At 42.6% G+C, this 1,036,471-nt stretch overlaps 13 protein-coding genes, 3 long non-coding RNA genes and 1 pseudogene across 18 annotated transcripts in view; 11 read left to right on the forward strand and 6 right to left on the reverse strand.

Moving 5' to 3' along the window:
• Window positions 1–212,214: 212,214 nt before the first annotated feature.
• LOC311490892 (uncharacterized protein) lies at window positions 212,215–215,896 on the forward strand. Its single transcript, XM_084548649.1, has 4 exons — window positions 212,215–213,782; window positions 213,940–214,126; window positions 214,458–214,585; window positions 214,859–215,896. Exons 1-4 carry the CDS (start codon window positions 213,552–213,554, stop codon window positions 215,174–215,176), a joined length of 864 nt encoding a protein of 287 aa, XP_084404775.1. The 5' UTR covers window positions 212,215–213,551; the 3' UTR covers window positions 215,177–215,896.
• Window positions 215,897–311,611: 95,715 nt separating this feature from the next.
• LOC311492968 (high affinity immunoglobulin epsilon receptor subunit alpha-like) lies at window positions 311,612–326,770 on the forward strand (the record flags this gene model as incomplete). Its single annotated transcript, XM_084551435.1, has 7 exons — window positions 311,612–311,681; window positions 320,034–320,318; window positions 320,398–320,643; window positions 321,652–321,753; window positions 323,080–323,181; window positions 324,472–324,558; window positions 326,727–326,770. The coding sequence occupies 7 exons, from the start codon at window positions 311,612–311,614 to the stop codon at window positions 326,768–326,770; spliced, it is 936 nt and encodes a 311-aa protein (XP_084407561.1).
• A 28,172-nt stretch (window positions 326,771–354,942) lies between these two features.
• Window positions 354,943–357,414, reverse strand: LOC311494088 (uncharacterized protein). Its single transcript, XM_084552952.1, has 5 exons — window positions 357,108–357,414; window positions 356,337–356,430; window positions 355,796–356,125; window positions 355,521–355,692; window positions 354,943–355,281 (listed from the first exon to the last, which is right to left on the reverse strand). The coding sequence occupies exons 1-5, from the start codon at window positions 357,260–357,262 to the stop codon at window positions 355,130–355,132; spliced, it is 903 nt and encodes a 300-aa protein (XP_084409078.1). The 5' UTR covers window positions 357,263–357,414; the 3' UTR covers window positions 354,943–355,129.
• A 3,704-nt stretch (window positions 357,415–361,118) lies between these two features.
• On the forward strand, window positions 361,119–396,591 carry LOC311490485 (butyrophilin-like protein 2). Of its 2 annotated transcripts, XM_084547980.1 has the most exons (9): window positions 361,119–361,292; window positions 377,624–377,968; window positions 379,124–379,459; window positions 379,593–379,688; window positions 380,104–380,427; window positions 383,175–383,498; window positions 390,687–391,013; window positions 394,430–394,753; window positions 394,824–396,591. In XM_084547980.1, exons 1-9 carry the CDS (start codon window positions 361,226–361,228, stop codon window positions 394,916–394,918), a joined length of 2,238 nt encoding a protein of 745 aa, XP_084404106.1. In that variant the 5' UTR covers window positions 361,119–361,225; the 3' UTR covers window positions 394,919–396,591. The 2 variants fall into 2 exon arrangements, with proteins under 2 accessions (XP_084404106.1, XP_084404107.1); XM_084547981.1 differs by lacking the exon at window positions 361,119–361,292 and having other exon boundaries at window positions 377,799–377,968; window positions 379,129–379,459.
• An 18,310-nt stretch (window positions 396,592–414,901) lies between these two features.
• Window positions 414,902–657,366, forward strand: LOC311492977 (uncharacterized protein; the record flags this gene model as incomplete). Its single annotated transcript, XM_084551445.1, has 7 exons — window positions 414,902–414,932; window positions 415,834–415,989; window positions 416,086–416,174; window positions 419,495–419,648; window positions 420,315–420,650; window positions 423,730–424,056; window positions 657,311–657,366. 7 exons carry the CDS (start codon window positions 414,902–414,904, stop codon window positions 657,364–657,366), a joined length of 1,149 nt encoding a protein of 382 aa, XP_084407571.1.
• LOC311491913 lies at window positions 583,985–633,257 on the reverse strand. The gene is made up of 3 exons (XR_014699199.1): window positions 632,489–633,257; window positions 585,550–586,733; window positions 583,985–585,295 (listed from the first exon to the last, which is right to left on the reverse strand). It is a non-coding gene; the product is annotated as an uncharacterized lncRNA (long non-coding RNA).
• LOC311486191 (Fc receptor-like protein 5) lies at window positions 626,370–630,249 on the forward strand (the record flags this gene model as incomplete). Its single annotated transcript, XM_084541967.1, has 6 exons — window positions 626,370–626,400; window positions 627,178–627,441; window positions 627,521–627,766; window positions 627,852–628,025; window positions 628,103–628,189; window positions 630,224–630,249. 6 exons carry the CDS (start codon window positions 626,370–626,372, stop codon window positions 630,247–630,249), a joined length of 828 nt encoding a protein of 275 aa, XP_084398093.1.
• A 6,886-nt stretch (window positions 657,367–664,252) lies between the features above and the next one.
• LOC311491647 (low affinity immunoglobulin gamma Fc region receptor III-like) lies at window positions 664,253–957,894 on the forward strand (annotated as a pseudogene). The gene is made up of 5 exons: window positions 664,253–664,283; window positions 889,908–889,943; window positions 890,080–890,343; window positions 890,423–890,668; window positions 956,975–957,894. The product of its transcript is annotated as a low affinity immunoglobulin gamma Fc region receptor III-like (transcript).
• Window positions 689,544–690,529, reverse strand: LOC311491968. The gene is made up of 3 exons (XR_014699201.1): window positions 690,384–690,529; window positions 690,140–690,232; window positions 689,544–689,677 (listed from the first exon to the last, which is right to left on the reverse strand). It is a non-coding gene; the product is annotated as an uncharacterized lncRNA (long non-coding RNA).
• LOC311486200 (cell adhesion molecule CEACAM20-like) lies at window positions 754,230–777,235 on the forward strand (the record flags this gene model as incomplete). Its single annotated transcript, XM_084541979.1, has 6 exons — window positions 754,230–754,374; window positions 756,435–756,698; window positions 756,778–757,023; window positions 775,300–775,446; window positions 775,552–775,635; window positions 777,165–777,235. The coding sequence occupies 6 exons, from the start codon at window positions 754,230–754,232 to the stop codon at window positions 777,233–777,235; spliced, it is 957 nt and encodes a 318-aa protein (XP_084398105.1).
• LOC311491823 (coxsackievirus and adenovirus receptor homolog) lies at window positions 860,796–866,070 on the forward strand. The gene is made up of 3 exons (XM_084549862.1): window positions 860,796–860,897; window positions 862,789–863,118; window positions 863,364–866,070. Exons 1-3 carry the CDS (start codon window positions 860,831–860,833, stop codon window positions 863,447–863,449), a joined length of 483 nt encoding a protein of 160 aa, XP_084405988.1. The 5' UTR covers window positions 860,796–860,830; the 3' UTR covers window positions 863,450–866,070.
• Window positions 873,812–878,639, forward strand: LOC311486210 (coxsackievirus and adenovirus receptor-like; the record flags this gene model as incomplete). Its single annotated transcript, XM_084541992.1, has 3 exons — window positions 873,812–873,890; window positions 877,652–877,984; window positions 878,240–878,639. 3 exons carry the CDS (start codon window positions 873,812–873,814, stop codon window positions 878,413–878,415), a joined length of 588 nt encoding a protein of 195 aa, XP_084398118.1. The 3' UTR covers window positions 878,416–878,639.
• Window positions 909,130–914,415, forward strand: LOC311491731 (coxsackievirus and adenovirus receptor homolog; the record flags this gene model as incomplete). The annotated part of the gene is made up of 3 exons (XM_084549749.1): window positions 909,130–909,211; window positions 912,221–912,556; window positions 912,812–914,415. The coding sequence occupies 3 exons, from the start codon at window positions 909,130–909,132 to the stop codon at window positions 912,979–912,981; spliced, it is 588 nt and encodes a 195-aa protein (XP_084405875.1). The 3' UTR covers window positions 912,982–914,415.
• A 7-nt stretch (window positions 957,895–957,901) lies between the features above and the next one.
• LOC311491564 (coxsackievirus and adenovirus receptor homolog) lies at window positions 957,902–965,630 on the reverse strand. Its single transcript, XM_084549504.1, has 4 exons — window positions 964,999–965,630; window positions 962,371–962,730; window positions 961,781–962,140; window positions 957,902–961,526 (listed from the first exon to the last, which is right to left on the reverse strand). The coding sequence occupies exons 1-4, from the start codon at window positions 965,063–965,065 to the stop codon at window positions 961,336–961,338; spliced, it is 978 nt and encodes a 325-aa protein (XP_084405630.1). The 5' UTR covers window positions 965,066–965,630; the 3' UTR covers window positions 957,902–961,335.
• A 35,651-nt stretch (window positions 965,631–1,001,281) lies between these two features.
• On the reverse strand, window positions 1,001,282–1,008,992 carry LOC311491463 (nephronectin-like). Its single transcript, XM_084549391.1, has 13 exons — window positions 1,008,756–1,008,992; window positions 1,008,387–1,008,466; window positions 1,007,932–1,008,024; window positions 1,005,880–1,005,999; window positions 1,005,593–1,005,712; window positions 1,005,323–1,005,457; window positions 1,005,166–1,005,240; window positions 1,003,517–1,004,290; window positions 1,002,969–1,003,052; window positions 1,002,489–1,002,587; window positions 1,001,857–1,002,043; window positions 1,001,692–1,001,776; window positions 1,001,282–1,001,601 (listed from the first exon to the last, which is right to left on the reverse strand). The coding sequence occupies exons 1-13, from the start codon at window positions 1,008,908–1,008,910 to the stop codon at window positions 1,001,518–1,001,520; spliced, it is 2,091 nt and encodes a 696-aa protein (XP_084405517.1). The 5' UTR covers window positions 1,008,911–1,008,992; the 3' UTR covers window positions 1,001,282–1,001,517.
• Window positions 1,008,993–1,011,071: 2,079 nt separating this feature from the next.
• On the forward strand, window positions 1,011,072–1,019,568 carry LOC311492985 (atrial natriuretic peptide receptor 1; the record flags this gene model as incomplete). Its single annotated transcript, XM_084551458.1, has 22 exons — window positions 1,011,072–1,011,196; window positions 1,011,801–1,011,830; window positions 1,011,881–1,011,983; window positions 1,012,065–1,012,169; window positions 1,012,251–1,012,353; window positions 1,012,590–1,012,735; window positions 1,013,432–1,013,504; window positions 1,013,966–1,014,110; window positions 1,014,183–1,014,269; window positions 1,014,341–1,014,484; window positions 1,014,564–1,014,685; window positions 1,014,828–1,014,966; window positions 1,015,764–1,015,812; window positions 1,015,896–1,015,997; window positions 1,016,377–1,016,496; window positions 1,016,806–1,016,899; window positions 1,017,028–1,017,115; window positions 1,017,508–1,017,647; window positions 1,018,254–1,018,406; window positions 1,018,574–1,018,672; window positions 1,018,755–1,018,846; window positions 1,018,918–1,019,568. The coding sequence occupies 22 exons, from the start codon at window positions 1,011,072–1,011,074 to the stop codon at window positions 1,019,083–1,019,085; spliced, it is 2,427 nt and encodes an 808-aa protein (XP_084407584.1). The 3' UTR covers window positions 1,019,086–1,019,568.
• A 14,304-nt stretch (window positions 1,019,569–1,033,872) lies between these two features.
• LOC311488440 overlaps window positions 1,033,873–1,036,471 on the reverse strand; it is a 5,272-nt gene continuing 2,673 nt past the window's right edge. The window contains exons 2-3 of the long non-coding RNA XR_014699082.1: window positions 1,035,859–1,036,188; window positions 1,033,873–1,034,561 (exon numbers count right to left, since the gene is read on the reverse strand). This is a non-coding gene — a long non-coding RNA (uncharacterized lncRNA). The remainder of the gene's footprint in view (window positions 1,034,562–1,035,858; window positions 1,036,189–1,036,471) is intronic.

Genomic DNA, 1,036,471 nt, shown 5'->3' on the forward strand with positions numbered 1-1,036,471 from the left:
GGAAACATGTCACGTATATGTAACATCCCAGGACGCACAAAAAAGTCTCTTGGAGCCATATTCTAAACCCAACAGGAAGTCTGCTATTTTGATTAAAAGTGTGAAAATTGGAGAAAATTGGAGAAAATTGGAATTAATCATCCATTTTTTTTAAGGCATTAAACCTATCAGATTGACTTTAAAAACTATGGAATTAGGTAGTTGAACCCTTGATGAACATGAGCATATTTTCTTTTTGACTTTTCGTCGATGTGGCGTGGGTCTGCTGGCCCCTCAAGGTTTTTTTGACGCGCCATGAAACAGGAAGTTGCATTAAACGTGCTTAAACGTGCTGTAAACATGCTTCAATTCAGTCCAAAGTGCATGAAACTTTACAGTATTGTTACTGGTCCCTAACTGAACACATCCATATGTCAATATTCATGCAATTGTTGTAGCGCCACCTATTGTGGGCTGATTTAAATAGAGTCTGTTGTATGAGCTGCCATTCCTGTCGGGATGATTTTTATTGTCTTCAGATGTTATCACGACATACTTATGATCTTCATGGTCACTCCCTGCGAAGATTGTGAGTTTTCGTTAAACTTTAGGGCCTTTTATGGTAGTGAAAGTGAAAAGTTGCTCTTTCTCCCTCATTTCATCATCAGTGCACACGTAGTTCGCTACTTTGTCCAGCAGATGGAGCCAAATCATTTCTCTCTGCTGGCTGAATGTCAGAGTGTGTGTGTGTGTTGGTTTAACTTCTAATGATTGGTGAGGCTGTTTTAACATACTTTGATGACACAGAGAGAATAATTATACATCTGTTTGTTGATGCCACAGAGAGAATACATTCAAAAGAGTTTGGTGTTGCCGCCGCTATGGCGATGCTAGTTCCGTTAGCCTGTCTATGGTGTTTCCCATTGTACATTAGCATTAAGCTAGCGGAGATTATTATCCTTCGTTGTTATAGATAGATAGATAGATAGATAGATGTACAGGTAGATAGGTAGATAGATGTACAGGTAGATAGATAGATAGATAGATAGATAGATAGATAGATAGATGTGTAGGTAGGTAGATAGATAGATAGATAGATAAATGGATAGATGGGTTTTATTTATATTAAACTTAAATTAGGAGTGACAAAATAAATCCTTGAAGCAAGAAGACTTTGCCTGTCATTGGAGAACTGTTAGCTATCGTGCCACGGTGCACTGTTACTCCACTGTATCCCCTGAGAAATGCAGTGACCCCGTCCTTGCCGGACGCCGACAAGCGTGGATTGCGAGGGCCCGTTCAACGCTGCTTGCAGCTTTAATTAGGGCCCGAGCACGAAGTGCAAGGACCCTATTGTTTTCGTACTGTTTCTTTTTATTATTAGGGCCCGAGCACGAAGTGCAAGGACCCTATTGTTTTCGTACTGTTTCTTTTTATTATTATTATTATTTGTCAGGAACTTTGGAAAATCCTACGCATGCCTAAACATGCACGAAAAGTCCTGAAAATTGGCAGAAAGATTCGTTTGCCCGAAAATTGTAATGTATCAGGGCCTCGAGCACGGGCGTGGCAAAATGGCTCAGTAGCGCCACCTACAAAATTTCTACGGACCAGCCCCTGAAGCCCGTTGCGTCTAAAAATCTGGAAATATGTCACATATATGTAACATCCCGGGACGCACAAAAAAGTCTCTTGGAGCCATATTCTAAACCCAACAGGAAGTCTGCTATTTTGATTAAAAGTGTGAAAATTTGTGAAAATTGGACAAAAACAGCGTTTCTTAGAGATTGTAAATGAGGTATTAAATTTTATCAGATTGACTTCAAAACTATGGAATTAGGTAGTTGGAATCTCAATGAACAAAAACTAAAATAGGCGCATATACTTTTCGTCGAAGTGGCGTGGGTCTAATGGCCCCTGACAGTTTTTTTGACCCGCCATGAAACAGGAAGTTGCATTAAACGTGCTTTAAACGTGCTTTAATTCAGTCCAAAGTGCATGAAACTTTACAGCATTGTTACTGGTCCCTAACTGAACACATCCATATGTCAATATTCATGCAATTATTGTAGCGCCACCTATTGTGGGCAGGAAATGTCTGATTTAAATAGAGTCTGTTGTATGAGCTGCCATTCCTGTCGGGCTGATTTTTATTGTCTTCAGATGTTATCACGACATACTTATGATCTTCATGGTCACTCCCTGCGAAGATTGTGAGTTTTCGTTAAACTTTAGGGCCTTTTATGGTAGTGAAAGTGAAAAGTTGCTCTTTCTCCCTCATTTCATCATCAGTGCACACGTAGTTCGCTACTTTGTCCAGCAGATGGAGCCAAATCATTTCTCTCTGCTGGCTGAATATCAGTGTGTGTGTGTGTTGGTTTAACTTCTAATGATTGGTGAGGCTGTTTTAACATACTTTGATGACACAGAGAGAATAAGTATACAACTGTTTGTTGATGCCACAGAGAGAATACATTCAAAAGAGTTTGGTGTTGCCGCCGCTATGGCGATGCTAGTTCCGTTAGCCTGTCTATGGTGTTTCCCATTGTACGTTAGCATTAAGCTAGCGGAGTTTATTCATCGTTGTTATAGATAGAGATAGATAGGTAGGTAGATAGATAGATAGATAGATAGATAGATAGATGTACAGGTAGATAGGTAGATAGATGTACAGGTAGATAGATAGATAGATAGATAGATAGATAGATAGATAGATAGATATGTAGGTAGATATGTAGGTAGATAGATACATAGATAGATAGATAGATAGATAGGTAGGTAGGTAGGTAGGTAGATAGATAGATGTATAGGTAGATAGATAGATAGATAGATGGATAGATGTATAGGTAGGTAGATAGATCGATAGATAGATAGATGTATAGGTAGGTAGGTAGGTAGGTAGATAGATAGATAGATGTATAGGTAGGTAGGTAGGTAGATAGATGGATAGATGGGTTTTATTTATCACATGCACAGTTATACATAGTACAATGCACATTGAAATGTATTATTGTACCTGCTGCCAGTAGTAAAAAAAAATATATAAGTACTACAGTATACAGTAGTTTGCACACAAGGTATGCAATATAAGTGTATCGTACACCGATAGAGAAATAAAATGAAATAGAAATAAACATATAGACTGGTAAACTCGGGGGGGGGGGGGGTAGTTGTATATGTACATAAATTTACAGTATTTGTCAGTCTTTACTAGATGTAAAGAGAAGTATGAGATACTTAGAGATACTTAAGATATATTCTTAATTTTATATTTAATCATCTTTTGTTGTAAGTATTTCAGTTTCACGGTAAACTTCAATTGGGAGTGACAAAATAAATCCTTGAAGCAAGAAGACTTTGCCTGTCATTGGAGAACTGTTAGCTATCGTGCCACGGTGCACTGTTACTCCACTGTATCCCCTGAGAAATGCAGTGACCCCGTCCTTGCCGGACGCCGACAAGCGTGGATTGCGAGGGCCCGTTCAACGCTGCTTGCAGCTTTAATTATTATTCTTTTCAGCGTCTTTTAAAAATTCTAACGGCTTCAATCATGCACGAAAAGTCCTGAAAATTTGCAGAAAGATCCGTTTGCCCGAAAATTGTAATGTATCAGGGTCTCGAGCATGGGCGTGGCAAAATGGCTCAGTAGCGCCACCTATGGACCTTCTACGGACCAGCCCCTGAAGCCCGTTGCGTCTAAAAATCTGGAAACATGTCACATATATGTAACATCCCAGGACGCACAAAAAAGTCTCTTGAAGCCATATTCTAAACCCAACAGGAAGTCTGCTATTTGGATTAAAAGTTTGAAAATTTGTGAAAATTGGACAAAAACAGCGTTTCTTAGAGATTGTAAATGAGGTATTAAATTTTATCAGATTGACTTCAAAACTATGGAATTAGGTAGTTGGAATCTCGATGAACAAAAACTAAAAAGGCGCATATACTTTTCGTCGAAGTGGCGTGGGTCTGCTGGCCCCTCAAAGTTTTTTTGACGCGCCATGAAACAGGAAGTTGCATTAAACGTGCTTTAAACGTGCTTTAATTCAGTCCAAAGTGCATGAAACTTTACAGTATTGTTACTGGTCTCTAACTGAACACATCCATATGTCAATATTCATGCAATTATTGTAGCGCCACCTATTGTGGGCAGGAAATGTCTGATTTTAAATAGAGTCTGTTGTATGAGCTGCCATTCCTGTCGGGCTGATTTTTATTGTTTTCAGATGTTATCACGACATACTTATGATCTTCATGGTCACTCCCTGCGAAGATTGTGAGTTTTCGTTAAACTTTAGGGCCTTTTATGGTCGTGAAAGTGAAAAGTTGCTCTTTCTCCCTCATTTCATCATCAGTGCACACGTAGTTCGCTACTTTGTCCAGCAGATGGAGCCAAAGTATTTCTCTCTGCTGGCTGGCTTTTAGTGTGTGTGTGTGTGTTGTTTAAACGTGTAATGATGATTTTAGCTGTTTTAACATACTTTGATGACACAGAGAGAATAATTATACAACTGTTTATACAGTCAAAAGAGCCGAGACTATCTGTGCTGCCGCTTCTGGCATGCACGTCTCCACCTGAGGGTGGCAGTGTGGCGATTGCAATTGTAGTAGTTTCAAGAGAAGAAGTCGTTTTGCAGCTAAACTTCAGCCTTAATGATCGTTCAGGAGTTAAGAGAACATTTGTCTGTGAGTATTATAAATGCGTAGTCATGTGTGTTGCTGTAACCTGCTTATATAAGGTCGCGGTCGTTTGATGTTGCCGCCGCTATGGCGATGCTAGTTCCGTTAGCCTGTCTATGGTGTTTCGCATTGTACGTTAGCATTAAGCTAGCGGAGATTATTTTTCGTTGTTATCGATAGATAGGTAGATAGACAGGTTGCATTTGTCTCATGCACAGTTATACATAGTACAATGCACAGTGAAATGTATTGTTGTACCTGCAGCCACATACTTTGATGACACAGAGAGAATAATTATACAACTGTTTGTTGATGCCACGGAGACAATACATTCAAAAGAGTTGGTGTAGCCGCCGCTATGGCGATGCTAGTTCCGTTAGCCTGTCTATGGTGTTTCGCATTGTACGTTAGCATTAAGCTAGCGGAGATTGTCCGTCGTTAGATAGATAGATAGATAGATAGATAGGTTTTATTTGTCCCATGCACAGTTATACATAGTACAATGCACAGTGTAATGTATTGTTGTACCTGCAGCCAGTAGTAAAAAATATATAAAATATATAAGTACTACAGTAAACAGTAGTTTGCACACAAGGTAAGCAATACTTATAAGCATACTTATAAGTGTAATGTACACCGTTAGAGAAATAAAATGAAATAAAAATAAAAATATAGACTGGTAAACTTAAAGGGGGGGATAGTTGTATATGTACATAAATTTATAGTATTTGTCAGTCTTTACTAGATGTAAAGGGAAGTAAGAGATACTTAGAGATACCTAAGATGTATTCTTAATTTTATATTTCATCATCTTTTGTTGTATGTATTTCAGTTTTACGGTAAACTTCAATTGGGAGTGACAAATCCTTGAAGCAAGAAGACTTAGCCTCTCATTGGAGAACTGTTAGCTATCGTGCCACGGTGCATTGTTACTCCTCTGTTTCCCCTGAGACCTGCAGTGACCCCGTCCTTGCCGGACGCCGACTGGCGTGGATTGCGAGGGCCCGTTCAACGCTGCTTGCAGCTTTAATTATTATTATTATTATTCTTATTTGGATTTTTAAAAAATCCTTTCGGTGTCTAAACATGCACGAAAAGTCCTGAAAATTTGCAGAAAGATTCGTTCGCCCGAAAACTTTAATGTATCAGGGACTCGAGCATGGGCGTGGCAAAATGGCTCTCTAGCGCCACCTACGGATTTTCTACGGACCAGCCCCTGAAGCCCGTTGCGTCTAAAAATCTGGAAATATGTCACGTATATGTAACATCCCAGGACGCACAAAAAAGTCTTTTGGAGCCATATTCTAAACCCAACAGGAAGTCTGCTATTTTGATTAAAAGTGTGAAAATTGGACAAAAACGTGGTGTTTTTAGAGTTTGTAAAAGCAGGTATTAAACCTTATCAGATTGACTTCAAAACTATGGAATTAGGTAGTTGGAGGCTAGATGAACAAAAACTAAAAAGGCGCATATACTTTTCGTCGAAGTGGCGTGGGTCTGCTGGCCCCTCAAAGTTTTCTTGACGCGCCATGAAACAGGAAGTTGCATTAAACGTGCTTTAAACATGCTTTAATTCAGTCCAAAGTGCATGAAACTTTACAGTATTGTTACTGGTCCCTAACTGAACACATGTGTATGTCAATATTCATGCAATTATTGTAGCGCCACCTATTGTGTACAAAAAATGTCTGATTTTTTCAGGTGTCTGTTGTATGAGCTGCTGTTCCTGTCAGGATGTTTGGATTGTGTCATGTCATACTTGTGTCTTTAATGATCACTCCCTGCGAAAACTGGGACTTTTAGTTAAACTTTAGTGCCTTTTATTTTTACTCAAAGTGAAGAGTGTCACCATCTCCCTCATTCCATAATGATTGCACGTAGTTCGCTACTTTGTCCAGCAGATGGAGCCAAAGTATTTCATTCTGGTGGCTGGCTTTCAGTGTGTGTGTGTGTGTGTTGTTTAAACGTGTAATGATGATTTTAGCTGTTTTAACATACTTTGATGACACAGAGAGAATAATTATACAACTGTTTGTTGATGCCACAGAGAGAATACAGTCAAAAGAGCCGAGACTATCTGTGCTGCCGCTTCTGGCATGCACGTCTCCACCTGAGGGTGGCAGTGTGGCGATTGCGATTGTAGTAGTTTCAAGAGAAGAAGTCGTTTTGCAGCTAAACTTCAGCCTTAATGATCGTTCAGGAGTTAAGAGAACATTTGTCTGTGAGTATTATAAATGCGTAGTCATGTGTGTTGCTGTAACCTGCGTATATAAGGTCGCGGTCGGTTGATGTTGCCGCCGCTACGGCGATGCTAGTTCCGTTAGCCTGTCTATGGTGTTTCCCATTGTACATTAGCATTAAGCTAGCGGAGTTTATTCTTCGTTCTTATAGGTAGATAGATAGGTAGATAGATAGATAGATGGATAGGTTTTATTTGTCCCATGCATAGTTATACATAGTACAATGCACAGTGTAATGTATTGTTGTACCTGCAGCCAGTAGTAAAAAAAAATATATATATAAGTACTACAGTAAACAGCAGTTTGCACACAAGGTAAGCAATATAAGTGTAATGTACACCGATAGAGAAATAAAAAAAAATAAAAATAAAAATATAGACTGAATAAAAATACAGACTTAGAGGGAGGGTAGTTGTATATGTACATAAATTAACAGTATTTGTCAGTCTTTACTAGATGTAAAGAGAAGAGATACTTAGATATACTTAAGATATATTCTTAATTTTATATTTAATCATCTTTTGTTGTATGTATTTCAGTTTTACGGTAAACTTCAATTGGGAGTGACAAAATGAATCCTTGACGCAAAAAGACTTTGCCTGTCATTGGAGAACTGTTAGCTATCGTGCCACGGTGCATTGTTACTCCTCTGTTTCCCCTGAGATCTGCAGTGACCCCGTCCTTGCCGGACGCCGACTGGCGTGGATTGCGAGGGCCCGTTCAACGCTGCTTGCAGCTTTAATTAGGGCCCGAGCACGGAGTGCAAGGACCCTATTGTTTTCGTACTGTTTATTAGGGCCCGAGCACGAAGTGCAAGGACCCTATTGTTTTCGTACTGTTTATTATTATTATTAGGGCCCGAGCACGAAGTGCAAGGACCCTATTGTTTTCGTACTGTTTATTATTATTATTATTATTAGGGCCCGAGCACGAAGTGCAAGGACCCTATTGTTTCCGTACTGTTTATTATTATTATTATTATTATTATTATTCTTTGGATTTTTAAAAAATCCTTTCGGTGTCTAAACATGCACGAAAAGTCCTGAAAATTTGCGGAAAGATTCGTTCGCCCGAAAACTTAAATGTATCAGGGCCTCGAGCATGGGCGTGGCAAAATGGCTCTATAGCGCCACCTACGGATTTTCTACGGACCAGCCCCCGAAGCCCGTTGCGTCTAAAAATCTGGAAATATGTCACGTATATGTAACATCCCAGCACGCACAAAAAAGTCTCTTGGAGCCATATTCTAAACCCAACAGGAAGTCTGCTATTTTGATTAAAAGTGTGAAAATTGGAGAAAATTGGAGAAAATTGGAATTAATCATCCATTTTTTTTAAGGCATTAAACCTATCAGATTGACTTTAAAAACTATGGAATTAGGTAGTTGAACCCTTGATGAACATGAGCATATTTTCTTTTTGACTTTTCGTCGATGTGGCGTGGGTCTGCTGGCCCCTCAAAGTTTTTTTGACGCGCCATGAAACAGGAAGTTGCATTAAACGTGCTTAAACGTGCTGTAAACATGCTTCAATTCAGTCCAAAGTGCATGAAACTTTACAGTATTGTTACTGGTCCCTAACTGAACACATCCATATGTCAATATTCATGCAATTGTTGTAGCGCCACCTATTGTGGGCTGATTTAAATAGAGTCTGTTGTATGAGCTGCCATTCCTGTCGGGATGATTTTTATTGTCTTCAGATGTTATCACGACATACTTATGATCTTCATGGTCACTCCCTGCGAAGATTGTGAGTTTTCGTTAAACTTTAGGGCCTTTTATGGTAGTGAAAGTGAAAAGTTGCTCTTTCTCCCTCATTTCATCATCAGTGCACACGTAGTTCGCTACTTTGTCCAGCAGATGGAGCCAAATCATTTCTCTCTGCTGGCTGAATGTCAGTGTGTGTGTGTGTTGGTTAAACTTCTAATGATTGGTGAGGCTGTTTTTACATACTTTGATGACACAGAGAGAATAATTATACATCTGTTTGTTGATGCCACAGAGAGAATACATTCAAAAGAGTTTGGTGTTGCCGCCGCTATGGCGATGCTAGTTCCGTTAGCCTGTCTATGGTGTTTCCCATTGTAGATTAGCATTAAGCTAGCGGAGATTATTATCCTTCGTTGTTATAGATAGATAGATAGATAGATAGATGTACAGGTAGATAGGTAGATAGATGTACAGGTAGATAGATAGATAGATAGATAGATAGATAGATATGTAGGTAGATAGATAGATAGATAGATAGATAGATAGATGTATAGGTAGGTAGATAGATAGATAGATGTGTAGGTAGGTAGATAGATAGATGGATAGATGGGTTTTATTTATATTAAACTTAAATTAGGAGTGACAAAATAAATCCTTGAAGCAAGAAGACTTTGCCTGTCATTGGAGAACTGTTAGCTATCGTGCCACGGTGCACTGTTACTCCACTGTATCCCCTGAGAAATGCAGTGACCCCGTCCTTGCCGGACGCCGACAAGCGTGGATTGCGAGGGCCCGTTCAACGCTGCTTGCAGCTTTAATTATTATTATTATTATTTTCCAGGATTTTTAGAAAATCCTACGCATGCCTAAACATGCACGAAAAGTCCTGAAAATTGGCAGAAGGATTCGTTTGCCCGAAAATTGTAATGTATCAGGGCCTCGAGCACAGGCGTGGCAAAATGGCTCTATAGCGCCACCTACGGATTTTCTACGGACCAGCCCCTGAAGCCCGTTGCGTCTAAAAATCTGGAAATATGTCACGTATATGTAACATCCCAGGACGCACAAAAAAGTCTCTTGGAGCCATATTCTAAACCCAACAGGAAGTCTGCTATTTTGATTAAAAGTGTGAAAATTGGAGAAAATTGGAGAAAATTGGAATTAATCATCAATTTTTTTTAAGGCATTAAACCTATCAGATAGACTTTAAAAACTATGGAATTAGGTAGTTGAACACTTGATGAACATAAGCATATTTTTTGTTGACTTTTCGTCGATGTGGCGTGGGTCTGCTGGCCCCTGACAGTTTTTTTGACGCGCCATGAAACAGGAAGTTGCATTAAACGTGCTTTAAACGTGCTTTAATTCAGTCCAAAGTGCATGAAACTTTACAGTATTGTTTCTGGTCCCTAACTGAACACATCCATATGTCAATATTCATGCAATTGTTGTAGCGCCACCTATTGTGGGCAGGAAATGTCTGATTTTAAATAGAGTCTGTTGTATGAGCTGCCATTCCTGTCGGTCTGATTTTTATTGTTTTCAGATGTTATCACGACATACTTATGATCTTCATGGTCACTCCCTGCGAAGATTGTAAGTTTTCGTTCAACTTTAGGGCCTTTTATGGTCGTGAAAGTGAAAAGTTGCTCTTTCTCCCTCATTTCATCATCAGTGCACACGTAATTCGCTACTTTGTCCAGCAGATGGAGCCAAAGTATTTCTCTCTGCTGGCTGGCTTTTAGTGTGTGTGTGTGTGTTGTTTAAACGTGTAATGATGATTTTAGCTGTTTTAACATACTTTGATGACACAGAGAGAATAATTATACAACTGTTTGTTGATGCCACAGAGAGAATACATTCAAAAGAGCCGAGACTATCTGTGCTGCCGCTTCTGGCATGCACGTCTCCACCTGAGGGTGGCAGTGTGGCGATTGCAACAGTAGTAGTTTCAAGAGAAGAAGTCGTTTTGCAGATAAAGTTCAGCCTTAATGATCGTTCAGGAGTTAAAAGAACATTTGTCTGTGAGTATTATAAATGTGTAGTCATGTGTGTTGCTGTAACCTCTTAGTATAAGGTCGCGGTCGTTCGATGTTACCGCCGCTATGGCGATGCTAGTTCCGTTAGCCTGTCTATGGTGTTTCTCATTGTACGTTAGCATTAAGCTAGCGGAGATCATTCTTCGTTGTTATAGATAGGTAGATAGATAGGTTGCATTTGTCTCATGCACAGTTATACATAGTACAATGCACAGTGAAATGTATTGTTGTACCTGCAGCCACATACTTTGATGACACAGAGAGAATATATTCAAAAGAGTTTGGTGTTGCCGCCGCTATGGCGATGCTAGTTCCGTTAGCCTGTCTATGGTGTTTTGCATTGTACGTTAGCATTAAGCTAGCGGAGTTTATTTTTCGTTTTTATAGATAGATAGATAGATAGATAGGTTTTATTTGTCCCATGCACAGTTATACATAGTACAATGCACAGTGAAATGTATTGTTGTACCTGCAGTCAGTACTAAAAAAAATATATATAACTTCTACAGTAAACAGTAGTTTGCACACAAGGTAAGTAATATAAGTGTAATGTACACCGATAGAGAAATAAAATGAAATAAAAATAAAAATATAGACTGGTAAACTTAAAGGGGGGGGATAGTTGTATATGTACATAAATTTATAGTATTTGTCAGTCTTTACTAGATGTAAAGGGAAGTAAGAGATACTTAGAGATACTTAAGATGTATTCTTAATTTTATATTTCATCATCTTTTGTTGTATGTATTTCAGTTTTACGGCAAACTTCAGTTGGGAGTGACAAAATAAATCCTTGAAGCAAGAAGACTTAGCCTCTCATTGGACAACTGTTAGCTATCGTGCCACGGTGCATTGTTACTCCTCTGTTTCCCCTGAGATCTGCGGTGACCCCGTCCTTGCCGGACGCCGACTGGCGTGGATTGCGAGGGCCCGTTCAACGCTGCTTGCAGCTTTAATTAGGGCCCGAGCACGAAGTGCAAGGACCCTATTGTTTTCGTACTGTTTATTATTATTATTATTATTATTATTATTCTTTGGATTTTTAAAAAATCCTTTCGGTGTCTAAACATGCACGAAAAGTCCTGAAAATTTGCAGAAAGATTCGTTCGCCCGAAAACTTAAATGTATCAGGGCCTCGAGCATGGGCGTGGCAAAATGGCTCTATAGCGCCACCTACGGATTTTCTACGGACCAGCCCCTGAAGCCCGTTGCGTCTAAAAATCTGGAAACATGTCACGTATATGTAACATCCCAGGACGCACAAAAAAGTCTCTTGGAGCCATATTCTAAACCCAACAGGAAGTCTGCTATTTTGATTAAAAGTGTGAAAATTGGAGAAAATTGGAGAAAATTGGAATTAATCATCCATTTTTTTTAAGGCATTAAACCTATCAGATTGACTTTAAAAACTATGGAATTAGGTAGTTGAACCCTTGATGAACATGAGCATATTTTCTTTTTGACTTTTCGTCGATGTGGCGTGGGTCTGCTGGCCCCTCAAGGTTTTTTTGACGCGCCATGAAACAGGAAGTTGCATTAAACGTGCTTAAACGTGCTGTAAACATGCTTCAATTCAGTCCAAAGTGCATGAAACTTTACAGTATTGTTACTGGTCCCTAACTGAACACATCCATATGTCAATATTCATGCAATTGTTGTAGCGCCACCTATTGTGGGCTGATTTAAATAGAGTCTGTTGTATGAGCTGCCATTCCTGTCGGGATGATTTTTATTGTCTTCAGATGTTATCACGACATACTTATGATCTTCATGGTCACTCCCTGCGAAGATTGTGAGTTTTCGTTAAACTTTAGGGCCTTTTATGGTAGTGAAAGTGAAAAGTTGCTCTTTCTCCCTCATTTCATCATCAGTGCACACGTAGTTCGCTACTTTGTCCAGCAGATGGAGCCAAATCATTTCTCTCTGCTGGCTGAATGTCAGAGTGTGTGTGTGTGTTGGTTTAACTTCTAATGATTGGTGAGGCTGTTTTAACATACTTTGATGACACAGAGAGAATAATTATACATCTGTTTGTTGATGCCACAGAGAGAATACATTCAAAAGAGTTTGGTGTTGCCGCCGCTATGGCGATGCTAGTTCCGTTAGCCTGTCTATGGTGTTTCCCATTGTACATTAGCATTAAGCTAGCGGAGATTATTATCCTTCGTTGTTATAGATAGATAGATAGATAGATAGATGTACAGGTAGATAGGTAGATAGATGTACAGGTAGATAGATAGATAGATAGATAGATAGATAGATAGATAGATGTGTAGGTAGGTAGATAGATAGATAGATAGATAAATGGATAGATGGGTTTTATTTATATTAAACTTAAATTAGGAGTGACAAAATAAATCCTTGAAGCAAGAAGACTTTGCCTGTCATTGGAGAACTGTTAGCTATCGTGCCACGGTGCACTGTTACTCCACTGTATCCCCTGAGAAATGCAGTGACCCCGTCCTTGCCGGACGCCGACAAGCGTGGATTGCGAGGGCCCGTTCAACGCTGCTTGCAGCTTTAATTATTATTATTAGGGCCCGAGCACGAAGTGCAAGGACCCTATTGTTTTCGTACTGTTTCTTTTTATTATTATTATTCTTTTCAGCGTCTTTTAAAAATTCTAACGGCTTCAAACATGCACGAAAAGTCCTGAAAATTTGCAGAAAGATCCGTTTGCCCGAAAATTGTAATGTATCAGGGCCTCGAGCACGGGCGTGGCAAAATGGCTCTATAGCGCCACCTATGGACCTTCTACGGACCAGCCCCTGAAGCCCGTTGCGTCTAAAAATCTGGAAACATATCACATATATGTAACATCCCAGGACGCACAAAAAAGTCTCCTGGAGCCATATTCTAAACCCAACAGGAAGTCTGCTATTTTGATTAAAAGTGTGAAAATTTGTGAAAATTGGACAAAAACAGCGTTTCTTAGAGATTGTAAATGAGGTATTAAATTTTATCAGATTGACTTCAAAACTATGGAATTAGGTAGTTGGAATCTCGATGAACAAAAACTAAAATAGGCGCATATACTTTTCGTCGAAGTGGCGTGGGTCTGCTGGCCCCTGACAGTTTTTTTGACCCGCCATGAAACAGGAAGTTGCATTAAACGTGCTTTAAACGTGCTTTAATTCAGTCCAAAGTGCATGAAACTTTACAGTATTGTTACTGGTCCCTAACTGAACACATCCATATGTCAATATTCATGCAATTATTGTAGCGCCACCTATTGTGGGCAGGAAACGTCTGATTTAAATAGAGTCTGTTGTATGAGCTGCCATTCCTGTCGGGATGATTTTTATTGTCTTCAGATGTTATCACGACATACTTATGATTTTCATGATCACTCCCTGCGAAGATTGTGAGTTTTCGTTAAACTTTAGGGCCTTTTATGGTAGTGAAAGTGAAAAGTTGCTCTTTCTCCCTCATTTCATCATCAGTGCACACGTAGTTCGCTACTTTGTCCAGCAGATGGAGCCAAATCATTTCTCTCTGCTGGCTGAATGTCAGTGTGTGTGTGTGTGTGTTGATTAAACTTCTAATGATTGGTGAGGCTGTTTTAACATACTTTGATGGCACAGAGAGAATAATTATACAACTGTTTGTTGATGCCACAGAGAGAATACATTCAAAAGAGTTTGGTGTTGCCGCCGCTATGGCGATGCTAGTTCCGTTAGCCTGTCTATGGTGTTTCCCATTGTACATTAGCATTAAGCTAGCGGAGATTATCCGTTGTTATAGATAGATAGATAGATAGATAGATGTACAGGTAGATAGGTAGATAGGGATAGATAGATAGATATGTAGGTAGATAGATAGATGTATAGATGTATAGATAGATAGATAGATGTATTGGTAGATAGATAGATAGATAGATAGATAGATATATAGGTAGGTAGGTAGATAGGTAGGTAGATAGATAGATAGATAGATAGATAGCTAGATAGCTAGATAGATGGATAGGTTTTATTCATCACATGCACAGTTATACATAGTACAATGCACAGTGAAATGTATTGTTGTACCTGCAGCCAGAAGTAAATAAAAATATATATAAGTACTACTACAGTAAACAGTAGTTTGCACACAAGGTAAGCAATATAAGTGTAATGTACACAGAGAAATAAAATGAAATAAAAATAAAAATATAGACTGGTAAACTCAGAGGGGGGCTAGTTGTATATGTACATAAATTTAGTGACAAAATAAATCCTTGAAGCAAGAAGACTTTGCCTCTCATTGGAGAACTGTTAGCTATCGTGCCACGGTGCATTGTTACTCCACTGTATCCCCTGAGAGCTGCGGTGACCCCGTCCTTGCCGGACGCCGACAAGCGTGGATTGCGAGGGCCCGTTCAACGCTGCTTGCAGCTTTAATTATTATTATTATTATTATTTTCCAGGATTTTTAGAAAATCCTACGCATGCCTAAACATGCACGAAAAGTCCTGAAAATTGGCAGAAAGATTCGTTTGCCCGAAAATTGTAATGTATCAGGGCCTCGAGCACGGGCGTGGCAAAATGGCTCTATAGCGCCACCTACGGATTTTCTACGGACCAGCCCCTGAAGCCCGTTGCGTCTAAAAATCTGGAAATATGTCACGTATATGTAACATCCCAGGACGCACAAAAAAGTCTCTTGGAGCCATATTCTAAACCCAACAGGAAGTCTGCTATTTTGATTAAAAGTGTGAAAATTGGAGAAAATTGGAGAAAATTGGAATTAATCATCAATTTTTTTTAAGGCATTAAACCTATCAGATAGACTTTAAAAACTATGGAATTAGGTAGTTGAACACTTGATGAACATGAGCATATTTTTTGTTGACTTTTCGTCGATGTGGCGTGGGTCTGCTGGCCCCTGAAAGTTTTTTTGACGCGCCATGAAACAGGAAGTTGCATTAAACGTGCTTTAAACGTGCTTTAATTCAGTCCAAAGTGCATGAAACTTTACAGTATTGTTTCTGGTCCCTAACTGAACACATCCATATGTCAATATTCATGCAATTATTGTAGCGCCACCTATTGTGGGCAGGAAATGTCTGATTTTAAATAGAGTCTGTTGTATGAGCTGCCATTCCTGTCGGGCTGATTTTTATTGTTTTCAGATGTTATCACGACATACTTATGATCTTCATGGTCACTCCCTGCGAAGATTGTGAGTTTTCGTTCAACTTTAGGGCCTTTTATGGTCGTGAAAGTGAAAAGTTGCTCTTTCTCCCTCATTTCATCATCAGTGCACACGTAGTTCGCTACTTTGTCCAGCAGATGGAGCCAAAGTATTTCTCTCTGCTGGCTGGCTTTTAGTGTGTGTGTGTGTGTTGTTTAAACGTGTAATGATGATTTTAGCTGTTTTAACATACTTTGATGACACAGAGAGAATAATTATACAACTGTTTGTTGATGCCACGGAGAGAATACATTCAAAAGAGTTTGGTGTTGCCGCCGCTATGGCGATGCTAGTTCCGTTAGCCTGTCTATGGTGTTTCGCATTGTACGTTAGCATTAAGCTAGCGGAGTTTATTTTTCGTTGTTATAGATAGATAGATAGATAGATATATAGATAGGTAGATAGATAGATAGATGTATAGGTAGGTAGGTAGATAGATAGATGGATAGATGTATAGGTAGGTTGATAGATAGATAGATAGATAGATAGATGTATAGATAGATAGATAGATAGATGTGTAGGTAGATAGATAGATAGGTTTTATTTATCACATGCACAGTTATACATAGTACAATGCACAGTGAAATGTATTGTTGTACCTGCAGCCAGTAGTAAAAATATATATATATAAGTACTACTACAGTAAACAGTAGTTTGCACACAAGGTAAGCAATATAAGTGTAATGTACACCGATAGTGAAATAGAAATAAACATATAGACTGGTAAACTCATGGGGGGGGGGGGTAGTTGTATATGTACATAAATTTACAGTATTTGTCAGTCTTTACTAGATGTAAAGAGAAGTAAGAGATACTTAGAGATACTTAAGATATATTTAGGGCCCGAGCACGAAGTGCAAGGACCCTATTGTTTTCGTACTGTTTATTATTATTATTATTATTATTATTATTATTATTATTATTATTTTCCAGGATCTTTAGAAAATCCTACGCATGCCTAAACATGCCGGAAAAGGCCTGAAAATTGGCGGAAAGATTCGTTTGCCCGGAAATTGTAATGTATCAGGGCCTCGAGCACGGGCGTGGCAAAATGGCTCTATAGCGCCACCTACGGATTTTCTACGGACCAGCCCCTGAAGCCCGTTGCGTCTAAAAATCTGGAAACATGTCACGTATATGTAACATCCCAGGACGCACAAAAAAGTCTCTTGGAGCCATATTCTAAACCCAACAGGAAGTCTGCTATTTGGATTAAAAGTGTGAAAATTGGAGAAAATTGGAGAAAATTGGAATTAATCATCCATTTTTTTTAAGGCATTAAACCTATCAGATTGACTTTAAAAACTATGGAATTAGGTAGTTGAACACTTGATGAACATAAGCATATTTTTTGTTGACTTTTCGTCGATGTGGCGTGGGTCTGCTGGCCCCTGAAAGTTTTTGTGACGCGCCATGAAACAGGAAGTTGCATTAAACGTGCTTTAAACGTGCTTTAATTCAGTCCAAAGTGCATGAAACTTTACAGTATTGTTACTGGTCCCTAACTGAACACATCCATCTGTCAATATTCATGCAATTATTGTAGCGCCACCTATTGTGGGCAGGAAATGTCTGATTTTAAATAGAGTCTGTTGTATGAGCTGCCATTCCTGTCGGGCTGATTTTTATTGTCTTCAGATGTTATGACGACATACTTATGATCTTCATGATCACTCCCTGCGAAGATTGTGAGTTTTCGTTAAACTTTAGGGCCTTTTATGGTAATGAAAGTGAAAAGTTGCTCTTTCTCCCTCATTTCATCATCAGTGCACACGTAGTTCGCTACTTTGTCCAGCAGATGGAGCCAAATCATTTCTCTCTGCTGGCTGAATATCAGTGTGTGTGTGTGTGTTGGTTAAACTTCTAATGATTGGTGAGGCTGTTTTAACATACTTTGATGACACAGAGAGAATAATTATACAACTGTTTGTTGATGCCACAGAGAGAATACATTCAAAAGAGTTTGGTGTTGCCGCCGCTATGGCGATGCTAGTTCCGTTAGCCTGTCTATGGTGTTTCCCATTGTACATTAGCATTAAGCTAGCGGATATTAACCGTCGTTGTTATAGATAGATAGATAGATAGATAGATGTACAGGCAGATAGATAGATAGATAGATAGATAGATAGATAGGTAGGTAGGTAGGTAGGTAGGTAGGTAGATATGTAGATAGATAGATAGATAGATAGATAGATAGATAGATAGATAGATAGATAGATGGATAGGTTTTATTCATCACATGCACAGTTATACATAGTACAATGCACAGTGAAATGTATTGTTGTACCTGCAGCCAGAAGTAAATAAAAATATATATAAGTACTACTACAGTAAACAGTAGTTTGCACACAAGGTAAGCAATATAAGTGTAATGTACACAGAGAAATAAAATGAAATAAAAATAAAAATATAGACTGGTAAACTCAGAGGGGGGCTAGTTGTATATGTACATTAATTTAGTGACAAAATAAATCCTTGAAGCAAGAAGACTTTGCCTCTCATTGGAGAACTGTTAGCTATCGTGCCACGGTGCATTGTTACTCCACTGTATCCCCTGAGAGCTGCGGTGACCCCGTCCTTGCCGGACGCCGACAAGCGTGGATTGCGAGGGCCCGTTCAACGCTGCTTGCAGCTTTAATTAGGGCCCGAGCACGAAGTGCAAGGACCCTATTGTTTTCGTACTGTTTATTATTATTATTATTATTATTATTATTATTAGGGCCCGAGCACGAAGTGCAAGGACCCTATTGTTTTCGTACTGTTTATTATTATTATTATTATTATTATTATTATTATTCTTATTTGGATTTTTAAAAAATCCTTTCGGTGTCTAAACATGCACGAAAAGTCCTGAAAATTTGCAGAAAGATTCGTTCGCCCGAAAACTTTAATGTATCAGGGACTCGAGCATGGGCGTGGCAAAATGGCTCTCTAGCGCCACCTACGGATTTTCTACGGACCAGCCCCTGAAGCCCGTTGCGTCTAAAAATCTGGAAATGTGTCACGTATATGTAACATCCCAGGACGCACAAAAAAGTCTTTTGGAGCCATATTCTAAACCCAACAGGAAGTCTGCTATTTTGATTAAAAGTGTGAAAATTGGACAAAAACGTGGTGTTTTTAGAGTTTGTAAAAGCAGGTATTAAACCTTATCAGATTGACTTCAAAACTATGGAATTAGGTAGTTGGAGGCTAGATGAACAAAAACTAAAAAGGCGCATATACTTTTCGTCGAAGTGGCGTGGGTGTAATGGCCCCTCAAAGTTGTCTTGACGCGCCATGAAACAGGAAGTTGCATTAAACATGCTTTAAACGTGCTTTAATTCAGTCCAAAGTGCATAAAACTTTACAGTATTGTTACTGGTCCCTAACTGAACACATCTGTATGTCAATATTTACGCAATTATTGTAGCGCCACCTATTGTGTACAGAAAATGTCTGATTTTTTCAGGTGTCTGTTGTATGAGCTGCTGTTCCTGTCAGGATGTTTGGATTGTGTCATGTCATACTTGTGTCTTTCGTGATCACTCCCTGCGAAAACTGGGACTTTTCGTTAAACTTTAGGGCCTTTTATTTTACTCAAAGTGAAAGGTGTCACCATCTCCCTCATTCCATAATGATTGCACGTAGTTCGCTACTTTGTCCAGCAGATGGAGCCAAAGTATTTCTCTCTGCTGGCTGAATGTCAGTGTGTGTGTGTGTGTTAGTTAAACGTGTAATGATGGGTGTAGCTGTTTTAACATACTTTGATGACACAGAGAGAATAATTATACAACTGTTTGTTGATGCCACAGAGAGAATACAGTCAAAAGAGCCGAGACGATCTGTGCTGCCGCTTCTGGCATGCACGTCTCCACCTGAGGGTGGCAGTGTGGCGATTGTGATTGTAGTAGTTTCAAGAGAAGAAGTCGTTTTGCAGCTAAACTTCAGCCTTAATGATCGTTCAGGAGTTAAGAGAACATTTGTCTGTGAGTATTATAAATGTGTAGTCATATGTGTTGCTGTAACCTCTTAGTATAAGGTCGCAGTCGTTCGATGTTACCGCCGCTATGGCGATGCTAGTTCCGTTAGCCTGTCTATGGTGTTTCTCATTGTACATTAGCAGTAAGCTAGCGGAGATTATCCGTCGTTGTTATAGATAGGTAGGTAGACAGATAGGTTGCATTTGTCTCATGCACAGTTATACACAGTACAATGCACAGTGAAATGTATTGTTGTACCTGCAGCCACATACTTTGATGACACAGAGAGAATACATTCAAAAGAGTTTGGTGTTGCCGCCGCTATGGCGATGCTAGATTCGTTAGCCTGTCTATGGTGTTTTGCATTGTACGTTAGCATTAAGCTAGCGAAGTTTATTCTTCGTTGTTATAGATAGATAGATAGATAGATAGATAGGTTTTATTTATCACATGCACAGTTATACATAGTACAATGCACAGTGAAATGTATTGTTGTACCTGCAGCCAGTAGTAAATAAAAATATATATATAAGTACTACTACAGTAAACAGTAGTTTGCACACAAGGTAAGCAATATAAGTGTAATGTACACAGAGAAATAAAATGAAATAAAAATAAAAAATATAGACTGGTAAACTCAGAGGGGGGCTAGTTGTATATGTACATAAATTTAGTGACAAAATAAATCCTTGAAGCAAGAAGACTTTGCCTCTCATTGGAGAACTGTTAGCTATCGTGCCACGGTGCATTGTTACTCCTCTGTTTCCCCTGAGATCTGCGGTGACCCCGTCCTTGCCGGACGCCGACTGGCGTGGATTGCGAGGGCCCGTTCAACGCTGCTTGCAGCTTTAATTAGGGCCCGAGCACGAAGTGCAAGGACCCTATTGTTTTCGTACTGTTTCTTTTTATTATTATTATTATTCTTATTTGGATTTTTGGAAAATCCTTTCGGTGTCTAAACATGCACGAAAAGTCCTGAAAATGTGCAGAAAGATTCGTTCGCCCGAAAACTTTAATGTATCAGGGCCTCGAGCACGGGCGTGGCAAAATGGCTCTATAGCGCCACCTACAAAATTTCTACGGACCAGCCCCTGAAGCCCGTTGCGTCTAAAAATCTGGAAATATGTCACATATATGTAACATCCCGGGACGCACAAAAAAGTCTCTTGGAGCCATATTCTAAACCCAACAGGAAGTGTGCTATTTTGATTAAAAGTGTGAAAATTTGTGAAAATTGGACAAAAACAGCGTTTCTTAGAGTTTGTAAATGAGGTATTAAATCTTATCAGATTGACTTCAAAACCATGGAATTACGTAGGTGGAATCTCGATGAACAAAAACTAAAATAGGCGCATATACTTTTCGTCGAAGTGGCGTGGGTCTAATGGCCCCTGACAGTTTTTTTGACCCGCCATGAAACAGGAAGTTGCATTAAACGTGCTTTAAACGTGCTTTAATTCAGTCCAAAGTGCATGAAACTTTACAGTATTGTTAGTGGTCCCTAACTGAACACATCCATATGTCAATATTCATGCAATTATTGTAGCGCCACCTATTGTGGGCAGGAAATGTCTGATTTAAATAGAATCTGTTGTATGAGCTGCCATTCCTGTCGGGATGATTTTTATTGTCTTCAGATGTTATCACGACATACTTATGATCTTCATGGTCACTCCCTGCGAAGATTGTGAGTTTTCGTTAAACTTTAGGGCCTTTTATGGTAGTGAAAGTGAAAAGTTGCTCTTTCTCCCTCATTTCATCATCAGTGCACACGTAGTTAGCTGCTATGTCCAGCAGATGGAGCCAAAGTATTTCTCTCTGCTGGCTGAATGTCAGTGTGTGTGTGTGTGTGTGTTGGTTAAACTTCTAATGATTGGTGAGGCTGTTTTAACATACTTTGATGACACAGAGAGAATAATTATACAACTGTTTGTTGATGCCACGGAGAGAATACATTCAAAAGAGTTTGGTGTTGCCGCCGCTATGGCGATGCTAGTTCCGTTAGCCTGTCTATGGTGTTTCGCATTGTATGTTAGCATTAAGCTAGCGGAGTTTATTTATCGTTGTTATAGATAGAGATAGATAGATAGATGGATGGATAGATGGATATGTAGGTAGATAGATAGATAGATAGATAGATAGATAGATAGATATGTAGGTAGATATGTAGGTAGATAGATAGATAGGTAGATATGTAGATAGATAGGTAGATAGGTAGATAGGTAGGTTTTATTTGTCCCATGCACAGTTATACATAGTACAATGCACAGTGTAATGTATTGTTGTACCTGCAGCCAGTAGTAAAAAATATATAGTACTACAGTAAACAGTAGTTTGCACACAAGGTAAGCAATAGCCTATAAGTGTAATGTACACCGATAGAGAAATACAATAAAATAAAAATAAAAATATAGACTAAATCAGAGCCGAGACTCTCTGTGCTGCCGCTTCTGGCATGCACGTCTCCACCTGAGGGTGGCAGTGTGGCGATTGCGATTGTAGTAGTTTCAAGAGAAGAAGTCGTTTTGCAGCTAAACTTCAGTCTACCTATCGTTCAGGAGTTAAGAGAACATATGTCTGTGAGTATTATAAATGTGTAGTCATGTGTGTTGCTGTAACCTCTTAGTATAAGGTCGCAGTCGTTCGATGTTTCCGCCGCTATGGCGATGCTAGTTCCGTTAGCCTGTCTATGGTGTTTCTCATTGTACATTAGCATTAAGCTAGCGGAGATTATCCGTCGTTGTTATAGATAGGTAGATAGATAGGTTGCATTTGTCCCATGCACAGTTATACATAGTGCAATGCACAGTGAAATGTATTGTTGTACCTGCAGCCACATACTTTGATGACACAGAGAATACATTCAAAAGAGTTTGGTGTTGCTGCCGCTATGGCGATGCTAGTTCCGTTAGCCTGTCTATGGTGTTTCGCATTGTACATTAGCATTAAGCTAGCGGAGTTTATTCTTCGTTGTTATAGATAGATAGATAGATAGATATGTAGGTAGGTAGATAGATAGGTAGATAGATAGGTAGATGTATAGATAGATAGATAGATAGATAGGTTTTATTTGTCCCATGCACAGTTATACATAGTACAATGCACAGTGTAATGTATTGTTGTACCTGCAGCCAGTAGTAAAAAAAATATATAAGTACTACAGTAAATAGTAGTTTGCACACAAGGTAAGCAATATACTATAAGTGTTATGTACACCGATAGAGAAATAAAATAAAATAAAAATAAAAATATAGACTGAATAAAAATATAGACTTAGAGGGGGGGTTGTTGTATGTACATAAATTTACAGTATTTGTCAGTCTTTACTAGATGTAAAGAGAAGAGATACTTAGATATACTTAAGATATATTCTTAATTTTATATTTAATCATCTTTTGTTGTATGTATTTCAGTTTTACGACAAACTTCAATTGGGAGTGACAAAATAAATCCTTGACGCAAAAAGACTTTGCCTCTCATTGGAGAACTGTTAGCTATCGTGCCACGGTGCATTGTTACTCCTCTGTTTCCCCTGAGATCTGCGGTGACCCCGTCCTTGCCGGACGCCGACTGGCGTGGATTGCGAGGGCCCGTTCAACGCTGCTTGCAGCTTTAATTATTATTATTATTATTCTTATTTGGATTTTTAAAAAATCCTTTCGGTGTCTAAACATGCACGAAAAGTCCTGAAAATTTGCAGAAAGATTCGTTCGCCCGAAAACTTTAATGTATCAGGGACTCGAGCATGGGCGTGGCAAAATGGCTCTCTAGCGCCACCTACGGATTTTCTACGGACCAGCCCCTGAAGCCCGTTGCGTCTAAAAATCTGGAAATATGTCACGTATATGTAACATCCCAGGACGCACAAAAAAGTCTCTTGGAGCCATATTCTAAACCCAACAGGAAGTCTGCTATTTTGATTAAAAGTGTGAAAATTGGACAAAAACGTGGTGTTTTTAGAGTTTGTAAAAGCAGGTATTAAACCTTATCAGATTGACTTCAAAACTATGGAATTAGGTAGTTGGAGGCTAGATGAACAAAAACTAAAAAGGCGCATATACTTTTCGTCGAAGTGGCGTGGGTCTGCTGGCCCCTCAAAGTTTTCTTGACGCGCCATGAAACAGGAAGTTGCATTAAACGTGCTTTAAACATGCTTTAATTCAGTCCAAAGTGCATGAAACTTTACAGTATTGTTACTGGTCCCTAACTGAACACATGTGTATGTCAATATTCATGCAATTATTGTAGCGCCACCTATTGTGTACAAAAAATGTCTGATTTTTTCAGGTGTCTGTTGTATGAGCTGCTGTTCCTGTCAGGATGTTTGGATTGTGTCATGTCATACTTGTGTCTTTAATGATCACTCCCTGCGAAAACTGGGACTTTTCGTTAAACTTTAGTGCCTTTTATTTTTACTCAAAGTGAAGAGTGTCACCATCTCCCTCATTCCATAATGATTGCACGTAGTTCGCTACTTTGTCCAGCAGATGGAGCCAAAGTATTTCATTCTGGTGGCTGGCTTTCAGTGTGTGTGTGTGTGTGTTGTTTAAACGTGTAATGATGATTTTAGCTGTTTTAACATACTTTGATGACACAGAGAGAATAATTATACAACTGTTTGTTGATGCCACAGAGAGAATACAGTCAAAAGAGCCGAGACTATCTGTGCTGCCGCTTCTGGCATGCACGTCTCCACCTGAGGGTGGCAGTGTGGCGATTGCGATTGTAGTAGTTTCAAGAGAAGAAGTCGTTTTGCAGCTAAACTTCAGTCTACCTATCGTTCAGGAGTTAAGAGAACATTTGTCTGTGAGTATTATAAATGCGTAGTCATGTGTGTTGCTGTAACCTGCGTATATAAGGTCGCGGTCGGTTGATGTTGCCGCCGCTACGGCGATGCTAGTTCCGTTAGCCTGTCTATGGTGTTTCCCATTGTACATTAGCATTAAGCTAGCGGAGTTTATTCTTCGTTCTTATAGGTAGATAGATAGGTAGATAGATAGATAGATGGATAGGTTTTATTTGTCCCATGCATAGTTATACATAGTACAATGCACAGTGTAATGTATTGTTGTACCTGCAGCCAGTAGTAAAAAAAAAATATATATAAGTACTACAGTAAACAGCAGTTTGCACACAAGGTAAGCAATATAAGTGTAATGTACACCGATAGAGAAATAAAAAAAAATAAAAATAAAAATATAGACTGAATAAAAATACAGACTTAGAGGGAGGGTAGTTGTATATGTACATAAATTAACAGTATTTGTCAGTCTTTACTAGATGTAAAGAGAAGAGATACTTATATATACTTAAGATATATTCTTAATTTTATATTTAATCATCTTTTGTTGTATGTATTTCAGTTTTACGGTAAACTTCAATTGGGAGTGACAAAATGAATCCTTGACGCAAAAAGACTTTGCCTGTCATTGGAGAACTGTTAGCTGTCGTGCCACGGTGCATTGTTACTCCTCTGTTTCCCCTGAGATCTGCAGTGACCCCGTCCTTGCCGGACGCCGACTGGCGTGGATTGCGAGGGCCCGTTCAACGCTGCTTGCAGCTTTAATTATTATTATTATTATTATTATTCTTATTTGGATTTTTAAAAAATCCTTTCGGTGTCTAAACATCCACGAAAAGTCCTGAAAGTTTGCAGAAAGATTCGTTCGCCCGAAAACTTTAATGTATCAGGGACTCGAGCATGGGCGTGGCAAAATGGCTCTCTAGCGCCACCTACGGATTTTCTACGGACCAGCCCCTGAAGCCCGTTGCGTCTAAAAATCTGGAAATATGTCACGTATATGTAACATCCCAGGACGCACAAAAAAGTCTCTTGGAGCCATATTCTAAACCCAACAGGAAGTCTGCTATTTTGATTAAAAGTGTGAAAATTGGACAAAAACGTGGTGTTTTTAGAGTTTGTAAAAGCAGGTATTAAACCTTATCAGATTGACTTCAAAACTATGGAATTAGGTAGTTGGAGGCTAGATGAACAAAAACTAAAAAGGCGCATATACTTTTCGTCGAAGTGGCGTGGGTGTAATGGCCCCTCAAAGTTTTCTTGACGCGCCATGAAACAGGAAGTTGCATTAAACGTGCTTTAAACGTGCTTTAATTCAGTCCAAAGTGCATAAAACTTTACAGTATTGTTACTGGTCCCTAACTGAACACATCCATATGTCAATATTTATGCAATTATTGTAGCGCCACCTATTGTGTACAGAAAATGTCTGATTTTTTCAGGTGTCTGTTGTATGAGCTGCTGTTCCTGTCAGGATGTTTGGATTGTGTCAGGTCATACTTGTGTCTTTCGTGATCACTCCCTGCGAAAACTGGGACTTTTCGTTAAACTTTAGGGCCTTTTATTTTACTCAAAGTGAAGAGTGTCACCATCTCCCTCATTCCATAATGATTGCACGTAGTTCGCTACTTTGTCCAGCAGATGGAGCCAAAGTATTTCATTCTGGTGGCTGGCTTTCAGTGTGTGTGTGTGTGTTGTTTAAACGTGTAATGATGATTTTAGCTGTTTTAACATACTTTGATGACACAGAGAGAATAATTATACAACTGTTTGTTGATGCCACAGAGAGAATACAGTCAAAAGAGCCGAGACTATCTGTGCTGCCGCTTCTGGCATGCACGTCTCCACCTGAGGGTGGCAGTGTGGCGATTGTGATTGTAGTAGTTTCAAGAGAAGAAGTCGTTTTGCAGCTAAACTTCAGCCTTAATGATCGTTCAGGAGTTAAGAGAACATTTCTCTGTGAGTATTATAAATGCGTAGTCATGTGTGTTGCTGTAACCTCTTAGTATAAGGTCGCCGTCGTTCGATGTTACCGCCGCTACGGCGATGCTAGTTCCGTTAGCCTGTCTATGGTGTTTCTCATTGTACGTTAGCATTAAGCTAGCGGAGATTATGCGTCGTTGTTATAGATCGATAGAGAGATAGAGCGAGAGATAGATAGATGTATGTGTAGGTGGATAGATAAATAGATAGATGTATAGATAGATAGATAGATGGATAGGTTTTATTTATCACATGCACAGTTATACATAGTACAATGCATAGTGAAATGTATTGTTGTACCTGCAGCCAGTAGTAAAAAATATATAAAATGTATAAGTACTACAGTAAACAGTAGTTTGCACACAATGTAAGCAATACTTATAAGCATACTTATAAGAAGGTCGCCGTTGTTCGATGTTGCCGCCGCTATGGCGATGCTAGTTCCGTTAGCCTGTCTATGGTGTTTCGCATTGTACATTAGCATTAAGCTAGCGGAGTTTATTCTTCGTTGTTATAGCTAGATAGATAGATAGATAGGTTTTATTTGTCCCATGCACAGTTATACATAGTGCAATGCACAGTGTAATGTATTGTTGTACCTGCAGCCAGTAGTAAAAAACTATATATATAAGTACAACAGTAAACAGTAGTTTGCACACAAGGTAAGCAATATAAGTGTAATGTACACCGATAGAGAAATAAAATGAAATAAAAATAAAAATATAGACTGGTAAACTTAAAGGGGGGATAGTTGTATATGTACATAAATTTATAGTATTTGTAAGTCTTTACTAGATGTAAAGGGAAGTAAGAGATACTTAGAGATACTTAAGATGTATTCTTAATTTTATATTTAATCATCTTTTGTTGTATGTATTTCAGTTTCACAGTAAACTTAAATTAGGAGTGGCAAAATAAATCCTTGAAGCAAGAAGACTTTGCCTGTCATTGGAGAACTGTTAGCTATCGTGCCACGGTGCACTGTTACTCCACTGTATCCCCTGAGAAATGCAGTGACCCCGTCCTTGCCGGTCGCCGACAAGCGTGGATTGCGAGGGCCCGTTCAACGCTGCTTGCAGCTTTAATTATTATTTGGTGTCATTGTAAAATCGTTTCGGTGTCTAAACATGCACGAAAAGTCCTGAAAATTTGCAGAAGGATTCGTTCGCCCGAAAACTTTAATGTATCAGGGCCTCGAGCACGGGCGTGGCAAAATGGCTCTATAGCGCCACCTACGGATTTTCTACGGACCAGCCCCTGAAGCCCGTCGCGTCTAAAAATCTGGAAACATGTCACGTATATGTAACATCCCAGGACGCACAAAAAAGTCTCTTGGAGCCATATTCTAAACCCAACAGGAAGTCTGCTATTTTGATTAAAAGTGTGAAAATTTGTGAAAATTGGACAAAAACAGCGTTTCTTAGAGTTTGTAAATGAGGTATTAAATCTTATCAGATTGACTTCAAAACCATGGAATTACGTAGGTGGAATCTCGATGAACAAAAACTAAAATAGGCGCATATACTTTTCGTCGAAGTGGCGTGGGTCTAATGGCCCCTGACAGTTTTTTTGACCCGCCATGAAACAGGAAGTTGCATTAAACGTGCTTTAAACGTGCTTTAATTCAGTCCAAAGTGCATGAAACTTTACAGCATTGTTACTGGTCCCTAACTGAACACATCCATATGTCAATATTCATGCAATTATTGTAGCGCCACCTATTGTGGGCAGGAAATGTCTGATTTAAATAGAATCTGTTGTATGAGCTGCCATTCCTGTCGGGATGATTTTTATTGTCTTCAGATGTTATCACGACATACTTATGATCTTCATGGTCACTCCCTGCGAAGATTGTGAGTTTTCGTTAAACTTTAGGGCCTTTTATGGTAGTGAAAGTGAAAAGTTGCTCTTTCTCCCTCATTTCATCATCAGTGCACACGTAGTTCGCTGCTTTGTCCAGCAGATGGAGCCAAATCATTTCTCTCTGCTGGCTGAATGTCAGTGTGTGTGTGTGTTGGTTAAACTTCTAATGATTGGTGAGGCTGTTTTAACATACTTTGATGACACAGAGAGAATAATTATACAACTGTTTGTTGATGCCACAGAGAGAATACATTCAAAAGAGTTTGGTGTTGCCGCCGCTATGGCGATGCTAGTTCCGTTAGCCTGTCTATGGTGTTTCGCATTGTACGTTAGCATTAAGCTAGCGGAGTTTATTCATCGTTGTTATAGATAGATAGATGGATGGATAGATGGATATGTAGGTAGATAGATAGATAGGTAGATAGATAGATAGATAGATAGGTAGGTTTTATTTGTCCCATGCAGTTATACATAGTACAATGCACAGTGAAATGTATTGTTGTACCTGCAGCCACATACTTTGATGACACAGAGAGAATAATTATACAACTGTTTGTTGATGCCACGGAGACAATACATTCAAAAGAGTTTGGTGTAGCCGCCGCTATGGCGATGCTAGTTCCGTTATCCTGTCTATGGTGTTTCGCATTGTACGTTAGCATTAAGCTAGCGGAGATTATCCGTCGTTGTTACAGATAGATAGATAGATAGATAGATAGATAGGTTTTATTTGTCCCATGCACAGTTATACATAGTACAATGCACAGTGTAATGTATTGTTGTACCTGCAGCCAGTAGTAAAAAATATATAAGTACTACAGTAAACAGTAGTTTGCACACAAGGTAAGCAATACTTATAAGCATACTTATAAGTGTAATGTACACCATTAGAGAAATAAAATGAAATAAAAATAAAAATATAGACTGGTAAACTTAAAGGGGGGATAGTTGTATATGTACATAAATTTATAGTATTTGTCAGTCTTTACTAGATGTAAAGGGAAGTAAGAGATAGATAGAGATACTTAAGATGTATTCTTAATTTTATATTTCATCATCTTTTGTTGTATGTATTTCAGTTTTACGGTAAACTTCAATTAGGAGTGACAAAATAAATCCTTCAAGCAAGAAGACTTTGCCTGTCATTGGAGAACTGTTAGCTATCGTGCCACGGTGCACTGTTACTCCACTGTATCCCCTGAGAAATGCAGTGACCCCGTCCTTGCTGGACGCCGACAAGCGTGGATTGCGAGGGCCCGTTCAACGCTGCTTGCAGCTTTAATTAGGGCCCGAGCACGAAGTGCAAGGACCCTATTGTTTTCGTACTGTTTATTATTATTAGGGCCCGAGCACGAAGTGCAAGGACCCTATTGTTTTCGTACTGTTTATTATTATTAGGGCCCGAGCACGAAGTGCAAGGACCCTATTGTTTTCGTACTGTTTCTTTTTATTATTATTATTCTTTTCAGCGTCTTTTAAAAATTCTAACGGCTTCAATCATGCACGAAAAGTCCTGAAAATTTGCAGAAAGATCCGTTTGCCCGAAAATTGTAATGTATCAGGGTCTCGAGCATGGGCGTGGCAAAATGGCTCAGTAGCGCCACCTATGGACCTTCTACGGACCAGCCCCTGAAGCCCGTTGCGTCTAAAAATCTGGAAACATGTCACATATATGTAACATCCCAGGACGCACAAAAAAGTCTCTTGAAGCCATATTCTAAACCCAACAGGAAGTCTGCTATTTGGATTAAAAGTTTGAAAATTTGTGAAAATTGGACAAAAACAGCGTTTCTTAGAGATTGTAAATGAGGTATTAAATTTTATCAGATTGACTTCAAAACTATGGAATTAGGTAGTTGGAATCTCGATGAACAAAAACTAAAAAGGCGCATATACTTTTCGTCGAAGTGGCGTGGGTCTGCTGGCCCCTCAAAGTTTTTTTGACGCGCCATGAAACAGGAAGTTGCATTAAACGTGCTTTAAACGTGCTTTAATTCAGTCCAAAGTGCATGAAACTTTACAGTATTGTTACTGGTCTCTAACTGAACACATCCATATGTCAATATTCATGCAATTATTGTAGCGCCACCTATTGTGGGCAGGAAATGTCTGATTTTAAATAGAGTCTGTTGTATGAGCTGCCATTCCTGTCGGGCTGATTTTTATTGTTTTCAGATGTTATCACGACATACTTATGATCTTCATGGTCACTCCCTGCGAAGATTGTGAGTTTTCGTTAAACTTTAGGGCCTTTTATGGTCGTGAAAGTGAAAAGTTGCTCTTTCTCCCTCATTTCATCATCAGTGCACACGTAGTTCGCTACTTTGTCCAGCAGATGGAGCCAAAGTATTTCTCTCTGCTGGCTGGCTTTTAGTGTGTGTGTGTGTGTTGTTTAAACGTGTAATGATGATTTTAGCTGTTTTAACATACTTTGATGACACAGAGAGAATAATTATACAACTGTTTATACAGTCAAAAGAGCCGAGACTATCTGTGCTGCCGCTTCTGGCATGCACGTCTCCACCTGAGGGTGGCAGTGTGGCGATTGCAATTGTAGTAGTTTCAAGAGAAGAAGTCGTTTTGCAGCTAAACTTCAGCCTTAATGATCGTTCAGGAGTTAAGAGAACATTTGTCTGTGAGTATTATAAATGCGTAGTCATGTGTGTTGCTGTAACCTGCTTATATAAGGTCGCGGTCGTTTGATGTTGCCGCCGCTATGGCGATGCTAGTTCCGTTAGCCTGTCTATGGTGTTTCGCATTGTACGTTAGCATTAAGCTAGCGGAGATTATTTTTCGTTGTTATCGATAGATAGGTAGATAGACAGGTTGCATTTGTCTCATGCACAGTTATACATAGTACAATGCACAGTGAAATGTATTGTTGTACCTGCAGCCACATACTTTGATGACACAGAGAGAATAATTATACAACTGTTTGTTGATGCCACGGAGACAATACATTCAAAAGAGTTGGTGTAGCCGCCGCTATGGCGATGCTAGTTCCGTTAGCCTGTCTATGGTGTTTCGCATTGTACGTTAGCATTAAGCTAGCGGAGATTGTCCGTCGTTAGATAGATAGATAGATAGATAGATAGGTTTTATTTGTCCCATGCACAGTTATACATAGTACAATGCACAGTGTAATGTATTGTTGTACCTGCAGCCAGTAGTAAAAAATATATAAAATATATAAGTACTACAGTAAACAGTAGTTTGCACACAAGGTAAGCAATACTTATAAGCATACTTATAAGTGTAATGTACACCGTTAGAGAAATAAAATGAAATAAAAATAAAAATATAGACTGGTAAACTTAAAGGGGGGGATAGTTGTATATGTACATAAATTTATAGTATTTGTCAGTCTTTACTAGATGTAAAGGGAAGTAAGAGATACTTAGAGATACCTAAGATGTATTCTTAATTTTATATTTCATCATCTTTTGTTGTATGTATTTCAGTTTTACGGTAAACTTCAATTGGGAGTGACAAATCCTTGAAGCAAGAAGACTTAGCCTCTCATTGGAGAACTGTTAGCTATCGTGCCACGGTGCATTGTTACTCCTCTGTTTCCCCTGAGACCTGCAGTGACCCCGTCCTTGCCGGACGCCGACTGGCGTGGATTGCGAGGGCCCGTTCAACGCTGCTTGCAGCTTTAATTATTATTATTATTATTATTATTATTATTATTATTATTTTCCAGGATCTTTAGAAAATCCTACGCATGCCTAAACATGCCGGAAAAGTTCTGAAAATTGGCGCAAAGATTCGTTTGCCCGAAAATTGTAATGTATCAGGGCCTCGAGCACGGGCGTGGCAAAATGGCTCTATAGCGCCACCTACGGATTTTCTACGGACCAGCCCCTGAAGCCCGTTGCGTCTAAAAATCTGGAAACATGTCACGTATATGTAACATCCCAGGACGCACAAAAAAGTCTCTTGGAGCCATATTCTAAACCCAACAGGAAGTCTGCTATTTTGATTAAAAGTGTGAAAATTGGAGAAAATTGGAGAAAATTGGAATTAATCATCAATTTTATTTAAGGCATTAAACCTATCAGATTGACTTTAAAAACTATGGAATTAGGTAGTTGAACACTTGATGAACATAAGCATATTTTTTGTTGACTTTTCGTCGATGTGGCGTGGGTCTGCTGGCCCCTGACAGTTTTTTTGACGCGCCATGAAACAGGAAGTTGCATTAAACGTGCTTTAAACGTGCTTTAATTCAGTCCAAAGTGCATGAAACTTTACAGTATTGTTACTGGTCCCTAACTGAACACATCCATATGTCAGTATTCATGCAATTATTGTAGCGCCACCTATTGTGGGCAGGAAATGTCTGATTTTAAATAGAGTCTGTTGTATGAGCTGCCATTCCTGTCGGGCGGATTTTTATTGTTTTCAGATGTTATCACGACATACTTATGATCTTCATGGTCACTCCCTGCGAAGATTGTGAGTTTTCGTTAAACTTTAGGGCCTTTTATGGTAGTGAAAGTGAAAAGTTGCTCTTTCTCCCTCATTTCATCATCAGTGCACACGTAGTTCGCTACTTTGTCCAGCAGATGGAGCCAAATAATTTCTCTCTGCTGGCTGAATGTCAGTGTGTGTGTGTGTTGGTTTAACTTCTAATGATTAGTGAGGCTGTTTTAACATACTTTGATGACACAGAGAGAATAATTATACAACTGTTTGTTGATGCCACGGAGAGAATACATTCAAAAGAGTTTGGTGTTGCCGCCGCTATGGCGATGCTAGTTCCGTTAGCCTGTCTATGGTGTTTCCCATTGTACGTTAGCATTAAGCTAGCGGAGATTATCCGTCGTTGTTATAGATAGATAGATAGATAGATAGATAGATAGATAGATGTACAGGTAGATAGGTAGATAGATGTACAGGTAGATAGGTAGATAGATGTACAGGTAGATAGGTAGATAGATGTACAGGTAGATAGGTAGATAGATAGATAGATATGTAGGTAGATAGATAGATATGTAGGTAGGTAGGTAGATAGATAGATAGATAGATAGATAGATAGGTAGGTTTTATTTGTCCCATGCACAGTTATACATAGTACAATGCACAGTGAAATGTATTGTTGTACCTGCAGCCAGTAGCAAAAAACATATATAAGTACTACAGTAAACAGTAGTTTGCACACAAGGTAAGCAATATAAGTGTAATGTACACCCATAGAGAAATAAAATAAAATAAAAATAAAAATATACACTGAATAAAAATATAGACTTAGAGGGGGGGTAGTTGTATATGTACATAGATAAGTACTACAGCAAACAGTAGTTTGCACACAAGGTAAGCAATACTTATAAGCATACTTATAAGTGCAATGTACACCGTTCGAGAAATAAAATGAAATAAAAATAAAAATATAGACTGGTAAAATTAAAGGGGGGGATAGTTGTATATGTACATAAATTTACAGTATTTGTCAGTCTTTACTAGATGTAAAGGGAAGTAAGAGATACTTAGAGATACTTAAGATGTATTCTTAATTTTATATTTCATCATCTTTTGTTGTATGTATTTCAGTTTTACGACAAACTTCAATTGGGAGTGACAAAATAAATCCTTGAAGCAAGAAGACTTAGCCTCTCATTGGAGAACTTTGAGCTATCGTGCCACGGTGCATTGTTACTCCTCTGTTTCCCCTGAGATCTGCGGTGACCCCGTCCTTGCCGCATGCCGACTGGCGTGGATTGCGAGGGCCCGTTCAACGCTGCTTGCAGCTTTAATTATTAGGGCCCGAGCACGAAGTGCAAGGACCCTATTGTTTTCGTACTGTTTATTATTATTATTAGGGCCCGAGCACGAAGTGCAAGGACCCTATTGTTTTCGTACTGTTTATTATTATTATTATTATTATTATTTGGATTTTTAAAAAATCCTAAAGGTGTCTAAACATGCACAAAAAGTCCTGAAAATTGGCAGAAAGATTCGTTCGCCCCAAAACTTAAATGTATCAGGGCCTCGAGCATGGGCGTGGCAAAATGGCTCTATAGCGCCACCTACGGACCAGCCCCTGAAGCCCGTTGCGTCTAAAAATCTGGAAATATGTCACATATATGTAACATCCCAGGACGCACAAAAAAGTCTCTTGGAGCCATATTCTAAACCCAACAGGAAGTCTGCTATTTTGATTAAAGTGTGAAAATTGGACAAAAACAGCGTTTCTTGGAGTCTGTAAATGAGGTATTAAATCTTATCAGATTGACTTCAAAACTATGGAATTAGGTAGTTGGAATCTCGATGAACAAAAACTAAAATAGGCGCATATACTTTTCGTCGAAGTGGCGTGGGTCTGCTGGCCCCTGACAGTTTTTTTGACGCGCCATGAAACAGGAAGTTGCATTAAACGTGCTTTAATTCAGTCCAAAGTGCATGAAACTTTACAGTATTGTTACTGGTCCCTAACTGAACACATCCATATGTCAATATTCATGCAATTATTGTAGCGCCACCTATTGTGGGCAGGAAATGTCTGATTTAAAATAGAGTCTGTTGTATGAGCTGCCATTCCTGTCGGGATGATTTTTATTGTTTTCAGATGTTATCACGACATACTTATGATCTTCATGGTCACTCCCTGCGAAGATTGTGAGTTTTCGTTAAACTTTAGGGCCTTTTATGGTAGTGAAAGTGAAAAGTTGCTCTTTCTCCCTCATTTCATCATCAGTGCACACGTAGTTCGCTACTTTGTCCAGCAGATGGAGCCAAATCATTTCTCTCTGCTGGCTGAATGTCAGTGTGTGTGTGTGTGTTGGTTTAACTTCTAATGATTGGTGAGGCTGTTTTAACATACTTTGATGACACAGAGAGAATAAGTATACAACTGTTTGTTGATGCCACAGAGAGAATACATTCAAAAGAGTTTGGTGTTGCCGCCGCTATGGCGATGCTAGTTCCGTTAGCCTGTCTATGGTGTTTCGCATTGTACGTTAGCATTAAGCTAGCGGAGTTTATTCTTCGTTGTTATAGATAGATAGATAGATAGATAGATAGATAGATAGGTTTTATTTGTCCCATGCACAGTTATACATAGTACAATGCACAGTGAAATGTATTGTTGTGCCTGCAGTCAGTACTAAAAAAAATATATATAACTACTACAGTAAACAGTAGTTTGCACACAAGGTAAGCAATATAAGTGTAATGTACACCGATAGAGAAATAAAATGAAATAAAAATAAAAATTTAGACTGGTAAAATTAAAGGGGGGGATAGTTGTATATGTACATAAATTTACAGTATTTGTCAGTCTTTACTAGATGTAAAGGGAAGTAAGAGACACTTAGAGATACTTAAGATGTATTCTTAATTTTATATTTCATCATCTTTTGTTGTATGCATTTCAGTTTTACGGTAAACTTCAATTGGGAGTGACAAAATAAATCCTTGAAGCAAGAAGACTTAGCCTCTCATTGGAGAACTGTTAGCTATCGTGCCACGGTGCACTGTTACTCCTCTGTTTCCCCTGAGACCTGCGGTGACCCCGTCCTTGCCGGACGCCGACTGGCGTGGATTGCGAGGGCCCGTTCAACGCTGCTTGCAGCTTTAATTATTATTATTATTATTCTTTGGATTTTTAAAAAATCCTTTCGGTGTCTAAACATGCACGAAAAGTCCTGAAAATTTGCAGAAAGATTCGTTCGCCCGAAAACTTAAATGTATCAGGGCCTCGAGCATGGGCGTGGCAAAATGGCTCTATAGCGCCACCTACGGATTTTCTACGGACCAGCCCCTGAAGCCCGTTGCGTCTAAAAATCTGGAAACATGTCACGTATATGTAACATCCCAGGACGCACAAAAAAGTCTCTTGGAGCCATATTCTAAACCCAACAGGAAGTCTGCTATTTTGATTAAAAGTGTGAAAATTGGAGAAAATTGGAGAAAATTGGAATTAATCATCCATTTTTTTTAAGGCATTAAACCTATCAGATTGACTTTAAAAACTATGGAATTAGGTAGTTGAACCCTTGATGAACATGAGCATATTTTCTTTTTGACTTTTCGTCGATGTGGCGTGGGTCTGCTGGCCCCTCAAGGTTTTTTTGACGCGCCATGAAACAGGAAGTTGCATTAAACGTGCTTAAACGTGCTGTAAACATGCTTCAATTCAGTCCAAAGTGCATGAAACTTTACAGTATTGTTACTGGTCCCTAACTGAACACATCCATATGTCAATATTCATGCAATTGTTGTAGCGCCACCTATTGTGGGCTGATTTAAATAGAGTCTGTTGTATGAGCTGCCATTCCTGTCGGGATGATTTTTATTGTCTTCAGATGTTATCACGACATACTTATGATCTTCATGGTCACTCCCTGCGAAGATTGTGAGTTTTCGTTAAACTTTAGGGCCTTTTATGGTAGTGAAAGTGAAAAGTTGCTCTTTCTCCCTCATTTCATCATCAGTGCACACGTAGTTCGCTACTTTGTCCAGCAGATGGAGCCAAATCATTTCTCTCTGCTGGCTGAATGTCAGAGTGTGTGTGTGTGTTGGTTTAACTTCTAATGATTGGTGAGGCTGTTTTAACATACTTTGATGACACAGAGAGAATAATTATACATCTGTTTGTTGATGCCACAGAGAGAATACATTCAAAAGAGTTTGGTGTTGCCGCCGCTATGGCGATGCTAGTTCCGTTAGCCTGTCTATGGTGTTTCCCATTGTACATTAGCATTAAGCTAGCGGAGATTATTATCCTTCGTTGTTATAGATAGATAGATAGATAGATAGATGTACAGGTAGATAGGTAGATAGATGTACAGGTAGATAGATAGATAGATAGATAGATAGATAGATAGATAGATGTGTAGGTAGGTAGATAGATAGATAGATAGATAAATGGATAGATGGGTTTTATTTATATTAAACTTAAATTAGGAGTGACAAAATAAATCCTTGAAGCAAGAAGACTTTGCCTGTCATTGGAGAACTGTTAGCTATCGTGCCACGGTGCACTGTTACTCCACTGTATCCCCTGAGAAATGCAGTGACCCCGTCCTTGCCGGACGCCGACAAGCGTGGATTGCGAGGGCCCGTTCAACGCTGCTTGCAGCTTTAATTAGGGCCCGAGCACGAAGTGCAAGGACCCTATTGTTTTCGTACTGTTTCTTTTTATTATTATTATTCTTTTCAGCGTCTTTTAAAAATTCTAACGGCTTCAATCATGCACGAAAAGTCCTGAAAATTTGCAGAAAGATCCGTTTGCCCGAAAATTGTAATGTATCAGGGTCTCGAGCATGGGCGTGGCAAAATGGCTCAGTAGCGCCACCTATGGACCTTCTACGGACCAGCCCCTGAAGCCCGTTGCGTCTAAAAATCTGGAAACATGTCACATATATGTAACATCCCAGGACGCACAAAAAAGTCTCTTGAAGCCATATTCTAAACCCAACAGGAAGTCTGCTATTTGGATTAAAAGTTTGAAAATTTGTGAAAATTGGACAAAAACAGCGTTTCTTAGAGATTGTAAATGAGGTATTAAATTTTATCAGATTGACTTCAAAACTATGGAATTAGGTAGTTGGAATCTCGATGAACAAAAACTAAAAAGGCGCATATACTTTTCGTCGAAGTGGCGTGGGTCTGCTGGCCCCTCAAAGTTTTTTTGACGCGCCATGAAACAGGAAGTTGCATTAAACGTGCTTTAAACGTGCTTTAATTCAGTCCAAAGTGCATGAAACTTTACAGTATTGTTACTGGTCTCTAACTGAACACATCCATATGTCAATATTCATGCAATTATTGTAGCGCCACCTATTGTGGGCAGGAAATGTCTGATTTTAAATAGAGTCTGTTGTATGAGCTGCCATTCCTGTCGGGCTGATTTTTATTGTTTTCAGATGTTATCACGACATACTTATGATCTTCATGGTCACTCCCTGCGAAGATTGTGAGTTTTCGTTAAACTTTAGGGCCTTTTATGGTCGTGAAAGTGAAAAGTTGCTCTTTCTCCCTCATTTCATCATCAGTGCACACGTAGTTCGCTACTTTGTCCAGCAGATGGAGCCAAAGTATTTCTCTCTGCTGGCTGGCTTTTAGTGTGTGTGTGTGTGTTGTTTAAACGTGTAATGATGATTTTAGCTGTTTTAACATACTTTGATGACACAGAGAGAATAATTATACAACTGTTTATACAGTCAAAAGAGCCGAGACTATCTGTGCTGCCGCTTCTGGCATGCACGTCTCCACCTGAGGGTGGCAGTGTGGCGATTGCAATTGTAGTAGTTTCAAGAGAAGAAGTCGTTTTGCAGCTAAACTTCAGCCTTAATGATCGTTCAGGAGTTAAGAGAACATTTGTCTGTGAGTATTATAAATGCGTAGTCATGTGTGTTGCTGTAACCTGCTTATATAAGGTCGCGGTCGTTTGATGTTGCCGCCGCTATGGCGATGCTAGTTCCGTTAGCCTGTCTATGGTGTTTCGCATTGTACGTTAGCATTAAGCTAGCGGAGATTATTTTTCGTTGTTATCGATAGATAGGTAGATAGACAGGTTGCATTTGTCTCATGCACAGTTATACATAGTACAATGCACAGTGAAATGTATTGTTGTACCTGCAGCCACATACTTTGATGACACAGAGAGAATAATTATACAACTGTTTGTTGATGCCACGGAGACAATACATTCAAAAGAGTTGGTGTAGCCGCCGCTATGGCGATGCTAGTTCCGTTAGCCTGTCTATGGTGTTTCGCATTGTACGTTAGCATTAAGCTAGCGGAGATTGTCCGTCGTTAGATAGATAGATAGATAGATAGATAGGTTTTATTTGTCCCATGCACAGTTATACATAGTACAATGCACAGTGTAATGTATTGTTGTACCTGCAGCCAGTAGTAAAAAATATATAAAATATATAAGTACTACAGTAAACAGTAGTTTGCACACAAGGTAAGCAATACTTATAAGCATACTTATAAGTGTAATGTACACCGTTAGAGAAATAAAATGAAATAAAAATAAAAATATAGACTGGTAAACTTAAAGGGGGGGATAGTTGTATATGTACATAAATTTATAGTATTTGTCAGTCTTTACTAGATGTAAAGGGAAGTAAGAGATACTTAGAGATACCTAAGATGTATTCTTAATTTTATATTTCATCATCTTTTGTTGTATGTATTTCAGTTTTACGGTAAACTTCAATTGGGAGTGACAAATCCTTGAAGCAAGAAGACTTAGCCTCTCATTGGAGAACTGTTAGCTATCGTGCCACGGTGCATTGTTACTCCTCTGTTTCCCCTGAGACCTGCAGTGACCCCGTCCTTGCCGGACGCCGACTGGCGTGGATTGCGAGGGCCCGTTCAACGCTGCTTGCAGCTTTAATTATTATTATTATTATTCTTTGGATTTTTAAAAAATCCTTTCGGTGTCTAAACATGCACGAAAAGTCCTGAAAATTTGTAGAAGGATTCGTTCGCCCGAAAACTTAAATGTATCAGGGCCTCGAGCATGGGCGTGGCAAAATGGCTCTATAGCGCCACCTACGGATTTTCTACGGACCAGCCCCTGAAGCCCGTTGCGTCTAAAAATCTGGAAATATGTCACGTATATGTAACATCCCAGGACGCACAAAAAAGTCTCTTGGAGCCATATTCTAAACACAACAGGAAGTCTGCTATTTTGATTAAAAGTGTGAAAATTGGAGAAAATTGGAGAAAACTGGAATTAATCATCAATTTTTTTTAAGGCATTAAACCTATCAGATTGACTTTAAAAACTATGGAATTAGGTAGTTGAACACTTGATGAACATAAGCATATTTTTTTTCCCCCTTTTCGTCTATGTGGCGTGGGTCTGCTGGCCCCTGACAGTTTTTTTGACGCGCCATGAAACAGGAAGTTGCATTACACGTGCTTTAAACGTGCTTTAATTCAGTCCAAAGTGCATGAAACTTTACAGTATTGTTACTGGTCCCTAACTGAACACATCCATATGTCAATATTCATGCAATTATTGTAGCGCCACCTATTGTGGGCAGGAAATGTCTGATTTTAAATAGAGTCTGTTGTATGAGCTGCCATTCCTGTCGGGCTGATTTTTATTGTCTTCAGATGTTATCACGACATACTTATGATCTTCATGGTCACTCCCTGCGAAGATTGTGAGTTTTCGTTAAACTTTAGGGCCTTTTATGGTAGTGAAAGTGAAAAGTTGCTCTTTCTCCCTCATTTCATCATCAGTGCACACGTAGTTCGCTACTTTGTCCAGCAGATGGAGCCAAATCATTTCTCTCTGCTGGCTGAATGTCAGTGTGTGTGTGTGTTGGTTAAACTTCTAATGATTGGTGAGGCTGTTTTAACATACTTTGATGACACAGAGAGAATAATTATACAACTGTTTGTTGATGCCACAGAGAGAATACATTCAAAAGAGTTTGGTGTTGCCGCCGCTATGGCGATGCTAGTTCCGTTAGCCTGTCTATGGTGTTTCCCATTGTACATTAGCATTAAGCTAGCGGAGATTAACCGTCGTTGTTATAGATAGAGATAGATAGATAGATGGATGGATAGATGGATATGTAGGTAGATAGATAGATAGATAGATAGGTAGATAGATAGATAGATGTACAGGTAGATAGATAGATAGATAGATAGATATGTAGGTAGGTAGATAGATAGATAGATAGGTAGGTAGATAGATAGATAGATAGATAGATAGGTAGGTTTTATTTGTCCCATGCACAGTTATACATAGTACAATGCACAGTGAAATGTATTGTTGTACCTGCAGCCAGTACTAAAAAAAAAATATATAACTACTACAGTAAACAGTAGTTTGCACAGAGCCGCCCCGCCCTATACGCAGAACACGCGCAGCGCGTGGGGCCCCGCGATCCATGGGGGGCCCCATGTCGCACAAGATGACGCATTTTCTAAAAATGCGCAAAGGACGCGCAGCGCTCCGGCGGCGGAGAGACCAGCGCGAGCGCTCCGCTGGTCCTCCCAATCCAATAAAAACAGCCCAAACCACGAAGTTGCCACCTATGGAAACCTGTCACACTCCCCCGCCGGACATAAACCAAGTAGCCCAATTTTGTGGAAAAACCGCCCAATCTGGCAACCGTGAGTACCATAAAGAGTCAGCCCGAGGCAGTACATACATACATGTACATAGTTGAAAATTCTTTGTTTTGTTACCCCAAATGAAGGTTGTAAACCTAAATGGCATTTTGTGCTCGTCATTTCTTTACACGTGTGTGTGTGTGCGCGTGTGTGTGCGCGTGTCTGGTGGGGGGGCCCCAAAAGACATTTCTGCTTAGGGCCCCAGTTTGGCCAGGGGCGGCCCTGAGTTTGCACACAAGGTAAGCAATATAAGTGTAATGTACACCGATAGAGAAATAAAATGAAATAAAAATAAAAATTTAGACTGGTAAAATTAAAGGGGGGGATAGTTGTATATGTACATAAATTTACAGTATTTGTCAGTCTTTACTAGATGTAAAGGGAAGTAAGAGACACTTAGAGATACTTAAGATGTATTCTTAATTTTATATTTCATCATCTTTTGTTGTATGTATTTCAGTTTTACGGTAAACTTCAATTGGGAGTGACAAAATGAATCCTTGACGCAAAAAGACTTTGCCTGTCATTGGAGAACTGTTAGCTGTCGTGCCACGGTGCATTGTTACTCCTCTGTTTCCCCTGAGATCTGCGGTGACCCCGTCCTTGCCGGACGCCGACTGGCGTGGATTGCGAGGGCCCGTTCAACGCTGCTTGCAGCTTTAATTATTAGGGCCCGAGCACGAAGTGCAAGGACCCTATTGTTTTCGTACTGTTTCTTTTTATTATTAGGGCCCGAGCACGAAGTGCAAGGACCCTATTGTTTTCGTACTGTTTATTATTATTATTAGGGCCCGAGCACGAAGTGCAAGGACCCTATTGTTTTCGTACTGTTTATTATTATTATTATTAGGGCCCGAGCACGAAGTGCAAGGACCCTATTGTTTTCGTACTGTTTATTATTATTATTATTATTATTATTATTCTTTGGATTTTTAAAAAATCCTTTCGGTGTCTAAACATGCACGAAAAGTCCTGAAAATTTGCAGAAAGATTCGTTCGCCCGAAAACTTAAATGTATCAGGGCCTCGAGCATGGGCGTGGCAAAATGGCTCTATAGCGCCACCTACGGATTTTCTACGGACCAGCCCCTGAAGCCCGTTGCGTCTAAAAATCTGGAAACATGTCACGTATATGTAACATCCCAGGACGCACAAAAAAGTCTCTTGGAGCCATATTCTAAACCCAACAGGAAGTCTGCTATTTTGATTAAAAGTGTGAAAATTGGAGAAAATTGGAGAAAATTGGAATTAATCATCCATTTTTTTTAAGGCATTAAACCTATCAGATTGACTTTAAAAACTATGGAATTAGGTAGTTGAACCCTTGATGAACATGAGCATATTTTCTTTTTGACTTTTCGTCGATGTGGCGTGGGTCTGCTGGCCCCTCAAGGTTTTTTTGACGCGCCATGAAACAGGAAGTTGCATTAAACGTGCTTAAACGTGCTGTAAACATGCTTCAATTCAGTCCAAAGTGCATGAAACTTTACAGTATTGTTACTGGTCCCTAACTGAACACATCCATATGTCAATATTCATGCAATTGTTGTAGCGCCACCTATTGTGGGCTGATTTAAATAGAGTCTGTTGTATGAGCTGCCATTCCTGTCGGGATGATTTTTATTGTCTTCAGATGTTATCACGACATACTTATGATCTTCATGGTCACTCCCTGCGAAGATTGTGAGTTTTCGTTAAACTTTAGGGCCTTTTATGGTAGTGAAAGTGAAAAGTTGCTCTTTCTCCCTCATTTCATCATCAGTGCACACGTAGTTCGCTACTTTGTCCAGCAGATGGAGCCAAATCATTTCTCTCTGCTGGCTGAATGTCAGAGTGTGTGTGTGTGTTGGTTTAACTTCTAATGATTGGTGAGGCTGTTTTAACATACTTTGATGACACAGAGAGAATAATTATACATCTGTTTGTTGATGCCACAGAGAGAATACATTCAAAAGAGTTTGGTGTTGCCGCCGCTATGGCGATGCTAGTTCCGTTAGCCTGTCTATGGTGTTTCCCATTGTACATTAGCATTAAGCTAGCGGAGATTATTATCCTTCGTTGTTATAGATAGATAGATAGATAGATAGATGTACAGGTAGATAGGTAGATAGATGTACAGGTAGATAGATAGATAGATAGATAGATAGATAGATAGATAGATGTGTAGGTAGGTAGATAGATAGATAGATAGATAAATGGATAGATGGGTTTTATTTATATTAAACTTAAATTAGGAGTGACAAAATAAATCCTTGAAGCAAGAAGACTTTGCCTGTCATTGGAGAACTGTTAGCTATCGTGCCACGGTGCACTGTTACTCCACTGTATCCCCTGAGAAATGCAGTGACCCCGTCCTTGCCGGACGCCGACAAGCGTGGATTGCGAGGGCCCGTTCAACGCTGCTTGCAGCTTTAATTATTATTATTATTATTATTATTATTATTTTCCAGGATCTTTAGAAAATCCTACGCATGCCTAAACATGCCGGAAAAGTTCTGAAAATTGGCGCAAAGATTCGTTTGCCCGAAAATTGTAATGTATCAGGGCCTCGAGCACGGGCGTGGCAAAATGGCTCTATAGCGCCACCTACGGATTTTCTACGGACCAGCCCCTGAAGCCCGTTGCGTCTAAAAATCTGGAAACATGTCACGTATATGTAACATCCCAGGACGCACAAAAAAGTCTCTTGGAGCCATATTCTAAACCCAACAGGAAGTCTGCTATTTTGATTAAAAGTGTGAAAATTGGAGAAAATTGGAGAAAATTGGAATTAATCATCAATTTTTTTTAAGGCATTAAACCTATCAGATTGACTTTAAAAACTATGGAATTAGGTAGCTGAACACTTGATGAACATAAGCATATTTTTTGTTGACTTTTCGTCGATGTGGCGTGGGTCTGCTGGCCCCTGACAGTTTTTTTGACGCGCCATGAAACAGGAAGTTGCATTAAACGTGCTTTAAACGTGCTTTAATTCAGTCCAAAGTGCATGAAACTTTACAGTATTGTTACTGGTCCCTAACTGAACACATCCATATGTCAATATTCATGCAATTATTGTAGCGCCACCTATTGTGGGCAGGAAATGTCTGATTTTAAATAGAGTCTGTTGTATGAGCTGCCATTCCTGTCGGGATGATTTTTATTGTTTTCAGATGTTATCACGACATACTTATGATCTTCATGGTCACTCCCTGCGAAGATTGTGAGTTTTCGTTAAACTTTACGGCCTTTTATGGTAGTGAAAGTGAAAAGTTGCTCTTTCTCCCTCATTTCATCATCAGTGCACACGTAGTTCGCTACTTTGTCCAGCAGATGGAGCCAAATAATTTCTCTCTGCTGGCTGAATGTCAGTGTGTGTGTGTGTTGGTTTAACTTCTAATGATTGGTGAGGCTGTTTTAACATACTTTGATGACACAGAGAGAATAATTATACAACTGTTTGTTGATGCCACGGAGAGAATACATTCAAAAGAGTTTGGTGTTGCCGCCGCTATGGCGATGCTAGTTCCGTTAGCCTGTCTATGGTGTTTCCCATTGTACATTAGCATTAAGCTAGCGGAGATTATCCGTTGTTATAGATAGATAGATAGATAGATGTACAGGTAGATAGGTAGATAGGTATAGATAGATAGATATGTAGGTAGATAGATAGATAGATGTATAGATGTATAGATAGATAGATAGATGTATAGGTAGATAGATAGATAGATAGATATATAGGTAGATAGGTAGGTAGATAGATAGATAGATAGATAGATAGATAGATAGATAGATAGATAGCTAGATAGCTAGATAGATGGATAGGTTTTATTCATCATATGCACAGTTATACATAGTACAATGCACAGTGAAATGTATTGTTGTACCTGCAGCCAGAAGTAAATAAAAATATATATAAGTACTACTACAGTAAACAGTAGTTTGCACACAAGGTAAGCAATATAAGTGTAATGTACACAGAGAAATAAAATGAAATAAAAATAAAAATATAGACTGGTAAACTCAGAGGGGGGCTAGTTGTATATGTACATAAATTTAGTGACAAAATAAATCCTTGAAGCAAGAAGACTTTGCCTCTCATTGGAGAACTGTTAGCTATCGTGCCACGGTGCATTGTTACTCCACTGTATCCCCTGAGAGCTGCGGTGACCCCGTCCTTGCCGGACGCCGACAAGCGTGGATTGCGAGGGCCCGTTCAACGCTGCTTGCAGCTTTAATTATTATTATTATTATTCTTTGGATTTTTAAAAAATCCTTTCGGTGTCTAAACATGCACGAAAAGTCCTGAAAATTTGCAGAAAGATTCGTTCGCCCGAAAACTTAAATGTATCAGGGCCTCGAGCATGGGCGTGGCAAAATGGCTCTATAGCGCCACCTACGGATTTTCTACGGACCAGCCCCTGAAGCCCGTTGCGTCTAAAAATCTGGAAACATGTCACGTATATGTAACATCCCAGGACGCACAAAAAAGTCTCTTGGAGCCATATTCTAAACCCAACAGGAAGTCTGCTATTTTGATTAAAAGTGTGAAAATTGGAGAAAATTGGAGAAAATTGGAATTAATCATCCATTTTTTTTAAGGCATTAAACCTATCAGATTGACTTTAAAAACTATGGAATTAGGTAGTTGAACCCTTGATGAACATGAGCATATTTTCTTTTTGACTTTTCGTCGATGTGGCGTGGGTCTGCTGGCCCCTCAAAGTTTTTTTGACGCGCCATGAAACAGGAAGTTGCATTAAACGTGCTTAAACGTGCTGTAAACATGCTTCAATTCAGTCCAAAGTGCATGAAACTTTACAGTATTGTTACTGGTCCCTAACTGAACACATCCATATGTCAATATTCATGCAATTGTTGTAGCGCCACCTATTGTGGGCTGATTTAAATAGAGTCTGTTGTATGAGCTGCCATTCCTGTCGGGATGATTTTTATTGTCTTCAGATGTTATCACGACATACTTATGATCTTCATGGTCACTCCCTGCGAAGATTGTGAGTTTTCGTTAAACTTTAGGGCCTTTTATGGTAGTGAAAGTGAAAAGTTGCTCTTTCTCCCTCATTTCATCATCAGTGCACACGTAGTTCGCTACTTTGTCCAGCAGATGGAGCCAAATCATTTCTCTCTGCTGGCTGAATGTCAGAGTGTGTGTGTGTGTTGGTTTAACTTCTAATGATTGGTGAGGCTGTTTTAACATACTTTGATGACACAGAGAGAATAATTATACATCTGTTTGTTGATGCCACAGAGAGAATACATTCAAAAGAGTTTGGTGTTGCCGCCGCTATGGCGATGCTAGTTCCGTTAGCCTGTCTATGGTGTTTCCCATTGTACATTAGCATTAAGCTAGCGGAGATTATTATCCTTCGTTGTTATAGATAGATAAATAGATAGATAGATGTACAGGTAGATAGGTAGATAGATGTACAGGTAGATAGATAGATAGATAGATAGTTAGGTAGATAGATAGATAGATAGATAGATAGATAGATGTGTAGGTAGGTAGATAGATAGATAGATAGATGGATAGATGGGTTTTATTTATATTAAACTTAAATTAGGAGTGACAAAATAAATCCTTGAAGCAAGAAGACTTTGCCTGTCATTGGAGAACTGTTAGCTATCGTGCCACGGTGCACTGTTACTCCACTGTATCCCCTGAGAAATGCGGTGACCCCGTCCTTGCCGGACGCCGACAGGCGTGGATTGCGAGGGCCCGTTCAACGCTGCTTGCAGCTTTAATTATTATTATTCTTATTTGGATTTTTGGAAAATCCTTTCGGTGTCTAAACATGCACGAAAACTCCTGAAAATGTGCAGAAAGATTCGTTCGCCCGAAAACTTTAATGTATCAGGGCCTCGAGCATGGGCGTGGCAAAATGGCTCTATAGCGCCACCTACAAAATTTCTACGGACCAGCCCCTGAAGCCCGTTGCTTCTAAAAATCTGGAAATATGTCACCTATATGTAACATCCCGGGACGCACAAAAAAGTCTCTTGGAGCCATATTCTAAACCCGACAGGAAGTCTGCTATTTTGATTAAAAGTGTGAAAATTTGTGAAAATTGGACAAAAACAGCGTTTCTTAGAGATTGTAAATGAGGTATTAAATTTTATCAGATTGACTTCAAAACTATGGAATTAGGTAGTTGGAATCTCGATGAACAAAAACTAAAATAGGCGCATATACTTTTCGTCGAAGTGGCGTGGGTCTGCTGGCCCCTGAAAGTTTTTTTGACCCGCCATGAAACAGGAAGTTGCATTAAACGTGCTTTAAACGTGCTTTAATTCTGTCCAAAGTGCATGAAACTTTACAGTATTGTTACTGGTCCCTAACTGAACACATCCATATGTCAATATTCATGCAATTATTGTAGCGCCACCTATTGTGGGCAGGAAATGTCTGATTTTAAATAGAGTCTGTTGTATGAGCTGCCATTCCTGTCGGGCTGATTTTTATTGTCTTCAGATGTTATCACGACATACTTATGATCTTCATGGTCACTCCCTGCGAAGATTGTGAGTTTTCGTTAAACTTTAGGGCCTTTTATGGTAGTGAAAGTGAAAAGTTGCTCTTTCTCCCTCATTTCATCATCAGTGCACACGTAGTTCGCTACTTTGTCCAGCAGATGGAGCCAAAGTATTTCTCTCTGCTGGCTGAATGTCAGTGTGTGTGTGTGTTGGTTAAACTTCTAATGATTGGTGAGGCTGTTTTAACATACTTTGATGACACAGAGAGAATAATTATACAACTGTTTGTTGATGCCACAGAGAGAATACATTCAAAAGAGTTTGGTGTTGCCGCCGCTATGGCGATGCTAGTTCCGTTAGCCTGTCTATGGTGTTTCCCATTGTACATTAGCATTAAGCTAGCGGAGATTAACCGTCGTTGTTATAGATAGATAGGTAGATAGATAGATAGATAGATAGATAGATGTACAGGCAGATAGATAGATAGATAGATAGATAGATAGATAGGTAGGTAGATATGTAGATAGATAGATAGATAGATAGATAGATAGCTAGATAGCTAGATAGATGGATAGGTTTTATTCATCACATGCACAGTTATACATAGTACAATGCACAGTGAAATGTATTGTTGTACCTGCAGCCAGAAGTAAATAAAAATATATATAAGTACTACTACAGTAAACAGTAGTTTGCACACAAGGTAAGCAATATAAGTGTAATGTACACAGAGAAATAAAATGAAATAAAAATAAAAATATAGACTGGTAAACTCAGAGGGGGGCTAGTTGTATATGTACATAAATTTAGTGACAAAATAAATCCTTGAAGCAAGAAGACTTTGCCTCTCATTGGACAACTGTTAGCTATCGTGCCACGGTGCATTGTTACTCCACTGTATCCCCTGAGAGCTGCGGTGACCCCGTCCTTGCCGGACGCCGACAAGCGTGGATTGCGAGGGCCCGTTCAACGCTGCTTGCAGCTTTAATTAGGGCCCGAGCACGAAGTGCAAGGACCCTATTGTTTTCGTACTGTTTATTAGGGCCCGAGCACGAAGTGCAAGGACCCTATTGTTTTCGTACTGTTTATTATTATTATTATTATTATTATTATTCTTTGGATTTTTAAAAAATCCTTTCGGTGTCTAAACATGCACGAAAAGTCCTGAAAATTTGCAGAAAGATTCGTTCGCCCGAAAACTTAAATGTATCAGGGCCTCGAGCATGGGCGTGGCAAAATGGCTCTATAGCGCCACCTACGGATTTTCTACGGACCAGCCCCTGAAGCCCGTTGCGTCTAAAAATCTGGAAACATGTCACGTATATGTAACATCCCAGGACGCACAAAAAAGTCTCTTGGAGCCATATTCTAAACCCAACAGGAAGTCTGCTATTTTGATTAAAAGTGTGAAAATTGGAGAAAATTGGAGAAAATTGGAATTAATCATCCATTTTTTTTAAGGCATTAAACCTATCAGATTGACTTTAAAAACTATGGAATTAGGTAGTTGAACCCTTGATGAACATGAGCATATTTTCTTTTTGACTTTTCGTCGATGTGGCGTGGGTCTGCTGGCCCCTCAAGGTTTTTTTGACGCGCCATGAAACAGGAAGTTGCATTAAACGTGCTTAAACGTGCTGTAAACATGCTTCAATTCAGTCCAAAGTGCATGAAACTTTACAGTATTGTTACTGGTCCCTAACTGAACACATCCATATGTCAATATTCATGCAATTGTTGTAGCGCCACCTATTGTGGGCTGATTTAAATAGAGTCTGTTGTATGAGCTGCCATTCCTGTCGGGATGATTTTTATTGTCTTCAGATGTTATCACGACATACTTATGATCTTCATGGTCACTCCCTGCGAAGATTGTGAGTTTTCGTTAAACTTTAGGGCCTTTTATGGTAGTGAAAGTGAAAAGTTGCTCTTTCTCCCTCATTTCATCATCAGTGCACACGTAGTTCGCTACTTTGTCCAGCAGATGGAGCCAAATCATTTCTCTCTGCTGGCTGAATGTCAGAGTGTGTGTGTGTGTTGGTTTAACTTCTAATGATTGGTGAGGCTGTTTTAACATACTTTGATGACACAGAGAGAATAATTATACATCTGTTTGTTGATGCCACAGAGAGAATACATTCAAAAGAGTTTGGTGTTGCCGCCGCTATGGCGATGCTAGTTCCGTTAGCCTGTCTATGGTGTTTCCCATTGTACATTAGCATTAAGCTAGCGGAGATTATTATCCTTCGTTGTTATAGATAGATAGATAGATAGATAGATGTACAGGTAGATAGGTAGATAGATGTACAGGTAGATAGATAGATAGATAGATAGATAGATAGATAGATAGATGTGTAGGTAGGTAGATAGATAGATAGATAGATAAATGGATAGATGGGTTTTATTTATATTAAACTTAAATTAGGAGTGACAAAATAAATCCTTGAAGCAAGAAGACTTTGCCTGTCATTGGAGAACTGTTAGCTATCGTGCCACGGTGCACTGTTACTCCACTGTATCCCCTGAGAAATGCAGTGACCCCGTCCTTGCCGGACGCCGACAAGCGTGGATTGCGAGGGCCCGTTCAACGCTGCTTGCAGCTTTAATTAGGGCCCGAGCACGAAGTGCAAGGACCCTATTGTTTTCGTACTGTTTCTTTTTATTATTATTATTCTTTTCAGCGTCTTTTAAAAATTCTAACGGCTTCAATCATGCACGAAAAGTCCTGAAAATTTGCAGAAAGATCCGTTTGCCCGAAAATTGTAATGTATCAGGGTCTCGAGCATGGGCGTGGCAAAATGGCTCAGTAGCGCCACCTATGGACCTTCTACGGACCAGCCCCTGAAGCCCGTTGCGTCTAAAAATCTGGAAACATGTCACATATATGTAACATCCCAGGACGCACAAAAAAGTCTCTTGAAGCCATATTCTAAACCCAACAGGAAGTCTGCTATTTGGATTAAAAGTTTGAAAATTTGTGAAAATTGGACAAAAACAGCGTTTCTTAGAGATTGTAAATGAGGTATTAAATTTTATCAGATTGACTTCAAAACTATGGAATTAGGTAGTTGGAATCTCGATGAACAAAAACTAAAAAGGCGCATATACTTTTCGTCGAAGTGGCGTGGGTCTGCTGGCCCCTCAAAGTTTTTTTGACGCGCCATGAAACAGGAAGTTGCATTAAACGTGCTTTAAACGTGCTTTAATTCAGTCCAAAGTGCATGAAACTTTACAGTATTGTTACTGGTCTCTAACTGAACACATCCATATGTCAATATTCATGCAATTATTGTAGCGCCACCTATTGTGGGCAGGAAATGTCTGATTTTAAATAGAGTCTGTTGTATGAGCTGCCATTCCTGTCGGGCTGATTTTTATTGTTTTCAGATGTTATCACGACATACTTATGATCTTCATGGTCACTCCCTGCGAAGATTGTGAGTTTTCGTTAAACTTTAGGGCCTTTTATGGTCGTGAAAGTGAAAAGTTGCTCTTTCTCCCTCATTTCATCATCAGTGCACACGTAGTTCGCTACTTTGTCCAGCAGATGGAGCCAAAGTATTTCTCTCTGCTGGCTGGCTTTTAGTGTGTGTGTGTGTGTTGTTTAAACGTGTAATGATGATTTTAGCTGTTTTAACATACTTTGATGACACAGAGAGAATAATTATACAACTGTTTATACAGTCAAAAGAGCCGAGACTATCTGTGCTGCCGCTTCTGGCATGCACGTCTCCACCTGAGGGTGGCAGTGTGGCGATTGCAATTGTAGTAGTTTCAAGAGAAGAAGTCGTTTTGCAGCTAAACTTCAGCCTTAATGATCGTTCAGGAGTTAAGAGAACATTTGTCTGTGAGTATTATAAATGCGTAGTCATGTGTGTTGCTGTAACCTGCTTATATAAGGTCGCGGTCGTTTGATGTTGCCGCCGCTATGGCGATGCTAGTTCCGTTAGCCTGTCTATGGTGTTTCGCATTGTACGTTAGCATTAAGCTAGCGGAGATTATTTTTCGTTGTTATCGATAGATAGGTAGATAGACAGGTTGCATTTGTCTCATGCACAGTTATACATAGTACAATGCACAGTGAAATGTATTGTTGTACCTGCAGCCACATACTTTGATGACACAGAGAGAATAATTATACAACTGTTTGTTGATGCCACGGAGACAATACATTCAAAAGAGTTGGTGTAGCCGCCGCTATGGCGATGCTAGTTCCGTTAGCCTGTCTATGGTGTTTCGCATTGTACGTTAGCATTAAGCTAGCGGAGATTGTCCGTCGTTAGATAGATAGATAGATAGATAGATAGGTTTTATTTGTCCCATGCACAGTTATACATAGTACAATGCACAGTGTAATGTATTGTTGTACCTGCAGCCAGTAGTAAAAAATATATAAAATATATAAGTACTACAGTAAACAGTAGTTTGCACACAAGGTAAGCAATACTTATAAGCATACTTATAAGTGTAATGTACACCGTTAGAGAAATAAAATGAAATAAAAATAAAAATATAGACTGGTAAACTTAAAGGGGGGGATAGTTGTATATGTACATAAATTTATAGTATTTGTCAGTCTTTACTAGATGTAAAGGGAAGTAAGAGATACTTAGAGATACCTAAGATGTATTCTTAATTTTATATTTCATCATCTTTTGTTGTATGTATTTCAGTTTTACGGTAAACTTCAATTGGGAGTGACAAATCCTTGAAGCAAGAAGACTTAGCCTCTCATTGGAGAACTGTTAGCTATCGTGCCACGGTGCATTGTTACTCCTCTGTTTCCCCTGAGACCTGCAGTGACCCCGTCCTTGCCGGACGCCGACTGGCGTGGATTGCGAGGGCCCGTTCAACGCTGCTTGCAGCTTTAATTATTATTATTATTATTCTTTGGATTTTTAAAAAATCCTTTCGGTGTCTAAACATGCACGAAAAGTCCTGAAAATTTGTAGAAGGATTCGTTCGCCCGAAAACTTAAATGTATCAGGGCCTCGAGCATGGGCGTGGCAAAATGGCTCTATAGCGCCACCTACGGATTTTCTACGGACCAGCCCCTGAAGCCCGTTGCGTCTAAAAATCTGGAAATATGTCACGTATATGTAACATCCCAGGACGCACAAAAAAGTCTCTTGGAGCCATATTCTAAACACAACAGGAAGTCTGCTATTTTGATTAAAAGTGTGAAAATTGGAGAAAATTGGAGAAAACTGGAATTAATCATCAATTTTTTTTAAGGCATTAAACCTATCAGATTGACTTTAAAAACTATGGAATTAGGTAGTTGAACACTTGATGAACATAAGCATATTTTTTTTCCCCCTTTTCGTCTATGTGGCGTGGGTCTGCTGGCCCCTGACAGTTTTTTTGACGCGCCATGAAACAGGAAGTTGCATTACACGTGCTTTAAACGTGCTTTAATTCAGTCCAAAGTGCATGAAACTTTACAGTATTGTTACTGGTCCCTAACTGAACACATCCATATGTCAATATTCATGCAATTATTGTAGCGCCACCTATTGTGGGCAGGAAATGTCTGATTTTAAATAGAGTCTGTTGTATGAGCTGCCATTCCTGTCGGGCTGATTTTTATTGTCTTCAGATGTTATCACGACATACTTATGATCTTCATGGTCACTCCCTGCGAAGATTGTGAGTTTTCGTTAAACTTTAGGGCCTTTTATGGTAGTGAAAGTGAAAAGTTGCTCTTTCTCCCTCATTTCATCATCAGTGCACACGTAGTTCGCTACTTTGTCCAGCAGATGGAGCCAAATCATTTCTCTCTGCTGGCTGAATGTCAGTGTGTGTGTGTGTTGGTTAAACTTCTAATGATTGGTGAGGCTGTTTTAACATACTTTGATGACACAGAGAGAATAATTATACAACTGTTTGTTGATGCCACAGAGAGAATACATTCAAAAGAGTTTGGTGTTGCCGCCGCTATGGCGATGCTAGTTCCGTTAGCCTGTCTATGGTGTTTCCCATTGTACATTAGCATTAAGCTAGCGGAGATTAACCGTCGTTGTTATAGATAGAGATAGATAGATAGATGGATGGATAGATGGATATGTAGGTAGATAGATAGATAGATAGATAGGTAGATAGATAGATAGATGTACAGGTAGATAGATAGATAGATAGATAGATATGTAGGTAGGTAGATAGATAGATAGATAGGTAGGTAGATAGATAGATAGATAGATAGATAGGTAGGTTTTATTTGTCCCATGCACAGTTATACATAGTACAATGCACAGTGAAATGTATTGTTGTACCTGCAGCCAGTACTAAAAAAAAAATATATAACTACTACAGTAAACAGTAGTTTGCACAGAGCCGCCCCGCCCTATACGCAGAACACGCGCAGCGCGTGGGGCCCCGCGATCCATGGGGGGCCCCATGTCGCACAAGATGACGCATTTTCTAAAAATGCGCAAAGGACGCGCAGCGCTCCGGCGGCGGAGAGACCAGCGCGAGCGCTCCGCTGGTCCTCCCAATCCAATAAAAACAGCCCAAACCACGAAGTTGCCACCTATGGAAACCTGTCACACTCCCCCGCCGGACATAAACCAAGTAGCCCAATTTTGTGGAAAAACCGCCCAATCTGGCAACCGTGAGTACCATAAAGAGTCAGCCCGAGGCAGTACATACATACATGTACATAGTTGAAAATTCTTTGTTTTGTTACCCCAAATGAAGGTTGTAAACCTAAATGGCATTTTGTGCTCGTCATTTCTTTACACGTGTGTGTGTGTGCGCGTGTGTGTGCGCGTGTCTGGTGGGGGGGCCCCAAAAGACATTTCTGCTTAGGGCCCCAGTTTGGCCAGGGGCGGCCCTGAGTTTGCACACAAGGTAAGCAATATAAGTGTAATGTACACCGATAGAGAAATAAAATGAAATAAAAATAAAAATTTAGACTGGTAAAATTAAAGGGGGGGATAGTTGTATATGTACATAAATTTACAGTATTTGTCAGTCTTTACTAGATGTAAAGGGAAGTAAGAGACACTTAGAGATACTTAAGATGTATTCTTAATTTTATATTTCATCATCTTTTGTTGTATGTATTTCAGTTTTACGGTAAACTTCAATTGGGAGTGACAAAATGAATCCTTGACGCAAAAAGACTTTGCCTGTCATTGGAGAACTGTTAGCTGTCGTGCCACGGTGCATTGTTACTCCTCTGTTTCCCCTGAGATCTGCGGTGACCCCGTCCTTGCCGGACGCCGACTGGCGTGGATTGCGAGGGCCCGTTCAACGCTGCTTGCAGCTTTAATTATTAGGGCCCGAGCACGAAGTGCAAGGACCCTATTGTTTTCGTACTGTTTCTTTTTATTATTAGGGCCCGAGCACGAAGTGCAAGGACCCTATTGTTTTCGTACTGTTTATTATTATTATTAGGGCCCGAGCACGAAGTGCAAGGACCCTATTGTTTTCGTACTGTTTATTATTATTATTATTAGGGCCCGAGCACGAAGTGCAAGGACCCTATTGTTTTCGTACTGTTTATTATTATTATTATTATTATTATTATTCTTTGGATTTTTAAAAAATCCTTTCGGTGTCTAAACATGCACGAAAAGTCCTGAAAATTTGCAGAAAGATTCGTTCGCCCGAAAACTTAAATGTATCAGGGCCTCGAGCATGGGCGTGGCAAAATGGCTCTATAGCGCCACCTACGGATTTTCTACGGACCAGCCCCTGAAGCCCGTTGCGTCTAAAAATCTGGAAACATGTCACGTATATGTAACATCCCAGGACGCACAAAAAAGTCTCTTGGAGCCATATTCTAAACCCAACAGGAAGTCTGCTATTTTGATTAAAAGTGTGAAAATTGGAGAAAATTGGAGAAAATTGGAATTAATCATCCATTTTTTTTAAGGCATTAAACCTATCAGATTGACTTTAAAAACTATGGAATTAGGTAGTTGAACCCTTGATGAACATGAGCATATTTTCTTTTTGACTTTTCGTCGATGTGGCGTGGGTCTGCTGGCCCCTCAAGGTTTTTTTGACGCGCCATGAAACAGGAAGTTGCATTAAACGTGCTTAAACGTGCTGTAAACATGCTTCAATTCAGTCCAAAGTGCATGAAACTTTACAGTATTGTTACTGGTCCCTAACTGAACACATCCATATGTCAATATTCATGCAATTGTTGTAGCGCCACCTATTGTGGGCTGATTTAAATAGAGTCTGTTGTATGAGCTGCCATTCCTGTCGGGATGATTTTTATTGTCTTCAGATGTTATCACGACATACTTATGATCTTCATGGTCACTCCCTGCGAAGATTGTGAGTTTTCGTTAAACTTTAGGGCCTTTTATGGTAGTGAAAGTGAAAAGTTGCTCTTTCTCCCTCATTTCATCATCAGTGCACACGTAGTTCGCTACTTTGTCCAGCAGATGGAGCCAAATCATTTCTCTCTGCTGGCTGAATGTCAGAGTGTGTGTGTGTGTTGGTTTAACTTCTAATGATTGGTGAGGCTGTTTTAACATACTTTGATGACACAGAGAGAATAATTATACATCTGTTTGTTGATGCCACAGAGAGAATACATTCAAAAGAGTTTGGTGTTGCCGCCGCTATGGCGATGCTAGTTCCGTTAGCCTGTCTATGGTGTTTCCCATTGTACATTAGCATTAAGCTAGCGGAGATTATTATCCTTCGTTGTTATAGATAGATAGATAGATAGATAGATGTACAGGTAGATAGGTAGATAGATGTACAGGTAGATAGATAGATAGATAGATAGATAGATAGATAGATAGATGTGTAGGTAGGTAGATAGATAGATAGATAGATAAATGGATAGATGGGTTTTATTTATATTAAACTTAAATTAGGAGTGACAAAATAAATCCTTGAAGCAAGAAGACTTTGCCTGTCATTGGAGAACTGTTAGCTATCGTGCCACGGTGCACTGTTACTCCACTGTATCCCCTGAGAAATGCAGTGACCCCGTCCTTGCCGGACGCCGACAAGCGTGGATTGCGAGGGCCCGTTCAACGCTGCTTGCAGCTTTAATTATTATTATTATTATTATTATTATTATTTTCCAGGATCTTTAGAAAATCCTACGCATGCCTAAACATGCCGGAAAAGTTCTGAAAATTGGCGCAAAGATTCGTTTGCCCGAAAATTGTAATGTATCAGGGCCTCGAGCACGGGCGTGGCAAAATGGCTCTATAGCGCCACCTACGGATTTTCTACGGACCAGCCCCTGAAGCCCGTTGCGTCTAAAAATCTGGAAACATGTCACGTATATGTAACATCCCAGGACGCACAAAAAAGTCTCTTGGAGCCATATTCTAAACCCAACAGGAAGTCTGCTATTTTGATTAAAAGTGTGAAAATTGGAGAAAATTGGAGAAAATTGGAATTAATCATCAATTTTTTTTAAGGCATTAAACCTATCAGATTGACTTTAAAAACTATGGAATTAGGTAGCTGAACACTTGATGAACATAAGCATATTTTTTGTTGACTTTTCGTCGATGTGGCGTGGGTCTGCTGGCCCCTGACAGTTTTTTTGACGCGCCATGAAACAGGAAGTTGCATTAAACGTGCTTTAAACGTGCTTTAATTCAGTCCAAAGTGCATGAAACTTTACAGTATTGTTACTGGTCCCTAACTGAACACATCCATATGTCAATATTCATGCAATTATTGTAGCGCCACCTATTGTGGGCAGGAAATGTCTGATTTTAAATAGAGTCTGTTGTATGAGCTGCCATTCCTGTCGGGATGATTTTTATTGTTTTCAGATGTTATCACGACATACTTATGATCTTCATGGTCACTCCCTGCGAAGATTGTGAGTTTTCGTTAAACTTTACGGCCTTTTATGGTAGTGAAAGTGAAAAGTTGCTCTTTCTCCCTCATTTCATCATCAGTGCACACGTAGTTCGCTACTTTGTCCAGCAGATGGAGCCAAATAATTTCTCTCTGCTGGCTGAATGTCAGTGTGTGTGTGTGTTGGTTTAACTTCTAATGATTGGTGAGGCTGTTTTAACATACTTTGATGACACAGAGAGAATAATTATACAACTGTTTGTTGATGCCACGGAGAGAATACATTCAAAAGAGTTTGGTGTTGCCGCCGCTATGGCGATGCTAGTTCCGTTAGCCTGTCTATGGTGTTTCCCATTGTACATTAGCATTAAGCTAGCGGAGATTATCCGTTGTTATAGATAGATAGATAGATAGATGTACAGGTAGATAGGTAGATAGGTATAGATAGATAGATATGTAGGTAGATAGATAGATAGATGTATAGATGTATAGATAGATAGATAGATGTATAGGTAGATAGATAGATAGATAGATATATAGGTAGATAGGTAGGTAGATAGATAGATAGATAGATAGATAGATAGATAGATAGATAGATAGCTAGATAGCTAGATAGATGGATAGGTTTTATTCATCATATGCACAGTTATACATAGTACAATGCACAGTGAAATGTATTGTTGTACCTGCAGCCAGAAGTAAATAAAAATATATATAAGTACTACTACAGTAAACAGTAGTTTGCACACAAGGTAAGCAATATAAGTGTAATGTACACAGAGAAATAAAATGAAATAAAAATAAAAATATAGACTGGTAAACTCAGAGGGGGGCTAGTTGTATATGTACATAAATTTAGTGACAAAATAAATCCTTGAAGCAAGAAGACTTTGCCTCTCATTGGAGAACTGTTAGCTATCGTGCCACGGTGCATTGTTACTCCACTGTATCCCCTGAGAGCTGCGGTGACCCCGTCCTTGCCGGACGCCGACAAGCGTGGATTGCGAGGGCCCGTTCAACGCTGCTTGCAGCTTTAATTATTATTATTATTATTCTTTGGATTTTTAAAAAATCCTTTCGGTGTCTAAACATGCACGAAAAGTCCTGAAAATTTGCAGAAAGATTCGTTCGCCCGAAAACTTAAATGTATCAGGGCCTCGAGCATGGGCGTGGCAAAATGGCTCTATAGCGCCACCTACGGATTTTCTACGGACCAGCCCCTGAAGCCCGTTGCGTCTAAAAATCTGGAAACATGTCACGTATATGTAACATCCCAGGACGCACAAAAAAGTCTCTTGGAGCCATATTCTAAACCCAACAGGAAGTCTGCTATTTTGATTAAAAGTGTGAAAATTGGAGAAAATTGGAGAAAATTGGAATTAATCATCCATTTTTTTTAAGGCATTAAACCTATCAGATTGACTTTAAAAACTATGGAATTAGGTAGTTGAACCCTTGATGAACATGAGCATATTTTCTTTTTGACTTTTCGTCGATGTGGCGTGGGTCTGCTGGCCCCTCAAAGTTTTTTTGACGCGCCATGAAACAGGAAGTTGCATTAAACGTGCTTAAACGTGCTGTAAACATGCTTCAATTCAGTCCAAAGTGCATGAAACTTTACAGTATTGTTACTGGTCCCTAACTGAACACATCCATATGTCAATATTCATGCAATTGTTGTAGCGCCACCTATTGTGGGCTGATTTAAATAGAGTCTGTTGTATGAGCTGCCATTCCTGTCGGGATGATTTTTATTGTCTTCAGATGTTATCACGACATACTTATGATCTTCATGGTCACTCCCTGCGAAGATTGTGAGTTTTCGTTAAACTTTAGGGCCTTTTATGGTAGTGAAAGTGAAAAGTTGCTCTTTCTCCCTCATTTCATCATCAGTGCACACGTAGTTCGCTACTTTGTCCAGCAGATGGAGCCAAATCATTTCTCTCTGCTGGCTGAATGTCAGAGTGTGTGTGTGTGTTGGTTTAACTTCTAATGATTGGTGAGGCTGTTTTAACATACTTTGATGACACAGAGAGAATAATTATACATCTGTTTGTTGATGCCACAGAGAGAATACATTCAAAAGAGTTTGGTGTTGCCGCCGCTATGGCGATGCTAGTTCCGTTAGCCTGTCTATGGTGTTTCCCATTGTACATTAGCATTAAGCTAGCGGAGATTATTATCCTTCGTTGTTATAGATAGATAAATAGATAGATAGATGTACAGGTAGATAGGTAGATAGATGTACAGGTAGATAGATAGATAGATAGATAGTTAGGTAGATAGATAGATAGATAGATAGATAGATAGATGTGTAGGTAGGTAGATAGATAGATAGATAGATGGATAGATGGGTTTTATTTATATTAAACTTAAATTAGGAGTGACAAAATAAATCCTTGAAGCAAGAAGACTTTGCCTGTCATTGGAGAACTGTTAGCTATCGTGCCACGGTGCACTGTTACTCCACTGTATCCCCTGAGAAATGCGGTGACCCCGTCCTTGCCGGACGCCGACAGGCGTGGATTGCGAGGGCCCGTTCAACGCTGCTTGCAGCTTTAATTATTATTATTCTTATTTGGATTTTTGGAAAATCCTTTCGGTGTCTAAACATGCACGAAAACTCCTGAAAATGTGCAGAAAGATTCGTTCGCCCGAAAACTTTAATGTATCAGGGCCTCGAGCATGGGCGTGGCAAAATGGCTCTATAGCGCCACCTACAAAATTTCTACGGACCAGCCCCTGAAGCCCGTTGCTTCTAAAAATCTGGAAATATGTCACCTATATGTAACATCCCGGGACGCACAAAAAAGTCTCTTGGAGCCATATTCTAAACCCGACAGGAAGTCTGCTATTTTGATTAAAAGTGTGAAAATTTGTGAAAATTGGACAAAAACAGCGTTTCTTAGAGATTGTAAATGAGGTATTAAATTTTATCAGATTGACTTCAAAACTATGGAATTAGGTAGTTGGAATCTCGATGAACAAAAACTAAAATAGGCGCATATACTTTTCGTCGAAGTGGCGTGGGTCTGCTGGCCCCTGAAAGTTTTTTTGACCCGCCATGAAACAGGAAGTTGCATTAAACGTGCTTTAAACGTGCTTTAATTCTGTCCAAAGTGCATGAAACTTTACAGTATTGTTACTGGTCCCTAACTGAACACATCCATATGTCAATATTCATGCAATTATTGTAGCGCCACCTATTGTGGGCAGGAAATGTCTGATTTTAAATAGAGTCTGTTGTATGAGCTGCCATTCCTGTCGGGCTGATTTTTATTGTCTTCAGATGTTATCACGACATACTTATGATCTTCATGGTCACTCCCTGCGAAGATTGTGAGTTTTCGTTAAACTTTAGGGCCTTTTATGGTAGTGAAAGTGAAAAGTTGCTCTTTCTCCCTCATTTCATCATCAGTGCACACGTAGTTCGCTACTTTGTCCAGCAGATGGAGCCAAAGTATTTCTCTCTGCTGGCTGAATGTCAGTGTGTGTGTGTGTTGGTTAAACTTCTAATGATTGGTGAGGCTGTTTTAACATACTTTGATGACACAGAGAGAATAATTATACAACTGTTTGTTGATGCCACAGAGAGAATACATTCAAAAGAGTTTGGTGTTGCCGCCGCTATGGCGATGCTAGTTCCGTTAGCCTGTCTATGGTGTTTCCCATTGTACATTAGCATTAAGCTAGCGGAGATTAACCGTCGTTGTTATAGATAGATAGGTAGATAGATAGATAGATAGATAGATAGATGTACAGGCAGATAGATAGATAGATAGATAGATAGATAGATAGGTAGGTAGATATGTAGATAGATAGATAGATAGATAGATAGATAGCTAGATAGCTAGATAGATGGATAGGTTTTATTCATCACATGCACAGTTATACATAGTACAATGCACAGTGAAATGTATTGTTGTACCTGCAGCCAGAAGTAAATAAAAATATATATAAGTACTACTACAGTAAACAGTAGTTTGCACACAAGGTAAGCAATATAAGTGTAATGTACACAGAGAAATAAAATGAAATAAAAATAAAAATATAGACTGGTAAACTCAGAGGGGGGCTAGTTGTATATGTACATAAATTTAGTGACAAAATAAATCCTTGAAGCAAGAAGACTTTGCCTCTCATTGGACAACTGTTAGCTATCGTGCCACGGTGCATTGTTACTCCACTGTATCCCCTGAGAGCTGCGGTGACCCCGTCCTTGCCGGACGCCGACAAGCGTGGATTGCGAGGGCCCGTTCAACGCTGCTTGCAGCTTTAATTAGGGCCCGAGCACGAAGTGCAAGGACCCTATTGTTTTCGTACTGTTTATTAGGGCCCGAGCACGAAGTGCAAGGACCCTATTGTTTTCGTACTGTTTATTATTATTATTATTATTATTATTATTCTTTGGATTTTTAAAAAATCCTTTCGGTGTCTAAACATGCACGAAAAGTCCTGAAAATTTGCAGAAAGATTCGTTCGCCCGAAAACTTAAATGTATCAGGGCCTCGAGCATGGGCGTGGCAAAATGGCTCTATAGCGCCACCTACGGATTTTCTACGGACCAGCCCCTGAAGCCCGTTGCGTCTAAAAATCTGGAAACATGTCACGTATATGTAACATCCCAGGACGCACAAAAAAGTCTCTTGGAGCCATATTCTAAACCCAACAGGAAGTCTGCTATTTTGATTAAAAGTGTGAAAATTGGAGAAAATTGGAGAAAATTGGAATTAATCATCCATTTTTTTTAAGGCATTAAACCTATCAGATTGACTTTAAAAACTATGGAATTAGGTAGTTGAACCCTTGATGAACATGAGCATATTTTCTTTTTGACTTTTCGTCGATGTGGCGTGGGTCTGCTGGCCCCTCAAGGTTTTTTTGACGCGCCATGAAACAGGAAGTTGCATTAAACGTGCTTAAACGTGCTGTAAACATGCTTCAATTCAGTCCAAAGTGCATGAAACTTTACAGTATTGTTACTGGTCCCTAACTGAACACATCCATATGTCAATATTCATGCAATTGTTGTAGCGCCACCTATTGTGGGCTGATTTAAATAGAGTCTGTTGTATGAGCTGCCATTCCTGTCGGGATGATTTTTATTGTCTTCAGATGTTATCACGACATACTTATGATCTTCATGGTCACTCCCTGCGAAGATTGTGAGTTTTCGTTAAACTTTAGGGCCTTTTATGGTAGTGAAAGTGAAAAGTTGCTCTTTCTCCCTCATTTCATCATCAGTGCACACGTAGTTCGCTACTTTGTCCAGCAGATGGAGCCAAATCATTTCTCTCTGCTGGCTGAATGTCAGAGTGTGTGTGTGTGTTGGTTTAACTTCTAATGATTGGTGAGGCTGTTTTAACATACTTTGATGACACAGAGAGAATAATTATACATCTGTTTGTTGATGCCACAGAGAGAATACATTCAAAAGAGTTTGGTGTTGCCGCCGCTATGGCGATGCTAGTTCCGTTAGCCTGTCTATGGTGTTTCCCATTGTACATTAGCATTAAGCTAGCGGAGATTATTATCCTTCGTTGTTATAGATAGATAGATAGATAGATAGATGTACAGGTAGATAGGTAGATAGATGTACAGGTAGATAGATAGATAGATAGATAGATAGATAGATAGATAGATGTGTAGGTAGGTAGATAGATAGATAGATAGATAAATGGATAGATGGGTTTTATTTATATTAAACTTAAATTAGGAGTGACAAAATAAATCCTTGAAGCAAGAAGACTTTGCCTGTCATTGGAGAACTGTTAGCTATCGTGCCACGGTGCACTGTTACTCCACTGTATCCCCTGAGAAATGCAGTGACCCCGTCCTTGCCGGACGCCGACAAGCGTGGATTGCGAGGGCCCGTTCAACGCTGCTTGCAGCTTTAATTAGGGCCCGAGCACGAAGTGCAAGGACCCTATTGTTTTCGTACTGTTTCTTTTTATTATTATTATTCTTTTCAGCGTCTTTTAAAAATTCTAACGGCTTCAATCATGCACGAAAAGTCCTGAAAATTTGCAGAAAGATCCGTTTGCCCGAAAATTGTAATGTATCAGGGTCTCGAGCATGGGCGTGGCAAAATGGCTCAGTAGCGCCACCTATGGACCTTCTACGGACCAGCCCCTGAAGCCCGTTGCGTCTAAAAATCTGGAAACATGTCACATATATGTAACATCCCAGGACGCACAAAAAAGTCTCTTGAAGCCATATTCTAAACCCAACAGGAAGTCTGCTATTTGGATTAAAAGTTTGAAAATTTGTGAAAATTGGACAAAAACAGCGTTTCTTAGAGATTGTAAATGAGGTATTAAATTTTATCAGATTGACTTCAAAACTATGGAATTAGGTAGTTGGAATCTCGATGAACAAAAACTAAAAAGGCGCATATACTTTTCGTCGAAGTGGCGTGGGTCTGCTGGCCCCTCAAAGTTTTTTTGACGCGCCATGAAACAGGAAGTTGCATTAAACGTGCTTTAAACGTGCTTTAATTCAGTCCAAAGTGCATGAAACTTTACAGTATTGTTACTGGTCTCTAACTGAACACATCCATATGTCAATATTCATGCAATTATTGTAGCGCCACCTATTGTGGGCAGGAAATGTCTGATTTTAAATAGAGTCTGTTGTATGAGCTGCCATTCCTGTCGGGCTGATTTTTATTGTTTTCAGATGTTATCACGACATACTTATGATCTTCATGGTCACTCCCTGCGAAGATTGTGAGTTTTCGTTAAACTTTAGGGCCTTTTATGGTCGTGAAAGTGAAAAGTTGCTCTTTCTCCCTCATTTCATCATCAGTGCACACGTAGTTCGCTACTTTGTCCAGCAGATGGAGCCAAAGTATTTCTCTCTGCTGGCTGGCTTTTAGTGTGTGTGTGTGTGTTGTTTAAACGTGTAATGATGATTTTAGCTGTTTTAACATACTTTGATGACACAGAGAGAATAATTATACAACTGTTTATACAGTCAAAAGAGCCGAGACTATCTGTGCTGCCGCTTCTGGCATGCACGTCTCCACCTGAGGGTGGCAGTGTGGCGATTGCAATTGTAGTAGTTTCAAGAGAAGAAGTCGTTTTGCAGCTAAACTTCAGCCTTAATGATCGTTCAGGAGTTAAGAGAACATTTGTCTGTGAGTATTATAAATGCGTAGTCATGTGTGTTGCTGTAACCTGCTTATATAAGGTCGCGGTCGTTTGATGTTGCCGCCGCTATGGCGATGCTAGTTCCGTTAGCCTGTCTATGGTGTTTCGCATTGTACGTTAGCATTAAGCTAGCGGAGATTATTTTTCGTTGTTATCGATAGATAGGTAGATAGACAGGTTGCATTTGTCTCATGCACAGTTATACATAGTACAATGCACAGTGAAATGTATTGTTGTACCTGCAGCCACATACTTTGATGACACAGAGAGAATAATTATACAACTGTTTGTTGATGCCACGGAGACAATACATTCAAAAGAGTTGGTGTAGCCGCCGCTATGGCGATGCTAGTTCCGTTAGCCTGTCTATGGTGTTTCGCATTGTACGTTAGCATTAAGCTAGCGGAGATTGTCCGTCGTTAGATAGATAGATAGATAGATAGATAGGTTTTATTTGTCCCATGCACAGTTATACATAGTACAATGCACAGTGTAATGTATTGTTGTACCTGCAGCCAGTAGTAAAAAATATATAAAATATATAAGTACTACAGTAAACAGTAGTTTGCACACAAGGTAAGCAATACTTATAAGCATACTTATAAGTGTAATGTACACCGTTAGAGAAATAAAATGAAATAAAAATAAAAATATAGACTGGTAAACTTAAAGGGGGGGATAGTTGTATATGTACATAAATTTATAGTATTTGTCAGTCTTTACTAGATGTAAAGGGAAGTAAGAGATACTTAGAGATACCTAAGATGTATTCTTAATTTTATATTTCATCATCTTTTGTTGTATGTATTTCAGTTTTACGGTAAACTTCAATTGGGAGTGACAAATCCTTGAAGCAAGAAGACTTAGCCTCTCATTGGAGAACTGTTAGCTATCGTGCCACGGTGCATTGTTACTCCTCTGTTTCCCCTGAGACCTGCAGTGACCCCGTCCTTGCCGGACGCCGACTGGCGTGGATTGCGAGGGCCCGTTCAACGCTGCTTGCAGCTTTAATTAGGGCCCGAGCACGAAGTGCAAGGACCCTATTGTTTTCGTACTGTTTATTATTATTATTAGGGCCCGAGCACGAAGTGCAAGGACCCTATTGTTTTCGTACTGTTTATTATTATTATTATTATTATTATTATTATTATTATTTGTCAGGAACTTTGGAAAATCGTACGCATGCCTAAACATGCACATAAACTCCTGAAAATTGGCAGAAACATTCGTTTGCCCCAAAATTGCAATGTATCAGGGCCTCGAGCATGGGCGTGGCAAAATGGCTCAGTAGCGCCACCTACGGACCTTGTACGGACCAGCCCCTGAAGCCCGTTGCGTCTAAAAATCTGGAAATATGTCACGTATATGTAACATCCCAGGACGCACAAAAAAGTCTCTTGGAGCGATATTCTAAACCCAACAGGAAGTCTGCTATTTTGATTAAAAGTGTGAAAATTGGAGAAAATTGGAGAAAATTGGAATTAATCATCATTTTTTTTTAAGGCATTAAACCTATCAGATAGACTTCAAAAACTATGGAATTAGGTAGTTGAACCCTTGATGAACATGAGCATATTTTCTTTTTGACTTTTCGTCTATGTGGCGTGGCTCTGCTGGCCCCTCAAAGTTTTTTTGATGCGCCATGAAACAGGAAGTTGCATTAAACGTGCTTAAACGTGCTGTAAACATGCGTCAATTCAGTCCAAAGTGCATGAAACTTTACAGTATTGTTACTGGTCCCTAACTGAACACATCCATATGTCAATATTCATGCAATTGTTGTAGCGCCACCTATTGTGGGCTGATTTAAATAGAGTCTGTTGTATGAGCTGCCATTCCTGTCGGGATGATTTTTATTGTCTTCTGATGTTATCAGGACATACTTATGATTTTCATGATCACTCCCTGCGAGGATTGTGAGTTTTCGTTAAACTTTAGGGCCTTTTATGGTAGTGAAAGTGAAAAGTTGCTCTTTCTCCCTCATTTCATCATCTGTGCACACGTAGTTCGCTACTTTGTCCAGCAGATGGAGCCAAATCATTTCTCTCTGCTGGCTGAATGTCAGAGTGTGTGTGTGTGTTGGTTTAACTTCTAATGATTGGTGAGGCTGTTTTAACATACTTTGATGACACAGAGAGAATAATTATACATCTGTTTGTTGATGCCACAGAGAGAATACATTCAAAAGAGTTTGGTGTTGCCGCCGCTATGGCGATGCTAGTTCCGTTAGCCTGTCTATGGTGTTTCGCATTGTACGTTAGCATTAAGCTAGCGGAGTTTATTCATCGTTGTTATAGATAGAGATAGATAGATAGATGGATGGATAGATGGATATGGAGGTAGATAGATAGATAGATAGATAGATAGATAGATAGATAGATAGATATGTAGGTAGATAGATAGATAGGTAGATAGGTAGGTTTTATTTATCACATGCACAGTTATACATAGTACAATGCACAGTGAAATGTATTGTTGTACCTGCAGCCAGTAGTAAAAATATATATATATAAGTACTACTACAGTAAACAGTAGTTTGCACACAAGGTAAGCAATATAAGTGTAATGTACACCGATAGTGAAATAAAATGAAATAGAAATAAACATATAGACTGGTAAACTCAGGGGGGGGGGTAGTTGTATATGTACATAAATTTACAGTATTTGTCAGTCTTTACTAGATGTAAAGAGAAGTAAGAGATACTTAGAGATACTTAAGATATATTCTTAATTTTATATTTCATCACCTTTTGTTGTATGCATTTCAGTTTCACGGTAAACTTCAATTGGGAGTGACAAAATAAATCCTTGAAGCAAGAAGACTTAGCCTCTCACTGGACAACTGTTAGCTATCGTGCCACGGTGCATTGTTACTCCACTGTTTCCCCTGAGATCTGCGGTGACCCCGTCCTTGCCGGACGCCGACTGGCGTGGATTGCGAGGGCCCGTTCAACGCTGCTTGCAGCTTTAATTATTATTATTATTATTCTTTGGATTTTTAAAAAATCCTTTCGGTGTCTAAACATGCACGAAAAGTCCTGGAAATTTGCAGAAAGATTTGTTCGCCCGAAAACTTAAATGTATCAGGGCCTCGAGCATGGGCGTGGCAAAATGGCTCTATAGCGCCACCTACGGATTTTCTACGGACCAGCCCCCGAAGCCCGTTGCGTCTAAAAATCTGGAAATATGTCACGTATATGTAACATCCCAGGACGCACAAAAAAGTCTCTTGGGGCCATATTCTAAACCCAACAGGAAGTCTGCTATTTTGATTAAAAGTGTGAAAATTGGAGAAAATTGGAGAAAATTGGAATTAATCATCCATTTTTTTTAAGGCATTAAACCTATCAGATTAACTTTAAAAACTATGGAATTAGGTAGTTGAACACTTGATGAACATAAGCATATTTTTTGTTGACTTTTCGTCGATGTGGCGTGGGTCTGCTGGCCCCTGACAGTTTTTTTGACGCGCCATGAAACAGGAAGTTGCATTAAACGTGCTTTAAACGTGCTTTAAACGTGCTTTAATTCAGTCCAAAGTGCATGAAACTTTACAGTATTGTTACTGGTCCCTAACTGAACACATCCATATGTCAATATTCATGCAATTATTGTAGCGCCACCTATTGTGGGCAGGAAATGTCTGATTTTAAATAGAGTCTGTTGTATGAGCTGCCATTCCTGTCGGGCTGATTTTTATTGTCTTCAGATGTTATGACGACATACTTATGATCTTCATGGTCACTCCCTGCGAAGATTGTGAGTTTTCGTTAAACTTTAGGGCCTTTTATGGTAGTGAAAGTGAAAAGTTGCTCTTTCTCCCTCATTTCATCATCAGTGCACACGTAGTTCGCTACTTTGTCCAGCAGATGGAGCCAAATCATTTCTCTCTGCTGGCTGAATGTCAGTGTGTGTGTGTGTTGGTTAAACTTCTAATGATTGGTGAGGCTGTTTTAACATACTTTGATGACACAGAGAGAATAATTATACAACTGTTTGTTGATGCCACAGAGAGAATACATTCAAAAGAGTTTGGTGTTGCCGCCGCTATGGCGATGCTAGTTCCGTTAGCCTGTCTATGGTGTTTCCCATTGTACATTAGCATTAAGCTAGCGGAGATTAACCGTCGTTGTTATAGATAGATAGATAGGTAGATAGATAGATAGATAGATGTACAGGTAGATAGGTAGATAGATGTACAGGCAGATAGATAGATAGATAGATAGATAGATAGGTAGGTAGATATGTAGGTAGGTAGATAGATAGATAGATAGATAGATAGATAGATAGATAGATGGATAGGTTTTATTCATCACATGCACAGTTATACATAGTACAATGCACAGTGAAATGTATTGTTGTACCTGCAGCCTGAAGTAAATAAAAATATATATAAGTACTACTACAGTAAACAGTAGTTTGCACACAAGGTAAGCAATATAAGTGTAATGTACACAGAGAAATAAAATGAAATAAAAATAAAAATATAGACTGGTAAACTCAGAGGGGGGCTAGTTGTATATGTACATAAATTTAGTGACAAAATAAATCCTTGAAGCAAGAAGACTTTGCCTCTCATTGGAGAACTGTTAGCTATCGTGCCACGGTGCATTGTTACTCCACTGTATCCCCTGAGAGCTGCGGTGACCCCGTCCTTGCCGGACGCCGACAAGCGTGGATTGCGAGGGCCCGTTCAACGCTGCTTGCAGCTTTAATTATTATTATTATTATTCTTTGGATTTTTAAAAAATCGTTTCGGTGTCTAAACATGCACGAAAAGTCCTGACAATTGGCGGAAAGATTCGTTCGCCCGAAAACTTAAATGTATCAGGGCCTCGAGCATGGGCGTGGCAAAATGGCTCTATAGCGCCACCTACGGATTTTCTACGGACCAGCCCCCGAAGCCCGTTGCGTCTAAAAATCTGGAAATATGTCACGTATATGTAACATCCCAGGACGCACAAAAAAGTCTCTTGGAGCCATATTCTAAACCCAACAGGAAGTCTGCTATTCTGATTAAAAGTGTGAAAATTGGAGAAAATTGGAGAAAATTGGAATTAATCATCATTTTTTTTTAAGGCATTAAACCTGTCAGATAGACTTCAAAAACTATGGAATTAGGTAGTTGAACCCTTGATGAACATGAGCATATTTTCTTTTTGACTTTTCATCTATGTGGCGTGGGTCTGCTGGCCCCTCAAAGTTTTTTTGACGCGCCATGAAACAGGAAGTTGCATTAAACGTGCTTAAACGTGCTGTAAACATGCTTCAATTCAGTCCAAAGTGCATGAAACTTTACAGTATTGTTACTGGTCCCTAACTGAACACATCCATATGTCAATATTCATGCAATTGTTGTAGCGCCACCTATTGTGGGCTGATTTAAATAGAGTCTGTTGTATGAGCTGCCATTCCTGTCGGGATGATTTTTATTGTCTTCTGATGTTATCACGACATACTTATGATCTTCATGGTCACTCCCTGCGAAGATTGTGCGTTTTCGTTAAACTTTAGGGCCTTTTATGGTAGTGAAAGTGAAAAGTTGCTCTTTCTCCCTCATTTCATCATCAGTGCACACGTAGTTCGCTACTTTGTCCAGCAGATGGAGCCAAATCATTTCTCTCTGCTGGCTGAATGTCAGAGTGTGTGTGTGTGTTGGTTAAACTTCTAATGATTGGTGAGGCTGTTTTAACATACTTTGATGACACAGAGAGAATAATTATACATCTGTTTGTTGATGCCACAGAGAGAATACATTCAAAAGAGTTTGGTGTTGCCGCCGCTATGGCGATGCTAGTTCCGTTAGCCTGTCTATGGTGTTTTGCATTGTACGTTAGCATTAAGCTAGCGGAGTTTATTCTTCGTTGGTATAGATAGATAGATAGATAGATAGGTTTTATTTGTCCCATGCACAGTTATACATAGTACAATGCACAGTGAAATGTATTGTTGTACCTGCAGTCAGTACTAAAAAAAATATATATAACTACTACAGTAAACAGTAGTTTGCACACAAGGTAAGCAATATAAGTGTAATGTACACCGATAGAGAAATAAAATGAAATAAAAATAAAAATTTAGACTGGTAAAATTAAAGGGGGGGATAGTTGTATATGTACATAAATTTACAGTATTTGTCAGTCTTTACTAGATGTAAGGGAAGTAAGAGACACTTAGAGATACTTTAGATGTATTCTTCATTTTATATTTCATCATCTTTTGTTGTATGTATTTCAGTTTTACGGTAAACTTCAATTGGGAGTGACAAAATAAATCCTTGAAGCAAGAAGACTTAGCCTCTCATTGGAGAACTGTTAGCTATCGTGCCACGGTGCATTGTTACTCCTCTGTTTCCCCTGAGACCTGCGGTGACCCCGTCCTTGCCGGACGCCGACTGGCGTGGATTGCGAGGGCCCGTCCAACGCTGCTTGCAGCTTTAATTAGGGCCCGAGCACGAAGTGCAAGGACCCTATTGTTTTCGTACTGTTTATTATTATTATTAGGGCCCGAGCACGAAGTGCAAGGACCCTATTGTTTTCGTACTGTTTATTATTATTATTATTATTATTATTATTATTATTATTATTATTATTATTATTTGGATTTTTAAAAAATCCTTTCGGTGTCTAAACATGCACGAAAAGTCCTGAAAATTTGCAGAAAGATTCGTTCGCCCGAAAACTTTAATGTATCAGGGACTCGAGCATGGGCGTGGCAAAATGGCTCTCTAGCGCCACCTACGGATTTTCTACGGACCAGCCCCTGAAGCCCGTTGCGTCTAAAAATCTGGAAATATGTCACGTATATGTAACATCCCAGGACGCACAAAAAAGTCTTTTGGAGCCATATTCTAAACCCAACAGGAAGTCTGCTATTTTGATTAAAAGTGTGAAAATTGGACAAAAACGTGGTGTTTTTAGAGTTTGTAAAAGCAGGTATTAAACCTTATCAGATTGACTTCAAAACTATGGAATTAGGTAGTTGGAGGCTAGATGAACAAAAACTAAAAAGGCGCATATACTTTTCGTCGAAGTGGCGTGGGTCTGCTGGCCCCTCAAAGTTTTCTTGACGCGCCATGAAACAGGAAGTTGCATTAAACGTGCTTTAAACATGCTTTAATTCAGTCCAAAGTGCATGAAACTTTACAGTATTGTTACTGGTCCCTAACTGAACACATGTATATGTCAATATTCATGCAATTATTGTAGCGCCACCTATTGTGTACAAAAAATGTCTGATTTTTTCAGGTGTCTGTTGTATGAGCTGCTGTTCCTGTCAGGATGTTTGGATTGTGTCATGTCATACTTGTGTCTTTAATGATCACTCCCTGCGAAAACTGGGACTTTTCGTTAAACTTTAGTGCCTTTTATTTTTACTCAAAGTGAAGAGTGTCACCATCTCCCTCATTCCATAATGATTGCACGTAGTTCGCTACTTTGTCCAGCAGATGGAGCCAAAGTATTTCATTCTGGTGGCTGGCTTTCAGTGTGTGTGTGTGTGTGTTGTTTAAACGTGTAATGATGATTTTAGCTGTTTTAACATACTTTGATGACACAGAGAGAATAATTATACAACTGTTTGTTGATGCCACAGAGAGAATACAGTCAAAAGAGCCGAGACTATCTGTGCTGCCGCTTCTGGCATGCATGTCTCCACCTGAGGGTGGCAGTGTGGCGATTGCGATTGTAGTAGTTTCAAGAGAAGAAGTCGTTTTGCAGCTAAACTTCAGCCTTAATGATCGTTCAGGAGTTAAGAGAACATTTGTCTGTGAGTATTATAAATGCGTAGTCATGTGTGTTGCTGTAACCTGCGTATATAAGGTCGCGGTCGGTTGATGTTGCCGCCGCTACGGCGATGCTAGTTCCGTTAGCCTGTCTATGGTGTTTCGCATTGTACGTTAGCATTAAGCTAGCGGAGTTTATTCTTCGTTCTTATAGGTAGAGAGATAGATAGATAGATAGATAGATGTATGTGTAGGTGGATAGATAGATGTATAGATAGAGAGATAGATAGATAGATAGATAGATAGATAGATGTATGTGTGGTATAGATAGATGTATAGGTAGGTAGATAGATAGATAGATAGATAGATGTGTAGGTGGATAGATGTATAGGTAGATAGATAGATAGATAGATAGATGTATGTGTAGGTAGATAGATAAATAGATAGATGTATAGGGAGATAGATAGATAGATAGATAGATAGATAGATAGATAGGTTTTATTTATCACATGCACAGTTATACATAGTACAATGCACAGTGAAATGTATTGTTGTACCTGCAGCCAGTAGTAAAAAAAATATATATATAAGTACTACATTAAACAGTAGTTTGCACACAAGGTAAGCAATATAAGTGTAATGTACACCGATAGAGAAATAAAATGAAATAAAAATAAAAATATAGACTGGTAAACTTAAAGGGGGGATAGTTGTATATGTACATAAATTTATAGTATTTGTCAGTCTTTACTAGATGTAAAGGGAAGTAAGAGATACTTAGAGATACTTAAGATGTATTCTTAATTTTATATTTCATCATCTTTTGTTGTATGTATTTCAGTTTTACGGTAAACTTCAATTGGGAGTGACAAAATAAATCCTTGAAGCAAGAAGACTTAGCCTCTCATTGGACAACTGTTAGCTATCGTGCCACGGTGCATTGTTACTCCTCTGTTTCCCCTGAGATCTGCAGTGACCCCGTCCTTGCCGGACGCCGACTGGCGTGGATTGCGAGGGCCCGTCCAACGCTGCTTGCAGCTTTAATTAGGGCCCGAGCACGAAGTGCAAGGACCCTATTGTTTTCGTACTGTTTATTATTATTATTATTATTATTATTATTCTTTGGATTTTTAAAAAATCCTTTCGGTGTCTAAACATGCACGAAAAGTCCTGAAAATTTGCAGAAAGATTCGTTCGCCCGAAAACTTAAATGTATCAGGGCCTCGAGCATGGGCGTGGCAAAATGGCTCTATAGCGCCACCTACGGATTTTCTACGGACCAGCCCCTGAAGCCCGTTGCGTCTAAAAATCTGGAAACATGTCACGTATATGTAACATCCCAGGACGCACAAAAAAGTCTCTTGGAGCCATATTCTAAACCCAACAGGAAGTCTGCTATTTTGATTAAAAGTGTGAAAATTGGAGAAAATTGGAGAAAATTGGAATTAATCATCCATTTTTTTTAAGGCATTAAACCTATCAGATTGACTTTAAAAACTATGGAATTAGGTAGTTGAACCCTTGATGAACATGAGCATATTTTCTTTTTGACTTTTCGTCGATGTGGCGTGGGTCTGCTGGCCCCTCAAGGTTTTTTTGACGCGCCATGAAACAGGAAGTTGCATTAAACGTGCTTAAACGTGCTGTAAACATGCTTCAATTCAGTCCAAAGTGCATGAAACTTTACAGTATTGTTACTGGTCCCTAACTGAACACATCCATATGTCAATATTCATGCAATTGTTGTAGCGCCACCTATTGTGGGCTGATTTAAATAGAGTCTGTTGTATGAGCTGCCATTCCTGTCGGGATGATTTTTATTGTCTTCAGATGTTATCACGACATACTTATGATCTTCATGGTCACTCCCTGCGAAGATTGTGAGTTTTCGTTAAACTTTAGGGCCTTTTATGGTAGTGAAAGTGAAAAGTTGCTCTTTCTCCCTCATTTCATCATCAGTGCACACGTAGTTCGCTACTTTGTCCAGCAGATGGAGCCAAATCATTTCTCTCTGCTGGCTGAATGTCAGAGTGTGTGTGTGTGTTGGTTAAACTTCTAATGATTGGTGAGGCTGTTTTAACATACTTTGATGACACAGAGAGAATAATTATACAACTGTTTGTTGATGCCACAGAGAGAATACATTCAAAAGAGTTTGGTGTTGCCGCCGCTATGGCGATGCTAGTTCCGTTAGCCTGTCTATGGTGTTTCCCATTGTACATTAGCATTAAGCTAGCGGAGATTATTATCCTTCGTTGTTATAGATAGATAGATAGATAGATAGATGTACAGGTAGATAGGTAGATAGATGTACAGGTAGATAGATAGATAGATAGATAGATAGATAGATGTATAGTTAGGTAGATAGGTAGATAGGTAGATAGATAGATAGATAGATAGATGTGTAGGTAGGTAGATAGATAGATAGATAGATGGATAGATGGGTTTTATTTATATTAAACTTAAATTAGGAGTGACAAAATAAATCCTTGAAGCAAGAAGACTTTGCCTGTCATTGGAGAACTGTTAGCTATCGTGCCACGGTGCACTGTTACTCCACTGTATCCCCTGAGAAATGCAGTGACCCCGTCCTTGCCGGACGCCGACTGGCGTGGATTGCGAGGGCCCGTTCAACGCTGCTTGCAGCTTTAATTATTATTATTATTATTCTTTGGATTTTTAAAAAATCCTTTCGGTGTCTAAACATGCGCGAAAAGTCCTGAAAATTTGCAGAAAGATTCGTTCGCCCGAAAACTTAAATGTATCAGGGCCTCGAGCATGGGCGTGGCAAAATGGCTCTATAGCGCCACCTACGGATTTTCTACGGACCAGCCCCTGAAGCCCGTTGCGTCTAAAAATCTGGAAACATGTCACGTATATGTAACATCCCAGGACGCACAAAAAAGTCTCTTGGAGCCATATTCTAAACCCAACAGGAAGTCTGCTATTTTGATTAAAAGTGTGAAAATTGGAGAAAATTGGAGAAAATTGGAATTAATCATCCATTTTTTTTAAGGCATTAAACCTATCAGATTGACTTTAAAAACTATGGAATTAGGTAGTTGAACCCTTGATGAACATGAGCATATTTTCTTTTTGACTTTTCGTCGATGTGGCGTGGGTCTGCTGGCCCCTCAAGGTTTTTTTGACGCGCCATGAAACAGGAAGTTGCATTAAACGTGCTTAAACGTGCTGTAAACATGCTTCAATTCAGTCCAAAGTGCATGAAACTTTACAGTATTGTTACTGGTCCCTAACTGAACACATCCATATGTCAATATTCATGCAATTGTTGTAGCGCCACCTATTGTGGGCTGATTTAAATAGAGTCTGTTGTATGAGCTGCCATTCCTGTCGGGATGATTTTTATTGTCTTCAGATGTTATCACGACATACTTATGATTTTCATGATCACTCCCTGCGAAGATTGTGAGTTTTCGTTAAACTTTAGGGCCTTTTATGGTAGTGAAAGTGAAAAGTTGCTCTTTCTCCCTCATTTCATCATCAGTGCACACGTAGTTCGCTGCTTTGTCCAGCAGATGGAGCCAAATCATTTCTCTCTGCTGGCTGAATGTCAGTGTGTGTGTGTGTTGGTTAAACTTCTAATGATTGGTGAGGCTGTTTTAACATACTTTGATGACACAGAGAGAATAAGTATACAACTGTTTGTTGATGCCACGGAGAGAATACATTCAAAAGAGTTTGGTGTTGCCGCCGCTATGGCGATGCTAGTTCCGTTAGCCTGTCTATGGTGTTTCGCATTGTACGTTAGCATTAAGCTAGCGGAGTTTATTCATCGTTGTTATAGATAGAGATAGATAGATAGATGGATGGATAGATGGATATGTAGGTAGATAGATAGATACATAGATAGATAGATAGATAGATAGATATGTAGGTAGATAGATAGATAGGTAGATAGATAGGTAGATAGGTAGGTTTTATTTGTCCCATGCACAGTTATACATAGTACAATGCACAGTGTAATGTATTGTTGTACCTGCAGCCAGTAGTAAAAAATATATAGTACTACAGTAAACAGTAGTTTGCACAAAAGGTAAGCAATAGCCTATAAGTGTAACTGGTAGAGAAATAAAATAAAAAAAAAATAAAAATATAGAGTAGTAAACTTAAAGGGGGAGTAGTTGTATATGTATACATTTACAGTAGGCCTATTTGTCAGTCTTTACTAGATGTAAAGAGAAGTAAGAGATACTTAGAGATACTTAAGATATATTCTTAATTTTATATTTAATCATCTTTTGTTGTATGTATTTTAGTTTCACGGAAAACTTCAATTGGGAGTGACAAAATAAATCCTTGACGCAAGAAGACTTTGCCTCTCATTGGAGAACTGTTAGCTATCGTGCCACGGTGCATTGTTACTCCTCTGTTTCCCCTGAGATCTGCGGTGACCCCGTCCTTGCCGGACGCCGACTGGCGTGGATTGCGAGGGCCCGTTCAACGCTGCTTGCAGCTTTAATTAGGGCCCGAGCACGAAGTGCAAGGACCCTATTGTTTTCGTACTGTTTATTATTATTATTATTATTATTAGGGCCCGAGCACGAAGTGCAAGGACCCTATTGTTTTCGTACTGTTTATTATTATTATTATTATTATTATTAGGGCCCGAGCACGAAGTGCAAGGACCCTATTGTTTTCGTACTGTTTCTTTTTATTATTATTATTCTTTTCAGCGTCTTTTAAAAATTCTAACGGCTTCAAACATGCACGAAAAGTCCTGAAAATTTGCAGAAAGATCCGTTTGCCCGAAAATTGTAATGTATCAGGGCCTCGAGCACGGGCGTGGCAAAATGGCTCTATAGCGCCACCTACGGAATTTCTACGGACCAGCCCCTGAAGCCCGTTGCGTCTAAAAATCTGGAAATATGTCACATATATGTAACATCCCAGGACGCACAAAAAAGTCTCTTGGAGCCATATTCTAAACCCCACAGGAAGTGTGCTATTTTGATTAAAAGTGTGAAAATTTGTGAAAATTGGACAAAAACAGTGTTTCTTAGAGTTTATAAATGAGGTATTAAATCTTATCAGATTGACTTCAAAACCATGGAATTACGTAGGTGGAATCTCGATGAACAAAAACTAAAATAGGCGCATATACTTTTCGTCGAAGTGGCGTGGGTCTAATGGCCCCTGACAGTTTTTTTGACCCGCCATGAAACAGGAAGTTGCATTAAACGTGCTTTAAACGTGCTTTAATTCAGTCCAAAGTGCATGAAACTTTACAGTATTGTTACTGGTCCCTAACTGAACACATCCATATGTCAATATTCATGCAATTATTGTAGCGCCACCTATTGTGGGCAGGAAATGTCTGATTTAAATAGAATCTGTTGTATGAGCTGCCATTCCTGTCGGGATGATTTTTATTGTCTTCAGATGTTATCACGACATACTTATGATCTTCATGGTCACTCCCTGCGAAGATTGTGAGTTTTCGTTAAACTTTAGGGACTTTTATGGTAGTGAAAGTGAAAAGTTGCTCTTTCTCCCTCATTTCATCATCACTGCACACGTAGTTCGCTACTTTGTCCAGCAGATGGAGCCAAATCATTTCTCTCTGCTGGCTGAATGTCAGTGTGTGTGTGTGTGTGTTGGTTAAACTTCTAATGATTGGTGAGGCTGTTTTAACATACTTTGATGACACAGAGAGAATAATTATACAACTGTTTGTTGATGCCACGGAGAGAATACATTCAAAATAGTTTGGTGTTGCCGCCGCTATGGCGATGCTAGTTCCGTTAGCCTGTCTATGGTGTTTCGCATTGTACGTTAGCATTAAGCTAGCGGAGTTTATTCATCGCTGTTATAGATAGAGATAGATAGATAGATAGATGGATAGATATGTAGGTAGATAGATAGATAGATAGATAGATAGATATGTAGGTAGGTAGATAGATAGGTAGATAGATATGTAGGTAGATAGATAGATAGATAGATAGATATGTAGGTAGATAGATAGATAGATAGATAGATATGTAGGTAGATAGATAGATAGATAGATAGATAGATATGTAGGTAGATAGATAGATAGGTAGATAGGTAGGTTTTATTTGTCCCATGCACAGTTATACATAGTACAATGCACAGTGTAATGTATTGTTGTACCTGCAGCCAGTAGTAAAAAATATATAGTACTACAGTAAACAGTAGTTTGCACACAAGGTAAGCAATAGCCTATAAGTGTAATGTACACCGATAGAGAAATACAATACAATAAAAATAAAAATATAGACTAAATCAGAGCCGAGACTCTCTGTGCTGCCGCTTCTGGCATGCACGTCTCCACCTGAGGGTGGCAGTGTGGCGATTGCGATTGTAGTAGTTTCAAGAGAAGAAGTCGTTTTGCAGCTAAACTTCAGCCTTAATGATCGTTCAGGAGTTAAGAGAACATTTCTCTGTGAGTATTATAAATGCGTAGTCATGTGTGTTGCTGTAACCTCTTAGTATAAGGTCGCGGTCGTTTGATGTTGCCGCCGCTATGGCGATGCTAGTTCCGTTAGCCTGTCTATGGTGTTTCGCATTGTACATTAGCATTAAGCTAGCGGAGTTTATTTTGGGCCATGCAACGGAGTTGCAAGGACCCTATTGTATTATACAACTGTTTATCCAAAAAGGGTTTAAAAAGGCAACTGCACTTCACAGATATACAACTGTTTGTTGATGCCACGGAGAGAATACATTCAAAAGAGTTTGGTGTAGCCGCCGCTATGGCGATGCTAGTACCGTTAGCCTGTCTATGGTGTTTCGCATTGTACGTTAGCATTAAGCTAGCGGAGTTTATTCTTCGTTGTTATAGATAGAGAGAGAGCTAGATAGATAGATAGATAGATGTATGTGTAGGTAGATAGATAAATAGATAGATGTATAGGTAGGTAGGTAGGTAGGTAGATAGATAGATAGATAGATAGATAGATAGGTTTTATTTATCACATGCACAGTTATACATAGTACAATGCACAGTGAAATGTATTGTTGTACCTGCAGCCAGTAGTAAAAAAAAAATATATAAATAAGTACTACAGTAAACAGTAGTTTGCACACAAGGTAAGCAATATAAGTGTAATGTACACCGTTACAGAAATACAATGAAATAAAACTAAAAATATAGACTGGTAAACTTAAAAGGGGGTTAGTTGTATATGTACATAAATTTACAGTATTTGTCAGTCTTTACTAGATGTAAAGAGAAGAGATACTTTGATATATTTAAGATATATTCTTAATTTTATATTTAATCATCTTTTGTTGTATGTATTTCAGTTTCACAGTAAACTTAAATTAGGAGTGACAAAATAAATCCTTGAAGCAAGAAGACTTTGCCTGTCATTGGAGAACTGTTAGCTATCGTGCCACGGTGCACTGTTACTCCACTGTATCCCCTGAGAAATGCAGTGACCCCGTCCTTGCCGGTCGCCGACAAGCGTGGATTGCGAGGGCCCGTTCAACGCTGCTTGCAGCTTTAATTAGGGCCCGAGCACGAAGTGCAAGGACCCTATTGTTTTCGTACTGTTTATTATTATTATTATTATTATTATTATTATTATTCTTATTTGGATTTTTAAAAAATCCTTTCGGTGTCTAAACATGCACGAAAAGTCCTGAAAATTTGCAGAAAGATTCGTTCGCCCGAAAACTTTAATGTATCAGGGACTCGAGCATGGGCGTGGCAAAATGGCTCTCTAGCGCCACCTACGGATTTTCTACGGACCAGCCCCTGAAGCCCGTTGCGTCTAAAAATCTGGAAATATGTCACGTATATGTAACATCCCAGGACGCACAAAAAAGTCTTTTGGAGCCATATTCTAAACCCAACAGGAAGTCTGCTATTTTGATTAAAAGTGTGAAAATTGGACAAAAACGTGGTGTTTTTAGAGATTGTAAAAGCAGGTATTAAACCTTATCAGATTGACTTCAAAACTATGGAATTAGGTAGTTGGAGGCTAGATGAACAAAAACTAAAAAGGCGCATATACTTTTCGTCGAAGTGGCGTGGGTCTGCTGGCCCCTCAAAGTTTTCTTGACGCGCCATGAAACAGGAAGTTGCATTAAACGTGCTTTAAACATGCTTTAATTCAGTCCAAAGTGCATGAAACTTTACAGTATTGTTACTGGTCCCTAACTGAACACATGTGTATGTCAATATTCATGCAATTATTGTAGCGCCACCTATTGTGTACAGAAAATGTCTGATTTTTTCAGGTGTCTGTTGTATGAGCTGCTGTTCCTGTCAGGATGTTTGGATTGTGTCATGTCATACTTGTGTCTTTAATGATCACTCCCTGAGAAAACTGGGACTTTTTGTTAAACTTTAGTGCCTTTTATTTTACTCAAAGTGAAGAGTGTCACCATCTCCCTCATTCCATAATGATTGCACGTAGTTCGCTACTTTGTCCAGCAGATGGAGCCAAAGTATTTCATTCTGGTGGCTGGCTTTCAGTGTGTGTGTGTGTGTGTTGTTTAAACGTGTAATGATGATTTTAGCTGTTTTAACATACTTTGATGACACAGAGAGAATAATTATACAACTGTTTGTTGATGCCACAGAGAGAATACAGTCAAAAGAGCCGAGACTATCTGTGCTGCCGCTTCTGGCATGCATGTCTCCACCTGAGGGTGGCAGTGTGGCGATTGCGATTGTAGTAGTTTCAAGAGAAGAAGTCGTTTTGCAGCTAAACTTCAGTCTACCTATCGTTCAGGAGTTAAGAGAACATTTGTCTGTGAGTATTATAAATGCGTAGTCATGTGTGTTGCTGTAAGCCCGGCTTTATAAATTCGCCGTCGCTTGATGATGCCGCCGCTATGGCGATGCTAGTTCCGTTAGCCTGTCTATGGTGTTTCGCATTGTACGTTAGCATTAAGCTAGCGGAGATTATCCGTCGTTGTTACAGATAGATAGATAGGTTGCATTTGTCCCATGCACAGTTATACATAGTACAATGCACAGTGAAATGTATTGTTGTACCTGCAGCCACATACTTTGATGACACAGAGAGAATACATTCAAAAGAGTTTGGTGTTGCCGCCGCTATGGCGATGCTAGTTCCGTTAGCCTGTCTATGGTGTTTCGCATTGTACATTAGCATTAAGCTAGCGGAGATTATCCGTCGCTGTTATAGATAGAGAGAGAGAGAGATAGATAGATAGATAGATGTACAGATAGATAGATAGATAGATAGATAGATAGATAGATAGGTTTTATTTGTCCCATGCACAGTTATACATAGTACAATGCACAGTGAAATGTATTGTTGTACCTGCAGCCAGTAGTAAAAAATATATAAAATATATAAGTACTACAGTAAACAGTAGTTTGCACACAAGGTAAGCAATAGCCTATAAGTGTAATGTACACCGATAGAGAAATACAATAAAATAAAAAATAAAATATAGACTGAATAAAAATATAGAATAGTAAACTAAGGGGAGGTAGTTGTATATGTACATAAATTAACAGTATTTGTCAGTCTTTACTAGATGTAAAGAGAAGTAAGAGATACTTAGCGATACTTAAGATATATTCTTAATTTTATATTTAATCATCTTTTGTTGTATGTATTTCAGTTTTACGGTAAACTTCAATTGGGAGTGACAAAATAAATCCTTGAAGCAAGAAGACTTTGCCTGTCATTGGAGAACTGTTAGCTATCGTGCCACGGTGCATTGTTACTCCACTGTATCCCCTGAGAAATGCAGTGACACCGTCCTTGCCGGACGCCGACTGGCGTGGGGGGCGAGGGCCCGTTCAACGCTGCTTGCAGCTTTAATTATTATTATTATTATTATTCTTTGGATTTTTAGAAAATCCTTTCGGTGTCTAAACATGCACGAAAAGTCCTGAAAATTTGCAGAAAGATTCGTTCGCCCGAAAACTTTAATGTATCAGGGACTCGAGCATGGGCGTGGCAAAATGGCTCTCTAGCGCCACCTACGGATTTTCTACGGACCAGCCCCTGAAGCCCGTTGCGTCTAAAAATCTGGAAATATGTCACGTATATGTAACATCCCAGGACGCACAAAAAAGTCTTTTGGAGCCATATTCTAAACCCAACAGGAAGTCTGCTATTTTGATTAAAAGTGTGAAAATTGGACAAAAACGTGGTGTTTTTAGAGTTTGTAAAAGCAGGTATTAAACCTTATCAGATTGACTTCAAAACTATGGAATTAGGTAGTTGGAGGCTAGATGAACAAAAACTAAAAAGGCGCATATACTTTTCGTCGAAGTGGCGTGGGTCTGCTGGCCCCTCAAAGTTTTCTTGACGCGCCATGAAACAGGAAGTTGCATTAAACGTGCTTTAAACATGCTTTAATTCAGTCCAAAGTGCATGAAACTTTACAGTATTGTTACTGGTCCCTAACTGAACACATGTGTATGTCAATATTCATGCAATTATTGTAGCGCCACCTATTGTGTACAAAAAATGTCTGATTTTTTCAGGTGTCTGTTGTATGAGCTGCTGTTCCTGTCAGGATGTTTGGATTGTGTCATGTCATACTTGTGTCTTTAATGATCACTCCCTGCGAAAACTGGGACTTTTCGTTAAACTTTAGTGCCTTTTATTTTTACTCAAAGTGAAGAGTGTCACCATCTCCCTCATTCCATAATGATTGCACGTAGTTCGCTACTTTGTCCAGCAGATGGAGCCAAAGTATTTCATTCTGGTGGCTGGCTTTCAGTGTGTGTGTGTGTGTGTTGTTTAAACGTGTAATGATGATTTTAGCTGTTTTAACATACTTTGATGACACAGAGAGAATAATTATACAACTGTTTGTTGATGCCACAGAGAGAATACAGTCAAAAGAGCCGAGACTATCTGTGCTGCCGCTTCTGGCATGCACGTCTCCACCTGAGGGTGGCAGTGTGGCGATTGCGATTGTAGTAGTTTCAAGAGAAGAAGTCGTTTTGCAGCTAAACTTCAGCCTTAATGATCGTTCAGGAGTTAAGAGAACATTTGTCTGTGAGTATTATAAATGCGTAGTCATGTGTGTTGCTGTAACCTGCGTATATAAGGTCGCGGTCGGTTGATGTTGCCGCCGCTACGGCGATGCTAGTTCCGTTAGCCTGTCTATGGTGTTTCCCATTGTACATTAGCATTAAGCTAGCGGAGTTTATTCTTCGTTCTTATAGGTAGATAGATAGGTAGATAGATAGATAGATGGATAGGTTTTATTTGTCCGATGCATAGTTATACATAGTACAATGCACAGTGTAATGTATTGTTGTACCTGCAGCCAGTAGTAAAAAAAAAATATATATATAAGTACTACAGTAAACAGCAGTTTGCACACAAGGTAAGCAATATAAGTGTAATGTACACCGATAGAGAAATAAAAAAAAATAAAAATAAAAATATAGACTGAATAAAAATACAGACTTAGAGGGAGGGTAGTTGTATATGTACATAAATTAACAGTATTTGTCAGTCTTTACTAGATGTAAAGAGAAGAGATACTTAGATATACTTAAGATATATTCTTAATTTTATATTTAATCATCTTTTGTTGTATGTATTTCAGTTTTACGGTAAACTTCAATTGGGAGTGACAAAATGAATCCTTGACGCAAAAAGACTTTGCCTGTCATTGGAGAACTGTTAGCTGTCGTGCCACGGTGCATTGTTACTCCTCTGTTTCCCCTGAGATCTGCAGTGACCCCGTCCTTGCCGGACGCCGACTGGCGTGGATTGCGAGGGCCCGTTCAACGCTGCTTGCAGCTTTAATTAGGGCCCGAGCACGAAGTGCAAGGACCCTATTGTTTTCGTACTGTTTATTATTATTATTATTATTATTATTATTCTTTGGATTTTTAAAAAATCCTTTCGGTGTCTAAACATGCACGAAAAGTCCTGAAAATTTGCAGAAAGATTCGTTCGCCCGAAAACTTAAATGTATCAGGGCCTCGAGCATGGGCGTGGCAAAATGGCTCTATAGCGCCACCTACGGATTTTCTACGGACCAGCCCCTGAAGCCCGTTGCGTCTAAAAATCTGGAAACATGTCACGTATATGTAACATCCCAGGACGCACAAAAAAGTCTCTTGGAGCCATATTCTAAACCCAACAGGAAGTCTGCTATTTTGATTAAAAGTGTGAAAATTGGAGAAAATTGGAGAAAATTGGAATTAATCATCCATTTTTTTTAAGGCATTAAACCTATCAGATTGACTTTAAAAACTATGGAATTAGGTAGTTGAACCCTTGATGAACATGAGCATATTTTCTTTTTGACTTTTCGTCGATGTGGCGTGGGTCTGCTGGCCCCTCAAGGTTTTTTTGACGCGCCATGAAACAGGAAGTTGCATTAAACGTGCTTAAACGTGCTGTAAACATGCTTCAATTCAGTCCAAAGTGCATGAAACTTTACAGTATTGTTACTGGTCCCTAACTGAACACATCCATATGTCAATATTCATGCAATTGTTGTAGCGCCACCTATTGTGGGCTGATTTAAATAGAGTCTGTTGTATGAGCTGCCATTCCTGTCGGGATGATTTTTATTGTCTTCAGATGTTATCACGACATACTTATGATCTTCATGGTCACTCCCTGCGAAGATTGTGAGTTTTCGTTAAACTTTAGGGCCTTTTATGGTAGTGAAAGTGAAAAGTTGCTCTTTCTCCCTCATTTCATCATCAGTGCACACGTAGTTCGCTACTTTGTCCAGCAGATGGAGCCAAATCATTTCTCTCTGCTGGCTGAATGTCAGAGTGTGTGTGTGTGTTGGTTAAACTTCTAATGATTGGTGAGGCTGTTTTAACATACTTTGATGACACAGAGAGAATAATTATACAACTGTTTGTTGATGCCACAGAGAGAATACATTCAAAAGAGTTTGGTGTTGCCGCCGCTATGGCGATGCTAGTTCCGTTAGCCTGTCTATGGTGTTTCCCATTGTACATTAGCATTAAGCTAGCGGAGATTATTATCCTTCGTTGTTATAGATAGATAGATAGATAGATAGATGTACAGGTAGATAGGTAGATAGATGTACAGGTAGATAGATAGATAGATAGATAGATAGATAGATGTATAGTTAGGTAGATAGGTAGATAGGTAGATAGATAGATAGATAGATAGATGTGTAGGTAGGTAGATAGATAGATAGATAGATGGATAGATGGGTTTTATTTATATTAAACTTAAATTAGGAGTGACAAAATAAATCCTTGAAGCAAGAAGACTTTGCCTGTCATTGGAGAACTGTTAGCTATCGTGCCACGGTGCACTGTTACTCCACTGTATCCCCTGAGAAATGCAGTGACCCCGTCCTTGCCGGACGCCGACTGGCGTGGATTGCGAGGGCCCGTTCAACGCTGCTTGCAGCTTTAATTATTATTATTATTATTTGTCAGGAACTTTGGAAAATCCTACGCATGCCTAAACATGCACGAAAAGTCCTGAAAATTGGCAGAAAGATTCGTTTGCCCGAAAATTGTAATGTATCAGGGCCTTGAGCACGGGCGTGGCAAAATGGCTCAGTAGCGCCACCTACAAAATTTCTACGGACCAGCCCCTGAAGCCCGTTGCGTCTAAAAATCTGGAAATATGTCACATATATGTAACATCCCGGGACGCACAAAAAAGTCTCTTGGAGCCATATTCTAAACCCAACAGGAAGTCTGCTATTTTGATTAAAAGTGTGAAAATTTGTGAAAATTGGACAAAAACAGCGTTTCTTAGAGATTGTAAATGAGGTATTAAATTTTATCAGATTGACTTCAAAACTATGGAATTAGGTAGTTGGAATCTCGATGAACAAAAACTAAAATAGGCGCATATACTTTTCGTCGAAGTGGCGTGGGTCTAATGGCCCCTGACAGTTTTTTTGACCCGCCATGAAACAGGAAGTTGCATTAAACGTGCTTTAAATGTGCTTTAATTCAGTCCAAAGTGCATGAAACTTTACAGCATTGTTACTGGTCCCTAACTGAACACATCCATATGTCAATATTCATGCAACTATTGTAGCGCCACCTATTGTGGGCAGGAAATGTCTGATTTAAATAAGGTCTGTTGTATGAGCTGCCATTCCTGTCGGGATGATTTTTATTGTCTTCAGATGTTATCAGGACATACTTATGATTTTCATGATCACTCCCTGCGAAGATTGTGAGTTTTCGTTAAACTTTAGGGCCTTTTATGGTAGTGAAAGTGAAAAGTTGCTCTTTCTCCCTCATTTCATCATCAGTGCACACGTAGTTCGCTGCTTTGTCCAGCAGATGGAGCCAAAGTATTTCTCTCTGCTGGCTGAATGTCAGTGTGTGTGTGTGTGTTGGTTAAACTTCTAATGATTGGTGAGGTTGTTTTAACATATTTTGATGACACAGAGAGAATAATTATACAACTGTTTGTTGATGCCACGGAGAGAATACATTCAAAAGAGTTTGGTGTTGCCGCCGCTATGGCGATGCTAGTTCCGTTAGCCTGTCTATGGTGTTTCGCATTGTACGTTAGCATTAAGCTAGCGGAGTTTATTCATCGCTGTTATAGATAGAGATAGATAGATAGATATGTAGGTAGATAGATAGATAGGTAGATAGATAGGTTTTATTTGTCCCATGCACAGTTATACATAGTACAATGCACAGTGTAATGTATTGTTGTACCTGCAGCCAGTACTAAAAAATATATAGTACTACAGTAAACAGTAGTTTGCACACAAGGTAAGCAATAGCCTATAAGTGTAATGTACACCGATAGAGAAATACAATAAAATAAAAATAAAAATATAGACTACATCAGAGCCGAGACTCTCTGTGCTGCCGCTTCTGGCATGCACGTCTCCACCTGAGGGTGGCAGTGTGGCGATTGTGATTGTAGTAGTTTCAAGAGAAGAAGTCGTTTTGCAGCTAAACTTCAGCCTTAATGATCGTTCAGGAGTTAAGAGAACATTTCTCTGTGAGTATTATAAATGCGTAGTCAAGTGTGTTGCTGTAACCTGCTTATATAAGGTCGCGGTCGTTTGATGTTGCCGCCGCTACGGCGATGCTAGTTCCGTTAGCCTGTCTATGGTGTTTCGCATTGTACATTAGCATTACGCTAGCGGAGTTTATTCTTCGTTGTTATAGATCAATAGAGAGATAGAGAGAGAGATAGATAGATGTATGTGTAGGTAGATAGATAAATAGATAGATGTATAGGTAGGTAGATAGATAGATAGATAGATAGATAGATAGATAGGTTTTATTTGTCCCATGCACAGTTATACATGGTACAATGCACAGTGAAATGCATTGTTGTACCTGCAGCCACATACTTTGATGACACAGAGAGAATAATAATACAACTGTTTGTTGATGCCACAGAGAGAATACAGTCGAAAGAGTTTGATGTTGCCGCCGATATGGCGATGCTAGTTCCGTTAGCCTGTCTATGTTGTTTCCCATTGTACATTAGCATTAAGCTAGCGGAGATTATCCGTCGTTGTTGTAGATAGATAGATATATAGATAGATAGATAGATGTATAGGTAGGTAGGTAGATAGATAGATAGATAGATAGGTAGGTAGGTAGGTAGATAGATAGATAGATAGATAGATAGATAGATGTATAGGTAGGTAGGTAGGTAGGTAGATAGATGTGTAGGTAGGTAGGTAGATAGATAGATAGATAGATGGATAGATGGGTTTTATTTATATTAAACTTAAATTAGGAGTGACAAAATAAATCCTTGAAGCAAGAAGACTTTGCCTGTCATTGGAGAACTGTTAGCTATCGTGCCACGGTGCACTGTTACTCCACTGTATCCCCTGAGAAATGCAGTGACCCCGCCCTTGCCGGACGCCGACAAGCGTGGATTGCGAGGGCCCGTTCAACGCTGCTTGCAGCTTTAATTATTATTATTATTATTTGTCAGGAACTTTGGAAAATCCTACGCATGCCTAAACATGCACGAAAAGTCCTGAAAATTGGCAGAAAGATTCGTTTGCCCGAAAATTGTAATGTATCAGGGCCTCGAGCACGGGCGTGGCAAAATGGCTCAGTAGCGCCACCTACAAAATTTCTACGGACCAGCCCCTGAAGCCCGTTGCGTCTAAAAATCTGGAAATATGTCACATATATGTAACATCCCGGGAAGCACAAAAAAGTCTCTTGGAGCCATATTCTAAACCCAACAGGAAGTGTGCTATTTTGATTAAAAGTGTGAAAATTTGTGAAAATTGGACAAAAACAGCGTTTCTTAGAGATTGTAAATGAGGTATTAAATTTTATCAGATTGACTTCAAAACTATGGAATTAGGTAGTTGGAATCTCGATGAACAAAAACTAAAATAGGCGCATATACTTTTCGTCGAAGTGGCGTGGGTCTAATGGCCCCTGACAGTTTTTTTGACCCGCCATGAAACAGGAAGTTGCATTAAACGTGCTTTAAACGTGCTTTAATTCAGTCCAAAGTGCATGAAACTTTACAGCATTGTTACTGGTCCCTAACTGAACACATCCATATGTCAATATTCATGCAATTATTGTAGCGCCACCTATTGTGGGCAGGAAATGTCTGATTTAAATAAGGTCTGTTGTATGAGCTGCCATTCCTGTCGGGATGATTTTTATTGTCTTCAGATGTTATCAGGACATACTTATGATTTTCATGGTCACTCCCTGCGAAGATTGTGAGTTTTCGTTAAACTTTAGGGCCTTTTATGGTAGTGAAAGTGAAAAGTTGCTCTTTCTCCCTCATTTCATCATCAGTGCACACGTAGTTCGCTGCTTTGTCCAGCAGATGGAGCCAAAGTATTTCTCTCTGCTGGCTGAATGTCAGTGTGTGTGTGTGTGTGTTGGTTAAACTTCTAATGATTGGTGAGGCTGTTTTAACATACTTTGATGACACAGAGAGAATAATTATACAACTGTTTGTTGATGCCACAGAGCGAATACATTCAAAAGAGTTTGGTGTTGCCGCCGCTATGGCGATGCTAGTTCCGTTAGCCTGTCTATGGTGTTTCGCATTGTACGTTAGCATTAAGCTAGCGGAGTTTATTCTTCGTTGTTATAGATAGAGATAGATAGATAGATGGATGGAGAGATGGATATGTAGGTAGATAGATAGATAGATAGATAGATATGTAGGTAGATAGATAGATAGGTAGATAGATAGGTAGATAGGTAGGTTTTATTTGTCCCATGCACAGTTATACATAGTACAATGCACAGTGTAATGTATTGTTGTACCTGCAGCCAGTAGTAAAAAATATATAAAATATATAAGTACTACAGTAAACAGTAGTTTGCACACAAGGTAAGCAATACTTATGAGCATACTTATAAGTGTAATGTACACCGTTAGAGAAATAAAATGAAATAAAAATAAAAATATGGACTGGTAAACTTCAAGGGGGGGATAGTTGTATATGTACATAAATTTATAGTATTTGTCAGTCTTTACTAGATGTAAAGGGAAGTAAGAGATACTTAGAGATACTTAAGATGTATTCTTAATTTTATATTTCATCATCTTTTGTTGTATGTATTTCAGTTTTACGGTAAACTTCAATTGGGAGTGACAAAATAAATCCTTGAAGCAAGAAGACTTTGCCTCTCATTGGAGAACTGTTAGCTATCGTGCCACGGTGCATTGTTACTCCTCTATTTCCCCTGAGACCTGCAGTGACCCCGTCCTTGCCGGACGCCGACTGGCGTGGATTGCGAGGGCCCGTTCAACGCTGCTTGCAGCTTTAATTATTATTATTATTATTATTATTGATTATTGACTCAGGCTGGTGTTGTTCAGCCTGATGGCAGCTGGGATGAAGGACCTGCGGTAGCGTTCCTTCTTACAGCGTGGATGCAGCAGTCTGCTGCTGAAGGAGCTGCTGAGGTCTGAAACAGTCTGATGCAGTGAGTGAGAGGGGTTGTCCATGATTGATGTCAGCTTGGCTAACATCCTCCTCTAACCCACCTCCTCCATGGAGTCCAGAGAGCAGTCCAGGACAGAGCCGGCCCGTCTGACCAGCTTGTTCAGTCTCTTCCTGTCCCTCTCTGAGCTCCCACTGCTCCAGCAGACCACTGCATGCAGGATGGCAGAAGCCACCACAGAGTCATAGAAAGTCCTGAGCAGTAACCTGCACACTCCAAAGGACCTCAGTCGTCTCAGCAGGTGGAGACGACTTTGGCCCCTCTTGTGCATTTGTGTTGTGTGTCCAGTCCAGTTTATTGTTGAGGTGAACACCCAGGTACTTGTAATCCTCCACGACCTCGATGTCCAAGCCCTGGATGTTCACCAGTGCAGTCAGAGGTGGTTTCCTGCTAAAGTCAATCACCACCTCCTTTGTCTTGCTGGTGTTGATGTGCAGGTGGTTCAGAATACACCAGTCCACACAGTTGGTGATGACCTCCAGGTACTTCAGGTCGTTTCCCTGAGACGCATGCCTGACAATGGCTGTATCATCAGAGAATTTCTGGAGGTGGCAGCTGTCCGTGTTGTGTCTGAAGTCCGATGTATACAGGGTGAAGAGGAAGGTATAGAGCACAGTACCCTGCGGCGCCCCCGTGCTGCAGACTACCACATCAGACACACAGTCGCGAAGCCTCACATACTGCGTCCTGTTGGAGAGGTAGTCGATGGTCCATGCAGCCAGGCTACTGTTAACTCCAGCTCCTTCCAGCTTCCCCCTTAGCAGTGATGGCTGGATGGTGTTGAAAGCACTGGAGAAGTCAAAGAACATGACTCTCACAGTGCTACCGGTGTTCCCTAGGTGAGAAACACATCTGTGCAGCAGGTAGATGACAGCGTCTTCCACACCTACGCCTGGACGATAGGCAAACTGCAGCGGGTCCATGTTGTCGTTCACCAGATGACGGAGGTGGCCCAGGATAATGCTCTCCATGGTCTTCATCAGATGAGAGGTCAGGACTACTGGCCTGAAGTGGTTCGGCTCACTGGGATGCACAGTCTTGGGAACTGGAACCACGCAGGATGTTTTCCACAGGAGAGGAACTCTCTCCAGACTGATGCTCAAGTTGAAGATGTGCAGAAAAACCCCACAGAGTTGATCTGCACAGTCGTTGAGGAGTCTGGAGCTGATGCCATCAGGGCCAGTAGCCTTCCTTGGTTTGATCCTCCTTAGCTCCCTCCTCACCTGATCTGTGGTTATGGAGAAGTTGGAGGGGTGGTGTGAAGAAACCCTTGTTGGGTTAGGTGTCAGTTGGGGTGAATGGATTACCCCAGCAGAGAGTAGTGGGAGGAGGTGTGTTGCTGGTGACAGTCCAGAGATGTTCTTGGGGGTGGAGATGTTGCTGATGGAGATGTTGGGGATAGGGGGTGGTTTATGGGTGCCGTTTGGTCTGGGCTGTGGAGGGTGGGGGAGGAGGCAGGAACACAGTCAAACCTATTGAAGAACAGGTTCAGTTCATTGGCCCATTCACGGTCTCCCGCTTCTGGCCCCTTCCACTGTCCTTCCTGTGTCCAGAGATGGTTTTCAGGCCTCTCCAGACCTCTCTGGTGTTGTTATCCTGAAGGCGCTCCTCCAGCTTCCTCCTGTAGCTGTTCTTGCCCCTCCTTATCTCTCTCTTTCGCTCCTTCTGCACCCTCTTCAGCTCCTCTTTGTTCCCAGTTTAAAAACCCTCTTTTTCTCCTTCAGCAGGGTTTTTAATTCCGAGGTCACCCAGGGTTTGTTGTTGGAGAAGCACCGTACCTTCTTCATAGGTACAGTGTTCTCCACGCAGAAATTGATGTAGTCTGTGATGCAGGTTGTCAGACTGTCGATGTCCTCCCCATGTGGCCTGCAGAGCACATCCCAGTCTGTGGTGTCAAAACAGTTCCCCAGCGCCATACTGGCCTCCTCAGTCCATCTCCTCACATACCTTTTGGTGGGTCGTTATTTGTTTACCATAGGCATGTAGGCAGGGAGCAGATGAACCAGGTTGTGGTCAGAACGACCCAGTGGGGGGAGGAGGGAGGAGCTGTATGCATCCTTGGTGTTTGCATACAGCAAGTCCAGTGTCCTATTGTCCCTGGTGTTGCATTTAACATATTGGGTGAATGTGGGGAGAGTGGAGGACAGGAAGGCGTGGTTAAAGTCCCCGGAGATTAGTAGCAGGGCCTGGGGGTGCGATGTCTGGAGCTATGATACAACAGTGTGTAGGAGCTCGCAGGCTGCAGCAACGTCGGCAGAGGGGGATGTACGTCGTTATCGCGATGACGTGCGAGAACTCCCTCGGGAGGTAGTACGGCCTCATGCTAACAGCTAGCAGCTAGCAGCTCAATGTCCCTGTTACAGAGCTGATCCTTTACCCTGATGTGTCCTGGGTTACACCATCTGTTGTTAACAAACATCACAATGCCCCCTCCTTTCTTCTTACTGCTCCTTAATTCCATGGGAATCTCTGGTCGTTGTCCTGGGAGCACCCTCGTGTTGCACAGTGCTACCAGCTGATCCCGTGTGTAAACAATGGAGCCCTGGCTGAAGGGGTCTCCGGGTGCCGTATTTAACAGGCAAATAAGTAAAAATACACATATTCCAAACCTCGCCAGGTGTACATCCATGGGATTTAAAGTCCGACTGAGGTTGGCGACAAAAATTACTCGAGACAGAACGAAAATACACAAAAACACGTCAAAACTCTCAGAGCTACTGTAACTAGCTGCCGGCATGTCCGGCGCCATCTTGAATATGAATGATATGAAATGAATGATATGATGCACTGTGACCATCTCAAAGACATTTATTTATATCCTGTGTGTAAACCTGCACATACAACAACACTGAACAGCATAGCAATTATAACATATCAAGTTGCTACAAGAACAAATATACACTCACCGGCCACTTTATTAGGTACACCTTGCTAGTACCAGGTTGGACCCCCTTTTGCCTTCAGAACTGCTTTAATCCTTCGTGGCATAGATTCAACAAGGTACTGGAAACATTCCTCAGAGAGTTCATATGACCATATTGGTCCATATTGACATGATGGCATCACGCAGTTGCTGCAGATTTGTCGGCTGCACATCCATGATGCGAATCTCCCGTTCCACCACATCCCAAAGGTGCTCTATTGGACTGAGATCTGGTGACTGTGGAGGCCATTTGAGTACAGTGAACTCATTGTCATGTTTGTCATGTTCAAGAAACCAGTCTGAGATGATTCGCGCTTTATGACATGGCGCGTTATCCTGCTGGAAGTAGCCATCAGAAGATGGGTACACTGTGGTCATAAAGGGATGGACATGGTCAGCAACAATACTCAGGTAGGCTGTGGCGTTGACACGATGCTCAATTGGTACTAATGGGCCCAAAGTGTGCCAAGAAAATATCCCCCACACCATTACACCACCACCACCAGCCTGAACCGTTGATACAAGGCAGGATGGATCCATGCTTTCATGTTGTTGACGCCAAATTCTGACCCTACCATCCGAATGTCGCAGCAGAAATCGAAACTCATCAGACCAGGCAACGTTTTTCCAATCTTCTATTGTCCAATTTTGGTGAGCCTGTGCGAATTGTAGCCTCAGTTTCCTGTTCTTAGCTGACAGGTTCGACGTGTTGTGCGTTCAGAGATGCTCTTCTGCATACCTCGGTTGTAACGAGTGGTTATTTGAGTTACTGTTGCCTTTCTATCAGCTCGAACCAGTCTGGCCATTCTCCTCTGACCTCTGGCATCAACAAGGAATTTGCGCCCACAGAACTGCCGCTCGCTGGATATTTTCTCTTTTTCGGACCATTCTCTGTAAACCCTAGAGATGGTTGTGCGTGAAAATCCCAGTAGATCAGCAGTTTCTGAAATACTCAGACCAGCCCGTCTGGCACCAACAACCATGCCACGTTCAAAGTCACTTAAATCACCTTTCTTCCCCATTCTGATGCTCGGGTATTGCGGGTATTGTGGTATTGCTGTTTACAGACTGTTAGCTTCGCTCAAATTCCAAAAAACGTTCTGTTTATTGCGGGGAATTCTTACGTATCTTCAACCACCTGTCCTCTATAGCTACTTCTTGAACCACACACAATCTCTCTTCTAACCAACTTTGTCTGCTAACGTTAGCGATTTAACCATGGCTTCTCCCTCTGCTTCCCCTTCTCTCTCCTGCATCTCGTGCCACATGTTTAGTTACTCCTCTGCCTCCTTTAGTGGTAGTGATATGTGTAACAAATGTAGTTTATTCATAGCACTGGAGGCGAGGCTTTCTGAATTGGAAGCACGGCTCTGCACCATTGAAAACAAACCAGCAGCTAGCCAGGGCCCTGTAGCCGGTGCGGACCAACCAAGAGTAGCTCCTGTTAGCATAGCTCCTGTTAGCATAGCTCCAGTTAGCTGTCCCCCGACAGCTCCCGAGCAGCCGGGAAACCAGGGCGGCTGGATGATTTGATTTTATTTGATTTTATTTGGATCCCCATTAGCTGATGCAGAAAACATCAGCTACTCTTCCTGGGGTCCACACACAACATATAACAGACAAGAAGTCAACATACAAACAAGAATTCAACATACAAGACAATAGATATAAAAAGGAAAAGAGTAAATGCTTTTCCTGGGGTCCACACACTAAAACAAACAAGAAATCACAACAACAATAGATAGGATGACAGAAAGGAAAAAAAAAAAAAAAAAAGAACGTGAGTAAATAAAAATTCAATTCAGTAGTACATACTAGGATTTAGTGCAATCAGCTGTAAGGTGTCGCTTTACTTGTTTTTTGAAACTAACTTTGTTCTGGATTTTTGATATCTGATCTGGAAGGGAGTTCCATTCAACCATAGCTCTACATAGTACTGTGCGTTGTTTTAGTGTTGTTTTGATTGTTGGAATTGTGTAGTTACCACTAGTGGCGTGTCTAGTGGGGTATGTGTGAACATTGGAGCTTAGTGTGAGCTGTCTAAACAAGCAGTCTGGTTTCTTTAGTATATTAATGTTCTTTATGAAAGAAAGAAGGGATGCTTTCACCCTCGCATCAACTGTCAGCCAGCCGAGTTGGTCATGCATGTTCTTCACATTGGCTCTGTGTGTGCATTTAAGGGCAAGCCTTGCTGCTCTATTTTGTACACGCTGAAGTTTCCCTAGATTCATTTTAGTGGTACCTGACCAGACCACTGAACAGTAGTCTAAATGCGACAGCACAAGGGTTTGCAGGACCTGTTTGGTTAGATGAGGTGTTAAAAAAGAAGAGCATCTTTTAACTACAGATATATTTCTCCCCATCTTTTGCGCCAGTAAATCTATATGCCTTGACCATGACAATTGACAGTCTAAGTTTACCCCCAGAAGCTTTGTTTCTTGTACTTGCTCAACCGCAACATTGTTCAGTACCAAATTCAGCTGGGGCTTAGAGCTTAGTGAGTGTTTTGTTCCAAATATAATGCTCTTAGTTTTTGATATGTTCAGGACAAGTTTGTTATCAGAGATCCATTTGAATACCTCCTGCAACTCTTTGTTGAGGGCTGAGGAGATTTCCTCAGCTGTTCGTGCAGACATATAGAGAGTTGAATCATCTGCATACATAGACACACAGGCTTTCTTACAAACAAGTGGGAGATCATTTGTAAAAATGGAGAAGAGCAGTGGTCCTAGTGAAGAACCCTGTGGAATCCCACAATGTATATGTTGTGCATTCGAGATGCTACCGTTAAAGAGAACTTTCTGTGTCCTGTTGGTTAGGTAACTTTCAATCCATGCTATGGCAGATGGAGTAAAGCCATAACACTTAAGTTTGTTCAATAGTAAGCTATGATCAATGACATCAAAGGCAGCACTAAAATCTAATAGTACTGCTCCTACAATATTCCGTTGATCAATATCTTTCAACCAATCATCTGTCATTTGCGTGAGCGCTGTGGAGGTTGAGTGTCCTTCCCTGTAAGCATGCTGGTAATTACTTGACAAGTTGTTCAATGACAGGTAACAATGTATCTGATTAAATACAATTTTTTCCAGCAGTTTGCTTAGAACAGGTAACAGGCTGATCGGTCAGCTATTTGAGCCAGTAAAGGCAGCACGAGTATTTTTTGGTAGAGGGATTACCTTTGCCTCTTTCCAAATTTGAGGGAACTTATTACTGTCAAGACTAAGATTAAAGATGTAGCATACAGGAGTGGCAATATAGTCCGCTACAATCTTCAATAACTTCCCATCCAGGTTATCAATGCCTGATGGTTTCTCATTACTAATGGACAATAAAAGTTTTCTCACTTCATCTATAGTCACATTGCAGAATTCAAAAGAGCAGTTCTTGTCATACATTATTTTGTTTTGTATACATGAATACAATGGCTCATTGTGTGTTGTTGGCATTTCCTGCCTAAGTTTACACACTTTGCTAGTGAAATAGTCATTAAAATAATTGGCAATATCCATAGGTTTAGTTATGAATGACCCTTCCACTTCAATAAAAGATGGAGCCGAGTTACTCTTTCTGCCCATGATGTCATTTAGGGTGCTCCATAGCTTCTTTGCATCCTGTTTTATGTCGTTTATCATTGATCCATAATACAATTTCTTCTTCTTTCTGTTCATTTTAGTGACATAGTTCCTCAGTTTACAATATGCTTGCCAATCAGATGTACAGCCTGACCTTTTCGACACTTCTTTTGCCTCACTTCTCTGAGCCATGCATTCTTTTAATTCATCATCAACCCAGGGACACCTAACAGCTCTTACAGTTAGCCTCCTAACAGGTGCATGTTTATTCATAACTGGAACCAACAGTTCAGTGAAAACATTAAGCGCAGTATCTGGATCTCTTTGTTTACTGACATTAGACCAACAAATATTTTTAACATCATTCACATATGATTCACAACAGAAACCCCTGTATGATCTTTTATATACAATTTTTGGCCCAGCCTTTGGAACTTTAGCCTTCCTAGATATAACCACTAAATTATGATCACTGAAATCAATGGAAACAGATATGGCTTTTGAGCAGAGTTCAACAGCATTGGTGTAAATGTGATCAATGCATGTGGATGATACAGTTCCGTTCTTGTTAGTGAACACCCTGGTTGGTTGGTTAATAACCTGAACAAGATTGCAGACACCGGTAATGCTAAGAATTTTCTTTTTCAGAGGACAGCTTGATGCAAGAAAATTTATGTTTAGGTCTCCCAGTACATAGATTTCTCTGTTTTCATCACATGCTCTTTCAAACATTTCACACAGATTATCAAGATACTGACTGCTAGAACTTGGTGGCCTATAACAGCATCCCAGTAATATAGGTTTTAGGTGGGGTAGGTGAACCTGTAGCCATAGCATTTCAACATCACATGACATAAGATCACTTCTGAACTTAACAGGGATGTGGCTCTGAATGTACATTGCAACTCCTCCCCCATACTTATCCCTGTCCTTTCTGTAAATGCTATATCCCTGTATCTCCACTGTAGCATCATCAAATGTGCTATCTAGGTGAGTTTCAGAGATGGCTAGAATATGAATTTTGTCAGTCGTTAGCAGATTGTCAATGTCTTGAACTTTGTTTCTTAAGCTACATATGTTCACATGGGCTATTTTTAGCCCTTTCTTGGGAAGTGACATCGACATAGTAAAGGAAAATAAGGCCTAATAGGCAGTCCATAGTGTGTGTACTTGCGCGCCTGAAGTTACGAACCTGTGGTCTTGGCAGATGTTTCCCCTCCGACTCCAACAGTCTTTTGGGAGGGAGGGTGGACAATGAGTCTATCGTAGCGAATGTAGGCAATGTTTCCCTTTGATCTTTCAGCTTTCATGATTGGGATGACGGTTCAAAGGAAGCATAGTCCCACAAGGCCCGTGGATCACCACCAACCCCTTCACGTCTCCAACCGATTTTCCCCACTCAGCGACACACCCGCTGAGAAACCAACTCTGGTGACTGGCGACTCTATTTTGCGGAACGTGAAGATAGAGAAACCAGCGACCATAGTTAAATGCATTCCAGGGGCCAGAGCGGGCGACACTAAATCTTACCTCAAAATGCTGGCTAAGGCTAAGGTTAAATACAGTAAAATTGTTATTCACGTCGGCAGTAACGACACCCGGTTACGTCAATCGGAGGTCACAAAACTTTGCTAAAACTATGTCGGACTCCGTAGTTTTCTCTGGTCCCCTGCCCAACCTGACCAATGATGACATGTTTAGTCTCACGTCGTCATTCCATCGCTGGTTATCTAGGTGGTGTCCAGCAAACAACGTGGCCTTCATTGACAATTGGCACACTTTCTGGGGAAAGCCTGGTCTGATTAGGCGAGATGGCATCCACCCAACTTTAGCGGGTGCTGCTCTCATCTCTAGGAATATGGCCGATTTTATTAACCCCCCGAAACCATGACAACCCAGAGTTCAGACCAGGAGGCGGAGTTGTAGTCTTACACACTTCTCTGCCGCTTCTCTAGGACTGTCTCACACCCTAAACTCTCTAAACTCTATAGATGTTCTGTCTGCTCCCAGATTATTTAAACCAAAAAATAACAACAGAGGAGTTTCTCATAGGAACCTTATTCAAATCAGTACAAGTTCATTGGTAGAACAGAAGAATAGGAAAATTAAATGTGGTCTTTTAAATGTCAGATCTCTCTCATCTAAATCTCTTTTAGTGAATGATCTGATAACTGATCATCAGATTGATCTTTTTAGTTTGACTGAAACATGGCTACAGGATGATGAATATGTTAGTTTAAATGAGTCTACTCCACCCAGTCATAGTAATTATCATATTCCTAGAAGCACAGGTAGAGGAGGAGGAGTGGCAGCAATCTTCCACTCTGATTTATCTATTAATCCTAGACCTAGGGAGAGCTTTAATTCATTTGAAAGTCTTACTCTTAGTCTTCCCCATCCAGACCGGAAAACACAAAAAACAATTCTTTTTGTTGTGTTGTATCGCCCACCTGCTCCTTATTCTGAGTTTTTAGCTGAATTCTCTGAGTTTTTATGTGATTTAGTTCTTAGAACAAATCAAGTCATTATAGTAGGTGACTTTAACATCCATGTTGATGTTGTCAGTGACAGCCTTAGCTCCTCATTTTCATCATTATTAGATTCAATTGGCTTTTCTCAGAATGTAAATAGATCAACTCACAGTTTTAATCACACCTTAGATCTTGTCCTAACATATGGCATAGAAACTGAAGGTTTAACAGTATTTACTCATAACCCTCTTTTGTCTGATCATTTCCTCATAACTTTTGAATTTACAATAATGGATTACACAGGAGCTGAAAAGACATTTCATTACAGTAGATGTTTGTCTGACAATGCTGTAACTAGATATAAAGAATTAATTCCTTCTTTATTTACCCCAGTGCCATGTACCAATGTTGTGGACGACAGCAACCACAATTTAACCCCTGCACTAATAGATTATTTTGTCGATGGCACTGCAGCATCGCTTAGTTCAACTCTAAACTTAGTTGCTTCTCTGAAAAAGAAGGTCATGAATCGGAGGAGGCTAGCTCCATGGTATAATTCACAGTTGCGCTGTTTAAAACAGGCAGTCCGAAAGCTAGAAAGAATTTGGCATTCCACTAATTCTGAAGAAGCTCGCATAGCCTGGAAAGATAGTTTAACAACTTATAAAAAAGCTCTCAGTAGTATTAGAACAGCATATTATTCATCATTAATAGAAGAAAACAAGAACAACCCCAGATTTCTTTTCAGCACTGTAGCCAGGCTGACAAAGAGCCACAGCTCTGTTGAGCCATCTATTCCTTTAGCACTCAGTAGTAATGACTTCATGAGCTTCTTTACTAATAAAATTGTGGGCATTAGAGAAAACATTCAAGGCATCCTTCCAACAGCTGTCAAAGATGGAAGTACAGTGACATTAGAAACTTCTGGAAGACCTTATCAACATCTGGAATCCTTCTCCCCAGTAGATCTTCTTGAGCTCTCTTCAACAATTACAGCATCTAAACCATCAACCTGTCTTCTAGATCCAATCCCAACTAAATTGCTCAAAGAAGTTTTTCCATTAATTAACACCTCCATATTGAACCAGATAAATTTATCTTTATTAACAGGATATGTGCCTCAGTCTTTTAAGATTGCTGTAATTAAGCCCTTACTCAAGAAAGCCACTCTAGATCCAGATGTTTTAGCCAACTATAGACCAATCTCCAACCTTCCTTTTATTTCCAAAATTCCAGTTAAAATTGTTGCTAATCAGTTGTGTGACCACTTAAACAAGAATGGTCTGTTTGAAGAGTTTCAGTCAGGTTTTAGAGTTCATCACAGTACAGAAACAGCTCTGGTTAAAGTTACCAATGATCTCCTCATGGCTTCAGACAGTGGACATTATCTAATCACATGGTGTCTTTGGATGGCATTACCTTGGCCTCCAGTACTACTGTGAAAAACCTTGGTGCTATATTTGAGGAGGATATGTCCTTTAAATGTCACATAAAGCAAGTAATGTACCTTGCACATGCTGCAACTCAGCGACACACAGCCTCCTTTAAATGCACCGAGAAGTCCTGACAATGAATAACGTCATTCATCCAACCAGATTAACTCTGCAGGAGAACAATACCAGGAAAGACAGTCAGCAATATGCCACATAGCGTTTTATTAATTAGTTTTTGTGATCAGTCAGAACATATGATCAAAATTCAGGAGTTTCCTAATCTTGTTTGGTACTTACCCCCAAACCCCGCCACCAACACAACAATATATTATATTTTTTGTATTATTTTATTATATATAATCTTAAATACAAAAAGGTAACAAGAACAGGCTCCAGGACCATCCCAGAAAAGGCCTGTGTGGCTGCAGAGGTAGATGGCTCCTCATCAGACTCCTCATCATGTCTGTGACTGCTGTGGAAGTATCTGACTCCTCATTTTGGCCAGTGGCTGCTCTAGCTCCAAAATATTTCAGAGGTGGCCCTGAATTTACAATTAAGATACAATATGTAAGTTAGATCAGATTTAGATCACACATGCATCAGTCACCCAATTAAAATGACCATAACCCATCTTCACATAACCCAATTAATTCCATATAGGTATATATGGGGCCATTATTGTAGCAAAAGTATTTTCAAATGTGTAAAAACAAATCCGTGTGTCTAACCAGATTTGCAAATGTATATAAAAAATCCGCAAATGCGTACATTGATCTGTATGCGTAGACAGATCTGTAAATATGTGATCTGGCCTCTCCATTGGATGTGTTCTTACACGTGACTTTTGCTATACTTCTGCCGCGGCAGATCCGCAAATGCGTGTGGAGGTTTGTCTGTGTGCCTCCATAGCTATACAGCTACATACCACCAGAGGGCGCTAGGCTAGCACCCAATGATATTAGCTACCGGCTACCTGGGCTGGCTGGTACCACAGACTGTATGGCTGGGACGAACAGTGGTCCCGATCCCGATGCAATGGAGGCTGGATGGCGTGCTGTAACTACATAACAGGGCTCTCGAATGAGACACACACATTCAATAAGTTCACGCGCCACACTTCTCACGCTGAGAAGTGATAAAATTCACCGCACATTATTAACATAGACTGTTTAAAATGAGTAATCTACGAATGGATGAGGCGAAAGCAGACTCCTCTGCTTGAATCAGCGACCTATCAGCAAATCTATACCCGTTAGTCCTGTTAAGGGTCACGGGGGTCTGCTGGACCCTATCCCAGCTGTCATCGGGCGAGAGGCAGGGGTACACCCTGGACAGGTCGCCAGTCTATCGCAGGGCTCTATCAGCAAATCGGTGGGACAAAATAGTATTTCTAGTTGCCAGGTGAAATAGTAGCGTCGTAAATGCGTGCACACATCAAAGAAGAGCTGGAAGTGGAAGCCCAGGAGGATGAACTTATTTTAATGCGAGAGAGCCCTGTTATGTAGTTACAGCACGCCATCCAGCCTCCACTGCATCGGGATCGGGACCACTGTTCGTCCCAGCCATACAGTCTGTGGTACCAGCCAGCCCAGGTAGCTGGTAGCTAATATCATTGGGTGCTAGCCTAGCGCCCTCTGGTGGTATGTAGCTGTATAGCTACGGAGGCACACAGACAGATCTCAACACGCATTTGCAGATCTGCCGCGGCAGAAGTGTAGCAAAAGTCACGTGTAAGAACACATCCAATGGAGAGGCCAGATCACATATTTACAGATCAATGTACGCATTTGCGGATTTTTTATATACATTTGCAAATCTGGTTACACACACGGGTTTTTTTACACATTTGCAAATACTTTTGCTACAATAATGGCCCCATAGGGTCTATGGGTCTATGTTAATTTTAGGAATGAAATACAGTTTATTTGAAGCAGTTTGTGTTGTGTGTCCTGGGATCAGTCTATCCCTCGCCCCCCTCCTCCTTGACTCTTCTGACACACACACAACCTGTATGACTCTCAGCAGCAAGTTGACGTGACAATGAGACAACTCCACTAACCTGACATGGCAATGAGTGGTAGTCTAGAAAACTGGAGAGTTTTGTTTTGAGTTTTTGTTTTTTGTTTTTTGAGGGCGCTCGTGCGCCCTCACATAGATTGCGCCCTGGGCGGTCGCCCACATTGCCCACAGCAAAAACCTGCCTGGTCTGTCACAACCCTCCATCAGCAAGGTCATCAATCAAACACTGACAGCACCATCACAGCCTCATGTTGTGATAGAGTTTGTTTGGTTTACTCTGGATATCCACACTTTACAGGCTCATAAAAGAGCATTCATGGATATTGCAGGATTCCCTGGTGTTGTGGGTGTAACTGATGGGACACACGTCTGTATAACTGCACCATCAGAAGATGACCAACTGAAGAGGTGCTTTCATGTTCTCCACGGAGAGGTGCGGCTGAGCCCTGATAAAGTCTGCAAACTCATCATAGCCTGTGCAATACTACACAACATTTGCAAGGCTAGACAAATTGCAGAACCTCTGGAGAGTGATGAAGAGAGCGACGACGATGATGATGAAGAAAATATCCACACTCCACGGGGGAACTTGGCCCAGAGTAGACTGTCTTACAGAGCGCAGTTTACAAATTTACATTTCAGGCAAGTTATAGTATATGTAATTTAAGGACTTGGGACTCCAGTGAACCAATATTTACCACACAGAGCCTACAATAGTTAAATACATGACACATATTACACACAAAGACACATGAATATTTAATATCTATTTGTCATGGGATTTATTTTTTAGGAGATCAATTTTTAGTCTGTAGTACTCCTTCTGTAGACAAAGAACTCTTTTCTGCTGTCTGACGACATCTATTGTCATCTCCAGTTTTCTGTCCTGCAGGGATGGTGTTGGAGCAGCAGCAGCAGCAGCAGCAGGAGGAGGAGGTGGCATACAGGGGAATACATTTAGTTTATTTAATGGTGTTCGTTTTGTTTCATTGATTTCAGAGAATGAGCATGTACAAGAGATGTTAGAAATGACTTATGTAATGAATAAATATTGTTCTTGATATTTTGTTTACCTGCCTATTGATATATGAAAACTCATTTCACCTTTGTTGCATTTCATTGAGCTGCATCTTTGAAGAGTCAATGCCTTCCCTCAGCCCGCTGATACTAACTTCTGACTGTCCCAGGATATTAAACACTGTTTCTGCAACCTGGGACAGCTGCTTAGCAGGTGGTCTACCCCCTAAAAAACAGTCCAATAACCAATATGTGCACATTAATGATGTATTTAAATTAACTTTGCCAGCAGTTGTAAGTCAGTGGTAGATCACTCACCTGTGCGTGAAGATTCATGTTTGTGTGCTGCAATCTCCTCTCTTGCTTTTGACTGCAACACATACCACCTCTTCTCACACTCCTCACCTGTGCGCAGAACCAGCAGAAAGGAGTCATTAATTTGTTGCGCTATATATTCCAATGCCTGCTTCTTGGCTTGTAGTGTGACGTTGGGTCCAAATCTACGTCTTAAACACTTTTATTCTCATTGACCAGTTGATCCAGAAGCAAACACTGTTCCTCTGTCCAGTTGGGTTTCCTACTTTTTTTTCTTCTCCATTGCTGTTGGATTTGTGGAAGATTTGAACACCAACCAACACTGCTTCTTCTAAGCAGGTTAGCAATCACAGAAATTGATGAAAGCTGAGACATTTTACCGTCGTTAATACCAGATGGATGAAGGGCAAAAATGACTAGCATGGTAAATGAATGAAAGCAGATAAATAGAACTATGTGATGCTGGGAAACTGTCATCAATGTGAAAACTATTACTCCGACAGATCGGGACTGTGCCAGTCGACCCTGAGCAGAGCCATGCCAGCTGTGTGGGACGGAGTTATCCTCATGTCAGCCAGGTATATCAAATACCCACAATGCATCTGAACAGGTCAACATTAAAGACCAATCTGCAGCGAGAGGCGGTTTTCTGAATAATCAGAGCTATGGACTGAACACATATTGATATAAAAGAACCATCACATGAATTTGAAAATGTCAACAGCAGTGGCTGCTCCAGAGATTTTCTGTTGCAGGTGCTATGAGATGCTCAACACTTAAGAGGAGGTGCCTAAAATTTTGGTGTGTTTCATTATGGAATATACACACATGTACACGCCCACATTAACTATATAACTATACTATACATATATACGAATATATGTAAAAGTATTCAACACAAGTAGGGTTGCCAACTCCCTAAAAAAAATAAATAAATAAGGGACACCTCATCGTCAGGGTCGGCCGACCCGGTTGCCTTCACCCATGCTGGCATGGTGAAACTTTTTAGCTTTTGTCTCTTTTCCTTTAAGAAGTTGATTTTTTCACAACGTTTGATTTTTGTGAACTTTGGACAGTCATTCACAGAGTGACATAGTGAACAGAATAAACAACTGATGTTACTTTTATTGATTTCCTTAGTTTCTTTACGTTGTTGTTTGTTAACAGCACAGACATTTGTGGCAAAGTTCTCTGTCCTTACTTTGGGTTTCACTGCAGACAAGTCCCTTTTGACATAAATCCCTCTTTCTGATGTTTGAATATCTCCAAAAACTGGATCAGACAAGAGTTTGACCAGGTGTTCCAAAAAGTGAACAACATCATTGAAACATGGTCTGTGTTTTTGATTCTCACGGATGTCATATGCAATGGGTCTAAATCGTTCTCTTAATTTATATGGAAGTTTTGACAAAATAAGTTTGAGATTGGCAGACATGTCCAGTTCTCTCATGTCCTGCAGATCAGCCATGGCGTTGTTGCATCCACGGAGGAACAAGGCATAATCCTGAAGTAAAGGAACATTTTCCACTTTGACAACAGGCCAGTTGTGTACCTTGTCCATATAGGCTGCAGTGATCTTTGCTTCATCTCCAAAGTGTTCCTTTAGAAGAGCTTTAGCTGTTTCAAATCCTCTTTCTGCAGTCATATGTAGGCAATTTTGCACAAGATCTCTTGGACGACCCCTGGTGTATCTTTCCAGATAACATATGCAATCCCCTTTAGATGCACTTTTATCCTCCACACAGAGTTTGAATGCATGCATTAAAAGACTGAATTTCAAAGGATTACCATCAAAAACTGGTATTTCTCTCGGTGGAAGTCGACTTGCTCGTTGTTGTTGTTGTTTTAACAGTTCAGATATTTCATTTTGTTTTTGCAGAATCCGAAAAGTCAAATTATCATTAATTGCATGTACAACAGCTTCACGTTGTGCTGGTGTGTTGGTGCCTGTGAAATAGATGACCCCTGAGCGGCTGGATGATGCCGAGAAAAGTAGCAGACTCTGGTTTCTCAGTTTCCTTTACATTTATTTTAACACCCAAAGCAACATAGCAGCAACAAACAAAACATGGAACACGTCCAGTAAGATGAGACCTGCAACACAGACAGATAGTAACTGGCGCCTTTAGTACTGTGTCACTGATCTAATTACCGGGCTAATCCATTCAGAGGTAAGTTAAAAATATTATCAGTTGGCTGTTTTACCAATGACAAAATCTCCTCCGCTATTACGACATAATATTTACAATAAACAATATTTGCTGCTATTCTAACCCAAAATACACATATATAAATATAAATACAAAATATAGAAATAAACACCAATTTAGAAACCCCCCCACTTCCTGTCCTGCCTCTTGGTCTCTCCCGGAACGTATATGACGGTGCCCGTGCCCCCGGGTGAATCTTTTGGCCGCGCACCCTGGAGAAGACACGGACTGGACAGGTAAGTGTTTACACAAAACAACTTGCTTATTTTACTTATTGCACCCAATTGCACTTTTAGCACTTAACAATATTGCACCACACATCTTTAAAATTACATCTGCACGCTTATTCTTTCCAATTACACGCACCATTTTGTCGGAGCTTAACTTCCCTCTCTTTGCAGGCGGAGCCGAGTGTGCACTCCCGCACCTGCCCGACGGCATGCAATCACCCGTGGTCACGAGGTTACTTAAAAGCTCTTTCAACATTCAATAAAGACATTTAAACATCCGTACCAAAAATGTGCAAAATGTACTGTGCAAATCTAGCAAATAAAGTGCTATTGTGACTAACGTGCAATGTGCAGTTATTTCAATCGCTCACGTTGTTGTTGTGCAAATACATACAATTACCCATGTGCAATATACAGGTAACGAACTGTGCTTCGTTACATTTCCTCCCCCCTCTCCTGAAGGAGAATAGTCCTTTAGTCCTCAGACATCCTGGACAGACAGTCAGCCACCACATTGGACTTCCCTGACCTGTACTGGACGGTGAAGTCGTATGGCTGCAGGGCCAGGTACCATCCAGCAATGCGCATGTTGGCATCCCTCATGCGATGAAGCCACTGTAGCGCTCGGTGGTCTGTCTCCAGGAAAAAATGTCGTCCCAGCAGATAATATCTGAGGGTGTCGATCGCCCATTTCATTGCCAAGCACTCCTTTTCCACCGTTGAGTACCTCGTCTCCCTGTCCAACAGTTTCCGACTCAGGAACACAACAGGCCTCCTCTCTCCCTCCACCTCCTGCAGCAACACCGCTCCCAGGCCAACTCCAGAAGCATCTGTCTGTAGGGTGAAAGGCTTGTTGAAATCTGGACTGTGAAGAACTGAGTGAGTGCAGATGGCGTCTTTGAGGTCTTGGAATGCTCTGTCACACTCCTCCGTCCATCGCACTTTGTTGGGTGCTGAGGCTTTGGTCAGGTCATTCAGCACAACTGACCTGTCTGCAAAGCGAGGCACAAACTTCCTGTACCAACCCACCAGGCCCAGGAAACTTTTTACCTTCCTCTTAGTGGTGGGGACTGGGAAAGAATGAATGGCCTCCACTTTTCCCAGTTGTGGCTTGATCTTCCCAAAACCAATGATGTATCCCAGGTACGCCACTTCCCTTTGGGCCACAGCACACTTGTGAGGATTGATGGTCAGGCCAGCTGCTTGGATTCGCTGGAGGACCTGCTGTAGGTGGTACCTGTGCTCCTCCCAAGACTGGCTGAAAATGACCACGTCGTCCAAATATGCTGCAGAGAAGTCACCAACATCCCTCAGCACATGGTCCATCAGTCTTTGGAATGTGGCTGGTGCTCCCTGGAGCCCAAATGGCATGACCTTGAACTGATACATTCCAAAAGGAGTCCGGAAAGCGGTCAGTTCCCTAGCCTCTGGTGCCAAGGCTAACTGCCAGTAGCCCTTGCTCAGGTCCAGCGTGGTGATGTACTGAGCTCTGCCCACTCTCTCCACCAGATCATCGATTCGGGGCATGGGGTAGGGGTCAAAGCTGGACACTGCATTCAGGTATCTGAAATCGATGCAGAATCTGAGAGACCCGTCTTTCTTTGGCACCAGCACAATAGGGCTACACCACTCACTGCAGGAGACCTCGATTATCCCCAGCTCCAACATCAGCTTGATCTCCTTCTGCAGAACAGCAATCAATCTCTCGGGGATCCTGTAGCTCTTCTGTCGGACTGGAGCATTCTCCGTCAGCCGAATCTTGTGTTGGACCAAGGAGGTGAAACCTGGTGTCTCTTTGAACAGCTCAGGGTCCAGTAGGGGCTTGACCTCAGCCTGCTGAGTGGGAGACAGATGAGACACATCAACTTCCCAGGGTTCTGCTGTAGTGATGTTGGTGGGAAAGAATTTCTCATGTGTATCCTCATCCTGAACAGCACGCACAAACAACTGCTGGACCACCGGCTCCGGCCGAACCTGGAACTCTTTGAGCAGATTGATATGAAATGTCTGGTACTTTTTCAGCCTCTCTGGCATGTACAGTTCATAAGTGACCTTACCCACTCGTTTGGTGACTTCATACGGTCCATGCCACTTTGTTAGCAACTTGCTGTCACTGGTTGGCAACAGTAACAACACCTTTTGCCCTGGATTGAAGACCCTCTCTCTGGCCTTTCGATCGTACCAGGATTTCTGGCTTTGCTGAGCAGATTTCATGTTCTCTTGTACCAGTGCTGTCATCTTCTCCAGTTTGTCCCTCATTTTGACAACATATGCCACTACATTGTCTCCTTCTGGCTGTGGGTTTTCCCAGTAGTCCTTTAGCAGGTCCAATGGCCCCCTCACTTGGCGACCATACAACAGTTCGAATGGTGAAAAACCTGTTGATGCTTGTGGAACTTCCCGGTAGGCAAACAACAGGTACGGCAGCCACTGGTCCGAATCAGCACCTGTATGCGAGACAAACTTGCGCAGCATGCTTTTTAGTGTCTGGTTGTAGCGTTCCACCAGACCGTCCGTCTGGGGGTGGTAAGGGGTGGTCTTAATGCCCTTTACTCCCAACACTTGATAAACCTGCCGCAATAGTCTGGACAAAAAATTTGTCCCACAGTCTGTCAGGACCTCTTTAGGTATGCCTACCCTGGAAAATAGCTGTAAGAGGCAGTTTGCTACCTGTCTGGCCTTGATGGTCTTGAGAGGGAAAGCTTCAGGGTAACGGGTTGCATAGTCACAAATCACAAGTATATAGCGGTGACCTGAGGAGCTTCTCTCTAAGGGTCCCACGATGTCCATACCTATTCTCTCAAAAGGGGTGTCTATGATTGGCAGAGACTGCAGCTGGGCGCGTGCTACTCCTTTAGCTGAGGTGAGCTGGCATGTTTCACAAGAACTGCAGAACTGAGAGACTTGGGTATACATCCCTGGCCAAACAAATCGACTTCCAACCCTATGCAAAGTCTTTTGGAAAGCCATGTGACCGGCCCATGGGATGGAATGACCAAGCTCCATGACTTTATGTCTGAACTGTTCTGGAAGTGCTAAAGCCTCAGTCTTTCCCTTTCGCTGATACAGCAGTCCCTCTTTTATCAGGTAAGTGGTATCATCTAGACAGTTTACATTACCCTGTTTTACCCCCTCAACCTCAGTCACCTTTTCGAACCACTGTTTCAATGTTGAGTCTTGTTTTTGCAACATCCCTAGACTTGGGGGAAAGTCAAATTCAAGCATACCAGAGGGTTTGGCTGGGCCTTCTATCGCGTTTCTAGGGGCACCTAGCAACTTTTCTCTCCTCCTTTGTGCTCTTGTCTTCGATGGTTTTACCAGGGCTGCCTCCCAGTCTTCCCCAAAGAAAGGCATCTCCCTTAGGACCTCCTTTGCACTCTGAGCTCTTGTGGTGACACTACAGGGTTTGACTGGTAATGTGACTGGTTTCGACAAAATCTCAGTTGGTAGCTGCTTGAGATCTGTTCCTGCACTCTCAGCCTCAGCTCCACAACTGTCAGACTCACACTCTGCCTGTGAACTCTGATCTTCATCGTCAGCCTCACGATCTGCCTGTTGAATCAGGTCATACAGAGTGGGAACGTCGTTACCTAACACAACTGGAAATGGCAGTGTTGGGGCTAAAGCTACAGACATAAGGAAAGTCTGGCCTCCTGCTGTTAGATAGACCTCAGCTGTAGGGTAAACATGTTCATCTCCATGAATGCAGCCTATCTTTGTCCTGTCGTCACTCCACTTCTCTCTTGGAACCAAACTTGACAAAACCACTGTCTGGTAGCATGCTGTATCGAGTAAAGCTATTTCCCGCTGCCCATTAATCAATACTGGCGCTGTTCTGCCTGCCTTACTCACAGTGTCTAGTCTAGTTGGTCTTGGGACTGAACACAGGAGAGCTGGCTTAGTATGACTAATGGCTGGGCAAAATTGCTTGATGTGGCCTAAACCATTACAGTGGTAGCACCTGACTTCCTGTTTGACAGATCTAGGGGGAGGCTTTTTTATATGGCTGGAGGCTTGGGGATTAAACTGCCTACCGCTAGAGAAACCCCTGCTTTGTGGCTGACCAGACCCCTGTTCACCCCCATAGGACTTACTTGTGGTCTGGTGGTTCTCCCAGCTGAAGGTGGCATTCCGGCTCCCTTTTCTGGCCGACATGAAGACCTCTGCCAGGCGAGCTGCATCCTCTGCTGTCTTGGCGTCATGCTCTTTGATCCAGATCTGCAGTTCTGGATGGACCATTCTCAGAAACTGTTCCAGGATAATAGTTTCCAATATTTCCTTCACAGTTGATTTTTCTGGCTTGACCCATTTCGAGAACATATCCTTCAGCCGAACATACAGCTCTCGAGGAGTCTCATCTGGCTCAATCCTCAGGGACCGGAATCGTCTTCGGTAGGTTTCTGGAGTGATCTCATATTTTTCCAGAATTGCAGCCTTCACTTTATCGTAGTTTTCTGAGTCTTTAATGTCCATCAGAACATAGGCACTACGAGCTTTGCCAGTGAGTAGGGGAACAAGACGCACAGCCCATCCATCTTTGTACCAGCGACAAACATGGGCCATTCTCTCGAATGTGGTCAGAAAATGTTCAATGTCATCCTCTGCGGACAACGGAAGCAGTTTGGGCTCCCTGTGGGCAAGGGATGCTCTCCCTGGCCCGAAATTTTGGCAGGTTCTCTCACCTAGATCGTCATCATCATCATCATCATCATCCGCTTGAGTTTCATGCTCATCCTGGTTTTCTTCTTTCATCAGGTTCACTTGTTGCTGTATTTGTGAAAATTGATGTTGCATACTTTTCCATCTTTGTTCTTGTCGAGCAGACTCTTTCTCCATCTGTTGCTCTTTTACTGCCTGCGACCGAACAAGATCTTTCAGCAGACCAGCTAGCTCCTCCAGCTTCTCTTCTGCTGTTGCTTCAGGGCCAGCTGATGCACAAGCATCTTCATCTGGTTCTTCCGGTGCATCTTGCTTTGCTTTTCTGGTCATCATGATTGTCCAGTGTGGGCCCCAACTTCTTGACACCACTTGTGAAATAGATGACCCCTGAGCGGCTGGATGATGCTGAGAAAAGTAGCAGACTCTGGTTTCTCAGTTTCCTTTACATTTATTTTAACACCCAAAGCAACATAGCAGCAACAAACAAAACATGGAACACGTCCAGTAAGATGAGACCTGCAACACAGACAGATAGTAACTGGCGCCTTTAGTACTGTGTCACTGATCTAATTACCGGGCTAATCCATTCAGAGGTAAGTTAAAAATATTATCAGTTGGCTGTTTTACCAATGACAAAATCTCCTCCGCTATTACGACATAATATTTACAATAAACAATATTTGCTGCTATTCTAACCCAAAATACACATATATAAATATAAATACAAAATATAGAAATAAACACCAATTTAGAAACCCCCCCACTTCCTGTCCTGCCTCTTGGTCTCTCCCGGAACGTATATGACGGTGCCCGTGCCCCCGGGGGAATCTTTTGGCCGCGCACCCTGGAGAAGACACGGACTGGACAGGTAAGTGTTTACACAAAACAACTTGCTTATTTTACTTATTGCACCCAATTGCACTTTTAGCACTTAACAATATTGCACCACACATCTTTAAAATTACATCTGCACGCTTATTCTTTCCAATTACACGCACCATTTTGTCGGAGCTTAACTTCCCTCTCTTTGCAGGCGGAGCCGAGTGTGCACTCCCGCACCTGCCCGACGGCATGCAATCACCCGTGGTCACGAGGTTACTTAAAAGCTCTTTCAACATTCAATAAAGACATTTAAACATCCGTACCAAAAATGTGCAAATAAGCAATGTGCAAAATGTACTGTGCAAATCTAGCAAATAAAGTGCTATTGTGACTAACGTGCAATGTGCAGTTATTTCAATCGCTCACGTTGTTGTTGTGCAAATACATACAATTACCCATGTGCAATATACAGGTAACGAACTGTGCTTCGTTACAGTGCCATTAGGTTGTGCATTTGAAATTTCCCTCCTTACAGGTTCCACAGGTATAATAGATGCTTGCCTTACACCGGGAAGTTCAGTTTTTTTCTCTGCCCTTTCAAAATAAGATTCCATTCCATCTTGTTCTGAAAATGCCCTCAACACTGCCAGTTCAGCATCTGAAGTTTCCGTAGCCACCCCCCCCCCCCCCCCCATAGACACATCTGCCGTCACTTTAACCCATTTAGGCCTAAAACGCCTGCTAAGAAAGGCCTTTTTATGCCTAAATACTCTTCTGTAAACCCCCTCTCAAAACCTGAGGTTTTTCAGAACAGTATGTCAAAATATGTCAACGCGTTTGCCGGCCTTAATGGTAACTACGCATAGATGCGTGATCCGGTCTTAAAGGTAAACACACACAGATGAGTGATCAGGTCTGAATGGGTTAACTCCACTCGTCACTTTAACTCCACTTGCACGCTACCTCACTGGCACACAGTGTTGGGAACGTTACTTTAAAAAAGTAATTAGTTATAGTTACTCACTACTTGTTCCAAAAAGTAACTGAGTTAGTAACTGAATTACTCTATAATAAAAGTAACTCGTTACCAGGGAAAGTAACTATTTGCGTTACTGTTAAAAAAAAAAAGTTGCTATATGTCAAATAATTTGGATTTTTTTGAGCAGTTTTCACAAGGCAGTTGAAATGAGTAGAACGACAGGTGTTTGTACATAACTTTCGATATTTATATATTTATATATATATTTTATAATATTTATATTTCGATAGGGTTTAGACGGCGAGCTATCATCTGTGGTGGAGGTATCGGTGTTTTGTAGATGCGTGTGTCGTTGTGAGATGCTTCATTAAATTAGAGTTGCTTACAACGGATGTCGACAAAGTCTTCGCTCCTGGACATAATGTACACATTACATGCACGTTCCTCCCTTTGACCACAATGAATTTGAAGTAGTTCTTATATCTCCACCTTGAAAATGCCAACTTTTCATCGGATTGCTCCTGACTCGCCGTCTCTGCTTCATCGAATATCTGTTTAGCTGTTGTGTGTGTGTGTGTGTGTGTGTGTGTGTGGCGCGTGTGCTGGCATGTGTGTAAAAACAGTGGCTCTGATTGGCTACCATGAAACATGACTCTGCCTTAGCCAATCATAATCGCTTACCTCGTTATTAACCCACCTCCTCACTAGCGGTGAGCCAGGGGTGCGTTCGGATTACACCGTTTATTCAATCAATGCATAGTAACGCACCGCATTTAACGTCCAGTTACGTTAACGGCGTTGTAACGACGGGAAAAGTAATTAGTTAGATTACCCCGTTACTGAAAAAAGAACGGCGTTACCTAACGCCGTTATTTTAAACGGCGTTATTCCAAACACTGCTGGCACAGGACTGGATACTACTGTGTTATTCATTGCAATAATCTCCAATTACTACAGTGCTTATTAGTGATGCAGTGCTACGCAATGCAAACTATTGACCCCCTCATAGCAAAGCTATGGGGGTCAATAGTTTGCAGTGCGAAGCACTGCAAACTATTGTTCTTCACTACGTTTTTCTTCTTATTAGTGATGCAGTGCTACGCAATGCAAACTATTGACCCTCATAGCAAAGCTATGGGAGTTCTTCACTACGTTTTTTCTTCTTATTAGTGAAAAAACTGCGACAAATTTCCCAATTGAAATGAATGGAGAAGCCCGAAAAAAAAAATATTTCAACAGACATTTTCAACAATGAACTGCTCTGGCATACTTTAACCGAGAGACTTCATTTAAACTTTAAAACGTAGGTACTCTTGCCTTCTCTTCAGAGATTCACTTCACTTGTTGACAACTTTTACCGTTTTTAAACTATGAAGCCTCAGAGTTGTGTAGGTTTTTACTCAAATTTCAGGGTTTATAATGGGTGTGTATTGCGCGGAATGTTTGTGCTAGAGTGGATGACATCATCAGCTAGAGTGAGGAGGGGAGAAGAAAGTTAGTCAAAAAACTGCACAGAAACTGCTCCCGTGGCCACAAATTTCACACGACAGACATAATTTATACATAGAAACGTAGGAAAATGTGTCTTCTCACTCAAATTCGTCTGCTAAAGCTGTAAGTCTTATAGTTTTGGCGTCAGACACAAAGATGCGCCAGCAACACCCACCCACAGCTCCATAGACTGCCATGTTAAAAAGGCAGGGAAATTTCTGGAGGAAAGCAGACGTAACCTTTCTTTGAATCGCTTTAATAGGTCACATTTCTTCATTTTACCCACAAACTGCATATGTAGACGTTCAGGAAAGCCTCAAGATGCCCAAAGTTAAGTCGGTTCAATGATTGGAAATACGGTTTGGCCACAAGTCCTTCCTGTTCGAGGCGATTTTTCAGCATTTTCTCTCTCTCTCCCCGTCTTCCAACTGACATTCGAACAGGAGCAGTTGACCCTGGTAGCCATGACAACCAGACCCCAACCAGCTTACACACGTTCACACACGCAGCTGCTGGGGACGAGAGGCGGGAAAAGAGCTCTCAGTGGAAAACATGATCTGCCAAAACATTAAAACCCCCCAAACCATCGCTGTCTCCCTTGGTGCTTTCACACAGCTGCTGGGCCTCTTAGCTATAGCTCTTCTCATTGACTGAATGACAATTTCTCAGTCATGTTTGACCTTTTCCTTTATTTTAAACACAAATTATATCTGGCTGCTTTGCTGAAACTCCTGACACAACATCCCTGACCCGTTTCCTTCATCTTATTAGGTCAGTGAATAGCTTAACTGCTAACAGACGCTAACGACTAGCCGCCCAGTGATTTAGCCGACGACTAGCCTTCCAGCATAGCGCATGTATGTTAGCAAGCTAGCGGAGCTAACGGAGCTAGCTAGACGCTACCTTAACGCCGCGGACTCAACCGCGGAGTTAGCCTCGAGCTAACCGCTAACTAACCGCTAGCTAACCGGGATTTAACCGCGGACCCGCGGGAGTTAAACACGAATTAGCCGCGGCAGTTCGCCGTGAGCTAACGCGGAGGCTAGTGGGGTTAGCCGCCGGCTAATTCGCCGCCTTGCTAGCGGGTGCTTATCACAGTAATAATGTTGAAGTTTTACAATTTAAAGGGAAGATATTTTTAAATTAAACTGTGTCAAACTGAAAAATATATTATTCCACCACATAAAGTAGGAAACATTTATGGCTTGCAACAACATTAATGACAGTATATATATATAATGCCGCGGCAGTTCGCCGTGAGCTAACGCGGATTTCACCAGGATTATATTATGACTATATGAACAGGTGATCATTAAAGCATCATAGCATGGTAGCATCATTAAAGCATCTTAGCATCATAGCATTGTAGCATCATTAAAGCATCTTAGCATTGTAGTATCTTCGTATCATAGCATCTTAGTATCATAGCATCTTAGTATCTTAGCATCATAGCATTGTAGTAGCATCTTGGCATAGTAGCATCATCGTAGCATCGTAGCATCGTAGCATCGTACTGTCACAGCAATATAGCGTGGTATCGCAGACTGCTGCGGCCACTGCATCACTCTCGCGATTTCCCGCAAAGCTATGGGGGTCAATAGTTTGCAGTGCGAAGCACTGCAAACTATTGTTCTTCACTACGTTTTTCTTCTTATTATTATTATTATTATTAGTGATGCAGTGCTACGCAATGCAAACTATTGACCCTCATAGCAAAGCTATGGGAGTCAATAGTTTGCAGTGCGAAGCACTGCAAACTATTGTTCTTCACTACGTTTTTCTTCTTATTATTATTATTAGTGATGCAGTGCTACGCAATGCAAACTATTGACCCCCCTCATAGCAAAGCTATGGGGGTCAATAGTTTGCAGTGCGAAGCACTGCAAACTATTGTTCTTCACTACGTTTTTCTTCTTATTATTATTATTATTATTAAACTTTTTCCTACGCATTTTCGAAACCTTTCAACTCAAATACCGTTCGTCGCACACAGACACAAAATACATCAAAACGTGCGTCTCGATCGGACTCGGTGTGCTTCTATACAGTTCTTTCAAACAAGATTTTTTCGCGACGTAGTCGCGAAAAAACTGCGACAAATTTCCCAATTGAAATGAATGGAGAAGCCCGAAAAAAAATATATTTCAACAGACATTTTCAACAATGAACTGCTCTGGCATACTTTAACCGAGAGACTTCATTTAAACTTTAAAACGTAGGTACTCTTGCCTTCTCTTCAGAGATTCACTTCACTTAGCGACAACTTTTACCGTTTTTAAACTATGAAGCCTCAGAGTTGTGTAGGTTTTTACTCAAATTTCAGGGTTTATAATGGGTGTGTATTGCGCGGAATGTTTGTGCTAGAGTGGATGACATCATCAGCTAGAGTGAGGAGGGGAGAAGAAAGTTAGTCAAAAAACTGCACAGAAACTGCTCCCGTGGCCACAAATTTCACACGACAGACATAATTTATACATAGAAACGTAGGAAAATGTGTCTTCTCACTCAAATTCGTCTGCTAAAGCTGTAAGTCTTATAGTTTTGGCGTCAGACACAAAGATGCGCCAGCAACACCCACCCACAGCTCCATAGACTGCCATGTTAAAAAGGCAGGGAAATTTCTGGAGGAAAGCAGACGTAACCTTTCTTTGAATCGCTTTGAATAGGTCACATTTCTTCATTTTACCTACAAATTACACATCTAGACGTTCAGGAAAGCCTCAAGATGCCCAAAGTTAAGTCGGTTCAATGATTGGAAATACGGTTTGGCCACAAGTCCTTCCTGTTCGAGGCGATTTTTCAGCATTTTCTCTCTCTTTCCCCGTCTTCCAACTGACATTCTAACAGGAGCAGTTGACCCTGGTAGCCGTGACAACCAGACCCCAACCAGCTTACACACGTTCACACACGCAGCTGCTGGGGACGAGAGGCGGGAAAAGAGCTCTCAGTGGAAAACATGATCTGCCAAAACATTAAAACCCCCCAAACCATTACTGCAGTACTGTAGGGGGCCAGAACCTGACATTATGACCTTTTCCTTTATTTTAAACACAAATTATATCTGGCTGCTTTGCTGAAACTCCTGACACAACATCCCTGACCCGTTTCCTTCATCTTATTAGGTCAGTGAATAGCTAAACTGCTAACAGACGCTAACGACTAGCCGCCCAGTGATTTAGCCGACGACTAGCCTTCCAGCATAGCTCATGTATGTTAGCAAGCTAGCGGAGCTAACGGAGCTAGCTAGCCGCTAGCTTAACGCCGCGGACTCAACCGCGGAGTTAGCCTCGAGCTAACCGCTAACTAACCGCTAGCTAACCGGGATTTAACCGCGGACCCGCGGGAGTTAAACACGAATTAGCCGCGGCAGTTCGCCGTGAGCTAACGCGGAGGCTAGTGGGGTTAGCTGCCGGCTAATTCGCCGCCTTGCTAGCGGGTGCTTATCACAGTAATAATGTTGAAGTTTTACAATTTAAAGGGAAGATATTTTTAAATTAAACTGTGTCAAACTGAAAAATATATTATTCCACCACATAAAGTAGGAAACATTTATGGCTTGCAACAACATTAATGACAGTATATATATATATATATAATTGGAGTAATTTAATATAATATGTTTTTAATTAAATAAATAATGAGCTGTTGAACACTCATAAGAGTTATATTAAGTATGTTACATAACATTATTTGACATGTCTATTTGTCTGCCTATAGTTTTCCTCCAGCTGATCCAGACAGACCGCAGTGACGTCCAACATGAGACAAAGAGCTGGACTCGCAGGACAATTTGAAGGTCTTCACTTCATCGCTGATTCCTTGTTACAGCCTGGATGTGTTAAGTTTAATATTATTGTTTTTCTAACTGTAAGACTGTGCCGTAAACTGTTAAACTATTGCTCAGGTAGGAGTGATGAGTTTTATTGTTAAAATTATTATGATTAACGATCAATTGTTACGATTTGCTCGTTCTTTGTCTGGGGATCCTCGTGAGATCCCTCCCACTCTCTTCCTTATTTGATGCTGGCTTTCAGGTGGAGCTGGGAGGGGTCTGCTGCCTGTACCTGCCCTTCAGTTTGTAGAAGGCGAAGCATAAAGGACGACCCTTCTCAGTGTCTCTCTCTCTCAGCCAGGCCTACTGCATCCTCCTCATCCTGTTTGGTTTGTTGTACCCTGCATGACATCAAACTCACACCCATCCAGTCAGAAGGAACCAGGCCTTAAATGACTATTTGAGTTGTGCTTTTTGTTATAGCTGCTGCTCATGGTAGTAAAGACATGCTACTTAGTAAAGACATTCGCGACGTAAGTCGCGAATACTTTCATACCTGTCTTGACCTGACCATTACTTTTTGTAGTCAAACATGAAATTATTTGCAACGTTAGTCGCAAATATTTTCACCAGGATTATATTATGACTATATGAACAGGTGATCATTAAAGCATCATAGCATCTTAGTATAATTGCATTGTAGCATCTTAGCATCGTAGCAACATAGTATCTTAGCTTTGTAGCATCTTAGTATCATAGCATCTTAGTATCTTAGCATCATAGCATTGTAGTAGCATCTCGGCATAGTAGCATCATCATAGCATCGTAGCATCGTACTGTCGCAGCAATATAGCATGGTATCGCAGACTGCTGCGGCCACTGCATCACTCTCGCGATTTCCCGCAGGGGAATTGTCTAGTTATTATTATTATTATTAAACTTTTTCCTACGCATTTTCGAAACCTTTCAACTCAAATACCGTTCGTCGCACACAGACACAAAATACATCAAAACGTGCGTCTCGATCGGACTCGGTGTGCTTCTATACAGTTCTTTCAAACAAGATTTTTTCGCGACATAGTCGCGAAAAAACTGCGACAAATTTCCCTATTGAAATGAATGGAGAAGCCCGAAAAAAAAGAAAATTCAACAGACATTTTCAACAATGAACTGCTCTGGCATACTTTAACCGAGAGACTTCATTTAAACTTTAAAACGTAGGTACTCTTGCCTTCTCTTCAGAGATTCACTTCACTTAGCGACAACTTTTACCGTTTTTAAACTATGAAGCCTCAGAGTTGTGTAGGTTTTTACTCAAATTTCAGGGTTTATAATGGGTGTGTATTGCGCGGAATGTTTGTGCTAGAGTGGATGACATCATCAGCTAGAGTGAGGAGGGGAGAAGAAAGTTAGTCAAAAAACTGCACAGAAACTGCTCCCGTGGCCACAAATTTCACACGACAGACATAATTTATACATAGAAACGTAGGAAAATGTGTCTTCTCACTCAAATTCGTCTGCTAAAGCTGTAAGTCTTATAGTTTTGGCGTCAGACACAAAGATGCGCCAGCAACACCCACCCACAGCTCCATAGACTGCCATGTTAAAAAGGCAGGGAAATTTCTGGAGGAAAGCAGACGTAACCTTTCTTTGAATCGCTTTGAATAGGTCACATTTCGTCATTTTACCCACAAACTGCATATGTAGACGTTCAGGAAAGCCTCAAGATGCCCAAAGTTAAGTCGGTTCAATGATTGGAAATACGGTTTGGCCACAAGTCCTTCCTGTTCGAGGCGATTTTTCAGCATTTTCTCTCTCTTTCCCCGTCTTCCAACTGACATTCTAACAGGAGCAGTTGACCCTGGTAGCCATGACAACCAGACCCCAACCAGCTTACACACGTTCACACACGCAGCTGCTGGGGACGAGAGGCGGGAAAAGAGCTCTCAGTGGAAAACATGATCTGCCAAAACATTAAAACCCCCCAAACCACCCCTGTCTGCCATGGTGCTTTCACACAGCTGCTGGGCCTCTTAGCTATAGCTCTTCTCATTGACTGAATGACAATTTCTCAGTCATGTTTGACCTTTTCCTTTATTTTAAACACAAATTATATCTGGCTGCTTTGCTGAAACTCCTGACACAACATCCCTGACCCGTTTCCTTCATCTTATTAGGTCAGTGAATAGCTTAACTGCTAACAGACGCTAACGACTAGCCGCCCAGTGATTTAGCCGACGACTAGCCTTCCAGCATAGCGCATGTATGTTAGCAAGCTAGCGGAGCTAACGGAGCTAGCTAGCCGCTACCTTAACGCCGCGGACTCAACCGCGGAGTTAGCCTCGAGCTAACCGCTAGCTAACCGCTAGCTAACCGGGATTTAACCGCGGACCCGCGGGAGTTAAACACGAATTAGCCACGGCAGTTAGCCGTGAGCTAACGCGGAGGCTAGTGGGGTTAGCCGCCGGCTAATTCGCCGCCTTGCTCGCGGGTGCTTATCACAGTAATAATGTTGAAGTTTTACAATTTAAAGGGAAGATATTTTTAAATGAAACTGTGTCAAACTGAAAAATATATTATTCCACCACATAAAGTAGGAAACATTTATGGCTTGCAACAACATTAATGACAGTATATCTATATCATTGGAGTAATTTAATATAATATGATGTTTTTAATTAAATAAATAATGAGCTGTTGAACACTCATAAGAGTTATATTAAGTATGTTACATAACATTATTTGACATGTCTATTTGTCTGCCTATAGTTTTCCTCCAGCTGATCCAGACAGACTGCAGTGACGTCCAACATGAGACAAAGAGCTGGACTCGCAGGACAATTTGAAGGTCTTCACTTCATCGCTGATTCCTTGTTACAGCCTGGATGTGTTAAGTTTAATATTATTGTTTTTCTAACTGTAAGACTGTGCCGTAAACTGTTCAACTATTGCTCAGGTAGGAGTAATGAGTTTTATTGTTAAAATTGTTATGATTAACGATCAATTGTTACGATTTGCTCGTTCTTTGTCTGGGGATCCTAGTGAGACCCCTCCCACTCTCTTCCTTATTTGATGCTGGCTTTCAGGTGGAGCTGGGAGGGCTCTGCTGCCTGTACCTGCCCTTCAGTTTGTAGAAGGCGAAGCATAAAGGACGACCCTTCTCAGTGTCTCTCTCTCTCAGCCAGGCCTACTGCATCCTCCTCATCCTGTTTGGTTTGTTGTACCCTGCATGACATCAAACTCACACCCATCCAGTCAGAAGGAACCAGGCCTTAAATGACTATTTGAGTTGTGCTTTTTGTTATAGCTGCTGCTCATGGTAGTAAAGACATGCTACTTAGTAAAGACATTCGCGACGTAAGTCGCGAATACTTTCATACCTGTCTTGACCTGACCATTACTTTTTGTAGTCAAACATGAAATTATTTGCAACGTAAGTCGCAAATATTTTCACCAGGATTATATTATGACTATATGAACAGGTGATCATTAAAGCATCATAGCATCTTAGTATAATTGCATTGTAGCATCTTAGCATCGTAGCAACATAGTATCTTAGCTTTGTAGCATCTTAGTATCATAGCATCATAGCATTGTAGCATCTCGGCATAGTAGCATCATCATAGCATCGTAGCATCGTACTGTCGCAGCAATATAGCATGGTATCGCAGACTGCTGCGGCCACTGCATCACTCTCGCGATTTCCCGCAGGGGAATTGTCTAGTTATTATTAAACTTTTTCCTACGCATTTTCGAAACCTTTCAACTCAAATACCGTTCGTCGCACACAGACACAAAATACATCAAAACGTGCGTCTCGATCGGACTCGGTGTGCTTCTATACAGTTCTTTCAAACAAGATTTTTTCGCGACGTAGTCGCGAAAAAACTGCGACAAATTTCCCAATTGAAATGAATGGAGAAGCCCGAAAAAAAAAAAAATTCAACAGACATTTTCAACAATGAACTGCTCTGGCATACTTTAACCGAGAGACTTCATTTAAACTTTAAAACGTAGGTACTCTTGCCTTCTCTTCAGAGATTCACTTCACTTGTCGACAACTTTTACCGTTTTTAAACTATGAAGCCTCAGAGTTGTGTAGGTTTTTACTCAAATTTCAGGGTTTATAATGGGTGTGTATTGCGCGGAATGTTTGTGCTAGAGTGGATGACATCATCAGCTAGAGTGAGGAGGGGAGAAGAAAGTTAGTCAAAAAACTGCACAGAAACTGCTCCCGTGGCCACAAATTTCACACGACAGACATAATTTATACATAGAAACGTAGGAAAATGTGTCTTCTCACTCAAATTCGTCTGCTAAAGCTGTAAGTCTTATAGTTTTGGCGTCAGACACAAAGATGCGCCAGCAACACCCACCCACAGCTCCATAGACTGCCATGTTAAAAAGGCAGGGAAATTTCTGGAGGAAAGCAGACGTAACCTTTCTTTGAATCGCTTAGAATAGGTCACATTTCTTCATTTTACCCACAAATTACACATCTAGACGTTCAGGAAAGCCTCAAGATGCCCAAAGTTAAGTCGGTTCAATGATTGGAAATACGGTTTGGCCACAAGTCCTTCCTGTTCGAGGCGATTTTTCAGCATTTTCTCTCTCTTTCCCCGTCTTCCAACTGACATTCTAACAGGAGCAGTTGACCCTGGTAGCCATGACAACCAGACCCCAACCAGCTTACACACGTTCACACACGCAGCTGCTGGGGACGAGAGGCGGGAAAAGAGCTCTCAGTGGAAAACATGATCTGCCAAAACATTAAAACCCCCCAAACCATTACTGCAGTACTGTAGGGGGCCAGAACCTGACATTATGACCTTTTCCTTTATTTTAAACACAAATTATATCTGGCTGCTTTGCTGAAACTCCTGACACAACATCCCTGACCCGTTTCCTTCATCTTATTAGGTCAGTGAATAGCTAAACTGCTAACAGACGCTAACGACTAGCCGCCCAGTGATTTAGCCGACGACTAGCCTTCCAGCATAGCGCATGTATGTTAGCAAGCTAGCGGAGCTAACGGAGCTAGCTAGCCGCTACCTTAACGCCGCGGACTCAACCGCGGAGTTAGCCTCGAGCTAACCGCTAGCTAACCGCTAGCTAACCGGGATTTAACCGCGGACCCGCGGGAGTTAAACACGAATTAGCCGCGGCAGTTAGCCGTGAGCTAACGCGGAGGCTAGTGGGGTTAGCCGCCGGCTAATTCGCCGCGTTGCAAGCCGGGGGCTTATCACAGTAATAATGTTGAAGTTTTACAATTTAAAGGGAAGATATTTTTAAATTAAACTGTGTCAAACTGAAAAATATATTATTCCACCACATAAAGTAGGAAACATTTATGGCTTGCAACAACATTAATGACAGTATATATATATAATTGGAGTAATTTAATATAATATGATGTTTTTAATTAAATAAATAATGAGCTGTTGAACACTCATAAGAGTTATATTAAGTATGTTACATAACATTATTTGACATGTCTATTTGTCTGCCTATAGTTTTCCTCCAGCTGATCCAGACAGAATGCAGTCACGTCCAACATGAGACAAAGAGCTGGACTCGCAGGACAATTTGAAGGTCTTCACTTCATCGCTGATTCCTTGTTACAGCCTGGATGTGTTAAGTTTAATATTATTGTTTTTCTAACTGTAAAACTGTGCCGTAAACTGTTAAACTATTGCTCAGGTAGGAGTAATGAGTTTTATTGTTAAAATTATTATGATTAACGATCAATTGTTACGATTTGCTCGTTCTTTGTCTGGGGATCCTAGTGAGATCCCTCCCACTCTCTTCCTTATTTGATGCTGGCTTTCAGGTGGAGCTGGGAGGGGTCTGCTGCCTGTACCTGCCCTTCAGTTTGTAGAAGGCGAAGCATAAAGGACGACCCTTCTCAGTGTCTCTCTCTCTCAGCCAGGCCTACTGCATCCTCCTCATCCTGTTTGGTTTGTTGTACCCTGCATGACATCAAACTCACACCCATCTAGTCAGAAGGAACCAGGCCTTAAATGACTATTTCAGTTGTGCTTTTTGTTATAGCTGCTGCTCATGGTAGTAAAGACATGCTACTTAGTAAAGACATTTGCGACGTAAGTCGCGAATACTTTCATACCTGTCTTGACCTGACCATTACTTTTTGTAGTCAAACATGAAATTATTTGCAACGTAAGTCGCAAATATTTTCACCAGGATTATATTATGACTATATGAACAGGTGATCATTAAAGCATCATAGCATTTTAGTATAATTGCATTGTAACATCTTAGCATCGTAGCAACATAGTATCTTAGCTTTGTAGCATCTTAGTATCATAGCATCTTAGTATCTTAGCATCATAGCATTGTAGCATCTTGGCATAGTAGCATCATCGTAGCATCTTAGCATCGTACTATCACAGCAATATAGCATGGTATCGCAGACTGCTGCGGCCACTGCATCACTCTCGCGATTTCCCGCAGGGGAATTGTCTAGTTATTAGTGATGCAGTGCTACGCAATGCAAACTATTGACCCCCCTCATAGCAAAGCTATGGGGGTCAATAGTTTGCAGTGCGAAGCACTGCAAACTATTGTTCTTCACTACGTTTTTCTTCTTATTATTATTATTATTATTATTATTATTAAACTTTTTCCTACGCATTTTCGAAACCTTTCAACTCAAATACCGTTCGTCGCACACAGACACAAAATACATCAAAACGTGCGTCTCGATCGGACTCGGTGTGCTTCTATACAGTTCTTTCAAACAAGATTTTTTCGCGACGTAGTCGCGAAAAAACTGCGACAAATTTCCCTATTGAAATGAATGGAGAAGCCCGAAAAAAAAAAAAATTCAACAGACATTTTCAACAATGAACTGCTCTGGCATACTTTAACCGAGAGACTTCATTTAAACTTTAAAACGTAGGTACTCTTGCCTTCTCTTCAGAGATTCACTTCACTTAGCGACAACTTTTACCGTTTTTAAACTATGAAGCCTCAGAGTTGTGTAGGTTTTTACTCAAATTTCAGGGTTTATAATGGGTGTGTATTGCGCGGAATGTTTGTGCTAGAGTGGATGACATCATCAGCTAGAGTGAGGAGGGGAGAAGAAAGTTAGTCAAAAAACTGCACAGAAACTGCTCCCGTGGCCACAAATTTCACACGACAGACATAATTTATACATAGAAACGTAGGAAAATGTGTCTTCTCACTCAAATTCGTCTGCTAAAGCTGTAAGTCTTATAGTTTTGGCGTCAGACACAAAGATGCGCCAGCAACACCCACCCACAGCTCCATAGACTGCCATGTTAAAAAGGCAGGGAAATTTCTGGAGGAAAGCAGACGTAACCTTTCTTTGAATCGCTTTGAATAGGTCACATTTCTTCATTTTACCTACAAATTACACATCTAGACGTTCAGGAAAGCCTCAAGATGCCCAAAGTTAAGTCGGTTCAATGATTGGAAATACGGTTTGGCCACAAGTCCTTCCTGTTCGAGGCGATTTTTCAGCATTTTCTCTCTCTTTCCCCGTCTTCCAACTGACATTCTAACAGGAGCAGTTGACCCTGGTAGCCATGACAACCAGACCCCAACCAGCTTACACACGTTCACACACGCAGCTGCTGGGGACGAGAGGCGGGAAAAGAGCTCTCAGTGGAAAACATGATCTGCCAAAACATTAAAACCCCCCAAACCATTACTGCAGTACTGTAGGGGGCCAGAACCTGACATTATGACCTTTTTCTTTATTTTAAACACAAATTATATCTGGCTGCTTTGCTGAAACTCCTGACACAACATCCCTGACCCGTTTCCTTCATCTTATTAGGTCAGTGAATAGCTAAACTGCTAACAGACGCTAACGACTAGCCGCCCAGTGATTTAGCCGACGACTGGCCTTCCAGCATAGCTCATGTATGTTAGCAAGCTAGCGGAGCTAACGGAGCTAGCTAGCCGCTAGCTTAACGCCGCGGACTCAACCGCGGAGTTAGCCTCGAGCTAACCGCTAACTAACCGCTAGCTAACCGGGATTTAACCGCGGACCCGCGGGAGTTAAACACGAATTAGCCGCGGCAGTTCGCCGTGAGCTAACGCGGAGGCTAGTGGGGTTAGCCGCCGGCTAATTCGCCGCCTTGCTAGCGGGTGCTTATCACAGTAATAATGTTGAAGTTTTACAATTTAAAGGGAAGATATTTTTAAATTAAACTGTGTCAAACTGAAAAATATATTATTCCACCACATAAAGTAGGAAACATTTATGGCTTGCAACAACATTAATGACAGTATATATATATAATTGGAGTAATTTAATATAATATGATGTTTTTAATTAAATAAATAATGAGCTGTTGAACACTCATAAGAGTTATATTAAGTATGTTACATAACATTATTTGACATGTCTATTTGTCTGCCTATAGTTTTCCTCCAGCTGATCCAGACAGACTGCAGTGACGTCCAACATGAGACAAAGAGCTGGACTCGCAGGACAATTTGAAGGTCTTCACTTCATCGCTGATTCCTTGTTACAGCCTGGATGTGTTAAGTTTAATATTATTGTTTATCTAACTGTAAGACTGTGCCGTAAACTGTTAAACTATTGCTCAGGTAGGAGTAATGAGTTTTATTGTTAAAATTATTATGATTAACGATCAATTGTTACGATTTGCTCGTTCTTTGTCTGGGGATCCTAGTGAGATCCCTCCCACTCTCTTCCTTATGTGATGCTGGCTTTCAGGTGGAGCTGGGAGGGCTCTGCTGCCTGTACCTGCCCTTCAGTTTGTAGAAGGGCGTAAAGGACGACCCTTCTCAGTGTCTCTCTCTCTCAGCCAGGCCTACTGCATCCTCCTCATCCTGTTTGGTTTGTTGTACCCTGCATGACATCAAACTCACACCCATCCAGTCAGAAGGAACCAGGCCTTAAATGACTATTTGAGTTGTGCTTTTTGTTATAGCTGCTGCTCATGGTAGTAAAGACATGCTACTTAGTAAAGACATTCGCGACGTAAGTCGCGAATACTTTCATACCTGTCTTGACCTGACCATTACTTTTTGTAGTCAAACATGAAATTATTTGGGACGTAAGTCGCAAATATTTTCACCAGGATTATATTATGACTATATGAACAGGTGATCATTAAAGCATCATAGCATCTTAGTATAATTGCATTGTAGCATCTTAGCATCGTAGCAACATAGTATCTTAGCTTTGTAGCATCTTAGTATCATAGCATCTTAGTATCTTGGCATAGTAGCATCATCATAGCATCGTACTATCACAGCAATATAGCATGGTATCGCAGACTGCTGCGGCCACTGCATCACTCTCGCGATTTCCCGCAGGGGAATTGTCTAGTTATTATTAAACTTTTTCCTACGCATTTTCGAAACCTTTCAACTCAAATACCGTTCGTCGCACACAGACACAAAATACATCAAAACGTGCGTCTCGATCGGACTCGGTGTGCTTCTATACAGTTCTTCCAAACAAGATTTTTTCGCGACGTAGTCGCGAAAAAACTGCGACAAATTTCCCAATTGAAATGAATGGAGAAGCCCGAAAAAAAAAAAAATTCAACAGACATTTTCAACAATGAACTGCTCTGGCATACTTTAACCGAGAGACTTCATTTGAACTTTAAAACGTAGGTACTCTTGCCTTCTCTTCAGAGATTCACTTCACTTGTCGACAACTTTTACCGTTTTTAAACTATGAAGCCTCAGAGTTGTGTAGGTTTTTACTCAAATTTCAGGGTTTATAATGGGTGTGTATTGCGCGGAATGTTTGTGCTAGAGTGGATGACATCATCAGCTAGAGTGAGGAGGGGAGAAGAAAGTTAGTCAAAAAACTGCACAGAAACTGCTCCCGTGGCCACAAATTTCACACGACAGACATAATTTATACATAGAAACGTAGGAAAATGTGTCTTCTCACTCAAATTCGTCTGCTAAAGCTGTAAGTCTTATAGTTTTGGCGTCAGACACAAAGATGCGCCAGCAACACCCACCCACAGCTCCATAGACTGCCATGTTAAAAAGGCAGGGAAATTTCTGGAGGAAAGCAGACGTAAACTTTCTTTGAATCGCTTAGAATAGGTCACATTTCGTCATTTTACCCACAAACTGCATATGTAGACGTTCAGGAAAGCCTCAAGATGCCCAAAGTTAAGTCGGTTCAATGATTGGAAATACGGTTTGGCCACAAGTCCTTCCTGTTCGAGGCGATTTTTCAGCATTTTCTCTCTCTCTCCCCGTCTTCCAACTGACATTCTAACAGGAGCAGTTGACCCTGGTAGCCATGACAACCAGACCCCAACCAGCTTACACACGTTCACACACGCAGCTGCAGGGGACGAGAGGCGGGAAAAGAGCTCTCAGTGGAAAACATGATCTGCCAAAACATTAAAACCCCCCAAACCATCCCTGTCTGCCATGGTGCTTTCACACAGCTGCTGGGCCTCTTAGCTATAGCTCTTGTCATTGACTGAATGACAACTTCATGTTTGACCTTTTCCTTTATTTTAAACACAAATTATATCTGGCTGCTTTGCTGAAACTCCTGACACAACATCCCGGACCCGTTTCCTTCATCTTATTAGGTCAGTGAATAGCTCAACTGCTAACAGACGCTAACGACTAGCCGCCCAGTGATTTAGCCGACGACTAGCCTTCCAGCATAGCTCATGTATGTTAGCAAGCTAGCGGAGCTAACGGAGCTAGCTAGCCGCTACCTTAACGCCGCGGACTCAACCGCGGAGTTAGCCTCGAGCTAACCGCTAGCTAACCGGGATTTAACCGCGGACCCGCGGGAGTTAAACACGAATTAGCCGCGGCAGTTAGCCGATAGCTAACGCGGAGGCTAGTGGGGTTAGCCGCCGGCTAATTCGCCGCCTTGCTAGCGGGTGCTTATCACAGTAATAATGTTGAAGTTTTATAATTTAAAGGGAAGATATTTTTAAATTAAACTGTGTCAAACTGAAAAATATATTATTCCACCACATAAAGTAGGAAACATTTATGGCTTGCAACAACATTAATGACAGTATATATATAATTGGAGTAATTTAATATAATATGATGTTTTTAATTAAATAAATAATGAGCTGTTGAACACTCATAAGAGTTATATTCAGTATGTTACATAACATTATTTGACATGTCTATTTGTCTGCCTATAGTTTTCCTCCAGCTGATCCAGACAGACTGCAGTGACGTCCAACATGAGACAAAGAGCTGGACTCGCAGGACAATTTGAAGGTCTTCACTTCATCGCTGATTCCTTGTTACAGCCTGGATGTGTTAAGTTTAATATTATTGTTTTTCTAACTGTAAGACTGTGCCGTAAACTGTTCAACTATTGCTCAGGTAGGAGTAATGAGTTTTATTGTTGAAATTATTATGATTAACGAGCAAATTGTAATAATTGATCGTTAATCATAATAATTCACCTGTTCATATAGTCATAATATAATCCTGGTGGGGGTGTGACGATCCGTCCCACTCTCTTCCTTATTTGATGCTGGCTTTCAGGTGGAGCTGGGAGGGGTCTGCTGCCTGTACCTGCCCTTCAGTTTGTAGAAGGCGAAGCGTAAAGGACGACCCTTCTCAGTGTCTCTCTCTCTCAGCCAGGCCTACTGCATCCTCCTCATCCTGTTTGGTTTGTTGTACCCTGCATGACATCAAACTCACACCCATCCAGTCAGTAGGAACCAGGCCTTAAATGACTATTTGAGTTGTGCTTTTTGTTATAGCTGCTGCTCATGGTAGTAAAGACATGCTACTTAGTAAAGACATTCGCGACGTAAGTCGCGAATACTTTCATACCTGTCTTGACGTGACCATTACTTTTTGTAGTCAAACATGAAATTATTTGCGACGTAAATCGCAAATAATTTCACCAGGATTATATTATGACTATATGAACAGGTGATCATTAAAGCATCATAGCATGGTAGCATCATTAAAGCATCTTAGCATCATAGCATTGTAGCATCATTAAAGCATCTTAGCATTGTAGTATCTTAGCATCATAGCATCTTAGTATAAGGAAAACACACACTTTATGACAACTACAGATGTTTAACATGTGTCTGCTTTGTTATTAGCTTGTTGCTTACATTTACTTATAACATTTGAAAGACATTTCAATTTTTTTGCATTGTCTTTGATAGGATTAAAGGGTTCCTGTGCTTCGACAGCTGAGAGTGATCATCGTTGATTCATCGCCCTCAACCATCGCAGAGCAGTATCGCCACCTCACCCACACACATACATTCACCACACCTTCATCTACACAGATTTAATTTAAGTATAACATATTACATTAATTTGTCTTAGATTAGATTATTTTACATTAGGTAGTTAGAGTTTAGGTAAAGGTTAGGGTTTAGGTTAGTTTGATAGGTTTGATAGCCTGTTAAGCTTTGAAAAGTATTTTGTCTTGTTTTTTTTTTCTGTCTATTTTTTGTCAGCAGGATGACTAGGAAGTCCAGACGTTCCATGGCGGTGAAGCAGCGCTGGAGGAGGCTCGACCTGGAGGAGGTGAGGTCCACCCCTTCCCCCCTGGAGGTATTTACACAGTAGATAAGCTTCTGTGCCACAATGACATCTGTCTGCGTGAAAATGGCTCTAGAAATGTTACATCTATTGTTTTCTCCTTAACTGCTGAGTTCTGTATGTGTTTGGTCTTAATGTTTCATCAGACGTCCCCCCCGGCCGGAGAGGAGCCTTCCCACCGACCCTGCTCTCAAGCTCGTCCCCCCGTTCGTGCTCGTGAGTATCTCTCAATGATAAATAAATTAATTCATTCATTCAGCATTGTAGCATCTTGGCATAGTAGCATCATCATAGCATCGTAGCATCGTACTGTCGCAGCAATATAGCATGGTATCGCAGACTGCTGCGGCCACTGCATCACTCTCGCGATTTCCCGCAGGGGAATTGTCTAGTTATTATTAAACTTTTTCCTACGCATTTTCGAAACCTTTCAACTCAAATACCGTTCGTCACACACAGACACAAAATACATCAAAACGTGCGTCTCGATCGGACTCGGTGTGCTTCTATACAGTTCTTTCAAACAAGATTTTTTCGCGACGTAGTCGCGAAAAAACTGCGACAAATTTCCCTATTGAAATGAATGGAGAAGCCCGAAAAAAAAAAAAATTCAACAGACATTTTCAACAATGAACTGCTCTGGCATACTTTAACCGAGAGACTTCATTTAAACTTTAAAACGTAGGTACTCTTGCCTTCTCTTCAGAGATTCACTTCACTTAGCGACAACTTTTACCGTTTTTAAACTATGAAGCCTCAGAGTTGTGTAGGTTTTTACTCAAATTTCAGGGTTTATAATGGGTGTGTATTGCGCGGAATGTTTGTGCTAGAGTGGATGACATCATCAGCTAGAGTGAGGAGGGGAGAAGAAAGTTAGTCAAAAAACTTCACAGAAACTGCTCCCGTGGCCACAAATTTCACACGACAGACATAATTTATACATAGAAACGTAGGAAAATGTGTCTTCTCACTCAAATTCGTCTGCTAAAGCTGTAAGTCTTATAGTTTTGGCGTCAGACACAAAGATGCGCCAGCAACACCCACCCACAGCTCCATAGACTGCCATGTTAAAAAGGCAGGGAAATTTCTGGAGGAAAGCAGACGTAACCTTTCTTTGAATCGCTTTGAATAGGTCACATTTCTTCATTTTACCTACAAATTACACATCTAGACGTTCAGGAAAGCCTCAAGATGCCCAAAGTTAAGTCGGTTCAATGATTGGAAATACGGTTTGGCCACAAGTCCTTCCTGTTCGAGGCGATTTTTCAGCATTTTCTCTCTCTTTCCCCGTCTTCCAACTGACATTCTAACAGGAGCAGTTGACCCTGGTAGCCATGACAACCAGACCCCAACCAGCTTACACACGTTCACACACGCAGCTGCTGGGGACGAGAGGCGGGAAAAGAGCTCTCAGTGGAAAACATGATCTGCCAAAACATTAAAACCCCCCAAACCATTACTGCAGTACTGTAGGGGGCCAGAACCTGACATTATGACCTTTTCCTTTATTTTAAACACAAATTATATCTGGCTGCTTTGCTGAAACTCCTGACACAACATCCCTGACCCGTTTCCTTCATCTTATTAGGTCAGTGAATAGCTAAACTGGTAACAGACGCTAACGACTAGCCGCCCAGTGATTTAGCCGACGACTAGCCTTCCAGCATAGCTCATGTATGTTAGCAAGCTAGCGGAGCTAACGGAGCTAGCTAGCCGCTAGCTTAACGCCGCGGACTCAACCGCGGAGTTAGCCTCGAGCTAACCGCTAACTAACCGCTAGCTAACCGGGATTTAACCGCGGACCCGCGGGAGTTAAACACGAATTAGCCGCGGCAGTTCGCCGTGAGCTAACGCGGAGGCTAGTGGGGTTAGCCGCCGGCTAATTCGCCGCCTTGCTAGCGGGTGCTTATCACAGTAATAATGTTGAAGTTTTACAATTTAAAGGGAAGATATTTTTAAATTAAACTGTGTCAAACTGAAAAATATATTATTCCACCACATAAAGTAGGAAACATTTATGGCTTGCAACAACATTAATGACAGTATATATATATAATTGGAGTAATTTAATATAATATGATGTTTTTAATTAAATAAATAATGAGCTGTTGAACACTCATAAGAGTTATATTAAGTATGTTACATAACATTATTTGACATGTCTATTTGTCTGCCTATAGTTTTCCTCCAGCTGATCCAGACAGACTGCAGTGACGTCCAACATGAGACAAAGAGCTGGACTCGCAGGACAATTTGAAGGTCTTCACTTCATCGCTGATTCCTTGTTACAGCCTGGATGTGTTAAGTTTAATATTATTGTCTATCTAACTGTAAGACTGTGCCGTAAACTGTTAAACTACTGCTCAGGTAGGAGTAATGAGTTTTATTGTTAAAATTATTATGATTAACGATCAATTGTTACGATTTGCTCGTTCTTTGTCTGGGGATCCTAGTGAGATCCCTCCCACTCTCTTCCTTATTTGATGCTGGCTTTCAGGTGGAGCTGGGAGGGGTCTGCTGCCTGTACCTGCCCTTCAGTTTGTAGAAGGTCGTAAAGGACGACCATTTCTCAGTGTCTCTCTCTCTCAGCCAGGCCTACTGCATCCTCCTCATCCTGTTTGGTTTGTTGTACCCTGCATGACATCAAACTCACACCCATCCAGTCAGAAGGAACCAGGCCTTAAATGACTATTTGAGTTGTGCTTTTTGTTATAGCTGCTGCTCATGGTAGTAAAGACATGCTACTTAGTAAAGACATTCGCGACGTAAGTCGCGAATACTTTCATACCTGTCTTGACCTGACCATTACTTTTTGTAGTCAAACATGAAATTATTTGCAACGTTAGTCGCAAATATTTTCACCAGGATTATATTATGACTATATGAACAGGTGATCATTAAAGCATCATAGCATCTTAGTATAATTGCATTGTAGCATCTTAGCATCGTAGCAACATAGTATCTTAGCTTTGTAGCATCTTAGTATCATAGCATCTTAGTATCTTAGCATCATAGCATTGTAGTAGCATCTCGGCATAGTAGCATCATCATAGCATCGTAGCATCGTACTGTCGCAGCAATATAGCATGGTATCGCAGACTGCTGCGGCCACTGCATCACTCTCGCGATTTCCCGCAGGGGAATTGTCTAGTTAGTGATGCAGTGCTACGCAATGCAAACTATTGACCCTCATAGCAAAGCTATGGGAGTCAATAGTTTGCAGTGCGAAGCACTGCAAACTATTGTTCTTCACTACGTTTTTCTTCTTATTATTATTAAACTTTTTCCTACGGCCGATTTTCGAAACCTTTCAACTCAAATACCGTTCGTCGCACACAGACACAAAATACATCAAAACGTGCGTCTCGATCGGACTCGGTGTGCTTCTATACAGTTCTTTCAAACAAGATTTTTTCGCGACGTAGTCGCGAAAAAATCGCGATCAATTTCCCATTGAAATGAATGGAGAAGCCCGAAAAAAGCGGCAACATTCCAAAATTTACAGCTTGGCTTTGTCGAGCGATTACTCGGCCATGCTTTGTAGTAGAAACTTGCTTGGAAGTTTGTACGAGGCACGGGAAGTGTAGCTTTCTCTTCCTGAAAACGGCGTTTCGATACCTTTTACGGTTTGGTCAGGGTCGCAGTTTACGTTTGGTGAAATTTGGGGAAAAAAATTAAAAATCCCTCCCTCTGAGCCTCACTCTAACTTCAGAGTTTCGGTGATATTCTGAAAAAAAAAGGTTCAATCTCATGTGGTGGCCACAGTTTTTGAGGTACAGAGATAAAAAATACATAAAAACGTAGGGATTTTTGTTGGCTTTAAGATGGTGTTGGTTTGATTTGTGTGGGACGTACGGTTTGGACTGGAGGCTCCTCTGAGCGAGGAGTGCGGCGACCAGTTTTCGAATTTTTCCCCATGTGTGTGTATGTGGAAAGCGAGAGCGATTTTTCGACGATTTTTCACGTCGCATACTTTTTTCCTAAAATGACTACGGCCACAATTTTCGCAGTAGGCGCGTGGGAACAACACTAAATTGTAGAAAACCCTCGGCTGACGCCCACGATGTGTTCGTTTTCCCGATAGGACTTGTAGTTTTTGATTTATGAGCATTTGTTCGGAGGGCAAATCCTAGTTTGCACTTTCCCTCTGACTCAGGCAGAGGTGAGAGGGAGAAGGCGAAGGAGCAGCAGTTGACCCTGGTAGCCATGACAACCAGACCCGAGGCGGGAAAACAGTTCTCAGTGGATAACAGTATCTGCCAAAACATTAAAACCCCCCAAACCATTACTGCAGTACTGTAGGGGGCCAGAACCTGACATTATGACCCCCCCACTCCAACCCCCCCACCCCCCTCCCACTATAGCATTACAGACACAGACTGCCAAAACATAATGACCCCTCAACCCATTACAGGACTATAGTAGGGAGCCAGAATCTGACACTATGACCCCCCCCCTCCACTCCATTTAAGCATTACAGACACAGACTGCCAAAACATTATGACCCCCTCAACCCATTACAGGACTATAGTAGGGAGCCAGAACCTGACACTATGACCCCCCCACTCCAACCCCCCCACCTCCCCTCCCACTATACCATTACAGACACAGACTGACAAAACATTAGGGACTCTCAGACTGTTACAATGGGGAGACAGAACACTCCATGACCCCCCCCCCCCCCCCTCCCTCCTTCCCTCTCTCTCTCCCTCCCTCCTCTGTTGGTGCTATCACTTTATTAGGTAAGTAAATTTCTAGAATTATTTATATGTTAAGTGTTTGTGCCCAACATAGCTGAACTGTTAATAGAAGTTAACTACTCGCCGCCCAATGTTTTAGCCTTAGGCTAGCCTTCCAGCATAGCTCATGTATGTTAGCGAGCTAGCGGAGCTAGCAGCTACCTAACCGCCGCGGACTAAATCGCGGAGTTAGCCTCGAGCTAACCGCGAGCTAGCCTCGAGCTAACCGCGAGCTAGCCTCGAGCTAACCGCAAGCTAACCGGGATTTAACCGCAAGCTAACCGGGATTTAACCACGAGCTAACCGGGACTTAACCGCGAGCTAACCGGGATTTAACTGCGGACCCGCGGGACTTAACCGCGAGTTAGCCGCGGGAGTTAGCCGCGAGCTAACGCGGAGGCTAGTGGGGTTAGCCACTAAAACTGTGTCAAACTGAAAAATATATTATTCCATCACATAAAGTAGGAAACGTTTATGGCTTGTAACAACATTAATGACAGTATATATATATAATTGGAGTAATTTAATATAATATGATGTTTTTAATTAAATAAATAATGAGCTGTTGAACACTCATAAGAGTTATATTCAGTATGTTACATAACATTATTTGACATGTCTATTTGTCTGCCTATAGTTTTCCTCCAGCTGATCCAGACAGACTGCAGTGACGTCCAACATGAGACAAAGAGCTGGACTAACAGGACAGTTTGAAGGTCTTCACTTCATCGCTGATTCCTTGTTACAGCCTGGATGTGTTAAGTTTAATATTGATGTTTTTCTAACTGTAAGACTGTGCCGTAAACTGTTAAACTATTGCTCAGGTAGGAGTAATGAGTTTTATTGTTAAAATTATTATGATTAACGATCAATTGTTACGATTTGCTCGTTCTTTGTCTGGGGATCCTAGTGAGATCCCTCCCACTCTCTTCCTTATTTGATGCTGGCTTTCAGGTGGAGCTGGGAGGGGTCTGCTGCCTGTACCTGCCCTTCAGTTTGTAGAAGGCGAAGCATAAAGGACGACCCTTCTCAGTGTCTCTCTCTCTCAGCCAGGCCTACTGCATCCTCCTCATCCTGTTTGGTTTGTTGTACCCTGCATGACATCAAACTCACACCCATCCAGTCAGAAGGAACCAGGCCTTAAATGACTATTTGAGTTGTGCTTTTTGTTATAGCTGCTGCTCATGGTAGTAAAGACATGCTACTTAGTAAAGACATTCGCGACGTAAGTCGCGAATACTTTCATACCTGTCTTGACCTGACCATTACTTTTTGTAGTCAAACATGGATTATATTATGACTATATGAACAGGTGATCATGAAAGCATCATAGCATGGTAGCATCATGGTAGCATCATTAAAGCATCTTAGCATCATAGCATTGTAGCATCATTAAAGCATCTTAGCATTGTAGTATCTTAGCATCATAGCATCTTAGTATAAGGAAAACACACACTTTATGACAACTACAGATGTTTAACATGTGTCTGCTTTGTTATTAGCTTGTTGCTTACATTTACTTATAACATTTGAAAGACATTTCAATTTTTTTGCATTGTCTTTGATAGGATTAAAGGGTTCCTGTGCTTCGACAGCTGAGAGTGATCATCGTTGATTCATCGCCCTCAACCATCGCAGAGCAGTATCGCCACCTCACCCACACACATACATTCACCACACCTTCATCTACACAGATTTAATTTAAGTATAACATATTACATTAATTTGTCTTAGATTAGATTATTTTACATTAGGTAGTTAGAGTTTAGGTAAAGGTTAGGGTTTAGGTTAGTTTGATAGGTTTGATAGCCTGTTAAGCTTTGAAAAGTATTTTGTCTTGTTTTTTTTTTCTGTCTATTTTTTGTCAGCAGGATGCCTAGGAAGTCCAGACGTTCCATGGCGGTGAAGCAGCGCTGGAGGAGGCTCGACCTGGAGGAGCTGAGGTCCACCCCTTCCCCCCTGGAGGTATTTACACAGTAGATAAGCTTCTGTGCCACAATGACATCTGTCTGCGTGAAAATGGCTCTAGAAATGTTACATCTATTGTTTTCTCCTTAACTGCTGAGTTCTGTATGTGTTTGGTCTTAATGTTTCATCAGACGTCCCCCCCGGCCGGAGAGGAGCCTTCCCACCGACCCTGCTCTCAAGCTCGTCCCCCCGTTCGTGCTCGTGAGTATCTCTCAATGTTCAATAAATTAATTCATTCATTCAGCATTGTAGCATCTTGGCATAGTAGCATCATCGTAGCATCGTAGCATCGTACTATCACAGCAATATAGCATGGTATCGCAGACTGCTGCGGCCACTGCATCACTCTCGCGATTTCCCGCAGGGGAATTGTCTAGTTATTATTAAACTTTTTCCTACGCATTTTCGAAACCTTTCAACTCAAATACCGTTCGTCGCACACAGGTCAAAATACATCAAAACGTGCGTCTCGATCGGACTCGGTGTGCTTCTATACAGTTCTTTCAAACAAGATTTTTTCGCGACGTAGTCGCGAAAAAACTGCGACAAATTTCCCAATTGAAATGAATGGAGAAGCCCGAAAAAAAAAAAATTCAACAGACATTTTCAACAATGAACTGCTCTGGCATACTTTAACCGAGAGACTTCATTTAAACTTTAAAACGTAGGTACTCTTGCCTTCTCTTCAGAGATTCACTTCACTTGTCGACAACTTTTACCGTTTTTAAACTATGAAGCCTCAGAGTTGTGTAGGTTTTTACTCAAATTTCAGGGTTTATAATGGGTGTGTATTGCGCGGAATGTTTGTGCTAGAGTGGATGACATCATCAGCTAGAGTGAGGAGGGGAGAAGAAAGTTAGTCAAAAAACTGCACAGAAACTGCTCCCGTGGCCACAAATTTCACACGACAGACATAATTTATACATAGAAACGTAGGAAAATTTGTCTTCTCACTCAAATTCGTCTGCTAAAGCTGTAAGTCTTATAGTTTTGGCGTCAGACACAAAGATGCGCCAGCAACACCCACCCACAGCTCCATAGACTGCCATGTTAAAAAGGCAGGGAAATTTCTGGAGGAAAGCAGACGTAACCTTTCTTTGAATCGCTTTAATAGGTCACATTTCTTCATTTTACCCACAAACTGCATATGTAGACGTTCAGGAAAGCCTCAAGATGCCCAAAGTTAAGTCGGTTCAATGATTGGAAATACGGTTTGGCCACAAGTCCTTCATGTTCGAGGCGATTTTTCAGCATTTTCTCTCTCTCTCCCCGTCTTCCAACTGACATTCGAACAGGAGCAGTTGACCCTGGTAGCCATGACAACCAGACCCCAACCAGCTTACACACGTTCACACACGCAGCTGCTGGGGACGAGAGGCGGGAAAAGAGCTCTCAGTGGAAAACATGATCTGCCAAAACATTAAAACCCCCCAAACCATTACTGCAGTACTGTAGGGGGCCAGAACCTGACATTATGACCTTTTCCTTTATTTTAAACACAAATTATATCTGGCTGCTTTGCTGAAACTCCTGACACAACATCCCTGACCCGTTTCCTTCATCTTATTAGGTCAGTGAATAGCTAAACTGCTAACAGACGCTAACGACTAGCCGCCCAGTGATTTAGCCGACGACTAGCCTTCCAGCATAGCTCATGTATGTTAGCAAGCTAGCGGAGCTAACGGAGCTAGCTAGCCGCTACCTTAACGCCGCGGACTCAACCGCGGAGTTAGCCTCGAGCTAACCGCTAACTAACCGCTAGCTAACCGGGATTTAACCGCGGACCCGCGGGAGTTAAACACGAATTAGCCGCGGCAGTTCGCCGTGAGCTAACGCGGAGGCTAGTGGGGTTAGCCGCCGGCTAATTCGCCGCCTTGCTAGCGGGTGCTTATCACAGTAATAATGTTGAAGTTTTACAATTTAAAGGGAAGATATTTTTAAATTAAACTGTGTCAAACTGAAAAATATATTATTCCACCACATAAAGTAGGAAACATTTATGGCTTGCAACAACATTAATGACAGTATATATATAATTGGAGTAATTTAATATAATATGATGTTTTTAATTAAATAAATAATGAGCTGTTGAACACTCATAAGAGTTATATTAAGTATGTTACATAACATTATTTGACATGTCTGTTTGTCTGCCTATAGTTTTCCTCCAGCTGATCCAGACAGACTGCAGTGACGTCCAACATGAGACAAAGAGCTGGACTCGCAGGACAATTTGAAGGTCTTCACTTCATCGCTGATTCCTTGTTACAGCCTGGATGTGTTAAGTTTAATATTATTGTTTATCTAACTGTAAGACTGTGCCGTAAACTGTTAAACTATTGCTCAGGTAGGAGTAATGAGTTTTATTGTTAAAATTATTATGATTAACGATCAATTGTTACGATTTGCTCGTTCTTTGTCTGGGGATCCTAGTGAGATCCCTCCCACTCTCTTCCTTATTTGATGCTGGCTTTCAGGTGGAGCTGGGAGGGGTCTGCTGCCTGTACCTGCCCTTCAGTTTGTAGAAGGGCGTAAAGGACGACCATTTCTCAGTGTCTCTCTCTCTCAGCCAGGCCTACTGCATCCTCCTCATCCTGTTTGGTTTGTTGTACCCTGCATGACATCAAACTCACACCCATCCAGTCAGAAGGAACCAGGCCTTAAATGACTATTTGAGTTGTGCTTTTTGTTATAGCTGCTGCTCATGGTAGTAAAGACATGCTACTTAGTAAAGACATTCGCGACGTAAGTCGCGAATACTTTCATACCTGTCTTGACGTGACCATTACTTTTTGTAGTCAAACATGAAATTATTTGCAACGTTAGTCGCAAATAATTTCACCAGGATTATATTATGACTATATGAACAGGTGATCATTAAAGCATCTTAGCATCATGGCATTGTAGCATCATTAAAGCATCTTAGCATTGTAGTATCTTAGCATCATAGCATCTTAGTATAAGGAAAACACACACTTTATGACAACTACAGATGTTTAACATGTGTCTGCTTTGTTATTAGCTTGTTGCTTACATTTACTTATAACATTTGAAAGACATTTCAATTTTTTTGCATTGTCTTTGATAGGATTAAAGGGTTCCTGTGCTTCGACAGCTGAGAGTGATCATCGTTGATTCATCGCCCTCAACCATCGCAGAGCAGTATCGCCACCTCACCCACACACATACATTCACCACACCTTCATCTACACAGATTTAATTTAAGTATAACATATTACATTAATTTGTCTTAGATTAGATTATTTTACATTAGGTAGTTAGAGTTCAGGTAAAGGTTAGGGTTTAGGTTAGTTTGATAGGTTTGATAGCCTGTTAAGCTTTGAAAAGTATTTTGTCTTGTTTTTTTTTTCTGTCTATTTTTTGTCAGCAGGATGCCTAGGAAGTCCAGACGTTCCATGGCGGTGAAGCAGCGCTGGAGGAGGCTCGACCTGGAGGAGCTGAGGTCCACCCCTTCCCCCCTGGAGGTATTTACACAGTAGATAAGCTTCTGTGCCACAATGACATCTGTCTGCGTGAAAATGGCTCTAGAAATGTTACATCTATTGTTTTCTCCTTAACTGCTGAGTTCTGTATGTGTTTGGTCTTAATGTTTCATCAGACGTCCCCCCCGGCCGGAGAGGAGCCTTCCCACCGACCCTGCTCTCAAGCTCGTCCCCCCGTTCGTGCTCGTGAGTATCTCTCAATGATCAATAAATTAATTCATTCATTCAGCATTGTAGCATCTTGGCATAGTAGCATCATCGTAGCATCGTAGCATCGTACTATCACAGCAATATAGCATGGTATCGCAGACTGCTGCGGCCACTGCATCACTCTCGCGATTTCCCGCAGGGGAATTGTCTAGTTAGTGATGCAGTGCTACGCAATGCAAACTATTGACCCCCCTCATAGCAAAGCTATGGGGGTCAATAGTTTGCAGTGCGAAGCACTGCAAACTATTGTTCTTCACTACGTTTTTCTTCTTATTATTATTATTATTATTATTATTATTAAACTTTTTCCTACGCATTTTCGAAACCTTTCAACTCAAATACCGTTCGTCACACACAGACACAAAATACATCAAAACGTGCGTCTCGATCGGACTCGGTGTGCTTCTATACAGTTCTTTCAAACAAGATTTTTTCGCGACGTAGTCGCGAAAAAACTGCGACAAATTTCCCTATTGAAATGAATGGAGAAGCCCGAAAAAAAAAAAAATTCAACAGACATTTTCAACAATGAACTGCTCTGGCATACTTTAACCGAGAGACTTCATTTAAACTTTAAAACGTAGGTACTCTTGCCTTCTCTTCAGAGATTCACTTCACTTAGCGACAACTTTTACCGTTTTTAAACTATGAAGCCTCAGAGTTGTGTAGGTTTTTACTCAAATTTCAGGGTTTATAATGGGTGTGTATTGCGCGGAATGTTTGTGCTAGAGTGGATGACATCATCAGCTAGAGTGAGGAGGGGAGAAGAAAGTTAGTCAAAAAACTTCACAGAAACTGCTCCCGTGGCCACAAATTTCACACGACAGACATAATTTATACATAGAAACGTAGGAAAATGTGTCTTCTCACTCAAATTCGTCTGCTAAAGCTGTAAGTCTTATAGTTTTGGCGTCAGACACAAAGATGCGCCAGCAACACCCACCCACAGCTCCATAGACTGCCATGTTAAAAAGGCAGGGAAATTTCTGGAGGAAAGCAGACGTAACCTTTCTTTGAATCGCTTTGAATAGGTCACATTTCTTCATTTTACCTACAAATTACACATCTAGACGTTCAGGAAAGCCTCAAGATGCCCAAAGTTAAGTCGGTTCAATGATTGGAAATACGGTTTGGCCACAAGTCCTTCCTGTTCGAGGCGATTTTTCAGCATTTTCTCTCTCTTTCCCCGTCTTCCAACTGACATTCTAACAGGAGCAGTTGACCCTGGTAGCCATGACAACCAGACCCCAACCAGCTTACACACGTTCACACACGCAGCTGCTGGGGACGAGAGGCGGGAAAAGAGCTCTCAGTGGAAAACATGATCTGCCAAAACATTAAAACCCCCCAAACCATTACTGCAGTACTGTAGGGGGCCAGAACCTGACATTATGACCTTTTCCTTTATTTTAAACACAAATTATATCTGGCTGCTTTGCTGAAACTCCTGACACAACATCCCTGACCCGTTTCCTTCATCTTATTAGGTCAGTGAATAGCTAAACTGGTAACAGACGCTAACGACTAGCCGCCCAGTGATTTAGCCGACGACTAGCCTTCCAGCATAGCTCATGTATGTTAGCAAGCTAGCGGAGCTAACGGAGCTAGCTAGCCGCTAGCTTAACGCCGCGGACTCAACCGCGGAGTTAGCCTCGAGCTAACCGCTAACTAACCGCTAGCTAACCGGGATTTAACCGCGGACCCGCGGGAGTTAAACACGAATTAGCCGCGGCAGTTCGCCGTGAGCTAACGCGGAGGCTAGTGGGGTTAGCCGCCGGCTAATTCGCCGCCTTGCTAGCGGGTGCTTATCACAGTAATAATGTTGAAGTTTTACAATTTAAAGGGAAGATATTTTTAAATTAAACTGTGTCAAACTGAAAAATATATTATTCCACCACATAAAGTAGGAAACATTTATGGCTTGCAACAACATTAATGACAGTATATATATATAATTGGAGTAATTTAATATAATATGATGTTTTTAATTAAATAAATAATGAGCTGTTGAACACTCATAAGAGTTATATTAAGTATGTTACATAACATTATTTGACATGTCTATTTGTCTGCCTATAGTTTTCCTCCAGCTGATCCAGACAGACTGCAGTGACGTCCAACATGAGACAAAGAGCTGGACTCGCAGGACAATTTGAAGGTCTTCACTTCATCGCTGATTCCTTGTTACAGCCTGGATGTGTTAAGTTTAATATTATTGTCTATCTAACTGTAAGACTGTGCCGTAAACTGTTAAACTACTGCTCAGGTAGGAGTAATGAGTTTTATTGTTAAAATTATTATGATTAACGATCAATTGTTACGATTTGCTCGTTCTTTGTCTGGGGATCCTAGTGAGATCCCTCCCACTCTCTTCCTTATTTGATGCTGGCTTTCAGGTGGAGCTGGGAGGGGTCTGCTGCCTGTACCTGCCCTTCAGTTTGTAGAAGGGCGTAAAGGACGACCATTTCTCAGTGTCTCTCTCTCTCAGCCAGGCCTACTGCATCCTCCTCATCCTGTTTGGTTTGTTGTACCCTGCATGACATCAAACTCACACCCATCCAGTCAGAAGGAACCAGGCCTTAAATGACTATTTGAGTTGTGCTTTTTGTTATAGCTGCTGCTCATGGTAGTAAAGACATGCTACTTAGTAAAGACATTCGCGACGTAAGTCGCGAATACTTTCATACCTGTCTTGACCTGACCATTACTTTTTGTAGTCAAACATGAAATTATTTGCAACGTTAGTCGCAAATATTTTCACCAGGATTATATTATGACTATATGAACAGGTGATCATTAAAGCATCATAGCATCTTAGTATAATTGCATTGTAGCATCTTAGCATCGTAGCAACATAGTATCTTAGCTTTGTAGCATCTTAGTATCATAGCATCTTAGTATCTTAGCATCATAGCATTGTAGTAGCATCTCGGCATAGTAGCATCATCATAGCATCGTAGCATCGTACTGTCGCAGCAATATAGCATGGTATCGCAGACTGCTGCGGCCACTGCATCACTCTCGCGATTTCCCGCAGGGGAATTGTCTAGTTAGTGATGCAGTGCTACGCAATGCAAACTATTGACCCTCATAGCAAAGCTATGGGAGTCAATAGTTTGCAGTGCGAAGCACTGCAAACTATTGTTCTTCACTACGTTTTTCTTCTTATTATTATTAAACTTTTTCCTACGGCCGATTTTCGAAACCTTTCAACTCAAATACCGTTCGTCGCACACAGACACAAAATACATCAAAACGTGCGTCTCGATCGGACTCGGTGTGCTTCTATACAGTTCTTTCAAACAAGATTTTTTCGCGACGTAGTCGCGAAAAAATCGCGATCAATTTCCCATTGAAATGAATGGAGAAGCCCGAAAAAAGCGGCAACATTCCAAAATTTACAGCTTGGCTTTGTCGAGCGATTACTCGGCCATGCTTTGTAGTAGAAACTTGCTTGGAAGTTTGTACGAGGCACGGGAAGTGTAGCTTTCTCTTCCTGAAAACGGCGTTTCGATACCTTTTACGGTTTGGTCAGGGTCGCAGTTTACGTTTGGTGAAATTTGGGGAAAAAAATTAAAAATCCCTCCCTCTGAGCCTCACTCTAACTTCAGAGTTTCGGTGATATTCTGAAAAAAAAAGGTTCAATCTCATGTGGTGGCCACAGTTTTTGAGGTACAGAGATAAAAAATACATAAAAACGTAGGGATTTTTGTTGGCTTTAAGATGGTGTTGGTTTGATTTGTGTGGGACGTACGGTTTGGACTGGAGGCTCCTCTGAGCGAGGAGTGCGGCGACCAGTTTTCGAATTTTTCCCCATGTGTGTGTATGTGGAAAGCGAGAGCGATTTTTCGACGATTTTTCACGTCGCATACTTTTTTCCTAAAATGACTACGGCCACAATTTTCGCAGTAGGCGCGTGGGAACAACACTAAATTGTAGAAAACCCTCGGCTGACGCCCACGATGTGTTCGTTTTCCCGATAGGACTTGTAGTTTTTGATTTATGAGCATTTGTTCGGAGGGCAAATCCTAGTTTGCACTTTCCCTCTGACTCAGGCAGAGGTGAGAGGGAGAAGGCGAAGGAGCAGCAGTTGACCCTGGTAGCCATGACAACCAGACCCGAGGCGGGAAAACAGTTCTCAGTGGATAACAGTATCTGCCAAAACATTAAAACCCCCCAAACCATTACTGCAGTACTGTAGGGGGCCAGAACCTGACATTATGACCCCCCCACTCCAACCCCCCCACCCCCCTCCCACTATAGCATTACAGACACAGACTGCCAAAACATAATGACCCCTCAACCCATTACAGGACTATAGTAGGGAGCCAGAATCTGACACTATGACCCCCCCCCTCCACTCCATTTAAGCATTACAGACACAGACTGCCAAAACATTATGACCCCCTCAACCCATTACAGGACTATAGTAGGGAGCCAGAACCTGACACTATGACCCCCCCACTCCAACCCCCCCACCTCCCCTCCCACTATACCATTACAGACACAGACTGACAAAACATTAGGGACTCTCAGACTGTTACAATGGGGAGACAGAACACTCCATGACCCCCCCCCCCCCCCCTCCCTCCTTCCCTCTCTCTCTCCCTCCCTCCTCTGTTGGTGCTATCACTTTATTAGGTAAGTAAATTTCTAGAATTATTTATATGTTAAGTGTTTGTGCCCAACATAGCTGAACTGTTAATAGAAGTTAACTACTCGCCGCCCAATGTTTTAGCCTTAGGCTAGCCTTCCAGCATAGCTCATGTATGTTAGCGAGCTAGCGGAGCTAGCAGCTACCTAACCGCCGCGGACTAAATCGCGGAGTTAGCCTCGAGCTAACCGCGAGCTAGCCTCGAGCTAACCGCGAGCTAGCCTCGAGCTAACCGCAAGCTAACCGGGATTTAACCGCAAGCTAACCGGGATTTAACCACGAGCTAACCGGGACTTAACCGCGAGCTAACCGGGATTTAACTGCGGACCCGCGGGACTTAACCGCGAGTTAGCCGCGGGAGTTAGCCGCGAGCTAACGCGGAGGCTAGTGGGGTTAGCCACTAAAACTGTGTCAAACTGAAAAATATATTATTCCATCACATAAAGTAGGAAACGTTTATGGCTTGTAACAACATTAATGACAGTATATATATATAATTGGAGTAATTTAATATAATATGATGTTTTTAATTAAATAAATAATGAGCTGTTGAACACTCATAAGAGTTATATTCAGTATGTTACATAACATTATTTGACATGTCTATTTGTCTGCCTATAGTTTTCCTCCAGCTGATCCAGACAGACTGCAGTGACGTCCAACATGAGACAAAGAGCTGGACTAACAGGACAGTTTGAAGGTCTTCACTTCATCGCTGATTCCTTGTTACAGCCTGGATGTGTTAAGTTTAATATTGATGTTTTTCTAACTGTAAGACTGTGCCGTAAACTGTTAAACTATTGCTCAGGTAGGAGTAATGAGTTTTATTGTTAAAATTATTATGATTAACGATCAATTGTTACGATTTGCTCGTTCTTTGTCTGGGGATCCTAGTGAGATCCCTCCCACTCTCTTCCTTATTTGATGCTGGCTTTCAGGTGGAGCTGGGAGGGGTCTGCTGCCTGTACCTGCCCTTCAGTTTGTAGAAGGCGAAGCATAAAGGACGACCCTTCTCAGTGTCTCTCTCTCTCAGCCAGGCCTACTGCATCCTCCTCATCCTGTTTGGTTTGTTGTACCCTGCATGACATCAAACTCACACCCATCCAGTCAGAAGGAACCAGGCCTTAAATGACTATTTGAGTTGTGCTTTTTGTTATAGCTGCTGCTCATGGTAGTAAAGACATGCTACTTAGTAAAGACATTCGCGACGTAAGTCGCGAATACTTTCATACCTGTCTTGACCTGACCATTACTTTTTGTAGTCAAACATGGATTATATTATGACTATATGAACAGGTGATCATGAAAGCATCATAGCATCTTAGTATAATTGCATTGTAGCATCTTAGCATCGTAGCAACATAGTATCTTAGCTTTGTAGCATCTTAGTATCATAGCATCTTAGTATCTTGGCATAGTAGCATCATCATAGCATCGTACTATCACAGCAATATAGCATGGTATCGCAGACTGCTGCGGCCACTGCATCACTCTCGCGATTTCCCGCAGGGGAATTGTCTAGTTATTATTAAACTTTTTCCTACGGCCGATTTTCGAAACCTTTCAACTCAAATACCGTTCGTCGCACACAGACACAAAATACGTCAAAACGTGCGTCTCGATCGGACTCGGTGTGCTTCTATACAGTTCTTTCAAACAAGATTTTTTCGCGACGTAGTCGCGAAAAAACTGCGACAAATTTCCCAATTGAAATGAATGGAGAAGCCCGAAAAAAAAAATATTTCAACAGACATTTTCAACAATGAACTGCTCTGGCATACTTTAACCGAGAGACTTCATTTAAACTTTAAAACGTAGGTACTCTTGCCTTCTCTTCAGAGATTCACTTCACTTGTCGACAACTTTTACCGTTTTTAAACTATGAAGCCTCAGAGTTGTGTAGGTTTTTACTCAAATTTCAGGGTTTATAATGGGTGTGTATTGCGCGGAATGTTTGTGCTAGAGTGGATGACATCATCAGCTAGAGTGAGGAGGGGAGAAGAAAGTTAGTCAAAAAACTGCACAGAAACTGCTCCCGTGGCCACAAATTTCACACGACAGACATAATTTATACATAGAAACGTAGGAAAATGTGTCTTCTCACTCAAATTCGTCTGCTAAAGCTGTAAGTCTTATAGTTTTGGCGTCAGACACAAAGATGCGCCAGCAACACCCACCCACAGCTCCATAGACTGCCATGTTAAAAAGGCAGGGAAATTTCTGGAGGAAAGCAGACGTAACCTTTCTTTGAATCGCTTAGAATAGGTCACATTTCTTCATTTTACCCACAAATTACACATCTAGACGTTCAGGAAAGCCTCAAGATGCCCAAAGTTAAGTCGGTTCAATGATTGGAAATACGGTTTGGCCACAAGTCCTTCCTGTTCGAGGCGATTTTTCAGCATTTTCTCTCTCTTTCCCCGTCTTCCAACTGACATTCTAACAGGAGCAGTTGACCCTGGTAGCCATGACAACCAGACCCCAACCAGCTTACACACGTTCACACACGCAGCTGCTGGGGACGAGAGGCGGGAAAAGAGCTCTCAGTGGAAAACATGATCTGCCAAAACATTAAAACCCCCCAAACCATTACTGCAGTACTGTAGGGGGCCAGAACCTGACATTGTGACCTTTTCCTTTATTTTAAACACAAATTATATCTGGCTGCTTTGCTGAAACTCCTGACACAACATCCCTGACCCGTTTCCTTCATCTTATTAGGTCAGTGAATAGCTAAACTGCTAACAGACGCTAACGACTAGCCGCCCAGTGATTTAGCCGACGACTAGCCTTCCAGCATAGCTCATGTATGTTAGCAAGCTAGCGGAGCTAACGGAGCTAGCTAGCCGCTACCTTAACGCCGCGGACTCAACCGCGGAGTTAGCCTCGAGCTAACCGCTAACTAACCGCTAGCTAACCGGGATTTAACCGCGGACCCGCGGGAGTTAAACACGAATTAGCCGCGGCAGTTCGCCGTGAGCTAACGCGGAGGCTAGTGGGGTTAGCCGCCGGCTAATTCGCCGCCTTGCTAGCGGGTGCTTATCACAGTAATAATGTTGAAGTTTTACAATTTAAAGGGAAGATATTTTTAAACTGTGTCAAACTGAAAAATATATTATTCCACCACATAAAGTAGGAAACATTTATGGCTTGCAACAACATTAATGACAGTATATATATATAATTGGAGTAATTTAATATAATATGATGTTTTTAATTAAATAAATAATGAGCTGTTGAACACTCATAAGAGTTATATTCAGTATGTTACATAACATTATTTGACATGTCTATTTGTCTGCCTATAGTTTTCCTCCAGCTGATCCAGACAGACTGCAGTGACGTCCAACATGAGACAAAGAGCTGGACTCGCAGGACAATTTGAAGGTCTTCACTTCATCGCTGATTCCTTGTTACAGCCTGGATGTGTTAAGTTTAATATTATTGTTTATCTAACTGTAAGACTGTGCCGTAAACTGTTCAACTATTGCTCAGGTAGGAGTAATGAGTTTTATTGTTAAAATTATTATGATTAACGATCAATTGTTACGATTTGCTCGTTCTTTGTCTGGGGATCCTAGTGAGATCCCTCCCACTCTCTTCCTTATTTGATGCTGGCTTTCAGGTGGAGCTGGGAGGGCTCTGCTGCCTGTACCTGCCCTTCAGATTGTAGAAGGCGAAGCATAAAGGACGACCCTTCTCAGTGTCTCTCTCTCTCAGCCAGGCCTACTGCATCCTCCTCATCCTGTTTGGTTTGTTGTACCCTGCATGACATCAAACTCACACCCATCCAGTCAGAAGGAACCAGGCCTTAAATGACTATTTGAGTTGTGCTTTTTGTTATAGCTGCTGCTCATGGTAGTAAAGACATGCTACTTAGTAAAGACATTCGCGACGTAAGTCGCGAATACTTTCATACCTGTCTTGACCTGACCATTACTTTTTGTAGTCAAACATGAAATTATTTGCAACGTTAGTCGCAAATATTTTCACCAGGATTATATTATGACTATATGAACAGGTGATCATTAAAGCATCATAGCATCTTAGTATAATTGCATTGTAGCATCTTAGCATCGTAGCAACATAGTATCTTAGCTTTGTAGCATCTTAGTATCATAGCATCTTAGTATCTTAGCATCATAGCATTGTAGTAGCATCTCGGCATAGTAGCATCATCATAGCATCGTAGCATCGTACTGTCGCAGCAATATAGCATGGTATCGCAGACTGCTGCGGCCACTGCATCACTCTCGCGATTTCCCGCAGGGGAATTGTCTAGTTAGTGATGCAGTGCTACGCAATGCAAACTATTGACCCTCATAGCAAAGCTATGGGAGTCAATAGTTTGCAGTGCGAAGCACTGCAAACTATTGTTCTTCACTACGTTTTTTCTTCTTATTAAACTTTTTCCACACCCGATTTTTCGAAACTTTTCAACTCAAATACCGTTCGTCGCACACAGACACAAAATACATCAAAACGTGCGTCTCGATCGGACTCGGTGTGCTTCTATACAGTTTTTTCAAACAAGATTTTTTCGCGAATTTATTCGCGAAAAACCGCGATAAATTTCCCATTGAAATGAATGGAGAAGCCCGAAAAAAGCGGCAACATTCCAAAATTTACAGCTTGGCTTTGTCGAGCGATTACTCGGCCATGCTTTGTTGTAGAAACTTGCTTGGAAGTTTGTACGAGGCACGGGAAGTGTAGCTTTCTCTTCCTGAAAACGGCGTTTCGATACCTTTTACGGTTTGGTCAGGGTCGCAGTTTACGTTTTGGTGAAATTTGGGGAAAAAAATTAAAAATCAGCGTTTATAATGGGGCTCTATGGGCCCACTCTGACCGACACTCTAACTTCAGAGTTTCGGTGATATTCTGAAAAAAGAAGGTTCAATCTCACGTGGTGGCCACAGTTTTTGAGGTACAGAGATAAAAAATATGTAAAAACGTAGGGATTTTTGTTGGCTTTCAGATGGTGTGGGTTTTATTTGTGTAGGACGTACGGTTTGGGCTGCAGGCTCCTCCGAGCGAGGAGTGCGCCGACCAGTTTTCGAATTTTTCCCCATGTGTGTGTATGTGGAAAGCGAGAGCGATTTTTCGACGATTTTTCACGTCGCATACTTTTTTCCTAAAACGACTACGGCCACAATTCTCGCAGTAGGCGCGTGGGAACAACACTAAATTGTAGAAAACCCTCGGCTGACGCTCACGATGTGTTCGTTTTCCCGATAGGACTTGTAGTTTTTGATTTATGAGCATTTGTTCGGAGGGCAAATCCCAGTTTGCACTTTCCCTCTGACTCAGGCAGAGGTGAGAGGGAGAAGGAGAAGGAGCAGCAGTTGACCCTGGTAGCCATGACAACCAGACCCGAGGCGGGAAAACAGTTCTCAGTGGATAACAGTATCTGCCAAAACATTAAAACCCCCCAAACCATTACTGCAGTACTGTAGGGGGCCAGAACCTGACATTATGACCCCCCCACTCCAACCCCCCCACCCCCCTCCCACTATAGCATTACAGACACAGACTGCCAAAACATAATGACCCCTCAACCCATTACAGGACTATAGCAGGGAGCCAGAACCTGACACTATGACCCCCCCACTCCAACCCCCCCACCTCCCCTCCCACTATAGCATTACAGACACAGACTGACAAAACATTAGGGACTCTCAGACTGTTACAATGGGGAGACAGAACACTCCATGACCCCCCCCCCCCCCTCTCTCCCTCCTTCCCTCTCTCTCTCCCTCCCTCCTCTGTTGGTGCTATCACTTTATTAGGTAAGTGAATTTCTAGAATTATTTATATGTTAAGTGTTTGTGCCCAACATAGCTGAACTGTTAATAGAAGTTAACTACTCGCCGCCCAATGTTTTAGCCTTAGGCTAGCCTTCCAGCATAGCTCATGTATGTTAGCGAGCTAGCGGAGCTAGCAGCTAGCTAACCGCCGCGGACTAAACCGGGGAGTTAGCCTCGAGCTAACCGCGAGCTAGCCTCGAGCTAACCGCAAGCTAACCGGGATTTAACCGCGAGCTAACCGGGATTTAACTGCGGACCAGCGGGACTTAACCGCGAGTTAGCCGCGGGAGTTAGCCGCGAGCTAACGCGGAGGCTAGTGGGGTTAGCCACTAAAACTGTGTCAAACTGATAAATATATTATTCCACCACATAAAGTAGGAAACATTTATGGCTTGCAACAACATTAATGACAGTATATATATATAATTGGAGTAATTTAATATAATATGATGTTTTTAATGAAATGAATAATGAGCTGTTGAACACTCATAAGAGTTATATTAAGTATGTTACATAACATTATTTGACATGTCTATTTGTCTGCCTATAGTTTTCCTCCAGCTGATCCAGACAGACTGCAGTGACGTCCAACATGAGACAAAGAGCTGGACTCGCAGGACAATTTGAAGGTCTTCACTTCATCGCTGATTCCTTGTTACAGGCTGGATGTGTTAAGTTTAATATTATTGTTTATCTAACTGTAAGACTGTGCCGTAAACTGTTAAACTATTGCTCAGGTAGGAGTAATGAGTTTTATTGTTAAAATTATTATGATTAACGAGCAAATTGTAATAATTGATCGTTAATCATAATAATTCACCTGTTCATATAGTCATAATATAATCCTGGTGGGGGTGTGACGATCCCTCCCACTCTCTTCCTTATTTGATGCTGGCTTTCAGGTGGAGCTGGGAGGGGTCTGCCGCCTGTACCTGCCCTTCAGTTTGTAGAAGGCGAAGCATAAAGGACGACCCTTCTCAGTGTCTCTCTCTCTCAGCCAGGCCTACTGCATCCTCCTCATCCTGTTTGGTTTGTTGTACCCTGCATGACATCAAACTCACACCCATCCAGTCAGAAGGAACCAGGCCTTAAATGACTATTTGAGTTGTGCTTTTTGTTATAGCTGCTGCTCATGGTAGTAAAGACATGCTACTTAGTAAAGACATGCTACTTAGTAAAGACATTCGCGACGTAAGTCGCGAATACTTTCATACCTGTCTTGACGTGACCATTACTTTTTGTAGTCAAACATGAAATTATTTGCAACGTAAGTCGCAAATATTTTCACCAGGATTATATTATGACTATATGAACAGGTGATCATTAAAGCATCATAGCATCTTAGTATAATTGCATTGTAGCATCTTAGCATCGTAGCAACATAGTATCTTAGCTTTGTAGCATCTTAGTATCATAGCATCTTAGTATCTTAGCATCATAGCATTGTAGTAGCATCTCGGCATAGTAGCATCATCGTAGCATCGTAGCATCGTACTATCACAGCAATATAGCATGGTATCGCAGACTGCTGCGGCCACTGCATCACTCTCGCGATTTCCCGCAGGGGAATTGTCTAGTTAGTGATGCAGTGCTACGCAATGCAAACTATTGACCCCCCTCATAGCAAAGCTATGGGGGTCAATAGTTTGCAGTGCGAAGCACTGCAAACTATTGTTCTTCACTACGTTTTTCTTCTTATTATTATTATTATTATTAAACTTTTTCCTACGCATTTTCGAAACCTTTCAACTCAAATACCGTTCGTTGCACACAGACACAAAATACATCAAAACGTGCGTCTCGATCGGACTCGGTGTGCTTCTATACAGTTCTTTCAAACAAGATTTTTTCGCGACGTAGTCGCGAAAAAACTGCGACAAATTTCCCTATTGAAATGAATGGAGAAGCCCGAAAAAAAAATAAATTCAACAGACATTTTCAACAATGAACTGCTCTGGCATACTTTAACCGAGAGACTTCATTTAAACTTTAAAACGTAGGTACTCTTGCCTTCTCTTCAGAGATTCACTTCACTTAGCGACAACTTTTACCGTTTTTAAACTATGAAGCCTCAGAGTTGTGTAGGTTTTTACTCAAATTTCAGGGTTTATAATGGGTGTGTATTGCGCGGAATGTTTGTGCTAGAGTGGATGACATCATCAGCTAGAGTGAGGAGGGGAGAAGAAAGTTAGTCAAAAAACTGCACAGAAACTGCTCCCGTGGCCACAAATTTCACACGACAGACATAATTTATACATAGAAACGTAGGAAAATTTGTCTTCTCACTCAAATTCGTCTGCTAAAGCTGTAAGTCTTATAGTTTTGGCGTCAGACACAAAGATGCGCCAGCAACACCCACCCACAGCTCCATAGACTGCCATGTTAAAAAGGCAGGGAAATTTCTGGAGGAAAGCAGACGTAACCTTTCTTTAAATCGCTTTGAATAGGTCACATTTCTTCATTTTACCTACAAATTACACATCTAGACGTTCAGGAAAGCCTCAAGATGCCCAAAGTTAAGTCGGTTCAATGATTGGAAATACGGTTTGGCCACAAGTCCTTCCTGTTCGAGGTGATTTTTCAGCATTTTCTCTCTCTTTCCCCGTCTTCCAACTGACATTCTAACAGGAGCAGTTGACCCTGGTAGCCATGACAACCAGACCCCAACCAGCTTACACACGTTCACACACGCAGCTGCTGGGGACGAGAGGCGGGAAAAGAGCTCTCAGTGGAAAACATGATCTGCCAAAACATTAAAACCCCCCAAACCATTACTGCAGTACTGTAGGGGGCCAGAACCTGACATTATGACCTTTTCCTTTATTTTAAACACAAATTATATCTGGCTGCTTTGCTGAAACTCCTGACACAACATCCCTGACCCGTTTCCTTCATCTTATTAGGTCAGTGAATAGCTCAACTGGTAACAGACGCTAACGACTAGCCGCCCAGTGATTTAGCCGACGACTAGCCTTCCAGCATAGCTCATGTATGTTAGCAAGCTAGCGGAGCTAACGGAGCTAGCTAGCCGCTACCTTAACGCCGCGGACTCGACCGCGGAGTTAGCCTCGAGCTAACCGCTAACTAACCGCTAGCTAACCGGGATTTAACCGCGGACCCGCGGGAGTTAAACACGAATTAGCCGCGGCAGTTAGCCGTGAGCTAACGCGGAGGCTAGTGGGGTTAGCCGCCGGCTAATTCGCCGCCTTGCTAGCGGGTGCTTATCACAGTAATAATGTTGAAGTTTTACAATTTAAAGGGAAGATATTTTTCAATTAAACTGTGTCAAACTGAAAAATATATTATTCCACCACATAAAGTAGGAAACATTTATGGCTTGCAACAACATTAATGACAGTATATATATAATTGGAGTAATTTAATATAAGATGTTTTTAATTAAATAAATAATGAGCTGTTGAACACTCATAAGAGTTATATTAAGTATGTTACATAACATTATTTGACATGTCTATTTGTCTGCCTATAGTTTTCCTCCAGCTGATCCAGACAGACTGCAGTGACGTCCAACATGAGACAAAGAGCTGGACTCGCAGGACAATTTGAAGGTCTTCACTTCATCGCTGATTCCTTGTTACAGCCTGGATGTGTTAAGTTTAATATTATTGTTTTTCTAACTGTAAGACTGTGCCGCCGTAAACTGTTCAACTATTGCTCAGGTAGGAGTAATGAGTTTTATTGTTAAAATTATTATGATTAACGATCAATTGTTACGATTTGCTCGTTCTTTGTCTGGGGATCCTAGTGAGATCCCTCCCACTCTCTTCCTTATTTGATGCTGGCTTTCAGGTGGAGCTGGGAGGGGTCTGCTGCCTGTACCTGCCCTTCAGTTTGTAGAAGGCGAAGCATAAAGGACGACCCTTCTCAGTGTCTCTCTCTCTCAGCCAGGCCTACTGCATCCTCCTCATCCTGTTTGGTTTGTTGTACCCTGCATGACATCAAACTCACACCCATCCAGTCAGTAGGAACCAGGCCTTAAATGACTATTTGAATGCTATGATGCTAAGATGCTACAATGCTATGATGCTAAGATGCTTTATTGATGCTACCATGCTATGATGCTTTAATGATGCTACAATGCTATGATGCATTGTAGTATCTTAGCATCATAGCATCTTAGTATAATTGCATTGTAGCATCTTAGCATCGTAGCAACATAGTATCTTAGCTTTGTAGCATCTTACTATCATAGCATCTTAGTATCTTAGCATCATAGCATTGTAGCATCTTGGCATAGTAGCATCATCATAGCATCGTACTATCACAGCAATATAGCATGGTATCGCAGACTGCTGCGGCCACTGCATCACTCTCGCGATTTCCCGCAGGGGAATTGTCTAGTTAGTGATGCAGTGCTACGCAATGCAAACTATTGACCCCCCTCATAGCAAAGCTATGGGGGTCAATAGTTTGCAGTGCGAAGCACTGCAAACTATTGTTCTTCACTACGTTTTTCTTCTTATTATTATTATTATTATTATTATTATTAAACTTTTTCCTACGCATTTTCGAAACCTTTCAACTCAAATACCGTTCGTCACACACAGACACAAAATACATCAAAACGTGCGTCTCGATCGGACTCGGTGTGCTTCTATACAGTTCTTTCAAACAAGATTTTTTCGCGACGTAGTCGCGAAAAAACTGCGACAAATTTCCCTATTGAAATGAATGGAGAAGCCCGAAAAAAAAAAAAATTCAACAGACATTTTCAACAATGAACTGCTCTGGCATACTTTAACCGAGAGACTTCATTTAAACTTTAAAACGTAGGTACTCTTGCCTTCTCTTCAGAGATTCACTTCACTTAGCGACAACTTTTACCGTTTTTAAACTATGAAGCCTCAGAGTTGTGTAGGTTTTTACTCAAATTTCAGGGTTTATAATGGGTGTGTATTGCGCGGAATGTTTGTGCTAGAGTGGATGACATCATCAGCTAGAGTGAGGAGGGGAGAAGAAAGTTAGTCAAAAAACTTCACAGAAACTGCTCCCGTGGCCACAAATTTCACACGACAGACATAATTTATACATAGAAACGTAGGAAAATGTGTCTTCTCACTCAAATTCGTCTGCTAAAGCTGTAAGTCTTATAGTTTTGGCGTCAGACACAAAGATGCGCCAGCAACACCCACCCACAGCTCCATAGACTGCCATGTTAAAAAGGCAGGGAAATTTCTGGAGGAAAGCAGACGTAACCTTTCTTTGAATCGCTTTGAATAGGTCACATTTCTTCATTTTACCTACAAATTACACATCTAGACGTTCAGGAAAGCCTCAAGATGCCCAAAGTTAAGTCGGTTCAATGATTGGAAATACGGTTTGGCCACAAGTCCTTCCTGTTCGAGGCGATTTTTCAGCATTTTCTCTCTCTTTCCCCGTCTTCCAACTGACATTCTAACAGGAGCAGTTGACCCTGGTAGCCATGACAACCAGACCCCAACCAGCTTACACACGTTCACACACGCAGCTGCTGGGGACGAGAGGCGGGAAAAGAGCTCTCAGTGGAAAACATGATCTGCCAAAACATTAAAACCCCCCAAACCATTACTGCAGTACTGTAGGGGGCCAGAACCTGACATTATGACCTTTTCCTTTATTTTAAACACAAATTATATCTGGCTGCTTTGCTGAAACTCCTGACACAACATCCCTGACCCGTTTCCTTCATCTTATTAGGTCAGTGAATAGCTAAACTGGTAACAGACGCTAACGACTAGCCGCCCAGTGATTTAGCCGACGACTAGCCTTCCAGCATAGCTCATGTATGTTAGCAAGCTAGCGGAGCTAACGGAGCTAGCTAGCCGCTAGCTTAACGCCGCGGACTCAACCGCGGAGTTAGCCTCGAGCTAACCGCTAACTAACCGCTAGCTAACCGGGATTTAACCGCGGACCCGCGGGAGTTAAACACGAATTAGCCGCGGCAGTTCGCCGTGAGCTAACGCGGAGGCTAGTGGGGTTAGCCGCCGGCTAATTCGCCGCCTTGCTAGCGGGTGCTTATCACAGTAATAATGTTGAAGTTTTACAATTTAAAGGGAAGATATTTTTAAATTAAACTGTGTCAAACTGAAAAATATATTATTCCACCACATAAAGTAGGAAACATTTATGGCTTGCAACAACATTAATGACAGTATATATATATAATTGGAGTAATTTAATATAATATGATGTTTTTAATTAAATAAATAATGAGCTGTTGAACACTCATAAGAGTTATATTAAGTATGTTACATAACATTATTTGACATGTCTATTTGTCTGCCTATAGTTTTCCTCCAGCTGATCCAGACAGACTGCAGTGACGTCCAACATGAGACAAAGAGCTGGACTCGCAGGACAATTTGAAGGTCTTCACTTCATCGCTGATTCCTTGTTACAGCCTGGATGTGTTAAGTTTAATATTATTGTCTATCTAACTGTAAGACTGTGCCGTAAACTGTTAAACTACTGCTCAGGTAGGAGTAATGAGTTTTATTGTTAAAATTATTATGATTAACGATCAATTGTTACGATTTGCTCGTTCTTTGTCTGGGGATCCTAGTGAGATCCCTCCCACTCTCTTCCTTATTTGATGCTGGCTTTCAGGTGGAGCTGGGAGGGGTCTGCTGCCTGTACCTGCCCTTCAGTTTGTAGAAGGGCGTAAAGGACGACCATTTCTCAGTGTCTCTCTCTCTCAGCCAGGCCTACTGCATCCTCCTCATCCTGTTTGGTTTGTTGTACCCTGCATGACATCAAACTCACACCCATCCAGTCAGAAGGAACCAGGCCTTAAATGACTATTTGAGTTGTGCTTTTTGTTATAGCTGCTGCTCATGGTAGTAAAGACATGCTACTTAGTAAAGACATTCGCGACGTAAGTCGCGAATACTTTCATACCTGTCTTGACCTGACCATTACTTTTTGTAGTCAAACATGAAATTATTTGCAACGTTAGTCGCAAATATTTTCACCAGGATTATATTATGACTATATGAACAGGTGATCATTAAAGCATCATAGCATCTTAGTATAATTGCATTGTAGCATCTTAGCATCGTAGCAACATAGTATCTTAGCTTTGTAGCATCTTAGTATCATAGCATCTTAGTATCTTAGCATCATAGCATTGTAGTAGCATCTCGGCATAGTAGCATCATCATAGCATCGTAGCATCGTACTGTCGCAGCAATATAGCATGGTATCGCAGACTGCTGCGGCCACTGCATCACTCTCGCGATTTCCCGCAGGGGAATTGTCTAGTTATTATTAAACTTTTTCCTACGGCCGATTTTCGAAACCTTTCAACTCAAATACCGTTCGTCGCACACAGACACAAAATACATCAAAACGTGCGTCTCGATCGGACTCGGTGTGCTTCTATACAGTTCTTTCAAACAAGATTTTTTCGCGACGTAGTCGCGAAAAAATCGCGATCAATTTCCCATTGAAATGAATGGAGAAGCCCGAAAAAAGCGGCAACATTCCAAAATTTACAGCTTGGCTTTGTCCAGCGATTACTCGGCCATGCTTTGTAGTAGAAACTTGCTTGGAAGTTTGTACGAGGCACGGGAAGTGTAGCTTTCTCTTCCTGAAAACGGCGTTTCGATACCTTTTACGGTTTGGTCAGGGTCGCAGTTTACGTTTGGTGAAATTTGGGGAAAAAAATTAAAAATCCCTCCCTCTGAGCCTCACTCTAACTTCAGAGTTTCGGTGATATTCTGAAAAAAAAAGGTTCAATCTCATGTGGTGGCCACAGTTTTTGAGGTACAGAGATAAAAAATACATAAAAACGTAGGGATTTTTGTTGGCTTTAAGATGGTGTTGGTTTGATTTGTGTGGGACGTACGGTTTGGACTGGAGGCTCCTCTGAGCGAGGAGTGCGGCGACCAGTTTTCGAATTTTTCCCCATGTGTGTGTATGTGGAAAGCGAGAGCGATTTTTCGACGATTTTTCACGTCGCATACTTTTTTCCTAAAATGACTACGGCCACAATTTTCGCAGTAGGCGCGTGGGAACAACACTAAATTGTAGAAAACCCTCGGCTGACGCTCACGATGTGTTCGTTTTCCCGATAGGACTTGTAGTTTTTGATTTATGAGCATTTGTTCGGAGGGCAAATCCTAGTTTGCACTTTCCCTCTGACTCAGGCAGAGGTGAGAGGGAGAAGGCGAAGGAGCAGCAGTTGACCCTGGTAGCCATGACAACCAGACCCGAGGCGGGAAAACAGTTCTCAGTGGATAACAGTATCTGCCAAAACATTAAAACCCCCCAAACCATTACTGCAGTACTGTAGGGGGCCAGAACCTGACATTATGACCCCCCCACTCCAACCCCCCCACCCCCCTCCCACTATAGCATTACAGACACAGACTGCCAAAACATAATGACCCCTCAACCCATTACAGGACTATAGTAGGGAGCCAGAATCTGACACTATGACCCCCCCCCTCCACTCCATTTAAGCATTACAGACACAGACTGCCAAAACATTATGACCCCCTCAACCCATTACAGGACTATAGTAGGGAGCCAGAACCTGACACTATGACCCCCCCACTCCAACCCCCCCACCTCCCCTCCCACTATACCATTACAGACACAGACTGACAAAACATTAGGGACTCTCAGACTGTTACAATGGGGAGACAGAACACTCCATGACCCCCCCCCCCCCTCCCTCCTTCCCTCTCTCTCTCCCTCCCTCCTCTGTTGGTGCTATCACTTTATTAGGTAAGTAAATTTCTAGAATTATTTATATGTTAAGTGTTTGTGCCCAACATAGCTGAACTGTTAATAGAAGTTAACTACTCGCCGCCCAATGTTTTAGCCTTAGGCTAGCCTTCCAGCATAGCTCATGTATGTTAGCGAGCTAGCGGAGCTAGCAGCTACCTAACCGCCGCGGACTAAATCGCGGAGTTAGCCTCGAGCTAACCGCGAGCTAGCCTCGAGCTAACCGCGAGCTAGCCTCGAGCTAACCGCAAGCTAACCGGGATTTAACCGCAAGCTAACCGGGATTTAACCACGAGCTAACCGGGACTTAACCGCGAGCTAACCGGGATTTAACTGCGGACCCGCGGGACTTAACCGCGAGTTAGCCGCGGGAGTTAGCCGCGAGCTAACGCGGAGGCTAGTGGGGTTAGCCACTAAAACTGTGTCAAACTGAAAAATATATTATTCCATCACATAAAGTAGGAAACGTTTATGGCTTGTAACAACATTAATGACAGTATATATATATAATTGGAGTAATTTAATATAATATGATGTTTTTAATTAAATAAATAATGAGCTGTTGAACACTCATAAGAGTTATATTCAGTATGTTACATAACATTATTTGACATGTCTATTTGTCTGCCTATAGTTTTCCTCCAGCTGATCCAGACAGACTGCAGTGACGTCCAACATGAGACAAAGAGCTGGACTAACAGGACAGTTTGAAGGTCTTCACTTCATCGCTGATTCCTTGTTACAGCCTGGATGTGTTAAGTTTAATATTGATGTTTTTCTAACTGTAAGACTGTGCCGTAAACTGTTAAACTATTGCTCAGGTAGGAGTAATGAGTTTTATTGTTAAAATTATTATGATTAACGATCAATTGTTACGATTTGCTCGTTCTTTGTCTGGGGATCCTAGTGAGATCCCTCCCACTCTCTTCCTTATTTGATGCTGGCTTTCAGGTGGAGCTGGGAGGGGTCTGCTGCCTGTACCTGCCCTTCAGTTTGTAGAAGGCGAAGCATAAAGGACGACCCTTCTCAGTGTCTCTCTCTCTCAGCCAGGCCTACTGCATCCTCCTCATCCTGTTTGGTTTGTTGTACCCTGCATGACATCAAACTCACACCCATCCAGTCAGAAGGAACCAGGCCTTAAATGACTATTTGAGTTGTGCTTTTTGTTATAGCTGCTGCTCATGGTAGTAAAGACATGCTACTTAGTAAAGACATTCGCGACGTAAGTCGCGAATACTTTCATACCTGTCTTGACGTGACCATTACTTTTTGTAGTCAAACATGAAATTATTTGCGACGTAAATCGCAAATAATTTCACCAGGATTATATTATGACTATATGAACAGGTGATCATTAAAGCATCATAGCATGGTAGCATCATTAAAGCATCTTAGCATCATAGCATTGTAGCATCATTAAAGCATCTTAGCATTGTAGTATCTTAGCATCATAGCATCTTAGTATAAGGAAAACACACACTTTATGACAACTACAGATGTTTAACATGTGTCTGCTTTGTTATTAGCTTGTTGCTTACATTTACTTATAACATTTGAAAGACATTTCAATTTTTTTGCATTGTCTTTGATAGGATTAAAGGGTTCCTGTGCTTCGACAGCTGAGAGTGATCATCGTTGATTCATCGCCCTCAACCATCGCAGAGCAGTATCGCCACCTCACCCACACACATACATTCACCACACCTTCATCTACACAGATTTAATTTAAGTATAACATATTACATTAATTTGTCTTAGATTAGATTATTTTACATTAGGTAGTTAGAGTTTAGGTAAAGGTTAGGGTTTAGGTTAGTTTGATAGGTTTGATAGCCTGTTAAGCTTTGAAAAGTATTTTGTCTTGTTTTTTTTTTCTGTCTATTTTTTGTCAGCAGGATGCCTAGGAAGTCCAGACGTTCCATGGCGGTGAAGCAGCGCTGGAGGAGGCTCGACCTGGAGGAGCTGAGGTCCACCCCTTCCCCCCTGGAGGTATTTACACAGTAGATAAGCTTCTGTGCCACAATGACATCTGTCTGCGTGAAAATGGCTCTAGAAATGTTACATCTATTGTTTTCTCCTTAACTGCTGAGTTCTGTATGTGTTTGGTCTTAATGTTTCATCAGACGTCCCCCCCGGCCGGAGAGGAGCCTTCCCACCGACCCTGCTCTCAAGCTCGTCCCCCCGTTCGTGCTCGTGAGTATCTCTCAATGTTCAATAAATTAATTCATTCATTCAGCATTGTAGCATCTTGGCATAGTAGCATCATCGTAGCATCGTAGCATCGTACTATCACAGCAATATAGCATGGTATCGCAGACTGCTGCGGCCACTGCATCACTCTCGCGATTTCCCGCAGGGGAATTGTCTAGTTATTATTAAACTTTTTCCTACGCATTTTCGAAACCTTTCAACTCAAATACCGTTCGTCGCACACAGACACAAAATACATCAAAACGTGCGTCTCGATCGGACTCGGTGTGCTTCTATACAGTTCTTTCAAACAAGATTTTTTCGCGACGTAGTCGCGAAAAAACTGCGACAAATTTCCCTATTGAAATGAATGGAGAAGCCCGAAAAAAAAAAAAATTCAACAGACATTTTCAACAATGAACTGCTCTGGCATACTTTAACCGAGAGACTTCATTTAAACTTTAAAACGTAGGTACTCTTGCCTTCTCTTCAGAGATTCACTTCACTTGTCGACAACTTTTACCGTTTTTAAACTATGAAGCCTCAGAGTTGTGTAGGTTTTTACTCAAATTTCAGGGTTTATAATGGGTGTGTATTGCGCGGAATGTTTGTGCTAGAGTGGATGACATCATCAGCTAGAGTGAGGAGGGGAGAAGAAAGTTAGTCAAAAAACTGCACAGAAACTGCTCCCGTGGCCACAAATTTCACACGACAGACATAATTTATACATAGAAACGTAGGAAAATGTGTCTTCTCACTCAAATTCGTCTGCTAAAGCTGTAAGTCTTATAGTTTTGGCGTCAGACACAAAGATGCGCCAGCAACACCCACCCACAGCTCCATAGACTGCCATGTTAAAAAGGCAGGGAAATTTCTGGAGGAAAGCAGACGTAACCTTTCTTTGAATCGCTTTGAATAGGTCACATTTCTTCATTTTACCTACAAATTACACATCTAGACGTTCAGGAAAGCCTCAAGATGCCCAAAGTTAAGTCGGTTCAATGATTGGAAATACGGTTTGGCCACAAGTCCTTCCTGTTCGAGGCGATTTTTCAGCATTTTCTCTCTCTTTCCCCGTCTTCCAACTGACATTCTAACAGGAGCAGTTGACCCTGGTAGCCATGACAACCAGACCCCAACCAGCTTACACACGTTCACACACGCAGCTGCTGGGGACGAGAGGCGGGAAAAGAGCTCTCAGTGGAAAACATGATCTGCCAAAACATTAAAACCCCCCAAACCATTACTGCAGTACTGTAGGGGGCCAGAACCTGACATTATGACCTTTTCCTTTATTTTAAACACAAATTATATCTGGCTGCTTTGCTGAAACTCCTGACACAACATCCCTGACCCGTTTCCTTCATCTTATTAGGTCAGTGAATAGCTAAACTGGTAACAGACGCTAACGACTAGCCGCCCAGTGATTTAGCCGACGACTAGCCTTCCAGCATAGCTCATGTATGTTAGCAAGCTAGCGGAGCTAACGGAGCTAGCTAGCCGCTACCTTAACGCCGCGTACTCAACCGCGGAGTTAGCCTCGAGCTAACCGCTAACTAACCGCTAGCTAACCGGGATTTAACCGCGGACCCGCGGGAGTTAAACACGAATTAGCCGCGGCAGTTCGCCGTGAGCTAACGCGGAGGCTAGTGGGGTTAGCCGCCGGCTAATTCGCCGCATTGCTAGCGGGTGCTTATCACAGTAATAATGTTGAAGTTTTACAATTTAAAGGGAAGATATTTTTAAATTAAACTGTGTCAAACTGAAAAATATATTATTCCACCACATAAAGTAGGAAACATTTATGGCTTGCAACAACATTAATGACAGTATATATATATAATTGGAGTAATTTAATATAATATGATGTTTTTAATTAAATAAATAATGAGCTGTTGAACACTCATAAGAGTTATATTAAGTATGTTACATAACATTATTTGACATGTCTATTTGTCTGCCTATAGTTTTCCTCCAGCTGATCCAGACAGACTGCAGTGACGTCCAACATGAGACAAAGAGCTGGACTCGCAGGACAATTTGAAGGTCTTCACTTCATCGCTGGTTCCTTGTTACAGCCTGGATGTGTTAAGTTTAATATTATTGTTTTTCTAACTGTAAGACTGTGCCGTAAACTGTTAAACTATTGCTCAGGTAGGAGTAATGAGTTTTATTGTTAAAATTATTATGATTAACGATCAATTGTTACGATTTGCTCGTTCTTTGTCTGGGGATCCTAGTGAGATCCCTCCCACTCTCTTCCTTATTTGATGCTGGCTTTCAGGTGGAGCTGGGAGGGCTCTGCTGCCTGTACCTGCCCTTCAGTTTGTAGAAGGCGAAGCATAAAGGACGACCCTTCTCAGTGTCTCTCTCTCTCAGCCAGGCCTACTGCATCCTCCTCATCCTGTTTGGTTTGTTGTACCCTGCATGACATCAAACTCACACCCATCCAGTCAGAAGGAACCAGGCCTTAAATGACTATTTGAGTTGTGCTTTTTGTTATAGCTGCTGCTCATGGTAGTAAAGACATGCTACTTAGTAAAGACATTCGCGACGTAAGTCGCGAATACTTTCATACCTGTCTTGACCTGACCATTACTTTTTGTAGTCAAACATGAAATTATTTGCAACGTTAGTCGCAAATATTTTCACCAGGATTATATTATGACTATATGAACAGGTGATCATTAAAGCATCATAGCATCTTAGTATAATTGCATTGTAGCATCTTAGCATCGTAGCAACATAGTATCTTAGCTTTGTAGCATCTTAGTATCATAGCATCTTAGTATCTTAGCATCATAGCATTGTAGTAGCATCTTGGCATAGTAGCATCATCATAGCATCGTAGCATCGTACTGTCGCAGCAATATAGCATGGTATCGCAGACTGCTGCGGCCACTGCATCACTCTCGCGATTTCCCGCAGGGGAATTGTCTAGTTAGTGATGCAGTGCCTGCAATGCAAACTATTGACCCCTCTCATAGCAAAGCTATGGGGGTCAATAGTTTGCAGTGCGAAGCACTGCAAACTATTGTTCTTCACTACGTTTTTCTTCTTATTATTATTATTATTATTATTAAACTTTTTCCTACGGCCGATTTTCGAAACCTTTCAACTCAAATACCGTTCGTCGCACACAGACACAAAATACGTCAAAACGTGCGTCTCGATCGGACTCGGTGTGCTTCTATACAGTTCTTTCAAACAAGATTTTTTCGCGACGTAGTCGCGAAAAAACTGCGACAAATTTCCCAATTGAAATGAATGGAGAAGCCCGAAAAAAAAAATATTTCAACAGACATTTTCAACAATGAACTGCTCTGGCATACTTTAACCGAGAGACTTCATTTAAACTTTAAAACGTAGGTACTCTTGCCTTCTCTTCAGAGATTCACTTCACTTGTCGACAACTTTTACCGTTTTTAAACTATGAAGCCTCAGAGTTGTGTAGGTTTTTACTCAAATTTCAGGGTTTATAATGGGTGTGTATTGCGCGGAATGTTTGTGCTAGAGTGGATGACATCATCAGCTAGAGTGAGGAGGGGAGAAGAAAGTTAGTCAAAAAACTGCACAGAAACTGCTCCCGTGGCCACAAATTTCACACGACAGACATAATTTATACATAGAAACGTAGGAAAATGTGTCTTCTCACTCAAATTCGTCTGCTAAAGCTGTAAGTCTTATAGTTTTGGCGTCAGACACAAAGATGCGCCAGCAACACCCACCCACAGCTCCATAGACTGCCATGTTAAAAAGGCAGGGAAATTTCTGGAGGAAAGCAGACGTAACCTTTCTTTGAATCGCTTAGAATAGGTCACATTTCTTCATTTTACCCACAAATTACACATCTAGACGTTCAGGAAAGCCTCAAGATGCCCAAAGTTAAGTCGGTTCAATGATTGGAAATACGGTTTGGCCACAAGTCCTTCCTGTTCGAGGCGATTTTTCAGCATTTTCTCTCTCTTTCCCCGTCTTCCAACTGACATTCTAACAGGAGCAGTTGACCCTGGTAGCCATGACAACCAGACCCCAACCAGCTTACACACGTTCACACACGCAGCTGCTGGGGACGAGAGGCGGGAAAAGAGCTCTCAGTGGAAAACATGATCTGCCAAAACATTAAAACCCCCCAAACCATTACTGCAGTACTGTAGGGGGCCAGAACCTGACATTGTGACCTTTTCCTTTATTTTAAACACAAATTATATCTGGCTGCTTTGCTGAAACTCCTGACACAACATCCCTGACCCGTTTCCTTCATCTTATTAGGTCAGTGAATAGCTAAACTGCTAACAGACGCTAACGACTAGCCGCCCAGTGATTTAGCCGACGACTAGCCTTCCAGCATAGCTCATGTATGTTAGCAAGCTAGCGGAGCTAACGGAGCTAGCTAGCCGCTACCTTAACGCCGCGGACTCAACCGCGGAGTTAGCCTCGAGCTAACCGCTAACTAACCGCTAGCTAACCGGGATTTAACCGCGGACCCGCGGGAGTTAAACACGAATTAGCCGCGGCAGTTCGCCGTGAGCTAACGCGGAGGCTAGTGGGGTTAGCCGCCGGCTAATTCGCCGCCTTGCTAGCGGGTGCTTATCACAGTAATAATGTTGAAGTTTTACAATTTAAAGGGAAGATATTTTTAAACTGTGTCAAACTGAAAAATATATTATTCCACCACATAAAGTAGGAAACATTTATGGCTTGCAACAACATTAATGACAGTATATATATATAATTGGAGTAATTTAATATAATATGATGTTTTTAATTAAATAAATAATGAGCTGTTGAACACTCATAAGAGTTATATTAAGTATGTTACATAACATTATTTGACATGTCTATTTGTCTGCCTATAGTTTTCCTCCAGCTGATCCAGACAGACTGCAGTGACGTCCAACATGAGACAAAGAGCTGGACTCGCAGGACAATTTGAAGGTCTTCACTTCATCGCTGATTCCTTGTTACAGCCTGGATGTGTTAAGTTTAATATTATTGTTTTTCTAACTGTAAGACTGTGCCGTAAACTGTTCAACTATTGCTCAGGTAGGAGTAATGAGTTTTATTGTTAAAATTATTATGATTAACGATCAATTGTTACGATTTGCTCGTTCTTTGTCTGGGGATCCTAGTGAGATCCCTCCCACTCTCTTCCTTATTTGATGCTGGCTTTCAGGTGGAGCTGGGAGGGCTCTGCTGCCTGTACCTGCCCTTCAGTTTGTAGAAGGGCGTAAAGGACGACCCTTCTCAGTGTCTCTCTCTCTCAGCCAGGCCTACTGCATCCTCCTCATCCTGTTTGGTTTGTTGTACCCTGCATGACATCAAACTCACACCCATCCAGTCAGAAGGAACCAGGCCTTAAATGCCTATTTGAGTTGTGCTTTTTGTTATAGCTGCTGCTCATGGTAGTAAAGACATGCTACTTAGTAAAGACATTCGCGACGTAAGTCGCGAATACTTTCATACCTGTCTTGACCTGACCATTACTTTTTGTAGTCAAACATGGATTATATTATGACTATATGAACAGGTGATCATTAAAGCATCATAGCATGGTAGCATCATGGTAGCATCATTAAAGCATCTTAGCATCATAGCATTGTAGCATCATTAAAGCATCTTAGCATTGTAGTATCTTAGCATCATAGCATCTTAGTATAAGGAAAACACACACTTTATGACAACTACAGATGTTTAACATGTGTCTGCTTTGTTATTAGCTTGTTGCTTACATTTACTTATAACATTTGAAAGACATTTCAATTTTTTTGCATTGTCTTTGATAGGATTAAAGGGTTCCTGTGCTTCGACAGCTGAGAGTGATCATCGTTGATTCATCGCCCTCAACCATCGCAGAGCAGTATCGCCACCTCACCCACACACATACATTCACCACACCTTCATCTACACAGATTTAATTTAAGTATAACATATTACATTAATTTGTCTTAGATTAGATTATTTTACATTAGGTAGTTAGAGTTTAGGTAAAGGTTAGGGTTTAGGTTAGTTTGATAGGTTTGATAGCCTGTTAAGCTTTGAAAAGTATTTTGTCTTGTTTTTTTTTTCTGTCTATTTTTTGTCAGCAGGATGCCTAGGAAGTCCAGACGTTCCATGGCGGTGAAGCAGCGCTGGAGGAGGCTCGACCTGGAGGAGCTGAGGTCCACCCCTTCCCCCCTGGAGGTATTTACACAGTAGATAAGCTTCTGTGCCACAATGACATCTGTCTGCGTGAAAATGGCTCTAGAAATGTTACATCTATTGTTTTCTCCTTAACTGCTGAGTTCTGTATGTGTTTGGTCTTAATGTTTCATCAGACGTCCCCCCCGGCCGGAGAGGAGCCTTCCCACCGACCCTGCTCTCAAGCTCGTCCCCCCGTTCGTGCTCGTGAGTATCTCTCAATGATCAATAAATTAATTCATTCATTCAGCATTGTAGCATCTTGGCATAGTAGCATCATCGTAGCATCGTAGCATCGTACTATCACAGCAATATAGCATGGTATCGCAGACTGCTGCGGCCACTGCATCACTCTCGCGATTTCCCGCAGGGGAATTGTCTAGTTAGTGATGCAGTGCTACGCAATGCAAACTATTGACCCTCATAGCAAAGCTATGGGAGTCAATAGTTTGCAGTGCGAAGCACTGCAAACTATTGTTCTTCACTACGTTTTTTCTTCTTATTATTATTATTATTATTAAACTTTTTCCTACGCATTTTCGAAACCTTTCAACTCAAATACCGTTCGTCGCACACAGGTCAAAATACATCAAAACGTGCGTCTCGATCGGACTCGGTGTGCTTCTATACAGTTCTTTCAAACACGATTTTTTCGCGACAAATTTCCCAATTGAAATGAATGGAGAAGCCCGAAAAAAAAAAAAATTCAACAGACATTTTCAACAATGAACTGCTCTGGCATACTTTAACCGAGAGACTTCATTTAAACTTTAAAACGTAGGTACTCTTGCCTTCTCTTCAGAGATTCACTTCACTTGTCGACAACTTTTACCGTTTTTAAACTATGAAGCCTCAGAGTTGTGTAGGTTTTTACTCAAATTTCAGGGTTTATAATGGGTGTGTATTGCGCGGAATGTTTGTGCTAGAGTGGATGACATCATCAGCTAGAGTGAGGAGGGGAGAAGAAAGTTAGTCAAAAAACTGCACAGAAACTGCTCCCGTGGCCACAAATTTCACACGACAGACATAATTTATACATAGAAACGTAGGAAAATGTGTCTTCTCACTCAAATTCGTCTGCTAAAGCTGTAAGTCTTATAGTTTTGGCGTCAGACACAAAGATGCGCCAGCAACACCCACCCACAGCTCCATAGACTGCCATGTTAAAAAGGCAGGGAAATTTCTGGAGGAAAGCAGACGTAACCTTTCTTTGAATCGCTTAGAATAGGTCACATTTCTTCATTTTACCCACAAATTACACATCTAGACGTTCAGGAAAGCCTCAAGATGCCCAAAGTTAAGTCGGTTCAATGATTGGAAATACGGTTTGGCCACAAGTCCTTCCTGTTCGAGGCGATTTTTCAGCATTTTCTCTCTCTCTCCCCGTCTTCCAACTGACATTCTAACAGGAGCAGTTGACCCTGGTAGCCATGACAACCAGACCCCAACCAGCTTACACACGTTCACACACGCAGCTGCTGGGGACGAGAGGCGGGAAAAGAGCTCTCAGTGGAAAACATGATCTGCCAAAACATTAAAACCCCCCAAACCATTACTGCAGTACTGTAGGGGGCCAGAACCTGACATTATGACCTTTTCCTTTATTTTAAACACAAATTATATCTGGCTGCTTTGCTGAAACTCCTGACACAACATCCCTGACCCGTTTCCTTCATCTTATTAGGTCAGTGAATAGCTAAACTGCTAACAGACGCTAACGACTAGCCGCCCAGTGATTTAGCCGACGACTAGCCTTCCAGCATAGCTCATGTATGTTAGCAAGCTAGCGGAGCTAACGGAGCTAGCTAGCCGCTACCTTAACGCCGCGGACTCAACCGCGGAGTTAGCCTCGAGCTAACCGCTAACTAACCGCTAGCTAACCGGGATTTAACCGCGGACCCGCGGGAGTTAAACACGAATTAGCCGCGGCAGTTCGCCGTGAGCTAACGCGGAGGCTAGTGGGGTTAGCCGCCGGCTAATTCGCCGCCTTGCTAGCGGGTGCTTATCACAGTAATAATGTTGAAGTTTTACAATTTAAAGGGAAGATATTTTTAAATTAAACTGTGTCAAACTGAAAAATATATTATTCCACCACATAAAGTAGGAAACATTTATGGCTTGCAACAACATTAATGACAGTATATATATAATTGGAGTAATTTAATATAATATGATGTTTTTAATTAAATAAATAATGAGCTGTTGAACACTCATAAGAGTTATATTAAGTATGTTACATAACATTATTTGACATGTCTGTTTGTCTGCCTATAGTTTTCCTCCAGCTGATCCAGACAGACTGCAGTGACGTCCAACATGAGACAAAGAGCTGGACTCGCAGGACAATTTGAAGGTCTTCACTTCATCGCTGATTCCTTGTTACAGCCTGGATGTGTTAAGTTTAATATTATTGTTTATCTAACTGTAAGACTGTGCCGTAAACTGTTAAACTATTGCTCAGGTAGGAGTAATGAGTTTTATTGTTAAAATTATTATGATTAACGATCAATTGTTACGATTTGCTCGTTCTTTGTCTGGGGATCCTAGTGAGATCCCTCCCACTCTCTTCCTTATTTGATGCTGGCTTTCAGGTGGAGCTGGGAGGGGTCTGCTGCCTGTACCTGCCCTTCAGTTTGTAGAAGGGCGTAAAGGACGACCCTTCTCAGTGTCTCTCTCTCTCAGCCAGGCCTACTGCATCCTCCTCATCCTGTTTGGTTTGTTGTACCCTGCATGACATCAAACTCACACCCATCCAGTCAGAAGGAACCAGGCCTTAAATGACTATTTGAGTTGTGCTTTTTGTTATAGCTGCTGCTCATGGTAGTAAAGACATGCTACTTAGTAAAGACATTCGCGACTTAAGTATACGAATACTTTCATACCTGTCTTGACCTGACCATTACTTTTTGTAGTCAAACATGAAATTATTTGCAACGTAAGTCGCAAATATTTTCACCAGGATTATATTATGACTATATGAATAGGTGATCATTAAAGCATCATAGCATCTTAGTATAATTGCATTGTAACATCTTAGCATCGTAGCAACATAGTATCTTAGCTTTGTAGCATCTTAGTATCATAGCATCTTAGTATCTTAGCATCATAGCATTGTAGTAGCATCTTGGCATAGTAGCATCATCGTAGCATCGTACTATCACAGCAATATAGCATGGTATCGCAGACTGCTGCGGCCACTGCATCACTCTCGCGATTTCCCGCAGGGGAATTGTCTAGTTAGTGATGCAGTGCTACGCAATGCAAACTATTGACCCCCTCATAGCAAAGCTATGGGGGCCAATAGTTTGCAGTGCGAAGCACTGCAAACTATTGTTCTTCACTACGTTTTTTCTTTTTATTATTATTAGTGATGCAGTGCTACGCAATGCAAACTATTGACCCTCATAGCAAAGCTATGGGAGTCAATAGTTTGCAGTGCGAAGCACTGCAAACTATTGTTCTTCACTACGTTTTTCTTCTTATTATTATTAAACTTTTTCCTACGGCCGATTTTCGAAACCTTTCAACTCAAATACCGTTCGTCGCACACAGACACAAAATACATCAAAACGTGCGTCTCGATCGGACTCGGTGTGCTTCTATACAGTTCTTTCAAACAAGATTTTTTCGCGACGTAGTCGCGAAAAAATCGCGATCAATTTCCCATTGAAATGAATGGAGAAGCCCGAAAAAAGCGGCAACATTCCAAAATTTACAGCTTGGCTTTGTCGAGCGATTACTCGGCCATGCTTTGTAGTAGAAACTTGCTTGGAAGTTTGTACGAGGCACGGGAAGTGTAGCTTTCTCTTCCTGAAAACGGCGTTTCGATACCTTTTACGGTTTGGTCAGGGTCGCAGTTTACGTTTGGTGAAATTTGGGGAAAAAAATTAAAAATCCCTCCCTCTGAGCCTCACTCTAACTTCAGAGTTTCGGTGATATTCTGAAAAAAAAAGGTTCAATCTCATGTGGTGGCCACAGTTTTTGAGGTACAGAGATAAAAAATACATAAAAACGTAGGGATTTTTGTTGGCTTTAAGATGGTGTTGGTTTGATTTGTGTGGGACGTACGGTTTGGACTGGAGGCTCCTCTGAGCGAGGAGTGCGGCGACCAGTTTTCGAATTTTTCCCCATGTGTGTGTATGTGGAAAGCGAGAGCGATTTTTCGACGATTTTTCACGTCGCATACTTTTTTCCTAAAATGACTACGGCCACAATTTTCGCAGTAGGCGCGTGGGAACAACACTAAATTGTAGAAAACCCTCGGCTGACGCTCACGATGTGTTCGTTTTCCCGATAGGACTTGTAGTTTTTGATTTATGAGCATTTGTTCGGAGGGCAAATCCTAGTTTGCACTTTCCCTCTGACTCAGGCAGAGGTGAGAGGGAGAAGGCGAAGGAGCAGCAGTTGACCCTGGTAGCCATGACAACCAGACCCGAGGCGGGAAAACAGTTCTCAGTGGATAACAGTATCTGCCAAAACATTAAAACCCCCCAAACCATTACTGCAGTACTGTAGGGGGCCAGAACCTGACATTATGACCCCCCCACTCCAACCCCCCCACCCCCCTCCCACTATAGCATTACAGACACAGACTGCCAAAACATAATGACCCCTCAACCCATTACAGGACTATAGTAGGGAGCCAGAATCTGACACTATGACCCCCCCCCTCCACTCCATTTAAGCATTACAGACACAGACTGCCAAAACATTATGACCCCCTCAACCCATTACAGGACTATAGTAGGGAGCCAGAACCTGACACTATGACCCCCCCACTCCAACCCCCCCACCTCCCCTCCCACTATACCATTACAGACACAGACTGACAAAACATTAGGGACTCTCAGACTGTTACAATGGGGAGACAGAACACTCCATGACCCCCCCCCCCCCCTCCCTCCTTCCCTCTCTCTCTCCCTCCCTCCTCTGTTGGTGCTATCACTTTATTAGGTAAGTAAATTTCTAGAATTATTTATATGTTAAGTGTTTGTGCCCAACATAGCTGAACTGTTAATAGAAGTTAACTACTCGCCGCCCAATGTTTTAGCCTTAGGCTAGCCTTCCAGCATAGCTCATGTATGTTAGCGAGCTAGCGGAGCTAGCAGCTACCTAACCGCCGCGGACTAAATCGCGGAGTTAGCCTCGAGCTAACCGCGAGCTAGCCTCGAGCTAACCGCGAGCTAGCCTCGAGCTAACCGCAAGCTAACCGGGATTTAACCGCAAGCTAACCGGGATTTAACCACGAGCTAACCGGGACTTAACCGCGAGCTAACCGGGATTTAACTGCGGACCCGCGGGACTTAACCGCGAGTTAGCCGCGGGAGTTAGCCGCGAGCTAACGCGGAGGCTAGTGGGGTTAGCCACTAAAACTGTGTCAAACTGAAAAATATATTATTCCATCACATAAAGTAGGAAACGTTTATGGCTTGTAACAACATTAATGACAGTATATATATATAATTGGAGTAATTTAATATAATATGATGTTTTTAATTAAATAAATAATGAGCTGTTGAACACTCATAAGAGTTATATTCAGTATGTTACATAACATTATTTGACATGTCTATTTGTCTGCCTATAGTTTTCCTCCAGCTGATCCAGACAGACTGCAGTGACGTCCAACATGAGACAAAGAGCTGGACTAACAGGACAGTTTGAAGGTCTTCACTTCATCGCTGATTCCTTGTTACAGCCTGGATGTGTTAAGTTTAATATTGATGTTTTTCTAACTGTAAGACTGTGCCGTAAACTGTTAAACTATTGCTCAGGTAGGAGTAATGAGTTTTATTGTTAAAATTATTATGATTAACGATCAATTGTTACGATTTGCTCGTTCTTTGTCTGGGGATCCTAGTGAGATCCCTCCCACTCTCTTCCTTATTTGATGCTGGCTTTCAGGTGGAGCTGGGAGGGGTCTGCTGCCTGTACCTGCCCTTCAGTTTGTAGAAGGCGAAGCATAAAGGACGACCCTTCTCAGTGTCTCTCTCTCTCAGCCAGGCCTACTGCATCCTCCTCATCCTGTTTGGTTTGTTGTACCCTGCATGACATCAAACTCACACCCATCCAGTCAGAAGGAACCAGGCCTTAAATGACTATTTGAGTTGTGCTTTTTGTTATAGCTGCTGCTCATGGTAGTAAAGACATGCTACTTAGTAAAGACATTCGCGACGTAAGTCGCGAATACTTTCATACCTGTCTTGACGTGACCATTACTTTTTGTAGTCAAACATGAAATTATTTGCGACGTAAATCGCAAATAATTTCACCAGGATTATATTATGACTATATGAACAGGTGATCATTAAAGCATCATAGCATGGTAGCATCATTAAAGCATCTTAGCATCATAGCATTGTAGCATCATTAAAGCATCTTAGCATTGTAGTATCTTAGCATCATAGCATCTTAGTATAAGGAAAACACACACTTTATGACAACTACAGATGTTTAACATGTGTCTGCTTTGTTATTAGCTTGTTGCTTACATTTACTTATAACATTTGAAAGACATTTCAATTTTTTTGCATTGTCTTTGATAGGATTAAAGGGTTCCTGTGCTTCGACAGCTGAGAGTGATCATCGTTGATTCATCGCCCTCAACCATCGCAGAGCAGTATCGCCACCTCACCCACACACATACATTCACCACACCTTCATCTACACAGATTTAATTTAAGTATAACATATTACATTAATTTGTCTTAGATTAGATTATTTTACATTAGGTAGTTAGAGTTTAGGTAAAGGTTAGGGTTTAGGTTAGTTTGATAGGTTTGATAGCCTGTTAAGCTTTGAAAAGTATTTTGTCTTGTTTTTTTTTTCTGTCTATTTTTTGTCAGCAGGATGCCTAGGAAGTCCAGACGTTCCATGGCGGTGAAGCAGCGCTGGAGGAGGCTCGACCTGGAGGAGCTGAGGTCCACCCCTTCCCCCCTGGAGGTATTTACACAGTAGATAAGCTTCTGTGCCACATTGACATCTGTCTGCGTGAAAATGGCTCTAGAAATGTTACATCTATTGTTTTCTCCTTAACTGCTGAGTTCTGTATGTGTTTGGTCTTAATGTTTCATCAGACGTCCCCCCCGGCCGGAGAGGAGCCTTCCCACCGACCCTGCTCTCAAGCTCGTCCCCCCGTTCGTGCTCGTGAGTATCTCTCAATGATCAATAAATTAATTCATTCATTCAGCATTGTAGCATCTTGGCATAGTAGCATCATCGTAGCATCGTAGCATCGTACTATCACAGCAATATAGCATGGTATCGCAGACTGCTGCGGCCACTGCATCACTCTCGCGATTTCCCGCAGGGGAATTGTCTAGTTATTATTAAACTTTTTCCTACGCATTTTCGAAACTTTTCAACTCAAATACCGTTCGTCGCACACAGGTCAAAATACATCAAAACGTGCGTCTCGATCGGACTCGGTGTGCTTCTATACAGTTCTTTCAAACACGATTTTTTCGCGACGTAGTCGCGAAAAAACTGCGACAAATTTCCCAATTGAAATGAATGGAGAAGCCCGAAAAAAAAAAAAATTCAACAGACATTTTCAACAATGAACTGCTCTGGCATACTTTAACCGAGAGACTTCATTTCAACTTTAAAACGTAGGTACTCTTGCCTTCTCTTCAGAGATTCACTTCACTTGTCGACAACTTTTACCGTTTTTAAACTATGAAGCCTCAGAGTTGTGTAGGTTTTTACTCAAATTTCAGGGTTTATAATGGGTGTGTATTGCGCGGAATGTTTGTGCTAGAGTGGATGACATCATCAGCTAGAGTGAGGAGGGGAGAAGAAAGTTAGTCAAAAAACTGCACAGAAACTGCTCCCGTGGCCACAAATTTCACACGACAGACATAATTTATACATAGAAACGTAGGAAAATTTGTCTTCTCACTCAAATTCGTCTGCTAAAGCTGTAAGTCTTATAGTTTTGGCGTCAGACACAAAGATGCGCCAGCAACACCCATCCACAGCTCCATAGACTGCCATGTTAAAAAGGCAGGGAAATTTCTGGAGGAAAGCAGACGTAACCTTTCTTTGAATCGCTTAGAATAGGTCACATTTCGTCATTTTACCCACAAACTGCATATGTAGACGTTCAGGAAAGCCTCAAGATGCCCAAAGTCAAGTCGGTTCAATGATTGGAAATACGGTTTGGCCACAAGTCCTTCCTGTTCGAGGCGATTTTTCAGCATTTTCTCTCTCTTTCCCCGTCTTCCAACTGACATTCTAACAGGAGCAGTTGACCCTGGTAGCCATGACAACCAGACCCCAACCAGCTTACACACGTTCACACACGCAGCTGCTGGGGACGAGAGGCGGGAAAAGAGCTCTCAGTGGAAAACATGATCTGCCAAAACATTAAAACCCCCCAAACCATTACTGCAGTACTGTAGGGGGCCAGAACCTGACATTATGACCTTTTCCTTTATTTTAAACACAAATTATATCTGGCTGCTTTGCTGAAACTCCTGACACAACATCCCTGACCCGTTTCCTTCATCTTATTAGGTCAGTGAATAGCTTAACTGCTAACAGACGCTAACGACTAGCCGCCCAGTGATTTAGCCGACGACTAGCCTTCCAGCATAGCGCATGTATGTTAGCAAGCTAGCGGAGCTAACGGAGCTAGCAAGCCGCTACCTTAACGCCGCGGACTCAACCGTGGAGTTAGCCTCGAGCTAACCGCTAGCTAACCGCTAGCTAACCGGGATTTAACCGCGGACCCGCGGGAGTTAAACACGAATTAGCCGCGGCAGTTAGCCGTGAGCTAACGCGGAGGCTAGTGGGGTTAGCCGCCGGCTAATTCGCCGCCTTGCTAGCGGGTGCTTATCACAGTAATAATGTTGAAGTTTTATAATTTAAAGGGAAGATATTTTTAAATTAAACTGTGTCAAACTGAAAAATATATTATTCCACCACATAAAGTAGGAAACATTTATGGCTTGCAACAACATTAATGACAGTATATATATAATTGGAGTAATTTAATATAATATGATGTTTTTAATTAAATAAATAATGAGCTGTTGAACACTCATAAGAGTTATATTCAGTATGTTACATAACATTATTTGACATGTCTATTTGTCTGCCTATAGTTTTCCTCCAGCTGATCCAGACAGACTGCAGTGACGTCCAACATGAGACAAAGAGCTGGACTCGCAGGACAATTTGAAGGTCTTCACTTCATCGCTGATTCCTTGTTACAGCCTGGATGTGTTAAGTTTAATATTATTGTTTTTCTAACTGTAAGACTGTGCCGTAAACTGTTCAACTATTGCTCAGGTAGGAGTAATGAGTTTTATTGTTGAAATTATTATGATTAACGAGCAAATTGTAATAATTGATCGTTAATCATAATAATTCACCTGTTCATATAGTCATAATATAATCCTGGTGGGGGTGTGACGATCCGTCCCACTCTCTTCCTTATTTGATGCTGGCTTTCAGGTGGAGCTGGGAGGGGTCTGCTGCCTGTACCTGCCCTTCAGTTTGTAGAAGGCGAAGCATAAAGGACGACCCTTCTCAGTGTCTCTCTCTCTCAGCCAGGCCTACTGCATCCTCCTCATCCTGTTTGGTTCGTTGTACCCTGCATGACATCAAACTCACACCCATCCAGTCAGTAGGAACCAGGCCTTAAATGACTATTTGAGTTGTGCTTTTTGTTATAGCTGCTGCTCATGGTAGTAAAGACATGCTACTTAGTAAAGACATTCGCGACGTAAGTCGCGAATACTTTCATACCTGTCTTGACGTGACCATTACTTTTTGTAGTCAAACATGAAATTATTTGCGACGTAAATCGCAAATAATTTCACCAGGATTATATTATGACTATATGAACAGGTGATCATTAAAGCATCATAGCATGGTAGCATCATTAAAGCATCTTAGCATCATAACATTGTAGCATCATTAAAGCATCTTAGCATTGTAGTATCTTAGCATCATAGCATCTTAGTATAAGGAAAACACACACTTTATGACAACTACAGATGTTTAACATGTGTCTGCTTTGTTATTAGCTTGTTGCTTACATTTACTTATAACATTTGAAAGACATTTCAATTTTTTTGCATTGTCTTTGATAGGATTAAAGGGTTCCTGTGCTTCGACAGCTGAGAGTGATCATCGTTGATTCATCGCCCTCAACCATCACAGAGCAGTATCGCCACCTCACCCACACACATACATTCACCACACCTTCATCTACACAGATTTAATTTAAGTATAACATATTACATTAATTTGTCTTAGATTAGATTATTTTACATTAGGTAGTTAGAGTTTAGGTAAAGGTTAGGGTTTAGGTTAGTTTGATAGGTTTGATAGCATGTTAAGCTTTGAAAAGTATTTTGTCTTGTTTTTTTTTTCTGTCTATTTTTTGTCAGCAGGATGCCTAGGAAGTCCAGACGTTCCATGGCGGTGAAGCAGCGCTGGAGGAGGCTCGACCTGGAGGAGCTGAGGTCCACCCCTTCCCCCCTGGAGGTATTTACACAGTAGATAAGCTTCTGTGCCACAATGACATCTGTCTGCGTGAAAATGGCTCTAGAAATGTTACATCTATTGTTTTCTCCTTAACTGCTGAGTTCTGTATGTGTTTGGTCTTAATGTTTCATCAGACGTCCCCCCCGGCCGGAGAGGAGCCTTCCCACCGACCCTGCTCTCAAGCTCGTCCCCCCGTTCGTGCTCGTGAGTATCTCTCAATGATCAATAAATTAATTCATTCATTCAGCATTGTAGCATCTTGGCATAGTAGCATCATCGTAGCATCGTAGCATCGTACTATCACAGCAATATAGCATGGTATCGCAGACTGCTGCGGCCACTGCATCACTCTCGCGATTTCCCGCAGGGGAATTGTCTAGTTATTATTAAACTTTTTCCTACGCATTTTCGAAACCTTTCAACTCAAATACCGTTCGTCGCACACAGACACAAAATACATCAAAACGTGCGTCTCGATCGGACTCGGTGTGCTTCTATACAGTTCTTTCAAACAAGATTTTTTCGCGACGTAGTCGCGAAAAAACTGCGACAAATTTCCCTATTGAAATGAATGGAGAAGCCCGAAAAAAAAAAAATTCAACAGACATTTTCAACAATGAACTGCTCTGGCATACTTTAACCGAGAGACTTCATTTAAACTTTAAAACGTAGGTACTCTTGCCTTCTCTTCAGAGATTCACTTCACTTAGCGACAACTTTTACCGTTTTTAAACTATGAAGCCTCAGAGTTGTGTAGGTTTTTACTCAAATTTCAGGGTTTATAATGGGTGTGTATTGCGCGGAATGTTTGTGCTAGAGTGGATGACATCATCAGCTAGAGTGAGGAGGGGAGAAGAAAGTTAGTCAAAAAACTGCACAGAAACTGCTCCCGTGGCCACAAATTTCACACGACAGACATAATTTATACATAGAAACGTAGGAAAATGTGTCTTCTCACTCAAATTCGTCTGCTAAAGCTGTAAGTCTTATAGTTTTGGCGTCAGACACAAAGATGCGCCAGCAACACCCACCCACAGCTCCATAGACTGCCATGTTAAAAAGGCAGGGAAATTTCTGGAGGAAAGCAGACGTAACCTTTCTTTGAATCGCTTTGAATAGGTCACATTTCTTCATTTTACCTACAAATTACACATCTAGACGTTCAGGAAAGCCTCAAGATGCCCAAAGTTAAGTCGGTTCAATGATTGGAAATACGGTTTGGCCACAAGTCCTTCCTGTTCGAGGCGATTTTTCAGCATTTTCTCTCTCTTTCCCCGTCTTCCAACTGACATTCTAACAGGAGCAGTTGACCCTGGTAGCCATGACAACCAGACCCCAACCAGCTTACACACGTTCACACACGCAGCTGCAGGGGACGAGAGGCGGGAAAAGAGCTCTCAGTGGAAAACATGATCTGCCAAAACATTAAAACCCCCCAAACCATTACTGCAGTACTGTAGGGGGCCAGAACCTGACATTATGACCTTTTCCTTTATTTTAAACACAAATTATATCTGTCTGCTTTGCTGAAACTCCTGACACAACATCCCTGACCCGTTTCCTTCATCTTATTAGGTCAGTGAATAGCTAAACTGCTAACAGACGCTAACGACTAGCCGCCCAGTGATTTAGCCGACGACTAGCCTTCCAGCATAGCTCATGTATGTTAGCAAGCTAGCGGAGCTAACGGAGCTAGCTAGCCGCTAGCTTAACGCCGCGGACTCAACCGCGGAGTTAGCCTCGAGCTAACCGCTAGCTAACCGGGATTTAACCGCGGACCCGCGGGAGTTAAACACGAATTAGCCGCGGCAGTTCGCCGTGAGCTAACGCGGAGGCTAGTGGGGTTAGCCGCCGGCTAATTCGCCGCCTTGCTAGCGGGTGCTTATCACAGTAATAATGTTGAAGTTTTACAATTTAAAGGGAAGATATTTTTAAATTAAACTGTGTCAAACTGAAAAATATATTATTCCACCACATAAAGTAGGAAACATTTATGGCTTGCAACAACATTAATGACAGTATATATATAATTGGAGTAATTTAATATAATATGATGTTTTTAATTAAATAAATAATGAGCTGTTGAACACTCATAAGAGTTATATTAAGTATGTTACATAACATTATTTGACATGTCTATTTGTCTGCCTATAGTTTTCCTCCAGCTGATCCAGACAGACTGCAGTGACGTCCAACATGAGACAAAGAGCTGGACTCGCAGGACAATTTGAAGGTCTTCACTTCATCGCTGATTCCTTGTTACAGCCTGGATGTGTTAAGTTTAATATTATTGTTTATCTAACTGTAAGACTGTGCCGTAAACTGTTAAACTATTGCTCAGGTAGGAGTAATGAGTTTTATTGTTAAAATTATTATGATTAACGATCAATTGTTACGATTTGCTCGTTCTTTGTCTGGGGATCCTAGTGAGATCCCTCCCACTCTCTTCCTTATTTGATGCTGGCTTTCAGGTGGAGCTGGGAGGGGTCTGCTGCCTGTACCTGCCCTTCAGTTTGTAGAAGGGCGTAAAGGACGACCATTTCTCAGTGTCTCTCTCTCTCAGCCAGGCCTACTGCATCCTCCTCATCCTGTTTGGTTTGTTGTACCCTGCATGACATCAAACTCACACCCATGCAGTCAGAAGGAACCAGGCCTTAAATGACTATTTGAGTTGTGCTTTTTGTTATAGCTGCTGCTCATGGTAGTAAAGACATGCTACTTAGTAAAGACATTCGCGACGTAAGTCGCGAATACTTTCATACCTGTCTTGACGTGACCATTACTTTTTGTAGTCAAACATGAAATTATTTGCAACGTAAGTCGCAAATATTTTCACCAGGATTATATTATGACTATATGAACAGGTGATCATTAAAGCATCATAGCATCTTAGTATAATTGCATTGTAGCATCTTAGCATCGTAGCAACATAGTATCTTAGCTTTGTAGCATCTTAGTATCATAGCATCTTAGTATCTTAGCATCATAGCATTGTAGCATCTCGGCATAGTAGCATCATCATAGCATCGTAGCATCGTACTGTCGCAGCAATATAGCATGGTATCGCAGACTGCTGCGGCCACTGCATCACTCTCGCGATTTCCCGCAGGGGAATTGTCTAGTTATTATTAGTGATGCAGTGCCTGCAATGCAAACTATTGACCCCTCTCATAGCAAAGCTATGGGGGTCAATAGTTTGCAGTGCGAAGCACTGCAAACTATTGTTCTTCACTACGTTTTTCTTCTTATTATTAGTGATGCAGTGCTACGCAATGCAAACTATTGACCCTCATAGCAAAGCTATGGGAGTCAATAGTTTGCAGTGCGAAGCACTGCAAACTATTGTTCTTCACTACGTTTTTCTTCTTATTAGTGCCGAGTGCCTATGACACGAGGCCACTCCTCCCATAGCAAGCTATGGGAGGAGTGGCCTCGTGCCATAGGCACGAGGCCACTATTGATCTTCTGCGTGTTTCTTTGCAGTTTTATTTTTTTTTACTTATTATTCATTTTCCGCCCTTTTTCGCCGATTAATGCGGCCCGAACCGGCGAGAGGACCCCAACACATGATATATCAAAACGTGTGTTTTGATCCCGAATCCCGTGCTATTACTTTTATAAGGGATTCGTGAGTTTTTCGCGAATTTATTCGCGAAAAACCGCGATAAATTTCCCATTGAAATGAATGGAGAAGCCCGAAAAAATAAATAAATCAACAGACATTTTCAACAATGAACTGCTCTGGCATACTTTAACCGAGAGACTTCATTTGAACTTTAAAACGTAGGTACTCTTGCCTTCTCTTCAGAGATTCACTTCACTTGTCGACAACTTTTACCGTTTTTAAACTATGAAGCCTCAGAGTTGTGTAGGTTTTTACTCAAATTTCAGGGTTTATAATGGGTGTGTATTGCGCGGAATGTTTGTGCTAGAGTGGATGACATCATCAGCTAGAGTGAGGAGGAGAGAAGAAAATTAGTCAAAAAACTGTACAGAAACTGCTCCCATGGCCACAAATTTCACACGACAGACATAATTTATACATAGAAACGTAGGAAAATTTGTCTTCTCACTCATATCCGTCTGCTAAAGCTGTAAGTCTTATAGTTTTGGCGTCAGACACAAAGATGCGCCAGCAACACCCATCCACAGCTCCATAGACTGCCATGTTAAAAAGGCAGGGAAATTTCTGGAGGAAAGCAGAAGTAACCTTTTTTGAATCGCTTTAAATAGGTCACATTTCTTCATTTTACCCACAAATTGCATATGTAGACGTTCAGGAAAGCCTCAAGATGCCCAAAGTTAAGTCGGTTCAATGATTGGAAATACGGTTTGGCCACAAGTCCTTCCTGTTCGAGGCGTTTTTTCAGCATTTTCTCTCTCTCTCCCCGTCTTCCAACTGACATTCTGACAGGAGCAGTTGACCCTGGTAGCCATGACAACCAGACCCCAACCAGCTTACACACGTTCACACACGCAGCTGCTGGAAAACATGATCTGCCAAAACATTAAAACCCCCTCACACCATTACTGCAGTACTGTAGGGGGCCAGAACCTGACATTATGACCCCCCCACTCCAACCCCCCCCACCCCCCCTCCCACTATAGCATTACAGACACAGACTGCCAAAACATTATGACCACTTAAGCCATTACAGTACTATAGTTGGGCTGCAGAATCTGACACTATGACCCCCCTCCACTCCATTTAAGCATTACAGTAATAGACTGCCAAAACATTATGACCCCCTAAACCCATTACAGGACTATAGTAGGGAGCCAGAACCTGACACTATGACCCCCCCACTCCAACCCCCCCACCTCCCCTCCCACTATAGCATTACAGACACAGACTGACAAAACATTAGGGACTCTCAGACTGTTACAATGGGGAGACTAAACCGCGGAGTTAGCCTCGAGCTAACCACGAGCTAGCCTCGAGCTAACGGCAAGCTAACCGGGATTTAACCGCGAGCTAACCGGGACTTAACCGCGAGCTAACCGGGATTTAACCGCAGACCCGCGGGAGTTTGCCGCGAGCTAACGTGGAGGCTAGTGGGGTTAGCCACTAAAACTGTGTCAAACTGAAAAATATATTATTCCATCACATAAAGTACGAAACGTTTATGGCTTGTAACAACATTAATGATAGTATATATATATAATTGGAGTAATTTAATATAATATGATGTTTTTAATGAAATAAATAATGAGCTGTTGAACACTCATAAGAGTTATATTCAGTATGTTACATAACATTATTTGACATGTCTATTTGTCTGCGTATAGTTTTCCTCCAGCTGATCCAGACAGACTGCAGTGACGTCCAACATGAGACAAAGAGCTGGACTAACAGGACAATTTGAAGGTCTTCACTTCATCGCTGATTCCTTGTTACAGCCTGGATGTGTTAAGTTTAATATTGATGTTTTTCTAACTGTAAGACTGTGCCGTAAACTGTTAAACTATTGCTCAGGTAGGAGTAATGAGTTTTATTGTTGAAATTATTATGATTAACGATCAATTGTTACGATTTGCTCGTTCTTTGTCTGGGGATCCTAGTGAGGATGCCCCTCTTAAAGGTGGGGGTGTGACGATCCCTCCCACTCTCTTCCTTATTTGATGCTGGCTTTCAGGTGGAGCTGGGAGGGGTCTGCTGCCTGTACCTGCCCTTCAGTTTGTAGAAGGGCATAAAGGACGACCCTTCTCAGTGTCTCGCTCTCTCAGCCAGGCCTACTGCATCCTCCTCATCCTGTTTGGTTTGTTGTACCCTGCATGACATCAAACTCACACCCATCCAGTCAGAAGGAACCAGGCCTTAAATGACTATTTGAGTTGTGCTTTTTGTTATAGCTGCTGCTCATGGGAGTAAAGACATGCTAATTGCTAACATTAGTGGCTAATGCTTTACTACCAAGAGCAGCCAGCGTGCTAGCTGCTCATGGTAGTAAAGACATGCTAATTGCTAACATTTGTGGTTAACGCTTTACTGCCATGAGTAGCTAGCGTGCTAGCCGCTCGTGGTAGTAAAGACATGCTAATTGCTAACATTTGCGGCTAATGCTTGACTGCATGTAAAGACATGCTATTTGCTAACATTTGTGGCTAATGCTAGAATTAGTGGCTCATGTGTGTAAATATACATGTTAAAAATTACTATTTGAGGGTATTGTGAAGCTATACCACACGAAGCCAATGCTAAAATTAGTGGCTAGCGAATCATGCTAATTGCTAACATTTGTGGTTAATGCTTTACTGCCATGAGTAGCTAGCGTGCTAGCCGCTCGTGGTAGTAAAGACATGCTAATTGCTAACATTTGTGGTTAATGCTTTACTGCCATGAGTAGCTAGCGTGCGAGCCGCTCGTGGTAGTAAAGACATGCTAATTGCTAACATTTATGGCTAATGCTAGAATTAGTGGCTCATGTGTGTAAATATACATGTTAAAAATTACTATTTGAGGGTATTGTGAAGCTATACCACACTAAGCCAATGCTAAAATTAGTGGCTAGCGCATCATGCTAATTGCTAACATTAGCAGCTTATGCTAGAATTAGTGGTTCATGTGTGTAAATATACATGTTAAAAATTACTATTTGAGGGTATTGTGAAGCTATACCACACTAAGCCAATGCTAAAATTAGTGGCTAGCGCATCATGCTAATTGCTAACATTAGCAGCTTATGCTAGAATTAGTGGTTCATGTGTGTAAATATACATGTTAAAAATTACTATTTGAGGGTATTGTGAAGCTATACCACACTAAGCCAATGCTAAAATTAGTGGCTAGCGCATCATGCTAATTGCTAACATTAGCAGCTTATGCTAGAATTAGTGACTCATGTGTGTAAATATACATGTTAAAAATTACTATTTGAGGGTATTGTGAAGCTATACCACACTAAGCCAATGCTAAAATTAGTGGCTAGCTCATCATGCTAATTGCTAACGTTTGTGGTTAATGCTTTACTACCAAGAGCAGCCAGCGTGCTAGCTGCTCATGGTAGTAAAGACATGCTAATTGCTAACATTTGTGGTTAACGCTTTACTGCCATGAGTAGCTAGCGTGCTAGCCGCTCGTGGTAGTAAAGACATGCTAATTGCTAACATTTGCGGCTAATGCTTGACTGCATGTAAAGACATGCTATTTGCTAACATTTGTGGCTAATGCTAGAATTAGTGGCTCATGTGTGTAAATATACATGTTAAAAATTACTATTTGAGGGTATTGTGAAGCTATACCACACGAAGCCAATGCTAAAATTAGTGGCTAGCGAATCATGCTAATTGCTAACATTTGTGGTTAATGCTTTACTGCCATGAGTAGCTAGCGTGCCAGCCGCTCGTGGTAGTAAAGACATGCTAATTGCTAACATTTGTGGTTAATGCTTTACTGCCATGAGTAGCTAGCGTGCGAGCCGCTCGTGGTAGTAAAGACATGCTAATTGCTAACATTTATGGCTAATGCTAGAATTAGTGGCTCATGTGTGTAAATATACATGTTAAAAATTACTATTTGAGGGTATTGTGAAGCTATACCACACTAAGCCAATGCTAAAATTAGTGGCTAGCGCATCATGCTAATTGCTAACATTAGCAGCTTATGCTAGAATTAGTGGTTCATGTGTGTAAATATACATGTTAAAAATTACTATTTGAGGGTATTGTGAAGCTATACCACACTAAGCCAATGCTAAAATTAGTGGCTAGCGCATCATGCTAATTGCTAACATTAGCAGCTTATGCTAGAATTAGTGACTCATGTGTGTAAATATACATGTTAAAAATTACTATTTGAGGGTATTGTGAAGCTATACCACACTAAGCCAATGCTAAAATTAGTGGCTAGCTCATCATGCTAATTGCTAACGTTTGTGGTTAATGCTTTACTGCCATGAGTAGCTAGCGTGCTAACATTTGTGGCTAATGCTAGAATTAGTGGCTCATGTGTGTAAATATACATGTTAAAAAATACTATTTGAGGTGTGCTTTTTCAATACACAACCCCGGCAACAGCCCACTCGGCACTCTCAAAATTTCCTGCGGGAATTTTCTAGTTATTATTAAACTTTTTCCTACGGCCGATTTTCGAAACCTTTCAACTCAAATACCGTTCGTCGCACACAGACACAAAATACATCAAAACGTGCGTCTCGATCGGACTCGGTGTGCTTCTATACAGTTCTTCCAAACAAGATTTTTTCGCGACATAGTCGCGAAAAAAACGCGATCAATTTCCCATTGAAATGAATGGAGAAGCCCGAAAAAAGCGGCAACATTCCAAAATTTACAGCTTGGCTTTGTCCAGCGATTACTCGGCCATGCTTTGTAGTAGAAACTTGCTTGGAAGTTTGTACGAGGCACGGGAAGTGTAGCTTTCTCTTCCTGAAAACGGCGTATCGATACCTTTTACGGTTTGGTCAGGGTCGCAGTTTACGTTTGGTGAAATTTGGGGAAAAAAATTAAAAATCCCTCCCTCTGAGCCTCACTCTAACTTCAGAGTTTCGGTGATATTCTGAAAAAAAAAGGTTCAATCTCACGTGGTGGCCACATTTTTTGAGGTACAGAGATAAAAAATACATAAAAACGTAGGGATTTTTGTTGGCTTTAAGATGGTGTTGGTTTGATATGTGTGGGACGTACGGTTTGGACTGGAGGCTCCTCTGAGAGAGGAGTGCGGCGACAGCTTTTCGAATTTTTCCCCATGTGTGTGTATGTGGAAATCGAGAGGGATTTCTCGACGATTTTTTCGTGTCGCATACTTTCTTTCCAAAACGACTACGGCCACAATTTTGGCAGTACGCGCGTGGCGACAACACTAAATTGTAGAAAACCCTTGGCTGACGCTCACGATGTGTTTGTTTTCTCGATAGCACTTGTAGTTTTTGAGATACAAGCATTTGTTCGGAGGGCAAATCCTAGTCTGCACTTTCCCTCTGACTCAGGCAGAGGTGAGAGGGAGAAGGAGAAGGAGCAGCAGTTGACCCTGGTAGCCATGACAACCAGACCCGAGTGGCGGGAAAAGAGTTCTCAGTGGATAACAGGATCTGCCAAAACATTAAAACCCCCTCAAACCATTACTGCAGTACTGTAGGGGGCCAGAACCTGACATTATGACCCCCCCACTCCAACCCCCCCCCACCCCCCCTCCCACTATAGCATTACAGACACAGACTGCCAAAACATTATGACCCCCTAAACCCATTACAGGACTATAGTAGGGAGCCAGAACCTGACACTATGACCCCCCCACTCCAACCCCCCCACCTCCCCTCCCACTATAGCATTACAGACACAGACTGACAAAACATTAGGGACTCTCACACTGTTACAATGGGGAGACAGAACACTCCATGACCCCCCCCCCCCCCCCCCTCTCCCTCTCGCTCTCTCTCTCCCTCTCCCTCCTTCCCTCTCTCTCTCCCTCCCTCCTCTGTTGGTGCTATCACTTTATTAGGTAAGTGAGTTTCTAGAATTATTTATATGTTAAGTGTTTGTGCCCAACATAGCTGAACTGTTAATAGAAGTTAACTACTAGCTGCCCAATGTTTTAGCCTTAGGCTAGCCTTCCAGCATAGCTCATGTATGTTAGCGAGCTAGCGGAGCTAGCAGCTAGCTAACCGCCGCGGACTAAACCGCGGAGTTAGCCTCGAGCTAACCGCGAGCTAGCCTCGAGCTAACCGCAAGCTAACCGGGATTTAACCGCGAGCTAACCGGGACTTAACCGCGAGCTAACCGGGATTTAACCGCGGACCCGCGGGAGTTAGCCGCGAGCTAACGCGGAGGCTAGTGGGGTTAGCCACTAAAACTGTGTCAAACTGAAAAATATATTATTCCACCACATAAAGTAGGAAACGTTTATGGCTTGTAACAACATTAATGACAGTATATATAAATAATTGGAGTAATTTAATATAATATGATATTTTTAATTAAATAAATAATGAGCTGTTGAACACTCATAAGAGTTATATTCAGTATGTTACATAACATTATTTGACATGTCTATTTGTCTGCGTATAGTTTTCCTCCAGCTGATCCAGACAGACTGCAGTGACGTCCAACATGAGACAAAGAGCTGGACTAACAGGACAGTTTGAAGGTCTTCACTTCATCGCTGATTCCTTGTTACAGCCTGGATGTGTTAAGTTTAATATTGACGTTTTTCTAACTGTAAGACTGTGTCGTAAACTGTTAAACTATTGCTCAGGTAGGAGTAATGAGTTTTATTGTTAAAATTATTATGATTAACGATCAATTATTACGATTTGCTCGTTCTTTGTCTGGGGATCCTAGTGAGGACAGCCCTCTTAAAGGTGGGGGTGTGACGATCCCTCCCACTCTCTTCCTTATTTGATGCTGGCTTTCAGGTGGAGCTGGGAGGGGTCTGCTGCCTGTACCTGCCCTTCAGTTTGTAGAAGGCGAAGCATAAAGGACGACCCTTCTCAGTGTCTCTCTCTCTCAGCCAGGCCTACTGCATCCTCCTCATCCTGTTTGGTTTGTTGTACCCTGCATGACATCAAACTCACACCCATCCAGTCAGAAGGAACCAGGCCTTAAATGACTATTTGAGTTGTGCTTTTTGTTATAGCTGCTGCTCATGGTAGTAAAGACATGCTACTTAGTAAAGACATTCGCGACGTAAGTCGCGAATACTTTCATACCTGTCTTGACCTGACCATTACTTTTTGTAGTCAAACATGAAATTATTTGCGACGTAAGTCGCAAATATTTTCACCAGGATTATATTATGACTATATGAACAGGTGATCATTAAAGCATCATAGCATCTTAGTATAATTGCATTGTAGCATCTTAGCATCGTAGCAACATAGTATCTTAGCTTTGTAGCATCTTAGTATCATAGCATCTTAGTATCTTGGCATAGTAGCATCATCATAGCATCGTACTATCACAGCAATATAGCATGGTATCGCAGACTGCTGCGGCCACTGCATCACTCTCGCGATTTCCCGCAGGGGAATTGTCTAGTTAGTGATGCAGTGCTACGCAATGCAAACTATTGACCCTCATAGCAAAGCTATGGGAGTCAATAGTTTGCAGTGCGAAGCACTGCAAACTATTGTTCTTCACTACGTTTTTCTTCTTATTATTATTATTATTATTATTAAACTTTTTCCTACGCATTTTCGAAACCTTTCAACTCAAATACCGTTCGTCGCACACAGACACAAAATACATCAAAACGTGCGTCTCGATCGGACTCGGTGTGCTTCTATACAGTTCTTTCAAACAAGATTTTTTCGCGACATAGTCGCGAAAAAACTGCGACAAATTTCCCAATTGAAATGAATGGAGAAGCCCGAAAAAAAAAATATTTCAACAGACATTTTCAACAATGAACTGCTCTGGCATACTTTAACCGAGAGACTTCATTTAAACTTTAAAACGTAGGTACTCTTGCCTTCTCTTCAGAGATTCACTTCACTTGTCGACAACTTTTACCGTTTTTAAACTATGAAGCCTCAGAGTTGTGTAGGTTTTTACTCAAATTTCAGGGTTTATAATGGGTGTGTATTGCGCGGAATGTTTGTGCTAGAGTGGATGACATCATCAGCTAGAGTGAGGAGGGGAGAAGAAAGTTAGTCAAAAAACTGCAGAGAAACTGCTCCTGTGGCCACAAATTTCACACGACAGACATAATTTATACATAGAAACGTAGGAAAATGTGTCTTCTCACTCAAATTCGTCTGCTAAAGCTGTAAGTCTTATAGTTTTGGCGTCAGACACAAAGATGCGCCAGCAACACCCACCCACAGCTCCATAGACTGCCATGTTAAAAAGGCAGGGAAATTTCTGGAGGAAAGCAGACGTAACCTTTCTTTGAATCGCTTTGAATAGGTCACATTTCTTCATTTTACCCACAAATTAAATATCTAGACGTTCAGGAAAGCCTCAAGATGCCCAAAGTTAAGTCGGTTCAATGATTGGAAATACGGTTTGGCCACAAGTCCTTCCTGTTCGAGGCGATTTTTCAGCATTTTCTCTCTTTCTCTCCCCGTCTTCCAACTGACATTCTAACAGGAGCAGTTGACCCTGGTAGCCATGACAACCAGACCCCAACCAGCTTACACACGTTCACACACGCAGCTGCTGGGGACGAGAGGCGGGAAAAGAGCTCTCAGGGGAAAACATGATCTGCCAAAACATTAAAACCCCCCAAACCATCCATGTCTCCCTTGGTGCTTTCACACAGCTGCTGGGCCTCTTAGCTATAGCTCTTCTCATTGACTGAATGACAACTTCATGTTTGACCTTTTCCTTTATTTTAAACACAAATTATATCTGGCTGCTTTGCTGAAACTCCTGACACAACATCCCTGGCCCGTTTCCTTCATCTTATTAGGTCAGTGAATAGCTTAACTGCTAACAGACGCTAACGACTAGCCGCCCAGTGATTTAGCCGACGACTAGCCTTCCAGCATAGCGCATGTATGTTAGCAAGCTAGCGGAGCTAACGGAGCTAGCTAGCCGCTAGCTAACCGCCGCGGACTCAACCGCGGAGTTAGCCTCGAGCTAACCGCGAGCTAGCCTCGAGCTAACCGGGATTTAACCGCTAGCTAACCGGGATTTAACCGCGGACCCGCGGGAGTTAAACACGAATTAGCCGCGGCAGTTAGCCGTGAGCTAACGCGGGGGCTAGTGGGGTTAGCCGCCGGCTAATTCGCCGCCTTGCTAGCGGGTGCTTATCACAGTAATAATGTTGAAGTTTTACAATTTAAAGGGAAGATATTTTTAAATTAAACTGTGTCAAACTGAAAAATATATTATTCCACCACATAAAGTAGGAAACATTTATGGCTTGCAACAACATTAATGACAGTATATATATAGTTGGAGTAATTTAATATATGATGTTTTTAATTAAATAAATAATGAGCTGTTGAACACTCATAAGAGTTATATTAAGTATGTTACATAACATTATTTGACATGTCTATTTGTCTGCCTATAGTTTTCCTCCAGCTGATCCAGACAGACTGCAGTGACGTCCAACATGAGACAAAGAGCTGGACTCGCAGGACAATTTGAAGGTCTTCACTTCATCGCTGATTCCTTGTTACAGCCTGGATGTGTTAAGTTTAATATTATTGTTTTTCTAACTGTAAAACTGTGCCGTAAACTGTTAAACTATTGCTCAGGTAGGAGTAATGAGTTTTATTGTTAAAATTATTATGATTAACGATCAATTGTTACGATTTGCTCGTTCTTTGTCTGGGGATCCTAGTGAGATCCCTCCCACTCTCTTCCTTATTTGATGCTGGCTTTCAGGTGGAGCTGGGAGGGGTCTGCTGCCTGTACCTGACCTTCAGTTTGTAGAAGGCCGTAAAGGACGACCCTTCTCAGTGTCTCTCTCTCTCAGCCAGGCCTACTGCATCCTCCTCATCCTGTTTGGTTTGTTGTACCCTGCATGACATCAAACTCACACCCATCCAGTCAGAAGGAACCAGGCCTTAAATGACTATTTGAGTTGTGCTTTTTGTTATAGCTGCTGCTCATGGTAGTAAAGACATGCTACTTAGTAAAGACATTCGCGACGTAAGTCGCGAATACTTTCATACCTGTCTTGACCTGACCATTACTTTTTGTAGTCAAACATGAAATTATTTGCAACGTAAGTCGCAAATATTTTCACCAGGATTATATTATGACTATATGAACAGGTGATCATTAAAGCATCATAGCATCTTAGTATAATTGCATTGTAGCATCTTAGCATCGTAGCAACATAGTATCTTAGCTTTGTAGCATCTTAGTATCATAGCATCTTAGTATCTTAGCATCATAGCATTGTAGTAGCATCTTGGCATAGTAGCATCATCTTAGCATCGTAGCATCGTACTATCACAGCAATATAGCATGGTATCGCAGACTGCTGCGGCCACTGCATCACTCTCGCGATTTCCCGCAGGGGAATTGTCTAGTTAGTGATGCAGAGCTACGCAATGCAAACTATTGACCCTCATAGCAAAGCTATGGGAGTCAATAGTTTGCAGTGCGAAGCACTGCAAACTATTGTTCTTCACTACGTTTTTTCTTCTTATTATTTTTTTTTTTTTTTTTTTGTGAAGAACTTTTTTTATTGAAGCATAGCGAATACAGCAACATCCGTACATTTTTTCTTTTTTTTTTGAGACATAATACCCCCCTCCCACCTCCCACCCCCCTGGCAGCATCCCTCCCTCCCCGGTCTCCCCTGGACGATTCAAACATCATCAAGTGTCAACAATACATTGTAGTAAGTGGTGTCCCTCTTGTTCACAACCCAAGAAGTTTATCCTTTATCTGTGTAGCTGCACCTAACCACATCTCCAAAGTGGAGGCTTTAGCATTATTAATCCGTGCCGTAGACAACTCAAGTAACACTATATCGTGAAAATAAATCAACCATTTCCTAGTACTAAGATCATGAGGTGGTAGCCATCTTTGCACTAGGATTTTTTTAGCAGCTGTGAGGCCGCTCAGCAATAGTTTACGTTGTTTCTCACTTATATGTATTTGAGAATCATCATTAAGGAGAAGTAAGATTGGATTGCATGTTATAGTAGTACCTAGTAATTCAGACAAGACTTTGGACACCCGGCCCCAAAAGGCCTGAACAGAGGGACATTCCCACATCATGTGTTTATAACATCCTATTGCGTTAAGTTGGCACATGGTACAGCTTGGACTTGGTATCAGTTTCATGCGAAACCTAGTGACAGGTGTATAATAGAGTCTGTGACACACTTTGAAGTGAATGAGTTGGTGATTTGGATTTTTGGAAGCTTGAAAAATGTTCTCCCATACATTGTTCCAGGAAATGTCGTCATCCTTCTGACCAAAGTCTCTCAGCCATGCTCTGATCATCAGTAGAGTCTCTTGCTGTCCGGATAGTTTGGAGTAGACTTTCGAAACAAAGCCCCTGCAGGGAAGGGAATTTATCCAATTTATCAGAGGATGTATGGGAAGTTTAGCCCTCAGTGGCACACCATGTGCCTTAAGTGCCGATCTTATTTGTAAATAATAAAAAAAAGAAGAGTCCTGCAGATCAAAGCGGTCCTTCAAATCCTGATAGCTAAGCATACCATTTCTATCATACAGGTCCCCGACAACATTAATACCTTTCAAAGACCATGGTTTAAAGTCCAGTGGCTTATTTCCAATCTGTACATTCACGTTGTGCCACAGAGGGGCATCACTGTGCCACTTTAAGTTCCCCTTCAGTTCTCTCTCAACTATCCTAAAATGTTTTATTGTGTTGGCAATAATGGGGCCATAGTGCAGCCTACAGTATTTATCTTTTATGCCAGAAAATAAAATGTCCTCCAATCTCCTCGGGTGAACTAGGTTTTTCTCTAAAGATTTCCATGAGACACATGAGCGACCGTCAAGCCAAGCCATGACAGGACGTAGCTGGAAGGATTGGTGGTATACTTTGAAATTTGGGAGGGCGAGCCCGCCCTGATCTTTGGGTCTCTGTAGAACAGAAAGCTTAAGTTTTGGATGGCCATTATTCCAAATATATCCACGTAACAATTTATCAATTTTAACCCAGTAGTCTGGAGAGGGAGAGAGTGGAATCATCATACTCAAGAAATTAACACGAGACAAGATATTCATTTTAACTACAGATATACGCGTCTGCAATGAGGCAGGTAGCCTGGTCCAGTTAGCAAGATCACGTTCAACTTCCTTAAGAATTCTTTCATAGTTGCTCTTCACTATTTTCTGGATGGAGGGGTGTATCTGTATACCCAAGTATGTAATTTGAGTTACTATAGGAATCCGGCTTGATATTTTGACTTTCTTAGCAGCTTCATTTAGCAACATCAGAGCTGATTTTGTCCAATTGATCATAAATCCTGACTGCTGTTTGAAATCCTCAAAAGCCACTAATAAAGAGTTAATAGAGTTTTCTATGTCTGTCATATAAATAAGGACGTCGTCCGCAAAGGCCGACAGGGTATGAGAAGTCTGTCTGATTTGGATAGGGGACATGACCGAATTTTGCCGAAGGTGCTGCGTAAACGGTTCGAGGGATAGAATGAACAGGCTCGGGGAGAGGCCGCAGCCCTGTCTCGTACCGCGGAAAATAGGAAAGGGTCTGGAGTTCAATCCGTTTGTGTTGACCATAGCCGAGGGGTTTGCATACAGAATTTGTATCATCTTAATAAAAGCTTCACCTAGTTGAAATTTTCGCAGTACTGCCCACAAATACTGCCACTCGACCCTGTCAAAAGCTTTGGCAGCATCAAGTGACAGAATAGCACACGGTGCCTGAAGCTGTTTAGATTCTTCTATTATATGCATTAAACGCCTAATGTTATCCGCAGCAAGACGGCCCTTCATGAACCCAGTTTGGTCGATGTGAATTAGTTTATCCATATAGCGCTCCAGGCGTAGTGCCAGCAATTTGGAGTAAATTTTTAGATCCGAATTTATCAGAGATACAGGTCTGTAGTTAGAGCATTGTAATGGGTCCTTGCCCTTCTTTGGTAACAATGAGATTAAAGCTACATTGGTGTGTTCATGAAAGGCACCTTTTTCTAAAGCAGTCTGGATGGAGTCCAGAAGAACCGGTCCGAGGAGGTCCCAGAAATGCAAGAGCACTTCAGGCGGAATCCCATCAGGGCCTGGAGATTTCCCTCTTAACATTTTACTCAGTGCAACTTTTAATTCCTGCAAAGTTATCAGGCGGCCCAGGTCTGCTGCCTCTTCTCCCTGTAGGGTGGGCAGATCCAACCCTTCCAGAAAATTATTACACACTTCTGGGTCAAAGCTATCAGACGACGTATATAAATCCTTGTAATATGCCTGAAAGGTGTTATTTATCTCTGCTGGATTAGAAACCAGGCCTTTAGTAGGGTGGTGTATTGAATCGATGGACGCTTTTGATTCACACTGTTTTAATTTTAGGGCCAAGAGCCTGCTGGGCTTACTTCCGTTGCAATAATAATTTTGCCTAGTTCTATGTATAATGAATTCCGCTCGTTTGCGTAATAAATCATTCAGCTCTTGTCTAACGACCTGTAACTCGTCATTAATTGTGTCAGAATAGTTTTGCTTTAGAGCCCTCTCCAGGCATAAACATTTCTCCTCCAACTCCTTAATCTTAAGATTCCTAAGCTTTTTCACATGTGATGCGTATGACGTTGTAAAATCCCGGATAAAACCCTTTGTCGCCATCCACACTAACCTAGCATCATCAACGGAGCCCATATTGTCTTGGAGAAATGTGGACAGTTTAGTTCTAAATTCAGAGACAAATGCAGTGTCATTTAAAAGAGAGGTGTTGAAACGCCATCTCTGAGATTTTTTGGATTTGAAACTGAGATCAATACTGAGAACTAATGGGTTGTGATCAGCCAGTGTGGCTGGGAGAAATTTAACAGGTGTTACACAATCCTTCAAACTACGTGACAGTAGAAAATAATCAATCCTTGAAAATGTTTTATGATATGCAGAGAAACAAGTGTAATCTTGACTACCGGGGTTTTGAAATCGCCAAACATCAAAAAAGTTCAAGTTGTTTATCATTGTATTCAGAGCCGTAGAGGCTGATTGCTGACTGTGTGTAAATGAGCTTGTAGATCTGTCTAAATCAAGGTTACAGACCGCATTCATGTCACCTCCTAGAACTATTTCATATTCTGTGAGTTTCAGTAATTCCTCTGTGAGGTCAGGATAGAAATTATCTTCAAAGACTGCTGGTGCATACACCGATACAAATGCAACCTTCGTATTGTAAATTGATGTGCACACATATGCTACTCGCCCACATTTATCGTTACTAGTCCCTTCAATTTTCACGGGTAAATTCCTCTTAAACATAATCATTACTCCTTTTGAGCTAGACCCACTGCTGGAGGAGGATATCACCATATATTGTTTATTTTGCATCCTTTGGACATCTCCTTGTTTTAAGTGGGATTCCTGAATTAGTACTATGTCTGCATTTGCTCGACGCATCAATTCCTGACATTTAACCCTCTTGATATTGACATTTAAGCCCCGGACATTTAGACTCAGAATAGTCAGTTTAACCATTATCAAAAATCACTGTAGTTATATTCCAGTTATACAACTTACTGTAAACCAAGTATCCAAGCATATGGTCCAGTAGGAGACCCACACCCACCCCATTGCTGCCATGCCCATACCCCAAAACCCGTGTTTCTGTGTAACTTGACCACTGCATAACGCAGCTCATTGAGACTCCAAAACTCGGTTGTATCCCACTTACAAACATAACTGACCTGGCAGGAATATAAGCAGTTGAAACAAAAATGTGAGGCCCACTATTGACAGACCCAGGCTACATGAAAAATAACTGAAATTGTCCCTCTGAAACATGAACATAACTGTGTGACAGGGTCCATATTCTCTCTTAGAAACAGTAACTAGTAGTATAACCTGGGAGGGGACCAATAGCCCTCAATGTCACAATTAGTATGGGACAGATAGATGTCCATTGTAACCAGGACAGATCTTACGGTGAAATCCGGGTCATGAAAAACTCCTCGCCTTATCTTCAAGTGCCGGAACACTCCTGCTCCATCACTTCCCCGTGTTGATGGGCTGCCGCGCGCGTTGTCGAGACCCCATGCCGAGACCCTCGTAGAAACTCCTCTGCTTCCTCCGGAGTAGTAAAGCTGCGTTGTTCGCCGCCCAGGGTGATCTTCAGAGTGGCAGGATAGATCATGAAGGATGGGATGCCCTTCTCGCGTAGATACTTCTGTACACCCACAAATGATTTCCGCCGCTGACTAGTATGGGCACTGTAGTCAGCATAGAAACGCAGCGACTTTCTTCTTATTATTAGTGCCGAGTGCCTATGACACGAGGCCACTCCTCCCATAGCAAGCTATGGGAGGAGTGGCCTCGTGCCATAGGCACGAGGCCACTATTGATCTTCTGCGTGTTTCTTTGCAGTTTTATTTTTTTTACTTATTATTCATTTTCCGCCCTTTTTCGCCGATTAATGCGGCCCGAACCGGCGAGAGGACCCCAACACATGATATATCAAAACGTGTGTTTTGATCCCGAATCCCGTGCTATTACTTTTATAAGGGATTGACGAGTTTTTCGCGAATTTATTCGCGAAAAACCGCAGAAAATTTCCCATTGAAATGAATGGAGAAGCCCGAAAAAAAAAAAAAACAACAGACATTTTCAACAATGAACTGCTCTGGCATACTTTCACCGAGAGACTCCATTTAAATTTTAAAACGTAGGTACTCTTGCCTTCTCTTCAGCGATTCACTTCACTTATCGACAACTTTTACCGTTTTTAAACTATGAAGCCTCAGAGTTGTGTAGGTTTTTACTCAAATTTCAGGGTTTATAATGGGTGTGTATTGCGCGGAATGTTGGTGCTAGAGTGGCAGGTAGAGTGAGGAGGAGAGAAGAAAATAGGCAAAAAATAAAACAGAAACTGCTCCCGTGGCCACAAATTTCACACCTCAGACATAATTTATACATAGAAACGTAGGAAAATTTGTCTTCTCGCTCAAATTCGTCTGCTAAAGCTGTAAAGTCTTATAGTTTTGGCGTGAGACGCAAAGATGCGCCAGCAACACCCATCCACAGCTTCATAGACTGCCATGTTAAATTTCTGGAGCAAAGCAGAAGCAATCCTTTCTTTGAATCGCTCTTTATAGCTCACATTTCTTCATTTTACCCACAAACTGCATATCTAGACGTTCAGGAAAGACTCAAGATGCCCAAAGTGAAGTCGGTTCAATGATTGGAAACACGGTTTGGCCACAAGGCCTTCCTGTTCGAGGAGGTTTGTTTCAGCATTTTCTCTCCCTCTAGCCATCTTCTAACTGAAATTCAAACTGGTAACCGTGACAACAAGGCCCCAACGGGCATACACACGCTCACACGCAGCAGAAGAGGAGGGTCTCCACAGAAAGAGGCGGGAAACTTCCAACTGACATAAGTAACTGGTATGTGGGGCAGCCATTTTGGCTTTTGGCACCTAAGTTGAACAATGACAGGTGTCTGTCTGTCATTGGCTAGCGCGTCATGTTAATTGCTAACATTAGCGGCTAATGCTACTTTTTAGTGGCAAGAAATTGGTGGTAGCATTAGTGGCAGCATTAGCATGTTAGCGAATAGCATATTAGCAATTAGCATGTTAGCAATTAGCATGTATTTAATTTTTAGTGGCTTAAAAGACATGCTAACACTAAACCAATGTTAAAATTAGTGGCTAGCGCGTCATGTTAATAGTTACCATTAGCGGCTAATGCTACTTTTTAGTGGCAAGAAATTGGTGGTAGCATTAGTGGCAGCATTAGCATGTTAGCGAATAGCATATTAGCAATTAGCATGTTAGCAATTAGCATGTATTTAATTTTTAGTGGCTTAAAAGACATGCTAACACTAAACCAATGTTAAAATTAGTGGCTAGCGCGTCATGTTAATTGTTACCATTAGCGGCTAATGCTAATTTTTAGTGGTAGAAATTGGTGGTAGCATTAGTGGCACCATTAGCATGTTAGCGAATAGCTAGCCACTAATTTCTTGCCACTAAAAATTAAAGACATGCATTAACCTAATGCTAACATTAGGCAGCCATTTTAGTAGTTCTTAGCACTTAATTTGAATCTGCGTGTGTAAAATGACGGACAGAGAAAGCAGAGCAGCTAGCGCGTCAGCGCTAGCCACTATTTAAGCTCCCAGTGGAAAACAGGATCTGCCAAAACATTAAAACCCCCCAAACCATCCCTGTCTCCCTTGGTGCTTTCACACAGCTGCTGGGCCTCTTAGCTATTGCTCTTCTCATTGACTGAATGACAACTTCTCAGTCATGTTTGACCTTTTTTCTTTATTTTAAACACAAATTATATCTGGCTGCTTTGCTGAAACTCCTGACACAACATCCCTGACCCGTTTCCTTCATCTTATTAGGTCAGTGAATAGCTAAACTGCTAACAGACGCTAACGACTAGCCGTCCACCATAGCTCATGTATGTTAGCGAGCTAGCGGAGCTAACGGAGCTAGCTAGCCGCTACCTTAACGCCGCGGACTCAACCGCGGAGTTAGCCTCGAGCTAACCGCTAGCTAACCGCTAGCTAACCGGGATTTAACCGCAGACCCGCGGGAGTTAAACACGAATTAGCCGCGGTGGTTAGCCGTGAGCTAATGCGGAGGCTAGTGGGGTTAGCCGCCGGCTAATTCGCCGCGTTGCTCGCGGGAGCTTATCACAGTAATAATGTTGACGTTTTACAATTTAAAGGGAAGATATTTTTAAATTAAACTGTGTCAAACTGAAAAATATATTATTCCACCACATAAAGTAGGAAACATTTATGGCTTGCAACAACATTAATGACAGTATATATATATAATTGGAGTAATTTAATATATGATGTTTTTAATTAAATAAATAATGAGCTGTTGAACACTCATAAGAGTTATATTAAGTATGTTACATAACATTATTTGACAGGTCTATTTGTCTGCGTATAGTATTCCTCCAGCTGATCCAGACAGACTGCAGTGACGTCCAACGTGAGACGAAGAGCTGGACTCACAGGACAATTTGAAGGTCTTCACTTCATCGCTGATTCCTTGTTACAGCCTGGATGTGTTAAGTTTAATATTGATGTTTTTCTAACTGTAAGACTGTGCCGTGAACTGTTAAACTATTGCTCAGGCAGGAGTAATGAGTTTTATTGTTAAAATTATTATGATTAACGATCAATTATCACGATTTGCTGTTCTTTGTCTGGGGATCCTAGTGAGGACACCCCTCTTAAAGGTGGGGGTGTGACGATCCGTCTCGCTCTCTTCCTTATTTGATGCTGGCTTTCAGGTGGAGCTGGGAGGGGTCTGCTGCCTGTACCTGTCCTTCAGTTTGTAGAAGGCGAAGCATAAAGGACGACCCTTATCAGTGTCTCTCTCTCTCAGCCAGGCCTACTGCATCCTCCTCATCCTGTTTGGTTTGTTGTACCCTGCAACATGCATGACATCAAACTCACACCCATCCAATCAGTAGGAACCAGGCCTTAAATGACTATTTGAGTTGTGCTTTTTGTTATAGCTGCTGCTCATGGGAGTAAAGACATGCTAATTGCTAACATTAGTGGCTAATGCTTTACTGCCATGAGTAGCTAGCGTGCTAGCCGCTCGTGGTAGTAAAGACATGCTAATTGCTAACATTAGCGGCTAATGCTTGACTGCATGTAAAGACATGCTAATTGCTAACATTAGCGGCTAATGCTAGAATTAGTGGCTCATGTGTGTAAATATACATGTTAAAAATTACTATTTGAGGGTATTGTGAAGCTATACCACACTAAGCCAATGCTAAAATTAGTGGCTAGCGCATCATGCTAATTGCTAACGTTTGGGGTTAATGCTTTACTGCCATGAGTAGCTAGCGTGCTAGCCGCTCGTGGTAGTAAAGACATGCTAATTGCTAACATTAGCGGCTAATGGTTGACTGCATGTAAAGACATGCTAATTGCTAACATTTGTGGCTAATGCTAGAATTAGTGGCTCATGTGTGTAAATATACATGTTAAAAATTACTATTTGAGGGTATTGTGAAGCTATACCACACTAAACCAATGCTAAAATTAGTGGCTAGCGCATCATGCTAATTGCTAACATTTGTGGTTAATGCTTTACTGCCATGAGTAGCTAGCGTGCTAGCCGCTCGTGGTAGTAAAGACATGCTAATTGCTAACATTAGCGGCTAATGCTTGACTGCATGTAAAGACATGCTAATTGCTAACATTAGTGGCTCATGTGTGTAAATATACATGTTAAAAATTACTATTTGAGGTGTGCTTTTTCAATACAGAACCCCGGCAACAGCCCACTCGGCACTCTCAAAATTTCCTGCGGGAATTTTCTAGTTAGTGCCGAGTGCCTATGACACGAGGCCACTCCTCCCATAGCAAGCTATGGGAGGAGTGGCCTCGTGCCATAGGCACGAGGCCACTATTGATCTTCTGCGTGTTTCTTTGCAGTTTTATTAGTGCCGAGTGCCTATGACACGAGGCCACTCCTCCCATAGCAAGCTATGGGAGGAGTGGCCTCGTGCCATAGGCACGAGGCCACTATTGATCTTCTGCGTGTTTCTTTGCAGTTTTATTTTTTTTACTTATTATTCATTTTCCGCCCTTTTTCGCCGATTAATGCGGCCCGAACCGGCGAGAGGACCCCAACACATGATATATCAAAACGTGTGTTTTGATCCCGAATCCCGTGCTATTACTTTTTTAAGGGATTCGTGAGTTTTTCGCGAATTTATTCGCGAAAAACCGCGATAAATTTCCCATTGAAATGAATGGAGAAGCCCGAAAAAATAAATAAATCAACAGACATTTTCAACAATGAACTGCTCTGGCATACTTTAACCGAGAGACTTCATTTGAACTTTAAAACGTAGGTACTCTTGCCTTCTCTTCAGAGATTCACTTCACTTGTCGACAACTTTTACCGTTTTTAAACTATGAAGCCTCAGAGTTGTGTAGGTTTTTACTCAAATTTCAGGGTTTATAATGGGTGTGTATTGCGCGGAATGTTTGTGCTAGAGTGGATGACATCATCAGCTAGAGTGAGGAGGAGAGAAGAAAATTAGTCAAAAAACTGTACAGAAACTGCTCCCGTGGCCACAAATTTCACACGACAGACATAATTTATACATAGAAACGTAGGAAAATTTGTCTTCTCACTCATATCCGTCTGCTAAAGCTGTAAGTCTTATAGTTTTGGCGTCAGACACAAAGATGCGCCAGCAACACCCATCCACAGCTCCATAGACTGCCATGTTAAAAAGGCAGGGAAATTTCTGGAGGAAAGCAGAAGTAACCTTTTTTGAATCGCTTTAAATAGGTCACATTTCTTCATTTTACCCACAAATTGCATATGTAGACGTTCAGGAAAGCCTCAAGATGCCCAAAGTTAAGTCGGTTCAATGATTGGAAATACGGTTTGGCCACAAGTCCTTCCTGTTCGAGGCGTTTTTTCAGCATTTTCTCTCTCTCTCCCCGTCTTCCAACTGACATTCTGACAGGAGCAGTTGACCCTGGTAGCCATGACAACCAGACCCCAACCAGCTTACACACGTTCACACACGCAGCTGCTGGAAAACATGATCTGCCAAAACATTAAAACCCCCTCAAACCATTACTGCAGTACTGTAGGGGGCCAGAACCTGACATTATGACCCCCCCACTCCAACCCCCCCCACCCCCCCTCCCACTATAGCATTACAGACACAGACTGCCAAAACATTATGACCACTTAAGCCATTACAGGACTATAGTTGGGCTGCAGAATCTGACACTATGACCCCCCTCCACTCCATTTAAGCATTACAGTAATAGACTGCCAAAACATTATGACCCCCTAAACCCATTACAGGACTATAGTAGGGAGCCAGAACCTGACACTATGACCCCCCCACTCCAACCCCCCCACCTCCCCTCCCACTATAGCATTACAGACACAGACTGACAAAACATTAGGGACTCTCAGACTGTTACAATGGGGAGACTAAACCGCGGAGTTAGCCTCGAGCTAACCGCGAGCTAGCCTCGAGCTAACGGCAAGCTAACCGGGATTTAACCGCGAGCTAACCGGGACTTAACCGCGAGCTAACCGGGATTTAACCGCAGACCCGCGGGAGTTTGCCGCGAGCTAACGTGGAGGCTAGTGGGGTTAGCCACTAAAACTGTGTCAAACTGAAAAATATATTATTCCATCACATAAAGTACGAAACGTTTATGGCTTGTAACAACATTAATGATAGTATATATATATAATTGGAGTAATTTAATATAATATGATGTTTTTAATGAAATAAATAATGAGCTGTTGAACACTCATAAGAGTTATATTAAGTATGTTACATAACATTATTTGACATGTCTATTTGTCTGCATATAGTTTTCCTCCAGCTGATCCAGACAGACTGCAGTGACGTCCAACATGAGACAAAGAGCTGGACTAACAGGACAGTTTGAAGGTCTTCACTTCATCGCTGATTCCTTGTTACAGCCTGGATGTGTTAAGTTTAATATTGACGTTTTTCTAACTGTAAGACTGTGCCGTAAACTGTTAAACTATTGCTCAGGTAGGAGTAATGAGTTTTATTGTTGAAATCATTATGATTAACGATCAATTGTTACGATTTGCTCGTTCTTTGTCTGGGGATCCTAGTGAGGATGCCCCTCTTAAAGGTGGGGGTGTGACGATCCCTCCCACTCTCTTCCTTATTTGATGCTGGCTTTCAGGTGGAGCTGGGAGGGGTCTGCTGCCTGTACCTGCCCTTCAGTTTGTAGAAGGGCATAAAGGACGACCCTTCTCAGTGTCTCGCTCTCTCAGCCAGGCCTACTGCATCCTCCTCATCCTGTTTGGTTTGTTGTACCCTGCATGACATCAAACTCACACCCATCCAGTCAGAAGGAACCAGGCCTTAAATGACTATTTGAGTTGTGCTTTTTGTTATAGCTGCTGCTCATGGGAGTAAAGACATGCTAATTGCTAACATTAGTGGCTAATGCTTTACTACCAAGAGCAGCCAGCGTGCTAGCTGCTCATGGTAGTAAAGACATGCTAATTGCTAACATTTGTGGTTAACGCTTTACTGCCATGAGTAGCTAGCGTGCTAGCCGCTCGTGGTAGTAAAGACATGCTTATTGCTAACATTTGCGGCTAATGCTTGACTGCATGTAAAGACATGCTATTTGCTAACATTTGTGGCTAATGCTAGAATTAGTGGCTCATGTGTGTAAATATACATGTTAAAAATTACTATTTGAGGGTATTGTGAAGCTATACCACACGAAGCCAATGCTAAAATTAGTGGCTAGCGAATCATGCTAATTGCTAACATTTGTGGTTAATGCTTTACTGCCATGAGTAGCTAGCGTGCCAGCCGCTCGTGGTAGTAAAGACATGCTAATTGCTAACATTTGTGGTTAATGCTTTACTGCCATGAGTAGCTAGCGTGCGAGCCGCTCGTGGTAGTAAAGACATGCTAATTGCTAACATTTATGGCTAATGCTAGAATTAGTGGCTCATGTGTGTAAATATACATGTTAAAAATTACTATTTGAGGGTATTGTGAAGCTATACCACACTAAGCCAATGCTAAAATTAGTGGCTAGCGCATCATGCTAATTGCTAACATTAGCAGCTTATGCTAGAATTAGTGGTTCATGTGTGTAAATATACATGTTAAAAATTACTATTTGAGGGTATTGTGAAGCTATACCACACTAAGCCAATGCTAAAATTAGTGGCTAGCGCATCATGCTAATTGCTAACATTAGCAGCTTATGCTATAATTAGTGACTCATGTGTGTAAATATACATGTTAAAAATTACTATTTGAGGGTATTGTGAAGCTATACCACACTAAGCCAATGCTAAAATTAGTGGCTAGCTCATCATGCTAATTGCTAACGTTTGTGGTTAATGCTTTACTGCCATGAGTAGCTAGCGTGCTAACATTTGTGGCTAATGCTAGAATTAGTGGCTCATGTGTGTAAATATACATGTTAAAAAATACTATTTGAGGTGTGCTTTTTCAATACAGAACCCCGGCAACAGCCCACTCGGCACTCTCAAAATTTCCTGCCGGAATTTTCTAGTTAGTGACTCGAGGCTACGCACGAGACACGACTCCCCATATAGCTCTAAGCTATATGGGGAGTCGTGTCTCGTGGCGAAGCCACGAGACACTATTGTTCTTCTGCGTGTTTCTTCTATATTATTATTCATCTTCCGTACCTTTTTTCGGTCTCTAACTCGCCCCGCAATTTTGGGGCGACACCGACAAAAATTACATCAAAACGTGCGCCTTTATCGGGAATGGTGTGCTATTACTTTTATAAGGAATCCACGAATTTTTCGCGAATTTATTCGCGAAAAACTGCGAAAATCGTCCCATTGAAATGAATGGGAAACTGCGAAAAAACGAAAAAACTGACACTTTTGAGGGGCATTTTCAAAAGCTAACTCCTCCCGCAAAATTTCACCTAGAGACTTCATTTAAACTTTAAAATGTAGGTAAATTTGTCCTCTATAAAAGTTCTATTCAGATTTTTGATATCTTTTATACTTTTCGATCAATCACTCGTCAATCATCGTGATCAATCATGTGAAATTTCTGAGTTTATAATGGGTGTGTATTGCGTGGAATGTTCGGCCTAGAGTGGGAGACCTCAGAGGCTAGAGTGGTAGAGGCTGTCTGAAATTCACTGAAATTTTTCTCTTTCCACGCTGCTCCTGGGCACATCTTACATCGTAGACATTAGATTTTTTCCACTTTTGTAGAGGAACTTGTCCTGATTCATACAATGTGCTCGCCTAAGACGAGACATTTTCTGAATTTGAATGGCGTGCCCCAGAGTGAGGAGTGTCCCGCTCCAACTGCCAATAAACTCCCATTCAAAATATGAAGCTGATTTTCGAGGAAAGCTGAATCCACCCTCTTCTTATACTCGCCACAGTTTCCACAATATTTACTCCAGAGACACCAAAATTACATCAGTGTGTTCGGGAACTTCTCCTGCCAATCACTGTCTGTTTTTTTTTTCTGATGTGAGCTTTGGTTTTGCCTCAGTGAGCCCAAATGCGAGGACTGTCAGAGGGCAAAAAATCAAAATTTCTTCCTTCTCCTCTCCTGTGTCTGTGAGTAGTCATGGCAACCAGCAGAGTCACCATGGCAGCCTCAGGCCAGGGCCACAGCTGCAGCCATTTTTGTAGTCCTTGGCAGTTAATTTCAGTTTATTTAAGTAAATAACAAAGAAAGAGACAGAGAGAGGGTAAAAGACAGACAGGCAGTAACAGAGAGGTAAAGCAAGACATTTTTTGAGGTGACTGTCACTCTGCTTGCTCTGTGTGTACATCTGAGCTGAATGTTTTCTATTGTGTGTGTGCGTGACTGTGCTAATCTCTACCCTTAGCTCAAAGTAAATTCTACAGTGTTAAATATGCAGTGTCAAAGTACATTGACTCCTTCAGAGTTATTACAACAACAGCTGGAGTAAGATACCGCCCAGTGTTGGTGAAAATATACGTCGTTAAACTACGGAGTGTCAAACGTACTCTGGAAAGCTCCGCCCACCCCCCTCGTCTAATGGAAATTTCAGGCCGCCATTTTCTTCGTGCCGAAGGACTGCGGTAAGTGTCTCCTAATTGACTATTAAACGCATTATTTGTCCTTTCAACAGAAGCAGCATTTTAGAATGACTTTATATCACTGTTAACTGTGAACTTTAACTCGTTTTATGTCTTCAAATGCCGAATTTCAGACGGCTAATGTGTAGTGACCGAGTGAATGTCAAGTCCATGTGCGAGCAGCATTAAGGTAGCTAACGTTAGCTAATTAACATTAACTAGCAAACACTCAAATTATCAAGAGTTATGTTAACTTTGTTAATACAGTGTGGATGTGTGATTGTGTAGTTCTTTGTGACGTTCAAATATTATAGTGGAATAGCGAAGATTGCTAGTGTGGGGAGTTGGCTAAACTAGCTAAAGTTCATGTTAGCTGGACTATCCGTTGCCTTTGCATGAGCGGGTAGACATTAACTCTGGGTACTGAGTAAGCGTTGTCTTTTGTATTTTAAAGTTACTGCAGGTGTTACTGACAGACGTTGTCGTTTTTAATGTGTTGGAGACATTAAATTTAACCCCGAAACCCGCACGTCTCTGTCACGTGACGCTGTTTTGGTCGGTCCTGCACGCGACTTCAAACCCTAGCGGGAGCGTTTCAGAAGCGTTTAGCCCGCCAGACTTTGTTTACTTGCTCAGATTTTTGTCATTTTCTTTCGTTTATGTGCTTCTAGATCTGCTTCTCCGTGTGTAAATATGCTACGTAGTTAATTAGTTTCTCTTTTGTCTGTTTTTACTACCGGTAGTTTGCGCGGGGTGTTTTATTTTGAAAATCGACCGGATCCTCTCTGCTTTTTCTGTGTCCGGCTTCTGCCCGCTCGAGGTGCTCTGTGTTGAAGCGGGCTGCCCGCGGTGTCCGTCAAAAATAGATCAGCGGAGGCCCGCTTTGGTGACGCTTCCCGTACCACGGCTGCCGGTGGGTTTTGAAACATTGAATAGCACATGTAATGCGGACGCGCCCGGTGGTTTTTGTATTGTAACGGTAGGATTAAGTAACGTTACTACAGCAATGTAAAGTAAATCCGTATGACAGTTGGGCACCTTCAGGAAGATGACATGATTAAGTTAAATTAAATCTTACTGGTCATTTCTGCAAAATAGCTGATTATTTCCCAGCAGTTTGGTGGCTTGAAACAAACTTTATTATACTCAAAGTGAACGTGATTCACCTCAAAAGGTGGCCTCGCTTCTGGACTGTTCAGTTGAAATGCATGATATTCTTATGTATGTTATGTATATTCTCAAATTTGAGGGAATACAGTGCATATAGTTTTTGTTTATTGTAATAATGAGCACATGAACTTTAACCATGAACTGTGCTGATACTCTGCAGGGAATTAAGATTTGCACAAGGAGCTTTAAATGCTAATAGTAATAGTAGCTGTTTAAAATTGATATACTGGAATATTAATATAAAATGATGGAAAATTTTAAGTTCTTGGATTTTGGAATGAATCAATATCTTACAAACGTCTATATGTGTTTTGTGTTACCCTTTCTAACCACACCCTTAACTTTGGATGCATTGCTTAAAGTATAGTTGGTACAAAAACATAAAAAATAATTTTAATTCACATTAAGTGTTTGTTTGAGCCCTACTGTAAAAGGTAATCCAGATTCAGTGAATATTAAGTGAGTAGTGAAATGTTATCATTAGATAAGCAATGGTTTTCTTGTTTACACAAGCTTTTGTTCCTGTGTCCTAGCATTTGCAAAGTTTGGTGTCCCAGCTGTAACAGAAGGTGTGAAAGTTGTCGACAGTTCAGGGACTGAGTTGGATGAAGATGTTTTTCAGGATGTAGTAACGGATCCCTCCACTGGGGTGTTAACCATCAAATATGACTCAGGTTTGTTTCTGTTAAATTTCTATTATGTTATGATGTTTATTAGAAGTGACAGGTTATACAGATACAGATACAGAAAGCTTTATTAATCCCCGAAGAGCAATTCAGTTTCTACAATCCACCATCTAGACATACAACCATTCACACAGCAATAGTATATAGCAGGAGTAACGCGATGAGGTCTGGGTCCAAATACAATTTATAAATAAAAAGACATCAGAAGCAGAATAGATAATGATAAAAAGAATACAAATAACTGCTTGTCCTGATAGAGAAAAATAAAAATAAGATAAAAATAAAAATAAAAATAAAAATAAAAATAGAAATAGAAATAGCAGCCCAGAATAAAAGATAATGTGTGCTTAATAAAAACACAGTAGTAAATAAATAAATAAATGGAAGATGAATTGCACATATCCGTAGCTCCTAAAGTGCATTGTGCCAAGAACAGATCAGTCAATAATTATTTCCTCAGCTCAGTATTTAGTAGTGTAATTGCTGAAGGAATAAATGATCTTGCGTAACGGTTTGTCTTTCTGGGAGGCTGCAAGTAACGCCGACCTGATGGCATAAGAACAAATTCATCTTCCAGAATATGATGTTGGTTCATCAGACTTTTTGCTTTTTGGAGGACACGTTTCTCCCAAAGAGAATTCAGGTCGCACATTTGAATTCCAATAATTTTGGAGCAGACTTTCACAATATTATTTAAACAGTTTCGGTCCTTCACTGTAATGTTACCAAACCAACAAATGAAAGAAAAGGTAAGAAGGCTCTCAATATATGACAAATACACAGTGCACAGTATAGAACTGGAGACCCCGAAGGAATTAATCCTGCGCAATAAATGGACTCTCTGCTGGGCACGTTTGACCACTGAATCAGAGTTAATTTCAAACTTCAGTTGACAATCAAAAACCGTACCCAGATATTTATAAGAATTTACGATCTCCACATCCTCACCATGGATCCTGCATACTGAGGTATTTGTCCCTTTTTTTCTAAAATCGATGATGAGTTCCTTAGTTTTAAGAACATTAAGGTCGAGAAGGCTGTCGTCACACCACTTTACAAAATCAGGAAGCGCACGTCCGTGGTCTGACTCTGCGCCATGGAGGAGTGACATCAGAGCAGTATCATCAGAGAATTTAACGAAAAAGCTGTCCTCTTTAAGAGACCTGCAGCTATCCGTGTATAAAATGAACAGGAGCGGGGAAAGTACACAGCCTTGTGGGGAACCTGTGTTGGAGACTTGGGTTTTTGATGTAACCCCATTTACTAAAACCCTCTGTGTCCTATCAGTCAGAAAGTTTAAGAACAAGGCTAAAAGCTGGTCGGGCAGATTAAAATGAGAAGCAAGCCTCTCAATCAAAATGTAAGGCTGCATTTTGTTAAAAGCTGATGAGAAGTCAGCAAATAAAAGCCTGGCATGAGATTTGGGTTTCTCCAGATGCTTATAAATTTTGTCCAAGATAAAAAGCTTAGCGTCATCCACTCCTTTATTCCTCTGATAGGCAAATTGAAGTGGATCAAGTTTGTCCTCGACCAAGCTGAGAACCTCTTCTTTTAGGATTTTCTCAAGGTTTTTTACTACAAGAGAAGTAAGCGCCACCGGTCTGAAATCTTGTAATTCCCTAGGTCTATTTATTTTGGGAATAGGAATAACAGTGGAAGATTTCCAAATTGTTGGGAGCTTGCAGGTATCAACACACAATTGAAAAAGATGGGAAAAAACACCACTGAGTTGTTCAGCACAGTGGTGTAGTGTGTGACCACAGATAAGGTCCGGGCCTGAGGCTTTCCTCTTTTTTGTTTTCTTAAATAGAACCTCAACTTGTTCTTGAGATATGTGAATGCCACTACATGGTGTCAAAGAGTTCTTCAACCTGGAGACATCATGCATGAAATCAGACCTTTCAAATCGTAAAAAGAAAGTGTTAAAAGCATCAGGCAAACAGTCATCCTGAACACTGTTTAGACTGATCAGTTGCTTGGGTTCATTACCATGCTGATTAATTGCAGCCATAGATTTAATCCCTCGCCATGCTGACCCAAGGTCGCCATTTATATATTGTTTTTCTATTTTTTCCCTATACTTACTTTTGGCTTTGACTATTTCAGCCCTAACCTCTCTGGATACAGACTTTCTCTCCAGTGAGTCACCAGTAAAGAAGGTCTTTTTCTTCTTATTAATAACTGTTTTTAGATCTTTGGTTACCCACGGTTTATTGTTAGGGAAAGTGACAACAGTTTTGGTTGGGATAACAGTGTCCACACAAAAGGTGACATAGGACGAGACAGTGTCCGAAAGTTCATCAATATTGTCCCCACAACCATCGAAAAAACATTTCCAGTCCGTACACTCAAAACAAGCCTGGAGGGAGGATATGCTGTCCTCTGTCCAGAGCTTAACAGTTTATCAGCAAACTCTATATAATGTGTTCTTATTTCGATTTCTCAATTCATGATTAGAATCTGTTTCCACGGTAGCCTCTCCTGAGCAATCCCAACCATCATCCCTCAATTCCTTGGACTCTGAGGACACAGACATCATTTCCGATAGTCCCTCCAGAAAACGCCAGAGGTTGGACGCAGAAGCTGAGCAAGTAAGTTCTTAGAAATAAGTTCTTATGACATTTACGTGGTTGGAAGACATTGTTGATCTCATTATGTCTTGAAGTTTTTTGTTTTTTAGCTCCTGAAAGTTTTTTATTTTATATAATAAAGTGTACACTTCAAGTACATCAAAGTTATTAAAATCAATTAAATTTATATGCTTGTTTTTATTATTATTATCTTTAACAATAAAATATAAATTAACAAATCCTCTCTGTAATCCTTATAACCTTGTCACTGTCTGGATGGAGCTCTTCAGTGTTTGTTACTTCGGTGCAGCCTTTACCTGAATTAATAAACTGTCTGTAGTCTGCTGATTGTTCCGCCGATATCTTTGAGATTGAATCGGGACATCTTTAGCCATGATATGAATTTATTTCCAGCATTTAAGTGAACTCTGATTTGCAGTGGATATAGTCCTAATGTGCTGAATTGTTTTGTATTGTGTTTCAAGTTGGTGGAATCCGTTCTTACCAACAAACCTGGTGGGGAACGTGTAATAAATGAATACAGGCGAACCAAATCCTTGACTGATGAAACCAGACGAAAAATGGTCAACATACTAGCAGCTGACATGACAGAAAAGAATGGGTAATTTGTTAACAGTCCTTGTGTTCTGCTTAGAGATTAATTTGAAATCGAAATTAAATCCAGTGAATATAACCGCAAACCCCTTTCTCCTTGCAGTACATCCCCACCCAGACAAGTGAAAGAAATGTACGCCAGAGGAATAGTGACCTTATTCCCCTACCTCAGTGACCCATTCTCTAAGAGTGGCTATGTGAGTTGCACACAGTAATGGTTGTAGTAATGTTAAATGCTGTATTGAAAAATTTTGAATCCTATCGGAGCCTGTTGTTTTCACTTTTAAATGTTATTAATGAATGTCTTTTTTTTTGTTATCCTTTCATCCTCCAAGGAGCACTATTATGATGGTGAGAGTGGAACTGGGTACTTGGCCTGGAGGATTAAAACTATTCAGAGAGGCACAGCTAAAGACAGGCGATCGTCGTTTGGAGGTAATACTGGAAAAATGTATGGAACAAAACAGTCGCAAGATCAGTTATTGCATTTGTTGCACATAATGTTTAAAATAATACAATATTTTTCTTGAAGTCTAACTACACCCTTCAATTCCTCTGACTTTGTCTACAGGCTGGCATGGCAAATTTTAGGGTGATTCAAAACAGTAGACATTTTGAGCCACTTTCAATGCACAAAATAATAGTAATAATCATAAGTTGTGAAGAAAAAAATGTCAATATTAACACCAGCACTGATATGTTTCATCACAGTACAGTCAGTAATTAAGTTTATACTTTTGGTATAAAGAGTAGTAAAGAGTACCTCTTTAAAAGTTTGCCAGGTTTCTAAAACTGTTTTTGATATCAGTATTTATAATACTGTATTTTCCCATGTTATGTAGAATCAGCCAAAGGATCATCTGGTGAAGCCATGTCTGGAGGACCAACTGTCAGACGAGAGTCCGAGTTCGATCCAGAGACTGCCCTGACTGAAGATGAGTGCAACGAAGCAATCTCATTGATGAAACATTCAGCTGATGAGGACACTGTCAACAAGAAAATGAAACTGACGTTTGTGTATCGCCGCAACATGGTCCTTGACCCCCAGCAGTCGAGCAACATACTGTCTGACTTTCCACGTTTTAAAGACGTCAAAGGCTTGGTAATTATCTATCATTATTTTGAAAACATTATGACAGTTGAATAGTTTTTATAAGACGGTAGACAGGCGTTGTAGTAATACCCCAATAACTATCACCCGTTAACTTTGGTTGCCTGTCGGATAATTGAAATTGTCACCCATCACCACCCCACCCCAGGTTGAACAGGATTTCATTCTGATGTTTGGAGAGGATACCTCAAGCAAGCTTCTGGAGAGGTGGCCGGTCATGTTCAAGAAAAAGATCATCCAACAATGCAGAAAGCTTCTATCCACAAGTGAGCTTGAAGAACTCTTGCTGGCAGCTGATCCTCCTGAGGATGGCACTGAAGTTGATGTTGACTTTGGTAAGATAATTGTTCTTGTTCTTCTTCTGCTGCTCTCATATACTTGGAATATATAATTATCATATCTAAACATTTACATATCTGGATGTGTGATAAATGTAAGAGGACATTATGTACGCAGTATATTGAACAAAACTTCAAAAGCACTGAAGTGTTTGTCCCATGGTTTGATTTGGATAACTTCTTGTGATGATATAAAACTGCTATCTTTCCGTTATTGTTTTTTTTTTTTATTTATTTAAATGCTACTGCCATTGCAGAGCCACTGAATTTAGTTGACAGCCCGCATAACTGAATTGTGTTGAGATTGAACACACGATTGTTGTTACAGGTTGGGACAGTGACCTTTCGTCGGTTTTATTGCTGCTACACCTGATTCCACCCTCTGCTCAGGGTCGGAAGAGACCAGGAAAGGTTTCGGCATCCCAAGCAGAGAAGCATCTTGTGGTCTTCAAGAAGGTTTGTGTTTTTGGAGGTTATTGAGGGACAAATCTTATATAATTGCCTAATAGTTGTAGAATATGGTCATGCACAATAAGGCATTAATAAAGTGCTTTGTAATGAGTACTGACAGCCAATATGATGCTAACGTGTATTCTAATAAGCAACTAGTTGGTGGTGAATATGTCTCACTTAAAGTATTATTATTTAGTTTTTCTGTTCTTTTTGTTTTGGTTTTATGTATTACAATTGTCCAATTGTAATCATATCTTCATGTGTTTGTCTTCGCAGAGTGGAACAAACATTCAAGAGCATCTCGATGCCATCACCACCAGAGCTCAACCCTATCTCCTGGCTGTTGGAGTTAAGAAGAATGCAATCCATCAGTTCTTCATCATTCTTGACAAGAATGCCATACCTTGCAGGTCAACCTCTTCTCTTGGTGCCTTTGATGAACTGTTTAAGGCTCATTTTGTGTTTGGCACATCATACAACAGCATGCTCCACAACATGTACACTTTTATCCAAACCACAGTGTACAACATTGATGTCGGCAAGGTCAAGGAAAGTCCTCGTGTCTCTGAAGTTAGGGCGAGGTTGCTTCATTAGTGCTTGAAGTTTCTCCTCTATCATGCAGTGTTTTGTTTGTCAGGCTGAGTTAACAAGTTCAAATATGCTTGTTAGGCATTTACGATTAGTTCATGGTTACTTACCTGGAAAAAATCTCAGGCTTAAATGTGCCCAGACTGGATGTGGATGTGTGTTTGGTACATTTTCTGGTTTTAGGAAACATTTAAACACCAAACACACTGAGTATATTGACCAGGAGGTTGACACTGATGTTAATTTGAGCACAGGAGAGGTGGTGACAGCTAATGTAGATGAGACAGCCACAACATCGCTGACGGGTAACAAAGATGAGGTAACCACAACATCTGAACTGTTGAGAAACTCCAATAGGAGCACTCTAGATATGTGTGCTTCTGCTGTTGCACAACTCAAGGCAGCCGGATTAAGTCAATCTGCTGTAAATAGTTTTGTTTCCTCTATGGAAGAAGTGTGTTCTGAGATTCATAGTCAAGCTAAAGATGCAGCTTTACAGTGCTTATCTCCACAGGAAACAGAGGTCAGGCTGCATCCTGACAGGGTTCTAAAGATGTTGAACATAAATGAGCTGCGTTACTTCAGACCATTTGATGTACAATTGAAGTATGGAACGACAGATTCTTCTTTCTATGTTGTTCCATATTGTCATTTTATGCAGACTTAAGGTCAATGTTTTAAATGTAGATTTGTATTCTACATGAGATGTTTTGATGAGATGATATTTCAGCCTGACAAAGTTGAGAGCTGCTAATAAAGTTCTTAAATGCATTATTTTGTGGAAACTTGTGATTTTTACTCACTTAATGGTGTTGCATGTAAGTTGACACTACAAAAGTGTAAAATTAACACTGCTAAGATTTATTTTCAGAAATGGTGTCAAATTTCATTCACACTATACAGTGTTAGAATTTTACTCTATAAGAGCTTTTTTTTCACTGCAAGAGAGTAAATTATCAACACAGTAGTGTGTAATATCAACACTTATTAGAGTGTTAATCTGTACTGGAATGGAACTCAATCAGAATTGATTTGACACCATAGAAGAGTGAATTATCAACTCTACCAAGAATAATATTTACACTCTTCAGTGTTATTTAACCTTTGGTGTAAAATTTCAATAACACTATTCAGTGTAAGCGAGTGTTAAATTTTTACTCTATTTAGAGTTAATTTAACTCTAAATTCTAAACACTATGGTAAGAGTTAATTTAACACTAATTCCGAGTTGGACCAAATACACTCGGAAATGGTGTTAAATTTAACTCTTTAAGTGTTACTTTAACACTGCAAAATTTACTGTGTAGTTTAGTGCGTCAGCGCCGCGCGTTAGCGTGGCAAATGGTAATGCCAACATTAGTATTGGTAATGCTAACATCTTTTTCCTTTTCTTTTTTTAATAACCCCGGCAGCAGCCCTCGAGTCACTCTCAAAATTTCCTGCGGGAATTTTCTAGTTAGTGCCGAGTGCCTATGACCCGAGGCACTACTCCCAGAGCTAGCAAGCTCTGGGAGTAGTGCCTCGTGCCATAGGCACGAGGCACTATTAATCTTCTGCGTGTTTCTTTGCAGTTTTATTATTATTATTCATTTTCCGCCCTTTTTCGCCGATTAATGCGGCCCGAACCGGCGAGAGGACCCCAACACATGATATATCAAAACGTGTGTTTTGATCCCGAATCCCGTGCTATTACTTTTATAAGGGATTGACGAGTTTTTCGCGAATTTATTCGCGAAAAACCGCAGAAAATTTCCCATTGAAATGAATGGAGAAGCCCGAAAAAAAAAAAAAATCAACAGACATTTTCAACAATCAACTGCTCTGGCATACTTTCACCGAGAGACTCCATTTAAATTTTAAAACGTAGGTACTCTTGCCTTCTCTTCAGCGATTCACTTCACTTATCGACTCCTTTTACCGTTTTTAAACTATGAAGCCTCAGAGTTGTGTAGGTTTTTACTCAAATTTCAGGGTTTATAATGGGTGTGTATTGCGCGGAATGTTTGTGCCAGAGTGGATGACATCATCAGCTAGAGTGAGGAGGAGAGAAGAAAATTAGGCAAAAAATAAAACAGAAACTGCTCCCGTGGCCACAAATTTCACACCTCAGATATAATTTATACATAGAAACGTAGGAAAATGTGTCTTCTCGCTCAAATTCGTCTGCTAAAGCTGTAAAGTCTTATAGTTTTGGCGTGAGACGCAAAGATGCGCCAGCAACTCCCATCCACAGCTTCATAGACTGCCATGTTAAATTTCTGGAGCAAAGCAGAAGCAATCCTTTCTTTGAATCGCTCTTTATAGCTCACATTTCTTCATTTTGCCCAAAAACTGCATATCTAGACGTTCAGGAAAGACTCAAGATGCCCAAAGTGAAGTCGGTTCAATGATTGGAAACACGGTTTGGCCACAAGGCCTTCCTGTTCGAGGAGGTTCGTTTCAGCATTTTCTCTCCCTCTAGCCATCTTCTAACTGAAATTCAAACTGGTAACCGTGACAACAAGGCCCCAACGGGCATACACACGCTCACACGCAGCAGAAGAGGAGGGTCTCCACAGAAAGAGGCGGGAAACTTCCAACTGACATAAGTAACTGGTATGTGGGGCAGCCATTTTGGCTTTTGGCACCTAAGTTGAACAATGACAGGTGTCTGTCTGTCATTGGCTAGCGCGTCATGTTAATTGCTAACATTAGCGGCTAATGCTACTTTTTAGTGGCAAGAAATTGGTGGTAGCATTAGTGGCAGCATTAGCATGTTAGCGAATAGCATATTAGCAATTAGCATGTTAGCAATTAGCATGTATTTAATTTTTAGTGGCTTAAAAGACATGCTAACACTAAACCAATGTTAAAATTAGTGGCTAGCGGGTCATGTTAATTGCTACCATTAGCGGCTAATGCTAATTTTTAGTGGTAGAAATTGGTGGTAGCATTAGTGGCACCATTAGCATGTTAGCGAATAGCTAGCCACTAATTTCTTGCCACTAAAAATTAAAGACATGCATTAACCTAATGCTAACATTAGGCAGCCATTTTAGTAGTTCTTCGTGTAAAATGACAGACAGAGAAAGCAGAGCAGCTAGCGCGTCAGCGCTAGCCACTATTTAAGCTCCCAGTGGAAAACAGGATCTGCCAAAACATTAAAACCCCCCAAACCATCCCTGTCTCCCTTGGTGCTGTCACACATCTGCTGGGCCTCTTAGCTATAGCTCTTCTCATTGACTGAATGACAACTTCTCAGTCATGTTTGACCTTTTCCTTTATTTTAAACACAAATTATATCTGGCTGCTTTGCTGAAACTCCTGACACAACATCCCTGACCCGTTTCCTTCATCTTATTAGGTCAGTGAATAGCTAAACTGCTAACAGACGCTAACGACTAGCCGTCCAGCATAGCGCATGTATGTTAGCGAGCTAGCGGAGCTAACGGAGCTAGCTAGCCGCTACCTTAACGCCGCGGACTCAACCGCGGAGTTAGCCTCGAGCTAACCGCTAGCTAACCGCTAGCTAACCGGGATTTAACCGCGGACCCGCGGGAGTTAAACACGAATTAGCCGCGGCAGTTAGCCGTGAGCTAACGCGGAGGCTAGTGGGGTTAGCCGCCGGCTAATTCGCCGCGTTGCTCGCGGGAGCTTATCACAGTAATAATGTTGAAGTTTTACAATTTAAAGGGAAGATATTTTTAAATGAAACTGTGTCAAACTGAAAAATATATTATTCCACCACATAAAGTAGGAAACATTTATGGCTTGCAACAACATTAATGACAGTATATATATATAATTGGAGTAATTTAATATATGATGTTTTTAATTAAATAAATAATGAGCTGTTGGACACTCATAAGAGTTATATTAAGTATGTTACATAACATTATTTGACAGGTCTATTTGTCTGCATATAGTATTCCTCCAGCTGATCCAGACAGACTGCAGTGATGTCCAACGTGAGACAAAGAGCTGGACTCACAGGACAATTTGAAGGTCTTCACTTCATCGCTGATTCCTTGTTACAGCCTGGATGTGTTAAGTTTAATATTGATGTTTTTCTAACTGTAAGACTGTGCCGTAAACTGTTCAACTATTGCTCAGGCAGGAGTAATGAGTTTTATTGTTAAAATTATTATGATTAACGATCAATTATTACGATTTGCTCGTTCTTTGTCTGGGGATCCTAGTGAGGACAGCCCTCTTAAAGGTGGGGGTGTGACGATCCGTCCCGCTCTCTTCCTTATTTGATGCTGGCTTTCAGGTGGAGCTGGGAGGGGTCTGCTGCCTGTACCTGCCCTTCAGTTTGTAGAAGGCGAAGCATAAGGGACGACCCTTATCAGTGTCTCTCTGTCTCTCAGCCAGACCTACTGCATCCTCCTCATCCTGTTTGGTTTGTTGTACCCTGCATGACATCAAACTCACACCCATCCTGTCAGTAGGAACCAGGCCTTAAATGACTATTTGAGTTGTGCTTTTTGTTATAGCTGCTGCTCATGGTAGTAAAGACATGCTACTTAGTAAAGACATGCTAATTGCTAACATTAGTGGCTAATGCTTTACTACCAAGAGCAGCCAGCGTGCTAGCTGCTCATGGTCGTAAAGACATGCTAATTGCTAACATTAGCAGCTAATGCTTGACTGCATGTAAAGACATGCTAATTGCTAACAATTGTGGCTAATGGTAGAATTAGTGGCTCATGTGTGTAAATATACATGTTAAAAATTACTATTTGAGGTGTGCTTTTTCAATACACAACCCCGGCAACAGCCCACTCGGCACTTCAAAAATTTCCGCGGGAATTTTCTAGTTTTTACTTATTATTCATTTTCCGCCCTTTTTCGCCGATTAATGCAGCCCGAACCGGCGAGAGGACCCCAACACATGATATATCAAAACGTGTGTTTTGATCCCGAATCCCGTGCTATTACTTTTATAAGGGATTCGTGAGTTTTTCGCGAATTTATTCGCGAAAAACCGCGATAAATTTCCCACTGAAATGAATGGAGAAGCCCGAAAAAATAAATAAATCAACAGACATTTTCAACAATGAACTGCTCTGGCATACTTTAACCGAGAGACTTCATTTGAACTTTAAAACGTAGGTACTCTTGCCTTCTCTTCAGAGATTCACTTCACTTATCGACAACTTTTACCGTTTTTAAACTATGAAGCCTCAGAGTTGTGTAGGTTTTTACTCAAATTTCAGGGTTTATAATGGGTGTGTATTGCGCGGAATGTTTGTGCTAGAGTGGATGACATCATCAGCTAGAGTGAGGAGGAGAGAAGAAAATTAGTCAAAAAACTGTACAGAAACTGCTCCCATGGCCACAAATTTCACACGACAGACATAATTTATACATAGAAACGTAGGAAAATTTGTCTTCTCACTCATATCCGTCTGCTAAAGCTGTAAGTCTTATAGTTTTGGCGTCAGACACAAAGATGCGCCAGCAACACCCATCCACAGCTCCATAGACTGCCATGTTAAAAAGGCAGGGAAATTTCTGGAGGAAAGCAGAAGTAACCTTTTTTGAATCGCTTTAAATAGGTCACATTTCTTCATTTTACCCACAAATTGCATATGTAGACGTTCAGGAAAGCCTCAAGATGCCCAAAGTTAAGTCGGTTCAATGATTGGAAATACGGTTTGGCCACAAGTCCTTCCTGTTCGAGGCGTTTTTTCAGCATTTTCTCTCTTTCTCCCCGTCTTCCAACTGACATTCTGACAGGAGCAGTTGACCCTGGTAGCCATGACAACCAGACCCCAACCAGCTTACACACGTTCACACACGCAGCTGCTGGAAAACATGATCTGCCAAAACATTAAAACCCCCTCAAACCATTACTGCAGTACTGTAGGGGGCCAGAACCTGACATTATGACCCCCCCACTCCAACCCCCCCCACCCCCCCTCCCACTATAGCATTACGGACACAGACTGCCAAAACATTATGACCACTTAAGCCATTACAGGACTATAGTTGGGCTGCAGAATCTGACACTATGACCCCCCTCCACTCCATTTAAGCATTACAGTAATAGACTGCCAAAACATTATGACCCCCTAAACCCATTACAGGACTATAGTAGGGAGCCAGAACCTGACACTATGACCCCCCCACTCCAACCCCCCCACCTCCCCTCCCACTATAGCATTACAGACACAGACTGACAAAACATTAGGGACTCTCAGACTGTTACAATGGGGAGACTAAACCGCGGAGTTAGCCTCGAGCTAACCGCGAGCTAGCCTCGAGCTAACGGCAAGCTAACCGGGATTTAACCGCGAGCTAACCGGGACTTAACCGCGAGCTAACCGGGATTTAACCGCAGACCCGCGGGAGTTTGCCGCGAGCTAACGTGGAGGCTAGTGGGGTTAGCCACTAAAACCGTGTCAAACTGAAAAATATATTATTCCATCACATAAAGTACGAAACGTTTATGGCTTGTAACAACATTAATGATAGTATATATATATAATTGGAGTAATTTAATATAATATGATGTTTTTAATGAAATAAATAATGAGCTGTTGAACACTCATAAGAGTTATATTCAGTATGTTACATAACATTATTTGACATGTCTATTTGTCTGCATATAGTTTTCCTCCAGCTTATCCAGACAGACTGCAGTGACGTCCAACATGAGACAAAGAGCTGGACTCACAGGACAATTTGAAGGTCTTCACTTCATCGCTGATTCCTTGTTACAGCCTGGATGTGTTAAGTTTAATATTGATGTTTTTCTAACTGTAAGACTGTGCCGTAAACTGTTAAACTATTGCTCAGGTAGGAGTAATGAGTTTTATTGTTGAAATTATTATGATTAACGATCAATTGTTACGATTTGCTCGTTCTTTGTCTGGGGATCCTAGTGAGGATGCCCCTCTTAAAGGTGGGGGTGTGACGATCCCTCCCACTCTCTTCCTTATTTGATGCTGGCTTTCAGGTGGAGCTGGGAGGGCTCTGCTGCCTGTACCTGCCCTTCAGTTTGTAGAAGGGCATAAAGGACGACCCTTCTCAGTGTCTCGCTCTCTCAGCCAGGCCTACTGCATCCTCCTCATCCTGTTTGGTTTGTTGTACCCTGCATGACATCAAACTCACACCCATCCAGTCAGAAGGAACCAGGCCTTAAATGACTATTTGAGTTGTGCTTTTTGTTATAGCTGCTGCTCATGGGAGTAAAGACATGCTAATTGCTAACATTAGTGGCTAATGCTTTACTACCAAGAGCAGCCAGCGTGCTAGCTGCTCATGGTAGTAAAGACATGCTAATTGCTAACATTTGTGGTTAACGCTTTACTGCCATGAGTAGCTAGCGTGCTAGCCGCTCGTGGTAGTAAAGACATGCTAATTGCTAACATTTGCGGCTAATGCTTGACTGCATGTAAAGACATGCTATTTGCTAACATTTGTGGCTAATGCTAGAATTAGTGGCTCATGTGTGTAAATATACATGTTAAAAATTACTATTTGAGGGTATTGTGAAGCTATACCACACGAAGCCAATGCTAAAATTAGTGGCTAGCGAATCATGCTAATTGCTAACATTTGTGGTTAATGCTTTACTGCCATGAGTAGCTAGCGTGCCAGCCCCTCGTGGTAGTAAAGACATGCTAATTGCTAACATTTGTGGTTAATGCTTTACTGCCATGAGTAGCTAGCGTGCGAGCCAGGCGAACCAGGCCTTAAATGACTATTTGAGTTGTGCTTTTTGTTATAGCTGCTGCTCATGGTAGTAAAGACATGCTACTTAGTAAAGACATGCTAATTGCTAACATTAGTGGCTAATGCTTTACTACCAAGAGCGGCCAGCGTGCTAGCTGCTCATGGTCGTAAAGACATGCTAATTGCTAACATTAGCAGCTAATGCTTGACTGCATCTAAAGACATGCTAATTGCTAACAATTGTGGCTAATGGTAGAATTAGTGGCTCATGTGTGTAAATATACATGTTAAAAATTACTATTTTAAGTGTGCTTTTTCAATACACAACCCCGGCAACCGCCCACTCGGCACTTCAAAAATTTCCGCGGGAATTTTCTAGTTAGTGCCGAGTGCCTATGACACGAGGCCACTCCTCCCATAGCAAGCTATGGGAGGAGTGGCCTCGTGCCATAGGCACGAGGCCACTATTGATCTTCTGCGTGTTTCTTTGCAGTTTTATTAGTGCCGAGTGCCTATGACACGAGGCCACTCCTCCCATAGCAAGCTATGGGAGGAGTGGCCTCGTGCCATAGGCACGAGGCCACTATTGATCTTCTGCGTGTTTCTTTGCAGTTTTATTTTTTTTACTTATTATTCATTTTCCGCCCTTTTTCGCCGATTAATGCGGCCCGAACCGGCGAGAGGACCCCAACACATGATATATCAAAACGTGTGTTTTGATCCCGAATCCCGTGCTATTACTTTTATAAGGGATTCGTGAGTTTTTCGCGAATTTATTCGCGAAAAACCGCGATAAATTTCCCATTGAAATGAATGGAGAAGCCCGAAAAAATAAATAAATCAACAGACATTTTCAACAATGAACTGCTCTGGCATACTTTAACCGAGAGACTTCATTTGAACTTTAAAACGTAGGTACTCTTGCCTTCTCTTCAGAGATTCACTTCACTTGTCGACAACTTTTACCGTTTTTAAACTATGAAGCCTCAGAGTTGTGTAGGTTTTTACTCAAATTTCAGGGTTTATAATGGGTGTGTATTGCGCGGAATGTTTGTGCTAGAGTGGATGACATCATCAGCTAGAGTGAGGAGGAGAGAAGAAAATTAGTCAAAAAACTGTACAGAAACTGCTCCCATGGCCACAAATTTCACACGACAGACATAATTTATACATAGAAACGTAGGAAAATTTGTCTTCTCACTCATATCCGTCTGCTAAAGCTGTAAGTCTTATAGTTTTGGCGTCAGACACAAAGATGCGCCAGCAACACCCATCCACAGCTCCATAGACTGCCATGTTAAAAAGGCAGGGAAATTTCTGGAGGAAAGCAGAAGTAACCTTTTTTGAATCGCTTTAAATAGGTCACATTTCTTCATTTTACCCACAAATTGCACATGTAGACGTTCAGGAAAGCCTCAAGATGCCCAAAGTTAAGTCGGTTCAATGATTGGAAATACGGTTTGGCCACAAGTCCTTCCTGTTCGAGGCGTTTTTTCAGCATTTTCTCTCTCTCTCCCCGTCTTCCAACTGACATTCTGACAGGAGCAGTTGACCCTGGTAGCCATGACAACCAGACCCCAACCAGCTTACACACGTTCACACACGCAGCTGCTGGAAAACATGATCTGCCAAAACATTAAAACCCCCTCAAACCATTACTGCAGTACTGTAGGGGGCCAGAACCTGACATTATGACCCCCCCACTCCAACCCCCCCCCACCCCCCCTCCCACTATAGCATTACAGACACAGACTGCCAAAACATTATGACCACTTAAGCCATTACAGGACTATAGTTGGGCTGCAGAATCTGACACTATGACCCCCCTCCACTCCATTTAAGCATTACAGTAATAGACTGCCAAAACATTATGACCCCCTAAACCCATTACAGGACTATAGTAGGGAGCCAGAACCTGACATTATGACCCCCCCACTCCAACCCCCCCCACCCCCCCTCCCACTATAGCATTACAGACACAGACTGCCAAAACATTATGACCACTTAAGCCATTACAGGACTATAGTTGGGCTGCAGAATCTGACACTATGACCCCCCTCCACTCCATTTAAGCATTACAGTAATAGACTGCCAAAACATTATGACCCCCTAAACCCATTACAGGACTATAGTAGGGAGCCAGAACCTGACACTATGACCCCCCCACTCCAACCCCCCCACCTCCCCTCCCACTATAGCATTACAGACACAGACTGACAAAACATTAGGGACTCTCAGACTGTTACAATGGGGAGACTAAACCGCGGAGTTAGCCTCGAGCTAACCGCGAGCTAGCCTCGAGCTAACCGCGAGCTAGCCTCGAGCTAACGGCAAGCTAACCGGGATTTAACCGCGAGCTAACCGGGACTTAACCGCGAGCTAACCGGGATTTAACCGCAGACCCGCGGGAGTTTGCCGCGAGCTAACGTGGAGGCTAGTGGGGTTAGCCACTAAAACTGTGTCAAACTGAAAAATATATTATTCCATCACATAAAGTACGAAACGTTTATGGCTTGTAACAACATTAATGATAGTATATATATATATAATTGGAGTAATTTAATATAATATGATGTTTTTAATGAAATAAATAATGAGCTGTTGAACACTCATAAGAGTTATATTCAGTATGTTACATAACATTATTTGACATGTCTATTTGTCTGCATATAGTTTTCCTCCAGCTGATCCAGACAGACTGCAGTGACGTCCAACATGAGACAAAGAGCTGGACTAACAGGACAATTTGAAGGTCTTCACTTCATCGCTGATTCCTTGTTACAGCCTGGATGTGTTAAGTTTAATATTGATGTTTTTCTAACTGTAAGACTGTGCCGTAAACTGTTAAACTATTGCTCAGGTAGGAGTAATGAGTTTTATTGTTGAAATTATTATGATTAACGATCAATTGTTACGATTTGCTCGTTCTTTGTCTGGGGATCGTAGTGAGGATGCCCCTCTTAAAGGTGGGGGTGTGACGATCCCTCCCACTCTCTTCCTTATTTGATGCTGGCTTTCAGGTGGAGCTGGGAGGGGTCTGCTGCCTGTAACTGCCCTTCAGTTTGTAGAAGGGCGTAAAGGACGACCCTTCTCAGTGTCTCGCTCTCTCAACCAGGCCTACTGCATCCTCCTCATCCTGTTTGGTTTGTTGTACCCTGCATGACATCAAACTCACACCCATCCAGTCAGAAGGAACCAGGCCTTAAATGACTATTTGAGTTGTGCTTTTTGTTATAGCTGCTGCTCATGGGAGTAAAGACATGCTAATTGCTAACATTAGTGGCTAATGCTTTACTACCAAGAGCAGCCAGCGTGCTAGCTGCTCATGGTAGTAAAGACATGCTAATTGCTAACATTTGTGGTTAACGCTTTACTGCCATGAGTAGCTAGCGTGCTAGCCGCTCGTGGTAGTAAAGACATGCTAATTGCTAACATTTGCGGCTAATGCTTGACTGCATGTAAAGACATGCTATTTGCTAACATTTGTGGCTAATGCTAGAATTAGTGGCTCATGTGTGTAAATATACATGTTAAAAATTACTGTTTGAGGGTATTGTGAAGCTATACCACACGAAGCCAATGCTAAAATTAGTGGCTAGCGAATCATGCTAATTGCTAACATTTGTGGTTAATGCTTTACTGCCATGAGTAGCTAGCGTGCCAGCCGCTCGTGGTAGTAAAGACATGCTAATTGCTAACATTTGTGGTTAATGCTTTACTGCCATGAGTAGCTAGCGTGCGAGCCAGGCGAACCAGGCCTTAAATGACTATTTGAGTTGTGCTTTTTGTTATAGCTGCTGCTCATGGTAGTAAAGACATGCTACTTAGTAAAGACATGCTAATTGCTAACATTAGTGGCTAATGCTTTACTACCAAGAGCGGCCAGCGTGCTAGCTGCTCATGGTCGTAAAGACATGCTAATTGCTAACATTAGCAGCTAATGCTTGACTGCATCTAAAGACATGCTAATTGCTAACAATTGTGGCTAATGGTAGAATTAGTGGCTCATGTGTGTAAATATACATGTTAAAAATTACCATTTGAGGTGTGCTTTTTCAATACACAACCCCGGCAACAGCCCACTCGGCACTTCAAAAATTTCCGCGGGAATTTTCTAGTTTTTACTTATTATTCATTTTCCGCCCTTTTTCGCCGATTAATGCGGCCCGAACCGGCGAGAGGACCCCAACACATGATATATCAAAACGTGTGTTTTGATCCCGAATCCCGTGCTATTACTTTTATAAGGGATTGACGAGTTTTTCGCGAATTTATTCGCGAAAAACCGCAGAAAATTTCCCATTGAAATGAATGGAGAAGCCCGAAAAAAAAATAAAATCAACAGACATTTTCAACAATCAACTGCTCTGGCATACTTTCACCGAGAGACTCCATTTAAATTTTAAAACGTAGGTACTCTTGCCTTCTCTTCAGCGATTCACTTCACTTATCGACTCCTTTTACCGTTTTTAAACTATGAAGCCTCAGAGTTGTGTAGGTTTTTACTCAAATTTCAGGGTTTATAATGGGTGTGTATTGCGCGGAATGTTTGTGCCAGAGTGGATGACATCATCAGCTAGAGTGAGGAGGAGAGAAGAAAATTAGGCAAAAAATAAAACAGAAACTGCTCCCGTGGCCACAAATTTCACACCTCAGATATAATTTATACATAGAAACGTAGGAAAATTTGTCTTCTCGCTCAAATTCGTCTGCTAAAGCTGTAAAGTCTTATAGTTTTGGCGTGAGACGCAAAGATGCGCCAGCAACTCCCATCCACAGCTTCATAGACTGCCATGTTAAATTTCTGGGGCAAAGCAGAAGCAATCCTTTCTTTGAATCGCTCTTTATAGCTCACATTTCTTCATTTTGCCCAAAAACTGCATATCTAGACGTTCAGGAAAGACTCAAGATGCCCAAAGTGAAGTCGGTTCAATGATTGGAAACACGGTTTGGCCACAAGGCCTTCCTGTTCGAGGAGGTTCGTTTCAGCATTTTCTCTCCCTCTAGCCATCTTCTAACTGAAATTCAAACTGGTAACCGTGACAACAAGGCCCCAACGGGCATACACACGCTCACACGCAGCAGAAGAGGAGGGTCTCCACAGAAAGAGGCGGGAAACTTCCAACTGACATAAGTAACTGGTATGTGGGGCAGCCATTTTGGCTTTTGGCACCTAAGTTGAACAATGACAGGTGTCTGTCTGTCATTGGCTAGCGCGTCATGTTAATTGCTAACATTAGCGGCTAATGCTACTTTTTAGTGGCAAGAAATTGGTGGTAGCATTAGTGGCAGCATTAGCATGTTAGCGAATAGCATATTAGCAATTAGCATGTTAGCAATTAGCATGTATTTAATTTTTAGTGGCTTAAAAGACATGCTAACACTAAACCAATGTTAAAATTAGTGGCTAGCGGGTCATGTTAATTGCTACCATTAGCGGCTAATGCTAATTTTTAGTGGTAGAAATTGGTGGTAGCATTAGTGGCACCATTAGCATGTTAGCGAATAGCTAGCCACTAATTTCTTGCCACTAAAAATTAAAGACATGCATTAACCTAATGCTAACATTAGGCAGCCATTTTAGTAGTTCTTAGCACTTAATTTGAACATGCGTGTGTAAAATGACAGACAGAGAAAGCAGAGCAGCTAGCGCGTCAGCGCTAGCCACTATTTAAGCTCCCAGTGGAAAACAGGATCTGCCAAAACATTAAAACCCCCCAAACCATCCCTGTCTCCCTTGGTGCTGTCACACATCTGCTGGGCCTCTTAGCTATAGCTCTTCTCATTGACTGAATGACAACTTCTCAGTCATGTTTGACCTTTTCCTTTATTTTAAACACAAATTATATCTGGCTGCTTTGCTGAAACTCCTGACACAACATCCCTGACCCGTTTCCTTCATCTTATTAGGTCAGTGAATAGCTAAACTGCTAACAGACGCTAACGACTAGCCGTCCAGCATAGCGCATGTATGTTAGCGAGCTAGCGGAGCTAACGGAGCTAGCTAGCCGCTACCTTAACGCCGCGGACTCAACCGCGGAGTTAGCCTCGAGCTAACCGCTAGCTAACCGGGATTTAACCGCGGACCCGCGGGAGTTAAACACGAATTAGCCGCGGCAGTTAGCCGTGAGCTAACGCGGAGGCTAGTGGGGTTAGCCGCCGGCTAATTCGCCGCGTTGCTCGCGGGAGCTTATCACAGTAATAATGTTGAAGTTTTACAATTTAAAGGGAAGATATTTTTAAATGAAACTGTGTCAAACTGAAAAATATATTATTCCACCACATAAAGTAGGAAACATTTATGGCTTGCAACAACATTAATGACAGTATATATATATAATTGGAGTAATTTAATATATGATGTTTTTAATTAAATAAATAATGAGCTGTTGGACACTCATAAGAGTTATATTAAGTATGTTACATAACATTATTTGACAGGTCTATTTGTCTGCATATAGTATTCCTCCAGCTGATCCAGACAGACTGCAGTGATGTCCAACGTGAGACAAAGAGCTGGACTCACAGGACAATTTGAAGGTCTTCACTTCATCGCTGATTCCTTGTTACAGCCTGGATGTGTTAAGTTTAATATTGATGTTTTTCTAACTGTAAGACTGTGCCGTAAACTGTTCAACTATTGCTCAGGTAGGAGTAATGAGTTTTATTGTTAAAATTATTATGATTAACGATCAATTATCACGATTTGCTCGTTCTTTGTCTGGGGATCCTAGTGAGGACACCCCTCTTAAAAGTGGGGGTGTGACGATCCGTCCCGCTCTCTTCCTTATTTGATGCTGGCTTTCAGGTGGAGCTGGGAGGGGTCTGCTGCCTGTACCTGCCCTTCAGTTTGTAGAAGGCGAAGCATAAAGGACGACCCTTCTCAGTGTCTCTCTCTCTCAGCCAGGCCTACTGCATCCTCCTCATCCTGTTTGGTTTGTTGTACCCTGCATGACATCAAACTCACACCCATCCTGTCAGTAGGAACCAGGCCTTAAATGACTATTTGAGTTGTGCTTTTTGTTATAGCTGCTGCTCATGGTAGTAAAGACATGCTACTTAGTAAAGACATGCTAATTGCTAACATTAGTGGCTAATGCTTTACTACCAAGAGCGGCCAGCGTGCTAGCTGCTCATGGTCGTAAAGACATGCTAATTGCTAACATTAGCAGCTAATGCTTGACTGCATCTAAAGACATGCTAATTGCTAACAATTGTGGCTAATGGTAGAATTAGTGGCTCATGTGTGTAAATATACATGTTAAAAATTACTATTTTAGGTGTGCTTTTTCAATACACAACCCCGGCAACCGCCCACTCGGCACTTCAAAAATTTCCGCGGGAATTTTCTAGTTAGTGCCGAGTGCCTATGACACGAGGCCACTCCTCCCATAGCAAGCTATGGGAGGAGTGGCCTCGTGCCATAGGCACGAGGCCACTATTGATCTTCTGCGTGTTTCTTTGCAGTTTTATTTTTACTTATTATTCATTTTCCGCCCTTTTTCGCCGATTAATGCGGCCCGAACCGGCGAGAGGACCCCAACACATGATATATCAAAACGTGTGTTTTGATCCCGAATCCCGTGCTATTACTTTTATAAGGGATTCGTGAGTTTTTCGCGAATTTATTCGCGAAAAACCGCGATAAATTTCCCATTGAAATGAATGGAGAAGCCCGAAAAAATAAATAAATCAACAGACATTTTCAACAATGAACTGCTCTGGCATACTTTAACCGAGAGACTTCATTTGAACTTTAAAACGTAGGTACTCTTGCCTTCTCTTCAGAGATTCACTTCACTTGTCGACAACTTTTACCGTTTTTAAACTATGAAGCCTCAGAGTTGTGTAGGTTTTTACTCAAATTTCAGGGTTTATAATGGGTGTGTATTGCGCGGAATGTTTGTGCTAGAGTGGATGACATCATCAGCTAGAGTGAGGAGGAGAGAAGAAAATTAGTCAAAAAACTGTACAGAAACTGCTCCCATGGCCACAAATTTCACACGACAGACATAATTTATACATAGAAACGTAGGAAAATTTGTCTTCTCACTCATATCCGTCTGCTAAAGCTGTAAGTCTTATAGTTTTGGCGTCAGACACAAAGATGCGCCAGCAACACCCATCCACAGCTCCATAGACTGCCATGTTAAAAAGGCAGGGAAATTTCTGGAGGAAAGCAGAAGTAACCTTTTTTGAATCGCTTTAAATAGGTCACATTTCTTCATTTTACCCACAAATTGCATATGTAGACGTTCAGGAAAGCCTCAAGATGCCCAAAGTTAAGTCGGTTCAATGATTGGAAATACGGTTTGGCCACAAGTCCTTCCTGTTCGAGGCGTTTTTTCAGCATTTTCTCTCTCTCTCCCCGTCTTCCAACTGACATTCTGACAGGAGCAGTTGACCCTGGTAGCCATGACAACCAGACCCCAACCAGCTTACACACGTTCACACACGCAGCTGCTGGAAAACATGATCTGCCAAAACATTAAAACCCCCTCAAACCATTACTGCAGTACTGTAGGGGGCCAGAACCTGACATTATGACCCCCCCACTCCAACCCCCCCCACCCCCCCTCCCACTATAGCATTACAGACACAGACTGCCAAAACATTATGACCACTTAAGCCATTACAGTACTATAGTTGGGCTGCAGAATCTGACACTATGACCCCCCTCCACTCCATTTAAGCATTACAGTAATAGACTGCCAAAACATTATGACCCCCTAAACCCATTACAGGACTATAGTAGGGAGCCAGAACCTGACACTATGACCCCCCCACTCCAACCCCCCCACCTCCCCTCCCACTATAGCATTACAGACACAGACTGACAAAACATTAGGGACTCTCAGACTGTTACAATGGGGAGACTAAACCGCGGAGTTAGCCTCGAGCTAACCGCGAGCTAGCCTCGAGCTAACGGCAAGCTAACCGGGATTTAACCGCGAGCTAACCGGGACTTAACCGCGAGCTAACCGGGATTTAACCGCAGACCCGCGGGAGTTTGCCGCGAGCTAACGTGGAGGCTAGTGGGGTTAGCCACTAAAACTGTGTCAAACTGAAAAATATATTATTCCATCACATAAAGTAGGAAACGTTTATGGCTTGTAACAACATTAATGATAGTATATATATATAATTGGAGTAATTTAATATAATATGATGTTTTTAATGAAATAAATAATGAGCTGTTGAACACTCATAAGAGTTATATTCAGTATGTTACATAACATTATTTGACATGTCTATTTGTCTGCATATAGTTTTCCTCCAGCTGATCCAGACAGACTGCAGTGACGTCCAACATGAGACAAAGAGCTGGACTAACAGGACAATTTGAAGGTCTTCACTTCATCGCTGATTCCTTGTTACAGCCTGGATGTGTTAAGTTTAATATTGATGTTTTTCTAACTGTAAGACTGTGCCGTAAACTGTTAAACTATTGCTCAGGTAGGAGTAATGAGTTTTATTGTTGAAATTATTATGATTAACGATCAATTGTTACGATTTGCTCGTTCTTTGTCTGGGGATCCTAGTGAGGATGCCCCTCTTAAAGGTGGGGGTGTGACGATCCCTCCCACTCTCTTCCTTATTTGATGCTGGCTTTCAGGTGGAGCTGGGAGGGCTCTGCTGCCTGTACCTGCCCTTCAGTTTGTAGAAGGGCATAAAGGACGACCCTTCTCAGTGTCTCGCTCTCTCAGCCAGGCCTACTGCATCCTCCTCATCCTGTTTGGTTTGTTGTACCCTGCATGACATCAAACTCACACCCATCCAGTCAGAAGGAACCAGGCCTTAAATGACTATTTGAGTTGTGCTTTTTGTTATAGCTGCTGCTCATGGGAGTAAAGACATGCTAATTGCTAACATTAGTGGCTAATGCTTTACTACCAAGAGCAGCCAGCGTGCTAGCTGCTCATGGTAGTAAAGACATGCTAATTGCTAACATTTGTGGTTAACGCTTTACTGCCATGAGTAGCTAGCGTGCTAGCCGCTCGTGGTAGTAAAGACATGCTAATTGCTAACATTTGCGGCTAATGCTTGACTGCATGTAAAGACATGCTATTTGCTAACATTTGTGGCTAATGCTAGAATTAGTGGCTCATGTGTGTAAATATACATGTTAAAAATTACTATTTGAGGGTATTGTGAAGCTATACCACACGAAGCCAATGCTAAAATTAGTGGCTAGCGAATCATGCTAATTGCTAACATTTGTGGTTAATGCTTTACTGCCATGAGTAGCTAGCGTGCCAGCCGCTCGTGGTAGTAAAGACATGCTAATTGCTAACATTTGTGGTTAATGCTTTACTGCCATGAGTAGCTAGCGTGCGAGCCGCTCGTGGTAGTAAAGACATGCTAATTGCTAACATTTATGGCTAATGCTAGAATTAGTGGCTCATGTGTGTAAATATACATGTTAAAAATTACTATTTGAGGGTATTGTGAAGCTATACCACACTAAGCCAATGCTAAAATTAGTGGCTAGCGCATCATGCTAATTGCTAACATTAGCAGCTTATGCTAGAATTAGTGACTCATGTGTGTAAATATACATGTTAAAAATTACTATTTGAGGGTATTGTGAAGCTATACCACACTAAGCCAATGCTAAAATTAGTGGCTAGCGCATCATGCTAATTGCTAACATTAGCAGCTTATGCTAGAATTAGTGACTCATGTGTGTAAATATACATGTTAAAAATTACTATTTGAGGGTATTGTGAAGCTATACCACACTAAGCCAATGCTAAAATTAGTGGCTAGCTCATCATGCTAATTGCTAACGTTTGTGGTTAATGCTTTACTGCCATGAGTAGCTAGCGTGCTAACATTTGTGGCTAATGCTAGAATTAGTGGCTCATGTGTGTAAATATACATGTTAAAAATTACTATTTGAGGTGTGCTTTTTCAATACACAACCCCGGCAACAGCCCACTCGGCACTCTCAAAATTTCCTGCGGGAATTTTCTAGTTTTTACTTATTATTCATTTTCCGCCCTTTTTCGCCGATTAATGCGGCCCGAACCGGCGAGAGGACCCCAACACATGATATATCAAAACGTGTGTTTTGATCCCGAATCCCGTGCTATTACTTTTATAAGGGATTCGTGAGTTTTTCGCCAATTTATTCGCGAAAAACCGCGATAAATTTCCCATTGAAATGAATGGAGAAGCCCGAAAAAATAAAAAAATCAACAGACATTTTCAACAATGAACTGCTCTGGCATACTTTAACCGAGAGACTTCATTTGAACTTTAAAACGTAGGTACTCTTGCCTTCTCTTCAGAGATTCACTTCACTTATCGACAACTTTTACCGTTTTTAAACTATGAAGCCTCAGAGTTGTGTAGGTTTTTACTCAAATTTCAGGGTTTATAATGGGTGTGTATTGCGCGGAATGTTTGTGCTAGAGTGGATGACATCATCAGCTAGAGTGAGGAGGAGAGAAGAAAATTAGTCAAAAAACTGTACAGAAACTGCTCCCATGGCCACAAATTTCACACGACAGACATAATTTATACATAGAAACGTAGGAAAATTTGTCTTCTCACTCATATCCGTCTGCTAAAGCTGTAAGTCTTATAGTTTTGGCGTCAGACACAAAGATGCGCCAGCAACACCCATCCACAGCTCCATAGGCTGCCATGTTAAAAAGGCAGGGAAATTTCTGGAGGAAAGCAGACGTAACCTTTCTTTGAATCGCTCTAAATAGGTCACATTTCTTCATTTTACCCACAAATTGCATATGTAGACGTTCAGGAAAGCCTCAAGATGCCCAAAGTTAAGTCGGTTCAATGATTGGAAATACGGTTTGGCCACAAGTCCTTCCTGTTCGAGGCGTTTTTTCAGCATTTTCTCTCTCTCTCCCCGTCTTCCAACTGACATTCTGACAGGAGCAGTTGACCCTGGTAGCCATGACAACCAGACCCCAACCAGCTTACACACGTTCACACACGCAGCTGCTGGAAAACATGATCTGCCAAAACATTAAAACCCCCTCAAACCATTACTGCAGTACTGTAGGGGGCCAGAACCTGACATTATGACCCCCCCACTCCAACCCCCCCCACCCCCCCTCCCACTATAGCATTACAGACACAGACTGCCAAAACATTATGACCACTTAAGCCATTACAGTACTATAGTTGGGCTGCAGAATCTGACACTATGACCCCCCTCCACTCCATTTAAGCATTACAGTAATAGACTGCCAAAACATTATGACCCCCTAAACCCATTACAGGACTATAGTAGGGAGCCAGAACCTGACACTATGACCCCCCCACTCCAACCCCCCCACCTCCCCTCCCACTATAGCATTACAGACACAGACTGACAAAACATTAGGGACTCTCAGACTGTTACAATGGGGAGACTAAACCGCGGAGTTAGCCTCGAGCTAACCGCGAGCTAGCCTCGAGCTAACGGCAAGCTAACCGGGATTTAACCGCGAGCTAACCGGGACTTAACCGCGAGCTAACCGGGATTTAACCGCAGACCCGCGGGAGTTTGCCGCGAGCTAACGTGGAGGCTAGTGGGGTTAGCCACTAAAACTGTGTCAAACTGAAAAATATATTATTCCATCACATAAAGTACGAAACGTTTATGGCTTGTAACAACATTAATGATAGTATATATATATAATTGGAGTAATTTAATATAATATGATGTTTTTAATGAAATAAATAATGAGCTGTTGAACACTCATAAGAGTTATATTCAGTATGTTACATAACATTATTTGACATGTCTATTTGTCTGCATATAGTTTTCCTCCAGCTGATCCAGACAGACTGCAGTGACGTCCAACATGAGACAAAGAGCTGGACTAACAGGACAATTTGAAGGTCTTCACTTCATCGCTGATTCCTTGTTACAGCCTGGATGTGTTAAGTTTAATATTGATGTTTTTCTAACTGTAAGACTGTGCCGTAAACTGTTAAACTATTGCTCAGGTAGGAGTAATGAGTTTTATTGTTGAAATTATTATGATTAACGATCAATTGTTACGATTTGCTCGTTCTTTGTCTGGGGATCCTAGTGAGGATGCCCCTCTTAAAGGTGGGGGTGTGACGATCCCTCCCACTCTCTTCCTTATTTGATGCTGGCTTTCAGGTGGAGCTGGGAGGGCTCTGCTGCCTGTACCTGCCCTTCAGTTTGTAGAAGGGCATAAAGGACGACCCTTCTCAGTGTCTCGCTCTCTCAGCCAGGCCTACTGCATCCTCCTCATCCTGTTTGGTTTGTTGTACCCTGCATGACATCAAACTCACACCCATCCAGTCAGAAGGAACCAGGCCTTAAATGACTATTTGAGTTGTGCTTTTTGTTATAGCTGCTGCTCATGGGAGTAAAGACATGCTAATTGCTAACATTAGTGGCTAATGCTTTACTACCAAGAGCAGCCAGCGTGCTAGCTGCTCATGGTAGTAAAGACATGCTAATTGCTAACATTTGTGGTTAACGCTTTACTGCCATGAGTAGCTAGCGTGCTAGCCGCTCGTGGTAGTAAAGACATGCTAATTGCTAACATTTGCGGCTAATGCTTGACTGCATGTAAAGACATGCTATTTGCTAACATTTGTGGCTAATGCTAGAATTAGTGGCTCATGTGTGTAAATATACATGTTAAAAATTACTATTTGAGGGTATTGTGAAGCTATACCACACGAAGCCAATGCTAAAATTAGTGGCTAGCTCATCATGCTAATTGCTAACATTTGTGGTTAATGCTTTACTGCCATGAGTAGCTAGCGTGCCAGCCGCTCGTGGTAGTAAAGACATGCTAATTGCTAACATTTGTGGTTAATGCTTTACTGCCATGAGTAGCTAGCGTGCGAGCCGCTCGTGGTAGTAAAGACATGCTAATTGCTAACATTTATGGCTAATGCTAGAATTAGTGGCTCATGTGTGTAAATATACATGTTAAAAATTACTATTTGAGGGTATTGTGAAGCTATACCACACTAAGCCAATGCTAAAATTAGTGGCTAGCGCATCATGCTAATTGCTAACATTAGCAGCTTATGCTAGAATTAGTGACTCATGTGTGTAAATATACATGTTAAAAATTACTATTTGAGGGTATTGTGAAGCTATACCACACTAAGCCAATGCTAAAATTAGTGGCTAGCTCATCATGCTAATTGCTAACGTTTGTGGTTAATGCTTTACTGCCATGAGTAGCTAGCGTGCTAACATTTGTGGCTAATGCTAGAATTAGCGTGCCAGCTGCTCATGGTAGTAAAGACATGCTAATTGCTAACATTAGCGGCTAATGCTTGACTGCATGTAAAGACATGCTAATTGCTAACATTTGTGGCTATTTGAGGTGTGCTTTTTCAATACAGAACCCCGGCAACAGCCCACTCGGCACTTCAAAAATTTCCGCGGGAATTTTCTAGTTAGTGCCGAGTGCCTATGACACGAGGCCACTCCTCCCATAGCAAGCTATGGGAGGAGTGGCCTCGTGCCATAGGCACGAGGCCACTATTGATCTTCTGCGTGTTTCTTTGCAGTTTTATTAGTGCCGAGTGCCTATGACACGAGGCCACTCCTCCCATAGCAAGCTATGGGAGGAGTGGCCTCGTGCCATAGGCACGAGGCCACTATTGATCTTCTGCGTGTTTCTTTGCAGTTTTATTTTTTTTACTTATTATTCATTTTCCGCCCTTTTTCGCCGATTAATGCGGCCCGAACCGGCGAGAGGACCCCAACACATGATATATCAAAACGTGTGTTTTGATCCCGAATCCCGTGCTATTACTTTTATAAGGGATTCGTGAGTTTTTCGCGAATTTATTCGCGAAAAACCGCGATAAATTTCCCATTGAAATGAATGGAGAAGCCCGAAAAAAAAAAAAAATCAACAGACATTTTCAACAATGAACTGCTCTGGCATACTTTAACCGAGAGACTTCATTTAAACTTTAAAACGTAGGTACTCTTGCCTTCTCTTCAGAGATTCACTTCACTTATCGACAACTTTTACCGTTTTTAAACTATGAAGCCTCAGAGTTGTGTAGGTTTTTACTCAAATTTCAGGGTTTATAATGGGTGTGTATTGCGCGGAATGTTTGTGCTAGAGTGGATGGCATCATCAGCTAGAGTGAGGAGGAGAGAAGAAAATTAGTCAAAAAACTGTACAGAAACTGCTCCCATGGCCACAAATTTCACACGACAGACATAATTTATACATAGAAACGTAGGAAAATTTGTCTTCTCACTCATATTCGTCTGCTAAAGCTGTAAGTTTTATAGTTTTGGCGTCAGACACAAAGATGCGCCAGCAACACCCATCCACAGCTCCATAGACTGCCATGTTAAAAAGGCAGGGAAATTTCTGGAGGAAAGCAGAAGTAACCTTTTTTGAATCGCTTTAAATAGGTCACATTTCTTCATTTTACCCACAAATTGCACATGTAGACGTTCAGGAAAGCCTCAAGATGCCCAAAGTTAAGTCGGTTCAATGATTGGAAATACGGTTTGGCCACAAGTCCTTCCTGTTCGAGGCGTTTTTTCAGCATTTTCTCTCTCTCTCCCCGTCTTCCAACTGACATTCTGACAGGAGCAGTTGACCCTGGTAGCCATGACAACCAGACCCCAACCAGCTTACACACGTTCACACACGCAGCTGCTGGAAAACATGATCTGCCAAAACATTAAAACCCCCTCAAACCATTACTGCAGTACTGTAGGGGGCCAGAACCTGACATTATGACCCCCCCACTCCAACCCCCCCCCACCCCCCCTCCCACTATAGCATTACAGACACAGACTGCCAAAACATTATGACCACTTAAGCCATTACAGGACTATAGTTGGGCTGCAGAATCTGACACTATGACCCCCCTCCACTCCATTTAAGCATTACAGTAATAGACTGCCAAAACATTATGACCCCCTAAACCCATTACAGGACTATAGTAGGGAGCCAGAACCTGACACTATGACCCCCCCACTCCAACCCCCCCACCTCCCCTCCCACTATAGCATTACAGACACAGACTGACAAAACATTAGGGACTCTCAGACTGTTACAATGGGGAGACTAAACCGCGGAGTTAGCCTCGAGCTAACCGCGAGCTAGCCTCGAGCTAACGGCAAGCTAACCGGGATTTAACCGCGAGCTAACCGGGACTTAACCGCGAGCTAACCGGGATTTAACCGCAGACCCGCGGGAGTTTGCCGCGAGCTAACGTGGAGGCTAGTGGGGTTAGCCACTAAAACTGTGTCAAACTGAAAAATATATTATTCCATCACATAAAGTACGAAACGTTTATGGCTTGTAACAACATTAATGATAGTATATATATATATAATTGGAGTAATTTAATATAATATGATGTTTTTAATGAAATAAATAATGAGCTGTTGAACACTCATAAGAGTTATATTCAGTATGTTACATAACATTATTTGACATGTCTATTTGTCTGCATATAGTTTTCCTCCAGCTGATCCAGACAGACTGCAGTGACGTCCAACATGAGACAAAGAGCTGGACTAACAGGACAATTTGAAGGTCTTCACTTCATCGCTGATTCCTTGTTACAGCCTGGATGTGTTAAGTTTAATATTGATGTTTTTCTAACTGTAAGACTGTGCCGTAAACTGTTAAACTATTGCTCAGGTAGGAGTAATGAGTTTTATTGTTGAAATTATTATGATTAACGATCAATTGTTACGATTTGCTCGTTCTTTGTCTGGGGATCCTAGTGAGGATGCCCCTCTTAAAGGTGGGGGTGTGACGATCCCTCCCACTCTCTTCCTTATTTGATGCTGGCTTTCAGGTGGAGCTGGGAGGGCTCTGCTGCCTGTACCTGCCCTTCAGTTTGTAGAAGGGCATAAAGGACGACCCTTCTCAGTGTCTCGCTCTCTCAGCCAGGCCTACTGCATCCTCCTCATCCTGTTTGGTTTGTTGTACCCTGCATGACATCAAACTCACACCCATCCAGTCAGAAGGAACCAGGCCTTAAATGACTATTTGAGTTGTGCTTTTTGTTATAGCTGCTGCTCATGGGAGTAAAGACATGCTAATTGCTAACATTAGTGGCTAATGCTTTACTACCAAGAGCAGCCAGCGTGCTAGCTGCTCATGGTAGTAAAGACATGCTAATTGCTAACATTTGTGGTTAACGCTTTACTGCCATGAGTAGCTAGCGTGCTAGCCGCTCGTGGTAGTAAAGACATGCTAATTGCTAACATTTGCGGCTAATGCTTGACTGCATGTAAAGACATGCTATTTGCTAACATTTGTGGCTAATGCTAGAATTAGTGGCTCATGTGTGTAAATATACATGTTAAAAATTACTATTTGAGGGTATTGTGAAGCTATACCACACGAAGCCAATGCTAAAATTAGTGGCTAGCTCATCATGCTAATTGCTAACATTTGTGGTTAATGCTTTACTGCCATGAGTAGCTAGCGTGCCAGCCGCTCGTGGTAGTAAAGACATGCTAATTGCTAACATTTGTGGTTAATGCTTTACTGCCATGAGTAGCTAGCGTGCGAGCCAGGCGAACCAGGCCTTAAATGACTATTTGAGTTGTGCTTTTTGTTATAGCTGCTGCTCATGGTAGTAAAGACATGCTACTTAGTAAAGACATGCTAATTGCTAACATTAGTGGCTAATGCTTTACTACCAAGAGCGGCCAGCGTGCTAGCTGCTCATGGTCGTAAAGACATGCTAATTGCTAACATTAGCAGCTAATGCTTGACTGCATCTAAAGACATGCTAATTGCTAACAATTGTGGCTAATGGTAGAATTAGTGGCTCATGTGTGTAAATATACATGTTAAAAATTACTATTTGAGGTGTGCTTTTTCAATACACAACCCCGGCAACAGCCCACTCGGCACTTCAAAAATTTCCGCGGGAATTTTCTAGTTTTTACTTATTATTCATTTTCCGCCCTTTTTCGCCGATTAATGCGGCCCGAACCGGCGAGAGGACCCCAACACATGATATATCAAAACGTGTGTTTTGATCCCGAATCCCGTGCTATTACTTTTATAAGGGATTCGTGAGTTTTTCGCGAATTTATTCGCGAAAAACCGCGATAAATTTCCCATTGAAATGAATGGAGAAGCCCGAAAAAATAAATAAATCAACAGACATTTTCAACAATGAACTGCTCTGGCATACTTTAACCGAGAGACTTCATTTGAACTTTAAAACGTAGGTACTCTTGCCTTCTCTTCAGAGATTCACTTCACTTATCGACAACTTTTACCGTTTTTAAACTATGAAGCCTCAGAGTTGTGTAGGTTTTTACTCAAATTTCAGGGTTTATAATGGGTGTGTATTGCGCGGAATGTTTGTGCTAGAGTGGATGACATCATCAGCTAGAGTGAGGAGGAGAGAAGAAAATTAGTCAAAAAACTCTACAGAAACTGCTCCCATGGCCACAAATTTCACACGACAGACATAATTTATACATAGAAACGTAGGAAAATTTGTCTTCTCACTCATATCCGTCTGCTAAAGCTGTAAGTCTTATAGTTTTGGCGTCAGACACAAAGATGCGCCAGCAACACCCATCCACAGCTCCATAGACTGCCATGTTAAAAAGGCAGGGAAATTTCTGGAGGAAAGCAGAAGTAACCTTTTTTGAATCGCTTTAAATAGGTCACATTTCTTCATTTTACCCACAAATTGCATATGTAGACGTTCAGGAAAGCCTCAAGATGCCCAAAGTTAAGTCGGTTCAATGATTGGAAATACGGTTTGGCCACAAGTCCTTCCTGTTCGAGGCGTTTTTTCAGCATTTTCTCTCTCTCTCCCCGTCTTCCAACTGACATTCTGACAGGAGCAGTTGACCCTGGTAGCCATGACAACCAGACCCCAACCAGCTTACACACGTTCACACACGCAGCTGCTGGAAAACATGATCTGCCAAAACATTAAAACCCCCTCAAACCATTACTGCAGTACTGTAGGGGGCCAGAACCTGACATTATGACCCCCCCACTCCAACCCCCCCCACCCCCCCTCCCACTATAGCATTACAGACACAGACTGCCAAAACATTATGACCCCTCAACCCATTACAGGACTATAGTAGGGAGCCAGAATCTGACACTATGACCCCCCTCCACTCCATTTAAGCATTACAGTAATAGACTGCCAAAACATTATGACCCCCTAAACCCATTACAGGACTATAGTAGGGAGCCAGAACCTGACACTATGACCCCCCCACTCCAACCCCCCCACCTCCCCTCCCACTATAGCATTACAGACACAGACTGACAAAACATTAGGGACTCTCAGACTGTTACAATGGGGAGACTAAACCGCGGAGTTAGCCTCGAGCTAACCGCGAGCTAGCCTCGAGCTAACGGCAAGCTAACCGGGATTTAACCGCGAGCTAACCGGGACTTAACCGCGAGCTAACCGGGATTTAACCGCAGACCCGCGGGAGTTTGCTGCGAGCTAACGTGGAGGCTAGTGGGGTTAGCCACTAAAACTGTGTCAAACTGAAAAATATATTATTCCATCACATAAAGTACGAAACGTTTATGGCTTGTAACAACATTAATGATAGTATATATATATAATTGGAGTAATTTAATATAATATGATGTTTTTAATGAAATAAATAATGAGCTGTTGAACACTCATAAGAGTTATATTAAGTATGTTACATAACATTATTTGACATGTCTATTTGTCTGCATATAGTTTTCCTCCAGCTGATCCAGACAGACTGCAGTGACGTCCAACATGAGACAAAGAGCTGGACTAACAGGACAATTTGAAGGTCTTCACTTCATCGCTGATTCCTTGTTACAGCCTGGATGTGTTAAGTTTAATATTGATGTTTTTCTAACTGTAAGACTGTGCCGTAAACTGTTAAACTATTGCTCAGGTAGGAGTAATGAGTTTTATTGTTGAAATTATTATGATTAACGATCAATTGTTACGATTTGCTCGTTCTTTGTCTGGGGATCCTAGTGAGGATGCCCCTCTTAAAGGTGGGGGTGTGACGATCCCTCCCACTCTCTTCCTTATTTGATGCTGGCTTTCAGGTGGAGCTGGGAGGGCTCTGCTGCCTGTACCTGCCCTTCAGTTTGTAGAAGGGCATAAAGGACGACCCTTCTCAGTGTCTCGCTCTCTCAGCCAGGCCTACTGCATCCTCCTCATCCTGTTTGGTTTGTTGTACCCTGCATGACATCAAACTCACACCCATCCAGTCAGAAGGAACCAGGCCTTAAATGACTATTTGAGTTGTGCTTTTTGTTATAGCTGCTGCTCATGGGAGTAAAGACATGCTAATTGCTAACATTAGTGGCTAATGCTTTACTACCAAGAGCAGCCAGCGTGCTAGCTGCTCATGGTAGTAAAGACATGCTAATTGCTAACATTTGTGGTTAACGCTTTACTGCCATGAGTAGCTAGCGTGCTAGCCGCTCGTGGTAGTAAAGACATGCTAATTGCTAACATTTGCGGCTAATGCTTGACTGCATGTAAAGACATGCTATTTGCTAACATTTGTGGCTAATGCTAGAATTAGTGGCTCATGTGTGTAAATATACATGTTAAAAATTACTATTTGAGGGTATTGTGAAGCTATACCACACGAAGCCAATGCTAAAATTAGTGGCTAGCTCATCATGCTAATTGCTAACATTTGTGGTTAATGCTTTACTGCCATGAGTAGCTAGCGTGCCAGCCGCTCGTGGTAGTAAAGACATGCTAATTGCTAACATTTGTGGTTAATGCTTTACTGCCATGAGTAGCTAGCGTGCGAGCCGCTCGTGGTAGTAAAGACATGCTAATTGCTAACATTTATGGCTAATGCTAGAATTAGTGGCTCATGTGTGTAAATATACATGTTAAAAATTACTATTTGAGGGTATTGTGAAGCTATACCACACTAAGCCAATGCTAAAATTAGTGGCTAGCGCATCATGCTAATTGCTAACATTAGCAGCTTATGCTAGAATTAGTGGTTCATGTGTGTAAATATACATGTTAAAAATTACTATTTGAGGGTATTGTGAAGCTATACCACACTAAGCCAATGCTAAAATTAGTGGCTAGCGCATCATGCTAATTGCTAACATTAGCAGCTTATGCTAGAATTAGTGACTCATGTGTGTAAATATACATGTTAAAAATTACTATTTGAGGGTATTGTGAAGCTATACCACACTAAGCCAATGCTAAAATTAGTGGCTAGCTCATCATGCTAATTGCTAACGTTTGTGGTTAATGCTTTACCGCCATGAGTAGCTAGCGTGCTAACATTTGTGGCTAATGCTAGAATTAGTGGCTCATGTGTGTAAATATACATGTTAAAAATTACTATTTGAGGTGTGCTTTTTCAATACACAACCCCGGCAACAGCCCACTCGGCACTCTCAAAATTTCCTGCGGGAATTTTCTAGTTATTATTCATTTTCCGCCCTTTTTCGCCGATTAATGCGGCCCGAACCGGCGAGAGGACCCCAACACATGATATATCAAAACGTGTGTTTTGATCCCGAATCCCGTGCTATTACTTTTATAAGGGATTGACGAGTTTTTCGCGAATTTATTCGCGAAAAACCGCGATAAATTTCCCATTGAAATGAATGGAGAAGCCCGAAAAAAAAAATAAATCAACAGACATTTTCAACAATGAACTGCTCTGGCATACTTTAACCGAGAGACTTCATTTGAACTTTAAAACGTAGGTACTCTTGCCTTCTCTTCAGAGATTCACTTCACTTATCGACAACTTTTACCGTTTTTAAACTATGAAGCCTCAGAGTTGTGTAGGTTTTTACTCAAATTTCAGGGTTTATAATGGGTGTGTATTGCGCGGAATGTTTGTGCCAGAGTGGATGACATCATCAGCTAGAGTGAGGAGGAGAGAAGAAAATTAGGCAAAAAATAAAACAGAAACTGCTCCCGTGGCCACAAATTTCACACCTCAGATATAATTTATACATAGAAACGTAGGAAAATTTGTCTTCTCGCTCAAATTCGTCTGCTAAAGCTGTAAAGTCTTATAGTTTTGGCGTGAGACGCAAAGATGCGCCAGCAACTCCCATCCACAGCTTCATAGACTGCCATGTTAAATTTCTGGAGCAAAGCAGAAGCAATCCTTTCTTTGAATCGCTCTTTATAGCTCACATTTCTTCATTTTGCCCAAAAACTGCATATCTAGACGTTCAGGAAAGACTCAAGATGCCCAAAGTGAAGTCGGTTCAATGATTGGAAACACGGTTTGGCCACAAGGCCTTCCTGTTCGAGGAGGTTCGTTTCAGCATTTTCTCTCCCTCTAGCCATCTTCTAACTGAAATTCAAACTGGTAACCGTGACAACAAGGCCCCAACGGGCATACACACGCTCACACGCAGCAGAAGAGGAGGGTCTCCACAGAAAGAGGCGGGAAACTTCCAACTGACATAAGTAACTGGTATGTGGGGCAGCCATTTTGGCTTTTGGCACCTAAGTTGAACAATGACAGGTGTCTGTCTGTCATTGGCTAGCGCGTCATGTTAATTGCTAACATTAGCGGCTAATGCTACTTTTTAGTGGCAAGAAATTGGTGGTAGCATTAGTGGCAGCATTAGCATGTTAGCGAATAGCATATTAGCAATTAGCATGTTAGCAATTAGCATGTATTTAATTTTTAGTGGCTTAAAAGACATGCTAACACTAAACCAATGTTAAAATTAGTGGCTAGCGGGTCATGTTAATTGCTACCATTAGCGGCTAATGCTAATTTTTAGTGGTAGAAATTGGTGGTAGCATTAGTGGCACCATTAGCATGTTAGCGAATAGCTAGCCACTAATGTCTTGCCACTAAAAATTAAAGACATGCATTAACCTAATGCTAACATTAGGCAGCCATTTTAGTAGTTCTTAGCACTTAATTTGAACATGCGTGTGTAAAATGACAGACAGAGAAAGCAGAGCAGCTAGCGCGTCAGTGCTATTTAAGCTCCCAGTGGAAAACAGGATCTGCCAAAACATTAAAACCCCCCAAACCATACCTGTCTCCCATGGTGCTTTCACACATCTGCTGGGCCTCTTAGCTATAGCTCTTGTCATTGACTGAATGACAACTTCATGTTTGACCTTTTCCTTTATTTTAAACACAAATTATATCTGGCTGCTTTGCTGAAACTCCTGACACAACATCCCTGACCCGTTTCCTTCATCTCATTAGGTCAGTGAATATCTTAACTGCTAACAGACGCTAACGACTAGCCGCCCAGTGATTTAGCCGACGACTAGCCTTCCAGCATAGCGCATGTATGTTAGCAAGCTAGCGGAGCTAACGGAGCTAGCTAGCCGCTACCTTAACGCCGCGGACTCAACCGCGGAGTTAGCCTCGAGCTAACCGCTAGCTAACCGCTAGCTAACCGGGATTTAACCGCGGACCCGCGGGAGTTAAACACGAATTAGCCGCGGCAGTTAGCCTTGAGCTAACGCGGAGGTTAGTGGGGTTAGCCGCCGGCTAATTCGCCGCTTTGCTAGTGGGTGCTTATCACAGTAATAATGTTGAAGTTTTACAATTTAAAGGGAAGATATTTTTAAATTAAACTGTGTCAAACTGAAAAATATATTATTCCACCACATAAAGTAGGAAACATTTATGGCTTGCAACAACATTAATGACAGTATATATATAATTGGAGTAATTTAATATAATATGATGTTTTTAATTAAATAAATAATGAGCTGTTGAACACTCATAAGAGTTATATTAAGTATATTACATAACATTATTTGACATGTCTATTTGTCTGCCTATAGTTTTCCTCCAGCTGATCCAGACAGAAGGAACCAGGCCTTAAATGACTATTTGAGTTGTGCTTTTTCTTATAGCTGCTGCTCATGGGAGTAAAGACATGCTACTTAGTAAAGACATGCTAATTGCTAACATTAGTGGCTAATGCTTTACTACCAAGAGCAGCCAGCGTGCTAGCTGCTCATGGTAGTAAAGACATGCTAATTGCTAACATTTGTGGTTAACGCTTTACTGCCATGAGTAGCTAGCGTGCTAGCCGCTCGTGGTAGTAAAGACATGCTAATTGCTAACATTTGCGGCTAATGCTTGACTGCATGTAAAGACATGCTATTTGCTAACATTTGTGGCTAATGCTAGAATTAGTGGCTCATGTGTGTAAATATACATGTTAAAAATTACTATTTGAGGGTATTGTGAAGCTATACCACACGAAGCCAATGCTAAAATTAGTGGCTAGCGAATCATGCTAATTGCTAACGTTTGTGGTTAATGCTTTACTGCCATGAGTAGCTAGCGTGCCAGCCGCTCGTGGTAGTAAAGACATGCTAATTGCTAACATTTGTGGTTAATGCTTTACTGCCATGAGTAGCTAGCGTGCGAGCCGCTCGTGGTAGTAAAGACATGCTAATTGCTAACATTTATGGCTAATGCTAGAATTAGTGGCTCATGTGTGTAAATATACATGTTAAAAATTACTATTTGAGGGTATTGTGAAGCTATACCACACTAAGCCAATGCTAAAATTAGTGGCTAGCGCATCATGCTAATTGCTAACATTAGCAGCTTATGCTAGAATTAGTGGTTCATGTGTGTAAATATACATGTTAAAAATGACTATTTGAGGGTATTGTGAAGCTATACCACACTAAGCCAATGCTAAAATTAGTGGCTAGCTAATCATGCTAATTGCTAACGTTTGTGGTTAATGCTTTACTGCCATGAGTAGCTAGCGTGCTAACATTTGTGGCTAATGCTAGAATTAGTGGCTCATGTGTGTAAATATACATGTTAAAAAATACTATTTGAGGTGTGCTTTTTCAATACAGAACCCCGGCAACAGCCCACTCGGCACTTCAAAAATTTCCGCGGGAATTTTCTAGTTAGTGCCGAGTGCCTATGACACGAGGCCACTCCTCCCATAGCAAGCTATGGGAGGAGTGGTATTGATCTTCTGCGTGTTTCTTTGCAGTTTTATTAGTGCCGAGTGCCTATGACACGAGGCCACTATTGATCTTCTGCGTGTTTCTTTGCAGTTTTATTTTTACTTATTATTCATTTTCCGCCCTTTTTCGCCGATTAATGCGGCCCGAACCGGCGAGAGGACCCCAACACATGATATATCAAAACGTGTGTTTTGATCCCGAATCCCGTGCTATTACTTTTATAAGGGATTCGTGAGTTTTTCGCGAATTTATTCGCGAAAAACCGCGATAAATTTCCCATTGAAATGAATGGAGAAGCCCGAAAAAATAAATAAATCAACAGACATTTTCAACAATGAACTGCTCTGGCATACTTTAACCGAGAGACTTCATTTGAACTTTAAAACGTAGGTACTCTTGCCTTCTCTTCAGAGATTCACTTCACTTATCGACAACTTTTACCGTTTTTAAACTATGAAGCCTCAGAGTTGTGTAGGTTTTTACTCAAATTTCAGGGTTTATAATGGGTGTGTATTGCGCGGAATGTTTGTGCTAGAGTGGATGACATCATCAGCTAGAGTGAGGAGGAGAGAAGAAAATTAGTCAAAAAACTGTACAGAAACTGCTCCCATGGCCACAAATTTCACACGACAGACATAATTTATACATAGAAACGTAGGAAAATTTGTCTTCTCACTCATATCCGTCTGCTAAAGCTGTAAGTCTTATAGTTTTGGCGTCAGACACAAAGATGCGCCAGCAACACCCATCCACAGCTCCATAGACTGCCATGTTAAAAAGGCAGGGAAATTTCTGGAGGAAAGCAGAAGTAACCTTTTTTGAATCGCTTTAAATAGGTCACATTTCTTCATTTTACCCACAAATTGCATATGTAGACGTTCAGGAAAGCCTCAAGATGCCCAAAGTTAAGTCGGTTCAATGATTGGAAATACGGTTTGGCCACAAGTCCTTCCTGTTCGAGGCGTTTTTTCAGCATTTTCTCTCTCTCTCCCCGTCTTCCAACTGACATTCTGACAGGAGCAGTTGACCCTGGTAGCCATGACAACCAGACCCCAACCAGCTTACACACGTTCACACACGCAGCTGCTGGAAAACATGATCTGCCAAAACATTAAAACCCCCTCAAACCATTACTGCAGTACTGTAGGGGGCCAGAACCTGACATTATGACCCCCCCACTCCAACCCCCCCCACCCCCCCTCCCACTATAGCATTACAGACACAGACTGCCAAAACATTATGACCACTTAAGCCATTACAGGACTATAGTAGGGAGCAGAATCTGACACTATGACCCCCCTCCACTCCATTTAAGCATTACAGTAATAGACTGCCAAAACATTATGACCCCCTAAACCCATTACAGGACTATAGTAGGGAGCCAGAACCTGACACTATGACCCCCCCACTCCAACCCCCCCACCTCCCCTCCCACTATAGCATTACAGACACAGACTGACAAAACATTAGGGACTCTCAGACTGTTACAATGGGGAGACTAAACCGCGGAGTTAGCCTCGAGCTAACCGCGAGCTAGCCTCGAGCTAACGGCAAGCTAACCGGGATTTAACCGCGAGCTAACCGGGACTTAACCGCGAGCTAACCGGGATTTAACCGCAGACCCGCGGGAGTTTGCTGCGAGCTAACGTGGAGGCTAGTGGGGTTAGCCACTAAAACTGTGTCAAACTGAAAAATATATTATTCCATCACATAAAGTACGAAACGTTTATGGCTTGTAACAACATTAATGATAGTATATATATATATAATTGGAGTAATTTAATATAATATGATGTTTTTAATGAAATAAATAATGAGCTGTTGAACACTCATAAGAGTTATATTAAGTATGTTACATAACATTATTTGACATGTCTATTTGTCTGCATATAGTTTTCCTCCAGCTGATCCAGACAGACTGCAGTGACGTCCAACATGAGACAAAGAGCTGGACTAACAGGACAATTTGAAGGTCTTCACTTCATCGCTGATTCCTTGTTACAGCCTGGATGTGTTAAGTTTAATATTGATGTTTTTCTAACTGTAAGACTGTGCCGTAAACTGTTAAACTATTGCTCAGGTAGGAGTAATGAGTTTTATTGTTGAAATTATTATGATTAACGATCAATTGTTACGATTTGCTCGTTCTTTGTCTGGGGATCCTAGTGAGGATGCCCCTCTTAAAGGTGGGGGTGTGACGATCCCTCCCACTCTCTTCCTTATTTGATGCTGGCTTTCAGGTGGAGCTGGGAGGGCTCTGCTGCCTGTACCTGCCCTTCAGTTTGTAGAAGGGCATAAAGGACGACCCTTCTCAGTGTCTCGCTCTCTCAGCCAGGCCTACTGCATCCTCCTCATCCTGTTTGGTTTGTTGTACCCTGCATGACATCAAACTCACACCCATCCAGTCAGAAGGAACCAGGCCTTAAATGACTATTTGAGTTGTGCTTTTTGTTATAGCTGCTGCTCATGGGAGTAAAGACATGCTAATTGCTAACATTAGTGGCTAATGCTTTACTACCAAGAGCAGCCAGCGTGCTAGCTGCTCATGGTAGTAAAGACATGCTAATTGCTAACATTTGTGGTTAACGCTTTACTGCCATGAGTAGCTAGCGTGCTAGCCGCTCGTGGTAGTAAAGACATGCTAATTGCTAACATTTGCGGCTAATGCTTGACTGCATGTAAAGACATGCTATTTGCTAACATTTGTGGCTAATACTAGAATTAGTGGCTCATGTGTGTAAATATACATGTTAAAAATTACTATTTGAGGGTATTGTGAAGCTATACCACACGAAGCCAATGCTAAAATTAGTGGCTAGCGAATCATGCTAATTGCTAACATTTGTGGTTAATGCTTTACTGCCATGAGTAGCTAGCGTGCCAGCCGCTCGTGGTAGTAAAGACATGCTAATTGCTAACATTTGTGGTTAATGCTTTACTGCCATGAGTAGCTAGCGTGCGAGCCGCTCGTGGTAGTAAAGACATGCTAATTGCTAACATTTATGGCTAATGCTAGAATTAGTGGCTCATGTGTGTAAATATACATGTTAAAAATTACTATTTGAGGGTATTGTGAAGCTATACCACACTAAGCCAATGCTAAAATTAGTGGCTAGCGCATCATGCTAATTGCTAACATTAGCAGCTTATGCTAGAATTAGTGGTTCATGTGTGTAAATATACATGTTAAAAATTACTATTTGAGGGTATTGTGAAGCTATACCACACTAAGCCAATGCTAAAATTAGTGGCTAGCGCATCATGCTAATTGCTAACATTAGCAGCTTATGCTAGAATTAGTGACTCATGTGTGTAAATATACATGTTAAAAATTACTATTTGAGGGTATTGTGAAGCTATACCACACTAAGCCAATGCTAAAATTAGTGGCTAGCTCATCATGCTAATTGCTAACGTTTGTGGTTAATGCTTTACTGCCATGAGTAGCTAGCGTGCTAACATTTGTGGCTAATGCTAGAATTAGTGGCTCATGTGTGTAAATATACATGTTAAAAATTACTATTTGAGGTGTGCTTTTTCAATACACAACCCCGGCAACAGCCCACTCGGCACTCTCAAAATTTCCTGCGGGAATTTTCTAGTTAGTGCCGAGTGCCTATGACCCGAGGCACTGCTCCCAGAGCTTGCTGCTCTGGGAGCAGTGCCTCGTGCCATAGGCACGAGGCACTATTAATCTTCTGCGTGTTTCTTTGCAGTTTTATTATTATTCATTTTCCGCCCTTTTTCGCCGAAGAATGCGGCCCGAACCAGCGAGAGGACCCCAACACATGATATATCAAAACGTGTGTTTTGATCCCGAATCCCGTGCTATTACTTTTATAAGGGATTCGTGAGTTTTTCGCGAATTTATTCGCGAAAAACCGCGAGAAATTTCCCATTGAAATGAATGGAGAAGCCCGAAAAAAGCGGCAACATTCCAAAATTTCCAGCTTGGCTTTGTCGAGCGATTACTCGGCCATGCTTTGTAGTAGAAAAATGCTTGGAAGTTTGTACGAGGCACGGGAAGTGTAGCTTTCTCTTCCTGAAAACGGCGTTTCGATACCTTTTACGGTTTGGTCAGGGTCGCAGTTTACGTTTTGGTGAAATTTGGGGAAAAAGATTAAAAATCAGCGTTTATAATGGGGCTCTATGGCCCACTCTAACTGTCACTCTAGCTTCAGAGTTTCGGTGATATTCTGAAAAAAAAAGGTTCAATCTCACGTGGTGGCCACAGTTTTTGAGGTACAGAGATAAAAAATACATAAAAACGTAGGGATTTTTGTTGGCTTTAAGATGGTGTTGGTTTAATATGTGTGGGACGTACGGTTTGGACTGAAGGCTCCTCTGAGCGAGAGTGCGGCGACAGCTTTTCGAATTTTTCCCCATGTGTGTGTATGTGGAAATCGAGAGGGATTTCTCGACGATTTTTCGTGTCGCATACTTTCTTTCCAAAACGACTACGGCCACAATTTTGGCAGTACGCGCGTGGCAACAACACTAAATTGTAGAAAACCCTTGGCTGACGCTCACGATGTGTTTGTTTTCTCGATAGCACTTGTAGTTTTTGAGATACAAGCATTTGTTCGGAGGGCAAATCCTAGTCTGCACTTTCCCTCTGACTCAGGCAGAGGTGAGAGGGAAAAGGAGAAGGAGCAGCAGTTGACTCTGGTAGCCATGACAACCAGACCCGAGTGGCGGGAAAAGAGTTCTCAGTGGATAACAGGATCTGCCAAAACATTAAAACCCCCTCAAACCATTACTGCAGTACTGTAGGGGGCCAGAACCTGACATTATGACCCCCCCACTCCACCCCCCCTCACCCCCCCTCCCACTATAGCATTACAGACACAGACTGCCAAAACATTATGACCCCTCAACCCATTACAGGACTATAGTAGGGAGCCAGAATCTGACACTATGACCCCCCCCCCCCCCCCCCACTCCATTTAAGCATTACAGACACAGACTGCCAAAACATTATGACCCCCTAAACCCATTACAGGACTATAGTAGGGAGCCAGAACCTGACACTATGACCCCCCCACTCCAACCCCCCCACCTCCCCTCCCACTTCCCCTCCCACTATAGCATTACAGACACAGACTGCCAAAACATTATGACCACTTAACCCATTACAGGACTATAGTTGGGAGCCAGAATCTGACACTATGACCCCCCTCCCTCCACTCCATTTAAGCATTACAGTAATAGACTGCCAAAACATTATGACCCCCTAAACCCATTACAGGACTATAGTAGGGAGCCAGAACCTGACACTATGACCCCCCCACTCCAACCCCCCCACCTCCCCTCCCACTATAGCATTACAGACACAGACTGACAAAACATTAGGGACTCTCAGACTGTTACAATGGGGAGACAGAACACTCCATGACCCCCCCCCCCTCTCCCTCTCCCTCTCCCTCCTTCCCTCTCTCTCTCTCCCTCGTCTGTTGGTGCTATCACTTTATTAGGTAAGTGAGTTTCTAGAATTATTTATATGTTAAGTGTTTGTGCCCAACATAGCTGAACTGTTAATAGAAGTTAACTACTAGCCGCCCAATGTTTTAGCCTTAGGCTAGCCTTCCAGCATAGCTCATGTATGTTAGCGAGCTAGCGGAGCTAGCAGCTAGCTGACCGCCGCGGACTAAACCGCGGAGTTAGCCTCGAGCTAACCGCGAGCTAGCCTCGAGCTAACCGCAAGCTAACCGGGATTTAACCGCGAGCTAACCGGGACTTAACCGCGAGCTAACCGGGATTTAACCGCGGACCCGCGGGACTTAACCGCGAGTTAGCCGCGGGAGTTAGCCGCGAGCTAACGCGGAGGCTAGTGGGGTTAGCCACTAAAACTGTGTCAAACTGAAAAATATATTATTCCACCACATAAAGTAGGAAACGTTTATGGCTTGTAACAACATTAATGACAGTATATATAAATAATTGGAGTAATTTAATATTATATGATATTTTTAATTAAATAAATAATGAGCTGTTGAACACTCATAAGAGTTATATTCAGTATGTTACATAACATTATTTGACATGTCTATTTGTCTGCGTATAGTTTTCCTCCAGCTGATCCAGACAGACTGCGGTGACGTCCATCATGAGACAAAGAGCTGGACTAACAGGACAGTTTGAAGGTCTTCACTTCATCGCTGATTCCTTGTTACAGCCTGGATGTGTTAAGTTTAATATTGACGTTTTTCTAACTGTAAGACTGTGCCGTAAACTGTTAAACTATTGCTCAGGTAGGAGTAATGAGTTTTATTGTTAAAATTATTATGATTAACGATCAATTATTACGATTTGCTCGTTCTTTGTCTGGGGATCCTAGTGAGGACAGCCCTCTTAAAGGTGGGGGTGTGACGATCCCTCCCACTCTCTTCCTTATTTGATGCTGGCTTTCAGGTGGAGCTGGGAGGGGTCTGCTGCCTGTACCTGCCCTTCAGTTTGTAGAAGGGCATAAAGGACGACCCTTCTCATGGTAGTAAAGACATGCTAATTGCTAACATTAGTGGCTAATGCTTTACTACCAAGAGCAGCCAGCATGCTAGCTGCTCATGGTAGTAAAGACATGCTAATTGCTAAAATTTGTGGTTAATGCTTTACTGCCATGAGTAGCTAGCGTGCTAGCCGCTCATGGTAGTAAAGACATGCTAATTGCTAACATTAGCGGCTAATGCTAGAATTAGTGGCTCATGTGTGTAAATATACATGTTAAAAATTACTATTTGAGGTGTGCTTTTTCAATACAGAACCCCGGCAACAGCCCACTCGGCACTCTCAAAATTTCCTGCGGGAATTTTCTAGTTAGTGCCGAGTGCCTATGACACGAGGCCACTCCTCCCATAGCAAGCTATGGGAGGAGTGGCCTCGTGCCATAGGCACGAGGCCACTATTGATCTTCTGCGTGTTTCTTTGCAGTTTTATTTAGTGCCGAGTGCCTATGACACGAGGCCACTCCTCCCATAGCAAGCTATGGGAGGAGTGGCCTCGTGCCATAGGCACGAGGCCACTATTGATCTTCTGCGTGTTTCTTTGCAGTTTTATTTTTACTTATTATTCATTTTCCGCCCTTTTTCGCCGATTAATGCGGCCCGAACCGGCGAGAGGACCCCAACACATGATATATCAAAACGTGTGTTTTGATCCCGAATCCCGTGCTATTACTTTTATAAGGGATTGACGAGTTTTTCGCGAATTTATTCGCGAAAAACCGCGATAAATTTCCCATTGAAATGAATGGAGAAGCCCGAAAACAAAAAAAAAACAACAGACATTTTCAACAATGAACTGCTCTGGCATACTTTAACCGAGAGACTTCATTTAAACTTTAAAACGTAGGTACTCTTGTCTTCTCTTCAGAGATTCACTTCACTTATCGACAACTTTTACCGTTTTTAAACTATGAAGCCTCAGAGTTGTGTAGGTTTTTACTCAAATTTCAGGGTTTATAATGGGTGTGTATTGCGCGGAATGTTTGTGCTAGAGTGGATGACATCATCAGCTAGAGTGAGGAGGAGAGAAGAAAATTAGTCAAAAAACTCTACAGAAACTGCTCCCATGGCCACAAATTTCACACGACAGACATAATTTATACATAGAAACGTAGGAAAATTTGTCTTCTCACTCATATCCGTCTGCTAAAGCTGTAAGTCTTATAGTTTTGGCGTCAGACACAAAGATGCGCCAGCAACACCCATCCACAGCTCCATAGACTGCCATGTTAAAAAGGCAGGGAAATTTCTGGAGGAAAGCAGAAGTAACCTTTTTTGAATCGCTTTAAATAGGTCACATTTCTTCATTTTACCCACAAATTGCACATGTAGACGTTCAGGAAAGCCTCAAGATGCCCAAAGTTAAGTCGGTTCAATGATTGGAAATACGGTTTGGCCACAAGTCCTTCCTGTTCGAGGCGTTTTTTCAGCATTTTCTCTCTCTCTCCCCGTCTTCCAACTGACATTCTGACAGGAGCAGTTGACCCTGGTAGCCATGACAACCAGACCCCAACCAGCTTACACACGTTCACACACGCAGCTGCTGGAAAACAGGATCTGCCAAAACATTAAAACCCCCTCAAACCATTACTGCAGTACTGTAGGGGGCCAGAACCTGACATTATGACCCCCCCACTCCAACCCCCCCCACCCCCCCTCCCACTATAGCATTACAGACACAGACTGCCAAAACATTATGACCACTTAAGCCATTACAGGACTATAGTTGGGCTGCAGAATCTGACACTATGACCCCCCTCCACTCCATTTAAGCATTACAGTAATAGACTGCCAAAACATTATGACCCCCTAAACCCATTACAGGACTATAGTAGGGAGCCAGAACCTGACACTATGACCCCCCCACTCCAACCCCCCCACCTCCCCTCCCACTATAGCATTACAGACACAGACTGACAAAACATTAGGGACTCTCAGACTGTTACAATGGGGAGACTAAACCGCGGAGTTAGCCTCGAGCTAACCGCGAGCTAGCCTCGAGCTAACGGCAAGCTAACCGGGATTTAACCGCGAGCTAACCGGGATTCAACCGCAGACCCGCGGGAGTTTGCTGCGAGCTAACGTGGAGGCTAGTGGGGTTAGCCACTAAAACTGTGTCAAACTGAAAAATATATTATTCCATCACATAAAGTACGAAACGTTTATGGCTTGTAACAACATTAATGATAGTATATATATATAATTGGAGTAATTTAATATAATATGATGTTTTTAATGAAATAAATAATGAGCTGTTGAACACTCATAAGAGTTATATTCAGTATGTTACATAACATTATTTGACATGTCTATTTGTCTGCATATAGTTTTCCTCCAGCTGATCCAGACAGACTGCAGTGACGTCCAACATGAGACAAAGAGCTGGACTAACAGGACAATTTGAAGGTCTTCACTTCATCGCTGATTCCTTGTTACAGCCTGGATGTGTTAAGTTTAATATTGATGTTTTTCTAACTGTAAGACTGTGCCGTAAACTGTTAAACTATTGCTCAGGTAGGAGTAATGAGTTTTATTGTTGAAATTATTATGATTAACGATCAATTGTTACGATTTGCTCGTTCTTTGTCTGGGGATCCTAGTGAGGATGCCCCTCTTAAAGGTGGGGGTGTGACGATCCCTCCCACTCTCTTCCTTATTTGATGCTGGCTTTCAGGTGGAGCTGGGAGGGCTCTGCTGCCTGTACCTGCCCTTCAGTTTGTAGAAGGGCGTAAAGGACGACCCTTCTCAGTGTCTCTCTCTCTCAGCCAGGCCTACTGCATCCTCCTCATCCTGTTTGGTTTGTTGTACCCTGCATGACATCAAACTCACACCCATCCAGTCAGAAGGAACCAGGCCTTAAATGACTATTTGAGTTGTGCTTTTTGTTATAGCTGCTGCTCATGGTAGTAAAGACATGCTACTTAGTAAAGACATGCTAATTGCTAACATTAGTGGTTAATGCTTTACTGCCATGAGTAGCTAGCGTGCGAGCCGCTCGTGGTAGTAAAGACATGCTAATTGCTAACATTTATGGCTAATGCTAGAATTAGTGGCTCATGTGTGTAAATATACATGTTAAAAATTACTATTTGAGGGTATTGTGAAGCTATACCACACTAAGCCAATGCTAAAATTAGTGGCTAGCGCATCATGCTAATTGCTAACATTAGCAGCTTATGCTAGAATTAGTGGTTCATGTGTGTAAATATACATGTTAAAAATTACTATTTGAGGGTATTGTGAAGCTATACCACACTAAGCCAATGCTAAAATTAGTGGCTAGCGCATCATGCTAATTGCTAACATTAGCAGCTTATGCTAGAATTAGTGACTCATGTGTGTAAATATACATGTTAAAAATTACTATTTGAGGGTATTGTGAAGCTATACCACACTAAGCCAATGCTAAAATTAGTGGCTAGCTCATCATGCTAATTGCTAACGTTTGTGGTTAATGCTTTACTGCCATGAGTAGCTAGCGTGCTAACATTTGTGGCTAATGCTAGAATTAGTGGCTCATGTGTGTAAATATACATGTTAAAAATTACTATTTGAGGTGTGCTTTTTCAATACACAACCCCGGCAACAGCCCACTCGGCACTTCAAAAATTTCCGCGGGAATTTTCTAGTTTTACTTATTATTCATTTTCCGCCCTTTTTCGCCGATTAATGCGGCCCGAACCGGCGAGAGGACCCCAACACATGATATATCAAAACGTGTGTTTTGATCCCGAATCCCGTGCTATTACTTTTATAAGGGATTCGTGAGTTTTTCGCCAATTTATTCGCGAAAAACCGCGATAAATTTCCCATTGAAATGAATGGAGAAGCCCGAAAAAATAAATAAATCAACAGACATTTTCAACAATGAACTGCTCTGGCATACTTTAACCGAGAGACTTCATTTGAACTTTAAAACGTAGGTACTCTTGCCTTCTCTTCAGAGATTCACTTCACTTATCGACAACTTTTACCGTTTTTAAACTATGAAGCCTCAGAGTTGTGTAGGTTTTTACTCAAATTTCAGGGTTTATAATGGGTGTGTATTGCGCGGAATGTTTGTGCTAGAGTGGATGACATCATCAGCTAGAGTGAGGAGGAGAGAAGAAAATTAGTCAAAAAACTGTACAGAAACTGCTCCCATGGCCACAAATTTCACACGACAGACATAATTTATACATAGAAACGTAGGAAAATTTGTCTTCTCACTCATATCCGTCTGCTAAAGCTGTAAGTCTTATAGTTTTGGCGTCAGACACAAAGATGCGCCAGCAACACCCATCCACAGCTCCATAGACTGCCATGTTAAAAAGGCAGGGAAATTTCTGGAGGAAAGCAGACGTAACCTTTCTTTGAATCGCTTAGAATAGGTCACATTTCTTCATTTTACCCACAAATTGCATATGTAGACGTTCAGGAAAGCCTCAAGATGCCCAAAGTTAAGTCGGTTCAATGATTGGAAATACGGTTTGGCCACAAGTCCTTCCTGTTCGAGGCGTTTTTTCAGCATTTTCTCTCTCTCTCCCCGTCTTCCAACTGACATTCTGACAGGAGCAGTTGACCCTGGTAGCCATGACAACCAGACCCCAACCAGCTTACACACGTTCACACACGCAGCTGCTGGAAAACATGATCTGCCAAAACATTAAAACCCCCTCAAACCATTACTGCAGTACTGTAGGGGCCAGAACCTGACATTATGACCCCCCCACTCCAACCCCCCCCACCCCCCCTCCCACTATAGCATTACAGACACAGACTGCCAAAACATTATGACCACTTAAGCCATTACAGGACTATAGTTGGGCTGCAGAATCTGACACTATGACCCCCCTCCACTCCATTTAAGCATTACAGTAATAGACTGCCAAAACATTATGACCCCCTAAACCCATTACAGGACTATAGTAGGGAGCCAGAACCTGACACTATGACCCCCCCACTCCAACCCCCCCACCTCCCCTCCCACTATAGCATTACAGACACAGACTGACAAAACATTAGGGACTCTCAGACTGTTACAATGGGGAGACTAAACCGCGGAGTTAGCCTCGAGCTAACCGCAAGCTAGCCTCGAGCTAACGGCAAGCTAACCGGGATTTAACCGCGAGCTAACCGGGACTTAACCGCGAGCTAACCGGGATTTAACCGCAGACCCGCGGGAGTTTGCCGCGAGCTAACGTGGAGGCTAGTGGGGTTAGCCACTAAAACTGTGTCAAACTGAAAAATATATTATTCCATCACATAAAGTACGAAACGTTTATGGCTTGTAACAACATTAATGATAGTATATATATATAATTGGAGTAATTTAATATAATATGATGTTTTTAATGAAATAAATAATGAGCTGTTGAACACTCATAAGAGTTATATTCAGTATGTTACATAACATTATTTGACATGTCTATTTGTCTGCATATAGTTTTCCTCCAGCTGATCCAGACAGACTGCAGTGACGTCCAACATGAGACAAAGAGCTGGACTAACAGGACAATTTGAAGGTCTTCACTTCATCGCTGATTCCTTGTTACAGCCTGGATGTGTTAAGTTTAATATTGATGTTTTTCTAACTGTAAGACTGTGCCGTAAACTGTTAAACTATTGCTCAGGTAGGAGTAATGAGTTTTATTGTTGAAATTATTATGATTAACGATCAATTGTTACGATTTGCTCGTTCTTTGTCTGGGGATCCTAGTGAGGATGCCCCTCTTAAAGGTGGGGGTGTGACGATCCCTCCCACTCTCTTCCTTATTTGATGCTGGCTTTCAGGTGGAGCTGGGAGGGCTCTGCTGCCTGTACCTGCCCTTCAGTTTGTAGAAGGGCATAAAGGACGACCCTTCTCAGTGTCTCGCTCTCTCAGCCAGGCCTACTGCATCCTCCTCATCCTGTTTGGTTTGTTGTACCCTGCATGACATCAAACTCACACCCATCCAGTCAGAAGGAACCAGGCCTTAAATGACTATTTGAGTTGTGCTTTTTGTTATAGCTGCTGCTCATGGGAGTAAAGACATGCTAATTGCTAACATTAGTGGCTAATGCTTTACTACCAAGAGCAGCCAGCGTGCTAGCTGCTCATGGTAGTAAAGACATGCTAATTGCTAACATTTGTGGTTAACGCTTTACTGCCATGAGTAGCTAGCGTGCTAGCCGCTCGTGGTAGTAAAGACATGCTAATTGCTAACATTTGCGGCTAATGCTTGACTGCATGTAAAGACATGCTATTTGCTAACATTTGTGGCTAATGCTAGAATTAGTGGCTCATGTGTGTAAATATACATGTTAAAAATTACTATTTGAGGGTATTGTGAAGCTATACCACACGAAGCCAATGCTAAAATTAGTGGCTAGCGAATCATGCTAATTGCTAACATTTGTGGTTAATGCTTTACTGCCATGAGTAGCTAGCGTGCCAGCCGCTCGTGGTAGTAAAGACATGCTAATTGCTAACATTTGTGGTTAATGCTTTACTGCCATGAGTAGCTAGCGTGCGAGCCGCTCGTGGTAGTAAAGACATGCTAATTGCTAACATTTATGGCTAATGCTAGAATTAGTGGCTCATGTGTGTAAATATACATGTTAAAAATTACTATTTGAGGGTATTGTGAAGCTATACCACACTAAGCCAATGCTAAAATTAGTGGCTAGCGCATCATGCTAATTGCTAACATTAGCAGCTTATGCTAGAATTAGTGACTCATGTGTGTAAATATACATGTTAAAAATTACTATTTGAGGGTATTGTGAAGCTATACCACACTAAGCCAATGCTAAAATTAGTGGCTAGCTCATCATGCTAATTGCTAACGTTTGTGGTTAATGCTTTACTGCCATGAGTAGCTAGCGTGCTAACATTTGTGGCTAATGCTAGAATTAGTGGCTCATGTGTGTAAATATACATGTTAAAAAATACTATTTGAGGTGTGCTTTTTCAATACAGAACCCCGGCAACAGCCCACTCGGCACTCTCAAAATTTCCTGCGGGAATTTTCTAGTTTTTACTTATTATTCATTTTCCGCCCTTTTTCGCCGATTAATGCGGCCCGAACCGGCGAGAGGACCCCAACACATGATATATCAAAACGTGTGTTTTGATCCCGAATCCCGTGCTATTACTTTTATAAGGGATTGACGAGTTTTTCGCGAATTTATTCGCGAAAAACCGCGATAAATTTCCCATTGAAATGAATGGAGAAGCCCGAAAAAAAAAATAAATCAACAGACATTTTCAACAATGAACTGCTCTGGCATACTTTAACCGAGAGACTTCATTTGAACTTTAAAACGTAGGTACTCTTGCCTTCTCTTCAGAGATTCACTTCACTTATCGACAACTTTTACCGTTTTTAAACTATGAAGCCTCAGAGTTGTGTAGGTTTTTACTCAAATTTCAGGGTTTATAATGGGTGTGTATTGCGCGGAATGTTTGTGCCAGAGTGGATGACATCATCAGCTAGAGTGAGGAGGAGAGAAGAAAATTAGGCAAAAAATAAAACAGAAACTGCTCCCGTGGCCACAAATTTCACACCTCAGATATAATTTATACATAGAAACGTAGGAAAATTTGTCTTCTCGCTCAAATTCGTCTGCTAAAGCTGTAAAGTCTTATAGTTTTGGCGTGAGACGCAAAGATGCGCCAGCAACTCCCATCCACAGCTTCATAGACTGCCATGTTAAATTTCTGGAGCAAAGCAGAAGCAATCCTTTCTTTGAATCGCTCTTTATAGCTCACATTTCTTCATTTTGCCCAAAAACTGCATATCTAGACGTTCAGGAAAGACTGAAGATGCCCAAAGTGAAGTCGGTTCAATGATTGGAAACACGGTTTGGCCACAAGGCCTTCCTGTTCGAGGAGGTTTGTTTCAGCATTTTCTCTCCCTCTAGCCATCTTCTAACTGAAATTCAAACTGGTAACCGTGACAACAAGGCCCCAACGGGCATACACACGCTCACACGCAGCAGAAGAGGAGGGTCTCCACAGAAAGAGGCGGGAAACTTCCAACTGACATAAGTAACTGGTATGTGGGGCAGCCATTTTGGCTTTTGGCACCTAAGTTGAACAATGACAGGTGTCTGTCTGTCATTGGCTAGCGCGTCATGTTAATTGCTAACACTAGCGGCTAATGCTACTTTTTAGTGGCAAGAAATTGGTGGTAGCATTAGTGGCAGCATTAGCATGTTAGCGAATAGCATATTAGCAATTAGCATGTTAGCAATTAGCATGTATTTAATTTTTAGTGGCTTAAAAGACATGCTAACACTAAACCAATGTTAAAATTAGTGGCTAGCGCGTCATGTTAATTGTTACCATTAGCGGCTAATGCTACTTTTTAGTGGCAAGAAATTGGTGGTAGCATTAGTGGCAGCATTAGCATGTTAGCGAATAGCATATTAGCAATTAGCATGTTAGCAATTAGCATGTATTTAATTTTTAGTGGCTTAAAAGACATGCTAACACTAAACCAATGTTAAAATTAGTGGCTAGCGCGTCATGTTAATTGTTACCATTAGCGGCTAATGCTAATTTTTAGTGGTAGAAATTGGTGGTAGCATTAGTGGCACCATTAGCATGTTAGCGAATAGCTAGCCACTAATTTCTTGCCACTAAAAATTAAAGACATGCATTAACCTAATGCTAACATTAGGCAGCCATTTTAGTAGTTCTTAGCACTTAATTTGAATCTGCGTGTGTAAAATGACAGACAGAGAAAGCAGAGCAGCTAGCGCGTCAGCGCTAGCCACTATTTAAGCTCCCAGTGGAAAACAGGATCTGCCAAAACATTAAAACCCCCCAAACCATCCCTGTCTCCCTTGGTGCTTTCACACAGCTGCTGGGCCTCTTAGCTATTGCTCTTCTCATTGACTGAATGACAACTTCTCAGTCATGTTTGACCTTTTTTCTTTATTTTAAACACAAATTATATCTGGCTGCTTTGCTGAAACTCCTGACACAACATCCCTGACCCGTTTCCTTCATCTTATTAGGTCAGTGAATAGCTAAACTGCTAACAGACGCTAACGACTAGCCGTCCACCATAGCTCATGTATGTTAGCGAGCTAGCGGAGCTAACGGAGCTAGCTAGCCGCTACCTTAACGCCGCGGACTCAACCGCGGAGTTAGCCTCGAGCTAACCGCTAGCTAACCGCTAGCTAACCGGGATTTAACCGCAGACCCGCGGGAGTTAAACACGAATTAGCCGCGGTGGTTAGCCGTGAGCTAATGCGGAGGCTAGTGGGGTTAGCCGCCGGCTAATTCGCCGCGTTGCTCGCGGGAGCTTATCACAGTAATAATGTTGACGTTTTACAATTTAAAGGGAAGATATTTTTAAATTAAACTGTGTCAAACTGAAAAATATATTATTCCACCACATAAAGTAGGAAACATTTATGGCTTGCAACAACATTAATGACAGTATATATATATAATTGGAGTAATTTAATATATGATGTTTTTAATTAAATAAATAATGAGCTGTTGAACACTCATAAGAGTTATATTAAGTATGTTACATAACATTATTTGACAGGTCTATTTGTCTGCGTATAGTATTCCTCCAGCTGATCCAGACAGACTGCAGTGACGTCCAACGTGAGACGAAGAGCTGGACTCACAGGACAATTTGAAGGTCTTCACTTCATCGCTGATTCCTTGTTACAGCCTGGATGTGTTAAGTTTAATATTGATGTTTTTCTAACTGTAAGACTGTGCCGTGAACTGTTAAACTATTGCTCAGGCAGGAGTAATGAGTTTTATTGTTAAAATTATTATGATTAACGATCAATTATCACGATTTGCTGTTCTTTGTCTGGGGATCCTAGTGAGGACACCCCTCTTAAAGGTGGGGGTGTGACGATCCGTCTCGCTCTCTTCCTTATTTGATGCTGGCTTTCAGGTGGAGCTGGGAGGGGTCTGCTGCCTGTACCTGTCCTTCAGTTTGTAGAAGGCGAAGCATAAAGGACGACCCTTCTCAGTGTCTCTCTCTCTCAGCCAGGCCTACTGCATCCTCCTCATCCTGTTTGGTTTGTTGTACCCTGCATGACATCAAACTCACACCCATCCTGTCAGTAGGAACCAGGCCTTAAATGACTATTTGAGTTGTGCTTTTTGTTATAGCTGCTGCTCATGGTAGTAAAGACATGCTACTTAGTAAAGACATGCTAATTGCTAACATTAGTGGCTAATGCTTTACTACCAAGAGCATCCAGCGTGCCAGCTGCTCATGGTAGTAAAGACATGCTAATTGCTAACATTAGCGGCTAATGCTTGACTGCATGTAAAGACATGCTAATTGCTAACATTTGTGGCTATTTGAGGTGTGCTTTTTCAATACAGAACCCCGGCAACAGCCCACTCGGCACTTCAAAAATTTCCGCGGGAATTTTCTAGTTATTATTATTAGTGATGCAGTGCTACGCAATGCAAACTATTGACCCCCCTCATAGCAAAGCTATGGGGGTCAATAGTTTGCAGTGCGAAGCACTGCAAACTATTGTTCTTCACTACGTTTTTCTTCTTATTAGTGATGCAGTGCTACGCAATGCAAACTATTGACCCTCATAGCAAAGCTATGGGAGTCAATAGTTTGCAGTGCGAAGCACTGCAAACTATTGTTCTTCACTACGTTTTTTCTTCTTATTATTATTAAACTTTTTCCTACGGATTTTCGAAACTTTTCAACTCAAATACCGTTCGTCGCACACAGACACAAAATACATCAAAACGTGCGTCTCGATCGGACTCGGTGTGCTTCTATACAGTTCTTTCAAACAAGATTTTTTCGCGACGTAGTCGCGAAAAAAACGCGATAAATTTCCCATTGAAATGAATGGAGAAGCCCGAAAAAAGCGGCAACATTCCAAAATTTACAGCTTGGCTTTGTCGAGTGATTACTCGGCCATGCTTTGTAGTAGAAACTTGCTTGGAAGTTTGTACGAGGCACGGGAAGTGTAGCTTTCTCTTCCTGAAAACGGCGTTTCGATACCTTTTACGGTTTGGTCAGGGTCGCAGTTTACGTTTTTGTGAAATTTGGGGAAAAAAATTAAAAATCAGCGTTTATAATGGGGCTCTATGGGCCCACTCTGACCGACACTCTAACTTCAGAGTTTCGGTGATATTCTGAAAAAAAAAGGTTCAATCTCACGTGGTGGCCACAGATTTTGAGGTACAGAGATAAAAAATACGTAAAAACGTAGGGATTTTTGTTGGCTTTCAGATGGTGTGGGTTTTATTTGTGTGGGACGTACGGTTTGGGCTGCAGGCTCCTCCGAGCGAGGAGTGCGCCGACCAGTTTTCGAATTTTTCCCCATGTGTGTGTATGTGGAAAGCGAGAGCGATTTTTCGACGATTTTTCACGTCACATACTTTTTTTCTAAAACGACTACGGCCACAATTTTCGCAGTAGGCGCGTGGGAACAACACTAAATTGTAGAAAACCCTCGGCTGACGCTCACGATGTGTTCGTTTTCCCGATAGGACTTGTAGTTTTTGATTTATGAGCATTTGTTCGGAGGGCAAATCCTAGTTTGCACTTTCCCTCTGACTCAGGCAGAGGTGAGAGAGAGAAGGAGACTTCAGCGTCAGTTGACCCTGGTAGCCATGACAACCAGACCCCAACCAGCTTACACACGCAGCAGGAGGGGACGAGAGGCGGGAAAAGAGCTCTCAGTGGAAAACATGATCTGCCAAAACATTAAAACCCCCCAAACCATCGCTGTCTCCCTTGGTGCTTTCACACAGCTGCTGGGCCTCTTAGCTATAGCTCTTCTCATTGACTGAATGACAATTTCTCAGTCATGTTTGACCTTTTCCTTTATTTTAAACACAAATTATATCTGGCTGCTTTGCTGAAACTCCTGACACAACATCCCTGACCCGTTTCCTTCATCTTATTAGGTCAGTGAATAGCTTAACTGCTAACAGACGCTAACGACTAGCCGCCCGGTGATTTAGCCGACGACTAGCCTTCCAGCATAGCTCATGTATGTTAGCAAGCTAGCGGAGCTAACGGAGCTAGCTAGCCGCTACCTTAACGCCGCGGACTCAACCGCGGAGTTAGCCTCGAGCTAACCGCTAGCTAACCGCTAGCTAACCGGGATTTAACCGCGGACCCGCGGGAGTTAAACACGAATTAGCCGCGGCAGTTAGCCGTGAGCTAACGCGGAGGCTAGTGGGGTTAGCCGCCGGCTAATTCGCCGCCTTGCTAGCGGGTGCTTATCACAGTAATAATGTTGAAGTTTTACAATTTAAAGGGAAGATATTTTTAAATTAAACTGTGTCAAACTGAAAAATATATTATTCCACCACATAAAGTAGGAAACATTTATGGCTTGCAACAACATTAATGACAGTATATATATAATTGGAGTAATTTAATATAATATGATGTTTTTAATTAAATAAATAATGAGCTGTTGAACACTCATAAGAGTTATATTAAGTATGTTACATAACATTATTTGACATGTCTGTTTGTCTGCCTATAGTTTTCCTCCAGCTGATCCAGACAGACTGCAGTGACGTCCAACATGAGACAAAGAGCTGGACTCGCAGGACAATTTGAAGGTCTTCACTTCATCGCTGATTCCTTGTTACAGCCTGGATGTGTTAAGTTTAATATTATTGTTTATCTAACTGTAAGACTGTGCCGTAAACTGTTAAACTATTGCTCAGGTAGGAGTAATGAGTTTTATTGTTAAAATTATTATGATTAACGATCAATTGTTACGAGTTGCTCGTTCTTTGTCTGGGCATCCTAGTGAGATCCCTCCCACTCTCTTCCTTATTTGATGCTGGCTTTCAGGTGGAGCTGGGAGGGGTCTGCCGCCTGTACCTGCCCTTCAGTTTGTAGAAGGGCGTAAAGGACGACCCTTCTCAGTGTCTCTCTCTCTCAGCCAGGCCTACTGCATCCTCCTCATCCTGTTTGGTTTGTTGTACCCTGCATGACATCAAACTCACACCCATCCAGTCAGAAGGAACCAGGCCTTAAATGACTATTTGAGTTGTGCTTTTTGTTATAGCTGCTGCTCATGGTAGTAAAGACATGCTACTTAGTAAAGACATTCGCGACGTAAGTCGCGAATACTTTCATACCTGTCTTGACGTGACCATTACTTTTTGTAGTCAAACATGAAATTATTTGCAACGTAAGTCGCAAATATTTTCACCAGGATTATATTATGACTATATGAACAAGTGATCATTAAAGCATTATAGCATCTTGGTATAATTGCATTGTAGCATCTTAGCATCGTAGCAACATAGTATCTTAGCTTTGTAGCATCTTAGTATCTTAGCATCTTAGTATCTTAGCATCATAGCATTGTAGTAGCATCTTGGCATAGTAGCATCATCATAGCATCGTAGCATCGTACTGTCACAGCAATATAGCATGGTATCGCAGACTGCTGCGGCCACTGCATCACTCTCGCGATTTCCCGCAGGGGAATTGTCTAGTTATTATTATTATTATTAAACTTTTTCCTACGCATTTTCGAAACCTTTCAACTCAAATACCGTTCGTTGCACACAGACACAAAATACATCAAAACGTGCGTCTCGATCGGACTCGGTGTGCTTCTATACAGTTCTTTCAAACAAGATTTTTTCGCGACGTAGTCGCGAAAAAACTGCGACAAATTTCCCTATTGAAATGAATGGAGAAGCCCGAAAAAAAAATAAATTCAACAGACATTTTCAACAATGAACTGCTCTGGCATACTTTAACCGAGAGACTTCATTTAAACTTTAAAACGTAGGTACTCTTGCCTTCTCTTCAGAGATTCACTTCACTTAGCGACAACTTTTACCGTTTTTAAACTATGAAGCCTCAGAGTTGTGTAGGTTTTTACTCAAATTTCAGGGTTTATAATGGGTGTGTATTGCGCGGAATGTTTGTGCTAGAGTGGATGACATCATCAGCTAGAGTGAGGAGGGGAGAAGAAAGTTAGTCAAAAAACTGCACAGAAACTGCTCCCGTGGCCACAAATTTCACACGACAGACATAATTTATACATAGAAACGTAGGAAAATTTGTCTTCTCACTCAAATTCGTCTGCTAAAGCTGTAAGTCTTATAGTTTTGGCGTCAGACACAAAGATGCGCCAGCAACACCCACCCACAGCTCCATAGACTGCCATGTTAAAAAGGCAGGGAAATTTCTGGAGGAAAGCAGACGTAACCTTTCTTTAAATCGCTTTGAATAGGTCACATTTCTTCATTTTACCTACAAATTACACATCTAGACGTTCAGGAAAGCCTCAAGATGCCCAAAGTTAAGTCGGTTCAATGATTGGAAATACGGTTTGGCCACAAGTCCTTCCTGTTCGAGGTGATTTTTCAGCATTTTCTCTCTCTTTCCCCGTCTTCCAACTGACATTCTAACAGGAGCAGTTGACCCTGGTAGCCATGACAACCAGACCCCAACCAGCTTACACACGTTCACACACGCAGCTGCTGGGGACGAGAGGCGGGAAAAGAGCTCTCAGTGGAAAACATGATCTGCCAAAACATTAAAACCCCCCAAACCATTACTGCAGTACTGTAGGGGGCCAGAACCTGACATTATGACCTTTTCCTTTATTTTAAACACAAATTATATCTGGCTGCTTTGCTGAAACTCCTGACACAACATCCCTGACCCGTTTCCTTCATCTTATTAGGTCAGTGAATAGCTCAACTGGTAACAGACGCTAACGACTAGCCGCCCAGTGATTTAGCCGACGACTAGCCTTCCAGCATAGCTCATGTATGTTAGCAAGCTAGCGGAGCTAACGGAGCTAGCTAGCCGCTACCTTAACGCCGCGGACTCGACCGCGGAGTTAGCCTCGAGCTAACCGCTAACTAACCGCTAGCTAACCGGGATTTAACCGCGGACCCGCGGGAGTTAAACACGAATTAGCCGCGGCAGTTAGCCGTGAGCTAACGCGGAGGCTAGTGGGGTTAGCCGCCGGCTAATTCGCCGCCTTGCTAGCGGGTGCTTATCACAGTAATAATGTTGAAGTTTTACAATTTAAAGGGAAGATATTTTTCAATTAAACTGTGTCAAACTGAAAAATATATTATTCCACCACATAAAGTAGGAAACATTTATGGCTTGCAACAACATTAATGACAGTATATATATAATTGGAGTAATTTAATATAAGATGTTTTTAATTAAATAAATAATGAGCTGTTGAACACTCATAAGAGTTATATTAAGTATGTTACATAACATTATTTGACATGTCTATTTGTCTGCCTATAGTTTTCCTCCAGCTGATCCAGACAGACTGCAGTGACGTCCAACATGAGACAAAGAGCTGGACTCGCAGGACAATTTGAAGGTCTTCACTTCATCGCTGATTCCTTGTTACAGCCTGGATGTGTTAAGTTTAATATTATTGTTTTTCTAACTGTAAGACTGTGCCGCCGTAAACTGTTCAACTATTGCTCAGGTAGGAGTAATGAGTTTTATTGTTAAAATTATTATGATTAACGATCAATTGTTACGATTTGCTCGTTCTTTGTCTGGGGATCCTAGTGAGATCCCTCCCACTCTCTTCCTTATTTGATGCTGGCTTTCAGGTGGAGCTGGGAGGGGTCTGCTGCCTGTACCTGCCCTTCAGTTTGTAGAAGGCGAAGCATAAAGGACGACCCTTCTCAGTGTCTCTCTCTCTCAGCCAGGCCTACTGCATCCTCCTCATCCTGTTTGGTTTGTTGTACCCTGCATGACATCAAACTCACACCCATCCAGTCAGTAGGAACCAGGCCTTAAATGACTATTTGAATGCTATGATGCTAAGATGCTACAATGCTATGATGCTAAGATGCTTTATTGATGCTACCATGCTATGATGCTTTAATGATGCTACAATGCTATGATGCATTGTAGTATCTTAGCATCATAGCATCTTAGTATAATTGCATTGTAGCATCTTAGCATCGTAGCAACATAGTATCTTAGCTTTGTAGCATCTTACTATCATAGCATCTTAGTATCTTAGCATCATAGCATTGTAGCATCTTGGCATAGTAGCATCATCATAGCATCGTACTATCACAGCAATATAGCATGGTATCGCAGACTGCTGCGGCCACTGCATCACTCTCGCGATTTCCCGCAGGGGAATTGTCTAGTTAGTGATGCAGTGCCTGCAATGCAAACTATTGACCCCTCTCATAGCAAAGCTATGGGGGTCAATAGTTTGCAGTGCGAAGCACTGCAAACTATTGTTCTTCACTACGTTTTTCTTCTTATTATTAGTGATGCAGTGCTACGCAATGCAAACTATTGACCCCCCTCATAGCAAAGCTATGGGGGTCAATAGTTTGCAGTGCGAAGCACTGCAAACTATTGTTCTTCACTACGTTTTTCTTCTTATTATTATTATTATTATTATTATTATTAAACTTTTTCCTACGCATTTTCGAAACCTTTCAACTCAAATACCGTTCGTCGCACACAGACACAAAATACATCAAAACGTGCGTCTCGATCGGACTCGGTGTGCTTCTATACAGTTCTTTCAAACAAGATTTTTTCGCGACGTAGTCGCGAAAAAACTGCGACAAATTTCCCTATTGAAATGAATGGAGAAGCCCGAAAAAAAAAAAATTCAACAGACATTTTCAACAATGAACTGCTCTGGCATACTTTAACCGAGAGACTTCATTTAAACTTTAAAACGTAGGTACTCTTGCCTTCTCTTCAGAGATTCACTTCACTTAGCGACAACTTTTACCGTTTTTAAACTATGAAGCCTCAGAGTTGTGTAGGTTTTTACTCAAATTTCAGGGTTTATAATGGGTGTGTATTGCGCGGAATGTTTGTGCTAGAGTGGATGACATCATCAGCTAGAGTGAGGAGGGGAGAAGAAAGTTAGTCAAAAAACTGCACAGAAACTGCTCCCGTGGCCACAAATTTCACACGACAGACATAATTTATACATAGAAACGTAGGAAAATGTGTCTTCTCACTCAAATTCGTCTGCTAAAGCTGTAAGTCTTATAGTTTTGGCGTCAGACACAAAGATGCGCCAGCAACACCCACCCACAGCTCCATAGACTGCCATGTTAAAAAGGCAGGGAAATTTCTGGAGGAAAGCAGACGTAACCTTTCTTTGAATCGCTTTGAATAGGTCACATTTCTTCATTTTAACTACAAATTACACATCTAGACGTTCAGGAAAGCCTCAAGATGCCCAAAGTTAAGTCGGTTCAATGATTGGAAATACGGTTTGGCCACAAGTCCTTCCTGTTCGAGGCGATTTTTCAGCATTTTCTCTCTCTTTCCCCGTCTTCCAACTGACATTCTAACAGGAGCAGTTGACCCTGGTAGCCATGATAACCAGACCCCAACCAGCTTACACACGTTCACACACGCAGCTGCAGGGGACGAGAGGCGGGAAAAGAGCTCTCAGTGGAAAACATGATCTGCCAAAACATTAAAACCCCCCAAACCATTACTGCAGTACTGTAGGGGGCCAGAACCTGACATTATGACCTTTTCCTTTATTTTAAACACAAATTATATCTGGCTGCTTTGCTGAAACTCCTGACACAACATCCCTGACCCGTTTCCTTCATCTTATTAGGTCAGTGAATAGCTAAACTGCTAACAGACGCTAACGACTAGCCGCCCAGTGATTTAGCCGACGACTAGCCTTCCAGCATAGCTCATGTATGTTAGCAAGCTAGCGGAGCTAACGGAGCTAGCTAGCCGCTAGCTTAACGCCGCGGACTCAACCGCGGAGTTAGCCTCGAGCTAACCGCTAACTAACCGCTAGCTAACCGGGATTTAACCGCGGACCCGCGGGAGTTAAACACGAATTAGCCGCGGCAGTTCGCCGTGAGCTAACGCGGAGGCTAGTGGGGTTAGCCGCCGGCTAATTCGCCGCCTTGCTAGCGGGTGCTTATCACAGTAATAATGTTGAAGTTTTACAATTTAAAGGGAAGATATTTTTAAATTAAACTGTGTCAAACTGAAAAATATATTATTCCACCACATAAAGTAGGAAACATTTATGGCTTGCAACAACATTAATGACAGTATATATATATATAATTGGAGTAATTTAATATAATATGATGTTTTTAATTAAATAAATAATGAGCTGTTGAACACTCATAAGAGTTATATTAAGTATGTTACATAACATTATTTGACATGTCTATTTGTCTGCCTATAGTTTTCCTCCAGCTGATCCAGACAGACTGCAGTGACGTCCAACATGAGACAAAGAGCTGGAATGGCAGGACAATTTGAAGGTCTTCACTTCATCGCTGATTCCTTGTTACAGCCTGGATGTGTTAAGTTTAATATTATTGTTTATCTAACTGTAAGACTGTGCCGTAAACTGTTAAACTATTGCTCAGGTAGGAGTAATGAGTTTTATTGTTAAAATTATTATGATTAACGAGCAATTGTTACGATTTGCTCGTTCTTTGTCTGGGGATCCTAGTGAGATCCCTCCCACTCTCTTCCTTATTTGATGCTGGCTTTCAGGTGGAGCTGGGAGGGGTCTGCCGCCTGTACCTGCCCTTCAGTTTGTAGAAGGGCGTAAAGGACGACCCTTCTCAGTGTCTCTCTCTCTCAGCCAGGCCTACTGCATCCTCCTCATCCTGTTTGGTTTGTTGTACCCTGCATGACATCAAACTCACACCCATCCAGTCAGAAGGAACCAGGCCTTAAATGACTATTTGAGTTGTGCTTTTTGTTATAGCTGCTGCTCATGGTAGTAAAGACATGCTACTTAGTAAAGACATTCGCGACGTAAGTCGCGAATACTTTCATACCTGTCTTGACGTGACCATTACTTTTTGTAGTCAAACATGAAATTATTTGCGACGTAAGTCGCAAATAATTTCACCAGGATTATATTATGACTATATGAACAGGTGATCATTAAAGCATCATAGCATGGTAGCATCATTAAAGCATCTTAGCCTCATAGCATTGTAGCATCATTAAAGCATCTTAGCATTGTAGTATCTTCGTATCATAGCATCTTAGTATCATAGCATCTTAGTATCTTAGCATCATAGCATTGTAGTAGCATCTTGGCATAGTAGCATCATCGTAGCATCGTAGCATCGTAGCATCGTACTGTCACAGCAATATAGCGTGGTATCGCAGACTGCTGCGGCCACTGCATCACTCTCGCGATTTCCCGCAGGGGAATTGTCTAGTTAGTGATGCAGTGCTACGCAATGCAAACTATTGACCCCCCTCATAGCAAAGCTATGGGGGTCAATAGTTTGCAGTGCGAAGCACTGCAAACTATTGTTCTTCACTACGTTTTTCTTCTTATTATTATTATTATTATTATTATTATTAAACTTTTTCCTACGCATTTTCGAAACCTTTCAACTCAAATACCGTTCGTCGCACACAGACACAAAATACATCAAAACGTGCGTCTCGATCGGACTCGGTGTGCTTCTATACAGTTCTTTCAAACAAGATTTTTTCGCGACGTAGTCGCGAAAAAACTGCGACAAATTTCCCTATTGAAATGAATGGAGAAGCCCGAAAAAAAAAAAAATTCAACAGACATTTTCAACAATGAACTGCTCTGGCATACTTTAACCGAGAGACTTCATTTCAACTTTAAAACGTAGGTACTCTTGCCTTCTCTTCAGAGATTCACTTCACTTGTCGACAACTTTTACCGTTTTTAAACTATGAAGCCTCAGAGTTGTGTAGGTTTTTACTCAAATTTCAGGGTTTATAATGGGTGTGTATTGCGCGGAATGTTTGTGCTAGAGTGGATGACATCATCAGCTAGAGTGAGGAGGGGAGAAGAAAGTTAGTCAAAAAACTGCACAGAAACTGCTCCCGTGGCCACAAATTTCACACGACAGACATAATTTATACATAGAAACGTAGGAAAATTTGTCTTCTCACTCAAATTCGTCTGCTAAAGCTGTAAGTCTTATAGTTTTGGCGTCAGACACAAAGATGCGCCAGCAACACCCACCCACAGCTCCATAGACTGCCATGTTAAAAAGGCAGGGAAATTTCTGGAGGAAAGCAGACGTAACCTTTCTTTGAATCGCTTTAATAGGTCACATTTCTTCATTTTACCCACAAACTGCATATGTAGACGTTCAGGAAAGCCTCAAGATGCCCAAAGTTAAGTCGGTTCAATGATTGGAAATACGGTTTGGCCACAAGTCCTTCCTGTTCGAGGCGATTTTTCAGCATTTTCTCTCTCTCTCCCCGTCTTCCAACTGACATTCGAACAGGAGCAGTTGACCCTGGTAGCCATGACAACCAGACCCCAACCAGCTTACACACGTTCACACACGCAGCTGCTGGGGACGAGAGGCGGGAAAAGAGCTCTCAGTGGAAAACATGATCTGCCAAAACATTAAAACCCCCCAAACCATTACTGCAGTACTGTAGGGGGCCAGAACCTGACATTGTGACCTTTTCCTTTATTTTAAACACAAATTATATCTGGCTGCTTTGCTGAAACTCCTGACACAACATCCCTGACCCGTTTCCTTCATCTTATTAGGTCAGTGAATAGCTAAACTGCTAACAGACGCTAACGACTAGCCGCCCAGTGATTTAGCCGACGACTAGCCTTCCAGCATAGCTCATGTATGTTAGCAAGCTAGCGGAGCTAACGGAGCTAGCTAGCCGCTACCTTAACGCCGCGGACTCAACCGCGGAGTTAGCCTCGAGCTAACCGCTAACTAACCGCTAGCTAACCGGGATTTAACCGCGGACCCGCGGGAGTTAAACACGAATTAGCCGCGGCAGTTCGCCGTGAGCTAACGCGGAGGCTAGTGGGGTTAGCCGCCGGCTAATTCGCCGCCTTGCTAGCGGGTGCTTATCACAGTAATAATGTTGAAGTTTTACAATTTAAAGGGAAGATATTTTTAAACTGTGTCAAACTGAAAAATATATTATTCCACCACATAAAGTAGGAAACATTTATGGCTTGCAACAACATTAATGACAGTATATATATATAATTGGAGTAATTTAATATAATATGATGTTTTTAATTAAATAAATAATGAGCTGTTGAACACTCATAAGAGTTATATTCAGTATGTTACATAACATTATTTGACATGTCTATTTGTCTGCCTATAGTTTTCCTCCAGCTGATCCAGACAGACTGCAGTGACGTCCAACATGAGACAAAGAGCTGGACTCGCAGGACAATTTGAAGGTCTTCACTTCATCGCTGATTCCTTGTTACAGCCTGGATGTGTTAAGTTTAATATTATTGTTTATCTAACTGTAAGACTGTGCCGTAAACTGTTCAACTATTGCTCAGGTAGGAGTAATGAGTTTTATTGTTAAAATTATTATGATTAACGATCAATTGTTACGATTTGCTCGTTCTTTGTCTGGGGATCCTAGTGAGATCCCTCCCACTCTCTTCCTTATTTGATGCTGGCTTTCAGGTGGAGCTGGGAGGGCTCTGCTGCCTGTACCTGCCCTTCAGTTTGTAGAAGGCGAAGCATAAAGGACGACCCTTCTCAGTGTCTCTCTCTCTCAGCCAGGCCTACTGCATCCTCCTCATCCTGTTTGGTTTGTTGTACCCTGCATGACATCAAACTCACACCCATCCAGTCAGAAGGAACCAGGCCTTAAATGACTATTTGAGTTGTGCTTTTTGTTATAGCTGCTGCTCATGGTAGTAAAGACATGCTACTTAGTAAAGACATTCGCGACGTAAGTCGCGAATACTTTCATACCTGTCTTGACCTGACCATTACTTTTTGTAGTCAAACATGAAATTATTTGCAACGTTAGTCGCAAATATTTTCACCAGGATTATATTATGACTATATGAACAGGTGATCATTAAAGCATCATAGCATCTTAGTATAATTGCATTGTAGCATCTTAGCATCGTAGCAACATAGTATCTTAGCTTTGTAGCATCTTAGTATCATAGCATCTTAGTATCTTAGCATCATAGCATTGTAGTAGCATCTCGGCATAGTAGCATCATCATAGCATCGTAGCATCGTACTGTCGCAGCAATATAGCATGGTATCGCAGACTGCTGCGGCCACTGCATCACTCTCGCGATTTCCCGCAGGGGAATTGTCTAGTTAGTGATGCAGTGCTACGCAATGCAAACTATTGACCCTCATAGCAAAGCTATGGGAGTCAATAGTTTGCAGTGCGAAGCACTGCAAACTATTGTTCTTCACTACGTTTTTCTTCTTATTATTATTATTATTAAACTTTTTCCTACGCATTTTCGAAACCTTTCAACTCAAATACCGTTCGTCGCACACAGACACAAAATACATCAAAACGTGCGTCTCGATCGGACTCGGTGTGCTTCTATACAGTTCTTTCAAACAAGATTTTTTCGCGACGTAGTCGCGAAAAAACTGCGACAAATTTCCCAATTGAAATGAATGGAGAAGCCCGAAAAAAAATATATTTCAACAGACATTTTCAACAATGAACTGCTCTGGCATACTTTAACCGAGAGACTTCATTTAAACTTTAAAACGTAGGTACTCTTGCCTTCTCTTCAGAGATTCACTTCACTTGTCGACAACTTTTACCGTTTTTAAACTATGAAGCCTCAGAGTTGTGTAGGTTTTTACTCAAATTTCAGGGTTTATAATGGGTGTGTATTGCGCGGAATGTTTGTGCTAGAGTGGATGACATCATCAGCTAGAGTGAGGAGGGGAGAAGAAAGTTAGTCAAAAAACTGCACAGAAACTGCTCCCGTGGCCACAAATTTCACACGACAGACATAATTTATACATAGAAACGTAGGAAAATGTGTCTTCTCACTCAAATTCGTCTGCTAAAGCTGTAAGTCTTATAGTTTTGGCGTCAGACACAAAGATGCGCCAGCAACACCCACCCACAGCTCCATAGACTGCCATGTTAAAAAGGCAGGGAAATTTCTGGAGGAAAGCAGACGTAACCTTTCTTTGAATCGCTTTGAATAGGTCACATTTCTTCATTTTACCTACAAATTACACATCTAGACGTTCAGGAAAGCCTCAAGATGCCCAAAGTTAAGTCGGTTCAATGATTGGAAATACGGTTTGGCCACAAGTCCTTCCTGTTCGAGGCGATTTTTCAGCATTTTCTCTCTCTTTCCCCGTCTTCCAACTGACATTCTAACAGGAGCAGTTGACCCTGGTAGCCATGACAACCAGACCCCAACCAGCTTACACACGTTCACACACGCAGCTGCTGGGGACGAGAGGCGGGAAAAGAGCTCTCAGTGGAAAACATGATCTGCCAAAACATTAAAACCCCCCAAACCATTACTGCAGTACTGTAGGGGGCCAGAACCTGACATTATGACCTTTTCCTTTATTTTAAACACAAATTATATCTGGCTGCTTTGCTGAAACTCCTGACACAACATCCCTGACCCGTTTCCTTCATCTTATTAGGTCAGTGAATAGCTAAACTGCTAACAGACGCTAACGACTAGCCGCCCAGTGATTTAGCCGACGACTAGCCTTCCAGCATAGCTCATGTATGTTAGCAAGCTAGCGGAGCTAACGGAGCTAGCTAGCCGCTAGCTTAACGCCGCGGACTCAACCGCGGAGTTAGCCTCGAGCTAACCGCTAACTAACCGCTAGCTAACCGGGATTTAACCGCGGACCCGCGGGAGTTAAACACGAATTAGCCGCGGCAGTTCGCCGTGAGCTAACGCGGAGGCTAGTGGGGTTAGCCGCCGGCTAATTCGCCGCCTTGCTAGCGGGTGCTTATCACAGTAATAATGTTGAAGTTTTACAATTTAAAGGGAAGATATTTTTAAATTAAACTGTGTCAAACTGAAAAATATATTATTCCACCACATAAAGTAGGAAACATTTATGGCTTGCAACAACATTAATGACAGTATATATATATAATTGGAGTAATTTAATATAATATGATGTTTTTAATTAAATAAATAATGAGCTGTTGAACACTCATAAGAGTTATATTAAGTATGTTACATAACATTATTTGACATGTCTATTTGTCTGCCTATAGTTTTCCTCCAGCTGATCCAGACAGACTGCAGTGACGTCCAACATGAGACAAAGAGCTGGACTCGCAGGACAATTTGAAGGTCTTCACTTCATCGCTGATTCCTTGTTACAGCCTGGATGTGTTAAGTTTAATATTATTGTTTTTCTAACTGTAAGACTGTGCCGTAAACTGTTAAACTATTGCTCAGGTAGGAGTAATGAGTTTTATTGTTAAAATTATTATGATTAACGATCAATTGTTACGATTTGCTCGTTCTTTGTCTGGGGATCCTAGTGAGATCCCTCCCACTCTCTTCCTTATTTGATGCTGGCTTTCAGGTGGAGCTGGGAGGGCTCTGCTGCCTGTACCTGCCCTTCAGTTTGTAGAAGGCGAAGCATAAAGGACGACCCTTCTCAGTGTCTCTCTCTCTCAGCCAGGCCTACTGCATCCTCCTCATCCTGTTTGGTTTGTTGTACCCTGCATGACATCAAACTCACACCCATCCAGTCAGAAGGAACCAGGCCTTAAATGACTATTTGAGTTGTGCTTTTTGTTATAGCTGCTGCTCATGGTAGTAAAGACATGCTACTTAGTAAAGACATTCGCGACGTAAGTCGCGAATACTTTCATACCTGTCTTGACGTGACCATTACTTTTTGTAGTCAAACATGAAATTATTTGCAACGTAAGTCGCAAATATTTTCACCGGGATTATATTATCACTATATGAACAGGTGATCATTAAAGCATCATAGCATCTTAGTATAATTGCATTGTAGCATCTTAGCATCGTAGCAACATAGTATCTTAGCTTTGTAGCATCTTAGTATCATAGCATCTTAGTATCTTAGCATCATAGCATTGTAGTAGCATCTTGGCATAGTAGCATCATCATAGCATCGTAGCATCGTACTATCACAGCAATATAGCATGGTATCGCAGACTGCTGCGGCCACTGCATCACTCTCGCGATTTCCCGCAGGGGAATTGTCTAGTTATTATTATTATTATTAAACTTTTTCCTACGGCCGATTTTCGAAACCTTTCAACTCAAATACCGTTCGTCGCACACAGACACAAAATACGTCAAAACGTGCGTCTCGATCGGACTCGGTGTGCTTCTATACAGTTCTTTCAAACAAGATTTTTTCGCGACATAGTCGCGAAAAAACTGCGACAAATTTCCCAATTGAAATGAATGGAGAAGCCCGAAAAAAAAAATATTTCAACAGACATTTTCAACAATGAACTGCTCTGGCATACTTTAACCGAGAGACTTCATTTAAACTTTAAAACGTAGGTACTCTTGCCTTCTCTTCAGAGATTCACTTCACTTGTCGACAACTTTTACCGTTTTTAAACTATGAAGCCTCAGATTTGTGTAGGTTTTTACTCAAATTTCAGGGTTTATAATGGGTGTGTATTGCGCGGAATGTTTGTGCTAGAGTGGATGACATCATCAGCTAGAGTGAGGAGGGGAGAAGAAAGTTAGTCAAAAAACTGCACAGAAACTGCTCCCGTGGCCACAAATTTCACACGACAGACATAATTTATACATAGAAACGTAGGAAAATGTGTCTTCTCACTCAAATTCGTCTGCTAAAGCTGTAAGTCTTATAGTTTTGGCGTCAGACACAAAGATGCGCCAGCAACACCCACCCACAGCTCCATAGACTGCCATGTTAAAAAGGCAGGGAAATTTCTGGAGGAAAGCAGACGTAACCTTTCTTTGAATCGCTTTAATAGGTCACATTTCTTCATTTTACCCACAAACTGCATATGTAGACGTTCAGGAAAGCCTCAAGATGCCCAAAGTTAAGTCGGTTCAATGATTGGAAATACGGTTTGGCCACAAGTCCTTCCTGTTCGAGGCGATTTTTCAGCATTTTCTCTCTCTTTCCCCGTCTTCCAACTGACATTCGAACAGGAGCAGTTGACCCTGGTAGCCATGACAACCAGACCCCAACCAGCTTACACACGTTCACACACGCAGCTGCAGGGGACGAGAGGCGGGAAAAGAGCTCTCAGTGGAAAACATGATCTGCCAAAACATTAAAACCCCCCAAACCATTACTGCAGTACTGTAGGGGGCCAGAACCTGACATTATGACCTTTTCCTTTATTTTAAACACAAATTATATCTGGCTGCTTTGCTGAAACTCCTGACACAACATCCCTGACCCGTTTCCTTCATCTTATTAGGTCAGTGAATAGCTAAACTGCTAACAGACGCTAACGACTAGCCGCCCAGTGATTTAGCCGACGACTAGCCTTCCAGCATAGCTCATGTATGTTAGCAAGCTAGCGGAGCTAACGGAGCTAGCTAGCCGCTACCTTAACGCCGCGGACTCAACCGCGGAGTTAGCCTCGAGCTAACCGCTAACTAACCGCTAGCTAACCGGGATTTAACCGCGGACCCGCGGGAGTTAAACACGAATTAGCCGCGGCAGTTCGCCGTGAGCTAACGCGGAGGCTAGTGGGGTTAGCCGCCGGCTAATTCGCCGCCTTGCTAGCGGGTGCTTATCACAGTAATAATGTTGAAGTTTTACAATTTAAAGGGAAGATATTTTTAAATTAAACTGTGTCAAACTGAAAAATATATTATTCCACCACATAAAGTAGGAAACATTTATGGCTTGCAACAACATTAATGACAGTATATATATATAATTGGAGTAATTTAATATAATATGATGTTTTTAATGAAATAAATAATGAGCTGTTGAACACTCATAAGAGTTATATTAAGTATGTTACATAACATTATTTGACATGTCTGTTTGTCTGCCTATAGTTTTCCTCCAGCTGATCCAGACAGACTGCAGTGACGTCCAACATGAGACAAAGAGCTGGACTCGCAGGACAATTTGAAGGTCTTCACTTCATCGCTGATTCCTTGTTACAGCCTGGATGTGTTAAGTTTAATATTATTGTTTATCTAACTGTAAGACTGTGCCGTAAACTGTTAAACTATTGCTCAGGTAGGAGTAATGAGTTTTATTGTTAAAATTATTATGATTAACGATCAATTGTTACGATTTGCTCGTTCTTTGTCTGGGGATCCTAGTGAGATCCCTCCCACTCTCTTCCTTATTTGATGCTGGCTTTCAGGTGGAGCTGGGAGGGGTCTGCTGCCTGTACCTGCCCTTCAGTTTGTAGAAGGGCGTAAAGGACGACCCTTCTCAGTGTCTCTCTCTCTCAGCCAGGCCTACTGCATCCTCCTCATCCTGTTTGGTTTGTTGTACCCTGCATGACATCAAACTCACACCCATCCAGTCAGAAGGAACCAGGCCTTAAATGACTATTTGAGTTGTGCTTTTTGTTATGGCTGCTGCTCATGGTAGTAAAGACATGCTACTTAGTAAAGACATTCGCGATGTAAGTCATACCTGTCTTGACCTGACCATTACTTTTTGTAGTCAAACATGAAATTATTTGCAACGTAAGTCGCAAATATTTTCACCGGGATTATATTATCACTATATGAACAGGTGATCATTAAAGCATCATAGCATCTTAGTATAATTGCATTGTAGCATCTTAGCATCGTAGCAACATAGTATCTTAGCTTTGTAGCATCTTAGTATCATAGCATCTTAGTATCTTAGCATCATAGCATTGTAGTAGCATCTCGGCATAGTAGCATCATCATAGCATCGTAGCATCGTACTGTCGCAGCAATATAGCATGGTATCGCAGACTGCTGCGGCCACTGCATCACTCTCGCGATTTCCCGCAGGGGAATTGTCTAGTTATTATTAAACTTTTTCCTACGCATTTTCGAAACCTTTCAACTCAAATACCGTTCGTCGCACACAGGTCAAAATACATCAAAACGTGCGTCTCGATCGGACTCGGTGTGCTTCTATACAGTTCTTTCAAACAAGATTTTTTCGCGACATAGTCGCGAAAAAACTGCGACAAATTTCCCAATTGAAATGAATGGAGAAGCCCGAAAAAAATAAAAATTCAACAGACATTTTCAACAATGAACTGCTCTGGCATACTTTAACCGAGAGACTTCATTTAAACTTTAAAACGTAGGTACTCTTGCCTTCTCTTCAGAGATTCACTTCACTTGTCGACAACTTTTACCGTTTTTAAACTATGAAGCCTCAGAGTTGTGTAGGTTTTTACTCAAATTTCAGGGTTTATAATGGGTGTGTATTGCGCGGAATGTTTGTGCTAGAGTGGATGACATCATCAGCTAGAGTGAGGAGGGGAGAAGAAAGTTAGTCAAAAAACTGCACAGAAACTGCTCCCGTGGCCACAAATTTCACACGACAGACATAATTTATACATAGAAACGTAGGAAAATTTGTCTTCTCACTCAAATTCGTCTGCTAAAGCTGTAAGTCTTATAGTTTTGGCGTCAGACACAAAGATGCGCCAGCAACACCCACCCACAGCTCCATAGACTGCCATGTTAAAAAGGCAGGGAAATTTTTGGAGGAAAGCAGACGTAACCTTTCTTTGAATCGCTTTAATAGGTCACATTTCTTCATTTTACCCAAAACTGCATATGTAGACGTTCAGGAAAGCCTCAAGATGCCCAAAGTTAAGTCGGTTCAATGATTGGAAATACGGTTTGGCCACAAGTCCTTCCTGTTCGAGGCGATATTTCAGCATTTTCTCTCTCTCTCTCCCCGTCTTCCAACTGACATTCTAACAGGAGCAGTTGACCCTGGTAGCCATGACAACCAGACCCCAACCAGCTTACACACGTTCACACACGCAGCTGCTGGGGACGAGAGGCGGGAAAAGAGCTCTCAGTGGAAAACATGATCTGCCAAAACATTAAAACCCCCCAAACCATTACTGCAGTACTGTAGGGGGCCAGAACCTGACATTATGACCTTTTCCTTTATTTTAAACACAAATTATATCTGGCTGCTTTGCTGAAACTCCTGACACAACATCCCTGACCCGTTTCCTTCATCTTATTAGGTCAGTGAATAGCTAAACTGCTAACAGACGCTAACTACTAGCCGCCCAGTGATTTAGCCGACGACTGGCCTTCCAGCATAGCTCATGTATGTTAGCAAGCTAGCGGAGCTAACGGAGCTAGCTAGCCGCTACCTTAACGCCGCGGACTCAACCGCGGAGTTAGCCTCGAGCTAACCGCTAACTAACCGCTAGCTAACCGGGATTTAACCGCGGACCCGCGGGAGTTAAACACGAATTAGCCGCGGCAGTTCGCCGTGAGCTAACGCGGAGGCTAGTGGGGTTAGCCGCCGGCTAATTCGCCGCCTTGCTAGCGGGTGCTTATCACAGTAATAATGTTGAAGTTTTACAATTTAAAGGGAAGATGTTTTTAAATGAAACTGTGTCAAACTGAAAAATATATTATTCCACCACATAAAGTAGGAAACATTTATGGCTTGCAACAACATTAATGACAGTATATATATAATTGGAGTAATTTAATATAATATGATGTTTTTAATTAAATAAATAATGAGCTGTTTAACACTCATAAGAGTTATATTAAGTATGTTACATAACATTATTTGACATGTCTATTTGTCTGCGTATAGTTTTCCTCCAGCTGATCCAGACAGACTGCAGTGACGTCCAAGATGAGACAAAGAGCTGGACTCGCAGGACAATTTGAAGGTCTTCACTTCATCGCTGATTCCTTGTTACAGCCTGGATGTGTTAAGTTTAATATTATTGTTTTTCTAACTGTAAGACTGTGCCGTAAACTGTTAAACTATTGCTCAGGTAGGAGTAATGAGTTTTATTGTTAAAATTATTATGATTAACGATCAATTGTTACGATTTGCTCGTTCTTTGTCTGGGGATCCTAGTGAGATCCCTCCCACTATCTTCCTTATTTGATGCTGGCTTTCAGGTGGAGCTGGGAGGGGTCTGCTGCCTGTACCTGCCCTTCAGTTTGTAGAAGGCGAAGCATAAAGGACGACCCTTCTCAGTGTCTCTCTCTCTCAGCCAGGCCTACTGCATCCTCCTCATCCTGTTTGGTTTGTTGTACCCTGCATGACATCAAACTCACACCCATGCAGTCAGAAGGAACCAGGCCTTAAATGACTATTTGAGTTGTGCTTTTTGTTATAGCTGCTGCTCATGGTAGTAAAGACATGCTACTTAGTAAAGACATTCGCGACGTAAGTCGCGAATACTTTCATACCTGTCTTGACGTGACCATTACTTTTTGTAGTCAAACATGAAATTATTTGCAACGTAAGTCGCAAATATTTTCACCAGGATTATATTATGACTATATGAACAGGTGATCATTAAAGCATCATAGCATCTTAGTATAATTGCATTGTAGCATCTTAGCATCGTAGCAACATAGTATCTTAGCTTTGTAGCATCTTAGTATCATAGCATCTTAGTATCTTAGCATCATAGCATTGTAGCATCTCGGCATAGTAGCATCATCATAGCATCGTAGCATCGTACTGTCGCAGCAATATAGCATGGTATCGCAGACTGCTGCGGCCACTGCATCACTCTCGCGATTTCCCGCAGGGGAATTGTCTAGTTAGTGATGCAGTGCTACGCAATGCAAACTATTGACCCTCATAGCAAAGCTATGGGAGTCAATAGTTTGCAGTGCTACGCAATGCAAACTATTGTTCTTCACTACGTTTTTTCTTTTTATTAAACTTTTTCCTACGAGATTTTCGAAACCTTTCAACTCAAATACCGTTCGTCGCACACAGACACAAAATACATCAAAACGTGCGTCTCGATCGGACTCGGTGTGCTTCTATACAGTTCTTTCAAACAAGATTTTTTCGCGACATAGTCAAATTTCCCAATTGAAATGAATGGAGAAGCCCGAAAAAAAAAAAAATTCAACAGACATTTTCAACAATGAACTGCTCTGGCATACTTTAACCGAGAGACTTCATTTAAACTTTAAAACGTAGGTACTCTAGCCTTCTCTTCAGAGATTCACTTCACTTATCGACAACTTTTACCGTTTTTAAACTATGAAGCCTCAGAGTTGTGTAGGTTTTTACTCAAATTTCAGGGTTTATAATGGGTGTGTATTGCGCGGAATGTTTGTGCTAGAGTGGATGACATCATCAGCTAGAGTGAGGAGGGGAGAAGAAAGTTAGTCAAAAAACTGCACAGAAACTGCTCCCGTGGCCACAAATTTCACACGACAGACATAATTTATACATAGAAACGTAGGAAAATGTGTCTTCTCACTCAAATTCGTCTGCTAAAGCTGTAAGTCTTATAGTTTTGGCGTCAGACACAAAGATGCGCCAGCAACACCCACCCACAGCTCCATAGACTGCCATGTTAAAAAGGCAGGGAAATTTCTGGAGGAAAGCAGAAGTAACCTTTCTTTGAATCGCTTTAAATAGGTCACATTTCTTCATTTTACCCACAAACTGCATATGTAGACGTTCAGGAAAGCCTCAAGATGCCCAAAGTTAAGTCGGTTCAATGATTGGAAATACGGTTTGGCCACAAAGTCCTTCCTGTTCGAGGCGATTTTTTAGCATTTTCTCTCTCTTTCCCCGTCTTCCAACTGACATTCTAACAGGAGCAGTTGACCCTGGTAGCCATGACAACCAGACCCCAACCAGCTTACACACGTTCACACCATTGACTGTATATACTATGGACAAACCCTTCGTGACGTCACTCATTGGATTCTGAATTCAAAAATGAAGCCTGTAGTGGGCGGAGACTTCGGTCGCCATGTTGGTTTTGCTTTACTCCGCCCACACTCGGATACTCCAAATATGGACATGGGCGTCGTGTTGGGGCGGACCTGAGGCAGCCTGGACGCTGAAACCCGCCCACTCAACTCTCCGCTACCGTGTTAGCTCAGGCTACCGAGCTAGGCTAACCGCTATCCGAGGTGCTAGCAGCCGGCTAACACGGCAAAGCGGCCAACTCCCCCTTTTTCCTCACCCGTCTTAACATCACTCCAGCTCACCTTGCTTGAGGTAAGTTCACCCGGAGCTATATAACACTCGAAATAAGGATTTATGTCTTATTTTTAGTTATACTATACAAATAATAAATGTAGTAACTTGGTTAAATAGCTGTAGATTTTGTCGAATGTGGCAGAACTTTGTCGTTATCGTAAAACATTAATACACGTCTACAGCTTCTACCAACGAACCTGAATCAAATAACTTCACATTTAAACTTTTAAGTTATATTTTTATTATTGAATTAATATTTTAACTTTAGTGGGTTATGTTCCTTGAATATATTTACTATCGTTAATAACGTTACGTGTGCTGGTTGCTATTTAAAGTTCTAACCATAAATTACATTATGACCTGAAAAAGACAGGTACATTTATATTTATTACAAGATGATTCTCTTTCAGTGACTGGTTCAAGTCATGGCTACCCTTGATGTCTCCTCCATGTCTGCTACACATAGCAGGAACTGGAAGTTTCATCTGGCTTGATATTTGACTGCTGACATTACAGTGTCTTAAAAGGACGAACAACATTTATTTAAAGACTGTCACTATATGTACTGGTATTATTTTTTCCATTTAACCCTTCAAATGTGACATAGTTTAGTTAACTTATACTTGTTTCCCTTCCATAGATACAGTGTGGATAATTGGTGATGGCATGGGGCCCAGAGAGCTGCGACCACAATGGGAAGCAACCTCAGTCTGCTGGATGTCCTCATCTGTTGGTTTGGCTGGGCTGGACTGCAGTGGAAAGGCATTCTTCCCTTTTTTTTCCTCTTCTGTTGTATAACAAATATTTTTAAATATTACATTAAAATCCTGTTTGTATTTGCACTCCTTTTGTCTTTCATGCTTACTGTAGATCTTTCACAAATGTCACTGTTAATATGAAAGTTAAAAAACAACAGGCAATGGTGTTCAACACATGAGATATAATACAGAATAAAAAAACTGTGCTAAAATGACCACAATATTAACATTGAAAACTGATGAAGTCCAACATTTGCTGCTAATTTAAATTATATTTAGTCTTTTCTATTTTAATAACAAAAAATATTACTGTTATACAAGCAGTGGCTTAACAAGTTATGATCAAATGCATTCAGTGAAACATCAATATATAGACAACACGTTTTCAAGTTGTTTAGTATGCTTTAATGTGTTAACAGATGTAACAGTAATTACAGATACTTGTGTCCTGTGAAATAAGTAACGTTTTCAACCTCTTTATTATTATTGTTGTTAGTGTTGTTTGTTGCCCAGATTTATCTCTCCCAGAGTGTCCTACAGAAGAAAAAGGTAACTGGTTAATAACAGTGGCAGAAAGAAATACCATGGTCTGTCTGGTGCAGGCCAGGAACACTGGACAAACATATAAGAAACTAAAAAGCACGAGGACATAAGGATAAAAAATATAAATATGACAGATCCAACACTGGAGAACCTGTGTATGACATCTGTAGCAACAAAGGCCTGTTCAGGTGTCATTAATCATTTTAAGTTACACAAATCTTATTGTAATTGCACATAGGTCGCCACTTTTTAATGATTTTAAGCTATTCTGGTTTTAACGTTCCTGTTAACGTTATATTGCCAAAAGCAAGTTCAAGATTAACACTGCATGTTAGATAATTTATGAGATGAAATATTTTCCCCAACCTCATACAGAGGCATTAGGTTTAAAGGTATTATCATCGTAAAGTCTATATTACTTATATATTACGATACAAGCCGGTTTAGTAACTGTGACAACCAACAATGTGCTCCCGTTAACATCGCAGCTAATTCATTAGCTGGCTAACTAGCTAGCTAACAAGCTGAGCTAACGCGCCTGTCCTGTTAAGCGCAAACATGCTTGCTAATTAGTACGAACATATTAGAATAAAACCAGTGTTTCACTCACCAAAAAAACTGGAGAGCAGATTTCTTTGAAGTTCAATTCACCGAACAACAAGCCATTATTTATTCGGTATTTGTCAGTGGTATTTGTGTGTACTATTTTCCAAAACTGACTACAAGCACGGCTGGATGGTCGTACACTAATTAGCTAACTGGAGACTAGCGGAGAGACCAAAGCTAGCAGCTACCGCCAAGGGACCGCGCTCATACGTCACCTGTCACTCAAGGTGGGAACGCCCTTAATAATGCAGAATTTTAAACCTTAATAAAAAATAAACGAACGCATTAGAAAAAAATTCACCCCCCGTACAGTTGTCATGAATAGTGAAATAAGGCATTGAGACTAAAACCGTCTTTTGTACCAGGCTGTAAACATGTTTAATATTGCTGTAAAGTTGGGCATTTTAACATGGGGGTCAATGGGGATTTGCTCCCTTTTGGAGCCAGCCTCAAGCGGTCACTCGATGAACTGCAGTTTTTTGCACTTCCGCATTGGCTTCAATTTTCAGACCCGGAGGTTGCCGCCTGGTTCACACACGCAGCTGCAGGGGACGAGAGGTGGGAAAAGAGCTCTCAGTGGAAAACATGATCTGCCAAAACATTAAAACCCCCCAAACCATCCCTTTCTCCCATGGTGCTTTCACACAGCTGCTGGGCCTCTTAGCTATAGCTCTTCTCATTGACTGAATGACAACTTCTCAGTCATGTTTGACCTTTTCCTTTATTTTAACACAAATTATATCTGGCTGCTTTGCTGAAACTCCTGACACAACATCCCTGACCCGTTTCCTTCATCTTATTAGGTCAGTGAATAGCTAAACTGCTAACAGACGCTAACGACTAGCCTTCCAGCATAGCTCATGTATGTTAGCAAGCTAGCGGAGCTAACGGAGCTAGCTAGCCGCTACCTTAACGCCGCGGACTCAACCGCGGAGTTAGCATCGAGCTAACCGCTAGCTAACCGCTAGCTAACCGGGATTTAACCGCGGACCCGCGGGAGTTAAACACGAATTAGCCGCGGCAGTTAGCCGTGAGCTAACGCGGAGGCTAGTGGGGTTAGCCGCCGGCTAATTCGCCGCCTTGCTAGCGGGTGCTTATCACAGTAATAATGTTGAAGTTTTACAATTTAAAGGGAAGATATTTTTAAATTAAACTGTGTCAAACTGAAAAATATATTATTCCACCACATAAAGTAGGAAACATTTATGGCTTGCAACAACATTAATGACAGTATATATACATACCTGCCAACTTTTCAAAAAACCTTGGAGTGAGATTTTGTCGTGGGTGACCAAAATTATGCCGTGCACGCAGTCACACAAATTGGTGGCTCAGATATAAGATAACTGGAATTAATTTGATGCTGTACCCATGTTGTACCCTGCATTCTGGTGGTTTGTGGGGAGGTCCAAAGCTGTTGATAGGGGCAGCCCACTGAAGATGGACAATATTGGTTACATTCTGTGAAGCAGACATAGCTGAAGGTCCACCCCCAGGAGATTCTGGATTAAGTAGATGTGGTTTCCAGCATTCTAGTGCATTTTCGGGCGGTCTGCTAAAGATGTGCAATACCTGAACTTATTCTGTTTCATGTTCGGCATCATGACTTGTAGGTCTTAGTCTGTAGACTTGAGCTGAACATTCAACCAGAAAACTATCGGTGTGCCTAAATGACAATAAAGCCTTATTCATAGATCAGTGTTTAAGATTTGACCTAGGTAGGTTGATTGATATTTTAATTAAAATGGTATTAAACTAATTCTTAACTAAAACCTAACCTATGTTGTGAATAATTGTATTCTTAAGAGCACTTAATGATTTATGTTCAGCCAAAAACGACACAAGATTAGTTAGGGAGGGACATTATTCTTCATTCAAAGTCTCCCACCACATGGTCCATCAGAGACAAATAAAGTGCAACAAATAAAGTGCTTAAACAGTACAACTTTTTCAAGCAATAAAACTGATGAATGCATTACAAAAATAGCTAAAATGAGGCATAATCAGTATCAGATGCAGATCAGAAGCTGGGTAAAGTCCTTGTCTATGATCTGTGTGCATGGTTCTGGCTCAGATTCTGTTCTTTATCAGACTTCTCAAAGTACTGTAAATTCCGGACTATAAGCCGCTACTTTTGTCACTTGCTTTGGACCCTGCGGCTCATACAACGGCGGATGGATGTTTACAGCTAACGGTCACCAGGGGCCCACTATCATGTCATAGACGATGACACGAGGATTAAGAACTGACTTTTCTGGTACAGTAGGCTGGTTATTTTGATACAGTAAACGGCCGTGTTACTGCACCTTTACTGCTGTGTTGGCTGTTTTCGAAAAAGATGCTGGTTATTTTGTTGAGCAGCCGGGTCACTGCACTTTTGCTGCCGTGTTACAGGCAAACACTTTTACAAACAAATTAAATTTAGCCATTTAACGTTATTGCCTCGTCAAGCGTTGTAAGCTTTGTTTTTTGTTATACTGCACTACTACGGTACTATGACTGAAGGAAGTGTGCTAGGAGCGCACCGTTGTATTATTTGTGCACTGCACGAATGCTGTTTGTAATGTCAAAGATGTGAAAGTTTGATCGATTGATTTTTTGTTTGATTGATCGAAAGATTTATGTTTGTCAAATGTAAATAAATGGGACGCTTTGCGTTTCCAAACAGTCATTTCTGTCCCGACAATCCCCTCCGTGGTAGAAGAAACCCTTACGGTAATTAAACATTAAAACACCAGCGGTTTATAGTCGGGTGCGGCCATAGGCGCCGAAACCGTGGGTGCTCCGGTGCTCAAGCACCCACGGAAAATTGAGCACCCACGTGTGCCAGACCAAGACAGGTGGCATTGATTCTTAATTTCCCACGAAGCTGATCGCGTTTAGTTCAATCTTTCATCTCCAATCCTATCTGTATTTTTGAAGAGTGGGCTGTCCTGAAAAATAGCCTACTTTACGGCTTTAGTATCTAGTCTATATGCGTGTGTGTTCATGTCGGCCGCTGTCCATTTGCTAAGGTTCTGAAATACGAAACGGCTGTTTTTTTTTTTTTTTGTTGTTGTTTTTTTTCAAAGGGCGTGCGCTCATGAGCACCCACGGAGGAAAACATAAATCGGCGCCTATGGGTGCGGCTTATAGTCGGGTGCGGTTTATATGTGGCACAATCTGTAGTTTCCCCAAAATTTAGCTGGTGCGTCTTATATTCAGGTGCGCCTTATAGTCCGGAAAATACGGTAGTTTCTGGTTTCTCCTGCTGTCTTGGCGGTCTCTGTATCTCTTCTTCTGTCTACTTCGGGGTGCAGGCATAGATAGTAAAGGGGTGCACTGCAGGTGTAGCGCAGCGCAAAGGTTCAGGGGCGCTCATCGGCGCCATCTACCGTCGTGGAGTTTGAAAAGGAACGGAAGAGTCTCGGACCAATATCGGATTTTTTCTTTTTTTTTTTTGCGTGAGAAATTGGATGTGTGGCGTGAGTGCGTGTGAAAACAGGCAAAGTGTGAAAGTGTGAGAGTTGGCAGCTCTGATATATATATATAATTGGAGTAATTTAATATAATATGATGTTTTTAATTAAATAAATAATGAGCTGTTGAACACTCATAAGAGTTATATTAAGTATGTTACATAACATTATTTGACATGTCTATTTGTCTGCCTATAGTTTTCCTCCAGCTGATCCAGACAGACTGCAGTGACGTCCAACATGAGACAAAGAGCTGGACTCGCAGGACAATTTGAAGGTCTTCACTTCATCGCAGATTCCTTGTTACAGCCTGGATGTGTTAAGTTTAATATTATTGTTTATCTAACTGTAAGACTGTGCCGTAAACTGTTAAACTATTGCTCAGGTAGGAGTAATGAGTTTTATTGTTAAAATTATTATGATTAACGATCAATTGTTACGATTTGCTCGTTCTTTGTCTGGGGATCCTAGTGAGATCCCTCCCACTCTCTTCCTTATTTGATGCTGGCTTTCAGGTGGAGCTGGGAGGGCTCTGCTGCCTGTACCTGCCCTTCAGTTTGTAGAAGGCGAAGCATAAAGGACGACCCTTCTCAGTGTCTCTCTCTCTCAGCCAGGCCTACTGCATCCTCCTCATCCTGTTTGGTTTGTTGTACCCTGCATGACATCAAACTCACACCCATCCAGTCAGAAGGAACCAGGCCTTAAATGACTATTTGAGTTGTGCTTTTTGTTATAGCTGCTGCTCATGGTAGTAAAGACATGCTACTTAGTAAAGACATTCGCGACGTAAGTCGCGAATACTTTCATACCTGTCTTGACCTGACCATTACTTTTTGTAGTCAAACATGAAATTATTTGCAACGTAGGTCGCAAATATTTTCACCAGGATTATATTATGACTATATGAACAGGTGATCATTAAAGCATCATAGCATCTTAGTATAATTGCATTGTAGCATCATAGCATCGTAGCAACATAGTATCTTAGCTTTGTAGCATCTTAGTATCATAGCATCTTAGTATCTTAGCATCATAGCATTGTAGTAGCATCTTGGCATAGTAGCATCATCATAGCATCGTAGCATCGTACTGTCGCAGCAATATAGCATGGTATCGCAGACTGCTGCGGCCACTGCATCACTCTCGCGATTTCCCGCAGGGGAATTGTCTAGTTTATATACTTCTTGATGTTTTATTTTTTATTGTACAATTCTTAGTTAGTTAACTTTATTTATATTTATACTTTTCTATTTTCTATTTCTGCTATGGCTTGAATCGGGACCAGAGAAACTAATTTCGTTCCATCCCATGTACCAACATGTGTTGAAATGACAATAAAGAATCCTTGAATCCTTGAATCCTTGAACCTCCATTTCTATTTGCATTTTCTCCATTTTTTTTGTGTAGCAACTACGCCTCCATTTCCATTGCATGTTTCCTTTCCATTGTTGATGCTCGCGTCAGGAGGGCGGCTCTCTTGGCTTCAACTTTTAGAGTCATAATGGAGGATTTGCTTGATCTTGAACTTCTGCAGCTGTTAGTTGAGGAATGTGATCCAACATTTGACACACTATCCGTGTGTTTTATTTCTGAGTTACCCAGATTGTCAACATTTTCAACCGTTTTGTCAGTCATTTTACCATTGTTTTAAATCACACACAAAAACCCAAAACATTTTACAAAAAAATAAATAAAAATCACCAGCAGTTTTTCAAAAAATAGTCTGTTGTGTTTTCAGACACATGAAATACAGTGATGCTAGAACGCTGCGAGTGATGGCCAATGGGTGGCGCTGTGTGAATGAGAGTGTTTTTTTAGACTGAGTAGAGAAGCAAGAAGGAGTGCAATGCGATGTTAGCAAGGAGACTGATGGATATACCCCGCCACTGAGACTTCAGTAAAAGTTCTTAACTGTGCGCCTGACTCTTTTTATTGACTCACCTACACCACAAATTGGCGACGAGGATGAGCGCTTCCGTACCGAGCCCACCACCGTTCCTTCCTCATGGGGGTGAGCCACCGATACCATTTGAAACGTGGCGGAAGATTTTCGATAACTACATGCTCGTCATTCATGCAAGAGGAGACGCATGGCCAGATGCGAGGCGACGTGCAGTATTACTTTATTGCTTGGGTCCGGAGGGACAACGTCTGTTCTACACTTTGCCAGAACAAGGTACGACATATGACGAGGCCATGTCCACCCTCGAGAAACACTTCGTTCCGAAAGTTAATGTCGTGGCCTGCAGACACACCTTCAGACAACGTACTCAAAGAGCCGATGAAACGCCATCACAGTATGTGGCAGCATTGAGAGCGTTAGCTTCACCGTGTGGTTTTGGACAGATGGAGAGTGAGATGATACATGATCAGCTGATTTCAAATGCTTGTCTTACTGCGGTGAGAGACAAGTTACTGCTCGAGGATGATCTCACACTGGAGAAAGCTCTCGCAATCGCATGCCAGGTGGAGTCAGCTGTTAAAAATGCCACACTGCTTTCTTCGGCTAAAACGGTCCCGACTGCGCCAATTCAAGCTGTCGATGCATTCAAGGAGCGTTTCCGAGGTCAAAGAGGAGCTCGTCCTGCGAAAGCCCCATCTCCAGACCGTGATAAAAAGAGGAACACAAACCAACAGCAACGTAAGTGTTTCAGATGTGGCTCCAACAAGCATTTGGCTAATAATAAGAACTGTCCAGCTGCTTCAGTGGACTGCAATAAATGCGGTAAAAATGGACATTTCGCCAAAGTATGTAAATCTGCTGTAAGTGAAGTAAGAGAAGTCGTAGTCCCAGAGCTAGCTGTACTGTGCGTGGATGATGTTAAGCTTACTGCAGCAACTTATGACAAAATCACCTGCAATGTCCACATTGAAGCACCAGAAGGAAATTCTCATGCCCTGGAGTTGATTGTTGATACTGGAGCGTCTGTGTCTATTCTGCCAGAGACAATGTACAGACAATGTTTTGCAGACTGCTCACTGACTGATCCTAAAGTCAAACTGGTTACTTATGCTAAACGTGAGGTACCTGTTATTGGTTGCCTACCTGCAACAGCAGCCATAGCAGACCAAGGTAGCAGGGTCCCAGCCTCCTTCCACATTGTTAAAGCTGGATCACCTCTGCTGGGCCTGGAATTGATTAAAGCACTCAATGTCAACATAATTGGAGGCAAAGTGAACTGCAGTAAGGAGAATGATTCAAACACACCTGCTAATGACATTCAGAAATCCTCAGTGGAGATTGTTGATTTGGCTTCATCACATCAGCTTGGATGTGTGAAAGGGTTCATTCATAAAGTACAAGTGAACAACACAGTACAGCCAGTACGTCAAAAGTTGAGACGCCTACCCCTGAGCATACGTAAGGAGGTGTCAGCAGAGCTCAACCGCCTACTTCAAGCTGGCATCATAGAACGTGTGGATGCGTCTGAATGGGTGAGTCCCCTGGTCGTGGCACGGAAACGTGGTGGAGGACTGCGGCTATGTGTTGATCTACGTGAGCCCAACAAGAGTGTGATTATGGACTGTTATCCTCTTCCTCATATGGAAGACATATTCACAGAACTGGCTGGTGCTACACACTACAGCCAGATCAACTTGAGTTCTGCCTACCACCAACTGCCTTTGCATCCTGACAGCCGGAATCTCACGGCATTCATAACACATGATGGCGTCTTCAGATTTACACGAGTCCCCTTTGGCCTGGCATCAGCACCGTCTGCTTTTCAGAAAATGATGCAGACAATCCTGGAGGATTTGCCAGGAGTACAGAACTACTTGGATGACATCATAATTTATGGTGACTCAAAAGAAACACACGATCAACACCTAGAAGCTGTTCTACAGCGGCTGAGAGATGCTGGCCTTCAGATTAACTTTAACAAAAGCTCGTTTGGTCAGACCTGCATTCCATTCCTCGGCCATGTCATTTCAAAGGAGGGTCTGCGCCTGAGTCCAGATCACCTGACTGCCATTGCTGAAGCTCCTGCACCAAAAGACATGGCAGCACTGTGCTCTTTCCTGGGCTTAACTTCCTGGTTCAGCAAGTTTCTTCCGAACTATGCAACGCTAGTTGAGCCACTACGACAGCTACTCTGAACAAACACTCAGGCTGAACTACAGTGGAACGCAGCAGCAGACAAAAGCTTCGCTAAGCTGAAAACCATGCTTCTTGAGAGTCCAGCGCTTGCCATCTATAACCCAAAGCTTCCAACCTTCATCACAACAGATGCTTCAGACTATGGGTTAGGAGCTGTCCTGACACAGCTACATTCAGACAATAACGAACACATTGTTGCCTTCGCTTCCCGTACACTGTCAGCTGCCGAGAGAAAGTACTCCACAACAGAGAAAGAGGCCCTAGCTTGTGTATGGGCCGTAGAACGATGGCGCACCTATGTGTGGGGACACAGATTCACACTCAGAACTGATCATCAAGCTCTCACCACCCTTCTCCACACCAAGGGCATGAACAGAGCTGGCATGAGGATTGCCAGATGGTCAGCAAGACTAATGTGTTTTCAGTACGATGTGCAGTACCGCCCAGGTACACAGAATGTCATGGCAGACTGTCTTTCACGTGTTCCCCTCGCCAACTTCAGCACTGCTGCGGAAGCTGAGCAAGAGTTATTGACGGAGATAGCTGAGATATCTCCTCTTCTGACAGCACTGCCACTTGCAGATTTCAAAGCTGAATGTGAGGACTGTCATGAACTTACTAAGCTGAGACAGGTAATTCAGTCAGGATGGCCTAAGATGAAAAAGTCTCTCCCAAGTGATGTGTAACCGTACTTCCTAGTGCGACATGAACTTGCTGTCGAGGCGCCACTGATCTTCCGTGGAACTCGCCTGCTGGTGCCTAAGTCTCTTCAACAGAGGATAGTACAGCTGGCACATGAAGGGCACCAGGGCGTGGTTCGCACGAAACAGCGCCTTAGAAAACTTTACTGGTGGTCACGCATGGACGACCTGGTCCACACAGTTCTGTCATCCTGCACAATCTGTCAGTCATGTGACAAAACAGCCAAAACTCCTCCTGCCCCAATGCAGCCTGTTGAATTCCCAGGAGGCCCTTTTCAGCATGCGGCTGTGGACATTGTTGGTCCATTTGAACGGGGGACCTATGACTGAGATTTGCCATTACCCTCATTGACTATTTCAGTAAATGGCCAGAAGTTGCCTTTACTTCAGCTGCAACTACAGACACAGTCATAACATTCCTGGCTTCAATCTTTGCACGTGAAAGAAATCCCTGTGCCATCACAACCGATAATGGGCCACAGTTCACGTCCTCTGCCTTCGCTGAGTTTCTCAAAGAGAGAGGAATCAAGCACATCAGAACAAGTGTTTACCACCCTCAAGCAAACGGATGTGTCGAACGCTTTAACAGACTGCTCAAGGACTGTATTCAAGCAGCTCAAGCAGCTCAACGGCCATGGAAACCAGCAGCCACTGAAATGCTGCAGAGCTACAGAGCAACAGCTCATGCGACAACGGGTGAATCCCCTTTCCAGCTTCTGAGAGGACGACCAATGTGGACGAAATTAAATGTCCTGCCAATCCCAAAAGACAGAGGAAAATATGATCATATCAGAGCTACAGTTGCCCTACGGCAGGAAAAGAGCAAATGCTACACGGACAAGAAACGAGGTGCGAAACCACCCAAGGTCACAGTTGGTGATAGAGTCCGGGTACGCAAGCCTTTCCATGTGGGAAAAGGAGAGAGATGGTACACTTATCCCATGTCTGTGGAGCATCAGACAGGGCTGAGCACCTTCATCCCGAGTGACGGGAAAAGGTGGAATGCAGCTCGCCTTTCTCTCTGCCCAGAGAGCACAGAGGTGGAACAGAGAGATGGTACACAACAGACCACCAGTTCAGCTGAGACCATAACAAGACAAACGACTCAGAGAGAGAGACAGAAACCAGCTTGGACAAAAGACTATATAATGAAATAGTTCCAAGCATAAAGCGAACCAAATGTGGAGTTGATTAAGTGACAGTGATGTGAATTTCAGTTGCTACATTTTGAATTTAAAGTACATAGGTCACATTTTCAGTTATTCTTTTAAAGGAAGGTTGTTTGAAATGCCTGAAGAATTTATGTGGTTACAGAAACTTTATGTGGTCTGATAATATTTCATTGCTAAAGGTAATACTTAATATGTATACAATATTTGTTTAAGTTTGGGAATACCTGACGTACAGTACAGCAACTTTTCTAAGTGATCTATATAGAAATTTCAGTTTACATTAATACTGTTACAGTTGCAATGTTACAGTAACAGACTGAATAGAACATTAAGTTATGTGGTAATGTTACCTTACAGAAGAGAAATGTTAATACCACTTCGGCTAGAAATTGTTTATACAGAGAGGTAGTACTTCTATGAGTAACAGGGGAGATGTTGTGTTTTCAGACACATGAAATACAGTGATGCTAGAACGCTGCGAGTGATGGCCAGTGGGTGGTGCTGTGTGAATGAGAGTGTATTTTTAGACTGAGTAGAGAAGCAAGAAGGAGTGATGGAAGTACCCCGCCACTGAGAGTTCAGTAAAAGTTCTGAACTGTGCGCCTGACTCTTTTTATTGACTCACCTACACCACATAGTCTATTTTGGTTTAGAACACTTTGGGATTATTTCAACTCAGTTTATCTTTATCTGTGCACACGTTTTTGTTTTTTTTGTTTTTTTTAAATTGCCATGTATTGTTTATGATGTCCATACAATTTACCTCCGTTCATTTGTGGCTCGATGGAATGAAACCTTGCTGCTTAACTGCGTTGCTCCTCCAGAGTCTCCACTCACTGTATGCTCCACGACCAGCAGCAGTGAATCCTCTCCACGCTCTCTAATGCGTTGTCCACGTTCTCGGTCCACTGCTCCGGCTCCGATCCGACCTCCGCCGTCCGTCCGCTGCTCCCGTTCGGTGCCAGCTGCGTCCCACTGTATCCACTGCGGCTTCCTTCCCGACCTCTTGCTGGTATCTCCGCTGCCCACCTGCTGCGACGTTACCGCGTTCCACTCCTGTGGCGTCTTCGGATCCCTGGCTTTCCTTTCCGTTACTTTGCGAACACAGCCGTGATGTTAAGATAAACCTTCTTGTGCATAACTCACAGAGAAATGTTTTTTACTTGAAATGGTGACGCAACTTGCTTCGTTATGCAGAATGGCTGTTAGGATCTTCTCTGCTTCCGTGACTTCCATTAAGTGCACTCAATAATACTCTTGTAGGGAAAAAACTAAGATATGTCAATCCATTTAATTACTTGCAAAACAAAAGCATAAGACGGTTAAACAAAGAATTCAATTCTCCCACTGGCCTGCAGTCAAAAACAAAAGACTTCCTGTGCGCCACACCTGAATCAATTAGTGGGCACCTTAAATATCCTTAATATACATTTTGTTTATAAGCGCCTTTCAAGACTCACAAGGACACTGTACAGGTTATGAATGACCTTGGAGGTGTGGAGAAGAATCTTGAAATCGATGCAGAATTTGACTGGGAGCCAGTGGAGATGCTGAAGTACGGGGGTGATGTGGTGAAATGAAGGGGTTTTGGTGATGATGTGAGCGGCTGAATTCTGGACCATTTGAAGCTGATGGAGGGATTTGTGAGGGAGGCCGAAAAGGAGAGAGTTGCAGTAGTCAAGGCGGGAGGTGACAAGGCTGTGAACAAGGATGGAAGTGGTATTGGGGCTGAGAGAGGGGCGGAGACGATTTATATTGCGTAGGTGGAAATATGCAGACCAGGTAACATTACTGATGTGAGATTGAAATGATAGTGAGCTGTCGAGGATGACACCCAGACTCTTAACCTGGGGGGAGGGGGAGATTAAGAAATTGTCGATTGTGAGGGAAAAACTGTCAGCTTTGGAAAGTGTGGATTTAGTTCCCATGAGGAGGAGTTCTGTTTTATCACTGTTTAGTTTTAGAAAGTTTGAGGTGAACCAGGATTTTATTTCAGATAAACAGGTGATGAGGGAGGAGGGAGGGAGGGTGGAAGTTGGTTTAGTGGATAGGTAGAGCTGGGTGTCATCCGCGAAGCAGTGGAAGTGAATATTGAATTTGCAGAAGATATTACCAAGGGGGAGGAGCCCCAGGACAGAGCCCTGGGACACACCTGAAGTAACGGGAGAGGGCTGGGATCTGAAGGACTTGAGTTGGATGAACTGGGTACGGCCTGAGAGATAGGAGTGAAACCAGTCTAGGGGGGTATGAGAGATGCCAATGGAGGATAATCTGTTGAGGAGGATAGAGTGAGAGATGGTGTCGAAGGCTGCAGTCAGATCAAGGAGGATGAGGATGGTGAGGAAACCAGAATCAGCTGCCATGAGGAGGTCATTAGTGATCTTTAAGAGAGCGGTTTCTGTGCTGTGGTGGGGGCTGAAACCAGACTGGAATGGTTCATACAGGCAGGTGTGAGATAGGTGGGAGTGAAGCTGAGTGGCAACAGTTTGTTGAAGGATTCAGGAAATGAAAGGTAGGTTAGAGATGGGGCGGAGGTTGTTGTAGTGGTTAGGATCTGAAGCAAGTTTTTTCAGTATAGGGGTGACAGCAGCAACCTTGAAGAGTGGAGGAACAATTCCAGTGGTAAGTGAGGAGTGGATGATGGCAGTAATGAGGGGGAGCAGAGAGGAGAGGCAGGATTTGACCAGAGTTGTGGGGAGAGGATCTAGCTGACACGTGGAAGGCTTGGATTTCTGGATGAGGTCTGTGATTTCTGAAGCAGACGGGAGTTGGAAACTGGAGAATAACTGACAATGGGGGAGAAGTTCAGGGGAGGAGAGAAGTGAAGAGTTGGAGTTTAAATGACGGTGGATTTGTGAATTTTCTTGTTGAAAAACAGCGACAGGGAGTTACAGGTATCAGCTGAGTACATGTGGGGGGGTAGAGAGTCAGGGGGTTGGAGAATTTTGTTTAGCAGGGAGAACAGTGTCTTGGAGTTTCCTTCATTAGAGCAGATTAAACCAGAGTAGTAGTCAGATTTGGTTTGAGAAGTTGAGTCCTTGTAATGTAATGTGTGATCTTTGTGCATTTCTTTCTGAATAGTAAGAGCAGTTTTTCTGTAGAGTCTCTCAAGTTGTCGACCTTTGGCTTTCATGGACCGGAGTTCAGGGGTAAACCAGGGAGCAGTTTGTGAGAAGGTAACAGAGCCAGTTTTCACTGGGGCAAGACAGTTGAGAATGTTGTTTAAGCTGTTGTTGTAATGAGGAACCAGATCATTGGGGGTGGAGAGACAGACTGGAGTTGAGATGTTGTCGACAGATGAGGAGAGGACTTCCATATCGATGTCCTTGATATTTCGAAATGAGATGAGGCGTGGTGTCTTGGGGATGGAGAGACAGAGTGTAGCACTGAAGGAAATGAGGAAATGATCAGTAATGTGGAGATCAGCAGCTGTGCAATTGCAGGGGGTGAGACCATAACAGCAGAATAAGTCCAGAGTATGACCTTTGGTATGGGTGGGAAAGTCAGTGAATTGATGAAAACCAAAGCTCTCGAGGCACGAAGAGAAGTCTCTAGTGAGAGGCAGATTACTGTTGTCCATATGTATATTGAAGTCCCCCAACAGTATTACATTAGGAGAGAGAGAGGATAGATGGGTGAGGAGAGCAGCAAAATCATTTAAAAAGTCATTGTGTGGCTTAGGGGGGCGGTAGATTGTAACGATGATGGTGGGAGTAGATCCAGACAGTCTGCATGCTATGCTTTCAAATGAGCTGAAGGCAGGTATAGGCACAGGCTGGACTTTCCACGTCTCGCGGTGAATTATCGCGATACCTCCTCCGCGACCTGAGCCACGGGGTTGACAGATGTAAACAAACCCAGGTGGAGTAGAGTACTTCCACTATCCCCTACAGTACCACTCAGGTGGATAGTGAAAATGGCTCGTCCAATTATGTTTTACAGAAGAAAGATGTGTTCAAACAGGCAGTAGCATAATAAAAGCTACATAATAGAAGCTAAAGGTGTTAAAAGCATTAGTAAAAAAAAAAACAGTATTTAGCTGATTAAAACGGTAGAAATTTGACTTTAAGGACACAAACGTGTTGTAATTTCATGATGTGGGTGTTCCGTGACAGGCAGGGTCAGGGGGCAGAATTCTTTGCATGTGTGTTTTTCCCTTCTGTTCTCCTTTTCCCCCTCGCCCTCCTCACTCCTCAGCTTAACTCAACTCAATTAGGATACACCTGTGGATTGCACCCGGCCAATCACCCCAGGTTCCATATAAAAGGACTGTGCCTGCAGTGACAGACAGCTATTCTCTGCCTGCCTGCCTTGTTGGTTTTCTGTGAAACACTTCATGTCATAAACTTCGTAATTAAAAACAATAGGTTTGTGGAGTGACAAGTGAGATTAGGTAAGTTTGGAGTACTCCATACATTTTTCCCGTTCACGCAGTACTTCATTGTATATACACACTAGGTTTTAGGGTTGGTGCCACTTTTGTATTTATTTTTGTTAAGGTTTTTGTTTGCATTTTGTTTCAGTTGAAGCCTCAGTATAGGCCTCGTTTTGTTGTATGTTGTTATGATTATTTGGCACAACCACACGTCTTACTCTCCTCCACAATTATGTTTTTGTATTAGTAGTGTTGTTTGACAAATAAAGCACTTTTCTTTCTCACCCCACAAACTTTGTTATCATTAATTTTGATTGTTGTGTCTATGTCTCCTTGCCTGCAACCGTCGTAACACAAGTGGGGGCTCGTCCGGGATATATTTTCTCTGAGAAAAGAACAATCAAAATTGATGAGTCGCTGTGGTTGTGGTGGAAGTAGAAGTAAGAATGGCTTTCAGTTTGCAAGAATTTATTGATAGTCCAGAAATAGAGGCAGAGAAAGAAGTAAAGCTGCGGCAGCTTGAAGTAGAAGCTAGCAGAATCTTTTCTGAGCAGACACCAATTGGGAATCCTGCAGTGTCACAACCAGTCCAACACGAACCGTGCTTCGATGTAAGCAAGCATATTGCTTTAGTGCCTACTTTTCGGGAGTCTGCAGTTGATACATACTTCAATGCATTTGAAAGAATTGCCATAGCACTGAACTGGCCCAGGGACATGTGGCCTATCCTACTCCAATGCAAGTTAGTAGGGAAAGCACAGGAAGTTGTGTCCTCTCTTCCCTTAGAGGACAGTTTAAAATATGGGGTGTTGAAAGAAGCTATCTTACGTGCTTATGAACTGGTGGCCAGAGGCATACAGACAGAAGTTCCGCAATCATAAAAAGACTAGTGAACAAACATTTGTGGAATTTGCTCGTGAAAAAGGAGTCCTCTTTGACAAATGGTGTGCTACTAATGAGGTCAACAACAGTTTTGAAGCCCTTCATCAGTTAATGCTTTTAGAAGACTTTAAGAATGCCTTACCTGAAAAAATGGTGATGTTCTTAAATGAGCAGAAGGTGACTACATTGTCCAAAGCAGCGGTGTTGGCTGACGAATTTGTGCTGACTCACAAAAATGTGTTTGTGTCGTCCTCACGCTCAGACAGGAGTTTGTCATCGCGTCCAGCGAGACCTGATCCTGGTCACCTTCCTTTTAACAAGGAAAAGGGACCACCATCACCACCTCGTGAAGCTCGAGAGTGCTTTTACTGCCATAAGAAGGGTCATGTTATTGCTGACTGCCTTTCTCTAAAGCGTAAGCAACAGATGGCATCTAGTTTACTACAACCAAAAGGCATGGGGCTGTTAAAGAGTGTGTCACTACCAGACACTGACATGATGCAGAACGAAAATGAACTTGATCCTTGTTTTAAACCGTTGATTGAGTCACTTGCATAAAGTTCATGTTCGAACTCCCCTGGTCAGTGGTTGTTTCCAGGTTGCTGTACTCCCAGCCTTACCCATCAAAGGTATTGATTTCATCCTCAGTAATGACCTAGCTGGGGGTAAGGTGATGCCAGTCCCGGAGGTCCTGGACAACCCTGGTTTGAGCACTGACTCTGAATCAACACAAATACCTCCTGACATATTTCCTGCATGTGTGGTTACACGTGCCCAGACAAACACATATGGACTTGACTTATCTGATTCTTTCTTGGCTACAGAACATTTTCCCGAAGTGGTGCAGACAAAGTCAAAAGGTCAGCCCAAGACTAAACCTGCTGACATGGAGCCATCTCCTTCCAATCCTGTGGTTGTGAAGCTGCCAGCCACTCGGGAAGCATTTATCACAGCACAAAAAGGTGACGAAACTCTTTCAAAGTGTCTTTCTTCTGTTATCAGCCAGGATGAAGCCAAGAAGAGGAAGGTGGCTTTTGTACTTGACGATGGCTTGTTGATGTGTCGCTGGACTAGTGAAATTATTGAAGATGTGGACTGTGCAACTTATCAGGTTGTTGTATCAACAACCTATCATTCACAAGTGCTGTCCTTAGCTCATGACCATCCATGGTCAGGACACATGGGAATCACCAAAACCTACGACAGAGACCTTAAGCATTTCTTTTGGCCCGGACTCAAGTCTGATGTTGTTCAGCACTGCCGTACCTGTCATGTGTGTCAGGTTGCTGGAAAACCAAACTAGGTGATTCCCCCGGCTCCACTCTTTCCCATTCCAGTGATGGGGGAACCATTTGAAAAAGTAATAGTTGATTGTGTGGGACCGTTGCCAAAATCCAAGGCTGGAAATCAGTTTCTGCTAACAATTATGTGTGCTTCCACCAGGTTCCCTGAAGCCATCCCACTGAGGAAAATCACTGCTCCAGTCATTACCAAGGCCCTGGTAAAATTCTTCTCAGTGTTTCGTTTACCAAAGGTTGTGCAAACGGATCAAGGCACCAATTTTAAGTCCAAGGTATTTGCCCAAGCACTGAAGACCTTAGGCATCACTCATGTCACCTCTAGCCCTTACCATCCTGAAAGCCAGGGTGCGCTAGAGAGATTCCATCAAACTATGAAGTCTATGTTGCGTAAGCATTGCCATGAGTCGCAGAGGGATTGGGATGAAAGTGTTCCACTTGTTTTGTTTGCCACCCGTGAAGCTGTACAGGAGTCACTGGGTTTCAGTCCAGCTGAACTAGTGTTCGGACATGTGGTCAGGGGTCCTTTAAAAGTCCTCAAGGAGCAACTGGTTATGCCAGAAACAAAGGTCAAGAGCATCCCAGAGTATGTCACCAAGCTCAAAGATCGTCTCCAAATTGCCTGTTCTTTGGCTAGGGATGCCTTGGCCTCTACACAGAAAAAAATGAAACAACGCTTTGACAGGAAAGCAGTAGTTTCTACATTTAAGCCTGGAGACAAAGTTCTGCTGTTTTTGCCTGTACCTGGTTCTGCCCTCTGCACTAAATTTTCAGGTCCTTATGTCATACAGCAGAAACTCAGTGAAACAAACTACGTCATCCTGACCGCAGACGACAGACCAGAGTGTGCCATGTCAACATGATGAAGTTGTACCACTCCCTTGATGAAAAAGGTGAAACCACCCCAGTCCAAGAGGGGAAAGCTGCAGTCTCACCCATGGCATCCATTTGGAAGGTGAGCTCTCCTGATGATGATGATGGGTTAGTGATGAGTAATGCCACGCCACAGGGAGCAAGGTTAAGCAACACAGAAGTTTTGTCTAACTTGCCTCATTATCTGTCTCACCTCCCTTATGACCAGCGTGACAATGTGACCCAACTCATCTCAGATTTCCCATGTCTGTTTAATGACATTCCTTCTCAAACCTTACAAGTCATGACATTGTCCTAACTAAGCCAACACCCATAAAGCAGCATGCCTATCGGGTTAGTCCAGCTAAGAGGGAAGTCTTGAAGAAAGAGGTTGACTACCTTGTGGAAAATGGATTTGCGGTGCCCAGTTCAAGTCCCTGGAGTTCTCCTTGCCTCCTTGATACCAAGTCTGATGGAAGCCCCAGGTTCTGCACTGACTTCCGCAAGGTGAACGCAGTAACGGTTCCAGATGCCAACCCATTACCATTAATTGATGATTGTATAGATGAGATAGGCCCTGCAACATACATCAGTAAACTTGACATGTTAAAGGGATACTGGCAAGTACCTTTAACTTCGCGTGCATCTGACATCTCAGCCTTTGTGACCCCAGATAGTTTCCTGCAGTATACCGTCATGCCGTTCGGTATGTGTAACACTCCTGCAACCTTTCAAAGGTTGGTAAACAATCTAGATGATATTGTGGTATATTCTGCTGACTGGGCCACCCACATGGCTACATTGAAGGAAGTCTTCAAACGCCTAGCAAATGCTTTAAATCTTGCAAAATGTGAGTTTGGAAAAGGTACTGTCCTCTACCTTGGCCAGCGGGTGGGTCGAGGACAAGTGTGTCCTGCAGATACAAAGGTCAAAGCCATTGCTGCATTTCCCGTACCGACCACCAGGAGAGAGCTGAGACGTTTCCTTGGTATGTCTGGATACTATCGACGGTTCTGTAAAAACTTCTCCACTGTGGCAGCCCCTCTGACAGCGTTAACCAGTCCTTCGAAGCCCTTTAATTGGACTGGTGAGTGCACACAATCATTTGAAAGCCTAAAAGGTATTCTGTGTTGCGCTCCTGTCCTGTCTGCCCCAGATTTTTCCATGCCATTTAAACTTGAAGTAGATGCCAGCGCACTCGGAGCTGGAGCTGTCCTTCTACAGGAGGATGACCAGGGCATCTACCATCCTGTCAGCTACTTTTCACACAAGTTTAATAAACATCAACTGAAGTACTCGACAATCGAAAAGGAAACTCTTGCATTGTTGTTTGCCCTGCAGCATTTCGAGGTTTATGTTGGATCTAGTGCTAAGCCTGTTAAGGTGTTCACCGACCATAATCCTCTCGTTCTGTCCCGAATGTTCAACACCAACCAGCGTCTCATGCGTTGGGCCTTAATTATTCAAAACTTCAATCTAGAAAACGCTCATAAAAGGATGCTTTGTCTCGTGCTGTGTAGTGGTGGAGATTACTTGGATAGTTACAAACTTCGTTTGAACTTATATGGTTGGGGGTGTTACGTGACAGGCAGGGTCAGGGGGCAGAATTCTTTGCATGTGTGTTTTTCCCTTCTGTTCTCCTTTTCCCCCTCCTCCTCCTCACTCCTCAGCTTAACTCAACTCAATTAGGATACACCTGTGGATTGCACCCGGCCAATCACCCCAGGTTCCATATTCATGGGTTTCACCAGGTCCCTTTCCACAGGTGTTTAAAATCAAGCACCTAGATTATGAATGTAGACTGCATGGTGCTTGATTAAAACACCTGTGGAAAGGGACCTGATGAAACCCATGAATAAAAGGACTGTGCCTGCAGTGACAGACAGCTATTCTCTGCCTGCCTGCCTTGTTGGTTTTCTGTGAAACACTTCATGTCATAAACTTCGTAATTAAAAACAATAGGTTTGTGGAGTGACAAGTGAGATTAGGTAAGTTTGGAGTACTCCATACATTTTTCCCGTTCACGCAGTACTTCATTGTATATACACACTAGGTTTTAGGGTTGGTGCCACTTTTGTATTTATTTTTGTTAAGCTCCATTTTTAGATAAGAGAGAGGTTTTTGTTTGCATTTTGTTTCAGTTGAAGCCTCAGTATAGGCCTCGTTTTGTTGTATGTTGTTATGATTATTTGGCACAACCACACGTCTCACTCTCCTCCACAATTGTGTTTTTGTATTAGTAGTGTTGCTTGACAAATAAAGCACTTTTCTTTTATTCACCCCACAAACTTTGTCATTAATTGTGATTGTTGTCTATGTCTCCTTGCCTGCAACCATTTAAGGAGCCGTAACAGGGAATATATGTGCAGTGAATGACACAAGAAATAGAGAAACTGAGTATATTAAAAAAAGAAAAGTGAAATCCGTTTAATAAAGACAGCTAACAGCCTGCTATGAGGAACGCGACTGATGACTCCTGTCTTGTCTTTTCCTGTGTAAACAGGGTATAAATCTTCTGCGAACAGGCGACTCATCTTGAGGCCTGTAACAATTGCACTAGACTACTGTACGGTTTCAAGGGAATATAATAATAGTTATGAAAGATCATGTTTGGCATGTTGGATTTTAACCCTCACCACCTCAGGTTTTGTTGATCCAGGTCCTGGAAGGGGGGAGAGGGAGGAACAAAGGAGTGGGGGAAGAGCTGAGGGGTATTGCACAAAACCAAGATAAGGGATTAACACTAGAAGTCCCAGAGAGCAGCCATTTGGCTTTTCTACCTATAAAACCCACAGGGCAGCCGATCGGCTGGAAGGCTTTTAGCTAATATCCTAAATCACCTGTGAACCCTCCTTCTGTTATGTAAACGAGGCAGTCACTGGGGCACCACAGGAGGGGACATGCTGAGCCACTTCAAGGAAACTTGTGGGGAGGGGAGGGGGAGTGGGCCCAGAGAGCTTATGGGGGACGGGGTAAGCACACAGAGCAGTGTTCACTTCTAACCTGGCAACACCTTGAGACAGAAACTGGTTCATCCCAAAGACAAAACACCTTGACATAAAATGGGGGAGGGGGGGAATCGGAGAGGAGCAGGATTGCTGGGGGTTTGGAGGCCAGAGTGTGTGGGGGAGGGAGGCACACCTGAGGGCTGTGAACTCATTTGCTCTGTCCGGGCTGCTAACTGACTGTCTGTCTTTCACCAGTTTCACCAGGTGGCAGCCTGGGCAGAACAAATGAGCTGAATCAAAATGTAATATATGTAGAAGGATGTAGAAGTTATCAGGACCCTACAACACTGGGTGAACTTCCTTTGAGTGGGATTAAAATAAGCTGTAGTAAAACTCTAGTAGGGAAAAATAAACAGTAAGTAACAGTGAGTGAGGTGAGTACATTTCAATAATCACGCACAATGCTGGCACTGCCAAGCCATCTCCTTTCTGCATTTGCCACATGTGTATTTGTAGCAGTCAATACATTGCAGTCACATGAGTCATTATGGCCACATTGGTCATTAGCATGGCAGTGCCAGGATTGTGAGTGATTATTGAAATGTACTCACCTCACTCACTGTTACTTACTGTTTTACTGTTTATTTTTCCCTACTATAGAGTTTTACTACAGCTTATTTTAATCCCACTCAAAGGAAGTTCACCGTTCATTATTTAATGTTCACCATTTTATTATTCAATCACTTTTTCTATAACTATTTGCAAACCACTGCTGTTGTTTGTCTGCAAACTGCTCTGCGTGCTTGCTGCTGCGGAAAACTCAAATTTCCCTGAGGGAGTCACCCCAAAGGGATCAATAAAGTTTTAAGTCTAAGTTCTAAGTCTAAGTCTCACTCACTTCCACTCTCTAACACTGTATCCTGATAATGCATTTTTTTTATTATTATTTGTAAATATGTGTAAATATCATGAAGGCCCAGTTGGGATAACCACAGATTTTGAGTGCTTTTTTGATGTGGTTCTGTTCTTTTACTTTTCCTATGTGTCTGGTGGGGATGTTGGAAGCCCAGTGTTGTAGGGTCCTGATAACTTCTACATCCTTCTACATATATTACATTTTGATTCAGCTCATTTGTTCTGCCCAGGCTGCCACCTGGTGAAACTGGTGAAAGACAGACAGACAGTTAGGCTGCGTTCAGACTGCCAGCCAAAATCCGATTTTTAGCCCATTCAGATTTGAATCGGATCTCGATTTTGAAGTCTGAACAGTGACAGATCACACGAAATCCGATTTTTGCCAAACGGTTGCAAACCACATCCAGAGGTAGTTTCATATCGCATTCGTATCGGATATGGACAGATGCGTCTCAGTCTGAACAGCTCCCAACACTCAGATGGGTTTTGACTGTCCGTGACGTCACTTACGCGACGCCAGGCCAGAACCAATGCGCCAGACCGCGTGCCTATTTCCGTTGTGGAGGAGCCACGTTACGGCCACGGACAGTGATATTACAGCTATCACAATGGAGGAGGACTTTGAAAACAATTCGCCTTGGACAGAGGAAGAAACTGCATGCCTTATAAATCTTTACACTGACGTGACGTACATCCATGTGTTGTTTGTTGTTGTTTTGCTTGTCGCTGTCGCAATTATATGACGTCTGACAAATACACGTGCTGAATGACGCTTCCGCTCGTTGCTACAGCAACCTATCAGACCGGTGAAGAATGTGGCCCAGTCTGAACAGAACCATATCCGATTTGGACACTTGCTAAAGGCAGTGTGAACAGTCAGCCCTAAAAATCGGATATGAGGAGGAATCAGATTTGAATCAGATCCGTCTGCAGTCTGAACGCAGCCTTAGCAGCCCGGACAGAGCAAATGAGTTCACAGCCCTCAGGTGTGCCTCCCTCCCCCACACACTCTGGCCTCCAAACCCCCAGCAATCCTGCTCCTCTCCGATTCCCCCCCTCCCCCATTTTATGTCAAGGTGTTTTGTCTTTGGGATGAACCAGTTTCTGTCTCAAGGTGTTGCCAGGTTAGAAGTGAACAGCCACCCTCTCCCCCATAAACTCTCTGGGCCCACTCCCTCTCCCCTCCCCACAGGTTTCCTTGAAGTGGCTCAGCATGTCCCCTCCTGTGGTGCCCCAGTGACTGCCTCGTTTACATAACAGAAGGAGGGTTCACAGGTGATTAGGATATTAGCTAAAACCCTTCCAGCCGATCGGCTGCCCTCTGGGTTTTATAGGTAGAGCAAAAAATGCTGGGACTTCTAGTGTTAAGCCGGGATATGTTGGTTATCCTGGCTTAATTTAGCCTCAAGTCGGTTGCATGAAAGCAGCTCAGACTTAACCCGGCCAAGTTACTATGGTGATTTATTCTCTGCAGCTAGCCTGCTCCAGACCAGGCTAACAGCCAGGCTAAGATTAATCCTGGTGATCCACCTGTATTTCCACCGTCAATCCTGTGAGGAATTAATGTGTTTTACAGCATGTCCATGATCTTTCTAAGTATGCTGCATCATTTTAATTATCCTGTATTAAAATATTACATATATATAGTCATTTCTCATTTTATTTAAATCTGTTGTCTGTTTGTAATTTCAATAGTCTTTTTATATTGATTTAAGTGGTAGTAGTATTACTCAGGCCAAGTGTTATATTGCTATGACTGCTTGTCAAATTGCCGTCAGAGGTTTCATAAATATGTGTTTTATTGCAGTAATTGAGATTACAAAACACAGCTGATGAAGTTGCAAAGTTTTCAGTGAAATCTGTGACAAGGGCAATATGGCATTTAGGCGTGAAAGAGTCTTCTGGGACAGGTCAGACCCGTTGGCCTTTGGAGATGACTATCTCATTGAAAGATATAGATTCTCAGGTGATGGACTCAGATATTTATGTAGGCTGCTGGGTCCATAAATACAGCACCAGACAGCGCGAAGCCATGCTCTCACTGTACCACAGATGGTCTGTGTTACACTGAGATGTTTTACAAGTGGGAGCTTCCTTTATTCTGTTGGGGATGCAGAAGAACCTCAATTAAGGAACCATTTGCCGCACAATAAGACGTGTTTGTCTGGTGCTGAAATCATTTAGCAACATATTCATCACCTTCCCTGGCCACAGAAGACCCCTCTACATCAAGGACGAGTTTTACAAGATTGCAGGTAACCTCAATTTCAATGTGCAACCATTAGTTTCTAATTTGATCAGTCACAGTTGGATACTCACTATTCTTTGTTACAGCTTTCCCTAACGTCATTGGTGCTGTGGATTGCACACATGTAAGGATCAAACGCCCCTCAGGAGAACATGAGGGAGATTACATTAACAGGAAATCCTTCCACAGCATCAATGTTCAGGTAAGAGTGATTTGTGGTTATGGCCTACAGAAATTAATTCTGTGCATTTAATGACCTTAATACGTTACAACTTAACATTTCATATGATCTGTGATGCTGACTGCCTTGTGAGCAATTTAGAGGCAAAGTGGCCTGGCTCAGTGCACGACTCCAGAGTCTTTCGGGCTAGACCAATTTACGAGTGGCTTTCACAAGGTAAGCCACACATTTTTTTTTATTTGTACTGTAAGCACCTTGGACATCGTGTGTGTAACTCTGCTGTGTTTTCTAAATGATATCTTGTATTGTCAGGTGAATTCTCTGGTGTGCTGCTGGGAGACTAAGGATACGCCTGCAAGTCATTCCTCTTGACTCCCCTTGCGGACCCCCAAACCCCACCACAGCAGGCCTACAACCATGCACACAATAAAACAAGGGCTCGAATCGAGATGACATTCGACCTTCTGAAATCTGGGTTTCAGTGCCTGCACTACCTGAGGGTTCCCCCGGACACGGCCTGTGACGTTATGGCTGCATGTGTAGTACTGCATAACATTGCAGGCCCCCCGAGTGGCTGTTGATGTTGACTGGGGAAATGCTCCCATCTTCCCAGACAACACTAATGGCAGACTCGTGAGGGAGCAATATATTGCAAGTTTTTTCACTTAATTTTTGGATTTAGCCTCTTTAGTTAATAAAAGATCTTAAATGTCACTTTTTGTTGTGTGCATTTTGCTTAGCATTGGTGGCTCTTTTAAATTCTACTTTACATTCATGAAAGAGGGAGGACACCACAATGTTTTCTAGTTTTTTAAAAAAACAAAAACAAATTATTGATTGATTTATTGATTTGATTGTGTTCCATGTGCAGTAGTGCTACAATATGTACCTTGTATGAAGCGGACAGCTTCTGTGGCTGGGACAGAGTCGGTTACTGTCGCTCCCAGATCCCCTCCATCACTGGCCTCCCCATGGGTGCAGATCCTGGGGGGGATGGGGGGGACATGTCCCCCCCAAATTTGTGAAAAACATGAATTGTCCCCCCCAATAAAAATTATTCGAAATTGAACAAATGTATTTTCAGAATTCACATTCTTCACATTTTACATTCACATCTAAAAAGAAATGATTGGTATGGTGCCATGGTATGAGTTGCATACCGACAAAAAACAAAAATCACTTTTGTGTCCCCCCCAATCCTGACATCGGATCTACACCCCTGGGCCTCCCTTTATTTAAAGTCACTTACCAGCCTGCAAAATGTTCTTCTATTTAATTTTAACTTGCTGCCAGGCCCTTTTATGGCCAGACAAGTTTGTTCTTTATTAAAGATAAAATAGATAAAAACTTAACATGAGAAAAATAGATTAAACACACACATTGTGGATACTTGTTTGCACTACATTTCCTGAGTAACTTGAAAAGTAACTCCTTTAGTCCTTTTTAATTGTAGCCTAATTATGACGGTTCCAATGGAGCACTGTTTATTAATTGTACAGTTTTGGACTACTTACGCATTAAGCCGGTCCGCTATTGTCTGCCAGCAGTGGCGGCTGGTGAATTTTGTATTAGGGGGGGCGCAAAGTTTGTAAATCAAACCCCTGTAGGGGGCTCTGGGGGCATCCTCCCCCAGTAGATTTTTGTGATTTTCACGTACAAACTAAGCATTCTGGTGCATTCTGACAAAATAATAAAGACAAAATAGAACATCTCCTTACAAAGACAAATGGGGCCATGGAACTAAGTTTTAACTTAATTTGTTTGCCTTGTAAAATCCAGCAAGTTTAAAAGTGCTAATACATCAAACATTTTAATCGCATATAAATATTTGACCTGAGAACAGTGAGAAGTTATTTTTTCATATGGATTTTTAGTATACCATTGAATAATGACTGAAATTTCCCATCCACGGGGCCAACCAAAGCGGTTTCATCAGCTTCTTCGTTCATGTTCACTGTTGTTTGTAGTCTGAAGTAATGAATGCTAGTTGGTGCTACAGTATAATCGGTCCGCCGAACTCATCCAGTGAGAAACGTTCCGCGGTGCAAAAATAAGTGTGATTAAAATGCGTAAAAAATGATTAACCCGTTATTTTTGTGTAATTAATTAATCTTAATTAACAAGTTAAAGTCCCGGCCCTAGTTTTAAGTCCTTCATCCCCGTTGTAGTCCATAACATCTCTGTCCCGGGACTTTGAAACAGCACGCAGGGGAAACAAAAAAAGCCGTTTAGCATACACGTTTGAGGTGAAGCTCCTTGTGTATGTCCTCCCACAATCAGTAGCCTGCTGCGAAATGTTTAAGTCCGAACAGTCGGGTCCCAACTCCTTCATCATTTTCTTCTCCACATAGATATATATATATACCAGAGCCCGTCCACCATATTATTATATTATATTCGTCTACCATATTAGACGTTCTCTGGTATATACAGTCAATTCAGCCGACCGACGAAAATTGCGCGAATGTTTCCTGATGGACGTGATTGATTGATGAATTGTCCAATCAAGCAGCCATCTCTTTGCTCAGTTACGTATGACGCAAGCGCGTTAGGGCGAGCCCCAAATCCTCACTGAAAATGCATTGAAGGCTCATTTTCCGAAAAAAAAAGTTTTAACATGAGAGTCAATGGGAGAAGCTGGGGCGGTTTTCCACGTTGATGAATTCGCCCAGAGAGGCGGGACCATTTGAAACGCGACTTGAACCTGACGATTCTGATTGGACAATGACAGATAATATGTCTAGAACACTGAAAACTACTTTTGCTGTGATAGAATTTGTAAAAAAAAAAATCCTCTTTCTCCCAGCTGGTAGGGCGTCGCCCAAATCGCCCCTATACACCATCCGCCCCTGTCTGCCAGGCTTTCTCGCGTTGTTTAATTATGGCAATAGTATTGCCTTTTTTCATATTGAATCTTTCACCTCTTCGTAAAACTGCATCAGGCGCTGTTGTTCCGCGGCTGTGAAATATGACGCGCGACTTTTATCTATGTTCTCATCATTAGGCGCGTTCGACTTCATGCAGATCTGTGCAGATCTGACTTGACGTGATGCATGCTGGGTAGAACAAGTTAATTTTAACCAATCATATTCGAGATCTATGAGCATAACAACCCAGCATGCATCACGTCAAGTCAGATCTGCACAGATCTGCATGAAGTCGAACGCGCCTAGTGATTCTGTGAGCGATCGCGAGGTCTGTTTAAGTATCCCGTGAACGCGCACTTATCCCAGCTACACTATATTACCAAAAGTATTCGCTCACCTGCCTTTACTCATTCTATGAACTGAAGTGCCATCCCATTCCTAACTCATAGAATTCAATATGATGTCGGTCCACCTTTTGCAGCTATTACAGCTTCAACTCTTCTGGGAAGACTGTCCACAAGGTTGAGGAGAGTGTTTATAGGAATTTTTGACCATTCTTCCAAAAGCGCATTGGTGAGGTCACACACTGATGTTGGTCGAGAAGGCCTGGCTCTCAGTCTCCGCTCTAATTCATCCCAAAGGTGTTCTATCGGGTTCAGGTCAGGACTCTGTGCAGGCCAGTCAAGTTCATCCACACCAGACTCTGTCATCCACGTCTTTATGGACCTTGCTTTGTGCACTGGTGCACAGTCATGTTGGAAGAGGAAGGGGCCCGCTCCAAACTGTTCCCACAAGGTTGGGAGCATGGAATTGTCCAAAATGTTTTGGTATCCTGAAGCATTCAATGTTCCTTTCACTGGAACTAAGGGGCCAAGCCCAGCTCCTGAAAAACAACCCCATACCATAATTCCTCCTCCACCAAATTTCACAGTTGGCACAATGCAATCTGAAATGTACCGTTCTCCTGGCAACCTCCAAACCCAGACTCGTCCATCAGATTGCCAGATGGTAAAGCGTGATTCATCACTCCAGAGAACGCGTCTCCACTGCTCTAGAGGCCAGTGGCGGCGTGCTTTACACCATTGCATCCGACGCCTTGCATTGCACTTGGTGATGTGTGGCTTGGCTGCAGCTGCTCGGCCATGGAAACCCATTCCATGAAGCTCTCTGCGTAATGTACTTGGGCTAATCTGAAGGTCACATGAAGTTTGTAGCTCTGTAGCAATTGACTGTGCAGAAAGTCGGCGACCTCTTTGCACTATGCGCTTCAGCATCCGCTGACCCCTCTCCGTCACTTTACGTGGCCTACCACTTCGTGGCTGAGTTGCTGTTTTTCCCAAACGCTTCCATTTTGTTATAATAGAGCTGACAGTTGACTGTGGAATATTTAGGAGCGAGGAAATTTCACGACTGGATTTGTTGCACAAGTGGCATCCTATGACAGTTCCACGCTGGAATTCACTGAGCTCCTGAGAGCGGCCCATTCTTTCACAAATGTCTTGTTTCACAGTCTGCATGCCTGAGTGCTTGAATTTATACACCTGGGGCCAGGCCAAGTGATTAGAACACCTGATTCTGATCATTTGAATGGGTGGGCGAATACTTTTGGTAATATAGTGTATCTTCATCTGGTTTAACATAGCCGAGCCTTTTAATCCTGGCTCGGCAAACGTGCAACCAATTAAGCCAGGATGCGCCGAGCAGGCTAAGTCAAGCCGCGCTTGCTCAATTATCCTGGATTTCTTTATTCTAGTTTTGTGCAATACCCCTCTGGTGATCTTCTTGTTCCTCACATCACTCTGTATCCTTCACTTCAGACAGATATCAGACAGATGGCCGATCTGGTACTGAAGGAGTTATGTATGTAAGAATACCCTGCTATACACAGAACGGTTTTGTGATTTCAAAGAACCTAAAACAGTCTGCAAATAAAACACTGCACGGTGCAGAAAAAGAAAGTGATGTAATACGTTTTCTCAAGTGACGGACATCCAATTCTTTTTAACAATTCTCAACTCTCTCGTCATCTGTCTTTGTCTCTTCTGCTGAACCCCTGCGTGTAGTATTCTGTTTGACCACCAACAGGACCAGGTAAACAGCCTGGTCCTGACTGGAGATCAGCTCCTTAGATGAACACAGCAGGAGGAAACAAGGACAAACATGAATACAAGTCAGACAGCTCATTTATGCCCTCCCCCTGAGTCCGGGTAATTTAAGTCAAAGTTCCCAAGACTGAACTCAGCTGAGACCCATCAGAAATCTGTTCCTATAATAAGAGACAAGAAGATGGAGGAGGAGCTTCAACATTTAGAGGAAGAACTCTGATCAAACCACTTCCTGGTTCGGACTAGAACTCTGGAAACGCTGCCCCTCCATCCACCCTGGATTACACTCAAGTATCATAAGTAAAAGTAAAGTACAAAGTATTTTTATAGCACGCATAAAAAGAAGCAAAACGACCAAAAATGGTTCCCCTTGTTCTCTTTATTTCACTTTCAGGTGAATGAAATAGATGGTATGATAAAACAAAAACAAAAAAACACTTGTAGAGTGAGGGAATCAAGTGTCTCGTGTCTGCCTTAGAACACAAAAAAGTTCCTCCTATCTCCTCGTCACGGGTGACTGTCATCTTCTACCGAAGGAGATGCTGTCAGTGTGGTAACATCTTCCGTGTCTTCCTCATCAGCGTTACTGCGGAGGTAGCCATGTTAATGTTCGCAGCCTCGCGCATTAGTGGTGGGCGGATCGATCCAAATCAGTACCAACATTGGTATCGAGATTGATCGATACCAATGTAATGAGATCGATACTTACGTTTCAGTTTCTCTCGTTTTATTAAAGACCAACTCACCTGCCCACAGACCCCTGAAAGGAAGAAAAAAGTGCACTAAAGGGGAGAAATGTTGTCTTATTTTTGTATTGTATTGTACTTCCTAAACACTAAACACCTAACATTTATAATACTAGTGCAGTGCCCGTCGGAAGTATGTATTCCTATAGTGGGAGCCTACAGGTGCTGTGTATGAGGATTAGTGGAAATATTAGAGCGGAGAAAACCTATTTTACCGATATATTTTACATTTCTTACCCAAACAACGTCAAACTTAGCAATGCACATCTTCGTGCCCGTAGCGAGACACCTGCCCAGTTTCAAATCAATCGGGCCAACGGTTCGCGAGATATGCGTACTACAGACACAGACACAGACACACACACACACACACACACAGACGCTTCTTGATTTATAGATAGATGGCGGACTACATGCTAGTTTTCCTGCTGGAGAACATATTGAGCCTATTAGGGTTACCAGGGCAAAATATCATTTCTCCTTGAGTTTGGTTTCTTCTAAAGCCGATTTGTAAACAGTGCTCAAGATTTGTGCGCATGCTCCGCCTCTTCCTCTCATAACATAATGTCCCATACCGTATCAGTCTCAGAAGATGATTGGGGATGAAGAACGTTTTTTGAGGAGTAAATTTTTAAAAGGCGCGGGTTATGTGAGCAGCGCTGTGTGTGGTGTCTGTCTCTAGGCAACAGTGACAGGGGGAGTGGCTACAGTCAGACGGAGCAGAAGAACGCGGTAAATGAGTAAATGCTTGTTTTAACGATATCTTTAGTGTTTATGGTCCAAAAACCACGAAACTTCGCGAACCATTTGGAAGATACATAGCAAATTTGAGGTGGATCGGATAAGTGGTTCGAGAGTTATGCGTGGAACAGACAAACAGAGTGACACACAGACAGACGTTCCTTGCATTATTAGATAGATTTGTTGTGGAGTGGTAAGTTTTGTTTTGTAAACTTTGTTTATTTAAGAAAAAAAATCCAGAAAGAAGTTCAATGAAGGGAGAGATTTAGTTTTATAACTGTATTGTAGTTTCTGAACACTCTGCCTCAAGTGATGTTTGTGTTGTTTCTGAACAAAAACTTTTACTGTGATAATAAAGTATTTTCTATTTACTTATAAACTTTGCCCAAATTCTGTACTGGATTTTAACTGGTTAATAATCCAAAAGGCAAAATCACTAAAACACTTAAAATGGCATGAAAATTCATTCAGACTGATAATACATCCACCTTAGTTATTAAAAAGTATCGATATTGGTATCGGCGATACTGGCCCTGTATTTACTTGGTATCGGATTGATACCAAATCTAGTGGTATTGCACACCTTTACCGCGCATCCCGCCCTTACCTCTAAACCTCGTGAGAGTACCGTACGTTGTTCCTCTCGGACACGCCCATTCCAATAATCCTTCGATGAGTAATTATATTTCTATTTTAATTTGTAACAAGTAACGAGGTGGCAAACATCAGTGACAGAGTAAAAGTATATATTTTAACTTTTATATGTAGTAGAGTAAGACGAAAAGTCCTGATTAAAAAAAAAACTCAAGTAAAGTACAGATACTCAAAAAAAAACTACTTAAGTAGTGTAACGAAGTACATCTACTTTGTTACTATACACCTCTGACAGTGACTGAGGTAAAGCCAGCCTCCACTTCTGAGAGTTGTCTATTCAAAGCATTACAGTAAACACATGCACAAACAGCCCTTCAAAATAAAACCTCCACTGAGAGGAATGTTACAATCATGACAATCTGTTGATGACAAATAAATAATATTCTATTGAAAATGTATAACTGCATTATTGACAATAATTATATGTTAACTGATAACAAAGAAGCTTCTGAACTGTAAAAATCTAGGTCTGTTTTAAACATGTATATAAGATTGTTTTTTTTTTTTGTTTTTAAAAAAACAAACAAACAAAAACATTCAATTAAGGGGTGGGCAGGGGTGGCAACAGGCCAAGTAAGGAAATCCAGATATATATGGACTGCATTTCCTTACTTGGCCTGTTACTGGGATAAATTAATAATTATATAATAATTTAATTATCCCAGTAACTTCAAGTTGACATTAAGAGGAGAATCTTTGTTTCCATAAATCAGTTCTTTTTCAGAATCATAGTAGACCATCTCAGGATCCTGTAAAGGTGATGTACACCTCCCTCTGCTGGTCAACACCTCATGTTATCAGTCTGCCACCTGGCTGTCCATTGAGGAACATTTAGTGTATTTGACCTAATTGTTCAGATGGTTTTATGTTTGTGAATGAACTGAGACATGTCGATGCAGTGACTTTAAATAACAGGGTTAGAGATGGTAGTTTAAAGTCTGTAATCAGGTTGAATCAATGGTTACATGTTTGGATATTAGGCACAATTAATCATTTAAGTCATTTTATTCCCTTATTGTCTTGTTCATTAGTTTTCATCAACAGACTGATTTACAGTGTAAAGAAACTGTCAAATAATGTGTTTGTTGTCAAAGTTATGAAACACTTGTATCATTTGTTTCTTTAAATACAAGTCTTCCTACCATAGAGAAAACCAGAGGCTCATATATGAGGAAGAGGGCGGGCTTTACTTGGTGTCACTGAGAAAAGATGAAAAAAGGTCAGACGAGTGAGAAGGACAATGAAGGAAACGTCTCTACAGCGTCTGCTCTGTAAGTCCACAATCTTTGACTGTTGATAACTGATGAAGGAGACATGAAAACTGATGGAAGCTGATGTTTAAAGACAAACGTCATCTGAAGTTTCTAGTCATAGTGTTTTACTAAACCTACAGTGTCTAGATTTCATTAAAATGAACTTTAACATCATGAGGACATTAGAAAGATAAGAGAAGAAATCCTCCATCGTCTCAGTTTTATATTAGTAGTCGTACATCCACCAGAGATCTTAGAGGAACCAGAGATGAATGAAACTCTTCTTGATGATTTAGTTGAACTCAAACTAACCTGAGTGTCATTTCTCTTTAGTTCTGAGCTCTCTGCTGTTCAGCACAACAAACCAAGGTTAGTCAACGTCTTCATTCACTTTAAACCTGTTCAATCCTCATCAGTATTACTCAGTAGAGTCAAAGCTTTCAGTCAACATCTCTCAGAGAAAAGACATTAAATGAATCATGTTGTTTCATCTGAACCCTCCCAGCTCGTCTGACTGTGAGTCCCAGCAGCTCTCAGGTCTTTAAAAGAGACTTTGTGTCTCTGAGCTGTGAGGAGGACGACAGCTCTGCTGGATGGACTCTGTGGAGAAACACCACCACAGGACAGAGAAACACCACCACAGGACAGAGGACTCAGTGTGGAGCTGGGTGGGGAAAACCAGCTGGTTCTTCCTGTACCATCAGTGGTGCTTCCACCAGGGACAGTGGAGTTTACTGGTGTGAGTCCAGAGAGGGAGCAACCAGTAACAGCATCAACCTCACTGTCTCTGGTAAGCTCAGACTGTGGAGTTAGTATTGATGAAGCTGTGTGGAAATGGATGAAATGCTGTAGTTTGTCTCTGTGTTGAGGTGGACCAGTGATCCTGCAGAGTCCTGTCCTCCCTGTGATGGAGGGAGATGACGTCACTCTGCTCTGTAAAACAGAGACCACTCCCTCCATCCTCTCAGCTGCTTTCTATAAAGATGGCTCCTTGATCAGGACTGAGTCTACAGGTCACATGACCATCCACCATGTTACCAGGTCTGATGAAGGCCTCTACAAGTGTCACATCAGGGGTCATGGAGAGTCTCCATCCAGCTGGATCACTGTCACAGGTGAGGAGGTCAGAGATGATTCTTCAGCAGCTTTCAACATTCACAATGAGACAATCAGTTCATTATTAGCTTTGCTTCATTCTAGAGACAAACATCACTGCACCTCCTGGTTCCTCTCCTCTCCACCCTGTGTTGTTGTCTCTTTCTTCTCTCTGTTCTCTGGTTCTTCTGGTTCTTCTGGTTCTCCTGGTGAGACGATGTGTTCATAGGAAACCTGAAGGTGAGACACAGACTTCTGGATTTTAAATGTTTGGATTTTGTTTAAATTACATTGTTGTTCATTTTGGTTCATTTCAGCTGATGGAGGAAACATCACGTACAGTGACGTCAAAATATCACGGAACAAGAAACAGCCAATCAGACAGAGCAGAGGTAGAGTTGTTATTATTATTATTATTATTATTCTGTTTTCATGTCTTTGTGAGGACATTGTCTGTTCAGTTTAGTGACCCCACTTTGGTAAGAATGAATTCTGTTATCTTGACAAAAGAGATGCTAGGAGGTTAATGATGAACACACAGATAATACTGTGGTTATGAGGACATCGTCAGTGATGCAGAAAGTGATGCTGCTTATAGACAGTTTAGTCTAAAAGTATATAAGTATTTATTCTTTGGTGAATGAGGTTTCAGTCTGTTGTCAGGGAGGTTTGTTCTCTGTTCCTGTGGTGAGTCTGTTAACAGAAGCTAACAGCTCTGTTTCCTGATTCTGATCTAAACATGGACCTGCTCATGGTTCACTACAGGACCATACATTAATCAATGATAATTAATGTGATTATTATATTAAATGAACTTTCTTCAGTATTATTCTCTGTTCTTTCAGTTTAATTTTCTTGTGACCTCAACTTTTTACCTTCCTCACATATAAACAGATTCAGATTTCTTTTTAATAAAGTCTTCTAGTGAGTAGAGATGGTGTGAGTGTCGTAGTACTCCCTGCAGCAGCAGTACTGCTATCAGCTGCAGTAGCTGCAGTAATGTCATGTGTATCCATTGTATTTTCCAGACAGTGATCCAGCTGCAGTCTACTCAGCAGTGAGGACACCACAAGACGTCACTTATGGACAAATATTCATCAGAGACAAGAAAGACAAGTCAGAGACCAGAGGTACAGCTGCTCTTCTTTCTCTCCACCATGGTTCACTACTACAGCTTTAGTCCAAGATGAATGCTAACACCTAATGCTAACACCAAATGCTAACATGCTGATGATCTTCATCATGTTCACATTCTTAGTAGCATGCTAACATTTCCTAGCATGAGGCTGATGTTATGTCATGACATTTGAAAGTTGAATCATATTCTTCCAACTGATCCCGAATCTGTTTCTGTTGTGACAATCCATCCAATAGTTACTGAGCTTTCAGTCTGGAGCTGATTCCAGAGAATAAAGAGACAGACTGATGAGAACAGAGATCCTCTGCTGGGAGTTTTCAGCCTCTCAAACTGTCTCTTGATCCAATTATTAATGTAGAACTTTAGAACTCTGCATGTAAAACCACAGCAGCAACTTCCTCCTGCTGACTGCACTGAACTGTGGTCTGATCAGATGGTGTGATAGTGTCACTTCTCAGTAAAGTGTGGTCTCCTTTGGCTGCTCTTAGTGTGTACATGTGTGACTTTTGTAGCTTGTTGTCAAATGTGTCCATTTGTAGAAATAGCAGCAAACTGTTTGTGGTCGTCCGCCTCTCTGTTTCACAAACATTTCCACCAGAGGTGTCAAGAAGAGAAAAAAACTGAAGAATTAATGTAATCTAATTTTACATAGAAATAATGAAATATTAATATAGCGACTATCCTGTCCTCCTGCAGTCACCCGTGCATGGGTGTGGGAGACTCTTTTTGACGCGCTCTTAATGACTCTCCATACGTTTGTTTGCGTTTGGGTGATGTTCCCATTTAATGATCAAAGTTACATCAAAAACATATTTATACTGATGCAAAGAAGAACAGATAGTGTGAAGATGTGATGCTATTGGAAAGCAAAAGAAAACTGAGGTGAGTGAGCCATGCAAGCGGTAAAACCTGCATGATCGTCCAACCCATGCCCCCTCGATTACCTGCACCCCTGCTTATAAAGAAAACGCTATACTGCCACCTGTGGAGACCTGACGTGACCCATGAAAAACAGACAAACAGATGTGTCTCCTACAATTAAACTACTGCACTAAATATACTAACAGTCCTGTAATCAGTTGTAGTGTCTGTAGTTTAATAAGGTTCTGAGCTAAAATAAAAAAGAAGAAGTGATTAGACACCAAATGGAGGAAGGAGTCTAGACGTCAGTGGTGGAGCAGAGTTAATAGATCTCTGGAAAGATCTCAGATGAATCTGAAGGAAAGAGTTTGGTTCCTGAATCTAACTGGTCTCTGTTTCTAGTCCCAATAATATTGACCAATCATATAATGTGATGTGTATCCATTGTATTTTCCAGACAATGATCCAGCTGCAGTCTACTCAGCAGTGACGACACCACAAGACGTCACTTATGGACAAATATTCATCAGAGACAAGAAAGACAAGTCAAAGACCAGAGGTACAGCTTTAGTCTTCAGTCTGAGCTCAGTTAAACCCAGCTAGAGTCAGCTGTTTAATAACCACTGACCTGAAACACCTGATCATCTACTGGTTGATTTTTGATTGACATCGTTTGTTAGTTTGTTTCTAGACAACAAGACTTTAGCTCAGATCAGATGGACTGTCTGATCTCTGTGTGAAACATCAGACTCTACATGTAAAACCACACCAGTGAGTTTCCAGTGAACTGTGGCTGAGTGTGATGGTGTGACTACACCACTTCACTATAGCATGGTCTGATTTAGACTAGGGTTTAATCCCGGGAAATCTGATCAAGACTATTTCCCGATTCCCGGGAAAGGTTATGACGGGAAACGGGAAATATATATTTATTTTTTGTTACACGTGCGCTTCTATTGTTGTGTTACGTTAACGTTGAATTCAGTGCAGCAGTAGGCTATAGCCTAGAAATCCACGCACCCTAGCGGCAGCAAACGTCATTTGCAGCAGTAGGCTACCAACCTCCTAATGATGTCTGCCGCCAGCTTTGTTAGGCCGTAAGGTGAACCCTGTTTTCGTTTCATCCCGCTCCACAGTCTGGCATCTACACAATCTTTAGTTCATAAAACAGAACGAGTCGTGCTAAGCTGCCCATAAAAAGTTCGTCGCAAAAATTCCAGTCGATTGCCGATGAGTCTATGTTTTATGCAGAACTAGTTTCTTCAGAGCGTAATAAGATCTTGGTCGCAAGTGGTGGCACGGTTGGTCATGTGATCGTTCTACACCAATACGGTAGCTGCTTTTTGGCAGATAGGCTGTCACGCACGCAGCTCACTTGATCACGCAGCAGAATTGATCATTGCAAACTTTGTTGATATGGACATAAACTGTGTTTCTTGCCCTAATAATGTTACAAATAATATAAAACATGCTGGGAACGCATATTTGAATGATATCGATACATTACTTGGGCAAAAACAACAACAACAAAAAACAGCTGTTTCCCGGGATTCCCGGGAAATGGGTCGTCTTTTCCCGGGATCCGATTCATCTAATTTTCGGGAAAAATATTAAACCCTAATTTAGACTGTGATAGCGTCTATTTATGATTTGATGACGTGGACTGTGAAGAGGAATGAAGCAGCTCTGTCTTCTTTCCTCTTGAAAGACAACATGCAAATGAATGACATAATTACTCTTATTATTCTCTTTACTGTATGTGCTACAGTACTACACGTAGTAAATATACAGTACTGCTATTAGCTGCAGTAGCTGCAGTAATGTGATGTGTATCCATTGTATTTTCCAGACAGTGATCCAGCTGCAGTCTACTCAGCAGTGAGGACAGAGAACATCATGTATGGACAAATAGACATCAGACCAAAAAGGACCAGAGGTACAGCTGCTCTTTACTTTCAACTGAGGACAGAGATTCCAGTCACTAAGCTAAGCTAAGCTAAGCTAAGCACATCTTGACTCAAGTTCTGAGCTGTAAAAAGAGTTGTGATATGAGACTTGTCTTTACATGAAGGTTAATGTCATTAGAGTAATAAACTAAACACTAAACATAAACTGTCTCTGGCAGCAGGTCTCCATCCAAATGTAGCACAAATCTGAACCAGTTTCAACAAAGGTGTTGGAGTCACATTCTTTACTGACATGTCTGGACTGACTGACTTCTGGCTCCAAAACTAAAACAAGATGGTGGCTTTAAACACATTTTTTTGTGTTTGTCAAGTGTAAAGACTTTCAAAACATTGACAACTTTCAAAACTGTTTCCTCGTGGTGAAACATGTTCAGTTTGGCGTCTTGTTGACTCTTCATTGTAGACAGTTGCTGTTTCTAAGTCTCACAGCTTTTCTGTCAGGGTGCTAGAAGCTCTGACCAGTTGTCTGACCTCATGCAAAGATATTCAGTTTACGGCTCCCACCCAATCTGTAAGGGAGAACAAATGTCACTGTGATGTCCAGGGTGACCCACTCATAGTAGACAAACACTTGGACGGTTCACACAGACGGTTGAAGAGAGTGTCTCTATGGAAGCATCATGATTGTGAGTCTGTGTTGCAGCTGTTCAGGTCTGAATTCATTAATACACAGGATAAGATGTTATAATCCCTTGTGCCAAGATCCAGGGCAAAACACATTTAGAGGCCCTGTTCAACTGAGAAACCCTAACAAACCTACAGCAATATAATATGACACTTAACCTACAATCTAAATAAACTAAGTTGCTGCCAACTTGTTTGGCCCACTTAGCAGCTAACCAAAGAAATATCGCTACCAACCAACATGAAGACATCAGGAACCTGGCCTAGTCAACAGCAGTATGCAGCATGTCATTGGGGTTTTCAAGTGGGCACCTTCCTTCACCGATGTTTCGTTAAGTTAGGCCCACGACACCTCAAGAAGGCTTAACAGTGACTTCCAGCGTCCTGGAGTCACCCCCCTCCACGCTGCCACTGCACAACCCTGTTTATCTCACCATTCAGTGACTATCAACAACTAAAATTTCAATCATTAGCCTAGTCCTTTTATGAACCATGACCCAAACAAACAAATCTATCATAATTTACAAATACTAAAGTCACGCAGCCATCCTTACCTTTAGCTAGTTCCCCAGCTAGCATGCTTCCTACGTGTCCATAGCCACTCACTCGCTCTCTCTGCTGCCAGGGACATGTTACATACCGCAGTCCTCTGGCTTTTCCCCCGTATACCCAGCTCACTCAGAAGAGCAATCGCCACAAATCCACGGCAGCCCACTTCTACCGGGCGGACATAAGCCTTCCATCCATTCTGCTCTGCATCTGCTGCTAACTCTGCATACTTAGCTCTCTTACGCTCGTTAGCCTCCTCAACTCTATCTTCCCACGGAACAGTCAGCTCTATGAAATAGACTACTTTCTCTGGCTCAGACCACAACAGCAGATCTGCCCGTAGTCGAGTGCTAGCTATCTCGGTTGGAATAACCAGTTGTCCATTTAAGTCCGCCTTCATCTCCCAGGCTCCTCCTACTCTTAGCTGTCCCGTGTTATGCCTGATGCCTGCTGGTCTAGCCTTTTCTCCCTCCCGTACAAACTTAATACATCTGTCCTCTCTGTTAATGGCCGTGGAATTTACATTCACCCGTTTTTCCTCAATTGCAGCTGCTAAACATTTCAGTACCTGATTGTGACACCAGGTAAAACGTCCTTGGGAAAGACTAACCTTACAACCTGTCAGAATATGTCTAAGCGTGCAGACACAAGTGCACAGTGGACAGGCATTATCCTCACCTACCCACTGGTTTAGGTTCTGGGGAGTTGGCAGCACATCATAAGTAGCCCCTAACATAAATCTAATCCTGCTAGCCTCCATGCTCCAAAGCTCTCTCCACTTCAACTTCCTTTTCTCCACACTCTCCCAGTTCACCCACTGACCCTGCTTAGCCTGCGACACTGCCTTAGTGCATCTAACTGCTTCCTGAATTCTGATCTGAGGTGTATGTTGAATCTCTGGTAGAAACCCTGTGATCTAACAACAGTGTTTGATTTACTCTGAACTGTGTGTGTCTGTGTTCAGAGGTTCCACCAGAGCCAGAGGTCGTCTACTCTTCACTGAAGTAGTCCAAGAGTCCACCCACTGATGTCCAGCTGCTGGACTCTGACTGGTCCCCTCAGCCTCTCAGACCACGTCTAAGGGTCTCAGTAGGTAGGGTGGTCTTGTCAGGCAGCAAGACACTGAAGTCCAAGTAGCTCCCAGTGTTGAATGTGTGGATAAATGTGACTGTACCAACAGGTACACAAGTCCTGTGTACTGAACCAGACTCATACAGATTAACAGCTTATTATGAACATGTGTTTTACTGCAGTAGTATGTGAATACATACAGTGATCATCCATATCATTATAACCTATGTCCGAATATTGTGTAGGTGACTCATCAGAGAATGGACATGGGCCTTCTGAAGGTGTCCTGTTGTTAGTGGGGGAGGGGGGAGGGTCCTCTGTGGATCATCCCACAGATACTTGATCAGTTTGGGATCTAGTGAATTTGGAGGCCAGGTCAACACCTTGTGCTGTTCTTCATGTTTTTTTTTAGTTGTTCCTAAAGTGTTTTTGTGTGTGTGTCTGTGTCAGGCTGCATCCTGCTGGGGATGGCTGCTGCCATCAAGGAGTGTCATTGCTATGGGGTGGGGGTGCCTGGTCTGGTCTAGGTGGGTGCTACATGTCTAAGTAACATCCACACCAATGAATGCCAGGTCCAGAAGTTTCCCAGCAGAACACTGAACTGTCTCCTGTCCTGGTCATAATGTTGTGGCTGGTTGAGGTATGTCATAGTTGTGCACTCTTTCAGTGCTTCATTATCTACTTATTGTCAAAAATAAACGTTGGTCTCATTTGTTGTTTTGTTCTCGTGTGGTTCTGTGGTTTTAACCAAAGTGTCAGATGGAAAATTTGACTTGTTCCATTTTGGTTATGGCTGACCGATGCACACTGATACACACTGAGACACACACTGATATACACTGATACACACTGATACACACTGATACACACTGACACACACTGACACACACTGATACACACTGATACACACTGACACACACTGACACACACTGACACACACCTCAAACCACAGCTGCAGACAGAAATAGCTGGAGCATCATTTAGCTGCTGGCCACTCTGCAGAGAAGAGCTTTAGATCTGTGTCCCTGTGAATCTAAATCAATCTTCCTTGTGTATTTCTGCAGCTGTTTGAACAACAGTTGTTCTAAATAAATGTTTGCTCCCGTCCTCCACAGAGTTCTGATTCTGACATCAACACTGAAGCTAAACAAACTAAAAGCATCAGTTAAGAACACTGAGGACATTAGTGTGAAGGTCATGTGACTCTGGTCCTGTCTGCTTAGAGACACCTGGACGTTAACGATGTCCTCGTGCTTTGTGTGTGTTAAACTCAGATTAAATGAAAGACCTTCAAACTAGATGCTGACACTCCTCTTGAAGACTGATCAGACATGATGGACGATGAAGGACCTGTCGTAGTCGTTATTCTACTTTAGGACAGTTAACGTCATTAAATGAAGCAGAGAGACATAGAAACCTGTCCATGGTCCCAGTAAGTGATCCAGGTTTGACTTATGAAGCTTCTCATGTTAAAGCTCCTCCCCCGGTAGACGCCCATAGTGCTGCTGTCACAGGGTGTTTCTGAAGTCATTTCCTGTTTTAAGCCTGTGTCTTTGTCCTCGTGTCTCTTTGTCCTCCTCAGTGTGTACGTGTTGGACGCTCTCTGTTTGCTCCTCCTCCCTCAGTGTCAGAGTGTCCTGTGTTTGACTCGTGTCTCCTCTCTGGACACTGAGACAGTAGAGCTGACAGAGTGAGAAGTGATTTGATCTCTGATGAACTACAAACTCCTGAATGTGAGACTCAGACTGGATTCTGGATCTGCTCTCATGCTCAGACTCTGGCCTCTTTAAACAGTGAACCAAGAAGTGTCCTTTAATCACAGGTGGAGTCTGCTGCCATCTCCTGGTGATCCTGAGTATTACAGCTGAGTGCTGTGTGTAAAGTCAATCAGACACTGACTGCAGCTCCTTCAGTCTGTTACTGGTTCTTTGAGCCGTGAAAGCTTTAAGCTCCAATCAGCTCCTTCTGAACAAACATCAGTAATAAACCTGATCACATGGAGCTTCATTAACTTCACTGTTTAAGGTGAATAATAGATCTGTTAGGAGTGAAATGACCACTTTATTAGACTTAGATCTAGATCTCAGAACTTTATTGATCCTCAGGGTAAATGTTTGGTCACAGAGCCTCAGCTCCACATAAGAAACATCGTAAACCTGAAAACCACCAGTAAAAAGAAGAATAGGTGTAAGACGGTTAGTAAAATAAAATAAAAATGAAATACAATAGTATTAGCAAAATAAATTCCATACGTACAAATCTCCAGGAAATAGAAACAGACTTAGGTAGACTAGTGAAACAATCCAAGTCTATCTTCATGAAGGTTCTGGTGTTCAGCTTTAGTTTCTAATAACTGAGAGAAATGATTATCTGTTAGAAGTGTTCCTGTTATCTGACTCAACATGTTCAGTTATACAGAAAATGATGAGAAATAACTGAACAAACACACATAACTGAAAAAACAAGAGGCGTTGTCACTGTCTGCTGAATTATGATCATCTAAGCTGCACTCAGAGATGCTGTGATCATCATCTGAGCAGTCTATTGGCTGATCATCCTGCTGGGCCATAATTTCAGAATAAGGCTTTCTACAGCTCCGACTGTGTGAATGTCTATCTCGGGGAAGCTGGCGGACATGGCGGCTACGCTCAGTGTCCCTGTGTGGCCCTTTATCACCCCCCTTTGGTCTGTTGTGAGGGTGATGTTTTAAGGTGGTAGACTGGGATGATGCCTTGGTGGTTGAGCTGGAGGGCTCAACAGTCTTCCCTCTTGCTTTGGAAGTGACAACAGTTTCCCAAGCCACCTGTGTCATCTTCCTGATGTCCTGCATGGAGGGGTCACCTTGGCGTGTCATGAGTACAACGTGAGTGCATACACATGGGTGAAGGTTCTGCAAGAATAAGGACTTGAAGGTGGAGTTTTCTTCTAAGCCTGGTACATTCTTGTCCTGAAAGTACACATGTCTCAAACGTTTGTAGTAATCTCTGGGATGCTCATGACGGGTATGTTTAATTTGGAGGGCTGCAACCATTGAGCCGATCTCATCAGCAGTAGAAGAGAATTCTTCTAGCAGTGCTTGACGGAGCTCTGAGTAGTCATCTCTGACTGAGGGAGGTTGTGACTGGATAAACTCATGGACAGCTGTAGAGCTTGTTTTCCATACAAGTTTAACTCTCTCCCTTTGGGTTGCATGGGGCAAATCAATTAGGGCATGGTCTAAATCCCTAACGTAATTGTCAACATTATGATCACCGCTGTCTGGATCAAAATGTTCAATGTCCTGAGCAAGGAACTCAAGCACTTCAAAGCGGGGACACTGTGGTGTCCGGGCAGATGCATCACGTGCAACAGTTATCTCTGGTGGAAAGGCGGGGGCTGAGCAAACCTGGTGTGTTGTAGTCCCCCCTTCGGAGAGATGGGCACGGATGGGAGTGTCCTGCATCATAGGCTGAAAAGAACAATGGGCAGAATATCTTCTGGAGGATAAACTACATATCTCTTCATGGTCTATATCAGAGAGATGGGACGTCAGGTAACTGTTACCACCAGGTTCATGTCCCAGCATTTGATATAGCATTTGAAGGAAAGTGATGAAGATGATACCCAGAGAGAAGAGCAGAGAGCAGGACCTCTCACAGTACCACAGTCAGTGAGAAGAAATGACAGGATTATTAGACAAGCTCCCCTCTCTCACACACACTGTCAAACTAAACTACTGCCATTCTCTGTGTCCCTCCATCATTCTTTTTAGAGATGGACAGAGAGATGGACAGTTGACAGATGTCTTCACGTCAGCTCTGCTTCTCTTCTACCGCCCATAGTGGCTCGCTGCCATCAGTCCAATATCCATTCCATCAATTAGGTCACTGTTAGATGGCTTCAATTCCATCTCTAATTCTTTGATTTCTTCAACAAATGATGGACTTGTGTTCCTCTCAGGAAAGTGAAGATGCCACCCAAAGAGATGAGCTGGAACCAGAGCAGAACCTGTCACAGTGCCACAGGTGAGACACAACTACAATATCAGACCACTCTACCTCTGTTGCTTCCTCTAACAGTCACATTACAATTCTTCTCTCTGTTGTTTGCTTGTGTCATTCTGAGGGAAGTGATGAAGATGATGGTCAGAGAGAAGAGAGAGCTCTAATCAGAACTCAACTGAGCTACATGTCATCTGTCCACTTTCCCTCAGGTTTCCACAAAGCCATAAATGCCACTCTGATTGTTAGACCATGTATGTACACACAGTGTCCACAGTCCATCTGGATGCTATGTCTCTTACTGAATACCTATTACTGGAAATGAATGAGTGGAAACTAAACGTGAAGATGGACTTAATGATTTTGGCTTTCTGAGCAGAAAAGGAGATATTTGTCCAAACAATTACTACTGTAACTAATTCAATTCATTCATTCATTCATTCATCTTCTGTAACCTCTTGTCCAGCTGTCATTGGTCTAGAGGGGGGGTCCACCCTGGACAGGTCTCCAGTCTATCACAGGGCTAACACAGAGAGACACTCACAGCTACGGCCAGTTTAGAATCACCAATGAACCTAACCAGCATGTCTTTGGACGGTGGGAGGAAGCTGGAGAACCTGGAGAGAACCCACGCAGACACAGGGAGAACATGCAGACTACACACAGAAAGGAACCAGTGGGCCTGGATTAGAACCCAGAACCTTCTGGCTGGGAGGCATCAGTGCTAACCACCACACCACTGTGCCGCCCTACAAATTCAATTCTAATACTTATTGTAATGTAATCTGATGATCTTCTATTTCTACTAAAAGAATGGAATGAATATTATTGGATGGAATTGCTCCTAAAATGTTCAACAGTATTTTTCTAAAATGCTTGACTCAGCAAAAACCCAACAAACTATTGTGTGTTCATCAACTGTAAACAATACCTGAACCTCATTTGTGCTCAGGTAGGGGGAGGAGCCTATATAAGGAGGGGAGAGGAGCGGTGTGGGGGTCTCTCTCTTCTCTCTCTCTGCATGTTGTGACACCACCAGGGGCCAGGTTGTGTTTTAACCTCATGTTTCTTTGTCCTTAAGCTGGTGGTTTATTTCTTTTCCTATGAAGTATTAAAAACTTTGTAGGCTTTATTATTTTAGTTTGGGTTGTAGGTGACCAGTAGTCCTGTTTTCAGTTTTTGTTCATTTTGTTTAGGTTTTGTTTCTTTAAGTAATTTAACTGTTTAGTGGAATGAGGTCAGGGTCCTACGGCCCTATGTGGGCTGGCCCTGGTCCATATTCGTCTTTTGACGGCCATGTGGTAGTGTCTCAAGTCACAACTTATGGTGCCCACTGTGCACTTATTTAGCTGCTCAGTATTATGTAAATGAAACTTTACTTCTATACTTTATGTTGCTGCTCATGAACTGGGCCATGACCTTCTGGGAAAACTCCACCATGGAGGCAGCCATTTGGGAATTCTTGAATATCCCAACACCTGCACAGCACCCCTCATAATGGGCAACTCCAGAAAAGGAAAGAGTTGAGCCCCTCTCCAGGAGTTTGGCTCCAGATACTGGGCGAAAAAAAAGAATAAGGATACCCTCTGTCAGTCAGTCCCTTTTAATAATGATGATTGATGACCCTGAACTTCCGGTGACCCCGGATGTACTGTATCCTATGTCTTGTGTCTTGAGGAAAGGGGGGGGGGTGCGGAAGGGGGGAAGTGCTGTTTTCCGGCCTGTCCCATTTTCCCACACACCCCCACACACCAACACACCCCCACACACACACACACCCACCCCCACACACACCCACCCCCACACACCCACACACACACCCCCACACACACGCACACACACACACACGCACACACACACACGCACCCACACACACACCCACGCCCACGCACCCCTCCATACTCCCCCGGAATAAGTCCAGGCATGTTGAACCATAAGTTTATGAGCATGCGCAGACGTGTTTCTATAGTCACGTGATGCCAACCGAGCCCTCCCATGTTCTGTGCGCGGTGAAAAGCTAACGTTAGTGAGATACTTTCAGTCAATGAGGTTGTTTCGCTGCTTCATGCTTCAGTCCGAGCCAGAATTAAAAAATAAAAATTGATGATTTGTTCGTTTTTAATATCAAGCCAATGTACAAGAAGCGAGTTTACCAGTTTACCACAGTTGGTGTCTTATGCGCTCGAAGAAGTTAGTTTAGCAATGTTGCTGTTAGCAAAAATACACGGTGAAAGCGAAAGTCTGCTGAGAAGGGGATTTTATTGTCGCACTTGTCTAGTATTGTCCGAGTTACTGTAAAACAAATACCATATAAACAAATACCAAATAGGCATTGCCTATGTCTGAATTGCATTGGTGAGTTTTGCACGTAGTAGATAGAGAATCATGGCAATTATCATTTCAAAACATGTGTTATAATTCAGACGTTTTAATCGTTCTCTATGGCAGTTTCTTCCACACGTTTTCGCACCTCCCCCCTCTCCCTCTCTTGCTCCCTCCCCTTCTCTTGGCTGTTCACCCCTATTCTTTCTTGCTCTCGCGGATCCCATCAGATCCCAAGAGATCCCAACAAGCACCTCAGCTTCTTTTCTCTCCCAGAGAGATATCAATGCTCTTGCACATATAAACTCCGAGACATGCACTGGATGTTGAACAAGTTCTGAACAAGTCATCCTTGACCAACATGTGAAGAGGACAGGAGTCAAGGGAGGAACCTTTACAGCAACGCTAAAGTTTAAAAGAAAAAAAAATCATCTTTTCAATTTTCAACATTTTTAAAACTTGTCTGGAAACAACAACAACATGATGACCAGCAACGTTGGACCTACAGACAACTTGGATGTCGAGGTACTAATTTTCTTCTGTAATGAAATGTGCACTCAAGTCAAGTTAATTCAGGCAGTTTCAAGTAAATATTCTGTAGCTTATATTTTTATGCTACAACATCCTTATTTATTAGACTGTGATTGTATATGCTTATCGTTTAAGGCAAGAACACAAAATAATAAATATATGTCTGAAGTCCATATGTAATGCATTGTTATTAATAACATTTTTGTCTGTTACCTCAAGAACACAACAGCAAATCTGAATGAGAATACCAGTTTGATCCCAAATTCACAGCCTGTTGTCAAGGTTTGTTATATATGTTTTTGTTTCATAATAACATTTAACATTTACGAGCGACAGCTGCTGATGTTTCTGTTAGACCGTTTTGTGGATAGTATAAATATATTTAGTAATGCATACTAGGTGATATTGAACAGTTTAAACAAGGCATTGGTTTAGCAGAATAAAACTGAATTCAATAATCCTTGATCTGTTTCATGTTCCTAGAAAGAGGAGCCACATCCAACCCATACTGTCCAGTGGTGCTGGAGTGACAATAATCCTACAGCTACTACCTGCAACAAAGCACAAACTGTTGAAGACTTGCTGAAGCAAAGTTCACAGTTTAGAAACATTGCAGAGAAAAACAAAGCTAAAGAGCTTGTTGTAGTAAAAGATGGGAAGGCTATCAGTTCAAACTTTCCGTGTAGTTTAAGGAAAGTTAAACATCTGACTGTGAAGTATGTGAAAGCTGAAGGCAAGTCAAAGAAACCGGTTAATAGCTCTTTTAGGACAGGACCAGCTTCTGAGCTTGTGATGTTTCATGTGTGGGCAAGTGGAGGTACAAATGTTAAGAAAATCTTGAGAAATCCAGCACTAAAAACAGACGCAGAAATTCAGGAACTTACTGTTTATGCATTCAAAGGGGAAACCATAGAGCAAGCTCTGGAAAGCGATGGTCGCTTTCAGGACGCAATATTTCAAAAAAACTGTGCGCTGTCTAACGTGAGTACTAAGGTAACCACAGAGATGTCCAATCTGGTTGATGATCTTGATGATCAAACTTTCAAGATCGTACTGCTCAAAAAGTTGAGTTGACATCATCTGAGAAACATTATTATAGTCTAATAATATATTATTAAATGTTGACAGAGACTGACTAGTGATAATCTATCGGGAGATAATAAAATTAATACCGTGATCACATGAAGTGTTTGGGGGTTTTATTTTGACATTATACAACCATTTATTGATGACTGTGAGAAAATAAAGTCCTTTAAAACACAAAATTATTATTTTTCGTTTGAGGAAAACACAACAGAAGTTATTGTGAGCTGTTGCCTGTGATATAATACAAACGATTAAATGAAATGATCAGTTGTTTTAGTTACTTGTTACTTAGTCGTAGGTTGATCATAAACAGTCGCTAGGTAAACATGACTATATACATATTTCACACAGCTTTTCAATGATTAATTGTACGTCATTCTGCAGTAGTGTTTTGCCAAGACGCATCAAGAAATAAACCAGGACTCAATACTGGGTGGAAAGTATGGGGGGAAATGCATACAAGTAGGGACACATGGGAGCCGTTTGCCTATAAACAACCTTAACTGCATACATATTTCCTGGGCCATACAATCCCCCCTTTCACCTTCGTTACCCGGTGTGTGTGTAAGAGGAACAAGGGCTCTCGGATGGGGTGTAAAAGGTTAAGCTAGACTATGATACACTGAATTTCCTGAAAGATCTTTGTCTAGAACTGGACAAGATCATGTTATGACATGTTGAACAGCGGTTACCCTGCTCCGAAGGTAGTCTGCAAGGTTCTTTCTCGTGAAGTTTGCTGCTGCTGCTGGACTGAGCTCGTAACCTAAGATGAGGAACCAAAATGTCATCAGACAAAAATAAAAATGTGGGTGCATGCTTCTTTACCAAATGCATTTTTATCTCCAAGGTCACGCAATATAACCAACTCTTCAATCCTCACCGTTTTTCATTTTGTAGAGTTGAACGTTCGGAAAATAGCACTCAGGAAAATGGTCGCACCATCGGAGCACAACAAGGAGAACACGCCGAGGCGATCTGAGCAGAAAAAGCCTAAGGTCTCCACTTCTGGTGCTGATCAGGGCCGTAAGAGCTCCTCCTCGGCCGAGAAGAAGAAGAAGAAGGCCGCTATGCTATCACCGATCCTCCCGTCATCACCGCCTCCCCCTATTCGGCTTTGAGAAGCTGAACACCCCGGAGTTCCGGAAAGTCGGGCCATCTAATACCGGGCTGAATGTTTCTGACTCCTTGTCTGGTCTGCAGAATAATTGAACACAACGATCACATGGGCAATAATGCTGTGATTGATTACAACCTCTTTTGTACCAAAATGCCAGTGTGGTGCTGATCTGCTGTGATATCATGCGTCCTTCGAGCTTTGATAACGTCTTCACAATGGTATTTAAAAGTAACATTATTGACATTTTTTAGTTACCACTTCTCAAAAATTCCACAATATCAGTGTTTTCATTATATTTTAATGACACTCTGAGGAGCATTTCTGGAGTGATCATAATTCTTGTTGGATGAGGTTGGGTGCAAAGGCCTGCACAAAGGACTGATGAAGACGCTTTGGTCAGTGGGTCAGAGAGCAATGCGTGACTTTTTTTTTTTTTTATGATGCATGTTCACAATTTTCATGGGCAAACAGTGTGAGATACGCTCATACTCTATGTCTGATCATTTCCTGTATGGTTTCCTTTTGGTGCCATCTATTAAAAGTATTAGGGAGACACAAGTGAAACCTTTGCAACAAGTATGCAAGTACAGGATTATCAGAAAAATGTACTTTAAGAACCAAAATTACATGAAAATTACTCACTATTGTGCAGTGAAATTGTCCCTGTTACTATTATGCATTAATGTGTATGTTGGCGTCGATGTTTAAAGTTGTCTTATATGGAAATACTGAAGTACCCAAAACTTGCAAATATAAAAGAAATCGTGTCAAATGTTTTTTTTTTTTTTTTATTTTCAAAGTGGCAACAAAATCATTTGGTTGACTCTTTCCAGGTTGAAAAGCTACATGCGTCATGAGTTACAAACACCCAACATAAGCAGAACATACAATACATTATTTTCAGAAAATCCACTTTAAAGCGGGATTTCTCTATGTACAGTAACATTCACTTGGTTAAATAAATAAACCACAGTAATGAACCAAAGTAACACGCCTTCATTTGCACCGGTCTGTTTTTAAAGAAGGCGCATGTGGTACTTCCCCTAAGAAGAGACTCACATTATTCACTTGAATGAAAAAAAAAAAAATCTTTCCTGTAAAAAGTCTTAAGGAAACACAATCAACATGACCTTTTTAATAAGTTATTAACCATCTTTGTTTTCTGCTATTTGTCACTGGGATGTTGCCCGTGTGCTCAGAACAATTTGAACTCAGATTTGGTCAGCTACAGTTGTTGACTTTGTATGAACCATGTGCCACTGATACAGCGATAATGTTACAGCATTTCCTTGATATAAACACAGTATGTAACAAAATCCAGATATAATCCAAAATCATGGCCAAAAGCCTAAATAATAAAATATATACGTATATTTTCTCAAATATTTTAAATTTCTTGTGTTACAGAGACACTGAGGGATAAATATTCTGGGATATAATACAGTGATATAAAAATGTGGTCATGGCATTCTCACATGTACAGTATCAACATTACACATCAGAAAACTGTCAAACCATAGTAAAATAATCTAGCAATGTGCCACAGGACATGAAGAACACAAATTCTTCTCCACCAGTCTTGATGATCCTAACGTTTAAAGAGTTCAAAATATCTGTATTTCTATAAAACCATTTAAGTTAACTGTGTTTGTGTGCAATCTGCAGAAGTAGAACACTTAAAAAATGTGTTAAAATGTTTTAAGTGCTTTTAACCAAACTGTGTTATCATGATACACATATTCTTATCTAAAGGTTTCACTGGTAGTCAAAAGGAGTTATTGAGGGCAGCATGGTGAGCCTGTTTCTGTGTTTCAGACTTATTTTTCTACCTTCAAAAAAAAAATGTCGTAAGCTTTTCTCGCATCGCTTTTGCCAATCAAACCAAACGGATGCTGGTGTTGAATAAGTGAATGTATTATTACAAAGCATGAACATATTGAAAATGTTGTGTACACATTTGTACAGTGCCTTGCGAAAGTATTCGGCCCCCTTGAACTTTTCGACCTTTTGCCACATTTCAGGCTTCAAACATAAAGATATAAAACTGTAATTTTTGTGAAGAATCAACAACAAGTGGGACACAATCATGAAGTGGAACGGAATTTATTGGATATTTCAAACCTTTTTAACAAATAAAAAACTGAAAAATTGTTTAAGTACTTTTCTGCTTTAACCCTAGAACGCTAACGTTATAATAACTAACACCATCACGTCGGGTATATCTCACTATTTCAATATGCCCAATAAAATATACTTGAATACATACACAACAATGCATGGTAAATTGAAGGACTTTTATTTTATTTTCAACTATAAAATTTGTGAAAAATGAAGGAATCTCTAACGAATAGCTCCTTGAAAAATAAATAAATAATGGAGCTGGGAACTTGAATTTTGGTCCACCCATTCCTTAGACATGTGAGACTTGTCCAGTTAAGCCACAGTCTTCCTGCATCACTGGCAACCGTGGGAGCGATTTCTTGATAGGGTCAGAATGACGAGCCGACTATAAAAATGTTTTTGACCAAATGAATTCCCTTGGAGATTACCATTAAATGATATTTATTCATAAGCATTTCACTGATGTTTAAAGCTTGGGAAATCTTTTTGTATCCAAATCCGGCTTTAAACTTCTCCACAACAGTATCTCGGACCTGCCTGGTGTGTTCCTTGTTCTTCATGATGCTCTCTGCGCTTTAAACGGACCTCTGAGACTATCACAGAGCAGGTGCATTTATATGGAGACTTGATTACACACAGGTGGATTCTATTTATCATCATTAGTCATTTAGGTCAACATTGGTTAACTTAAGGGGGCTGAATAATTTTGCACGCCCAATTTTTCAGTTTTTTATTTGTTAAAAAGGTTTGAAATATCCAATAAATTCCGTTCCACTTCATGATTGTGTCCCACTTGTTGTTGATTCTTCACAAAAATTACAGTTTTATATCTTTATGTTTGAAGCCTGAAATGTGGCAAAAGGTCGAAAAGTTCAAGGGGGCCGAATACTTTCGCAAGGCACTGTACAAATGTGTACACAACATTTTCAATATGTTCATGCTTTGTAATAATACATTCACTTATTCAACACCAGCATCCGTTTGGTTTGATTGGCAAAAGCGATGCGAGAAAAGCTTACGACATTTTTTTTTTGAAGGTAGAAAAATAAGTCTGAAACACAGAAACAGGCTCACCATGCTGCCCTCAATAACTCCTTTTGACTACCAGTGAAACCTTTAGATAAGAATATGTGTATCATGATAACACAGTTTGGTTAAAAGCACTTAAAACATTTTAACACATTTTTTAAGTGTTCTACTTCTGCAGATTGCACACAAACACAGTTAACTTAAATGGTTTTATAGAAATACAGATATTTTGAACTCTTTAAACGTTAGGATCATCAAGACTGGTGGAGAAGAATTTGTGTTCTTCATGTCCTGTGGCACATTGCTAGATTATTTTACTATGGTTTGACAGTTTTCTGATGTGTAATGTTGATACTGTACATGTGAGAATGCCATGACCACATTTTTATATCACTGTATTATATCCCAGAATATTTATCCCTCAGTGTCTCTGTAACACAAGAAATTTAAAATATTTGAGAAAATATACGTATATATTTTATTATTTAGGCTTTTGGCCATGATTTTGGATTATATCTGGATTTTGTTACATACTGTGTTTATATCAAGGAAATGCTGTAACATTATCGCTGTATCAGTGGCACATGGTTCATACAAAGTCAACAACTGTAGCTGACCAAATCTGAGTTCAAATTGTTCTGAGCACACGGGCAACATCCCAGTGACAAATAGCAGAAAACAAAGATGGTTAATAACTTATTAAAAAGGTCATGTTGATTGTGTTTCCTTAAGACTTTTTACAGGAAAGATTTTTTTTTTTTTCATTCAAGTGAATAATGTGAGTCTCTTCTTAGGGGAAGTACCACATGCGCCTTCTTTAAAAACAGACCGGTGCAAATGAAGGCGTGTTACTTTGGTTCATTACTGTGGTTTATTTATTTAACCAAGTGAATGTTACTGTACATAGAGAAATCCCGCTTTAAAGTGGATTTTCTGAAAATAATGTATTGTATGTTCTGCTTATGTTGGGTGTTTGTAACTCATGACGCATGTAGCTTTTCAACCTGGAAAGAGTCAACCAAATGATTTTGTTGCCACTTTGAAAATAAAAAAAAAAAAAAAACATTTGACACGATTTCTTTTATATTTGCAAGTTTTGGGTACTTCAGTATTTCCATATAAGACAACTTTAAACATCGACGCCAACATACACATTAATGCATAATAGTAACAGGGACAATTTCACTGCACAATAGTGAGTAATTTTCATGTAATTTTGGTTCTTAAAGTACATTTTTCTGATAATCCTGTACTTGCATACTTGTTGCAAAGGTTTCACTTGTGTCTCCCTAATACTTTTAATAGATGGCACCAAAAGGAAACCATACAGGAAATGATCAGACATAGAGTATGAGCGTATCTCACACTGTTTGCCCATGAAAATTGTGAACATGCATCATAAAAAAAAAAAAAAGTCACGCATTGCTCTCTGACCCACTGACCAAAGCGTCTTCATCAGTCCTTTGTGCAGGCCTTTGCACCCAACCTCATCCAACAAGAATTATGATCACTCCAGAAATGCTCCTCAGGGTGTCATTAAAATATAATGAAAACACTGATATTGTGGAATTTTTGAGAAGTGGTAACTAAAAAATGTCAATAATGTTACTTTTAAATACCATTGTGAAGACGTTATCAAAGCTCGAAGGACGCATGATATCACAGCAGATCAGCACCACACTGGCATTTTGGTACAAAAGAGGTTGTAATCAATCGCAGCATTATTGCCCATGTGATCGTTGTGTTCAATTATTCTGCAGACCAGACAAGGAGTCAGAAACATTCAGCCCGGTATTAGATGGCCCGACTTTCCGGAACTCCGGGGTGTTCAGCTTCTCAAAGCCGAATAGGGGGAGGCGGTGATGACGGGAGGATCGGTGATAGCATAGCGGCCTTCTTCTTCTTCTTCTCGGCCGAGGAGGAGCTCTTACGGCCCTGATCAGCACCAGAAGTGGAGACCTTAGGCTTTTTCTGCTCAGATCGCCTCGGCGTGTTCTCCTTGTTGTGCTCCGATGGTGCGACCATTTTCCTGAGTGCTATTTTCCGAACGTTCAACTCTACAAAATGAAAAACGGTGAGGATTGAAGAGTTGGTTATATTGCGTGACCTTGGAGATAAAAATGCATTTGGTAAAGAAGCATGCACCCACATTTTTATTTTTGTCTGATGACATTTTGGTTCCTCATCTTAGGTTACGAGCTCAGTCCAGCAGCAGCAGCAAACTTCACGAGAAAGAACCTTGCAGACTACCTTCGGAGCAGGGTAACCGCTGTTCAACATGTCATAACATGATCTTGTCCAGTTCTAGACAAAGATCTTTCAGGAAATTCAGTGTATCATAGTCTAGCTTAACCTTTTACACCCCATCCGAGAGCCCTTGTTCCTCTTACACACACACCGGGTAACGAAGGTGAAAGGGGGGATTGTATGGCCCAGGAAATATGTATGCAGTTAAGGTTGTTTATAGGCAAACGGCTCCCATGTGTCCCTACTTGTATGCATTTCCCCCCATACTTTCCACCCAGTATTGAGTCCTGGTTTATTTCTTGATGCGTCTTGGCAAAACACTACTGCAGAATGACGTACAATTAATCATTGAAAAGCTGTGTGAAATATGTATATAGTCATGTTTACCTAGCGACTGTTTATGATCAACCTACGACTAAGTAACAAGTAACTAAAACAACTGATCATTTCATTTAATCGTTTGTATTATATCACAGGCAACAGCTCACAATAACTTCTGTTGTGTTTTCCTCAAACGAAAAATAATAATTTTGTGTTTTAAAGGACTTTATTTTCTCACAGTCATCAATAAATGGTTGTATAATGTCAAAATAAACCCCCCAAACACTTCATGTGATCACGGTATTAATTTTATTATCTCCCGATAGATTATCACTAGTCAGTCTCTGTCAACATTTAATAATATATTATTAGACTATAATAATGTTTCTCAGATGATGTCAACTCAACTTTTTGAGCAGTACGATCTTGAAAGTTTGATCATCAAGATCATCAACCAGATTGGACATCTCTGTGGTTACCTTAGTACTCACGTTAGACAGCGCACAGTTTTTTTGAAATATTGCGTCCTGAAAGCGACCATCGCTTTCCAGAGCTTGCTCTATGGTTTCCCCTTTGAATGCATAAACAGTAAGTTCCTGAATTTCTGCGTCTGTTTTTAGTGCTGGATTTCTCAAGATTTTCTTAACATTTGTACCTCCACTTGCCCACACATGAAACATCACAAGCTCAGAAGCTGGTCCTGTCCTAAAAGAGCTATTAACCGGTTTCTTTGACTTGCCTTCAGCTTTCACATACTTCACAGTCAGATGTTTAACTTTCCTTAAACTACACGGAAAGTTTGAACTGATAGCCTTCCCATCTTTTACTACAACAAGCTCTTTAGCTTTGTTTTTCTCTGCAATGTTTCTAAACTGTGAACTTTGCTTCAGCAAGTCTTCAACAGTTTGTGCTTTGTTGCAGGTAGTAGCTGTAGGATTATTGTCACTCCAGCACCACTGGACAGTATGGGTTGGATGTGGCTCCTCTTTCTAGGAACATGAAACAGATCAAGGATTATTGAATTCAGTTTTATTCTGCTAAACCAATGCCTTGTTTAAACTGTTCAATATCACCTAGTATGCATTACTAAATATATTTATACTATCCACAAAACGGTCTAACAGAAACATCAGCAGCTGTCGCTCGTAAATGTTAAATGTTATTATGAAACAAAAACATATATAACAAACCTTGACAACAGGCTGTGAATTTGGGATCAAACTGGTATTCTCATTCAGATTTGCTGTTGTGTTCTTGAGGTAACAGACAAAAATGTTATTAATAACAATGCATTACATATGGACTTCAGACATATATTTATTATTTTGTGTTCTTGCCTTAAACGATAAGCATATACAATCACAGTCTAATAAATAAGGATGTTGTAGCATAAAAATATAAGCTACAGAATATTTACTTGAAACTGCCTGAATTAACTTGACTTGAGTGCACATTTCATTACAGAAGAAAATTAGTACCTCGACATCCAAGTTGTCTGTAGGTCCAACGTTGCTGGTCATCATGTTGTTGTTGTTTCCAGACAAGTTTTAAAAATGTTGAAAATTGAAAAGATGATTTTTTTTTCTTTTAAACTTTAGCGTTGCTGTAAAGGTTCCTCCCTTGACTCCTGTCCTCTTCACATGTTGGTCAAGGATGACTTGTTCAGAACTTGTTCAACATCCAGTGCATGTCTCGGAGTTTATATGTGCAAGAGCATTGATATCTCTCTGGGAGAGAAAAGAAGCTGAGGTGCTTGTTGGGATCTGTTGGGATCTGATGGGATCCGCGAGAGCAAGAAAGAATAGGGGTGAACAGCCAAGAGAAGGGGAGGGAGCAAGAGAGGGAGAGGGGGGAGGTGCGAAAACGTGTGGAAGAAACTGCCATAGAGAACGATTAAAACGTCTGAATTATAACACATGTTTTGAAATGATAATTGCCATGATTCTCTATCTACTACGTGCAAAACTCACCAATGCAATTCAGACATAGGCAATGCCTATTTGGTATTTGTTTATATGGTATTTGTTTTACAGTAACTCGGACAATACTAGACAAGTGCGACAATAAAATCCCCTTCTCAGCAGACTTTCGCTTTCACCGTGTATTTTTGCTAACAGCAACATTGCTAAACTAACTTCTTCGAGCGCATAAGACACCAACTGTGGTAAACTGGTAAACTCGCTTCTTGTACATTGGCTTGATATTAAAAACGAACAAATCATCAATTTTTATTTTTTAATTCTGGCTCGGACTGAAGCATGAAGCAGCGAAACAACCTCATTGACTGAAAGTATCTCACTAACGTTAGCTTTTCACCGCGCACAGAACATGGGAGGGCTCGGTTGGCATCACGTGACTATAGAAACACGTCTGCGCATGCTCATAAACTTATGGTTCAACATGCCTGGACTTATTCCGGGGGAGTATGGAGGGGTGCGTGGGCGTGGGTGTGTGTGTGGGTGCGTGTGTGTGTGTGCGTGTGTGTGTGTGTGCGTGTGTGTGGGGGTGTGTGTGTGGGTGTGTGGGGGTGGGTGTGTGTGGGGGTGGGTGTGTGTGTGTGTGGGGGTGTGTTGGTGTGTGGGGGTGTGTGGGAAAATGGGACAGGCCGGAAAACAGCACTTCCCCCCTTCCGCACCCCCCCCCCCCCCCCCCCCCCTTTCCTCAAGACACAAGACATAGGATACAGTACATCCGGGGTCACCGGAAGTTCAGGGTCATCAATCATCATTATTAAAAGGGACTGACTGACAGAGGGTATCCTTATTCTTTTTTTTTGGGCGGCTGTGACTCGATAGGTAGAGAAGGTTAGAGGTTCTATCACCAGAACATGCCACATGCTGAAGTGTCCTTGAGCAACACAGTGTGTGTGCTTGTCTGACTGAATGGGTAGATGTGTCTGTGACTGTAGAGTGCTTTGAGTAAAAATAGGTAGAAAAGCTCTATATTAAAATCATTACCATTTAACATTTACCAAACTCCATGTAGCTTCTTCAGGCTGTGTCTGTGGAGGTTCCCTTTCACACACTCGTCTGCGAAAGGAACCTTAAAGTAAAGGGAACCTTAAAGTAAAGGGAACTTTAAAAAGTCTTATCAGAAAGAAAATAGTTCATTTACTGGGGACAGAGTGCTGCAAATGAGACTCTCAATTCATTTTAAAGTCAGTTAATGAGACTTTATAGACTCATTAGAGACAAACGTGACAACAACTATAGAAACTAAAGTTGTCAGGGAAGCAACACAACTTTCAGACTTATCTAAGGCTCCAAATTTTAAACATCAACTTTCATTCTGACTTTCAGTGTGATTCACTGTTTAACTCTGAGCTCTGGTCCACACTCAGTAGTAGTTGAACTTTTGAACTCTGCATGTAAAACCACAGCAGCAACTTCCTCCTGCTGACTGCACTGACCTGTGGTCTGATCAGATGGAGCTGATGTCACTATGGATATGAAGGAAGGGAACAGAAGGAAGTCTATGGTTCTGGTTCCTGTTTTTAAGTCTCACACCACGGCTTCCTGAGACAGTTTCTGTCAGGGTGCTGCTAACTCTGACCAGTTGTCAGACCTCATGTGGACACTGCTGACTCTCCATTTATTCATGTGGTCATGGGAGAGTCCGTCCCCACCACATGTGTTTGTGGACACACGTCCCCTGGGAGACCTGTGGGGGCCAGAGGTCGCCTACTCTTCACTGAAGTAGTCCACCAGTCCACCCACTGATGTCCAGCTGCTGGACTCTGACTGGTCCCCTCAGCCCCTAAAATATATTTATACAGTATGTTTTAAATGTCTTTAAATTAAACTAATAAAGCTCTGTATTTTATTACAACATCAGCACTATGTAAATATATTAAGTGTTAAAGTTAAGTTTATTCATGACTGTAACAAAGGTCTGGTTTCTCTGCGGGATCAATAAACTTTGGTCTCATTTGTTGTTTCTTTCTTGTGTGGTTCTGTGGTTTTCACCAAGATGTCAGGTGGAATATTTGACTTGTTTCATTTTGGCTTGGGCCGATACACACCTCTGTACTGTGAAGAGCTTTAGATCTATCAACAAAGTTGTCTATCTATCTAGATGTGTGCTTGTGTGATCAGATGGTGTGATAGTGTCACTTCTCAGTACAGTGTGGTCTCCTTTGGCTGCTCTCAGTGTGTACATGTGTGAGTTTTGTATCTTGTGGTCAAATATGTCTGTAGCGCCCTGCTCTAAATTATATGTACTTACATGTGTTGGTTTATAGATATTAAGTATATTCTGAAATATTGCCTGTTAAACTACTTCTATGGTGGAATAAGCTTGAATTAATACAGAGAAATTAATAAGTGCACTTCATTTGGGGAAGGTACTAAAATGTCCCACGTTTATAGTGGCCCGTGAATGTCTCATGACATTTCTTTTGTTTATTTGAGTAGCCAGGTGTCAGTCTGTTGTTAGCCAATTCGTGCCTGTCAGAGATGAGTGTAAATTACCTATCGGATTCTGAAGGAGGTGGGACCAAAAAGAAAAGAGAGAAGACGAGGTGCGGGCTAATAGAGAGGCGAAGTCCCGCCCCCCTACTTCCGGGTTATGGGACCTATCTTTCGAAAAAATATGAACGGCAGTCTATGGAGAGATGATAATTATTTTTTGGTCCCGATCGAATTGTGGCATGAATTTCACATATGATGTGTGTGAATTTAAAAGATAATTTTTCACGTCAAGAGATAAATTATTTGACGTAAATAAGCTGAACAACATCAGGTTTTGTATGAGATCGCTTAGTGAACTACATCTCTCTAGAGATCCCTAGAGAACTATGGCTGTCTCCTTGTTGAGCTTCACCGTCTTCTTCCAGGACGAAGGCAGAAGCATCAAACGAGGTGAAAATCATTATAAATCGGGTCATGTCGAGAGCTGTAGTTACACCAAGGGAGTTTTGGTCGGTTCTGTACGCGCCAGCATGCGGGACTTGTAGTTCGTTTAATTACGTATTTTCCATAGCGTTTTACTGAACTATCTTGCGACAGACTGTGACATTCTTGACATATAAAATCATTTTTTATTCTGAAAAACAACATATGTATAATCCAAGGCACAAGTCGATCGGGACCAGAAAATAATTTATCTTTCGCCCAGGGGTGTTACTAGACCTTATTCACTGGGGCACGTGCCTTAGTAAAAGTCTCCAGTGCCCCAGTAAAATTCTAGCACTGCTCTCGCTGGAAACGGCATTCATGAGCGCATCTCCGTGCCTGCTTTAGTCATGACTCGAGCCTGTCACTATCCTTGTATCTTTACCAGTGGTTTAATATAGCCTACAGTATGACAGTGACAATAATGATTTTAAGCTTGTACCCATAGGCTAGCCATTAATTTCATATTGCGCACACATTTAATTATTATTATTATTTTTTAATGTATTGGGAGTTGGGGTCCTGTGCCCCAGCAAGGCTCTAGGTCTAGAATCGCCCCTGCTTTCTCCATAGACTGCCTTCATATTTTTTCGAAAGATAGGTCCCATAACCCGGAAGTAGAGGGGGCGGGACTTCGGCTCTCTATAACGGGGAGAGACCTATGACCCACGGGAAAGTGTTTATATGCTATTTTGAAAACCATTTAAAGCTACTGTTACTAAAACCTTAAATCAGAGGATCTGTTTGTGTGTTACCGGTACCAAGTTTAAAGACAAAGTAAGCCAAGTTCAGAGCTGTTTCAGCCGGGGATTGTACTGAATGTCCACGACGCCATTATCGTTGGTACAGAGCTAGAGTTAGCCTCGTTCCCGCTAGCAGAGAGAAGGAGACCGCGTGTGTATGAGGGAGAAATATTTTGCGCCGAGTTTCCTGAGTGAGTATGAGCATTATTTGAACGTGTGACAATATGTAAATGTATGAGAAGGAACAGTGAGTTTATTAGTGTTTTGAATTTATGCTAGTGTGTCTCCGGGCCTACATGCCTGCCGCTGGTCTGCTGCTGCTGTAGAGGGCGCTCAGGATCCACGTTGTCGCCAGAGAATCTGTTGCTGCACGTGGACGTGTCAGCAGGACTAGTCTTCTTCATCTTCTTTCACTTTATTCTTCTGAGCCGAGGGTTCGAGGAAACTGGGGTTATTCGTGAGTACTGAGAAACACTCTCACAAGGATACATGGGCTCCAACTCAATATGCGCGCCAACGATATGGTACCATAACTGACTTACAAAACCCCGGGTGTATTTATTTTGTTTATTTCATGGACTCAAAGGGTCAACAGGTCAAGGTAAAGGGTGATTGCCTATGTTTTTTTCTTTCTGTACAATAAACGTTCCTGTTGCAACGTGTATTTGCAGTTACAATGTTTATTTGAATGTGGTGTTATTAGGGCTGTAGTGTGTTAAAGGTACATGCATGGGAGTATTTAAAGTTTTCAATAACAATGTAGCTATAAAATAAGCTAACCAGGCCTCTCTGCACCCTAGGCAGAGTTATATGCTCTAGTTAAGGTAGATAGATTAAAGGTTAATATTTTCGTAGACTCCCTCCAATTCAGCTCCCATGCAAAAGGTGTCATCAGGTAGAAGGGGTTTTACCAGGACCATTCTGTAATAAATTAGAGTTGGTTGGGAGGGCTACATGTCAGTTTGTACAAAAAGCAGCAAACTGTTTGTGGTCGTCTACTTCTCTGTTTCATTTCCATCAAAGGTGCTGAGAAGAGAAAACAAACATGAAACCCTGGTGCCTTTCATTTAATCTCTTCTAAATATATAATCTATTAACTCATGTGCTACAGCAGTGTTAACATAAGCTGTAAATAAACAGGACTGCTATCGTGTCCTGAATGGAGGAAGGATTCTAGACGTCAGAGTTAACAGATCTCAACAAAGAGATATTACAGAGTCTGAAGCCAGGGGACCAGAGTTTTGTACCAAACCAGTCTTGTTTGAGCAGGCTTTGGTTACATGCAGGTCATCAGATCAGATCTGACCTGATGGGCCCCCACACTGCAGATCTCTGGACATCTAGAGGGATGAGGTGGTGGTGATGAAGAGGAGGGAGGATGATTGCACATTAGGACCTCTGCAAGGAAGAGTCACAGAATTACACAGATATTCCATGAAAATGGAGGCAGAACAGCAGAACGTTCATTAATGGAACTCTGTGTGTTTTATTCTCCAGACAGTGATCCAGCTGCAGAGAACGTCACTTATGGACAAATAGACATCAGACCAAAAAGGACCTGAGGTACAGCTGCTCTTTACTTTCAACTGTGGATAGAGATTCCTATCTCTAAGCTAAGCTAAGCTAAGCTAAGCTAAGCTAAGCTAAGCTAAGCACTTCCTGACTTAGCTCAGATCAGTATTCCTGGCTACAATCAGACCGTGAAGACAAAAGAACTCTCCCAGTTACTCAGAGAAAGGTTTGTTGAACAGTCACAGGACTGTTACACCAAAGGTTCAAGTCACTGATCATGTCCTGGAGTTCAGTTAAATTCACCATTAAGAAATAGAAGGAACATGGCACATGTGGAGACCGTGCTGACAATCTGAGTGGTCTTCTACGGCTACTTGTGAATGTAGAGGGTAAAATGAATGCAGCAAATTTTAGGGGAATCCTTGAGGACAATCTGATTTAGTCTGCAAGAGAACTAGGATTTGGGACAATGAACCAAAGCAAACAGTAGATGTAGACAGACAAGTTTTAAAGACAAAAAGGTGAATGTTCTGCAGGGGCCCGAGTCAAACCTAGAGAAACAACTGTTGGGAAATCTACACAGTATCTTTTCTGTCATTGTCAGTTGTCGATTGTCATTGAAGTGTCATAAGACAACACTAAACATGAACTATCCTGCAGAGTGGAAACTGATGTTTGACTTATTGCTGCTGAATCTGAACCCAATTAAAAACTGGGTTTAGAGTTACCCTCTGGACTGACATGTCTGGAGTGACGGGCTGCTGCCCATGGGTCAGTCAGATCTGTTTCAAATATGCTTCAATCAAGTGTAAAGACTCTTTGGTCAATATTATATATAAGCTGTTTTAACATGGTGACATGTGTTCAGCTTGGCGTCCAGCTGACTCTGCAGAGCTGACGGTGTAGAAGGAAGTCTATGGTTCTGGTTCCTGTTTTTAAGTCTAACTGATGTGTAGTTAGTGTTTAACTCTGAGCTCTGGTCCACACTCAGTAGTTGTTAGTAGGATCCATTCATCACTGGTTTGTTGTGAGGATGGAATTAGACTTTGTGAAACCATGAGAGAATAAAGAGACAGACTGATGAGAACAGAGATCCTCTGCTGGGAGTTTTCAGCCTCTCAAACTGTCTCTTGATCCAGTTATTAATGTAGAACTTTAGAACTCTGCATGTAAAACCACAGCAGCAACTTCCTCCTGCTGACTGCACTGACCTGTAGTCTGATCAGATGGAGCTGATGTCACTATGGATATGAAGGAAGGGAACAGAAGGAAGTCTATGGTTCTGGTTCCTGTTTTTAAGTCTCACACCACGGCTTCCTGAGACAGTTTCTGTCAGGGTGCTGGTAACTCTGACCAGTTGTCAGACCTCATGTGGACACTGCTGACTCTCCATTTATTCATGTGGTCATGGGAGAGTCCATCCCCACCACCATGTGTTTGTGGACACACGTCCCCTGGTGGGGAGACACTATGAGTGACACTTCACTTCCTTGTTCCACCAGAGCCAGAGGTCGTCTACTCTTCACCCTTAAAGGTTTAACCTCATTATGTTTGTACAACAATAGCTGGTTTCAACTCACCAGCAGAGACAGACAGGACGACGCTCAGTAAAGTCATGCAGAGAGACGCTGATGTGACAGCAGCCATCTTGTCTTGGCAGGAAATGAAGCACAAGTACATGACTCCAAAAAAACAAAAGATGAACTGACAAAGGAAAAAGGAAAAATGGATAACAAGAGACAGCTGAAACAATGAAAAGGGAGTGCACAATACTGAGGAAGAAAATCACCTATGGCAAAAGTTTCTTTGATGATTCTTGTTTTGTGGAGAAGCTGCAGCATTCAAGACGTTAGCGCCACCTACTGTTAAAACTAAATAACTCAATACAGTTCATTCATTCATTCATCTTCTGTAACCTCTTGTCCTCTGGAGGGTCATGGGGGCTGGAGCCTATCCCAGCTGTCATTAGTCTAGATGGGGGGGTCCACCCTGGACAGGTCTCCAGTCTATCCCAGCTGTCATTAGTCTAGATGGGGGGGTCCACCCTGGACAGGTCTCCAGTCTATCCCAGCTGTCATTAGTCTAGATGGGGGGGTCCACCCTGGACAGGTCTTCAGTCTATCCCAGCTGTCATTGGTCTAGAGGGGGGGGTCCACCCTGGACAGGTCTCCAGTCTATCCCAGGGCTAACACAGAGAGACACTTTAGACTCAATGTTCATGTTTTGATGATTAAATGAATGAAATAGCTTTAAATCAAAGTACTTCTTTCTATTCATTCAGAATAAATGATGACTGTATTAATATGTATCAGCTCATGTTCAGATAAACCAGCTGGAGTCAACCACAGTCTGTATGAACCATAGACTGAATAAAGATGGATGTAGGAACAGCTCCTCCACAGTGAAGACAAATCAACTAGAGCTCCCCCTGGTGTCTGGCTGCAGTAACTGCTGGAGGTAGAGCAGAGCGTTGGATTCATTCAATGAAAACTGGGACAAATGTTCAGGTCAGACTGGATATTTATTGAAACATTCAACAAAACTCATCATGGTTTCTCTCCACATATTTAATCAGAAACTTTTTACATTTTTAAACAAACTTTAGTTTCTTAAACTCTGAATGTGGAACAAGCAAAGCTTTATATTATAAACACATGAAAAATCTAATTTGAAATAAAAACACATCAGTGTCTTTAGTTCTTATTGTTATTTAATGAAATAAATCAATCTCATGCCTCTCTCTGTCTGTAGTCTTTTGAGTTTATTTTCAGTGTAAACCCTTTTTCACAGGCCAACAACCAAAAGAAATTCAAACTATTAACAGTCCTCCCCTTCCAGTGGCAGCAAGTTTCATTCCATCACTGTGATCACGTGAGCCGTCGTTCACAGAAAGCCAGTCAAGCCGTGCTCTGATTTGTTCTTGTGCGTCTACCTGTGTACACAGCAAAAAAGCTAGTGTTAAATCAACTCTGAGTGTTAAATTTAACACCAAGAAAGTGTGTATATGTGTCCACTCTTTTCAGTGTTAATTTAACACTAACACTAGTGTTAATGTTTTTACACTCAGCTATAGTTATTTCAACACTGTAAGGAGTCCAAATTAACACTAGCTAATATGTGTTGTGTCAATAGTACTCTACACTAGTGTCATTTTAATAAAATGTTACACTGACTACCAATGCATTCAGACCAATGGGTGTAAAATTTGACTACCAATAAAACCACCCACCAAACCTATCACAAAAAATACACAAGGCAAACACTTCTTTAGAAAAATAGTCTTATTAAATGGCCACCACACCACAATTAACAGTCTGCATGGATTCACATATAATCACAGTATGGAACAAGGTACACTTGGTCATCGGTGTCATATGAAAACTGCCTATCACAAGGTCTGTAATACACCAGGTCATTTACACAGATCACTGTGAAAACCTCATTTTTCTCCTCAATACCAAATGCATTTAAATGATCATCAAAAAAAATATTCCAGACTTTACAAATCAAAAGATAGGCATTGCTGTCTTTAACAATTATACTGTCAATCCTGTTGAACAAAGGCATCTCATTTTCAACTCCAGTAACCACATACATCCCAACTTGATACTCTGTGCCATAGTTTTTGACCCAGGAAGTGGTGGAAACTGACAACACATCAAAAGCTTCATTCAGCACCTCTCCACCCTCTATACTGCTGACCAGGACTTCGGAGATCGGACCAAACTGTAATCTTTGGAAATAAAAGTTCTCAAAATGAAATGCTAACTGAGCCTGATGTTTCTTAACCAGAGTCTTAGCAATATTTTTGAAGTTTTTAACAGATTTCTTGAAGAAATTATGTTTTCCTTCAAATCGCATGCACCAAATGTGTATGAGTGGTCCAATTTTTCTAATACAGCTTGGGTAGTGGATCATATGGTGCTGTTTTGGAATGAGATTGTGCTCTGGGAAGATGGATTTAAAAAGTTTGTGATGTTCAAAAATTAAATGTTTCAAATAACAACTCATACCATGAGTTACAGTTGGTGAAAACACAATGTTCACAATTTGAATTAAAAGGAGTAACAATTGCCAACAGGTATCCCCTCTTTTAACTAAATCTCCAAATATCAGTGGGGCATTGCGTAGGAGGCACCAAGACTGAATAGCATTAAGTCCAAGATCTTTGCTGTTGTCATCCAGCTTAAGCCCACCTGGCCTGTTCTTTCTCTGTGTGTATCCATAATTAAAGCTAACAATTCTTTCAGACAATGAACTCAGGGATATTGAATTCTTGATCAAATACTGAAACACAAGCTTTAACTCATATTGGACCACTCCTTCTAGCAGGTCATGCATTATGTCTACAGCATAATTGTTTGACGAATGGAAAAACTGGAGAGAATTGAGTGGACAGTCTCGTTTGACACCAAATGCTGATTTCAAAGCAGGATTTTCCTGGATGACACGAACATGCTCAACATGAAGGTCTTTTGAACGTAGAGTTAAACCTGGGTGATCTTCACTTTTATCAGTTAAACATAACCTACAGCAGTACGTCGCACTGAATGATTCAACAAAACCAAAAAGTGCATGTAGAGCTAAATTGTCTCCTGTAACCTGAATGACTGAACCCTTCACAGGTGTAGCTGAAAAGGGCAACTGTATTCCTTCAGTCTCCAAAATCTTAAGATCATCAATAAGTGGCTTCAGAATTGGCTCAAACCCATATTTCTTAAGATCCTCTGAGTGAAAGAGAGCGACAAGATGAATATTCATTAACACAGAATTGAGCTTTGGTGATAAATTTCTCAAAACGAAATAAACACATCCAAGTTTGTGCACTCCCTTTTTTGAGCCCAATGGATTGGCAGTTTCAAAATCGTCATAGTAGAGCTGGATCTGAAGAGCGGGTTCTTGCTGAGAAAATAAACTATGATTTTTAAAGTAGGACCCATCACTTATATCTCTGTAAAATCCCTCCTGGTGTGGTTTTACTTCTTGGAAACTGTTACAGAGTTCACTGTTACTAAACATAGATGAGAGAGACCCCCGGATAGGTACATACATGAACTTATCATCAACCGGAACTTGCCTGTATGTGCCTGTTATTCTGTCTCTTCTTACATCAAAACGGACACCCAGAACATGCTCTACAGGTTCTACTATATTCCATTTATTTTCAAAATGCCTCATCCTTTTAGATTCTGTGTTAAGACATGAAAATGGGTTTTCTAGTTGATCAAAACAACTCTCAACTCTCTCCAAAGTTTCTCTAGATGCATCAGAAGACAAACAATTAACAACAGCTTCCTTTGTGTGAGCATGGATGTCATTAACCAGTTCCTCCATTGAGCCAACTAAACACTGCACAGTACTCTCTGGAACACCTGAGGCTTGAACCTGAGCAATAACAGAGCTGCACATGTCCAGTATATTCTTCTTTTCAACTGGAACATGTGTAGTGACCCTCACAGGAGGATCCACATTAACTGGTGTGGAAGGTCCAGCTACAGGCTCAAATTCAAAACTGCTGACGGGATCTGGATCAAGACAGTCTTTATGTGCTCGAGATAGGTGACGTTGGTAACCAGAATATGTACAAAAAACAAATGAACAACCAGGCTCTCCACAGTTCAAACGCAGAGACCTTCCGGGATACAATCCATGCTCGAACTTCAAATGTCTAAATAACATTGAACAACTGGTGTGGTGTACCTTGCAAATGTAACATGTGTACATTTCTGGTCAAAATGTATCGGTCTTCAAACTTCACAGGGAAGAAGCCTCGCTCTGATTTCTTTTACCCGAGGACTCTCTTTCACTTTGCCGACGTCGATGCCATACACGGTGGTTTGGATGAAGATGAAGAAGCTGGACAGCGCATCATCATACGACACGGCAAAAGCATAATGCGCCTTGAAGAGCTCATCAAAGACAGCAACTGGGGTCTGCATCCTGCAAGGAATGGCCTTCTGGTCCAGGATGATGTAGAAATCCTGGATGCTGTTGCTTCTTTCTCCGACACCGAGAAGAAAGGGCTGTTTGGGGCCAGTTTCTTTAAGGAAGGTCTCCATGCTTGACCCCACCTGGGAGAGAGGGAGAGAGAGAGCGAGAGAGAGAATGTTTTTACTCAAGTCATTTTAATTCATGTGCGACTGACTGTATGAATGGATGTGCACAATACAAAACTTGATGAATTAATATTTGATAGATAGATGTACACAAGTAATTAATTCAGGGATGGATCTATGAATGTACACAACATTACATTAAGTACATTTTTGTGTGATGAATGGATGGATGACTTTTTAAAAACAATTTAACTGCACCCCCCCAATTACCCTGCCATATTGGCTCCTGAAAACCTTACATCAGCTGACATGAAAACCTTGCATTAGTGATGTACAGTCCTAAGAAAATACCTTCATGAACTTGATCAGGCGTCTAGCAGCCTCCGATGCGCTCATCTTGCCGGCCTTCTTGCCTTTAACTGTTGGAGGCAAGAGGTGAAGCAGCAGAAGGATGGCGGCCATCTCAGAGTCCCACTCTTCAGAATGCCACACTGCAGAATTAGAAGTGACACTATAAAATGTCTTTTATTTCCTTATAAGCATTACAGCATTAGTTATAGTAAAGTTATCTTAAATTACACCATGGATTGAATATGGTTAGCAGTAAGGTGCAGTATGTGATTTGTAGTAAAGGGGCCAAAAACATGAAAGAACACAACAATGTCCTCTTTTGTTGTGTACACTAAAGGCATGTGCAATCTACTGTGTCCACTATTCAGTTAACACTTACCACCATCATCAGACTCCTGTTGTGCAGACAGAAGTAGCTCATCCACATGCGGACTCGGGGTTAGATTCTTGCAGCAATCTGCGATGACTCTTGGTTTGAAAAATGTTGGCCACTTGGAGAGGAATTTACGAGACACCTCCTCACCAAAGATCATTGTGAAGTCTTGGTCGATCTTAAACAGAAAATGTTTGTGTGTGTGTGAATGAGAACACCATTGTAATGGCGCTATGGGTGTCAATTAATAAACAGTCGTCAGCAATTCATTTTATGTTTACCAAGCCAGGTGTATCCAAGAATCTGGGAAAGAGATCCAGGACAGTAGAGGCAGTATCCGGGTCTTGAACCACCTTTTGCCTGTGCTGGAATGTTGCCTTCATCTTATTTTTGACAAAGGTCGTATCACTTGAGTGTTTCATCACCGATATGGCTTCCCTGCATTCATCACCGGTCAACTGCTTCTCATCTGAACGGATACTGCGTGGAGTCTTGGGGCCCTCTTGGAAAGTGGTCCTGGATTTCTTGCTGTCTTGAGCAGAGTTCCGCTGAACAGTTTTCAGCCTCCACGCTAGGTAGCCGGAACCACTCTGGTGATCATAGAAATGTTCCTGTTGATAAAGAAAAACACATCGACTCACATCAACTGAGGAAAAACTCCAGGAAAACCCTTTAACAGTGAAAAAATTGGAGAAACCTCAGGGTGAGCAACAGAGGAGGGATCCCTCACCCAGGACTGGCAGACGTGCAATAGATGTTATATACAGACAAAAACAGTTTACAACACAGAATGTATGGGAATGCATTATTGTTTATACTCACATAGCCATTCTTGGAATCCGGGTCCTTCAATTTAGGGAACAGTGTTGTAATCCCAAGTGCGTAGAGGATCCGCACATTCACCGGAGGGACCCTCCTGAAAAGAGATAGATCACTCCTCCAAAAACTGCAAATTTCATTTATGAGCACTTGGGTTATTATAGTTAACTAAAACTAAAACTAGCAGTGAAAAAATAATTTAGTAAACAGAAAATAAAAATAAAAATGACATTTTTTCCAAAGAGGAGAACTAAATAAAAACTACAATAATAATACAGAAAACTAAAACTAAAGTGAATGTCAGATAACATCAGCTTAGTTGTAGTTAGATATGCTAAAGTTGCAGGAAGAAAAGGCCACAGCTCAATATGGTACAACTTAAGAGTACGACCCACAGGTAGATAAGAGTGAATGGAAACGTGATGAGGACTGATGGGAACATTATGGGATGCAACTAAAAGGGAAAAAGTTCATCTTCAGAGGTCTGACAGAGGCTTTCTCCTAAAACCTGAAAAACTAAAACTAAGACCGAGACCAAATAAAAACTAAACTAAAACTGCTTCATCACTTGTTGAACGAACTAAAACTGAACTGAAACAAAAAAGCAAATTGAATAGCTAAATAAAAATAAAAACTAATGAAATACGTAAAACTATAATAACCTTGATATGCACATGGGTGTGGGTGAAGACATAATCGGCAGCGACTTTTGGAGGTGAAAAAACACACACACAAAAAAAAGCACAACCTGTTATTGCAAGTGCATTCACTTACCCATGGCTCTCCACCATATCTGCCACAAGAATGTTTACCATCTTTCTTCTTGTAACATCACTGATGGTGCTTGTTTTCTCATACTCTTTGAATATTTCTTTTCCACCAGGCTTTGAATACAGAGCGACTCTAACATTCTGAAACGACAATTGCATAACATTCACACTGCAGGTACAGTAGGTATTTCAGCCTGTGCCCCGGGCTGATGTAACAGTTGGTTAGGGGGTGCATGATAAATGAGAATTAGCTAACATAACGGAGCTCTGGGTCTTCAGTCCGACACCTACTGAAGCTGCAGTACTAATATACTTATTGTGAAATTTTAATGTAAGGTTTGACATCGGTCTAATTGACATCAGGGTCAATATCAGGTGGTTAACTTACATCTCTCTACGTTGCTATCCAGGGGTCCTTCAACCAGCTGTCTTTTCTGAGCTTTGGTAGATTCCAGTATCAGCGTTGAGTCAGAACCTGATGATGACCCTTGGGATGCACGTGATGGTGATGGTGACCAGTCTGATAAAGATGAGCCCTCTGAGAACTCCACCTCAGAATTGCTACCTAAGAAAACACACAGCCTTGCATTGTAAATGACGCAATTGACCACGAGAGGAAACGAGTTACAGCTCAATTTACCTTTTGTAGAAAACAGACTCAAATTCTTTAAAATTAAAAATATAAGCCTGCAATCCCTTACCATCACATTCTTCGGCCTTGAAAGACACCCCAGATGACTTCAAGAGTTCATCAAATATGTCCGAATCCACTTCCACGTTAGAGGAATCCTTCAGGCTCAAGGAAGCAGAACCTGGCAAATTGAATTTTGCCAGCACTGAAACATAAAATACTGTAGATAAGCAAGATTTGGGAGGGACAAACATGCATTAATGAACAGAGCTGATGAACTATAAATACACCGGAGTTAGCAGGAAAGCTAATTTTCATCTGTAGTCTCTAGGAAAAACATTGGAAAACCCTAAATGCACAAATAAACATGACAGTCAAATTAGCCTAACAGTTACCTGCTTGCAAAAACTGGGAGTAATTGTACTCGTCCTCCGCCTGTGGTACCCTGACCCATTTGCTGACTCCTTTATACTCTACAGGAACCAGCATGTCGCTTCAAAGACAAGAATGGCATAATTTATTATTCCTAATTTCTTACATTTACACCCAGTGTTTCCCGCGCTGGCTGGGGGGTAATTTGAACACTGTGCAATTGCGACTACCATGCGAATGACAGCGCAACATGACACTGACGGTGATGAAGGAAGGTGAAATGCTGTTTAAAAAAACAAAAAACACTTTTTTTTTGTCATACTATACTCGTATACACTATCGTGTACACTTTTTCAATACATTCCTATTACTCAAAAAGCCATTCCTTTATAGACACTTTTAGGCTAGCGAGCTAAGCTAACGTTAGCTAGCTAGCCAACTTCGCTAGCTAGCTAGCAGCCAAAGTCAACCACAAAAAAAAAAAAAAACCCCAAAAAACCGCTAATATCAATCCAAAAGAGACAATTTTATCGACCGAAACTTAACTTACCGTAGAAAGAAGAGATTTGGACGGTATGACTGCAGTCTGAGTGCCGACTCTGTGTGCGCCACCAGTGTGCCAGTCACTGCCACGGGCAAGCGATTCTAATGGTGGGTGTGAACGAGCCAGAGTGTAAATTCAGAGTGACTCTCAGGACGACGGATATCAACTCTTACACTATCAGGAACGGACTCTAGGGGGAGTTAATTTTGATCAATTCTGAGTAAAATTAATAGTAACCCCTGTTAATTTACACCAACACTAAAAAAATAACACTGGCACATTTGCTGTGTACTTACGGTACAGGTGTCAGGACACCAACTTCATTTGGTGGATTCTTAGAGAGACAGCAAGCTCAAACTGTGGCATCGACACCTAGCAGAGGCATTTCTGGTGGCACCCCCAGATGCCACGGCAGACGCCACTGCTCATGCTGTCAGGATATTAGCTTTATTTTGAAAGGTTTTCTTGATGAACCATCAACCAGGGACCATCTTCATTTTACCAACACTTGCAGGACACTTCACCAGCAGGTTAGCAGGCTATGTCAATGAAGAGTCTCAGTCCTCCTCCTCCTCCTCCTCCTCCTGAAAAGCAAACGTCAGCAGTTCTGCTGGAGAAGACTCGTCATCATCTTCCTCCCAGTTGCTCAGTTCCTGGAGCATTTCTTGTTTCTCCTCTTCCTCCATGGAAAGGACAGCAGACAGTCTGAGTGTCCCCTCAAACTGTGTCTGGAGGCACCAGTCAGCTGCAGCCACGACATCTCATTCCTGCAGTAAAGATGAAAACCTGCTCAAAGTATTTTGTGTGTATTGATGTCAAGTCTTAACATTTCCAAAGTATTTCCTGCACAGCGTTAACACACAGATCAGATTTAGTAATGAAGAATGCTGTCTTTATCAACCTAAAGTCAAATAATCAATGTGTATGTGATAGAATGAGCACACACTAACAGCCTGTGGATAGAAAATGCCAGGATGTAATATCATGCTTTGTGTCCCTGTTGTCTCGTTGTCTCCTGTTAGTGTCGTCTCCAGCGTCTTCCTTTGTGTGACTTCACTTCCTGTTTTATTTTGAAGTCTTCCTGTCAAGTTTCCCACCTGTTGTGATTACCTAACCTCTCCCACCTGTGTTGATGGCACCACCTGTGTCTCGTTTCCTCATGTATGTAAACCCTGGGTTTCTCTTTGTGTTTGTCACATGGTCTGTACCTGTCACATGGTCTGTACCTGTCACATGCTCTGTACCTGCCACTTGTCCTGCTCTAGATTCTAATATTTTGCACATATTTGTGTTCCCCGGTAGAATTCCTACTCCTGTGAAGCCATCATGATGTTAAACCTGTTTGTTCTTTTAATATTTAATGTAAAGGAGCTGAAAATGACTGGACACATAATAGTAAATAAATGTCTGCTCTACACACCTGCCTGTCCCAGGTGCTCGCTGGAACAAGCATGATTTTAATGTCCAGGCCAGGCAGTGGCTGCTGGACTCTGTCTCTTCTGCAGCTTTGTTTCTTTGACTTCCACCTTTAACAGGTCTTCCTCTGGAGGTGGGACGTCCTGTATGACAAAGAGCTTTGATGTAACCATAGCATCATGACCAGTATAGATCTGGACACAGATGTTCCTGTTAGTAAAACATACAACATTGTAAATGTGTTTCTTCAGACTTTGTTAGCGTAGCATCCATTTAGCCAAAAGTGGACGGTTGAGATCATTTTTCACTTTTTGCTCTATTCTACATTTCTGAGAATCTAATGACTCCACCAGTATATATGACTGACAGATGATCAGACATGTTCCAGTTAAACTGAACACTGAACATCATGTTATTTAGAGAGAAAAGAAAGACTTTAAGGGAGCTTTGAACTGATTAAGACTGAAGTGAAAAGGTCATGTAGTGATCCAAGGTCAGAAAGGAACCTGAAGAGGAGCATAGATGTAGAAAACCATCAGGTCAAAGCCAGACTCTGAATATCTAGAAGAGTCAATGTCCTCAGTTCCTCTGAAGCCACGTCATTTAGTAGAAAGGCTGCAGCACAACAGACGCATGCACACTCTCCTCTGAAGACTAGTAGGTCCTGTTGGTCTGGACATGTCTTGACATGTTTGATTTCTGCTAGAGACGTCATGTGACAGAAACCTGGATCATGTTTCCTCCTTCATCCAGTGTTGGAGTTTAATCATTAATATACTAATGTCAAATATACACTTTACACGCTCTTCATTCATTTGGAAGCTCTCTACGTGATGGTAGACAATGATTGACAGGTGAGATATGTTGTTATCGTTGTCATGGAGATCATTATCAGTGACACTCAGAGCGTCTCTTTACTTTCTGTTTGTAGTGACTTCTGTGGTTCTTTATGGTTTGGTTATCGCTCCACCTCCACCTCCATCGCTCCACCTCCACCTCTGTTGCTCCACCTTCCTGGTTGATTGAGCGCTAGCGGCTGAAAGAGAGATGTGTCATCACCGTCAGAGACTTTCAGGTTTACTTCAACCTTCCACTGAATGCGATCTAGTCAGGTTGATAGATTGAAGTCAGGTAAACAGAGGAGGAAGAAGAAGACAAGATGGCTGCTGGAACATCAGCGTGTCTCTGCATGACTTTACTGAGCGTCGTCCTGTCTGTCTCTGCTGGTGAGTTGAAACCAAAGCGTCTTTAGCTCTGACATGTTCAGGAGACAACGTAGAGTCTGACTGGATCTAGAATCAGGGCTCTCAAGTTTATCAACTTAGCTTGGACTGAGATTATTATTTTTTTTTTTAAGGGGGGCAGGGTGAAGTGTGTCTGAAGATAATGTATTAGTATAGTATTAATCTAAAAAAGCACAAATTCATTTTATTTATGTCTTTCAGGACAAAAACCAACAAGTAGAGAAAAGACATTTGTCCATAAGTGTCCCCTTGAACAGCACTGGTCATTGTCTCCTGTGTTTCTAGGAGGTTCAGTCTGAACATGCAGACAGCATACGTGTGTACATTTACATGTTAACAGTTAAAAACAGAAACTCAATTACAGTGGCAGTTCTACATTGAATTACTCTGAGTGCTGTAACGCGGTAATGTAAGGCATTCCAAAAACAAATTGGGTAATATTTTACTCAGGTCAGTAACGCGCGTTACAGTGCATTTTAATCTGAAATGAAGTGGTAAAAGATGACTACGGCTGAAGCAAGCTTGGCATCGAACAGTACATTTTCGAGATGGACATACTCTCATTATTTTCAGTTTGTTAGAGACAAAGACATGAGGAGCATAGTAGTGTAATAATTGCGGGTTTTCACTTTTAGCTATAAAAGCTGGGGATGTCAGAACCTCTGAACAAACACACAGACAAGGATCAGGGGTGGAAAGAGTACCAAAAAACCTACTCAAGTAAAAGTACTGTTAAAAGAAGTCCTTCACAAATGAAGTTAATCAGAACCATGTCAACCTTTGCTTGTGTCACATGTTTGGTTCCACCCACTGCCTCCAAGTCAGATAGTCTTCCTTGCTTGGGTTTGTACTGGTACCAGGGTCCACTTCCGTGCTGCCATGAGGTCAGTGTAGACTTTCATCTTTGATGGATGTTTCCTCTGTGAATAAACATCATAAAATAATCAATACCATGTTTTCATTAAACATACAGTTAAAATATTTTTGATATTAATAGATGAATTTATATTTTTCAAAGTGACATGTAGAAAGAGTAGACTGGATAAGTCACAGTTTCCCCCATCTTGGGGAAACTGAACTGTCTGTTGCCGGAAGAAAGCACTGAGAGCACTGAACGAAGAGAGTTCAGTTTCTCCAAGATGGCGCCCGCCTGGATATGCGAGCCAGACGCGAACGGTACTGTATTCCTTTTTTAATAAACTGCCTGTATACTTGCAAAGTTATCAATGCTTCGGTTTACATGTAGAGACCCTAGTTATGCTACCGTGTAAGTGTGGTGATATTGTGAGCCTTGTTAGTGGTATAGAAATAGTGATTTCTTTTTATGTGTCGGTGTGCCCCGAAGGCTAGCGTTATACGCTAAATAGCGGTTTGCAAGAAAACTGGTCACATTTGACTAACAAAACAAATGCATGAAAACAAATACCAGAGAACGGTCGAACTCGGTACACGTGTTATTAACCCCAGGTTCATTTTGCGCCGGAGTTCCCCTTTAAGTATGACCAGATTGACCTCAGGTTCTCCGTGCGTGTCTCTCTGTCCCAAATCCAACCCTTCTGTGTCACCAACGGTCACCAACGTTTCTGACCTTCTGGCGCTGCAGTCGTCCAGAGCCAATCAGATGGACAGTTAGTGGCACGCAGACACAGTGCAAGTTCATTTTTTTTTTTTTACTTTGTAACGGAAGCTATTTAAAATGTAGTTAAGTAAATTATTTCCAATAATATGTACTTAAGTAAAAGTAAAACTACTGATTTTAAAAAGTACAAGTACACAAAAAACTACTCAATTACAGTAGCGAGAGTAAATGTAACTCGTTACTTTCCACCCCTGACAAGGATGATGTATAATAGGGAACAATCTTTATTAATAATTGGCAAGAGTTCATAAAACACGTTGGGGCTCCGATCTGACAGGGAGATGCCGGTCGGGGGCGCAGGCTTCCTTCTGGAGGGTCACAACAACGACAGGCTCGCCTCCAATACCACTCAGTGACAATCCACTACACATCAGGCTAGTATCACTAGCTTCTAAGGCACGCTTTAACACAGCACGCTGAGTCCATACACCACCCCACACACGGCTAACCTGCAGTATATGGCTCCCCTAGACCGCCCACCCACAGGCCCGTCACTCCTGCCCCGGCAACCCCACCACTTCATAGAAAACACACACACACTAAATAACAAATACATACAAACGGCGAGACAGGAAGTGGCGGACGGCCAGGAAGACGTTGTGGCAGCCGCACAGGGAGCGATGGCCGCACGGCACTCTCTACAAAGGGCCCTGATCTAGCTACAGGAGGCAACCAGCCCCCCCCCCCCCCCAACATGTGGATCACCAACTCCCCCTGGCTACCTAACTTCGTCGCCGGCAGCTCTATATCACTGCAAACGACACCCTGCCCCGCTAGCAGAGTACCGTGTCGCCGAACGTGTTGCTCCTCTCTCCCCACGCCACATCTCCCGCCTTATCAGCAGAGGTGGACAGAGTACACACCTTCACTACTTGAGTAAAAGTACAGATACTCCTTGTCAAATATTACTCCAATACAAGTAAAAGTAGCTTAGTCAAAATTTTACTTAAGTAAAAGTATTTAAAAAGTATCTCAGGAAATACAGGAAAGGAAAGTAGCTTTATTGTCATTATACAATCCACTCTACAATCCACATCCTCTCTCTTTCTCTTGCAGACAGCTTCTCTCTCTCTCTCTCTTTTTATACAATTACGTTTAAAATGTTCATCAGCAATTTAACAAACATTAAGCTAGCTAACGTCAGTAGCTACTTTACATACCGTGACGTGCTTTTTCATGTTGGAAGACGAGTTCTTGTAGGCCGTGATATCATTTGTTCGCGGTAAACACAACAAACGTTTAAACTGAAACGAATCAGTTTTTGTGGCAAAAAATCTCAAACATGGGTCTGAGATGAGGCCACGGGTGCTCGCTGGGAGTTTCTCCAGCTGTTTCTCCAGTTTCTTCCTGCATTGTATGGATTGTATGGCATGACGTAGTACAGGTACGGCACTATGACTAAGACAAACCATATGTGAATCAGCAGAAACTGTTTATTTTCTCAGAATTTTGAAAAAATAAAATAAAATAAAAAAATAATCAGCTGACGTAAGCTCAAAAGTAGCGAGTAACGAGAGCATCAACAGAAATGTAGTGGAGTAAAAAGTACAATATTTGTCCTTCAAATGTAGTGGAGTGAAAGTAAAAGTATCTGTAGTGGCAAAATTTTAGTTTTTAGTTTTCGTTCCATTATAAAGCCACTTCCTTCAGTGTTCGCAGCAGGCGGTTTCTGACTCGTATCCAACCCAAAGAAGAAATAATTCACTGGAACACGATTGTGGTGCGTTCTTGAATTTAATCCAACATAAAGGGTCCGTAGTACAAGTTGCATTCATTCTATAAGGCTTGGACACGGTAAAAAGCTGGTTTCATCCAAAAACTGCTCACACTGTCTGAGTAATCAAAAGCGCACACCTGAATAATCAAAAGCGCACACCTGTCTAATCACTAAGAACAGCAGCGTACGTCACCAGGCATCAGACTTCTACAAAAATTCATATTAAACGATAAACTATCATAATCAAATTAGATCTTAATTCAAATGTTAATTGATATTATGCAAACTTCTGAAAACAACATTTTCACTTGATTTGGCTCTTACATTTCCGGCCCCTAATTGGAAGGCAAGCAGACTGACAATTACTTAAACAATAAATAGAGCCAAATATATGTTTCAATGTTAACTATTAACTAAAATTGTCAATTTCGTGTAAACAAGTACCGTTAGTAAATGCAAACAGAAATACTATCACTGTATCATAAATATTAATGTTCAGGTGTCTGTCTCACAAATAAGACACAGCTTGTCAACAGGTCTTTCTAGAATGTTAGTTTTTGTCTTGATCAACACACGCCGTACAAGTCCTTTTGAATCAGGAATGACCTGAACAACTCTCCCCAACACCCACGAGCCCCGTGGTGCTGAATAGTCCATCACCATGACAATATCTCCAGTAGTCAGGTTCTTCTTGATCCGAGTCCATTTTTGACGTTGTTGGAGCAGAGGCAAATATTCACGCACCCATCGCTTCCAGAACAAGTCAGCAAGGTATTGTACCTGCTTCCATCTTCTGCGTGGATATGAATCCTCCTTGTTAAATAATCCCGGTGGCAGGATGGGCTGTTTCTTCATCAAAAGCAAGTGGTTAGGAGTCAATGCTTCAAGGTCTGAGAGATCATCTGTTGATGTGGTCAGTGGTCTGTCATTTAAAATCGACTCCACTTCACAAAGAACTGTCTGTAAACATTCGTCATTGACTGCTTGCTCCTTCAGCACAGACTTCAGGATCTTACGAACAGATCTTATCTGTCGTTCCCAAACTCCTCCAAAGTGAGATCCTGCAGGTGGATTAAAGATCCACTGGATTCCCTTTTGCATAAGAGCATCTTCAATTCTTGATTGGTTCCACTGCTCAATGGCTTCACGCAATACACGCTCAGCACCAACAAAGTTTTTTCCATTGTCTGAACGTATGATGGACACTTGTCCTCTTCTGCATATGAAGCGACGTATTGCATTCAGGCAGGAGTCAGTGTCCAGTGTATGTGAAACTTCTATGTGCACTGCTCGAGTAGTAAGGCAGGTAAACAGTACACCATATCTTTTAACAGTGCAACGGCCTTGCTTAACATCAACTGGCCCAAAGTAGTCAATGCCGACATTTGTAAAAGGTGGTTTGTCAGGTAAGAGTCTGTCTTCAGGCAGATCTGCCATTTTCTGCTCTTGTGCTTTGCCGCTGACTTTTCTGCAGGTTACACATCTTGACAGAAACTTTCTCACCATTGAGTTTGCTGAGGGAATCCAATATTTCTGACGCAGTTGTGAAAGCATATGGTTCCTCCCACAATGTCCAATCTTTTCATGAATATCTTGCAAAATCAATGTTGTGACATGTGAGTTCTTTGGGATTATGGCTGGGTGCTTTGCATACTCTGGCATTGCTGATGCACAGATACGGCCACCAACTCTTATTACTCCATCTTGAATCTTTGGATCAAGTTTTGACAAATGACTACTCCTCTTCACATTTCTGCCTTTCTGTAACATGAATATTTCTTCTTGAAACTGTTGGCCTTGGATGAATTTCATAATCTCCATCTCAGCTTTCATCAAGTCTTCCACAGTCACATTTCTTTTCACTGCTGACCTTTCATATTGTTTCCTCTGGTGCACCATCTTCCTTTCACCACTGAAATCTGCTTGTGATTGTGTTTTCCGCTTCTTACTACGTTGAAGAAGCAAGTCCTTAAGCCAGAGAAACCATACCACAGCTCTTTTCAACAGGTACCAGCTGGAGTAGTGGTTAATCAACTCATGAACAGGATTTGTAACTTCTGCTGCCTGAGTGAGATGCACTTTCACTGAATGTCTCACCTCGCTGTCTTCTCCCACAATTTTCACATCATCAGGTCTATCCGGCCACTGACATTCTGGACCTTTAAGGAATGCTGGACCATGAAACCAGCTTTGGTTTCTCATGAACTTGGTAGGCATCAGCCCCCTGGATGCACAGTCAGCTGGATTAACTGAGGTGCTGACATATCTCCATTGCTGAGGCGTTGTTGTCTCTCTGATGGTGGCAATACGGTTTGCAACAAAAGTCTTGAAACGAAGTGTTTCATTTTCAATGTACTTCAACACAGTTGTGCTGTCAGTCCAAAACATTGAATCAAGCAAGTTCATCTGAAGTTCTCTTTTTAACAGTTTGTCCATATCCACGGCTACTACTGCTGCAGTCAACTCCATGCGTGGAATAGTGGTCTGTTTCAGTGGGGCAACACGTGATTTTCCCATCATGAAGGCACAATGAACACGTTCATCCTTATTTGTCAGCCTCAGGTAAGAAACTGTTCCGTAACCTTTTTCACTGACATCAGCAAAGTGATGAAGCTGTGCTGTAACAACAAGTCCAAAATCCACTGGTCTTACACATCTGTCGACACTCAGCTCTGACAGCTGATGTAGCTCTTGTAGCCACATATTCCATCTTCGGCCAAGCTGTGGTGGAATTTCGTCATCCCATGCGAGGCCTTCTTTACACAGTTGTTGCATGAGCATCTTTGCCGGCATGATAGTTGGAGCTAAGAAGCCCAGAGGATCATAAACTGAACTTGTCACAGACACAATTCCTCGTCTTGTAACTGGTTTATCTTTCAGACTGATTCTAAACTTGAATAAGTCAGACTCAACACACCACAACACTCCTAAAGCCCGTTCCACAGGAAGTGAGTCATGAACAAGATCCAGATCTCTCACCTCTTTGGCTCTCTCACAATCTGGGACAGAAGCAAGCAACACTCGGCTGTTGCTAGTCCACTTCGTCAGGTGAAATCCACCACTAGCACATAGTTTTGTGAGATTTTCACACAGCTCACTGGCCTGAGCATCAGTAGTGACTGATTTTAGGCAGTCATCAACATAGAAATTCTTTAAAACTGTGTCCACTGCCTCAGGTGGTGCATTACAGCGATTTTCTTCTGCTGTTCGTCGAAGAGCGAAGTTGGCGCAGCTGGGGGAGGAAGTAGCTCCGAAAAGGTGTACAACCATCTTGAACTCAGCAATGCTGTGACTTAAGTCCCCCTTTGGCCACCACAGGAAACGCAGCAGGTCAGTATCTTCATCAGGTACTCTCACTTGATAATACATTGCCTCAATATCAGCCATCATAGCAACTGGTTCTTGTCTGAATCGAGTCAGTACTCCTAACAGAGAGCTAGTCAAATTTGGCCCTTGCAAAAGCTCACTATTTAAAGAGACTCCTTGAAAACTGGCAGCGCAGTCAAACACCACACGCAGATTCTTCTTTTGTGGGTGGTATACCCCATGATGAGGAATATACCAAACTTTACCATCTTGGCGGTTCAGGTGTGTTGTTGGCACTGCCACTGCGTATCCTTTATTCAGCATGTCATTCATGAAACTTGTGTATTCTTTATGAAATGCAGGATTCTTCTTCAGCTTGCTCTTGAGGTTTAACACTCGCTGCATTGCTGCACTTTGGTTGTTTGGCATTTGGACATTTGTTTTCTTCAAGGGAAGATCTATGTAGTAATGACCATCCATAAAGCATGCAGAGTGTGACACAGAATCCATGAAGTGACGATCCTCTTGTGACATTTCTGATTTATCATCACAGTTGCGTTCAGGAAAGTCATGATTATATTGCTGTATGAGTAGTTGTTCCACACTCTCAATGGCGATTCTGTTGACTACAGCACACAGCTGTGTGTTGTCATCCACTGTGGTGTCACTCGGCTCCTTGAGTGGTCCATTCAAAATCCATCCAACAGCAGTTTTTACTGCGTATGGTCCATTGTTCTGACTATGGATCACTTTCCATGGCTCTAAAACTTTATGTTCTTTGCTTCCTATGAGAAGTTCCACTTCTTTGTCAATGAAAGGCAACTTGACTTCACTGAGATATGGCCATCTGTCAACATCTTTTTGCAATGGAATATTGTCTTTTGAAACAGGGATGCGTTTTTGAGTGAAGACTTTAGATAATTCAATGAAATTATTGTTCTCAAGACCACTGACTTCCAAACCTGTGAGGATGTAACTTTTCATTCTCCTTCTGGAATTAATGGTGCTCACCATAAGGTTGGCTTTTCGACCTTGAACATTCAGCTGCTTTGCTAGTGCTTCAGTACAAAATGATGCAGAGCTGCCGGGGTCCATAAATGCATAAGCCTCTACAGTTTTGTTGCTCTTCTTGGATTTCACTCTGATAGGCACAATAGCAAGCACACAGTTACCTCCGGCCCCAGAGCAGGCACTTGTCTCTTGATGGAAAGTTGCAGACACACAGGCAGTGTTTGTTTCATTAGTGGCTCCCTCCACTTCATTCTCAGACTTTCTTTCTTTAGCAACTTTGTCCTGCTTCGAGAAGTGCAGCATGCTAAGATGATGCTGAGAACAGATCTCACATGTCATCCTCTTCTTACAGTCTCTACTTAGATGACCTTTAACAAGGCAGCCAAAGCAGAATCCGTTTTTCTTCAGAAACTCCACTCTTTCTTTGTGTGGTTGTTCTCTGATCCTTTGACAGTCTTCCAGGGTGTGATCCTTTCCACAAAACGCACACGGCTTCATAAATGCACAATTGAATGATGTAACATCAGTCTTTGGCCTTGATAATCCACTTTGTTTCTCTCCAATGAGCTCAATGTTAGTAGCAAAACTACTTCCTTTCTTTGCCTTAATTCCCTGTTGAAACTTCTTTGTCTTTCTTTTCAGGTATTGCTGTGTTGAGATCGCCGAATAGTGGATGAGAAATTATTTTTGCTTGACGATCAACAAAGTTCACCAAATCTGCAAATCTAACCCTTCTTTGGTGCAGCTCCTGAAGGTCAAAGGCATGAACTCTCCACCGCTCTCTTATCTTGAATGGCAGCTTAGAAATGATGATCCTCATATTTGTGGGATTGTTCATCTCTTCCATATAATCTATATCCTCCATAGCGTTGCGACAGCTCACCAGAAATAATGAGAAAGAATTTAAAGCCTTTACATCTTCAGCCTTAATCTGTGGCCACTTGAATGCCTTTTCCATCAAAGCTGCTGCCATCTTCAGTTCATTTCCATATTTATCTTGAAGCAGCCTCACAGCCTCAGCATATCCATGATCGGCAGGCATATGCTGGCAGCTCTTCACAAGGTCCTGTGGCTCACCTCTGGTAAACTGCTCAAGGAAGTACAACTTGTCAGCATTACTGTCGGCTCTCTCATCAATAGCATGGATGAAAGCTCTCATAAAAGATCTGTACTCCAAAGGGTCTCCATGAAACACTGGAACATCTCTTTGAGGTAAGCGAAACAGTTGCTGATTTTTTGCAAGTAACTCTGTGATATCAGTCTGTCGTTGCATCAGCTGGTACATCCCACCAGCACTATCCACATGATGCGATAAGTCTCTGGGTTGTCGAGACCTCGGTGGTGGTGTATTTTTTATCTTGGGCTTAGCATCATAAAGCACAGCATTTCCAAGCTTAGCCGCCATAGGCTTGTCCATGTTCAATAACTTCTGGCGTTCTTCACATTCCTCATACACTTTAATTTTAGCATTGGCTGCTGCTAAAGCTGTCAAAATTTCCAGTTTTTCCTTTTCAGCTTTAATTTGTGCTTCTTTTATTTCTAATGACTGTCTTTCTTCCAGGGCAGCAGCTTGAGCAATCAGGGCAGCTCTCTTGGCTGCTTCTTTCATGCGTGCAGAGGATGCTGATGACACTTTTGACACATTTGACACACTGTCCCTTGGGGTCACCTCCATGTCACATTGTGCAGATTGTGTCCATGCTTTAACTTTACTCATAAACTGTTGACATTGATCCACTTTAGGCTGGAACCAGAAATCTTGATCAGCCTCCTTTTCTTCTTCTTTCAAGTATAACATCACAGACGAATTAAGCTCAACAAACTCTTCATAAAGTCTCTTATAAACTTTCATTTCCTTTTGCACAATGTCATTAACATCAGACAGAGTGTCATTGTCCATAAGACGCTCAACTTCATTTGACTTAGCGGTCATTTGACCCAGTTTACCTCTTCTTTGTCCTATGAGTTGATGTAATCTTGCCTCCAATCCCTTCTCCGTGAGCACTCTCTGACGGCTGCTGGTCCGGGAGACGGCATCCTCAGCGTCCTCCTCACAGTCCGCCATAATGCGTCCAAAAGTTTTAGATGGTTAAATCTGCTCACAATGGTAACGTTAAACAACTCACAGTTCCATCCAAATAACTTCCAACTTCGTGCGCTTCAGTGGCATGACACGTAAAAGTCCCATTAATCCGACTCCGCTGCGCAATCTCTTCCGGCACGTAAATCCCGATGTCCTCAGGTGCGCTACAACGCTTTAGTTGGATCTTTGTATTTCTTGGCTTGTCTGATAAACAGTCTTAGTTTGACAGCTTTTTACTTATTGTAGTGGCAAAATTTTAGTTTTTAGTTTTCGTTCCATTATAAAGCCACTTCCTTCAGTGTTCGCAGCAGGCGGTTTCTGACTCGTATCCAACCCAAAGAAGAAATAATTCACTGGAACACGATTGTGGTGCGTTCTTGAATTTAATCCAACATAAAGGGTCCGTAGTACAAGTTGCATTCATTCTATAAGGCTTGGACACGGTAAAAAGCTGGTTTCATCCAAAAACTGCTCACACTGTCTGAGTAATCAAAAGCGCACACCTGAATAATCAAAAGCGCACACCTGTCTAATCACTAAGAACAGCAGCGTACGTCACCAGGCATCAGACTTCTACAAAAATTCATATTAAACGATAAACTATCATAATCAAATTAGATCTTAATTCAAATGTTAATTGATATTATGCAAACTTCTGAAAACAACATTTTCACTTGATTTGGCTCTTACAGTATCCCCCAAAAATAATACTCAAGTAAAGTACAGATACTCAAAAACTCAAGTAAATCTACTTCGTTACTGTCCACCACTGCTTATCAGCCTGTCTCTCCCCACACCATCCCTCCCAGCTGCACCACATCAGTAATTAAGGAGTCCTGCTCCTGACGTCACCCACCGGGTCTCCCCTAATGTCACCACAGTAGTATAGTGTACTTTATGTGCAAAACCAAAAAGTCGATCTACGTCGCGAAATAGCACAAGTAACCCAACTAAGCATTTAGAGTGGTGCCACGCTACATTAAGTTAGTGAAAAGAAAGAAAACTGAGGATGAAAACGGAGACAAAGCAGTTAAAGGTCTGTTTTAACTCAATACTGGCTGTGATTGTTCCTTGTATTGCATTACGAGCCATCACTGCGCGTCCACAGCAAATGTTCTAAATAATGTAAGGAAGTGTTTAGGAAGTACAATACAATACAAAAATAAGACAACAGTTCTCCCCTTTAGTGCACTTTTTTCTTCTTTTCAGGGGTCTGTAGGGGCCAGGGGGAGGGGGATTTTAACATTTTCCATCTGCTTTTACAAGTTTGTTGTGTTACCACTGTATCTTACAGCCTTTTTTCCAAGTGCTTGTGCCGCCTCCCCCCCGTGTCATGAAAAAATGCCGCCCCGGGGGGCTGCCCGGTTCGCCCGTGGCTAAAACCGCTACTGCTCAGTTCATTTAATCCTTCTTAAATAGCCCCATCTAACCAGAACCGTCCAAAGCTGTTTAAATAAAGTAAAATGATCCATAGAGCAAATATCCTGCATAGCCCCAAGTGATGAAGTGAAACAATTACCTGATGTCTCCACCTCCAGTTCTTCTTTGACGTGTGTGCGTTCAGTCGCAGCATTCGCCTGCATTTGTGGAAGGCGTGGTTACGGTGCTACTATTTCACCTGGCAACAGAAATCCTATTTTGTGATTGGCTGATAGGTCGCTGGTTCAAACAGAGCAGTGTGCCTTCTCCTCATCCATTCATAGATTATTAATCTGTGTTAATAATGTGAGGTGAGTTTTATCAGGTCTCAGTGTGATAAATGTCCTGTGTGGTGTGTGAACGTTCTACAGCAGCTCCAACATTAGTAGTCATCATTTTACTACATCAGCTTCCTCTCTGTTATTTCCTCTAATGCTCTTTAGTTGATCCTTCGTCTTGTCTTCCTGTTTACTGCTCACCGTCTGTTTTAGCTGCTTAGAAAACATCAGCTATGAATTTTTATTTATTATCGTTTGTTTCACCTTTTTAGTGAACTTGTTTCCAACACGTTAACATAAACTTTACATGTATTTTTTTAATTTATTGTATGATTCACCTGATGGACATAAAATACTTTAAATCATTTAAATAATTTTAAACAATGAGAATGACTAATAATTTTATTTAGTGGTTGTGATCAGAGACATGTGTGTTGATCCATTATCTCATTATCTTTTTTAACAGCAGCATATAGTCACACCTGCTGTCTGTTTTAACTGCTTAGAAAACATAATGTGTAAAATGATCCCATCATTCTGTGTTACATAGTTTTAGACAACTTCATTCCAAGTCATGACCAAGTGTGAAACTTCTTTTACTCTTTTACTTACTTCTTCTAGGAGACAGTGAAAATAAATCCTTAGATTTAGTTTAGTTTACTTTCAGAGTCAGACTGCTGCACCTGACACAAACTGGATGAACAGGTGTGAAAGTATGAGGAAACTGAACGTCTTTATGAGAGTGAAGCTGAATGTAGAGAGAGACACACCTGGCCCCTCCCTCTCTTCACCTGTCAGAGGAAAGCTGACACTAGGCGCGTTCGACTTGTCTGCGCCTGTCTGAGCCTTAGGTGCATACGTCAACGTGATCTTACGCCGACTGTAGGGGTGGAGCATAAAACGGCTGCAGACAAGTCGGACACGGTCAACTTCGTGTAAACAATGGCGGATCTCGCGGTGTTTGCATTCGTTGTTGCAGAGTGCCGACGAAATAGAAGCTTTGGAGTTACCGGAATTTATACCCGTGTTACAACAAGCATGCTGTATGCAAAGGATTGTGAATAGCAGCAAATCTACTGAATAAGGATTAAGTAGCATAGTGCTTTGGTCTCCAATCTTGGCGAAAATGAACTGCTGATTAGGCTACTTATTTGAATATTTACTTTTACACCCAAAGTCGTTTAGCACCTGTAACTCAACCATGAAACGAATTCACAGAAAGATATTGAGATGGAGATTAAATGCCATTTGTTTTCATTTTTAGACAGACAGGTGTGAAGAAGAACCCCAAAAACCTACTAACCGTTAACAAGATTTGAACTACGGACGGCCGATCGCCAGACTGACGTGTTACCCACTAAACCAATTTAGGATGATACTGAAGAAGCAGTACTACGATATAAGTAAAGGATAATGGACGACACTTCTACAAATTGAATGCACGCGTTCTAGATGGTAAAACGGCCCAACGCCAAGCCTTAGAATGTAACCTGCGTTGTGTTGAGCTCTGCACACACCCGGACTCGAACCAGCAGCACCTCGGATCGGGAGGCGAGCGTGCTGACAGTTGAGCCAATAGTCCAGGGTATTTTTATTTTTTATTTTATAGTCTAATGGAGTGAAGTCCATTATCTCTCTTATTCTACTGTTACCAACATGTTAAAAATGCCTTTTTACTGTTTAATCGAAGAAATGAACACTGCATTGAACTGCAGTCAGATGTACAGCGTTTTCAGTAGGCCAGCCTACCATTGTTGCAGAAATCACATATAAGAAGGTATCCCTTCCATTTCTGTTCATTTCGCATATTCCAACATAACGAAGCGAGAAACGTCAAAATCGTCATGAGGAGATTCCTCCCAAACTGCCCAATCACGTCTTTGAACTGACGTCATGAGGGCGTCATTTCCGGCCGTGCAGTTCGTGGAAAGCAACTGCAAGATCTGACTGCAGGCGAAGACTCCCGCGATATTTTAAGGTCATGTGACATGGTGACGTAGTGGTAAGTCCCTCCCCGTCTGACTCAAGTCGGACAGGATTTCTAACCAGCATGCATTGCGTCCATCCCAGCATGCATTGCGTCCATCCCAGCATGCATCACGTCAAGTCAGACTCAGACAGATCTGCATCAAGTCGAACGCGCCTAGTGTCTTCTAGAGGTGTGCGATACCGCTAGATTTGGTATCAATCCGATACCAAGTAAATACTGGGCCAATATCGCCGATACCGATATCGATATCGATACTTTTTAAAAATTAAGGTGGATGCATCATCAATCTGAATCAATCTAAATCTGAATTAATTCTCATGACATTTTAAGTGTTTTCGTGATTTGCCTCTTGGATTGTTAATCAGTTAAAGTCCAGTACAGAATTTGGTTTATAAGTAAATAGAAAATACTTTATCACAATAAAAGTTTTTGTTCAGAAACAAAATGATCACTTGAGGACAAATAAAAACAAATTATTTTTCAGGCAGAGTGTTCAGAAACTACAATAAAAACTAAATCTCTCCCTTCATTGAACTTCTTTCTGGATTTTTTTTTTCTTAAATAAACAAAGTGTAGAAAATTATCACTCCACAACAAATACTATAAATAATGTAAGGACGTCTTTAGGAAGTACAATACAATACAAAAATAAGACAACATTTCTCCCCTTTAGTGCACGGGGATTTCTATATGCTTTTACAAGTTTGTTGTGTTACCACTGTATCTTACCACCTTTTTACAAATAGCACAACTTGCTATCGTTTCATTTTCGGCCCGAAAATATAACCAAACAGCCCTACTCTTTCTCTGTTGTGTGTAATGCGTTGCTGCTGGCCGAGCCTGGCTGGTAGCGGTGGGCTTGTTCGGTCACCTGGTGCCGCAGAGTCACGTGACGGTACAACAAACACACGCGAGGGGGAGGAGGAGCAAAATGAGCCTGATCTGCTCTATGACAGCAGCGGCATCGAGACAAACAGAGTCAGGTCGCTTCTTTAATGAAACGAGAGAAACTGAAACTATCGATCGATGAAAGTATCGATCTCATTACATTGGTATCGATCAATCTCGATACCAACGTTGGTATCGATATTATCGATATTTGGATCGATCCGCCCACCTCTACTGTCTTCACAAACGTGGCTGCAGAGAAGTGTTGTCAGAGAGTCAGTAGATGATCAGCTGCTGTGAGCCTTAGTTTGACAGGAAGATGAAGACGTTGGTGGTGTTTGTGATCCTCGTTCACGGTAAGATATCTTCTTCCTGGATCTGATTCTCACTTCAGTCTGACATCATTTCTCTCACGTCTGTCTCTTTAAAGAAAGTCAGTGATGACCTGTTTCAACTTTGATTAGTTCTTAGTTTGTCTGTGAGGGACACGTCCAGAAGCAGAGTCTGATGTTCTGTTCACGTGGACTGTTTTCTAATCACTGCTGTAAATGTAAAATCACATCAAGAAAGAAAGAATCAAACAGATTGAAGGTGAGCTCAGAGCTAACGACTGCTTGATGATCTGGCTGCAGGTCAGGACTTCACTGTTGGACACAAACATTTACAAATGTCAATGTGTTTGAAAGTCAAACTGTCAGCTAGTGACTTCTTCATGGGGGGATGTTGACGACTAGTTTCCTCATCCAGATACCACATTACTGAGAACAAGCAACAGAGACATATTAAAGGTTAATAAATGTTAACCTTATTAAACAGCAGCTGTTTTCATTCACCCTATCTATCCTGATGTTTCCAGTGGTGAATGTGGGACAGGTTTTCAGTGACTGGAACAAACTGAATGTCCTGGTCTGGACTCCACAGCCTCCGTCCTGTTTATTTCTGTCTCTAGACAAAAGTCTGAACATTCACACATTAACAACAGGTCAGTCTTCAAATGGGTTCTTACTGGAATCAACACAAATGATCCAAAGCTTTCTGAGCAGCACAGAGGACAGAACGTTGACTATCACATGTCTGGATGTATCAGATGATCAGAGAACAGTCGGTCCAGTCTTCTGTTCCTGACATTGTGAACTGGAACCAGGTCAGAGGTTAACTATCAAACACAAACACAGTGAGCTACGGTGTCCTGGAGTGGACAGAAAGACAAACATCTGTAGAATGAGGCCATGTTTCCTAAGCTGAGTGCTAGAAATGCTAGAAAGAAGACAAGAGAACAGAGCATTGACTTAGGACCCAGCCCCCCTGGACCTTATGGACAAGCAGACCATGAACATGAAGGATGTTTCTCAGTAACATCTTGCTCCAATCAGTAGATGTTCTCTCTGTGTTTGCTGCATGTTAGCTTCCTAGTGTTCCAGACTTGTAAATCTGTGAAAGCAAGAAGCCATCTCTGAATACTTGACATGAATAACACGGATGGTGTCTAGTTTGGACGATGAGACAGTTTTTGGTTTAGATTGGTGCTGTTAAAGAAGAGATGTGTCTCTGTGTTAGTATCAGGACCAGAGGAGGCCTTTTACTGATGGAGTGTAGTGCAGAGATCAGTCCTGAGAGATGGTGCACCATGAGTTCATTCATCAGTTAGAGCTAAAAATCATCTTCTGCTTGACTGAACTCTAAACTGTTCCAGGACTGGAGTAGAGGACAGACCTGATCAACACAATCTTACAAATGTCATTACTCATTACTTTGAGCAAGAGAGGAAGTTTTTCAGCCAAATCTATGAAAACTGTCTAAACACATTCAGTGATCTGTTCTTTGACTTCAGTCTGTCAATGAAATGTAGTTTTTCATTGACTGACTGATAGTTCAACTGGTTTCTCTGGTCCCTGCAGATAATGTGACCTACAGTCAGTCATGTGTCAAGTCAAACCCACAGCATGCAGCTGATTTGTGTTTCTCTTTGTGTGTCCTCTCAGTTTCCCAGCATGCCCTGGCAGGTGTGGTGCAGGTGAATGAGGGGGCGGAGTCTGTCCTGCTACCCTGCCAATACTTGGATTCTTTACGTAACGACACCACAGTGATTTGGACCAGGAACGATCTCAGTCTCAAATCTGTCCACAAACGAGGAGCAACAGATGAAGTTGAAGGTCAGAACCAGGTTTACAGGGGGAGGACATCGATGGCGCCTGATGCTCTAGACACTGGAGACTTCAGCCTCACTCTGACAAAACCCCACCTCTCTGACAGCGGCAGCTACACCTGCTCCATCAGTAATGGAGGAGAAGAATGGAGAGTGACAGATGTACTTCTACAGGTCAAAGGTCAGAAACAAACCTCAACATGTGTTCACTGTTTAAATATGAGGAGGAAGAAAAAGACTCAACTGAACCTTTGTGAGGTTTCACTTTCTGTAGCAGAACATTTGACAAACAGCAGTGGAGACAAGAGCAGCACCTCATTCATTCATTCATTCATTCATTCATGCTACAAGATATGACAGAACCAGTATTAACTCTGTCAAAGACTGGAAAACCTGAAGGAAGGTGATGGGTCCTTCTAAGAGTGTTAGAGAAAAGTGTAAGGAAGAGTTTCTCACAGACATTTAGCAACGATGAAAGGATGAAAATCTAACTCAGGTTTTTATGTGATCCAGGAATGAAGTTTGAAAGCAGCAGTGTTTTCATATTATTAGGAACAGTCTGGGGAGACATTCCTGTAAAGATGATGTGTTGTGTTTCTGCTAATGTGATGAGATGCTTCTAATTAGGGCTGTCAATAGATAAATATTTCATTTCATACTTACATTCAAATGAATCACACATTCTTTTAAAGTTTGTTTCAGATAAACCTGAAAGGTACATTTGAAAGTTTTTAATACTCTTCTCAACATGTCAGCTGCTCAGAAAGCTCTGTGCTCTGCAGAGAAGTCTCAGCTCTCAGCTGTGTTCTTGGTCCAGTGGTAACTCTGTTCACATCCACAGTAAATGCAGATAACTTAGTTCTAGTAGAGAGGAGACTCTGACAGGACGTTGAAGATGAACTTATCGTCCAAAAACCCATTCCTTTATCAATTACTGCTCCTTTTTCTCTGCTTGACTTCATCCTCTTCCTCTTTGGGGAGTTTTGTCAGTTTTGATGCTACAGGGTGTATTACTGCCCTCTGCAGAGTAAAATGATTTACTATGACCACTGTGTTACTGCTGCTTTAATCACGTCCTGATTTCAGTTGACTTTAATGATGAACTAATCACAGAAAACTCAGTGTGTTTGTCAGTGAATGTAGAACTCACCGACACACTGATCATTTATCATCAATGATTCTATGGATCAGTTTGAAATATTCAGGGAGTAATGGAAGAGGAGGGAGCAGCTACAGTGAGCTGTTAGATGAAGAGCTGCAGACTTAACACCTCCAGCTTCTCATCCAGGAAACAAACACCTGCCACTACAGTTTATCTGCTTTATTGTCCTCTCAGACCAGCAGGTGGATGTGAAGGTGCAGGAAGGGGCGGAGTCTGTCATCCTACCATGCAGAACAAACGCTGACCTGCCTGAGGACACCTCAGTGGAGTGGACTCACTCTGAGCCAGAACTCATCATGGTCCATGTGTATCGAGACGGAAACAACCAACTTAACAATCAGGACAGGTTTTACAAAGATAGAACAAAGATGAATGAAGACCTGCTGGAAACTGGAGACTTCAGTCTGACCCTGAAATACCCCACAGAGAGAGACTCTGGATCATACATCTGCACCGTCTACAGAGGCCAAGACATCCTGAGAGAGAAAGTAGTGCTGCACCACCTCAAAGGTACTGTAAGGACTGTAAATACAGGTCAGAGGTCAGAGGTCAGAGCTGTAGATACAGGTCAGAGGTCAGAGGTCAGAGCTGTAGATACAGGTCAGAGGTCAGAGGTCATGTTTTTCTTTATGTTTCTCCACAGTACTGTTTCCAACATGGGCCATAGTTCTCCTGGTTCTCCTGGTTGTACTTGGTGTTGGGGGTCTTTTGTTTCATTGTCGACACTACTTCATGTCAGGTGAGTCTCTACTACACTACCCATAATGCTGATGGTAACATGTGTCCTGTGGAGGAGACTTGTTCCAGCTGCTGAAAGAGTTCAGAGTTCAAACAGCTGCTACAGAGAGCTGAAGAGAAACTTCCAGGTTTAGTTCCAGAAGTCAGAAACTCTTCATCAAACATGTCTGCAGCACTTTACAGAACGCTTTGACTAGTTACCAAGGAACGAGTCAGGAAGACATCAGGAACAAACGGAGACACAATCCAGCTCTAATCAGAAGCTCCTGACGTCCTCAATCAGGACCTGAGCTCTGAGCTCATGAGTCCAGGTCTCTCCCAGTCCCAGTAAAACCAGAGCAGAGGGTTAGGGTTCTTCCTCATCCATTCATCTGATTGGTCTCTACAGCTGATGATGGGATTTGTTGTCCTCTCAGTCTACCAGGTGGAGGTGGATTCAGGGGTGGAGTCTGTCCAGCTGATCTGCAAAACCACAACTCACCTGCCTGAAGACGCTAAAGTGGAGTGGAAGGACAGAAAAGACAAGAAGGTCCATGTGTATCAGAACGGCTCTGACCAGCTTAAAGACCAGAACCAGATTTACAGAAACAGAACGAAGATGAAGAAAAACCTGAAAACTGGAGACCTCAGTCTGACCCTGAAATACCCCACAGATGGAGACAACAGCACCTACACCTGTACTGTCTACAACAAGGAGGGAAACATGCTGATGGAGAAACAAGTGAAGCTCAATGTCAGAGGTCGGTACTGCAGATACAGGTCAGAGGTCTTCCTGAACATTAATGTTGTAAACATGTTACTCCACCTACCACCCATTAGGGCTTCCACATGGGTGGTAGGTGGAGAAAGGCTGCAGGGAGGGCTTCGCCTCCCCCCAATTAGGGCCTACATGGACAACATGACGACAACAACGTCAACCGCTCCTTGTACCAGGAGATTGCTGGATAAGCTAAACAGCAACCAGCAGTGGGCTAGGATGAAAGTGAAGCCTATTAAATCTCGGAGTATTTCCATTGTTAAAGGAAAGGTAGTAGATAAGAAGTTTGTTATAAATGATGAGGTAGTTCCCACAGTGCTGGAAAAGCCAGTGAAGAGTTTGGGAAGATGGTATGATGCAAGTCTTAGTGATAAGGTGCAGTTTGAAGGGTTGAGGCAGGAAACGGTTCGAGGTATTTCAAGCATAGACCGGTCAGGGCTACCAGGGAAGTTAAAATTATGGTGCTTGCAATTTGGTTTACTGCCCCGGCTAATGTGGCCGCTAACAGTTTATGAGGTTTCCCTGTCAAAGGTAGAAAAGTTAGAAAAGTTGATTAATTTAATCTATCAGAAAATGGCTCGGTGTCCCACGCTGCTTAAGCAGCACAGCCTTGTATGGGAAAGGTATTCTGGAGCTCCCAGTTACCAGCGTAACAGAGGAGTTTAAGTGTGCTAAAGTTAGACTGGAAATGACTCTTATTCAGTCAAAGGATCCAGTGGTTAGGAGTGCAGCGCCCACTGTTAAGACAGGGAGGAAGTGGAACCCAAAAGAGGCAGTACAGCAAGCACAGGCAGCTCTTAAACATAGGGATATCATAGGCCATGTACAGCAAGGGCGTGGAGGCCTAGGGCTGTGTGCAGGGAAACCTCTGTGGAGCAAGGCATCAGCAGTAGAAAGGAGAAAGATGGTAGTGGAAGAGGTACGGAAGCAAGAGGAAGCAGTTAGATGCTCGAAGGCAGTGTCGCAGGCTAAGCAGGGTCAGTGGGTGAACTGGGAGAGTGTGGAGAAAAGGAAGTTGAAGTGGAGAGAGCTTTGGAGCATGGAGGCTAGCAGGATTAGATTTATGTTAGGGGCTACTTATGATGTGCTGCCAACTCCCCAGAACCTAAACCAGTGGGTAGGTGAGGATAATGCCTGTCCACTGTGCACTTGTGTCTGCACGCTTAGACATATTCTGACAGGTTGTAAGGTTAGTCTTTCCCAAGGACGTTATACCTGGCGTCACAACCAGGTACTGAAATGTTTAGCAGCTGCAACTGAGGAAAAACGGGTGAATGTAAATTCCATGGCCGTTAACAGAGAGAATAGATGTATTAAGTTTGTACGGGAGGGAGAAAAGTCTAGACCAGCAGGTATCAGACATAACACGGGACAGCTAAGAGTAGGAGGAGCCTGGGAGATGAAGGCGGACTTAAATGGACAACTGGTTATTCCCACCGAGATAGCTAGCACCCGACTACGGGCAGATCTGCTGTTGTGGTCTGAGCCAGAGAAAGTAGTCTATTTCATAGAGCTGACTGTCCCGTGGGAAGATAGAGTTGAGGAGGCTAATGAGCGTAAGAGAGCTAAGTATGCAGAGTTAGCAGCAGATGCAGAGCAGAATGGTTGGAAGGCTTATCTCCGCCCGGTAGAAGTGGGCTGCCGTGGATTTGTGGCAAAGTCGGCGATTGCTCTTCTGAGTGAGCTGGGCATATGGGGAAAAAGCCAGAGGACTGCGGTATGTAACATGTCTCAGGCAGCAGAGAGAGCGAGCGAGTGGCTCTGGACACGTAGGAAGCATGCTAGCTGGGGAACTAGGTAAAGGTAAGGATGGCTGCGTGATGTTAGTGTGTTTACAAATCATTATAGATGTGGTCTATTGGTTCGTAGTTCAGCCCGCATTTCGGCGATTCACGATAGATTTGTTTGTTTGGTTCGTGGTTTAGTCCGCATCAATGGGGCAATTTGTGTTGTGATTCATAAAAGGACTAGGCTATTGAAATATTAGTTGTTGTCTAATATTAATGGTGAGAAATGGTGAGATAAACAGGGTTGTGCAGTGGCAGCGTGGAGGGGGGTGACTCCAGGACGCTGGAATTCACTGTTAAGCCTTCTCGAGGTGTCGTGGGCGTAACTTAAGAAACATCGGTGAAGGGAGGTGCCCACTTGAAAACCCCAATGACATGCTGCATACTGCTGTTGTTTAGGCCAGGTTCCTGATGTCTTCATGTTGCTTGGTAGCTATGGTTACCTGCTGAGCGGGCCATACAAGCCAGCCGCGTTAGGTTAGCTTATGTTTCACAATGTTTGAATTATCCTCTGCTGCTCTGTGGGCCTACAAGCCAGCAGCATTTGGTTAGCTTATATTTCACAAGGGTTGAGTTAGCGTCTGCTGCTGAGCGGGCCATACAAGCCAGCAGCATTTACTTAGTTAATTTAGATTGTAGGTTAAGCGTGACTATATCACATGACTGTAGGTTTGTTAGGGTTTTTTTCAGCTGGACAGGGCCTCTAAATGTGTTTTGCCTGGGATTGTGGCACACGGGATTGTTACATCTAATCCTGTGTATTATTGAATGTCACATGATTGGACAGACACCAAAGACAACACTGTCTCTGTTCAATGGAGAATGGGACATATTTCAGACTGGAACCAGTCAAACATGTTTCACTCCAAATATTTCTCTTCAATGTGCTCAGAGCTGCTGCTGCTGTCTCTACAGCTGATGATGGGATTTGTTGTCCTCTCAGTCCCCCAGGTGGAGGTGGATTCAGGGGTGGAGTCTGTCCAGCTGACCTGCAAAACCACAACTCACCTGCCTGAAGACGCTAAAGTGGTGTGGATGGACAGTTACAGGAAGGTCCATGTGTATCAGAACGGCTCTGACCAGCTTGAAGACCAGAACCAGATTTACAGAAACAGAACGAAGATGAATGAAGACCTGCTGGAAACTGGAGACCTCAGTCTGACCCTGAAATACCCCACAGATGGAGACAACAACACCTACACCTGCACCGTCTACAACAAGGAGAGAAAGATCCTGATGAAGAAACAAGTGAAGCTCAAGGTCAGAGGTCAGTACTGTAGATACAGGTCAGAGGTCAGAGGTCAGTACTGTTGATACAGGTCAGAGGTCAGTACTGTAGATACAGGTCAGAGGTCAGAGGTCAGTACTGTAGATACAGGTCAGAGGTCAGAGGTCAGTACTGTAGATACAGGTCAGAGGTCAGAGGTCAGAGCTGTAGATACAGGTCAGAGGTCAGTATTGTAGGTACAGATCAGAGGTCAGAGGTCAGTACTGTAGATACAGGTCAGAGGTCAGTACTGTAGATACAGATCAGAGGTCAGAGGTCAGTACTGTTCATGAGACCGAAGACATGTTTATTAATCCCACATATGGAAAATTACCTTGTCACCGTAGCACGGAAATTTGGCAAAAATATATATACAAAAACAATAACGACTTTATGGAGCCCCACAGGGGACAAGGGGAAAAAAATATGATGGGTGAAGAAAAAAAAAAGGACGGACTTTTGCGAGATCTCGCAAAACTATCTTGGGATCTCGGAAAACTTTTGCGAGATCTCGCAAAAGTTTCTCAGGATCTCGCAAAAGTTTCTCGGTATCTCTCAAAAGTTTTGAGAGATACCGAGAAACAAAGTATTCTGGACCAGACTGGTGTTTCTATGACGAAAGAAGAGGAGCAATGGAGGACGACTTGGAGAGCTTCTTGAATTCAAGAGAGGTCCCAAAAGAGGACATAAGTCGAATGAAGAGAGACAAGGTGGGCATAGTAATAGGCTAATATTATATAATAATTCATTCATGTTTATTAAAAATTAATTAATGTATCAACGGACGTGACACACGCATTATTTTATCATTTTATATGAGATCTCGCGAAGCTTCACGAGATTATAAGAGATCTCGCGAGGTCGTATTTAGATTATAATATTAATCCGGGTCAGCTAACGAAAACAAATACAGACACAAACATGGAGTGGGAGAAGTTTATTGAATTTTATTTTGAAATGGGCCTAAAATACAGCGAGATATAAATGCCCACCTTGTCTCTCTTCATTCGACTTATGTCCTCTTTTGGGACCTCTCTTTTGCGAGATCCCGAGATAGTTTTGTGAGATCTCGCAAAAGTTTTGCGAGATCCCGCAAAAGTCCGTCCTTTTTTTTTTTTTCACCCATCATATTTTTTTTTTCCCGTGTCCCCTGGGGGGCTCCGTACGACTTCGACGAGGGAAATTGCCAAAAAAACACAAGTACTAATTTGAAAAATGTAAACAAAAAATAACAACACTCCAAAAAATATACCGCGCAATATAAAGACATTCTGTATATACAGTGTGGTGGTGGAATAAACTTTACAAATAAATAATTGCTAAAACTTTAAAAACTATAAGATGGTGAGGTAGTGGTTCGTACAAAATGACAATTTTTATTGTCTCAGGCTGGTGTTGTACAGCCTGATGGCAGCTGGGATGAAGGACCTGTGGTAGCGTTCCTTCTTGCAGCGTGGATGCAGCAGTCTGCTGCTGAAGGAGCTGCTGAGGTCTGAAACAGTCTGATACAGTGGGTGAGAGGGGTTGTCCATGACTGATATCAGCTTGGCTAACATCCTCCTCTAACCCACCTCCTCCATGGAGTCCAGAGACCAGTCTAAGACAGAGCCGGCCCGTCTGACCAGCTTGTTCAGTCTCTTCCTGTCCCTCTCTGAGCTTCCACTGCTCCAGCAGACCACTGCATATAGGATGGCAGAAGCCACCACAGAGTCATAAAAAGTCCTGAGCAGTGTCCTGCACACTCCAAAGGACCTCAGTCATCTAAGCAGGTGGAGACAACTTTGGCCCTTCTCGTTCAGGGCGTTTGTGTTGTGTGTCCAGTCCAGTTTGTTGTTTAGGTGAACACCCAGGTACTTGTAATCCTCCACGACCCCGATGTCCAAGCCCTGGATGTTCACCAGTGCAGTCAGATTTGGTTTCCTGCTAAAGTCGATCACCACCTCCTTTGTCTTGCTGGCGTTGATGTGCAGGTGGTTCAGAGTACATCAGTCCACAAAGTTGGTGATGACCTCCAGGTACTTCAGGTCGTTTCCCTGAGACACATGCCTGACAATGGCTGTATCATCAGAGAATTTCTGGAGGTGGCAGCTGTTAGTGTTGTGTCTGAAGTCCGATGTATACAGGGTGAAGAGGAATGGAGAGAGCACAGTACCCTGTGGCGCCACCGTGCTGCAGACTACCACATCAGACACACAGTCATGAAGCCTCACATACTGCGGCCTGTTGGAGAGGTAGTCGATGGTCCATGCAGCCAGGCTACTGTTAGCTCCAGCTCCTTCCAGCTTCCCCCTTAGCAGTGATGGTTGGACGGTGTTGAAAGCACTGGAGAAGTCGAAGAACATGACTCTCACAGTGCTACCGGTGTTCCCTAGGTGAGAAACACATCTGTGCAGCAGGCAGATGACAGCGTCTTCCACACCTATGCCTGGACGATAGGCAAACTGCAGCGGGTCCATGTTGTCGTTCACCAGATGACGGAGGTGGCCCAGGATAATCCTCTCCATGGTCTTCATCAGATGAGAAGTCAGGACTACTGGCCTGAAGTGGTTCAGCTCACTGGGACGCGCAGTCTTTGGAACCGGAACCACACAGGATGTTTTCCACAGGAGTGGAACTCTCTCCAGACTGATGCTCAAGTTGAAGATGTGCAGAAAAACCCCACAGAGTTGATCTGCACAGTCCTTGAGGAGTCTGGAGCTGATGCCATCAGGGCCAGTAGCCTTCCTTGGTTTGATCCTCCTTAGCTCCCTCCTCACCTGATCTGTGGTTATGGAGAAGTTGGGGGGGTGGTGTGAAGAAACCCCTGTTGGGTTAGGTGTCAGTTGGGGTGAATGGATCTCCCCAGCAGAGAGTAGTGGGAGGAGGTGTGTTGCTGGTGACAGTCCAGAGATGTTGTTGCTGACAGAGATGTTCTGGGGGGGTGGGGATAGGGGGTGGTTTATGGGTGCCGTTTGGTCTGGGCTGTGGAGGGTGGGGGAGGAGGCAGGAACACAGTCAAACCTATTGAAGAACAGGTTCAGTTCATTGGCCCATTCATGGTCTCCTGCTTCTGGGCCCCTTCCACTGTCCTTCCCGTGTCCAGAGATGGTTTTCAGGCCTCTCCAGACCTCTCTGGTGTTGTTATCCTGAAGGCGCTCCTCCAGCTTCCTCCTGTAGCTGTCCTTGCCCCTCCTTATCTCTCTCTTGAGCTCCTTCTGCACCCTCTTCAGCTCCTCTTTGTTCCCAGTTTTAAAAACCCTCTTCTTCTCCTTCAGCGGGGTTTTTAATTCCGGGGTCACCCAGGGTTTGTTGTTGGAGAAGCACCGTACCTTCTTCATAGGTACAGTGTTCTCCACGCAGAAATTGATGTAGTTTGTGATGCAGGTTGTCAGACTGTCGATGTCTTCCCCATGTGGCCTGCAGAGCACATCCCAGTCTGTGGTGTCAAAACAGTCCCCAGCGCCATACTGGCCTCCTCAGTCCATCTCCTCACATACCTTTTGGTGGGTGGTTGTTTGTTTACCATAGGTATGTAGGCAGGGAGCAGATGAACCAGGTTGTGGTCAGAACGACCCAGTGGGGGGAGGGGGGAGGAGCTGTATGCATCCTTGGTGTTTGCATACAGCAAGTCCAGTGTCCTATTGTCCCTGGTGTTGCATTTAACATATTGGGTGAATGTGGGGAGAGTGGAGGACAGGGAGGCGTGGTTAAAGTCCCCGGAGATTAGTAGCAGGGCCTGGGGGTGCGATGTCTGGAGCTGTGATACAACAGTGTGTAGGAGCTCGCAGGCTGCAGCAGCGTCGGCAGAGGAGGGGATGTACAACAAGCCCTGGATCACCAGCCAGCTGAAGGATCTGCTGAACAAGAAGAAGCAGGCCTTCAGATCTGGAGATAAGGAGAGTTGAAGAGGATACAGTGGCAACTCAAGGTCCAGCTGAAGGAGTGTAAGGACGCCTACAGGAGGAAGTTGGAGGCCAAGCTCCAGCAGAACAACACCCGGGACATGTGGAGGGGCATGAAGTTGATCACTGGCTTCAATATCAAAGCCAAACAACAGAACAGTGGCCCAGACAGAGCCAACGAGCTTAATGTCTTCTTCAATAGATTCACCACTGGACCCCCTGCTGGCCCTCCACCCCCCACCACTCCAGTCTTTACACCCCCCCAGACGGCCAATCAACAACTCACCACTGATCCCTTCCTGCCTATTACCTCTGCTCTCCCCCCAGCTCCCACCCCCACTGAGAAGACCAGCCCTATGACTGTGACGCCTGGCCAGGTGAGAAGACAGCTGGAGAGAGTCAAGCAAGGCAAGACAGCAGGCCCCGATCGTGTCAACCCCCGGGTCCTGAGGACTTGCGCTTCACAGCTGTCTGGCATCCTGCACTTTATCTTCAACCTGAGTCTGAAGCTGGAAAGGATACCGGTGCTATGGAAAACATCCTGTGTAGTGCCGGTGCCCAAGAAGCCCATCCCATCTGGCCTCAACAACTTCAGACCGGTTGCACTGACGTCACATGTCATGAAGGTCCTGGAGAGACTCGTACTGGCTCAGCTGAGACCCCTGGTGACCCCTGTCTTGGACCCTCTTCAGTTTGCGTATCAGCCTCATGTTGGTGTGGATGATGCTGTCATCTACCTGCTGCACCGTGCTCACTCTCACCTGGATGGTGGGAAGGGCTCTGTGAGGATCATGTTCTTTGATTTCTCCAGTGGTTTTAACACCATTCAGCCCTTTCTGATGAGTGAGAAGCTGCTCAGGATGGGTGTCAGCTCTTCCATTGTCTCCTGGATTATTGATTACTTGTCTGACAGGCCCCAGTTTGTGCGGCTGGGGGACTCCCTGTCTGATACTGTTGTCAGTAATGTGGGGACACCACAGGGGACTGTCCTGTCTCCATTTCTGTTCACTCTCTACACCTCTGATTTCCAGTACAGCTCTGGGTCCTGCCACCTGCAGAAGTTCTCTGATGACTCTGCAGTGGTTGGGTGTATTAGAGATGGACGGGAGGTGGAGGACAGGACACTGATCGCGGACTTTGTGGAGTGGTCCCAGACAAACCACCTACTCCTGAATGTGGACAAGACCAAGGAGCTGGTCATTGACTTCAGGAAGAAGAGGACACCAGTAGAGCCCATCACCATCCAGGGTCTGGAGGTGGAAGTTGTGGACCATTATAAGTACCTGGGAGTCCACATGAACAGCAGACTCGACTGGAGGGACAACAGTGATGCTGTGGACAAGAAGGGACTGAGTAGACTCTACTTCCTGAGGAAGCTTAGGTCTTTTAACGTGTGCAGCAAGTTGCTGGAGATGTTTTACCAGACTGTTGTTGCGAGTGCCCTGTACTTTGCTGTGGTTTGTTGGAGGAGCAGCACCAGCAAAAAGGACATAAGTAGGATCGACAAATTGATCCGAAAGGCTGGTCATGTGATTGGCAGTAAGTTGGAGACGTTTTTTCTCAGTGAGGGACAGGAGGACACTGGACAAACTGCTCTCCATCATGGACAATCCGTCACATCCATTCCACCAGACTATAGAGGGGCAGCGGAGCTCATTCTCCAACAGGCTGATCCAGCTCCGCTCCCACACTGAACGCTACAGGACTACTTTCATACCATTCTCTGTCCAGCTGTTCAACAACTCACCTTTCTGTGACAGATAACTCCGTGTTATTCATGTTAATGGACACTACTGCACCTTACACCTTACCCTGTATATATCATTTATATTCTTCCACTTCTTGTACATTTGTTCATATTCTAATATGATAATTTGTACATTTTGGCTTATACTATTTCTATTTTATGTTACTAGATTTTATTCTACTTATTTTTTATTTCTATTTAATTTAATTTAATCTTTTCTTTTTATCTGAGGTTCTTAAGAGTGTGTTTTTTATGTACAACTAATCTACTGTAACCAAGCAATTTCCCTTGTGGATCAATAAAGTTTATCTAAGTCTAAGTCTAAGTCTAAGTACGTCGTTATCGCGATGACGTGCGAGAACTCCCTCGGGAGGTAGTACGGCCACATGCTAACAGCTAGCAGCTAGCAGCTCAATGTCCCTGTTACAGAGCTGGTCCTTTACCCTGATGTGTCCTGGGTTACACCATCTGTTGTTAACAAACATCACAATGCCCCCTCCTTTCTTCTTACTGCTCTCCTTTGCCTTCCTGTCCGCTCTCACGATGTGAAATCCGTCCAATGAGGCGTGCGAATCCGGTGTCAGTTCGTTCAGCCACGTCTCCGTGAAGCACATGATGCTACACTGCCGGTACTCCCTTTGCAGCCTGGTTAGCGCCGTCAGTTCTTCCATCTTATTGGGGAGAGATCTCACGTCCCCCATAATAACAGACGGTACGCATGGTTTATACCGTCTGTTCTTCTCCCGGCGCTTCACACCAGCTCTGCAGCCCCGTCTCCTTCTCCTTAATTCCACGGGGATCTACGGTCGTTGTCCTGGGAGCACCCTCGTGTTGCACAGTGCTAACAGCTGATCTCGGGTGTAAACAACAAAGCCCTGGCTGAAGGGGTCTCCGGATGCCGTATTTAACAAACAAATAAGTAAAAGTACACATATTCCAAACCTCGCCAGATGTACATCCATAGGATTAAAGAGCCAACTGAGATTGGCGACAAACATGACACGAGACAGAACGAAAATACACAAAAACAGCTTTTTTTTTTTTGTGTAACTAGCTGCTGGCATGTCCGGCGCCATCTTAGAAAAAAAATACAGATACAGGTCAGAGGTCAGAGGTCAGTACTGTAGATACAGGTCAGAGGTCAGAGGTCAGTACTGTAGATACAGGTCAGAGGTCAGTACTGTAGATACAGGTCAGAGGTCAGAGGTTAACTGATGAACTGATGACTCTCTAACAGACTGATCAGCTGACTGACCTTAGAAATAATGTCCATGTCCTAATGAGTCCTACAGTAATCAGTCAGCTGCTGATCCAGCTGTGGTAAAGTAGTGGGGGGGGGGGGGGGGGTTATCTTCCTGAACATTAATGTTGTAAACATGTTACTGATGTCACATGATTGGACAGACACCAAAGACAACACTGTCTCTGTTCAATGGAGAATGGGACATATTTCAGACTGGAATCAGTCAAACATGTTTCACTCCTAATATTTCTCTTCAATGTGCTCAGAGCTGCTGCTGCTGTCTCTACAGCTGATGATGGGATTTGTTGTCCTCTCAGTCCCCCAGGTGGAGGTGGAGGAGGGGGTGGAGTCTGTCCAGCTGACCTGCAAAACCACAGCTCACCTGCCTGAAGACACTAAAGTGGAGTGGAAGGACAGTGACAATGATGTGGTGTATGTGTATCCGAACAGCTCTGACCAGCTTGAAGACCAGAACCAGATTTACAGAAACAGAACGAAGATGAATGAAGACCTGCTGAAAACTGGAGACCTCAGTCTGACCCTGAAATACCCCACAGATGGAGACACCAAGACCTACACCTGCACTGTCTACAACAAAGAGGGAGACATCCTGATGAAGAAACAAGTGGAGCTCAATGTCAGAGGTCAGTACTGTAGATACAGGTCAGAGGTCAGAGGTCAGTACTGTAGATACAGGTCAGAGGTCAGAGGTCAGTACTTTAGATACAGGTCAGAGGTCAGTACTGTAGATACAGGTCAGAGGTCAGAGGTCAGTACTTTAGATACAGGTCAGAGGTCAGTACTGTAGATACAGGTCAGAGGTCAGAGGTCAGTACTGTAGATACAGGTCAGAGGTCAGAGGTCAGTACTGTAGATACAGGTCAGAGGTCAGAGGTCAGTACTTTAGATACAGGTCAGAGGTCAGTACTGTAGATACAGGTCAGAGGTCAGAGGTCAGTACTGTAGATACAGGTCAGAGGTCAGTACTGTAGATACAGGTCAGAGGTCAGAGGTCAGTACTATAGATACAGGTCAGAGGTCAGAGGTCAGTACTGTAGATACAGGTCAGAGGTCAGAGGTCAGTACTGTAGATACAGGTCAGAGACCAGAGACCTTGTCCAACTCCTACTGTTCTCAGATCAGTTCCAGCAGATGTGAGGTGATTGGTTTCTGATTCATGTTCTCAGTAAACTGGATCAGACTTTGATTCCAGTCTCATCCTAAATGCTCTCTGAAGAACCCAGGCTGGAAAGCTCCTTCTCTGATGTGGGATGTCACTTTATGTAGTGCAAGGTTGCCCAGTACGTTGATTGTGATAGACCGTTAGATCGTGAATGTAGTAGAGATAGATAGCGTGCTACCGAAGGAGGAATTGTTCCCTCTCCTTCAGCCCAGGTTCTTTCTACCTATTGGAAAGGTTCGTCTGACTATGAATAGACCACCTGACAACTTCTCTCCAACTGACAGTTTATTTAGCAGCAGAGAATAGGTCCAGAGTCAGAGCTGAGACTTCAGCTTAACCACCTTATGGCTAGAAAAGGAGAAGTTTGATTCTATCTGGGCTCCACCCGAGGACAATAGGAGGAGCGCCGCCTTTAGTGGATCAGTAGTTTTCCATGTGTAGCCGCGGCCGGCTCTACCTGGTTTCTACAAGGTGAAATATTAGAGTGTGGTGCATCTGATCCAGTGAGCAAAGCTGCAGCAAAGTAGTCAACAAGCCCGTATCTGGTATGATAGAAGAAGAAGACTTCTTTGTGCTTTTGACCTCACATAACTCTTTAATATCCAACAGTGCCATTAAAAAAGATGTTAGTCTAATCATTTATCTGTTGCACCACCAACAGCAAGACAAGCATTCGTCTTCTTTTTTTTTTTTTTACTTTTTATTGCAACGTGCCCTCAGTTCAGCAGGACACATCCACAGCCATGCACAACTTCTACAACAACAACTCAAGACTACTGCCTTTCTTAAAGGGACAGCACTATTTTTGTAAAGGGGCAGTGCAACAAGTTTTCTTAATAAAACTAAAACTAAAGATGAATAGAGCGTTAGGGCAGTGGGGGGCCGCCAGGGGGCGCTATGGGAGCCTCAGATAATTGGAGGGAAGATAAGAAAAACATTGCAAAACTAAAAAAATAGAATCTAATTATTTAATCATCATTGTAAAATATAATCAAATGTTAACGGCTGTTAAAAGTTAACCAAACAGGCCAGGTTGCATGCGAATAAACATGTAATAAACATGTAAATAGCAGAGGAAAAAAAAAAAAAACAGACTTACTTGTGGTTTGGATGTTCCCGGTGAACAGGACATTTTAGTAAGGCCACCATGCCAGAGGCTTCAGAGTGGACTGCGGATTCCGGGAAAAGAGATGTACTTCTCCAGTATGCCAATATGTAAATGATATGCAAACCCCTCCCCTCAGACCCCTCCCTCTCGACGCCAAAACAGCGACAGAAAGTTGAAACTGAAAATCAGTGACACCGAAAAAAAACTGACATCGTAAAAAAGTCTGTCTCTGAAAAAAAGTGACATGAAGAAAAAAATCTGGATTGTCATTGAAAAATACAGTAAAATCTCAATAAAATAAAATAAGATTTTCAGATTTGAATTCTTTTAATTAGTTTCTTTTTTCAGTGCCAATAGTTGTTTCAGTGCCAATGTTTCCTTCAGTTTCCTTTCAGTACTTGTTTTGTTTTCAGTGCCAATTTATTTTTATTTTTTTTTGGATACCAAATATTAAAGTCACCAGAGAGCAGCAGGTGAGCCTGTTGAGGAGTAGAGAGTAAGGTGACACCAGTAGAAATATGGAGGAATAAAAGAGATGATTTAAAAGAAGAACGCCACAGCCCCAGTGTGGGAACATCTGGGATTTAAACTCAATCAACAAGGTGAGTCCATCAACACGGACGAGCCAGTACGTCGTGTTTGTTTGAAAGTAGTGGCAACAAAAAAAGCTGATACAACCAACTTGTACGCACCTGAAACACAAGCATCCAGTCCAGTTTTACAGCTGAGAATAAAAACCTGCAGCTCTAGATTCAGAGCAGGAGCCTTCACCCCGACAGTCAACACTCACTGAGACGTTTGGTCGACAACGTAAATAGAAACCAAACACAGTAAAATGGTGTGTGCTCACAGAGAGTGGAGTTCACTACATTACGTTTGTTTGATTTATTTAGGAGATTTAAAAGTTCTTGGCATTCCAGTTACAATGTTAAATACTCCTAAAAAAAAAAAGTGTATTGCTTTTGAAAGGGCATACTTGCATTGTTATGATATTATCATTACATTAGTGAAGAAATGGTCTCAGAATAATATGGTTTATCGGCAATAAATTGTGGGGTAATACATCGTCCAGCAAATTGTGTTATTGTGACAGGCCTAATAGAGCGAGATCACTTTGACCTGGTCATTGTAAAAGTAGCTCACAAGCCAAAAAAGTGTGGGCACCCCTGATCCAGAGGCTGCTCTGCTTGAATGGAGTGGATTGTGAATGGAGTCTGGTGCAGTAGCTGCAGTGTTTGATTGATGTCCAGTCAGTGTTGGAGCCAGACTTTCTGATCAATGAGAGAAGATGAGAAACACTGACAGTGATCCTTCAGCAGCAAACATGTGATCAGAGCTGGACGTTATTGATCCAACACTAATGTAGAGCTGAGCTGAGACTTTGATGAGATGAAGGGTTCTGTGTTTGAAATGCTGGTGGAGCTGAGATTCATTCACACCACAGAGAGACAAAGAGACTGAAGACATGTGAGGATCTGAACTCTTCTTCTCTTCACTGTCACATGTTAGACCCACAGATAGAAAAGCAGCAGACAGCAGCTCCACACTGACAGGAGACATTACTGTGAAGCAGCACATGGACAAACAACCAACCATCAAGACTCTGATCATCTGCAACACCTTTCTAGATCTCTGTCCTGTTCCTTCTGCTCTCATCTGCTTCTGTCCTTCAGCTTTCTCTACAATCATTCAATAAAGTCATGAAAACCTGCTGCTGCTGCTGCTGCTGCTGTCTCTACAGCTGATGATGGGATTTGTTGTCCTCTCAGTCTGTCAGGTGGAGGTGGAGGAGGGGGTGGAGTCTGTCCAGCTGCCCTTCAGAACCACAGAGCTGCCTGAAGATGCTAAAGTGGTGTGGTGGGACAGATACAACAGGAAGGTCCATGTGTATCAGAACGGCTCTGAGCAGCTTGAAGACCAGAACCAGATTTACAGAAACAGAACGAAGATGAATGAAGACCTGCTGAAAACTGGAGACCTCAGTCTGACCCTGAAATACCCCACAAAGAGAAACAGTGGAGAATACAAATGTGGAGTCTACAACAAGGAGGGAAAGATCCTGAGATGGAAAACAGTGGAGCTCAGAGTGAAAGGTTTGTCTCTTTCTTTCTTTCTTTCTTTCTTTCTTTCTTTGTCTCTAACTGTCTTGTGTCTCCTCTGCAGACAGAGTCCACGTCCAGGATGAACCAGTGAACTCCAGGAACAGAAGCAGCTCCATTGATGTAACATCTCCTCTGATGGCTGAAGAGTCAGTTTGATCAGGATGTTGATCTTTGATTATTGATCAGTGATGGATCTGATGGACGATGGATGAAGAGAGGAGGACGCTTTGTCAGCTCCTAGTCCTGGTCTGAAGACTCTTTCAGGATCAGTGTTGATCAACATGTGGTCTTCGTTGGTCTTAGACTATAGATCAGGAAAGCTGAGCTCCAGATATTTGTCCTGATCAGCTGAACACTTCCTTCTTCTTCTTTCATATCAGTCTTTGTGGATTTCCACCGTGTCCAGATGGTTTCATTGCTCCCTCACATCTTCAGCTCCGTCTGGATCTCTTCCTGCTTCCATCTGAATGTGGATCCTGGAGAAATCATCAGCTGCTTCACTGCTGAGCAGGAGGAGAAACATTTAAGATTCACCTTCATCACCTCAAAAGACTGACTGGAACTCCTTCAGACTGATTCTTCCTCTGCTGGTTCATTGTTGATTGATTTTGACCAAATAAGTCCAAGTGGGAGGAGTTGGTGTGTTTCTATCGTGCAGCCTCTAGGTGGTGCTGTTGTTTCATGCACACAGATGAAGTAGTTCTCAGTACAGTTCAAAACGAGGAAAGTAAAAGTAAAAACTTGTTGAATACAGAATACAATATCTGAACTTGTTTAAAATAAAATGATGTGGAGTTTTGAAACATGAAACATTATGGTGAGACTCTGAAGGATGTGTATTCAGTATATCTGCTCTGTCCTTCCAGAGCTCCTCCCACCTTTCAGAGAACTGACCACATAGTTATGAGCTTTAGAGTCATGTGGTTTTTCTTTCTGCTCTGGTTTGAAACTCTAAAAGTTCCTGGGCTCCTGGAGTCATGGACATCAGCTGTTAACCTCAGATGAAGTCCAGTCCAGTCACATGTCATAGTTTTCTGTCTGGCTGGATGTCACCAAGCAGCTCTGGTGCTAAAAGGCTACTTAAACATGAGGAATATTAATGCAGCACTTTCAACATGTCAACATACGATGTGATCAAGGACCCTGACTTTGCTGAAAAGAATATGTGAATTATAAATTTAGTTTTCTTTAAACTTAAACTCCTACATGTTTAATTAAAGGCAAAACTACAATAACACAATCAGACCATTTCCAGGTGACTCTTTATAATTTACTAATAACACACTGTCACTGTCTAATTTAATTATAAAACACATTTAAAAACAACTAATGTTGACAATGAAGAGGAAGAGGTGAAATAAATCAAAAGCTTAAAACACATTGTGTCAATGCTGTGAAGAAAAGAACAGTGTCATTTGATCCTGATTCATCCTTTCACTGTGTCTGGATCATTCACTCATTAATGTTACTGTCATCCTCTGGTGAAAGCTGACACTTAAACTCGAGTGCATGGATTCCCAAAGTGTGGTATTTCCATAACCGCTGTGTTATGATGACGGGGTTGTGTTAACTCCACGGTCATTTAAAGTTGCTACAATTTTTGTTTGCTGAAAATATTCTAACATTTCCTCCAGCTTACCTGCTTTCTGCCTCTGAGCCTGATCCTGTCATCATCCTCTTTGGTGGAAGCTTATGGTAACTTTGTTACATTATATTAAAAATGTTCCAGTGTTTCAGTTTAAATGTGAGAGTGTGTTGTTGTGGTTGTGATTATTTTCATTATATCTGAGTTCTGGTTGTTTGAGCAAATTAAACATGCCACCTTTAATATAAAAAAGCTTGTTGTGTTTCTTCTTCTTTTTGAAAAGAAAGTACCATCAAGGCCACCACCTCTCCATCTGGGTTCACCCAACGCTCCAAGTCTCTATCATCATGGTGGATTTCTTGGTAGGAACCAAAGTGGTGAACAGAGTTTCCTTCAGCTCAACGTCTAAGGAACTCTGTGTTTGAGTCATATTGCAATCAGCTGGATTAGTCGTTCCCATTGGTCGATATTAGTTCAACCTGGTACCGCCCACCTCACATCACAAGTTTCATCAACATTCATGGTCTCTGATCAACACATCGCTGATCGTCTCTTCTAGTGTTGATGAACTTTTACTCTGTCACTTTAAGACTTTTCATTTGCTGACAATCTGCTACAAAAATAAAAATAACTAGATGATCACTAGCGATCATAAAGGGGTCCATGCCGCGGCGAAGTCATCCCCGAGCGGGACGCAGAGGCACAAGTCACCAGTAGCGCCCCCTATAGACCATATTGCACGAAACTTGGTGGGCTTGTAAGGAGTCATCTACAAATGATTATCGTCAAATTTCAAGCAGTTTACTGTGGTGGTTTGTGAGATATAAACATGTAGTGGTTGTAGCGCCCCCTACAGCCCGAATTTCACGAAACTTGGCATGAGTGGACGCAGCCATATTATAATGATGGTTGTTAAGTTTCATAAGGATTGGGTGAATACTTCAAAAGTTATAGGCCTTAAAGTCATATGAAATCTTTCCGCGTCACCTGTAGCGCCCCCTGTTGACGTAATGTAACGCAACTTGATGGGCGTCTACACAATATGTTACAGATTGTGTATGCCAAGTTTCATGAAGTCAGCTATTGCAGTTTTGGAGATATTGAAATGTTGCTTGTGTAGCGCCCCCTAGAGACCAAGGGTCACGAAAGTTGGGGCGCTTGTACAGAATCATATTATTATCAATGATATGAAGTTTGATTAAGTTTGGGTATATACTTCACAAAATATTAGCTTTGGAGTTATACTGTTGGACGCCATAAAAATGAATTATCCTGCAACATCGTTGCATGGACCCCTAATGATTTTTACGTTGTAGTGAATGTTGCAATTCAGCTGTAAACATTAACATATTAGAAGTTCAGCTCCTCAAAATCAACACTTGGTGGCGCTAATTCTCTCAGCTGACATTAAACCAAAGAAGAAGAACGAGTTGCAGTCACTAAAAGTCTGTGGAAATCATTTGTGTCAGTTTCATCAGTGTGAGATCAATAAACTCAATGATACGGTTTTACTCCAACTAAAAACTACAGACCAGGGGCCTCATGTACGAACGTTGCTTAAGTACAAAAACGTTACGTACGTACTCGCTCACGTAAAAGTTCAGATGTATCAAGAGTGAAATGTCCGGGAATTTTGTACGTGGCTACGCCAACGATGTGGCTGGCGTACGTAGGATTCTACAGATGTCGATCCTTTGGCGACACTTAGAGGTGATGCCGGGAAACTGTCATCAATGTGAAAACTATTACTCCGACCGATCGGGACTGAGCCAGTCGACCCTGAGCAGATCCATGCAAGCCGCGTGGGACGGAGTTATCCTCATGTCAGCCAGGTATATCAGATTCCCATACAATGCATCTGAACAGGTCAACATTAAAGAGCAATCTGCAGCGAGAGACGGTTTTCTGAATGTAATCAGAGCTATCGACTGCACACACATTGCTATAAAAGCGCCATCACATGAATTTGTAAATGTCAACAGGAAACATTTTCATTCGATCAGTGTGCAGATCATAGGCTACGTGATGCGCAAATGCAAGTAAACATTGTGGCAGCGTGCCAAAGAGGACATTTTACGCATCTCCACTCCAGTGAGTAGCGTCTCCAATTCTCTTTCTGTGAAGTTATTCTTCTTTCCCGTCTTACTCATTCTTATGTATTCATTTTCTGATCGCACAGAGAGGGGAATCTCAGGTGGAGGGTCAATTTAAATATAATTTCCATATTTAAAAGCGGCGTGGACAGGGATTTGCATATTTAAAATGGGCGTGGACAGGGAAGGGTCCGGTACGCTCGATTGGGATGTAAAAAGGAAACGTGCTTCGAAATGCTTCTAAATCTGAGCTTACGTCACGATTTAGAAGGAAATCTACGCAGCTCTTCGTACATGAGGCGCCTGGAGAAGAGTTTGCTACGTCTCCTTTAATGGTTCATGGTTATCAGGATCACAGCACAGCAGATGATTCACCTTTAAAAACTACAAAGTCTTGTGTCTCCTCTGTTCAGCAGTGAATCTTATTATTGATAACATCATGTCTGACCTCAGAGCAGGTGGAGAACTCTGATGAATTTGCTCTATCACTGTGGGCAATATGAGAAACCTTTAACATCAACACACCACCTGCAGGATCATCAAGGTATTCACTCTGGAGAGAAACCATATCACTGTGACCAGAGTAGGAAACCCTTCACTAACCACATGCAGAACCATCAGATAATTCAAACAAATGTAGCAGACGGGATGTTTCCCTCTGTCTATTCAGGTCTGCTGCTGTGCTTTTGATTGGTCTGTTGCCAGCCAATTAGCTGCAGAGTCACCATAAAAACAGGAAGTTGATTGCTGAGCTCTTCCCTGACTCTGAGCACATCCACACCTTGTTCCAGGTTGCTTGACCTCCATGAGTGTTGCAGGTATGAGACATTTCTCCTCTGCTGACTTCTGTGTCCTGTGTTTTTAGTTGCCATCGTTGTGCTTGTAGTTTTCTTTTGTCAGTGCAGTCCTGTGGATCTTCACTGTTCACAGACCACTGCTGGTGACTGTGTTACGTCCTGCGTGCTTCCCCACTCCTGAGTCCAGATACTGCCTATTAGTAGTTAATGTCCTTTATGTGAGAAGATCATTTGTCAGTTTTCTGTAACAAGATGTTTTAATATGTACCACAGGAGTTACTGGGGCCTCCTAGCCATGCTGAATGCTACACAACCTGACTGATGCATTTCCACATGCTGCTGCTTTGCCTTATGGGATTGTCCCTCTTTGTCTTTCTCTTTGTAAATACCTGCTTTCTTTGACTTGAGCGTTTTGCTTTGACTTTGCCTTCTGCTTCCGTCTTTTTACCTGATCTGCCTTTGGAATTCATTTGACTCTGGGATCCTTTTTGCCCATGGATCTCTGGTCCTTTAAGATGCTTTTCCCCTGCTGTGCATGTGCTTTGCGTTAGGAGCACTCATATTAAAGACGTTTTGGGCCTAGTTGTCTGTTTAGCTGACCAGGCTAACTTACTTACTGTGCATACCTGACCACGTTAGCTGTACTGCTTGGCCTCCAGACAACCATCAGTGTGGTGGTAGATTTAGAAGTGGTTCCTTTATATTTAGTTGAAAAGTTAATTTAGTCTTTAATTTGTACGTCGTCGTCGTCGTCGTCGTCGTCTTCCGCTTATCCGGGTCCGGGTCGCGGGGGCAACAGCTTCAGCAGGGAAGCCCAGACAGCCCTCTCCCCAGCCACTTCCGCCAGCTCCTCCGGAGGAACCCCCAGGCGTTCCCAGGCCAGACGAGAGATATAATCCCTCCATCGTGTCCTGGGTCGGCCTCGAGGTCTCCTACCGGTGGGACATGCCCGAAACACCTCTCCCGGGAGGCGTCCGGGAGGCATCCTTACCAGATGCCCTAGCCACCTCAACTGACTCCTCTCGACGTGGAGGAGCAGCGGTTCTACTCTGAGCTCCTCCCGTATGTCCGAGCTCCTAACCCTATCTCTAAGGCTGAGCCCGGCCACCCTACGAAGGAAACTCATTTCGGCCGCTTGTATTCGTGATCTTGTTCTTTCGGTCATTACCCAAAGTTCATGACCATAGGTGAGGATTGGAACGTAGATCGACCGGTAAATTGAGAGCTTCGCCTTTCGGCTTAGCTCTCTCTTCACCACGACCGACCGGTTAAGCATCCGCATCACTGCAGATGCCGCTCCGATCCGCCTGTCGATCTCTCGCTCCCTTTTACCCTCACTCGTGAACAAGACCCCGAGATACTTGAACTCCTCCACTTGAAGCAGGACCTCCTCCCCGACCCGGAGTGGGCAATCCACCCTTTTCCGACTGAGGACCATGGCCTCAGACTTGGAGGTGCTGATCTTCATCCCAGCCGCTTCACACTCGGCTGCGAACCGCCCCAGCAGGAGCTGAAGGTCGCTGTTCGATGAAGCTAAGAGGACCACGTCATCCGCAAAAAGCAGGGACGGGATCCTCCGATCACCGAACACAACACCCTCCCCCACCCGGCTGCGCCTAGAAATTCTGTCCATAAAAGTTATGAACAGAACCGGTGACAAAGGGCAGCCCTGGCGGAGTCCAACCCTCACTGGGAACAGGTCCGACTTACTACCGGCTACACGGACCAAACTCGCACTCCTTTGGTACAGGGACTGAATGGCCCTTAGTAAGGAGCCATCCACCCCATACTCCCGGAGCACCCCCCACAGGATGCTCCTGGGGACACGGTCGTAAGCCTTCTCCAGATCCACAAAACACATGTGGACTGGTTGGGCAAACTCCCATTTCCCCTCCAGCACCCTAGTGAGGGTAAAGAGCTGGTCCATGGTTCCACGTCCGGGACGAAAACCGCATTGTTCCTCCTCGATCTGAGGTTCAACCATCGACCGGACCCTCTTTTCCAGCACCCTGGCATAGACCTTGCCAGGGAGGCTGAGGAGTGTGATCCCCCTATAGTTGGAACACACCCTCTGGTCCCCCTTTTTAAAAATGGGGACCACCACCCCGGTCTGCCACTCCAGAGGTACTGCCCCCGATGTCCACGCAATGTTGCAGAGGCGTGTCAACCAAGACAGCCCTACAACATCCAGAGCCTTGAGATACCCAGGGCGGATCTCATCCGCTCCCGGAGCTCCACCGCCGCGGAGTTGTTTTACTACCTCGGCGACTTCTGCCCCAGAGATTGGATGGTCCAACCCCAGGCCCTCCGGCTCCGTTTCCTCTATGGAATACGTGTTGGTGGGATTGAGGAGCTCCTCAAAGTATTCCTTCCACCGCCCGACTATATCCTCAGTTGATGTCAGCAGCTCACCACCCCCACTGAGAACAGTGTGAGCGTGTTGCCGCCTACCACCCCTGAGGCGCCGGACGGTTTGCCAGAATCTCTTCGGAGCCGATCGATAGTCTTCTTCCATAGCCTCACCGAACTCCTCCCACGCCCGAGTTTTTGCCTCAGCGACTGCCCTCGCCGCAGACCGCCTGGCCATCCGGTACCGGTCAGCTGCTTCAGGAGACCCACAGACAAGCCATGCCCTGTAGGCCTCCTTCTTCAGCCTGACGGCTCCCCTCACCTCCGGTGTCCACCAGCAGGTTCGGGGGTTACCGCCGCGACCAGCACCAGCGACCTTGCAGCCGCAACTTGCAACAGCCGCCTCCACAATGGCGGAGCGGAACATGGCCCATTCGGACTCAATGTCCCCCACCACCCCCGGGACGCGGTTGAAGCTCTGCCGGAGGTGGGAGTTGAAGACCATGTTGACAGGTTCCTCCACCAGGCGTTCCCAGCAGACCCTCACTACTCGTTTGGGCCTACCAGGTCTGCGAGGCGTCTTCCCCTGCCATCTGATCCAACTCACCACCAGGTGGTGATCAGTTGACAGCTCTGCTCCTCTCTTTACCCGAGTGTCCAGAACATACGGTCGCAGGTCAGATGATACGACTACAAAGTCAATCATCGACCTACGACCTAGGCCGTCATGGTGCCAAGAGCACCGATGAACAACCTTATGTTCGAACATGGTGTTAGTTATGGACAAACTGCGACTCGCACAGAAGTCCAATAACTGAACACCACTCGGGTTCAGATCAGGCAGGCCGTTCCTCCCAATCACGCCCCTCCAGGTCACGCTGTCATTGCCCACATGAGCGTTGAAGTCTCCCAGCAGGACAATGGAGTCCCCAGTCGGGGCACCATCCAGTGTCCGTCCCAGGGCCTCCAAAAAGGGCGGGTACTCTGAACTGCTGTTTGGCGCATATGCGCAGACAACAGTCAGGACCCGTTCCCCGACCCGAAGGCGCAGGGAAGCAACCCTTTCGTCCACCCGGGAGAACCCCAACGTACAGGCCGATAGTCCAGGGGCAAGCAAAAAGCCCACCCCGGCCTTCCGCCTCTCACCCGGAGCAACTCCAGCAAAGAAGAGGGTCCAACCCCTCTCGAGGACTTGGGTTCCAGAGCCGACGCTATGTGTCGAGGTGAGGCCGACTATATCTAGTCGATAGCGCTCAACCTCTTCCACAAGCTCCGGTTCCTTCCCCGCCAGAGAGGTGACGTTCCATGTTCCGAAAGCCAGCTTCCATAACCGAGGATCAGACCGCCAAGGCCCCCGCCTTGGTCTGCTGCCCAATCCCCATTGCACCGGACCTTTCATATTCCTCCTGCGGGTGGTGGGCCTACAGGGAGGTGAGCCCATGTCTCCCGTTCGGGCTGGGCCCGGCCGGACCCCATGGGCGAAAGCCCGGACACCAGGCGCTCGCCCACGAGCCCCAGCCCCAGGCCTGGCTCCAGGGTGGGGCCCCGGTAACCCTCCGGGCCGGGTACACGTTCTCCTCTTGGTCTTCTTCATGAAAGGTCATCTGAACCGTTCTTTGTCTGGCCCTTCGCCTAAGACCAGTCTGCCTTGGGAGACCCTACCAGGGGCAAATTGCCCCGGACAGCATAGCTCCTAGGGTCATTAGGACACTCAAACTCCTCCACCACGATAAGGTGACGGTTCAATTTGTACGTTTGTGTTGATTTTGTGTACTTTTACAGATTTGTATTATATGTAAGTTACTTTGAGAATTATGTTTATTTGCTATGAATATTTTTGCAGTTGTTCTTTTCCTTGGAGTCCTCGTGACGGTTTTATCTTTCAGAAGATGGGAGTCTAAAGTGGTGGTGGGATCTCCTTCACTGTCTACTCTCTTGCTAGCCCTCCTCTCACCAGGAAGCCTTAGCTCCGAACCAATTTTTAATGGATGTGTGTGTGACCGTTGGCTCTTAATGTTTTTTTTTTTTTTTTTAATATTTTTTTTGTGGGCTTTTGTTGCCTTTATGATAGACAGCTGAAGGTGGACAGGAAAGGGGGGCAGAGAGAGAGGGGATGACTCGCAGCAAAGAGCCACAGGTCGGACTCGAACCCTGGGCTGCTGCATCGAGGACTCAGCCACGGCACATGGGTCGCCAGCTCTACCCACTGAGCTATCCCAGCGACCCAAGGCTCTTAATGTTTTGTCTCAATAAAAACTATTTTTATGGATGGAACCTCGTGTCCTGCATACTTGCATAATGAATCTGAGTGGCTTATAAGAATTGATTGATAATTGATAATCCCTGGGTGAAATTCCCAGGGTGGCGTTGTCAGATTATCCTACATTCAATTGGGGCCGAAAACCTTTGCCCAAGAAACCATATCGCTTTCAGCAGTATGAGAAAGCTTTCATCTAGTAAGTGTAAGAACTCAACACCTCCCACTCAGCAAGGAGAAACTATGTCGCTGTCAGCAGTATGAGAACATTTTCATTTTGACACAACACCATATGGAATCTGCATGATCACTAAAGCAAAGGGCTCTATCTGCAAATCTGTATTACAAATCAGTGATGACCAGTTACATCCATCTCTGCCTTTTGTTTTCAAATTATTTGAAAATCTTCTTTATGATCTGACTGTTTGAAGTAAGTTGTTACTCATCATGATATTTTAACACATTTTCTAACAATTGATTTTGGAAGGTGAAGAAGGGGATGAATCTTCTTGCAGTGAAGATTGGTCTAACCCATAATCATCATACCGGACCCAGAGAAACAACTGAAAGATCCAGCTACCGGTAAGAATAATCTATCTGCAAATTGTATTTTAAAGATGAATAAATAAATAAATGTCCAGTTATATTTAAAATCCATCTTTTTCCATTCTGAAGAGTCCAGGCCCGAGCCGGTCCGAAGGGTGACACGCTTGACTAGAGGGAGAAGCGGTGGTATGCAAATTTAATTTTGGTAGCCGTTAGCCACATAGACGTATATATTTTATATATGTCTATGGTTAGCTCTGATGTGTGAATCAGTGTAATCAGTGTACCAGGAAATCATGAACCGACAAAACTCTGCGATGAGAGACAAGAGCCAATTTAAAAAAAAAAACAAAAAACAAACGGTCAATGACGAAAAATATTTAGTTAACGCGACCCCTGGTGTGGATGTAGGAGGAGGTGTGGATGTAGGAGGAGTTGTGGAACCAGGAGGAGGTGTGGATGTAGGAGGAGGTGTGGTGGTGGGTTTCTCTAGAATGAAGCAAAGCTAATAATGAACTGATTGTCTCATTGTGAATGTTGAAAGCTGCTGAAGAATCATCTCTGACCTCCTCACCTGTGACAGTGATCCAGCTGGATGGAGACTCTCCATGACTGATGATGTGACACTTGTAGAGGCCTTCATCAGACCTGGTAACATGGTGGATGGTCATGTGACCTGTAGACTCAGTCCTGATCAAGGAGCCATCTTTATAGAAAGCAGCTGAGAGGATGGAGGGAGTGGTCTTTGTTTTACAGAGCAGAGTGACGTCATCTCCCTCCATCACAGGGAGGACAGGACTCTGCAGGATCACTGGTCCACCTCAACACAGAGACAAACTACAGCATTTCATCCATTTCCACACAGCTTCATCAATACTAACTCCACAGTCTGAGCTTACCAGAGACAGTGAGGTTGATGCTGTTACTGGTTGCTCCCTCTCTGGACTCACACCAGTAAACTGGTGGTGGTGTTTCTCCTCAGAGTCCATCCAGCAGAGCTGTCGTCCTCCTCACAGCTCAGAGACACAGAGTCTCCTTTAAAGACCTGAGAGCTGCTGGGACTCACAGTCAGACGAGCTGGGAGGAAGAGGGAAGGATTATGTACGACACTGTTTACTATCACTCACCACTGAACACCTTTAGTGTCCCAATTAGAAGTCAGAATATTGCAAAAATGTGGTGAGACAGAAGATTGAAAATCAAAATGCAGCAGAAGTGTATAAATAAATGATGATGTACATGACTCATGTGACTGAAGCATCAGCTATGCAGGGAATTATGAGGAAACTGTACTGAGCCTCACATTCATACATGGAACCAAAATGAGAAGTTTCCATCATGTTCACTTTCTTTGTCTTCTACTTTCTGGAGGTCGTTTCATCTGCTCATCTAAAAGTGTCATCTTCTTCTACAGTGGTTTGACGGAGCTGAGAATTAGCTCCACCTTCTTTACTGTGATGAACTAAATGACTCCACCAGTATATATGACTGACAGATGATCAGACATGTTACAGTTAGACTGAACACTGAACATCATGTTATTTAGAGAGAAAAGAAAGACTTTAACCCATTCAGGCCTAAACACTCTTCTGTAAACCCCCTCTCAAAACCTGAGGTTTTTCAGAATATGTCAACACTTACTAAAACCTTAATTTCTCAGGCTCTGTAGCAGATAAAAACATGAGATAAAAAGCATTTGACAGCTCACTTCTTTGGCTTTCAACTCGACTGACTTGCTAGGGCATAATCTTCAAATGCATTTTTTTAAAAAATCAATAAACTCCAAAAATTTTGAAAATCAGTAAAGATCTATTTTTTCAATTACTTCGTCAATATCACTTCCTTCACTTGAGTCAGCCGTGACGGATCGCTAGCACGGTGTTTAAAATTTTCGATTAAAACATACTGCACGTGTAGGCTTATTTCGACCAATCACAAAGCGTTTTATTAGTCACATGAGTTTTAAAAAAAATCCCTAAGCATCTCTGTCACTCACCCCAAGAATATTTCAGCCAATCACAGTGCATATAATTGGCCATGTGCCTCGAAAAAGACGACAACGCTCAAAATGACACAGACGCGTTTGCCGGTCTTAATGGTAACTACGCATAGATGCGTGATCCGGTCTGAATGGGTTAAGGGAGCTTTGAACTGATTAAGACTGAAATGAAAAGGTCATGTAGTGATCCAAGGTCAGAAAGGAACCTGAAGAGGAGCATAGATGTAGAAAACCATCAGGTCAAAGCCAGACTCTGAATCAATGTCCTCAGTTCCTCTGAAGTCAAGTGATTTAGTAGAAAGGCTGCAGCAGAACAGACGCATGCACACTCTCCTCTCTGGACATGTTTGATTTCTGCTGGAGACGTCATGTGACAGAAACCTGGAACATGGTTCCTCCTTCATCCAGTGTTGGAGTTTAATCATTAATATACTAATGTCAAATATACACTTTACATGCTCTTCATTCATTTGGAAGCTCTCTACGTGATGGTAGACAATGATTGACAGGTGAGATATGTTGTTATCGTTGTCATGGAGATCATTATCAGTTACACTCCGAGCGTCCATTTACTTTGTTTGTAGTGACTCAATTTTTATGGTTTGATTATCGCCCGTTGCTCCACCTCTGTTGCTCCAACTTCCTGGTTGATTGAGCGCTAGGGGCTGAAAGACAGACAAGTTGTCAGCGGCAGAGATTTTGAGCTTTATTTCAGTTTTATTTCAGGTTTATTTCAGTTTTATGTCAACCTTCCACTGAATGTGATCTAGTCAGGTTGATAGATTGAAGTCAGGAAAACAGAGGAGGAAGAAGAAGACAAGATGTCTGCTGGAACATCTGCGTGTCTCTGCATGACTTTACTGAGCGTCGTCCTGTCTGTCTCTGCTGGTGAGTTGAAACCAAAGCGTCTTTAGCTCTGACATGTTCAGGAGACAACGTAGAGTCTGACTGGATCTTGAATCATTGCTCTCAAGTTTTCAACTTGTCTTGTCTTTCAGGACAAAAACCAACAAGTAGAAAAAAGACATTTGTCCATAAGTGTCCCCTTGAACAGCACTGGTCATTGTCTCCTGTGTTTCTAGGAGGTTCAGTCTGAACATGCAGACAGCATACGTGTATACATTTAACATATAACAGTTTGTCATATGAGTGTGGTATCCAGGGGACTGTTTTGTGTATGCGCGCACTGATCTGAGTTCATGTGTACTGATAACGGTAGCGAAAGTAGTTCCGTCTCCAGTCTCTCAAGTTACTGCTGGTGTGTGACACGGGGGCGAGAAATACAGAGCGTCAACAAGAAGCAACATTGCCCGTTATTCTTTGGAGATAACTTACACATGGTGTCAGAAGTAAAGCGACTCGGACGTGGATCATGGCAAAGTTTAATCCTCCAGAGAAGCTGGACTTTACTCGACCGGAGCTGTGTTGGAAAAATTAAACACCTACTTCATACCTAAAGTGAACGTTATCCACGAAAGGGCTCGTTTTTATCTCAGAGCGCAGAAGCACGGTGAATCGGCGGAGGAATATATCCGCACCCTCTACGAGCTAGCTGAGACCTGCCAGTATTCTCTATTTTCACCTGCCAGCGAAAATAGAGAATACCCGGGATAGGCTGGTCATCGGGATTGTGGACAAGGAGTTATCCGAAAAACTACAGCTGACAGCGGATCTAACACTGGAAAGAGCAGTGGAGATTGTGAGACAGCGGGTAAAAGGGCAAATAAGCCAGCAGGCTAGAGCCAGCTCGACCAACGCTAGCTACCTCAGCGAAGTGGCGCGAACACATGCACGCGCTGGTCCTACCCCACAGCACAGAGGAAGGAGGGAAAAGCATGGCAGTTTCCACACCGCGAGCCCAGGACACTGCGGCAACAGGGGCAAGTGCTTCAGGTGCGGCAAGAATCACCCCAAACATGCAGCCTGTGCAGCCAGAAATGCTCAGTGCAGAAACTACCATAAGACTGGACACTTCGCTGTTGTGTGTCGCTCCGCCAGAGTGAACGAGGTAACCACAGTGGAGCAGGAGGCTGACCACAGTCGCAGACATTTTCTAGGTGAGATCAAAACAAAGTTTTGACACTAATACACCATGGACTGTTAAACTAGCCATCAGAGACACTCCTGTGACCTTCAAGATTGATACGGGCGCTGATACCAGTGTGATATCAGATGAAACTTACCACAAGCTGAAACACCTGCCCCAGTTAGCAAGCGATGACATGGACTTTGACAGCCCAGGGGGAAAACTTGATGGTCTAGGACAGTTCACAGCTTTAACAAAGTTCAAAGGCCGGCAATACAAGTTCATCATACATGTGCTGCAGCAACCTCTTAGGCCGAGCTGTCGCAGTGGCCATGGGACTGGTGAAAAGAGTGGACGAAGTCCAAAGCACGTTTGATACAGATGTGGGCCTCTTGAAGATAAAGCCTGTTAAAATATGCCTGCGAGACGATGCTGTACCGTACAGCGTGAACACTGCGAGGAGAATATCTGCACCCATGCTCCCCAAAGTTAAAGCTGAACTGGAGAGAATGGTGAAGTGTGGCGTCATTGAGGAAGTAACAGAACCAACGGAGTGGTGCGCCCCGATGGTCCCAGTCCCCAAGCAAACAGCTGATGTGAGAATCTGTGTTGACTTAACTAAACTGAACATGGCAGTTAAAAGGGAGAGGTATGTCTTACCTACTATAGATGACATACTGCCACAGCTGGCAGAGTCCCGAGTGTTCTCCCTGCTCGATGAGGCCAGTGGCTTCTGGCAAATCCCGCTGGAGAAGGAAACAGCCAGATGTCGGTGCTGTTCAGAGGCCAGGAAGGGGTTGAGGTGTAAATGGATGATATTCTCGTCCACGGCAGGGATGAGAAAGAGCACGAAGAGAGACTCCAGAATGTCCTGCAGATCCTGGAGAGTGCAGGCTTGAAGCTCAATGACAGAAAGTGCCGCCTGCACCAAAAGCAGCTGAACTACCTGGGGCACCTCATCGATGAAGAGGGCATCCGCCCCGACCCCTCAAAAGAAAGTGCCATCACAGAGCTACAGCCACCAGATGACTTGCAGGCCTCCGGAGGTTCCTGGGCATGGTTCATTATTTGGGTAGATACCTGCCCAACCTGTCAGAAGTGATAAAACCCCTCAACGACCTGCTGAAAACTGACGCGGTATGGACCTGGGACGCAGCACAAGTCGACGCTTTCAACAAGGTGAAACAACTCATCTCCACAGCACCCACACTTGCATTCTATGATGTAAACAAACCCACAATAGTGAGCGCAGATGCAAGTAGCTTCGGGCTGGGTGGCATGCTGCTATAGCGCCATGTCGAGGGACTGAAACCATTAGCTCTTTGCTCCAGAACATTGACCGATGCAGAACGGCGCTACACACAGACAGAGAAAGAGTGTTTGGCGGTCGTCTGGGCCTGTGAGAGATTCTCCACCTACCTGTACGGATTAGACAGCTTCACAGTGCCCCACTGATCAGCCCCACTGATCAACAACAAAGACCTTGACATGGTTCCCCTGAGGTGTCAACGCCTGTTCGAGGATGCAGCTCACGCAGCATGGCCAGTGTCGCCCTCCAAGCTGGAGCGGATCAAACAAGAGACGAGCACTGACCATGACCTGCAGGTGGTGAGTAAACTGGTGACACATGGGTGGCCAAAGCATGTGGGCAGCGTCCCAGTACAGGCCAAAGCATACCACCAGTGGGGTAACAGCCTGTCAACCTCAAAGGGACTTCTGTTGTATGGAGATCGAATTTTTATCGCACACAGTATGAGAGGTGACATACTCCACCGTTTGCATGATGGGCACCAGGGCATCACTAAGTGTCGTGAGAGGGCACGAATGAGTGTGTGGTGGCCCGGACTAGAGAAGGAGATCCAAGGTGCCAGGTGGGGGTGTCCAGATGAGCTACACACAGACAATGGACGACAGTTTTCTAGTAAGGAGTTTCACAGCTTCTCTGTGGCTTATGACTTTAAACACATCACCTCCAGCCCTTACTACCCTCAGTCCAACGGTGAGGCTGAGAGGGCAGTTCAGACGGTGAAAAAGATTCTTCAACAGGCCGACCCGTTCCTGGCTCTTATGAGCTACAGAGCCACACCGCTACAAGCCACGGGTGCCAGCCCTGCACAGCTCATGTTGGGCCGTCAGATTAAGACAACTGTGCCCACAGTTGACAAAGTCCTCGCCCCAAAGTGGCCTGACTTCACAAAGGTGCATAAAGCTGACGCCAAGGCGAAGGAGGAGACACACTTACAACAGGCGCCACGGTGTCAGAGCACTCCCACCTCTCAGAAAAGGGGAGAGAGGAGTAGTGAAACTCGACGGAGAGTCAAAATGGGGGACAGCAGGGACAGTCCAACAACCACACACAACACCAAGGTCCTACCTGATCCAGACGGACCGTGGAACACTGCGGAGGAACAGGCGCCACCTGCGCCCAACCTTCCTTCCTGTTCAACAGCCAGACGAGACAGAGAGCACGCAGGCGACTGAACAACCATCATCACCCCTGTGCTCACATCCAGATTCACCTGTCAGAGAGACTGTTCCAGCAGAGCCTGGGGGACGTGATCAGGCTCGGGTGACTTATAGAATCCAATCCAATCCAATCCAATTTTATTTATATAGCACAATTTAAACAAACACAAGGTTTCCAAAGTGCTTCACAGTAAAATACAAAAAAGGTAAAGTATGGTAAAACAAAAATAAAGCCAATGAGATAAAAGAGATAACAGATAACACACAGTAAAATCCTTAAAATAAAATAAATGAAGTCAACTTCCTACTAGGTGTTAAAAGCCAAGGAGAAGAGGTGGGTCTTTAGAATGACAGAGAAAGAATGAAAGAAGGAGAAGAGCGTCAACAAGAAGCAACATTGGCCGTTATTCTTTGGGGATTACTTGCACACAGTTACGGCGCTACTATTTCACCTGGCAACAGAAATCCTATTTTGTGATTGGCTGATAGGTCGCTGATTCAAACAGAGCAGTGTGCTCTGCCAGCTGTGGCAGTGTGCACACACTAACCCGGAGCAGTGAGCTGCCATGCTACAGCGGCACTCGGGGAGCAGTGAGGGGTTAGGTGCCTTGCTCAAGGGCACTTCAGCCGCTTTCTACCGATCGGGGGTTCGAACCGGCAACCCTCCGGTCACAAGCCCAAAGCGCTAACCAGTAGGCCACGGCTGCCCCTCCTCATCCATTCATAGATTATTAATCTGTGTTAATAATGTGAGGTGAGTTTTATCAGGTCTCAGTGTGATAAATGTCCTGTGTGGTGTGTGAACGTTCTACAGCAGCTCCAACATTAGTAGTCATCATTTTACTACATCAACTTCCTCTCTGTTATTTCCTCTAATGCTCTTTAGTTGATCCTTCGTCTTGTCTTCCTGTTCACTGCTCACCGTCTGTTCTAACTGCTTCTAAAACATCATGTGTAAAATGATCCCATCATTCTGTGTTACATAGTTTTAGACAACTTCATTCCAAGTCATGACCAAGTTTGAAACTTCTTTTACTCTTTTACTTACTTCTTTTAGGAGACAGTGAAAATAAACCCTTAGATTTAGTTTAGTTTACTTTCAGAGTCAGACTGCTGCACCTGACACAAACTGGATGAACAGATGAATCTTCAAGATTACCAACACTAGAGAGAAGAGACGAGACAGACTCCAGACGAGGTTGCCTTAAGGATCTTTTCCTTGCAGCAAGGAGAGGACACAATGACATTAGCCTGGCCTATAACACAGTGAGCTCTGTCTATCTGTCAGTGACATCTATATTTATACTCCTGTGCACGTGACTCATAAGTGGGTGTAGACGTCTCTGTGGTCAAGTGAATATTGTCATATATGTTTGAGAATCAGAGAACATGTTAACTTTTCTATCAACAGGTGTGAAAGTATGAGGAAACTGAACGTCTGTATCAGAGTGAAGCTGAATGTAGAGAGAGACACACCTGGCCCCTCCCTCTCTTCACCTGTCAGAGGAAAGCTGACACTGTCTTCACAAACGTGGCTGCAGAGAAGTGTTGTCAGAGAGTCAGTAGATGATCAGCTGCTGTGAGCCTTAGTTTGACAGGAAGATGAAGACGTTGGTGGTGTTTGTGATCCTCGTTCACGGTAAGATATCTTCTTCCTGGATCTGATTCTCACTTCAGTCTGACATCATTTCTCTCATGTCTGTCTCTTTAAAGAAAGTCAGTGATGACCTGTTTCAACTTTGATTAGTTCTTAGTTTGTCTGTGAGGGACACGTCCAGAAGCAGAGTCTGATGTTCTGTTCACGTGGACTGTTTCTAATCACTGCTGTAAATGTAAAATCACATCAAGAAAGAAAGAATCAAACAGATTGAAGGTGAGCTCAGAGCTAACGACTGCTTGATGATCTGGCTGCAGGTCAGGACTTCACTGTTGGACACAAACATTTACAAATGTCAATGTGTTTGAAAGTCAAACTGTCAGCTAGTGACTTCTTCATGGGGGGATGTTGACGACTAGTTTCCTCATCCAGATGCCACATTACTGAGAACAAGCAACAGAGACATATTAAAGGTTAATAAATGTTAACCTTATTAAACAGCAGCTGTTTTCATTCAACCGGCTGAAGTGCCCTTGAGCAAGGCACCTAACCCCTCACTGCTCCCCGAATGCCGCTGTAGCATGGCAGCTCACTGCTCCGGGTTAGTGTGTGCTTCACCTCACTGTGTGCTTTGTGTGTTCACTAATTCACGGATGGGATAAATGCAGAGACCAAATTCCTTGTATACACAAGTATACTTGGCCGAGAGACCTTAATCTTAATCTTAGAATGTGGGACAGGTTTTCAGTGACTGGAACAAACTGAATGTCCTGGTCTGGACTTCACAGCCTCCGTCCTGTTTATTTCTGTCTCTAGACAAAAGTCTGAACATTCACACATTAACAACAGGTCAGTCTTCAAATGGGTTCTTACTGGAATCAACACAAATGATCCAAAGCTTTCTGAGCAGCACAGAGGACAGAACGTTGACTATCACATGTCTGGATGTATCAGATGATCAGAGAACAGTCGGTCCAGTCTTCTGTTCCTGACATTGTGAACTGGAACCAGGTCAGAGGTTAACTATCAAACACAAACACAGTGAGCTACGGTGTCCTGGAGTGGACAGAAAGACAAACATCTGTAGAATGAGGCCATGTTTCCTAAGCTGAGTGCTAGAAATGCTAGAAAGAAGACAAGAGAACAGAGCATTGACTTTGGACCCAGCCCCCCTGGACCTTATGGACAAGCAGACCATGAACATGAAGGATGTTTCTCAGTAACATCTTGCTCCAATCAGTAGATGTTCTCTCTGTGTTTGCTGCATGTTAGCTTCCTAGTGTTCCAGACTTGTAAATCTGTGAAAGCAAGAAGCCATCTCTGAATACTTGACATGAATAACACGGTTGGAGTTCTAGTTTGGACGTTGAGACAGTTTGTGGTTTAGATTGGTGCTGTTAAAGAAGAGATGTGTCTCTGTGTTAGTATCAGGACCAGAGGAGGCCTTTTACTGATGGAGTGTAGCGCAGAGATCAGTCCTGAGAGATGGTGCACCATGAGTTCATTCATCAGTTAGAGCTAAAAATCATCTTCTGCTTGACTGAACTCTAAACTGTTCCAGGACTGGAGTAGAGGACAGACCTGATCAACACAATCTTACAAATGTCATTACTCATTACTTTGAGCAAGAGAGGAAGTTTTTCAGACAAATCTATGAAAACTGTCAAAACACATTCAATGATCTGTTCTTTGACTTCAGTCTGTGAATGAAATGTAGTTTTTCATTGACTGACTGATAGTTCAACTGGTTTCTCTGGTCCCTGCAGATAATGTGACCTACAGTCAGTCATGTGTCAAGTCAAACCCACAGCATGCAGCTGATTTGTCTTTCTCTTTGTGTGTCCTCTCAGTTTCCCAGCATGCCCTGGCAGGTGTGGTGCAGGTGAATGAGGGGGCGGAGTCTGTCCTGCTACCCTGCCACGACTTGGATTCTTTACCTGAGGACCCCACAGTGATTTGGACCAGGAACGATCTCAGTCCCAAATCTGTCCACAAACGAGGAGAAACAGATGAAGTTAAAGGTCAGAACCAGGTTTACAGGGGGAGGACATCGATGACGCCTGATGCTCTAGACACTGGAGACTTCAGCCTCACTCTGACAAAACCCCACCTCTCTGACAGCGGCAGCTACACCTGCTCCATCAGTGGTGGAAGAGAAGAACAGAGAGTGACAGACGTACATCTACAGGTCAAAGGTCAGAAACAAACCTCAACATGTGTTCACTGTTTAAATATGAGGAGGAAGAAAAAGACTCAACTGAACCTTTGTGAGGTTTCACTTTCTGTAGCAGAACATTTGACAAACAGCAGTGGAGACAAGAGCAGCACCTCATTCATTCATTCATTCATTCATTCATTCATGCTACAAGATATGACAGAACCAGTATTAACTCTGTCAAAGACTGGAAAACCTGAAGGAAGGTGATGGGTCCTTCTAAGAGTGTTAGAGAAAAGTGTAAGGAAGAGTTTCTCACAGACATTTAGCAACGATGAAAGGATGAAAATCTAACTCAGGTTTTTATGTGATCCAGGAATGAAGTTTGAAAGCAGCAGTGTTTTCATATTATTAGGAACAGTCTGGGGAGACATTCCTGTAAAGATGATGTGTTGTGTTTCTGCTAATGTGATGAGATGCTTCTAATTAGGGCTGTCAATAGATTCAAATATTCCATTTCATAGTTAAATTCAAATGAATCACACATTCTTTAAAAGTCTGTTTCAGATAAACCTGGAAGGTACATTTGAAAGTTTTTAATACTCTTCTCAACATGTCAGCTGCTCAGAAAGCTCTGTGCTCTGCAGAGAAGTCTCAGCTCTCAGCTGTGTTCTTGATCCAGTGGTAACTCTGTTCACATCCACAGTAAATGCAGATAACTTAGTTCTAGTAGAGAGGAGACTCTGACAGGACGTTGAAGATGAACTTATCGTCCAAAAACCCATTCCTTTATCAATTACTGCTCCTTTTTCTCTGCTTGACTTCATCCTCTTCTTCTTTGGGGAGTTTTGTCAGTTTTGATGCTACAGGGTGTATTACTGCCCTCTACAGAGTAAAATGATTTACTATGACCACTGTGTTACTGCTGCTTTAATCACGTCCTGATTTCAGTTGACTTTAATGATGAACTAATCCCAGAAAACTCAGTGTGTTTGTCAGTGAACGTAGAACTCACCGACACACTGATCATTTATCATCAATGATTCTATGGATCAGTTTGAAATATTCAGGGAGTAATGGAAGAAGAGGGAGCAGCCACAGTGAGCTGTTAGATGAAGAGCTGCAGACTGAACACCTCCAGCTTCTCATCCAGGAAACAAACACCTGCCTCTACAGTTGATCTGCTTTATTGTCCTCTCAGACCAGCAGGTGGACGTGAAGGTGCAGGAAGGGGCGGAGTCTGTCATCCTACCATGCAGAACAAACGCTGACCTGCCTGAGGACACCTCAGTGGAGTGGACTCGCTCTGAGCCAGAACTCATCATGGTCCATGTGTATCGAGACGGAAAATACCAACGTAACAATCAGGACAACCTTTATTGTGGCCGAACAAAGATGAATGAAGACCTGCTGGAAACTGGAGACTTCAGTCTGACCCTGAAATACCCCACAGAGAGAGACTCTGGATCATACATCTGCACCGTCTACAGAGGCCAAGACATCCTGAGAGAGAAAGTAGTGCTGCACCACCTCAAAGGTACTGTAAGGACTGTAGATACAGGTCAGAGGTCAGAGGTCAGAGCTGTAGATACAGGTCAGAGGTCAGAGGTCAGAGCTATAGATACAGGTCAGAGGTCAGAGGTTAGAGCTGTAGATACAGGTCAGAGGTCAGAGGTCAGAGCTGTAGATACAGGTCAGAGGTCAGAGCTGTAGATACAGGTCAGAGGTCAGAGGTCAGAGCTGTAGATACAGGTCAGAGGTCAGAGCTGTAGATGCAGGTCAGAGGTCAGTGCTGTAGATACAGGTCAGAGGTCAGAGGTCAGAGCTGTAGATACAGGTCAGAGGTCAGAGCTGTAGATACAGGTCAGAGGTCAGGTCAGTACTGTAGATACAGGTCAGAGGTCAGAGGTCAGAGCTGTAGATACAGGTCAGAGGTCAGGTCAGTACTGTAGATACAGGTCAGAGGTCAGGTCAGTACTGTAGATACAGGTGTAGCACCTTTGGTCCTAACATTTAGGTAAATAGATACTCACATCACTCTAGGTCTGGTAGGAGTTACACCAGGAAATTACTCACAAAGAGGAGTGGGTGCTGGTTTATGAAGAGGTGACACTTTAATGTCAACACAACAGTTAATTAACAGTGACAGCTTAGCTGTACATTTACCAAAATAATAAGGCGCCAGAAAAATAAAATAAAACAAAACAAGAGTCCGTTGAAGTCAAGTTTCTGGTGAGTTCACTTATGAAAAGGAATCCAAATGTTTATGGTTTCTATGTCCACTCACTTACTGCGTCCTCAGTTCTATTATCCAGGTAGGTGAGGAGTGTGTGTGTCATATCTGTTCTCTGAATATGTAATTCAGATGATCTGGAGTCGTCAAGGAAGGTTCTGCGGCTGGCCACACCACATCTCCAACTCTCTCTCTCTCAGAATCGCTGGGCTGGGCTCGCCATCTAAGTCGTCTCTTTCTAATTCTCTTTCTCTGACAGTTGATCAGACTAGCAGTACAAAAAAAAACAACCTACACAGAAAGTGCAAAGGTGTAAGATTCTTCATCTGATTCTGTCTATTTCTCATGAGATCTCAACATCTTTCTCAGTTCTATGCATGAAATGTGTATCACCAAACATAGCAAAATGATTTTTTATGAATTATAACAATTAGTTTTAACCAGAAATGTAACCAATTGTTTATGAATTACCATACACAACAGTACTATTTTTAACAAACACATAATTTATGTATCTCTTTTAACCTCTATTTGACTTAAATCATCAATTTTAGCTATTTAATTCACCTTTTTAATATTTAACTTTTTAGCATGAAATGAAATACAGTTTTATACCCAATTTATCTAATTTTTTCAACCACAAATGAAATATACCACACCTTAGTGGCACTGTAAACCATTGTAGTGGCTAAAAGCACAAAATGAGGAATTCATACAGCATAAAAATATATGAAATACATCTTCTCAATACAAAGTATGTAATTTAGCTTTAACTTAGCCGTTAGCAAGAGCTAAATATAACAAACAATTAGCTAGCTAATCACTAGCGTTTGCTAGCAACTAGCATATCATGGTCTCGATTTGTGTTAGCGATTTGCGTTAGCATTAAAACTAGCGATCTTTTCTCAAGCTTAAAATTACAATATAAAGTGCACAAAAGTCATGGTAAACACTGGAAAATATATTACGAACATCATAGACCAGCATATACCAAATTAATAACACAATATGGCTATGCCTTTATCACAGGCTCTCAAGTTTTGAACTGAGTGCAGAGTGAGATTTGGTTGGGGTGGGGACGGGGCTTAGATCTGATAAATGACACATAAATTCGCACAAATAAAAATATTTATTTAATTCAGCATTTCTTAGTGCAGGTTTGTGTGTGTCTGATAATGTCTGAGCTTATCAATAATGTGGTATTACATAATTTAGCCCCCTGGGAAAGATATTTCTGTAACTGAGTCAAATATGCAGCACTCATCAGCCTATCACGGAGCGAGGTGAATGTAAGCGAGCTCCTGCATGAGCCTTCAAGCAAAGCAGAACTTTTTTTTCAAATCTCATCTTAAGTTGGTAATGTCCTTCCTAGTTGGTCTCAACTGCTTTGTGAATAACGTTTAAAAAAAAAACTAAGCGGTGGCCTAAGAGAAAAGCTCTGTGAATAATGTGTCCTGAACTTAGACTAAAAAACAAGTGACAGTATAGCTGCTGAAACTAGCCGTGATTTAACTGGCTAGCTAGGCTACTTCACACACTGGTCAACTGCTAGCTAACATTACTGATTATCAGCTGCCTGGACACAATATTCCCCAGCAACAAATATCACATGATGAGATGACTTACAATCTGTGTATCAGTCATTCTTTCCACTTTTAAATGGCAATCAAAAATCAAAAAGTTAAAAAGTGACTGATTATTTGTTATTTGTTTTTTAATCTAACACGAAACGAAAAAAAATATTAAAATTTTAGGCTCAGATCAAAAATACGAAACGGAAAAATGGACACAGGACTGATTTTAATATTTAATTGCTCGGGTTTACGTGACCCGAGGTTTTGTAATGAGTGAGATGTGTCTCGAGTGATGTGACGGTCCTTTTCTCAGCGAGCGTCGAAACCGGGAAAATCTAAATCTTGCCCGGATACAGCAATGCTATTTTTTGATTGGCTGTTCAGTAGCTATATTCTTTTTATTTGATTGGCTGGTGCGTGAAAGGCGCCTCTGAACTCTACGGGAACGCGCTTGATTCAGACCTATTCCACTGTTTTAAAAAAAATAACGTTATCGTGGTAATTTCTCTGCGTGAGAAATACAAAGTGTGGCGTGTGAGCGTGTGAACGGGTTGAAATGCGTGTGTCTCACGCCCAATGCGTGAGACTTGAGAGTCCTGCTTTTTCCTTTAGAGCAGCTAGCTAACAGCCAGCTAACAATCTGCTAACTCACCGGAGTGTCATCAAGTATAAAGGTAATCCTCCTCGGCTCACAGCTTATCGGTACCAAAGCTGGACCTGTCTGTGACTACCGGGGTCTGCTTACAGATGTCTGTTTCCAGTTATCCGCTTTCTATCTGCTGCTATCTGCTTAGCGTTTTTTCCACCATCTACCTCGTGTCTGCTGCTTAGCGTTCACTTCACGTTTCTTACAGGAAGTGGCGTTGCACACAGGTGCAGACTTCCTGTGATAACTGACCTTCACGGGGAACACTGCCTCCCTACAGGAAATTCAATAATGGTGTCTAAATGACATATACAGGATTAATGACCTGATTTTTTAAGCGGGTTAAACCGGTCAGAGGTCAGAGGTCTGAGCTGTATATACAGGTTAAAGGTCAGTACTGTAGATACAGGTCAGAGGTCAGAGGTCATGTTGTTCTTTATGTTTCTTCACAGAACCACCTCCAGTCTGGCCTACAGTTCTCCTGGTTCTCCTGGTTCTCCTGGTTGTTGTTCTTGGTGTCGTTGGGGGTCTTTTGTTTCATTGTCGACACTACTTCATGTCAGGTGAGTCTCTACTACTACACTACCCATAATGCTGATGGTAACATGTGTCCTGTGGAGGAGACTTGTTCCAGCTGCTGAAAGAGTTCAGAGTTCAAACAGCTGCTACAGAGAGCTGAAGAGAAACTTCCAGGTTTAGTTCCAGAAGTCAGAAACTCTTCATCAAACATGTCTGCAGCACTTTACAGGACGCTTTGACTAGTTACCAAGGAACGAGTCAGGACGACATCAGGGACAAACGGAGACACAATCCAGCTCTAATCAGAAGCTCCTGACGTCCTCAATCAGGACCTGAGCTCCGAGCTCATGAGTCCAGGTCTCTCCCAGTCCCAGTAAAACCAGAGCAGAGGGTTAGGGTTCTTCCTCATCCATTCATCTGATTGGTTCCTCATTAGTTCCTGACTTCTTCTTTGGTAACTGCTCCAAATGTCCTGAAGAAGAAAACTGCTGTTCAGTCACAAACTAGTTTCCACTGGTTTGTGTCAGAGGTGTGACAGACGTCAGGTGAGCTCAGGTCACCTGGTTGATCCACGTCCTCAAACAAACTGAACACTGAGAGTCCTCCACCAACATGAGACACATAGACAAGGATGGACAGAGACGTCCTGTTACCACCAGAGCTGCTGCTGCTGTCTCTACAGCTGATGATGGGATTTGTTGTCCTCTCAGTCCCCCAGGTGGAGGTGGATTCAGGGGTGGAGTCTGTCCAGCTGATCTGCAAAACCACAACTCACCTGCCTGAAGACGTTAAAGTGGAGTGGATGGACAGAGACTACAGGAAGGTCCATGTGTATCAGAACGGCTCTGACCAGCTTGAAGACCAGAACCAGATTTACAGAAACAGAACGAAGATGAATGAAGACCTGCTGGAAACTGGAGACCTCAGTCTGACCATGAAATATCCCACAGAGAGAGACAGTGGACGATACACCTGCACCGTCTACAACAAGGAGGGAGACATCCTGATGAAGAAACAAGTGAAGCTCAATGTCAGAGGTCAGTACTGTAGATACAGGTCAGAGGTCAGAGGTCAGTACTGTAGATACAGGTCAGAGGTCAGAGGTCAGTACTGTAGATACAGGTCAGAGGTCAGAGGTCAGTACTGTAGATACAGGTCAGAGGTCAGTACTGTAGATACAGGTCAGAGGTCAGAAGTCAGTGATTTTCCATCAGTCTGTACCAATAGAAGTCTAATAACAATCCTCCAGTAGTTGTTCTTTCACAGCTTTGAGTCAAGTCAGACCATTAGAATAATACTCACAGGACTTTGGAGAAAACATTTGAATTGTTTCAAAATAGAAAATGTGAACCTGGTGTGTTATGAGCTGATTTAGAGAGAATGATCTTGTTTGTATTGTGTCAATAGAAGGTGGCTGTAGTTATTAATGGTTGTAATAACTAGATAATAAGAAGTAGAGGTCAAACCAGACACAAAATAAACCAAAACCTTGACAAAGAAGAAACAAAGACAGATGCTTTAGACATGTGAAGAGACGCTGTGTTGCTAAGGTGGACTGACAGCATGGAAGAACAGGACTGTGAATGGACAGGAAATGAAAGAGGGAAGTGTGGGATCAGGAAGGTACATGGGAGGAAGTGAATCTGGCAGCAGGAGGATGAGGTCTGGAATATTGGAAATACAAAGAGTAACAAGGAGAAATATCCCACTCAGATGGAAGTGACAGGGACACTGTAGAGACAGAGAGAGGACCATGAGATGATCATTAAACTTAGAGAAGATGCATGGTTTGGTGAATGGAATCTGATCCAGCTACCACAGTCAATAAAGTCATTTCTGAATGGAAGAATATGTGGAATGGCTCATTGTGAGTTATCTGGACAGTACTCAGCAAGAGAAGACAGTTTGACTGTATACATCCAAAAACATTAAAGAAAGGACAACTGGACTGGAGAGTTTCTAGAAGATGTTTCATCCAAGATGTTCTTGTTTAGACCCCAACTCTCCACCAGTCCTTTAGAACTGAAGACGCTACTCAGATGAAACGTCTTCTAGAAACTCTTCAAGTCCAGTTGTCTTTCTTTAACGCTATTGGATCAGAGGCGATTGCTCTCAGACTACAGGGGAAGCTCATCCTCCCCTAAAATATCACTGGCAATTTCGTCAAATACTACGAATTTACATTACTACTCAAAGTAAAATGTGCTAGAACATGATCGACTTCATGGCTACTTCTTATAATAACACAATCGTTAATAAGTTTTAGCCGTTCGTCTATTGTGATTTTTATTCGCATATTGCTGTAATGGCACGGTCCGTTTAAAAACCCATTGAGGCTCGGCTTCAATGGACTTTCAATGGGGCTTCAGAATGGGTCGATCTCAGGGCAAAAAAGCTCGACATTTGTTGGACAAACGCTCCAAAATCGTCACTTCCAGGGAAGCCGGGCGTCTCAGGGAGTGAATGGGCAGTAGGATGTACCAGGACGCCGAGCTTCTGTATGATGATTGGATAAACTGTTAACGTGGCTGGAACTCGTCGTGATTGACAGCGCTTTAAGACTATACTTCTGCATCGAAGAATTTTAGGTCAGTCCCATGCGGATATTTGGCGAGTGAAGTTACAGTAATACCATAGGGTTAATACTAAGCTACTGCTCATTATCTGTTGCGATATATCGCACTATTTCCATCTGTCAAAATAAAATCGTGAATATATAGCGTTATTGAGTTTGCTACTTGTTTTCATTTCAGTTTTAAAAAGTTCGTTTATTTGCAATTGTAGGGGGTAAACTAGCTAGCCAGCTAGCTAGCTGCACCCACTGTAGTTTAAAAGTTGATAGCTAAAAAGTTGAATGAAGTTTCTACGTTAAACGATTCAAGCTGAATTAATTAAATTAATTTTGGTTAGAAGAATGATGAGAATAATACGAAGAACACTTCTGATAACAGTAGAGTGCATTTTCATGCACTGTAATTAACTAATAATAACTATAAACATAGGCCTATACAATATAAGGAGAATTAATTAGTAACTCTGTTAAATTTAATGATGTAATAATTGGCCAATTTTACAAAACTGGGCTTCCCCTATTTGAAAGACCAGCAGCCGCCACTGTATTGGATACACCATGACCTGGATGACTGAGAACTTTCACAGACATATCTGACTCAGTAGGATAGAAGGGAAGATAGTAGAGTGTTGATTGATCCAGGATTCATTGATTCAGCTCTGGAACACCAACTGATCAAATGAAAGAAAGGGTCCCACCATGCTGCCATCTGCATCTGATGGAGGTAGAATAACTGAAAATAGAACCAGGGAGACGTGTGAGAGTCTAGCAGTGAGGATAAAGTCTGATGAGAGTAGACTAACAGCCAAATAATTCATAGACTACATGAGCTATGAAGTTATTACTAGCTATGTTCCTCTACCAGGTCATGTAGCAGCAGCTTGTAAAGACATCCAGAGAAGGTAGATCTCCAGGTGAACATGAATACGGTAAATATGAAGCAGGCTAGATATTAGACAGACTTTATTCATCCACAAGTGAAACTGACTGGTCACAGTAGCTCAGCATAAAGACACTCTTGAGAACCACAAGTAAAAAGAAAAATAGGTGGAGATAGTTAAACAATAAAATAATAACTAGATGATCACAAGCGATCATAAAGGGTTCCATGCCGTGACCAAGTCATCACCATAAAAATGAATAAGCCATTAACTTTGTAATCAATAACCCTGCTTAAGTTCTTAAACTTTTCATTATCTTTGTCCATGAATGATACATGCCAAGTTTGGTGAGAAATGGATGAATGGGCTAGGAGGAGTTGATTTTGATTTAAGGTGCAATTTTTTCAAAATGGCTGAAAAAAATGGCGGGCGGAAATTTCGAAATCCCTTTGAACCAGGGCTATGTAAGGAATCAGAGGGAGAAAGAATTTCATTTCTAGGACACACGGTTCTAGAAATATGAGCCAAAACGTAAATTGTCTTATTGTAGTGCCACCTAGCTGTAGGCATGTGTATTGACACCTTGGCTTCACTCCAAATATTTCTCTTCAATGTGCTCAGAGCTGCTGCTGCTGTCTCTACAGCTGATCATGGGATTTGTTGTCCTCTCAGTCCCCCAGGTGGAGGTGGATTCAGGGGTGGAGTCTGTCCAGCTGACCTGGAAAACCACAGCTCACCTGCCTGAAGACGCTAAAGTGGAGTGGATGGACAGATACAATAGGAAGGTCCATGTGTATCAGAACGGCTGTGACCAGCTTGAAGACCAGAATCAGATTTACAGAAACCGAACAAAGATGAATGAAGACCTGCTGGAAACTGGAGACCTCAGTCTGACCCTGAAATACCCTACAGACTATAACACCAAGACCTACACCTGCACCGTCTACAACAAGAAGGGAGACATCCTGATGAAGAAACAAGTGAAGCTCAATGTCAGAGGTCAGTACTGTAGATACAGGTCAGAGGTCAGAGGTCAGTACTGTAGATACAGGTCAGAGGTCAGTACTGTAGATACAGGTCAGAGGTCAGAGGTCAGTACTGTAGATACAGGTCAGAGGTCAGAGGTCAGTACTGTAGATACAGGTCAGAGGTCAGTACTATAGATACAGGTCAGAGGTCAGAGGTCAGTAAATCCCTTCTAGTCCTCCATAGATAGCATTTAACATGACACTTTGCTCCTAATACTAGTAATATGTCAACCTTAACATTAAGTTCCTATTCATTTTATTGTGGACTGCTTCAATCTTTAGACAGATGCATACTGATGCTCAGAGACAGTGTGTTGATAATGACACTATACAGTATATCTTATCCACCTGTGTAGGCCTGTGTGTGTCTGGATCATTTAGATTGTGATACGTTGACAATGGACAGCAACATCTGCTCTGTCACCTTCTTTAAGAAGTAAAATATCAACTGGATGGTCAGCACACAACATCTATGCAGTATCATGATTAGAAGCTGGAGCACCTTGCTGATAAGCTAAAGTTAGCTTAGCATTAGCTCTTGAGCTGAGCTCGACTCATCGTTCTTTGCGTAACTTCAAACGTTGGCTGAAGTTGTTGTGTCCTGGTGTGTGATCTTCAACGTACTTATTTAATCCTCTTCGTTCCTGGTGGAACATAAGGCTGCGACTATCTGCTTCCATCTTGTCCTATCCTGTGCAGCATGCTGTGCTTCACCCCACAATAGGTTTGCTGTTTTCAGTTCTGACGTCACAGTTCTTTGCCAGGTGGTTTTTGGCCTCCCTTGTTTCCTCTTTCCAGGTGGGGTCCATCTTAGAGCTACTCTGGGAATACAGTATTTGTCCATACGGAGGACATGTCCAAGCCATCTCAGCTGTCGATGTTTAATTTCTTGCACCACACTGCGACAGTTTGTCTTTTGGTACAGGTCATCATTAGAAATCTTTTCTGGCCAAAAGATGTGACATATCTTACGGAGACACCCATTGTGGAATGCGCTGATCTTTCTCATGTCGCTCTCAAGCGCTCGCCAGCATTCCGAGCCATGCAGCAGGACTGACTTAACATTGCTGTTATACAGCTGGATCTTGGTTTTGAGACTACACTGGTTAGATTTCCAGATGGTCTGGAGGCTTGTGAATGTGCTGCAAGCTTTCCCAAGCCTTATGCTGATGTCCCTGCTGCATAAATTATCCTTACTAAGGAGACTTCCCAAGTATGTAAACTCCTCGACATAATCGAAAGGGTTACCATCCACAGTGACCGGTGCATGCGGTGTTGAGTTAATGCACATCACTTGGGTTTTAGAGGTGTTCATGTTCAGACCAATCTGTTTTGCAAATCTGTCAGTCCTGTCAGTCTTCTCTTGTAGATGTGTGTGATTGGTGGAAAGAACAGCAAGGTCATCAGCATAGTCAAGATCTTCTAGCTGGGTGAAGAGAGTCCACTGGATGCCTCTGGGCTTGTCTGAGGTGGTCTTGCGCATGGTCCAGTCAGTGGCAATCAGGAAGAGTATGGGGGAGATGATACATCCCTTGCGTACACCGGATTCCACTGGGAACCATTCAGTGAGGTTGCCATTGACAATGACACTGCACTCGAATTGATGATAGAACATCTTCATCTTCAAGTGCTGTCATCTTTGGGGGAACTCCATATGATTGCACGATCTTCCACGAGGTGTCACGATGCAAGCTGTGAAAAGCTTCCCGGAAGTCAACAAAGTTGATGTACAATGGATTGTTCCACCCCAGACATTGCTCAATGATGTTCCTTATTGTGAAGATCTGGTCAGTGCACCCTCGTCCTTTCCTGAAGCCTGCCCGCTCCTGCCTCAGTTTGGTGTCAATCTCCGCGTTAATTCTGCCCAGTAAGATTCTGCAGAAGACTTTAGATGGTATGGACAGCAATGTGATGCATCGCCAGTTGTTGCAGTTTTGTAGATTGCCTTTCTTTGGGACTTTGGCAATGAGACCTTTGGCCCAGTCTTCAGGAATGACATTCTTGTCCCAGATGTTCCTAAACAGGTCAGTGAGGATCTTGGCTGAGATATTAATGTCACCCTTCAGCATCTCAGCATGAATGGAGTCAATGCCGGCGGCCTTCCCATTCTTTGTTGCATTGATGGCACTCTTGACTTCTGCTTCAGTTGGGGGGCTGGTGTTAATGTTGAGTGTGGTGTTTGCAGGTGTGGGGGTAACAGGATGTTCTGGTTCAGGGCAGTTTAAGACTTCACGGAAGTGTTGCTGCCTGTCCACTCTCTGTTAAGAGGTTGGTCCCATCTTTGTCCTTTACAGGAGCAGATTGACTGGTTTTCTTGCCACACAGCTGTCTGGTGATTTTGTATACAACACCCATTTCGCCTCTTGCAGCTGCCCATTCTGCTTTACCAGCTAGCTTCTCAACAAAGGCCCTCCTGTCATTCCTTGCACTCTTCTTAACCTCCTTGTCCTTGTTGTTGTAGGCATCTTGGGCCAGCTTCTGGAGTCTTAGTGACTTGGTGTTCAGCATTTTGGCTTTTAGGTGTTTTCTTTGCTCGATTTTCTGCCAGGTACCAGGTGTCAGCCACTCCTTGTCGTTCTTTTCTCTGAAACCCAGGACTTTTGTAGCCGTTTCAACATACGTGTTCTTGATGGTTTCCCATTTGGTGTTGATTTTAGGATCCCCATCAGCAGGATCAGTCAGAGCACCAAGAGCTTTGAAGCGGTTTCTCAGCTCTATCACAAACTCCTTGTTGGTATTTGGGCACTTCAGTTTGTCTCCTGTGTTGACCCTGTTGTTTTATTTTCCTGAGTTTCAGCTTGATGTTAGCTGTCACCAGATAGTGGTCACTGTTGGCATCCGCACCACGACAAACTCCGACATCCTGGAGAGACCTGTGCCACTTCCCGTTGATTAAGATGTGGTCAATCTGGTTGGTTGTGAGACCGTCAGGTGACTTCCAGGTGAGTTTGTGGATGTCCTTATAGGGGAAGATGGTCCCACCATGAAGTTGTTTTTGAGGCAGAAGTCAACAAGACGCTCACCATTGTTGTTCCTCACACCGCAGCCATGCCGCCCTATAGCTCTGTCACAGTTGTGGTTATCGGCTCCAACCTTTGCGTTCATGTCACCTATAATCAACAGCATATCATGCAGAGTGACCTTGGAGACTGTTCGCTGTAGTTTCTCATACCAGTCATCCTTTTCCTCTTTCTCAGCTTCATTTGTTGGTGCATAACATTGTATGATGGTAAGTTTACAATGTCTGGAGTTGAAGCGAGCTCTGATTATTCTGTCGCTGACAGGTTCCCATTTTAACAGTGTTTTTGCCTTTGCTCTGGAGATTATAAGAGCCACACCGTGTATGTGCTTGGCTTAGTGCCCTGGGTGGAGGATAACTGATCCTTCACTGTGAGATCTACAAACATATTTAACAAACCATTTTTATTTTTTTTAAAGTCTCTTTTTATTTAGAAAGGTACATTTCCATCACATTCATTAATTACAGCTTTAGTTTGTCAAAAACATAGGAAAAGATGGATGTAGAAAATGTAGGTATTTTTTCCATACTACCTTTCTAGGGTTTTGTTTTATGGACCTAAATTACTCCATATAGGAACAATAACAGAAAATAAAAAACCGGGAGGGCACATCCCATTAAAAAAGAATGAGGGTAAATTCACACAAAGCACAAGTATATTCAAATAAAATCAGATCTGATTGGCTTTACATACTCAGTCCATTTGGACTATATCTTATAAAACTTTTCTTTCTCAACCTTGAGGGAAAAAGAAATCTTCTCCATAACATAAATCTCATACACAATTTCAACCCATTCATCAATGGTGGGGGGTTCCACTTTTAACCATTTCCTCGTGACACATTTCTTACTAGCTGCCAACAGTATAGCAAGCAGTTTTTTGTTCTTTATGTTACATGCTTCAAACAATATATTGCCCAAAAACAAATTTTCACATTTAAATGGAATATTCACATTAAATACATTTTCAATATGTTTATGGATATCTTCCCAGTAAGACCTAATTGTTTGGCATTCCCAAAAAACATGAAAATGGTTGGCTCCATTAGATCCACAGAGCCTCCAACGAGCGTACAAACCATTTTTATAACTTAGAATGCAAATCTAAACTGTTAATTTAGATAGATAGATAGATAGATAGTTTCTTTATTAATCCCAAACTGGGAAATTTCTCTGTTGCAGCAGCAATGTACAGGCATTCAACCATACATAAATATAACAAAAGCTAAAATCAACAATAAAAATAAAATAAGTATACACAATATTAACAAGATTATAAGATAAGTGAATAAGTGAATATTAAAGGTGAATATTAAAAAGAAATGTTAAATTAGATTGAAATGAGGTGTACGGAATATAGGTAAGATTAAAAATTTACAGCCATTTACCCAAAACAAACATGTGCAAATGTGCAAGAAAAAAACAAAAGTCCAGAGTGTCATCTGTCACACACAGTTGAGGAGTTGTACAGACTTATGGCTTGGGGCAGGAAAGATTTCCTGTAGCGTTCTTTGAGACAACGAAGTTGTCTGAGCCTTCTGGAGAAGTTGCTCCGTTGTCTGTCTATTGTGTGGTGGAGAGGGTGGTCAGGGTTATCCATGATTGATAACAGTTTGTTCAGAGTCCTCCTCTCCACCACCGATTTAAAAGTGTCCTGTCTGCAGCCAATAATATTGCCAGCCTTCCTGATCAGTTTGTTCAGTCTGTTGGCATCACTGGCTGTGATGCTGTTCCCCCAGCAGACCACAGCGGAGAAAAGTGTGCTGGCCACAACAGACTGGTAGAAGATCTCCAGCATCTTGCTGCACACATTAAAGGACTTCAGTTTCCTCAGGAAATAGAGTCTGCTGCAGCCCTTCTTGTACACAGCTGTACTGTTGGTCATCCAGTACAGTCTGTTGTCGATTGTCACTCCCAGGTATTTGTAATCCTCCACCTTCTCCACATCCCTACCTAGGATGCTGAGGGGCAGAGGAGCTGTTCCCTTCCTCCTGAAGTCCATCACCATCTCTTTGGTCTTGTCCACATTAAGCAGCAATTTCAAAAGCTTATATGAAAATTTAGCAAACAACAAAATGATTTACAACTGTTTACATTGAAATACAGGAAATGCATCAGGCATTTCTTGCACAACTATTTACAACCATCTGCAAAACTATCAGGCGTCACAATAAGTAATGTTTAATAAGTAAGTGTTGGGCCTGGGTACTAAGGCACTCAATATTGGGGTTTGGCTATCATGAATAATTAATAATTACCAAAAATAATTATTTATTATTAAATAATTGGATCTGAATTACTAGATCACCTCGGGGCACCACCCTTCTAAGAAGGGAAAAGATAGCCAATCAATCAAATCATGTTCAATCAAAATGGCCGCTGGTTGTGGGTGTGTCAAAATGGCCGCTGGTTGTGGGTGTGTCAAGATGGCCGCTGGTTGCGGGTGTGTCAAGATGGCCGCTGGGACCTTGAGGCCTTGAACACAAAGGAAACAAGATGGCTGCAGAGTGGGGACACTCATGTGCCATGTGCTGGCTGAATGCTTTCATGGAATGTAATAAGAGGTGCCAGGTTAGAGAAAGGATGGTTAGTTTAGCATGCAAGAGACCCTGAGTCTATGTGTTGCATAATCTAAACTAACATCAAGTCACTATACTAAACAGCTCAATAAAAACAAATATCACATCAAATCAAAGTTTAAGTTCTATGCTTAGCTTAGCTTAACTAGGCCCAGGTTATACTACCAAATTTGGTGGAAAAGTCCATTTCTCGTGCTCCTTTAGCTGGTGGTTCCTGATGGAAGGCCGAGCTGGGAAAAGTTGTAGTCCTTGCTGTGTATTCCTGATGGCAGATGTTGGAGGGAAACCGGCCGCTCCTTGAGTCCTTTGAAGTGGCTTGTTAGCAGCTCAGTGCTAACTAGCCGTGGCTCCTGTTGGTTGGGGTTTTAGCCTGCAAACCTTCTGTTTGTTGGCTAAAAGAACTGGAACTCAGAGGTCACATGCCACTGTCAGCCAGTGAACTGCTGGGTCAGTTTTCACACCTGGAGGATTGTGGGACTTGGGGTTTCCAGGGCTTCCCTTTGTTTCCAAGACATGTGGTCAACTTGGTTATGCATGGTGAGCTTCCATAGCTCAACATAAGGTAAGTAAATAAGTAAGATCACAAATGTCTCAAATCTCAAAACTCGTTTCTCTCTCTCTTCTCCGTCGTCACTCCATAGATTGTATATAGCGTCACTCCCACAAATTTTCCCTCTTCTTTAGCGTCCATTACCATATAATTTTCTGATTGGCTGATGTGATGCATTTTTCCACCAATAGGAAAGAAAGTGTCATGTTTTTTTTTTTTTCCATCACCTGAAGCCGGCTTGCGCTCTCCGCTTGCTAGCGTTTTCCTTTTCGCTGTATCTTCCTGCACTAAACGCGCACCAAATATGATGACAATATTCAGGAAAAAGCATGCCGTATATTAGTTTTAATAAGTCCAGTTTTACTTGGCCTATCAACACAATTTACTGGTATATAGTTTGAAGTTAGCACTTTCTACACAAATTGAAACGAAGTCTCAGTGAGAGTTCGTCTTGCTGCTACATCGTCTTAAACTGGTCATGGGATTTGGACACGCCAGCGCGTCCGTTGACTCCAGAGGGTTAAATGACATACCTAATCTTCAGGATTTGGTTGAGGATCAATTCAGAGTGAAGTCACAAGTCAGTGGTGTTAAAGTCCAAGTTGAGTTGCTAGTCTTTTTACATTTTGTAGAGTCAACAACTTGAGTCCAAGTCATGTGACTCAAGCCCACAACTCTGCTCTTGAATGACAAGCGTCGGCCCGTGATAAAATCTGCTGATGTCATTTATGGGTTTTAACATCTATGAAACTGTTACTGATTATTACTGATCAGTTACTCTGATCATCATCAGAGTGAAAGATGGCACCAGTGTGTACGGCCCGCTGTCCGTCTCTGCAAACTTTGGCTATATTTATGTTGTTTTTGTCACTTGTCTGTTTAAATGTCAACTTTCTGCTGAGGTATGATCGCCAGACGCTTTTAAATATTCGACAATGGGCACAAAATTTTGGCCCGTTCGGTCCAGATCGCAAAAAAACTTTCTCCCACCTGCTTCTCTCCGGTATATCGGCTTACCTCTGCCATGTTTCGGCACCTGCACAGAGAGGCCACAAACACCGGGGGAAATGCAGCGGCAGGCTGGTGAAACTGAAAGCCTGTTTGGCGTTGTTGGGATCTGAACCTGGTGGTGAGCTATGGAAGCTCACCATGCATAACCAAGCTAACCACATCTTTTGGAAACAAAGGGAAGCAACAGAACTCTAAGTCCCACAATCCTCCAGGTGTGAAAACTGACCAAGCAGTTCACTGGCTGACAGTGGCATGTGACCTCTGAGGTCATCAGGTCATATAAAATGCACCGTTTGGCCTTTGTTCTCGCTCTTATTCTCTACTCTTCCACCTCTTCAACTCCACACCTCCACGTGGAGACCCCCAGCCGCTCGGCTGCAGCTGGGTGCCAGGCCTGTTCTCCTTACAGCAGCGAAGCGAGATCCTGCTGAGGAATCTACACCAGGTCTTTTAGCCAACAAACAGAAGGTTTGCAGGCTAAACTCCCAACCAACAGGAGCCACACGGCTAGTTAGCACCGAGCTGCTAACAAGCCACTTCAAAGGACTCAAGGAGCGGACGGTTTCCCTCCAACGTCTGCCATCAGGAATACACAGCAAGGACTACAACTTTTCCCAGTTTGGCTTTCCATCAGGAACCGCCAGCCACAGGAGCAACACACCAGAACTTGACTTTTCCACCAAATCTGGTAGTATGACCTGGGCCTAGTTAAGCTAAGCTAAGCTACGCATAGAACTTTGATTTGATGTGATATTTGTTTATATTGAGTTGTTTATAGTATAGTGGTTTGATGTTAGTTAGATTATGCAACACATAGACTCAGGGTCTTGCATGCTTAACTAACCACTCTTCCTCTAACCTGGCACCTCATAAAACCCATATCACATTCCACACATCTACTGGCCAGCACATGGTCTGAGTGTTCCCACTCAGCAGCCATTGTTTCCTTTGTGTTCAAGACCTCAAGGCCCCAGCGGCCATCTTGACACACCCACAACCGGCGGCCATCTTGACACGCCCACAACCGGCGGCCATCTTGGCACACCCACAACCAGCGGCCATTTTGACGCGCACGCACACACACACACACACACACACACCTGTAGTATAGAGTACACTGTAGTTAGATTGTATGTTTGCTTTTATTCTTGTTAATAAATGTCTTTTAAACATACCTGTCTGTTTAATATTGCACAAGAGTGAATATTGCCAACCTCTACACTGCCAAGAACTCCAAATTCCTTCAACTTTAACTAGTTGTTAACGTGGTAATTTTGGTTATAGTTATTAAGTTAATTATTAATCCGAACTCCAAATTGACAATTTAGTATAATTTATGAGACTGTTTTGATTAATTGGCTCTCTTTTCCCTTCCTAGAAGGGTGGTGCCCCGAGGTGATCTAGTAATTCAGATCCAATTATTTCATAATAAATAATTATCTGTGCCGATGCACTAGCTCCCATTGCAGGCAATGGGAGCTAGTGCATGCACAGGCAGGCGCAGCCTGCCTGTGCATGGCACATATATTACTATTGCTCGCGTTTATTATTCTTATTTATCTTCCGTAATTTTTCGGTTCGCTTCTCCTCCCAGAGTTCTTAAGAAAAATGGACAAATTGTATATCCAGACGTGCGCCTTGATCGGGACAAGTGTGCTATGACTTTTCTAAGCGATTCTTCCAACGGGGCGAGAATAATCGGGCAAAAAGCGGGCGTTTTGGCCCATTGAAATGAATGGAGAAGCCCGAAAAAAGCGCCAACATTCCGAAATGTCAAGCTTTGCTTTGCCGAGCGATTACTCGGCCGTGCTTCGGAGTAGAAAAATGCTTGGAAGTTTGTACGAGGCACGGGAAGTGGGGCTTTCTTTTCCTGAAAACGGCGTTTCGATAGCTTTTACGGTTTGGTCAGGGTCGCAGTTTACGTTTTGGAGAAATTTTGGAAAAAACGTCAGAAATCATCGTTTATAATGGATCTCTATGGCCACACTCTGGCGCTCACTCTAGCTTCAGAGTTTCGTCGAAATTCTGAAAAAAAAAAGGTTCAGTCCTACGGGGTGGCCACAGTTTTTGAGGTAGAGAGATAAAAAATACATAAAAACGTAGGGATTTTTGTTGGCTTTCAGATGGTGTGGGTTTTATTTGTGTGGGACGTACGGTTTGGGCTGGAGGTTCCTCCGAGCGAGGAGTGCGCCGACCAGTTTTCTAATTTTTCCCCATGTGTGTGTATGTGGAAAGCGAGAGGGATTTTTCGACGATTTTTCGAGTCGCATATTTTTTTTCTAAAACGACTACGGCCACAATTTTCGCAGTAGGCGCATGGGAACAACACTAAATTGTAGAAAACCCTCGGCTGACGCTCACAATGTGTTCGTTTTCCCGATAGGACTTGTAGTTTTTGATTTATGAGCATTTGTTCGGAGGACAAATCCTAGGGTCCAGTTTTTTTTGGACCTCCTTCTCACTCAGGCAGAGGTGAGAGGCAGAAGGAGACTCCAGCAGCAGGCGGCCCTGGTAGCCATGACAACCGGACCCTAACGAGCTGACACACGCAGCAGAAGAGGAGCACATTCACACAGACACAGAGTGCCAAAACATTATGACCAATCCTGACGAGCAGACTCAGCACAGGTGCACACAGAAAGTGGCGGGAAAAGGGTTCTGAGTGGATAACAGGTTCTGCCACAACATTAGAACCCCTCAAACCATTACTGCAGTACTGTAGGGGGCCAGAACCTGACACTATGACCCCCCCACTCCAACCCCCCCACCCCCCCCCCCCTCCCACTATAGCATTACAGACACAGACTGCCAAAACATTATGACCCCTCAGCCCATTACAGGAGTATAGTTGGGCTACAGAATCTGACACTATGACCCCCCTCCACTCCATTTTAGCATTACAGTAATAGACTGCCAAAACATTATGACCACTTAACCCATTACAGGAGTATAGTTGGGCTGCAGAATCTGACACTATGACCCCCCTCCACTCCATTTAAGCATTACAGTAATAGACTGCCAAAACATTATTACCACTTAACCCATTACAGGACTATACCCCTCTCTCTCCCCCCTCAGTTGGAATTTCTAGAATTATCTATGTGTTCAGTGTTTGTGCCCAACATAGCTGCACTGTTAATATATGTTAACTATTAGCCGACCAATGACTTAGCCGGCAGCTAACCTTCCAGCATAGCTCATGTATGTTAGCAAGCTAGCGGGGCTAGCTGCGAGCTAACTGGCGGGGCTAGCCTCGGGCAGCTAACCTTCGCTGCAGCTAACCTTCGCTGCAGCTAACCCTCGCTGAAGCTAACCCTCGCTGGAGCTTGTCACAGTCATCACCACGCACACTTGAAACTGGACGTCAGCATCATCGGCACAGTCAAAATTTCCGCAGGAATTTTCTAGTTATTTTTGATAATTATCTGTGCCGATGCACTAGCTCCCATTGCAGGCAATGGGAGCTAGTGCATGCACAGGCAGGCTACTATTGCTTTGTGTTTATTTTTCTTCCTCTTCTGCCCGTTTTTTCGGTTCGCTTCTCCTCCCAGAGTTCTTGAAAAAAATAAACAAATTGTATATCCAGACGTGCGCTTTAATCGGGACAAGTGTGCTATGACTTTTCTAAGCGATTCTTCCAACGGGGCGAGAATAATCGGGCAAAAAGCGGGCGTTTTGGCCCATTGAAATGAATGGAGAAGCCCGAAAAAATCGCCAACATTCCAAAATCTCCTCCTTCGCTTTGCTGAGCGATTACTCGGCCGTGCTTCGGAGTAGAAAAATGCTTGGAAGTTTGTACGAGGCACGGGAAGTGTAGCTTTTTTATTCTGAAAACGGCGTTTCGATACCTTTTACGGTTTGGTCAGGGTCGCAGTTTACGTTTTGGTGAAATTTTGGAAAAATCTGAAAAAATCATCGTTTATAATGGATCTCTATGGACGCACTCTAGCTTCACTCTAACTTCAGAGTTTCGTCGAAATTCTGAAAAAAAAAAGGTTTAATCTTACGGAGTGGCCCCAGTTTTTGAGGTACACCGATAAAAAATATATAAAAACGTAGGGATTTTTGTTGGCTTTCAGATGGTGTGGGTTTTATTTGTGTGGGACGTACGGTTTGGGCTGCAGGCTCCTCCGAGCGAGGAGTGCGCCGACCAGTTTTCGAATTTTTCCCCATGTGTGTGTATGTGGAAAGCGAGAGCGATTTTTCGACGATTTTTCGACTCGCATATTTTTTTTCCAAAACGACTACGGCCACAATTTTCGCAGTACGCGCGTGGGAACAACACTAAATTGTAGAAAACCCTCGGCTGACGCTCACAATGTGCTTGTTTTCCCGATAGGACTTTTAGTTTTTGATTTATGAGCATTTGTTCGGACCCCTAATCCTAGGGTCCAGTTTTTTTGGACCTCCTTCTCACTCAGGCAGAGGTGAGAGTCAGAAGGAGACTTCAAACAGCAGGTGGCCCTGGTAGCCATGACAACTGGACCCTAACGAGCTTACACACGCAGCAGAAGAGGAGCACATTCACACAGACACAGAGTGCCAAAACATTATGACCAATCCTGACGAGCAGACTCAGCACAGGTGCACACAGAAAGTGGAGGGAAAAGGGTTCTGAGTGGATAACAGGTTCTGCCACAACATTAAAACCCCTCAAACCATTACTGCAGTACTGTAGGGGGCCAGAACCTGACACTATGACCCCCCCACTCCAACCCCCCCACCCCCCTCCCACCCCCCTCCCACTATAGCATTACAGACACAGACTGCCAAAACATTATGACCCCTCAACCCATTACAGGACTATAGTTGGGTGGCAGAATCTGACACTATGACCCTCCTCCACTCCATTTAAGCATTACAGTAAGAGACTGCCAAAACATTATGACCACTTAACCCATTACAGGACTATAGTAGGGCTGATGATGTTTTAAATTAAATAAACTCTTCCTCCCTCCTCTACCTCCCTTCCGCCCTCCCTCCTCTCCCTGCTCCCCCTCCCTCCCTCCTCTCTCTCCCCCTCCCTCCCTCCCTCCTCTCTCTTCCTCCTCTCTCTCCCTTCCTCCCTCCTCTGTCTCCCTCCCTCCTCTCTATCTGTCCCTCCTCTCCCTGCTCCCCCCCTCCTCTCTCTCCCCCTCCTCTCCCTGCTCCCCCCCTCCTCTCTCTCCCCCTCCCTCCTCTCTCTTCCTCCTCTCTATCCCTCCCTTCCTCCTCTCTCTCCCTTCCTCCCTCCTCTGTCTCCCTCCCTCCTCTCTATCTGTCCCTCCTCTCCCTGCTCCCCCCCTCCTCTCTCTCCCCCTCCCTCCCTCCTCTCTCTTCCTCCTCTCTCTCCCTTCCTCCCTCTCTCCCCCCTCTCTCTCCCTCCCTCCTCTCCCCCCCCCTCTCTTTTCCCCCCCTCCTACATGCATGACATCAAACTCACACCCATCCAGTCACTTTGTTGCCGAGTGATGTGATATAATATGATGATTTACCACGCACACTTGAAACTGGACGTCAGCATCATCGGCACAGTCAAAATTTCCGCAGGAATTTTCTAGTTATTCTTCCGACTTCTTCCGTAATTTTTCGGTTCGCTACTCCTCCCAGAGTTCTTAAGAAAAATAGACAAATTGTATATCCGGACGTGCGCCTTAATCGGGACAAGTGTGCTATGACTTTTCTCAGCGATTCTTCCAACGGGGCGAGAATAATCGGGCAAAAAGCGGGCGTTTTGGCCCATTGAAATGAATGGAGAAGCCCGAAAAAAGCGGCAACATTCCGAAATGTCCTCCTTCACTTTGTCCAGCGATTACTCGGCCGTGCTTCGGAGTAGAAAATTGCTTGGAAGTTTGTACGAGGCACGGGAAGTGTAGCTTTTTAATCCTGAAAACGGCGTTTCCATACCTTTTACGGTTTGGTCAGGGCCGCAGTTTACGTTTTGGAGAAATTTTGGAAAAATCTGAAAAAATTATCGTTTATAATGGATCCCTATGGCCCACTCTAACCGTCACTCTAACTTCAGATTTTCTTCGAAATTCTAAAAAAAAAAGTTTCGCTCTGATCCTGTGGCCACAGTATTTGAGGTACAGAGAGAAAAAATACATAAAAACGTAGGGATTTTTGTTGGCTTTCAGATGGTGTGGGTTTTATTTGTGTGGGACGTACGGTTTGGGCTGCAGGCTCCTCCGAGCGAGGAGTGCGCCGATCAGTTTTCGAATTTTTCCCCATGTGTGTGTATGTGAAAAGCGAGAGCGATTTTTCGACGATTTTTCTCGTCGCATGCTTTTTTTCTAAAACGACTACGGCCACAATTTTCGCAGTACTCGCGTGGGAACAACACTAAATTGTAGAAAACCCTCGGCTGACGCTCACAATGTGCTCGTTCTTTCGATAGGACTTTTAGTTTTTGAGAAATAAGCATTTGTTCGGAGGGCAAATCCTAGGGTACAGGAGAAGTATATGTGCGGCGTGTAGTTGTGGCAACGGCCCTGACGAGCAGACTCAGCACAGGTGCACACAGAAGGCTGAGGTAGACAGAGGGAGACGATCTGCCAAAACATTAAAACTACCCCTTCCAATACTGTAGGGGCCAGAACCTGACACTATGACCCCCCCACTCCAACCCCCCCACCTCCCCTCCCACTATAGCATTGCAGACACAGACTGACAAAACATTAGGGACTCTCAGACCATTACATTCACTACAGTAGGGAGGCTGAACACCCCATGAACCCCCCCGCCTCCCTCCTCTCGCTCCCTCTCTCCCTCCCTCCCTCCTCTCTCTCTCCCCCCTCCCTCCTCTCTCTCTCCCCCCTCCCTCCCTCTCTCTCTCCCCCCTCCCTCCCTCCTCTCTCTCCCTCTCTCCCTCCTCTCTCTCCCTCCCTCCTCTCTCCCTCCCTCCTTCCCTCCTCTCTCTCCCTCCCTCCTATCTCTCCCTCTCTCCCTCCCTCCTATCTCTCCCTCCCTCTCTCCTCTCTATCCCTCCCTCCCTCCTGTCCCCCTCCCTCCTCTCTCTCCCTCCTCTCTCTCCCTCCCTCCTATCTCTCCCTCCCTCCCTCCTCTCCCTCCTCTCTCTCCCTCCCTCCCTCTCTCCTCTCTATCCCTCCCTCCCTCCTCTCCCTCCTCTCTCTCCCTCCCTCCCTCCTCACTCTCCCTCCCTCCCCTCCCTCCTCCCTCTCCCTCTCTCCCCCCTCCTTCCCTCCCTCCTTCCCTCCTCTCTCTCCCTCCCTCCCCCCCACCCCTCTCTCTCCCCCCTCAGTTGGAATTTCTAGAATTATCTATATGTTAAGTGTTTGTGCCCAACATAGCTGCACTGCTAATATATGTTAACTATTAGCCGACTAATGACTTAGCCGGTGGCTAACCTTCCAGCATAGCTCATGTATGTTAGCAAGCTAGCAGGGCTAGCCGCGAGCTAACTCGCGGGGCTAGCCTCGGGCAGCTAACCTTCGCTGCAGCTAACCCTCGCTGGAGCTAACCCTCGCTGGAGCTAACCCTCGGTGCAGCTAACCCTCGCTGGAGCTAACCTTCGCTGGAGCTTGTCACAGTCATCACCACGCACACTTGAAACTGGACGTCAGCATCATCGGCACAGTCAAAATTTCCGCAGGAATTTTCTAGTTATTAATTATTCATGATAGCCAAACCCCAATACTGAGTGCCTTAGTACCCAGGCCCAACAGCGTGCGCCCCTGATGCTTTCCCTGGAAGTCCTAGGTCGGCATGTCTCCGCTTCTTGGGTCCGATCGCCTCATCTTTTGTTCCTGTGGTTGGCTTGGATGAGGGGCAACCGTCGCCTCTTCTTTCCTCACCTCCACGGGCACGGACTGAACTGCGGCCTCTTGCTTGGGCTACACAGACGACTAATGCCCTGGCTCCAGCTCCTGTCAGGACGGCCCTGGTGAATGCTAGATCGCTAGCCAACAAAACATTTATTCTAAAGGATTTCTTCACGTCTTGCGGGCTGGATTTATTGTGTATAATCAAAACGTGGATGACCATCGGCGAGTCCACTCGCTCAAGGTAACAAAGCACAGCAGGCGGCGACCGGAGGCTGGCAGACAGCAAGGAACTGAAGCAGTTAGGAAATGGAATCTTCCGACAGTGGTGTCGAGGGTGAACCGGCTTTTATGGGGTGGTGATTGTGAGATGGAACTCAGGTGTGCTCTGCAGATCCTTAAGAGAAAGTGGGTCAGCCACGCCTCCAAGCCACCACCTGCAATGCTGGAGAAAAAGAAAAGGGAAAAACTGAATATGGCCACAAACTAAGAATATAAGACAAAAAACCTCAAACCATAACAGTACCCCCCCACTAAGGGACGCCACCTGGTGTCCTACCAGGCTTGTCAGAGAGCCTAGCATAAAAGTCAGATAATAGGACAGGGTCCAAAAGCATGGAGCGTGAAACTCAAGAGCGCTCCTCGGGGCCGTACCCCTCCCAATCCACTAGAAACTGGTAACCGCGGCCTTGCCTGTGAACATCCAGGATGTGGTTGACTGTGAAGGCTGGGTGGCCATCGATGAGTTCTACGACATAGGGGCCCTATGTCGTAGAACGCATTATTAATCCCAGTGCAGTCCGACTGAAACTCCCTGCAGCACTCAAGGTACATCCAGTTTCTCATGTGTCTCTGTTGAAACCAGTGGTTGACAGTCCCCTGAATCCCCCACCCGACCCGCCTCCTCCTCCCCGCCTCATCGATGGCCACCCAGCCTTCACAGTCAACCACATCCTGGATGTATCTGGGAGACATCTTGCGGGACTCTGGTCTGGAGAGGGAGGTCCCGAGCGGACAGCCAGACCTGCTGACCCACCTTGTATTCCGGGGCAGGGGTGCGTTGTCGATTGGCGACCTGTTGGTTCCGGGCAGCTGTCCGTACTAAAGCCGCACGGGCCTCCAGCCAGACCCGACGAGCTCGGCGGTAGTGGGATTGGACTGACGGAACAGCGACCTCCATCTCCTGACTGGGGAATAGGGGGGGTTGAAAACCGTTAGAGACCATAAAAGGAGACGTACTCGTAGCAGAGCTGACCAGGGAGTTGTGGGAGTACTCCACCCAGGGCAAGTATATAGACCAGGAGGTTGGGAGACGTGCCGCCACACACTGCAGCGATGATTCCAGGCTCTGATTCGCCCGTTCCATCTGGCCATTAGATTGGGGATGATATCCGGAGGTTAAGCTGGTCGTCACCCCTAAGGCTCGGCAGAAACCCCTCCACACCTGAGAAGTGAACTGCGGACCCCTGTCTGAAACAATGTCCTGGGGGATACCATGTAGGCGAAAAACATGCTGAACCAGGAGATCAGAGGTTTCCAAGGCTGAGGGGAGCTTGGAGAGCGCGACAAAGTGAGCAGATTTTGAAAAATGGTCAGTGATAGTCAGAATAGTTGTGTTACCTTCAGAGGGAGGAAGGCCGGTGACAAAATCCACAGCTATGTGGGACCAGGGGCGATGTGGGATGGGTAGGAGACCTGCTGGGGCGCGATGGGAGGGCTTATTCCTGGCACAGATGGAACAGGCTGTAACATGGTTGGCCACCAGAAATGCTGCTGCAACAAGAAAAGAGTCCGGTGTATTCCAGGGTGACAGGCCACCTTAGATGCATGCCCCCACTGGAGCACAGGAGTTCTCATAGACTGGGGAACATACAGTCGTCCGGGGGGACACCCATCTGGTGCTGTTTCCTTCTGTTGGGCCTCTTGGACCCTCTGTTCAATTTCCCACCTGGCTGCCCCGACCACACAGGATGACGGTAGGATGGTTTCTTCTGTGGCCTCCTCTTCCCCTGATGTGAACTGCCTAGAGAGGGCATCTGGCTTGACGTTTCGCGAGCCTGGGCGGTAGGTGAGGGTGAAGTTGAATCTTCCTAAGAAGAGGGCCCACCTGGCTTGGCGTGAGTTGAGTCAGCGAGCAGAACGGAGATAGGCCAGGTTTTTGTGGTCTGTCCAGACGATGAATGGCTGGACCGCCCCCTCCAACCAGTGCCGCCACTCCTGTAGGGCCAGGACCATCGCGAGTAACTCTCGGTTCCCCACGTCATAGTTCCTCTCTGCTGGAGTCAGGCGTCGGGAGAAGAAGAAGAAGGCCTGGATCAGGATGGATTAAAACAGGAGACGCAGTGAAGTTAGTTTTTAGCTTATCAAAGGCTGCCTGAGCATCGGGTGACCATACAAACGTTCTCTTTAATGAAGTTAACTGGGTGAGAGGGGCAGCAAGGCGACTATAGTTACAGATAAACCTTCTCTAAAAGTTGGCAAATCCCAGAAATCTTTGTAATTGTTTCCGAGTGGTGGGAGCAGGCCACTGTTCCACTGCTCTGATCTTTTCAGGGTCTGGTTTGAGCTGCCCCTTCTCGACCACATAACCCAAAAAACTAATGGAGGCGGCATGGAAATCACACTTTTCCGCCTTTACAAACAACTTATTCTCAAGCAGTCTCTTTAACACCTGCCTAACATGGTCAACATGTTCTGCATAGCTGCGAGAAAAAATTAAAATGTCATCAAGGTAAACAAAAACAAACCTGTTCAGCATGTCTCTGAGCACATCATTGACTAGAGCCTGAAAAACAGCAGGAGCATTTGTTAAACCAAAAGGCATAACTAAATATTCAAAGTGTCCCAAGTGCGTGTTGAATGCAGTTTTCCATTCATCCCCCTCTTTAATCCTGATTAAATGGTAAGCGTTTCTCATGTCCAGTTTTGAGAAAATGACTGGATCGTGAAGTGGTGTGAAGGCCGAGTCTATCAGCAGGAGAGGGTACTTGTTTTTGACGGTGATGCCGTTTAGTTTGGTGTAGTCTATACAAGGTCGCAGAGTTTTGTCTTTTTTATCAACAAAAAAGAACCCTGCACCAACCGGGGAAGAAGAGGGACGAATGAGGCCCGCTGTTAGTGAATCATTGATGTATTTTTCCATAGACTCCTTTTCTGGTTTGGATAGGTTGTACAGTCTTTGTGTGGGCAGAGATGCACCAGGGAGCAGATCAATAGCGCAGTCATATGGCCGGTGTGGTGGAAGAGTGAGAGCTCGGTCTTTACTGAAAGCTTCTTTTAGATCATGATATTCACAGGGAACGTTCGTTAAATCTGTGTTCTCAGGTGGTGTAGGCACAATGGTGGAGTGTTTGGGGATGGCTGAGAGAAGACAGTGTTGGTGGCAGTGATCATTCCAACTATGTATGGAAGCTGTTGACCAGTCTATGTGTGGGTTGTGAGTTTGTAGCCAGGGCAAACCAAGAACAACAGGGGTTAAAGGGGATCATATGACATATAGTTCTGCAAGCTCATGGTGGTTTCCTGATAAGGTTAGTTTGATTGGCTGGGTTTTGTGTGTGACGCTATCAATGGGTCTGTCGTCAATAGCCAGAACTCTTTTGGGTTGGTCTAGCTGGTAAATTGGGAGATTATGTTCTCGTACCAAACCAGTGTCTAAGAGATTGTCATCTGCTCCTGAGTCAATTAATACGTCCACGGGGAGAGTCTGCTGTCTGCTGTGTCCAGTGTATCATACCTGATATTCGGATGCGGTTAGTGGAGGAAGCCGTGGAGATTTGGCTCACCAGAGTCCTCCTAGATGCTGGTGAGCCTGTCCTTTTGGTGCTTCAGGACACTGTGCTCGATAATGTCCCTCCTGGCCGCAGTAGATGCAGAGTCTGTTCGTGAAGTGACGCTGTCTCTCCTCTAGGGACAACTTAGCCCTCCCCAACTGCATGGGTTCCTCCGCCATCGGGGAACCGGGGATCTGGTGTCTGCTCTGGTGTTGCTGGATGGGGGGCCAATGGTGGAGGGGAATGACAACATTTGTTTGGCTGGAGTGGGGGCGAGGGAACGAAACCTCTGTCCCTGTGATCTTTCCCTACGTTTCTCTCTTATCCTGTTGTCCAATCTGATGGTTAAGTTTATCAATGATTCCAAGCTCAGACTGATCAGACTCATCTTTGGTGGCTAACTCATCCTTTAATTCCTCTGATAACCCCTTAACAAATATCCCCTGTAGTGCTGTGTCGTTCCATCCACTTTCTGCGGCTAAAATGCGAAACTCGAGTGCGAATTGAGAAGCTAACTGGGATCCCTGCCTCAAGTTAAGCATACGGCTAACAGCTTCTTTCCCTTTAACAGGATGGTCAAAAAGCTATCTCATTTCCTGGGTGAATGCTTGATAAGACTGAGTAAGTTCTGGAGAGTGAGTTGATAAAACTAGTGCCCAAGCAGAGGCTTGGTCAGACAGGAGGCTCATGATAAAAGCTATTTTAGCCTGATCAGTGGCATAGGCGCCTGATTGTTGATGGAAAACTAATGAACACTGATGCAGGAACTGTGAGCATGTCCCTGGTTGACCGGAATACCTGGCGGGTGTTGGGATGTAAGGTTCACGGGCCATGGGCATGGGTGCCACAGCTGATCCTGGTTCGGGTGATGGTGCGAGCGGAGGGGAAGGGGCTGCACGAGGGAGAGCACCGAGTTGATCCGCAATGGTGTCCATCCTCCCTCTTAGCTCAGTTACTCCCGTGGTTAACTGCTGCAAGTGGTCCACCACTTGTCGTAGAGTGGAGTCATGCTCACTCCCCAGAACGCCCTGTGTTGCATGAGGCGGTCTTTCTCCACTGGGTCCATCGTGGTCGGAAGATTCTGTTGAGGCTTGAATGCAGGGTGGACCCAAAATGCAGAGATATCAGTTGGCAAGGTTTAACAAATGTTTATTTTCCAGTTCCTCAACAAAAGGCAAAAACTACAAACTCAAAATTAGTCGCTCAAGTTAACAAAGCACAGCAGGCGGCAACCGGAGGCTGGCAGACAGCAAAGAACTGAAGCAGTTAGAAAATGGAATCTTCCGACAGTGGTGTCGAGGGTGAACCGGCTTTTATGGGGTGGTGATTGTGAGATGGAACTCAGGTGAGCTCTGCAGATCCTAAAGAGAAAGTGGGTCAGCCACGCCTCTGAGCCACCACCTGCACTGCTGGAGAAAAACAAAAGGGAAAAACTCAACATGGCCACAAACTAAGAATATAAGACAAAAAACCTCAAACTATAACACCATTTCTTTCTCTCCACCACTTCGAGATCTTAATCCATGCTTTTATCACAACTTGTTTGGACTACTGCAATGCACTTTATGTTGGGCTTAGCCAGACGTCACTGTCTCGACTACAGCTGATTCAAAACGCTGCTGCTCGACTTTTAACTGGTACCAAAAAGCACGATCACATTACCCCAATTTTAGCAGAAGTATGCTCCCTCACGCTCCCTTAGTTCGGCAGATCAGTCATTGTTGGTTGTCCCAAAGACAAAGAGGAAGATGAGAGGTGACCGTGCCTTTGTAGTTGCTGGCCCCAAACTGTGGAACAATTTGCCTTTGCACATTAGACAGGTCTAAGACAGGTCTAATGTAGACTGTCTTCCTCATTTTAAATCCTATCTTAAAACCATTTTTTCTCTTTGGCTTTTAACTCAGCATGAGATGTTGGTTCTTATTGTTACATGGTTTGATTGGTTTTATGATTTAAATCTTGTTTTTAAATTTTTTTAAAGTTTGTGTACAGCAACCAACCTTGTTGTTTTTAAAGTGCTTCATAAAGATTTATTGATTGATTGATTGATATTACTGATTATTACCGTTTCTTGCTGCCAGAAAACCAGGAATTCATCAAGTCCAGTCAACTATAATCTCTGGCATCTCACACAGAAAAGATAATGAGAAAAATGATTAGAGAAAGATTAGAATTTAAGATGAAAGCAGAGTAATTCTGTCAGGGTTCCTGGTCACTGGTCATGTGGTGACCGGTGCTACAGACAGCAGCTGCTTTTATCTGTTTTTATGTCATTTTCTTTGTGCACGTGTATTGTTGACTGGTGGACTGGTATTTGTCCCCAGTATCTTGGACAACTTGTAAGTGACTGTGTTGCTGACTGACAGAGAGCAGAGTGTTGCTGTTGATGAACGAGGCTAGTGCTAGTTGCATTAACATGAGACAGGACTTTGGAAAAGTGAAACATCAGACACTTCCTTCAGTCATTTCAGCCAATGTACACTCACTCTGTAATAAGACTGACGAGCTGCAAGCCAACGTCAATCACATGTATGAATATCAGACGGCATCAATTGTAGCATTCACTGAGACCTGGTTAAATGGAAACCACAGCAATGACGCCTTGTGCATGGATGGTTTTGACTCTTCCATAAGGCTTTACAAGGACTCTGTACTCACTGGAAAGCATCATGGAGGGGGAGTCTGTCAATACACACTGGTGCTCAACGGTGGGTGTGAGGGAAGACTTGTGGAACTCAGACATTGAACTGTTGGAGGTTTCCCTGAGTCCTTTTTATCTCCTCAGGGAATTTCCTCCAATTTGTATACTTGTGGTTTATATTCAGCCCAAAGCTAAAGCTTCTGCTGCCAGTGAACATGTTAAAAACACCTTAGATGAGCTAGAACTCATATCTCCAGATGCTCCCAGATTCATCATGCCCGACTTTAACCACTGTGTACTTGATAAATCCATGAAAGGTTTTAATCGATATATTCACTGTACCTCAGGACAGGGCCATTTCTAGCTTTGTAGGGGACCTAAGCAAGATGCTGTTTGGGGACAGGAAGCAACAAGGAAATCAACAATCCTCTATATGTCAAGAAATAAAACAGATTTGAAGTGTTTATAAAAATGTTTACTGTAAATAAGAAAATACAACGCTAAAAATAACAGTTTATGTGTTTATGTGATGGTCCTGGAGCTTCCTGGTCAGGACGTTCAGAAGATCCCTCTGGCTCAAAAATATTTTAGGATTGCTCCTGCAAAGACAAAGCTCCTTATTAAGCAAAACAGAAGATGAGCGCATATTCCTATTTTATAACTGCAGTGATGTTGCAGTAATACAGAAAATTAAAATGAATCTTATTATATCAAACATTGTGATGTACAGTGTCCCTTTAAAGCTTGTACCTAATTACAAAGTTGTCACTTTTAAGAGTTTTCTGCGTTTATTTACACATTGGACTAGTTAAAGAAATTAAACTAAGATAAATGATCCACTGCCACAGTAGTCTAAAATAATAAACACAATGCCTCATAGTTATAAATCACTTAAAAAACAAACCTTTTAAATATAATATTGTAATATTATAAAACAGTAGCACACTTCTATTTAGGGGCCTATAAAACACACACTAAACTTTGTTAATGAATCCTAAGTAATGCTAAATAATGTTAAGTGTCAAATATCTGAGAGACAACTTCCACTGAACAATGACAGAGCAGACTACAATAATAATAAAAACTAGATGATCATAAAGGGGTCCATGCCGTGGTGAAGTCGTCCCCGAGCGGGATGCAGAGGCATGAGTCACCAGTAGCGCTCCCTATAGACTGTATTGCACCAAACGTGGTGGGCTTGTAAGGAATCATCCACATATTGTTATTTTCAACTTTCAAGCAGTTTACTGTGGTGGTTTGTGAGATATAAACATTTAGTCGTTGTATTTCACAAAACTTTGCATGATTATATGCAAGCAGTTTTTGAGATATTGAAATGTTGCTTGTGTAGCGCCCCCTAGAGACCAAGGGTCACAAAAGTAGGGGTGCTTGTACAGAATCATATTATTATCACTGATATGAAGTTTGATCAAGTTTGGGTATACACTTTACATATGTCTGTGAAGGTTCTCAATCATCCAGGCCATGGTATCCCACACAGAAAGAACCTATATGAGGATATATGTGCATATATGAAACCTATATGCAGTTTATCTGTGCATATATGCTGCATATATATGTTATATGTGCACATATATGATAATATATATGCCACATATATAGAGCATATATGCGTATATATGCCATATATATGCCGCATTTAGGCTGCATATAGGCCAAATTCGGATGCATATATGTGCATATACAGGACATAGGTCTCCTATATTGCTTCTTTATATCCACATATAAGCCCTATATGTACATACAAGTTATGTCTCCTATATATACCCAGTGGCAGGTGTCATACCTATTTTATAGCTAATATCTCACTTTTGCAACTGTTATACATGATGCCTAGCTCATATTTTGTATTCTCAAGGTAATAACTGCATATTTGTCCAAAGTCCCTTACAAGAAATTTTTTTTTAAAAAGTATATATGTAAGGTATTGGATTCATAGCTATTGCTTTTTTTTATAACTTCTTTTTATTCTGGCAAGCATTTCACTACTCTGCTGCTCCCAAGGAAGTTTCTGAACTGTTGCCCCGGAAGCGGAAGTTACCGCCCCCTCTACAGTAGTAATGTAAAACCCGGATCTTTTGAGGGATTCGGATCAGTCTGAGTCACTCACTTGTATGAGCCGGGTTTTGCGAGTCACTTGAGTCACTTGACCCAAAATGGCCTGATTGCGAAAGAAAGTGTTTCCAGTACATTCATTCGAGACATAATAAAGCATAATAAACACCTAATAAAAGATTATAACAGTTACCTGTTATTGCCATTTATCAGTTGTGACACATAGCCACTGAAAATCATAAAACCTAAAGTTCAAAATTAAGCTGTGCAAAAAAACAAAAAAAAAAAAACAAATGCATGAGGACAGGGTCACTACTACGAAAGAATATTTTATTTTCTTATGGTCTAAAATGTATGTGGAGTGGATGCAGAGGCTATTAATTCACTCACAACGTTAAGTTTCGTTTCTCTGCCGACCGAGTGAATGGCTGAGTAGCAGGTCCGCAGTGGACTCATGAGTGGCGGATCGGACTCATGAGTGACGGATCGGACTCATGAGTGGCGAATCAGCAGCGGACTCATGAGTGGCAGATTGGACTCATGAGTAGCGAATCTGTAGCGGATTCGCTACTCATGAGTCCCTGCTGGCTGAGTGCAGGTGGCGCTGCTTGCTAGTGGTCAGGTCGGGTAGTACATTTTGTGATCTCACTTGGCAGAGAAGCAAAATGTGCGTATGTAAGATGTTTGAATGGTGCCGTTTATTGATTATATATCAATCTAATGTGGTAGGACTCAACTGAGCCGGTTCAATAGACGTCTAGATTTGTGATTCTTGAGTCTTCTTTGGTGGCCGGTTCAATGAGCCGGATCCCGAATCTTTTTTCCACCGCTACTCTACAGTAGCGGCTTAGCAGAAGCGGCAAAGATAAACAGCGGCAAAGATAAACAGCGGCAAGCGGCTGGGAGCAAAAATGGCGATATCACCCTCGGACATCCGTTATGTCCTGCTTGAATGGACAGAGGGTCGGGATAGAGGGGCCCATAGTATTTTGGCCCTCGACTGTGTCCGCAGTTTTTCGGTTAAAGATTTTTTGGAAGGGACTGAAAAGGAAGCCAAGGAGCGAACATATAGTGAACATATAGGTACATATATGTAACTATATACGTGCATATATGTACATACATATAATATATGAAAACGGCCAATTTTATGTGTCACATATATTCAAAACCTATATTAGAACCTATATTAAAACCTATATGTTTATATAGGTTCTTTCCGTGTGGGATATCCAAAGAAGGTTTAAAAAAAAAAGGCAACGGGAGTGTTTTTGAGAAGATGTTTCACCACTCATCTGAGTAGCTTCTAGGGGACTGGTGGGAAGTCTGAGGTTTAAATAGGAACTCCTACTGAAACTTGCTTGTTGTGTTAACAACCAGAAACCGGTGCAGCTAATTTACATTAATGGTTGGGTGCTTACCTGTCGTTGGGGGGGGGGGGGGGGGGTTTGTCCCCGTCCTCTTCCCTATGAATGGTGCTCTAAGGATTCTTGTCCGTCAGAGGCTCCAGTGTTAAGGTGTGAATGAGGCTGAAACTTTTTGGGGACAGAAGTTAAAACAGTATTGTAAATACAGAATTGAAGAAGCTACTAGGATGTTCAATAAAGGTTCAAAAAAGGCAACTGGACTTGTAAAGTTTTTTGAGAAGACGTTTCACCACTCATCTGAGTAGCTTCTAGGGGACTGGTGGGAAGTCTGAGGTTTAAATAGGAACTCCTACTGAAACTTGCCTGTTGTGTTAACAACCACAAACTGGTGCAGCTAATTTCCATTAACGACTGGGTACTTACCTGTTGTTGAGGGGGGACTGTTTTTGTCCCCCTCCTCTTCCCTATGAATGGTGCTCTAACGACCCTTGTCCCTTGTCTGAGTGGTGAAACGTCTTCTCAAAAAACTCCACGTCCAGTTGCATTTTTTGAACCTTTATTGGATATACCATGAGCTGGATGACTGAGAACCTTCACAGACAAGCTACTCGGATGAGTGGTGAAACGTCTTCTCAAAAAGCTCTACAAGTGCAGTTGCCTTCTTTTTTTTTTTACCTTCTTTGGATATATACTATGATATGAAATATTAGCTTTGGAGTTATACTGCGCCATGGCGTAAAAATTAATTAGCCATTAACTTTGTAATCAATAACCCTGATAAAGTTCTTTTGACAACTTTTCATTATCTTTGTCCATAAATGATACATGCCAAGTTTGGTGAGAATTGATGAATTAGAACCAGGGCTGTGTAAAAAATCAGAGGGAGAATTTTGTTTCTAGGGCACACAGTTCTTGAGATATGAGCCAAAACATATAGTGGCTTACTATAGCTCCACCTAGCTGTAGGCATGTGTACTGACACCTTGGCAAAGTGACATGCTAGGACTTCTACCAAGTTACCAGGTTTGATGCCTTTGAAGAGAAATCATTATTATTATAATAATAATAAGAAGAAGAAAAATTGCAGCAAAATCAATAGGGTTCCTGCAACTTCATTTGCATGGACCCTCTAATAAGAAAGAAATGATTGATTTCACTGGATCAGAGGAAAAGAAGGAAGTTAATGGAGAAGTGAAGCTGCCATATAGAAGGCCAAGAAATATAAAAACAAAGCAGAGCTCTCCTTTGCCCAGGGGAATCTCTGCTCTGCTGCTGTAACAACCAGATTTTGTGTTGTACTTGATGCCACATACAGGGGTGGAGCAGCAATTTTAAAAGTGGGGGGGTTCTAGGGGTAGCACATGAGCACCGCAACCGCCTTTGGCCCCTGTTTCAGTCTCTTTCTAGATTTTCTTCATCAGGATATGCAAAAAATATTGCATTGCCTGGACTTCCCTTCCTCATCCTACATAACTACAGAACTCAATGTCAATATTCCTGAACATGAAAGTGTTGAAATATTTGATGTAAACTTAGAACAAACCTCTACAGCCTTGATTTTGATGAGGAAACATTCCTTTCTTTTGTTGTTTTTTTATCTGCTTTTTATTAATTATTTCACATTATTTTCAATGAAAAGGTTTTAAGCTCCAACAAACAGCTTTAAGTTACATAAATGAACACCTATATGGCACTAATGCAAGAATATGTACTACTACAAAATTGAACTGCGGTGAGTGACGGGTCGGCAGCTCCGTGTTAGCGTTTACTTTGCCGGGCGGCCGGGACTAGTGGGTTTGGTCAAATGACTGTGATTGGCTGGATGGCTGTTCGGACCTTTTTGACTGGTGTGAATACAATCACTCGAACTCTGGTGCGGACCAAACAAGCGGACCGAGACCCAGCTGAGGAGGTGGTCTCGGAGCGGTTCCTACCGAACCCTGGTGCGGTTCCTTTATGGTGTGAAAGCAGCCCGACCTCGATCCAACCCAAGTTGCAAAAATCTACCTTTTTGGATTTGACGAGCTCCCGTAGTTTTCGCGCATCTATCTATAAATCAAGAAGCGTCTGTGTGTCTGTCTGTCTGTGGCACGCATATGTCGCGAACCGTTGGCCCAATTGATTTGAAACTGGGCAGGTGTCTCGCTACGGGCACGAAGATGTGCACTGCTAAGTTTGACGTTGTTTGGATAAGAAATGTAAAATATATCGGTAAAATAGGTTTTCTCCGCTCTAATATTTCCAGTTGCCTGATGACAGTTCTAAATTATTGCGCTGGCTCAAACGCTAGATGGTAACCATGGCAACGGAGACTCAACGTTATTTTACAGTTTACAGACAAAACATGAGTGATTTGATCATCTATCTATAAATCAAGAATTTCTTTTAACTTATTTGGTGAGTTTGTGTCTGTCTGTCTGTCTGTGGCACGCTAATTTGAAACTGGGCAGGTGTCTCGCTACGGGCACAAAGATGTGCACTGCTAATACAGTTAAAACCACCAGTAAAAACATTACAATTAATGTCTTTGTGGGGAGGAGACATGGGTCACGACAATGGTCACAACTGAAAAATCTTCTTCAGCTCCCACTATAGGAATACATACTTCCGACGGGCACTGCACTAGTTATGGGAAATGTAGGATAGCCCAGTGACACACACAACAGAGAGAGACACGTGAAGCAAACAAACGCAGGTAGGTTAGGTAGAGATGAGCCGTGGCTTAACCGAGCTCTGAGGAGACACGCTGCCTCCTAGATATCTGGGCAGATGTCCAGATATCTCAAATGCTGGAGAAAACACATAAAAATGCAGAAGTATATAAGATTTTTAGTAAACAAATGAGAGAGAGGGGATTCCAGCGCTCAGTTTATAAACCATATTGCTAGCATAATAACAAGTAGACCTACAGTACGCAAAGTCTCCATTGTAGCCTATTTACGTGGGACATTTGGCTTCCTTCTTTACCCCGCCTATACGTTTACCAGCCAATGGCTGAACAACCTTAGCACATGTGTTTTTGTTTATAAATTCTGGTCTGGTTGCAATTAATCACAGTGTGAAAGCGAACCGCACTAAAAAAAAAAAAAGAAAAAAAAAATTGGTCCGGACCAAAGCAAGTGAACTAACCTTCCTGGTGTGAATACGCCCTCAGTCTTCACTCTAATTCATCTCAAAGGTGTTCTATCAGGTTGAGGTCGGGACTCTGTGCAGGCCAGTCAAGTTCTTCCTCACCAAACTCTCATCCATGTCTTTATGGACCTTGCTTTGTGCGCTGGTGCTCAGTCATGGTGGAACAGGAAGGGGTCGCCCCCAAACTGTCCCCAAACCATAATCCCCTCTCCACCAAACTTCACAATGCAGTCAGACAAGTACCGTTCTCCTGGCAACCACCAAACCCAGATTGGTCCATCAAATTGCCAGATGGAGTAGCATGATTCATCACTCCAGAGAACACATCTCCACTGCTCTGGAGTCCAGTGGTGGTGTGCTTTACACCACTCCGTCCGACACTTTGCATTGTGTCACAGGACAGTAAGACTGTCTTAGCTTGCTTGTATTTTTTTACTTGGGGTTCATATTTTATTGAGTTTTATGAGTGCATACTTTTACTTGTGTTGTGCTTTTGATTGTTTAATTTATTATGTTGAATTTTTAGTGCATGCGTGTGGTTTTAATTACTACTGCCTGTGAACATCGTTGAGTAGTTACACCTGGGTGGTTTCGTCCTTTTCCCTAAAGGACAGCTGTCGACCCAATCAGCAGCAGCGGAGAGGGTCTGACCCGGGAAGTAATAGTGGCATCAGGGACATATAGTGGAGAGAGGCACGGACTTGGCATAGAGGTAACATGTGAGGCATGAGCTAGCATGGGAGAGGGACGGCACACAGAGCTAACATGGGAGAGGGATGCCAGAGAGAGGCACGGACTTGGCACAGAGGTAACATGTGAGAGGAGAGCTAGCATGGGAGAGGGACGCCGAGGAAGGCTAACAAGAGAGGGCTAACACGTTGAGAGAGAGCTAACAAGGAGCTAATATGTGAGATGGACAGCACAGGGAGAGGGAACCACGAGAACGGAAGATGCTGAGTGGGATGGAGACGAGCAAGACAGTGTGAGCGCCGCCAGAAGAAAAAAGCCCAGAGCGTTGCAACGCGACCTACTCGCAGCGGCAGAGCGTAGCACTCTGCCTGGCGGGTAGGTATCTCCCTTTGGACCTTAGTAATGCTCTGGTGTGTGCTTGTGCGGCGGTACTGTAACTCGCGTGTTGTGTAGACACCAGTATTGGCCGTGTGTTTTTATTCCAGGTGACTCCCAGGATGCTCACTGCAAGTAGCAGCCGAGGCGCCTGCAGCACCTGGCGCGGCCGCAGATTCTGTTGGAAATTAATAAGATTTTCATGAATAAAAAGAATCAAGATTATAATCAGGGGATCCTTTGCACATATGTAAGGTTCTTTTATAGGTTTATTTTTATTTTTTATTAATTAAATGATTATTTGCTGGCCCATTGCCTACAAAATCAGTTGTCCTCAGATAGAAGATAATCATGTCAACTTCATTCAGAAAACAAAAAGTAATAATTGAACTGCATAATATCTTAACCACATGAAAGAGTATATTGTAATCAGGCTTGTGCACAATTCAGAATAGAATTGAGAATGACTCCTAAATTCTAATTCAATTCTTGAATTTGAATTGAATTTGAATTGATGTCAAAAACAGGATCTAGAATTACAATTTGAATTTGAATTAAAGGAAGCAGAATTGCAATTCAATACAAATTCAAAGAAATTCATACACATAAGTGAAGTGTTTAACAATGAAGCTTTACAATATATGTCAGATATGATTTCATTACATATTCTATAAATTATATTAGTTTGAACTACTTGTACAGATTACATTAACAGGAAATGTTTCCCCCCAGCAATGAATGTTAAAAGCTCTAGTCACAGAACACATAATTAAGTTTGATTTATTGGAATTGTAATTTTGTGGAACACAATGGAACGTGACTCCATATCCCAGAATGCTTTGCTAAAAAATATTAGATTAGATTATGACATAAATGTATACTTTTTAAGAAGAGGTCTAAAGTAGCTAGCAACAGATTTTCTGTCTGACAGTGGTGACATAGAGTCTGACGGTGGTGACAAAAACCTCCAAATGGTCCTCAATGGACGCTGTAGCGCCCGCAAAGTCAGAATCACAAAACACACCTCCATTCATGGCTTCCTCCGTCATCCACCCACATTCATCTCCTACTCCAATGGAAATAATCCACTGATTCCCGCGCAGTTTGAATCAGTCCTCCAGGAAGGGCATTTATGATGAGTGCAAGTCACCGGTGAGACCACCACGTAGAATGAGAGTCAGAAGGAGAGTCCGTGGAGGAGAAGAGTGACAGCGGTCCACTAAATTCTCTCGCTGGAGTTCCGTCGGCACGATTGCCGCTTGGATTTGTTTATTTCCCTGTCGGATCAGCTGTCTCAGGAGTCGGGAGATACCGTTCCAGTGGAGCAAGTCCGACTCTGACTGACTGACTGACTACGTTAAAAAACTTCGGTACCGTGAGTACCCGGTGTGCATTTTTGTTTTGTATGTGATGTTTGCTGCACTGCGACGAGAGACGCTCGTTATTTTGAGTTTATTTCCTTATTTTGTGTTGGAGCCCGCGGTAAAACCCGGAGCGGAGTTTTGAGTTGTTGTTTTGTGGGGGCGCATGTACTGGACTGAACTGGGATATTACGAACACTGAAACAGACTTTTCCCAACCAGACTGAACTGGAACTAAGAGACGGACTAAGGCGCACCCCTTTTTTTTGTTTTGGCACTGTTGATTATAATTGTGAAATATATGTGGTGGAAATCACATTGCTGGGTTGGTTGATGGCTTTTGTGGTTTATGGATGTATTTGATCTGCCTGGTTATTATTTTGTGTGGGTTGACTAACTATTTTTTTGTTCTGTTTTATTTTACTTTGTCAGACTTGACTCTGACTGGCACCCCAACATTAAAACTAGTCAAACCCGCTACAAAAAGTGGCACCCCAGATATCTGGATTCACTAAAACCCTGGATTTGCAAAAATAAAAAAAAATAAAAAATTCCACCCTCTTCAACCAACACCTGTTGAAATGGCCGCAGCAAAGCAAGACGGTAGTCAAACTCAGCCATCTGCAGAGAAAAGGACCACATACTCCTTATTAGATATGGATTTATGTGGTACATTGAACCCGGATCTGTCTCAACCTCTCATTCCTCTGGCAGTGGCATCTCAGGGTGAAGTTGGAAATCAGGATGGTTGTTCATCTTTATGGACGACTGAATCAATGGAGGAACCAGTGGACACTGATAAGACAATGAAAGTAACTTTGGAGGAAGAATTTAAAATTCTAAGGGAAACACAAAAACAACACAAGGAGGAGCTTGAAAAAACAGTTACAACTTTATTTAAAAATATCACAGCAACATATGAACAACGCTTACATGAAACTGGACAAACAGTCAACATTTCTGAGGAATCAGTTTTCAGCAAACCTTAACTGGCGCTTAACTCACCATCATACAGATATTTTAAAGGACATCAAAGAGTTCATGACCCCAGTCGCACAAGCAGTTGAGCACCTGCAGGATGATGTGTGGAGATTGTCCCAAAATATGGATTCCATGTCCCAGGAATTGGGTACAATGAAACAAACATTGAATGTATCCGCACTTGCAACAGTCCCTGTGCAAACAGCAATGAAAAATGTTCGGTTGGAGGAGGCTCAGAGTCAGCGCCTCCAATCTACTGTTCTGACGGATAAGGCAGGTGTGCTTCAGTCTCCGAAGGATTCTCCTGTTCTGTCTGAGACCAGGGCACGGTTAACAGGACAATGTCCTGTAAAACTGCAGTTTCCATCATTTGGAAAGATGGAGGATGAACCGGATCCCCTCTTGTACTTGGAGAAATGTAATGATTTTCTTGCTTTAAATCCACTGACGGATGAGGAGTTGATGGCAACTTTGAGAAATGTTCTACATGGAACAGCGAGAGACTGGTGGGATGTGGTACGTTTAAACACACATACCTGGTCAGACTTTCAAGAAAAGTTCCGTGCTGCCTTTCTGTCAGAAGATTATGAAGATGAACTGGCAGAAAGAGTGAGGACAAGAGTTCAAGGCGAAGGTGAAAGCATTAGGGATTTTGCTTTCAGGTACCGCTCCCTGTGTCAGAGGTGGAAGCCTGAAATTCAGGAAGACGCAGTCTTAAAGCTGATTTTCAGGAACATCAATCCCCATATGGCAAGCCAGCTCCGAGGCAGAGTAACTACAGTGGATGAACTGGTGAGGCTCGGGCAACAACTGGAAAAGGACAGGGCAAGTCAGGCTAACTATGAACAACGGACAAAAAAAATTGTGAAACAAAAAGAGAAAGTTGAGATGTTTACTGCTAAGGACCCACCACCGCAGAAAGACAACTTTCCCCCTGTGGTTTACTGCTGGAGATGTAAAGGCAGTCATGCTCCATATTCATGGCCAAATTATAATCAGTTCAAGAAATCAAGGCCCCCTGGACAATCTCACCCTCAACAATCCTACCCACAGCACTCCCACCCTCAACAACCACCCCATCCACAGCAACAACACTCTCAGCCACACCATTCTCAGCGACCCCATCATCGTCAAAACCACTCTAATCAAACCTTTCACTCTTCAGAGCCCCAGAATCATTCTTCAGTGAACACCGTGACCCATTCAGCTCAACCACTGCCATGCGTCACCTCACATCTCTTTGTGGAGGGCCTGAAAAAGTTTGGCATCCCCAGAGGAAGCACCGATACAGCCCTCCCGCGACAGCTGAAAGTGCCCTTGACTGTAAGGAACTGGACAGGAAAAGCAGTTGTTGATACAGGTTCCACATATACTCTGCTAAATGAACATGTCTGGAACAATGTCAAAACTGCAGATGATAAACTTGCCCCATGGACTGGTGACCCTCTTTACCTTGCTGATGGTCAACCCAGGAAACCCCTTGGGTGGGTAGAGCTTGAAATGATCCTGCAGGATAAGACCTGGTTGGTAACTGTGGTGGTCCTAGACTCCAGGACTCTGGCTTTTCCTGCCCTGCTTGGTTTGGACTTTGTGTTTTTTACTGGTATGCAGCTTGATGTTGCAGGCGGGATGTACTGGTTCCGGGTTATAATGTAGAAAAGATATTCTACTTTTGTGCAGAGTCCTCTCCTTCGGGGGAGGGGGAGACTGGCAACTCTATTGCCTTCTTTTCTGTGGAAGCTCCATCGGCCACTGCACTGTTCCCTACACACACCCCTTTGGAAGACTCAGACTTGATGCTGAGGGCAGTTCAGGAGTCTCGCCTGGAGGAGCACGTAAAACCTCAGTTACACAACCTGTTACTTAACAATGTTGATGTGTGTACAACCAAAGTAGGACGTACTGAGATATTGAAACATCAAATCTTTCTCACCAATCCTGTACCCATTCGACATAAACCCTACTGAGTCTCCCCTCCTAAACAGGAGGTGATGAAGGAACTCATCGAGGACATGCTAAAAGATGACATCATTGAACCTTCTTGTTCTGCATGGGCCTCGCCTGTAGTCCTGATTCCCAAAAAAGAAGGGAAACCAAGGTTTTGTGTTGATTACCGAAAAGTGAATGATAACACAGTCACTGATGCTTATCCCATTCCCACAATCCAGGAGATATTGGATAGTCTCTCAGGTGCTGTTGTTTTCTCTTCACTAGACCTAAATAGTGGCTACTGGCAAGTGGAGATGGATCCAGAGGTGAGGGAAATCACAGCCTTTATATGCCCTCATGGACTGTTCCAATTTAAAGTCATGCCATTTGGACTTAAGAATGCCCCTGCCACCTTCCAGAGGCTCATGGAGAGAGCACTGGGAGAGCTGAATGGAATCATCTGTTTTGTCTACTTAGATGACATTATCATCTTCTCTTCGTCCTGGGAACAGCATTCTTATGATGTCCAAGCTGTCCTGGACAAACTCCGAAACGCGGGCCTCTCTGTGAACATGAGGAAAAGTAAACTGTTCAGAACCTCTTTGAAATTCCTGGGCCATATTGTCTCTGCTACAGGAGTCCATGTTGACCCAGACTGAGGCTGTGCAGAACTTCCCTGCACCCACCAACCTGAAAGCCCTACAAAGGTTCCTGGGCATGGCTGGGTGGTATCACAGATTCGTCCCCAACTTTTCCCAGATTGCAGAACCACTCAATGCCCTAAAGAAAAAAGGAGCAAAATTCAGCTGGTCACCTGCATGCCAAACAGCGTTTATTACCCTGAAAAATCACCTGGTTAAACCACCTGTCCTGGGCCATCCAAACTTCAATGCTCCCTTTGTGGTATACGTCGACGCCAGTGAGATTGGACTTGGGGTTGTGCTTGTCCAGAAATCCAACTATGGAACCGAGGAAGTCCTCGCCTTTGCCAGCCGCAGTCTAAACCCTGCAGAGAAAAACTATGCTGCCACTGAGCTAGAATGTTTGGCAGTGGTGAACTTACCTGGAAGGTAGACTATTCACAGTAGTTACAGATCATGCCTCTCTTCTATGGGTATTCAAAACAACCAAACCCAGCACACGACTCATCAGGTGGGCACTCTGGCTTCAAGAATTCACCTTCACTGTTGAATACAGAAAGGGAAAGTACAACACTGTACCAGATGCCCTCTCCCGAGCTCCTACAGACTCCAGCCATACAACTGTACCTGTGTATGCTACCATCACATCTGCTCCTCCAAAACCATCAAAAGAGCTTCCAATCTCAATTGAGGCCCTGTGGAAGGCACAACAGGAAGATCCAGAATGTCAGGTTCTATATCAAAAAGTAGTGGAAACTGGACAAGTCATTAATTCAAACCCGGCATACATCATCATGGATGATCTCCTCTACCGTCTCGTCACCCTCCCATACAAAACCATCTACCAACTCTACATACCTCCTAGTTTCCACTCACAGTTACTGGACTACTTCCACCAAGATCCCCTCTCTGGACATCTGGGCAGGCACAAAACCTACCGAAGACTACAACATCTTGTCTACTGGCCAAAGATGAGCTGGGATGTCAAAGAACATGTAAAAAACTGTTACACATGTCAACTTTACAAACCTGAAAACAGAAAACTTGCAGGAAAACTCCAACAAACCCAAATTCACCGCCCCTGGGAAATGCTGGGAGTGGATTTGATGGGTCCCTTTCCCAAAAACTCCAAACAAAACGTTTATCTCCTTGTGTTGGTTGATTATTTCTCCCGGTGGGTTGAACTGTTCCCCATCAGAAATGCCACAGCTGAAACCATCTCTCAGGTCATGGTCAAAGACATCTTGACCAGGTGGGGCATTCCTGACTATATTCTGTCAGACCTGACTGGCACCCCAACATTAAAAATATAATTGTTGACCACAATAAATACCAACATGACCTGTAATGTTTCATTAACCTCTTTTATATTTTATTTATGTAATTCCCCCTAAATTTTTCCATATTGTCAAATTTTAGGGAATGAGGTGTGCATTCCCTCTCTCTCAATTCACTTTTATGCCATGTTCATTTGGTTTACGTCATTTGGGATGCACATAGTGCACCTACTACCTACCGACATAGCACATAGTACACAATATCCCTTGTAGGCTATGCATCTCCAATGACTAAAGCCAAATGAATATGGCATGACAACATTTAACCAAATCTAACATTCACTGTAAATCCCCCCAATTTCATAGTCATTACACTCAAGTTTGACTTTATATATTTTAGGAAGTTATGGCTAGGCAGCAGCTATCTGTGGAGGAGAGTGCCACAATGCTCACAGTTGTTATTTGTTATCTGTTCTTCATGTCAAATATACAGTTACAGTCAAGTTTACAGAAGAATATACAGTAGTCCCTCGCTATAACGCGGTTCACCTTTCACGGCCTCACAGTTTCGCGGATTTTTTTAGTGCAATTTTGCATGCTTTTTTTTTTTTTTTTATATACAGCGCATTGTTTTCTCCGTCCTGATAGGCTAAGGGAGAGCCCGCGTGTCGTCTTCTGCGTCCTGATTGACTAAGGGACTGTAGACCATTGTCAATCAATCTCCTCCATACGGTGTCTCTTGTACAGTACAGAATGTGTTCAGCTTGCCAAATTTACATATACAGTATCTTTGATCGCTGGCAGTGTGACTGAAGTGCGGTATGTTTGCAAGTTATTGAGAAAAGTGTTTAAAGTGTGCAGTGAGGGGTTTTGCAACCTTAAAACATTTATAATCATTGTAAAAAATAAAGCTGACTACTTCACGGATTTCGCCTATCGTGGGTTATTTTTAGAACGTAACTCCCGCGATAAACGAGGGACCACTGTAATGTATTCTTTTATGAGTAGGGGGCACTAGGTGACAGTTTAAGATGATGTCAGTGACGCATTGTACATTATTCCTACTGGTAATGACTTTATTTTTGATGATGATGATTTGATATTTGATTATATGGGGATGGGGTACTTTTAACATTCATTAATGCGCAGAATTAGATGTTACAATCCCTTGTGCCAAGATCCCAGGCAAAACACATTTAGAGGTCCTGTCCAACTGAGAAACCATAACAAACCTATAGTCAAAACATTAAAAGATATGACGATTAAACCTACAATCTAAATGAACTAAGTAAATGCTGCTGGCTTGTATGGCCCTCTCAGCAGCTAAACAAACAAAGAAATATCGCTACCAACCAGCATGAAGACATCAGATACCTGGCCTAGTCAACAGCAGTATGCAGCATGTCATTGGGGTTTTCAAGTGGGCACCTCCCTTCACCGATGTTTGGTTAAGTTAGGCCCACGACACCTCAAGAAGGCTTAATAATGACAAAAACAAATAACTGGAAAATGCCTATTTTATATAAAAAAATACAAAATGGGGAGGTTGCACCTTTACATTGCTGAACAGCCAAAACCTTGGTCTATAATGATATACTTTCAGATTTTGTAATTTAACTAACATTTTATTTTCAAAATTAAAATCTGTTTCATCCCAATTCTCAAGAATCAGTGATTTAATACATCAGTAGTTTACACTTCTTAACTTGTCTCTGTTCAATGGAGAATGGGACATATTTCAGACTGGAACCAGTCAAACATGTTTCACTCCAAATATTTCTCTTCAATGTGCTCAGAGCTGCTGCTGCTGTCTCTACAGCTGATGATGGGATTTGTTGTCCTCTCAGTCCCCCAGGTGGAGGTGGATTCAGGGGTGGAGTCTGTTCAGCTGACCTGCAAAACCACAGCTCACCTGCCTAAAGACGCTAAAGTGGTGTGGAAGGATGGTGGAGATGACGTGGTCCATGTGTATCAAAACGGATCTAACCAGCCTGAAGACCAGGACCAGTTTTACGGAAACAGAACGAAGATGAATGAAGACCTGCTGAAAACTGGAGACCTCAGTCTGACCCTGAAATACCCCACAGATGATGACACCAACACCTACACCTGCACCGTCTACAACAAGAAGGGAGACATCCTGATGAAGAAACAAGTGAAGCTCAATGTCAGAGGTCAGTACTGTAGATACAGGTCAGAGGTCAGTACTGTAGATACAGGTCAGAGGTCAGAGGTCAGTACTGTAGATACAGGTCAGAGGTCAGAGGTCAGTACTGTAGACAGAGGTCAGAGGTCAGTACTGTAGATACAGGTCAGAGGTCAGTACTGTTGATACAGGTCAGAGGTCAGTACTGTAGATACAGGTCAGAGGTCAGAGGTCAGTACTGTAGATACAGGTCAGAGGTCAGTACTGTAGATACAGGTCAGAGACCAGAGAGCTTTTCCAACTCCTACTGTTCTCAGATCAGTTCCAGGAGATGTGAGGTGATTGGTTTCTGATTCATGTTCTCAGTAAACTGGATCAGACTTTGATTCCAGTCTCATCCTAAATGCTCTCTGAAGAACCCAGGCTGGAAAGCTCCTTCTCTGATCTAGAGGCTCCTCTGCTTGAATGGAGTGGATTGTGAATGGAGTCTGGTGCAGTAGCTGCAGTGTTTGATTGATGTCCAGTCAGTGTTGGAGCCAGACTTTCTGATCAATGAGAGAAGATGAGAAACACTGACAGTGATCCTTCAGCAGCAAACATGTGATCAGAGCTGGACGTTATTGATCCAACACTAATGTAGAGCTGAGCTGAGACTTTGATGAGATGAAGGGTTCTGTGTTTGAAATGCTGGTGGAGCTGAGATTCATTGACACCACAGAGAGACAAAGAGACTGAAGACATGTTAGGATCTGAACTCTTCTTCTCTTCACTGTCACATGTTAGACCCACAGATAGAAAAGCAGTAGACAGCAGCTCCACACTGACAGGAGACATTACTGTGAAGCAGCACATGGACAAACAACCAACCATCAAGACTCTGATCATCTGCAACACCTTTCTAGATCTCTGTCCTGTTCCTTCTGCTCTCATCTGCTTCTGTCCTTCAGCTTTCTCTACAATCATTCAATAAAGTCATGAAAACCTGCTGCTGCTGCTGCTGCTGCTGCTGTCTCTACAGCTGATGATGGGATTTGTTGTCCTCTCAGTCTGTCAGGTGGAGGTGGAGGAGGGGGTGGAGTCTGTCCAGCTGCCCTTCAGAACCACAGAGCTGCCTGAAGACACTAAAGTGGAGTGGTGGATGGACAGAGACAGGAAGGTCCATGTGTATCAGAACGGCTCTGACCAGCTTGAAGACCAGAACCAGATTTACAGAAACAGAACGAAGATGAATGAAGACCTGCTGAAAACTGGAGTCCTCAGTCTGACCCTGAAATACCCCAGAGAGAGAGACAGTGGAGAATACAGATGTATAGTCTACAACAAGGAGGGAGACATCCTGAGATGGAAAACAGTGGAGCTCACTGTGAAAGGTTTGTTTATTTGTTTGTTTCTTTCTTTCTTTCTTTCTTTCTTTCTGTCTGTCTCTCTTTGTCTCTAACTGTCTTGTGTCTCCTCTGCAGACAGAGTCCAGGTCCAGGATGTAACGTCTCCTCTGATGGCTGAAGAGTCAGTTTGATCAGGTTGTTGATCTTTGATTATTGATCAGTGAAGGATCTGATGATGATTTCATAGAAGATAAAGCTGCTGGTGAAGCAGAGTTCATGTCAGCGACCTCCTCCTGCTTCAAGTAAAACCCTCAAAGTCAGTCAACACGTTTGGAAGAGGGAACTAATGACCTTCATTCAAATGTCCAGCAGAGGACAGTCCTGACTGAAACCTTCAACAAGACACAAGTTAACATGAGCTTTTGAACATTTCTGGGACTTCTGATGTGTTGATGAAACCAGGACAGAAGGAACTGATCAGCAAATATGTTTTAAAGAACGTCTGAGAAAGAGAAAAGGAAGAAAAAGCCACAGTAAATAAATGACTGAGGACAGATTGAAATGAGCCTTTCAACAGCAACATTTAAAAGACATGAAGTGTGCAACGAGCTGTGGTCACCAGCAGGAGGCAGAAGACTGCAGAGGAGAGAGTGGAGAGGTTCCTGTTGGAATTCCAGGGTTAACCAGGAAACCACACACATCCTTTACTCAGTGATAAATCACATGTTCACACTGAGCGTCTAGAAACTGAGGAATCTGTTGAACTCACAGTAAAGGAGCAATCAGCTTCCTGGCTGCTCCCTCCGCCCACCTGTGTGTGTGTCATCAGACCTTTTGGAACTTTTTTCCAGATCAGAGAATAATCAGTGATGAAAATAACCTTCAAACAGTGTGAACAGTGTGGCTGGAGCTGAGCTCTTTCCTTCATCTGACAACTATCCAACTCTTCTTCTGTTCATTCTAACAAGAGCGCATTTCAAATCAAATCAACAGACATCACTTCAGTTTACCACTGAGAAATGAAACGTTTCTACAGGTGAGGAAAAGAAACTCAGAGATCAGCTGATGGTGGGAGTGTTTAGCTGGTGGAGACCAAACATAGAGCCAAAAGAGACAGAGTATTGGAGCTCATCAGGAGGACACTGAGACAAACTCCACTGAAGGATGGAAGCTGTTCATCACATCAACTTTAAAAGACCTTCCATTGACTTCATCTCTTGTTGGATGCTTTCTGGTGTCGCTTATCGTCTCTGACTCTAGTTGTTCTGCTGTGTCCTGCTCCGTTGCTTCTAGTCGGACCTCTGTCGGTCTGAGAGATCACTCTGATTGGCTGATCAGCTCAGAGAACCAGAACCCAACATGATGGTCTAGAAGGAATAAAGACCAAGTGATCCCATACGGAAAAGAAATAGAAGAAACTTAGAAAACAATGTAGAACTTTCCATCACCTTCACTTCATGTTTCATGTCTTGTATATGATTTACTCTTGAAAGTGGCCACTTTTGCATTATTTTCATACAAGATGATAAAAAGAATTCTATAAGAATCATGTGAAAACTATATATGTAGAAAATAAGGAAAGCACATGTCAACGTATGTTGTCCATTTATGGTTGGTATCATTTTTTTACAGTGTCTCTTTAAAGACATACTTTATATATATGAACAAGTACCATTATATGGAGGTTTTCTGTAGTAAAAGTGAATATTTTTTACAGGTGAATGATGCTGTCTTTATATGTTTCATAGAAGTTTATTTAATGGCATCTAATAAAAATCTGTATAATTTCCTGTCCCATAATTTTCCTGACCACTAACAGGAGGTTCATTTGTCTGCATTGTCTGCATCTGAAGAGAGAAGTGTAGCATCAAGCGTTAACCATCAGACCTGCCGCCACCGGGCATTCAAAATGGCACGGGCCTGCCAATGGTCTGGTGCATGGATGTGTTGTCTGGTGTTGATAGCTGCCAGTGTGGCATGATAGAGCCGCCCTACGCTGCCTTTGATTGGGCTATCCTGATATTTGGCCCTACTCCTAGCAAATCAACGCTCTCAGGACTAAAAACAAACCTTTAACTTCCTGGATCAGAAGGTTTTTAGCCGGCCTGGCCTTGGCTTTCCACAGGATGCTAAATAGAGCATCAAAGCAGCTGCTGGAACTTTACAGACATGCTGAAAAGAAAAGTGGTGACACTTGACACAGAAGAAAGAGACTGGCTGCAGAGAAATGTGTCTCCACGGACTTTGATCCCTGCAGCTCCTAAGTGACGTTAACGTTCCAGTTATGGTTACAAGTTACTGTCCATTATTTCATTAGGAAAATCAACAGAGCTTTGAGTGACAGCAGGAAACACAGCAACAACAACATGTACGTGTCCTCTCTGTTTTATCAGCTAACAATAGTCAATGGAAAGTCAATCACTGAATCAAGGTTATGTGTACCAAATGTGAGCTGAAGTGTTCATTTGATTCCAAAAGCATCAAAAGGATGAAACTTTGTACCAAATGTTTGATCAGTTATGTTTTGATGAGCACCAGTTCCAGTGGTAGGCTATATGTAACATAATACATGTTAGTGAGGAAATGGAAAACGTTGACTAGAAGAAGAAAATGAACTGCTTATAACTACTAAACCAAACACTATGTCACTGTGGAGTTCAAAATCAAGCAGTCAACAGTATGGAAAGGGAGAACAACTGTATTGGAATGGTTGTGAAATGTGTCTCCAACAGGTTCTTGATATAGCATTTGAAGGAAAGTGATGAAGATGATACCCAGAGAGAAGAGCAGAGAGCAGGACCTCTCACAGTACCACAGTCAGTGAGAAGAAATGACAGGATTATTAGACAAGCTCCCCTCTCTCACACACACTGTCAAACTAAACTACTGCCATTCTCTGTGTCCCTCCATCATTCTTTTTAGAGATGGACAGAGAGATGGACAGTTGACAGATGTCTTCACATCAGCTCTGCTTCTCTTCTACCGCCCATAGTGGCTCGCTGCCATCAGTCCAATATCCATTCCATCAATTAGGTCACTGTTAGATGGCTTCAATCCCATCTCTAATTCTTTGATTTCTTCAACAAATGATGGACTTGTGTTCCTCTCAGGAAAGTGAAGATGCCACCTTTGACGACCCCTCCCTCTTTTTGGGTCGTCTTTGGCTGCGTTCAGACTGCCAGCCAAAATCCGATTTTTAGCCCATTCAGATTTGAATCGGATCTCGATTTTGAAGTCTGAACAGTGACAGCTCACATGAAATCCGATTTTTGCCAAACGGTTGCAAACCACATCCAGAGGTAGTTTCATATCGCATTCGTATCGGATATGGACAGATGCGTCTCAGTCTGAACAGCTCCCAAAACTCGGATCGGTTTTGACTGTCCGTGACGTCACTTACGCCAGTGTTTTTCAACCACTGTGCCGCAGCACACTAGTGTGCCGTGAGAGATCGTCATTAGAACCATATTATTATTATTAGATATTATTAGAACCATCTCGGCGGGTCAGGGTTTCGGCGGCACGGTGTGGGAGGATCCCCTCAGCGGGACCTCTCCCCGGCATCGGCCGGCCCCTGCCGGACGCATTTCCTCCGTGGCGGTGCGCCGCGACCGGCTCTGGGTCGGCCTGGAAGTACTCGGGGCGAAGGTGGCTCGTCAGCTCCGGCCGCGAGCTTTACAGCGACCCCCCGCATCTCATCTCACAAGAATGACTTTATATTGTTACTTTAGGCTACAGAGCTTCATTTTTTAACGTTTTCGGTTGTTGGTGTGCCTTGTGATTTTTTCAATGAAAAAAATGTACCTTGACTCAAAAAAGGTTGAAAAACACTGACTTACGCGAATGACGCTTCCCCTCGTTGCTACAGCAACCTATCAGATCGGTGAAGAATGTGGCCCAGTCTGAACAGAACCATATCCGATTTGGACACTTGCTAAAGGCAGTGTGAACAGTCAGCCCTAAAAATCGGATATGAGAAGGAATCAGATTTGAATCAGATTCGTCTGCAGTCTGAACGCAGCCTTTGTGTTTTTCCTCTTGCAGGCTCACTTCAGGAAGATGGGTGGAGCTGCTGATTTCATGCACCTGGGTAGCCTGGGCCCAGGTTATTTAGCTGGCTCCTCATTCACACATGTCTTTCTCTCTCTGACCACTTGCTGCCTGTTTGGTTTGGTTTGTGTTTCGTTGTTTTATCACCACACCACACCTCATTTACACACAACACTGCATGAATTACTGAATTTACAGATTACAGACTTCTTTATTATGTTGCTTTGGGTAATAAAGTTCAGTTTAAAGTTACGTTAAAAGTGCCACTTTGTCTTGCTCTCTGAGCCAGGGCTATGACAAAATGGGGGCTCGATAAGGTGGAATTAGACTTACTATTTAGTAGGTTTTAGTCAGTTTATGCCAGTCTGTTAGTTCATTTGGGACTGTTGTTTGTTCAGGGTGGTAGATTTTCAAATTGCCGCTCTGTTTTGGTGACTGGTGCAATTGTTGGGAGATTCACACATGTATGACTAATTTGAGGTTGCAGTGTCTGGTTAAGAAAGCAATGGTGGTCTTTTGATTGTTTTAATCCACTAAGTTCATAAATATTTTCCAGGTTTTCTTGTGTGAGCTGGTAAGGGAGAGCCATTGCTTATAGGAGTTTTCCCCTGGTAGGTAAAGGGGTGAATCCTGCTTAGAGGTTTCATCTGGTTCAATTCTAGGCCGGTAGTGAACGTGGGTAGAGCAAAGCCCGGGAGCATCTCCGTGGCTGTGGGAAAGTGGTCAGTTGCTGGTTGCTTTCTTCACTCCACTGGTTTGGCGTGCATAAATACCCCCCACATGTGACTGCCAGAAGACTAGGGTTGAGTTAGTTAGGTAAGTTTAGGGGGGAATTCTCCTTGTGATTTTTGGTTTCTCTACATGCTGGTTTGCATAAAGTAATTGGGAAATATATTGTGGATTAAACTGGTGTTTGCTTAATTTGTACCTTAAATTAGGGTTTTGACAATGGCTTTGGTTGATGAGTTTCTTCACTCTCCTTCTGATCACCTTCTCGATCAATGCACTAAAGACCAGCTTTTGAAAATATCTGAGCATTATGATATAGAGCTTGGTGATAAACGGTTGAAAGAAAATATCAAAGCCATTTTGAAAGCAAACTTGGTGGAGGCTGGAGTTCTTAAAAGGGAGGAGTTTCTGCCCGAAGTGACCAATGCAGCCTTGAGTTTTGAACAACAGAAAGAGTTGTTAACATTGCAACTGGAACATGAGAAACTTAAACAACAAAAGGAGCTTGAAATACAGTTGGAACTTGAAAAAATGAAATTTAAAAACGGAACAGACCAAGTTAGAGTTGGAACACTACAAGTTGGACCTGATTAAGGAAGGCAAGCTTCATGATAGTTCAGGCAGGGACAGTGTGGGGGCTAGTGAACCTTCTCCTAAATGTGATGTAGGTACAAAGTTAAGGTTGGTGCCAAAATTCAATGAGAAAGATCCTGACACTTTCTTTTCCTTGTTTGAGCGGGTTGCAGGAACTTGTGAGTGGCCAGACTCTGAACGCACCTTGTTGCTTCAATGTGTATTTACTGGAAAGGCACAGGAAGCATATTCTGCATTGAGTCCATCAGACAGTAGAGTCTATGTTAAGGTGAAAGCTGCAGTGCTAAAAGCCTATGAGCTGGTACCCGAAGCCTATCGGCAACATTTCCGGGGTTTGAGAAAGAGGGAGCACCAGACTCATGTTGAATTTGTGAGGGATATGGTTCTCCAGTTTAATCGTTGGTGTTCTGCATCAGAGGTTAATACTTTTCAGCAGCTTAGTGATTTGGTGGCACTTGAACAATTTAAAAACTGTGTGCCAGAGAATGTGGCTACTTACTTGAATGAGCGGAAAGTTAAAACACCCCAGGAAGCAGCGGTGCTGGCAGATGAATATTTTCTGACTCATAAAAGTACATTTGGTGACAACAGTGATGCACATAACAGTGGTTCAGCGCGCACAGGCAAATCTTTTCTGTCACACGGGGAGTTCAGTCCCTCTAGGTTTGAGCGTAGCTGGAAGAAGGGTGATCCCAGTAAGATTTGTAATTACTGTCAGCGTAAAGGGCACTGGAAAAATGACTGTCCTGTGCTCAAAGGAAAATCAAAGTTCTCAAGTAGTGTGCAGGTTAAACCAGCTGCTTTGGCTGCCTCTGTGTCTTCAGCCCCGATGGCGCTCCAAACACACAGTTCCTCTGATGACCTCTGCCCTATGGAAGAGTCCAAAAGGGATGATGACTTCTCAGCATTTATTTCAGATGGTTATGTCTCCCTGTTTGGGGAGAATGTGGCTGTTAAGATCTTGAGAGACACTGGGGCAAAGCATAGTTTTGTCTGTGAGTCTGTCCTTCCTTTCTCCTCAGAGTCAAATACTGGAAGTTACATTTTGATGCGGGGAATGGGCATGACTATTATTCCGGTGCCAGTACACAAAATGGGTTTGGCTTGTGGTTTGGTCACTGGGGAGGTGGCAGTTGGGGTGCGTCCGGCCTTACCTGTGGAAGGCATTGACATGATTCTTGGTAATGATCTGGCAGGAAGTAAAGTTTGGGCTGATGTCCCGCCACCTTATGTGGTCACCCAGGTTCCTGTACTACCACCATTACAGACCGAGGTCTTAGAAAAAGCTGAAGTTGTGCCTGAGGTGGAGTTGTTTCCAGTTTGTGCAGTAACTCGACCCATGGGACAAGCAAAGGATGAGGCTGCAAAGCAGGAAGTAGTTGAATCCAAAGCAGTGGTTATTCCTGTGCCCCTTGAGTCCATCTCTCAGGAAGACTTAGTGGAGGGACAGAAGTCTGATCCCTCATTGAAGTCACTTTTTGAACTGGCGTCTCCTGTGGGGGACATGGGAACTGCAGCTCATGGTTATTTTGTACAGAATAATGTCCTTGTGCGCAAATGGTGTCCTCAGACAGACAATTTTGTGGGAAAACCAGTTGTGCAAATTGTAGTGCCTGTCAAATTCAGAGAGATGGTGTTGAAAGCCTCTCATGATGATGTAGCGGGACACATGGGGATTCAAAAAACATACCATAAGATCTTGCGTCATTTTTTTTTGGCCTCGGTTAAAAAGGGATGTATCTGCCTTCATCAAGACACGTCACACTTGCCAGTTGACGGGTAAGCCTAATCAAACTATAAGTCCGGCACCACTGTATCCTGTACCAGCATTAGATCAGCCGTTTGCGTATTTAATCATGGACTGTGTGGGTCCACTGCCTCCTTCCAAGTCTGGTAGTAAGTACTTGTTGACGGTGATGTGCCAGGCTACAAGGTATCCAGCGGCTTATCCATTGCGTTCCATCACAACAAAGTCTGTAGTGAAGGCATTGTCACAGTTTATTTCTGTGTTTGGCATTCCCAAAGTTATACAATCTGACCAAGGTTCCAATTTTCGCTCTAAAATGTTCTCACAGGTTTTGCAACAGCTTCAGATTAAACATAACCAAGCATCAGCTTACCATCCTCAAAGTCAAGGTGCTTTAGAGCGTTTTCATCAAACTCTGAAGTCACTCTTGCGTGCCTACTGCACGGAACTTGAACGTGATTGGGAGGAGGGTTTGCCTTGGTTGTTGCTAGCTGCAAGAGAGGTAGTTCAGGTGAGCACTGGTTTTAGTCCAAATGATCTGGTTTTTGGGCATTCAGTGCGTGGTCCCATGGCAGTTTTGCAGAGTGGTTGCAAACAGGCAGAGCCACCATCAAACTTGGTTGATTATGTGAACGGTTTCAGACACAGATTATATATGGCGGGAAAAATGGCAAAACACAGGCTCGAAAAATCACAACAGAAGATGAAATCACTGTTTGACCGTAAAGCAAAACAGCGGCAGTTCAGTCCTGGTGATCAGATTATGTTTCTACTGCCGGTTGTCGGTTCGCCATTTCAGGCAAGGTTTGCTGGTCCATTCACAGTTAAAAAGCAAGTTTCTGAACAGGATTATTTGATTTTAATGCCAACTGGGAAATCTAGGTTGTGCCATGTCAATTTGTTGAAGCCGTATTATAAACGAATGTCGTCATCCCCGGGCTCCAAGGGAGCCCCAAGTGTGAAACCTGCCTTGTGTGTGGACACGGAGATGTCTTCTTCAGGGGGGGAGGAGGAGTTATGGCCGACAGATGAGGGAGTGCTGCAGCTACGTTTTAAAAACTCTGAGGCACTGAAGTCTTTGCCATTAGTTCTTGGTCATTTGGATGAGGGTAAGCGCCATGAACTAGTTTCATTGATAAATAGGTACCCAGCCCTATTTTCAGATACACCATCGCAAACGCCTCTTATTGAGCACGATATAGATGTTGGTGATGCTAAACCCATCAAACAGCGCTTTTATCGGGTTTCGCCAGATAAGAAGACACAATTGGACAAAGAGGTTCAGTACATGCTAGATAACAATCTGGCAGAGCCCTCCAATTCTAGCTGGGCATCTCCATGTTTGTTGGTGAAAAAACCTGATTCCACTTTTCGACCATGCACTGATTTTAGGAAAGTCGGGCCCAGGAGATAAGTGCTTTTATAACTCCAACTGGTTTGTATTCCTATAAAGTCATGCCCTTTGGTTTACGTAATGCTCCTGCCACTTTCCAACGGCTGATGAATATGGTGGTAGATGGTCTGGTTGGCTGTGCAGTGTACCTTGATGATGTTGTTGTTTTCAGTGATACTTGGGAGGACCACTTGCAGAGGATCAGTGCATTGTTTGACAGGTTGGTATGGGCACAGTTAACCGTGAATTTGGCCAAGTGTGATTTTGCTAGAGCCACAGTAATCTATTTAGGCAAAGTGGTGGGGCAAGGGGAGGTTCGCCCTGTTGAGGCCAAAGTGACAGCCATTAAGAATTTTCCACCACCTGTAACCAAAAAAAGGCTTGATGCGTTTCCTGGGCATGGTGGGGTATTATAGAAGTTTCTGTAAGAACTTCTCATCAGTTGTGGCACCCCTAACAGATATTCTGAAGTCCAAAGTGAAGTTTGTATGGTCAGATAAGGCTCAGTGTGCCTTTGAAAATGTCAAAGCTCTCCTCTGTTCCTTTCCCGTGTTGATGGCACCGCAATTTGATAAGCCTTTTATATTGCAGGTTGATGCAAGCCATGTGGGGGCTGGAGCAGTCCTGTTGCAAGCCGATGTTGCAGGGGTAGAGAGACCAGTTGGTTTCTTCTCAAAAAAGTTCAATTCCTACCAGTTGAACTACTGTTATTGAGAAGGAGGCCCTGGCATTAATCTGGGGGTTACAGCATTTTGATGTGTATACTGGTTCAGGAACTCCTCTTGTAGTGTACACAGACCATAATCCCCTTACCTTTTTGCGTTCTTTGCAAAATCCAAATCAGCGGTTAATGAGATGGGCACTATTTTTACAGCCTTATCATTTGGATGTTCGCCATATAAAAGGCAGTGAAAATGTAATGGCTGATGCCCTTTCTCGTGCCTTCTAGTGGTTAAAGGAGTTATTGCTAATGTCACCCTATCTTTGCTTTTTCCTGTTTTCCTTTTGGGCTGTCTGGTGCTCTCTTAAAAATGCTCCTGTAGGTACCCGGTTTGCGAAGGGGGTGAGATCGTCCAGAGGGATCAGGAGAAGGTGTAAGTTGTTTCTGTCACTCCCAAACAAGCTGTGGAAGGTTGTCATTCTGTCAATGCTGTTAAGAGAAAACTGTGGATGTTGTCCATTTTTGGTATTGATAGAAGTTCTGTATTTTGTAAATAGTTGACATACTTTGGCAGAGTACCTAGTAGGACTCCGCTCTTATGTGGGGGGGGGGGGGGGGGGGTGACGACCCCTCCCTCTTTTTGGGTCATCTTTGTGTTTTTCCTCTTGCAGGCTCACTTCAGGAAGATGGGTGGAGCTGCTGATTTCATGCACCTGGGTAGCCTGGGCCCAGGTTATTTAGCTGGCTCCTAATTCACACATGTCTTTCTCTCTCTCTGACCACTTGCTGCCTGTTTGGTTTGGTTTGTGTTTTGTTGTTTTATCACCACACCTCATTTACACACAACACTGCATGAATTACTGAATTTACAGATTACAGACTTCTTTATTATGTTGCTTTGGGTAATAAAGTTACGTTAAAAGTGTGTGGTCTCCCACTTTGTCTTGCTCTCTGAGCCAGGGCTATGACACACCCAAAGAGATGAGTTGGAACCAGAGCAGAACCTGTCACAGTGCCACAGGTGAGACACAACTACAATATTAGACCACTCTACCTCTGTTGCTTACTCTAACAGTCACATTACAATTCTTCTCTCTGTTGTTTGCTTGTGTCATTCTGAGGAAAGTGATGAAGATGATGGCCAGAGAGAAGAGAGAGCTCTAATCAGAACTCAACTGAGCTACATGTCATCTGTCCACTTTCCCACAGGTTTCCACAAAGCCATAAATGCCACTCTGATTGTTAGACCATGTATGTACACACAGTGTCCACAGTCCATCTGGATGCTATGTCTCTTACTGAATACCTATTACTGGAAATGAATGAGCGGAAACTAAACGTGAAGATGGACTTATTGATTTTGGCTTTCTGAGCAGAAAAGGAAATATTTGTCCAAACAATTACTACTGTAACTAATTCAGTTCATTCATTCATCTTCTGTAACCTCTTGTCCAGCTGTCATTGGTCTAGAGGGGGGGTCCACCCTGGACAGGTCTCCAGTCTATCTCAGCTGTCATTGGTCTAGAGGGGGGGTCCACCCTGGACAGGTCTCCAGTCTATCCCAGCTGTCATTGGTCTGGAGGGGGGGTCCACCCTGGACAGGTCTCCAGTCTATCCCAGCTGTCATTGGTCTAGAGGGGGGGTCCACCCTGGACAGGTCTCCAGTCTGTCCCAGCTGTCGTCGGTCTAGAGGGGGGGTCCACCCTGGACAGGTCTCCAGTCTATCACAGGGCTAACACAGAGAGACACTCACACCTACGGCCAATCTAGAATCACCAATGAACCTAACCAGCATGTCTTTGGACTGCGGGAGGAAGCTGGAGAACCTGGAGAGAACCCACACAGACACAGGGAGAACATGCAGACTACACACAGAAAGGGACCACTAGGCCTGGATTAGAACCCAGAACCTTCTGGCTGGGAGGCATCAGTGCTAACCACCACACCACTGTGCCGCCCTACAAATTCAGTTCTAATACTTATTCTAATGTAATCTGATGATCTTCTATTTCTACTAAAAGAATGGAATGAATATTATTGGATGGAATTGCTCCTAAAATGTTCAACAGTATTTTTCTAAAATGCTTGACTCAGCAAAAACCCAACAAACTATTGTGTGTTCATCAACTGTAAACAAATGTCATTTCATTGTGTTACGTGACAGGCAGGGTCAGGGGGCAGAATTGTTTGTGTCTGTGTGTTTTCCCTCCTCTTCTCCTCTTCCCCTCCTCCTCCTCACTCCTCTCAGGTAAACTCCCATCAATTAGCCTACACCTGTGGATCCCAGCTGGCCAATCATCCAGGTTCCAGTAGAACAGGAGCGTAGCTGCAGTCATGATTCTCTGTTCTCTGCCTGTCTGCACTGTGCTATACTTGCTTTAGTAAACTTCCTAGTTTCAACCTGGAGCTTTGTGGAGTCAGTCAGTGTGACTAAGTAAGTTTTGGATACTCTATACATGTTCCAGTCACGTAGTACTTCCTTGTCTATGAACACTAGGTTTTAGGCTTGGTGCTGTTAACTGATTGGTTAGCTAATGAGTGTGCTCCCAATTATTGTGGATTCCTCTCAGGTGGGTTTGTCATGTGACTATGCCATGTGATGTCCTATTTAAGCTGCACCTGCTTCAATAAACAATTGATTGTGTGTTCTCACTGCAACATGAGTCCAAGCATGTTTATTCTCTCTTTAGCCAGTATCTAGTCAAGCTCTGTTTATCAGGTGCCACTTTTGTATTTCTTTTTGTTCAGCGTCATTTGTAGATAGTCAGAGTCAGGTTTTTGTTTGCATTTTGTTTGAAGTGTAGCCTCAGTATGGGACTAGTTCTGTTGGATGTTTTATTTGATTATTTATCACAACCACACCGTCCCACACTCCTCCACAATTGTATATGTGTATCAGTAGTTTGACTTAGTTAATAAAGCTTTGTTCTTTTCTTCCCCATTGATGGGACAGTTCCATGTATTAGATACAACAATTACTGTGAAGGATCTTTTTCTCCACAAACTGATATGTCTCATGGGCCTTTTTATATATTCTAGCACATGGTCACACAGTGATTCTCCGGTAGGAAAAACTGTAGGACTATGTTTAGCGCTATTCTAAGACTGTTCCTCTGATATGAAAGAAAGCACTGACATAGCAAACCTATGCGTCAACACCTTAAAGTCACACTAGATTTGTTTCACTTCACATCTAATGGGCTGAAACACATTTCAAAGACATTAATAATAACTTCTCAATGCACATCATAGCGTTCACATTTGGTGAAAACTACTGTTGTATTACTCATCAGAATTCTAATTGGTTACCTGTTTTGGCATTTCTTGAGAATCAAAGAACAACACTGAAGGACTAATAATTAGGGCCATGTATTACCTTGTCTCCTGTGTGATTCAACACCTGCAGGAGATAGACATCGTGAAAATGCAGCACACACTAGGATTCCATGATTTTATAGGCTCTACCATTTAAGTTGACATTTTCAAACTAAAACATGCACCCTGAGGTCAGAACAAAAGAAAAGGGTTCACTACTGTTACTACAAACAGCATTTATCTGCTCATGGAGTACTGATTGATGCTGCTTTAGAGAATAAGAACCGTGTGGTCCTCACTACCTATAGGCTCACACTAACGTACTGATGAACAACCTATCGCCACATGAACAGAACCTATACTCCACCCATTTACAAACACATTTAATAGTCAGATGCAGATGGCTCATACAGGGCCTAATGACCTAAATAAAACTTGAGAAGAACATTTCTCTTAAACACTGTAGGTGTCTAGAGGAGTACTATTGTTGACTGTTGTTTATATTCTTTCTCTGAATGCTTCATAGAATTAATGAAATGATTTGTATTTCTTTTGCATCTACCTGTTTGCTTGGCTTTCCTCTTCCACATGAGGCTCTGTCAGTTCCACCAAGATCATCCCTCCATGCTCGTCTGTCCCACTGCTGACTAAGTATTTGTCTTATTTTTAAGAAGTTGGACCTTAAAATGTTCGTAGATGCCACAGCAGAACACCTACCATGTATGCCTTTTAAATGTTTCATAAATACACTTGACCGTGTCAAAGCTCTACATTGACATAATTGACAATGGTAGTGGCTTCTGGATGTTTGCTTGCTGTCCTTGCAGAAGCAGGCCACCACAAGTTTCTCTGAGAAACTAATTGAAGACGTTGATAAAATGCTTTACTAAATTAAAACAGATGAATGACATCATGTGCCTTTCTATACCTCAGCTGTACTCCATACCTTCATTATTCTCCAACAAATGAATTCCATATTTGAAGCTTTTTCTGTTGAAGGTGTTCTCTATTTACCAGTTCCATCAACATCAGAGAACATCTGATGTGAACCTGTGAAGGACAGTAACAATACCCAGCCACCAAATGACTTCAATTCAATTTTATTTGTATAGTGTCAATAACGATACAAATTGTCTCAAGACGCTTTACAAACCCCGGCCTGAAACCTCCAGAGCAGCCTGAAGGTGACGGTGGCAGGAAAAACTCCCTTTTAACAGGAAGAAACCTTGAACAGAACCAGAACCAGAACCAGCTCATATGGAGGAACCCATTGTACTGTGCATCTAATGTGGTTACGGTGTCTGATGAGGTTCATTCAGAACATCAGAATCTACAGCGGGGTACTATGAGAGTTTCTGTAGAAACTTCTCTACTGTGGCGGCTTCGCTCACTGACCTGCTCAGTACCAAGGTCCGGTTCCGTTGGTCAGACAGCTGTCAACAGACGTTTGAAGGAATTAAAGCTGTGTTGACAAATGCTCCAGTGTTGGCTGCCCCAGTATTTGACCATCCCTTCAAACTTGCCATAGATGCCAGTGATTCAGGTGAGGGTCCTGTCCTTCTTCAGGATGGTGCTGATGGGGTCGAGCACCCGGTATTAACCTGCTTTTCATAAAAATTAAATTGTCATTAATGAGTTTACTCCACTATTGAAAAAGAGGCCCTCGTGCTTATTTTGGCTTTGAAACACTTCAAGGTTTATGTCGGCTCTGCTGTTCAACCCATTGTTGTTTACACAGACCACAATGCACTGGTGTTCATTAACCAAATGAGAAACACCAGTCAGAGAATAATGCGCTGGGCCATCGTCATACAATCCTTTAACATTCTGATAAGACATATTCGTGGTGCAGACAACATGATCATGGATGCATTGTCACGATGGTAATGATGAGTGATAATGTTGATTATGTGACTTTTCGGCCTGTTTTCTTTAGATCCACGTAATCAACATCTTAAGGGTGGGGATGTTATGTGCTGCTGTTCCTCCTGTCTCCTCCTGGTCACTCCTCCCTTGGCCTGCTGAGCACTTGAACCTCATTTGTGCTCAGGTAGGGGGAGGAGCCTATATAAGGAGGGGAGAGGAGCGGTGTGGGGGTCTCTCTCTTCTCTCCCTCACCCTTTTTGTCTGGTGCATGTCGTGACACCACCAGGGGCCAGGTTGTGTTTTAACCTCATGTTTCTTTATCCTTAAGCTGGTGGTTTATTTCTTTTCCTATGAAGTATTAAAAACTTTGTAGGCTTTATTATTTTAGTTTGGGTTGTAGGTGACCAGTAGTCCTGTTTTCAGTTTTTGTTCATTTTGTTTAGGCTTAGTTTCTTTAAGTAATTTAACTGTTTAGTGGAATAAGGTCAGGGTCCTGTGGGCTGGCCCTGTTCCATATTCGTCTTTAGTTCTTTTTGGCCGGCACCTACAGTCCTTTTTAGTTCTTTGAGGTTGCTTTGTTTGGTTGTTTCCTGCTCTTGCTTTCAGTTTAAAATAAAACACACCTTTCTTGAAGCTCCAACTGTGGTCTGGCGTCCCTGTTGTATGTTATGTGTCTTGTGAGCTGTTTTAGAAAAAAGACCATAACACTGCTTCAGCCACCTGATCCATCTCACCTCCAATCCATGGCTAGCACAAAACACAACTCTGGTTCAGATCAGACAGGCCTTTCCTTCCAGTCACGCTCCTCTAACTCTCTGCATCATTACCCACATGATTGTTAAAGTCTCCCAGAAGAAATATGGAGTCCCCAGATGGACACCCTTCCAGGACTCCACACAGAGTCCAAAAATACCAGATTTCAGGTTTCAAGCATAAGGTCACACAACATTCAGTCTTCTCCAATCGACTCACAGTCACATAGAGGTCATTCAGTTATTCCTCAGTGTTACAGGCCTTTACACTTCCACTGGCCATGTGGTAGTGTCTCAAGTCACAACTTATTCTGCTCACTGTGCACTTATTTAGCTGATCAGTATTATGTAAATGAAACTTTACTTCTATTTGGGAATTCTTGAATATCCCAACACCTGCACAGCACCCCTCATAATGGGCAACTCCAGAAAAGGAAAGAGTCGAGCCCCTCTCTAGGAGTTTGGTTCCAGATACTGGGCGGCTGTGACTCGATAGGTAGAGAAGGTTAGAGGTTCCATCACCAGAACATGCCACATGCTGAAGTGTCCTTGAGCAACACAGTGTGTGTGCTTGTCTGAGTGAATAGGTAGATGTGTCTGTGACTGTAAAGTGCTCTGAGTACCAATAGGTAGAAAAGCTCTATATTAAAATCATTACCATTTAACATTTACCAAACTCCATGTAGCTTCTTCAGGCTGTGTCTGTGGAGGTTCCCTTTCACACCCTCGTCTGTGAAAGGGAACCTTAAAGTAAAGGGAACTTTAAAAAGTCTTATCAGAAAGAAAATAGTTCATTTACTGGGGACAGAGTGCTGCAAATGAGACTCTCAATTCATTTTAAAGTCAATTAATAAACTTCATAGACTCATTAGAGACAAATGTGACAACAACTATAGAAACTAAAGTTGTCAGGGAAGCAACACAACTTTCAGACTTATCTAAGGCTCCAAATTTTAAACATCAACTTTCATTCGGAGTTTTCAGCCTCTCAAACTGTCTCTTGAACTTTTGAACTCTGCATGTAAAACCACAGCAGCAACTTCCTCCTGCTGACTGCACTGAACTGTAGTCTGATCAGATGGTGTGATAGTGACACTTCTCAGTATAGTGTGGTCTCCTGCTTTTAGTGCGTACGTTGTGTGAGTTTTGTATCTTGTGGTCAAATGTGTCAGTTTATACAAAAAGCAGCAAACTGTTTGTGGTCGTCTACTTCTCTGTTTCATTTCCATCAAAGGCACTGAGAAGACTAATAAAGCTCTGTATTTTTTTACAGAGGGTGAGAGAGAGAGAGAGTTCTGAGTCTTTTTTTGGTGAAATCAAAAAAGAAAGGCTGCTGTTAGACTGACTATCAGTGACCGCAGAGGTGATTTCTGATCAACTCTGGACGTATAAAACCCTCAAACATGTTCCTTTACTAGTGAGAGCTGAAGGTGTAAGAAATGTTTTCTCATTCATGATGTTTTTAAACGTCTGTGATAGGAGTTTTCGATGAATATGTCAAATGAGAAACATGAAGTTGTGAATAAAATAATGTTGACGTGAACAGAAGTCATGTTGGCAGCAGCTGCAGCCATGAAATGTTCATGTGTTCACACTGCAGATGTGGATCACATTTAGAGTGTTGAGTTCCGTTCAGTCTGACAGAGACAAAGTCACCGATCCATCTGTATTTAATAAATCAAACTGTGTTCAGACACAGACATGAATCCAAAGAGTCTGTTATTATGTATGTGTCAGTTTTAGTTACAACATGTGGCTCTCGAGCAATAACTCTTCTCTCTGTTCAAACTTCCTGGTTCACAGGAAGTTTGAACAGAGAGATGAACAGGAACCCAGAACAGATGAAAGCTTTAGTGATGGGGGGATGGGCAGTAGTCAAATCGATGAGAAATGTGGTGAGAATAAAAGGAAAGTGAAAAGACGCTCTGCGTGTCACTGACAATGATCTCCATGACAACGGCAACATATCTCACCTGTCACCTAATATTTAAAGACAAACAGCTGACGTTTCCAGACATCCTGTCCTCCCTCGTCAAAAACCAGACCTACACCTTCAACTGACAGAGGTCAGTTATAGTTGTGGCTGCTGCTGAGAGACTCCATCTTCCTGTTTCTTTACTGTCAACACTTTCACTTCAGTGGAAACAGTTTGAGCTGAAGACGAGAGGAGGAAAGTCAGAAGTGTCTCATGATCTGAAGAAGAGTCCAAACACATCAACTGAATTCTTGGAGTTGTGACAGGAAGATGAAGACGTTGGTGGTGTTTGTGATCCTCGTTCACGGTAAGATATCTTCTTCCTGGATCTGATTCTCACTTCAGTCTGACATCATTTCTCTCACGTCTGTCTCTTTAAAGAAAGTCAGTGATGACCCGTTTCAACTTTGATTAGTTCTTAGTTTGTCTTTGAGGGACACGTCCAGAAGCAGAGTCTGACGTTCTGTTCACGTGGACTGTTTCTAATCACTGCTGTAAATGTAAAATCACATCAAGATTGGACACAAACATTTACAAATGACATGAAGACAAAAATCTGTACACTCAAAAAAATAACTCTTTGAATGAAAAAAATCATGGAAAGAATTTCCACATAATTAAATGGTTTTATCTGTGAAGGTTCTCAGTCATCCAGTTCATGGTATATCCAAAAAAGGTTCAAAAAAGGCAACTGGACTTGTAGAGTTTTTCAGAAGACGTTTCACCACTCATCCGAGTAGCTTCTTCAGTTCTGGTTTTTCCTTTTGTTTTTCTGGATATCCCAACTGGGCCTTTCTAAAAGGCTCAAAAAGATACCCCAAAAGGGACAGAGAGGAGGAGAAAAACAAAAGGAAAAACATCGTCATCCCCTACGTGGCTGGAGTGTCCGAGAAACTCAGGAGAATTTTCAGAAATCACCGTATTCCAGTTTATTTCAAACCAGGAAACACACTTAGGCAAAGACTGGTCCACCCAAAAGACAAAACACCCAGGCAAAAACAGAGTAATGTGGTGTACGCTGTTCAGTGCAGTGAGGAGTGTACAGACTTATACATTGGGGAAACCAAACAACCCATCCATAAACGCATGTACCAGCACAGGAGAGCCAGCTCATCAGGGAACGATTCAGCGGTCCACCTACACCTGAAGGACAAAGGACACTCCTTTGAAGATAACAACATCCAAATCTTAGCCAGAGAAGACCGATGGTTTGAAAGAGGAATAAAGGAAGCCATCTATGTCAGGCTGGAAAAATCTTCACTAAACAGAGGAGGTGGACTGAGATTTAATCTGCCATCTATTTACAATACAGTTTTAACTTCTGTCCCCAAGAAGTTTCAGTCTCATTCACACCTTGACACTGGAGCCTCTGACGGACAAGAGTCGTTAGAGAACCATTCATAGGAAGAGGACAGGGACAACACAGTCCCCCCCCTCAACAACAGGTAAGTACCCAGTCGTTAAGGGAAATTAGCTGCACCAGTTTCTGGTTATTAGCATAACAAGCAAGTTTTTTCAGGAGGAGTTCCTATTTAAACCTCAGACTTCCCACCAGTCCATCAGAACTGAAGAAGCTACTCGGATGAGTGGTGAAACGTCTTCTGAAAAACTCTACAAGTCCAGTTGCCTTTTTTTGAACCTTTTTTGGATATACCATGACCTGGATGACTGAGAACCTTCACAGACATATTGCGACACACTTTGGGAACAGCACCCTTCGACTAGTGCGGGAGTATGAGAGGACCTCGAGAAAACTTGCAGACTACAGGAACCACCTACGTTTCAACCTGAGATGCAGACAACACAGGATCGTTCCCACCAGCTTACATCTAGGCTCCACAGTGAAAGGCCACAAAGCGGAACAGATTCTCCAGAAGGCTCAAGCGCAGCTGCTCAGTGAGAGAGTGAGGCAAGTTCACTTCACCATCGACGCTCTCAAATCAGAAACCAAACAGTGTTTCGAAAAATTGACATCACGGCTACCTGAGGACATTCTGGAAGAAGTTTCCAAATTTGTGGAAAGAGCCCAAACTGCACAACACACAAGAGGTAAGGAACGGCAGAAACGGAAATTTCTGTCTTTACAATCACGGCACAACAGCCAACACAGGCCTGAGGAACTGACATGGAGGAGAAGGGATGACCACACCACACAGCATGACAGCCAGGAGAAGTGGGTCCATAACCTGTCAGAGAGCTCACTCAGCCAGAAAAAGATGTGTTAGCCAGAGGCCTGAACTTTGCCATCACACCAGACCAAATTCCAGTGGTGGACCTCATCACTGCCACGGAATCAGCGATAAAGAACAACAAACTCACCTACACAGAAGCAGAACAACTGAGACTGAAGGTAACAGCAGCCCTTGCCAGTGCTAAAATGCCACCTTCCAACATCACCACCCAGGAAAGGAAGGCGCTGGTGTCACTACAAAGAGACCAGGACATCACCATCTTGCCAGCCGACAAGGGAAGGTGCGCCGTGGTGTTGAACACAACGGACTACCACACAAAGATCAACAACCTCCTCAGCGACAAGGACACATACGAGACACTGAGGCGAGACCCAACCAACACCTACAAAACCAAAACAATAAACTACTTACAACAGCTGGAGAAGGAGAAGGCAATCGATAGACGCCTTTACTATCGCTTGTATCCCGGGGATGCCATCCCGGGTATTTATGGACTTCCGAAAATACACAAGGAAGGAGCACCTCTCAGACCCATCATCAGCAGCATAAACTCGGTTACATACAACATCGCTAAACACCTGGCATCCATCCTGTCTCCGTTGGTGGGCAACACTCCCCACCACATTGAAAACTCCAGGGATTTCGTCCACAAAGTTAGTAGCATCACACTGGGTCCAGAGGAAACCATTGTATCCTATGATGTAACCTCCCTCTTTACATGTATCCCCACCGGAGAAGCCACTAGAGTAGTAAGGGAAAGACTACTAAAGGATGACTCCTTGGCTGATAGGACCACCCTCACCCCAGACCAACTCTGCGTGTTACTCGATCTGTGCCTGACGACCACCTATTTCCAATTAAATGGAGGATTCTACAGGCAAAAACACGGCTGTGCAATGGGGTCACCGGTGTCACCTATTGTGGCCAATCTCTACATGGAGGAGGTCGAGACCAGAGCCCTGAACTCTTTCACAGGAAACACCCCCACACACTGGTTCAGGTACGTGGACGACACTTGGGTTAAAATCAAGACGCAGGAAGTGGAATCTTTCACACAGCACATCAATGCTGTGGACAGCAACATCAGGTTCACTCGGGAGGACATCAGCGGAGGTAGTCTGGCTTTCCTGGACTGTCTGGTGCATGTGGAAGAAGACCGAAGCCTCAACATTGAAGTGTATAGAAAACCCACCCACACTGATCAGCACTTATTATTTGATTCCCACCACCCCCTGGAACACAAACTAGGGGTCATCAGAACGCTCCAGCACAGAGCCCAGACTGTACCCACAAGACCGGATGGCAAGGAGAAGGAGCAAAAGCACATTAAACGGGCACTTAAGTCATGTGGATATCCCAACTGGGCCTTTCTAAAAGGCTCAAAAAGATACCCCAAAAGGGACAGAGAGGAGGAGAACAACAAAAGGAAAAACATCGTCATCCCCTACGTGGATGGAGTGTCCGAGAAACTCAGGAGAATTTTCAGAAATCACTGTATTCCAGTTTATTTCAAACCAGGAAACACACTTAGGCAAAGACTGGTCCACCCAAAAGATAAAACACCCAGGCAAAAACAGAGTAATGTGGTGTACGCTGTTCAGTGCAGTGAGGAGTGCACAGATTTATATATTGGGGAAACCAAACAACCCATCCATAAACGCATGTACCAGCACAGGAGAGCCAGGTCATCAGGGAACGATTCAGCGGTCCACCTACACCTGAAGGACAAAGGACACTCCTTTGAAGATAACAACATCCAAATCTTAGCCAGAGAAGACCGATAGTTTGAAAGAGGAGTAAAGGAAGCCATCTATGTCAGACTGGAAAAACAAACTAAAATTATACTAATACATTAAGTTAATCGAACCCAAGTAAATCAAGTTGGCTCAACAGAATTGCTTAATGCTGAAAGAAAGCCATTTAATTATGTGGAAATACTTTCCATGATTCCAAGTTCATTCAAAGAATTACTATTGAGTGTAAACACTCAAGAAATGTGAACAATACAAATATAGTTACAGTGAACAGTAACTGAAACTTAGTGTAAGTTTCACAAAATGTCAGCCTGTTTGTGTCAAGGGTGAAAACATAACAAAACAAACGAGTGATATTGCAGTCAAACTGTATTTCCCAAAAGAGGCAATAATCAACTGGCAGTTGGCTTGCAAACATAAAAATTTCACTCTTTTGTGAAAAACTGACAACAAAATACAGCAAACTGCTTCAATTATCTTATCTTAATTGTTTTGTGCTAACAGAAAGATCACTGTTCTTGGTACTTTTAGAGTCAGGCACTGGTGCAGTTGAACAGCAGACACAGATGCAGTCTATGCAGTCACACAGGACACTCTTGAGGTTGGATGATGACACAGGACACTTCTGCAGTCACAAACTGCTGTGAAACAAGAGATCAAAAAGAGTAGTATGAGTCAGACATCACTGCACTGATGAAGACAAACAGAAATATAGATAATAGTAAAATCATGTATAAAGAGTCAAAAAGCCCAGTTTCTCCATGTTCCATCATCATATCTCAAATATGATGAACAGCCCAATCAGTCTAAAAAGAACAGTAGTTTGAATGAAAACTCAACAGCTCCAGTACAGAGGGTTAACCCTAACCATTCAATGGATGTAAACAGAAGGATTATCAGAGCAGAACCTGTTGCTGTCCTTAATTTTCTGAATGACTAACAAGCAGAGCGAAAAAAGTCTGCCAGAAAATAAAATAAAAACAAACCTGCAGTCAGTCACTGGTGCGGTCAGTGCGGTCACACAGGACAGTCTTAAGGTGAGATAATGACACAGATCACTACAGTCACAAACTGCTGTGAAAAAAAGAGAGATCAATCAGTTAATGTCCATGAAAGTTAAATTAGCAAATAATCATTGACAGACCTGTAAACAATCAGGTATGGGGGTCGCTCCCCTGAACGAAAGTTGTTAGTGATTTGAACATCCAAATGAAACCTTTTGTAGGCTATTAGGTTTAGAATACAATAGGAAAACATCTTGAATTGATAAATGTTACGACTGGCCTAGGGAAAACCAGTACATAACACTAACAATGACTCTCCCCTTCTCCCTGCTCCCACAAAAGAACCAGTGGTCCACGAAAGTTTGCAGTTCATAATGAATTTATTCTTGCCGTTGTTATCTTCAGGGTGAGCAATGCTCAAAATAACAAACAAAACAACTAACCAACATAAAATCTAACTAACTACCAAACACAATCAATGAAATAAAATACAGGAGTTCTTACCTAACTCCCTAACACCAAAACATGAGAAAAAGAGTTTAAACAAAAACAGGCTTCTCACCCCTACTCGGCCAAACTGCAATAAACACAATAATCTGAACAGTACTGGATCATTTTATGTGTCGTGTGGTTCAGCTCTGGCTCAGGTCGCAGGAAGAGAGGAGAGGGCCTGGCTTCTCCAACAAAGGCCTTTTAAAAGTTGGTTCAACCAGCCTCCTCCAATCACGGCCCGGCTCACAGGAAGCTGAAAAGAGGAAAAATGGAAAAACAGAACCCCCTACAGGCAGGGAGGGCATTTATACAAATACATGACTCACAGTCATAACACCCCCCCTCCTAAAATCAAACATCAAACATAAATAAAAAAAAATTATTTTGACGTTTAACAACCAATGCGCGATAAAGCGTCAGCCACAACATTGGCACTACCTCGGATGTTATGGATTTCAATGTTGAAATCCTGCAACAACAAGGACCATCTCATGAGTCGCTGGTTGTTATTACGCATGCGGGAGATGAAAACTAACGGATTGTGATCAGAGTACACCACAACAGGGGTTGTACTAGAGCCAACATAGACTTCGAAATGTTGCAATGCCCACAAAAGTGCAAGTGCTTCCTTTTCAATGGTACTATAATTAAGTTGGTGCTTGTTGAACTTCTTGGAAAAATAGCATACTGGATGATCTATACCATTTCCATCCTCTTGAATCAAGACAGCACCTGCACCATGAGCACTGGCGTCCACTTCAAGCTTAAAGGAACGGCTGAAATCAGGTGCGGCCAACACTGGCGCACAACACAACAGTGCTTTGGCAGAATCAAATGATTCCTGACATTCACTAGACCACACAAACGGACAGGATGGACTCACGAGGTTGGTAAGTGGTGCCACTACACTCGCAAAATTCTTGCAAAAACCCCTGTAGTAACCACACATTCCCAGAAACCGGCGAAGTTGTCGCCGCGTCTCTGGCACAGGAAAATCAACAATGGACTGGATTTTTACCGACAGAGGGCGCACCTGCCCCGTCCCACCTTTTTACCTAAGTAAGTTACCTCGGCCTTGCCAAATTCACATTTGGCCAAATTAAGTGTTAGCGATGCACCCTGTAAGCGTCTAAACACTTGCCTCAAGCTGTCAACATGATCAGACCATTTAGAAGAATATACCACCATGTCATCCAGATACGCGTCACAGTTTTTCACTCCAGCCAGAACTGTACTCATTAACCGCTGGAAGGTAGCAGGAGCGTTTCTCAGTCCAAAAGGCATGACAGTGTACTGGAGGAAATGATCAGGAGTGACAAAGGCGGATATCTCGGAGGCACGAGGTGAAAGTGGGACCTGCCAGTATCCCTTCAACAGGTCTAGTTTAGTGACAAATGTAGCTGACCCTACACGATCTACACAATCATCCATTCTGGGAAGAGGGAAAGAATCCGGTTTTGTAATAGAATTTAACTTGCGGTAATCATTACAAAATCTGGGTGTCTGATCCGACTTTGGGACCAAAAGAGAGGGCGAACTCCATGGGCTGCAACTTGGAATGGCCAAACCATTTTCCAGGAGATACTCTACCTCTTTTTGCATAGCAGCGCGTTTCACTGGATTCACCCGGTACGCATGCTGCTTAATGGGCTTATGGTTATCAACCTCTATGTCATGCTGAAGGACATTGGTTTGAGTGGGCGTGTCACCGAAGATTGGTGCGTGACAACGAATGAGGTGGCAAATGTCATTTTTGGCCAGCTCCGGCAAATACGACAAATGTTCCTCTAAGTTGTTCAGTATTTTGGAATTCTCCAAACGGGCACACGGCACTGAAGTGGTCGGCGCCCACAACCCATCCTCATCCTCATCAGGGCTACAAGGCTGTGACACGACGGTGGAAACACAGGTAATGGGATGGACAGTTGGTTCAGAGTTATCACGATTAATATATCTCTTCATCATATTAATGTGACATACACGGGATTTTTTCCTTCTATCTGGAGTTTTTATCACATAATCTGTGTCACTCACTTTCCTCTCCACCATATATGGACCACAGAACTTAGCCTGAAGACTTGAACCAACCACGGGTAACAAAACTAACACACGATCTCCAGGCAGAAACTGACGACTCAAGGATCTCTTATCATACATGTCTTTCATTTTGGACTGGACAACAGAAAGGGAGCTGCGTGCCAGCTCACAGGCCATATGCAATCTATTTCTGAATGAACTAACATAATCTAACACATTGTGCACAGGGTTCGGCTCATCAGCAAGCCACCGCTCTTGCAACAGCCGTAGTGGTCCACGCACAGTGTGACCAAAAACCAGTTCGGCCGGGCTGAATCCAAGACTCTCTTGTGTGGTTTCACGGACAGCAAATAACAGAAGTGGAAGGCCTTCGTCCCACTCCTTACCTGACTCCATACAAAACTTTCGGAGCATAGATTTTAATGTCTGGTGAAAACGTTCCAGGGCACCCTGACTCTCCGGGTGGTATGCACTGGAAACCTGATGTTTAACGGACAACTCTGACATCACCTGCGCAAAAATCTTGGACAAAAAGTTAGAACCTTGGTCACTCTGTATGCGCTTGGGCAATCCAAAAGTAGAAAAGAACTTAATTAGAGCCTTCACCACTGCTTTAGCCTTGACTGTACGCAATGGAACTGCCTCCGGAAAACGTGTAGCGGCACACATTATAGTGAGCATATACTGGTTTCCAGCTTTTGTTTTGGGCAGAGGGCCAACACAGTCTATAATGACATGTTCGAAGGGTTCCCCCATTACGGGAATAGGACATAATGGCGCCGGAGGAATAACCTGATTTGGTTTACCAGACACTTGGCAAACATGGCAGGATTGACAGAACTTAACCACATCAGACTTTAACCCGGGCCAAAAAAAATATCTCAGCACCCTCTGATAGGTTTTATTGACTCCCAAATGACCAGATAAAACATGGTCGTGGCCTAAACTAAGCACCTGGAGACGAAACTCTTTTGGTACGACTACTTGAGTCACTGAATCACAATCCAGTCTAGATGTTGGAACCCATTTACGCAGCAGCACACCTCCATCAAACAGGTAACTGACATTCTGCGTCACACTTTTCTGCTCCTGAGCAGCAGAAAGACAAGAAGACAATGTGCTGTCAGACTGTTGTTCCCTAATCAGAACATTTTTATCCACATCCAAACATAAGTCATGTACATTTGGGACATCAACAGAACATGATACATTTTCAGAAGGGTTGACAGAATTTGACTCATTCATAAAGGAATCTGAAAGATCTACCAGATTGCCCAGTTTGCGGACTTGGGCACGTGTCACAACGCACGCCGGAAAGACAGGGGGCACATTTGGTACAATTGGAACAGACACCTCAGAAACAGGAATTTCAGTTACCTCAGGTGTCGCTGGAAACACCCTACTTCCAGCCAGATCATTCCCCAAGATTAAATCCACCCCAGCCACTGGCAACTGATCACGTACTGCCACTCGTACTGGACCGGACACTAGTGCAGAGAAAAGTGTAACATTGTGCAATGGCACACGCAAATCATTCATGTCAAGTCCCCACACCACTAAATCAGATCCACAGTACGACACATCAGAAAAAGGCACCACCCCACGACGGGCTACAGATCGCTTTGCACCAGTATCTCGTAAAATGGTTATTGGGACCTTGTCTACCTCAGTACCAGTCAGAGAAAAGAAACCCCTTGAAATATATGGCTTAAAGTCTTCATCCATTTCCAGAGCTAGCAAACCTGCCGATTCTGGCTGTTCAATGAACATCTCACTTTGAATTAGGTTGACAGCTGATGGAGTTTCACTCTTAACCTGGTCTTTTCTCTTCAGCACTGGGCAAACAGCAATAAGGTGGCCAGGCTCGTGACAGTAATAACATTCACGGGTCCCACCAGATAAATTATTCCTGGAGGCTTTTGGAGAACGCATTTTACCGTCAACTGGCACAGCTGTATCCAGATGCAGCGGGGATACACAAAAATTCTTATGAGTAAGGACAAACTCATCAGCACGAACTGCAGCTGCCGCGAGAGTTTCCATCTTCTGTTCATTTAAATAAACAACAATGCGTTCTGGCAAACACTTTTTAAATTCCTCCAGAAGCACCAACTCCCGCAGCTGCGCAAACTCTTTAACTCCACTGGCTTGACACCATTTATCAAAAAGAACCCCTTTCTCCCGAGCAAATTCCACATAAGTTTGGTTGCCATTTTTCAAAAAATTTCTAAATTTTTGTCTGTAAGCTTCAGGAACCAGTTCATAGGCACGTAATACTGCAACCTTCACAGTTTCATAATCAAAGCTCTGTGACAAAGTTAGTGCGGCACACACCTCTTGAGCTTTACCAACCAGTTTGCACTGAAGCATCAAAGACCAGACCTCCTGTGGCCAATTGAGCATAACTGCAATTCGCTCAAATGCACTGAAATACGAATCCACCTCAGACTCTCTGAAAGGTGGTACCAGTGCTATGTGCCTACTCACATCAAAACTTTCGTGAGAGGTTTGCCCAGAGGAATGTGAGTGAGGGGCCACACTAGGTTGGCGTTCCAGCTCCAAAACCTTCACTCGAAGGTGCATAGCCTCCACCTCCAACTCACGGTTCCTCAGGTCCATTTCCTTTATACGAAGCGTGAGCCGGAGCTCTTCTGAAGCTATACCAGGTGGATCTGCAGAAACTGGTGGAACTGGCAATATCCTCTCCATGTCAGCTTTTGCAGCTTCAGCATCAGATAGCCCTACCACCAACCCCTTCTCCAACAGTGTCTTCTGAACAAGTTGTTTGAGTTCCTCTTTCTTTACATTTACAGATACAGGCACATCAAAATGACCCGCAATAACCATCAAGTCTACTTTCCGACATTTATCCAGTCTTTGTATTGTAGGATTCGCTACAAAACTCTGTATGTCAAACTCCATTCTTTCCATAACCAAAAAACTATTACGGCAAACAAAATGACTGATGGACGAGCCCCCAATTTATGTTACGACTGGCCTAGGGAAAACCAGTACATAACACTAACAATGACTCTCCCCTTCTCCCTGCTCCCACAAAAGAACCAGTGGTCCACGAAAGTTTGCAGTTCATAATGAATTTATTCTTGCCGTTGTTATCTTCAGGGTGAGCAATGCCCAAAATAACAAACAAAACAACTAACCAACATAAAATCTAACTAACTACCAAACACAATCAATGAAATAAAATACAGGAGTTCTTACCTAACTCCCTAACACCAAAACATGAGAAAAAGAGTTTAAACAAAAACAGGCTTCTCACCCCTACTCGGCCAAACTGCAATAAACACAATAATCTGAACAGTACTGGATCATTTTATGTGTCGTGTGGTTCAGCTCTGGCTCAGGTCGCAGGAAGAGAGGAGAGGGCCTGGCTTCTCCAACAAAGGCCTTTTAAAAGTTGGTTCAACCAGCCTCCTCCAATCACGGCCCGGCTCACAGGAAGCTGAAAAGAGGAAAAATGGAAAAACAGAACCCCCTACAGGCAGGGAGGGCATTTATACAAATACATGACTCACAGTCATAACATAAACAAAATGTTGATCAATGTTTATGATAAGTTGGCACAAACACACACAGAGGAGAGAGAGCACAGAGGCAGAAGATGATGAGATCTAGAAGGGTGCAAGAGAAATGGGAAAAGTATACAAGGGCTTAACATGCACTGCAAGTAGTGATTCTACATTGTAGCAATACTTGTTACAACCGAAAATTTAACTCAAGTAAAAGTACAAAAGCAAGCAAGTTAGCATCAACATATACTCAAAAGTACTCATCATGCACAACAACCCATTTCAGAATAACATATATACTGGATTATAATTATTTAGATAGATAGATAGATAGATAGATAGATAGATAGATAGATAGTTTCTTTATTAATCCCAAACTGGGAAATTCCTCTGTTGCAGCAGCAATGTACAGGCATTCAACCATACATAAATATAACAAAAGCTAAAAATCAACAACAAAAATAGAGAACTAAAAAGAACGAAAAGCATACACAATATTAACAGAATTATAAGATAAGTGAAAAAGTGAATATTTAAAGTGAATATTAAAAAAAAACTGAAGTCCAGAGTGTCATCTGTCACACACAGATGAGGAGTTTTACAGACTGATGGTTTGGGGCAGGAAAGATTTCCTGTAGCGTTCTTTGAGACAACCAAGTTGTCTGAGTCTTCTGGAGAAGGTGCTCCGTTGTCTGTCAATTTAATGCATGTTAATGGAGCTAGTTTTCATTTATTGATATATATTATATAGATATATTACTTACATACTGTTGAACAAGTAACTAAAACCATCAGACAAATGCAGTGGAGTAGAAAGTACAATATTTGCCTCTGAGATAAAGTTAAGTAGAGGTATACAGTAACCAAAAAATAGAAATACTCAGATATGTTCTAAAGTACAGTGCTTTTCTAAAGATCCATCTCTATAGATGGCATACTGCAGCCGGGCAAACAATTTATTATTGGTTATAAATACAACTGCCGTCGTCAGTGTAGCCTCAGGATCAAAGCAGAATTTGGCATTGATTAGATTTTTCAAATTTTATTTTCAATTCCAAAAGTTTTTATTACAATGCCAAATTCTGTTTTTAATGACAATTTTTAATGTCAGTGATCTGGCTCCATAGGTTCAGCTCGTTCACTCTCAAAGCATCATACAACCAGTCTTCTTGGCCTGTCCGTTTCACCGCGTTCCCCAAACTTTTTTAACACTTGCAGACACACCGGGGATTATTGTCACAGACGACATAAAGTACTCACACAGGTCAAACTCAGAAGTCATCCGGAATATCCACCGTTAACATTTTAGCATGTTAGCAAGATCCAGCATGCACCATCGTGGGTGTATTTGATATAGCTCACTGGAAGTGCTGGCAGGGTGGTACATTTAACATGTATACGGTAACTGCGACCAGTTGGTAAGGAACGATGACAGGACGGGACGCTAACCTTAACTGTAACCCATATTGACGCCATCCTTCATTTTTCACTGTTGACGAGCTGCTACCCTGGTCTGGGTGCACCCCAACCCCTCCATACACAAACACCTGAGTCTGGGCCAGCAAACGTTAACATTGAACGTTTGCGTTTTCCGTCAGCCGAGTGCAACGTCTCTTCTCTGGGGCCCTTTTACTTCGGAAAAATTACCCATTTAAAGAAATAAAATCTCAAAAAAAGTACAAATTGACAAAACGACGTTACCATAATGACGGTAAATATAATTCGTTACTTCAACGCCTGATAATTAGCTATAGCCATACACATGGTGACGGTCGGTATTTTAAGACTGATTAAAAATATCAAATACCCATAAATAAAAAAATTATGAAAATGAAAACTAAAAGATTGTGGTATTTACAGTATTTTTGCATAGCATTTCATTTACATTCAGATGGAGGATAATGACATTCTGCTTACCTTTTCCACGAACACGCCAACTCCCAGGTCTCTTCTTTGCGCGCTTCCAGTTCTCTTCTGGCCTGCGATAACTTCTTGCGATGACGTAGAAACGTGATTGTCTCCGTTTATTTCAACGTGAATGAATCTAATAAATGCAAAGTCATTGGATTTCATGCTGATTATACATAATTTAATCACGTTCATTTTGCAAACATGAAATTATTTGTTACAAACTACATGTTACCCTTTAGTAAATATAACAGTCAGCCAATTTCCTTTTTTTTGAGTGTAGAATGAGGCCATGTTTCCTAAGCTGAGTGCTAGAAATGCTAGAAAGAAGACAAGAGAACAGAGCATTGACTTTGGACTCAGCCCCCCTGGACCTTATGGACAAGCAGACCATGAACATGAAGGATGTTTCTCAGTAACATCTTGCTCCAATCAGTAGATGTTCTCTCTGTGTTTGCTGTATGTTAGCTTCCTAGTGTTCCAGACTTGTAAATCTGTGAAAGCAAGAAGCCATCTCTGAATACTTGACATGAATAACACGGTTGGAGTTCTAGTTCGGACGTTGAGACAGTTTGTGGTTTAGATTGGTGCTGTTAAAGAAGAGATGTGTCTCTGTGTTAGTATCAGGACCAGAGGAGGCCTTTTACTGATGGAGTGTAGTGCAGAGATCAGTCCTGAGAGATGGTGCACCATGAGTTCATTCATCAGTTAGAGCTAAAAATCATCTTCTGCTTGACTGAACTCTAAACTGTTCCAGGACTGGAGTAGAGGACAGACCTGATCAACACAATCTTACAAATGTCATTACTCATTACTTTGAGCAAGAGAGGAAGTTTTTCAGCCAAATCTATGAAAACTGTCAAAACACATTCAATGATCTGTTCTTTGACTTCAGTCTGTGAATGAAATGTAGTTTTTCATTGACTGACTGATAGTTCAACTGGTTTCTCTGGTCCCTGCAGATAATGTGACCTACAGTCAGTCATGTGTCAAGTCAAACCCACAGCATGCAGCTGATTTGTGTTTCTCTTTGTGTGTCCTCTCAGTTTCCCAGCATGCCCTGCCAGGTGTGGTGCAGGTGCAGGAAGGGGCAGAGTCTGTCATCCTACCATGCACAACAAACGCTGACCTGCCTGAGGACACCTCAGTGGAGTGGACTCGCTCTGAGCAAGAACTCATCATGGTCCATGTGTATCGAGGCGGAAACAACCAACTTTACAATCAGGACAGGTTTTACAAAGACAGAACAAAGATGAATGAAGACCTGCTGGAAACTGGAGACCTCAGTCTGACCCTGAAATACCCCACAGAGAGAGACTCTGGATCATACATCTGCACCGTCTACAGAGGCCAAGACATCCTGAGAGACAAAGTAGTGCTGGACCACCACAAAGGTACTGTAAGGACTGTAAATAAAGGTCAGAGGTCAGAGGTCAGAGCTGTAGATACAGGTCAGAGGTCAGAGCTGTAGATACAGGTCAGAGGTCAGAGGTCAGAGCTGTAGATACAGGTCAGAGGTCAGAGCTGTAGATACAAGTCAGAGGTCAGAGCTGTAGATACAGGTCAGAGGTCAGAGGTCAGTACTGTAGATACAGGTCAGAGGTCAGAGCTGTAGATACAGGTCAGAGGTCAGAGCTGTGGATAGAGGTCAGAGGTCAGTACTGTAGATACAGGTCAGAGGTCACAGGTCAGTACTGTAGATACAGGTCAGAGGTCACAGGTCAGTACTGTAGAAACAGGTCAGAGGTCAGTATTGTAGATACAGGTCAGAGGTCAGAGGTCATGTTGTTCTTTATTTTTCTCCACAGAACTGTTTCCAACCTGGGCCGTAGTTCTCCTGGTTCTCCTGGTTCTCCTGGTTGTTGCTCCTTGTGTAGGTTGTTGTCTTATGTGTTGCTACGTCATATCAGGTGAGTCTCTACTACTACACTACCCATAATGCTGATGGTAACATGTGTCCTGTGGAGGAGACTTGTTCCAGCTGCTGAAAGAGTTCAGAGTTCAAACAGCTGCTACAGAGAGCTGAAGAGAAACTCATCAAACATGTCTGCAGCACTTTACAGGATGCTTTGACTAGTTACCAAGGAACGAGTCAGGAAGACATCAGGAACAAACGGAGACACAATCCAGCTCTAATCACAAGCTCCTGACGTCCTCAATCAGGACCTGAGCTCTGAGCTCATGAGTCCAGGTCTCTCCCAGTCCCAGTAAAACCAGAGCAGAGGGTTAGGGTTCTTCCTCATCCATTCGTCTGATTGGTTCCTCATTAGTTCCTGACTTCTTCTTTGGTAACTGCTCCAAATGTCCTGAAGAAGAAAACTGGTGTTGAGTCAACTGAGAGTAGGGCTGCACCGAATATTTGGCCACCGAAAGACTTTTATCACCGAAACAACACAGCCGAAACAGATTGTTGTGATGATCCAAGGAAAAACCGCAGTCAGCACGGGCTTATCTGGAAGGGCCAACATGTCTGCCGTGTGGACGTATTTCAATTTATAAAGTATTATATAAATATTATATAAAGACCCACTGATGGCGATTTGCAAAACGTGTAATGCTGAAATTTCAAGGGGAATCAGTTGTCGCTCCCATCCCATCCCGAGCCCACAAAAATACTCCCATCATATCCCAATCACGTGATTGCCCCCCCCCCCCCACCAAAAAAAAATGTCCTGTCCCGCAAAATCCAGAGAGAAAGACTCCCAAATCCCGTCCCGCTCCCTATGTTGCTGTCTAAAGTTGGGCACACTCACCGCATTGCAGCACAATTTTTTAAATTAATCTCCTGCTCCGTCCCGCTCCCGTTGATTATTTGCTCTATCCCGTCCCTATCACGTTACCAACAGTGAAAATGACTCCCGTACTGCGGGACTCCCACGGGAATACCAAAAAATTGTCACCCTCTAGCGACCAGTATGTCGTTCACGATCGACTGGTATATCGCGAAGGCAGCGTGGGCAGATCATGGAAACAAAATGTTTTAGATGTTAGTCTAATCATTTATCTGCTGCACCTCCAAAACAAACAGCAAGACAAACGTTCATCTTTTTGTTTTGTTTTTTCACTTTTTTTCATAGGCATGCCTATGAACATTCAGCGGCACACATTCAGCGGCACACATCCACAGCTATTCGCACTTCAATTAAGTCTACCGTCTTTCTTAAAGGGACAGCGCTATTTTTCTAAAGGTGCAGTGCACCAGTTTTTCTTAATAAAATTAAAAACAATTAAAGCTGCGAGCAGCGTTGAACGGGCCCTCGCACCCCATGCCCGTCGGGGACCGGAAAGGACGGGGTCACTGCAGTTCTCAGGGGATACACTGGAGTAACAGTGCACCGTGGCACAATGCACAGTCTGTGCAATTCAATATTTTACAGAGCAAATCATCTGTGACAGCTGTAAGTCTTGGCTGTTTTGAATGTATTCTCTCTATGGCATCAAAGTATGTTAAAACAGCTTCACACACACACACACACACACACACACACTCACAGACAGCCAACACAACAGGAGAAATGTAATGGCTCTATCTGCCGGACTGTCAACATTTGAAGTGAATCCAATCACCCTGACAGTAACAGAAGGTCACACTACAAACACGCTCCAAAATCAGACATTTCCTGTTCACAATAGGTGGCACTACTATAATTGTATGAATATTGACATATGGATGTGTGCAGTTAGGGACCATTAACAATCCTGTAAATTTTGATGCACTTTGGACTGAATTACAGCACGTTTAATGCAACTTCCTGTTTCATGGCAAGTCATGGAATTTTGAGGGGCCAGAACACCCACGCCTTATTATTGTTTTATCTTACGACAACCTTTTTCCAAAAATTGAATTCAGTCTAGGGCTGCACAGTGGCGAGGTGGTTAGCACTGATGCCTCACAGCAAGAAGGTCACCGGTTCAAATCCATGGGCCGGCTGGCCTTTCTGTGTGGAGTTTGCATGTTCTCCCTGTGTCTGCGTGGGTTCTCTCCGGGTACTCCAGCTTCCTCCCACCATCCAAAGACAATTAAAAAAAAAATTTTTATACATTAAAATTTTCAGGCAAATGAAGGCGTCTGCAAATTTTCAGGACTTTTTGTGCTTGTTTAGGCACGAATAAAGCAGAGTAAAGATGCGGAAAGTACGAAAACAATAGGGTCATTGCAACTCCATTGCATGGCCCTGCTGGGCACCTGCACTTCGTTGCTTGGGCCCTAATAATAGCAAACAGTACAAAAACAATAGGGTCCTTACAACACCGTTGCATGGCACCTTTGGGCCCCTACACTTCGTTGCTTGGGCCCTAAATATGCTCAGTCTAACCGCACAGTGGATCGATGCTGATTTCCAGCTGCAAAAGCTTGTGCTCCATTATTGTTTAAAGGTACAGTAGGCAGGATTGCGAAGATCCAGGACTTAGCCAAAAAATTTGAACATCGACAACTTCTCAGTCCCTCCCCACTTTCCGCTAAAGCCCAAAAAGGTCTCGCAAGCCCCTCCCCCCACAAGGGAGAGCTGTGCACGATAGAGCGCGTGCATATTGGCCCTGGAATACTGTGCACGAGCAGAGAACCGAGAGAGAGCGAGTAAACAAACTAGCATGGAACACACCGACGTAACAACAACAAAATAGTTTTTATAATACCCTTCGTTATTGCTAAATAATTTTAGGTCAAAATATTTAGCAATAGTCAACTTTAGGACAAAACCAAGGTTAGGATGTTTCTGAAAGTAGCCTACATCGGTGATGTTTGCTATCAGTAACAGTTAGAAGCATTCATTGTGGCGTTTTATTCCAGTTTAGATTTATCAATTTGCTATGTGGTAGATATATGACCGCTACCTGTTGATGTGGTTAGACGTTTGAGAGTGAAGCTGAGGCACAGGCCTCAGACGAGGATTACGTCCCGGCTCCTTCTACACGCCCACGGACAAGTGGTGCGAGGTGGTGGAGGGAGGGGAGGGCGCTATGAAATGCGTGTCCATGAGCAGTGATTGACACTCTGTTAGATACACCCCTGGACGTGATTGGTGCATCTGAATGTGGAGCGGTGGATGTCTTGCAAATCGTGCTACAGGCTCTAGGAGGGGCCAGAGGAGCCGAATTTTTTTTTAAATGACCTGCTTTATGCAATTATACTTGAACATAGGGTCAGTTTCAGCAAATATGACGGAAAGTTAGTTTTATAAAAGTTACCTACTGCACCTTTAATGTACACATGAGTGTGGTCAAGTTAAACATTTTGTTTTTAATTTAATTTAATTTTATATTGTGCATGTGTTAAATAAATATTTTCCTAATTTTGTAATTGATTTATTCTTTGAAACATTAATATTAATAATTTATGCAATTGCAATGCCTTGGTTTTAGTGAGGATAGTACACAGTCATAGCCATGAATGCAATGGTACTAATAATTTCTGTGTTTCGGTTTTCGGTTTTCTGCCTTGGGTTCTTCATTTTCGGTTTTCGGTTTATAATTTTCATTTCGGTGCATCCCTAACTGAGAGTCCTCCACCAACATGAGACACATAGACAAGGATGGACAGAGACGTCCTGTTACCATCAGAGCTGCTGCTGTCTCTACAGCTGATGATGTGATTTGTTGTCCTCTCAGTCTACCAGGATGGGGAGGAGGAGGGGGTGGAGGTGGATTCAGGGGTGGAGGTGGATTCACTCGTGGAGGTGGATTCAGGGGTGGAGTCTGTCCAGCTGACCTGCAAAACCACAGCTCACCTGCCTGAAGTTCGTAAAGTGGTGTGGAAGGACAGACACAACAGGAAGGTCCATGTGTATAAGAACGGCTCTGACCAGCTTAAAGACCAGGACGAGATCCACAGAAACAGAACGAAGATGAAGAAAAACCTGAAAACTGGAGACCTCAGTCTGACCCTGAAATACCCCACAGATGGAGACAACAACACCTACACCTGCACCGTCTACAACAAGAAGAGAAACATCCTGATGAAGAAACGAGTGGAGCTCAATGTCAGAGGTCAGTACTGTAGATATAGGTCAGAGGTCAGTACTGTAGATACAGGTCAGAGTTCAGAGGTCAGTACTGTAGATACAGGTCAGAGGTCAGAGGTCAGTACTGTAGATACAGGTAAATACATGAGGTATCATAAGCAAGATGGGGAATAAGAAATAACATTTAGGATGGAACAGGAAACTGAATGAGATGGACACTTTGAGAACATTACAGGTTAATGGAGACAAGACCAATTCAGTTCAGTTCAGTTTTATTTCTACAGCATCAATAACAATACAAAGTACCACACGACTGATCTCTCTGGCTAATTCCCATCAATGATCTATCTGCAGCATTTTGAATCAGTTGAAGGCTTTTCAGAGAGCTATTTGGACAACCTGATAATAATAAATCCATCCAGGAAGAAACTAATGCATCAACTAGTTCTTCAGCTTTGAACAGTGTCTGCACCACAAGGAGGAAATTAGCCCGACGCGTTTCAGTTTATGGCCTTCATCAGGGTAGGCCAAAGACAATCTGCTGCTGCTGCTGGGAAATAAGAATGAAAAGGAATGAACCTGATTAAGACACAGGGAAATGTTCTGAAATCATTGATTCACTTCATAAATAGATAGTTGAGCATTTAACATTTAAAGGTGCAGTAGGCAGGATTGCGAAGATCCAGGACTTAGCCAAAAAATTTGAACATCGACAACTTCTCAGTCCCTCCCCACTTTCCGCTAAAGGCCAAAAAGGTCTCGCAAGCCCCTCCCCTCACAAGGGAGAGCTGTGCACGATAGAGCGCGTGCATATTGGCCCTGGAATACTGTGCACGAGCAGAGAACCGAGAGAGAGCGAGTAAACAAACTAGCATGGAACACACCGACGTAACAACAACAAAATAGTTTTTATAATACCCTTCGTTATTGCTAAATAGTTTTAGGTCAAAATATTTAGCAATAGTCAACTTTAGGACAAAACCAAGGTTAGGATGTTTCTGAAAGTAGCCTACATCGGTGATGTTTGCTATCAGTAACAGTTGGAAGCATTCATTGTGGCGTTTTATTCCACAGTTTAGATTTATCAATTTGCTATGTGGTAGATATATGACCGCTACCTGTTGATGTGGTTAGACGTTTGAGAGTGAAGCTGAGGCACAGGCCTCAGACGAGGATTACATCCCGGCTCCTTCTACACGCCCACGGACAAGTGGTGCGAGGTGGTGGAGGGAGGGGAGGGCGCTATGAAATGCGTGTCCATGAGCAGTGATTGACACTCTGTTAGATACACCCCTGGACTTGATTGGTGCATCTGAATGTGGGAGCGGTGGATGTCTTGCAAATCACGCTACAGGCTCTAGGTGGGGCCAGAGGAGCCGAATTTTTTTTAAATGACCTGCTTTATGCAATTATACTTGAACATAGGGTCAGTTTCAGCAAATATGACAGAAAGTTAGTTTTATAAAACTTGCCTACTGCACCTTTAATACATCAGTAGTTTACACTTCTTAACTTGTCTCTGTTGAATGGAGAATGGGACATATTTCAGACTGGAACCAGTCAAACATGTTTCACTCCAAATATTTCTCTTCAATGTGCTCAGAGCTGCTGCTGCTGTCTCTACAGCTGATGATGGGATTTGTTGTCCTCTCAGTCCCCCAGGTGGAATTGGAGGAGGGGGAGGAGTCTGTCCAGTTGACCTGCAAAACCACAGCTCACCTGCCTGAAGACGCTAAAGTGGAGTGGAAAGACAGATACAACAGGAAGGTCCATGTGTATCAGAACGGCTCTGACCAGCTTAAAGACCAGAACCAGATTTACAGAAACAGAACGAAGATGAATGAAGACCTGCTGAAAACTGGAGACCTCAGTCTGACCCTGAAATACCCCACAGAGAGAGACACCTACACCTACACCTGCACCGTCTACAACAAGGAGGGAGACATCCTGATAATGAAACAAGTGAAGCTCAATGTCAGAGGTCAGTACTGTAGATACAGGTCAGAGGTCAGTACTGTAGATACAGGTCAGAGGTCAGAGGTCAGTACTGTTGACCTCTGTAAGACCTAATCAATATCTGGAATCCTTCTCTCCAGTAGATCTTTCTGAGCTCTTTTCAACAATTACAACATCTAAATCATCAACTTGTCTTCTAGATCCAATCCCAACTAAACTGCTCAAAGAAGTTTTTCCATTAATTAACACCTCCATATTGAACCAGATAAATTTATCTTTATTAACAGGATATGTGCCTCAGTCTTTTAAGATTGCTGTAATTAAGCCCTTACTCAAGAAAGCCACTCTAGATCCAGATGTTTTAGCCAACTATAGACCAATCTCTAACCGTCCTTTTATTTCCAAAATTCTAGAAAAAGTTGTTGCTAATCAGTTGTGTGACCACTTAAACAAGAATGGTCTGTTTGAAGAGTTTCAGTCAGGTTTTAGAGTTCATCACAGAACAGAAACAGCTTTGGTTAAAGTTACCAATGATCTCCTCATGGCTTCAGACAGTGGACTTGTCTCTATACTTGTTCTGCTCGATCTTAGTGCTGCATTTGACACTATTGATCATAATATTTTACTACAGAGACTTGAAAGTGAGATCAAAATGAAAGGAACTGCATTAGACTGGTTTGAATCCTATCTATCTGACAGATTCCAGTTTGTTCATGTCAACAATGATTCTTCTACTTATACAAAAGTAAGTTATGGAGTTCCTCAGGGTTCTGTGCTAGGACCAATACTCTTCACGTTATACATGTTGCCATTAGGCAAGATTATTATAAAACATGGCATAAACTTCCATTGCTATGCAGATGACACCCAGCTATATTTATCCATGAAACCAGATGAAACTAATCAGCTGGTTAAACTCCAAGCATGCCTTAAAGACATAAAGGCTTGGATGACCTGTAATTTCCTACTCTTAAACTCAGACAAAACAGAAGTTATTGTATTTGGTCCTAAGCATCTCAGAGATTCATTATCTAATCACGTGGTTTCTTTGGATGGCATTACCTTGGCCTCCAGTACTACTGTAAAAAACCTTGGTGTTATATTTGATGAGGATATGTCCTTTAAATGTCACATAAAGCAAGTGACCAGGACTGCCTTCTTTCACCTGCGTAATATCGTCAAAATTAGGAACATCCTGTCTCAGAGTGATGCTGAAAAACTAGTTCATGCATTTGTGTTGTCCAGACTGGATTATTGTAATTCATTACTGTCTGGCTGTCCAAATACTCTTTAAAAAGCCTCCAGTTGATTCAAAATGCCGCAGCAAGAGCATTGACAGGAATTAGCAAGAGAGATCATATTACTCCAGTTTTAGCTTCTCTTTATTGGCTCCCTTTAAAGTCTAGAATATAATTTAAAATCCTCCTCCTTACATACAAGGACCTCAAAGGCCTAGCGCCATCATATCTTAAAGACCTCATTGTACCATATCATCCCAACAGATCACTTCGGTCTGAAAGTGCAGGCCTACTTGTGGTTCCTAGAATTTCAAAAAGTAGAATGGGAGGTAGAGCTTTCAGCTATCAGGCTCCTCTCCTGTGGAACCAGCTCCCAGTTTGGGTTCGGGAGGCAGACACTCTCTCTATTTTTAAGGTCAGGCTTAAGACTTTCCTTTTTGATCAAGCTTATAGTTAGGGCTGGACTAAACCATCCCTTAGTTATGCTGCTATAGGCCTAGGCTGCTGGGGGACGATGCACCAAACACATGTCCTCCTTCTTTCTTCTGTCTCCTCTCTCGCATCCTCCACTTTCTCTTCTTAGGCACAGAGCTCTAGCCCTCTAATTTCCTATCGACTACTACTCATGCAATTCTGTGCTATTACTATATAGAATGTTTACTGCTACTGCTACATATTTCAGACTGGAACCAAATATGTTTCACTCCAAATATTTCTCTTCAATGTGCTCAGAGCTGCTGCTGCTGTCTGTACAGCTGATGATGGGATTTGTTGTCCTCTCAGTCCCCCAGGTAGAGGTGGATTCAGGGGTGGAGTCTGTCCAGCTGACCTGGAAAACCACAGCTCACCTGCCTAAAGACGCTAAAGTGGAGTGGAAGGACAGATACAACAGGAAGGTCCATGTGTATCAGAACGGCTCTGACCAGCTTGAAGACCAGAACCAGATTTACAGAAACAGAACGAAGATGAATGAAGACCTGCTGAAAACTGGAGACCTCAGTCTGACCCTGAAATACCCCACAGATGGAGACAACTACACCTACACCTGCACCGTCTACAACAAGGAGGGAGACATCCTGATAATGAAACAAGTGAAGCTCAATGTCAGAGGTCAGTACTGTAGATACAGGTCAGAGGTCAGTACTGTAGATACAGGTCAGAGGTCAGTACTGTAGATACAGGTCAGAGGTCAGAGGTCAGTACTGTAGATACAGGTCAGAGGTCAGAGGTCAGTACTGTAGATACAGGTCAGAGGTCAGAGGTCAGTACTGTAGATACAGGTCAGAGGTCAGAGGTCAGTACTGTAGATACCAGAGATGGGACCAAGTCTTTGTCCTCCAGCCCTAAACTTTTCATTTAGTCCTTTTAACAGTAATAATCTATTCCATTTAAATGACAGATCATAAATCCTTTTTAAATCTACATTTATTTATCATAACATGTGATAAAATGTCTAAAAGCAAAGAGCTGATCCTTCCATATGGCACTATTAACCAGTTCCATTGAACTCATCTGCAACAATATTCTTCCTTTTAAACTTTCTTTGCTGAAGAAACATTTGATCAAATGTAGAAAAGTGCAGCTGAAATCATTTGGACAAAAAGTGCTGACATTTCATTTCCAAAGCTCTAGAATGAGTTCCACAATACTTCATTTCTGTCCTGTCTTGTCCTCGTCTCATCTCATATTGAAACATACCATCATCATCATCAGCGTATCCATCAACAGCTTGGTGTATCTTCTGCTATTTCAGGGCCTTATTCTCCGTTGCATTTCCTAAAGTTTGTCAGTCATTTGTGGACGATGAGGTGATGAGATTGAAGGCTGTTGTGGTTCATTGGTGATGCTTTTGTTCATCTGGTATTCCTCAAATCTGGAAAGAAGTCATCTTGTAAAACAGATGTCAGTAAATCCCTTCTAGTCCTCCATAGATAGCATTTAAAATGACACTTTGCTCCTAATACTAGTAATATATCAACCTTAACATTAAGTTCCTAGACGCTTCTGGCGCCGGTCGAAGCCGACAGCTGCTTGTAACAGCTCTCACTTGATCTCTCTTTCTGTCCAGTTTATTTCACTTTTAGTGGAGATTACTTTGTAGATACTTTTAAGACAGCACCACACTTTGATAGTTTTTACTGGGAGTCTCACCATCGCTGTAGTCTACATATTTATAACAACATCCAGACCGGCCGGTGTAACAGTGCACCAAGCGGCCCTTTGTTTACAGGAGGGAACAGCTGATCGTGCTGTGTAGCGCTGTAGTGTTCCCTCAGGACAGACATGAGATCCCCCCAGAGTCCTTCTGTTGATGGAGACCTGGCTTACACCGAGCATCCTGGACGCCACTGTTATGATGGACAACTTTCACCTTCTGAGGGTGGACAGAACAGCTGACAGTGGTAAGGAGAAAGGAGGAGGCCTGGCTGTGTTCATGAACGAGAGCTGGTGTAAACCTGCACACTGCTCTGTTAAAGCACAACTGTGGAGCAAGGACATTGAACTGTTAGCAGTTAGCATGAGGCCATACTATCTGCCACGGGAGCTATTGTGATATCGGTGTACGTCCCCCCATCTGCTAAGACAGAGACAGCTTCTGATGCCCTGCTCTCAGTTACCAGCAAGCTGCAGACACAGCACTCAGTATGTCACCTGCCCCACAAGAGACAAGACAACATTGGACTCATTTTATGCCAACACCAAGGAGGCATATTCTGCATTCCCCCTTTATTTTATTTATTTATTCTTTATTCTTTATTTCAAGGATAGCCCCTTGAGATGTACCATCTCATTTTCGAGGGGGTCCTTACAATAATGACAAACAATACAAAGATAATAGGCTAAAGAGTAAGTACTAAACATGATTCCAAAACACATAAGCACAAAGACACTCACACACTCACATACCCACACACACTCCAACAATGCTCCCCAAAGCTACCCCCCCCATCTCCACCCCCACCAGCCCGTATTACACAAACGGTACGATCAGAAAAATCCCTCTGCGAGAAATAGAAGTAAATTTGTACACATAGGTATACTATACACACAAATAAATACATTTGTCATGCACACGTAAGGTATAAGGTACATATTTGTACACAAATGCACACATATTCACAGTACAGTAGACAAAAGGAAAACAAGTATGAGTAGAGTGAGTCCTAGAGAGAAAAGGTAAGACAGATCAGAAACAAGAGCAAGATGTTTGAAAATGCGTAGTTAAAGATGATTTGAAGATATGAAAAGAAGTCAACGACCTAAGTGAAGAAGGAAGGTTGTTCCAATCTGATGGAGCTTTAAATTTGAATGCCCGACGACCAATTTCTTTGCGGATTCTAGGTGTAACTAGATACAAATGGTCCGTATGCCGTAGGCTATATTGAGAACTAAAAGGGATTAAAAGTTCTTTCGAATATGAAGGGAAATTAAAATGAATACATTTGAAAATAAGTGTTAACCAATGGAGTTGCCTTCTGGACTTGGGGGCAGGCCAGTTCAAGGACTCGTACATTAGACAGTGATGGGTTCTATAAGGACACCTGAGCACAAATCTACAGAGACTATTATATACTACATTAAGAGGACGGAGATTTGATTCAAAGGTGTTACCATAGATCACATCAGCATAATCCAGTATTGGGAAAATTAATTGTGTTATAATTCTTTTCCGGACTTCTTGTGAGAAGCAGTCAACAGAACCTCCCTCCCCTAGGAAGAGCTGACCACAACATTGTTCACCTGTAGCCTGTGTATAAGCCTACTGTTCACCTGTAGCCTGTGTATGAGCCTACTGTTCACCTGCAGCCTGTGTATGAGCCTACTGTTCACCTGCAGCCTGTGTAAGCCTACTGTACACCTGCAGTCTGTATATAAGCCTGCTGTACATCTGCAGCCTGTGTGTAAGCCTACTCTATACCTGCAGTATGTGTATAAGCCTACTGTTCACCTGCAGCCTGTGTATAAGCCTACTGTTCACCTGCAGCCTGTGTATCAGCCTACTGTACACCTGCAGCCTGTGTATCAGCCTACTGTTCACCTGCAGCCTGTGTATCAGCCTACTGTTCACCTGCAGCCTGTGTATCAGCCTACTGTTCACCTGCAGCCTGTGTATAAGCCTACTGTTCACCTGCAGCCTGTGTATCAGCCTACTGTACACCTGCAGCCTGTGTATCAGCCTACTGTTCACCTGCAGCCTGTGTATCAGCCTACTGTTCACCTGCAGCCTGTGTATCAGCCTACTGTACACCTGCAGCCTGTGGTCCCATGCACGGTGAAGAGGTGGAATGTGGAGAGTGAGGCAGCTCTCAGGGACTGCTTCAACACCACTGTGTGGACAGAACTCTGTGATCCACATGGGGAGGACATCAATGCCATGACAGACTGCATTACAGACTACATTAACTTCTGCTTTGAGAACACTGTTCCCTCCAGGGTGGTACGGTGCTTCTCACATAACAAGCCATGGATTAACCCTGATATTAAAGCTCTGCTGAAGGAGAAGAAGAGAGCTTTCAGATCAGGGAATAAGGAGGAGCTGAGGACTGTACAGAAGGAGCTGAGAAAGAAGATGAGGGAGGGAAAGGCCAGCTCCAGGAGGAAGATGGAGGAGCAGCTGCAGAGGAAGAACATCAGAGTGGTGTGGAGAAGCCTGGAAACCATCGCAGGCTACAAAACACCCCATGAACAGGTTGAGGGGGATCGACAGTGGGTCAATGATCTAAATCTTCTTCAACCCGAGCATTGAGCTGAGAGTGCTACCACAGATTTGGAAGATCTCGTGTGTGGTACCGGTTCCTAAAACATGACTTTTCTAAGTGATTCTTCCAACGGTGTGGGAATAATCGGGAAAAAAAATGTGCGGTTTGTCCCATTGAAATGAATGGAGAAGACTGAAAAAAACATTCCGAAATGACCACCTTCACTTTGTTGAGCGATAACTCAGCCATGCTTTGGAGTAGAAAAATGACTGGAAGTTTGTACAAGACACGGGAAGTGTAGTTTTTTTTTTTTTTTCCTGAAAACGGTGTTTGGATACCTTTTACGGTTTGCTCAGGGTCACAGTTTATGCTTTGATGAAATTTTGGAAAAAAGGTTTCAATCTGATCAGGTTGTGAGGTATGCAGATAAAAAATATATAAAAACGTGGCTTTCAGATGGTGTGGGGCTGATTTCTGTAGGTCCTGCGGTTTGGACTGTAGGCTCCACCGAGCGAGGAGTGCACTGACCACTTTTCAAATTTTTCCCCGTGTGTGTATGTGTGAAAAGTGAGACCGATTTTTCGTCGAAATCCATTTGCCTGTTTGTCTTTCTCAATCAACCGAGGCCACAATTTTCACAGTACGTGCGTGGGAGCAACACAAAGTCCTAGAGGACAGACGGCTGACACGCACAATGTGTTTGTTTTCTTAAACTTAAAAATATTCCATTTTAGTCTGAAGAAGTATTAAATTAGTATATTTTCTAGTACACTACAAATACATGGTCTGTTGTATACTTGCTATACGTATACTTATACTCAAGCATACTTAATAAAATGACCTTCAAGTATACTACTTTTTGCTAAGGGTAAGTATGAACAATTACTAAAACTGAAAAACACTATTTTTTGCTATTTTAGTAGTTTACTTGTCGTTATACTATAAGTATACTTGTAAGTTTGCTTAGCATATTACAGTCCCTGACAAAAGTCTTGTCACTTATCCATTTTGTAGAAACAACAGTTTATAACCTGACTTTTAATTAATCCATTGGTTTTAGAAATGGCTCATATGAAAGCTAAAACCCTCCCAAATTATGTTTGATATACTAAAATAAATTTGCTTCACTGAAGAAAGATTGATCATTTAATGAACACAGAAAGGTCAGATTTTGGCAAGACAAAAGTCTTGTCGCTTGGGTACAAGTTGACCCTAAGTGCCCCTCAAATATATGTATTATCAATTTGTTTTACAAGCAATGGCTAATTACAATCCCAACAGTTTTTGAAATAATGTTTTGGTGCCAAACAAAACTGCTGAAAAGCATTCTAATGTTCACAGCTTGGTAAAGCCCACTGAGTCAGTTTTTGCAAAGACAAAAGTCTTGTCGATTGTCATATGATGCACCCAATCCTAGATTACAGCCTCAAAGAATAAGAAAAAGATTTGAAGAGACTGGAGATGTTTTTGACAAGCCCAGGTCCGGCAGACCCCGCAAGACAACTGCTCGGGAGGACCGTTTGTTGGCTCGAAAATCCAAGGCCAGCCCCTTTTCCACTGCAGCAGAGCTCCACCAGGCCTTGTCACCTCAAGTCCCCGTGTCAACCAGAACAGTTTGTAGAATTCTGTCTCGAAATGGCCTCCATGGTAGAATCAGTGCCCAGAAACCAGCACTAAACAAAAGGCAATTAAAAAAACGTGTGGAATTTGCCAAGGCCCACAGCCTGCTAAAAGGATGGACGCTGGAAAAGTGGCAGAAGGTGGATTTCTCAGATGAATCTTCGGTTGAATTACATCACAGCCGCCGCAAATATTGCAGGAGACCTACTGGAGCTCGCATGGATCAGAGATTCACCCAGAAAACAGTTAAATTTGGTGGCGGAAAAATCATGGTCTGGGGTTACATCCAGTATGGGGGTGTGCGAGAGATTTGCAGGGTGGAAGGCAATATCAATAGCGTAAAATATCAAGAAGTATTAGCTACCTCTTACATTCCCAACCATAAAAGGGGTCAAATTTTGCAGCATGATGGTGCTCCATCGCATACTTCCATCTCTAAATCAAAGTTCCTCAAGGCGAAGAAGATCAAGGTGCTCCAGGACTGGCCAGCCCAGTCACCAGACATGAACATCATTGAGCATGTCTGGGGAAGAATGAAAGAGGAAGCATGGAAGACGAAACCAAAGCATCTTGATGAACTCTGGGAGGCATGTAAGACTGCTTTCTTTGCTATTCCTGATGACTTCATCAATAAATTGTATGAATCATTGTCGAACCGCATGGATGCAGTCCTTCAAGCTCATGGAAGTCATACAAGATATTAAATATGGATCTCACAGCACCAGTACTTCATTCACTGATGTTATGCATCATATTTTTGTATTTGAAGTAAATGATTTGTTCAATTTTCACATTACTTTCTGTAGGCGACAAAACTTTTGTCTTGCCAAAATCTGACCTTTCTGTGTTCATTAAATGATCAATCTTTCTTCAGTGAAGCAAATTTATTTTAGTATATCAAACATAATTTGGGAGGGTTTTAGCTTTCATATGAGCCATTTCTAAAACCAATGGATTAATTAAAAGTCAGGTTATAAACTGTTGTTTCTACAAAATGGATAAGTGACAAGACTTTTGTCAGGGACTGTACTTGTAGCATACTATTAAATACTTGAAATACACTTCTTGAAGTATTCTTAGAGTTTACTCATACTGTGTGTACACTAGACTGCAATGTATTTACAAAATCACAAGACAGAATGTTGAGAACAAGTTTGATATATTTATAGAACATTTTAAAACATACCATACAGTGTATTCACAAATACCTGCTTAACTCATTAAAGATGTGCATCTCAAAAACAAAGAGCTTCTATGAAATCAAGTCTTTCTTTGCTGAGAAATGAAAAAGTTTACATTTACATGTAAAAATGTAAAAAAAAAAAAACGTGTCTCCAACTGAGAACTGAAGTTCTTCCTTGTCATAAAAAGGTAAATTTCTTTCAGGGTAATGTGATCTATTGACTCCAAATCGGTGTGGGATCATAGTCTTCCATGGGCTGCATGAGATACACCTGTTGTTCTTACATTTGAAATCTCTAAATATTTTTTATTATTTTTTATATAAAATATTAGACAAATATTAGAATTTTAGCTCAATAGCTTCCAGGTCATGTGATGAATTGACTCCAAATCGGTGTGGGGTCATAGTCTTCCACAGGCTGTGTGAGATACACCTCTTTTTTTGACATTTTAAATCTCAGAATATTTTTTTATTAATTTTTATATGTAAATATTAGCATCTTAGCTCAATACCTTCCAAGTCATGTCATCTATTGACTCTAAATTAGTGTGGGATCATAGTCCTCCACTAGCTGCATGAGATACACCTCTTTGTTTTACATTTTAAATCTCTGAATATTTTTTATTAAATTTTATATGTAAATATTAGCATTTTAGCTCAATAGCTTCCAGGTCATGTGATCTATTGACTCTAAATCGGTGTGGGATCATAGTCCACCATGGGCTGCATGAGATACACCTCTTTTTGCGACCTTTTAAATCTCTGAATGTCTTTTATTAATTTTTTTATGCAAATATTAGAATTTTAGCTCAATAGCTTCCAGATCATATGATCTATTGACTCCAAATCAGTGTGGGATCATAGTATTCCACGGGCTGTGTGAGATACACCTCTTTTTTTTTACATTTTAAATTTCTAAATATTTGTTACTCTTTTTCTATATGTCTGTGAATGTTCTCAGTCATCCAGGTCATGGTATATCCAAAAAAGGTTCAAAAAAAGCAACTGGACTTGTATAGTTTTAGAGAAGACGTTTCACCACTCATCCGAGTAGCTTCTTCAGTTCTAGGGGAGTGTGGGACCATAGTGCTCCATGGGCTGCATGAGATACACCTCTTTTCTTTACATTTTAAAATTCTAAATATTTTTTATTAATTTTTATATGTAAATATTAGCATCGTAGCTCAATAGCTTCCAGGTAATGTGATGAATTGACTCCAAATTAGTGTGGGATCACAGTGCTCCATGGGCTGCATGACATATACTTTTTTTTTTTTTACATTTTAAATCTCTGCATATTTTCGGTTATTTTTTATATGTAAATTTAGGCATTTTAGCTCAATAGCTTCCAGTTCATGTGATCAACTGAGTCCAAATCAGTGTGGAATCACAGTCCTCCATGGGCTGCATGAGATACACCTCTTTTTTTGACTTTTTAAATCTCTGCATATTTTCTAATAATTTTATATGTAAATATTAGCATTTTAGCTCAATAGCTTCCAGGTCATATGACCTATTGACTCCAAATCAGTGTGGGATCATAGTCTTCCATGGGCTGCATGAGATACACCTGTTGTTTTTACATTTGAAATCTCTAACTATTTTTTATTAATTTTTATATGCAAATATTAGAATCTTAGCTCAATAGTTTCCAGGTCATGTGATGAATTGACTCCAAATCAGTGTGGGATCATAGTGCTCCATGGGCTGCATGAGATACACTTTTTTTTTTTACATTTTAAATCTCTGCATATTTTCTAATAATTTTTATATGTAAATATTAGCATTTTAGCTTAATAGCTTCCAGTTCATGTGATCAACTGACTCCAAATTAGTGTGGGATCATGGTCCTCCACTGGCTGCATGAGATACACCTCTTGTTTGTTTGTTTTTTTTGTTGTTGTTGTTTTCATTTTAAATCTGAATATCTTTTATCAAATTTTATACGTAAATATTAGCATTTTAGCTCAATAGCTTCCAGGTCATGTCATCTATTTACTCTAAATCAGTGTGGGATCATAGTCCACCATGGGCTGCATGAGATACACCTCTTGTTGTGACCTTTTAAATCTCTGAATGTATTTTTTATAAATTTTTATATGCAAATATTAGCATTTTAGCTTAATAGCTTCCAGGTCATATGAGCTATTGACTGTGTGACTTTATTGCAATTTAATTCAAATGTCTGGCGTTCTAATTTTATTTCCATAACCGCTGTGTTATGATGACAGGGTTGTGTTAGCTTCACGGTCATTTAAAGTTGCTGCAGTTTTTGTTTAATGCAGCCAAAAACGTTTGGGAACCAATGATGAATTCCATAATCTTTTGTGTAATGTCCTTTTCCTTGGCACCATCACTGGGAAACTTCCTTACCTTTTCAAAAACGTCCGCCACAGACGGAGTGGGGCGTGCTCGGAGGGATTTTCCTTTTCTGTGCTGCATCCCTCTCATATTCATAGCGATCAGGATGTTTGGATTCAGGTGATAATTATACCCGTCGTAGAGAAATTCTTTGCAGATGCCCCCCTTGAAATGTCAGCAGTACACATTTTGCAAATCGCTATCCGTGGGTCTTTCTCAGATACTGAATACGTCCACACCGCAAAAATGTTGGCCCTTCCATGCAAGCCCGTGTTGGCCGTGGTTTAATTTGCTCTCGTCATTACAAATCACATAGTCTCGACTGGTCTTGACAAAAAATCCCGAGTCCAGCTCGACCGAGACCGAGACAAGACAGAGTAAAAATGCAGTCGATTCCGAGACAAGACCAAGACCTTGAAAATGCGGTCTCGAGACCGGCCTCGAGTACTAAAACACTAGAGCACGGAGCAGCAGGTAGATGACAGCATCATCCACACCAACATGAGGCTGATATGCAAACTGAAGAGGGTCCACCAGGGGCCTCAGCTGAACCCGGATGAGTCTCTCCAGGACCTTCATGACATGTGACGTCAGTGCAACCGGTCTGAAGTCGTTGAGGCCAGATGGGATGGGCGCAGGATGTTTTCCATAGCACCGGTATCCTTTCCTGCTTCAGACTCAGGTTGAAGATGAAGTGCAGGATGCCAGACAGCTGTGAAGCACAAGTCAGTTTTCACACCTGGAGGATTGTGGGATTTAGACTTCTGGTGCTTTCTTTGTTTCCAAGACAAAGACACAACTTGGTTATGCATGGTGAGCTTTCATAGCTCACCACCAGGTTCAGGTCCCGACATTGGTGACCACCACCTGCTCAGTCTGCTGCCCTCTGGAAGGAGATACAGGAGCTTCAACATCAGAGATAATAAATGTGTTATCAGGACATTCAGCTTCTAGATGAGCCACTAACTTCCCCTGCTCCTAATTAACATGTGCATTACTAACTATATGTACAATGTCACCATAACATCCACAATGGATTTAACCTGTTACCTCATCCTGACTACTTAACACAGTTCTGGAGAACATTATTATTTGATCTTATCTTCTTTATTCACTCATTCATTCATTGAAGTGTTTTTTATAGTTGACCTTCAGTCGTAGTTATTCTAATGTGGTTGTAGAGGTCTCTGGATAATGACAATAAATGATAATAAACTCATCTTATTAATGATCATAGGAACATGAGGTAGAAAAGATAAATGGATTAAAGAGCTTTAATTTGATTGATTGATTCAAGTCTGTCATGAAGTTCCTAAACTGATGGTACACACAACTGAAGAACTTTTGTGTCATTAATGAATAATTAGAGAGCTCCTGTTTGTTCTTGGGTAAGAAGGCCCTCGACCATACATGAGCCAGAAGACAAGAAAGACAATCTGCTGCTGAAATAAGAATGAAAAGGAATGAACCTGGTAAGACACAGGGAAATGTTCTGAAATCATTCATTCACTTCATAAATAGATAGTTGAACATTTAACATTTAATACATCAGTAGTTTACACTTCTTAACTTAATAACTTTAATAATAATAACTTTATTTATATAGCACCTTTCCAAAACAAGTTACAAGGTGCTGTACAACAACAGCAGAAATAAAACGGGTCAGATGCCTAGTAACAATCATAATAAAACCATCAAGAGAAATAAAATTGGAATTAAAATTTAAAATTTAAAATCACCCACCTACAACAACTTGTCTCTGTTCAATGGAGAATGGGACATATTTCAGACTGGAACCAGTCAAACATGTTTCACTCCAAATATTTCTCTTCAATGTGCTCAGAGCTGCTGCTGCTGTCTCTACAGCTGATGATGGGATTTGTTGTCCTCTCAGTCCCCCAGGTGGTGGAGGTGGATTCAGGGGTGGAGTCTGTCCAGCTGACCTGCAAAACCACAGCTCACCTGCCTGAAGACACTAACGTGGAGTGGATGGACAGATACTGGAAGGTCCATGTGTATCAGAACGGCTCTGACCATCTTGAAGACCAGAACCAGATTTACAGAAACAGAACGAAGATGAATAAAGACCTGCTGAATACTGGAGACCTCAGTCTGACCCTGAAATACCTCACAGATGGAGACAACAAGACCTACACCTGCACCGTCTACAACAAGGAGGGAGACATCCTAATGATGAAACAAGTGAAGCTCTATGTCAGAGGTTTGGGTTTTTTTTCTCTTTCTTTCTTTATTCCTTTCATCCTTTCTTTCTTTCTTTCTCTTTTGTTCTTTCTCTCTCTCTCTCTCTCTCTCTGAGTGGAGGGAGTGAGGTCGCTGAGCGGAGAGCGATTATCTGAATCTTTTCAGGTTATTGGTGTGTATATATATTCGTGTATTTATTGCGTCACAGTGGTGTGTATATATATTAGGGTATTTATTGTGTCACAGTGGTGTGTATATATATTAGTGTATTTGTGTATGACAGTGGTGTGTATATTTAGGGTTTTAGGGGTTTGTGTGTGTTGTTGGTGGCTGGCCAGCGTCTTGCTGGTCACCATGGAGTTAGTTAAACTAACCAGGAAGCATTAAGGTAGCGTTGTCTTTCCTTTGTTGGGTGGAGGACTGCAGCCTGGCAGTGGGGAAGCTGGTGAGATATGACTGCATGAAGTCTGCTGCTAGGATGAACAGTGCTGTGGTGATTTTTGTAGACACCGTGGATGAAGACAACACAGTAGTAGAGAACGTGATCATCATAAAGGATACGTTCATTCCTGTCTCGCCTCTCATATCACCAGAGAAAAGTGACGCTGTCCAATGTTCCCCAGACATTAATCAGAGAACTATCTCGTCATGGAAAGATAGTATCACAGATGAAGAAGGTTCACTCTGGATGTAAATCTCCTCTACTGAAACACGTGGTGTCTCACAGGAGACAGATCTTTATGATCCTTAACAAGAAAGAAGAACTGAATTTAGCCTTCAGAATCAGAGTAGATGACTTTGATTATGTCATATTTGTAACATCAGATAACATGAAATGTTTCAGCTGTGGTAAAGAGGGACATTTAATCAGAGCATGCCCAGAGACATCGTCCACAACAAGACAAAATGGAGGAACAGAAACAGCTGACAAGAGTCCTGAAGGCACTCAGGATAGTGTGGAAGGAGAGGAGGCAGGTGAGGGACAGCAGGACAGCCAGGTGAGTGAGGGGGGACAGGTAGAGACAGGTGAGGGTCAATAAAACAGCCAGGTGAATGAGGGAGGACAGAAGGAGACAGAAGGAAGTCAACAGGACAGTCAGAAGAGTGAGGGAGGACAGGATGAGACAAATGAGAATCAACAGGACAGCCAGGTGAGTGAAGGGGATCAAAGTAGAACAGGTAAAAGAAAAGATGAGAATTGGGAGAAGATGGTTAAAAGGACAGAGAGGAATAAAACAAAAAGGTAACAAAGAGGATGGAACGAGTGAAATGTTGTTTGAAAGTGAAGTAGAGATGGAAGGAGATGAAGAGGACATGAAGGTTCCTCAGTTAAAAAGAAAAACCAAGAGCAGTAGTGGAAGAAGAAAGGAACAGTGAACAGGGAGGTGTCTGCAGAGGACTGTGAGATGGACAGTGATAGTAACTGAGGAGAAAGTGGTCGGGAGTCGAGGAAACAGGAGAGCTTACAGCGCTGGAAAAATTAGAAGATTATTTCTCAGACAAAGAGCTGCTCTGTAACTCGTTTAGACTGAACCTGAGCAGTAAAGGTAGAGGAGGACTGACTGACCAAGACATATACAGGATGAAGAAGATAGTTCAGAAACTCAGACAAGAATTAATCCTTGATGATGATGATGAATAGAGCTAGTAGATTAGAATTCTTCTGTCTACTTTTATTATTTTCACTATGAGCCACTTTAAACTGAGCACTTTAAATATAAATGGAGGAAGAGACTCAGAGAAAAGATCTCTGCTATACGAGCTGATAAAACTTAAAAAGTCAGATATGATGTTTGTTCAGGAGACTCACAGTGACATTGAGTCAGACTGGAAGAGAGAATGGGAGGGGGACGTAGTGATAACCCATAAGACCTCCACTAGTGGGGGGGGGGGGGGGGGGGGGGCTATCCTGTTTTCTAAAAGTCTATCAGGTATGTCTATAGAGGTGGAGCAGGTGGTGGAGGGCAGACTGCTGGTGGTCAGAGGACAGGTAGATCTTTTATAAATGTTTCTGCTCCTACAGCAGGACCTGATAGAGTTTTGTTTTTAAAGGTTTTAAGTTCAGTTTTAGATAAAGTCAATGTTGAAGATTTTTTATTTCTGGGAGGAGATTTTAACTGAACAGAGAACTATTTATTAGACAGGAACCATTCAGAACCACATACTGCGTCACAGGTTGCTTTAAAAAAAAAAATGAAAACGCATGAAATGGTGGATGTGTGGAGAAGAAAGAACGGAGACAGAAGACAGTACACATGGGCCCACACTAGAGATAATGTCATTTCTCTAGCTAGACTGGATTGGTTTTATTGTTTTAAACATCATTTTAATGTTTTTAAAGACTGCAGAATGATGCCTGTTGGTTTTACTGATCACTTTTTAGTTACTAGTAATGTTTTATTTTCTAATTTAAAGTCCAGCGGTGCATACTGGCATTTTAACACTGCTCTGTTGGATGATTTCCATTTCAAAGATGAAGACCTCAAGTCTAAAAAGTTAGCTCTTAGAGACCTACTGGGCACTAAGGCCCAAGGAGCACTGGTTCGCTCACGGTTCCAGAGCAGCACACTGATGGACACACCAACCAAATATTTCTTTGGTTTGGAAAAGAAGAATGGACAGAGTCGCTTCATCCATGCTCTGCGTTCTCCCTCAGGACAAGAACTGAAGGACTTCAACAACATTAGGAAACGGGCGACAGGGTTTTATTCAGAACTTTTTAAATCCGAGTACAGAGAGGATGAGGATCTGTTGAGGTCTTACAGTGAAGGGCTTCCTCGGGTTCCTGAAGACATCAGTGCTGAGATGGGGAGTCCAATAACAACCGGAGGAACTGTTCACGGCTCTGCAGAGCATGGAGGGAGGAAAGGCCCCCGGCATCAACGGGATACCTCCAGTGCTGAACCCAAACTTCTCCATAGTTTTCCAGAGGAAGCAGTGTTCAACGTGGTCAAAAGCCTTTTCCTGATCCAGAGAAATCAGACCAGAGTCTACACCCAATGAGCTGGAGACCTCCAAAACATCTGGGATTAGGTAGATATTATCTACCATGGACCTGCCGGGCACACAGTATGCCTGGTCCTGATGGACGACTTGATGGACAGCCGCTCTCAGCCTGTTGGCCAGGACTTTGGACAAGATCTTGTAATCCATACAAAGCAGAGACACAGGGCGCCAGTTCTTAATGTCCTGCAGGTTTCCTTTCTTAGGCAGGAGAGTGATTATGGCTCTGTGGCAGGACAGTGGCAATGAACCTGAGGCCATGCTTTCATTAAAAACATCTAAAAGATCAGCTGATTAAATGTCCCAGAAGGCTTTATAAAACTCCACAGTCAGGCCATCGATGCCGGGAGCCCTCCACCCCTGCATGCTCTGCAGAGCGCCGTGAAGTTCCTGCAGCTGTAAAGGCCTCTCCAGCTGTGAGTTGGTCTCCTCAGAGACCTGAGGCAGCTCGCTGCAGAACTCTTGACACAATGGCTCATCCTCTTCATATTCACTGGAGTACAAAGAGGAATAAAAACCAACAGCTCTCCTTCTGATCTGTCCAGGTTCTGTCAGTTCCTGCCCTGTGTCTGACAGGAGAGGGTGGATCACATTCTTGTGTCCTTGTCTCTTCTGTCCTCGTCTCTTGTGACATTGAGTGTGTGCTGCTGACACAAGAGCTTCATTTCTATCTTCCCATGGTCCCACTACTGTCTCTGCATTTTCTCTGTCTGAAGCCACTCCAGAAGTAACTAAGAACATCTTTAAACCTCTTATCAAAAGCTAAAACTGAGTTAAAATGCCAGTATGCACTCTTAGGTAAAATGTTTCTAATATAAACATGACATAAAAGCAGGGAATGATCTGTAAACCCAACTGGCATGATTCTACACATTTTAAAAATATTAAAATGTTGCTTCAAACAATAAAAATGGTCAAGTCTGGTTAAGGAGACCCTATCTTTTCTAGAATGGGACCATGTGAACTGCCTGGAGTCATCCACCAGGCCATGAGAGTGAACCAGCTGCCTCAGAGCTCCTTTGATGAGAGGTTCTACTAGCAGCCAGTGAAGAGAACTTGTCTGTTCAAGGTTTTTCCAGGATAAAATACTCCATGTTTTAAAAAGTGCTTTATAAAAAGGAGGTAAAAAAGACACATTTAAAACCTTTGGATCCATTAAAAACAGTGCACTGTCCAGCCCCAGTCCTTCTGTCCTTTTTAAAATGCAGCTTGCCACGTCTCTCTAGACCTGGGCCCGTATTCCTAAAGATTCTAAGAATCCCCTCAGAGAGCTCCTATCTTAGCCTAAACATTCCTAGCTAGGAGCCTTAGCTTAGGAGTGATTCCAGAAAATTCTTAGAGAACTCTTAGCAAGGAATGGACAGAAACTCTTATCTTAGTGAGGAGGTGTGGTTGACCCCGTTGCTAGGTATGAGTCATCATTTCAAGAGGTGTGATTGGTTGATCCTAAAAGCTAGATAAAAATACACTTTTGGTGATAATTGGCCTAGAATAGATGTCAAATTAATAGACTTAATAACAGAATCTAATCTCTATGAAGACTGTATAATTATAAATAATACATAAAAATAAATAAATAGTACGCTATACTTTAAAAAGTATCCTATAAAATGTGTGATTAAACTCAGGCCACTACCACAGTATTCACATGCTGATAGTTCTATTTATTTGCTTTCATTCATTTAACATTTTGCACTTCACCTATTTGGTATTAACAAGAGTAAAATGGCTCAGCTTTCATCAATTTCTGTGATTGCTAACCGGCCTAGAAGAAGCAGTGTTGGTTGATGTTCAAATCTTCCAAAAACCGAACAGCAGTGGAGAAGAAACTAGACAATTCCCCTGCGGGAAATCGCGAGAGTGATGCAGTGGCCGCAGCAGTCTGCGATACCATGCTATATTGCTGTGATAGTACGATGCTACGATGCTATGATGATGCTACTATGCCAAGATGCTACAATGCTATGATGCTAAGATACTAAGATGCTATGATACTAAGATGCTACAAAGCTAAGATACTATGTTGCTACGATGCTAAGATGCTACAATGCAATTATACTAAGATGCTATGATGCTAAGATACTACAATGCATCATAGCATTGTAGCATCATTAAAGCATTATAGCATGGTAGCATCATTAAAGCATCTTAGCATCATAGCATTGTAGCATCTTAGCATCATAGCATTCAAATAGTCATTTAAGGCCTGGTTCCTACTGACTGGATGGGTGTGAGTTTGATGTCATGCAGGGTACAACAAACCAAACAGGATGAGGAGGATGCAGTAGGCCTGGCTGAGAGAGAGAGACACTGAGAAGGGTCGTCCTTTACGCCCTTCTACAAACTGCAGGGCAGGTACAGGCAGCAGACCCCTCCCAGCTCCACCTGAAAGCCAGCATCAAATAAGGAAGAGAGTGGGAGGGATCGTCACACCCCCACCTTTAAGAGGGCTGTCCTCACTAGGATCCCCAGACAAAGAACGAGCAAATCCTAATAATTGATCGTTAATCATAATAATTTTAACAATAAAACTCATTACTCCTACCTGAGCAATTAGTTTAACAGTTTACGGCACAGTCTTACAGTTAGAAAAACATCAATATTAAACTTAACACATCCAGGCTGTAACAAGGAATCAGCGATGAAGTGAAGACCTTCAAATTGTCCTGCGAGTCCAGCTCTTTGTCTCATGTTGGACGTCACTGCAGTCTGTCTGGATCAGCTGGAGGAAAACTATAGGCAGACAAATAGACATGTCAAATAATGTTATGTAACATACTTAATATAACTCTTATGAGTGTTCAACAGCTCATTATTTATTTAATTAAAAACATCATATTATATTAAATTACTCCAATTATATATATATACTGTCATTAATGTTGTTGCAAGCCATAAATGTTTCCTACTTTATGTGGTGGAATAATATATTTTTCAGTTTGACACAGTTTAATTTAAAAATATCTTCCCTTTAAATTGTAAAACTTCAACATTATTACTGTGATAAGCACCCGCTAGCAACGTGGCGAATTAGCCGGCGGCTAACCCCACTAGCCTCCGCGTTAGCTCACGGCTAACTGCCGCGGCTAATTCGTGTTTAACTCCCGCGGGTCCACGGTTAAATCCCGGTTAGCTAGCGGTTAGCTCGAGGCTAACTCCGCGGTTGAGTCCGCGGCGTTAAGCTAGCGGCTAGCTAGCTCCGTTAGCACCGCTAGCTTGCTAACATACATGAGCTATGCTGGAAGGCTAGTCGTCGGCTAAATCACTGGGCGGCTAGTCGTTAGCGTCTGTTAGCAGTTTAGCTATTCACTGACCTAATAAGATGAAGGAAACGGGTCAGGGATGTTGTGTCAGGAGTTTCAGCAAAGCAGCCAGATATAATTTGTGTTTAAAATAAAGGAAAAGGTCATAATGTCAGGTTCTGGCCCCCTACAGTACTGCAGTAATGGTTTGGGGGGTTTTAATGTTTTGGCAGATCATGTTTTCCACTGAGAGCTCTTTTCCCGCCTCTCGTCCCCAGCAGCTGCGTGTGTGAACGTGTGTAAGCTGGTTGGGGTCTGGTTGTCATGGCTACCAGGGTCAACTGCTCCTGTTAGAATGTCAGTTGGAAGACGGGGAAAGAGAGAGAAAATGCTGAAAAATCACCTCGAACAGGAAGGACTTGTGGCCAAACCGTATTTCCAATCATTGAACCGACTTAACTTTGGGCATCTTGAGGCTTTCCTGAACGTCTACATATGCAGTTTGTGTGTAAAATGACGAAATGTGACCTATTCTAAGCGATTCAAAGAAAGGTTACGTCTGCTTTCCTCCAGAAATTTCCCTGCCTTTTTAACATGGCAGTCTATGGAGCTGTGGGTGGGTGTTGCTGGCGCATCTTTGTGTCTGACGCCAAAACTATAAGACTTACAGCTTTAGCAGACGAATTTGAGTGAGAAGACACATTTTCCTACGTTTCTATGTATAAATTATGTCTGTCGTGTGAAATTTGTGGCCACGGGAGCAGTTTCTGTGCAGTTTTTTGACTAACTTTCTTCTCCCCTCCTCACTCTAGCTGATGATGTCATCCACTCTAGCACAAACATTCCGCGCAATACACACCCATTATAAACCCTGAAATTTGAGTAAAAACCTACACAACTCTGAGGCTTCATAGTTTAAAAACGGTAAAAGTTGTCGACAAGTGAAGTGAATCTCTGAAGAGAAGGCAAGAGTACCTACGCTTTAAAGTTTAAATGAAGTCTCTCGGTTAAAGTATGCCAGAGCAGTTCATTGTTGAAAATGTCTGTTGAATTTTTTTTTTTTCGGGCTTCTCCATTCATTTCAATTGGGAAATTTGTCGCAGTTTTTTCGCGACTACGTCGCGAAAAAATCTTGTTTGAAAGAACTGTATAGAAGCACACCGAGTCCGATCGAGACGCACGTTTTGATGTATTTTGTGTCTGTGTGCGACGAACGGTATTTGAGTTGAAAGGTTTCGAAAATCGGCCGTAGGAAAAAGTTTAATAATAACTAGACAATTCCCCTGCGGGAAATCGCGAGAGTGATGCAGTGGCCGCAGCAGTCTGCGATACCATGCTATATTGCTGTGATAGTACGATGCTACGATGCTATGATGATGCTACTATGCCAAGATGCTACAATGCTATGATGCTAAGATACTAAGATGCTATGATACTAAGATGCTACAAAGCTAAGATACTATGTTGCTACGATGCTAAGATGCTACAATGCAATTATACTAAGATGCTATGATGCTAAGATACTACAATGCATCATAGCATTGTAGCATCATTAAAGCATTATAGCATGGTAGCATCATTAAAGCATCTTAGCATCATAGCATTGTAGCATCTTAGCATCATAGCATTCAAATAGTCATTTAAGGCCTGGTTCCTACTGACTGGATGGGTGTGAGTTTGATGTCATGCAGGGTACAACAAACCAAACAGGATGAGGAGGATGCAGTAGGCCTGGCTGAGAGAGAGAGACACTGAGAAGGGTCGTCCTTTACGCCCTTCTACAAACTGCAGGGCAGGTACAGGCAGCAGACCCCTCCCAGCTCCACCTGAAAGCCAGCATCAAATAAGGAAGAGAGTGGGAGGGATCGTCACACCCCCACCTTTAAGAGGGCTGTCCTCACTAGGATCCCCAGACAAAGAACGAGCAAATCCTAATAATTGATCGTTAATCATAATAATTTTAACAATAAAACTCATTACTCCTACCTGAGCAATTAGTTTAACAGTTTACGGCACAGTCTTACAGTTAGAAAAACATCAATATTAAACTTAACACATCCAGGCTGTAACAAGGAATCAGCGATGAAGTGAAGACCTTCAAATTGTCCTGCGAGTCCAGCTCTTTGTCTCATGTTGGACGTCACTGCAGTCTGTCTGGATCAGCTGGAGGAAAACTATAGGCAGACAAATAGACATGTCAAATAATGTTATGTAACATACTTAATATAACTCTTATGAGTGTTCAACAGCTCATTATTTATTTAATTAAAAACATCATATTATATTAAATTACTCCAATTATATATATACTGTCATTAATGTTGTTGCAAGCCATAAATGTTTCCTACTTTATGTGGTGGAATAATATATTTTTCAGTTTGACACAGTTTAATTTAAAAATATCTTCCCTTTAAATTGTAAAACTTCAACATTATTACTGTGATAAGCACCCGCTAGCAATGCGGCGAATTAGCCGGCGGCTAACCCCACTAGCCTCCGCGTTAGCTCACGGCGAACTGCCGCGGCTAATTCGTGTTTAACTCCCGCGGGTCCGCGGTTAAATCCCGGTTAGCTAGCGGTTAGTTAGCGGTTAGCTCGAGGCTAACTCCGCGGTTGAGTCCGCGGCGTTAAGGTAGCGGCTAGCTAGCTCCGTTAGCTCCGCTAGCTTGCTAACATACATGAGCTATGCTGGAAGGCTAGTCGTCGGCTAAATCACTGGGCGGCTAGTCGTTAGCGTCTGTTACCAGTTGAGCTATTCACTGACCTAATAAGATGAAGGAAACGGGTCAGGGATGTTGTGTCAGGAGTTTCAGCAAAGCAGCCAGATATAATTTGTGTTTAAAATAAAGGAAAAGGTCATAATGTCAGGTTCTGGCCCCCTACAGTACTGCAGTAATGGTTTGGGGGGTTTTAATGTTTTGGCAGATCATGTTTTCCACTGAGAGCTCTTTTCCCGCCTCTCGTCCCCAGCAGCTGCGTGTGTGAACGTGTGTAAGCTGGTTGGGGTCTGGTTGTCATGGCTACCAGGGTCAACTGCTCCTGTTAGAATGTCAGTTGGAAGACGGGGAAAGAGAGAGAAAATGCTGAAAAATCGCCTCGAACAGGAAGGACTTGTGGCCAAACCGTATTTCCAATCATTGAACCGACTTAACTTTGGGCATCTTGAGGCTTTCCTGAACGTCTAGATGTGTAATTTGTAGGTAAAATGAAGAAATGTGACCTATTCAAAGCGATTCAAAGAAAGGTTACGTCTGCTTTCCTCCAGAAATTTCCCTGCCTTTTTAACATGGCAGTCTATGGAGCTGTGGGTGGGTGTTGCTGGCGCATCTTTGTGTCTGACGCCAAAACTATAAGACTTACAGCTTTAGCAGACGAATTTGAGTGAGAAGACACATTTTCCTACGTTTCTATGTATAAATTATGTCTGTCGTGTGAAATTTGTGGCCACGGGAGCAGTTTCTGTGCAGTTTTTTGACTAACTTTCTTCTCCCCTCCTCACTCTAGCTGATGATGTCATCCACTCTAGCACAAACATTCCGCGCAATACACACCCATTATAAACCCTGAAATTTGAGTAAAAACCTACACAACTCTGAGGCTTCATAGTTTAAAAACGGTAAAAGTTGTCGCTAAGTGAAGTGAATCTCTGAAGAGAAGGCAAGAGTACCTACGTTTTAAAGTTTAAATGAAGTCTCTCGGTTAAAGTATGCCAGAGCAGTTCATTGTTGAAAATATCTGTTGAATTTTTTTTTTTTTCGGGCTTCTCCATTCATTTCAATAGGGAAATTTGTCGCAGTTTTTTCGCGACTACGTCGCGAAAAAATCTTGTTTGAAAGAACTGTATAGAAGCACACCGAGTCCGATCGAGACGCACGTTTTGATGTGTTTTGTGTCTGTGTGCGACGAACGGTATTTGAGTTGAAAGGTTTCGAAAATGCGTAGGAAAAAGTTTAATAATAACTAGACAATTCCCCTGCGGGAAATCGCGAGAGTGATGCAGTGGCCGCAGCAGTCTGCGATACCATGCTATATTGCTGTGATAGTACGATGCTACGATGATGCTACTATGCCAAGATGCTACTACAATGCTATGATGCTAAGATACTAAGATGCTATGATACTAAGATGCTACAAAGCTAAGATACTATGTTGCTACGATGCTAAGATGTTACAATGCAATTATACTAAGATGCTATGATGCTTTAATGATCACCTATTCATATAGTCATAATATAATCCTGGTGAAAATATTTGCGACTTACGTTGCAAATAATTTCATGTTTGACTACAAAAAGTAATAGTCAGGTCAAGACAGGTATGAAAGTATTCGTATACTTACGTCGCGAATGTCTTTACTAAGTAGCATGTCTTTACTACCATGAGCAGCAGCTATAACAAAAAGCACAACTCAAATAGTCATTTAAGGCCTGGTTCCTTCTGACTGGATGGGTGTGAGTTTGATGTCATGCAGGGTACAACAAACCAAACAGGATGAGGAGGATGCAGTAGGCCTGGCTGAGAGAGAGAGACACTGAGAAATGGTCGTCCTTTACGCCCTTCTACAAACTGAAGGGCAGGTACAGGCAGCAGACCCCTCCCAGCTCCACCTGAAAGCCAGCATCAAATAAGGAAGAGAGTGGGAGGGATCTCACTAGGATCCCCAGACAAAGAACGAGCAAATCGTAACAATTGATCGTTAATCATAATAATTTTAACAATAAAACTCATTACTCCTACCTGAGCAATAGTTTAACAGTTTACGGCACAGTCTTACAGTTAGATAAACAATAATATTAAACTTAACACATCCAGGCTGTAACAAGGAATCAGCGATGAAGTGAAGACCTTCAAATTGTCCTGCGAGTCCAGCTCTTTGTCTCATGTTGGACGTCACTGCAGTCTGTCTGGATCAGCTGGAGGAAAACTATAGGCAGACAAACAGACATGTCAAATAATGTTATGTAACATACTTAATATAACTCTTATGAGTGTTCAACAGCTCATTATTTATTTAATTAAAAACATCATATTATATTAAATTACTCCAATTATATATATACTGTCATTAATGTTGTTGCAAGCCATAAATGTTTCCTACTTTATGTGGTGGAATAATATATTTTTCAGTTTGACACAGTTTAATTTAAAAATATCTTCCCTTTAAATTGTAAAACTTCAACATTATTACTGTGATAAGCACCCGCTAGCAAGGCGGCGAATTAGCCGGCGGCTAACCCCACTAGCCTCCGCGTTAGCTCACGGCGAACTGCCGCGGCTAATTCGTGTTTAACTCCCGCGGGTCCGCGGTTAAATCCCGGTTAGCTAGCGGTTAGTTAGCGGTTAGCTCGAGGCTAACTCTGCGGTTGAGTCCGCGGCGTTAAGGTAGCGGCTAGCTAGCTCCGTTAGCTCCGCTAGCTTGCTAACATACATGAGCTATGCTGGAAGGCTAGTCGTCGGCTAAATCACTGGGCGGCTAGTCGTTAGCGTCTGTTAGCAGTTTAGCTATTCACTGACCTAATAAGATGAAGGAAACGGGTCAGGGATGTTGTGTCAGGAGTTTCAGCAAAGCAGCCAGATATAATTTGTGTTTAAAATAAAGGAAAAGGTCATAATGTCAGGTTCTGGCCCCCTACAGTACTGCAGTAATGGTTTGGGGGGTTTTAATGTTTTGGCAGATCATGTTTTCCACTGAGAGCTCTTTTCCCGCCTCTCGTCCCCAGCAGCTGCGTGTGTGAACGTGTGTAAGCTGGTTGGGGTCTGGTTGTCATGGCTACCAGGGTCAACTGCTCCTGTTCGAATGTCAGTTGGAAGACGGGGAGAGAGAGAGAAAATGCTGAAAAATCGCCTCAAACAGGAAGGACTTGTGGCCAAACCGTATTTCCAATCATTGAACCGACTTAACTTTGGGCATCTTGAGGCTTTCCTGAACGTCTACATATGCAGTTTGTGGGTAAAATGAAGAAATGTGACCTATTAAAGCGATTCAAAGAAAGGTTACGTCTGCTTTCCTCCAGAAATTTCCCTGCCTTTTTAACATGGCAGTCTATGGAGCTGTGGGTGGGTGTTGCTGGCGCATCTTTGTGTCTGACGCCAAAACTATAAGACTTACAGCTTTAGCAGACGAATTTGAGTGAGAAGACAAATTTTCCTACGTTTCTATGTATAAATTATGTCTGTCGTGTGAAATTTGTGGCCACGGGAGCAGTTTCTGTGCAGTTTTTTGACTAACTTTCTTCTCCCCTCCTCACTCTAGCTGATGATGTCATCCACTCTAGCACAAACATTCCGCGCAATACACACCCATTATAAACCCTGAAATTTGAGTAAAAACCTACACAACTCTGAGGCTTCATAGTTTAAAAACGGTAAAAGTTGTCGACAAGTGAAGTGAATCTCTGAAGAGAAGGCAAGAGTACCTACGTTTTAAAGTTTAAATGAAGTCTCTCGGTTAAAGTATGCCAGAGCAGTTCATTGTTGAAAATGTCTGTTGAAATATTTTTTTTTTCGGGCTTCTCCATTCATTTCAATTGGGAAATTTGTCGCAGTTTTTTCGCGACTACGTCGCGAAAAAATCTTGTTTGAAAGAACTGTATAGAAGCACACCGAGTCCGATCGAGACGCACGTTTTGACGTATTTTGTGTCTGTGTGCGACGAACGGTATTTGAGTTGAAAGGTTTCGAAAATCGGCCGTAGGAAAAAGTTTAATAATAATAATAATAATAATAAGAAGAAAAACGTAGTGAAGAACAATAGTTTGCAGTGCTTCGCACTGCAAACTATTGACCCCCATAGCTTTGCTATGAGAGGGGTCAATAGTTTGCATTGCAGGCACTGCATCACTAACTAGACAATTCCCCTGCGGGAAATCGCGAGAGTGATGCAGTGGCCGCAGCAGTCTGCGATACCATGCTATATTGCTGCGACAGTACGATGCTACGATGCTATGATGATGCTACTATGCCAAGATGCTACTACAATGCTATGATGCTAAGATACTAAGATGCTATGATACTAAGATGCTACAAAGCTAAGATACTATGTTGCTACGATGCTAAGATGCTACAATGCTGAATGAATGAATTAATTTATTGATGATTGAGAGATACTCACGAGCACGAACGGGGGGACGAGCTTGAGAGCAGGGTCGGTGGGAAGGCTCCTCTCCGGCCGGGGGGGACGTCTGATGAAACGTTAAGACCAAACACATACAGAACTCAGCAGTTAAGGAGAAAACAATAGATGTAACATTTCTAGAGCCATTTTCACGCAGACAGATGTCATTGTGGCACAGAAGCTTATCGACTGTGTAAATACCTCCAGGGGGGAAGGGGTGGACCTCAGCTCCTCCAGGTCGAGCCTCATCCAGCGCTGCTTCACCGCCATGGAACGTCTGGACTTCCTAGGCATCCTGCTGACAAAAAATAGACAGAAAAAAAAAACAAGACAAAATACTTTTCAAAGCTTAACAGGCTATCAAACCTATCAAACTAACCTAAACCCTAACCTTTACCTAAACTCTAACTACCTAATGTAAAATAATCTAATCTAAGACAAATTAATGTAATATGTTATACTTAAATTAAATCTGTGTAGATGAAGGTGTGGTGAATGTATGTGTGTGGGTGAGGTGGCGATACTGCTCTGCGATGGTTGAGGGCGATGAATCAACGATGATCACTCTCAGCTGTCGAAGCACAGGAACCCTTTAATCCTATCAAAGACAATGCAAAAAAATTGAAATGTCTTTCAAATGTTATAAGTAAATGTAAGCAACAAGCTAATAACAAAGCAGACACGTTAAACATCTGTAGTTGTCATAAAGTGTGTGTTTTCCTTATACTAAGATGCTATGATGCTAAGATACTACACTGCTAAGATGCTTTAATGATGCTACAATGCTATGATGCTAAGATGCTTTAATGATGCTACCATGATGCTACCATGCTATGACGCTTTAATGATCACCTGTTCATATAGTCATAATATAATCCATGTTTGACTACAAAAAGTAATGGTCACGTCAAGACAGGTATGAAAGTATCGCGAATGTCTTTACTAAGTAGCATGTCTTTACTACCATGAGCAGCAGCTATAACAAAAAGCACAACTCAAATAGTCATTTAAGGCCTGGTTCCTTCTGACTGGATGGGTGTGAGTTTGATGTCATGCAGGGTACAACAAACCAAACAGGATGAGGAGGATGCAGTAGGCCTGGCTGAGAGAGAGAGACACTGAGAAGGGTCGTCCTTTACGCCCTTCTACAAACTGAAGGGCAGGTACAGGCAGCAGAGCCCTCCCAGCTCCACCTGAAAGCCAGCATCAAATAAGGAAGAGAGTGGGAGGGATCGTCACACCCCCACCAGGATTATATTATGACTATATGAACAGGTGAATTATTATGATTAACGATCAATTATTACAATTTGGTCGTTAATCATAATAATTTTAACAATAAAACTCATTACTCCTACCTGAGCAATAGTTTAACAGTTTACGGCACAGTCTTACAGTTAGAAAAACATCAATATTAAACTTAACACATCCAGGCTGTAACAAGGAATCAGCGATGAAGTGAAGACCTTCAAATTGTCCTGCGAGTCCAGCTCTTTGTCTCATGTTGGACGTCACTGCAGTCTGTCTGGATCAGCTGGAGGAAAACTATAGGCAGACAAATAGACATGTCAAATAATGTTATGCAACATACTGAATATAACTCTTATGAGTGTTCAACAGCTCATTATTTATTTAATTAAAAACATCATATTATATTAAATTACTCCAATTATATATATATATACTGTCATTAATGTTGTTGCAAGCCATAAATGTTTCCTACTTTATGTGGTGGAATAATATATTTTTCAGTTTGACACAGTTTAATTTAAAAATATCTTCCCTTTAAATTGTAAAACTTCAACATTATTACTGTGATAAGCACCCGCTAGCAAGGCGGCGAATTAGCCGGCGGCTAACCCCACTAGCCCCCGCGTTAGCTCACGGCTAACTGCCGCGGCTAATTCGTGTTTAACTCCCGCGGGTCCGCGGTTAAATCCCGGTTAGCTAGCGGTTAAATCCCGGTTAGCTCGCGGTTAGCTTGAGGCTAGCCCGCGGTTAGCTCGAGGCTAACTCCGCGGTTGAGTCCGCGGCGTTAAGTTAGCGGCTAGCTAGCTCCGTTAGCTCCGCTAGCATGCTAACATACATGCGCTATGCTGGAAGGCTAGTCGTCGGCTAAATCACTGGGCGGCTAGTCGTTAGCGTCTGTTACCAGTTTAGCTATTCACTGACCTAATAAGATGAAGGAAACGGGTCAGGGATGTTGTGTCAGGAGTTTCAGCAAAGCAGCCAGATATAATTTGTGTTTAAAATAAAGGAAAAGGTCATAATGTCAGGTTCTGGCCCCCTACAGTACTGCAGTAATGGTTTGGGGGGTTTTAATGTTTTGGCAGATCATGTTTTCCACTGAGAGCTCTTTTCCCGCCTCTCGTCCCCAGCAGCTGCGTGTGTGAACGTGTGTAAGCTGGTTGGGGTCTGGTTGTCATGGCTACCAGGGTCAACTGCTCCTGTTAGAATGTCAGTTGGAAGACGGGGAAAGAGAGAGAAAATGCTGAAAAATCGCCTCGAACAGGAAGGACTTGTGGCCAAACCGTATTTCCAATCATTGAACCGACTTAACTTTGGGCATCTTGAGGCTTTCCTGAACGTCTAGATGTGTAATTTGTAGGTAAAATGAAGAAATGTGACCTATTCAAAGCGATTCAAAGAAAGGTTACGTCTGCTTTCCTCCAGAAATTTCCCTGCCTTTTTAACATGGCAGTCTATGGAGCTGTGGGTGGGTGTTGCTGGCGCATCTTTGTGTCTGACGCCAAAACTATAAGACTGACAGCTTTAGCAGACGAATTTGAGTGAGAAGACACATTTTCCTACGTTTCTATGTATAAATTATGTCTGTCGTGTGAAATTTGTGGCCACGGGAGCAGTTTCTGTGCAGTTTTTTGACTAACTTTCTTCTCCCCTCCTCACTCTAGCTGATGATGTCATCCACTCTAGCACAAACATTCCGCGCAATACACACCCATTATAAACCCTGAAATTTGAGTAAAAACCTACACAACTCTGAGGCTTCATAGTTTAAAAACGGTAAAAGTTGTCGCTAAGTGAAGTGAATCTCTGAAGAGAAGGCAAGAGTACCTACGTTTTAAAGTTTAAATGAAGTCTCTCGGTTAAAGTATGCCAGAGCAGTTCATTGTTGAAAATGTCTGTTGAATTATTTTTTTTTTCGGGCTTCTCCATTCATTTCAATAGGGAAATTTGTCGCAGTTTTTTCGCGACTACGTCGCGAAAAAATCTTGTTTGAAAGAACTGTATAGAAGCACACCGAGTCCGATCGAGACGCACGTTTTGATGTATTTTGTGTCTGTGTGCGACGAACGGTATTTGAGTTGAAAGGTTTCGAAAATGCGTAGGAAAAAGTTTAATAATAATAATAATAAGAAGAAAAACGTAGTGAAGAACAATAGTTTGCAGTGCTTCGCACTGCAAACTATTGACCCCCATAGCTTTGCTATGAGGGGGGTCAATAGTTTGCATTGCGTAGCACTGCATCACTAACTAGACAATTCCCCTGCGGGAAATCGCGAGAGTGATGCAGTGGCCGCAGCAGTCTGCGATACCATGCTATATTGCTGCGACAGTACGATGCTACGATGCTATGATGATGCTACTATGCCGAGATGCTACTACAATGCTATGATGCTAAGATACTAAGATGCTATGATACTAAGATGCTACAAAGCTAAGATACTATGTTGCTACGATGCTAAGATGCTACAATGCAATTATACTAAGATGCTATGATGCTTTAATGATCACCTGTTCATATAGTCATAATATAATCCTGGTGAAAATATTTGCGACTAACGTTGCAAATAATTTCATGTTTGACTACAAAAAGTAATGGTCAGGTCAAGACAGGTATGAAAGTATTCGCGACTTACGTCGCGAATGTCTTTACTAAGTAGCATGTCTTTACTACCATGAGCAGCAGCTATAACAAAAAGCACAACTCAAATAGTCATTTAAGGCCTGGTTCCTTCTGACTGGATGGGTGTGAGTTTGATGTCATGCAGGGTACAACAAACCAAACAGGATGAGGAGGATGCAGTAGGCCTGGCTGAGAGAGAGAGACACTGAGAAGGGTCGTCCTTTATGCTTCGCCTTCTACAAACTGAAGGGCAGGTACAGGCAGCAGAGCCCTCCCAGCTCCACCTGAAAGCCAGCATCAAATAAGGAAGAGAGTGGGAGGGATCTCACTAGGATCCCCAGACAAAGAACGAGCAAATCGTAACAATTGATCGTTAATCATAATAATTTTAACAATAAAACTCATTACTCCTACCTGAGCAATAGTTGAACAGTTTACGGCACAGTCTTACAGTTAGATAAACAATAATATTAAACTTAACACATCCAGGCTGTAACAAGGAATCAGCGATGAAGTGAAGACCTTCAAATTGTCCTGCGAGTCCAGCTCTTTGTCTCATGTTGGACGTCACTGCAGTCTGTCTGGATCAGCTGGAGGAAAACTATAGGCAGACAAATAGACATGTCAAATAATGTTATGTAACATACTGAATATAACTCTTATGAGTGTTCAACAGCTCATTATTTATTTAATTAAAAACATCATATTATATTAAATTACTCCAATTATATATATATACTGTCATTAATGTTGTTGCAAGCCATAAATGTTTCCTACTTTATGTGGTGGAATAATATATTTTTCAGTTTGACACAGTTTAAAAATATCTTCCCTTTAAATTGTAAAACTTCAACATTATTACTGTGATAAGCACCCGCTAGCAAGGCGGCGAATTAGCCGGCGGCTAACCCCACTAGCCTCCGCGTTAGCTCACGGCGAACTGCCGCGGCTAATTCGTGTTTAACTCCCGCGGGTCCGCGGTTAAATCCCGGTTAGCTAGCGGTTAGTTAGCGGTTAGCTCGAGGCTAACTCCGCGGTTGAGTCCGCGGCGTTAAGGTAGCGGCTAGCTAGCTCCGTTAGCTCCGCTAGCTTGCTAACATACATGAGCTATGCTGGAAGGCTAGTCGTCGGCTAAATCACTGGGCGGCTAGTCGTTAGCGTCTGTTAGCAGTTTAGCTATTCACTGACCTAATAAGATGAAGGAAACGGGTCAGGGATGTTGTGTCAGGAGTTTCAGCAAAGCAGCCAGATATAATTTGTGTTTAAAATAAAGGAAAAGGTCACAATGTCAGGTTCTGGCCCCCTACAGTACTGCAGTAATGGTTTGGGGGGTTTTAATGTTTTGGCAGATCATGTTTTCCACTGAGAGCTCTTTTCCCGCCTCTCGTCCCCAGCAGCTGCGTGTGTGAACGTGTGTAAGCTGGTTGGGGTCTGGTTGTCATGGCTACCAGGGTCAACTGCTCCTGTTAGAATGTCAGTTGGAAGACGGGGAAAGAGAGAGAAAATGCTGAAAAATCGCCTCGAACAGGAAGGACTTGTGGCCAAACCGTATTTCCAATCATTGAACCGACTTAACTTTGGGCATCTTGAGGCTTTCCTGAACGTCTAGATGTGTAATTTGTGGGTAAAATGAAGAAATGTGACCTATTCTAAGCGATTCAAAGAAAGGTTACGTCTGCTTTCCTCCAGAAATTTCCCTGCCTTTTTAACATGGCAGTCTATGGAGCTGTGGGTGGGTGTTGCTGGCGCATCTTTGTGTCTGACGCCAAAACTATAAGACTTACAGCTTTAGCAGACGAATTTGAGTGAGAAGACACATTTTCCTACGTTTCTATGTATAAATTATGTCTGTCGTGTGAAATTTGTGGCCACGGGAGCAGTTTCTGTGCAGTTTTTTGACTAACTTTCTTCTCCCCTCCTCACTCTAGCTGATGATGTCATCCACTCTAGCACAAACATTCCGCGCAATACACACCCATTATAAACCCTGAAATTTGAGTAAAAACCTACACAACTCTGAGGCTTCATAGTTTAAAAACGGTAAAAGTTGTCGACAAGTGAAGTGAATCTCTGAAGAGAAGGCAAGAGTACCTACGTTTTAAAGTTTAAATGAAGTCTCTCGGTTAAAGTATGCCAGAGCAGTTCATTGTTGAAAATGTCTGTTGAAATATTTTTTTTTTCGGGCTTCTCCATTCATTTCAATTGGGAAATTTGTCGCAGTTTTTTCGCGACTACGTCGCGAAAAAATCTTGTTTGAAAGAACTGTATAGAAGCACACCGAGTCCGATCGAGACGCACGTTTTGACGTATTTTGTGTCTGTGTGCGACGAACGGTATTTGAGTTGAAAGGTTTCGAAAATCGGCCGTAGGAAAAAGTTTAATAATAACTAGACAATTCCCCTGCGGGAAATCGCGAGAGTGATGCAGTGGCCGCAGCAGTCTGCGATACCATGCTATATTGCTGTGATAGTACGATGCTATGATGATGCTACTATGCCAAGATACTAAGATGCTATGATACTAAGATGCTACAAAGCTAAGATACTATGTTGCTACGATGCTAAGATGCTACAATGCAATTATACTAAGATGCTATGATGCTTTAATGATCACCTGTTCATATAGTCATAATATAATCCATGTTTGACTACAAAAAGTAATGGTCAGGTCAAGACAGGTATGAAAGTATTCGCGACTTACGTCGCGAATGTCTTTACTAAGTAGCATGTCTTTACTACCATGAGCAGCAGCTATAACAAAAAGCACAACTCAAATAGTCATTTAAGGCCTGGTTCCTTCTGACTGGATGGGTGTGAGTTTGATGTCATGCAGGGTACAACAAACCAAACAGGATGAGGAGGATGCAGTAGGCCTGGCTGAGAGAGAGAGACACTGAGAAGGGTCGTCCTTTACGCCCTTCTACAAACTGAAGGGCAGGTACAGGCAGCAGACCCCTCCCAGCTCCACCTGAAAGCCAGCATCAAATAAGGAAGAGAGTGGGAGGGATCTCACTAGGATCCCCAGACAAAGAACGAGCAAATCGTAACAGTTGATCGTTAATCATAATAATTTTAACAATAAAACTCATTACTCCTACCTGAGCAATAGTTTAACAGTTTACAGCACAGTCTTACAGTTAGAAAAACAATAATATTAAACTTAACACATCCAGGCTGTAACAAGGAATCAGCGATGAAGTGAAGACCTTCAAATTGTCCTGCGAGTCCAGCTCTTTGTCTCATGTTGGACGTCACTGCAGTCTGTCTGGATCAGCTGGAGGAAAACTATAGGCAGACAAATAGACATGTCAAATAATGTTATGTAACATACTTAATATAACTCTTATGAGTGTTCAACAGCTCATTATTTATTTAATTAAAAACATCATATTATATTAAATTACTCCAATTATATATATATATACTGTCATTAATGTTGTTGCAAGCCATAAATGTTTCCTACTTTATGTGGTGGAATAATATATTTTTCAGTTTGACACAGTTTCATTTAAAAATATCTTCCCTTTAAATTGTAAAACTTCAACATTATTACTGTGATAAGCCCCCGGCTTGCAACGCGGCGAATTAGCCGGCGGCTAACCCCACTAGCCTCCGCGTTAGCTCACGGCGAACTGCCGCGGCTAATTCGTGTTTAACTCCCGCGGGTCCGCGGTTAAATCCCGGTTAGCTAGCGGTTAGCTAGCGGTTAGCTCGAGGCTAACTCCACGGTTGAGTCCGCGGCGTTAAGGTAGCGGCTAGCTAGCTCCGTTAGCTCCGCTAGCTTGCTAACATACATGCGCTATGCTGGAAGGCTAGTCGTCGGCTAAATCACTGGGCGGCTAGTCGTTAGCGTCTGTTAGCAGTTAAGCTATTCACTGACCTAATAAGATGAAGGAAACGGGTCAGGGATGTTGTGTCAGGAGTTTCAGCAAAGCAGCCAGATATAATTTGTGTTTAAAATAAAGGAAAAGGTCATAATGTCAGGTTCTGGCCCCCTACAGTACTGCAGTAATGGTTTGGGGGGTTTTAATGTTTTGGCAGATCATGTTTTCCACTGAGAGCTCTTTTCCCGCCTCTCGTCCCCAGCAGCTGCGTGTGTGAACGTGTGTAAGCTGGTTGGGGTCTGGTTGTCATGGCTACCAGGGTCAACTGCTCCTGTTCGAATGTCAGTTGGAAGACGGGGAGAGAGAGAGAAAATGCTGAAAAATCGCCTCGAACAGGAAGGACTTGTGGCCAAACCGTATTTCCAATCATTGAACCGACTTAACTTTGGGCATCTTGAGGCTTTCCTGAACGTCTACATATGCAGTTTGTGGGTAAAATGAAGAAATGTGACCTATTAAAGCGATTCAAAGAAAGGTTACGTCTGCTTTCCTCCAGAAATTTCACTGCCTTTTTAACATGGCAGTCTATGGAGCTGTGGGTGGGTGTTGCTGGCGCATCTTTGTGTCTGACGCCAAAACTATAAGACTTACAGCTTTAGCAGACGAATTTGAGTGAGAAGACAAATTTTCCTACGTTTCTATGTATAAATTATGTCTGTCGTGTGAAATTTGTGGCCACGGGAGCAGTTTCTGTGCAGTTTTTTGACTAACTTTCTTCTCCCCTCCTCACTCTAGCTGATGATGTCATCCACTCTAGCACAAACATTCCGCGCAATACACACCCATTATAAACCCTGAAATTTGAGTAAAAACCTACACAACTCTGAGGCTTCATAGTTTAAAAACGGTAAAAGTTGTCGCTAAGTGAAGTGAATCTCTGAAGAGAAGGCAAGAGTACCTACGTTTTAAAGTTGAAATGAAGTCTCTCGGTTAAAGTATGCCAGAGCAGTTCATTGTTGAAAATGTCTGTTGAATTTTTTTTTTTTTCGGGCTTCTCCATTCATTTCAATTGGGAAATTTGTCGCAGTTTTTTCGCGACTACGTCGCGAAAAAATCTTATTTGAAAGAACTGTATAGAAGCACACCGAGTCCGATCGAGACGCACGTTTTGATGTATTTTGTGTCTGTGTGCGACGAACGGTATTTGAGTTGAAAGGTTTCGAAAATCGGCCGTAGGAAAAAGTTTAATAATAATAATAAGAAGAAAAACGTAGTGAAGAACAATAGTTTGCAGTGCTTCGCACTGCAAACTATTGACCCCCATAGCTTTGCTATGAGAGGGGTCAATAGTTTGCATTGCAGGCACTGCATCACTAATAACTAGAAAATTCCCGCGGAAATTTTTGAAGTGCCGAGTGGGCTGTTGCCGGGGTTGTGTATTGAAAAAGCACACCTCAAATAGTAATTTTTAACATGTATATTTACACACATGAGCCACTAATTCTACCATTAGCCACAATTGTTAGCAATTAGCATGTCTTTACATGCAGTCAAGCATTAGCTGCTAATGTTAGCAATTAGCATGTCTTTACGACCATGAGCAGCTAGCACGCTGGCTGCTCTTGGTAGTAAAGCATTAGCCACTAATGTTAGCAATTAGCATGTCTTTACTAAGTAGCATGTCTTTACTACCATGAGCAGCAGCTATAACAAAAAGCACAACTCAAATAGTCATTTAAGGCCTGGTTCCTACTGACAGGATGGGTGTGAGTTTGATGTCATGCAGGGTACAACAAACCAAACAGGATGAGGAGGATGCAGTAGGTCTGGCTGAGAGACAGAGAGACACTGATAAGGGTCGTCCTTTATGCTTCGCCTTCTACAAACTGAAGGGCAGGTACAGGCAGCAGACCCCTCCCAGCTCCACCTGAAAGCCAGCATCAAATAAGGAAGAGAGCGGGACGGATCGTCACACCCCCACCTTTAAGAGGGCTGTCCTCACTAGGATCCCCAGACAAAGAACGAGCAAATCGTAATAATTGATCGTTAATCATAATAATTTTAACAATAAAACTCATTACTCCTGCCTGAGCAATAGTTGAACAGTTTACGGCACAGTCTTACAGTTAGAAAAACATCAATATTAAACTTAACACATCCAGGCTGTAACAAGGAATCAGCGATGAAGTGAAGACCTTCAAATTGTCCTGCGAGTCCAGCTCTTTGTCTCATGTTGGACGTCACTGCAGTCTGTCTGGATCAGCTGGAGGAAAACTATAGGCAGACAAATAGACATGTCAAATAATGTTATGTAACATACTTAATATAACTCTTATGAGTGTTCAACAGCTCATTATTTATTTAATTAAAAACATCATATTATATTAAATTACTCCAATTATATATATACTGTCATTAATGTTGTTGCAAGCCATAAATGTTTCCTACTTTATGTGGTGGAATAATATATTTTTCAGTTTGACACAGTTTAATTTAAAAATATCTTCCCTTTAAATTGTAAAACTTCAACATTATTACTGTGATAAGCACCCGCTAGCAAGGCGGCGAATTAGCCGGCGGCTAACCCCACTAGCCCCCGCGTTAGCTCTCGGCTAACTGCCGCGGCTAATTCGTGTTTAACTCCCGCGGGTCCGCGGTTAAATCCCGGTTAGCTAGCGGTTAGCTAGCGGTTAGCTCGAGGCTAACTCCGCGGTTGAGTCCGCGGCGTTAAGGTAGCGGCTAGCTAGCTCCGTTAGCTCCGCTAGCTTGCTAACATACATGCGCTATGCTGGACGGCTAGTCGTTAGCGTCTGTTAGCAGTTAAGCTATTCACTGACCTAATGAGATGAAGGAAACGGGTCAGGGATGTTGTGTCAGGAGTTTCAGCAAAGCAGCCAGATATAATTTGTGTTTAAAATAAAGGAAAAGGTCAAACATGAAGTTGTCATTCAGTCAATGAGAAGCGCTATAGCTAAGAGGCCCAGCAGCTGTGTGAAAGCACCATGGGAGACAGGTATGGTTTGGGGGGTTTTAATGTTTTGGCAGATCATGTTTTCCACTGGGAGCTTAAATAGTGGCTAGCGCTGACACGCCAGCTGCTCTGCTTTCTCTGTCTGTCATTTTACACACGCATGTTCAAATTAAGTGCTAAGAACTACTAAAATGGCTGCCTAATGTTAGCATTAGGTTAATGCATGTCTTTAATTTTTAGTGGCAAGAAATTAGTGGCTAGCTATTCGCTAACATGCTAATGGTGCCACTAATGCTACCACCAATTTCTACCACTAAAAATTAGCATTAGCCGCTAATGGTAGCAATTAACATGACCCGCTAGCCACTAATTTTAACATTGGTTTAGTGTTAGCATGTCTTTTAAGCCACTAAAAATTAAATACATGCTAATTGCTAACATGCTAATTGCTAATATGCTATTCGCTAACATGCTAATGCTGCCACTAATGCTACCACCAATTTCTTGCCACTAAAAAGTAGCATTAGCCGCTAATGTTAGCAATTAACATGACGCGCTAGCCAATGACAGACAGACACCTGTCATTGTTCAACTTAGGTGCCAAAAGCCAAAATGGCTGCCCCACATACCAGTTACTTATGTCAGTTGGAAGTTTCCCGCCTCTTTCTGTGGAGACCCTCCTCTTCTGCTGCGTGTGAGCGTGTGTATGCCCGTTGGGGCCTTGTTGTCACGGTTACCAGTTTGAATTTCAGTTAGAAGATGGCTAGAGGGAGAGAAAATGCTGAAACGAACCTCCTCGAACAGGAAGGCCTTGTGGCCAAACCGTGTTTCCAATCATTGAAACGACTTCACTTTGGGCATCTTGAGTCTTTCCTGAACGTCTAGATATGCAGTTTTTGGGCAAAATGAAGAAATGTGAGCTATAAAGAGCGATTCAAAGAAAGGATTGCTTCTGCTTTGCTCCAGAAATTTAACATGGCAGTCTATGAAGCTGTGGATGGGAGTTGCTGGCGCATCTTTGCGTCTCACGCCAAAACTATAAGACTTTACAGCTTTAGCAGACGAATTTGAGCGAGAAGACAAATTTTCCTACGTTTCTATGTATAAATTATATCTGAGGTGTGAAATTTGTGGCCACGGGAGCAGTTTCTGTTTTATTTTTTGCCTAATTTTCTTCTCTCCTCCTCACTCTAGCTGATGATGTCATCCACTCTGGCACAAACATTCCGCGCAATACACACCCATTATAAACCCTGAAATTTGAGTAAAAACCTACACAACTCTGAGGCTTCATAGTTTAAAAACGGTAAAAGGAGTCGATAAGTGAAGTGAATCGCTGAAGAGAAGGCAATAGTACCTACGTTTTAAAATTTAAATGGAGTCTCTCGGTGAAAGTATGCCAGAGCAGTTGATTGTTGAAAATGTCTGTTGATTTTATTTTTTTTTCGGGCTTCTCCATTCATTTCAATGGGAAATTTTCTGCGGTTTTTCGCGAATAAATTCGCGAAAAACTTGTCAATCCCTTATAAAAGTAATAGCACGGGATTCGGGATCAAAACACACGTTTTGATATATCATGTGTTGGGGTCCTCTCGCCGGTTCGGGCCGCATTAATCGGCGAAAAAGGGCGGAAAATGAATAAGTAAAAATAAAACTGCAAAGAAACACGCAGAAGATCAATAGTGGCCTCGTGCCTATGGCACGAGGCCACTCCTCCCATAGCTTGCTATGGGAGGAGTGGCCTCGTGTCATAGGCACTCGGCACTAACTAGACAATTCCCCTGCGGGAAATCGCGAGAGTGATGCAGTGGCCGCAGCAGTCTGCGATACCATGCTATATTGCTGCGACAGTACGATGCTACGATGCTATGATGATGCTACTATGCCGAGATGCTACTACAATGCTATGATGCTAAGATACTAAGATGCTACAAAGCTAAGATACTATGTTGCTACGATGCTAAGATGCTACAATGCAATTATACTAAGATGCTATGATGCTTTAATGATCACCTGTTCATATAGTCATAATATAATCCTGGTGAAAATATTTGCGACTAACGTTGCAAATAATTTCATGTTTGACTACAAAAAGTAATGGTCAGGTCAAGACAGGTATGAAAGTATTCGCGACTTACGTCGCGAATGTCTTTACTAAGTAGCATGTCTTTACTACCATGAGCAGCAGCTATAACAAAAAGCACAACTCAAATAGTCATTTAAGGCCTGGTTCCTTCTGACTGGATGGGTGTGAGTTTGATGTCATGCAGGGTACAACAAACCAAACAGGATGAGGAGGATGCAGTAGGCCTGGCTGAGAGAGAGAGACACTGAGAAGGGTCGTCCTTTATGCTTCGCCTTCTACAAACTGAAGGGCAGGTACAGGCAGCAGAGCCCTCCCAGCTCCACCTGAAAGCCAGCATCAAATAAGGAAGAGAGTGGGAGGGATCTCACTAGGATCCCCAGACAAAGAACGAGCAAATCGTAACAATTGATCGTTAATCATAATAATTTTAACAATAAAACTCATTACTCCTACCTGAGCAATAGTTTAACAGTTTACGGCACAGTCTTACAGTTAGATAAACAATAATATTAAACTTAACACATCCAGGCTGTAACAAGGAATCAGCGATGAAGTGAAGACCTTCAAATTGTCCTGCGAGTCCAGCTCTTTGTCTCATGTTGGACGTCACTGCAGTCTGTCTGGATCAGCTGGAGGAAAACTATAGGCAGACAAACAGACATGTCAAATAATGTTATGTAACATACTTAATATAACTCTTATGAGTGTTCAACAGCTCATTATTTATTTAATTAAAAACATCATATTATATTAAATTACTCCAATTATATATATATATATACTGTCATTAATGTTGTTGCAAGCCATAAATGTTTCCTACTTTATGTGGTGGAATAATATATTTTTCAGTTTGACACAGTTTAATTTAAAAATATCTTCCCTTTAAATTGTAAAACTTCAACATTATTACTGTGATAAGCACCCGCTAGCAAGGCGGCGAATTAGCCGGCGGCTAACCCCACTAGCCTCCGCGTTAGCTCACGGCGAACTGCCGCGGCTAATTCGTGTTTAACTCCCGCGGGTCCGCGGTTAAATCCCGGTTAGCTAGCGGTTAGTTAGCGGTTAGCTCGAGGCTAACTCCGCGGTTGAGTCCGCGGCGTTAAGGTAGCGGCTAGCTAGCTCCGTTAGCTCCGCTAGCTTGCTAACATACATGAGCTATGCTGGAAGGCTAGTCGTCGGCTAAATCACTGGGCGGCTAGTCGTTAGCGTCTGTTAGCAGTTTAGCTATTCACTGACCTAATAAGATGAAGGAAACGGGTCAGGGATGTTGTGTCAGGAGTTTCAGCAAAGCAGCCAGATATAATTTGTGTTTAAAATAAAGGAAAAGGTCATAATGTCAGGTTCTGGCCCCCTACAGTACTGCAGTAATGGTTTGGGGGGTTTTAATGTTTTGGCAGATCATGTTTTCCACTGAGAGCTCTTTTCCCGCCTCTCGTCCCCAGCAGCTGCGTGTGTGAACGTGTGTAAGCTGGTTGGGGTCTGGTTGTCATGGCTACCAGGGTCAACTGCTCCTGTTCGAATGTCAGTTGGAAGACGGGGAGAGAGAGAGAAAATGCTGAAAAATCGCCTCGAACAGGAAGGACTTGTGGCCAAACCGTATTTCCAATCATTGAACCGACTTAACTTTGGGCATCTTGAGGCTTTCCTGAACGTCTACATATGTAATTTGTGGGTAAAATGACGAAATGTGACCTATTCTAAGCGATTCAAAGAAAGGTTACGTCTGCTTTCCTCCAGAAATTTCCCTGCCTTTTTAACATGGCAGTCTATGGAGCTGTGGGTGGGTGTTGCTGGCGTATCTTTGTGTCTGACGCCAAAACTATAAGACTTACAGCTTTAGCAGACGAATTTGAGTGAGAAGACAAATTTTCCTACGTTTCTATGCATAAATTATGTCTGTCGTGTGAAATTTGTGGCCACGGGAGCAGTTTCTGTGCAGTTTTTTGACTAACTTTCTTCTCCCCTCCTCACTCTAGCTGATGATGTCATCCACTCTAGCACAAACATTCCGCGCAATACACACCCATTATAAACCCTGAAATTTGAGTAAAAACCTACACAACTCTGAGGCTTCATAGTTTAAAAACGGTAAAAGTTGTCGACAAGTGAAGTGAATCTCTGAAGAGAAGGCAAGAGTACCTACGTTTTAAAGTTTAAATGAAGTCTCTCGGTTAAAGTATGCCAGAGCAGTTCATTGTTGAAAATGTCTGTTGAAATATTTTTTTTTTCGGGCTTCTCCATTCATTTCAATTGGGAAATTTGTCGCAGTTTTTTCGCGACTACGTCGCGAAAAAATCTTGTTTGAAAGAACTGTATAGAAGCACACCGAGTCCGATCGAGACGCACGTTTTGATGTATTTTGTGTCTGTGTGCGACGAACGGTATTTGAGTTGAAAGGTTTCGAAAATGCGTAGGAAAAAGTTTAATAATAATAATAATAAGAAGAAAAACGTAGTGAAGAACAATAGTTTGCAGTGCTTCGCACTGCAAACTATTGACTCCCATAGCTTTGCTATGAGGGTCAATAGTTTGCATTGCGTAGCACTGCATCACTAATAACTAGAAAATTCCCGCGGAAATTTTTGAAGTGCCGAGTGGGCTGTTGCCGGGGTTGTGTATTGAAAAAGCACACCTCAAATAGTAATTTTTAACATGTATATTTACACACATGAGCCACTAATTCTACCATTAGCCACAATTGTTAGCAATTAGCATGTCTTTACATGCAGTCAAGCATTAGCTGCTAATGTTAGCAATTAGCATGTCTTTACGACCATGAGCAGCTAGCACGCTGGCTGCTCTTGGTAGTAAAGCATTAGCCACTAATGTTAGCAATTAGCATGTCTTTACTAAGTAGCATGTCTTTACTACCATGAGCAGCAGCTATAACAAAAAGCACAACTCAAATAGTCATTTAAGGCCTGGTTCCTACTGACAGGATGGGTGTGAGTTTGATGTCATGCAGGGTACAACAAACCAAACAGGATGAGGAGGATGCAGTAGGTCTGGCTGAGAGGCAGAGACACTGAGAAGGGTCGTCCTTTATGCCCTTATACAAACTGAAGGGCAGGTACAGGCAGCAGACCCCTCCCAGCTCCACCTGAAAGCCAGCATCAAATAAGGAAGAGAGTGGGAGGGATCGTCAGACCCCCACCTTTAAGAGGGGCGTCCTCACTAGGATCCCCAGACAAAGAACGAGCAAATCGTAATAATTGCTCGTTAATCATAATAATTTTAACAATAAAACTCATTACTCCTACCTGAGCAATAGTTTAACAGTTTACGGCACAGTCTTACAGTTAGAAAAACATCAATATTAAACTTAACACATCCAGGCTGTAACAAGGAATCAGCGATGAAGTGAAGACCTTCAAATTGTCCTGTGAGTCCAGCTCTTTGTCTCACGTTGGACATCACTGCAGTCTGTCTGGATCAGCTGGAGGAAAACTATATGCAGACAAATAGACCTGTCAAATAATGTTATGTAACATACTTAATATAACTCTTATGAGTGTCCAACAGCTCATTATTTATTTAATTAAAAACATCATATATTAAATTACTCCAATTATATATATATACTGTCATTAATGTTGTTGCAAGCCATAAATGTTTCCTACTTTATGTGGTGGAATAATATATTTTTCAGTTTGACACAGTTTCATTTAAAAATATCTTCCCTTTAAATTGTAAAACTTCAACATTATTACTGTGATAAGCTCCCGCGAGCAACGCGGCGAATTAGCCGGCGGCTAACCCCACTAGCCTCCGCGTTAGCTCACGGCTAACTGCCGCGGCTAATTCGTGTTTAACTCCCGCGGGTCCGCGGTTAAATCCCGGTTAGCTAGCGGTTAGCTAGCGGTTAGCTCGAGGCTAACTCCGCGGTTGAGTCCGCGGCGTTAAGGTAGCGGCTAGCTAGCTCCGTTAGCTCCGCTAGCTCGCTAACATACATGCGCTATGCTGGACGGCTAGTCGTTAGCGTCTGTTAGCAGTTTAGCTATTCACTGACCTAATAAGATGAAGGAAACGGGTCAGGGATGTTGTGTCAGGAGTAGAGATGCACCGGATCCTGATTTTTAGGATCCTGCCGGATACCGGATCCACTGCTTAAGATCCTGCCGGATCCGGAACCGGATCCGGATCCTACTCCGATCATCAGCTTGTACATTATGTAAGGGATAATGCCCGACGAGGTGTCCATTAACAGAAATTAATGGACGACGCGGAGGCGTGAACCGTCCGACGCGAAGCCCATTAATTTCTGTTAATGGACACCTCGAAGGGCATTATCCCGCTTATACCATGGTCACTTACGAAAGAAATAAATATTTAATCAATTGATAATACTTTAACGTGTTTTAGAGTTAAAATCGTGAGCGTTTTTTTATTTTTACAAGTCGAGCGCACTATTTAATATCTCCCGTATGCAGGCGTTGGCCATAGCGACCCGACCGCAGCAGTTGATCAGTGATGGGAAGTGAGATGATGGCTTAACCTTACGTTATGTGATACGAAGTATCATTTCAGAAGGCCAGTGCTACTTGTGTGTGTCCAGAGAATGATGCGAAATTTTGTTTCAAAGAATCAAAGTTCACAGATAGTTTCCTAAATCGTTTTCTTTGTGTTTATCTCGTCCTTGTCATCCTCTAATTCGTTCAATTCCTCCGGTGTCACCTCCTTGTGTCGCTTCCCCTTTTTCTTTTCATATTCTCTTCTGTCTTTTCCTTCTGCTGCATTCCAGTCTTCAAAGTTGTCAAACTCACCAAATAAGTAAAAAGAAATGATAAAATCACTCATGTTTTGTCTGTTTTGCGATGAATAAACTGTGAAATAACGTTGAGTCTCCGTTGCCATGGTTACCATCTAGCGTTTGAGCCAGCGCAATAATTTAGAACTGTCATCAGGCAATTTGACGGAACGTCTTTCCTAGGTGTACATTATCACTTTTTAACCCACACCCTCCAGCCAATCAGAATCGAGTATTCACCCAGACCATGGTATAAAATGCAGTAAAACAGCGGAGATGTTGAGTACACTTTAACGTTTTTACCTCGAGACAAACTTTGACAGCAAAGCGTGCATATCGCATGACTTGAATCTCCCTCTACCAGTTTAAAGTACTGCCACACAGCACTTTTTCGGCTCCCTGCTTCCATTTCCGACGAGGACTGCTAACACAATGTAGTGGATGGCTTCTCTAAACATTAACCGCGTAATCACGTTCTTCCGGGTCCGGATCCGGTTGCCACGCTAGGTATCCGGCAGTAACCGGACCCCATAAAAACGCCATTATCCGGCCGGATCCGGATCCGGAACCTGGATCCGGTGCATCTCTAGTCAGGAGTTTCAGCAAAGCAGCCAGATATAATTTGTGTTTAAAATAAAGGAAAAGGTCAAACATGACTGAGAAGTTGTCATTCAGTCAATGAGAAGAGCTATAGCTAAGAGGCCCAGCAGATGTGTGACAGCACCAAGGGAGACAGGGATGGTTTGGGGGGTTTTAATGTTTTGGCAGATCCTGTTTTCCACTGGGAGCTTAAATAGTGGCTAGCGCTGACGCGCTAGCTGCTCTGCTTTCTCTGGCTGTCATTTTACACACGCATGTTCAAATTAAGTGCTAAGAACTACTAAAATGGCTGCCTAATGTTAGCATTAGGTTAATGCATGTCTTTAATTTTTAGTGGCAAGAAATTAGTGGCTAGCTATTCGCTAACATGCTAATGGTGCCACTAATGCTACCACCAATTTCTACCACTAAAAATTAGCATTAGCCGCTAATGGTAGCAATTAACATGACCCGCTAGCCACTAATTTTAACATTGGTTTAGTGTTAGCATGTCTTTTAAGCCACTAAAAATTAAATACATGCTAATTGCTAACATGCTAATATGCTATTCGCTAACATGCTAATGCTGCCACTAATGCTACCACCAATTTCTTGCCACTAAAAAGTAGCATTAGCCGCTAATGTTAGCAATTAACATGACGCGCTAGCCAATGACAGACAGACACCTGTCATTGTTCAACTTAGGTGCCAAAAGCCAAAATGGCTGCCCCACATACCAGTTACTTATGTCAGTTGGAAGTTTCCCGCCTCTTTCTGTGGAGACCCTCCTCTTCTGCTGCGTGTGAGCGTGTGTATGCCCGTTGGGGCCTTGTTGTCACGGTTACCAGTTTGAATTTCAGTTAGAAGATGGCTAGAGGGAGAGAAAATGCTGAAACGAACCTCCTCGAACAGGAAGGCCTTGTGGCCAAACCGTGTTTCCAATCATTGAACCGACTTCACTTTGGGCATCTTGAGTCTTTCCTGAACGTCTAGATATGCAGTTTGTGGGTAAAATGAAGAAATGTGAGCTATAAAGAGCGATTCAAAGAAAGGATTGCTTCTGCTTTGCTCCAGAAATTTAACATGGCAGTCTATGAAGCTGTGGATGGGTGTTGCTGGCGCATCTTTGCGTCTCACGCCAAAACTATAAGACTTTACAGCTTTAGCAGACGAATTTGAGCGAGAAGACAAATTTTCCTACGTTTCTATGTATAAATTATGTCTGAGGTGTGAAATTTGTGGCCACGGGAGCAGTTTCTGTTTTATTTTTTGCCTATTTTCTTCTCTCCTCCTCACTCTACCTGCCACTCTAGCACCAACATTCCGCGCAATACACACCCATTATAAACCCTGAAATTTGAGTAAAAACCTACACAACTCTGAGGCTTCATAGTTTAAAAACGGTAAAAGGAGTCGATAAGTGAAGTGAATCGCTGAAGAGAAGGCAAGAGTACCTACGTTTTAAAATTTAAATGGAGTCTCTCGGTGAAAGTATGCCAGAGCAGTTGATTGTTGAAAATGTCTGTTGATTTTTTTTTTTTTTCGGGCTTCTCCATTCATTTCAATTGGAAATTTTCTGCGGTTTTTCGCGAATAAATTCGCGAAAAACTCGTCAATCCCTTATAAAAGTAATAGCACGGGATTCGGGATCAAAACACACGTTTTGATATATCATGTGTTGGGGTCCTCTCGCCGGTTCGGGCCGCATTAATCGGCGAAAAAGGGCGGAAAATGAATAATAAGTAAAAATAAAACTGCAAAGAAACACGCAGAAGATCAATAGTGGCCTCGTGCCTATGGCACGAGGCCACTCCTCCCATAGCTTGCTATGGGAGGAGTGGCCTCGTGTCATAGGCACTCGGCACTAATAAGAAGAAAAAACGTAGTGAAGAACAATAGTTTGCAGTGCGAAGCTTTGCTATGAGGGTCAATAGTTTGCATTGCGTAGCACTGCATCACTAACTAGACAATTCCCCTGCGGGAAATCGCGAGAGTGATGCAGTGGCCGCAGCAGTCTGCGATACCATGCTATATTGCTGCGACAGTACGATGCTACGATGCTACGATGCTATGATGATGCTACTATGCCAAGATGCTACTACAATGCTATGATGCTAAGATACTAAGATGCTATGATACTAAGATGCTACAAAGCTAAGATACTATGTTGCTACGATGCTAAGATGCTACAATGCAATTATACTAAGATGCTATGATGCTTTAATGATCACCTGTTCATATAGTCATAATATAATCCTGGTGAAAATATTTGCGACTTACGTTGCAAATAATTTCATGTTTGACTACAAAAAGTAATGGTCAGGTCAAGACAGGTATGAAAGTATTCGCGACTTACGTCGCGAATGTCTTTACTAAGTAGCATGTCTTTACTACCATGAGCAGCAGCTATAACAAAAAGCACAACTCAAATAGTCATTTAAGGCCTGGTTCCTTCTGACTGGATGGGTGTGAGTTTGATGTCATGCAGGGTACAACAAACCAAACAGGATGAGGAGGATGCAGTAGGCCTGGCTGAGAGAGAGAGACACTGAGAAGGGTCGTCCTTTACGCCCTTCTACAAACTGAAGGGCAGGTACAGGCAGCAGACCCCTCCCAGCTCCACCTGAAAGCCAGCATCAAATAAGGAAGAGAGTGGGAGGGATCTCACTAGGATCCCCAGACAAAGAACGAGCAAATCGTAACAATTGATCGTTAATCATAATAATTTTAACAATAAAACTCATTACTCCTACCTGAGCAATAGTTGAACAGTTTACGGCACAGTCTTACAGTTAGATAAACAATAATATTAAACTTAACACATCCAGGCTGTAACAAGGAATCAGCGATGAAGTGAAGACCTTCAAATTGTCCTGCGAGTCCAGCTCTTTGTCTCATGTTGGACGTCACTGCAGTCTGTCTGGATCAGCTGGAGGAAAACTATAGGCAGACAAACAGACATGTCAAATAATGTTATGTAACATACTTAATATAACTCTTATGAGTGTTCAACAGCTCATTATTTATTTAATTAAAAACATCATATTATATTAAATTACTCCAATTATATATATACTGTCATTAATGTTGTTGCAAGCCATAAATGTTTCCTACTTTATGTGGTGGAATAATATATTTTTCAGTTTGACACAGTTTAATTTAAAAATATCTTCCCTTTAAATTGTAAAACTTCAACATTATTACTGTGATAAGCACCCGCTAGCAAGGCGGCGAATTAGCCGGCGGCTAACCCCACTAGCCTCCGCGTTAGCTCACGGCGAACTGCCGCGGCTAATTCGTGTTTAACTCCCGCGGGTCCGCGGTTAAATCCCGGTTAGCTAGCGGTTAGTTAGCGGTTAGCTCGAGGCTAACTCCGCGGTTGAGTCCGCGGCGTTAAGCTAGCGGCTAGCTAGCTCCGTTAGCTCCGCTAGCTTGCTAACATACATGAGCTATGCTGGAAGGCTAGTCGTCGGCTAAATCACTGGGCGGCTAGTCGTTAGCGTCTGTTAGCAGTTTAGCTATTCACTGACCTAATAAGATGAAGGAAACGGGTCAGGGATGTTGTGTCAGGAGTTTCAGCAAAGCAGCCAGATATAATTTGTGTTTAAAATAAAGGAAAAGGTCATAATGTCAGGTTCTGGCCCCCTACAGTACTGCAGTAATGGTTTGGGGGGTTTTAATGTTTTGGCAGATCATGTTTTCCACTGAGAGCTCTTTTCCCGCCTCTCGTCCCCAGCAGCTGCGTGTGTGAACGTGTGTAAGCTGGTTGGGGTCTGGTTGTCATGGCTACCAGGGTCAACTGCTCCTGTTAGAATGTCAGTTGGAAGACGGGGAGAGAGAGAGAAAATGCTGAAAAATCGCCTCGAACAGGAAGGACTTGTGGCCAAACCGTATTTCCAATCATTGAACCGACTTAACTTTGGGCATCTTGAGGCTTTCCTGAACGTCTAGATGTGTAATTTGTAGGTAAAATGAAGAAATGTGACCTATTCAAAGCGATTCAAAGAAAGGTTACGTCTGCTTTCCTCCAGAAATTTCCCTGCCTTTTTAACATGGCAGTCTATGGAGCTGTGGGTGGGTGTTGCTGGCGCATCTTTGTGTCTGACGCCAAAACTATAAGACTTACAGCTTTAGCAGACGAATTTGAGTGAGAAGACACATTTTCCTACGTTTCTATGTATAAATTATGTCTGTCGTGTGAAATTTGTGGCCACGGGAGCAGTTTCTGTGCAGTTTTTTGACTAACTTTCTTCTCCCCTCCTCACTCTAGCTGATGATGTCATCCACTCTAGCACAAACATTCCGCGCAATACACACCCATTATAAACCCTGAAATTTGAGTAAAAACCTACACAACTCTGAGGCTTCATAGTTTAAAAACGGTAAAAGTTGTCGCTAAGTGAAGTGAATCTCTGAAGAGAAGGCAAGAGTACCTACGTTTTAAAGTTTAAATGAAGTCTCTCGGTTAAAGTATGCCAGAGCAGTTCATTGTTGAAAATGTCTGTTGAATTTTTATTTTTTTCGGGCTTCTCCATTCATTTCAATTGGGAAATTTGTCGCAGTTTTTTCGCGACTACGTCGCGAAAAAATCTTGTTTGAAAGAACTGTATAGAAGCACACCGAGTCCGATCGAGACGCACGTTTTGATGTATTTTGTGTCTGTGTGCGACGAACGGTATTTGAGTTGAAAGGTTTCGAAAATGCGTAGGAAAAAGTTTAATAATAACTAGACAATTCCCCTGCGGGAAATCGCGAGAGTGATGCAGTGGCCGCAGCAGTCTGCGATACCATGCTATATTGCTGTGATAGTACGATGCTACGATGCTATGATGATGCTACTATGCCAAGATGCTACTACAATGCTATGATGCTAAGATACTAAGATGCTATGATACTAAGATGCTACAAAGCTAAGATACTATGTTGCTACGATGCTAAGATGCTACAATGCAATTATACTAAGATGCTATGATGCTTTAATGATCACCTGTTCATATAGTGATAATATAATCCCGGTGAAAATATTTGCGACTTACGTTGCAAATAATTTCATGTTTGACTACAAAAAGTAATGGTCACGTCAAGACAGGTATGAAAGTATTCGCGACTTACGTCGCGAATGTCTTTACTAAGTAGCATGTCTTTACTACCATGAGCAGCAGCTATAACAAAAAGCACAACTCAAATAGTCATTTAAGGCCTGGTTCCTTCTGACTGGATGGGTGTGAGTTTGATGTCATGCAGGGTACAACAAACCAAACAGGATGAGGAGGATGCAGTAGGCCTGGCTGAGAGAGAGAGACACTGAGAAGGGTCGTCCTTTATGCTTCGCCTTCTACAAACTGAAGGGCAGGTACAGGCAGCAGAGCCCTCCCAGCTCCACCTGAAAGCCAGCATCAAATAAGGAAGAGAGTGGGAGGGATCTCACTAGGATCCCCAGACAAAGAACGAGCAAATCGTAACAATTGATCGTTAATCATAATAATTTTAACAATAAAACTCATTACTCCTACCTGAGCAATAGTTTAACAGTTTACGGCACAGTCTTACAGTTAGAAAAACAATAATATTAAACTTAACACATCCAGGCTGTAACAAGGAATCAGCGATGAAGTGAAGACCTTCAAATTGTCCTGCGAGTCCAGCTCTTTGTCTCATGTTGGACGTCACTGCAGTCTGTCTGGATCAGCTGGAGGAAAACTATAGGCAGACAAATAGACATGTCAAATAATGTTATGTAACATACTTAATATAACTCTTATGAGTGTTCAACAGCTCATTATTTATTTAATTAAAAACATCATATTATATTAAATTACTCCAATTATATATATATACTGTCATTAATGTTGTTGCAAGCCATAAATGTTTCCTACTTTATGTGGTGGAATAATATATTTTTCAGTTTGACACAGTTTAATTTAAAAATATCTTCCCTTTAAATTGTAAAACTTCAACATTATTACTGTGATAAGCACCCGCTAGCAAGGCGGCGAATTAGCCGGCGGCTAACCCCACTAGCCTCCGCGTTAGCTCACGGCGAACTGCCGCGGCTAATTCGTGTTTAACTCCCGCGGGTCCGCGGTTAAATCCCGGTTAGCTAGCGGTTAGTTAGCGGTTAGCTCGAGGCTAACTCCGCGGTTGAGTCCGCGGCGTTAAGCTAGCGGCTAGCTAGCTCCGTTAGCTCCGCTAGCTTGCTAACATACATGAGCTATGCTGGAAGGCTAGTCGTCGGCTAAATCACTGGGCGGCTAGTCGTTAGCGTCTGTTAGCAGTTTAGCTATTCACTGACCTAATAAGATGAAGGAAACGGGTCAGGGATGTTGTGTCAGGAGTTTCAGCAAAGCAGCCAGATATAATTTGTGTTTAAAATAAAGGAAAAGGTCATAATGTCAGGTTCTGGCCCCCTACAGTACTGCAGTAATGGTTTGGGGGGTTTTAATGTTTTGGCAGATCATGTTTTCCACTGAGAGCTCTTTTCCCGCCTCTCGTCCCCAGCAGCTGCGTGTGTGAACGTGTGTAAGCTGGTTGGGGTCTGGTTGTCATGGCTACCAGGGTCAACTGCTCCTGTTAGAATGTCAGTTGGAAGACGGGGAAAGAGAGAGAAAATGCTGAAAAATCGCCTCGAACAGGAAGGACTTGTGGCCAAACCGTATTTCCAATCATTGAACCGACTTAACTTTGGGCATCTTGAGGCTTTCCTGAACGTCTAGATGTGTAATTTGTAGGTAAAATGAAGAAATGTGACCTATTCAAAGCGATTCAAAGAAAGGTTACGTCTGCTTTCCTCCAGAAATTTCCCTGCCTTTTTAACATGGCAGTCTATGGAGCTGTGGGTGGGTGTTGCTGGCGCATCTTTGTGTCTGACGCCAAAACTATAAGACTTACAGCTTTAGCAGACGAATTTGAGTGAGAAGACACATTTTCCTACGTTTCTATGTATAAATTATGTCTGTCGTGTGAAATTTGTGGCCACGGGAGCAGTTTCTGTGCAGTTTTTTGACTAACTTTCTTCTCCCCTCCTCACTCTAGCTGATGATGTCATCCACTCTAGCACAAACATTCCGCGCAATACACACCCATTATAAACCCTGAAATTTGAGTAAAAACCTACACAACTCTGAGGCTTCATAGTTTAAAAACGGTAAAAGTTGTCGACAAGTGAAGTGAATCTCTGAAGAGAAGGCAAGAGTACCTACGTTTTAAAGTTTAAATGAAGTCTCTCGGTTAAAGTATGCCAGAGCAGTTCATTGTTGAAAATGTCTGTTGAAATATATTTTTTTTCGGGCTTCTCCATTCATTTCAATTGGGAAATTTGTCGCAGTTTTTTCGCGACTACGTCGCGAAAAAATCTTGTTTGAAAGAACTGTATAGAAGCACACCGAGTCCGATCGAGACGCACGTTTTGATGTATTTTGTGTCTGTGTGCGACGAACGGTATTTGAGTTGAAAGGTTTCGAAAATGCGTAGGAAAAAGTTTAATAATAATAATAATAAGAAGAAAAACGTAGTGAAGAACAATAGTTTGCAGTGCTTCGCACTGCAAACTATTGACTCCCATAGCTTTGCTATGAGGGTCAATAGTTTGCATTGCGTAGCACTGCATCACTAACTAGACAATTCCCCTGCGGGAAATCGCGAGAGTGATGCAGTGGCCGCAGCAGTCTGCGATACCATGCTATATTGCTGCGACAGTACGATGCTACGATGCTATGATGATGCTACTATGCCGAGATGCTACTACAATGCTATGATGCTAAGATACTAAGATGCTATGATACTAAGATGCTACAAAGCTAAGATACTATGTTGCTACGATGCTAAGATGCTACAATGCAATTATACTAAGATGCTATGATGCTTTAATGATCACCTGTTCATATAGTCATAATATAATCCTGGTGAAAATATTTGCGACTAACGTTGCAAATAATTTCATGTTTGACTACAAAAAGTAATGGTCAGGTCAAGACAGGTATGAAAGTATTCGCGACTTACGTCGCGAATGTCTTTACTAAGTAGCATGTCTTTACTACCATGAGCAGCAGCTATAACAAAAAGCACAACTCAAATAGTCATTTAAGGCCTGGTTCCTTCTGACTGGATGGGTGTGAGTTTGATGTCATGCAGGGTACAACAAACCAAACAGGATGAGGAGGATGCAGTAGGCCTGGCTGAGAGAGAGAGACACTGAGAAGGGTCGTCCTTTATGCTTCGCCTTCTACAAACTGAAGGGCAGGTACAGGCAGCAGAGCCCTCCCAGCTCCACCTGAAAGCCAGCATCAAATAAGGAAGAGAGTGGGAGGGATCTCACTAGGATCCCCAGACAAAGAACGAGCAAATCGTAACAATTGATCGTTAATCATAATAATTTTAACAATAAAACTCATTACTCCTACCTGAGCAATAGTTGAACAGTTTACGGCACAGTCTTACAGTTAGATAAACAATAATATTAAACTTAACACATCCAGGCTGTAACAAGGAATCAGCGATGAAGTGAAGACCTTCAAATTGTCCTGCGAGTCCAGCTCTTTGTCTCATGTTGGACGTCACTGCAGTCTGTCTGGATCAGCTGGAGGAAAACTATAGGCAGACAAATAGACATGTCAAATAATGTTATGTAACATACTGAATATAACTCTTATGAGTGTTCAACAGCTCATTATTTATTTAATTAAAAACATCATATTATATTAAATTACTCCAATTATATATATATACTGTCATTAATGTTGTTGCAAGCCATAAATGTTTCCTACTTTATGTGGTGGAATAATATATTTTTCAGTTTGACACAGTTTAAAAATATCTTCCCTTTAAATTGTAAAACTTCAACATTATTACTGTGATAAGCACCCGCTAGCAAGGCGGCGAATTAGCCGGCGGCTAACCCCACTAGCCTCCGCGTTAGCTCACGGCGAACTGCCGCGGCTAATTCGTGTTTAACTCCCGCGGGTCCGCGGTTAAATCCCGGTTAGCTAGCGGTTAGTTAGCGGTTAGCTCGAGGCTAACTCCGCGGTTGAGTCCGCGGCGTTAAGGTAGCGGCTAGCTAGCTCCGTTAGCTCCGCTAGCTTGCTAACATACATGAGCTATGCTGGAAGGCTAGTCGTCGGCTAAATCACTGGGCGGCTAGTCGTTAGCGTCTGTTAGCAGTTTAGCTATTCACTGACCTAATAAGATGAAGGAAACGGGTCAGGGATGTTGTGTCAGGAGTTTCAGCAAAGCAGCCAGATATAATTTGTGTTTAAAATAAAGGAAAAGGTCACAATGTCAGGTTCTGGCCCCCTACAGTACTGCAGTAATGGTTTGGGGGGTTTTAATGTTTTGGCAGATCATGTTTTCCACTGAGAGCTCTTTTCCCGCCTCTCGTCCCCAGCAGCTGCGTGTGTGAACGTGTGTAAGCTGGTTGGGGTCTGGTTGTCATGGCTACCAGGGTCAACTGCTCCTGTTCGAATGTCAGTTGGAAGACGGGGAGAGAGAGAGAAAATGCTGAAAAATCGCCTCGAACAGGAAGGACTTGTGGCCAAACCGTATTTCCAATCATTGAACCGACTTAACTTTGGGCATCTTGAGGCTTTCCTGAACGTCTACATATGCAGTTTGTGGGTAAAATGAAGAAATGTGACCTATTAAAGCGATTCAAAGAAAGGTTACGTCTGCTTTCCTCCAGAAATTTCCCTGCCTTTTTAACATGGCAGTCTATGGAGCTGTGGGTGGGTGTTGCTGGCGCATCTTTGTGTCTGACGCCAAAACTATAAGACTTACAGCTTTAGCAGACGAATTTGAGTGAGAAGACAAATTTTCCTACGTTTCTATGTATAAATTATGTCTGTCGTGTGAAATTTGTGGCCACGGGAGCAGTTTCTGTGCAGTTTTTTGACTAACTTTCTTCTCCCCTCCTCACTCTAGCTGATGATGTCATCCACTCTAGCACAAACATTCCGCGCAATACACACCCATTATAAACCCTGAAATTTGAGTAAAAACCTACACAACTCTGAGGCTTCATAGTTTAAAAACGGTAAAAGTTGTCGACAAGTGAAGTGAATCTCTGAAGAGAAGGCAAGAGTACCTACGTTTTAAAGTTGAAATGAAGTCTCTCGGTTAAAGTATGCCAGAGCAGTTCATTGTTGAAAATGTCTGTTGAATTTTTTTTTTTTTCGGGCTTCTCCATTCATTTCAATAGGGAAATTTGTCGCAGTTTTTTCGCGACTACGTCGCGAAAAAATCTTGTTTGAAAGAACTGTATAGAAGCACACCGAGTCCGATCGAGACGCACGTTTTGATGTATTTTGTGTCTGTGTGCGACGAACGGTATTTGAGTTGAAAGGTTTCGAAAATGCGTAGGAAAAAGTTTAATAATAATAATAATAATAATAATAATAAGAAGAAAAACGTAGTGAAGAACAATAGTTTGCAGTGCTTCGCACTGCAAACTATTGACCCCCATAGCTTTGCTATGAGGGGGGTCAATAGTTTGCATTGCGTAGCACTGCATCACTAACTAGACAATTCCCCTGCGGGAAATCGCGAGAGTGATGCAGTGGCCGCAGCAGTCTGCGATACCATGCTATATTGCTGTGATAGTACGATGCTACGATGATGCTACTATGCCAAGATGCTACTACAATGCTATGATGCTAAGATACTAAGATGCTATGATACTAAGATGCTACAAAGCTAAGATACTATGTTGCTACGATGCTAAGATGTTACAATGCAATTATACTAAGATGCTAGGATGCTTTAATGATCACCTATTCATATAGTCATAATATAATCCTGGTGAAAATATTTGCGACTTACGTTGCAAATAATTTCATGTTTGACTACAAAAAGTAATGGTCAGGTCAAGACAGGTATGAAAGTATTCGTATACTTAAGTCGCGAATGTCTTTACTAAGTAGCATGTCTTTACTACCATGAGCAGCAGCTATAACAAAAAGTACAACTCAAATAGTCATTTAAGGCCTGGTTCCTTCTGACTGGATGGGTGTGAGTTTGATGTCATGCAGGGTACAACAAACCAAACAGGATGAGGAGGATGCAGTAGGCCTGGCTGAGAGAGAGAGACACTGAGAAGGGTCGTCCTTTACGCCCTTCTACAAACTGAAGGGCAGGTACAGGCAGCAGACCCCTCCCAGCTCCACCTGAAAGCCAGCATCAAATAAGGAAGAGAGTGGGAGGGATCTCACTAGGATCCCCAGACAAAGAACGAGCAAATCGTAACAATTGATCGTTAATCATAATAATTTTAACAATAAAACTCATTACTCCTACCTGAGCAATAGTTGAACAGTTGACGGCACAGTCTTACAGTTAGATAAACAATAATATTAAACTTAACACATCCAGGCTGTAACAAGGAATCAGCGATGAAGTGAAGACCTTCAAATTGTCCTGCGAGTCCAGCTCTTTGTCTCATGTTGGACGTCACTGCAGTCTGTCTGGATCAGCTGGAGGAAAACTATAGGCAGACAAATAGACATGTCAAATAATGTTATGTAACATACTTAATATAACTCTTATGAGTGTTCAACAGCTCATTATTTATTTAATTAAAAACATCATATTATATTAAATTACTCCAATTATATATACACTATATTACCAAAAGTATTCGCTCACCCATTCAAATGATCAGAATCAGGTGTTCTAATCACTTGGCCTGGCCCCAGGTGTATAAATTCAAGCACTCAGGCATGCAGACTGTGAAACAAGACATTTGTGAAAGAATGGGCCGCTCTCAGGAGCTCAGTGAATTCCAGCGTGGAACTGTCATAGGATGCCACTTGTGCAACAAATCCAGTCGTGAAATTTCCTCGCTCCTAAATATTCCACAGTCAACTGTCAGCTCTATTATAACAAAATGGAAGCGTTTGGGAAAAACAGCAACTCAGCCACGAAGTGGTAGGCCACGTAAAGTGACGGAGAGGGGTCAGCGGATGCTGAAGCGCATAGTGCAAAGAGGTCGCCGACTTTCTGCACAGTCAATTGCTACAGAGCTAAAAACTTCATGTGACCTTCAGATTAGCCCAAGTACAGTACGCAGAGAGCTTCATGGAATGGGTTTCCATGGCCGAGCAGCTGCAGCCAAGCCACACATCACCAAGTGCAATGCAAGGCGTCGGATGCAATGGTGTAAAGCACGCCGCCACTGGCCTCTAGAGCAGTGGAGACGCGTTCTCTGGAGTGATGAATCACGCTTTTCCATCTGGCAATCTGATGGACGAGTCTGGGTTTGGAGGTTGCCAGGAGAACGGTACATTTCAGATTGCATTGTGCCAACTGTGAAATTTGGTGGAGGAGGAATTATGGTATGGGGTTGTTTTTCAGGAGCTGGGCTTGGCCCCTTAGTTCCAGTGAAAGGAACATTGAATGCTTCAGGATACCAAAACATTTTGGACAATTCCATGCTCCCAACCTTGTGGGAACAGTTTGGAGCGGGCCCCTTCCTCTTCCAACATGACTGTGCACCAGTGCACAAAGCAAGGTCCATAAAGACGTGGATGACAGAGTCTGGTGTGGATGAACTTGACTGGCCTGCACAGAGTCCTGACCTGAACCCGATAGAACACCTTTGGGATGAATTAGAGCGGAGACTGAGAGCCAGGCCTTCTCGACCAACATCAGTGTGTGACCTCACCAATGCGCTTTTGGAAGAATGGTCAAAAATTCCTATAAACACTCTCCTCAACCTTGTGGACAGTCTTCCCAGAAGAGTTGAAGCTGTAATAGCTGCAAAAGGTGGACCGACATCATATTGAATTCTATGAGTTAGGAATGGGATGGCACTTCAGTTCATGGAATGAGTAAAGGCAGGTGAGCGAATACTTTTGGTAATATAGTGTATATACTGTCATTAATGTTGTTGCAAGCCATAAATGTTTCCTACTTTATGTGGTGGAATAATATATTTTTCAGTTTGACACAGTTTCATTTAAAAATATCTTCCCTTTAAATTGTAAAACTTCAACATTATTACTGTGATAAGCACCCGCTAGCAAGGCGGCGAATTAGCCGGCGGCTAACCCCACTAGCCTCCGCGTTAGCTCACGGCGAACTGCCGCGGCTAATTCGTGTTTAACTCCCGCGGGTCCGCGGTTAAATCCCGGTTAGCTAGCGGTTAGTTAGCGGTTAGCTCGAGGCTAACTCCGCGGTTGAGTCCGCGGCGTTAAGCTAGCGGCTAGCTAGCTCCGTTAGCTCCGCTAGCTTGCTAACATACATGAGCTATGCTGGAAGGCTAGTCGTCGGCTAAATCACTGGGCGGCTAGTCGTTAGCGTCTGTTAGCAGTTTAGCTATTCACTGACCTAATAAGATGAAGGAAACGGGTCAGGGATGTTGTGTCAGGAGTTTCAGCAAAGCAGCCAGATATAATTTGTGTTTAAAATAAAGGAAAAGGTCATAATGTCAGGTTCTGGCCCCCTACAGTACTGCAGTAATGGTTTGGGGGGTTTTAATGTTTTGGCAGATCATGTTTTCCACTGAGAGCTCTTTTCCCGCCTCTCGTCCCCAGCAGCTGCGTGTGTGAACGTGTGTAAGCTGGTTGGGGTCTGGTTGTCATGGCTACCAGGGTCAACTGCTCCTGTTAGAATGTCAGTTGGAAGACGGGGAGAGAGAGAGAAAATGCTGAAAAATCGCCTCGAACAGGAAGGACTTGTGGCCAAACCGTATTTCCAATCATTGAACCGACTTAACTTTGGGCATCTTGAGGCTTTCCTGAACGTCTAGATGTGTAATTTGTGGGTAAAATGAAGAAATGTGACCTATTCCAAGCGATTCAAAGAAAGGTTACGTCTGCTTTCCTCCAGAAATTTCCCTGCCTTTTTAACATGGCAGTCTATGGAGCTGTGGGTGGGTGTTGCTGGCGCATCTTTGTGTCTGACGCCAAAACTATAAGACTTACAGCTTTAGCAGACGAATTTGAGTGAGAAGACACATTTTCCTACGTTTCTATGTATAAATTATGTCTGTCGTGTGAAATTTGTGGCCACGGGAGCAGTTTCTGTGCAGTTTTTTGACTAACTTTCTTCTCCCCTCCTCACTCTAGCTGATGATGTCATCCACTCTAGCACAAACATTCCGCGCAATACACACCCATTATAAACCCTGAAATTTGAGTAAAAACCTACACAACTCTGAGGCTTCATAGTTTAAAAACGGTAAAAGTTGTCGACAAGTGAAGTGAATCTCTGAAGAGAAGGCAAGAGTACCTACGTTTTAAAGTTTAAATGAAGTCTCTCGGTTAAAGTATGCCAGAGCAGTTCATTGTTGAAAATGTCTGTTGAAATATTTTTTTTTTCGGGCTTCTCCATTCATTTCAATAGGGAAATTTGTCGCAGTTTTTTCGCGACTACGTCGCGAAAAAATCTTGTTTGAAAGAACTGTATAGAAGCACACCGAGTCCGATCGAGACGCACGTTTTGATGTATTTTGTGTCTGTGTGCGACGAACCGTATTTGAGTTGAAAGGTTTCGAAAATGCGTAGGAAAAAGTTTAATAATAATAATAATAAGAAGAAAAACGTAGTGAAGAACAATAGTTTGCAGTGCTTCGCACTGCAAACTATTGACCCCCATAGCTTTGCTATGAGGGGGGTCAATAGTTTGCATTGCGTAGCACTGCATCACTAATAATAATAATAAGAAGAAAAACGTAGTGAAGAACAATAGTTTGCAGTGCGTAGCACTGCAAACTATTGACCCCCATAGCTTTGCTATGAGGGGGGTCAATAGTTTGCATTGCGTAGCACTGCATCACTAATAATAATAATAATAAGAAGAAAAACGTAGTGAAGAACAATAGTTTGCAGTGCTTCGCACTGCAAACTATTGACTCCCATAGCTTTGCTATGAGGGTCAATAGTTTGCATTGCGTAGCACTGCATCACTAACTAGACAATTCCCCTGCGGGAAATCGCGAGAGTGATGCAGTGGCCGCAGCAGTCTGCGATACCATGCTATATTGCTGTGATAGTACGATGCTACGATGATGCTACTATGCCAAGATGCTACTACAATGCTATGATGCTAAGATACTAAGATGCTATGATACTAAGATGCTACAAAGCTAAGATACTATGTTGCTACGATGCTAAGATGTTACAATGCAATTATACTAAGATGCTATGATGCTTTAATGATCACCTGTTCATATAGTCATAATATAATCCTGGTGAAAATATTTGCGACTTACGTTGCAAATAATTTCATGTTTGACTACAAAAAGTAATGGTCAGGTCAAGACAGGTATGAAAGTATTCGCGACTTACGTCGCGAATGTCTTTACTAAGTAGCATGTCTTTACTACCATGAGCAGCAGCTATAACAAAAAGCACAACTCAAATAGTCATTTAAGGCCTGGTTCCTTCTGACTGGATGGGTGTGAGTTTGATGTCATGCAGGGTACAACAAACCAAACAGGATGAGGAGGATGCAGTAGGCCTGGCTGAGAGAGAGAGACACTGAGAAGGGTCGTCCTTTATGCTTCGCCTTCTACAAACTGAAGGGCAGGTACAGGCAGCAGAGCCCTCCCAGCTCCACCTGAAAGCCAGCATCAAATAAGGAAGAGAGTGGGAGGGATCTCACTAGGATCCCCAGACAAAGAACGAGCAAATCGTAACAATTGATCGTTAATCATAATAATTTTAACAATAAAACTCATTACTCCTACCTGAGCAATAGTTTAACAGTTTACGGCACAGTCTTACAGTTAGAAAAACAATAATATTAAACTTAACACATCCAGGCTGTAACAAGGAATCAGCGATGAAGTGAAGACCTTCAAATTGTCCTGCGAGTCCAGCTCTTTGTCTCATGTTGGACGTCACTGCAGTCTGTCTGGATCAGCTGGAGGAAAACTATAGGCAGACAAATAGACATGTCAAATAATGTTATGTAACATACTTAATATAACTCTTATGAGTGTTCAACAGCTCATTATTTATTTAATTAAAAACATCTTATATTAAATTACTCCAATTATATATATACTGTCATTAATGTTGTTGCAAGCCATAAATGTTTCCTACTTTATGTGGTGGAATAATATATTTTTCAGTTTGACACAGTTTAATTGAAAAATATCTTCCCTTTAAATTGTAAAACTTCAACATTATTACTGTGATAAGCACCCGCTAGCAAGGCGGCGAATTAGCCGGCGGCTAACTCCACTAGCCTCCGCGTTAGCTCACGGCTAACTGCCGCGGCTAATTCGTGTTTAACTCCCGCGGGTCCGCGGTTAAATCCCGGTTAGCTAGCGGTTAGCTAGCGGTTAGCTCGAGGCTAACTCCGCGGTTGAGTCCGCGGCGTTAAGGTAGCGGCTAGCTAGCTCCGTTAGCTCCGCTAGCTTGCTAACATACATGAGCTATGCTGGAAGGCTAGTCGTCGGCTAAATCACTGGGCGGCTAGTCGTTAGCGTCTGTTAGCAGTGGCCCCCTACAGTACTGCAGTAATGGTTTGGGGGGTTTTAATGTTTTGGCAGATCATGTTTTCCACTGAGAGCTCTTTTCCCGCCTCTCGTCCCCTCCTGCTGCGTGTGTAAGCTGGTTGGGGTCTGGTTGTCATGGCTACCAGGGTCAACTGACGCTGAAGTCTCCTTCTCTCTCTCACCTCTGCCTGAGTCAGGGGGAAAGTGCAAACTAGGATTTGCCCTCCGAACAAATGCTCATAAATCAAAAACTACAAGTCCTATCGGGAAAACAAACACATCGTGAGCGTCAGCCAAGGGTTTTCTACAATTTAGTGTTGTTCCCACGCGCCTACTGCGAAAATTGTGGCCGTAGTCGTTTTAGAAAAAAAGTATGCGACGTGAAAAATCGTCGAAAAATCGCTCTCGCTTTCCACATACACACACATGGGGAAAAATTTGAAAACTGGTCGGCGCACTCCTCGCTCGGAGGAACCTGCAGCCCAAACCGTACGTCCCACACAAATAAAACCCACACCATCTGAAAGCCAACAAAAATCCCTACGTTTTTACGTATTTTTTATCTCTGTACCTCAAAATCTGTGGCCACCACGTGAGATTGAACCTTTTTTTTTCAGAATATCACCGAAACTCTGAAGTTAGAGTGTCGGTCAGAGTGGGCCCATAGAGCCCCATTATAAACGCTGATTTTTAATTTTTTTCCCCAAATTTCACCAAAACGTAAACAGCGACCCTGACTAAACCGTAAAAGGTATCGAAACCCCGTTTTCAGGAAGAGAAAGCTACACTTCCCGTGCCTCGTACAAACTTCCAAGCAAGTTTCTACTACAAAGCATGGCCGAGTAATCACTCGACAAAGCCAAGCTGTAAATTTTGGAATGTTGCCGCTTTTTTCGGGCTTCTCCATTCATTTCAATGGGAAATTTATCGCGTTTTTTTCGCGACTACGTCGCGAAAAAATCTTGTTTGGAAGAACTGTATAGAAGCACACCGAGTCCGATCGAGACGCACGTTTTGATGTATTTTGACCTGTGTGCGACGAACGGTATTTGAGTTGAAAAGTTTCGAAAAATCGGGTGTGGAAAAAGTTTAATAATAAGAAGAAAAAACGTAGTGAAGAACAATAGTTTGCAGTGCTTCGCACTGCAAACTATTGACTCCCATAGCTTTGCTATGAGGGTCAATAGTTTGCATTGCGTAGCACTGCATCACTAATAATAATAAGAAGAAAAACGTAGTGAAGAACAATAGTTTGCAGTGCTTCGCACTGCAAACTATTGACTCCCATAGCTTTGCTATGAGGGTCAATAGTTTGCATTGCGTAGCACTGCATCACTAATAATAAGAAGAAAAACGTAGTGAAGAACAATAGTTTGCAGTGCTTCGCACTGCAAACTATTGACTCCCATAGCTTTGCTATGAGGGTCAATAGTTTGCATTGCGTAGCACTGCATCACTAATAAGAAGAAAAACGTAGTGAAGAACAATAGTTTGCAGTGCTTCGCACTGCAAACTATTGACTCCCATAGCTTTGCTATGAGGGTCAATAGTTTGCATTGCGTAGCACTGCATCACTAATAAGAAGAAAAACGTAGTGAAGAACAATAGTTTGCAGTGCTTCGCACTGCAAACTATTGACCCCCATAGCTTTGCTATGAGGGGGGTCAATAGTTTGCATTGCGTAGCACTGCATCACTAATAATAATAAGAAGAAAAACGTAGTGAAGAACAATAGTTTGCAGTGCTTCGCACTGCAAACTATTGACTCCCATAGCTTTGCTATGAGGGTCAATAGTTTGCATTGCGTAGCACTGCATCACTAATGAAGTAGGAAACCCAACTGGACAGAGGAACAGTGTTTGCTTCTGGATCAACTGGTCAATGAGAATAAAAGTGTTTAAGACGTAGAATTGGCCCCAAGTCATCACAGCTGCATTGTTGCATTGTTGCATTTTTCCTGTTGCTAAATACCTCAGTGTTGTGATGACTTTATTTCCGGTGATACAGTAGTCCCTCGCTATAACGCGGTTCACCTTTCGCAGCCTCGCGGATTTTTTTAGTGCAATTTTGCATGCTTTTTTTTTTTTTTTACAGCGCATTGTTTTCTGCGTCCTGGTTGGCTAAGGGAGAGGCTGTGTGTCGTCTTCTGCGTCCTGATTGGCTAAGGGACTGTAGACCATTGTCAATCAATCTCCTCCGTACCGTGTCTACAGAATTGTTGCAAATTTACATATACAGTATCTTTGATCGCTGGCAGTGTGACTGAAGTGCGGTATGTTTGCAAGTTATTGAGAAAAGTGTATAAAGTGTGTAGTGAGGGGTTTTGCAACCGTAAAACATTTATAATCATTGTAAAAAATAAAGCTGACTACTTCGCGGATTTCGCCTATTGCGGGTTATTTTTAGAACGTAACTCCCGCGATAAACGAGGGACCGTATTGCGATTGTAACAAGCTTGATTGTCATTCAGTGTTTGGAGAATATCTCTCCTGCCTCTTCTTTCAGCCATTTTCTCCTCTGCTTAAGAAATTCCTAAGCCTCCTAAAAGTCCTCCTCCCCCACTCTTAAGAGCTAAGATTCTTTAGGAATAGCTTTTATCTTTACTAGGAGCTACTCCTAACATTGAGAGGGAAACGTCACGATTCTAAGAATTTTCTTAGAATTTGGCCACTAGGAGCAACTCTTAGCGCTAAGAATCTTTAGGAATACGGGCCCAGATCTTTTGGGCCTATGAGGTATTTTTGTAAAAACTGTAGTCTGAATGTTGTTAACCTGCTCTGTATGTACTAGACCATGTCCTCCTTCACATTTTTGTAAAAATAAAACACTCTGAGGCACCCAGTGCAACTTATCCCAGAAAAAGTTCACAAGAACAGCTTGTAGTTTTGCTGTTCAATTTGGTTTTCATCTTTTCTGTAACACCGTCCCAATTTTTCTGTACCATGTTCTCATCTCCCAGATATACTCCAAGATACTTGAAACCATCTTTTTTCCACTTTAGTTTTCCTGGTAGACTTGGTAGTCCCCCCTTCCAGTTTCCACCTATCAGTGCCTCACTTTTCTCCTAGTTCACCTTTGCAGCTGATATCACACCAAAATCTTTTACAATATTTTCCAGTTTACTAATCTCTTCCTGGTTTTGAATAAAAACACTAAGATCATCAGCATAAACAGATAAAACATGCCTCTCATTAAAACCTTGTAAAAACACTCCCTCCATGGTGGCTCTTACTTTACACAACAAAGGTTCAATAGACAATGTGTACAACATGCCTGAGAGAGAGCAGCCCTGTCTCACCCCCCTACCCACTCTAAAGGGGGCACTTAGACCTCCATTAATCTTCAGTACACTTTCAATGTCTTGGTACAACACCTTGATCATAGCTATGAGACCAGGGCTGAGGCCAAACCTCTCTAGGATCTTCCAGAGGTAATGGTGCTCAACCCGGTCAAAAGCCTTTTCCTGGTCCAAAGAAATAAGACCAGTCTTGATGCTCAAAGACCCAGAGATGTCCAAAAAGTCCAGAATTAAAGAAACGTTATCAATAATAGACCTACCAGGCACACAGTACGTCTGATCCCTCCCCATCTGATACCATGAGATCCATCACCTCTTTCAGTCTGTTGGCCAAAGCTTTGGACAAGATCTTGTAGTCTGAACAGAGGAGAGAGACGGGACACCAGTTCTTGATCTCTTGGAGATCTCCTTTCTTTGGCAGGAGAGTTATCACTGCTCTCCTGCAGCTTAGTGGTAGCAGCATATCATTAAAACTCTCATTAAAAACAGTCAGAAGGTCTTCACCCATCTCCTTCCAGAAGACCTTATAAAACTCTGCTGGTTTGATTGCTAAGATCAGGGTGTTGTACAGTGGTATTCAGAGTGTGCTGAAGTTCAGTGGTAGTCTGTGTGCTCCTTTTCTGAGACCAGCTTCATCTTTGGTGCAGGCTACAAAAAGACAAACCACATTAAGTGGCAGCTACTGAACTTCCTGTCAGGAGAGGCTGAATGAGCCATATACGTGAGCAGGAAGAACTAAATGGAGGACAGGGTGGGCCAGGAGGACACTTCAGTGTGGCTTTGTAATGTCAGGTCCAGACTTTGGCTGGAGTTCAGATTTTAGAAGATGATGGCAGACTTGGACACGTTTGAACAACAGTGGTGTTATAAGAACGTTATTTACACTGTGGAAGATGAACTTTTACTGGATCAATCTGTGTGTGTCTTATTTATTACTATGATGATCTCTATGGAAGATGACTCGTGTTCATGGATATGAAGTATTTCTGTAAAATCAAATCTTTCTTTCTTTCTCTCTCTCACAAACAACCAACCATCAAGACTCTGATCATCTGCAACACCTTTCTAGATCTCTGTCCTGTTCCTTCTGCTCTCATCTGCTTCTGTCCTTCAGCTTTCTCTACAATTATTCAATAAAGTCATGAAAACCTGCTGCTGCTGCTGCTGCTGCTGCTGTCTCTACAGCTGATGATGGGATTTGTTGTCCTCTCAGTCTGTCAGGTGGAGGTGGAGGAGGGGATGGAGTCTGTCCAGCTGCCCTTCAGAACCACAGAGCTGCCTGAAGACGCTAAAGTGGAGTGGATGACACACAGGTTTTGGTTTACCTGCAAGGTCCATGTGTATCAGAACGGCTCTGACCAGCTTGAAGACCAGAACCAGATTTACAGAAACAGAACGAAGATTAATGAAGACCTGCTGAAAACTGGAGACCTCAGTCTGACCCTGAAATACCCCACAGATGGAGACAGTGGAGGATACATCTGTAGAGTCTACAACAAGGAGAGAGACATCCTGAGATGGAAAACAGTGAAGCTCAGAGTGAAAGGTTTCTTTCTTTCTTTCTTTCTCCCTGTCTTTCTGTCTGTCTGTCTTTGTCTCTAACTCTCTTTGTCTCTAACTGTCTTTGTCTCTAACCGTCTTGTGTCTCCTCTGCAGACAGAGTCCAGGTCCAGGATGTAATGTCTCCTCTGATGGCTGAAGAGTCAGTTTGATCAGGTTGTTGATCTTTGATTATTGATCAGTGAAGGATCTGATGATGATTTCAAAGAAGATAAAGCTGCTGGTGAAGCAGAGTTCATGTCAGCGACCTCCTCCTGCTTCAAGTCAAACCCTCAAAGTCAGTCAACACGTTTGGAAGAGGGAACTAATGACCTTCATTCAAATGTCCAGCAGAGGGCAGTCCTGACTGAAACCTTCCACAACACACAAGTTAACATGAGCTTTTTAACATTTCTGGGGTGTTGATGAAACCCTGTGTTCTTGAAACTTTGGCAAAAACATGTCCCACTAAGAAAAGTGCTAATTCTGTTGGACATTAATAAGATTCTCATTAATAAAAAGAATCAAGGTCATAATCAGGGAGCCCTTTGCACATACAGTATGTAAGGTTCCTTTATAGTTTATTTTTATTTTTTATTAATTTAATGATTATATGCTGGCCCATTGTCTACAAAATCAATTGTCCTCGGATAGGAGATAATCATTTCAACTTGATTCAAAAAACAAAAAATAATAACTGAATTGATATGCTAATATGCTAATTTGTACATTTTTGCTAATACTATTTTTTATTTTATTTTACTATATTTTTTAACTTATTTTAATTTTATTTAATCTCTCTTTTATCTGTGGTTCTTAAGAGTGTTTTTGTATGTACAAATAAGCTACTGTGACAAAGCAGTTTCCCTTGTGGATGAATAAAGTTTATCTAAGTCTAAGAATAATATCTTTACCACATGAAAGAATACACTGTAATATGTGTTAAAAACTATTTACTAAAATAAAATATTTAGTTTTATTTTATGGTTGCTCCGAATGTGTCCCACATATTCGTCACCACCGTCAGATATTTCTAAAAAGGAATAAAATCAGGCAATTACAAGGTCAACTACATTCCTTAGGACCCCATTTTCAAACCTTCAGCTCAATTTGACCTTTGGCTAAGCCCCGCCCCCCTTAGTTACTGTTGCTACGTCCGACATTCTCTTCTGGGCTGTGGTTTTCTGGTTATCTATAAGGCTCTGGTATCAACATGGCTTATGCTGTGACAGCTCTTCCTGCTGAACTTTTGTCAAACTTTTATAAAGCAGCAAATAAAGTGTCTGATAGAAGTAGGCAAAAGGGGCTGCAATATGCGTTCGAAGGCTATATTCAGGACCAGGGCCGGTTTTTGCTATGGGCAATGTGGGCGACAGCCAGGGCGCAATCTATGTGAGGGCGCACGAGCGCCTTCAAAAAAAAAAAAAAAAAAAAAGTTTTCTAGACTACCGCCAGTAGCGGTTTTAGGCACGGGCGAACATAATCATTTGTGTCATTTGTGTCATTTTTTCATGACACAAGGGAGGCGGCACGAGCACTTGGAAAATAAATAAATAAATCTGCACCGCTTCATGGTTTTCTATCATCTGTCATATCTGTGTGGGGAACTGGCAAATTGTCGCCCCCTGCAGCTGCAGGCGCACTTGCTTGCTGAGAAGGTGCCGTGCACAGAAGCTGTGTGTGAGAAGGGAGGGGGGTAGTTCACCTGGGTCTCTCCCACATTGAACGGATGGGGGGGTGTCCACTGTATAAAGGGCTAAAGTCAGTCACACCTTGACTTTCTTCCATATAACGCACATTTCATTCATAATATTATAAATACAAGCCTATAATTCCTGCATGTTTTTGTTTTTATGAATTGTGTGAAATGGCCAAATAAAAAATAAAACTAGGTAATACAAAACGATGATGTGGTCACCAAGGTGAACTGGTTTAGTCTTGACTTCTGGTCGTGAGTGACAGCGTTGGGGGATGGAAATCTGTTGATGGTCGAGTGTCAAATAAACGCAGAGATGGACAGAAAGAGAAAAGATAAAGGTCTGCTATGTTCTCTCTGTATGATTACAGTATCATGCCATGAATGAAGGGCTAATGTTAACTGCTGCTGTACGTTTGTTAGCCTTTTACTATGATGCTTGCAATGCTTATACAACAGTAATTCATCTTAACAAACACCAGGTCTAATTTCACCATGAGATTGTGCTTTGCAACAAAACTGTTCCAAGTTCAGTTATTATTTATTTCCATCACGTTGGGTCCTGTAATTAGCCAACGGAATTTTCATATCTGTAGGTAGTTTCAAAGATGAACATTTCCTATTTGCTACAACTCTATTTCGTGTCAAAACATGGTTTAACCAGTCAGAACTAAAAGTGTGCCAAGCATAGAACTGGAGGCAGTAACCAAGGAGCTAATTGTTCCTCCCTGAAAGATAGATTAATATAGCGTCTAATGACAGACACTTAGCGTGTAAGGGAATGTTTATTAAAATTTGTAATTCATGGATGTTCTTTTCTTTTCGCGTGCGCGCGCGCGCGGGGGGGGGGGGGGGGGGGGGGGCGCTCGCAGGTGGTCTCGCCCGGGGCGCAATTCAATGTAGAACCGCCGCTGTTCAGGACATACAAGTGAAACGCAACGAACAACAAGGCGTCCAAATAGAGGCAAAAGCATACCGGTCACAGTCAAAAAATGAACCACCGCATATCCTATTAATGGAGACGGAGGCTGGGACTGACAATATCAAGGAGCAAAGCTGGGTACGTCTCTATTCACTTCTATAATCGTTATTACGAAGCAAACGGACTAACGTTACGCACGTATAACGTTGTATTTCTTCAGCGTGTGCTAGCGTATCAACAACTATGCAACTTAAGCTGTAACGGTGATGTTTTGGTTAGCTCCACAGGGTTTAGCTCCACATCATTGGGCTTATCCATACCCTGGATGCTGGATATATACCGACAGTATAGCCTGCCGAGACCGAAAATATGAGACGCCTGCGTTAAAGTCAATGGAGCGCTGTGAAAAAGTGTCGGACCCCTGTGGGAGCTCTCTTGGCTGTGATTGGTCAATCTACATTCTAGGGCGGGGCTTCGCCAAAGGTCAATTGCATGCTTCAACATCACTCAAGCTCCTATAAGTTTTCTATTTTCTCTTAAATTTAAACCATAACATGTCAACACCGTAGTGATGGAGAAACCGAAGCTTTCTGAACCACTGAATCAACCTGAAGCGACTGTGTTGAAATAGTTCAGGTCAGTGATGGGCAGTAGCGACGCTACTAGCTTAACTACTTTTGTCAGTAGCTTGGCAGTAACGTCGCTATTTACAAAACCAAGTAACTTTTCAGTAGCTAAGCTCTTTTATTGATCAAGTAGCGCGGTAGCGTCCTCGAAAGCTACTTTCTCCTGGACATTTCTGACATTTCACACACAACAGCATTTCCCTGCAGCCATCAAACACATAAATTAGGAAAACAGGATGTTTCTGTGTCGACAAAAACACGCCGGTAAGCGCATGCGTAGGCCTACAGAATGTTCACGGTGACGACATAGACAAGCGACACACACACACTGGAGAGAAAAGAGAATGGCAGAGAGCCCAAGGGTGCATCCGTATAGTCAGTCCATACTAACGTCGGTTAGAACGTACTACTCAACCGTCAATCCAGTACGTTATTTATGTATGCCAGCGAGTAGTAGGCTACAATGGGACGTACTGGGCAGCCATCTTGCCTGTCCTTTGACCCCGGATGTTTACATTTGACGCCGACACATATGACGCACCCGACGGATGCCGCGAAATTTTAAAGCCACCTCGGAGAAGTATTTTCAAAACAACCAACATTTTAAACTCAACATTTATCCCAATATACATACATTTATAAACTTCGGTTGTCGTAGCTGTAGCTTTCACAACGCTCTCAGCCATTTTGTCTGATTTTATTTTCCCGGCGGCTCGTCTTCTTCTACGCTTAGCGGGCTCCCGCTGAATTGTGGGATAGCGTAGTGAGCTACCGTTGTATACTGTGGAGGCAGTAGGCCATCCGGGGATTTTTCACCTACTGGTCGATGTCTACTAAGAATTCGGACGTACTACTACTGTGACGTACTGCGTCTCGCCTACTGAACAGTACTGAATCTGTTAATTTTAATATTTTTTTAATACAGGGTTTATTTTATCTCTGAAAGGTGTACATGTGTCAGTTCTTCCAGAGCAGGACTCTTCCTCACCCAGACAACAGCAGGACCCTCACACTGACATATAACATACTACACAGCTCATGAACAACTTTTTATGTTAAGTGGGCCAAATCACTTATATTAAAAGTAATGGAAATTACTGCTATAATGGGATTCTTTTGATTAACTATGTAACTTGCTATGATCTCAGGTTTTGGACAGGTGTGATACTGGTGTGTGGCCCCAGTGTGCACGTGTGATGTTGCTCACAGTGGTCCACAGTGTACTCACAGAGTTTTTGTGTATGCCCAGACACATGAAAAATTAGAGGGAACATTGGTGGAGACCATGTTTTTTTATTTACTTACTGTATTTTATTTACAATTTCAGAGGGCATTCTAGCTGAAATATAGCAATTCAGTTAAATTACAGTGAAATAACAGTTCTTAGGAAAATACAATTACAATGTTAATTTGTAATGAAAATACAATGTTAATTTGTAAACTAAACTCATATTTTTGTCCTATTCAGACTCATTGCTATAATTTTTTCTTATTTTATTTACTTACTTTATTTAATTACAATTTCAAAAGGCATTCTTGTGTAACTAGAGCTAAAAATGTGCTCTGATTTGTATTTATTTTTTTGTGTATTGGGCTATTGTTCAATGAATAAATCATATTTTAGCCTTTATCTGACTGACAGTTGTGTTGATCACTAAAATTGCATTGACTTGGCATGCAGTTTGATTAACTGAAAGTAGCTACTAATGTAGCTTATCAAGCTACTTTTGACAGACTGTAACTTAGCTTGCTACATTTTTATGGGTGGTAGCTTCTGTGAAGCTAAATTTATTGTAGAGTAGCTAGTAGCTTAGCTCACTACACATATCAAGTAGCTTGCCCATCACTGGTGCAGGTGTGGGGCAGCACAGTGGCGAGGTGGTTAGCACTGATGCCTCACAGCAAGAAGGTCACCGGTTCGAATCCATGGGCCGGCTGGCCTTTCTGTGTGTAGTCTGCATGTTCTCCCTGTGTCTGCGTGGGTTCTCTCCAGGTTCTCCACCGTCCAAAGACATGCTGGTTAGGTTCATTGGTGATTCTAAATTGGCCGTGTCTCTCTGTGTTAGCCCTGTGATAGACTGGAGACCTGTCCAGGACCCCTGCCTCGGTCTACTCCATAGGGTTATAATGTAAAACAGACGCCGGCAGCTGCAAAAAAGACGCTTAGTGTGAACGTACCCTTAACGGGTATAGAAAATGAATGAATAGTTCAGGTGTTTCGAAGCATTTGATACAACTAAATGTGGCGACATCTGCTGGATAATATTATACATGAAACGAAGGGTCGTGAAACAGAAAGTTGTGTTTGTTTAACAATGAAGGATCTACAATATGTGCATCTTGAAATGCTTGATTTTTTTCTTTTATAGAAAAATAATAATATACTTGTATGAGTTAGCCATCATGTAATACTGTATGTTTTAGATATATGCTTTTATAAGATTGATAGAAATACAAAAATATATTTGCAAAATAAAAAAAGTGAAATGCTTGTGCATCTAGGGACAGTGATGACAGTAGTTGTACAAAATGCTTGTGAAACTGGGAAGGGGATTTGGGTGGTTCACAGATTTTTATTTAAAAAACAATATAATTTCAGCTGAGTTAGGCTTTAGTATGTTCCTCTTCTATGTATGTATGTATCCAGGTATGTAAATCAATGTATAGTGTGCCAAATGAAAATGGCATCACAACCAGGTACTGAAATGTCCTATGTGCCAAGTTCATCTAATGTTATACTAATACCTTAAACTTCACTCTCCCTCGTTCTAAATCAATGAAACTACGTAACGTATGAAAAACACTCCTCCTCTCAAAAACCCACAACCATCTGAGGGACTGTGTCCATTTATAGTTTCAGTTGACAATCCCGCCCTGCATTCAAAACTGGAGTGACACGTCACCAATGACGGCCAAAACGTAATGAAGCGTCATTTGGGGAGTCACGTGATTTTTCGACTGATGAAGCGAGGCATCGAAACATCCATAGACATATATAGATAGACGCCTCATTGAGCGCTGCCGTCTACTAGAGCGGCGTGCCTACAGGGCGGCCATCTTGGAACAGGGCCACTCGCTCCTACAGTGCATTACATCTATGGAGGAATGGGATTTCTACACAAATCATAAATCGCTCAGCTGAAGTCCGGCATCTTTTCTTTACAATCCTCTGTCAGAAGCTAGTCTGCTGATAACATTAAGTAAAAATTGTATTTGGGTAGTGAAACCATATTTTTATCATAGCTACATGTGTGACGTTTTTAACAGTTCAATACGTTTTGAAATCGGTCCAAAATTCAGCGAATAATTCTACTTTGAGATTGAGGTGTAGGCCTACCTCTTTCCTTCGTATGTTCATGCACCGCTGCCTCTGCGAGCCCTGTACCAAGATGGTGGCGCTTTAGGCACGTCCCTCCACAGTCAATAGGCGCGTTCGACTTCATGCAGATCTGTGCAGATCTGACTTGACGTGATGCATGCTGGGTTGAACAAGTTCATTTTAACCAATCATATTCGAGGTCTATGAGCATGAACAACCCAGCATGCATCACGTCAAGTCAGATCTGCTCAGATCTGCATGAAGTCGAACGCGCCTATTGACACGTTTATCTATATATGTCTATGGAAACATCTTGTCGCGATACTTCTGCTTTGAAAGCTCAACGAAAGCCAAATGAAAATGGCATCACAACCAGGTACTGAAATGTTTAGCAGCTGCAATAGAGGAAAAACGGGTGAATGTAAATTCCATGACCGTTAACAGGGAGAATAGACAGATTAAGTTTGTACGGGAGGGAGAAAAGACTAGACCAGCAGGTATCAGGCATAACACGGGACAGCTAAGAGTAGGAGGAGCCTGGCAGATGAGGGCGGACTTAAATGGACAACTGGTTATCCCAGGTGAGATAGCTAGCACCCGACTACGGCCAGATCTGCTGCTGTGGTCTGAGCCAGAGAAAGTAGTCTATTTCATAGAGCTGACTGTCCTGTGGGAAGATAGAGTTGAGGAGGCTAATGAGTGAAAAAGAGCTAAGTATGCAGAGTTAGCAGCAGATGCAGAGCAGAATGGTTGGAGGGCTCCTGTCCGCCCGGTAGAAGTGGGATGCCGTGGATTTGTAGCAAAGTCGGCGATTGCTCTTCTGAGCGAGCTGGGCATACGGGGAAGGAGCCAGAGGACTGCGGTTAGCAACATGTCTCAGGCAGCAGAGAGAGCCAGCGATTGGTTATGGGTGCGCAGGAAGCATGCTAGCTGGGGAGCTAGCTAAAGGTAAGGATGGCTGCGTGACTTTAGTGTGCTCGCAAATCATTATACACTCACCGGCCACTTTATTAGGTACACGTGTCCAACTGCTCGTTAACTTAAATTTCTAATCAGCCAATCACATGGCAGCAACTCAATGCATTTAGGCATGTAGACATGGTCAAGACGATCTGCTGCAGTTCAAACCGAGCATCAGAATGGGGAAGAAAGGTGATTTAAGTGACTTTGAACGTGGCATGGTTGTTGGTCTGAGTATTTCAGAAACTGCTGATCTACTGGGATTTTCACGCGCAACCATCTCTAGGGTTTACAGAGAATGGTCCGAAAAAGAGAAAATATCCAGTGAGCGGCAGTTCTGTGGGCGCAAATTCCTTGTTGATGCCAGAGGTCAGAGGAGAAATATTAAATATTGAAATATTAGTTGTTGATAGACATTGAATGGTGAGGAAAACAGGGTTGTGCAGTGGCAGTGTGGAGGGGGGTGACTCCAGGGCGCTGGAAGTCACTGTTAAGCCTTCTTGAGGTGTCGTGGGCCTAACTTAACGAAACATCGGTGAAGGGAGGTGCCCACTTGAAAACCCCAATGACATGCTGCATACTGCTGTTGACTAGGCCAGGTTCCTGATGTCTTCATGTTGGTAGGTAGCTATGGTTACCTGCTGAGTGGGCCATACAAGCCAGCAGCGTTTATTTCATTTAGATTGTCGGTTTAATCATCACGTCTCTTGACCATAGGTTTGTTAAGGTTTCTCAGTTGGACAGGGCCTCTCAATGTGTTTTGCCTGGGATCTTGGCACAATGGATTGTAACATCTAATCCTATGTATTAACGAATGTTATCGCTGTTGTTTGCTTGTGTCATTCTGAGGAAAGTGATGAAGATGATGGCCAGAGAGAAGAGAGAGCTCTAATCAGAACTCAACTGGAGCCTGCCTATCCCAGCTGTCATTGGTCTAGAGGGGGGGGTCCACCCTGGACAGGTCTCCAGTCTATCCCAGCTGTCATTGGTCTAGAGGGGGGGGGTCCACCCTGGACAGGTCTCCAGTCTATCACAGCTGTCATTGGTCTAGAGGGGGGGTCCACCCTGGACAGGTCTCCAGTCTATCCCAGCTGTCATTGGTCTAGAGGGGGGGGTCCACCCTGGACAGGTCTCCAGTCTATCCCAGCTGTCATTGGTCTAGAGGGGGGGTCCACCCTGGACAGGTCTCCAGTCTATCACAGGGCTAACACAGAGAGACACTCACACCTACGGCCAGTTTAGAATCACCAATGAACCTAACCAGCATGTCTTTGGACGGTGGGAGGAAGCTGGAGAACCTGGAGAGAACCCACGCAGACACAGGGAGAACATGCAGACTACACACAGGAAGGAACCAGTGGGCCTGGATTAGAACCCAGAACCTTCTGGCTGGGAGGCATCAGTGCTAACCACCACACCACTGTGCCGCCCTACAAATTCAACTCTAATACTAATTCTAATGTAATCTGATGATCTTCTAGTTCTACTAAAAGAATGGAATGAATATTATTGGATGGAATTGCTCCTAAAATGTTCAACAGTATTTTTCTAAAATGCTTGACTCAGCAAAAACCCAACAAACTATTGTGTGTTCATCAACTGTAAACAAATGTCATGTCATTGTGTTACGTGACAGGCAGGGTCAGGGGGCAGAATTGTTTGTGTCTGTGTGTTTTCCCTCCTCTTCTCCTCTTCCCCTCCTCCTCCTCACTCCTCTCAGGTAAACTCCCATCAATTAGCCTACACCTGTGGATCCCAGCTGGCCAATCATCCAGGTTCCAGTAGAACAGGAGCGTAGCTGCAGTCATGGTTCTCTGTTCTCTGCCTGTCTGCACTGTGCTATACTTGCTTTAGTAAACTTCCTAGTTTCAACCTGGAGCTTTGTGGAGTCAGTCAGTGTGACTAGGTAAGTTTTGGAGTACTCTATACATGTTCCAGCCACGTAGTACTTCCTTGTCTATGAACACTAGGTTTTAGGCTTGGTGCCACTTTTGTATTTCTTTTTGTTCAGCTTCATTTGTAGATAGTCAGAGTCAGGTTTTTGTTTGCAGCTTCATACTATCCAGTATATAACTTAATATTGCACACATATGCAAAATGGAATTTCAAATAAAAAACACATCAAAGGCATTTCTTTCTTAAATAAAGTTTAAATAAAAATTATATGCCTCTGTTTTTATTTACTGGTAGAATTGTTCAGTTAAAGAGTCATAGCTGTTTGATTCTTCAGGGGGAAACAGGCCTTAATTAACAAAACAAACTGATATGGCACATTTTTTATTTCTTTTATTATTTGTTTTTATTAATTGGTTGCAAGACAGGATTTCAAACTGGGAAACAATCCAGGATAATTAGTAATAAAATATTTCCAGTGTTAATATCAAGTGCTTGATCTGTTTTCTACCACAACACAGGTTGTTCATGCAGATATCTTGACTGTGCATTTACGTCAACTAGATGTCACCTGATGTTTGTACTATTTGGTTCTAGAAGTAATAAAAGTCCTGTTGATTATCACAGAGACAGTTTTTGTGTCCCTCTTCTAAATACACGCCACTACACGCTGACAAAAGTGAGGAGTGATAATAACCAAGTCCAGAGAGATACTGCAGAGATCACATACATCCTGATGGCATGGTGTGGTCTGGAGAAAGACACGTTGGCTTTTCCACAGTTGAACATCAACATTTCATGTCATTTTGCTGTATAATTATGAGTCAGCCAACCTATCTCAAGTCATTCTGACACAGACCATTTACTTCCATTCAAACTGTCCTAACATTTGTTCTTTCATAACTCTACAAAAACATTTAGAGCCAGGCTTGTTGTTTCAGTTATTAATATTCGTGTTATTATTCATTTTTTCACAATTTATTATTTACTTTTAACATTATTTAGTTTATTTATCAGTCTATTCTCAACAGTTGTTGTGTCACTGTGATATTTGAAGGTTTCATCTGATAACACTTCATTTCTAACACTTCCATTATTATCTGGACTTGGTGCTAACATCTGCTACAGATTATTTCTCTTCTTAAAAAAGGAAAACAAGACACTTTTTCAAATCCGCTGCAATATGACAAAGAAGATCTGAAGAAAAAGACACGTGCTGGTGTGAACTGAACTTTTTCTTCAAACTGAACTGACTTGAGGTCAGTGAGGATCACTGTTAAGAAGAATCAGGTCAATGTTTTTGTAGAGTTATTAAAGAAAAAAGGTTTGAATGGAAGTAAATGGTCTGTGTCAGAATGACTTTAGATAGTTTGGGTGACGTTGTCATTAGTCTTCTTCATAATTATCCAGTAGAATGACTTGAGCTATTGTATAGTAGTAGTCAGGGTCACTGTGAACAAGAATCAAGACAAGATTTGATGTGTAAACTTTAGTGCTGATATTTTCCTGAATATAATTTTTGGCATTTGTCATTTTTGCTCTAAAAATGATTATAAATTCACTCATTCATTCGTTCGTTCGTTCATCTTCTGTAACCTCTTGACCTGTGAAGGTCACAGTTGCTGGATCCTATCCCAGCTGTCAGAAATGATTATTATTATTTATGATTAATTAGTATAATTTACTTGTTACTGTCGGCACTAAAGACCTAAGGAGTGTAAATGCAAATAGAATTTATTGAGATGTGACATAGAACTAGAAACAGAACTCTGAGATTTTATTCTAAGATTAAAGACATTAAACACTAAATGATGACTATATGTAAAACTATATAATGTAAAGCACCAACGTGACCCTGTGATAGACTGGAGACCTGTCCAGGGTGGACCCCACCTCTAGACCAATCACTAGGCGCGTTCGACTTCATGCAGATCTGAGCAGATCTGACTTGACGTGATGCATGCTGGGTAGAACAAGTTCATTTTAACCAATCATATTCGAGATCTATGAGCATGACAACCCAGCATGCATCACGTCAAGTCAGATCTGCACAGATCTGCATGAAGTCGAACGCGCCTACTGCTGGGATGGGTTCCAGCCAGTCATCAAGACTACATGTCCCAGAATCCTTTGCTTTATTGCTGTTTTTCTGTTTCCTGTAGAAGGAGCCAATGTAGTTTCAGTTTGGTTGAGTGATGGACTCTGGGCCAATCAGAAGTGACTTTGTGGGTGGGACTCAAGTTAAAGTGAGTGAGAGCAGAGTTTTCTGGAGGAGACTCACCTGGACTCACCTGTGTGTGAGTGCTAACGTGGTGTTGAAGCTTTTTGCTGAACGTATGGGTGCAGGAGCTATTTAGCTGATTTGATTTATTCTGTGTAAGTTACCGTGTAGTCCTCTCTCATCCTGCAGTCAGGTGACACACCTTTGTTTTTACTCTGGAAAAGTAGGAAAGTGTTTAATGGACTTTGAGACGTGAACGTCTTGGTTAGGAAACTGTTAAGTGAAAACACCTGGGGCCTCATGTACGAACGTTGCATAAGTACAAAAACGTTACGTAAGTACTCGCTCACGTAAAAGTTCAAATGTATCAAGAGTGAAATGTCCGGGAATTTTGTACGTGGCTACGCCAACGACTTGGCTGGTGTAAGTAGGATTCTACAGATATCGATCCTTTGGCGACACTTAGAGGTGATGCTGGGAAACTGTCATCAATGTGAAAACTATTACTCCGACCGATCGGGACTGAGCCGGACGAGCAATTTGCAGCGAGAGACGGTTTTCTGAATGTAATCAGAGCTATCGACTGCGCACATATTGCTATAAAAGCACCATCGCATGAATTTGTAAATGTCAACAGGAAACATTTTCATTCGATCAGTGTGCAGATCATACGTGATGCGCAAATGCAAGTAAACATTGTGGCAGCGTGCCAAAGAACACATTTTACGCATCTCCACTCCAGTGAGCGTCTCCAATTCTATTTCTGTGAAGTTCTTCTTCTTTCCCGTCTCACTCATTCTTATGTTTTCGTTGTCTGATCGCGCAGAGAGGGGAATCTATGGAAGCCCATTTCCGCCACTTGATGAAAAAAAATTATGAGATACTAAGGGTGCATCCGAATAGTCAGTACATACTAACATCGGTTAGAACGTACTACTCAACCGTCAATTTAGTACGTTATTTATGTATGCGAGTAGTAGGCATACAATTTGGACGTACTGGGCAGCCATCTTGCCTGTCCTTTTACCCCGGATGTTTACATCACGTACTGCGTCTCGCCTACTGAACAGTACGTTAGTATGGGTATTCGGATGCACCCTAAGTCATAATTATGAGATGCTAAGTCATAATTATGAGATGCTAAGTCATAATTATGAGATAGCTAAGTCATAATTATGAGATAGCTACCGTAAATCCTCTAATATTGGCCTGTATTCCATTAGCGGCCGGGTCTCCAACATTGGCCGGTCTCGCTGTCAGCGGAGGTAAATAAAGGCCGGTCTCTAATAGTGGCCGGGGCTATTATTAGAACCATCTCGGCGGGTCAGGATTTCGGCGGCACCGTGTGCGGGACCTGTCCCCGGCGTCGGCCGGCCCCCACCCGGCGCATTTCCTCCGTGGCGGTGCGCTGCGACCGGCTCTGGGTCGGCCTGGAAGTGCTCGGGGCGAAGGCTCCGGCCGCGAGCTTTACAGCGAGGGACGGGGCCCCCTCGCTCCCGGCGCGACTGCCGACCGGCTGCGGACTGTCCTCAGTGCGCCCCGACCGCGTCGCGCCGCTCATTTGTTGTTAATGTTCTGTATGCATACCATGTTATGGTAACTGTACGTTTTCAATAAATGAACCTAGTATTTTATAGGTTCAAATAGACACAAAATCTTGTTTTTATTCATTCTACTGGTAGTTCGTTTTGCTCAAATAGAAATTGAGGCCTGCCTCTAATTCTGGCCTCCTTCCAATAAAGGCCTGGACCGCGATGCGCTTGAGTAAAATAAAGGCCCGGGCCTGTATTAGAGGATTGACGGTAAGTCAAAATTATGAGATACACTCTTGCTGTGTCTTAAAGTCATACTACATTTTGATATGATGGGGTTTGTGTGAATCGGTCCAGCTCCTGTCATAATAAGTAAGTGGCCTAAGTGATAAATCAGTGGATCACACAATGTTGTTCGGGATGATTCACACAAACCCCATCACATCAAAATGTAGTATGACTTTAAGACACAGCAAGAGTGTATCTCATAATTTTGACTTAGCTATCTCATAATTATGACTTAGCTATCTCATAATTTTGACTTAGTATCTCATAATTATGACTTAGCTATCTCATAATTTTGACTTAGTATCTCATAATTATGACTTAGTAACTCATAATTTTTTTTCATCAAGTGGCGGAAATGGGCTTCCATAGGAATCTCAGGTGCAGAGTCAATTTAAATATAATTTCCATATTTAAAATGGGCGTGGACAGGGAGGAGTCGGGTACGTTCAATCGGGATGTACAAAGGCAATGTGCTTCGAAATGCTTCTAAATCTGAACTTACGTCACGATTTAGAAGGAAATCTACACAACTGTTAGTACATGAGGCCCCAGGTGATCATGGACGGTTCTCTTCATCACCACCTACCTGCTCATGGATCCTCACAAACTGGGAGGTTGAGTGAGTAATTAAGACAAAACATTGAACTGTATCAGCAGAAACTACTGTCTTCTGGGCCCCAAAGGTAAAGACCCCAAGAGCTTGGTTTTATTTATTTATTTCAACATTTCTTATTTCCTTATCTTATATCAGTTTGGACATTTTCCTCTTGGGTTACTTTGATTTAATTCAGTATTAAACTTTCAGTTGATTTTATACAGTTAGAGTAGTTAAAGTATTTCAGTTTACAGTATTGAAGTTTTCAGGTACTTCATGTTGTTTTGGTATTTAAAGAAATTAACCTCATGTCTGTATTTATCTCTGTGTTAAGGGGTAAACTGATATTTACTTCATTTTGTGGCTGTTTGTGTGGTTGACCTACATATTTTAGATATTTATAGGAAAAAGGACATTTTTGTTGTTGTTTGCATTAACAGAATATTTTCAGTTGAAGAAGTTCTAAATGAAAACCACCAGTAAATAAATAATTAGTTTTAATTCTAATATTCACTCAAAGTGCGGATTTATATAGTTCACCATCATCAGCTAGAACTGAGGAATCTGTTCAGTCATACAAAGAAATAGTTGAAATAGTGACCTGATCAATTAGAAGCAGAGGGTTACGTGCAGTCAATGGACTGAACCGGAGGACACCGGAGGACACCGGAGGACACCGGAGGACACTGGGGAGACGTTTAAATAAGAAGTGCCTATGAAAAGCCAGTGTGTCTTGAGTTGGTTGTAGAACAGTAGCCTGAATGTGTTCAGATGAAGACGTAGATGGACCTAACTGTTGATGAGCTTCAAGAATAGAGCCAGTCACAATCAGTTCTAGACGACTGATGGTTTCAACATCTGTCTAGAGCAGTCTGAGGACTATCAACTGTTCATGTCACCAAAGAAGAGACATTAGAGTCCAGGAAGTGAGCAGTAGATGAAGTGTTGTGGTGAGGATCAGTGTTTGTTGATCTGTGATGGACTAAAGGTTTCTGATTTGTCTCCTCTGCTGCATCTGGATCAGGAGCTACTCTACAGTCTGACACATCACATCAATACACACAATACACACTCAAACATAAGCTCCATGTGTTCACATCACATCCAACTATTATGTGTGGATGGTTCTGTTGGGGCTGTTCTAATGAATGGACTAAAGGACACTTGATGACAGCAGTCCTAATCATTGACAAAGACTCCTTCATGTTCATGTCAGGTGGACTTGAACAGCCAGTCAGGCCGTGATGGCAGCAGCTGGAGACTCTGTTAACTACGAGTCCCATGTCCTGCTTTGTCTCCAGGTCAGGGACCAAAGTCTCTTTCAGGATGCTGACTGAGCATCCACACATTTGATGGAATCACTCTTCATTGGTGACGACAGAAGCAGACTCTGATTATCTGACAAACAGAACAGTGTTTCTGGCAGAGACAACTTTCTATTTTTGTGATACTGAGCTACTGTGACCAAGTCATTTCTCTTGTGGATGAATAATGTTTATTCTAAGTTGAACTGCAGCTGAGCTTCGGTCTGAACAGCTGCTGAGTCCTGCAGAGGGCGCTGTTTCTGAGGTGAACTGAAACCTGCTGCAGACCTGCTTCAACTGAGCTCTAAGTCCTGGATCACTTCCATCTTCAGTCAGAATGTGGTGCTGTGGAAGCAGCAGCAGCATCCAGATGCTGCAGAATGAGGAGTTCAAAGATCAGTGATGATCCCAGAGCTGAAGCTCAGAGGGCTTTAAAGTGAACTCTGCAGAGAGGAAGCCTGGCTGCTGCAGCCGTGGACACCACGGTCAACCATGAAGGTCAAGAGTCAGAGTGAGAGCAGATGAAGGTTCAGAGAGCAGCCCAGCTCAGATGTCTCAGTGTGCTGATGAGGAGACAGGATTCGGGCGAGACCACCACCTCCTTTCAGGGAGGAACAATTAGCTCCTTGGTTACTGCCTCCAGTTCTATGCTTGGTACACTTTTAGTTCTGACTGGTTAAACTATGTTTGACACCAAATAGAGTTGTAGCAAATGTTCATCTTTGAAACTAGCTACAGATATGAATTAATTACAGGACCCAATGTGGTGGAAATAAAGAAGAACTGAACTTGGAACAGTTTTGTTTCAAAGCACAATGTTAGGGTGAAATTAGATCTGGTGTTTGTTAAGATGAATTACTGTTGTATCAGCATTACAAGCATCATAGCAAAGAGGCTAACAAACGTACAGCACCAGTTAACATTAGCCCTTCATTCATGACATGATACTGTAATCATACAGAGAGAACATAGCATACCTTTATCTTTTCTTTTTCTGTCCATCTCTGTTTATTTGACACTCAACAATCAACAGATTTCCATCCTCCAACGCTGTCACTCACGACCAGAAGTCAAGACTAAACCAGTTCACCTTGGTGACCACATAATTACCTATTTTTATTTGGCCATTTCACACAATTCATAAAAACAAAAACATGCAGAACTTATAGGCCTGTATTTACAATATTAGGAATGAAATGTGTGTTATACGGAAGAAAGTCAAGGTGTGACTGACTTTAGCCCTTTTATACAGTGGACCCCCTCGTCCGTTCAATTTGGGAGAGACCCAGAGGTGACCTGTCCCCCTCCCCTTTCTCTTTCTCACACACCTTATGTGCACGGCACCTTCTCAGCAGCAGGGGGCGACAATTTGCCAATTCCCCACACCGATATGACCATGTAGCGGCGCAGATTTATTGGTTTATTTTTTTCCAAGTGCTCGTGCCGCCTCCCTAGTGTCATGAAAAAATGCCGCCTCGGGCAGCTACCCAGTTAGCCCGTCCCTAAAACCGCTACTGCATCAGACACAAGGAGACACTGACTGTCCTCCCTCTCCTCTCTCTCTCGACATCGTTGATTAAAATCATCATCTTCTTGTCATCAAACTAAGTCACTGATCCTCCTCTTCTTTTCTCCATCCAACTGAAACTGAAAGAAACTAAAACATGAATCCACAGTTTCAGCTGAAAGACTTTTATTGATGTTATTGAGGATTAAACATTAGAGCAACGTATCAGACTGTAGTGTTTCACTTTGACCTGACAGTGGCGCTGTTGTCTCTCTGGTACAATGACTCATATTAAAAGGAAGAACACTAGGAACAGAGATCAATAGAAAGAAGCTGACAGACAAACATCCAGCATGTCAACTAAGACACAGGTTTGACTGTTAGAAGAACATCTTGTCATCATATAGATGGTTAAATAACAATTACCTTTATCCCTCCCTGAGACATAAATGAAGACAATAAAAGGAACAATACAATCATTAAAGTGTAATATACAATATATAATGTTTATTGATATATAAGGCAGACAGCAGCAACACGTATACAAACAAGTAAACCAATGATAAGGCACACAAGTTATAGTCTGTCAATGCCAGAGAAAGTCAGAGTGAATGTAGGAGGTTGGTTCAGACTCCACTCCTGCTCCCTGAGCTTTGTTGGACTGATTCCAGATCAGATTAGAGCTGCTTCAACTGCTTCAACAGGTCAGACAGTTTGTGATGGAGCAGCTTCTACATTCAGCTCAGAAAACTACACAAGCATCATTATCAATAAAGACTCAGTGACATTCAGCACTAACACAACTAAGAGCTTTAGAAAGAGCTGAACTGAAGCTGCTCATCACTGAGATCTGACTCTCTGTCAATCAGCTGCTCTGAATATCACCTTTAATTATACAGCTTCATTAAGAGAAACATTAGAACAGGAAGAACCCAGCAGAACCCAGATGTTCTACTGGAGACTGAAGAAGTAGATCAGTTCATTCATACATTCAGCATATCAACATGATCCTTCAACAGTAATCATCATCCATTGTGTCTTTGTTGTGATGATGATGATGATGATGAGGAAAGACTGCTCCTTTAGTTACAGTCTGACTGAACTTTACATATATCACAGTAGATTTTTACAAAAATTACAAAAAAACTTTATAAAACTAGAAATGAATAAAACCTCCCAGACTTCTCAGGACACTTTGGGTCACTGGTAGATCTTCTCATCTACCACTGAGAACATTTTGAAGACTTTGTAGAGTTTCTGTTTAACAGAAAGAAGTTTGAAACGAGATGTTTGAAGAATTCTGGATTACTATTAAAAAGGAATGAAAGCTTTCTTAGTGAAGATTGATTGTTTCTATGACTTGAGCTTCCACTGAGTCCTTCCTCTGTGGATACAGTCCTGCTGTTTGCTGAGTGTTGGAGGTCAGCTGCTACAGTGGGTTGCTCATGTCTGCTGGATGTCCAGCATTGTTAACTCCTGTCTGTCCTCAAGAGACAGCAGCAGTTCAGTTTCCTGTCTGTTTCCATCTGGATGTTAGAGCAGTGATGGGACGTGTTTTCAGTTTGGTAGCTAAAGGAAACTCTGGTTTATCTGCTGCCAGACTGTTTAGACCAGGGATTGATCAGCTGATTGAAGAGGAGGAGAGGAGGAGGAAGAGGAGGAAGGAGGTGAAGATTTCTTCTTCATGCATCTTACAGTGATCAAAGAAATAGCCACGATAAGAACAACACCAACAACTATCAGACCAACTATCAGACCAAGATGTCCCTCCTGGTGTCCATCTGTGTGACCTGCAGACAGAAGCAACAGAAGCAGGTATGAGGTGTGAGGTAGCTGATGAGTGAAGAACAAACTGCTGTCAGACATTATCTACTGCACTCTGATCACATCACTCAGACCAGCTGTTTTCTAGAAAGTCTCATCAACAACATCTTTCTAAAAGTCAAACATCTGATCTGAGATCTTTCTCTCTCACATCAACAACCAGGAAGCAGCTTCAACTCTGATCAGAGACAAAGACACAAACTCAACTCTACTCACTCACCTGGATCTACTTCCAGTCTGATGATGCTGATGGTTGATTTTATCTGGACAACATAACACTCGTATGTTCCACTGTCCTCTATCTTCACATTCTTCAGAATCAGAGACACGTCTCCATCCTTCATCTGTCTGTCCTGTAGATCCACTCGGTTCTTATAAGATGGATGCTGGTTCTCTGGGTCTAAGTGACCATCTCTACATAAAAGAACATATTCACCTTCCTTCAGGTCAGTTCTTCTCCAGTCTACAACTATGACAGGATCATTGTTCAGATGATTGTTCATTCTGTCCAGGTTCAGCTCTGATGTTTGTCTGTCCTGAAGGAAACAAGACAGAGCAGAGAGGTTAAAGGTCAACATGCAGCAGTCAGTCAGTGGGAGGAGCTACCAAAGAGAGGACACTGGTCTAACACAGGCTACTGAGCTAGGTGATGTTGTCTCATGCTGGAGTTGAAGTAAATAAATGTGGATCAACAGTTACTTTCACTGAAATCACTGCAGCTCAGAACAAAGAGAAGAAGTCTGAGTAGACGGTACGTAGGAGCCTGAACCAAGGACAACTCTCTGAGATCTACCTGCTGCTGAGTCACATCAACAAGGAAATGCATTTCAGACCAATCACAGCTGATACGGTCTGGGGTTACATTTCTGAGGAGGTGCACATCAGACTACAGCGTAGCTGTCATTGGCACCTCATCAACAGGGCTGGCAGACTGTCTGATTGTCTTCACTCTTCCTGGTGTGGAAGAGTGAAGACAATCAAGGAACAACAAGGAACGAGCAAGGAACGAGCCGCCCATACCCGTTACAGTGTAGGCTCCTTGTGGGAGAACAAACCAAGTTAGTTTCACTGTCCAACAGCAAAACAAAGTGTTCATAGTGTCTCCTCAAACATGTGGTTGATCCAGATCTACTAGATCCAGTCACCCGCTTTGGTTTCAACTCACCAGCAGAGACAGAGACAGAGACAGACAGGACGACGCTCAGTAAAGTCATGCAGAGAGAAACGCACATGTAACAGCAGACGATGTAACAGCAGCCATCTTGCCAATGATCTTGTGATGTTATGAGTGTAGTTACAAGGGAACTCCTTCCACAGTAGTCAGGACCAGGCACAGGAGCTCCGCAAGGGACGTCAGTTGTACATAGCCATGCAGGTAGCACAGGATTGTTTACATGTGAAAAGCTGTTAAGAAAATATAAAAAAAAAAACAGATGTTATGCATCGTCTGCTTATTACAAGTTAGAGCAAGATAACACATGGTGTCAAAAGTGGCCGTGAACAGCTACAGACGGAAGTTTTGCCATGTCTGATAACTGGAAGCGTTTTAAGCAAAGATTTAATATCTAGCAGCAAGCAGAGCTGGGGGTGGTGATGAAAAACTGAAAGCTAACATCCTTTTGCATGTTACTGGAGAAGATGCTTTGGACATATATAATAGCTTTCAGCTGGATGATGCTAATATGGCTTTGACAGAACTAATGACAAAGTTTGAAGGAATACTTGGTGCCTAGCCAGCACGTGACCTTGGAGAGGTACCAGTTTTTCACCCATGACCAAAAGCAAGGAGCAAAACATGTGAATTCGACACTCTGAGAGACTCACTAGTGAGAGACAGGATTGTTTGTGGCACAGTGGATAATGCACTCAGAGAAAGACTCTCGCACGGCTCCTGCGCACGGTCCTAACTCAGGGCTCTCAAGTCTCACGCATTTCAACCCGTTCACACGCCACACCTTATATTTCTCACGTAGAGAAATTACCATGATAAAAACCAAGGTGTGCCGCTATTTTTTTTAAAACAGCGGAAGTTCAGAGGCGCCTTTCACGCACCAGCTAATCAAATATAATGAATATAGCTACTGAACAGCCAATCAAAAAATAGCATTGCTGTATCCGGGCAAGATTTAGATTTTCCCAGTTCAGACGCTCGCTGAGAAAAGGACCGTCACATCGAGTCACATCTCACTCATTACAAAACCTCCGGGTCACGTAAACCCGACCAGTTAAATATTAAAATCAGTCCTGTGTCCGTTTTTCCATTTCGTATTTTTGATCTGAGCCTAAAATTGAATTTATTTATTTTTTTTCGTTTTGTGTTAGATTAAATAACAAATAACCAGTCACTTTTTAATTTTTTTATTTTTTTTTCGTTTTGTGTTAGATTAAATAACAAATAATCAGTCACTTTTAAATTTTTTGATTTTTGATTGCCATTTGAAAATGGAAAGAACGACTGATACACAGATTGTAAGTCATCTCATCATGTGATTTTTGTTGCTGGGGAATATTGTGTCCAGGCAGCTGATAATCAGTAATGTTAGCTAGCAGTTGACCAGTGTGTGAAGTAGCCTAGCTAGCCAGTTGAATCCTGGCTAATTTCAGCAGCTATACTGTCACTTGTTTTTTAGTCTTAGTTCAGGACACATTATTCACAGAGCTTTTCTCTTAGGCCACCTCTTAGTTTTTTCTTTAACGTTATTCACAAAGCAGTTGAGACCAACTTCTAGGAAGGACATTACCAACTTAAGATGAGATTTGAAAAGAGAAGCTCTGCTTTGCTTGAAGGCTCATGCAGGAGCTAGCTAGCATTCACCTCGGTCCGTGATAGGCTGATGAGTGCTGCATATTTGACTCAGTTACAGAAATATCTTTCCCAGGGGGATAAATTATGTAATACCACATTATTGATAAGCTCAGACATTATCAGACACACACACACCTGCACTAAGAAATGCTGAATTAAATAAATATTTTTATTTGTGCGAATTTATGTGTCATTTATCAGATCTAAGCCCCGCCCCCACCCCAACCAAATCTCACTCTGAACTCAGTTCAAAACTTGAGATCCCTGTGATAAACAGCAGCTGCTACAGTTGGTGTTGGTCCAGTGATTTGCAGAGTCACTGATTCAAACGATGAGTATGTGGGAAGAGAGAGAGAGGCGAGACACGCCATTTCTCGTGGTGAATTATCGCGAGACCTCATCCTCGACCAGAGGCGGGGCTGACAAAGGTAAACAAACCCAGGTGGTGTGGATTCATTGAGAGTGAGAAGTCGTTCGGTTGCTGCCATGTCTCTGTCGAGCATAGAAAATCCAGTTTGGAATCGAGGAGGAGGTCCTGGAGAAGAAGTCCTTAGCCCGTGAGTGAGCGGATGTTGAAGAGTCCGAAGTTGACATCACTGCAAACAGAGGTGGAGACATGGCTAGCCGACTTGGCTAGGTTGGCTAACATGCTGCAGTTCGCTCGTCTGTCGGGTTTTCTGCCAGGACGGATGGCAGATGAGTGGTTGATGTGGAGGCTCAGGCGGGACCCGCGGTAGTGATGGCCCTCTGACACCCGAGGCTCCGACACATGCGCCGTAGCTCATGAAGCAATTGTATCGAACCATTGTGCCGAGGCGTGGTTCGGTCACGTGACTAGTGACGTTTGAAGCACTTGAGTGACGTTCAAAGCAGTTCAAGTGCTTCGAATGCTTCAGCGGCAAACGAATCACCTGAGGGGTTCGGTTTGTCATGTGAATCACCTGGTGTTCAGGGATATCTCGGATATCCTATCCCTATTTAGTGATGCTCATTTGAATGTTTCTTTGCATAATAGGTTGGTTTGTTGCTGTAGTTGGAATTAGTTGCGTATTTTGTGGAGATAGATCGTAAGATTCAGATTGAAATAGATAAAATAGTTACACAGTTAGACAACACTAGATTTATAGATAGACATCGTTACATAGATAGTTCAAAATATCATTATAGATAAGATAGAGAGCGAGAGATACAGATAAGATATAGACATATAGTCAGAAGTGCGTGTATAGTTTTGGTTCGGACAAATCACGTGTTTTGTGACGTATGAACCATTTCACCGCTTCATTCAGAAACCCGCTCACGGGTTTGGTTGTCTCGGCTCTTCGGGAGAGATGAGATGAGTCTTCGAAGCAAATAATGACTGAGTCAAGAGATTTGGTTTGACACTGTTGCATTCAGTACAAATATTCTCTAACACTACTAAACCATGATACCAAGAGCAAATGAAAATAGCTGATGTAAGCGCTGAAACATAATCATTAGTGTAAGTTAGGAAAGGTTCATAGAGTGTAGTAGTGACGTAATCAAAATGGTCCACCGACAACGGTGCATCACTGATGAGGTTCGTGGTACACTGTGAAATCACCGGTCTTTCGTTAGCGAAACAAGGGTTCGATTCCCATTTGCTCTTTATTATTTATTTTATTGTTATATGTATATAATTTTCTTATAATCAACTTTAAACCACATATCCATGTAATGTAGTCGAATAGGAATGTGCATGGCAAATCAAGTCCCATACAAGCATGAACCAGTATGACACGTCTCCATTGCACTACATTTTATTGTCCACTAGATGTCCTAATAGAGCACTGTGTCACTGAAGCTTCGAGTAATGAACCTTTTTTTGAATCACGTGTCGAGGCTTCAACAAAGCCTCGATTGCCCATCACTAACCCGCGGTGGATGTATTTCCACCATAATGACGTTCAAAATAAAAAAAAGTTAAAAAGTTACCGGCGAGAGCAGCGGCAGCAAGTCACGCCAGCGTTCACTCGACCGGAAGTATTGTACGCTTGTCCTATCCACCTTATTCCTAGCTCCCATGAGCCCTTGCGTGAATTATGGGCGAGGCTTCCGGTACGGACCGGAAGCGGTGTTTTTACATGCTAGCTGTCAGCGCGAATCCACTTTCTCCGAGTACTTTGACACGTAAACCATGTGGGAACCATTGACTGTATATACTAGGTGGGAACACCAGCTCAAACAAGACGACATTACAATCCCGCTGCCTAATAATATAGAGGTGTGGGAGGATAACATGAAGAAGTGGCCTAAAATAACATACAGTGGCATAGTTAGCCACTTTAACTGTGCCGCTTCGGACGGGGAGGCATCATCTAAAAAGCTCTGAGGCGCATCAGTACCTGCACAGTAATAAGGTTGGACGCGTTTTGTTAAAAGAGATCGTGGCGTGGGACACAGTCTTGTTTACCTTAAAGCAGATGTAGAGCCCAACTCATCACCGAGCCTTGGTATTAGTGTCATCATCAGCAGAGCTTGCAGCCAGGCTGCTGCCATCCTTTGGAAGGTATATGTTTATTGTTCTGGTAGTTTTAATGATCATTTTCATTGCTTTTAATGTAGGGCTGCAAGAAACGATTATTTTTGTAGTCAATTAAATGTAATTAAAAGTATAGAAAGGGGCAGGTATCATAAGTTTTCTTCTTCCTGCTCCTTTTCATTTATGGTGTTACGTATATAATCATGTAATGTGTTTAATCTATGAATGGAATAAATAGATATGAATGAACGAATGAATCTTTAATTTATTTTCAATTCAGGTTGAGAATGCTGTGAGACAGGGAAAGACAGGGACATCGACATCATGCACTGATGCACAGAGAAAGTGGAATTATTATATTATTAACAAAATATTACACTACCAGTCAAAAGTTCGGACACACCCTCTCATTTAATGGTTTTTCTTTATTTTATTTTTTACATTGTAGATTCTTACTGAAGACGTCAAAACTATGAATGAACACGTATGGAATTATGTAGTAAACAAAAAAGTGTGAAATAACTAAATATGATTCATATTTTAGAGTCCTCAAAGTAGCCTCCCTTTGTTGTAAACCCAATGAGCTTCATGATGTAGTCACCTGAAATGGTTTTCACTTCACAGGTGTGCCTTGTCAGGGTTCATTTGTGGAATTTATTGCCTTCTTAATGGGGTTGGGACCATCAGTTGTGTTGTGCAGAAGTCAGGTTGGTGCACAGCTGACAGCCCTATTTGACAACTGTTAGCTGATTGGTTCTTGCCATAATATGAATTCTAAGTAAAGAGAAACGAGTCCATCATTACTTTAAGAAGTGAAGGTCAGTCAGTCCAGAAAATTGCAAAAACTTTGACTGTGTCCCCAAGTGCAGTTGCAAAAATCATCAAGCGCAACTAAGAAACTGGCTGACATGAGGACCGCCCCAGGAAAGGAAGACCAAGAGTCACCTCTGCTGCTGAGGATAAGTTCATCAGAGTCACCAGCCTCAGAAATCACATGTTAACATCACCTCAGATTAGAGCCCAGATCAATGGCACACAGAGTTCTAGTAGCAGACACATCTCTACATCAACTGTTCAGAGGAGACTGCACCAATCAGGCCCTTATGGTCAAATGGCTGCTAGAAAACCACCACTAAGGAAAAACAACAAGCAGAAGAGATTTGTTTGGGCCAAGAAACACAAGGAACGGACATTAGACCAGTGGAAATCTGTGCTTTGGTCTGATGAGTCCAACTTTGAGATCTTTGGTTCCAACCAACGTGTCTTTGTGCGACGCAGAAAAGGTGAACAGATGGTCTCTACATGCATGGTTCCAACCGTGAAGCATGGAGGAGTTGGTGTGATGGTGTGGGGGGGGCTTTGCTGGTGACACTGTTGTGGATTTATTCAAAACTGAAGGCACGCTGAACCAGGACACAGGACAATGACCCCACACAGACCTCCAGGCTGTGTAAGGGCTATCTGACCAAGAAGGAGAGTGCACCAGATGACCTGGCCTCCACAGTCACCTGACCTAAACCCAATGGAGATGGTTTGGGATGAGATGGACCGCAGAGTGAAGGCAAAGGGGCCAACAAGTGCTCAGCATCTCTGGGAACTCCTTCAAGACTGTTGGAAAACCATTTCAGGTGACAACTTCATGAAGCTCATCAAGAGAATGTCAAGAGTGTGTAAAGCAGTAATCAAAGCAAAGGGTGGCTACTCTGCAGAATCTAAAATATGAATCATATTTAGAGTTATTAAACACTTTTTTGTTTACTACATAATTCCATATGTGTTCATTCATAGTTTTGACGTCTTCAGTGAGAATCTACAATGTAAATTGTCATGAAAATAAAGAAAAACCATTAAATGAGAGGGTGTGTCCAAACCTTTGACTGGTACTGTATATATTATACACTGTTATTCTTGTGACACTGCAGTCAGTCCTCTTTAGCACCCAGCGTCTCTTCTCCGGTGGTCTCTCACAACCACAAGTAGGGTACGGGCTCTCCGTGGGCTTTTTGTCAACAAAATGAAACGAGCACACATACAATGTTTTCGGTGTTTTTTGTTTTTCAAGCTGAGTTGTTTCAGCCACATCCTTCTGAGTTCCTCATCCCTCGGTAGGCGATGGAAGCTGTACCGACTGTCACAACAACATTCCCTCTTCGTCCGGGTGCATGTTCAAAACGCTGCTCTTGTAGCCACAGATTCAACTTCGCCTGGTTATTAGTACAACCGCGAACAGTGCAACATGTTCCCGAGCTGCGCAAGAACACTTTTAAATGCTACGGGAGCTGATAATCGTTTAGTAAATAACAGTAAAGACCAGTAAATTTCCAAATAAACCGCTACGGGGAACGAAAATCGCTAGCAACCGCTAGCAACCAGTGACTCACTGCTACTTCCGGTGTGTCACCGGAAGTTGCGCCCATAATCGTTTCTACATCAGTGTCCCCAGGAATAAGGTGGATAGGGGGGGAAGGTGATGACAGTCCTAAGGGCCACACACAGCCCCCAGTAGCCTCTACGACTAAATTATTATGCATAGGCTTAACTAATATATATTCATAGTAATGAATCCGAACTAAAATAAAGCCACAAAGTCACGCCATATTTCAATTTTAATAATTTCAATAACCCTCTTGGCCCCTTCTTCCTCTTCTTCTCCTTCCAGCTACTACCATCAGGCAGGCGTTTTATTGTACCACTGGCCCGTAAAAACATCTACAAGAAGTCCTTCATCCCCTCTGCAACAGCCATACTGAACAGCACAACATGAACACCACAGTCAGCTGATACCTCAACACCCCATGTCCTGTTTGTATATGTCTGTGTGAATGTTTTTCTTGTGACTGGAGCCTTGTCAAAGACAATTTCTGTAACCTTGTGTAACAGACAATAAAGTATTATCTTATCTCATCTTATCTTAAAAAATGGTTTGGTCCACACCGCGGGTTCGAATTGAGCGCGAGCGAACTCCAGCAGGGAGTGAGGAAGATGAAGATGATGGCACAAAAAACATCTGGAGACTAGAAAAGACTAGAGAGGGAGGCCAGGGCTAGGAGCAACAGAGCAGGGGCCCAGGACATCAACATTTTATAAGAATGGTGAGAGTAAAACTACCGAGGGCGCCTCTTGTTTATTCATTCATTCATTCATTCATTGTCTGTAACGCGTACCTGACGGGGCGGGGCTGTAGCTTACGTTAGCTGTCAATCATCGGGTGAGAGCCGGGAAGTGGCCAGTTCATTGTAGAGCAGCGATTCCTAGTGTAGATAACTGAACGTTACTAATGTGGAGGCTATCTACAGCGGACTGTGTGTTTCACACATATTACTGTCGGACAGTGCTCCAGTCAGCACCAAGCACCCGCTCACTTACCAGGCTACACTGAACTGTATTATGACGCATTCAAGTTCTACTCAGTAATTATGAGCATTAGGCGAAGGTCAATAACGTTATCATGATGTGTTCAAGTGTGGTCTTGTTAAAATGTGTTCACTATTGGTGGGACATTTGAAAATACAAAGAAGTTAAATGTTCCAACAAGATTTGTTGTTGTTTTCACAGCGATATAAAATAAAATACACCATAATGGCTGACAATAACAAAAAGACAAGTTAGAATTGTGGACAGTTTACACTGACTTCTGGATGCTTTAAAAATATTTTTTGCCTGACAAGGGTGACATTACTCAAAAGAGCTTGCCCTCCACATACAATGGCAAAGTGAAGCTGTCTGCCTGGAGCTATGGTAGCCTACTGAGTAAGCCCATTTAGATTTTGTGTATTCTTCATCAGTTAATAAATACAATAAAATACCCACTACCTATTTGTTGAGTGGTTAATTGAACATGTATGCAATCAGAGGTGGAATAACGTGTTGCAAATCAGAGAAATGGGAATCATTTACATAACACTACTCTAACTCATTGTTGAGTGGTTATACACCAGGCATCAACAGAAAAACAAATAAAAACATCATAATACACAGATGTAAAAAAAGTGGCAATGAATGGGGTAGAGGGGCCCACGCCGATATTCTTTCAGGGGGCCCAGAATTCCTAGCAACGGCCCTGGATCGAGCTGATCATCCTTTTGTTTTTATTTCATCTTTGTTATCAGAATAAAGACGATTGGAAGGACATCGATACGTCTCCCTCCTTCACAAAAATAATAAAATATAAAAAAGAAAAACACAACGCAAGATTACACCGGTTACATGAGCTGTTCTGCTCAAGGTTCCTTCCTGTTAAAAGGGAGTTTTTCCTGCCACCATCTCCTTCAGGCTGCTCTGGTGGTTTCAGGCCGGACTTTGTAAAGCGTCTTGAGACAATTTGTTTTGTTATTGACGCTATAGAAATAAAGCTGAATTAAAAAGCACGAGAACATAAGGATAAAAAATATAAATATGACGGATCCAACAGTGGAGAACCTGTGTATGACATCTGTAGCAACAAAGGCCTGTTCAGGTGTCATTAATCATTTTAAGTTACACAAATCATACTGTGATTACACACAGGTCACCACTTAATGATTTTAAGCCATTCTGACATTAATGTCCTCTTACCTGTTAACGTTATTTTGCCAAAACCAAGTTCAAGATTAACATTACATGCATGTTAGCTAATTTATGAGGTAAACTATTTTTACCAACCTCATACAGAGGCATTATGTTTAAAGGTATCATCATAGTAAAGTCTATATTACTTCTATATTACCTATTGATTTCTATACAAGTCGGTTTAATAACCGTAACAACCAACAATGTGCTCCCGTTAACATCACAGCTAATGAATTACGAAGGCTAATTCATTAGCTGGCTAACAAGCTAGCTAACAAGCTAGCTAACAAGCTGAGCTAACGCGCCTGTTTTGCAAACACCAATGCTTGCTAATTAATGCGAACTTATTTAGAATAAAACCAATGTTTCACTCACCGAAAAAACTGGAGAGCAGATTTCTTTGAAGGTCTGCTAGAACAATTAACCGAACAACAAGCCATTCAGTGGTATCTACGGGTACAATTTTCCAAAACTGACTACAAGCACTGCTGGATGGTAATGACACTAATTAGCTAACTGGGGACTAGCGGAGAGACCAAAGCTAGCAGCTAGTAGCTAGCACCAAGGGACCGCGCCCATACGTCACCTGTCACTCAAGGCGAGAACGCCCTTAATTATGCAGAATTTTAAACCTTAATAAATAATTAATAACAAATACGTTAGAAAAAATTCACCCCCCGTACAGTTGTCATGAATAAATCGTTTCTTGTACCAGGCTGTAAACATGTTTAATATTGCTGTAAAGTTGGGCATTTTAACATGGGGGTCAATGGGGATCTGCTCCCTGTTGGAGCCTCTAGTGGTCACTCCATGAACTGCAGTTTATTACACTTCCGCACTGGCTTCAATTTTCAAACCCGGAGGTTGCTGCCGGCTATATATACATTTATATATATATATGCCCGGTAGCGGTTTTAGCACGGGCAGCCGCCCGGGGCGGCATTTTTTCATGACACAAGGGGGGCGGCACGAGCACTTGGAAAAAAATAAACAAATCTGCACAGCTACATGGTTTTCTATTATCTGTCACATCTGTGTGGGGATATTGTCGCCCCCTTCAGCGGCAGGCGCCCTGATTTCCCTGCGCTCGCAGGGGGTCTCGCCTGGGGCGTAATTCAGTGTAGAACCGCCACTGTGCTTCTCCCGGCCACCATAGAAGACAAGATGGCTGCTGTTACATCAGCGTCTCTCTGCATGACTTTACTGAGCGTCGTCCTGTCTGTCTCTGTCTCTGTCTCTGCTGGTGAGTTGAAACCAAAGCGGGTGACTGGATCTAGTAGATCTGGATCAACCACATGTTTGAGGAGACACTATAAACACTTTGTTTTGCTGTTGGACAGTGAAACTAACTTGGTTTGTTCTCCCACAAGGAGCCTACACTGTAACGGGTATGGGCGGTCCGTTCCTCGTTGTTCTCTGAAGTCGGCATCCTTCTCTTATTATTCTGCTAAAACTCTCTCATCAGTTGTGTTGAGTTTCTCCGTGTTCTTTAAAGTCAGAGGATCATTTAGGAGTTGGAGCTGATAAATGTTCAACAACCGCTGCTTTTCTGAAATCGTGATCGCAACATTAATTTAGTGTCTACTAGCGATTTATGGGTGGCTCCATAACCTCAACGGTTCTAGTTGGACAAGTTTGACATGACTGATAGAAACATTGAGGAAACTAAACAGTACAATGAGACATCTGTTAATAAAAAGTGTTGAACTCGGGCGGAGACGAGGAGTCACAACTTCCTGGTCTGAAAGTACCCGGAAGTACCAGCAACTGCAGTTCATCAAGAGTGTTTTTGTGGAGGTAGATATTATTAAGAAGATGTTCATGTATAGAAGATTAGAGTAGAAAGGTTTCCTCTCCATAACGACACACTGATCTTGTGATGTTATGAGTATAGTTAGATAAGAACTCCATTACCCAGCATGCCACAGTAGTCAGGACCGTGCGCAGGAGCCCCGCGAGGGACGTCAGTTGTACGTAGCCATGCAGGTAGAACGGGATTGTTTACATGTGAAAAGCTGTTAAGAAAATATAAAACAAACAGCTGTCATGCATCGTCTGCTTATTACAAGTTAGAGCAAGATAACACAGTTAGATGACAGCAGGAATCCCTCTCATCTGATTGGTCGAGGTACTGTTGCTTGAGAAGAAGATACCAGGAGACAACAAAGCTACAAGTTCTACTAACACTTTTCTTATTGCACTATTAGAAGAGGAATGTTCTGCTTTCTATTGTTTTATATTAATTTATACAGTCTGAAGTTAAGCAGGACAGGTTTCTGTTTAAGAAAGATATTTATTTTATTCTGTTAAGTTTGTTATTTTGTATTAAAAATAAATAGTTGAATAATAATTAGTTTTCCATGTGTTCATATCACTCAGAAATATGAATCTAATTCAATTCAGGTTCGAGCCAAATAGTTAAAAAATCGTTTCACACACAAAAAAGCTAAAACAATCCACCACACCAGGAAGATTGAAGACAATCAAGTCTGCCAGCCCTGTTAATGAGGTGTCCCTTATTATTTACTTATCGGCTGTGGCTCAGTAGGTAGAGCAGGTTGTCCACAAACCAGAGGGTTAGCGGTTCAATACCCGGAATGTGCCACATGCCGAAGTGTCCTTGAGCAAGACACTGAACTTTCAGTAGCTCCCAGTAGATGTGGGTAGATGTGTCTATGACTTTAAAAGCACTTTGAGAACCAATAGGTAGAAAAGCGCTATATAAAAGCAAGGCCATTTACCATTTATTTATTATTCAGGAGTTGGTAACCCTAGGTGGACAATACCTCTAGTGTTTTGAATTGAATCAAAGAACTAAAAGGTTTGGGCTCTTGTATGTTTTATGGCATTTCCTTGTTGATGTGACTCAGCAGCAGGTAGATCTCAGAGAGTTGTCCTTGGTTCAGGCTCCTACGTACCGTCTACTCAGACTTCTTCTCTTTGTTCTGAGCTGCAGTGATTTCAGTGAAAGTAACTGTTGATCCACATTTATTTACTTCAACTCCAGCATGAGACAACATCACCTAGCTCAGTAGCCTGTGTTAGACCAGTGTCCTCTCTTTGGTAGCTCCTCCCACTGACTGACTGCTGCATGGTGACCTTTAACCTCTCTGCTCTGTCTTGTTTCCTTCAGAAAAGACAAACATCAGAGCTAAACCTGGACAGACTGTCTCTCTACCATGTAAAGCTCTGAACAATGATCCTGTCACAGTTGTGGACTGGAGAAGAATCGATCCAAAGCCAGAAGAAGATCTTCTTTTATATCGAGGTGAGAGATTTGATCCAGAGTACCAGCATCCATCTTATAAGAACCGAGTGGATCTACAGGACAGACAGATGAAGGATGGAGACGTGTCTCTGATTCTGAAGAATGTGACGATAGAGGACAGAGGAACATACGAGTGTTATGTTGTCCAGATAAAATCAACCATCAGCATCATCAGACTGGAAGTAGATCCAGGTGAGTGAGTAGAGTTGAGTTTGTGTCTTTGTCGCTGATCAGAGTTGAAGCTGCTTCCTGGTTGTGATGATGTGAGAGAGAAAGATCTCAGATCAGATGTTTGACTTTTAGAAAGATGTTGTTGATGAGACTTTCTAGAAAACAGCTGGTCTGAGTGATGTGATCAGAGTGCAGTAGATAATGTCTGACAGCAGTTTGTTCTTCACTCATCAGCTACCTCACACCTCACACCTCATTCTGTCTGCAGGTCACACAGATGGACGGAGGAGGAGGGAGGAGACAAGGAGGGAGGAGACAAGGACAGAGGAGACAAGGAGGGATCTATTGGTCTGATAGTTGGTCTGTTGTTGTTTTTCTGATCTTCAGAAGACGTAAACATCATTTGAATCCTGATCCATACCAGCCTCCTCCTGAACAATCAGCTGATCCTCCAGCTTCCAGATGAACTCTGAGTGTCCTGCTGCCATGACTGAGTATTTGTTTCAACATTAGTCTCGTTCTAATGTGACTGTTACTAAATGAACATTTCCTCATCAAACTGATCCTCAGGTAGAGATCAGCTGTTACTGAGTATTTACACAACAAAGACACAATGGATGATGATTACTGGTGATTAATAGAAACCAATAGAAACAGTGTGAAGGATCATGTTGATATGCTGCATGTATGAATGAACTGATCTACTTCTTCTTCTTCTTTCTCAGTCTCCAGTAGAACAGCTGGGTTCTGTTGGGTTCTTCCTGTTCTAATGTTTTTGGCGTTAGAGCTGCTCTTGGTTTTTCAGGTTTTTTGTTTAAGACATATTTTCTAGACTTTATTGCACATTATTGCTTTTATTATTGTTACTGTTATTGTCTTAATTGTTTATAGTCTAAATGTTCTTATATCCAATCAAATCCAATCCACTTTATTTATATAGCACAATTTAAACAATTACAAGGTTTCCAAAGTGCTTTCCAACATAAAACACAATAAAACACAATAAATAAATAACACAATAAAAACACAATAAAATATTAAGTAATAAAGATGTGCACGCATACACAAAAAATAAAATAAAATCACATAAAATCAACACTCTACATGGTGTTAAAAGCCAAAGAAAAGAGGTGGGTTTAAAGAAGTGTTTTAAAATGAGCCAGTGAGGAGGCCTGTCTAATGTGCAGCGGCAATTCATTCCACAGTTTTGGCGCTGCAACCGCAAACGCTCGATCCCCTCTGAGCTTAAGCCTAGTTTTAGGCACCGTCAGGAGCAGCTGGTCAGCTGACCTGAGAGATCGGCTAGGGGTGTAGGGATGCAGAAGCTCAGAGAGGTAAGGTGGGGCAAGGCCATTCAAGGCTTTAAAAGCAAATAAAATAATTTTAAAATGGATCCTAAAATGGACAGGCAGCCAGTGGAGTGAAGCTAAAATGGGTGAAATGTGCTCATACTTGCGTGTACCAGTTAAAAGACGTGCAGCAGCATTTTGTACCAGTTGAAGACGACTGATCGAGGACCCACTAACCCCCATATAAAGAGCATTACAGTAATCCAGCCGAGTGGTCACAAAGGCGTGGATTACTGTCTCGAAGTGTTGTCTCTGAAGGACTGGTTTGATTTTTGCCAGCTGCCTTAACTGAAAAAAGCTCGACTTCACCACAGCTTTAATTTGGCTATCAAATTTAAGCGCTGATTCTGTGCTGTGCTAAGTTTTAAAACCGGATTGGAAAATCTCAAGAATATTTTGTTCATTTAAAAAGTCCATGAGTTGGGAACAAACAATCTTCTCTAAGATTTTGGAGAAGAAAGGCAATTTAGAGATTGGCCTGAAATTTGCCAAAAACAGTAGGATCCAGCCCAGGTTTTTTTAACAAAGGTTGCACAACTGCATGTTTAAAATTTACAGGGACCACTCCAGAGGACAGACTGCTGTTGATAACTGTGAGACAAGATGGCCCAATAGTGGGAAAAACCTCCTTAAAAAATCGAGGTGGGACAGTATCATCAGGGGAACCTGAGGGCTTCAAATGACTCACAATTTCCTGGACAAAGGGAAGAGTCACAGGGTCAAACGTGTCCAACACAGCAGAGCAGGGGACAAACACTGAAGGATCTGAGGCAGGAGGTGAAATAAGTGCTCTGGTAGAGGTGATTTTGTCAATGAAGTGGTGAAGAAAGTTCTCACACAGCAGGGGAGGCCTCAATTCCAGTCTTATATTGTTATTTAACCATCTGATGACAAGATATTCTTCTTTAAACTCACCTGGAACCCGTCTGAGAAGAGAGAGACACCAAGATGGAGGAAGAGAGTTTCCAGAGTTCCAGTCTGAACCAGGAAGTGGTTTGATCTCGGTGGTCCTGAAGGTCAAGACGCAGCAACATTTCAGATTACAACACTTCTTGTTTCTGATTGGACAGAATTCATGCTAAAATATAAGCATATCAAGAATGACATATATGTATGTCCTCTTAAAGCCATCTGGTCCTCCATTCTTTCCAACGTGGTTTAAAACTCGCGCACAGACACAGCTGAGCAGAAACAGGAAATGACGTTACACTGTTAGGTTCTGTCCAATCAGAAACAAGAAGTGTTGTCCCTACACTTCATCTGAAATGTCGTGTTTTGACCTTCAGGGCCACCGTACTGATCAGAGTTCTTCCTCTAAATGTTGAAGCTCCTCCTCCATCTTGGTGTCTCTTGTTACAGGAACAGATTTCCTGTGTGTCTTAGTTGACATGCTGGATGTCTGTCTGTCAGCTTCTTTCTATTGATCTCTGTTGCTTGTGTTCTTTTAATTAAAGTTGTTTTTATCTCAGGAACTGCTTTCTATCTATGTTGCTCTAATGTTGTTTAATCCTCAATAACAACAATAAAAGTCTTTCAGCTGAAACTGTGGATTCATGTTTTAGTTTCTTTCAGTTTCAGTTGGATGGAGAAAAGAAGAGGAGGATCAGGGACTTAGTTTGATGACAAGAAGATGAGGAAGATGATTTTCATGTCAGAATAAAAACCCACTGAAGACATGAAAATGCTGTCTGACTTGTGTTCCTCCTGCTGTGTTCATGCTGTGGATCTGATCTCCAGTCAGGACCAGCCTGGTAAACAGCCTGGTCCTGACTGGAGATCAGGGACTGGGACTTTCTCTGAGAGGAAACATCAGTTTCAGTTGGATCCAGAATCTTTTTTCCACCACTAGTGGTGGGCAGTTGTGGACAGTAACGAAGTAAATTTACTTGAGTACTGTACTTAAGTACAGTTTTTGAGTATCTGTACTTTACTTGAGTATTATTTTTGGGGGATACTTTTACTTTCACTCCACTACATTTGAAGGACAAATATTGTACTTTTTACTCCACTACATTTCTGTTGATGCTCTCGTTACTCGCTACTTCTGAGCTTACGTCAGCTGATTATTTTATTATTATTATTATTATTATTTCCAAATTCTGAGAAAATAAACTGTTTCTGCTCATTCGCTACGTCATGCCATACAATCCATACAATGCAGGAAGAAACTGGAGAAACACCTGGAGAAACTCCCACCGAGCACCCGTGGCCTTACCTCAGACCCATGTTTGAGATTCTTGCCACAAAAACTGACTCGTTTCAGTTTAAATGTTTGTCGTGCTTACCGCGAACAAATTATATCACGGCCTCGTCTTCCAACATGAGAAAGCACGTCGCGGTATGTAAAGTAGCTACTGACATTAGCTAGCTTAATGTTTGTTAAATTGATGATGAACATTTTAAACGTATTTGACCGAGCTCGTAGTGAGAGAGAGAGAAGCTGTCTGCAAGAGAAAGAGAGAGGCTGTGGATGGTAGAGTGGATTGTATAATGACAATAAAGCTACTTTCCTTTCCTGTATTTCCTGAGATACTTTTTAAATACTTTTACTTAAGTATTTTTTAAGCAAATACTTTAGTACTTTACTTAAGTAAAATTTTGACTAAGCTACTTTTACTTGTATTGGAGTAATATTTGACAAGGAGTATCTGTACTTTTACTCAAGTAGTGAAGGTGTGTACTCTGTCCACCTCTGGTGGTGGGAAAAGAGATTCATTGAACCGGCCACCAAAGACGCCTCAAGACGCCTCATGAATCTAGAGTCTATTGAACCAGCTCAGTTGAGTCCTACCACGTTTGATTGATATATAATCAATAAACGACACCATTCAAACATCTTACATCTCACTCGGCACAGAAACAAAATGTTCTACCTGACTTGACTACTAGCAAACTAAGACACTGACTCACTTACAGACAATACGCAGAGAAACTAAACTTAACTGACTCATAACCGCTGCTCATGGATCCCTGCTTAACCGTAACGACGATAAGTTTGGTTTCTCTGCAGAGTTGGTGAGTGAAGCTCCATTCTCATCTCAGAGAAAACACCAATGCTCGTAATCTGTTGCCGCCTATAGCCAGTCTAAAGATGGAAAAAGCTAACCATATTTTAACATTTAGACCATTAATTACAGACAAGAATGTCTGTCTTCTTCTAGTAACATTATGATACTGAATCTGACTGGAGCCTATGTTGTGAGTGCATTAATATCCTACTCTGCATCCACTCCACGTACATTTGGAGAAATGTACGTCAGAAGAAAAAGTGTTATTTCGTAGTAGTGACCCTGTACCTCAAAGGCAGACCTCTCCAGGTTGGAGAAGCTGATCAAGCGGGCTGGCTCTGTGGTTGGCACGAGGCTGGACCCTCTGGCTACTGTAGCAGAGAGCAGGACACTTAAAAAACTAACGAGTATCCTGGACAATGCCAGCCACCCTCTGCACACGACCATTAGTAGCCAGAGAAGCACCTTCAGCGAGAGGCTGCTCCTCCCAAGGTGCAGGACAAATAGACTGAGGAACTCCTTCGTCCCCCGTGCCATCAAGCTGTACAACCACCACTCACTTGGGGGGAGGAGGACAAAAAGGAAAGGGGCTGAATGACTTTTTTAATTAACCTACAACATGTGCAATAATGATGTACCTGGTACTTCTATATTTATGCAATAACCATTTATGTACAGTCGTCACAATATTTATTTTTATTTATTTTTGTTTTTATTACTATTATTATTATTCTTTACTGGGTGTTTTGGTATTTGGGCTTATTGTAATGTTTCCTACATGTATGTCTGACAGTGCTGTATGCGATGGAGATGTCAATTTCCCTGCGAGAACCTCCCAAAGGGATCATTAAAGTTGTCTATCTATCTATCTGTCTATCTATCTGTCCTCATTCATTTTTTAGCACAGTTTAATTTTGAGCTTTAGGTTTCGGCTTATGTAAAATACTTGATATGATTTTCAGTGGCTTTGTATCACAACTGATAAATGAAAATAACAGGTAACTGTTTACTATGCTTTATTATGTCTTGAGTGAAACACTTTCTTTTGCAATTGGGCCATTTTGGGTCAAGTGACTCAAGTGACTCACAAAACCTGGCTCATATCAGTGAGTGATTCGGACTGATCCAAATCTCTCAAAAGATCTGGCTTTTACATGACTATAGTAGTGACAGAGGTGGAAACAGAGCAGTAGGAGCTCAGAGAGAGCTTCAAAAAAAGTTGGAGGGTGGGGTACTCTCCGCTGAGAGGGGGAGTCCCTGTACGTGCAGCTCAAATGTTTTATGTTTAAAACTGGTTTAATTAAACATTCATTGATATACAACTTTATAGTGTTTTTTGTTGCTACATTGTAGCACTATTTTCTGTATCTACTTAAAGAGGAACTATGCAAGATTTTTACCTTTCTTATACACTTAAAACCCAGTCTGATCCTTTTTAAAGTCACACAGGTGGGGCCTCAATGAGTCCCAGGTACATTGCCCAGTTGGGCCCTATTTAAGATCGTGTCTGATACTTCTTAGTGCTCATGTGGGCAAAGATATGGGGCCTACATGTGTCCTGTGCAACTCACCAAGTTGGGCCCCACCTAAAAACCAGTCAGAACCAACTTGGAACCCATATGGGCAAACACAGGTGAGGCCACTGCGGACAAACCCACTTGGGACCCTTATCAGCAGCCCAAATTTAACCCTTATGGGCCCCACATGGACATGCTGGCTGGGTCTGAGCAGTCTTTCTCTGAGTGCATTATCCACTGTGCCACAAACAACCTGTCTCTCACTAGTGAGTCTCTCAGAGTGCCAAACTCACATGTTTTGCTCCTTGCTTTTGGTCATGGGTGAAAAACTGGTACCTCTCCAAGGTCACGTGCTGGCTAGGCACAAAGTATTCTTCAAACTTTGTCATTAGTTCTGTCAAAGCCATATTAGCATCATCCAGCTGAAAGCTATTATATACAGTATGTCCAAAGCATCTCCAATAACATGCAAAAGGATGTTAGCTTTCAGTTTTTCATCACCACCCCCAGCTCTGCTTGCTGCTAGATATTAAATCTTTGCTTAAAACGCTTCCAGTTATCAGACATGGCAAAACGTCCGTCTGTAGCTGTTCACGGCCACTTTTGACACCACGTGTTATCTTGCTCTAACTTGTAATAAGCAGACGATGCATGACAGCTGTTTTTTTTTATTTTCTTAACAGCTTTTCACATGTAAACAATCCCGTTCTACCTGCATGGCTACGTACAACTGACGTCCCTCGCGGGGCTCCTGCGCCTGGTCCTGACTACTGTGGCATGCTGGGTAATGGAGTTCTTATCTAACTATACTAATAACATCACAAGATCATTGGTCACAGAGCAGCAGACGGCCTGGGAATAAGTTTACCGTAAATGTTCATATAAAGTGTCCTGTTATTTATTCATTCCATTGACATTTTTCAGTGTCGTTATGGAGAGGAAACCTTTCTACTCCAATCTTCTATACATGAACATCTTCTTAATAATATCTACCTCCACAAAAACACTCTTGATGAACTGCAGTTGCTGGTACTTCCAGGTACTCTCACACCCGGAAGTTGTGACTCATCGTCACCGCCCGAGTTTAACACTTTTTATTAACAGATGTCTCACTGTACTGTTTAGTTTCCTCAATGATTCTATCAGTCATGTAAAACTTGTCCAACTAGAACCGTTGAGGTTATGGATCCACCCATAAATCGCTAGTAGACACTAAATTAATGTTGCGATTACGATTTCAGAAAAGCAGCGGTTGTTGAACATTTATCAGCTCCAATTCCTAAATGATCCTCTGACTTTAAAGAACACGGAGAAACTCAACACAACTGATGAGAGAGTTTTAGCAGAATAATAAGAGAAGGATGCCGACTTCAGAGAACAACGAGGAACGGACCGCCCATACCCGTTACAGTGTAGGCTCCTTGTGGGAGAACAAACCAAGTTAGTTTCACTGTCCAACAGCAAAACAAAGTGTTTATAGTGTCTCCTCAAACATGTGGTTGATCCAGATCTACTAGATCCAGTCACCCGCTTTGGTTTCAACTCACCAGCAGAGACAGACAGGACGACGCTCAGTAAAGTCATGTAGAGAGACGCAGATGTAACAGCAGCCATCTTGTCTTCTACGGTAGCCGCCAGGCCAGAAGCCTCTGTACATAGACGCCTCATTGAGCGGGTTGGCCTGTTGCTGCAATACGTCAACGTCGCCGCCATGGAGTGAACTTTATTAAGCGTCTTCTACAAAGTACTCTAAGTTAATGTCTCTCATTTAAATATTCACACACTAATGTATATACTCAGGAAACCGATAGGAACCAAAAACATTAATGTCACATTATGTTACAGACGGTGAGAACAGATTGTTACAGTTGTGTATCTGCAGCAGATTTGCTCCTCGAGTGTCTGAGTGCCTTAGTTTGCTAGTTGTCAAAGTAGGTAGTACGTTTTGTTTCTCTGCAGAGTGAGATGTAAGATTTCTTCTGTCTGTACCCGGCTGGCCTTAGACAGATGGTTCCTCCATATGAGCTGGGTTCTACTCGAGGTTTCTTCCTGTTAAAGGGAGTTTTTCCTGCCACCGTCTCCTTCAGGCTGCTCTGGAGGTTTCAGGCCGGGTGTTGTAAAGCGTCTTGAGATGATGTTGTTATTGTTGCTATATAAATAAAATTAAATTGAATGGTGCCGTTTATTGATTATATATCAATCAAATGTGGTAGGACTCAACTGAGCCGGTTAAATAGACTCTAGATTCATGATTCTTGAGTCTTCTTTGGTGGCTTGTTCAATGAGCTGGATCCAGAATCTTTTTTTCCACCACTAGTGACATGCATCAGTTTTATATTTACTATAACGTTTGTTTTTGAGACAATACGTTGGCAGGTGACGTACAAAGACAATTTCTGTCTAGTGTCCAGCCTGAATGTTAACAAGAAAAAGTTGCTTTTGAGCTTGTTTTTTTTTACAGGTCTGGTTGCTTATTAGTCTCGCGAGATCTGGTAACATTCCTCCCGGCTACCGTAGAATTTTTTATTTTTTATTATATTTTTTTCTCCCGGCTACCGTAGAAGACAAGATGGCTGCTGTTACATCTGCATCTCTCTGCATGACTTTACTGAGCGTCGTCCTGTCTGTCTCTGTCTCTGTCTCTGTCTCTGCTGGTGAGTTGAAACCAAAGCGGGTGACTGGATCTAGTAGATCTGGATCAACCACATGTTTGAGGAGACACTATAAACACTTTGTTTTGCTGTTGGACAGTGAAACTAACTTGGTTTGTTCTCCCACAAGGAGCCTACACTGTAACGGGTATGGGCGGTCCGTTCCTCGTTGTTCTCTGAAGTCGGCATCCTTCTCTTATTATTCTGCTAAAACTCTCTCATCAGTTGTGTTGAGTTTCTCCGTGTTCTTTAAAGTCAGAGGATCATTTAGGAGTTGGAGCTGATAAATGTTCAACAACCGCTGCTTTTCTGAAATCGTGATCGCAACATTAATTTAGTGTCTACTAGCGATTTATGGGTGGATCCATAACCTCAACGGTTCTAGTTGGACAAGTTTGACATGACTGATAGAAACATTGAGGAAACTAAACAGTACAGTGAGACATCTGTTAATAAAAAGTGTTGAACTCGGGCGGAGACGAGGAACTTCCTGGTCTGAAAGTACCCGGAAGTACCAGCAACTGCAGTTCATCAAGAGTGTTTTTGTGGAGGTAGATATTATTAAGAAGATGTTCATGTATAGAAGATTAGAGTAGAAAGGTTTCCTCTCCATAACGACACACTGATCTTGTGACGTTATGAGTATAGATAAGATAAGAACTCCATTACCCAGCATGCCACAGTAGTTGGGACCATGCGCAGGAGCCCCGAGAGGGACGTCAGTTGTACGTAGCCATGCAGGTAGAACGGGATTGTTTACATGTGAAAAGCTGTTAAGAACATATAAAACAAACATCTGTCACGCATCGTCTGCTTATTACAAGTTAGAGCAAGATAACACAGATAGATGACAGCAGGAATCCCTCTCATCTGATTGGTTGAGGTACTGTTGCTTGAGAAGAAGATACCAGGAGACAATAAAGCTACAAGTTCTAACACTTACTGCACTGTTACAAGAGGAATGTTCTGCTTCTATTGTTTTATATTAATTTATACAGTTTGAAGTTAAGCAGGACAGGTTTCTGTTTAAGAAAGATATTTATATTATTCTGTTAAGTTTGTTATTTTGTTTTAAAAATAAATTATTGAATAATAATTTGTTTTCCATGTGTTCATGTCACTCAGAAATATGAATCTAATTCTATTCAGGTTCTGGTCAAATAGTTAAAAAATCGTTTCACACACAAAAAAGCTAAAATAATGCACCACGCTAGGAAGAGTGAAGATGATCAGGTCTGCCAGCCCTGTTAATGAGGTGTCCCTTATTTATTATTCAGGAGTTGGTAACCCTAGGCTGCAGTGATTTCAGTGAAAGTAACTGTTGATCCACATTTATTTACTTCAACTCCAGCATGAGACAACATCACCTAGCTCAGTAGCCTGTGTTAGACCAGTGTCCTCTCTTTGGTAGCTCCTCCCACTGACTGACTGCTGCATGTTGACCTTTAACCTCTCTGCTCTGTCTTGTTTCCTTCAGGACAGACAAACATCACAACTGAAGCTGGACAGACTGTCTCTCTACCATGTAAAGCTCTGAACAATGATCCTGTCATAGTTGTAGAGTGGAGAAGAACTGACCTGGAGGAAGATGAATATGTTCTTTTTTACCGGGAGAGAAGACTATATACAGGGAACCAGCATCCATCTTATAAGAACCGAGTGGATCTACAGGACAGACAGATGAAGGATGGAAACGTGTCTCTGATTCTGAACAATGTGACGATAGAGGACAGAGGAACATACGAGTGTAGTGTTCTTCAGAATAAAACAAACCAGAAGAGGAGCACTATCATACTGGAAGTAGTTCCACCAGGTGAGTGAGTAGAGTTGAGTTTGTGTCTTTGTCTCTGATCAGAGTTGAAGCTGCTTCCTGGTTGTTGATGTGAGAGAGAAAGATCTCAGATCAGATGTTTGACTTTTAGAAAGATGTTGTTGATGAGACTTTCTAGAAAACAGCTGGTCTGAGTGATGTAATCAGAGTGCAGTAGATAATGTCTGACAGCAGTTTGTTCTTCACTCATCAGCTACCTCACACCTCACACCTGATTCTGTTGCTTCTGTCTGCAGGTCACACAGATGGACACAAGGAGGACGGAGGAGACAAGGATGGATCTGTTGGTCTGATAGTTGGTCTGATAGTTGCTGGTGTTCTTGTTGTTGGTGTTGTTGGTTTTCTGATCTACAGAAGACGTAAACATCATTTGAATCCTGATCCCTACCATACTCCTTCTGAACAATCAGCTGATCCTCAGCAGCTTTAAATGTCTCTGATCAGTTTCCAGCTGAACTCTGAGTGTCCTGCTGCCATGACTGAGTATATTTGTTTCAACATTAGCCTTGTTCTAATGTGACTGTTACTAAATGAACATTTCCTCATCAAACTGATCCTCAGGTAGAGATCAGCTGTTACTGAGTATTTACACAACAAAAACACAATGGATGATGATTACTGGGGATTAATAGAAACCAATAGAAACAGTGTGAAGGATCATGTTGATATGCTGCATGTATGAATGAACTGGTCTTCTTCATCTTCAGTCTCTACTAGAACAGCTGGGATCTTTTCTGTTCTAATGTTTTTCTTTCCACCATGGCCTTAGAGCTGTTCTTGGTTTTTCAGTTTTTTTGTCTAAGATATATTTTCTAGACTGAATATTTCACATTATTGGTTCTATTATTGTTACTGTTATTGTCTTAATGTTTATAGTGTAAATGTTCCTATATTGTTATTTAACCATATGATGACAAGAGTTTTTCCTTGCCACCGTTGCCTTCAGGCTGCTCTGGGGGTTTCAGGCCGGGTTTTTGTAAAGCGTCTTGAGACCATTTGTATTGTTATTGACGCTATGTAAATTGAAACTAAATTGAATTGAAAACTGAATCTTTAAACTCACCCGGAACTTGTCTGAGAAGAGAGAGACACCAACATGGAGGAGAGTTTCCAGAGTTCTAGTCTGAACCAGGAAGTGTTTTGATCTTGGTGGCCCTGAAGGTCAAAACACATTTCAGAACATTTCAGAAAACACAGCAACATTTCAGATTACGGAAAGGGTAGGAACAACACTTCTTGTTTCTGACTCGACAGAATTTGTGCTAAAATATAAGCATATCAAGAGCGACATTATATGTATGTCCTCTTTCTAAATATTCCTCTATTAATGTCATCTCATCCTCCATTTTTTCCAATATGGTTTAAAGCTTGTGCACGGACACAGCTGAGCAGAAACAGGAAATGATGTTACACTGTCAGGTTCTGTCCAATCAGAAACGTTGAAGATCAGAAGTGTTGTCCCTACACTTCATCTGAAATGTTGTGTTTTGACCTTCAGGGCCACCGTACTGATCAGAGTTCTTCCTCTAAATGTTGAAGCTCTTCCTCCATCTTGTCTCTTGTTACAGGAACAGATTTCCTGTGTGTCTTAGTTGACATGCTGGATGTCTGTCTGTCAGCTTTTTTGTATTGATCTCTGTTGCTTGTGTTCTTTTAATGTCTTGTTTTAACTAAAGTTGTTTTATCTCAGGAACTGCTTTCTATCTACATGTTGCTCTAATGTTGTTTAAACCTCAATGACAACAATAAAAGTATTTCAGCTGAAACTGTGGATTCATGTTTTAGTTTCTTTCAGTTTCAGTTGGACAGTGTCTAGTAAAAAGTTTGTGTGCGCTCGAATCCAGACAGAGTGATGTTTTGCTCATCATCATTGAGTCATCAGTGCAGAGCTAGCAAAAGTATTCACGTTCTGTACTTAAGTAAAAGTATGAATACTTGTGTAAAAAAATACTCTGGTAAAAGCAGTGATTCAACTCCTTTACTCAAGTAAAAGTAAGGAAGTACAGGCTCTGACATTTACTTAAGTAAAAAGTAAAAATTATTTTGCCATTAATGAAACAGTTCATCCGTTGATAATTTTGGAAAATGAAAAAAGTTCTAACAGAATAATCTAGACTGACCTGACCAGATGTCCTGCATGAACATCTGGATCATTTTTAATCATAAATTGAGGGTTACTGGGTTGTTTTTAAACCGCTAGTGTTAGCTGTAAAATCAAAACGGTGTGTTCCCATAGCATTGCTAATGTTGTAAACTAGCTTCCAAAAAATCCTCAAAAAAACACGTTTTTTTTTTTTCACATTAGACCAGTAGTTCTCAAATAGTGGGGTCAGGTGGACTTTCAGTATTACTGTCTCTATTGATGCTTGAACGATAAACAAGCCTCCAGTCACTAGGTGGCAGCAGAGCTCAAACTAATCAACAGGCTGCCTGTTCAAAACAGTAGAAGAAGAACACAGGACGAGCACCATTGACTGTCCTTCCCTAGTCCGATGCTCTAGTCATGGCCGATCATGTCACGTCTTTTACCTCTCGTCATCCGTGGAGGTTAAAAAAGTAACGAGTCTGCTTTACCAATGTAAGGAGTAGAAAGTACAGATATTTGTGTCCAAATGTAGGGAGTAAAAGTAAAAAGAAATACTCAAGTAAAGTACAGATACCTGAAAAATCTACTTAAGTACAGTAACGAAGTATTTGTACTTCGTTACTTGCCACCTCTGCATCAGTGGTCGTGTATTTTCCACCTAGTCCTTCAATGTCCTCCAACCTCATTAAAACACGTCTTAATACGATAGTTATAACTCCACTGCTATAGAAACCATCAACCAGATACGTAATAAAACAGGACGTAGCATGGTAGACAGGTATCTCATATAGAGAGATGAATGTCATTACTAAAGAAAGAAACTCACTTAGAACAATTCATAAAGTCTCCTCTCACTCTCTGCAGCCACCAGCGCCACATACGTCAAATCTAGCAGAAGCATCAATGTCGACCCAATAAAATGACAAAAATATACATAACAGTTGTAAATATAATTCATTTAACTCACCAGAACTTTAGAAACTAAGGACATCTGTGATCTGTTATTCACCCTCCTAATTATCTTGTGTTCAGTATTTATCAGCCATAATATTACAAGGCCCAGCTAGTTCTTGCTGGTAATGTTAATATGCTACACTGTTAACAGAATTTACATGCGGTAGAAAAGTACCAAAATGTTAGCCAGCTTCCCTAAAATCATAAAATAAAGTTTATCTGTTTATGTTAAAAGTTGGGTAATTTGTACATCATTTTAGTAGCTAACACACTTAATGGCTAACTTAAAAACTAAATAATGTATTCTCTTTCAACTCAAAGGAAGCAGCCACCAATCAGTCGTGTTTCTGCTGTGCAACCATGTGCATTTGGAAGCTCCTGCCAGTGATTATTGCTTGTGGTAAGTTCTATTTACAATGTCATAAGGATATTATGATCTAACATGAAATCTGGAGATTTCTGAAACAATAACATGTCTTTTTTTTCTTCTTCTTTCTTTTTAATGCAAGAAAATTACGCTGAAGAGCTGGAGCAAACAATGGCGATCTTTATCACTGAGAAAGAGGATCCTCTCCATCCACCCAAAGACATTAAGACTGTCATCGAAGGAACAGAGGTCCTGAATGAGTTGCCCTCAGTTGCAACAGCTTTTGTGTTTAGTTGATAATAAGGCTTACATCTGAGTAAGAACATGTATGTCCTGGCATGATGTCTTAGGAGTTGAGCTACTATTGCAGCTCCACGATTTGTCTTCTGATGACATCAATAGTCTCGTTTCTGGTGTTCAGCTGAAGAAGACTGTTTATCTAAATAGATTTTAAACACATGTTCAGTGTTGTCAATTTATGGAACAATAAATATGAATGTGTTCTTAAAAAAAGTCTTCTGAGTAGTCATTGATCAAAATGTATTAAAAGCATTTTTTTAAAATTTGATTTACTATACACTTCAAATAATGACAACCGTGTCATGAAAAGAAGAAACTATTGGGAATAATTTCAATATTCAAATGGAAATCAGTGATTTTGATAGTGAAGTTTAGACCAGCTGAGAAGGATTTGCTGGCCACTGCTTTATACAATTTCTCCTGAAATACAGGAATATATCAACAATCATAATCTGTCAGCGTCCGAGGCAAAACTTTAGCTCAATGACCTAGTTTCAACTAACGTCATATCTGCTTCGATGTTGTAGTATAACAATATTTTAATATAATTTTACACAGCTGTATCGAACCGAGCCAAGTCTGTCATTAACGTTACGTTACGTTCATCGTATAGAGAAAGTAATATGACATAAACGTTACCCACTTGGTGGTGGATTAATATTCCCAACTCAACACAAATGCACTTTAAAATTATCATCACCATAAATTCCAACACTCGTTCAGTGGCGAGCTCCCGTTAGCCTCGTTAAAACAACTGCAGTTGCGCTAACCCACTGCTAATTCATTAGCTGGCTAGTTAGCTAGGTAACCATTTCAGCAACCAGGCTAGCTATGTTGGGCAAAGACAACAAACTTATAAATAATACTCAAAATACACTTACCGAAGTGGAGACCACACTTCCTTCATGTTCCACTAGTAACTGCAGCGAAGCAGTCAGATTTAATGATCACACCCTAAACTCTATCAACTCTATAGATGTTCTGTCTGCTCCCAGATTATTTAAACCAAAAAATAACAACAGAGGAGTTTCTCATAGGAACCTTATTCAAATCAGTACAAGTTCATTGGTAGAACAGAAGAATAGGAAAATTAAATGTGGTCTTTTAAATGTCAGATCTCTCTCATCTAAATCTCTTTTAGTGAATGATCTGATAACTGATCATCAGATTGATCTATTTAGTTTGACTGAAACATGGCTACAGGATGATGAATATGTTAGTTTAAATGAGTCTACTCCACCCAGTCATAGTAATTATCATATTCCTAGAAGCACAGGTAGAGGAGGAGGAGTGGCAGCAATCTTCCACTCTGATTTATCTATTAATCCTAGACCTAAGGAGAGCTTTAATTCATTTGAAAGTCTTACTCTTAGTCTTCCCCATCCAGAACAGAAAATACAAAAACCAATTCTTTTTGTTGTGGTGTATCGCCCACCTGCTCCTTATTCTGAGTTTTTAGCTGAATTCTCTGAGTTTTTATGTGATTTAGTTCTTAGAACAGATCAAGTCATTATAGTAGGTGACTTTAACATCCATGTTGATGTTGTCAGTGACAGCCTTAGCTCCTCATTTACATCATTATTAGATTCGATTGGCTTTTCTCAGAATGTAAATGGATCAACTCACAGTTTTAATCACACCTTAGATCTTGTCCTAACATATGGCATAGAAACTGAAGGTTTAACAGTATTTACTCATAACCCTCTTTTGTCTGATCATTTCCTCATAACCTTTGAATTTGCAATAATGGATTACACAGGAACCGAAAAGACATTTCATTACAGTAGATGTTTGTCTGACAATGCTGTAACTAGATATAAAGAATTAATTCCTTCTTTATTTACCTCAGTGCCATGTACCAATGTTGTGGACGACAGCAACCACAATTTAACCCCTGCACTAATAGATTATTTTGTCGATGGCACTGCAGCATCGCTTAGTTCAACTTTAAACTTAGTTGCTCCTCTGAAAAAGAAGGTCATAAATAGGAGGAGGCTAGCTCCATGGTATAATTCACAGTTGCGCTGTTTAAAACAGGCAGCCCGAAAGCTAGAAAGAATTTGGCATTCCACTAATTCTGAAGAAGCTCGCATAGCCTGGAAAGATAGTTTAACAACTTATAAAAAAGCTCTCAGTAGTATTAGAACAGCATATTATTCATCATTAATAGAAGAAAACAAGAACAACCCCAGATTTCTTTTCAGCACTGTAGCCAGGCTGACAAAGAGCCACAGCTCTGTTGAGCCATCTATTCCTTTAGCCCTCAGTAGTAATGACTTCATGAGCTTCTTTACTAATAAAATTGTCGGCATTAGAGAAAATATTCAAGGCATCCTTCCAACAGCTGTTAAAGATGCAAGTACAGCGACATTAGAAACTTTTGTACGACCTTATCAATATCTGGAATCCTTCTCCCCAGTAGATCTTCTTGAGCTCTCTTCAACAATTACAGCATCTAAACCATCAACCTGTCTTCTAGATCCAATCCCAACTAAATTGCTCAAAGAAGTTTTTCCATTAATTAACATCTCCATATTGAACCAGATAAATTTATCTTTATTAACAGGATATGTGCCTCAGTCTTTTAAGATTGCTGTAATTAAGCCCTTACTTAAGAAAGCCACTTTAGATCCAGATGTTTTAGCCAACTATAGACCAATCTCCAACCTTCCCTTTATTTCCAAAATTCTAGAAAAAGTTGTTGCTAATCAGTTGTGTGACCACTTAAACAAGAATGGTCTGTTTGAAGAGTTTCAGTCAGGTTTTAGAGTTCATCATAGTACAGAAACAGCTCTGGTTAAAGTTACCAATGATCTCCTCATGGCTTCAGACAGTGGACTTGTCTCTATACTTGTTCTGCTAGATCTTAGTGCTGCATTTGACACTATTGATCATAATATTTTACTACAGAGACTTGAAAGTGAGGTCAAGATTAAAGGAACTGCATTAGACTGGTTTGAATCCTATCTATCTGACAGATTCCAGTTTGTTCATGTCAATAATGATTCCTCTACTTATACAAAAGTAAGTTATGGAGTTCCTCAGGGTTCTGTGCTAGGACCAATACTCTTCACGTTATACATGTTGCCATTAGGCAAGATTATTAGAAAACATGGCATAAACTTTCATTGCTATGCAGACGACACCCAGCTATATTTATCTATGAAACCAGATGAAACTAATCAGTTGGTTAAACTCCAAGCATGCCTTAAAGACATAAAGGCTTGGATGACCTGTAATTTCCTACTCTTAAACTCAGACAAAACAGAAGTTATTGTATTCGGTCCTAAGCATCTCAGAGATTCATTATCTAATCACATGGTGTCTTTGGATGGCATTACCTTGGCCTCCAGTACTACTGTAAAAAACCTTGGTGTTATATTTGATGAGGATATGTCCTTTAAATGTCACATAAAGCAAGTGACCAGGACTGCCTTCTTTCACCTGCGTAATATCGTCAAAATTAGGAACATCCTGTCTCAGAGTGATGCTGAAAAACTAGTTCATGCATTTGTGTCGTCCAGACTGGATTATTGTAATTCATTACTGTCTGGCTGTCCAAATAGCTCTTTAAAAAGCCTCCAGTTGATTCAAAATGCCGCAGCAAGAGCATTGACAGGAATTAGCAAGAGAGATCATATTACTCCAGTTTTAGCTTCTCTTCACTGGCTCCCTTTAAAGTCTAGAATAGAATTTAAAATCCTCCTCCTTACATACAAGGCCCTTAAAGGCCTAGCTCCATCGTATCTTAAAGACCTTATTGTACCATATCATCCCAGCAGATCACTTCGGTCTGAAAGTGCAGGCCTACTTGTGGTTCCTAGAATTTCAAAAAGTAGAATGGGAGGTAGAGCTTTCAGCTATCAGGCTCCTCTCCTATGGAACCAGCTCCCAGTTTGGGTTCGGGAGGCAGACACTCTCTCTATTTTTAAGGTCAGGCTTAAGACTTTCCTTTTTGATCAGGCTTATAGTTAGGGCTGGACTAAACCATCCCTTAGTTATGCTGCTATAGGTCTAGGCTGCTGGGGGACGATGCACCAAACACATGTCCTCCTTCTTTCTTCTCTCTCCTCTCTCGCATCCTCCACTTTCTTTTCTCTGGCACAGAGCTCTTGCCCTCTAATTTCCTATATACTACTAGTCATACAATTCTGTGCTATTACTATGTAGAATGTTTACTGCTGTGTGTGTCCCACCCCCCTTCCCCCCCCCCTTCCCCCCCTTCCCCCCTCTTCCCCCCCTTCCCCCCTCTTCTTGTGAGTATCTCTGGCCTGGAGTGGTGTGTTTCCTGTGGAGCTCTATACTACATCTGTTGTCGTGGTCTCATCAGCCTGCCTAGTCTTCATGGAATCCTGAAGTTATCCACTCCTACCTGAATGAACAATTCTCCAACCTGCCTATGATTCCTCTTACATTTTCAAACATCATCAGTTTGTATCATAAGATTCCACATGTACACTTTAGTCAGATATGTGTATCTATGACAGATGTATGTTTATCTTGCTGTTCTCTTCTCTTCTCTCTTTGCTGTTCTCTTCTCTCTTTCTTCTGTCTGTACCCGGCTGGCCTTAGGCAGATGGGTCCCTCCATATGAGCTGGGTTCTGCTTGAGGTTTCTTCCTGTTAAAAGGGAGTTTTTCCTTGCCACCGTTGCCTTCAGGCTTGCTCTGGGGGTTTCAGGCCGGGTTTTTGTAAAGCGTCTTGAGACGATTTGTATTGTTATTGACGCTATATAAATAAAATTGAATTGAATTGAAAACCTCAAACACAGCTGAGAGTTTGTCATTAGCTCAGGTGAGGACTAGCAGAGAGACCACAGCTAGCAGCTAGTGAGCTCTGACAGCTAGCATCCGTCACCTGTCACTCAAAGCGGACATTCCCCTAATTATGCAGACTTTTAAACTGTAATGACAAATACACTACCCGTGAAAAGTTTTAGATCACCCTAATTTTTCCACTTACTTATTGCAATTCAAGTCATGCAAGTCCAATGAATAGCTTGAAATGGTACAAAGGTAAGAACTGAACAGCCAGAGGTTTAAAAAAAAAAAAGGTTTGGTTGCCCAAATTTTGAAAAATAATGTACATTTCAGAATTATACAGAAAGGCCTCTTTCAGGGAACATGAGGTGGGTTAACAATTTAAAGCTGTTCTGCAGCAATGAAGGTTGAATCAACCTTGAAAGCTGGTGCTTCTAATTCCTACAGGTGTTCCAACTTTTCTTGGTTCCTTACAACCCCCTCTGTCTGCATGAAAGCAGTGTTGGAACACACTGTGGTACCAGACCCTCATGAGCATCAGGTGAACAGTATTGTACTGCAGAAGGTAGTGTGTTGCTACAAAAGTGGAGAGAAAAAGGCAATTAACAATGGAAGAGAGACAGACCATCATAACACTTAAAATGTAGGTCTTTCCTACAGGGAAATTGCAAAGAAAGTCAAGGTGTCAGTGAGTACAGTTTTCTTCACCATAAAAAGGAAACTCTGACAGGAAGAGGTCTGACAGACCCAAACTGAATCAGAGGACAAGTTTCTGAGAGTTAACAGCTTGCGTGATAGGAGGCTCACAGGACAACAGCTTCAAGCACAGCTTAATAGTGGTCATAGTAAGCAAGTCTCAGTTTCAACTGTGAAGAGAAGACTTGGAGCTACAGGTTTGACAGGACGAGTTGCAGCAAGAAAGCCATTGCTAAGATGTCAGAATAAGACAAAGAGGCTCTCCTGGGCCATGAAACACCGCCATTGGACTACTGAAGACAGGAAGAAGGTATTATGGACTGATGAATCAAAATTTTCAAATCTTCCGTTCATCACGCAGGATCTTTGTACGCTGTCGAGTAGGTGAGAGGATGGTTACACAGTGTGTGACATCAACTGTCAATCATGGAAGAGGAAGTGTGATGTTGTGGGGCTGTTCTGCTGGATCCAGGGTCATTGATTTGTACAGAGTTAGAGGCATCCTGAACCAAAATGGCTACCACAGCATTCTGCAGCGCCATGCAATACCCTCTGGTATGAGCCTAGTTGGTCAGAGGTTCATCCTGCAGCAAGATAATGACCCAACACACAAGTCCAAGCTATACCAGAACTACCTCAGGAGAAAAGAACAAGATGGTCAGCTTGAAAACCTGGAAGCAACCTACAAGAGCCACACATTTATGGGAACTTCTGCAACAGACCTGGGAAGAACTTTCTGGAGAATGTTTGATTTATATTGTAGAAAGAAAGCCACGAGTGTGTTCAGCTGTTATATCTGCCAAAGGTGGCTACTTTGATGAGTCAAAAGTTTAGAAAACATTTTGGTCTATAAATTGATTCCATGATTTCTTTTTCAACTCAAATTGTTTATTTGTTCTATGCTTTCATTTCAGAGTGTAATGAGACACTAAACTGAATTATTTTCAGTAAAAAACTGGAAAAAATGTGGTGTTCTAAAACTTTTGACTGGTAGTGTACACTAACGAGTTATAAAACATTCAGCTCCAGTACACTCGTCGTCTTCCGCTTATCCGGGTCCGTGTCGCGGGGGCAGCAGCTTCAGCAGGGAAGCCCAGACGGCCCTCTCCCCGGCCACTTCAGCCAGCTCCTCCGGAGGAACCCCCAGGCGTTCCCAGGCCAGACGAGAGATATAGTCCCTCCATCGTGTCCTGGGTCGGCCTCGAGGTCTCCTACCGGTGGGACATGCCCGGTCATTACCCAAAAGTTCATGACCATAGGTGAGGATTGGAACGTAGATCGACCGGTAAATTGAGAGCTTCGCCTTTTGGCTTAGCTCTCTCTTCACCACGACCGACCGGTTAAGCATCCGCATCACTGCAGATGCCGCTCCGATCCGCCTGTCGTTCTCTCGCGCCCTTTTACCCTCACTCGTGAACAAGACCCAGAGATACTTGAACTCCTCCACTTGAAGCAGGACCTCCTCCCCGACCCGGAGTGAGCAATCCACCCTTTTCCGACTGAGGACCATGGCCTCAGACTTGGAGGTGCTGATCTTCATCCCAGCCGCTTCACACTCGGCTGCAAACTGCCCCAGCAGGAGCTGGAGGTCGTTGTTCGATGAAGCTAAGAGGACCACGTCATCTGCGAAAAGCAGAGACGAGATCCTCCGATCACCGAACACGACACCCTCCCCCACCCGGCTGCACCTAGAAATTCTGTCCATAAAAATTATGAACAGAACCGGTGACAAAGGGCAGCCCTGGTGGAGTCTAACCCTCACTGGGAACAGGTCCGACTTACTACCGGCTACACGGACCAAACTCGCACTCCTTTGGTACAGGGACTGAATGGCCCTTAGTAAGGAGCCATCCACCCCATACTCCTGGAGCACCCCCCACAGGATGCTCCTGGGGACACGGTCGTAAGCCTTCTCCAGATCCACAAAACACATGTGGACTGGTTGGGCAAACTCCCATTTCCCCTCCAGCACCCTAGTGAGGGTAAAGAGCTGGTCCATGGTTCCACGTCCGGGACGAAAACCGCATTGTTCCTCCTCGATCTGAGGTTCAACCATCGACCGGACCCTCTTTTCCATCACCCTGGCATAGACCTTGCCGGGGAGGCTGAGGAGTGTGATCCCCCTATAGTTGGAACACACCCTCTGGTCCTCCTTTTTAAAAATGGGGACCACCACCCCGGTCTGCCACTCCAGAGGTACTGCCCCCGATGTCCACGCAATGTTGCAGAGGCGTGTCAACCAAGACAGCCCTACAACATCCAGAGCCTTGAGATACCCAGGGCGGATCTCATCCGCTCCCGGAGCTCCACCGCCGCGGAGTTGTTTCACTGCCTCGGCGACTTCTGCCCCAGAGATTGGATGGTCCAACCCCAGGCCCTCCGGCTTTGTTTCCTCTATGGAATACGTGTTGGTGGGATTGAGGAGCTCCTCAAAGTATTCCTTCCACCGCCCAACGATGTCCTCAGTTGATGTCAGCAGCTCACCACCCCCACTGAGAACAGTGTGAGCGTGTTGCCGCCTACCACCCCTGAGGCGCCGGACGGTTTTCCAGAATCTCTTCGGAGCCGATCAATAGTCTTCTTCCATAGCCTCACCGAACTCCTCCCACGCCCGAGTTTTTGCCTCAGCGACTGCCCTTGCCGCAGACCACCTGGCCATCCGGTACCGGTCAGCTGCTTCAGACCCACAGACCAACCATGCCCTGTAGGCCTCCTTCTTCAGCCTGACAGCTCCCCTCACCTCTGGTGTCCACCAGCAGGTTCGGGGGTTACCGCCGCGACCAGCACCAGCGACCTTGCGGCCTCAACGTGCAACAGCCGCCTCCACAATGGCGGAGCGGAACATGGCCCATTCGGACTCCATGTCCCCCACCACCCCCGGGACGCGGTTGAAGCTCTGCCGGAGGTGGGAGTTGAAGACCATCTTGAAAGGTTCCTCCACCAGGCGTTTCTGGCAGACCCTCACGACTCGTTTGGGCCTACCAGGTCTGCGTGGCGTCTTCCCCTGCCATCTGATCCAACTCACCACCAGGTGGTGATCAGTTGACAGCTCTGCTCCTCTCTTTACCTGAGTGTCCAGAACATACGGTCGCAGGTCAGATGATACGACTACAAAGTCAATCATCGACCTATGACCTAGGCCGTCATGGTGCCAAGAGCACCGATGAACAACCTTATGTTCGAACATGGTGTTAGTTATGGACAAACTGCGACTCGCACAGTACAGTTGTCATGAATAGTGAAACTACTGAGACCAAAACCTTTTTTAGTAGCGTAAACATGTTTAATATTGCTGTTAAGTAGAGCATTTTAACATGGAGGTCTATGGGGATTAGCTCCCTTTGGACCCTCAAGTGGTAACTCGACAAACTGCAGTTTTTTGCGCTTCCGCATGGGCTTGATTGCTCAGACCCCTAGGTTGTCGCGAGACACAGAAAGATGCACACTAAACTACCTGTACTCCCTGTCTCACACAATATCAACACACACACAAGTGAAAGAGACAGTAAAACAAAAGCAACAAAAGAGCAAAGAGTACACAGCCAGAAAGGTCGGTGCAAAAGAACCTATGTTCCAAGTAAATGAAACTGTGCTTGTCCGGAGACCCGAACATGTTCCAAAGGGATCACCCAGATTCACCGAACCTCTGACTATCATCGAGAAAGTGGAACCAAACACTTACCTGCTCAGTGATGGTCAGAAATGGAATGCATCCAAGCTGGCATTCTTTCCTAAGGGGGCTCTGACCTCCACTGGTACAGACAGTGACACTACGTTTGATGGACTTATGGCTCTGGTACACCATAATTAGTGGTGGAACGGATCATCATTGATCCGTGATGCGTTCGGATCAACATCTTCGGTTCGGAACACACGTGATCCGCGGATTGATTTATGAAAAAAAAAAAAAGAGTTGTGCGCATTTTCAGTCCACACACAGCGTGGTCACGGCGAGCTGAGGAACGGAGGAGCTTGAACGCCCCGCGTCATTTAAATCCCCTGTATGGGAGCATTTTGGCTTCCCTGTCAAATATAATGATGAAGGAAAGAGGTTAGTGGATAAAACCGTGACGGTGTGTAGCCATATGACAGTGGAAACACATCAAGCATGGCCACGCATTTGAAGTTTCACTGGAGTTTCACTGACAGGAGTGAAAACGCGAGATATGCCTTTTTATGTTGCACTTTAAGTTGTTTTTCATTAATTATGTTAAAAAGAATATATTGTGCACTTTAAGTTGATTTTATATAGTTTGATTTAATAATTTAAGTGTTAATAAACAAAAAGACAAAACTTATGTTTATTTGTCTTTTCTTTTTTTCTTTTTTTTGCTGATCCGAGAAACGATCCGAACCGTGAGTTTTTTGATCCGTTGCTCCCCTAACCATAATGCACCAGAGCCAGGCCCAAGGTGGAGCCAGAGAACACGAAATTCACCCCGTTGGCTAACAGGTTTTGTTAGATAAAGGAACACATGATTTATACACTGATAAAAGGGAAATGTTCTAAAATGTTTCCATAACTACAAAATGTTAATATAGTAATGTTGGGTGCAAACTCAGGCTACTTAATGTTATAATGGTTAGTATCCGTTAATTCATGTGAAGCTAAGAACTGAGTTTAAAAATAAAATAAAGGTAATGTTATCTAGTGGTTAATCATTTCCTACAATGCATATAATTTAGTTAAAGAGTCACATGATGTGAATACAAAAAGTGAATGTTTTAATCCTACATACCATCCTGGTGGAAGATTTTGTGCTACTTATTAAGTTACATATTTTGATATTCCTGCTGTTCATTAATGATACTTAAGCAGTTGATATTTGTTATTGTTACAGAATGCTGTTACCTTAAAATGCTTCATTTAATCAGCCTGTGGAAGTAATTCCTTCAGGGAAAGGGGAAATGTTGTGTTGTGCTATGCAGATATGAACATACATGAAAATAGTTTTCTCGTCTTCATTGTTTCCAATAATAAAGACAACTAGATGATCACTAGCGATCGTAAAGGGGTCCATGCCATGGCCAAGTCATCCCAGAGCAGGACGCAGAGGCATAAGTCACCAGTAGCGCCCCCTATAGACCGTATTGCACCAAACTTGGTGGGCTTGTAAGGAGTCATCCACAGATTATTATTGTCAAATTTCAAGCAGTTTACTGTGGTAGTCGTTGTAGCGCCCCCTACAGCCCGAATTTAAGAAACTTGGCGCAAGCATATTATAATGACGGTCGCTAAGTTTCATAAGGACTGGATGAATACTTTAGAAGTTATCATGAATCTTTCCTTGTCACCTGTAGTGCCCTATATTGACGTAATGTCACACAACTTGATGGGCATCTACACAATATGTTACATATTGTGTATATCAAATTTCATGAAGTTAGATGCAGTTTTTGAGATATTGAAATGTTGCCTTTGTAGCGCCCTCTAGAGACCAAGGGTCACAAAAGTAGGTGTGCTTGTACAGAATCATATTATTATCAATGATATGAAGTTTGATTAGGTTTGGGTATATATACAAAATATTAGCTTTGGAGTTATACTGTTGCACGCTGTAAAAATTAATAATCCATTAACTTTTTAATCAATAACCCTGCTAAAGTTCTTCTGATAACTTTTCATTATCTTTGTCCATAAATGATACATGCCAAGTTTGGTGAGAATTGGATGAACGGGCTAGGAGGAGTTGATTTTGCTTTGAGGTGCAATTTTTTCAAAATGGCAGAAAAAAATGGCAGGCGGAAATGGGTGTGGCCTAGTCCTTTAGAAACAGGGCTATGAAAGAATTTTGTTTCTAGGGCCCACGGTTCTGGAGATATGAGCTAAAACGTAAATTGGCTTATTATAGCGCCACCTAGCTGCATGCATGTGTATTGACACCTTGGCAAAGTGACATGCTAGGACCTACCAAACTACCAAGTTTGACAACTTTCACCCTTGCAGTTTGTTCTGGGCAGACACTTTAAGCTAAGCAGAAAGAAGAGAAGGTGAAGAAGAAGAAAAATCGCAACAAAATCAATAGGGATCCTGCAACTTCGTTCCCCAAGGCTCTGTTCTTGGGCCTCTTTTATTCATCATCTACCTCATCCCCCTTGGCCAGATATTTCATAGGTATAATATTAATTTCCACTGTTATGCGGATGACACCCAGCTCTACTTGTCCACCAAACCCAGCTCCACCTTTCCACCCACTTACCTCTCTGACTGTATTCAGGAAATCAGAACCTTGTTCTCCACCAACTTCCTTAAACTCAACAGTAGTAAAACTGAAATTCTTCTCATTGGCACCAAAACCACCCTATCTAATATAAACAACTTCTCTATTCAAAATGACAATTCCCCAGTCTCCCCCTCCCCCCCAGGTTAAGAGTCTGGGTGTCATCCTTGACACCGCTCTTTCTTTCCATTCTCATATTAACAACATCACCCGTTCAGCCTATTTTCACCTACGCAATATCTCCCGTCTCCGTCCATCCCTCTCACCTGAAAATACTGCCACTCTTGTCCATAGCCTGGTCACGTCCCGTCTGGACTATTGCAACTCCCTTTTATTTGGTTTACCTGACAAATCCATCCATAAGCTACAGCTGGTTCAAAACTACGACGCACAAATCATCACTAGAACCCCCTCCATAAGTCACATAACACCGGTCCTGCAGCAACTCCACTGGCTTCCTGTCAAATTCTGTATCATCTACAAAGTCCTACTTCTCACCTTCAAGGCATTAAACAACCTCGCCCCTCACTACCTCACTAACCTGCTCCAAATAAACATTCCTGCCCGCACTCTTAGGTCATCCTCATCACAACAACTCACCATTCCACCTGCTCACTTGACCACCATGGGGTTCAGAGCATTCTCCCATTCAGCCCCCTGCCTCTGGAACGCCCTCCAGGAACACTTAAAACATTCAGACTCAGTCACCACCTTCAAATCTCAGCTCAAAACTTATTTATTCAGACAGGCCTACTCCATTCCATAGTCCCACTTCTATCTGTCATTTATATGTAATATGTTCTATATTATGCTTGTGTGTACTTTATTTGTGCTTTATTTTAACTATTTCGTGTATTGAATTGTGTTTTATTTTAAACAATGTGTACAGTGACCTTGAGTGTTGTGAAAGGCGCCTATAAATAAAATGTATTATTATTATTATTATTATTATTATTATTAACTTCGTTGCATGGACCAGTAACAAGCAGGTGAGCAGTTCCAGGAGGGGGTGTTAAGACACCTCCCATAGGTAGAGAGGAATGTGGAAGTCAAAATTTTGTGTGTGTTTGAGGCTGTTGATCACACATCGCAAACAGAGCACCTGGCCTCACAGTACACACACAGTGCAGCTGAAGCTTCACACTCTTTTACACTGACAGTCATTATAATCTGTTATCACCATCATACTGAATGCACAGTGTAAAGTACAAATTAACTATTGTTCAAAATGGTAGGAATGTTAGGAATTGAACGAAGTGTAACGGTGGAAGTGAAACAGAATATCTAGTTGCTGCCACACAGCTCCCAGATAAATATCTCCCTCTAGTGGAGGAGGTGATGGTCTGAGGCTGAAATAGTAATCATTGTGTTACCTTTTACCTTCATGATGTCCACTACACATTTGTGATTGAATTGTCAGTTAAAACTGGTCAGTGTGTTCAGATCACTTCAGCACATACTACAAGACAGTCCTGCTAAGGACCTGTGTTACATGTCTGTCCAGTGCTACCTGCCACTTGACTGTATTCAAAATGATGAATTTGTTTTATTGACATAACAATGACTTGTTGGTCTCAGAGTTTTCTTTTCTACTGAAGACAAGATTTCATTTTCAGATGTCTTTTCACCCATGATTAAAAATGACTGTTGGCAATGAAACTGTCATATTAAAACAGAGTTTAAATGTGTCATCGTCTCAAATTATGCATGAACAATGGTACATTTTTAGTTATTTAACCACAATGGGCTCATCATTTATAAATTCTTAGGACATTTTAGCCCTTAATTGGCTTTTAGTTTTATTCAGTTTGCAGCTTTCAACAGATGTTTATCCATATTTCTTAGTTTAATCACTTGTCAGTTTACACGATAAAAAGGTTAGTTAACAACTGTCTTCATACAAATAAGGGGGAAAAAAACAGAGGCTCGTATATGAGGAAGAGGGCGGGCTTTACTTGGTGTCACTGACAAAAGATGAAAAAAGGTCAGACGAGTGAGAAGGACAATGAAGGAAACGTCTCTACAGCGTCTGCTCTGTAAGTCCAGAACCTCTGAGTTTGTTTTAACTGCTGTACCACTGTAGTTCAACTGTCTTATGAAATGTAAACACAGCAATACCTGCACCACCACAACAGACTCTGCTAAATGTTCCTGAGGTCTCTGGCAGACAAACAAGACATTTTATTTGTTTTTCTCACAACTCTACAAAGACTTCTCTTTGAAGGTTTTCATGGTCTCTCAGACCTCAGTGTGATCTCCAGAGTTCCTGACCATATTTCTTGAATACAATTCAAACTGAGAAACATGTTGCTATCTCATAGAGACCTCCAGCTTTGTGAGCATCAATTTAATTTCATGTTCATCACCTGACCTCTACCGATGATGAATTATTCAGAACAATAATTATCTCTTAAGGTGACCTTTGTGTGGTGCTCCTTTCCTTCAAACAAACATAAATCTTGCTTACACCGTTACAAAGGAAATCAGTTATCGTCTTCTCCCTTAACTGTTTTAGTAACAGATATTTTGACTAGCAGTGTTCAGAGCTTTGTATACATATATCATATATGTTTTATTAGCATTACAGCTGTGGGTTGTTTCAGTTGCATGATTTGTGTGTATTTATATCATTTCTCTTTAGTTCTGAGCTCTCTGCTGTTCAGCACAACAAACCAAGGTTAGTCAACGTCTTCATTCACTTTAAACCTGTTCAGTCCTCATCATTATTACTCAGTAGAGTCAAAGCTTTCAGTCAACATCTCTCAGAGAAAAGACATTAAATCAATCATATTGTTTCATCTGAACCCTCCCAGCTCGACTGACTGTGAGTCCCAGCAGCTCTCAGGTCTTTGAAGGAGACTCTGTGTCTCTGAGCTGTGAGGAGGACGACAGCTCTGCTGGATGGACTCTGAGGAGAAACACCACCAAACGACAGAGGACTCAGTGTGGAGCTGGGTGGGGAAAACCAGCTGGTTCTTCCTGTAACATCAGCTACATCGTCCCATCAGACAGTGGAGTTTACTGGTGTGAGTCCAGAGAGGGAGCAACCAGTAACAGCATCAACCTCACTGTCTCTGGTAAGCTCAGACTGTGGAGTTAGTATTGATGAAGCTGTGTGGAAATGGATGAAATGCTGTAGTTTGTCTCTGTGTTGAGGTGGACCAGTGATCCTGCAGAGTCCTGTCCTCCCTGTGATGGAGGGAGATGACGTCACTCTGCTCTGTAAAACAGAGACCACTCCCTCCATCCTCTCAGCTGATTTCTATAAAGATGGCTCCTTGATCAGGAATGAGTCTACAGGTCACATGACCATCCACCATGTTACCAGGTCTAATGAAGGCCTCTACAAGTGTCACATCATCAGTCATGGAGAGTCTCCATCCAGCTGGATCACTGTCACAGGTGAGGAGGTCAGAGATGATTCTTCAGCAGCTTTCAACATTCACAATGAGACAATCAGTTCATTATTAGCTTTGCTTCATTCTAGAGAAACCCACCACCACACCTCCTCCTACATCCACACCTCCTCCTACATCCACACCTCCTCCTGGATCCTCTCCTCTCCTCCCTGTGTTGTTGTCTCTTTCTTCTGTCTGTTCTCTGGTTCTTCTGGTTCTTCTGGTTCTCCTGGTGAGACGACGTGTTCGTAGGAAACCTCAAGGTGAGACACAGACTTCTGGATTTTAAATGTTTGGGTTTTGTTTAAATTGCATTGTTTTTCATTTTGGTTCATTTCAGCTGTTGGAGGAAACGTCCCAGAAGACATCACGTACAGTGACGTCAAAATATCACGGAACAAGAAACAGCCAATCAGACGGAGCAGAGGTAGAGTCGAGTTGTTCCTTCACTTTTTTTGACTGTGTTTGTAACGGGTGTTTTCTTTGTCTTGGTGAGGGCCATGTATATTTTTGGAGGAGTCAGAACATAGACAGTATAAAGATGGATGTAGGAACAGCTCCTCTAAAGTGAAGCCAAAGCAAGTAGAGCTCCACCTCCTCCATGTTAGTGGGTGGGACTCAGTTTGGCCAATGCAAAGAAGTCTATGGGTCCGGCATGTTTATAAAGCAGCATCCTCTTAAAGAAGTAGCAACATTTTTCAAACACAGGACTGTCATGTGTAGGAGAAAGGTTTGACACAAATGCAAGGCACCGGAGGAGACAGGAGCGTGAAATAAAACAACATTATTGAAACTTACAAACAAAATGTGCTGCAGTGATGAGCAGGGAATTCCAACAACAAGAGTCCAACAAAAGAAGCAATCCAAAGAAGTTTTAGTTAAGACAAGGTTGAATCCAAAAAGAGCAAAATCTAGGAGACGCAACCAGAGATCACGACCATGGATCATTTAACCAGAAAAAGGAGCAGAATAGTCAACAATAATTAAGATTCTGAGAGTTCAGGAGTCCAGCCCAGAGGCAGACCAGGAGCCAGAGCTGACAGAAGGGTCAGACCATGACTGCTGCAAAGACCTCCTGGAGCCTGGCAGTGAAAGCAAAGAAACCCAGCAGGTTTGGCTGGAGGTCAGAAGAGAGGATCTCCCAAGGGTATTGCTAGGAAGGCATCTAATGACCCAGGAACTGAAGCAGGATTGGAGATGGATTGGAGACATCTGCAGAGCCTGGAACTAAGGAGGTATCAGCAGACACCAAAGTATGGAACCCTGAGGCTTGGAAGGAGTCAGTAGACCAGGACACTGGAGAGGTCTCTGACCCCAGAACATGGGAGGAGTCATAGGACTTCAACCTTGATGCTGGTCAAGGCCGGGCAGCAATCGACCTGAGAGCAGACGTGGGCCAGGCCAGGAAAATCTGAGGTGCTGCCATCCATTCAACGTCCATTGAGCTGGAGGGGAGTTGACTGCAGACCCTTGGGCTGTCTCTGACATAGGGCGGGTCTTTGGCATTGACACTTAAAGGACATCAGCAGACCAGGACACTGGGATGTCAGGAAAATCAGGGGTCATTTACAAAGACAGAGCTGACTGCAGGCCTGTGGAACAGGAGGCTGGAGGACATCAGGGTGGGAGGCAGCAGGCAGGTGGCTAGCTGGCTGAGAGTCATAGCAACCATGAGGACCATGCCTTCCTGTAGGGGCCCCTAGTGGCCAGTGTGTCCAAATAAGACAAAACTATTGGGTGCTGGGTCTATAAAGGTCCGTTCGTACTGTCTTAGAACTACTTGAAACACATAAACTGTGGAATGTAGTCACTTCTTTAAGTCATCAAGATTTTGTTTTAGTGTATAGAGAAGAAATATGTTTAGTTTCATGAGTTTAAGGACTTTATGGACTGTGAGGGAGGATCTTCTTAGGTGGATAGTTTCAGGATTACATTTATAATTTACACCTTTAACATCACCTTGTACATATAGTTAAATGTTATTTAGTGTACATATCTAATACTATATCAGCTGTGGTGAATGTAATCTTTAGTTCATGACTCTATTGTCAGGGAGGTTTGTTCTCTGTGTGCTGAAACATGTGGTTTGTTCTTGTGGTGAGTCTGTTAACAGAAACTAACAGCTCTGTTTCCTGATTCTGATCTGAACATGGACCTGCTCATGGTTAGATCAGAAGATCAGACTCACAGAATCAATGTTTCTTTGTTTCTTTAACTGATTGTTTTGTATTTATTGTATTAAATGAACTTTCTTCAGTATTGTTCTCTGTTCTTTCAGTTTAATTTTCATGTGACCTCAACTTTTTACCTTCCTCACATATAAACAGGTTCTGATTTCATTTTAATAAAATCTTATAGTGAGTAGAGATGGTGTGAGAGTCGTAGTACTCCCTGCAGCAGCAGTACTGCTATCACCTGCAGTAACTGCAGTAATGTGATGTGTATCCATTGTATTTTCCAGACAATGATTCAGCTGCAGTCTACTGAGCAGTGAGGACACCACAAGACGTCACTTATAGACAAATATTCATCAGAGACAAGAAAGACAAGTCAAAGACCAGAGGTACAGCTGCTCTTCTTTCTCTCTACCAGGGTTCACTACTACAGCTGTAGTCTCAGATATATGCTAACATGCTGATGTTTAGTAGTTATGGTCTTCATCGTGTCTGTAAAGGATCTCAGTCATCCAGGTAATGATATATCCAAAAAACAACGCTAAACCAAGGGACTTGTTGGGCTTCTAGGAAACATTTCCTCCAAATTTAAGGCACAACTCTGGTTCAAATCAGACAAGCCTTTCCTTCCAATCACGCTCCTCTAACTCTCTGCATCATTGCCCACATGATCATTAAAGTCTCCCAGAAGAAATATGGAGTCCCCAGATGGACTCCCTTCCAGGACTCCAGAGTCCAAATATACCAGATACTCTGGACTGTTGTTTCAAGCATAAGGTCACACAACAGTCAGTCTTCTCCAATCGACTCGCAGTCACATAGAACCATCCAGTTATTCCTCAGTGTTATGGGCCTTTACACCCCCACTGGCCATGTGGTAGAAGTGCAAGTATCTTTGGGTTGATTAAGGCAATCAACTCCTTCCACCAGTGGGAAGGTGTGGATGAATGGCATTGATGGAAAAACCTGGTCATTCAGTATATTCAGGTAGTCAGCTGACCTCATTCTTTGGACACATAATGTTGCTGAACCTAGACCTGAGCAACTGCAGCAACCCCAGATTATAGCACTGCCCCCACAGGCTTGTACAGTAGACACTAGGCATGATGGGTGCATCACTTCATCTGCCTCTCTTCTTACCCTGATGCTTCTCCACTATCCTTCCAGTTTTTCATAATGCCTTGGACAGTTCTTAACCCAGTTTTAGTAGTTTCTACAATCTCCTTAGATGTTTTCTCTGCTTGATGCATGCCAATGATTTGACCCTTCTCAAACAGACGACCACAGGATGTGTCTTTAGACATGGTTGTTGAAGAAATGAGAAGCTACTCATTGCATCAGTTGGGCTTAAATAACTTGTTGTCAGCTGAAAGATAATCACCCATGCAGTAATTATCCAATAGGAGGCTCCTACCTGTTTGATTAGTTAAATCCAAGTGGAGAGGTTTTTTTTTTTTTGGCCAGGCAGTGTATGGCTGCTCACATGGAGGCAGTCATTTGGGAATTGTTGAATATCCCAATACCTGCACAGCACCCCTCATAGTGGGCAACTCCAGAAAAGGAAGGAGTCGAGCCCCTCTCTGGGAGTTTAGCTCCAGATACTGGGCGGCTGTGACTCAATAGGTAGTGAAGGTCAGAGGTTCCATGCCACAGAACATGCCACATGCTGAAGTGTCCTTGAGCAAGACACTGAAGCCCTAGTTGCTCTCAGTGCATGGCACTGGTGTGTGAATGTGTGTGTGCTTGTCTGAGTGAATGGGTAGACCCAATGGGTAGACCCATTCACTCAGGTTCACTTTCACACCCTCGTCTGTGAAAGGGAACCTTAAAGTAAACAGAACTTTAAAAAGTCTTGTCAGATAAAAAGAAAATAGTTCATTTACTGGGGACAGAGTGCTGCAAATGTGACTCTCAATTAATTTTAAAGTCAGTTAATAAGACTTTATAGACTCATTACAGACAAATGTGACAACAACTATAATAATGTTGTCAAGGAAACAACACGACTTTCAGGACTATTTAAGACAATTATTATTGTAGAACTTCAGAACTCTGCATGTAAAACCACAACAGCAACTTCCTCCTACTGACTGCACCGAACTGTAGTCTGATCAGATGGTGTGATAGTGTCACTTCTCAGTACAGTGTGGTCTCTGTTGGCTGCACTTAGTGTGCACATTGTGTGAGTTTTGTATCTTGTGGTCAAATATGTCAGTTTGTACAAAAAGCAGCAAACTGTTTGTGGTCGTCTACTTCTCTGTTTCCACCAGAGGTGTTAAGAAGTGAAAAAAAACTGTGAAACCCTGCTGCCTTTCATTTAATCTCTTCTAAATATATAATCTATTAACTCATGTGCTACAGGAGTGTTAACATAAGCAGTAAATAAACAGGACTGCTATCGTGTCCTGAATGGAGGAAGGATTCTAGACGTCAGAGTTAACAGATCTCAACAAAGAGATATTACAGAGTCTGAAGCCAGGGGACCAGAGTTTTGTACCAAACCAGTCTTGTTTGAGCAGGCTTTGGTTACAGGTCATCAGATCAGATCTTACCTGATGGGTCCCCACACTGCAGATCTCTGGACATCTAGAGGGATGAGGTGGTGGTGGTGAAGAGGAGGGAGGATGATTGCACATTAGGACCTCTGCAAGGAAGAGTCACAGAATTACACAGATATTCCATGAAAATGGAGGCAGAACAGCAGAACGTTCATTAATGGAACTCTGTGTGTTTTATTCTCCAGACAGTGATCCAGCTGCAGAGAACGTCACTTATGGACAAATAGACATCAGACCAAAAAGGACCTGAGGTACAGCTGCTCTTTACTTTCAACTTTGATGGATGGATTCAAGGTTTCTGGCTTGTAAATGTAGAGGGTAAAATGAATGCAGCAAATTTTAGGGAAATCCTTGAGGACAATCTGATTTAGTCTGCAAGAGAACTAGGATTTGGGACAATGAACCAAAGCAAACAGCAAATGTAGACAGACAAGGTTTAAAGACAAAAAGGTGAATGTTCTACAGGTGACCGTGTCAAACCTAGAGAAACAACTGTTGGGAAATCTACACAGTATCTTTTCTGTCATTGTCAGTTGTCGATTGTCATTGAAGTGTCATAAGACAACACTAAACATGAACTATCCTGCAGAGTGGAAACTGATGTTTCACTTATTGCTGCTGAATCTGAACCAAATTAAAAACTGGGTTTAGAGTTACCCTCTGGACTGACATGTCTGGAGTGACGGGCTGCTGCCCATGGGTCAGTCAGATCTGTTTCAAATATGCTTCAATCAAGTGTAAAGACTCTTTGGTCAATATTATATAGAAGATGTTTTAACATGGTGACATGTGTTCACTGTGTGTGTCTGTGTTCAGAGGTTCCACCAGAGCCAGAGGTCGTCTACTCTTCACTGAAGTAGTCCACCAGTCCACCCACTGATGTCCAGCTGCTGGACTCTGACTGGTCCCCTCAGCCCCTAAAATGTATTTATACAGTATGTTTTAAATGTCTTTAAATTAAACTAATAAAGCTCTGTATTTTATTACAACATCAGCACTATGTAAATATATTAAGTGTTTGATGGTTGCTTTCATAAACATATATCTTTGTTAATATTAGTGCTTTTATGTCCTCAGTAACTTAAACTTAAGTTTATTCGTGACTGTAACAACGGTCTGGTTTCTCTGCAGGATCAATAAACTTTGGTCTCATTTGTTGTTTTGTTCTCGTGTGGTTCTGTGGTTTTTACCAAGATGTCAGGTGGAAAATATGACTTGTTTCATTTTGGTTTGTGCCGATACACACCTCTGTGCTGTGAAGAGCTTTAGATCTGTGTGTGTGTGTGTGAGAGAGAGAGTTCTGAGTCTTTATTTGATGAAACAAAACAAAATCTTTTTATATTTCCTTGTGTAATTCAAAAGACTGAAGACAACATAGTGAACAATTTGTATGTTCAAAATGTGCATTCCAGTCATTGGATAGGATAAAAAATAAAGAAATAAATAAGTTTAAAAAAAAAAGCAAGGCCATAAGGGGTGTTGGGCTATCTGATCTCAGGCAGTTAGCATTAGCCTACCAAAACTAGCAAGCTGCCACAGCCCTGTGGCTACCATAGACTGAGATACTAAAGCAGCCTCCATCACGGTTACTAAGATAACTATGGAGTCAAAGAAGTACTTTACTAGTGTTGGGACCTGGAAGTTCACCATGCATAACCAAGTTAACCACATGTTTGTCTTTGTCTTGGAAACAAAGGTAAGCACTGGAAACCTCAAGTCCCACAATCCTCCAGGTGTGAAAACGGACCCAGCAGTTCACTGGCTGACAGTGGCACATGACCTCTGAGGTCATCAGGTCATATAAAATGCGCTGTTTGGCCTGTTTCCTTCCAACGTCTGCCATCAGGAACACACAGCAAGGACTTCATCTTTTCTCCAGCTTGGCCCTTCAGTCAGAACCCACCAGCTGTAAATTGACTTTTCCACCAAATCTGGTAGTATGATCTTGGCCTAGTCAAGCTAAGCTAAGAATTGAACTTTGATTTGAGTTGTTATAGAATAGTGATTTGATGTTAGTTTAGGTTATGCAACACATAGACTCAGGGTATCTTGCATGCTAAACTAACCATCCTTCCTCTAACCTGGCACCTAGTAAAATTCTTATCACACTCCACGTATATACTAGCCCCCCCGTAGACCGTATGTTTTTACTCTAATTCTTGTTAATAAATGTCTTTTAAACAAACTGTTTAATGTTGCACATGAGTGAATACTGCCAACGTCTACCCTGCCAAGAACTTCAAATTCCTTCACCTTAACTAGTTGTTAATGTGGTAATTTTGGTTATAGTTATTAAGTTAATTATTAATCACAAATCCAAATTGACAATTTAATAAATATTTTATGAGACTGATTTGATTGATTGGCTATTTTTTCCCTTCTGAGAAGGGTGGTGCCCCGAGGTGATCTAGTAATTCAGATCCAATTATTTAATAATATATAATTATTTTTGATAATTATTCATTATTTATGATAGCCAAACCCCAATATTGAGTGCCTTAGTACACAGGCCCAACATAATGGTGCCCCGTGTGAGGGCAGAGTACTGTTGGCAATAATTGTGCGATATTAATTTCAGCATAATTTTGGTCAAAGCCAAAAATATTTTTGAACAACTATTCGACTTGCCAGAAGTCTTAACGTTCAATTCCACTAGTCTACCACAGGAGAAGATGTCCAGTTGTACTTGCAAACAGGTGCAGTGTGGTAACAATTTATTCATAAACTCAAGCTGTTCATATTACACCTCCATCCCACATAACAATGGAGAACCCCTGTGTAGAGCAATTAATTTCTTCCCTTGCACAGAGCCTAAACCCAGGCTGCCCTGAATTCATTAGCAAGTTGAATTTCAGTGAGTGCAGGGATGAGATGCATCCAAGTAACCTGACGTAGCCATACTCAATTCTAGTCAGAATGTGAGTCTGATACTGCTCCATTGGGCTGTGATTACGGGGCGTGTTTCAACCGAACCAGGAAAAAAAATGCCTCTGCACTCAATTGGATAGACCTATAACCAATCAGAGCAATGGAGTGTGTGACGTATGTTAAGCAACGCATAGTTGTCAACAGAACTCAACTGCATGCACGCTGGAAGAAGTAGAAGAAGAAGATGTAAACGATTTTTGCCGGTGTTATAAAAAGAATTTAAGGATACACGGAGTACTTACCAACACGGCCATCATTTTTGAGATAAATATTAAAGGTGAATGCGTATACGAACAAGTTCTCAGTTTAGGATTACATCTCCACAAAACAGCAAACAAATCGTGTCGCATTTGTCGGTCCTGCCAGTCCTTAATAACACGGTTGGGACGCGACATGCCCGTGTTTAAAAAATGGCCAGCTGATAAATTAAACTTTTGCCGAATCCCGTAGGAAGGACGGCAAAAACATCTTTCCGATTAACAAATGCCTTGATCGCATTTATCTGTTCCTCTTTTAAAATTAATGCGCTGTCGATATCTTCTAGAACAGACTCGATGGCAGAATCTACACATCTCAGTTCTCCAGCGGCAGCCATCTTTGTTGTAAACAAATTCAACCCAAGCGCTCTTTGGTGACGTGGTTGATTACGTTACTGTTGATCATCTGTCCATCATCGTATAAAGCCCGCCCTGAGAATCTGATTGGTACGAACAGCTCCTGTTCGAGCATAATTGCGCCTTAACGGAGCCATGCCAGACCGAACTTCCAGGCCTCAAATGTTGTGGGCGGGACTAAGAGGCCAATTGTTAAGATGTTTGCCTCTGAACTTTCACAGGCAATCCAACCTTGCCTTTCAGAGCAAAGTAGCCCTAGAGAAAGAAGTAGAGTCCCTTAAAACGTAAACGGCTTGTCTTCTCCGTGAGGTGCAAATGGCCAATAATAAAGCTATGCGCTACTTATCAGATCTGACCTCAGCAGAGTCAGATCTTTGTGCAAACAAAGAGGAATTACTAAGGCTTAAATCAGGTTGTCTTTCCCCGCCACAGTTATTAAGCTGATGTGATTCTGCTTATTCCGATTCACACGAGCCGCTGTCGATTGTAGACTACGTCAACACCATAAACACTGTCAGTCTGACACTAATATGTGATTGTCCCTCAGTAAAGTCTCAGCTTTACCATAACTACCATCTCTCACATGGTGCATTCACTGACATCAAGGGAAAAAATACACGTTCTACAACCACAGCAACAATGTCAACTAATAGAACACAACAGAACTGAACATAAACACATGAACTTATCAATACTGTGATCTGCAGATATGTGTAGTTCAGGGGTCGCGTTAACCGTATATTTTCCATCACTGACCGTTTTTTTTTAAAAATGTGACGGAAAAATCTGAAGGCCATCCGTCATTTTGACAGATTGCAATTCACACCCCTGACCACATGGTGGCGAGTGACCTTATTGATTGCCTTGCCTCTCATCACAGTTTGCGTTCCAAACATTGCAGAACTTTTGTCGGTGCACGATTTCCTGGTACACCGATTATACTGATGCACACGTCAGAGCTCGGCTAACCATATGTCTACGTCTAGTATATACAGTCAATGGTCTATGTCTATGCAGCTAACGGCTACCAAAATGGAATTTGCATACCACCGAAGCACTTCAACAGTACGGTACCGCCTAAGAGCTGTTTACGCTAACAGTCCCGTTCCGAGTACAGACAAGACGTGTCGGCAGCCGAAACTTTTGTTGTTGTTGTTTTTGTTACCATTTAAAGTAACTACTGTTCAAATTAAAGTGACGGGTAAAAATAGATTATGACGGGATTTTTATGACCCTGTCAGTCAAAATGACAGACAACGAAAAAGTCTAGCGCAACCTCTGGTATAGTCTGTATAAAAACAGGCAGCACCTCAGTAGCATTTAATAGTACTAAAACAGCGTGTTGTTACGTTTCCATGGTTGTCGAGCTGACGTTTCCAGACATCCTGTCCTCCCTCGTCAAAAACCAAACTTACATCTTCAACTGACGGTCAGTTACAGTGGTGGTGGCAGCTGCTAAGAAACTTGTTCTTCCTGTGTTTTTTACAGTCAACAATCAACAAAGAAAGAATCAAACAGATTGAAGGTGAGCTCAGAGCTAACGACTGCTTGATGATCTGGCTGCAGGTCAGGACCTCACTGTTGGACACAAACATTTACAAATGTCAATGTGTTTGAAAGTCAAACTGTCAGCTAGTGACTTCTTCATGGGGGGATGTTGACGACTAGTTTCCTCATCCAGATGCCACATTAGTGCCCACACGGAAAGAACCTATATAAACATATAGGTTTTCATATAGGTTCTAATATAGGTTTTGAATTTATGTGACATACATAAAATATATGTTCACTTATATATGTGTACTCCATATATGTACCTATATGTTCACCTATATATGTACCTATATGTTCACCTATATATTCGTAAAATTATTAAAATCCATAGCTACATGGCCTACACAAACAAATAAAACCCCAAAATGTAGAACTTTACATAATTTATTTACATTATCAAATAAAACAAGATCAGGAACAAAAATAATAAATTAAAAACCAAAAACTTATTCTGTCTTTGCTCTTCTAAGCTTGGTGAGCTTGGCATTAATGGACGTGCCAATCTGGCCCCGACTTCTTCAGTGGCCGGCAGCATCCATGTAAACACTTATTCCAATCATGACTTTCGGGTACCGGCCAAGGTTTGCGGCCTTTCCGCCATTCCACTAAGTTGGCTTCCTTTTCAGTCCCTTCCAAAAAATCTTTAACCGAAAAACTGCGGACACAGCCGTTTGCTGCTGTTTATCTTTGCTGCTTCTGTTAAACCACTACTATAGAGGGGGCGGTAACTTCCGAAGAAGTAGGAAGTAGAAGGAAGTATCAGAAACTTCCTTGGGAGCAGCAGAGTAGTGAAATGCTTGCCAGTATAAATAACAAAAAAGAAGCTATAAAAAAACTCATGCAGTAATTATCCAATAGGAGGCTCCTACCTATTTGATTAGTTTAATCCAGGTGGAGACTTTTTTTTTGGCCAGGCTGTGTACACTACTACTACTACTCTACTGCTAATGTTTGTCAGAGAGCCGGAAGTAGTCACAAAGGAGCCTCAGTGCGCCGGCGCCACTGGAAGGATCAAGCTGACGTGATACTGATGTCCCGCCCACACTTCCTCCAGACTCACTCATATTTTAGTTTAATTAATACTACGCTCTGCTCTACCTCCACCAGTTACAAGGAAGTGATGGATTATACTCTGTAGTTATGAACATTTTATATTGTTTTTTCAGTGCCACTTCCTGTTTCTATAGCGTCACATGACTAAAACAAAACTTATCCAATAAATTGACACTTGAACATTCATCAACATTATATTAATTAAATGACAGAAACCATCCATAAAAAAATTCATGATTTGTCTTGTCTCTTGTATAATGTTGAAAATAAAGTTAAATAAATATTGATGAACCGAGGAGGAAGGAGGAAGAAGAAGAAGAAGACAAGATGGCTGCTGGAACATGTGCGTCTCTCTTCATGACTTTACTGAGCGTCGTCCTGTCTGTCTCTGTCTCTGTCTCTGCTGGTGAGTTGAAACCAAAGCGGGTGACTGGATCTAGTAGATCTGGATCAACCACATGTTTGAGGAGACACTATGAACACTTTGTTTTGCTGTTGGACAGTGAAACTAACTTGGTTTGTTCTCCCACAAGGAGCCTACACTGTAACGGGTATGGGCGGTCCGTTCCTCGTTGTTCTCTGAAGTCGTCATCCTTCTCTTATTATTCTGCTAAAACTCTCTCATCAGTTGTGTTGAGTTTCTCCGTGTTCTTTAAAGTGAGAGGATCATTTAGGAGTTGGAGCTGATAAATGTTCAACAGCCGCTGCTTTTCTGAAATCGTAATCGCAACATTAATTTAGTGTCTACTAGCGATTTATGGGTGGATCCATAACCTCAACGGTTCTAGTTGGACAAGTTTTACATGACTGATAGAAACATTGAGGCAACTAAACAGTGCAATGAGACATCTGTTAATAAAAAGTGTTGAACTCGGGCGGAGACAGTGAGTCAAAACTTCCGGGTCTGAGAGTACCTAGAAACCAAAGTACGTACTGATCTGAAACAGGACACACTCTGTCCCGTATCACCGTGAGAATCAAAAATAGTGTAAAATGTCAATGGAATGAATAAATAACAGGACACTTTATATGAACATTGACGGTAAACTTATTCCCAGGCCGTCTCCTGCTCTGTGACCACTGATCTTGTGATGTTATGAGTATAGTTAGATAAGAACTCCATTACTCAGCATGCCACAGTAGTTAGGACCATGCGCAAGAGCCCCGTGAGGGACGTCAGTTGTACGTAGCCATGCAGGTAGAACGGGATTGTTTACATGTGAAAAGCTGTTAAGAAAATATAAACAAAACAGCTGTCACACATCGTCTGGTTATTATAAGTTAGAGCAAGATAACACAGTTAGATGACAGCAGGAATCCCTCTCATCTGATTGGTTGAGGTACTGTTGCTTGAGAAGAAGATACCAGGAGACAACAAAGCTACAACTTCTACACACTTTTCTTATTGCACTGTTACAAGAGGAATGTTCTGCTTTCTATTGTTTTATACGACGTGGCTCAGAGGAGGGACAAAATGTGCAAAAACAGTGTGCAGGGGATAAACATCTGGATATCTGGTTGACTGACACATCACAGTTAACAAATAAGAACTACCCAACTTAGACCAGGGTAGAGGGCCCACACAGTCAATAATGAGATGCTCAAAAGGCTGACTCACAGCAGGTATGGGATACAAAGGAGCAGGCTTTATGGTCTGATTAGGCTTTATTGTCACCTGACACGTATGACATGTCTCAATGTATCCAGAAACATCACGTTTTAAGCGTGGGCAGGAAAAATGCTGAAGCACAGGTTACAAAGCCATCAGACATAAACAGAGCATAACCTACGTCGATCTCACAAGTACCTACTGGCTTGACTTGCATCTGAAATGGAGCCACCAGTTTTGCTGTGTCAACTATGGGGTTAGGAACAGAAACAACCAGACCAGCTGACTTCACCTGAGATGTTTTCCCTTTTCCTTGTAACAGAGGACATTCTTTTTCCAGTGATCTTCTTGTTGGTAATAATGACATACACTGAAATCACCTTTACCCTTAGCATGCTGTTTCAACTTTGGAGACAAGGAATTTACTTTCTGGAATTTGTCACTCTGGTACCGCTCACCAAAGATGAGCTTGTGTGTCAACACATATTCATCAGCCAGTACTGCAGCCTTGCTGGGACACATGATTTTGTGTTCATTAATGTATGTTGCGATGTAATCTGGCACAGACTGAACTGTTCTAAAACAGCCAGGTCACATACTTTGTCAAATGTTTTCACACCAGATGAAGAGCACCAGCGATTAAAATGTGAAACCAAATCACGTGCAAATTCCACATGTGTTTGTTTACTGGTCTTTGCCAGCCCCTGAAACGTTGGCGATATGCTTCAGGAACCAACTCGTATGCTTTCAGAACCGCTGCTTTCACCAACTTGTAATCTTTACAGTCCTCAGAGGATAGAGCAGTATAAGCCTCTAGTGCTTTACCTGTAAAGACACATTGCAGCATTAGCGTTCGCTCCTCATCAGGCCAGTTTCAAGCTCAAAAATACAAAAGAAAGTTTCCACATCTTTTTCATTAAACTGTGGCAAGAATCTCATGTTATATGCTACATCAAAATGCAGACCAGTGCCCTCCCCCATTAAAGGAGATGCAGACATTCTACCATCCTTAATTATTGCCAATTTTTGCAATTCCACATCCAATTTTATTTGTTCCGTTTTGTATTTCATTCTGTCCAACTCCTTTTCATGTTCTAAATTCAACAGTAGCAATTCTTTCTGCTCTTCAAATGTTAAACCAGCCATAGAAGTGCTTACTCTACCCTTACCTCTCCCATCTGGCAGAAAACCACCTTCTTGCAGGTTAGTCTTTACAATGCTTTTCAAGTTGTCCTTTGTGCGCTTGAGATCAACTTAAATAGAGTAATGCTGAGCAATTTTGACTAACTGCTCCTTGGTGCATTGATCCAGCAACTCCTTGGTGGGCGATTGAATGAACTCAGCAATAATGTCAACCATCCGGACCAACTAAAGTTGACAATCCACATAAACAAATCAAATTGAGGTACACTGTACAACTCACTGGACTATATGACAAGAGGCCAAAAGAAACCCAAAAAACTGGAGTCTCCCCACTAACTACCGAACCGAAGAAATAACTAAACTGATACCTAGTCTTCGTACAGGTACTTGTGGCGGGTATTTATACACTGGAACTCAGCGGCCTTGGAAAGCAATTGCATAAAACAGCAATACCCCAAAACCCTGAATGTGATCCCGAGCCGATTGCTCCAACCAGTTTCCCCGTCACACTAAGAACCTCTTTCAACGGATTCCCTATGGGAGACTGGTGCTACACCTAACAGAGGAGAACACCAGGAATACCAAGGCCACACCAAACAATTTAGTACCGTGTGCCTTCCTCAAAAGCAAAGATCCAAAATGGTCTAGATGAATTAAAGCTCTACAAATTAAGAAAACATACTCATCATGTGTGATGCTCCAACAAAAAAACAAGATAGAAAAACTGCCATTTCTACAATCTGACGAATGGACGAGCCCCCATTTTGTCACGACCTGGCTCAGAGGAGGGACAAATGTGGAGACCACACACGTTTCTTTCAGAGTAAAACTCAAATTTATTAACCAAACTTAAACAATACCACGCAAAGAGTGAGAACATGCAAACCATTATGTGCCTTCAAACCACAATCCAGAAAGGAGAGAGAGATTGAGACTGCCTGCCCCAGTATATATAGGTGGGCCGTCATAGGTGTCAGCAATAAGGGAAAACAAGCCCCTCCCCCAGATCCTAGTAGCCACCCTGTCACAATTTATACAGTTTGAAGTTAAGCAGGACAGGTTTCTGTTTAAGAAAGATATTTATTTTATTCTGTTAAGTTTGTTATTTTGTATTAAAAATAAATTGTTGAATAATAATTTGTATTCCATGTGTTCATATCGCTCAGAAATATGAATCTAATTCAATTCAGGTTTGAGTGAAATAGTTAAAAAATCGTTTCACACAAAATAAAAGGGCTGAAGAAATTCACCACGCCTGGAAGGGTGAAGACAATCAGTTCTGCCACCCCTGTTAATAAGGTGTCCCTTATTTATTATTCAGGAGTTGGTAACCCTAGGTGGACAATACCTCTCATGTTTTGAATTGAATCAAAGAACTAAAAGGTTTGGGCTCTTACATATTTTATGGACAAAAAATGAAAAGTTGCAACAGATTTCAGCTTCAATGTTCAGAGTCTTAATAACTAGTGGTAACCATGGTGACACCTGTAAAGTCAATGGTACCAAAATGCATTTCCTTGTTGATGTGACTCAGCAGCAGGTAGATCTCAGAGAGTTGTCCTTTGTTCAGGCTCCTACGTACCGTCTACTCAGACTTCTTCTCTTTGTTCTGAGCTGCAGTGATTTCAGTGAAAGTAACTGTTGATCCACATTTATTTACTTCAACTCCAGCATGAGACAACATCACCTAGCTCAGTAGCCTGTGTTAGACCAGTGTCCTCTCTTTGGTAGCTCCTCCCACTGACTGACTGCTGCATGTTGACCTTTAACCTCTCTGCTCTGTCTTGTTTCCTTCAGGACAGACAAACATCAGAGCTGAACCTGGACAGACTGTCTCTCTACCATGTAAAGCTCTGAACAATGATCCTGTTACAGTTGTAGAGTGGAGCAGAACTGACCTGAAGACGGATGAATATGTTCTTTTTTACCGGGATAGTAGGCTATATCCAGAGTACCAGCATCCATCTTATAAGAACCGAGTGGATCTACAGGACAGACAGATGAAGGATGGAAACGTGTCTCTGTTTCTGAAGAATGTGACAATAGAGGACAGTGGAACATACGAGTGTCGTGTTGAAACTAAAACAAACCGCAGCATCATCACCATCAGACTGGAAGTAGTTCCAGCAGGTGAGTGAGTAGAGTTGAGTTTGTGTCTTTGTCTCTGATCAGAGTTGAAGCTGCTTCCTGGTTGTTGATGTGAGAGAGAAAGATCTCAGATCAGATGTTTGACTTTTAGAAAGATGTTGTTGATGAGACTTTCTAGAAAACAGCTGGTCTGAGTGATGTGATCAGAGTGCAGTAGATAATGTCTGACAGCAGTTTGTTCTTCACTCATCAGCTACCTCACACCTCACACCTCATTCTGTTGATTCTGTCTGCAGGTCACACAGATGGACGCAAGGATGGATCCGTTGGTCTGATAGTTGGTCTTACAGTTGTTGGTGTTGTTCTTATCGTGGTTGTTTCTTTGATCACTGTAAGACACATGAAGAAGAAATCTTCACCTCCTTCCTCCTCTTCCTCCTCCTCTCCTCCTCTTCAATCAGCTGATCAATCCCTGGTCTGAAACAGTCTGGCAGCAGATAAACCAGAGTTTCCTTTAGCTACCAAACTGAAAACACGTCCCATCACTGCTCTAACATCCAGATGGAAAAGTGTCCACAACAGACAGGAAACTGAACTGCTGCTGTTTCTTGAGGACAGACAGGAGTTAACAATGCTGGACATCCAGCAGACATGAGCAACCCACTGTAGCAGCTGACCTCCAACACTCAGCAAACAGCAGGACTGTATCCACAGAGGAAGGACTCAGTGGAAGCTCAAGTCATACAAACAATCAATCTTCACTAAGAAAGCTTTCATTCCTTTTTAATAGTAATCCAGAATTCTTCAAACATCTCATTTCAAACTTCTTTCTGTTAAACAGAAACTCTACAAAGTCTTCAAAATGTTCTCAGTGGCAGACGAGAAGATCTACCAGTGACCCAAAGTGTCCTGAGAAGTCTGGGAGGTTTTATTCATTTCAATTCTAGTTGTATTGTTGTTGTTGTTTTTTATCATGTGTTGAATGATAAATAACTAAAACTAGTTCATAGTGTTACATATGTGATGTTATTTCTCATGGAAGGAGCAGTCTGTCCTACTCATCATCATCATCATCTTCATCATCACAGTGTTAGTGTATTTGTTCCTCAGGTAGAGATCAGCTGTTACTGAGTATTTACACAACAAAGACACAATGGATGATGATTACTGGGGATTAACAGAAACCAGTAGAAACAGTGTGAAGGATCCATTGTCTGTGTCATGTTGAAATGCTGCATGTACGAATGAACTAATCTACTTCTACATGTTGCTCTAATGTTGTTTAATCCTCAATAACAACAATAAAAGTCTCTCAGCTGAAACTGTGGATTCATGTTTTAGTTTCTTTCAGTTTCAGTTGGATGGAGAAAAGAAGAGGAGGATCAGTGACTTAGTTTGATGACAAGAAGATGAGGAAGATGATTTTCAAGGATGGTTTCTGTCATTTTAGGTAGTTAATATAATGTTGATGAATGTTTAAGTGTCAAGCTATTGGATAAATTTTGTTTTAGTTATTTGATGCTATAGAAACAGGATGTGACATAATGGTGACCACCAGTTGCTATGCCATCCGCTCTGTAAAGTGGTCCTGTGAGACCGTGAGGATTATTTAAACATAAATCCAGTGTATAATCCATCATCTCCTTGTAACTGGTGGAGGTAGAGCAGAGAGTAGTATTAATTAAATTAAAACATGAGTGAGTCTGGAGGAAGTGTGGGCGGGGCATCAATATCAGGCTCCACATGGCTCTTCTTACAAACAAAATGTGCTGCAGTGATGAGCAGGGAATTCCAACAACAAGAGTCCAACAAAAGAAGCAATCCAAAGAAGTTTTAGTTAAGGCAAGATGGAATCCAAAAAGAGCAAAATCTAGGAGACACAACCAGAGACCACGACCATGGATCATTTAACCAAAAATAAGGAGCAGAATCATCAACAATAATTAAGATTCTGAGAGTTCAGGAGTCCAGCCCAGGGGCAGACCAGGAGCCAGAGCTGACAGAAGGGTCAGACCATGACTGCTGCAAAGACCTCCTGGAGGCCGGCAGTGAAAGCAAAGAAACCCAGCAGGTTTGGCTGGAGGTCAGAAGACAGGATCTCCCAAGGGTGTAGCTAGGAAGGCATCTAATTACCCAGGAACTGAAGCAGGATTGGAGATGGATTGAAGACATCTGCAGAGCCTGGAACTAAGAAGACTCATTTCCAGGCTCTGCCCACGCTCAGATCCAGAATCACATTTCCTTTATACATCCCAATCAGCATGGAATTGGGCGCACTGTTATGTTTAAATTGACCCTCCACCTGAGATTCCCCTCTTTGCACGATCAGAAAATTAAAACATAAGAATGAGTAAGACGAGAAAAAAGAAGAACTTCACAGAAAGAGAACTGGAGACGCTACTCACTGGAGTGGAGACAAACATGTCCTCTTTGACAGCTGTCCTCCAGCATAAACAATAAAGTCAAGAGGAGTGCAGCAAGTTGTGTTTTGTGCTGTTTTCTCGTTTATGACAGTTTCCCAGCATCACCTCTAAGTGTCTCCAAAGGATCAACAGCTGTAGAAGCAGCGTAGCCAGACATGACGTTGGCGTGAGGCCAGGGGCATAGCACCAAATTCTGGGCCCTGTACACTCTTAATGTCAGTGGGCCCCTATCCATGCCGTGCACGAAGCGCACGTAAAAAAAATAAACAATTAAATAAATTAATTAAAAAATGGGGGCATTTATTTCTAAATAAACAAGCATAAATCAAGTTTTAAGCCAAAATCAGATCAGATTATATTGATCTAATTTTTCAATAAAATTGTTCTTCAGCTTGCAGAAAAAGAAATAAAGCCTTGCTGAAGCCTTAGGCCTGGATTATGCTTCCGCGTAGTAATCACGCAATGGTCACGCAATGGTCACGCAATGGCCACGCAGTTGCTTGGACGCAGTCGTGAGACCGTGATGGTTCTGCGTGGGGTTTACGTGTCGAAATGCAATTCAATGCCACACCGGTAGAGGGCGCTATGATTTTTTTGTGACCGACCGACCGAGACTCTTGTGACGTATCTCGCCTCGTATAGTTATTTACCTTCCGGCTTTTGTCGTAGTCACAGTGAACGATGGACACCGAGACAGAGAGACTGGCGTTGGAGCTCCAAAGACCAACCAAACTGAAGACTTTTTAAAAATGGCGCTGTTTATGAGTGGAAACCGGAAAAGCGATATCCAGCGGATGTAGTTAGCGGACCAATCACAGCCAATGCCGCTGCGTTGCTGCTGCGTTGCTGCTGCGTTGCTGCTGCGTTGCTGCTGCGTTGCCTCGATGCGCGTCGAGGATTTTTGGGAGGTGCACGTCTGGCCCTTGCTTAGGACGTACGGGGGTCCGCAAGGACATAATAGGTCCGTACGCCCCCTCGCGCTGTGTCAACGCGGAAGCATAATTTCGGCTTTACACCAGATGTAAGGATAAAATTTACATCCCAGTAAATGCCCACTGATTCCGGACTGCGACAACGTTAACGTTAATTGGATGCAGTTACACAACAAGTAAACTCGGTTCACCTTTCGGATAGAAAGCAGTTAACGGTTGCTTCCCCTCATTCTGCCTTATTTCTTTTTCTTTCCGCTCTTTCTTTTTCTGATAGCCCAATTTATGTTTTTTGGACGGCATGGTGACAGCTAGCCTCCAGGTCATTCAATCCGCGCTCACTGACGTACTTGTCGCCGGCCGCTGTCTATGACATGTTGGGAGGGCTTTGACACAAAGTTCATTCTCTCAGTTGATGTTATCAATATATTTGAAATACATTATCACACCAATTAATTGGAGGGCCCAATTCATTCATAAATAGATAAATAAATAAAAATAAAAATTCAGGATTTTCATGGGCCCTCTCCCTACTCGGGCCCTGGGTAGTCAGGTCCCCTTTTCCCCCCACTACCACGCCCATGCGTGAGGCACGGACAGCAGTGAGGAGTGTACAGATTAGCTGCACCAGCTTCTGGCTCCAAGATAAAGTACTATTTTACTCCTAGTACTACTAAAGGACAGAATTCAATGCTACAACACCAGGAGCTGAGGTCACTATGGCTATGTCCATTTTTTATAGACTATCCTTGCTTCAATCAAGCGTAAAAGACTCTTTGGGCAAAGTTCAGTTTGGTGTCTTGTTGACTCTGCAGAGTTGATGGTGTAGAAGGAAGTCTATGGTTCTGGTTCCTGTTTTTAAGTCTCACACCACGGCTTCCTGAGACAGTTTCTGTCAGGGTGCTGGTAACTCTGACCAGTTGTCAGACCTCATGTGGAAACTGCTGACTCTCCATTTATTCATGTGGTCATGGGAGAGTCCATCCCCACCACCATGTCTTTGTGGACACACCTGAACTGGGACTGCATCGGAGGCAGATTTTGTAGAGTGATGCACATCACAGATCTTGACTGATAATACAAAACCTGAAAATCTACAACAGTGTTTGATTTACTCTGAACTGTGTGTCTGTGTTCAGAGGTTCCACCAGAACCAGAGGTCGTATACTCTTCACTGAAGTAGTCCACCAGTCCACCCACTGATGTCCAGCTGCTGGACTCTGACTGGTCCCCTCAGCCCCTAAAATGTATTTATACAGTATGTTTTAAATGTCTTTAAATTAAACTAATAAAGCTCTGTATTTTATTACAACATCAGCACTATGTAAATATATTAAGTGTTAAAGTTAAGTTTATTTGTGACTGTAACAACAGTCTGCTCTCTGCAGGATCAATAAACTTTGGTCTCATTTGTTGTTTTGTTCTCGTGTGGTTCTGTGGTTTTTACCAAGATGTCAGGTGGAAAATATGACTTGTTTCATTTTGGTTTGTGCCGATACACACCTCTGTGCTATGAAGAGCTTTAGATCTGTGTGTGTGTGTGTGTGTGGGTGTGTGTGTGTGTTTGTGGGTGTGTGTGTGTGTGAGAGAGAGAGAGAGAGAAAGAGAGAGAGAGAGAGAGAGAGTTCTGAGTCTTTATTTGATGAAACAAAACCAAATCTTTTTTTATATTTCCTTGTGTAATTCAAAAGACTGAAGAATGAGACAACACAGTGAACTCTTTGTATGTTCAAAATGTGCATCCCTGTCATTGGATTGGATAAGGGGCGTTGGCCTATCTGATCTCAGGCAGTTAGCATTAGCCTACCAAAACTAGCAAGCTACCACAGCCCTGTGGCTACCATAGACTGAGATACTGAAGCAGCCTCCATCACAGTTACTAAGATAACTATGGAGTTAAAGAAGTACTTTACTAGTTAAATGAAGTTATTGACCTCTGACCTTTTACATATTTAAACAGTGGACAGTAGAGTGGATAATGGATTAGCATTAGCATTTAGCTAAGGTTGTCCATAAATATAGTTCCTGGAATGAATCATTCTTGTGTATAAGTACTACAGTAAACCATTCAAGCTGTAAGCCTGAAATTTATTGTACAAGAATTTAAATGTTATTTTGCTTCTAAATCTGTTTAAAGGTTTTACCTCATTATGTTTGTACAACAATAGTTGTGAGTAGCGTCCTCTCTAATGCACTGGCAGACAAGTTAACTCAGGAATATGTGTTCAGACATCGTACTGCACTGTTCAGCCATTTGTAATTAGGTTACTGGGTAACTAGTGATGAATGAGTGATGTTCCACCCAGATACAAGGTCTCACAATCCTCTCTTCTAACCAAGCACCATTAGGACAACAGACAGAGGCTTTGAATGCACAGCCACACACATATGTAGGGTAGGTCCACAGGGTCCTTTGTCCTGAACTCACATGAATTCATTCCCTGACTCGCCCCCATCAACACTGAGGGAGCAGCAGTGGAGAGAGTCAGACACTTCAGACAGATGGTAATCAGCCCAGCACATCAGCAGGTCTGAGCTGACAGCCATCCAGGACATTTTGTTTGTTACTAATTAGAATATCTCAGTGATTTTAGTTTAAAGAGCCCTGTAACTATCAGAGATACACACTCTGTCATGCTGGGTGTCATTTAAAACTACAGAAGCTAATCTTTCCATTCATATCAAGCATCACAGAGCAGGAGCCAACCAGCTAGCCTCAGCTAACAGAGAAAACACACAGACAAACCTTGAATTTGACAGTCAGCATGTCATTTCCTCTCATGTCTTAATATTTAGTCAAATAATTGTGACTTCCTGGCAGAATGATCCCTGTGCTTCATTTTCATACATCACACCTTTGTCTCCATCTAGTGGGCTAATGGTGGTACTACACATGACAAACACTACAGTCATATAGTAGTGACAGTTAGCTTTAGCCATAGGGAGGAAATATCAGTCTTCTTCTGGATTGTATAATGAGCACAGTGGTAGAATGTGATGATGTCCAGGCTAAATAAAATGTGTGTACATTATCTCCTGTAGTGGAGTCAGTAGTAGTTTGTAGCCAGATTCCCTTTCAAGAGGTAGAAACCCAGTTTGATTCATGGGTCATTCATGTGGACCTGAGAGTTTTGAAGCTCTTCCTGATTTATTTCTTTAGTCAAGCTTAACCTCCCAGCACCCCAGGACTTAAGAGATGAACTCTTTAACCCTCTATGTACTGCAGGAAGTAAAACACAGAACACATTCAGAAATTCATTTTCAGATTCCCCGTCTGCAACCAAGTGACCAATAAACCAATAAAAATAAATCAGGGACACATCAACTGCAGACTCAGTTTACAGCAGATGTCTATATCCTATATGGAGAAGTGACCTCCCTCCCCCTGTAGCACAGAGCCCAAACCCTGTTTAGTCAAACGTAAATAAAACCAGATGAAACAATGATTGGATTCATATCAGCTGAGATTTGTATTTGGATGTGAAACACAGTAACCTGTAACTCTGGTTACTGTGTTACAGGAAACAGACTGAGTACTGCAAACAGTTTCTAGGCGTCTACTAAAACTAAACTCACTGTCTCCTCTAGAACAACTCACTGGACACAAACTACTTATATTATATTGATATGTTATATGTGAGAGAGGGAGAGAGCAGACCAGAGAGAGAAATGAACAATCAAGAACAATCATTTGGAGATGGTTTAAACTCCTGTTATTAAAAAGAATTGTTTTATAACAGTAATGTAATAATGGAAAGGCTCCTGAACATGTCAGAGCTAAAGACGCTGTGGTTTCAACTCACCAGCAGAGACAGACAGGACGACGCTCAGTAAAGTCATGCAGAGAGACGCTGATGTTGTCTTCCTCTTCCTCCTCTGTTCATCCCACACTCCTTTCCGGACTTCAATCTATCAACCTGACTAGATCACATTCAATGGAAGTTTGAAATAAAGCTGAAATAAAGCTGAAATAAAGCTGAAAGTCTCTGACAGTGACGACTCATCAGCTGCCAGCACTCAATACACCAGGAAGGTAGAGGAATGAAGGAATGAAGGGATGGGCGGTAGTCAAATTATAAAGAAATGTGATGACAACAAAAGGAAAGTAAATAGAGGCTCTATGTGTCACTGACAATGATCTCCATGACAACAGCAACATAGGCCGTCCATCAACCAACACCCACGTATTATAGACTATTATAGACATTATGTACTTTTACTTCTAATATTAGTCTGTCCAGGGCCACATTCAGTCAGTTAATTCATGTTCCTGTTAAAAAGTCATCCTTTAGTTCCAAATCCAGATTACATCCTAAATCTATGCAGCGTGTTGTTTAGCAGGCTGCTGTTAGACTGACTATCAGTGACTGCAGAGGTGATTTCTGATCAACTCTGGACGTATAAAACCCTCAAACATGTTCCTTTACTAGTGACAGCTGAAGGTGTAAGAAATGTTTTCATCCATGATGTTTTTAAACGTCTGTGATAGGGGTTGATAGACTTGTGATTTTTCGATTAAATTTGTGGTGAAAGTCTTGACTTGAACACATATCATAGCATCTCACACTAAAGAAGCTATGGAGAATCTTCTGAAAGTTTATTGAAGCTTGAACACGAGCCACCGTCAGTCTGACTCTCACTGGCCAAACTCTCAGCTCTACCACAACCTCCATCTCTCACATGGTGCATTCACTGACATCAAGGACAAAAAACACGTTCTACAGCCACAGCAACAAAGTCAACTAATAGAACACAACAGAACTGAACATAAACACATGAGCTCATCAATACTGTCTGCAGACATATCTGCACTATCTGGAGATATGTATAGTCTGTATAAAACAGGCAGCACCTCAGCACCATCAGTATCATTTAATAGTCCTCCGCAGCGTGTTGTTAGATGGGATAGTGTAGCAGCTAAAGGTCTAATAACTTTATCAAATAGTTGATGTGCAGCCTCCTTCTCTCTGTTACCACAGGACGTTTGGTCAAGTAGTTAACTGACTGCTGTCCAGAGGATTTGGACCGTTCCTCTAGTAGAGCAATAACTCTTCTCTCTGTTCAAACTTCCTGGTTCAGACTGAAACTCAGACAAGTTTCAGGTTAATCTCTCTGTCACAGAAAGATGCAAAGGAACCAGGAAATTGGAACAGGTGAAAGGTGAGGTGGAGTGATGGGGGGGATGGGCAGTAGTCAAATCATAAAGAAATGTGCTGAGAACAAAAGGAAAGTAAACAGACGCTCTGCGTGTCACTGATAAGGATCTCCATGACAACAGCAACATATCTCACCTGTCACCTGGTATTTAAAGACAAACAGCTGACGTTTGAAGACATCCTGTCCCAGTGGCGGTTCTACATTGAATCCCCCCCCCCCCACACACACACACATCAAAAGACTGTAGACTACAATATAACTCCTCTACAAAACATCCATGAATTACAACTTTAAATAAACATGCCCTTACATGCTAAATGTCTGTCATTAGATGCTATATTAATCTATCTTTCAGGGAGGAACAATTAGCTCCTTGTTTACTGCCTCCAGTTCTATGCTTGGTTCACTTTTAGTTCTGACTGGTTAAACTAAGTTTGACACCAAATAGAGTTGTAGCAAATGTTCATCTTTGAAACTAGCTACAGATATGAATTAGTTACAGGACCCAACGTGATGAAATAAAGTGAACTTGGAACAGTTCTGTTGCAAAGCACAATCTTAGAGTGAAATTAGATCTGGTGTTTGTTAAGATGAATTACTGTTGTATTAGCATTGCAAGCATCATAGCAAAAGGCTAACAAATCTGTTTATGTAACACTTGACAATCAACAGATTTCCATCCTCCAATGCTGTCACTCACGACCAGAAGTCAAGACTAAACCAGTTCACCTTGGTAACCACATCATCGTTTTGTATTACCTATTTTTATTTGACCATTTCACACAAATCATAAAAACATGGAAACGTGGAAATTATAGGAATGTATTTATAATATTATGAATGAAATGTGCGTTATATGGAAGAAAGTCAAGGTGTGACTGATTTTAGTCCTTTTATACAGACCCCCCCCCCCCCCAAAAAAGGGTTTATTTAATTTAAAAAAAAAAAAAAAAAAAAAAAAGGTCTCAGGCCTCAGCTGCTGAAGTGATCCTCCTAGGCTTCAACAAGGCCCTTTATTAGCCAGTGGAGGAGCAGAGGGGCGTAACTGTCCTCCTTCTCTTTCTCTTTCTCACACACAGCTTCTGTTCACGCCACCTTCTCAGCAGCAGGGGACGACAATATCCCCACACAGATATGACAGATGATAGAAAACCATGGAGCAACGCAGATTTATTTATTTATTTTTTTCCAAGTGCTTGTGCCGCTCCCCTTGTGTCATGAAAAAATACCTACTGCCCTGTCCTCCCTCGTCAAAAACCAAACCTGCACCTTCAGCTGACGGAAGTCAGTTACAGTGGTGACAGCTGCTGAGAAACTTGTTTTTCCTGTTTTTTCACATTCAACAATCAACAAAGAAAGAATCAAACAGATTGAAGGTGAGCTCAGAGCTAACGACTGCTTGATGATCTGGCTGCAGGTCAGGACTTCACTGTTTTACAAATGTCAATGTGTTTGAAAGTCAGACTGTCAGCTAGTGACTTCTTCATGGGGGGATGTTGACGACTAGTTTCCTCATCCAGATGCCACATTACTGAGAACAAGCAACAGAGACATATTAAAGATTAAGAAATGTTAACCCTAACCAGTGTTGATTTGAGAACACCCTAAAGCAGTGGTGCCCAGTCCTGATCGACCGGTAGATCGTGAAGGCAGTGTGGGTAGATTGCTTGGCATTGCAAAACTTTTTTAGATGTTAGTCTAATCATTTATCTGTCACACCTCCAGAACTTTACTGTCTATGGCAACATGTCCTCAGTTCAGTGGCATCTGCAGCCATGCACAAATTCAACAACAACTCAAGACTAGTCTTTCTTAAAGAGACAGCACTATTTTTCTGAAGGTGCAGTGCTCCAATTTCTCTTACTAAAAATAAAAACAAAGATGGATAGAACTTTTAACACTGAAGCAACAATTGATACAACTTAGGATATACATACATAATATTTATTATATGTAGGTAGATTAGACTTAGACTTAGACTTAGATAAACTTTATTCATCCACAAGGGAAATTGCTTGGTTACTTTGATTTTGCAAGCCAAAAAAGTGTCAGCCATGCCAGCCGTGTGGGTCGGAGTTATCCTCATGTCAGCCAGGTATATCAAATACCCACAATGCATTTGAACAGGTCAACATTAAAGAGCCGGTTTTCTGAAAGTAATCAAAGCTATGGACTGGACACACATTGATATAAAAGAACCATCACACGATGAAACATGTTCATTCATCAATGTTCAGATCAGATGTGATGCCCAAATACAATTAACCAGCATTGTGGCGAGTGGAGGACAACTGTCAAAGAGGACATGTTTGTCTCCACTCCAGTGGAGGACAGCTGTCAAAGAGGACATGTTTGTCACCACTCCAGTGGAGGACAGCTGTCAAAGAGGACATGTTTGTCTCCACTCCAGTGAGTAGCGTCTCCAGTTCTTTTTCTGTGAAGTTATTCTTCTTTCCCGTCTTACTCATTCTTATGTTTTCATTTTCTGATCGTGCAGAGAGGAGAATCTCAGGTGGAGGGTCAATTTAAATATAGTTTGCATATTTAAAGGGGCGTGGCCAGGGAGGGGTCAGGTACAACATGTGTGCTCGATTGGGATGTACAAAGGCAATGTGCTTCTAGATCTGAGCGTGGGCCACGTTTTAGTAGGAAATCCACGCAAGTCTTTGTACATGAGGCCCCTGGTAACTTGGTAGAAGTCAATACACATGCCTGCAGCTAGGTAGCGCTATAACAAGCCAATTTAGCCCGTGCATCCAATTCTCACCAGTTCTTCAAAAGAAGTTTAGCAGGGTTATTGATTACAAAGTTAATGGCTAATTCATGTTTACAGTGTGTGTTATGACCTGGCTCAGGTGGCCACAACAAAAAGGAGACACACCACATCAGCTGCAGACAAAACAAGTTTATTTCTTTAACAATTAACAAGGGCCAACTTGGGAATCACACCGAGGGCACCTGTGGGAGGGAGGGAAACAGAGGGGAGTTAGTCAGTCAGTATCGAGGAGGGTGAGCCCTCACACAGCCTCTCTTTTAAACTGAAAGAGTGGCGGCAGCCAAAGACAAAGTTATTGCAATCAGCTTCAGAGAATTTAACCACACCCACACATGCCCATATATACCCAAACTTAATCAAACTTCATATCAATGATAAATGATTCTGTACAAGCACCCCAACTTTTGTGCCCCTTGGTTTCTAGGGGGCGCTACACAAGCAACATTTCAATATATCAAAACTGCAATAGCTAACTTTATGAAACTTGGCATACACACTCTATACAATATTGTGTAGATGCCCATCAGGTTGCGTGAAATTACATCAACAGGGGGCGCTACAGGTGACACGGAAACATTTCATTTGACTTTAAGACCTATAACTTTTGAAGTATTCATACGACCTCAGTCCTTCAACCGTCCACCAGCGTCAGACGACAGGTGATCAACTGAAAAACCAAAACGAGCTTTACAGAGACCGAACATCCATGAAGACTGACGCTCTGACAACTGGAGACTTCAGCCTGAATCTGAGGAAACCCCGCCTCTCTGACAGCACAACCTACATCTGCTCCATCACAGGGTTTGGAAACGAACGGAGACTGGCAGCCGTAGAGCTGCAGGTCAAAGGTCAGCAATAAACACTACCACTGTAAACAGCAGTATACTGTATGATCACACACAGTGGACATTTGTAGGGTTACCACCTCTAAGGCTTTTAGCCTGAGTCAGACTCCTTCAGTCTCACACTGTCCACACACATCTCATGTATAATAAGAGACTGAGTCCTTTATTATTTTATTCTACTGTCAGTGGAGGTCAGTACTGTAGATACAGGTCAGAGGTCAGAGGTCAGTACTGTCGATACAGGTCAGAGGTCAGAGGTCAGTGCAGTAGATACAGGTTAGAGGTCAGTACTGTAGATACAGGTCAGAGGTCAGAGGTCAGTACTGTAGATACAGGTCAGAGGTCAGAGGTCAGTACTGTAGATACAGATCAGAGGTCAGTACTGTAGATACAGATCAGAGGTCAGAGGTCAGTACTGTAGATACAGGTTAGAGGTCAGAGGTCAGAGCTATAGATACAGGTCAGAGGTCAGAGGTCAGTACTGTAGATACAAATCAGAGGTCAGAGGTCAGTACTGTAGATACAGGTCAGAGGTCAGAGGTCAGTACTGTAGGTACAGGTCAGAGGTCAGAGGTCAGTGCTGTAGATACAGGTCAGAGGTCAGTACTGTAGATACAGGTCAGAGGTCAGTACTGTAGATACAGGTCAGAGGTCAGTACTGTAGATACAGGTCAGAGGTCAGAGGTCAGTACTGTAGATACAGATCAGAGGTCAGAGCTATAGATATAGGTTAGAGGTCAGAGGTCAGAGCTATAGATACCGGTCAGAGGTCAGAGGTCAGTACTGTAGATACAGGTAAGAGGTCAGAGGTCAGTACTGTAGATACAGGTCAGAGGTCAGAGGTCAGTACTGTAGATACAGGTCAGAGGTCAGAGCTATAGATATAGGTTAGAGGTCAGAGGTCAGAGCTATAGATACAGGTCAGAGGTCAGAGGTCAGTACTGTAGATACAAATCAGAGGTCAGAGGTCAGTACTGTAGATACAGGTCAGAGGTCAGAGGTCAGTACTGTAGATACAGGTCAGAGGTCAGAGGTCAGTACTGTAGGTACAGGTCAGAGGTCAGAGGTCAGTGCTGTAGATACAGGTCAGAGGTCAGTACTGTAGATACAGGTCAGAGGTCAGAGGTCAGTACTGTAGGTACAGGTCAGAGGTCAGAGGTCAGTGCTGTAGGTACAGGTCAGAGGTCAGAGGTCAGTACTGTAAATACAGGTCAGAGGTCAGTGCTGTAGGTACAGGTCAGAGGTCAGAGGTCAGTACTGTAGATACAGGTCAGAGGTCAGTACTGTAGATACAGGTCAGAGGTCAGTACTGTAGATATAGGTCAGAGGTCAGTACTGTAGGTACAGGTCAGAGGTCAGAGGTCAGTACTGTAAATACAGGTCAGAGGTCAGTGCTGTAGGTACAGGTCAGAGGTCAGAGGTCAGTACTGTAGATACAGGTCAGAGGTCAGAGGTCAGTACTGCAGATACAGGTCAGAGGTCAGTACTGTAAATACAGGTCAGAGGTCAGTGCTGTAGGTACAGGTCAGAGGTCAGAGGTCAGTACTGTAGATACAGGTCAGAGGTCAGAGGTCAGTACTGCAGATACAGGTCAGAGGTCAGTACTGTAGATACAGGTCAGAGGTCAGAGGTCAGTACTGTAGATACAGGTCAGAGGTCAGAGGTCAGAGGACTACCCATAATGCTGATGGTAACAGACATAGTCCAGGTCCAGGATGTAACGTCTCCTCTGATGGCTGAAGAGTCTGTTTGATCAGGTTGTTGATCTTTGATTATTGATCAGTGAAGGATCTGATGGACGATGGATGAAGAGAGGAGGACGCTTTGTCAGCTCCTAGTCCTGGTCTGAAGACTCTTCAAGGATCAGTGTTGATCAGCATGTTGTCTTCGTTGGTCTTAGACTATAGATCAGGAAAGCTGAGCTCCAGATATTTGTCCTGATCAGCTGAACACTTCCTTCTTCTTCTTTCATATCAGTCTTTGTGGATTTCCATCATCTCCAGATGGTTTCATTGCTCCCTCACATCTTCAGCTCCGTCTGGATCTCTTCCTGCTTCCATCTGAATGTGGATCCTGGAGAAATCATCAGCTGCTTCACTGCTGAGCAGGAGGAGAAACATTTAAGATTCACCTTCATCACCTCAAAAGACTGACTGAACTCCTTCAGACTGATTCTTCTTCTGCTGGTTCATTTTTGATTGATTTTGACCAAATAAGTCCAAGTGGGAGGAGTTGGTGTGTTTCTATCGTGCAGCCTCTAGGTGGTGCTGTTGTGTCATGTACACAGATGAAGTAGTTATCAGTACAGTTCAAAACAAGGAAAGTAAAAGTAAAAACTTGTTGAATACAGAATACAATATCTGAACTTGTTTAAAATAAAATGATGTGGAGTTTTGAAACATGAAACATTATTGTGAGACTCTGAAGGATGTGTATTCAGTATATCTGCTCTGTCCTTCCAGAGCTCCTCCCACCTTTCAGAGAACTGACCACATAGTTATGAGCTTTAGAGTCATGTGGTTTTTCTTTCTGCTCTGGTTTGAAACTCTAAAAGTTCCTGGGCTCCTGGAGTCATGGACATCAGCTGTTAACCTCAGATGAAGTCCAGTCCAGTCACATGTCATAGTTTTCTGTCAGGCTGGATGTCAACAAGCAGCTCTGGTGCTAAAAGGCTACTTAAACATGAGGAATATTAATGCAGCACTTTCAACATGTCAACATACGATGTGATCAAGGACCCTGACTTTGCTGAAAAGAATATGTGAATTATAAATTTATTTTTCTTTAAACTTAAACTCCTACGTGTTTAATTAAAGGCAAAACAACAATAACACAATCAGACCATTTCCAGGTGACTCTTTATAATTTACTAATAACACACTGTCACTGTCAGTGTCAATTTATCTATAAAACACATTTAAATACAACTAATGTTGACAATGAAGAGGAAGAGGTGAAATAAATCCAAAGCTTAAAACACATTGTGTCAATGCTGTGAAGAAAAGAAGAGTGTCATTTGATCCTGATTCATCCTTTCACTGTGTCTGGATCATTCACTCATTAATGTTACTGTCATCCTCTGGTGAAAGCTGACACTTGAACTCTAGTGCATGGATTCCCAAAGTGTGGTGGAGAAGAAGTAAAGTGGAAGCTTGTGGTAACTTTACATTATATTAAAAATGTTCTAGTTTTCAGTTCAATTGAAATGTGAGAGCTCATTGTTGTGATTGTGATTATTTTTGTTATATGTGAGTTCTGGTGATTTGAGCAGATTAAACATGCCACCTTTAATATATAAAAGCTTCTTGTGTTTCTTCTTCTCTTTGAAAAGAAAGTACCATCAAGGCCACCACCATCTCCATCTGGGTTCACCCAACGCTCCAAGCCTCTATCATCATGGTGGATTTGTTGGTAGGAACCAAAGTGGTGAACAGAGTTTCCTTCAGCTCAACGTCTAAGGAACTCTGTGTTTGAGTCATATTTCAATCAGCTGGATTAGTCGTTCCCATTGGTCGATATTAGTTCAACCTGGTACCGCCCACCTCACATCACACATCATTTATGGTCTCTGATCAACACATCGCTGATCATTTCTTCCAGTGTGGACAAACTTATACACTGTCACTTTAAGACTTTTCATTTGGTGACAAATCTGCTACAAAAATAAAAATGATTAATGAGTTTTACGTTGCAGTGAATGTTGCAATTCAGCTGTAAACATTAACATATTAGAAGTCCAGCTCCTCAAAATCAACACTTGGTGGCGCTAATTCTCTCAGCTGACATTAAATCAAAGAAGAAGAATGAGTTGAAGTCACTAAAAGTCTGTGGAAATCATTTGTGTCAGTTTGATCAGTGTGAGATCAATAAAGTCACAATGATACGGTTTTACTCCAACTAAAAACTACAGACCTGGAGAAGAGTTTGCTACGTCTCCTTTAATGGTTCATGGTTATCAGGATCACAGCACAGCAGATGATTCACCTTTAAAAACTACAAAGTCTTGTGTCTCCTCTGTTCAGCAGTGAATCTTATTATTGATAACATCATGTCTGACCTCAGAGCAGGTGGAGAACTCTGATGAATTTGCTCTATCACTGTGGGCAATATGAGAAACCTTTAACATCAACACACCATCATCAAGGTATTCACTCTGGAGAGAAACCATATCACTGTGAACAGAACACATCCCTTGTTCCAGGTTGCTTGACCTCCATGAGTGTTGCAGGTAAAGATGGGCGGATGAAGCCTCGTGAACCTTCTTCCTGACTGTGCCGAAAAAAGATCTGAAGCGTCGAAGCCTCAAAGACAGATCCCACCATTGACAAACTTCCACATGATTCACACATCAGTCAAGTCACTCTTAAGCAGCTTTGTCAACATTTTGAAAAGTCACTTGACTTGTTACTTGAAACTTGATTTAGATGTAACATATCTTTGCTGTGAAGTGAGATGACAACTATTTCACCATCAGTGTTTTGGAGATATGACCAAAATGATGATATGGAGATATTTTGGAGGTTTCTGAGAGGTGTTTATGAAGTTCATTGGAAACCACTTATAACGGTAATGATCATAAAGACATCCCTGGATGTGGATGATATATCTTTTCCTGATTGTCATTAAAAAAACATGGTTGTAATGTAAAACGTGGTGTGAAAAGATTCTGATTAAACTCTGCAGAGATACTTTTTTGGGAATGATTCTGAAGGACTTCATTATGGCAGTGTGAAAATAAAGTGAGGGTCGTGCTTATGGGATGTATTTGTTTGTTTGTTTGTTTTTTACAAGATTTAATTTAAGAACAAAATCTGCTCTATGGTGCTTGGCTTCAACTGTCTTCTTCTCTGGCTGACTACACCAAGCATTTTGCGTCTCTTTTTAATAAGATTAAAATCAGTCACCCCACTTCCAGTGTTTCACTGTGACGTATAAAGCCATCGGTCATGTGATCACGGATCAACACGGTGTTTCCAACCAGTCTGCTTCAACAGAGACAGACAGACTTTGGAGCCTCAGTGTCAAACGTCCCATCTCTTGTTGCAGGTATGAGACAGTTCTCCTCTGCTGACTTCTGTGTTCTGTGTTTTTAGTTACCATCGTTGTGCTTGTAGTTTTCTTTGGTCTCTTCTACGGCCAACTCAGGAGAAACCGCGCAAGATGGAGGCGGTGGATTCAGTAGACTGCGTTCAATACTCCCCAGTCATTTGAAGTGATTATGGTTTTTGGTGTGTCAGTGCCGAAGGTTTGGCCCAGATAGAGGTGATACAAACTTTTTTTGCATCCATCTGTTAGTCAACCTCCATCCTGTATTGCAGCAATTATTCCACAGGAAAAACTTACCACGTAACGCTGTAACCTAAGCACATAACCTACGCAGACAGGCAGAGCATGGAAGGCAGAAGACTGCGTGGACAATGCCATCTCAAGGCTGCGGCACCATGAGCTAGTGGGAAGAACGCAGCAAGGAAGACGTGGCCTGGGCTGGGGAGAGCCAATGAGGCCGTGGTCCAGTGCATCCCTGAAGGAAAGGAAGAACCTGGTGGTCACAAAGGTGGCAAGGATAGAGGAAGACAAGCTCTTTGTCAAGTCTATTGGCCAATTTCAGTAAGGCCTGTGGACAAAGTGGGAGGGCATTCTACCAAGGTCAGTAGGATGGAGCGACCTGTGGAATATGGCTCAGGCAAGACTCAGTTTCCTTATCCAAGCCACTTATGACACCCTTCCTAGTCCATCAAACCTGGCACGGAGGTACAGTGCAGAGGAGTCTGTGCAACACAGCCCCACACAAAGCTGCTGGTCCAGATAACATCTCCTGCCGGGTGCTGAGGGGCTGCACACACCAGCTCACCGAGGCGCTGACAGACATCTTCAACACCTCCCTCCAACAGGCAGCGGTCCCCACCTGCCTGAAGACCACCACGATCATCCCCGTTCCTAAAACGTCCACAGTGACAAGCCTGAATGACTATGGACCAGTAGCCCTCACCCTGATAGTCATGAAGTGCTTCCAGAGACTGGTCATGGCCCACATCAAGGACTGCATCGACGTCACTGTGGACCCGCACCAGTACGCATACAGGAAGAACCGATCCACAGAGGACGCCATGTCTTCTGTGGTCCACACAGCCCTCACCCACTTAAAGAACAAGGACTCTTATGTTCACATGCTCTTTGTGGATTTCACATCAGCCTTTAAAACCATCATACCACAGACCCTGGTACATAAACTGACAACACACGGACTGAGTTCCACCCTTTGCAACTGGGTCCAGGACTTCCTAACCTCCAGATGTAAGAAAAGGGCCACCTACATCAGGAAAGACACCACCCACCCTGCGCACACATCCCTCTCCCCTCAGGCAGGAGGCTGAGGGGCATCAAGAGCAGGACCACCAGACTGAGGAACAGCTTCAACAGATTCATTCCTGAAGCTGTCAGACTCTGTGTCACTGTTGAAGGAAAAAAAACAATCCAAGTCTTAGTTCCAAGTTTGCTGAAGTGGTGGAGGTTTATTGGAGTTCCAGGTCATGGTGAGCCTACCGACACAGAGTGGTTGTGAGACCAGAGACTGACCCTGAATGCAGGGCCAGAGCACAGATATACCCTGTCCCCAGGTGTGGTTGCAGACAGTTCCTGATTAGATCGTATAGTGGATGTATATTGGTCAGTTGAGGGTAACTTTACACAGGCGGGTGAACTCAGTAGGGGGCAGGGGTGGCTCCCAGACATGGTCAGAACAAAGGGCAAAAGGACAAAAGGAGAGACACTCAGGTAGCATGATCAAGGCTCTGATCAGCAGGGGAGAGGAGATGAGGAGGGTAGACAAAGGAGTTTGATCAGGAAGCTCTGATCGGCAGGGGAGCAGAGACAGGAGAGATCAACATATGGTTGGAATTGCCCCAGACGTGTCAATTCCTAATGTCTCTTCAAAGTTTACTTCTTCATCACTCAATAACTCTGCTTCATGTCTGTATCTATAGTCATGTATTGTTGTACACATATCTGTTAATACCCTTGTTACTCTGTTTGCACAGCAGTTTCTCTGAGATTGTTTCGTTTTCATTTATCTTTGTTAGATCTTTGTTTTTAGTCCATGGGCTGATTGAAGAGAGGTCCAGAATCTGACTCAGTGGTGCTCCATGAATAATCTCATCCTGAACATCAGCAAGACCAAGGAGGTCATAGTGGACTACAGGAGGACCAGAAAGACTGAACACAGTCCTCTCTGCTTACATGGGGAGGCAGTGGAGCGTGTGGACAGCATCAAGTTCCTGGGCATCCACATTTCCTCCAACCTCTCCTGGACTGTGAACACTTCACCTGGTGAAGAAAGCTCAACAACGGCTCTTCTTTCTCAGGAAGTTGAAGCACAGTGGACTCTCTTCACAGCTGCTCATTAACTTCTACAGAGCCACCATTGAAAGCATCCTGTGCCTCAGTGTGACTGTGTGGTACGGCAGCTGCACAGCACAGAACAGGAAGGACTTAGCTCGAGTGGTGAGGACAGCACACGGGATAGTGGGCTGTCGTCTACCAGATCTGGAGTCCATGTATGCTGCCTGAGTCCAGAAGAGGGCCAGACGCATCACGACAGACCCCACCCACCCGGGCCATGGACTGTTTGTACCTCTTCCTTCACAGAAAAGGTACAGAAACATCAAAACCACAACCAATAGACTGAGAGACAGCTTCTTCCCCAGAGCTGTGAAGTCAATCACGCCCCCTCCCATCCTGCACACACACACACACACACACACACACCACACACACACACACACACACACCCACACACACACACACACACACACACACACACTCAACCCTCCACCCTGACCCCGCACACCCCCCACCATGGACACTTTACAATCATTCCAATATTTGCACTGTCTGTTAACAAGGTTTGCTGCTGACTATTCATTCCTATGTGTATATTTGTACAGCTGTATTTTTTACTTCTTATTTTATTATTATAGGTAAAATTTTTGCCTATTCCATGTCTTTTTATATTGCACTATTTAAGCCAGGAGCTACCGCACAAAATTTCGTTATGTTCTCACATAATGAAAGTAAAGGATTCTTGATTCTTGATTCTTGACAGTAGATGAGGAGACTTGCAGTGGCAAAAGCAACTAAAGCAAGTCTGAACCAGCTCGTCCGCAATTTTAATTTCTTTTTTTCTTTTCTCACCTTCTTCAGTGGCTAAAATAGAGAGAAGCCCTCAGACGGGCAACAAAACCACTAGTTCTAGTTTCTTTCAACTTGCAATTTAAGTTATGGAAACAAAACATTTTGGGGCAAATAGTTTATTAAGTAGGTGTGTGGGGGGGGGGGGGGGGGGGGATCTTTGTGATCAAATGAACAGTTTCAGGTCATGTTCTCATGGACTAAAACACACCAGTGTTATTTTCCATCAAGGTTACGCTGTATGTCTGAAAATAATTAATTTATATTTACATAGATTTATATTCTATTTTGTGTTCCCATTGACCTGTTTAAGTATGACAAACAAAAATGTCCCCTTATGGCGGCCAGCAGAGAGGAAACCACAGCACTGACAGTGAGAAGAAGTAGGAGGGATTTACTTGATGTGACAATGAACTGCTCAGAGTGTTGATATAATATGACCAAGATGAAGGATGGAGGAAGTTTCTCTACTGTGTCTGCTCTGTAAGTTCACTCTCTGTGTTTATGAGTCAACGAAGGATTCGACAGAAACGTTTAGTGTCAGTTGAGATGAGAACAAGTCTGCTGCTGTTCTGTTGCAATGAAATCTGATTGTAGTTGAGCTTTCACACTGTGTTTCTGGTGTCTACAGGGTTAGGGTTAGTGTTCCATTAAGGTCTATGAGAACGTTACCTGGAGCATTTCATGGCCCAGTATCTTGTTTCTTACTGAGTGAGAACATCACTGTAGAGAAAACAACAGTCCTTAAAACTGTTTATTTTAAAAAAGATTTCTTTGTTCTGTTCTTTGACTTGATTAACATCCACTAAATGAATGTTCAGAACTTTATAAGAAGTCATGAAAAAATCCTCCTGATGGGATTTTTATAGTTGCAATGTTATACTTACAAACTAATTGTGTCCTTCTCTGATCTCGGTGATGAATGTGAACAGGAAACAGAAAGCTCAGACTAACCAAAGTGTCATTTCTCTTCAGTTCACACCTGTCTGCTGTGCAGCACAACAAACCAAGGTTAGTCTTAGCTAGACTTATTCTGGCAGCGTGAAACTCACTGACTGTAGATGTATGAACCAACATACACTGAAGCTGTAGCTCAGTTGCTGTGTATTTAATTCAGAAGCTTCATGCTGCACATGGCCTCTCTGGTGTCTTCATGGAGTAAGGAATTTGTACAGGCAACTTTATTCTACTTTTGAGATTTTGTCAATGTCAGGTGGCATTTCAGATGTTCCCTCTAACCTGCCAGCATGAGCCATGTTTGATTTAGTGCTAAAGATATGGACACAGCTCTCACTTACCTGATACAAGGACATGAGACCTGCATGGTCCTGGTACCTCCTGCCTCAGTATCACCCACAGAGTTCTCTGGGGGACTTGGTCCACTAAACACCTGTAGACTAGGTTGTCAATCTCCCTTCATCCACCAACAAAACCTCAAAGTCCTCCTTCTTGATCTTTTAACAGTGTCCTTCACCACTTGTGTCCATCACTGGGTTTTTAGGTTGCTGCAGCAACAGGGGTCAATGGCCTTCTGACCACAGCCAGAATAGACAACTTGAGGTTAGCCTGCTCCATTTCCATATCTCTAGCTACCCCCAGCAGTCATGAGAAGCTTTCCTGGAGGTGGGAGTTGTGGATCTCACAAACTAGTGTTGTAGTCAAGACCACCTAACCCGAGACCGAGTCAAGACCAACACCAGAGCATACCGAGACCAAGACAAGACCAAGACTTTGAGGGGGCGAGACTGAGTCAAGACCAAGACCGAGGAGGGGCGAGACCAAGTCCAAGACAGAGACCAAACTGAATAAAGAGAAGCATTAGTCATACTGAAAAATAAATTTATTTCAAACTGTTGGTAGGGCCAACTGGCCAATCTTCAAACACACTTCACCCTGGCCCCGTCAAAAAACAAACAAAAAGAAAATCTCCAAGCTAAGTTCATAACTTGAGAGCCCTGGATATAACCAAGTTTTTAGATGGTTATACACACACATAGGCCTATACATTGGTGGAACAATTTTAATTATTTTTATGTTATTGCTTTATATTAGGCATGTACCGAAATGAAAATTCTTGGCCGAAACCGAAAATGAGGAAACAAAGACCGAAAACCGAAAAACAAAACACCGGAAGAAATTATTATGCCAACAAAATCCCACATCTTCTACAACAGATAACGGCTGATCATCTAAGGCAGGGATTCCCAAAGTGTGGTGGGGGTGTGCGAGCTGCCTCTAGGGGGTGTGCGAGATGAAAAATGTAATGGCGGAGAAGAAGTTATCTTCTTCTACGTACTGTATAGGCGCACTTAGCTGAGCCATCTGAATTGCTGTTGAAAGTCCTCAGATGGATTATTTTTATCTGTTTCTGAGTTTATGCTCGTTGTTATTTATGTGGGTCGTGTGTAACTTTAATGCAATTTAATTCAAATAACTGGCGATCTAATTGTGGAGCGGGCGTGCTCGGAGGGATTTTCTTTTTCTGTGCCGCTGCCGCATCCCTCATATTCAGCATACCGATCTGGATGCTTGGATTTCAGGTGATAAAGTAAACCCGACGTGGAGAAATTCTTCGTGTCATTACAAAAATCACTTGGCCTCGACTGGTCTTGACAAAAAATCTCGAGTCCAGCTCGACCGAGACAAGACCGAGTAAAAATGCAGTCGATTCCAAGACAAGACCAAGACCTTGAAAATGCGGTCTCAAGACCGGTCTCGAGTACTACAACACTATCACAGACAGGGGTCTCCATTAAATGCTCCCAGTTCAGTCTTATTACATCTTATGCTAAACACAGCGATCAGTAAAAAAAATATATATATATATATATACTGCTCTGGTTCAGTGTTTTTCAGTCTTCTTCAGTTCAGTGGTAGTAAAAGGTGTTGACTGAAAACTCAATACAATCAGTGTTGGGCAAGTTACTTCAAAAACGTAATACATCATGTATTACTTGTTACTGTCATTTCAAAGTAATTCGTTACATTATAATATTACTGTCTCTGAATTGTAAGACATTACACTACTACTGCATTACTTTTAAGTTACTTTCACCAAAATAACTGCAAATATCTATGTACTTATTCTAAATGTATCTCATTATGCTCCTAGGCTTAAGGCTAACAACAGAAGAATGTCATAGGCGCAGTCAGGGGTGATTCTAGGGACAGAGCTTTAGGGGTGCTGAGCATCCTCCACCAAAGACTGGAAAGACAGCAACACATCTTCCTTTAATGTCAAACTACTGTGTCACAAAGATATCATTTGGTTTAAAAATAATGAAAAGAAACTGCATTTAAATGAGAAGATGAGGTAGGAACAAAACTAACTTAACATCAATAAACAACAAAAAAGCAACCCCTAGCAAGCTAACCTCCTGACTACCAGGAAAAAAAAATATTATCCAATCGCAATTATTTATTTTTTTTTAATTCCCCAATCTTTGTTAGGTAATTAGAATGCTGAAAACATTTTTTTTTTTAAATAAATAACTAAGTTTTTATTTTTAAGATTTCACTTCATTTCAGAAAGGTACCAAAGCCCCACCCCTTTACATTTGTTATCTTTGCAAAAGCTGTAAATGTCCTCTGTAGATGGCTTTAACATCAACACATATGCACAAACCAAAAGCTTAATATAAACTTAATGCAAACTCCTTCTGAACAATAACAACAACAGTAAAAGTTAAGGCTGTTGCTAATGACTGGAATGTGTTGGTGCTGAGCATTCAGTTATACACAGGATAAGATGTTATAATCCCTTGTGCCAAAATCCCAGGCAAAACACATTTAGAGGCCCTGTTCAACTAAGAGACCCTACCAAACCTACGGTCATGTGATATGACAATTAACCTATGCTTTATATAAACTAAGTAACAGCTGCTGGCTTGTAAGCCCATTGAGCAGCATACTTCAGACATTGTAACACATAAACTAACTAAATGCTGCTGGCTTGTATGGCCCGCTCAGCAGCTAACCATAGCTACCAAGTAACATGAAGACAACAGCAGTATGCAGCATATCATTGGGGTTTTCAAGTGGGCCCCTCCTTTCATCGATGTTTCGTTAAGTTAGGCCCACGACACCTCGAGAAGGCTTAACAGTGAATTCCAGCGTCCTGGAGTCACCCCCCTCCACACTGCCACTGCATAACCCTGTTTCCCCTCACCATTCGATGTCTATCAACAACTAATATAGCAACTAATAACCACGAGCCAAACAAACAAATCTACCATGATTCGCCCCGTTGATGCGGGCTGAAACACGTAACAAACAAACAAATCTACCATGATTCGCCCCGTTGATGCAGGCCGAAACACGTAGTAAACAAACAAATCACGTAACAAACAAACAAATCTACCATGAATCGCCCCGTTGATGCAGGCTGAAACTCGTACCAAACAAACAAATACAGACAAATCTACCATGATTCGCTCCGTTGATGCAGGCCGAAACACATAGCAAACAAACAAATCACGTAATAAACAAACACATCGACCGTGGCCTACATGCGGCCATCCTTACCTTTAGTTAGTTCCCCAGCTAGCATGCTTCCTACGGACCCATAGCCAATCGCTCGCTCTCTCTGCTGCCCGGGACATATTGCTAACCGCAGTCCTCTGGCTTCTTCCCCGTATGCCCAGCTCACTCAGAAGAGCAATCGCCGACTTTGCCACAAATCCACGGCAGCCCACTTCTACCGGGCGGACATAAGTCTTGTAGCCATTCTGCTCTGCCTCTGCTGCTAACTCTGCATACTTAGCTCTCTTGCGCTCGTTAGCCTCCTCAACTCTATCTTCCCACGGGACAGTCAGCTCTATGAAATAGACTACTTTCTCTGGCTCAGACCATGTTACGACCCCGGCAGGACAAAAGTTAAACTAGGGGAATATAGGGAGGTAACAATTAAAGCAAAGACCAAGAACAAAAAGACGAACCAAGGACCCTCTGCAATCGCAGGGCTTTATTCACAAATGACAAGATCACTACACCAAACGGAGAAGGTTTCTTCAAATAAAATAACGCCGGCCAAAACGATCAAACTGCTCATCACGACCCACTGGCTACAGGAACACACACACCTGAAACACCCGGCAGGAGCTTTATAGCCTCCAGGTGTTAATCAGCTAATCAGCTGATGGAGGAGGGGAGCGGAAGGGCAGTACCTGGAAGACAAGAGAACAAAGACAACAAGCCCCACACACCAAAGCCTGTAACACCCCCACCAATAAGAATGACCCCCATCCATAGACTGACACGACCAACACTAAGCACTATATAGTCTTAATACTACAGACCATACAGTGTCCATAACTAACACCATGTTCGAACATAAGGTTGTTCATCGGTGCTCTTGGCACCATGACGGCCTAGGTCGTAGGTCGATGATTGACTTTGTAGTCGTATCATCTGACCTGCGACCGTATGTTCTGGACACTCGGGTAAAGAGAGGAGCAGAGCTGTCAACTGATCACCACCTGGTGGTGAGTTGGATCAGATGGCAGGGGAAGACGCCTCGCAGACCTGGTAGGCCCAAACGAGTAGTGAGGGTCTGCTGGGAACGCCTGGTGGAGGAACCTGTCAACATGGTCTTCAACTCCCACCTCCGGCAGAGCTTCAACCGCGTCCCGGGGGTGGTGGGGGACATTGAGTCCGAATGGGCCATGTTCCGCTCCGCCATTGTGGAGGCGGCTGTTGCAAGTTGCGGCTGCAAGGTCGCTGGTGCTGGTCGCGGCGGTAACCCCCGAACCTGCTGGTGGACACCGGAGGTGAGGGGAGCCGTCAGGCTGAAGAAGGAGGCCTACAGGGCATGGCTTGTCTGTGGGTCTCCTGAAGCAGCTGACCGGTACTGGATGGCCAGGCGGTCTGCGGCGAGGGCAGTCGCTGAGGCAAAAACTCGGGCGTGGGAGGAGTTCGGTGAGGCTATGGAAGAAGACTATCGATCGGCTCCGAAGAGATTCTGGCAAACCGTCCGGCGCCTCAGGGGTGGTAGGCGGCAACACGCTCACACTGTTCTCAGTGGGGGTGGTGAGCTGCTGACATCAACTGAGGACATCGTCGGGCGGTGGAAGGAATACTTTGAGGAGCTCCTCAATCCCACCAACACGTATTCCGCCGAGGTAGTAAAACAACTCCGCGGCGGTGGAGCTCCGGGAGCGGATGAGATCCGCCCTGGGTATCTCAAGGCTCTGGATGTTGTAGGGCTGTCTTGGTTGACACGTCTCTGCAACATTGCGTGGACATCGGGGGCAGTACCTCTGGAGTGGCAGACCGGGGTGGTGGTCCCCATTTTTAAAAAGGGGGACCAGAGGGTGTGTTCCAACTATAGGGGGATCACACTCCTCAGCCTCCCTGGCAAGGTCTATGCCAGGGTGCTGGAAAAGAGGGTCCGGTCGATGGTTGAACCTCAGATCGAGGAGGAACAATGCGGTTTTCGTCCCGGACGTGGAACCATGGACCAGCTCTTTACCCTCACTAGGCTGCTGGAGGGGAAATGGGAGTTTGCCCAACCAGTCCACATGTGTTTTGTGGATCTGGAGAAGGCTTACGACCGTGTCCCCAGGCGCATCCTGTGGGGGGTGCTCCGGGAGTATGGGGTGGATGGCTCCTTACTAAGGGCCATTCAGTCCCTGTACCAAAGGAGTGCGAGTTTGGTCCGTGTAGCCGGTAGTAAGTCAGACCTGTTCCCAGTGAGGGTTGGACTCCGCCAGGGCTGCCCTTTGTCACCGGTTCTGTTCATAACTTTTATGGACAGAATTTCTAGGCGCAGCCGGGTGGGGGAGGGTGTTGTGTTCGGTGATCGGAGGATCCCGTCCCTGCTTTTTGCGGATGACGTGGTCCTCTTAGCTTCATCGAACAACGACCTTCAGCTCCTGCTGGGGCGGTTCGCAGCCGAGTGTGAAGCGGCTGGGATGAAGATCAGCACCTCCAAGTCTGAGGCCATGGTCCTCAGTCGGAAAAGGGTGGACTGCCCACTCCGGGTCGGGGAGGAGGTCCTGCTTCAAGTGGAGGAGTTCAAGTATCTCGGGGTCTTGTTCACGAGTGAGGGTAAAAGGGAGCGAGAGATCGACAGGCGGATCGGAGCGGCATCTGCAGTGATGCGGATGCTTAACCGGTCGGTCGTGGTGAAGAGAGAGCTAAGCCGAAAGGCGAAGCTCTCAATTTACCGGTCGATCTACGTTCCAATCCTCACCTATGGTCATGAACTTTGGGTAATGACCGAAAGAACAAGATCACGAATACAAGCGGCCGAAATGAGTTTCCTTCGTAGGGTGGCCGGGCTCAGCCTTAGAGATAGGGTTAGGAGCTCGGACATACGGGAGGAGCTCAGAGTAGAACCGCTGCTCCTCCACGTCGAGAGGAGTCAGTTGAGGTAGCTAGGGCATCTGGTAAGGATGCCTCCCGGACGCCTCCCGGGAGAGGTGTTTCGGGCATGTCCCACCGGTAGGAGACCTCGAGGCCGACCCAGGACACGATGGAGGGATTATATCTCTCGTCTGGCCTGGGAACGCCTGGGGGTTCCTCCGGAGGAGCTGGCAGAAGTGGCTGGGGAGAGGGCTGTCTGGGCTTCCCTGCTGAAGCTGCTGCCCCCGCGACCCGGACCCGGATAAGCGGAAGACGACGAACGAACGAACATACAGTGCTATATACCCTGAATATCGAAAATAGACTAATGAATTCCTAAATGATGATCTTACCCACGGGACAGCATGTCGGTCACCAGATTATCGGCCCCCTTCTTATGCCTAATCTCAATGTTATAGCGCTGGGCATGGAGTGCCCAGTGCATCAGCCGCTGGTTGCTGTTGTACATCTGCATCAGGAACACAAGAGGATTATGATCGGTGTACACTGTCACAGGCACAGAAGTAGAGCCCACATAGACTTCGAAGTGCTGTAGAGCAAGGAGCATGGCCAGGGTTTCTTTTTCAATAGTTGAATAGTTCAACTGATGTTTCTTAAACTTCACAGAGAAATAACAGACAGGGTGGCACACATCATCAACACCATCCTGCAACAGCACTGCTCCAGCCCCTATGGCACTCGTATCCACCTCCAGCTTGAAAGGCCTGGAGAAATCGGGTGCAGCCAGCACTGGGGCACTACAGAGGAGGGATTTGGCAGCAGTGAAAGCATGGTCACAGTCATCATCCCAGACAAAAGGAACGGCTGGGCTACAAAGTTTTGTCAACGGCGCAACCACCACAGAGAAGTTTTTACAGAAACACCGATAGTAACCTGCCATGCCCAAAAAACATCTGAGTTCACGCCGAGTCGTAGGCGTCGGGAGAGCCAACACAGCCTCAACCTTTGTGGTCACAGGCAGAACCTGTCCATGGCCAACCTGCTTTCCCAAGTAGGTGACCATAGCTTTGCCAAACTCACACTTAGCCAGATTCAGGGTTAGCGAGGCTTCTGCCAGTCGCCGGGACACATCTTTTAAACTGGAAATGTGACTCACCCAGTCCTTTGAATAGACCACAACATCATCCAAGTAGACACTACAATCTGGCAGATTTCCCAACACATGCTGCATGAGGCGCTGGAAAGTGGCTGGGGCATTTCTCATGCCAAAGGCCGTGACTGTGTACTGCATGAAGGCATCAGGGGTGACAAACGCAGAGATGTCTGATGCGCATTGCGTTAAAGGGACCTGCCAGTACCCTTTTAGCAGATCTAGCTTAGTGATGCATACCGCAGGACCTACGCTGTCTATACAGTCATCCATACGTGGTAAGGGGAAAGAATCAGGCACAGTTACTGCATTCACCTTACGGAAATCTGTACAGAACCGAGGGGTTCCATCCGACTTAGGAGTCAGCAAGCAGGGAGAACTCCAAGGACTACGGCTAGGTTGGGCAAGACCATGTTCAGCCAGGTAAGCAACCTCTTTTTTCATCAGCTCTCTTTTATCAACAGGACAGCGGTAAGCATGCTGCTTAATGGGAGCATGATTACTCACATCAATGTCATGCTGCAACGCATTGGTACGGGATGGCACGTCCCCGTACAAAGTGGGGTAGGCAGTGAAAAGGTCAAGCACATCCTGACACTGAACTGGAGACAAATAGGACAAATGTTGCTCAACATTAGCCAGGAACTCAGAGTTGGACAACCGGCCAGATTGCTGTGCGTCAGAGGGGGTAGTCAAACCATCAGTTATATCTGCCACACAAACAAGCAAAGGAGTAACTGGACCAGTGAGCTCTGGAGAACTTGCAACCTGTTTAACCACTTGTGAGTGGAACGCTTTCAGCATATTAATGTGGCACAAACGAGTTTTCTTGCGACGCTCAGGCGTCCGAATGACATAATCCATGTCAGAGATTCTACTCTCCACTACATAGGGACCCGCGAATCAAGCAGTGAGAGCGGACCCAGGTGTGGGTAACAAAACCAACACCTCATCACCTGGCTGGAACTGCCGCTCAACCGCCTTCCGGTCAAATCGTTGTTTCATACTACCCTGGGCAGAGGAGAGGGCCGCTTTTGCCAGCTTGGAGGCAAGATGCATTCGCTCTCTGCATTTGGAGACAAAATCCAAAATGTTAGTTTGTCTTGGGTGGCTACCCACCAGCTGGTCTTTCAAAACCGCTAACGGACCACGCACATTGTAGCCAAATACTAGCTCCGCTGGGCTGAACCCCAAAGACTCCTGCTTGGCATCTCTAATGGCAAACAATACAAACGGTACACCCTCATCCCAGTCTTTACCACTGTCACGACAATATTTGCTTAGCATAGACTTCAAGGTTTGATGCCACCGTTCAAGCGCACCTTGAGACTCAGGATGGTAAGCACTTGACACCGAATGAGCAATACCCAGAGATTTCAGGGTCACATTAAAAACCTTAGAAAGGAAATTAGTCCCCTGGTCAGTTTGCACCACCCTCGGCAGACCAAACATAGTAAAGAACTTTAGCAATGCCTTCGTGACAGCTGGTGCTGTAATTTTTCGCAAAGGGACCGCCTCGGGAAAACGAGTGGAGACACACATTACTGTTAACAAGAACTGATTACCAGCCTTGGTTCTAGGCAGCGGACCCACACAATCAACCATCACATGCTCGAAAGGGTCACCAACTGCCGGAATAGGCCGAAGAGGGGCAGGGGGCACGGGCTGATTCGGTTTCCCTACAATCTGGCAAGTACTGCAACCTTTACAAAAACTCGCCACGTCATCCTTTAAACCAGGCCAGAAAAAATGCTTGAGAACCCGATGATATGTTTTAGTTACACCCAGATGATCCGACCATAAATGTTCATGGGCCAGCTTTAACACATGCTGGCGACAATTAACAGGAAGGACTATCTGATGGACCACACCCCAATCCTCACCAAGCTCAACGGCTGCACTACCTGACTGTGAAACCCACCTGCGCATCAGAACACCATTATCATGAAAATACGGTTGCTTAGGCGTACACTCACTGGGATCCTTCACAGCAGCAGTCATACATTTAACCAAGGACTGATCTGTTTGCTGGGCAGCAATGAGAGCCTCACGATGCAGTGGCAAGGAAGCCACAAGAGCAACAGGCTCCTCCACCTGTTCAGGTTTTCTGAAACCGCAACCATCAGACTCAGTACCGGAGGGCAACACACGGGACAAAATGAGGGACTGTGAGCAGGCAGTATCACGCAGCGCAGTTACTAGGCGCTGGTCTTCGGCCTGTCCTGTAAGAGACACCAAACAATCAAATATGAAAGGCTTAAAACAGTCATCAGGCACCCCTGACACTATGGCCTCATCGCCGATGGAGGTTTTAATAAGCCCCATGCCTTTTGGCGGCTTCGCAACAGGCCCCTGCTTACGCTTCCAGGCAACACAATCAGCAATCAAATGACCCGACTTGTGGCAATAGAAACACGGCCGATCAGCTTTGGAAGCAAAAGAAACAGCAGAGCCTGACACCTGCGAACCAGACTTCTGAAAAACCTCCCGAGGGGACTCACGTTTAGCCAACACACTTTTGTGTGTGAGCGCAAACTCATCTGCCAAGGTGGCAGCCTGCTGCAAGGTGGACACTTTCTGTTCATTTAAATACACAGCTGTACGCTCAGAGACGCAGTTTTTAAACTCCTCCAGCAGCATCAATTCGCGCACCGAGGCAAAATCGCTAACCTTACAGGCCCCACACCACCGGTCAAAGAGAATGCTCTTTTCTCTGGCAAAATCGATGTGGGTCTGATTGGACACCTTACGAAGATTGCGAAAACGCTGTCGGTATGCCTCAGGTACCAGCTCATATGCCCGCAGAATAGCACTCTTAACTTTATCATAATTAAGACCATCCTCCACGGACAAGGAAGAGCAGGCCTCCTGAGCTTTTTCGGTTAACGTGCATTGAAGCAAAATAGCCCACACATCCTCTGGCCAGCGCAACGCAGTGGCAATATGCTCAAATGCGCTGAAATAAGTCTCCACTTCTGCCTCGCGGAACAGAGGGACCAAGGAAATGTGCTTACTCACATCGAAAGTTACAGATGGACACGCCGCGGGTTGAGCCTCACCAGCCTGAGTCGCGCATGCCTGCAGCTCCACTTGACGCAGCCTAATAGCTGTGTCTGCCTCTAACCTCTTTAATTCCATTTCTCTGCGAAACTGAAACTCACGATCGCGCTCCTCTTTTTCTAACTGAAACCGAGCCAACCGGACTTTCAGCCTGGCTTCCACCTTCGAGCCAGGAGTTGACTCCACAGAGAATGGGATGAAATGAGGCATTGTAACCGGCCTTTCCGCCGTCCCCACCTCTTTCACAGCAGGAGTAATCGGCTGCTCGGCCTCTCCCGCCAGGTGGACTTCACCTGGAGAGGCTGCTGCCTCACCCTGAGCATCCCTAACCACCACCGGCAACCTAAAAATCCCTCTGCTGACCAACTCATCTAAAAGGACCGCTTTTAGCTGAGCCTTGACAAGAGAGTCAGAGACCGGAACACCATAATACTCCGCAACCACACGTAGATCACTTTTCTTACATCTATCAAACACAATTAATGATGGATCAGCCACAAATGCTTCAACGTCAAACGCTGCCATCATCAAACACACCGGGAGAAATATCAGCAGACCACAAACAAAAATGCTGCTGCCTCACACACAATCAACTGGAAACCACCAGAGACACATGCGGCGCGTACAATGTCCGAGGCCACACACCAACAGCCATCACGAAAGACAAACTTCCCCAGATCCTACCTAACATAAACTTCACCTATCTATCTTCTGGGGCGTGCCGGGCTCGAGGCGTCTTATAGGCAACACATCAGCGGCCGAAAACCCTGAAACGCCAGCCCCCAACAGAGATCAAAGTCCCCGCCCGGAGTTAACCCCGAAAATAAAAAAGGCAAAATAACAAAAGAGCACCCGATGGAGAGGCTGAGATAACGCAACCGAGCTGGGTACTCACCTGTGTAGTCTGGAGAAGCTGCCACTAAAGACACTGCAGGCTGTAGGCACACAGACACCAACACGTCACCGCAAAACAAAACTGATAATGAACAACAACCAAAACCAACCGATACTACGGCGAGAACGATCCCGGACGAGCCCCCAAAATTGTTACGACCCCGGCAGGACAAAAGTTAAACTAGGGGAATATAGGGAGGTAACAATTAAAACAAAGACCAAAAACAAAAAGACAAACCAAGGACCCTCTGCAATCGCAGGGCTTTATTCACAAATGACAAGATCACTACACCAAATGGAGAAGGTTTCTTCGCCGGCCAAAACGATCAAACTGCTCATCACGACCCACTGGCTACAGGAACACACACACCTGAAACACCCGGCAGGAGCTTTATAGCCTCCAGGTGTTAATCAGCTAATCAGCTGATGGAGGAGGGGAGCGGAAGGGCGGTACTTGGAAGACAAGAGAACAAAGACAACAAGCCCCACACACCAAAGCCTGTAACAGACCACAACAGCAGATCTGCCCGTAGTCGGGTGCTAGCTATCTCAGCTGGGATAACCAGCTGTCCATTTAAATCCGCCCTCATCTGCCAGGCTCCTCCTACTCTCAGCTGTCCCGTGTTATGCCTGATGACTGATAGTCTAGCCTTTTCTCCCTCCCGTACAAACTTAATACATCTATTCTCTCTGTTAACGGCCATGGAATTTACATTCACCCGTTTTTCCTCAATTGCAGCTGCTAAACATTTCAGTACCTGATTGTGACGCCAGGTATAACGTCCTTGGGAAAGACTAACCTTACAACCTGTCAGAATATGTCTAAGCGTGCAGACACAAGTGCACAGTGGACAGGCATTATCCTCACCTACCCATTGGTTTAGGTTCTGGGGAGTTGGCAGCACATCATAAGTAGCCCCTAACATAAATCTAATTCTGCTGGCCTCCGTGCTCCAAAGCTCTCTCCACTTCAACTTCCTTTTCTCCACACTCTCCCAGTTCACCCACTGACCCTGCTTAGCCTGCGACACTGCCTTAGAGCATCTAACTGCTTCCTCTTGCTTCTGTACTTCTTCCACTACCATCTTTCTCCTTTCTACTGCTGATGCCTTGCTCCACAGAGGTTTCCCTGCACACAGCCCTAGGCCTCCACGCCCTTGCTGTACATGACCTATGATATCTCTATGCTTAAGAGCTGCCTGTGCTTGCTGTACTGCCTCTTTTGGGTTCCACTTCCTCCCTGTCTTAACAGTAGGCGCTACACTCCTAACCACTGGATCCTTTGACTGAATAAGAGTCATTTCCAGTCTAACTTTAGCACACTTAAACTCCTCTGTTAAGCTGGTAACTGGGAGCTCCAGAATGCCTTTCCCATACAAGGCTGTGTCACTTAAGCAGCGTGGGACACCAAGCCACTTTCTGATAAATGAATTAATCATTCTTTCTAACTTTTCTACCTTTGAGAGGGCAACCTCATACACCGTCAGCGGCCACATTAGCCGAGGCAGTAAACCAAATTGCCAGCACCATAATTTTAACTTCCCTGGTAGCCCTGACCGGTCTATGCTTGAAATGCCTTGAATCATTTCCTGCCTCAACCCTTCAAACTGTGCCTTATCACTAAGACTTGCATCATACCATCTTCCCAAGCTCTTCACTGGCTTCTCCAGCACTGTGGGAACTACCTCATCATTTATAACAAACTTCTTATCTACCACTTTTCCTTTAACAATAGAAATACTCCTAGATTTAATAGGCTTCACCTTCATCCTAGCCCACTGCAGGTTGCTATTTAGCTTATCCAGCAATCTTCTGGTACAAGGAGCGGTTGACGTTGCTGTCGTCATGTCGTCCATGTAGGCCCTAATTGGGGGGAGGCGAAGCCCTCCTTGCAGCCTTTCTCCACCTACCACCCATTTGGAAGCCCTAATAATGACCTCCATTGCCATTGTAAAGGCTAGTGGAGAGATTGTACACGCTGCCATGATGCCTACCTCCAGCTGCTGCCATGCTGTAGAGTACTCTGCTGTGGTAAAGCAGAGTTGAATGTCTAAAAAGTAGGCTTGGACTAAGTTTTTTATACTGCCTGGAACTCTAAAGAAGTCAAATGCTTCCCATAACAAACTATGTGGCACTGACGCAAAAGCATTAGCCAGGTCTAAGAATACAACATGCAGGTCTCTCTTCTCTTGCTTTGCTAACTGAATTTGGTGCCAAATCATACTGGTGTGCTCTAAGCATCCAGAGAAGCCGGGGATCCCAGCCTTTTGCACCGACGTATCAACTAGTCTGTTTTTCACCAAGTAACTGGACAACCTCTGTGCCACAACACTGAAGAAAATCTTCCCCTCAACATTCAGCAGACTAATTGGTCTAAACTGGCTTATTTCCAATGAGTCCCTCTCTTTGGGAATAAAAATCCCCCCTGCCCTGCGCCATGCCTTGGGAATAACCTGTTTCTTCCATACTACCTTCATCAATTTCCACAGGAACCTCAGCACATCTGGTGCACTCTTATACAGCCGGTAGGGGACCCCATTAGGTCCCGGGGCTGAAGAGGCTCTTACACGTCTTACCACATCTTGAACCTCCTTCCACTTTAGTGGGCTGTCATCACACTGGCTAACTATTTCACCAATAGGTGGAATATCAGAGGGTAGTGCCAACTTTCTAAACCTGTCCGTATCTTTTTGCACCTCCTCCAAATACTCCTCAAGCTTCTCTTTTGGTACCGTAAGGCTACCATTATTTCCTTACTAAATAGTGACTTCACAAACCTAAATGGGTCCTTATAAAATGCTAATCTAGCTCGCTCTTTCCTTTTCCTATTTTTCCTAATGTTCTCCGCCCTTCTTAACGCTGCCAATCGCTTCCTAACATCTGCCTGTAACCAATCAATACCTTCCTTCTCTTCAACTGTAGCTTTCCTCCACTGCTTCTTAAGGAGTCTCCTCTCCTGTACGAGCCTATCGATCTCTTGCTGACGCCTCGATCTAACCACCTGTCCCTCTTGTTTCTTCTGTTTCTCAACCACACCAAATCTTTCCTTACCATACCCATAAATAATATCTCCCATTTTCTCCAACTTACTCTCCGCCGTCCCTTTAAGTCTACCTAGTACACTAACCAAATCACTATTGATGTCCTCCCACTGCCTAATATCTGATGCACCTGGCCATTTGATCCTTGCTTTCTGACCGCTAATTTTCTCCCTTTTTGGCTGGCTGGCCTCTCTGTCTGCCTCAGTGCTTGTACCTGCCTCAACATTAGGGGTGCTGATGTCCTGCGAACTGTGGGTTAACTCCTGTCGCTGGACTTCAACCGACTGACTTAATGCACTTCTTAAGAAGTAGCTATCAATGCGGGGCCCCTGTGTTCCCTCTGCCAAACACTTTTTCCTCCCTTGATGGATTCTGAGGCCCTTTGCTGTTGTTATCTTTTGCCAGCCACACACACAAACCTGCTGCTTCTTTCCATCTCCATCTGAACTAGTAGCTTCCAATAACGTGCCTTGCCTACTCGGTGTCAAATTCATTCCTGGGTCAAAAGCCGTGTCAGTCCAAACTGAGTCATCTTCCGCTCCTGCTCTCGCTGACTCTAGGGGTATCTTATCGTTAATCGTACTTGTAGCAAGTTAGGGTGTAGCCCATGGCTTATTAAAGCCTGGGCTACTGCCACAATGAGCTGCTAACCCATTGTAGCCCCGGTGGGGACTGTTCCCTCCTGTCAGCTGTCTTTCCATGCTGTCACTAGGTCTTTCCCTAGTTGTCAGCTGCACTATTCGCAACAGTCACTAGCCTAGGCTAGATATAGCATTCAGTTATACACAGGATAAGATGTTATAATCCCTTGTGCCAAAATCCCAGGCAAAACACATTTAGAGGCCCTGTTCAACTAAGAGACCCTACCAAACCTACGGTCATGTGATATGACAATTAACCTATGCTCTATATAAACTAAGTAACAGCTGCTGGCTTGTAAGCCCATTGAGCAGCATACTTCAGACATTGTAACACATAAACTAACTAAATGCTGCTGGCTTGTATGACCCGCTCAGCAGCTAACCATAGCTACCAAGTAACATGAAGACAACAGCAGTATGCAGCATATCATTGGGGTTTTCAAGTGGGCACCTCCCTTCACCGATGTTTCGTTAAGTTAAGCCAAACCCACGACACCTCGAGAAGGCTTAACAGTGACTTCCAGCGTCCTGGAGTCACCCCCCTCCACACCGCCACTGCACAACCCTGTTTCCCTCACCATTCGATGTCTATCAACAACTAATATAGCAACTAATAACCACGAGCCAAACAAACAAATCTACCATGATTCGCCCCGTTGATGCGGACTGAAACACGTAGTAAACAAACAAATCACGTAACAAACAAACAAATCTACCATGAATCGCCCCGTTGATGCAGGCCGAAACACATAGCAAACAAACAAATCACGTAATAAACAAACACATCGACCGTGGCCTACATGCGGCCATCCTTACCTTTAGTTAGTTCCCCAGCTTTTCCCCGTATGCCCAGCTCACTCAGAAGAGCAATCGCCGACTTTGCCACAAATCCACGGCAGCCCACTTCTACCGGGCGGACATAAGTCTTGTAGCCATTCTGCTCTGCGTCTGCTGCTAGCTCTGCATACTTAGCTCTCTTGCGCTCGTTAGCCTCCTCAACTCTATCTTCCCACGGGACAGTCAGCTCTATGAAATAGACTACTTTCTCTGGCTCAGACCACAACAGCAGATCTGGCCGTAGTCGGGTGCTAGCTATCTCAGCTGGGATAACCAGCTGTCCATTTAAATCCGCCCTCATCTGCCAGGCTCCTCCTACTCTCAGCTGTCCCGTGTTATGCCTGATGCCTGATAGTCTAGCCTTTTCTCCCTCCCGTACAAACTTAATGCGTCTATTCCCTCTGTTAACGGCCATGGAATTTACATTCACCCGTTTTTCCTCAATTGCAGCTGCTAAACATTTCAGTACCTGTTGTGACGCCAGGTATAACGTCCTTGGGACAGACTGTCCTTGGGACGGACTAACCTTACAACCTGTCAGAGTGATGAAGTAAATAGATGGTTTGGTAACTTATAGGAGCCACGCCCCTCAGGTGGTCAGACAAACCAAAGGTGTGTGCGCGCTTCGTGCGTGGGGGAGGGAGAGGTAAACGAGAGAGGTGGATCATACCACTGGGAGGGGGGGTCCTCGTTAAAATATTATTTTTAAACCACATACTTTCTTCGATTGTGCTATTTTTTGTCATTTGTAATAGACAAACCCTTTCAAAATAAAACAACCAACATTATTTTTTTTCAACTCTTATTTTTAGGGGTGCTGGGACAAAGTTTAGGGAGCTTGAGCACCCCTATAAACGGGCTAGATGCGCCTATGGGCGCAGTGATGGCTCATAATGCAATACAAGGAACAATCATAGCCAGAATTTAGTTAAAACAGACCTTTAACTGCTTTGTCTCCGCTTTCGTCCTCAGTTTTCTTTCTTTTCACTAACTTAATGTTGGCGTGGCACTGCTCTAAATGTTTAGTTGGATTACTTGTGCTATTTCACGACGCAGACAGATCTTTTGGTTTCGCACATAAAGTGCACTTAACTGCTATGCTCCTCATATCTTTGTCTCTAACAAACTGAAAATAATGAGAGTATGTCCATCTCGAAAATGTACTATGCGACGTCGAGCCTGCTTCAGCCGTAGTCATCTTTTACCAGTACTGTAACACATGAAGAAACGTTTTACAGTTTGCGCAGAATTTTTCTCCTCTGCTGATCTCGCGGTGTTATTGGCGATAGTATAAAAACTAAACACCACTTAATTTCGGGTTAAGTCGATACAAACACAGTGTTTTTCAGAGTTTTTCAGATAGCAAGCGGAAACTCAGGTCTTTCTCTGTAGGTCAGAAAGTTCTTGTAAAAAACTAGAGGGAGGAGAGAAGTGGTAGGATGGTGTGATTACTGATGTTTTGGGTCCTGTAACATGCATGGTGAATATAAATTGAACATGTGTAAAAAGACATGGAAATCAGATGTTTGATGCAAAGAACAAGCATGTGACTCCAGAACAGACTGTAACAAACAATGAAGGAAAGTGGGATTATGATACTGATCCAGGGGATGATGTTAGAGTACACTAACACTGACGCGGTGGTCTTAAAGGTACAGAAGAGGAGCATGGCCCTTGTGGCTACACTTTGGTTATCTCAGCATCAGACACACAGAGCTGCTTTCCAAGTGCTTCAGGTGGCTTCTCTTGTTGGAGCAGGTTGGCAGAGATCTTATTGCCCAGGCCATGGCAAAGAGGAGCCAGAGGACTGTCTGCAGCCAACCTGGTCCTACAAGCCCAGGACCAGGTCCATGGTCAGGAGGAGGAGGAGGAGGAGGAGGAGGAGGAGCCACAGCCAGGGCCCTCCACAAAGCAGAAGTAGAGGAATGTGGAAGTAGTCTGAGTTGGAGCACATGCATGTACAGTGATCAGTGATGTGTGACATCCTACGACAAAAAGGGCAGGAAACGATACAAAATACAACTGTACATCTATATAGGTCTGATGTTGTTGAAAAGAATTGATGTGGTGGGAACATGAAAAGCAACATGTAGATAGAAAGCAGTTCTTGAGATAAAAACGACTTTAATTAAAAGAACACAAGCAACAGAGATCAGTATAAGGAAGCTGACAGACAGACATCCAGCAGGTCAACTAAGACACACAGGAAATCTCTTCCTGTAACAAGAGACAACAAGATGGAGGAGGAGCTTCAACATTTAGAGGAAGAACTCTGATCAAACCAATTCCTGGTTCAGACTGGAACTCTGGAAACTCTCTTCCTCCATCTTGGTGTCTCTCTCTTCTCAGACAGGTTCCAGGTGAGTTTAAAGATCAAGAACATCTTGTCATCATATAGATGGTTAAATAAAAATTACCTTTATCCCTCCCTGAGACATAAATGAACACAATAAAAGGAACAATAAAATCATTAAAGTGTATACAATATATAATGTTTATAGATATATAGGCAGACAGCAGCAACACATATACAAACAAGTAAACCAAATGATAAGGCACACAAGTTATAGTGTGTCAATCTCAGAGAAAGTCAGAGTGAATGTAGGAGGTTGGTTCAGACTCCACTCCTGCTCCCTGAGCTTTGTTGGACTGATTCCAGATCAGATTAGAGCTGCTTCAACTGCTTCAACAGGTCAGACAGTTTGTGATGGAGCAGCTTCTACATTCAGCTCAGAAAACTACACAAGCATCATTATCAATAAAGACTCAGTGACATTCAGAGCTTTAGAAAGAGCTGAACTGAAGCTGCTCATCACTGACATCTGACTCTCTGTCAATCAACTGCTCTTAATATAACCTTTAATTATACAGCTTCATTAAGAGAAACATTAGAACAGGAAGAACCCAGCAGAACCCAGATGTTCTACTGGAGACTGAAGAAGAAGAAGAAGAAGAAGAAGAAGATTTAGATTTTTACAACCACCGTTTATTCAAATGTTTCACAAGATTTTCACAAACTGAGATGATTCTTGTTTATATTAATGTGTACATAAAGAATATATATGAAAAAGAAATAAATAAACAACAAAGTAAATTAAAGAAAAAGCACTTAATCTCTCAGCATATTTCCAAAAATTAATTTGTCATCAGAACAAGTACACAAGATATTTTTGTAACACCATACTTCTCTGAAGCTTTTAAGGTCTTTCATTGATCTATAAAAGTTAAATTCTAGCCTCAGTCTGCAGCGCAGGTTACAGCGCCACACTGAGGCTGGATCACTATTCGACAGGCCTTCTATTTTATTTTTTCTTGATATATATAAATGGCCATCTTCGCTTCTCCAATAATGAAGTTTAAAAGCTGCCACATTTTCATGTCTTTTTTCCCGTGGCTTGCTCCATAAATAAATAGGGTGGAAGTAAAAACTACATTAAATAAATCAAAAACCTCCATTAAAAGAATAAAAAACGCTGTGAGCCTTCAACATTCATTAAAAATATGAAACGTTGTTTCCCTTAAACCACAGAAAGGGCACTGGTTGGACACAGAAGGATTGATGATTGAGATAAAAGAATATGATGCAATAGCTCCATGGAGGATTCGCCACTGTAGGTCTCCAGTTTTCTTCTTTAAAGGTTTCTTGTAGAGTGTCCTCCAGTTTGGCACAGCACCTCTGAATCTGTCTGCCCACGCACAGATTGGCCTGGAACTCAGGGTCCTTTCATTGAGGGCTTTCACGCACATGTTGTAGAGGAGTTTTTTGTCCACACTATTCAAGTTTACTGTGTTCCCTCTCGTCAGCGATGCTCCTTGGTCAGATCGGGGACTTATCCACATCCCCGGGAAAGGGTCTGTGGGGTCTGAGTGATGCTATTAAATTATTTAAAACCAGGACTCTGCCTCTATACGACATTTGAGGCAGTAGCCACTTCCACCTCTTAATTCTACCCACTACCTTGTCCTCAATCCCATCCCAGTTTTTACTTTCCATGGCCTTGCTTCCCAGAAAGACCCCAAGGTATTTTAATCCCTGTGTCTTTCAGGCCAGGTTCTGGGGGAGGGTTGGGAGGCCACTGGGCCAATTCCCAAAAGCAACAGCTTCGCTTTTGTTCCAGTTTATTTTTGCTGAAGACAAGTTTTTATATTTTTCTGTTAAAATGTTTAAAATGTCAACATCGTCTTGATTTTTAACCAAAACGATGACATCATCTGCATATGCAGATAAAACAATGTTGCTGTTAAAAGTGGGTAGAATCAGTCCATTAATACTAAAACGTATCTTAGCGAGGAGGGGTTCTAGGGAGAGTGCATAGAGCATCCCGGACAAGGCACAGCCCTGCCAGACTCCCCTCTGCACCCTGAAAGGAGCACACAGACTGCCGTTAAACTTCAGTAGACTCTCGATGTCACTGTACAACACACGGATCATGGCGATGAAACCGGAGCTGAACCCAAACCTCTTCATCACGTTCCAGAGGAAGTTGTGTTCAACCCGGTCAAAAGCCTTTTCCTGGTCCAGTGAAATCAGACCAGTGCCACTGTCCAATGAGCTGGAGAGCTCCAAAACATCACGAATCAGGTAGACGTTGTCTACCATGGACCTGCCAGGCACGCAGTAGGTCTGATCCCGGTGGATGACCTGCTCCATAGCCCCTCTCAGCCTGGAAGCCAAAGTCTTGGACAGGATCTTATAGTCCACGCACAGCAGAGACACAGGCCGCCAGTTCTTCACCTCCTGCAGGTTTCCTTTCTTTGGTAGCAGAGCCAGGACGGCTCTGCGGCAGGACAGAGGGAGGGAACCAACAGCCAAGCTCTCATTTAGGACCAGGAGCAGGTCCGGACCCAGAATGTCCCAGTACTCCTTGAAGAAGTCTACAGTGAGGCCATCAATACCAGGAGACTTTCTCCCTTGCATGCCTTGCAGGGCGGCCGTGAGCTCCTCCAGCTGGAGCGGTCGGCTCAGCTGGGTGTTGGTGTCAGCCGACACCTGAGGAAGTTCCCTGCAGAACTCCTCCTCCAGTTCTTGGTTTTCCTCATACTCCACAGAGTAGAGGGCAGAGAAAAAGGCCACTGCTCTAGCTCCTAATCTGGGCTGGGTCCGTAAGCTCCTGGCCCGTCTCTGACATTAGTGCGTGGATTTGTTTACTTTGGCCACTTTTCTTCTCCAGGCCGAAGAAGAAACCAGAGGGAGCGTCCATCTCATTAATGTTCTGAACCCGGGACCGGACCAGTGCCCCCTGTACCCTGGTATCGAGCAGGGTGGCAAGGGCCATCTTTTTGGAGTTGAGGACTTCAGTATGTCCTTGATTTCCTGTGGAGTAGCCAAGTGCTTCTAACTCCACTATTTCACTCTCCAGGTCTTTGATTGATCCCTGCGTGTACTGAGTGACATTGAGAGTGTACTGCTGACAAAGAAGTTTTATTTGCACTTTCCCATGGTCCCACCACTGTCTAAGGCTTGTAAACTCGTTTTTTCTTTCTCTAAAAATATGCCAAAAATGGCTAAAAGTCTCTTTAAAACCTTTATCTAAAACCAAAACAGAGTTAAAATGCCAGTATGCACTCCTCGGTACAACATTTTTAACGTACACATCACATAAAACTAAAGCGTGATCACTAAAACCAGAGGGTACAATACGACAATCTTTAAAAACGTTAAAATGATGTTTAAAACAATAAAACCTGTCTAGCCTGGCAAATGAAATCCTATCTTCTGTTAGGTGGGACCAGGTGTACTGACGACAGTCTGCATGCATCCTCCTCCACACATCCACCAGGCCGTGGGAGTAGACCAGTCGCTTCAGAGCGTGCTGGGAAGCTGGATGTGGCTCTGCATGATTTCTGTCTAAAAACTCTTTCTCAGTACAATTAAAATCCCCCCCTAAAATGACATAGTCCTCCGTACTGCAGCAGTTCAGTCTTGTATTTATAAGTTCTAAAAAGCTCTTCCTCTCTGTTCCCTTATTTGGTGAATAAATATTAATAAAAACCAGAGTAAAAAGGACAAATTTAGCTTTCACTAGGAGGCACCTCCCCTCCACCACCTGCTCCACCTCCAGAGAGGATGGAGTGAACCTCCTGGAGAGGAGGATACCTACCCCACCACTCAGTGTGGTGTTGTGGCTTAAAACCACCTGTCCCTCCCACTCTTTGTCCCAGTCCCCCTCATTCCTCTGGTCACTATGAACCTCTTGTAAAAATAAAACATCAATCCTTTTAGTCCTGGCTGTGTCCAACGCCAGTGCCCTTTTCCTCATGTCTCTTGCTCTGTTAACGTTCAGCGTTCCTATCTTAAAAACATCCATATTAAAACACAAATGTTAATAAATAAAAGCACAGATCACTTCTTCATATTTACAGATTAATTTGTTTTCTAACGTTGCTGAGATGTTTCTTGAATCTAAAGATCTCTTGGTCGGTTAGATCTGATGAAGCTCTGTGCTTTATCACGTGTTTTGCAGATAGGAAAAAGTTCAATTTGTCAAAAAATGCAGATCAATATTGAGTTTCTTTACACCTTTTGTTTTCTGAAGGAAGTTTTTAAATATTTCAGCTGAGTAGAAATCGCTTTCTTGACTTTTTTTAATTTTACAAAGGTTTGTCTGTGTGAGAGAGAGAACTCACTGCTGTCCGACATGGAGGCTTCACTGTCACTGCTGTCTCCAGCAGCCGCTTCCACCTCCAGTCGGCCAGCCTTCCTCCCTTCCTCCACCTGCTGCACTACATTTCTGCGTTTACTACGTCTCTGTGAGGCAGCAGGTGTCCAGCCTGATGCCTCACCCACACTAGCACACTCTTCACCAGCCTTCACAGTCACACCCCCCAGTGTTTCACACACACACTCATCCTCCATCATCCCCTCTAACTCTGCATTTTCTTTTTCTCTAACTTCACCTGTCTCTCTCCCCTCACCTGTCTCTTGCACCTCACCTGTCTCTCTCCCCTCACCTGTCTCTTGCACCTCACCTGTCTCTCTCCCTTCACCTGTCTCTTGCACCTCACCTGTCTCCTGCACCTCACCCGTCTCCCCTGTCTCCCTTACCTGACCTGGCTCCACCTCTACAGCTCCATCTCCTTGTTTTTCTGTTCTCTCTTCCCCATCCGATCCGCTGGTTCGCCCCACATCCCCGGAGCTCCTCCGTCTCGGAGCAGGTACCGGTCTCTCTCCCAAAGTCGGCTCCGCGACCACTGCTGCCACCGGCGCCGCAGCTCTGGACGGTCCCGGCGGGGCCGACTCGGCCCGGCTTGGACAAGCCCTGGCTAGGTGTCCCTCTTCGCCACAGACAAAGCATTTTAGTTCCCCCGATGTAGCAAACAGAGTATAATCGTATTCATCCACTTTCACGATGAAACGATAATTAAACTCTTCTGCCTTGTTGTTTAATATCATGTAGACTTGTCTCCGATGCGACACCACATGGCGAAGCAGCGGAGACTTACATCCAGTGGGCAGCTTTCTGATGGGGGACACTACTTTGCCGTGTCGGGACAACTCTCTGATGAGGAATTCATCGCTGATGAAGGGGGGCACGTTAGACAGGATGATCCGGGCTGCAGGTTGTGTGAGCGGCTGCACCGCAACAACAGCCCGTTCACCGTCAGCCCCTCCTCCACCAGCAACCTCACCTGCTCCACTTTCTCCAGGAACAAGACCACGGCTCGGTTCATTCGGGCAGCCGACTTCACCGAGCCGTGGCCGATCCTCTCCCCCACGGCCAGGGCTACGTCCTCCACCGTGCAGGGCGAACCAGGAGCCAGTCTGATCCCATGCTTCCTGGATAAGGAAGAGAGACTGGAGGCCGCCATGATGGGCCCACCTGGCCTCATCCGCCGACTAGACGGCGTTTAGCCGCAAAAACCACCTAAAACTAAACCCCAACACACTAAACTAATACTAAACTAACAAACACAAATATTAAACAAAACACCAAAGTGAAAAGGATAGTAAATAAAGAAAACAGAACCAAAAGTTCCCAATCACTCTTCTCCTCTTTCCTCTCACACTCCTCACACACGAAGAAGAAGAAGAAGAAGAAGAAGAAGGGAATCTGTCTGAACTTTACATATATCACATTAGATTTTTACAAAAAATACAAAAAATGTTTATAAAACTACACTGTAAAATCTAATTAGTTGACCTTACTTAAAAAACGTATGCAAACTCGTTGCCTCAAAAAAATTAAGCAAAGTAATCTTAAGATTAGTGAGTTAGAAAAGCTTGTTTATTTTAAGTGTGCAGTACTAAATCGAGTAGTACAACTAAAAAGAAAAAATTAAGTTCATGTAACTTAATAGCCATGCTTACTGTTAACTTAATTTTTTCATTTTGTGTGGACTGCTTGATATAAATTTAACCCCGCTTAGATTTACTAAATACCTACAACTTATTACTCACTAATTTTTATCAATTTCCTTGAATGGGTCCTTGTCCTTCTTCTCTCTCTCCCATTTCTTATCTATTTTAGCTGTTATTATCTAATAAATCAAAAACACCACAAAAATATACTTTAAAAAAACACTCACTGGTTGATTCAGCTGTATTACAACATTTATTAAAAAAAAATAAGAATTGCATCATTGAGAGATCTAGACTGAAGAATAAACATTTTATTACTCATGTAATAACCTTACAATAAGGTATTCATTATTCATTGCATTTCTGATCAAAACTGAAAGTACAACAAATGCTTTTGTGTCCCAAAGCGAGCATCAGTCCAAGGTTTAAACCGACCAATCCAAATGCAAAGCATATGTAGGCCCAAGTAACAGACAAACTGCCTGAGGCAAGTTTTTAATACAATCCATGATAATACCTCCCTCCAGAATGGTGGCAGTGGAGAGGGGCTGGAGGTCCACTGAACTTGGACCCTCGTGAGGACTATCTTCACTGACAACTGTCAGCACACCAACGGTGATGCATTCTAGGGCTTCGTCTCTCGCTGTATCCTACAAAGACACACGTTCTTCAGCATGCCAATTTGTACTCTTCTAAAATATTCATTTTTAGTGTTGAAAGCATTTGATAGAGAATATGATTTTAAATATGTGTTCACACTGGATTGCTGTAATATAGCCAACAACATACATTTGGTATAGTTTAAACTAAAGCTATGGTCCACAAGGTCCATATGTTCTTGAACAGTGACACTGACTTTTCAACCTAGACTCCTGCTCCTTAGATTTAAAATGAATTAATGTGTACAACGGTTATGTGGCAAATTTCATTTTTATTTACTGGCTGTTTAAATACCTCTTAGATTAGCTATGGAGGAAATGCTATACAAAATACATCAATCACACTCAAATGTATATTGTATATTGTGCAGATAGAATTACATCTTCTATGTCAGCACAGATACAGTTCTATATTAATGCAGAACAAACTTTTTCTTATGTGCAAGTACTTACAGAGCATGTCTTGAAGAATTCACTGGAGTCGTCACCAAGTAAAATGGGAATGCCTTTGAGGACAACAGAGCGAAGTACTGTCACGTCTGGTGTCTAATAATACAGAGAGAGAAAAGACCAGTTAACAGAGTAATTTGCAAGGCACAAGTCAGACAGGAAATAGAATAGGTTGGTCTGGATCATCTCATTTAGAATTTGATTGATGAACTATCATATAGATCACAAGCAAATTTAACCTACTTACCATCCAGCACATGTGCTGCATCAGCTCATTGAGTTTCTGGCCAACAGTTCCCTTTAGAAAAGTTCGATGATACGCGGGGTGTACTGGTCCAGAGCCTCAAAGAAGTCTCCCTCAAGATCCTTACTGGCGATTCTATTAAACTCAGCAAACACCTGAAAAAGTAGAGAGAGGGGTGGGTAGGGACGGAGAGATGGCAGAGGTGTTAACATTCCAACAATGTACATCTACACAGTGGTAGTCCTGTCTTTGACAAGCACAGTTAGCTAAGTTAGCATCGTTCCTAACTTAACAGCCTAGCTTACAAATAAAATGATACTTCCAGACTTGTTCTGATGTTCTGCCATGTGAATGACCTCCCGTTCATGGAAACTTACAAACCGCCGGGATCAGTCTCTCGTCTTGAGTCAGTACTCGACAAAAAAATAAAAAATAAAAATTCCGACAGCGGGCGTGCGCGTGCACTTGACGAGCACGCCTGCGACTGTTACTTAAGTTTCCCCTCAACTTTAACATGACAAAAGTCTTCAATGTAACCTATTTTCAATAACAAGCAAGTCATGGATTGAAAAAATAATAAAGATTTGACCAAGTTTCATCACAATTTAGCCACATTATGTCTATAAGTTAAGCTAGCGTTAACCGACATTATTACTAGCTAGCACGAATAATATGGCGCTTTAATTACAGAAACACAACCGTTTAAACAAGGGTAAATATTACTCACCAAATGAGTGTGCCAAGCACAAGAATGATGAAAATAATTATCACGAGTGCCGTTGCAGCAATTAGGTCCAGCTCAATTAGGTCCAGCTCCACCGCGTCGGTTGCGGGCATGTTGTTGACATGAATCGTCAAGCGCAGAGAGGACAGGTCTGCGCATGCCCAAAGGTTGAAAAAAGTTTTCAAATCCATAGAAAAAAGCACAATTATCAAAAACGGGTCACTGGTAGATCTTCTCGTCTGCCACTGAGAACATTTTGAAGACTTTGTAGAGTTTCTGTTTAACAGAAAGAAGTTTGAAACGAGATGTTTGAAGAATTCTGGATTACTATTAAAAAGGAATGAAAGATTTCTTAGTGAAGATTGATTGTTTGTATGACTTGAGCTTCCACTGAGTCCTTCCTCTGTGGATACAGTCCTGCTGTTTGCTGAGTGTTGGAGGTCAGCTGCTACAGTGGGTTGCTCATGTCTGCTGGATGTCCAGCATTGTTAACTCCTGTCTGTCCTCAAGAAACAGCAGCAGGACACTCAGAGTTCAGATGGACACTGATCTGAGACATTTAAAGCTGCTGAGGATCAGCTGATTGTTCAGGAGGAGGCTAGTATCGCTGTCTATATCTTCTGAAGATCAGAAAACCAACAACACCAACAGCAACACCAGCAACTATCAGACCAAAGCGTCCTCGACTTGGTCCGTCCTTGTCTCCTCCACCCTCCTTGTGTCCATCTGTGTGACCTGCAGACAGAAGCAACAGAATCAGGTGTGAGGTGTGAGGTAGCTGATGAGTGAAGAACAAACTGCTGTCAGACATTATCTACTGCACTCTGATCACATCACTCAGACCAGCTGTTTTCTAGAAAGTCTCATCAACAACATCTTTCTAAAAGTCAAACATCTGATCTGAGATCTTTCTCTCTCACATCAACAACCAGGAAGCAGCTTCAACTCTGATCAGAGACAAAGACACAAACTCAACTCTACTCACTCACCTGCTGGAAATACATCCAGTCTGATGGTGCAGATGGGGTCATTGCCAAAGTAAGCTCTCTTCCTGCGGTTTGATTTTCTCTGAAAAACATAACACTCGTATGTTCCACTGTCCTCTATCGTCACATTCTTCAGAATCAGAGACACGTCTCCATCCTTCATCTGTCTGTCCTGTAGATCCACTCGGTTCTTATAAGATGGATGCTGGCGTGCTGGATCTGACTGTTCATCACGATATATAAGAACATATTCATCTTCCTTCAGATCAGTTCTGCTCCACTCTACAGCTCTGACAGGATCATTGTTCAGAGCTTTACATGGTAGAGAGACATTCTGTCCAGGTTCAGCTCTGATGATTGTCTGTCCTGAAGGAAACAAGACAGAGCAGAATGTTTGATGGTGATTCAGTTAATCAGACTTTTGAATAAACCACTTTCAATAAATCAGTTCAATAGAGAAGGCTTCAGAATGTTTGCTGAGAGGAGGATGAACAAATGAACAAACTAAATGAATAGAACCAAGAGAAATCATGAGCTGGTAGATTCAAGTAAAACAATAAGTTAATGGAAGAAGATCCAACAAGGATTGATGATGCAGCAAACACATGGAGCTGCTCTGTCCTCTGACCTCCATCATCAGACTGACTGACACTGACACTGACACACACACACACACACACCCACACGCACACACGCACACGCACACATGCACACACGCACACGCACACATGCACACGCGCACACGTGCACACACGTCAGTGGCTCTCCCTAATAACTCATCATTTCATGTCAATGAGGTTGATTTTCAAGTTGGCTAAAAATATGTAACACAGAGTGATTTGATCATTTTACACATTAATAAATAAAACTAATAAAACAGAGAGTATCAAACTGACCAGTGAGAACAGACAGTGAGCAGTAAACAAGAAAACAAGACGAAGGATCAACTAAAGAGCATTAGAGGAAATAACAGAGAGGAAGTTGATGTAGTAAAATGATGACTACTAATGTTGGAGCTGCTGTAGAACATGTGGTTGATCAGATCTTCTAGATCCAGTCAGACTCTACGTTCAGTGTTGGGTAAGTTACTTCAAAAACATAATACATTATGTATTACTTGTTACTGTCATTTCAAAGTAATTTGTTACATTATAATATTACTGTCTCTGAATTGTAAGGCATTACACTACTACTGCATTACTTTTGAGTTACTTTCACCAAAATAACTGCAAATATATATATACTTATTCTAAATGTATTTTATTATGCTCCTAGGCTTAAGGCTAACAACAGAAGAATGTAATAGGTGCAGTTTAAAAAATAAAGAAAACAAACTGCATTGAAATGAGAAGATGAGGTAGGAACAATAAGTGCAAAACTAACTTAAGGTCAATAAATGTCAAAAAAGCAACCCCTAGCACAAGCTAACCTCCTGACTACCAGGAAACTAAATATTATCCAATCACAATTTTTTTAATTCCCTTTGTAAGGTAATTAGAATGCTGAAGAAAAAAAACTTATTTTTAAGATTTCATATAACTGATGGACGACATTTTCCTTAACGAGAAAGAGAAAGGTACCAAAGCCCCACCCCTTTACATTTGTTATCGTTGCAAAAGCTGTAAATGTCCTCTGTAGATAGGCGGTGTTAGTCTCTTGAGCACCCTACAAATAGGCCACGCCTATGGGCGCAGTGATGGCTCATAATGCAATACAAGGAACAATCATAGCCAGAATTTAGTTAAAAACAGACCTTTAACTGCTTTGTCTCCGCTTTCGTCCTCAGTTTTCTTTCTTGTCACTAACGTAATGTTAGCGTGGCACCGCTCTAAATGTTTAGTTGGATTACTTGTGCTATTTTGCGACATAGACGGATCTTTTGGTTTCGCACATAAAGTATACTTAATTACTATGCTCCTCATATCTTTGTCTCTAACAAACTGAAAATAATGAGAGTATGTCCATCTCGAAAATGTACAATCCGACGTCGAGCCTGCTTCAGCCATAGCCATCTTTTACCAGTAACGTAACACAGGAAGAAACGTTTTACAGTTTGCGTGGAATTTTTGCCTTGCTGTTCTCGCAGTGTTATTGGCGATAGTATAAAAACAAAACACCACTTAATTCTGGGTTAAAATGCATTTTAACGTGTTACTGAGCTTTGTACCGAGTAAAATATTATCCTGTTTTTTATTTATTTTTTTTAGAATGCCTTACATTACCGCGTTACAGCAAAAAACGATACATTACAGTAATTACATTAGTTTTATAACACGTTACTCCCAACACTGTCTACATTGTCTCCTGAACATGTCAGAGCTAAAGACGCTTTGGTTTCAACTCACCAGCAGAGACAGACAGGACGACGCTCAGTAAAGTCATGCAGAGAGACGCAGATGTTCCAGCAGCCATCTTGTCTTCTTCTTCCTCCTCTGTTTTCCTGACTTCAATCTATCAACCTGACTAGATCACATTCAGTGGAAGGTTGAAGTAAACCTGAAATAAACCTGAAAAACTGAAATAAACCTGAAATAAACCTGAAATAAAGCTCAAAGTCTCTGACTCTGACGACTCGTCTGTCTTTCAGCCGCTTGCGCTAACCTCCTAGCGCAACCCGGAAGGTAAAGCGATGGAGGTGGAGCAATGGAGCGTCAAAGCAATGGAGGTACGGATGATAACCATAAAGAATTGTGTCACTTCAAAAAGAATGTAAAAAGACGCTCTGTGTCACTGATAGAGAGCTCAATAAACCACTGCAACAACCACGACAGCAACATGTCCCACTTGTCGTCTACCACATCACGTAGAGAGCTTCGTCTCTATCCAGGAAGAAGTCTTCAGACTAGTCTTCAGAGGAGAGTGCGCATGCGTCTGTTGTGCTGCAGCCTTTCTACTAAATCATGTGACTTCAGAAGAACTGAGGACATTGACTCTTCTATATATTCAGAGTCTGGCTTTGACCTGATGGTTTTCTACATCTATACTCCTCTTCAGGTTCCTTTCTTACCTTGGATCTCTACATGACCTTTTCATTTCAGTCTTAATCAGTTCTAGCTTCTACACTGTGGTGTCCTGGTGAGGCAGTGCTAAGAAGAAGGACACCTCATGGCTGGACAAGCTGATCCAGAAGGAGGACTCTGTGGTAGGGACAGAGCTGGAGTCCCTGACATCAGTGGTAGATGAAAGGACCTTGAACAAACTCTGGTCCATCATGAACAATGTCCACCACCCTCTACAGGACACCATAGTCAGACAGAGAAGCTCATTCAGTGACAGGCTGCCGTCTCTGTCCTGCTCCATGGACAGGTTGATGAGGATGTTTGTCCCTCAGGACATAAGACTCTACAACGCCTCCCTGTGAGGGACCAGCTGGACTCTGGTGTGACTATGTGATGAAGCTACTGGACACTGAATTTCCCTCTGGATAAATAAGTTCTATCTAACTATCTATCTATCTACCTGTCCGCCCGCCCGCCCGTCCACCCGCCCATCCGTCTTAGACTTAGACTTAGACTTAGATCAACATTATTTATCCACAAGGGAAATTGCTTGGTCACAGTAGCCTAGTTGTACATAAAAAACACTCTTAAGAACCTCAGATAAAAAAAAAGAAGTAAAATAAAATCTAGTAGGATAAAATAAAAATAGTATAAGCAAAAATGTACAAATTAGCATATTAGCATATGGTACAAATGTACAAGAAATAGAGAAGGAAGAATATAAATTATATATACAGGGTAAGGTGTAAGGTGCAGTAGTGTCCATTAACATGAATAACACGGAGTTATCTGTCACAGAAAGGTGAGTTGTTGTACAACTGGACAGAGAATGGTATGAATGACGTCCTGTAGCGTTCAGTGTGGGAGTGGAGCTGGATCAGCCTGTTGGAGAATGAGCTCCGCTGTCCCTCTATAGTCTGGTGGAATGGATGTGACGGATTGTCCATGATGGAGAGCAGTTTGTCCAGTGTCCTCCTGTCCCTCACTGAGACAAACGTCTCCAACTTACTGCTATCACATGACCAGCCTTTCGGATCAATTTGTCGATCCTACTTATGTCCTTTTTGCTGGTGCTGCTCCCCCAACAAACCACAGCAAAGTACAGGGCACTCGCAACAACAGACTGGTAGAAAATCTCCAGCAACTTGCTGCACACGTTAAAAGACCTAAGCTTCCTCAGGAAGTAGAGTCTACTCAGTCCCTTCTTGTCCACAGCATCACTGTTGTCCCTCCAGTCCAGTCTGCTGTTCATGTGGACTCCCAGGTACTTATAATGGTCCACTACTTTCACCTCCAGACCCTGGATGGTGATGGGCTCCACTGGTGTCCTCTTCCTCCTGAGTCAATGACCAGCTCCTTGGTCTTGTCCACATTCAGGAGTAGGTGGTTTGTCTGGGACCACTCCACAAAGTCCGCGATCAGTGTCCTGTCCTCCACCTCCCGTCCATCTCTAATACACCCAACCACTGCAGAGTCATCAGAGAACTTCTGCAGGTGGCAGGACCCAGAGCTGTACTGGAAATCAGAGGTGTAGAGAGTGAACAGAAATGGAGACAGGACAGTCCCCTGTGGTGCCCCCACATTACTGACAACAGTATCAGACAGGGAGCCCCCTAGCCGCACAAACTGGGGCCTGTCAGACAAGTAATCAGTAATCCAGGAGACAATGGAGGAGCTGACACCCATCCTGAGCAGCTTCTCACTCATCAGAAAGGGCTGAATGGTGTTAAAAGCACTGGAGAAATCAAAGAACATGATCCTCACAGAGCCCTTCCCACCATCCAGGTGAGAGTGAGCATGGTGCAGCAGGTAGATGACAGCATCATCCACACCAACATGAGGCTGATACGCAAACTGAAGAGGGTCCAAGACAGGGGTCACCAGGGGTCTCAGCTGAGCCAGGACGAGTCTCTCCAGGACCTTCATGACATGTGACGTCAGTGCAACCGGTCTGAAGTCGTTGAGGCCAGATGGGATGGGCTTCTTGGGCACCGGCACTACACAGGATGTTTTCCATAGCACCGGTATCCTTTCCAGCTTCAGACTCAGGTTGAAGATAAAGTGCAGGATGCCAGACAGCTGCAGTTGCACCATCTCTCATTCACAAAAACAGCAATCCCGCCGCCGTTCTTCTTACCGCTCAGGACCGTGTCTCTATCCGCCCGTAGAGTCTTGAAGCCGGGTATAGACGCACTGTGGTCCGGGAAGTCCGCGTGCAGCCAGGTCTCCGTAAAACACAAAATACTGCTCACGGCGTACTCCCTCTGGGTCCTAACAAGCGCACACAGTTCATCCATCTTATTCACCAGAGACCTCACGTTCCCCATAAGGACAGATGGTACCGCTGGTTTGAATTTCCGTCTCCGCTCTTTCACTTTGGCTCCAGCACGGCATCCCCGGCGCTTCTTCCTAAGTTCCGAACCGGACAGCGCAGGGGGTATGGACAACACTAGCAGTTGCTCTCGTGTATACGAAGGGACGGCCACTCTGCTGAGCGCTACAGCTCAACACGGAAAGTCCAGAAAAAACGAAAAAAGCAGCTTAAAAAAACAAAAATCTATCTAGCTTTCTTTCTTATTTAATTAGTTCCTCCCTCACTTGTCATGGTCCATTACTTCTCCTGTGTGGTGTTGTTGGCAGAGTGCAGTGAATGTGAGGTAAAGGTTTGTAGAAAGAAGAGACAAAAGTAATTGAGGTTAGCATCCAGCTGATAGCGACTATACACCAGTTAGCACCTGATAAAAGTCAGACTGAGAACCTTCACAGACAATCGTACAGGTACAAAACACAGTTTCCCTTTTTACCTCAGACAAGCAGCTCCACTCAGTACCTCCATCGGGCCTGACCATTGTGTGGCCTATTCTGTGGGACAGTCTTTGGTGGTGACCCCTTCTGGTTCATTTCAGTCATGGCGACTGATGATGAAAAGAGGGTTAGAAGTTGCAGTATTTATTTATTTTTTTTACTGAAAACCAAAACAGCTGTGTTTCCCTCAAGAGACTGTTGCCGTGCGTAAAGAATTCAACATAAAGAGACATTATCAGACAAAACATGCTATCATGACGTGACCTTGGAGGCTGGTCTGGCCTCACAACAGCACATCTTGATGTGGGCCCAGGAGTCAGATGAAAATACCAGCAAGCCAAGGTAAGACGTTGCCATGACAATCACTGAACATCTCAAACCTTTTATGGAGGGTGAGTTTATCAAAGACTGTGTCATGAGAACTGTTGAGAACAAAGGAGTTGTGACACTGTAGTTTGGAGAACTGAAGACTCTCTGGAACAAAGTCAGCGTTATTAAACTACGTTGTATAATTCACCAGCAGGTCCTCTACTACACAAGACATCGCAAGACGATTCATGTCATTCTGTCTAAAGCCATAAACCAGCATCATATTCAGCAGGTCCTGTTCAACATCCAGAATGAATCCATAATTCAGCACCGTACACTTCCACGTAAGATCATGGAAACTCTATCCGTGTTGTCAATGAGGCGCTACTCAAAAGCCTCCACATCTCCTCCTGAAGAGTTTAATGGATATTCTGATTTGAAGTGATATGAGCTACTGAAGCCAGTCTGAACCAGATCAACTGTACAGTTTATTCATCATCTTTCTGGCCACATCTCAAACAGAAGCTCCCAGACACATCCACTGCTCACCTCCTTCCTCTGAACCTCCTTCATACAACAACTTGAACCTTAATTTTAATATCAGCACTTTTATTAAAGAAAGCAAACATAAAATTCCAGAAGCTTCAGGTTGTTTCTGAGTGAATGAGAACATTACTGTTCAGAAAACAACCTTAAAAAGTTTGATTTTAAAAGGAAAGAAAACACTGTTCTGTTCTTTGACGTGATTAACATCCACTAAATGAATATTCAGAACATAAATCAGAACATGTTGGGAACATTATTATTAGATAAACTCTCTGTTAGATATTTATACCTGTAATGTTTGTCTACTTTAAAACATCATGAAAGAGAGCAGCAGGAAACAAACAGCGCTGCAGTGATCTCTGATCTCAGTGACAGATGTCAACAGGAAGCTGTTGCAGCTGTTCTGCAGACATGCAGGTGATGCACGTCTGGGATGAGAAACCTCAAACTAACCCAAGTGTCATTTCTCTTCAGTTCTAACATCTCTGCTGTGCAGCACAACAAACCAAGGTTAGTCAACTTATTCTCACTGAAACTGAATGACTGTAGAAAACTGCTTCAGAACAGCAGATAATCTACTAAAGTGCTCAGTGAGTATAAAGTATATTTATGTAGTATTGCAAGGTACATCACTACCACGACTATAGTTTCATATTTTCCATTAACGGGGGAAAGCTAGATCATTTACATTTTTATGGAATAAAACATTTAAAGATTTTCATCTGTTGGCGTCATGATTGTTTGTAAAATTGTAAAGTTGATATTTTATCATAATAATAATATTAATATTAATAATATATAAATCATTTTACTTTGATATATACTTTAAATAGTAAATCATTTGGTATGTCTACAAACCACTTCATCTTATGGTATACGTATCTCAGTGCTACAATTTAGAATCTCTTAAAAACGTCATCAGTCAGGAGCTAGAACCAATAATTACACAGTAATTGATTCCTGGAGCCTGCACAAGTACATCATCATTTATTTATACACTTCTGTTGCATTTTGATTTTGATAGAAGGCGAGCTGGGATTTTTAATGACTGGGTACTTACCTGTCGTTGAGGGTGGACTGTTTTTGTCCCCGTCCTCTTCCCTGTGAATGGTTCTCTAACAACCCTTGTCCGTCAGAGTCTCCAGTATCAAGTTGTGAATGAGGTTGTACCATTTGGATACCATGACCTGGATGACTGAGAACCTTCACAGACATACTTGCAGGTGGTATATAGTGATTAATCCTAACGATCAATTATGCTTCTCCATTATAGTCCAGAATCAGGCAGGGCATGACAGTCCTGTGACATTTAATGACATTAAATTTAAACAGGTTTCAGACTCTAAAATTGTCTTTAGAGTGGAAGCTGAGTGAGCCCTCTCTAAATTTCAAATGTTTGAAGGAATGCACCCTAAAACCGTCTATCTCTTCCTCCATAGAAACCACTACTAAGGTAATACCAGCCTGAAAACATTTCTGGGTATGGAGCACATTTTCAATTATTGTCACACAGATTATGTTCACTGATGGCAGCACTGCTACTCGGGCCATTGTTCTGTGTGCTTTACATTAGATTGTACAAAAAAGAGGCAAAACTGATTAAATGTCCTGATTGTAACATGACGTGGCGATAAAAGATAGATAGATAGATAGATAGATAGATAGATACTTTATTGATCCCGAGGGAAATTGACCTGTTAAAAATATAAAGTGACCAGTAGAAGTAGAAGGTTTTTTTTTATTATTGTTTTTATAAATATGAGAACTACAAATGGGGAGGACTGTGTGCAATTAAATTAGTTTGTAAACAGATGAATGAAATGAATAAATGAATGAAGGTCACAGTCACCACATGTAGCAGAGGTTGACAGACATGGCAATGACAGAGTGTCCAGTAAGTAGGTGCAAAAAGATTTGTTCATTGTGCCTCCTGCCATCACTGAGAGCTGTTGTACAGCCTGATGGCCAGGGGGACGAAAGAGTTCTTCAGTCTGTTGGTGGAGCAGGATTGAGACAGCAGCCTGCCACTGAACACACTCCTCTGCCTGATGAAGGTGTTGTGCAGAGGGTGGTGGGCGTTGTCACCTGTTATATAAATCATAAAGTGCTTTACCACTGCCCTATTGTGGATAAAGCTGCCAGCAACTGTGAGACGATTAAAAGTGTAATACATGCAAAGTGGTTTGTTACATCACAATGAACAGCAGAACCCAGCACAATTCAAACTGTCTCAAGATGCTTTAAAACACACAAACATAAAAACACACAAACACATAAGACACAACCACATAAGACATAACCGCACAAACACATGCATTTAATAACAGTTCATTTGTGTCATTTACAGTACCTTAACTATTAGTTAATATACTTCATTTTATTTAATGCTCCAGCTTTCATGTTCACATGTGTGTTGCTAAAGTCCAGGAAGAAGAGACTTCCACTGCTTAGTTTGGTTTGGGGGGAGAACAAGAGCAGGACCTGGAAACACATGAGTCACAGACCAGGAGTGGGAGTGTAGCTGAGCAGGGATACTGACTAAACGTTAGAGCGAGACAGAAAGAAAGAGAGCTCCAGTGTAAGAGTACACTCTACACCCACAACACTAACACACAAAACACACAAACACACTGGCTTCCAAATGAATGAAGAGCATGTAACGTGTATATTTGACATTAGTATATTAATGATGAAACTCCAACACTGTATGAAGGAGGAAACATGTTCCAGGTTTCTGTCACATGACGTCTATCCAGGAGGAAGCAGAAGGAGAAGTAGAGGAGTGCGCATGTGCGCACAATAGAAACGAAAACAGAGGCTCATTAGTGATGCAGTGCTACGCAATGCAAACTATTGACCCTCATAGCAAAGCTATGGGAGTCAATAGTTTGCAGTGCGAAGCACTGCAAACTATTGTTCTTCACTACGTTTTTCTTCTTATTAGTGATGCAGTGCCTGCAATGCAAACTATTGACCCTCATAGCAAAGCTATGGGAGTCAATAGTTTGCAGTGCGAAGCACTGCAAACTATTGTTCTTCACTACGTTTTTTCTTCTTATTAGTGCCGAGTGCCTATGACACGAGGCACTGCTCCCAGAGCTAGCAAGCTCTGGGAGCAGTGCCTCGTGCCATAGGCACGAGGCACTATTAATCTTCTGCGTGTTTCTTTGCAGTTTTATTAGTGCCGAGTGCCTATGACACGAGGCCACTCCTCCCATAGCAAGCTATGGGAGGAGTGGCCTCGTGCCATAGGCACGAGGCCACTATTGATCTTCTGCGTGTTTCTTTGCAGTTTTATTTTTACTTATTCATTTTCCGCCCTTTTTCGCCGATTAATGCGGCCCGAACCGGCGAGAGGACCCCAACACATGATATATCAAAACGTGTGTTTTGATCCCGAATCCCGTGCTATTACTTTTATAAGGGATTGACGAGTTTTTCGCGAATTTATTCGCGAAAAACCGCAGAAAATTTCCCATTGAAATGAATGGAGAAGCCCGAAAAAAAAAAAAAAATCAACAGACATTTTCAACAATCAACTGCTCTGGCATACTTTCACCGAGAGACTCCATTTAAATTTTAAAACGTAGGTACTCTTGCCTTCTCTTCAGCGATTCACTTCACTTATCGACTCCTTTTACCGTTTTTAAACTATGAAGCCTCAGAGTTGTGTAGGTTTTTACTCAAATTTCAGGGTTTATAATGGGTGTGTATTGCGCGGAATGTTTGTGCCAGAGTGGATGACATCATCAGCTAGAGTGAGGAGGAGAGAAGAAAATTAGGCAAAAAATAAAACAGAAACTGCTCCCGTGGCCACAAATTTCACACCTCAGATATAATTTATACATAGAAACGTAGGAAAATTTGTCTTCTCGCTCAAATTCGTCTGCTAAAGCTGTAAAGTCTTATAGTTTTGGCGTGAGACGCAAAGAAGCGCCAGCAACACCCATCCACAGCTTCATAGACTGCCATGTTAAATTTCTGGAGCAAAGCAGAAGCAATCCTTTCTTTGAATCGCTCTTTATAGCTCACATTTCTTCATTTTGCCCAAAAACTGCATATCTAGACGTTCAGGAAAGACTCAAGATGCCCAAAGTGAAGTCGGTTCAATGATTGGAAACACGGTTTGGCCACAAGGCCTTCCTGTTCGAGGAGGTTCGTTTCAGCATTTTCTCTCCCTCTAGCCATCTTCTAACTGAAATTCAAACTGGTAACCGTGACAACAAGGCCCCAATGGGCATACACACGCTCACACGCAGCAGAAGAGGAGGGTCTCCACAGAAAGAGGCGGGAAACTTCCAACTGACATAAGTAACTGGTATGTGGGGCAGCCATTTTGGCTTTTGGCACCTAAGTTGAACAATGACAGGTGTCTGTCTGTCATTGGCTAGCGCGTCATGTTAATTGCTAACATTAGCGGCTAATGCTACTTTTTAGTGGCAAGAAATTGGTGGTAGCATTAGTGGCAGCATTAGCATGTTAGCGAATAGCATATTAGCAATTAGCATGTTAGCAATTAGCATGTATTTAATTTTTAGTGGCTTAAAAGACATGCTAACACTAAACCAATGTTAAAATTAGTGGCTAGCGGGTCATGTTAATTGCTACCATTAGCGGCTAATGCTAATTTTTAGTGGTAGAAATTGGTGGTAGCATTAGTGGCACCATTAGCATGTTAGCGAATAGCTAGCCACTAATTTCTTGCCACTAAAAATTAAAGACATGCATTAACCTAATGCTAACATTAGGCAGCCATTTTAGTAGTTCTTAGCACTTAATTTGAACATGCGTGTGTAAAATGACAGACAGAGAAAGCAGAGCAGCTAGCGCGTCAGCGCTAGCCACTATTTAAGCTCCCAGTGGAAAACAGGATCTGCCAAAACATTAAAACCCCCCAAACCATCCCTGTCTCCCTTGGTGCTGTCACACATCTGCTGGGCCTCTTAGCTATAGCTCTTGTCATTGACTGAATGACAACTTCTCAGTCATGTTTGACCTTTTCCTTTATTTTAAACACAAATTATATCTGGCTGCTTTGCTGAAACTCCTGACACAACATCCCTGACCCGTTTCCTTCATCTTATTAGGTCAGTGAATAGCTAAACTGCTAACAGACGCTAACGACTAGCCGTCCAGCATAGCGCATGTATGTTAGCGAGCTAGCGGAGCTAACGGAGCTAGCTAGCCGCTACCTTAACGCCGCGGACTCAACCGCGGAGTTAGCCTCGAGCTAACCGCTAGCTAACCGCTAGCTAACCGGGATTTAACCGCGGACCCGCGGGAGTTAAACACGAATTAGCCGCGGCAGTTAGCCGTGAGCTAACGCGGAGGCTAGTCGGGTTAGCCGCCGGCTAATTCGCCGCGTTGCTCGCGGGAGCTTATCACAGTAATAATGTTGAAGTTTTACAATTTAAAGGGAAGATATTTTTAAATGAAACTGTGTCAAACTGAAAAATATATTATTCCACCACATAAAGTAGGAAACATTTATGGCTTGCAACAACATTAATGACAGTATATATATATAATTGGAGTAATTTAATATATGATGTTTTTAATTAAATAAATAATGAGCTGTTGGACACTCATAAGAGTTATATTAAGTATGTTACATAACATTATTTGACAGGTCTATTTGTCTGCATATAGTATTCCTCCAGCTGATCCAGACAGACTGCAGTGATGTCCAACGTGAGACAAAGAGCTGGACTCACAGGACAATTTGAAGGTCTTCACTTCATCGCTGATTCCTTGTTACAGCCTGGATGTGTTAAGTTTAATATTGATGTTTTTCTAACTGTAAGACTGTGCCGTAAACTGTTCAACTATTGCTCAGGTAGGAGTAATGAGTTTTATTGTTAAAATTATTATGATTAACGATCAATTATCACGATTTGCTCGTTCTTTGTCTGGGGATCCTAGTGAGGACACCCCTCTTAAAAGTGGGGGTGTGACGATCCGTCCCGCTCTCTTCCTTATTTGATGCTGGCTTTCAGGTGGAGCTGGGAGGGGTCTGCTGCCTGTACCTGCCCTTCAGTTTGTAGAAGGCGAAGCATAAAGGACGACCCTTATCAGTGTCTCTCTGTCTCTCAGCCAGACCTACTGCATCCTCCTCATCCTGTTTGGTTTGTTGTACCCTGCATGACATCAAACTCACACCCCTCCTGTCAGTAGGAACCAGGCCTTAAATGACTATTTGAGTTGTGCTTTTTGTTATAGCTGCTGCTCATGGTAGTAAAGACATGCTACTTAGTAAAGACATGCTAATTGCTAACATTAGTGGCTAATGCTTTACTACCAAGAGCGGCCAGCGTGCTAGCTGCTCATGGTCGTAAAGACATGCTAATTGCTAACATTAGCAGCTAATGCTTGACTGCATGTAAAGACATGCTAATTGCTAACAATTGTGGCTAATGGTAGAATTAGTGGCTCATGTGTGTAAATATACATGTTAAAAATGACTATTTGAGGTGTGCTTTTTCAATACACAACCCCGGCAACAGCCCACTCGGCACTTCAAAAATTTCCGCGGGAATTTTCTAGTTATTATTCATTTTCCGCCCTTTTTCGCCGAAGAATGCGGCCCGAACCAGCGAGAGGACCCCAACACATGATATATCAAAACGTGTGTTTTGATCCCGAATCCCGTGCTATTACTTTTATAAGGGATTCGTGAGTTTTTCGCGAATTTATTCGCGAAAAACCGCGAGAAATTTCCCATTGAAATGAATGGAGAAGCCCGAAAAAAGCGGCAACATTCCAAAATTTCCAGCTTGGCTTTGTCGAGCGATTACTCGGCCATGCTTTGTAGTAGAAAAATGCTTGGAAGTTTGTACGAGGCACGGGAAGTGTAGCTTTCTCTTCCTGAAAACGGCGTTTCGATACCTTTTACGGTTTGGTCAGGGTCGCAGTTTACGTTTTGGTGAAATTTGGGGAAAAAGATTAAAAATCAGCGTTTATAATGGGGCTCTATGGCCCACTCTAACTGTCACTCTAGCTTCAGAGTTTCGGTGATATTCTGAAAAAAAAAGGTTCAATCTCACGTGGTGGCCACAGTTTTTGAGATACAGAGATAAAAAATACATAAAAACGTAGGGATTTTTGTTGGCTTTAAGATGGTGTTGGTTTAATATGTGTGGGACGTACGGTTTGGACTGGAGGCTCCTCTGAGCGAGGAGTGCGGCGACAGCTTTTCGAATTTTTCCCCATGTGTGTGTATGTGGAAATCGAGAGGGATTTCTCGACGATTTTTCGTGTCGCATACTTTCTTTCCAAAACGACTACGGCCACAATTTTGGCAGTACGCGCGTGGCAACAACACTAAATTGTAGAAAACCCTTGGCTGACGCTCACGATGTGTTTGTTTTCTCGATAGCACTTGTAGTTTTTGAGATACAAGCATTTGTTCGGAGGGCAAATCCTAGTCTGCACTTTCCCTCTGCCTGACTCAGGCAGAGGTGAGAGGGAAAAGGAGAAGGAGCAGCAGTTGACCCTGGTAGCCATGACAACCAGACCCGAGTGGCGGGAAAAGAGTTCTCAGTGGATAACAGGGTCTGCCAAAACATTAAAGCCCCCTCAAACCATTACTGCAGTACTGTAGGGGGCCAGAATCTGACACTATGACCCCCCCCCCCCCCCCCCCCACTCCATTTAAGCATTACAGACACAGACTGCCAAAACATTATGACCCCCTAAACCCATTACAGGACTATAGTAAGGAGCCAGAACCTGACACTAAGACCCCCCCACTCCAACCCCCCCACCTCCCCTCCCACTATAGCATTACAGACACAGACTGCCAAAACATTATGACCACTTAACCCATTACAGGACTATAGTTGGGAGCCAGAATCTGACACTATGACCCCCCTCCCTCCACTCCATTTAAGCATTACAGTAATAGACTGCCAAAACATTATGACCCCCTAAACCCATTACAGGACTATAGTAGGGAGCCAGAACCTGACACTATGACCCCCCCACTCCAACCCCCCCACCTCCCCTCCCACTATAGCATTACAGACACAGACTGACAAAACATTAGGGACTCTCAGACTGTTACAATGGGGAGACAGAACACTCCATGACCCCCCCCCCCCCCCCCCTCGCTCTCTCTCTCCCTCTCCCTCCTTCCCTCTCTCTCTCCCTCCCTCCTCTGTTGGTGCTATCACTTTATTAGGTAAGTGAGTTTCTAGAATTATTTATATGTTAAGTGTTTGTGCCCAACATAGCTGAACTGTTAATAGAAGTTAACTACTCGCCGCCCAATGTTTTAGCCTTAGGCTAGCCTTCCAGCATAGCTCATGTATGTTAGCGAGCTAGCGGAGCTAGCAGCTAGCTGACCGCCGCGGACTAAACCGCGGAGTTAGCCTCGAGCTAACCGCGAGCTAGCCTCGAGCTAACCGCAAGCTAACCGGGATTTAACCGCGAGCTAACCGGGACTTAACCGCGAGCTAACCGGGATTTAACCGCGGACCCGCGGGACTTAACCGCGAGTTAGCCGCGGGAGTTAGCCGCGAGCTAACGCGGAGGCTAGTGGGGTTAGCCACTAAAACTGTGTCAAACTGAAAAATATATTATTCCACCACATAAAGTAGGAAACGTTTATGGCTTGTAACAACATTAATGACAGTATATATAAATAATTGGAGTAATTTAATATTATATGATATTTTTAATTAAATAAATAATGAGATGTTGAACACTCATAAGAGTTATATTCAGTATGTTACATAACATTATTTGACATGTCTATTTGTCTGCGTATAGTTTTCCTCCAGCTGATCCAGACAGACTGCGGTGACGTCCATCATGAGACAAAGAGCTGGACTAACAGGACAGTTTGAAGGTCTTCACTTCATCGCTGATTCCTTGTTACAGCCTGGATGTGTTAAGTTTAATATTGACGTTTTTCTAACTGTAAGACTGTGCCGTAAACTGTTAAACTATTGCTCAGGTAGGAGTAATGAGTTTTATTGTTAAAATTATTATGATTAACGATCAATTATTACGATTTGCTCGTTCTTTGTCTGGGGATCCTAGTGAGGACAGCCCTCTTAAAGGTGGGGGTGTGACGATCCCTCCCACTCTCTTCCTTATTTGATGCTGGCTTTCAGGTGGAGCTGGGAGGGGTCTGCTGCCTGTACCTGCCCTTCAGTTTGTAGAAGGGCATAAAGGACGACCCTTCTCATGGTAGTAAAGACATGCTACTTAGTAAAGACATGCTAATTGCTAACATTAGTGGCTAATGCTTTACTACCAAGAGCAGCCAGCATGCTAGCTGCTCATGGTAGTAAAGACATGCTAATTGCTAACATTTGTGGTTAATGCTTTACTGCCATGAGTAGCTAGCGTGCTAGCCGCTCATGGTAGTAAAGACATGCTAATTGCTAACATTAGCGGCTAATGCTAGAATTAGTGGCTCATGTGTGTAAATATACATGTTAAAAATTACTATTTGAGGTGTGCTTTTTCAATACAGAACCCCGGCAACAGCCCACTCGGCACTCTCAAAATTTCCTGCGGGAATTTTCTAGTTAGTGATGCAGTGCTACGCAATGCAAACTATTGACCCTCATAGCAAAGCTATGGGAGTCAATAGTTTGCAGTGCGAAGCACTGCAAACTATTGTTCTTCACTACGTTTTTCTTCTTATTATTATTAGTGATGCAGTGCTACGCAATGCAAACTATTGACCCCCCTCATAGCAAAGCTATGGGGGTCAATAGTTTGCAGTGCGAAGCACTGCAAACTATTGTTCTTCACTACGTTTTTCTTCTTATTATTATTAAACTTTTTCCTACGGCCGATTTTCGAAACCTTTCAACTCAAATACCGTTCGTCGCACACAGACACAAAATACATCAAAACGTGCGTCTCGATCGGACTCGGTGTGCTTCTATACAGTTCTTTCAAACAAGATTTTTTCGCGACGTAGTCGCGAAAAAAACGCGATCAATTTCCCATTGAAATGAATGGAGAAGCCCGAAAAAAGCGGCAACATTCCAAAATGTCCAGCTTGGCTTTGTCCAGCGATTACTCGGCCATGCTTTGTAGTAGAAACTTGCTTGGAAGTTTGTACGAGGCACGGGAAGTGTAGCTTTCTCTTCCTGAAAACGGCGTTTCGATACCTTTTACGGTTTGGTCAGGGTCGCAGTTTACGTTTGGTGAAATCTGGGGAAAAAAATTAAAAATCCCTCCCTCTGAGCCTCACTCTAACTTCAGAGTTTCGGTGATATTCTGAAAAAAAAAGGTTCAATCTCATGTGGTGGCCACAGTTTTTGAGGTAGAGAGATAAAAAATACATAAAAACGTAGGGATTTTTGTTGGCTTTAAGATGGTGTTGGTTTGATTTGTGTGGGACGTACGGTTTGGACTGGAGGCTCCTCTGAGCGAGGAGTGCGGCGCCAGCTTTTCGAATTTTTCCCCATGTGTGTGTATGTGGAAATCGAGAGGGATTTCTCGACGATTTTCGTGTCGCATACTTTCTTTCCAAAACGACTACGGCCACAATTTTGGCAGTACGCGCGTGGCAACAACACTAAATTGTAGAAAACCCTTGGCTGACGCTCACGATGTGTTTGTTTTCTCGATAGCACTTGTAGTTTTTGAGATACAAGTATTTGTTCGGAGGGCAAATCCTAGTTTGCACTTTCCCTCTGACTCAGGCAGAGGTGAGAGAGAGAAGGAGAAGGAGCAGCAGTTGACCCTGGTAGCCATGACAACCAGACCCGAGTGGCGGGAAAAGAGTTCTCAGTGGATAACAGGATCTGCCAAAACATTAAAACCCCCCCAAACCATTACTGCAGTACTGTAGGGGGCCAGAACCTGACATTATGACCCCCCCACTCCAACCCCCCCCACCCCCCCTCCCACTATAGCATTACAGACACAGACTGCCAAAACATTATGACCCCTCAACCCATTACAGGACTATAGTAGGGAGCCAGAATCTGACACTATGACCCCCCCCCCCTCCACTCCATTTAAGCATTACAGACACAGACTGCCAAAACATTATGACCCCCTAAACCTATTACAGGACTATAGTAGGGAGCCAGAACCTGACACTATGACCCCCCCCACTCCAACCCCCCCACCTCCCCTCCCACTATAGCATTACAGACACAGACTGACAAAACATTAGGGACTCTCAGACTGTTACAATGGGGAGACAGAACACTCCATGACCCCCCCCCCCCCTCTCTCCCTCTCTCTCTCCCTCTCCCTCCTTCCATCTCTCTCTCCCTCCCTCCTCTGTTGGTGCTATCACTTTATTAGGTAAGTGAGTTTCTAGAATTATTTATATGTTAAGTGTTTGTGCCCAACATAGCTGAACTGTTAATAGAAGTTAACTACTAGCTGCCCAATGTTTTAGCCTTAGGCTAGCCTTCCAGCATAGCTCATTTATGTTAGCGAGCTAGCGGAGCTAGCAGCTAGCTAACCGCCGCGGACTAAACCGCGGAGTTAGCCTCGAGCTAACCGCAAGCTAACCGGGATTTAACCGCGAGCTAACCGGGACTTAACCGCGAGCTAACCGGGATTTAACCGCGGACCCGCGGGACTTAACCGCGAGTTAGCCGCGGGAGTTAGCCGCGAGCTAACGCGGAGGCTAGTGGGGTTAGCCACTAAAACTGTGTCAAACTGAAAAATATATTATTCCACCACATAAAGTAGGAAACGTTTATGGCTTGTAACAACATTAATGACAGTATATATAAATAATTGGAGTAATTTAATATAATATGATATTTTTAGTTAAATAAATAATGAGCTGTTGAACACTCATAAGAGTTATATTAAGTATGTTACATAACATTATTTGACATGTCTATTTGTCTGCGTATAGTTTTCCTCCAGCTGATCCAGACAGACTGCAGTGACGTCCAACATGAGACAAAGAGCTGGACTAACAGGACAGTTTGAAGGTCTTCACTTCATCGCTGATTCCTTGTTACAGCCTGGATGTGTTAAGTTTAATATTGACGTTTTTCTAACTGTAAGACTGTGCCGTAAACTGTTAAACTATTGCTCAGGTAGGAGTAATGAGTTTTATTGTTAAAATTATTATGATTAACGATCAATTATTACGATTTGCTCGTTCTTTGTCTGGGGATCCTAGTGAGGACACCCCTCTTAAAGGTGGGGGTGTGACGATCCCTCCCACTCTCTTCCTTATTTGATGCTGGCTTTCAGGTGGAGCTGGGAGGGCTCTGCTGCCTGTACCTGCCCTTCAGTTTGTAGAAGGCGAAGCATAAAGGACGACCCTTCTCAGTGTCTCTCTCTCTCAGCCAGGCCTACTGCATCCTCCTCATCCTGTTTGGTTTGTTGTACCCTGCATGACATCAAACTCACACCCATCCAGTCAGAAGGAACCAGGCCTTAAATGACTATTTGAGTTGTGCTTTTTGTTATAGCTGCTGCTCATGGTAGTAAAGACATGCTACTTAGTAAAGACATTCGCGACGTAAGTCGCGAATACTTTCATACCTGTCTTGACCTGACCATTACTTTTTGTAGTCAAACATGAAATTATTTGCAACGTTAGTCGCAAATATTTTCACCAGGATTATATTATGACTATATGAACAGGTGATCATTAAAGCATCATAGCATCTTAGTATAATTGCATTGTAGCATCTTAGCATCGTAGCAACATAGTATCTTAGCTTTGTAGCATCTTAGTATCATAGCATCATAGCATTGTAGTAGCATCTCGGCATAGTAGCATCATCATAGCATCGTAGCATCGTACTGTCGCAGCAATATAGCATGGTATCGCAGACTGCTGCGGCCACTGCATCACTCTCGCGATTTCCCGCAGGGGAATTGTCTAGTTATTATTATTATTATTAAACTTTTTCCTACGCATTTTCGAAACCTTTCAACTCAAATACCGTTCGTCGCACACAGACACAAAATACATCAAAACGTGCGTCTCGATCGGACTCGGTGTGCTTCTATACAGTTCTTTCAAACAAGATTTTTTCGCGACGTAGTCGCGAAAAAAAAGCGATCAATTTCCCATTGAAATGAATGGAGAAGCCCGAAAAAAGCGGCAACATTCCAAAATTTACAGCTTGGCTTTTTCCAGTGATTACTCGGCCATGCTTTGTAGTAGAAACTTGCTTGGAAGTTTGTACGAGGCACGGGAAGTGTAGCTTTCTCTTCCTGAAAACGGCGTTTCGATACCTTTTACGGTTTGGTCAGGGTCGCAGTTTACGTTTGGTGAAATCTGGGGAAAAAAATTAAAAATCCCTCCCTCTGACGCTCACTCTAACTTCAGAGTTTTGGTGATATTCTGAAAAAAAAAGGTTCAATCTCATGTGGTGGCCACAGTTTTTGAGGTAGAGAGATAAAAAATACATAAAAACGTAGGGATTTTTGTTGGCTTTAAGATGGTGTTGGTTTGATTTGTGTGGGACGTACGGTTTGGACTGGAGGCTCCTCTGAGCGAGGAGTGCGGCGCCAGCTTTTCGAATTTTTCCCCATGTGTGTGTATGTGGAAATCGAGAGGGATTTCTCGACGATTTTCGTGTCGCATACTTTCTTTCCAAAACGACTACGGCCACAATTTTGGCAGTACGCGCGTGGCGACAACACTAAATTGTAGAAAACCCTTGGCTGACGCTCACGATGTGTTTGTTTTCTCGATAGCACTTGTAGTTTTTGAGATACAAGCATTTGTTCGGAGGGCAAATCCTAGTTTGCACTTTCCCTCTGACTCAGGCAGAGGTGAGAGGGAGAAGGAGAAGGAGCAGCAGTTGACCCTGGTAGCCATGACAACCAGACCCGAGTGGCGGGAAAAGAGTTCTCAGTGGATAACAGGAACTGCCAAAACATTAAAACCCCCTCAAACCATTACTGCAGTACTGTAGGGGGCCAGAACCTGACATTATGACCCCCCCACTCCAACCCCCCCCACCCCCCCTCCCACTATAGCATTACAGACACAGACTGCCAAAACATTATGACCCCTCAACCCATTACAGGACTATAGTAGGGAGCCAGAATCTGACACTATGACCCCCCCCCCCCCCCCCCCCACTCCATTTAAGCATTACAGACACAGACTGCCAAAACATTATGACCCCCTAAACCCATTACAGGACTATAGTAGGGAGCCAGAACCTGACACTATGACCCCCCCACTCCAACCCCCCCACCTCCCCTCCCACTATAGCATTACAGACACAGACTGACAAAACATTAGGGACTCTCACACTGTTACAATGGGGAGACAGAACACTCCATGACCCCCCCCCCCCTCTCCCTCTCGCTCTCTCTCTCCCTCTCCCTCCTTCCCTCTCTCTCTCCCTCCCTCCTCTGTTGGTGCTATCACTTTATTAGGTAAGTGAGTTTCTAGAATTATTTATATGTTAAGTGTTTGTGCCCAACATAGCTGAACTGTTAATAGAAGTTAACTACTAGCTGCCCAATGTTTTAGCCTTAGGCTAGCCTTCCAGCATAGCTCATGTATGTTAGCGAGCTAGCGGAGCTAGCAGCTAGCTAACCGCCGCGGACTAAACCGCGGAGTTAGCCTCGAGCTAACCGCGAGCTAGCCTCGAGCTAACCGCAAGCTAACCGGGATTTAACCGCGAGCTAACCGGGACTTAACCGCGAGCTAACCGGGATTTAACCGCGGACCCGCGGGAGTTAGCCGCGAGCTAACGCGGAGGCTAGTGGGGTTAGCCACTAAAACTGTGTCAAACTGAAAAATATATTATTCCACCACATAAAGTAGGAAACGTTTATGGCTTGTAACAACATTAATGACAGTATATATAAATAATTGGAGTAATTTAATATAATAATAATAATAATATTTTTAATTAAATAAATAATGAGCTGTTGAACACTCATAAGAGTTATATTCAGTATGTTACATAACATTATTTGACATGTCTATTTGTCTGCGTATAGTTTTCCTCCAGCTGATCCAGACAGACTGCAGTGACGTCCAACATGAGACAAAGAGCTGGACTAACAGGACAATTTGAAGGTCTTCACTTCATCGCTGATTCCTTGTTACAGCCTGGATGTGTTAAGTTTAATATTGACGTTTTTCTAACTGTAAGACTGTGCCGTAAACTGTTAAACTATTGCTCAGGTAGGAGTAATGAGTTTTATTGTTAAAATTATTATGATTAACAATCAATTATTACGATTTGCTCGTTCTTTGTCTGGGGATCCTAGTGAGGACACCCCTCTTAAAGGTGGTGGTGTGACGATCCCTCCCACTCTCTTCCTTATTTGATGCTGGCTTTCAGGTGGAGCTGGGAGGGGTCTGCTGCATGTACCTGCCCTTCAGTTTGTAGAAGGCGAAGCATAAAGGACGACCCTTCTCAGTGTCTCTCTCTCTCAGCCAGGCCTGCTGCATCCTCCTCGTCCTGTTTGGTTTGTTGTACCCTGCATGACATCAAACTCACACCCATCCAGTCAGTAGGAACCAGGCCTTAAATGACTATTTGAGTTGTGCTTTTTGTTATAGCTGCTGCTCATGGTAGTAAAGACATGCTACTTAGTAAAGACATTCGCGACGTAAGTCGCGAATACTTTCATACCTGTCTTGACCTGACCATTACTTTTTGTAGTCAAACATGAAATTATTTGCAACGTAAGTCGCAAATATTTTCACCAGGATTATATTATGACTATATGAACAGGTGATCATTAAAGCATCATAGCATCTTAGTATAATTGCATTGTAGCATCTTAGCATCGTAGCAACATAGTATCTTAGCTTTGTAGCATCTTAGTATCATAGCATCTTAGTATCTTAGCATCATAGCATTGTAGTAGCATCTTGGCATAGTAGCATCATCATAGCATCGTACTATCACAGCAATATAGCATGGTATCGCAGACTGCTGCGGCCACTGCATCACTCTCGCGATTTCCCGCAGGGGAATTGTCTAGTTATTAGTGATGCAGTGCTACGCAATGCAAACTATTGACCCTCATAGCAAAGCTATGGGAGTCAATAGTTTGCAGTGCGAAGCACTGCAAACTATTGTTCTTCACTACGTTTTTCTTCTTATTATTAGTGATGCAGTGCTACGCAATGCAAACTATTGACCCCCCTCATAGCAAAGCTATGGGGGTCAATAGTTTGCAGTGCGAAGCACTGCAAACTATTGTTCTTCACTACGTTTTTCTTCTTATTATTATTATTATTATTATTATTATTAAACTTTTTCCTACGCATTTTCGAAACCTTTCAACTCAAATACCGTTCGCCGCACACAGACACAAAATACATCAAAACGTGCGTCTCGATCGGACTCGGTGTGCTTCTATACAGTTCTTTCAAACAAGATTTTTTCGCGACGTAGTCGCGAAAAAACTGCGACAAATTTCCCTATTGAAATGAATGGAGAAGCCCGAAAAAAAAAAAAATTCAACAGACATTTTCAACAATGAACTGCTCTGGCATACTTTAACCGAGAGACTTCATTTAAACTTTAAAACGTAGGTACTCTTGCCTTCTCTTCAGAGATTCACTTCACTTAGCGACAACTTTTACCGTTTTTAAACTATGAAGCCTCAGAGTTGTGTAGGTTTTTACTCAAATTTCAGGGTTTATAATGGGTGTGTATTGCGCGGAATGTTTGTGCTAGAGTGGATGACATCATCAGCTAGAGTGAGGAGGGGAGAAGAAAGTTAGTCAAAAAACTGCACAGAAACTGCTCCCGTGGCCACAAATTTCACACGACAGACATAATTTATACATAGAAACGTAGGAAAATGTGTCTTCTCACTCAAATTCGTCTGCTAAAGCTGTAAGTCTTATAGTTTTGGCGTCAGACACAAAGATGCGCCAGCAACACCCACCCACAGCTCCATAGACTGCCATGTTAAAAAGGCAGGGAAATTTCTGGAGGAAAGCAGACGTAACCTTTCTTTGAATCGCTTTGAATAGGTCACATTTCTTCATTTTACCTACAAATTACACATCTAGACGTTCAGGAAAGCCTCAAGATGCCCAAAGTTAAGTCGGTTCAATGATTGGAAATACGGTTTGGCCACAAGTCCTTCCTGTTCGAGGCGATTTTTCAGCATTTTCTCTCTCTCTCCCCGTCTTCCAACTGACATTCTAACAGGAGCAGTTGACCCTGGTAGCCATGACAACCAGACCCCCACCAGCTTACACACGTTCACACACGCAGCTGCTGGGGACGAGAGGCGGGAAAAGAGCTCTCAGTGGAAAACATGATCTGCCAAAACATTAAAACCCCCCAAACCATTACTGCAGTACTGTAGGGGGCCAGAACCTGACATTATGACCTTTTTCTTTATTTTAAACACAAATTATATCTGGCTGCTTTGCTGAAACTCCTGACACAACATCCCTGACCCGTTTCCTTCATCTTATTAGGTCAGTGAATAGCTAAACTGCTAACAGACGCTAACGACTAGCCGCCCAGTGATTTAGCCGACGACTGGCCTTCCAGCATAGCTCATGTATGTTAGCAAGCTAGCGGAGCTAACGGAGCTAGCTAGCCGCTAGCTTAACGCCGCGGACTCAACCGCGGAGTTAGCCTCGAGCTAACCGCTAACTAACCGCTAGCTAACCGGGATTTAACCGCGGACCCGCGGGAGTTAAACACGAATTAGCCGCGGCAGTTCGCCGTGAGCTAACGCGGAGGCTAGTGGGGTTAGCCGCCGGCTAATTCGCCGCCTTGCTAGCGGGTGCTTATCACAGTAATAATGTTGAAGTTTTACAATTTAAAGGGAAGATATTTTTAAATTAAACTGTGTCAAACTGAAAAATATATTATTCCACCACATAAAGTAGGAAACATTTATGGCTTGCAACAACATTAATGACAGTATATATATATAATTGGAGTAATTTAATATAATATGATGTTTTTAATTAAATAAATAATGAGCTGTTGAACACTCATAAGAGTTATATTAAGTATGTTACATAACATTATTTGACATGTCTATTTTTCTGCCTATAGTTTTCCTCCAGCTGATCCAGACAGACTGCAGTGACGTCCAACATGAGACAAAGAGCTGGACTCGCAGGACAATTTGAAGGTCTTCACTTCATCGCTGATTCCTTGTTACAGCCTGGATGTGTTAAGTTTAATATTATTGTTTATCTAACTGTAAGACTGTGCCGTAAACTGTTAAACTATTGCTCAGGTAGGAGTAATGAGTTTTATTGTTAAAATTATTATGATTAACGATCAATTGTTACGATTTGCTCGTTCTTTGTCTGGGGATCCTAGTGAGATCCCTCCCACTCTCTTCCTTATGTGATGCTGGCTTTCAGGTGGAGCTGGGAGGGCTCTGCTGCCTGTACCTGCCCTTCAGTTTGTAGAAGGGCGTAAAGGACGACCCTTCTCAGTGTCTCTCTCTCTCAGCCAGGCCTACTGCATCCTCCTCATCCTGTTTGGTTTGTTGTACCCTGCATGACATCAAACTCACACCCATCCAGTCAGAAGGAACCAGGCCTTAAATGACTATTTGAGTTGTGCTTTTTGTTATAGCTGCTGCTCATGGTAGTAAAGACATGCTACTTAGTAAAGACATTCGCGACGTAAGTCGCGAATACTTTCATACCTGTCTTGACCTGACCATTACTTTTTGTAGTCAAACATGAAATTATTTGCGACGTAAGTCGCAAATATTTTCACCAGGATTATATTATGACTATATGAACAGGTGATCATTAAAGCATCATAGCATCTTAGTATAATTGCATTGTAGCATCTTAGCATCGTAGCAACATAGTATCTTAGCTTTGTAGCATCTTAGTATCATAGCATCTTAGTATCTTGGCATAGTAGCATCATCATAGCATCGTACTATCACAGCAATATAGCATGGTATCGCAGACTGCTGCGGCCACTGCATCACTCTCGCGATTTCCCGCAGGGGAATTGTCTAGTTATTATTATTAGTGATGCAGTGCTACGCAATGCAAACTATTGACCCCCCTCATAGCAAAGCTATGGGGGTCAATAGTTTGCAGTGCGAAGCACTGCAAACTATTGTTCTTCACTACGTTTTTCTTCTTATTATTATTATTATTAAACTTTTTCCTACGCATTTTCGAAACCTTTCAACTCAAATACGGTTCGTCGCACACAGACACAAAATACATCAAAACGTGCGTCTCGATCGGACTCGGTGTGCTTCTATACAGTTCTTTCAAACAAGATTTTTTCGCGACGTAGTCGCGAAAAAACTGCGACAAATTTCCCTATTGAAATGAATGGAGAAGCCCGAAAAAAAAAATATTTCAACAGACATTTTCAACAATGAACTGCTCTGGCATACTTTAACCGAGAGACTTCATTTAAACTTTAAAACGTAGGTACTCTTGCCTTCTCTTCAGAGATTCACTTCACTTGTCGACAACTTTTACCGTTTTTAAACTATGAAGCCTCAGAGTTGTGTAGGTTTTTACTCAAATTTCAGGGTTTATAATGGGTGTGTATTGCGCGGAATGTTTGTGCTAGAGTGGATGACATCATCAGCTAGAGTGAGGAGGGGAGAAGAAAGTTAGTCAAAAAACTGCACAGAAACTGCTCCCGTGGCCACAAATTTCACACGACAGACATAATTTATACATAGAAACGTAGGAAAATGTGTCTTCTCACTCAAATTCGTCTGCTAAAGCTGTAAGTCTTATAGTTTTGGCGTCAGACACAAAGATGCGCCAGCAACACCCACCCACAGCTCCATAGACTGCCATGTTAAAAAGGCAGGGAAATTTCTGGAGGAAAGCAGACGTAACCTTTCTTTGAATCGCTTGGAATAGGTCACATTTCTTCATTTTACCCACAAATTACACATCTAGACGTTCAGGAAAGCCTCAAGATGCCCAAAGTTAAGTCGGTTCAATGATTGGAAATACGGTTTGGCCACAAGTCCTTCCTGTTCGAGGCGATTTTTCAGCATTTTCTCTCTCTCTCCCCGTCTTCCAACTGACATTCTAACAGGAGCAGTTGACCCTGGTAGCCATGACAACCAGACCCCAACCAGCTTACACACGTTCACACACGCAGCTGCTGGGGACGAGAGGCGGGAAAAGAGCTCTCAGTGGAAAACATGATCTGCCAAAACATTAAAACCCCCCAAACCATTACTGCAGTACTGTAGGGGGCCAGAACCTGACATTATGACCTTTTCCTTTATTTTAAACACAAATTATATCTGGCTGCTTTGCTGAAACTCCTGACACAACATCCCTGACCCGTTTCCTTCATCTTATTAGGTCAGTGAATAGCTAAACTGCTAACAGACGCTAACGACTAGCCGCCCAGTGATTTAGCCGACGACTAGCCTTCCAGCATAGCTCATGTATGTTAGCAAGCTAGCGGAGCTAACGGAGCTAGCTAGCCGCTAGCTTAACGCCGCGGACTCAACCGCGGAGTTAGCCTCGAGCTAACCGCTAACTAACCGCTAGCTAACCGGGATTTAACCGCGGACCCGCGGGAGTTAAACACGAATTAGCCGCGGCAGTTCGCCGTGAGCTAACGCGGAGGCTAGTGGGGTTAGCCGCCGGCTAATTCGCCGCCTTGCTAGCGGGTGCTTATCACAGTAATAATGTTGAAGTTTTACAATTTAAAGGGAAGATATTTTTAAATGAAACTGTGTCAAACTGAAAAATATATTATTCCACCACATAAAGTAGGAAACATTTATGGCTTGCAACAACATTAATGACAGTATATACACTATATTACCAAAAGTATTCGCTCACCTGCCTTTACTCATTCCATGAACTGAAGTGCCATCCCATTCCTAACTCATAGAATTCAATATGATGTCGGTCCACCTTTTGCAGCTATTACAGCTTCAACTCTTCTGGGAAGACTGTCCACAAGGTTGAGGAGAGTGTTTATAGGAATTTTTGACCATTCTTCCAAAAGCGCATTGGTGAGGTCACACACTGATGTTGGTCGAGAAGGCCTGGCTCTCAGTCTCCGCTCTAATTCATCCCAAAGGTGTTCTATCGGGTTCAGGTCAGGACTCTGTGCAGGCCAGTCAAGTTCATCCACACCAGACTCTGTCATCCACGTCTTTATGGACCTTGCTTTGTGCACTGGTGCACAGTCATGTTGGAAGAGGAAGGGGCCCGCTCCAAACTGTTCCCACAAGGTTGGGAGCATGGAATTGTCCAAAATGTTTTGGTATCCTGAAGCATTCAATGTTCCTTTCACTGGAACTAAGGGGCCAAGCCCAGCTCCTGAAAAACAACCCCATACCATAATTCCTCCTCCACCAAATTTCACAGTTGGCACAATGCAATCTGAAATGTACCGTTCTCCTGGCAACCTCCAAACCCAGACTCGTCCATCAGATTGCCAGATGGAAAAGCGTGATTCATCACTCCAGAGAACGCGTCTCCACTGCTCTAGAGGCCAGTGGCGGCGTGCTTTACACCATTGCATCCGACGCCTTGCATTGCACTTGGTGATGTGTGGCTTGGCTGCAGCTGCTCGGCCATGGAAACCCATTCCATGAAGCTCTCTGCGTACTGTACTTGGGCTAATCTGAAGGTCACATGAAGTTTTTAGCTCTGTAGCAATTGACTGTGCAGAAAGTCGGCGACCTCTTTGCACTATGCGCTTCAGCATCCGCTGACCCCTCTCCGTCACTTTACGTGGCCTACCACTTCGTGGCTGAGTTGCTGTTTTTCCCAAACGCTTCCATTTTGTTATAATAGAGCTGACAGTTGACTGTGGAATATTTAGGAGCGAGGAAATTTCACGACTGGATTTGTTGCACAAGTGGCATCCTATGACAGTTCCACGCTGGAATTCACTGAGCTCCTGAGAGCGGCCCATTCTTTCACAAATGTCTTGTTTCACAGTCTGCATGCCTGAGTGCTTGAATTTATACACCTGGGGCCAGGCCAAGTGATTAGAACACCTGATTCTGATCATTTGAATGGGTGAGCGAATACTTTTGGTAATATAGTGTATATATAATTGGAGTAATTTAATATAATATGATGTTTTTAATTAAATAAATAATGAGCTGTTGAACACTCATAAGAGTTATATTAAGTATGTTACATAACATTATTTGACATGTCTATTTGTCTGCCTATAGTTTTCCTCCAGCTGATCCAGACAGACTGCAGTGACGTCCAACATGAGACAAAGAGCTGGACTCGCAGGACAATTTGAAGGTCTTCACTTCATCGCTGATTCCTTGTTACAGCCTGGATGTGTTAAGTTTAATATTATTGTTTATCTAACTGTAAGACTGTGCCGTCAACTGTTCAACTATTGCTCAGGTAGGAGTAATGAGTTTTATTGTTAAAATTATTATGATTAACGATCAATTGTTACGATTTGCTCGTTCTTTGTCTGGGGATCCTAGTGAGATCCCTCCCACTCTCTTCCTTATTTGATGCTGGCTTTCAGGTGGAGCTGGGAGGGGTCTGCTGCCTGTACCTGCCCTTCAGTTTGTAGAAGGGCGTAAAGGACGACCCTTCTCAGTGTCTCTCTCTCTCAGCCAGGCCTACTGCATCCTCCTCATCCTGTTTGGTTTGTTGTACCCTGCATGACATCAAACTCACACCCATCCAGTCAGAAGGAACCAGGCCTTAAATGACTATTTGAGTTGTACTTTTTGTTATAGCTGCTGCTCATGGTAGTAAAGACATGCTACTTAGTAAAGACATTCGCGACTTAAGTATACGAATACTTTCATACCTGTCTTGACCTGACCATTACTTTTTGTAGTCAAACATGAAATTATTTGCAACGTAAGTCGCAAATATTTTCACCAGGATTATATTATGACTATATGAATAGGTGATCATTAAAGCATCCTAGCATCTTAGTATAATTGCATTGTAACATCTTAGCATCGTAGCAACATAGTATCTTAGCTTTGTAGCATCTTAGTATCATAGCATCTTAGTATCTTAGCATCATAGCATTGTAGTAGCATCTTGGCATAGTAGCATCATCGTAGCATCGTACTATCACAGCAATATAGCATGGTATCGCAGACTGCTGCGGCCACTGCATCACTCTCGCGATTTCCCGCAGGGGAATTGTCTAGTTATTATTAAACTTTTTCCTACGCATTTTCGAAACCTTTCAACTCAAATACCGTTCGTCGCACACAGACACAAAATACATCAAAACGTGCGTCTCGATCGGACTCGGTGTGCTTCTATACAGTTCTTTCAAACAAGATTTTTTCGCGACGTAGTCGCGAAAAAACTGCGACAAATTTCCCAATTGAAATGAATGGAGAAGCCCGAAAAAAATAAAAATTCAACAGACATTTTCAACAATGAACTGCTCTGGCATACTTTAACCGAGAGACTTCATTTAAACTTTAAAACGTAGGTACTCTTGCCTTCTCTTCAGAGATTCACTTCACTTAGCGACAACTTTTACCGTTTTTAAACTATGAAGCCTCAGAGTTGTGTAGGTTTTTACTCAAATTTCAGGGTTTATAATGGGTGTGTATTGCGCGGAATGTTTGTGCTAGAGTGGATGACATCATCAGCTAGAGTGAGGAGGGGAGAAGAAAGTTAGTCAAAAAACTGCACAGAAACTGCTCCCGTGGCCACAAATTTCACACGACAGACATAATTTATACATAGAAACGTAGGAAAATGTGTCTTCTCACTCAAATTCGTCTGCTAAAGCTGTAAGTCTTATAGTTTTGGCGTCAGACACAAAGATGCGCCAGCAACACCCACCCACAGCTCCATAGACTGCCATGTTAAAAAGGCAGGGAAATTTCTGGAGGAAAGCAGACGTAACCTTTCTTTGAATCGCTTTGAATAGGTCACATTTCTTCATTTTACCTACAAATTACACATCTAGACGTTCAGGAAAGCCTCAAGATGCCCAAAGTTAAGTCGGTTCAATGATTGGAAATACGGTTTGGCCACAAGTCCTTCCTGTTCGAGGCGATTTTTCAGCATTTTCTCTCTCTCTCCCCGTCTTCCAACTGACATTCTAACAGGAGCAGTTGACCCTGGTAGCCATGACAACCAGACCCCAACCAGCTTACACACGTTCACACACGCAGCTGCTGGGGACGAGAGGCGGGAAAAGAGCTCTCAGTGGAAAACATGATCTGCCAAAACATTAAAACCCCCCAAACCATTACTGCAGTACTGTAGGGGGCCAGAACCTGACATTATGACCTTTTCCTTTATTTTAAACACAAATTATATCTGGCTGCTTTGCTGAAACTCCTGACACAACATCCCTGACCCGTTTCCTTCATCTTATTAGGTCAGTGAATAGCTAAACTGCTAACAGACGCTAACGACTAGCCGCCCAGTGATTTAGCCGACGACTAGCCTTCCAGCATAGCTCATGTATGTTAGCAAGCTAGCGGAGCTAACGGAGCTAGCTAGCCGCTAGCTTAACGCCGCGGACTCAACCGCGGAGTTAGCCTCGAGCTAACCGCTAACTAACCGCTAGCTAACCGGGATTTAACCGCGGACCCGCGGGAGTTAAACACGAATTAGCCGCGGCAGTTCGCCGTGAGCTAACGCGGAGGCTAGTGGGGTTAGCCGCCGGCTAATTCGCCGCCTTGCTAGCGGGTGCTTATCACAGTAATAATGTTGAAGTTTTACAATTTAAAGGGAAGATATTTTTAAATTAAACTGTGTCAAACTGAAAAATATATTATTCCACCACATAAAGTAGGAAACATTTATGGCTTGCAACAACATTAATGACAGTATATATATAATTGGAGTAATTTAATATAATATGATGTTTTTAATTAAATAAATAATGAGCTGTTGAACACTCATAAGAGTTATATTAAGTATGTTACATAACATTATTTGACATGTCTGTTTGTCTGCCTATAGTTTTCCTCCAGCTGATCCAGACAGACTGCAGTGACGTCCAACATGAGACAAAGAGCTGGACTCGCAGGACAATTTGAAGGTCTTCACTTCATCGCTGATTCCTTGTTACAGCCTGGATGTGTTAAGTTTAATATTATTGTTTATCTAACTGTAAGACTGTGCCGTAAACTGTTCAACTATTGCTCAGGTAGGAGTAATGAGTTTTATTGTTAAAATTATTATGATTAACGATCAATTGTTACGATTTGCTCGTTCTTTGTCTGGGGATCCTAGTGAGATCCCTCCCACTCTCTTCCTTATTTGATGCTGGCTTTCAGGTGGAGCTGGGAGGGGTCTGCTGCCTGTACCTGCCCTTCAGTTTGTAGAAGGGCGTAAAGGACGACCCTTCTCAGTGTCTCTCTCTCTCAGCCAGGCCTACTGCATCCTCCTCATCCTGTTTGGTTTGTTGTACCCTGCATGACATCAAACTCACACCCATCCAGTCAGAAGGAACCAGGCCTTAAATGACTATTTGAGTTGTGCTTTTTGTTATAGCTGCTGCTCATGGTAGTAAAGACATGCTACTTAGTAAAGACATTCGCGACGTAAGTCGCGAATACTTTCATACCTGTCTTGACCTGACCATTACTTTTTGTAGTCAAACATGAAATTATTTGCAACGTAAGTCGCAAATATTTTCACCAGGATTATATTATGACTATATGAACAGGTGATCATTAAAGCATCATAGCATCTTAGTATAATTGCATTGTAGCATCTTAGCATCGTAGCAACATAGTATCTTAGCTTTGTAGCATCTTAGTATCATAGCATCTTAGTATCTTAGCATCATAGCATTGTAGTAGCATCTTGGCATAGTAGCATCATCATAGCATCGTAGCATCGTAGCATCGTACTGTCGCAGCAATATAGCATGGTATCGCAGACTGCTGCGGCCACTGCATCACTCTCGCGATTTCCCGCAGGGGAATTGTCTAGTTATTATTAAACTTTTTCCTACGCATTTTCGAAACCTTTCAACTCAAATACCGTTCGTCGCACACAGACACAAAATACATCAAAACGTGCGTCTCGATCGGACTCGGTGTGCTTCTATACAGTTCTTTCAAACAAGATTTTTTCGCGACGTAGTCGCGAAAAAACTGCGACAAATTTCCCAATTGAAATGAATGGAGAAGCCCGAAAAAAAATATATTTCAACAGACATTTTCAACAATGAACTGCTCTGGCATACTTTAACCGAGAGACTTCATTTAAACTTTAAAACGTAGGTACTCTTGCCTTCTCTTCAGAGATTCACTTCACTTGTCGACAACTTTTACCGTTTTTAAACTATGAAGCCTCAGAGTTGTGTAGGTTTTTACTCAAATTTCAGGGTTTATAATGGGTGTGTATTGCGCGGAATGTTTGTGCTAGAGTGGATGACATCATCAGCTAGAGTGAGGAGGGGAGAAGAAAGTTAGTCAAAAAACTGCACAGAAACTGCTCCCGTGGCCACAAATTTCACACGACAGACATAATTTATACATAGAAACGTAGGAAAATGTGTCTTCTCACTCAAATTCGTCTGCTAAAGCTGTAAGTCTTATAGTTTTGGCGTCAGACACAAAGATGCGCCAGCAACACCCACCCACAGCTCCATAGACTGCCATGTTAAAAAGGCAGGGAAATTTCTGGAGGAAAGCAGACGTAACCTTTCTTTGAATCGCTTTGAATAGGTCACATTTCTTCATTTTACCTACAAATTACACATCTAGACGTTCAGGAAAGCCTCAAGATGCCCAAAGTTAAGTCGGTTCAATGATTGGAAATACGGTTTGGCCACAAGTCCTTCCTGTTCGAGGCGATTTTTCAGCATTTTCTCTCTCTTTCCCCGTCTTCCAACTGACATTCTAACAGGAGCAGTTGACCCTGGTAGCCATGACAACCAGACCCCAACCAGCTTACACACGTTCACACACGCAGCTGCTGGGGACGAGAGGCGGGAAAAGAGCTCTCAGTGGAAAACATGATCTGCCAAAACATTAAAACCCCCCAAACCATTACTGCAGTACTGTAGGGGGCCAGAACCTGACATTATGACCTTTTCCTTTATTTTAAACACAAATTATATCTGGCTGCTTTGCTGAAACTCCTGACACAACATCCCTGACCCGTTTCCTTCATCTTATTAGGTCAGTGAATAGCTTAACTGCTAACAGACGCTAACGACTAGCCGCCCAGTGATTTAGCCGACGACTAGCCTTCCAGCATAGCGCATGTATGTTAGCAAGCTAGCGGAGCTAACGGAGCTAGCTAGCCGCTACCTTAACGCCGCGGACTCAACCGCGGAGTTAGCCTCGAGCTAACCGCTAGCTAACCGCTAGCTAACCGGGATTTAACCGCGGACCCGCGGGAGTTAAACACGAATTAGCCGCGGCAGTTAGCCGTGAGCTAACGCGGAGGCTAGTGGGGTTAGCCGCCGGCTAATTCGCTGCGTTGCAAGCCGGGGGCTTATCACAGTAATAATGTTGAAGTTTTACAATTTAAAGGGAAGATATTTTTAAATTAAACTGTGTCAAACTGAAAAATATATTATTCCACCACATAAAGTAGGAAACATTTATGGCTTGCAACAACATTAATGACAGTATATATATAATTGGAGTAATTTAATATAATATGTTTTTAATTAAATAAATAATGAGCTGTTGAACACTCATAAGAGTTATATTAAGTATGTTACATAACATTATTTGACATGTCTATTTGTCTGCCTATAGTTTTCCTCCAGCTGATTCAGACAGACTGCAGTGACGTCCAACATGAGACAAAGAGCTGGACTCGCAGGACAATTTGAAGGTCTTCACTTCATCGCTGATTCCTTGTTACAGCCTGGATGTGTTAAGTTTAATATTATTGTTTTTCTAACTGTAAGACTGTGCCGTAAACTGTTCAACTATTGCTCAGGTAGGAGTAATGAGTTTTATTGTTAAAATTATTATGATTAACGATCAATTGTTACGATTTGCTCGTTCTTTGTCTGGGGATCCTAGTGAGATCCCTCCCACTCTCTTCCTTATTTGATGCTGGCTTTCAGGTGGAGCTGGGAGGGCTCTGCTGCCTGTACCTGCCCTTCAGTTTGTAGAAGGGCGTAAAGGACGACCCTTCTCAGTGTCTCTCTCTCTCAGCCAGGCCTACTGCATCCTCCTCATCCTGTTTGGTTTGTTGTACCCTGCATGACATCAAACTCACACCCATCCAGTCAGAAGGAACCAGGCCTTAAATGACTATTTGAGTTGTGCTTTTTGTTATAGCTGCTGCTCATGGTAGTAAAGACATGCTACTTAGTAAAGACATTCGCGACGTAAGTCGCGAATACTTTCATACCTGTCTTGACCTGACCATTACTTTTTGTAGTCAAACATGAAATTATTTGCAACGTAAGTCGCAAATATTTTCACCAGGATTATATTATGACTATATGAACAGGTGATCATTAAAGCATCATAGCATCTTAGTATAATTGCATTGTAGCATCTTAGCATCTTAGCAACATAGTATCTTAGCTTTTTAGCATCTTAGTATCATAGCATCTTAGTATCTTAGCATCATAGCATTGTAGCATCTTGGCATAGTAGCATCATCGTAGCATCGTACTATCACAGCAATATAGCATGGTATCGCAGACTGCTGCGGCCACTGCATCACTCTCGCGATTTCCCGCAGGGGAATTGTCTAGTTAGTGATGCAGTGCTACGCAATGCAAACTATTGACCCTCATAGCAAAGCTATGGGAGTCAATAGTTTGCAGTGCGAAGCACTGCAAACTATTGTTCTTCACTACGTTTTTCTTCTTATTATTATTAGTGATGCAGTGCTACGCAATGCAAACTATTGACCCTCATAGCAAAGCTATGGGAGTCAATAGTTTGCAGTGCGAAGCACTGCAAACTATTGTTCTTCACTACGTTTTTCTTCTTATTATTATTAAACTTTTTCCTACGGCCGATTTTCGAAACCTTTCAACTCAAATACCGTTCGTCGCACACAGACACAAAATACATCAAAACGTGCGTCTCGATCGGACTCGGTGTGCTTCTATACAGTTCTTTCAAACAAGATTTTTTCGCGACGTAGTCGCGAAAAAATCGCGATCAATTTCCCATTGAAATGAATGGAGAAGCCCGAAAAAAGCGGCAACATTCCAAAATTTACAGCTTGGCTTTGTCGAGCGATTACTCGGCCATGCTTTGTAGTAGAAACTTGCTTGGAAGTTTGTACGAGGCACGGGAAGTGTAGCTTTCTCTTCCTGAAAACGGCGTTTCGATACCTTTTACGGTTTGGTCAGGGTCGCAGTTTACGTTTGGTGAAATTTGGGGAAAAAAATTAAAAATCCCTCCCTCTGAGCCTCACTCTAACTTCAGAGTTTCGGTGATATTCTGAAAAAAAAAGGTTCAATCTCATGTGGTGGCCACAGTTTTTGAGGTACAGAGATAAAAAATACATAAAAACGTAGGGATTTTTGTTGGCTTTAAGATGGTGTTGGTTTGATTTGTGTGGGACGTACGGTTTGGACTGGAGGCTCCTCTGAGCGAGGAGTGCGGCGACCAGTTTTCGAATTTTTCCCCATGTGTGTGTATGTGGAAAGCGAGAGCGATTTTTCGACGATTTTTCACGTCGCATACTTTTTTCCTAAAATGACTACGGCCACAATTTTCGCAGTAGGCGCGTGGGAACAACACTAAATTGTAGAAAACCCTCGGCTGACGCCCACGATGTGTTCGTTTTCCCGATAGGACTTGTAGTTTTTGATTTATGAGCATTTGTTCGGAGGGCAAATCCTAGTTTGCACTTTCCCTCTGACTCAGGCAGAGGTGAGAGGGAGAAGGCGAAGGAGCAGCAGTTGACCCTGGTAGCCATGACAACCAGACCCGAGGCGGGAAAACAGTTCTCAGTGGATAACAGTATCTGCCAAAACATTAAAACCCCCCAAACCATTACTGCAGTACTGTAGGGGGCCAGAACCTGACATTATGACCCCCCCACTCCAACCCCCCCACCCCCCTCCCACTATAGCATTACAGACACAGACTGCCAAAACATAATGACCCCTCAACCCATTACAGGACTATAGTAGGGAGCCAGAATCTGACACTATGACCCCCCCCCTCCACTCCATTTAAGCATTACAGACACAGACTGCCAAAACATTATGACCCCCTCAACCCATTACAGGACTATAGTAGGGAGCCAGAACCTGACACTATGACCCCCCCACTCCAACCCCCCCACCTCCCCTCCCACTATACCATTACAGACACAGACTGACAAAACATTAGGGACTCTCAGACTGTTACAATGGGGAGACAGAACACTCCATGACCCCCCCCCCCCCCCCCTCCCTCCTTCCCTCTCTCTCTCCCTCCCTCCTCTGTTGGTGCTATCACTTTATTAGGTAAGTAAATTTCTAGAATTATTTATATGTTAAGTGTTTGTGCCCAACATAGCTGAACTGTTAATAGAAGTTAACTACTCGCCGCCCAATGTTTTAGCCTTAGGCTAGCCTTCCAGCATAGCTCATGTATGTTAGCGAGCTAGCGGAGCTAGCAGCTACCTAACCGCCGCGGACTAAATCGCGGAGTTAGCCTCGAGCTAACCGCGAGCTAGCCTCGAGCTAACCGCGAGCTAGCCTCGAGCTAACCGCAAGCTAACCGGGATTTAACCGCAAGCTAACCGGGATTTAACCACGAGCTAACCGGGACTTAACCGCGAGCTAACCGGGATTTAACTGCGGACCCGCGGGACTTAACCGCGAGTTAGCCGCGGGAGTTAGCCGCGAGCTAACGCGGAGGCTAGTGGGGTTAGCCACTAAAACTGTGTCAAACTGAAAAATATATTATTCCATCACATAAAGTAGGAAACGTTTATGGCTTGTAACAACATTAATGACAGTATATATATATAATTGGAGTAATTTAATATAATATGATGTTTTTAATTAAATAAATAATGAGCTGTTGAACACTCATAAGAGTTATATTCAGTATGTTACATAACATTATTTGACATGTCTATTTGTCTGCCTATAGTTTTCCTCCAGCTGATCCAGACAGACTGCAGTGACGTCCAACATGAGACAAAGAGCTGGACTAACAGGACAGTTTGAAGGTCTTCACTTCATCGCTGATTCCTTGTTACAGCCTGGATGTGTTAAGTTTAATATTGATGTTTTTCTAACTGTAAGACTGTGCCGTAAACTGTTAAACTATTGCTCAGGTAGGAGTAATGAGTTTTATTGTTAAAATTATTATGATTAACGATCAATTGTTACGATTTGCTCGTTCTTTGTCTGGGGATCCTAGTGAGATCCCTCCCACTCTCTTCCTTATTTGATGCTGGCTTTCAGGTGGAGCTGGGAGGGGTCTGCTGCCTGTACCTGCCCTTCAGTTTGTAGAAGGCGAAGCATAAAGGACGACCCTTCTCAGTGTCTCTCTCTCTCAGCCAGGCCTACTGCATCCTCCTCATCCTGTTTGGTTTGTTGTACCCTGCATGACATCAAACTCACACCCATCCAGTCAGAAGGAACCAGGCCTTAAATGACTATTTGAGTTGTGCTTTTTGTTATAGCTGCTGCTCATGGTAGTAAAGACATGCTACTTAGTAAAGACATTCGCGACGTAAGTCGCGAATACTTTCATACCTGTCTTGACCTGACCATTACTTTTTGTAGTCAAACATGGATTATATTATGACTATATGAACAGGTGATCATGAAAGCATCATAGCATGGTAGCATCATGGTAGCATCATTAAAGCATCTTAGCATCATAGCATTGTAGCATCATTAAAGCATCTTAGCATTGTAGTATCTTAGCATCATAGCATCTTAGTATAAGGAAAACACACACTTTATGACAACTACAGATGTTTAACATGTGTCTGCTTTGTTATTAGCTTGTTGCTTACATTTACTTATAACATTTGAAAGACATTTCAATTTTTTTGCATTGTCTTTGATAGGATTAAAGGGTTCCTGTGCTTCGACAGCTGAGAGTGATCATCGTTGATTCATCGCCCTCAACCATCGCAGAGCAGTATCGCCACCTCACCCACACACATACATTCACCACACCTTCATCTACACAGATTTAATTTAAGTATAACATATTACATTAATTTGTCTTAGATTAGATTATTTTACATTAGGTAGTTAGAGTTTAGGTAAAGGTTAGGGTTTAGGTTAGTTTGATAGGTTTGATAGCCTGTTAAGCTTTGAAAAGTATTTTGTCTTGTTTTTTTTTTCTGTCTATTTTTTGTCAGCAGGATGCCTAGGAAGTCCAGACGTTCCATGGCGGTGAAGCAGCGCTGGAGGAGGCTCGACCTGGAGGAGCTGAGGTCCACCCCTTCCCCCCTGGAGGTATTTACACAGTAGATAAGCTTCTGTGCCACAATGACATCTGTCTGCGTGAAAATGGCTCTAGAAATGTTACATCTATTGTTTTCTCCTTAACTGCTGAGTTCTGTATGTGTTTGGTCTTAATGTTTCATCAGACGTCCCCCCCGGCCGGAGAGGAGCCTTCCCACCGACCCTGCTCTCAAGCTCGTCCCCCCGTTCGTGCTCGTGAGTATCTCTCAATGTTCAATAAATTAATTCATTCATTCAGCATTGTAGCATCTTGGCATAGTAGCATCATCGTAGCATCGTAGCATCGTACTATCACAGCAATATAGCATGGTATCGCAGACTGCTGCGGCCACTGCATCACTCTCGCGATTTCCCGCAGGGGAATTGTCTAGTTAGTGATGCAGTGCTACGCAATGCAAACTATTGACCCCCCTCATAGCAAAGCTATGGGGGTCAATAGTTTGCAGTGCGAAGCACTGCAAACTATTGTTCTTCACTACGTTTTTCTTCTTATTATTATTATTATTATTATTATTATTAAACTTTTTCCTACGCATTTTCGAAACCTTTCAACTCAAATACCGTTCGTCACACACAGACACAAAATACATCAAAACGTGCGTCTCGATCGGACTCGGTGTGCTTCTATACAGTTCTTTCAAACAAGATTTTTTCGCGACGTAGTCGCGAAAAAACTGCGACAAATTTCCCTATTGAAATGAATGGAGAAGCCCGAAAAAAAAAAAAATTCAACAGACATTTTCAACAATGAACTGCTCTGGCATACTTTAACCGAGAGACTTCATTTAAACTTTAAAACGTAGGTACTCTTGCCTTCTCTTCAGAGATTCACTTCACTTAGCGACAACTTTTACCGTTTTTAAACTATGAAGCCTCAGAGTTGTGTAGGTTTTTACTCAAATTTCAGGGTTTATAATGGGTGTGTATTGCGCGGAATGTTTGTGCTAGAGTGGATGACATCATCAGCTAGAGTGAGGAGGGGAGAAGAAAGTTAGTCAAAAAACTGCACAGAAACTGCTCCCGTGGCCACAAATTTCACACGACAGACATAATTTATACATAGAAACGTAGGAAAATGTGTCTTCTCACTCAAATTCGTCTGCTAAAGCTGTAAGTCTTATAGTTTTGGCGTCAGACACAAAGATGCGCCAGCAACACCCACCCACAGCTCCATAGACTGCCATGTTAAAAAGGCAGGGAAATTTCTGGAGGAAAGCAGACGTAACCTTTCTTTGAATCGCTTTGAATAGGTCACATTTCTTCATTTTACCTACAAATTACACATCTAGACGTTCAGGAAAGCCTCAAGATGCCCAAAGTTAAGTCGGTTCAATGATTGGAAATACGGTTTGGCCACAAGTCCTTCCTGTTCGAGGCGATTTTTCAGCATTTTCTCTCTCTTTCCCCGTCTTCCAACTGACATTCTAACAGGAGCAGTTGACCCTGGTAGCCATGACAACCAGACCCCAACCAGCTTACACACGTTCACACACGCAGCTGCTGGGGACGAGAGGCGGGAAAAGAGCTCTCAGTGGAAAACATGATCTGCCAAAACATTAAAACCCCCCAAACCATTACTGCAGTACTGTAGGGGGCCAGAACCTGACATTATGACCTTTTCCTTTATTTTAAACACAAATTATATCTGGCTGCTTTGCTGAAACTCCTGACACAACATCCCTGACCCGTTTCCTTCATCTTATTAGGTCAGTGAATAGCTAAACTGCTAACAGACGCTAACGACTAGCCGCCCAGTGATTTAGCCGACGACTAGCCTTCCAGCATAGCTCATGTATGTTAGCAAGCTAGCGGAGCTAACGGAGCTAGCTAGCCGCTAGCTTAACGCCGCGGACTCAACCGCGGAGTTAGCCTCGAGCTAACCGCTAACTAACCGCTAGCTAACCGGGATTTAACCGCGGACCCGCGGGAGTTAAACACGAATTAGCCGCGGCAGTTCGCCGTGAGCTAACGCGGAGGCTAGTGGGGTTAGCCGCCGGCTAATTCGCCGCCTTGCTAGCGGGTGCTTATCACAGTAATAATGTTGAAGTTTTACAATTTAAAGGGAAGATATTTTTAAATTAAACTGTGTCAAACTGAAAAATATATTATTCCACCACATAAAGTAGGAAACATTTATGGCTTGCAACAACATTAATGACAGTATATATATATAATTGGAGTAATTTAATATAATATGATGTTTTTAATTAAATAAATAATGAGCTGTTGAACACTCATAAGAGTTATATTAAGTATGTTACATAACATTATTTGACATGTCTATTTGTCTGCCTATAGTTTTCCTCCAGCTGATCCAGACAGACTGCAGTGACGTCCAACATGAGACAAAGAGCTGGACTCGCAGGACAATTTGAAGGTCTTCACTTCATCGCTGATTCCTTGTTACAGCCTGGATGTGTTAAGTTTAATATTATTGTTTATCTAACTGTAAGACTGTGCCGTAAACTGTTAAACTATTGCTCAGGTAGGAGTAATGAGTTTTATTGTTAAAATTATTATGATTAACGATCAATTGTTACGATTTGCTCGTTCTTTGTCTGGGGATCCTAGTGAGATCCCTCCCACTCTCTTCCTTATTTGATGCTAGCTTTCAGGTGGAGCTGGGAGGGCTCTGCTGCCTGTACCTGCCCTTCAGTTTGTAGAAGGCGAAGCATAAAGGACGACCCTTCTCAGTGTCTCTCTCTCTCAGCCAGGCCTACTGCATCCTCCTCATCCTGTTTGGTTTGTTGTACCCTGCATGACATCAAACTCACACCCATCCAGTCAGAAGGAACCAGGCCTTAAATGACTATTTGAGTTGTGCTTTTTGTTATAGCTGCTGCTCATGGTAGTAAAGACATGCTACTTAGTAAAGACATTCGCGACGTAAGTCGCGAATACTTTCATACCTGTCTTGACCTGACCATTACTTTTTGGAGTCAAACATGAAATTATTTGCAACGTTAGTCGCAAATATTTTCACCAGGATTATATTATGACTATATGAACAGGTGATCATTAAAGCATCATAGCATCTTAGTATAATTGCATTGTAGCATCTTAGCATCGTAGCAACATAGTATCTTAGCTTTGTAGCATCTTAGTATCATAGCATCTTAGTATCTTAGCATCATAGCATTGTAGCATCTTGGCATAGTAGCATCATCATAGCATCGTAGCATCGTACTGTCGCAGCAATATAGCATGGTATCGCAGACTGCTGCGGCCACTGCATCACTCTCGCGATTTCCCGCAGGGGAATTGTCTAGTTATTATTAAACTTTTTCCTACGCATTTTCGAAACCTTTCAACTCAAATACCGTTCGTCGCACACAGGTCAAAATACATCAAAACGTGCGTCTCGATCGGACTCGGTGTGCTTCTATACAGTTCTTTCAAACAAGATTTTTTCGCGACGTAGTCGCGAAAAAACTGCGACAAATTTCCCAATTGAAATGAATGGAGAAGCCCGAAAAAAAAAAAATTCAACAGACATTTTCAACAATGAACTGCTCTGGCATACTTTAACCGAGAGACTTCATTTAAACTTTAAAACGTAGGTACTCTTGCCTTCTCTTCAGAGATTCACTTCACTTGTCGACAACTTTTACCGTTTTTAAACTATGAAGCCTCAGAGTTGTGTAGGTTTTTACTCAAATTTCAGGGTTTATAATGGGTGTGTATTGCGCGGAATGTTTGTGCTAGAGTGGATGACATCATCAGCTAGAGTGAGGAGGGGAGAAGAAAGTTAGTCAAAAAACTGCACAGAAACTGCTCCCGTGGCCACAAATTTCACACGACAGACATAATTTATACATAGAAACGTAGGAAAATGTGTCTTCTCACTCAAATTCGTCTGCTAAAGCTGTAAGTCTTATAGTTTTGGCGTCAGACACAAAGATGCGCCAGCAACACCCACCCACAGCTCCATAGACTGCCATGTTAAAAAGGCAGGGAAATTTCTGGAGGAAAGCAGACGTAACCTTTCTTTGAATCGCTTTAATAGGTCACATTTCTTCATTTTACCCACAAACTGCATATGTAGACGTTCAGGAAAGCCTCAAGATGCCCAAAGTTAAGTCGGTTCAATGATTGGAAATACGGTTTGGCCACAAGTCCTTCATGTTCGAGGCGATTTTTCAGCATTTTCTCTCTCTCTCCCCGTCTTCCAACTGACATTCGAACAGGAGCAGTTGACCCTGGTAGCCATGACAACCAGACCCCAACCAGCTTACACACGTTCACACACGCAGCTGCTGGGGACGAGAGGCGGGAAAAGAGCTCTCAGTGGAAAACATGATCTGCCAAAACATTAAAACCCCCCAAACCATTACTGCAGTACTGTAGGGGGCCAGAACCTGACATTATGACCTTTTCCTTTATTTTAAACACAAATTATATCTGGCTGCTTTGCTGAAACTCCTGACACAACATCCCTGACCCGTTTCCTTCATCTTATTAGGTCAGTGAATAGCTAAACTGCTAACAGACGCTAACGACTAGCCGCCCAGTGATTTAGCCGACGACTAGCCTTCCAGCATAGCTCATGTATGTTAGCAAGCTAGCGGAGCTAACGGAGCTAGCTAGCCGCTACCTTAACGCCGCGGACTCAACCGCGGAGTTAGCCTCGAGCTAACCGCTAACTAACCGCTAGCTAACCGGGATTTAACCGCGGACCCGCGGGAGTTAAACACGAATTAGCCGCGGCAGTTCGCCGTGAGCTAACGCGGAGGCTAGTGGGGTTAGCCGCCGGCTAATTCGCCGCCTTGCTAGCGGGTGCTTATCACAGTAATAATGTTGAAGTTTTACAATTTAAAGGGAAGATATTTTTAAATTAAACTGTGTCAAACTGAAAAATATATTATTCCACCACATAAAGTAGGAAACATTTATGGCTTGCAACAACATTAATGACAGTATATATATAATTGGAGTAATTTAATATAATATGATGTTTTTAATTAAATAAATAATGAGCTGTTGAACACTCATAAGAGTTATATTAAGTATGTTACATAACATTATTTGACATGTCTGTTTGTCTGCCTATAGTTTTCCTCCAGCTGATCCAGACAGACTGCAGTGACGTCCAACATGAGACAAAGAGCTGGACTCGCAGGACAATTTGAAGGTCTTCACTTCATCGCTGATTCCTTGTTACAGCCTGGATGTGTTAAGTTTAATATTATTGTTTATCTAACTGTAAGACTGTGCCGTAAACTGTTAAACTATTGCTCAGGTAGGAGTAATGAGTTTTATTGTTAAAATTATTATGATTAACGATCAATTGTTACGATTTGCTCGTTCTTTGTCTGGGGATCCTAGTGAGATCCCTCCCACTCTCTTCCTTATTTGATGCTGGCTTTCAGGTGGAGCTGGGAGGGGTCTGCTGCCTGTACCTGCCCTTCAGTTTGTAGAAGGGCGTAAAGGACGACCATTTCTCAGTGTCTCTCTCTCTCAGCCAGGCCTACTGCATCCTCCTCATCCTGTTTGGTTTGTTGTACCCTGCATGACATCAAACTCACACCCATCCAGTCAGAAGGAACCAGGCCTTAAATGACTATTTGAGTTGTGCTTTTTGTTATAGCTGCTGCTCATGGTAGTAAAGACATGCTACTTAGTAAAGACATTCGCGACGTAAGTCGCGAATACTTTCATACCTGTCTTGACGTGACCATTACTTTTTGTAGTCAAACATGAAATTATTTGCAACGTTAGTCGCAAATAATTTCACCAGGATTATATTATGACTATATGAACAGGTGATCATTAAAGCATCTTAGCATCATGGCATTGTAGCATCATTAAAGCATCTTAGCATTGTAGTATCTTAGCATCATAGCATCTTAGTATAAGGAAAACACACACTTTATGACAACTACAGATGTTTAACATGTGTCTGCTTTGTTATTAGCTTGTTGCTTACATTTACTTATAACATTTGAAAGACATTTCAATTTTTTTGCATTGTCTTTGATAGGATTAAAGGGTTCCTGTGCTTCGACAGCTGAGAGTGATCATCGTTGATTCATCGCCCTCAACCATCGCAGAGCAGTATCGCCACCTCACCCACACACATACATTCACCACACCTTCATCTACACAGATTTAATTTAAGTATAACATATTACATTAATTTGTCTTAGATTAGATTATTTTACATTAGGTAGTTAGAGTTCAGGTAAAGGTTAGGGTTTAGGTTAGTTTGATAGGTTTGATAGCCTGTTAAGCTTTGAAAAGTATTTTGTCTTGTTTTTTTTTTCTGTCTATTTTTTGTCAGCAGGATGCCTAGGAAGTCCAGACGTTCCATGGCGGTGAAGCAGCGCTGGAGGAGGCTCGACCTGGAGGAGCTGAGGTCCACCCCTTCCCCCCTGGAGGTATTTACACAGTAGATAAGCTTCTGTGCCACAATGACATCTGTCTGCGTGAAAATGGCTCTAGAAATGTTACATCTATTGTTTTCTCCTTAACTGCTGAGTTCTGTATGTGTTTGGTCTTAATGTTTCATCAGACGTCCCCCCCGGCCGGAGAGGAGCCTTCCCACCGACCCTGCTCTCAAGCTCGTCCCCCCGTTCGTGCTCGTGAGTATCTCTCAATGATCAATAAATTAATTCATTCATTCAGCATTGTAGCATCTTGGCATAGTAGCATCATCGTAGCATCGTAGCATCGTACTATCACAGCAATATAGCATGGTATCGCAGACTGCTGCGGCCACTGCATCACTCTCGCGATTTCCCGCAGGGGAATTGTCTAGTTAGTGATGCAGTGCTACGCAATGCAAACTATTGACCCTCATAGCAAAGCTATGGGAGTCAATAGTTTGCAGTGCGAAGCACTGCAAACTATTGTTCTTCACTACGTTTTTTCTTCTTATTATTAAACTTTTTCCACACCCGATTTTTCGAAACTTTTCAACTCAAATACCGTTCGTCGCACACAGACACAAAATACATCAAAACGTGCGTCTCGATCGGACTCGGTGTGCTTCTATACAGTTCTTTCAAACAAGATTTTTTCGCGACGTAGTCGCGAAAAAAACGCGATAAATTTCCCATTGAAATGAATGGAGAAGCCCGAAAAAAGCGGCAACATTCCAAAATTTACAGCTTGGCTTTGTCGAGTGATTACTCGGCCATGCTTTGTAGTAGAAACTTGCTTGGAAGTTTGTACGAGGCACGGGAAGTGTAGCTTTCTCTTCCTGAAAACGGCGTTTCGATACCTTTTACGGTTTGGTCAGGGTCGCAGTTTACGTTTTGGTGAAATTTGGGGAAAAAAATTAAAAATCAGCGTTTATAATGGGGCTCTATGGGCCCACTCTGACCGACACTCTAACTTCAGAGTTTCGGTGATATTCTGAAAAAAAAAGGTTCAATCTCACGTGGTGGCCACAGATTTTGAGGTACAGAGATAAAAAATACGTAAAAACGTAGGGATTTTTGTTGGCTTTCAGATGGTGTGGGTTTTATTTGTGTGAGACGTACGGTTTGGGCTGCAGGCTCCTCCGAGCGAGGAGTGCGCCGACCAGTTTTCGAATTTTTCCCCATGTGTGTGTATGTGGAAAGCGAGAGCGATTTTTCGACGATTTTTCACGTCGCATACTTTTTTTCTAAAACGACTACGGCCACAATTTTCGCAGTAGGCGCGTGGGAACAACACTAAATTGTAGAAAACCCTCGGCTGACGCTCACGATGTGTTCGTTTTCCCGATAGGACTTGTAGTTTTTGATTTACGAGCATTTGTTCGGAGGGCAAATCCTAGTTTGCACTTTCCCTCTGACTCAGGCAGAGGTGAGAGAGAGAAGGAGACTTCAGCGTCAGTTGACCCTGGTAGCCATGACAACCAGACCCCAACCAGCTTACACACGCAGCAGGAGGGGACGAGAGGCGGGAAAAGAGCTCTCAGTGGAAAACATGATCTGCCAAAACATTAAAACCCCTCAAACCATCGCTGTCTCCCTTGGTGCTTTCACACAGCTGCTGGGCCTCTTAGCTATAGCTCTTCTCATTGACTGAATGACAATTTCTCAGTCATGTTTGACCTTTTCCTTTATTTTAAACACAAATTATATCTGGCTGCTTTGCTGAAACTCCTGACACAACATCCCTGACCCGTTTCCTTCATCTTATTAGGTCAGTGAATAGCTTAACTGCTAACAGACGCTAACGACTAGCCGCCCGGTGATTTAGCCGACGACTAGCCTTCCAGCATAGCTCATGTATGTTAGCAAGCTAGCGGAGCTAACGGAGCTAGCTAGCCGCTACCTTAACGCCGCGGACTCAACCGCGGAGTTAGCCTCGAGCTAACCGCTAGCTAACCGGGATTTAACCGCGGACCCGCGGGAGTTAAACACGAATTAGCCGCGGCAGTTAGCCGTGAGCTAACGCGGAGGCTAGTGGGGTTAGCCGCCGGCTAATTCGCCGCCTTGCTAGCGGGTGCTTATCACAGTAATAATGTTGAAGTTTTACAATTTAAAGGGAAGATATTTTTAAATTAAACTGTGTCAAACTGAAAAATATATTATTCCACCACATAAAGTAGGAAACATTTATGGCTTGCAACAACATTAATGACAGTATATATATGTAATTGGAGTAATTTAATATAATATGATGTTTTTAATTAAATAAATAATGAGCTGTTGAACACTCATAAGAGTTATATTAAGTATGTTACATAACATTATTTGACATGTCTATTTGTCTGCCTATAGTTTTCCTCCAGCTGATCCAGACAGACTGCAGTGACGTCCAACATGAGACAAAGAGCTGGACTCGCAGGACAATTTGAAGGTCTTCACTTCATCGCTGATTCCTTGTTACAGCCTGGATGTGTTAAGTTTAATATTATTGTTTATCTAACTGTAAGACTGTGCCGTAAACTGTTAAACTATTGCTCAGGTAGGAGTAATGAGTTTTATTGTTAAAATTATTATGATTAACGATCAATTGTTACGATTTGCTCGTTCTTTGTCTGGGGATCCTAGTGAGATCCCTCCCACTCTCTTCCTTATTTGATGCTGGCTTTCAGGTGGAGCTGGGAGGGCTCTGCTGCCTGTACCTGCCCTTCAGTTTGTAGAAGGCGAAGCATAAAGGACGACCCTTCTCAGTGTCTCTCTCTCTCAGCCAGGCCTACTGCATCCTCCTCATCCTGTTTGGTTTGTTGTACCCTGCATGACATCAAACTCACACCCATCCAGTCAGAAGGAACCAGGCCTTAAATGACTATTTGAGTTGTGCTTTTTGTTATAGCTGCTGCTCATGGTAGTAAAGACATGCTACTTAGTAAAGACATTCGCAACGTAAGTCGCGAATACTTTCATACCTGTCTTGACCTGACCATTACTTTTTGTAGTCAAACATGAAATTATTTGCAACGTTAGTCGCAAATATTTTCACCAGGATTATATTATGACTGTATGAACAGGTGATCATTAAAGCATCATAGCATCTTAGTATAATTGCATTGTAGCATCTTAGCATCGTAGCAACATAGTATCTTAGCTTTGTAGCATCTTAGTATCATAGCATCTTAGTATCTTAGCATCATAGCATTGTAGTAGCATCTCGGCATAGTAGCATCATCATAGCATCGTAGCATCGTACTGTCGCAGCAATATAGCATGGTATCGCAGACTGCTGCGGCCACTGCATCACTCTCGCGATTTCCCGCAGGGGAATTGTCTAGTTAGTGATGCAGTGCTACGCAATGCAAACTATTGACCCCCCTCATAGCAAAGCTATGGGGGTCAATAGTTTGCAGTGCGAAGCACTGCAAACTATTGTTCTTCACTACGTTTTTCTTCTTATTATTATTATTATTATTATTATTATTAAACTTTTTCCTACGCATTTTCGAAACCTTTCAACTCAAATACCGTTCGTCACACACAGACACAAAATACATCAAAACGTGCGTCTCGATCGGACTCGGTGTGCTTCTATACAGTTCTTTCAAACAAGATTTTTTCGCGACGTAGTCGCGAAAAAACTGCGACAAATTTCCCTATTGAAATGAATGGAGAAGCCCGAAAAAAAAAAAAATTCAACAGACATTTTCAACAATGAACTGCTCTGGCATACTTTAACCGAGAGACTTCATTTAAACTTTAAAACGTAGGTACTCTTGCCTTCTCTTCAGAGATTCACTTCACTTAGCGACAACTTTTACCGTTTTTAAACTATGAAGCCTCAGAGTTGTGTAGGTTTTTACTCAAATTTCAGGGTTTATAATGGGTGTGTATTGCGCGGAATGTTTGTGCTAGAGTGGATGACATCATCAGCTAGAGTGAGGAGGGGAGAAGAAAGTTAGTCAAAAAACTTCACAGAAACTGCTCCCGTGGCCACAAATTTCACACGACAGACATAATTTATACATAGAAACGTAGGAAAATGTGTCTTCTCACTCAAATTCGTCTGCTAAAGCTGTAAGTCTTATAGTTTTGGCGTCAGACACAAAGATGCGCCAGCAACACCCACCCACAGCTCCATAGACTGCCATGTTAAAAAGGCAGGGAAATTTCTGGAGGAAAGCAGACGTAACCTTTCTTTGAATCGCTTTGAATAGGTCACATTTCTTCATTTTACCTACAAATTACACATCTAGACGTTCAGGAAAGCCTCAAGATGCCCAAAGTTAAGTCGGTTCAATGATTGGAAATACGGTTTGGCCACAAGTCCTTCCTGTTCGAGGCGATTTTTCAGCATTTTCTCTCTCTTTCCCCGTCTTCCAACTGACATTCTAACAGGAGCAGTTGACCCTGGTAGCCATGACAACCAGACCCCAACCAGCTTACACACGTTCACACACGCAGCTGCTGGGGACGAGAGGCGGGAAAAGAGCTCTCAGTGGAAAACATGATCTGCCAAAACATTAAAACCCCCCAAACCATTACTGCAGTACTGTAGGGGGCCAGAACCTGACATTATGACCTTTTCCTTTATTTTAAACACAAATTATATCTGGCTGCTTTGCTGAAACTCCTGACACAACATCCCTGACCCGTTTCCTTCATCTTATTAGGTCAGTGAATAGCTAAACTGGTAACAGACGCTAACGACTAGCCGCCCAGTGATTTAGCCGACGACTAGCCTTCCAGCATAGCTCATGTATGTTAGCAAGCTAGCGGAGCTAACGGAGCTAGCTAGCCGCTAGCTTAACGCCGCGGACTCAACCGCGGAGTTAGCCTCGAGCTAACCGCTAACTAACCGCTAGCTAACCGGGATTTAACCGCGGACCCGCGGGAGTTAAACACGAATTAGCCGCGGCAGTTCGCCGTGAGCTAACGCGGAGGCTAGTGGGGTTAGCCGCCGGCTAATTCGCCGCCTTGCTAGCGGGTGCTTATCACAGTAATAATGTTGAAGTTTTACAATTTAAAGGGAAGATATTTTTAAATTAAACTGTGTCAAACTGAAAAATATATTATTCCACCACATAAAGTAGGAAACATTTATGGCTTGCAACAACATTAATGACAGTATATATATATAATTGGAGTAATTTAATATAATATGATGTTTTTAATTAAATAAATAATGAGCTGTTGAACACTCATAAGAGTTATATTAAGTATGTTACATAACATTATTTGACATGTCTATTTGTCTGCCTATAGTTTTCCTCCAGCTGATCCAGACAGACTGCAGTGACGTCCAACATGAGACAAAGAGCTGGACTCGCAGGACAATTTGAAGGTCTTCACTTCATCGCTGATTCCTTGTTACAGCCTGGATGTGTTAAGTTTAATATTATTGTCTATCTAACTGTAAGACTGTGCCGTAAACTGTTAAACTACTGCTCAGGTAGGAGTAATGAGTTTTATTGTTAAAATTATTATGATTAACGATCAATTGTTACGATTTGCTCGTTCTTTGTCTGGGGATCCTAGTGAGATCCCTCCCACTCTCTTCCTTATTTGATGCTGGCTTTCAGGTGGAGCTGGGAGGGGTCTGCTGCCTGTACCTGCCCTTCAGTTTGTAGAAGGGCGTAAAGGACGACCATTTCTCAGTGTCTCTCTCTCTCAGCCAGGCCTACTGCATCCTCCTCATCCTGTTTGGTTTGTTGTACCCTGCATGACATCAAACTCACACCCATCCAGTCAGAAGGAACCAGGCCTTAAATGACTATTTGAGTTGTGCTTTTTGTTATAGCTGCTGCTCATGGTAGTAAAGACATGCTACTTAGTAAAGACATTCGCGACGTAAGTCGCGAATACTTTCATACCTGTCTTGACCTGACCATTACTTTTTGTAGTCAAACATGAAATTATTTGCAACGTTAGTCGCAAATATTTTCACCAGGATTATATTATGACTATATGAACAGGTGATCATTAAAGCATCATAGCATCTTAGTATAATTGCATTGTAGCATCTTAGCATCGTAGCAACATAGTATCTTAGCTTTGTAGCATCTTAGTATCATAGCATCTTAGTATCTTAGCATCATAGCATTGTAGTAGCATCTCGGCATAGTAGCATCATCATAGCATCGTAGCATCGTACTGTCGCAGCAATATAGCATGGTATCGCAGACTGCTGCGGCCACTGCATCACTCTCGCGATTTCCCGCAGGGGAATTGTCTAGTTATTATTAAACTTTTTCCTACGGCCGATTTTCGAAACCTTTCAACTCAAATACCGTTCGTCGCACACAGACACAAAATACATCAAAACGTGCGTCTCGATCGGACTCGGTGTGCTTCTATACAGTTCTTTCAAACAAGATTTTTTCGCGACGTAGTCGCGAAAAAATCGCGATCAATTTCCCATTGAAATGAATGGAGAAGCCCGAAAAAAGCGGCAACATTCCAAAATTTACAGCTTGGCTTTGTCCAGCGATTACTCGGCCATGCTTTGTAGTAGAAACTTGCTTGGAAGTTTGTACGAGGCACGGGAAGTGTAGCTTTCTCTTCCTGAAAACGGCGTTTCGATACCTTTTACGGTTTGGTCAGGGTCGCAGTTTACGTTTGGTGAAATTTGGGGAAAAAAATTAAAAATCCCTCCCTCTGAGCCTCACTCTAACTTCAGAGTTTCGGTGATATTCTGAAAAAAAAAGGTTCAATCTCATGTGGTGGCCACAGTTTTTGAGGTACAGAGATAAAAAATACATAAAAACGTAGGGATTTTTGTTGGCTTTAAGATGGTGTTGGTTTGATTTGTGTGGGACGTACGGTTTGGACTGGAGGCTCCTCTGAGCGAGGAGTGCGGCGACCAGTTTTCGAATTTTTCCCCATGTGTGTGTATGTGGAAAGCGAGAGCGATTTTTCGACGATTTTTCACGTCGCATACTTTTTTCCTAAAATGACTACGGCCACAATTTTCGCAGTAGGCGCGTGGGAACAACACTAAATTGTAGAAAACCCTCGGCTGACGCTCACGATGTGTTCGTTTTCCCGATAGGACTTGTAGTTTTTGATTTATGAGCATTTGTTCGGAGGGCAAATCCTAGTTTGCACTTTCCCTCTGACTCAGGCAGAGGTGAGAGGGAGAAGGCGAAGGAGCAGCAGTTGACCCTGGTAGCCATGACAACCAGACCCGAGGCGGGAAAACAGTTCTCAGTGGATAACAGTATCTGCCAAAACATTAAAACCCCCCAAACCATTACTGCAGTACTGTAGGGGGCCAGAACCTGACATTATGACCCCCCCACTCCAACCCCCCCACCCCCCTCCCACTATAGCATTACAGACACAGACTGCCAAAACATAATGACCCCTCAACCCATTACAGGACTATAGTAGGGAGCCAGAATCTGACACTATGACCCCCCCCCTCCACTCCATTTAAGCATTACAGACACAGACTGCCAAAACATTATGACCCCCTCAACCCATTACAGGACTATAGTAGGGAGCCAGAACCTGACACTATGACCCCCCCACTCCAACCCCCCCACCTCCCCTCCCACTATACCATTACAGACACAGACTGACAAAACATTAGGGACTCTCAGACTGTTACAATGGGGAGACAGAACACTCCATGACCCCCCCCCCCCCTCCCTCCTTCCCTCTCTCTCTCCCTCCCTCCTCTGTTGGTGCTATCACTTTATTAGGTAAGTAAATTTCTAGAATTATTTATATGTTAAGTGTTTGTGCCCAACATAGCTGAACTGTTAATAGAAGTTAACTACTCGCCGCCCAATGTTTTAGCCTTAGGCTAGCCTTCCAGCATAGCTCATGTATGTTAGCGAGCTAGCGGAGCTAGCAGCTACCTAACCGCCGCGGACTAAATCGCGGAGTTAGCCTCGAGCTAACCGCGAGCTAGCCTCGAGCTAACCGCGAGCTAGCCTCGAGCTAACCGCAAGCTAACCGGGATTTAACCGCAAGCTAACCGGGATTTAACCACGAGCTAACCGGGACTTAACCGCGAGCTAACCGGGATTTAACTGCGGACCCGCGGGACTTAACCGCGAGTTAGCCGCGGGAGTTAGCCGCGAGCTAACGCGGAGGCTAGTGGGGTTAGCCACTAAAACTGTGTCAAACTGAAAAATATATTATTCCATCACATAAAGTAGGAAACGTTTATGGCTTGTAACAACATTAATGACAGTATATATATATAATTGGAGTAATTTAATATAATATGATGTTTTTAATTAAATAAATAATGAGCTGTTGAACACTCATAAGAGTTATATTCAGTATGTTACATAACATTATTTGACATGTCTATTTGTCTGCCTATAGTTTTCCTCCAGCTGATCCAGACAGACTGCAGTGACGTCCAACATGAGACAAAGAGCTGGACTAACAGGACAGTTTGAAGGTCTTCACTTCATCGCTGATTCCTTGTTACAGCCTGGATGTGTTAAGTTTAATATTGATGTTTTTCTAACTGTAAGACTGTGCCGTAAACTGTTAAACTATTGCTCAGGTAGGAGTAATGAGTTTTATTGTTAAAATTATTATGATTAACGATCAATTGTTACGATTTGCTCGTTCTTTGTCTGGGGATCCTAGTGAGATCCCTCCCACTCTCTTCCTTATTTGATGCTGGCTTTCAGGTGGAGCTGGGAGGGGTCTGCTGCCTGTACCTGCCCTTCAGTTTGTAGAAGGCGAAGCATAAAGGACGACCCTTCTCAGTGTCTCTCTCTCTCAGCCAGGCCTACTGCATCCTCCTCATCCTGTTTGGTTTGTTGTACCCTGCATGACATCAAACTCACACCCATCCAGTCAGAAGGAACCAGGCCTTAAATGACTATTTGAGTTGTGCTTTTTGTTATAGCTGCTGCTCATGGTAGTAAAGACATGCTACTTAGTAAAGACATTCGCGACGTAAGTCGCGAATACTTTCATACCTGTCTTGACGTGACCATTACTTTTTGTAGTCAAACATGAAATTATTTGCGACGTAAATCGCAAATAATTTCACCAGGATTATATTATGACTATATGAACAGGTGATCATTAAAGCATCATAGCATGGTAGCATCATTAAAGCATCTTAGCATCATAGCATTGTAGCATCATTAAAGCATCTTAGCATTGTAGTATCTTAGCATCATAGCATCTTAGTATAAGGAAAACACACACTTTATGACAACTACAGATGTTTAACATGTGTCTGCTTTGTTATTAGCTTGTTGCTTACATTTACTTATAACATTTGAAAGACATTTCAATTTTTTTGCATTGTCTTTGATAGGATTAAAGGGTTCCTGTGCTTCGACAGCTGAGAGTGATCATCGTTGATTCATCGCCCTCAACCATCGCAGAGCAGTATCGCCACCTCACCCACACACATACATTCACCACACCTTCATCTACACAGATTTAATTTAAGTATAACATATTACATTAATTTGTCTTAGATTAGATTATTTTACATTAGGTAGTTAGAGTTTAGGTAAAGGTTAGGGTTTAGGTTAGTTTGATAGGTTTGATAGCCTGTTAAGCTTTGAAAAGTATTTTGTCTTGTTTTTTTTTTCTGTCTATTTTTTGTCAGCAGGATGCCTAGGAAGTCCAGACGTTCCATGGCGGTGAAGCAGCGCTGGAGGAGGCTCGACCTGGAGGAGCTGAGGTCCACCCCTTCCCCCCTGGAGGTATTTACACAGTAGATAAGCTTCTGTGCCACAATGACATCTGTCTGCGTGAAAATGGCTCTAGAAATGTTACATCTATTGTTTTCTCCTTAACTGCTGAGTTCTGTATGTGTTTGGTCTTAATGTTTCATCAGACGTCCCCCCCGGCCGGAGAGGAGCCTTCCCACCGACCCTGCTCTCAAGCTCGTCCCCCCGTTCGTGCTCGTGAGTATCTCTCAATGTTCAATAAATTAATTCATTCATTCAGCATTGTAGCATCTTGGCATAGTAGCATCATCGTAGCATCGTAGCATCGTACTATCACAGCAATATAGCATGGTATCGCAGACTGCTGCGGCCACTGCATCACTCTCGCGATTTCCCGCAGGGGAATTGTCTAGTTCTGTATATAAGGTTAAAGAGGCTCAACTTGGTGTTAGGACAATGAAGAAAACATCTCTACAGCGTCTGCTCTGTAAGTCCACAATCTTTGACTGTTGATAACTGATGAAGGAGACAAACTGATGGAAGCTGATGTTTAAAGACAAACGTCCTCTGAAGTTTCTAGTCACAGTGTGTTACTAAACCTACAGTCTAGAATAAATAAGTTTTGAGCTGAGATTTGAAGGTGGTGACTGAGTCTGAATGGCAGAAGACTCTGGACCCCATGGTGGTAAAGCGAGCTGGTGGGATGATGAGTTGTTGTGATGAGGATGACCTAAGAGTGTGGGCAGGAATGTTAATGTGAAGCAGGTTAGTGAGGTAGTGAGGCGCCTTGAAGGTGAGAAATAGGATTTGTAGGTGATACAGAATTTGACAGGAAGCCAGTGGAGTTGCTGAAGGACCGGTGTTATGTGACTCATGAAGGGGGTTCTTGTGATGATTCATCACTAGAACCTGCTGTGAAAATATATTTGAAAAATATATTTGATTAAAATGACAATTTGGTTTTAAATTGAAATATTTCCATTTGTGTTGTTTGTTTTTCTCACTGGGTTCTCTCATAGAATGAATGAACTCTTCTCTTTCTTAACAGCTGTACATGTAACACTGTTCCTTCGGCCAAATATGGACTTTAGACATATATGTGTGTAATGTACCTTAGACCTTTATGTGTGGAATATATCAATCAATCAATCAGTCTATATTTATAAAGCACTTTAAAACACAGTCAGCCAAAATGCTGTACACAGACATGAGAACAGATGAAACACGTTGAAGAATTAGAAACAAGATTAAAATTATAAAACTATCAAAGAATAAAAACAATAAAAACCAACATCTCAAACTGAGTTAAAAGCCAAAGAGAACAAATGTGTTTTAAGAGAGGATTTAAAAAGAAGAAGTGAGTCGACCTTCCTCATGTGCAAAGGCAGGTCGTTCCAAAGTTTGGAGGCAGCGGTCACCTCTCAACTTCCTCTTCCTCTTAGGGACAACCAACAATGAGAGAGCGTGGGGGAGCGTACGGCTGGAGCAGCTCGGACAGATACTGTGCAGCGAGGCCATGAACACATTTACAGTTTTTTCCAGTTGCTGACTCACTAAAATGACATTCATAGCACAATTACTAAAACTGACACACAGAGAGCAAAAACCTCTTCTCAAGTCTCCAAAACTCTAAACTCATTCTCTGCTTTACACACATTTTGCAGTTTAAAATGTCACTTTTTAAATGCACTGAACACGGTTCTCTGCATGAGAGCCAACAGTCACAACATGAAGTCACATGTTTGCCATTCCACATCACTGCCATTCAAAATGACAGTACATGTGCTAATTGGCCATACGTGCCACCTGGCCAAACACCTCAATGGTTACAGATTTTCTTGATTGCCTTTACCTGCTTAAAGAAACTGGGAGCCACTCAGTTTCCATCATCACTATCAGCAGAGCAGAAGACACCTCTTGTAAATGTGTTAACCCTTTCTCATTGGATTGACATATTTTCCCCTCCCTTTTGCAAGCTCCATTGTTTTAGCTATGGTAACCAAACAGAAATCATCTACTGTATTCCTAACTATTAGTATGAAATCACTGAAGCACCTGTTGGACACTTCTTCCCAGGAGGTGCATATGTTGCACTGAGCACTGAATGAAAAATACATAAATAAATACATATTTCAACAGCATTTGTGTGTATCTATTTTTGAGCATGTGAACAATCTGAAGAATTTTTCTACAATTGGAACTATTATTAGTATTATGGCAAAGCATGACCAACAGTTGGTTAGACATAAATCTGGTAACATGAGTGAAGTGTGTGCCATTTGGTGCAAGTGTCTGATATTGATAATGCTATATGTAGTTTTGGTTGCAGAGCTTCATTTTGGAGGATATGAGGTATGTTGAAGTGTGGTTTTGTGAATTGTGTTAAGACTTTTGATAAAACCAGCCTAGTTTGCAAAATTGTGTTTTAGCAATTGGAAAAAAACTGTAAAAACAAATTGAACTATTTTAAAATTAATCCAGAAACAAAGTGGGAGCCAGTGAATTGCCGCTATAATTAGGGTAATGTGTTCTTGTTTTTTGGCACCAGTTAAAAATCGAGCCGCAGCATTTTGAACCAGCTGTAGTCAAGAAAGTGGCATGTGGCTAAGCACTTCTGTTAAAGCCTCAAATAAGATGAAGCAAGAAAAACATATGATGGACCGACACACACTCTCACACACACATTTGGTCCACACCAGTCTCTACTAATGACCCAAAACCCCTGTTGCAGGCCTGTGTCGTAACTTGGGTGCGTTGAGGCCTTAAAACAAACTGACCGCTTCACTTTTAATAAGCAGAAAATAAAATGCACGTGCAAAATCATGTACTCACGGCTCCCAACAGTTAGTGGTGTAAAGAGGGAATGACAATGTCACCGACAGGACGCACACAGCTCACACTCACAGCAGGAATGGATGCATATGTCCTATGTAGCTCACAGGAGCTTCGCTTCCCTCCTTAATGCCGTCAAAATGTCCGTCGTTGTTTCCTCTCTGTTGTTTACAAAGTTCTTTGCGTCAGGTAACTGGCCGTTCACCATGAAAACAAGAACCTTGGTCACTAAATCCTCCTCCTTGAACCGTCACCTTATCGTGGTGGAGGAGTTTGAGTGTCCTAATGACCCTAGGAGCTATGCTGTCCGGGGCAATTTGCCCCTGGTAGGGTCTCCCAAGGCAGATTGGTCTTAGGCGAAGGGCCAGACTAAGAACGGTTCAGAAGACCCTTGATGAAGCAGAAGAGCAAGAGAAAGTGTACCCGGCCCGGAGGGCTACCGGGGCCCCACCCTGGAGCCAGGCCTGGGGTTGGGGCTCGTGGGCGAGCGCCTGGTGGCCGGGCCTTTATCCATGGGGTCCGGCCGGGCCCAGCCCGAACTGGTGACATGGACTCGCCTCCCTGTAGGCCCACCACCCGCAGGAGGTTCATGAAGGGTCCGGTGCTTTGTGGATTGGGCAGCAGACCAAGGCGGGGGCCTTGGCGGTCTGATCCTCGGTTACGGAAGCTGGCTTTTGGGACATGGAATGTCACCTCTCTGGCGGGGAAGGAGCCGGAGCTTGTGGAAGAGGTGGAGCGCTATCGACTAGATATAGTCGGCCTCACCTCGACACATAGCGTCGGATCTGGAACCCAAGTCCTTGAGAGGGGTTGGACTCTCTTCTTTGCTGGAGTTGCTCTGGGTGAGAGGCGGAAGGCCGGGGTGGGCATTTTGCTTGCCCCTGGACTATCTGCCTGTACGTTGGGGTTCTCCCAGATGGACGAAAGGGTTGCTTCCCTACGCCTTCGGGTGGGGGAACGGGTCCTGACAGCAGTTCAGAGTACCCACCCTTTTTGGAGGCCCTGGGACGGACACTGGATGGTGCCCCGACTGGGGACTCCATTGTCCTGCTGGGAGACTTCAACGCTCATGTGGGCAACGACAGCGTGACCTGGAGGGGCGTGATTGGGAGGAACGGCCTGCCTGATCTGAACCCGAGCGGTGTTCAGTTATTGGACTTCTGCGCGAGTCGCAGTTTGTCCATAACTAACACCATGTTCGAACATAAGGTTGTTCATCGGTGCTCTTGGCACCATGACGGCCTAGGTCGTAGGTCGATGATTGACTTTATAGTCGTATCATCTGACCTGCGACCGTATGTTCTGGACAACTGATGGACAACTGATCACCACCTGGTGGTGAGTTGGATCAGATGGCGGGGGAAGACGCCACGCAGACCTGGTAGGCCCAAACGAGTAGTGAGGGTCTGCTGGGAATGCCTGGTGGAAGAACCTGTCAAGATGGTCTTCAACTCCCACCTCCGGCAGAGCTTCAACCGCGTCCCGGGGGTGGTGGGGGACATTGAGTCCGAATGGGCCATGTTCCGCTCCGCCATTGTTGAGGCGGCTGTTTCAAGTTGCGGTCGCAGGGTCGCTGGTGCTGGTCGCGGCGGTAACCCCCGAACCTGCTGGTGGACACCGGAGGTGAAGGGAGCCGTCAGGCTGAAGAAGGAGGCCTACAGGGCATGGTTGGTCTGTGGGTCTCCTGAAGCAGCAGACCGGTACCGGATGGCCAGGCGATCCGCGGCAAGGGCAGTCGCTGAGGCAAAAACTCAGGCGTGGGAGGAGTTCGGTGAGGCTATGGAAGAAGACTATCGATCGGCTCCAAAGAGGTTCTGGCAAACCGTCCGGTGCCTCAGGGGTGGTAGGCGGCAACACGCCCACACTGTTTTCAGTGTGGGTGGTGAGCTGCTGACATCAACTGGGGATATTGTCCGGCGGTGGAAGGAATACTTTGAGGAGCTCCTCAATCCCACCAACACGTATTCCATAGAGGAAACAGAGCCGGAGGGCCTGGGGTTGGACCATCCAATCTCTGGGGCAGAAGTCGCCGAGGTAGTGAAACAACTCCGCGGCGGTGGAGCTCCGGGAGAGGATGAGATCCGCCCCGGGTACCTCAAGGCTCTGGATGTTGTAGGGCTGTCTTGGCTGACACGTCTCTGCAACATTGCGTGGACATCGGGGGCAGTACCCCTGGAGTGGCAGGCCGGGGTGGTGGTCCCCATTTTTAAAAAGGGGGACCAGAGGATGTGTTCCAACTATAGGGGGATCACACTCCTCAGCCTCCCCGGCAAAGTCTACGCCAGGGTGCTGGAAAAGAGGGTCCGGTCGATTGTTGAACCTCAGATCGAGGAGGAACAATGCGGTTTTCGTCCCGGACGTGGAACCATGGACCAGCTCTTTACCCTCACTAGGGTGCTGGAGGGGAGATGGGAGTTTGCCCAACCAGTCCACATGTGTTTTGTGGATCTGGAGAAGGCTTACGACCGTGTCCCCAGGAGCATCCTGTGGGGGGTGCTCCGGGAGTATGGGGTGGATGGCTCCTTACTAAGGGCCATTCAGTCCCTGTACCAAAGGAGTGTGAGTTTGGTCCGTGTAGCCGGTAGTAAGTCGGACCTGTTCCCAGTGAGGGTTGGATTCCGCCAGGGCTGCCCTTTGTCACCGGTTCTGTTCAGAGTTTTTATGGACAGAATTTCTAGGCGTAGCCAGGTGGGGGAGGGTATCGGGTTCGGTGGGCGGAGAATCTCGTCTCTGCTGTTTGCAGATGACGTGGTCCTCTTAGCTTCATCGAACAGCGACCTTCAGCTCTTGCTGGGGCAGTTCGCAGCCGAGTGTGAAGCGGCTGGGATGAAGATCAGCACCTCCAAGTCTGAGGCCATGGTCCTCAGTCGGAAAAGGGTGGACTGCCTACTCCGGGTCGGGGAGGAGGTCCTGCTTCAAGTGGAGGAGTTCAAGTATCTCGGGGTCTTGTTCACGAGTGAGGGTAGGAGGGAGCGGGAGATTGACAGGCGGATCGGGGCGGCATCTGCAGTGATGCGGATGCTTAACCGGTCTGTCGTGGTGAAGAGAGAGCTAAGCCGAAAGGCGAAGCTCTCAATTTACCGGTCGATCTACGTTCCAATCCTCACCTATGGTCATGAACTTTGGGTAATGACCGAAAGAATAAGATCGCGAATACAAGCGGCCGAAATGAGTTTCCTTCGCAGGGTGGCCGGGCTCAGCCTTAGAGATAGGGTAAGGAGCTCGGACATACGGGAGGGGCTCAGAGTAGAGCCGCTGCTCCTCCACGTCGAGAGGAGCCAGTTGAGATGGCTAGGGCATCTGGTAAGGATGCCTCCTGGATGCCTCCCGGGAGAGGTGTTTCGGGCATGTCCCACCGGAAGGAGACCTCGGGGCCGACCTAGGACACGATGGAGGGATTATATCTCTCGTCTGGCCTGGGAACGCCTGGGGGTTCCTCCGGAGGAGCTGGCTGAAGTGGCTGGGGAGAGGGCTGTCTGGGTTTCCCTGCTGAAGCTGCTGCCCCCGCGACCCGGACCCGGATAAGCGGGAGAAGACGAGACGAGACGAGACATTGACTCGGTCACTGTAACTCGTGTTTCTCTTCTCGCTCTGATTCACCAAAACCAACAACATTCTGCTATCTCACACTCTCTCACCTCAGGTTGCCCTGTGATTGGTCAGAGTCACCGGAGCTCTAAACCCGATAATACTATTAAAGAAATTAGTGATTGACAACTCATCAAACAAGTAATAATGAAGTGACCTTAACTATCATGCAATGACTCGTATCTCACAAACACTATATAAATTAACTTAACTCTTGTTTATATGTGAAGTGACTTAAGTTATTTTATCTTATCACTTTTACATTTTTCTTCTGTGTTTGATCTGTATTTTAACTTTATTCATGATTTTTTTTATACCCTTTCATAATAATGAATTTTTATGAACTATGAATTTCTTTATCAAAATAAATCATTTGATTTAGCAAGGGTTATACACATAACTGACTAAAGCGTACATGTGGAATCTGATGATGATACGAATACAACATACAGCTGATGACGTTACAGGACAGTTAGAGAACATAAGAGGAATCACTGGCAGGTTGGAGAACTGTTCATTCAGGTAGGAGTGGAGAACTGTAGGAGGCCATGAAGACCTGTTTTCCACAAAGGGGAAACTGATAAAAGAAATGAAAGGATAGGAGCTCGGTGCGAGAGAGAAGAGTGTGTCCATCTCCCTCCACACCAAGGTTTGTTGCTGTCGGTGTTGGGGCCCAGAAGCAGGAGACCGTGATTGGGCCAACGAACTGAACCTGTCCTTCAACAGGTTTGACTGTGTTCCTGACCCTGCGCATCCCAGTGAGCTGAACCACTTCAGGCCAGTAGTCTTAACCTCTCACCTGATGAAGACCATGGAGAGGATCATCCTGGGCCACCTCCGTCATCTGGTGCACAACAAGATAGACCTACTGCAGTTTGCCTATCGACCAGGCATAGGTGTGGAAAACGCTGTCATCTACCTGCTGCACAGATGCCTTTCTCACCTAGAGAACACCGGTAGCACTGTGAGAGTCATGTTCTTCGGCACCACAGGGTACTGTGCTCTCTCCCTTCCTCTTCACCCTGTACACATCGGACTTCAGACACAGCACTGACAGCTGCCACCTCCAGAAGTTTTCTGATGATTCAGCCATTGTCGGGCATGTATCTCAGGGAAACGATCTGGAGTACCTGGAGGTCATCGCGAACTTTGTGGACTGGTGTGCTCTAAACCACCTGCACATCAACGCCAGCAAGACAAAGGAGGTGGTGATCGACTTCAGTAGGAAACCACATCTGACTGCACCGGTGAACATTCAGGGCTTGGACATCGAGGTCGTGGAGGATTACAAGTACCTGGGTGTTCACCTAAACAACAAACTGGACTGGACACACAACACAAACACCCTGTACAAGAAGGGCCAAAGTTGTCTCCACCTGCTTAGACGACTGAGGTCCTTTGGAGTGTGCAGGACACTGCTCAGGACTTTTTATGACTCTGTGGTGGCTTCTGCCATCCTGTATCCTGGGCTGCTCTGTGGACTCCATGGAGGAGGTGGGTGAGAGGAGGATGTTAGCCAAGCTGACATCAATCATGGACAACCCCCTCTCACCCACTGCATCAGACTGTTTCAGACCTCAGCAGCTCCTTCAGCAGCAGACTGCTGCATCCACGCTGCAAGAAGGAACGTTACCGCAGGTCCTTCATTCCAGCTACCATCAGGCTGTAAAACACCAGCCTGAGTCAATAACAACCCATACTTTTTTTGTTTTCTCTTTACAGTCGTTGTTCTTGAACAAACTAAATCTGCTTTTTTTTGCACTGCCTTATATTGCACAAATCACTACCTCACTGTCTCATAGTTTTATAGTTTTAGCAATCAATTGTTTGTAAAGTTTTCCATCCACCAGTGTACATACAGAATGTCTTTATATTTCTACTTCTCTATATTTATTTTTTGTATATATTTTTCAGATTAGTTATTGTATGTTGAAGTTTTCCTGTCAAATTCATTATTGTTTTTTGTATATGTTTTTGCCAAACTCCGTTCAACTGTGACAAGGAAATTTCCCATACGTGGGATCAATAAATGTCTTATGTCTTACGTTGATTTAAAGCATAGATTCTCAATCGGGGGTCCGCGGACCCCTAGTGGTCCGTGATGTAATTGCAAGGGGTCTGTGAAAATAAAATATCTTTTAAAAAAGATCCTATGACATTTATACAAACGGCATTATTTTATTCAAATGTGACTGAGACACAACTGAAAGCTCATATTTGCCTCAAAGAGTGAATAAATGCCATAATGCAATTTAAAATGCAGTTTCGGCTGTTTCTATCAAATTGCATCGCCACCCCCCAGATCAGGTGGGGGTCCCTCAGGGTCAATCAAAAATCTGCAGGGGCTCCAGGACCCAAAAAAGGTTGAGAACCACTGATTTAAAGGACCCAGATGAGCACGGACCTTGGAGGCATCACTAGGCCCAAACAGCACAACCTCAGTCTTTTTATCATTTAAGTGCCCACGTCTTAATTTCTGCAAAGCTCTCTAGCAGTTGGTTTGCAGAGTAGTCGTCTTTTTGTTTGAGGGGCACATAAATTTGACTGTCATCAGCGTAAAAATAGAATGCAATACCATGTTTCTGGACAATTGATCTGAGAGGATGAAAGTAGAGGGAAAACAGAAGAGGGCCAAGTATAGAGTCCTGGGGAACTCCTGATCTGAGAAGGGCTGTAAAGTATAAATGACCTTAAACCTGTATGAGTGAAATGTACCTTATAAATATTTGTGTAAAAAGAATGCTCATTTGAGATATGAAACTTAACCAGTGCATCAGAGATGAATGAAACTCTTCTTGATGATTTAGTTGAACTCAAACTAACCTGAGTGTCATTTCTCTTTAGTTCTGAGCTCTCTGCTGTTCAGCACAACAAACCAAGGTTAGTCAACGTCTTCATTCACTTTAAACCTGTTCAATCCTCATCATTATTACTCAGTAGAGTCAAAGCTTTCAGTCAACATCTCTCAGAGAAAAGACATTAAATCAATCATATTGTTTCATCTGAACCCTCCCAGCTCGTCTGACTGTGAGTCCCAGCAGCTCTCAGGTCTTCTTATTAGACTTTGTGTCTCTGAGCTGTGAGGAGGACGACAGCTCTGCAGGATGGACTCTGAGGAGAAACACCACCACAGGACAGAGGAGTCAGTGTGGAGATGGGTGGGGGAAACCATTTGGTTCTTCCTGTACCATCAGTCTGACTCTCCCATGGGACAGTGGAGTTTACTGGTGTGAGTCCAGAGAGGGAGCAACCAGTAACAGCATCAACCTCACTGTCTCTGGTAAGCTCAGACTGTGGAGTTAGTATTGATGAAGCTGTGTGGAAATGGATGAAATGCTGTAGTTTGTCTCTGTGTTGAGGTGGACCAGTGATCCTGCAGAGTCCTGTCCTCCCTGTGATGGAGGGAGATGATGTCACTCTGCTCTGTAAAACAAAGACCACTCCCTCCATCCTCTCAGCTGCTTTCTATAAAGATGGCTCCTTGATCAGGACTGAGTCTACAGGTCACATGACCATCCACCATGTTACCAGGTCTGATGAAGGCCTCTACAAGTGTCACATCATCAGTCATGGAGAGTCTCCATCCAGCTGGATCACTGTCACAGGTGAGGAGGTCAGAGATGATTCTTCAGCAGCTTCCAACATTCACAATGAGACAATCAGTTCATTATTAGCTTTGCTTCATTCTAGGGAAACCCACCACCATACCTCCTCCTACATCCACACCTCCTCCTACATCCACACCTCCTCCTGGTTCCTCTCCGCCTGGTTCCACACCTCCTCCTGGTTCCTCTCCTCCCGGTTCCACACCTCCTTCTGGTTCCTCTTCTCCCGGTTCCACACCTCTTCCTGGTTCTTCTCCGCCTGGTTCCACACCTCCTCCTGGTTCCTCTCCGCCTGGTTCCACACCTCCTCCTGGTTCCTCTCCGCCTGGTTCCACACCTCCTCCTGGTTCCACACCTCCTCCTGGTTCCACACCTCCTCCTGGTTCCACACCTCCTCCTGGTTCCTCTTCTCCTGGTTCCACACCTCCTCCTGGTTCCTCTTCTCCTGGTTCCACACCTCCTCCTGGTTCCTCTTCTCCTGGTTCCACACCTCCTCCTGGTTCCTCTCCACCTGGTTCCACACCTCCTCCTGGTTCCACACCTCCTCCTGTTTCCATACCTCCTCCTGGTTCCACACCTCCTCCTGGTTCCACACCTGATCTTGGTTCCATACCTCCTCCTTGTTCCTCTCCTCTCCTCCCTGTGTTGTTGTCCCTTTCATTTCTCTGTTCTCTGGTTCTTCTGGTTCTCCTGGCAAGACAATATGTTCGTAGGAAACCTAAAGGTGAGACACAGACTTCTGGATTCATCTTATTTACAGAATAATTTCGACTTTCTACTCTTCATTAATCATTTGCATCAAAATTGTGCTTGAATATTATTATTCTAAATGAATTTTACTCAGCTCCACATTTCATCAACAGTTTTCTTTCATCAAATGTTCATTAAGATTAATTAATTTTGGTTCATTTCAGCTGTTGGAGGAGACGTCAGAAGACATCAAAATTTGACAGAACGAGAAACAGCCAATCAAACGGACCAGAGGTATTGTTGTTATTATTATTATGTTTTCTTTATCTCGATGTGTTTGTGAGGACCATCGTCTGTTTTGAGGTCAAGGAATTTCAAAAATACATATTTAGAAAGCAAACATAATACTAAGGCCACTTTTACAAGGTGTTAGCATTTTTGGAAAATTGGACATGTTAGAAAGTATGAGTGATGGCAATTTGAAAAGTGGAAAGTCATGAATTGCAGAATATAAGGTCACTTCTTCATAACACAACTGTGGTTCTCCCTCCATCATTGCCAACATGGGAACTGAAGTCTCCCAGCAGAATTATGGAGTCCTCAGATGGAATTCCTTCCAGGACTCCAGCAGTTAGATGTAATCCTCTTATTCCTCTTGATTATGGCTATCTGCTTTCCTTCTGGTCTTGCAGTGGTAGTACAAGTGTCTTTGGGAGTGGGATTGCGTTGATTTCTTAATCATCCACACCGGGGACATGACTCTTGTAGCTCTGTTTTGTTACACTTTATGTTGCTGCCCACAAGCCAATGGGTAGAACTCAGGCACGGAAGGGGTCAGTTTGGAACTCTTGAGTATCCCCACACCTGCCTAGTGCTTCTCACAGTACACACCTCCAGAAAAGAAGAGAGTCCACTCCCCTTCCCCCGGGTTTCTTTTTGTAGACGAAGTGCTGAAGCTTCTACTTAGCTTATTCATCAAGGTCCATGAATCACTCTTAGTCTAGCTCCACCCCTGGGACCAGTCTGCCTTGGGAAATGCTTCTAGGGGCTTTTGACTCCAACAACAAATTTACCATGATTGCGGGGACACACAAACCCCTCCTCTACATAGAGGTGGTGATTATTTAGGGGGAACTAACTGGCTCCAACACATTTAGCTGACAGTGGAGATGTAAATCTGTGAAATACCTCTTAAAACATTTAACTGAAACCTTTGACTCATTAGAGCCTCATATATGACACCAACTATAGAAACAGCAGTTATCAGGCAAACAACATGGACTTTGAATGACTTTCAGACTTGACTTTGATTCTGTGAAGAAGATTAAGCTGAATACAGATTTGCGGCAATTTAATGGATCCAACTAAAGCTTCTGTCTGATTTAAATGAATTCTAACCAGAGTCCAGTAGGTTGTTCATGGACTTTAATGCAGGACTGTGTGTGTTGCCAGTTGTTACCACTGAGCTCTGATCCATGTAAAACTGCAACAGAAACTTTTTGTGGTGGTCCACTTCTCCGTTTCATTTCCACCAGAGATGTTAAGGGGAAAACATAATATATTAATTCACATGCTGCAGGAGTGTTAACAGAAGCAGTAAATAAACTGTACTACTAATGTCAGTGTCATTCCAGCAGAACAATGACCCAAAGCAAACAGCAAATGTAGACAGACAAGGTTTAAAGACAAAAAGGTGAATGTTCTGCAGGGGCCCCGAGTCAAACCTAGAAAAACAACTGTTGGGAAATCTACACAGTATCTTTTCTGTCATTGTCAGTTGTCGATTGTCATTGAAGTGTCATAAGACAACACTAAACATAAACTATCCTCCAGAGTGGAAACTGATGTTTCACTTATTGCTGCCAAATCTGAACCAAATTAAAAACTGGGTTTAGAGTTACCCTCTGGACTGACATGTCAGGAGTGACGGGCTGCTGCCCATGGGTCAGTCAGATCGATTTCAAATATGGTGACTTCTGGCTCCAAGATCAAGTACTATTTTACTCCTAGTACTACTAAAGTACAAAATTCAAGGCTTCATCACCAGGAGCTGAGGTCACTATGGCTATGTCCATCTTTTATAGACAATCCTTGCTTCAATCAAGTGTAAAGACTCTTTGGTCAATATTATATATAAGATGTTGTAACATGGTGACATGTGGGTTAGTTTGGCGTCTTGCTGACTCTGCATAGTTGTCGGTGTAGAAGGAAGTCTATGGTTCTGGTTCCTGTTTTTAAGTCTCACACCACGGCTTCCTGAGACAGTTTCTGTCAGGGTGCTGGTAACTCTGACCAGTTGTCAGACCTCATGTGGAAATTGCTGATTCTCCCTTTATTCATGTGGTCATGGGAGAGTCCATCTCCACCACCATGTGTTTGTGGACACACGTCCCCTGGGAGACCTGTGGGGGGGTGAAGTGAGGTTGTCACTCATCATATACATGGTGAGAGCTGTATCATTATCACCAGATCCTAGGACCTAGATTACAGCAATACCCAAACCCAAAAATATTAAGTTTACTGTCATATAAATGAACTTTAAATCTCAGCGGAGACCAGTGCCAGGGAGATATCCAGTATCATTCAATATGTAAATTAAAAGCAGTCCAACATTGTCACATTTCAACTCAGGCAGCAATACCTGACTAGGTACAGCATCATAGAAAACATGACCAGTGCATTCAGAGATAGAAACACTAGATTAAATATGAAGAAAGCACATTAGTTCAAATCCTGTGTGAAAAAAGAAAAAACTGAAAGTCTGTGAGAATGATCTGAGCAAGTGACTGCAACTGGGTAAACTTTTGGCTAGCTAAACACTCTCCCTCACCTTCCTGTGAGTGTCTCCGGCCTGGAACTGTTTCTGAACTGGTCTTGGCCTCACTACCCTGCCCAATTTTAAATACTTACTGTTATCTGTTCCTACCTTAAAGTCATTGTCAGGCCGGGACTCAAGACATGACTCAGATGCAGAGATGGTTTCGCAGCAAATGAAGGCTTCATTATACAATAACTCATTATTCAAAAGTTTTTTCTTCTTGAATTTCCCTCGGGATTAATAAAGTATCTATCTATCTAATATCAAAAATACTCTCAGCGGAGAGAAAAAACAAAACAAAACTGACAACTCAAAATCACTCCCACCTGGAGGCAAACTAAATACGACGGTGACAAAAAACAAAAAAAAACTAAGATTCTAAGTTCTCAAAATCACTCACATGGAGGCAAAAACACTCAGAAACAGACTTAACTTTGGATTGGACTAGGTAACACGCTGGGGTGCATGAAAGGTCAAAACACTCTGGCACAAGACAAGGGAGGAAGGAGACCATATAAACACACAAGGGTAATAGGGAACAGGTGGAAACAATCAGGAATCAGGGAAAACAATCAGACCAGTGACACAAGAAGGTAGGGCAAGTGACCTGAAACGAGAGGAGAGTTACCTTTCAAAATAAAACAGGAAGTCATGAGACAAAAAAAGAACGGAAACAAAACACAAACACACAATAGCATCAAAGCTGCCAAAAGAATGAACAAGAACCAGAACCCAGTGTCTAACCATGAAGGTCGTCCTCTGTTAGTCAGTAACTAGTGTAATGTGGATGTGTGGTGAGGTGGTAGTAGTTGATCATCTAAACAGAATCCATGGAGTCCACTCAGTCAAAGGCTGCACCCAAACAACAACAACAAACACTGAACGTTTAGAAGAAGAGAAAAGTTTCCTGGAGACAGCGTCAAGGAGAAACATCTTCCAGAGAGGGTTAGGGAGTTTATGGCAGCGTTGGATGACCAGAACATTTCTGGAGTAGAGAACACAAGGTACCAGCTACCCTCTCCACACTACATTAACTTTGACTGAAAGATTTATTGGACTGGATCCAGTCCACTCTAGGAGAAGACAAGGAAGACAAGGACAGACTTTAGGAAGACACAGGAGACCAACTCTAGGAGAAGACAAGGAAGACAAGGACAGACTTTAGGAAGCTACAGGAGACCAACTCTAGGAGAAGACAAGGAAGACAAGGAACAGGAGACCACCTCTAGGAGAAGACAAGGAAGACAAGGACAGACTTTAGGAAGACACAGGAGACCAACTCTAGGAGAAGACAAGGAAGACAAGGACAGACTTTAGGAAGCTACAGGAGACCAACTCTAGGAGAAGACAAGGAAGACAAGGACAGACTTTAGGAAGCTACAGGAGACCAACTCTAGGAGAAGACAAGGAAGACAAGGACAGACTTTAGGAAGCTACAGGAGACAAACTCTAGGAGAAGACAAGGAAGATAAGGACAGACTTTAGGAAGACACAGGAGACCAACTCTAGGAGAAGACAAGGAAGACAAGGACAGACTTTAGGAAGACACAGGAGACCAACTCTAGGAGAAGACAAGGAAGACAAGGACAGACTTTAGGAAGCTACAGGAGACCAACTCTAGGAGAAGACAAGGAAGACAAGGACAGACTTTAGGAAGCTACAGGAGACCAACTCTAGGAGAAGACAAGGAAGACAAGGACAGACTTTAGGAAGCTACAGGAGACCAACTCTAGGAGAAGACAAGGAAGACAAGGACAGACTTTAGGAAGCTACAGGAGACCAACTCTAGGAGAAGACAAGGAAGACAAGGACAGACTTTAGGAAGACACAGGAGACCAACTCTAGGAGAAGACAAGGAAGACAAGGACAGACTTTAGGAAGCTACAGGAGACAAACTCTAGGAGAAGACAAGGAAGACAAGGACAGACTTTAGGAAGACACAGGAGACCAACTCTAGGAGAAGACAAGGAAGACAAGGACAGACTTTAGGAAGACACAGGAGACCAACTCTAGGAGAAGACAAGGAAGACAAGGACAGACTTTAGGAAGACACAGGAGACCAACTCTAGGAGAAGACAAGGAAGACAAGGACAGACTTTAGGAAGCTACAGGAGACCAACTCTAGGAGAAGACAAGGAAGACAAGGACAGACTTTAGGAAGCTACAGGAGACCAACTCTAGGAGAAGACAAGGAAGACAAGGACAGACTTTAGGAAGCTACAGGAGACAAACTCTAGGAGAAGACAAGGAAGATAAGGACAGACTTTAGGAAGACACAGGAGACCAACTCTAGGAGAAGACAAGGAAGACAAGGACAGACTTTAGGAAGACACAGGAGACCAACTCTAGGAGAAGACAAGGAAGACAAGGACAGACTTTAGGAAGACACAGGAGACCAACTCTAGGACATGTAGGATCAGGTCACGGCAAAATAACTTGATCGGGACATCCCTAATTCTGATACCTCACATATTCCATATATAACTGTACCTTTCCCTTCTCTGGAGATACAGACTTCCTGTCCATCTGCTTCTTTCTGCTGCACTGTTCTCCTCCTCTCTGTCCTTCTCTTGTGTCCCACCTTTTTCCCGTCTCTACCCGCCCTGCCTTAAACACATGGGTCCCTCCTTATCATCTGGGTTGTGTTCAAAGTGTCTTCTTGTAAAAAGGGAGTATTTGTTGTAACCACTGTCGTACTGCTTGCTCTGGGGATTTTACACTCTGGGTTCTGTAAAGTGTCTTTGAACAATTTAGGTTTTTATTGATGCAATATAAATAAAATAATCTTGAAGTTAGATCTGCACATGTGAGAATCTGGTACCAGCAAATATTTGCCAGTTATTGGACTTTGATTGATGGCCTGATCCATCAACTAATTGTTTCACTTCTACGGCTTCCAACACACAGCTGAAATTTAAAGTGAGGCTGTGTCTTGTTGCTTCTGTTTGTCATTTTCATTGTGTGTGTTTGTGTATTATGGAAAGATCAGGATTGTAACTCTGTATTTTGCAGCCATTCCTTGTTGAGACTGGCTTAAGCAGACTGAACTGGGACTGTGTCTGGGACTGAGTGATGCACATCACAGATCAGATCTTGACTGATAAAACAAAACCTGAAAATCTACAACAGGGTTTGATTTACTCTGAACTGTGTGTGTCTGTGTTCAGAGGTTCCACCAGAGCCAGAGGTCACCCACTGATGTCCATCTGCAGGACTCTGGCTGGTCCCCTCAGCCCCTAAATATTTTTATAAAGTACGCTTCAAATGTCTGGATCTCTCTGCAGGATCAATAAACTTTGGTCTAATTTTTCTTCATGGAATCCTGCAGTTATCCACTCCTACCTGAATGAACAATTCTCCAACCTGCCTATGATTTCTCTTACATTTTCAAACTGTCATGTAACATCATCAGTTTGTATCATAAGATTCCACATGTACGCTTTAGTCAGATACACTATATTACCAAAAGTATTCGCTCACCCATTCAAATGATCAGAATCAGGTGTTCTAATCACTTGGCCTGGCCCCAGGTGTATAAATTCAAGCACTCAGGCATGCAGACTGTGAAACAAGACATTTGTGAAAGAATGGGCCGCTCTCAGGAGCTCAGTGAATTCCAGCGTGGAACTGTCATAGGATGCCACTTGTGCAACAAATCCAGTCGTGAAATTTCCTCGCTCCTAAATATTCCACAGTCAACTGTCAGCTCTATTATAACAAAATGGAAGCGTTTGGGAAAAACAGCAACTCAGCCACGAAGTGGTAGGCCACGTAAAGTGACGGAGAGGGGTCAGCGGATGCTGAAGCGCATAGTGCAAAGAGGTCGCCGACTTTCTGCACAGTCAATTGCTACAGAGCTACAAACTTCATGTGACCTTCAGATTAGCCCAAGTACAGTACGCAGAGAGCTTCATGGAATGGGTTTCCATGGCCGAGCAGCTGCAGCCAAGCCACACATCACCAAGTGCAATGCAAGGCGTCGGATGCAATGGTGTAAAGCACGCCGCCACTGGCCTCTAGAGCAGTGGAGACGCGTTCTCTGGAGTGATGAATCACGCTTTTCCATCTGGCAATCTGATGGACGAGTCTGGGTTTGGAGGTTGCCAGGAGAACGGTACATTTCAGATTGCATTGTGCCAACTGTGAAATTTGGTGGAGGAGGAATTATGGTATGGGGTTGTTTTTCAGGAGCTGGGCTTGGCCCCTTAGTTCCAGTGAAAGGAACATTGAATGCTTCAGGATACCAAAACATTTTGGACAATTCCATGCTCCCAACCTTGTGGGAACAGTTTGGAGCGGGCCCCTTCCTCTTCCAACATGACTGTGCACCAGTGCACAAAGCAAGGTCCATAAAGACGTGGATGACAGAGTCTGGTGTGGATGAACTTGACTGGCCTGCACAGAGTCCTGACCTGAACCCGATAGAACACCTTTGGGATGAATTAGAGCGGAGACTGAGAGCCAGGCCTTCTCGACCAACATCAGTGTGTGACCTCACCAATGCGCTTTTGGAAGAATGGTCAAAAATTCCTATAAACACTCTCCTCAACCTTGTGGACAGTCTTCCCAGAAGAGTTGAAGCTGTAATAGCTGCAAAAGGTGGACCGACATCATATTGAATTCTATGAGTTAGGAATGGGATGGCACTTCAGTTCATAGAATGAGTAAAGGCAGGTGAGCGAATACTTTTGGTAATATAGTGTATGTGTATCTATGACAGATGTATGTTTATCTTGCTGTTCTCTTCTCTCTTTCTTCTGTCTGTACCCGGCTGGCCTTAGGCAGATGGGTCCCTCCATATGAGCTGGGTTCTGGTTCTGGTTCTGCTCGAGGTTTCTTCCTGTTAAAAGGGAGTTTTTCCTGCCACCGTCTCCTTCAGGCTGCTCTGGGACTTTCAGGCCGGGTTTTCGTAAAGCGTCTTGAGACGATTTGTATTGTTATTGACAGTATATAAATAAAACTGAATTGAATTTGTTGTTTTGTTCTCATGTGATTCTGTGGTTTTCTCCAAGTTGTCAGGAATAAAACAGATGCACAAAAACACAACTGCAGACAGAAATAGCTGGAACATCAGTTAGCTGCTGGAAACTCAGCAGAGAAGAGCTTTAGATCTGTGTGTGTGTGTGTGTGTGTGTGTGGAGTCTTTATTGGTGAAACAAAACCAAATCTTTTTTATATTTCCTTGTATAATTCAAAAGCCTGAAGACTGAGACAACACAGTGAACTCTTTGTATGTTCAAAATGTGCATCCCTGTCATTGGATTGGATAAGGGGCGCTGGCCTATCTGATCTTCAAGCTGTAAGCCTGAAATTTAAATGTTTAAATGTTATTTTGCTTCTAAATATGTTGACCCTTAAAGGTTTAACCTCATTATGTTTGTACAACAATAGTTGTGAGTAGCGTCCTCTCTAATGCACTGGCAGACAAGTTATCTCAGGAACATGTGTTCAGACATCGTACTGCACTGTTCAGCCATTTGTAATTAGGTCATTGGGTAACGAGTGATGAATGAGTGATGTTCCACTCAGATATAAGGTCTCACAATCCTCTCTTCTAACCAAGCACCATTAGGACAACAGACAGAGGCTTTGAATGCACAGCCAGACTTTTTGTCTTTTTGTCCACAGGGTCCTTTGTCCTGAACTCACATGAATTCATTCCCTGACTCGCCCCCATCAACACTGAGGGAGCAGCAGTGGAGAGAGTCAGACACTTCAGACAGATGGTAATCAGCCCAGCACATCAGCAGGTCTGAGCTGACAGCCATCCAGGACATTTAGTTTGTTACTAATTAGAATATCTCAGTGATTTTAGTTTAAAGAGCCTGTAACTATCAGAGATACACACTCTGTCATGCTGGGTGTCATTTAAAACTACAGAAGCTAATCTTTCCATTCATATCAAGCATCACAGAGCAGGAGCTAACCAGCTAGCCTCAGCTAACAGAGAAAACACACAGACAAACTTTGAATTTGACAGTCAGCATGTCATTTCCTCTCATGTCTTAATATTTAGTCAAATAATTGTGACTTCCTGGCAGAATGAGCCCTGTGCTTCATTTTCATACATCATACCTTTGTCTCCATCTAGTGGGCTAATGGTGGTACTACACATGACAAACACTACAGTCATATAGTAGTGACAGTTAGCTTTAGCCATAGGGAGGAAATATCAGTCTTCTTCTGGATTGTATAATGAGCACAGTGGTAGAATGTGATGCTGTCCAGGCTAAATAAAATGTGTGTACATTATCTCCTGTAGTGGAGTCAGTAGTAGTTTGTAGCCAGATTCCCTTTCAAGAGGTAGAAACCCAGTTTGATTCATGGGTCATTCATGTGGACCTGAGAGTTTTGAAGCTCTTCCTGATTTATTTCTTTAGTCAAGCTTAACCTCCCAGCACCCCAGGACTTAAGAGATGAACTCTTCAACCCTCTACGTATTGCAGGAAGTAAAACACAGAACACATTCAGAAATTCAAGACCTTGTGTCAAATTTTTTTTTAGATTCCCCATCTGCAGCCAAGTGACCAATAAACCAATAAAAATAAATCAGGGACACATCAACTGCAGACTCAGTTTACAGCAGATGTCTATATCCTATATGGAGAAGTGACCTCCCTCCCCCTGTAGTAAAAACCCCAGTTCCAATGAAGTTGGGACATTTTGTAACATGTAAATAAAAACAGAATACAGTGATGCCGCTCCGGTTCGGGGTCGCTGCTCATGGGGTCGATTGGCCGGCTCGCAGAGCAAAGCAGTTTAAACGTTTGACTCTGCGAACATACCCTGCTAACGCTACGATCACGGATTCTGCGATCTGTTTTTCCTGACTTCTGATTTTCCCAGTATATTCCCCCCACCATGAACGCCTGTGGACTTCTCAGGACACTACTTCTGTTACAATTTTTCCTCTCATGGTAGCTCGTCCCCACTAACGGACTACATTTCCCTGCCAACCAGCGGATCATCTACCCCAGAGGTTTCCTGCTGCAGCTTGGAATTAACCCTCAACTTGCCTCCAAGCTCCAAGCTAACATCAATCACCTGCATGAATACAGGACTGCCTAAATTCTCGCTTATACGGAGACTTGGTTAAATAAGAACGACTGTAACAGGATGCTGCATATTGACGGCTTGGCCCCCCTTTAAGACTGGACAGGGACGGAGAGCTCACTGGGAAACAACATGGCGGTGGTGTCTGTCTTTATGTAAACACACGCTGGTGCTCGATGGTTGTTGTGAGGGAGAAACTTTGTACCACAGACAGTGAACTCTTGGCTGTCTCTCTCCACCCCTTCAATCTTCCTAGGGAATTTCCACAGCTTTTTTTCATCCTGGTTTACATTCATCCAAGAGCTAATCCTGCAACTGCCACTGAACACATCATGAACTCACTGAACAATCTGGAACGTATCTCTCCCGACTCACCGAAATTTATCCTGGGTGATTTCAACCGCTTGCTCCCCAGGGAAAGCCCTCAGAGGTTTTCATGGGGAAGACGCTGGATAAATGCTATGGGTCACTTCCAGATGCACACAGGTCTCTTGTCAAGTCGACACTATCTCTTCATATATATCTCTCTGCGTGGACAGCATCATCCCCTCCAAAACTGTCTTCCCCAACAACAAGCCCTGGATTACCAAGGAGCTCAAGGAAGTCCTCAACAAAAAGAAGAAGGTTTATTTCACTGGCTCCGTATCAGAGAAGAAAGAGGTTAACAGGGAAGTTAAGTGAGCCATAAAAGTTGCCAAGGGAAAATATAAAAACAAAGTTGAGGAAAAATTCACACATTGAACCTACCTCCGCACAGCCTGGCGAGGCCTCTCCCCAGTGACCTCAACTGCTTCTACACCAGGTTTGAGAAAGACAATACCACCCAGCTGGAAGAGATCAGGACTACACTTCAACCCACCGACTGTGTATTCACCTTCAAGAGCCCTGAGGAGGTCTAGAGAGACCAGCTCACCTGGCCCAACATCAGCGGTCGGATGCTAAGGCACTGTGCGGAACAGCTGGGAGGTGTTTTTCAGACTCTGTTCCAAAGTTCCTCTGACAGCTGCACAGTCCCCCAGCTGTGGAAACACATAATCATCCCCATCCCTGAGAAGAGCACAACCAAAGTACTCAGTGAGTTCAGACCCGTGGCTCTCACCTCCCTCGTGATAAAGGGTATGAAGAGGAGTGTTAAACAACACATCATCATCAACTAACTCACAGACTGACCTTCTCCAGTTTGCATATTGCTCGAGCAGAAGCGTGGATGATGCCAAAGTATTCATTCTTGACACTCTACACAGCCTCTTGGAATGCCCCAACACGTCAGCTACACTCGTGTTCGCTGACTTCTCCTCTGCTTTCAACACCCTCCAGCTTCACATCTTGGCTCACAAACTCTTCCCACTTTCACCTGGATGATCAGCTCATCCTATGGTTACTGGACTTCTTAACCCACAGGTCACAGAGAGTGCTGGTCAATAACACCTTCTCCGACCTACGACACACCTCCGCTCTCCTCAGGGCTGCATCCTCCCTCTGCTGCTCTTCATCTTCTGATGACTGCAGATCAACCCAATTCCTTCCTGGTCAAATATGCCGACGACACAGTTCTCCCGTCTATGCTGTCAGTTCCACAGCCCAGTCCTTCAGGAGTTTGTGCACCCAAATGCATATATTGTATGTACACTGCCTGGCCAAAAAAAAAAAGTCACCACCTGGATTTAACTAATAAACAGGTATTCACCTCCTGTTGGATAATTACTGCATGGGTGATTATCTTTCAGCTGACAACAAGTTATTTAAGCCCAACTGATGCAATGAGTAGCTTCTCATTTTTTCAACAACCATGTCTAAAGACACATCCTGTGGTCGTCTGTTTGAGAAGGGTCAAATCATTGGCATGCATCAAGCAGAGAAAACATCTAAGGAGATTGTAGAAACTACTAAAACTGGGTTAAGAACTGTCCAAGGCATTATTAAAAACTGGAAGGATAGTGGAGAAGCATCAGGGTAAGAAGAGAGGCAGATGAAGTGATGCACCCATCATGCCTAGTGTCTACTGTACAAGCCTGTGCTATGGGGCAGTGCTATGATCTGGGGTTGCTGCAGTTGCTCAGGTCTAGGTTCAGCAACATTATGAGGTCAGCTGACTACCTGAATATACTGAATGACCAGGTTATTCCAGGCGGCATAGTGGAGAGGTGGTTAGCACTGATACTTCACAGCGAGAAGGTCCGGGGTTTGAATCCATGGGCCGACTGGTTCCTTTCTGTGTGGAGTTTGCATGTTCTCCCTGTGTCGCGACCCTTAACAGGAATAAGCGGGTATAGAAGATGAATGAATGAATGACCAGGTTATTCCATCAATGATAATCTTAAATTAAAAATATATATTAATATCTACGTGGTCCTCTGTTGAGTTCAGTGTTGTAACTAAATGAGAAGCAAGTTATATCAGTAAAGATTAATTTTCCCTAAAGGAAAGATGTATCTCACTTCACCCAAAGCCCAGATTTTCCATTTTTCTGGAGACACTTAAAGGCACCATGCATTTGTGGATCTGCGGATCTGACCAGCGTGAAAATAGTCTCAAAACTCTGCATGCGTGCGCAGCCTGATCTGTCTGTATCTGCCGACCCGTATACAAAGTCTTTTGAAAATGAAAAGGATGAGCTTTGTGACTTTGCAATACAATCACACAAGTTCAGATTGCTCTGTACACATTTGTGACCCACCCCCAAAGTTCACATACAAATTGTTGTACACATTCGTGAATCTCATGTTTCACATGTGGTTCATGTAACATGCATTTGTGACCATTTTGAGGATGGTGGGAGTGTTTAGCTGGTGGAGACCAAACATAGAGCCAAAAGAGACAGAGTACTGGAGCTCATCAGGAGGACACTGAGACAAACTCCACTGAAGGATGGAAGCTGTTCATCACATCAACTTTAAAAGACCTTACATTGACTTCATCTCTTGTTGGATGCTTTCTGGTGTCGCTTATCGTCTCTGACTCTAGTTGTTCTGCTGTGTCCTGCTCCGTTACTTCTCGTCAGACCTCTGTCAGTCTGAGAGATCACTCTGATTGGCTGATCAGCTCAGAGAACCAGAACCCAACATGATGATCTAGACAGAATAAAGAGCAAGTGATCAGTTGATTCAGGACAGAACAGCTCTGCACCACGCTTTGTAGCATCCTAGCTTCTGTAGCCTCCAAGCAAATAGTAGCTCTTCCTGTTTCCTCTTTTGAATGATGAATCCAGACTACTGCCACCTGCTGGTATGAAGAGTTATGTCCTCCAGCTGGTTGTTGGTTTTAGATCCGGACTCAGGGGACGTGACAGTCGACCTTCAGAAATCCTCTGATGTTGGTTTGATGTGTTGGAACATTTAAATGTCAAACTGAGAAACATTAACGTCTGCGACAGGAACAAAGTTCAGTTTTAACCTTTTTACAACACAGATACACACCCATCATCTTGAGCCTCATAAACAAATGTCAGCTTGTGTGTGTGTTTCTGTGTGTGTTTGCCTGTGTGGGTGTGTTTTTTTCCTCAGAAGTGATCTGTGGACTTCTGGACTTTAATCCAGAGATCTTTATGAGAGTGAAGCTGAATGTAGAGAGAGACACACCTGGCCCCTCCCTCTCTTCACCTGTCAGAGGAAAGCTGACACTGTCTTCACAAACGTGGCTGCAGAGAAGTGTTGTCAGAGAGTCAGTAGATGATCAGCTGCTGTGAGCCTTAGTTTGACAGGAAGATGAAGACGTTGGTGGTGTTTGTGATCCTCGTTCACAGTAAGATATCTTCTTCCTGGATCTGATTCTCACTTCAGCCTGACATCATTTCTCTCACGTCTGTCTCTTTAAAGAAAGTCAGTGATGACCTGTTTCAACTTTGATTAGTTCTTAGTTTGTCTGTGAGGGACACGTCCAGAAGCAGAGTCTGATGTTCTGTTCACGTGGACTGTTTCTAATCACTGCTGTAAATGTCAAATCACATCAAGAAAGAAAGAATCAAACAGATTGAAGGTGAGCTCAGAGCTAACGACTGCTTGATGATCTGGCTGCAGGTCAGGACTTCACTGTTGGACACAAACATTTACAAATGTCAAATGCAAAGCTAGTGACTTCTTCATGGGGGGATGTTGACGACTAGTTTCCTCATCCAGATGCCACATTACTGAGAACAAGCAACAGAGACATATTAAAGGTTAATAAATGTTAACCTTATTAAACAGCAGCTGTTTTCATTCACCCTATCTATCCTGAAGTGCCCTTGAGCAAGGCACCTAACCCCTCACTGCTCCCCGAATGCCGCTGTAGCATGGCAGCTCACTGCTCCGGGTTAGTGTGTGCTTCACCACACTGTGTGCTTTGTGTGTTGCAGAGACCAAATTCCTTGTATACACAAGTATACTTGGCCGAGAGACCTTAATCTTAATCTTAGAATGTGGGACAGGTTTTCAGTGACTGGAACAAACTGAATGTCCTGGTCTGGACTTCACAGCCTCCATCCTGTTTATTTCTGTCTCTAGACAAAAGTCTGAACATTCACACATTAACAACAGGTCAGTCTTCAAATGGGTTCTTACTGGAATCAACACAAATGATCCAAAGCTTTCTGAGCAGCACAGAGGACAGAACGTTGACTATCACATGTCTGGATGTATCAGATGATCAGAGAACAGTCGGTCCAGTCTTCTGTTCCTGACATTGTGAACTGGAACCAGGTCAGAAGTTAACTATCAAACACAAACACAGTGAGCTACGGTGTCCTGGAGTGGACAGAAAGACAAACATCTGTAGAATGAGGCCATGTTTCCTAAGCTGAGTGCTAGAAATACTAGAAAGAAGACAAGAGAACAGAGCATTGACTTTGGACCCAGCCCCCCTGGACCTTATGGACAAGCAGACCATGAACATGAAGGATGTTTCTCAGTAACATCTTGCTCCAATCGGTAGATGTTCTCTCTGTGTTTGCTGCATGTTAGCTTCCTAGTGTTCCAGACTTGTAAATCTGTGAAAGCAAGAAGCCATCTCTGAATACTTGACATGAATAACACGGTTGGAGTTCTAGTTTGGACGTTGAGACAGTTTGTGGTTTAGATTGGTGCTGTTAAAGAAGAGATGTGTCTCTGTGTTAGTATCAGGACCAGAGGAGGCCTTTTACTGATGGAGTGTAGTGCAGAGATCAGTCCTGAGAGATGGTGCACCATGAGTTCATTCATCAGTTAGAGCTAAAAATCATCTTCTGCTTGACTGAACTCTAAACTGTTCCAGGACTGGAGTAGAGGACAGACCTGATCAACACAATCTTACAAATGTCATTACTCATTACTTTGAGCAAGAGAGGAAGTTTTTCAGCCAAATCTATGAAAACTGTCAAAACACATTCAATGATCTGTTCTTTGACTTCAGTCTGTGAATGAAATGTAGTTTTTCATTGACTGACTGATAGTTCAACTGGTTTCTCTGGTCCCTGCAGATAATGTGACCTACAGTCAGTCATGTGTCAAGTCAAACCCACAGCATGCAGCTGATTTGTGTTTCTCTTTGTGTGTCCTCTCAGTTTCCCAGCATGCCCTGGCAGGTGTGGTGCAGGTGAATGAGGGGGCGGAGTCTGTCCTGCTACCCTGCCACGACTTGGATTCTTTACCTGAGGACCCCACAGTGATTTGGACCAGGAACGATCTCAGTCCCAAATCTGTCCACAAACGAGGTGAAACAGATGAAGTTGAAGGTCAGAACCAGGTTTACAGGGGGAGGACATCGATGACGCCTGATGCTCTAGACTCTGGAGACTTCAGCCTCACTCTGACAAAACCCCACCTCTCTGACAGCGGCAGCTACACCTGCTCCATTAGTAATGGAAGACGAGAACGGAGGGTGACAGACGTACATCTACAGGTCAAAGGTCAGAAACAAACCTCAACATGTGTTCTCTGTTTAAATATGAGGAGGAAGAAAAAGACTCAACTGAACCTTTGTGAGGTTTCACTTTCTGTAGCAGAACATTTGACAAACAGCAGTGGAGACAAGAGCAGCACCTCATTCATTCATTCATTCATTCATTCATTCATGCTACAAGATATGACAGAACCAGTATTAACTCTGTCAAAGACTGGAAAACCTGAAGGAAGGTGATGGGTCCTTCTAAGAGTGTTAGAGAAAAGTGTAAGGAAGAGTTTCTCACAGACATTTAGCAACGATGAAAGGATGAAAATCTAACTCAGGTTTTTATGTGATCCAGGAATGAAGTTTGAAAGCAGCAGTGTTTTCATTTTATCAGGAACAGTCTGGGGAGACATTCCTGTAAAGATGATGCGTTGTGTTTCTGCTAATGTGATGAGATGCTTCTAATTAGGGCTGTCAATAGATTCAAATATTTCATTTCATAGTTAAATTCAAATGAATCACACATTCTTTAAAAGTCTGTTTCAGATAAACCCGGAAGGTACATTTGAAAGTTTTTAATACTCTTCTCAACGTAAGAAATTAGAGGACAAGAGCTTGGTGCCAGAGAAAAGAAAGTAGAGCATAGGAGGTTGGTATGTGAGAGAAGAGAGTAGAGGACATGTGTTTGGTGCATTGTCCCCCAGCAGCCTAGGCCTATAGCAGCATAACTAAGGGATGGTTCAGTCCAGTTCTAAATATATGCTTGGTCACAAAGAAAAGTCTTAGTCCTGACCTTAAAAGTAGTGAGGATGTCTGCCTCCTGAACCCAAACTGGGAGCTGGTTCCACAGGAGAGGAGGCTCCTCAAGAAAAGGAGGAGGCCTACTTTTTGAAATTCTAGGAAACCACAACTCGGAATAAACTTTGAGATGGAAGTGATCTGTTGGGATGATCTGGTCAAATTAGGTCTTTAAGATATGATGGAGCTAGGCCTTTAAGGAACCTGTATGTGAGGAGGAGGATTTTAAATTATATTCTAATGGGAGGCAATAAAGAGAAGCTAAAACTGGAGTAATATGATCTCTCCGGTTAATTCCTGTCAATGCCCACACGCAAAGAACCTGTATAAACATATAGGTTTTAATATAGGTTTTGAATATATATGACATACATAAAATTGGCCGTTTTCATATATACGCATATGCTATATATATGTGTATATATGCACAGATAAACTGCATATAGGTTTCATATATGCGCATATATCCTCATATAGGTTCTTTCCGTTTGGGTGCTCTTGCCGCAGCATTTTGAATCAACTTTTAAAGAGTATTTGGATCCAGACAGTAATGAATTACAGTAATCCAGTCTGGACAACACTAATGCATCAACTAGTTTTTGATCCAGTGGTAACTCTGTTCACATCCACAGTAAATGCAGATAACTTAGTTCTAGTAGAGAGGAGACTCTGACAGGACGTTGAAGATGAACTTATCGTCCAAAAACCCATTCCTTTATCAATTACTGCTCCTTTTTCTCTGCTTGACTTCATCCTCTTCTTCTTTGGGGAGTTTTGTCAGTTTTGATGCTACAGGGTGTATTACTGCCCTCTACAGAGTAAAATGATTTACTATGACCACTGTGTTACTGCTGCTTTAATCACATCCTGATTTCAGTTGACTTTAATGATGAACTAATCCCAGAAAACTCACAATGATTCTATGGATCAGTTTGAAATATTCAGGGAGTAATGGAAGAAGAGGGAGCAGCCACAGTGAGCTGTTAGATGAAGAGCTGCAGACTGAACACCTCCAGCTTCTCATCCAGGAAACAAACACCTGCCTCTACAGTTGATCTGCTTTATTGTCCTCTCAGACCAGCAGGTGGACGTGAAGGTGCAGGAAGGGGCGGAGTCTGTCATCCTACCATGCCGAACAAACGCTGACCTGCCTGAGGACACCTCAGTGGAGTGGACTCACTCTGAGCCAGAACTCATCATGGTCCATGTGTATCGAAACGGAAGTAACCAACTTAACAATCAGGACAGGTTTTACAAAGACAGAACAAAGATGAATGAAGACCTGCTGGAAACTGGAGACTTCAGTCTGACCCTGAAATACCCCACAGAGAGAGACTCTGGATCATACATCTGCACCGTCTACAGAGGCCAAGACATCCTGAGAGAGAAAGTAGTGCTGCACCACCTCAAAGGTACTGTAAGGACTGTAGATACAGGTCAGAGGTCAGAGGTCAGAGCTGTAGATACAGGTCAGAGGTCAGAGCTGTAGCTACAGGTCAGAGGTCAGAGGTCAGTACTGTAGCTACAGGTCAGAGGTCAGAGGTCAGAGCTGTAGCTACAGGTCAGAGGTCAGAGCTGTAGATATAGGTCAGAGGTCAGAGGTCAGTACTGTAGATACAGGTCAGAGGTCAGTACTGTAGATACAGGTCAGAGGTCAGAGGTCATGTTGTTGTTTATGTTTCTCCAGTCTCCCAACCATCTCCAGTCTGGCCTACAGTTCTCATAGTTCTCCTGGTTCTCCTGCTTGTTCTTGGTGTCGTTGGGGGTCTTTTGTTTCATTGTCGACACTACTTCATGTCAGGTGAGTCTCTACTACTACACTACCCATAATGCTGATGGTAACATGTGTCCTGTGGAGGAGACTTGTTCCAGCTGCTGAAAGAGTTCAGAGTTCAAACAGCTGCTACAGAGAGCTGAAGAGAAACTTCCAGGTTTAGTTCCAGAAGTCAGAAACTCTTCATCAAACATGTCTGCAGCACTTTACAGGACGCTTTGACTAGTTACCAAGGAACGAGTCAGGAAGACATCAGGGACAAACGGAGACACAATCCAGCTCTAATCAGAAGCTCCTGACGTCCTCAATCAGGACCTGAGCTCTGAGCTCATGAGTCCAGGTCTCTCCCAGTCCCAGTAAAATCAATTTTTTTTTCTTTCAAAACTGATTATGTAATACTTGACAGATAATGTAATATATATGTTCATTTTCAGGCCAGAGTTCTACATTTTGTGTTTTGAGAATCTAAGAATGTTATATACACTGGATTTCAAACAACACAGAGACTATTGGGTTAAATTGCAAACCTTGAGTAGCATACAGCCATATGCACATGTGCAGAAACGCAGGGACATGCAACTACATCCTGGTCTTACTGAGAGGGTGATGGACTTACCTCCTTGGGAGACCAGAATTCCAGCTCAGATAAGCTTCTGAGCAGCACTGGAGACCCCAGGTAACTCTTCCCTAAACGTACCTCTTCACAGATTTCCAACAAATCACTACCTCATGAAAACAACCACAAACCAACAAAACAACTTTCAGTAACACTTCATTTGAAGAGGGCATATCCACTCATAAATGGTTATTATATCACTTTCAATGTCAAATTGACATCTTACTCTATGTCAAGTGACATAGTGGTCAGCTGACAAACTGTCATACTTTTAGCATATTATGAGATTTACTTGTATAAATAAAGATTAAGTAAAAATCAAAATGACAAAACACAACTGAAATGGTTATTTTTCAAACTCCTTTTTGGGGTTCATACAGGGTTTCTGAAGTTGTATGTTGTTTCTAAGATTAAGGATTTAAATCCTGTTTTATTGACGTGACAACGCTATCTGCTGGTAATGTCAGTAACGTGTTTATATCGGATTTTCCATTATACAGTCACTAGTTTTGTTATAAAAATTATGCTTTTGATATGTTAATTAATTTCAGACGCCGGCATCCTGGCCACTAGAGGGCCTGCAATGGAGAACATGATCAGGGCCTTTTTCAGTGGTGGCTAGCTGAAAATATGTCCAGCAGCAATGAAGCTTTCTTAATAAATGGAGATTGCCTCAAAAAAGATATCCTGGTTTGGGCTTCCAATTTTATACTATGGGGCTGTGAACACAGCATTTAAGAAATCTGGTCACCTTACTATGTGACTAGTATATTACTAGAATTGTTTCTCCTGTGCAATCACCTGCTGAATTTCAACTTCATACAGCAGTGCCCGGTTTTCAAGATAATTGAGCCAAATACAGACAGTCAGAAATTCCTGCCTTTATATATATACACTATATTACCAAAAGTATTCGCTCACCCATTCAAATGATCAGAATCAGGTGTTCTAATCACTTGGCCTGGCCCCAGGTGTATAAATTCAAGCACTCATCATATTGAATTCTATGAGTTAGGAATGGGATGGCACTTCAGTTCATAGAATGAGTAAAGGCAGGTGAGCGAATACTTTTGGTAATATAGTGTATGTGTATATATACAGTCAGGTCCATGGGACATCGACACAATTCTAATCTTTTTGGCTCTATACACCACCACAATGGATTTGAAATGAAACGAACAAGATGTGCTTTAACTTCAGACTTTCAGCTTTAATGTGAGGGTATTTACATCCAAATCAGGTGAATGGTGTAGGAATTACAACAGTTTGTATATGTGCCTCCCACTCTTTAAGGGACCAAAAGTTATGGGACAGTTGGCTGCTCAGCTGTTCCATGGCCAGCTGTGTGTTATTCCCTAATTATCCCATTTACAAGGAGCAGATAAAAGGTCTAGAGTTCATTTCAAGCGTGCTATTTGCATTTGCAATCTGTTGCTGTCAACTCTCAATATGAGATCCAAAGAGCTGTCACTATCAGTGAAGCAAGCCATCATTAGGCTGAAAAATTAAAACAAACCCATCAGAGAGATAGCAAAAACATTAGGTGTGGCCAAATCAACTGTTTGGAACATTTTTAAAAAGAAAGAACACACCGGTGAGCTCAGCAACACCAAAAGACCCGGAAGACCAAGTAAAAAACAACTGTGGATGTACAGGATGAATTCTGAAGTGTTTCGGGCAATATTATCTGCTCATATTCAGTCAAATGCTTCAGAACTCATTGGACGGCACTTCACAGTGCAGATGGACAATGACCCGAAGTATACTGCGAAAGCAACCAAAGAGTTTTTTAAGGCAAAGAACTGGAATGTTATGCAATGGCCTAGTCAATCACTTGGCCTGAATCTGATTGAGCATGCATTTCACTTGCTGAAGACAAAAGTGAAGGGGAAATGCCCCAAGAACAAGCAGGAACTGAAGACAGTTGCAGTAGAGCCTGGCAGAGCATCACCAGGGATGAAACCCAGCGTCTGGTGATGTCTATGCGTTCCAGACTTCAGGCTGTAATTGCCTGCAAAGGATTTGCAATCAAGTATTAAAAAGTGAAAGTTTGATTTATGATTGTTAATTTGTCCCATTACTTTTGGTCCCTTAAAAAGTGGGAGGCACATATACAAACTGTTGTAATTCCTACACCATTCACCTGATTTGGATGTAAATACCCTCAAATTAAAGCTGAAAGTCTGCAGTTAAAGCACATCTTGTTCGTTTAATTTCAAATCCATTGTGGTGGTGTATAGAGCCAAAAAGATTAGAATTGTGTCAATGTCCCAATATTTATGGACCTGACTGTAAATGAGGAACATACAAAATGACCATGTCAATTGTCATGAAGTTCTGTCATTTTGATTATGACATTGATGCTGACATTTTTACTTAATCTTTATTTATACAAGTAAATCACATAATATACTATAAGTATGACAGTATGTCAGCTGACCACTATGTCACTTGACATAGAGTAAGATGTCAATTTGACATTGAAAGTGATATAATAACCATTTATGAGTGGAGGCCATGTTTATGTCAGGTGTCATGTAATGTGTATGTAGGTGTTATGAATGCTTATATATACCCTCTTCAAATGAAGTGTTACTGAAAGTTGTTTTGTTGGTTTGTGGTTGTTTTCATGAGGTAGTGATTTGTTGGAAATCTGTGAAGAGGTACATTTAGGGAAGAGTTACCTGAGGTCTCCAGTGCTGCTCAGAAGCAGTCTCCCAAGGAGGTAAGTCCATCACTCTCTCAGTAAGACCAGGATGTGGTTGCATGTCCCTGCGTTTCTGCACATGTGCATATGGCTGTATGCTACTCAAGGTCTGCAATTTAACCCAGTAGTCTTTGTGTTGTTTCAAATCCGGTGTATATAACATTCTCAGATTGTCAAAACACAAAATGTAGAACTCTGGCCTGAAAATGAACATATATATTACATTATCTGTCAAGTATTACATAATCAGTTTTGGAAAAAAAAGGAAATCCTGAAAATGTAATAAATTCCCAATAATGTAATAAGGTATTACATTATCGGCAAAAACGTTATTACAGTTTCAGTCAGGATATTTTATTACATTATTGGTGAAGTTATTACATTATTGGGTTTTATTACATTTTCAGGCGTTATTACATTATTAGGAAATTATTACATTATAGGGTGCTACACTCATCCATTCATCTGAAGAAAGAATAAAGAGCCTTTATTTGTCATTATATTATACAAGTATCATATAATGAGATTGCATGGTCAGACATGGAGGGTCGGTCCTGAACCGCTGCACTTGCGCGCGCCGCCACTGTGGGCCAACCTGACCGGTGCCTAACACCTAGCATGTTTTGACGATGGTAGGAAACCGGAGTGCCCGGAGAAAACCCACGCAGACACGGGGAGAACATGCAAACTCCACACAGAAAGGCCTCCGCCCCGGGGATTTGAACCAGCGACCTTCTTGCTGTGAGGCACCAACGCTACCTACTGTGCCACCGTGCTGCCCACTGATTGGTTCCTCATTAGTTCCTGACTTCTTCTTTGGTAACTGCTCCAAATGTCCTGAAGAAGAAAACTGGTGTTCAGTCACAAACTAGTTTCCACTGGTTTGTGTCAGAGGTGTGACAGACGTCAGGTGAGCTCAGGTCACCTGGTTGATCCACGTCCTCAAACAAACTGAACACTGAGTCCTCCAACAACATGAGACACATAGACAAGGATGGACAGAGACGTCCTGTTACCATCAGAGCTGCTGCTGCTGTCTCTACAGCTGATGATGTGATTTGTTGTCCTCTCAGTCTACCAGGTGGAGGTGGATTCAGGGGTGGAGTCTGTCCAGCTGACCTGCAAAACCATAGCTCCCCTGCCTAAAGACGCTAAACTGGAGTGGACGGGCAGAGACTACAAGATGGTCCATGTGTATCAGAACGGCTCTGACCAGCTTGAAGACCAGAACCAGATTTACAGAAACAGAACAAAGATGAAGAAAAACCTGAAAACTGGAGACCTCAGTCTGACCCTGAAATACCCCACAGATGGAGACAACTACACCTGCACTGTCTACAACAAGGAGGGAAACATCCTGATGAAGAAACAAGTGAAGCTCAGAGTGAAAGGTTTTTTTTTCTTTTTCTTTCCTTCTTTCTCTCCCTCTCTCTCCCTCCATTCTCTCTCTCTCTCTCTCTCTCTCTCTCTCTCTCTCTCTCTCTCTCTCTCTCTCTCACCCTCTCTCTCTGAGTGCATGCTGGTAGTGAGTGTGGTGAGCAGAGACTCTGAGCGAGTGATTTCTGACTTTTTCTGTCTTTTTTCTGTCAAGTCCTTCCTCCAGGAAACAAAGAATATGAAAGGAGTTAAAGTGGAAGATTATTTTCCTGATCTGGAAGGTTTTTACACCTCAGCCAGGTTCCACATGAGGAACAGAGAAGAATCAGCTTTAACTGATCAGGAAGTCACACACACACACACACACACACACACACAGACGCTTCTTGATTTATAGATAGATGGCGGACTACATGCTAGTTTTCCTGCTGGAGAAGATATTGAGCCTATTAGGGTTACCAGGGCAAAATATAATTTCTCCTTGAGTTTGGTTTCTTCTAAAGCCGATTTGTAAACAGTGCTCAAGATTTGTGCGCATGCTCTGCCTCTTCCTCTCCGTTTTCGGTGAATTTTTGAAAGTGGCTGTTTTTGATGCCATGGCAACTGGAGTAGTGGAAATATTAGAGCGGAGAAAACCTATTTTAATGATATATTTTACATTTCTTATCCAAACAACGTCAAACTTAGCAGTGCACATCTTCGTGCCCGTAGCGAGACACCTGCCCAGTTTCAAATCAATCGGGCCAACGGTTCGCGAGATATGCGTGCCACAGACAGACAGACGACAGACAGACACACAGACGCTTCTTGATTTATAGATAGACTAGTGCAGTGCCCGTCGGAAGTATGTATTCCTATAGTGGGAGCCAGTGGCGCAAAAAGGGGGTATGCAGTATATGCGGTGCATATGGGCGCACCGCTAGGGGGGGCGCCAAAACAAGGATGGGACAAAATAATATGTAGGCCTATATATATATATATATGTTCTTGCGATTTTATCTCATGACTATTCTCAAAATATGTTTAAAATATAAGGCCTGGCCACTGGTAAATTTGCTATTTGCTATAATCAGCGACGTTACTGTGGTGGGCGCCCTCAATCTCCTTAAGGCTTTTCGTGCTTGTAAGCCCCAGTTGAGGGAGGAGGTGGGGAGGGGGGCGCTGCGATTGACGTGGTGATTGAAGAAAGATGGAGAAGGGAAAAAAGTTGTCAGGAGCTCAGTATCGAAAGAGGAAAAAAGAAAAGGAGAAGGCGCCTGAAGGAATGCGGCAGAAAATCATGAAATGGATGAAAGACAGAAACAGGTATGAACTAACTTACAATGAAACAAATAACTTCACAGAAAACAAGGCTAACGTTAGATGCTGCTGTGCTGCTGCTAGCTAACATAACTTAGTTTGGTCAGGCAAACGGAAATTGTAGTGATTTCTTGCTGATGCACACAGTTCTAGGTCAGGATTTAGAAATCGTTTGTGATATTAATTGTTATGTGGCAGTGACACGCGCAGCCATTTTCACACACCACCGCGACCGGCTCCGGCTTGGAAAGGCTCGGGGACGAAGGTGGCTCGCGGCTCCGGCCCTCGCCGCTTGCCGGGGGCGTGGACCGAGTGCTCCCTGCGCCCTCTCCGGGGGTTCACCCGTGGCCCCCCTCATCCCCGTCGCGATTGTCGACCGGGGCGGACTGTCCTCAGTGCATTGTGCATATGGGTGACTGCTAAGCATTTTGATTGTTTGTTTTGGTTAATTATCTCGCCTCACTAAGTACTGGGGTAACACGTTTTTACACTCCAGTACTAATGTTAAGATTCTTACAGAAAATAAAAAGGAAACAGTGTTTCTCAATCTGTCTGCCTTGTTTTTGTCTTATTAAGCTGTTTAGACTTTTTGATTTAAGTAAAGAAAACAACAAAAAGGGGCTGGAAATCCTGGTGGGACTGGTTTGTGGCTGCTTACATGATGTGAAATCAGATGTACTGATTTATTAATCATCTTTAACACTACTTGCTAGGCCTGACATTTTCATGAGTATCACCAATAGTAGGCTAAGCCAAAATGACCTACAGTTAATCTTCTTGACACAGTGTTATGATATAGCCTACTGTAGGCCTATACCTTTTTTCCCTTATGTCAGAGGCAACATTAACAAGTAGCTCACGCCCAGATGTAACTAGAGAATCACTTCAACATAATGATGTGCAAAACAGACTGTTTTTTTTGTTGTTGTTGTTGTTTTCTAATTGTGAATATTTAAGCTAACAGTAGACTGCAACACACAACAATGAATAGTTATTTAGTGGACTAATGCATGTTTCAACCAGGCCTATGTGAGTAAATCAACTATATTTAATGAGATGTCAATTTTATTCAGGTGTGAGGATGGAGATGGATCAGGAAATGAAAGGGCAAGTAGCAGGTAGGTCTAATATGAGGTGGAAGTGTAGGACAGTCACTATTCTGTTCTGGATTTTTTTGTGCCGGGGGGGGGGGGGGGGGGGGCGCCGAAATCGATGTTGCATACCCCCCGAAAACTGTGTAGTTGCGCCCCTGGTGGGAGCCTACAGGTGCTGTGTATGAGGATTAGTGGAAATATTAGAGTGGAGAAAACCTATTTTACCGACATATTTTACATTTCTTATCCAAACAACGTCAAACTTAGCAGTGCACATCTTCGTGCCCGTAGCGAGACACCTGCCCAGTTTCAAATCAATCGGGCCAACGGTTCGCGAGATATGTGTGCCACAGACAGACAGACAGACAGACACACAGACGCTTCTTGATTTATAGATAGATATCTATTCTCCAAACAACGGTGCAGCGAGGAGGATGTTACTGAAGCAAGTTAGTGACAAACTGAGTGACTGTGGCTCGGAGGATTTTTTATTCTTGGGAGGGGATTTTAACTGAAAATGAGTTTTTAGAGCGTAACCATGCAGAGCCTCATCCAGCCTCCCAGCATGCTCTGAGGCAGCTGGTTCACTCTCATGGCCTGGTGGATGACTCCAGGCAGTACACATGGTCCCATTCTAGAGAAGATAGGGTCTCCTTAGCCAGACTTGACCGTTTTTATTGTTTGAAGCAACATTTTAATATTTTTAAAATGTGTAGAATCATGCCAGTTGGGTTTACAGATCATTCCCTGCTTTTATGTCATGTTTATATTAGAAACATTTCACCTAAGAGTGCATACTGGCATTTTAACTCAGTTTTAACTTTTGATAAGAGGTTTAAAGAAGTTCTTAGTTACTTCTGGAATGCCTTCAGACAGAGAAAATGTGGATTTACACGTCTGAGACAGTGGTGGGACCATGGAAAGATAGAAATGAAGCTCTTGTGTCAGCAGCACACACTCAATATCACAAGAGACATCACCAGATCTGTAAAAGACCTGGAGACTGATATAGTGGAGCTAGAAACAATGAGTGAGTCCACAGGAAATCGAGGACATATTGAAATCCTCAAAGCTAAAAAAATGGCTTCAACCAACCTGCTGGAGACAAAAGCTCATGGTGCACTGGTGAGATCCAGAGTACAGAACATCTCAGAGATGGATGCACTGTCCAGCTTCTTCTTTGGTCTGGAGAAGAAACGAGGACAGAAGAATCCAGTGATCCACTCTCTCCTGTCAGGCTCAGGGCAGGAACTGACAGAACCTGGACAGATCAGAAGGAGAGCTGTTGGTTTTTATTCCTCTTTGTTCTCCAGTCAATATGAAGTTGATGAGCCATTGTGTCAAGAGTTCTGCAACGGTCTGCCTCAGGTCTCTGAGGAGACCAACTCACAGCTGGAGAGGCCTTTACAGCTGCAGGAACTTCACGGCGCTCTGCAGAGCATGCAGGGGTGGAGGGCTCCCGGCATCGATGGCCTGACTGTGGAGTTTTATAAAGCCTTCTGGGACATTTTATCAGCTGATCTTTTAGATGTTTTTAATGAAAGCATGGCCTCAGGTTCATTGCCACTGTCCTGCCACAGAGCCATAATCACTCTCCTGCCTAAGAAAGGAAACCTGCAGGACATTAAGAACTGGTACCCTGTGTCTCTGCTTTGTATGGATTACAAGATCTTGTCCAAAGTCCTGGCCAACAGGCTGAGAGCGGCGGTCCATCAAGTCATCCATCGGGACTGATTTGACTTGGTTTTAGAGAAAACATTGTTTTATCTGCTTATGCTCGTCTCATCTCGTCTCGTCTTCTTCCGCTTATCCGGGTCCGGGTCGCGGGGGTAGCAGCTTCAGTAGGGAAGCCCAGACAGCCTTCTCCCCAGCCACTTCAGCCAGCTCCTCCGGAGGAACCCCCAGGCGTTCCCAGGCCAGACAAGAGATGTAATCCCTCCATCGTGTCCTGGGTCGGCCCCGAGCTCTCCTTCCGGTGGGAAATGCCCCAAACACCTCTCCCGGGAGGCGTCCGGGAGGCATCCTTACCAGATGCCCTAGCCACCTCAACTGACTCCACTCGACGTGGAGGAGCAGCGGCTCTACTCTGAGCTCCTCCCGTATGTCCGAGCTCCTTACCCTATCTCTAAGGCTGAGCCCGGCCACCCTGCGAAGGAAACTCATTTTGGCCGCTTGTATTCACGATCTTGTTCTTTCGGTCATTACCCAAAGTTCATGACCATAGGTGAGGATTGGAACGTAGATCGACCGGTAAATTGAGAGCTTCGCCTTTCGGCTTAGCTCTCTCTTCACCACGACCGACTGGTTAAGCATCTGCATCACTGCAGATGCCACTCCGATCAGCCTATCAATCTCCCGCTCCCTCCTACCCTCACTCGTGAACAAGACCCCGAGACACTTGAACTCCTCCACTTGAGGCAAGACCTCCTCCCCGACCGGTAGTGGGCAATCCACCCTTTTCCGACTGAGGACCATGGTCTCAGACTTGGAGGTGCTGATCTTTATCCCAGCCGCTTCACACTCGGCTGCGAACCGCCCCAGCAAGAGCTGGAGGTCGTTGTTCGATGAAGCTAAAAGGACCACGTCATCCGCAAAAAGCAGGGACGAGATCCTCCGATCACCGAACACGACACCCTCCCCCACCCGGCCGCGCCTAGAAATTCTGTCCATAAAAGTTATGAACAGAACCGGTGACAAAGGGCAGCCCTGGTGGAGTCCAACCCTCACTGGGAACAGGTCCGACTTACTACCGGTTACACGGACCAAACTCGCACTCCTTTGGTACAGGGACTGAATGGCCCTTAGTAAGGGGCCATCCACCCCATAGTCCCGGAGTACCCCCCACAGGATGCTCCTGGGGACACGGTCATAAGCCTTCTCCAGATCCACAAAACACATGTGGACTGGTTGGGCAAACTCCCATTTCCCCTCCAGCACCTAGTGAGGGTAAAGAGCTGGTCCATGGTTCCATGTCCGGGACGAAAACCGCATTGTTCCTCCTCGATCTGAGATTCAACAATCAACCGGACCCTCTTTTCCAGCACCCTGGCATAGACCTTGCCGGGGAGGCTGAGGAGTGTGATCCCCCTATAGTTGGAACACACCCTCTAGTCCCCTTTTTTAAAGATGGGGACCACCACCCCGGTCTGCCAATTCAGAGGTACTGCCCCCGATGTCCACGCAATGTTGCAGAGACGTGTCAGCCAGGACAGCCCTACAACATCCAGAGCCTTGAGATACCCAGGGCGGATCTCATCCGCTCCCTGAGCTCCGCCGCCGCGGAGTTGTTTCACTACCTCGGCAACTTCTGCCCCAGAGATTGGACGATCCAACCCCAGGCCCTCCGGCTCTGTTTCCTCTATTGAATATGTGTTGGTGGGATTGAGGAGCTCCTCAAAGTATTCCTTCCACTGCCCGACAATATCCCCAGTTGATGTCAGCAGCTCACCACCCCCACTGAAGACAGTGTGAGCGTTTTGCCGCCTACCCCCCCGAGGCGCCGGACGGTTTGCCAGAACCTCTTCGGAGCCGATCGATAGTCTTCTTTCATAGCCTCACCGAACTCCTCCCACGCCTGAGTTTTTGCCTCATCGACTGCCCTTGCCGCGGATTGCCTAGCCATCCAGTACCGGTCAGCTGCTTCAGGAGACCCACAGACCAACCATGCCCTGTAGGCCTCCTGCTTCAGCCTGACGGCTCCCCTCACCTCTGGTGTCCACCAGTGGGTTTGGGGATTACCGCCGCGACCAGCACCAGCAACCCTGCGGCCGCAACTTGCAACAGCCGCCTCCACAATGGCGGAGCGGAACATGGCCCTTTCGGACTCAATGTCCCCCACCACCCCCGGGACACGGTTGAAACTCTGCCGGAGGTGGGAGTTGAAGACCATCTTGACAGGTTCTTCCACCAGGCGTTCCCAGCAGACCCTCACTACTCGTTTGGGCCTACCAGGTCTGTGTGGCGTCTTCCCCTGCCATCTGATCCAACTCACCACCAGGTGGTGATCAGTTGACAGCTCTGCTCCTCTCTTTACCCAAGTGTCCAGAACATACGGTCGCAGGTCAGATGATACGACTACAGTCAATCATCGACCTACGACCTAGGCTGTCATGGTGCCAAGAGCACCGATGAACAACCTTATGCTCGAACATGGTGTTAGTTATGGACAAACTGCAACTCGCACAGAAGTCCAATAACTGAACACCGCTCGGGTTCAGATCAGGCAGGCCGTTCCTCCCAATCACGCCCCTCCAGGTCACGCTGTCATTGCCCACATGAGCGTTGAAGTCTCCCAGCAGGACAATGGAGTCCCCAGTCGGGGCCCCATCCAGCGTCCGTCCTTGGACCTCCAAAAAGGGCGGGTACTCTGAGCTGCTGTTCAGCGAATATGCACAGACAACAGTCGGGACCCGTTCCCCGACCCGAAGGCGCAGGGAAGCAACCCTTTCGTCCACCCGGGAGAACCCCAACGTACAGGCAGATAGTCCAGGGGCAAGCAAAAAGCCCACCCCGGCCTTCTGCCTCTCACCCGGAGCAACTCCAGCAAAGAAGAGAGTCCAACCCCTCTCAAGGACTTGGGTTCCAGACCCGACGCTATGTGTTGAGGTGAGGCCGACTATATCTAGGCGATAGCGCTCAAATTCTTCCACAAGCTCCGGCTCCTTCCCCGCCAGAGAGGTGACATTCCATGTCCCAAAAGCCAACTTCCATAACCGAGGATCAGACCGCCAAGGCCCCTGCCTTGGTCTGCTGCCCGATCCACAATGCACCGGACCCTTCATGCTTCATGGTGGGCCTACAGGGAGGCGAGCCCATGTCTCCCGTTCGGGCTGGGCCCAGCCGGACGCCATGGGAAAAGGCCCAGCCACCAGGCGCTTGCCCACGAGCCCTAGCCCCAGGCCTGGCTCCAGGGTGGGGCCCCGGTAACCCTCCGGGCCGGGTACACGGTCTCTTAGTGTTCTTCTTCATGAGGGGTCTTCTGAACCGTTCTTGGTCTGGCCCTAAGACCAGTCTGCCTTGGGAGGCCCTACCAGGGGCAAATTGCCCCGGACAGCATAGCTCCTAGGGTCATTAGGACACTCAAACTCCTCCACCACGATAAGGTGACGGTTCAAGGAGCTATGCTGATGATGTCATTGTTTTTATAAAAATCCAGCGTGAAATAGACATTTTAGCTAATATTACAAAAGATTTTAATGTTTTATCATCAGCGACTGTGAATTGGAAAAAAGTGAAGCTCTTGCAGTCGGTGAGTGGCGTGACGGTCTCCCAGTTCTCCCCCAGAACCTGGTTTGGAAGAGAGACGGTTTGAAATACCTTGGTGTCTTTTTAGGAAACGAAATAAAAGTCCAGAAGAACTGGGAGAGCGTCACAGATAAAATAGAAGGTAAACTGGCTAAATGGAAATGGATGCTTCCTCAGATGTCTTACAAAGGTAGAGTAGCCTCTCAGCTCTGGCATGGCCTGACATGTATGGACCCCCCCTCAGGTTTACTAACCCAGATTCAAACAAGAATGATCAGTTTCTTCTGGGATGGTCTACACTGGGTACCACAGAGTGTACTGTTTTTATCCAGGGAGGAGGGGGGACAGGGCCTCGTCCACCTGGCCAGTAGAAGGAGGGGGGACAGGGCCTCGTCCACCTGGCCAGTAGAAGGAGGGGGGACAAGGCCTCGTCCACCTGGCCAGTAGAACAGCCACATTCAGGTTACAGTTCATCCAGAGGTTCCTGACAGGTCCGTCAGACCTGGTGTGGAGAGAAGTGGCTAGTTGTATTCTCAGACGTGTGAATAACCTGGGACTGGATGCTGCTGTTTTTAACTGATTCTAAATTTCTAAATGTAAGGGTTTTACCTCCGTTTTATCAGGTGTTTTTAGATCCTGGGCTCTTTCTAGCCTTAAAAAAAGTGAAAAGTCTAACTGGTCTAGTCTGCACTGGTTGTTGAAGGAGCCACTGATCCACGGGGCGAGGGTGGATGTGTGCAGCGCTGCCACGCCTGGGCTGATGGGGGTGCTGCGCCAAACTAAGACCTTGTGCCTGAAGCAGCTGGTGGATGCAGCAGGTCCAGACTTGACTGATGCCCGGGCCGTGGGCTCTCTGCTGGGTGCCATTAAGTGGCAGCTACTGAACTTCCTGTCAGGAGAGGCTGAATGAGCCATATACGTGAGCAGGAAGAACTAAATGGAGGACAGGGTGGGCCAGGAGGACACTTCAGTGTGGCTTTGTAATGTCAGGTCCAGACTTTGGCTGGAGTTCAGATTTTAGAAGATGATGGCAGACTTGGACAAGTTTGAACAACAGTGGTGTTATAAGAACGTTATTTACACTGTGGAAGATGAACTTTTACTGGATCAATCTGTGTGTGTCTTATTTATTACTATGATGATCTCTATGGAAGATGACTCATGTGTTCATGGAAATGAAGTATTTCTGTAAAATCTAAAAAAAAAAATCAAATCTCTTTCTTTCTTTCTCTCTCTCACAAACAACCAACCATCAAGACTGATCTTCTGCAACACCTTTCTAGATCTCTGTCCTGTTCCTTCTGCTCTCATCTGCTTCTGTCCTTCAGCTTTCTCTACAATCATTCAATAAAGTCATGAAAACCTGCTGCTGCTGCTGCTGCTGCTGTCTCTACAGCTGATGATGGGATTTGTTGTCCTCTCAGTCTGTCAGGTGGAGGTGGATTCGGGGGTGGAGTCTGTCCAGCTGCCCTTCAGAACCACAGAGCTGCCTGAAGATGCTGAAGTGGAGTGGAGGGACAGAGACAACAGGATGGTCCATGTGTATCAGAACGGCTCTGACCAGCTTGAAGACCAGAAACAGATTTACAGAAACAGAACGAATATGAATGAAGACCTGCTGAAAACTGGAGACCTCAGTCTGACCCTGAAATACCCCACAGAGAGAGACAGAGGAGAATACAGATGTAGAGTCTGGAACAAGGAGGGAAACATCCTGAGATGGAAAACAGTGGAGCTCAGAGTGAAAGGTCTTTCTTTCTTTCTTTCTTTCTTTCTTTCTTTCTTTCTCTCTGTCTGTCTTTGTCTCTAACTGTCTTGTGTCTCCTCTGCAGACAGAGTCCAGGTCCAGGATGTAACGTCTCCTCTGATGCCTGTAGAGTCAGTTTGATCAGGTTGTTGATCTTTGATTATTGATCAGTGAAGGATCTGATGATGATTTCAAAGACGATAAAGCTGCTGTTGAAGCAGAGTTCATGTCAGCGACCTCCTCCTGCTTCAAGTAAAACCCTCAAAGTCAGTCAACACGTTTGGAAGAGGGAACTAATGACCTTCATTCAAATGTCCAGCAGAGGGCAGTCCTGACTGAAACCTTCAACAAGACACAAGTTAACATGAGCTTTTTAACATTTCTGGGATTTCTGATGTGTTGATGAAACCAGGACAGAAGGAACTGATCAGCAAATATGTTTTAAAGAAAGTCTGAAAAAGACAAAAGTAAGAAAAAGCCACAGTAAATAAATGACTGAGGACAGATTGAAATGAGCCTTTCAACAGCAACATTTAAAAGACATGAAGTGTGCAACGAGCAGTGATCACCAGCAGGAGGCAGAAGACTGCAGAGGAGAGAGTGGAGAGGTTCCTGTTGGAATTCCAGGGTTAACCAGGAAACCACACACATCCTTTACGTAAGGGATAATGCTCGACGAGGTGTCCATTAACAGAAATGAACGGACAACGCAAAGGCGTGAACCCTTGGAGATGGACACTTGGAAATGTACATTTTTAAACTTTTTACTGGACACAGAGGATCCCCGGGCCTGGCGAACATGAACCGTTGTAGGTTTTCCTTGTGTGGGTCGTTCGGATCGTTATGGTTTTTGTCTGAGGATTATGCGCTAAGCTGACGTATTCAACGCCATGCTCGTCTCTTTGGATGATGAAAGATGTCATGGTCAGCTCTCGGCTCCCCTCCCTGCCACGCTGAGCAAAACACAGCTGGATGTCAAACCGCACCTTTCTGACGAGGCCGAGGGGCGTATCGGGAGACAGCGCAGATGAACATCTGATTCTTTGAAGATCCGAGTCAGTGATGCAAGGATGGTGGAAGCTGGTGTCCTTCCCACTCTTTCTGTAACGCTTCAGTATCGCCTTAAAAACCGCAATACTGGTCTTGAACACAGTGTCACTAATGATGTTGACATCACTTAAATGGCGGTAAATGCCGGCTCTCAGACTTCTCAAACTGGCAACACTGTATTCTCCTCCTTCCTTGGTCGACTGGACAGACGCATAAAACAGTCGCAAAACAGCATTGAGAGTAGCGGAAGTGTAGCTTGCAAAGTTGATGTCCATGTTTTTGTCAGCCAGGAAGTCTCTTAATGTTTTAACTGCCCATTTCGTGGTTTTCTTTGTGTTTATCTCGTCCTTGTCATCCTCTAATTCGTTCGGTTCCTCCGGTGTCACCTCCTTGTGTCGCTTCTCCTTTTTCTTTTCATATTCTCTTCTCTCTTTTTCTTCTGCTGCATCCCAGTCTTCAAAGTTGTCAAACTCACCAAATAAGTTAAAAGAAATGATAAAATCACTCATGTTTTGTCTGTCTTGCTGTTGTGATGAATAAACTGTGAAATAACATTGAGTCTCCGTTGCCATGGTTACCATCTAGTGTTTGAGCCAGCGCAATCATTTAGAACTGTCATCAGGCAATTTGACGGAAGGTCTTTGAATATTTTTTATTCATTTTTATATGCAAATATTAGCATTTTAGCTCAATAGCTTCCAGGTCATGTCATCTATTGACTCCAAATCGGTGTGGGATCATAGTCCACCATGGGCTGCATGAGATACACCTCTTTTTGTGACCTTTTAAATCTCTGAATATTTTTTTTTATTTTTATATGTAAATATTAGCATTTTAGCTCAATAGCTTCCAGGCCATGTCATCTATTGACTCAATACCTTCTCAATAGCTTTAAACACACAGTATCTCTGCTTTAAATATCACACATTTTTATTTTGAAAACTGGAAGTCGATACACGCTGTAGCAATCTGTAGTATGGGTGCACTTGAAATGTTGGAGTGGCTTGCTTGGAGTCGCACTGTACCCGTAGCGAAAAAGAGGTTTACCCATAGCAAATGTCTGTCGAATATCCAACTTACAAAACTATGCATGGCACATTGGATGGAGGAAGTTGGGACATGTCTCAGTGCATGTTAAATCACATCTAGAGGGTAGATGATAGTTGCATGACAATACATTTTGTTATTTTGAAAGTAATTCTGGGTCTCTGATTTTCCTTATTTTTGTATTTAAATTTAACCTATAATGGTCTTAAAAATGTCTTAAAAAGTCTTACATTTCACTTGCTCAAATCTGCAGAAACCCTGGTTATAACTTTGAGGTTTGTAGGTTATGTACGTAACTTTAAAAAAAAACAGTCGGGATAAGCTCATATCCGGTTGATATTATAAACGGTAGGTTTATTTGGAAATGTTGAATACCAGTTACTACGTAGTGGTCAGCTAACTCAGCTAACTTGAGCATGAAATGGTTAGTATTATGTGATTAATGCATTGTGTGAGTATGTTCTTGCAAGCTGTTTCATTAAGCTTGGTATATGATATTAAGTTCAAGCATAAATATGCGAGTGAAATCTTATCAAATGCAGTATTAGGGATTGTTGTGCGATACTGTGTGTAACAATTTGAGAGAGGGATAAAAAGACACATGGACTATTTACAAGGATGGTTATTGATTTTCCTTCTGGTTCCATCCCATCATTCTCCTTAATCATTCCTCCGTGGACTCCCAACTTTCATTTGTGTAACTGAGCATACTGTCTGTGTACATCATTTTCTTAGTTACAATTCATTGCAAAAATGGTTGGAAAATTCAGTTAACCAATTCAAAAAAAAAAAATAATACAGTGAATTCAAACTATTCCGCTGTTGGTGTGAATCACTACGGGAAGGATTTAAAGTGTTCATGTACTTTACTGCACTACTTAATGCCAGTCTCCTCTTAGAACCTAGATATTAGATACCTGCAGATTTGGTGAAACACACACCAGGTGGGTCGCACCTCCATCATTCTTTTTAGAGATGGAGAGAGAGATGGATAGTTGACAGATGTCTTCACGTCAGCTCTGCTTCTCTTCTACCGCCCATAGTGGCTCGCTGCCATCAGTCCAATATCCATTCCATCAATTAAGTCACTGTTAGATGGCTTCAATCCCATCTCTAATTCTTTGATTTCTTCAACAAATGATGGACTTGTGTTCCTCTCAGGAAAGTGAAGATGCCACCCAAAGAGATGAGTTGGAACCAGAGCAGAACCTGTCACAGTGCCACAGGTGAGACACAACTACAATATTAGACCACTCTACCTCTGTTGCTTACTCTAACAGTCACATTACAATTCTTCTCTCTGTTGTTTGCTTGTGTCATTCTGAGGAAAGTGATGAAGATGATGGTCAGAGAGAAGAGAGAGCTCTAATCAGAACTCAACTGAGCTGTCATCTGTCATCATGTCACTTTCCCTCTGGTTTCCACAAAGCCATAAATGACACTCTGATTGTTAGACCATGTATGTACACACAGTGTCCACAGTCCATCTGGATGAGACACAACTACAATATTAGACCACTCTACCTCTGTTGCTTACTCTAACAGTCACATTACAATTCTTCTCTCTGTTGTTTGCTTGTGTCATTGTGAGGAAAGTGATGAAGATGATGGTCAGAGAGAAGAGAGAGCTCTAATCAGAACTCAACTGAGCTGTCATCTGTCATCATGTCACTTTCCCTCTGGTTTCCACAAAGCCATAAATGACACTCTGATTGTTAGACCATGTATGTACACACAGTGTCCACAGTCCATCTGGATGCTATGTCCCTTACTGAATACCTATTACTGGAAATGAATGAGTGGAAACTAAACGTGAACATGGACTTATTGATTTTGGCTTTCTGAGCAGAAAAGGAAATATTTGTCCAAACAATTACTACTGTAACTAATTCAATTCATTCATTTATTCATCTTCTGTAACCTCTTGTCCAGCTGTCATTGGTCTAGAGGTGAGGTCCACCCTGGACAGGTCTCCAGTCTATCACAGGGCTAACACAGAGAGACACTCACAGCTACGGCCAATTTAGAATCACCAATGAACCTAACCAGCATGTCTTTGGATGGTGGGAGGAAGCTGGAGTAACTGGAGAGAACCGACGCAGACAAAGGGAGAACATGCAAACTCCACACAGAAAGGAACCAGTGGGCCTGGATTAAAACCCAGAACCTTCTGGCAGTGAGGCGTCAGTGCTAACCACCACACCACTGTGCCGCCCTACAAATTCAATTCTAATACTTATTCTAATGTAATCTGATGATCTTCTATTTCTACTAAAATAATGGAATGAATATTATTGGATGGAATCGCTCCTTAAATGTTCAACAATATTTTTCAAAAATGCTTGACTCAGCAAAAACCCAACAAACTATTGTGTGTTCATCAACTGTAAACAAATGTCATGTCATTGTGTTATGTGACAGGCAGGGTCAGGGGGCAGAATTGTTTGTGCCTGTGTGTTTTCCCTCCTCTTCTCCTCTTCCCCTCCTCCTTCCCACTCCTCTCAGGTAAACTCCCATCAATTAGCCTACACCTGTGGATCCCAGCTGGCCAATCATTAAGGTTCCAGTAGAAAAGGAGCATACCTGCAGTCATCATTCTCTATTCTCTGCACTGTTGCTTTCCTGTTCTGTGCTATACTTGCTTTAGTAAACTTCCTAGTTTAAAACTGGAGCTTTGTGGAGTCAGTAAGTGTGACTAGGTAAGTTTTGGAGTACTCTATACATTTTCCAATCACGTTGTACTTCCTTGTCTACAGTGTAAACACTAGGTTTTAGGTTTGGTGCCACTTTTGTATTTCTTTTTGTTCAGCTTTATTTGTAGATAGTCAGAGTCAGGTTTTTGTTTGCATTTTGTTTCAAGTGTAGCCTCAGTATGGGACTAGTTTTGTTGGATGTTTTATTTGATTACTTATCACAACCACACCGTTCCACACTCCTCCACAATTGTATATGTGTATTAGTAGTTTTACTTAGTTAATAAAGCTTTGTTCTCTTCTTCCCCATTGATGGGACAGTTCCATGTATTAGATACAACAATCAAACTGATATGTTTCATGGACCTTTTTATATATTCTATCACATGGTCACACAGTGATCTTCCAGTAGGAAAAACTGTAGGACTATGTTTAGTGCTGTTCCAAGACTGTTCCTCTGATATGAAAGAAAGCATTGACATAGCAAACCTATGCGTCAACACCTTAAAGTCACACTAGATTTGTTTCACTTCACATCTAATGGGCTGAAACACATTTCCAAGACTTTAATAACTTCTCAATGCACATCATAGCGTTCACATTTGGTGAAAACTACTGTTGTATTACTCATCAGAATTCTAATTGGTTACCTGTTTTGGCATTTCTTGAGAATCAAAGAACAACACTGAAGGACTAATAATTAGGGCCATGTATTACCTTGTCTCCTGTGTGATTCAACACCTGCAGGAGACAGACTTTGTGAAAATGCAGCACACACTAGGATTCCATGATTTTATAGGCTCTACCATTTAAGTTGACATTTTTTTCAAACTAAAACATGCACCCTGAGGTCAGAACAAAAGAAAAGGGTTCACTACTGTTACTACAAACAGCATTTATCTGCTCATGGAGTACTGATTGATGCTGCTTTAGAGAATAAGAACCGTGTGGTCCTCACTACCTATAGGCTCACACTAACGTACATGAACAGAACCTATACTCCACCCTATATACAAACACATTTAATAGTTGGATGCAGATGGCTCATACAGGGCCTAATGACCTAAATAAAACTTGAGAAGAACATTTCCCAATTGACAATGGTAGTGGTTTCAGGATGTTTGCTTGCTGTCCTTGCAGAAGCAGCCCACCACAAGTGTCTCTGAGACACTAATTGAAGATGTTGGTAAAATGCTTTACTTTGTCTAAATTAAAACAGATGAATGACATCATGTGACTTTCTATACCTCAGCTGTACTCCATACCTTCATTATTCTCCAACAAATGAATTCCATCTTTTGAAGCTTTTTCTGTTGAAGGTGTTCTCTATTTACCAGTTCCAACAACATCAACATCAGAGAACGTCTGATGTGAACCTGTGAAGAACAGTGATCTACAGCGGGATACTATGAGAGTTTCTGTAGAAACTTCTCTGCTGGCGGCTCTGCTCACTGACCTCATCAGTACCAAGGTCCGGTTCCGTTAGTCAGACAGCTGTCAACAGACATTTGAAGGAATTAAAGCTGTGTTGACAAATGCTCCAGTGTTGGCTGCGCCAGTATTTGACCATTCCTTCAAACTTGCCATAGATGCCCGTGATTCAGGTGAGGGTCCTGAGATTCCTGAGGTCCTGGGATTGAGCACCCGGTATTAACCTACTTTTCAAAGAAATTCAATCGTCATCAGCGAGTTTACTCTACTATTGAAAAAGAGGCCCTCGTGCTCATTTTGGCTTTGAAACACTTCAAGGTTTATGTCAGCTCTGCTGTTCAACCCATTGTTGTTTACACAGACCACAATGCACTGGTGTTCATTAACCAAATGAGAAACACCAATCAGAGAATAATGCGCTGGACCCTCGTCATACAACCCTTTAACATTCTGATAAGACATATTCGCGGTGCAGACAACATGATCATGGATGCATTGTCACGATGGTAATGATGAGTGATAATGTTGATTATGTGACTTTTCCCCCCTGTTTTCTTTAGATCCACATAATCAACATCTTAAGGGTGGGGATGTTATGTGCTGCTGTTCTTCCTGTCTCCTCCTGGTCACTCCTCCCTTGGCCTGCTGAGCACTTGAACCTCATTTGTGCTCAGGTAGGGGGAGGAGCCTATATAAGGAGGGGAGAGGAGCGGTGTGGGGGTCTCTCTCTTCTCTCCCTCACCCTTTTTGTCTGGTGCACGTCGTGACACCACCAGGGGCCAGGTTGTGTTTTAACCTCAAGTTTCTTTGTCCTTAAGCTGGTGGTTTATTTCTTTTCCTATGAAGTATTAAAAACTTTGTAGGCTTTATTATTTTAGTTTGGGTTGTAGGTGACCAGTAGTCCTGTTTTCAGTTTTTGTTTAGGCTTAGTTTCTTTAAGTAAATTAACTGTTTAGTGGAATGAGGTCCGGGTCCTACGGTCCTATGTGGGCTGGCCCTGTTCCATATTCGTCTTTAGTTCTTTTTGGCCGGCACCTACAGTCCTTTTTAGTTCTCTGAGGTTGCTTTGTTTGGTTGTTTCCTGCTCTTGCTTTCAGTTTAAAATAAAACACACCTTTCTTGAAGCTCCAACTGTGGTCTGGCGTCCCTGTTGTATGTTATGTGTCTTGTGAGCCGTTTAAGAAAAAAGACCATAACACTGCTTCAGCCACCTGATCCATCTCACCTCCAATCCATGGCTAGCACAAAACACAACTCTGGTTCAGATCAGACAGGCCTTTCCTTCCAATCACGCTCCTCTAACTCTCTGCATCATTGCCCACATGATCATTAAAGTCTCCCAGAAGAAATATAAAGTCCCCAGATAGACACCTTTCCAGGACTCCACACAGAGTCCAAAAATACCAGATACTCTAGATTGTTGTTTCAAGCATAAGGTCACACAACATTCAGTCTTCTCCAGTTGACTCACAGTCACATAGAGGTCATTCAGTTATTCCTCAGTGTTACAGGCCTTTACACTTCCACTGGCCATGTGGTAGTGTCTCAAGTCACAACATATGGTGCCTATTGTGCACTTATTTAGCTGCTCAGTATTATGTAAATGAAACTTTACTTCTATACTTTATGTTGCTGCCCATAAACTGGGCCATGACCTTCTGGGAAAATTCCACCATGGAGGCAGTCATTTGGGAATTCTTGAATATCCCAACACCTGCACAGCACCCCTCATAATGGGCAACTCCAGAAAAGGAAAGAGTCGAGCCCCTCTCTAGGAGTTTGGCTCCAGATACTGGGCAGCTGTGACTCGATAGGTAGAGAAGGTTAGAGGTTCCATCACCAGAACATGCCACATGCTGAAGTGTCCTTGAGCAACACAGTGTGTGTGCTTGTCTGAGTGTATGGGTAGATGTGTCTGTGACTGTAAAGTGCTTTGAGTACCAATAGGTAGAAAAGCTCTATATTAAAAGCATTACCATTTAACATTTACCAAACTCCATGCAGCTTCTTCAGGCTGTGTCTGTGGAGGTTCCCTTTCACACCCTCGTCTGAACTTAAAGTAAAGGGAACCTTAAAGTAAAAGGAACTTTAAAAAGTCTTATCAGAAAGAAAATAGTTCATTTACTGGGGACAGAGTGCTGCAAATGAGACTCTCAATTCATTTTAAAGTCAGTTAATGAGACTTTATAGACTCATTAGAGACAAATGTGACAACAACTATAGAAACTAAAGTTGTCAGGGAAGCAACACAACTTTCAGACTTATCTAAAGCTCCAAATTTTAAACATCAACTTTCATTCGGAGTTTTCAGTCTCTCAAACTGTCTCTTGAACTTTTGAACTCTGCATGTAAAACCACAGCAGCAACTTCCTCCTACTGACTGCACTGAACTGTGGTCTGATCAGATGGTGTGATAGTGTCACGTCTCAGTATAGTGTGGTCTCCGTTGCCTGCTCTTAGTGTGTACGTTGTGTGAGTTTTGTATCTTGTGGTCAAATGTGTCAGTTTGTACAAAAAGCAGCAAACTGTTTGTGGTTGTCTACTTCTCTCTTTCATTTCCATCAAAGGTGCTGAGAAGACTAATAAAGCTCTGTATTTTTTTTACAGAGGGTGAGAGAGAGAGAGAGAGTTCTGAGTCTTTCTTTGGTGAAACAAAAGAAAGGCTGCTGTTAGACTGACTATCAGTGACTGCAGAGGTGATTTCTGATCAACTCTGGACGTATAAAACCCTCAAACATGTTCCTTTACTAGTGAGAGCTGAAGGTGTAAGAAATGTTTTCTCATCCATGATGTTTTTAGACGTCTGTGATAGGAGTTGACAGACTTCGGATTTTGAAGTCGACTAATATGTCAAATGACAAACGTGACGTTGTGAATAAAATAATGTTGACGTGAACACAAGTCATGTTGGCAGCAGCTGCAGCCATGAAATGTTCATGTGTTCACAGTTCACACTGCAGATGTGGATCACATTTAGAGTGTTGAGTTCAGTTCAGTCTGACAGAGACAAAGTCACAGATCCACCTGTATTTAATAAATCAAACTGTGTTCAGACACAGACATGAATCCAAAGAGTCTGTTATTATGTATGTGTCAGAGTTTTAGTTACAACATGTGGCTCTAGAGTAATAACTCTCCTCTCTGTTCAAACTTCCTGGTTCACAGGAAGTTTGAACAGAGAGATGAACAGGAACCCGATGAAAGCTTTACTGATAGGGGGATGGGCAGTAGTCAAATCAATAAGAAATATGATGAGAATAAAAGGAAAGTGAACAGACGCTCTGCGTGTCACTGGCATCTCCACGACAACGGCAACATATCTCCCCTGTCGCCTGATATTTTAAGACAAACAGCTGACATTTCCAGACATCCTGTCCTCCCTCGTCAAAAATCAGACCTACACCTTCAACTAACAGAGGTCAGTTATAGTTGTGGCTGCTGCTGAGAGACTCCATCTTCCTGTTTCTTTACTGTCAACACTTTCACGTCAGTGGAAACAGTTTGAGCTGAAGACAAGAGGAGGAAAGTCAGAAGTGTCTCATGATCTGAAGAAGAGTTCAAACACATCAACTGAGTTCTTGGAGTCTTGACAGGATGATGAAGACGTTGGTGGTGTTTGTGATCCTCGTTCACGGTAAGATATCTTCTTCCTGGATCTGATTCTCACTTCAGTCTGACATCATTTCTCTCACGTCTGTCTCTTTAAAGAAAGTCAGTGATGACCTGTTTCAACTTTGATTAGTTCTTAGTCTGTCTGTGAGGGACACGTCCAGAAGCAGAGTCTGATGTTCTGTTCACGTGGACTGTTTCTAATCACTGCTGTAAATGTAAAATCACATCAAGAAAGAAAGAATCAAACAGATTGAAGGTGAGCTCAGAGCTAACAACTGCTTGATGATCTGGCTGCAGGTCAGGACTTCAATTCAATTCAATTCAATTCAATTTTATTTATATAGCGTCAATAACAATACAAATCGTCTCAAGACGCTTTACAAAAACCCGGCCTGAAACCCCAGAGCAAGCCTGAAGGCAACGGTGGCAGGAAAAACTCCCTTTTAACAGCAAGAAACTCGAGCAGAACCCAGCTCATATGGAGGAACCCATCTGCCTAAGGCCAGCCGGGTACAGACAGAAGAAAGAGAGAAGAGAATAGCAAAGAGAGAAGAGAAGAGAACAGAATCAGAATCAGCTTTAATGGCCAAGTATGACACATACAAGGAATTTGACTCCGGCAACTTTTCTCTCTGGTACAGAAGCAGCTTAAATAAGTGAAATAAAATTAAATAAAATAAGATAAAAATACAAATAAATCTGAATCTGTACACATAAAATATAGGATAATATATACACCAAACCAGGATTATTGTACAGTGAGTATATACAACAGTGCAGAGTTATTGTTTAATGTTCATGTGGATGGTTTCACACTCTGTGACTGCTCAGAGTTCAACAGAGCGACAGCCCGGGGGAAGAAACTGTCCTTGTGACGGGTGGTTTTGGCGTACAGTGCTCTGTAACGCCGGCCTGAGGGGAGGAGTCTAAACTGGTTGTGGCCAGGGTGTGAGGGGTCTGAGGAGATTTTCCTGGCCCGCTTCCCGACCCGGGACCGGTACAGGTCCTGGATGGAGGGAAGATCGGTACCAATGATCCTCTCTGCAGACCTGACTGTTCTCTGCAGTCTGTCCCTGTCTTGCCTGGTGGCGGATCCAAACCAGACAGTGATGGACGTGGTCAGGACAGACTGGACTATTGCTGTGTAGAAGATGATCAGCAGCTCCTGAGGCAGGTTGAATTTCCTGAGCTGACGCAGAAAGTACAGCCTCTGCTGGGCCTTCTTCCTTATGGAGTCTATGTGGGAGGTCCACTTCAGGTCCCGTGAAATTGTGGACCCGAGGAACCTGAATGAGTCTACTGTTGGGACTGTCCTGTTGAGTATGGTGAGAGGAGATGTTGAGGGGGGTCTCTTCCTGAAGTCCACTGTCATCTCCACAGTTCTGAGCGGGTTTAGCTCCAGATGGTTCTGACTGCACCAGAGAACTAGCTGTTCCACTTCCCTTCTGTATGCAGACTCGTCGCCGTCCCGGATGAGTCCAATGACGGTGGTGTCGTCTGCAAACTTCAGGAGTTTCACAGAAGGGTCCCTTGAGGTGCAGTCAGTGGTGTAAAGGGAGAAGAGCAGTGGGGAGAGAACGCATCCCTGGGGGGCGCCAGTGCTGAGGGAACGGGTGCTGGATGTGAAGTTACCCAGTTTCACCTGCTGCCTCCTGTCAGTCAGGAAACTGGTAATCCACTGACAGGTGGAGGGGGGCACGGTGAGCTGGGACAGTTTTTGGTGGAGGAGCTCCGGGACGATGGTGTTGAACGCGGAGCTGAAGTCCACAAATAGGACCCGTGCGTAGGTCCCTGCAGAGTCTAGGTGGTGCAGGATGTAATGAAGAGCCATGTTGACTGCATCATCCACTGACCTGTTTGCTCTATAGGCAAACTGCAGGGGGTCTAGCAGGGGATCCGTGATGTCCTTCAGATGGGCCAGCACCAGTCGTTCGAAGGATTTCATGACCACAGATGTCAGGGCGACTGGTCTGTAGTCGTTTAATCCTGTGACAGGGGACTTCTTGGGAACCGGGATGATGGTGGAGCGTTTGAGGCAGGAGGGGACCTCGCACAGCTCCAGGGAGTTGTTGAAGATCTGGGTGAAGATGGGAGCCAGCTGGTCAGCACAGACTTTCAGGCAGGACGGAGACACTCCATCGGGTCCCGGGGCCTTCCTAATCCTCTGTCTCTGAAAGAGTTGACGCACATCCTGTTCGCAGATCCTCAGCGCAGGCAGGGGGGCGGGTACAGGGGTGGTTTGGGGTGCTGCTAGGCCTTTTGTGATGGAGATGGTGGGGGAAGTGAAAGGTGTGAAAGTCCTTTCAAACCTGGAGTAAAAGTCACTGAGCAAGAGCAACAGCAAGATAAACACACATCTGTCATAGATACACATATCTGACTAAAGCGTACATGTGGAATCTCATGATACAAACTGATGATGTTACATGACAGTTTGAAAATGTAAGAGGAATCATAGGCAGGTTGGAGAATTGTTCATTCAGGTAGGACTCACTGTTGGACACAAACATTTACAAATGACATGAAGACAACAATCTGTAGAATGAGGCCATGTTTCCTAAGCTGAGTGCTAGAAATGCTAGAAAGAAGACAAGAGAACAGAGCATTGACTTTGGACCCAGCCCCCCTGGACCTTATGGACAAGCAGACCATGAACATGAAGGATGTTTCTCAGTAACATCTTGCTCCAATCAGTAGATGTTCTCTCTGTGTTTGCTGCATGTTAGCTTCCTAGTGTTCCAGACTTGTAAATCTGTGAAAGCAAGAAGCCATCTCAGAATACTTGACATGAATAACACGGTTGGAGTTCTAGTTTGGACGTTGAGACAGTTTGTGGTTTAGATTGGTGCTGTTAACCAATTGAGGCCTAAATTCTCTTCTGTAAACCCCCTCTCAAAACCTGAGGTTTTTCAAAATATGTCAACGCTTACTAAAACCTTAATTTCTCAGGCTCTGTAGCAGATAAAAACATGAGATGAAAAGCATTTGACAGCTTACTTCTTTGGCTTTCAACTTGACTGACTTGCTAGGGCAAAATCTTCAAATGCATTTTTTTTTAAAATCAATAAACTTTTTTCAATTACTTCGTCAATATCACTTCCTTCACTTGAGTCAGCCGTGATGGATCGCTAGCACGGTGTTTAAAAATTTTGACCAAAACATACTCCACGTGTAGGCTTATTTCGACCAATCACAAAGCGTTTTATTAGTCACATGAGTTTAAAAAAAATCCCTAAGCATCTCTGTCACTCACCCCAAGAATATTTCAGCCAATCACAGTGCATATAATTGGCCATGTGCCTCGAAAAAGACGACAACGCTCAAAATGACACAGATGCGTTTGCCGGCCTTAATGGTAACTACGCACAGATGCGTGATCCGGTCTAAATGGGTTAAAGAAGAGATGTGTCTCTGTGTTAGTATCAGGACCAGAGGAGGCCTTTTACTGATGGAGTGTAGTGCAGAGATCAGTCCTGAGAGATGGTGCACCATGAGTTCATTCATCAGTTAGAGCTAAAAATCATCTTCTGCTTGACTGAACTCTAAACTGTTCCAGGACTGGAGTAGAGGACAGACCTGATCAACACAATCTTACAAATGTCATTACTCATTACTTTGAGCAAGAGAGGAAGTTTTTCAGCCAAATCTATGAAAACTGTCAAAACACATTCAATGATCTGTTCTTTGACTTCAGTCTGTGAATGAAATGTAGTTTTTCATTGACTGACTGATAGTTCAACTGGTTTCTCTGGTCCCTGCAGATAATGTGGCCTACAGTCAGTCATGTGTCAAGTCAAACCCACAGCATGCAGCTGATTTGTCTTTCTCTTTGTGTGTCCTCTCAGTTTCCCAGCATGCCCTGGCAGGTGTGGTGCAGGTGAATGAGGGGGCGGAGTCTGTCCTGCTACCCTGCCACTACTTGGGTTATTTACCTAAAGATGACCCCACAGTGATTTGGACCAGGAACGATCTCAGTCCCAAATCTGTCCACAAACGAGGAGAAACAGATGAAGTTAAAGGTCAGAACCAGGTTTACAGGGGGAGGACATCGATGACGCCTGATGCTCTAGACACTGGAAACTTCAGCCTCACTCTGACAAAACCCCACCTCTCTGACAGCGGCAACTACACCTGCTCCATCAGTGATGGAAGAGGAGAACTGAGAGTGACAGACGTACATCTACAGGTCAAAGGTCAGCAACAAACCTCAACATGTGTTCACTGTTTAAATATGAGGAGGAAGAAAAAGACTCAACTGAACCTTTGTGAGGTTTCACTTTCTGTAGCAGAACATTTGACAAACAGCAGTGGAGACAAGAGCAGCACCTCATTCATTCATTCATTCATTCATTCATACCTGTAGGTACAGATCAGAGGTCAGTACTGTAGATACAGGTCAGAGGTCAGAGGTCAGAGGAGTAGGTACAGGTCAGAGGTCAGAGGTCAAAGCTGTAGATAAAGGTCAGAGGTCAGAGCTGTAGATACAGGTCAGAGGTCAGAGGTCATGTTTTTCTTTATGTTTCTCCATAGAACCGTTTCCAACCTGGGCCATAGTTCTCCTGGTTCTCCTGGTTCTCCTGGTTGTTGCTCCTTGTGTCGTTTGTTGTCTTATGTGTTGCTACTTCATGTCAGGTGAGTCTCTACTACTACACTACCCATAATGCTGATGGTAACATGTGTCCTGTGGAGGAGACTTGTTCCAGCTGCTGAAAGAGTTCAGAGTTCAAACAGCTGCTACAGAGAGCTGAAGAGAAACTTCCAGGTTTAGTTCCAGAAGTCAGAAACTCTTCATCAAACATGTCTGCAGCACTTTACAGGACGCTTTGACTAGTTACCAAGGAACGAGTCAGGAAGACATCAGGGACAAACGGAGACACAATCCAGCTCTAAACTTCCTGTTTCATGGCGAGTCATGGAACTTTGAGGGGCCAGAACACGCCTTAATATTGTTCACCTATCTTTTGACAACCTATTTCCAAAATTTGAATTCAGTCTGACAAGGTTTAATGCCTGATTTTTTTTGTGCATCCTGGGATGTTACATATATGTGACATATTTCCAGATTTTTAGACACAACGGGCTTCAGGGGCTGGTCCGTAGATGGCGCTACAGAGCCATTTTGCCACGCCCGTGCTCAAGGCCCTTATACATTAAAATTTTCAGGCGAATGAAGGCGTCATGCATGTTTAGGCACAAATAAAGCAGAGTAAAGATGCGGAAAGTACAAACACAATAGGGTTCTTGCAACTCTGTTGCATAGCCCCGTTGGGCCCCTGCACTTCATTGCTCGGGCCCTAAATATGCTCAGTCTAACCACACAGTGGATCGATGCTGCTTTCCAGCTGCAAAAGCTTCTGCTCCATTACTATTTAATGTACACATGAGTGTGGTCAAGTTATTTTATTTTCATGTTATTTTGAATTTTATTTTATTTTATATTGTGCATTGTTGGAACGTGCTAAATAAATACTTTCGTAATTTTGTAACTGATTTATTCTTTGAAACATTAATATTAATCATTTATGCAATTGCAATGCCTTGATTTTATTGAGGATAGTACACAGTCATAGCCATGAATGCAATGGTACTAATAATTGTCTTATTAATTTCTGTGTTTCGGTTTTCGGTTTTCCGCCTTGGGTTCTTCATTTTTGGTTTTCGGTTTTGACCAATAATTTTCATTTCGGTGCATCCCTAACTGAGAGTCCTCCACCAACATGAGACACATAGACAAGGATGGACAGAGACGTCCTGTTACCATCAGAGCTACTGCTGTCTCTACAGCTGAAGATGTGATTTGTTGTCCTCTCAGTCTACCAGGATGGGGAGGACGATGGGGAGGAGGAGGAGGTGGATTCACTCGTGGAGGTGGATTCACTCATGGAAGTGGATTCAGGTGTGGAGTCTGTCCAGCTGACCTGCAAAACCACAGCTCACCTGCCTGAAGTTCGTAAAGTGGTGTGGAAGGACAGAAACTACAGGAAGGTCCATGTCTATAAGAACGGCTCTGACCAGCTTAAAAACCAGAACCAGATTTACAGAAACAGAACGAAGATGAAGAAAAACCTGAAAACTGGAGACCTCAGTCTGACCCTGAAATACCCCACAGAGAGAGACACCAACATCTACACCTGCACCGTCTACAACAAGAAGAGAAAGATCCTGATGAAGAAACGAGTGGAGCTCAATGTCAGAGGTCAGTACTGTAGATACAGGTCAGAGGTCAGAGGTCAGTACTGTAGATACAGGTCAGAGGTCAGTACTGTAGATACAGGTCAGAGGTCAGAGGTCAGTACTGTAGATACAGGTCAGAGGTCAGTACTGTAGATACAGGTCAGAGGTCAGAGGTCAGTACTGTAGATACAGGTAAATACATGAGGTATCATAAGCAGGATGGGGAATCAGAAATAATATTTAGGATGGAACAGAAAACTGAATGAAATGGATACTTTGAGATCATTACGTGTTAATGGAGACAAGACCAATTCAGTTCAATTCAGTTTTACTTCTACAGCATCAATAACAATACAAAGAACCACACAACTGATCTCTCTGGCTAATTCCCATCAATGATCTATCTGCAGCATTTTGAATCAGTTGAAGGCTTTTCAGAGAGCTATGTGGACAAGCTGATAATAATAAATCCAGTCTGGCAGAAACTAATGCATCAACTAGTTCTTCAGCTTTGAGCAGTGTCTGCACCACGAGGAGGAAATTAGCCCGACGCGTTTCAGCTCATGGCCTTCATCAGGGTAGGCCAAAGACAATCTGCTGCTGGTGCTGGGAAATAAGAATGAAAAGGAATGAACCTGATTAAGACACAGGGAAATGTTCTGAAATCATTCATTCACTTCATAAATAGATAGTTGAACATTTAACATTTAATACATCAGCAGTTTACACTTCTTAACTTGTCTCTGTTCAATGGAGAATGGGACATATTTCAGACTGGAACCAGTCAAACATGTTTCACTCCAAATATTTCTCTTCAATGTGCTCAGAGCTGCTGCTGCTGTCTCTACAGCTGATGATGGGATTTGTTGTCCTCTCAGTCCCCCAGGTGGAATTGGAGGAGGGGGAGGAGTCTGTCCAGCTGACCTGCAAAACCACAGCTCACCTGCCTGAAGACGCTAAAGTGGAGTGGATGGACAGATACAGGAAGGTCCATGTGTATCAGAACGGCTCTGACCAGCTTGAAGGCCAGAACCAGATTTACAGAAACAGAACGAAGATGAATGAAGACCTGCTGAAAACTGGAGACCTCAGTCTGACCCTGAAATACCCCACAGATGAAGACAACAAGATCTACACCTGCACCGTCTACAACAAGGAGGGAGACATCCTGATGAAGAAACAAGTGAAGCTCAATGTCAGAGGTCAGTACTGTAGATACAGGTCAGAGGTCAGTACTGTAGATACAGGTCAGAGGTAAGTACTGTTGACCTCTGTATGACCTTATCAATATCTGGAATCCTTCTCCCCAGTAGATCTTCTTGAGCTCTCTTCAACAATTACAGCATCTAAACCATCAACCTGTCTTCTAGATCCAATCCCAACTAAATTGCTCAAAGAAGTTTTTCCATTAATTAACACCTCCATATTGAACCAGATAAATTTATCTTTATTAACAGGATATGTGCCTCAGTCTTTTAAGATTGCTGTAATTAAGCCCTTACTCAAGAAAGCCACTCTAGATCCAGATGTTTTAGCCAACTATAGACCAATCTCCAACCTTCCTTTTATTTCCAAAATTCTAGAAAAAGTTGTTGCTAATCAGTTGTGTGACCACTTAAACAAGAATGGTCTGTTTGAAGAGTTTCAGTCAGGTTTTAGAGTTCATCATAGTACAGAAACAGCTCTGGTTAAAGTTACCAATAATCTCCTCATGGCTTCAGACAGTGGACTTGTCTCTATACTTGTTCTGCTAGATCTTAGTGCTGCATTTGACACTATTGATCATAATATTTTACTACAGAGACTTGAAAGCGAGATCAAGATTAAAGGAACTGCGTTGGACTGGTTTGAATCCTATCTATCTGACAGATTCCAGTTTGTTCATGTCAATAATGATTCCTCTACTTATACAAAAGTAAGTTACGGAGTTCCTCAGGGGTCTGTGCTAGGACCAATACTCTTCATTTTACACATGTTGCCATTAGGCAAGATTATTAGAAAACATGGCATAAACTTTCATTGCTATGCAGATGACACCCAGCTATATTTATCCATGAAATCAGATGAAACTAATCAGTTGGTTGAACTCCAAGCATGCCTTAAAGACATAAAGGCTTGGATGACCTGTAATTTCCTACTCTTAAACTCAGACAAAACAGAAGTTATTGTATTCGGTCCTAAGCATCTCAGAGATTCATTATCTAATCACGTGGTGTCTTTGGATGGCATTACCTTGGCCTCCAGTACTACTATGAAAAACCTTGGTGTTATATTTGATGAGGATATGTCCTTTAAATGTCACATAAAGCAAGTGACCAGGACTGCCTTCTTTCACCTGCGTAATATCGTCAAAATTAGGAACATCCTGTCTCAGAGTGACGCTGAAAAACTAGTTCATGCATTTGTGTCGTCCAGACTGGATTACTGTAATTCATTACTGTCTGGCTGTCCAAATAGCTCTTTAAAAAGCCTCCAATTGATTCAAAATGCTGCAGCAAGAGCACTGACAGGAATTAGCAAGAGAGATCATATTACTCCAGTTTTAGCTTCTCTTCACTGGCTCCCTTTAAAATACAGAATAGAATTTAAAATCCTCCTCCTTACATACAAGGCCCTTAAAGGCCTAGCTCCATCGTATCTTAAAGACCTTATTGTACCATATCATCCCAACAGATCACTTCGGTCTGAAAGTGCAGGCCTACTTGTGGTTCCCAGAATTTCAAAAAGTAGAATGGGAGGTAGAGCTTTCAGCTATCAGGCTCCTCTCCTGTGGAACCAGCTCCCAGTTTGGGTTCAGGAGGCAGACACTCTCTCTATTTTTAAGGTCAGGCTTAAGACTTTCCTTTTTGATCAAGCTTATAGTTGGGGCTGGACTAAACCATCCCTTAGTTATGCTGCTATATGCCTAGGCTGCTGGGGGACGATGCACCAAACACATGTCCTCCTTCTTTCTTCTCTCTCCTCTCGCGCATCCTCCACTTTCTTTTCTCTGGCACAGAGCTCTTGCCCTCTAATTTCCTATCTACTACCAGTCATGCAATTCTGTGCTATTACTATGTAGAATGTTTACTGCTACTGCTACATATTTTAGACTGGAACCAAACATGTTTCACTCCAAATATTTCTCTTCAATGTGCTCAGAGCTGCTGCTGCTGTCTCTACAGCTGATGATGGGATTTGTTGTCCTCTCAGTCCCCCAGGTGGAGCTGGATTCAGGGGTGGAGTCTGTCCAGCTGACCTGGAAAACCACAGCTCACCTGCCTGAAGACGCTAAAGTGGAGTGGAAGGACAGATACAGCAGGAAGGTCCATGTGTATCAGAACAACTCTGACAAGCTTGGAGACCAGGACCAGATTTACAGAAACAGAACAAAGATGAATGAAGACCTGCTGAAAACTGGAGACCTCAGTCTGACCCTGAAATACCCCAGAGATGGAGACAACTACATCTGCACCGTCTACAACAAGGAGGGAGACATCCTGATGGAGAAACAAGTGAAGCTCAATGTCAGAGGTCAGTACTGTAGATACAGGTCAGAGGTCAGAGGTCAGTACTGTAGATACAGGTCAGAGGTCAGAGGTCAGTACTGTAGATACAGGTCAGAGGTCAGAGGTCAGTACTGTAGATACCAGAGATGGGACCAAGTCTTTGTCCTCCAGTCCTAAACTTTTCATTTAATCCTTTTAACAGTAATAATCTATTCCATTTAAATGACAGATCATCAATCCTTTTTAAATCTACATTTATTTATCATAACATGTGATAAAATGTCTAAAAGCAAAGAGCTGATCCTTCCATATGGCACTATTAACCAGTTCCACTGAACTCATCTGCAACAATATTCTTCCTTTTAAACTTTCTTTGCTGAAGAAACATTTGATCAAATGTAGAAAAGTGCAGCTGAAATCATTTGTACAAAAAGTGCTGACATTTCATTTTCAAAGCTCCATTTACTGAAATTTCCAGATGTCAGTAAATCCCTTCTAGTCCTAGTAGATAGATAGTAGATAGCATTTAAAATGACACTTTGCTTCCAATACTAGTAATATATCAACCTTAACATTAAGTTCCTAGACGCTTCTGGCGTCGGTCGAAGCCGACAGCTGCTTGTAACAGCTCTTACTTGATCTCTCTTTCTGTCCAGTTTATTTCACTTTTAGTGGAGATTACTTTGTAGATACTTTTAAGACAGCACCACACTTTGATAGTTTTTACTGGGAGTCTCACCATGGCTGTAGTCTACATATTTATAACAACATCCAGACCGGCCGGTGTAACAGTGCACCAAGCGGCCCTTTGTTTACAGGAGGGAACAGCTGATGGTGCTGTGTAGCGCTGTAGTGTTCCCTCAGGACAGACATGAGATCCCCCCAGAGTCCTTCTGTTGATGGAGACCTGGCTTACACCGAGCATCCTGGACGCCACTGTTATGATGGACAACTTTCACCTTCTGAGGGTGGACAGAACAGCTGACAGTGGTAAGGAGAAAGGAGGAGGCCTGGCTGTGTTCATGAACCAGAGGTGGTGTAAACCTACACACTGCTCTGTTAAAGCACAACTGTGGAGCAAGGACGTTGAACTGTTAGCAGTTAGCATGAGGCCATACTATCTGCCACGGGAGTTTTCACATGCTATTGTGATAGCGGTGTACGTCCCCCCATCTGCTAAGACAGAGACAGCTTCTGATGCCCTGCTCTCAGTTACCAGCAAGCTGCAGACACAGCACTCAGTATGTCACCTGCCCCACAAGAGACAAGAAAACACTGGACTGGTTTTATGTCAACACCAAGGAGGCATATTCTACATCCCTCCTCCCTCCCCTAGGAAGAGCTGACCATAACATTGTTCACCTGCAGCCTGTGTATCAGCCTACTGTTCACCTGCAGCCTGTGTATCAGCCTACTGTACACCTGCAGCCTGTGTATCAGCCTACTGTACACGGTGAAGAGGTGGACTGCAGAGAGTGAGGCAGCTCTCAGGGACTGCTTCAACACCACTGTGTGGACAGAACTCTGTGATCCACATGGGGAGGACATCAATGCCATGACAGACTGCATTACAGACTACATTAACTTCTGCTTTGAGAACACCGTTCCCTCCAGGGTGGTACGGTGCTTCTCACATAACAAGCCGTGGATTAACCCTGATATTAAAGCTCTGCTGAAGGAGAATGTAGTGATTGAAATAGCTCTTCACTGTGGATGTCGTTAAGACTCACGACCTACATCACTACCGACAGGTAAGTGTCCAGAATGACCAGGACAGGAGGCTGACAATTTATAAAATATAAAAGTTTATTACAGAATAGAAATTAACTTGAAAAAAAAAAGAAAACACCATGTGGGGCTTATGGCTACACCGTAGCTGTTTTGCAATAGAGCAATTTGTTGTACGTAGCACGTGGTCTCAGAAATGGGGCATATAAAATAAACCAATACATTTAGGACCAATACATTCAGGAAAATCAAATACCACTACAAGCGATAAAAAACACACACACTTATCATGCAAGAAAAACACGCTATAAAAACACCCAAAGGTCACTCAATGTTAGGCCTACTGCTCCCCCCCCCCCAAACCTGTTACTTCTCCTATATTGCAGAATGCCCGCTCAATATGGCACTAGTCCCCATTCAATGCATATCGGAAAAAAAAGAAAACTCACAGAACCAAATGTCAGAAATAAAAGGGCCCTGAATTAAAACTAACGGTTGGGAAGAGAAAAAAAAAAAACAGTGACAGACACTGTACCCGCAACAATCCTATTAAAAAAACAGACATGGAGGTTAAGCCGTGTATAGCATGTGATAAAACAACATTCTCAGTTTAGTAGCCTAATTCATTTAACATGCTGTACCTTCGGATCTTTTTAACTCGCACCGAGACCCGCAGTTTGCTTCGATGCCAGGCTGCAAATACAACTAGCCGAGGACCTGTTTAACTCCAAGAACAAATATTTTCTATCAGTCACTCTCGTATGTATAATACTGCCAAGAATATTTTTTAATGAAAACGCGGCCTACCACAACTGGTTGGAGCCCTGACTGCTGCGTCCGTGCCTGTCCACACCGGTAGAGAGAGAGAGAGAGAGAGAGAGAGAGTGAGAGAGAGAGAGAGAGAGGAGGAGAGAGAGAGAGAGAGAGAGAGAGAGAGTGAGAGAGAGGAGAGAGATGAGATGAGGAGAGAGAGGGAGAGAAGAGAGAGAGTGAGCGCGCTACCTTCCGCTTTACCTTATAGACTCCCCTGGGTCCTAAACCATCCCCGTTACAAGAAGAAGAGCTTTCAGATCAGGGAATAAGGAGGAGCTGAGGGACTGTACAGAAGGAGCTGAGAAAGAAGATGAGGGAGGGAAAGGCAGCTACAGGAGGAAGATGGAGGAGCAGCTGCAGAGGAAGAACATCAGAGGGGTGTGGAGAAGCCTGGAAACCATCTCAGGCTACAAAACACCCCATGAACAGGTTGAGGGGGATCGACAGTGGGTCAACGATCTAAATCTTCTTCAACCCGAGCCTTGAGCTGAGAGGTGCTACACGAGATTTGGAAGATCTCGTGTGTGGTACCGGTTCCTAAAACATGACTTTTCTAAGCGATTCTTCCAATGGAGTGGGAATAATCGGGGAAAAAAATGTGCGGTTAACTTAAAAATATTCCATTTTAGTCCGAAGAAGTATTAAATTAGTATACTTTCTAGTACACTACAAATACATGGTCTGTAGTATACTTGCTATACATATACTTATACTCAAGCATACTTAAAAAATGACCTTCAAGTATACTACTTTTTGCTAAGGGTAAGTATGAACAATTACTAAAACTGAAAAACACTATTTTTTGCTATTTTACTAGTTTACTTGTCGTTATACTATAAGTATACTTGTAAGTTTGCTTAGCATATTACTTGTAGCATACTATTAAATACTTGAAATACACTTCTTGAAGTATTCTTAGAGTTTACTCATACTGTGTGTACACTAGACTGCAATGTATTTACAAAATCACAAGACAGAATGTTGAGAACAAGTTTGATATATTTATAGAACATTTTAAAACATACCATACAGTGTATTCACAAATACCTGCTTAACTCATTAAAGATGTGCATCTCAAAAACACAGAGCTTCTATGAAATCAAGTCCTTCTTTGCTGAGAAATGAAAAAGTTTACATTTACATGTAAAAATGTAAAAAAAAAAACGTGTCTCCAACTGAGAACTGAAGTTCTTCCTTGTCATAAAAAGGTAAATTTCTTTCCGCATGAGATACACCTGTTGTTCTTACATTTTAAATCTCTAAATATTTTTTATTAATTTTTATATGCAAATATTAGAATTTTAGCTCAGTAGCTTCCAGGTCATGTGATGTATTGACTCAAAATCGGTGTGGGATCGTAGTCTTCCACGGGCTGCATGAGATACACCTCTTTTTTTACATTTTTAAACTCTGCATATTTTCTAATAATTTTTCTATGTAAATATTAGCATTTTAGCTCAATAGCTTCCAGGTCATATGATCGATTGACTGCAAATCAGTGTGGGATCATAATGCTCCAGGGCTTCATGAGATACACCTGTTGTTGTTTTTTAAATCTCTGCATATTTTTTATTAAATTTTATATGTAAATACTAGCATTTTAGCTCAATAGCTTCCAGGTCATATGAGCTATTGACACCAAATGACTGTGGGACCATAGTGCTCCACGGGGTGCATGAGATACAATTTTCTTTTACATTTTAAATCTCTGCATATTTTCTGTTATTTTTTATATGTAAATTTAGGCATTTTAGCTCAATAGCTTCAAGTTCATGTGATCAACTGACTCCAAATCAGTGTGTAATCACAGTCTTCCATGGGCTGCATGAGATACACCTCTTTTTTTGACTTTTTAAATCTCTGCATATTTTCTAATAATTTTATATGTAAATTTAGGCAGTTTAGCTCAATAGCTTCCAGGTCATATGACCTATTGACTCCAAATCAGTGTGGGATCATAGTCTTCCATGGGCTGCATGAGATACACCTGTTGTTTTTACATTTGAAATCTCTAAATATTTTTTATAAATTTTTATATGCAAATATTAGAATCTTAGCTCAATAGTTTCCAGGTCATGTGATGAATTGACTCCAAATCAGTGTGGGATCATAGTGCTCCATGTGCTGCATGAGATACACTTTTTTTTACATTTTAAATCTCTGCATATTTTCTAATAATTTTTCTATGTAAATATTAGCATTTTAGCTCAATAGCTTCCAGTTCATGTGATCAACTGACTCCAAATTAGTGTGGGATCATAGTCCTCCACTGGCTGCATGAGATACACCTCTTGTTTGTTTTTTTTTTTTTTTTTGTTGTTGTTGTTTTCATTTTAAATCTGAATATTTTTTATCAAATTTTATACGTAAATATTAGCATTTTAGCTCAATAGCTTCCAGGTCATGCCATCTATTTACTCTAAATCAGTGTGGGATCATAGTCCACCATGGGCTGCATGAGATACACCACTTGTTGTGACCTTTTAATTCTCTGAATGTGTTTTTTATAAATTTTTATATGCAAATATTAGCATTTTAGCTTAATAGCTTCCAGGTCATATGATCTATTGACTCTAAATCAATGTGGGATCACAGTCTTCCACGGGCTGCATGAGATACACCTCTTTTTTTGACATTTTAAATATCAGAATATTTTTTATTAATTTTTATATGTAAATATTAGCATCTTAGCTCAATAGCTTCCAAGTAATGTCATGTATTGACTCCAAATCAGTGCGGGACCATAGTGCTCCATGGGCTACATGAGATACACCTCTTTTTTTTACATTTTAAATCTCTAAATATTTTTAATTAATTTTTATATGTAAATATTAGCATGTTAGCTCAATAGCTTCCAGGTCATGTGATGAATTGACTCCAAATCAATGTTGGATCATGTTACTACACTGGCTGCATGAGATACACCTCCTGTTTTAGCCCAATACCTTCTCAATAGCTTTAAACACACAGTATCTCTGCTTTAAATATCCCACATTTCTATTTTGAAAACCGATAGTCGATGTAGCCACGCTGTAGCTGTCTTCTCTCTCCGTGTGTTTACCGTACAGTCTGTAGTACGGTGCACTTGGAATGTTGGAGTGGCTTGCTTGGAGTCGCACTGTACCAATACAGAAAAAGAGGTTTACCCATAGCAAATGTCTGTTGAATATCCAAATTAAAACTAACTTCACTGCTGCATCGGACGCAAATCAAAAGTACACAAACAACAGCGACTTTTTACCAGTGGCCACTGCTGGTAGTTGTGAGGTAGAGTGGGTATACAGGGAAAATGTTGAACTCTTTCTTCGTGTAAAACTGCACAAATTAATAAAAAAAAAAAAATAAAAAAAAAAAAATCACAGTAAGTGGTTATTTTTTTATTTGCTTCTAAAACTGCCATTACATATCTGGTTAAGTGTGCGGTCCTATCTGACCCTCAGGTAGTGTCGATGAAAAATTGTGGCCCCCTCCATCATTTAGGTTGCCCATCCCTGATCTATAGGACTGTCTGTTCTACATTCTGGACCTGGACAGCTGAGCTATGCATGATTGTGGGCAACTAAAGTAATTTCTGCTCAAAGTTTCTTTTCTCGTTGTGCACGTTTCACTAGCTTCAGAGTATCGTTAGTAATCGCTAGCTAAGAGATATGGAGCATTAGCCGCTGTGTAGCTAAAGCAGCTAACTGTGTGGCTGAGCCTTGCTGTTTCTACACGGGACCATGAGGATTTATCTGGAACACTGTCGGTGGGACAAGTTGTCGGTCGGACGTCGTTGCGGGTTGCCTGTGGAGACTCCATCTTTCTTTCACCTGTCTGCTTATGTTGGGCCTGGGTATCAAGGCACTCAATATTGGGGTTTGGCTATCATGAATAATTAATAATTATCAAAAATAATTATTTATTATTAAATAATTGGATCTGAATTACCAGATCACCTCGGGGCACCACCCTTCTAGGAAGGGAAAAGATAGCCAATCAATCAAAACAGTCTCATAAATTATACTAAATTGTCAATTTGGAGTTCGGATTAATAATTAACTTAATAACTATAACCAAAATTACCATGTTAACAACTAGTTAAGGTAAAGGAATTTGGAGTTCTTGGCAGTGTAGAGGTTGGCAATATTCACTCTTTTGCAACATTAAACAGACAGGTATGTTTAAAAGGCATTTATTAACAAGAATAAAATTTAACTTACAAGCTAACTACAGTGTACTCAATACAGGTGTGTGTGTGTGTGTGTGAGTGTGTGTGAGCCAAAATGGCCGCTGGTTGTGGGTGTGCCAAGATGGCCGCCGGTTGTGGGCGTGCCAAGATGGCCGCCGGTTGTGGGCGTGTCAAGATGGCCGCCGGTTGTGGGCGTGTCAAGATGGCCGCTGGGCCTTGAGGTCTTGAACACAAAGGAAACAAAATGGCTGCCGAGTGGGGACACTCAGACCATGTGCTCGCCAGTAGATGTGTGGAATGTGATAAGGGTTTTATGAGGTGCCAGGTTAGAGGAAGAGTGGTTAGTTGAGCATGCAAAACCCTGAGTCTATGTGTTGCATAATCTAACTAATAGGGATGGGCAGAACGAGGCTTTGTGAAACAACGAAACGTTCGAAGCAATTGCGCCGGAATTGTGTCGAGGCTTCGAAACAATCCGACACACGTAACTCCATGGTGACATCTAGTGGCCTGTTTTGCTAACATCACATTTTGACCATGAAGCACAACTGCTTCAGACAAAGAATATAAGTAGGCGACATGGAACGTAACTTTTCGTAAACCGCCAGGTGGTTGAGTGGTTAACTCATATGCACTCGGCCCGAACGGCCCAGGTTCGAATCCCTGCTGATGCTCAAAGTGTCTGAACTAGTTTATCCCAGAGAAAATTCAGCATTTTATACATATCTGCTTGTTACAGATGTTTTGTTATTTCAGTGTCATAGTATGTTATTTGGGAGGTACTCAAGAAAAATGTTACAATGGTTTAAAAATGTATGCTTAGGGGGGGGCATATGTTGTAGGGAAATAAAGGATAAATGAATGAAGCAGGTTAGACTAATCAGGTTCAACATGGGAAAAATAAACAACAACACATTTGTATGTCAACATCAATTTTTATTTAAGAACAGCAGTTGTTCTGCGGTCTTGGCATTTAACCTGTTTCTTGTTTTGGAGTACACTTCCCCAGCCTTAGAAAAGATTCTTTCACACGGCACGCTTGTTGCTGGCATGCACAAATATTTTGTAGCCATTACACTCAAGTTCGGATAAACCACTCTCCTCTCTTGCCAGTACATTAAAGGGTCAGCTGTTCTTGGGAGAAAGGCATCACTCATGTATTTCTTCACTTCAACTGTGGCATCTGCAGTGGCACTATGAATGTGTTGGGTTTCACCAACACGGTGATCGAACAAATCCCATAAACTCTCTGTTGGGGATGATGATGATGATGATGATGATGATGGTGGTGGTGGTGGTGGTGGTGGTGGATCTGAGGATGTTGATGCTCGTGGCTCTACTTTAATGAAAAGAGCAGTTAGTAATACAGCATAAGTATACTGCTCCGACTGTTCACTACTGTGAACGACTGGATGGGTCAAATGCAGAGAAATAATTTCCCCTTGTGGGATCAATACAGTATAAAAAATACTATATATTATGTTATATTAGGCTACATCAGCCAATACACTGAAATGAAAACTGACACTGCTCACCACCAGGTGTTGTTGTCGCTAGGCGCATCAGTGAAGCACACTCAGCAGTGAGATTCCTCTCTGCTTCCTGGGATTTTGCAGGATTGCCAAACGCCAAATGTTTAAATCTGGGGTCCAGCAATGTTGCCAGGGTTAGCACTCTAAATGATTCGTAAGACCCACATCTGGAGTGCAGGCCGTCCTTCAGGTGGGTGCCTAATGTACAAACAGAGACCAACACAAAACATTAATTATATCAATCAACATGATATGACATACGGTAATTACAGTACTGTTATTGCAACCTACCTAACTGCACAGTTGGCTCCCGTGTTGCAATTGACATTTTCTCATTGAGCTTGAACTGCAACATCCTGTACAGGGGTATCAGCTTAGACGCAGACACCCTTTTTTCCTCCGACATCTCCACAGTTGCCAGTTTAAAGGGCTGAAGAACAGATAAGCAGTCTTTTACCAGGTCAAATTGAAAACTGCTCAAAGGAGTAACATCACTGTTCAGGTTGGCAAGGGCGGCAGCTACAACTTCACGTTGATCATACAGTCTGTGTAGCATGTCGAATGTACTGTTCCACCTCGTTTCCACCTCCTGAATCAGTTTCAGAGCAGGCCTGCCCATCATGGTCTGAATCTGAACCAGTTTGTCCTTTGCTTTGCAGCTGGATCGGAATAATCCAACTATCTTCCTTGCTTTGTTGCGGATGTCTTGAAGTTCAGGTGTTTGGTCCAGGGCCTTTTTTACTATTATATTTAGTGTGTGGGCAAAACATGGCAGATGGCGGATATGTTGCAACTGGACACTCAGGATCATGTTTGCTGCATTGTCTGTCACCATGCACTGGACCTTAGATGCAATGCCCCACTCAGCCATGAGAACAGTGTTGGCCTCCATAATGTGCTGGGCTGTGTGGGTTCCCACAAATCTGGTGACACCAAGTAACACTGTTGCCATTTTCGCCTCAGGTGTGACATAATGGCACGTCACACCAAAGAAGCCATCCATATTCATAGATGACCACATGTCAGCTGTAAGGCTAACAAAATCAGCCTTCTGCAAATCATCCTTGACTTGCTCCTTGGTGCGGTTGTACTTCTCTTCCACCATCTTTGACAGCGCCTTCCTGGATGGGAGGATGTAGTTGGGGTCCAGCTTAGTCACAAAAGCCCTGAAGCCTTGGTCCTCAACAATGGAGAACGGCTGCAAGTCCTTCACGATCATATCCACCAAAGCCTCATCCAAATCCCTCTGCCTGCCTTTAAATGAACATAACACTCACTTTTAGACATTATTACGACTACATTTAGAAAATACAGGACATCTTGGTAGTTTCATGCAGTTTGAAGCAAAAAAATTCTCAGGTTCGTAAATTGGATTGACAGCAGGAGTACAACAGTTTACAAAACATTGTTTAATATTTTAGGCGTAGGCCTACAAGCTTTGTGTTTTCTATTATTATTATTGTTCCTTTTTAAATAAAGGTCAGACTCGAACCCTGGGCCGCTGCAGCAAGGACTCAGCCCCGGCACATGGGTCACCAGCTCTACCCACTGAGCTATGCGGGCGACATGTTTTCTATATTTAAACATTCGTCGCCATTGGTGGCACAGCACTAGCATTAGCCTGCTGACAGAAAATCGGGTTTAATTGCCGCAGTCACTGTGTTGCTTTGACTGATATTAAGGGCGTACTGTTATGTGTTTTAATGTATCCCATTTTGGACATTCTCTGCTAATCTCAACACATACAGGCCCGGGCCTTTATTTGACTCAAGCGCATCGCGGTCCAGGCCTTTATTGGACGCCGGGGAGAGGTCTCGCTGAGGGGACCGGCCAATGTCGAGACCCGGTCGGTCATGGAATACAGGCCAATATTTGAGGATTTATGGTATATTTCTAAACATACCTCTATGCAGTGGCCCAGCAGCAGGAGGCCTAGGTACGGGGGCAGCTTCCTCTGTGTCCCGGAAAACTACAGAGTGACAGCTCCTCAGATGGCGCAACATGGTGGATGTATTATTGCAATAGGCAAGGGACCTGTCGCATAACATACATCTCACCATATGAGGGGTTTCTAGATGGAAATGCTCCCACGCCACTGAACGTGTTCTCCTACGTGGCATCTCCATCCTTAGCCTATCTATATCCTAACCTAACCAAACACTACAACTGTAACCTAGTCTACCTCGCGCTAATCTGCTACTATCTAATATTAACGTCACTAGACTATATCTATCTAAACTATCGCTCACTGTCTGTCTCTAGCCTGTCAATTAATCTATATCACTAACCTTATCTGTCAATCACAAAATCAATCGCTATGTCTCTATATGTCGCAATGTCGCTATCTCTCAAAATATCTCTCCTCACACAAAACCCACGAAGATTTGTTTGTTTGTTTGAATGGCTTTTAAGCATTGTGGGACTTGGCTAATTAGAGTGCCCCCTGTTGAAACCAGTTTGAACCACCACGAAGCCTCGCTCAGCCATGGTCACGTGACATGGGCGTTTTGAACCACACTTCGAAACACTTTTCGAAACACTTGCGTTTCGGAAGCTCGACACTGTTTCGAAACGTCAGCTTCGAGCGTCACACCCCTACTAACTAACATCAAACCACTATACTATAAACAACTCAATATAAACAATATCACATCAAATCAACATGTCTAACTCTAGCTTAGCTTGACTAGGCCCAGGTCATACTACCAGATTTGGTGAAAAGTCAATTTCTGGTGTGTTGCTCCTTTAGCTGGCAGTTCCTGATGGAAGGCCAAACTGGAAAAGTTGTAGTCCTTGCTGTGTTTTCCTGATGGCAGACGTTGGAGGGAAACTGGCCGCTCCTTGAAGTCCTTTGAAGTGGCTTGTTAGCAGCTCGGTGCTAACTAGCCGTGTGGTTCCTGTTGTTTGGGAGTTTAGCCTGCAAACCTTCTGTTTGTTGGCTAAAAGACCTGGTGTAGATTCCTCAGCAGGATCTCGCTTCGCTGCTGTAAGGAGAACAGGCCTGGCACCCAGCTGCAGCCGAGCGGCTGGGGGTCTCCACGTGGAGGTGTGGAGTTGTAGAGGTGGAAGAGTAGAGAATAAGAGAGTAAGAGAGAGAACACTGGCAAAACAGCGTATTTTATATGACCTGATGACCTCAGAGGTCACATGCCACTGTCAGCCAGTGAACTGCTGGTTCAGATTTTCACACCTAGAGGATTGTGGGATACTGGGGTTTTTCCAGGGCTCCTTTGTTCCCAAGACAAAAGCAGCCATGTGGTTGCCACCTGATGATGCACCACCAGGTTCAGATCCCAACACTTCGATATTGGGCCATTACCTTCAGCCTCGCTCTTTCATCACAGACTCGGACTGGATCAACTGTTGTTGAGCTGCACTGGAGGGAACACTTTCCTTTTTCTGTTGTGTGTCGTGTGGATTACAAACTGGATTACCTCGCACTCAAGCGTCGTAAACTCAGGCCTGCAACGTGGTTTAGTTTGGGTTTTGCTGGCTGTGTGTGTGCGTGCTTGGGTGGGCCCACCGAGTTTTGAATTATTACTGCTGTGTAATACAAAGCTACCTATTTTGGGTGTTTTGAGTAGCTTGAGGGTTAGTTTAATTTCAACTTAAAGGGTAAACTCCTGGAAATCGAAAAGGATTTTTATTTCAATTTAAAGGGTGGTTTCATTTTGAAACTAACAGTGAACCAGATTATTTTGTACCTTCACTGTTTCTAATTAGAAGGAAAGAGAACCAATGATTTAAGATATTTTCACAAAAGTGTATTGGTTTCTGTTTGTTTACATTTAAGTTGAAGTAAATAATTGATTATTGATTTCTTAAACAGAGTCTTGTGTAGTATTCTTACCAGTGGGTTATTATTATTAATATTATTTGGGTTTTAAGAAATATTAAAGCAACGAAGAAATAAAATGCAACAACTTACCACCAAACATTAAAACCATTGCTGGGAAAAAGGCTGGACCGTCTGACCGGAAGTGCAATGTGCGACCGTACAGTTTATGTGCACAACACTGTGACAGCGAGAGCTGGAGAAGCTTCTGAATTAGCTCATTTGCTCTTAAAAGTGGAAGCTTGTGCGTAACTTTGTTTCATTATATTGAAAATGCCACAGTGTTTCAGTTTAATTCAAATGCGAGAGTGCGTTGTTGTGATCGTTATTATTGTGTTATGTGTGTGTTCTGGTAACTTGAGCATGATTAAACATGCTGCCTCTAATATGGCTATAAAAAAGCTTGTTGCGTTTTTTTTTTTTTTTTTAAGTGTGTATATATGTATATACAACACATATGTATATACACTATATTACCAAAAGTATTCGCTCACCCATTCAAATGATCAGAATCAGGTGTTCTAATCACTTGGCCTGGCCCCAGGTGTATAAATTCAAGCACTCAGGCATGCAGACTGTGAAACAAGACATTTGTGAAAGAATGGGCCGCTCTCAGGAGCTCAGTGAATTCCAGCGTGGAACTGTCATAGGATGCCACTTGTGCAACAAATCCAGTCGTGAAATTTCCTCGCTCCTAAATATTCCACAGTCAACTGTCAGCTCTATTATAACAAAATGGAAGCGTTTGGGAAAAACAGCAACTCAGCCACGAAGTGGTAGGCCACGTAAAGTGACGGAGAGGGGTCAGCGGATGCTGAAGCGCATAGTGCAAAGAGGTCGCCGACTTTCTGCACAGTCAATTGCTACAGAGCTACAAACTTCATGTGACCTTCAGATTAGCCCAAGTACAGTACGCAGAGAGCTTCATGGAATGGGTTTCCATGGCCGAGCAGCTGCAGCCAAGCCACACATCACCAAGTGCAATGCAAGGCGTCGGATGCAATGGTGTAAAGCACGCCGCCACTGGCCTCTAGAGCAGTGGAGACGCGTTCTCTGGAGTGATGAATCACGCTTTTCCATCTGGCAATCTGATGGACGAGTCTGGGTTTGGAGGTTGCCAGGAGAACGGTACATTTCAGATTGCATTGTGCCAACTGTGAAATTTGGTGGAGGAGGAATTATGGTATGGGGTTGTTTTTCAGGAGCTGGGCTTGGCCCCTTAGTTCCAGTGAAAGGAACATTGAATGCTTCAGGATACCAAAACATTTTGGACAATTCCATGCTCCCAACCTTGTGGGAACAGTTTGGAGCGGGCCCCTTCCTCTTCCAACATGACTGTGCACCAGTGCACAAAGCAAGGTCCATAAAGACGTGGATGACAGAGTCTGGTGTGGATGAACTTGACTGGCCTGCACAGAGTCCTGACCTGAACCCGATAGAACACCTTTGGGATGAATTAGAGCGGAGACTGAGAGCCAGGCCTTCTCGACCAACATCAGTGTGTGACCTCACCAATGCGCTTTTGGAAGAATGGTCAAAAATTCCTATAAACACTCTCCTCAACCTTGTGGACAGTCTTCCCAGAAGAGTTGAAGCTGTAATAGCTGCAAAAGGTGGACCGACATCATATTGAATTCTATGAGTTAGGAATGGGATGGCACTTCAGTTCATAGAATGAGTAAAGGCAGGTGAGCGAATACTTTTGGTAATATAGTGTATGTCTATGTAGCTAACGGCTACCAAAATGGAATTTGCATACCACCGAAGCACTTCAAGCACGTCAAAAAAAAACAAAAAGAAAATCTCACTCCAAGCTAAATTCATAACTTGAGAGCCCTGGATATAACCAAGTTTTTAAGATGGTTGTACACACACTTAGACCCGTACATTGGTTGAACAATTTTAATTATCTTTATGTTATTGCTTTATATCAGGGATGCACCGAAATTAAAATTCTTGGCCGAAAACCAAAAAACGAAACACCGAAGGAAATTATTATGCCAACGAAATCCTACATCTTCTACAACAGAGAACGGCTGATCATCTAAGGCAGGGATTCCCAAAGTGTGGTGGGGCTGCACGAGCTGCCTCTAGGGGGTGTGCGAGATGAAAAATGTAATGGCGGAGAAGAAATGATCTTCTTCTATGTACTGTATATACGCACCTAGCTTAGCCTGCTCTTGAAAATTCTCAGATGGATTTATTTATTTATTTTGTATCTGTTCCTGAGCCTATGCTGTTTGTTCTTCATGGTGTGGATTGTGTGTGACTTTATTGCAATTTAATTCAAATGTCTGGCATTCTAATTTTATTTCCATAACCGCTGTGTTTTGATGATGGGGTTGTGTTAGCTTCACGGTCATTTGAAGTTGCTGCAGTTTTTGTTTAATGCAGCCAAAAACGTTTGGGAACCAATGATGAATTCCATAATCTTTTGTGTAATGTCCTTTTCCTTGGCACCATCACTGGGAAACTTCCTTACCTTTTCAAAAACATCCGCCACAGACGGAGTGGGGCATGCTCGGAGGGATTTTCCTTTTTTGTGCCGCATCCCTCTCATATTCATAGCGATCGGGATGCTTGGATTCAGGTGATAATTATACCCGACGTAGAGAAATTCTTTGCAGATGCACCCCCCTTGAAATGTCAGCAGTACACATTTTGCAAATCGCTATCCGTGGGTCTTTCTCAGATACTGAATACGTCCACACCACAAACATGTTGGCCCTTCCAGGCAAGTCTGTGTTGACCGTGGTTTAATTTGCTCGCGTCATTACAAATCACATGGTCTCGACTGGTCTTGACAAAAAATCCCGAGTCCAGCTCGACCTAGACCAAGACAAGACCGAGCAAAAATGGAGTCGATTCCGAGACAAGACCAAGACCTTGAAAATGCGGTCTCGAGACCGGCCTCTAGAACTACAACACTAGAGCACGGAGCAGCAGGTAGATGACAGCATCATCCACACCAACATGAGGCTGATATGCAAACTGAAGAGGGTCCACCAGGGGCCTCAGTTGAACCCGGATGAGTCTCTCCAGGACCTTCATGACATGTGACGTCAGTGCAACCGGTCTGAAGTCGTTGAGGCCAGATGGGATGGGCGCAGGATGTTTTCCATAGCACCGGTATCCTTTCCTGCTTCAGACTCAGGTTGAAGATGAAGTGCAGGATGCCAGACAGCTGTGAAGCACAAGTCAGTTTTCACACCTGGAGGATTGTGGGATTTGGAGTTCTGGTGCATTCTTTGTTTCCAAGACAAAGACACAACTTGGTTATGCATGGTGAGCTTTCATAGCTCACCACCAGGTTCAGGTCCCGACATTGGTGACCACCACCTGCTCAGTCTGCTGCCCTCTGGAAGGAGATACAGGAGCTTCAACATCAGAGATAATAAATGTGCTCTCAGGACATTCAGCTTCTAGATGAGCCACTAACTTCCCCTGCTCCCAATTAACATGTGCATTACTAACTATATGTACAATGTCAACATAACATCCACAATGGATTTAACCTGTTACCTCATCCTGACTACTTAACACAGTTCTGGAAAACATTATTATTTGATCTTATCTTCTTTATTCACTCATTCATTCATTGAAGTGTTTTTTATACTTGACCTTCTATCGTAGTTATTCTAATGTGGTTGTAGAGGTCTCTAATGACAATAAATGTTAACTCATCTTATTGATGATCATAGGAACATGAGGTAGAAAAGATAAATGGATTAAAGAGCTTTGATTTGATTCATTGATTCAAGTCTGTCATGAAGTTCCTAAACTGATGCTACACACAACTGAAGAACTTTTGTGTCATTAATGAATTATTAGAGAGCTCCTGTTTGTTCTTGGGTTAGAAGGCCCTCGACCATACATGAGCCAGAAGACAAGCTCACCAGCGCCTCTTCTTCCTGAGGACACTGAAGAAGAACCATCTGTCTTCAGCCATCCTGGTGAACTTCTACCACTGCGTGATTGAGAGCATCCTAACCAACTGTGTCACAGTCTGGTGACAAACACCTGCAGCGCGTAGTGAAAACTGCCCAGCGCATCACAGGAACTCCACTCCCTGCCATTGAGGACGTCCAGAAGAGGCGCTGTCTGCGTCGTGCCTGCAGTATTCTGAAGGACTCCTCCCACCCGGCACATGGACTATTTTCCCTCCTGTCCTCAGGCAGGCATTTCAGAAGCCTCCGGACAAGGACCAGCAGACTGAGGAATAGCTTTTTCCCCAGAGCTGTGACCTTATTAAACTCAAACCCCCACTGACCCCTGCCCCCCACTCCCCCCTGCTGACCCCTACACACCAATTCACTCACACCCCTTAACTCCTCATTCCCTCACTGACCAAAGACTTTTACACCATCACCACTGCACTATTGGACTACTCTGCACATGCTCACTTTATACAATCTGTTTGCACAGTACTATGTACCGAATATTGCACTAGTCTAGTAACTTAGGGGCACTTTACACGGAAACGATTGGAGGTGAAAAACGCAAAACATTTTATCGGATGTCCTATATCGTTTAGATGGTGACGGCGTTTTTGGGGGTTGAAAACGCAAAAAAGTGAAACCACCCTCCAGAGTGGAAATCTTAAAAACGCTCCACCCTCGCGTCACCGTGCAAAGGGTGAATAACGCAAAACTGCGTTTCTCGTCGAATAGAAATGACGTGACAAGCATGCGACAGGACCGGAAAAACAAGTAAACAACATGTCGAGCTCCGCGATGGATGTTCAACAGGCCCTAGCCGCAATAATTTGTATCCAAGTGGTTGTTTTGGTTAATGTATTTCGCGCGCTAAGCGTGGAAAAGTAGAAGAAAAGTAAATACCTCTACGCAGGCACTCTTGGGAGTGTTGCCACCTAGCCATCTGGCGGTATACTGCATCTATGTGTATGAAATTTCACACACTTTTGCGTTTCCGTTTGAACACAGATTTGTTTCAGAAACGCTCGTCTAAATGCGGAGTTAAAAGTGAAAACGAAACGCCACTTTTGCGCTTTTGGTTCAGATAGTTTCCGTGTAAAGGTAGCCTTAGATAGCTACTGCTGTTTTTGCATCGCCTAATTTATCATCTGCCATCTCCTTTATTGTAAATTATGTTATGCTAGTTCCTGTTTATAGTCTACTCACATTTAACGAACAAATCCATCTGTATAATATGTTCATAGTACCTCATTCAATCATTGTGTATATCCTGCTCATCAACCTGTATATATGGTCTCACCTGTACATAGGTTTGATCTGTAAATATGCTGTAAAAACAACCTGTACCATACTTATTTACCATAATATTTATGCCACGTGCACTTACTGCCTATTGCACTTCTGGTTAGATGCTAAACTGCATTTCGTTGCTCTGTACATGTACACGTGTAATGACAATAAAGTTGAATCTAAATCTGAATCTAAAATAAAAGATCTGCTGCTGGTGCTGGGAAATAAGAATGAAAAGGAATGAACCTGATTAAGACACAGGGAAATGTTCTGAAATCATTCATTCACTTCATAAATAGATAGTTGAACATTTAACATTTAATACATCAGTAGTTTACACTTCTTAACTTGTCTCTGTTCAATGGAGAATGGGACATATTTCAGACTGGAACCAGTCAAACATGTTTCACTCCAAATATTTCTCTTCAATGTGCTCAGAGCTGCTGCTGCTGTCTCTACAGCTGATGATGGGATTTGTTGTCCTCTCAGTCCCCCAGGTGGAGGTGGATTCAGGGGTGGAGTCTGTCCAGCTGACCTGCAAAACCACAGCTCACCTGCCTGAAGACGCTAAAGTGGAGTGGATGGACAGATACAGGAAGGTCCATGTGTATCAGAACGGCTCTGACCATCTTGAAGACCAGAACCAGATTTACAGAAACAGAACGAAGATGAATGAAGACCTGCTGAAAACTGGAGACCTCAGTCTGACCCTGAAATACCCTACAGATGGAGACAACTACACCTACACCTGCACCATCTACAACAAGGAGGGAGACATCCTGATAATGAAACAAGTGAAGCTCTATGTGAAAGGTTTGTTTTTTTTCTCTCTTTCTTTCTTTCTTTATTTCATCCTTTCTTTCTTTCTTTCTCTTTTGTTCTTTCTTTCTCTCTCTCTCTGAGTGGAAGGAGTGAGGTCGCTGAGCGGAGAGTGATTATTTGAATCTTTTCAGGTTATTGGTGTGTATATATATTAGTGTATTTATTGCGTCACAGTGGTGTGTATATATATTAGTGTATTTGTGTATCACAGTGGTGTGTACATTTAGGGTTTTAGGGGTTTGTGTGTGTTGTTGGTGGCTGGCCAGCGTCTTGCTGGTCAGCATGGAGTTGCTAGGATGAACAGTGCTGTGGTGATTTTTGTAGACACCGTGGAGGAAGACAACACAGTAGTAGAGAATGTGATCGTCATAAAGGATACGTTCATTCCTGTCTCGCCTCTCACATCACCAGAGAAAAGTGACGCTGTCCAATGTTCCCCAGACATTAATCAGAGAACTATCTCATCATGGAAAGATAGTATCACAGATGAAGAAGGTTCACTCTGGATGTTAGTCTCCTCTTCTGAAGCACGTGGTGTCTCACAGGAGACAGCTCTTTATGATCCTTAACAAGAAAGAAGAACTGAATTTAGCTTTCAGAATCAGAGTAGATGACTTTGATTATGTCATATTTGTAACATCAGATAACATGAAATGTTTCAGCTGTGGTAAAGAGGGACATTTAATCAGAGCATGCCCAGAGACATCGTCCACAACAAGACAAAATGGAGGAACTGAAACAGCTGACAAGAGTCCTGAAGGCAGTCAGGATAGTGTGGAAGGACAGTAGGCAGGTGAGGGACAGCAGGACAGCCAGGTGAGGGGGGACAGGTAGAGACAGGTGAGGGTCAATAAAACAGCCAGGTGAATGAGGGAGGACAGAAGGAGACAGAAGGAAGTCAACAGGACAGTCAGAAGAGTGAGGGAGGACAGGAGGAGACAAATGAGACTCAACAGGACAGCCAGGTGAGTGAAGGGGATCAAGGTAGAACAGGTAAAAGAAAAGATGGGAATCAGGAGAAGACAGTTAAAGGACAGTACACATGGGCCCACACTAGAGATAATGTCATTTCTCTAGCTAGACTGGATTGGTTTTATTGTTTTAAACATCATTTTAATGTTTTTAAAGACTGCAGAATGATGCCTGTTGGTTTTACTGATCACTTTTTAGTTACCAGTAATGTTTTATTTTCTAATTTAAAGTCCAGCGGTGCATACTGGCATTTTAACACTGCTCTGTTGGATGATTTCCATTTTAAAGATGAAGAACTGAAGTCTAAAAAGTTAGCTCTTAGTGACCTACTGGGCACTAAGGCCCAAGCAGCACTGGTTCTCTCACGGTTCCAGGGCAACACAATGATGGACACACCAACCAAATATTTCTTTGGTTTGGAAAAGAAGAATGGACAGAGTCGCTTCATCCATGCTCTGGGTTCTCCCTCAGGACAAGAACTGAAGGACTTCAACAACATTAGGGAACGGGCGACAGGGTTTTATTCAGAACTTTTTAAATCAGAGTACAGAGAGGATGAGGATCTGTTGAGGTCTTACAGTGAAGGGCTTCCTCGGGTTCCTGAAGACATCAGTGCTGAGATGGGGAGTCCAATAACACCGGAGGAACTGTTCACGGCTCTGCAGAGCATGGAGGGAGGAAAGGCCCCCGACATCGACGGGATACCTGCAGCGCTGAACCCAAACTTCTCCATAGTTTTCCAGAGGAAGCAGTGTTCAGCGCCGTCAAAAGCCTTTTCCTGATCCAGAGAAATCAGACCAGAGTCTACACCCAATGAGCTGGAGACCTCCAAAACATCTGGGATTAGGTAGATATTATCTACCATGGACCTGCCGGGCACACAGTACACCTGGTCCTGATGGACGACTTGATGGACAACCGCTCTCAGCCTGTTGGCCAGGACTTTGGACAAGATCTTGTAATCCGTACAAAGCAGAGACACAGGGTGCCAGTTCTTAATGTCCTGCAGGTTTCCTTTCTTAGGCAGGAGAGTGATTATGGCTCTGTGGCAGGACAGTGACAATTAGGGCTGAACGATATATCGTTATCGTATCTATATCTAGATATGAACATTCAAGATATTAATATCGAAAAAGCAACGATATAAACGATATAGACCAATGACAAACATATGAGGGCGGGAGTGAGGGAGACGGAGACGGAGACTGAGACGCACATACACTACATACACAGCGGGGAAATTAAAAAGAAAGAAAGTAAAGTGAGCGTGGAAGGTAATGTGGCCGGTGGCGGTGCTGAATAGAGGGGGACAATTTTTCGGGACTCCGCAGGTCACGGTATTCCCGCGGGAGTCTCGCAGTACGGGAGTCAGTTTCACTGTTGGTAACGTGATAGGGACGGGACAGAGCAAATAATCAACGGGAGCGGGACGGAGCCGGAGATTTAAAAAGTGATGCTGCAATGTGGTGAGTGCGCCCAACTTTAGACCACAACACAGGGAGCTGGACGGGATATGGGAGTCTTTCTCTCGTAATTTTGCGGGACAGGATTTTTGTTGGGGGGGCAGTCACGTGATCGGGATATGACGGGAGTATTTTTGTGGGCTTGGGATGGGAGCAACAATTGATTCCCGTGTCACTAGTGCAAAATCTGATTTGGGGCCAAAACATAAATCATCTTCCATTTTTTGGATTTATTTTGGATTTAAAAACGATGATGTAAACCAGAGCGAGATGTTGTGCTGGTCGCTTGGCGAAAATTGCGACGAAGCAAGATAGCACAAGAAACATGTTTCACCACATGAAACAACACCATCGAGTGCTGCACGAAGAGTGTATTGCGAGAAACACCGGGGACTTCTCAGTCATCCCAAAAGAAGCCCAATCAAAGTTTGATTGCTGATGCGTTCAGTACCGTATGAGTCGACATCCACCAGACATAAACACATTACAGACGCTATAACATACCACATTGCAAAAGACATGGTACCCGTGTACACAGTCTCGAAAGAGGGCTTTTAAAAAATGGTATCGATATCGAGATATCTGGCATAATTATTGAGATATGAAATTTTGGCCATATCGTTCAGCCCTAGTGGCAATGAACCTGAGGCCATGCTTTCATTAAAAACATCTAAAAGATCAGCTGATTAAATGTCCCAGAAGGCTTTATAAAACTCCACAGTCAGGCCATCGATGCCGGGAGCCCTCCACCCCTGCATGCTCTGCAGAGCGCCGTGAAGTTCCTGCAGCTGTAAAGGCCTCTCCAGCTGTGAGTTGGTCTCCTCAGAGACCTGAGGCAGCTCGCTGCAGAACTCTTGACACAGTGGCTCATCCTCTTCATATTGACTGGAGAACAAAGAGGAATAAAAACCAACAGCTCTCCTTCTGATCTGTCCAGGTTCTGTCAGTTCCTGCCCTGTGTCTGACAGGAGAGAGTGGATCACTGGATTCTTCTGTCCTCGTTTCTTCTGTCCTCGTCTCTTGTGACATTGAGTGTGTGCTGCTGACGCAAGAGCTTCATTTCTATCTTCTCATGGTCCCACCACTGTCTCAGACATGTAAATCCACATTTTCTCTGCCTGAACTCTCCAGAAGTAACTAAGAACATCTTTAAACCTCTTATCAAAAGTTAAAACTGAGTTAAAATGCCAGTATGCACTCTTAGGTCTAATGTTTCTAATATAAACATGACATAAAAGCAGGGAATGATCTGTAAACCCAACTGGCATGATTCTACACATTTTAAAAATATTAAAATGTTGCTTCAAACAATAAAAACGGTCAAGTCTGGCTAAGGAGACCCTGTCTTCTCTAGAATGGGACCATGTGTACTGCCTGGAGTCATCCACCAGGCCATGAGAGTGAAGCAGCTGCCTCAGAGCTCCTTTGATGAGAGGTTCTACTAGCAGCCAGTGAAGAGAACTTGTCTGTTCAAGGTTTTTCCGGGATAAAATACTCCATGTTTTAAAAAGTGCTTTATAAAAAGGAGGTAAAAAAGACACATTTAAAACCTTTGGATCCATTAAAAACAGTGCACTGTCCAGCCCCAGTCCTTCTGTCCTTTTTAAAATGCAGTTTGCCACGTCTCTGTAGACCAGATATTTTGGGCCTATGAGGTATTTTTGTAAAAACTGTAGTCTGAATGTTGTTAACCTGCTCTGTATGTACTAGACCTTGTCCTCCTTCACATTTTTGTAAAAATAAAACACTCTGAGGCACCCAGTGCAACTTATCCCAGAAAAAGTTCACAAGAACAGCTTGTAGTTTTGCTGTTCAATTTGGTTTTCATCTTTTCTATAACACCGTCCCAATTTTTCTGTACCATGTTCTCATCTCCCAGATATACTCCAAGATACTTGAAACCATCTTTTTTCCACTTTAGTTTTCCTGGTAGACTTGGTAGTCCCCCCTTCCAGTTTCCATCTATCAGTGCCTCACTTTTCTCCCAGTTCACCTTTGCAGCTGATATCACACCAAAATCTTTTACAATATTTTCCAGTTTACTAATCTCTTCCTGGTTTTGAATAAAAACACTAAGATCATCAGCATAAACAGATAAAACATGCCTCTCATTAAAACCTTGTAAAAACACTCCCTCCATGGCGGCTCTTATTTTACACAACAAAAGTTCAATAGACAGTGTGTACAACATGCCTGAGAGAGAGCAGCCCTGTCTCACCCCCCTACCCACTCTAAAGGGGGCACTTAGACTTCCATTAACTCTTTCAGTCTGTTGGACAAAACTTTGGACAAGATCTTGTAGTCTGAGCAGAGGAGAGAAACGGAACGTCAGTTCTTGATCTCTTGGAGATCTCATTTTTTTGGCAGGAGAGTTATCACTGCTCTCCTGCAGCTTAGTGGTAGCAGCATATCATTAAAACTCTCATTAAAACAGTCAGAAGGTCTTCACCCATCTCCTTCCAGAAGACCTTATAAAACTCTGCTGGTTTCATTGCTAAGATCAGGGTGTTGTACAGTGGTATTGAGAGTGTGCCGAAGTTCAGTGATAGTCTGTGTGCTCCTTTTCTGAGACCAGCTTCATCTCTGGTGCAGGCTACAAAAAGACAAAGCACATTAAGTGGCAGCTACTGAACTTCCTGTCAGGAGAGGCTGAATGAGCCATATACGTGAGCAGGAAGAACTAAATGGAGGACAGGGTGGACCAGGAGGACACTTCAGTGTGGCTTTGTAATGTCAGGTCCAGACTTTGGCTGGAGTTCAGATTTTAGAAGATGATGGCAGACTTGGACACGTTTGAACAACAGTGGTGTTATAAGAACGTTATTTACACTGTGGAAGATGAACTTTTACTGGATCAATCTGTGTGTGTCTTATTTATTACTATGATGATCTCTATGGAAGATGACTCATGTGTTCATGGAAATGAAGTATTTCTGTAAAATCAAATCTTTCTCTCTCTCCCAAACAACCAACCATCAAGACTCTGATCATCTGCAACACCTTTCTAGATCTCTGTCCTGTTCCTTCTGCTCTCATCTGCTTCTGTCCTTCAGCTTTCTCTACAATCATTCAATAAAGTCATGAAAACCTGCTGCTGCTGCTGCTGCTGCTGCTGTCTCTACAGCTGATGATGGGATTTGTTGTCCTCTCAGTCTGTCAGGTGGAGGTGGAGGAGGGGGTGGAGTCTGTCCAGCTGCCCTTCAGAACCACAGAGCTGCCTGAAGACGCTAAAGTGGTGTGGATAACACACAGGTTTTGGTTTATCTGCAAGGTCCATGTGTATCAGAACGGCTCTGACCAGCTTGAAGACCAGAACCAGATTTACAGAAACAGAACGAAGATGAATGAAGACCTGCTGAAAACTGGAGACCTCAGTCTGACCCTGAAATACCCCACAGATGGAGACAGTGGAGGATACAGATGTAGAGTCTATAACAAGGAGAGAGACATCCTGAGATGGAAAACAGTGAAGCTCAGAGTCAAAGGTTTCTTTCTTTCTTTCTTTCTTTCTTTCTGTCTGTCTTTGTCTCTAACTGTCTTATGTCTCTGTCTGTCTTTGTCTCTAACTGTCTTGTGTCTCTAACTGTCTTTGTCTCTAACTGTCTTGTGTCTCCTCTGCAGACAGAGTCCAGGTCCAGGATGTAACGTCTCCTCTGATGGCTGTAGAGTCAGTTTGATCAGGTTGTTGATCTTTGATTATTGATCAGTGAAGGATCTGATGATGATTTCAAAGAAGATAAAGCTGCTGGTGAAGCAGAGTTCATGTCAGCGACCTCCTCCTGCTTCAAGTAAAACCCTCAAAGTCAGTCAACACGTTTGGAAGAGGGAACTAATGACCTTCATTCAAATGTCCAGCAGAGGACAGTCCTGACTGAAACCTTCAACAAGACACAAGTTAACATGAGCTTTTGAACATTTCTGGGACTTCTGATGTGTTGATGAAACCCTGTGTTCTTGAAACTTTGGCAAAAACATGTCCCACTAAGAAAAGTGCTAATTCTGTTGGAAATTAATAAGATTTTCATGAATAAAAAGAATCAAGGTCATAATCAGGGAGCCCTTTGCACATATGTAAGGTTCTTTTATAGTTTATTTTTATTTTTATTAATTTAATGATTATATATTCTGGCCCATTGTCTACAAAATCAATTGTCCTCGAATAGGAGATAATCATTTCAATTTGATTCAAAAAAACAAAAAATAATAACTGAATTGATATGCTAATATGCTAATTTGTACATTTTTGCTGATATAATTTTTATTTTATTTTACTATATTTTTTAACTTATTTTTATTTTATTTAATCTCTCTTTTATCTGTGGTTCTTAAGAGTGTTTTTGTATGTACAAATAAGCTACTGTGACCAAGCAATTTCCCTTGTGGATGAATAAAGTTTATCTAAGTCTAAGAATAATACCTTTACCACATGAAAGAATACACTGTAATATGTGTTAAAAAACTATTTATTAAAATAAAATATTTAGTTTTATTTTATGGTTGCTCAGAATGTGTCCCACATATTCGTCACCACCGTAAGATATTTATATAAAGGAATAAAATCAGGCAACTACAAGGTCAACTACATTCCTTAGGACCCCATTTTCAAACCTTCAACTCTACTGCATGCTTCAACATCAGATTAGATTAGATTAGATTAGATTAGATTATACTTTATTTATCCCACAACGGGGAAATTCACCGGTTACAGCAGCAGAAAGTGTAATATACACCACGGAATTTGAAAAATACAAAGGCAGAAACACAATAACAAGGAAAAAAACAATCAACAAAGGAATAAGACACAAATATCACTCAAGCTCCTATAAGTTTTCTATTTTCTCTTAAATTTAAACCATAACATGTCAACACCGTAGTGATGGAGAAACCGAAGCTTTCTGAACCAGTGAATCAACCTGAAGCAGTTGTGTTGAAATAGTTCTGGCGTTTCGAAGCATTTGATACAATTAAATGTGGCGACATCTGTTGGATAATATTATACATAGCATTCACATGAGACAAAGGGTCATGAAACAGAAAGACTCTGTTGTGTTTGTTCAACAATGAAGGATCTACAGTATGCGCATCTTTAAATGCTTGATTTTTTTTTCTTTTATAGAAAAATAATAATATACTTGTATGAGTTAGCCATCATGTAATACTGTATGTTTTCGATGTATGCTTTAATAAGACTGATAGAAATACAAAAATATATTTGCAAAATAAAAAAAAAGTGAAATGCTTCAGCATCTAGGGACGGTGATGACAGCAGTTGTACAAAATACTTGTGAAAGTGGGAAGAGGATTTGGGTGGTTCAGAGATTTTTTATTTAAAAAACAAGATCATTTCAGCTGAGTTACACTTTAGTATGTTCCTCTTCTATGTATATATCCAGGTATGTAAATCAATGTATAGTGTGTGAATGCCTATGTGCCAAGTTCATCTAATGTTCTACTAAAACCTTAAACTTCACTGTCCCTCATTCTAAATCAATGAAACTACGTAACTTATGCAAAACTCTCTTCCTCTCAAAAACCCACAACCATCTGAGGGACTGTGTCCATTTCTAGTTTCAGTTTGACAATCCCGCCCTGCATTCAAAACTGGAGTGACACGTCGCCGATGACGGCCAAAACGCATGTGACGTAATGAAGCATCATTTGGGGAGTCACGTGATTTTTCGACTGATGAAGCAAGACATCGAAACATCTTGTCGCGATACTTCTGCTTTGAAAGCTCGACTAAAGCAGCTGCAACTGAGGAAACACGGGTGAATGTAAATTCCACGACTGTTAAAAGAGAGAATAAACGCATCAAGTTTGTATGGGGGTAGACTAGCAGGCATCAGGCATAACACGGGACAGCTAAGAGTAGGAGGAGCCTGGGAGATGAGGGCGGATTTAAATGGACAGCTGGTTATTCCAACTGAGATAGCTAGCACCCCACTACAGCCAGATCTGCTGTTGTGGTCTGAGCCAGAGAAAGTAGTCTATTTCATAGAGCTGACTGTCCCGTGGGAAGATAGAGTTGAGGAGGCTAACGAGCATAAGAGAGCTAAGTATGCAGAGTTAGCAGCAGACGCAGAGCAGAATGGATGGAAGGCTTATCTCCGTTCGGTAGAAGTGGGCTGCCGTGGATTTGTGGCAAAGTCGGTGATTGCTCTTCTGAGTGAGCTGGGCATACGAGGAAGAAGCCAGAGGACTGCGGTATGTAACATGTCTCAGGCAGCAGAGAGAGTGAGCGAGTGGCTATGGACAGGTAGGAAGCATGCTAGCTGGGGAGCTAGCTAAAGGTAAGGATGGCTGCGTGACATTAGTGTGTTTACACTATAGTCGTGGGCCTAACTTAATGAAACCTCGGTGAAGGGAGGTGCCCACTTGAAGACCCCAATGACATGCTGCATATTGCTGTTGTTTAGGCCAGGTTCCTGATGTCTTCATGTTGCTTGGTAGCTGTGGTGGCTAGCTGCTGAGTGGGCCATACAAGCCAGCAGCATTTACTTCATTTATATTGTAGGTTTAATCGTCATGTCTCTGACCCGTTTCTCAGTTGAACAGGGCCTCTAAATGTGTTTTGCTTGGGATCTTGGCACAAGGGATTGGAATATCTACTCCTGTGTATTAACGAATGTTATCTCTGTTGTTTGCTTGTGTCATTCTGAGGAAAGTGATGAAGATGATGGCCAGAGAGAAGAGAGAGCTCTAATCAGAACTCAACTGGAGCCTATCCCAGCTGTCATTGGTCTGGGGGGGTGTGTAGAATCACCAATGAACCTAACCAGCATGTCTTTGGACGGTGGGAGGAAGCTGGAGAACCTGGAGAGAACCCACGCAGACACAGGGAGAACATGCAGACTCCACACAGAAAGGAACCAGTGGGCCTGGATTAGAACCCAGAACCTTCTGGCTGGGAGGCATCAGTGCTAACCACCACACCACTGTGCCGCCCTACAAATTCAATTCTAATACTTATTCTAATGTAATCTGATGATCTTCTATTTCTACTAAAAGAATGGAATGAATATTATTGGATGGAATTGCTCCTAAAATGTTCAACAGTATTTTTCTAAAATGCTTGACTCAGCAAAAACCCAACAAACTATTGTGTGTTCATCAACTGTAAACAAATGTCATTTCATTGTGTTACGTGACAGGCAGGGTCAGGGGGCACAATTGTTTGTGTCTGTGTGTTTTCCCTCCTCTTCTCCTCTTCCCCTCCTCCTCCTCACTCCTCTCAGGTAAACTCCCATCAATTAGCCTACACCTGTGGATCCCAGCTGGCCAATCATCCAGGTTCCAGTAGAACAGGAGCGTAGCTGCAGTCATGGTTCTCTGTTCTCTGCCTGTCTGCACTGTGCTATACTTGCTTTAGTAAACTTCCTAGTTTCAACCTGGAGCTTTGTGGAGTCAGTCAGTGTGACTAGGTAAGTGTTGGAGTACTCTATACATGTTCCAGTCACGTAGTACTTCCATGTCTATTAACACTAGGTTTTAGGCTTGGTGCCACTTTTGTATTTCTTTTTTTTTCAGATTCATTTGTAGATAGTCAGAGACAGGTTTTTGTTTGCATTTTGTTTCAAGTGTAGCCTCAGTATAGGACTAGTTCTGTTGGCTGTTTTATTTGATTATTTATCACAACCACACCGTCCCACACTCCTCCACAATTGTATATGTGTATCAGTAGTTTGACTTAGTTAATAAAGCTTTGTTCTTTTCTTCCCCACACAAACTCTGGCTTCATTTACTTTGATTGTTGTGTTTATGTCTCCTTGGCCTTACTCCATCTAAGGAGTTGGAACAATTGTCAGATCATGTTGTCTATTTGAATGTCTCACATTTGTGGCACCACAAGTGCATTTTGGAGTATTTTCTATAATATTTCCAACAGTTTGGTTTCACTGATGATTGTCCAACTTGTAGAAATTTGATATCACATTTTCCTATTAAGGATATTGTCTGCAACATTACTGTCATATATTGTTCTGATTAATACCCAAATCATCCAAGTGTAATTGCGTTACGATTTACTAAGGATCTTCTATCTGGTTTCACTGTTGGATGCTTTTCATCCAAGTTTCAGACAAATGAGAAACTTGTTTTGTTCATGTTCAAAATGAAAATGAAATGATTGATGTGAATTAATCTGAAACACCGAGACATTAATCAAGGAATACTTGCAAATGAATGCAAACAATACGTCATAGAAATGCTCTAGCTCTAATTCAACTTTAACAATTGTTAACGTTCCTAAACTAAACTTGGCCATCTCAATAGCAGCCTTCACAAACGGCGTCATCAGCCGTGGCATCTGTGGCGGTGTTAACCCACTCCTGGTAAAGGCTGTGATAATCAGACAACAAACTATAGTTTCATTAATGAAGCTGCAAGTGATAATCCACACACCATGAACATCAACTGGATGAATTTGTTTCCCACTGTTCCTGTCCATGTCTTCAATGGGTCCAGTTTGTCTCCCACCCTGACACTGGATGGACCAATGAGAGAAGAGGAGCTAGCAGAGGCTGTACTGCAGTATGCCAGACTTTGGTCTGAAGTTCAATGACCTGCTCAAAGAAGACATCTTGGAACCATGGAAATTCAAATTCTCCACAATCAAAGACTTGTGCATGTTTAGTGAGGAGATCTGTGACAGACAAGGATACTTGGCATATTGTGAATGTGAAATGGAGCACAGCTGTTCAACAAAAGCTGAGCTGCAGCAGCTAACCACCACTCTACTGGTTCCATCCACAGGACTGACAGAGGACGTTGTGTTTTTTGTTCTGTGTGCCAGTCGGAGTTTCCAACAACAGCTGTAAGTTCAAAGATGACCTCTGCTTTCTTTGGATTTTGAAGTCACCATGTTGTTCCACTGACCTACACTCACTGGCCACTTTATTAGGTACACCTTGCTAGTACCGGGTTGGACCCCCTTTTGCCTTCAGAACTGCTTTAATCCTTCGTGGCATAGATTCAACAAGGTACTGGAAACATTCCTCAGAGAGTTTGGTCCATATTGACATGATAGCATCACGCAGTTGCTGCAGATTTGTCGGCTGCACATCCATGATGCAAATCTCCCGTTCCACCACATCCCAAAGGTGCTCTATTGGATTGAGATCTGGTGACTGTGGAGGCCATTTGAGTACAGTGAACTCATTGTCATGTTCAAGAAACCAGTCTGAGATGATTCGCGCTTTATGACATGGCGCGTTATCCTGCTGGAAGTAGCCATCAGAAGATGGGTACACTGTGGTCATAAAGGGATGGACATGGTCAGCAACAATACTCAGGTAGGCTGTGGCGTTGACACGATGCTCAATTGGTACTAATGGGCCCAAAGTGTGCCAAGAAAATATCCCCCACACCATTACACCACCACCACCAGCCTGAACCGTTGATACAAGGCAGGATGGATCCATGCTTTCATGTTGTTGACGCCAAATTCTGACCCTACCATCCGAATGTCGCAGCAGAAATCGAGACTCATCAGACCAGGCAACGTTTTTCCAATCTTCTATTGTCCAATTTTGGTGAGCCTGTGCGAATTGTAGCCTCAGTTTCCTGTTCTTAGCTGACAGGAGTGGCACCCGGTGTGGTCTTCTGCTGCTGTAGCCCATCCGCCTCAAGGTTCGACGTGTTGTGCGTTCAGAGATGCTCTACTGCATACCTCGGTTGTAACGAGTGGTTATTTGAGTTACTGTTGCCTTTCTATCAGCTTGAACCAGTCTGGCCATTCTCCTCTGACCTCTGGCATCAACAAGGAATTTGCGCCTACAGAACTGCCGCTCACTGGATATTTTCTCTTTTTCGGACCATTCTCTGTAAACCCTAGAGATGGTTGTGCGTGAAAATCCCAGTAGATCAGCAGTTTCTGAAATACTCAGACCAGCCCGCCTGGCACCAACAACCATGCCACATTCAAAGTCACTTAAATCACCTTTCTTCCCCATTCTGATGCTCGGTTTGAACTGCAGCAGATCGTCTTGACCATGTCTACATGCCTAAATGCATTGAGTTGCTGCCATGTGATTGGCTGATTAGAAATTTAAGTTAACGAGCAGTTGGACAGGTGTACCTAATAAAGTGGCCAGTGAGTGTATATCCAGAGCACTTCCTGCTTCCAGTTCTACACCTGTTTCTGCATCGATGCTTTTTGACATTTGGAATTGAATTGTAATTTCTGTAAGGTAGATGTTTGTAGATTGTAATACAGTATGTGTTCATTGCCTTTATGAAACCATTTATATTGTATCATTTCTGCGTCTACTCAATACTTTTGATTTTATACGGTATTCAAATTATCAACAAATGTTCACATTAAAAACAGTGAGCACCTAATAATCATTGATTATCATTACAGCATTAAGAACAAAGGTGAATTGGTGCTTTTTAGGAAAATCAATCCAGTTGTAACTATTCCTCTCCTCCACACAGGCTGACACTGTTATTTCAGCACAGTTAAAAATCTGATTGGCCGCTACGTGCTGGAAAGATCTTCAGGTAGATCATGTAAAAGACTTGGTAATGGAATAGTACATCAAAAAAGCTTGGATTAATTCTGTTAAGTTGATTGATAACTCCAAGTAATTACTCCTGCCCTCTGTGTGTGCTGACATTACTGCAGTATAGGAGCCTTTGAGCAGATGCATTACCTTTACCTGCCCTTAAATGGTTCAGCTTAAGCTTACTGCTTAATGCTTTAATTTCTTGAATTTTTGCAGTGAAGAAAAGTACATCAGTTTCAGCTTACGTCAGATCGTCTGTGTTGGAGTAAAGAAGAGAAACCAGCATGAATCCCACTATCCCTCCCAACAACCCATGTCAGATGGAGTCACAGTGAATAACCACATTAAGAAGTAAATCATTCAAGTAGAGTAAAATATTAAAATGATATGGAAGAAAGTGTAGTGGAAATTTTCTAAGTACTGACTATCATGACAAAATGTTGATGGAATGAATGAGTTTTGTGGTAGATAAAGTTGTTATTTAGAAGCTGGGTTTCGGTGCCCCATTCAAGGGCTGACTGTCCTTGTTCTTGCTCACACAAGATAAAACATATCTGCACCAGCTCAGCCATCTCGGTGGAAAACTTTCTCAAGGTTCCACTGTTGTTGAGCAAACTAATAAAGACAAAACATTGTACTGACCAATGAGCAGAAAGTACAACGCCTTGTTTCAAACATAAAAACTGTCTGCAAACCTAAAACTGTTGAAGAGAATCTGCGAACCGCTTCACAGATTGTTTCTTCCCCTTCATGAACGGTATACCTTTGTTTCTTTTGTTTCTTGCAATAAAACTCACAAAGACAAAACCTTTGATTTGAGATCTTTTTATTAAGTTGTGTAAAAAATTCCACAACAATTTGGTGTCAGAAGTGGGATTCCAGGCTGATCGCCGGATCCACAGCAGACGGCGACTGATCATCCAGGACAAACTGACGATCCTGCCTCAACCCTGACAGCTTAAAGGTCGAGAGGGCCGACTGCGTGGACCGCGGCTGTCACCTCGGAATCCAACGAACCAGCAAATCTCCAAAATAAACGGTAAAGATGTTTTGATCTCATAAATTCCAGTCAAGGGTTGCTGTGTGTTTTGTTGCAAATTCAAAGACATATATTTTATTATAAAGGGTAAAATACAAAATAATTAAATTCGGTTTGTGAGTCCGGTTTGTTCTGTTCTTACGTTCCAAACTTACTTAAAAGGGAGTTCAGGGAACTTAAAAGGAGTCCAGTGGACTCGCCAGGTCAAGGAACTTGGAAAACCCAGGGAACTCAAAAGGAGTCCAGTGGACTCGCCAGGTTAGTGGCCTGGAAAACCCAGGGAAAATAAGTAAGTAAGAAAAAGGAGTCCTGTGGACTCGCCAGGTCCGGTAAAATCCAGTGGAATCCGGGGTATCAACCTGGAAAGACCAGTGTAACGGTAGAAGGTTACACAGATTGATTGGGGACGCCTGATAATCTTAAGGAATAGACACCATGGGGTCTAATGGGAGTAAGAACCAACCAACCGAACTCCGGGGTCCAATTTTCGACGTTATGAGAAAGAAATATGAGGAAACAAGTTTAAATTGTGTTCAATATTGGATAAAGGATTGTGGTTTTCCAGAACAGGGCAGTTTTAGTCAAAAAGGAAGATTGAGAGGAAGTCGTTAGAAGGTATAGAGGAAAATGTGAGATGTCTTAAACAGTGGATGACTGAAGCGGAATGTAGAGATAGAAGAAAGGCAGGAAAAGTGTTACCAAAGATAGATAAGAAAAAGGAGAAGACAGAGATAACTGAAAATAATGCTTGTACTGATACACCACACTCTCCCACTTCTCTCTTTCCCTCTCTGTCCGGTGGGGTCCGAGGCAAAAAAGACGACGATTACATACCCATCTATCCCGCCCTGCCTGATCGCCTACCTGATGGACAACAAGGACAACAACCTCCACCGTACCCTGGACAACATCAGCAGCTTTCGAGGAAGGCCTCCGAAAACCCATCCTCACACAAGTGTGCACCACCCTGATCGGCGGGTGGGCTGATAACAGGCTCTCGGAGCTCCTCAGACACGCCAAACACGCAGAGCAGAAAGAAAAAGAAAAGAAAGATAAAGCCTCTAAGCAAATGCATGCAGCCACTCTGAATGCTCAGCTGGCCTTGGCTCATCTGGATGAGCGCCCATTCAACAGGCCAAACAGAGGACGCGGGCGCGGGAGAGACAGAGGAAGGGGACAAAGACATGGCCGCAGGCACAGTTTGTATGAATTCAACAAATGCTTCGCATGCGGCAAAGATGGGCATTGGGCCAGAGACTGTCAGGAGGTGCCGTGGGGAAATGACAGAGGAGATCGCAGGGGCGGGCGGGACCCTCAGCCCGGACGGACCTCTTTTGCCTCGGACTGACCATCACAGAGTGGAGTTGGTAATGTAACCGCACACACAACAACACCCACACACGCTTCTTGCAATGAAGAGCTGCTTTGCACTGATACAACGCTTGGCTTAGTACAGGATAAGATAAGGGAGTTAGAGAAGCCCCCAGAGCAGGGAACATATGCATGTCTGTCTTCCTCAGGTTATAAAGAAATGCCCATAATAACATGCTGTATCCAGGGTCAAGATTTAGATTTCTTGGTTGGTTCTGGGGCCACTCACTCTGTGTTAAGAACCTCTGAAATGTCTCTGCCACAAAGTGGTCGCTATACTTACGCTACGAGCGCCTGTGGTTCCCACACGAAAGAAGTTTATAGCAAGCCAGTTACTTGTTCCTGGGATTTTGAAGGGAGTACTTGTAAAACCAAACGCTCTTTTTTGATGTCTGACATGTGTCCGGTGAATCTTTTGGGCTGAGACCTGATGTGTGAATTCGGTATTGTGTTGATTTGCACCCCCTCTGGAGTGCAGGTGACACGTCCCAAATTAGAAACAGATGAATCTTTGTCTTTCACTGGTGTGAAGTTCAGCCCAAACACACCGCTGTATACTTACCAGTGGTGGATTAATTATGATTCTTCAATATATTTAACCACCACAGCTGCCCCCCTGATCACCGCCTCTGCAGAGTGCATGAAACCAGAAAACTTACATCGTACCTCTTTTGTAAGCAAAGGAGGTCCAGTCCCTGAGTACGAAAAGAAATTCTTTAAGGATCCGAATGATCAACTGACAATCACTGATATTTACACTGATGGCATATGCAGTGCTGCAGCAGTGGCACTCACACCTGCTCAGAAGAAACTCTATGATGTTTATAACTCTCATCCACACATTTCACTTTCTAAAGCTCCATCTGAACAGTGGCGTGATTTAGGTTCATTTGTAAGATTGTGTAAGGAGGCAAACGACTGGGTTCCCTCCCCCACACATCCCGGAGCTTTTTTCTCTTTTTCTCTTCAAGCTCATAGACATCCTCTCGTAATGAGAGCTTACTGTCAGCGAGCGACTCACTGTGTGATCTGTGCAGACAAGTGTCCACTTCTGCATTTCTATCCGCGGCACACACACATGCAGCGAAACCAACAGAGATCTCTCCGCTGCTCGCACAAGTCCCAAGTACTTTATGGGCAGCGCACAAATATGACGTAGGCCTCATACGAAATTGTGAACCGGTTCAAATCACCCCCAAATCTGTGTACAGGCCTCAACAGCGCCAGTACCCTTTGCGCAAAGAAGCTATAGAAGGCATAACTCCTGTTTTTGAATCCCTTCTCGACGCAGGTATTATAATACCATGCGAAGACTCCCCTGTACAAACTCCCATTTTTCCGGTGAAGAAGATCCGCCCAGCGGACCAGCCCACTGAGTGGCGTTTTGTTCAAGACCTGCAAGCTGTGAATTCTGCTATTATTGCACCTACTCCAAATGTTCCCAACCCTTACACCATCTTGAGTCAGGTGCCTCCCTCGTCTCAGTGGTTTTCTGTGGTTGATCTCGCAAATGCTTTCTTTTCGATTCCAGTGCACGAGGACTCCCAGTTTTGGTTCGCGTTCCAATTCGGAGGAAAGAGATATACCTGGACCAGACTTTGCCAGGGGCTCAATTGCAGCCCCACTCTTTTCTGTCAAGCTTTGTCTCGTAGTCTCTCTTCTCTTACACTCTCCCCAGGCTCAGTCTTGCTGCAGTACGTGGATGACCTTCTCATCGCAGCCCCGACGAAGGAACAGTGTGAGACAGACACCATCCTTCTCCTACGTCATCTAGCGGCCGATGGTCACAAAGCTTCGCTGAAAAAACTGCAGTTTGTGCAACAGCAGGTCACGTTTTTGGGTCACATTCTTACCCCTGACGGCAAATCCATCGCTCCCTCACGTGTTGAGGCGGTGGTTAACACTCCGAAACCGAAAACTAAAAAACAGGTTCTCTCATTTCTAGGCATGTGTTCCTACTGCCGCCATTTTATTCCCAATTTTTCGGAGAGAGAGCGTCCGCTGAGGGATATTGCCTATCAGAGGGACCTGACGGCCCACAGCCTTGTCACGTGGACCCCAGAGGCAGACGCAGCGTTTGAAGACCTCAAACTGGCCCTGCAGTCCACTCCTACGTTGGGGATCCCTGACCCTGAAAAACCATTCACTCAGTTTGTGGATGAAAAACATGGTTGTATGACATCTGTTCTCTTACAGGAACATGGTGGTCAGCTCAAACCAGTGGGTTATTTCTCCCGTCTCCTAGATCCAGTGGCCAGGGGTCTCCCATCGTGCTTGCGTGCCGTAGCAGCCTGTGAATCCGCAGTGCTGGCCTCACGTGACTTTGTGGGTTACAGCCACCTTAACCTCTTTGTACCTCATTCTGTGGCACATATTTTGCAAGAACAGAAAACCTCACACCTCACGCCTGCACAGTGGCTCAGGTATCACACCACACTCTTAGGGCTTCCAAATGTCCAGGTTAAGAAATGTTCTGTCCTTAATCCTGCTACTCTCTCTGCCCTCGCCTCACTCTCCACTCCAGCTGAGAGACGCCTGTGGGCCCAACACGGCTGTGTGTTTTCAGACGGCGTATGGAGAGGCCCTGATCACAAACCATGTTTGCCCAGGAAACTATTTTTGCCTTATGCTAAGTTGTCTCATGGTCTCGACCATTCGTCAAAAGGAGGGATGTGTGCTATGGTGCAAAAACATTGGTTCACTAAAGGCTTTTCAACATTTGCGGATGATTTTTGTAAAAACTGGCTGATTTGTGCCCAAAACAACCCAGGCAGACCAAAACCTCTGACACATCAAGCAGCACATCCTGCACCAAACAGACCATTTCAGCATGTTATGATGGATTTTATTGAACTCACCCCAAGCGAAGGTAAGAAATACTGCCTGGTCATGGTGGATATGTTCTCAAAATGGGTCGAAGCGTTTCCAGCCAAACATGCAACCGCAGCGGTAGTGACAAAAGCGCTACTGACAGAAATTATTCCCAGATGGGGAATCCCTGAGAAACTGTCCTCAGACAATGGCTCTCACTTTGTTAATGAAGCCATACAACAACTGTCTGCACAGCTGAAATTTGACCTCAAAGCCCACTGTTCCTACCATCCGCAATCGGGTGGTGCCGTAGAGAGGCAAAAAAGGGGTATTGAAACAGAAATTAGTCAAATGCTGCCAAGACACCAACCTCAGCTGGCCCAAATGTCTACCTATTGTGCTTATGTACATGAGAATGCGAGTGCGCACGCGATGCAACCTGTCTCCTTTTGAGATTTTGTTTGCAGGAACTCCGAATGTTGGAGTGGGACCTCCGGGACCCCCAATGGAAACCACTCTCTGCGAGGAGAATCTGATAACTTACTGTATTTCTCTAACAAAATGTCTGTCTAAAATCAGAGAACAGGTGAAAGCAACCCTACCACTCTCTGCTGAGACTCCACTGCATCCATTCAAACCTGGGGACTACGTGGTCATCAAGAACTTCAGACGAAAGACGTGGAGGCATCAGCGCTGGCTGGGACCGTACCAGATCCTCCTCACCACCCACACGGCTGTGAAGGTTGCTGAGAGGGCTACTTGGATACACGCCACCCACTGCAAACGAGTCCCCGAGCCGACAACGAACGTGGACGCCTCCCACTAGAGACGGAGCATCCTCTTCCTGCCATTGACTGAGAGGCAGAACAACATGGAAAGACCACGCCCCTGGCACCCCTTCAGACATCCTGGGCTCTGCGGTCTGCGAGGAACGACCTGCGTTCTCCTGATCCTGTCTGTTGTCGTGATCACCCCATGGCTGCTGTGGCTGCGACTGAAAGATCCTGCACCCACCTCCATCCCATCCACGACGACCCATCCAGCCGACACACCACTAAATGTCTCTAAGCGATCTGTGTCTAGGACGGATGCCTACGGCTTCGTCGTCATCCATTGTGTTCAAGAAGTGAAGATCAAGACATGGATTCCATACCACCATGCATCGTATGTGCTAGTAACCTCTCCATGGTGATGACCCTCTACTGTGCGCTCAGCATATGGGTTGAAGATCATTCCTCCTGTCGAAAGTTATTACTGTTACATTATTATGATTACTTTATTTTGGTTACTGTAATTCCACTTTAAAGGTTTCATATTTACCTTCATACATTTAGTCTGATATTGATAACCAATAATCGTCACATTGAATTGTTATGTAATCTTCATGTATTACTGTTATTGATTCATGTGTTGTACCAAGTGACCACACACCCCTATGATGTCAACTGGATGAGACTAGACTTTAGGTTTTCCTCCGTAACATTGAGGTTTTTTCCCGTAGGTCTGACTCCGTGGTTAGAATAGTTAGCGCAGGGGTCTTTTTGCCTCCTCTCGCCCAGAAAGGGGAGGTTTTTGGCTTCCTGTAAGTAGGTTCATGTGGCTGTGATTTCCACCGTGAGCCCTTCTAACACTTAGGTGTTTCAGGGGTACTTTATCCCATTGAGGGTTTGCCTCCAGCGGTCCTTGTTGACGGGAAGGTGGGATTCGTGGACACATGTTAGGTGAGCTAATGTGCTATGTAAGAGAGGTGTGACATATGTGGGTCAAATAACGACGTGATTCTGAGTTTGTTTGAATCCTATTTTACAACATTCATTAAAGTTGATGCATTTATTTGTTACTACTAGTTTCTCACTGAGTTCTTGTATTACTCTCACAGTTTAAATTTCTCATGTGTTATGTTGATTATTTATAATCAAAAGGAGGGAATTGTAGTGGAAATTTTCTAATTACTGACTATCATAACAAAATGTTGATGAAATGAATGAGTTTTGTGGTAGATAAAGTTGTTATTTGGAAGCTGGGTTTCGGTGCCCCATTCAAGGGCTGACTGTCCTTGTTCTTGCTCACACAAGATAAAACATATCTGCACCAGCTCAGCCATCTCGGTGGAAAACTTTCTCAAGGTTCTACTGTTGTTGAGCAAACTAATAAAGACAAAACATTGTACTGACCAATGAGCAGAAAGTACAACGCCTTGTTTCAAACATAAAAACTGTCTGCAAACTAAGACTGTTGAAGAGAATCTGCGAACCTCTTCGCAGATTGTTTCTTCCCCTTCATGAACGGTATACCTTTGTTTCTTTTGTTTCTTGCAATAAAACTCACAAAGACAAAACCTTTGATTTGAGATCTTTTTATTAAGTTGTGTAAAAAATTCCACAACAAAAGGAAGGAAAAGAAATCCAATAAAACGAAAGTAACTGTTAAGATGTTTTATCTTTACGTGACTAAACTATGTGGATGGATCCAATCTGGACAGATGATGTTGATGTAGACTTATATTACAGTGTATGACGAACAGACAGAGTCAACATGTATTCTGCAGAAGAAGTGAATTGTTTTCGTGTTGATGAATGAATATAAATCAGCGACAAAGACGCTTCTTCCAAAAGAGTGTACATGATTTTATTTTGAAGTGTCTTGCGTGTACTTCCTGTTCCTGAGCGTCCTGACACTGCAGCCACCCTCTTGTCTCCCCTGGACAGTGGCATCTGTAGTGGCATCTGGGGGTGCCACCTGAAACGCCTCTGCTAGGTGCCGATGCCACGATTGGAGCCAGCCCCTGCTGGATTCTTACGGAGCCCCTAAAGCAGGGGGGTCCAACTCAGATACACAGAGGGCCAACATTGATATTTATTGAAAAAACTCTTCCTCCAGATATAACAATGAACCTTTTCATATGGACCAAGCAAAGCTTCATACTATCCAGTATATAACTTAATATTGCACACATATGCAAAATGGAATTTCAAATAAAAAACACATCAAAGGCATTTATTTCTTAAATAAAGTTTAAATAAAATGATATGCCTCTATTTTTATTTACTGGTAGAATTGTTCAGTTAAAGAGTCATAGCTGTTTGATTCTTCAGGGGGAAACAGGTCTTAATTAACAAAACAAACTGATACGGCACATTTCTTTATTTCTTTTATTATTTGTTTTTATTAATTGGTTGCAAGAAAAGAACACTCCAGGATAATTAGTAATAAAATATTTCCAGTGTTAATATCAAGTGCTTGATCTGTTTTCTACCACAACACAGGTTGTTCATGCAGATATCTTGACTGTGCATTTACGTCAACTAGATGTCACCTGATGTTTGAACTACTTGGTTCTAGAAGTAATAAAAGTCCTGTTAATTATCACAGAGACAGTTTTTGTTTCCCTCTTCTAAACACACGCCACCACACGCTGACAAAAGTGAGGAGTGATAATAACCAAGTCCAGAGAGATACTGCAGAGATCACATACATCCTGATGGCATGGTGTGGTCTGGAGAAAGACACGTTGGCTTTTCCACAGTTGAACATCAACTCCTGCCGGAGAACCTCAGGGCCGCAGAGACTGTTGATGTTTTTAAAAAGAGGCTCAAGACCCACCTTTTCAACCAAGCTTTTAATTGATTCTCTTAATATGTTTTTATGGTACGTTAGAAAGCATTTTATCTATATTGTTCCTTTCTATCCCATTTTACAGTTTTAGTCCCTCAGTTTTTAGCAATTTTTAGTTTTTAGTAGTTTTTTATCAGACTTTTTATTATTTCCTTTTCTATTTTGATTTTAATTATATGTTTTAACTTCATGTTTTAATTTTATGAGCTGAAAAGCATTTTATCCATATTGGTCGTTTTAGTCCTCGGTTTTTAGCCCCAGTGTTTCCTCATGGGGGCCGGCCACACTGGGAGTTGCGGCTGGTCTACTGTCGGGGGTGCTGTCCTGTGGGCGGCTCTGGCCCTGGTGGCTGGAGGGCTCTGCACCTTGGTGTGGGGCCTCCTGTCTGTCCGGGTCGGGGCTGTCTCTATGGCGGTGCTCCCTACAGTCGTGGGCTGGAGGCCCTCTCGGTGTGGTCGGCTCCCAAAGGTGGCTTTCTCCTTGCGCCGGGTCTTGGTGCCCGGCCATGTCTCTTGTCTCTTGTGGGTGTGTGGGTGGGGTGTGTGGGACATGTCTGTGTGTGTGTGTGTGTGTGTGTGTGTTGGGGGGGGGTTATGTTTGTGTCTCGTGTCTCTGTCTGTTTTTAGCCTCTGTGAGGCACTTTGTGTTGCTTTTAATAGGCATGAAAAGTGCCATATAAATAAATTTGATTTGATTTGATTTGATTTGATCAACATTTTATGTCATTCTGCTGTATAATTATGAGTCAGCCAACCTATCTCAAGTCATTCTGACACAGACCATTTACTTCCATTCAAACTGTCCTAACATTTGCTCTTTAATAACTCTACAAAAACATTTAGAGCCAGGCTTGTTGTTTCAGTTATTAATATTCTTGTTATTATTCATTTTTTCACAATTTATTATTTACTTCCTTTTGTTTATTTATCAGTCTATTCTCAACAGTTGTCACTGTGATATTTAAAGGTTTCATCTGATAACACTTCATTTCTAACACTTCCATTATTATCTGGATAGACTTGGTGCTAACATCTGCTACAGATTATTTCTCTTCTTAAAAAAGGAAAACAAGACACTTTTTCAAATCCGCTGCAATATCACAAAGAAGATCTGAAGAAAAAGACACATGCTGGTGTGAACTGAACTTTTTCTTCAAACTGTGCAGTGAACTGACTTCAGGTCAGTGAGGATCACTGTTAAGAAGAATCAAGTCAATGTTTTGTAGAGTTATTAAAGAAAAAAAGGTTTGAATGGAAGTAAATGGTCTGTGTCAGAATAACTTGAGATAGTTTGGGTCACGTTGTCTTAGTTAGTCGTCTTCATAATTATCCAGTAGAATGACTTGAGCTATTGTACAGTAGTACAGTACAGTGACTAAATAGTAGTCAGGGTCACTGTGACCCTGACTACTATTTATTTATTTATTTATTGAGACACATGCTTTTTGGCCTGTCCCAGCACCTGTACCGTAAGTACACAAGTAGTCGCACAAAAAAAATCCTGGAGCCTATCCCAGCTGTCAGAAATGATTATTATTTTGATTAATTAGTATGATTTACTTGTTACAGTCAGCACTAAAGACCTAAGGAGTGTAAATGCAAATAGAATTTATTGAGATGTGATGTATGTCTGTGAAGGTTCTCAGTCATCCAGGTCATGGTATATCCAAAAAAGATTCAAAAAAGGCAACTAGAACTAGAAACAGATTTTATTAAATTAAAGACATTAAACACTAAATGATGACTGTATATAAAACTATATAATGTAAAGCACCAACGTGGCCCTGTGATAGACTGGAGACCTGTCCAGCGTGGACGCCACCTCTTGACCAATGACAGCTGGGATAGACTGGAGACCTGTCCAGCGTGGACCCCACCTCTTGACCAATGACAGCTGGGATAGACTGGAGACCTGTCCAGCGTGGACCCCACCTCTTGACCAATGACAGCTGGGATAGACTGGAGACCTGTCCAGCGTGGACCCCACCTCTTGACCAATGACAGCTGGGATAGACTGGAGACCTGTCCAGCGTGGACCCCACCTCTTGACCAATGACAGCTGGGATAGGCTCCAGCCCGTCATCAAGACTACATGTCCCAGAATCCTTTGCTTCATTGCTGTTTTCCGTTTCCTGTAAAAGGAGCCAATAGGCGCGTTCGACTTGATGCAGATCTGTCTGAGTCTGACTTGACGTGATGCATGCTGGGTAGAACAAGTTCATTTTAACCAATCATATTCGAGATCTATGAGCATGACAACCCAGCATGCATCACGTCAAGTCAGATCTGCACAGATCTGCATGAAGTCGAACACGCCTAATGTAGTTTCAGTTTGGTTGAGTGATGGACTCTGGGCCAATCAGAAGTGACTTTGTGGGTGGGACTCAAGTTAAAGTGAGTGAGAGCAGAGTTTTCTGGAGAAGACTCACCTGGACTCACCTGTGTGTGATGAACGGTGTGTGCTGTGCTAACGTGGTGTTGAAGCTTTTTGCTGAACGTATGGGTGCAGGAGCTATTTAGCTGATTTGATTTATTCTGTGTAAGTTACCGTGTAGTTCTCTCTCATCCTGCAGTCAGGTGACACACCTTTGTTTTTACTTTGGAAAAGTAGCCAAGTGTTTAATGGACTTTGAGACGTGAACGTCTTGGTTAGGAAACTGTTAAGTGATAACACCAGGTGATGTCTGTCACTGAGGACGAAGGAGGACAGGAGGAGCAGCTGTAGTTGGATGTAAATCTGGATTACGACGGACTGGACTCAGCGTCCTGGACCTGTGTGATCATGGACGGTTCTCTTCATCACCACCTACCTGCTCATGGATCCTCACAAACTGGGAGGTTGAGTAAGTAATTAAGACAAAACATTGAACTGTATCAGCAGAAACTATTGTCTTCTGGGCCCCAACAATAAAGACCCCAAGAGCTTGGTTGTTTTATTTATTTCAACATTTCTTATTTTCTTATCTTATATCAATTTGAACATTTTCCTCTTGGGTTACTTTGATTTAATTCAGTATTAAACTTTCAGTTAATTTTATACAGTTAGAGTAGTTAAAGTATTTCAGTTTACAGTATTGAAGTTTTCAGGTACTTCATGTTGTTTTGGTATTTAAAGAAATGAACCTCATGTCTGTATTTATCTCTGTGTTAAGGGGTAAACTGATATTTACTTCATTTTGTGGTCGTTTGTGTGGTTGACCTACATATTTTAGATATTTATGGGAAAAAGGACATTTTTGTTGCTGTTTGCTTTAACAGAATATTTTAAGATGAAGAAATTCTAAATGAAAACCACCAGTAAATAAATAATTACTTTGAATTCTAATATTCACTCAAAGTGCGGATTTATATATTTACTAAGTTTACTCAAGAGTATTATTTGTTGCTTTGAGATTATGATTTACTGATATGTTTAAACCTGATGAACTATTTGACCTGAGAATTTAGCCAGTTCACCATCATCAGCTAAAACTCAGGATTCTCTTCAGTCATACAAAGAAATAGTTGAAATAGTGACCTGATCAATTAGAAGCAGAGGGTTACATGCAGTCAATGGACTGAACCAGAGGACACTGGAGAGACATTTAAATAAGAAGTGCCTATGAAAAGCCAGTGTGTCTTGAGTTGGTTGTAGAACAGTAACCTGAATGTGTTCAGATGAAGACGTAGATGGACCTAACTGTTGATGAGCTTCAAGAATAGAGCCAGTAACAATCAGTTCTAGACGACTGATGGTTTCAACATCTGTCTAGAGCGGTCTGAGGACTATCAACTGTTCATGTCACCAAAGAAGAGACATTAGAGTCCAGGAAGTGAGCAGTAGATGAAGTGTTGTGGTGAGGATCAGTGTTTGTTGATCTGTGATGGACTAAAGGTTTCTGACCTGTCTCATTCTGCTGCATCTGGATCAGGAGCTACTCTACAGTCTGACACAATACACAATACACACAATACACACAATGCACACATCAATACACACATCAATACACACACAACAATACACTCAAACACAAGCTCCATGTGTTCACATCACATCCAACTATTATGTGTGGATGGTTCTGTTGGGGCTGTTCTAATGAATGGACTAAAGGACACTTGATGACAGCAGTCCTAATCATTGACAAAGACTCCTTCATGTTCATGTCAGCTGGACTTGAACAGCCAGTCAGGCCGTGATGGCAGCAGCTGGAGACTCTGTTAACTATGAGTCTCATGTCCTGCTTTGTCTCCAGGTCAGGGACCAAAGTCTCTTTCAGGACGCTGACTGAGCATCCACACATTAGATGGAATCACTCTTCATTGGTGACGACAGAAGCAGACTCTGATTATCTGACAAACAGAACAGTGTTTCTGGCAGACACAACTTTCTATTTTTGTGATACTGAGCTACTGTGACCAAGTCAAGTCTCTTGTGGATCAATAAAGTTTATTCTAAGTTGAACTGCAGCTGAGCTTCAGTCTGAACAGCTGCTGAGTCCTGCAGAGGGCGCTGTTTCTGAGGTGAACTGAAACCTGCTGCAGACCTGCTTCAACTGAGCTCTAAGTCCTGGATCACTTCCGTCTTCAGCTGTGGAAGTCAACCATGAAGGTCAAGAGTCAGAGTGAGAGCAGATGAAGGTTCAGAGAGCAGCCCAGCTCAGATGTCTCAGTGTGCTGATGAGGAGACAGTCACGTCTTAGTGTTCCAGGATCTCTTCATCTTATTTTCACAAACATCAATGTGTCTCTGATTTACAGCAGGTCAGTGAAACACGTTCAAAGTTCCCAGTGAGCTGCCTCTGAGAAACACACTCACACATGTGGCAGCTGGACTGAGTTCTAGTCCCAGACATGAGACACAAGGACACACTGTCCTCCTCTCTCTCTCTGGTCAAAGTGAAACTGAAAGAAACTAAAACATGAATCCACAGTTTCAGCTGAAAGACTTTTATTGTTGTTATTGAGGATTAAACATCATTAGAGCAACATGTAGATAGAAAGCAGTTCCTGAGATAAAAACAACTTTAATTAAAACAAGACATTAAAAGAACACAATATAAAGAAGCTGACAGACAGACATCCAGCATGTCAACTAAGACACAGGCTGTTGACTGTTAGCCAATAGTAAGTAACAGTAATAAAAGACGATTGCAAACAGTCATAAAGGGCTCCATGCTGTGGTGAAGTCATCCCTGAGCGGGATGCAGAGGCATGAGCGGGTCAGACACGGCCTGAAAGGAGGCAAAGTGTCTGTGGAGGAATACTTTGGCTGACAAGTGAATGAGAGTCATTAACTTGGTAATCAGTAACCCTGATGAAGTTCTTTAGAGGACTTTTCAAGTTTGGTGAGAACTGGATGAACGGGCTAGGAGGAGTTGATTTTGCTTTGAGGAGCAAAATGTCAGGCATAAATGGGTGAGATATGAGCCAAAATGTAAATAGATTTTTTATAGCGCCGCCTGGCTGCAGGCATGTGTGTTGACACCTTAGCAAAGTGACATGCTAGGACTTCTACCAAGTTACCAGGTTTGATGCCTTTGACCCTGCAGTTTGTCCTGAGCAGACACTTTAGCTACACAGGAGGAAATGAATCATTAAGGCAAAGACCAAGAAGAAGAAGAAGATCAGTTCATTCATACATGCAGCATATCAATCAGACTAGACACTGTGAATCTCTTTCATGCAATATGTAAATGTTTTTTGTACGTAACATATTTGCCTGCCGTATTCTGTTTCATCTGAGTTTTTTTTTTTATCTTCTGCATCTTGCACTGTTGTTTCCTGCCGCTGTAACGCCCTAATTTCAAGTCTTATCTTATATCAACATGACACAGAATGGATCCTTCACACTGTTTCTATTGGTTTCTATTAATCACCAGTAATCATCATCCATTGTGTCTTTGTTGTGTAAATACTCAGTAACAGCTGATCTCTACCTGAGGATCAGTTTGATGAGGAAATGTTCATTTAGTAACAGTCACATTAGAACAAGACTAATGTTGAAACACACTGACACTGTGATGATGATGATGATGATGATGATGATGATGAGGACAGACTGCTCCTTCCACATGAAATAACATCACATATGTAACACTATAGGAATAAGTTTCAGGTATTTAGCGTTTAACAAATGATAAAAAGTTTGAGACGAGATGTTTGAAGAATTCTGGATTACTATTAAAAAGGAATGAAAAATTTCTTAGTGAAGATTGATTGTTTCTATGACTTGAGCTTCCACTGAGTCCTTCCTCTGTGGATACAGTCCTGCTGTTTGCTGAGTGTTGGAGGTCAGCTGCTACAGTGGGTTGCTCATGTCTGCTGGATGTCCAGCATTGTTAACTCCTGTCTGTCCTCAAGAAACAGCAGCAGGACACTCAGAGTTCAGCTGGACACTGATCTGAGACATTTAAAGCTGCTTAGGATCAGCTGATTGTTCAGGAGGAGGACGGTAGCGATGTTTACGTCTTCTGTAGATCAGAAAACCAACAACACCAACAACAAGAACACCAGCAACTATCAGACCAACAGATCCCTCATCTCCTCCATCCTTGTCTCCTCCCCCCTTGTCTCCTCCCTGCTTGTCTCCTCCGTCCTCCTGGTGTCCATCTGTGTGACCTGCAGACAGAAGCAGGTGTGAGGTGTGAGGTAGCTGATGAGTGAAGAACAAACTGCTGTCAGACATTATCTACTGCACTCTGATCACATCACTCAGACCAGCTGTTTTCTAGAAAGTCTCATCAACAACATCTTTCTAAAAGTCAAACATCTGATCTGAGATCTTTCTCTCTCACATCAACAACCAGGAAGCAGCTTCAACTCTGATCAGAGACAAAGACACAAACTCAACTCTACTCACTCACCTGGTGGAACTACTTCCAGTATGATGATGGTGATGCTGTGGTTTGTTTTAGTTCCAACATAACACTCATATGTTCCACTGTCCTCTATCGTCACATTCTTCAGAATCAGAGACACGTCTCCATCCTTCATCTGTCTGTCCTGTAGATCTACTCGGTTCTTATAAGATGGATGCTGGCTGATATTATCAAACCTCTCGTCACGATATAAAAGAAGATCTTGTTCTGGCTTTGGATCGATTCTTCTCCAGTCTACAACTATGACAGGATCATTGTTCAGAGCTTTACATGGTAGAGAGACAGTCTGTCCAGGTTCAGCTCTGATGGTTGTCTGTCCTGAAGGAAACAAGACAGAGCAGAGAGGTTAAAGGTCAACATGCAGCAGTCAGTCAGTGGGAGGAGCTACCAAAGAGAGGACACTGGTCTAACACAGGCTACTGAGCTAGGTGATGTTGTCTCATGCTGGAGTTGAAGTAAATAAATGTGGATCAACAGTTACTTTCACTGAAATCACTGCAGCTCAGAACAAAGAGAAGAAGTCTGAGTAGACGGTACGTAGGAGCCTGAACCAAGGACAACTCTCTGAGATCTACCTGCTGCTGAGTCACATCAACAAGGAAATGCATTTCAGACCAATCACAGCTGATACGGTCTGGGGTTACATTTCTGAGGAGGTGTATATCAGGCTACAGCGTAGCTGTCACTGAGACACTTCCTTAATGTTCTGCTAGTAACTGCAGCAGTAGCAGTCAGGTTTTACTTATATTTAAAATGATCAAACACAGCTGAGAGGTTTTCATTGGCTCAGGTGAGGACTAGCAGAGAGACCACAGCTAGCAGCTAGTGACCTCTGACCCCTACCCTACACCTGTCACTCAAAGCAGCCACGCCCCTAATTATGCTGAACTTTAAACCGTAACAATAATAATAATAATAAATGGATGAGTTATAAAAATAATTATAGATATATAGACCAAAACTAGTATTACCTGAAATGACAGAGGAAACACTGAAATCATTATTTTGGAGAAGAAAACCAAAAGAATGTGGTGGATGGACGACTGAGGACAGTAAACACTACACTCACAGTAGAAGAAGAAATGCTCCAAGGATTCAATATCTTTTTTCACATAAAACACATTTATTCATATCAAGAATATATTTCATCTGTAGTAATTAACTAGGAGTCACTCTGGAGTCGAAAGCAGATTCCTGTACCATTGACTTTACAGATGTCACCATGGTTACCACTAGTTATTTATACTATGAACATTGAAGCTGAAATCTGTTGCAACTTTTCATTTTTTTGTCCATAAACTATTTGACTCGAAACTGAATTGAATTAGATTCATTCGAGTGATATGAACACATGGAAAACAAATTTATTATTCAATTTATTTAATACAAAATAACAAACTTAACAGAATAAAATAGATATCTGTCCTGCTTAACTTTAAACTGTATAAATTAATATAAAACAACAGAAAGCAGAACATTCCTCTTGTAATAGTGTTAAATCCCAAGTCCCCACCTCACCTGTCTCCTCCTCAACTACCTCATCACTGACCACACCTACCTGGACCACACCCCCCTACCTTATATAACCCGGCCCCTCAGCCCTTTCCCCTCCAAACCATGCATGAGGACAAGGAGATACTGGATGTGAGTTTATCCATTTGGTTGATATTGCGTATTGTTTGAAGATTTATTCATTGTTTGTGTTTCATTACAATAGATTCCTGAGTTTAATCCTTTACCGAGAGAAAGTCAACGTGGATGCATTACTGATGCAAGTGTAAAGACAACCTAAGTTTTTATTATACATTTGATCCTCTAGATTTGTAATATCTTCTTTATTATTTTGCGTATAAACAAAAATCATTCAACTTAACCATTCATCAGCAACAAACAACTGTTAACTTCATCAAAATAAACTATTGGAACTTGGAACGCAGTCTGGATCCTGTGTTTAAATGTGCACCCAAAATCTGATGTTCAGTGAATCAACGACATAAGGATACATCTAGTTTACAATTTTTTTTTTCAGATAGTGCAATAAGAAAAGTGTTAGTAGAAGTTGTAGCTTTGTTGTCTCCTGGTATCTTCTTCTCAAGCAACAGTACCTCGACCAATCAGATGAGAGGGATTCCTGCTGTCATCTAACTGTGTTATCTTGCTCTAACTTGTAATAAGCAGACGATGCATGACAGCTGTTTTTTTTATATGTTCTTAACAGCTTTTCACATGTAAACAATCCCGTGCTACATCCATGGCTACGTAACACTGACGTCCCTCGCAGGGCTCGTGCGCATGGTCCAATACTGTGGCATGCTGGGTAATGGAGTTCTTATCTAACTATACTCATAACATCACAAGATCAGTGGTCAGAGCAGGAGACGGCCTGGGAATAAGTTTACCGTAAATGTTCATATAAAGTGTCCTGTTATTTATTCATTCCATTGACATTTTACACTATTTTTGATTCTCACGGTAATACGGGTCAGAGTGCGTCCTGTTTCAGATCAGTACGTACTTTGGGTTCTAAATACAGGATGTCACGGTTGGCAGCCCTATGTCCACCATGACTGTTCCTGACTAACTGATTGTTCAGTGTCGTTATGGAGAGGAAACCTTTCTACTCTAATCTTCTATACATGAACATCTTCTTAATAATATCTACCTCCACAAAAACACTCTTGATGAACTGCAGTTGCTGGTACTTCCGGGTACTTTCAGACCAGGAAGTTGTGACTCCTCGTCTCCGCCCGAGTTCAACACTTTTTATTAACAGATGTCTCATTGTACTGTTTAGTTTCCTCAATGTTTCTATCAGTCATGTAAAACTTGTCCAACTAGAACCGTTGAGGTTAAGGATCCACCCATAAATCGCTAGTAGACACTAAATTAATGTTGCGATTACGATTTCAGAAAAGCAGCGGTTGTTGAACATTCATCAGCTCCAACTCCTAAATGATCCTCTGACTTTAAAGAACACGGAGAAACTCAACACAACTGATGAGAGAGTTTTAGCAGAATAATAAGAGAAGGATGCCGACTTCAGAGAACAACGAGGAACGGACCGCCCATACCCGTTACAGTGTAGGCTCCTTGTGGGAGAACAAACCAAGTTAGTTTCACTGTCCAACAGCAAAACAAAGTGTTCATAGTGTCTCCTCAAACATGTGGTTGATCCAGATCTACTAGATCCAGTCACCCGCTTTGGTTTCAACTCACCAGCAGAGACAGAGACAGAGACAGACAGGACAACGCTCAGTAAAGTCACGCGGAGAGACGCTGATGTAACAGCAGCCATCTTGTCTTCTACGGTGGCCGTTAGGCTGGGAGAAGCATAGACATATATACATACGTATAGCCGGCAGTAACCTCCAGGTCTGAAAATTGAAGCCAATGCGGAAGTGTAATAAACTGCAGTTCATGGAGTGACCGCTAGAGGCTCCAACAGGGAGCAGATCCCCATAGACCCCCATGTTAAAATGCCCAACTTTACAGCAATATTAAACATGTTTACAGCCTGGTACAAAAAACGGTTTTAGTCTCAATGCCTTACTTCACTATTCATGACAACTGTACGGGGGGTGAATTTTTTTCTAACGTATTCGTTATTAATTATTTATTAAGGTTTAAAATTCTGCATAATTAAGGGCGTTCCCGCCTTGAGTGACAGGTGACGTATGGGCGCGGTCCCTTGGCGGTAGCTGCTAGCTGCTAGCTGCTAGCTTTGGTCTCTTCGCTAGTCCCCACTTAGCTAATTAGTGTCACGACCATCCAGCCGTGCTTGTAGTCAGTTTTGGAAAATTGTACCCGTAGATACCACTGAATGGCTTGTTGTTCAGTTAATTGTTCTAACAGACCTTCAAAGAAATCCACTCTTCAGTTTTTTCGGTGACTGAAACACTGGTTTTATTCTAAATATGTTCGTACTAATTAGCAAGCACTGGTGTTTGCAAAACAGGCGCGTTAGCTCAGCTCGTTAGCTAGCTCGTTAGCCAGCTAATGAATTAGCCTTCGTAATTCATTAGCTGCGATGTTAACGGGAGCACATTGCTGGTTGTTACGGTTATTAAACCGACTTGTATCTAGTAGCTTGTAGCTAGTAGCTAGCTGCTAGCAGCTACCATACCTCACCTGTCACTCAAGGCGGGAACGCCCTTAATTATGCAGAATTTTAAACCTTAATAAATAATTAATAACGAATACGTTAGAAAAAAATTCACCCCCCGTACAGTTGTCATGAATAGTGAAATAAGGCATTGAGACTAAAACCGTTTTTTGTACCAGGCTGTAAACATGTTTAATATTGCTGTAAAGTTGGGCATTTTAACATGGGGGTCAATGGGGATTTGCTCCCTGTTGGAGCCTCAAGCGGTCACTCGATGAACTGCAGTTTTTTGCACTTCCGCATTGGCTTCAATTTTCAGACCTGGAGGTTACTGCCGGCTATACGTATGTATATATGTCTATGCTTCTCCCAGCCTAACGGCCACCGTAGAAGACAAGATGGCTGCTGTTACATCTGCGTCTCTCTACATGACTTTACTGAGCGTCGTCCTGTCTGTCTCTGCTGGTGAGTTGAAACCAAAGCGGGTGACTGGATCTAGTAGATCTGGATCAACCACATGTTTGAGGAGACACTAAAAACACTTTGTTTTGCTGTTGGACAGTGAAACTAACTTGGTTTGTTCTCCCACAAGGAGCCTACACTGTAACGGGTATGGGTGGTCCGTTCCTCGTTGTTCTCTGAAGTCGGCATCCTTCTCTTATTATTCTGCTAAAACTCTCTCATCAGTTGTGTTGAGTTTCTCCGTGTTCTTTAAAGTCAGAGGATCATTTAGGAGTTGGAGCTGATGAATGTTCAACAACCGCTGCTTTTCTGAAATCGTAATCGCAACATTAATTTAGTGTCTACTAGCGATTTATGGGTCGATCCATAACCTCAACGGTTCTAGTTGGACAAGTTTTACATGACTGATAGAAACATTGAGGAAACTAAACAGTACAATGAGACATCTGTTAATAAAAAGTGTTGAACTCGGGCGGAGACGAGGAGTCACAACTTCCTGGTCTGAAAGTACCCGGAAGTACCAGCAACTGCAGTTCATCAAGAGTGTTTTTGTGGAGGTAGATATTATTAAGAAGTTCATGTATAGAAGATTAGAGTAGAAAGGTTTCCTCTCCATAACGACACTGAACACTCAATTAGTCAGGAACAGTCATGGTGGACATAGGGCTGCCAACCGTGACATCCTGTATTTAGAAACCAAAGTACGTACTGATCTGAAACAGGACGCACTCTGACCCGTATCACCGTGAGAATCAAAAATAGTGTAAAATGTCAATGGAATGAATAAATAACAGGACACTTTATATGAACATTTACGGTAAACTTGTTCCCAGGCCGTCTGCTGCTCTGTGACCACTGATCTTGTGATGTTATGAGTATAGTTAGATAAGAACTCCATTACCCAGCATGCCACAGTAGTAAGGACCGTGCGCAGGAGCCCCGCGAGGGACGTCAGTTGTACGTAGCCATGCAGGTAGAACGGGATTGTTTACATGTGAAAAGCTGTTAAGAAAATATAAAACAAACAGCTGTCATGCATCGTCTGCTTATTACAAGTTAGAGCAAGATAACACAGTTAGATGACAGCAGGAATCCCTCTCATCTGATTGGTCGAGGTACTGTTGCTTGAGAAGAAGATACCAGGAGACAACAAAGCTACAAGTTCTACTAACACTTTTCTTATTGCACTGTTACAAGAGGAATGTTCTGCTTTCTATTGTTTTATATTAATTTATACAGTCTGAAGTTAAGCAGGACAGGTTTCTGTTTAAGAAAGATATTTATTTTATTCTGTTAAGTTTGTTATTTTGTATTAAAAATAAATTATTGAATAATAATTAGTTTTCCATGTGTTCATATCACTCAGAAATATGAATCTAATTCAATTCAGGTTCGAGCCAAATAGTTAAAAAATCGCTTCACACACAAAAAAGGGCTAAAACAATCCACCACACCAGGAAGATTGAAGACAATCAGGTCTGCCAGCCCTGTTAATGAGGTGTCCCTTATTTATTATTCAGGAGTTGGTAACCCTAGGTGGACAATACCTCTAGTGTTTTGAATTGAATCAAAGAACTAAAAGGTTTGGGCTCTTGTATGTTTTATGGCATTTCCTTGTTGATGTGACTCAGCAGCAGGTAGATCTCAGAGAGTTGTCCTTGGTTCAGGCTCCTACGTACCGTCTACTCAGACTTCTTCTCTTTGTTCTGAGCTGCAGTGATTTCAGTGAAAGTAACTGTTGATCCACATTTATTTACTTCAACTCCAGCATGAGACAACATCACCTAGCTCAGTAGCCTGTGTTAGACCAGTGTCCTCTCTTTGGTAGCTCCTCCCACTGACTGACTGCTGCATGTTGACCTTTAACCTCTCTGCTCTGTCTTGTTTCCTTCAGAAAAGACAAACATCAGAGCTGATCCTGGACAGACTGTCTCTCTACCATGTAAAGCTCTGAACAATGATCCTGTCACAGTTGTAGAGTGGAGCAGAACTGACCTGAAGGAAGATGAATATGTTCTTGTATATCGTGATAAGCAGTTAGATCCAGACAACCAGCATCCATCTTATCAGAACCGAGTGGATCTACAGGACAGACAGATGAAGGATGGAGACGTGTCTCTGATTCTGAAGAATGTGACGATAGAGGACAGTGGAACATACGAGTGTTATGTTGTTCAGAGAAAATCAACCATCAGCATCATCAGACTGGAAGTAGATCCAGCAGGTGAGTGAGTAGAGTTGAGTTTGTGTCTTTGTCTCTGATCAGAGTTGAAGCTGCTTCCTGGTTGTTGATGTGAGAGAGAAAGATCTCAGATCAGATGTTTGACTTTTAGAAAGATGTTGTTGATGAGACTTTCTAGAAAACAGCTGGTCTGAGTGATGTGATCAGAGTGCAGTAGATAATGTCTGACAGCAGTTTGTTCTTCACTCATCAGCTACCTCACACCTCACACCTCATTCTGTCTGCAGGTCACACAGATGGACGGAGGAGGAGGGAGGAGACAAGGAGGGAGGAGACAAGGACAGAGGAGACAAGGAGGGATCTATTGGTCTGATAGTTGGTCTGTTGTTGTTTTTCTGATCTTCAGAAGACGTAAACATCATTTGAATCCTGATCCATACCAGCCTCCTCCTGAACAATCAGCTGATCCTCCAGCTTCCAGATGAACTCTGAGTGTCCTGCTGCCATGACTGAGTATTTGTTTCAACATTAGTCTCGTTCTAATGTGCCTGTTACTAAATGAACATTTCCTCATCAAACTGATCCTCAGGTAGAGATCAGCTGTTACTGAGTATTTACACAACAAAGACACAATGGATGATGATTACTGGTGATTAATAGAAACCAATAGAAACAGTGTGAAGGATCATGTTGATATGCTGCATGTATGAATGAACTGATCTACTTCTTCTTCAGTCTCTAGTAGAACAGCTGGGTTCTGTTGGGTTCTTCCTGTTCTAATGTTTTTGGCGTTAGAGCTGCTCTTGGTTTTTCAGGTTTTTTGTTTAAGACATATTTTCTAGACTTTATTGCACATTATTGCTTTTATTATTGTTACTGTTATTGTCTTAATTGTTTATAGTCTAAATGTTCTTATATCCAATCAAATCCAATCCACTTTATTTATATAGCACAATTTAAACAATTACAAGGTTTCCAAAGTGCTTTCCAACATGAAACACAATAAAACACAATAAATAAATAACACAATAAAAACACAATAAAATATTAAGTAATAAAGATGTGCACGCATACACAAAAAATAAAATAAAATCACATAAAATCAACACTCTACATGGTGTTAAAAGCCAAAGAAAAGAGGTGGGTTTAAAGAAGTGTTTTAAAATGAGCCAGTGAGGAGGCCTGTCTAATGTGCAGCGGCAATTCATTCCACAGTTTTGGCGCTGCAACCGCAAACGCTCGATCCCCTCTGAGCTTAAGCCTAGTTTTAGGCACCGTCAGGAGCAGCTGGTCAGCTGACCTGAGAGATCGGCTAGGGGTGTAGGGATGCAGAAGCTCAGAGAGGTAAGGTGGGGCAAGGCCATTCAAGGCTTTAAAAGCAAATAAAATAATTTTAAAATGGATCCTAAAATGGACAGGCAGCCAGTGGAGTGAAGCTAAAATGGGTGAAATGTGCTCATACTTGCGTGTACCAGTTAAAAGACGTGCAGCAGCATTTTGTACCAGTTGAAGACGACTGATCGAGGACCCACTAACCCCCATATAAAGAGCATTACAGTAATCCAGCCGAGTGGTCACAAAGGCGTGGATTACTGTCTCGAAGTGTTGTCTCTGAAGGACTGGTTTGATTTTTGCCAGCTGCCTTAACTGAAAAAAGCTCGACTTCACCACAGCTTTAATTTGGCTATCAAATTTAAGCGCTGATTCTGTGCTGTGCTAAGTTTTAAAACCGGATTGGAAAATCTCAAGAATATTTTGTTCATTTAAAAAGTCCATGAGTTGGGAACAAACAATCTTCTCTAAGATTTTGGAGAAGAAAGGCAATTTAGAGATTGGCCTGAAATTTGCCAAAAACAGTAGGATCCAGCCCAGGTTTTTTTAACAAAGGTTGCACAACTGCATGTTTAAAATTTACAGGGACCACTCCAGAGGACAGACTGCTGTTGATAACTGTGAGACAAGATGGCCCAATAGTGGGAAAAACCTCCTTAAAAAATCGAGGTGGGACAGTATCATCAGGGGAACCTGAGGGCTTCAAATGACTCACAATTTCCTGGACAAAGGGAAGAGTCACAGGGTCAAACGTGTCCAACACAGCAGAGCAGGGGACAAACACTGAAGGATCTGAGGCAGGAGGTGAAATAAGTGCTCTGGTAGAGGTGATTTTGTCAATGAAGTGGTGAAGAAAGTTCTCACACAGCAGGGGAGGCCTCAATTCCAGTCTTATATTGTTATTTAACCATCTGATGACAAGATATTCTTCTTTAAACTCACCTGGAACCCGTCTGAGAAGAGAGAGACACCAAGATGGAGGAAGAGAGTTTCCAGAGTTCCAGTCTGAACCAGGAAGTGGTTTGATCTCGGTGGTCCTGAAGGTCAAGACGCAGCAACATTTCAGATTACAACACTTCTTGTTTCTGATTGGACAGAATTCATGCTAAAATATAAGCATATCAAGAATGACATATATGTATGTCCTCTTAAAGCCATCTGGTCCTCCATTCTTTCCAACGTGGTTTAAAACTCGCGCACAGACACAGCTGAGCAGAAACAGGAAATGACGTTACACTGTTAGGTTCTGTCCAATCAGAAACAAGAAGTGTTGTCCCTACACTTCATCTGAAATGTCGTGTTTTGACCTTCAGGGCCACCGTACTGATCAGAGTTCTTCCTCTAAATGTTGAAGCTCCTCCTCCATCTTGGTGTCTCTTGTTACAGGAACAGATTTCCTGTGTGTCTTAGTTGACATGCTGGATGTCTGTCTGTCAGCTTCTTTCTATTGATCTCTGTTGCTTGTGTTCTTTTAATTAAAGTTGTTTTTATCTCAGGAACTGCTTTCTATCTATGTTGCTCTAATGTTGTTTAATCCTCAATAACAACAATAAAAGTCTTTCAGCTGAAACTGTGGATTCATGTTTTAGTTTCTTTCAGTTTCAGTTGGATGGAGAAAAGAAGAGGAGGATCAGGGACTTAGTTTGATGACAAGAAGATGAGGAAGATGATTTTCATGTCAGAATAAAAACCCACTGAAGACATGAAAATGCTGTCTGACTTGTGTTCCTCCTGCTGTGTTCATGCTGTGGATCTGATCTCCAGTCAGGACCAGCCTGGTAAACAGCCTGGTCCTGACTGGAGATCAGGGACTGGGACTTTCTCTGAGAGGAAACATCAGTTTCAGTTGGATCCAGAATCTTTTTTCCACCACTAGTGGTGGGCAGTTGTGGACAGTAACGAAGTAAATTTACTTGAGTACTGTACTTAAGTACAGTTTTTGAGTATCTGTACTTTACTTGAGTATTATTTTTGGGGGATACTTTTACTTTCACTCCACTACATTTGAAGGACAAATATTGTACTTTTTACTCCACTACATTTCTGTTGATGCTCTCGTTACTCGCTACTTCTGAGCTTACGTCAGCTGATTATTTTATTATTATTATTATTATTATTTCCAAATTCTGAGAAAATAAACTGTTTCTGCTCATTCGCTACGTCATGCCATACAATCCATACAATGCAGGAAGAAACTGGAGAAACACCTGGAGAAACTCCCACCGAGCACCCGTGGCCTTACCTCAGACCCATGTTTGAGATTCTTGCCACAAAAACTGACTCGTTTCAGTTTAAATGTTTGTCGTGCTTACCGCGAACAAATTATATCACGGCCTCGTCTTCCAACATGAGAAAGCACGTCGCGGTATGTAAAGTAGCTACTGACATTAGCTAGCTTAATGTTTGTTAAATTGATGATGAACATTTTAAACGTATTTGACCGAGCTCGTAGTGAGAGAGAGAGAAGCTGTCTGCAAGAGAAAGAGAGAGGCTGTGGATGGTAGAGTGGATTGTATAATGACAATAAAGCTACTTTCCTTTCCTGTATTTCCTGAGATACTTTTTAAATACTTTTACTTAAGTATTTTTTAAGCAAATACTTTAGTACTTTACTTAAGTAAAATTTTGACTAAGCTACTTTTACTTGTATTGGAGTAATATTTGACAAGGAGTATCTGTACTTTTACTCAAGTAGTGAAGGTGTGTACTCTGTCCACCTCTGGTGGTGGGAAAAGAGATTCATTGAACCGGCCACCAAAGACGCCTCAAGACGCCTCATGAATCTAGAGTCTATTGAACCAGCTCAGTTGAGTCCTACCACGTTTGATTGATATATAATCAATAAACGACACCATTCAAACATCTTACATCTCACTCGGCACAGAAACAAAATGTTCTACCTGACTTGACTACTAGCAAACTAAGACACTGACTCACTTACAGACAATACGCAGAGAAACTAAACTTAACTGACTCATAACCGCTGCTCATGGATCCCTGCTTAACCGTAACGACGATAAGTTTGGTTTCTCTGCAGAGTTGGTGAGTGAAGCTCCATTCTCATCTCAGAGAAAACACCAATGCTCGTAATCTGTTGCCGCCTATAGCCAGTCTAAAGATGGAAAAAGCTAACCATATTTTAACATTTAGACCATTAATTACAGACAAGAATGTCTGTCTTCTTCTAGTAACATTATGATACTGAATCTGACTGGAGCCTATGTTGTGAGTGCATTAATATCCTACTCTGCATCCACTCCACGTACATTTGGAGAAATGTACGTCAGAAGAAAAAGTGTTATTTCGTAGTAGTGACCCTGTACCTCAAAGGCAGACCTCTCCAGGTTGGAGAAGCTGATCAAGCGGGCTGGCTCTGTGGTTGGCACGAGGCTGGACCCTCTGGCTACTGTAGCAGAGAGCAGGACACTTAAAAAACTAACGAGTATCCTGGACAATGCCAGCCACTCTCTGCACACGACCATTAGTAGCCAGAGAAGCACCTTCAGCGAGAGGCTGCTCCTCCCAAGGTGCAGGACAAATAGACTGAGGAACTCCTTCGTCCCCCGTGCCATCAAGCTGTACAACCACCACTCACTTGGGGGGAGGAGGACAAAAAGGAAAGGGGCTGAATGACTTTTTTAATTAACCTACAACATGTGCAATAATGATGTACCTGGTACTTCTATATTTATGCAACAACCATTTATGTACAGTCGTCACAATATTTATTTTTATTTATTTTTATTTTTATTACTATTATTATTATTCTTTACTGGGTGTTTGGTATTTGAGCTTATTGTAATGTTTCCTACATGTATGTCTGACAGTGCTGTATGCGATGGAGATGTCAATTTCCCTGCGAGAACCTCCCAAAGGGATCATTAAAGTTGTCTATCTATCTATCTGTCTATCTATCTGTCCTCATTCATTTTTTAGCACAGTTTAATTTTGAGCTTTAGGTTTTGGCTTATGTAAAATACTTGATATGATTTTCAGTGGCTTTGTATCACAACTGATAAATGAAAATAACAGGTAACTGTTTACTATGCTTTATTATGTCTTGAGTGAAACACTTTCTTTTGCAATTGGGCCATTTTGGGTCAAGTGACTCAAGTGACTCACAAAACCTGGCTCATATCAGTGAGTGATTCGGACTGATCCAAATCTCTCAAAAGATCTGGCTTTTACATGACTATAGTAGTGACAGAGGGGGAAACAGAGCAGTAGGAGCTCAGAGAGAGCTTCAAAAAAAGTTGGAGGGTGGGGTACTCTCCGCTGAGAGGGGGAGTCCCTGTACGTGCAGCTCAAATGTTTTATGTTTAAAACTGGTTTAATTAAACATTCATTGATATACAACTTTATAGTGTTTTTTGTTGCTACATTGTAGCACTATTTTCTGTATCTACTTAAAGAGGAACTATGCAAGATTTTTACCTTTCTTATACACTTAAAACCCAGTCTGATCCTTTTTAAAGTCACACAGGTGGGGCCTCAATGGGTCCCAGGTACATTGCCCAGTTGGGCCCTATTTAAGATCGTGTCTGATACTTCTTAGTGCTCATGTGGGCAAAGATATGGGGCCTACATGTGTCCTGTGCAACTCACCAAGTTGGGCCCCACCTAAAAACCAGTCAGAACCAACTTGGAACCCATATGGGCAAACACAGGTGAGGCCACTGCGGACAAACCCACTTGGGACCCTTATCAGCAGCCCAAATTTAACCCTTATGGGCCCCACATGGACATGCTGGCTGGGTCTGAGCAGTCTTTCTCTGAGTGCAGTATCCACTGTGCCACAAACAATCCTGTCTCTCACTAGTGAGTCTCTCAGAGTGCCAAACTCACATGTTTTGCTCCTTGCTTTTGGTCATGGGTGAAAAACTGGTACCTCTCCAAGGTCACGTGCTGGCTAGGCACAAAGTATTCCTTCAAACTTTGTCATTAGTTCTGCCAAAGCCATATTAGCATCATCCAGCTGAAAGCTATTATATATGTCCAAAGCATCTTCTCCAGTAACATGCAAAAGGATGTTAGCTTTCAGTTTTTCATCATCACCCCCAGCTCTGCTTGCTGCTAAATATTAAATCTTTTCTTAAAACGCTTCCAGTTATCAGACATGGCAAAACTTCCGTCTGTAGCTGCTCACGGCCATTTTTGACACCACGTGTTATCTTGCTCTAACTTATAATAAGCAGACGATGCATGACATCTGTTTGTTTTTATATTTTCTTAACAGCTTTTCACATGTAAACAATCCCGTGCTACCTGCATGGCTACGTAACACTGACGTCCCTCGCGGGGCTCCTGCGCCTGGTCCTGACTACTGTGGCATGCTGGGTAATGGAGTTCTTATCTAACTATACTCATCACAAGATCAGTGGTCACAGAGCAGCAGACGGCCTGAGAATAAGTTTACCGTAAATGTTCATATAAAGTGTCCTGTTATTTATTCATTCCATTGACATTTTTCAGTGTCGTTATGGAGAGGAAACCTTTCTACTCCAATCTTCTATACATGAACATCTTCTTAATAATATCTACCTCCACAAAAACACTCTTGATGAACTGCAGTTGCTGGTACTTCCGGGTACTTTCAGACCAGGAAGTTCCTCGTCTCCGCCCGAGTTCAACACTTTTTATTAACAGATGTCTCATTGTACTGTTTAGTTGCCTCAATGATTCTATCAGTCATGTCAAACTTGTCCAACTAGAACCGTTGAGGTTATGGATCCACCCATAAATCGCTAGTAGACACTAAATTAATGTTGTGATTACGATTTCAGAAAAGCAGCGGTTGTTGAACATTTATCAGCTCCAACTCCTAAATGATCCTCTGACTTTAAAGAACACGGAGAAACTCAACACAACTGATGAGAGAAACAGGTCTGTTTGGAGTGCTGCAAGGTGTAAATCCTTTTTGGTGCTCTTCGGTGCAGGGATTCCAGATATAGAAAAAGAAGAGAGATCCGAGGCACTCAAAAAAGATGCATATAAAAACTTTTATTAGACTACTTAAACATGCTTACGCGTTTCAGCCTAGCTGGCCTTCATCAGAGCAGTTCTAAAATGGCTGTGTGTTTGCCACTCTTTCTAAGCTGATCAATCAAGCAGGTCACATGACTAACAGAAATCACCTGCTTGATAAATCACATGACAATCCATGTTAAAAAAGAAGAAAATATTAAACAAGAAGTACAATTGGTATCAATACAAAACATTTCATAAAGCAACACTATTTATCAAAATACAGAAGCACTTTGTCATTTTTTATCATATAATTTAGAGCTAGACAACAGAAAGACTAATCTCCATCACATTTAATGTGGGCATAACCTGGGATGTTGAAATAACCTAGAGAAAAGGAGAGAAATCAAGTTCAAGATTCAGTCCTGGGTATGTTGTTGCTTTTAAAGTATAGATCCAAAACGATTCTCTTTGTAAAAGTTTTTTTTAGAATATCCCCCCCTCTAATTGATTTTGCAATATGTTCTATTCCTAATATTTTTAGTGTGTCACTACTGCCATGGCCTGCCTGTTTGTAGTGCAAAGCCATAGGGTACCTGGGATTAGATGTTCTTATGGCGTATTTATGTTCAGCGAACCTTGTCTTGAGTTTTCGTTTTGTTCTTCCTATATAGAAGCAGCCACATGGGCATTCAAGCCTATAAACAACATAAGTAGTATTACAGTTAATAAATGAATGTATCTTATACTCTTGACCTGTTGTAATGTCTAGAAAAGAGTTTGTCTTTATCATATTGCCACAATGGTTACAATTTCCACATTGGTGGTTACCTCTTCTAGTATCTAGCCATGTTTTTGTCTGTATCGGAGGGAGATGGCTCTTAACCAATTTGTCACTCAGAGTAGAAGCTCGTCTAAAGCTGATCGTAGGAGCGTCAGGAAATGCTTCCCTGAGAGAGACATCACTAGTCAGTATATCCCAGTTCTTTTTAATTATTTGTTTGATTTTGTGTCCCTCGCTGCTATATTGGGTCACAAAGTACACCTGATTAGAGTCTCTTGTTCTGTTCTGATTCTTAACTAGTAGTTGTTCTCTTGTGAGATGTTTAGCTCTATTGTAAGCCAAATCTATTGTTTTACACGTATAACCTCTTTTTTTGAACCTACAGGCCATATCTTCTGCTTTCATTTCAAAATCTTCACTGGAGTCGCAGATTCGCCTAAGCCTTTGAAATTGTCCAAATGGAATATTATCAATTAACCATGGTGGATGAAAGCTATCTGCCTTAAGTATTGTGTTACGGTCTGTAGGTTTCCTGAAAATAGATGTATGTAAATCTCCATTTTCATCTTTAGAGATGTTAAGGTCAAGAAAATTAATATGGGTTAAGGAAAATTCAAGACTTAGCTTCAAGTTGGAATTTATATTATTAAGATAAGAATGGAACAACAAAAGTTCAGGTTCTGAACCAGACCATATGCAAATTATGTCGTCTATATACCTGCCCCACCATACAATTTTTTCAGCATATACATTCAAGCTAGAGTAGACAAAAGTCTCTTCCCAAAAACCCATAAATAAGTTAGAATAGTTTGGTGCAAAACACGCTCCCATCGCAGTACCTTTAATCTGTTTGTAAAACTGGTTCTGAAAAAGAAACACATTGTTATTAAGAGTCCATTCTGCAAGTTGTAGAATAAATGCAGCAGGGGGCATCTGTTCAGGCAGTCTGTTCTCCAAGTAGTGTGATAGTGCCTTAAGTCCTTCTTTGTGGTCAATATTGGTGTATAAGGACTCAACGTCCATTGTCACCAAGAAGGATGATCCAATGTTCTTAATCTCTTTAATCCTATTCAATACAGACGTGCTATCTTGAATGAAAGAAGGCAGATCAAGTACATATGGCTTAATGAAGAAGTCGACGAATTTAGAGGTTGGTTCTGTTACTGATTCATTGCCACTAATTATAGGTCTTCCTGGTGGATTAGTCAAATTCTTGTGAATTTTAGGAAGCATATAAAAACAGGGAATCCTCGGATACTTTGGTAGCAGAAAGTCATATTCTTTTTGTGAGATCCATTCTTCAGTCTTAGCATGTGACAGCATTTCTTTAAATTCAGTTTTAATCAGCTCAATTGGGTTAGATGACAGAGGTTGGTAGTACTCACAATTGTCCAGTTGCCGCTTAGCCTCCATGATGTATTGGTCTCTGCCCCACACGGCAACTGCTCCTCCTTTATCCGCCCTTTTGATTATGATGTCATCATTATTTGAAAGCCAGTTTAATCCTTCTATTTCTTCTTTTGACAAGTTATAATCAGCTTTCTTTTTTGATGTAAACAATTTATCAACTTCATATGTAACTTTTTTAAAAAAGGTGTTCAAAGTTGGATTACATATGTTTGGCGTAAAAGTTGACTTGGGCTTGAATGGAGTACCTGTGCTCTGATGTGTAGGAGCATAAAAGACAGCTTGACTTGAGTTGGTATGATACCACACTTTCAGCTGAAGATTGCGATGAAATTTGAATAGGTCGATCTTTGTTTGAAACTCTTTAGTTGTATTTGTAGGGGCAAAGGTAAGGCCTTTAGACAGAACTGAAATATGATTGGCTGCAAGTGGAACGTCAGAGATGTTAATCACTTCTTCTTGCCCCTGTTCCTTGTGTGTCGGTCTCTTGGATGATTTTCTTCTTCCTCGTCTGGTCTTACGCTTCGTAGTCTGCTTTTGAGGTTGCCTTTTCTGGGTATCTTGTCTAAAAAAACAGTGGAGGAGTGATAATCACCTGCAGACTGTTCTTCATCACTACTTGGTAGCTGGAAAGATACAGTCCTTCTCCTTTGTAGCTGTGCATTATAGCTGTATTTTTGCTTCCATGTGTAGACTTTCTCCTCTTTGTAATCCTGTTGGTCTCTCTTAAATTTCTTTAGTTTTTCTTGTTTAATATCTTTCTGTAGTTTATCCAATCCATCTTTAAGCTCTTGTTCAAAGAGGGGCTCCTTATCTTTGAACTTAGTAGAGATCTCATTCTTAAGTTTAGCTAATTCTCTCTGGGTTTCACATTTTTGCTTCTTAGCTTCCTCAATAAGAAGTAGAATAAGATCAAGGGAGCACTTATTTAAGATGGCTTCCCATTTGTTTTTAAAGTCAATATCTCCATAGCCAAAAGAAGGAAATTTCTTTATCCGTAATCCTCTCGGAATCATTTTCTCTCTCCAATAGTCTGACAATGTTGTCATATGGAGCTGTAATTTCAGTTCTTTCTCAGAAAACTTTTTAAAATCCAGAAATAAATTTCCTTTAACAACCGCTTAATAGCTGTTAAGCGGTTGTTGAACATTTCTCAGCTCCAACTCCTAAATGATCCTCTGACTTTAAAGAACACGGAGAAACTCAACACAACTGATGAGAGAGTTTTAGCAGAATAATAAGAGAAGGATGCCGACTTCAGAGAACAACGAGGAACGGACCGCCCATACCCGTTACAGTGTAGGCTCCTTGTGGGAGAACAAACCAAGTTAGTTTCACTGTCCAACAGCAAAACAAAGTGTTTATAGTGTCTCCTCAAACATGTGGTTGATCCAGATCTACTAGATCCAGACACCCGCTTTGGTTTCAACTCACCAGCAGAGACAGACAGGACGACGCTCAGTAAAGTCATGCAGAGAGACGCAGATGTAACAGCAGCCATCTTGTCTTCTACGGTGGCCGCCAGGCCAGAAGCCTCTGTACATAGACGCCTCATTGAGCGGGTTGGGCTGTTGCTGCAATACGTCAACGTCGCCGCCATGGAGTGAACTTTATTAAGCGTCTTCTACAAAGTACTCTAAGTTAATGTCTCTCATTTAAACATTCACACACTAATGTATATACTCAGGAAACCGATAGGAACCAAAAACATTAATGTCACATTATGTTACAGACGTTGAGAACAGATTGTTACAGTTGTGTATCTGCAGCAGATTTGCTCCTCGAGTGTCTGAGTGCCTTAGTTTGCTAGTTGTCAAGGTAGGTAGTACGTTTTGTTTCTCTGCAGAGTGAGATGTAAGATTTCTTCTGTCTGTACCCGGCTGGCCTTAGGCAGATGGTTCCTCCATATGAGCTGGGTTCTGCTCGAGGTTTCTTCCTGTTAAAGGGAGTTTTTCCTGCCACCATCTCCTTCAGGCTGCTCTGGAGGTTTCAGGCCGGGTGTTGTAAAGCGTCTTGAGATGATGTTGTTATTGTTGCTATATAAATAAAATTAAATTGAATGGTGCCGTTTATTGATTATATATCAATCAAATGTGGTAGGACTCAACAGAGCTGGTTAAATAGACTCTAGATTCATGATTCTTGAGTCTTCTTTGGTGGCTTGTTCAATGAGCCGGATCCAGAATCTTTTTTTCCACCACTAGTGACATGCATCAGTTTTATATTTACGATAACGTTTGTTTTTGAGACAATACGTTGGCAGGTGACGTACAAAGACAATTTCTGTCTAGTGTCCAGCCTGAATGTTAACAAGAAAAAGTTGCTTTTGAGCTTGGTTTTTTTTACAGGTCTGGTTGCTTATTAGTCTCGCGAGATCTGGTAACATTCCTCCTGGCTACCGTAGAATTTTTTATTTTTTATTTTATTTTTTTCTCCCGGCTACCGTAGAAGACAAGATGGCTGCTGTTACATCTGCGTCTCTCTGCATGACTTTACTGAGCGTTTTCCTGTCTGTCTCTGCTGGTGAGTTGAAACCAATGCAGGAGCCTACACTGTAACGGGTATGGGCGGTCCGTTCCTCGTTGTTCTCTGAAGTCGGCATCCTTCTCTTATTATTCTGCTAAAACTCTCTCATCAGTTGTGTTGAGTTTCTCCGTGTTCTTTAAAGTCAGAGGATCATTTAGGAGTTGGAGCTGATGAATGTTCAACAACCGCTGCTTTTCTGAAATCGTAATCGCAACATTAATTTAGTGTCTACTAGCGATTTATGGGTGGATCCATAACCTCAACGGTTCTAGTTGGACAAGTTTTACATGACTGATAGAAACATTGAGGAAACTAAACAGTACAGTGAGACATCTGTTAATAAAAAGTGTTGAACTCGGGCGGAGACGATGTGTCACAACTTCCTGGTCTGAAAGTACCCGGAAGTACCAGCAACTGCAGTTCATCAAGAGTGTTTTTGTGGAGGTAGATATTATTAAGAAGATGTTCATGTATAGAAGATTAGAGTAGAAAGGTTTCCTCTCCATAACGACACTGAAGGCTCAGTTAGTCAGGAACAGTCATGGTGGACATAGGGCTGCCAACCGGGCCTTGAAAAACAGAATCGTCCTGTATTTAGAACCCAAAGTACGTACTGATCTGAAACAGGACGCACTCTGACCCGTATTACCGTGAGAATCAAAAATAGTGTAAAATGTCAATGGAATGAATAAATAACAGGACACTTTATATGAACATTTACGGTAAACTTATTCCTAGGCCGTCTCCTGCTCTGTGACCACTGATCTTGTGATGTTATGAGTATAGTTAGATAAGAACTCCATTACCCAGCATGCCACAGAAGTCAGGACCATGCGCAGGAGCCCCGCGAGAGACGTCAGTTGTACGTAGCCATGCAGGTAGAACGGGATTGTTTACATGTGAAAAGCTGTTCAGAACAAATATAAAAAAAAACAGCTGTCACACATCGTCTGCTTATTACAAGTTAGAGCAAGATAACACAGATAGATGACAGCAGGAATCCCTCTCATCTGATTGGTCGAGGTACTGTTGCTTGAGAAGAAGATACCAGGAGACAACAAAGCTACAACTTCTACTAACACTTTTCTTATTGCACTGTTACAAGAGGAATGTTCTGCTTTCTATTGTTTTATATTAATTTATACAGTTTGAAGTTAAGCAGGACAGGTTTCTGTTTAAGAGAGATATTTATTTTATTCTGTTAAGTGTGTTATCTTGTATTTAAAATTGTTGAATAATAATTTGTTTTCGATGTATTCATATCACTCAGAAATATGAATCTAATTCAATTCAGGTTTGAGTCAAATAGTTAAAAAATTGTTTCACACACAAAAAAAAGCTAAAACAATCCAGTATAAAAAACTAGTGGTAACCATGGTGACACCTGCAAACTGGTACAGGAAGATCTGCTGTTGACTCCAGAGTGACTCCTAGTTAATTTCTACAGATTAAATATAATCTTGATATGAATAAATGTGTTTTATGTGAAAAAATATATTGAATCCTTGGAGCATTTCTTCTTCTACTGTGAGTGTAGTGTTTACTGTCCTCAGTCGTCCATCCACCACATTCTTTTGGTTTTCTTCTCCAAAATAATGATTTCAGTGTTTCCTCTGTCATTTCAGATATTTAATATAATGCTAGTTTTGGTCTAAATAGCTATAATTATTGTATAACTCATCTGTTTGTTATTTTTAAGGTTTAAAGTTCTGCATAATTAGGGTCGTGGCTGCTTTGAGTGACAGGTGATGGTTGGTAGGATGAGGATGGTTTTGGTCCATTTTGATCATTTTAAATATGAATAATACCTGACTGCTACTGCTGCAGTTACTAGCTGAACATCAAGGAAGTGTCTCAATGACTGCATTAAACAGGCCTCTGTTCACCACCTCAGAAACAGCCCTTTCGCCATTTAGCCTGCTACCCCTCCCTCTTGAGAATGAGCTCCTGTAGCCCCGCCCCTCTCTAACCAAAGCCCCACAGCACTTGACAAAACCTACAGCTTAACTTTAACAAAGTCAAGACAATGATGTTTTTTTGTTTGTTTTGTTTTTTAAAAATGACTAATTTGAAAAAAAACACACACATTATCATTTCAAGTGTGGTACAGGTTCAGGTTAACTTACCTCCAGCAAGGTCAAGTAGCCAGCTCCCTGGCCTTGTTTGATACCACTGTAGCATAATTTATAGCACCGTGGGACGTTGACGGTGTAGCTCCAGACTCCTCCCCAGAAATGTAACCCCAGACCGTTATCAGCTGTGATTGGTCTGAAATGCATTTCCTTGTTGATGTGACTCAGCAGCAGGTAGATCTCAGAGAGTTGTCCTTGGTTCAGGCTCCTACGTACCGTCTACTCAGACTTCTTCTCTTTGTTCTGAGCTGCAGTGATTTCAGTGAAAGTAACTGTTGATCCACATTTATTTACTTCAACTCCAGCATGAGACAACATCACCTAGCTCAGTAGCCTGTGTTAGACCAGTGTCTCTCTTTGGTAGCTCCTCCCACTGACTGACTGCTGCATGTTGACCTTTAACCTCTCTGCTCTGTCTTGTTTCCTGCAGGACAGACAAACATCAGAGCTGAACCTGGACAGACTGTCTCTCTACCATGTAAAGCTCTGAACAATGATCCTGTCACAGTTGTAGAGTGGATCAGAACTGACCTGAAGGAAGATGAATATGTTCTTTTTTACCGGGATAGTAGGCTATATCCAGAGAACCAGCATCCATCTTATAAGAACCGAGTGGAACTACAGGACAGACAGATGAAGGATGGAGACGTGTCTCTGATTCTGAAGAATGTGACGATAGAGGACAGTGGAACATATGAGTGTTATGTTGGAACTAAAACAAACCACAGCATCACCATCATCATACTGGAAGTAGTTCCACCAGGTGAGTGAGTAGAGTTGAGTTTGTGTCTTTGTCTCTGATCAGAGTTGAAGCTGCTTCCTGGTTGTTGATGTGAGAGAGAAAGATCTCAGATCAGATGTTTGACTTTTAGAAAGATGTTGTTGATGAGACTTTCTAGAAAACAGCTGGTCTGAGTGATGTGATCAGAGTGCAGTAGATAATGTCTGACAGCAGTTTGTTCTTCACTCATCAGCTACCTCACACCTCACACCTGCTTCTGTTGCTTCTGTCACACAGCTGGACACCAGGATGGATCCGTTGGTCTGATAGTTGGTCTGACAGTTGTTGGTGTTGTTCTTATCGTGGCTATTTCTTTGATCACTGTAAGACACATGAAGAAGAAATCTTCACCTCCTTCCTCCTCTTCCTCCTCCTCTCCTCCTCTTCAATCAGCTGATCAATCCCTGGTCTGAAACAGTCTGGCAGCAGATAAACCAGAGTTTCCTTTAGCTACCAAACTGAAAACACGTCCCATCACTGCTCTAACATTCAGATGGAAACAGACAGGAAACTGAACTGCTGCTGTTTGTTGAGGACAGACAGGAGTTAACAATGCTGGACATCCAGCAGACATGAGCAACCCACTGTAGCAGCTGACCTCCAACACTCAGCAAACAGCAGGACTGTCTCCACAGAGGAAGGACTCAGTGGAAGCTCAAGTCATAGAAACAATCAATCTTCACTAAGAAATCTTTCATTCCTTTTTAATAGTAATCCAGAATTCTTCAAATCCTCAACAGGACAGTCCCTACAGTAGAGTCACTCAGGTTCCTAGGGTCCACAATTTCACGGGACCTGAACCAATTCCCCCGGGCTGTCGCTCTGATGAACTCTGATCATGTGGATGGTCTCACAGAGTGTGAGACCATCCACATGAAATAAACTATAACTCTGCACTATTGTGTATAGTCACTATACAAAACCCTGGTTTGGTGAATGTATCTGCTCTTATCCTATATTTTATGTGTATAGATTGAGATTTATTATTTTTTCACTTATTTAAGTTCTGTGTGTTTCTGTATGAGAGAGTAAAGTTACCAGAGTCAAATACTCTGTATGTGGACACACATGGACATTAAAGCTGATTCTGATTTCAGAATGTTCTCAGTGGCACACGAGAAGATCTACCAGTGACCCAAAGTGTCCTGAGAAGTCTGGGAGGTTTTATTCATTTCAGTTCTATTTTTTTATTGTTATTGTTTTTTTTTTTATCATTTGTTAAACGCTAAATACCTAAAACTAATTCTCATAGTGTTACATATGTGATGTTATTTCCCATGAAAGGAGCAGTCTGTCCTCACCATCACCATCATCATCACCATCATCATCATCACAGTGTCAGTGTATTTCAACATTAGCCTCGTTCTAATGTGCCTGTTACTAAATGAACATTTCCTCATCAAACTGATCCTCAGGTAGAGATCAGCTGTTACTGAGTATTTACACAACAAAGACACAATGGATGATGATTACTGGTGATTAATAGAAACCAGTAGAAACAGTGTGAAGGATCCATTGTCTGTGTCATGTTGAAATGTGCAGCATCTATGGATTTATGTGTTCTTATGGATGCCACATCAGTAATGTCCTGCTTACATTTCTTTTTTATTCATATATGTATTCATTGTTGCCACTAGGGGGCAGAGTATTGTTTTACTACCTGTCAAACAGAGTAATAAAACACATTTTCTTTACACCAATGACACAGTTGTATTTCAGTGGTGTAACATATGCTGCATGTGTGAATGAACTGATCTACTTCTTCTTCTTCAGCTTCAGCTTCTTTATATTGATCTCTGTTGCTTGTGTTCTTTTAATTAAAGTTGTTTTTATCTCAGGAACTGCTTTCTATCTACATGTTGCTCTAATGTTTAATCCTCAATAACAACAATAAAAGTCTTTCAGCTGAAACTGTGGATTCATGTTTTAGTTTCTTTCAGTTTCAGTTGGATGGAGAAAAGAAGAGGAGGATCAGTGACTTAGGTTGATGACAAGAAGATGAGGAAGATGATTTTCATGTCAGAATAAAAACCCAGTGAAGACATGAACATGCTGTCTGACTTGTGATCCTCCTGCTGTGTTCATCTGTGGATCTGATCTCCAGTCAGGACCAGCCTGGTAAACAGCCTGGTTCTGACTGGAGATCTGGGACTGGGACTTTCTCTGAGAGGAAACATCTTGGAGCTTCACTTCCTCCTTCTGATCAATAAATCTGAATCAGCTTGTTCTTGCTTCATCTGGAGGAAAATCTGACTGAAAGACTTTCCAGATGTGTTTCTCCTGATGGTGGTCAAACAGAACGCTACACGCAGGACGGCAGCAGAAGAGACGGAGACAGAGACGACGAGAGGACAGAGAAGACAGAGATGATGAGAGGACAGAGAAGACAGAGATGATGAGAGGACAGAAAAGACAGAAGAGGAGGTTGAATGTCAAGCAGCTTTAATCTGTTTAACTGCAGCTTTTCTTCTGTGTGTGTAAATGCTAAGAATCCATGAGAAGATGAATCCTAATAACAAAGAGCACATCCTCTGTTTCAGCTCAATAGATGAGTCAGGTGAAACTCAAACGCACGACTCAAGACACAGGTGGTGGATTGAAAATCTTTACATGAGAAAAAAAAAACAGACATCAAGAAGTCAAAATAAAAAAAAACACAAGGCTGGGCAATATGGCTGAAAAATGTATCACGATATAAGTGTTTATATCAGTCAATATCGATATTGATTCGTTTTTTTTAACCTATTCTACCCAGACTTCTCAACTGTGCTAAACTGCATCTGTTATTTCTTTATATCTTTGATGTTCTGTCGTATGGTTCTGCTGCCGTGTACCTCTAGATCAGATGTTGCTCTAGACTTTTTCGTTGTGTTATTTTGACTGACAGGGTCACAAAAATCCCGTCATAACCCATTTTTTACCTGTGATTTTATTTTTTTTTAAATGATAACAATGACATATTCAATAGCATTTAATTTTCATTCACTTTTAATTAATATTCAGTAGCGGTGGAAAAAAAAAAATCAAAGACGACTCATGAATCATGAATCTAGAGTCTATTTAACGGCTCAATTGAGTCCTACCACGTCTGACTGATATATAATCAATAAACTGAACCATTCAAACATCTGACATCTCTACAGAGAAACTAAACGTACGACCAGACATGACCTCTAGCAAACTAAGACACTCAGACAATCACTCACTTAATCACAATACGCAGAGAAACAAAACTTAACCGATTCTAACACTAATCAAGAGACAAGAGACAGTTAATATTCTCACTCTCCACCAAGTTAGCAGACAACATCGGTCTGACTCTTGTCAGACTTAAAATAACCAAAATATTACCAAACTGGTGACCTTTCCTTTTTTATCTACAGTTTCCTCTCTCGCTGTCTCTCTCATATTCTCCTTTCACTCCACGCCGTTCTTTTTATTGTTGTTGATGTCACCAGCCTGGCTCAGCTGGGCCGTGATGGGTCGAGAGGCTAAAGCCCTTCCTCTGCCTACATCCCCCAGAATGCCTTGCAGTTCTGGCTCGGGGTTTTCTTCCTATTTTTCTCTAACGGAGTTCAAGTGAAATTATCGAACATTCTATCGAACGTATTTTCAGTTGATATGGATCACGTGTCTATCGCGATATATATCGTTATCGTTTTATCGTCCAGCCAAGGAACAGAAATAGCTCCAAGCACACTAGGAACTAGTGATGGTCCTGTGACACCTGAGGTGTTAACACGTGCTGTAGCTCATGAAGCAGTTGTATTGAACCTCTGTATGGTCATGTAACTAGTGACGAATGAATCACTGCTTCATTCAACATTGAAACCCTGTCACTGGTTTGGTTGTCTCTGCTCTTTGGGAGAACTGAGGTGAGTCTATGAAGAAAGTAGAGACTGAGTGGACTGAGGGTTGATTTGACAGTGTCTAGTAAAAAGTTTCTGTTGGCTCGAATCCAGACAGAGTGAAGTTTTGCTCATCATCATTGAGTCATCAGTGGCTGTGTATTTTCCACCTAGTCCTTCAATGACCTCTGACCTCATTAAAACACATCTTAATACTTAATTGTTATGACTCCACTGCTATAGAAACCATCAACATCATACAGATAGACAATAAAACAGGACGTAGCATGGTAGACAGGTATCTCATATAGAGAGATAAATGTCATTACTAAAGAAAGAAACTCACTTAGAACAATTCATAAAGTCTCCTCTCACTCTCTGCAGCCACCAGCGCCACATACGTCAAATCCAGCAGAAGCATCAATGTCGACCCAATAAAATGACAAAAATATACATAACAGATGTAAATATAATTCATTTAACTCACCTGAACTTTAGAAACTATTCAGAGTTCTCCTCAGAGCCTGTCAACCAAGGGTAGCGCTCATAGTTGCTGACCTGGGTCAGGCTAGCTAGCTCCAGGGTTGGGCGGCCTTTCCTCACAATATCCAGCTTTTCCTTCAAAGTCCGCCGTGAAAATGTCTTTCTAAGAAGATCTGCAGCCAAATGGATAGCCTCTCCTCCTTCCTCCATGGTGGCTTCAACAAATAGCTATCAAAACGTTAAGGTTGTGCAGCTAGCAACAGATGAACATGAACCGCTAGCTTAGCTTAAACAGAGCGGCTCTCTGACCGTCCAATCAGAGGACAGTAAAACGCTGACGCTACTGTAGGCCACAGAGAAGGACTAAGAATACCAACTAGAAATGTGATTGGTTAAAGGAACAGCGTCATTACAATGTGTTTCGAAACTCTAGCTCAACATATAACCTAGTTTCAACTAACATCATATCTGGATCCATGTTGTAATATAACAATATTTTAATATAATTTTACACAGCTGCATCGAACCGAACCAAGTATGTCATTAACGATATGTTACGTTCATTGTATAGAGAAAGTAATATGACCTAAACGTTACCCACTTGGTGGTGGATTAATATTCCCAACTCCACACAGATGCACTTTATTTAAAAGTATCATCACCATAAATTCTATCACTTCTTTATCTCGTTTTGACTTTGGTGCCAGTTTGATAACTGTGGCGAGCTCCCGTTAGCCTTGTTAACATAACAGGAGTTGCGCTAACCCACAGCTAATTCATTAGCTGGCTAGTTAGCTAGGTAACCACCTCAGCAACCAGGCTAGCTATGTTGGGCAAAGACAACAAACATATAAATAATACTCAAAATTCACTTACCGTCCAGGCAAACAAATGTCTTCCACTTCCCACTACAGGAGATGCTTCTGAGGGTTGCTGCTAGGGTTGCCAACCGTCCCTTGAAAAACGGAATCGTCCCGTATTTAGAAATAAAAGCACCCGTCCCGTATTGAGCTGAAAAGGGACGCACTTTGTCCCGTATTACTGTGAGAGTCAAAAAATAGTCAGTAAAATGCCAATGGAAAATGAATAACAGGACGCTTTATATGAAAATTTACGGTAAACTTGTTCCCAGGCCCTGTCCTTCTCTGTGACCAATGAGCTGACAGCACATTCACACACGAGTATGACGATACAGAATACGCTCCTCCCATTGGTTGAGGTACTGTCGCTCGCGGAGAAGATAGCGGAAGACAACAAAGCAGCATGGGTGACAGTAGGCGCGTTCGACTTGTCTGCGCCTGTCTGAGTCTGACTTGCTTACGTCAGCGTGATCTTACGCCGACTGTAGGGGTGGAGCATAAAACGGCTGCAGACAAGTCGGACACGGTCAACTTCGTGTAAACAATGGCGGATCTCGCGGTGTTTGCATTCGTTGTTGCCGACGAAATAGAAGCTTTGGAGTTACCGGAATTTATACCCGTGTTACAACAAGCATGCTGCATGCAAAGGATTGTGAATAGCAGCAAATCTACTGAATAAGGATTAAGTAGCATAGTGCTTTGGTCTCCAATCTTGACGAAAATGAACTGCTGATTAGGCTACTTATTTGAATATTTACTTTTACACCCAAAGTCGTTTAGCACCTGTAACTCAACCATGAAACGAATTCACAGAAAGATATTGAGATGGAGATTAAATGCCATTTGTTTTCATGTTTGGACAGACAGGTGTGAAGAAGAACCCCAAAAATCTACTAACCGTTAACAAGATTTGAACTACGGACGGCTGATCGCCAGACTGACGTGTTACCCACTAAACCAATTTAGGATGATACTGAAGAAGCAGTACTACGATATAAGTAAGGGATAATGGACGACACTTCCACAAATTGAATGCACGCGTTCTAGATGGTAAAACGGCCCAACGCGAAGCCTTAGAACGTAACCTGCGTTGTGTGAACCTGCGCGATTCAGCTCTGCACACGCCCGGACTCGAACCAGCAGCACCTCGGATCGGGAGGCGAGCGTGCTGACAGTTGAGCCAATAGCCCAGGGTATTTTTATTTTTTATTTTATAGTCTAATGGAGTGAAGTCCATTATCTCTCTTATTCTACTGTTACCAACATGTTAAAAATGCCTTTTTACTGTTTAATCGAAGAAATGAACTCTGCATTGAACTGCAGTCAGATGTACAACGTTTTCAGTAGGCCAGCCTACCATTGTTGCAGAAATCACATATAAGAAGGTATCCCTTCCATTTCTGTTCATTTTCGCATATTCCAACATAACGAAGCGAGAAACGTCAAAATCGTCATGAGGAGATTCCTCCCAAACTGCCCAATCACGTCTTTGACCTGACGTCATGAGGGCGGGTTTCCGGTCGTGCAGTTCGTTGGAGAGCAACTGCAAGATCTGTCTGCAGGCGAAGACTCCCGCGATATTTTAAGGTCATGTGACATGGTGACGTAGTGGTAAGTCCCTCCCCGTCTGACTCAAGTCGGACAGGATTTCTAACCAGCATGCATTGCGTCCATCCCAGCATGCATTGCGTTCATCCCAGCATGCATCACGTTAAGTCAGACTCAGACAGATCTGCATCAAGTCGAACGCGCCTAGTGACACAGACGCCGACACTGATTTAAGGGGCAGTACACCAAGTTCAAGCAACAATGCGATTTGTACTCCAAGAAAAAAGCAGAAAAGAATGCAGAAATACAGAGAGGATTGGGAAAAAGATAACACCTGGGTGGAAAAAGTGCGCGATAACTTCTATAAAGCGCACTGCACAGTGTGCCGGCGCACTTTTTCCATAGCCCATGGTGGACTGACTGATCTAAAGCAACATGCTTCCAGTGGTGGGCACATGGAAGCATAAGGGACAACAAGACTAGGGGAACCCTAGACCAATTTGTTGCATACAGTTATAGCCTTTGAGGCACAAATATGTTTACGATGTTTATAAGTTTTCTACAGACTCTGTTTGCACTTTCGTTATTGCACTAAAAATTAGCACTATTACTGGATGAATGTTCTGCTTTATATCTATTGTTTTATTATTAACTTATTTTAAGTTAAGCAGGACAGGTTTCTGTTTAAAAGAGATACTTATTTTATTCAGTGAATTTTGTTATTTTGTATTAAAGGGAATTGCTGGATAATAATTAGTTTTCCATGTGTTCATGTCACTCAAAAATATGCATCTAATTCAATTCAGGTTTGAGTCAAATAGTTAAAAAATGCCCTGATGAAGGCCAATATGGCCGCAACGCGTAGGCTCATGTGCTTTTAATCAGTCCTTGCCATGTTAAATTAAAGGCTTTTTTTGATACTTTTTCAACTTCAGAGTGCCTCTGTATTTTCTTTTTTTGAGTTAAAAAAATTGTTTGACTCACAAAAAAAGGGGCTAAAAATATTCACCACGCCAGGAAGGGTGAAGGCAATCGGGTCGGCCGGACCTGCCATGAGGTGTCCCTTATTTTTTTTTCAGGAAGTTGGCAACCCTAGTTGCTGCTGTCTTTCAGCAGTCTTTACGTGCTGTTTCTTTGCCAGAATTCACTGCAGCCCATGACACATGCCCTGAACTGACACAACTGAGATGTCAGATTCAGACAGGCTGGCCCAAATGCCGGAAGAATGTGACACCTGAACTTGCTCCTTACTTCAATGTGAGAGATGAACTGGCTGTTGATAACTCACTTATCATGAGGGGCACAGATCACTTGCTTGGTCCTGTTTCACTCAGACCTGGAGTGATAGATCTGGCACATGAAGGACACCAAGGACTGGTACATACAAATCAGAGACTTCGTGAGCTATATTCGTGGCCACAAATGAACAATTATGTACACAATATGATAGCTTCATGTGTGTCATGCCAGTATGCTGATAAGACTGTGAAAACTGCACCTGCACCACTCATACCTATGGATCTTCCAAATGGACCATGGGAAAAGCTGGGATTGACATTACAGTCCTTTCGGCCATGCTACATGGGACTGTCGTGAAGCAGCCTTTGCTCCTCTGTCATTACTGATGTAGTTATTCAGTTTTTGACCGCCGTGTTAAGCCGTGAGGGAAATCCTTCCTACCTGGTTTCTGACAATGGATGTCAATTCATCTCCCATGCATTTGACAATTTTCTGAGGGAGAGAGAGATAAAGCACCTGCACTCTAGTGTGTATTATCCAAGAGCTAATGGAGCTGTCGAGAGGTTCAACAGAGTACTTAAAGAGTACTTACAGATGGCTGACAAAATGCACAGACCATGGAAACAAACTGTAACAGGGTTCGTACAGAACTATCGTACCACACAACATGCTACAACAGGAGCTACACCATTCGAGTTACTGAGACACAGAAAGATGCGCACAAAACTACATGTACTCCCTGTCTCACACAACATCAAAACACACACACAAGTGGAAGTAAAACAAAAGCAACAAAAAAGCAAAGAGTACACAGTCAGAAAAGTTGATGCAAAAGTACCTATGTTCCAAGTCAATGACACTGTGTGTGTCCGGAGATCCGAACATGTTCTAAAGGGATCACCCAGATTCACTGAACCTCTGACTATCATCGAGAAAGTGGAACCAAACACTTACCTGCTCAGTGATGGTCGGAAATGGAATGCATCCAAGCTGGCATTCTTCCCTAAGGGTGCTCTGACCTCCACTGGTACAGACAGTGACACTACGTTTGATGGACTTATGGCTCTGGTACACCATAATGCACCAGAGCCACGCCCGAGGCGGAGCAAGAGAACACGAAATTCACCCCGTTGGCTAACAGGTTTTGTTAGATAAAGAAAATGATTTATACACTGATATATTGGTTTGTTTCCTTTACTACAAAATGTTGATACAGTAATGTTTGGTGCAAACTCTGGCTCCTTACTGTTATAATGGTTTGTTACTGTTAATTCATGTGAAGCTAAGAACTGAGTTAAAAAAAAATAAAGGTAATGTTTTCTAGTGGTTAATCATTTCATACAATGCATATAATTTAGTTAAAGAGTCACATGATGTGAATACAAAAAGTGAATGTTTTAATCCTACATACCATCCTGGTGGAAGATTTTGTGCTACTTATTAAGTTACATATTTTGATGTTCCTGCTGTTCATTAATGATACTTACGCAGTTGATATTTGTTATTGTTACAGAATGCTGTTACCTTAAAATGTTTCATTTAATCAGCCTGTGGAAGTAATTCCTTCAGGGAAAGGGGAAATGTTGTGTTGTGCTATGCAGATGTGAGCATAGAGGGCGCTGCAGGAATGTGTGTTGTGTTGAGGTATGGAGAAGCTCTCCGTTATTTTTACAAATATTACTAAATACCACACACCTATGGAAGGAAAACTTCAGTTTTTAGATTCATATTTAGTGTCATAAAACATATCAGGTGGTCAGAAAACTAATCAGTGTTTGTCTTTTTTGATACTTCTGAGTATATTTGCAAATATTAGTCAATTATATGTGCTTTGTGCAAACACTTTTGAGATTGTGAAGTGAGATTATCGTGGTGTTTGTGCCCAATATGACATCTACACCTTGCTTAACAACTATGCCACTTACACAGAAGTCACTATGTATAATTTGGTCATGAAAATAGTTTTCTCATCTTCATTGTTTCCAATAATAAAGACAACAAGCAGGTGAGCAGTTCCAGAAGGGGGTGTTAAGACACCTCCACAGATGGAGATGAATGGGGAAGTCAAAAGTTTGTGTGTGTTTGAGGCTGTTGATCACACATCACAAATAGATCACCTGGCCTCACAGTGAACACACAGTACAGCTGAAGCTTCACACTCTTTTACACTGATAGTCATTATAATCTGTTATCAAACTACAAATTAACTGGAGGACAGCAGATTTGGAACATGTTCAAAATGTCACAAATTTAACCAACTGTAATGGTGGAAGTGAAACCTGAAATATCTAGTTGCTGCCCCACAGCTCCCAGATAAACATCTCCCTCTAGTGGAGGAGGTGATGGTCTGAGGCTGAAACAGTAATCATTGTGTTACTGTTTACCTTCATGATGTCCACTACCACATTTGTGATTGAATGGTCAGTTAAAACTAGTCAGTGTATTCAGATCACTTCATCACATACTACATAACAGTCCTGCTAAGGACCTGTGTTACATGTCTGTTCAGTGCTACCTGCTACTTGACTGGATTAAAAATGATGAATGTGTTTTATTGACATAACAATGACTTGTTGGTCCCAGAGTTTTCTTTTCTACTGAAGACAAGATCTCATTTTCAGATGCCTTTTCATCTATGATTAAAAATGACTGTTGGCAATGATACTGCCATATTAAAATAGAGTTTAAATGTGTCATCGTCTCAAATTATGCATGAACAATGGAACATTTTTAGTTATTTAGCTACAATGGGCTCATCATTTGTAAATTCTTAGGACATTTTAGCTCTTAATTGGCTTTTAGTTCCATTCAATTTGCAGATTTCAACAAACGGATGTTTCTGTTTGTATCCATATTTCTTAGCTAGTTTAATCACTTTATCTGTTTACACGATAAAAAGGTTAGTTAACAACTGTCTTCATACAAATAAGGGGGGAAAAAAACAGAGGCTCATATATGAGGAAGAGGGCGGGCTTTACTTGGTGTCACTGACAAAAGATGAAAAAAGGTCAGACGAGTGAGAAGGACAATGAAGGAAACGTCTCTACAGCGTCTGCTCTGTAAGTCCAGAACCTCTGAGTTTGTTTTAACTGCTGTACCACTGTAGTTCAACTGTCTTATGAAATGTAAACACAGAAATACCTGCACCACCACAACACACTCTGCTAAATGTTCCTCAGGTCTCTGGCTGACAAACAAGGCATTTTATTTGTTTTTCTCACAACTCTACAAAGACCTCTCTTTGAAAGTTTTCATGGTCTCTCAGACCTCAGTGTGATCTCCAGAGTTTCTGACCATATTTCTTGAATACAATTCAAACTGAGACACATGTTGCTATCTCGTAGATTTCTCCTGCTTTGTGGGCATCAATTTAATTCATGTATTTCATGTTCATCACCTGACCTCTACAGATGATGAATAATTATTGAGAACACATCTCTTGAGGTGACCTTTGTGTGGTGCTCCTTTCCTTCAAACAAACATTAGATAGATAGATAGATAGATAGATAGATAGATAGATAGATAGATAGATAGATAGATAGATAGATAGATATGTTTTTATTTGTCACATGCACAGTTATACATAGTACAATGCACAGTGAAATGTATTCTTGTACTGCAGCCAGTAGTAATAAAAATATATAAATACTACAGTAAAACATTAGTTTACACACCAGGTAAGCAATATACGTGTTATGTACACCGAGAGAAATTGAATAAAAATATAGACTGTAAGACTCAAGTGCAAACTTAGATACATTTACAGTATTTAGCAGCTATGCGAGTGAAGTGTAGTGGTACAGTAGTATTTAGGTATTTTGACTAGCAGTTTTCAGAACTGTGTATACATATATCATATATGTTTCATTAGCATTATAGCTGTGGGTTGTTTCATGATTTGTGTGTATTTATATAATTTCTCTTTAGTTCTGAGCTCTCTGCTGTTCAGCACAACAAACCAAGGTTAGTCAACGTCTTCATTCACTTTAAACCTGTTCAATCCTCATCATTATTACTCAGTAGAGTCAAAGCTTTCAGTCAACATCTCTCAGAGAAAAGACATTAAATGAATCATATTGTTTCATCTGAACCCTCCCAGCTCGTCTGACTGTGAGTCCCAGCAGCTCTCAGGTCTTTAAAGGAGACTCTGTGTCTCTGAGCTGTGAGGAGGACGACAGCTCTGCAGGATGGACTCTGAGGAGAAACACCACCAAACGACAGAGGACTCAGTGTGGAGATGGGTGGGGAGAAGCAGCTGGTTCTTCCTGTAACATCAGCTACACCTACCCATCAGACAGTGGAGTTTACTGGTGTGAGTCCAGAGAGGGAGCAACCAGTAACAGCATCAACCTCACTGTCTCTGGTAAGCTCAGACTGTGGAGTTAGTATTGATGAAGCTGTGTGGAAATGGATGAAATGCTGTAGTTTGTCTCTGTGTTGAGGTGGACCAGTGATCCTGCAGAGTCCTGTCCTCCCTGTGATGGAGGGAGATGACGTCACTCTGCTCTGTAAAACAGAGACCACTCCCTCCATCCTCTCAGCTGCTTTCTATAAAGATGGCTCCTTGATCAGGACTGAGTCTACAGGTCACATGACCATCCACCATGTTACCAGGTCTGATGAAGGCCTCTACAAGTGTCACATCATCAGTCATGGAGAGTCTCCATCCAGCTGGATCACTGTCACAGGTGAGGAGGTCAGAGATGATTCTTCAGCAGCTTTCAACATTCACAATGAGACAATCAGTTCATTATTAGCTTTGCTTCATTCTAGAGAAACCCACCACCACACCTCCTCCTGGTTCCACACCTCCTCCTACATCTACACCTCCTCCTGGTTCCTCTCCTCTCCTCTCTGTGTTGTTGTCTCTTTCTTCTCTCTGTTCTCTGGTTCTTCTGGTTCTTCTGGTTCTCCTGGTGAGACAACGTGTTCGTAGGAAACCTCAAGGTGAGACACAGACTTCTGGATTTTAAATGTTTGGGTTTTATTTAAATTAAATTGTTGTTCATTTTGGTTCATTTCAGCTGTTGGAGAAAACGTCCCAGAAGACATCACGTACAGTGACGTCAAAATATCAGCGAACAAGAAACAGCCAATCAGACGGAGCAGAGGTAGTGATGAGTAGTTCCTTCACTTTATTTTTGACCCAGTTTGTAACGGGTGTTTTCTTTGTCTTGGTGAGGGCCATGTATATTTTTGGAGGGGTCAGAGCATAGACAGTATAAAGATGTATCTAGGAACAGCTCCTCTAAAGTGAAGCCAAAGCAAGTAGAGCTCCACCTCCTCCATGTTAGTGGGTGGGACTCAGTTTGTCCAATGCAAGGAAGTCTATGGTTCCGACATGTTTATATAGCAGCATCCTCTTAAAGAAGTAGCAACATTTTTACAAAGTGGTAACATTTTTCAAACACAGGACTGTCATGTGTAGCAGAAAGGCTGGACACAAATGCAAGACACAGGAGGAGACAGGAACGTGAAATAAAACATTATTGAAAGTTAAACAAAACATACTGCAGTGATGAGCAGGGAATTCCAACAGCAAGAGTCCAACAAAAGAAGCAATCCAAAGAAGTTTTAGCTAAGACAAGGTTGAATCCAAAAAGAACAAAATCTAGGAGACACAACCAGAGATCACGACCATGGGTCATTTAACTAAAATAAGGAGCAGAATAGTCAACAATAATTAAGATTCTGAGAGTTCAGGAGTCCAGCCCAGAGGCAGACCAGGAGCCAGAGCTGACAGAAGGGTCAGACCATGACTGCTGCAAAGACCTCCTGGAGGCTGGCAGTGAAAGCAAAGAAACCCAGCAGGTTTGGCTGGAGGTCAGAAGAGAGGATCTCCCAAGGGTGTAGCTAGGAAGGCATCTAATTACCCAGGAACTGAAGAAGGATTGGAGATGGATTGGAGACATCTGCAGAGCCTGGAACTAAGGCGGTATCAGCCGACACCAAAGTATAGAACCCTGAGGCTTTTTGATGGAGTCAGTAGACCAGGACACTGGAGAGGTCTCTGACCTCAGAATATGGGAGGAGTCAAAGGAGTGCAACCTTGATGCTGGTGAAGACGTGGGCCAGGCCACGAAAATCTGAGGTGCTGCGAAAGGGGAGGGGAGTTGACTACAGACCCATGGGCTGTCTCTGACATAGGGCGGGTCTTTGACATTGACACTTAAAGGACATCAGGAGACCAGGACACTGAGATGTCAGCAGAATCAGGGGTCATTTACACAGAGACAAAGCTGACTGCAGCCCTAAGGAACAGGAGGCTGGAGGACATCAGGCTGGGAGGCAGCAGGCAGGTGGCTAGCTGGCTGAGAGTTATGGCAACCATGAGGGCCATGTCTTCCTGTAGGGGCCCCTAATGGCCAATGTGTCCAAATAAGACAAAACTACTGGGTGCTGAGTCTATAGAGGTCCGTTCGTACTGTCTTAAAACTACTTGAAACACATGAACTGTGGAATGTAGTCACTTCTTTAAGTCATCAAGATTTTGTTTTAGTGTATAGAGAAGAAATATCTTTAGTTTCATGAGTTTAAGGACTTTATGGACTGTGAGGGAGGATCTTCTTAGGTGGATAGTTTCAGGATTACATTTATAGTTTATATCTTTAACATCACCTCGTATCTATAGTTACATGCTATTTGATGTACTTATCTAATACTAGATCAGCTGTGGTGAATGTAATCTTTAGTTCATGACTCTGTTGTCAGGGAGGTTTGTTCTCTGTGTGCTGGAACATGTGGTTCGTTCTTGTGGTGAGTCTGTTAACAGAAGCTAACAGCTCTGTTTCCTGATTCTGATCTGAACATGGACTTTCTCATGGTTAGATCAGAAGATCAGACTCACAGAATCAATGTTTCTTTGTTTCTTTAACTGATTGTTTTGTATTTATTGTATTAAAGGAACTTTCTTCAGTATTATTCTCTGTTCTTTCAGTTTAATTTTCATGTGACCTCAACTTTTTACCTTCCTCACATATAAACAGATTCAGATTTCATTTTAATAAAGTCTTATGGTGAGTAGAGATGGTGTGAGTGTCGTAGTACTCCCTGCAGCAGCAGTACTCCCTGCAGCAGCAGTACTGCTATCAGCTGCAGTAGCTGCAGTAATGTGATGTGTATCCATTGTATTTTCCAGACAGTGATCCAGCTGCAGTCTACTCAGCAGTGAGGACACCACAAGACGTCACTTATGGACAAATATTCATCAGAGACAAGAAAGTCAAGTCAAAGACCAGAGGTACAGCTGCTCTTCTTTCTCTCCACCATGGTTCACTACTACAGCTTTAGTCTCAGATAAATGCTAACATCAAAATGCTAACACCTAATGCTAACATCAAATGCTAACATGCTGATGTTTAATAGTTATGGTCTTCATCGTGTCAGTGAAGGTTCTAAGTCATCCAGGTCATGGTATATCCAAAAAAACTACGCTAAACCAAGAGCAACTAGACTTGTTGTGTTTCCAGAAAACATTTCCTCCAAACTTAAGGCATGAATGGAGGTGAAACACAACTCTGGTTCAGATCAGACAGGCCTTTCCTTCCAATCACACTCCTCTAACTATCTGCATCATTGCCCACATGATCATTAAAGTCTCCCAGAAGAAATATGGAGTCCCCAGATTGACTCCCTTCCAGGACTCCACACAGAGTCCAAAAATATCACATACTCTGGATTGTTGTTTCAAGCATAAGGTCACACAACAGTCAGTCTTCTCCAATCGACTCACAGTCACATAGAGGTCATTCAATTATTCCTCAGTGTTATGGGCCTTTACACCCCCACTGGCCATGCAGTAGAAGTGCAAGTGTCTTTGGGTTGATTAAGGCAATCAACTCCTTCCACCAGTGGGAAGGTGTGGATGAATGGCATTGCTGGAAAGGCATTTGGAAGTCACAACTTATGGTGCTCACTGTGCACTTACACTGTCTGGCATGGTCATTGGACCGCTTTTATCTTTGATTACAGCACACATTCTCTGTATCATTGGTTCAATAATCTTCTCCAATGTCACCAGATTTATTTCCATCCAGTGTTGCATTCATTTGTCACCAGGATCTTGTATTGATGATGGGAGAGTCTGACCACTGCACAAAGCCTTTTCCAGCACATCCCAAAGATTCTTGTCTTTAGACATGGTTGATTAAGAAATGAGAAGCTACTCATTGCATCAGTTAGGTTTAAATAACTGGTTGTCAGCTGAAAGATAATCACTCATGCAGTAATTATCCAACAGGAGGCTCCTACCTGTTTGATTAGTTAAATCAAGGTGGAGACTTTTTTTTTTTTTCTTTTTTTGGCCAGGCAGTGTATTTAGCTGCTCACATGGAGGCAGTCATTTGGGAATTCTTGAATATCCCAACACCTGCACAGCACCCCTCATAGTGGGCAACTCCAGAAAAGGAAGGAGTCGAGCCCCTACGGGAATATGGCTCCAGATGCTGGGCGGCTGTGACTTGATAGGTGGAGAAGGTTAGAGGTTCTATCACCATAACATGCCACATGCTGAAGTGTCCTTGAGCAAGACACTGAAACCCTAGTTGCTCTCAGTGCATGGCACTGGTGTGTGAATATGTGTGTGCTTGTCTGGAAGAATGGGTAGACCCAATGGGTAGGCCCATTCACTCAGGTTCCCTTTTGTATCCTTGTCTGCGAAAGGGAACCTTAAAGTAAAGGGAACTTTAAAAAGTGTTATCAGATGAAAAGAAAATAGTGCTTTTAGTGGGGACAGAGCTCTGCAAATGTGACACTCAGGCTTATTTAAGACAATTATTCATGTAGAACTTTTTAACTCTGCATGTAAAACCACAGCAGCAACTTCCTCCTACTGACTGCACTGAACTGTAGTCTGATCAGATGGTGTGGTAGTGGCATTTCTCAGTACAGTGTGGTCTCCTTTGGCTGCTCTTAGTGTGTACATGTGTGAGTCTATCTTGTGGTCAAATGTGACAGTTTGTATAAAAAGCAGCAAACTGTTTGTGGTCGTCTACTTCTCTTTTTTCCACCAGAGGTGTTAAGAAGAGAAAAAAACCTGTGAAAACCTGCTGCCTTCCATTTAATCTCTTCTAAATATATAATCTATTAACTCATGTGCTACAGGAGTGTTAACATAAGCAGTAAATAAACAGGACTGCTATCGTGTCCTGAATGGAGGAAGGATTCTAGATGTCAGAGTTAACAGATCTCAACAAAGAGATATTACAGAGTCTGAAGCCAGGGGACCAGAGTTTTGTACCAAACCAGTCTTGTTTGAGCCGGCTTTGGTTACATGCAGGTCATCAGATCAGATCTTACCTGATGGGCCCCCACACTGCAGATCTCTGGACATCTAGAGGGATGAGATGGTGGTGGTGAAGAGGAGGGAGGATGATTGCACATTAGGACCTCTGCAAGGAAGAGTCACAGAATTACACAGATATTCCATGAAAATGGAGGCAGAACAGCAGAACGTTCATTAATGGAACTCTGTGTGTTTTATTCTCCAGACAGTGATCCAGCTGCAGAGAACGTCACTTATGGACAAATAGACATCAGACCAAAAAGGACCTGAGGTACAGCTGCTCTTTACTTTCAACTGTGGACAGAGATACCAGTCTCTAAGCTAAGCTAAGCTAAGCTAAGCTAAGCTAAGCACTTCCTGACTTAGCTCAGATCAGTATTCCTGGCTACAATTAGACCATGAAGACAAAAGAACTCTCCCAGTTACTCAGAGAAAGGTTTGTTGAACAGTCACAGGACTGTTACACCAAAGGTTCAAGTCACTGAACATGTCCTGGAGTTCAGTTAAATTCACCATTAAGAAATAGAAGGAACATGGCACATGTGGAGACCGTGCTGACAATCTGAGTGGTCTTCTACGGCTACTTTGATGGAGTTTCTGGCTTGTAAATGTAGAGGGTAAAATGAATGCAGCAAATTTTAGGGAAATCCTTGAGGACAATCTGATTTAGTCTGCAAGAGGACTAGGATTCAGGACAATGAACCAGAGCAAACAGCAAATGTAAACAGACAAGGTGAATGTGAAAGAGCTGTTGGGAAATGTGTTCAGTTTGGCGTCCAGCTGACTCTGCAGAGTTGGCGGTGTAGAAGGAAGTCTATGGTGCAGGTTCCTGTTTTTATGTCTAACTGATGTGTAGTTAGTGTTTAACTCTGAGCTCTGGTCCACACTCAGTAGTTGTTAGTAGGATCCATTCATCACTGGTTTGTTGTGAGGATGGAATTAGACTTTCTGAAACCATGAGAGAATAAAGAGACAGACTGATGAGAACAGAGATCCTCTGCTGGGAGTTTTCAGCCTCTCAAACTGTCTCTTGATCCAATTATAAATGTAGAACTTTAGAACTCTGCATGTAAAACCACAGCAGCAACTTCCTCCTGCTGACTGCACTGAGCTGTAGTCTGATCAGATGGAGCTGATGTCACTATGGATATGAAGGAAGGGAACAGAAGGAAGTCTGGTTCTGGTTCCTATTTTTAAGTCTCAGGGTGCTGGTAACTCTGACCAGTTGTCAGACCTCATGTGTTAACTGCTGACTCTCCATTTATTCATGTGGTCATGGGAGAGTCCGTCCCCACCACATGTGTTTGTGGACACACCTGAACTGGGACTGCATCTGAGGCAGATTTTGTAGAATGATGCACATCACAGATCTTGACTGATAATACAAAACCTGAAAATCTACAACAGTGTTTGATTTACTCTGAACTGTGTGTGTCTGTGTTCAGAGGTTCCACCAGAGCCAGAGGTCGTCTACTCTTCACTGAAGTAGTCCACCAGTCCACCCACTGATGTCCAGCTGCTGGACTCTGACTGGTCCCCTCAGCCCTTAAAATGTATTTATACAGTATGTTTTAAATGTCTCTAAATTAAACTAATAAAGCTCTGTATTTTATTACAACATCAGCACTATGTAAATATATTAAGTGTTTGATGGTTGCTTTCATAAATATATATCTTTGTTAATATTAGTGCTTTTATGTCCTCAGTAACTTAAACTTAAGTTTATTTGTGACTGTAACAACAGTCTGGTTTCTCTGCAGGATCAATAAACTCTGGTCTCATTTGTTGTTTTGTTCTCGTGTGGTTCTGTGGTTTTTACCAAGATGTCAGGTGGAAAATATGACTTGTTTCGTTTTGGTTTGTGCCGATACACACCTCTGTGCTGTGAAGAGCTTTAGATCTGTGTGTGTGGGTGTGTGAGAGAGACAGAGTTCTGAGTCTTTATTTGATGAAACAAAACAAAATCTTTTTATATATCCTTGTGTAATTCAGAGAGACTGAAGACAACATAGTGAACACTTTGTATGTTCAAAATATGCATTCCTGTCATTGGATGGGATAAAAAATAAAGAAATAAATAAGTAAAGAAAAAAAAGCAAGGCCATAAGGGGCGTTGGCCTATCTGATCTCAGGCAGTTAGCATTAGCCTACCAAAACTAGCAAGCTGCCACAGCCCTGTGGCTACCATAGACTGAGATACTGAAGCAGCCTCCATCACAGTTACTAAGATAACTATGAAGTCAAAGATGTACTTTACTAGTCTTGGGACCTGAACCTGGTGGTGAGCTATGGAAGCTCACCATGCATAAACAAGTTAACCACATGTTTGTCTTTGTCTTGGAAACAAAGGGAAGCACTGGAAACCTCAAGTCCCAAACAGAAGGTTTGCAGGCTAAACACACACACACACACACACCGGTTTAAAGTATACTGTAGTTAGACCGTATGTTTTTACTCTAATTCTTGTAAATAAATGTCTTTTAAACATACAAATTGTCTGTTTAATGTTGCACATGAGTGAATACTGCCAACGTCTACCCTGTCAAGAACTTCAAATTCCTTCACCTTAACTAGTTGTTAATGTGGTAATTTTGGTTATAGTTATTAAGTTAATTATTAATCACAAATCCAAATTGACAATTTAAAAAATATTTTATGAGACTGATTTGATTGATTGGCTATCTTTTCCCTTCCTAGAAGGGTGGTGCCCCGAGGTGATCTAGAAATTCATATCCAATTATTTAATAATATATAATTATTTTTGATAATTATTCATTATTTATGATAGCCAAACCCCAATATTGAGTGCCTTAGTACACAGGCCCAACATAGATGGTGCCCCGTGTGAGGGCAGAGTACTGTTGGCAATTATTCATAATTGTGCAATATTAATTTCAACAACTTTTAGACTTGCCAGAAGTCTTAAAGTTCAATCCCACTAGTCTACCACAGGAGAAGATGTCCAGTTGTACTTGCAAACAGGTGCAGTGTGGTAACAATTTATTCATAAACTCAAGCTGTTCATATTACACCTCCATCCCATATTGACACCTCCGTCCCACATAACAATGGAGAACCCCTGTGTAGAGCAATTAATTTCTTCCCTTGCACAGAGCCTAAACCCAGGCTACCCTGAATTCATTAGCAAGTTGAATGTCAGTGAGTGCAGGGATGAGATGCATCTAACAGGTCCATTGTTAAGATGTTTGCCTCTGAACTTTCACAGGAAATCCAACCTTGCCTTTCAGAGCAAAGTAGCTCTAGAGAAAGAAATACAGTCCCTTAAAACGTAAACGGCTTGTCTCCTCCATGAGGTGCAAACGGCCAATAATAAAGCTATGCGCTACTTATCAGATCTGACCTCAGCAGAGTCAGATCTCTGTGCAAACAAAGAGGAATGGTTCAGGCTTAAATCAGGTTGTCTTTCCCCACCACAGTTATTAAACTGATGTGATTCTGGTTATTCCGATTCACACTCCTCCTCTAGTGAAAGGTTAACGTCCTCTCTAGTTAGAAGATGAGAACAATTTCCAGTCCATCCTGTACTGCCAGTAGGTACTAAGTACTTTACTTTCTTTGCAGTTAAGAAGGCAAACTCCATAGTTTCTACTCACTAGTCACACCTGCCACTATTAGCTGAGACACTAGTTACATGAAGTTATTGACCTCTGACCTTTTACATATTTAAACAGTGGACACTAGAGTGGATAATGGATTAGCATTTAGCATTTAGCTAAAGTTGTTCATAAATATAGTTCCTGAAATGAATCCTTCTTGTGTATCAGTCCAAATACAAAGTACTACAGTGAACCATTCAAGCTGTAAGCCTGAAATTTATTGTCCAAGAATTTAAATGTTATTTTGCTCCTAAATGTGTTTAAAAGTTTAACCTAAAGAGCCTGTAAATATCAGAGATACACACTCAGTCATGCTGGGTGTCATTTAAAACTACAGAAGCTAATCTTTCTATTCATATCAAGCATCACAGAGCAGGAGCTAACCAGCTAGCCTCAGCTAACAGAGAAAACACACAGACAAACTTTGAATTTGACAGTCAGCATGTCATTTCCTCTCATGTCTTAATATTTAGTCAAATAATTGTGACTTCCTGGCAGAATGATCCCTGTGCTTCATTTCCATACATCATACCATTGCCTCCATCTAGTGGGCTAATGGTGGTACTACACATGACAAACACTACAGTCATATAGTAGTGACAGTTAGCTTTAGCCATAGGGAGGAAATATCAGTCTTCTTCTGGATTGTATAATGAGCACAGTGGTAGAATGTGATGCTGTCCAGGCTAAATAAAATGTGTGTACATTATCTCCTGTAGTGGAGTCAGTAGTAGTTTGTAGCCAGATTCCCTTTCAAGAGGTAGAAACCCAGTTTGATTCATGGGTCATTCATGTGGACCTGAGAGTTTTGAAGCTCTTCCTGATTTATTTCTTTAGTCAAGCTTAACCTCCCAGCACCCCAGGACTTAAGAGATGAACTCTTTAACCCTCTACGTACTGCAGGAAGTAAAACACAGAACACATTCAGAAATTCATTTTCAGATTCCCCGTCTGCAGCCAAGTGACCGATAAACCAATAAAAATAAATCAGGGACACATCAACTGCAGACTCAGTTTACAGCACATGTCTATATCCTATATGGAGAAGTGACCTCCCTCCCCCTGTAGCACAGAGCCCAAACCCTGTTTAGTCAAACGTAAATAAAACCAGATGAAACAATGATTGGGTTCATATGAGCTGAGATTTGTATTTGGATGTGAAACACAGTAACCTGTAACTCTGGTTACTGTGTTACAGGAAACAGACTGAGTACTGCAAACAGTTTCTAGGCGTCTACTAAAACTAAACTCACTGTCTCCTCTAGAACAACTCAGTGGACACAAACTACTTATATTATATTGATATGTTATATGTGAGAGAGGGAGAGAGCAGACCAGAGAGAAAAATGAACAATCAAGAACAATCATTTGGAGATGGTTTACACCGCGTTAAACTCCTGTTATTAAAAAGAATTGTTGTATAACAGTAATGTAATAATGGAAAGGTTCCTGAACATGTCAAAGCTAAAGACGCTTTGGCATACCTGCCAACTATTCAAAAAACCTTGGAGTGAGATTTTGTCGTGGGTGACCAAAATTATGCCGTGCACGCAGTCACACAAATTGGTGGCTCAGATATAAGATAATTGGAATTAATTTGATGTTGTACCCATGTTGTACCCTGCATTCTGGTGGTTTGTGGGCAGGTCCAAAGCTGTTGATAGGGGCAGCCCACTGGAGATGGACAATATTGGTTACATTCTGTGAAGCAGACATAGCTGAAGGTCCACCCCCAGGAGATTTTGAATTAAGTAGATGTGGTTTCCAGCATTCTAGTGCATTTTTGGGCGGTCTGCTAAAGATGTGCAATACCTGAACTTATTCTGATTCATGTTCAGCGTCATGACTTGTAGGTCTTAGTCTGTAGACTTGAGCTGAATATTCAACCAGAAAACTATCGGTGTGCCTAAATGACAATAAAGCCTTATCATAGATCAGTGTTTAAGATTTGACCTAGGTAGGTTGATTGATATTTTGATTAAAATGGTATTAAACTAATTCTTAACTAGGTAAAAGTCCTTGTCTATGATCTGTGTGCATGGTTCTGGCCTAGTCTCAGCTCAGATTCTCTTCTTTATCTGACTTCTCAAAGTAGTTTCATCTACCGTCGTGGAGTTTGAAAAGGAACGGAAGCGTCTCGGACCAAGATCGGATTTTTTTTTTTTTTGCGTGAGAAATTGGATGTGTGGCGTGAGTGCGTGTGAAAACAGGCAAAACCGTGTGTCACACGGCGAAAGCGTGAGAGTTGGCAGCTCTGCTTTGGTTTCAACTCACCAGCAGAGACAGACAGGACGACGCTCAGTAAAGTCATGCAGAGAGACGCTGATGTTGTCTTCCTCTTCCTCCTCTTTTTTTCCTGACTTGAATCTCTCAACCTGACTACATCACATTCAGTGGAAGTTTGAAATAAAGCTGAAATAAAGCTGAAAGTCTCTGACAGTGATGACTCATCAGCTTCCAGCACTCAATCAACCAGGAAGGTAGAGGAATGAAGGAATGAAGGGATGGGCGGTAGTCAAATTATAAAGAAATGTGATGACAACAAAAGGAAAGTAAATAGAGGCTCTATGTGTCACTGACAATGATCTCCATGACAACAGCAACAGAGGCCGTCCATCAACCACCACCCCCCACGTATTATAGATTATTATAGACATTATGTACTTTTACTTCTAATATTAGTCTGTCCAGGGCCACATTCCGTCAGTTAATTCATGTTCCTGTTAAAAAGTCATCCTTCAGTTCCAAATCCAGATTACATCCTAAATCTATGCAGCGTGGTGTTTAGCAGGCTGCTGTTAGACTGACTATCAGTGACTGCAGAGGTGATTTCTGATCAACTCTGGACGTATAAAACCCTCAAACATGTTCCTTTACTAGTGAGAGCTGAAGGTGTAAGAAATGTTTTCTCCTCCATGATGTTTTTAAACGTCTGTGATAGGGGTTGACAGACTGATTTTTAAAAGTCGACTAATATGTGGTGAAAGTCGAGTCGACGTCAACTTGTTGATGACGTCACAATAGAAAGTAATGAAATCTATGCTCTTGACTTGAACACATATCATAGCATCTCACACAAAAGAAGCTACGGAGGATTTTCTGAGAGTTTATTGAAGCTTGAACACAAGCTACTGTCAGCTGTAGACCACATCAACACCATAAACACCGTCAGTCTGACACTAATAATATGAGACTCTCACTGGGCAAACTCTCAGCTCTACCATAACTACCATGGTGCATTCACTGACATCAAGGACAAAAAACACGCTCTACAAACACAGCAACAATGTCAACTAATAGAACACAACAAAACTGAACATAAAGGTATGAACTTATCAATACTGTGAGCTGCAGATATGTATAGTCTGTATGAAAACAGACAGCACCTCAGCACCATCAGTAGCATTTAATAGTACTAAAACAGCGTGTTGTTACTTTTCCATGCTTCTCAAGCTGACGTTTCCAAAAATCCTGTCCTCCCTTGTCAAAAACCAAACCTACATCTTCAGCTGACGGAAGTCAGTTACAGTGGTGTCTGCTGCTAAGAAACTTGTTCTTCCTGTTTTTTTACATTCAACAATCAACAAAGAAAGAATTAACAGATTTAACGTGAGCTCAGAGCTACCGACTGCTTGATGATCTGGCTGCAAGTCAGGACTTCACTGTTTTACAAATGTCAATGTGTTTGAAAGTGAAACTGTCAGCTAGTGACTTCTTCATGGGGGGATGTTGACGACTAGTTTCCTCATCCAGATGCCACATTACTGAGAACAAGCAACAGAGACATATTAAAGGTTAAGAAATGTTAACCTTAACCAGTGTTGATTTGAGAACACCCTAAAGCAGTGGTGCCCAATCCTGATCGACCGGTAGATCATGAAGACAGTGTGGGTAGATTTTTTTTTACATTCTATGACAACATGCCCTCAGTTCAGTGGCACACATCCACAGCCATGCACAACTTCAACAACAACTCAAGACTACCGTCTTTCTTAAAGGGATAGCGCTAAAAGGTGCTGCGCTCCAATTTCAACAAAGATGGATAGAGCTTTTAACACTGTAGCAACAATTCATATGACTTAGGGTAGGGTATATATACATAATATTTATTGTATGTAGGTAGATTCTTTTGTTTCCCCTTCCCCCCAAGTTTAGTTTGTAAATAAATAAGCAATAAAAGAACAAAACCAAAGAATCGCCTAAGGACAGTTTTTTCCTTGCACATTACACCATTGATTTTGCTTTGAGGTGCAATTTTTTCAAAATGGCGGGGAAACAAATGGGAGGCAGAAATGGGCGTGGCCTAGTCCATTAGAACCAGGGCTATATAAGAAACCAGAAAACGTAAATTGGCTTATTATAGCGCCACCTAGCTGCAGGCATGTGTATTGGCACCTGGCAAAGAGACATGCTTGGACTTCTACCAAGTTAGCAGGTTTGATGCCTTTTGCCCTTGCAGTTTGTCCTGTACAGACACCTTTAGCCAAGCAGAACAAACAGGTGAATAAAAATCGCAACAAAATCAATAATGATCCTGGACCCCTAAAAACTCTTGAGAAATAAAAGTTTATTGCTTTTGAAAGGGTGTACTTGCATTATTATGCCATATTATCATTACATTAGTGAAAATGGTCTCAAAATAATGTTGACAATAATATCATTTATCGGCAATAAATTGTGGGACTATTGCACTGAATAAAAACTCAATAAATAATCAATAAAAACCATCGGCCATATGTGTTTGTCTGTTTTTGCAGACTACCACAAAACATTTTGTTTTAATTAAAACTTTATATAATTTTATTTTATTCAGTTTTCATTCTTTCAGTCAAAACAGTTTCCCTTAATATACATTAAAGTTTATCAGAGAACTTCATTGTGTAAAGTAATAAAGTTGCCTACACATTTATTTGAGCCGTTAGCATGTAACACAGTATATATAGCTGAATGGGTGGTATGCTTCTCTATGTATTAAATTTAATAACTTTTAATTGTCCTTCTCAGAGGCGTCACTAGGTTTTCAGGACGGGGGGGGCTTAGCCCCAAGGAGATGCACAGGATGTGAGCAAACGAGCGCGCGAGCACAAAATTTCACAAACAGTTAGCAAAGACTGAGAAATTATTTATTAGTTAATAGCAGTTATTTATTAGTATTTATTATCAGTCTGTTTGTTTAATACAGTACGACAATAAACAAAGGTTTGCACAGTAGCAGAATGTTTACAGCATTAACAAGAAAAAAAAGGCTACAATTGCAAGTTACTTGGTGGAAGCATCAAAGAATGCCGTCTGTTTTTACCTTTTGACCCTTCAAGATACACGATGAATTGTATTAATAACTGATCAACATAGAGGCTAATGCCATGACTTTCGCTCAGCACACAATAATTGTTTGCTCCCAAATATTTTGAAGTCGCACATATGTGACTAAAATGGTTGTAATTTCAAGACCTGAAAAATATTACTTACTTACTTGAAATAAAGTAATTTTTGGGTCAGGCTAATCTGGTTTACACATATTTATGTGTGTGTGTTTATATAACTTGGCTTTCTCCACTTTTTAATTATTACTCTCAAATAAAAGTCTATTGATGATAATCATACGTGAATGAGCTCAGCTCCTGTTTCACGGTGTGCATCCATGCGTAAAGTGAGAAACACCGCTGATGCTCCAGAAGGAAGTCACCCCAAAGATATGGTAAAGAGAGTTACACTGAACTCTAAACAACCAGGACCTTCACAGGGGATTTCAGACTAACTAGCTAAAGCTAGCTAGCTAAGTAGCAGCATTCTTTTACAGCTGGAATGTAACTTTTGAGCCAAAACAACAAAGGTAAGACGTGCGCAGAGATTGTCTGTAGTGTGTAAGCCAGGTTTTTGTCAAACATGGAGCATTTCATTAATTACATGGGACTTTCTGCTGTTAGCTGGGGGCTGGAGCTAACTAACTGTTACTACCAGCAGTGATCAATACTTACTTTCCTGAAAACTTTCTTATATCCATTTGCGCATCCATCCATCTTTTCATGTTCTTCTCCTAACGGTGTTCTGTTGGGCTCTGTGTGGCTGCGGGTACCGAGCCTCAAGCAAGGTCGCAGGGAAACGTGGACTGGATTATCAGTAATGTGAGCGTTCTGAACAAGTGGAATGGATTGATAACAAGGTACAGGGGCTCTCTCTACCGTACACTACGAAGTGAAGGGAAACTGACAGATATATGATCACATTTAAGTCCTTAATGACAGGTTAGATGATCATTTATTTAAACTGATATGCTGGACGCTTTATATTGAATTTGTCTGCATTTTTTGTGAAAAAAAAAAAATAATAATAATATAACAACACCAAACTATTTAGGGGGGCTTAAGAATATTTATAACCTAAAATATAACCTAAAACTGGCCTAATGACGCCACTGGTCCTTCTGTTAAATGGTTTAGATGTCTCATACTGATGTGTAGCAGCTGATTCTTGATTAAAACTCGTTTGAACAAGATGTTGGTCTCGTACATACTGTCCTTATTTAATACCTTCACAGATCTATTTAGGAAGTCTGAATAGCCTACGTTTCATTATTATTATTAATCTATACTTTTGAACTGGTGCTACAAATGTTAGTACCCTGAACACTCAACGCATGTGACCTGTATCTACTGAGGTTTTAGAGTCAGATCAAGTAAAATGGTAGTCTAAGGGAATCTTGAAACTGTGTCCATGTTTGTGTATATTCTTCATGTGACAGAGGTCAAGGGCCCATGTTCCCTCAGAAACAGCCACCTGCTGGTAGGGTTGCAGAATTGTCCCTTAATTGGCAATTAAATGCGTCCCGTATTGAACCAATCCGTATTTCCATAAATGTCCAAAACACATGTCTGTCACACACACATCAACAATAAATCTAACAATAATGGTCAATGATTTTGCCAGAAGATGTTCAGTTCATAGCCAACTTTATTAGACTATTGTGGTTTGATTGGTTGTTTAGGACAGTGGGCCACGGGGCTAAGTTAGCATGCTAATGCTAATACCGTGTTGTACATGTTGTTATTTGGCTAACGGACACTTTCAGTGTGTCTGTATGTTAGCATGTATGCTAACAGACTGGTGTTTAGCTGCAGTGGTGTTGTCATTTATAGTAGTTTTCTGTTAGCCGTGTGTGCTAACTGTCTGGTAACTGGTACGTCTTACACAAAGACGTAGTAGTAACGCTGCTAACTGGTACAGCGTTACTGCGTCTCTGTGTCAGGATCTCCGTTAACATATTTTAGCATTTAGTGCTCTAATACTTGTACCAGAGCACCGCGCTGCCGTACCGATATGCTGAGCGGTTGCCAAGGCAACCATGAGACTGAAGAGTATGTCAGTAAAGTTGGGAGGAGGAGCTAATTGACGTACCTGTCTGACGCACGTAAAACACCTGCGGGTCAGTTCTGATAGATATAAATATTATCTACCCTGATACAGTTATGGGCCTTGAGTTTGACATGTGTGGTTTATGAATGATCATTTATTTAATATACAGTAGAATTAGACAATATAAATATTATATATGGCCACTTAAAAAACAAATACTAATAGATTAACAGTTAATAAAGAAACAAACAAATAAATAAAGTTGTTAAAAAGTTAATTGGTACACATTTAATTAAAGATTTAATTAACTGCACTTCATAAGAATGTGTTTATTGTTAATAAAGCATTTCAAGCTTTAAATATGACTAATTTCTTTCTTGATCATCCCTTTACTGAAAACACCAGCACAAAATAAAACATACCACTGCTGCGGGCCCCCTGCCCCACAGGAGTCGGCCCGTGGTGGTCATGGCCCCGAGGAGCCGTGGTGGGCGTCCCTTATTTTCATTTCTGAAAGGTGGCAACCCTACCTGCTGGTCTTTGAAAGGGCATGGGGGATCTTGAAACAGTGAAATATAATATACTACTACTGCAAATGTTTGTCATAACTATAATGGTAATTATGTGTAACTTGTGCAGATATGCAGTAAATACATGCATGGTGATCATTACTCTTTATTCAATATAAACAGCGTCACAGTGCAACCCACCAATCACCACTGAGGTCTTATCTTCTTGTCTTTCCCTTCCATGTTGCCGCTTAAATGTCACTTAAATGTTGTTTTATCTGGATGAATAAAAAAATACGCTTGGTAAACTTCATCTCTGCTCTGCTTGCCAGCAAGTCTGTCAACACTGACAGTCTCTGCTGACAGAGTGGCAGCCAGGGCCGGATTAACCATTAGGGCAACTGGGCACTTGCCCAGGGGCACAGGACCAGTAAGGGGCCCTGGGCACAGTCAAAATATTACCGTAAATTCCGGACTATAAGCCGCTACTTCTGTCACTTGCTTTGGACCCTGCGGCTCATACAACGTCTTATGGATTTTTACAGCTAACGGTCACCAGGGGCGACTATCATGTCATAGACGATGACACGAGGATTAAGAACGGACTTTTCTGGTTATTTTGATACAGTAAACGGCCGTGTTACTGCACCTTTACTGCTGTGTTGGCTGTTTTAGAAAAAGATGCTGGTTATTTTGTTGAGCAGCGGGTTACTGCACTTTAGCTGCCGTGTTACAGGCAAGCACTTTTACAAACAAATTAAATGTAGCCATTTAACGTTATTGCCTCGTCAAGCGTTGTAAGCTTTGTTTTTTGTTATACTGCACTACTACGGTACTATGACTGCAGGAAGTGTGCTAGGAGCGCACCGTTGTATTATTTGTGCACTGCACGAATGCTGTTTGTAATGTCAAAGATGTGAAAGTTTGATCGATTGATTTTTTGTTTGATTGATCGAAAGATTTATGTTTGTCAAATGTAAATAAATGGGACGCTTTGCGTTTCCAAACAGTCATTTCTGTCCCGACAATCCCCTCCGTGGTAGAAGAAACCCTTACAGTAATTAAACATTAAAACACCAGCGGCTTATAGTCGGGTGCGCCTTATATATGGAACAATCTGTAGTTTCCCCAAAATTTAGCTGGTGCGGCTTATATTCAGTTGCGCCTTATAGTCTGGAAAATACGGTATGTTCGATCACGTTACAAACATAGGCGCCGAAACCGTGGGTGCTCCGGTGCTCGAGCACTCACGGAAAATACTGAGCACCCACGTGTGCCAGACCAAGACAGGTGGCATTGATTCTTAATTTCCCACGAAGCTGATCGCGTTTAGTTCAACCTTTCGTCTCCAATCCTATCTGTATTTTTGAAGAGTGGGCTGTCCTGAAAAATAGTCTACTTTACGGCTTTAGTATTGAGTCTATGCGTGTGTGTTCGTGTCGGCCGCTGTCCATTTGCTAAGGTTCTGAAATGCGAAACGGCTGTTTTTTGTTTTTTAAAGGGCGTGCGCTCATGAGCGCCCACGGAGGAAAACACAAATCGGCGCCTATGGTTACAAACGCAGTCCTCACTTCCCTAATCATGTGCAGATTTGTGCAACCCATTTGATCAAAATATCATGTTAAATCACGTCAAAAACATCATAGCCGCGGGAACATATTCTCAGCAGGGGGTGCTGAGAAAAAAAAAAGCTCTGCGCTGCAACTCGCTACATTAATAAAAAAAAAATATATACCAGCGCGGCTTGACTTCTACACCATGGCAATACAAGTGAAGCATGTGTAGGGTATATGCTCTTGATGATTGTGACTTTGCGATTGTTGCTTTGGGGGGCGGGGGGGGAGGGGCCCTTGAGTCTTGTTGCCCAGGGCACTGGAAATTGTTAATCCGGCCCTGGTGGCAGCCATTGTTGGTAAGGTGTGATAGGTAGTCACAGTACGTCAGCGTACTCCACATCGAGAGCCGGAAGTAGTCACAAAGGAGTTTCAGTGCGCAGGCGCCACTGGAAGGCTCAAGCTGACGTGATACTGATGCCCCGCCCACACTTCCTCCAGACTCACTCATGTTTTAGTTTAATTAATACTACGCTCTGCTCTACCTCCACCTGTTACAAGGACATGATGGATTATACACTGTATTTATAAACATTTTATATTGTTTTTTCAGTCCCACTTCCTGTTTCTGTAGCGAAACATGACTAAAACAAAACTTAGCCAATAAACTGACACTTGAACATTCATCAGCATTATATTAATTAAATGACAGAAACCGTCCTTGAAAAAAAATATTCATGATTTGTCTTGTCTCTTGTATAATGTTGAAAATAAAGTTAAATAAATATTGATGAACCGAGGAGGAGGAAGGAGGAGGAGGAAGAAGAAGACAAGATGGCTGCTGTTACATCGTCTGCTGTTACATCTGCGTCTCTCTGCATGACTTTACTGAGCGTCGTCCTGTCTGTCTCTGCTGGTGAGTTGAAACCAAAGCGGGTGACTGGATCTAGTAGATCTGGATCAACCACATGTTTGAGGAGACACTATAAACACTTTGTTTTGCTGTTGGACAGTGAAACTAACTTGGTTTGTTCTCCCACAAGGAGCCTACACTGTAACGGGTATGGGCGGTCCGTTCCTCGTTGTTCTCTGAAGTCGGCATCCTTCTCTTATTATTCTGCTAAAACTCTCTCATCAGTTGTGTTGAGTTTCTCCGTGTTCTTTAAAGTCAGAGGATCATTTAGGAGTTGGAGCTGATGAATGTTCAACAACCGCTGCTTTTCTGAAATCGTAATCGCAACATTAATTTAGTGTCTACTAGCGATTTATGGGTCGATCCATAACCTCAACGGTTCTAGTTGGACAAGTTTGACATGACTGATAGAAACATTGAGGCAACTAAACAGTGCAATGAGACATCTGTTAATAAAAAGTGTTGAACTCGGGCGGAGACGAGGAGTCACAACTTCCTGGTCTGAAAGTACCCGGAAGTACCAGCAACTGCAGTTCATCAAGAGTGTTTTTGTGGAGGTAGATATTATTAAGAAGATGTTCATGTATAGAAGACTGGAGTAGAAAGGTTTCCTCTCCATAACGACACTGAAGGCTCAGTTAGTCAGGAACAGTCACGGTGGAAAATACCTCTCGTGATGTTTGCATTTTTCAAATGTTTTGTCCATGTTGTTGCTCTCTGTCTCCACCAGGGACACATGAAGTGTTTGGAACTGAATCAAAGAACTAAAAGCTTTGGGCTCTTGCACATTTTATGGTGTGACGGTCCTGTCGGTCTGCTTCTCCTCTCAGTGCCTTTCAGGAGAACAGGAAGCAGTGGGCCGTCCTAAGCAGACCACACCTTAGGGTGTGGCTTTACTGATATAAGGCCGTCTCAGTCAGTCTGCTCTCTCTCTGGTGGCTGAGCAGCTGGCTGCTGTTATGGCCTACAGCCTGCTGTAGTTTGGTGTTGGTCTCTTATATACCTACATACACACATGTACACACACCCGCACCCACACACCCACTCCATTTGAACAACACACACACACACACACACACACATAGATGATCTTTTTGGGCTGTTCAGTTAAATAAACACTGAAACATCCTCAGAGCTCTGTGTGGCCTCTCTCCTTTGTTTCAACCTGAGAGCCAGGGTTGTAACAATGGACAAAAATAGAAATGTGCATCATATTTCAGAGTATAAAAAACTAGTGGTAACCATGGTGACACCTGTAAAGTCAATGGTACAGGAAGATCTGCTTTTGCCTCCAGAGTGACTCCTAGTTTGTGGCAGCTCTGCAGAGAAGGGAGAGATTTTTGTAGCACTCAGTGTTCCAACATTGACCCTGAAACATTCTGTTTGTTTTCCAAACCCTGTTAAAAGACAATATATTCTTTAAGAATTTAGAATTGAAGAAATTAGAGAGATAAGGAAAGGTCATATTTAATTTGCTCTTCCTCCCAAGGTCAATGAGGCAGACTTTACAATCTTAAATTAAATATACTCAAAACATTAATTTCTAAGGGTGAAATATAATCTTGATAGCTGCCACCACAGCAGACATTGTTTTGGTTTTCTTCTCCAAAATAATGATTTCAATGTTTTCTCTGTCATTTAATATAATACTAGTTTTGGTCTATGCAGCTATAATTATTTGTATAACTCATCTGTTTATTATTATTAAGGTTTAAAGTTCAGTATAATTAGGGGCGTGGCTGCTTTGAGTGACAGGTGATGGTGGGGGTCAGAGGTCATTAGCTGTGGTCTCTCTGCTAGTCGTCACCTGAGCTTATGAAAACCTCTCAGCTGTGTTTGATCATTTTAAACTAGGGGTGGGACTTTAACGTGTTAATTCCAATTAATTACAAACAAATGAAATCGTTAAAAAAATTCACGCATTTAATCACAGTTTTCATTCCACATAACACGTAACTTTTTTCAGTGCACGATTTCCTGGAACACAGATTACACTGATGCACACGTCAGAGCTAACAGCTAACGGCTACCAAAATGGAGGAATCAGATGAAAGCACGTTGCTACAACTGATGGAAGGCACATTTTATTTAAATAAACTACCTGATGGAGGAAGCCTTGATAAGAGTGGAGTTCTGTGTAAATTGTGCAAAAAAACCAAAAGAGTTTGCATACCACCGAAGCATTTCAACCCTAACATCTAAATGCAAAGCATGTTGCAGTGAGCACAGAAACCGTCTGAGCTGTTAGCGCTAGCAGTCCTGGTCCGAGTACGGACAAGACGTGTCGGCAGCCCAAACTGTTTTTTTTTTTGTTTTTTTTAACCACTTAAAGTCAATACTGTTGACTTAAAGTACTTCAAGTTTACAGTATTCATGTCTGTGTCTATTGTTTGATTTAGTCAGCCACTAAAATCCATTTAAAATTTAAATTAAAAAATCCCAGGAACAACATCAGAAGCCTCAGTCCAGAAGAGCTCAGTCCTAGGAACAGCTAAGATACTGCACAGAACCCTCAAACTCCCAGGCCTCTGGTAGAGGACCCGAGCTTGAGGATGACACAGATACCACCCCAGGAGGGTGAGAGGTATCAATGTATGTGTGTATGTATAGAATTTATAGCACTGTGGTGTAATGGTGTAGCTCCAGACTCTAACGCTGTAGTCTGATGTGCACCTCCCCAGAAATGTAACCCCAGACCGTTATCAGCTGTGATTGGTCTGAAATGCATTTCCTTGTTGATGTGACTCAGCAGCAGGTAGATCTCAGAGAGTTGTCCTTGGTTCAGGCTCCTACGTACCGTCTACTCAGACTTCTTCTCTTTGTTCTGAGCTGCAGTGATTTCAGTGAAAGTAACTGTTGATCCACATTTATTTACTTCAACTCCAGCATGAGACAACATCACCTAGCTCAGTAGCCTGTGTTAGACCAGTGTCCTCTCTTTGGTAGCTCCTCCCACTGACTGACTGCTGCATGTTGACCTTTAACCTCTCTGCTCTGTCTTGTTTCCTTCAGGACAGAGAGCCATCAGAGCTGATCCTGGACAGACTGTCTCTCTACCATGTAAAGCTCTGAACAATGATCCTGTCACAGTTGTAGAGTGGAGAAGAACTGACCTGAAGGAAGATGAATATGTTCTTGTATATCGTGATAAGCAGTTAGATCCAGACAACCAGCATCCATCTTATCAGAACCGAGTGGATCTACAGGACAGACAGATGAAGGATGGAGACGTGTCTCTGATTCTGAACAATGTGACGATAGAGGACAGTGGAACATATGAGTGTCGTGTTGTTCAGAGAAAAACAAACCAGAAGAGGAGCACCATCAGACTGGAAGTAGTTCCAGCAGGTGAGTGAGTAGAGTTGAGTTTGTGTCTTTGTCTCTGATCAGAGTTGAAGCTGCTTCCTGGTTGTTGATGTGAGAGAGAAAGATCTCAGATCAGATGTTTGACTTTTAGAAAGATGTTGTTGATGAGACTTTCTAGAAAACAGCTGGTCTGAGTGATGTGATCAGAGTGCAGTAGATAATGTCTGACAGCAGTTTGTTCTTCACTCATCAGCTACCTCACACCTCACACCTGATTCTGTTGCTTCTGTCACACAGCTGGACGCAAGGGGGACAAAGGAGACAAGGATGGATCTGTTGGTCTGATAGTTGGTCTGATAGTTCCTGGTGTTCTTCTTGGTTCTGTTGTTGGTTTTCTGATCTTCAGAAGATATAGACATCGATACCATCCTCCTCCTGAACAATCAGCTGATCCTCAGCAGCTTTAAATGTCTCTGATCAGTGTCCAGCTGAACTCTGAGTGTCCTGCTGCTGTTTCTTGAGGACAGACAGGAGTTAACAATGCTGGACATCCAGCAGACATGAGCAACCCACTGTAGCAGCTGACCTCCAACACTCAGCAAACAGCAGGACTGTATCCACAGAGGAAGGACTCAGTGGAAGCTCAAGTCATAGAAACAATCAATCTTCACTAAGAAATCTTTCATTCCTTTTTAATAGTAATCCAGAATTCTTCAAATCCTCAACAGGACAGTCCCTACAGTAGAGTCACTCAGGTTCCTGGGGTCAACAATTTCACGGGACCTGAACCAATTCCCCCGGGCTGTCGCTCTGATGAACTCTGATCATGTGGATGGTCTCACAGAGTGTGAGACCATCCACATGAAATAAACTATAACTCTGCACTATTGTGTATAGTCACTATACAAAACCCTGGTTTGGTGAATGTATCTGCTCTTATTCTATATTTTATGTGTATAGATTGAGATTTATTATTTTTTCACTTATTTAAGTTCCGTGTGTTTCTGTACAAGAGAGTAAAGTTACCAGAGTCAAATACTCTGTATGTGGACACACATGGACATTAAAGCTGATTCTGATTTCAGAATGTTCTCAGTGGCACACGAGAAGATCTACCAGTGACCCAAAGTGTCCTGAGAAGTCTGGGAGGTTTTATTCATTTCAGTTCTAGTTTTTTATTGTTGTTATTGTTTTTTTTATCATTTGTTAAATGCTAAATAAGTAAAACTAATTCTCATAGTGTTACATATGTGATGTTATTTCCCATGAAAGGAGCAGTCTGTCCTCACCATCACCATCATCATCATCATCATCACCATCACAGTGTCAGTGTATTTGTTTCAACATTAGTCTTGTTCTAATGTGACTGTTACTAAATGAACATTTCCTCATCAAACTGATCCTCAGGTAGAGATCAGCTGTTACTGAGTATTTACACAACAAAGACACAATGGATGATGATTACTGGTGATTAATAGAAACCAGTAGAAACAGTGTGAAGGATCCATTGTCTGTGTCATGTTGAAATGTGCAGCATCTATGGATTTATGTGTTCTTATAGATGCCACATCATTAATGTCCTGCTTACATTTCTTTTTTATTCATATATGTATTCATTGTTGCCACTAGGGGGCAGAGTATTGTTTTACTACCTGTCAAACAGAGTAATAAAACACATTTTCTTTACACCAATGACATAGTTGTAGTTTCAGTGGTGTAACATATGCTGCATGTGTGAATGAACTGATCTTCTTCTTCTTCTTCAGGTTCTTTCTATTGATCTCTGTTGCTTGTGTTCTTTTAATTAAAGTTGTTTTTATCTCAGGAACTGCTTTCTATCTACATGTTGCTCTAATGTTGTTTAATCCTCAATAACAACAATAAAAGTCTTTCAGCTGAAACTGTGGATTCATGTTTTAGTTTCTTTCAGTTTCAGTTGGATGGAGAAAAGAAGAGGAGGATCTGGGGGGTATTCCATCAACGTAGCTAAGAATTGCCAGACTTGGGTGTAAGCTTGAAACTTGACTAAGCTCCACTTCCCAATCTAGCTCCAAGTCGTTCCATCAAGTGAAATCAGCTGGCTCCACCTGATGCTTAGTCAAGCCTCACCTGTTAAGTCTCAACTTGTGCACGCCCACAGGGAAACTAAAAAGCCCATTATAGTCGAGTGCCGAAAAGCAAGGGAAAGCGTGCAGAAATGTTCTCTGCAGCGGAGAAAAACCCTCCTCATGGAGCTATATGAGGATTACAGCCACATAATCCGAAAGAAGGGCAATACCGCGGCAATCAATAAAGCGAGAGATGTGGCGTGGCAGAATATTGCCGACAGGCTGAATGTGTAAGTGACAAAATAAAATATTTCATTATGTTCAACATTCATATGAACATAATAAAAATAGCATTATTGTTTCACTGCAATTTATGTGAAATTCTCCATATTTTATCATTTGGCAGCCCTAGTAGTAATGTTAGAAAGTGATATTCATCACATTTATCAACTGATTGTTATGCAAATCGATGGGATAGCTTTAATTTATTTCCTGCATGGCCAATTGCTCTGTTTAATTGTATAGAATTTATATCATTTTCATTTAAGCCTGTCATTTTTACATGCTGTATTTGTGCTACTTCTGTATTTTGTCCCAGATGCTATATGTTGAATTGTCGTATTTTCATTTTATTTTATGTAAAGCACTTTGAATCACCTTGTGCTAAAATGTGCTATATAAAGTTGCCTTGCCTACAGTTTTGATAATGATAGGCTACATTTAATCAAAGTATTTTACATGACTGTCACAAACCTGCAATTGCATAGAATGTCTCCTTGATCCGCTGTGGGTCATGATGGCCAGGGAAGGTGATGTAGATATTAAGGAACTGCTTCAGGGCCAGGTAGACTGCTCTTACCTGTAATGTGTTTGCTCTGTGTCATGTTTAATGTATAAATATGAACGATAACTGTGGAAATTACTTTATTCAAATAAATATATTACTTCATTGCCATCTGTCTCTGTTTCCAATTAGTCATGGCCTATGACAATATGACATCATGGATGCCCCCATGTGATCATCTCAAATCCTTTGCATAATATGTGGCGATGCTGGAAATAATCACAAATGAATAGAGGACATATAATTGTTACCGCTCTGCAAACAGTTGCCTTGTTTAACTTCTCAGCATCACCAACACTGTAGAGAAATGTACCGCTGGCAAAGAACCGCAGTGCAATACAGACTGACTGCACAGTGGTCAGAGACTGGCTGCGGCGAGTGACCCTCATAATGTGTGGTTCAAGCAAACTGCATAAATACACGATGCTTTGCCTGCTGAACCGGTACCTCTCCCACAGGTACGCATCTGTGTGGGTCAACGGGTTGGTCCTGTCCTGGAAGACCCTTGGTGCTGGTGCTGGTTTTACACATTTACATCTAATTGTGGTTTGGTGTACATATTCAGTCTTTTATTTTCAATGCCTCAATTTCCTTTTATTAGATTTTTTGGCTAATTAATTTAATTTTATTAATTTATTTGTGTCTTATTTTTTATTATATTTTATTTTTGTGATAATGTTCTTTAATGTACTTATGGATAATATATAATTATTAGTATAAATAATTTCTTTAATACATTTTATTATATATTTTATGTTTTGCATATTATTTTATCATTCCATGACAGTTGTGTGTCTCTGTTTCTGTCTATTGGACATTCTTTGATCATAGATGGTGCTAAGCTTCACTTTTAGCCTGCTACAGACCAGGTTTACCCGGCAGCACAAGTTACCATGGTTACTTGGCTGGCATTCACATTAGCCACCTTGGTCGAACAGGGTTGAGGCTCAGATTGATGGAACGGAAACCTGAGCCACAGTTCTGGCTTAGCCATGGTTGAGGCTTAGCCGGAGTCATAGTTTCCATGGTTACTGAGTTGGGGCTAATCTCAGCCTCTTTGATGGAACCGAACTCTCACTCATATTAGCCAGACTTGGCCATTTAAGCTTGGCTTTGTCTTTAGCCTGCTTGATGGAATACCCCCCAGTGACTTAGTTTGATGAGAAGAAGAAGAATAAAAACCCAGTGAAGACATCAACTAGCTGTCTGACTTGTGTTCCTCCTGCTGTGTTCATGTGTGGATCTGATCTCCAGTCAGGACCAGCCTGGTAAACAGCCTGGTCCTGACTGGAGATCTGGGACCGGGACTTTCTCTGAGAGGAAACATCTTGGAGCTTCACTTCCTCCTTCTGATCAATAAATCTGAATCAGCTTGTTGTTGCTTCATCTGGAGGAAAATCTGACTGAAAGACTTTCCAGATGTGTAGCTCCTGATTGTGGTCAAACAGAACGCTACACGCAGGACGGCAGCAGAAGAGACGAAGACAGAGACGACGAGAGGACAGAGAGGCTTCACACTTTTTTACACTGACAATCAATATAATCTGTCATCATCATCATACTGAATGCACAGTGTAAACTACAACATGTAAGAAATGTTAGGAATTGAACAAAGTGTAACTGTGGAAGTGAAACAGAATATCTAGTTGCTGCCACACAGCTCCCAGATAAACATCTCAAACTCAAACTCATACAGCACTTTGTCCCATGTCTATAGCCCCTTTTGATGCAGAATTACAAGCCTTCAAAAATTCTCAGAAGTCAGGGTTCAAAGGTCAATAGTTCAAAGAAGGAGCCATTTACAATCCCCTAACTGACATATGCTATTCCCCAGGTTGAGACCTTTCCAACAATATCTTTATTATAGTCCTACAACAATGTATGGATTTTCACATTTCATGAACACAGCTGTGCCCAGGCTTAGATTCAGAGAGCCTTTTGAGGGCTCAGCCCATGACATAAGCATTTTTTTTAAACAATGAGAAAAAATCATGTAAGGTAATCATATCTGACAGATATACAACTGAATTAGTAATTTATATTGTATCTGCTCATTTGTTTTTGCCAATTAATTCCACCAGACATCTTGAACTTGAATGCTCATAGACCTCGAATATGATTGGTTAAAATTAACTTTCTCAACCCAGAATGCATCACGTCATGTCAGATCTGCACAGATCTGCATGAAGTCAAACAGGCCTAATCACATTTCACGTGTACAACGCCTCTTCCGGCAACAAAGTTTCACGCGAGATTCACGTTCATGTCCCAGAGAGTTCAGTGTCCCCAAGATGGCGCCCGCCTGGATATCGCTAACTGTACTGTTTTCCTTTTTTAATAAACTGCCTGTATACTTGCAAAGTTCTCAATGCTTCGGTTTACATGTAGAGACCCTAGTTATGCTACCGTGTAAGTGTGGTGATATTGTGAGCCTTGTTAGTGGTATAGAAATAGCGATTTCTTTTTATGTGTCGGTGTGCCCCGAAGGCTAGCGTTATACGTTAATTAGCGGTTTGCAAGAAAACTGGTCACATTTGACTAACAAAACAAATGCATGAAAACAAATACCAGAGAACGGCTGAACTCAGTACACATGTGTTATTAACCCCAGGTTCATTTTGTGCCGGAATTGTCCTTGAAAAAACTTTATTTAGCTTTAGCAACATGGTTACAAACATGATATTCACCTGTGCATGTCCTGACGTCTTCTAAAAGTCATATTTACATAGCTGTTATCATGCTAGCTAGCTAGCTTGCTTTTCAAAAAAATAACTTTTGGCTAGTTGTTTTAATTTAACGCTTCCTCTTATAACGTTAATTACCCCCCGTAGTAATTCTAGATAGTATACTAGACAGCGAAACAACATTAAAATGAGCTGACAACATGTTATATTGTTCTCAAATGTTAATTAAACACATTTGCTGTACTTACCTTAATTCGTCCAACTATGACATAACAATGTCGCTGATTAATCCCCGCAATCCGCAATACTCTCCTGTTACCGGTAGGAGCGCTAGTGCAAGAAAGAAGAACGACCCAGTGGGTTGTTTTCCAGAGCATGTACAAACAACCACTGTGGTCGTATAAGTTCGAGGACTTGTTGCCAATCAGACGGAGCAGAGGTAGAGTTGAGTACTTCCTTCACTTTTATTGACTTTATTTGTAATGGGTGTTTTCTTTGTCTTGGTGAGGGCCATGTATATTTTTGGAGGGGTCAGAGCATAGACAGTATAAAGATGTATCTAGGAACAGCTCCTCTAAAGTGAAGCCAAAGCAAGTAGAGCTCCACCTCCTCCATGTTAGTGGGTGGGACTCAGTTTGGCCAATGCAAGGAAGTCTATGGTTCCGACATGTTTATATAGCAGCATCCTCTTAAAGAAGTAGCAACATTTTTACAAAGTGGTAACATTTTTCAAACACAGGACTGTCATGTGTAGCAGAAAGGCTGGACACAAATGCAAGGCACAGGAGGAGACAGGAACGTGAAATAAAACATTATTGAAACAAACAAAACGTGCTGCAGTGATGAGCAGGGAATTCCAACAACAAGAGTCCAACAAAAGAAGCAATCCAAAGAAGTTTTAGTTAAGACAAGATTGAATCCAATAAGAGCAAAATCTAGGAGACACAACCAGAGATCACGACCATGGATCATTTAACCAGAATAAGGAGCAAAATAGTCCACAATAATTAAGATTCTGAGAGTTCAGGAGTCCAGCCCAGAGGCAGACCAGGAGCCAGGGCTGACCGAAGGGTCAGACCATGACTGCTGCAAAGGCCTCTTGGAGACCGGAAGTGAAAGCAAAGAAACCCAGTAGGTTTGGCTGGAGGTCAAAAGAAAGAAAGGATCTCCCAAGGGTGTAGCTAGGAAGGCATCGAATTATCCAGGAACTGAAGCAGGATTGGAGATGGATTGGAGACATCTGCAGAGCCTGGAACTAAGGAGGTATCAGCCGACACCGAAGTATGGAACCCTTAGGCTTGGAAGGAGTCAGTAGACCAGGACACTGGAGAGGTCTCTGACCCCAGAACATGGGAGGAGTCAAAGGAGTGCGACCTTGATGCTGTCTCTGACACAGGGTGGGTCTTTGACATTGACACTTAAAGGACATCAGCAGACCAGGACACTGGGATGTCAGGAAAATCAGGGGTCATTTACAAAGACAGAGATGACTGCAGCCCTGTGGGGCCCACAGCTGGGAGGCAGCAGGCAGGTGGCTAGCTGGCTGAAAGTTATGGCAACCATGAGGGCCATGTCTTCCTGTAGGGGCCCCTAGTGGTCAATGTGTCCAAATAAGACAAAACTACTGGGTGCTGGGTCTATAGAGGTCTGTTCGTACTGTCTTGAAACTAATTGAAACACATGAACTGTGGAATGTAGTCACTTCTTTAAGACATCAAGATTTTGTTTTAGTGTATAGAGAAGAAATATGTTTAGTTTCATGAGTTTAAGGACTTTATGGACTGTGAGGGAGGATCTTCTTAGGTGGATAGTTTCAGGATTACATTTATAATTTACACCTTTAACATCACCTTGTATCTATATTTACATGTTATTTGATGTACTTATCTAATACTAGATCAGCTGTGGTGAATATAATCTTTAGTTCATGACTCTGTTGTCAGGTAGGTTTGTTCTCTGTGTGCTGAAACATGGTTTGTTCTTGTGGTGAGTCTGTTAACAGAAGCTAACAGCTCTGTTTCCTGATTCTGATCTGAACATGGACCTGCTCATGGTTAGATCAGAAGATCAGACTCACAGAATCAATGTTTCTTTGTTTCTTTAACTGATTGTTTTGTATTTATTGTATTAAAGGAACTTTCTTCAGTATTATTCTCTGTTCTTTCAGTTTAACTTTCTTGTGACCTCAACTTTTGACCTTCCTCACATATAAACAGATTCAGATTTCATTTTAATAAAGTCTTATAGTGAGTAGAGATGGTGTAAGTGTCGTAGTACTCCCTGCAGCAGCAGTACTCCCTGCAGCAGCAGTACTGCTATCAGCTGCAGTAGCTGCAGTAATGTGATGTGTATCCATTGTATTTTCCAGACAGTGATCCAGCTGCAGTCTACTCAGCAGTGAGGACACCACAAGACGTCACTTATGGACAAATATTCATCAGAGACAAGAAAGACAAGTCAAAGAACAGAGGTACAGCTGATCTTCTTTTTCTACACCATGGTTCACTACTACAGCTTTAGTCCAAGATGAATGCTAACATCAAAATGCTAACATACTGGTGTTTAGTAGCTATGGTCTTCATCGAATGGGTAGACCCATTCACTCAGGTTAAATAAGACAATTATTAATGTAGAACTTTTTAACTCTGCATGTAAAACTGCAGCACCAACTTCTTCCTGCTGACTGCACTGAACTGTATCTGATCAGATGGTGTGATAGTGCCACCTCTCAGTACAGTGTGGTCTCCTTTGGCTGCTCTTAGTGTGTACATGTGTGAGTCTATCTTGTGGTCAAATGTGCCAGTTCGTATAAATAGAGGCAAACTGTTTGTGGTCGTCTACTTCTCTATTTCCACCAGAGGTGTTAAGAAGAGAAAAAAACCTATGAAACCCTGGTGCCTTTCATTTAATCTCTTCTAAATATATAATCTATTAACCCATGTGCTACAGGAGTGTTAACATAAGCAGTAAATAAACAGGACTGCTATCGTGTCCTGAATGGAGGAAGGATTCTAGACGTCAGAGTTAACAGATCTCAACAAAGAGATATTACAGAGTCTGAAGCCAGGGGACCAGAGTTTTGTACCAAACCAGTCTTGTTTGAGCAGGCTTTGGTTACATGCAGGTCATCAGATCAGATCTTACCTGATGGGCCCCCACACTGCAGATTTCTGGACATCTAGAGGGATGAGATGGTGGTGGTGAAGAGGAGGGAGGATGATTGCACATTAGGACCTCTGCAAGGAAGAGTCACAGAATTACACAGATATTCCATGAAAATGGAGGCAGAACAGCAGAACGTTCATTAATGGAACTCTGTGTTTTTTATTCTCCAGACAGTGATCCAGCTGCAGAGAACGTCACTTATGGACAAATAGACATCAGACCAAAAAGGACCAGAGGTACAGCTGCTCTTTACTTTCAACTGTGGATAGAGATACAGTCTCTAAGCTAAGCTAAGCTAAGCTAAGCTAAGCTAAGCACTTCCTGACTTAGCTCAGATCAGTATTCCTGGCTACAATCAGACCGTGAAGACAAAAGAACTCTCCCAGTTACTCAGAGAAAGGTTTGTTGAACAGTCACAGGACTGTTACACCAAAGGTTCAAGTCACTGATCATGTCCTGGAGTTCAGTTAAATTCACCATTAAGAAATAGAAGGAACATGGCACATGTGGAGACCGTGCTGACAATCTGAGTGGTCTTCTACGGCTACTTGTAAATGTAGAGGGTAAAATGAATGCAGCAAATTTTAGGGAAATCCTTGAGGACAATCTGATTTAGTCTGCAAGAGGACTAGGATTTGGGACAATGAACCAAAGCAAACAGCAAATGTACCGTAATTTCCGGACTATAAGGCGCACCTGAATATAAGCCGCACCAGCTAAATTTCGGGGAAAATATAGATTGTTCCATATATAAGCCGCACCTGACTATAAGCCGCTGGTGTTTTAATGTTTAATTACTGTAAGGGTTTCTTCTACCACGGAGGGGATTGTCGGGACAGAAATGACTGTTTGGAAACGCAAAGTGTCCCATTTATTTACATTTGAGAAACACAATAAATCTTTCAATCAATCAATCGATCAATCAATCGATCAAACTTTCACATCTTTGACATTACATTAGCTGGTGCGGCTTATATTCACGCTTGACGAGGCAATAACGTTAAATGGCTAAATTTAATTTTTTTGTAAAAGTGCTTGCCTGTTAGCCTGGGCGTCACCATCCTACGTTTCCGCCCGAAATTTGATTTCGGTCTTGCACGTTAGTCTGGCCTACCCTAATAGAAATCCGTCTCCGTAATGGGCGGATGCTTATTTTGAGGTTTAAAATCATTGGAGTTTCTTAACCAATCAGCAACGTTCGGTAATGACGTGTATTGTGCACCGGAATTCAGGCTCCGCTCTCAGTAGTAAACAGACCCCTGGCTATGTTGTACCGGTTTTTGAATAAAAAAAATAATAGAACTTGTTTCAGTTAACCACAAAACTGTATGCTATGCAGACTCACCATTTGTACGTGACATGAGCCTCGTCCACGACAACGCCAACAAGGTTTTGCTGATAAATCGGCGCTTAGCGTCTCTTCCTCCGTCGCCATTAAATGCTGTTGAACTACAAGCTTCGCTGGACTACAAGCAAGCCTCGGCAGGCAAGTTCCGCGTCATCACTCAACTGTTCGCTGATTGGCGCGGTCAAACGCGAACCGCAGAGGGGCCACTAGGCCAGACTATGTGTCAGGCCGAAATCAAATTTCGGCCGGAAACGTCGGATGGTGACGACCAGGCTACTTGCCTGTAACACGGCAGTAAAAGTGCAGTAACCCGGCTGCTCAACAAAATAACCAGCATGTTTTTCGAAAACAGCCAACATACATTACTGTATCAAAATAACCAGCCTACTATACCAGAAAAGTCAGCCGGATAGATCGCCTTTAACTTAACCCTCATACCTGATATGGACAAAAGTGTCCTTTTCTGATTTTATTTTTTTGATTACTCAGTGTTGGTTATGCTTGCTGCTATGATATTTGGTCAAGGTGTGTATTTTTGAACAAATTTTGATATTCCAAAAACAAATCCCATAATACTCTATTTTTACAGTGTAATCTAAATAGTTACGTTGTTACCACTAAGGGACAAAAGTGTCCTCTTTTAAAATGCCATAAAAATGGCATATGTTAATATTTTTTTCTGCTTTTTTTGACATAAATCTTTTCATCTACTTCAGTCCTAATCATAAATACCAAATGTTTGATTATTTTCAATATTTTAACCCTTTATATGCCAGTGTTTGTGATGGCATCCAAAATTTATCGTAAAAAAACACACAAAAAATGAAATATTTTCAATAATCTGAATGCAAAACTGATTTTTCTTGGGGGGATTATTAGAGCCTTGGATATGACAATGAACAGTAGCAAGATTGATTTTGATGGATTTTTTGTTTTTTTTTTAGTGTCAGATTTACAAAAATAGTTACGTTGTTACCACTAAGGGACAAAAGTGTCCTCTTGTAAAATGCCATAAAAATGGCATATGTTAATATTTTTTTCTGCTTTTTTTTACATAAATCTTTTCATTTACTTCAGTCCTAATCATAAATACCAAATGTTTGATTATTTTCAATATTTTAACCCTTTATATGCCAGTGTTTGTGATGGCATCACAATGCATTACATACAATGCATTTCAATTAGGAGTGCAGTGTCCAACAACTTCGATCGCTCTAGAAGTAAAACATAAATACATAAATATTTAAAAATGTGGAACAGAAAAGTACATGAATGGCATCAGGAATGTTGTGTGTGTTTGTGCGTGTGTGTACATGTGTGTGACTTCAGTTCACCCTCATACATACGGTCTGTCTGGAAGATGTCAAAATTTGGATGGCTAACAACTTCCTCCAGCTAAATAGTGACAAGACGGAAGTTATCATTTTTGGCCCTCCCAAAGCAAGATGCACTGTAGTGCAAAACTTAGATCACCTCATCCCATCTGTTAAACCCTATGCCAGAAACCTGGGTGTCATCCTCGACTCCGACCTCTGCTTTGACAAACAGATTAGTTCTGTTGTCAAAAATAGTTTTTATCAGCTCAGAACAATCTCCCGCCTCAAATCTTTCCTATCTCACAACGACCTTGAGAAAGTCATCCATGCCTTTATTACATCACGGCTGGATTATTGCAACTCCCTCTACCTTGGTCTCCCCCAATCCTCAATTAGACGTTTACAGCTGGTCCAAAATGCAGCTGCGCGTCTTCTAACTGGCACTAGGAGGCGTGAACACATCACCCCCATTTTGGCCTCCTTGCACTGGCTCCCGGTTGTTTTTAGGATTCAGTTTAAAGTTCTATTATTTGTTTTTAAGGCACTAAATGGGCAGGCCCCAACCTACATCACCAATCTTGTACAGCCCTACTCAGTGCAAAGGTCCCTGAGATCCTCAGGTAAAGGGCTTCTCCATGCGCCGCGTTCTCGGCTCAAACAAAGGGGTGATAGGGCTTTTGAAGTTGCTGCTCCACGTTTGTGGAACCAGCTCCCCCTGGATATTAGATCTGCCCCCTCCATTTCTGCCTTCAAATCCAGGCTAAAAACTCACTTCTACTCCCTGGCCTTCCTTGTTCCCTAATCCTGTACTCCTGCTTATTTTCTGTGGTTCCTTTTAATTATGTTTTTATGACTAATGGTCTAATGTGTTTTCTGTATTATTTGTTTTAATCCTTGTTATCCCCTGTACAGCACTTTGGTCAGTTTATGCTGTGTTTAAATGTGCTTTATAAATTAAATTTACTTACTTACTTACTTACTATACACAGGAACTGCAGCAAAAGGATGTGTGAACTTTGCAAATGTGTTTTCCACAGTTGCTGTGATTTGGAGCTCCCAAGTTTCTTATGATATAAAAGTGATGTTATTGGTCATGAGGAGAAAGGGATCCTTGCATTGATTGTGTGTGTGTGTGTGTGTGTGTGCGCATGTGTATGTTCAAGATTCAAAGAGTTTATTTTCATGTGCACAGTGTAGAAACATGTTTCCCTGTACAATGAAATTCTTCTTTTGCCGTCCACCCAAATGCCTACGAATATAAAAAAATCTTACAATTAGAATATAAAAAGATACATATAATACAAAAATATAAGATAACTAGTGCAAATATTGTATCAAGTGAAGGTAGGAGGGAGCAGGAGATCACCAGGCGGATCGGAGCAGTATCTGCAGTGATGTGAATACTTAACCGGTCGGTCGTGGTGAAGAGAGAGCTAAGCCGAAAGGCGAAGCTCTCAATTTACCGGTCGATCTACGTTCCAACCCTCACCTATGGTCATGAACTTTGGGTAATGACCGAAAGAACAAGATCGCAAATACAAGCGGCCGAAATGAGTTTCCTTCGTAGGGTGGCCGGGCTCAGCCATAGAGATTGGGTAAGGAGCTCGGACATACGGGAGGAGCTCAGAGTAGAGCCGCTGCTCCTCCATGTCAAGAGGAGTCAGTTGAGGTGGCTAGGGCATCTGGTAAGGATGCCTCCTGGATGCCTCCCGGGAGAGGTGTTTCGGGCATGTCCCACCGGAAGGAGACCTCGGGTCGGACACAGGACACAATGCTCCTCCCCGCCTCTCGACGTGGAGGAGCATCGGTTCCTCTCGACGTGGAGGAGCATCGGTTCCTCTCGACATGGAGGAGCATCGGTTCCTCTCGACGTGGAGGAACCGATGCTCCTCCACATCGAGAGGAGTCAGTTGAGGTGGCTAGGGCATCTGGTAAGGATGCCTCCTGGACGCCTCCCGGGAGAGGTGTTTCGGGCATGTCCCACCGGAAGGAGACCTCGGGTCGGACACAGGACACGATGGAGGGATTACATCTCTCGTCTGGCCTGGGAACGCCTGGGGGTTCCTCCGGAGGAGCTGGCTGAAGAGGCTGGGGAGAGGGCTGTCTGGGATTCCCTGCTGAAACTGTTGCCCCCGTGACCCGGACCCGGATAAGCGCGACAAGATGAAGACGAAGTGCAAATATCGATATGCAAATGAAATGAAAACAATGTACTGAAAAAATGTAAACAAAAGCTGGAAAGTGAACATGGCATGATTTTAGTCTGTGATTGTAGACTCCTGTCAGCTCTTGAGGACTCTGATGGCAGTGGGGAAGAAGAAAAGTCTCGAGGTCTTATATTTCACACTCCTGTACCTCCTTCCTGAAGGTAGGGGTGTGAACAGTCTGTGTTGGGGGCAGGTGGGGTCCTTAGTTATGGAGGCAGCTCTCCTGCGGACTCTATGCTTGTAGATATTCTGCAGAGAGGGCAGTAGAGTCCTGGTGATCCTCTCTGCAGACGTTTGGGGTCCCGGCCATAGTGCTGCCGTACCACACGGTGATGCAGTGTGTGTCTAATTGAGGCGTTTGATCTATAACATGTATCCTTTTACTTCAAAGACACACAGGTGCAGGTGCAAAGTACAAAACAGTAGGTTCATTGGATTTCAATGGGAGTTGTTTGTACACAGCACAAAAAAACAATACTAATACTACTAATAATAATCCATCAAAATCAATCTTGCTTCCATTTATTGACATATCCAAGGCTCTAATAATCCCCCCAAGAAAAATCCACTTTGCATTTAGATTATTGAAAATATTTCATTTTTTATGTGTTTTTTTACGATAAATTTTGGATGCCATCACAAACACTGGCATATAAAGGGTTAAAATATTGAAAATAATCAAACATTTGGTATTTATGATTAGGACTGAAGTAGATGAAAAGATTTATGTCAAAAAAAGCAGAAAAAAATATTAACATATGCCATTTTTATGGCATTTTAAAAGAGGACACTTTTGTCCCTTAGTGGTAACAACCAGAGGTGGAAAAAGTACTAAAATATCGTACTCAAGTAAAAGTATCAATACTTGGATGAAATATTACTCAAGTACAAATGAAATTACCCATCTGAAAAATTACTCAAGTAAAAGTAATAAGTAGCTAATTTAAAATGTATTTTAAGTAAAAGTTACTTAGTTACATTTAAAAAAAAAACCTGTAGAACGAGGCAGGGGATCTCTCCCATGTAGTGAAAATAGGACAAGGGGTCATACATCCAAAACTGTTTAGTTTTTAATTAAAGAACAATCTATACAAATGTATAAAAATCTATACAAATGTATACACATGTAATGACAACATAACACATGTCACACATGACATGTAAGACCCTTAGAAAGGTATAATGTGCAATTTTAGTTCTGACCATCCCATAAAACTTTTTCAAATAATCAACTGTCCATCAAACTGTCTCTGAACCGTCGTCGCTCTTCTGATCCACCTCCATCTCGTTCTCAATCTCCTACAGAAAGACTTGGCGCTTGGTAGTGGTAGCCAGAGCCCGTCTACGGAGAGCCGTGGCACTTCCCATTAGCCCCATTGTATCGATCTTGATTGCAGTTCCATTACAATTCCACTGGAGGCGCTCGCGGGCGAGTGCAGACTGAATGGGAGTCTATGGAGCTAGACGGCTAAATGTATCTCTTTCTCCTGCTTGTCGTTGAATCAACGTAGATTTTATTGTTGATTCCGCAAGTTCAATATAGATTATAGTCCAAAAGTCGAATGAATGAGTACTTATGTCTTTTCAATTTCTTACAGGTTGGGCCGTTGTTGGCCGGAACACGCTAGCATTCTGCTAATGAATGCTGATTGGTTAGTGATGGACTTGCGACTGATTACGACCAGAGACCTCGTTTGATGGCACCTGAAGCTAAAGCAGAATCAGAAACATTTTCTTAAGGAGGACTTTCTGTTGAAGTTAATTTTTGTGTGCTGTATTTATGTTTTCCTGTGGGCACTTTTATTTTCATATCGTTATATATGTGTTGTAAAAAGTACACGGGTGAAATTGCCGTAAAGCAGCACCTCTGGCAGTATGAAAATATGTGACGTCATCACATTTTTTGAACGGATTTTTAGAACAGATAAATGAACTTAAAAATGCAATTTTCAGCTGAGTGTATTATCTTAGCCCCCCCTTTTGAATGCAACTTTCAAATTACTTGATAAAAAATTATATCCTGAGAAAAGTGGATTCTGGGGGTGAAACCCCATAGGCTCCAATTCATTCTGCACTCGCCTGCGAGCGCCCCCGCATGGACAGAGACGTGTTACTGCAGCCAGTCCAGAAACCGGAAGTAACCAGAGAGTGCCACTTCTCTTCCTATTAGACTTTCTCTGTGGTAGCCTACATGCTGACCATACCTCACTCACTACGTGGTTCCGGGCGCGATTTTTTTTTCGGTTTTCGTTAGTCAATGTTTTTTTTTTTTACTCAGTAACGGATGGGATTTGTAATGTAGCGAAATACAATACTTCACTCAAAACGTAATCAAGTAAAATTTAAATTACCGATTTTAAAAACTACTTGAAAAATACAAAATACACAAAAAAACTACTCAATACAGTAACGTGAGTAAATGTATTTCGTTACTTTCCACCTCTGGTAACAACGTAATTATTTTTGTAAATCTGACACTACAAAAAAACTAAAAATCCATCAAAATCAATCTTGCTACTGTTCATTGACATATCCAAGGCTCTAATAATCCCCCCAAGAAAAATCAGTTTTGCATTCAGATTATTGAAAATATTTCATTTTCTGTGTGTTTTTTTACGATGAATTTTGGATGCCATCACAAACACTGGCATATAAAGGGTTAAAATATTGAAAATAATCAAACATTTGGTATTTATGATTAGGACTGAAGTAGATGAAAAGATTTATGTCAAAAAAAGCAGAAAAAAATATTAACATATGCCATTTTTATGGCATTTTAAAAGAGGACACTTTTGTCCCTTAGTGGTAACAACGTAACTATTTTAAAATCAGGTATGAGGGTTAAAAGCAGCTCTCGTACTGCATTTGGGCTCACTTGGTTTGTTTTGCTCTCGTTTCCTGGCGCGAACTGTCTGTCTCGTTCTTGCTCTTCCATGATGGTGCGCCCGTGGTGACCGTTAGCTGTAAGAATCCATATATCCATTGTATAAGCCGCAGGGTCCAAAGCAAGTGACAAAAGTAGCGGCTTATAGTCCGGAATTTACGGTAGACAGACAAGGTGAATGTGAAACAGTTTGGCGTCCAGCTGACTCTGCAGAGTTGGCGGTGTAGAAGGAAGTCTATGGTTCTGGTTCCTGTTTTTAAGTCTAACTTATGTGTAGTTAGTGTTTAACTCTGAGCTCTGGTCCACACTCAGTAGTGGTTAGTAGGATCCATTCATCACTGGTTTGTTGTGAGGATGGAATTAGACTTTCTGAAACCATGAGAGAATAAAGAGACAGACTGATGAGAACAGAGATCCTCTGCTGGGAGTTTTCAGCCTCTCAAACTGTCTCTTGATCCAATTATTAATGTAGAACTTTCGAAGTCTGCATGTAAAACCACAGCAGCAACTTCCTCCTGCTGACTGCACTGACCTGTGGTCTGATCAGATGGAGCTGATGTCACTATGGATATGAAGGAAGGGAACGCAAGGAAGTCTATGGTTCTGGTTCCTGTTTTTAAGTCTCACACCACGGCTTTCTGAGACAGTTTCTGTCAGGGTGCTGGTAACTCTGACCAGTTGTCAGACCTCATGTGGACACTGCTGACTCTCCATTTATTCATGTGGTCATGGGAGAGTCCATCCCCACCACGTGTTTGTGGACACACCTGAACTGGGACTGCATCTGAGGCAGATTTTGTAGAATGATGCACATCACAGATCTTGACTGATAATACAAAACCTGAAAATCTACAACAGTGTTTGATTTACTTTGAATTGTGTGTGTCTGTGTTCAGAGGTTCCACCAGAGCCAGAGGTCGTCTACTCTTCACTGAAGTAGTCCACCAGTCCACCCACTGATGTCCAGCTGCTGGACTCTGACAGGTCCCCTCAGCCCCTTCAAAAATATGCATCTCTGTCATTGGATTGGATAAGAAAAAAAAAATTAAAGAAAAAAGCAAGGCCATAAGGGGCGTTGGCCTGTCTGATCTCAGGCAGTTAGCATTAGCCTACCAAATCTAGCAAGCTGCCACAGCCCTGTGGCTACCATAGACTGAGATACTAAAGCAGCCTCCATCACGGTTACTAAGATAACTATGAAGTTAACCCCTTAATGTCTGAATTGATTTTTCAATTATATAAAGAAATTTTTTATTGGTTTTTTTTTGCTGTAGTTTTTACTTTTATTTTTGTTAAAAAATGTCTTTTAAACAAACTGATTGTCTGTTTAATGTTGCACAAGAGTGAATATTGCCAACCTCTACACTGTCAAGAACTCCAAATTCCTTCACTTTAACTAGTTCTAAATGTGGTAATTTTGGTTATAGTTATTAAAGCAGCACTAAAGAAGTTTTCCTCTTCGGTCCCCCTACTGGTTGGAAGTGTAATTGTCCATTACTTCCGTCGTAAATAAGTAAGCCTACTGCATCCTACTGTCGCAGGCACGTTATTTGTTTATGCAGAACCGGCTTTGGAAACAATCAACGATATCGAAGGATGTCCAGTGACAAGGTAGAGTAGGCTGCATGATTTTACGAAAGTATGATGTATTGCAACATTAGAATGAAGTAAAACAAAATAATGACATTGCTTGCTATTTTTATTTCTGTGTGAAACTGTAAATTTGAAACGGCAGATTAGCAATAGCCAGATAGGTTTACATAAGGATGAAAAATAAAGAAACGTATTGCCTAACAGTTTAGCATGTAATAGCCATTTGCATTGTCTGTGAAAATCTTGTGAATGTTGTTGAAAAAAGTTTCAGAGACCGTTGTGAACTAAGAATCAACAACTTTGGGAACGGTCAAACATTTGGGGTTATTTTGGCAGTTATTGTCTTAGCTTGCAGTGATAGTTACAGCGATATTTAGCTTAGCGATAGTTACATACAATAGCGAACACCTTAGCTAACATGAGCCATAGCGATAGTTACATATTAGCACAATAGCTAACGCCTTAGCTAAGATGAGCCGAAAAAATAATTGACAATGTATTGTACACCGATGCACACTGTTTGAAAAAAATATTACCGGTATTACTTACAAGTCCAGCAGCAGCAAAGCCAAGTCGCCATCGAGTATGAGCCGGTCCGATATTCACTCTCGTTTTAGCTCTTTCTTTATCATGCTCTCGTTTTCTTTTCTTCGCCTCATCGGACAGTACACTCCTCCTTTTCTTTGCAGGCTCTGTCATGACGACAATTTAAAAACTATCTAGCTGGTATCTTCCACACACCTGCTGAGTGTTCTCTCACTGATCTGATTCACTCTCTCACTGATTTGAGCCTCAACCTACAGGATTTTGTAGCCGCGTTGCCGTAAAGCAGGTCAGATTTGTAGTCTTTTTAGAACTACAAAAACGCTACCCGACGAAGCAAAGTTACATAGTGCGGTTACAGCCAATAGAGGGCCGCAAAGCGAATACAGAATTGGCTTTCACCCGGTTTTGAGGTGATAAATCACTGAAACTATTTTTGAAACATTATTTTAAGGTACTAAAAACTCTTTAGTGTTGCTTTAAGATAATTATTAATCACAAATCCAAATTGACAATTTAGTAAATATTTTATGAGACTGATTTGATTGATTGGCTATCTTTTCCCTTCTCAGAAGGGTGGTGCCATGAGGTGATCTAGTAATTCAGATCAAATTATTTAATAATAAATAATTATTTTTGATAATTATTAATTATTTATGATAGCCAAACCCCCAATATTGAGTGCCTTAGTACACATCTCCAACTTAAACGGTGCCCCATGTGAGGCAAAGTACTGTTGGTAATTATTCATAATTGTGCAATATTAATTTCAGCATAATTTATTCATAAATTGATCATTTATTAATAATTAATTATTAACACCTACCATTTTAAGTCCCATAGTGGTACACTAAGTGTTGCTTTTGCTGCTGGCTATTTCAGGTTGAACCTACTTTTCTTCGTCATAAGAATTTCTGCATTCAAATACCTCGTATTCATGCAATCCAGTCAAGCTGTTCCTGTTAATTTAAGTGGTCCCCTGTTGAATTAAACCACAGCGTGCCACCAGCCCTGTGTGAAAGAACTTGTGCCCGGCTATTACTGCCGTGCATATCAGCCTAAGTGAGATAAAGAGTCTGAGATAGAGCCACAGTGTGCCACCAGCCCGGTGAAACATAAAGTTATATACTTAGCTGTTACTGCCATGCATTTCAGTTATTGCATGTTGAGTTTTTGGTAAGTAAATTTGTTAACCTGAATTTACTGTGTTACCAAATTTTTTGTACCAACTAGAGCCACTAGATGGTGCCATAGCTGCCTTTCTAGTCTTAGAAGCGACATAGTTACTTAGCATAGCATTGCTAACCCCATTGCTTTGTTGTTGTTGTTTTTGACACCTCCATCCCACATAACAATGGAGAACCCCTGTGTAGAGCAATTTATTTCCTCCCTTGCACAGAGCCCAGGCTCCCCTGAATTCATTAGCAAGTTGAATTTCAGTGAGTGCAGGGATGAGATAGGTTCTCTACTGAAGGACAGGTGTGATGCGCAGACTGCATCCAATTCATCATTAAGCCAATGTGATTGTGGTTATTCCGATTCACACTCCTCCTCTAGTGAAAGGTTAACGCCCTCTCCAGTTAGAAGATAATAATAATAATAATAATAATAATAATAATAATAATAGCTTGGACTTATATAGCGCCTTTCATAGTACCCAAGGTCGCTCAACAAATGGGGGGGGGGTTAGGGGTCAAAAGACTTTGTGAAAAGAAATGTTTTGAGGTGCTTTTTGAACATCGGCAGGGACTGGGCAGAGCGAACATGGAGTGGTAGAGTGTTCCAGAGTGTGAGAGCATTGACAGAGAAAGCTCTGTCCCCAAAAGTCCGCAACCTGGTCCGGTGGATGGCCAGCAGGTCCTTGTCAGAGGACCGCAGGGAGCGTGACTGAGTGTAGGGGTGGAGGAGATCAGTGAGGTATTGTGGTGAGAGTCCATGGAGAGATTTGTAGGTAAGCAGGAGGATCTTGTAGGCGATGCATGACTTGACTGGCAACCAATGAAGCTGTTGGAGAACGGGAGTGATATGCTGCCAGGGCTTTGTGTGGGTTAGAACCCTGGCAGCTGAGTTCTGAACATACTGGAGTCTGTTAAGGGCCTTGGTGGGCAGTCCAGACAGGACACCATTGCAGTAGTCCAGGCGGGAGGTGATGAAGGCATGGATGAGTGTCTCACTTACTGAATGTGTGAGTGAGGGCCGGAGTCGTGAGATGCTTCTGAGGTGGTAGAAGGCAGACTTGGTGACACTGTTAATGTGAGACCGGAAGGAGAGAGTAGAGTCCAGGATAACACCCAGGTTGCGCACCTCAGTAGATGGGGAGATGGAGCAGCCATCCACGACCAGGGCCAGGTCTCCAATTTTCCTGAGCAGTGGTGCAGGGGCCACCACCATGAGCTCTGTCTTGTTACTGTTAAGTTTGAGTAGGTTTGTGGTCATCCATGATTTGAGTTCCTGCAGGCAGTTGACAAGTTGTGTGGGTGGGAGATGGGAGGAGGGGTTGGTACTGATATAAAGCTGAGTGTCATCGGCGTAGCAGTGGAAGTTGAGTCCATGTTTACGGATAATATGACCCAGGGGTAGCGTGTAAATGGTGAACAACAGAGGACCAAGCACAGAGCCCTGGGGCACGCCATGGTTGACGGGTGCTGGAACAGAGTTGGAGCCTTTTAATGTGATGAATTGTTTCCGGCCTGTCAGGTAGGACCGGAACCAGGACAGTGCTGTGCCACTGAGGCCGATGAGCTCAGAGAGGCGACGGAGGAGGATGGTGTGGGAAACTGTATCAAAAGCTGCAGAAAGGTCAAGGAGGATGAGAATGGTGATGTGGCCATTGTCGGCAGCAAGCAGGAGGTCATTCGTGATTTTAATGAGGGCGGTCTCAGTGCTATGATGGGTTCTGAAACCAGATTGAAGAGGTTCGAAGAGCTCATAGTGGCAATTGTGATGTTGAAGATAGGAACAATTCCCAGCTAACCCTAAGTTCCTGGGAATGGAGTCAGCTCCTCAACCTCCTCTGAGAGACCGAGGTTACCTGACGTCCCATCTCGCTGATATAGACCGTGAAGAAATATGTAGTTTATCCTCCAGAGGATATTCTGCCCAATCTTCTTTTCAGCCTATGATGCAGGACACTCCCATCTGTGCCCACCTCTCTGAAGGGGGGACTACAACACCACAAGTTTGCTCAGCCCCCACCTTTCCACCAGAGATAACTGTTGCACGTCATGCATCTGCCCGGACACCAGAGTGTTCCGGCTTTAAAGTGCTTGAGTTCCTTGCTCAGGACATTGAACATTTTGATCCAGACAGCTGTGATCCTAATGTTGACAATTATGTTAGGGATTTAGACCACGCCCTAATTGATTTGCCCCATGCAACCCAAAGGGAGAGAGTTAAACTTGTATGGAAAACAAGCTCTAAAGCTGTCCATAAGTTTATCCAGTCACAACCTCCCACAGTCAGAGATGACTACTCAGAGCTCCGTCAAGCACTGCTTGAAGAATTCTCTTCTACTGCTGATGAGATCGGCTCCATGGTTGCAGCCCTCCAAATTAAACATACCTGTCATGAGCATCCTAGAGATTATTACAAACGTTTGAGACATGTGTACTTCCAGGGCAAGAATGCACCAGGCTTAGAAGAGAACTCCACCTTCAAGTCCTTATTCTTGCAGAACCTTCACCCATGTGTACGCACTCACGTTGTACTCATGACACGCCAAGGTGACCCCTCGATGCAGGACATCATGAAGATGACACAGATGGCTTGGGAAACTGTTGTCACTTCCAAAACAAGAGGGAAGACAGTTGAGCCCTCCAGCTCAACCACCAAGGCATCACCCCGATCTACCACCTTTAAACATCACCCTCACAACAGACCAAAGGGGGGTGACAAAGGGCCACACAGGGACACAGAGCGTAGCCAGCATGTCCGCCAACTTTCCCGAGATAGGCATTCACACAGTTGGAGCTGTAGAAAGCCTTATTCTGAAATTATGGCCCAGCAGTATGATCAACCAATAGACTGCTCAGACGATGATCGCAGCATCTCTGAGTGCAGCTTAGATGATCATAATTTAGCAGAAAACGCCTCTGAATACCTCTGTGCCTCTGGCTACACGGAGCGTTACAGCCCTGAGCCATGATTTCAGAAAAACTTAAGGCACCTCAGATTCAGAGTTTCCTCTTCACAGTGATAACAGTCCATCCTTGTACTGCCAGTATGTACTAAGTAGTTTACTTTCTTTGCAGTTAAGTCGGCAAACTTGTTGATTTGTTAGCAACAGCAGCAGACTCCATAGTTTCTACTCACCAATAGTCACACCTGCCACTATTAGCTGAGACACTAGTTACATGAAGTTATTGACCTCTGACCTTTTACATATTTAAACAGTGGACAGTAGAGTGGATAATGGATTAGCATTTAGCATTTAGCTAAAGTTGTTCATAAATATAGTTCCTGGAATGAATCCTTCTTGTGTATAAATACTACAGTGAACCATTCAAGCTGTAAGCCTGAAATTTTGTTATTTTTTGTTATTTTGCTTCTAAATGTGTTCACCCTTAAAGGTTTAACCTCATTATATTTGTACAACAATATCAGAATCAGAATCAGAATCAGAATCAGCTTTATTGGCCAAGTATGACACATACAAGGAATTTGACTCCGGCACCTTCCTCTCTAGTACTCAAGCATCATAAATAAGATAAAAATAAAAAAATAAAATAAAAAAAATAAGATAAATAAGATAAAAATAAAATAAATCTTCAAATTGTACACATAAAAACAGGATAATATATACACCGAACCGGGGTTATTGTACAGTGAGTATATACAAAAATAGTTTATTGATCATGTGTATGGACTCACACTCTGTGACTACTCAGAGTTCAACAGAGCGACAGCCCGGGGGAAGAAACTGTCCTTGTGTCGGGTGGTTTTGGCGTACACCGCTCTGTAACGCCGACCTGAGGGGAGGAGTCTGAACAGATTGTGGCCAGGGTGTGAGGGGTCTGTGGTGATTTTTCTGGCCCGCTTCCTGACCCTGGACCGGTACAGGTCCTGAATGGAGGGAAGATCGGTACCGATGATCCTCTCTGCAGACCTGACTGTTCTCTGCAGTCTGTCCCTGTCTTGCCTGGTGGCGGATCCAAACCAGACAGTGATGGATGTGGTCAGGACAGACTGGACTATAGCTGTGTAGAAGATGGTCAGCAGCTCCTGAGGCAGGTTGAACTTCCTGAGCTGACGCAGAAAGAACAACCTCTGCTGGGCCTTCTTCCTAATGGAGTCAATGTGGGAGGTCCACTTCAGGTCTCGTGAAATTGTGGACCCGAGGAACCTGTATGAGTCTGCAGTTGGAACTGTCCTGTTTAGAATGGTGAGAGGAGATGTTGATGTGGGTCTCTTCCTAAAGTCCACTGTCATCTCCACAGTCTTGAGCGGGTTTAGCTCCAGGTGGTTCTGACTGCACCAGAGGACCAGCTGTTCCACTTCCCTTCTGTATGCAGACTCGTCGCCGTCCCGGATGAGTCCAATGACGGTGGTGTCGTCTGCAAACTTCAGGAGTTTCACAGAGGGGTCCCTTGAGGTGCAGTCAGTAGTGTAAAGGGAGAAGAGCAGTGGGGAGAGAACACATCCCTGGGGGGCGCCAGTGCTGAGGGAACGGGTGCTGGAAGTGAAGTTACCCAGTTTCACCTGCTGCCTCCTGTCAGTCAGGAAACTGGTAATCCACTGACAGGTGGAGGGGGGCACGGTGAGCTGGGACAGTTTTTGGTGGAGGATCTCCGGGACAATCAGCTTTCACTGCAACACTACACAGATTTACGAACGGATCCCAAACGAAAAACGTTCCTTCATCCTATAAGGGAACGCTCCAAGACTACATATGCACCCCAAACAATCTACTCTGTCACAATGGCCTCTACTTTCCAAACTGTCTCCAGCCCCACACCAGACAGCACTAAAGCTCTCTCCCTAATCTTACACGACTGACCAAAACAAAAAGGATTCAGCACAGAAACTCAACCAACCAATCTCAGTCACCACCACTAGCTAAATGGTAGACTATGAGGCCTCCCAAGACTAGTACTTCCAGACTACAAATTCAAGACATACAATCCTGATCCGGGCGGCACAGTGGCGAGGTGGTTAGCACTGATGCCTCACAGCGAGAAGGTCGCCGGTTCGAATCCATGGGCCTTTCTGTGTGGAGTTTGCATGTTCTCCCTGTGTCTGCGTGGGTTCTCTCCGGGTACTCCGGCTTCCTCCCACCATCCAAAGACATGTTCATTAGGTTAATTGGTGATTTTAAATTGTCCGTAGGTGTGCATGTGAGTGTGAATGGTTGTCTGTCTCTGTGTTAGCCCTGCGATGGACTGGCGACCTGTCCAGGTAGTACCCCTGCCTCTCGCCCAATGACAGCTGGGATAGGCTCCAGCAGACCCCCGTGACCCTTAACAGGACTAAACGGGTATAGAAGATGAATGAATGAATGAACAATCCTGATCCCAAAACTCACTCTTTATTGCTTCTACAGGCAACTACTAGTGTAGATTAGTAAAAGAAGACAAATAGTACTAGTTCCAAACTAGATGGACATAAATCACTCAAACATGATTTACCAGACACAAAACAAAAGGACCGGATGAGCCCCCATTTTGTCACAACCTGGCTCAAACAGCAGTGACAAAAAAGGGGAGCCACACAAAGTCTACTAGTAATCTGAATTTAAGCACAATAGGTAAATAGTGGAGCTTGTGAGTGAATGACGCAGTGTATGAGAATGCAACACCAAATACAAACAAAAGAGCAGTCAGGTGGTCAGCCAGGTGAGAGAGAGAGAGAGAGGTGAGCCAAGGCCTGCTTTATGGCCTCCCACTGCAGCTTCCTCAGGTGTGCTGCATCTGTGACGAGACTGTAGCTCCACCTCCCAGGCTGCTACAACACAGAGAAGAACAACCTCCCAACCCACAATCTAAGGCCACCCCTGGAGGCCGTCACAGTAGCATCCTCTCTAATGCACTGGCAGACAAGTTATCTCAGGAACATGTGTTCAGACATCGTACTGCACTGTTCAGCAATTTGTAATTAGGTTATTGGGTAACGAGTGATGAATGAGTGATGTTCCACTCAGATACAAGGTCTCACAATCCTCTCTTCTAACCAAGCACCATTAGGACAACAGACAGAGGCTTTGAATGCACAGCCACACACATATGTAGGGTAGGTCCACAGGGTCCTTTGTCCTGAACTCGCATGAATTCATTCCCTGACATGCCGCCATCAACACTGAGGGAGCAGCAGTGGAGAGAGTCAGACACTTCAGACAGATGGTAATCAGCCCAGCACATCAGCAGGTCTGAGCTGACAGCCATCCAGGACATTTACTTTGTTACTAATTAGAATATCTCAGTGATTTTAGTTTAACGAGCCTGTAACTATCAGAGATATACACTCTGTCATGCTGGGTGTCATTTAAAACTACAGAAGCTAATCTTTCCATTCATATCAAGCATCACAGAGCAGGAGCTAACCAGCTAGCCTCAGCTAACAGAGAAAACACACAGACAAACTTTGAATTTGACAGTCAGCATGTCATTTCCTCTCATGTCTTAATATTTAGTCAAATAATTGTGACTTCCTGGCAGAATGATCCCTGTGCTTCATTTTCATACATCATACCTTTGCCTCCATCTAGTGGGCTAATGGTGGTACTACACATGACAAACACTACAGTCATATAGTAGTGACAGTTAGCTTTAGCCATAGGGAGGAAATATCAGTCTTCTTCTGGATTGTATAATGAGCACAGTGGTAGAATGTGATGCTGTCCAGGCTAAATAAAATGTGTGTACATTATCTCCTGTAGTGGAGTCAGTAGTAGTTTGTAGCCAGATTCCCTTTCAAGAGGTAGAAACCCAGTTTGATTCATGGGTCATTCATGTGGACCTGAGAGTTTTGAAGCTCTTCCTGATTTATTTCTTCAGTCAAGCTTAACCTCCCAGCACCCCAGGACTTAAGAGATGAACTCTTTAACCCTCTACGTATTGCAGGAAGTAAAACACAGAACACATTCAGAAATTCAAGACCTTGTGTCAAAAGTATTTTCAGATTCTATAATAAACTAATAAAAATAAATCAGGGACACATCAACTGCAGACTCAGTTTATAGCAGATGTCTATATCCTATATGGAGAAGTGACCTCCCTCCCCCTGTAGCACAGAGCCCAAACCCTGTTTAGTCAAACGTAAATAAAACCAGATGAAACAATGATTGGGTTCATATGAGCTGAGATTTGTATTTGGATGTGAAACACAGTAACCTGTAACTCTGGTTACTGTGTTACAGGAAACAGACTGAGTACTGCAAACAGTTTCTAGGCGTCTACTAAAACTAAACTCACTGTCTCCTCTAGAACAACTCATTGGACACAAACTACTTATATTATATTGATATGTTATATGTGAGAGAGGGAGAGAGCAGACCAGAGAGAGAAAGGAACAATCATTTGGAGATGGTTTACACCGCATTAAACTCCTGTTATTAAAAACAATTGTTGTATAACAGTAATGTAATAATGGAAAGGCTCCTGGACATGTCAGAGCTAAAGACGCTTTGGTTTCAACTCACCAGCAGAGACAGACAGGACGACGCTCAGTAAAGTCATGCAGAGAGACGCTGATGTTGTCTTCCTCTTCCTCCTCTGTTCATCCCACACTCCTTTCCGGACTTCAATCTATCAACCTGACTACATCACATCCAGTGGGAGTTTGAAATAAAGCTGAAATAAAACTGAAATAAACCTGAAAGTCTCTGACGCTGACGACTCGTCAGCTTCCAGCACTCAATACACCAGGAAGGTAGAGGAATGAAGGAATGAAGGGATGGGCGGTAGTCAAATTATAAAGAAATGTGATGACAACAATAGGAAAGTAAATAGAGGCTCTATGTGTCACTGACAATGATCTCCATGACAACAGCAACATAGGCCGTCCATCAACCACCACCCACGTATTATAGACTATTATTGACATTATGTACTTTTACTTCTAATACTAGTCTGTCCAGGGCCACATTCAGTCAGTTAATTCATGTTCCTGTTAAAAAGTCATCCTTTAGTTCCAAATCCAGATTACATCCTAATTCTATGCAGCGTGTTGTTTAGCAGGCTGCTGTTAGACTGACTATCAGTGACTGCAGAGGTGATTTCTGATCAACTCTGGACGTATAAAACCCTCAAACATGTCCCTTTACTAGTGAGAGCTGAAGGTGTAAGAAATGTTTTCATCCATGATGTTTTTAAACGTCTGTGATAGGGATTGACTTCTGATTTTTAGTTTAAATTTGTAGTGAAAGTCTTGACTTGAACACATATCATAGCATCTCACACTAAAGAAGCTATGGAGGATTTTCTGAAAGTTAATTGAAGCTTGAACACGAGCCACCGTCAGTCTGACTCTCACTGGCCAAACTCTCAGATCTGCCATAACCTCCATCTCCCACATGGTGCATTCACTGACATCAAGGACAAAAAACACACTCTACAGCCACAGCAACAAAGTCATCTAACAGAACACAACAGAACTGAACGTAAACTCATGAGCTCATCAATACTGTCTGCAGACATATCTGCACTATCTGGAGATATGTATAGTCTGTATAAAACAGGCAGCACCTCAGCACCATCAGTATCATTTAATAGTCCTCCGCAGCGTGTTGTTAGATGGGATAGTGTAGCAGCTAAAGGTCTAATAACTTTATCAAATAGTTGATGTGCAGCCTCCTTCTCTCTGTTACCACAGGACGTTTGGTGAAGTTGTTAACTGACTGCTGTCCAGAGGATTTGGACCGTTCCTCTGCTAGAGCAATAACTCTTCTCTCTGTTCAAACTTCCTGGTTCAGACTGAAACTCAGACAAGTTTCAGGTTAATCTCTCTGTCACAGAGAGATGCAAAGGAACCAGGAAATTGGAACAGGTGAAAGGTGAGGTGGAGTGATGGGGGGGATGGGCAGTAGTCAAATCATAAAGAAATGTGCTGAGAACAAAAGGAAAGTAAACAGACGCTCTGCGTGTCACTGATAAGGATCTCCATGACAACAGCAACATATCTCACCTTTCACCTGGTATTTAGAGACAAACAGCTGACCCCCCCCACCCCCTCCACCCCACGCGCGCGACACAAAATTTTGCACAAATAGCCATGTTTTATTATCTCAATTGCACAAATACTTAAATAGAACATTTGAAAATCACATCTTTGAGAATCCAGTTATTCAACTATTGCAATTACAACAGGAAACACACTTTTTAAGGTGCACAATCTCCACCTCCAACATAGGTAGGTAGATGGCAGGTCTTGTCTAACAGAGGAGGTGGGTGTCTCATCCTGAGCAGTGGCAGAGGATGCTCCATATTATTTTAGAAGTGTCCCTGAAATTACAATTGAAACTGACATCAACAGACCATAGACTACAATATAACTCTTCTACAAAACATCCATGAATTACAGATTTAAATAAACATGCCCTTCCATGCTAAGTGTCTGTCATTAGACGCTATATTAATCTATCTTTCAGGGAGGAGCAATTAGCTCCTTGGTTACTGCCTCCAGTTCTATGCTTGGTTCACTTTTAGTTCTGACTGGTTAAACTATGTTTGACACCAAATAGAGTTGTAGCAAATGTTCATCTTTGAAACTACCTACAGATATGAATTAATTACAGGACCCAACGTGATGGAAATAAAGAAGAACTGAACTTGGAACAGTTTTGTTGCAAAGCACAATGTTAGGGTGAAATTAGATCTGGTGTTTGTTAAGATGAATTACTGTTGTATAAGCATTGCAAGCATCATAGCAACAAGGCTAACAAATCTGTTTATTTGACACTTGACAATCAACAGATTTCCATCCTCCAACGCTGTCACTCATGACCAGATGGCCATAGGCCTGTATTTATAATATTAGGAATGAAATGTGTGTTATATGGAAGAAAGTCAAGGTGCGACTGACTTTAGCCCTTTTATACAGTGACCCCCCCCACCCCACCCCCCCCCCCCGTCCGTTCAATTTGGGAGAGACCCCCAGGTGAAGTGTCTCTGTTACGACCCGGCTCGAGAGGCGCAACATAAAGTGGAGACAAATGACGGAGTTAGAAAAATAAGGGTTTATTTAATTAAAAAACAAAAAGAAAACAAGTCTTACATCACAGGCCTTAGCTGATGAGTGATCCTCTACGCTTCAACAAGGCCCTTTATTAGCCAGTGGAGGAGCAGAGGGGCGTAACAGTCCCCCACGCCCCTTTCCCTTTCTCTTTCTCACACACAGCTTCTGTTCACGCCACCTTCTCAGCAGCAGGGGACGACAATATCCCCACACAGATAAGACAGATAATAGAACTCGATGGAGCGGCACAGATTTATTTATTTATTTTTTTCCAAGTGCTTGTGCCGCCCCACTTGTGTCATGAAAAAAGACCTACTGCCCTGTCCTCCCTCGTCAAAAACCAAACCTGCACCTTCAGCTGACGAAAGTCAGTTACAGTGGTGACTGCTGCTGAGAAACTTGTTTTTCCTGTTTTTTCACATTCAACAATCAAGAAAGAAAGAATCAAACAGATTGAAGGTGAGCTCAGAGCTAACGACTGCTTGATGATCTGGCTGCAGGTCAGGACTTCACTGTTTTACAAATGTCAATGTGTTTGAAAGTCAGACTGTCAGCTAGTGACTTCTTCATGGGGGGATGTTGACGACTAGTTTCCTCATCCAGATGCCACATTACTGAGAACAAGCAACAGAGACATATTAAAGATTAAGAAATGTTAACCCTAACCAGTGTTGATTTGAGAACACCCTAAAGCAGTGGTGCCCAGTCCTGATCGACCAGTAGATCGTGAAGGCAGTGTGGGTAGATTGCTTGGTATTGCAAAACTTTTTTAGATGTTAATCATTTATCTGTCACACCTCCAGAACAAACACAAAGACAAATGTTCATCTTTTTTTCTTTTTTTTTTACTGTCTTTGGCAACATGTCCTCAGTTCAGTGGCATCTGCAGCCATGCACAACTTCAACAACAACTCAAGATTACAAGACTAGTCTTTCTTAAAGAGACAGCGCTATTTTTCTGAAGGTGCAGTGCTCCAATTTCTCTTACTAAAAATAAAAACAAAGATGGATATAACTTTTAACACTGAAGCAACAATTAATACGACTTAGGCTATATATACATAATATTTATTATATGTAGGTAGATTAGACTTAGACTTAGACTTAGATAAACTTTATTCATCCTCAAGGGAAAATGCTTGGTTGGTGTGGGCACCACTGTTCTAAACTGACATCATGCTGCTTTTAATAGTATCAGCTGTTTATCGTATATATCATATATAACAGCCTACAATAAAATAGATTTTTAGGGGTCCATGCAAACGAAGTTGCAGGATCCCTATTGATTTTGTTGCGATTTTTATTCTTCTTCGCCTTAATTTTCTGCGTAGCTACAAATGTCTGCCCAGGACAAACTGCAAGGGCAAAAGGCATCAAACCTGGGGCCTCATGTACGAAGGTTGCGTGCATAAAAAAACGTTCCGTATGTACTCGCTCAGGGAAAAATTCAGCTGTATCAAGAGTGAAATGTCCAGTCTGGCGTACGCTGGTTTCTACAGCTGTCGATCCTTTGGCGACACTTAGAGGTGATGCTGGGAAACTGTCATCAATGTGAAAACTATTAGTCCGACCGATCAGGACTGTGCTGGTCGACCCTGAGCAGAGCCATGCCAGCCGTGTGGGACGGAGTTATCCTCATGTCAGCCAGGTATATCAAATACCCACAATGCATCTGAACAGGTCAGCATTAAAGAGCCGGTTTTCTGAATGTAATCAGAGCTATGGACTGGACACACATTGATATAAAAGAACCATCACATGATGAATTTGTAAATGTCAACAGGAAACATGTTCATTCAATCAATGTACAGATCCTACGTGATGCCCAAATACAATTAACCAACATTGTGGCGCGTGGAGGACAGCTGTCAAAGAGGACATTTTTGTCTACACTCCAGTGAGTAGCGTCTCCAATTCTCTTTCTGTGAAGTTCTTCTGTTTTCCATCTTATTCATTCTTATGTTTTCATTTTCTGATCGTGCAGAGAGGGGAATCTCAGGTGCAGGGTCAATTTAAATATAATTTGCATATTTAAAAGGGGGCGTAGACAGGGAGGGGTCAGGTACAACATGTGTGCTCGATTGGGATGTACAAAGGAAATGTGCTTCTAGATCTGAGCGTGGGCCACGTTTTAGTAGGAAATCCACGCAAGTCTTTGTACATGAGGCCCCTGGTAACTTGGTAGAAGTCCTGGCATTTCACTTTGCCAAGGTGTCAATACACATGCCTTCAGCTAGGTAGTGCTATAATAAGCCAATTTAGCCTGTGCATCCAATTCTCACCAATTCTTCAAAAGAAGTTTAGCAGGGTTATTGATTACAAAGTTAATGGCTAATTCATTTTTACCGTGTGTGTTATGACCTGGCAAAAACGGGACGCACCACAGGCCTTTAACTTTTGAAGTATTCATACGACCTCAGTCCTTCAACCGTCCACCAGCGTCAGACAGAAGGTGATGACCTGAAAAACCAAAACCAGCTTTACAGCGACCGAACATCCATGAAGACTGACGCTCTGAGAACTGGAGACTTCAGCCTGAATCTGAGGAAACCCCGCCTCTCTGACAGCGCAACCTACATCTGCTCCATCAGAGCGTTTGGAAACGAACGGAGACTGGCAGCCGTAGAGCTGCAGGTCAAAGGTCAGCAATAAACACTACCACTGTAAACAGCAGTATACTGTATGATCACACACAGTGGACATTTGTAGGGTTACCATCTGTAAGGCTTTTAGCCTGAGTCAGACTCCTTCAGTCTCACACTGTCCACACACATCTCATGAATAATAAGAGACTGAGTCCTTTATTATTTTATTCTACTGTCAGTACTGTAGATACAGGTCAGAGGTCAGAGGTCAGTACTGTAGATACAGGTCAGAGGTCAGTACTGTAGATACAGGTCAGAGGTCAGTACTGTAGAGACAGGTCAGAGGTCAGAGGTCAGAGCTGTAGATACAGGTCAGAGGTCAGTACTGTAGAGGTCAGTACTGTAGATACAGGTCAGAGGTCAGAGGTCAGTACTGTAGATACAGGTCAGAGGTCAGAGGTCAGTACTGTAGATACAGGTCAGAGGTCAGAGGTCAGTACTGTAGGTACAGGTCAGAGGTCAGAGGTCAGTACTGTAGATACAGGTCAGAGGTCAGTACTGTAGATACAGGTCAGAGGTCAGAGGTCAGTACTGTAGATACAGGTCAGAGGTCAAAGGTCAGTACTGTAGATACAGGTCAGAGGTCAGAGGTCAGAGCTGTAGATACAGGTCAGAGGTCAGAGCTGTAGATACAGGTCAGAGGTCAGTACTGTAGATACAGGTCAGAGGTCAGAGGTCAGTACTGTAGATACAGGTCAGAGGTCAAAGGTCAGTACTGTAGATACAGGTCAGAGGTCAGAGGTCATGTTGTTCTTTATGTTTCTTCACAGAACCACCTCCAGTCTGGCCTACAGTTCTCCTGGTTCTCCTGGTTGTTCTCGGTGTCGTTGGGGGTCTTTTGTTTCTTTGTAGACACTACTTCATGTCAGGTGAGTCTCTACTACTACACTACCCATAATGCTGATGGTAACATGTGTCCTGTGGAGGAGACTTGTGTCTCCTCTGCAGACAGAGTCCAGGTCCAGGATGTAACGTCTCCTCTGATGGCTGCAGAGTCAGTTTGATCAGGTTGTTGATCTTTGATTATTGATCAGTGAAGGATCTGATGGACGATGGATGAAGAGAGGAGGACTCTTTGTCAGCTCCTAGTCCTGGTCTGAAGACTCTTTCAGGATCAGTGTTGATCAACATGTTGTCTTCGTTGGTCTTAGACTATAGATCAGGAAAGCTGAGCTCCAGATATTTGTCCTGATCAGCTGAACACTTCCTTCTTCTTCTTTCATATCAGTCTTTGTGGATTTCCACCGTGTCCAGATGGTTTCATTGATCCCTCACATCTTCAGCTCCGTCTGGATCTCTTCCTGCTTCCATCTGAATGTGGATCCTGGAGAAATCATCAGCTCCTTCACTGCTGAGCAGGAGGAGAAACATTTAAGATTCACCTTCATCACCTCAAAAGACTGACTGAACTCCTTCAGACTGATTCTTCTTCTGCTGGTTCATTGTTGATTGATTTTGACCAAATAAGTCCAAGTGGGAGGAGTTGGTGTGTTTCTATCGTGCAGCCTCTAGGTGGTGCTGTTGTCTCATGTACACAGATGAAGTAGTTATCAGTACAGTTCAAAACAAGGAAAGTAAAAGTAAAAACTTGTTGAATACAGAATACAATATCTGAACTTGTTTAAAATAAAATGATGTGGAGTTTTGAAACATGAAACATTATTGTGAGACTCTGAAGGATGTGTATTCAGTATATCTGCTCTGTCCTTCCAGAAATCCCACAATGAAGAGGAAGAGGTGAAATAAATCCAAAGCTTAAAACACATTGTGTCAATGCTGTGAAGAAAAGAACAGTGTCATTTGATCCTGATTCATCCTTTCACTGTGTCTGGATCATTCACTCATTAATGTTACTGTCATCCTCTGGTGAAAGCTGACACTTAAACTCGAGTGCATGGATTCCCAAAGTGTGGTATTTCCATAACCGCTGTGTTATGATGACAGGGTTGTGTTAACTCCACGGTCATTTAAAGTTGCTGCAATTCTTGTTTTACGTGGCTGAAAATATTCTAACATTTCCTCCAATTTATCTGCTTTCTGCCTCTGAGCCTGATCCTGTCATCATCCTCTTTGGTGGAAGCTTGTGGTAACTTTGTTACATTATATTAAAAATGTTCCAGTGTTTCAGTTTAAATGTGAGAGTGTGTTGTTGTGGTTGTGATTATTTTCATTATATCTGAGTTCTGGTCGTTTGAGCAGATTAAACATGCCACCTTTAATATATAAAAGCTTGTTGTGTTTCTTCTTCTATTTGAAAAGAAAGTACCATCAAGGCCACCACCTCTCCATCTGGGTTCACCCAACGCTCCAAGCCTCTATCATCATGGTGGATTTGTTGGTAGGAACCAAAGTGGTGAACAGAGTTTCCTTCAGCTCAACGTCTAAGGAACTCTGTGTTTGAGTCATATTGCAATCAGCTGGATTAGTCGTTCCCATTGGTCGATATTAGTTCAACCTGGTACCGCCCACCTCACATCACTTAACGAGTTTCATCAACATTCATGGTCTCTGATCAACACATCGCTGATCTTCCAGTGTGGACGAACTTTTCCACTGTCACTTTAAGACTTTTTATTTGGTGACAATCTGCTACAAAAATAAAAATGATTAATGATTTTTACGTTGTTGTCAGGATCTATGTTTCCTTTTGGATTGCTTCTGTCTGTCTCTCTCTGGAGCTGGGCGGAGCTGGAGCCACCTGTGAACACACCTGCAAGCAATGGAGCCTCATCAGCCACCTACTCACCTTCCCAGTAAAATCCTGGTTCAGTCCTCCACTCGTCGCCAGATCGTCTGCTTACCTCAGTGCTCCCGGATTGACCCACTCTCCTGATTTTTTCGCCTTCTCCTTGAGATCCTCACCAGCTCCTCAGAATCAACACTTGGTGGTGCTAATTCTCTCAGCTGACATTAAACCAAAGAAGAAGAACGAGTTGAAGTCACTAAAAGTCTGTGGAAATCATTTGTGTCAGTTTGATCAGTGTGAGATCAATAAACTCAATGATACGGTTTTACTCCAACTAAAAACTACAGACCTGGAGAAGAGTTTGCTACGTCTCCTTTAATGGTTCATGGTTATCAGGATCACAGCACAGCAGATGATTCACCTTTAAAAACTACAAAGTCTTGTGTCTCCTCTGTTCAGCAGTGAATCTTATTATTGATAACATCATGTCTGACCTCAGAGCAGGTGGAGAACTCTGATGAATTTGCTCTATCACTGTGGGCAATATGAGAAACCTTTAACATCAACACACCATCATCAAGGTATTCACTCTGGAGAGAAACCATATCACTGTGAACAGAACACATCCCTTGTTCCAGGTTGCTTGATCTCCATGAGTGTTGCAGGTAGAGATGGGGGCAGATGAAGCCTCGTGAACGTTCTTCCTGACTGTGCCGAAAAAAGATTTGAAGCGTCGAAGCCTCAAAGACAGATCCCACCATTGACAAACTTCCACATGATTCACACATCAGCAAAGTCACTCTTAAGCAGCTTTGTCAACATTTTGAAAAGTCACTCCTCTATCTTCTCAGGAGGTTGCTCCGTCCTGACATCCTTCTACAGGTGTGTGGTGGAGAGTGTCTTGTGCTCAGGCATCACTGTGTGGCACGGCAGCAGAGAAGAAAGCTCTGCAGAGGGTGGTGAAAGCTGCACAGAAGACTGTTGGACGTAGTCTATCCACCACCACGGACATCTACACCTCCAGATGCAGGTAAAGGGCCACCTGCATCAGGAGAGACAGCACCCACCCTGCACACACATCCCTCTCATCAAGTGCAGGACCACCAGACTGAGGAACAGCTTCTTCCCAGAGGCTGTGAGACTACTGGGTTAGGGTCTATGTAGGGTCTGAGCTGTTGCTGTATCTACGGCATCAAATTGACGCAGAGGCATAAACTGCCTATTAGGGAACAGATTAATTCCAGAAGCTGTTAGACTCTGTGTCACTCAATAACTCTGCTTCATGTCTGTATCTATATTCATGTATTGTTGTACACATATCTGTTAATACCCTCTGTACTCTGTTTGCACAGCAGTTTCTCTGAGATTGTTTCGTTTTCATTAATCCTTGTTAGATCTTTGTTTCTGACTCAGTGGTGCTCCAGGAATAATCTCATCCTGAACATCAGCAAGACCAAGGAGGTCATAGTGGACTACAGGAGGACCAGAAAGACTGAACCCGCTCCTCTCTGCTTACATGGGGAGGCAGTGGAGCGTGTGGACAGCATTAAGTTCCTGGGCATCCACATTTCCTCCGACCTCTCCTGGACTGTGAACACTTCACCTGGTGAAGAAGGCTCAACAACGGCTCTTCTTTCTCAGGAAGTTGAAGCGGAGTGGACTCTCTTCACAGCTGCTCATTAACTTCTACAGAGACACCACTGAGAACATCCTGTGTCTCAGTGAGACTGTGTGGTACGGAAGCTGCACAGCACAGAACAGGAAGGACTTAGCTCGGGTGAGGACAGCACAGGGGATAGTGGGCTGTCGTCTACCAGATCTGGAGTCCATGTATGCTGCCTGAGTCCAGAAGAGGGTCAGACGCATCACGACAGACCCCACCCACCCGGGCCATGGACTGTTTGTACCTCTTCCTTCACAGAAAAGGTACAGAAACATCAAAACCACAACCAACAGACTGAGAGACAGCTTCTTCCCCAGAGCTGTGAAGTCAATCACGCCCCCTCCCATCCTGCACACACACACACACACACACACACACACACACACACTCAACCCTCCACCCTGACCCTGCACAACCCCCACCATGGACACTTTACAATCATTCCAATGTTTGCACTGTATGTTAACAAGGTTTGCTGCTGACTATTCATTCCTATGTGTATATTTGTACAGCTGTATTTTTTACTTCTTATTTTATTATTATAGGTAAAATTTTTGCCTATTCCATGTCTTTTTATATTGCACTATTTAAGCCAGGAGCTACCGCACAAAATTTCGTTATGTTCTCACATAATGAAAGTAAAGGATTCTTGATTCTTGATTCTTGACAGTAGATGAGGAGACTTGCAGTGGCAAAAGCAACTAAAGCAAGTCTGAACCAGCTCGTCCGCAATTTTCATTTTTTTTTTCTTTTCTCACCTTCTTCAGTGGCTAAAATAGAGAGAAGCCCTCAGACGGGCAACAAAACCACCTCCGGCTCATTTCCTCTCAGCTGAACCACTGCTACCTGCAGAAAGATCAAACTTGTTCCTAGTTTCTTTCAACTTGCAATTTAAGTTATGGAAACAAAACATTTTAACATTTTGGGGCAAATAGTTTATTAAGTAGGTGTGTGTGTGGGGGGGGGGGGGGCAAAGCCCAGGATCTTTGTGATCAAATGAGCAGTTTCAGATCATGTCCTCATGGACTAAAACACACCAGTGTTATTTTCCATCAAGGTTACGCTGTATGTCTGAAAATAATTAATTTATATTTACATAGATTTATATTCTATTTTGTGTTCCCATTGACCTGTTTAAGTATGACAAACAAAAATGTCCCCTTATGGCGGCCAGCAGAGAGCAAACCACAGCACTGACAGTGAGAAGAAGTAGGAGGGATTTACTTGATGTGACTGTGACCTGCTCAGAGTGTTGATATAATATGACCAAGATGAAGGATGGAGGAAGCTTCTCTACTGTGTCTGCTCTGTAAGTTCACTCTCTGTGTTTATGAGTCAATGAGGGATTCGACAGAAACGTTTAGTGTCAGTTGAGATGAGAACAAGTCTGCTGCTGTTCTGTTATAATGAAATTCGATTGTAGTTGAGCTTTCACACTGTGTTTCTGGTGTCTACAGGGTTAGGGTTAGTGTTCCATTAAGGTCTATGAGAACGTTACCTTGAGCATTTCATGGCCCAGTATCTTGTTTCTTACTGAGTGAGAACATCACTGTAGAGAAAACAACAGTCCTTAAAAACTGTTTATTTTAAAAAAGATTTCTTTGTTCTGTTCTTTGACTTGATTAACATCCACTAAATGAATGTTCAGAACTTTATAAGAAGTCATGAAAAAAATCCTCCTGATGGGATTTTTATAGTTGCAATGTTATACTTGCTAACTCATTGTGTCCTTCACTGATCTCAGTGATGAATGTGAACAGGAAACAGAAAGCTCAGACTAACCAAAATGTTTCTCTTCAGTTCACACCTGTCTGCTATGCAGCACAACAAACCAAGGTTAGTCAACTTATTATGACAACGTGAAACTCACTGACTGTAGATGTATTAACCAACGTACACTGAAGCTGTAGCTCAGTTGCTGTGTATTTAATTCAGAAGCTTCATGCTGCACATGGCCTCTCTGGTGTCTTCATGGAGTAAGCAAGAGGTTGTACAGGCAACTTTATTCTACATTTGAGATTTTGTCAGTGTCAGGTGGCATTTCAGCCGTGTTTGATTTGGTGCTAAAGATATGGACACAGCTCTCACTTTCATGATACAAGGACATGAAACCTACATGGTCCTGGTACCTCATCCTGCAAAACCTGAAAGGCCTCCTTCTTGATCTTTTAAAGGGGAAATACTGTTTTTCACAACCTTGTCCTTATTTATGTCATAAAATCCGATCATTTACTCACCCATATAATTTTGGTATTATTTGGAGTCATTTGGATGATAATTACATCCGTGTATATCCATGTAGTGGGAGTGACTAGGGCACCGAAACGCTCTAAATAACGCTAAATAATACGCTAGTGCTATTCCCGTTGCGTCTGGAGTTATCTGTTATCATAATCTGGGGTCTGTAGATTGACCTACTAACCTCTGACCTGGATGATGTCATCTCTGAACACCGTGCGCACCCGCAACGGTCGGCTTGTTCACGTGTAATGTGCTACTGCTAGTTTTTTGCAACATGGCTGAATATTTTTGTCCGACTTTGTGTATGATGGATGTCTTTACCGCTTTGAGCAAAAGTATACGGGTGAGGAGCTTGTTGAAAGGAGGATGCGGAGGCAGAGAGAGGAACAGCTGGCCAAAGAACAACAGATAACTCTAAACTCAACGGGGAATCGCACTAATGTATCATAACAAAATATTGGTGAAATGAAGTTTCGTGGCAGATAATGTGTTATTTAGAGGCTGCCTTGCGTCAGTGCCTTGCGTCAGTGGCGGTTCTACACTGAATTACCCCCCCCCCCCCAAAAAAAAGAAATGACACAACATTTTGCACAGTCATGTTTTATTATAACAATAGAAGTGATACAGAAACTTATATTTCTCCGTTGCACAAATCCTTCAACAGAACATTTGAAAATCACGAAGAAGAGAATCCAGTTATTCAACTATTGCAATTACAACAGGAAACACACTTTTTAAGGTGCACAATCTCCACCTCCAACATTGCCAAAAGACAATGAACACAATTCTGCACAAAACAGTATAAGATATCATAATATAAATATACTCTATATACATAAATGTGGCATAAATATATATAATCTGATATATAAAACAAACAATAATATAAAATATTAAGAATAATATACAAATACAACATGGAAGAAATATTCTAAATCGCACACCTGAGGTAGATGGCAGGTCTTGTCTAGCAGGGGAGGTGGGTGTCTCATCCTGACCAGTGGCAGAGGATGCTCCATATTATTTTAGAAGTGCCCCTGAAATTACAATTGAAACTGACAATCAACAGACCATAGACTACAATATAACTCTTCTACAAAACATCCATGAATTACAGATTTAAATAAACATGCCCTTCCATGCTAAGTGTCTGTCATTAGACGCTATATTAATCTATCTTTCAGGGAGGAACAATTATCTCCTTGGTTACTGCCTCCAGTTCTATGCTTGGTACAATCACCGCCGATTTTCCCCCCTTATAAAGAATGGAGAGGTCTGTAATTTTCATCATAGGTTCACTTCAACTGTGAGAGACAGAATCTAAAAAGAAAATCCAGAAAATCTCACTGTATGATTTTTAAATAATTAATTTGTATTTTATTGCATGAAATAAGTATTTGATCCCCTACCAACCAGAATGGATTCTGGCTCTCACAGACCTGTTAGTTGGTCTTTAAGGCTGCATTCAGACTGCAGACGAATCTGATTCAAATCTGATTCCTTCTCATATCCGATTTTTAGGGCTGACTGTTCACACTGCCTTTAGCAAGTGTCCAAATCGGATATGGTTCTGTTCAGACTGGGCCACATTCTTCACCGATCTGATAGGTTGCTGTAGCAACGAGCGGAAGCGTCATTCGCGTAAGTCAGTGTTTTTCAACCTTTTTTGAGCCAAGGTACATTTTTTTCATTTAAACAATCACAAGGCACACTACCAACCGAAAATGTTAAAACAAAATGAAGCTCTGTAGCCTAAAGTAACAATATAAAGTCATTCTTGTCAAAGTGTCTTGAATATGAATCAAATAAACACAAAGAAAAAAGTCTTATACCGTATTTCCTCTAATACAGGCCCGGGCCTTTATTTGACTCAAGCACATCGCGGTCCAGGCCTTTATTGGAAGGAGGCCAGAATTAGAGGCAGGCCTTAATTTCTATTTGAGCAAAACGAACTACGAGTAGAATGAATAAAAACAAGATTTTGTGTATATTTGAACCTATAAAATACTAGGTTCATTTATTGAAAACGTACAGTTACCATAACATGGTATGCATACAGAACATTAACAACAAATGAGCGGCGCGACGCGGTCGGAGCGCACCGAGGACAGTGAGTCCGCAGCCGGTCGGCAGTCGCGCCGGGAGCGAGTGGGACCCGTCCCTCCCCGCAGGGAGAGAGGGCGCAGTGAGCACTGATTCCACGACCCCAGGGAAGCGGTGAGGTGAGATGCGGGGGGTCGCTGTAAAGCTCGCGGCCGGAGCCGTCGAGCCACCTTCGCCCCGAGCACTTACAGGCCGCGCACCGCCACGGAGGAAATGCGCCCGGCGGGGGCCGGCCGACGCCGGGGAGAGGTCCCGCTGAGGGGATCCTCCCACACCGTGGCGCCGAAACCCTGACCCGCCGAGATGGTTCTAATAATATCTAATAATAATAATATGGTTCTAATGACGATCTCTCACGGCACAGTAGTGCCGCGGCACAGTGGTTGAAAAACACTGGCGTAAGTGACGTCACGGACAGTCAAAACCCATCTGAGTGTTGGGAGCTGTTCAGACTGAGACGCATCTGTCCATATCCGATACGAATGCGATATGAAACTACCTTTGGATGTGGTTTGCAACCGTTTGGCAAAAATCGGATTTCATGTGATCTGTCACTGTTCAGACTTCAAAATCTACATCCGATTCAAATCTGAATGGGCTAAAAATCGGATTTTGGCTGGCAGTCTGAACGCAGCCTAAGAAACCTTCCTATCCTCCACTCGTTACCTGTATTAATTGCACCAGTTTGAACTTGTTATCTGTATAAAAGACACCTGTCCACACACACAGTCGATCACACTCCAACCTCTCCACCATGGCCCAGACCATAGAGCTGTCTCAGGACACCAGAGACAAAATGGTAGACCTGCACAAGGCTGGGACAGGCTACAGGACAACAGGACAGCAGCTTGGTGAGAAGGCAACAACTGTTGGTGCAATTATTAGAAAATGGAAGGGACTCAAGATGACTGTCAGTCTCCCTCGGACTGGGGCTCCATGAAAGATCTCGCCTCATCGAGTGTCAATGATCATGAGAAAGGTAAGGGATCAGCCCAGAACTACAAAGGAGGACCTGGTCTATGACCTGAAGAGAGCTGGGACCACAGTCTCAGTGGTTACCATTAGTAACACACTACGCTGCCATGGATTAAAATCCTGCAGCACATGCAAGGTCCCCCTGCTTGTCCAGCACATGTCCAGGCCCGTCTGAAGTTTGCCAGTGACCATCTGGATGATCCAGAGGAGGCATGGGAGAAGGTCATGTGGTCAGATGAGACCAAAAGTTAACTTTTTGGTATAAACTCCACTCGCCGTGTTTGGAGGAAAAAGAAGGATGAGTACAATCCCAAGAACACCATCCCAACTGTGAAGCATGGGGGTGGAAACATAATGCTTTGGGGGTAGTTTTCTGCAAAAGGACCAGGACGAGTGCACCGTATGGAGGAGAGGATGGATGGGGACGTGTATGGTGAGATTTTGGGCATCAACCTCCTTCCCTCAGTAAGAGCATTGAAGATGGGTCGTGGCTGGGTCTTCCAGCATGACAATGACCTGAAACACACAGCCATGGCAACTAAGGAGTGGCTCCGTAAGAAGCATTTAAAGATCCTGGAGTGGCCTAGTCAGTCTCTAGACTTAGACCCAATAGGGAGCTGAATAGGGAGCTGAAACTCTGTGTTGCCCAGCTACAGCCTCGAAACCTGAAAGATGTGGAGGAGATCTGTATGGAGGAGTGGTCCATAACCCCTGCTGCAGTGTGTGCAAACCTGGTCAAGAACTACAGGAAATGTATGATCTCTGTAATTGGATCTGTACTAAATATTAAGTTCTGTTTTTCTAGTGTATCAAATACTTATTTCATGCAAATTAATTTGTAGCTGTCCCTTGGAATTAATGAAAAGCGGAGAATCCCGTACTGGTGCTTAAATGTCTTAATTTCCGTACACCGTGAAAACTGTAAGTAATTAATACAAAAAAAAAAGAAAATTAGTCAAACAAACAAATATGAGCGAACTGCCATTAAACATCAATAAAACATTTTCTGTATAATCCCCATGCTTGAACCAATCGATTTAAAATACATTTATTCATTTACATATATTTAAATTTAAATGGGGTGAAAAAAAAAAATTCAATTAAACATAAGAGAATCAAGTGCCCCATACCTCTTTCCACACCAAGGGAGCTAACTTATAAGGGTACCAGCAATACTGCCATCACGGATACGTCTGCTTCCTAGCAATCCCCCCCCCCCAAAAAAAACTTAACATGGCTAAACAATTTATCAGACCATCGTTAATAAGCAGACCATATATAACTCACGTCTGACTCACGCGAGCCAAACTCAAGGAAAAACTGCCACACGGTAACGCCAGCCAGGAGCCTACAGGAACAACCGAACACCGCAGATGCCGCGGTTAAGAATTGTATTGATTACCAACTTCAAGGAGTCTTGCCGTCATTTACATAATTATTTAAAAATCATACAATGTGATTTTCTGGATTTTTCTTTTTATATTCTGTCTCTCACAGTTGAAGTGAACCTATGATGAAAATTACAGACCTCTCAATTCTTTATAAGGGGAGAAACTTGCAAAATAGGCGGTGTATCAAATACTTATTTTCCCCACTGTACGTTGATTTAAATATCGTCTGAACGACTCCAAATAACACCAAAGTTGCTAGAATGCTAGAAATGAGGTCCAGGTTGTAAAAATATCCTTCCCTCTTCCTCCCAGCTCGTCTGACTGTGAGTCCCAGCAGCTCTCAGGTCTTTAAAGGAGACTCTGTGTCTCTGAGCTGTGAGGAGGACGACAGCTCTGCTGGATGGACTCTGAGGAGAAACACCACCACAGGACAGAGGAATCAGTGTGGAGCTGGGTGGGGGAAACCATTTGGTTCTTCCTGTACCATCAGTCTGACTCTCCCATGGGACAGTGGAGTTTACTGGTGTGAGTCCAGAGAGGGAGCAACCAGTAACAGCATCAACCTCACTGTCTCTGGTAAGCTCAGACTGTGGAGTTACTATTGATGAAGCTGTGTGGAAATGGATGAAATGCTATAGTTTGTCTCTGTGTTGAGGTGGACCAGTGATCCTGCAGAGTCCTGTCCTCCCTGTGATGGAGGGAGATGACGTCACTCTGCTCTGTAAAACAGAGACCACTCCCTCCAACCTCTCAGCTGCTTTCTATAAAGATGGCTCCTTGATCAGGACTGAGTCTACAGGTCACATGACCATCCACCATGTTACCAGGTCTGATGAAGGCCTCTACAAGTGTAACATCAGTAGTCATGGAGAGTCTCCATCCAGCTGGATCACTGTCACAGGTGAGGAGCTTCACTTTGATTTCATCTCTTATTTCATCCACATCTTCACCTGACCAGGTGTAAACCTACAGGCCTCATCCACCCGACCTCTGGGCCCCCTCCTTCATCCTCCCTCCACCTTGTCCTCAGACTGGTCTGCCACCTGGTGGTGTTCTGTCCATACTTCATCTCCACTCTCCTCATGGTGTCTTTATATCGACACAGATCAACAGGTAACACTCTGAATCACTCATCTGATCAGTTGATTATTCATCATACTTTCCTCCTTTAAAAATGTTTGATGACCTCATTTATCAGGACATGACCTCCTCGTCTCCATGGCAACAACACCACCCACCCAGGTGGAGCAGAGAGACCACTTTGATGACGTTGTGGCAGCCACCACTGAGCATCTCTCCTGAGTCTCTGATGGTGTTATCTTGACTTCTTCTTCCTTTCTGTCTTCTTTGTAGCTGAGCTGGAGTCATTCAGTCATTCATTCATTCATTCATTCATCTTCTGTACCCCCTTATTGAGCTGGAGTCACTGCAGAGTAAATAAAGAACTGTGTCATCAGATAGAAAGTGTTTGTACATGTGTGGTTTTGTTGAGGCTGACAGAGTGAGACATCCTGTTGATCTTTGCTCACTGTCAGGTTTGATTTTACAGGTTTGACATCTCTCTGAAAGTTACAGATCCACATAAACTATCAGCTGATGGCTGCCTTGGCTTCATTCTCCACAAGTTCTCTGTAACTTCAGACTTATCTCGTGTTCTGCTGCCACCTGGTGGATGAATCAGCTGTTTTATTGTGACCTTTTTATCATTTCTGAGGAAACACATCTTGTCAGGAATTGATCTCATCTTTGAATTTGGTTGTCAATGATTTAAAGACATTAAAACACCTCCAGTATATGTTTATTATGTAATAAATTACAACACTGAGGCAGTGAACTAGGAATTCATTTTGGAAAGAAGCCTGTGTGCTTAACATACTACATCCAATTCAATTCAATTTTATTTATATAGCGTCAATAACAATACAAATCGTCTCAAGACGCTTTACAAAAACCCGGCCTGAAACCCCCAGAGCAAGCCTGAAGGCAACGGTGGCAGGAAAAACTCCCTTTTAACAGGAAGAAACCTCGAGCAGAACCCAGCTCATATGGAGGGACCCATCTGCCTAAGGCCAGCCGGGTACGGACAGAAGAAAGAGAGAAGAGAACAGCAAGATAAACATACATCTGTCATAGATACACATATCTGACTAAAGTGTACATGTGGAATCTTATGATACAAACTGATGATGTTACATGACAGTTTGAAAATGTAAGAGGAATCATAGGCAGGTTGGAGAATTGTTCATTCAGGTAGGAGTGGATAACTGCAGGATTCCATGAAGACTGGGCAGGCTGATGAGACCACGACAACAGATGTAGTATAGAGCTCCACAGGAAACACACCACTCCAGGCCAGAGATACTAACAAGAAGAGGGGGGGAGGGGGGGAAGGGGGGGACACACACAGCAGTAAACATTCTACATAGTAATAGCTCAGAATTGTATGACTAGTAGTATATAGGAAATTAGAGGGCAAGAGCTCTGTGCCAGAGAAAAGAAAGTGGAGGATGCGAGAGAGGAGAGATAAGAAAGAAGGAGGACATGTGTTTGGTGCATCGTCCCCCAGCAGCCTAGGCCTATAGCAGCATAACTAAGGGATGGTTTAGTCCAGCCCTAACTATAAGCTTGATCAAAAAGCTATATGGGTCTAGGCCTTTCAGGGCCTTGTATGTAAGGAGGAGGTAACAATGAATTGATCAATACATGTGGTGGAGTTGATGTTCAGCATCTGAATACTTAAGATGCTGAACTCATTCAACATATTCACAATGATTCAGTTGGGTTTAAAACAGGTTTAAGTCTGTGACCAGGACAATTTGGAACCTTTTCAAAATTAATCTCGTCTTCTTTTCCTTTCGGGGCGTTCACCACAGCTAATCATCTGCTTCCACCCTATCCTCTTCTCTCACACCAGCCACGTTCATGTCCTTTGTCCCTACATCCATGAACCTCTTCTTTGGTCTTCCTCTGGACCTCCTGCCTGGCAGCTCATGCCTCAGCATCCTTCAACCAACATATTCATAATCCCTCCTCTGAATATGTAGAAAACCACTGTCATTTAATAACCTGGTGTATTTCATTATGACACAGAAAACAAATACTTATGTATTAGTTGGAAACCAATTCAACTCAGGTGATGTGTTCCCTCATGAGAACGTCAGGCTGTCTTCCAGACTTGTCATTTAGATTTCCTTTAATACATTCTGTTCACTGTCACTCACAGATTCAAAGGTTAAGCCACAATAAATATTAGAAAGGCTAAACTTTCCTTAGTATTAGAAACTATTCTCATAATCAAACACACAGACATGTATGGCCCCATACATTTGCTCCAACTGTACACCACCTTAAGCAGACATGGGATAATGATGCTAGCTTGCTAAACAACCATCTTACTATGCTTACATAGCTAACTTCATCACTGGTTGTGATAATGAGCTTGGTGGCTTTCTGCACAGAAGACAATAAGAAGAAGACAACGTAGAGTTGTGTTCACATTGATGTGTATGTGTCGGTAGAAGACATGAGGCTGGCTGCAGTTTAATGTCTGCTGTTGTAGTTAAAACTGATCAGGAATCTAGAATATCTGGATCAAGACAATGTGGTCAAGCACATGTTCTAGGAGACAGTGAGTTTAGCTGGGGGTGAAGCCTCATTACACTTTACTTGAAGCTTCACTGTTGTAGAGTCAGAGGTCTTGGTGTTTTTCCTGCAGAGCTACAGGTTAGTGTGTCTTACTTTGTGTTCAACAGGCATGTAAATACCACAGGATGGGAGACCACTTCCTCCTCAGGATATAGAATATGGAAATCTACTTTCAGAGCTAAAGACGGTCTGGTTTGAACTCACCAGTAGAGACAGACAGGATGACGCTCAGTCGTGGTGTATGAAAGGAAAGAATGTTAAAAAGTGCTAGACACTGAGAGATGTACTGCTATACCGCCAGTTCACAACGAGACAAGAAACAAGAAAGAAGAAAAACAACTTCTCTCTAATAGAGTTCTTGTACATTACAACCCAGATCTACCACTCATATAAGCATGTGGTGCTTCTCCAGTAGGAGTACTGCACATGAGAAAAACTACTCTCAAATAGAAAAAGAAGCATTAGGCTTGGTTTTTGGAGTATTGGAGTATATCATGAGTATTTGTTTGGTTGTAAGTTTATTCTAATAACAGACCACAAACCAAAAAAGAAGATTTTAGGTCCAAAAACAGGGGTACCTCCCTTAGCAGCAGCTAGCACGGAAATGCTTATACGTTATCCAGACTCCTAATACCAGATGACAGGTTTCCAAAACCAAACCCAGTGTTCAGAGTGTCTTATTTAGACAGTCTGCCCATCACTGCAAAAGACATAGCACATGAAACACTGAGAGATCCCATACTGGCAAAGTGAAACAGTAGGTTTTGTCAGGTTGGCCAAAGTATGTGCCAGAGGAGGTGCTACAGCCACATGTGAAGCACAGGTTTGAACTCACTATGGAAGATGACTGCATTATCTGTAGAGTTTATCAGTCTGTACTGAAGTCTGAACCAACAACCAGAGAAGTCAGCACTGTGCCCTTCACTTTGTTCACGGTCTTTCTCACCCAGTGGTGGTTCATCAGGTCCAGTAAATCCTTCTCTTCTGGACTAAACTTTATCAAAATCACTGACTTACATTTTAATATTCTCTCATTAATCTTATTAAATTATTCCAACAGTTTATTCTTTTCATGTCATGTCTTGTCTGTCTCTCAGCTGCAGTGTAGCTTAACATTAGAGCTTTTATCCAATCATATTTCATCATCACGTTGCTGGGCCTTCACAATTAAAACTGAAACACATTGTAATGATGCTGTTCCTTTAACCAATCACATTTCTAGTTGGTATTCTTAATCCTTCTCTGTGGCCTACGGTAGCGTCAGTGTTTTACTGTCCACACAAGAACACAAGCAACAGAGATCAATCTAAAGAAGCTGACAGACAGACATCCAGCATGTCAACTAAGACACACAGGAAATCTGTTCCTGTAACAAGAGACAACAAGATGGAGGAGGAGCTTCAAAGAAGTTTGAAACGAGATGTTTGGAGAATTCTGGATTACTGTTAAAAAGGAATGAAAGATTTCTTAGTGAAGATTGATTGTTTCTATGACTTGAGCTTCCACTGAGTCCTTCCTCTGTGGATACAGTCCTGCTGTTTGCTGAGTGTTGGAGGTCAGCTGCTACAGTGGGTTGCTCATGTCCGCGGGATGTCCAGCATTGTTAACTCCTGTCTGTCCTCAAGAGGCAGCAGCAGGACACTGAGAGTTCAGCTGGAAACTGATCTGAGACACTTAAAGCTGCTGAGGATCAGCTGATTGTTCAGGAGGAGGACGGTATCGATGTCTACGTATTCTGTAGATCAGAAAACCAACAACACCAACAACAACACCAGCAACTATCAGACCAACTATCAGACCAACAGATCCATCCTTGTCTCCTCCATCCTTGTCTCCTCCGTCCTCCTTGTGTCCATCTGTGTGACCTGCAGACAGAAGCAACAGAATCAGGTGTGAGGTGTGAGGTAGCTGATGAGTGAAGAACAAACTGCTGTCAGACATTATCTACTGCACTCTGATCACATCACTCAGACCAGCTGTTTTCTAGAAAGTCTCATCAACAACATCTTTCTAAAAGTCAAACATCTGATCTGAGATCTTTCTCTCTCACATCAACAACCAGGAAGCAGCTTCAACTCTGATCAGAGACAAAGACACAAACTCAACTCTACTCACTAACCTGCTGGAAATACTTCCAGTCTGATGATGCTGATGGGGTCATTGTCCAAGTAAGCTCTCTTCCAGCGGTTTGTTTTAGTTTCAACACGACACTCATATGTTCCTCTGTCCTCTATCGTCACATTCTCCAGAATCAGAGACACGTCTCCATCCTTCATCTGTCTGTCCTGTAGATCCACTCGGTTCTCATAAGATGGATGCTGGTGTGTTGGATCTGACTGATTATCTTTATATAAAAGAACATATTCTTCTTCCTTCAGGTCAGTTCTGCTCCACTCTACAGCTGTGACAGATTCGTAGTTCAGAGCTTTACATGGTAGAGAGACAGTCTGTCCAGGATCAGTTGTGATGTTTGTCTGTCCTGAAGGAAACAAGACAGAGCAGAGAGGTTAAAGGTCAACATGCAGCAGTCAGTATCAAAACAACAGACATCCCAAATGCAGAGTTTACTGTGAAGGTCTTTGTCACAAAATGTTGTCACATCTGGGATAAAATAAAACATCTGAAGTATAGGAGACATCTTATAAATCCAGTTTGTCTGATTAAGATAAGGCAGTAACAAAGAACTAAACAAGTAACGTCTTCACTCACCTGGAACAACATCCAGGTAGATGATGCTGTTGGGGTCATTGTCAAAGTAAGCTCTCTTCCTGCGGTTTAATTTTCTCTGAACAACACGACACTCATATGTTCCTCTGTCCTCTATCGTTACATTATTCAGAATCAGAGACACGTCTCCATCCTTCATCTGTCTGTCCTGTAGATCCACTCGGTTCTTATAAGATGGATGCTGGCGTGCTGGATCAGACTGATCATCACGATATAAAAGAACATATTCATCTTCCTTCAGGTCAGTTCTGATCCACTCTACAGCTATGACAGGATCATTGTTCAGAGCTTTACATGGTAGAGAGACAGTATGTCCAGGTTTAGCTGTGATGGTTGTTTGTCCTGAAGGAAACAAGACAGAGCAGAATGTTTGATGGTGATTCAGTTAATCAGACTTTTGAATAAACCACTTTCAATAAATCAGTTCAGTAGAGAAGGCTTCAGAATGTTTGCTGAGAGGAGGATGAACAAATGAACAAACTAAATGAATAGAACCAAGAGAAATCATGAGCTGGTAGATTCAAGTAAAACAATAAGTTGATGGAAGAAGATCCAACAAGGATTGATGATGCAGCAAACACATGGAGCTGCTCTGTCCTCTGACCTCCATCATCAGACTGACAAGGTCAAAGGTCAAAGAAGGAGTGTTTCTAGTTCTACTTGTTTGTTCTCTCCTTTATGAACAATGACATCAGTCAGTTTAGACCTGAGGGTCCTGAGTAATGTCTGACATGTACCAGTCAGTGGTTCTCCCTAATAACTCATCATTTCATGTAGATGAGGTTGATTTTCAAGTTGTCTAAAAATATATAACACAGAATGATGGAATCATTTTACACATTAATAAATAAAACTAATAAAACTGAGAGTATCAAACTGACCAGTGAGAACAGACGGTGAGCAGTAAACAGGAAGACAAGACGAAGGATAAACTAAAGAGCTTTAGAGGAAATAACAGAGAGGAAGCTGATGTAGTAAAATGATGACTACTAATGTTGGAGCTGCTGTAGAACATGTGGTTGATCAGATCTTCTAGATCCAGTCAGACTCTACGTTCAGTGTTGGGTAAGTTACTTCAAAAACATAATACATTATGTATTACTTGTTACTGTCATTTCAAAGTAATTTGTTACATTATAATATTACTAATATTACTCTGAATTGTAAGGCATTACACTATTCAATTCAGTTCAATTCAATTTTATTTATATAGCGTCAATAACAATACAAATCGTCTCAAGACGCTTTACAAAAACCCGGCCTGAAACCCCCAGAGCAAGCCTGAAGGCAACGGTGGCAGGAAAAACTCCCTTTAACAGGAAGAAACCTCGAGCAGAACCCAGCTCATATGGAGGGACCCATCTGCCTAAGGCCAGCCGGGTACAGACAGAAGAAAGAGAGAAGAGAACAGCAAGATAAACACAGCAGTAAACATTCTACATAGTAATAGCACAGAATAGCATGACTAGTAGTAGATAGGAAATTAGAGGGCAAGAGCTCTGTGCCAGAGAAAAGAAAGTTTTTGCACTACTACTGCATTACTTTTGAGTTACTTTCACCAAAATAACTGTAATTATATATATACTTATTCTAAATGTATCTTATTATGCTCCTAGGCTTAAGGCTAACAACAGAAGAATGTAATAGGTGCAGTTTAAAAAATAATAATACGAATAATAATAAAAAAAGAAATTGCATTGAAATGAGAAGATGAGGTAGGAACAATAAGTGCAAAACTAACTTAAGGTCAATAAATGTCAAAAAAGCAACCCCCAGCAAGCTAACCTCCTGACTACCAGGAAAAAAAAAAATATTATCCAATCACAATTTTTTTAATTCCCCAATCTTTGTAAGGTAATTAGAATGCTGAAGAAAAAAATATATATTTTTAAGATTTCATATAACTGATGGACGACATTTTCCTTAACGAGAAAGAGAAAGGTACCAAAGCCCCACCTCTTTACATTTGTTATCGTTGCAAAAGCTGTAAATGTCCTCTGTAGATAGACAGTATTAGTCTCTTGAGAATCCTACAAACAGGCCACGTCTATGGGCGCAGTGATGGCTCGTAATGCAATACAAGGAACAATCACAGCCAGAATTTAGTTAAAACAGACCTTTAACTGCTTTGTCTCCGTTTTCATCCTCAGTTTTCTTTCTTTTCACTAACTTAATGTAGCGTGGCAACATAGACAGTTCTTTTGGTTTCGCAGATAAAGTGCACTTAACTACTATGCTCCTCATATCTTTGTCTCTAACAAACTGAAAATGATGAGAGTATGTCCATCTCGAAAATGTACAATCCGACATCGAGCCTGCTTCAGCCGTAGCCATCTTTTTCCAGTAACGTAACACAGGAAGAAATGTTTTACAATTTGCGCAGAATTTTTCTCCTCTGCTGATCTCACGGTGTTATTGGCGATAGTATAAAAACAAAACACCACTTAATATCGGGTTAAAATTTTTTTTTGGAATGCCTTACATTACCGCGTTACAGCAAAAAGCAATACATTAAAGTAATTACATTAGTTTTATAACACGTTACTCCCAACACTCTCTACATTGTCTCCTGAACATGTCAGAGCTAAAGACGCTTTGGTTTCAACTCACCAGCAGAGACAGACAGGACGACGCTCAGTAAAGTCATGCAGAGAGACGCAGATGTTCCAGCAGCCATCTTGTCTTCTTCTTCCTCCTCTGATTACCTGACTTCAATCTATCAACCTGACTAGATCACATTCAGTGGAAGGTTGAAGTAAACCTGAAATAAAACTGAAATAAAACTGAAATAAAACTGAAATAAACCTGAAAAATCGAAATAAACCTGAAATAAAACTAAAATAAAACTGAAATAAACCTGAAAAATCGAAATAAACCTGAAATAAAACTAAAATAAAACTGAAATAAACCTGAAAAATCGAAATAAACCTGAAATAAAACTGAAATAAATCTGAAATAAAGCTCAAAGTCTCTGAAGCTGACAACTTGTCTGTCTTTCAGCCGCTAGCGCTAAATCAACCCGGAAGGTAGAGCGACGGAGGTGGAGCGATGGAAGTGGAGTGACGGAGAGTCAAAGCAATGGAGGTACGGATGATAACCATAAAGAAATGTGTCACTACAAAAAGAATGTAAAAAGATGCTCTGTGTCACTGATAGAGAGCTCAATAAACCACTGCAACAACCACGACAGCAACATGTCCCACTTGTCGTCTACCACATCACATAGAAAGCTTCGTCTCTATCCAGGAAGAAGTCTTCAGACTAGTCTTCAGAGGAGAGTGCGCATGCGTGTTGTGCTGCAGCCTTTCTACTAAATCATGTGACTTCAGAGGAACTGAGGACATTGACTCTTCTATATATTCAGAGTCTGGCTTTGACCTGATGGTTTTCTACATCTATGCTCCTCTTCAGGTTCTTTCTTACCTTGGATCACTACATGACCTTTTCATTTCAGTCTTAATCAGTTCTAGCTTCTACACTGTGGTGTCCTGGTGAGGCAGTGCTAAGAAGAAGGACACCTCATGGCTGGACAAGCTGATCCAGAAGGAGGACTCTGTGGTAGGGACAGAGCTGGAGTCCCTGACATCAGTGGTAGATGAAAGGACCTTGAACAAACTCTGGTCCATCATGAACAATGTCCACCACCCTCTACAGGACACCATAGTCAGACAGAGAAGCTCATTCAGTGACAGGCTGCCGTCTCTGTCCTGCTCCATGGACAGGTTGATGAGGATGTTTGTCCCTCAGGACATAAGACTCTACAACGCCTCCCTGTGAGGGACCAGCTGGACTCTGGTGTGACTATGTGATGAAGCTACTGGACACTGAATTTCCCTCTCTATGAAGGTCTAGTTTATAACGCGTTATGAGCACATGCATAAGACGTTATAATGCATTTATAATGCTTCATACATGTCATTATAATGGTGTATAATCATGTATAAGAACTTATACCAAGGTTTATAAAGTATTACAAGTGTGGACATAATGTATTATAAATGAAGCACTTATAATGTTTTATACCTGCATACTAAAGTGACGACAGTGTTTAAATGAAGAATCTGAAGTCCTGGGTCATATAACACATTATAACCTTCCTTACTCTAGCCAGTAGTAAAGACACACATAGAACTGCTCAACATAGAACAGATACTAAATGCTCAGTTACAGAAAGGGCGCAATGCCTTATAAATATCAATAATATGTTATAGGATGACTTTAAGAGTGACAACACTGTATAAAGTTATTAGCAAGTGTATGACATTATAACACATTTGTAATCACTTAGGAGCAGTATTTTGCTGGCTGTAAGTAAAGTGTAAGTTAAAAGTTATACACCATAATGATCTTTGAAACAACTTTATTTTGCAGAAACAAAATGGTTTATTGACCTTTGACCTTACCAAACCAAAATCAGAAAAAAATGCATATTACTTTTTTCATCTTTAAAAAATACTTTTGCAGCTCTACAAGTTTTAAATACGAAATAAAACAGGTAGGTAGAGGCACAATATTTTAGTACTCTTATCAGCTGATGTACCTCATTTTTCAACAGTTACGAATTGCATATTTACGAATGTCATGCAGGAGCCGGCCAATGATATGAAATCTATGATTCCTGCCCAGCCAGTATTCCCACTCAATCACTTTTAAATGTTCTTGCAAAAGTTTTGTGGTACGGTTTCCACGGTGCCTCCACACTTCAACCTTGAACGTCTGCCATGCACGTTCCAAATGCTGAGTGTGGGCTCCAGTGTTTGGGTCAACAAAATGCCTTTTATGGCATACTGTGTGATGGTCAAATCCCATATCTCCAAGTGCCCGCTGGTAAGCTCGCCATTCATCAGAGACAATCTGTGAGCCTCCTCTCACATGGTGTATTATGGCTGGCAGGAGATCTTCTCTTGAACGGCCTCTCACCACCTTCAGTATGGGTCTTCTTGTTGTTTGCCCAACTTCAAGTAAGCCCAAAACCCACTTTTTTGTGCGGCGCCAGGCAGGTCCAAAGCGTCCTCTGTTATACTGCAAAAACCAAATATTTTCAGATGGAGTAAAAAAGCTTTCTTGGAAGCCACTTTTCAAACCAGCTCATTACTTTTTAAAAATCACACTGCAAAAACAAACAACAAATGGATAATTTACAAAAGAAATAACTAGTACAGACTACTTACTTTCCTCTTGTGAGAGAATTTGCTTTCATCTAACATCACAAAGCAATGACGTCCACCAATCTTCAATTTCCCCTGGTGTCTCAGTTTGTCAATGGCTGTAATGCAAACCTTGAGAGATGGAAGTTCAATACTAGAGCTTGTTCAATCAGGTTAATTGTTCCAAATGTTATGTTCTTCTCCAACAAAATATATTCTACTGCTTTAAAATAAATCTAGATCACTACTGCAGACCTTTTTGAGCTTCAGTCATATAGTAGTCTACTCTGTCACACGTACATGTCAAATGTAAGTTGTGATCTCCAATTATGCACTATTCCTGATTTAAGAAATAATGTTGTGTCAAACAGGGGCAAAATAAATGATTGGCAACTTGTTTTTCTTTCACCACTTGAATGCAGCACACATATTATGTATAGAGGCAAAGTTATGACCTCAAAAACCTATGCACTATAGCTTAAAATCCCTTTCATATCATTGATACAACACCTTTCTCAAAGTGGAAGCCATCTTCGTCAAAGTGCGACTGCTGCTGGCAATGCCATCCTCCATCATATCCATCTGTCTCAGCCTCAATCCCTGAGAATACCTTTGACAGAAATGGTTGATCTTAGTAAAATTAAAAATTAAAACATAAATCATGTACAGGCAATCAGAAGTCTATGAATAATTTGGACCTCAGCATTTGCATATGGGTATTAAAATGGGTAATGTTAACAAATAAAACACCAACCGATAGATGAACTCCAAATGGCTTCGGAGAGGCCTACGAGAGTTGAAGTAGATCGATCCACTTCTGACAGATTTCCTCTTCTGGCGATGGCCTTTTCTGCCACAAGACCTAATGGGTGAGTAAGAAAAATAATGTTAATAATTAGTAATTGGCGATAGATTTAACTAATACTGTAACTGATAATTACAAAATATGACATCTGTGCCTGCAGCAGGGTGGGGATTTACCCATACCAGATGTCATTCATTACATATGCGTTATGCATAAGGGTATGTGCTACATTAATTAATAATGAATAATATCCTAGGAAGAAACAGCAGAGCGCTCCTCCTGCAGTTGTCACCTGTGTGGGCTGCAGGTGAGCCGGCTCAACAGTGCCTCTTCATTCTTTTCTTTTTTTCATTAGCCCCCCATCCCGGTCGGACATGTCTCTAAACTGGCCTGCAGTCAAAACTCAAACTTCATGGGTCACGCTATGGGGTGGCCCCACTCTTGGACAGTTTTTAATGAGAGGCAATGTTGCCCCGACATTTGCGCGCGCACAACAATGAACAGTAGTAAGTTGTGCAAAACACCATCATCAGTTGCTGAACGGTCCCGTAAAATACAATGAAAACCGGACATATTTACATATTCATATCTCCCCCTCCGTCCTACAAAGCCGTTGACAGGATGTGAAAAGTGGACATGTCTGAGCATAAAATGAACGTAGCAATGGCGTTTCTTACCATACATATCCATCAGCTTTGGAGACAACGTTTAGGTGCATGGGCCTCTTGCAGGTGGAGCAGATCATGCAGCGCTTTAGGATTCCTCTTCTTTGCATCCATACAACTATTTTTCTCCGGCTGCGTATCGTGTCCTCTTGTCGTATTAATCGACGAATTTCATCACTCAATAAATTTGCCATGTTAGCATCCTTCACCTGAGGAGCGGGCAGCGACGATCTCCCATAGATCCATGCGATCTCCCGCTTGCGTCCAAAATTGCCTTCTGGGACTGCCGCGTTCATGCAAATCAGAACGCTGGGAAAACGGAATTCCGGGTGGTTAAAAATAAATTGAATGGTTCTCCAACTTGTAATTCTTTAGTTTAAAGTCTTAAATTCTGCTGTCTTTTCAGAGCTACTTTTTGTTGACATTTCAACGTACATTTCATTTGTAATTATACATTATAATGGTTGCTTAGTTTATCTTACACTATGATTACAGCAATATATAGAGGTTAATTGCTATTGCATTGACTAAAATTAGTTAGCCTGTGTTGGCAGGTGACATTAGCTGAGAGGTTATGCAAGTGAACTGAAATCAAGCAACTGAATATATTTACAGCATGAACAAAATTTATTGATTGTCAGAAGCCAGAATCTCCGAGTTCTTATTAGTCCTGAATGTAGCACTAGCACAGGGGACCACGAGGACGACAGAGGAAAGACGCACGTGACTGCAAGTTTGAAAAGAGAGGCGGTGGACGGTTAGGGTCTGCAAAAAGCAACCAAACCAAACTCTAAGGTAATATTTTTCAACACAGACTGTAAAACATGAACATAATGCATATAGTTATTTTTAGGGGTTTTGGCCTAAGTTTTGTCGGCCAAGCTTAAACGTTAGCAACCACATGGGTAAGCTAATCCGGCCAACATGTTGAAAAAGCAAACGTTAATGCATAGTGTTAATGTGGGAGCGTTTTGCTGTAAAGTTTGAATCAAATTCAAACTAACAATAGCCAAAGCATAATGCTTCAAACGCTAACCCTCGGTTGACTATGTTTTATGAATAGCCATGTACACGAGAAGGGGAGCTGTGAATCCTCCGCCACCAAAAGACAAGAAGGCTTCCACTCCTGATGTGGAGGAAGAGAAAATGGGTATGTATTGCCATTTTAGGTTGTTTCTTTTCCTATAGATTGTCCAAAATGCATCATTAAATGTGGGTTTGTTCATAATATTGAAGCGTGTAAGTTAGAGCTGAAACTTTGTAGTCATATTCAAACCATTTAATACATTTGAAAATGTAAAGTTAATGTTAGATGATGGCTGGTTGAGTCATATCCAGCATAGGCCTAAAAAGGTATAGATTGTGTTTCAAACTTGACATAGCATCCCTGTCATAGCTTTTAGCTAAAATCATTTTTTAATTTAATATTTACAAAAATATTTTTGGTTTTCTTTTTTGTGATCCTTGCTAACGTGTTGAATGCAGCTCCTACAATCAAGCATGAACTGGCCATGATCAAACTTCAGCTGGAGGCAGAGAGAGAGCGCGGGAGACTCCGAGAAGAAACCATAGAAATGCTGAAGTCAGATAAAGACTACCTTCAGCGTGAACTGACCAGCAAGGCTGAATTAATGAGGGAACTAGTCAAATCTGGTTACAGATCGGTGGAGCCATCATCTAGTTCAGGTGATCAATTATATGCCAGGTTGTGTTGCTCCTGGGTTACATGAATTTTCACACATTTGAATTTTGACATCCACCATCTTGGATTGTTCTACAATGTTTGTTATAACTAGAAACAGAAGAAGAAGAAAAAATATGAATTAATGTTTTAGAACTGTGTGTGTGTGTGTTTTATTTATTGCAGCAGAGTCTTCCAAGAGTCAGATGAAAAGAGTTTTCATCTCTGATGAAGAATCATTTGCCATTGACTCGCCATTGTCTGATTCATCCTTGGAAGATGACTCCAAGAAGAAGAAAAAGCTGAAGAAGAGATCACCAAAGTTGAGTGGAAGCCCCAAACCAGAAACCAGTCGTGTTCGAGGTAAGATTGTTTTATATATCAGTAATGAGTGAAATTGACTGTTTTGACTGTTTTAACTGTGTTTTTTTTAACTGCTTGCATAAAAAACCATTACATATAAAACATGAACTAATAATAATGAATAAAAAGATAGAACAGACTGCATTTTACCAAAAAGTTAATTATTTTTGACAGTATGTCATTAACTCTAAGACTTTTCGTGGTCCTCAAGAGATAGGCAGTTCACAAACAAAATTAAAAGACTTTACTGATTCCAGAGGGGAAATTCTGTAATGTTACTGTGCTCTCATAAAATGATAGAGCAGGCAAAAATATAACAAAAGATGTTAAGTATATATACAACATTATGTACTCTCCTTTCATATACTGAACATACCAGTTAATGCATTCTCTTTCCAATGACAGATGAACTTTTTTTTTTCTTTCAGTGAAAAACTGCAGAGACATCATTAAAAGGTACAAGGCAGTGCTGAAGAGCTACAGTGAGGGGCGGTCCATGAAATCTGCCTTTGAAGAAGTTGGTGTTGACCGCAACACAATCGCCAGAACGGCAGTCATCGCAGAGTTCAGCCTTGCAGCCCCTGAAGCTTTCACAGCTCGAGGCCAGTGGAATGAGAAGTTTGAAAAGCTCTCCACCTTTGTGGATAGATGTCGCGCAGCTATTACAGCTGAGATTAAAGAGCGCATAAGCGAAATGAAAGAGAATGGTACTTTGCTACCCATTGCACATTAAATGTGCAAAAAAGCTAGTCTGTTCCAAGTTTTAATTTAAATTACAAATTGCATTCTTTAGTCTCTCAGGTGCAAGAATTTTAATTTGTGAGCTATGCAAGCTTTTTTTTTTTTTTACAGATTTCAATTGTATTGATATGTACAGAATAACATGCACCTTTTCTTTATATTTTGTTTCTGCAAAATAAAGTTGTTTCAAAGATCATTATGGTGTATAACTTTTAACTTACACTTTACTTACAGCCAGCAAAATACTGCTCCTAAGTGATTACAAATGTGTTATAATGTCATACACTTGCTAATAACTTTATACAGTGTTGTCACTTTACTAAAAGCTCTTAAAGTCATCCTATAACATATTATTGATATTTATAAGGCATTGCGCCCTTTCTGTAACTGAGCATTTAGTATCTGTTCTATGTTGAGCAGTTCTATGTGTGTCTTTACTACTGGCTAGAGTAAGGAAGGTTATAATGTGTTATATGACCCAGGACTTCAGATTCTTCATTCAAACACTGTTGTCACTTTAGTATGCAGGTATAAAACATTATAAGTGCTTCATTTATAATACATTATGTCCACACTTGTAATACTTTATAAACCTTGGTATAAGTTCTTATACATGATTATACACCATTATAATGACATGTATGAAGCATTATAAATGCATTATAACGTCTTATGCATGTGCTCATAACGCGTTATAAACTAGACCTTCATAGAAAGTGTTACCATAAGGTCTATCTATCTATCTACCTGTCCGCCCGCCCGCCCGCCCGTCCACCCGTCCACCCGCCCGCCCGCCCGTCCACCCGCCCATCCATCTTAGACTTAGACTTAGACTTAGATCAACATTATTTATCCACAAGGGAAATTGCTTGGTCACAGTAGCCTAGTTGTACATAAAAAACACTCTTAAGAACCTCAGATAAAAAAAGAAGTAAAATAAAATCTAGTAGGATAAAATAAAAATAGTATAAGCAAAAATGTACAAATTAGCATATTAGCATATGGTACAAATGTACAAGAAATAGAGAAGGAAGAATATAAATTATATATACAGGGTAAGGTGTAAGGTGCAATAGTGTCCATTATCATGATTAACATGGAGTTATTTGTTACAGAAAGGTGAGTTGTTGAACAGCTGGACTGAGAATGGTATGAATGACGTCCTGTAGCGTTCAGTGTGGGAGCGGAGCTGGATCAGTCTGTTGGAGAATGAGCTCCGCTGTCCCTCTATAGTCTGGTGGAATGGATGTGACGGATTGTCCATGATGGAGAGCAGTTTGTCCAGTGTCCTCCTGTCCGTCACTGAGACAAACGTCTCCAACTTACTGCCAATCACATGACCAGCCTTTCGGATCAATTTGTCGATCCTACTTGTGTCCTTTTTGCTGGTGCTGCTCCCCCAACAAACCACAGCAAAGTACAGGGCACTCACAACAACAGTCTGGTAAAACATCTCCAGCAACTTGCTGCACACGTTAAAAGACCTAAGCTTCCTCAGGAAGTAGAGTCTACTCAGTCCCTTCTTGTCCACAGCATCACTGTTGTCCCTCCAGTCCAGTCTGCTGTTCATGTGGACTCCCAGGTACTTATAATGGTCCACTACTTTCACCTCCAGACCCTGGATGGTGATGGGCTCCACTGGTGTCCTCTTCCTCCTGAGTCAATGACCAGCTCCTTGGTCTTGTCCACATTCAGGAGTAGGTGGTTTGTCTGGGACCACTCCACAAAGTCTCTGATCAGTGTCCTGTACTCCTCCTCATGTCCATCTCTAATACACCCAACCACTGCAGAGTCATCAGAGAACTTCTGCAGGTGGCAGGACCCAGCGCTGTACTGGAATAAAGAGGTGTAGAGAGTGAACAGAAATGGAGACAGGACAGTCCCCTGTGGTGTCCCCACATTACTGACAACAGTATCAGACAGGGAGCCCCCCAGCCGCACAAACTGGGGCCTGTCAGACAAGTAATCAGTAATCCAGGAAACAATGGAGGAGCTGACACCCATCCTGAGCAGCTTCTCACTCATCAGAAAGGGCTGAATGGTGTTAAAAACACTGGAGAAATCAAAGAACATGATCCTCACAGAGCCCTTCCCACCATCCAGGTGAGAGTGAGCATGGTGCAGCAGGTAGATGACAGCATCATCCACACCAACATGAGGCTGATACGCAAACTGAAGAGGGTCCAAGACAGGGGTCACCAGGGGTCTCAGCTGAGCCAGGACGAGTCTCTCCAGGACCTTCATGACATGTGATGTCAGTGCAACCGGTCTGAAGTCGTTGAGGCCAGATGGGATGGGCTTCTTGGGCACCGGCACTACACAGGATGTTTTCCATAGCACCGGTATCCTTTCCAGCTTCAGACTCAGGTTGAAGATAAAGTGCAGGATGCCAGACAGCTGCAGTTGCACCATCTCTCATTCACAAAAACAGCAATCCCGCCGCCGTTCTTCTTACCGCTCAGGACCGTGTCTCTATCCGCCCGTAGAGTCTTGAAGCCGGGTATAGACGCACTGTGGTCCGGGAAGTCCGCGTGCAGCCAGGTCTCCGTAAAACACAAAATACTGCTCACGGTATACTCCCTCTGGGTCCTAACAAGCGCACACAGTTCATCCATCTTATTCACCAGAGACCTCACGTTCCCCATAAGGACAGATGGTACCGCTGGTTTGAATTTCCGTCTCCGCTCTTTCACTTTGGCTCCAGCACGGCATCCCCGGCGCTTCTTCCTAAGTTCCGAACCGGACAGCGCAGGGGGTATGGACAACACTAGCAGTTGCTCTCGTGTATACGAAGGGACGGCCACTCTGCTGAGCGCTACAGCTCAACACGGAAAGTCCAGAAAAAACGAAAAAAGCAGCTTAAAAAAACAAAAATCTATCTAGCTTTCTTTCTTATTTAATTAGTTCCTCCCTCACTTGTCATGGTCCATTACTTCTCCTGTGTGGTGTTGTTGGCAGAGTGCAGTGAATGTGAGGTAAAGGTTTGTAGAAAGAAGAGACAAAAGTAATTGAGGTTAGCATCCAGCTGATAGCGACTATACACCAGTTAGCACCTGATAAAAGTCAGACTGAGAACCTTCACAGACAATCGTACAGGTACAAAACACAGTTTCCCTTTTTACCTCAGACAAGCAGCTCCACTCAGTACCTCCATCGGGCCTGACCATTGTGTGGCCTATTCTGTGGGACAGTCTTTGGTGGTGACCCCTTCTGGTTCATTTCAGTCATGGCGACTGATGATGAAAAGAGGGTTAGAAGTTGCAGTATTTATTTATTTTTTTTACTGAAAACCAAAACAGCTGTGTTTCCCTCAAGAGACTGTTGCCGTGCGTAAAGAATTCAACATAAAGAGACATTATCAGACAAAACATGCTATCATGACGTGACCTTGGAGGCTGGTCTGGCCTCACAACAGCACATCTTGATGTGGGCCCAGGAGTCAGATGAAAATACCAGCAAGCCAAGGTAAGACGTTGCCATGACAATCACTGAACATCTCAAACCTTTTATGGAGGGTGAGTTTATCAAAGACTGTGTCATGAGAACTGTTGAGAACATTTAAAGGAGTTGTGACACTGTAGTTTGGAGAACTGAAGACTCTCTAGAACAAAGTCAGCGTTATTAAACTACGTTGTATAATTCACCAGCAGGTCCTCTACTACACAAGACATCGCAAGACGATTCATGTCATTCTGTCTAAAGCCATAAACCAGCATCAGATTCAGCAGGTCCTGTTCAACATCTAGAATGAATCCATAATTCAGCACCGTACACTTCCACGTAACATCATGGAAACTCTATCCGTGTTGTCAATGAGGCGCTACTCAAAAGCCTCCACATCTCCTCCTGAAGAGTTTAATGGATATTCTGATTTGAAGTGATATGAGCTACTGAAGCCAGTCTGAACCAGATCAACTGTACAGTTTATTCATCATCTTTCTGGCCACATCTCAAACAGAAGCTCCCAGACACATCCACTGCTCACCTCCTTCCTCTGAACCTCCTTCATACAACAACTTGAACCTTAATTTTAACCCATAAGAACCCAGACCCATTTTTCTTTAAGGGAAAATTATGCTGGATATAAAACAGACCAGGTGGGTCACCTGGAACATATTTCTGATGTTATTTTGGAAAAACACCACCTAGTGGCCAAGATCTGTAAAGTGACATACTGTATATGTCACATCAGGCGTTTAAAGGAAATTTATTATAGATTTTATATGTTATTTGAAAATAAATCCACTTGGCAGTTTCTTCTTTAGAAACACAGAGTTGCCATTTTATTTACATTTCCATAATATAAATCTAAATGACTTATTTTTTAATAAGGTTTAGCCACAAATTCATTCATTTTCTATACCCGTTTAGTCCTGTTAAGGGTCGCGGGGGTCTGCTGGAGTATATCCCAGCTGTCATTGGGTGAGAGGCAAGGGTACACCCTGGACAGGTCTCCAGTCTATCGCAGGGCTAACACAGAGAGACAGACAACCATTCACACTCACACATACGGCCAATTTAGAATCACCAATGAACCTAACCAGCATGTCTTTGGACGGTGGGAGGAAGCTGGAGAACCTGGAGAGAACCCACGCAGACACAGGGAGAACATGCAAACTCCACACAGAAAGGCCAGCCGGCCCATGGATTCGAACCGGTGACCTTCTCGCTGTGAGGCATCAGTGCTAACCACCTTTCCACTGTGCCGCCCTTAGCCACAAATTATTATTCAAATTTGATTTGCACCACAAAAATGTCAAACTGAACAATAAAACAATAAAACAGCCTCATATTAGAGGTATTTTCAACAGTGGCTTTGTTTCAGTGGCTTTTGGACACCAAGTAGTTTACAGTCACGGCGGTAGATCAGCCATGTATTGACTAGGCCTAGCATGATGGTTTGCCAGAACAGGTAGAGATACCACCTCCGTGACCTTATGTGGTACTTGTACCTTGCGACGCATGCATCATGGAGGTCTACTCCACCCATGAATGCTCATCAATGGAGTTGTACTCCTCTGGTGTGATTTCCAGGCATTGTTTGCGAAACATATCGAGTCATGGGTGGATCTTCCAACACTTGTCCTGTACATGCTTGTTTGGCGAGTCAGTGTTGTTAGTGAAATGTAAAGATGCCAACACTGAACCGGTATTTCTTATGCACACTACAATATAAAGAAAAGAGACACTGCCTTAGGTAGATGGGTCCCTCCATATGAGCTGGGTTCTGCTCAAGGTTTCTTCCTGTTAAAGGGGAGTTTTTCCTGCCACCGTCACCTTCAGGCTGCTCTGGGGGTTTCAGGCCAGATTTTTGTAAAGCGTCTTGAGACGATTTGTATTGTTATTGACACTATATAAATAAAATTGAATTGAATTAAATTGAATTGAACCAGGGCCAGCATAGTTTAATAAAAAATGTTAGTGTGTTTGTTTGTCCATCTATTTACCAAGAAAAGTGTTTCCGCTAAAGAGAAGGTGCACTTTTGGGACTGATGTGCACCTTCTGACGTGTCATTATACATCTTATAATTTATTTAACTTGACATTATACTTTCAAATGAACCACTGATACAATCAGTTAATACAAATTAACTGATTGAGCTTAATTATTTGAGCAAATCATTGCCATTTTGCTTATTGTGACAAATACGTCACATGGCAATTTCCACAGCATTTTTTATGTTAAAGGCCTGATGTGACACATATGTCACAGCGATTTTTCTAAACTTACTACGCATAAATTTGTGCAAGTAATGTGGTCAGAACAGTTTAAAAGTGATCATGGACTTGTTGTTAAAGGATTACAACTGTTACATGGGTTGAAACCTACCTTTACTGTCCAAAAAGAGTTTTTCAAAATTAGCTAGCTCTCTCCCAAGTGCTAACCAGGTATGCCACCATTTTGGAAGTGATGTCATGAGGACAACAATTCACATACTGTCACATGACTTTGCCAGGATGTTAAGTGGATGTCACTCTGGGACTTCTTGAGTTACATTCAAGAAAAAAGCTCTATCTGGAACTTTCCAGAGTATTTACAGGGTGTGTGACACCTGTGTCACCGTGGGTCCTTATGGGTTAATATCAGCACTTTTATTAAAGAAAGCAAACATAAAATTCCAGAAGCTTCAGGTTGTTTCTGAGTGAATGAGAACATTACTGTTCAGAAAACAACCTTAAAAAGTTTGATTTTAAAAGGAAAGAAAACACTGTTCTGTTCTTTGACGTGATTAACATCCACTAAATGAATATTCAGAACATAAATCAGAACATGTTGGGAACATTATTATTAGATAAACTCTCTGTTAGATATTTATACCTGTAATGTTTGTCTACTTTAAAACATCATGAAAGAGAGCAGCAGGAAACAAACAGCGCTGCAGTGATCTCTGATCTCAGTGACAGATGTCAACAGGAAGCTGTTGCAGCTGTTCTGCAGACATGCAGGTGATGCACGTCTGGGATGAGAAACCTCAAACTAACCCAAGTGTCATTTCTCTTCAGTTCTAACATCTCTGCTGTGCAGCACAACAAACCAAGGTTAGTCAACTTATTCTCACTGAAACTGAATGACTGTAGAAAACTGCTTCAGAACAGCAGATAATCTACTAAAGTGCTCAGTGAGTATAAAGTATATTTATGTAGTATTGCAAGGTACATCACTACCACGACTATAGTTTCATATTTTCCATTAATGGGGGAAAGCTAGATCATTTACATTTTTATGGAATAAAACATTTAAAGATTTTCATCTGTTGGCGTCATGATTGTTTGTAAAATTGTAAAGTTGATATTTTATCATAATAATAATATTAATATTAATAATATATAAATCATTTTACTTTGATATATACTTTAAATAGTAAATCATTTGGTATGTCTACAAACCACTTCATCTTATGGTATACGTATCTCAGTGCTACAATTTAGAATCTCTTAAAAACGTCATCAGTCAGGAGCTAGAACCAATAATTACACAGTAATTGATTCCTGGAGCCTGCACAAGTACATCATCATTTATATATACACTTCTGTTGCATTTTGATTTTGATAGAAGGCGAGCTGGGATTTTTAATGACTGGGTACTTACCTGTCGTTGAGGGTGGACTGTTTTTGTCCCCGTCCTCTTCCCTGTGAATGGTTCTCTAACAACCCTTGTCCGTCAGAGTCTCCAGTATCAAGTTGTGAATGAGGTTGTACCATTTGGATACCATGACCTGGATGACTGAGAACCTTCACAGACATACTTGCAGGTGGTATATAGTGATTAATCCTAACGATCAATTATGCTTCTCCATTATAGTCCAGAATCAGGCAGGGCATGACAGTCCTGTGACATTTAATGACATTAAATTTAAACAGGTTTCAGACTCTAAAATTGTCTTCAGAGTGGAAGCTGAGTGAGCCCTCTCTAAATTTCAAATGTTTGAAGGAATGCACCCTAAAACCGTCTATCTCTTCCTCCATAGAAACCACTACTAAGGTAATACCAGCCTGAAAACATTTCTGGGTATGGAGCACATTTTCAATTATTGTCACACAGATTATGTTCACTGATGGCAGCACTGCTACTCGGGCCATTGTTCTGTGTGCTTTACATTAGATTGTACAAAGAAGAGGCAAAACTGATTAAATGTCCTGATTGTAACATGACGTGGCGATAAAAGATAGATAGATAGATAGATAGATAGATAGATACTTTATTGATCCCGAGGGAAATTGACCTGTTAAAAATATAAAGTGACCAGTAGAAGTAGAAGGGTTTTTTTTATTATTGTTTTTATAAATATGAGAACTACAAATGGGGAGGACTGTGTGCAATTAAATTAGTTTGTAAACAGATGAATGAAATGAATAAATGAATGAAGGTCACAGTCACCACATGTAGCAGAGGTAGACAGACATGGCAATGACAGAGTGTCCAGTAAGTAGGTGCAAAAAGATTTGTTCATTGTGCCTCCTGCCATCACTGAGAGCTGTTGTACAGTCTGATGGCCAGGGGGACGAAAGAGTTCTTCAGTCTGTTGGTGGAGCAGGATTGAGACAGCAGCCTGCCACTGAACACACTCCTCTGCCTGATGAAGGTGTTGTGCAGAGGGTGGTGGGCGTTGTCACCTGTTATATAAATCATAAAGTGCTTTACCACTGCCCTATTGTGGATAAAGCTGCCAGCAACTGTGAGACGATTAAAAGTGTAATACATGCAAAGTGGTTTGTTACATCACAATGAACAGCAGAACCCAGCACAATTCAAACTGTCTCAAGATGCTTTAAAACACACAAACATAAAAACACACAAACACATAAGACACAACCACATAAGACATAACCGCACAAACACATGCATTTAATAACAGTTCATTTGTGTCATTTACAGTACCTTAATGATTAGTTAATATACTTCATTTTATTTAATGCTCCAGCTTTCATGTTCACATGTGTGTTGCTAAAGTCCAGGAAGAAGAGACTTCCACTGCTTAGTTTGGTTTGGGGGGAGAACAAGAGCAGGACCTGGAAACACATGAGTCACAGACCAGGAGTGGGAGTGTAGCTGAGCAGGGATCCTGACTAAACGTTAGAGAGAGAGAGAAAGAAAGAGAGAGAGCTCCAGTGTAAGAGTACCCTCTACACCCACAACACTAACACACAAAACACACAAACACACTGGCTTCCAAATGAATGAAGAGCATGTAACGTGTATATTTGACATTAGTATATTAATGATGAAACTCCAACACTGGATGAAGGAGGAAACATGTTCCAGGTTTCTGTCACATGACGTCTCTATCCAGGAGGAAGCAGAAGGAGAAGTAGAGGAGTGCGCATGTGCGCACAATAGAAACGAAAACAGAGGCTCATTCTGTATATAAGGGTAAAGAGGCTCAACTTGGTGTTAGGACAATGAAGAAAACATCTCTACAGCGTCTGCTCTGTAAGTCCACAATCTTTGACTGTTGATAACTGATGAAGGAGACAAACTGATGGAAGCTGATGTTTAAAGACAAACGTCCTCTGAAGTTTCTAGTCACAGTGTGTTACTAAACCTACAGTCTAGAATAAATAAGTTTTGAGCTGAGATTTGAAGGTGGTGACTGAGTCTGAATGGCAGAAGACTCTGGACCCCATGGGGGTAAAGCGAGCTGGTGGGATGATGAGTTGTTGTGATGAGGATGACCTAAGAGTGTGGGCAGGAATGTTAATGTGAAGCAGGTTAGTGAGGTACTGAGGGGCCTTGAAGGTGAGAAGTAGGATTTGTAGGTGATACAGAATTTGACAGGAAGCCAGTGGAGTTGCTGAAGGACTGGTGTTATGTGACTCATGGAGGGGGTTCTAGTGATGATTCATCACTAGAACCTGCTGTGAAAATATATTTGAAAAATATATTTGATTAAAATGACAATTTGGTTTTAAATTGAAATATTTCCATTTGTGTTGTTTGTTTTTCTCACTGGGTTCTCTCATATTATGAATGAACTCTTCTCTTTCTTAACAGCTGTACATGTAACACTGTTCCTTCAGCCAAATATGGACTTTAGACATATATGTGTGTAATGTACCTTAGACCTTTATGTGTGGAATATATCAATCAATCAATCAGTCTATATTTATAAAGCACTTTAAAACACAGTCAGCCAAAATGCTGTACACAGACATGAGAACAGATGAAACACGTTGAAGAATTAGAAACAAGATTAAAATTATAAAACTATCAAAGAATAAAAACAATAAAAACCAACATCTCAAACTGAGTTAAAAGCCAAAGAGAACAAATGTGTTTTAAGAGAGGATTTAAAAAGAAGAAGTGAGTCGACCTTCCTCATGCGCAAAGGCAGGTCGTTCCACAGTTTGGAGGCAGCGGTCACCTCTCAACTTCCTCTTCCTCTTAGGGACAACCAACAATGAGAGAGCGTGGGGGAGCGTACGGCTGGAGCAGCTCGGACAGATACTGTGCAGCGAGGCCATGAACACATTTACAGTTTTTTCCAGTTGCTGACTCACTAAAATGACATTCATAGCACAATTACTAAAACTGACACACAGAGAGCAAAAACCTCTTCTCAAGTCTCCAAAACTCTAAACTCATTCTCTGCTTTACACACATTTTGCAGTTTAAAATGTCACTTTTTAAATGCACTGAACATGGTTCTCTGCATGAGAGCCAACAGTCACAACATGAAGTCACATGTTTGCCATTCCACATCACTGCCATTCAAAATGACAGTACATGTGCTAATTGGCCATACGTGCCACCTGGCCAAACACCTCAATGGTTACAGATTTTCTTGATTGCCTTTACCTGCTTAAAGAAACTGGGAGCCACTCAGTTTCCATCATCACTATCAGCAGAGCAGAAGACACCTCTTGTAAATGTGTTAACCCTTTCTCATTGGATTGACATATTTTCCCCTCCCTTTTGCAAGCTCCATTGTTTTAGCTATGGTAACCAAACAGAAACCATCTATTCCTAACTATTAGTATGAAATCACTGAAGCACCTGTTGGACACTTCTTCCCAGGAGGTGCATATGTTGCACTGAGCACTGAATGAAAAATACATAAATAAATACATATTTCAACAGCATGTGTGTGTATCTATTTTTGAGCATGTGAACAATCTGAAGAATTTTTCTACAATTGGAACTATTATTAGTATTATGGCAAAGCATGACCAACAGTTGGTTAGACATAAATCTGGTAACATGAGTGAAGTGTGTGCCATTTGGTGCAAGTGTCTGATTTTGATAATGCTATATGTAGTTTTGGTTGCAGAGCTTCATTTTGGAGGATATGAGGTATGTTGCAGTGTGGTTTTGTGAATTGTGTTAAGACTTTTGATAAAACCAGCCTAGTTTGCAAAATTGTGTTTTAGCAATTGGAAAAAAACTGTAAAAACAAATTAAACTATTTTAAAATTAATCCAGAAACAAAGTGGGAGCCAGTGAATTGCCGCTATAATTAGGGTAATGTGTTCTTGTTTTTTGGCACCAGTTAAAAATCGAGCCGCAGCATTTTGAACCAGCTGTAGTCAAGAAAGTGGCATGTGGCTAAGCACTTCTGTTAAAGCCTCAAATAAGATGAAGCAAGAAAAACATATGATGGACCGACACTCACTCTCGCACACACACTTGGTCCACACCAGTCTCTACTAATGACCCAAAACCCCTGTTGCAGGCCTGTGTCGTAGCTTGGGTGCGTTGAGGCCTTAAAACAAACTGACCGCTTTACTTTTAATAAGCAGAAAATAAAATGCACGTGCAAAATCATGTACTCACGGCTCCCAACAGTTAGTGGTGTAAAGAGGGAATGACAATGTCACCGACAGGACGCACACAGCTCACACTCACAGCAGGAATGGATGCATATGTCCTATGTAGCTCACAGGAGCTTCGCTTCCCTCCTTAATGCCGTCAAAATGTCCGTCGTTGTTTCCTCTCTGTTGTTTACAAAGTTCTTTGCGTCAGGTAACTGGCCGTTCACCATGAAAACAAGAACCTTGGTCACTAAATCACTCCCACATTGACTCGGTCACTGTAACTCGTGTTTCTCTTCTCGCTCTGATTCACCAAAACCAACAACATTCTGCTATCTCACACTCTCTCACCTCAGGCTGCCCTGTGATTGGTCAGAGTCACCGGAGCTCTAAACCTGATAATACTATTAAAGAAATTAGTGATTGACAACTCATCAAACAAGTAATAATGAAGTGACCTTAACTATCATGCAATGACTCGTATCTCACAAACACTATATAAATTAACTTAACTCTTGTTTATATGTGAAGTGACTTAATTTATTTTATCTTATCACTTTTACATTTTTCTTCTGTGTTTGATCTGTATTTTAACTTTATTCATGATTTTTTTTATACCCTTTCATAATAATGAATTTTTATGAACTATGAATTTCTTTATCAAAATAAATCATTTGATTTAGCAAGGGTTATACACATAACTGACTAAAGCGTACATGTGGAATCTGATGATGATACGAATACAACATACAGCTGATGATGTTACAGGACAGTTAGAGAATAGAAGAGGAATCATTGGCAGGTTGGAGAACTGTTCATTCAGGTAGGAGTGGAGAACTGTAGGAGGCCATGAAGACCTGTTTTCCACAAAGGGGAAACTGATAAAAGAAATGAAAGGATAGGAGCTCGGTGCGAGAGAGAAAACAGGTTGAAACAGGTTTGACTGTGTTCCTGACCCTGCGCATCCCAGTGAGCTGAACCACTTCAGGCCAGTAGTCTTAACCTCTCACCTGATGAAGACCATGGAGAGGATCATCCTGGGCCACCTCCGTCATCTGGTGCACAACAAGATAGACCTACTGCAGTTTGCCTATCGACCTGGCATAGGTGTGGAAAACGCTGTCATCTACCTGCTGCACAGATGCCTTTCTCACCTAGAGAACACCGGTAGCACTGTGAGAGTCATGTTCTTCGGCACCACAGGGTACTGTGCTCTCTCCCTTCCTCTTCACCCTGTACACATCGGACTTCAGACACAGCACTGACAGCTGCCACATCCAGAAGTTTTCTGATGATACAGCCATTGTCGGGCATGTATCTCAGGGAAACGATCTGGAGTACCTGGAGGTCATCGCGAACTTTGTGGACTGGTGTGCTCTGAACCACCTGCACATCAACGCCAGCAAGACAAAGGAGGTGGTGATCGACTTCAGTAGGAAACCACATCTGACTGCACCGGTGAACATTCAGGGCTTGGACATCGAGGTCGTGGAGGATTACAAGTACCTGGGTGTTCACCTAAACAACAAACTGGACTGGACACACAACACAAACACCCTGTACAAGAAGGGCCAAAGTCGTCTCCACCTGCTTAGACGACTGAGGTCCTTTGGAGTGTGCAGGACACTGCTCAGGACTTTTTATGACTCTGTGGTGGCTTCTGCCATCCTGTATCCTGGGCTGCTCTGTGGACTCCATGGAGGAGGTGGGTGAGAGGAGGATGTTAGCCAAGCTGACATCAATCATGGACAACCCCTCTCACCCACTGCATCAGACTGTTTCAGACCTCAGCAGCTCCTTCAGCAGCAGACTGCTGCATCCACGCTGCAAGAAGGAACGCTACCGCAGGTCCTTCATCCCAGCTGCCATCAGGCTGTAAAACACCAGCCTGAGTCAATAACAACCCACACTTTTTTTGTTTTTTCTTTACAGTCGTTGTTCTTGAACAAACTAAATCTGCTTTTTTTGCACTGCCTTATATTGCACAAATCACTACCTCACTGTCTCATAGTTTTATAGTTTTAGCAATCAATTGTTTGTAAAGTTTTCCATCCACCAGTGTACATACAGAATGTCTTTATATTTCTACTTCTCTATATTTATTTTTTGTATATATTTTTCAGATTAGTTATTGTATGTTGAAGTTTTCCGGTCAAATTCATTATTGTTTTTTGTATATGTTTTTGCCAAACTCCGTGCAACTGTGACAAGGAAATTTCCCATATGTGGGATCAATAAATGTCTTATGTCTTACGTAGATTTAAAGCATAGATTCTCAATCGGGGGTCCGCGGACCCCTAGTGGTCCGTGGTGTAATTGCAAGGGGTCTGTGAAAATAAAATATCTTTTAAAAAAGATCCTATGACATTTATACAAACGGCATTATTTTATTCAAATGTGACTTAGACACAACTGAAAGCCCATATTTGCCTCAAAGAGTGAATAAATGCCATAATGCAATTTAAAATGCAGTTTCGGCTGTTTCTATCAAATTGCACCGCCACCCCCCAGATCAGGTGGGGGTCCCTCAGGGTCAATCAAAAATATGCAGGGGCTCCACGACCCAAAAAAGGTTGAGAACCACTGATTTAAAGGACCCAGATGAGCACGGACCTTGGAGGCATCACTAGGCCCAAACAGCACAACCTCAGTCCTTTTATCATTTAAGTGACCACGTCTTAATTTCTGCAAAGCTCTCTCTGTCATCAGCGTAAAAATAGAATGCAATACCATGTTTCTGGACAATTGATCCGAGAGGATGAAAGTAGAGGGAAAACAGAAGAGGGCCAAGTATAGAGTCCTGGGGAACTCCTGATCTGAGAAGGGCTGTAAAGTATAAATGACCTTAAACCTGTATGAGTGAAATGTACCTTATAAATATTTGTGTAAAAAGAATGCTCATTTGAGATATGAAACTTAACCAGTGCATCAGAGATGAGTGAAACTCTTCTTGATGATTTAGTTGAACTCAAACTAACCTGAGTGTAATTTCTCTTTAGTTCTGAGCTCTCTGCTGTTCAGCACAACAAACCAAGGTTAGTCAATGTCTTCATTCACTTTAAACCTGTTCAATCCTCATCAGTATTACTCAGTAGAGTCAAAGCTTTCAGTCAACATCTCTCAGAGAAAAGACATTAAATCAATCATATTGTTTCATCTGAACCCTCTTAGCTCGTCTGACTGTGAGTCCCAGCAGCTCTCAGGTCTTTTTATTAGACTTTGTGTCTCTGAGCTGTGAGGAGGACGACAGCTCTGCAGGATGGACTCTGAGGAGAAACACCACCACAGGACAGAGGAGTCAGTGTGGAGATGGGTGGGGGAAACCATTTGGTTCTTCCTGTACCATCAGTCTGACTCTCCCATGGGACAGTGGAGTTTACTGGTGTGAGTCCAGAGAGGGAGCAACCAGTAACAGCATCAACCTCACTGTCTCTGGTAAGCTCAGACTGTGGAGTTAGTATTGATGAAGCTGTGTGGAAATGGATGAAATGCTGTAGTTTGTCTCTGTGTTGAGGTGGAGCAGTGATCCTGCAGAGTCCTGTCCTCCCTGTGATGGAGGGAGATGACGTCACTCTGCTCTGTAAAACAAAGACCACTCCCTCCATCCTCTCAGCTGGTTTCTATAAAGATGGCTCCTTGATCAGGACTGAGTCTACAGGTCACATGACCATCCACCATGTTACCAGGTCTGATGAAGGCCTCTACAAGTGTCACATCATCAGTCATGGAGAGTCTCCATCCAGCTGGATCACTGTCACAGGTGAGGAGGTCAGAGATGATTCTTCAGCAGCTTTCAACATTCACAATGAGACAATCAGTTCATTATTAGCTTTGCTTCATTCTAGGGAAACCCACCACCACTCCTCCTCCTACATCCACACCTCCTCCCGGTTCCTCTCCGCCTGGTTCCACACCTCCTCCCAGTTCTACACCTCCTCCTGGTTCCTCTCCTCCCGGTTCCACACCTCCTTCTGGTTCCTCTTCTCCCGGTTCCACACCTCTTCCTGGTTCTTCTCCGCCTGGTTCCACACCTCCTCCTGGTTCCTCTCCGCCTGGTTCCACACCTCCTCCTGGTTCCTCTCCGCCTGGTTCCACACCTTCTCCTGGTTCCACACCTCCTCCTGGTTCCTCTTCTCCTGGTTCCACACCTCCTCCTGGTTCCTCTTCTCCTGGTTCCACACCTCCTCCTGGTTCCTCTCCACCTGGTTCCACACCTCCTCCTGGTTCCACACCTCCTCCTGTTTCCATACCTCCTCCTGTTTCCATACCTCCTCCTGGTTCCACACCTCCTCCTGGTTCCACACCTGATCTTGGTTCCATACCTCCTCCTGGTTCCTCTCCTCCTCCTGGTTCCATACCTCCTCCTTGTTCCTCTCCTCTCCTCCCTGTGTTGTTGTCCCTTTCATTTCTCTGTTCTCTGGTTCTTCTGGTTCTCCTGGCAAGACAATATGTTCGTAGGAAACCTAAAGGTGAGACACAGACTTCTGGATTCATCTTATTTACAGAATAATTTCGACTTTCTACTCTTCATTAATCATTTGCATCAACATTGTGCTTGAATATTATTATTCTAAATTAATTTTACTCAGCTCCACATTTCATCAACAGTTTTCTTTCATCAAATGTTCATTAAGATTAATTAATTTTGGTTCATTTTAGCTGTTGGAGGAAACGTCAGAAGACATCAAAATTTGACAGAACGAGAAACAGCCAATCAGACGGACCAGAGGTATTGTTGTTATTATTAGTATGTTTTCTTTATCTCGATGTGTTTGTGAGGACCATCGTCTGTTTTGAGGTCAAGGAACATGACATTTCAAAAATACATATTTAGAAAGCAAACATAACACTAAGGCCACTTTTACAAGGTGTTAGCATTTTTGGAAAATTGGAGATGTTAGAAAGTATGAGTGATGGCAATTTGAAAAGTGGAAAGTCATGAATTGCAGAATATAAGGTCACTTCTTCATAACACAACTGTGGTTCTCCCTCCATCATTGCCTACATGGGAACTGAAGTCTCCCAGCAGAATTATGGAGTCCTCAGATGGAATTCCTTCCAGGACTCCAGCAGTTAGATGTAATCCTCTTATTCCTCTTTTTTTTTTTTTGATTTGATTTATTTGTGGATTAGACAGACAACATAATCCAAAGGATAGCATGTTAAAGTGTGAACACTTATTTCCAACATGGTCCTTGGTGGTTGAGACACACATAAGACATATTACAGAACAGAAGAATAACATATAACACAGAATCATCCAAGATTAGGAGAATTCTATAAACAAAAAATCACAGATCACATAAAATAATCCATCCATATTTAAAAAAGCTAATTTACTCTATTCCATAAAAATAACTTCACCTGACGTCTAAAACTCCCTCTGGTGTTTAGAATTTTGAGGGAAAGTGGCAGATTATTCCACAATATAATGCCTGTATAGAAAAAAGCACTTCTAGCTGCACTGTTAACTCTGGGTACTTTACAAGAACGGACACTGGCCCGAGTATTATGATTATGTTGTGTATGAACCATTTCTATGTGAGAGTGTAAATATTTGGGAGCAGAGCCATTTATGACATTAAACATGTGGTTCAGCTTTAACTGCTCAACTCTAACATGTACTGGCAACAGCCCTACCCTTTTGAAAGCATCTCTACCAACATGAGTCCTGGGGGATGCGTTTAGTAGGTAGCGGATAACATTATTTTGCATCACTTGCAGTCTGTTTTTAAGTTTAACTGATAACCCACAGTACCAGGCAGAACATGCATAATCAAAATGACATTGAATCAGTGATACAACCAGTAATTTCTTGATGGAGAAATCTAAATGTCTTGTCTTGCGATACAGAAATTTCAATTTGCCAGCACACTTGGATAATATTTTGTCAACAACAGATGAACAGGTTAATGACTGCTCTAATGTTAGCCCCAGGTATGTGACACTTTTCTGAGACACTATATCAGTGCCATTACATGTGACCTTAAGTACATTTGCTCTAGACAACTTCCTTTTTGTTCCAAATAAAATGGACTCTGTTTTACCCAGATGAATCGAAAGCCTGTTGTCTATAAGCCACTTACAAACACTATCTAACTCATTACCTAGAGTCTTCTCAATCTCGCTGACATCACTCCCAGAGACCAGTAATGCAGAGTCATCAGCATATAGAAGCAGCTTACATTTCACTGCAGCTGGCATGTCGTTGATATAAGTTAAAAATAGAAGGGGACCCAGGATAGAACCTTGGGGCACCCCACAAGTAATATCCTGAGGATCTGATATGGTCCCCTCAACATCACATACTTGAGTTCTTCCAGTGAGGTAAGAAGTGAACCATTTCACAGCAGTATTTCTAAAGCCTATACTATGTAACTTTGATAGAAGTATAGCATGATTTACTGTATCAAAGGCTTTTTGTAAATCAAGTAAAACCATGCCCACATACTTTCCTTCATCAAAGTTTTGTTTGATTATGGCTATCTGCTTTCCTTCTGGTCTTGCAGTGGTAGTACAAGTGTCTTTGGGAGTGGGATTGCGTTGATTTCTTAATCATCCACACCGGGGACATGACTCTTGTAACTCTGTTTTGTTACACTTTATGTTGCTGCCCACAAGCCAATGGGTAGAACTCAGGCACGGAAGGGGTCAGTTTGGAACTCTTGAGTATCCCCACACCTGCCTAGTGCTTCTCACAGTACACACCTCCAGAAAAGAAGAGAGTCCACTCCCCTTCCCCTGGGTTTCCTTTTGTAGACGAAGTGCTGAAGCTCCTACTTAGCTTATTCATCAAGGTCCATGAATCACTCTTAGTCTAGCTCCACCCCTGGGACCAGTCTGCCTTGGGAAATGCTTCTAGGGGCCTCCAACAACAAACTTACCATGATTGCGGGGACACACAAACCCCTCCTCTACATAGAGGTGGTGATTATTTAGGAGGAACTAACTGGCTCCAACACATTTAGCTGACAGTGGAGATGTAAATCTGTGAAATACCTCTCTTAAAACATTTAACTCAAACCTTTGACTCATTAGAGCCTCATATATGACACCAACTATAGAAATAGCAGTTATCAGGCAAACAACATGGACTTTGAATGACTTTCAGACTTGACTTTGGTCAAAATGTAAACATCAACTTTGATTCTGTGAAGAAGATCAAGCTGAATACAGATTTGAGGCAGTTTAATGGATCCATCTGATCAACTAAAGCTTCTGTCTGATTTAAATGAATTCCAACCAGACTCCAGTTGGTTGTTCATGGACTTTAATGAAGGACTGTGTGTGTTGCCAGTGGTTACCACTGAGCTCTGATCCATGTAAAACTGCAACAGAAACTTTTTGTGGTGGTCCACTTCTCCGTTTCATTTCCACCAGAGATGTTAAGGGGAAAACCTGTAAAAACATGCTGCCATTAATTTAATCTCTTAACACAATATATTAATTCACATGCTGCAGGAGTGTTAACAGAAGCAGTAAATAAACTGTACTACCAATGTCAGTGTCATTCCAGCAGAACAATGAACCAAAGCAAACAGCAAATGTAGACAGACAAGATTTAAAGACAAAAAGGTGAATGTTCTGCAGGGGCCCCCCCGAGTCAAACCTAGAGAAACAACTGTTGGGAAATCTACACAGTATCTTTTCTGTCATTGCCAGTTGTCGATTGTCACTGAAGTGTCATAAGACAACACTAAACATAAACTATCCTGCAGATTGGAAACTGATGTTTCACTTATTGCTGCTGAATCTGAACCAAATTAACAAATGGGTTTAGAGTTACCCTCTGGACTGACATGTCTGGAGTGACGGGCTGCTGCCCATGGGTCAGTCAGATCGATTTCAAATATGGTGACTTCTGGCTCCAAGATCAAGTACTATTTTACTCCTAGTACTACTAAAGTACAAAATTCAAGGCTTCATCACCAGGAGCTGAGGTCACTATGGCTATGTCCATCTTTTATAGACAATCCTTGCTTCAATCAAGTGTAAAGACTCTTTGGTCAATATTATATATAAGATGTTGTAACATAGTGACATGTGGGTTAGTTTGGCGTCTTGCTGACTCTGCATAGTTGTCGTGTAGAAGGAAGTCTATGGTTCTGGTTCCTGTTTTTAAGTCTCACACCACGGCTTCCTGAGACAGTTTCTGTCAGGGTGCTGGTAACTCTGACCAGTTGTCAGACCTCATGTGGAAACTGCTGATTCTCCCTTTATTCATGTGGTCATGGGAGAGTCCATCTCCACCACCATGTGTTTGTGGACACACGTCCCCTGGGAGACCTGTGGGGGGGTGAAGTGAGGTTGTCACTCATCATATAACTATGGTGAGAGCTGTATCATTATCACCAGATCCTAGGACCTAGATTACAGCAATACCCAAACCCAAAAATATTAAGTTTACTGTCATATAAATGAACTTTAAATCTCAGCGGAGACCAGTGCCAGGGAGATATCCAATATCATTCAATATGTAAATTAAAAGCAGTCCAACATTGTCACATTTCAACTCAGGCAGCAATACCTGACTAGGTACAGCATCATAGAAAACATGACCAGTGCATTCAGAGATAGAAACACTAGATTAAATATGAAGAAAGCACATTAGTTCAAATCCTGTGTGAAAAAAGAAAAAACTGAAAGTCTGTGAGAATGATCTGAGCAAGTGACTGCAACTGGGTGAACTTTTGGCTAGCTAAACACTCTCCCTCACCTTCCTGTGAGTGTCTCCGGCCTGGAACTGTTTCTGAACTGGTCTTGGACTCACTACCCTGTCCAATTTTAATTACTTACTGTTATCTGTTCCAACCTTAAAGTCATTGTCAGGCCGGGACTCAAGACATGACTCGGATGCAGAGATGTTTTCGCAGTAAATGAAGGCTTCATTATACAATATCAAAATTACTCTCAGCGGAGAGAAAGAAGAAAACAAAACTGACAACTCAAAATCACTCCCACCTGGAGGCAAACTAAATACGACGGTGACAAAAAAAAATAAATAAATAAATAAAAAAACTAAGATTCTAAGTTCCCAAAATCACTCACATGGAGGCAAAAACACTCAGAAACAGACTTAACTTTGGATTGGACTAGGTAACACGCTGGGGTGCATGAAAGGTCAAAACACTCTGGCACAAGACAAGGGAGGAAGGAGACCATATAAACACACAAGGGTAATAGGGAACAGGTGGAAACAATCAGGAATCAGGGAAAACAATCAGACCAGTGACACAAGAAGGTAGGGCAAGTGACCTGAAACGAGAGGAGAGTTACCTTTCAAAATAAAACAGGAAGTCATGAGACAAAAAAAGAACGGAAACAAAACACAAACACACAATAGCATCAAAGCTGCCAAAAGAATGAACAAGAACCAGAACCCAGTGTGTATCCATGAAGGTAGTCCTCTGTTAGTCAGTAACTAGTGTAATATGGATGTGTGGTGAGGTGGTAGTAGTTGATCATCTAAACAGAATCCATGGAGTCCACTCAGTCAAAGGCTGCACCCAAACAACAACAACAAACACTGAACGTTTAAAAGAAGAAGAGAAAAGTTTCCTGGAGACAGCGTCAAGGAGAAACATCTTCCAGAGAGGGTTAGGGAGTTTATGGCAGCGTTGGATGACCAGAACATTTCTGGAGTAGAGAACACAAGGTACCAGCTACCCTCTCCACACTACATTAACTTTGACTGAAAGATTTATTGGACTGAATCCAGTCCACTCTAGGAGAAGACAAGGAAGACAAGGACAGACTTTAGGAAGACACAGGAGACCAACTCTAGGAGAAGACAAGGAAGACAAGGACAGACTTTAGGAAGCTACAGGAGACCAACTCCAGGAGAAGACAAGGAAGACAAGGACAGACTTTAGGAAGCTACAGGAGACCAACTCTAGGAGAAGACAAGGAAGACAAGGACAGACTTTAGGAAGCTACAGGAGACCAACTCTAAGAGAAGACAAGGAAGACAAGGACAGACTTTAGGAAGCTACAGGAGACCAACTCCAGGAGAAGACAAGGAAGACAAGGACAGACTTTAGGAAGCTACAGGAGACCAACTCTAGGAGAAGACAAGGAAGACAAGGACAGACTTTAGGAAGACACAGGAGACCAACTCTAGGAGAAGACAAGGAAGACAAGGACAGACTTTAGGAAGCTACAGGAGACCAACTCTAGGAGAAGACAAGGAAGACAAGGACAGACTTTAGGAAGCTACAGGAGACCAACTCTAGGAGAAGACAAGGAAGACAAGGAACAGGAGACCACCTCTAGGAGAAGACAAGGAAGACAAGGACAGACTTTAGGAAGCTACAGGAGACCAACTCTAGGAGAAGACAAGGAAGACAAGGAACAGGAGACCACCTCTAGGAGAAGACAAGGAAGACAAGGACAGACTTTAGGAAGACACAGGAGACCAACTCTAGGAGAACACAAGGAAGACAAGGACAGACTTTAGGAAGCTACAGGAGACCAACTCTAGGAGAAGACAAGGAAGACAAGGACAGACTTTAGGAAGACACAGGAGACCAACTCTAGGAGAAGACAAGGAAGACAAGGACAGACTTTAGGAAGACACAGGAGACCAACTCTAGGAGAAGACAAGGAAGACAAGGACAGACTTTAGGAAGACACAGGAGACCAACTCTAGGAGAAGACAAGGAAGACAAGGACAGACTTTAGGAAGCTACAGGAGACCAACTCTAGGAGAAGACAAGGAAGACAAGGACAGACTTTAGGAAGCTACATGAGACCAACTCTAGGAGAAGACAAGGAAGACAAGGACAGACTTTAGGAAGCTACAGGAGACAAACTCTAGGAGAAGACAAGGAAGACAAGGACAGACTTTAGGAAGACACAGGAGACCAACTCTAGGAGAACACAAGGAAGACAAGGACAGACTTTAGGAAGCTACAGGAGACCAACTCTAGGAGAAGACAAGGAAGACAAGGACAGACTTTAGGAAGACACAGGAGACCAACTCTAGGAGAAGACAAGGAAGACAAGGACAGACTTTAGGAAGCTACAGGAGACAAACTCTAGGAGAAGACAAGGAAGACAAGGACAGACTTTAGGAAGCTACAGGAGACCAACTCTAGGAGAAGACAAGGAAGACAAGGACAGACTTTAGGAAGCTACAGGAGACCAACTCTAGGAGAAGACAAGGAAGACAAGGACAGACTTTAGGGAGACACAGGAGACCAACTCTAGGAGAAGACAAGGAAGACAAGGACAGACTTTAGGAAGCTACAGGAGACCAACTCTAGGAGAAGACAAGGAAGACAAGGACAGACTTTAGGAAGCTACAGGAGACCAACTCTAGGAGAAGACAAGGAAGACAAGGACAGACTTTAGGAAGACACAGGAGACCAACTCTAGGAGAAGACAAGGAAGACAAGGACAGACTTTAGGAAGCTACAGGAGACCAACTCTAGGAGAAGACAAGGAAGACAAGGACAGACTTTAGGAAGCTACAGGAGACCAACTCTAGGACATGTAGGATCAGGTCACGGCAAAATAACTTGATCGGGACATCCCTAATTCTGATACCTCACATATTCCATACATAACTGTACCTTTCCCTTCTCTGGAGATACAGACTTCCTGTCCATCTGCTTCTTTCTGCTGCACTGTTCTCCTCCTCTCTGTCCTTCTCTTGTGTCCCACCTTTTTCCCGTCTCTACCCGCCCTGCCTTAAACACATGGGTCCCTCCTTATCATCTGGGTTCTGTTCAAAGTGTCTTCTTGTAAAAAGGGAGTATTTGTTGTAACCACTGTCGTACTGCTTGCTCTGGGGATTTTACACTCTGGGTTCTGTAAAGTGTCTTTGAACAATTTAGGTTTTTATTGATGCAATATAAATAAAATAATCTTGAAGTTAGATCTGCACATGTGAGAATCTGGTACCAGCAAATATTTGCCAGTTATTGGACTTTGATTGATGGCCTGATCCATCAACTAATTGTTTCACTTCTATGGCTTCCAACACACAGCTGAAATTTAAAGTGAGGCTGTGTCTTGTTGCTTCTGTTTGTCATTTTCATTGTGTGTGTTTGTGTATTATGGAAAGATCAGGATTGTAACTCTGTATTTTGCAGCCATTCCTTGTTGAGACTGGCTTAAGCAGACTGAACTGGGACTGTGTCTGGGACTGAGTGATGCACATCACAGATCAGATCTTGACTGATAAAACAAAACCTGAAAATCTACAACAGGGTTTGATTTACTCTGAACTGTGTGTGTCTGTGTTCAGAGGTTCCACCAGAGCCAGAGGTCACCCACTGATGTCCATCTGCAGGACTCTGGCTGGTCCCCTCAGCCCCTAAATATTTTTATAAAGTACGCTTTAAATGTCTGGATCTCTCTGCAGGATCAATAAACTTTGGTCTAATTTTTCTTCATGGAATCCTGCAGTTATCCACTCCTACCTGAATGAACAATTCTCCAACCTGCCTATGATTCCTCTTACATTTTCAAACTGTCATGTAACATCATCAGTTTGTATCATAAGATTCCACATGTACGCTTTAGTCAGATATGTGTATCTATGACAGATGGATGTTTATCTTGCTGTTCTCTTCTCTCTTTCTTCTGTCTGTACCCGGCTGGCCTTAGGCAGATGGGTCCCTCCATATGAGCTGGGTTCTGGTTCTGGTTCTGCTCGAGGTTTCTTCCTGTTAAAAGGGAGTTTTTCCTTGCCACCGTCTCCTTCAGGCTGCTCTGGGACTTTCAGGCCGGGTTTTCGTAAAGCGTCTTGAGACGATTTGTATTGTTATTGACACTATATAAATAAAACTGAATTGAATTTGTTGTTTTGTTCTCATGTGATTCTGTGGTTTTCTCCAAGTTGTCAGGAATAAAACAGATGCACAAAAACACAACTGCAGACAGAAATAGCTGGAACATCAGTTAGCTGCTGGAAACTCAGCAGAGAAGAGCTTTAGATCTGTGTGTGTGTGTGTGTGTGTGTGTGTGTGTGGAGTCTTTATTGGTGAAACAAAACCAAATCTTTTTTATATTTCCTTGTATAATTCAAAAGCCTGAAGACTGAGACAACACAGTGAACTCTTTGTATGTTCAAAATGTGCATCCCTGTCATTGGACTGGATAAGGGGCGCTGGCCTATCTGATCTTCAAGCTGTAAGCCTGAAATTTAAATGTTTAAATGTTATTTTGCTTCTAAATATGTTGACCCTTAAAGGTTTAACCTCATTATGTTTGTACAACAATAGTTGTGAGTAACGTCCTCTCTAATGCACTGGCAGACAAGTTATCTCAGGAACATGTGTTCAGACATCGTACTGCACTGTTCAGCCATTTGTAATTAGGTTATTGGGTAACGAGTGATGAATGAGTGATGTTCCACTCAGATATAAGGTCTCACAATCCTCTCTTCTAACCAAGCACCATTAGGACAACAGACAGAGGCTTTGAATGCACAGCCACACACATGCAGGGTAGGTCCACAAGGTCCTTTGTCCTGAACTCACATGAATTCATTCCCTGACACGCCCCCATCAACACTGAGGGAGCAGCAGTGGAGAGAGTCAGACACTTCAGACAGATGGTAATCAGCCCAGCGCATCAGCAGGTCTGAGCTGACAGCCATCCAGGACATTTAGTTTGTTACTAATTAGAATATCTCAGTGATTTTAGTTTAAAGAGCCTGTAACTATCAGAGATACACACTCTGTCATGCTGGGTGTCATTTAAAACTACAGAAGCTAATCTTTCCATTCATATCAAGCATCACAGAGCAGGAGCTAACCAGCTAGCCTCAGCTAACAGAGAAAACACACAGACACACTTTGAATTTGACAGTCAGCATGTCATTTCCTCTCATGTCTTAATATTTAGTCAAATAATTGTGACTTCCTGGCAGAATGAGCCCTGTGCTTCATTTTCATACATCACACCTTTGCCTCCATCTAGTGGGCTAATGGTGGTACTACACATGACAAACACTACAGTCATATAGTAGTGACAGTTAGCTTTAGCCATAGGGAGGAAATATCAGTCTTCTTCTGGATTGTATAATGAGCACAGTGGTAGAATGTGATGCTGTCCAGGCTAAATAAAATGTGTGTACATTATCTCCTGTAGTGGAGTCAGTAGTAGTTTGTAGCCAGATTCCCTTTCAAGAGGTAGAAACCCAGTTTGATTCATGGGTCATTCATGTGGACCTGAGAGTTTTGAAGCTCTTCCTGATTTATTTCTTTAGTCAAGCTTAACCTCCCAGCACCCCAGGACTTAAGAGATGAACTCTTTAACCCTCTACGTACTGCAGGAAGTAAAACACAGAACACATTCAGAAATTCATTTTCAGATTCCCCGTCTGCAGCCAAGTGACCGATAAACCAATAAAAATAAATCAGGGACACATCAACTGCAGACTCAGTTTACAGCAGATGTCTATATCCTATATGGAGAAGTGACCTCCCTCCCCCTGTAGTAAAAACCCCAGTTCCAATGAAGTTGGGACATTTTGTAAAATGTAAATAAAAACAGAATACAGTGATGCCGCTCCGGTTCGGGGTCGCTGCTCATGGGGTCGATTGGCCGGCTCGCAGAGCAAAGCAGTTTAAACGTTTGACTCTGCGAACATACCCTGCTAACGCTACGATCACGGATTCTGCGATCTGTTTTTCCTGACTTCTGATTTTCCCAGTATATTCCCCCCACCATGAACGCCTGTGGACTTCTCAGGACACTACTTCTGTTACAATTTTTCCTCTCATGGTAGCTCGTCCCCACTAACGGACTACATTTCCCTGCCAACCAGCGGATCATCTACCCCAGAGGTTTCCTGCTGCAGTTTGGAATTAACCCTCAACTTGCCTCCAAGCTCCAAGCTAACATCAATCACCTGCATGAATACAGGACTGCCTAAATTCTCGCTTATACGGAGACTTGGTTAAATAAGAACGACTGTAACAGGATGCTGCATATTGACGGCTTGGCCCCCCTTTAAGACTGGACAGGGACGGAGAGCTCACTGGGAAACAACATGGCGGTGGTGTCTGTCTTTATGTAAACACACGCTGGTGCTCGATGGTTGTTGTGAGGGAGAAACTTTGTACCACAGACAGTGAACTCTTGGCTGTCTCTCTCCACCCCTTCAATCTTCCTAGGGAATTTCCACAGCTTTTTTTCATCCTGATTTACATTCATCCAAGAGCTAATCCTGCAACTGCCACTGAACACATCATGAACTCACTGAACAATCTGGAACGTATCTCTCCCGACTCACCAAAATTTATCCTGGGTGATTTCAACCGCTGCTCCCCAGGGAAAGCCCTCAGAGGTTTTCATGGGGAAGACGCTGGATAAATGCTATGGGTCAGTTCCAGATGCACACAGGTATCTTGTCAAGTCGACACTATCTCTTCATATATCTCTTTCTGCGTGGACAGCATCATCCCCTCCAAAACTGTCTTCCCCAACAACAAGCCCTGGATTACCAAGGAGCTCAAGGAAGTTCTCAACAAAAAGAAGAAGGTCTATTTCACTGGCTCCGTATCAGAGAAGAAAGAGGTTAACAGGGAAGTTAAGCGAGCCATAAAAGTTGCCAAGGGAAAATATAAAAACAAAGTTGAGGAAAAATTCACACATTGAACCTACCTCCGCACAGCCTGGCGAGGCCTCTCCCCAGTGACCTCAACTGCTTCTACACCAGGTTTGAGAAAGACAATACCACCCAGCTGGAAGAGATCAGGACTACACTTCAACCCACCGACTGTGTATTTACCTTCAAGAGCCCTGAGGAGGTCTAGGGAGACCAGCTCACCTGGCCCAACATCAGCGGTCGGATGCTAAGGCACTGTGCGGAACAGCTGGGAGGTGTTTTTCAGACTCTGTTCCAAAGTTCCTTTGACAGCTGCACAGTCCCCCAGCTGTGGAAACACATAATCATCCCCATCCCTGAGAAGAGCACAACCAAAGTACTCAGTGAGTTCAGACCCGTGGCTCTCACCTCCCTTGTGATAAAGGGTATGAAGAGGAGTGTTAAACAACACATCATCATCAACTAACTCACAGACTGACCTTCTCCAGTTTGCATATTGCTCGAGCAGAAGTGTGGATGATGCCAAAGTATTCATTCTTGACACTCTACACAGCCTCTTGGAATGCCCCAACACGTCAGCTACACTCGTGTTCGCTGACTTCTCCTCTGCTTTCAACACCCTCCAGCTTCACATCTTGGCTCACAAACTCTTCCCACTTTCACCTGGATGATCGGCTCATCCTGTGGTTACTGGACTTCTTAACCCACAGGTCACAGAGAGTGCTGGTCAATAACACCTTCTCCGACCTACGACACACCTCCGCTCTCCTCAGGGCTGCATCCTCTCTCTGCTGCTCTTCATCTTCTGATGACTGCAGATCAACCCAATTCCTTCCTGGTCAAATATGCCGACGACACAGTTCTCCCGTCTATGCTGTCAGTTCCACAGCCCAGTCCTTCAGGAGTTTGTGCACCCAAATGCATATATTGTATGTACACTGCCTGGCCAAAAAAAAAAAGTCACCACCTGGATTTAACTAATAAACAGGTATTCACCTCCTGTTGGATAATTCCTGCATGGGTGATTATCTTTCAGCTGACAACAAGTTATTTAAGCCCAAATGATGCAATGAGTAGCTTCTCATTCCTTCAACAACCATGTCTAAAGACACATCCTGTGGTCGTCTGTTTGAGAAGGGTCAAATCATTGGCATGCATCAAGCAGAGAAAACATCTAAGGAGATTGTAGAAACTACTAAAACTGGGTTAAGAACTGTCCAAGGCATTATTAAAAACTGGAAGGATAGTGGAGAAGCATCAGGGTAAGAAGAGAGGCAGATGAAGTGATGCACCCATCATGCCTAGTGTCTACTGTACAAGCCTGTGGGGGCAGTGCTATGATCTGGGGTTGCTGCAGTTGCTCAGGTCTAGGTTCAGCAACATTATGAGGTCAGCTGACTACCTGAATATACTGAATGACCAGGTTATTCCAGGCGGCATAGTGGAGAGGTGGTTAGCACTGATACTTCACAGCGAGAAGGTCCGGGGTTTGAATCCATGGGCCGACTGGTTCCTTTCTGTGTGGAGTTTGCATGTTCTCCCTGTGTCGCGACCCTTAACAGGAATAAGCGGGTATAGAAGATGAATGAATGAATGACCAGGTTATTCCATCAATGATGATCTTAAATTAAAAATATATATTAATATCTACGTGGTCCTCTGTTGAGTTCAGTGTTGTAACTAAATGAGAAGCGAGTTATATCAGTAAAGATTAATTTTCCCTAAAGGAAAGATGTATCTCACTTCACCCAAAGCCCAGATTTTCCATTTTTCTGGAGACACTTAAAGGCACCATGCATTTGTGAATCTGCGGATCTGACCAGCGTGAAAATAGTCTCAAAACTCTGCATGCGTGCGCAGCCTGATCTGTCTGTATCTGCCGACCCGTATACGAAGTCTTTTGAAAATGAAAAGGATGAGCTTTGTGACTTTGCAATACAATCACACAAGTTCAGATTGCTCTGTACACATTTGTGACCCACCCCCAAAGTTCACATACAAATCGTTGTACACATTCGTGAATCTCATGTTTCACATGTGGTTCATGGAACATGCATTTGTGACCATTTTGAGGATGGTGGGAGTGTTTAGCTGGTGGAGACCAAACATAGAGCCAAAAGAGACAGAGTACTGGAGCTCATCAGGAGGACACTGAGATTAACTCCACTGAAGGATGGAAGCTGTTCATCACATCAACTTTAAAAGACCTTACATTGACTTCATCTCTTGTTGGATGCTTTCTGGTGTCGCTTATCGTCTCTGACTCTAGTTTTTCTGCTGTGTCCTGCTCCGTTGCTTCTCGTCGGACCTCTGTCGGTCTGAGAGATCACTCTGATTGGCTGATCAGCTCAGAGAACCAGGACCCAACATGATGATCTAGAAGGAATAAAGACCAAGTGATCAGCTGATTCAGGACAGAACAGCTCTGCAGCACGCTTTGTAGCATCCTAGCTTCCTAGCTTCTATAGCCTCCCAGCTAACTGTAGCTCTTCCTGTTTCCTCTTTTTAATGATGACTTCTGCCACCTGCTGGTATGAAGAGTTATGTCCTCCAGCTGGTTGTTGGTTTTAGATCCGGACTCAGGGGACGTGACAGTCGACCTTCAGTAATCCTCTGATGTTGGTTTGATGTGTTGGAACATTTAAATGTCAAACTGAGAAACATTAACGTCTGCAGGAACAAAGTTCAGTTTTCAACCTTTTTAATATCACATGGTTTCTGTTCCATATATACAGTATGTCCTATTTATTATTGATGTGACATATAGGACACTAACTAATAATCTAATGAATGAAGTGGACGTGATGGGGACAGATTAAAGAGTTCAACGTGATTCATTCTTTTGAGAAAACGTTCAGTTAGAATAAATCTGAGGATTTATTTTCACAAAGCGTTCAGGTGTGGCAGTGATGTCATCAACACGCCCCCTGTCTCAGTGTGACATCATCAACGGCAATCTGACCTCGACGTCCAATCCTCCGCTCGGCCTTCAGCAACACCTGAACACACACACACACACACACATTGTGATGCTGACGATGATGACAGGTGTGTGTGTGTGTGTGTTTGCATGTGTGTACGTGTCTCACCCTGTCCAGAGAGTGCGTCGTCAAGGTAACCCGCGTGTGTCTCCAGCCGTGTCCACCTGTCCTGCTCCAGAGGGCGGGGCCATACCTGCCACAGCCAATCAGGAGCAAGCGTTCTCAGTGGGGGGGTCATTGTTTTTAAAGAGCGGGTCGACTTTGACTCGGTACCTTTGGTCTCGTCCTCTTCTCCTGACGAACAGCTGCAGCACGCCCACATGATGCCCCGTCAGCCAATGAGAGAAGGAGAAGCACAGGTCGCCACGGCTCCAGGGAGGGACAACCTGGACGGCCAATCGTGCGCCACGGACGCTCCTTTGTCCCGCCTTCAGCTCAGGGACGGACAGGTAGCGGCCACCTGAGGTCACATCTTCAACTTTAGATTTTTATTGTGAGAAAAACTGAACAAAGTTAAAAGCTAAGTGATTTATATAATTACAATGATTACAATAATTAAGAATTAGTTTATTATCAACTAGAACTCTCATCTCATTTATAAAAACAACCAACGACGACCGACGTCCTGAACACAACACCGTCTACAGGAAAACAAAGACAAGGAAAAAATCAAACAGTGTGATTTCTAAGCAGGCAGCGTGGTGGCCAGCCTGACATGCAGAGATAAACTAAAGTTTGAGGACTGGAGCTGAAATCTCAGTGGAAGGAGATCAGAGATGTTGGAGTCAGAGCGTTCACTGATTTATACGCAAACACTTGAATCTTAAAATGAATCCTGAACGTGAAGCAGTTAAAGTCAGACCTTCATTCATCGTCTGGAAGAAGAACCGGTAACTAGTTGTTACCTGTGGAGCTGTGAACCGTCTCCCAGTGGAGGTCTCCCTCTCGGTCTGACATCCAGCCACAGAGTCCCTGATCGAAGGAACAGTGGAGAACGCCGACCTCTGCAACACACAGCCATCAGCTGAAACTGTAAAGGTTGGACAGCACTGAAATCACGGCAGCAGGACAGAGACTCAGGACGAGGGAGGACTCTCTGAGAGACGTGGCGTCAGGATACGACCAAGATCAGATGAAGAATAAATCTGTCTGAACAACAGTCAGGTTTCATTTTCCATCCTGGTCTGTGAGACTCAGTTAACACATTTTAATAAAAGGTACGAAGTGAAGAGGGAGGACTCCTAGTAGACGTCTGGCCTCAGTCACGGTGTCTTCTTTAAATGTTAGAATCGTCCTCACAGACGCAGTCAGGACAATATGAGACGTCTTTATTATTTCACACCATCACAGATCAGTAATCACTCTGAAGGTCACATGACTCCTACCAGGTTCATCTCTGACGTCCTCAGCAACGTTTCCCAGCTCGATGTCAAACTCCCAAACCTGGTTGAGACCGGGACGCCGAGGGACTGACACACACACACACACACACACACACACACACACACACACACATTTACATACACAAGTTAATCTTTGGAGTTCATTCATAAATGTTTCAGTTTTCAACCAGGATGAGGATCAACTATCAGTCGACTCATGAATCATTTATCTCTGAGGGTCATTCTGCTTCTCAGTCTGTTCTTCTCTGATGAAACGTTGACAGCTGTGTGGTGTCTCTGGAATCTCTCATCACATCAATCAACAAGTCTTCAAGTTTACAGACATGCTAACGTTGTTAAACGCTGCCTCAAGACGTTAGCGCCACCTACTGTTAAAACTAAATAGTTCAACAGCTCCATCATATGTTTAGAATTAAAAATGGACCACGGGCCGTAGGTTGGACAACTTGGACAACTGATTGACTGACAAGTTGTTGCAGCTCTAGTGTGTGTGTGTGTGTGTGTGTGTGTGTGTGTGTGTGTGCGCTCACTGTGCACGTCTCCTCTCTGTCTTTGTGTCACGTCCTTGTTGATCCTGTTGTTCAGCGTGGTCGTCACCATGGGGGTGGTAGGCGGAATCACTGTTGTCCCGGCAACCGTGGTAACCGTGGTAGCAGCAACAGTGGTAGGTGGCGGAGGTGGAGGTGTCGTTGATAGCGCAGTTGTTGTGTCAAGTTTGGTCGACAGAGTGGTAGATGTAGGAGCAGGTGGAGTAGTCATGGTAGCGGTTGGAGTAGTTGGAGTAGTAGTTGGAGTAGTAGGAGTAGTGGTTGGAGTAGTAGTTGTAGTACTTGGAGTAGTCGTTGTAGTACTTGGAGTAGTGGTTGGAGTAGTAGTTGGAGTAGTCGTTGGAGTAGTAGGAGTAGTGGTTGGAGTAGTCGTTGTAGTACTTGGAGTAGTGGTTGGAGTAGTGGTTGGAGTAGTCGTTGTAGTACTTGGAGTAGTTGGAGTAGTAGTTGGAGTAGTGGTTGGAGTAGTGATTGTAAGAGTCGCAGGTTCTGCAGTCATCCTTTTTGATGTTGTCAAAACATCTGTAGACGTCATCAAAGAGGTTGTTGCCATGGCAGCAGTTGTCGAGGGGATGGAGGTCCTTGTGGTTTGTTGAGCTGTGGTAGTAGTAACAGTAGTAACAGTAGTAGCAGTAGTAGCAGTAGCAGTAGTAGTAGTAGTAGTAGTAGTTGGAGGAGGAGGAGGAGGAGGAGCAGTAGGCATGATGGGAGTTGTAGTTCTCGGCCTCTGAGGCTCCACGGTGACTTTGGGGACGACTGAAAGTAAATAAAGAAACACAAACTGAACGGTGACATTAACGGTTTCCGTGGCAACCTCAGACGTCTGCTTCACGTGTTTTTATCTCTTTTCATTTGACGGAGTAAGAAATGAATGTGTTTCCATCATAACTACCAGGAAAATGTTTTTAACGGTAGACAAACAAACGACACAAACCATGAAGATGAGGATTATTCTGCCAAAGAAAAAGAAGTAAGCGTCACCTAAAATAATTCAATAATTAGTTGTTGTCACTGCGTGTTGAGACGTGGAGTTAATGAGCTCTACTCTCAGGAACAGGCAGTCTGTAACTGTGACGACTGAGAGCAGATAAATCATCATCAGCTGCAGCTCACAGTGGTACGGTTTCACTCAGAACAGAAACAGTCGTTAAACATGAGACAGTGTCAGGGTTATCTGCTGCTGTGAGCTCTTCACACACTCATCCATTCATATCAGACAGGATGTATGTTCTGAATGATGACGTCAGGACTTTCACAATAACCAATCACAGCCAAGAGTCTCCGGGCACAGGAAGCAGCTCAGCAATGGTAAACACAGTAGCGCTCTAGGCTAACGTTAGCTAGCATGTCTTCATGTGAACACTAATCTGTTCTGATCCTGTAAGCTAGTTAGCTATAGCATGCTAGTGGAAAACATTAGAGTAACAACAAGCTATTCTAGCTCTCATTTGATTGGCTGTTGTTCAACCAGCGTGAAGAAGCATTGGCGCCACCGCCTGGACTGGAGTGTGGATCAGTCGCTGTAAAGATGCATTCAGCGCTCCCTGATCTGACACCATCATCTAAGACTGATCCTGTAGTGTGTGCAGACTTAAGATTAGACAGAAGATTGTCTGCTGTTTTTATTTTACCTTTGCAGCCGCCGTCTTTACACCTGCACTTTGGAGAGGACGGATTCAGAGAACAGAACGGCCGAGTGTCCTTATCTGGACACAAAGAGAGAGACGCTGTCAAACTATTAACGGGCCCCTGGTTGTGTTTGGAGATCAGCTGATCACAAATCCTCACCCACGCAGGAGTACCGTCCGTTCATGTAGAGCAGCTTGAAGCCCAGGTGGCATTTACAGACGTAGCTCCCAAACGTGTTCACGCACTTCCTGCGCCGAGGACACACACCTCCACCCAACACACACTCATCGATGTCTGAGAGAGAGAGAGAGAGAGAAAGAGAGGGAGAGAGGGAGACAGAGAGAGAGAGAGAGAGAGAGAGAGAGAGAGGGATGGGTGGAGGTGAAGAACCAGCATCTCCTCATCCAGCTAGCAAAGAATCAGACTGACCGACACAGGTGCGCCGGTCTGGTCCCAGACGTAACCCTGGCGATGGACAGGTGCATCGGACGGCCCCCTTCACGACCTCACAGCCGTACTGACAGTTGGCATGGTAACAGGTTCGAGCATCTGCAAACACATGGCGACAAAGAGACGACGAAGTTTAAGAGTCAGTAAGAATCAGGATGGATTCTGGGAAAGTTTCATGTTTTTACAAACACTTCCTGTGTGTGTGTGTGTGTGTGTGTGTGTGTGTGTGTGTGTGTGTGTGTGTGTGTGTGTGTGTGTGTACTCACTCCTACAGCTGCCGTCCGGCTGCAGGATGAATCCGTCCAGACAGTAACACTTGTAGCTGCCCAGTGTGTTCATGCACCGATGTTTGCAGGGACGAGGCTTCAGGCCACACTCGTTCACATCTAACACACACACACACACACACACACACACACACACACAATAATGAACCTGGACCTGTTTAACCTGGACTCTAGAGACCAGATCAGTGTTCACACCTGGACCTGTTTAACCTGGACTCTAGAGACCAGATCAGTGTTCACACCTGGACCTTGTTAACATGGACACTAGAGACCAGATCAGCACCTGGACCTGTTTAACCTGGACTCTAGAGACCAGATCAGTGTTCACACCTGGACCTGTTTAACCTGGACTCTAGAGACCAGACCAGTGTTCACACCTGGACCTGTTTAACCTGGACTCTAGAGACCAGATCAGTGTTCACACCTGGACCTGTTTAACCTGGACTCTAGAGACCAGATCAGTGTTCACACCTGGACCTGTTTAACCTGGACTCTAGAGACCAGATCAGTGTTCACACCTGGACCTGTTTAACCTGGACACTAGAGACCAGATCAGTGTTCACACCTGGACCTGTTTAACCTGGACTCCAGTAATTTCCCAGATGTGGATCCTAATGTAAGGTCTAATCAGGCTCTAATTCACCTACTAACACTAACACTAACCTTTCCATTAAAACCACCAAGCCTGAACAGGTTTTAATCCTTTAAAGACAACATGTCCCCACAACGTTAGTATTCCCTGAAAGTCTGGTCCCAACAACTGAATAAAAGCAGAGAGAGGCAGAGGTCAGGTTTCTCTTCTTGTCAGCCTGAAGGATTAACCTTTGACTTTCAGACCTGTTAGTGTGTTTGTACGTTTTGTGCGTTGACCCAGAACAAATCAAATCCCTGAAGCGTAAAGCACAGAATCAACCAGACGAGCTTTAAGGAGAAGATGTTTAGTTCGTCCCGGATGTCTCCTGTCTTCCTGTGTATAATTTACCAAACGCCAGAGAGGATCCTGAAGTTCAAGTCCTCACAGAGATAGACGTGTTCCAGATGTTCCAGAGTCAGGATGTGAGTCGTAAAGAACCCTCTAATCAGGAGGAGGAGGAGGAGGAGGAGGAAGTGTGTGTGTCCTCGTCCAGGTAAAGACACGCCTCCTCAGGAATGTCTCTCTGTCTCTTTCTCTGAGACGTGACGACTGATCAGATCCTCAGAGCTGCAGGCGTCTTGGATCCACGTCTGGACCGGTTCATCCAGATGTTCAGCTCATAACTAATAACTGTGTGTGTGTGTGTGTAAACAAGCTGCTGCTGGGTTCATGTGTTCATCTAGTCCCTGATGGCTGAAGGTCCATGATGGTCGACTCTTCTCTGTCGGTTTTATTTTTATTTGTCTTAATTATTTAGTCTGGAAGTCAGAACTAACAGAATATATTTAAGAACTGATTCTGCTCCTGAAAAGATCTGATCAATAAAAAGATTTATCATCACGATTTAAACAACAGATTAGATTAGATTATAGATTACAGACTATAGATTATAGATTATATATTACAGATTCTAGAATATAGACTATAGATTATAGATTATAGACTGTAGATTATAGATAATAGAATAGACTATAGATTACAGTCTAAAGATTCTAGATTACAGATTATAGACTATAGATTATAGACTATAGATTACAGATTATAGATTTAGATTATAGACTTAGATTATAGATTATAGACTATAGATTATAGATTATAGACTATAGATTATAGATTACAGACTATAGACTATAGATTATAGATTACAGATTACATATTATAGACTATAGATTATAGATTATAGAATAGACTATAGATTATAGATTACAGATTACAGTTTATAGATTTAGACTGTAGATTATAGACTATAGGCTAGATTAGATTTGGGGGTTTTCAGATGTTTGGTTGACGTGAGAATGAACCAGTGAAGATCTAGGACGATAGAGGTCACTCCTGATTGGTCGGTCGGTTCATTTCAAAAAAGTTAACTCAGTCGTCATGTAAACGCTGACGGTTACCTTGGTTACAGGCCTTGCCGGTGTATCCGGGACGACACTCGCATCTGTCTGCTCCGAGACAGTCTCCGTGTTTACAGCCCTGAAGACAGACAGCTGAATGCAGACAGAGAGAGACAGAGGGACAGACAGAGACAGAGGGACAGAGGGACAAACAGAGACAGAGGGACAGACAGAGACAGAGGGACAGAGAGAGACAGAGAGACAGAGAGACAGCGGGACAGACAGAGACAGACAGACAGAGAGAGAGGGACAGACAGAGAGATAGAGTGAGACAGAGGGACAAAGAGTGAGACAGAGAGACAGAGACAGAGACAGAGGGACAGAGAGAGACAGAGGGACAGAGAGAGACAGAGGGGCAGAGGGACAAACAGAGACAGAGGGACAGAGACAGACAGGTTTAGATCTGCTGCAGTTGAAAATAAAACCCAGTCAGCTGTCTCAGGATGTGTCCTTACGTCCACACCGTCCCTTGTCCATCCGTCTCCAGCCCCAGCAGCACTCCACACTGTTGCCATAGCGACAGAGGCCGTCCCAGCTGCAACACAACCACCACCAACAGTCAGTCAGAGTCTGGATTCATGTCCCGCCCCGTCCCCCCGTCCCCCCGCTACCCCTCCTCCCCGGGTGTCTCCTGTCTCCGCTGCCTGTCCAGACATGACTGATGTCTCCACTCCTCCCTCCACATACCTTCCGTCCTGAACACGTCTCTGGTTCCTCTCAGCTCTTTAATCCGTTAATCAATCCCCCTCCTCTAATTCATTCATTCATTCACTGATGACAGACTGGACTCTGGTTCTGGTTCACATTAAAGCTGCCTTCCTGACCTGTCGTGGTCCAAGCGCTGGCTCCGGGTCCACATGCACAACCAGGACAGGAGGACCAGGGTCCGCATGCTGCCACCGTTAGACCCGGTCCGGTTGGTTCCGTTAAATCCGGTCCGGTCCGGACCCCCCTGCTGACCAGACCTCTCGGGACTCATCCGGCTCGCGGACCCGAACCGAGCATCGCGCGGCGGAGCTGTTTGTCCTCGTGCTGTCGGTGAACGGAGGGAGGGAGTCAGAGTGATTCCTCCTCCGTCCGCACGCGCCTCAGCTGCTACCTGAACGCGTTCATGTTACGGTAAACACCTGGAAGTGGGCGTGGTCTGTACAAAGACCAGATTAAAGCTAAACTGTTGAATTCTGATCATGTTCCTGAAGAACGGAATCAACTCTGAATAAGGTTCACCCGACACGTCTGGAAGAGTCTAACGACAGATATCACATTAAAATACAACAAATTATTATTATTATTATTAGTAGTAGTAGTAGTAGTAGTATTATTATTAGTAGTAGTAGTAGTAGTAGTATTAGTAGTAGTAGTAGTAGTAGTAGTAGTAGTATACTATTAAACATTTAAACGAGCTGCAGATGAAACAAGAAGTTTGAACTTTTCAAACTTAATCTAAAAGATTTATTGTTCGATTTAACTCACCCAACAGTTAACCAAACTATTCTCGTATTTGCATATTTGATTTATAAATAATTAATAACTGATCATGTGTCACGTTCATGTATAAAAACAATGAATATTTCCTTCATTTATTATAGTGGAGATAAAGAGCAGGGTGCAGTAACAGCAGCCGCCACCAGAGGGCAGAGGACATCACTCAGCTCTCTCTCTCTCTCTCTCTCTCTCTCTCTCTCTCTCTCTCTCTCTCTCTCTCTCCAGCCCATCCTCCTCTCCTCACTGATTCAGAAGCTGCAGATGCTTCACTCCTTCACTCCTTCACTCCTGTGACACGATGAACAAACAACAAACCCTTTGGTTCCTGCTCTCGGTAAGAATATCCTCTAAACTTTATTTATTTATTATCAAGCATCTAAACGCAGAGAGAAGATAAAATCATCTCTGTGGTAAAATTAATAATAATTTTAAAAAAAATTAATAAATAAATAAAAGTAAATAAATGATGATGTGTGTTTTATTTTGAAGGAGCTGATCTGATAGCTAGAACCAGTTCTTCTCTGTTGCTGACGTTTAAACCAGATGTTTCCTGATGTGTGTGTGTGTGTGTGTGTGTGTGTGTGTGTGCGTGTGCGTGTGTGTTGTGTCCAGGTGTGTGTGTCCTGGCTCGGTCCGGCGTGTTCTTGGCATGACTTGGACAACAGTGAGTACGACTGCTGGCCTCTGGACCGTCCCAACGAATACAACATGATCGACTGTGGAGGTGAGAGCTTTACTTTGAAGGGACTCATTCACTCATTCATTCACTCATTCATTCATTAGTGGATGGATTATTATCTGGATCAGAACCAGAGCTGGAGCAGACCCCCCTGAGCAGGACGTGACCCGACAGAAAACACTGGAGCTGTTTCTTCTCTTGTTTTTATTGGATTATAATCAAATCTAAATGAATTCAACTAGAAATAACTGATTAATACTAATATAGAAAGAAATGAAACACCATCAGCTGGTCAATAATATTATTTCTTTTAAATAATATATGTTTTATTTTGTGTAATAGTTTGTGTAATTATATTATATTATATTATATTATATTATTATAACGTGTCTAACTTTAATCACTATTATTACATATTATTATTCTTAACAGTCATGATTCCCTTTAAGGAAGTTTCATGTTAAAAAAAAAATAAAAATCAAATGAACTAAATATTTGAGTTGAATAAATCTGAAACTGAGTTTTAATAATTATTCTGAAAAATCGACCAATGAAGATGAAGATGAGTGATGTCACTCTGTCCAGGAAACTCACAAACAGGAAGTAGTTCAACCATGGCCACCGCTGATTGGTCATCTGGCGTCAGGCTGGCTGCTGATTGGTCGACTGATCTTTCTCCTTCTTCTTCATCCGCCCACTGGAAATAAAGTCACCAGAAATGTGTCAGCATGAATACTGAATGGATCAATCCTCTACTCTGAATTTACTTTCAAACTTTATATATAATAAGAAAATGAACTGGTTTTACAATTCAGGATGATTTTTAAAGTCATATTTTAGAAGGAGGCTGAGTATGGTGATCGCTTTCTGTTTTGGGACTTTAACATCTGAAGCAGCGGCTGACTGACGAGGTCTCAGATGACTCTTCTTCTTCTTCTTCTTCTTCTTCTTCTTCTTCGTTGGTGCAGGTCTGGAGATGGCGTGGGTGCTTCGTCCTCCGGAGTCGGTGAAGAGCGGTGAGGTGTTCAGCGTCACGTACTCGGTCACGGCTCAGGACTCCTTCTACGACTGGGCCGTCCAGAACCACATCTTCACTCAGAGGTTGTAGCTAAGGCTAACAGTACATGCTAGCTCCGTACTGGATCTGGTCTGATCTGGTTTGGTCTGGTCCGATCTGATCTGGTCTGGTCTGGTCTGGTCTGATCCAGTCTGATCTAGCCCGGTCTGGTCTGGTCAAATCTAGTCTGGTCTGGTTTGGTCTAGTCTGATCTGTTCTTATCCAGTCTCATCTAGCCTGGTCTGGTCTGATCTGATTAGGTCTGGTCTGGTCTGATTAGGTCTGATCTGGTCTGGTCTGATCTAATCTAGTCTGGTCTGGTCTGATTGGGTCTGGTCTGGTCTGGTCAGATGTAGTCCAGTCTGGTCTGATTGGGTCTGGTCTGGTCTGGTCAGATGTAGTCCGGTCTGGTCTGATTGGGTCTGGTCTGGTCTGGTCTGAACTGGTCTGGTCTTATCCAGTCTGATCTAGCCTGGTCTGGTCTGATCTGATTGGGTCTGGTCTGGTCTGGTCAGATCTAGTCTGGTCTGGTCTGGTCTGATTGGGTCTGGTCTGGTCTGGTCTGGTCAGATCTAGTCTGGTCTGGGCTGGTCTGGTCAGATCTAGTCTGGTCTGGTCTGGTCTGAACCGGTTTGTCTGTGTTTCCAGCTCCATACCGAACGCTGAAGCAGCTCGGAGGTTCTGTGAACATCACGACTGTCCGATCAGAACGCTGAAGCAGCTCGGAGGTTCTGTGAACATCACGACTGTCCGATCAACTGGAAAGACGCCAACGGAGAGAACTGCTGCATCCATCACGCCAACATCCACTCCTGTCCTCTGGGCTACATGGTCCACACGAGTCCTGGTCAAAAATAATCCACAACAACGTCACTAAACATAAAAGCTCACTGCAGCCTCGTTTTCTTCCAGACGACGGAGAGCATCTGTGGTCCATGGATCCCTGACGACGGAAAAATCTTCACTCACACCATCTCCACCTCCGGCAAGATGACCCAGACCAACTGGACCGCCAAGGTAGCAAAGACGCTGAGACTTACGTCCACAGCAAACATCCAGCCCCTGAATGCACTCTTTTCCCTCTGCGCTGTCTCACAGGTGGTTCTGTTCCACGCCGGTTTGACCTCGCTCATCGCCCACATACGAGTCGGTCGCATGCAGGTCGCCCTGGAGGCAAAGAGCACGGTGCTGCCGGCCGTGGGTACGTTTGGTTCTTCACTTCTTCTAGAATAACTAGACGTCTTAGGTCAGGTGGAGCCAGAAGTCTTTCAAGGTCGTGTTTAGTTGGAGGTCACGACGTAAATGTTCAGGTGTCGACCGAATCCTTTAATCTGACTGAAACATTAGCCCACGTAGGAGGAACAGGCCCAGGGTCTGGTTCCGTCTAAATCTTTAACAGGGTTCACACTCAACCTTTCTTCTCAACCCTCTGTGGAGTTTGTGGTGACGGCGTCTGCGAGGAGGCGGAGCTTTGTTCCACCTGCCCAGCTGACTGCGGCGAATGCCCCATGACCCCAACCACCAAGCTGGCCATCGGCCTGCCGCTCAGCCTCCTCTGCCTCTGCTTCATCCTGACCGTCGTGGTGAGAACAACGCCACAACAACACAACGATGACAACACACAAACAACACAACGATGACAACACACAACAATGACAACAATGACAACACACAAACAACAACAACGACAACACACAAACAACACCGATGACGACACACAAACAACACAACAATGACGACACACAAACAACACAACAATAACAACACCACAACAGCAACAACGATGACAACATACAAACAGTAACAACAATGACAACACCACAAACAACAACAACAATGACAACACACAATCAACACAACAATGACAACACACTAACAACACAACAACACACAAACAACAACACTAACAACAATACACAAACAACAACAACGGCAACACACCAACAAAAACACTAATGACAACAACACAACAACATAACAATGACAACACACAAACAACAACAACACTAACAACACACAAACAACAACACAACAATGACAACACACCAGCGACAACAATGGCACCAACGACAACAACAAGAACAACACACAAAAAACAACAGCAACAACACACAACCAACAACAACTCACAAACAATGACAACACACCAAGAACACCACCAACAACAGCTAAACAGTGACAACAACACACAAACAGAAATAACACACCAGCGACACACAAACATGACCAACACGCCAGCAGAGACCCCCAGTAACGTCCACCATCACTGTGTTGTGTAGTGGCTGAGGTACCAGAAACAGAAGCTGCTCTGGGACGAGAGCTGGATCATCGACTTCTCCACCATCAAACAAGGTACTAGAGCTACAACCAGAGAACCAGAGAACACTGATGAGAACCGGTAACAACGGGTCTGAAACTGACATGTGACGTTCTCCTGTCGTCCAATCACAGCCCTCTGTGAGCCAGGATCACAGCTCTTATCGTCTGCTGCTGTTTCAGAACCACGAACGGCTCTGTTTCATTATTAAACGTTATTCTTTTATATATTTTAATATATTTTTTACTGATTAAATATTTGTTTCAGACGTAGTACTATTAACTCGTATAGTGATGCTAGTTAATTATAATGAATAGAGGTTCATCTCAAAGCTCAGAGTAGAACTGGACCCTGGAGGCTTCCATGCTCAGAGTAATGTCCAACGTGGCCAGGACACGCTGAGTGTCCACGCTGCTGAAGGAACGTGTTGATACCAGGTCTGTGTTTTCTAACCTCTGGAGAATGACCAGCATTAAAGGAAGGGTGGTGTCTGCAGATCAGGAGGCCCGTATGACCATGGGCAGCATCATGAGCGTCCCGGTGGGGAACAGCGACAGTAACACCAGCTGTGTGACGGCGCTCAGCTCCTGTACGGGACAACCAGGAACCAGGAAAACCCTCTTCACCTGCACCGGGATATAGTAGGTGTCCTCTCGGCAGCACTCACGCTCAGACTGCTGGACGCTTTATTAAACATCCCTCTCCTCCTGCAGTGACGGCAGGACGGTGGCCATCAAGATGATCCAGACCAAGACCTTCTCCCTGTCCAAGACCATCCGACAGGAAGTCAAACAAGTCAGGTGAGGCGTGAACTCGCTGTCGTCTTCACCGTGACGAGAGCGTCCCCTCTGACTCTCTGTGCTGCCTCCAGGGAGCTCGATCACCCGAACCTCTGCAAGTTCATCGGCGGCTGTGTGGAGGTGCCTAACGTTGCCATAGTGACAGAGTACTGCCCAAAAGGAAGCCTCAACGACGTCCTCCTTAACGAGGAGATCCCTCTGAACTGGGGCTTCAGGTAACGTCCCGACACAGACGCTGATGAAGCTCTGGCTGACATCCATCCATCCATCCATCCATCCGTCTTTGTCTTTCAGGTTCTCCTTCGCCACAGACATTGCCAGGGGGATGTCGTACCTCCACCAACATAAGATCTGTCATGGCCGACTCAAGTCTCTGAACTGTGTGTTAGACGACCGCTGGGTTTGTAAGATCACAGGTTAGAGTTCACCCTGTTCACTGCTACACCTCATTTCAGCTTTTTAAAAAGAAAGAGAAGAACTTTCTGTGCCTAGCTTAGCTTAGCAAAAAACAAAGCAGCCTCCACCCTGCTCATTGACCGACCGGTTGTTGTCCGTCAGATTACGGGCTGAGGATTTACCGCAGGGACGACGCTGCCGAGCCTCTCTCCACCTATCAGCAGAGACTCCTGGAGGTCTACATGCCGCCCGAGTTTCAGAACTCCAACATGGAGCCGACGCTCGCTGGAGACGTGTTCAGGTGACCTTGGTTTTATCAGTTACATCTGTTCCACTTCACAGACCAGGACCTAACCAAGCTCACTAAGTCCACCCATCTGTGAAGACCATAACTGAGAGGAACAGCTCCTCTACAGTGAAGACAAAGCAAGTAGAGCTCCCCCTGGTGACTGGCTGGGGTATAGGTCATAAGCTCCACCCATCCATGAGAGTGGGCGGGGCTTGGTCCAAACTAAAACACTAAAATACATTTTTTTCAAGGATGGCTTCTGTCATTTTAGGTCATTAATATAAAGCTGATGAATGTTCAAGTGTCAATGTTTTGGATAAGTTTAGTTTTAGTTATTAAACGTTATAGAAACAGGATGTGACATAATGGTGACTACCAGTTGCTATGACAATCGTTTCGTAATGAGGTCCCATGAGACCGTGAGAGTTGTAAAATAAACTAGTCCAGTGTATAATCCATCATCTCTTTGTACCAGGTGGAGGTAGAGCAGAGCGTAGTATTAATTAAACTAAAACATGAGTGAGTCTGGAGGAAGTTTCAGTAGCAGCTAGGCTAGGAGTTAGCTAGCGGTTCAGGTTAGCTAACACGACTACTAGTGGTGACATTATTTATAGACAAATAACTGATTTAGTGGCTAAAACATTTTTTAGTTAGCCAGCTCTTCAGTGTTTCCATGAATGGAGACTAAAACTGTTACACAGAGGTCTATGGTGGAGCCTCTAGTGGCCGTTGAAGGAACTGCAGTTTGTGTACCTGTTTTGACGGTTGAGTCCCATCACGTGATGACCTCAGTGTGCTTGTGTTCCCAGTTATTCCATCATCCTGCTGGAGATAGCCACTCGCAGTAACCCCGTCCCAGTAAGTCACTGAGGCGTTCACATGTGTAGCCGTTAAACGCTGCTTAAACCAAGCAGCACTCAATGAAACACTGCCCCCTACAGGCTGAGGAGTCTAACCTGGACTGTGCCTGGTGTCCTCCTCTACCTGAGCTCATCTCCAGTAAAGCCGACACCACCTGCCCCTGTCCAGCTGACTACGTAGAGGTTTGTCCACGACGTCTATTATTAGTAGTATCTTTGTGTTCACCTCATCATATAATGAATATGTTTGTCCCTGAACTCAGACAGTACACTAAGACCCTCCATGTGTGTTTGCATGCTACGTTGTTAGCTAGCTGTCAGATTCTCTTTTATTTTGAAATAAAACAAGACAAATCTAATTGTTTGTGTCCAAATAGAAACTAAATTCAGGATCAGACATTTTTCTTTTTCTGTGCATCAGGATGTGTTAGCATTAGCTTGTTAGCTAGCTCCATATTCCCAAGTGAACAAACACTTTTTCAGTTTTGGTGTTCTCAGCTGATCTGAAGTGGTCCGTTTCCTGCTGTCCTGACCTCTGACCCCTGTGCCTGTCTCTCTGCAGCTGATTCGCCGATGCCGCTCTCAAAACCCCGCCCACCGACCCACCTTTGAGCAAATCAGGAAGTTTGTTCACCGCATCAACCCGGTGAAAGTCAGCCCAGTGGACATGATGATGAACCTGGTAACGAGGCGCCTCCCCCCTACAGGACACCACAGTGACCATTCAGATATGTTTAAACCATACTGTTGGGACCACACACGGCACGTACAGAAGAATTTATTTAGGTAGAGGTTGTTGGAGACTGTAAAATGACTCCTCCTCCTCCTCAACACACAACAACTCTGGTTCAGCAGCAACACACAAGTAAATGTACACTATATACTACATACACACACATGATATAGAGGAGAGACACTAACGAGTCCTTCATCACATGTTCTCATTAAACAGTAACAACTCTCTCTGTGTTTATTTGTGTTTGTGTTTCAGATGGAGAAGTACAGTAAACATCTGGAGGTGTTGGTCACTGAGAGGACTCAGGACCTGACCCACGAGAAACAGAAGACTGACCGACTGCTCTACAGTAACACACACTACACAATATACACACACAATACACACAGTAACACACTACACACCATCCAGCCCTCCATCCATCTTTAATCCATCAGCAGGTCTTCAGGTTCTCCATCTTCTCCTGTCTTGGTGCAGGTATGCTTCCTAAGCAGGTAGCTGACGACCTACGCCAGGGGAAACCGTTACAGGCTCAGAGCTACGTCAGCGCCACCATCTTCTTCAGGTAGAGACGGGAACTACACACCTGAGGCTGAGTCAAGCTCTTGGAGGGGATCAACCTTCAGATTATTAAGTGGACGTCCAATCTAAAGTTTGACGTCACAAGAGCTGTAAAGTAACCAGGAACCGTTAAACTTTAGTACCTTCATGTAGTTCTACTCTGTACATCAGTTTTAATTGTAAAGCATCATTGTCTGATATTGATGACATGAATATTTTACCAAAGGAATTTAACAACCCTTCAGATTTATCTGGAGGACCTTTGAAGGGGCCCGACCCCTAGGTTGATAACCAAGGGCCTAAACTATGTAACCGTATGTAAAGTAGTAGAGTTACCTGACTGAGGTCCTGACTGAGGTCCTGACCGAGGTCCTGACTGAGCCTCCATGTGTGCAGTGATATCGTGGGCTTCACCCAGCTGTCCAGCAGCAGCACCCCCTACCAGGTCGTAGATTTCCTCAACAAGCTCTACACCACCTTCGACGACATCATCGACAACCACGACGTCTACAAGGTGGAGACGATCGGAGACGCCTGTGAGTCACAGTTATGTTCAGCTAACGTGTTGATAGCATCGACCTCCCCTTTAGTCTGGTATGCATTTTTAATTTCTCCAACGTATTTGGGATTAGTGAGACCTGAGAGGTAGAAAGACTAAGCATCATATTTGAACAGGAAGCAGTTTTTGAACGCCTGAATACCTGAACATGGCTGTGCAAAAACAGAATCACAAACAATGGAATCCCAGTGTCCTCAAACGAGTACTTGCTAATTAGCGACGTTGTAGCTTATTACTATTGACAGATTTTGATAAATTTGCATGTCAAACTAGAAAACCTTGTCCACTTTTGATCGGCCGCAGAATGAATGATGAAATGCGTGTTTTTACACCAACTAGTGTGTTGACCTTTTGCTACTAAAGCGTATGAGGACAACAGGTCTAAATGAAGCACCCACAAACCTAATGTCCACATATGAGGACGCAGGGTCTCGGGGGGTTACAATGAGGACAAAGAACTGGCTCAAGAAAAGAAAAAGTAAAATCATCTCTGAGAAAGTGTCAGGAGGTCAAACCAATCCCACCACACCAGTGGGACGTTCATGACGTTCACGCACTGACTGTTTACCTTGTGGTCTCGTAGACATGGTGGTGTCCGGCGTTCCCCGGGAGAACGGGATCCTCCACGCCTCCGAGATCGCCAGCATGGCCCTGGACCTGGTGGGAGTCTGCCGCAGCTTCAGGATCCCCCACAAACCCAACACTCAGCTGCAGATACGAGCTGGGATCCACTCGGGTACCAGCGTTATCATGAGTCATTTTTATCTTTCATCGTTCTAGTTTCATTCTTACATTTAGTCAAAGTGACACAAACAACATTGATTTAATCGTACTCTGTAGCCACAGGGCTAGTAGCGGCTAGCTAGTTCTGGTCCACTCTGAAAGTCTCTCTGGGGTTTTTAGGTCCGGTGGTCGCGGGAGTCGTGGGGACGAAGATGCCTCGTTACTGCCTGTTTGGAGACACCGTCAACACTGCGTCCAGGATGGAGTCCACCAGCCTAGGTAACGCCCCCACCAACACCCCCCCTACATGTTGCTGTGCTGTCTGGTGATGTGGTTGTGACGCCTGTCCCTGTCTCTGCAGCTCTGAAGATCCAGTGCAGCTCCAGCACTTTCTACCTGCTGGAGGAAATAGGAGGCTACGTGTTGGAGTGCAGGGGGACGCTGCAGGTCAAGGTAAGACGCCGTGGACGTCACAATAACACACAGCGACCCAGTAAAGAGACGTCAGGGTTGTGTCTCTCCAGGGGAAAGGGGACATGGTGACGTACTGGTTGGAGGGAAAGAAGACCTCATTCATCCCCAAGGACGTCCAAACGAGCAGACGCGTCGCCACGGAGACGGAGAAGGAACGAGAGGCGTACCCGTCGGTGCCGGGGTTTCTGAACGAGGATCTCCTCCTGGACACATCCTGATCAGACGCGTGTCCACGTCACAGTGTCTCCGCTACACTCATCACTTCATCACAGACGTTTAGCTTCAACCTGCAGAGTTCAGTAGAATAAAATAGAAGACTGAAACGGTTTCAGGTCCAGACTCATAGAAGAAGAGCTGCACTGACGGCATCAAGGAAATGTAATGGAGGACGCTGTCGTTGGTAGACTAGGACGAGTTCAGAGACAGAACATGATGAAACGTCTTCAGGACAAATCTGGGATTCAGAGTCTACGTCTTTATTTATTTGTCTGTGTTTGTTAAAAACGTGCAATGAATTAAAGTCTGTGTTCACAGGAAGAGAAACCTGATCGTTGTCGTTTGAAGTCTTTTACTCGTGTTGTTGTAGAAATCCATTTAACAGAATGATTTATTATGTTGAGCGTCACTGAAACCACCGTAGACTGTCTGTCCCACTGGTCTACCTCTACTTGAGCTTCCAGTTCTGAGATGACTAGCTTTAATTTGAGGGTATTAACATCCACACTGGGGGGGAGGGTGGAGGAACTACACCTGCTCACCACATCCAGATCATTATCCAGGTCCACCTCAGAGACCACGCTGGCTGCTGCGTATAAATATTCATGACGCATTGTTCAGCAGAAGGACGACCTGAAGAGACATGAGAGGGCTCGTTTGCCTGTTGGCAGCCAAGATGGCCGACGCGACAACAGCTGGACGGGAGGTGGACGTGGACCCGAGGGAGACGTGTCCTCAAACGTAGAGGACAAACCTGAAATCAAACCTTTACGGCGTTTAAACACGTTAGTCCCCCGTCACTCGTCTGACGTTTCTTTAGTCCGGGTCAAAATCAAGCTTCAGTTCTGATGTCAGAATTTCACATTTCCAATTAAAGCAACTTGATTTTAAGTGTTTCAGCCAATAGAGAGATAGATAGAGAGAGAGATGGTCCTCCAACCAATCAGAGACATTTCAGCTCAGACGGTCGAATGACGCGTCACCACTTGAGTCACTTCCTGTTTCTTCTATAGCGTCCAATAACAAACATCAGCATTATACTAACTACATAAAATGTACGTGACGTGTACTTTAGTGTTTTAGTCTGGACCAAGCCCCGCCCACTAACACAGACGTGTCTATGCTTTGACAACGCTGCTGCTACTCTTCTGTCCATCGCCAGGTTAAGCCCCGCCCACACCACACGATCTGATTGGCCCAGCAGATCTGTGCCAGAGCAGAAGCAGCTCCCAAACGGAGAGACTCCAGAACGTGGGCGCAGGAAGACGGTTTGACTTCATCGTGTCAGAACCGAAATTCAGTTTTCAGACATTTTCAAACTGCAACATATACAGCCATCAGCCATAACATTATGACCACCTAGACTGCTTCCAGTTCTAAATGTTCAGCTGCTGCCTGATGACTTCCCGTCAGTAGAGACAGTGTGACGGTTTTTCTTTTCTTTTTCTTTATTATTATTAGTTTTACGTTAAAAACCGAACACGTCTTCAACCTGGAAGGGCTTTACAGACGTGAGGAGAGATTTCTGTCGTATACCGTCATAAAGCAGGTCAGTGTGAATGTTGGAGCTAAGCTACACGCCACAGAGCTACACGCCACAGAGCTGCACGCCACAGAGCTACACGCCACAGAGCTACACGCCACAGAGCTACACCGCGTTCATGGATGGTATTGTGTCTCAGGACTCTTTGGATCACTGAAATCAATCTCAGACACCTGTGATAATTAGTTACTACTGAAGGACGCTCCACATTATTGAGCTGAACACTATTTTCAAGCAGTACGGGAAAGAAAAAGCATCTCTGCTGCTGAAAAGCTTGAAACAGTTGAATGCCTTGGACCAGGTATGAAAACCTTAGATGTTTCATGAAAACTGAAGCGTGATCATCGTACTGATCAGAGATTAGTGTCTGATTCAGAGCACACACGGGTTCGTGCAGATAAAAGCACAATGAGGAAGGTTTCTGAGAGATAAATACATTAAATTAAGAGAGCAGCTATTACAAAGCAGCAAACAGGTGTTTGAAGCTGCTGGTGCCTCTGGAGTCATGTCAACATCAAGGTGTAGGATCCTCCAGAGGCTTACAGTTATACATAAGCCTTCTATTCAGCCACCTCTAACCAATGCTCACTAGAAACATCAGCAGTGGGCCCAGACATACATGAAGAGTGCTGTACAACCCTGGATGGAGCTGTGGACGGTTGGTGGACGGCCACCATGTCCCAACAAGGCTGAGACATCAACAAGGAGGTGGTGGAGTCATGTATTGGGCCAGAATCATGCAGAGAGAGCTGGTTGGCCCCTTTAGGTCCCTGAAGGTGTGAAAATGACCTCTGATGCTGCAAGGAATCCCTCTGCATCATTGGCTGCTGGGGGCATAAAAGGAGAGAACCTCATGGTGTGGCCTCCATCCTCCCCTGACCTCAACCCTACTGAGAACCTCTGGAGCATCCCCAAGCAAAACATCTATGAGGATGGGAGGCAGCTCACATCCAAACAGCAGCTCTGTTCTGACATCCTGCAAAGAAACCCAAGCAGAAACTCTCCAGAAACTCACAAGGTCATTGGATGCAAGAAGTGTGAAGCTGTTATCAAATAAGTAACTTGACCTGTTAAGATGTTTTAGATTTCAGTAGATATGACCTCCTAATGCTGCAGATTCAACAAACGAGCATTTTCAGTTCTTTACAACCTGTAAAATGATTTGAAACTCTGTTGGAATAGTTTGGAACAGAGCATTTTAAGCTTTTATATTTCATTGGGAGGTTTGACTATTCTGCATAATAATTTGGAACGCAGTGTATAAATGAGGAGACTTGACTTTATTTATGGAGTTAAAAGCATCCAGCTCGAGAAACAATAGTTCTACTCCATCTAAAATTATTTAGTTGGAGGATCAGCTGTTGTAGAATAAAACAATCCTTTTATTAGAGCTGATCATGTGACCTAGTGAGATGAGACGTCTTCATGGATCAGGGGATGAAATTCTATTTATTTAAATAATCTGGACTCAGATCAGCCGTCTTCCCTTCCCTGCCCGTCAGTGGTCATAATGTTATGGCTGTCCTCAGGCTCAGGAGAGTCCTCGTAGCGCTCAGACCTGGATCTGTTCCTCCTCTGCGTGGTGTTCTTTCAGAGAGAAAAGGCCTGGGAGGGTTTTTAATTACAGATGACTCAAGTGTTTTTGTCAACAGAATGAATGAGTGCTCACCTCTCTCTCTCTCTCTCTGGTCCTCATTCTCTCTTTATCTCGCTCGCCCGCTCTCGTCCCTCCTTCATTTCCATATGAGAGGACTCACATCAAACACAGCTTTAGTTACTGAATACATCACAGGACTCATGAATATGACGAGGACATTTCACAGACACGAGAGGAGGTGTATTCAGAGACGACATGATGATATGTGTCTCTATGTTCTGTCCAGAGGACGTCCATCAAACCTGAAAACCAAACACGACAACCAGCGCCGGAGTTCAACGTCAACAAAGAGTTTTATTTATTCTACAACGGTTGAGTCTTCATCAGAATAAATACCTTTAAAGAAAGTAGAATCACGTCTCTTATGACAAACACTCAATAAATCAGCAGCTACCAAACTTTAATATCTTCACTGGATCACTACCACACTTGGACCGGCTTGGACCGGCTTAGACCGGCTTAGACCGGCTTGGACCAGCTTGGACCGGCTTGGACCGGCTTTACTAAACTAGACGTTTAACAGAAATCTGGTTCCAGATGTTTCAGAGATGCTGTTTCTTTCATGGTCCATGTGAAACAAACGTAAAGGTTCAGGCTCGGCTCCAGATTGACTGATTCCTGATTGGTTCCTGGTCTGCTGTGGATCAGAACCCAGGAGCAGAGGTCCAAGGAAGGAGGAGAACCAGACACGGGGTCCTGGACCTCCACATTGGTCCAGGTCTCAGTCCAGTCCGGCCGACGTCACAGAACGACCTTCAGAGTCTAAAGGAGTCCAGGCGGTCATAATGTTCTGGCTGACAGGTGAAGACTAACTGTTTACCTTTTAGTGTCTGCAGGCGAAGGGAGCGAGTTTGAAGGAACCAGAGTAAAAAGATGACGTCTGGAAATCTGCTTCCCATGAATCCAGAGCCTCAAAGAGTCAGAGCTTCAGAGAGTCAGAGAGTCAGAGAGTCAAGGAGTCTGAGCTTCAGAGAGTCAGAGAGTCAAAGAGTCAAAGAGTCAGAGTCAAAGAGTCAAAGAGTCAGAGCTTCAGAGAGTCAGAGCTTCAGAGAGTCAGAGTCAGAGAGTTAAAGAGTCAGAGCTTCAGAGAGTCAGAGCTTCAGAGAGTCAGAGAGTCAAGGAGTCAAGGAGTCAGAGAGTCAGAGCTTCAGAGAGTCAGAGCTTCAGAGAGTCAGAGAGTCAGAGTCAGAGAGTCAGAGCTTCAGAGAGTCAGAGTCAGAGCTTCAGAGAGTCAGAGAGTCAGAGAGTCAAGGAGTCTGAGCTTCAGAGAGTCAGAGAGTCAAAGAGTCAGAGTCAGAGAGTTAAAGAGTCAGAGCTTCAGAGAGTCAGAGCTTCAGAGGGTCAGAGAGTCAAGGAGTCAGAGAGTCAGAGCTTCAGAGAGTCAGAGCTTCAGAGAGTCAGAGTCAGAGAGTCAGAGCTTCAGAGAGTCAGAGTCAGAGCTTCAGAGAGTCAGAGCTTCAGAGCTTCAGAGAGTCAGAGAGTCAGAGAGTCAAGGAGTCTGAGCTTCAGAGCTTCAGAGAGTCAGAGCTTCAGAGAGTCAGAGTCAGAGCTTCAGAGAGTCAGAGCTTCAGAGAGTCAGAGCTTCAGAGAGTCAGAGTCAGAGTCAGAGAGTCAGAGCTTCAGAGAGTCAGAGCTTCAGAGAGTCAGAGTCAGAGCTTCAGAGAGTCAGAGCTTCAGAGAGTCAGAGAGTCAGAGTCAGAGAGTCAGAGCTTCAGAGAGTCAGAGAGTCAAGGAGTCTGAGCTTCAGAGCTTCAGAGAGTCAGAGCTTCAGAGAGTCAGAGTCAGAGCTTCAGAGAGTCAGAGCTTCAGAGCTTCAGAGAGTCAGAGAGTCAGAGAGTCAAGGAGTCTGAGCTTCAGAGCTTCAGAGAGTCAGAGCTTCAGAGAGTCAGAGTCAGAGCTTCAGAGAGTCAGAGCTTCAGAGAGTCAGAGCTTCAGAGAGTCAGAGTCAGAGTCAGAGCTTCAGAGAGTCAGAGCTTCAGAGAGTCAGAGTCAGAGCTTCAGAGAGTCAGAGCTTCAGAGAGTCAGAGAGTCAGAGAGTCAGAGCTTCAGAGAGTCAGAGTCAGAGCTTCAGAGAGTCAGAGCTTCAGAGAGTCAGAGAGTCAGAGAGTCAGAGCTTCAGAGAGTCAGAGTCAGAGCTTCAGAGAGTCAGAGCTTCAGAGAGTCAGAGAGTCAGAGCTTCAGAGAGTCAGAGAGTCAGAGCTTCAGAGAGTCAGAGAGTCAGAGCTTCAGAGAGTCAGAGTCAGAGAGTCAGAGCTTCAGAGAGTCAGAGCTGCTCTTCCACTCCGTCTGCATCGTTTCATTCAAGGCCTGAATCTTCTGGACGTCCAACATCGTCCAACACCATCCAACACCATCCATCACTGTCCATCACCGTCCATCACTGTCCATCACTGTCCAACACCATCTGAGAGACAGAGACAGACAGAAATGAATTCATCAACACGTAGGGCTGGAACATGTATCACCATATAAATATTTATATCAGTTGATATGATAATTATTGATCCCTTTCTTTAACCTGTTCTACTCAGACTCCTCTACTGTGCTGAACAGGACCATGTCCTTCTAAATGATTCACCACTTCATCCGTTATTTCTCTATATCTTTGATGTTCTGTCGTATGGTTCTGCTGCTGTGTTCCTCTAGATCAGATGTTGCTCTAGACTTTCTCGTTGTCCGTCACTTTGACTGACAGGGTCATAAATATCCCGTCATAATCTATTTATACCCGTCACAAAACGACATATTCAATAGTAGCATTTAATTTTCATTCACTTTTAATTAATATTCAGTAGCGGTGGAAAAAAAAGGAATAAAGAAGACTCAAGAATCATGAATCATGAATCTATTTAACGGCTCAGTTGAGTCCTACCACGTCTGACTGATATATAATCAATAAACTGAACCATTCTAACATCTGACATCTCTACAGAGAAACTAAACGTACGACCAGACATGACCTCTATCAAACTAAGACACTCAGACAATCACTCACTTAATCACAACACGCAGAGAAACAAACTTAACCGACTCTAACACTAATCAAGAGATAAGAGCCAGTTAATATTCTCACTCTCCACCAAGTTAGCAGACATCTGTTTCCTCTCACGCTGTCTCTCTCATATTCTCCTTTCACTCCACGCCGTTCTTGTTGCTGTTGTTGATGCCACCAACCTGGACCAGCCTGGCGCAGCTGGGCCGTGATAGGTCGAGAGGCTAAAGCCCTTCCTCTGCCTACATCCCCCAGAATGCCTTGCAGTTCTGGCTCGGGGTTTTCTTCCTGTGTTTCTCTAACGGAGCTCAAGTGAAATGATCAAACATTCTATTGAACGTATTTTCTATTGACATTGATCTCGTGTCCATCGTGATAGATATCGTTATGGTTTTATCGTCCAGCCCTGCCATCACTGATTGGTTCCTGGACTCATCCGTTTGGTTTCACACGCAACAAAACCTGCAGCTCAGACCTCAGTCAACGGGACAGCTCCACCTGGTGGACAAACCGTCCAACATCCACATCACCCAGTTACACTGAAGACTCATGTATATAGTGTAGAGGACAGGACACTGATCAGAGACTTTGTCCCGGACAAACCAGCTGGTCCCTGACTTCAGGAGGAAGAGGACACCAGAGGAAGAGGACCAGAAGACCTCCAGACTGGACTGGAGGGACAACGGTGATGCTGTGAGTAGACTCCTGAGGACAGTCTGTCTCATCCACTCCTCCAGACTATAGAGGAACAACAGAGGGATCCAGCTCCTCTCACTCTCACTCTCCCTCTCCTCTCCTCTCCTCTCCCTCTTCCTCTTCCTCTCCTCTCCTCTCCTCTCCTCTCTCCTCCTCTCCTCTTCCTCTCCTCTCCTCTCCTCTCTCCTCCTCTCCTCTCCTCTCCTCTCCTCTCCTCTCTCCTCCTCTCTCCTCTCTCCTCTTCCTCCTTCCTCTCCTCTCCTCTCCCTCTTCATCTCCTCTCCTCTTCCTCTTCCTCTTCCTCTCCTCTCCTCTCCTCCTCTCCTCTCTCCTTCCGTTTCCTGTTTGTGTGAGTGAGCGTGGGTGGTGGTTGTGTGAGTGTCGCGGAGTTTTGAACTGGTTTCTGTCCCTGGTTCTGTTTTTTCCTCCTGTTCTCCTGCATGATCAGGTAAGATTTGTTGATTCTTCTTGACGAGTGTCGGTGAGAGGTCCGGGTCTGCCGTGAGAGGTCCGGGTCTGCCGGGTGACTTTCTGGAGGGATGGCGTCCACCGAGACGCCTCCTCCGTCCATCCGGCAGGGAGTGAGGATAGTGCCGCCGGATGGCAGCGTCAGTGTGGAGGAGGTGTTGTTGGCTGCTGGTGAGCAGGTAGGACATGACAAACTCTGTTACGCGTCACGGATGAACAAAGCGATGGTTGTCTTCCTGAAAGATGAGTCGCATGATCATCAGCTGGTAGAGAGCGGTGTGTTCATCAGGGATTTGTTTGTACAGGTGTCCCCGCTGTCTGTTCCCTCTGTGCGGATCACCGTGTCCGGTGTTCCGCCGTTCATACCTAACGAGCTGTTGGAGAACGAGCTCCGCAGGTTTGGAAAATTTGCCAGCGGGCTTAAAACGATCAGTTTGGGGTGTAAGGATCCCAAACTGAAGCACGTGCAGTCTTTGAGGCGCCAGGTGTTTATGTTCCTGGACTCACCTGCACAAACGCTGGAAGTGTCTTTCAGGGTGAAGCACGGTGATGGCTCGTACATGGTGTACGCCAGCTCCGGGAACAGGAAGTGCTTTGAGTGTGGAGATGTGGGGCACAAACGGTTTGCATGTCCGCACAGACAGCAGGTGGGCACACACGGTGCTGGGCCTGCGGTGGCGGGCGCCGCCGCCGTTGCTCCCGGCGCTGCGGGGGCGGGTCCCGCCTCCGTTGCTCCTGGCGCGGCGGTGGCGGGCCCTGCGGTGGCGGGTCCCGCCGCCGTTGCTCCTGGCGCTGCGGGGGCGGGTCCCGCCTCCGTTGCTCCTGGCGTGGCGGTGGCGGGCCCCGCTACCGCTGGGCCGGGTCTCGCGGTGGCTGGTCCGGGCCCCGCGGGTCTCTGTGCTGCGCCTGGGGCGGGTGGGGTCTCGGAAATGGATTGCGGTGTTGTGATCGCAGAAACTAGTGGTAGCAGCTCACAGTGTGAGAGTGAAAGCAGAGCCAAGTGTGCAGGGAGTGAAGTGCAGTCCCAGTCAGGGAGTGTGGAGGAAACAGCTTCCAGCAGTGCTGAGTGCAGTGCACAGGTCGTGGTGAACAGTCAGGCATCATGTGAGGAGGACTTGTCAGAGGCAGAGTCAGACACAGTCTCTGTTGGTGACTTTTCTAACAGGAGCACTGAGCTCTATTCTTTAGAAGAGATCAACCAGTTTCTGGATGAAACCTTTAAAAGGTCTGTAAAAGTGAGCGACTACTTCAATGACACCGAGAAGTTCATAAGATCCGTCAGCGTACTGAAGAGACAGGTTGGTTTTGACCTCCTTGATGAGAAGAAAAGGTTCCGACTCAAAAAGCACGTCACAACTTTGAGAAAGGTAGCACAGAGCAGATCTGTGAGAAGAACCAGGAAGTTATAAGATCATGCAGCATCACACGGTGGTCTCTTTTCTTTACTGCTCTCTGCTTGTTTCAGCTTGTCTGCTTCTCTTTTCTGTCCTCTCTATGCCAAGCCTAAAAATAGGGTCTCTAAACATCAATGGGGGGAGAGACAGGCACAAGAGGGCTCTGATCTCTGAGGTCTCTACTCAGAAAAGGGTTGACGTGCTGTTTTTACAAGAAAAACACAGTACTGCAGCAGATGAGGTGGATTGGGGCTTATGGTGGGAAGGGTCAGTCTTCCTTAGCCATGGCACTAGTTCCAGCGCAGGAGTAGCTGTCCTGTTTAAAGAAACTGCTAATGCAACGATCTTATCCTCTGCTGAGATCGTGAAGGGTCGGTTACTGGTTGTCAGGGCAGAGATAGAGAACTGTGTGTTCTGCTTTGTTAGCATATATGCCCCAAATCAGGGAAGAGAGAGAGTGGGTTTCTTTAACCTGCTAAAAAATGAACTAAGGAATCACCTTCAAGACCAGCTCGTCATTGGCGGGGATTTTAACTGCACTTTAGATTTTACTGTAGACAGGACAAGCGAGGAACCCCACCCACAGTCAAGTCAGAGCCTCTGTTGCACCATCACACATTTGGACTTACTGGACACATGGAGAGTTAAACATCCACAGTCCAGACAGTACACATGGGTCAGGATGAACAACAACAGAGTCAGTGCAGCCAGACTAGACAGGATCTACATTTCCAGGACTCTCAGTTCCAGGATAGTGCAGAGCAACATCAGCCCAGTTGGTTTCACTGACCACCATTTGGTTATTGTAGAGATAATTATTACACCAGGCGAGAGGATCAAGTCTTACTGGGCGTTCAATAACAAACTCCTGCAGGACAGTAGTTTTTGTCAAAGCTTTGAAAGTTTCTGGCAACAGTGGAAAAACAGAAAACTTGATTTTGTTTCTTTGAAGATGTGGTGGGAGGTTGGAAAAGCACAGATTCGTGTTTTTTGCCAGCAGTACACCTCCCATACCACTGCTAGGATTAAGCAGGCTGTCAGAAATCTTGAAGATAGTATTAAGACCATTGAGGAGAGCGTACATGGTAACACTGATCCTGCTGTTGGAAATCTACTTCAGGAGAAGAGGTTGGCCTTGAGCTCCTTCCTGCAGGAGAGAGTGAAGGGAGCTTTGGTCAGGTCTCGGTTCCTTCTGTTAAAGGACATGGATGGCCCAAGCTGGTTCTTTAATCTGGAGAGGTCTGTGGCACAGAGGAAGCAGATGGTTTGCCTTGAACTTCCAGGGGGCAAAGTTAACACCAGCCCTGGGGAGATGAGGAGCCATGTGATGGACTTCTACACTGACCTGTTTGGGGCAGAGCAGTGTAGTGTGGAATGTCGTGAGGAGCTTCTGGAAGGGCTTCCACAGCTCAGTCCAGGAGAGAGGGCTGCTTTGGACTGTGAGCTGACTCTGGAGGAACTGACGGTTGCAGTGAATCAAATGAAGCTGGGACGGGCACCAGGAATTGACGGCCTCTCCACTGACTTTTATAAACGATTCTGGAACACTCTCGGACCTGATTTTCACCTTGTGTTGCAGGAGTGTTACAGAACAGGATCTCTTCCTGGTTCTTGTCGAAGAGCAGTGCTTTCCCTGCTGCCCAAGAAAGGAAACCTGGCCTTACTTAAGAACTGGAGGCCAGTTGCCCTACTCTGCACGGACTATAAGGTTCTGTCAAGAGCCCTATCTAACAGACTTAAGGACATCCTTGAAGTAATTATTCATCAGGATCAAACTTACTGTGTTCCGGACAGGACTATCATGGACAACATCTTTCTCGTTCGGGATGTGATTGAACTGTCTAAATGTTGTAACATTAGCTTTGGTATTGTTTCTTTGGACCAGGAGAAAGCTTTCGACAGGGTGGATCACTCTTATTTGTTCTCTGCACTTCGGGCTTTTGGTATCGGTGATGGCTTTGTAGACTGGGTTAGTTTATTGTACAAGGGTGCACAGTGTATGGTGAAGATGGGGGCTGGGCTGAGTCGGCCAATCCCTGTACAGCGAGGTATAAGGCAGGGGTGCCCAATTTCTGGGCAGCTGTACAGTCTAGCTATTGAGCCTCTACTGTGTAAGCTGAGAAGTCACCTCAGTGGTCTCTCATTGCCTGCATCCCCCAAGCTGGACCGGCCACCTACTGTAACTGCTTATGCAGACGATGTCAGCATTTTTGTTTCAAGTCAGGGGGATGTGAAACATCTGCAGGAAGCCCTGGCACTGTATGAAAAGGCCTCCTCTGCTCGGGTGAATTGGGCTAAGAGTGAGGCATTGCTAGTCGGGCAGTGGAGGGGGAAGATAATACCCCGTCTGCCTGGAGGTCTTCAGTGGGGAAAGGAAGGGTTGAGAGTTCTGGGAGTGTTTTTAGGGACTGAGGGCTTTCAAGCTAAGAACTGGGAGGGAGTGAAGGAGAAAGTGTGCGCCCGGTTGTCTAAGTGGAAATGGTTGCTACCCCAGCTGTCATATAGGGGAAGAGTTCTGGTTGCCAATAATCTGGTCGCCTCGACTCTTTGGCATAAACTCACTGCGTTAACACCACCAAGAGGCCTGGTGGAAGACATTCAGAGAGCCATACTGGATTTTTTCTGGTCTGGGAAGCATTGGGTCCGGGCGGCTATTCTCTACCTGCCTGTGGCTGAAGGGGGGCAAGGGCTCATCAGCATCCAGTCAAAGATTGCCTCTCTCAGACTTCGGACTGCACAAAAACTTTTGTACATCTGTGGCCCTGGATGGTGTGACACAGCCCGGCTGCTGCTGAGGAAAGCTGGGAGATTGGGCTATGATAAACATCTCTTTCTTTTGCGCCCCGGAGACGTGGATCTTACTGGGTTGACGTCTTTTTACAGCTCTGTGTTGCAGGCGTGGCAGGTCGTCCAGGCTGCTCGTGAGGAAAGTGAGACTCCAGGCATGTGGTTGTTTGAGGAGCCATTGTTTTTCAATGACTTTATAAGGGCCCAAACTCTGCTGTCTGCCAGTCTGCGAGTCAACCTGAGAGAGGCTGGCTGCACCAAACTAGGCCACCTGATGAGGATGACGGCAGGATCGGTGGAGGCTCTGAGGGAGAGGAGTAACATCACCTCTAAAAGACTGATCAGCAGAGTGGTGGAGGAAGTCTGCACTGCCCTGCCTCCATCCCTCAGAGTGTTTGTGAAGAACCCTGCTTTATGTGACCAGTGGAGTGAAGAGGGTGAATACAGCTTTCCCTCTTTATCAATTGCTCCAGCTGTGGGTGAGTGGCAGGAGGGAGGTGGTCAGCTGTTGTCCTTCTCAACTCCTCACCTGGGCAAGTTCCAGGATGTTGGGAAGAAGGAGGTATATCAGAGCTGTGTGAAGGTCCTGAACCTGCGCTCCTTGGCTGGGACAAGTGAGTCGAGGTGGGCTGGGTTTTTTGGTCCAGATTTTTCCCCGAAAGGCAGCTGGCGGTCCCTGTACAAGCTGCCTGTTGAGAAGCGGACAGCAGACCTCCAGTGGAGGATTGTACATGGGGCAATAGCTACGAACAGATACAGGGCGCACATGGATCCGGAGCTGGGGGAGGGGTGTGTCTTTTGCTCTCAGACTGAGACCCTGGAACATTTATTTGTTTGCTGTCCTCGGCTGGTGGCTCTTTTTGAACTTTTAAAAAAGTGGTTCCAGGGTCTAGGGGAACACTTCTCATTTGAATTGTTTATCTTTGGTCCAAAATACTGTGTCAAGAGAAAAGCTGTGCATACACTGATGAACTTTTTATCTGGTACTGCAAAGCTGGCCTTTTGGCTGACACGTAGGAACCGGACTCAGGGCGATGGCAGTGTGCAGCTGGTGCCGGTTCTGGAGGGGCTGCTGAAGGCCCGTCTGAGGGTGGAACATGCATATTATCAGATGATGGATAAAATCCAGGTTTTCAGTCGCATATGGGCTGTTGGGGGGTGTTGTGCTCTGTGGGGGAAGATGGGAGCTGATTGTCAACTTTGGAGGGTTTTGGTGTTTTGACTTGAACTGATGTTGTGAACTGATTTGTTTTTTTCCTTGGGATTGTTTAATAAAGGGATTTTGAAAACCAAAAAAAACCCTCTTCCTCTCCTCTCCTCTCCTTCTTCCTCTTCCTCTTCTTCTCCTCTCCTCTCCTCTCCTCTCCTTCTTCCTCTCCTCTTCCTCTCCTCTCCTTCTCCTCTCCTCTTCCTCTTCCTCTTCCTCTCCTCTCCTCTCCTTCTTCTTCTCCTCTCCTCTCCTCTCCTCTCCTCTCCTTCTTCCTCTCCTTCTTCCTCTCCTCTCCTTCTCCTCTTCCTCTTCCTCTTCCTCTCCTCTCCTCTCCTTCTTCTTCTCCTCTCCTCTCCTTCTTCCTCTCCTTCTTCCTCTCCTCTCCTCTCCTCTCCTTCTTCCTCTTCCTCTTCTTCTCCTCTCCTTCTTCCTCTCCTCCTTCCTCTCCTCTCCTCTCCTTCTTCCTCTCCTTCTTCCTCTTCCTCTCCTCTCCTTCTTCTTCTCCTCTCCTCTCCTCTCCTCTCCTTCTTCCTCTCCTTCTTCCTCTCCTCTCCTTCTCCTCTCCTCTTCCTCTTCCTCTCCTCTCCTCTCCTTCTTCTTCTCCTCTCCTCTCCTTCTTCCTCTCCTTCTTCCTCTTCCTCTTCTTCTCCTCTCCTTCTTCCTCTCCTCCTTCCTCTCCTCTCCTCTCCTTCTTCCTCTCCTTCTTCCTCTTCCTCTCCTCTCCTTCTTCCTCTCCTTCTTCCTCTCCTCTCCTCTCCTTCTTCCTCTCCTCTCCTCTCCTCTCCTTCTTCCTCTCCTCTCCTCTTCCTCTTCCTCTCCTCTTCCTCTTCCTCTCCTCTCCTTCTTCCTCTCCTCTCCTCTCCTTCTTCCTCTCCTCTTCCTCTTCCTCTTCCTCTCCTTCTTCCTCTCCTTCTTCCTCTCCTCTCCTCTCCTTCTTCCTCTCCTCTTCCTCTTCCTCTCCTCTCCTCCTTCCTCTCCTCTCCTCTTCCTCTTCCTCTTCCTCTCCTCTCCTCTTCCTCTCCTCTCCTTCTTCCTCTCCTCTCCTTCTTCCTCTCCTTCTTCCTCTCCTCTCCTCTTCCTCTTCCTCTCCTCTCCTTCTTCCTCTCCTCTCCTTCTTCCTCTCCTCTCCTCTCCTTCTTCCTCTCCTTCTTCCTCTCCTCTCCTCTCCTTCTTCCTCTCCTCTCCTCTTCCTCTTCCTCTTCCTCTCCTCTCCTCTCCTCTCCTTCTTCCTCTCCTTCTTCCTCTCCTCTCCTCTCCTTCTTCCTCTCCTCTCCTTCTTCCTCTCCTCTCCTTCTTCCTCTCCTCTCCTCTCCTTCTTCCTCTCCTTCTTCCTCTCCTCTCCTCTCCTTCTTCCTCTCCTCTCCTCTTCCTCTTCCTCTTCCTCTCCTCTCCTCTCCTCTCCTTCTTCCTCTCCTTCTTCCTCTCCTCTCCTCTCCTTCTTCCTCTCCTTCTTCCTCTCCTCTCCTCTCCTTCTCCCTCTCCTTCTTCCTCTCCTCTCCTCTCCTTCTTCCTCTCCTTCTTCCTCTCCTCTCCCTCTCCTCTCCTCTCCTTCTTCCTCTTCCTCTTCTTCTTCCTCTCCTCTCCTCTCCTTCTTCCTCTCCTTTCCTCTTCCTCTTCCTCTTCCTCTCCTCTCCCTCTTCCTCTCCTCTCCTCTCCTTCTTCCTCTTCCTCTTCTTCTTCCTCTCCTCTCCTCTCCTTCTTCCTCTACTCTCCTCTCCTTCTTCCTCTCCTCTCCTCTCCTCTTCCTCTTCCTCTCCTCTTCCTCTCCTCTCCTTCTTCCTCTCCTCTCCTTCTTCCTCTTCCTCTCCTCTTCCTCTCCTCTCCTCTCCTCTTCCTCTTCCTCTCCTCTTCCTCTCCTCTCCTTCTTCCTCTCCTCTCCTTCTTCCTCTTCCTCTCCTCTTCCTCTCCTCTCCTCTACCCAGCAGCGTGTTATTAATACATTTACTGCCGTCTCTAGTTATTCTACTTTTGTTCCTACTATTTATTTTATCATTATTAATTGATTAGATTTTATTTTTACTTTATTTATTTTTAATTACCATCATTTTGATTCATGTGTTTGTCTTCACGTCTTTTTGTCTCTGAGCTACGTGACCCAGCCGTGACCCGTGGACCTGACTTTAACACCGAGTCCAGTCCGTCCTTTTCATCCACGTCTCATTTCTCAGACGGTTGACGTCCAACGGTCCTCGTGTCTTCAGCCTGAGCTGGTTTGGACGTTTCAGGACGTCCCAGGAAGCCACGTTTGTGTTTGACTCCAACCTCCTGTCCACGGCCGTGTCTCTGCCACGCGCCAGAGGACGTCTCACGCGGTGCGACAGCTTCTAATGAGGACGTGGTGAGACTGCTGATGAACACGTTAATGCTTGTAGAGGAGTGAGTGTCTCAGAGACGTGTCCTCTCTGCTCCCTGACAGAGAGGACGTCCACACAGTTATTAAGACAACAAGAGCAACTCTCACTGGACACGGTGGATTCACGGACGACCTCTGACCTCTGACGTTACCCCCAGATCACCGGACGTCCCGTGAGAACAGGGCTCTGCCGGTGGAAGGTTTGATTCACGTCGTTTCATGTTTCCAGGAGAGTTCAGTCGTGACGTGTTAACGCTGTGTCACTCTGACACGGCTCCTTAAACTGAACAAATAATGGAGCTAGGAACTTTAACCTGGGCCCACCTGGTCCTGGGACATGGGAGAGACAGTGTCAGCCGTGGGAGACACAGTCAAAACCTGATGAGAGGACGATAAGGACGTTCCTGAGCCGTGGGGACGACCGCTGAATGATATTCATTCAGGAGCATTAGCTTCATTAGCTTCATTAGCTTCACTAGCTTCACTAGCTTCAATAGCTTTACTAGCTTCATTAGCTTTACTAGCTTCATTAGCTTTACTAGCTTCACTAGCTTCACTAGCTTCATTAGCTTCATTAGCTTTACTAGCTTTACTAGCTTCATTAGCTTCATTAGCTTTACTAGCTTCACTAGCGTCACTAGCTTCACTAGCTTTACTAGCTTCACTAGCTGCATTAGCTTCATTAGCTTCATTAGCTGCACTAGCTGCATTAGCTTCATTAGCTTCATTAGCTGCACTAGCTTCATTAGCTTCATTAGCTGCACTAGCTTCACTAGCTGCATTAGCTGCATTAGCTTCACTAGCTTCATTAGTTTCATTAGCTTCACTAGCTTCATTAGCTTCACTAGTTTCATTAGCTTCACTAGCTTCACTAGCTTCACTAGCTGCATTAGCTGCATTAGCTTCACTAGCTTCATTAGTTTCATTAGCTTCACTAGCTTCATTAGCTTCACTAGTTTCATTAGCTTCACTAGCTGCACTAGCTTCACTAGCTTCATTAGCTGCACTAGCTTCACTAGCTGCACTAGCTTCATTAGCTTCATTAGCTGCACTAGCTTCATTAGCTTTACTAGCTTCATTAGCTTCATTAGCTGCACTAGCTTCATTAGCTTCACTAGCTGCACTAGCTTCATTAGCTGCATTCGCTTCATTAGCTTCATTAGCTGCACTAGCTTCATTAGCTTCATTAGCTTCACTAGCTGCACTAGCTTCATTAGCTGCATTAGCTTCATTAGCTTTACTAGCTTCACTAGCTTCACTAGCTTCATTAGCTGCATTAGCTTCATTAGCTTCATTAGCTGCATTAGCTTCACTAGCTGCACTAGCTTCACTAGCTTCATTAGCTGCACTAGCTTCATTAGCTTCATTACTAGCTTCATTAGCTTCATTAGCTTCATTTGCTTTACTAGCTTCATTAGCTTCATTAGCTGCACTAGCTGCACTAGCTGCATTAGCTTCACTAGCTGCACTAGCTTCATTAGCTGCATTAGCTTCACTAGCTGCACTAGCTTCATTAGCTTCACTAGCTGCACTAGCTTCATTAGCTTCACTAGCTTCATTAGCTTCATTAGCTGCACTAGCTTCACTAGCGTCACTAGCTTCATTAGCTTCAAGCCTGTGGCAGGGTGACAGCTGAGGATGGGACTGAAGTGTGTCTCCATTTATCTCCACTCACCTCCAGTAGACGTCATGACGCTTTAACCGACAGGTGCGTCGTCCCGTCCCAGAGTTCCCCACCTCATGGTGTCCTGGGACACTTCCTGCAGCGTGTTCCTGTTCCTTTAAGAGCTTCCTGTCCAGAGACGCCAGAAGAACTGGACCCAGTGGCAGCGTGGACAAGAGCTCAGCGATGGAGGAGGAAGCGGCGCTGACCTGGCGGGACGTCCAGCAGCAGACTGGCCGGACAGTCTCAGACGGCGCTCCTCTTCTCCAGCAGCCAATGAGCTGCGAGCCTGCTGGCGTAGATCACGTAAGACCAGGAGAGGACCACGACCGCCAGCAGCACCTGGGGACAGACAGGGGGACAGACACGTGTGAGACATGTGTGCGTCTATGACAACAACAAGATACACAAAACATGTCAGCTACTGTCTGACAGGTGACGCCGTAGCCATGGCAACAGCCCAGACCCAAACGCCGTGAGGCTCCTTTAAATCATCATCATCATCATCATCACCATCACCATCATCATCACCATCATCTCCACCATCAATCATCATCATCATCATCAATCATCATCATTACTATCATCATCAATCATCATCATCATTACTATCATCATCGTCATC

This window comes from Chelon labrosus, assembly GCF_963514085.1.
Source record: "Chelon labrosus genome assembly, chromosome: 1".
Classification (NCBI taxonomy): domain Eukaryota; kingdom Metazoa; phylum Chordata; class Actinopteri; order Mugiliformes; family Mugilidae; genus Chelon; species Chelon labrosus.

Coding starts and splice junctions, on each gene's coding strand:
- LOC311491564 (XM_084549504.1), bottom strand. CDS start 965,065: ATGGCTGCTGGAACATCTGCGTCTCTCTGCATGACTTTACTGAGCGTC. Junction 962,731..964,998: donor CGTCCTGTCTGTCTCTGCTG/GTGAGTTGAAAC, acceptor TGTTTCCTTCAG/GACAAACAACCATCACAGCT. Junction 961,527..961,780: donor ACTGGAAGTATTTCCAGCAG/GTTAGTGAGTAG, acceptor TTCTGTCTGCAG/GTCACACAGATGGACACAAG.
- LOC311494088 (XM_084552952.1), bottom strand. CDS start 357,262: ATGCAATTGTCGTTTCAGAATGTTAGAGTCGCTCTGTATTCAAAGCCT. Junction 356,126..356,336: donor CGGATTCCAAGAATGGCTAT/GTGAGTATAAAC, acceptor CTTTATCAACAG/GAACATTTCTATGATCACCA. Junction 355,282..355,520: donor ACAGGAGTCTGATGATGGTG/GTAAGTGTTAAC, acceptor CTAATTCTGCAG/TGTGGCATTCTGAAGAGTGG.
- LOC311490892 (XM_084548649.1), top strand. CDS start 213,552: ATGTCTGGAGGACCAACTGTCAGACGAGAGTCCGAGTTCGATCCAGAG. Junction 213,783..213,939: donor TTAAAGACGTCAAAGGCTTG/GTAATTATCTAT, acceptor ACCCCACCCCAG/GTTGAACAGGATTTCATTCT. Junction 214,586..214,858: donor ATCTTGTGGTCTTCAAGAAG/GTTTGTGTTTTT, acceptor TTGTCTTCGCAG/AGTGGAACAAACATTCAAGA.
- LOC311491823 (XM_084549862.1), top strand. CDS start 860,831: ATGGCTGCTGTTACATCTGCGTCTCTCTACATGACTTTACTGAGCGTC. Junction 860,898..862,788: donor CGTCCTGTCTGTCTCTGCTG/GTGAGTTGAAAC, acceptor TGTTTCCTTCAG/AAAAGACAAACATCAGAGCT. Junction 863,119..863,363: donor ACTGGAAGTAGATCCAGCAG/GTGAGTGAGTAG, acceptor TTCTGTCTGCAG/GTCACACAGATGGACGGAGG.
- LOC311490485 (XM_084547980.1), top strand. CDS start 361,226: ATGGCTGCTGGAACATCAGCGTGTCTCTGCATGACTTTACTGAGCGTC. Junction 379,460..379,592: donor AGTGCTGCACCACCTCAAAG/GTACTGTAAGGA, acceptor GTTTCTCCACAG/TACTGTTTCCAACATGGGCC. Junction 379,689..380,103: donor TCGACACTACTTCATGTCAG/GTGAGTCTCTAC, acceptor TTGTCCTCTCAG/TCTACCAGGTGGAGGTGGAT.
- LOC311491463 (XM_084549391.1), bottom strand. CDS start 1,008,910: ATGAGTCCCGAGAGGTCTGGTCAGCAGGGGGGTCCGGACCGGACCGGA. Junction 1,005,713..1,005,879: donor GCCGGACGGCAGCTGTAGGA/GTGAGTACACAC, acceptor ATGTGTTTGCAG/ATGCTCGAACCTGTTACCAT. Junction 1,001,777..1,001,856: donor AGAAGAGGACGAGACCAAAG/GTACCGAGTCAA, acceptor TGGCTGTGGCAG/GTATGGCCCCGCCCTCTGGA.